Below are 998,853 nucleotides of genomic sequence, written 5' to 3'. Positions count from 1 at the left end.
TGCTTCTCAGCATTGATACTATCTGCGTCATCAGAGCCACTAAGAGTCTCATCTGCAGCAGGAGTGGCATAAATTTGGCCCATTTCCTCTTCTTCCTTGTTTGTTACCTCTTCTGTGTTGACATGGACCAGACTAGCTGCTCTGTTTTTCCCCTCTCAGTTCATGGGGGTGTGTCTCTGGGCTACTGCAGTGGTGACCAACTGGCTGAGTCCTCCTCCCTCCACTGCTTCCGGACATTCCTGGGCCTTACACCCTGCGTAGCCATTTACCACCACATCAACAACATGTTAATGACTACAGAAGGAGTAAGTCAACAGAGAATCAGGACTGCAATCTGCAAGACTGATGTACTTTGGCATCACTCCACTAATGTAAATGGAGTTATGTTGATTTTCATTCCCGACAAACTGGCGAGTGGTCTGTAGCAGTCCAGGTTTATAGCAGATTTATAGCACTACTGCAATAGGGGTTCAACTGCAAAGTGTTTGAGCAGTGCCAGCCGGAGCAGGAATAGCATTGTTTTCACCAAAAATTACAGTACACAACCAATGGCATCTTATTTCCACAAGTAGGTGAATAATGGGTAGATTTAGTTGGGCCATAAGCCTCTTTCTGTGTCAGAGTTGTTAAATAATGAATCAGTAGTTGGAGAAGGCCAGTTTCTTACAGTTGGAGCCTAGAGGGGCTACAGCTCCTTGGATCTAATAATTTCTTCTCTATAGCTTTTTTCTAATAGTATATTTATTTTGGGTAGTACTACCTCTAATTGCTGCCAGGGCTTACCAGACCTCCAGTCCTGCTTGATCTACAATAGGACTATCAATGCTCTTCAAAGAATGGTTTGCTTACTTATTTGCCAAAACTGCTTCATCAGAGAGTTGCTGTAGAACCCTCTGTCCTAGAGCTGGTTGAAGGAACTTTGTGGAGGGAAATGGGTAGGGTGAGGAAGCTTGGACTCTCTATGCTTATATCTCTTCTATGGACACATTTGGCCAGATTCTCCACTGTCTTGCACTTTGTGTCATTATTTACACCTCTGCAAAACAGATGTAAAGACTGCCAAATGAGAATGGTAACATTTTATACTTAACTGCACAAGTGAAAATAATGACAGCAAAAGCAGCAGAGAATCATCCTAGAGAGGTCTTCAGTTTGCTAAATTGACACATTAGCATTATTAAATTCAATGTAGTGGCCCTCTTTAATTGCTTTTTCCTTTGCATTTGAATAATCAAAAGTAAAATGAGATTCTTCTTATACTATAGACCTGTGGTGGGGAGCATTTAAATTTGTTTGGCCACAAAAGTACCTGGGTACTCACTTCTCTTTCACTTGTCTGTTGAAGGCTTGAAAGGAAAAAAAAAATCAGTTACAGGGAGAAAATCTTCACTGAGTACCAATATTTGCTGGAATAAACAGGAGAATGTATTAAGACTTCAGCAGTTTTTGTGATGCACTCTGGCTTTCAACATCATCTTCTGTCCGAGTGAGCTATTTTCCCCCTCACATCCTCCATAAGCGCCACCAGTGGAAGTGACATGTCAGTGATAATATTTATTTTAAAACTCTTATCAACTTGATGCTTTCTTTTCAGGTTTATTAAAGCAATGAAACATACCTTTCTGAAATACAGACTGTAAGATGGTCAGTAGAAAATTGCTTTTATATATATATATATATATATATATATATATATATACACACACATACACACACACACACAGTGGAAAATGAGGATTTATAGCACAGTTTGTCCATAATAAAAAATACAAAAATTGTTTTATTAATTTTGTATGATTATAGTACTACACAAATTACAGTTTTCTCATATGTTCCAGCTGAAATTTTGTGGTTACATAACTCAAAATGACTGAAGTTAGAAACTCTAGCCTTGACTTAATTTATAGTTCTGACAGAGGAAGCAAAATCAATCCACATATTTGTTTTAAAAATGTTCATTGAAATATTTTCTATTGGGTTTCTTGCAATACTCACTGTGATTTAGATCTCAGTCCTAGAAAGATTTATGTATCTGCTTAAATTCTTGTAGCATCAGGGCCTTAGGCCAGGTCTACACCTAAGAATTAGATCTACCTAGCTACATGGCTCAGGGCTATGAAAAATGTTGTGTCCACCATGATGTAATTATGTTAACTTGACCCTCACTGTAGGTGCAGCTAGGTTGATGGAAGAACTCTTCTGTCGACATACCCACCTCTCGAAGAGGTGGTAGCTAACTTACCTCAATGGAAAAACCTCTTCCCTCTCTAGGAACTGTCTATGCTATAGTGGCACACTTGCAGCATTGTAGCTGTCTGCTGTAGCCACTGTAGTGTAGATATAGCCTTAGAATGTTAGGTTGACACAAATAGAAATTGCACAAATAACACCTCAGTAAAGGACATCCAGATGAAGGCCTTATTTAAGGGTCCTGAGTTAAAAGAATGCCTTGGCTGAGGTAAATCTTCCAAATTAAGCTTTGCTTGGCTAAGGCCTCCAGATTTAAAAAGGCATTAATTAAGACTTCCTGGTTTAAGTATATCTTATTTAACAGTTTCTGCCTTACCACCACTTAAGCAGTTCAGGATCTGTCACTTATGTGTATGTTACTAATATAAAGTAATTTAGAAGCATTAAAACAGTCCTAAAGAGATTTAGCAGCCCTGAGATGCTCCTGAAGAGTTTTATCAGCAGTGAGGCACCTTAAAGTGCGTTAGCAGCTAATCATCTGATTTCTTTCTTTCTCTGTCACGCACACACGTCATTATTTTAAGGGTGAGATAAATGCACACAAAAAATCAATAAACTGATATGTTAGGATTTCTAAAAGAACAATGAGTCATGTTGCTCTTACATTTTATTCTTGTTTTCTTTCTTAATGTACACCTTAATAATGAATAGTTTGTTAAAATCATTTTGTAAGAGACATAGACTGTGCAATAGAACTTTAAAAACTCTAACTTTTCAATTTGCTAAATTTAATATGCTTGAGTTCTCAGTGCTGCACTGTTAGTTGTTAAAGTATACCATGCATTTAAAAAAAAAAAAATCAAAGCTACTGTTACTTGTACTTCACTCTATAGTGAAAGAGACACTATAGTCAGGACTTGTTTACAGTACAAAATTGGTCAACTTAATTTAGGTTGACCTACAGCCACTGCAGTAATTCAATCAGTTGTTGGTGTCCCCACAACCCTGATGTCGGTGGTGTGTCTTCACCAGGAACACTTGTACCAACTTAAATGGGGCATTGTGGGGAACTGACAGACACATAAGGCTAACAGCGGGAGCCCTCACCCATCCTGGGTGATAGCCCAAGCTGAGTCCAGGGCAGGCTCAATTTCACAGCATCTAACCTACCAGCCATGAAATTGACTTTCTTGTCAGTGTCATGGCTCTAGCTGTGAGCCCCCTGCTGCTCTGAGACAGAGGCAGCCCTGAAACTGATAAGAATGACAGCCAACAGCCAATGTAAGTAATGCAGTATCTACATGAACACTGCATCACTTTAATGTAGGGTGACCAGATATCCTGATTTTATAGGGACAGTCTTATTCTTATATAGGCTCCTATTACACCCCACCCTGTGTCCCGATTTTTCACACCTGCTGTCTGGTCACCCTCCTTTAATTACACCAACATAAGCGCTACACTTCTTGTAGAGGTGGAGTTATGTCAGTGTAACAGGCCACTTAGGTGGAAGCAGCATTGTAGTGTGGGTACGTCTTCACTACCCGCCGTATTGGTGGGTAGCAATTGATTTATCCGGGATCGATATATCGCATCTCGTTAAGACACGATATATCGATCCCCGAACGCACTCACCGTCGACTCCGGAACTCCACCAGAGCAAGTGGCGGTAGCGCAGTCGACATGGGAGCCGCGGCCATCGATCCTGCGCCGTGTGGACCCCAGGTAATTCGATCCAAGATACTTCGACTAAGTTGCATATCTTGGATCGATCCCCCCCCCCCCCCCAGTGTAGACCAGCCCTGATATAATTAGTGTAGACCAAGCCTCTGTGTGGGCTGCAGAATTCAAATAAAGGATGTTTTGAACAGTTTGTCTGTCTCAGAGTCTCAAATGTATTTCTTCCTTTGATGACTTTAAACAACCTGAAAAATCTCATTGTTTGTTACACAAATATCAACAGGTTAGTAAGCTCATAGCAGGGTGTGTGCTACAGAGCATGGAGACACTGGTACTGTTGGAACTCCCCCTGTCATCTTTTGTTCCCTCCAAGATGAAATTTTGGCCAAACTCAAGGGCGTTTGCAAAGCATTTGGATTTCAGCATAACTGCATTTTGAAAAACTTGGAAAATGCAGTATCCCCACCGGTTTTCTGTCCAGCTCTAGTGCTCTAACACCCCCATCTAACATATCCAAGCATAGGTGCAAACTTTCCCCGGCGCCAGTGCGTGCTGGCACCTCCCCGCCCCCGCCCCTGCCCCGACTCCATCCTTTCCCTGCCCCCCATTTCAACCCTTTCCCCAAAGTCTCCAATCCAACTCCGCCCCTCCCTGCCTCTATCGGACCCCTTTCCCAAATCCCCGCCCCAGCCCCGCCTCTTCCCTGAGTGCGCTGCTTTCTCTCTCCTCCCCCATCCCTCCCAGCCCGCGTGAAACAGCTGTTTCGCGGCGCAAGCACTAGGAGCTAGGGGGGAAAAGCGGGCACGTGGCGCACTCAGGGAGGAGGCGGAGGTGGAAGGCGGAGGCGGAGTGGAGGTGAGCTGGGCGGGGTCGGGGAGCTGCCGGTGGGTGCTGAGCACCCACCAATTTTTCCCCATGGGTGCTCCAGCCCCAGAGCACCCACGGAGTTGGCACCTATGTATCCAAGCATTTATATCAGGGGATGGCAAACTACGGCCCATGGGCCGGATCCAACCTGTCAGGGCTTTCAATGCAGCCTGCAGGATTGCCCGCCCCATGGTGCAGCGGGTCTAAGGCCGGCTTCCTGCCTACTCTGGCCCTGCAACGCACCTGGAAGTGGCCAACACCACGTCCCTGCAGCTCCTGGGGCGGGTGGGGGGGCAGAGAGCTCTGTGCGCTGCCCTCGTCTGCTTCATCTGCAGGTACCACTGCACCCGCAGCTCCCATTGGCTGGGAACAGGAAACAGCGGCCAATGAGAGCTTCGGGGGTGGTACCCGCAGGTAAGGGCAGCATGTGGCAGAGCTGCCTGCCCCCCACCCGCAGGAGCCACTGCCAGATGTAGTAGCCTCTTCTGGGAGTGGCGCGCGGCGAGCCCCACTGTGCACCGCTGCCACCCCAGAGCCACTCGAGGTAAGCGGTGCCGTGCCAGAGCTTGCACCCTGAACACCTCCTGCATCCCAACCCCCTGCCCTGAGCCCCCTAACCCTCTGCCTTGAGTTCCCTGCCGCACTCCTCCTGCATCCCAACCCCCTGCCTTGAGCCCCCTCCTGCACCCCAACCCCCTGCCCTGAGCCCCCTCCTGCACCCCAAACCTCTACCACACTCCACACACCCCAATCCCCTGCCCTGAGCCCCCTCCTGCACCCCAACCCCTGAGCCCCCTGCTGCACCCCAACCCCTAACACACTCCACACACCCCTCCTGCACCCCAATCCCCTGCCCTGAGCCCCCAACCTCCTGCCTTGAGCCTCCTGCCACACCTTGCACCCCTCCTGCACCCCAACCCCCTGCCCGAGCCCTACATTCATGGCCCTGCATGCAATTTCCCCACCCAGATGTGGCCCTCGGCCTCGGGCTAAAAAGTTTGCCCACACCTGATTTAGATCCATGGTCATCAAGGTAGCCAAGTGCACCTGGCTTGATGGTACCCTTCCTCTCCATCTGGGACATATTTCAGCTTCCTTCGTCTACTTAATTTTAATATTTGTAAACCCCTTAATTCAGGGCAGGAGGCGGGTGGAGGAGTTGGGGCAGTGCTAACATCTGAGTAACGATCCGCCACTTATCTGTTGATACAAAATCCTATTCAGCTACGGGAAAGGGTTTTAAATGAAAAGAAAATTTTGATCCTTTTAGTTTCGCAGCGAGCAGGGTTCGAACCTGCGCGGGGAGACCCCATTGGATTTCAAGTCCAACGCCTTAACCACTCGGCCATCGCTGCTACTGAAAGCACAATGCGCCGGTACGATACTTTACCAACAACAGCTTTGCCTGCGGTTTCCTCCTTCCGTTTGTCGTGTGGCCACAGACGAATGAGAAACGCGCCACGCCGCCTTCCCATAGCCAGAGAGAGACGGGCGGGCCCCGTAGCCGGTCCCGCCCAGAGTTGGAGACAGAGCGGCCTAGGACTTTTTCTTCTTCTCGTGCTCTGCTGTTGGCCTGGTCCGAGTAGAGAGCTGGGTGCAGCTGCTCCGCGGCAGGCTGTGGGAGCAGGGGCCAGGGCTAAACGGGGGGACGCTGCCGAGGAAGAGCCGAGCACAGAAGACCCGCAAAGACGAAAGCCGCCGCGCGCCTCGTGCTGCAGCAGAGGCAGCGGGACAGGTGCGGGGGGGCCCGGAGCTGTTACCAGAGAGTCTGACACAGACACAAACACCTGCCCGGCTGCCCCCAACAGCCGCCCAACGCACCACTATCCCAGAAGAACCCCCCACCTCCACAACAACTACATGCACAGCCACGAGCACTACTACACAGCTCACCGCCCTCAATGCAATTACAGCCCCCCACCACAGCCCCTTTCCCCTCAGCACAGCTACACCCCACCACCCTCTCCCCAGCAGTTACAGTACAGCCCCACCACTACACCTATCACAGCCCCTTTCCCTCAACACTAACCCCACACACTGCTACACCCTTATAGCCCCTTTATCTCAGCACAGCTACACCCCACAGCACTACACCTATCACAGCCTCTGTCCCCCAACATAACTACACCCCCACAGCATAGCTACACCCCCACAGCTTCTAGCACAGCAACACCCTATCATAGCTCCCTCTCCCACCAACACAACTACACCCATCATAGCCTCCTGTCCCCTAGGAACACTTAACCTTCATACAACTACATCCCCACACTGTCTTGACACCCTCCCCAATCAGCTCCCTCACACTACTCCTGTTCAACTAAAAAATCGCTGCTCCTCAGAGCCACCATTCCCACAACTCCCCTTCCCCCCTCCATTCAGTCACAACAGCCTCCACAACTATAGGCCCCCACACAAGACCAGGGCAGCACACCTTCCTCACAGATACATTTGCTCCCTAAACAGAACCACAACAGTTCCCTACCCAGACCTTTGTCCTTCCCTGACACCTTTCTTGCACCACAGCAATATACTGCTGCACTTGTCTACCATACACATCCCCATCTTTACCAGGTACATCCCCTTACTACTACACTTCCCTGGTGTCATGACAACTACAACACTCACAGCACCCCCTACCCTTTCCTCACCACCCCCGCTCCCCAACCTAAAGATAGTGACCTTCTTTGGAAATTGCTTTGAGTTGTACAGATGAAAGACCCTATATAAGAAGTAGCTAGGTATTATTATTATTTTATTTTATTTTAATTGCAGCATTCCTATGACTACATCACAGTTACAAAACTGCACTCCTTGCTGCAACTAACATTGTGCGTCACAAAACCCCTGCCATAACTATAGTACACCATCACAAATAACAATTTGCACCCATCCACCACAATTGTTGCTTACCTACCCACACACAATCACACAATATCTTACATAGGTGACAGCCAAAATGAAGTTTATTTCTCATTTTCTTTTTGACCAAGTAGTAATTGTAAACCAGGATGTGTCTAATGGGTTTTGTGAAAATAATTTTTTTGTTTTGTTTTTATTTTCATTAAAATGTTCAGTTGGCACAAGAGTCATTCCCAGTACTGTCTGTCAATAGCCATCCAGGCAACAAAGTAAGGACTCTTGTGATTTAAATACTGTACTTATTTCACTACATGTAAAACAGGATTTGCATTTTATGCTATGGTATTCTGTGTTTATAGGTCTACATGTTTTAACCGTTGAAAATATAAATGGCACAGATAACTCTGTTTCCTTGCAGAGTAACCCAAGTTAATGGTGTTTGAATATTAGAGTTTTAGCCAATTTAAGACTAATAAGCACTTAGAACTAAGTGTCTAGATTATCGAGGTTAAGACATGGCAAGAAATAGATCCAAATATATAAGCTATATGTCTGTTTGGAGATGTACTCATTTTTTGCAATGGCTCTGCCTTAATTATTTTCTGATTCTTAATTTTTTTTGGCAATAAAATAATCTCAGCTATTACATGACTGCTAAATGTGAATTAACACATTTTTGACATTTTTAGATCCATGTATGTTGATTTAATCCCTTTTATAATACAGTTGATATGATAAATTTACTTGGCCTTGTATACACCTTGCAATGGGTAATACATTCTTTTTTGCTTTCACCTTGTCTGGCATGTTTATATATACTATGAGATATATACTATGAGATGGTGGAATTTAATCTTATCTTCCTTCCCAGTTGTTCCTATATTTTTTCCTGCTTCTTCCACTCCAGCTAAAGTAGTGCTGATTAATTAGTTATCTTTTTTTCCTCATTCCTAAGAACTATCTGTCAAGAAAAAAGAACAGGAGTACTTGTGGCACCTTAGAGACTAACAAATTTATTAGAGCATAAGCTTTCGTGGACTACAGCCCACTTCTTCGGATGCATCTAATAAATTTGTTAGTCTCTAAGGTGCCACAAGTACTCCTGTTCTTTTTGCGGATACAGACTAACACGGCTGCTACTCTGAAATCTGTCAAGAAGTCTATTGAATGATCTCACACTCTCCTCAGCAACAAAAATATTAGTGGATTAATAAAGCTGGTAAAGTAGCCTAATAAACATAGTCTTTAAGAAGTTCTTTGGGAATCTTGAACGGAGGGAAAAAATGAACTAAAAAGGAAGAGAGACATTAAAATGCACATATCCTTTTAATATAATTTAAACTATTAAAATTAAAATTCATTTTAGTGTATTTCATTTCTGAAATATTGGAGTTATTATTCTGATGTCCCTCAGTCATTAGTGTGAGTAAGTTGGAGTATGTTTTTGAATCTTTGCTATGCTCTTGGAGTCCAATCCTGCATTATTGAAGTAAATGTGAGTTTTGTCACTGATGTAAGTGGGAGCAGGATTGGGACCTAAATGGTTTACTAAGGGCTTGTCTACACTTACTGCAGGATCAAGGTGCGGCAATTGATACATCGGCAATCGATTTAGTGAGTCTAGTAAAGATCCGCTAAATCGACCGCAGATCTCTCTCCCATCGACTCCTGTACTCCACCTGAACGAGAAGTGCAAGGGGAGTCGACGGGAGAGCGTCTCCAGTCAACATACCGTAGTGTGGACCCCGTGGTAAGTAGATCTAAGTATGTCGACTTCAGCTACGTTATTCACGTAGCTGAAGTTGCATAACTTAGATCGATCTCCCCCTTAGTGTAGACAAGGCCTTACTATTTGAAAAACAGCTATGGACTCTTAATTGCATGGGGCATCACATGGTAGATAAAACTTCAGTTATCTCCTTAGAGCAGTGGTATGAGGGATTGGGAATTATGTGGAGATTTAGCTGAATGTGTCGGGTTATTCCCCCCCAGATGTATTAGCATTTTATGGGGTTGGATCTCATTTTTCCTTCTGCCCATGTTTCTTCTCTCTCTACAGTATGTCCCTTTGACTTATTTTTTTGTCTTCATTGGTATTCACAACTCCTCCCAATTTAGTATTTTTTGAAGAATTCATTACTGTGCTGTTTACTCTCAGTTGTGGATAATTAGTGAAGATATTTCGTGAGAATGGACCTAATACAGGTCTTTGGAATTTCACCCAGCTTAATACTTTATCATAGTCTTTGTTTAGTTCTTCAGCCAGTTTTTCCTTCCACATGCACATTCTCATATCTAAGGTGCTTTAGATTACTTTTACTAAAATCCATATATATTATAGTTTCTGCTTTCTGGGTATCTTTGTAAGTCTGTCATAATAATGTGTCTGTCAGGATTCTTTATAAATCCACATTGTTCATTGCTCAATGTTTTACATATATTATTATATCAAATTCTTACGTGAGGGTTTGTATCTACTACATGCTCGACCTGGCAAAGAAGGAGCAGAAAGCCTGCATGAGGAACAAGTAAGAGAACCAGCCCCATTCTGAAAAAAACTGTCTGGAGTTACCAAGGCCATCCAGATGGAGCTTGTTAAGGAAGAGGGATACACACAGTTAGACCACATCAGCTAATGAGGAAATAAATAACTTCTCAGCTATGAACAGGAAAAGGACTTGGTTTCTACAGCTAGGATCCAAGAAGAACTGTTTACTCTTTGAAGTAAGGAACCAACTTTGTTTAATTTCTCCAAGAACATGGAGCTAAGCTGTTTGCTTCCTCGTGTAAGGGATCTGCTTTTAAGTTTATTTTCTCTGAAGAGAAGAAACTATTGTTTAAAACTCATAGGCATAAAAGACTTTCTATTAGATACTTTAAAACAAAGGGCTGATTTTATTATTCAAACTAGAAGAACCTGTGTTGTGTGGCTAGAAATTAAAGCTCTGGCCCATGTAATAATATCCTAAAACCAGAAGGCAATGGAGGGTCTGCTCATGAAACAAAGTCTCTTGACACTTGAGATTACTTAATGACTTCTAGGTTTGTGCAACAAAGAGTTAGCCAAATTATGTGGCCATCTGATGAGTCTTGAATGTTATTTGTAAGAATTCATTTCAGCTGAAAAACATAATTGATAAGATTAAAAAAACTTTGTGTTTTGCCAATTATAGAAGATTATGTGTGAAGAAAACTTCTTTCTCATCCACATGAAGTATCTAAAGTTTGCTTTCCCTTTCATCAATATGGACTATACTGTTCTCTTGATGCCTGCTCTTGTTCCCATTGAACAAAAAGTCGGAACTCCCATTTACTTCACTGGGATTCAGACTGTGTCTTCAGAGTAATTAAATGTTTAATGTATCCATACCTTTTAAAAACCTACTAAATTATTTCATTTAATAGTTTAAATCAAATGGTCCTATTTTTTGGATGTGAAAACAAATATTTTTGTGCATTTTTACTATGATTAAAGAAGCACTCAAATACTACGAAGCTGGACATGGTGGAGAAATCTAGAGAGAATTTTCTTACAATATTTTATGACAGGAAATATCATATTTTAATATAGGTTTGCCTTGGTGTACACAGTGCTTTTTAGAATGCTTGTCTAAGACATGGTCATTTCCCTAGTAATGAGATGTACAGTAGATTACCCCAAGTTTAATATCTAAGTTGTCTAAAGATATTAAAAGTGATTAACCATTCTGTAGATTGCTAAATTTTATTTTTCTAATGCTAGAGCTTTTTAAAAAAAAAGCTGTATAAGGTACAAATGCAAGAAATTATCAGAAACCACTACATTTTTTACTATTTTTACCTGGCTTTCATTACAAGTGAAAATTATTCTGATTGTATAATTCTACAGTAGAACCTCAGAGTTACGAACACCAGCATTATGAACTGACTAGTCAACCACACATCTCAATTGGAACTGGAAGTATGCAATCAGGCAGCAGCAGAGACCAAAAAATAATAATAATAAAAAAAGCATGTACAGTACTGTGTTAAACGTAAACTACTAAAAAAATAAAGGGAAAGTTTAAAAAACAAGATTTGACAAGGTAAGGAAACTGTTTCTGTGCTTGTTTCATTTAAATTAAGATGGTTAAAAGCAGCATTTTTCTTCTGCGTAGTAAAGTTTCAAAGCTGTATTAAGTCAATGTTCAGTTGTCAACTTTTGAAAGAACCACCATAACATCTTGTTCAGAGTTATGAACATTTTAGAGTTATGAACAGCCTCCATTCCCAAGGTGTTCGTAACTCTGAGGTTCTGCTGTAGTTCCTAATAGACAAATACCCAGATCACCAAAGCACTGCACGCTATTTGGTCTCTGCTCTAGGGAGAGCCCACATTAGCACGTACAGTACTGTGTTAAAGCCCACATTAGACTAGCAGGGTTCGTGCAATTCAAGAATGAAGTTAATTGCCATCATTACTACATTATAAAACCATGTTTTGGGTCTTATATTTTATATTTGATTGCTGTGCCAAGACACATGTTTCAAATCTTTTGAAAATTTATATTACAAAAAAGTCACATTCAGGAACCATTGGAAGTGTAGACAACCTCAAACAACATCCAGAACAAGATAGTTACAATATGGTCTCAATCAGAAATTATTTTCATTTACGTGGAAGGAAGGGGAGGATTGAGAGGAGATGTCACAGACCTGGCTGAGCCCCATGGTGGATAGTCACCAGCTTGTGTTAATCAGGCTCAACTTTTTGATCCCATGTGGTTCGAGCCAGCTGGGTCTGGGCAGAATTCAGACATTGTCTAGCTCTGGGCCCCTAAGGCACATTCCTGTGGTGTAGACTCGCAGTCTGAAACATGTCCTTGGAACATAGGACCCTGCAGTCCAACTTTCCTAGACCTCAAGAAAAGTGCAGAAACTTACCAATACTCTCCAGTTATTTTGCACATTTCCTTGCAGTTTAACCCCTCAGGAACCATGTGATAGTTAAAACAAGGAACATAGGCTTTTCAAACAAACTTATTATGCACACACATGTTACAGATCTATGCAAAACAATAAATGCATGAATGATCCCCACCTCAGAATCCTCTCCTCTGCTGGGTTTTGGTCAGTATCCTTGGGGGGAAGACAAAGCCCCATTTGCCCTCACTCCTCCAGCAGTATCTTCTATTTCTGGTGATGGCTGGCACACTTGCTGAGCATATCACTTTTAAAAGCAGGTTCTAACACCTTTTTTGTTTCTCTTCTTCTGGTAGGGATTTTCCATGCTCCAATCTCCCTGCTGGTTGCTGGGCAGAGAGTCATTACAAATCAATGGTTCTTGCAAGAGCAACTCCATTGTCTCACCAGTGTTGATGTCCCCATGATGGCCGTGTTTTAGCTTCCCAGAGATAGGCTGTTTCTGCTACAAAAGGGAAGTTCTAATCTTCATTGAAGGTTACAATCATAAATGCTGGTCATAAAACAAAAAGAAATTCATAGGTTGACACAAACGTTCCCCAAACTGTCACAAAAGCCAACTTGATTGAGGGGAAAAATAAATTAAGCAGTGGGGGCTGCCTGTTCCTTCTACCTCTTCTGGCATTACCTGCCTGCAAAAACTCTGCCTGAAGTGGTTACTGCGGCCTACTACTTCTATTTGTATTCAACAAAACTAGTTTATTTTCAACCAGAACAGGGCTGCACATACACACTTATTACCATAAACGTTTGGAACAGGGAGACAAGTAACATGCGGTATTGTGATAGGATGTTTCCAGGTAAATCAATTGACTAGACTACAAAAATGAAGCAAACCCCCAGGAACAACATGTAGTATATGCACTAATCATGATTGGTCATTCTTTCCTCTTTTGTGGTAGTACTAAAACCCAAGGAGTGCAAAAGTATTATATTTCATTCTGCATATCAGATAAATTAATATCCAAGAACCTAAACTTGAATCTAGAACTGTGAATGGTAATTCAGGACGCAGCAGACATGATAGTAGGGCTGCCCAAGAATATCTAAATTATATGGTTTAAATATTAAATAAATAATATTGAATATATTTTTGAGATTAAATATTTAAGTTGGTGCTGGTCTTGCCCACGAGTAGCTGGAAACTAGAAGAGACTCAGTGTTACATACTTTTGACAATGTATAAAGATTCACCTTTAGATTTGAATCTAGGGAACTTTCATTCTTTAGCAGGATTCCTTACAAACTATAGCAGAGAAAAGTAACATCCAGATTAACATTTTATACTCTGGTATGCTTTTAAATGTGCTGAAACAGATGTTTCAGAAGAAGAAACAAAACTTTATAAAAAACAAACAAACCCTATTTTCCAGTTAACAAATAAGTTGCTTTTATGTCAATAGCATTTTTATACCACATCATGTTCCAGTTTGCAGTATTGGATGACGGTAACCCCAATGCATGACATCAAATCCCACATGTAATGAGAAATTGCCATCTGGCCTAAGATATGTGAGAAACTCAGTCAAATTACAAAGGATGAATATAAACAAATAACACAAGTATGTAGGGACAAAATTAGAAAAGCCAAGGCACAAAACGAGATCAAACTAGCTAGGGACATAAAAAGAAACGAGAAAACATTCTACAAATACATTAGAAGCAAGAGGAAGACCAAGGACCGAGTAGGCTTGTTACTCAATGAGTAGGGAAAGACAATAACAGAAAATGTGGAAATAGCGGAGGTACTTAATGATTTCTTTGTTTCGGATTTCACCAAGAGGGTTGTGGCGATTGGACGTCTAACAAGTGAATGCCAGTGAAAATGAGCTAGGATCAGAGTTTAAAATAGAGAAAGAACAAGTCAAGAATTACTTAGTCACCAGGGACTGATGAAATGCATCCTACAATACTCAAGGAGCTGACTGAGGAGATATCTGAGCTGTTAGCAATTATTTTTGAAAAATCATGGAAGACGGGAGAAATTCCAGAAGACTGGAAAAGGGCAAATATTGTGGCCATCTATAAAAAGGGAAATAAGGACAACCCGGGGAATTACAGACCAGTCAACTTAACTTCTGTACCCTGAAAGATAATGGAGCAAATAATTAAGCAATCAATTGGCAAACACCTAGAAGATAATAAGGTGATAAAGAACAGTCAGCATGGATTTATCAAGAACAAATCATGTCAAACCAACCTGATAGCTTTCTTTGATGGGGTAACAAGCCTTGTGGATGGGGGGAAACGGTAGATGTGGTATATCTTGACTTTAGTAAGGCTTTTGATACTTTTTGCATGACTTTCTCATAAATAAACTAGGGAAATACAACCTAGATGGAGCTGCTATAAGGTGGGTGCATAACTGGTTGGAAAATCGTTCCCAGAGAGTAGTGGTTCACAGTCATGCTGGAAGGGCATAACGAGTGGGATCCCGCAGGGACTGGTTCTGAGTCCGGTTCTGTTCAATATCTTCATCAGTGATTTAGATAATGGCATAGAGAGTACAATTATAAAGTTTGCAGACGATAACAAGTTGGGAGGGGTTGCAAGCGCTTTGGAGGATAGGATTAAAATTCAAAATGATCTGGACAAACTGGAGAAATGGTCTGAAATAAATAGGATGAAATTCAATAAGGACAAATGCAAAGTACTCCACTTAGGAAGGAACAATCAGTTGCACACATACAAAATGGGAAATGACTGCCTAGGAAAGGAGTCCTGCGGAAAGGGATCTGAGGGTCATAGTGGATCACAAGCTAAATGAGAGTCAACAGTGTAACACTGTTGCAAAAAAAAAAAAGCAAACCTCATTCTGTAATGTATTAGCAGGAGTATTGTAAGCAAGACATGAGAAGTAATTCTTCCACTCTACTCCGCGCTGATTAGGCCTCAACTGGAGTATTGTGTCCAGTTCTGGGCGCCACATTTTCAGGAAAGATGTGGACAAATTGGAGAACGTCCGGAGAAGAACAACAAAAATGATTAAAGGTCTAGAAAACATGACCTATCAGGGAAGATTGAAAAAATTGGGTTTGTTTTGTCTGGAGAAGAGAAGACTGAGAAGGGACATGATAACAGTTTTCAAGTACATAAAAGGTTGTTACAAGGAGGAGGGAGAAAAATTGTTCTTCTTAACCTCTGGGGATAGGACAAGAAGCAATGGGTTTAAATTGCAGCAAGGGCGGTTTAGGTTGGACATTAGGAAAAACTTCCTAATTGTCAGAGTGGTTAAGCACTGGAATAAATTGCCTAGGATGATTATGGAATCTCCATCATCAGGGCTTTTTAAGAGCAGGTTGGACAAACAGCTGTCAGAGATAGTGCTAGATAATACTTAGTCCTGCCTTGAGTGCAGGGGACTTGAGTAGATGACCTCTCGAGGTCCCATCAAGTTCCATGATTCTAAAACAGAAACACCAACCAACCTTTTGAATCTTTTTTGGAAATGGGACCCAGGGAGTTCATAACACAGATTCCAAAGAAGTACATTACTATTTTTTTGTAAAAACAAACAAACATTTACAAAATGTAAAATCAATACAATAGAAAGATTTCTGTAACAGTATTTTTAATTACAATGGAACCCATGCCTTTAAAACAAAACTTTCCATCCAGTGTTTGCAGCCCAAATATTGCTACCCAACTATTGTTCCACTGGAAACATGGAAGTGAAATGGATTATAAACAAAGGTGAAACTGATTTAACTGACTGGTCAAGCTGTGAGAAATGCAACAAATAAACATTACATAATGAAGAGCATATTGGAGTTTTAAAACTTGCTCAGGTTTATTAAGCCAAACTGGCATTATTAGCAAAAGTAATAAAACTTGTTTATAATATGCAGTTCTAATCGGTGGCAGTGTTCCTCTATATTTTACCCCCTTGTCTACAAAAGCCATTGTTGGAAAGAGCAAAGAGCAGAGTAAGCAGCATTAACAACCCCAAGCATTCAAAAATCATGAGTCAGACATACACAAATTGTTTTAAAAATGAGATCAAACCCCCAACCCCAACATTTTGGGTTCCTTTTAATTCTATTCTGGTTTTTGAACCTTTATGGAGCACTTGGTTTATGTTTTCAAGATTATTCACACAACACAGAGAGCTAGAAATTTTCTGTTTTTTTTTTTAAATGAAAGCTGAGATTATCATGAATTCACATGAATCCAGGAGCTGGGGCTTCAAGACACACACAAAATATTGTTAAGTCTTATGACAAAAATCATGGGAATTGGCGACACTGTCACAAACTGTCTCATTTCACCAGTAATAAACAAGTTGTAGTATGTGTAGTAGGGTTGCCTGCATTGCCAGGGAGCAGAAAGCCCTGGCCTAAAGAGAGGTCAGGCAGGCACATGGTGGGAGCCAGCTGATCTAGCTAAGCAGCAGCTAATGATTGGCTCTGATTCCCTGCTGGAAGATGCAAATGAACACCCAGGCATATAAGGGGGAAAGGAGGAACTCACTCACTCACTCATATATATATCAGAGCAGGTAGGTCTTGTGATCCTACTGAGGCAGTGGGAGGGCTGTGACCCTTGAACTTAGCTACTGGGGGATAGAGGACCCTATAGTATCAGTCCAATTTAGGACTATAACTTTTTTGATACTTTTCCATTCCCCCCCTCCCCCCCATTTGTGTGGGAGAGCAATAAAAGAACCAGTGTAGAAAGGTAAATCAGAGTTGGGCATGGCTGACTGTTTTTTCCCCAAGCTGGTAAACAGGCCTACCAGACCACATTATGTTTTTAAAATCAGCCTAGGATATGTAGCTCTAACAAATTCAATTATCTGTACAATAATTTGTACAATGCTTGAGTGCCCTCTAGTGTGTCTTCATAAAATTGTAGATAAAACATGGCATGGAAGGAAGTATTACATTGCAAAAAGTACAGTACTAAGCCCTTATTTCACATACTGATCTTTGTAGATACGGAGCCAGCATTCTGGGATAGTAAGAGGAGTAGGAAGGAGTAATATTATCTACAGAATACTATTGAATTCTAGTATGTAGCTGTGCTGCTACTACATTGCTAAAAAAAATACCTGCTACCTAACTGTGACATAAAATTCAATTAAAATCTTCTAATAAAAGTCTCAGCTAAAAACTGTGCAGTAATGTCAAATTCTGCAGTTGAGTAGTTGCCTTGCTAGCAGCTAAGGAACTCTTCAGTGACCTCTAAAATCATTTAAAGCCTCTAATACTAGCCTTAATTAAAACTCTGCTGGCGCACACACAGTTTAAAACCTATCCGAGTGTATTTCTGATGACTATCAGAGAGTGAGTTTTACAGATGAGGGCCCTTGAATGAATATATCTTCCATCTGCCCTAGAATTTAACTTTAAGATTTTACAGCACAAGTAATCTATCTGATCTTTGGTGTCGAGATGATGCATGGGGAAGGGAGGTTGCAAAAAATCTGGTCCAAGGCAGTTTGGGAATTTTAGAGGCTAACTAGCTGTTTGAATTTCACCAGTGTTATATATTCACTTCAGTATGACTACAGTATTTGTTGTTCAGTTTATTAACAGCACTTAATGCACTTAACACAGCACCATGAAAATAGTCAGTCTGTAATTTTAACATCCTTTATCCTGTTTTTACATTACAACGGCTGGGTTTTGGTTGTCTCTTTAACTGGGAATAAAGATGACAGCTGGCAGCCTTCAGGCAGGATCATGAGAAGCTTCAAAAGTTTCAGTAGCTGAAGGCAAGAGCTGCAAATGCTTTTTTAATATACTTGTTTTAGAAATGTAACTAAAACTATCTGCTGCACAGAACTTTTCTTCAGGGTAGTACAAACGAGGAAGAGAAGTTTGGGGTAGTTCAATGGATTATAACTAGAATCAACAGGATGAAAATGAGCAAAGGACAGTTTAGGCTGAATATGGGGAATAATTTTCCAATGGGTAGGTCTACCTGAATTTGGAATAGTCTCCCAAGGAAAATGCTAAAGTTCTATTCCTTGATTTATTTATAACCAGACAGAACTGGGCACTGGAATAAATATTGGAGAGAGAAATCCTGCATTAGCAGGAGAGTTGAATAAAATAATGGCTAGCTAATAGATTTTTTTTCCCATTTCCATTTATTATTTCATAACTTATGCAAGTAAGGAGAAAATGTAATTTCCATGTCCTTGCTCTAATGCCTCTGTGAGATGATTAATTATAGCCAACTATTATGAAAGATACACAAACATAATAATTAGAATGAAAATGTATGCTCCAGCACTGATGATACAATTCTCAGGGCCTAAGATTGTGCAGGCAATATTTCCTTAGACTTCAGTAAGAATTTTGCCTGATTGAGAAACACAGAATTGGGCCCTAATGTGATAACACTTTCAATTGTCTTGTATCTCTTCTTTGGATTTGAAGCTAAAGATTAATTTGCTATGCCTATCCCACCCAACTCACAGGTACACACCATGCCCTTTATTGCAGTTCAGAGGTCGCTAACAGTTTTAATAATGAAATAGTTGCAGCCTTATTCCTCCCTGAATGCTTGATTTTCATAAAGACACCATTATTAACAGCAGCTATCAATACATCGAACCTTTATAATATTTGCAATACACAATTTAATTTAGATTTTGTCTGCTAAGTTAACAAGCATTTACAGTGATGCTGGCAGAACAAATAATGCTGCACTGATATGGAACTTAGAGTATTCAGTACTAAATTCCACATCTCCCTTGAAGAGTGTAAGGGCTGAATGAGGAATTAATGAACCTCACACACATTGCAATGGACTACTCCTGTATCATGCTAGGCCTTGATTTACAGTTTATTGGTGGAAAGATAATGTATAAAATCATTGAATGCTTTAAATGTTTCTGTAAAAACATTCCACCTGCCATTTCTGTGGATCATGTAGTGTTTTTTTTTTTTTTTTGCTTTGGCCAACACTTTTAAATGGGAGTGCTTAAAATAGGGCACCTAAATTCAGACTTTAGGGACTGAAATAAAAGTGGCTTGATTTCAGCAGTGCTGTACAATTACTGAGTAACTTGCCCATAGGGTAAGCTTCTTCATAATCTCCATCTGTTAGTTCGTGCCTTGCTGAGTAAGCCTGAAAATTAGGCCATGCTTATTGAAGTGTGTAAAAATGGAGTTAGTTGTCAGCAATATGCATCCATATTTGAAAACGTTGGCTTCAATGTATTCTAAGTACAGTATAGGGAGTTACCACATAGAGATATCTGAGATACCACAAATAACTATTGGCAAATGCTGACTTTACCTAACAGACCTTTCATCAATCATGGCACTTGAGATTTGAGGAGGTGTAACTATTCCCTGACCCTTCTAACCTTGATAGGATGGCAGGCAGATCGCTATTGAAGGCCTGAAAATTTGCCTCCTTCTCAATAGAAAAGAGTTTTCATCTGTCACATTCTGGGGAAGACTAAAAATATGTTTTATTTTGTCTAGGGGTGATGGGGATTATTTATGGCTAAGGGTGGTGGGTTAGAAGTGCCTTGCTTTGGGGTGCAATGTTTTTGTTTGCTACATTGTATACTTTTTTTTCCCTTTCAAGGGTTTATCTTTCAATAATCTTTATTTTTAGGTGTTTTTTTATTAAGGCATTTAGGGGCCACGAGTTATGATTGCCTAATTAAATGAAAGCCTATTATTCTTCCTTTATAATCTTCTTGGCATATGTGTAATGTGCCTCAGGTGGCACATGACCAGGATTCATCACTGAACTTGGTCCGCTGGTTGGATCGTTAGCTTCCCTGGCTTGGGCAAGTACTGAGGGGGAGTGCGATGTGAACGCTTGTCAACTGTGAAAGTTACTAATTTAGCATGAAAAACTCCATTAGAATACTGCATGATTAAGTGGTCAACAGAGTGGTTAACAATTTTACACCGTTTCTACTGGGGAATGATTTCTTTAGTGTGGCAGAATCTGTCCCAGGGTTGGTTAGCAGTGAGAAGGAATCTTGTGCTAAAAGCCCCAGAGGGGGAGGCGAAGTCACACGGACTGCTGGGGGAATAGGAGAGTGTCTCTTAGATTCCTCTGCAGCAGTAAAGGATGCAGCTTCGGGGGCAGGGCTGGTTGTAGACAGTTCCTGTAGCCCCGGGGCTCAAGGGAAGTTCCAGAGGGAGGAGTTGGAGGAAGCCAGCTCCTGTCCCCTAATCATCTCCCCGGGGGAGGGGGATGTACCACCTTGTAGCAAGAGGCCACCACAGCTGCTGACTGCCAGGAAGTTGCAGGTCAGCAGGGGGCCGGGCCTGCCCTGGGGTGCACAGAGGCGTGTGTCCCAAAGGTGAAACTTGGGGTCCTGGGGACCGCTGTGGTAAAAACAGGCCCCAAGGACTCTATAGCTGAGTGCCAGCCCAACCCGAGTGGAAGGGGAGGGATTTTGCTGGCCAGTGAGAGGTCTGTGGTAGCTGGTAGCTGTGAGACCACAGCTGGGGCAAGATCACCTTCCCTTTCAGGGGACACAAGAGTGTCGGACCCAGAGGGGAGCCCAAAGAGGGGAGCCCAAATGGAAGGTCAGGGGGGGCCAGAGAGTCCACCCACCTTTTGTGGGGAGGGGCTTTCCCAGGAGGAGGGTGAAAAGTCTGCATTCGAAATGCCAGCCCCCTCTCCTGTGGATCAGGTTTTAAGAGAAACCTGGGGGTCAGGTCTCCAGGATGAGGGGGTCTATCCAGCTGACCCATTGGAAACAGAAAGTGGGGTGCCCAAAGGGGTCCAGAGCACCCCAGGGAAAGCTGCTGTTCGTGCTACACTTGCAAGAGAGAAAACTCTCTCTCCAAGACGGGGGGGGGGGGGGGGGGAAATCTCTTCATGGGAGGAACTTCACAAGGGAGGGGGGCCCAGCCCAGAGAAACTCTCTAAATATTTTGTATTTCATCATACTGTACTTTGGAATGGTCCAAAATTTCTTTTTTAAAAAAACGCTCTTTTTATTCTTAAAAAAAGTCAGATACATTTCCCCACTCCCCCTCAATGTTCACCAGTAGGCATGTTCACCAGTAGGCATGTTCTGGCACTTCCCGTAATTTAACTTTTTGTGTTACTCTCTGTTTTGTGGCTCTTATATAGTCCTTTGCTAAACAGGATACCATGCTGCCCTAATTTCCTTTGCCCTTGCTAAAAAGCACTCATACTAAAATTCCAGATCAAGGGTTTCCAAAGGTGAGGAATGTTTTTATTTGTTCAGCTTTATTTACTGGACTCTGCATTTAGAACACCAAATCCTGTTACTAAAAATGTGCCTGTCATGGTATTTGTACTGGATAAAACCCCAGAGAATGTTTTTGGATCAATTTAATCAACCAAAGCACTTAAAACATGACATGAATTGATCTAATTGTGCAGTGGTACTAGAAATGTTAAAGTGGAATCCCAATATATTAGACCAAAAAGCCATTTAATGGATTTTTATAGATGTTTTATAGGGGCAAAGGAAGAGAGATAAAAAGTTCACTTATAGATATTTAGATTGATTTTGGGGAGGGGGTTGGGGGGGATAACACTTCTAAATATTTGAGTGTCTTTATTACTCAGTCTCATGTCTCTGCTCTGGCATCTTCCTCCCTCTGCCTCTCTCTCTCTTCCCCCCCCGGCCCAGTTCAGAAAAGAAGAGAGAATACCAATAGGTTCTCAAAGCTACATATCTAATTAAACCTGTTCATCCTTGACATAGTATATCATGGAATGTAAGCTTTTTGTGATGTTCTTTCTTTAAGGTGGATAGCTGCAATTTTTGTGAATATTTTATGTTTATCCTGGGCATCGACCAAAACCATACAATGCCAAGAAGTGTAGAATAAGGTGACTCAGGGATTTCAGTGACATATGGAGCCTTTCACCAGTTTAAATTATTGCATTCGGATGGTTGCTGGGCAGCTTCTGTGAAATGAGTTGGTGCCTCAGTTCAGTTTCTAGTAAACAGGGGTTCACCATTTAAAAAGGAAGACCTCTTCATCATGAATGCCAACTGAACTTTTGCAAGAAGTCTCTAGAAAAGACAAAAACTGAAAGAGCATATAGTCTAAACTATTCTTTACCTCGAGAGCTGGTCCCTGGTGTTCAAAGATTTGGTTTCTTGGTAGGGTAGTGTGTATAAAGCTTCTGATGCTTCTGACTGACTGCCATATGTATTCTTCGACTGCACTGGAGGCTGACGCCATCTGTGCATGCAATCTGGCACTGTTCACAAACACTAAATTAACATAGTTAAGTCTTATGGCAAAATTTTAAAACAAGGAGGCCTGATTTCTGTGGACAAAAATGTATGTGCAGCTGGGTACCAGTTGTTTGTGCTGCTAAATTACCATTTAGGTGCTGAAATATCCATTTGTGCATGCAGTCATGGGACCTGCATACACAAACAGAGGGATGCATTGTATATTGTATTGTGCTTTGCTATTTGAAAATATGACCCATAAATTAAAAAAAAATTCAGAAACAAGATGTTTCTCCCTGTGTTCCACCACATGTAGTTAGTAAAGGGCCTTTCTTTAAAACTTGTATGTATTTCTATTTGGCAAACTTAATTTCAAAGAGCACATTCTTTGAGGGGGAAAAAAACAGACTTTAGTTCTATCAGTTTCTTGGAACCAACGAATTAAAGGGTATCACTGAATTAATATAGGCACCAATCCAGCAAAACACTTAACACATGCTTAATTTTAAGCAAGTGAATAGACCCACTAAATTTTAGTTATGTTTAAGTGCTTTGCTGGATTAAGGCCTTACCTCCTAAATAGTGGGTATTTATTCAATTTTACCAGTTTGTTCCAACTTCTCAAAAAGTGGCCTCTAAATTTCCACTTGTAAACACACTTACTGAATTTTTATGTCTACATGGGAATTTAAAAGCACAAACTAGGGAACTGATTATGCAAATACCTGTGGTATATGCTAGTAGATGGGCATGCAAAATCTAAAACTTGAGTGTGTGAATTAGAGGCCAAATGAAAATGCATCTGTAAGTGCCAGAGAACTAGCTCATGCTAGGGACATCAATTAGGCCTAGGTTCCACTGTATATCTGCTGCATTGGAAATATAGATTAAGGCATAATACTTATCATATAGAAGAAAATAAAATATATGCCCAAGAGGCATATACCTTCAATTTCTGATTTTGTTATTGTCCCCATCCTGTAAAAGGATCTTTGTGGGCCAACTCTTCTATGTACGTGGAGTCCCTTTGGTTTTCTTTGTTTGGGGTGGGGTGGGGTGTAAGAGCCTTTTGTGTCCTTAAAATTTCATCCATAAAATTGCATTGATCATGTTCTTTTTTTCTTAGAAAAAGACACAGAAAACCAGAATTTTCAGAAAATCTGGCAGCCACACATAATACAATATTGCAAACATTTGCATTTGAGATTTCTTCAGCATCACACTTCTCCATTCTGATAGAATTTTGCTAGAGTTTGTGGAATAATGCAGAACCTATTAATTACTTAACAGTTTAATAACTTGCATTTCACCAAATGGATGCTTTTATTGGCTATTTTCCCAACTACTATCAATACAGGAACATAGGAATTGTTACACTGGATCAGACCAGTGGTCCATCTAGTCCCATATCCTGTCTCTGCCAGTAGCACCAGGTGCTTCAGAGGAAGGTATAAGAGACCTTGTAATGGACAATCATAGAATAACTTCTCTTACAGAGAAGTTTTCTTCCTAACCCCTGTAAATTAGTGGTTGGCTTGTACCTGAAACATGAGTCTATATCCCTTTTAAAAAGTCTGACTATTGTAATGGTGTATATTCTAATTGTTCCTGATAAATGTATTACCTTGTTTTGACCCCTGTTAATCCTCAGACAACAGCAGCCATGAGCCAAGCAGCAGGGGACACAATGCAGATGATTGCATGCAGCAGTTGCGGTATGTACATGGTCCTAGCGGCGCTGCTTGAACAGAGGTATGTGTGCATGAAGTGCCGCCTAATAGAGCTGCTGGAAGAAAAGATCCGAGGGTTGGAGATGGAGGTAGATACCCTGGTAGAGTTTAGAAGGGAGTTTGAGCAGCTGATGGAGCAAAGGCAAGGAGTGGCTGAAGGGGAATGCTCAGGGGTACAGGTGGAAGCAGGAGCAAGACCTGTGAGGGGGGAATGTCAGGGGGAAAACAAGGGCAGTGGAAGCATGTGACCGTGAGAAGCAGGCCAAGGAAAAGGAGGGCCAGTGAAGGAGAAATAGAGCTCAGGAACAGGTTTGGGTGTTGGATAACGAGGAAGGGGTGCAGCAGGTGGTAACTGAAGGGGGGGGGGGAGGAAAAAGAGAAGAGCGGCTAGTCCCATAGAAAGAGGGGAGGAGTTGATGGAGACAGCACCAAATCTGGGCTCCGGGAGGATACAGGATGGCATAAGGGGGATTATAAGGGAAAATAGGAATGGACAGGGGTTGCAACTAGAGGGAACAGGGGATAGATTAGTAGATCGCACTGTCACCAGGCAAAGGCAGGTTTTCGTGATTGGGGACTCCTTACTGAGGAGGTTAGACAGGCCTGTGACCAGGGCAGACCCAGAGAACAGAAGGGTGTGCTGTCTACCGGGCGCTAAGATACGGGATGTGGACCTGCGGCTGAAAAGGATCCTCAAAGGAGCAGGTAAGAACCCCTTGATCATCCTTCACGTAGGAACGAATGACACAGCTAGGTTCTCGCTGGAGAGAATCAAGGGAGATTATGCCAGGCTGGGGAAGACGCTTAAGGAAATCGAGGCTCAGATCATCTTCAGTGGGATTCTGCCTGTTCCTAGAGAAGGGCAGCAAAGGGGTGACAGGATTGTGATGATAAATAGTTGGCTAAGGGAGTGGTGCTATAAAGAAGGCTTTGGGATGTATGGCCACTGGGAGGCTTTCGGGGACAGAAAACTGTTCTCACGGGACGGGCTTCACCTAAGTAGTGAAGGAAATAGACTTCTGGGAGGGAGGCTGGCTCATCTCATCAAAAGAGCTTTAAACTAGGAATTTGGGGGAGACGGTTGGGCGATGTCCAGTTAATCTCCACACCAGATTATAACATTGAGAGGGAGGACGATGAGATAAGAACAGATATAGCCGGGGGGAAGCGATTGGACATAAGGAGGAGGGGGGGGATGGATACTAGACTAATAGGTCATACTAGCAGTACGGTGTCCATACTAAATGGGATAACGAATGTGAGAGAGGCCAAACGGCATAAATTAAGATGTTTATACACCAATGCAAGAAGCCTAGGTAACAAAATGGAGGAATTGGAGCTCCTGGTCCGAGAAATGAAACCGGATAGCGTAGAAATAACTGAAACGTGGTGGAACGGTAGTCATGACTGGAATACAGGTATGGAAGGGTATGTGCTGTTTAGGAAAGACCAGATCAAAGGTAAAGGTGGGGGAGTAGCATTGTATGTCAATAATGAGGTAAACTGTAAAGAAATAATAAGTGATGGAATGGATAAGACGGAGTCTGTCTGGGCAATACTCACATTGGGTAAAAGAACTACTAGAGCCTCCCCTGGGATAGTGCTTGGGGTGTACTATAGACCGCCGGGATCTAGCCTGGATATGGACAGAGAACTCTTTAATGTTTTTAGGGAAGTAAATACTAATAGGAACGGTGTAATCATGGGAGACTTTAACTTCCCGGATATAGATTGGGGAACAAATGCTAGTAACAATAATAGGGCTCAGATTTTCCTAGACGTGATAGCTGATGAATTCCTTCATCAAGTAGTTGCTGAACCGACGAGGGGGGATGCCATTTTAGATTTGGTTTGGTGAGTAGTGAGGACCTCGTTGAGGAAATGGTTGTAGGGGACAACCTTGGCTCGAGTGATCATGAGCTAATTCGATTTAAACTAAATGGAAAGATTAACAGAATTAAATCGGAGACTAAGGTTTACGATTTCAAAAGGGCTAACTTTAATAAATTAAGGGGACTAGTTAGGGAAGTGGATCGGACTAACATATTTAGGGATCTAAAGGCGGAAGGCGCCTGGGATTATTTCAAGTTGAAGTTGCAGGAGCTGTCGGAGGCCTGTATCCCGAGAAAGGGAAAACGGTTCGTAGGCAGGAGATTTAGACCGAGCTGGATGAGCAAGCATCTCAGAGGGGTCATTAAGAAAAAACAGAAAGCGTACAGGGAATGGAAGGTGGGAGGGATCAGCAAAGAAACCTACCTTATTGAGGTCAGAGCATGTAGAGATGGAGTGAGAAAAGCCAAAAGCCGTGTAGAGTTGGACCTTGCAAGGGGAATTAAAACCAATAGTAAGAGCTTTTATAGCCATATAAATAGGAAGAAAACAAAGAAAGAAGAAGTGGGACCGCTTAAGACTGTAGATGGAGTGGAGATTAAGGATAATCTAGGCATGGCACAATATCTAAATGAATATTTTGCATCGGTATTTAATGAGGCTGAGGAATAGTGGAAGCGAGACGGATGGGAATAAAGGAGTGGGGGCTGACATTACCGTATCCGAGGTAGAAACCAAACTCGAACAGCTTAAAGGGACTAAATCGGGCAGACCGGACGATCTTCATCCAAGAATATTAAAGGAACTGGCGCGAGAAATTGCAAGCCCGTTAGCGATAATTTTTAATGACTCTGTAAACTCAGGGGTGGTACCGTTTGGCTGGAGAATAGCTAATGTGGTTCCTATTTTCAAGAAGGGGAAAAAAAGTGACCCGGGTAACTACAGGCCTGTTAGTTTAACATCTGTAATAGGCAAGGTCTTGGAAAAATTTTTGAAGGAGAAAGTAGTTAAGGACCTTGAGATCAATGCCATTTGGGACAAATTACAACACGGTTTTACGAAAGGTAGATCATGCCAAACCAACCTGATCTCCTTCTTTGAGAAAGTAACAGATTTTTTAGATAAAGGAAATGTGGTGGATCTAATATACCTTGATTTCAGTAAAGCATTTGATACGGTACCGCATGAGGAATTATTGGTTAAATTGGAAAAGATGGGGATCGATATGAAAATCCAGAGGTGTATAAACAACTGGCTAAAGGGGAGACTGCAGCGGGTCGTACTGAAAGGTGAACTGTCAGGTTGGAGGGAGGTTACCAGTGGAGTTCCTCGAGGTTCGGTTTTGGGTCCAATTTTATTTAATCTATTCATTACTGACCTCGGAACCAAATGTAGGAGTGGGCTGATAAAGTTTGTGGATGACACAAAGTTGGGAGGTATTGCCAATTCGGAGAAGGATCGGGATATCCTGCAGAGAGATTTGGATGACCTTGTAAACTGGAGTAATAGTAATAGGATTAAATTTAATAGTGAGAAGTGTAAGGTTATGCATTTAGAGATGACTAACAAGAATTTTAGTTATAAGCTGGGGACGCATCAGTTGGAAGTAACGGAAGAGGAGAAGGACCTCGGAGTCCTGGTTGATCGCAGGATGACTATGAGTCGGCAATGTGACGTGGCTGTGAAAAAAGCTAATGCGGTCTTGGGATGCATTAGGCGAGGTATTTCTATTAGGGATAAGGAGGCGCTGGTTCGTTATACAAGGCACTGGTGAGATCTCATTTGGAGTACTGTGTGCAGTTCTGGTCTCCAATGTTTAAAAAGGATGAAATCAAACTGGAACGGGTACAAAGAGGGGCCACTAGGATGATCCGAGAAATGGAAAATCTGTTGTATGAAAGGAGACTCGAGGAGCTCGGTTTGTTTACCTTAACCAAAAGAAGGCTGAGGGAGGGATACGATTGCTCTCTTTAAATATATCAGAGGGATAAATACCAGGGAAGGAGAGGAATTATTTCAGCTCAGTACTAATGTGGACACGAGAACAAATGGATATAAACTGGCCGTCGAGAAGTTTAGGCTTGAAATTAGACGAAGGTTTCTAACCATCAGAGGGGTGAAGTTTTGGAACAGCCTTCCGAGGGAAACAGTGGGGGCGAAAGACCTCTCTGGCTTTAAGATTAAGCTTGATAGGTTTATGGAGGGGATGGTTTGATGGGATAAAGTGATTTTAGTCAATAGGTCAATAACGTGCCATCACTGGTAATTAGTAACAATGGTCAATGATGGGATATTAAAAGTTACTACAGAGAACTTTTTCCAGAGGGTCTGGCTAGAGAATCTTGCCCGCATGCTCGGGGTTCAGCTGATCGCCATATTTGGGGTCGGGAAGGAATTTTCCTCCAGGGTAGATTGGCCCTGGAGGTTTTTCGCCTTCCTCCGCAGCATGGAGCAGGGGTCTCTTGCTGGAGGATTCTCAGCGATTTGAAGTCCTTAAATCATGATTTGGGGACTTCAACAGCTGAGTCAAGGGAGAGAATTATTCCAGAAGTGGGTGGGTCAGCTTTTGTGGCCCGCATCATGCGGGAAGTCAGACTAGATGATCATAATGGTCCCTTCTGACCTTTGAGTCTATGAGTTCCACAAGTAGATTATGCATTGTATAAAATGTTTCATTTGATAAGCTTTAAATTTGTTAACCTTCAGTAAAAATAAAACTCAGTGAATACGGGGAAAGAAAATAAATCAAATAACATAAAATATGCTGTGGCTCAGGCAAACGTATATAAATTTCCATTCTTATAATTATTCTTTCCCCATCCATCTTCACTGTAAAGTGCATATTTCCCCCAACTTCTTTACTGCAGAAGACCCCAGAAAAGAAGAAAGTCATTTTAAAAAAGTCTCTTTTTAAAAACAAACAAACAACCCCCCCCAACAACATTCCAGTAATAACTTGCTCCCATTGGAGTGGATCTTTTTGGGTGGACATACAATTCCCCGGTGTGCAGGATGCGCTGGGAGGGAGAGGGAGGGGTGGGGACGGGGCGTGGTCAGGGGAGGGGGCAGAATCATGTCCAGGACTGCTGACCTCGCTGATCAACTCCTCACCCTCCCTCCCAGTGCCTCCTGCACACCAGGGATCAGCTGTTCTGTGGCGTGCAGGAGGTTCTGGAAGGGAGGGGGAGGAGTGGGAATGGGGCACACTGATGGGAGGGTGTGTAAAGAGGTGGGGAAGAGGAGGGGCAGGGGCGGAGTGGGGGTGGGAAGAGGTGGAGTGGGGTCTTGGGGAAGGTGTGGAGTGGGGGCAGGGCCTGGGGCTGAGCGGGGAGCTTGGGGGCCCATGAAACATTTTAAATAAAAATGGAGGTCTTTGGGTTGCTAAAGTTTGAGAAGTGCTGCACTAGAGTATGTCAAATAAGATTTGTTAGAATTTTGGGGTCAATACCACATTTCTGAGTAAGGTAAATCTTACCTCATAAAACAGTAGCATGGAAAAATGGAGACAAGTTATTACAATCACAGTAGTTTGGGTTTGTGAGAATAGTTAATACTGGGAGCGGGGAGTTCTTCAAAATGCCTAAAATTGTGTTGCCTGATCAATAGAGCTGGTTGGGAATTCTTGCTTGAAATGATTTTATGGTGAAAAATGCAGTTTCAGCAAAATTGAAATTCCCACTGGGGGAAAATTTCAGTTCTGCTGAGATAATTCAATATTCAGTCAAGAAAATCAAAACAAGATATTGTGTTTGGAGTTGATTCAGCCCAATTAGAAACACTTTTTTTCGTTTGTTGAACTAAGTGAAAATGTTTTTGTTTTGAGTTAGATTAACACTAAACTGTATGCTCTCGTGAACATGGTACTGGATTGGGACTCAGGAGACCTGAATTTTATTTCCAGCTCCACCAGTGTCTCCCTATGTGACATTGAGTAAGTCATTCTCTGTGCCTCCATTTCCCCACCTATAAAATGGGGATAAGGCTACTGGCATCCTTTATAAAGTACTTAGTGCTTTTCATCAGTAGATCTCAATGTAGGAGCTAGGTGGCATTATTTATTATTATTAATAGAACCCTAAGTAGTTATAAAAGCCAATAAGTGGCATGATTGAGGGCGGGAGGCGGGGAACTGCCTGGAGAAGCTGTAGGAAGGGATAGTTTTCTGGAATAGTCTCTAAGACATCCTCTATCCCTGCATGTAGGAAGACCTGAAAAGTAGTGGCTGGGTAGAAAACCCCATCTGGAAGTTTTGGTTTGTTTTTGCGAATGTGTGGTCATTTGGACAGTAAATGGAGACCCGAACCAAGGGCTAACGACTAATTTGGTGTGGCTGATAATTCCTCAGGCTGCTGAGGAACCCAGCATCCTGTGTATGGAGGAGAGGAGAATGCAGGCTCCAGTATAACGGGAGAGTTTGGTCAGTTTTTGTCTTAAAAGGGGAAATTGAGACATGATGCAGCACCACCTTCCTAGGCCATGAAGGGGCAATGGACAGCTATGCCTGTGCTATGAGCTAGGGGTGTGATTCTTAGTTTGCGTACACATACTTGCACTAGCTCGATGAGTACAAATAGTATAATTGTGATAGTTTGGGCAGCAGCAGCATGGCTTAGCCATTTGAGTACAAACATGCCTGAATCCCATGGATATGCTGCCTGTGTTGTTATGGCTACACTATTATTTATACTTGTGCTAGCTTTCAAAAGCTGGCATAAGCATACGTACGTAAGCTGGGAATCGCACCCATAGCTCATAATCTAGGCCTAGCATCAGTTATGCTAAATGTTTGCATTTACAAGGCTACATTGCTGATGTTTGACTTCTCCCTTTGGGTTATATATATCAGATTTGGAGGAATATGGTAGTGCAGGAATGGATCTTTCTTTGAATACTTTGTTCCTCTTGGAGGCAGGGAAATCTCCATGAATTTTTACATTTCTGCTCTGACAGATCATGGGTCATTTCCATCTATAGATTCCACTTCCTATTAAAGGAAAATGTTCTAGATGAAAATTCTAAAGGGTGCAATGTCTTGGACCTGAAGAATCCAGCCTCAATTCCAAAGAGGGAAAGACGTCCACTCTTGAAGTTTGTGTCTTCTCTTTTCTTGGAGCCATGTGTAGTTGACTTTCTATAAGACAAGCTCATTTTTTGGGAAAAAAGCGGCTGAGAAATTGCAACTCTTGCTGTTATGTTTATAAGCGTAACCCTTCTGCCCATCTAAGTTGGCAGCAACAAGGGCCGGGTTCTGTATCTAGGGGTTCCGTTTCAATAACGCAATGCAAAACCGGCTCGAGCCCCCACCCAGTGACCTGGGACAATTACATACCACCCCCCTGGGCGCCTCTAAGAGGCAATACTTCCCCTCTCGCAAGCACGGAGTCTGAGTGTAGCAGAAAATGTTTAATAACATGAGGTAAACGACATCAGCATTAAATTGGAAAAACACCACAAACAGGATTCATAACACAAACCATGAGCAAAAGACCCACCCCAGCAAATTGGGCTGTGTCCTTTCCCTTTGGTTCTTGAATCCAGCAACCCAAAAATCACCCAGAGTCCCCAAAGTCCAACACCCCCAAAGTCTCTTGGGTCCAGCAACCAGCCAAAGTCCCAAAAGTCCAACAACCCCCAAAGTCTCTGCCCTGGTCAGTGCAGCCCCAGAGTAAAAGGGGGGCACGCAGGATGTTAAGGGGCACCTTACGTGATCTGAGGCCGTCCGGCCGTCTCTCTGGGGTTCCGCCGCAGCCTTCACCACGAGCCAGACCACTTCCTGCCGTCCCACGAATTGCTCTGCTCTACGAGCTGCTCCGCTCACCAACCTGTGAGCCGCTCCAGCTGTCTCCGCAAATGACTCTGCTCACCAACCTGTGAGCCGCTCCAGCCATCCCCGCAAACAGCTCTGCTCACTGTTCCTTGGGCTGCTCCAACCGTCCCCGCAAGGCTCCGCGCTGCTCGCTGCTCCTCCAGCCATCCCTGCAAACTGCTCCGCCAGCCGCTTAGCAATATAGCTTCAGGCTCCCCCACTAGTTAACACAGCACTCAGTGATCACAGCTCTTAATAACTTTAGCTCTTTTGTGATTTCAGCTCATAGTAGGGGAGCCCCAGTGCCGGTGCACCATTGGCCCAAAGTGAATTCAGCTCAGCAGCCTGTAATTAGACTCCTAATGGAATCAAAACTAGCTCTGACATTCAACAGTGGAGAAAGGAGGTGGTGCAATTGGTGTTTCAAGCCCTCAAAGAGGACCCATAGCATCAGGTACAAATACCTATCCCCATCCTCTTTCAATTCACTAGGTTGTGGAACCCATGTCCCTTGTCTAGCGAGTGCTACTTAGGTGATGGTCATAAAACAGTTTCATTGTCCTTGATTCACATAATCAGGGTAACAACACTTTATTCCTCCTGCCCCAATAACAGAGAAACTGGGGATCCCACCCCATCCAAAGTAACCACTATCAGTTGTTGTTGTCTCATGCCAGGCGGGTGGGTGTGCCTATGCAAACAAGATCAGCCCCTGGAGTTCTTTTCCACACTCGCCATAATTCATCACCAGGTGTCAGGGTACAGCTCATCCTGACTCTGCTTACATAAGATTAGACAATTCCTTTTAGAGTTCAAAGCTTCTGTGCTTCTGCTTTGTTATTAGTGTTGTTAGATGTTCGGCTGCATGTGTGTGTGCACTCCCTGTGCTGTCCCAGCCCTGTGCAGACAGCTGGCACAGCAGACCTCGAGCAAACCACCCAATGACCTCAAAATCTATCAAGGTATGAAGGCACCCAGACAGGTTTATTGTCAATGAAGCACAGTAATAGCACCTGGCTGACTCTACAAGGATACTAAGACAAGTATGCCCATGACAATGGACGCAACTCAGTCAGTGACGGGACTTTCCACTGCCCTCTAGGCTGGCCAAAGACCCTCCGTCTGAGACTCCATTTTCAACATCAACATAAACAAGTTATATATTGCCTCTCTGACATGGTTAGTTGATACCCTCTGACGTAGCTGGTTACCACCCATCACCTTATATATTTCTATTCATCATACTGTCATTCTGACCTTATCTTTAGGAGGGGTCAGTGTGTTCCTGTTATCTTTGAGGAATGTTTTTGTACCATCCTTGATATCAGGATTTTCTAGCACCATTCTTCTGGAATGTTTTTGTGTGAGTACTCTGTGAACTCTTAGTAATGTGTGTTTTTTGCAATATCAGCCCTGTTCCTGCCAGATTCTGTGAATTTGCAAGCAGGCAGAGCCTGATGTTTGCTCACAGCCTGACTCTTGCTAACTTTGCTTTATATCAGCAAAGCCTGCCCACTACTTTAGCTCAGGCCTCATACTAGGCCTCTGATACAAGGGCTTATATTTTAGAATCGCTTTCTACTACATTCCCCCACTGTTTGTCTTTTTATGGCAAGGATGTTTACCATCGTCCTGGAAAAGCATAATGCATGGACTGAAGATGACCCAGTGGCCTAAACACTGTTATTTGGCCACCTCTCTTTTCCATCCATACATTCATGCCCCATCTGCCTGCTTGCACATTCCTTCATACGACTGATGGACAGATTTTATTTTCCAATTGTTGTTGTTGTTCCCTTATGATGGGCCTGGGAATGTTAGGCCTGGGACTTTGAGGAATGTAGTTTTATGATTGAGCCTTGGGGGCATTCCCAGATAATCCATACATATGAATAATATGGATATGATGTATATATTCTTAGTGTATATGGGTATATGTGTGTGTGTATATATGACACCACCTTATGTTCAAGTGTAATAATCCTTTTCCAATTTGGTGTTATAGTTTGGCCCTTTTATTTTAGTGTTGCAGATAGCAACTCATTCCTATTAGGACAATTACAGTTGCCACCTGTATTATTATTTGTAGAAGTCTGAGTGTTTTGAAATACTGGGATAGGCATTATTATAGTGTGTCTCACAGTGCTAGGTATATGAGAAGTAAAACAGAAATGTGGAGTATTGACATTACAAATGAGGCCTTTATATATAAATATTTTGTAATTAGTTATTACGCAATACTATCCATCCATATGGATGGTTACCTTTACTGCTGGTTGTCACCCTCTGGTAAGCTTTGCTGGGTAGGAATCAGGAACGGCTAGCGTCTCTCTTCCATTGGTTGCATTGCTCTGTAATACAACAGTAGTTGACATAGATTCAGTTGTTTCTTATGGATGCTGTCTTCCAGATAACCTACTGAATGGACAGTAACCAATTTATTAAATATTACTGTTAGGATTTAGTGTTGGTACTTAGACATTGGACAAGATTGTTTTAAATAACACGTGCCTCACTTAGGATACAGTGTCACTGACTCAAATTATGACTGGTGCTAACAGGGAATTTGTTTACCCAATCTGTAGTTACTGTGTAACAATTTTTTTCCCTACTTCTTTTTTTCCTTGCCTTCATGTTGTTTGCTACCATTTGTTTGCTTTTTTTAAACTGTTTTTGGTTAAACCGTTTAGCAATATTATGCCCGTTATAAATGATGTACAGCAATAATACAACAGTACAGCAATAATACAGTTGCTTTTACATAGTAAATAAGTTTAAATTAACTGACAGTGGTTTTTAGCTGATTGCCAGCTTAATTGTCCATATATGGTAGATTGAGATGTATTTGACCAGTCTCTTATTAATAAAGCAGTTCATTTTTGTTTGTTTTTTGTTGTTGCTTGGGGGTTCCTTCACTGTATACTGATATTTTCTTGTGTTTTTGTGGTGTGATATTTTCTGGTTTATTTGGTCCATAGGATGCAGCCTTAAACAGCTAGTTAGTTAACATAAAGTTTTTTTTTTTTTACATTTCTTTTTGCTTTCAGTAACCCAGATTTAATACATACATTGTAAACACATTAAGTTAATCTAATAGGGACCAAGTCTCTTATAACACAAGCTATACTTTTGCAATTGTTGTATAGACATTTATTTTTATTTGAGGTACATTACTAATATTTTATACTAAACATAATGTTTAACTGCTAAAATAAATGCTCACAATCTTCTATGAGAAGGTGTATTGCTTGCCCTTGCTGAACACTGTTTTTAGCAAAAAAAGTAACATAATTGTTACCAAGATTTTTAGAGTTAATTTGCTTGTGATACCAATTCCACTTAACTGTTTAGAAGCCCAAACGTTAACAACTACTGTGTCCCTTTAACTTAACATAACATAAAAGAAAAATGTATAAAATGAAACCAAAATAAATTTTAAATGCAAGTCTATGCAAACGCTTTGAGTGTATTAAATTTTTATGACACTTTGTGTTTAGGAGCCAAAGGTGGAAACCTGTTGAAATTGTTTGGTCAGCTTTATGCATATATTATTGTTTTAAAATATTTTTCTATGAGAAATAAGAAAAATCCTGCGACTAGGAAGATGTTTGCAGTGTGGCTTTTTAATTTTTTTTGAAGGACACCGGTGCACAGCCTTTCTGTTAAGTTCAGCTTGACTTACAGAATCATTGGGACCAAATGAAACATTGGTCATAAACTCTTTGTACTTTAAAAGCTACCAAAAAAAACCCAACCAAAAACAAAAACAAAAAAAACCTGCACAATAACCGTCTTCATTACTAAATGGGGGGTGGGGGAATAACCCAAAATGAATGGCCAGAGAACTGATAAGCTAACTAAAAATATTCTGCGACAGTTACAGACAAGGAGTATCATAGAGTATCAGGGTTGGAAGGGACCTCAGGAGGTCATCTAGTCCAACCCCTGCTCAAAGCAGGACCAATCCCCAACTAAATCATCCCAGCCAGGGCTTTGTCAAGCCTGACCTTAAAAACCTCTAAGGAAGGAGATTCCACCACCTCCCTAGGTAACCCATTCCAGTGCTTCACCACCCTCCTAGTGAAAAAGTTTTTCCTAATATTCAATCTAAATCTTCCCCACTGCAACCTGAGACCATTACTCCATGTTCTGTCATCTGCTAACACTGAGAACAGCCTAGATCCATCCTCTTTGGAACCTTTCAGGTCGTTGAAAGCAGCTATCAAATCCCCCCTCATTCTTCTCTTCTGCAAGCTAAATAATCCCAGTTCCCTCAGCCTCTCCTCATAACTCATGTGCCCCAGCCCCCTAATCAATTTTGTTGTCCTCTGCTGGACTCTTTCCAATTTTTCCACATCCAAAATTGGACACAGTACTCCAGATGAGGCCTCACCAATGCCAAATAGAGGGGAATGATCATGTCCCTCGATCTGCTGGCAATGCTCCTACTTATACTGCCCAAAATGCTGTTAGCCTTCTTGGCAACAAGGGCATACTGTTGACTCATATACAGCTTCTCGTAGTGCTTGGGATTCTGCCGTCCTAAGTGCAGGACTCTGCACTTGTCCTTGTTGAACCTCATCAGATTTCTTTTGGCCCAATCCTCTAATTTGTCTAGGTCCCTCTGTATCCTATCGCTAACCTCCAGCGTATCTACCATTCCTCTCAGTTTAGTGTCATCTGCAAACTTGCTGAGGGTGCAATCCACGCCATCCTCCAGATCATTAATGAAGCTATTGAACAAAACCAGGACTGACCCTTGGGGCACTCCGCTTAATACTGGCTGCCAACTAGACCTGGAGCCATTGATCACTACCCATTGAGCCTGATGATCTAGCCAGCTTTCTATCCACCTTATAGTCCATTAATCCAGTCCATACTTCGTTAACTTGCTGGCAAGAATACTGTGGGAGACCATATCAAAAACTTTGCTAAAGTCAAGGAATAACACGTCCACTGCTTTCCTCTCATCCACAGAGCCAGTTATCTCATCATTGAAGGCAATTAGATTAGTCTAATTGTTAGGCTAGCATGACTTGCCCTTGGTGAATCCATGCTGACTGTTCCTGATCACTTTCCTCTCCTCGAAGTGCTTCAAAATTGATTCCTTGAGGACCTGCTCCATGATTTTTTCCAGGGATTGAGGTGAGGCTGATTGGCCTGTAGTTCCCTGGATCCTTCTCCTTCCCTTTTTTAAAGATGGACACTACATTAGCCTTTTTTCTAGTCATCCGGGACCTCCCCCGATCGAGTTTTCAAAGATAATGGCCAATGGTTTTGCAATCACATTTGCCAACTCCTTTAGCACCCTTGGATGCAGCGCATCCGGCCCCATGGACTTGTGCTCATCCAGCTTTTCTAAATAGTCCTGAACCACCACTTTTTCCACGGAGGACTGGTCACTGCCTCCCTATACTGTGCTGCCCAGTGCAGTAGACTGGGAGCTGACCTTGTTTGTGAAAACAGAGGCAAAAGAAGCATTGGGTACATCAGCTTTTTCCACATCCTCTGTGACTAGTTTGCCTCCCCCATTCAGTAAGAGGCCCACACTTTCCCTGACCACCTTCTTGTTGCTAACATACCTGTAGAAACCTTCTTGTTACTCTTAACATCCCTTGCTAGCTGCAACTCCAAGTGTGATTTGGCCTTCCTGATTTCACTCCTGCATGCCTGAGCAATATTTTTATACTCCTCCCTGGTCATTTGTCCAATCTTCCACTTCTTGTAAGCTTCTTTTGTGTTTAAGATCAGCAAGGATTTCACTGTTAAGCCAAGCTGGTCGCCTGCCATATTTACTATTCTTTCTACACATAGGGATGGTTTGTTCCTGCAACCTCAATAAGGATTCTTTAAAATACAGCCAGCTCTCCTGGACTCCTTTCCCCCTCATGTTATTCTTCCAGAGGACTCTGCCCATCAGTTCCCTGAGGGAGTCAATTTGCTTTTCTGAAGTCCAGGGTCTGTATTCTGCTGCTCTCCTTTCTTCCTTGTATCAGGATCCTGAACTTGACCAGGTCACTGCCTCCCAGGTTCCCATCCACTTTTGCTTCCCCTACTGCTGCTCACAAACAGGGAAGAATTAGGTCAAGAAGAGCTCTTCCCCTAGTTGGTTCCTCCAGCCCTTGCACCAGGAAATTGTCCCCTACACTTTCCAAAAACTTCCTGGATTGTCTGTGCACCGCTGTATTGCTCTCCCAGCAGATATCAGGGTGATTGAAGTCCCCCATGAGAACCAGGGCCCGTGATCTAGTAACTTCTGTTAGTAGCCTGAAGAAAGCCTCATCCTGGTCTGGTGATATATAGCAGACTCCCACCATGACATCACCCTTGTTGCTCACACTTCTAAACTTAATCCAGAGACTATCAGTTTTTTCTGCAGTTTCATACCGGAGCTCTGAGCAGTCATACTGCTCTCTTACATACAATGCAACTCCCCAACCTTTTCTGCCCTGCCTGTCCTTCCTGAACAGTTTATATCCATCCATGACAGTACTCCAGTCATGTGAGTTATACCACCACATCTCTATTATTCCAATCACATCATAATTCCTTGACTGTGACAGGACATCCTGTTCTCCCTGCTTGTTTCCCAGGCTTCTTGCATTTGTGTATAGGCACTTAAGATAACTCGCTGATCGTCCTGCTTTCTCAGTATGAGGCAGGAGTCCTCCCCTCTTGCGCTCTCTTGCTCATGCTTCCTCCTGGTATCCCACTTCCATACTTACCTCAGGGCTTTGGTCTCCTTCTCCCCGTGAACCTAGTTTAAAGCCCTCCTCATTAGGTTAGCCAGCCTCTTTAGGAAGATGCTCTTCCCTCTCTTCATTAGGTGGAGCCTGTGTCTGTCTAGCAATCCTTCTTCTTGGAACACCATCCTTGGAACACTTGTAGAGTATACAAGAATCAGTTTTGGAACCAGTATGTGTTACACTGCACATAGAGACTTTAAAAGAGTCTGAAGATAGTGGTACTTCTGCATGCAACTCTTTGGCAGGACAGTATCCATGGTTTCTAAGGGTCCTATCTTGCTAGTAGCTTGTGTGCAGAACTGTCTCTAAAGTCAATGAGAGTTTATCCCAAAAGCTGATGGAAGGAAATGCCAGTATGGCCAGCCCCAAGTTTTCAAAAATTATGAGTTAAGCCCCATCTCCCCATATCATGCTACTGGGTTGAAACTCATGAGATTGAGTACACACACACATGTACACACACACACACACACACACATATGTACACACACATTTAGTTCTTTCTGTCTTCTCGTTTGAGTTTTTTGGTCTTATATTTTCAAGCTTTTCTTCACAACTGTGAGCGCTGGAAGAAACTTACAATTTTTAAATTGCAAGTTGAGATTCTCACATAATTCCAGGAGCAAGGGCTATCAGAAAAATACCAACTATTGCAAGTCACAATAAATTTTCAAGGATTGGAAATGCTGAAATGGCCTTTCTTTTGGATAGCACCGAATTGGATTGACCAGTAAATGTAGCGAAAACACTCAAATCCATCCAGAGATATGTACAAGAGAGGTTTGGAGCATGAGTCATGAGTTTAAATTTAGAGAAGTCTAAAGTCATGAGATAGGGGGTTAAAAATAGTGAAGGATTGGCCCAGGTGACAGGAAGGCTGTCATGAAAATTTGGAAGGTTGTCATGGTGAAAAAGTACAATAGTTCACATTAGTCCATAGAGTTTTTAAAAGGTTTTAGGACACTGATTGTACAGCATGTTTTAGTGGTAACTTAGAGAACTGACAAATTTCTGATTTTGTGTTGCTATCTTGTAATTACCTGTGAAACTTTGGATGTTCATATCATCTGTCAACCAGACACTTTAGGGGAAGATCTTCTTATTAAATACTCCATGGTTTGAATTACTAAGAATTTTTTTTTCACTCTCTGGATTAGACAATTCAGACAACAGGAAAAAAAAGCATACAAAAAGGCTGGAGTTCTCCCTCCTGTGGCCTCTTTCCCCCCTCCCCCCAAATGCTGTGTACACATTACATTTGCGGGGTCATCTTGTAAGCTGTAATAATTTTTTCCAAAAATAGCTTTGAAACAACTTTAAAGAGTTGTAGTTTTTATTTCTTTAGTTTTATAGAAAGGAGTACTTAGGCAGGGGCTGCAGAGCAGTATTTCAAGTGTGTGGGGGCATACATTTGCCATACATCCCTGCCTAACATTCCTCTTCTCCTCTCGGGCACTCTTCCCTTCCTCAGCAGCATGACCACCCCCTCTCCCCGCTTGTAAATTCCTACACCAGCCACCCCCTCCAATTTTGAATGAGTAATGTTGCAGCTTGGTATGCAGGGTCATAGTGCCACTTAGGTTTGGCCCTGCCATAAAGAAATCAGGCCATGGCTCCCCTGGCTCAGTGGCCTGTCAGTTCGGGGATGTTGCACGTGCCAACCTTTAAGATTTAATGTGCAGTAAAACAGACTGCATTTTCTTTGCTTCTTTCTTCAAAGACAGTTTATAAAGTCATTAGTAAAACCGAGCATCAAAAATAAGACACTTAAACAATTAACAAATTAACAGAATCTAGTATGAAATTACAGAGCAAGGAACTAATATAGTACTATGCTAACAAAATGTTTCAAGGCCCAGACATTTTCTGCATGGAGAAGTGTCATTTGTGCCATTTCCTCTAAGTTCAAGAGCTAGAAGAGAGGAAAAAACAAACATTTATCTCTCAGCCCTGAGCCTCACCAATTCTAAGAGGAATGACTTATGAATAAAATCATAATCTAATGAATCATCAGCTTTGCTTTCTCTCAGTAAATTAGTTCATCCACAACAATATGTTTAGTTCCTATAAATACTACTTGAAGTTTTTTTGGGAGAAATTACTGCAGATGTTCCTTCAATATGCAAAGTCATTTTTTGACTGCTCAAATCTTTTCCTCATGAGGTGCATCAAAAAAACTAAGGCCCTGATCCTGCGATGAATTCTGGGAAGATAGATCCCTGGTGGTCACATAGGTCCACCCTTGTTGAGTTCATTGCAGAACCAGTACCTAAGATTACATATGTAGATGGTTCAATTTCTGATCACAAAAAATCCCCAACTCCTTCAAACTCTCCATCATGGAGATCACGAGAACAAATTCACGTGTTATATCACGAGAACAAATTCCCATTGGTTGATTGTCTCCCGAGGGAATGAGGGAATAACTCTAGCCTTATATCACTAAGAGTTGATTTGTGTATGTAAGACTCATTAAGGGATAAATGTTGAGCATATTAGCATATGTAGGTATTATTGGAGTTGTCTGGCATGTGGACAATATATGTTACAGGGCCTGATTTGGATGAAATTTTAGTCTGTACATTGCTGCAATATCTAACATGATTTCAATTACAATATCTGGCATGGGTCTCCTATCTGTCACTTTTGCTCTTTTTCTTTGATCTCTCATGCTATGTAGTTCCTGCAGCTATAATTTGTGTATTTATATGCAGATCAGCAGTTTGAAAATAGAAGAGGGAAAACTGATTCTAAGGATCTTCCTTAAAGTCGCAATCCAAAACCCACTAACATCAATGGGAGTCTTTTCATTGACTTCAGTGGGCTTTGAATGAGACTCTGAAAGCTTAGTGACTGTGTTTTCAGGTCTTACAGGAACTAGTCTGGGCTTTTTCAAAGAGGTATTTTCAGTAACAAGTTGTCAGTGAAGTCAGTAACTCTCAGTTCAGAAGGTGGTACCAGATGGATACCACCCTCCCCTTTCCTATATTTTTCCATTGTTCTCCCCTCCTATTTCCTTTTCTAATCTTTGTGATTGACAGCAACCAAAGAAGCTAGTCCTTGTCAGTGGATCTGGAGTCAGAACTCTGCAAGAAGACTTCTATAGAGAGCAGTTTCCTGGAACCCTTAGTCGTCGTCTTAGAGTTGGCTTCTTGATTTGAAAGGTAAGACTGAAGTAGAGTGAAGGGAATTTTGTTTATATTGAAAGTACATTGAATTGTGAATTGAATTACAGGTACTTAATTGAATAGTCTCCCCTCAAATGTCAGCGGAAAAATAAGGTGCATTTTTTTCAAGCTTCCTAAAAAGTATGTTTCTTACCTGTAAACCTGCATTTTCATGCTCGTTCCATAGATATAAGAAATCACATGATCTTGTCACTGGAAGCCACTAGCCAAGGTTGTGCAGTGCAATCACATATTTTCCAGCTATAAAAAGCATATCACAATATTGTACAAGGAAGATAAGATAGTGCATGAATGCTGTTCCCTTTAGTAAGACTGCACTTATCTCCTGACACTTCGCTGGAAGTTGCTTCCTGTGCAGGGGAGGCTTATGTAAATGTAAATTTGTGAGTTTAGGATTTAAAACATTGAATCATTGCACAAAGTAGCTTTTATAAGATAATTTATACATTAGATATTTAAATATAGAAGGCACTGTTTCCAAAATAGTAATAAGAGCAGACAAGCAGATCTATATACTTCAGAAAACACCCTTATTTGTACACATTAAGAAAGTTCTCCAGAATGGATTCTAGTTCAAGTGTGAGTGTGTGCACTGGAATATTCTTCTTATTCTATTTTCGGTACTTTTAAAAAGACGGAGCGCCAAATTCGCCCTTGATGTAAGCCACAAACTCTTACAACAACAAAGAATTGTGCCTGTAGACTCCTATTTAGGGAAGGAAAAATCTCTGAAGGGATTAGATTTGGGCACTTTGGATATTCTTAATTTATTTAGATTTTTAGAGGAAGAAGTGTGAAATAGCAGATTGAATGCTCCTTTTGTCACCCAATTAATTAGTGAGGGCCCAATCCAACTCCTATGGAAAGCAACAATGATCAGCAGTCATTTATTTAAATGTGTGTGGCAGGATTTGGAAATAAAGATTTATGTTCACTGCAAACAGGAGCTAGATAAAAACATAAAATACTCTTTCTGTAAGGTAATACTCCTTTATTTCTTAGACTCCAGGACACGACACCCCCCCCCCAAAAAAAAAAAAAACCAAAGACACAAAGCAGGGAGTTCCCTAAGACAGTTAGGCACAACTCAACCCACCCTTGCTTTAGGCTGGGTCTTTGCAGACTGACTGCTGAAGACCCAGATCACATACTTCCCTGCAGAACCCACTAGCCTGCAGGCAGGACCAGAAAACCACTTACAATATAAAGTGATAGCTTGTTGTTGTGATACCATTTTGAATATATATCAGTGATCATGTTAATTCAAAAAAGAGAAGAAACAAGAAGTGCTACTGTATCTAAAGAAAACACGTGGCTCAAAACAGGGAGGCTTTTTGAAGCCATTGCCTGGGTTGAAAGAGGAGCTGAACGGCCATGCTGTACTAGGAGCCCCTAGGAAAAATTCTGCCTGACCCAGCCAGAACTTGTCTTGGAGGATCCTGAAATCACATGCTGTACTAAGAGCTATGCCACCCTTTCCAGGGTTGAGCATGCACCCTCCCCACTTCACCCAATTAGTTGTGCTGATTAGTTATTGTGGATTATGGCTTTGCTTTTACCCTGCCCCTCCCCTTCTCATTTTAGGTAGCTATCACCCCTGGGGGCACTTGCCAGGGGAAGTGCCCGTGTCTTTTGAGAACCGTGCCCAATTTCTGTGAAGGGTGCAAATGGGTGAGGTGTACTGAAACACTTTCTCTTCTTCCTTCTGTACAGCTCAGTCAAAAATTTTAAATTAACAAGTGATCATCTAGAACTCTTCTTTGGTTTTGGTTTAGTGTGTGTGCAGTAGGAATGTTGAATAGTTAAATTACTTGGAACTCTGGTAAATATAGTGGTCAGAGTGTAAACCTTTAAAGATTAGATCAGGAGTAGGCAACCTATGGCACACATGCCAAAAGCGGCACGTGAGCGGATTCTCAGTGGCACTCATACTGCCCGGGTCCTGGCCACCGGTCCGGGGGGGGGGGGGGGGGGGGGGGGGGGGGGGGCTCTGCATTTTAATTTAATTTTAAATGAAGCTTCTTAAACATTTTAAAAACCTTATTTACTTTACATACAACAATAGTTTAGTTATATATTATAGACTTAGAGAAAGAGACCTTCTAAAAATGTTAAAATGTATTAGTGGCACGCAAAACCTTAAATTAGAGTGAATAAATGAAGACTCGGTACACCATGTCTGAAAGGTTGCCGATCCCTGGATTAGATCAATCTGAAGCTAGATCATTCAAAACTGGTACTTGACAAAGAAGTAGCCTACTGTAGCCCATGAATGTGAAACACAAGGAAATCTATTGTGAAGAGTAGCAGCTGTACAAGGAGAATGAAAAACATGATTTTTAATTCTTTACAATGGACTAAGATGAAGATATGTTTACTAAACTGGGAATAACATCACAGTGTGAAAACTAGCAACCATAATATAAAGATATATGGTGATAATTTCATAAAAAGAATGTTTAAAGACTCCTTCCTCTGAGTTTCAAGTTAATGTTACATCATATGATACTATAGCAAACACATGTGACTTTTGTTGAGGTGAAGAATAAGCTATGTTTAGTATAAGATCAACTTGAACTTCCTTTAAACATTCTCTCTGGTCCTTGTTAAAGATAGGAACACTTAAAAAAAAAAAGTGGGGTGTGGGGGGGGGCATGGTGGATGTAAACAGGGCCGGCTCCAGGCACCAGCCCACCAAGCTTGGGCTTGGGGTGGCACCTGGAGGGGGGCGGCGCGGTGCGGCGCTCCGGCTCTGGCCGCCGGGGAGAGCGGAGCCCCGGCCGGGGCTTGCCGCCCTCCCCCCGGCGCTCTGGCCGCCCTCTCCCCCCCCCCCCCCGTGCCCTCCCCTGCTGCGCTGGGGGGAGGGGGGAGAGACACACGGCCGGAGGTTTTTTTGCCTGGGGCGGCAAAAAAGCCAGAGCCGGCCCTGGATGCAAACATCCTCTGCCTATTGTTATCAGCACAGTACAACCAGCCATCCAAAAACCACCTAGCACCCACGATAGTGTGAAGCATTTGATCAGTACCCAAACCTAATACATGTAGTGAAAAATAACAGTCCAGTTCATTTCAGTGGGAGTCTTCGAAAGTGAAAGACTTCATGAGTACCAAAGGGGCCAATGCATACTGCTTCTTGAATGTGTATCATCGCCATGTCACCCCATACTTCTTTCTTCGAGGCAAATCTTACTTACATAGCTCAAATATTGCTACTGAAAAGTAGAGCTGGGTGAACTTTTTTTTAGACAAATAGCTTATTTGCCAAAAAATACAGTTTTGGACTGACAAACAATTTGCAAAAGGTTTTGGCTTAAAAAAAGAAAAAACAGTGTTAAAATTGAACCATTTTGTTTTGATGTTTAATTTCAAAATGTTCAAAGTTTAGCTAGACTTATTTAAAAAAAAAAAAACCAAAGGATTTGAAAAAAATCCAGGAATAAAACCATCAACTTTTTTTGTTTTAGATTAAGCAATTTTTTGTTTGACTCAAAATAATTGTTTTGTTTGAGAGGAAAAACTGAAATTTTGGTTTTGGATTGACACAAAATAAATTTGGGGGGATTTTTTTTTTGGCTTGGCCACTGAATTGAAAAAATAGTTATTTGCTCAGCTCTGGTTAAAAAGTTCCTAGACCATAATTTGTGTGCCTGGGGAAAACATTATGAACACAACTATTAAAGCATCTCTTAGATACATGGTTTGATGCTGTTCTCATTTACATTGGTATACATCCAGCATAACTATTGACTTCAATGCAGTTATACTTGTGTAATATTGGTGTAACTGTGGCAGAACCAAGACCATAGATTCTTATGGTTATACTTCAATGGAAGGCTTGCATGACTAAGGATTCCAGCATCAGGATCATGATGTGCTCTTTGGGCTCATTGGGAATGCTCTGGGTTGCTGCTCAGAAACTGATTGACAAGCTCAAAGCCAAAAACTCTGTAACTGGGCAGATTGTAGGATTATCATCATGTAGGAATAAATACAACACAGACTGGATTTCACAACTCACTGTTAACTCCTGTATCTAGACTTGCAATGTATTGACACAAAGTGTACTGAGGGAGAAGTGACATTAGCTTACTTTATTAGAAATGATGTAATAGAGTAACTTTGAAAAAGGTATAGGAGTATGCAAAAGTTAAACCCGAAGTTGAATATATTACTTGGATGCATGCAGAAGAATGTATATTGAAATGAAAGGTGGGGCTTCATTCTCCTTGAACTGCTTATTACTGTCAGAAGTCAGCAATACTTGGCTAAAGGTCAGAAACGAGAATACATTAATGCCTACAACATGAAAACTTAAAAATAGGTAATATATTTTTGTGGCTTGCAGACTCACCCTTCACCATAATTCCCAACTGAGGGAGCTGCTACTAGGCTACAAGACTGTAACTCAATGACATTTGATAGCTCAATAAACCAAGGAATAGGATGATTTAAAATTGAGTTCTTGTGAACATTTCTCTTTGATCAACTCAATTAAATTTGGGACATTGGAGGCAGAGTAAGGATGGTCCCATAGAAATATATAGCAAATAGAAGAAAGGGGAAGCTGATAGTTATTAATATTAAATCAGAAATTAGGAATTATAGAAAATTGATAAGGGAAGCAAATGGACACAAGGAGAAATCTATGGCCGACAGTGGTAAGGACAATAAGGAGTTTTTAAATATATTAGGAACAAGAAGAATCCTGACAATGATATTGATCCACTACTAGATGGAAATGATAGAATTATCAATAATGCAGAAAAGGCAGAAGTGTTCAATAAATATTTGTTTTCTATTTGGGGGAAAAATAATTATATAGTCTCATCACGTGGTGGTAGTAACACTCTTTCCATTCTGTTAGTGTCTCTGAAGGCTGTTAAACATCAGCTACTAAAGTTAAAAAATTTTAAATTAGCAGGTTCAGGCAACTTACATCCAAGAGTTCTAAAAGAGCTGGCTGAGGAACTTGCTGGACTATTAATGTTGTTCCCCCCCAGTAAGTTTTTGGAGTAGTGGGGAAGTTCCAGAAGACTGGAAGAAAACTAATATGCCAATTTTTAAAAATGGTAAACAGGATGACCCAGGTAATGATAGGCTTGGTATCTATCCTGGGCAAGATAATGGAGAGGCTGATATGGGACTCAATTTAATGAAGAATTAGAAGATAATATAATTAATGCAAATCAATGTGGGGTTATGGAAAACTGATCCTGTCTAACTTATAATTTTTTGAGTTCATAAGTTTGGTTGATGAATGTAATAGTACTGACATAGTAAATTTAGACTCTTTTTTCTATGGTGTTGGACTTAGTACCATACAACATATTCATTAAATACTAGAATGACATAAAATTAACATGGCACACATTAAATGGATTAAAAATATGCTTACTGATAGGTCTAAAATATAATTGTAAACAGGGAATTTTTACTGAGTAGATGTGTTTCCAGTAGAGTCCTTCAGGGATTAGTTTTGTGCCCTAGACTATTTAACATTTTTATCAGTGACTTGGAAGAAAACATAACATCATCACTGATAAAGTTTGTAGATAACCCCAAAATTGAGGGAGTGGTAAATAATGAAGAGGACAGGTCACTGATACAGAGTGAGCTGAATAGCTTGGTAAATTGGGTGCAAGGAATGAATATGACTTTCAATATGGGTAAATGTCCACCTCTAGGAACAAAGAATGTAGGCCATATTTGCAGAGTGGGGGACCCTATCCTGGGAAGTGGGCAGTCTGAAAAAGATTTGGGGATCGTGGCAAATAATCAGATGAAAATAAGCTCCCAAATTTATGCTGTGGCCAAAAGAGCTAATCTATTCCTGCATACATAAATAGGAAAATTTTGAGTAGGAATAGAGAGGTTATTTTACTTCTGAATTTTGCACTGGTGCAACCACTGCTGGAATACTGTCTGGTTCTGGTGCCAATAATTCCAGAAGGATGTTGATAAATTGGAGTTTTCAGAGAAGAGTCACAAGAATGATTAAAGGATTAGAAAACATACCTTATAGTGATTAAGCCAAATAGTCTCAAGGAGCTCAACAAGGAGAAAGCTAAGTGCGTATTTGGGGAACAAATATTTAATAATGGGCTTTTCAGTGTATCAGAGAAAGGTCTAACACCATCCAATGGCTGGAGAAGATAGAGAAATGCAGACTGGAAATAAGGCATACTTTTTTGACAGTGAGGGCAATTTACTAAGATGGATTCTTCATCACTGACCATTTTAAAATCATGATTGGATGTTTTTTTCTAAAAGATATGCTTGAAGAATTATTTTGGGGGGAAGATCTATAGCATGTGTTATACAGGAAGAAAGCCTAGACTATCAAAATTGTCTCTTCAGGACTTGGAATCTACGAATAGTTAAGGCAGTTGAATCCAATTCTCCGGGGCAGCATTCTATTCCTGTCTCTGTCCCAGAGTTCCTGTATGATGCATCTAAACCCCATTTTTCATAGCTGGCCACTAATTATGTAATCCTCATTTTCTGGGAACCCACATAAGACACCTAGGACTACATTTGCTGAGGTGCTCAGTACTCACAACTGCAACTGAAGTCAACTGGAGCTGTTCTTTGAACATGTAAAATGCTAGTAAGCAAAAATGTCATTAACGAACTTCAATGGAGCCAGGATTTCACCCTTTATGTAGATACCTTATTTTCCCCCTACCCCTTAGTTTTGTTAGTTTTTTGGTATTTGATTTGTATCTTGTTATGGTGCAATGTACATTAACTGTGGGTGCATCACTACAAGCTTGTTGTTAAGGTTGGTGGAACCTATAAAATATGATCATTCCATTAACAGTGTGATTATACACTATTAGATTTTGGCATAAGACAATATATTTTTTATTAACTGGTATCTGCATTGAGACCTTCCTCAAGCCTCTAACATACATTTTGTTGTGCTCTCTTTGAGATAGCCCATCTGACTAGCAAGTGTTGCCTTCTAATGACAAGGAGTAACCAAATGTAATGGTTTTAGGATGTAATACTTTTTATGTACATAACTGAATAATTGGCTAGATGGAATATGGAGTTTTTCACCTTCCCCTGAAATATCTAATATTGGCCATTGGTTTAGGCAAGATAGCAGATTGAACGGACAATGTTAAATGGACCAGATCCTTATGTGGTGTAAACAGGTATAGCTCCACTGAAGTTATTTTTATGGCTTCTCTAAAATATGACTTGTTTGCTGTGCTGATTGTGTAGCAGAAGGACTAACAAATATTGTTCCCAGAGCTGTGCTGACATCAGTTGATGCTATGTATAAAAATCTTAAAATTAATAAGATGTTTTATTTTACTAATTAGCCCTTAAATATGCCTCTGCCAGGCTTCATCTTTTTGAGGGATCAGATGTTTCATGTGCTTTTTCCCAGTCTCTTGTTTCTCTTTCTTTAGAGGAAATCTCCTATATTTACAGGAATGAAATGTAGCAAGTATAATGCTTTTAGCAAGCAACCTCTGGTGTCTGATTGATGGAACTGTGATGTCTGCTACTAAATCTCATTCATTTTCTGAGCGGAGAATGGCTAGCCAGGTGTTAGAAGATGAACATCAGTTCAGGGTACAAATTCTAGGAAATAAAGATCCTTTCAGGAGAAAAAGCTTCAGGTTTAAAAAGGAAAGCACATGATAGTCATTAAGAATGCATCCCGGCCAGATTACTTTGCTGTTGGTGAAACTGGTATAAGGTTTCAGAGTAGCAGCCGTGTTAGTCTGTATCCGCAAAAAGAACAGGAGTACTTGTGGCACCTTAGAGACTAACAGATTTATTAGAGCATAAGCTTTCGTGGACTACAGCATCCGAAGAAGTGGGCTGTAGTCCACGAAAGCTTATGCTCTAATAACTTTGTTAGTCTCTAAGGTGCCACAAGTACTCCTGTTCTTTTTGTGGTATAAGGTTGAAGCTCAGTAGTGTTTCCTTGGAGCATCTTTTCCTTTATAGAAGTAGGCATAAGGCATATATTTTATGAACGAATACATCCCATGCCATATGACTGAGAAAGGGAAAAATAATTGAGCCTACAAATGTGTTAATATCTTTACGAATTCCTTTGCTGTCCAGTTTGAAAATCTGAGTCATGGCATTGAGACAGAGGTTGTCATATAACCAGACTGTATGGAAAAAGAAAGAATAGTGATTCAGGAAATTAAGAGACTATACACCAGAAGTCATGGCAAAAATATATTCCATAACCTCTAGTTGTTCAAAATAAATTACAAGGGCACTGTTCTGTTTTTAATTATATCTGACATATTTCTACATTAGTATATAGCTTTAAGGATGCCCAACCCCCACCAGCAGCCACTGTGCCCTGTCAGTCATCCTGAAATACACTAGAGCGCTTGTCAGGCCATCAGCTTGCAGATGCACCATGAGCCATAATAGTTGTACTGAAGTTCTAAGCAATTTTTCTGGTGTTTAGACAGTTGCTTTAGTGCCTGACTGTGGACTGTTTGTTTTGAGATAGGTGAGTTATGTTGTTATCTTGTAAGTACAATTAGTGATTTTAGCAGTAAACAAAATTCTAATGATTATATATTAGAAAGGTTAGCTGTATTTTTGGAGCCACTTTCTGTCATTACATTATTTTATTTAAATTATAGAGTACCGATTGTACATAGAGCTTGTCTAACAATTATAATTTTTATAGTTGAATTTTACTTCAGGCTGCAGAAAACTTTCTTGCTTTTATTTATTTCCAATCCCACGCCCCATTCTTTTATTCACTGAAACGCAGAACGTTGTCAATTTAGACATAGTTCCTAATAAGAACACATAACAAAAATTAGCACTTAGCTTAAAGTATACCGTTGTGTATGAGTGCAGGTTATTGGTTTTTGTTCCATTGAGACTGAAATACTCTATCTCCATGACACCTGAAAGTCATGTCTAATGTTCTAAGATGTTGTAATACACTAGTGAAATTGACTTCTGTATAGATTAATATATCTACGTAGTTTTGCATCAAAGTATCTTATAACCAAGAGCCCTACTGTATCCAAAGGGCATACTATACTAGAGTAGATATTTTGTTTTTATTAAACAATGGGCTGTGATCTCAGTGTTCTCAAGAAATGCACACCTGGGAAAGTTGTTTGCTTAGCAAAGAGGCAATATAGTTCCAGTTACAAGCACAGGCGGTTCTCCTGAAATTACAAATATCAGAAAGTGCCTTAAGTATTTTCCCTGATTGCCTCTATACTTTCCTCTTTATTGCCCTGATATGTTTCTAATCCACAAGAATACTAATAATTAACAACATAAAAATGATAGTGAAAACATAGAATGTTATGAATACTTCTGCAGGGCACAGCTGAGGATTCAAAATAGCTTGTAAGCAATACTGTGAAAACTGTACTAACTAGGGTTGCCAACCATCCAGGATTGCCCTGGATTCTCCAGGAATTAAAAATTAATCTTTTATTAAAGATTGTCATGTGATGAAACCTCCAGGAATACCATTGTCCAACCTAAACTGGCAACCCTAGTGCTAACTTGTTAAGATTTTGCACTTATCGAAGCCACTTTTAGAGGAATTCCTTTTTGTAAGAAAGAGGCATGCTACAAAAGACTACTTTCCAGAAACCTCTAAGTGTTCAGTTGTTTTACTGTAGCTTAAAATATATGATTGAGATTTTCAGAGCAGTGCTGGGGATTTTGCCACACATTTTCCACTAATTTTAACAATATAAAGTCCAGACCTAGAGCTTGCTGAAGTCAGTGGGAGGACTACCATTGCCTTAATAGGGATTTGATCTGGCTCTAAGCAGTCAGTAAGTATGTCTGTTTATTAGACAAACTGGTAGTAGCAAGGGGTTGCAACAACAAATAGAAATGGTTCTCAGCTTCAAAACTTGAGGCTGGTTTATAACATGCCCTAAGAAGACTGTTCAGAACCAAGGTTTTGGATCAAGCTAATCTTCAAGAAGATGAGAACAAGTGGTGGCATAATAAAATTAAGATGTTTACAACAGTCTCCAACCTGTCAAGGAATATGCAAAATATGAAGACGAGTCATCTTTCACTTTGAGTATTTGTTATAGGAGGGTAAATGCGATGGTGGCTGCAGCATGCTGTCAAACAGGCAAGGAGTGAATGCTTTTTGTTTCTGTATTTTTTAAGTTAAGCAGTGTTGCCACATTTTGACTGAGTTAAGGTGACTCCACTAGGAACAACTTAAATCGTGAGTATGTCTAAAGAGAAAATAAACCAAAAAAATCTTCCAGTGATTTCTTCAAACTGACAATAGAAGCATGAGGTGCTTCCCCTTGCAACTGATGTGCAGACTTGCCAAGAATGAATTCAGAACAAAATTAACACTGTCCATTTGCAACAGCTCTGGTGGTCTTCAATTTGGACTTGCAATTTTGGGAACCAAACCTTGGAAATAAATTCAAAGCTGCAAAGCAAAAACCAAGAGCATTGTGCATAATAAAAAGTGGACTGGGTCGTTAATTTAAAATGAAAATGCAGTTTGAAATTTTGGCTAGACACTTCAGAAAGCCAGGTCACTGATGTTCCCCCACCTCCCCAAAAGGTGAATTTCAGTAGGTTGAAGAAAACAGGCCTTTCAAGGGTGTGAAATTGTTATTATTCTCTGATGCTAAAACAGCAGAAGAATCTGGTTCTCAGACAGTGGAAAGAACCCATTGACTTCAATGGTCAGGCTGAACCCAAAACTTCACTTCTATACAAAGCCAGTCTTGTTGATTTATCATGGAGTGGCAGCTTAAGAAGCATTAAATAGGAGTCAAATGTAGGTTCAGATGTGGAATCTAATTCAGAAGTGGACATGCATGGCTGGCTAGCTGATAATAGGTTTCTAGAAGCCATAAACTCATCGATATTAGAATTAGCTTTCATACCAATATGTCAAAAAGAACCTTGCATTAATATTTACAACTTGTCTGAGATGTCCTAATGCAAAATGGATGTGTGACTGTCTGAATGGAAATCTATTTTCCAGGTTACTGTTAGATTTCTTGCAAATATTGACAGAAATAACCCTAATTTAGCACTAGTGTGTAACTTACCTGCACGCTAGGCAAGTTTTGAAGTTTTGTATTTCTTATTTATATTGTGATGGGGGAACCTTTTCTGAGCTTTAGTGCCCAAAAATAAAGTGACAGGTTGACAGCCAGCATCTTTGTGGATGCCTGTTGTATCTGTACTTCCTTCCACCTTGGCTTGCGATAGCCCCATCTTTAACATTGGACAACCACTCTGGGGTCAGAGCATTATGCACTTGGATATATATATATATTTTAATACATGAAGAGCAAACAGATATTTGCAGTCAGTGGGACCTCTTATTATAGATTTAACAGCAGCAGAACAAGAAAGAACAAAAGTGAAGTTGGTGAGAGTGTACATATAGTAGCAAGTACATATGTATTGCTTCTCAGCTCTACATATAGTAGGTGTCTCCTCTGAAAGTCTAAACTGAACTCTGAAAACAAGATGGTTTCTGATGGCTGTACAGAGAGAGTGCTTTGAAATATAAAGGTTCACTACCAAATCAAAAGGCATCTTGATTTCATAGCTACATAACCTCAGGTATATCAGTTCCTCCCAGACTATGGAAGTCTATTTGGGGACATGCCACCAGAACAGGAATCGTGCTATTTCAAGCATTCATGACTTAAGTTCAGCACCATTGTACTAAACCATCTTGTTCCCTTGCTACCTCCACTGGACAGCAGATGGAGAGAGTCTACTTTGTCACAGTGAAGACTAGAAAATGCCTAGAATATGAGAATAGGGAAAAAGTTTAGAGATAACTTCTCTCCTGCTGAATTGTTCTTGGTTTAAAAGAAGAAAAAAGTTTTTTTTAAATATATTCTAAAAGTTAAATTCACTGACAGTAAATAACTATGCAAAAAAAAATGAGGATCATCTAAATGACCTTGTTTTTCAGCATATACAGTATAGCCAATTTCAAGTTTATGGAGATGGAAAAAACAGATGAAAAGAGGATAAGAACTTTACAGAAAGTAGGAAGATGGATGAAACAAATTGTTTGTTCTTTGTGCAGCTTTTGTAGTCTTTGATAGTTGTCATTCATTCTCAAATTTTCAAATAGCAGATATGAACTGTAATCAGGTGCAGACTCACTCCTGCGGCACCTCCTGCTGGTCGTCTTGGGAATTAGCTCATCCAGAGTGCCCTCTGCAGGCCAGGTGTCCCGCCTGTCGTTGGCCCCCCCGTGTCCCTCCTGGACCCCGGTGCCTTTGGCTTGAGTGCTGCCCCCCTGGCAGTACTCCACTCTCTCTCTGGGTCTCCCACCTAGGGGAACCCCCACCCCCTATCCCAATGTCACCTCAGTTGTGGCTACTGCCCATCATCAGCTAGCCCCTGCAGCCCGGGCATACTGCAGTCTATCAGCCAATCATCACCCCCAATACCTATATGGGCCTAGGACCAGGCCCTGCAGCCTGGGGAGTTGCTGGCCTAGGGCTTCCCAGCCCGCAAGGCCTTTCCCCAGCCCTGCCTCACTCTAGGTCCCCAGGTGAGCTCCCTGCAGCCAGGCCTGTCTCTCTCTCTCCTGTCAGAGGGAGACTCCTCAGCTTCTGGCTGCCCTGGCCTTCTTATAAGGCTGAGTTCCTCAGTTTGGGGCGTGGCCCCATCTGCCGCCACTTCCCCAATCAGCCGGGGTTTTGCTCCTTTCAGGGCCGGCTCTGGCTTTTTGGTCGCCCCAAGCAAAAAAACAACAACACACACACGGGGCGGCAAGAACGGGAAAGCAAAAAACAAACAAACAAACAAAAAAACCTGATCTGTGCGCTGGAGTGTGGGTGCAGGGGGACCGGCTAGCGGGGGGGGGGGGAGGGGAGAGGGAGCGGGCGGGATAGAGAGAGAAGGGGGGCGGCCAGGGCTACAGCCGGGCGCTGCCACGTGGTCCCTCCTGCTGCACCGCCTGCCGGGAGGGCTCCGCTCCGGTCGGCGGGGAGGGAAGGATGAGGACTGCCCTGCCGGGCTTGCTGCAGGGCACTCCCGTCCTCCGCACCGCCGCCCCCTACAGGGCCGCCGGAGTGGAACACACACACAAAAAAGTGGCCGTGCCGCCCTAGGATTGGGCGGAATGCTGCCTCGTTCAATCTGCTGCCCCAAGCACCAGCTTGCTCGGCTGGTGCCTGGAGCTGGCCCTGGCTCCTTTACACAGCCCCAGCCCTCTGCAGGGCTTTTCCAACCCCTTCCAGGCTGGAGCGGGTGTTCACCCCGCTACAGAACCAGAAATGTGGGGCACCAATGTAACTTTAATGGAACAACAAGAGTTCCACCAGAACAGAAGAATTTCCTGATTCTACTACCAATTATTTTAACGAAGGGCCTCCAGCAATGGTTGTTGCCTATTGTTCTGTACTGAACTAATCCATCTTTTCAATGGCGTAAATTTTGACAGCGATAAGGATGCAAATAAAGAAATAGATTTAATAGTTTTTAACACAGCCACTAGGTAAAGTGGTGTCCTCAGGACAATGTTAATGTGAAATCCTGGCCTTTGCCATTCTTATGGCTGTCATGCCAAAGCCAGTTTTGTTTCTAAATTAAAGTCCAGGGCTGAAATCCTGGCCCCATTTGACTCAATGGCAAAACTTTCATTGACATTAAAGTCAATCTAGATATAGATTCACATGAGCTTTTGCTGAATTAATAAAGATTAAAGATGAGTGTTTTATTCTGTCCTACTGGAGAGCAATACCTCTCTCTGCATGTGTCTGGTTTTGATTTTTTCCCTATAAGATTGCCAGAAGATTTTAGGTAGCACAATCTTTTATGCTTCGATTGTATGCTGTATGGGGCAGGGACACATTTTTTTTGTTCCGTGTTTGTACAGCGCCTAGCACTCTGGGGTCATGGTCCGGGACTACTAGTCCCAATTGCTATGTGAATATAAATAATATGGGAGGGGGGGAGGGAGACAGCTGATGTTTTGATGCTCATGATCATGTCAACAGATGTCTTGACGGGCATTAACTCCCACAAGAAGTAGCCTTCTGCATTTTATAGTGAGGACTAATGTCCTCCCCAATTTTTCTTAGAGGCAACTTTAACCTATATAACATGGGCTTTGGCACAGTTGTGACCTCCTGTTTTAGGCTACTCAGGGAGGGCACTTAAACATGTATTTGGTTTTAAGCATGTGCTTAAGTCACACTAAAATCAATGGGATTTAAACATGTGCTTAAAATTAAGCATGTGCTCAAATGCTTTCCTGAACTGGGGCCTGACAGCAGACCCTAAGTGTGGTAGTAATCCTATACGTTGCATACTGTGTTGTATCTTTACTTATACTGGTGTTACAGCATTCAAATCAAATAACCTAATTTTCTTGTTTAAAAGCTTCCTCAGGATTTTTTTGGCAATACCAGAATACTTAAATTTATGTAAAAATCTAAAATTCTTGCTATAAGTGCTAGACAAAAAGGTAGGAAGTTTTCTTTAGTCAGGAATAGTATTGTAAAGACTTCTACTCCTCATGGTTGTCATCTACTCCTATACAATTGAATATACTAGAACCCATGATGAGCTGCAAATGTGATAGACTAGTAATTAAGCAGTAAACTTGCTCCTTATGTAATCTTTACTGAGAATGGTGCAAGCATAAATTGCCTCTAACCTTAACTCTTCAATCATCATCATCATCATCAACATGACTTAAGCTAATATTTTCTTCATTACACAGAGAGGGAAATATGAGCAACATGTTATTCAAGTTGCCTATAATAAATTTTTTCACTAGAAACCCTGAGCCTACTGTCTCACATTAAATCAGTGCTAGGTTCACCACAAGGAGATGCATTGTCACCCTAGACTGCATAATCACAGTATTTTACTATTGTAATATACAGCAGTTGTAATAAGTCCTGTTTATAAAAGACAGTCATCTGTTATTTCTGTATTAGAAGCCTTTATTGGTTAAATATACTTTGCAGAGGTGTGTTTAATGTGTCTTCTAGGTCAGTGGTTCCCAAACTTTAACAACCCGCGAACCCCTTTCATTAAATTGTGAAATCTCGTGAACCCCCACCTAAAAATGAATATTTCCAGCGATTTGTTTAAATTTCCTCAGTGTGGTAGATGTGCTTACTTTTCTCTGCATAGCTCTTGGAAATCCGGAACCACTGGAGAAAGATAAAGTCTCAGGTCTGGTTCGGCATCAAGTCTATTTCTGTATTTAGTTTTCAGATGTGCATACAAGGAAAACGCTTTCTCGCATAATATGTTGTTGAAAATAGTAACAAAACTGTAGTAGCTTTTTCTGCCCGAAGGGGGTATTGGTTTCTTAAACTCAGCCAAAAGTTGATCGACAGATTTCTAAAACTCCTTTTCAGTTTGTTATCACAGGAGATCTCAATCAATTTCCTCTTTTTCAATATCTGTGTTGAGAAAGTGGTATCATCAAAAGGGTTGCGAATCCAGTCATCATCGCCTGACATAGCTGGAAAGTATTCCCTAAAAGTTGTGCGAAGTCCTTTTAGGTGTGCAATTACAGTATATTAGTTTTAGTGCACTGATCCAACTGAAGCTTATGTTCTTCATGACTTCCTGGAAGATTACTGAAACATCCAGTTTGATTATTTTCCAAACAACTTTCCCAGAACTGCAACTTCTTTATCATGGATTCAACTCGCTCTTGCACATTGAAAACTGTTATATTGAGACTTTGAAGAGATAAATGTAGGTCATTAATTCTTGAGAAAATATCTGCTAAATAAGCTAGGCTCTGGAGCCATACATTATTTTCCATACAGCTGGCAAGCTGGAAAGGGTGGCTGTTGGAAAAAAAACAAACAAACAAACTAGGATTTCTGTTCTAAGCTCAAACAAGCGCACAAGGATTTTGCCCCATGAGAGCCATCTAACTTTGGTATGGGTCAACAGACAGTTGTGTATACTACCCATTTCTTCACAAAGTATGTGAAATATTCTGGAATTTGGTGGCCCCTGCTCAATCTGCCCTTCATGCCGCCCAACTTCCCTGTCTGCCAAGGACAGGGGTCTGAGCTGCCACCTGCGTGCCTGGGGTCCCAGCTGCAGCCCTGCCAACCATGGGGCTCATGCTGCTGGCCCCGTGCCGGGGTCTGGGCCGCTGGCTCTGCACTCCACTGAGCTCAGGCTGCTGGTCCCCACTGACCGCCGGGGCTTGAGCTGCCGGCCCCAACTGCCCAGCCCCGCGCTTCATGGGGCTTGGCGTGCCGACCCTATGCTGACCACTGGGGCTCAGGCTGCCAGCCCCCCCCCCCCCACTGACGGGGGCAGGGCTCAGGCTGCTAGCCCCAACTGCCCGACCCCATTCTCCATGGGGCTTGGGCTACCAGCCCTGCGCTGATGGGGGGGCAGGGCTCGGGCTGCCGGCCCCGACTGCCCAGCCCCATTCGCCATGGGGCTCGGGCTACCAGCCGCGCGCTGACTACTAGGGCTTGGGCTGCGGGCCCCAAGTGGCGCGGGCTCTGTCTGCCCTGCAACCGCATCCCACCTGCTGCTTCCCATGTCTGGGGTCCTCTGGACACCATTAGGGAAATTTTGCTGGCAAACCCCCTGTAATGTTGTGCAAACCCCAGTTTGGGAACCACTGTTCTACGTGCTAAATAGTTAACATTCTATCTACAATGTTAGGAATATTATGTTGACACAATACCATAGTAGCCTAGGCCCTGATCCTCATTCCACTTATCCAAGTACCTCGGTCCATACCAGTCTGAGTCTTGCTGTCCCAATTATTGTTATTTACTGTTGTATCTTTGTTTTGTTTACAGGTGACATGTCAGCAGCAGTGCCAAATGTTACATTGAAAATTGATCCTCAGGATCTTCAGATCCAGACATTTACAGTGGAGAAGCTGTTGGAACCATTGATAATTCAGGTATTTTTAGCACTGCAATAATATTATGGACATTCATTAGAGGAGAGAAACGAGGGAAGAATTTACTTTACTCCTACTTAATGATGGGAAAACTGTATCTGAGTCTTCTGTACCTATGTATACGCAATACTGGCTCAGGAATAGTCCACTTCACTTAGCTTCCTCTATTCTCACAAATGCAGCACATTTTATTGTACCTAATATAATCTGTTCCACTGAAACCCTTATTCAGTGTTATCCAATGAATATGTAAATATAGAAGGGAGAGAGAGATTACAAGTGGAGCTCCAGTATATAAAATGTCACATGGAAGGAAGGAATTGAGTCTGTTGCAGTTGATAGACAGAGGGGAAAGGAAGATCTTGAGATCTGTAGATAAGTCTAGTTATCTGAACCTAAAAGACTTCACATTCTGTGCCATGTTCTGTTTTAGATGAACCTGTTTGACAGTCCCTAATATCCCTGCCATTTAATTATTGTATATTGTACAATCATTTTAAATTGACAGGATTTTTTGTCGACAGAAACCTAGACCCAATGGTTTAACAAAACTCCAGCAACTCTATAAATTGAGCCTGTTAAGTGTAAGCAGAGTCACACTATAAAATCTAGGGTTATTCCAAAAGTGTTCACCACTTAAAGAGAAAATCTTGATCACACACAGCTGAGTTTACACGTAAACAAGAAACTTCTTTTTCTATTTTACATCTATGCAATGGAAAATGCCTTGTTGAAAAAAACCTAGACAGAATTGCAATAGAATGATTATGCATGTGACTGTTTTTTTTTTAAAAAAGGCACTTGTACTATACCACCCTTTTAAACAGTACTATACTACCCTTTCTTTATTAGGCTAGGAATAGGAAATACGTCCTCTTCTCTGAATCCTAACCTATTCTTGGAATTTTTTTTTTTTGATGCACAGATGTAGCAGCATTTGCTTTTTGTAACAGGGTTGCTTGCCCCTTTGAGGGCTAGGGCCAGCCAACCCTAGTTATTAAGGGGACACACCTGAGCGGGGGATCAGCTGATTACCTTATGAAGAGCAGCTGTAAGCTGCAGAGAGAGGGGGGATTCCTAGGGAGACTAGAATGGAGTACAGAGGTTGCTGGGAGTGAGTAGGCTCTGGAAGAGGAAACTTGGGACTTGAGGAATGAGACTACAGACAGGAAAGGCCTCAGAGTGACCTGATAATGAAGTAAATGGATGGATTTGACATTTTAAATGTTTGTTAATTTAATAAACCAGAACCTGAGAAGGGGTGTGAAAGAACAACAGGGTTGAGAGTTATTGAAGAAAGGCCTGGAAGGGGAAAACTGAGGCGAGGTCTGCTTGCAGGGCTGTCCTTAGGCCATGAGGGTGTGTGCGAGAGGCGGCCACCTAATGACACTTCTAGTCAGTTACATGTAGCACAGCCATGTCAGCACATCACTTTCTTTCAAAAAGTGTCACCATTGCAGAGCAAACTTCTTGTCACAGTGCTATACTGTTCATTTGTTGTTCTGCTCCTGCTGACTGTTAGAACATAATCCTTCCTTAGGGTCTGATCTGTAGCCTGTTGAATTCAATGAAAGACCCTCCCCTCCCCCATTGATTTCAACAGGCAGAGACAACCCGTGCCTGCCAATAGTGAGGGCAGCAGCTTCAGAAGATGTTACTGACCATGCTCAGTACAAGCCAAGCAGCGAATCAGTGTGTGTGTGTGTGTGTGTGTGTGTGTGTGTGTGTGTGTGTGAGAGAGAGAGAGAGAGAGAGAGACACGTGACCCGGTGTGCCCCTCCATGTGTGGCCTCTGTCAACAGGCTTTGGATCAGGCCCTCGTACTCTAGTCAAATAGATTATTTTCAGGGATTGGCACTACCATGTTGCATGACGGACACTTGACAAAGTTACCTTACTTAGTGATGGACATGGAGGGGAGGAGGGGGAAGGGGGTTATGTCATTCAACGTTTCTTGAAAAATTACCACGGACCTCAAAATTTTTACCATGGACACATTGGTGACCCCTGATTATTTTACATCGGTACTTAATGTTTGTATTACAGCCCTTTGAGGTGTCACTTGTCTTAAAAGGCAGTTGAGGTTGCTCATCCCTTTGGAGGATCCAAATCTTTGTCCCTGGAAGTAAAAATGCCCCAATGTTGATTGAAATAGAAACAACCTGTTGAATTTATTGGTGCAGATCCTATGTTGTGACTCCAGTTGTGGTGGAAGTGTGTCTGAATAAAGCTAAAGGTTCGGAGGGAGGTAGAAGGTGGATCCAGATTAGAACAGAAACATTTTTTTTTTCTAGATGACTCTACAATAGTTTCCTTTGGCAGCTCCCCTAAAAGTAGTAACTCTGGTCAATGCAGAGTATGACCACAAGGTGACAAGGCTAATTCAAAATAAACTAAGTTATTCTTGGTCACCAATAATGAATAAATAAAATAAACATTCTAAGGCTTTGATTCTGTCTGAAGTTAGTATCTTCCATTACAGATTCCAGATCTACATTAATCTTAAAAGAAAGTTATGAAAAATCATCATTATTTCTCTATAGCTAATAGTCGTCAATCTCTTTGCATTTATTCCTTAGTATAGCTTCCATTGTTTTGTTATATTCCTTAAAGTGTTGAGTGCAGAATGTTCCAGGTTACTTATTGCCTTTACATCTAATCTGTGCACTAATTGATAGTGACTTACGTCACTGTCTGACTTCCAGATTCATTTGTTCATAAATCTTTAGCCTGTTCTTTTAATAGTTTCCTTATTCTTCACTTTAAGCTGTGACTTCTCTTTAATCTAAAACTTTTCCCCAGTACATAGGTAAATCAGGAGGTAATTGTGCATGGATGCCAAGCCTGATACATTTTAGTCATCCAATTCCATTTACTCTGTGTGATAACTTTCACAGTTGTATCTATCTGCAATAAATTCCTCCAAAGGATTAGACAATCGTTTCCCCAGCAATTACATTTTTTTATTGTAACTATATGCATATGCATTTAATCGCTTTAAAAAGTCCTCACTGGGCAAAAGAGGTGATACATGGCGGGGGGGAGGGCATGCAGGGTCATGCTCCCCCCCAGATTTGCTGGTTGGCTTGTACTGAGCATGTTCAGTAATATTGATGAAGCTGGCTGTCCTCACTTTGCCCCCCCCCCCCCCATCTCTGCTTGGCAATGTAAGGGGGGGAGAAACTTGGTTTTATGCAGAGTTGCATTTTTTTTTACTTCTATTTATTGTATAATCTGTAAAAGGTGGGCCACACTGCTAGATGCAGTCTGTGAAAGTGGTCCAATCTAGATCATATCTGCACCTTTGTGTCTTTATAGGTAAAAGCTCAGTTGATGAGTGTTGCATTTTTTGCCTACTTCACAAGCACTATAAAGTTTGACTGTACTGTCAGATTGAATAGGCTGATAGCCTACAAAAATATTTTGTATAGGCTTTTTAGGTTCTAAAGGTTGCTGAATCATAAAGCTGGGATGCACTCTCAGTGACATGCTATTTGTGAACTCCCCAAGTAGGCTTCATAATAAATAACTTTGTTGAATAATATATGTAGCACAAAGGCAACACTGATTTCAGGTAGTTTCTGACATTATTTTGCTTATAGGCATGTGAGTGTACTGTGGGTGTACAATCCACTTAAAAACCCTGAACTCTGGGGTTTGGAGAAGAGGTTTGCCAAATTCTTCTGTTCCTCCCCCCCCCCACACCTTTTTTTCCGGCAGCTTTCCTTTAAAGAGATCCCATCAACGTGTAAACTGTCTTCATCTGAAAGTGTTGTACCTATTATTGTTTCAAGATTTGTTGTATTTAAGATTACTGTGACTGCAGGAGTTTAATGGAAAATTCTCCTTTCAGTTTGTTCATTGTGTTCATTTGACAACTGTGACAAAGTTCCTCCTCTATCTTGGTGGGTCCTGCGCTTATTGGCAGATTTTCTTGCCTCAGAGATTCACCATACAGGTTGGGGAACAGCCCAGAGACCTTCCCCTCTGGGAGAAGTCACAGTCCAGGTCAATTGGGAGGTTTGGGGGGAACCCGGGCCCGCACTCTACTCCGGGTTCCAGCCCAGGGCCCTGTGGACTGCAGCTGTCTATAGTGCCTCCTGTAACAGCTGCATGACAGCTACAACTCCCTGGGCTACTTCCCCATGGCCTCCTCCAAACACCTTCCTTATTCTCACCACAGGACCTTCCTCCTGGTGTCTGATAACGCTTGTGCTCCTCAGTCCTCCAGCAGCACACCCTCTCACTCTCAGCTCCTTGCACCTCTTGCTTCCAGCTCCTCACACTCACACCACAAACTGAAGTGAGCTCCTTTTTAAAACCCAGGTGCCCTGATTAGCCTGCCTTAATTGATTCTAGAAGCTTCTTCTTAATTGGCTCCAAGTGTCCTAATTAGCCTGCCTTAACTGGTTCTAGCAGCTTCCTGATTACTCTAGTACAGCCCCTGCTCTGGTCACTCAGGGAACAGAAAACTACTCATCCAGTGACCAGTATGTTTGCCCTCTACCAGACTCTTGTACCCCACTGGTCTGGGTCTGTCACACAACATTAGGTGTATAGCCAGTTTCATTGTTTTGTTGAAGCTCAGTTGAGTTTTCTCTCTTGTGCATTTATGTGAAGGCATCTCTCCTGCTGGACCTGAGAAAGAGCATGCCCATGGCATCCCCCAGGAGAGTGCTCACCAGACAGAGAACAGCAGTCTCACTACAACTAAAGAGGCAGCAGATTGGGGATATGCATGGAGGGAAAAAGAATAGGTGGGTAGGGGACAGGGAAGGGTCAAGTATATTTGGTGTTGTGGTTCTCAGGCCTGCTTATTCTTTTACTGAAAAGACACTTGGACCATTCTCCTCTGGTATATCAACTCTGAAGTGTAGTAGGTTTGGGCCGAGGTTCGGCCCTCAGCGGGGCTGTGGGGTGTCCCACCGCCTCGCTCTGGTCTGGCGGTAGTCCGGGGCAACAGGCACACAGTTAGGGGCTCAGGCCCATAAGCAGGGGCTGAGTCCAGAGGTCCGAAACCCAGGCCCTTAAGCAAGGGCTGAGGCAAAGTCTATAGTAGCCCAGGCCCTAAGTCAGGGCGGGTAGCAAGCAAACAGTTAGTCAGGTACCCAGGGTACCCAGGCCTTTAAACAGGGTCTGGGTCAATTTGTGGCCGCCCAGGCCCTAGGTCAGGGAAAAAGGGGGGAGTCTGCCACCCAAGGAGTGGGTGGCAGGGGGGGGGACGCAGGCCCTCCCACTCCACTGTGTCCCAGCCCGGGGCCCTAGCAGCGACGGAAACTCGCTGCTGTCAGTGGGGATCCTGGCCGCAACACACTGACATCGGCTCTGGCAGTGCAGCAGCCAAACTGGGGTCGGCTGCCCCAGGCTACTTCCACACTCCCCCTTGTATGGTACCTGGGCCGTCTTGCTATCGTCGGTGCTCTCCGCCAGCATTGGCTCCTCTGGGTAGGTGGCGAAGGGCAGGCTTGGCCAGTCCTCCTCGGGGTAGCTGGCACGGGGCAGGCTTGGCCAGTCCTCCTCAGGGTAGCTGGCACGGGGCAGGCTTGGCCAGTCCTCCTCAGGGTAGCTGGCACGGGGCAGGCTTGGCCAGTCCTCCTCAGGGTAGCTGGCACGGGGCAGGCTTGGCCAGTCCTCCTCAGGGTAGCTGGCACGGGGCAGGCTTGGCCAGTCCTCCTCAGGGTAGCTGGCACGGGGCAGGCTTGGCCAGTCCTCCTCAGGGTAGCTGGCACGGGGCAGGCTTGGCCAGTCCTCCTCAGGGTAGCTGGCACGGGGCAGGCTTGGCCAGTCCTCCTCAGGGTAGCTGGCACGGGGCAGGCTTGGCCAGTCCTCCTCAGGGTAGCTGGCACGGGGCAGGCTTGGCCAGTCCTCCTCAGGGTAGCTGGCACGGGGCAGGCTTGGCCAGTCCTCCTCAGGGTAGCTGGCACGGGGCAGGCTTGGCCAGTCCTCCTCAGGGTAGCTGGCACGGGGCAGGCTTGGCCAGTCCTCCTCAGGGTAGCTGGCACGGGGCAGGCTTGGCCAGTCCTCCTCAGGGTAGCTGGCACGGGGCAGGCTTGGCCAGTCCTCCTCAGGGTAGCTGGCACGGGGCAGGCTTGGCCAGTCCTCCTCAGGGTAGCTGGCACGGGGCAGGCTTGGCCAGTCCTCCTCAGGGTAGCTGGCACGGGGCAGGCTTGGCCAGTCCTCCTCGGGATAGCTGGCACGGGGCAGGCTTGGCCAGTCCTCCTCGGGATAGCTGGCACGGGGCAGGCTTGGCCAGTCCTCCTCGGGGTACCTGGCACGGGGCAGGCTTGGCCAGTCCTCCTCGGGGTACCTGGCGAGAGGTAGGCTCGACCGGCCCGGTGACTCAGCAGGCCGGTCACAGCCTGCGGCTGTTTCCCAAGCAGGAGCTCGGCCATGGACGTCTGCTCTCTCCACCGGCCTGGGCTCCACTGAGCTCTGCAGGCGAGCTTTTATACTTCCGGGTCAGGGCCGTGACCTCGGAGGGGTGAGCGCCAGACTTGGTGGCTCCGCCCACTTTGGGATTAGGGGAGGTTTGGCCCTCAGTGGAGCTTTGGGGCGTCCCACCGCCTTGCTATACAAAGACATGAAACCAGCACCACAGTTATCAGCTCCCTTTGGCACACGTGCTCCGCGCAGTTTGCACACCAGACACCTGCTTGGGATAAAAATAAAGCGTACTTACTATTTCATCTTTGATATTTTTATTAAAGGGAAACACGAGTTACACAGAAAATAAACACAAAGATGCAACATCAGGCTTTACGTTTTCATATTTCTAGTAAGAGTCATTTATTGTCTTTCCCAGCATACCCCCTACCTATAGGAGGCATTCAGCATTCACAGACAGCCTGCCACTTTGAGACTGTCCTCCAAGTTCTGGATAAAAATCTTCAGTTCCAACCCTGCTTTTAAAAGACTTATTTTTTTCTCTTTGTCCATGGTGACTCGTGGTTAGTCAAAGAGGAAAATTTCCCCCAATTTGGAAGCTGGGATCTTCTTTTCAATTTCAAATTATCTCGGTGTCTTTCCATTAATGTTTCTTCCCTGGGTTGGACAATGGGGATAGTTACTTGAAGCCAGTTTGATGTGAACAACTGGCTTGGTAGGTGCCCCTTCCTGCTTGACTGCTCACCACCTTGTTGTGAGGTGTAGCTGAAGTTGCAGCACAGATTGAGCACAGTTTTCTAAATACACAAATTGTAAAATGACAATCTGTATACATATGTCATAATGGCCAAGTTCAGAGCATTACAAGCTTTCACAAAAGACCTCACTTGATATATTTTATAGTACAATAACATTGTATGCAGTCAGTCGGTTTAACTGCTTTTTTGGGGGGGTTAAACCTTCTTTTATCCCCTTGGGGTGTCTGGCCTCTGATTGTCACAACAAATTTGTAGCTTAGGGTTCCTCCTTTTGGATAGAAGGGCCAATGGAAGTCTATTAGTAATAGGGGAGTTGTCTTTAGTTCTGTGTAGAATAAGTGCACTCTAAGGGCAGGTCTACACTTAAAACACTGCGTTGGCACTGATGCCGTTATAGTGCTTTAATGGAGACACTCTATGCTGACAGGAGAGCTCTCCACGAGAAGCAGTAGATATTTCAGTGAGAGAAGCTCTCCTGCTGACATAATGCTGTCTAGACCAGTGCTTAGGTCAGTATAACTACATCGCTCGGGGTGTGGATTTTTCATACCCCTGAACGACGTGGTTATACTGAAGTAATTCTGTAGTGCAGACCTGTCCTAAGAGTGGCAAAAAACTATTAACCACAATTTATATGGGCAGTACTTCTTTTTCTCCAGACATCTGAATTACAGAAAGGACTGTTAGTGTTTGAAAGTATAGGCAAGCTGTATGGCCCTTGCAGCTAGGCAGCTCAAAACAAATGCTTTCTTCTTTCGAACAGTGAGAGGCTTCCCAGTTCCAACTGGCCCACTCGGCAGGTGCAGTTTGATATGTTGATTTGGCTTCTGAGGCCCATATTAACCTGTTCAGAGCCTGTGTTGGGTACACACAGACCCTTAAATCAAGAAAGCCCAGCCTCTGGCCTAACTCAAAATCTTTTAGATGAAATCTGGAAATGAAAAGCAAAGACAATTTGCTTGACATTTGCAGCTTGGAGGTATCTCAGGAATGAAGCTTGAATTCGTAGTATAATTCTTTTTCTCCCGATATACTAAATACCTTTTGAAAATCAAGGTTTCACTGAGTGTTGGAAAACATGCTTGGTGTGCATTGCCACTGGGGTGCAGGAGGATGTGACAGTGTTTAATTAACTGGGAGTTGTGATTGAGTATGGACTGGATAAATGGGATCATACTTTATCTGATAGCATGTGCTATTATGCTAGAATTTTGTCTGGGTACTGTACCCTTCCACTGGTAGCTGTATTAATGATGTAGCAAAAGGAACAAACCTAGTATGATGCCACTGCACAGTTCAGTTATCCCTATGCAAATTGCATCCCTCATTCACATCTTTCAAGATTATTTTTATATTTCTTAAGTGAGCCAAGAACTTTTTATCAAATTGTGATGGGTATTTTAAATCAGAGTCTGCCTCAATGAAATAATATTGAGCCCATTTCTATGGAAATGAATGCATTATGTTTTAGCTTCTGATGTTCCTGGCAGAGATCCTGAAGATGCAGGGTCCTGCAGGTATAAGCTTTCATCTACTGGAATGAGTATCGTATTTTTATTGTTTGTTTTTTATTTCTGTTTGACAGACATAGGAATGAATTTATGTGGAAGGCTGGAATTTTGTTAGCTTAACTCTGGGGAGGAGGTGCCTCTGCCCTACCTCCCACAATTCTCTCATGCTAGGCATTTAAGTGGGTCAGTAAAGTGGGTTATAGGACTCCTATCATATAACCCATAACTGTGAGTAGACCCTCCCTGGCCTACCTCTAGGATTCAGTTTGTTCATCTGAATAGTTTCATTCTCCTCCCTGAATGGGGAACAAAGCATACCACAGGTCTGCAAAGATGTCAGGACTCCCTTTCTCCCATAGGCATAAGGGCCACTAGTGAAATACCAGGTGTCTCTTTACCTCTGGGCATGGCCTTTATCCACACTGAACACTGACCTCAAGCTATGACAAGCTAAACAATACCACCGGTTACTAATGGTATTTTAAAGTCTTATTCCTCATAACGGAGCTGTGCCTCATAGATGCTGCCAGGAAGATGACAAAACACAGTAGATCTCTGGATGGGTGGTGTTATCTTTATTACGCACCCTTTGACATCCTGTCTCATATCAAACAACAAGCACTATAGCTGTCTGAATTAGCTGAACTTGAATTTTAAACTATACTAAAGATCTGCTGGCACAGCATAACGAACTAGAAGAATAATAAAGAATTCAAAACATCATTAGTGAAAATATCTTTTGATGTTTGTTAAATCGACAATACTTCCCTTTTAAAAAAAAATCTCTTTTGAATGCACTATTAGCGTGACAGCCATTGCAATGCATCAGAAAATACTTTATTAGAAAAATTTATGATGGAGTGTGGAGGTTGTGTTCAATAAATGTGGAATGTAGAGTGGGAAGCTACATAAAAATAGCTTGCTTATGCTCGTTAAAATGCATGATTTAAAAACAGTTTAGATGATTATGCTCTAACTTAGATTCCAAACAAACATTATGCACATCTTAAATGATTTGCAAAATCATTGAATTCTTTTGGGCTAAATCCTGTCCCCTGTGATTCTGCCCTACATTAGGGGAAGAATTTGGAGAGATGGGTCTGCACCCGTTGCACACTGTGGATGCTCTTTCTGTCCCTGCTTGAGAGATGGTAGGGGGAGTAGCCAAAAGCGATTGTGGGAGCAATGGAAGTGAAACTGAGAGTTATGCTTCCTGCTGTTACTGAGGATTTTGTAACTACACTTTTAATTTTTATGTCATGATGATATTTTATAAGAAATAACATAATAATTTTAGACCAATGGTAATAAGATGGGTCAGAGGGGCAACAATGATATTCTACCAGCTTTGTTTTGAACCCTATGAAATGAAGGTAATATATGTGGGAGAATTTCAAAAGTCAGACACTGAGATTAAAAAAAAATTGTCCAGTCTGACAATATCTTGTTGGGTGTGGCTCTTTGTTTTTGAAGTATCTGCTCACTCCTAGGGTGTGGCTCTTTGTTTTTGAAGTATCTGCTCACTCCTAGTGGTTTCCATCATATACAAACAAAACATTATTTTGTTGTTAATTTTAAATAACTAAAAGCAATATTAGTCTATTGGCTGCAGAATTTAAGACACTCATTTTTTTTTTTTTTAATTTTAGGTTACCACATTAGTGAATTGTCCACAAACCCCTTCTAATAAGAAAAAAGGATGTTCCAAAAGAGCCCGTGTCCTCTTAGCTTCTGTGGAAAAAGCCACTTGGAATCTATTGGACAAAGGGGAGAAAATTGCAAAGGAAGCCATTGTATTTAAGGAGGAACTTAATGCAGCACTTAATGATGTTCGTAAAGAAAGTAAGTACAGTACCTACTGTGAATAAACCAGGTGCTTTAAGGAATTCAGTTATACATATAATTTTTGTTAGTGTGTCTATCTCTAAAATGCAAATTGCCTTTCCCATTTACTGAGGTTTGTTCTTTAAAATACAAAGTATATCATTGTGGTGAAATAATGTCCTTGGTTCTTTGGTTTTGTCTCTCTGAGATTAGTTTAGCACTCACCAGGCTGAAGATTATCCAGTAGATGTTATTTGTAGATACTGCACAATTGAAGATGTCAGTTTAAAAAAAAAAGGGGGGAAGAGTTTTACAAATTCTGTACTTAAAAACATGTTATACAGTTTAATAGCGATTCTGTAGTCTTAATGTGATGACATTAGTCTTTAATACACTTAGGCATGGGCTAACTAGCGGGATGTTGGAGGGGGGTGGGTTTCGAACTAAGATACACAACTTCAGCTACGCTATTCGCGTAGCTGAAGTCGAAGTATTTTAGTATGACTTACCTGGCCGTCCTCACGGCGGCGCGTCGACTGCCACGCCTCCCCCGTCGATGCCGCTTACTCCTCCTGCCGAGGTGGAGTACAGGCGTTGATTAGCGGATCGATTTATCTCGGCCAGACGAGACGCGATAAATCGATCCCCGATACATCGAACACTACCGGCGGGTAGTATAGACGTACCCTTAGACTCATAGAATTTAAAATCAGAAGGGACCATTGTGATCCTCTAGTTTGACCTCCTGCACGTTGCAGGCCTCAGCCACTCCTGAAATAGACTCCTAACTTCTGGCTGAGTTACTGAAGTCCTCAAATAATGATTTAAAGTTACAGAGAATTCACCATTTACACTAATTTAAACCTGCAAGTGACCTGTGCCCCATGCTGCAGAGGAAGGCAAAACTACCCCAGGGTCTCTGCCATATTTGGGGTTGGCAATCAGTTAGACCCTGAGCATGTGGGAAAGACCTACCAGGCAGATACCACAGAAAATTCTTTTCCAGGTAACTTGGAGCCCTCCCTGTCTAGTGTCCCGTCTCTGGCCACTGGGGATTTTTGCTACTGGCAGTCGCCGATGGGCCACATGCCATTGTAGGCAATCTCATCCATAATTTAGCAAGCTGAGTCTTTAAGCCAGTTAGACTCTTTTTTCCCCCTCCCCCTACCCCTGCCACTGCTCCGCTTAGAAAGCTGTTCCAGAATTTCACTTCTCTGATGGTTAGAAACCTTCACCTAGTTTCAAGCCTAAATTACATTTTATTTTCTCAAATACAGTAATGTTGTCCTTTTTTTCCCTTTTTCTTTTTGACCTCAGTCAATTTGGGACCCTTGGGGGTATTCCAGATGTGAGCAGAAATTGGTGATAGCCAGGTATTTCTTTGATGCAGTTTTGTTTATTTACAAAGAATGTACAAAGTCCTGTGTGTCTGAATGAAAAGGAATCAAATAGCAGGAAACAGATTCTTTTGCTTGCAGTATCAAGGGCATATTTTTCAGCCTACACCGCTGACTCAAAAACCTCTCCACAGGTTTCTTCCAGGGTTAACACCACGGTTCAGCTGTCTGTCTGTTTCTGGCCTATTCTACACCTAGAATATTAGGTCGGTATTCACGCCCCTGAGCAATGTTAAATCAACATAACCTGGATGTAGACAGTGCTAGGTTGATGGGAGAATTCTCTGTTGGTGTAAATAGTGTCTTCATTGAAGGGCTACAGAGGCACAGTTGCGCTGCGGTAGTGGTTTTATGTGTAGACATACCCTCAGGCCTGGTCTATACTACAGGGTTAGGTCAAATTTAGCCATGTTAGGTCGATTTAAAAATGACTGTGTCCACACAACCAATCCTGTTCCGTCGACCTAATGGACTCTTAAAATCAACTTCTGTACTCCTCCCCGGTGAGGGGAGTAGCGCTAAAATCAACCTTGCTGGGTCGAATTTTGGGTAGTGAGGACACAAATTGACAGTATTGGCCTCCGGGAGCTATCCCAGAGTGCTCCATTGTGACCGCTCTGGACAGCACTTTGAACTCCGATGCATTAGCCAGGTACATAGGAAAAGCCCTGGGAACTTTTGAATTTCATTTCCTGCTTGGTCAGCATGGCGGCAGCACTGGTGACCATGCAGTCCCCCCAGAATCACAAACGAACTCCAGCATGGACCAAAAGGGAGACACTGGATCTGATTACTGTATGGGGAGAAGCATATGTGCAGGCCAAACTCCGATCAAAAAGAAGAAATGCAAATATATTTGCCAAAATCTCACAGGGCATGTTGGACAGAGGCTACACCAGGGACACACAGCAGTGCTGTGTGACAGTTAAGGAGCTCAGGCAAGCCTACCAAAAGACAAAGGAGGCAAAAGGTCACTCCGGTTCAGAGACCTATACATGCCGCTTCTATGACCAGCTGCATGGCATTCTAGGTGGGGACCCTACCACTATACCACCACTGTCTGTGGACACCTGCAAGGGGGGAGTCTCATGCAACAGGGAGGAGGATTTTGCGGATGAGGAAGAGGAGGAGAAGGAGAATGCGCAGCAAGCAAGTGGTGAATCCGTTCTCCCCGGCAGCCAGGAAATTTTCTTCACCGTGGAGCCAATACCCTTCCAAGGCGGGATCCTCAATCCTGAAGCCAGAGAAGGCACCTCTGGTGAGTGCACATTTGTAACTACAGTACAGGGTTTAAAAGCAATAGTGTTTAATATTTGATTTGCCCTGAAGAACTGGGATGCATTCGCAGCCAGTACAGCTACTGGAAAGGTCTGTTCACATGTCTGGGGATGGAGTGGGAATCCTCCAGGGACATCTCCATGAAGCTCTCCTGGAGGTACTCTGAAAGCCTTTGCAGAAGGTTTCTGGGGAGGGCTGCCTTATTTCGTCCTCAACGGTAGGACACTTTATCACGCCAAGCCAGTAGCAAGTATTCTGGAATCATTGCAGCACAAAGCATGGCAGCAAATGGTCCTGGGTTTTGGTCGCATTCAAGCAACATTCGGTCTATATCTTTCTGTGTTAGTCTCAGTAGAGTGATATCGTTCATGATCACCTGGTTGAAATAAGGGAAGTTTTGTAAAAGGACCCTGTTCATGCTGGGCTGTTTGTGCTTGGCTAAAAGGGATCATCCCAGAGGATAGCCACGTGGCGGGCGGCGGGGTGAAGGGATTATCCCAGAGAATAACCACGGGGTGGGGGTAGGTGTGTGCTGCACATCCACCCGAAAACTGCAGCCCCTCCTTTTAAATGTGAAACCCAACCCATTGCTTGCTCTGGGAAAGGAGGGCACTCCTCATTCTCACATGTTATGAAGGCGTTGGAAGCCAAACCCTTGTACCCTTTGGCTTACCATGGCTGCCTGGAAACCAAATTCTGTTGCCCAGCCATGTGTCATATATCACCATACCAGCAGGGACTCAATATAAAAGGCAAAATGTGATCTTCTACCTAAAGCACATGTGCTGTCTGCTGTGAATTGCTTGATTCACTGTGAAAGAGTCTCCCTTTTGTTCTCAGAAATGTATCATCTTAAATTTTACTCTCCCTTTTTATCTCCCCCCAGGTGCAAATGTTTCCCCATACATTCCCCATATCATCTCCATCCCTGAGGTTATCGCAGATTAGAAGGCGAAAAAAACGCACCCGCGATGACATGTTTTCCGAACTCATGCATTCACACACCCCCCGCACTGATAGGGCACAGCTTAATGCATGGAGGCATTCAGTGGCAGAGGCCAGGAAAGAATTAAGTGAGTGCGAAGAGCGGAAGCAGGACACGATGCTGAGGCTAATCGGGGAGCAAATGGACATGATGAACCATCTGTTGGAGCTGCAGGAAAGCCAACAAGAGCACAGACCCCCGCTGAATCCACTGTATAACTGCATGCCCTCCTCCCCAAGTTCCATATCCGCTTCACCCAGATGCCGAAGAACGCGAGTGGGGAGGCTCTGGGCACCCAGCCACTCCACTCCGAGGATGGCCCAAGTAACAGAAGGCTGTCATTCAAACAGTTTGATTTTTAGTGTGGCTACATAAAAAATGTGGCCTTGTCCTTCCCTTCTCCCCCGCCCCACCCGGGCTACCTTGTCCATTATCTCATTTTTTTTAATTAATAAAGAAAGAATGCATGGTTTCAAAACAATAGTTACTTTATTTTGAAGGGGGAGGGTGGTTGGCTTACAGGGAATTAAAATCAACAAAGGGGGCGGGTTTGCATCAAGGAGAAACACACACAACAGTCACACCGAAGCCTGGCCAATCATGAAACTAGCTTTCAAAGCCTCTCTGATGCGCAGCCCGCCTTGCTGTGCTCTTCTAATTGCCCTGGTGTCTGGCTGTTCAAAATCGGACGCCAGGCGATTTTCCTCAACCTCCCACCCCGCCATAAACGTCTCCCCCTTACTCTCACAAATATTATGGAGCACATAGCAAGCAGCAATAACAATGGAAATATTGGTTTCGCTAGGTCTAACCGAGTCAGTAAACTGTGCCAGCGAGCATTTAAACATCCAAAGGCACATTCTACCACCATTCTGCACTTGCTCAGCCTATAGTTGAACTGCTCCTTACTACTGTCCAGGCTGCCTGTGTAAGGATTCATGAGCCATGGGAGCAAGGGGTAGGCGGGTCCCCAAGGATAACTATAGGCATTTCAACATCCCCAACAGTAATTTTCTGGTCTGGGAAGTAAGTCCATTCTTGCAGCTGCTTGAACAGTCCGGAGTTCCTAAATATGTGAGCGTCATGCACCTTTCCTGGCCATCCCACGTTGATGTCGGTGAAACGTCCCTTGTAATCCACCAGTTCTTTTAGCACCATTGAGAAGAACCCATTGCAGTTTATGTACTGGTTGGCAAGGTGGTCCAGTGCCAAGATGGGGATATGCGTTCCGTCTATTGCCCCACCACATTTAGGGACCCTCATTGCTGCAAAGCCATCCACTATGACCTGCACATTTCCCAGAGTCACTACCCTTGATAACAGAATGTCAATGATTGCATTGGCTACTTGGATCACAGCAACCCCCACAGTAGACTTGCCCACTCCAAATTGATTCCCGACTGACCGGTAGCAGTCAGGCGTTGCAAGCTTCCACAGGACTATCACTACTTGCTACTCAACAGTCAGGGCAGCTTTCATCTTGGTATTCCTGCACTTCAGGGTGGGGGAAAGCAACTCACAGAGTTCCAGGAAAGAGGACTTATGCATGCGAAAGTTTCACAGCCACTGTAAATCATCCCATACCTGCAACACTACGCGGTCACACCAGTCTGTGCTTGTTTGCCTGGCCCAGAATCGGCGTTCCACTGTATCAACCAGCCCCAGTGCTGCCATGATGTCCCAATTGCCACAGCCGTGCTTTCAGGAACGTCTGTGTCCATGTCCTCATCAAAATCCAATTCATGCTGGCGTCTCTAAACCCGGTTCTGCATATACTCCAGAATAATGCGCAAGGTGTTTACAATGCTCATAACAGCAGCAGTGATTGTGAGCTAAGTGGGCTCCATTCTTGCAGTGATATGGCGTCTGCACGGGTAACTCAGGAAAAAAGGTGCGAAAGGATTGTCTGCCATTGCTTTCATGGAGGGAGGGGTGACTGACAACATGTACCCAAAACCACCTGCAACAATGTTTTTGCCTCATCAGGCAATGGGAGCTTATCCCAGAATTCCAATGGGCGGTGGAGACTGCGGGAACTGTGGGATAGCTACCCATAGTGCACTGCTCCATAAGTCGATGCCATGGTAGTGAGGACGCACTCTGCTGACTTAATGCGCTTATTGTGGACATACGCAATCGACTGTATAAAATCGATTTCTACACCCACTCACAACAATACTCAGCAAAAGCTTCTGGGCAGATTCTCATACTCCTTTTTGTTTTATGTAGGGGCTTATCAGTTACATTAACTGAAGAGTGAGTTCGCACCTATCAGTAAAGTTTTAACTCAACCCATAACAAGGTTTTACCCAACTGACACCATTCATTCATTAATTTTGTTGGTAGGATTTTCAAAGGCATAGAGGGAATTGTGTGCCTAACAGCCATTTGTGCCTTGGAAAATCGCCTCTGTTATTTTTGTCATGAACTGTTATACAACAAAACAATACTTGTTTAACCAATGTCGCCTCTGTGAAAGTCATGTATATTTCACCTGTGTAGAATCCATCTATATAAACCTCTCAGGAAGCAGTTGCATCTTTTTGTTTTGATGGATCTGGTTCCTGTATTTTCTGTGATGTCAGTCTCATCTCCCCTCATTACCTTTCTTGGTTATGTAATTAATTGAAATGAATATGTGATCTTACATCTTGCTTAAGATAATGTAAAAGATGGTCATGCTTTGCTCAGACTGAATCTGGTTAAATTAACAGAGATGAGTATGAGGAACCAATTTCTCATTATCTTATTTGGAAGAAGATAATTATATAGCTCACTCTGATGTGTGTGTACTCTTTCCTCTTGCTGCTAAAGAATGAGGATGTTTGCTTGGTGGGTTTGGGGTGGAAGGACTTCCCAGTCCCTTTCATGAACCAGTACAGAAATGCCTGGCCAGTCAAACATTCCCTGAAAAGTTCAGGACTGGGAAGGGGGCTCTCACTGCAGTCTTCTTCCCATTGGCTCTTCTGAGGTTTAGGATTCTGGGTTTTTTTTTCTCCCTACCTGCTGAGGCTAGGGGAAGAGGTGTTAGGGGGAAATTATGGATTTAAGTGGATCCCATACAAAAATTGTCAGGTTTGCATAGTTTCTGACATAAAACCAAGTAAACCTTGACTGTTTCCGCTGAGGTGTTTTTTAGGTTTTGCATTCACGCGCACTGAATCTCATGTCAATGCACTGAGTTTAGCATCTCTCTAGTCACGTACATCTGATTTTGTGTAATATTTAGGGTTGCTCACATTTAATTGAAGAATGGGTTATTTTTATGGTAAATAGATGAACAGAGTTCACTGAGGTCTGTGTACTCAGACATTAGTTTTAGGTTACATCATGGAGTGAGACCAAGGAGAGTGATGCCGGGGACTCATAGCAATCAGGAGCTCAACCATAATACTGAACATATACATAAGACCAGACCAATAGACTCTCAGTGCAGTAGAGTTTTAACTCCCTAAAGAGTCATGTAGGTTCCACTAATGTGAAAAAAAGATGGGCCAAATTCTATTCACTTGCAGAGGGGCAACCTAGTGATGTTATAGTGGAAATAAAAGTAGTATTTGGCACATTTTTAAAAAGTAATTTGGAAGTCAGACAGTAACTTAGCATTGACCTCTTTAGAGAAAAATAAAAAGTTGTCATACAAGCTAATATTCTGTCCTTTGCTACATACTGAATAAAATTCTTCTGTGGGTTATATCCCAGATAACACCCACTAAATTCTGTAAGGTTGCACAGAGTATAAGTCATGGCAGAATTTGGTCCATTATGTATTGCAGCAATTCTCTAGCTCTACGGCATGTTTTTTGTTTTTGTTTTTAGTGTGCATCAATTTCTTAAAAGTCACTATGATACCAACATCTCTCATTTTCAGTTAGCTCTTCTGCTAATTTGCACATTTAATTTTTAGAGAACACTTCATAAGCTATTGTATTCCACTTTACATATTTTTCAAATATATGTTAAAGGTAATTTATGTAGCTATTGAACTTATGATCTAAACAGTCCTGTAGACTGACATAATTACCAAACATCTCAGTGGCACACTGTGCTTTTTGCGATAGCCATACAGTTTGCAATTTACAAACAAACTTTATAAAAGCAGAAAGAAATAGGTCTAGTTAAAACAGTCTTAACATACCCTAAGACATTCCCCTCCAGGATATGTCTACACTGCAGTTCAATGTGTGACTGTAGCATCAGTAGACATACCTATGTTAGCTTCACCCAATGCTATCATGGCTAAAAATAGCAGTGTAGAAGTGGTGGCATGAGCTTCAGAACAGGCTGTACAGCTATTCTGAGAATGCTAAGTACATATGCACCTTGTCAGTCCATGCCAAAACCTGGGCTGCTGCATCTACACTGCTATTTGTAGTCATGCTAGCATGGGTGAAGCTAGAGTAGGTATGTCTACTTGTGCTGCAATCACACCTCAGACTGCAGTGTGGACATACCCTGAGTGTGCTAAGCTTCAAGCTTTGGGATACTTTACCCTCTGGAATAACAGACTTCTATCCCCAAAATTGACCTTTTCTGAGGAGCCATTGATAAACTGAATAGCATGCAGTTACAGCAAACTGGGCTCCAATTCAGAGAAGCTCGTACACACCCTAGTGAAATCCTGACTTGTTGAAATTAAGGTGAGTTTTGCCATTGATTTCAACAAAGCCAGAGTTTCATCCAATGAGTTCAGTGGGACTTAAGCACATGCGTATAGTTCAGCATACACTTAAGTGTTTTGTCTTTGAATAGGGATGCTTTCCTGAATCAGGGCCTAAGTCTTTTAGATGAAAACTTAAAAATCATTCTTATCTGCTCTTTGTGGACATGAAAGATTAGGAATAGGGGTTTTGCCTTGTTTTACTTGGCCAATACTTTCCAAGCCTCCACTGCTATACAGAGTAGGAGTCACTGGTTACTTGCCTCCTTCTACTCAAGGAATGGCTGCATTTCAGAACTTGTGCGGAATGTTTATGGTTTCTGAACTTTTGGCATGAAAAGATGAATGTCAGATATTATTAACTGTCACACATACTCAGCTGCGGCCTTTTAAAAAAATCACTCATTATGGAGCACTCTTAAAATTTTAGCCCATCAATTCCAGTCATGTAACACAAGATAAGAAAACATAGTTTTATTGACTTTTATACATAGATAATATAGAAATAGTCAGACTTTGAAATTATTTATTGACTCTGAGCCAAGACCAGAGATGACTACAAAAATAAATACATAAAGTAGATTACCTACAGCTCATATATTTTAAAAGAAAGTTAATTCAGTGTTATCTCCTATTATTATACAACGACAAATTAAGTGTTCACAAGCAATTTTCCTCCAAGGATTTGTTGAACTGTTCAAGTTAATATTAAGGAGCTGAACTACAGTACAATACATGCTAGTTTGTTAACACTGCAAACATTTTTAGTTCTTTGCAGCTGTATATTGGGTTTAACTTGTGGTATGCCACCTAGATCATAACTTCATTGCCTATTACTCATGTCACATTCTGCTGCTGTTAGAGGTCTTATGTTATTTACTTTAGTGTCTTTGGAAGATGTACATCATAAATCCTGATAAGCTATGTATGTAGGTGGGCACACATCATGTATGTCACAGCATACAGTTTTTAATTTTCTCTGGGCATCATTTTTTATGGTGACAGCCAAGTAATTTATTTGTACGCCTTTTCATAAATTATAACGTGTCTGCAACTAGCTTCAGTTTTTATGGGGTGATCATACTGGAATTTTAAAATTATCTGGATAACTTGGATTTGGGCTGAGCTAAGTTATCTGTCCCTTAGTTGCAGACCAACAGCAAGAAGGTACAAATGCAGTCTCTCATCTGCTTGCATTTCAGCTGATGTCACTCAATAAGGTTCTTCAAGTGCTGAGGAATTTGTGAATTGTGACACATGAGTCTGATCCTGGTTTCTTTTGACTGGTGAAGACCAGCATAGAGGTGCTGGACTCACTTTTGGAGTTCACTTTTGGAATCCTATATATTATTACTCAAGAAAAAAACTTGTATACATTGAACTACTCTTCTTTTTTCTTTAACAAACATTTTAGATTGTAAGTATCAAACTACAGTTTGCATTTAAACTTGGTTTGAGCTGATATTTAACTATTTTTAAAATAGAACAACAATGTAGTTTATCACGAGGATAATGACTCTTGTGGATATGTGATAATTTTTTTCCAAACAGAGCTGTTCAGGCTTAGCTAAAATGTTTGGTATTTCTTGCTATTACTTACAGGCTATATATGGTCTCAAAGACAACAGCTGTTGCCTACATTATTTCCATCTATTGCCGTGTTGATAGCGCATGCGTTTAGCTGCTATCATGTCACAAGTGGGTTCTTAGATAAGCTTTGTCATAAATAACATAATCGCTTAGAAATAACTATTGCATAGTTCTGTTACTGTTTGAAAATAAATGAGAAAATCTGGATCTGACATTTTGAATTTTCCTATGCAGTGTGTTCTTATCAAAGAAAATTCCTGAGGAAACAATTTCACTGTACTCAAAAAAGGTATTTCAAAGAAATTACTCATTGCTGTAGGAAAAACTGGAGATGGTATCATAAAGAAATTTGCTCAAAGGAATGGGACAGTGGCTTATGATTTATACTATACTCTTATTCCCCCGTGAATCCCCCAAAATAAGACAGAGCTCAGGCCCCCTGCTCCTGCAATGAGATCTGCACTAGTGGACCCTGAACTCATATGGAGCCCCACTCAGGTCAGAATTCACAGGGCACAATTGTAGCTTGAAGTCACCTCTGTTCTTACCTCCTTTCCTACAGCCAAGGCCTGTTCCAAAGTCGACAGGAGTCAATGGAAAAAAAGATGCCAATGATTCTAGTGGACATTGGATCAGGCACCCCCATGCAGGTAAGGTAAGTAATGAAGAACTTGGCCCAGGAAGTGTCAATGGGGTGTAAGTGACAGTTCTGATTACACATTAGGCAACCAGCAGTTTGCAGAGTGGAGGTGGAGATTCCTAGTGTGAAGGATTTAAATAATTGCCATGCAACAGAACAAACAGGTGTCTGAACAGGGCTGGAAAGCCTTGAGTGGCAGCAGACATCTGGTGTATACATCCTTTAACCTCTACATGTAGCTGCTGTGGGAAACTCCATGGTATCAAATGCCAGTATTATGCAGAGGAGCCCCATCTTTTTCCCTTTGCACCATTTTCTAACTGGCTGAAACTGAAACGTGGGCAAGTTGAACATATTTGTGGGAAGCAAAAACACTTTGAAGATCTAGCAACTAGTATCTCATCCTCCATTAAAGGCCTCAGATTGTCACACTGGAGTGCAGCATAGGTGTATTGCTAGTCACCTTGCTGCTACTGGACACAAAGAATGAGAAAAGCGAACATGCTTTCCTCCATCCATAATTAGCCAGAAGATTGTATCAGATATGGAACTGCCCACAGTGATACCTTTGTGACTTCCAGGTTGGACTACCACGCTATGCCTATATATGTAAAAATATAAAATAAAATAGCTTCAGTTAGTACAGATTGCACCAATCCACCTACCTGAAAGACCAGCTGTAAAGAGCCCATCAACCTGGTGCTTTGCTCATTACACTGGGAATACCAGGACAAATTCAAGGCCTTGGTGCTAATCTTCAAAGCCTTCCATGTAACTGGTCCCACATACCTCAGCGGGCAACTCTCTCATTGAGACGATGAGGTCCTTTGACAACTATGTTCCTCAGGAACGATAAAGTTGTCAGCATCAAGTATGAAATTCATGAGTGGGTGACAAGACTTCCTTCCAAATGTTTGGAACTCCTTGTGGGTGGAGAGATGCATAACTACAAATTCACTGCCTTCAACTTCACTTCCCCACAGCTGCACCTAAAAATAGGATGTGACCAAAAAAAAAAAAAAAAGAGAGAGAAAGCAAAAAGGGTGTGTTATGGGGCAACTGGCCCTTAAGTGAGAGTTTATGCCATTACACCTGAACTTACTTACCTGGTTGATTAAAAGGAGGGCACCAGAGCTTCATCAGGGACAGAAGGCCTTCTAGAAAGCTGGGGAGCTCCTAAAAGAAGCAGTCTAGTAAACCTTCAAGGAGCCAGCCTGAAAGTTAGGGAGACTGCAATCCAGGAAAAGGGTCCTGAGTATCCTTATGGCTCTAATGGAAAGATGGATGAGGCTTACGTTTTGGTTCTGGTCAGTTGAAGATATCAGAGGGAAGAGGGACTGTGTTTGCCTGAAGAGAGACTGTGTCTGTCCCAGTGAGAGGATGGGAAAAGACAGTTTTATAATTACAATGTGCTAATAAACTAGTCCTGAGAAGGGGTTTATTATGTGACTCTAGCCCTGCTTGTATGTTAAAATGCCTGGGGAGAAAGGAAACAGAGGACAGGTGCTGCTGAGCTAACAAGGACCAGTAGGGGATGCTGCAGAGCAGACCTATACATCTACAGGAAGAGAGAGGAGAGAAGTAGTAGGAACAGATGGAGGAGATAGAGAAGGAAGTAGGTTAAAACAACTAAGAAAACCCCCTCTAGTCTTGACTGCCTTGTCTGAAGCAGGAAGGAGTATTAGATCACTACCCTAATGTGATTTTTGGTTATCTCTTGGGAAGCACTCAGACATTGTTGTGCACTGTATAGGAACCCAGACAGACAGAGTGCTGCTTGCCATTGGCTAACAGCCAGCAAGCAGATCTGTCAGTTATCTGTGAATTGCAAAATGTGGTAGACTCATGGTTTCTTTGTTTCCTGGGGTCTTTCCATGTTGCTTTTTTGACATCCTTACTCTAGGGTAGGGATTAGTAAGGGTGCTACTACTGCCTGTGGCTGGACTGTATTTTTACCACTAGTTGTTCTGTTACTGACCCACCTACTGTAAGTTCACACATACATTTACACACAGCTTGGTATTGTCATCCTTGTCTCTGTGCTGGCAATCATTCTCATTGTTGGTGACAATTGGAAGCAGTGAGAAATAACAGCTGCTCCATCTTTATGGCATATTATAGTGAAGCAGGAGGGAGGTGATATTGTGTGGTGCTGTTGGCTGCTTGTTGCATTTTAGGACAGTTTTTAACACCCTGTATGTGGGATAGCTTGTGTGTGTGTGGTGTTCTTCCTACTACTTGTAATACTTGCTCATATCTCCTTTTCTTGCCTCACATACCTTCTTTTTCTGGTTCCTCTTCCATTCTATACCCATTCCTCTTGGCCCTCTCAATCTAGGTCCAGTAACTCTCCCTTTGAACTATTCCTGAAAGCCTCTAGCATGCTGGTTACACCACTTAAGCTATTGTAACCTATTTTAGGTGCTTTTGAACCTGCCTGCACTCATGCATTCACTGTCATGTCAGTGGTTTGATTCAATATGAATAAAAGTCCATGTGGCTTGTGATGCTGGCAGACCAGGTGCCAGTTCTTGCCCAGGCTGTAAGCATCAGGTAAGCACTGACAAATTCATAGCTGGAAACCAAACCAGCTCACTTGTATGTTAGTATTGTTCATGATAGGTATTAAACTTGCAGGGATGTGTTAAAATGTTTAGTCTCTATAAAATGCTTGTCAGTTGCTACATGCATTAATCTTATTTGTAACATCTGTAACCCATGCTATAAGGTAATATGTAAGGTTTACTTTATAACTGTAAAAATGCCTGTTCTGAACCTGTCAGCCCAGGTCAAAAGAGTGCTTCCCTCATCCATCAAGAAAGGCTATCAAAATTAAGTGGGCCATCATGAAACAATATGATACAAAGATTGGGTTGATTGTCCTCTTACACCCATAAAGGTGCTACAGCGCATCCCATCAGCTTGAATTCTGGAAGAAGGAAATAAAGATAGCTGACATGAAAATAAATCTCTTTGCTGTTTGGACACTCACAGGGAGGGAGCTAGGAAACAAAAGCTTAGATCACCAGGGTCAACCTGGGTTAGCCCTAAAAGTTCTTCAGTACTGACAGATTACTACAACTCTGTCACCTTTTTGGAATCATACACTGTAACTCATTTGTGTGTATATGTTGCCAGCTTTAACCAGTAAATAACTCTCATTTCTGCCCCCCTCCTCAGTTAATAAATCCTTAGTTAGTTTTACCATAGGATTGGCTTATAAGTGTTGTCTTTGGTGTGAGATCTAAAGTACAAATTGACCTTGGGTAAATGACTGGTCTCTTGAGACTGGGAGCAATCTGAATATTTTGTGATCTTTTTAAGTGACTGTTTATCACTTAGTTCAGCTTGCCTGGGTTACTAGGTAGACTGGAGATCCCAAGGCAACTGACTCCATAGTAAGACTGTTGTTGTGATCCAGGAGTTCATATTTGTTACTGGTGTGGTGAAATCTAATTATGGAACATACAGCTGGTTTGGGATGTCAGCCTTGCTTTTCGACAGTCTGCTTTGAGGTTGGCACTCAGTCGTGAACCATTACAGACATTGTGACATGGTGGTATTGTCAGGGTCACAGTATAGCTTCACCACAAGTTGGATTCCTGTTGAGAAAATACTAGCATCATTCACTTTTCCAAGCTTGGCTAGAATCACTGCAATCATATTCTGTGTATTATAAGGGGTTGTCTAGCTCTGACTCACATCTGAGTAGAGATTAAGAAACCAAAACTCCTGGACATGAATAAGGAATGAATTACAAACCTGGTTTTATACCATATTTCATCAAAGCACGGTGGTTGCTAAAATTCTGTGCAGTGATTAACTATTACATTTAAACTGGAAGCAGAGGTATTTAACTAAATTCATGTAATTTGGCAAATTTTACAAACAGCATTAAGTTAAAAAGACAAAAGACATTTCAAATCATTGGTCTTCCAGTTTCAATTCTGTTACTCATAGGAAAATCTCTTGAATTTTCCAACAAAATAATGGTTTAGGTTCCTATTCAGCCCACAGAGTACCTGGTCTTATGTGCATAACCTCAAGACTGGACAAGTCGTTTGCATGTCAGGCTGAGCTATTCTGAGTGAGGGGGGAAACAAACCCACCCTTTGTGAGAGAGGGATTTGGGGAGCTGTTTGTGGCTGTCAAGCCTAGGAAATTTTAGCAAAATATTGCAAGGATTTCCCTTCTCCCTACGTCAGCTCATTCAAACACTCTGACACCTCCCTAACTCATTCCCTGACCCACTCACCACTTACCCCCACTCAGTCATTAATCCACTGACTCACCATTTATCCTTGACTAATTATACATCCTCTTCCACCAAACACAATTATTTCCCCCTTTCCAACCAATTATTTTTTCTCTCTCTCCCACTTGCCTCCCTACATTAATTTTTCTCTCTCCCCCTTATCTTTTCCCTAAATTCTCTGTTGTGCTCCACTAAACCTATTAGCTCTCAATAACAGCTCTTCAAAGCTGCAGCAGTTGCTTGGTGTGGGAAGTGCGAGTCACTAGAAAACCAGACCCAATGTAGTGACTTGCCTCTCCTTTATATCAGTGTAATATTTAACAGAACATTTATACATTACTTAAATATAATGGGCTAGATTCACAGCTACTCTTTGGCTGCTTTGATAATATAAAGCAGCTGTAAACCTAGTTTAACCCGCCAGTTAAGCTGAGTTTATGGCTGCTTTGCTTTGCTGGAATGGCACAAAGCATATCGGTGAATCTGGTCCAGTGCCATCCTCACAAGTAAATGTATAACAAGTCATTATACTGCATACTATTCCCGCCCCCCCTCGACATAAACACTGAAAACATTTTTTTAAAAAGCCCCTAAATGTATGTTCATTTCTATTAGTAGTTTGCACCCTCACTTGGGGATGAATCCTTGAAGACCCAGGTGGGGAGCTGTTTAAAATTCAAGCCTTATATTTTAATTGGACCATAAATCTATATTGTTAAACTTTACTGTTGTATTAAAATGCTGCATGTACCAGTTTCCTGTATTTGTGCAAATGTGTAAAACTATGACTGTTGTAATGGCATGAATTAACATAGTGTATACATTGTGAATACATAAAGATGTAATGTTAACTTGTATTTTTATCTCCTGAAAGAGAGAATGTCAAACTTAATATATTCAACATCAGTAATTGGCAAGGTGAATGGGCAGCAGTTAAGTAGAATGAAAATAAAATGGAGACAGTATGTCAGTTTATTGATTTAAACTACTCATTCTCAGAATTTCAAAAGGTGTTTTTCTATCTGAAGTCACAAGACAAATGAAATGAGAAGGGTTTAGTTTACAGTGCACTGGGATTTTAATGCATAGTATTTCCTTATGAATTCATCTTCAGTTTCTAGAGTTATTGTACTAAAACATCATAAAAAACTAATTAGGATTTAACTATTATCATCCACATTTTGCAGCAATCAATGTATCTATAAATGTGTATGTGAACAGGTTTTCTACCTCTTCCTTTTTTCTGATCATTGGTCTAGATCTGATGCTTGGAAACAATTATCAGTCCAGAAAGCATTATTACTGGTCTGGAGAAGTGTTTCTTACAGATTATGAGAAGCACTAATTTTCTGACTTGATCTGAACAGCTGGGATACAGTATTTCACCAACTGGTAGAAGTACAGATTTACAGTAGAACCTCAAAAACAACAAGGAGTCTGGTGGCACCTTAAAGACTAACAGATTTATTTGGGCATAAGCTTTCGTGAGTTAAAACCTCACTTCTTCGGATGCATAGAGTGAAAGTTACAGATGCAGGCATTATATACTGACACATGGAGAGCAGGGAGTTACTTCACAAGTGGAGAACCAGTGTTGACAGGGCCAATTCAATCAGGGTGGATGTAGTCCACTCCCAATAATAGATGAGGAGGTGTCAATTCCAGGAGAGGAAAAGCTGCTTCTGTAGTGAGCCAGCCACTCCCAGTCCCTATTCAAGCCCAGATTAATGGTGTTGAATTTGCAAATGAATTTTAGTTCTGCTGTTTCTCTTTGAAGTCTGTTTCTGAAGTTTTTTTGTTCAATGATAGTGACTTTTAAATCTGTAATAGAATGACCAGGGAGATTGAAGTGTTCACTTACTGGCTTGTGTATGTTACCATTCCTGATGTCTGATTTGTGTCCATTTATTCTTTTGCGGAGGGACTGTCCGGTTTGCATCAGCAGCCCAGCCCCATTCGTTCCCCTGCGGGACCTGAGCGGGACGGGGGGGCTGGGGCCTGCTGCCCCCACTCCAGGGCTGCCGCGGGATAGCACCAGCTGGGCAGCCAGCCCAGACGCGACTGGCCACAGCAGGCCCAGGCTCAGGGGGTTCGGGCCCGGGCGCCAGAGCCACAGCCGCAGCCGCTGAGTTTGGCCATTGGCCGCTTCCTCCCCCCGCGGCAGTGGGAGCTGCAGCAGTGGCTGCTCCCGAGTCCCGCTGCCCGGGGGGGAGAACAGCCGCCCCCCTACTCTCCCTACCGCCCGACTGAATCCTGCCTGCTCGGGGCCAGGCTGGACTCTCACTCATGGCACCCTGCTCCCCCTGCGTCTCCGGGGCCTCCCTCCAGCGCTTGTGGAGGAGGGTTTTTTTTTTCTCTGCCACCTTTTTTTTCCCCCGCATTCCCCCCCCTGCGTCCCGATATTTGACCTGGGTGATCTGGTCACCTTATTCTCTACAGAATTGGTCCCTAAGTGAAGAATTTTTTTGCCTATTTTTAAATGATAAAGGGTTTCATTTTAATGATAGTAGCTAAAGAAGAGATGGCAAATTCTGTGTAATGTCAAATGTATTATCTTCAAGGTATTTCTAATTGGAAAAGATATTTTGAAGCTAAGATAAATATTGAATAATATATTGAAATATGAATTATCTTAAGATATCAGCTTATAAAGTACAGAAATAAAGGGAGAGAAATGATTCCTACTGACTTTTTTCTCTTTACATATACTCCAAGGATTCTTGTATGCTTATGGTTAAATTAATATTATTAGCACTCTTGGCATATTATAGATCAAGATCATAGATATTGAAAGTAACAGCTTGTTTACACTTAAGACTAGCCAGTATTTCTAAAGGCATCTTTAAAATAAACAGTCATTTGACACATCAAGAATTTCCTTCAAGTATTTGTAGTCTCTTAATAGGCTACACTTACCTTTAATGGTATCATTTGATTTTTAGCTAGCAAAACGATTCATTTTAGGATTTCAGATCTGGCTTTAGCTTCTGCTGATGTAGAGCATTTTAGTGGGCAGAACGTTATAACCCTTTGACCTGGTACAGCAAGGATTTTCCAGTTCAGCTACAGAGTGTGAGATTAGATGTTTCTATGTTGGCATTTTTCTTAAATTCTCCCAGAGCTGCACCACTACTAAAATCTTGTGATAGCAAAGGTGGACACACTAGTGTAAACTGATTGCTGGCATTTTTGCCACTATTCCATCAAATCTGCTCAGAATGGGTAAGGATGACAGTGAGGGACTTATTTTTTAGTGCTTTTATTGTTGCTCCCACTCGTGGAGCTACACTAATGGCAGTGCAAATTGGGAGAAATTTAAGAAAAATGCCATTGTAGATGAAATCATTGTGTCTGACTGAGTCTGAAAGGCTGGAGAGCACAGGAACTATGCTTTCCTATGTTCTTGCAGTGCTAGCCTTCCTCAAGGGAACAGGGTGTGAGGGCAAGGCCATGGATCCATCCAGTAGATATAGTTAGAAATGGAGGGAGACATATGCTTTACCCTGAAAAAAGGTGGCAAACTCTCTCTGTAATAGGCAATTTCCCTTGAGGAAATTCGTGCTGAGACTCCCATAGCAACCTGGCTACTGCCTCATCATCCTATCACAGGATTGTGTATTAAATGCACAAGGTAGCTCATAATGACATAATACTGAGCAGAGGAAGCACTAAACTTCCATTGATTGATGCAATAACACACACCAGTCCAATATTTTCCTGTATCCTGGGATTTTATTCCTTGCACCTGCACTGCTCAGTTTGTGTGCATAGTAGTTCACAAGTGTGTTGTCTTAGTAGTATAATAAAACCCCAATACTTTTTCTTGAAAGGTTTCAGATACATCCAAAAGCTTCAGCAAAACAAGGTTTTACATGAGCAGGGTGTCCTAGGATCCTGCCCCAGAATAAGCCCCATGTGCACAGAAGCAACTCAAAGGACAGTGTTCCCTTGTGACTGGATGTGGACCTGCTGGATCTTTCCCTTGGTCATTTCCTTCTGTTGGTCACCGCCATCTAGGTCTTCGCCAGGCCACATAAAAGTTCAGTCCCCTTCCAGGGTACACAACCTCTCAAAATAAACACCACCTTCAGCAGTAGTTCCAAGTTAGCATAAAAAAAAATCCCCTCCTGGGCTCAACTCACAGTTCTTATAGAATCACCAGAAGGACCTTGAGAGGTCATTTGGTCCAGCCCCCTGCACTGATGCAGGACTATGTATATCTAGACCATCCCTAACAGGTGCCTGTCCAACCTATTCTTAAAAAGCTCCACTGAGGGGGATTCCACAACCTTACTTGGAAGAGTATTCCAGAGCCTTATTATCTTTATAGGTAGATATTAGGAAAAACTCTAACCTAAATCTCTCTTGCTATATATTAAGCCCATTACTTCTCATCCTATCTTCACTGGACATGGAGAACTATTGATCACATCCTCTTTATAACAGCCCTTAACATTTTTGAAGACTGTTATTAGGTCCTTCCTCAGTCTTCTTTTCTCAATACTAAACATGCCCAGGTTTTTAACCTTTTTTCATAGGTCAGGTTTTCTAAACCTTTTATCACTTTTGTTGCTCTTCTTTGGACTCTGTCTCCAATTTGTTCATGTCTTTCCTAAATCATGATGCCAAAAACTGGACTCAATAACCCAGGTGAGGTCTCACTAGTGTTGAGTAGAGTGGAAAAATTACTTCTCGTGTCTTACTTACAACACTCCAGTTAATACATCCCATAATAATGTTTGGGTTTTTTTTTTTTGCAACAGTATTATATTGCTGACCCTCATTTAGTTTGGAGCAGTTTTGGGAGCAGGGATTGAGTGGTGTCTGCTACCAGAAGTAACCACAGCCAGCCTCCTCGCTGCGAAGGAGCCATTTCCTCCTCCCATGGTGGCACTACTGAAGTCCTCTCCAGATGGATTTCTTCCTCAACCTTGGAGAACTCCATATGCATATTTTCAGTTAATTTCTCATGTGCATGGATGCTCCTCACCCTAGCCACCACTTCCTGTAGCTCTCACCTGCTTCCTGAGAGATTCTACCAGAAGGCACCTTTCTCACTGGATGTAACAGGGAAATGAAGGCCACAGTCTCTGCAAATCCACAGCAGGGCCTGGGTAAAGGCATCCATGGTTGGGTTCCCTCTCTGGATGTAGGCCCAGGAGGAGGAGCAAAGAGCAGTGTTGTCACTGGCTATGTGGGCTTTTCAAACCATGCTGATTTTTATACTTTCTTCCTCCTAAAGCCTCCCTCTCAAACTCTCCTGTTTGCTAGCTCCCCTTGGTTGCTTAGTGCCTGTCTATTAAGCCCTTCTCTCTTGGGTCAGCCCTACCGCTTTGTTAACACACAGGGGAAGGGTGATGAAAAGGGCAGGAGGCTAGAGCCTTGCTAGTGTCCATTCAGCTGCCAGCTAGGAGGCCTCTGGCCCCCATTTCCACACAGTCCCCAAACACACAATCCCCAACAAACCACACTGTAAATTTTAAGTAAGCTAAAAGAAAACCCACACAGAAACAAGCTTGCCCGCTCATCCCAGGAATTAATGCTCGCTCCTTCTTCCCTCTGACTTTCCTGTGTACTATCCTCCTGTTCATCCTCCACCTCCTCCTGATTTGGTGGTCTATAACCTACTATATCATCTTTGTCCCCCCCCCCTACTTTCACCCAAAGGCTGTCATCTGGTTTGCCTTTTTTTTTTCTGGACCTCAGAACAAGTGTATATATTCTTGATGTACAATGCAACATCAACTCCCTTTCCCCCCTTCCTGTTCTTCCTGAACTAAAATAAGCTATCCCTTCTATACCAGTATTCCAGCCAGGAGACTTATCTCACCAAGTCTCAGTGATGCCATTAAGTAATAATTTAGGTTATGTACTAATACTTCCAATTCCTGCTTTTATACCTCATGCTCCTTGGATTTGGGTATAGACATCTAAAATGTTGAGCAGATTCTCCTCACTCTTAATATGTCATTGATTCTCCTGGCTTTTCCCTCCTGGAAGTCCAGGTTCCACTAAAACACAATAGTTTTCCACCCCTCCTTGGCTTTTCTTCAGTTCCCTGTTCTCTTTGTGGAACACCAGCCCCAGGTCTGCCTCCCTTGACGTTGGCTCCTTGTTCCAGGGACCTGCCATGGGAACTAGCTCTTCTCTTCAGTTTAACTGCTCTTCTCCACCACCAGCCCCAAATTGCTGGGCTTCCTCCCTTTTTAAGCACTGGTGTGGTAGGGCAGGGCTAATTAAACCAGGAACAGGCTGACCTATTACACCAGGATTGGTACACAGTGGATGCTGCTGTTATGGAGGGGGTTATGACTGGCATTAGGTTAGAGATGATAGTTTTGGTGGTCTAGATGATGCATGATAGAGTTTGTAGTTTGCACACATTTGATTTGATTGATGCACTTGTCAATTTAAAATAACAGTTGTTTAAGAAGAAAACTAAAAAAACAAAAATTCCATCATTTGCAAACATAAAAGATATTTCCTGCATGTGTTCGATAGTGGGATTTTAAGTCAGGATCTTCAAATTCTCTGCACAGATCTTTCCCACTTAAACTAAAGGTGTCTCATCTTCTGTGGACTAGCTCCTAGAGGAGAATGTGACCCACACTTTACCCATGGATTATGCAATAACTTTCTATAGAGCAGAAAATTTTTGGCCTTCCATATTCCTGGGTTCTGTTCCTGCTGTTGGAGGGGCGTGTGGTCTAATAGCAAAAGCAGTGATTACGATACATAGATCTGGCACATTCTGTCTGAGAGGCCGTGTGACCTGAGTGTATGAAAATTCAGCCTGTAATAATTAAAACATGGGTTCTATTTCTAGACCTGTTAGAATCTTTCCATTAATTTATAGGCAATATGATACTTTTCTCCCCCCCCATGATCAGGGTATGAGCCATTGATCAGCAGTAAGGATTTCAAAGTGCATAAATATGGACAGCAGTGAGTAGAAGAGAGAAACTTAGAACTCATGGCCTTCTGGCTTCCAGTGCTCTTTCCCTTAGATTACAATGGTGTTCTGTGAGGGAGCCCTTTCTCTCATATGTATATAAAATATCTCCATGGAACATCTCTTCCACAGCACTGCGAAGCCAGGTAAGTGTCAATGATCTGGGTTAGCTGAGAAAACTGTTTATGATCCTCTTTGTAAGATATTAATAACATGCCAGTTCAACTGACAACATTTTCAATATGCCAAATAATTGATGCAGTTAAATTATGTTGCCTAACATTTGTAGCTTTGGAATGTACCCTAAGAGAATTTGTGGATTTATTTTGCAGGTGAAGCTTTAAGTGCATCAGCAAGGGAATTTACCAATGATCCCTGTTATCTGCCTAAAAGGAAAGCTGTTGTTCAAGCAGCACGCTTCCTTCTGGCTGCTGTCACTAGACTTCTGATTCTGGCAGACATGATTGATGTGGTATACCTATTGCAACATTTAACAGTGGTAAGTAGAATCTGCACTAATTCAGTATGACTGGTCAGAGAAGTAACTGCAAATGGCACCTTCTGATGCAACATACTTTTTTCATATGTATGTATCAGGTCACATATGTTTAATTTCTTCACAAAAAAGTTTGTAATCACTTTTTACTCCTCCTACTGTGCAGAGCTAATACAATCACTGGTGTGGGAGAGTGAGCTGCTTCTCCTCTTAATCATACATCACCAACAGAATTTGCAACCCAGTTACAATGGAAAAGTCTCCTATTGGTGAAAGTACATGAGACCAAACGCAATGCAGATACTAGGTGAAGTTGGCAGTTAGAAAAAAAAATCCTGTAAACTGAACAAATTTGATATGGAGCCACTGAGAGGAAATAAATATAGGCCCCCTACAGTGACATTTTAAGTTGCATTATTTTATATTCCCTAGTTGATTATGTGAAACGTTATAAGTTACTATAAAACTGCCATTGTTTCCAGTTTATTGGTGACTGCTAAATTTGAGAAAATTCTTCTTCCAGAATATCTTGAGATTATTTCCCTGAATTTATTTGTTGAAATGTATTCAATTAATACATTTCTGGTGTTCTTTTTGAACTACAGGTTGGTGGCATACATTTGAAATCAGAGCTGTGTTGATAATTATGATGGTCAGATAAGTTACATGTTTTTGTTTCCTATCTGGATGAGTCCAGGTGCAATTTCAACATGCATTTTTCAGGTAGCAAGGAATGAGGTTGGGCAAAGGTGCCCACTTATACACACACATGCCCTATCCTGGGGTTGTTTGGCTGTGTCACAAGTTAGAGATGCCTCAGGGCTGCTCCAATGATCACCCAGCTTCAGCAGCTCCCAAGGGACCATTCCAGCAGCCAGATATTACCAGAGTGCACTTGTGCTCTGGCCATACCTCTTCTACTGCAGCCGTGCACTTTGCCAAGGCCAGAAGGGATTGGTAGTACAGAGCTGGCTTTATAGCATTCATGCTTCCTCTACAGTGGAGAATCCCCAGCTGGCTGGATAAGCCACCTTTTCCCTTTCCTTTCACTGTTGGTACCAGGCCTTGCTCTCAGTTCTTGTGACTAGTCACGCATGTGACTTTGAAATTCCTTGATATTTGTGGCAGTAAAACTGAGCATCTTGTTTGCTGAGTTAGCATGTGCCACTCAAGTTCACTGGCAATCAATTAACTCGGGTTTTTAAAAAAACCCTCCAATTTAGACCACCCTTCAAGGCTGAACAGTGGAAAAAGTGCTTAATAACTTTCCTTTTTAAACAAGTGAATAAGGTACTTCAGTTATACTCATCATAGCATCAGATGATGAGTTTTGGAGGGGGGCCTCTTGTATCATCATTTTTTGCCCCCTCCATCAAGGACAGAGAGCCTTATTCTATTTTCTTACGTTTAGCATCTGCTTAAAGATGCTTAGTAATGTGCTATTATTGCCTCATTAGGCAAATTGTTCCACACTTTTGTTGATCTTAATGTCAAGATGCTGTGCTATTAGTTAAGCTAGATTCATTTTTTCAATTAATTCCATTACTACCTGTTTTAATACTGGTATCCTGTGTAAAGAGCTTTTCTCTCATTTTTTGTTTGTGACTTCCAATACTTAAACAGTTACCAGTAACAAGTTGCTTAAATATATTTTGTAGGCTAATTACATATAGCTCTTTTCCTGGAGCTTCTTCCCTCCCCCCCTCCCCCCCCCGGCTCAGTGCGTGTTTTTGGTAGCTCATGTTTAGGGCTCTGTGTCTGTCACAGAGATTGCGGAAGTCATGGATTCAATGACTTTCCATGACCTCTGTGACTTCTGCAGTGGGGTGTGTGACTGACCTCCAGGCTGCCCATACAGCATCACACCTTACTCCACAGGTAGACCCATTGACTTCAGTGGGACTACATGTGGAGTAAGGTACTAATCAGTGGGAGCAAGAGAATCCGAATCTGGCCTCAAATGAGACCAGGAAGGAATGTCTCCAGGGTATAGTATTTCACTGTGAAAGGCATCATGGAGATTTTAATGTTTCCTTTGAAGCATCCAGCATTGGCAGTTGTTGGAGATATGCTAGCTGGACCATTGGCTTGATCTGGTATAGAAATGTCTATAGAATATCAGGGTTGGAAGGGAGGTCATCTAGTCCAACCCCCTGCTCAAAGCAGGAGCAATCCCTAGACAGATTTTTGCTCCAGATCCCTAAATGGCTCCCTCAAGGATTGAACTCACAACCCTGGGTTTAGCAAGCCAATGCTCAAACCACTGAGTTATCCCTCCCCCAAAAATTATACAACAAGGCACTGCTGGGAAATGAACTCAAGATCTCCTGTTTACTAGACAGGTGCTTTAGCCAGCTAAGCCATGGTGCCTGCCATGAGCCTACAGTATATACTATATGTGTGTGAATTTTGCCAGTTTAGAGTGTTGAAAGTGGTCTTAATAATACTATTTATTAATTTTTTTCTTGTCTTGACACTTTTCATCAATAGTCTTTGTACCCAGGTGCCATCCCAGGTGCACCCTTGTAGCCTAAGGTGGCACTGTTTCAGTTTCCCTTTGAGGTTCCAAAAATAACTTATACACACCCATTTCCATTACTTGCACCCGAAGAAGTGAGGTTCTTACCCACGAAAGCTTATGCTCCCAATACTTCTGTTAGTCTTAAAGGTGCCACAGGACCCTCTGTTGCTTTATACACAACCTGAGTCTTTACTTGGGGTCTTATGTATTTAATACCATCTGGCTCCCCAAAGATCCCCTTTTGGCCTCCCCCCACAAATATTAGGGTTTCTCAGCACTTCTTCTAGGACCTGTGCTTCAAATCCTTGTTTCCTTGGCCTGTAAAGTCTCCTCTCAGGTTTAAGGGTTTCAAAGCCCTCTTGCTGATTTCTTCCTCCTACACAGCTCCTCCTTGACTGGGCTTGGAGTCTCATTTTGAGTCACCTACCCAGTCCTTAATCAGTCTCTTGATCTTCCCCAGGTGGATCTAATAATCCCAAGCACCTGTCTGCACTATCTTGGGGAGAGGGGAGCCTTACCTCACCCACTCAGCAAAGCTCCTGGGGCCTTTAAAGAATATAGTACGGGATGGCCCTGTACATTCCCTCTCCCACACACCGATTGCTCCCTGGGACCATCTTCCTCTCTTCCAATTATTGCCTTTGTCTGCCTCCCTGGACATGTGGAATGGGATAAATGGCCTCTCTCATGAACCCCGAAGGTCTTAAAGGGACAGTACCCTGTTGGTCCCCTACACTTTTATATAAGCACCGTTCCTAAACATTTTTAGTGCTCTTAAGACAAGTAATAACTAAAATCTGGTGGTACTCTTGGGTATAGATTTTTTTTTAACAACTCTGAGTCACTATATGATTTTCACTGGGGAGAAAGAACTAGCAATTATTGAAAAATCATAAAATGACAAAGAATTGTTTGGAAAAACTGAATCTGTACAAAAAAGTAAATTGTCTTCTTTCCCCCTTATTTAAATGTAGTTTTCATATAAGCTGCCAAATTGATAGAGGAATTCAGTTTTCAACATTATTAACACAGAGAACAAATTAAATTGCAGTACAAATTCCCCACAATGCCTAACTAATATTCCTTGGCTTTGTCCTGGAGGGAGATAGTATATTCTCTGGCTGCTGAGTCAGCCAACAAGGGTACCAGTTATAATGGCATCTTTTTATGTTGACACTTATTCCTTAGGAAATGGGCGGAGACTACCAAGTAGTTTTAACACATGCCACTGATTAGCCATCAAGTGACAACAGCTTTTGGTCATCACCAAGTATTTAATTATTATATGTTAGAAAATTCAAATTTTATTCAATGTGGACCTGGTCCAGCAAAACACATTTAGTTTCCACAAGGTTTCTGCAGCATGGAAAGCGAACTTTGTCTTTGCTGTATCATCTTAAATATTCCAAGTGCATATTCTTAGAAATACAATACTTTTTAAATGTGCCTTGAGAAGTATTTCTTTGAACCTGTTCTAAAACAGATAGCTCTAACACACTGTCCTATTTCTTCATGAGGATCTGAGCTGTATAACTGTCATTAATCATTTGAGAGGAGATGAAAAAGTTCTTCGCCTTTCATTTCCATGGCTCTGAGCTTTTTAATTTTTGTAGAATAAAATCAAGGAGTTTGATCGTTGAACCAAAATTGATTTTAAAGGTTGTATCATTCAGTACAGAATGAACAAAATGAAAATGCTGACCAAGGAAAAGATTTGTTGTATGTATAAAAATGAAAGAAAATAGGCCAGCACCATGAAAGGATCAGTTCCCAGTTACATATTTATTGTATTGTCTGAATTATGTTGCATGGAATCCATATATTTTTATGGATTATTTATAAAATGCATACATTGAAGAAATGTTGAAAGTTAATAGTATTGCTCACTCAGTAGAACTTAGGTTTGTTACCGCACTGTTTGATGGAACATTTCAAAGCCAGTTTCTCTCTGGTAAAATGGGATGCTGCAAGCAGTGTTTCTCCACTCATCGTACTACAGAAAAGGAATATGGATTGTTAAACGTCAATTTTATTAGAAAATTATGGCACACAAAAGAGAAAAGAAACAATAGCAATATGATTAGTTGCCAGAGAAATCCTCTCAGAATCTCACGTGTCATTCTGAGCTTATCTGAAATAAGCAATACATATGTACTGCATAACAAATTATTGTGTTTTCAGTATAGTATTATGAGTAAGTAGGTGACAGAAGACTAACCGATTTTAGTAAGATCAGTGTAATTGGTACTGCATATGTAACATGAAAAGGAAGAATTTCATTTCTTTTCTCTGGTTACATAGAAACTCCATCCAAGAAAGCTGTAGAGACTACAACATCAGCACAAACTCTGTGACTGATTGTACTCTGATGGCATGATACTACTTTCAGCTGATTGTGGGGGCAGCAGCCTTATGACAGCATGGAGCAATGTAAACAATATGGATACACATGCAAAAGAAATGGAGCATTCTCTAAGCTGGAGGGATTGTTTATATTGGTTTCACAGAAACTCCATCCATTAAAGTTACTCGGTATGATATTGAATGACTATAAAATTGGATATTGAAACACAAGAAAGATTACCTCATTGGCTGATGAGGGCAGGACTGTATTATTTACTAACTTTAGAGAACCGCTTTTCTAAAGTAAACCTTTTATGGGTGTCTCACACAGAACAAATGAAGCATGAATAAAGCTTTACCAGTGAAGCAATTGGTGATACTTTTTCACTTTGGTTTCTTCATTTATTTCATTGATCAACAATAGTAAGGGAATCCATGTTTACCAAAATGTCTCCTTTCTGACCTACCACCTAAACATTATTTCCCTTATTTCAGCATTCAAAGTCTCCTACCCTTCTATATAACTTCATCATTGTTGTGAATGATATGGTCAGACTAAAGTCTGTCCCATGCATCTAGTCCTTTGACTCAACAGTCCATTTTCAGCCTCATTCACTTTAGAAGTGATGCTCAATATTGTTTAATTAAGTGAATTAATAGACTGGTGGAATTACTTTGAATTTATTGATCAGAGGAGAAAAGCAAGAAGATAAGAAAATGTTTATTCAAAGAGCCCACCAGCATGTCTTTCCTCTAATATATTTCAGATCCTGCTGATCCAGCATACTTTCTTTCTTCTCCTTGTCCTGTTTGTTTGTAGATTTACTGTTTAAATTTACATATTTTTCACACACTTCTCAGTAGACTCAGTAATATCTATAAAGCACTGACTTAGATTTATTTAAAACTATCCGGGAAAGAGGAAGAAAAGTGGTAGGAAATGTGAAGCCAGGCTTCTTTAGGAAGATCATTATCTGCTCCTCTTCCTCCCTGCCTCCTTAAGTGTTAAAAGTGTTCTGAGCAGTGTAAAAATGATTTGAGTAACCTCAGTTGACTTGTGCTTCATTCTTTTTGGTATTATTATTTTTTATTTGTGCCACTGCTGGTCGGAGTAGAATGTGATAGTATGCTGCAATAGGCACCTCGTCATCCCATTCTATTCTGGTGTATTGTCCGAGTGATGTGTGCTTATAGTTTTGATGCCCTGATATGATGCAATGTAACATCAAAAATTAAATGTGAATGTAGGTAAGCATAATCTTGATCCAAATGACATTACATACTATTGTAGACTTTCCACTGAGTTCCACAAGTTTTGGGTCAAGCCCATAATGAGGGATGGTTCTCAAAAAATTGTGGGTCATTTTAGAGAGATGCACAGGCGTATCTGAGAGAGGCTTTAGTCCCTTGGTTGTCTTACTGTAGTTGATCTGGACTTACAGATCTTTATGTACAGATAAGGCAACAGAAGAAATTCTTCCTACTACTTCTGAAGTTTGTGCATGCCACTGAGGGGACAAATATGGGTTATTTGTATTTCTAGCATAAATATTTATAGGTCTATGTATTTTTCCACTTTACAATTTGTGGTAGAATTATTGCAACATAAATGACACAGGTAATGCACGTCCTAAACAACTACTTAGGAATAGGGCTTTGTGAAATGACCACCTTTTATTCCAGCAGAAGAATGGATACAGTACTATTCCTTCAGTGTCACCTAGAGACTATGAGAGATGCCCCAAGTCCCTAGCAAGGTAACTTTATAAACCATGGGGATTCCCTAGGAAGTGTGAAATGATTTAATGATTATTTTATTCTAATAAACTGTTGCTAGGGAACAGGTTTCCCTTAGTTCCACATTAGGAATTATGAAGTATCTCTGTCCCACCCCATAGAAGTCACTAAAGAAGGAGCATCTCACTACTTCTGTTATGGCACGGGGGTATATAACAATGTGATAGGTCCCTTTTAAGGACTAAGGGACATGGAGCTAGACAACCCTGTTCAATTATCAGACCCAGCTGGGAAGGGCTCAGTTGGAGGGGGCTGGCCCTGGAGGAGAGAAAGGGCTGCAGAGTGAAAGACCTCTGGGCCCCTGTAGCCTGTGTTGTTCAGAGGAATAGCTTTCTTTTGAGTTACTTTGCTACTTTTCTTGTTTGACTTAATAAATGTGTCCTGAGGGAAGGGACTGAAAGAGACTTGGGTGTGGTGTTAGTCCTTTCTGAACTGCAAGAGATAGACCCATGACCCTGTACATGGTGAAGAATGTGGATGTAGAACTGAGGGAAAAATGAGGCAGCAGAAGAGAAAACAGAGCTATTCCCCAACAAACATAGGTGCAGGGGTGCAGAGACCTCTCAGTGTGCACCAGCATGAGTCACATCAGCCAGCGTCTCCAACTGAGCTCTGTTGGGTCTTTATAGGGATTACTGACCCCCTTCTACCTGTATGAGATAACAGAACAGAGCCAGTTGGCCCTATCCCTCTAGTCCTTAAAGGGGCAGTCCACTTTGTTATAGGGTGGACAGGAGAATGGTACCCATTTAGAAGACTGTTTGAGAGCTTTGCCTTCACCTTCTCCCCTGGTTCTTGTCACGCAGACAGAAAGCAGAAGACCAGCAGTCCGAAGTGCAGGCAATTCAATGTTTATTGGGGTTAGTTCTAAGCAAACATATCCATAGCTCTACATGCTCACAGAGTCTATTTCCCAGTGTTCCAGTCCCAGCTCTGACATACAGAGCCTTTACCCCATTCCCCCTCCTTAGCAGGCCCAAATATACCTTTAGTACACGCCCCTAGTTGCACTCCTTACAACTTATGGTCATGTTCTGTTTCGGGTCTTCGTCCCACCTTTTTTGTATCCCATGGGAGAGGCGAGGAGTGAGGTTGTACTCCGGTCAGGGGCAGGCATTTCTCTGGTTTTTTAGTGTTTTACCTTCTCTCCCCGCCCCAATCCTCTCTTGCCACTCCCAACTGGTTGCTTGACCTTGTCTTGAGATAAGGAGTTGAGGCAGTCTTCAAATCTGTGCTTATATATCACATTCCCACCATGCCCAGTAACACTTTTGCTGTATCCCTTATTTTTTCCCATTGTACTAAAAGCCCCCTCTGGTTGTGGGAAATGCAACACACAGTCTCTTTGTTCATTGTTTTTTACATATATTAGTATAAGGTGTGAGTATTAAAACGTCAAATCCCAAATTCAATCTCAGGCTGGCAAACAAGCCTATATACTAACAAAGACCTTTATGAGAAGTGGAGGAGGCAGCATAATAGGCTGCACTCAAGAAGACCCTGCTCAGAGGGTGCACCCCATTCACTCCTTATGGGGAAGGAGAAGGGGAGGCCTGTGCCAAGGAGCCCAGTGGAAGGGAGGGCACCAGTTTCGTGAGTGTGTGTGTGTATGACAGAGAGAGAAAATGAACCACATCCATCTCAGGTTCACAAGCATGTGTGAAGTTCTATGCAAGCTGTTTACACAGCCCAGATATGAAAAAAGGGGTGAAGGAACTGGTCTTATTCTAAATAGGAAAGAAGAGATTTTAGAAGTGACTTAACAGAACTTTAAATTAAAGATTTATAAAACTGATGGAAGTATATTTGTCATAATAGTAAAGGATTCAAAAATGAGAATTTCTGAACTAAAAAAGATAATGGGGAGCTTAGGCAGAACTATTTGATGCAAAGGGTAATAGGTATATGGAATAATATCTATTATAATAATTCTAATATATTAGAAGTGAAGAGTATAATTGAGTTGGAGAAACTAGTGTTATTTCTAAAGATGGAGGGGATAGACAGGTACCTGAGAAACCTGAAGATGGGATTAAGGTAAATAAAAATGGGCAGGTATTTTCATCAAATTATTATTTATTTTTATTGTTGAAGTGCCTACCAGCCCCAGTCAGGTATTGGGACTCCATTGTGTCAGACTGCACGAACACATCACAAAATCTGTTCCTAAATGCCTTGTTGTGAAATGGTCATTACTGTGTTTCTACAACCTTTTAATTCACCACTACAGCAACACTCAAATTGAAGTAAATCTAAAGCATCATATTCAAGGGGTAAATGACAATAATGTGAAAGTCATTCTCTGTGGAATATCTTCTGAATTCTAATCTTAGGTGGCAAATTTTAGTTTGGTAAAATGGCCTTGGAAATTCATTTTGTTCTAGTAGATTATTAGTTGCTAGTATAACAATAAAGTCAGTATTATTTCATCTGCTCAACAGTTATTTGCAACTCAGGCATGCACAGATCATTCTGATCCAGACAAATTTCATTTAATAACTCACCTTTGCTTTGGGAAGCAGAAATGAATAAATGCTCGCAAAACATATTGCATACACTTTATCATAGAAATGCATGTCTTCAGTCCATTGAGAACAAGATCATCTGATGTTTCCTGGATTGAGGGTACTGTGTGATCTATTCTCCATAAAATTCTATAGAGGCAGGCCCAAGCCCATTCCATTACAGCAAAATATCATGAGAGCAACAGTTTTTTCATAAGTGTGTATTCAGTAATTGGAATTTGAGAGTGCTTTTTAATGGTTCTCCCAAACCTGTCCCATAGTGATTTAAAATAGTACATTTAGTATAACTTAGTCTTTTAAAGCAGCAGTGCATATTAAAACATTAAGGCACTTTTTAATGAACTGCCTTCTTTTTTCAAAGTGGAGATTAAATTTGCTTCTCATCCTCAATTCAACTCATATTCAGCCATATATTTTAAAAAAGTATTTAACAAGCACATAAAATAGATCAGTGCTGAATTTTCTGCCTTGCACAATGAAGGGTGATAATATTGATATTCGGAACAGCAACGGCTCTCAGGCTTTTTCCTTCCTTAGACAAACTGGGAAAGAACCATTATTCCATATTCTGCAGTGGCAGACTCTTTGTTCTACTTCTGTTGTAGAGTTGGCCCTGAAGCTGAATGAGGAATGTAAAATTACAACAGATTAAGGGCCTCTTATAGCCCAATTGAATGTGTCACTGTTATGACTCAGCTTGATTTTCAGACATATGCCAGAAAAACTCTGTGACTAGTCAAATATCATTCACAAATTGAAATAGAAATGCTTGCTGTCATCTGGGGAAGTCTGCACTTCCACTTCTGCCTGTATGGACATCAGCATACTATTACCAATTATAAGACATTGCAATACATGTTTAATGATGCCTTCTATCTACGCAGTCCAATTTGTGTTGAAGATGTTGAAACTATGAATTTGACACTGCATTGATATATAGTCCTGGCAAACTTAATGCTGCAGATTACTTTTCCAGGCATCTTCCTTTTAATAGGCAACAGGTTTAAAACAAACAAAAGGAAGTATTTCTTCACACAACGCGCAGTCAGCCTGTGGAACTCTTTGCCAGAGGATGTTGTGAAGACCAAGACTATAACAAGGTTCAAAAAAGAGCTAGATAAATTCATGGATGATAGGTCCATCAATGACTATTAGTCAGGATGGGCAGGGATGGTGTCCCTAGCCAGGGGTGGCAGATTTGTAGAAATTTTGGTGGTGCCCAGAACCCGCCCCCCCAAACTCCGGCCCCCACCTGCCTAAGGCTCTGGGAGAGAGTTTGGGTTGGGGGAGGAAGTCTGGGGTGCAGGTATTGGGCTGGGGCAGAGGATTGAGGTGCAGGAGGGGTGCAGGCACTGGGAAGGGAGTTTGGGTGCAGAAGGGGTGAGAGGTTGGGCTCTGGGAGGGAGTTTGGATGGGGGAGAGGGTCTGGGGTGCAGGCTCTGGGATGGAGTTTGGGTGCTGGGTGCAGGCTCTGGGCTGGGGCAGGGGGTGGGAGTGCAGGAGGGGGTGAGGGGTGCAGGCTCCGGGAGGGAGTTTGGATGCAGGCTCTGGGAGGGAGTGCAGAGGGCTGGGGTGCAGGCTCTGGGAGGGAGTTTGGGGACAGGAGAGGATGTGTGGGAAGGGAGTGGGGGTGCAGGCTCTGGGATGGAGTTTGGGTGCAGGCTCTGGGAGGGAGTTTGGGGGTGGCAGGGGTGTGGAGGGAGGGGGTGCAGGGGTGAGGGCTGTGGGGTGGGGCTGGGGATGGGTTTGGGGTGTGGCTGGGGATGAGGGGTTGGGGTGTGGGAGGGGGCTCAGGGCTAGGGCAGAGGGTTGGGCTGTGGGGTGAGGGCTGTGTGGTGGGGCTGGGGATGAGGGGTTCATGATGCAGGAGGGGGCTCAGGGCTAGGACAGAGGGTTAGGGTGCGGGGGGGGGGTGAGGGCTGGGGCTGGGGGTGAGGGGTTTGAGGTGTGGGAGAGGCTCAGGGCTAGGGCAGAGGGTTGGGTTGCAGGGGGGTGAGCGATCTGGCTGGGGGTGTGGGCTCTGGGGTGGGGCAGGGCTGGGGATGAGTTTGTGGTGCAGGCAGGCTGCCCCAGGGCTGGGGCCAGAAAGGAGGACTCCCCCCAGCCCTCTCCCCGCTGGTAGCAGTGAGCTCTGGGGGAGGGGCCCCCTTCTCCCTCCCAGCCGTACACTCACCCCGCACCACTGTCACTGCAAGTGCTCCGAGGGCTCCTCTCAGGTCCAGGAAGCCCCCTCGTCTCCCCTGTGGTGGGTGCTGGGGGAGGGAGTTGCCATCAAATGTGCGCCTCCTCCCCTGCTGCTGCCCCTCACTGTAGCCTTAGTGGGGGTGAGGGATGGGGCAGGAGCGGTGACTGCAGGCAGCGGGGGCCCCTGTGCTGGTGGAGAGTCCCGCTGGAAAAGGGAAGGGTCCGAGGCGGAAGGGCAGGGTAATGGCAGCCTGCCCTGCCACTAGTAGTTGGGGGGCACTAGGACCCTGTGGCAACAGTTGATGACCGGAGCCAGCAGAGTGGAGTCAGCATGGAGCTGCAGGGGAGAGGCAGAGATGGTCTGGGGAGGTGCACGGGAGCAGCAAATGGGGACCGGGGGACACTTGGGGGAGGTGTGTGGGGGTGGCAGGCAGAGGCGGGGAAGAGACCCAGCCCCAAATATTGGTGGAGCTGGGCCCCCAGGCCCTGAATATTGCTGGAGCCCAGGCACCACGGGCCCATACAACTCACCGCCCCTGTCCCTAGCCTCTGTTTGCCAGAAGCTGGGAATGGGCAACAGGGGATGGATCACTTGATGATTACCTCTTCTGTTCATTCCCTCTGGAGCCCCTGGCATAAGCCACTGTCGGAAGACATGACACTGGGCTAGATGAACCTTTGGTCTGACCCAGTATGACCGTTCTAATGTTCATACAGTCTGCATGTGCTACCTGTACAACAACTGAAGGTGCTGAAGCAAATGTGCATTTCATTCTCTCCTGGGACACTAGGATTTGTAAAGACAAATCAGCTGCTTCAGTAAAAATTGTGATTCCCAGCCAAAGCTATCATAATAGTCTGGAATACTGCATCAAATCATGTCTGTTCTAGCTGCAGCTTTGGAAAACACTGTGCCCCCTTTGTTTAAACTATCTGATCTATCTTTGTTAGCAGTTGTCTTGGATTTTGGTGACTTCCTCTGTGGTTGTCAGCTGGTGATTTGCTGCTGATTATTCTGATTTATCATACTGTGATTGCCATCTTTGCCAAAGGAGTCCTGCTAAATCTGGACAAAGAATTGTGTATGATATTCCTAAAACTCCATTCTTCAAAAATATGGACTGAACCAGAATACCTCAAGTTCACATTAGAGATGGGCATTAACCAAAACCTGAGATTTGAACAACCTTGAACTTCACCAGACTGTTTTATGAGGATTCTGGAAAAGTTGCTATTGATGGTAGCTGGAACACAGCATTACATAAAAGAATTAAACTGTTTCTTAAGAAACTACAGGGAAACTCCCCATTGTATGACTGATATTCTGCTAATGCCAATATTATGAATTAATTTTCTTGCAACAGCCAAACCAAGCTCCCATGACAATCAACGAAACAAAGACTTTAACAGAAAATGCAGAGGCAAGCTGAAATGTATAGAGATTTTTGACCATCATTATTAAAGGCTGGGGGTAAAGAATTTGAACACAGAATAAACTCTCCATGCCCTAACTTTAAGTCAAGTTTTCAGATAAATGGAACCATAATCACAGTCCAAGGGGTGACCATAAGATCACTAAGAATATCTTCCATTTTCAGTTAATCCCCACACTATGCTAGATCTCCACCATCCTGCATATGAAGAGACAATATTGACAACACTGTCCTAATTAGCTTACCACCTAGACCATCATCTGTTCCAGAATCACATTTGATGTTCCAAGTGCTTAATGTTACCCAAAATGGGATTGTGAAAATTGTTCCATTTATTTTAAGGCCCTTGTTACAAGTTCATCTTGTTTCCTACTTGGGAGATATTCAGTGATCATTTGTCATTATCTTGACAATGGGTGCGTGGTTCCTAGACGACGTGATATCCACTTTTTGTGTGTTATTACCAAAACAGCTGTTTCCTCTTACTCTGGCTTTTATGATTGTTGATTTTGTTTTTTATTACACAAGGAGTGTAGTACTGTTCATGGACCCAATCAAAAGGGAAGCCTGTGTATTTTGAAAAGTGCTATAAAGTTATTTATGGTAACCTGATAGGCAGTAAAACCTGATAGGCAGTAAGGCCCTCATTGTCATGATACCCTCCCAATCCAGCTTGCTTCATAAGAAGTGTCATCAAACCAGACAATGGTTCAGGAGTGTTACAGGTGCCACATGAACCCAGGGAAGTTTCTTCGGCTGCTCAGGGAAAAATAGAGAATGCTCAGCTGGATCCTATCAAACCTAACTCCTTTAAGACAGCTGCACCTTGTATGTAATCAAGAGGCTTAAAAAGAAATAGCAAGTTTCCTTTCAAAGAAAAAAGAGACAGGGAAGTCGTTAGGTAAAGGAAACTATGAAGGTACTTCTCCTGGACTTCTAGGGACTGGGTTGTGTCTATCTTGGTGAAGTAATGAGGAAAATCTAAAAACCGTTTTATTTCTGCTTACCGCTGATGATTTAAATAATTAACAGAAAGTTGGGAGAGAGGGGGCTGGACTCTTCTCCCCTCCCCCATCTCAGAACAATACATGTGAAAGTTTCTTGGAGGAAGAAAGACTTGAACCGGACTATGGTAGCTTGAGAGATGTAGGTAGATTGTATGTGTCTTGTAGATTTAAAAATGGTTATAACCTTTGTCACAGTCACATCACTGAATCCTTCTGAGAACAGGACAAACTTGTATTCATTTGCTTATAGTTAGCTTATTTGTATATTTTTATTTTAAGGGAAAACACTGTTTTTTCTTCCACTCTCTTCTTGAGAAAGATGTCGCTTCCACTTTCGTGGAATATTGCTGCCAACGTTATAGCCTCTTGGGGCTATTTCTTGGATATTTAGCCTCCTGAGGAGAGCTAGCCTTACAGTTTTATACGCATGTTTTTTCCCACTAGAAGTGAGTCACTGATCCCTGCAGTCTCATTACCAGACACAGGAGGCTCCTAATATTATGATCTGGAGTGAGAGGTTTTTGGCTTGATGCATTATTAATCTGTGGGGCCCCTGCAGGGTGTAAGATATAGTGCATGGGCTTGCAGAGATAGTGATATGATAGGAGACCTCCTCAGTTAGGGTGGCTAGATGTCCTGGTTTTATAGGGACAGTCCCGATATTCAGGGTTTTGTATTATATAGGCACCTATTGTCCCACCTTCCCTGTGCAAGAAACAGTTGTTGCATGAAATGATCTGTTGCTTTGCTTGTATTTTTGTGGTCTAGTGCCTTGACACCATTTTAGATAACTGTTTCTTTGCTCCATGCAAAGACTACACTTTATGATCATTTCATTAGTGTATTCTAGACTCTTGAAAGACCCCTTCCCATACTATTCAGCTTTGTGACTGTCAATGGAAGCTTTCGGGTAACATCCACATGTGGACCACTATGTTGTGGTTTGGTGTTCAGGTACCTTTTGAACTGGTGCAGCTGCAATACTCATGGCTTCTTACCTGCACATAGGAAAAGTCATTGTAGATCAGTGGTGGGCAAACTATGGCCCGTGGGCTGGATCTGGCCCCTCAGGGCTTTGGATCCGGCCCGCGGGATTGCCCCCTGTGGCGCTGCGGGCCCCGCACCGCTCTCAGCAGCGGCCGGCCCAACGTCCCTGTGGCCCCCAGGCCCTTGCCTCCAGGCACCGCACCCTGCAGCTCCCAGTGGCCAGGAACGGGGAACCACGGCCAATGGGAGGTACCTGGAGGCGCGGCAAGGGCAGCGCACGCGGAGCCCTCTGCCCCCTCTCCCCCAGGGGCCTCAGCACTTCCTGGAGCGGTGCGGGGCCGGGGACAGGGCAGGCATGCAGGGAGCCTGCCCTGGCCCCAGTGCGTGCAGCTGCCACCGCGGAGCCCGAACCCCTCCTGCCCCCTGCCCCCCCAATTCCCTGCCCTAAGCCCCCTGCCTGCACTACGCACCCCTCCTGCACCCCAACTCCCTGCCCTGAGCCCCCTGCTGCACCCTGCACCCCTGTGTACCCCAACCCCCTAGCCCCCTCCCGCAGTCTGCACTCCTCCTGCACCCCTGCCCTGATCCCCCTCCTGCACTCCACACCCCTTCTGCACCTCAACCCCCTGCCCTCAGCCCCCTCGTACACTCCACACCCCTCCTCTGCCCCAATTGCTTGCCCTGAGCCCCTTCCTGCACCCCGCACCCCCTCCCACATCCCACACTCCCTCCTGCACCCCAACCCCCTGCCCCGGCCCTGCATACAATTTCTCCACCCAGATGTGGCCCTCAGCCCAAAAAGTTTACCCACCCTGTTGTAGATGGTCTCGTTCGGTCTGACCTGAACTAAAGTTCTGCTCTAATGCTTATAGTGTGAATTAATGAATGCAAAGTGTTGCAAGTTCGAGGAATTCTAGGCCAGAGGTGAGGCACCAAATTGCAGTTTTTACAATGGATGTGAGATAGAAAAATGTCAAGGGAACAGGGTATGTCTCACTCCCTGTCTTCTCTCAATCATATACAGATACCCTGAGGTACCTGTCATGAGTGTTGCCACAGGGATCATCCAGTAGAGGGAACTTCTTCTTAAACACTATTTAACAAAACAAAACAAAAACAAAAAACAACAACCTACAGGTGGCAATTTCTTACTTTGAGCTATTTAAATGCAGTGCTTCATTCTCCAGTGCTGCAGATTGTGTAGATATTACAAGCACTGTATTCACTTACATACAAGAAATGGAACAAATAAAACTTGTAGCATGCAATGAATCTGTAAGGCTGGTTGCTGCAGAATACTGAGCCACTTTGGGTTTATTAAAGGGGTGTACATTTGATCACTGATACTGCTACTCCTTTGATGCAAACTAGTAACTATTTTAGGCTCTCCTATCGTGTTCATCACCATAATAACAGAATGTTTCAGTATATTTACAGATGGTGAACTGCAGAAGAAAGAGGTGAAGTGACTTGCAGAAGATTACAAGAAGGTTGTGGCAGAGCCAGGAATCTAACACGCATCTTGTGGTCTATAGTCCACTGCCTTAATGGCAAGACTGCCTCAAATCTTGTGTAATCCTAGAGCATATCTCAGCTCCAGGATTGTGAGGGGAATATTTTCCCCTATGTACAACATTAAACAACTAGTGCAGTGGGCTATGAAAGGTTTTCACTTTCCTCTGAGGTATCAGCCATTGTTGGGACAGGATATGGGTCTTGATAGGCCACTTATCTACAATGTATGATCCTAGATGGACCAATGAGCTTCCCTGATCTTGTAGGCTATGTAATCATTTGCTCCTCAGAACCCACTCCTACTGTGATACAAAACATCTAAATACTTCCTGTGTAGGCTTGGTCAAGTCATTTCACCTCTCTGTCCCTCAGTTCTCCCACCTGAAGAAATGGGAATGACACTTTGTGCTTAACATTTTTCATTTATTGATTTATTTGTGTAATTTCAGAATTTTAAATAATGAATAAAAGAAAATATATACTAGAACGTGTCCCCTCCCTCTTCTACACCCTTAGCCTAATGTTTGTCTAAAACTGTAAGCTGTTCATACACAGACCATGTCTTCCTTTGTTTGTACAGCGGCTAGCACACAGGGTTCTGCTCCTAATTAGGGTCTGTGGCTGCTGCTTTACTATACATATTAATAAATTGTACAGTAAAATTATTTTAAAGTTGGAAGTAATATAGTGTACACCAAATTGAGCAAGGAGTCTCATTGTTTGTGTAAAGTCCTATCTCCCCTCCCCCCCATGTTCTTTTCTTAGTCATGCCAGATATGTCTCGCTAGTATTTTGTAAGCTCTGGAGTCACAGTCTGTGTCTTTAGTCTCTATGTGACATGTCATACACATCTACTGTGATATACAACTGTTAATCATCTGCATAGGAAAGAAGTGGTTAATATACTTACACAGTAAATCAAGAACTAGGTTCAATCCCCAGCTCCTACAGTTTTCCTATAGTAAGTTGTTTAGACTTCAGTCCTGCAAACTGCTCCATGTGAGTGGACTCAATCAGCACCATCTTACAAGATAATAAGAGGTGTTTTTTCATCCTTACCACACCGCTACATGTTAGAGATGAGTATTCTCCAAGAGTCTTCTGGGAGAGTGTTGAGGAAGAAACTGCTTATATTTGGTAGGTTGGGGGTATTCATGATCTATGAGGAAACATGTATGTGCTCTTTTTATTTAAAAAGGAGAAAAAAAATTACAACCCTGGATCTGAACAACATCCAGATTTTGGGGTAGTTTAGGTGAGGATCAGGACTTCAGGGCTAGGGACAATCTCTAATTGTGTCTTCAGAAATTCCAAACTATAAACTTAAAATCCAGGACTCTACATATTTCCCTATATCCAAGTACTCAAATCATAGACTTTTCAAGAGTTGTGGCAATGTATTCTTGCATATCTGAGAATATAACAGAGCCTGTAATGTTAGTATGTTTTTTAAAAAAACACACTAACTAATGGAGCTATATAGACAATATTTATGTGAATGATGACATTGTTTCTTGTACCATCACAGTTTCAAAGAACATATGAGTCTCTACGAAACGTGTCTAGTAAATCTGAACTACAGAAAACCTACCAGAAGCTTGGGAAAGATCTGGAAAATCTAGATTATTTGGCCTACAGACGTCAACAGGTAAGAATATGGAAACTTAGTGGTAGGGCACAGAATCTCTGGGTAGAGAAAGATGCTTTTATCTATGGGTAACAGATCATGTGTGCCATCATTCAGGGAGACAAATTGATATGTTCTCTGTTTTATATTAAATATGAGTAACCTTGTATTAGGTGGCTTTGGGTTTCAGCATAAGTCTGTTCCACTTCCAGAATTGACACAGAGAAGGGGGTAGGATTTAGCAGGGACATCAAGCATCCAAAGGGTGTAAGGTGCAACTATAACACAATAAGTAGTGCATATAGATTAATGTAGTTTGGCAAAGTCACTGTGACTACTCATGAAAATAAGGTTCTGACAGGGAAGCTACAGAAAACTCCAGGAACACCTCAGAGCCTTCTGCAGTTATTACAGCACAAAATCTTCTTATATACCACCTGACATGAAAAAGAAACAAAATAGTTTGCTAAGACAGAACAGTAATTTGGTATCATGTGGAAAACATGAGTGCTGTATACTGGATAATAAAGTTTATGTTTGATAATAAAGTGATTTAAGTTCTGACCTGCACCCCTAGAAGTTAATGGTATCAAATCTTCATGTACATGACTGCTCCACATAAACAGTTAATGTATTTTAAATTCAAAATCTCAAATTAATAAAAAAAAATAATTTTCAAGATTAGATCCCATATGACTTAAATTGGACTACTCACATGCTTTATATCAATCATGTGCAAGTGATTGCAGGATCAAGGTCAAAGTCAATTGTTAAACTGTATATAGAGCTATTTTCTATAACCTTTCCATGACTGATTTAGAAACTTTAGTTTTCGTAATAGCTTCTGTAGTTTTGTTATATTTTTGCAACCTTTTAAAATCGTTCTGAGCTTTTTATATTTGCTAATATATTGAAGGAGTGGGATAATGGTTTTATTTTAGTTCTGATCTTTTAATGTTACCACTAGGTGTCAGCGTTGTCAAATTTACTTCCTGACTTGTTTCAGGGAAAATCAGTTACAGTATGCGTTTAAATAAGAAAATTGATTAGATTGTTTAAAATTTAGGAAAAGGTTCAGAGGCTGATTGTATCTGAAAACATGAATAACTTGTTCTTGTGTTGGGCAAGGCAAGGAGCAAGTTGCCCGGGTGTGTTTCACTATGATAATAGATGGTGTTTCCTGGTTTGACAAAACAGAACTGTTCACAAAATTGTATTGATTTTGACAATTTTCCATGAAAGAGATTTCAAAACAAACTGTGTGTGTTGGGAAAAATTTGACTTTGGAATTTTGAAATTTTGTTTCAAATTTAAGTTTTTTTCATGTTTATATTTTTGACATTTTATGACATGGTAGTAGTAGTACTGTCAAACTGTTCCATTTCAAAACAAACAGAACACACTTGATCTAGAAAAGATGTTCATTCAGTACCTGCCGCCTTTAATGACTTTAAAAATAAAAATAAATAGAAATATTTCAACTACTACTGACATGTCATAATGACATAAAATAGTAGTAGTGCATAAAATGCACAACTGACATGTCATGAAATAATGTAAAAATATAAAAACTGAGAACACACAATCCACAACACATTTTTCCCAAAACAAAATTTTGATATTTTTTCTAATTGAGAATGAAAAATTTTAAAATGTCAGAATCTCACATGAGATGGAAATCCTGAGTTTTGACCAGCTGTAGTGAGATGGTATACAGATTTTGTGCCCCTTTGATATAAGGCCACTCAATAGCTAGAAGGTGCGGTTTCTAGTAATGAATAGCATCTGTTTCCACTTCTAATGGGTTTGCTATCTGATCTCATAATTTATGTTGAGCATAATAAAGGTCTCATCTGTAAGGGCTCAGGGAGCATATCTGAGTGAGATGAGTGTCTATAGAATTGGCACCTTCAGAGTAGAACTGCACTTTAATTGCAATTATCTCTTTACTCTGAATTCTCACTCTTTGCCTTGCAAAGTTCCATTTAATGTCACATAATAAATCCCTCATTCCCTAGCAGACTCTTTAGTTACACACTTCATTTCTCCTTGGGTTGGCATTTGGTTTCTCTGCTTCTCTTCTATTCACAGACCCTGGTTTACTCTTGCATTTCCTGGAATCTCGCCACAATCTCTGGTCTCATTAGTGTGTATTTCCAAAACATTTTGAGACTGTCTTGCCACCCTTGCCCATCAGTCTGGGCCACAAGCATCTCCTCAATATCCTTTCCTGCTATCTTTCATCTCTACATTTAATTTCCTTCTCCAAAACTACGTCTCTTATTAAAGATATTAGTCATAAAATGTGTTCCTCATTTCAATCGGAGAAGACCATTGCATAAAGGGTGAGGGTGTACATTGCACCCCTTTACCGAGCACGTCAAAGATTTTGTCCATATTTGTACATTTGAGTTCTGTTTTTTGCTTATGCTACTGCTGAACCAGTTTCCATCAGCCAATATAACATAATTCTTGGTAGGATTTACAGGAGAACCTGCAGAGTGAGAGCTGTCTAATCTCCTACCCACAGAATACACTTTGATTGCTTTTTGCCTGGAAAATAGAATAGTCTATTTGGGAAGAGGCTGCCATTAGAAATCAGACCAAACCCCACAAGTTCAGACCTGATCAGAATCTGAACTTCTTCACATTTAAGTGATATTTGAATCTAGTTTTCCAGTTCAGGCCCACTTCTAATAGCTAACAGTTTATATATCACTCTTAGTGCTGTAAAACAACACCCAGTCCTGTTGGTAAGATACTGATTCACTGATTCTATTGCGGGAATGAACCAGAAGTTCTCTACAATATGGAAATTAATCCTCATGAGGTACAATAACACAGAAGTACTTTCACAGTGAGAGTGATGAATCTTTCTTTTAAATTTGCTTTTTTTTGGTCTGCTTCTGTCCTTATTTCTTAGGAGTGAGAAAACCAGAGAAGACCTGTAATTGCAATATAGAAATGGAAACAATGATTTTGAAGTTTTTAGGAGAGATACTAAAAAACAGCTTGTTTTAAGAGGACATTTTAATGTCATTTTTTTTTAAACTGCCATTGACCAAACTACTTATGGTGCGATCACAAGGGTAGATAAAGATCAGGGTGCTAAGGTCTCTTAAGTGACATTTTCTTCAGAATCAATCAGAATGTCTTCCACTTCAGGGTAGCTCTCTCTAAAGAGTTGATTACCTCTGTCAGCAGTGGATCTGGGAATTCCTCTTTGGCTTACAATAACTAAGACAGACAAAACTTTTGGCATGTGCCAGCTCAGCCTTTCCTCAGTGCTTTCAGAATCTCCAATTTTGCAAACAGGGCTGAGCTTTGTCAAAGGAGCTGGTATGTGTGTCACTTTCTTCTCTGACACAATACTGGCCAGACAATCTAACTTCTTTGATCATTTCAGGGAGGGAGGTTGCTTTCTGCAGCAGGAGGCATTTGGGTTTGAGACTGCGGGAAGGCAGTTCAGGTTCATTAGCTGCCTTCCTACAGTGTAGCCTGAAGAGAAGGAAGGGTCTCCCAAATGCTGTGTTAAGTGTGGAATAAGTGTGAATGTCTCAGGAAATTTTGTAAGCATTCACCCTCTCTTTTATCGGACCCTGTTCCTACCAATGGTTCACTGGCCAATAATAGTGCAAGATCATTTTGTCACATGCAAATACAAATGGATATTATGTATTAAATTCAGTGGTACCTAGTATTTGTCAGATTGAAATATTATTGCAGCAGTTGATGTTCTTAATGTTAGTAATGCCTTTAGCATGCCTGTAGCACTGTTGGCTCAAATTTAAAGGAAGTTCTGTTTCTGCTCTTACGTCTCCGGTAATAGTGTAACATAACAGCTGACAACAGAACTTTAAAACGTAAAAAAAAAAAAAAAAAAAAAAAAAATCACACCATTCCGATATAGCTGTTAAGTTACTTGTTTGATTTTTCATTGTATGCCCTCAGGCTAATATGCCAGGAAAGAGCTTTTAAGATATATATAGAAAGAGAGTTAATTTATGATGAATTATTTAAATATGCAATTTTTATTCTTCATATCATGCACTGTCCATTCATATATAAAGAAAGGTTTAAAAAAGGTTTCAGATAAAACTTGAAGCATTAATTATTACAGGAGATAATTTATAGCACACAGTAAATTACTTTGTGGGAAATAATACTTCCAGAAGATGGAGCAACACTGTCAAATTGTTCTTCATTTTTGTCTTGGTTCCAGAGAAGTGCATGATGTGCAGCACTATATATGTTTTTATGTGCAAACAGGCCAATTTACTTCTTAAAATGCTTAATTTTAGACTGAAGGTACGCTGTAAAACTCAAACAATAGGAACAGTTTACCTTAGTCTTGAGATCCAGTATTTCTATTTGTTTAAAGAGAATAAACATACATTTTTCACTCTGCTTTTTCAGATGCATTCAGGTGAGGGGCAGACATCAAAAGATTCTGCACCTAGAACTGGGGCCAAATTTTCAAAAGAACTCAGCCCCCAATTGCTTTATATATGGCTTTGGTGATAGTATTATTGTGATATGCCCATTTCTGGGGTCAACACTCTAAAGAGGATATTGAAAAATTGGAGCGGATTCAAAGCAGAAGTACAAAAATAATTTGCCACCAGGAAAACAGGCATTACGATAAGACTTAAGGAGCTCAATCTCTTCAGCTTCTTGATAGAAGGTTAAGACTTAAAAATATCTACAAGGGAAAGGGGAACCTGATACTAGGGGACTCTTTAATCTAGCAGACAAAGGCATAACAAGATCAAATGGCTAGGAGTTGGAAGTTAAAAAAGTTCAAACTGGAAATCAAGACCGTTTTAACAGTGGGGGTAACTAACCATTGGAACATCTTAGTAAGGGACTTTAAATCAAGACTGGATGTCTTTCTAAAAGTTATGTACAAACACAAGTTAATTGGCTAGATGCTGGAGTCACTGGGTGAAATTCTGTGGCCTGTGCTATCCAAGAGCCTGAAATGGAGTCCAGCCACTGCATAATTGTGGGGACCCTAAACACACTCTTGGGGAGCAGACCTTTCTGGAACCTGCTAACCAGCTGTCTAGTTCCTGGGTGCAATATCAAATCTTCAGACACCCCTGTATTTAAACATACCCTCTCCCTGATCTCTACTGACAGGTGTGAAGCTTCTGGTTTACAGTTCAACTCTCTCCGGGGGCATGCAGTAGTTGTAAAGTATATAACATGCCCTCAGACACTTTGCGCAAATCTAACACACTACTGCTCTTTTACTTAATCATAGAAAATATAAAACAGCAAACCCTATATGTGTTCACCCTCCCTTGTGGGGGGGAGGGGGCATCTGAGTTTAGGCAGACAGGCAGGGTGTCCCTTATCTCACACAGGCAGTTACATGCAGGATGGCTTCTGTCATTGAGTCTCCCAGCTTCTGTGACCTTTCTCTCTCCAGTCTAATGCTTTGTGTTCCTGTCTGATCCCCCTGTTCCTGTGTGTTTCTTTATTAAAAAACCTTCTGATCACCTGGCTGTTTTTGTTCTGTCCCTGGGCAATTTACACTGCTCTTACCTTCTCCCCTCCTTCCAGAAGGCTAAGATGAAACTGTGTTTCCAAAGATGTAGCTGCTTTTTAGCATACTATTGTGATCAAAGGACCATCATTAATCTGAGGTACCTTCTCTTTGTCCTGTTCCAGGACATGACACCAACCTGCTGATCCATGATGGATACACAGACAAGCATTGCTGATACAGTAACTCCATTATATCAACCAATATTCATAAATTGTACAGATTCCCAGATTCCCAGATTGTCACACCTGGTACCTGACTCCCTTTTACTCCTTTGAAATCCCCAGTCTTTGTTTGTCTAATATTTCCGGCATAAAGAACCTAGCTCATGTAAAGAAAACAGCCTGAGTTGTAAACATTTTTGTATTTCCATGGATCTGGTTTCTCATGATCCCTTCTTGGCATAGTATCCGCTCTCCACAGTTCATATATAATGTTCCATGTGCAGTAAGTATTTAAAAAAAATCCAAGTTTGAAAGTCAATGGCAGTCAGGCACTTTACTGCCCTTTATGCCTTTGTAAAATCTCCTCCTCTAAGAAAGTGATCATTTTGTACCTGAGAAATTAGGCAAAATTCTGCCCTCCCTTTGAGCCCCCAGCATGACTAAAAAAGGAGGTATAAGGAATGAAGACCACTTTTGTACCTAAGGAACGAGTGGTTAGTACAAGCTTTCAAGAAAGGATAGGAGTGAGTCATTGTTAGAAGAAATCATGGCAAAAAAATATGATTTTTTGTCCTCAGTTTTTGGGAAAAAAACAACAACAGAGAAGAAATGTGAAACGGGCTTATTTTCTGGGGTTGGGGGAGAAGCTGTAGTACTGAAATTGGGGTTGAGAGAGGCACACACGGTTACACACACAGCTGCTATTTGATAAAAGGAAAAGGACCTGAGGCGGAGAGGCGGGATACGGCAATGAGCTGAGAGAAAGGATTTTGGTGTAGTTTTGCAAAAGCTCAGTTGGGATTTGTTTCTGAACCAGTGACTTACAGGGGTTTTAATAAATGGTTCCAGTTTAGGCCCATTTCTAAACAGCTACATTTAAAATCTCTGGAAGATAGAGATGGATAATACATTTAAATAAAGTATCTAGGAAAGTTAAATGAAACTAACCTTGATTAAAACAGTAGAAAGGAAATGAGATCCTCAGTTAAGCATTAAATTACAACAACTGATGAACAAGTAATATTAAAATGGCATGATTTACAAAAGTGGAAAACCTCTTCGAGTATCATAGACAGACTGATGAATGCTACTTTTTCTGATATTGTACTGTGTATATATCTTATTTCAATTTTTAAAACATAATGTTTACCTGTATTGCAATAATGCCTAAAAAGGCCAGAAAAAAATTTGTTTTGTGAAATTTTGAGGTTTCAAAATTTGAGATGTTTTGAGATATATTTAAAAAAAAGCCAATAGCTTGGTGTTTAGGCGCTCACCTGCGATGTGAGAGACAAGTTTAATTCCCTACTCTGATTTGAAGTAGACACTTGATGCTGGTTCTCCCAGATTCCAAGTGAGCTACTCTTGGGTGAGCGTCTCACCCTCAAAATTCCATGCTGAACCTGAGGAGAAGACTTCCTAACTCAAGTTTGTGAAAACCAATATGTTTCTGTGAAATGTTCCAGTTTTGACAAAATAGCATTTTTTAATAGGAAAAAAGCATAAAGTCATTTTTTTCCAACTAGTGCTACACACTATGCCTGGGACTGTACAAATGTGTAGTAAAACAGTCATCCTTGCACAGAGAATTTATAATCTTGGTTAATGACAAAGCACAGCAAATGGGTGAAACAAATAGGTGAGGAGAAGGGATGAGCATGTTTTTGCATAGACAAGCAGTGTATACCGTATAGTTCATTTTCTGCCTAGATGTTATCAAAAGGCAGCGTTTCTTAGGCAGAGGTGATTTTTAAGGAAAGATTTGAAAGAGGATAAATAATATTGATTTATGGATTTTTTTTGGGGTGGGGGGGAGGAGGGAGTTTGTTCCACACACAAGTGGCAGAAAGCACACCAGTGTTTTAATGCTCAGTAAGAGCTGGCATCATAGGAGAACTGAGGTTGATAACAGGATAACATGAAATAGAGATAGTAGCTATGTTCTGGTCTTTCCTTCCAATATCTAAAACACAATCGGCAATTACACTGAACTACTAAAATCCAATATGCCACCCACACCATCATAACTAATTCCCATCCCATATCTCCATTATATTGCAGTTAACAAATCCCCCTCATCCTGTCTCCTTTCCCTGTGCTTGCAAATAAAGACTAGTGGGGATGTATGTTGCAGTGTTGAGGCCTCATGGAGAATGCTGTCATGAGGGAGCTCCAGTTCAGTTGCTTTCACTGATTGCAACTGTGGCAGCATGGAACAAGGAAAGAGGCAGTCTCTCGCTGCCCAAACCAGTCTAGGCTTTTAAGTTTATAGGTAAAAACCTACACCTTGAATTCCAGTGTGAATCCCAGAGGCCTCAGGGCATCTTGTGCCCAATGCAAAAAAGTGCAGCTTCACGGATGGGCTGCCACATTTTGGACATTCAGCTTTTGAATGACGCCCAAGATGTAACCCCAGGTAGAGGGCATCACAGTTTCTAATTCTATGCCTTTGTCTGCACAGAAGAGCATAGAAAGAACCCCCAAAAGTTGCAATTTCAGTACCTGGTGCAGATGGAAAATACCCTCTTCACCACATTTGCTGTCCTTGCCTCCAACAGCAGCCCATGATATGGAAAATCGATGAAGTCAGTGAGTAATCTGTGGGGTTGAGTTCCACATTGGATAAAGAGATATCTTAGTAACTGGAATCAGAGAGCAGTTGCAGCAGTGAAAGATGGACAGATGTGACTAGAAGAGAGCCAGTTCCACAATGATCAGTATTAGAACTAATTTGTTTTCTTGACATGAAACAAAGGGAGACGCGGTAGAATTTTTTTGGATGATACGAACATTGAAAGAAGAAAATATTCAGTACAAAGAGGGAGGCAATAGAATTTAGAATGCCTTTGGTAAAGCAGGACTTCCATGCCCATTCCTGCAGCTGTGCTAAGGAAAATTATTGTTGACTTCAAAAGGCTATTGAATTTTCCAGAGTAGGGACTATGAGATCAGGCTCTCTGTCAGAGGGATTAGAGGACCTAAAGAAAAAGTATTCTGTGATTTGTGAGCTTCAGGAGACATTGTAATGAGGCCAGCTAGCCTTAATCATAAGTAACAAGACCCTATGCTTACATTGGTTTGGCAAAGTGACTACTTGATCTTCTTAATATTTTAATTCTCCAGCCATAACTTTCTGCAAAAGCATGGAACCAAGTGCACAGTAAATCTTAAGTGGACTTAGTATATAGGAATAATAGGGTGGTGGTGGGGAGACACGTACATGCTTAGAAGTGGATTATGTGATTTAACTTACAGAAAGGGGAAATAATGAGTCTTGAGTGGAGAAAAATGCACAAGAAACTGGTCCTTCCCTACAATGCTCAGCGTGTCTAAAACAGTGGTCATTAAAAGATTTGCTGCTGATACAGCTACAGAAGGAAAAGTCAAGCTGAGATGCCAGACTAGTGGTATTGCATTATGACTAATCCCCAAATACAGTGCTTATTCTATTTCGTGAAAACTTTTATTTATTTGAAAAATAATTAAAAAGATGCAGAGGTCACTCAATCTGCCACTCTAGGCAAAACTTCAGTGTATCGCCCCCCCCCCCTTCCTGGAACAGAGGTTCTTAACTGGGAGGGGAGGGTGGGACGGGATATGGCGAGCCTTCATATATTTTGGTCATTATAGTAGAAGTAGGGGGGGCCCCCCAAGCGTGAGGTGGCAGCATCACTCACTCAGGTTTGGCCCAGCCACCCCTCCATCATTCCAGGACAAGCAGGGGGTGGGTTGGAATAGGGTGGCTGGGCCAAATGTGCATCTGCCTAGTTTGCTTATAGCTACAACAGCCCCTGAAGATGTCTATCCAAAGCCTTAGGCACTCTATCCCATTAGGAGTAATGTAAAGTAAAAAAATGTTTAATGTTCTTAACTTCTAAGCATATGAGGTATTGCACTGAAGTGCTTAATCATGTTTGTAAGTGTTCACAGGAACAGGATGTAGCAGAATTGACTCACCACTCGCTGCTCCTTTGTGGCCAGCTATGGCATCACAGATCTCTTGCTGGTCTAGTGGACCCTGCCAACAGTTGCTCTAGTGCTGTGGTGGTTTCTCTGCCTGGTAATTCAGCCCTTCAGCTGGGTCTCCATCTTTAGTTCACCCCCAAACTAAAAGTCCAAAAATGTCTAATAGAAACAAAAATTCTTCCACCTTCTTGAGGGCTCTTTCTAAGCCAGTCTTTATCTCAGCCTGCTGCCCCCATGCTGGGCTTGACAACCTTTACAGTGGGCTTGTATGCCCTCTTCCTTGGGGCTGGTATGGCAACCCACTCCTACCCTTGATTCTGAGTTCCAGCTCAGAGACCTGTATTGAACAGCTAGGGTCTGCTCTTTTACCTTCCCTGGGTCACTTCCTACCTTCTTCTTTTCAAGTTCCCCTCTGGGTCTCCCAGTCACTTCCCTGGTTAGTCAGGGTCTCTCCTAGGCCATCCTGTCTGGAGCACTTTTTGCTCTTCCCCTGTTTTAGTCAGGGTCCCTATGGGTATGTCTACATTACATTGTAAACCTGGATCTGTGGGACACGGGCTTGTGGACTCGGTCTCTCCAAGCCCCAGCTTGAGCATTCACATTGAATTGTGAAGCTGGGCTTACAGTTGCTGGACCCCGGTTTCACAGCCATGCTAACAGTCCATACTTCACTATGCAGACCTTCTGACTCTGGTCTGTGGCTTGAGCTGCAGCCATGCTGCAAAATGCTAGGGCTTAGATCAGAGTCTCTGATCCAGCTCCCTAGTGGGGTCCTCTGGCCAGGGTCATGAGTGCTTGCTGACCCAAGTCAGACTGATTTGTGTGTGGACAGACGTGGGGCTTGGGCTCAAATCTGAGTCGGAACTCAGGCTTAATGTGCAGTGTATGCCATCCTAAACCTCCCTGCCTGGAGAACTTTCTTTGTTCTCTTGTGCATGGCGCTCTCACTACAACTTCTCTGAGCATCCTGCCTAACTCTCCCCTTTACTGTTCTTTCTGAGACAATTCACCATATGTGTAGCCCATAGGGCTAGCTTGCCTTTATTGTGTTCAGCGGTAATGCAAGGAACCTACAGGTCAGTATCCTGTAAGACATTAGCTTAAGTAAAGCATAAGTATAGTTAAGTATCGTAGGCCTGTGGCCTTTGGCACATGGAAGTGATAAGCGTAAACTGGCTTAAGCAAGAAGTGATGGGTGTGATAGTGAGTTAAAATAGCACCAATATGTTAACCTATAGAATAAGTACACCTCAATATTATGTGGGTGAGGAAGTTAGAGTTGGGCATAGAAGGCTGAGCATTAGCATGAATATTCATAATTGTGCTCAGGTCCTATAATAAGGCAAACCACTGTGAAGAGGGAGCGTTTGGCTTTTCTGTTATTAGTTTTCCACCATTTTGACCCTTCAGCTCTATTGTTGGGCAGTGAGAAACCTGGACCATCAGACTCATTTGGCATGCTAGAGACAGAGCTGGTCCTTTGTCTCTTACCACCAGGTCCTCAGGGAGGCATGTGAGTATGCAAATCTAAGAGATTTTGCAAAGAATACCACAGATATCACCAAGACTGTACTATTCCTATCTCTTTATGTGGCCTGGAGCATTTCTGGCTTTATTCCTTATTTTAATAAAGATCTTTAAGGCTTTATTTTGCCCTCACTGAGAGTGTCCTTGCCATAGGTCCCGAGGGTCCCTGTAAGATATTGACCTTATTGGGTTTAATTCTGTGCAGTTTGATTCTGGGACATGAACCTTCTGATCAATTGGCAATTAATACAAATACTATTAACCTTGAAAAGGGCTCAGGCGAGAGATAGGGCTCGTTCTGGAATCGGGCTGGCTTAGCCCCAGGCTCTCCAGCTCCTGGGGCAAACCACCCTGTTATGCCTGGCTTTAGACCGAAAGCTCTCTAAAGTAGGAACTGCATCTTTCTAGGACTTCTGTGAAATGCCCAGCCCTCTTCCGGGTTCTATTAATTATATAAAAGTTTAACAAGACACTCTGGAGACAAAACAGTACATTCAAAACCGACATATATGGCTTACTTCTAATAATACAAAAATGTTATAAAAATGAGAGATTTAAATATATTACCCAAATTGAATGAAATTGAAAAATAAACTAGACTGGTTGGTTTCACTTTTATTAACAGCCACATTTGCTTTTTTTGGTTTGGGCTCACGGCATCGCATATGGCTGTTTAAATTCATCCTATTTCCATTGAATTTATTGTAAAAATTTCCATTTATATTGGCTTTTTAACCCATTGCCACTTTTGTTTTTAAACCTAAATTTTGGTCTTAAATGGAGTTGACAGTAGTTGTTTAAAGAAAGAAGCATTAAAAAGAAAAGAAGTTTCATTCAAGCAGGCAAAATGTCAATTGGAATCTAAAAGATAGCCTTGCAGTTACTTGCTTTCTTCATTAGAAGAGGGAACACTCTGAGCTAAGAAAGAGCCAGGTGCTAAAGGCATTATACTCAGAAAAAGAGTAGCTAATGCAGAGAATATGTTACCAAGGAGAACAGCTGGTATAACTATCTTAAAAAAAAAAGAGGAGTTGGATGTTGTACTCTGTATTATTTCTATCTATTGTGTAGGTCTATACAGGAGTGGACTGAGATGCTCTTCTTGGCTTCTTTTCCCATCTCTATCAAACGGGTACACAGGCACTGTTGCAAAATGATGGATGCTCAGCTGTTTGTAGCCAGAGGTAGAAGCTGCTCTTCTGACTTGAAACAACTCCTTTGGCTTCAGCTTCTTATCTCTCTCACTTTGATTGAAAACAATTAAGTGAAGCTGAAAATGTCTGTTTCCAAGCAGAGATTAACACCTGCCCATGGTAGGGAACAAAATTTAAAAACAAATAAGAAACCAACTTTATAATAAAAGCTGACAGCAATCACTCCATTCATTTCTGCCCCTCACACCCACAAAAGTATAATATCTTTATAGTAAGAGATTCATAGGCACGGCCGGCGCAACCCATTAGGCGACCTAGGCGGTCGCCTAGGGTGCTAACATTTGGGGGGCGGTGACCGTGGCGGCCGGATCTTCTGCCGCCTCTGTCGGGGGCGGCATTTCGGGGGCGGGATCTTCCGCCGCCTCTGTCGGGAACGGCATTTCGGGGATGGGACCTTCTGCCGCCTCTGTCGGGGACGGCATTTCGGGGGCGGGACCTTCTGCCCTCTGCCTAGGGCAGCAAAAAAGCTGGCGGTGCTCCTGTTCATAGGTCAGTGGCAATTTGTGTGCACTTACCCCACTACTCTTGAAGAAGCAGCTCCTCTATTCCTTCATCTATGGAAGAAGTGTAGTTCAAGGTGATATAACATCTGGCCTGCAATTGCCCTGCTTGATGGCAGTGGAAAGTGGCCACTTGTAGTAAAACAAACATACAGAGAATGGAGGTTGTTCGTAACTCTGGAATGTTCATCACTGTGAACAAAATGTTATGGTTTTTCTTTCAAAAATTTACAATTTAACATGGACTTAATACAGTTTTGGAACTTTACTATGCAGAAGAAAAATGCGGCTTTTCCCCATCTTAATTTAAATGAAACAAACACATAGATGGTGTCCTTACCTTGTGAAATCTTTTTTTTAAACTTTCCCTTTATATTTTTAGTAGTTTGTTTAACACAGTACTGTATTTGCACTTTTTTCGTCTCTGCCGCTGCCTGATTGCGTACTTGCAGTTCCAAATGAGATATGTGGTTGGTCAGTTTGTAACTCTGGTGTTTATAACTCAGATTCTACAGTACATATTTTTGTTTGGCAGCCTTTCCACCAAAGAAACCCATGTTCCTGAAGGGAAAAATGTACTATAATAGCTACTTCTTGCAAGGCCATCTAAATGCACTATAATAGCTATAAAAAGCAACAGAGGGTCCTGTGGCACCTTTAAGACTATCAGAAATATTGGAGCATAAGCTTTCGTGGGTGAATGCCCACTTCATCAGACGTCTGAGGAAGTGGGCATTCACCCACGAAAGCTTATGCTCCAATATTTCTGTTAGTCTTAAAGGTGCCACAGGACCCTCTGTTGCTTTTTATAGATTCAGACTAACATGGCTACCCCTCTGATACTATAATAGCTATTTCTCCCAAGGCCACCTAGACCCTTAACTTTAAGTTCTTTGCCTCTTGCAGTTGAGAAACAAATACTGGGAAAAATTGCTGAGCAAACAAATTAAAAATGAACAAGAAATTAGTAAGTGTAGTTCAGTTACGAATACGTTTTTCTAGTTACCTTCAGTGCTATCTTCTTGACCCCCTAGTATTTGCTGATATAGAAACTGGACTTTGGCCACCTCATTCTCAAATGACCCATCAGCTCCCCACCTAGGGTACCTTGCACTGTTCCATAAATTTTGGTGGGGGCCGTGTTGCATAGGACTTATTCCAGTAGGGTGCACAACTTTTTCTCCTGTTAACTGTGCTGCACCATTTGTGATGGGTCTTGTGTCCCTCAGGTCTGATCAATTTCCTGATTAAAGCTGAAGGATGCCTGGAACTATACTATGGGTGCAGTTGTCCAAAGGCATTATCACTACATTTTGATGCCTGGCTATTTTTATAGTATTTAGCAAAAATAGTCTTGGGTTTAACATCCCTACCCTCCCCCCCCCAACCCTAAACAATAAAAAGATGCAAATAGGCAAAGATTTTTAAGAAAACAAAATGCTTAGACCAGAATTTTCAAACTTGAGTATCTAAAAGCTCCTAAATCCATATGATGATATAACAGGGTACACTCACCTCTCATGAATGCCCCCTTGGCAAAATGTGTGTGCCTGCACACACACACACAAACTCTCTCTCTGATTGTCCTTGCTCAGCAAAAGAGCAGGGCCCCCTCCCCAGAGACAAGGTCTTCACCCTCTTGGGCTTCTCAGCTACAGCTCTCCATCTGGGCCACTATAGTTCAATTCTCCCTCTGGGGTGCCTCAGTGTCCAGGCCACTTCCCCTAATGGTTGATGGGGAGTGAGAGGGACCCGGGCCCACCCTCTACTCCAGGTCCCAGCCCAGTGACCCTGTAGGTAGCAGCCATCTGCTGTGTCCCCTTAACTATGTTTCACAGTTTCTCTAACTCCCTGGGCCCTTTCCCCACAGCCCTGCACCATCTTCACCCTTACCTCAGGGCCTTGTCCTAATGGAGTCACAGCAACCAGGTCAGGACTCCTTCTCACTCTCCCCAGCCTCTTGCAGCGCTGCTCTGTCCGGGTTCTGTGGCTCTGTCAGCCAGCCACACACCATCCACGCTCATACAGCTCCAGCACAGAACTGAACTGCAGCTCTTCTTATACTAGGCTGCTGGGCCCTGATTGGCTATATCCTACAGAGCCACTCTAGGTAGATTGGTGGACCCTCTCCACTGCCTTTTTTGGGGTGGGGTGTGGCAAGGCCATGAAGCCTCCAACAGGGGGCCTCAGAGGGTTTGATATACCCCATCACAGATGGATTTAGACAGAAAAATGTCATGATTTTCAAAGGTGCTGAGCATCTGTAGCTCGCAGCCTATAGTTGGAATTCTAAATAGAAATAACCTTGTAGAATAACAGGTGCTCTTGCTCTCACTTCTGCTGACTGGATTAGAGTGAGGTGAAGGAATTTCTGTGGCTGGGAGAAAGGACTATATTCAAGGAGACTTCAAACTCTGACTGCTGTTGTATTTTTATGTGAGGACCTCCATTCCTGTTCATTTTTCTTATGCACATGGCTCCATGCCTCTGCTCCTCAACTGACCTCTGAGTGGAGCTGTCAGGTAGAGAGAATGCAGTAAGACTGTGCCGCAGCTTGGGGACTTTTACTTTGCTTATGAAATCACATGAATCCTATCTAGTGGGAATTAATACACTTTTTTTTAAACCACCCTGTACAGAATCCAGATGATCGGTCAGACATGGTATTTTAATCGTTAAACTATGTATTTATTCTATGGATTAGAATTATTTTGAACAGCCTGTAGTTTTCTGAGTAAATATATATTTATTAGAGAGGGGTCAGTCTGATCTTCAGGGTATGTGATACATTCTTTAAGGGTATTTAAGTATGCTTCAGGAAAAGGTGAAGAATAAGAGGATTGAAAATTGGGAAGGTAAACCTAAAATGTAAGTATCTTTGATCAGATGATCCTTTCAGATTTGAAAAATATCATCTGTTCTTACAGCCTTCTGTAAAAGATGTTTTTAATTTTGAATTTTTATTGATTTTGCAAAAGCAAAACACATTCTACTAAAAGTAATGATACACAAGGGTACATACAAATAAAATAAGAAACACAAAACACTAAAATTAGGAATAAAACATAATTATAATAAACAGTTCTAGACAGTATGAAAATAAGTGTCCTGTAAGTTGAGGGTAATGAACCAATGCATGGGTCTAAATCACGAACAATTAAAGTAAGAGTTACCATAGAATTTGGTGTGCTGAATATATTTGAGATTCCTGAGATGTAGAATTGGGTACAAATCCCCTTTTTTCTTCAATATGAATAAATAAGGAGAATAGAAACATTTCCTGATATACCTCTAAGGTAGTAACATAGGCATCAACTTCCTGAGTTCCTCCCTGAGTTGCTTGACCCCCGCTCCACTTCAGGCCCTTCCCCAACTCCACCCCACACCCCCAGCCCTGGAGCACCCATGGAGTCGGCACCCTCTGGGCAATAACTCTGTTGCTTCCAACTTGATTAAGTTATCATCTGCTGACACATGGCACACTCATGAGAACGTTCCCCAAAGAAGAAGTGGAAAGAGGGGATGGGTGGGAAGTTAGGGATTGAAATCGAATGGCATAACTGTCCCTGATGACCTGAGAGACCCATCGTTTTGTATAGATTGCCACCCAAACCTCCTGGAAATAAGGTAAGGATCTATACCTATTTACTCTACCTTGTAGACTAGTCCAAGATCCTCAACTATCACACCAAATCTGATGTCTCTATGTCAGACCCGACTATGTAGTTACAGAAAAGGGCAGGGAACTGACTTGTTTTTCTTATATCTAGATTTCTGAATTGCTCAGAAGGTCTCTGGTGATGAGGATGAAGAAGAGGAATATTGATTGATCTATATCTAGAGAATGAAGATTGAGGACAAAATTTGTTGTCTCCCTGATTGTAGGAGTACATAAACCCAATGATCTGACCATGGATCCCTAACCTTTCGGTGAATGTAGAGACTCATAAGTCTTAGTACTAAAAAGATTTTGATTGTCAAAGAATCATAGAATATCACGGTTGGAAGGGACCTCAGGAGGTCATCTAGTCCAGCCCCTGCTCAAAGCAGGACCAATCCCCAACTAAATCATCCCAGCCAGGGCTTTGTCAAGCCTGACCTTAGAAACCTCTAAGGAAGGACATTTCACCACCTCCCTAGGTAACCCATTCCAGTTCTTCAGCACCCTCCTAGTGAACAAGTTTTTCCTAATATCTAACCTAAACCTCCCACACTGCAACTTGAGACCATTACCTCTTGTTCTGTCATCTGGTACCACTGAGAACAGTCTAGATCCATCCTCTTTGGAACCCCCTTTTAGGTAGTTGAAAGCAGCTATCAAATCCCCCTTCATTCTTCTCTTCTGCAGACTAAACAATCCCTGTTCCCTCAGCTTCTCCTCATAAGTCATGTTCTCCAGCCCCCTAATCATTTTTGTTGCCCTCCGCTGGACTCTTTCCAATTTTTCCACATCCTTCTTGTAGTGTGGGGCCCAAAACTGGACACAATACTCCAGATGAGGCCTCACCGATGTTGAACAGAGGGGAATGATCATGTCCCTCGATCTGCTGGCAATGCCCCTACTTATACAGCCCAAAATGCCGTTAGCCTTCTTGGCAACAAGGGCACACTGTCAACTCATATCCAGCTTCTTGTCCACTGTAACCCCTAGGTCCTTTTCTGCAGAACTGCTGCTTAGCCATTCGGTCCCTAGTCTGTAGCAGTGCTTGGGATTCTTCCGTCCTAAGTGCAGGACTCTGCACTTATCCTTGTTGAAGCTCATCAGATTTCTTTTGGCCCAATCCTCTAATTTGTCTAGTCCCTCTGTATCCTATCCCTACTCTCCAGCGTATCCACCATTCCTCCCAGTTTAGTGTCAAATAAGCCTTCAGTGGTTGTCCACATTTCTCTCTCTAAATCTGATGCTGATAGCAATGATGAGTTCATACCTGTAGCCATTGAATGAAAATCTGAATCAGCAGCATCTATTGCAGTTTGAAGTGAGGTTTTAGCAGTTGGTTGGCCTTGATGCCTTCTTCACAGATTTATTTAGACTTATCTCTAAACTCTGAGGGTAACTTGTTCTTAAAAATTGGATGGTCTAGCCCATTGCCGGTAATTATATGTCGATAGCATGGCCTGATAATTCACTATCCTGACCTGTAAAGGGACTGATGAATAGATATGCTTCTCAAAAAGATAAAGTAATTTGGGTTCTTCCTCTTTGGGAGTTGATTTCCCTGAGTGTTTATATATATTTTTATATACACCTCTACCTCGATATAACGCGACCCAATATAACATGAATTCGGATATGACGTGGTAAAGCAGCGCTCCGGGGGGGGGGGGGGGGGGGAGGGGGCGAGGGGCTGCGCACTCCGGCGGATCAAAGCAAGTTCGATATAACGTGGTTTCACCTATAACGCAGTAAGATTTTTTGGCTCCTGAGGACAGCATTATATCGGGGTAGAGGCGTATTATATTATTAAAGCGCTGCAGCGGCGCAGCTGCACCGATGCAACATTTTAAGTGTAGACCTGCCTTCTGAGTTAGATTCCCAGACTTGAAGCTTGTCTCTTTCAACAACAGAAGTTGGTCCAATAAAAGATATTACTTCACCCACCTTCTCTCTCTAGATTTCGCACTGGCAGCAGTAAGAACCAACAAAGGTGGAGCTGGATAAATATAAAAATACTCAAAACCTTTGGAGCGTACTTGATATTTATGATCAGCACATTTTGAAGTAGGTAAAATGGAGGCAAGAGTAGTCCTTTTTAGTTGGATTCCATATCCCTTCATTAATAGGAAGTGCAACTCTGCTTTAGGATGTTGGTTGCAGAATATCAAACAGCTTATATGCTTTTTTTCCTGGCCTATCTCCAATTGATTTTTTCAGTGTTTTTTTTTTTTTGCCATGTGCTTCAATAATTCTGAAAGGTTTTTGAATCATAAGCTGATGTCACTGTAACATGTGAACTGGTTTTGTCAGGCAAGGAAGAACAAAGTGGAGGATCAGAAGGATTCTCCTGATGAACAGGTATTACTCGATCACTTGAGATTTATTTTTCCTCTCACTCTTGAACTTGATGAGGAGAGTGATAAGATTGAGAATTTGTAACAGGTGATTTGCAAATAGATGCTCTATGTTGTGGGAGAACTTGTCCTTGATTTCGTGGGTATTGTGACCATGAGGAACAATGTGACCATGGTTGCAGACTATATGGGAAGGGGACATTTGAGGTACTTTCCCATATCCCTCTCTAGTCATGTTTTCTTTCAAAGATATGATTTCCTTTCTGGTAAAGGACTTGTCAGATTCTGAAGAAGAATCTGAGTCTTTGGATGAGAAAACCTCCCATACAGGAGCCATAATAGCAGATTGAAGGATTTGAGTGGGACTTGCATCCTTAATTTTCTGACATGCTGATTCAGAGAAATGTTCATCTCAGGAATCCTTCCTTCTTTCTGTGGAGGAGATCTAGATGTCACCAAAATTGGAGAAACTTGCTGAATTGGTGAGTCTGACTCTGGAGTGACCCTGAGGACTGGTGAGGATGCAAAAAAATCTCTTGGTACTGAAAAATTATTATGAAGAGAGATCTGTGCTGAGAATGATGCAGGTGTCTCCTTGTGCATTTGAAGATTCCTCAGAGGCTGAGAATGCCAGGGCAGAGCATGGTTTATTAATGCTGACTGTGCCTAAAAAGAGGTGCTGGGGTAGACAATCCTGAGTGCTCTGTTGCTGAAGTGAGAGAGATGCCCCTTTGAGCTCTTAGGTCCTTGAGCTCTTCTTGGTGAAGAAAATGATCTCTATACCCTCTTCTTGCTGTGGTGTTGCACTGAGAATTACAGTACCATTTTTTCCTCCATTGGCAGCAGTGGCTCCTTTGAAGCACTCCCCCTCATGCCCAGCACTGGAGACAGGGCTCAGTGCCATGGAACTGCATTGGAGTCAGGGTCTCTGTCCTCAGACAGCAGGGGGCCCTGACTGCTCTGATATATATATATATATATAGTATATCTTGGCTTAATTGCACTTGATCTTGGTGTCCTGTCTCTGGTGACAGGAGTGCTTGAAGGATGAATCAGGAATGAAGAAGTCTCTGTCCCAGGTCTGTAGTTAAGAGGCCAACATATCCCTCCTGGATTTATTTTCCCCTGAGTAAAAGCTTCAGTCTGGTCTCTCATCTTTTTGTATGCACTTCTTCAAAGACTTGCAAATAGGACTTAGATGATTATGCTCTTCAGTCCAACAGTAAAGACATCTGTTGTGGATGTCAATGAGAGGAATACCTCCCACCCCCAAATAGGAGGGGCATGACTTGAAACTAGGTAGGAGATCTAGGCAGGTCTACACTTAAAACACTGCATTGGCACAGCTGCACCAGTGCAGCTGCGCCACTGTAGCACTTAAGTGAAGATGCTCCTACACTGACAGGAGAGCTTCTCCTGTCGGCGTAGTTAATCCACCTCCCCAAGAGGCAGTAGCTGTGTTTGGTGAGAGAAGCTCTCCCATCAACATATCGCTGTCTACACAGGGGGTTAGGTCAGTATAACTACGTCGCACAGGGATGTGGATTTTTCACACCCCTGAGTGACATAGTTAAACCAATATAGGTCTTTAGTGTAGACTAAGGCTCTGCCATAAGCCCTGCTCTGTGCATTCACGTGATATCTCTCTTAAACCTGTCCTACTGCTAATGGGCTAAATGAAACAGTAACAGCTACACTAATGACTAACTATAAACAAATTGATTGCTATGCTAATTACAAAGTAACAAATTACAGATGGGCACTGCGTTGTTCTGACTTGCTGCTTAAGGCAGCTCTAAGGAACTGAGTGGCGGTTGGGGTCACCAGGCCCTTTATACCTAATGGGATGTGGATGGGGATGGGAGTGGAGAAGGGCATGCAAGATGCATGTGCTACTCCCTACTGTACACTACTAGTAATAATGTTTTGAATTCCTGTGCTGGGGCACATGGATGCCATAAGTGGGATCCACATGTGCAGAAATGCAAAATTAAAATACTGAACATAGTGATGAACCCTTGAGAGGATACATACAACTGCATCCTAGATATACGTCAAGCAATAAGTTCTAAAGTACTCTGTTTCCCTCTAGGACATCATCATCATCCATAAGTCCCAGCTGAACATATGAAGCTTTTGGTGGTGGGGTTTGGAAATTTATACTAAGCCTGAGTTTGTTGTGCTAAGGCCCTTTCATGCCAGTCTGGACTGTTGATACCGCTTTGCACTTCCATAGGGGATACCCCCTGTGTAAAGGGGTTCCACAGTCAGCACAGAATGGCTAGAATGGCTCTGTGCTGGCGTTCTTTATCACTCTCATATAGTGAGTGTGGAGGAGGGAGGAAGAGGGCATGGCTGGATTGTGCTGTGCTGAGTATGTCCATGACCTCTGGGGACCATAGGTAACCTAGGCATAAATCAGAGCAATGATGGGGCTGCTCAAATATGCCAGGGACCAGATAGGCTCCCTAGCTACTCCAGGGTTACAGGGAGAGTGTAGGTGCTTAGTCACCTTTGTCCCCTTCTCCCACTTCTGTACCAAGTTTGTCTAGTATTGCTGGTAATACTGTGATTTCTACACCCCCATACCTTTTTGCTTGAGAAACTCAAGAACTAGGATTCTGGCTGCCTTCTCTGCATGTGCAAGAGCAGCCAAAACATGCCCTAAACCTTTAATCCTCGTGGCTGTGAGTATAACTTTCCTAAAGGGACCTGATGTGGTATTGTCTGTCCTTGTGTGTACAAAAGCAGCCTGAAACAATAGCTCTGAAAAGGGAAAACAGCCATATTTGTCTCTATAAAGCGCTTATTTTGAAGCTTAACAGCGATACTATAAATGACAACATTGTTATTTATTTCACTGCCCATCATTTTGGTAGAAACATTTGATTGTTCTGGGATTGTGGGTGGAGTATGGGGTTGTGAATGGTGCCTGAGTATCACTTATTCTGTGCTCACGCTATTGTATAAGAGAAAAATGAACAAATAAAACTGCCTTTTGTTTCTTCAAGCTTTTAATTGGAATTATTAAAATAGATGCCTCTAAATGTCATGGATTCTTTAAAATAGGAGGCTGAGAAAGGAGACTCTTCCCCCTCTGTTGGCCATAGAATGAATCGTCTGCTGCCCTCTACTCAAGGGTAAAATCTAACTTCAAATAGTCAGGATCTTGAGAATTGCTTTGCAGAGCTGTACTCACCATCACCAGTACGGATAGAGGATCATGTTCTCACCAATGTAGAAACATTCACATACTTGGGCAGCACCATCAGCCAGGACGGTGGAACAAGCTAGGATATCCGGAACAGAATCAGTAAAGCCAGGAACACCTTCAGGAGCTTAAATATAGTCTGGAAATTGTCAAAATACAGCACCAAAACCAAACTCAAGATTTATCAGAGCTGTGTACTTTCAACACTATTTTATAGTGCAAAATGCTGGGGAATAAGAAAGTATGACATGCCCAAACTATCTTCATTCCATATAAGCTGCCTCAGAAAAACCATTGAAAGACTTGCCAGAAACATACAGGAGTGGAGGAGGCATAATGGGAACATGATGATGATGATGGTGATGACTGACTAGAACAAGTCCCTTGAGATTGTAATGTTGATGAGGGCAGTTATTTCCTAGCTGCTAAATTGGTATTCAGGTAGAAGAGAAATAAAATAAAATGAAAAAAATGGCTGCAGCCCAAATGTAATATTTTTCCTAGCAGTGAGCTCCATTCTGGACGTTGGCCATGGAGAGCAATGGAAGAAGGGATCCAGTACAATATAACCAATTTACTCTATTTCAGTTGCTTTACCACCTGTCTATTGTTCTGTTTGCCATTTTATAATATCATTTGGCCAACAGTTACTTGAAGAAGATAACGTTTCTCCAAGTTTAGAGTTAATGGCTGCAATTTAGCTTTGAATGTTGACTTCATAATGCTAAGTGATTTTAAAAAATATATAATATACTTTTTAGTTTCTTTAAAAGCATGGTTTTATCTTTTTCTTACTTTAGTTGCCATAGAACATAGTTGCATCTACACTCAGGAAATAAGCAAACTGTTTTTAAAAGGAAACTAGATACTACTTTCCCCTCTGTGGTATAATTGGAAGAAAATGGCACCGTGTACATGAGCAGAGTAAATGCATGTTGGCAAAAACAAATGACAGTGCATTTTTTGTATGTTTTTAATTGTGAAGATGAGTGTAATTAAGTCAATTCTCTTTTAAATGCAGTTTTAAAATACTGTACACAAGCCCACAGATTAGGAGGTACAAAGGAACATGATGAGTGGATAACTAGGCTATGAAATTCAAGACAGATCAAGAGTCCAGAAGTGAAAATAACAAATTGGACACAATCTGTTTAGGGGTAGATGAAATGTTGTCTGACAGCTTTTTTTTTATGCAATAGAAATAAAATGTAGCTACACAGATGATTATTTTAGAATTTGAGATGGATTTTTAAAGTAGCAAGACTATCTAGATGAATGCACGGGTGCAGAAATCTGTGGCGGTAAATTCCAATGCAGGATTGGAGATGTAGTTTTATCTTTAAGCAATAGCCCCCATTTTTGGGTACCTACCTGTAAGATACTTCAGATTGCAATTAGGTATATTGCAATGTCATAAACTGTAGGCAACATCACATAATGGCTTCAAGACTAATTATTCCATGATCAATTCATGCAGTGAAAGTCATTTGCTCCAGAATATGCTGTTTTCCTTTGGTTTCAGCATTTTAACAATGTGCTATTCAGATATCAGAAGTAGATGACTCCAAATCTAGCTTCTTCTCCTGTCTGCTTGCTTTCTGAGGAAAGGGCTCTGGAGCATTTGCTCCCATTTGTTTGGGAGAATTTTCTGGGACTGTGTTACTGCAGGTTTAAGGCAGTCAGTGTTGCACTGACTCATCCATCATCTAGGCTAAGAAGCAGCAAGATTGTTAAGACCATTTTTTTTGACAATATGACCCATGTAGAGCGTTTGTAAACAAAAGAAAACTTGGCCAGCTGTAGAGCAAGGGGCTGGTCTATTTCTGATGCCTCCACTGATGGCTGTCTGGAGGGAAGGGTCTTTCCTGTCTCTGTGCTGAGTTGGATTTGCAGTTTGGGTTGGATTTGATGAACTCTAATGTGATTGGGAAAGGTGGATTTGGATTTCTACTTGAACCATTTGTCCAGCCCTATTTAATAGCAATTAATTAATGAGCTGTAATATTGGAAATGATTTTTAAAAAAAAAACAACCCACCCCCACTCTGCTGAATTTGTTGGACGCTCCATCATGCTCCTAACTTTTCTTAGAGGGCACTGACTAGTTTAAATTTAAAATGTAAATCTGTCCTCTGCTCTAAATACATAGGATAAGAAGGGTTTGTTTTTTAAAAGTTGTTTTCTTTTTCTGCCACAGAGCCAGATCAATTTTAAAGATGTCTATGCTCAGATTGGTAGCAGCAGATTTACTTGAAGATTTAAATTCAGACGGCAGGATTTCAGGAAACACTGTTTCAAGGGGCTGCGGCAGCAAGAGAAAGTGGGACTGGGTGGGGATGAACACACTCAGACACCATAACGGTGGGGATGGTCTAAGAACCTAAATAGAATAGACAACAGAAATTGTCTGGACGACTAGCTGAGAGCAGCTTCTTAACTTTAAAAGGACCTGGTGAGCCAAATAGCTTTTTGTCATGAAGTAGTAGCCACAGAGTAAACAAATCTGCCAAGAGTAAACAAATCTGCCATCTCAAATTGGTTTTTATATTCAAATAAAAAAAATTAACCTGTTAAAAAAGTCTAATAAAATAGGGTAAGTTTCAGGGCTAATGTTTTTATATACTAGCTGAAGGTCCATGAAATACCTTGTTTAGTTAGAGCTAAATCCATCAATGAAACAATATTTTCTGTCATTAAAGGTTAGTCTCCTTCCCCCTCCCCCATCAATAGGGATTACTGCATTTTTGTGGCTTCTGGCATGCATATCTGTGAAGTGAAAAGTATAGTGCATATTTACTTTTTCACTTGTGTCAGCCTACTCTAGGCTGGGCCTTGTTACCATGGCTGGTTTATAGTATGACATGGCCCAGGTGACATGTCAAACCTACAAAGCAAGTTTGATGTTCTCTTCACTTCACTGGCATGCAAGCCACAAAATGTTGCAACGTTTTTCAAATTTTGGACAAATCATTCAGATGAATACTGTGAACAAATAATTAAAGGAAAACTGTACCCATTTTTTTCAGCCCCAAAATACAAAACATGACACCAAAGGGATATAAATATTATGTAGAAAAACCATGTTGAGAGCATTAAGACTGATGGTTAAGAACTCAGGCAAAGAAATGCCAGAATTGAGATTATCTATATTGCGGGTATGTCTTCTAATCCATTTGGCTCATCAGAATTTATCTGTGTGTTTTCTGTCTTAAATAGTAAGCTCCTCGGGGCACAAACTGTTTGTACAGAATCTAACGCACTGTACTTCAGTAATTTTTGTATATAATTTACTACAATAAAAGAAAATTACTTAGGCTGCAAGTCAGGCACTCAAATACTGAGGAATCTAGATCTATGGCTGTCAGTGTTCACTTAATTCTGCTCTTTTGTGAATCTAGTGTATTCACTGAATGAGGCAGAGGTTCTGTGTTTTGTGTGTTGGGTTTTTTTCTTGTTTATCTTAGGGTCTGTTCCTACACCACTGAGATTAATGGGAGTTTGTTAATTACTTCAGTGGGGGCAGAATCAGGTCCTTAGGTCATAAGCCCTTCAGCACAGGGAACAGGTCTTACACTTTCTTGTAAAGTGCTGTGTGACTTTATTGTACTACATGTGGATGAAACCCCCATTACCTAAATGGCTTAGTGGAAAGTTATAACATTTTGAAAACTGATTGGAATTGTGATTTTAGTGAGACACTTCTTAATTCAAGTAATCTGTATTCTGGATAAGCAAGACTTGCCTGTATGTGACTCTTAGTAACAGAGTGCTGCAGGTGGAGAACACAAAAGTTTAAGAAAACAATCAAGGATAATAGATGTGACACTGATTCTCCAGCTGTTCACTTTTGGGCCAGTTTGTAAGAGACTGTCTTGTGTACCATTTTCCCTGCACCATTTTCTTTTTCATTGGATGTTCCTGTAAATCCACCTCAAGAGATCTGTAGCCCGCTGGTGGTCCATGGGAATATAGTTATGAGAATTGCTATGATAAGGAGAACTCATTTCACCTTCTTTTTGATTTTGCTGACTGAATAGCTGGATGCTCTGTGCCAGATGCTGATCTTATTTATGCTGGTGTAAATCTGGAATAGTTTCAGTTTCAGTGTTATGATTTTACACCAGTGTAAGTAAAGGGATACCTTCTGGCCATCTATTGAATCATAAAGGAGCTGTTTCAGTGAATGAAGTGTTTAAAAACTAAATTGCTTACATCTTACTTTTAGTGCAGGTTTTGTTCACCACCAGCACACAATTATATGAAGTGTTATTAAGATGGCAGGATTATTACTGTTGAATAATTTACAGTGGGGCTATAGGAAACTTTTGAATTGTCTTCTCTTGGTTGTATTAGTAGACTTCCAGCACAGTTATCTTCTGTTGTAAGAACAGTCAGGTTTCCTTTGGTTTGCTTTAATATCTTTAGTTGTAACTGCACTTTACCTCCTGAACAGTATTCTGCTCTGGAGAAATAGAAAACAGTCTATCTTTAAGGAAAGTCTAAAAGAATAACTCAGCCAAGAAGGTTCCAAAACAATTCCTCCTCCCTCAGCGTTCCCAGTAACAATAAAAATTCTTTAAAACTCTCAACCACCCTGGAAAGAAAAACAATAAAAATGAAATATCAAGCCATCTTTTTTTATTTATGCTGTTTTCTCTTTGCAGAAATAATCTATATCTCCTGAATCCCTCAGTAGTAATTTTCATTAATTGCAGTTAGTCCTATTGCTGAGGAATAATTTATTAGCTACAGGCTTCTTTTGGTCTATATTTAACCAATAGACTGCTATGGGCACCTGGCATCTTCTGACTTTGCAGATCAGTGGGAACTTATGGAGCGTGCTCTTGTCTTTTGATGTAAATGACAATGTTTTTGAATCCAGACTAAAATGATTATTCTCTATGTTCAGGAGTGCTTGAGAATGATCTTGGCTCTCACAAATAAATCAGCTGAAGGACATGAGTCTAAGGCATTGTATCTGTGCTGTTTGCCATTTTTTCCCCGTTGACAAAGGCTCAGAACAAAAGAATATATTGAACTACATATTTATAAATGTCTTTCCATTCTAAATTAGAACAAATTCTTGTAGTGTATGGGGATGGGGAAAAATAAAAGTACATCTGTTGAACTAGCATGGACTGTTGGGGGAAAGCAGGGTATTGAAGAAGAGATTCAGTGAGTGAGGAGAGGGTTGAGAGTCATGAAGAAAATAGTAAACAAAGAGCAAGAAACACCACAGAGAAGACAGAAGAAGCAGGATTGGATTATCTCCTACAGAGCCTGGATTAGGCATTTCATTCACACTCACTCCTTTCTCATAATACAGGAATGGCTGAGCCATTACAAACATTGAATCTATCTCCCCTTGTAAGTATTCTCACACTTCTTATCAAACTGTCTGTACTGGGCTATCTTGATTATCACTTCAAAAGTTTTTTTTTTCTCTCTTACTTAATTGGCCTCTCAGAGTTGGTAAGACAACTCCCACCTGTTTATGCTCTCTGTATGTGTGTATATATATCTCCTCAATATTTATTCCACTCTATATGCATCCGAAGAAGTGGGCTGTAGTCCACGAAAGCTTATGCTCTAATAAATTTGTTAGTCTCTAAGGTGCCACAAGTACTCCTGTTCTTTCTCATAATACTGCTCCTTCTGCCCCTGCCAAAAAGGGATGGTTAGAATGCATCCCATCCACATTATGGTGCTTCAGTCTTATAGGAGTAGGTGGCCCTGATCATTAGGGCTCAGGCTGGAGTCTGGGCTCCGGGACCTTGCAAGGTGGGAGGGTCTCAGGATTTTTCAGTTCTCTGGCAATTCTAAAAAAATTGGAAAAAAAATCATTTTGGGTTGAACCAAAACCAGAAGTTTTCTGATGAATTGAAAAAAAAAATTAGAGTTGGGTTGAAACAAAAAATGCTTTGTTTCAACCTGATCCCAGTTTTTCCATTTTGATTTTGGGCATTTTTGACAAAAGTGAAGGTGGACTAGATTCACAAAATGCTAGGGGTGGAGAGGAAGATAGCAAGGATGATGGCTTCCCTTATAATCTTTAGTCCAATGGTTAAGGTCCTCTCCTGGGATGTGGAAGACCCAGATTAGACTTGAAATTCCTGAAACCCCATAATCGGAGAGAGATGACTGAAGTTGGGAGGGTAGACAATCTCTTTTTTCCTTCCCTTTCTGTTTCTTTTTATAATGATGTACATATTTTGCAAATGCCATTTCCCATTTTTATTACAACAATGAAAGCTTACACTAATATTCACTGTATCTTTGAGTATTTTCTCTTCCTTGCTAAACTGTAGCATTCCATGATAGCATAATATATTTCTGAGTTTTCTTTTTATATATACAGCTTCTAGTTGTGAATTGAGTACTGTCTGACTGTCTTCTGGAACTAGCGGAGCAAGGTCAAAACCCTTTGTGTTTTGTAGCCATCAATAAGGTTAATCATAAACAAGAGTTTTTGCAGGTCCAACTAAGTCTTGGGAAGCTGTTGATGTCTCTTACAAGGAAAGGAGAGGTCACTGGGGAGCATTTAAAAGAGCATAGTGTGGGGAGTCGGTTCATCTTTTATGACACTGATTCCACCTGATAAAAAAACCAAGTATTCCAGCAATGGAAATTTTATATGATATATTTAACAACCAAAGGGCATTATGTTTTAAATAGTCAGCATGTGTTGGAGAAAATGTTTATTGACCATGTTAAGATATATCTAACCTATCCCAGGGCAATCTTAAAAATTCAATGAAATTGAAAATAATAGGGTGTACTACTTGATAAAGGAAGTCCCTCTGATTGTAGCAATCTATTCTGTGTCCAGAAACAGAATCTGTTCATTCCAGTTCAGATAAGTATTATTTTTGTTAAAGAAGGAAAGGTACATAAATTAAAGCAACAAAGTATGTTGAAGTACTGTGATTTAAATTAACAGAAACACTACTTTGTGTTACAAGTAAGATAAGTTTGTTTTGACAAGTATGAAGTGTTTATCACAACACTGTTTCAATATCTTTCAGATTTCTCTCTTTAGTTTGCCTTGTCTATCATATATGAGATTTCAGCTTTCAGAGACAAACCAGTTGCAATCGTTAATGGGATTCTGCTCTAACTGACTTCCTCTCTGGGCTTTTCTCCCCCTCCAGAATAGATATAGTTCAGGATTTGTCAAATTCTGAATGTTGGGAATAGATAATAAATTAATCAGGAGCTATTGCCAACAAATAATAGTGCAAAGCTCATCTCCATAGACTTAGGCCTACTGAATTTGTGCCAGACATCTTTGGATATGTCTACACAGCATTTTGGAGTGACCTTTCCAACCTGGGGTTGACAGACTTGGTCTAGCAGGACTCAGACTAGTGTTCTCAAATAGACAGTGTTTTGAAGTTGAAGCTCAGGCTGGACCTTGGGCTCTGAAGCCTGCCCTGCTCCATAAACTTCAGATCCCGAGCTCCAGCCCAAGCCACAAATTCAAAGTGCTGTCTATACAGCTATTGGAGAGTGCTAGTGTGAGCCCTGCTATCCTGAGTCTATTGACCTGGGTGGGAAGCTTGCTTCAGAAATCTGTGTAGACATATCATTTGATGCTGGATTCCTGCCAGCCAACAGGGTCCCTGTAGTCAGTGGCTTTCTGTCTTCCTTTTAGAACTAATACATCTCTACCTCAATATAACGCTGTCCTCGGGAGCCAAAAAATCTTACTGCATTATAGGTGAAACCGCGTTATATCGAACTTGGTTTGATCCTCCGGAGTGCGCAGCCCCGCCCCCACGGAGCACTGCTTTACCGCATTATATCCGAATTTGTGTTATATCGGGTCGCATTATATCGGGGTAGAGGTGTAATTTGTTTAGATAAGATCCTCTGGGCAGGCACCATGACTGATTTTGTGCCTTACACAATGCCAAAAGCACCTAAAATAATCTATTTTTTCTACTTCTGTAACGCTTAGCACACTGGTCTGAGTCACCTTCTGCAGGACCTATGAGTTTGAGTGTTGCCAGGCTTCAAACCTGTCAGTTGTTTGGGCTATCCAAAATCCACCTTGACTTCAGTTAGTTTTTTCACAGCACCTTTGAGGGATGGGACTTGCAGCTCCCTTGTCTTTGATTGTCCTAGCTGAGATATTCCATCACACTTGTTTCTGCCTCCCTTAAAATCAGCAATCTGCTTCCTTCAGGCACCCAGTAGTGATTGTGCCCTTACTGATAATCTATACCACCATCCCAGATACCTTCAGTATAAATTTTGTTATAAGGTAGAAAATAAAATCCCAAACAAAACAAATCTTAAATTAGAATGTAAATGTAGCTAGACTTGAAACTTAGTAGCAGAATTCACTGATTAAGCAAGAGGAAGAGCTGAAGAATGGGTTGTCTTGGTCAGCTGCTGCCAACTTGTCTTATGGTGTAACCCCTTGCCAAGCTGTGTCTCTTGGCTCTTATGTCTTGAGGGTCAGAGTTACAAAAAGTGTCTATTTTTTCTATGTTAGTTTGTGTGAGGGTTGGGTCACCCAGCAGTCCACCAGAATGCTGGCATTCACTAACCCAGTCCAAACCCTTGGTATCCTAAACTCATTTGAATCCAGCTGGTGTGGTTTTCTCCCTAAGACATTCAGAGGAATAGTACAGTGTACTAAGTCAGTGGTTCTCAACCAGGGATACATGTACCCCTTAGGGTACACAGAGGTCTTCCAGGGGTACATCAACTCATCTAGATATTTGCCTAGTTTTATGACAGGCTACTTAAAAAGCTCTAGCGAAGTCAGTACAAACTAAAATTTCATACGGACAATAACTTGTTTATACTGCTCTATATACTATACACTGAAATGTAAGTATGATATTTTTATTCCAATTGATTTATTTTATAACTATATGGTAAAATGAGAAAGTAAGCAATTTTTCAGTAATAGCATGCTGAGACACTTTTGTATTTTTGTGTCTGATTGTGTAAGCAAGTAGTTTTTAAGTGAGGTGAAACTTGGGGTACACAAGACAAATCAGTCTTCTGAAAGGGGTACAGTAGTCCAGAAAGGTTGGGAGCCACTGTACTAAGTGATATTCCCTTAAGTTTTCACTTGCAGTCCTGCATATCTTACTATGATCCTCATTTGAGATGGGCCTTTATTTCCTGTAGCTATTCCAAATTTCTACTGGTAGAGGTACATATTTAGGCATGTTCACTAGATCATTGTTAGGTACTGTTGGCCCAAGTACAGAAATACAATTGACACATAAAAATAACTGTAGCCTCAGGAGTTAATACACAACTATAAATCAGATATTTGGCAATAACTACCCATCACAATAAGAACAGCTGGAGTACCTGTAAGTGTGTGTTTTTAAGTATTTTTCCATCCTTCTCTGATAAATTCAGGTGGCAGTAGAGGAGCTTAAATACAAAATACTCATGAGTTGTGGAATCTTGGTTGTGAACAGTTAGTTAGGCAGAGGTACTGGTAAACAGATGAGCAAAGTTAATTGAGACCTATAACATTAAACAATGGGCTACAAGAGAAGTTGAGAGGGAGCAGGGTATCAGTACTGAGACAAAGGACTCCATCACTTATAAAAGACAATTTTAAAAAATCCTTTGGTGAGCTTGGCAGGGTTTATAAAGATCAACTCTGGCAGGTCAACTGATAGGTTCAAAATGATTCACTATTACTAGAATGCACGTACTGTCACCATCTGTGATGAAAATGGAAAACGAAAGGTGACGTTACACACAGAACACTGCCTGTTACTTCTGATTTTTATTTTCTATTTTATCATGACTTTTGCCCTTATCACTCACCTTAAAAATATTGCAGCAAAATCAGATCTATTCATGAGCACCGTTTCCCAGCTTTTAGAGACCAAACACAGAAAAACTGTTGCCTGTGACAGAATTTCACTTGTCAGTCTGTGGTTGCTAAAGTTTCAGGGCCACAACAGTAATGTGTCAAAGCAAATATGTCTTTTGTCTTTGAAGTGTGGAGAGTATCCAGGAATTGCATATTATGCAGGAAAATTGCAAAAACAAAAGAAGTCACTAAGCTGCAAGTCTTTCTACCCTTATCCTGGCTCCCAGCTATTACATATTGCTTTTTCATGTCTCCTACCACAATGTGTCCTCCTCCAAAAAATGCTGTAGAATCTAAATTGCATAATTAATAGTTTCAAAGTGTTGTATTCAAATTCGGATTAGAATTTCTCCAAATCTGAGTATTCAGACATTCAAGATAGGAGGAAGCTGAATTATGACAAAGCACTAATGGAGTATTGGGGGATGGGTGGAAGGGTCAGCAACTGTAGTACTCATCATGTGGTAGAGGAAGCCATAGGGCCAAATTCTGTCTCTATCTTTGGCCACTTCGTGATGCTCTAGTGGTGTAAAAGGGCCATAAATGGAGTGGAAACAGCCACCAGAAATTATCCCCAGCACAAGAGGCTCTGTGATGCCCCCTTGCACAAACCCTGGTATAGGACTATAAGGGATATGGTGGAGGTATAAAGGGAATGGCCAGAGTGCTCCTGCTATGAGTTGTGGGAGTAGACTATTAGAGGATATGGGTGAGCTGCTGTAACTTTCATTGGAGGACTATACTGGCTTTTGGAGTGTAAGAGAATCTGGGATGCACATGTGCTTTAAATAGGGTTACCATTCGTCCGGATTTACCCGGACATGTCCTCCTTTTTGTGCTAAAAATAGCGTCCGGGGGGAATTTGTAAATCACTCAAAATGTCCGGGATTTCCCCCCTCCCCGGCAGAGCAGAGCAAGCGACTGGGAAGGCTGCAGGAAAGTCACGGGCTGGACTCCGGAGCAGCTGTAGAGGAGCTCCTCCTCCCTCCCTGCATTCTGAGCCGGCAGCTCCTCCTCCCTTGCAGCCCAGTGTCCCGGTCCGGCAGCATTGTGCAGGGCCAGGGACCGGGTTTTGTGTTGCGCTGGGGAGCTCAGCCATGTGTCTGGCTCGCACAGAGCCCAACACCCTGTTCTGAGCAGCAGGGTAAGGGGGCCAGGGGGCAGGAGAAGGGGCAGGGAGGTTCTGGAGGGGGCAGTCAAGAAACGGGGGGGGGGTCGGGAGTTCGGGGGGGGCTTTTTGGGGGGAGTGGAGAAAGTTTTGGGCAGTCAGGGTACAGGTAGGGGGTAGGGTCCTGGGGGGCAGTTGGGGGGGGTCTTAGGAGGGGGCAGTTAGGGGACAAGGAACAGGGAGTCTTAGGTAGGGGGTGGGGTTCTGGAGGGCAGTTAGGAGCAGGGGTCCCAGGAGGGGGCAGTCAGGGGACAAGGAGCGGGGGGGTGGGGGGCTGGGAGTTCTGGGGGGGAGCTGTCAGGGGGCAGGAGTGGGGAGAGGGATCGGAGCAGTCAGGGGACAGGGAGCAGAGGGGTTTAGATGGGTTGGGAGTTCTGGGGGGGGGCTGTCAGGGGGTGGGGAGTGGTTGGATGGGGCGTGGGAGTCCCAGGGGTCTGTCTGGGGGTGGGGGTGTGGATAAGGGTTGGGGCAGTCAGGGGACAAGAGGCAGGGAGGCTTAGATAGGGGGTGGAGTCCTGGGGGGCAGTTAGGGGCAGGGGTCCCAGGAGGGGGCAGTCAGGGGACAAGGAACGGGGGGAGGGTTGGGGGTTCTGGGGGGGCGGGAAGTGGGAGGGGCAGGGGCGGAGCTAGGGCGGGGCTCCTCCCGTCCTCTTTTTTGCTTGCTGAAATATGGTAACCCTACTTTAAAACTACCTTTGCACCCTTCTCTTCTGCACTACCCACTCTGTGCTGTGCTTCCTGTGCACTCAGCAGTGATAATAGCTATCGTTGAAGAGAATGTTTAATGAATTTCCCCCAGTACCATGCACCATACTAGCTGTTGGGCAACAGAGCATGGTAGGCCCCTGCACATGCCCTTTATTCAACCAGGTGTGCCCTTTCGGGGGTTTGCAGTGTTATTGGGAACCCTAGCAGACCCTGAATGTTTGCCCTATGGAGTGAAAACTGGTGTATTAAGGCTGCCTGCTGCATGGATGTGCTTGTGGGGAGAAGGAATTCTCTGTGTGCTCACTTCCTCTTTTGCCTCATGCAAAAAGGTGAGCACCATAGTGGAATGGAGCATACAAGTTGTTCTTTCAAACTAGAAAACTAATACAAACTTTCATGAAGTCAAAACAAACAAATACTTAACAGATTGGAAATCAAGGGATTTAAGTTTTCCCATCGGCAATGTTCTGAGCTACCAGCCTTCCAGTGGGAAAGCTCATCACACTGAGATTAAATTAAAAATATCAATTCATGGAGATTTCATATTTTAGTCTCTTGTTTTCAGCTGAATTTAACAGAGGGATGTAATGTGAAAAAAATTACTGAAGTATTTGCAATGCTGATTTTTCATTCAAAATAAATAAGCTTAAAGGGCAGAATGGGGGAAAAATGAACATTTATTTCAAAATGTAAACTATCTAAATTGAATTACTAATAAACTCATTAGTGTGTGCCTGTTAGAAGAGAATTGATAACTTAGTTCTTTAGCCATACCTGTTTGTTTAGTCTCACTGGATCATTTTATAAGAACTTTGCAAAGGAAAACTGTTCCTATTTTCAATAATACTCTTGAAAAGATATTCATGAGATAAAAAGAACAGGAGTACTTGTGGCACCTTAGAGACTACCAAATTTATTAGAGATAGATAATCTATCTCCCCTTGTAAGTATTCTCACACTTCTTATCAAACTGTCTGTACTGGGCTATCTTGATTATCACTTCAAAAGTTTTTTTTCTCTTACTTAATTGGCCTCTCAGAGTTGGTAAGACAACTCCGACCTGTTCATGCTCTCTGTATGTGTGTGTGTATATATATCTCCTCAATATTTATTCCACTCTATATGCATCCGAAGAAGTGGGCTGTAGTCCACGAAAGCTTATGCTCTAATAAATTTGGTAGTCTCTAAGGTGCCACAAGTACTCCTGTTCTTTTTGCAGATACAGACTAACACGGCTTCTACTCTGAAACCATTCATGAGATACACACTCTTCCCTGACCATGCAGTGAGCTCAAATAAATTTCATTCCTAAAGAGGCAAAGGACCCTAGCAATTGGAATTCCCATAGATAAATCTTCTTACTCAATGTAGATTAGGTGCCTCAAAATGAGTTTTGCACCAGTCTGTTGCAATGAATACAGCTAAGTTTATCTATTGTTAATTACTGTTTTGCCTGAGGACAGATACCATGTCTCTATTTTCTCTCTAAAGTACCATACATTCCTATGGTGATATACACAGATTTGACAGTAAAAATGATTTGTTTTGATTCCGATTAAGTACATATATCTTACATGTATGTAGTCCCTTTATCCTGAAGTGCCTGAACATGTTTTATATATGTGGTCTTGCACAAAGATTATAGGTACCACATAATACATGTAGCTGAGAGTTCTGTACACTACCGAGCAAGGAGGACCAAAATGCATATTACTGGCAGATGATGGTAAAACAGGGAGTGGAATGCAGTGTGTAGGAATGAGGTTGTAGGAATAGGTTAGTACAGAATGCAGACAGGTTGTTTTTGTTTTTTCCACACTGTTTAGCCTACGAGAGAGACAGTAACAGGCAATAAAGCAGTATTAGCACCTCCTGCAGGACGATTCATTTTGAGAAGGTATTGTGAGATAACACATGGTGGAAAACAGCTGCTATGTTGGAAGCTTAGAGGACTGCAGACTAGCCAAAGGTAGTAATAATAAGAATGAATAAAAGAGCAGCATTGCCAGGTTCTTGAAGAGAGTTACTGTACACACTTGTCCAGTGTATCTTCTCTCTACTGGAGCACTGAACCCTTACCTCCTAAACTATTTATTTCATTTAGATTTATGACACATCTCTGTATGTTCCCATCCTGTGCTCTAGGCTCCCTCCAATAATTACACAAAAGGAAAAGCATGGCACATGTATAAAAATATCCACCAAACCCCTTTAATCCTCATCCCATTCCCTCCCCGAAAGGCTGGAAAAGAGCATGGGCTTGCAGTGTGCTCTCATTGCTAGCAAATCTGAGCTCTGGCAGAACATCGGGGAGTGAGTCCCAACATCAAACATCGCTCATGGAAAAAGCCCTGCCTGCAGCACACTCTAATATAAATGGGGGCTCCAGCTTGAACACCCCTACTGCTCTTGACTGTGTCAGAAGAATATAGGAAGAGGTGACCTGTCAGGTAGTCAGGTCCCAAACCATTTAGCGCTCCTGAATTCTACCTGTAGATGCCCTGGTAGCGGAATCCTTATAGTTCTACTGGGTGATAGCAGAGGAGCCCACTTGTATGTGGAGCTTCTCCCTTAACTTTATTCTCTGCTCTTCGTCAGTTGCTGTTGGCTTAGCTTCTCAGGTAGCTCTTCTTTCCCAACACCAGCTCTGCTAATCACAGCAACTGCTTCTAACTCTCCCCTTTGTCTTCTTCCAAGCTAGCCATCTTGGCATGACTGTCTTCTCATTTGGCTTCAGCCTTTCTCTGTTGGGCCAGCTCATGTCCACTCCTCTAACCCCTCCTTCCCAGACTCTTACAGACACACATGGTGCCATTTTGCCCATCATGCCCTGCATATAGCTTCTGTCTGATCACACATGGTCCTGGTTCTGACAAGCCTTGTGATTCCCAGTGTTCTCTGGTTGTGTCACTTCCTTCCCATTATCAGTAGAGGTTATCACATTGAGTCCTTCACTGGCTAGGTGCTGCTCTTCATAAGAAGACCCATAGCCCAGTCCTTTCCCTTCAGGTCATGCTGGAGAGGGCAACCCAATAATTGGATAGCGAGTTCACTACAGCATCACTGTCCTGCATATTTAGCAAGCACCAGCAGATTCACTGAGTGATCCAATGAGTGTCCTTGTGCTGACCATCTTTATGGGTTTTGGCTCATGTGTGCATGTGTGTAACCTTTCCCAAGAACTGCTGTTCAAGGTTTTGGTGCGTGGCGAATGTAAGGAGAGCAATATCTAAATATGGCCAAGGTAATTTGCCTTCTATACCATTTGTGCTACTGATGAGAGTTTTGGCTGAAGGCTTAAGCAATAAGGTTTATAATGGTACTGATGCATGGAATCAAAGTCATCCCTGATTTACACCATCATTCAGTATGACCCACGATCTACAGCTCACCGCTTGTATGAATAACTGAAACAGCTCCTTGAGGTAAGAACTGTAATGGTATAGCAAAACCACATTGCTTCATAACACTTAGCATGCAGCATTTGATATACACCAGTGACAGGCCTGGGCATTTGCAAATGCTGGTATTTAACAACATTGCACTTGCTCTTCTCAGCTTCCGCTACACTAAGATGGGTTTCAGAGTTGTAGCCGTGTTAGTCTGTATCAGCAAAAACAACGAGGAGTCCTTGTGGCACCTTAGAGACTAACAAATCTATTTGGGCATACCTTTCATGGGCTAGAACCCACTTCATCCAATGCATGGAGTGGAAAATACAGGAGCAGGTATAAATACATGAAAAGATGTGAATTGCCTTACCAATTGTGAGGTCAGTCTAACGAGACAAATCAATTAACAGCCGGATAACAAGGGAGGAAAAATAACTTTTGAAGTGGTAATGAGAGTGGCCCATTTCAGACAGTTGACAAGGTGTGAGTAACAGTAGGGGGAAATTAGTATTGGGGAAATTAGGTTTAGGTTTTGTAATGACCCAACCACTCCCAGTCTTTATTCAGGCCTAATCTGATGGTGCAAACTGGACCATTTATTTATGGCCAAATAAATTTGTTAGCCTCTAAGGTGCCACAAGGACTTCTCGTTGTTTTTACACTAAGATGTTGGTTTATAACCAAGTAATTATCTGGGTAAAGCTACGTCTCTGACAGCATAACAATTTTCTGAATTCAGTACTTGACAATCTTTTAAACATCTTTTCACTAACTGGGGCAATTTGTTTCAGCAACTTATAGTTTATTACATTAGCAAATGAACGGATCTTTTTCTTGGAGTTCTGACAACACCTCCAACTCCTCTTGTCCAACAGAAGTGAATACAGAACCTGTGGGATTTGCCTTCTTCAACTCTACCTCAACCAACATCATTTTAATCATAGTCCATCCTATTTCATGTGCACCATTCATTACTTTCTATTTGTTCTTTGTTGGTGTTTGGATTCATTCAGCCACAATTGCAGTAGCAGTGGCAGCATATTCCTTTCCTAATGCCTCATTTTCAGGGTCATGGCATTTTTCTTCTTCACTGGGTGGCACAGAACTGTTACTTCTGTTTGGAGCAGAAGTACTGTCTTTTCCAGAATATGAATGCTGCACATCATGATAAAGATTGGAGTATGATACACTTAAAATTATCCTGGTCTTTTCTAAATGGCGGACATGGTGTAGAGAATGTGAGCTTTCCTTGCCCATACATTCTGGCTGACTTCACAACTTATTTCATTCTGTTTTTGTTCATGTGGAATGTGAATGTTTAGTAGCACATGTGTGTTTAAAAAAAAAACACAAATTGCTCTGTGTACTGCACCAGGGCATGCTTAGTGGACCTGATATACATACAACCCTGAAATATAGACACCTTCTGTGTTGGAGAAAGGCAGACAACCGGAACATTACACCCTGCCCAAAAGTGTGGGAGGGAAATTTGCCTCTATTGTTGCCAAAGTCAAGCCTTAATTTGAAATATGGTGGGGGATCTCTATTGTCCATGCAGAACAAGACCAGATTTTCAGGTCTTAGCTGAAAGATTCCCATGCAATAAACTACATTGAATGATTTCAGATTTGTTGAAAGGATTTTGTGTGAAATTGCAAAAGCCACTAGGGACCACATGAGATCACCTCATGTCTTTGGACCTGGCCAGGGGATGGCAAAGTTTCCGGATCTCCTGCACTGCTCCAAAAAGCACCTTATCACTGACCCAACAAGCTGCTCTCCTGGTTTCGACTTGCCATGCAGACTTTGGACCCGCTGAACCCCATCTGAAAAAGCCATGGACGATGCGGCTACTTGCTGCACAAGTAGAAAATCAAAGATTTCTCTTTGTGTGACTGTGGTGGGAACATCTGAACTTTATAATACAGTGCCCCACATATGAATTCAAAGGTGAAATGTACGATAGCCACAACATCACAGAGGAGGCCTTGAAATGGCTTATGGACCTACAATTACATCTAAAGAATATTGCTCTGCAAGAGAAAGAGAGACAGAGGTTGAAAAATTGTCAGCATTGCAGGGATTTACACTTGTGGTTCTAGGAAGGACAGGTATTTCAAAGTTGCTGCTCTAAACCATTCTCTCCATTCAGATTTTATGTAAAACTGACTACTTATAATTATTAAAGAACCCATGGCCCTCTTTGCACTTAATGAGTTGTTAATGAGTTTGATATCCTTGCCAGAATCAAATTTGGGTTCTGCCTTAAACTGTCACATAGAACTGTATCCTGTTACCAAGTGCTGCATTCCAATGAAATGTTCTTGTGTGCATTGTTATTTATAAAGTACTCTTCAATTCTTCTGAATGAATGTTACTATTTAAATTTGAATCATTTCATGATGACTGAATGGGCACGTTCCTTTTGATCTGTATGGGTGAATTAATTGGTAAGGAAGGACGCTCGTGCTTGTGTGTTTTTAGACTATGCTAACTACCAAAGGAAGAAGGTAGCAAAACAGGATTAATTTTTTTTTCACAAATCCAGTTAAGTATCAAAACATTAACATAAAACTTTTACTGCAGCCATCCACTTAAAGGATAAGTTCTACAACAAATGTATGTTTTTTCAGTTTTACAAGAATTTGGAGAACTCCACTGATTTTTTTTTTCTTGATGAAACTAACTTTACTAGTATCTTCAGATGTTAATCTACTTGTAACAAATAGCTTAATCTTCATATTTACTTTACCAGCTATTAAAATGGCAATATGCCTTGGCCTGGGAATAGATGACTGAAAAGTTTGAGTAGTAGTATGAATGTTCATATATGGAATCCTGAAATCTATTAACTTGATGTTTTGCTTATATGCATTTTCTGTATTTGTTAATTATGTATTGTGACAGAACTACTGAGGGGGGAAACAATAACAGAAAATGTGGAAATGGCAGAGTTGCTTAATGACTTATTTGTTTCGGTTTTCACCAAGAGGTTGGTGGTGATTAGATATCTAACATAGTGAATGCCAGTGAAAATGAGGTAGGATCAGAGGCTAAAATAGGGAAACAACCTGTTAAAATAACTTGGACAAATTAGATGTTTTCAAGTTACCAGGGCCTGATGAAATGCATCCTAGAATATCCAAGGAGCTGATTGATGAGATATCTGAGCCATTAGCGATTATCTTTGAAAAGCCATGGAAAATGGCACTCTATTTGCCCATCTATAAAAAGGGACATAAGGGCAATCTAGGGAATTACAGACCAGTCAGCTTAACTTCTGTACCCAGAAATATAATGAAGCAAATAATTAAGAAGTCAATAATTGATAAGAAGAAGATAATAAGGTGATAAGTAACAGTCAGCATGGATTTGTCAAGAACAAATCATGTCAAATCAACCCGATAGCTTTCCTTGAATGGGCAACAAGCCTTGTGGATAGGGAGGAACTGGTAGACAGGGCATATCTTGACTTTTCTAAAGCTTTTGATACTGTCTCGCATGACCTTCTCATAAACAAACTAGGGAAATGCAACCTAGATGGAGTTACTATAAGGTGGGTGCAAAACTGGTTGGAAAACCATTCCCAGAGAGTAGTTATCAGTGGGCCACAGTCATGCTGGAAGGGCATAACGAATGGGGTCCTGCAAAGACTAGGTTTGGTCCAGTTCAGATCAATATCTTCATTGATGATTTAGATAATGGCATAGAGAGTACACTGATAAAGTTTGCGGACAATATCGAGCTGGGAGGGTTGCAACTGCATAGGATAGGATTAAAATTCAAAATGATCTGGACAAACTGGAGAAATGGTCTGAAGTAAGCAGGAGGAAATTCAATAAGCATAAATGCAGAATACTCCATTTAGGAAGGAACAATCAGTTGCACACAAAATGGGAAATGACTGCCTAGGAAGGAATACTGTGGAAAGAGATCTGGGGGTCATAGTGGACCACAAGTTAAATATGAGTCAACAGTATAACAATGTTGCAAAAAAAGTGAACGTCATTCTGGGATGTATTAGAAGGAGTGTTGTAAGCAAGACATGAGAAGTAATTCTTCCGCTCTACTCCACTCTGATTAGGCCTCAACTGAAGTATTGTGTCCAGTTCTGGGTACCACATTTTCAGGAAAGATGTGGACAAATTGGAGAACATCCAGAGAAGAGCAACAAAAATGATTAAAGGTCTAGAAAACATGACCTAGGAGGGAAGATTGAAAAAAATTGGGTTTGTTTAGTCTGAGAGGGGACATAACAGAAAAGAGAAGACTGAGAGGGGACATAACAGTTTTCAAGTACATAAAAGGTTGATACAAGGAGGAGAGAGAAGAATTGTTCTTAACCTCTGAGGATAGGACAAGAAGCAATGGGCTTAAATTGCAGCAAGGGAGGTTTAGGTTGGACTTTAGGAAAAACTTCCTAACTGTCAGGGTGGTTAAGCACTGGAATAAATTGCCTAGGGAGGTTGAGGAATCTCCAACATTGGAGATTTTTAAGAGCAGTGTAGTTGGGTGGTCACCCCGCCCCTGCCCGGAGGGGTTAAAAGCAGTCCTGGGGAGGGCAGTGGCTGGGGAAAGGCTGATTGGGGAAGCAGCCTCAGCTGTAGCCATGCCCTAATCAGGACCCAGCTGGCCCTTATAAAGGCCAGGGAAGCCAGGAGCAAAGTGAGTCTCTCTCTAGCTTGCTAAGGGAGAAGGGCCTGGCTGCTGGGGAGCTGAACAGAGTACCTAAAGTGGAGCAGGGCTGGGGCAAGGCTAGAGGAGCTGGGGCAGCTCCATCCTGGAAACCCCCCAGGCTGCAGGCCTCGTTAAAGGCCGGAAAGGGTACTGGGGTTGCAGAGGGGCAGCCCAAGGGTAGGGAGAGGCAGCAGGTTCAAACACCCCTTGCTGGTGATGAGTGGCATTTACACTGCAGTCTGCCCCAGTGAATGGGGGCTAGATTGAGACTGGCAGTGGCCATAGTCTGAGGCGAGGTGGGGTTAGAGGGTGGGGGTTCCCTGGGGAGGGGAGACCCAGATCTGTGGGGGTACTGCCAGTGGGCAGCACCCTGGCCTGAAAGGAACACCAGGGTCCAGGAGGGACTCGGGCCCAGCAGGACAGTGGGACAGTGGCCTGCAGATGGCGCTCCGGAGGCTGGAAATGCTAATTCCTTAGATGACCAGCAGGAGGCGCTGCAGTGGTGAGCCCTGCCCCGTGACAAGCAGGTTAGACAAACACCTGTCAGGAATGGTCTAGATAATCTTAGTCCTGTAATGAGCGCAGGGGACTGGACTAGATGATCTCTTGAGGTCCCTTCCAGTCCTATGATTCTATGATTTATAGATTCTAAGGCCATAAGGGACCATTGTGATAATCTACTCCGACCTTCTTTAGCACAGGCTATAGGACTTACCTGAACTATTTCCTGTTAGAACTAGAGCATATCTCTTATAAAATATACCATATTGGTTTAAAAATTGCCAGTGTTGGAGAGTCCACCACAACCCTTTGTAAATTGTACCAGTGGTTAATTACCCTCACAGTTAAAATTCTGCACCTTATTTCTAGTCTGAATTTGTCTAGCTTTCAGCCAGTGGATCTTGTTATACCTTTGTTCACTAGACTGAAGAGCCCATTATCAAAGTTTTGTTCTTCATGTAGATTGTCTTTTTTTCAAGCTAGATAGATTGAGCTCCTGGCTCCTTTCACTCATGGAGGCATGTTTTCCTATTCTTTATTCATTCTCATGGCTCTTCTCTGAACCCTCTCCAATTTATCAACATCCTTTTTAATTGTGGACACCTGCAATGAACACCGTATTCCAGTGTCTGGGAAGGTGGGGGCTTGAGCTCCATTGCTTTGTTGAAAGTGGGGTGAGAAGATGAGATGTTTGAGAATCACTAGCTTATTGAAAAACTCATCAACTTCTGTTCTGTAGCAAAATGACCGAAGCATTGAAATGTCACATATATTTCTTTCTTAATAAACATGTCAGTCTCTCCTGTCATGTGTTATGGATACTCATGGAATAATGCACGGATGAATCTCTCTTGTTCTGTAACCAATGAAGGAATCATTTAATAAACAATTAAGAAAAATGGTAAACTAAATTTTGCTCAAGTCATTTTAATCAGAAAGTCTAGTGGTGTCTTGACAGGACAGTACAGACTAGATGAAATAAGATCATTTAATCTTGCATTTAGAAATATCAGGCATACAAATCAACATATGTTAACTTCCAAAAATAGAAATGCAGGATATATTTTTGGATGTGCATTTGTTGGGGGTGAAAGTTGGGAAACTGAGTCACAAGTCCACCCAATTTAGGCTTAATCGATATTTGCCTGTATAATAAGATTTCAGACAGAATTATTGTCACTTACTGTGTCCAGACATATGTTTATAGCAGACAGATAATTACAGACAGGAAATTGGCAAATGGGTCCAAGTTATCAACTTCTATGATAGTTGTGGCCATCTCTGATCCCTTGGTGTGGTCCTGCAGTCCTGTCCTTCAGCTTCTGGTCCAGTGTTTCTCCAGTTCACTTATGTCTTTTATACATTTCTACATTATAGATTACTTAACCTTTATCCACTTGGCTTGTAACACATCAGTTTTTTGGGTTTTAGGTAACCCAAACATTATGCATACGCAAGCTTCACTTACCCAATTTATGTATTTTTTTCCTGTTGATTTTGCAGTTTCAGTGTCTTGTTTTTGTGTCAGTTTGCCCTAAGTTTTCCCAGCAAAAGGGGGTTTGTTGTTAGAGGTTTGTGTGTGTTCTACCTCAAAACTTCCAGCATGATGTAACTTTTGTTCTGTCAGTAATAACATAATTTTAAGCAGATCAGCAACTCTGTATAGAAGAAGAATTGGCAAAACCACACTTATTGCATCAAGGCTTTGGCCTAAGTGTTACCGCTTTTGTACTCATTCATTATACATAATTACAAATTACACATTATTAAAATATAACAAAGCTTTTAATTTTACCATTTCACTGTCCTTCATTTTATATTTCAATGTTAAGTCATTATATGTGTGTTATCCTATGCCTCATGATGATTCTTTAATGTCAGTATTTCTTTAAACATGGGTTTTTCATTCACAGTCTAGCTTTGTCTGTAAATAATTACAAAGAAATTTCATTAGAAGTTTTCCTGCAAATACATTTTGAAGAAGTGTCTCAATTTTAGGGTCTTCATATTTAGTTGCTTTTTCTGGTATCCCAACACATTAAAGTAGACTTTGGTTTTATTTCTGCAGCAGGAATGTTTGCGTTTCTGAAACAAAATATTCCATATTTCACTTCCACAATTTTTTTGAGATTTTGGCTTTTCGTCCTGATTTGGGATGATTTTTCCCCCTAAACAGCAAAACTTTTGCAGAAGTGAAATTCACTTTTCTGGCCAGCTCCAATCCCATGCCACTTTTTTGCAGGGGAAAAAGAGGGGATAATGCTGGTCTCCCTGGTAATATACAATCTATTATTATGAGAGAATGAAACATCCAGGGCTATAAGACAGCTATTGAAAATGCGTGCTATTTAATTTCCTTTGCAAAGTGCTTTGCTGTCTGTGGATGAAAAACAGTATATAAGAGGTAAGCGTTATAGGAGTTGCATTTGCCTGCAGATTCACTGCAGTACTAGTAGACAGAAAAGTGCTATGAGAGATACCTTAAGTATGAAAAATACTATATAAAACCAAAATGGATTGTCTTCTTAATAGGTCTAAATAATAAGATGGGTGAACTAGAGTGACTTGTATTAAATGAGGATATTGATATAATAGGCATCACAGAGACTTGGTGGAATGAGGATAATCAATGGGACACAGTAATATCAGGGTACAAAATATATTGGAAGGACAGAACAGGTCGTGCTGGTGGGGTTCAAAAAAGCAAACAATGTTGGGAATCATTAAGAAAAGGGTAGATAAGACAGAAAATATCATATTGCCTCTATATCAATCAATGGTACTCCCACATGTTGAATGTCTTAACTATCTTGAGCAGTTCAGTATCGTCTGCAAATTTTGCCTCCTCACTGTTTACCCCTTTCTCCAGATCATTTATGAATAAGTTGAATCAGATTGGTCCTAGGACTGACCGTTGGGGAACACCACTAGTTACCCCTCTCCATTCTGAAAATTTACCATTTATTCCTACCCTTTGTTCCCTGTCTTTTAACCAGTTCTTAATCCATGAAAGGATCTTCCCTCTTATCCCATGACAACTTAATTAACGTAAGAGCCTTTGGTGAGCGACCTTATCAAAGGCTTTCTGGAAATCTAAGTACACTATGTCCACTGGATCCCCCTTGTCCACCTGTTTGTTGACCCCTTCAAAGAACTCTATTAGATTAGTAAGACACGATTTCCATTTACAGAAACGATGTTGACTTTTGCCCAACAATTTATGTTCTTCTATGTGTCTGACTATTTTATTCTTTATTATAAATTTGTTAGTCTCTAAGGTGCCACAAGTACTCCTGTTCTTTTTGCGGATACAGACTAACACGGCTGCTACTCTGAAACCATTCTTTACTATTGTTTCAACTAATTTGCCAGGTACTGATGTTAGACTTACCGGTCTGTAATTGCCGGGATCACCTCTAGAGCCCCTTTTAAATTTTGGCGTTACATTAGCTATCTTCCAGTCATTGGGTACAGAAGCTGATTTAAAGGACAGGTTACAAACCATAGTTAATAGTTCCACAATTTCACATTTGAGTTCTTTCAGAACTCTTGGGTGAATGCCTTCTGGTCCCAGTGACTTGTTACTGTTAAGTTTATCAATTAATTCCAAAACCTCCTCTAATGACACTTCAGTCTGTGACAATTCCTCAGATTTGTCACCTACAAAGGATGGCTCAGGTTTGGGAATCTCCCTAACATCCTCAGCCGTGAAGACTGAAGCAAAGAATTCATTTAGTTTCTCTGCAATGATTTTATCATCTTTAAGTGCTCCTTTTTTATCTCAAACACCCTGGGGCCCCACTGGTTGTTTAGCAGGCTTCCTGCTTCTGATGTACTTAAAAAACATTTTGTTATTATCTTTTGAATTTTTGGCTAGCTGTTCTTCACAACAAGAGAAACTTCCCTGGGATTCTGGGTCCCACTGGGTTAACTCCCCAGGGAGATGTGATCTGGACCAGCCTGAGCTAGTTGTTATCTGCCTGCCTGCCAGCGCCCTGGCCCTTAACCCCCACTATCACACCCTGTGCTAGACAGTGCTAGCCTGAGCCCTAGGCAGCCCCAATGCTTTACTCTCTACTCTCCCCATTTCCCCTCTACCCCCCTGGCCTCATCCCTCGCCTTCTGCCCCCTTTAGTCAGTGGCATTCTGGCACCTTCAGATTTAGGATTACATCACTGGTCTACCTCAGTGTTTGGTTTGTGATTAAAGCCCTGTAATCTTGAATAGAACCAATTAATGCCCAGTATGTGAGAGCAGAGGGTATTGCCCCTTCCTGAGGTGTAATTAATAAAGTTGTGGTCTCCTGTTTAAACCCATCCCATCTGTCTGCCATTCACTTGCTTTCCCTGGCCAATAGGACTTACTTAATGCCAGTTTAGATCAGTCATTATCAGAGGGGTAGCCGTGTTAGTCTGAATCTGTAAAAAGCAACAGAGGGTCCTGTGGCACCTTTAAGACTAACAGAAGTATTGGGAGCATAAGCTTTCGTGGGTAAGAACGAAAGAAGTGAGGTTCTTACCCATGAAAGCTTATGCTCCCAATACTTAAATTGGCATTGTTATCAGAATGATAGACCATAGGTAGCTGGGAAAGTCTGCAGTCGGTCTCTGGGAGGCGTGCTTGGAGGTGACAGTTACTCTCTGGGAGGGGAGTAGTTAGGAGGGTAGCAAGCCCCAGAGGTGGGCATGCCAGAGGGTAGGAGAAGGCTCAGGAAAAGGCAGTAAGGTCTAAAAGGGGACTGACTTTGACTGCTGCCTAGAAGGTTCCTGAGCCAAAATCCAAAGTAGAAGGTGGGCCTGGGTTTCCCTGCTAGCCACTGAGGGAGAATGGCACTATGAGGCAGTGAATGGGAAGACTGCCAGGATTGTTGAAGGAGATTTTGGTATCCTGGAAGGTGAAAACATGTACAGTGAACTGGCTGGAGGGCTGAGTCATGAAGAGGTGGCAGCAGCAGCAGCTTGTGGAGTGAGAGAGGGGCCGCAGACAGAGACAGAGAGAGAGAGGCAGAGGACAGCATGCAACTGTGGGAAGGGAGGGATGTTGACATTGTGAGTTATTCCCCAGAACGACCAGGAGGAGGTGATATTCTAGCAGTGAGTGGAACACCCTGTAGCATAGGGTTATAATCAGAGAATGCTGGGAATGACTGGGTGTTAGACAGGGACTACCTGTGATTGAATGATTTATCAGAGGGACAGAGATGCTATGAGCTGCTGTGTGCTGAATGAGTATTTTATGCAGTTGTGCTTGGTTTAGTTAAAAACCATGAGAGCTCCAAAAAAAATGTAAAATTATAAATTGAAATGTTTCTAAGGTTAAAGCATCCACACATAAGAAATTCAGAAAGAGATGGACTTGAGTATAGAAAGTGGAGCCGCAGAACCACAAGATCACAATATATGAGTGGGTAACTGTTAAGGAAAGGAAACTATTCCACTGAAAGCACCTTTAAGTGTAGCCTCCTTGTCATTTTGGAGGCTTGAGATACACAGCTCCCAGTAATTCAGGCCTGCCTGCCTACCTTGCACTTGAGATGCAGCCCAGCACTGACAAGTGGGACAGAAAATTGTTATGGGGCCAAAAGGCATGATTGACATGCCAGAGCAACCAACTGCAGGCAAGAGTGCTGGAACAATTTGTATAGTGGGGGTGCTAGGAGCCATTGAATCAAACTGTAAACCCTGTAGATGATGGAAACCACTTCAAGCAGACCAACTGCAGACTTTCCCAGCTATCCCCTTCTGCTTCCAATTTCCTGACAGCATTCCTGTCCTTCCTCCTCAGCTGGGCTTTCTCACTCAGTCAGGAATTACCTGGCCACCTGATTCCCTTCAGCTGTGCCTTGTTGGGTTAATTAGCCCCCCTCAGTCTGCATTAACTCTTTCCAGGCAAGCATGAGGTGAACACCTCATCACACCCTACAGAGTTAAACATGAGTTAAAAAGTCCTAGTTCCAGCACCTGTGACTGCAGGTCCTGATAGCCTGGTTGAGACTACCCAGACATATGCCCTGAACATGGACAGATGGTATCCAGGAGAAGAGAGTTAGCTGCCAGATGTAGGCTTCTAAAAGCAGAAGGAGATACAGCTTCTACGTTGCTCCCTTCTGAGTAGAAGAGAAGACTCCTGTTTTCCCCTCTTACTCCAAGGAGCCCAGCTGACCAGAAGCGCCGAACTCCACAGAGGGTGTTCCCATTAGCCAGCTTTCCCTGAAACAATTTGCTAGTGAAAGCATCAGCCAAGGCAGTCCCTCCTCTTAAGCAATCTCTTGTCACGGGCTAGATCCAAAGGATGAGGTGGAGCTCCCGGTTTCCATATCCAGAGGGATAGGGCCATGTGCTGCTATGCCTATTGTGTTCTTTGCTCTGGAAGCTAAGGGAAGTCAGGGGTGGGTGGGGGTTAACCCATAGAAGAGTGGACTCTCCAATTGGACTCTCCAGCAATGAGTGTTCTGGAAGAAGTAAGCAAAAGAAACCACTTTGAGGTTAGCAGTAAGGAGAATAGATGTTCTGGACTGCTAGTAATCACTGGCCACTTGTAATCTTAGGAGTCCAGTTTGATCAAAGCAGGCAGTGAATAAACCCAGAGTTTCAGAAGCCCAGGTCTTTGCATTTTAAAAATAATCCTGATGGGGATCATTTCAGAAGAATTAGGTTGCTTATTTGGCTGTGAATTACCATGATAGAAAATGGAGGCATTTAAGTGACAGTAAGGATTGCTGCATCTTTAAATATCTCTGTTTTCCCTTGTTTTAGTCATCTCTTTAATCCTGATGTGTATATGTGCCATAAATAATGTCAAGTAGCGGCTCAAAGCCAGAGGCAGATCATTTTTCTTATGCTGCATGATCCAAATGTTATTGCTGTCTTTCAGGGTCAGATAAATTTTGTACACTGGTATGTTTCAGAGTCATCTATTCCCGAGTGATGGTGATTATGTAGGTTGTGTGGATTTAATGCTTTAGCTGTTTACCTTTGATTTGCTGTAATATTTATTTACACTGTGGTTAGAAATACGTATGCAGCTGGGAGGGTATACTACTGGTATAAAGGCAAAGGAAGAGAATGCAATAATTACTGTAGTCTCAGATTGTAAGTATACAAATGGGTTCTGTATTTTACATATTGGTGTCACCTGATGTACAATATATGCTTTACTGGCTATCGGGAATTTAGAAACAAAGTACGAATGCTATAAACCATTATTGAACATTATACAATCCACCTTTTATCCCTTTACTTTCAATGTTCTGTGGGTCACATTTTTCTCATTATTGATTGATTTTGTTTCCTCTATGTAAAGAGATGAAGAGGGTGCACAGTTGATGTACAGTAATCATGGTGTTACTGCTTGTTATTTCTTGCCTGACACATTACAGGAAAGCACTGTAGTTTGCTATATATCCCTGCTGCAGCTATACTAGCAAAATCTGCAAAATTCCTGTTTCAATATGTAAATAGAACAGTCTACATGTAACATCTCTAACTTTCTAAGTGATCATCTGTTTATAGACAGAAATAACATGTGCCAGCAGTGAACTACTTGCCATCTGTCTCTAGCCAAGGGTACTGGCAAAAAATGTATTTTCCCCAGTTTGATTGACCAGAACATTTTATAGCAGCGTTTTTTGCAAGACAAGGGCCTGAACCAAAATTCTTAATTCAAAATCCCTGGAACTTCACAAATATATCTGACTCCAGATCAAAAATTTGGGGCCGAGACCCATATCACCATTTTAAATTATGTACATGAAGTATATTAGGTGACAGTATTTTCACTTTGCATTCCTCAATCGCTTTTTTGTTTCACTTTTTACAGTAATGAATATTTCATTGAACTATCACTTTACTTATGCTTACAATTTATTCTGAATTCCCTGCTACTTATATTAATAATAGAAAGCTAGGCACAGTCTGAGGGCCTGATGCAACTGCCATTGAAGTCCGTGGAAAGACTGTTTAGAACAGAAGTGGACTACACTTCATCTTATGAGAGACTGAGAAACTGAACTATCCTGTCGTGGTATTTATAGGATTGAAGTTGAGGAGCTGGTGGTGGGGCAGGGAGGAGAATCATGGAGTTGAGAGGAGAATGGGTAGTGAAGAATACTGGTTTCTCCAGATTCTGGCATGTCTGGTCCCTTTCCTAGACTTTCTATGGAACTGAAATGTGCAGCTTTTGCAAGATGTCCTGCAAAGAAAATCAGGAATATAAAAAGCTAGTTGAGAAGCAGTTAATGTATTCTTGAAAAGGTTAGAGTGAATAAATATCAATTTCAAGAACTGTCTCCTGTACAGTCACCATTGTTGTCAGCAGCAGATTTCAAAAGTTTTAAAGTAATAATGTCCAGAAAGGTAGTGAACTCCAGTTCCAATCAATTTGAATAATTTAAGAGAGAAATGACAGATGGTATTGACATAGTCACAAAACTTAAACCATAGGAAATGAAAGCATTGAGGGTGGGTTTAGGAAAATAAAATGAGTATGAAGAGCACCAACAAAAACAGTCTTCGGTTGTGGTGCATTACTAGAGTGATTGGAAGAAGCTATGTATGAAGAATCTTTAAGAAATTGCAAAATAGAATTTTTTTAACCATTAATTTGACTTCCACATCTCTGTGCGATCACTCACAATTGGTGGTTTGCTCTGCTTTCTTAGAATGGACAGGCCCACAAGGCCATTCAAGACTAGATCATTTGTAGCCTCTCTCTAGCTCTGCCTGTCCTCTGTTATATCGTCATTCTTATTCTTGTCTGACTCTGACAAAACTAGAATGTCAGTGACTTTCTTCTTATCCTAAATTTGCCACACAAAAAATCTGTGAAAGCATGCTGGATATAAAGGGTAGGAAATGTAGGGTATGCAAAAGCCCTCTATTGCTTGGTCACTAAAGAGGAAGGAGAGAACTTCTAGGTTTAGTGGATCTACCTGGACAAGTGATGAAACTTCCTTTAGAAGGCAAGGGGCTATTGGTTAGAACAAGTGAAAGAACAAGGCTGGGATTGGGAGCTGATAGAGTAAGAGTGAACACCACTAAACAGAAGTGTGTTTGTTGAAAAGCTTAGAGCAGGGGTCGGCAACCTTTCAGAAGTGGTGTGCCGAGTCTTCATTTATTCACTCTAATTTAAGGTTTCGCATGCCAGTAATACATTTTAAAGTTTTTAGAAGGTCTCTTTCTATAAGTCTATAATATATAACTAAACTATTGTTGTATGTAAAGTAAATAAGGTTTCTAAAATGTTTAAGAACCTTCATTTAAAATTAACTTAAAATGCAGAGACCGGTGGCCAGGACCCGGGCAGTGTGAGTGCCATTGAAAATCAGCTCGCGTGCCGCCTTCGGCACCCATGCCGTAGGTTGCCTACCCCTGGCTTAGAGTATGTGAAACTTACTGTAGCTATACTGACAGCAAGAACCAAATTTCCTTCAGAGCAAGTGCCTTGTTAGTAGTTATAGTTCTCTCACCCACAAAGCTGGAAAATGAGGGATTTGTTTTCTCTGTTTTGCTGCTCCAGTTCCAGTTAACAAAATGCATGTTGGACTAGTTTGGCTGCAAAGAAGAATTCTATGTTTAATTACAATGGGGACAACACCTGCCAGGCTGCAGAACTGGGCTGACATCAGAATCCAAACATCCTCTGGTCAGTGCAAGCAGAGGCATTCCTCTAATGATTTGGACTTGATGTGATGCAGTATGAATGCCATGGATAATTCAGACCAATGGAGAGAAACAGTATAAAAAACAGTTTAAACACCTTCCGTCCCTTCCACCCCTCACCTCTTGAGGACTCCTGACCAACTTAACAGCACAATACATATGCTAACAAACTTAAACAGAGCCTTTGTTTAAGTTTGTTAGCATATGTATTGTTCTGTTAAAGCCATATAAAGAATGAATGCCCTCGCTAGGCTGGTTCTGCTCCTTTAAGGAGCAGAGCGCAGCCCCAAGTCTTTCTGGTACCCCATACCCCCTAAAAATCTCTTGCCGATACTGTGTACTGGAGGGTACCGCCCTACTTGCACTCCTGCCTTCTTCCCCCAAACAGGAAACAGTAGTTGTGAGGAGGGATTTCATATAATGACCAAAGGTCCCTTCATTCCTAAATTAAATGTGAGGGTTGTGGGGTAGGATTATTTATTTATTTTAACTTCAGGGAATTGGATTTGCCAAGCAGTCCTGATTTCTGGAAAATCCAGCCACCCATTACCGGGGCCGTACTGTTCATGCAACAATTGAAAAGTGAAAAGAAAGCTTGTTTGAGCCCCAGAGACAAATAAAATAAAGGATACTCCAGTAAATAAAAATGGGGTTGAATTGTCTGCACAAATAACAAAACATTTTGGTTAATAAAACACAAAGTCCCTGTTCACACAGCAACTTCTAATCATATTAGGAACCAATTTTTACTGGCATGTTTGGCTCTAAACATAGTTTGTGTCTATAAGGCACGTGGCAGCTGGAAATATTTTGCCCCTGCCGGAGGGCCTAGGCTGGCACAGTTATCTTGTAATCAATGCTCTACAACTTTTGCAGTGTAGACAGGCTCCTCCAGTGAGGGTTGGGTAAGTTGTTCTCTTTTCAAGGTCTCTGTGCAGTTCAGTGTCTCAGGAGGGATAGCTCAGTGATTTGAGCATTGGCCTGCTAAACCCAGGGTTGTGAGTTTGGTCCTTGAGGGCGCCACTTAGGGATCTAGGGCAAAATCAGTACTTGGTCTTGCTAGTGAAGGCTGGGGGCTGGACTCGATGACCTTTGGTCCCTTCCAGTTCTAGGAGATGGATATCTCCATTATAAAATAAAATATGCTGCTGCTGATATAGCTTTGTGTGCATGTCCTCTGGGCACCTTATCTTTTGCTGAGGCACCATGGGAGAAAGGTCCAGATTTTTCCAAACTGCACTGATACAAAGAGTGGATTGTACTAGCAGAAAAGCTGCTTTTGTGGACATACCTGAACCATCAGTGCTGTACGTCTTTTGCAGACAGGCTCTTCCAGTGAGGAGGTAAGGTACTTTTAAGGCCCCTTTGGTACTAGAGAATTTTACAAAAATTATATGCTAGTGCTAACTGCTGATGTTCACCCTAGGGTAGATGAAAGGCTCCAGAAGCTTACATTCCTTTTGCTACACTGTTAGTTAAATCTGCTGAAAGGTGCTTAAATGACATAGTGGGGAAAAATGGACCTGGCCACAGAAATCTTGTATGTGCTAGATGTTGTGTCCTAACTGATTAGGAGCTTCTGGAATGAATCATGTAGATGCTATATAGAGCTTTAAAGTCAGATTCCACAGTCCACTTGTTTAACCCTGCAACTCACAGGACACAGCACCCTGCTTTTCTGTAGCTAAACAGTACTCTCTCTAGTCAAAACCCAAACCTGGAATGGATTAATGTGACCTGGCTGCTGTACTTGTACTCTAAAAGACCAGCATGGATCACAGAATGGATTCTCCCCAAACACTACACTAGGGCTTCCACTGTTGCTGCCAATATGGGTTCAGTTGAGCCAGTGGTAGCATTAATGGGAAGGATTTTTTGTAAAGTTTCCTAGTATAGACTAGCTTATATTTTATAGCACTCTAACTTGCTTGTAAGCTTGTCTATGCTAGGAAACGTGTAAAGCTTGTCTACACGTACATTTTATAGCACTCTAACTTGTTGGCTCAGGGGTGTGAAAAATCACCCCCTGAGCGCACCAAATCTGAGCGCTTTAAAGTGCTAGTGTAGACAGGCTCTGAGTGCTGGAAGCCGCGCTCCCAGAGCTCGGAGCTAATCCCCTCGTGGAGGCGGATAACCAGGAGTGCTGGGGGAGCGTTCCCACAGCAGCGCTTTGAAGTTTCCAGTGTAGACATACCCAAGGCAGGCTTACCCTTCAATGTGAGATGTGCTTAATTATGATCCCTAGTCCTACCTAAATTCTTTTTTAAAAAAGTAACATATGCCATAAGCTAGGAATAAAATAAACCCAGTTAAAGTTTAAAAAAAACAACAGATGCTCTAAATTATAAACTTTTTACCAAGTTTATAAACTTATAATTTGTATACATTCTAAAGCTATAAAGTCTGAACTATAGTTTTGTGGTGTGAATTTCCAAACCTTAAAACACAACACAACTTTGTTTAACTACATGGCAACTATTTTGCTGGAAAATGCTTTTAAATGTCATAACAAAAATAAAACTTTTTCAGCTTTCAAAATCTCCATTTTCTACAAGTGCTCTTAAATTCCTTTTTCAAAAATCACCTTGTCTCTGGTCCTGCAAACACTAACTTCAATGTGACAACTCACATGGGTGAAGTTAAGCATGTATGTTTTTGCAGATTTGGATCTTTTACTTCTTTCACATAAATTGTACAGAGACTATCATTTTCCCCCTCAAAAGTTAAAGACATTAAAGGAGAATATAAAACTATTGCATAACTACTTTACTGGCAAAGGGAGCCAAATACTTGGATAGAATATGTATTGTTTCAAGTGAACTGGAGAGGGGAATGAAAAATATAGAAAGATCTTTCTTACATATAGAAAAACTTCCCCTTTGGCCTTGTACATTCATTCTTTTTATACTTTGCAAAACCAGCAGATCAAATGCTTTAAAATTCAATAGCTTGGTAGAATCAGTGATCAGTTAGACATATTGTTATCTCATGTGGAAGCAGCTTTAATCTTATTTAACAGTTGTTTTGCAGTTGTCCAAGAAGATGAATACTTTTCCAATATGTCTAACACACAGTTTTGCTGAGTATGGGAGAGTTGTTTCCATACCAAAGTCTGCAAAAACTTGTTTGATTGGAAAGAAATCTCTTCTCCTGGCCTGAGTTTTGGGCCTTCTGAAAGGAAGGAAAAACTATGAAGCTTACCCTTCATTGGGGAATGCTTTGAGATGATGCATGAAAACTGTTATATAAGAGCTTATTATATTATATAATAAGCATTTGTTTTCTATTTATTTCTCATAGAAGGCACTCTGATACCATGGTGAATGGCAATCTTATGAAAACTTAGATTTTTGGCTACTACTAAAATTCTGTGTCTGCCCCTCAATTCAGAGGTGAAGAGTTAGTTCTTGCATTTCCATAAGTAAAATTCTTTCTAGACTTTGTAGTAGGAATTCTGTAATCTCTTTCAATGTAAATCTGATCCTCCTAGTTGTTCAGCTGGAAGAACTTGTGAATCTACACCTGTGCGCTGCAATGGGCTGGGGGGAGGGGCAGACTCTGTTCCCTCCAGAAACCCAGTGAGCCATATAGTAGCAATATGTTGCTAGTTTTCTACCATTGCCAAGCAGAATAGCATTGTTTATTTTTACTACTGGCAGTTTTAAACTTAAAATCTATCTGACACTCTGCATCTCTACCTTACTCTCTGTGATGCTCATCATTTTTCTCAATCTGACCTGAGCAGTTAGTATAACCTGGCATTCATTGTTGTCAATGAAATATTTATGCTAATTTTTTCAAAAATTGTTCTGAATGAGTAGGATGGTATCTGGACAGCAAGCCCAATGGCCTGCATTTGGAGACCTAGAAAATATGGTCCTACATTGAGTTTTGCCAGTTGGGATCTAACCATGAAAAGTCTAGCTGATTGCTTATTTGTTTGCTGCTGTTGTATCCATCTAAGTGACTAGATACCTACTTAACATCAACTTTACTTTGAAATGTCATATTTACATTGTCTTATTCAAGTCCTGCAACTGATGGAAAACTGTGACCTGATTTATGCATTCATGACCATGATTATTGCAACTCATCATGGAAAAAGTTCCTACTGGTACAATACAGATTATATCACCCCTGTGGCTGTGTAGTTGCACTGTTTCCTTTGTTCAGTTAGACATATTGTTATCTTGTGTGGAAACAGCTTTAATCTTATTTTAACAGTTGTTTTTGCTGTTGTCCAAGAAGATGAATACTTTTCCAATATGTCTAACCCACAGTTTTGCTGAGTATGGGAGAGTTGTTTCCATACCAAAGTTGGCAAAAGCTTGTCATCTTTGTTGAATTCAGAGTATAATCCAAGATCCCTGTCCTGACAGCAGGGCTGGCTCCAGGCACCAGCGCAGGAAGCAGGTGCTTGGGTCGGCCAATGGAAAGGGGCAGCACGTCCGGGTCTTTGGCGGCGGGTCCCTCAGTCCCTCTCAGAGGGAAGGACCGGCTGCCGAAGAATGAAGCGGTGGTAGAGCAGCCGCCGATCGTGGATCTCTCCCCCCGCCCCCCCTTCACTGCTTGGGGCTGCAAAAAAGCTGGAGCCGGCCCTGCCTGATAGTCAAAGCCCTACATGCGATTGGCCATAACTACCTGGGAGATCACTTTTCCATGTGACCATGAACTCCACTGACAGCTGTTGCATTTTCCATGGGAACAGTGAAACTGTTGATCAGTGTAGTAAAGCTTGTGAGTGTAAGACTCGGAACATTCACAGGAGTTGGACCTAGACTATGTAACTTCCACAATGGATAAAAATGACCAGAGAACTAGCAACTTTCAGAACTAAATGTAGAACTAATTTCTTTGACTTAACATTTGCCTAATAATTACTACACACATGACAAGCTCATTCACACAAGTCAAGAAATATATACCAATCAAGGTATTTCTCCTATTGGCTAGAAAGGAAAAGAAATAGACTCTTGTATATTTACTTGAAAGCTATTTAGATAGTTATTAAATTATAGTACATTTAATAGATATTATCTTACAAAAGTCATGGAGTTTTCATGATTCATCAGAGAGACTTTGTATTTACTATTAAATCTTCTCTAAGAGGGGAGAGACTTTGCAATGTTTGTGAATTAACAGGGTTCTATGCTATGGAGGAATTGATTATGACATAGCTGACAGTTTTTCCATGGTGTGGAGAAAAGTTTAATTTTCTAATTTAAAACATAAGATAATATTTTCATAGCATGCTCATTCTGCGTAATCCTGTTATAAGGTGAGGAAATGAGTGCTGCTACCGCATTAGTAACAGAAAAATGAATCATGTAGGCATCCCATCATCTGCTATGGAGAATCATTTACAGTAAGGGTTTTATATAGTTTCCACAAGCAAGGAGATGAAATCAGGAATCTTGGGCTAAACAGGTTTTTCAGCAAAATTTAAATCTAGCAAATTATGGAAATGATGTTACAGATTATTTTAAGGCCTGGTCTATGCTTAAATTTTGCTGGCATAGTTATGTTGGTTATGTCACAGTTACAGGGCGAGCTGCATTTTAGGCCACTTTTAGTCTTCCTTGTGTGCACCCCTAAGATGACAAGCCTGGCTTCCTGCACCTCTCTGTGGGTGGAACCCTGCCGTCCAGCCACTCTAAGATGGGATCTCTAGGTTGCAGCCCCCCCACCCCCTTGCCAACTGTGTTACCCTGACAGGCCCAACTGAGATTGGCATCTGTAAGCTTCTTCTTCCAGTAGCCTGTGACAGCAATGGATTAAAGTGACTCAAAAACAGCTTTTTCAAAACAAAGTGTCACAGTTCTGGGGTTAGCTGCACCTCTGACCTCTTCTTGGCCTCTATAAAGGCACCCCTTCTTAGGCCTGTACTCATTGTCTCTCCCCAGGTAGGAATCTGTAGTCCTTTCCCTCTGGACTGGGGATTTAGGCTGCGATTCTTTTTTTAATTCACTGTGCCTATCCCAGCAGGTCTGACATTAGTTCAGCACTTGCAGTTGTGCTATCTCTCAGGGGCTATGACCATTTTTACCAGTGACCAGCCAGCTTTCACAAAGCACAGTACATTTATTTAGAATAAAACATTACAGAGAAAGCATATAGTAAACAATAAATAGGCTACACATATGCTAAGCTTTAGAGGTCTCTTATCTTCCATGTGGCGACCCTGGTAAGTTTCCAAGTCCCTCAGACTCTGCTAGCAGAGTTCTGCCCTCTTGATTAAAGTCTTATGTCAGTTCAAGGACTGAGTGAGGGTCCCTCTGAGTCAGTTAAGGCTGATTCTTTATACTATTGTTGCTAAATTGTTTGCTGAGCCTCTTGAACCCAGTCAGAACTAGGATATGTAACTTCCCAGAGGGCGTGATACTTACCCAGAGCTGTTTAGCTGCCCAGGGATTTGCAGTAATTTCCTCCCCAAGGATTTTAGTTCTGTCGGGAAGCTTTGTAACTCTTTCCCATGGAGCCAGAATACAATCCCTAGCTCACAGATCCATTTAACATTTTTACAGTTGATACAATAATCACAAAGATATTGCACGTGTCTGTAATGTGGCACATCTCAATATAGTAGTTTTGTTTGAACTATTCATGGTTCAAAGGTTTCACATCTGTTGCACAAAGCATTATTTATTCCTTCACCTAAAGATATATATAGTGTGTGGAGCAAACAGTAAAGATAATAAAAGCTTATACACATTTCCCCTTACATAAACTTTAATTTTTCCTTGCCAGCTTTAGGATGTTCCATTCAGCCTAATTACCTCCATCTCTGAGTTGAGAGAAGCAGACTGCAATGCTGCAGCATGCAGTGTGTGCACATCTCTGTTAGAGATTCATTTCCAGCCACTTCTGACAGCTGGCCCAACCCCCCCCCCCTCCATTTCCAATCCTGCAGAGGCTAGATTCTTTTGATTCTAGGTTCAGCCTGGGAACAATAAACTCTGCCAGCCTAATGAATGCCAGCCAAGCCATGGGTATTTCCCACTTAATACCTCCCCACTTGACTCCCCAAGGACCCTTGGCTTTCTCTTCCATTGTTTTGCTTCTGTTCAATTCCCCTTTACAGCCTCCTTTGATTTAACTCTATATATCAGGCAGGATAATATCACACAGGTAAACTGAGTTGCATGTCATATTTATTGAACTAATATAAATATTTATCTCATTCTCCACAGGATAGGAGTGTGAAGAAAATCACTACCTTAACTGACATAGCTATGCCAGCAAAAGCCATGCTGTAGATGCAGTTATCCTGGCAAAAAAAGTCCTTTTGCCAGTATAGCTTATTTTGTTTGGGGAACTAATATAAACTATATTGGCAAAAGAACTCCTTTGCCGATATAAGGCTTGGTCTACAATTAAATGTTTTACCAGCAATAGCTATGTAGCTTAGGTGTGTGATTAAAAACAAAAACAAAAAAACAATATAGTTATGCCCTGTAAAAGCCCTAGTGTAGATATACCATTATAAGTGTGCTTATTCTGGTGTAGCTTCTTCCAGTTGGAGGGAACCTTCACAAGCTGTACTGGGACAAGCATGTTTATATTGATGGCCAGGAGCTGAAAGTCCATGCTGTTACACAGGTGCAATTTGTAAACTCACGGAAAAGCCAAAAATGGCTGAGAACTTAAAAATTGGATGGTAACACACTGTGATTTAACCTGGTGATATTCTAAACAAAAAATGCTCTCAACCATGCTTGTAGATGTTTCTATTGCTTCACATGGACTTAACAAGACATTTTAGGCTTCAGAGTGATATTTGGGGATATATTATGATCTTTCTGTGTGTGCGGTCATGATGATTTGTGAATGGGTTGTGTTGTGCTGTGCTGGGAGAGTTGTATGGATTTGTGTGGGTGGCAAATGAGAGGTATGCAGTGAGGAGCTATGTATATTTTGGGTTATTGTGTATGCTGATCGCATTGATTTGTGTCTGGGAGGGGATTGTACTGGGAGATTTGTGTTGATTTGTGCAGGTAGAAGTTGGGTACATGGGTGTGGCAGTTTAGTCCAAGTAATCCACCATCTGAGCCGTCTTCCATGTACAGCCAATGAAATTGCATGCAAACTAGCTGTAGGGAAAGGGCCTGATCCTGTTCTATCTTGACCTTACATTGTCATTTACTCTAGTGTAGAATGAATATAAAACACTACCATGATTTAATGGCATGTTATACCCACTCTACACAGGTATAAACTATGTAAGGTCAAGGTAGTGGAGAATCAAACACTTCCTTAATGACTCGACTTTGAATGTCCAGTTAAGCTAATTTAAGGAATGACTTTTTAGGTGATAAGATCAGCATGAAGATGTAATTCCTTCTTTGCCATTCAGTGTACTGGCATCAAGGAAGAGTCATATTTGAACATATTTTGATGCTACCATAATATAAACATTTATTATTACTAATTTAATATTCTCCATTATCTGTAGATTTACTTATTTAATTATGGATCAGTTTTACTCTCAGTTATGAAAGTTATTAGTTGTGAATTATGCAATTCATATTGAAATATTTACTAATGCAAGATTACTATAGCTTTTATTATTGCCTCTTTCCCCTATGAAATGCTTTATATACATAATATATGCACTCTTAGTTCTCAGATTTAAACCTTGGGGGAACAGGAAGATGCCTATAAATATGTCATCCTCTGTTGCATACCCGATGCTCACTACTTCATGCAATGCCTATTAGATTTGATTCTTGTACAATTCTTTGATTTACTGCATCTAATCAAACTTTCTTGTTTCTTCCCTAATTCTTTTCAGTTTCTCCTTGGTGTAATCTTGAAAGACCTGCTATTTCAAATGATTTACTTTGAAAGACTTTAACTTCATCCTATGAATCATAGGCTGTGATTATAGGCTTAGACCTTTATTCCCCTCCGAAGACCTATTTTCTTATAGTGGATAACCCTTATCTAACGAAACCTGTCTTTCAGGGTTATCTGGCTTTTTCCAAGACTGTCTGTCTTCTCTTCCTGATTAGAGTCCATACCGTCTTGATTCACAAGAAAAAGCCACCAATTAAAGCATAATTTCCCCAAACTTCAATGCCAATTCACTGCCATGCCTAAAATCCAGTTTATATATTAAAAAGTTGTAGCTTCTCTTTTCAGAAACCGTGAATAAGGAAGGATGTACATTAAATCATGGAACTTTATATGCTTGGGCATCTAGATCAAAATATTACAGAATGATTTGATTTATATTATGATAGTTTTTCAGTTGATTGGTTCTTTTCTGCCTATTATATTCCTTTTAAAGAATGAAAGAGCCTTCCAGATATGCAATAATAATAAAAGCCACTCACAACAAACTTTTATCAGGTACACTGTCATTCTTTTTGTGGGAATAAAACTCTACTAACAGTACAGCACATACACTTATTTTCTGGTATGAGCTCGTATATGTAGATTTAGTAGTACATTGTAGGATCTTTTAAGAAAAATAATGATCCTATAAAAATAACAAGATAGTAGAAACAAGTGTTTTCTTAGCACAAAAGTAATATCACTTAAAAAAATAAAAGTACTCTTTTTATAAAAGGAAAATACCTCTCCATTCTTCCTATGCCCACTCAACCTTAATTTCTAAATCAGGACTCAAGCAAGTATGGGTCAGACTGGCAAAAAGTTCTAAGGGTAACAGGCTGACATAGGTTCATTTCTCCTGTGCAACAGGTAAATGCACAGGACACACAGATCAGACAATTGATAGGGGGCCGCCAACTGGCACTATTTTGACATTCCCTGTTTTTAAACCACCACCATCATTCTCATATGTGCTTCTTGGGTGTCCAACCCTGCTACAACTATTCATGTTAGTTAGTCCCATTGATTTAATTAGGGCTATCATGTTAGTAAGGATTTTTGGGATGGGGAATGTTGTTTGTGCAATGTCAGCTGCTTCTAATTAAAACAGGGTAAAGTGTACCCAGATACCATGGTGATCAGCATTCAATAATAAACTATAATAATTAAAAGTCAGGCTTGCAAATGCTTACTCAGGTAAGTAGTTTCACTGACTTTAGTGGTACTACTTACAAGGGTTTGCAGATCAGGCCCTAAGGCACTGTCTATCAATGGACTGTCTTTTCAGGGTAGCATAGTGGACCTTACAAGTCTAAGCTAATGACACTATTTCCATGTTCTTGTTACATATGTTGCTGTGGGGAACACCCCTTTTTCTTACTTTGCATTCAGCCAGGCCCACCACAGCATCCTCAATGTACTGAGCAAGAATTGCATGCAAGATAGGAATGGTGAAAAGTTTTACATTTTCTGGAGAGCCTAGGCCACATTTGATTTTTCCAGACGTGCTTGAGAGTGGGTAGATATGCTTGCATTTGGCTAATATTTATGTTGGGATCTAAGAATTAGTCCGAGCATCTGACTACATTATGTATTCTTAGGTACGTAGTCCCTTTGTTATTTTGATCTTGCCTACTATAGCTGTGGGACACTTGTGGAAATTACAATGTCTCTGCTGTTGCAGGAGAGAGTATCCATTGTGCTGCATTTTCTCTCTCTAAAGATATGACCGCAATAATATTTGTAAAAGTGTTGTATTTAGTTCACTTATTGCCACATACTGTATGTGTTGGCTATTGGATTTAATGTAATGTATATCACTATGCTGCAAAAATGTTTGAAATAAATACATTCGGTTCCTTGAGTTTCTCATACAAACCTTTGATTTGTTAAATTAGATGTTTTAGCTTTTTGGTTCTATTGCTCTTTCTTAAGTTCATCTTCTTCTTTTTTTCCATGATGAATTCTGGAAAAACGTTTTCTCTTAACAGCTACCCACTGAAAAAGACTTCAGCTTTAACCTGTGTTTTAAGGCAGCTTGCAATTACTGAAGCTTTTCCATATGGGACACTCATGGTTTTTATCTGGAATGGCATGAACAAGGGAGTCTCTGGTCAAGTGGCTTTGTGTCTAGGGTTGCCAACTTTCTAATTTCACAAAACTGAACACCCTTGCTCTGCCCCCTTCCCTGCCCCTTCTCTGAGGCTCCACCACTGCTCACTCCATCCCCACTTCCTCTGTCGCTTGCTTTTCCCCACACTCACTCAATTGCTCATTTTCATGGGGCTAGGGCACGGGGTTGGGGTGCGGGTGTGTGTGAGGGTGTTGGCTGGGGGTGCGGGCTCTGGGGATGGGGCCAGGGATGAGGAGTTTGGGGAGCAGGAGGGGGCTTCAGGCTGGGAGGTGGGGCTGAGGGGTTCAGAGTGTGGCAAGGGGCTCTAGGCTGAGGCAGGGGGCTGGGGTGTGGGAGGAGTTTTGGGTTGCAGGCTCTGGCTGGCGCTCACCTTGGTAAGCTCCCCACAAGTGGTGACATGTCCCTCGGCTCCTAGGTGGAGGCGCGGCCAGGCGGCTCTGTGCACTGCCTCCACCTGCAGGTGCCGACCAGGAGGGAGTTTGGGTGCAGGAGGGGGCTCAGGGCTGGGGGTTGGAGTGCAGGAGGGGATTTCAGGTGTGGGCTCTGGGAGGGAGTTTGAGTGTGGGAGGGGGGTTGGGGTTGGGATTCAGGAGGGGGTGCAGGCTACAGGAGGGAGTTTGGGTGTGGGAGGGGGCTCAGGGCTGGGGCAGGGGGTTGGGGTGTGGGAGGAATTTTGAGGTGCAGGCTCTGGGTGGCGCTCACCTCGGGTAGCTCCCCACCAGTGGTGACATGTCCTTCGGCTCCTAGGTGGAGGCGTGGCCGGGCGGCTCTGCGCGCTGCCTCCACGTGCAGGTGCCGTGCCTGCAGCTCCCATTGGCTGCAGTTCCTGGCCAATGGGAGCTGCAGAGCCAGCACTTGGGGTGGGGCCAGGACAGTAGACAGAGCTCCCTGCAAGCTGAGGAGCATGTTGCCACTTGCGGGGAGCCGCCTGGAGCCAGGTAGGGAGCCTGCCAGCCCCACGCCAACCGGACTTTTAACAGCCCAGTCAGCAGCGCTGACGGGAGCCACCAAGGGTCCCTGTTTGAGTAGGCATTCCGGTCAAAACTGGACACCCGGTAAACCTATCTGCGTCCCATTTTATTTATTATAATTCTGGTAATGTCCAGCAGAGTCTGGTATGAATATTAAGCAGGTAATAAACATCCTATAAGCAAAATTTTTTTAAACTGTGAGGATATTTTTCAAGTTTCAGAGGATATAATACTGTGAATTGGCATCACAATTGTTATTTCAGGAAACCTCCATGGAAGGGGACACAAAACTCCATAGCATGGAAAGCATTAATTCTTTTCACTTGTGCAGTACGTTTTTTTCAATGAAACCCTAATTCCCCAAAGTCCTGTGCTGATCACTGAAAAGAGCAGGTAGTCTTGGGGACAAATTAAGAACACTTTTGAGTCACCATAAACCTTGAAATAAATGGGAAATGTACAATTACTTTTCTAAGCCCACTACTTTTTCATTAGCTGGCATTGTAAAGATTTTTAAAGGAATCATGGGGGAAATCAAAATGTGAAGAAATGTTGCATTTTGAAGGCAAATTATAAGCAGGTGCGCTGGGCAGCAGGAGTTGGGCATAAGGTACTCAGCAGGTGTACAGAGCAGCAGGAAGGTTGTGCAAGTCAATATTTGTCTTCATTCTGCAAAATTCAGTAGTAAAACTGAAGGAAATTTATTATCCTTTTATAATAGGGATCTAGTTAATACTGAATTACAATGCATCAGGGGAGATGTGTATAAGAGTAAATCAGATTTGTCAAGTTGAACGTTTACAGAAATTTAAATGATATACATTCATATATATTAGAAATCACAGAATAATTTAGCAAAATAGGTGGGAATTTTTTTTCTCCTAAATTTGTAGAATTCTACAGGTTGTTACTGGTCTGTTCATGCAGCCATTACTCACATAAGTAATCAACTGGGACCCTGTTTTAGCAGCCTTAGTATTACAAAAAGGCCCACTTCATCCTAGTTTTCCTTCAGTTGTAAAGTTACTTTAGCATTCTCTGAAATGCTTCCATGTGCAGGGCCAATTAGGCAGGACTGCAGGGTCTCCATGTGTGGATGAGACAATGGTGCTTGGAGGAGGGATTTAGGTTTATTAGGAACTGAGGAATCTTGAGGAAAGGCAGCACCTATACAGGAAGGGTGGGCTCCACCTAAACCAAAATGGAACCAGATTGCTGGCATGTAAAATTGAAAACATCATAGAGGAGTTTTTTAGATAAGGGCTGGGGGAAAGCCAATAGGTGTGGAGGAGCACAGGGTTCAGACAGAGATGTCCTTTAAGGAAGGATTTATTAAAGGGATACTCCATATCCTAGTAAAGAGGAGAGGATAAGTTGATAAAGTACAGGTGGGAACTGAAGAACAACAGTCCAAACAAAAAAGAGTCCTATACAATTTACATCACTTTATAAGTGTTTGTATACAAATGCTAGAAGTCTAAATATAAATGTTAAGATGGGGAACTTGAGTGAGTGGAATTAAATGAGGAGATTGATATAACAGGAAGATCACAGGAACTTGGTGGAATCATGATAATCCAGTGGACCATTGTCATTCCTATATATTTTGTACTCTGGTATCACCGAGTTGGTTGTGCTGGTGGGGGAGTGGCACTATATGTGAAAGAAAGCAAATATAGTAAAAATCTTGAATCAAACTATACCATAGAATCTCTTGAATAACAAAAGTATAGCAGTAGGAATATACTACTGACCAGGATGATGATGGTGATTATGAAATGCTCAAGGAGATAGGAGAGGCTACAAAAACAGAAAATCAAAAAATGGATATTTCAACTCTCCCCATATTGACTGGGTTTGTGTCACCTCAGGATGGGATGCAGAGAAAATATCTAGACACCATTAATGACTGCTTTGTGTAGTAGCTAGTCCTGGAATCCACCAGTGGAGAGGCAATTCTTGGTTTAGTCCTAAGTGGCGCACAGGATCTTGTCCAAGAGATAAATATAGCTGAACTGCTCAGTAATTTAAACCATAATGTAATTAAATATAACATCCTCGTAAGGGGCAACATGCCAAAGAAACCCACCACAGTAGCTTTAAACTTCAGAAAGGGGAACTATATAAAAATGCTAGTTAAATGAAGATTAAAAAGAACAGTCTCAAGAGTGAAATGCCTGCAAGCTGCATGGGAACTTTTTTAAAAACACCATAGTAGAGGCTCAAGCTAAATATATACCCCAAATAAATAATAAAAAAAAGCCAGAGGACCAAAAAATGCCACCATGACTGAACAACAGAGTAAAAGAGGTGATTAGAGACAAAAAGGCATCCTTCAAAAATAGAAAGAAGTATAACTCTGATGAGCCAAATGTAAAAGTTTAATTAGGCAGGCCAAAAAAGAATTTGAAGGGCAACTAGCAAAAGATACAGAAACTAACATCAGAAAATGTTTTTAAGTACATCAGAAGTAAGACGCCTGCCAAACAATCAGTGGGGACACTGGATGATCCAAATGCTAAAGGAACATTCAAGGAAGAAAAACCATTGGAGAGAAGCAAAGAATTCATTTAGCATTAGTTTTCAATGCAGAGGATATGAGGGAGATTCCCACACCTGAGCCATTCGTTTTAGGTGACAAATCTGAGGAACCGTCCCAGACTGAGAAGTCAATAGAGGAGGTTTTGGAACAAATTGATAAATTAAACAGTAATAAGTGACCAGAACCAGATGATATTCAGCCAAGAGTTCTGAAGGAACTCCAATATCAAATTGGAGAACTGCTACCTGTGGTATGTAATCTATTACTTAAATCGGCTTCTGAATCATACGATTGGAGGATAGCTAATGTAGTGCTGATTTAAAAAAAAAAAAGCTCTAGAGGTTGGTACGCCTGACTTCAGTACCAGGCAAATTGATAGAAATTATAGTAAAGAACAGAATTATTGGAAACACAGATGAGCACAATATGTTGGGGAACAGTCAGACAGAGAGACAGCAATCTATTAGATTTCTTTGAGGATGTCAACAAGGACAAGGGTGACAGTGGATATAGTGTCCTTAGATTTTCAGAAAGCCTTTGACAAGGTCCCTTATCAAAAGCTCTTAAGCAAAGTAAGCAGTCATGGGATAAGAGAGAAGGTTCTCACATGAATCAGTAACTGGTTAAAAGATAGGAAACAGGATAGGAATAAATGGTCAGTTTTCACAATGGAGAGAGGTAAATAGCAGGGTCTCCCAGTGCTTTGTACCAGGACCAGTGCTGTTCAACATATTCATAAATGATCTGGAAAAAAGGGGTAAACAGTGAGATGGCAAAGTTAACATGATACAAAATTACTCATTATAATGAAGTCCAAAGCTGACTGTGAAGATATACAAAGGGATCTCATAAAATTGGGTGACTGGGCAACAAAATCATAGGACTGGAAGGGACCTCAAGAGATCATCTAGTCCAATCTCCTGCGCTCATGGCAGTCTAAGTATTATCTAGACCATTCCTGACAGGTGTTTGTCTAATCTGCTCTTAAAAATCTCTAATGATGGAGATTCTACCACCTCCCTAGGCAATTTATTCCAGTGCTTAACCACCCTGACAGGAAGTATTTCCTAATGTCCAACCTAAACCTCCCTTGATGAAATTTAAGCCCATTGCTTCTTGTCCTATCTTCAGAGGTTAAGAACAATTTTTCTCCCTCCTCCTTGTAACAATCTTTATGTACTTGAAAACTCTATCATGTCTCCTCTCAGTCTTCTCTTTTCCAGACTAAACAAACCCATTTTTTTTCAATCTTCCCTCCTAGGTCATGTTTTCTATTTTAGTTGCTCTTCTCTGGACTTTCTCCAATTTGTCCACATCTTTCCTGAACTGCGGCAGCCAGAACTGGACACAATACTCCAGTTGAGGCCTAATCAGAGTGGAGTAGAGTGGAAGAATTACTTCTCGTGTCTTGCTTACTACATTCCTGCTAATACATCCCAGAATGATGTTGCTTTTTTTTGCAACAGTGTTATACTGTTGACTCATATTTAGCTTGTGGTCCACTGACCCCCAGATCTTTCCTAGGCAGTCATTTCCCATTTTGTATGTGTGCAACTGATTGTTCTTTCCTAAATGGAGTATTTTGCATTTGTCCTTATTGAATTTCATCCCATTTACTTCAGACCATTTCTCCAGTTTGTCCAGATCATTTTGAATTTTAATCCTATCCTAGAAAGCACTTGCAAATGGCAGAGGAAATTCAATGTGGAGAAGTGCAAAGCAGCGCATATTAGAAAACATAATCCCAACTATACATACAAAATGATGGAGTCTAAATTAGCTGTTACCACTTAAGAAAGAGTCGTGGATAATTTTCCAAAAATATCTGCTCGATGTTGTACAGCAGGAGTCAAAAGAGCTAACAATGGTAGGAACCATTAGGAAAGGGATAGGTAATATGACAGAATTTCATAATGCATCTACATAAATCCATAGTACACCCACACCTTGCATACTGTGTACAGTTTTGGTCATGCCATCTCAGAAAAGCTGTATTAGAACTGCAAAAAACACAGAAGAGCACCCAAAATGATGGGGGTATGGAACAGCTTCTGTGTGAGGAAAGATTAAAAAGACTGGGACTGCTGAGCTTAGAAAAAAGATGACTGGGTGGGTGAGTGGGGGGGATATGGTAGAGGTTTTTAAAATCATGAATGGTGTGGAGAAAGTGAACAAAGAAGTGCTATTTCTCCTTCACATGACACAAGAACCAGGGGTCACTACATGAAATTAATGGGCAGCAGGTTTAAAACAAGCATAAGGAATTACTACTGCTGTTGTGAAGGTCAAAAGTATAACTAGGTTAAAAAAAGAATTAGATAATATCACGGAGAATAGATCCATCAATGGCTATTAGCCAAGATGGTTAGAGAGACAACCCCATGTTCTGGGTGTCCCTAAGCCTCTGACTGTCAGAAGCTGAGACTGGACGACAGGAGATGGATCACTCAATAATTCCACCGTTCTTTTAATTTCCTCTGAAGCATCTGGCACCGGCCAATGTCAGAAGACAGGATACTGGGCTAGAAGGACCATTTTTCTGAATCAGTATGTCCGTTCTTATGTTCTTACTTTGGGGTTCTGCAGGTATGTCATCTCAAAGATTTATGTATCAGATGTTCTTTGAGTACAAGTAAAAAAGAGTTTTCCCCATCACCACCAACGTGCCTCCAAACTCCTACTGATCTCAGTGAAACTTGGTTCTTTCATCTTTTATGCATTACCAATGATGAAAAATGATCTGTCACACTGTGGCAGAATTTTTATCTGTGCATGGGATTCATATTTGATACCAAGTAGAATTAATGTAAATGAATGATAAAATCTGTCTTTAAAAACAAACTGGTTTCAATTTAACACCTTCAATTAAAACTATTATCTTGCATAAAGTAGTGGAATTTAGAATGGGACAAAGTGCAGAAAACCTTTGGAAGGGGTGCCAACGTGTAAATAAAATTTGGAATTATGCAGGGAAGTCAACATTTTGTGCATATGCCTCTCAAGTTGTGCAGGGAAACCATTGTTTATGAAAAGCAGTGAATACAACCCTGAAGGGATTTTGGGAGACTCATTTGGCATTTCACAAGAAACTGTCATCTCTTCCTCAGAGGGTACATATAGGTCCAGGGGGAGGTTGGGTCGTGGATCAAAGTAACTCTGGAAGGAGTGAGGGGCAGTGACTCCAGACACTTGACACTAAAGCCGATCTCTGAGAGGATGGCCTATTAGAAGGATAGAGGAGAGAACAAAGATGTCTTCTAGAAATGTAATTTTTTAAAAATTCATTGAGTGTATCCTGACTGCTGACTTCCAAAGGAGATCAACAGTGAATAGCTGGGTGCACACCTTCTTTGTTGGTAATTTCAGGTTTGGGCTGAATATGGAGGTTGTTGTAGACAGGCTGACTGCATATGATGAATGTTCTACAAACTATCCTAAGCTTTTCCCTTTCATCGCTTTACTCTTTGGAACAGATATGAACCCAGAGCACATCGGAGGCATTACTATTTGTATTGTTCATGTGCTGACAGTTAAAAGGCAAATAACTTTTTGTTGGCGGTCTTTGTTTTTGGTATCTTCGGGACTAAAGATCAGAAATTCTAGGCAGTGTTAGGGGAATGTGCCAGGGTAGAAACTGCATTTTTTGGTGCTCAGATGGTAATGAGAGTATTTGTTTTTATCTTAGTGAAAGTTCAGGAATCTTAAATTTACACCACTAATAGTGAGATTCTGTACAGTTCTGAAGAGAATATTGCTTTTGGTGTATTTGCATTAAACCACATTTTTAAAGCTCAACATTCTGTGAATGTCCCTTATCTACCAGGGCAGTAATATTATCAAAGAACTCTGTCAGATTAACCATGACCTCTCCTGCCTGAATCCATGCTAGCTGTACTTAAACACTTTTCCAGGTGTGGCCTCTAGATATCCTATAATAGATTCTTCCCCACAACTGATGTTAAATCAGTGAGTCTTCAGTATCCTTCTTTGTTTCTTGATAATTTCCTAAACATGGCTGTGCTTGCTGCTTTCCAGTCTTCAGCACAGTCTCCTTAATCTTACTGGTGACAAAAGGCTAGTAAGTGAATACGGGTAAATAGTAGTGTGGGTTAAGAAAAAACCCTATTCTAAACTTGTTGTATACAGAAGGGCATGGGGTTCCTCATGAATAATACCAGAGCTGTTTAGTTCTTTTAGAAGCCTGTAGGAGAAAAAGCATAGGTAAGTGCGATAAGTTTATCCAGTAGGAGAAGTGTTATATATTTCCACTAATCTGTTTCTTGCTTTGTTTTAGTTATTTTTTATTGTTGTATCAATGGAGTTTTGTAAATAAACTATCTAGTACATGTGCAGCAATCTCACTGTCAATGGACAGTGCCACAGTGTTCTTGATGCTATTTCATAATTCAAGTTTATGATGCTCCTCTATTACAAATACATTGCCTTTACCTGCTGAGGCATAGACCCAAATTCTGTGTTTCTGATGGTCTGTCGATAATATTATGAGGTCTAATAGCAGGAAGAGTTTATCAAGTACAAGTAAGTGAAGCATTAGTGAAGGAACCCCTTTAACACAACAAAAAACACAGACTACAGTATATTTTAATGGAAATATATTAGGGATAAATATAATAGCTGTGCAAATCTATTTAAAATTAATAATTTTTCTGAACATGTTCTTTGTTCCATAAGATATATTTGGCAGATACATTCTATCCTCCCAATTCTTTCTTTTTACACAGCTTTATTGCAAAGCTGCTCTAGAAATTGTATTTCAGACATACTGATTGCTATTATAAATCAAGACAAACTGATTTTTTTTGGTCTGTGGTCCTATAGTAGGTATCCATGTTAATACCTACCCCCCCAATCAACATTGTAGCTTTCTGCCCTCTCTTCCCCCATTCCCCCAAATCCAGTCTCTTCCTGCTGTGGATTCCTATTAGAGTGCTTACTAGATTATCAGACAGTACAAAGGTCTTATCATATGCAGTCATTACTGCTACTCAAGGATGTCTTAAAGAATAATGCAATAGCACCTTTCAGCATTTATAGTAAGCTAAATAACTGAGGTGAAATCTGGACCCCAATGAAGTCAGTGGGAAAACTCCTGTTGTCTTCAATGGAGGTAGGATTTTACCCCGGTCTCTGACAACTGACAGGTTTCAGAATTGCTCCTAAAGATGGGTTAGTCGTATATTTTGTTTTTTCCTCTCTTGGATGACACTCCTGTTTATTTCAGTGGGATTTGTGCCCAGTAAGGAGTGTTGGATAGTTCAGTACAATGCTCTACACTAAAGGCTCCACTCATCTGCTAGCAAGACATCTGTGTAATATTGAGAGTGTGGTTCTCAAAGTGGATGTGGTAACAGTGGAATCTGTCTGTTTTGGTTGGTCTCTTGATGTAACTATACAAACATGTCCGAATACTTATAACAGCAGGCTTATTTGATGTCATTATCTTACATATGACTAATGCTTGGTGCAATTTTTTTGTGCTGTGTTAGATGCCTTGACTGAAAGGCAACAGAATTAAAGAAAAATTTCCCATATTAGAACTTAATTTGCCTTTTCATTAAAATGTAATTTAATCTAATTCTTGGTTATGTAACATTTTATAAACATCAGAGATTCTTCATAATAATTTGAAAGATTCCTTTTAACAAGATGGAGCTCCATTAATCTGGTCTCTTTATAACTTTATAGTACCTCTTTGAAAGCTTGTATTGGAATGATGGAGAGCTTGTACTTATTTTTAATGTAATTTTGTATGAGTTTCTTCTGATTCCTGTTAATATGCATGCCACTGCTTGTATTCAATTCCATCTTCCAGATGCAATGCTGTAATGCTTCATAAGCAGCACGCACTTGTTGAATTTTAATTAGATTGTAGAGTAAATCCATGAGATATTGCTATAGAGGTTTTTTCTTCATTCCAAAGCTTGTATATTTGCAGCAAATAAGAGTTCTAGTGTCACTTCTACTTTGGCAAAAATAAATAAGTATGCTCTTTCTACTGGTGTTCCATTTTTTATTAAGTTAATTCAGGTTGCAAAATGCACAGCTCAAAAAACAGGCTGGATATTTGCAAAGATATTGGAGATACAATAATACATAAAAATACAAGACAACTTTGGTTTTACAGTCATGTAGAGAAAATGTACTGAACTTGGGCCAAAAATATCAGCAGCTCCCATTGACTTCCAGTGGAGCTGTGCTTACTAAGCACCTCCAATGATCAGTCCACTTTTATTTAGGTATCTAAATAGGTACCTAACATTAGTCACCTAAATACATATGTTTTGAAGCTTTGGGCCTTACTGTGTATGCATCTGGGAAACCTTCGTGTAGCATAAACCTCTATATAACTCAGAATCAATTCTCTTTATTTAAAAGTCACTAGGAACAATTCTATATAGAGCCTGTGTTGAACGTTCATAAATTTCTTTACATTTTTTCTTTGCAAAATACTTCAAATGCCATGGTTAGAACTATTCAGAGGAGGCAAGAAAAAAAATCCAGACTAGTCAGTTGTGCTTCTAATAATCATATTTAAGGGTTACTACACAATCAGTTTAGAGGCTCTGAGTGTTTAATGCTGACTTCAGTGAGATTTATATGCTGGACTTAGAACCAGTTATTAACCCTTGTATCCTATCTGGAGAGCCAGGCGGCAACCTTGCAAAGCCTGGCAGTGCAGCTGCTTCATCACAAACACACTGTATTTCAGAGACGTTAACATTCAGTAACTGGATTTTTTGTGTGTACTGCTGCTGTTAATTATAGCACTTACTGCTCTTGAAGAGCATCTGTTATATAAATCTGTTAAACATCTAGACCTATTAATGTCTTAGGGAATGTCTACACTGCAGCTGGGAGTGAGCCTTCCAGCCCTTGTAGACAGACTCAAGCTTGTGTGCTAAAAATAGCAGCGTGGACATTATGGCTCAAGCTCTTAAGCTCACCCAACCACCTAGGCTTGAGAAAAAGAAACTAAAAAGGAAAAGGAGTGCTCTTTATTTCTATAAATTTGAGTTTCAGCTTCTCTGTCCTATCTAGCCATCTGTCCTATTGCTCTGTGTTCACAGTCACCTAAGGTAGCTTGGCTCTCTGGCATGCTCCTCTCTGGGAGATGAGGATGAGAGGTCTGTCCTCCTCTCCAGGTTGGGGCCTTCTGAACAGTCTCCCCTTTTATTTTATTTTTAGGGCTCCTCCAAGGTTGGCATGCCTTGCAGATGTGGTGGGGCAGGACTTCCAGGGCCCAAAGCTGCTCTTTTTAATCCCTTTTTGGGCTGTGGGGTTTGCAGAGTCTGTCATAGAGATCTTGCAGGAAAACCAGGGTGCTGCAAGAGATGATGATGATTCAGTAGGTAGATTTCTTACCTTTATGAGTAGGAATTGTTCCAGGATGGTGTTGAGCAGCTTAGTGGTCAGAACAGTACTCAATTTAATAATTCTGGGTTATCCTGTTAAACATCATCTTTAGTTCTTCTGCTCTCACTCCCCCAGAAAGGTAACTGAGTTCCAGCCTCCATGGCCACTATGCACATGACTGAGCTTAGGAGTTCTGGCAGGTTGGACGGAGTCTTAGCAGCGCCCCTATATTAAACTGACTAAATTTATATGAAAGGGATGACAATATCTGTGGCAGGCACAATGCCTTCAAGAACGCTGGGGACACATTGCCCTGCACTACCTTATAATTGGATGCAGCATGCACTTCCCTTTCCCTCCATAGTATGGGGCCACAGCTGGTATGCTTCCGTGCCCCTTCTTGCAAAGTTTGGGGAGTGTAAAGTTGCTAGTGGTACCAGGCTTATGCAGTCCTTGTGTCCTATCTCTGCTGAGAAACATAGTTATAAAAATACACATTAGATTTAGCTTTGACCTCATCCATTGAAATCTATACCCTGTATTTGACAGAGAGAGAGAGACATACACCCACACCAGAAAGCATATTTTTGTCAACTGATAACCTTCGGGGAGTAGAAACGGCTCCTCATGAAGTACTGAATTTGTTTACTTAGCGGTATTTCCCCTAAGTACAGCACAGATGTCAGAATTTAGAGTACTCATACAATTATTATGGCTGTATTTGTGAAGTAACCTAAAGCAAGCAATCAAGGTGAATTAATAAACACTTTCTTCCTAATATTAAATATATATTTAAGAATAAAAATGAGACTGAATTCAACAATGAATACATAAATATACTAAACTTCAGATATACCTTTCCCAAGGTGAACAAAGAAAAATAATTTTTTTCTCCATGTCCACACAGGCAGTTATAATCATATTCAGAATGAACTGTTGTTTATTACAATTCTCCTAAGCAATACAGACCTAAAAGAATGCCCAGTATGTTGTCACAGCATGAATCCTGCTCTAGTGAATGCTTGCAAATTGTCATATCTGATGTTCTGTAATGTTTCAGTGATAAATTGTTTTGATTGTTGTTTGAGCTCCTACAAACTGTAGTAACTTCCTCTTCTTAGCTGGAAATCTTTGATAAGTAACTTTAAATTATTGGTAGACAGACTGAGTCTGAGCTCATGGACTAGGAACTCCTGAATTCTAGTCCAGCTCTCATGGCCTTTGGTAAGTCACTTAACATCTCTGTGTCTATTTTTTCCTGTTTGTTAAATGGGAATAAAAATATTACTTGCCTACTTCATGTGGGTATTGTGAAGATGTTGTGAGTTAGTGTAAAGTGCTTCATTGCCTAAAGCAGGCCTGGATTAGGGTATAGGCACTATAGGCCTCTGCCTTGTGTCCCAGCTCTTGGAGTCATGTGACTGTCAGACTAGCTGTTGTTTAAAAAAAAATCTAGCTCTCATGGATGCAATAGAAAAGCTTGAAAATGTAACTCAAGCATTACAGATGTAATGATGTCTTAAAGAATAACTTTGGAGTTGTGAACTGCCTCATGCATCTCAGTGAGGTGCTGCTGACTCGAAGGGTATATCTACACTGCAGAGTGCACATGCATGTGCACACATGCTTGCCAAACGCACCTTTGAGCATCCATGCTGCAGAGCCGCACACACCTCAGACCTGTGTACCTATGGGTGCTGTAGTTACATGTGTTTGGCACTAAGATTTCTGGGGACATATCCCAGAGTTCTTAGCATCTTGCTAACTTGAGCCACACTAGGAATTGGTTAATGATATATTGCAGGAGAACTTGTCTGTTGTTCCTGGGCCCTTGTGCAGAAGTGTCTTAGCCAGACAATACATTTAGTTGAAGCGCATCTCACTCTGCAAGCTGCACATTCCTGTCTGATCCAGCTGCTGCCAGTCTGTAGATTCAGTATGGTTGGATGAGCTGTTCTTGCTTGTGACTGAATTGTTTATTGCAGCAGGATACTGAGAGAAGGTCTGTGAGATGGTGGATGACATTTCAGCAGCAGTTTCTGATCGGAAGGTGGCAATGGGGACTTAGATGGAACTTAATTGATGGCAGCCTGGAGACCACGCTTGCATGCTATGTTCCCTGTGGATTTGCCATATGTAGACTGGTGCTTCTGTTGCAAGACAACTTGGACAGATTGTCATGCAGACTTAGGGTGACCAGTAGTGGCTCCAGAACTTCCGTGTGAGGAAGCAAACCTTTATGGAACTGTGTCAGGAGCTTGCCCTAACCCTTCAGCTCCAGGACACTCAAATGAGGGAGGCCACGCCAGTACAGAAATGGCGTACTGTTGCCGTCTGGAAGTTGTCTATCCCAGGCTGCTATAGGTTGGTGGCTAAATGGTTTATTGTTGGTAAGTCAACTGTCAATGCTGTGGAGGTTGTGAGGCAAATAATACTGTGATTTACTCACGGGGTGGACATAAGAGCTGGCTTTGAGAGAATGGGATTCCCAGAGTGTGCTGGGGCCATTGTGCTCATGTGCATTCTTGTAGTTTTCTGCCTGAAGGAGCACACAAATATGCCAACTGGAATGGATGGATATAAACTGGTCAGGAAGAACAGGCAGGGCAGAAAAGGTGGGGGAGTTGCATTGTATGTAAGAGAGCAATATGGCTGCTCAGAACTCCAGTATGAAACTGCAGAAAAACCTGAGAGTCTCTGGATTAAGTTTAGAAGTGTGAGCAACAAGGGCGATGTGGTGGTAGGAGTTTGCTATAGACCACTAGACCAGGGGGATGAGGTGGACGAGGCTTTCTTCAGGCAACTAACAGAAGTTACTAGATCACAGGCCCTGGTTCTCATGGGGGACTTCAATCACCCTGATATCTGCTGGGAGAGCAATACAGCAGTGCACAGACAATCCAGGAAGTTTTTGGAAAATGCAGGGGACAATTCCTGGTGCAAGTGCTGGAGGAACCAACTAGGGGCAGAGCTCTTCTTGACCTGCTGCTCACAAACAGGGAAGAATTAGTAGGGAAGCAAAAGTGGATGGGAACCTGGGAGGCAGTGACCATGAGATGGTCGAGTTCAGGATCCTGACACAAGGAAGAAAGGAGAGCAGCAGAATACGGACGCTGGGCTTCAGAAAAGCAGACTTTGATTCCCTCAGGGAACTGATGAGCAGGATCCCCTGGGAGAATAATATGAAGGGGAAAGGGGTCCAGGAGAGCTGGCTGTATTTTAAAGAATCCTTATTGAGGTTGCAGGAACAAACCATCCCGATTGTGTAGAAAGAAATATGGCAGGCAACCAGCTTGGCTTAACAGTGAAATCCTTGCTGATCTTAAACACAAAAAAGAAGCTTACAAGAAGTGGAAGATTGGACAAATGACCAGGGAGGAGTATAAAAATATTGCTCAGGCATGCAGGAGTGAAATCAGGAAGGCCAAATAACACTTGGAGTTGCAGCTAGTAAGAGATGTTAAGAGCAACAAGAAAAAGGTCTAAGGAAAGTGTGGGCCCCTTACTGAATGAGGGAGGCAACTATCTGGAAAAAGCTAATGTACTCAATGCTTTTTTGCCTCTGTCTTCATGAACAAGGTCAGCTCCCTGACAACTGCACTGGGCAGCACAGCATGGGGAGGAGGTGACCAACCCTCTCTGGAGAAAGAAGTGTTTCGGAACTATTTAGAAAAGCTGGAGAAGCACAAGTCCATGGGACCGGATGCGCTGCAACCTAGGGTGCTAAAGGAGTTGGCGGATGTGAATGCAGAACCATTGGCCAGTATCTTTGAAAACTCATGGTGATCGGGGGAGGTCCCGGATGACTGGAAAAAGGCTAATGTAGTGCCCATCTTTAAAAAAGGGAAGAAGAAGGATCCGGGGAACTACAGACCAGTCAGCCTCACCTCAGTCCCTGGAAAAATCATGGAGGAGGTCCTCAAGGAATCAATTCTGAAGCACTTCGAGGAGAGGAAAGTGATCAGGAACAGTCAGCATGGATTCACCAAGGCAGGGCCAGCTCTACTGTTTTTGCTGCCCCAAGCAGCACACCGAATTGCCGCCGCGGACAGCGGGGGCAGTCTGTCTGCCGTTAGGCAGCACGCGTGTTTCCGTGGTGGCGGCAATTTGGCGGCAGCGTCTGTCTTCACCCGGAAGACAGAAGCCACCGAATTCCCGCCATGGGTAGCTGAATATAGAAGCTGCCACCGAATTGCCGCTGTCGTGGAAACGCGCATGCCGCCCTAACGGCACACAGACTGCCCCCGCCGTCCGCGGCGGCAATTCGGTGCTCCGCTTGGAGCGGCAAAAGCACACAGACTGCCGCCTCTTGCAGATTGCTGCCCCAAGCACCTGTTGGAATGCTGGTGCCTGGAGCCGGCCTTGCACCAAGGGCAAATCATGCCTGACTAATCTAATTGCCTTCTATGATGAGATAACTGGCTCTGTGGATGAGGGGAAAGCAGTGGACGTGTTATTCCTTGACTTTAGCAAAGCATTTGATACAGTCTCCCACAGTATTCTTGCCGGCAAGTTAAAGAAGTATGGGCTGGATGAATGGACTAGAAGGTGGATAGAAAGCTGGCTATATCGTTGGCTCAACGAGTAGTGATCAATGGCTCCATGTCTAGTTGGCAGCTGGTATCAAGCGCAATGCCCCAAGGGTCAGTCCTGGGGCCAGTTTTGTTCAATATCTTCATTAATGATCTGGAGGATGGCGTGGATTGCACCCTCAGCAAGTTTGCAGATGACTGTGAGGAGTGGTAGATACGCTGGAGGGTAGGGATAGGATACAAAGGGACCTAGACAAATTAGAGGATTGGGCCAAAAAAAACCTGATGAGGTTCAACAAGGACAAGAGCAGAGTCCTGCACTTAGGACGGAAGAATCCCATGCACTGCTACAGACTAGGGACCGAATGGCTATGTGATGGGGTGCTAAGCAGGAAACAGCTTAGCCAACCTCTGTCACTCCAGCTCCAATTAAGGGAGGTGAATTGGAGCTGGGTAGATCACTTGGCCCTGATTGGGGAATCTGGAACAGCTGCTGCCTCATCAGGCTGGGGCTGGATAAAAGCCCCAGGCAAAAGAAGCCAGGGGGAGGAGCTGTGAAGAGGGGAAGCTGCACTAAGGGAAAGCAGAGAGGAGTAGTTTGTCCCCTCTCTCCTGCTGGTAGATAAGCAGAAAGGGATTGTGTGTATTGTGGTGAAAAGGTGGTGGGAACACTACTTGTAAAATAAAGCACCAGGTGAGCACTGTAACAAAGGACTCTGAGTGACTTTCTCAGCCCAGCGGGGGCAGGAACCAGGTGGGCCCAGCAGGGACACCGCTACAGGCTAGGCAGCAGTTCTGCAGAAAAGAACCTAGGGGTTACAGTGGACAAGAAGCTGGATATGAGTCAACAGTGTGCCCTTGTTGCCAAGAAGGCTAACAGCATTTTGGGCTGTATAAGAAGGGGCATTGCCAGCAGATCGAGGGACATGATCATTCCCCTCTAGTCAACATTGGTGAGGCCTCATCTGGAGTACTGTGTCCAGGTTTGGGCCCCGCACTACAAGAAGAATGTGGAAAAATTGGAAAGAGTCCAGTGGAGGGCAACAAAAATGATTAGGGGGCTGGAGCACATGACTTATGAGGAGAGGCTGAGGGAACTGGGATTGTTTAGTCTGCAGAAGAGAAGGATGAGGGGGGATTTGATAGCTGCTTTCAACTACCTGATAGGGGGTTCCAAAGAGGATGGAGCTCAGCAGTTCTCAGTGGTAGCAGATGACAGAACAAGGAGTAATGGTCTCAAGTTGCAGTGGGGGAGGTTTAGGTTGGATATTAGGAAAAACCTTTTCACTAGGAGGGTGGTGAAGCACTGGAATGGGTTACCTAGGGAGGTGGTGGAATCTCCTTCCTTAGAGGTTTTTAAGGTCAGGCTTGACAAAGCCCTGGCTGGGGTGATTTAGTTGGGGATTGGTCCTGCTTTGAGCAGGAGGTTGGACTAGATGACCTCCTGAGGTCCCTTTCAACCCTGATATTCTGTGATTGTCCTGGAGACTCTGGTTGACCACAAAGGCAGATTCATGAACACCAACATAGGATGTATCAACAAGGTGCATAATGACAGGGTGCTGAGGCGATCTGGCCAGTTTGGATGAGCAGGGAACTTATTCCCTCCAAATAACATGGTTATCAGCAGGATATCTCTGCCCACTGTTACTTTAAGGGACCATGATATTCTCTTCTGCAATGGGTCATATTGTACTCTGACCACAGAGCACCTGGCAGAAGGTTTAATTCAACATTTTAGCAGTTGCAGGACGCTGGTGGAGTATGCATTTGACAGGCTGAAGACCTGTAAGGATAAAGTATAGAGTGGGCTGAAGTCAGGGCTGCCAAAAAAAACAACAACCCAAAACCCCCCTAGAAAGTGCACCTGTCATCGCTGGGTCTGGGTCTGAATCCAGGAGAGCAAGGAAAATAAAGAATGCCTTGTGTGGCGGACAAGGAAATGTAAAGCTTTGATGGGGGATTGTATTACTCTGTACTGTTGGCTTTTTGTTGACATTTTGTTTATTTGCTGATGGTTTCATCTGAATATAAAAGTTTGATTCTTTACTGAAAACTCTGGATATAACTTCCTGACTCTTTTTTTCCCCAAGCATTCACATGCCAAAGTATTGTACAATCAAACCAATTTATTAACAAGTATTAAAATAACAAAGTATTTTCCTAGCTGCCTGTCTACAAATAACTGTTTATAAAGGTGAACAGTGAAATATAGTGCAAACTGATAATCAGGTGCCAAGAGGGGTTTTCCAGTCACTGGGTGTTAGATCCATCAAAAAAATTTAGGCCATTGAGGTGTGCACCTACATTTTATGTATTTAATATCTAAACTCACTATTATACCTTTCACAACTTATTAATACATTCACAGTTTTTATATTGTGACTGGATATCTGTCTGTCTTGGTCTTTCAGGTTGAATGCCCTCTAGAATACTCTCTACAGGTGACCAAATGATTCCAGGGCTAGATGCCTCATTAGAAAGGCAGTGTAATTCAGAAGTGTCATCATCTCATAGACTTTAAGGCCACAAGGGACTATTATGATCATCCAGTCTGACCTCTTGCACATTGCAGGCCACAGAACCACTCCTGTAATAGACCCATAACTCTGGCTGAGCTACTGAAGTCCTCAAATCATGATTTAAAGACTTCAAGTTACAGAGAATCCACTATTTACTCTAGTTTAAACCTGCACGTGGCCTATGCCCTATGCTGCAAAGGAAGGTGAAAACCCTCAGGGGTCTCTGCCAGCAGAAAATTCATTCCTGATCCCAAATATGCAGAGCACAGAATCATCACTCTGAGAGCCAGAACCATGCTGGCTAGGACCCTGCCAGTACGTGGAAAACCTGAAACGGAAGCTGGACCAGGGCAAGGTATTCGAGGTGACGTGAAAATGGGATGCCAGCAATCATTTTCTCCCTGGGGGCAGCTTCACCTGATTTGCCGACTGGAGGTTCCTCCACAGGGCCCGGTTCAATTGTGTTCCACTGAACAGAGCTGTCCACCACAGAAATCGGGACAAGTGATGCAGGAAGTGCGGCTATGCCAATGAGACACTACCCCATGTCCTGTGTAGCTGCAAGCCCCATTCCAGAGCCTGGCACCTGCGACACAACACCATCCAAAAGCATTAGCCAGGTCGAGCCGTGCTATGGCACATCGCTTCAATGCCCTGAGCATTTGGCAAGACTCAACAGCCAGACACCGGGAAAGAATTCTCTAGTAACTCAGAACCCTCCCCACCTAGTATCCCATCACCAACTCTTGGGGATATTTGCTACTAAGAGTTGCAGATTGGTTACATGCTGTTGTAGCCAGTCTCACCATACCACCCCTCCATAAACTTATCAAGCGCAGTCTTGAAGCCAGTTAGGTTTTTTGCTCCTGCTACACCCCTTGGAAGGCATTTCCAGAACTTCACTCCTCTGATGCTTAGAAACCTTTGTCTAATTCCAAGCCTAAACTTGTTGATGGCCAGTTTGTATCCATTTGTTCTTGTGTCCACATTGGTGCTTAACTTAAATAACTCCTCCTCCTCTGGTGTTTGTCCCTCTGATATATTTATAGAGAGCAATCATATCTCCCCTTGGCCTTTGTTAGCTTAGGCTAAAAAGCCAAGTTCCTTGAGTCTCCACTTGTGAGGTAGATTTTCCATTTCTTTGATCATTCTGGCAGCCCTTCTCTGCATCTGTTCCAGTTTGAATTAATCTTTCTTTAAACATGAGAGACCAGAATTGCACACAGTATTCCAGATGTGGTCTTACCAGTGCCTTGTATAATGGTACTACCCTATCTCTGCTGGAAATACCTCACCTGATGCATCCTAAGATTGCATTAGCCTTTTTCACAGTCACATTACATTGGTAGCTCATAGTAACTCTGTGACCAATATACCCAGAACTTTCTACTCTGTCACTTTCAACTGATAAGCCCCCAGTTTATAGCAAAAATTCTTGTTGTTTGTCTCTAAGTGCATGACCTTGCAGTTTGCACTATTAAATTTCATTCTATTTTATTACTCCAGTTTTCAAGGTCATCCAGATCTTCTTTTATGATATTCCGGTCTTCCTCCATATTGACAATACCTCCCAACTTTGTGTCATCCACAAATTTTATTAGCGCACACACTCTTTTTGTGGCAAGTTCATTAATAAAAATTTTAAATATGATTGCTCCCAAGACTGATCCCCGAGGAACTCCACTACTAACCTCCATCCAGTGACTGTTCACCTTTCAGTATGACCCTTGTAGTCTCCCCTTTAACCAGTTCCTTATCCTCCTTTTAATTCTCATATTAATCCCCATCTTCTCCAATTTGACTAATAATTTCCCATGTAGAACTGTAGCAAATGCCTTTCTGGAATCCCAGATAGATTAGATCTACTGCATTTCCTTTGTCTAACAAATCCATTATCTTCTCAAAGAAAAGGTCAGGTTGGTCTTCTTTTTGTAAAACAATGTTTTATTTTATCCCAGTTGCTGTTTACCTCTATGTCCTTAACTACTTTCTCTTTCAAAATTTGTTCCAAGACCTTGCATACAATTCAGGACAAACTAACTGTAGTTTCTCCGATCACTTTTTCTCCTTTCTTAAAAATAGATACTATATTAGCAATTCTCCAGTCATAGAGGATGATCCCCTGAGTTTAGAGATTCATTTAAAATCCTTGTATTGGGCTTGCAATTTTAAGTGCCAGTTCCTTTAATATTCTTGGCTGGAGATCATCTGGATACCCTGATTTGATCCCATTAACCCATTTGAGTTTGATTTCCATATTGGATGTGGTAATTTCTGCTTCTGTATCCTCACTTCCACTAGCCACCCTGTCACCCCTAAGCTCCTCATTACCCTTATTTAAAAATGAAACAAAGTATTTGTTTGGTCTTGGGCCATGCCTAGATAATTTTTAATCTCCATGCCAGCCTTAGTGCATAGTGGTCCCACTTCTTCTTTCCTTGTTTTCTTTTTATTTATATGGCCAGAGAACCTTTTTACCTCAGCTTTTAACTTCCTTTGCAAGGTCCAACTCTGCTTGACTTTTGGCAGTTCTCACTTTTCCCGTATACTGTCTGATCTCCAAGGTTCGCTTTCCTTGCTGATCCATCCCATCTTCCATTCCTTGTAGTCTTTCTGCTTTCTCTTAATCACCTGGTTCAGATGCTTATTCATCCAGCTTGGTCTGCAATCCTTCCCTATGAATTTCCTCGCTTGCTTGAGATATTCAGACTGCTTTGACTTAAAGTAATTCCAAGTTTCCTCCGCATTCAGATCCCGGAGTTCTTTAGTCCAGTCCACTTCCCTAATTCCCTTAATTTTTTTAAGTTTTGCCCTTTTGAAATCAGGGACCTAGTTGGTGACCTATTTTTGTTTGTTTTCCCTTCTATTTAATTTAAACTGAATTAGCTCATGATAACTCGAATTAAGGTTGTCCCCTATAACCAGTTTTTCTATAAGGGCCTCACTACTCACCAATACCAAATCTAAAATGGCATCTTACCTTGTTGGTTCAGTGACTATTTGGTGAAGAAATCTGTCAGCTATCACATCCAGGAAAATCTGGGATCTACATTATTAGCACTTGCACTCCAATCTATATCTGTAAAGTTAGTCTCTCATAATCACGCAATTCCCAGTAGTATTTATTTCATTAAAACATTAGAGGTCTCTATGCATATCCAAAGAGGATCACGGGGGTCTGTAGTATATCACAAACACTAACCCAATGCAGCCTCTGGCAGCTCTCTTCCCCAAAGTGATTTAGATCCAGACAGACTGTTTTATCCACTCCATCACTTCTAGTTTCTTTCCTCCTCATTAATGTACAATGCTACTTCATTACCTTTACCTTTATTTCTGTCTTTCCTGAACTGCACATACCCTTCAATTCCTTTTTTTCAGTCATCACTACTAGCCCTTTATGGTAAATCATAATATAAATTTTCAGCACTCCAAGTTCTTAAAGTTCCTGAATATATGTATTGAATATTTTTCCTTTATTCAGTGGAATTTTTATATTATTCTCTTAGCTTATAAAGCTATCTGAATTGATAAATATGTTTGTTGAATAATTTACTCCATGAACTTCATGATTTTTTCCAAATAAAATATTTGAATATTTTTTCCTATTTACTGACTTCTATTTAATATATATTGGGAAGATAACATTATCAAAAAGGAGAAGATATTTTAAGTACACTGCAATAATTCTGAGGTATAATAAACTTTTTCAGCTTTCTTTAGTGAGTCTCTTGGGAGGCCAGACAGTATGATCAAAGTGAGTGTTTCTCTGAGGACTCTACATTCCCAGCACACATTAGGTCAGATACTTGACTATTTGTCATTATTTGTATGTTTCAATTAAGTTACTGACATGCTGGTCAATATATAGGAACAATCCTCTGTATATATTTTAGGGGTTATGTTTTGACAAGAGCCACACAGATGATCATTGTTTCACTCTTCCTAAAAGCTGCAAGAATTACTACCTTCTTTCCTTTCAAGTGGAAGGGTAGCTCATACATGGTAAATTCTTTTTTACAGCCTAACCAGAATAAAAATACCGTAATCTTTGTCTCTCTTTCAAGTGAGAAATCTTGGAGACCACCAGGCATTTTTTCTTTATAATTCTCTTTTGGCAGTTAGACCAGAGGATGAAATCCCGGCTTCATTGAAGTCAATGGCAAAACTCCCATTGGCTTCAATGGGGCCAGATTTTCACCCAGAGTCTCTTAATGTTGTTTCTGCAACACTTTTTGGTCAAATATTTTGGAATTGCATTAATTACAACTTGCCTGACAGATTCTGCTCAGCAGCAGCTAGTGTTTCGGGGCTGTACGGAGATGCAGTCAGGAGCTTTATTCTTTCTAACTGTGTAAATCATGAAAATAGTGTTTCTGGAGTAATACTATCCACCCTTCAGTTTTGCTTGGCTGGTTGTTTTGGTTTCAAGATTTTTTCACTGGTTTTTGATTAGTAAGGATAGTGAATAGAGCAGAATGCAAATATTGGTGAAAGCGTTAAAACACCGCAACCAAAGCCCTTCTCTTCATTTAAAAAAGCAACTGACCGGCTTTGACTTGAACAGATGACAGTGTGATGTTGATCACCTGGATCTGTCTGAGTCCGCATAGCACAGAGTGACTTGCATCAACAATAAATACTGTATGAAAAGGAGGGCTGAAGTACAAAATGGTTGTTTTCATCAAGGCTAGATTTGTTAGTTTCGGTTGCCTCAGAATGTGCTTTCATATATACAAACTTCTTGTCATGTTTTTGCATGTCCTGAAAGTGGAGCAGATAGAGTTGAAAATTTATGATGAAACATGAGCAGTGACTGTCCATGCCTATTAAAAAAAAAATTATGTGCTGGCCCTGCCTTTGACAGACTATGAAGGCAGCCTTCAGACTAATGGATATTGGCTGTGATATGAGACCTTGAGGTTGGAAGATTAGTACAAAGCAACTGAAAAGTACCTGAAGGTGGGAGTTTGTTTTAGCTGTACATTTTCCGTTTGGACACAAGACAAGTTTGATATTTAGCACAGTTTTGATTCATAATACATACAAGAAAAGTAAAGTAAATGAAAAGCATTTAATTCTTAGCTAGGTATTTGTGTAGGGGGGTTTACTTCTTCACTGAGCAGAATTTTGGATAAATCCTCAATTTAAAATATATCCACAGCTTCCAATAAGCAGACACTGTGAAGGATAACACATTAGCTAATAAATATAAAGCTCTGCCCACAAATAAACCAACACAAACACTGTATTACTCCTCTGTACATACCTTCTTTTGGAAAATCAATTACTTTTATATTCTCACTAGTACTTGTTGAAACTTTTAGAAAACAATATATTGGTTGAATGTTTTCACTTCACTACCCTTATTTCTTCCTCATATCACAGCAGTCATGTGAAGTTCTGCGATAGACAGAAGGCTCAAGACAACTCTGTGGTGGATATGAGACTCAGGAAGCATAACATCCTTTCAGGATGATGTACCTTTTAAAGTGTCACGTGCTGTGACTGAAGAATACTCACAACTTTCCTATTGGACTTAAGCTAGATACAGTTAAATTGCTTAAAGTAGAGAGCCTAGTGCTAGAGCATCCCCAAGTGTTAGAATGTGAGTGGGAGGAGCTGACCCAGTGGATTTCTCTTGGGCGGGGGAGGGAAAACAAAAGAGAGAGTTGGGTAGTTAAGCAGAATCTTCCTTCCATTTAGAAACTTCCATGCTGAAGTTCCCTGGTAATCTTCCTTCCACCTGGTCTGGGCACCAGGAAAGGGAGGATCCTGAGACCAGTCTCTCTTCAAGATATTGTTCCTGGTGGACTCTGCTGATATTTGATGTAGTGTTTGAGGGGTCTGCAGTATCAGCATAGAATTTCCTAGTGCATCAACCCTTTAGCCTATGGATTTTTCTGCAAGAGGGGCAATCAAGATTTAGAGTATTTGTACTGACTGACTAAATGTTAAGCCATTTGTCATGAATATGATTTAAATGCCCAGTGCAGAGAGAGATTTCCAAGCAATTATTGGCTCGGCCTATTTAAAAAGAACCAAAGACCTACTAAACCAATAACAGCTGTATGTAAATGGTAATTGTCACGTGCTTGCAAGAAGAGAATAACAAGGCTATGAAAACATAGGACTTAGGACAAATTGAAGTATTCTTTTAATAATTTGCCAGCCTCCCCCGCAAGGAGAATCAAGCAACCAGATAAAGAATTCTTAAATGAGGAAATTAAAGAGGAGGAAGACAAGATGGAGGGAAAGGCAATGTCTCATTTTAATCAGGGAAAGCTACTCTTAGATGGGATTCCTGTTGAGTTCTATAAAACTTTTTTATTAATTAATGTTTATGTTGATGAATAATTTTAAATCCCTGCATATGATTAGTTGTTGCCAGGAAGTGGTTCTCTACCACTTTCACTCAGGGTAGCGTTAATTACAGAGTTCTTGCAATTTATAAGGGTCCTATAGATAGTACAGAGTCTGACAGAATATGGATATGAATTTTCTCTCTAAACTTCTAGTTGAGATGCATAACTATAAAACTAATACTCAACGACCTGTCAGGGTTCATGAGTGACTGTACACTAGTCTAATGGACTAATGTGGAATATTATCAATTTAATTTTCTCATTTTATAGTGTATAGTACAAACCCTCAACAACACTTTCCTCTTATATTTAACCAGGCAAAAGGTATAGCACCTTTTGATTACTTCAGTTCTATGAGCTAAGTGAGATCAGGCTAGGTCTGTATGTAGATAGAACTGGAGACCACCAAGAAAGATGTAGCATTTGACATGCTTCTCTCTGGATCTGTATTGAACGGATGTCCCAGCAACATGTTAGGGGGCACTATGCTGCTAAAAATGCATCTTTGGATGAGATGTAGGACTGAGGTCCCAGCTACTTGTGGTTATGAATGACCCTGTAGGACTTTTTCAGGGTGAGTAACTGTGGTGACCCCATACATTTTAAATTGCCATTATATTGTGACAAAATATCCCCTGTAGTTTTATTTGCATAAGTCAGTTGCCACTTGCTGGCCTAAACTGCTTTATAGTATTAGTATGCTGTGTTAAACAGAAGCTGTATTGGATACATCTCTGTGATGGTTGGAGGGCTTCTTGTGTATAGTTGGTAAAATACTTGAGGTTCTGTCTGGCTGAAAGATGCTTTGCAAATGTAAGATTTTAATATTTTATTGTTTATTGTAACTTGTTTCATACAATTATTAGCTGAGTTGCTTTTAGTACATATCTGCCTTTGAGTTCTTGTGTATTAGAGTCACCATTCACTATGACAACACTCAGTTCATTCAGTATATCATCATAGTCATCCAGAGGGAACTACTTTCATAGTTCCCTGCCATGTATATATATGAAATTATGCTTTATGTTGGTCTAAGCGGGGTGATAAAACTTAAGATTCGGAGTTTTGTGAGTATAGTGGATGAGCATCTCTATGAAGTCAGTTTAAAGATTGTTAACAAGTGAGCTGCAGAGGCCAGTACTGCTGAACTCTACTGGGTTACACAGAAGAAATTCTGAGACCAAAAAAGGTATTAAAACCTACATTAGACTTTCATAGTACTTTAGAAGCCTGCTTACCCCTTGGCAGTGAGAAGTTGAGAATCTGTGTTATGTTATACTGAACGTTTTTCTTTTTAGAGTCCTACATTCAATATGTAACCCACCATCTAGCTGTTAAACAAATTCTGCATTATTATTTTATTTATTTTCTTTCTAACATTTAATTAGTAACTTATGAAAGGTGCTGGCTGGAAATTCCTAGAGCTTAAATCTGTTTAGCTACAGGATAGGAGCAGCATAAAAAGTGGCAGTGTCATTATACCTGTACTTTTATGTAAATCACCATACTGCCATCAGATGGCAACTTTTTTTTTCAGTACCAAACCAGGCCTGTTACAAATGAACGACACAGATGAAAGGTTTTCTACATCATTATTAATCACATTAGCTATCCAGACACTTTGGCCTGGTCCCCACTAAGTCCCCACTAAGTCCCCCCCCTTTGAGTCTATATTTGATATGAAATCTTCATTCATTTAGGTTAATGGAGCCAGAGTGTGGTCCATCCTGCATGCTTACTCGGTGGAATAAGGAATCTATGCTACCTCTCCTGTGCTGGTGGGTGAGGAGTTGGTCAGAGGGTAAAATTTAAAAATTATCTAACTGAGTTACGTTCAATGGGACTTTGGTACTTCTAAGAATTTCACTTGATGCATTGGCTATGCCTCTCCCAGAGCAGTGGGGAAACAAGGAGCCAGATTATGACTTTGAGTCATAATTTGCTTCCCAGCTGCTCCTGGGCCAGCACAACAATGCACTGTCCCATACATAGGCCTTGTGGCAAAGCTATAATTTAGTCTTTTATTAGTATAACTAAAGTGTGGACGTATTCATTTTCAAAGATAACCTATGTTTTGAAAAAAATGTCCCCTGATTCTACTTATGCCTTTAAAATGAGGTGGTCAGGTGAGGGATAATTTATCCCTAGCACCAAAAGTTCAAATTCCACTCCATCCTATAAAGATTCTTTACATTTTAGTCACCAACAATTATTTTTCACGAGGCACCTCATTGCACAGAAACGCTACATAGACGAGGCACTACTCTCCTCAAACATGTCCACCCTGTCTCCGTTTCAGTCCAATTAAAGCTCCAGAGCAAGAGTTTTAGTAGAAACAATTTGGCAAATGTTGATTATTCGGTCTGAATATTGTGATCTGGTCGTACAGCTCATGAATTAAAGAGGCAAAATTTGTTTTTATACATTTTATTCTGAGTTAGTTCTCCAGATCTAGTTTTTAACGTCACCTCCACAGAAGTACCTCTGGATGCTAGATTTCTTTGCTTGAGATTTAAAACTGCTCAGTAGGGCATTATTAATTGATACACTGGAATGACGTGATTTAGTCGCAATAGCATATTTATCTGATCTTTAAAATAATTAGAGCAAATGACGAACAGCAGCAATCTTTAAACCACAGCCACAGTATTTAGAGAACTGCAGATGCTGTACACACAAACAAGCTGCTCTTCATAGTAGGTTCACTAATCAATACCCCCAAAACAAATTCCCAATTTCATCCACTAGTGGGTAAGGTGGGGAAAAGTTTTAAGTAGTTTTATTAGCTTGAAATATTAGAGAGTTAGTTGTAGTTACTAGACTGTGTGATCTATAGAGCCATGCAAATCTGCAGATATCCACTTTATATCCACGGACTATTTTTGTGGATCAGATGCAGATACAAATGTATCTGCGCAGGGCTCTAGCTATATACTGTGTTGTGGGCCTAGGGCTGTTTCTGACATTCTAGCAACTAGTATCCGGTAAGGTGCCGAGCATTTTCTCTAAGATATTGAATAGAGCTGTGTGAATAATGGGATTTTTGCTTTGCTGTCAATTCTGAAAAGTCCAAAAAAATATTTAGTTTTGGATAGAACAAAACGTGTTGGTTTGATTTTACGTTTTTAAACTATTTAAAATTTTTCAAAATAAGGTTAATTTTGAAATGAAAAGTTGTTTTGAACTTGATAATTGGAATGTCTGGTTTCCAAAACATTAAAATGAAACATTTTTAATTTTGGAGGGGATTTTTAAGTGTGCCAAAACAATTTGGCAAAACTGACACACATTCCCAAAACATTTTGATATCACCCAATCTGCATTTTTACCAAAAAAGGTTTTCACTAAAAATTTTCACCCAGCTCTATTGCTGAGTGCCCTCCACTCCCATTGATTTCAGTGAGAATTTAGGATCCTGAGCACCTCGCTAGACTGAGCACTAGAAAGACAAGGCTCACAGGAGATATTGTACTCTGGAGAGTGGTGCTTTGCAGTTTTTGAATCTGAAAGCTCTAGTATCAGATTAAAAGCTAAATTTTAAATAGGTTCTAAAGTAAGTTAAATAAGAATTAACTAGTTTCCCACTAAGGCCTTGTCTACACTACGAGAGTAGTTCGATTTTACTTGCATCGAATTTTTGTAATCGATATTGCAAAGTCGAACGTGTGTGTCCACACTAAGGACAGTAATTCGACTTTGTGCGTCCACACTAACGGTGAAAGCGTCGACATTCGTCGACATTCGAAGCGGTGCACTGTGGTCAGCTATCCCACAGTTCCCGCAGTCCCCTCTGCCCATTGGAATTCTGGGTGTGGCCGGCAATGCCTTCTGGGTAACAAAATGAGTCGAGGGTGCTTTTGGGAAACTGTCGTCATCCGTCCATCACTCCCGCCCTCCCTCCCTGAAAGCGCCGGCGGGAAATCAGTTCGCGCGCTTTTCCAGTCATTGACAGCGCGGACGCCACTGTACTCCGAGCATGGAGCCCGCTGCGACCATCGCTGCAGTTGTGGCCGCTCTCAACGCCTCGCAGCTTATCATAAAGGTTTCCCTGAGGCAGATGCAGAAAAGTCAGGCGAGGAGGCTACGGCACCGCGGTGATGTCCTGAAGTCTGAGAGTAGCACAGACCTGTCAGAAAGCAGGGGACCCAGCGTCGAGGACATCACAGTGGCAATGGGTCATGTTGATGCCGTGGAACGGCGATTCTGGGCACGGGAAACAAGCATTGAGTGGTGGGACCGCATAGTGCTGCAGGTCTGGGATGAAGCCCAGTGGCTGCGAAACTTTCGCATGCGGAAGGGAACTTTCCTGGAACTTTGTGAGTTGCTGTCCCCTGCCCTGAAGCGCAGTGACACCCGGTTGCGAGCTGCACTGAGTGTACAGAAGCGAGTGGCCATAGCCCTCTGGAAGCTTGCAACGCCAGACAGCTACCGGTCAGTCGCGAACCAGTTTGGGGTGGGCAAATCTACCGTGGGGGTTGTTGTGATGCAAGTAGCGAAGGCAATCGTTGATGTACTGCTGCCAAAGGTAGTGACCCTGGGAAACGTGGAGGCGATCATAGATGGCTTCGCAGCGATGGGATTCCCAAACTGCGGTGGGGCCATAGATGGAACTCACATCCCTATCCTGGCACCGGACCACCAGGCCACCCAGTACATTAACCGAAAGGGCTACTTTTCCATGGTGCTGCAAGCACTGGTGGACCACAGGGGACGTTTTACCAACATCTACGTGGGATGGCCGGGCAAGGTTCATGACGCTCGTGTTTTCAGGAACTCTGGTCTGTTTAGACGGCTGCAACAAGGTATTTACTTCCCGGACCACAAAATAACTGTTGGGGATGTGGAGATGCCTATAGTCATCCTCGGGGACCCAGCCTACCCGCTAATGCCCTGGCTCATGAAGCCCTATACTGGCGCCCTGGACACTGAAAAAGAACTCTTCAACTACCGGCTGAGCAAGTGCAGAATGGTGGTGGAGTGTGCTTTTGGCCGTCTCAAAGGGAGATGGAGAAGCTTACTGACTCGCTGTGATCTCAGCGAAACCAATATCCCCATTGTTATAGCAGCTTGCTGTGTGCTCCACAATCTCTGTGAGAGCAAGGGGGAGACCTTTATGGCGGGGTGGGAGGTTGAGGAAAATAGCCTGGCTGGTGATTACTCACAGCCAGACAGCCGGGCGATTAGAAGAGACCAGCGGGAAGCGCTGTGCATCCGGGAGGCTTTGAAAGCAAAGTTCCTGAGTGAGCAGGGTAACCTGTGACTTTAAAGTTTGTGTACTGAGAAGCTAAACCTGCCCCCGTTTCTTTACCCAGTTAATGTTGACTATCCTATCCAGTTACATACCCCCTTCACCCCCCCCTCCAACACACGTGTCGAAATAAAAATAGTTCTACTTTGTTAAAGCACACCGTTTTCTTTAATACTGTTTTCGCGGGAATTTTTTAAAACTGGGACGCAGACTGTGGTGCGGAGCGGGTGTAGTGTTGTGACGCGAATGCAGCTTCTAAACTCAAGGATTGACAGGCTCCGCTGCGGTGGGATGCTTGTTTCAACGGAGCCTGTCACCCCTCCTGATCGGGACTGTGTGTATGGGGGGTCTATGTGACTTTGTGGCAGGGGGAGGACGGTTACAGATCCCATGCTGTGTGGCTCTGTGATCCTGCCTAAGGACCGGCGCTTAAGATCTGTAACTGCCCTCCCCCGCCACAAAGTCACAGAGCAACCCACCCCCCCCCCAACATTACATCAAAACAACCTCCCAGACTAACCGGGGTAACTAGTCACTGCATCACTGCACTGTGTATGTGCCCTGCTGCTGTGCCTGCCCCCGACTATGTACCCTGCCAAAGGAGACTGTCCTGTCCAATTACCAACCTCCTTTCCCCTCCTCCTCCAAAAGAACATGATTGAAACAGTAGTTAACAGAAACGAATTTTTTATTATCAACTACACATGGCATTGGGAGGTGAAACTTGGACGTGGGCTTGTGTCAGGCGGGAAGGAAAGAACTTTTCAAATTTTGGGAAATGAGAGCCTTCTGCTACTAGAGCTCTCTGCAGGGGTGGAGTGAGACTTAGCAGGGACTCTGCTGCCTCTCCTTCTTTGCACTTTGGGTGAGGTGGGTATGGGACTTGGTGGCGGGGGAGGGCGGTTAGAGATGGACTGCAGCGGGGCTCTGTCCTCCTGCCTCCGTTCCTGCAGAACATCCACAAGGCGCCGGAGCGTGTCCGTTTGCTCCCTCAGTAGTCCAAGCAGCGTTTGAGTCGCCTGCTGGTCTTCCTGCCGCCACCTCTCCTCCCGATCCATGTTGGCTTGGTGCATTCGGGTCAAGTTCTCCCACCACTGGGTCTGCTGTGCTGCCTGGGCTTGGGAACAGGCCATAAGCTCAGAGAACATGTCCTCCCGTGTCCTCTTCTTCCTACGCCTAATCCGCGCTAGCCTCTGGGAGTGTGATTCCAGGCTAGGTTGTGAGACAGTCGCAGACGGGGCTGTGGAAATGGGAAAAAGGGAGTGAATTCCTCAGAAAGATAAATGTAGTTGTGAACAAAGAACATAATCTTTCTCTGTGAACAAGACCATGCACAGCACCTTTCACATGCGCACTCAGCACAAGGTCGAATTCTCGGCCTTCGCATTCAGTGCCTGGGGTCTTGAACAGCACATTTGAGAAGCGAGGCAGCACAACGGAATTTCTGTTGCAGGCAGACATGGTAAGCCGTACACTTGTGGCAGTTTAAAACTTTTATATTACCACTGGCCTCATTTCACATTTAAAGCAATGTCAGTCCCTGCTGCCAGCAATCCGGCAAGCGGGAACTCTGCCCCTGTCCCACCCCCTCGCGGCTGTCCCCGGGAACGATCCCTTTCGGCTGCCCCTCTCCCGCCTCCACCGCGTGGCTGCAAACCAGCGGTTACAGTTCTGTAAAGGAACGGGAAAGCAGTCCCAACACTAACATTCCCCTACCTAATTAAAAGCAGGTCACCATGGCCGACATCACCCTGATGAGGATCTCCGAGAGCGACAAAGAGAGAATGCTCCGGGAAAGCCTCCAAAGACCAGGGCCGTATGCCGCCCTGCTGTGCAGAGCAATGATCCCCGAGTACTTGATAATCTCGTGGCGCGGCAACGTGTCGTACTTCGGAGGACCCAATAAGGCCGCTCTCCCCAAGAACCTCATGCAACGGCTTTCAAATTACCTCCAGGAGAGCTTCATCGAGATGTCCCAGGAGGATTACTGCTCTATCCCCGGACACATAGACCGCATTTTACTGTAGCTGCAGTAGCAGGGAATAAACAGTAGAGCGGCTTGTGCAGGACAATCACTGAAAACTGGACATTGCTAGATTTCTTTTCAAAACTTGCACTGCCCATTACTAAACCGTTAAGCGCCTAGGGCACACTAATCATGAACAACCCATTCTTTTAATTGTTAATATTCCTGTTTTGTTAAAAATAAATGTTTAGATGTTTACAACACTTACTGGCTGATCCTTCACCAGATTCTGTGTCCGGGGTAACGGCTGGGGACGCTTCGTAGGGGATCTCTGTAAGGGTGATGAAGAGATCCTGGCTGTCGGGGAAATCAGCGTTGTGAGAGCTGCCGACTGCCTCGCCCTCCTCATCTCCTTCCTCATCTTCCCCGTCCCCTAACATGTCCGAGGAACCGGCCGTGGACAGTATCCCATCCTCAGAGTCCACGGTCACTGGTGGGGTAGTGGTGGCGGCCGCACCGAGGATGGAATGCAGTGCCTCGTAGAAACGGGATGTCTGGGGATGGGATCCGGAGCGTCCATTTGCCTCTTTGGTCTTCTGGTAGCCTTGTCTCAGCTCCTTGATTTTCACGCGGCACTGCGTTGCATCCCGGCTGTATCCTCTCTCTGCCATGTCTTTAGAGATCTTCTCGTAGATCTTTGCATTCCTTCTTTTGGATCGCAGCTCGGAAAGCACGGACTCATCGCCCCACACAGCGATGAGATCCAAGACTTCACGATCAGTCCATGCTGGGGCTCTCTTTCTATTCACAGACTGCACAGCCATCACTGCTGGAGAGCTCTGCATCGTTGCCAGTGCTGCTGTGCTCGCCACGATGTCCAGACAGGAAATGAGATTCAAACTGGCCAGACAGGAAAAGGAATTCAAATTCAAATTTTCCCGGGGCTTTTCCTGTGTGGCTGGTCAGAGCATCCGAGCTCGCACTGCTGTCCAGAGCGTCAACAGAGTGGTGCACTGTGGGATAGCTCCCGGAGCTATTAGCGTCAATTTCCATCCACACCTAGCCTAATTCGACATGGCCATGTCGAATTTAGCGCTACTCCCCTCGTCGGGGAGGAGTACAGAATTCGAATTAAAGAGACCTCTATGTCGAACTAAATAGCATCGCAGTGTGGACGGGTGCAGGGTTAATTCGATGTAACGGCGCTAACTTCGACATAAACGCCTAGTGTAGACCAGGCCTAAGTGAAAGATAAAGCTTACTAAAACTGGAAACAAATGGCATTAGGATTGTATTTAAAGAAATGTTCCTGCGTCTCTTGGTTGATATGTAAATTAGTGTTGCAGTGGAATTTTCAAAAGAGAGAAATATGAAAAAAGGTGGGTAGGTGGTGGTGGGGGGAAACCCTACAGAATGCTATTGTTGGCATTTTCCTTATTCAGTTACTTTTAATCATAATTTAATTACCAAATGCTGTACATCCTTATAGATGCGTCTGATGAAGTGGGCATTCACCCACGAAAGCTTATGCTCCAATACTTCTGTTAGTCTTAAAGGTGCCACAGGACTGTATCAGAGTTGTACATGAAGTTGTAACTAAATATTTTATGGCTGTATATAATGTAAATAAAGGTTGAACAATGTTGTTATCTTTCAAGATACATGGATCTCAACTTTTTTTTTTTTTTTTTACTAATGCTGACTCTCCAGGATTCTGACTCTCCAGGATATGCACTAAAAATGTCAGGAGATATCTTAAATAAAAACAATTTACCATCCTATCATTTCGCTAAAGTGGCTTTCTTTTGCTGTGATTTGTGAGGCTGTAGTTCAATATTTTTTAATTGTGTTATCAAGCAGCCATGTTTGCTTGGTTGTTTATAGAAGCTGTAAAATTAATAATGAGGAAAATGGATTGGATATCTCAGCGAGGCTTTCTGTACTGAGAGCAGGGGAAGGAGCAAATACTCAGGAAAAATCTTTCATCCTAAGAATTCAATTTCTTTAATCCTTGTTAGCTGGATGATGTAGAAATTAATATTTTTATATTATAATCCATGTATGAGAATTTCTACACATTCATACAGAAGAGTGGGCATATTTTAAGTTATACCAATTGGAAAGATTCCATCAGTTCTTTCCTTCATTTAAAATGTGGAATTCTAAAACAGCTGGTTTTATAGAGGACCCTGTGTAAATGGTGGTTTACATCTATTTGTTCATGCAACGGGATTAACCTATAAATAGATTTTGACACGCAGCTATCTGGATACAGTCTGTCATTAGCAGTACTGATTATTAGGCATTTTTAAGACACACATCACCATAGTCCTGGGTGTATACTGCATATGGCACAGGAAATACTTGCTTAAAAATGGAACAAATCCAGGAGGTAGTCATCTGGAATATTGAGAGTCTCTTTGGAGAAGGGCTGCAAAAAAAGAGGATTGTTCAACATGCCCTATAAATGGTAAGATTTGTGTTCAGTTTCTCATATAGATTCCATCTTGCGGACTAAAAGTGGAAGCATCTTCTCCAGTTTCCCTTGGATTGGTTGCCTTTGTGATAGGATCCAACTATCTCGATAAGAACGAATAGTCCAGGACCTTCATTTAGAAGCTGAATTGAACTGGCCGCATATTTAGAGAGCAGAGCGCTGATGTGGGCTGTTCTTGTCTTTCTTGTATAGAAAACAGAACATTGAATTCTGAACTAGTTGTATTTTGCAGGTCAACTCAATTTTTCAATAGTCCTTGCGTTAGTTGGCAATAGTAAGGATCATCACGAATAACTGTGCATCCAGTATGAAAGAAAATAGCCTCCTGCTTAATTGACAATGCAGAATAAAAGCATATCTTGTCACTGTTTTCTGTCTGGGATTTCAGGAGCAGAGAGAGTGTTAAACTCTCTGAGAGTACACCCTCATTATAATCAATGGACAAATGCTTAATTAAGTTTGAGGTTGCAGCTCCTGCTTGTTTCTCAGAATTAGTCCTTCTACCAAACAATATTACACCTTCATTTTACTCAGAATGAGTATAAGGCCAACAACTTCTATTCAAGTCACTACTTTTCATCAGATACTGGAACATCCGGGGATGTACATTATCTGCAATAGATAAGGAGATCTTGAGCTGTGGTTCATTCACACTTACGGCAATGCTGTGCAAATGGTCTCTCTCTATAGGCCTCATTTAAATATTGAACAAGAAAGTTCACAAACCTACTGTAGTAAACGGTCATGATAGGGTTAACTAAATAGCTCAGGGTACTATGGAATGGAGCCAGGCTCCATCCCTCTGTTACTTCCCGTTTAGTAAGTGGAAGTTTCCCCCCTTCCCCACTCTCTTGAGATGCAGTTCAAATAAACAGCAAGTTCCCAGCCTGCAGCCCTGTAGACTTATTTTTGTTGCATGAAAGCTACATGCTGTGAGGTACTCTACTGGTGTGGGCTCTCAAGGAAGAACAACATTGATGGCTTCATTTATTCCTCTCAGAGAGATATCTTGAAGCATCTTTGCCCATTCCACCAGTTTCCACAAGGGGATTTAGCAGTACCTTATGATCCGTGGTATTGAAGGTAACCAATAGTCTAACAGCATTAGTATGACTGATTATTTGTATCACAGTAGTGTCTAGGAGCCCTACTCATGGAGCAGGACCCGATTGTGCTTGGTGTTCTATAGAAACATAAGAAAAAGACGACAGTCCCTGCTGCAAAGAGCTTGCAGTGTAGCCTGACCTCTGTCCATACCAATGAGAAAAACTATCTTTCAATACAACAGACACCATCTCCTTGGTGTATATAAGCCTGAATGTAAGGAATCTTGTGTACTGGAGAAAGTCAGGTTAGTCCATCACTGCTTTCTTGATTCATTCTCTCTCTCTCTCAGGAAGCGATCGTCTGTTTATCAAGATTGTTACTGAATGGCTTTCCTTCAGTAAGGGTTAGACCAGGGGTCGGCAACCTACAGCATGCGTGCCAATTTTTACTGGCACGCCGCTGCCAGCCAGTGTCCTGGCCCCGCTCAGCCCCCTGCCTGCCTGGGTGAACGGAATCCTAGGCCGGCAGCGGGCTGAGCGGGGCCGATGGCCAGGACCCCAGCTGGCAGGAGCCAGTGGCCAGAACTCCAGACCATCAGCTAGCTGAGCCGCTCAGCCCGCTGCCGGTCTGGGGTTCTGTCTGCCGGCCCCGCTCATCCTGCTGTCGGCCTGGATGGACGGAACCCTGGGCTGGCAGCTGGGACCCTCGCTGTGCCAGCAGACAGAACCCCAGACTGGCGGCATGGGTGGCAGATGGAACCCCTGACTGGCAGCACAGTGAGCCACTCAGCCCACTGCCTGTCTGGGGTTCCGTCCCCTGGCCCCTGCCAGCCCGGGTCCCTGCTGCCGGCCCCGTTCAGCCCGCTGCCAGTCTGGGGTTCTGTTGGGGGCCCCTGTAAATGTAAAATTTATTTTGGCACACGAAACCTTAAATTACTGAAGACTTGGCACGCCACTTCTCAAAGATTGCTGACCCCTGGGTTAGACCCTTGTGTCTTTAGAATTTTTGGAAGTTTCTTTTTCTCACTTTTGGCAATAAAAATCTGCGGCAGCAGTGGACTACTTAATGACTTTCACCACTCAGTCTGAATCTTTTGTATGAGTTTAACAAAATTTCAAAACTTTTGCATTTCAGACACTATTCTGTGCTCAGATAATTCATGAGTGACTCTGTTTTAAAACATAGAACTTGGCATCCCATTAATCCTTAGTGAGGACAAATTGCTTTGTCTAGGTTGGACAAAGTTTATAAAGGATAAAGAAGCTGGTGATAGTGATCAACCAGAAGATGCCACATGTCTGTCAGGGGTATGAATAATTGCACAGAATGAGGGATATCTGCATGATATTGAAAATCATTAAAATAAATCTTTTGATGTGCATACCGTGGCTAAATGAGGACAGATACCGATATGGAATTAAGTGGCAGGCCCCAACTTTCATTAAACTTTTAACCCAAGTAAGGAGCACTACCTGCCCATCACGCACTCTCCAATACTAGGCATTTAATTGATTCCAGTGTAAGGGTTACAGGGCTCCTTACCATATAACCCATAACTTAGGGTAGGCTCCCCTCAGCCTGCACACCAGAACTCAGTTATCTCGGAGTCCTATCACCCTTCTAACACAAGGGGGACAGAGGATATAGCAGGATGGGGACCTCAGCCTGCAAGGTCCAGAAGGTCTGACATCGGCCCACAAAGGCCACAAGATCTCACCCTATCATATGAGCCCAAGGCCCATCACCAAAATCCCAAGGCTTTTACCTCTGGGAACAGCTCATTTTATTCTCTTAGCCACACTGGAAACCAACTTCAGGTTGCAACAAGTAAACACTACTCCACTATCTCAGTTAGGTACCATGCACATTCCTACTTAACCCACTGTGGCTTGCAGATGCTGCGAGGAAGGCAAAAAACTCCCTCCAGGGCCCATGGGAGAAAAAATTCCTTCCTGATCCCCTAAACAGGTAGTCACCTAGAACTACTGCATCTGTCAGACCAGGAGAAACTGGGGAATGCTGGCCAATTGGTGCCAGAGACTCGGGGAGGAACTACCTATTGTCCCATGGTGAGTGTCTCCTCCCTTGCCACTGGGACTGTTCCCCTTTCACTGCCAGCCCCATCAGTTTCCCTCACCCACTGAAGGAATGGCTTCACTTCCATTCCATGGCCACCAGTGCAGCAGATGGGCTGAAAAATCCCATGCGACTCCCCCACCCCCTTCTCCAAGGGTAATGATTGGTTGGATCCACTAATGCACCTGCTGCTCTTCTGGCTTAAACCCCCAAAGACGTGTGTGCTGGGGTGTGCCTCTTGGAGCTGTTCTCCCTAGCAAGTAAGTCCAGTCTTCTTCCTCCATCCACTGCCAGTGGCACTACTGCACTTTTTATGAAGGCCTTCTTTTCCTAGGGGAGGAGGAAAAATGTAAGGGGACAGGATTTGCTTTTTAGATTATTTGATGATGAATGTTTCCTGAAATTTACCAGTGGCTAGTATAATTGCCATGTGCTATTCTCCTCACTTACAAATAGCTTTTAAAATGGCTTTTTTATTGTATGACACTAAATTGGTGTCATTAGGTTAATGTCTTACACATCTCAAGATCTCACACAATGTCAAAAGTATTTGCTATTTTATCTTGCAGAAATGAATACCTCCTGCTTCCTTCTGCCCTCTTCTTTTCCTTCTTTTTCTAGCTAGTTAATTCCCTCCACGCATGTCCTTAGTGAAAGGATTTTAAATAACAAAATAAAAGCAAAAAAAGGTTGTGGAACTAACATGATATTTAGGGTCATTGCATTGTTCACTTTGCTGTTATATCACTTTCCCCTACTATTGGTCTCCTTATCTAGATTGTAAACTCTGTGGAGCAGGGACTCTCTCTCTGATGTTTGTACAGCACCTCTCACAATGCAGATCTGTTCTTAGTTGGCCCTTAGGCACAACAGTAATAAATAACAATATTTCAACATCAGGAAAAGAATGAACTACTGTTGTTGCTATTCTTAAGACAAAATTAATATTGCATCCGGATAGTTTACACATGACTATTGAAAGAAAATCAAGTTTTGAACAATTTGAATACTATCCCTTGCAAATTGCAGGCATATCCCATGTTTGTTTGACAAGAAATAGATATTTACATTAGAAATTGCAAGTGTTTTTTTTCTGATCAGGAACATTTTTTTTCACACTGTTTAAAATTCTGCTGGGTCAACAAAATACAAAAGATTTGTTCCTCTTTCAAAAAACCGTTTATGCCTTTTAGCTTTGAAGATGAGGTCTCTGAAGGATTACAATTTTGAAAAATGTGGTTCATTTTGCTAATGTGATGTTCAAATATTAAACTAAGAAGTAAATTGATTAGATAGTCATTCAGTGTGATTTGTCATTTTTAATAGTGAGGTATTATTCCATGACAAAAACTTTTACGTTATATCAGATGTATGACAGGAGCAATCCAGAAGACACGAAAGGTTATTTTCATACCAGATAAATTTTACCAATGCGAAAAATCTTCTCTTCTTCATCTTTTGCAAATGTTATTCAAAAGCCTGCAAATTATAAAGCATGCTGATGGCAGGGCGGCTTAGTCTGAACAAAGAATACAATTTATAGTATTTTTCTGACTTCTACTCTCAGCAAGCAGGCAAACTACATTACTCACTCAGAAGTGTAAATAAAACCCTCATACTTAGATATCTTTGAGTTGGTGAATATGCTTCAGAAGGAAATTGAAGGACTTGCGTAGGTGCTGGAAGTGGTGAAGCTGGGGATGCTGTCGCAACCGCTGTCTTGAAGTGCTTTCCATTATATACAGGGTTTACAGTTTGATACATTTAAATGACTTAGACAATATATAACCCACCAATGAGAGAAATGCCTAAATAGATATATTTGTTTAAAAACAAGGTTAAATCCTGGAATGTAAAAGAAGGCTGTTTTTAATGTTATGCTGATCAAAATATTTGGCATATAGGGCCTGATCCAGAGACCTGCCTCTATGGAAGTCTTTCCCTTAACTTCAGGGGCCTTTGGATCAAGCCCTTATTTAGTATGTTCATGATTACTAACTGAAATTATGACCATGATCTTTCATTGATGTGTTCAAGCCTGCAGGCTTGTGTGGAAAATTGAAGTGAAAAATAAATGGAGAGGAAAGTGGTAATGCTGCACTTTACTGAGCACCTGTAAAGAGAAGCTTCTGCATAATAAGAGTAATTGTGGATTTTTATATACACAGCCACATACATGGAGTTGACATTTATTTGATAAATTGCAGGGTCATGTGATAAACACATCATGCTCCTTTTGACTGATTCATGTGTCCTCTTTTTACTAATCCCTCCCCCTAGGACTAAATCTAAAATACAGCTTGACTCATGGTTACTAATGCATATGGATTTACAGATGGAAGAATATGAAAAAGTCTCATGAACATTTTAAACACTCTAAAACATTCCTAAAATACCTGTCTTGTAATGTGATACACAGGACACAATCCCACAATGTATTGAGCCAAGGAGTTTTAAGTGACTTGTCCAGCGTCTCTTGGGATCTTTGTGTGAGATGCAGAAATAGAATCTAATTATATGAGATGGCATTCAGCTGCCTTAACCATCAAACCTTCCTTTCTCTTCCTGTGATTGACTGCCTCACTTACTGTATACCTTCCAACTTCTGCAACAAAGTACAGACTCATTCACTACAGAACATTAATTCATTCCCTGAGTGCTGTCTATCCTGTGCAGTGAAAAAGGAAAGAGTCCTGTGGAAAAAGTGGCCTGGTCATGGGAGGGAGAGCATGAAAAACACACGAGAGAGATTCCCTGCTCTCCATTCTGGTGCCTGATGTCATAGTTTTCCCTAATACTAGAAAAAGCAGTTGCAGGAAAAGTCCTATTAAGTTCCTGCAACCCTAGAATGGTCAACCTATAGGAGCTATGTGGGTGCAGTGCTGATGGAATTTTCAGAGAATACTACTACTACTACCCTGTTTCCCCGAAAATAAGACATCCTCCGAAAATAAGGCCTACTTACAGTTTTGCCTCTCGTTGTAATATAAGGCATCCCCCCGATAATAAGACCTCCCCGATAATAAGGCATCCACCGATGTGTACCGTATTCTTCTTCATTGAAAAATAAGACATCCCCTGAAAATAAGACCTAGCGCATCTTTGGGAGCAAAAATTAATATAAGACACTGTCTTATTTTCGGGGAAACAGGGTACTAGCCTCTAACAGGTCTTTACTGGGCATATATAAATTGTAGAGGCTTGATAACTTGGGTAAATTAGGGTGAATTTTCACGAGGATGGCAAAAGGCACATTCCTGACACCCTGGGTCCTCTGCTAAATGTTAAGCCTCTGTCAAAAGTGTGGAAGTGCTAAAATTTCACAAAGAAATAGCTGTAAGAAATATGTAACATATTTCTCCCTTGTCTTGTTCTTGGAAATGGCTGAACTATTTTTGCTGAAATTTTAAAAATAAATAAATTAGCCTGAAGCAGATACTTAGGAGGGCAAAATTTCAGCCTGAACAGTTAGGTTGTCTAAGTTTTATAAAAAGCAACAGAGGGTCCTGTGGCACCTTTAAGGCTTGCATCTGAAGAAGTGAGGTTCTTACCCACGAAAGCTTATGCTCCCAATACTTCTGTTAGTCTTAAAGGTGCCACAGGACCCTCTGTTGCTTTTTACAGATTCAGACTAACATGGCTACCCCTCTGATACTTAAGTTTTATAAGCAACTGAAAACAATAATAGTAGAAAATGTTAGGCAACCTAACAACCTGTTAGTATACAATATTATGGTCACACAGTGGCAAGGCTATAGGTAAGGTTGTGTCAGAATTTTCTGTTTTACAGAGAAGGCTTGAGCAAAAAAAGCCACTAAAAATGGCAAGCAACTAGAACTCAGGTAGCATTCTGGATGTTTCCTGAGGCAGTGAGCAAATTGTAGGTACCAAGAAGATAATCCAGAGGTGTTTGATTCTTGCTAAGACTGTGTCTAGCCCAAAGCTAATAATATCTTAATGGACTGAGACTGGGAGGAGTAAGGGTAAAACCTTCATGGATTCAGTTGTGTCCTGGTGGCTTTACAAACTATTAGACTGGCTTCCATGACTGAGTTAATAAAGAATCACATTTGTGTAATGGATAGCATTTTTACTGAGCACAGCTATCCTTGAGAGGTTGCCTGCAGTATCCCCTGGAGTAAGATTTAGGATTATATTAAATCCAATGAATCATAGCAGCTACTGCAATATGAGGCAGTGATTATGACAGTCTCACTTCTTGGTGTTACAGAATGATATGGACAATTCACATAAATGCCATTTGATAATGGAATAAAGTTAAATTCTAGAGGTGGTTGGGAATTTTCCATTGGAATTATTTTCTGACATAATGTGTGGTTTCTGCAAAAATTACATGTTCTGTGGGAAATCTCAATTTCCCCCCAACATTTTTGATTTTCAATCAGAAAAATTTAAATGAAATATTTTGTTTTAAATTCGTTTGACCTGAAGTGGAATTTTTCATTTAATTGAAATGACCTGAAAAGTTGCGTTTCTAATCCGTTAAACCCAAAAACACTAAACGGCTTTCCCCTAGTGCATTGACCTGTGAGAGTAATAATTTGGGCCCCCATTGTCTCTGATGAGCCAGGTTCCCTGGAGGACTACATCTCCCACAATGCAATGTGGACCCAGCTGCAAATGCAGTTTAATGTTTAACAAAACAAAATGAAACATTCTGGTATGTCAAAATGTTTCATTTTGATCAAAAATGTTGAAACTAAAGGTTCTGATTTTTCTGAATAGAAATGGTTTTAGAATGTCAGTTCTGCAACAAAATTGGAAAATTTCAACTTTTTGTCCAATTTCAGGCCAAAAACAAATATTGAAATGTTAGCATTTCCTATGGGATGGAAATTCCAAATTTTGTTCACCTCTGCTAAGTTCCATTGACTGAGGTTCATACAAGAAAGTCATACAGAACAATTGAATGGACATCTAGCTTTAGAACCCTAGCCTTTATTTATTAGAAGCTATCTCACTCATGTAAAATTAATGAAATTCCTTCACTTCTTTTGTGTATTGGTGCACAGATGTAGCCCATTCTTATTTATTGTGCAATATTATAGATTTTTGCAGTCTATTGGCTCAGACTTTTATGCTGCTCATATTACCTATGCATTCTTTAGATCCAGAATCCTGTCAAACTTTAAGCAATATCAGATCTGGGTAAAAAAATGTGTGCCTTTTGCCTATCTCTTGTACTAAGGGGTGGGGAAGAGTTTTGAGAGAAATCCAAAGTTCCAAACCTCTGCCTTCCTGTTGCCTTAAATAGCTGCTTTCTGTATGCATCTCTGTGTTATGCAAGTCATCTCATCAGAGTGCTTTGTTTTTCAGACGTTATTAGAGCATATCCATGGTAATGCATAATAAATCAGAATTAATTAACTTTAAAAAAATTCATTTGTTTATTAAAACAATATTGCTATTTATGCTTTTTGGATTTCACTTAAAATGATAAAAATTAAAGAGGCTGATGCATTTTAAGTGGCAATCTCAAAATGAATAAATGTGCTTATCTAATAGGTTTTTTGCAAGGATAATTTCTAATTTTTGTAGGAATGTGTAGTCTGAAAACCAAGAAATCAAGTCCTTTATTTGCAGTTTTTCTTGACAAATACTAATGCTGTAAATTATACAGCTGTTCTTCCCCTGTATGGATTTTGTAGTACTCAGAGCGATTTATAGGTCCAGAGTGCAGCTGCTGAAAGTCATTTATTCTCAGTTCTGTATTAAATCTATCATATACAAATGCATTAACATTCAGTACAGAGCTCAAGGGCTTAAGACCTTTTTTTCCTCTGAGTTGCTGTCCTGAAAATGTTTGCAAGGTATGCAGAAAACATTTTAAAAAAGATTAATCTGATATATTAAAAAAGGGAGCCATTCTTAGTGTTTCTCCTTGGTGAATATTTGAAATCAGCTCCTTTTGCAATATGGGCTGAACAGCCAAGACAAAAATCTCCTGTCAACATTAACAAATTGGGAATGCTAGTAAGCTTGTTTTGATGAATTACAATTTCAGTTTAGTTTGCTTGTGTGCCACCTTTAATGTATGTCATCTGTGTACATATGTTCACATTTCATAAATTTAATATCTCTGCAATTTTTTTAGGATCATGTGTCTATCCTTGAAAGAGAGTGCAGCTTTGATTCAGTTTATTTAACCATACTGAAGTTTTTTAATATAAAAACGGGACCAATGCTTATATGAAATATTTGGGAAGTATAAAAAAAGTGTATGTCAAGTTACATACATTGTTGTCAAGTCATAATTACTATTATAACAAGAAAACTAGAGACAAGGGGGCACAGCTATTTCTCAAATCAGGGTTGTCCCTCGGGGGGGTGCGGGACCTGGGACAAATCAGCCTTCCTGCTAGTCTCCTTGCCGTCTGCCTGGTGCACCTGCCCACCTGGCCACCACTCACCTCCACCTTCTCCCTCCCCTCCCCCCCCCGCCCGCCTGCCCGCCACTCTCCTCCTTGCCATCCGCCCACCTGCCTGCCTCCACCCACCTCCCGAATGCCCGCCTGCCCCTCTCCTCCCCGTTCGCCTCTTCACCCTGCTCACCCGCCCACCTCCTCACCTGAATATCGGGACAAATGGCGTCCCGATTGTACATCGGTTGGGACACGGGCCAAAGAGCTAAATATTGGGACAGTCCCGATTTTATCAAAGCCCAGGGCCCCCACAAAGCACGGGGCCCAGGGCGGTCACCCCAATTCGCCCTACCCAAGGGACGTCTCTGTCTCAAATGTGTAATTATTAACAGAATAGCTCTTGAAATAGCTGCCTGATAGATACGTATCTGTTTATCCTTGATGATTTTACATTGTTGAGGCCAACCTATTTAGAAAACTTGAATGGATCTGTGTCCAGGACCAGGAGAAACTGATAGCTGGGTGAGTCTGACCTGATTTAGTACAGAAAGAAGGCGCCGAGCTCTTGTGGTAGATGGATTACAACATGAAGTGTATTCAATGGAAAGAAAGATAAGATGCAATTGTGCTAAAACAAAAGGCCTATCAGCGTGACATCTGACAACTTGGAAATTAATGGAAACCATTGAGGATCTCTCATATCACCGTGTACCAGTATTAATAACTATGTATTTCAGATGTTTCTAATGGCCTATAACCAGTAGATCTGGGTATGAAACAGTTTTCCCTTTAAGTGGGAATTTTTGAGCTCTCTAAAAATTTTCCTATCTTAGGGTAGGTCTACACTTACCTCCGGGTCCAGCGGTAAGCAATCGATCTTCTGGGATCGATTTATCGTGTCTTGTCTAGACACGATAAATCTTTCCCGGAAGTGCTCGCCGTCGACGCCGGTACTCCAGCTCGGCGAGAGGAGTACGCAGCATCGACGGGGGAGCCTGCCTGCCACGTCTGGACCTGCGGTAAGTTCGAACTAAGGTACTTCGAATTCAGCTATGTTATTAATGTAGCTGAATTTGCGTACCTTAGTTCGAAGTGGGGGGTTAGTGTGGACCAGGCCTTGAACTTGGGTGTGGACCAGGCCTTGGGACAAAAAGGTGAATATCAAATTTTTGTGAATTGAAAATCTGGGGGGGAAAATATTCAGATGAGGTGAGTTGAAATGTTTTTGTTTTGATGTTGACTTTTTAAAATATTTTTTAGGCTTTTTATTTGTAAATTAATTAAAATTTCTAAACAAGGTCACTTTGACCTGAAAAACGGAATGTTTTTGTTTAGCCAATGTGTAAACTGGACATTTTGACAATTTAAAAACTTTTTTCACTTTTTTCCAAAACAGAAATTTGTTGAAACCAATGCTTTCTCATAAACTATTTTGGTTTTGATGAATCAGCATTTTCTGATAAGTTTTGTTGAAAAATTCCCAAACAGCTATAATCACTGTTATCTAAGTGCCCACTTATGTCATATTTACTGATAGTATTTTATACTTTCCATACCTATGACATACCTAAAAACGAAAGGCACTGTTTAAAATCAAATTCTAAATATTATAGTTTTGTGTTTTTATAAGACTTCGATATACAGAATTTTCCCAATCCTACATTCCTTTCAGACCTCAAATTCCCATTTGAATCAACAGAAGTCGCTTCTCGGCTCTATGAGCTAAGATCAAGCGTAGTATCTGTTCTTATCAGTTTAATATCTTCCTGTCTCCTTTCTTGGCCCTCCACAGAGTTGGAGTATAAACTTAGGTATGCTACTTAAACTATCTGTGCCCCAGTTTCTCCATTTGTATAATCTCAGAAGTTCTATGAAGCTTTGAGATCTTTATCATAGAAATATAGGGCTGGAAGGGACCTCAAAGTCATCAAATCCAAACCTCTGTGCTGTGGCAGGACCAGGTAAACCTAGAGCAGCCCTGACAAGTGTTTGTCCAACCTGTGTTTAAAAACTTCCAGTGATGGGGATTCCACAACCTCCCTTGGAACCCTATTCCAGATCTTAATTACCCTTATAGTTAGAAAGCTTTTCCTAATATCTAACTTTAAAACTCTCCTGCTGCAGATTAAGCCCATTACTACTTGTCTGACCTTCAGTGGACATGAAGAACAATCGATCACAGTCCTGTTTATAATAGCCCTTAATATATGTGAAAGCTATTATCGGGTCCCTCCTCCAGACTAAACATGCCCAGTTTTTGTAACTTTCCTCTTAGGTCGGGTTTTCTAAAGCTTGTATAATTTTTGTTGCTCTCCTCTGGACTCTCTCCAATATGTCCACATCTTTCCTAAAGTGTGGTGCCCAGAAGTGTACACATTACCTCCGATCTCTACATACAACGCTCCTGTTAATACAACCCATAATGATATTGGCCTTTTTCGCAGCTGCATCACTTTGTTGACTCATTCAGTTTGTGATCCGCTATAACCTCAGATCCTTTCCAGCAGTACTACCATCCAGTTATTCCCCATTTTGTAGTTTTGCATTTCATTTGTTTTCCTTCATAAGTGAAGTACTCTTCACTTGCATGCATCCGATGAAGTGGGTATTCACCCACGAAAGCTCATGCTCCAATACGTCTGTTAGTCTATAAGGTGCCACAGGACTCTTTGCAACTTTTACTCTTCACTTGTCTTTATTGAATTTCATCTTGTCGAATTAAGACCAATTCTCTAGTTTGTCAAGGTCATTTGGAATTCTAATGCTGTTATCCAAAGTGGTAGTAATTCCTCCCCTCCTGGTGTCATCTGCAAATTTAGTAAGCATACTCTCCACTCCATTATCCAAGTCATTAATGAAAATATGAATAGTATCAGACCCAGGACTTACCCCAGCAGGACCCCAATAAATAAGCCCTCCCTGTTTGACAGCTATCCATTGAGTATGGTCTTTCAATCAGTTGTGCACCAACCTTATAGTAATTCCATCTGGACCACGTTTCCCTAGTTTGCTCATGAGAATGTCATGTGGGACAGCGTGAAAAGCCTCACTAAACTCAATAGATATCACATCTACTGCTCTCCCCATCCACTAGGCCAGTAACTCTGTCAAGGAAGGAAATTAGGTTGGTTTGCCATGATTTGTTTTTGACAAATCCATGCTGGCTATTCCTTATAACCCTGTTACCCTCCCAGGTGCTTATAAATTGTTTAATAATTTGTTTCAGTATCTTTCCAGTTAGGCTGACTGGTCTATAATTTCCTGGCTCCTCTTTGTTCCCCTTTTTAAAGATAGGTACTCTGTTTGCCCATCTCCAATCATGTGGGACTTCACACAACTTAAATACATCTAGTTTATTTAAATATTCCTTTGCCTGTTCTTTCCCTAATTTGGCTTTCATTCCTTCCCCCTTTTTGTTAATATTAATTGAGTTGAGTATCTGTTCTCCATTAACCTTTTTAGTGAAGACTGAAGCAAAATAGACTTTAAACATGACAGCTTTCTATGATGCTAGGCAAGTATAGAGTGCTATTATTGTTAAATTTGTTCTTAGAGATACTTTGTTGTCCTGCGTGGCCCTTACCTTTCCCTTTTTCCATCCACTCCCCCCCCGCATTCGTTTGTTTTAATGTTTTGCTCAGTTGGCTGATTCTCTTGCATAGGTACCATACCATGCTATACCAGCTGTGCAAATAACTGATTTTTTTGGTTCATTAGAAATTTTGAAAAATATGAAGTGTTTTGGGTTGATTCAAAGAGGAAATTTTTGAAGACTTTTGGTGAATCAAAAAGTCAGAAAAATTAATTTGGGGATGAACAAAATGAGTAAATATTAAAATATTAAATATTAAAAATATAGTGGAAGGAAAAATTGAAACAAAGTTGTTTTGAATTAAGAAAAGTCAAAACAAAATTCATTTTGGAGGGATTTTTTTTAAACCTTTTTTTTTAAACAGAAAAAATTGGTGAAATTGACATAAATTTGCAAAATGTTTTGGTCCATCTGAATGTGCACTTCTTACCAAAATAAGTTTTTGGTTGAAAAATGTCACCGGCTCTAATATACAGTTAATCTCCAGATTTCTTGATATAGAACAGAAAAACTATTTTTTACATGCCTGTATTTGTGTTCTAAACTGTCATTGTTCCTGCTCTAGCCGCATTGTTCTTCTGTTTTATATTTATTTGGAAATAGCAGCAGATTTCAGAAGCCTCAGACTTTGTCTTTGTATTTTTCAAGGTCCAGGGTGTTAGATCACTACTTTGTGAGGCTGCCAGTGGCAACTATTATTTTACCCAATGTAGAAAACTCTCTTCACTCATTACTTTCACCAGTTCTAACTGGACTACGAAAATGCTTTTTAAGAGTTGTGGTAGTGACTCAGTAAAACGTTAGAAAAAATAATATCGGTACAGCTATTTCTACAGGACAGCTGTTGTTGAGGGATATGGGCTATTGCTCTGACAATATCAAGCACTGAAAATAAGGCCCTGTACAGGCAAAGACTTCTATATTAGGAATAGGCCATTGACTACAATGGTACTACTCATAGGGTAGAATCCTGGCCATATTACAGTCAATAGAAGCTTCACCATTGATTTCAATGGGGCAAGATTTCACCCATATTTTCTATGGTGTAAGTTCTATAGGTTTCTATAGGTGTAAGTCTTTATTGGATCCAGGCCCTTATTCATGATAACACTGAATTTGGAAAATCATGATAACTTTAGATATGCAATTTATAGGACATTTGTCATCAAAATGCAACAAAAAGAAACTGACAACAGAAGGCTACCAATAAATCTGATCTTTCTGAAATTGTGCATACACATACATTTTTGTATAAGCTAGCAAACAGGCTGTTTGAATTTTAGAGTTCCAATCACTTTTTAATCATTTTAATTTGTCTTAAATTTATGTTTCTATTATACCGCATTCCTGGAGCAGTATGGGAACTTCACAGGAGCCAAAATAATTGAAAATATTTTGATGATTAAGATAAATCAGTTTTGAAAATGAAGTGATTGCTGGGACTCAGTGAGAAAAGATATGGTGAATCTTTAATAGTAAATTGGAGATAAAATCTTTTGGCTCAGGATCCTGATTTACAACACTTTAAACTTTGGGATTGTTTGGATCCGTGGTCTGGTTTTGGCTCAATATAATTTTGGAGGTCACTTGCAATGTTTGGATCCAAATATAGGTACACAAGCCCAAAGTTCAGAGGAACCTGGATGTTATTTTTATTTTGGTCCATTTCTATCAAAAATAGAATCACAACAGAAGGTTAATGCAATAATTTAGAAATATAAACAAATCTATCCATGAGGTTAAAGTCCACAGGAAATTTATTGATAGTGTTTGGCCACTGAAGAGACTGGGTCCTTGAAGTTGCTGTAGATGCACCAAAAATAGAGCTTCCCCCCCCCTCTGCAAAGTCCACAAGCTCCTGTCCAGTAGAACTGTTGCATGTACTTGACAGTTTGATAAATCCAGCTCAGAAACAAAGGCAGACATTTCTTGTTGTGTTTTTTTTTTTTACTCATTTCATGGATGAAATTAATTGGATTTGAACCAGGTTTCCTGTGTCTGTGGTGCCAGGGTCTGTGCCTAGAGGGGACAAATGTAATGGCTACTGTCTCTGGATTTAGATCAATATAATTTACAGAAGTTCTAGAGGTGTCAGGGGAAGTTTGGCTTCTGATCTGTGGAAAAATACTCTTGATCTCTTTGAGATCCTTCATAGCCAACAAACATCCATTTCTTACAATCTTTCTATATCTTAATCCTTGAGATTTTCCAGTTCCCCCACCTGTTCTTTCTATTCCCCATCTCCTCACAGAGATTATCCACTTTGTCATCCTTTTTCCCCCTCCTTTAAAAAATGAATTATGTGATAGAGTTCTTAAATGTTTGTATCTTAAAATGTGCTGTTGAACATCCATTTAAGTGAATCCATCCATACTGGATTAACACATTAGCTGGTTGCTTCTGCTGAAGTGATACCAGTGAAACAGTTAAAAAAGTTAACATTTAAACTGCCATCATTGGAGTTTCTTCCAAATTCTTCCCTCAGGGGGTGTCGGGGTGAAGTTTTCCCTCCTTCTGCTATGGAGGCCAAACCTCCTACTTCCACCAAAGAGGCTACAAAGTGCTATATTAACAGGCCATCTTCATGGAGTCCTCAGGTCTGATCTGTACTGTCTCATTCTTCTGTGACTGACTCTGCTCTTTAAAGAGGGGCTCTTTTGGCTGAAGTGGGGCTACAGGGAAGTCTCAAGGAGCTAAAAGGGGAGGGAGGGAACAGTGTGCACCAAGACCCTGTACCCGGTAAAGCCCTTCTCAGCCAGCCCCTCCCACTCTCAGATCTCCAGTTCAATAGGGAAGAGAAGTATTTACCGTTGTTGTTTGGTGTGCCTAGGAATACTGTGGGGAAAAAGAACTAGGTAGCACAGACCCCTACTCTTATTTTCGCATAAATGACGTATTATTTGTTGTACTATGCTTGCAGTTTGACGAAATAAAGGCAGCCTGCGCGCTGCTGTTGGTGGTAGCAGTTTTCGAACTGTTGCCCCAATGCTGCTGGTAGTAGCAGTTTTCAGACTGTTGCCCCAGAACCTATTGCAATGAACTGGCCTCAGGCTTGAGTCTGTGAACTAAAATCAATGCGTGGGTGATTTTTTCCACGACAATACCTTCCACAAGATGCTATGTGGGGGGACAGTGCCAAAAAGGCCTGTAAAGGACCTTCTTCATGGATCTCAGAATGATGATTAGATCATAGAGAAATAATAAATTGTTGTAAAAGCATTAAAATAATTATTGGTGTTAAAAGCTTCCTCTTCTGGCACCTATACTGCTGGTGTTTCTGTAAGTGTTGCCATTTCTCATTCATTTTTTCAAGGACCAATCATATACTTCCAAGTTCTACTGTGATTGCTGCAGCTTTGCTTTCCATAACTCTGTGAGGTGTACACACAAGTGTTCCCATTTTTGTCAATCTGTTGCCATGATTGGTTGTTCATATTTAGTCTTACTCTGGATTCTAAACAGTCTTGATCATCACACGATTATGTCAAGTTCAGACCTCTTTACTTTCAATGGTGGACATTAACGTGACAGTTCTGACATATTAATGATTAATATGCCAGTGATTTCTGACAATGAAGACTGGATTCTCTTTTTTTACTGAAACAAATGCTATATTTGGCTTAAAAGATAACGTGGTGTTTAAATTACACAGGTCGACTTGTATGCAGTGTTGTAGCTGTTGGTCGCACGATATTAGAGAGACAAGGTGGGTGAGCAACATCTTTTATTGTCCCAACTTCTGTTGGAGAGAGACACTGGATTTATGGCTTATTACAACAATCTATAACCCACTGTTCCAGCTTTCCCCCCCCTCCTATGAATGGAGAGGCATTCATGGGTCACTTTACCTTGAATGGTCTCTTGAAATATGTGTTAACTACTTTTGCTAAATAATCTGTTCCACCTTGTATTTAGCTGTGAAACTCTGAGTACGTTTCCCAGACCTGAAGAAGAGTTGTGTGTGACCTTGACAGCTTCTCTCTCTCATCAATAGAAGTTGGTGCAATAAAATATATTACCTCCTAGTCTCTCTAGTATGTAAACTTAACACTAAAAGGTCCAAATGCAGAGATGACTGCAGATTCTGAGCAACTGGTTACTACAGCCCGTCAGTGTCCCAGAAATCCAAACCGAGTTAAGAATTAAACACTGAAATGTTGACAAAAGTAGATAGGGTTAACAATATAATGTCATAAAATGCCCTGCCTTTTAGAAAACTTAGAAATGTATTACTGCAACAATGGGGAAATTTGGGCATTAGGTTCAGCATGGAATGTGCCAAGATGTTAAAAAGGAAGCCCTGGGCAGTGCATTAGTTAGGGAAGGGTATAAAAGGATTGGAGGCTCTAGGACCCTGGATAAGGATGTAGATCATCCTGGTATCAGGAGCTGCATGTGGGTGCACATTAATAATGAATTATTGATGAGTCTTAAAAGCAGATAGTCAGTTAGTTGCAATCAGACTATAAAAGGAGTTGGAGCCTTGTTTAATCTATCTTTTTAAGGCTCCTAACACTTGTATCTGAGTATCAGTATTTTTATTATTCCTTCCTCTTGTTCTTGCCATTTTTCTCTCACACCATCTTAAAAGAGAAAATTATATTCTTATGAATATCTAGCTTTTATATAGCATGTTTTATCAGTAGATTTGAAAGCACTTTCATCCACATTTTCCAGATGGGAAAATAAGTTACAGAGAAGTGAAGTGACTTGTCCAAGGTCACCAACAAGTAATAGCAGAACTGAGACTAGAGCCCAAGTCTTTTGAGTCCAAATCCAGTCTCCAGGGCTGCCCGGGGGGGCGGCATGTGGGGCAATTTGCCCCAGGCCCCGGGCCCCACAGGGGCCCCCATGAGAATATAGTATTCTATAGTATTGCAACTTTTTTTTATGGAAGGGGCCCCCAAAATTGCTTTGCCCCAGGCCCCCTGAATCCTCTGGGCAGCCCTGCCAGTCTCTCTCTACTAGATCTCACTGCCTCCCCCTTTATTCTGCTTTTCTTCCTTTTGATGAATTCATCTAGTTTTCCTAGTCGCCCTCCCTCCATCCCATGTTGCTTCAGAGCTCTTTCCTTTGCTCCTGATCTTCAACCAGTGACAATTTCTTCTGCAGCTGCTCAAGGTCACAGTGGGTTTTTGAGTTTAAGGACCTTTTTTCTGCTGGGTGAAGCAGGGGATTTGTAATTCCCTGGGATACACCTGCTCCCTCTCTAACTGTGTTGGTATATGATAGTATGTCTACAGTAGGAAAAAAGATTGTGTTTTTAACAGGGCTGGCTCCAGGCACCAGCTTGCCAAGCAGGTGCTTGGGGCGGCCACTCCAGAGAGGGGCGGCACATCCAGCTATTCGGCGGCAATTCGGCGGACGGTCCCTCAGTCCCGCTCGGAGCAAAGGACCTTCCGCCGAATTGCCGCCGCAGATCACGATCGCGGCTTTTTTTTTTTTTTTTTTTTGCTGCTTGGGGCAGCAAAAACCCTGGAGCCAGCCCTGGTTTTTAACATATGTTAGGTAACATGTTAACTAGTGTGTGTTCAAATTCTAGTGTACAAAATGCAAGTTGTAGTTCTAACACGTATGAGCTGGTTAACATGAACCCTCATTTCACCCTGGCTAATTAGTGTTAAAACTACACTTGCCTTTTAACACATTTTAATTAACATAAATTAGCTGACTAAACACATTTAAAATACTTTCCCCCCTTCCCCTAGTGAAGAGAAGCCTTGAAAGGGTGAGAATTTTGCTGCAAGCTGGCTCTGTTTGAGCACCAGTGATGTTACACTGCTTTGATGCATTTGCTATGGATAAAAATCCAGATGTGGCATCCTAATTTCCTTTTATATCCCAATCTGATAATTGACTTAATTAAACTTCCAGAATATTTAATATTCTGCATTTTTCTATCTTAGTGGGAGATAAATTAAATGAAAAGAAACACTTGGAGGTTTGCCAAAGTAGTCTCTAAGATGCTTGCTTACTAACTTTCAACTATATTTTTAAACTGCTTTAAAATCTGAAAAGATACAGCAAGACTTCTGTGAGCTAACTATTTCACTCCCACTTAGTTAGATGTGGGGAAAGCAGGAGTGCCCTCCTTGTTCTTTTAAATTTTAAAATTCTAGCTTCCTGCCATATGGCACCATTGGAGAAGACAGCTAGTCTCTATGATAAAAGCGTTGGCTTCACGACACAGGAAATGCCCTTCTACTTTCATACAGTGACAACGAAGTCCAGAAGCTCTCTTCTCCTGTCAAGAGAGGAAAATAATGAAGTGAGAAAATCCTGTTTGGTCGCCTAAATATTTTTGCTCTTCATTTTGTAAAGGCTTCAAACAGTATTTTTAAACTGTTTTTAAACCAAGGAATCTCTCTCACTTCCTCTACCCAACCCCCTGTTGCCCTGTCCACACTAGGAGCAGGAATGGTGTTTTGCCAAGCAGGGCTCACCCAAAAACTACTATGTAAAGTTTCCTAATGCAATTCTGCTTAGCACGAGTTTAACACTGTTTCACTGACCATTGTGGATAGGAAGGCTTTTAAAAAAACAGCAACATAGAAACAGTAGTACAGACAGAAACAGTATTCAGAAAATAGGGATAGGGATGGATTTTTTAAAGATGTTTTAGGTACCTAAAGAGACAGATAAGTGCTTATTGGGATTATTAAAAGTGTATCAGCAGGTGAAATCAATGGGATTTAGGTGTCTAACCTGTGTCTGAAAGTCCTACTTAAAATCTGCCTCTTTAGGTGCCTAACTACCTTTGAAGATTTGGTCCTACCTGTAGTGTCTGAATACAGTTGGGTTATTGGTCCTGTTATTGCAAACAGATCTGCTACAATTTTGTTTGACTTCATTGGGATTCTTCATAGGAGTAAGGATTTACTTAAGTGGATTTGTTTTCAGTATCACAGTTAGTGAAAGCAAACAATGTTATAGCCATATCTTTGTTCGAACATTGTTTCTCACACTTTTAAAACTGTGTGGATGTGGCTTCTATATATTGGATGGGTTTAAATGTGTGGTTGGTACTTGTGTATAATATCTGCACCTTATTCTAGAAGTCAATGAAGAGCTTGGGAGAGAGGAGAGATTCTTCATAGTAGGTAGGTTAAGTCTTAAGTATGCAAAATCATTAGGAAAAACATTGTTTTCCAAAAGTAGAGCAGCAAAAATTCCATGAAACCCGAAAAAGTTTAGGAGTGGGATGCTGACAAGGAACAGGCAGGTTTTATAATTTTTTTTTATTTTAATTGAGAGGCTCTGTCTTCCAGACCCTATAGGTCATGTTGTAATCTAGTCTTTCCTAGTTCAGAGAGATGTGAGTATTTGGTAATTCTTTAAAGATAGTTGCAGGTGACTTTGTCAAAATGTTGACTTTTAAAACAGTATCCAAATTAATTTGCAAATATTACTACTTTATTTATATGATGATTTTACAAGTTACACATCTCTTTACATGTCACTAAAATCCAACCCATCAGTTTGGTCCAGTTTCCTAACTTGTTGTTCTGTTCATATTAGTGTTCCATGAAGGTACGTCCCTAGGTTGTACTAAGACGTGAAATGAAAGTATCTTGATTTTGACAAGTTTCCTGTCTGCTTATGCCAAATGTTTACTTCCATAAATGTAAGGTGTCATGGGTTACTTAACATAAGTGAACAGGATTATGGTATAGGCCAGTTTAGGCTATATCATTGTTACCATATTTGTGCTTAATATCGTTGGTGCTTAATGAGTGTTTGTGTGTGTGTGTGTGTGCACGTGTTAGCCAGCATATATTAGTCAACAAGAGAAAACTATTAATATAATTTTAATCTGTGGGTTAAAAAAATACCAGTGTAAAGCAAAATTAATTTTTAAATTGCAAATTCTGGATTTATCTCTCCATTCACTTTTTCCCTCTATAATAATCATGTTGAGAGTTCTACATCTGGAGACTCCCCTCACATTTTAGAGGGTGGGGTCAGCTTGATCAAGTGGATAAAATATTTGACTGGGAGAGACAAGACCTGAGCTCCAATCCCAGTTATGCCTCTGATCTGCTTGGACAAGTCGGTTCTGTCTCCGTGCCCCTGTTTCCCTTCCCACCTATGTCTGTCTTATCTGCTTACACTGTAAGGGCCAGATTTTTAAAGGTATTTTGGCATCTAAGGATGGAGATAGCCACCTAATGGGACTTTCAGAAGAGCCAATCTCCATCTTTAGATGCCTAAATACCTTTAAAAATGTACCTTGGAGTAAGGACTGTCTCTCATTTTGTTTTTGTATAGTGTACTGGTCTCAGTTGGAATACCTAGGTGCTACTGTAACAAAAATAATAATGAAAGGTAAAATATTTAGGCATTAATACTAAAATCTGAGTCCTGTATAACAAGCTATATGGAAGCAAGAGTGAAGAGGATTATATCCAGTGTTACCGAGTGACTAGAGGGAGGTTCTGAGTTGTGTCCTCCAAAACTCATTGCAGAGACTAATTTTATTTAATATTACATAAATGGTCTTAAAGATTATTAAAGTTTTAGAGTGATAAAAATTCATTGATAATATTAAGATAGGAAGCAAGTGAATACTTCCTGAGGAAGCAGCATATTATAATAATTAGGGAAGTGGGCAAGTGACAAAGGGTATTCTATGTCTCAAGCATGCATATAGACTTAATGAAAGAGAATATATATTTAATAGAGTACAACTGCAGGAAAAAAATAAGAAAGGGACATAAAGGAAAAAGTCAGTGATGATGGAGTCACAATGAATGCATTATGTAAAAAAGCAAATGATGTTCTAAGATATATAACTAAGGCAACTGCATTTAACTCGGAGACAATGACTGAATTAGAAAATACTTCATTTGAAATGTTATGGAGACTTTGAATTTGCTTCATAAAGGAAATTAAAATCTTAGACCCTAACTTTGTTTTGGGGGTGACATGTGGAAAAGGCTGAAGAAGCTGTATATAGCTAAGTTCAAAAAGAGGAGAACATTCAGAAGTAACATACAAATATATTTATGTGGCAACCACACAGCAATCTGTGAATGAACTTTGTTTACCTTAGTAAAATTTATGGGCAAGGACTAAACATAAGGAGACTTAGGCTTTGAATCCACAAAAGTACTTGGGTGCCTCTGTCCCATTTTGGGGGCACCTAAGTCCTGTGTTTAGGTATCACCATGATCCATAAAACTCTCGCTCGTCTGCGTCCTAACCTATAGGTGCCTAAACCTCTGGGCATGTGGGTGCCCAGGGACATATCTCTTTCCTGAGCATGCCTCATGATGGGTGTCTGGATGCCTAAGCCTCAGAGAAATTCATGTTTGGCAGCCTAAGTTGTGTGTGTGTATAGGGTTAATTCCAGTAGGTGCCCCTGAGCATGCCTACTGAATTGAATCACTCAGGCAAGTTCACACAAAATCATCAGAGGGAGGAGGACCTCTCTTATAACCTTTATGCTCAATCAGGATGTGGGAGACGCCCATTTCAGGTCCCCCTCTCTTCCAGGGGAGAAGGGATTTGAATGGGGATCTGCCACCTCTCAGGTGAGTGCCGTGGCCACTAGGCTATGGAATAGTCTGACATGGGGCTCCCTCAATCTCTTTTATTGAACTTTTTCCACTTTAATTAAACAATGGGATACTTAAAAATTAATTGGACCAGAGAAAGAGTTAGAATGATTCAATAGTCTAGTGTTTAGGGCACTCACCTGAGAGGTAGCAGATCCCTCTTCAGATCCTTCGGGGGGACATGAATTGGGATCTCCCACATTCTGGGTGAGTACCTTATCCAATAGGCTTAAGGTTTAAGGAAGGTCCCCCAGTTGGTTTGTTTCAGGTCTTGCATGCAACTTAGGCGGCTGCGCACTGATTTCCCCCAGTTTGTGGATCTCTAGCAGAGCAAGGTGCTTTCATGTAGCCCAGACTTAGGTATCTATATCTGAGAGAGGAATAGAGTTTACAACACACCCATTCTGGTCAGCGTCTCCTATTGGCTAGCTTAGGCTTCCAGTCCTAGTGTGCTGGCTTTGTGGACTGCATTCTTATGTACCTGTCTCTCCTCTTTCATTGTATTGGGAGCCTATGCACCTAACTCAGGCTTTGTGGATCAGTGTTAGTCCTGAGATTTCTAGGTGCCACAACACTGAGCATTGCAATGCCCAGGTCCCTGCATGTATCCCAGCTGTGGAGAGTGGATGTTGAGAAGAGATTTTTAGTTCAGAGAATAATTGGGATATGGAATGGGTTGATAGAGGCTAGAACTGACGATCAAGGAATTTAATTGTGGAATGGATGAATATCTAGAAACTTGGAGCATTTCTAAATAAATTTGCATATAGGTGGCTGTGATAACACAGCTCACTATAAAAGCATAAAAATATCTGTGCTATCCCTAGAGCTTCATGTTCTTGGATGTTTAGTTCCAGAAGGTGAAGCTTCCTCAGAGAGCTGATGTACTGCCCCTGAGTCAAATATAAGTTGCCTGCTTACTGGGTTTGACATGAAGAGTAGAGGGGCCATATGTATTTATATAATATGCCAAGTGTAGACAAGTCCTTAGTAACTTTATTGGATACCTACAGAGTCAGAGCCTTTGCTTTCCAATCCTTTTCATAATGCTTGTTTTATTTATTTATATATATAAAAATAAAATAATATTCTTGGCTGCATAGTCACCAGATACCTTGCTAAGACACAACAAGGTGCAGATGAATGCTAGGGTGGGATTATGTTGTATGAAAGAACCCACCTCTGTAATGTGGGATTTAATTTATACAATGGCTTACTGATGATTAAAAAGACATATTACACATTAGTTCAATTTATCCTAAGCAAATGATCAGTGAGGGAAGCAGTGATCTGCTCTGTTTAAGGCTCCCTCTCTGTTGCTTTGCCCCTGAGTCTTCCAAAATATCCTGAGGAAGCAAGATCTGGTTTGGTGATCCCCCAGGCCTCCACAAAAACATAGGCTGGAACAAGGGCCCTGTTTATTCAATACTGAAAGTGCCATTTTCCAGCCATCATCTGATGAGGAATGAAGTGGCTACTGCATTTTTTTTTTTAAGATAATACATTTAGATGCAATGCCAATGGAAGGGCTCTGTCATGAGGCAGGGCTTCTCCTCAGCTTGCCAAGGACTCTCTGCTGCCCCCACAGTCTTTTTTAGGCAGTTTTACTGTCCAAACTTAAACAGTTCCTCAGCTCTCCTTTTACATCTCAGACTTTTGCTGCCTCCCCTCCCAGGGGAGTCTGAGGGTCCTGCTTTTTTGTGTTCTGTAGCTTTGTCTCTCACTCGGTCACTCTTTGACCCCTTATAGCTCCAGGTGCAGCCCCGTCCCCTAAATTAGCCCAACTGGGAGCACTTGTTCTGGCACAGGGACACTGGACCTCCTTCAGTTTATGGGGCCAGCCACCCTGTGACAGGTCCTTATTGACGTCAATTGAATTTCAGGCTGTCAGCAACTTCCTTCTCATTTTCCCACTCATTCTTCTGTCTTTCAGTTCACTCTTCTGCCCACAGTTTGAAGGAACCGAGGCTGGAAGCAGGGGCTTCAACTATTCTAAAAATCCTGTTTTTTTTCCTGTCCCTCTTCCTTTCCCTCAGTTTAATTTCTGCTTTCATCTAAATTTCATCTTATTTTAAAAATAAGTAATAAAGTGCTGCAAAAGAAAGTTATAGTAAATCAATCTTTGTTGAAATTTAATTCACTGTTTCCTTTAGCAAATATAGTAGAGAATGGACTAATTTGGTTTTACATTACTTGTCAATTTTAGTGTGCTTTAAAAACTCTTCTTTTCCTGGCAGGATTTGAAATCTAGCAATCAACGAGATGAAATTGCAGCAGCACGTGCTTCTCTGAAGGAAAATTCGTCTCTTCTACATTCAATTTGTTCAGCTTGTTTGGAACATTCAGATGTTGCATCTCTTATAGCCAGCAAGGACTCAATTTGCAATGAAATACAGAGCGCTCTCAATGTCATTTCTAATGCTTCTCAAGGAATTAGTAATCAAAGGGTTCATCCTACGTCTCATTCAGCTATGCTAGGAAGTGCACTTGATGAGCTTGAGGTAGGTATATATGTAAACATGTACCAACACACCGTACACTGGAGAATGAATTAATTTATTTTAAATGAAGGTAGTGCTTGCTAAAGTGACATTGAAAGCATTAGAAACTGAAGTTCTGTTTATTCAGTGTGGACAATATTAATGCAAGCTTTCCCATAAGGTGCATCAACCCTGACCTTGGTGGGACCACTTCCTGCAGATGAGGTGGTGGTTAGGTCTCCAAGCCTGTTTAGTTTTTGGATTCTCAAACACTGCCAAAAAGGGTGCTAATTAGTTCTTGTTGAGTTGCTGATGGAAGGGGTGAACACACATAGGACAGAAACTGGAATAAGCCCATTTTATAAATGCCACTAACCAGTTATCAGGTGAAAACAATTTTGGTTATCACTGGCCTAAGCTGGATTTTAACCAGTGTATTGGAATAAAAGATTCTGTCCTAATGCCGTCACATATGATTCACATAATTGAAGTTTAGGATTTGAACAGGGCTGGTGCAACTACTAGGTGGCCGCCTACGGCGCCAAGTGGTTGGGGGCACCAAAAAGAGCTCCTCAGGGGAGGCGGTGGAGTGGAGGTGAGCTGGGGCAGGGGGACACAGGGAAGGCTGCCCGCAGCAAGTAACGGGGGTGTGTGTGTGTGTGTGTGCAGGGGAACCGCTCCCCGCCCCAGCTCACCTCCACTCCGCCTTCTCCCCTGAGCACGCCACCCCCGCTCTAATTCTTCTCCCCTCCCAGGCTTGCCTTGTTTGTGCAGGGGGGAGGGGAGGGGAGGCGGCTGGCTATTTCCTGCAGGAAGTGGAGTTACCCAGCCCCAGCCTGCTCCGCTCCCTTGACTCCCAGGCTTTTTTTTGGGGGGGGGGAACTGCCCCCCCCCCCCCGCACTCGCCGGCGGCGTGGCTGGGAGCCAGGGGAGCGGAGCAGGCTGGGTCTGGGTCACTCCACTTCCTGCAGGAAGTGGCCAGCCCCTTCTCCCCCGTCCTCCACGGAAACCTGGGGCCAGCCCCCCCCCCCATAGAGGCCCGCAGGGGGGGCTGCATAAGGCACCAAAATAGCTAGGGATGGTCCTGGCTCCCCAGACCGGAGGGGGGGCGCAAGGTGGAAGTTTCGCCTAGGGCGCAAAATATCCTTGCACCAGCACTGGATTTGAATTATGCTCTTTTTCTGTCAGCGTCATTTAATGAACAGTGACAAAGTAGTTAAATTAATATCTTATTGGACCAACTTCTGTTGGTGAAAGAGACATGCTTTTGAGCCACACAGAGCTCTTCTTCAGATCATCCTGGGACCAACACAGCTACAATGACTCTGCAAACTGTTTAATGAACAGACATAATGTGATTCATATGGTTAGACAAAAATTGTGTTTCTGTTTTCAGCAGTTAAGAATATATTTGAGGAAAGTCCCATCTTTCTCTTCTCCCAAACAAGTCTTAATCATCTGAGTAAGGTTTCCCCTTTGCATGTCTGGCTCTGACCTGATCTATTTGATGTTAGGAGACCAGAGTTCTAGTTCTGGCTCTGCCATTGGTCTGCTGATTGATGTTGGACAAGTCCCTTCTCCTCTTTGTGCCTCAGTATACCTAAATTGGGCATGATGTTACTGACCTCCTTTGTAAAGCACTTTGAGATCTACTGATGAAAATGCTATATAAGAGCAAGGTATAATAGTAATAATGTTGTTAGAATTCCTTCTGGTGCTTGAATTTACCCTCTGCACACACTTTCCCTCTAGTAAAGAGTCACTAGCTCTGCATTATGAGCCTGATCCTGAAAGGTGCCCTCACTTCCCATAATGTTAACAGGGGTGCTCCAACTTGCACAGTTTGGCTCTAATTCTGCAGCCAGAATGACAATGTTCTGTGTTGTTTTGTTATCAGGAGATAGGGATGACTTCTGAATGGGTGACAGACCCTTCCTGTCTAACACTGAAGTATCCCAGCACCACTGTACGTCTGAGTTCAGCTGGTCCGGTGAGCTGCATTTGAGAGATGCTGCATAACATAAGATAATGGCTTTAATTGTAGAGGCAACAGAATGATCTGACTAATAATGTCAGTAGGTGCCATTGAACCATGCAGTATGTCTTGGAAATAATTGCTCCCCCTTTAGCATTTCTGTACTGGGGAAATTTTAAAAAATATTCCCACCATTATTACTAAATCCTTGTGTATCAAGAATTCCACAATAAACTCCATAGAACTCCAATGACATTCATAATTAAACATAGACTAGTAATGTTTAATTCTTAATAATTACTAGGGTTGTCAAGCGATTAAAAAATTGATAAAAGTGATTAAAATATTAATTAATTAATTGTGCTGTTAAACAACAATAGAATACCATTTATTTTAAATATTTTTGGATATTTACTACATTTTCAAGTATATTAATTTCAGTTAAACACAGAATACATAGTGTACAGTGCTCACTTTATATTTATTTTTTTACAAATTTGCAGTGCAGTGTAAAAAAACAAAAACATGTATTTTTCAATTCAACTCATACAAGTACTTTAGTGCAATCTTTTTATCATGAAAATTGATCTTACAAATGTAGAATTATGTACAAAAACCCCTGCATTTAAAAATAAAACAATATAAAACTTTAGTGCTTACAAGTCCACTCAGTCCTACATCTTGATCAGCCAATCACTCAGATAAACAAGGTTGGTTACAATTTGCAGGAGATAATGCTGCCTGCTTCTTGTTTACAGTGTCACCTGAAAATGAGAACAGGCATTTGCATGGCACTGTTGTGGCTGACATTGCAAGATATTTACGTGCCAGATGCGCTAAAGATTCATATGTCCCTTCATGCTTCAACCACCATTCCAGAGGACATGCGTCCATGCTGATGACGGGTTCTGCTCGATAATGATCCAAAGCAGTGTGGACTGATGTTTGTTCATTTTCATTATCTGAGTCAGATGCCACCAGCAGATGGTTGATTTTCTTTTTTGGTGATTCGGGTTCTGTAGTTTCTGCATCAGAGTGTTGCTCTTTTAAGACTTCTGAAAGCATGCACCACACCTCGTCCCTCTCAGATTTTGGATGGCACTTCAGATTCTTAAACCTTGGGTCGAGTGCTGTAGCTATTTTTAGAAATCTCACATTGGTACCTTCTTTGCGTTTTGTTAAATCTGCTGTGAAAGTGTTCTTAAAACGAACATGTGCTGGGTCATCATCCAAGACTGCTATAACATGAAATATATACAGAATGCAGGTAAAACAGAGTAGGAGACATACAATTATCCTTCCAAGGACTTCAGTCACAAATTTAATTGACAAATTATTTTTTTAACGAGGATCAGTATGGAAGCATGTCCTCTGGAATGGTGACCGAAACATGAAGGGGCATACAGATGTTTAGCATATCTGGCATTTAAATACCTTGCAACACCAGCTACAAGAGTGCCATGTAAATGCTTATTCTCACTTTCAGGTGACATTGTAAGTAAGAAGCAGGGAGCAGTATCTCCCATCAATGTAAACAAACATGTTTGTCTTAGCAATTTGCAGAATAAGAAGTAGGACTGAGTGGACTTGTAGGCTCTAAAGTTTTACATTGTTTTGTTTTTGAGTGCAGTTATATAACCAAAAAAAATCTGCATTTGTAAGTTTCACTATAAAGAGATTGCACTTCAGTAATGGTATGAGATGAATTGAAAAATACTTTTTCTTTTGTTTATCATTTTTACATTGCATATATTTGTAATCAAAAATAATATAAAGTGAGCACTGTGAACTTTGTACTCTGTGTTGTAATTGAAATCAATATTGAAAATATAGAAGAACATCCAAAAATATTGAATAAATTTCAATTGGTATTCTATTGTTGTAAATGCGATTAATAGTGATTAATTTTTCTGAGTTAATTGCATGAGATAACTGTGATTAATTGACAGCCCTAATAATTACATGTTGAAAACTGTATTAAAAGAACATGCAGGGCCAGATTCTTCAATGCCTTCTCAGGGCCTTTGCATCACCAGAGTGTAGGGGAGCTCACAGCTGTTGCAGAGCCACTATGTCTGTTTCCTGAGCCAACCTCGTCACCCACCACCTGGTCTCAGCATATAGGGTGTGTCCAGAGTGCAATGCAACTGGGATGGAGTCTCTTAGAAACCACACACAGGTGGCAAAAATTAGAGAAGCCCAAAGGCTGCTTGAATGTACACCAGGGCTCAGGATTGCACAAATTTGCTCAGAACCTCAGGGTGCTGTAGCCAGCTTTCACATTGCTCCAATCTTTCTTTTGCATGGAGCAGAAGCTCAATGAAGCAGAGAATTTGGGCCTAACCATCCAATTTAAATACTCATTTTCTTTTTAAACTTGTTTTGCTCACTGCATTAATTCAGTAGCAGAAAAAGACTTTCAGGCAAGACACATTAGCAAATCTGTACTGTAGCTGCTCAATCTGTCTACTTTTGGAGGTTCTGGTTTGTTTATGTTGACTCTTCTACCTGCCACTACCTCTGAATGGATCAAGGTAAAAACAGTCCATTATGTATCCTTTGTCTTACACCTGCCTGGGAAATATTGCCTGTTCTTTTGAGCTTCTCTACACTGTTGAAGAAAGCATACATATCTGATTAAATTATTGGAAGAATTAAAACCACAACCAGAATCCTTTTGCGTGAGTCACTTCTTTTGTTTAGTATCAGGGGGTACATGTGTTAGTCTGTATCCACAAAAACAACAAGGAGTCCAATGGCACCTTAAAGACTAACCGATTTATTTGGACATAAGCTTTCATGGGTAAAAAACATCACTTCTTCAGATGCATCCCAATATTTAAATTCTTGATTTATAAGTGAATGTTGTAGCCATTCATTCAAGTATGATACGGATCATCAGATCATTTAGATATCATTACATAACCGGAACTTAAGAGGTCTGCTATGAGAAGGAATCCCTTCTGTTTCCCCCATACTTCGAAGTTGCTTCTCTATGAGCATTTGGCTCTATTGGTTTACTCTGAGTATGTTGTCAGGCCATTCTGCAGCTTAGCCTCTGTCAGTGCACTGGAGAAAGTAGCAATGCCAGCAGTAGCAATGTTTTCTCTGTGTCAAGCCATCCCACGTCTGAAGCCCATTTAGGAGTCAGGATGTTGTAGGAGGAGAGATACACCTCTACCCCGATATAACGCTGTCCTCGGAGCCAAAAAATCTTACCACGTTTTAGGGGAAACTGCGTTATATCAAACTTGCTTTGATCCACCGGAGTACGCATCCCCATCCCCCTGGAGCACTGCTTTACCGCGTTATATCTGAATTCGTATTATATCGGGTCATGTTATATTGGGGTAGAGGTGTATTGCAGTTGGCAGGCAAACACCTGGAACCAGTATCTGCAAACCACTCCATGGGGTGGTACCTCTCTGAAACTGTTTAGTTTCAGTGATTGACTTTAATCACCTCCCAGCGTATTTAATTCCTGTGGGAGCTGTGGTAACCCCTCCTGCATGGAGTAGAACACAATCACACACAGCATAATACAATATGGTCCCTAAATACATTGTGTGCGATTGTATTATCTGTCACTGTGGGCACCCAACATTCCCCTAAAGACAGTAGGAAATGTGGGTGTTTATTACTCCTGAAAATCAGGTCATTTTTATTTAAGTGCCTTGGTTTAGGCACTGAAGTTTGAAAAATATTTACAACATTACTTATTATAATTAAGAAAATGATCGAATAGCATAGAAGCAGTATTGTCAGAAGTGCCATGTCATAAACCCTATGTTGCAAAGAATTAACTAGACCTCCCTTGACTATATCACACTACCTTTTTTCATAAATACAAAAATACTTCTCCAGTTTAAACCTTTGCCTTCTTGAGGCCTATGTGGAATTGTATATTTGCATGCACAAACAATATAAGGAAACTGCAGCACTCAACGAGATTAGTTTCTATTTTTGACTTTTTGTCATCTTTTGGCTATGGTGGTGCTCACTGTTATCCATGCTTAGAAGAGCCATAATGCACTTAGCTGAATAAACGCTTTGAATACTTAGGATACTTGACAACTACTTTGTCTTGACCACATTTCTGGATTCTGTATTTAAAGGTTAATTTTATACAATACCTCCTTACAGCTCTTTTGGTAAGCAGTAGTTTTTATCAAAAGTTAGTTTAGACTTATTAACTTTCAGGGAAATATGTTTTTGTAAATTTAGAGATAGATATATTAAGTAGACCAATATGCCATAGTCTCTCTGAACTGTTATTTCAGTGTTACTGGACCCGGCTGTACTGCTTTAAAATTACTATATCAAGTTATAGTGATAATATAGTATTTACCTCTCAACAGCGCAAAAGAGCAAAAGTACAGAAACAAAAGAAGAGGACACAAAAAAAGATTTAGCAGAAATTCCTCATCAGCAAGTGCTTTCTCCTGCGTCCTCCTCCAAATGTATCATAATCTAGTGAACTGGCATATGCTAGTTTTGCAGATAGATCATCATCATCAATTCATTGTGGCTGTATTTATGAGCGAGCACCTATATGTTGGTAGGGATCACAGCAGTTTCATTTCACAGAGAGAAAGTAACAGACTGAAAACTCAGACCAGAACTAGTAAATTATTACTCATTACTCTTATTGACAAGAATAACTCCATCTGACTGGCAAATTTTTAATAGGATTGTGAAGTTTTCTCATCAAAAATAGTACTAGCTAATGTGGCGAAGTCTCCCATGGCTTCTGAAAAGTAATCATCCCCTGTCCCACGTACCCACATATTATATACACTTCTTTACCCATGTACATTAACATGCAGCTTTTGCTAGTTGTAATATTTACTATTTTCCATTTGACGTGTGGCATAATCAAACCCTCAGGTTTGACACAGCTCAAGATGCTTGGCAAGAAGTAGAAAGGTTTGAGTTTCCACTTGCTTAAAGTTCTTTAGTGTTTTCATGGCAAGTAAGGTAGCTATTTGTTCAGAGGGCTTAATGATTTATTACAAAATTTGGAACAGTTCTACTGTTCAACATTTAGTTGGAGAGTTCTTGATTTAGTTCTGTTGAAAAATTTTCTAGACAATATCGGAGGCCGTGACTGAAGTCTCTGGGTGAAATTCTGGCCCAATGAAGTTAATGGGAGTTTTTCCATTGATTTTAGTGGAGTCACAATTTTAGCCCCATGTGCCCATTCTATTGTAAAGGTGTCGTGGGAAAGAGCAGGTGCAGTATTGAGGAGACTGGGGCATCCACTGAGAATAGTCCAGGAGACTTGACACTATTGTGTAAAAGAAAAATAAAGTGCCAGTGAAATTATTCACATTAGAGAAACTCTAAAATATCAAAATGGCAGATTAAGTTCACCCTCCAAAATACAAAATACAGTACATAATACAAACAGAGCTTCTCCCATCAAATAACTAGCTTAATAGTTTGCAGGCCAGACGTCTTCCTATTTGCTTTCTGTATCCATATGGGAAGAGGGGAAAAGCTTTGTTATTTAAAGGCACCCATTGTCCCAGCATGCAGTAAGAAAGACAATACACCAGGGATATGGTTTAATTAGATTTATTAGCTTTATTAACTCACCTGGGTAATATTAGGTAATAAGTTGTACAGTGCAGGTCTAGTCGTTCCTTAATTGTTTCCACCTATTTGGGAAGGCTACCTTCAGCCCTCCCCTTCCAGTTCCAGCCAGTTGTTGGGTTCCTACTGCCCTCCTCTTGTTTGAGGGATAAGGGGAGATGGGGTGGAGGAACTTATCTCCCTGCAATATCAGACATAGGGAGCCACAATCATGCTTCCTTAGGGGATGCCTTCCCCTAAGTCTACTTGCAATTCTGGTTTATCAGGGAACCAAATCCTCTGTGGTTTGAGTACCTGCCCTGGACACCTGCTAAAAGAAGGTCCCAACAATTAGCTTGGCTGACTTGAAGGAGCCACTAAACCTTTTCTTCCCACTGTCCACACAAAGCCCCCTGCATTCAAGGTTTCTTACTCTCCCCCTTAATGTAGATCACTTCACCAATAGTTTGCAGGCCAGAGGTCTTCCTATTTGCTAGCTATACCTCCATGGGAAGGGAGAAAAGCTTTATTTAAAGGCACCAGACCTTTTTCTCACTCTCACAGTAGATCACTGTGTTCCAGGGCTAGTCAGTCTTATCGACTTCTCTAATACTTAGCTCAATTAGAAAACAAGAGAGGAGTGTTGGATTCCACAAATCTACCAATCCCTAGTAGAGGGGAGGTATGGGCTTCTCCTATTCTCACTTCCTAAGGGGGGCTAAAGCAGTGTTTCCCAACCTGGAAGGAAGGCTCCCAGCCTAATGAAGGTAGGGTTCTCTGAATTATTCAAAAGGTAGTGCAAATGTTGCACTAGCAAAATGGCTATTTGTATTTCACAATTGAATGGTTCAGTATATATTAGTTGGAAATCAACAATTTGTTATAGGTGAATTACCTCTATATAATAAATCAGTAAATATTTAAACATTATTTACTAATTGTGTATGCAATTTGCAAAACCCCTATTAGTATGCTAGTTATCAAAGTGTAAGCTTTTTCCTTTCTCTCTCATGCTGTGGTGGGCATTGCCTACATAAGCAATCAGAGTAATTATAACCTAGGTAAGGCAGTGATTAAACATCTGTGATGCAGAAAAACATAGATCTCACTTCTGAAAACTGTCTAGGTGCTGCTTTTTAAATTTTTCATTCACACGGTCTGTAGGGGTAACTGCTGAAAGGTTAGTTTTCCCAGCATTTTAGGGTCCCTCATGACACTTCTTACCATATAAATTCAATTAGTTATAGTACATTTCCTCAATTTCCTCAAAAGTAGAATGATACTTAACTGTTGTCACTGCGTTAAATATAGCTGATTTTTGATGAATCATAGAATCGTAGGACTGGAAGGGGCCTCGAGAGGTCTTCTAGTCCATTTCTCTGCACTCAAAGCAGGACTAAGTATTATCTAGACCATCCCTGACAGGTGTTTGTCTAACCAGCTCTTAAAAATCTCCAATAATGGAGGTTCCACAACCTCCCTAGACAATTTATTCCATTGCTTAACCACCCTGACAGGAAGTTTTTCCTGATGTCCAACCTTAACTGCCCTTGCTCAGTTTAAGCCCTCAGAGATTAAGGATAACAATTGTTCTCCCTTGTCCTTGTAACAACCTTTTATGTACTTGAAAACTGTTATCATGTCCCCCGTCAGTCTTCTCTTCTCCAGACTCGATCTTCCCTCATAGGCCATGTTTTCTAGACCTTGAATAATTTTTGTTGTTCTCCTCTGGACTTTCTCCAATTTGTCCACAACTTTCCTGAAATGTGGCATCCAGAACTGGACATAGTGCTCCAGTTGAGGCCTAATCAGTGTGGAAGAATTACTTCTCATGTCTTGCATACAACACTCCTACTAATACATCCCAGAATGATGTTTGCTTTTTTTTGCCAGTGTTACATTGTTGAGTCATATTTAGCTTGTTTTCATCCACTGTGATCTCCAGATCCCTTTCCACAGTACTCCTTCCTAGGCAGTCATTTTCCATTTTGTATGTGTGCTCTTGTTCATGATATAATTTCTTTCTAAAGCTGCAGGAATTTCCCTTCATAGAATAATGCTGACGACATTAATATTTTATGCATATTCCAAACTGTAAACCCCCACTTCTACATTGGAGTTGGGAGAGCTTGGCACAGGAGCAAACAGCAAATTGTTAAGAGTCGTGGGAGAAAATGCAGAGAGTAGCTCAGAAGTACTGGACATCCCCATGGAGGTCAAGCCCCTACATGTTCCCCAAGATGCATGTTCTTGTGAATTTTTTTTTCTGTAGGGCTCTGTGCTTTTTCATAGTTGAGATGTTTGTGACAAAAGCTGGGATTTAAAGAGGTTATTTTCAAGATCAGAATCTTCATGGGTTTTAGCATTCCACTTAGCTGTCTTGGTCTACTGCCAATGTGGTGTGCTGCGTTCCCACTTTGGATTGCAGCAAAGATGCTGACTGGCAATTCGGATTGTCTGTTAGAGTGGTCTGGGGCGTTTGTGAGGTTAGGGGAGGTTTTTTCCTCTTTAAGAAGTTTCTGTAGTTTATAAAAGTTATAAAACTCTTGTGTTCATGTGGGTATGACTGAGTGAGTAAATGGATACAAATGTAGTATGATTGATTCTCATCTTTGTTCTCCTCCCCCACCTTTGTCTGGTTATGTTTCAGCATTTTGCTGATCTAGTTCCTTTTCACTTTCATTGGGAATTAAATGAGTTCCAGAAGCGTGGAGTGCTGATACCTGGTAATTAGTTGAGATTGCCATGACAATTAGCCTGGATAAGTAGAAACTAATTGTCTTGATTTGACCCTGAAAAACCAGGTGAGGCTTGGTGAGGAAAGCACTGTCTGGTCCAATCAGGACAGGGGAAAGGACATATAAAAACAGCTTTCCTGAGTTTGTTAAATCAGGTGGTTCTGAAAGAGTGGGAGCCTTATGTGCTAGTAAGGCTGAAATCTGTGAATTAGAGCTGTTAACTTATCAACTCAAACCAAGATGGTCAGACTGGGAAGCTGAGAACAGTGTACTAGAATTGCTATGCAATCAATTTAAATGCTGAAAGTTACAGATATACTGGATGTGGATGCTAGATGAATTAAACCTCATGTGCCTAGACTAAACCAGGCAAGATGCTGAAACCCTTCGTGTGAAACCTGATTTTTTTTTTAAAGGCTTTGGGAATATCCTTTCCTAGATCATGGAAGGATGAATACATTTTTTTTTTAAATTTAACCCTCAAGAAATAAAGCACCTGTGACTTTGTTTTAGTAAAGCTAGGCCAACTGCTCAAGAGGTGCCTGTGATAGACTGCTAAGGCAGTAATAACATATGGAAGAGTGTAGGAAGAGAGGTCTAGGAATGAGAGACAAGGGGAAAAATCAAAGATGTATTTTAGTAAGGTATAGTTTTATCAAATTTATCATGACTAATTTTTTCCTAACATTTCATAGCATGTTCATTCTTACTATTGCCTTTTTAAACATGCTTAGAATTTTTACTAAAATGAAAAATGAGATTTTTGTTTTTCTTCCTCTTTCTTAAGTCATTAAAATTTCTGGAGGCATTTAACCTATTCTTTCCAAAGGAATTTCCTTCAGTATAGGACAAACATAGAAGTTTGAAGTCCAAATGGTGGATTTTGACATTTCTGAGATTCTGGAAAGAGTATTTTAAGAAGAAGAGTATGCAACCTTATCTATAGGAGGTGATATCATTTGCCCACTGTAACTACAATCAGCAAATGAGACTCTATCATAACTGTTACAATGTATGTTTGTCTCTTGGCTGTTGCTTACTGAGCTCATGATCTCTTTAAAATCCAGTGTTGTGAGGTACTGATTTTTCATCCTTACAGCACTTTGCAAATGATTGAGTATTGCAGACATATGGAATTAGGATAAGTTTAAGCTGTCTGAGATCAGTTAATATTTTGAAGTTTGTGTGAATTTAACATCTGCAGGATCAACATTTTCAATATGTATCTCTTTAGTTTTGTTTTCTCTTTTAATTAGGAAATAATTAAGGGCTGCAGTAAGGATTATAACTTGAGAAGAAAATTAGCTCGTTAGAAATATTGTTGGCCATTGGATACACAACACTGGTCTTCCCTCATAATTAGAATATTGCGTCTTATGCTTTACCACATATTTGTACAGACATTCCTGTCCATATTATTATGTATATTTAAACAGAAGGACATTGGTTTTAAAAATCAACTAAAGCTACATAGTTCGCACTTTCCAAGTTAACTGATGGTTGCCTCTATTGGATTAATATAAAACCTACTGAAATCATCCCATCCATCATTGTATCCTGTCACCTACTGAAACAAATTGTTAAATCTAGCTTCAGATGTTATAACTTTCTAGGCTCTATTCTCAGAAACTATACAATAGCAGTAACCACTTTTTGACAGTTTTGAATATGTGGTCTTCACTTCAACTGTTGCAAATATTGATAGTCTAATAGTGATAGTCTTTCCAAACATTAAAATCAACGGTCAGAATTTCTGTGTGTGTGTGTGTGTGTTTGGGGGATAATGGTTCTCTGAAATTTTTTGAAGCTTCTGTGATGATATCATGGGAGGGAGAGGTGAGGAAAAGAGCTCCTCTGTTGCTCAAATATACAAGAGTGCAAGTTAGCTTTGATCTGCCTCTGTATACACACCCTACCTCTGGTTCTGATCTGTGCAACCTAGCATCCTTAAAATGAACAGGACACCAATGAAGATGTGAGGACTTGGGGTGATGTGCTCTCATTTCCAGGTGGAGAGCAGAACATAAACTACATACCAAGGCTCTGAAAAGTGCAGCCCGTAGGACTGTTTTAAACAAGTTATTTTATGTATTGAGGTTATGGAGGGGTCATGCTCAGTAAATTTCATATCTGCTAATGAATAATAAGGGATAAAGCTGAATTGACACAAGTCCATGAGCGTTCTCGAGCAACTTGAGAGTACTAGAGCATGATATTTGAGCTTGAGGTTTATTGCTTAAAGCATATTTGGAATATTACACTATTTCTATGCTGTGGGAAATGTGAGTTGAATGCTCACTTTAGTGCAGTGAGAAGAGGAAGACCTAGACTGGTCAGAATTCCAGTGTAGATCAAAAATACATTTGTTTTTAAGGTGATCTGCAAAACAGTTTTTAAAAATATTATACTGGTAGTCTTTTAAAAGTTGCATAAAGAGGGCTTAGTGGTTTTTTTTCTTGCTCTCCCCATCCCTTATAAATATTTGGAAAATTAAGTCTAGCTTTCCCTGGTTTTGCTAGAGGAGCTCCTAGCTTTCTAAAAGTAGCTCAGCATTCCTATGTTTTCAATGAATATGAGAATCGGTAACAGACTTCCTTTCTCTAAATCATTCATTAGTTATTGAAGTTAGGTGTTTTTAATCTTGTGATGCCATCACATCACTATTTCTCCACTCTTAGAATTCTCCAGTCAAGACGACATGAATTTCTAATGTAAAACATAAGCAGAAAAAATGACAATCTTCCATGACTTTGTTAAATATCAAAAAGAAGCCCAATTACACTGCTCTGCAGCCAAAATGACTGGGTTTGGACAGTACTTGCTTTTTAGGCAAAACAATGAATGATGCAATCTGAAGCTGGTATTGTGTCATACATGATATGAATTGCATCATGTTATTCCTAGAAGTCATGGATGATGCAATCATAACGAAGCTTACATCACTCTGCTGAACAAATTGTCCTAGATCATCTCTAGAAATCATACAGTCTCGTGCTCTCTTATTTGTCAGTGTTTGATTTTGCACAGGGACACATTTCTGTTTAGCCAAAGTGAGCAGAGATGCCTCGTACTTGTGTGAACAGTGCAGATAACTTCTGCTATGTTTGTGGTGAAGTGACTTTTGCATCACAAAAGCGCAGTATAACCACTATGGTTAAGAAAGCCTATCACCTTTATTTTGGCTGCAAAATTGGAGATCAGGACAAGAGGTGGGCCCCACACATATGCTGCAACACTTGTGCAACAAATCTTCGCCAGTGGTTGAACAGGTAAAGGAAATCTATGCCTTTTGCAGTGCCAATGATTTGGAGAGAGCCAACAGATCATACCAGCAATTGTTACTTCTTCATGGTGCCTCCAGTTGGGAAAGGTGTGTCAAAGAAGAAAAAGTGGACTGTGCATTATCCAAACCTTCCATGAGCTATACGCCCAGTACCCCACGGAGAAGGAGTGCCGGTTCCTGATGCACCAGAATCATTCTCACTTGAGTCAGACGAGGAAGAGGATGAAACTTCTGGTCCTGAATCATCAATGTCACAGGACCCACATTTTCTCCCATCCCCCTCCTCTAAACCACACCTCATAACACAAGGTGAACTGAATGACCTTGTCAGGGATTTGGAACTACCCAAGAGTAAGGCAGAGCTGTTGGGCTCCAGACTACAGCAGTGGAATCTCCTGGCAGGAGATGTTAGGGTTTCCGTGACCGTCAAAAGGATCTTGTCCCATTCTTCTTCATGGAAAGTGATCTTGTAGCCTGCAACAACATCGATGGTGTGATGGCAGCCCTCAACATCGTTCACGATCCAGATGAGTGGAGACTGTTCATTGATTCATCGAAGACGAGTCTTAAAGCTGTTTTACTGCATAATGGCAATGTTTTGCATCAATTCCAGTTGGTCATGCAGTCCATAGGAAGGAAATCTATGACAAGATGAAACAACTTTTGAGGTGCATAAACTATGACCAACATCAGTGGCTGCTTTGTGGGGATTTGAAGGTTGTTGCTCTCTTGCTTGGTCTGCAGACTGGATACACAAAGTACTGCTGTTTTCTCTGCGAATGGGATAGTCGTGCAAGAGATTCCCACTACATCAAGAAAGATTGGCCACTCCGACAGTCATTGGAGCCTGGGAGGAAAAGTGTTCAGCATCCACCACTTGTTGAATCAAGGAAGATTTTGTTACCATTCTTACACATCAAGCTGGGTCTGATGAAGAACTTTGTCAAGGCCATTGACAAAACACAAGCAGCTTTCAAGTACCTCCGTGGAAAATTTCCAAGGTTAAGTGAAGTTAAGATAAAGGAAGGTGTCTTTGTTGGTCCTAAGATTCGTGAACTTCTTCGAGATGATGCATTTGACCGTGCTCTGCATGGCAAGGAAAAGACGGCATGGAAAGCCTTCCAGTTAGTGGCAATACATTTTCTCAGAAACAACAAGGCAGACAACTACAGGTTGTTGGTGGAAAACCTCCTCAAGGCATACAAAAGCCTTGGTTGCAACATGTCACTAAAGATACACTTTTTGCACACTCATCTAGATTTTTTTTCCCACCGAACTGCGGAGCAGTGAGCGACGAGCACGGCGAGCGATTTCACCAGGACATTGCAACAATGGAGAAACGCTATCAGGGCAAATGGAGCCCATCAATGCTTGCAGACTATTGCTGGACAGTGACAAGAGATGCTCCATTTAATGAATACAGGAGACAAGCCAAGAAGCGCCGAGTAGACACTGAATAGGACTAAACTATGTACAGAATAGTTTTTTGCCTTTTGTGTCATAATTTTTATTTATATAACCCTTTTGCTGATTTTTAAAGTGTTACATAAACAGGACAGGTGAAATATTATCATGTAAAGCAACCATAAACACATGAAAAGACCTAGGTTCACAATTTATGATTAAAACTCTACTATCTACACAATATACATAGACATAAAATGTAAAAACTTAAATATCTTAGAAACAGTAGCCAATCAGTTGTTTTAATTGTCATATTTGAATTCAGCACATCAAAATACATAATAAATAGCATATTTTATCTCTGAAGCAGACGACGTCTCAAAAATTGTAGACCAGTGTTATCTTTCCCTTTTTATAGGTCACCTTTAAAAGTCTGTAAAAAGTGGACTGACTCATGTTGGATAAGTACAGGTAATGACTTCCCCTTTCAAACACCAAATTTGATTAAGAAGCTCAGCCTCTTAGTAGGGGTCTGGACTTAATTTCCTTGATTTGGGCTGGAGACCAATTTTACTTACCTTGGCTTCAGCCTCTACTCTTCTCTAGGTTTTTTTTTTATAGTAGTTCTTTTGTTTTAAACATGTACTCGATTTAGCCTTTGCTGGTAAGAGGCTCCCAGCATCCCCAAAAGACTAATGTTGAACAAAAATTAGGAATAATAATAGAGGCTAATATTTTGCAGTTTGCCCATTCAGCCTCTTGAAGTGGCAATGCTGCATTTTTGCCCCCACAGAATCACAGAAATGTAGGGCTGGAAATGACCTTAAGAGGTCCTCAAGTTGACCCTTAGCACTGAGACAGAACAAGTGTACTAGACTATCCCTGACAGGTATTTGTCTAACCTGTTTTTAAAAATATCAAATGAAGGGGATTCTGCAATCAACCTTGGAAGCCAGTTCCAGTGCTTAACTATCTTTATAGTTAAAAGTTTTTCCTAATATCAAACCTAAATCTACCTTGCTCGTTACTTCTTGTCTTACCTTCATTGGACACGAAGAACAATTGATCACAGTCCTCTTAATAACAGCCCTTGACGTATTTGAAGATTTATCGGGGTTCCCTCCCCAAGTCATCTTTTTTCCTGGCTAAATGTGCATAGGTTTTTTAACCTTTCCTCATAAACCAGGTTTTTCTAAACCTGATAATTTTTGGTGCTCTCCTCTGGACTCTCTCTCCAATTTGTCCACATCTTTCCTAAAGTGTGGTGTCCAGAATTGGACACAATACTCCAGCTGATGCCTCACCAGTGCTGAGTGGAGCAGGAGGACTACCTCCTGTGTCTTGCATTCAGTGTTCCTATTTATATGCCTCAGAGTGATATTAGCCTTTTTTGCAACTGCATCATATTTTTTGACTCATTCAATTTCTGATCCACTAAAACCCCAAGATCCTTTTCAGAAATACTACTGCCTAGCTGTTTATTACCCATTTTGTAGTTGTCCATTTGATTTTTTTTCCTTCCTAAGCATAGTAGTTTGCACTTGTCTTTATTGAATTTCATCTTGGTGATTTCAGATCAAATATCCAATTTGTCAAGGTCATTTTTAATTCTAATGCTGTCTTCCAAAGTGCTAGCAAACCCTCCCTGTTTGTTATTATCTGCACATTTTATAAGCATACTCTCCACTCTATTTTCCAAGTCATAAATGAAAATATTGAATAGCATTGAACCCCAGATTAACCCCTTCACGACCCCCGTAGGCACTCTTCTTCCCTATCCCCCCTTTGATAGCAAACCATTGGTAACTACTCTTTGAATATGGTCTTTCAGCAAGTTGTGCATCCATCTTGTCTAGACCACATTTTCCTAATTTGCTTATGTCAAAAGCATTACTAAAATCCAGATATATTACGTCAGTAGACTAGTAACCTGTGTTCTAAAATCAGCAGAACCCATTCACATAATCCAAGATGGCATCTTTCAACTGTGGGCAAGCGCTGCTGGCTTCTTTTTTGTATTCAGAGGAGACCCAGATCTCTGAGAGTGCAGTCGTGGGAGGTTTTGAACATCCCCAGGCTTTAAAATGAAAAACAATCCACTAATATAAAATCTTGTGTCCAGGAAAAAAAATATTGTAGAAGGATACTAAGTATTAAATAATAGTATTAAAATTACTTATAGTGCCATAAACGTACACAAGCAATTTCTAGCTTTTGAGAGTTTACAATCTAAAGTAGACAAGACAAACATATCATGTGAAGGAACAGTTCAGGAAAAGGGAGGGTAAGGAAATGGAAGACTTATGGCCCTACAAAAAGGAGTTTCAGGGAAGGAATTGAAGGGAAAGAGGAGTTAGGTAGACAAAGGGTGAAATTCTGCTCCATTTAAGTCAATGGCAAAACTTCCAGAGGAAGGATGATCTAGTGGTTAGGGCTTGGCATGAGACTTAGGAGGCTGGATTCAGTACCCTGCCTGGCTACAGACTTCCAATGTGGCCTTGGGCAAGACACTTAGTCTCTCTCTGCCACAGCTTCCCATTTGTAAAATGGGATTTTTAGCACTTCCTTACCTCACAGAGGTTTGTATGAATGCGTTAAGTATTGTGTGTGATGTGCTCAGACATCACAGGGATTGGGGTCATATAAGTACCTAGAATAGGGTGAAATGCTATTTGAGGGGAGGAAACTAGCAGTAACGTAGGAGTGGGGGCGACTTTATGATCCAAAAGGTGAGGATGAAGATCTTGAATTTTGATGTCAGTGAAAATATTGAGGGACAAGGTAGGTATAAAAACAACAAGGAGTCTTGTTTTTGTAGATACAGACTAACACGGCTATTCCCCTGATACTTGACACCATGCAAAGTAGGTATAGTGGATGTGAATGTGGAAAGGGAAGATGCCTTGAGCATCATTATTTTGGATATATTTGAATGGCAAAGTAGTGGTAAGAGGGAAGATTGGAAAATAGAATGTTACAGTTAGCCAGGCAAGAGATGACCAAATTTCTAATTTTTTTCTAGAGTTTAATCATATTGGATCCACTTACAATGAATGAAGAAAAAATAAGGCCATCACTAGAGAAACGTTTGGAAGGGATTATCAGTGGGGCAGCACTGTTAGCTGACTCTTCCTGCACGCGTGACTTTCATCGAGAACAAATAATCGCAGAGTGCAACGCCATCCGCCAAGCTCTCCAAGATCTTCTGTCTGAATACATGAATAATGTAAGTGACCAGTTCTTTCCTGTTGTTTTTGTGTGTGCTTCAAAGCACATTTTCTACATTGCCATGCATTATGTATAATCAGTCTGGTAATCACCGGTGCCTTTTGACCTTTTACTGTAGTTTTAATAATGCAGGCTACTTATGTATTTATTAGAGTGCCAAAAGTAGTAGTTCTCATGCATGTATGTGGTACACAAGGCTGGGTAAAATTTTGTGGATGAATAGTTTATTCACCAAAAAATGCGGTTTCAGGTAGACTGAAACTACTTGCAAAATTGGGTTAATTCAGTGAATAGTTGGCCTGCACTCCCTCCCCCTTCCCAAATTGATGTTTTCTAAACACAATGTTTGATTTTCCATTTTGAAATGACATTTTGTTTAGAATTTTACCCCCCGTACATTTAAAACAAAGGAGAGAGAGAGAGTAAAAAACACCCGACAATGAAACAAAATGAATAAAACAAAACAAAATCCTGTTTCGTGTTGACCTGAAACAATTTTTCTCCCTTGAGATTTCTTGGTTTAGCCACTGAAACGAAAAATCAGTATTGCTCAGCTCCATTGGTACGCTCAGGGAAAGCCAATTATTCATCTTCAAAATGAGCAAGATTTATCCTGTCCCAGGCAAACTGTGAAATATCTTATATCAGAAACTGAGGGATATGTAGATTACTTTATCTGTGATGTATGTGTCACAGAGTACTATGTTTCTTTGAATGCTGGGGATTTTCTTTATAATTTTACTTCCTGGTGGTCTCTTAGAATTTGAGGACTGGGATTCTAGGATTTTCTACTTATTTCTACAATATGCAGCAAATTTTATGAAGTTTTGCTTTGTGTTAAAATCTGAGTAATCCATTTCCATGTATTCTTAACGTAAACATTCAGGCACTCATAACTGATCAGTAGAAGAACAACAAGCTGTACATGTTGAGATCCTCTAAATGCAAAATTTTAGGGCACGGAATGTTGAGTAAATCCAGAAATCTGATTGCCCAGCATGCTTTATAATGTGTCTGTGGCAAATCTTTGAAAAAGTGATAGTTTTTATAACTTTTTTTTAAAAACTGATTTTTAGATCTGAGTATCTAGTTTGATACATAGCTAAGTGCACTGCCAGACACAAAAAATAAAGGTGGTAGGACAGATACCATTAATATGGGGACAGTGCACTAACATCATGGGTTTCTTCTGGAAACATCATAATCATTTTCAGTAGACACACTGATATTATCTAAAGCTACTTTGAGATGATGCATCTGACACAGTCCATTGAGGGGATGATTGTTTCTCCTTATGGGAGCTGAAATTGTTTTCTTTTTTGTAGGTACTGCTAGTCGACATATCTAAGGCCATTCTGGGGTGTGTGTGTGTGTGTGTGTGTGTGTGTGTGTGTGTTAACCTCAGGATAATAAAGTAGAGAACTTTAAGAAAATCTTTGTATTCCCAGGTGTGTATTAGTCTCACAGAGATTATACTTGCTGATCTCTTCCTCTAGTCATTTATTATAATTAGAGAAAATCTACAGCAATATTAAATTAATGTCTGTGAATTCAACTTGATATTTCAGGCTTGAAGTCTATAAAGATACTTTTAGTTCTGATTCTTTTCACCATCAGCATTAATTTGTCTGAATCTACAACGAACTGTTAGCCTCTCTGGCAATACTTTCTGAACGTGAGTAAGAAATACAATATTTCTTACTTCAGCTCAATTTGAACTATAATCATTGTAAAATGCACAAAAGATTTAAAGTAATCTTAAAACATTTGTGACCCCTCTTAAAAATAGCTTAGAGTTAATTTGTGGTTTATTGTAGATAATTCTTCAGTGAGTTGTTTAAATATAAGAAGATAAGAAAAATTCTGTCAGTGTTTTATCTTTTCAACGTTATTGCAGAAATTATGTTGAGGCCTGTTGTTGTTACTGGACGTGATGATAGAAGCAGCCTCTTATTCAAATTATTAAGGTCCCTTTTGTCTGTTCTCACATAGTAAAATGCAAGGAAAGGGACCCAGTGTGGCAAGGAGCTCTGGGAGAATAGACTTGTGTGCCTGTGCAGAGCCCCACTGATTTGATACTTTGATTTCAGTAGGGCTTTATGGCAGAAGGATCTGCCATTGCAGATATCATTGCTGGATAGGGGCTTATTTCTGTAAAGTTTGCTGCAGAATTGTATTATAAAAATGACATCTTGTTTAGCACTGTAAATCCTACAGAAGTAATGCCTATATTTTTCCACAAGAAGGGAAGAATTTTGTACAGTTTAATCTTTAAAAAAACTTAAAAAAAAAGAAAAAAAAAGGGCAGAGGCAATTCTGCTGCAGGTGGGCAAATTAATTAACTGATTAGAATGAAAGACACACATCTTTCAATCTATTGTACTTACCTTTATTTCCTAATATTCAAGTTGAAATCCCTTTACTTTCTTGCAAGATGTCTTTTTATTTTGATTGCAGAATTTGGAAAGCTGCCTTCATTCTTCGTGTTCTGATGCCATTATATTCCATTTCTTAGAACTAATCCATACTCTGCATCTATCTTTAACGCTATTTCACCTTAATGGGTCTATTTCTATAAAATGCCCAATTTTTATATATTGTGTTAAAAGTTTCTATTCTTCTATGAGTGATGTCCCTGTGGGTGCTCCACTTTAGGTATTGAGTGCACCTGCGCTTATAATTGGAGGTTTGTGGTAGCAGTGCCTGGTTGGGTCACACATGCACAGCCCCCATCTTGCACTGCCTCAGGCAGCTAACTGGCGCTGTGTGACCAACCCTCCCTCAGTTCCTTCTCTATCTCCTTTGGCTATGAGTCAGAGCATTCAGCAGCACCTCAGAGCTTAGTTAGCATAGTATACCTTTGTTAATTCTAGTTTTGTTATATAGTTAACTCCTTTCATGTACTTGTCCCTGTTTATTAAAAATACCTAAAACAAACAAAAAAACCCCACCTTGTTTCCTGACTAGAAATAGGTTTTCGTTGAACCGTTACTCCTGGTTTTCCTCTTGGGGTAGGATGAAACTCTGCCCTCAGTGGCATGCCTCATTCTCTGGGCTTTAAACATTGCCTCACCTGTAGGTTATTGATCCCAGTATTGGGTAGGCACGCTCAGTGTGTCTGCTGCTTAGGTGAACCACATGTGCCTCAAAAGTGCCCTCATCGTCACAAACTGACAGCCCAGACCAGGAAAGCCAGAGACTTGCAGCTTAAACTGCTGATCATGGAGAAGTCTCTCTGGCCGGTGGTCTGAACCAGAAGCATGGACATCCCCGCGACACAGTTCACTGACTGCAGCGTCTGTCAGGGGCTCTTCTTTGTCTGTGACTCATGCGACAGACCACCAAGCTAAAAAGATGGCTAAGAAGCATACGCTGCCGGTGTTCCCCAAACCAAGAGACCTTGTTGGTACCGACAGCACTGACAAGCTTCACAGCCAAGATAGCGGGACCTCCCGGTATCATGGGTAGTGTGAAAGCTAAAGACTCCAAGAGAGCTAGCCCCAATGCACGCACCAAGGGGAAACAGAAATCCCATGCCTTGGCACTGGCGGAGCCATCCCAACACTCTGCACCAGGCACATCAAAACAACTGCAGCCTATGTTGCCACCTCCTGTCAGCATAGCACAATTGACAGGTGCACCCATACAGACAACAGCTCCACAGCAGCTGGTACCCACCATTACCACGTCAACGGCACCAAGGCTGTCGATACCACAATTCTTCCTTCCCAGAGACCTCATGATGTCCTCGACACCCGACTCTCCCATTCTCAGCACCGAGATCAGCACAGCACCATCGGTACCGAGCCGCCCCACCACTCCACCACCATCTGCTCCCCCTTTTTCGAGTGAGGATGAGGGAGAGACATACCCTCGCACCACTCTTCCACCACCCATGAAACGATCAAACCGGCCCTGCCACACAAGGGGTACTATACAGGGGCCAAAGAACAGCAGTGGTATGGGCACCCATGGATGGCACTTATGCCCTTCCCTCCACAGTGGCAAGATTGGGCCCATGGGTGGCATATCCTGCACACCATCTCAAACCTCTTAGCCCACTCAGGGAGGGTACACAGCAGTCACCTGTGCCGTTGGTACCGGGACCATGTGAGCCCCCTGAAGAGATGATGGGAGAACAAAGAAATCTCTGACCAGGATGTTGAACCAACAACTCATTTTTTTTCATCGTCCCTGGACAACACCATCATGCACCCTCCTCACAACATGGGGGTGACTTTAGATATTTCCAGGATTTCTATAGGAGTGTTGCAGATTCCCTTGACATCTCACTGGAGGAAGTGTAGGAGACACAATATAAGCTCGTTGACATCCGGCAAACATCAGCATAATCTAAAATCTCTTTACCCATGAATGATGCAATCATGGAACCTGTGAAACACATCTGGCCAGACCCCTGCAACAATTGTTCCAACCTGCAAGAGGTCTGAAATATTATGTCTTTGCAAAGGTAACAGAGTTTCTTTTTTTACATCCCACACCAAACTCCCTGGTAGCGGATGCTGTCAATGAAAAAGGCAGACAATCATATCTTAAAAATACACTGTATGACAAAGACTGGAAGAGGCTCAACCTCTATGGCCGAAAAGCTTATTCCTCAGTGATGCTTCACCTTAGAATTGCTAATTATGAGGCATTATTAGCTAAATACAACCACACAAATTATGGCAAAGTATCAGATTTTATTGAATTTCTCCCTGAGGAGAAAAAAAGAGTAATTCGGTGCACTCATTTCCAAGGGCCAACTGAGCTCCAGGACGGCACTGCAAGCTGCCTTATATTCTACAGATACAGCAGCACAATCTACAGCCACCGTAATGAGAAGGGCATCCTGGCTGCATCTCTTTGACTTCCCCAAAGAAGTGCAAGCAACAGTGGAGGACCTACCATTTGAAGGGCCCAAACTCTTATCAGCCAAAATGGATGAGTCTCTGCACACCCTCAAAAACTCAAGGGTGACTCTGAAGTCCCTAGGTATCTATACTCCTAGGACAAAGAGAAGACAATGAAGGTATTACAACCCACATAGATTCCGGTCCACACCATATTCACAGAGACACAGACAATACGAGCCACAAATTCAGAAACAACAGCCCACAAGGAGACGACAACCTTCAAACCAATCTACCACATCTCATCAACCATCCACAAAGCAGCAAGTTTGAGATGTTGGTCGAGGGCCTGAGACCCCTACATCTCCCAGCACTGAGAACTCCTACTATCTCCCAGCCATTCGGAGGCTGTTTAACCCTCTACTACTCAGTCTGGCAATCGATCACTACAGAGAAGATGGGTGCTGGAGATAATCAAAGTTGGATACTCCATCCCTTTTACTTCCAACTCCCCTACCCATTCTCCCTTCCCGTCCCTCTTCAGGGACCCCTCCCATGAAGATCTACTGCATCAGGAGGTAACCCATCTTATCCATCTAGGAGCAGTAGAACTGGTACCAACAAAATACAGAGGGACAGGTTTCTACTCAAACTACTTCCTCACAGAGAAAAAAACAGGAGGATGGAGGCCCATTCTCGATCTCTGATGTCTCAACAAATTTGTCAAAACCAACACTTCAAGATGGTGACAATGGCCACCATTATCCCAGCATTAGGAAAGGGGAGACTGGCTCTTGGCTCTTGACTTCCAGGATGCAAACTTCAACATAATGATTCACCCATCACATCAGAGGTTTCTCTGATTCGCTCTTGGACCCGATCACTTCCAATACAAGGTCTGGCCCTTTGGTCTCTCTATTGCTCCGCGAGTCTTCTCAAAGGTACTCGCAGTAGTCACTGTGAATCTTCACAAGAGAGGAATCATGATATTTCCATACCTTGGTGACTGCCTACTGAAAGCAGTGAATCGACTAGCGGCACTAGAGGCTACCCAACAAACAATAGATCTCTTTATGCAGTTAGGTCTTCAAATAAACACACAAAAATCGACCCTCACACCAGTACAGGAACTGGAATTCATCGGGGCTTATCTCAATACACCCGAGGCAACAGCACCTTTACCAAGGCAACGCTCTCTAACTCTAACACATCTGATTGCCACATCACTGAACAGTCCCCAGGACTTTCCTACAATTACTGGGCCACATGACAGCATCGACCTTTGTCATCCAATATGCAAGGTTACATATGCAAACCCTACAAGCTTGGCTCCACACTACTTATTCCCCATGAAGGCACAGTATAAACAAATGTCTCACAATGCCAAGCAAAGTAAAAGACTTGTTATCCTGGTGGACGCAACCACACAACGTACGCCTAGGAGTGCCTTTCACCCAAACCCCTCCTATATTGACTATTATAGGTACCTCATAGGTTGGGGAGCACATCTGAACTCACACTCTGCTCAGGGCCGTTGATCCCCAACAAAAGACAGTCTTCGCATAAATCTACTAGAACTAAGAGCTGTTCGCAATGTATGCACCAATTTCCTACCCATGATCAGAAACAAGACCATACAAATTCTCATGGACAATTTAGCATGCATGTTCTACATAAGCAGACTAGAGGGTGCACACTCAAACTCCCTGTGTGCAGAGGCTATGAGACTTTGGCACTGGTGCATCCTGCACAACATCCACATTGTAGCAGCATATCTGCCTGGATGTCAAAACACTACGGCAGATGCACTCAGCATCAGCACTCGGAACTTTTTCTCAGGACCACGAGAAGGAACTCAACGTCAGGGTTCTCCACAACATATTCAGATAATGGGGGATTCCCCACAGTAGACCTCTTTGCAACAGAGCATAACACCAAATGCCCACTGTTTTGCTCTAGGGCTCATTTCCTGAATGGCACAAATGCTTCACAAGATCAAAGAGGACAAGGCCACAGTAATAATGATAGCCGCCACATGGCCTTGTCAAACATGGTTCCCCTAGATTCCCAGAATGTCAGCGTGCAGATCTCTCCTACCTCGTCTCCTGTCCCAGGACTCAGGACAAACCCTGCACCTGAACTTGGAGACACTCTGCCTCAAAGCATAGTTGCTCCATGGCTCCAGGGACCTGAAATTACATGCTCCAAAGAAGTCCAGAGCATTTTATTAAATAGTCGCAGACCAACTACCCACCACACATACTTACACAAATGGAGACATTTTGATTCCTGGTGTCACAGGAAGCAGACCACATCGGTATTTGCACCCTTACCTTTGATTCTGGATTACTTGCTTAAATTTAAGAGATCAGACCTCTCTATTAGCTCAGTCAGGGTACATATCTCAGCCATAGCAGCTTTCCACCATAAGATAGATGGTGCATCAATTTTTGCACACCCTACCATCAGATGTTTTCTGAAAGGCCTGAACAACATTTACCTCAAAATCTGCACTCCCACTCCAACTTGGGACCTCAACTTAGTTCTCCAGGGCATCACCAGATATTTGTTCGAACCATTAGCCACTTGCTCGTTTCTCCAACTGTCAATGAAGGTGGCCTTTCTAGTCTCCATTACATCCACAAGACGAGTGGGGGAACTAGGGGCTCTCATCGCTGATCCACCCTACACAGTATTTTCAAAAGATAAAATCACTTTCTGATCACATTTCAAGTTTTTACCTAAGGTTGCCTCCTCATTCCACCTCAACCAACCTATCTACATACCAGCATTCTATCCTTAGCCACATAAGGATAGAGATGAATTATTCATTTCAATCACGGAACAATCAAAAGGAGACACTATATTCAAACAGAGGCTCTCCAAATGGAATTCAGAATGCATCAAACTGTGTTACCAGCAACAGAACCTGCAACTCCCTATGGGGATTTGTACACATTCCAGCAGAGCAATGTCGACTTTGATAGCTTTTCTGAACAGTATTCCCATTACGGACATATGTAGAACTATCTCTTCCCATATGTTTATGCAGCACTCTGCATTAGAGCAGCATGCAACATCTGATGCATTATTCGGACTTACCATATTATCCTCTGCCATGACTCCGAAGCCCCTCCCTTCCATTGGAGGGCACTGTTCTGAAGTCACCTAAAGTGGAGCACCCACAGGGAGAAGAAGAAGAGAGGGTTACTCACCTTGTGCAGTAACTGAGGTTCTTCGAGAAGTTTGTCCCTGTGGGTGCTCCATTACCCTCCCTCCTCCCCTCTACTTAGGAGTTTCTCACTATGCTCTGCAGTAGAGAAGGAATGGGGGCGGGGGCAATTGGTCGCACAGCGCCCTGGGACTGCGCATATGTACCCAACCAGGCACTGCTACCATAAATCTCCGATTACAAGCACAGGGGCGCTCACCACCTAAAGTGGAGAACCCACAGGGGGATACATCTCGAAGAACCTCAGTTACTGCACAAGGTGAGTAGTAACCCTCTCTTCTTGGCTGTGCACATAATTTCTTTTATTTTGATTTGAACATCAATTTCAGTTGATTTGTGTGTGAGCTTAAAGTGTCACCAGTTTCAGAACTGCTAAAATGAAAGCACATTTTGGTTCTTGTTAACCCTATGTCATGTATCATAGTCGTTGCTATTTGAAAGTCAAAATATGCCAACAGGTACCAAAAGTTACCACAATTATTTCTTCTTGTTAAGTACATGGGAAAACTATACTAATCTAAATTGGGGCAATGGCTGGAATAGGCTGCATTTTTCATGGAGACCATGATATATTAGTTTACTGCACTAACTTTTTCAATGTATAGATGAGACATGAGCTGGAGGAGACTACAGTGAAGCAAATATTTTTATATTTACAATGCTCTATAAAGGATAAATCCGGACTAAATCCGGCAACTGGATAATACCTTGTTATGTTTATGTAGCTCATTTCAGCTGCAAATTGAAACGAGACAAATTGAGGCTAGAAATAAGATGCAGGTTGTTGTTGTTGTTTTAATAGAATGAGGGTAACTAATTATTTGAACAGCTTACTTTGGGATGTGGTGGATCCTTCATCACTTGAAATCTTTAAATTAAGGTTATTCGAATGATACTCTTTAGCTCATCCAGACATTACGAGCCTGCTGCAGTAACCACTTGGTGAAAATCTATGGCCTGTGTTATGCAGGAGGTCAGACTAGATGATCATAATGGTCCCTTCTGGTGCATCTATTAACAAAACTGGGATTATTTTTTCTACCACAGAAATGAAGACAATGAGGTTTTTTTAAGAGTATATGAGTCTAGGTCAGAAAGTGAAGAGTAATTTATCCAATTAAAAGTGCAAAGGGAATTATAGGGGATCAAGAAGTAACTGCTCACATTTGACTGTTGCTAGGATGGCAAGTAACACTTCTGCTCTTCTGAAAAATGACATGGATTCTTTAATTACCATAAGTAGCTATTCCTTGGGTTTTACATCTGATCTGAAAGACAGCACCCCCAGAAAGGAGGTGGGAAATAGGTTTGAAAGACTTAGGTGTTAGTTATCACATTTTTGGTTAATTGAAAGGAGTGAATTTAAAAGGTGTCTTTTTTTTATAGCCTCTTAAAGTGCACTTGCTGTATGTATGGAATTAATATTGATTATATTGAACTTGCAGGGAGCACTGTGCTCTAACTGAGAACAATTTATGGCCCTTTGTGAGTTTTGGATTAAACAAATTTCTCAGAGATCTGATTATCAGTTATCAAGGAGCTCATTTCACAAATCTACCTCAGCAAAGAGTATAAAATTTAGGAGAGAGTGATAATTTTTCACAAGCTTCTGAGCAGCTGTAGAGGAGACATGACACTGAATTGAACTGTAAAAATTCAGTAGACCTTTGTTAACATAGGATAATTTGAGGACTATATTGTGATTGCCCTACTGGATATAGTGGCTGACTGACTCCGTAAGGAGTACCACTGAACAGGTAATGCTTGTTACATATGAAGTCAGTGGAGAAAAATGAATCCCAGTCTAGCCCTAAATATTCTAAGTAACTAAAAGGTGAGAGATGGTGGTTGTGGTGGTGTTCCAATACCAGTATATTCTTATTTCTTCCTATCTCTAAATTTCTGACTTGAGTCCTAAGCGTGAATTCTTGGGTCCATTGAAGTCAGTTGTAAAAATCCCATTGGCTTCAGTGTGGCCAGGTGTTCACCCCAAGCCAGGAGAGATATCTCCTCAACAGCTGCTGGCTTCTATAGGCATGAATCTCTGATTCATTTGACCTTTGTCCTCTTAAACTGTACATTTTATCACATTTAAAGTTGTAATGATTTAAGAGTTCATATTTCTTTGTGAGATGTGCTCCTTGTAATATTTTACTGTAAACAACTAGCAGTGCTGCCCTTCTTCTGTGCTGCTGCTGGTGGTGATTCTGTCCAGCTCTGAAGGCAGTGTCGCCACTAGCAACAGTGTAGAAGTAAGGGTAGCAATAGTGCAGCGCCCCCCGCCCCACAATAACCTTGCAATCCCCCTACAACTCCTTTATGGGTCAGGACCCCTACAATTACAACACCCTGAGATTTCAGATTTAAATAGCTGGAATCATGAAATTTACGATTTTTAAAAGCCTATGACCGTGAAATTGAACAAAATGGACCATGAATTTGGTAGGGCCTACACATATGTGATCCTGGTTTAAACAAACACAAATTAGAGGGGAATCTTCAAGTGTTGCAGAATCAGCATTTCTAAAATTGTATAACTAACAGTGAAATAAGTTTTAGTTAGCCTAAGGGACAGAATTCATGTCAAAAAATCTCATGCTTTATCACTTCCAGTAAATATACAAACATGAATATTACTCCAACGAGAGACTGCTGAGCTAGAATTGATATGCAAACTAGACACAATCAACTCCGGTTTGAATAAGGACTGGGAATGGCTGAGCCATTACAAACATTGAATCTATCTCCCCTTGTAAGTATTCTCACGCTTCTTATCAAACTGTCTGTACTGGGCTAGCTTGATTATCACTTCAAAAGTTTTTTTTCTCTTACTTAATTGGCCTCTCAGAGTTGGTAAGACAACTTCCACCTGTTTATGCTCTCTGTATGTGTGTATATATATCTCCTCAATATATGTTCCATTCTATATGCATCCGAAGAAGTGGGCTGTAGTCCACGAAAGCTTATGCTCTAATAAATTTGTTAGTCTCTAAGGTGCCACAAGTACTCCTGTTCTTCTTTTTGCGGATACAGACTAACACGGCTGCTACTCTGAAACCTATGAATATTACAGACAATCAGAAGAGTTTGTAACACTCAAAACTATTGCTAGACTTTTTTTAAAGAGGAATGTTCAATACAGTGTTTCAAACTGATATTCGAGTGCTGAAAAGGGGTTTTGCCCTATACAAATAATAAAGACACTGTTCCTGCCCTGAGGAGATTATATTCTGCAACAAACAAAATAGCCAGACATATAATAAATTGCAAAGTAGGGCAAAAGGATAAGCTTCAAGTATAGCAATCTTTCAGTAATTGTAGCTGGATTAGTAATGTACAAACATACTTTCTGAATTTAACACTTATGGATATTGTTAAAGTACATATTTACACTGTACAAACCATTAAATAACAAAAAAGTCAATTTTGTGAGTGTGGGAGGGGTAATTAATGGCAGGCTTGTACAATGTCAGCTGTACAAACTTAGAAATAATGAGCAATTTGAAGCTACTAATAGAAAACCTTACAGAATTCCACTGGCTCAGTGATTTAGAAATAAAATCTTGATGAACGAGTATGCTGGGAGCAATGTGGAAGTAAGACATTTGATGATGATGAAGTTAAGGCCCTGACCCTGCAAATACTTACATATGTGTTTAACTTAATTTATGGGGGTAGTCCCATTGACCTCAATGGGAGTGCACACCCAAGTAAAACTTAGCATATGTGTAAATATTTTCAAGATCAAGACCCAAGGTTGTACCAGTGTAAAAAGCATAACAGGATAAGGGATGGCAACCCTGGCACTCTTAATGTTCCAATTCCGTAATACACAGCACTACTCTTCCAAATATAAAGCATTAGAGGACTACATAATTAATGAAATGAAAAAAGGCTTCAGTGTGTTAGAAGACAAGCAGAGGAAGTACTTGTATTCTGCTGAAAAAGTTTGCAGAAAGTTCTTCCGGAGATTGCGGAAAGCCTTCAAAAATATTGATAACATAAAGGACAAGTAAAGAGTATTGACAATGGTGAAAATGTCTGGAGATGATTTAGAAATGGATTCCAAATGAGTATCTTTATATTGTTCTTAGCTCTAGTGCTCAAATGGAAAAGTGAGCAATTAATATATTCATAAAAGGCTTTTCTTGGAGGAAAAGGTTCAGGTCAAGATTTTAAAAAATGGGAGTCTAAAATCTGACTCCTAAATCCACATTTAGGCACCTAAATAATTGCCTAGATTTTCAAAGATGGTCAGTGCCCAATAGCTCCTATTTAAGAGCTTTGGCCCAGATCTGCAAAGGAACTTAGATCCACAAAACCCCTGCTCAACAACTACTGCCTAATTCAATAGGCACCTAAAATCCCTTGGTGCCTAACTTTTTGCTGTAAAATGTTCTTAAGGCATGTCTGTCTCCAGGAATGTGCATTGCTGTTTCAGGCAGGTGTCCAGGCCTCTCAGTGCAGCCACGCCAACTTTCTAATGTGTTGGGGGTGCTTGACCCGTTGGCTCTGCTCCAGGCCTTGGTAGGGTTGCCGGGAGTCCAGTTTTTGACCTGAATCTCCACTTGAAAAGGGACCCTCATGGCTTTGGTCCTGGGCCACCCCACAACATTTTGGCACCTGAGGCGGGGATCTCAAATGACGCCCCCATGCCCCCTCGCTTGGGCCAAAACTTTGAAAGGCCTCAATTCTGCCTTCTTCCTGTTCTACTCCTCTCATGGTACTGCTCTGCTACCTACCCCAATAAATGAGAACTAGCAACTTAAAATGCCTTGTTCAAAAATGTTAAGTAACACTTAACTTTCAAACGCCTGAACAGCAAATGTAACTTTTCTTGTCTGCATAGTAAACACTGGCATTTTTATCTCTTTGAATAATCAAAGTGGTGCTTTCCATGCCTTCTTGGTTGCAAAGATTTGAACTGCTTCCTGCAAGTCCACAGTCTGGGCCAGCTCCTGCTCTATTGAGGTAGTTGCAAGGCCGACCAGTCGCTCCTGTGTCATTGTGGATCATAGATGTGGTTTTTATTAACTTCAGCTTGGAGAAGCTGCATTCTCCACTGGCAACTGTTACAGGAAGTGTTAGAAGTATGCACAGAGCAACAAAAGCATTCGGAAAGAGTGTGGTCATCTTACTCGTGCACATATATTCCAGAACAGCCTTTGGAGTTGATCCTGCTGAAATGTATCTTGAAAGGGCTTTCAGTTCATCACCTAAATCTCTCGCATCAATATCGCGCATGTCATCATGTGTCAACACTGTCTCTAGTGCCCTGCATTGCTGGTGTAGGTCATCTTCAGGTATAGTGAGGAGTTTTGGAATATCATACAACATCCCAAATCTACTGCTGTGTTCCTTGAGCTGCATGAAACGTTCTTCAACTGACTGTATTGCACAATCTAGCACTTTTCAGAACGTTTTGAAATCCCTCATCTGACTGGTAAGACTATAGGTATGACTTTGCTTTGTCCAGTTGTTCCATTGCTCCAGCTATATCAAGGTCAACAGCTTGGAGTCTCTTGCTTACAACATTTATTTCAAACAGGATGTCATGCCACAACACTAAGCCACACAGAAATTTGAAGTTATGTATGTTTCTGGTGATTCCATTTCCCTCTGCCACTGTTCTCCCACGAACAGTTGCTGTCATAGCACTGTCCTCCATAATGGCAACTATGGCATCATCTATCTTCCCAATTTGGTGTTTGATAGGCTTTATCTCTTCCACTCGACTTTCCCATCATGTGGCACTCAGTGGTTTCAGTGTCAGAGAAGATGTTCCCAGATGTTGCTTTAAAATTTGCCATCAATGAGTTGTTGCAGAGAAAAATACATAGATGCTTTGAAAAATTCAGCAGCCTCACTAGAAGATGATACTGCATCACTGACCACCAAGTTCAATGAATGAGAACTGCATGGGACAAAAAAAGCTCGAGGGTTTAACTCTAGGATCCGTGTCTGCACTCCTCTGTTCTTTCCTCTCATGTTAGGACCATTATTGTAGCCCTGACCTCTCATGTCAGTTATTGCAATTCCCATATCTTCCAGCTTTTTAAGAGCACGTTTGTCATACCAGCTCCTGTAGTATCATCGATGTCAATAAATTCTAGAAAATGCTCTCTGACTGTCACCATTGCAGGGACATTTTCACTAGGTTCTGTTGTTGTTAGAAAACGCACCTTAAAGTTGTTTGTTCCTATGGCTGATGTCTGGTGCACAGTCCAGAATAACAGAATAATATCTTGCTGACTTCAGATCTGCCACAATCTTCTGTTTGACTTTTGTTGCCAGTAACTGTATGATCTCATTTTGAATTGTTTTTCCAAGATAGTATTTTGCCAGTAAAGAGACTCTGATGCAATCTTCTCTTGATGCTGATCATCTGTGGTGGCCTTTAACCATAGCCTCATCTCAAGCTCTTTCCACCTATGAATGTTCTCTGGTGATTTGCTGCCTTCTCATGGCATGGCAGATGTCTAGCCAGATTTTTCCAGTCCTTTGTTCCCGTAGAACCCAATGTGGCTGGAACATTAGACTGGAAGAATTTGCAACAAAAACAGTATGCACCATTCTGGGTTTTTGAGTACATAAGCCATGGCCTCTCCACTTTGTTACCATTGGGGATTTCACGCCAGTAATGTGTTGGATGGAAACTTTGGGGAACACGAAGTTTTTCACTTGCTGTGGCCCATGAAGTACAAGGAAGTCCCTCAGGCTACTGCTCAAGTGGGTCCACAGTCCTGGATCATCTAGACTTAAGGAACTAAACTCAGCAGCAGCTGTTTCTTGTGCCTCCACCACACTCTTCTCTGATCTACACTTTTCTTCAGGAAGGTGCCCTGTTACATCCATTTGAGATGGAGATATGGATGCTGCAGTAGCTGCCAGGTCACCTGCACTCCAACTAACTGGAAGATCCCGCATCTCCTCACCACTCACATCCTGAATGGGGCCAGAAGGCTCACCGTGAACATTTGTGTCTATGTATCTCAGGAGAGCTCCTTCCTGCTTAGATAGAAAAGCTTCCTTTGCTTGCTTTCTTTTTCTGAATGCCCCAGAGGGGTGTTTTCTTCTTTCACTCATGACTGCTGTTCTGTGCCAGCTATAGTGGCTCTCAACACTCAGTTGAAGGGGACAAATAAGCAGGCTGGTAGCAGGGCCTGAGTGAGGGAAGATATCAGCCATTAAAAGTCTGGTCAGTGGCGCAGCAGAGTAAGGCAGGCTCCCTGCAACTCCCGGAAGTGCCATTATGTCCCTGCAGCTCCTAGGTGCAGGAGTGGCCAGGGAGGCTCAGCGCACTACTGCGCCTCGAGCACCAGCTCTGCAGCTCCCATTGGCCAGGAACCATAGCCAATGGGAGCTGTGGGGGCGGCATCTGCAGGCAAGGGCAGTGTGTGAAGTGTCCTGATTGTCCTTGTGCCTAGGGGGCCACAGAGACATGCCGGCCACTTCCAGGAGCTGCCTGAGGTAAGCACTGCCTGCACCCCTGCCCCAGTCCTGAGCCCTCTCCTGCAACCAAATTCCCTCCCAGAGCCCACACCCCCTCCCACACTCTGGATCACCTTGGCCCCAGCCTGGTGAAAATGAGCGAGGGTGGGGGAGAGTGAGTGATGGAGGGAGGGGGGATGGAGTGAGCAAGGGCGGGACTTCAGAGAAGGGGAGTGGCAAGAGTGTTTGATTTTCTGCAATCAGAAAATTGGCAATCTTACTCCTTGCCCCCACCCCACCCCTTCTCCCAAACCCCTACCTTTCCCCTCCCCCACTACACTCCTTCCCCCAAGTCCCCACCCTTCCCCACCTCTTCCTGCCCCATTCCACCCCTCCCCTGAGCGCGCTTCACCCTTGCTACTCCCTTCCCCCCAGCACCTCCTGCACACCTATGAACAGCTGATTGCAGTGGGAGGAGCTGGGAGGGAGTGTGGGAGCTGGCTGCCAGTGGGTGCTCAGCACCCACCATATTTCCCCCATGAGTGCTGCAGCCCTACAGTACCCACGGAGTCGGTGCCTATGCCCCAGTCAAGCCAGGTGAAAATAGGTGTTGTCCTGCTTATTTATCTAATCTGTGGGGCCCAGTTGGGTAGGTGTGTTCTGACTATGCCTAACTCCATACAAAACGGCTGGGGATTGGAGCTGGGGACAGAGGAAGACTCCTTTATAACTTATAGCCCAGTGATTAGGGTATTTACCTACGGTCTGGGAGCTCCCAGGTCAATTTTCCCCCTCTGCCTGATGAGAAGGATTTGAATAGGAGTTTTCTACTTCTCAGGTGATTGCCCTAACGATTGGACTAGAGAGTCATTTTCACTCTCTGGTCTAAATAAATATTAATTATTTATAGAAATTGCAACAGCTTCAACATCAGAATGTGCTGTAGTCTCGTGGTTAGGTTACTCACCCTAACCCTGTTCAAATCCCTTCTCCTTATCAGGCAGATGGGGCAATTAAACTGATGTCTCTCATATACCGAGTGAGTTCCCTAACAGCAGACTACAAGGTATGAGAGGAAGTTTCCTCCTCCTCCTCCTTCATTTCAACACCTAAGTCCTTTTCTGGATCCAGGTGTTTATGCCCTGATTTTCAGAAGTTCTGAGTCCTCAGCAACTTCCCTAGGCGTTATTAACAGCTACTTGGTGGTCAGTACTTCTGGAAATTATGCCATAAATCCATTTAAGAGACTAACTTCATGCTCCTGTTTTTGCAAATTGTCGCCTATAGCTTCTGTGCTTAATTACTACCAATTCCTAGTTAGGGAGTTCAGAAAAGACTAATTCTGGTTTGATTGCTTATTAGTTTTTATTGAGAATGTTTTCATTTTATCTAGTTTGCTTTTGAAGGTTGTTTATTTGCCTTGAGGGAATGAAAGAGTTCAAACAGCTTAATTGACTCAGGAATAAAGATGATGCTGTTTAAATTTAGAAATTGAGCCAGCAGCTATCATGGAAATATAGTAAAAAGAAATATTAATTTGTGCCTATGTTCTGCTTGGCTGGTGAAGTCCAGAGAGGAAATATTGGCTCCATTTTTGGAGGACTTTTGGGGTAAAGTAAGGGGCAGGCTTCTCTTAAGGAAATGTAAGTCACTCATTGTGGCACTCTGTCCCCCTCTTGTCATGGCTAGGCCAGAGATAGAGGTTGATAGGTCTTCTGCAGTGGGGTCTGTTAGCCATAGCTGTAGCAGGCTCACCACGAAATGGGGACTGAGGGTATGTCTACACAGCTGTTAAACACCCACCATTGCCCTGTGTCAGCTAACTTGGACTTCTGGGGCTTGGGCTGTGGGTCTGTTAAAATTATGGTGTAGACATTTTGGGTCGGGCTGGAGCCTGGACTTTGGGACCCTGGATTCTTGGACCCTCCCAGCCCCGCAACCTGACCTGGGTTCCGCTGACCCAGGCCAGCTCTGGGTGTTTGATTACTGTGTAGACATATCCTGAGTGCCATATGGCATGAGTGTGGTTACAATTGTTAAGCCTAGTTTAAGACTCAATCACTTGATTTTTGTTAATGTCAAACTATCAACCTGTCTCTAATCTCTTTTTGTAATGGAAAGTTACTGACACCACTGTATCAAGAAGCCTAAGATTTGCTTGATCTCTGTCAGTCTTCTTTTAGCCCCTGTTATGGTACAAAGACAGCACTTGTGCTTTTGGTCAATAGTGATAATCTAGTGGTGAATGAAGATCAAGCATCGGTGTTGGTTTTAGTGGAGCATTGTGCGCTAAACTGTCTTCATTATGAAGGTGACATCCAGGTTCAATCTCTCTCCATTAAACTGGGATGGTGCATTTGAGTAATTCTCCCACAGCCTACCTGAGACAAGTGTTTTGGCTAAGACTTTATCTAGACATGAAGGAAATAATGTTGTGTACAGTAGATTGGAATAAACCACTAGAGGTATAATATTTGATGCCTTATTCAGGGAGTACATCTCCCTTTGTAGCACTGCCAAGTTATGGGTCTTGTTAGCTTCTCAACTCCTTATGCCAGTTGGATTATTGGGCATCTGTTCTTGGTCAGAATATTGTGTGGCTGTCCCTTCATAATTTTTATTGACTTTTGGAGCATCTTGAAAGGCCTCTCTTTCTTCACAGGTTTTTTCTTGATGTTGAATGCCTGGGTAATTTTGATGGGGAGGTGTTGGGTTGCTGGGTAGAGTGATGGGGCCACTGAGCTGATGTGAAATATCTATATATTTAAAATTATTTGAATGTATGCCTTCTAAATTTGGAAAGGATTTTTTCCAAAAGCCTAAATTAATCTGAGGTTTAAGTTGCCAATACCAGGACAACCCTTAGGATCATGGGAACATGCAGCTGACCTAAAGCCACCCCAATGTTGCTAACGTTTGAGGTGGTGATGTATCGCAACGTTGGGGGATGCTGTGAATTTCTCAAACTATAGGCAACACAATAAGTTTTGAGTGAGTTGCCTACAGTTCCCCCTTAGCCATTAGAGGCTGGTGTACTGTTTGTGCCATAGGTCTCAGCAGTAGCAGAGTATTCCTGTGCACTCTGAGCAGGGCCGGCTCCAGCTTTTTTGTTGCCCCAAGCGGCGAAGAAAAAAAAGATAAAGTGCCACGATCGGTGGCACTTCCGCGGTGGCTCTACTATGCCGCTTCATTCTTCGGCAGCAATTCGGTGGCAGGTCCTTCCCTCCGAGAGGGACCGAGGGACCTGCCGCCGAATTGCCGCCGAAGACCCAGAGGTACTGCCCCGAGCACCTGCTTCCTGCGCTGGTGCCTGGAGCCGGCCCTGGCTCTGTGCAGGGCAGAGCCCTGGAGCAGGCAAGAATAGCAGGGCCAGCCCGTCCTGAGCTTGCTGGTAGTAGCCTCATCCCTCCACCACCATCCAGCAAGGGGGAGTGTGTTTAACAGCCCACACAAATGATCTTTCCTGCTTTTGGAAGCTGGACTCCGCTTCAGGATTTTAGAAGAGGAGAGTGTGGCTGTTGGATCTGTCTAAGGGTGGAGTAGGGTGTGGGGAGCAGGGGAAGGGGAGTCAAGGAGCAGGTATGCCGTGGAGGGATCTGCAGTGGTATGGAGGGCCAGGGTATGAGGGAATTAGAGGGCATGTGTGCAGGGAGTTGGGGCCTGCGTATTTGTGTGCAAATCATGTATGTATGTAGGGTTCTGTTTTCAACTTGGGATTGTTGGATACACACTGGGGCTGGGAGGTAGAGTTCAAAAACAAAACAGACACCATTTTTTTAAAAAGAAAAGTCATGATTTTTTAGGCTGATCATGCTTTTGTTGTGTTCTGACTCATGAATTGGAACACTCTCTCCTGACCTGTGCAGAACACTCCTCAGCCTTAGCTCAGGAAGTGGCCCTCTATTTCTGCACAGAGGCTACTTTTCGAATTTATACCCATACTTCCAGTGATTGATAAGATTTTGTGAGGTATTTTATTGCCACTCTTACCATTAGAGCTGAGAAACATATAGACACTTCAGGCTTCATATTATCTGTGCTTTATGATTTCTTACTGAAGGAAGTTTTACCACTTCCCTGGGTAGAGAGGAGAGACTATTTTGGTTTGTAATCATAGTTGTGTAATGAATCTAATATTTGAGCCTATCTACTATATACATTTGCATCTTTTGGTGGAATTATCCTTTATTAATTCATACATTATACTTGCTATAGGAATGGGTTGGCTTTACCTTTAAGGTAGCTTGAATGTGAAAAAGATTGGAACTCTATAAACTCAAAATAAGGAAAACAAATGAATCTCTTATGACACATGCAGTATTGAATGAATCAAATATTAAGCAAACTTAATTAAGAATTGTACTAGATATGAAAGAGATCTGTTGCTTTTTCATATCTAGTACAATTCTTCACAATAATGTTTACATCCTGCATCTCTCTAAAGAGTCCTTTACTCTTCTTCTGTTTTATGGTTTACAGCCATATTCTAGAGCACTTTTCCTAGGAGAAGCAGTAACATTAAAATGTGATCAGACAGATTGGTTGGATTCATTAGAATCAAGACTGGCAAGCTCTGGATATTATAGTTTCACCTCACAACTGTCCATATTCTGATGTCAGGGCTTTCCCCCCCCTATTAATTAAAATAGGAAGCATCTGTTTGTGTTCTCTTTCCCCGCCACCACATTGGGAGGATTTTAAGACTCAGATGTTATGGAGCAATGCAGTCCAGTATATATTGACTTGGACTGACACCTGCTAGAATATATGTTCAGCAATTTTCTGAATCATTTTATTATTCCCCATGTGTACAGCACTAGAAGCAGACAGGTTGCTTTTTCCTGCTGTACTGGCTTAAAAGCACACTGAGCAAACACATCAACCCATTCCTAGGCTCACACAGAATTTGGGCTATTCAGGAGACTGAATGTTCACCATTCCTTATGCTGCATTGGTTTTGTGGGGGAGGGAGGGTGATTGGTGGTGGTAGGGGAAACAAATGTTCTTATGTGTAAACACTGGTCTTTAATCTCTTCAAATCTATTTGGGATTTATTTTTCCTCAGTGGACAAGATTTCCTAGGTATTTAACAAACCCCTCCTTTTTTTTTTTTCACTGCCTGACAGCTAGTGGTAGGCTTTTTTTTTTCTCCTCTAGGCAAAGCTGCACTGGTGACATGCATAAAATGTTACCCTTGCAGGAGCTCACTGTCACCACCAACTGGCATCTGAGATATCGCAGATGCTCCATAGTTCAAGTTTTACTCTTGTCTCAGATACAAGTGTGTTTTATTGCTGGCAGCTGTTGGTAAATGCCACCTACCTGCCTCAACAAGTGGGGAGAACTTGATGGGGCCAGTGGTGAAAGGTGACAGTCCCAGCAGCAAGGGAGGGAGACACTCACTAAGGCAGTGGTTCTCAACGAGGGGTACACGTACCCCTGGGGCTATGCAGAGGTCTTTCAGAAGGTACATCAACTCATCTAGATATTTGACAACAGGCTAGATAAAAAGCACTAGCGAAGTCAGTACTAACTAAAATTTCATACGGACAATGACTTGTTTATAGTGCTCTATATGCTATACACTGAAATGTAAGTACAATATTTATATTCCAGTTGATTTATTTTATAATTATATGGTAAAAATGAGAAAGTAAGCAATTTCTCAGTAATGGTGTGCTGTGACACTTGTATTTTTATGTCTGATTTTGTAAGCAAGTCGTTTTTAAGTGAAGTGAAACTTGGGGATACACAAAACAAATCAGACTCCTGGAAGGGGTACAGTAGTTCGGAAGGGTTGAAAGCCACTGCGCTAAGGGACACCAGAGCTCTTCTTCCTCCCCCCCCCGCCCAGAGTCTCTGGCACCCATTGACCGGCTGGAGAAGAGGGGTACTGATTCCCCAACTCCCAGGATTTAACCCAGTGCAGGGGCCATGTGGAGCCTATTTTGGCTCACTTCGAGCAGCCCCATGCTAACCCTCCAAACTAGGAATAGGAATCTGGCCTGACAGATGCTGTGGATCTAGCCAGTTGCCTATTTGGGGGTTGGGAAGGAATCTTTTCTCCCATGGGCCAATTGGCAGATGACCAGAGAACTTTTCACCTTCCTTGCAGCACCTTCAAGCCACAGTGGGTTAAGTAGGAATATGTTTAGCACTTAACTGAGGTACTTGTTTGAGGAGTTTTTGTCTCAACTTGCAGCCAGTTTCCAGTGGGTTAAGAGAATAAAACTAACTGTTCCCAGAAGTAAAAGGCCTGGGATTTTTGTGATGGGTCTTGGGCTCGTGCGATAGGCTGAGACCCTGTGGCTTTCGCGGGCTGAGGTTCAGACCTAGTGGCATCCCCTACCCTTCTACTATCTCTGAGGAGAGCCTACCCTGAGTTACAGGTTATATGGTAAGGAGCCCTGCAACTTCCCCATTGGAACCAATTAAATGTCTGGTGTAGGAGAGTATGGGTGGTGGGCATGTAGCACACCTCCCTTGAGTTAGAGTTTAATAAAAGTTGCAGCCTGCTATTTAATTCCATACATATGTGTGTCCTCATTTCACTGCTGTCTGCATTAACTGCTGTCTGTAATATGCTGCACCCCATGTATCCCTTGCCCATTTTTTCCTCAATCCTGAAACTATCTACTTAGGAGCCCAGACCTGTTGTTTTTTCTCCAAAATTCTGTTTGATTATGACTTCTTGTGAAATTATCTGTGTAACTGCATGACTTCCAGTCTCTGCATAACTGGTAATTCAGCTGATCAATTAGAGAATCTGAGTGCATTGACAGAGATCTGCACTTTTGTGAATGTCTTTGTGTTGCTGTGTTTAGCATGCTATCAGTGTGCCTTTATTCTAGGGTAAAAAGAAACCTGTTTCAGTCACTTACAGTACAATCAAAGATCACTGCAGCTGTATGAAGTTATATATTATGGTGTCCAACTATTTGACTGCTACATCTAGCTATTATATGGTATGTATCTCATTGTCAAGTGCGAATGCCAGTGATTACTCCAGTATGAAATGGCTAAAAGGTCACAACCTTACCAAATTATAACCAAAGAAAGCCAAGATCCAAAAGTCTCATTAGAGGAGACTCTGCAAACAAAGATTGCAGTTGTGGTTTGTGTTCCCGTGCTCTAGAAACAGACATGTTGTAAGAACAGGAGTACTTGTGGCACATATCTATTTAAGTGACATCATCATAGGACCTAATCACATCAGCCATACCATCAGGGGCTCGTTCACCTGCACATCTACCAATGTGATATATGCCATCATGTGCCAGCAATGCCCCTCTGCCATGTACATTGGCCAAACCGGACAGTCTCTACGCACAAGAATTAATGGACACAAATCTGACATCAGGAATCATAATACTCAAAAACCAATGGGAGAACACTTTAACCTGTCTGGTCATTCAGTGACAGACCTGCGGGTGGCTATATTACAACAGAAAAACTTCAAAAACAGACTCCAACGAGAGACTGCTGAGCTGGAATTGATATGCAAACTAGACACAATCAACAAAGGATTGAATAAGGACTGGGAATGGCTGAGCCATTACAAACATTGAATCTATCTCCCCTTGTAAGTATTCTCACACTTCTTATCAACCTGTCTGTACTGGGCTAGCTTGATTATCACTTCAAAAGTTTTTTTTCTCTTACTTAATTGGCCTCTCAGAGTTGGTAAGACAACTCCCACCTGTTCATGCTCTCTGTATGTGTGTATATATATCTCCTCAATATATGTTCCATTCTGTATGCATCCGAAGAAGTGGGCTGTAGTCCACGAAAGCTTATGCTGTAATAAATTTGTTAGTCTCTAAGGTGCCACAAGTACTCCTGTTCTTTTTGCGGATACAGACTAACACGGCTGCTACTCTGAAACCAGACATGTTATAGTGTAGAAAAGTCAAATTATCTCTTTTGATTTGTGTTCCCTCAACACTCTCTCTCCTCCAAACAGAAGTGGCGTTCCTAGACTCATTCAAGGGTCAGGTAAATGGAGGTGTAAGTTATACGACTGTAAGTGTCTGATGGATGGTGAGAATTAGCTCACATTTTTATTTACTTCTTTTGCTTTGTTGGCATGGTATCCTGGGTAAATGTCTCCCAAAAACTAGCATCACTAGATAGCATTTTGTACTGGCATTTCTACAGAAGTTGTTTGGTTTTACAATGGTGTCAGATATTGGTGCAGCGCTGTTTGGTTTGACTTTAAATAATCTTACAATGTCTTAATTAGTCTTACATTTCGTATACAAAATTAGTGAAACTGAGAATTATTATTGCATTATCATTTTTATCAGACATTTAGCTTTAGTGTGTATTTTTGTTATGAAATGTTCAGGAAAATAATTTATTTAGTATGTTAAGACAGAAATTGAACCCTGAAATTCATTAGTAAATTTAGAGTTGAAAAGTAAGCTGCAGCTAAATTTACTTGGTTTATTTAGCTTTATAGACTTGCAATAAACTGGGAGCTATGCACATGAGCTGGAGAAAGATAATTAAAGATTTTCTCTCCTTAAGCCCCGTTCTTCATTTATTAGGTCTGAGCCAATTCACTTCAGCATTAATCGGATGCTTACTTGAGGATCGCATTGAAATAGTGTAGGGTGATGGGTAGCTCATGGATCTAGAGGAGCTGATTCAGTACAATAGTCAATAATTTGTATTTGGTATACATAAGTGCTTGAAATGTATTAGGCAGCTAAAGACTATTTTTTCCAGTAAACCTTCAGTGCTTCAAGGTAGAATAAATTCTTGATTATGGTAATAACCAAGTGTCACAAAGAAATATTAGAAGTGTTCCTTGACTAAACATCTAGCTTGCTTTTTAATCCGCAAGGATTTTTTTCCACTGTTCATACAAAATTACTGTCAATAAGAGAGATTTTAAAAAATCAGGAATGTAATGTAAATAGTGCATTCATTTTAATTGAATTTTTCTTGTTTCTTTTTTTAAGGACTTCAAAGATTGTAGCCAATTGTCTAATATTCATTTGCCATTTCTAATAAGTGTTTGTAAGCTTAACACTGGAGCTTGTATCCCTTTTGCCCCCCCCCCTGTCTCCATACCATAGTCATACCTTCTACTTGTGGCTGTCCACCTATTGTCTCTCTCTCTCCTCTCTCTCTCTAAATTTCCCCTTCTGTTTCAGGTTAGATAAGGTATTTACAGTTTAATACTTTTTTTCACGTTTATATATAAATGTAAAAATAACACTTATCCCAGACTTCGGGGACTATTGACCGAAAATTATAAATAAAAGCAAACTAAGACCTAAACAACCGTAGAAAATCAACAACTTTTCCCCACACAAAAGAGTGAAATGCACAAAACCAAAATATCCCCACATCTGCTCCTGAAAAACCCTTATCCCCAAATAAATATCCATAGCCTGTCTTCACCCTCCTCTCCCACTGCCACCACCTACTTTCCCCAAATACATGCTCAAATAGGTGAGCATTGTAACATCCCTGAAGGTCAACAAAACTGGATGGTTTTCGATCATGGGTAAGTATGAATTCCACAGCCTAGGGGACCTCATCAAGAATGCCCTACCAGCAGTTGCTCTCTCTTATGTGATGATATACACATCACTTAGCAAACTACTAGAAGCCACTACTCAAAGCCATTTAGGGCACTATTCAGTGTAGCAGGTCAGAAACAATATTTGAAAACTAACAAGTAGCCAATGCAGATTCTGGAGCACTGGTCTCAGACTCGTACAGAATCACCATTTTACAAGTAGATGCTGCCTTCTGTACCATGTTGAGTGTCTGAATTGTCCTTAAGGTAAAACTGTTAGTTTCAGGGGTAACTGCATCTGTGTTCTCCTTCCAGGGTCCTTTGACACTTAAGATTTCAGACTCCCAGCCAAGTTCCCTGTGTGTCTCTCCCTCCTGACCAGGGTTTTTAATGTTAGAGTCCCCTGTTATTAGGGTTGCCACCTTTCTAATAGCACAGAACTGAACATCCTAGCCCCTCCCCTTCCTGAGGCCCTGCCCCCGCTCACTACATCCCACCCTCCCTTGGTGGCTCACTCTCCCCTGCTCTCACTCACTTTCACTGGGCTGGGGCAGGAGGTTGGGGTGCGGGAGGGGGTGCGGGCTCTAACTGGGGGTGCGGGCTCTGGGGTAGGGCCAGAAATGAGGGGCTCAGGGTACAGGAGGGGGCTCTTGGCTCGAGCAGGGAGTTGGGGTGTGGGAAGGGGTGAGGGCTCCGGTTGGGGGTGCAGGCTGGGGGGTGGCGGCAGATCCTCTGAGGTCAGTTTACTATGCCAATTTATACCGGAGGATCTACTCCCTCATCTTTATCAATGGGGTGGGTCTGGGAATGAAGGGTTTGGGGTCTAGGAGGGGGATCCAGGCTGGGGGTTGGGGCTGAGGGATTGGGAATGTGGGAAGGGGCTGCGGGTTGAGGCAGGGGGTTGGGTGTGGGAGGAGTACGGGCTCTGGGTTGGGGGTGAGGGCTCTGGGGTGGGGCCAAGGGATTGAGAATTTGGGAAGAGGCTGCGGGTTGAGGCAGGGGGTTGGGTGTGGGAGGAGTACGGGCTCTGGGTTGGGGGTGAGGGCTCTGGGGTGGGGTCGAGGGATTGGGAATGTGGGAAGGGGCTGCGGGTTGAGGCAGGGGGTTGGGTGTGGGAGGAGTACGGGCTCTGGGTTGGGGGTGAGGGCTCTGGGGTGGGGCCGATGAAGGGTTTGGGGTGCAGGAGGGGGCTCCAGCTGGGGTGTGTGGCCGAGGGATTTGGAGTGTGGGAGGGGGCTGCGGGTTGAGGCAGGGGGTTGGTGTGAAGGCGGAGGTGCGGGCTCTGGGCTGGGGCAGGGGATTGAGATGCAGGGGGGTGAGGGCTCCAGCTTTGGGTGCAGACTCTGGGGTGGGGCCGAGGATGAGGGTTTTGAGGTGCGGGGGGGAGCTCGGGGAAGGGGGTTGGGGCGTGGGCTTACCTTGGGTGGTTCCCAGTCAGCAGCTAGTCCCTACCTGTCCTGACTCTGTACTGCGTCCCGGAAGCGGCCAGCAGGTCTGGCTCCTAGGCGGGCTGTGGTTCCTGGCTAATGGGAGTGAGGAGCCAGTGCTTGGGGCGTGGGCAGCGTGCAGAGCCCCATGGCCCCGCCACCTAGGAGCTGGACCTGCTGGCTGCTTCCGGGGCACAGCGCGGTGCCAGGACAGGTAGGGACTAGCCTCCCTTAGCCCTGCAGCACTGCCAACCTGACTTTTAATGGCCAGGTCAGCAGTGCTGACCGGAGCTAGTCTGCCTAGAGGACAGCCTCTGTGCATTGTTTTTTCTCCCAGGACAATAACAGTGTTTTTACAGTGACTACACAGCTCTTCCAAAGCAAAGTATATTATTCTTAGGAAAAAAACCTTACAGAGAAAACATAAAAACGGGTTTAAATTCACACTAAATGTTCCTCAAGGGTTGGGGGTTCCCCTAGGACCCAAGGTCCTGCTCATTTGTTGAACCAAAAGGAAGATCCTGAATCAGTTCATGTTCTTCTTCTTATACCAAAAGCTTCTTCTCCCCCCCACCCCCGCCCGCCTGGTACTTCACTGGAGCTGTTAGAGTCTCAAGAACTAAATCACCACCCACTGTGTTTAGTTCATAAATGAGCTGAGGTAACCTTTCCACTGGACTGGCATAGATCTTTGGCCTATAATGACACATACGGTATTGTCCCCAGAGATACCGCATGCAGTTGCAATATCTGTCATAATATTCTAATATCTGTCATATTGCAATAGTCTGATCTTGCAGTGATAAAGGTACAGAGAACAGTAGAAAGGTGTGCATCCAAGAAACATGGTTTTAGTCTCCTTACCACACCCAGGTAGAAGAAAACACCGTCGTAGTCCCTGCTGTCTAATAGCAGTTGGGAATTTCTCATGACTGCAGATGGGCAAATAACAGGGTTTTTTTTTGTTTTGCTGACTATTTTGAAAAATGTAAAAAAAAAAAATGTTCTTTGGAATGAACCAAAAACAGAATTTTTCAAAATTCTGGTGAATTGTGAAGTGTCTTTTTTAAAACAAAAATTTTGGGTCAAATAAGAGTCTTGTTTTTATTTTGATAATTTTTAAATGTTTTGTTTTCAATACAATTAAAGACAATGTTGAAAGTCATTTTTGAACCAAAAATTGAACTTTTTTCTTTCAAATATATTGAAACAAAGCATTTTGATTTTTTTTCAGATTTTTTTTAGGTTTTATTTTTCAACTAAATCAATTTTAAATTCAATACAGCTCAATAAATGTTTTGGTGTGCTAAATCTGCATTTTTCACTGAAAAAAGTTTTGGGTGAAATTTTTTTGCCCTGCTCGAATTATGACAGAAAAATACCTTTTGGGGGGTAGAAATAATCTGTAGCCTCTGGCTATATCTCCCAACTTCCCAACTATTTAGTCTTCTCTGAATTGATCCTCAGGCAGCTCACTTATATCCATTCCCCAATCATTGCCATACACTTAAAAATACGCAGCTGCCTCCTCTGGAGATGAAGAAAACTGAATGCAGTCACTATATTGAAAACTCTTCAATATAGATCTCACCATGCAACCCCTACCCACATTACAACGAAGAGGATGATGGGGTCGAAATATTAAGGAACCCTCATGAATGAGCCATTGAAACAGAAAAGCTGTTGCCCAAAACTGCCCTCTGGATTTCTCTGAGAGAAGTTTGAAACCACTGCAAGGCCATACTATTAATGTTTGTGTTGCAGGTGAGTGAACAGCCCTTTGTGGCAGATGGTATGTGAGGCAGCTAATAGGTCTAGTAACATTAGCATGGAAACTTGGAGGCAGATCCTCTGAAGTCAATGTACTATGCCAGTTTACACCATCGGAGGATTTACCCCCTCATCTTTATCAATGGTCAAGAAGAGATCTACAACCATGCTGCTCTTTGCTACCCTGAAGCTTTTGCATTGCAAGCTGATAGACCAATGGTTGGAAGTGATGTGGTGGAACTCCTACATTTTTCGGTACCATCTTCAAGGAGAAGAACAGTTAGCTTATTTAAAAAGAAAAGCAGATACACGAAAGTTGATCTTTGAGTACTAATTTGATCTCAACAGCTTTACAATAATACTTAACAGCCACCAAAACAGTTTCAGCAACCCATTCAAATACATTGAAGCTGTACTAACTTGTATTTGAAGTCTGTATTAATAGTTATTATAAATGGCCTCTCATAATGTCATTTTCTGACTATACCAGTTAATGCTGTAAGATGATGTCTTATGCTAACAATTATTTGTTCCATTTTACAAATGGTTGGTAAGGTGATCTCTGTGGATTCTGTCAGTCTGTATGTATGTCTAGATTTAACAAACCAGTGTCATGGAGCTAATTCTTTATCTTGCAAGTATTTACGTTTGGTTACCCATCAGGAATCCTTTTTATTTCAAACAGATTTGCTGTCATAAGTTGAGAAGACTGAATATGATTGTTCTTGACATATGCTGTCCAATAATTTTAGCTGATAAAGGCCAGTTGGAAACTCTGCTAATATCTCCCACATTCAACAATAAACAAACATCAGAATTCTATGTGAAATAGATTTTGTGGTCATATCTGATGAATTTTCCACTATCAAATAGCTATAAGTCATTGTGTGTGTGTTTATACATACTATAGTTTCAGGCTGGATAGTTTTGATGCTTGTGAAATTTTTTTTTTTAAATGATGAATTTGCTAGCTACTTGTCTGAGCTGTTTTTTAAGGCTGTGAGGTTGACTCTGAATGCTTTTTATTGGCAGCTTCTCTTTTAAAATGTAACTTCATATGGTTCATTAAAATATTTCTATTAACTTACAGAAATAACTTACAAATGAAACATGTGATTAAATTAGTTGTGTATTTTAAATATGTTCTGATTAGTGAAACGTGGATAGTAAATTTTCTATTCATTTAGCTAATGAATAATACACATTCCCAAGAATATGCCCTATGCCAAATTATATTATTACAAATAAATAGGTAAAATCTTCTGTTTTTAGAATCTTTTGTTTGATATTCATTTTGTGGTTACTTGGGATTTTCTTTGGAAGCTTCCCCTCACTCAAGCATATAACTATATATTTTCTCCAGTCCACAAAATTCTAAAGTTGGGCCTGAACTAAAAACTTGGAGTTCCTATGCCCCAGCTGCTGGGGAAACCGTTCCTGATGTGAATTTCAAAGCTCATGGTCACTTCTAAGAGCCTTGAAGGACGGAGTGTCTGGATCCATTTCTGGATCATATGCATTGCTGTCATATGTCTCTTTAAAAGAAAACAAACAAAAAAATAGCTTAATGAACAAAAACAGAGGAATGTCTGTAGCTGTAAACAACATTTGCTGGTATTTCTCTTTTCTTTCAGCCCTTGCTCCTGTGGTATAATTTCATGTAGTTGTTCTCTGCCTGAAGTGTCAGTCTTCTTCTTTTTAACTGCTGTTGACCATTTAGTTCAATCGTATAAAATATTATTTTAATGATGTAGAATTACCAGAGGCAGAAACTATTTTTATAGCTGATACTGATTTAACAAAACACATATCAAGAAGATGAGGCTATTCATTCTCAACAATTACTTCCTGTGGTTGTTTCTAAGCCTGTGGTGCCAACTGGCACATTTTCTTGCTATGTGTGTGTGAAACAGGGAGTGGGAGAAAACAATGTTTTAACTAAGACAGCTGGAGAGCTTAATGGACTACATTAATTTAAGTAAATCTTTCTAACTATGGATTTCCTGAAACAATCCTTGATATTGTAGATTATTCTAATCCTTTTAGCATTATTGTTTCATTACCAGTAATAAAAAATTAATGCAAATTTATACAAAGATGGAATGAAAGGAGAACCCAACTACCTAACTAGAGGCTGTACCCACTAATACATAATTATCTTTTCTGTTAATTAGCAACTATCTAATTTTTAAAACATGGATATTCTGTAGGAATAATTAGCAATTGAATAATGAGGGATATCTGGAAAGGAACATTTTTTCCATTTTTAGTTCAAAGAAAAGATAAAATTGTGGATTTATAGTACTCAGAGACTTGCATTTTTAACACTGCTGAATAGGAAATCTTCAGGTTAACATCCTATTATAGTAAACAAGAGATCTTATATACCTAACAGAACATAGTTAGTTTTCACTGACATACTTTATTTCTATAAATGTAATTGTTAATGTTAAGACTTACATGTTTTATGTATGATTAATTAATATATTTAATCATAAGTGGAGTGTAGAGTTACATCTAAAGTTAAGGTTGCCTCGCACTTTCCATTATAATTCCCTGTTTCCAGTTTCTTAGAACTTTGTTAAACTGTAAACATGTGAGATGAAACTTCCCTGACTCAGTCTTTGCTTCAGAAAGAGGTGTGTGTGTGTGTGGGGGGGGGAAGGGTGTGCATGCATGCATGTGTATACACATGATTGCACCATTTTTGCCCTTTTAAAATATATATAAGCCAACTTTTTAAAAAGTGCAAAAATGGTGCAGTCATTTCCAAGAATGAGGTTAATGAAAAAATAGATGTTTTTGCCAGCATTAAAACATTTTGATAACCTTTCATTTTAATAGCTTTATCATAGAATCAATCATAGGAGTTGAAGGGAGCTCAAGAGGTCATCTAGTCCAGTCTCCTGCACTCATGGCAGGACTAAATATTATCTAGACCATTCCTGACAGGTGTTTGTGTAACCTGCTCTTAAAAATCTCCAATGATGGAGATTCCACATCCTCCCTAGGCAATTTATTCCAGTGGTTAACCATCCTGACAGGAAGTTTTTCCTAATGTCCAACCTAAACCTCCCTTCCTGCAATTTCAGCTCATTGTTTCCCGTCCTATCCTCAGAGGCTAAGAAGAACAATTTTTCTCCCTCCTCCTTGTAACAACCTTTTATGTACTTGAAAACTCTTATCATGTCCCCTTTCAGTCTTCTCTTTTCCAGACTCAAACCCATTTTTTTCAATCTTCCCTGATAGGTCATGTTTTCTAGACCTTTAACCATTTTTGTTGCTCTTCTCTAGACTTTTTCCAGTTTGTCCTCATCTTTCCTGAAATGTGGCACCCAGAACTGGACAGAATACTCCAGTTGAGGCCAGTTGAGGAGCAGAGCGGAAGAATTACTTCTCGTGTGTTGCTTACAACACTCCTTCTAATACATCCCAGAATGACATTCACTTTTTTTGCAACATTGTTATACTGTTGACTCATATTTAGCTTGTGGTCCACTGTGACCCCCAGATCTCTTTCCACGGTACTCCTTCCTAGGCTGTCATTTCCCATTTTGTATGTGTGCAACTGATTGTTCTTTCCTAAATGGAGTATTATGCATTTATGCTTATTGAATTTCCTCCTATTTACTTCAGACCATTTCTCCAGTTTGTCCAGATCATTTTGAATTTTAATCCTATCCTATGCAGATGCAATCCTCCCAGCTCGATATTGTCTGCAACCTTTATCAGTGTACTCTCTATGCCGTTATCTAAATCATTGATGAAGATATTGATCTGAACTGGACCAAACCTAATCACTTTAGAAAATTGTCAAGTGCACATGCTTTTGTAGAACTTCCTGTGTGCTTGCTGAGTCTGGACCTGACCCAAAGTCCATTGACATTCTCATTGGCTTCAATGGACTTTGGATCAGGTCCAATTTTTTAAGGATTCCAGCTGCACTGCATGTGCTTCCAGGAGTTACTGAGCCTCCTGCATTGTATCATATGTCTATGATATGCACAGAGTTACTGAATGGTTTCTTTGATCCTAACTATCGGGATAAATGTAAAGCTTCAAGTGCCAGCCTTTTATACTACTTTATATAGTATACTACTATATAGTAGTATAAAAGTTTTGTGATTTTCTCTTTTTTTTTATTCTTGTGCTTTGTACCTAGTACACTTTTAGAGATTTGGGAGCATCACTGGGGTGTATGTATGTTTTTGAGGGGGGAGATTTGGGACCCTCTAAAGGCAGGGATACTCTTAGTACTTGTATAGGTCATTGCAAACGTTTATAAACCAGCCTCACTACCCATTCACTGCACTGAAACATCTCTCATTTCTAGATGTATTATTTTTTGCTAAATGACTTTCAGTTCTAGAAATGATATTTTAATGTGGTCTTTGTTACCCAGACAATACAGGAGGTACTCTTGGGTATTGCATCACCTGTACATCTCAGCATGAGAACATAAAAAAAAGAAAAGCAGAAGGCTGCTAAAAGGATTCTTGTGTTTAACACAAGAAGTATACTTGACTGAAAGTCCTTATCAAAGAAATATTCTTGCAGGATAAGTCTCATATTTTTGGAAAACCATATTTCCTATCTTTCGGTTGCCCTTCCTTTACTCTTTTGTGTTAAAATGTATGGTGCCTCATACATTAAATCTAGCTAGCACAAATAGGTTTTTATCTTGAAGAATAAAATGTATTGTGCTCTGGTCAACTATTTATTTTCTGGTGGACATTCTGGAATAAACATTACATAGCTAATATTGATTTTCACCTGATTTAATACCACCTCTTTGGCACAGTAATAGTAAAGCCGAAATTGGAACAGTAAACCTTTTATTATTTTTAAAAGTTGTTATGGGGCAAGGTTGGTGTGGAGAAAGGAAAGCACGAGTATTTGCCTGAATGCTTCAGGAAACTCTTGATAAATGTTTGAATTCGCATAAGAACAGTCTGACTCGGAATGGCCAATGGTTCATCTAGCCCAGTATTCTGTCTTCCGACAGTGGCCGGTGCCAGATGCTTCAGAGGGAATAAACAGAATAGAATTATCAAGTGATCCATCCTTAGTTGTCCAGTCCCAGCATCTGGCAGTCAGAGGTGTACGGATGCACAGAGCATGGCATTGTGTCCCTGACCATCTTGGCTAATCGCCAATGATGGACCTATCATCCACAAACTTATCTAATTCTTTTTAAAATTTAGTTATACTTTTTTCACAAACAGACAAAGAGTGTTGCATATGTTTGACTTTTTTAAATCCTGTGGGGAAATTAGAACCAGGATAGAAACTATGGCCAAAATCCTTGTCTGTGGAGCATACGGTACCTCTCAGGGATGGAGTGGTACCAAAAGTGGCTTATATCCTGTCTTGTACTCTTCTGACTCTGAGTCTCTTGGTCTAAATTAGATTATGCTGAACTTAAACTAACTCCCAATGGCCACAAAAGACTGTTATGGTGGTTATGGATCATCTGGTTTGAGAGAGTCCTCCTGCTGCCGCAGAGAAAGTGGTGGTGTAGGAAAGCAACATAGAAAACAACTTGAATGAAGGAGAGGAACTGGGCCTATATAAATATGTACGTCTTTTTCTTAAAAAAAAAAAAATCCAGCAACTCATTTAATTCTATTTAATATTAATTAACTCAATTAATAGAACAAATCCTCCCAGAAAATGCAAAAAAGTGTGCAGTACATTTCTTAATTTTGCACTGTATGAACTGTGAGGCATAAACTAATAGTGAGAGAATTCAAAGAAACACCACCTTCTAAATAATTTAAGAGTTAAAACCATTACAGTGAAGATGAGTGGAGATGTTGGCAAGTATACCCTTTGCATAAGGAATCCTGTTATGACATAGTACAATGCATTGTGTGACACCATCTCAGGGTGGCTGGCTGGTGAGATGAATAGAAGAGATGTACTCCTACAGGTTCCAGAGGGGGATGTGAACTAGTCAAGTACTAAAAGTTAAGAGTATGTGGTGGATTCTAGACCCCCCTGTCTCCCTCCTCCAGCACAAGATAATGACAATAAGTAGGGAGATTTCTTTTGGCATCCTCTTGCAATATTGAAAGTGGTATTTTGTCTATTCCTATCTATAATTTTATTTTACTATTGTGTTCTCAGCCTGCTGCTAACATTAGATGTTCACACAATAGATCTGAATCAAATTTACCCCCTTCTTGAGTGTTGCCTTTATGGTTATTTTAAATAATCACAGTTCCAAGTGAGTGGGAAAAACTTGGAAAGTGTAAGATACTCTGTACTTCTGGAGGCAATTAATTAAAAAACAAAACCCAGAATAGATTAAGTCTTTGCCTCAAAACATGATTACTAAGATTTTCCCAAACCACTAGCTACATGCCCTATCACAATTCTGTCTGTGTGCTGGAAGCATTTTGAGTTTGGTAATTATGTATATTTAAACTTCTTGTATTTCTGTTCTACCTTTTTAATGTAAAAACTATAAATTGGAGTATTGAAGAGAAAAGGAGAATGAAAACCTAGCAAAGTTCCATTACAAAATTTGAAATCTTAACCAGGCAATGACTAGATAACCTAATTAAACTTAAGAAATATGTGGTGAGTAGTTTGCAGCCATTGTTTGTAGAGGTACATTTATATTTTTGATTTAGTTGAATAAATTGTAGTATTCCTGACCTGTGATGTCATGCTCAAATATTGCCATGTCTGTAGGTCAAATAAAATGTAGGATTGTCAAATGCCATGTAATGATTGCTTACTACAGCATTAAATGTATGAATCAGTTCGCTGGTTAGTCCAATCTGTTATCTGTAGCCTGCATCAATATTACCTTGGTCTTTGAACTTGTTAGTAGTCAGAAGGGATGGTATGTATTTGTCCTATGTATATATAAATAAACAGAGGGCCAAATTCTGCACTAATTTACATCCCTTACACTCCCATTGACCAGAATGGAATTTATGTGGTATAGCTCAGCATAGATTTCAACCCTTTGCTAGTAGGTAATGCATCACTTGAAAAGCATGTATAAATGTAAGGTATTTTGCAGCAGTATGCAGATTGTCACTTGGTTCTTATAACAGCTGTTGAAACCATTGTTCTCTATTCTGAAAAAAACAAATCTTGGGGCTTTATTAAAAATAGCACAGTTAGAATATCTAATCCATATTTTTGGCCTCTAGAGTATTGATACAATAGACTGTATTGAACTGTTTGTTGAAAATTCTTATGAATTTTTCATTGAACAAAATTATAGTGCAAATTTAGAAAGCCACTTTCCTAAACAACATAGCTTGATGATTTTAAATGTATTTTTCAAAGTATATGGGTAGTTAACATTGTACAATAATAGCATACAAAACTGCAAAATTACGTTTTATAAGAGCCACCTGTAAGTAACTAAAAAACACCTAGCACCAGAATCTTTTTTTTTTCTCCATCTGAGATCTTGCATGCCATTTTGCAGCCAAAGTGAAGTTTTGTGGCAAAGTCATGAACTATTTCATAGTTTGTTTTTAGTGGAAAAAATGCAAATATCCTAACTACTAACTTTCTTGGGCTGTGCAGTGAGTGGCCCAATTTGTGTATTGGGCGACACTAAGGCAGCTGCCACAGAAAAGTAATCATTTACCAATTTACCATGTAGTGGTATGTGATTCTGGAGGATTTAGACTTTAAGGTCAGAAGGGACCAATATGGTCATCTAGTCTGACCTCCTGCACAACGCAGGCCGCAGAATCTCACCCACCCAATCCCGCAACAAACCCCTAATCTATGTCTGAGCCATTGAAGTCCTCAAATAATAGTTTAAAGACTTCAAGGGGCAGAGAATCCTCCAGCAAGTGACCCGTGCCCCACGCTGCAGAAGAAGGCGAAAAAACCCCAGGGCCTCTGCCAATCTGCCCTGGAGGAAAATTCCTTCCTGACCCCAAATATGGCAATCAGTTAAACCCTGAGCATGTGGCAAGACTCACCAGTCAGACACTCAGGAAAGAATTCTTTGTAGTAACTCAGATCCCACCCCACCTAACATCCCATCACAGGCCATTGGGCATATTTACCACTAATAGTCAAAGATCAATTCATTGACAAAATTAGGCTATCCCATCACCTCCATAAACTTATCAAGCTTAGTCTAGAAGCCAGACATGTCTTTTGCCTCCACTGCTCCCCTTGGAAGGCTGCTCCAGAACTTCACTCCTCTGATGGTTAGAAACCTTCATCTAATTTCAAGTCTAAACTTCCTGATGGCCAGTTTATATCCATTTGTTCTTGTGTCCACATTGGTACCGAGCTTAAATAATTCCTTTCCCTCCCTGGTATTTATCCCTCTGATATATTTATAGAGTGCAGTCATATCTTCCCTCAGCCTTCTTTTGGTTAGGCTAAACAAGCCAAGCTCTTTGAGTCTCCTTTCATAAGACAGGTTTTCCATTCCTCGGATCATCCTAGTATCCCTTCTCTGTACCTGTTCCAGTTTCAATTCATCCTTCTTAAACATGGGATACCAGAACTGCACACAGTATTCCAGATGAGGTCTCACCAGTATCTTGTATAATGGTACTAACCCCTCCTTATCCCTACTGGAAATACCTCACCTAATGCATCCCAAGATTGCATTAGTTTTTTTCACAGCCATATCACATTGGCAGCTCATAGTCAACCAATACTCCAAGGTCCTTCTCCTCCTCTGTTACTTCTAACTCATGAGTCCCCAGTTCATAACAAAAAATCTTGTTATTAATCCCTAAATGCATGACCTTGCACTTTTCACTATTAAATTTCATCCTATTACTATTACTCCAATTTACAAGGTCATCCAGATCTTCCTGTATTATATCCCGGTCCTTGTCTGTATTGGCAATACCTCCCAGCTTTGTGTCATCGGCAAACTTTATTAGCACACTCCCACTTTTTGTGCCAAGGTCAGTAATAAAAATATTAAATAAGATTGGTCCCAAAACCGATCCCTGAAGAACTCCACTAGTAACCTCCCTCCAGCCTGACAGTTCACCTTTCAATATGACCCATTGTAGTCTCCCCTTTAATCAGTTCCTTATCCACCTTTCAATTTTTATATTGATCTCCATCTTTTCCAATTTAATTAATAATTCCCCATGTGGAACTGTATCAAATGCCTTACTGAAATCATGGTAAACTAGATCCACTGCGTTTCCTTTATCTAACAAATCTGTTACCTTCTCAAGGAAGGCGATCAGGTTGGTTTGGCACGATCTACCTTTTGTAGAACCATGTTGCATTTTGTCCCAATTTCCATTGACCTCAATGTCCTTAACTACTTTCTCCTTCATATTTTTTTCCAAGACCTTGAATATTACAGATATCAAACTAACAGGGCTGTAGTTACCTGGATCACATTTTTTTCCTTTCTTAAAAATAGGAACTATGTTAACAATTCTCCAGTCATATGGTACAACCCCTGAGTTTACAGATTCATTAAAAATTCTTGCTATTGGGCTTGCAATTTCATGTGCCAGTTCCTTTAATATTCTTGGATGAAGATTATCTGGGCCCCCTGATTTAGCCCTGTCAAGGCTGTATCCCCACTTTGAACTTTAGGGTACAAATGTAGGGGCCTGCATGAAAACTTCTAAGCTTAACTACCAGCTTAGCTCTGGTCCGCTGCCACCATCCCAAGGCTAATTCCCTTCCCTGGGTAGCCTTGAGAGACCCTTCACCAATTCCCTGGTGAATACAGATCCAAACCCCTTTGGATCTTAAAACAAGGAGAAATTAACCATTCCCCCTCCTTCCTTTCACCAACTCCTGGTGAATACAGATCCAACCCCCTTGGATCTAAAACAAGGAGAAATTAACCATTCCCCCTCCTTCCTTTCACCAACTCCTGGTGAATACAGATCCAACCCCCTTGGATCTTAAAACAAGGAAAAAATCAATCAGGTTCTTAAAAAGAAGGCTTTTAATTAAAGAAAAAGGTAAAAATCATGTCTGTAAAATCAGTATGGAAAATAACTTTACAGGGTAATCAAACTTAAAGAGCTCAGAGGACTCCCCTCTAGTCTTAGATTCAAAGTATAGCAAACAAAGATAAACACTCTAGTAAAAGGTACATTTACAAGTTGAGAAAACAAAGGCAAACTAACACGCCTTGCCTGGCTATTTACTTACAAGTTTGAAATAGGAGAGACTTGTTTAGAAAGATGTGGAGAACCTGGATTGATGTCTGGTCCCTCTCAGTCCCAAGAGCGAACGCACTCCCAAACAAAGAGCACAAACAAAAGCCTCCCCCCCCACCCCAGATTTGAAAGTATCTTGTCCCCTTATTGGTCCTTTAGGTCAGATGCCAGCCAGGTTACCTGAGCTTCTTAACCCTTTACAGGGGAAAAGGATTTTTGGCGTCTCTGGCCAGGAGGGATTTTATAGTACTGTACACAGGACAGCTGTTACACCCTTGCCTTTATAGTTACGACAAGCCCCATTAAGCTGTTCAAGTTTGGCTTTTACCTCGGATGTGGTAATATCTACCTCCATATTCTCATTCCCATTTGTCATCCTGCCATTATCCCTAAGCTCCTCATTAGCCTCATTAAAGACTGAGGCAAAGTATTTGTTTAGATATTGAACCATGCCTATATTATCCTTAACCTCCAATCTATCCTCAGTGTTTAGCGGTCCCACTTCTTCTTTCTTTGTAGCATCTCAGACCCTATTGCACAATAACTGTTAAATGCTGGTTGTCTCACTATAATAACCCATTGTTTACAGTGGAAATAGACGTGACTGGAGGAGAACTAAATTGCTAGAAGAGAACATGATACATGATCTAAATCACTGCTTAAGGCTAATTACACATATATATGTAACCTGTTCCTGGTGCCATCACCCAGAATCTCCCAAAAATAATCTTCTGTGGTCTAGATTCCAAACCTATTTTGTTCCAAATTAGAACCTGTATTGTGATTCCAGTGGGAATAATTATTTCCAATCCCCGTCCCATGAAATACAGTATGTAAAAACAAAAACAAAAAACAGAATTGTGACCAAGAATCATCATTATGTTTAAATTTATATATTGTATAGTACACTGTAAACCAAAACATTAAAGATTTATGGAATAAAATAAAATTAGTAGTACTCTGTCATTGCTTAACTCTGTGAAACAAATAGGCAGAGAGAGCAATCTATGTCTGGCTCTTTAGCTCATAATTCACTGTTTGTATTTGCCTCCTATAAGGCAGTCTGACTCCCACAGAGCTTCAGTCGTTGATCACAAAATCAGCTGGCATAGTGTGATAAATGATTCTTGATAACCCATCTGTCTAAAATCGAGTCATGTTACTTATACAGACTATTACAGATATAATACTCACTGCCCCTTATCGTTAACTGCACATTTTACATCATTTGCAACAGATAATATCTTTTGTCTGTGCATTAGTTAAATTGGAGGAAACATTTGTAGTTCTCCAACAGCATATCATCAGATTATTGGCAAGCTAATCCACTCTGAATAAGTAATCATGTGAGTAAAGCAATATTTAATATTCAAGTTTACCCTTGGTTTTATTCCTTTGGATTAGAAAGGGATAGCTTTGAATTTGTGTGACGGTTTTATAGTTTTCTTATTCATGTATGCAAAAGGAAATATGTTAGAAAGATCTATAGTTTTTGTTTGTATACTGTGAAATCTTTAACTTAATAAATTTGCAACATTGTTAGTTCATTGCTGCCTCCTTGTTCCAGGTTCATAGGCATCTGCTGCTGGCCCTTTCGATTAGCAGATTACTTCCCCTCTATGCTGGACTAGTGCATTGTTGGGGTGGAGCCAAGAGCACTATCTTCACAGCCAACTTCCCACCCACACACCACCACTGGGATCTTTCTTCCTTGTATGACCACTGGCCAGAGTACCTAGGCCACAAACTAACCCTATGGCTGAGGCTACGTCTACACTACCTGCCTGAATCAGCGGGTAGAAATCGATCTCTCGGGGATCGAATTATCGTGTCTCGTTGGGACGCGACATTCTATCCCCGAATCGACCCTTGTACTCCACCAGGGGAGGTAGGAGTAAGCGCCGTCGACGGGGGAGCCGCGGAGGTCGATTTGCCGTTGTCCTCAAAGCGGGGTAAGTCTGCTCCGATATGTCGAATTTGCGTATCTTAAATCGACCCCCCCCCCCCGTAGTGAGGACATAGCCTTATTTTCCTACTTTAGAATGTTTAATTTTCAATGTGTATGAACACTTGAAATAGGACACCGACATTCTTTACTTGATGATGGTTTTATAAATGCTTGATTCTGAAAGGAGCGGAGTGCACCTGTGGTATGCTGAATGCCCTCTGTTCCCTTTGAGGTCCGTGAGAATTGAAGGTGCTTAGCATCTCACAGAACTGGGTAGAAATTGTGCAGTTCTTTAGATAGTATCTAATAGAAATGTAACATCACTTCATCCTGAGTAAAATCTCATACCCTAGGCTGTGTGTGCTTTGTTAGCCATTTGAATTTGGCTTAACATTTGCAACACAAAAGGTCAGTTTTTAAAACTATCATTATTTGGCTGTTACCAAGCTATGGACTTGGAGATGGGTTTTTAAAATTTTGGAACCATGGATTCCCTCCTATAGCAAAAATGCTGCCATCAGGTCAGACTTCTTTATTGTGAGAAATTTTTCACAAAAGATCATGGAGTGTCACTTTAACTTGGTTCATTGGGATGCAGAGTGATCATACATAGACCTACAAAATTACATCTTTATTAACGATAGTCTGCATTTTGTGACACTCAAACTGTGTCTCTCCAAATTTATACATTTTCGTCTGGATTGGGGGCTAGAATACACGTGCTCACAATACTTTGGCTGCCTTTTCTGTCTCTGAAAAAAAATCTATTGATGTCAAAAGTGTACACTTATATGGCATTAATTTTAGATCAATACAATTTCAATGCATGAAGTTGGGATATTATACATACAACACATTGCAGATACCTTCATTAGGCCAGTGTTCCAATTATATTGTTCATGTCCTTATCACCACAATTATTTTTATAACAATGCAGAATTAAAAGATTTCAGGGTTTCATTTGGCAATCACAATGCCCATCACTTGGATTATGGTGTTACATAATAGTGTAGACCCATGTATTTTGTTGAAATAAGTTACCTACAGATAACATTCTGCACTTTATAAAATGTTGCATATCTCAATGATTTTGTCAAATATCTGTGGAAGGCCCCATTCAGGAAAAAAGGCAGAGATTCACACAACCTGCTATTGGAATTTAATGCAGCAATGTGAGCAAATATAAAAACATAATCTTCTAGTTTTGTAGCAATCCAGAAGTCTATATTCCTTCTGTGCATACCTGCCCACGTGAAACAGTTATCCTTAACAATGATCCAACTATTATATCAGTAGAACATTTTTGGCCTACGGAATGTATAACTTGGTTAGAAAGGTTTATCTGAATGTGTCATTCTTTTAAAATCTAAGTAGGAATATTACATTTTATAATCTCAGGTTCTTAAATTTGAGAAATATGACAATTTTGCTTGTACAAAGCTATAACTATACTATAATGGCCAATAATTGAATTTGTATAGTACTATAAGTATATCTGCTACTATTAGGAGATGCCTTTCCCAACCTGCTCTGAAACCAAGTTCACACAATGTGAAGAAATGAACAATATCATAAAGTTCAGTATGACCTGACTGCTACTAGGATTTCTTCATGAGGCATGCTCAGCTTCCCCCCCCCCCAGTTCTTTTTTCTCTAGAGAGAACGCAACTTCAACTTACTTTATATTTGATTGGAGTAACTAGGGACCTCACCCTTTTTAAGCAGGACGAAACATCTACTAAAAGAGTAGGGTGTTTGAGGCAAACTCTGCCAGCCTGTTCCACCATGCCATTTTAAAAACGTGTTATACAAAATAAGCAGATACATATGTATGAATGATCACTTAAGGCAGTTTGTGTAACTACTTAGAATTATGTCTTCTCCATGCACTAAATAAATATATCATTCAACAATCTTGTTTGTAATCGTTTATGAAAGCATACATACCAAAACAGCATCAAGTAGGCAGTGTATTTTGGCTGTTGGCTGGGATTGCTAGTGATTGGGGATAATACGTTATGGACTTGGGTGCTGCTGCTTTAGGAGTGTCACATCAACAGTGTGGTGTGACTGAGCTGCAACCGCTTCACAAGCTACTAGATAAGAAGTCCTGCCCTAGACCACATTTGTAATGTATTAGCACAATGAAACTTCCAGAAGGTTGTATACGATACTGCTCTTTAGATGTCAAAAGGGCAGAATATCAGGCAGATGACACATACTTCAAGCTTTTACAGCACAAGTATGGCCAAGTTAGAGACATGTATAAAGCCAGAAGGTCGAAGTATGTTCCTGCACAGCTTATATCAATAGAAGATGGTCATAGGTGAGTTTTGATGACTTCCCATACCATTGATCGGATCATCCCATATTGTTCTGTTCTCTGGTTTATAAATGCTGTACATAATAGTTCATGTAAGCAGAAAAATCTCTTTATATTGGTTGGTTGACATTTGAGATAATGTTTGTAAGAAAACCCATGATGTGTATATTCATTATGGGACTGATTTCCAGCAAAAAGTAAACCATTACAAATCTGTGGCAGCCCCCTCAAAAATATTTTCTGCAGCCTTATTCAAGCATCAGATATTTTTCTCCTGAATCAGGTTGCAGTTTCTTTTCCTCTATTCTGGTTAAGTAAGTTTAGTAAAGTTATAATGTTTATATAATTAGTTACAGTTAAAGAGAAATTGCATTATACATCACTGATATTTTTGATAAACTAGTGAAGCTAAAAAAATACTATTAATCAGAATTTTATTTTTGGAGACTACAATAAAATATTCTATGGAATAAAGATGATGTATTTCACAGCTTTAAACATGATTTTTTTTCAGAGATAAAATTAAAATTGCTTATGCTGCTAAGGAAATAAAAGTGATTGATGGACTGTTTACACTTGACCAGCTGCTAATGGATTCTCATTCAATACATGTTTGCTTTTGCTAAAACGACAGATAAGGCAAGCTAGAAAATAACCTGAAGCTGGTAAAAGTACTGGAAGGAAAAATTTAACTTACTGTGACATGTCTGATTTATCAACCATTCTGTAAACTGTGAATTTTGTTTTTCTGGGAAAGATTCAAAATAATCTTCTCAGAATGAATCGTCAAAAAACAAGTTCTGAGACCACTATCAGAACATAAAAATGTACCAGTCTGTCTCTTGACATTGGTCAATTGGTTCCTTCTGCATCAGATGAATACTTCATTATTTAATTAGTTCAGGTATTTGGAAGTTAAGGTAGTGGCCATTGTACTGTCTCTTTCATATTACTGCATAGAATACACTCCCCCCGTCCCCTCCAGTGTTGCTGCCTGATCCTGTCGTCTTTACTAGGGTCAAATTCCCATTGACTTGAACACTAAAGGTGAAATCCTGGCTCCATTGAAGTCAGTGACAAAACTCCCATTGACTTCAGTGTGGTCAGGTTTTCACTTTAAGTTTATTTAAGAAAATGCAGGCTCTGATCCTTAGATACAGTACACGTATAGCATCTTGTAAACTTTTGTCATTCTTGTATTATTAATTTCATTGTCATAATGGACAACTATATATTTATTGATTTAGACATTTGTATGGTAAGATCTGTCCTAAGGTATTGTGTTGGGATTATTTTGTCAGCACCCTTGTAATTTACATTGAACAGGATTTTGTTCCCCTCTTGCACACTGATGACACTGAAGAGTAATATATTATTGTAGTATCTCATAAGCTGTTTCTCTGACAGATACACTTCAAGATTTGTATAATGTGTAAAATATAATTTTGATTCTTGTTTCACTGCTTCTCCTATATAGAAAGTGTAGCAAAGTTGTATTCTTGATATTACCCATCTTCAAACTAGCTTCATATAGCTCAGCTATTACTTTCTCCCTGTATTGGAACTCACCATGCAGGACAGAAAATTCTCCCACAAGACAAAAGCAACTTAAACCCATGTTCCAGCACCATGTAGAAGGAGAAACAGGAATTCTGGTCTGGTCTTTCCTGTTAAAGCCAGTTGGAAAATAGGAAAAAATGATTCACGAAAACTTTCACAAAGCCATCCCAATTCTCTCCCCAATTTTTTCATCAGATGTTTGTTCTAACAAAAATTTTGTGAACAGGTCTATTCTCTGTTTTATCACTATCAAATCTCCTCTTATTCTTCTTACTTCAAACTCTATGTAACTATTAATAGTGTATGTAATCTCTCCTTGCATGGAAATCTTACTACCGAGAGGCAACATAATCTATCATCCTCCTCCTCAACAATTCTCCCTTGACTCCCACCCCAAAAGAAGTGAACAAAGATTTGTAGGATTCTCCAATCCACAAATCTACTTCATCATCCTTAAATCAGGCATATTATACACCAAAGCTATTGTTTTTATAAGAACTTCGGGAGGAAACTAGTGCATGTTTCTTTTTGGTGCTTTTAGGTGAAGAATGTACCTTTTGGCTCATTCAGGTTTAAGAGTATTGCCATGAAGTTAAAGACTTTTTTGTCACATTGACAGCATTGTGCCAGTTTTGAGATGACCAAAACTCAATGCAAGATGAGGAGGTACCATTAATTCAGATAGCGGCACTATAATATATTTTGTATTATTACACTAGCTATCTGATGTAGTGGAACATCTTATTCACCTCTGTTCAACACTGCAGACGAGCCAGACATCTCATTAAGCTGTCCGCAATGACATCTAGAGCTTTTTCCTGAAGATTACAACTAATTTGGAACCCATCAGCATGTACGAGTAGCTTAAATTGTTCCTTCCAGTTTTCATTACTTTCCACTTGTCTGTGTTCAGTTTAATCTGCCATCATAGTGCCCAATTATCTAGTTGTGTTAGGTACTTTGGAGTTCTTCACAATCCTTCCTCATCTTGGCAAATTTAAATATTTCTGTGATCTGCAAATTTTGCTACCCTCCTATTCATCGCCCTCTGCCCAGTTGTTACTTTGAATAACGCAGGTAGTACTGATCCCTAGGGCATTCCACTATTAACCTATTTCCACAGCTTCAGAATATTTCTGTTAACTTTATTTTAGTCCTGTTCTTTGTTTCCTAGCTGTTAACAAGTTTTTAATCCATGATAAAATAGAAAATTCTGCCTCTTAGTTAACAAGTTTCCTTAATAGCCTCATGTGAGGTACTTTATCAAAAAAAATTTGAAAGGTGAAATTATGTTAACTGGTTTACCATTATCCACTGTCTTGTCATTAACTTTTCAAAATAACTGGTAGGAGAAATAGGCTAAATTTTATCAGAAGTGTACACACATTCTCTGTTAACAAAAAGAAAATGTCCACAAGAATTCCTGCAACTTAAACTTGAACTTCAATGATTGAAAAAGAGTTGAAAATAAAAATATTAGTTACAGATCAAGTGATTTTATGTTAGAATGTGCCAGGACTTGATCCTTTAGCTGACACACCTACATTGCCAACACTTCTATTAGCAGGCTCAGAAAAGGATCAACCTTTAATTCGTTCAGACTAAAGAGGGACATAATTCAGCCTATACTGGGCCAATACCTGTCATGTTCCTGTACCAGATATGGATTGGTAGCAGAGCTTGCTTATACACACCAGATGTGGTCATTATAAGATTCTTTAATGCTCTGCCAGGTGTGGCTGAGGTTATATTGAGGCTGTGGCTATTCAAAATGGAAGACAGGTGACTGGGCATTCTGCATCTCCTTCCCACTTTCTCTGTGTCTCCTCCTGACTGCATTAGTTCCTATCCTGCTAGGAGAATTGTAACAGGAGTAAGGGGCTCAGAAAGAGGAGAAAGATAATATTTACAACAGAGAGTTCCAAGAACTGCCCTTAGCAACCAGGATAATTATTGGAGGCTAATAACATCTGAAAACAATTAGGCAAAATTGACTCATAGAAGTATGGATACTTGTATTCTTAGTTAGAACGTAGGATTGAGAGAAGAACAATATTGTATCAGAATCAAAACAGCACAGGCAAAAGGCTATTGCTGTGCTAACTTGAAGAAGTACCACTGGAATGAATGTTCTCTCCCTGAAGCCTTGCTGATTTTTTTAGTATAGCTGAGTGACACAAGGGAAAATGTATTTTATGCCAAAAGAGTGACACTTGGCAAGAGGTGTGCACACACAAAATATAATCTGGTTTTTCTGACTGGCTGCTGAATAGTCCTTTTACGAGTTCTCTTTCCCAGTTCTTCCAGTGTTTGTCTCCTCCAGATGGCACAGAAATGCTGTTTTATTCAGTAATGTTTCAGTAATTTCAATTAAACTTTTAGACAGAGGGGAAAAAAACTAAACCTCAAGCCAATTTAAAATAGCATAAATCTATAAGGATTCTATTGAAAATATAATCCTCAAATCTAAACCTAGTTAAGAACACTGAGGAACAAAACATTTCTCAGCTCTTCCACTCCCTCATGGGCTTCACTCTATAAATCAACATCAGCTTTATAAAGTACTTATTATTAATACTGGACCAGAGAGAGCGAAGCTCCTGTCCAATGATTAGGGTACTCATCTGGGAAGTGGGGGGCGGGGTCCTGGGTTCAAATTCCTGCTCCACATCAGAGTGGGGGTTTAAACCAGGGTCTCCCACATCGTGGGTGAGTGCTCTACCTACTGGCTTATAGGATAGAAGAGACTATCACCGCTACCTCTTCCTTGAATCCCTTGTGGATGTAGCCCAAAAATCAGTGTTTTTGATGTTGTTGAAATGGTTCACCTAAACATTTCCAAATCTTATTTTCTTTTTTTTTGTTTTGCTTCAGCTGAAACATTTCATTGAAGTCAACACAAATTAGCAAAATATTTTGATGGAGCTGAATCTGCATTTTTAGTGGAAAAAAGCATCTGAAAATTTTTACCAGCTCTAGTCCTGACCTAGTTGCCCTCTAGGTACTCCCACAATATGCATGTTAAAAACACTGCATTGGTTATACTCGTTTTCTGTTTCCAAGGTTACCTTCAAAACCAGGAGATAGAGAAACTTTATTTTTAATGCAAGCTTAGATTCTATAAAATCTGAATGTGCCACATGGGCCACAGAAATGCAGGAGAGCTGGGTATTTGACAGCTCATGGTTAGTGGCATTATGTTCCCTCACTACCTGCAGGGGTGCTGGACCAATTTTTATAGTGTGATGCTGAGAGCCATTGAACCAAATTATAAACCCTGTATATAATGAAAACCACTTCATGCCAGGGACTGCGGCTAGTTGCAGCATCTATGACTGCCTGGTATATTTATTTTTACAATAGCCATGCTATATTCTTATTTATATTACAAAAATCTAGATGCTTTATAGTTCTATAGTGAATGACTTTTCACTTGTGTTTGTCCTGGAGTCTTCGGTCATTCACCTATAATTCCCAGAACCATTCTTAGCATCTTGGATAGGTATAATATCAGTCACCTTTCAGTCATCAGTAATAACAGCTGTTTTTAATGGTAAGTTACATTATTTGGTTAGTAGCTCAGCTACTTTGGCCTTTCAGAAATCTCTGCAGTCAATTATTAGGACTGTTTAATTCCTGCATGTAGTGTCAGTTGTTCTATCACTTTTTAAAAAACCTTTATCTCTGACAGTGTGTCATCTTCATTACTAAAATATGCATAAGACTATCTAGACTAGGCAGTACTAGAGACAATGGAATAAACATGTTTTAAAATCTGAAATAAAATACAGTTATACTCAAAAGAAATGTATATAAAATTTCTATATTTAAATACCAGGAGAAGCCTTTTCTTATGCTTAGATGTTGTTTGCTATTAAGTCTTTTCCCACCCTAGACTTAAAGATCTTTAATCCTTCCTGTGCCCTATTTCAATTGGTCTCTTTCCTTACAGGTCTTCCTGATATATAACCTTAAATGTCTTCTCTTTTAGCTTCAAACCATGACTTAGAATATAACTTGTCCTTGCAGTTTGAACTGCTTCCATACTGGATGCTAATATGTCCCTCAGGTAGTTGTATACTATGATTAAATTACTTCTGTCATCTTTTCTTATTCATCAGAGCATTTAAGCCCATGAAGCTTTTGCTTGGAAGATGAATACTGTATTCACATAATAATGCTCATTGCACTTCTCTGGACTCTTTCCAATACTTGGATATTATTTAACAGCTAGGCTACCAGTACTAGTAGTATAGTACTGAAATATATATTTATAAATGATCCATAATTCTTGGTTATTTTTATATTCAATTAATGCACATTGAAAGCCATTGCATATATTGCACCCTATAATATTCTGCACAGTTTTCTATAATCTTTTAGGCTTTAATGAGCACACATTAATGCAACAAGAATTGGATATTAATTCGGGATGGGTTTACTATGAATTTGGTGTACATAGTTAGACAAATTGTTAACAACATCCTTTCCATTTCTCACTTGTAGTCAGCAAGGAATTGAAAGCTCATTTATTTAATTTCTTCAGGTATGTTTTCCACATCCCTTCCTGTCTCTCCAAGGGGCATTAGGAGTCTTTTACTAAAGTTTGAATTTGCATACTAAGAGAGAATTCCGATTGTAAATCTGTCGGCACTGTAAGGCTCATAAATTTGACAATTGTTTATATTCTAACACAGAGAAACTGTACATGAATATTGACTTTATAGTTTTATGAATAAAACAGATTTGTATTAACATGAGAACGGCCATACTGGGTCAGACCAAAGGTCCATCAAGCCCAGTATCCTGTCTTCTGACAGTGGCTAATGCCAGGTGCTCCAGAGGGAATGAACAGGTAATCATCAAGTGATCCATCCCCTGTCACCCATTTTCAGCTTCTGGCAAACAGAGGCTAGGGACACCATCCCTACTCATTCTGGCTAATAGCCATTGATGAACCTATCCTTATCTAGTTCTTATTCTGTTTCAATACAGTTTTTTATGATCCCTGGCTAATCTCTCTAAAAGTTACTTACACCTAAATTTGTAAAACTATCTTTGGAAAAATAATCCAGATACTAACGAATATGGAAACCATTTCAGAATTTTTCTATTAACCTTGTATTAAAATAAGTCTTCAGTAAGTGCTGAGGAAAATTATGAAGGAGACTGGGAAGAAAAGAGTGAACACTAATACCAGTGGCCAATGTTTGAGGATATTTTTGGGGAATGGATATCACATTTGACAGTCTGCGGGATGTGAAATGTTTTATGTCTAGGTTGCCAGTTTGAATCCAATCCATGGCATGATCTTGGAGTGGGATGCACAGTTAGACCCTTATGCTTGTATAGCAGCCCACTGACTTTAACAGGACTCCGCATGAATGTAAGCATTCAGACATAAATATCTCGTTGCACAATTAGTGCCCAAATTGGTAGTGACTTGAAGTCATGACCACTGGTTTGCATTTTAATGACCCATGTATAATATGCCGATAGATTAAGTTCAGCTTCTAAAAGGAGAACTGTCCACACCACCAAAACACCAGGATATTTGACATTAGTTCAGTTAGTATTTTTACTAGCAGTTTCAGCAGGGCCTCCAAAGAAATAATGTGCTAAGTGTCAGAACTGCTTTCCCTCTTACATGTGACCCTTCTAGGCCAAGGTTAAGGCACATCCTTAGACAAATATGGAGAAACTTGTATCGTCACTGCCCATGTTTTTCCCTGCTCTTTGGATAAACAGAGGAACTCAGTCTCCAGGGCTGTCAATCTGGCACCCTATCACAAATACTAATTCTGGTATTTGCCAAAGTTCAGGTGGGCACAGGGGTCCTGTTGCACACCCTAACTGGGCCTCAGCTCAGATTTACAGTTCAGCTTGTTAGTCCTCTGAGTCACTTTGGGGCACAGCTAAAACAGCTGGTGAAGCCACTCAGGCACCATTCACTCATTCTTCTGCCCACTACACGCGCACACGCATGCACATATGTACATGGAGGGACAGAGCAAGTGAAAGCTGTTCTGAGATACAGAGCGCCCAAGCAATTGTTTATGGCTAGAGGAGGGGCAGATGACTTGCTGGGAACATGATGGAAGGGAGTGAATCTTGAGTTTTGCATTTCTAAGTATGTGCCCGTGGGGAGAGGCTGCACCAGTCACCGCAGCCCACCATGAAATGTGTTAGGACAGTACATCTCGACTTTGCAGAGTGCAGCAGTCTAGTAATAGAAGCCAACCCCATAAGCCATCATACTTTTCTGTGATGAGCAGAGGGTTGACATGGAGAGAGTGACACACAGGCACTCTCACAGCCTAAGTCAGGGTCACTGCCTAGGCTTACTTCCCACGGGACCCCTCTAGAGGACTATAGAGACCCCCCCGGCATAAGACGGTTTACAGCCTCCAACTTCTTGGAAGACTTTCTAAATGCCACAGTGAAGAGGGCAACTGATTACATAACCTTCCTCATGGGCAGAAGTACAACTGTGGAGAACTGGGACATATTTGTATTTTTAGAACTACCCTATGCCCTGAGTGTATCTGGTGATATTATCCTACCTGACTGCATAGTTAGTTCAAAACAAGTTGTTAAAGAAACTAGGTAGTACAGGTAAAACAATTGGACTACGTAAGGTAGGTCCCCTCAAATGTAATAGCAAGGTTTATAGCTGCGAAGAGGCACTCCTCAGCTGTCACCTTGGTGACAGGGTTGTTCTCCAAGGCAGAGAATCTGGAGATAAAAGAGCCCTGGTCTATTAAAGGATCTGCTCTACAGGGAGGATGGGGGAAAGTGGTCAGTGTACTGGGAGGCTGACTGAGAACTGAGGGTCTGCAGCAAGCAAACTGTAACTTGGTGCCAGGGAGAATGGTGAGGCACCAGGGCTATGTCAGGTCTACCATGAGGCTTGAGGTGAATGCTCTGTCTGTGTAAGACAATATGTGTGTAGGTTACTTTAAATGTACTTCTCTAAGTACTGTATGTCTTTTGGCAAAATAAATCCAACTTTATTTTGGAGAAGCTACTTCTGTGTCACTGCTCATTATTATGGTTCATGCACTCCCAGAGGAAAACTCTTGCAGGTGCCAAGCCTGTTGGGATCCCACCCTAAAGAAAAATGGAGGCACAGGCCTGCCACTTGAAAAAGGGTGCACTAAGGGGACTGGAGAAGGGTTTCAGGAGGGGCAGCCTACTCAGAGCTGAGATACACACAACTGGAGATAATGCAGGAATTCTGAAATTGCCACTTTCCATCAGTGCTAGGCATACTAGAAGGTGCACACATACTCCTACAAACTTCTAGTGCTGCCTGCAGAAACAGGAAGTGCCCACACTCCGTGAGCATGATGAATATGTGTGACCATCTATTGACATATTTCTGGATTTTTCTACAGCTGCAGTGTGTTGCATCTTTGTTTGTGCTGTCTAAAAGGGGAGTCAAAGTCCAGTTTTAGCTTTGTGGGGTAGGGAAATCCACTTAATATGCATGCCACACTGAGTCAGCCAGGAATATTCACATTCATTCCTTTCGCTGGGTCTACTCATATCCATCCAAGCAATACTGGCACTTCTTCTGTCTTGTGCATTCTTTAGGTCTGAAAGGATGCTTTCTATTGCCCATTGGTAACCAGATGCACCATGTCTGGCTTCCTGATCAGAGCTTGGGGCCCAGAGCAGTTGAGGAACAGTTTGGCGCAAGTGTGCACAGCAGAAGCTGGATGAAATGTCTGACTATAATAGATGCATTTTTGAAACTCCCAGAGATTGAGCACTCAGCTAAAGTTAGTGTGTGAAACCTGGTTGGAGTTTTCAGAACTTCTGCAGAGCCCTCTTCACCTTTGAAAAAATTCTCTGATTTCCAAAGTCAGAACTGAGCAACTGCATTGCCTGCTACATATCCTTCTGCTGTCCTTTCTTTGATATTTCCCCAGCACATTCATGAAAAGCAACACCACAAATAAAAACACCTTCCATGATTAGATATATACTAGGGCTGTCAATTAATCGCAGTTAACTCACGTAATAAACTCAAAAAAATTAATCGTGATAAAAAAAATTAAACGCTATTAATCGCAGTTTTAATCACACTATTAAAGAATAGACTACCAATTGAAATGTATTAAATATTTTGGATGTTTTTCTGCAATTTCATGTAGAATATTTTCAGTATATTGTATTTTGTGTTGTAACTCAAATCAAAAAGTGTACAAAAACAAAACAATGTAAAACTTCAGAGCCTACAAGTCCATTTTTCAGCCAATCGCTAAGACAAATAAGTTTGTTTACATTTACAGGAGATAATGCTGCCCTCTTCTTGGAATCATAGAAGATTAGGGTTGGAAGAGACCTCAGGAGGTCATCTAGTCCAATGCCCTGCTCAAAGCAGGATCAACCCCAACTAAATCATCCCAGCCAGGGCTTTGTCAAGCTGGGCCTTAAAAACCTCTAAGGATGGAGATTCCACTACCTCTCTAGGTAACCTATTCCAGTGTGTCACCACCCTCCTAATGAAATAGTTTTTCCTAATATCCAACCTGGACCTCCCCCTCTGCAACTTGAGACCATTGCTCCTTGTTCTGTCATCTGCCACCACTGAGAACAGCCTAGTTCCATCCTCTTTGGAACCCCCCTTCAGGTAGTTGAAGGCTGCTATCAAATCCCCCCTCACTCTTCTCTTCTGCAGATTAAATAAGCCCAGTTCCTCAGTCTCTCCTCATAAGTAATGTGCCCAGCCCCCTAATCATTTTCATTGCTCTCCGCTGGACTCTCTCCAATTTGTCCATATGCTTTCTGTAGTGTGGGGCCCAAAACTGGACGCAAATCTCCAGATGTGGCCTCACCAGTGCCGAATAGAGGGGAATAATCACTTCTCTTGATCTGCTGGCAATGCTTCTATTTTTGTAGCTGGCGTTTCAAGGTATTTACATGCCAGATATGCTAAACATTTGTTTGTCCCTTTGTGCTTCGGTCACCATTCCAGAGGACATGCTTCCATGCGGATGACGCGTTAATTAAATTTGTGACTGAACTCCTTGGGGGAGAATTGTATGTCCCCTTCTCTGTTTAACCTGCATTCTGCATATATTTCACATTATAGCAGTCTCAGATGATGACCCAGCACATGTGGTTCCTTTTAAGAATACTTTCACAGCAGATTTGACGAAATGCAAAGAAGGTACCAATATGAGATTTCTAGAGATAGCTACAGCACTCAACCCAAGATTAAATCTCAAGTGCCTTCCAAAATCTGATCAGGACGGGGTGTAGAGCATGCTTTCAGAAGTCTTAAACGAGCAAAACTGCGATGCAAAACTACAGAACCCGAACCACTAAAAAAGAAAATCAGCTGCCTGCTGGTGGCATCTGACTCAGATAATGAAAATGAACATGCGTCGGTCCACACTGCTTTGGATTGTTATCGAGTAGAACCCGTCATCAGCATGGACACATGTGCCCTGGAATGGTGGTTGAAGCATGAAGGGACATATGAAACTTTAGCACATCTGTCACATAAATATCTTGCAACGCCGGCTATGACAGAGGCATGAGAACACCTGTTCTCACTTTCAGGTGACACTGTAAACAAGAAGCAGGCAACATTATCTCCTGCAAATGTAAACAAACTTGTTCGTCTGAGTGACTGGCTAAATAAGAAGTAGGACTGAGGGGACTGGCAGGCTCTAAAACTTTACATTGTTTTATTTTTGAATGCAGTTTATTTTGTACATATTTCTACATTTGTGAGATCAACTTTCATGATAAAGAGATTGCACTACAGTACTTGCATTAGGTGAATTGCAAAATACTATTTCTTTTGTTTTTTTTACAGTGAAAATGCTTGTAATCAAAACTAAATATAAAGTGAGCACTGTACACTTTGTATTCTGTGTTGTAATTGAAATCAATATATTTGAAAATGTAGAAAACACCCCAAATATTTAAATAAATGGTATTCTATTATTGTTTAATCGCACGCTGAATCGTAATTCATTTTTTTAATCGCTTGACAGCCCTAATATATACACACAGGGCAGTGTCAGAAAAATTGATGTGCAAGTTGCTCCCATTCCAGTTATTCTTAGCAGACAGAACTTTTAGAAGCTTCTTTTGAATAAAAAGTACTATTAGAACCTGAATTAAACACTGTTAAATCAAAAATGTAAAGCCTCATTAGGTTTCACTCACTATATGCTCCATTACTTTTTAAACATACATGTTTTCAAGGATTTAAAGGACGTGCAAAGTATTGAACTCAACATCTACCCCAACATATGAAGACACCTATCCCACACCTTGCAAAATATCAAACTTTCTTGCCTTTCACTCCAAACATCATAAAAGGTTTCCAGTCAATAATGATCTATAACACCTTTATTAAACTAGATGTTGCATATTGATAAATGTATTGGACCAGATCCTCGGCTGATGTAAATTGTCCTAGCACTATTTGCTGCAAAGGGGGCCAAGACAATTAGCACCAGCTGAGAATCACCCCGTAGTATTAAAGGCTTTGTGAATAGAAGGTGTGTGTTACTGTTCGTAGTAGCAGAAAACCAGAAAACTTTGCTTTTTGGTGGTTTTAAAATAATAGAAATGTAAGGCTGGAAGGGACCTTGACTAGTCATCTAGTCCATTCTTTCATTCTGAGGCAGGATTAAGTATATCTAGACTATCCCTGACAGGTGTTTGTCTCACCTGTTCTTAAAAACCTCCAGTGACAGGGATTCCACAACCTCCCTACGTAGCCTCTTCTAGTGCTTAGCTATCCTTTATAGTTAGAAAGTTTATACTAATAGCTAATCTAAATATCCCTGGCTGCAAACAAACCCAATCACTTCTTGTCCTCTTCTCGGTGGACATGGAGAACAATCAATCACCAATCTCTTTATAACAGCCTTTCACAGATTTGCAGACTTCATCATGTGCCCCTCTCAGCCTTCTCTTCTCTGGACTAAATGAGCACAGTTCTTTCAACCTTTTCTCATACATCATGTTTTCTAAACCTCTTATCATTTGTGGTGCTCTTCTCTGGACTTTCTCCAATTTGTTCACTTCCTGAAAGTGGGGTGCCCCAAAACTGGACCCCTATAAATCAGCTGAGGATGCCCCAGTGCTAAGTAGAGCAGGACAATTATCTCCTTGGTCTTATCTATTATACGCCCTTTAATACATCCCAGAATTAATTTGCCTTTTTTACAACAGCATCATCTTGTTGACTCACATTCAATTTGTGATCCACTATCACCCCCCACATACTTTTCTGCAGTACTGCCTGCATCCTTGCTTGCAAAAAAAAATGCACAAAAATTAATAATTTTACTGTGGTGTTGTGGTTTTATTTTTTATTTTTTTTAGATATTGCAAAGAAATTGTCATCTGAGTCAGACAAACTATAGTGTGCTCACTTGGGAACAAAACTTTTCTGCTTTGGAAATGGACAGTTGACAATCAATTTATATATTTTTCTGGCTGTGTTAACTCAGTATGAATGTCTCCTCTCCAACATTCTTAGTTGACAGTGAGACCTGGGAGAAGGAGGTAAGTTTTGAAAGTAAAACGAGGAGAACTAGAAGCCATCTTGAAAAAACTAAAGTGATAGACCAGAAAAAAATCCCTGCATCTTATTTGCACATTTTAAAATGTTTTTTGTTGTGTCTGAAAATAACAGCTGTATTTTTGCTTTTCCTGGAAAGAGGAACAGTTTTTAGGGACGCTGTGAGTAAAGTTTGTTCTAACTGTGGGAGTTTAAAGATGGGGGGCTTAAATATTTAAAGGTATCAATGTGTTGTTGCACTAACTGTTGCAATGCCTAACTCAGGAGCAGAAGTCTCCTTTTCAAAAAAGATTTAGGCACTCAGGGACTTAGGGTCCTAAGTGACTAAATTCCTTTTGAAAATGAGACATCTGTTCCAAAAGGCACTTAAAACGCTGCATTGGTGCAGCTGCGCTGCGGTACCGCTTTCATTAAGATGCTTTAAGATGACAGGAGAGAGCTTCTCCCATCGGCTTAGTTAATCCACCTCTGCAAGACCGACATAGCACTGTCTACACCGGCGCATAGGACAGAATAACTATGTTGCTCAGGGCAGTGGATTATTCACACCCGTGAGCGACGTTGTTATACTAAAGTAATTCTGTAGTGTAAATCAGGGATAAGTCAGTTAAGCATTGCAACGGTGAGTGCAGCAATGCATAAATACCTTTAAAAATCTGAGCCTGGTGCTATAAAAATAAAACTATCAATAACAAAATGCAAAAGGGCAAAAAGGGAGTTATATTATCATAATTACTAAGGAAATAACTCAGTTCATTATCTTTATTGAAAGGACAAGATGGCAACAAAATCTATTCATTGTGAAAGATTCAGTTAATAGCTTTTCATGCCTCATTTATGACATACTTTGGTATAAAACTACTGAAATGATTGAAGTATACAGTGCTGGAGTGATACTTAATTTGTTATAAATGAATATTCTTTCTAATTGAAGAGTTTTTCCTTCTCAAAGGAGCACAGTATTAGTATATCCAAAGTCTTAAACTATTTGACTTTGAAATATATTTCCTTGGTGCAATCATTTTGTGATTAGACTGTAGATTGAGTAGTTGTTGAATATTATAAACCATAAAGATTTTATTTCTTATGGAATAAAAAGTCTCAAACTCGTTTTAGGTTGATACTGTAGAGCTGAAGCTTGGAAAAATCACTTGCATAGGATAACTAAACATCCTGAATTCCTTTGCTGTTTATTGCTGTAATGTAAGTCATACTGAGGTTATTTGACGTTAATAAGGATGTAATGTGTATCCACAGAAATTCCATGGTAATTTAACATTAATTTTCACTTGTAAATTATTACCCTTACATATGTAATATCTAAATTGGTGACACTTGAAAGTGTCCATTATTATGAATGTATTAGGTCTTCAATGTAATAGGACTAGTTATAATTAATTCACTGTTGCAGGCTCATTTACTGGCACACAGCCTGTGCTCCATTGTAGCTAACCATCTAAAGAGACAGATTTTAGAAGTGACTTATTTATCTACAAAATTGATGTTGATAAAGTAGAATATAAGCCCCATTGCATATGGGATCTTAACAGTTGTACTCACTGCATTTCAACTTATATAAAAATTCTCAGTAACATTCTAGTAGCAAAACATTAAAATACAGTAATTCCTTTGGCATTCATTAAAATAACATTAATCATGAACTCTGCTGGTGTTAATGTTGATTTATTCTAAAACTTTAAAATCAATAAGCGTCCATAATTAACCAGAGCAGGAAAAAAGACTTTGACCTAGTTACTTTATCTTAACACTGTCAGTTCAGTTGTTAAAATGTCTCAAAATGTTTCTAAGAATCTTCCTTAAATATGGATCAAACAGTCAAGCCTGGGAGAGAGAGAGAGAGGAGGTTCTTGCATGTACTGGCATTGACTAGTATTAAAAATTCCTTTAAAAATGTATGTTACAAATGTATGGCAGCACTTGATGACAAATGGGATTATTTTCATGTTAATTGGTGCAGTGGGATTGACAAAACTGATAAGTAAGTGCTTTGGTTTTGTGTAGCACTCAAATTTATAAACATTTCAGAAGGGAATTCTAATAGTGAGTGGTAAATCTGTAGCAGTTCAGAGTTTGGATTCAGTTTGGATAAAATCTAAAATTTTGGACTGTAATCCGAACCTTATTCAAATTTTCTGAATTTATCAGTCTACCATCCCCCCAAATGTGGTCGCTAGATGTCAAATATAACAAGTAAAAGTACCTTAAATATTGTTCTGCTATAAAATCTGTTCATTTATTTTAAATAAAACACTTTTTCTGAACTAGAATTAGGGACGGAGCCAGCACTACTTAACAAACAAATGTATAGTAAGTGCACTTGCTGGAGATGTACTTTGTTCCTGAAAAATACACAGAGTTTATTGAAAATATATTTGAAAGGTTCAGCTTGTGTTGGGATAAGCATGCATGTGTTTCGAAAGAGAGAAGTCCTTGTAGAGGGGTTCAGGAATATCCTAACCTAGGTACACTTAAAAAATACTTTGCACTTGGGCAATTTGCTGTATGCCAAAGAGAGAACATTTACAAGTCTTTTCAAGACTCCAGAGGCCATTCATATCTGACAAAGATGATTTAGCAAGGAAGTGAACTATATCAATGGCAGAGAAATCCTTCATACCAAAATAATAACAAGGAGCTCCAGAGAACCCCTGAGAGCCACTTTAGTACATCACTACCTCTAGATCCTTCTGCATATTTATTATCAGTGGCAGAGAAACCTAGAGTCTGGATAGTAGTGTTCTTAGCTGCTAACTCCTTTGGACTGTTTTTTACATTGATAAGATGTGTACAGTTAGTATGCTGGAATAAATCACATATATATTGTTCTGTTTATTTAAATATGGTGTATTAAATTAATTTAATTAACACAAATGAACAGCTGAATGGGTAGTAGTTATTTTGGGGTCAGCCACAGCAAGTTGTAGGATGACTGCAATTGTAATGAACATTCAACTCACTAAAACTTCAGAAATCCAGGACCCCACTCCAGTATTTAAAGGGGCACTAAATTCTACAGTGCTATGGCTTGAGCTGAAGAGCTGTTAATCTATAAAATCTATTTTCTCTCTTTGTCATTCATTATCAACACAGTCATGAGCCTGTGCAACAAGTGCCAATGCATGAGAGATGCCTCCCTCAAATTTTTAATTCTTGAGATAACTAAATTTGCTTAGGTTACTTTGCCAATGAACTGGCATTCCCTGGGTATTTCTTATGTGCCTTGGAAAAGTTGTAAAAGTGGTTCTGATTATTGACATGTCCAGAGGCAGCATTTCCTCTCTCTGGTGAACAGAAGACCTAGTGGGAATTATTGCAATGAGACCAGGCACAGAACTGCAAAACATGCCAAATAACGCTTTCCTCCCTCCCAACCTACTATACCAGGAAATATGGGGAGACTGTTGGTAAGTACGTAATAATACATTTAGGCATCTAAGGTGCTGTACAGTCCATTTTATATGAAGTGTTACATTTGTTGTACACTGCTGAAACGTGTGGTTAAATGTTCTGGAATACATATTGTACACATACATAAAGTAGGAAGTTTTAAGAACTGGGAAAGCTGTCCAGTCTCACACTTGTGTCTTCAAAGTGTATCATAATGTGACCATCCTGTTTTTTTATTAGACTTACTAGTCCCCTTCTCAAACAGCCTAGATATTTTTTGGACTCCTTTACACTGAGCCAGTCGCTTTCCTTGTTAATGTATTCAATGTATTTATCACCCTTTGAATGCAGTAGTAGTTCCTGAATTCCTACTGCTTCCTGGATTACTATACTGTGGCCCCTAGGCTTTGAATGTCTTACTGGTTTTAGAAAATGTACATTGACTTTTGTAACAAGGTAGCAGGTTTTAGGAATACTGGGGCTGCTCTTCTGAGTTACATAATACCAGATGCTAGAACCCTGCACAGAGGTGCAAAATTATTTTTGTTGATTTACTTTGTCAGATCACCTGAGAGTCCAGTTAGCTTTTACCCAGGAAGAATAAAGGGTTTCAGCCTCTCTCAGGCAGACAGGACCAGGGGTCAAGACGAGAGGTCCTGCAGGAAACAAATGTCAGAACAGTTAAGCTCAACAGAATTCTTAGGGCTGGTCCACACTAACCCCACACTTCGAACTAAGATACGCAACTTCAGCTACATTATTCACATAGCTGAAGTCGAACTATCTTAGTTTGAACTTACCGCGGGTCCACACGTGGCAGGCAGGCTCCCCCGTCAACTCCGCATACTCCTCTCGCTGAGCAGGAGTACTGGCGTTGACGGCGAGCACTTCCAGGATCGATCCGGGATAGATTTATCACGTCTAGACAAGACGCGATAAATCGATCCCAGAAGATTGATTGCTTACCGCCAGACCCGGAGGTAAGTATAGACGTACCCTTAGGCTGAGGTTTGTTTTGTTGTTGGTGTACCTAACAATTAAAGTAAATACCAAGAAGAGAGTAAGGTTGTATGAGATTGCATGTGTATTAGGAAAAGGGTAGAAACGTCACCATTTTCCAATGTTATAAATCCCTTTCAGTAGGGATTTTCAGGTTCCTTCAGTTTTTTTTTTCTTAAAGTTTAAATCTTTTAGCAGGTTTTTGTGTCTTTTCCCCTCATACTTGGGTTTACTTTAATAATTTTATCTTGTTACTTGCGTTTTTAAGAACTGGCATAATCTTTTTTTGCCCTCACGTGACACATATTTCAAATGACCAATATCTTCTTTCACGTATGATGAATACAGTTGTTTCTGCTTCTCTAGAAGGGAACTAAACATGATAACGGTATAATTCCTTTTAATTGGTATGTGGCAGAGTTATATAAATATAAATTATATTCAGCATAATTATTGATATAATTACACCTATATAAAGGCCTGACACAAAGCATATTGAAGTGAAGGGAAAGACGCCCATTGTCTCCAGTGGGCTTTGGATCAGGTCTAAGTATTTTGGTTTTGTTGAATTTTTACCATCATGTTGTTTTTAGCAGAGCTTCTCAGGCCATTGAAGAGTTGTTGATACCTTCTGGAAGGTTACCAGGAATCTCTTGATCATCTAGCACCAGCATGCTCAGCGAGAAGTTATAGGGCACACTGACCTCGGGATTGCTAGCTGGGTCAACAATGGTAACATCCATTGTTGTCGCTCCTGGTGCTGAAACACCAGCTGTTAGGCTACTAGCCTTGTACTGTTGGGGTGGGTTTCCAAGTGTTGTAGAAATTACTGCTGCTATTGGATCTGGTTTTGCACCAGCCCTTTAAATAATTTATTTACTTATATCCCTGTCCTAACATCACATTCAAATTAGGACGATTATCTGTAGAACTGCAGAAATAGTGGATCACGATTCCATTCCTGATGGCAGAAGATAAAAGGGCCCAAAATATTTTCTGATCTTAGCTTGTTCCATTCATATGGAAGGGGGAGGGATAGCTCAGTTGTTTGAGCATTGGCCTGCTAAACCCAGGGTTGTGAGTTCAATCCTTGAGGGGGCCACTTGGGGATCTGGGGCAAAATCAGTACTTGGTCGTGCTAGTGAAGGCAGGGGGCTGGACTCGATGACCTTTCAAGGTCCCATCCAGTTCTAGGAGATGGGATAGCTCCATTTATTTCTAAATATGATTTCCCCATTCTTGGCATAGGAAAATCAGCTGTCCCATTCCTTATTGCTAAGAGATCATCTGGTCTAAAAGCTTATCAAAGTGCATTAACTAACTGTTAATATGCATCAACAAGGTCCACACAGACAATTAGAGTTCAGTAGACTAGTTCTGGGTAGATTCACACCCCAATTTGCTATGAACTAAATTTTCACATATACAGACCCTACGTGTGTGATAGGTTCTTCCATGTTTTCTTTTCATATTGTCTCGTACTCTGAGAGTCAGAAGCACATCACATCTCTGAACATACAGCAATTTCAAAAGAGTGTCAGCAAGTCTGAGCCCCACATTTGTTCCATAAAAGTTCAAGGGGAAATGGGCCAAGGGTGGTCACAATGGTCATGGAAGGTAGCAGTAAGAGTAAGAGGGATTTAGTAACTGAACATCCATTCCCCCCAAAAGATCAGTTCTTATTTTACCCCAACCAGTTAAACCATCCATATTCATCAGAACAAAGCTGGATGTGAAACCTAAAGTCACAACACTGAAGTAATGGGAAGTAATTTGTTCCCACACAAATATAATTTTAATATTTCAGGCCTGCAGCTAAGTGTTTTGTGCCCTTTTATAATTAGTTGAATATATATTTTCAAACTCTGCATAGTAAAATTCCAAAATAGAGACTGATGATCAGAAATCCAGGAACTCACCAGGTCAATGCTGTAAAGAAATTAGAAACTGAAAAAATATGAAGGTTAAGATGAGTCTTAAACATGACAAATAAAATGTTTTGAATACCAAATAATTTATGCAAAATGTTACAAAATCTGAGGTGCTAAATAAATTACTGATACAATGTACTCTATTTTGACATTTTGTTTCCACTTAAAAGATAGTGAATGTAGAGTCCGTTGTATACAATATTCTAAAGGTATTTTTCCTATAATAGTTGCTTTATACTTTTGTACAAACAATTGAACTGCATTAAATTTAAATCTTATTTTGTGATGCCACACTAAAATATGTTGGGAGAAACATCCAAAAATAGATTTGTGGTTATATAATTTCTCTTTATTTCTTAAAAAGTTGCTACTACTGTACGAAACTCTTTTTTGTTTTAACCCTTGGAAGGCTCTTGTGTTCCTTTTCTATTTTTCACCAAATCAGCATGGCATATGATTTTTCTAATCTATGTAATCTTTCATGATTACCACATGAGTGTATTGTAAGAAATGCTGTCTCAGGACAGTGATTATAGAAGCCTTGAAACTTTAAACCAGAAGAATGAGATATAAGAATTTTTCAATCCATAGATTAAATGGTAGACATATTATGGGCTCATAGAATTATTGTAGATTTGATATTTTTTTGTATTTCAAGTTTTTTTTCTTAACTTGATCTATGAGAACATTGAAGAGCTATTTATCTTTACCTTTTGTTCCAAATTATTTTATCTTTTTAACAAAGTGGATGTTTTCTGCTTTTGAGTTTTTTGTAACTGTAACCATTAGAACATGCTAAGAGTAGTATAGCTCTGCACAGAAAGGACAAATAATGGAGGGCCTGCTCCCACTGAGGTCAATGGTAATTGACTTCAATGGCAGTAGGTTTTGGCCCTAATAAACTGCTTGTCAACTTCTGACAGTTTTTTCAAAAACTTATGTGGGAGGCAAGAGGAAAAGTTCTGATTTGTGTGTGTGTGTGTGTGTGTGTGTGTGTGTGTGTGTGTGTGTGTGTGTGTCATCCTCAAGACAGTTTTGAAAATGAATCCTAATATGTAGAATGAAATCTTAAAATAAAAATCAGATGCATCTGAGGCGGTGGATGGTTACTTTCAGTGCAAATCTTGTAAAGAGACAGCTGACTGTTATGGCTACCCACCCATTTTATCCTGCAGTATAATGAAACTTAACAAAACTGTATCCTTGTCAGTTAACCGCTGCATCTTGTAAGTGTATGAAACCTCGTTGCTGTGGTTACTGCCTTTGTCTCCAGTGTTGATTTATCCATGGTTCATTTTTTCTTTAATACAGTACTATACAAAGGAATAAAATAATGAGTCATTCAGAAATGTGTTGTTAAAATATCCCTCTTTATCGTTACATTTCGCTGCTTTAGAATTAACTTTCACAGGCTGTTAATTCAAGGCAACAGTTAAATCTGAGAAGAACTGTTAAAAATTCTGTGATTTTTTTTTTCATTTATAAGAAAAACTTGTCTATGTAATTGAAGAACTTCTTACAAGTTTGAACAATTAAACCCTTCTTTTAGTTAATGTATTATTTCTGGTACAAGTAGATAAAATTCTACATGGTAAGCATGGTAAAAATTGTGCATGTTCTGCACAGCACAGAATTTTAGAGTAAAGTTTTCTGGGCACAAAAGCAGTAACAAAACTGTCCCTACAAAACTGAGTAACTGAATAACACAAGAAATAATTTTTGTTAATTTAAAACTTTAGAAACTGAAATTTGTAAAGTGAGATGTAATTCAGTTCTGGTACTGTACATAACAGCTGTTCTCAGTAATTGAAACTTTACAATATGAAAAATACATTAGATCTGTACAGTTTTTACAGGTAGGTAGGATGAGTTTTGAAAAAAGATTTGCTTCAAGGGTCATTCTCTGCTTTATGTCAAAAATACTGCACAACTTAGCTAATTACAAATTGTAGACTTGAAACAATTCATGTCTTCAGTGTAACTCTTAGTTCTATTTTAATTGAACAGGGGTTTCAGAAACCATTTCAGAATATCTTCCTCTTTTGTCCTTCAAGTTACATAGGTTTGTTGCAGTCCTCTGTTACAAATGAAATCAGTTAAGCTAGCTGCTGACTGTGTTCACTGATTCTTGCGGCTTTTGTTATTGTGCTGAGATCCAGATCAGTCTCTAGGTGTGTTTCCATTGTTTCTTCCTGTGCATTAGATTCATAGGGCTTATGAGCAAGGAGTTCATGATGTACACCACAGTAACTTATTGTGGGTTGGTCATAGGCGAGAAATGTTGACACATTCATAGATAAAGGTATCTGGGGAAAAATGGATATGAAAAATAGCCAGTTAGCAAAAGACATAATTAACTTTTATGATGTGAATTTGATGGTGCTAAAAGTGAATATCTAAAAACATTGGCTAGAGCGAAGAATAGTGCTTCCTGTGAGAACTTCCCCTCACACCTTTGCCAATGTTCTTCAAACTTTGCTGGCATCATCTTTGATGCCTAATGCTGGGCCTCAGGATTTCTTTGTAAAAGTTTGTGTATGGCAGAGGAGCCACAGAAATGTCTTAAAAATGCAAACAAAAGCAAATAACCTTTCATAATATATTTAGCAAATGCAAAATGTAAACCACAAAAATATATAGGGGACGGGGAAGATACATTACTGAATTGGTAAGACATGGAATAGTTTAAGTGGGATTTACCTAGCTGTCCAACTGCAAATAAGTGACTAGTGGACATTTCCAGACTTGTATCAGATTTTGTGTCAACTTTACAATGTGGATAAATATCTATTACAGGTTACCACTTTATTACTATTTATGACTTAAGGATAGATTTGAATCCAGCAGGTTTCCATAGGTGAAAGGCCTATTTGAAGAAATAGATATATTTCCTTATTTGGAGCCTCCCCCCCCCCCCCCCTCACTTCTTTTCATATAAATTAGGATGTCATTTAAATTTTTCTTTTTGATTATTTTCATGAGGATTTCAAAGAATGTCATATATAGTTATCACAAATATATTTCAGAACCAGAGATGAAGAGAAGAGAAGAATATAGACCTTAACTATAAACATTTCTACTAGCAATTCTCTCTCTCTAATAATATAAATCTGAAGGATGAAAAATACAAAAAATAGTTATAGAAAAATGGTTCATCTGAGTAATGCCTGTATAGTATTTTTTAAAAAGATTTAGTCAGCTATCAACTTGCATTTTATGTACGCCACAGAGAACAGCTTGTAGATTTGTCACTTTTATTGTTCTGTTTCTGCTCTAAAATAAACCTGTTTTGAAGCTTGACTGGAACTTTATAGAACTAAGTATAAAGACAATTCCAACACAGAGACTTTTATTTAATGATGGTTGCTATTGACTGAGTATGATATTTTTAATTTTTTTAATTCTAAAAGCATTCCAAATATTAAATGGTTGAAATAATAAAAAGCATGAATATTTCCCCCTTGCAGTAGCAACTTGATGTACTGGGGATGCTGTATTTTAGCATAATTTCAACAAGAGAACAGGGTTCAGAACACAATGTGTCAGAGCAGTAAAATTTACCACTTAAAAATGATTTTTTTACCAAATTCAAAGAATCAAAATAAAAAAGTCTCTTTTTCAGCATAGTTTTAAATTGTATGCAACTCATCTATTATGGCCTGTGGTACATGCTTTTTGTCTATCACTCAAAAGTTTTGGTTGATCCCATGTTTTTTTTTTTAAAAGTAGGGCTAAAATAAAATCCTGCTGGCATTAAACTTTTTGTAAGTGGGACCATGAGTAAAAACTTGGTGCTGACTGCAGAATGCAAGCCCCAGTTCAGTAAAGTATTTAAGAACATACTTACATCTCGTTGATTTTAGGGCTTAATTCAGCTCCTAGTCTTTTTATTAAATTCCACTTTGGGAATAGTGAATTGGGATTGGTCCTTAAATGATTCCTCAACATTTATATGACATTAGGAAAACATGTAAAATTAGACTAATTTATCAATTTACAATATTTATTCTCCAGTCAGATGTAATTCTTAATATTGAAGAGAGTGATTTCCCCCCCTTTTTATACTCTGTCACTATCCTGTGCTTGTACTCCTTATGTAGTCAAAACTTAATTAATTCAAGCAATTCTGCATATGCTCTGTTCCCTAAAGGACAGGTAACAAAGTACAAAACATAAATATGGAATTGAATCCTAATAGAAATGTCTTCATGGTCTCTTAGATTTTAATGAAAAACATATCCTTCCTGTGTCACTCTTTTTGGTTTTCATTACTAGTGCATTGCTGTGATGCTAATTATCCTATATACCTGTGGATGCTTTCACTATCATATATATTTCTAATCTTTTTTTTTAACATTGTTAAACTCTTGGCTTAATTGATCCCCTTCCCATGCTTTAAGGAATGATCAGACTTCTCTGGTTCAGTTAGGTGGAACCCAGCTAAGGGAATTACCTCTATTGCATCTTTGCTTCCTCTTATCATAAGACTAGCTCCCTTAACTGGAGGTTCAGAACCACCAATTCTGAGGTGGGCCTTCTCTATAGTATCCCTATATCTGCCACAGTAAATAATCTCATCTCTCTCTCTGCTACACTATTTCAGCAACTCTGGCTTTAAGCATCTGTGCTTGGACCCTGGGAGCCACAAACTGCTTCTATTACGTGTGTACATGTACCATTTAGCCATAAGGCAAATAGCAGTACTTTTTTGCATTGTGCAGGGGCTAGCCCTCCCTACCTGATTAATTTGCTATTGGTGTTCTAGTCTAGGTCCAAACTTAATATGGGCTTTGTACTCTGTGGTTATGTGCTAAGTTTTAGCTTTTAGTTCTTTGAACGATGGTCCCTATGTGTATATCACTGTGGGGGTGCACATGCACCTAAGACCAGAAAAATTGTATTTGCAGTTTTTGTGCTGCCTCATGCTCTGAACTGAGGGCATAAGGGAAGGCACAGACCACCTCTCTAAGTTCTTTCTACCACACGCGGTCTGAGACAGAGCCCCTTAGTGTCCACAGCTTCACTAGGATTCCTTAGTGGCCTTCCTGAGTACTATCATCTCTGCTGGAAGAGTGGGTGAGCCAAGTGCCCTTATGGTGGACCCTCCCTTCCCGGCCTTTCATAAGGATAAGGTTTCTTTGATGTTATACCCAAAGTTCATTCAGAAGGTTCCCTTCCAATTCCACATAGCTCATGTCAAGCACCTGCCTGTTTTCTAGCCTAACCTCACACTACCATTCTCTGCATGTCTGTCGAATCTTAGCTTTCTACCTGCAAAGGACATGACCCTTCAGTCTCCAAGACTTTGTTTCCATCTCTGAATGGATGAAGAGGAAGCAATCTCCTCACAAAGACTTTCTAAATGAATTTCAGATTGTGAACTCCTTTGCTGTAAACTCATGCAGGCTCTTCACCTCAAAGTGTGAGGGTCCACTCGGCCAGACTTCTCTTCAGGGTGTTCCCCTCCTGGAGATCTATGGAGCAGCACTGTGTGCTCTGTGCATACCTTTACTAGACTTTACACTGGGATACAGGCCTCTTCTGTGGACATGGACTTCTACAGCAGTCCTGCAGTCTGTGGTGTAGCATTGTTCCTCGCACACTCCACCTGGATGAATACTGTTTGGGAGTCACCTGCAGTGGACCATTACTCAAAGAAAAATGAAAGGTTACTTCCCTTCAGTAAATGGAATTCTTTGAGATGTGTGGTTCCATAACCCACCTCCTTTTGCTTTGCTTCAGATCTTTTCTTAAGGTGATTTGTGCAAGAGAAGGAACTAGAGAGGCAGTTGGTCTGTGCCTCTCCTTATGCTCTCAATTTGGTGCCAAGGAGGCACAGGACACCAGCACGGGTCAACAGGTGCTGCTAGTAAAAAAATATCCAGTCTTAGGTGCATGGAGTGCATGTGCACCCCCGCAGTGGAATGCAAGTAGGGAATCACACATCTTGAAGAACTCCAGTTACTGTAAGATAAGTAACCTTTCTTCTTTTGTTTATTAAATTTAATCCGATGGACTTTTTCTACTCCACTAACAATTTATTAAGCTGTCTACCTGAACTGCTGAATTGCAACTCAGTCCAAACTCCCCTGTCTTTTTTCTGTGTCTTGCAGTTTCAAGGGTGCCTCAGCTAAAGAATAGGTGCTCACTAATTAAATTTATGTCTATGTCTAACCAGTTCAAAGAATGGGGACTTTACACCCACATGAAAAGAAATCTTTAAAAAAAATTGTATGTGTATAAGCTTTACAATGACAACATTCCTTTTAAGGTTCATTTTATTTGTGAAGCTTGGGGCACCCAAAGGACAACCAAGTGAAGTTACCATGTGAGAACTAGAATAAATCTGTAATGAATCCACAATGTCAGCTCCCACATATTGTAATCTTGACAGTCAAGTAATCCTTGATGTGGAGAGATCACCCTTTTGGAAAAGTGAGATGTAATTCAATCAAACACTAAATCTGTCAGGAGAGGGTCAACATTTTGTTGAATTATGTTGCATTGTAGGAAATTACATTGTCCTGGACCCATTTAATTAGGCTACATTTTAAGTAACTTAATTCATCTGGGAATCATCCAGCAATAACTTGTATAGTGCAAGTCATGATTCCTTCCTCCATCATTTCCACCAAGTAGAGGATTGTTGTTGCTCCACTCCCCCAACAGCTGGTCTCCAGCCCGTTGTTGAGATCCCACTGCCCTCCCTCATATAAAGGCTGGGGAAAGGGAGTTGTATCTTTGTGACTCCTAATGACTGGAACAGCAATCCCATCCCCAGCTTCTCTAGGGGATACGTTCCCTTATACTAAAAGTGGAAATAAACTTATCAGGGAACTGAATGCTCTATGGAATGAATACCTGCATTGGATACCAGTCATAAGGAGGCACCACCAAATACCTTGGCTGCCTCCTCCCAGCCTAGTTCCCAGATAATTAACAATTCCCTCAACGTCAGCCAAAAATATATCTGCTTCCTTGTCAAAGAGGTGTACCCCAACATCCCTCAATAACTCAGGTACTAAATATAGTTTTCGTGGGGTAATTACTGATCCTCCCATTCCCAATGATTTCACTCATCTGGCCTTATCAACCTGTGGTGGCCTGCTGGCTCCCACCATTCCCTTTGAAGCAGCATTTCAGCCTAGTTTACAGCCATATCTGGGAAAAGATCCTGGATCTACCTTAAATCTTTTAGTTCCCTAATGATTAAGTCATCCCCCTTACAGAATTCACCTTGTCATCAAGGCTCAGCTGTGAACATCCAGGGAAACTGACTGCCCGTCTCTAGGCTCAATATTCACAAATCCAAACATCAGCTCTCATTTTCTGTTCCCTGTAGTATTCCCTTCCATTCATGTCAGTACAGAGCTATCTCATCACTGATGCCCAGCAGTGAGTTTCCAAGAGGAATTGACCACCTGCTTGTGGGCCAAATGCACAATATTATGCCTGCACATCCAGTCACCATATCTTTTGTACCTGTTTGCTTGATCCCAAAGAAAGAGATAAACAGGAAGAGTTTAACACATAACCCACTGAATTATCCTCCCCAACAGGGGTCGCCATACCCTTCTATTTGGATGCTATCACTGATAGACAAAATCTGTTGGGCTCCTATTTCAGACAAAGTTGTGGATGTAACCAATCCAGTTCTGAATAAACGGCATTCTATTTCACCAGAGGAACCTCAACAATACATGATCTTTGACAGTGCCATGAACTGAAATATCCTTTTCTGAGGTAACTCCCTTCCTCATGAAGAAAGAGTGGCCTGGCACCAGTAGCCTTGACACTAGCCCAGTCTGTACTGCTTGACTGGGTATCTCAGACTTCCCACATTTGCTTCCCTTCACTTTTTTTTTTTTTTTTTTTTTTGACAGTCTGAGAGTCAGGAGGTCAAATCTCTGCCCCACATAGCAGATCCCTAAATTTCAACACCCTATCTGAATCCTTCCTTCCTTAAACTCCATATTAGCCCCTCCAATAGCCATGACATCACAGATTATAGTGTCAGATTCTGAAAGGGTTTATCCTCAACTGGAGTTCAGTAAATTCTTCCACACCCCAAATATATACCTGAATGACCAAGGTGTCTAGTTGCTTTGCACTAAGACAAAATTGGTCAAGAACCAAGGTTCTATAGCTCTAGAGGTACCTGAATGGGCTCCTCTCTGGAGAAATTCATGTTTTATCCACTAGAAATGGAAAATATCACAGCAGATTTGTTTACTGCTACATTATTTAATACATTTATTTTGCATATTTTAAACAATAGATTGTTGATTTACCTCACAGTTTGTGAAGGTTCATCTAGAATAATTTGGTCAATAAGTACATATTAACTAAAATATTCTCTAAGGCCCTGATCCTGCTCCATGTGGATGGAGCCCCTCTGTATCAGCAGAGATGCACCCCTCCACCCCACAGATCCAGTTGCAGGATTAGGGTCTAGAATTTAGCACAAGGACTTTTTTGTTTTGATTTATTATTCTACAGTTCTTTTTATAACTATAAATGTGATTAATATATCCCACTCTGAAGGAAGAAATTTACTGAAATTCAGATTGTCCCAATATCTATCATAATCCTGCAGAATATTTAATTACTGTGTTTGACCTTTTAAATTAATTGCATTTTATCTTAGAAAAATCTTATTTTTTCTCTTGATGACACATTAAGATTAGAAAACATTTTCATTTTATAAATTCTCAAGCACGTGTTTAAACTTAATCAAAAATTTAATTATTTCCATGTGTTATATGACAGCAGTGAGTTATTCCTTCTGTCATGTAAAATATCAGGTAGGCACTAAGTGAATGATCTTAGAAGTGGACCATAATTGTTCAACCATTCCTAATAATACTTTTCAGTATTAAGTGGCATAATGATTAGATTTAGAAAAAAAGTTGTAACTATTTAATGGTTAATAGGAAGCTGAACATCCCGCATACTGATTTTTTGGAACAAACATATTGAGATTAGCTAACATATTGGGATAGGGATTAGCAATCAACATTAACAGAAAACCAAGAATGTAAATCATATATGCCTTGTTTGTTTTGTATTTATGAAAGATTAATCAATTAAAAAGATGGTGTTCTTTGATTTATGGTTTAAGATCAGGCATACACACGGGGAAAGTTACAGAAAGCAGTTGATATTGATAGCGATATTGAATGGTAAAGTTGGTTGTATATTATAGTCCATCACCGAAAAATGTTGTATATGCTATCAATGAGGAAGTGTAGGTGAAAGGTGTCTAACACCTTGATCGTCATATATGGTGTTCAAGCAGGTGTTTTAAGATTTTCCTGCGGTACCACATGACACTTTAGTGCAATGTTCATATATGTTGGAAATACATCCATAAGGCTGTTTGCTTCTTTTCTGCATGTGTATGAAATGTGTATAGCATAAACACACCCAAATATTAGGATACTGTTCCTTCTAGAAGATGAATATATTCAGGAGAAAATGTGATCACACTCTACCAGCTTGAAGGCTAACAGTAAAGCCCATTACAAAGTTATATTTTTGTAGGTGTATCTTTTTATTTTCTCAATGATTAATTTGAAATACTTAAGGATGAAGACACCATAGTATATAGTATGTGGTTGGTTATTCATATCTGTTTGCTCATAAAAATGCATGAATCACCTCTACTTTCAAACAGCCATCTCCACCTTTTTATTTTTGGTGGCTCATTGTATAAAGCTTTTTGTGTTTTTCTTAAAATAATAGAACTGAATTTACCTTGAGAGGCACTGGGAAATTTTGAAGCAAATGCGATGAGCAAAGAAGAGACCCTTGAGTAGCATTTCATAGCCTCTCCATCAAAATTTAGTGTTTGCTCTCAAATTAAAATATTGAGCATTCTCTTTCACAATTCAAAATCGATTTCCTACAATAAATTCATAGCATCTGGTTTGCAATATCTAAAGGCAACTCCCAACTTTTCATGTGCTGTGTATTTATACCTGCCTACTGTATTTTCCACTCCATGCATCTGATGAAGTGGGTTTTAGCCCACGAAAGCTTATGCCCAAATAAATTTGTTAATCTCTAAGGTGCCACAAGGACTCCTCATTGTTTTTGCTGATACAGACTAACACGGCTACCACTCTGAAACCTGAAATTTTCAAGTGTCAGTTTCACTTGAACAGTAAACCACCTATTTCTTCTTTTAATCATAAATACTCTAAGGATGGATTATGCCCCATTTTATGTGCCACTGCAGGGCAAAGGAGGGACAAATGACTCCCCAACACCTCCTTATGTAGCTTGGTTAAGGACAGCTACAATCACATTCCTCAGAGCAATGCAATAGGGAGTAGGCAAAGTAATGGTTCCTGCCACAGTCTGCTGACCAGCTGTGTGTTCATGGGAGAAGTATGTTACACCTCTTTAATAAGTGTAATTTCTCTCCCATCTCAAACAGAGAGCCTCAGAGGTACTGTGCTTACTTTTAAAATACTGTGACCAAAATGCTAATGCCCATCAACATTCATCGTCTTCCTCACCAAGTGCTTCACTTGGCAAATTGCAGCACTTAGGTCAAGATGACTAGAGCTGTTAATGGGTCCTAGAAGTGGTGAAAATAGCATGGAATTATCAGGCTGTTTACAATCCTTAACCAAAGCTCTAAATATCAAATCCTGACCACATCCTCCAGAGGTTGGGGACAGTCCCTCAGCACAGCAGAAGAGCTGTAGTTCTGCTGCAAACAGGTAAGGTGCTAGGGGCCTCTTCAGGTTGCGAGGAATATCCATGTGCCATGGATTATAGCTCCACAGGGGCTTCAGGTGCAGCATTAAGTAGGGTCAGGGCTGGAGGATCTGCTACTTTGTGAAGGGCAGCAGGGGCATAAGGGCTGAGGAAGCCAAATCTCTTTGGTGAAGCTGTGGATTGGCTTACTGACAGTCCATGGTTTAAGGGAGAGGATCCCACCTCACTGTCTGCCCCTACAGAATCTCTGATTGACTTACTCAGGGCTTGTCTACACAAACAAATAGCCACCAAGAATAATTATTCCACACTAGCTCGTGATGTGGACACTCTTATTCTGCACTAAGGATATGTCTACAGCAAAAGCTGTACATGGGCTCGAGCTTGAATCCAGCTAGCACAGGTAATAATAGCAGTGAAAACAACATAGTACAGGCTTCAGAGCGGGCTAGCAAGCTGAGTAGGTACCCAGGGTCCATGCTGGGCTTGTATTATCTGCGCTGAAGCCACGGCCGGCTCTGGCTTTTTTGCCAGAAAAAAGCCTCCCCCCGCCCCCTGGCGGGGAGCGCAGCAGGGGAGGGAGCTGAGCCCGGCCGCGGCCCCACTCTCCCTGGCTGGCTGGAGTGCCGCGGGGAGGGCGGCGAGCCCGGCCGGGGCCCCGCTCTCCCCGACTGGCCGGAGCACCGGGAGGAGGGTGGAGAGCCCGGCCGGGGCCCCGCTCTCTCCGACCGGCCAGAGCACCGGGAGGAGGAGACCCAACGGAGCTAATCAATTTATACCATCTGACCCAGAATCTCCCATGGTTTCAGGTAAATGTCAGGGTACTGAATGGAGAAGACAAGTTGAAAAATAAGCGCTAGGGGACCACCTATCTTAACATTAACAGGGCCTGCAGGAATTTGTTGAAAATCCCTGTAAAGTTAAACAGGGATGATGCAGAAAAAAGCAGACATCTCAGCCCCACAGCCTCCAGCTGCGGCATGTTCCCTCCTAACATGCACAGCCCACTCAACAAGGAACATTCATGGAAAGGCTTCTTTGGGGCCAGGAGGAGGGAGAACCATGTGGCTGTGCTGACACTCCCTTGTTCTCTGCCCTTTGGGCCTATTTAGTCAGATTTCTGTTGCCTTTTTCTCACAGAAGCAGAAGGCAGCATATGGCCCTCAATCCTTTATGCCTAGCCACACTCCTACCTCCATTTGGAACCCAGACAAAATATTATACAATCTGGCTTCCAATGCAAGATGCACTATTACCCATATTTCAGTTGGAATTGTTAATGCAGAGAAATTTAACACCACATCTGTCAAGACAGATGAGAACTGTGCAGGATAATGCAGTTTATGTAATTAAAATCTGTGCCTATATGTTGGAAATAATACTTGAGGCTTGGTGTACATTTTTGAACAGTTTTGTTGCAGTTTGGCAAGTGGTACCCTAAACCTGAATAAAGCTGTCTTTCTCACCCACAGCTGTGAATCTGAATATCTGGCCTGGTGCATATTCTGTACTGTTGTTTTATGAATTTGTCTGATGTATTTAATCAGTTTTTATTCAATTTTATTTTATTGGTACTAGCAACATTAGAATGAAAGTGAATATAAAAGGGGGAGAAGAAACATTTTAATTTTCTTTGCCATGTAATAAGAGGGCATGCTGTTTACAATAATGGTCTCACCATCCTTTTCTTATTTATGTCTTCTGAGTGGGGCCCTGGTGGCTTTTATCCCCCTCTTGGAGGTCTTTGTGGGTGGATAGCTGGTCTGATAGTACTGCTCCCCCCTTCCCTGTCTAATGAAAATCTCAGGGTAAGGAGATTTCCAGATCTTTCCATCTCACACAACAACTCATTTGTACCAGGTCAGGAGAGAGCTAACTTTGCTTCATTTGGTAACCTTGGGCTTTTGCAGTTTGCAGTCCTGGCGCACAGATGTCAGCTCACATTGCATGGTAATTAGACACAAGAAATATCTGTCATGCTAGCTTTACATATTTTCTTTCCTATTATTGTTGCTTGTTCTGATTCTGATAGGTCTCTAAATGTTCTGTTCTCTAAACAACCGGTTCCTTCTACATTATTCATTCAAATAATAAGAAATACTGCAGCCTTTGTGATGATATATTTCATCCCTTGACAGCAATTCTGGAGTAAAATCCACTGGATTGTTTCATTATTAGTGAAGTGTGAACTTCAAACTCTTTGGCGTTTAGATTCAGATCAAGTAAGCATCCAAAAGGTAGAGGCTTATCTTAAATTTACAGTTCTGAAGCCTTAACATTGCAATTACAATTCAGGGGAGCTCCTGTCCTGCAGGCTGCATTTCATTGAATAACACTGAGTTCCTGTAAAACAGAACAAAAATGCTCTGTTTTCCTGTGAGGAATTTTAAGACTCAGCACTGATTTGAGCTAGAGAATCAGTACGTTTTGTATTTCTGAGATTAAGATGCAAAACAGACATTCTTTTGAAAATTCAAAACTACTTTGTTCAGTCCTGATCAGAAATATTGTCCAAAGAGGTGTCATTGCAATATTTCTGCACTCAGAGTTTCGATTTCAATAGAGCCTGAAAATACAAAGTTGCCTAAAAATTAAACAAAATTACTCATCTGTTCCCTTAATACACCTTAGACCACTCATGAGGAATTATGACCAGAAATCTTTTCTGCTGCTCCTAGCCTAGTCCAGACTATGGGAGCCCATATGCATCTGCAACATGACTAGTTTTCACTGCTATTCACATGGCTTCACAGCTGTTCACCTCACTATATATTTGCTTAGTTAGTGCTAAAACATAAATTACTCTGTTCTTTCAGCCTACCTACAGAGGAGAGGGAAAAGTATGAGTGACTTAAAGGAGGGCAGAAGAGGAACAGAAGTCTCTTCAAAGAAGAGAGGGAAAGAACATACAAGTGACACACACAGGCCTCATAAAGGGCATGGGACAGAACTATGTTGGTGTCTCTCTCTTGTGAGTGAATATATATTGTTGAGCTGGCTGAATACAAAGTGTATGAGAATAGACTAGGGTGAGTGAGTGTGTGTATGCGTGCATATGTGTACATGTATTCGGGGAATGAGTATGTTGAAGAAATTATGGGAGGAGTGGAAAGTAAGAATATGGGCTTTGGGAGAAAATGTAATATGCGGAAACAAAGATGACAGGGAAAAAGGTGGAGAGAAGACATTGGAAGTCATAGAGGAAAAGGTATGTCAAGATATACAATGAAAAAAGAGAGGAAGCGGAGTGAAGGATGGAAAAGGGAAAGAGAAGAGATCAAAAGCAACAGAACCACAACAGTAAAATGATGAAAATGCAACTAAAATGCTGAATGAAGGTTTCAAACCATCAGAAGAGTGATGTTCTGGAACTGCCTTCCAAAGGAGCAGTGGGGGCAAAAATCCCAAATGGCTTCAAGACTGAGCTTGATAAGTTTATGGGAGGGGGTGGTATGATAAGATTGCCTACAATGGCATGTAACTGATCTGTGACTGCTAGTAGCAGCAGATATTGGCAGTAGCAAATATCTCCAATGGCCAGTGATGGGACACTAGATAGGAAGAGCTTTGGATTACTACAGAGAATTTTTTCCATTGTCTGGATGGTGGGTCTTGCCCACGTGCTCAGGGTCTAACTGATAGCCATATTTGTGGTCGGGAAGGAATTTTCCCCTTGGTCAGGTTGGCAGTGACCCTGGTTTTTTTTCACTTTCCTATGCAGTGTGGGGCACGGGTCACTTGCAGGTTTAAACTGATTTGAGGACTTCAGTATCTCAGCCAGAGGTTATGGCTCTACCTCATGGATGGGTGGGTGGATGAGGTTCTGTGGCCCGCAATGTGCAGGAGGTCAGACTAGTTTATAATGATGGTCTCTTCTGGCCTTAAAGACTACGAGTCTATGTGACTATTATATGCCCAATCTTCCTTGCATTGAAATCAATAGGAGTTTTGCTATTGACTTCAGTAGGAGAAGGATCAATCCATGAATTGAAATTAAGTACATTTTTCATGACACTTGTGAAGAATGCTGATTGTCCCAAATGAACACCATTGAAGTCTTTATGCTATGCCACCAGTTATTTAGTTTATGCCATATATTTAACATATTTTAAAAAGGTGCTAGAGAGTTTTTTTTTTTTTTATAATTTTATTTTTTCATCTCCTGTCTGTAAAACCAGTCTGCTTTGGTTATCATGACTAAATTGGAACAGGCTTTGGAGAAATAAATACCTACATACCAAACTGATGGGTGTATTAAACAGGTAAAGATTAGATCAGAAAAGAACTATAATGGATCCATTTTATAAACCTCTACAAATTATCTACATTAATTTTTTTCCATAACATCCTGATTTCAGTCTGTGACCTACCATGTGAAAGACAAATTTTGACTTGCAATAGGAAACCTCTCAAATCCTATCGTTCATCGCTCATTTTTTATCTCCAAGAAACTTCTCGCCTTTCTCCCTTTCACCCTTCACCACCAAAAGCCTTGCCCCTCACAGCAAAGCAACGATCTCGCCAACTACAGTCACCCTCATGTGGTTTCTGAATTCTTTGCTTCCTCCCCAATCCCCCTGCTCAATCCCATGTTTCCCACCACCTCTCACATTCCCAGATCTTTAGAGCACTGCAAATCCACAAATATCCATTTTATACCCACAGATATCTGCATCTGCAGATCGTGGATGGATGCAGATCCAAATTTTATATCTAAAGCCCTGAAAATCCACGAATATCACTAGATAGCCACATCTGCGGATGCAGATATCCGTGGACCATTTGTGTGGATCATGGGTGGATACAGATCCAAATTGTATATCTAAAGCTCTGCATTATATCCACAGATATCTGCATCTGTGGATATAGATATTGGCGAATCATTTCTGCAGGTCTTTCTTATTCTTACCACAGACTGACCACTCTTACCTATTTCTGTCACTTGTTACCTGCTTTCTCAGCCCTCCCATTCCCCACTCACCTCTCTGTCTGACTCACTCATTCACTCAGCACCTCATATGCCCCGGTCTCCACTCACATGGACTGTGGTTTTACACCTCTATCTACCCACGTCATGATCTTTGTCTCCCCCTCTCACTGTCATCGTCCCCCCCACACTCTCTCCATCTGCCTCTTAGGGGCCTGCTGGAAACTGTCTGCCTGCTCACATCTTGCCACACATTGACCTCTCTCTCTACTCTTTTCCTCCCCGCGATCCACTATCACTGGGTCATAAACTCCTGCCCTGTCCTCTCTATACTGTAGTTACTTCTCACCCCTAATTGTGAACCGTCTTTCCCCAGTCCCTTCTGTGACAGTGTACCTCATAAGGCTTTATGGGGGGGGTGCTTATAAATGTATGTATGACATAACTGGAATATGTTTTGTGCTGCCTGTGCCATGTAATACATCGCTGTAAAGGTTATGGTCTACTATATCTGTTCATCCTATCTGTACACATATATCATTTTCTACTTGAGGTTAAGAATATGGGCTGTATACTTGCTTGGTTTCTAAGTAAGCTTTGTGAAGCATTTGATCAGTTTCTTTAGGAAGGAATTTGCAAGGTTAAGTACCTGATCAGGAAGAACTTGGGGAACAATGAATCTTGGAATGCTCCAATCCACATAAGAAGTCTTCCTGGAGGCATACAAGATACCATGTGGACAATGGCTTCGGCCTGTAAAGACTGAGTCATGCAGGGACATGTGACTTGCCCAGGTGACTCCAGAACTCCATCTTGGAGCTGGACTTTGCATAGGATGGGGGTCTCTACCCACAAGAGAGAGTCTATTTAAACCTGTGGGAGACCCCTCCATTTTGTCTTCAGCTGGCTAAAGAAGGAGCCTCTCCACCCCCCCCCCAGGATACTTGAAGGAAACTGGAACAAAGGACAGTAACTACAGGGGGTGTGAGTGATTGCTGGACCCAGGCTAAAAGGAGATTAGCCTGTGAAAGGGAGCATTCTGGAAATGGTGAGGATTTTATCTGTATTTAGTTTGATTAGACATAGATTTGTGCATTTTATTTTATTTTGCTTGGTGACTTACTTTGTTCTTTCTGTTACTACTTGGAACCACTTCAATCCTACTTTCTGTATTTAATAAAATCACTTTTTACTTAGTAACTTACTCAGAGTGTGTATTAATACCTGGGGGAGCAAACAACTGTGCATATCTCTCTATCAGTGTTATAGAGGGCGAACAATTTATGAGTTTGCCCTGCATAAGCTTTATACAGGGTAAAACGGATTTATTTGGGTTTAGACCCCATTGGGAGTTGGGCATCTCAGTGCTAAAGACAAGCACCACTTCTGTGAGCTGTTTTCAGGTAAACTTGCAGCTTTGGGGCAAATTATTCAGACCCTGGGTCTGTGTTGAAGCAGACGGGAGTGTCTGGCTCAGCAAGACAGGGTGCTGGAGTCCTGAGCTGGCAGGGAAAACAGAAGCCGGGGTAGTCTTGGTGCATCGGGTGGCAGCTCCCAAGGGGGTTTCTGTGATCCAACCCGTCACACCTTTCCACTGCACTCTGCCATTCTGGCCAGGCCTTCTTGCTTACAACTGTCCCCCAGACTGCCCTCTGCTCCCCTAAATCCACCTTGCTGTGAAGTACCTCCTCAAACTGCTCCAGTGCTCAGTCCCCCCACTTCACATCTGTAAACAATTGTCCCATCAGCCCCCCCCACCCACTTACATCTATCACCCATCATTGCCGCTTGCTGTGAACTGGCCTCTTCAGATGCCCCGCATGCTCTTTCACCCACCCCATTACTGGCATCTGTCACCCCCAGCTTCCACCTTTACTGCCCTCTGTCAAGACTAGACCCCACCCTACCCTCACTGGGATTTGTGCCACTCTGCTATTCCCTCTTCACTGTCCTCCATAGGTCCATTCTGAGGGGGAATTAGTGTGTGTGTACACACAATGCCGCAGGCGGTAGTTTCAGCAGGAAAGGAAGTAGATGATGTTGGTGAGATGGTCAGTGTGAGAAGGCTTTGTGAGGGATGGTTTTTAAGGAAGGATTTAGAGGAAGAAAATAGCACATGAGGAGGAGGCTGTTCTAAGTGTCAGAGAAGAGGACACAAAGCCAAATGACAAGGATATTAATGGACAAGGTAGGAGTGGGATTAGGCAGGAGCGCAACCAGTATAAGAGCTCATGTGTTTTGAGTGTATGTGATATATACCAGCTTCTTGGCCTTCCTGCTATTGACTGCTGTTCAAGTATTTGCATATACTATGTTAAATTATATACAAAAAAAGCCGTAAGATTCAGCACCTTTCTCTAGTCCAACTACAGTAAAAAGGGCAGGTTTTTTTGAACTACAGACTCTTGGACCTGTCATGAGGCATACAATATTGGGACTGATTTTCAGTTTTCTAAAGTACTTATCTTAATGAATAAAATGTGTAATAAAACTTGACTCTAGTTCTGACATTCTACAATACAATATTTTAAATTGAAATGATATATTTCTATAATCTGTTTATTAAAATTATCTTCAATGAACATTCTCTCTGCCTTCCACAGTTTTCCTTGCCATACCTCAATGAGCTTGTTTCAAATTCAAACAGTATAATTCTAATGAAAGGGAGAAACTAACCAGCTGATATTTTTTTCATCGCTATAAGATAAAAAGAAAACATGTAATAAGAGCCTAGTCCAGCAGAAAATGAGACTCCCATGCTGCTGGGCTATAAATATTTACTGAATTCCTGGATTCACCAGCTAGTGGCTACTTTTGTATCTTGAGGGAGAGAGTTCCTTTTAACAAATACTCCAATAAAGATCCAAAAGCATTACCTCTTCTTTTTTTATTGCAGTTAATTTGGCCACTGTAGTATGCTGCTTGGTATGAATATGAAATAACCCTTCTTTTGCAGAACTTTGGATCCAGAATAGATGAACCTATTGGGGGACTTGATCCTGCATCTGTGTGGGTGCTGGACTTTGCACATGTGGAACTCTCTATAGGATTAGGGCCTTAATTACAGTTGTAAAGTTCTGCATACAGGTCTGTCGCATCTTACGCGCATTTAACATACGCGATTTCAGGTTTACGCGGTCGGCAAAAATTAAAAAATAAAATAAGAGAAAAATAACAATTTTAATACTGTATCTGTAGTGCGGGTGATTCCGCCCGCCATTGAACTCAATGTAATTTTGACTATACGCGGTTTTTCGCTTTACGCGCTAACCGCAGAACGGAACCCCCATGTAAGATGAAACTCGCCTGTACGTGTAATATTAAGACCAGCCAGTGACAGAAGTGAAAATAAAACTCAGACCCTCCTAGCTCCTATACCTGTGTTGAACCAAAGTTACTTTTGAACATCTCAATTTGTGGCTGTGCAGTTTTATACACTGTAAAGGGGTCAAACTTTCAGAGGATAGGTGGCTTAGCATAAAATCAGGTCCTTGTAATGTGTTAATAATTGAGGTACCCCAAAATCACTGGTCAACTTTGAAAATCTTGGCCTGTGGCTTTTGGAGATCGACCACTCTCTCCTGTTATTTTTTAACTATATCTCTGTATTTACCACTTTTTAAAGTCAAAATTCCAAAAGGTGAAAAAAGTCAAATTACACTAAATCAATTGGAGAACAATTTTGCATGATTGCCAGAAAACATTTTCACAAATTTCACCCAGCTTTAGTTGTACTTTTAAAAAGAAAAGAAAGGCTGTTGTTTATTTTCTGTTTTACAGTGAAATATTTCCAACCGGTTCAAGCAGTAACTAATACCTTTTCAAGAAATGACAAGGTAGGTGTGGTAATATATTTTATTGGGCCAACTTCTTTTGGTGATAGAGACAAGCTTTCGAGCTGTACAGAGATCTTCCTGAGCTTGGGGTAGCTGGAAAGCTTGTCTCTCTTGCCAACAAAAGTTGGTCCAATAAAAGATATTACTTTGCCCATCTTATCTCTTTCATATCCTGCAGCTGATATGGCTACAACACTGAATTTTTAAGGCTTATAAGTAGCTTCTATCCAATAACAATAATGATCCTTTAATATATTTTAATTATAGTGCTTGCTGTGAAGAAGAATTTGTATTGTTTTCCATGCAGAGGGCAACCTTTTCCAATTTGGTCTATGGGATTTTGTGTGCGCGAACTAAATTTCCACACAGCTTGGCTTGATTACAGGGTAATAAATTCCATAGGAGTAAAGAGTTTTGAACAGTCTTTTGCGAACGTGAGCCTGTATGCTATTTGTTCCCATCATTTTTCTCTTTTATTGGATATACCTATTTATTGCATCCAATACCAAAGTCTCTCTCTCCCACTGCTCCAAAGACTTTAACCTTGCTCTATTTTTTCTCCCATGCAGTAAACTAGGGTTTTAAAATAGTGTCACTGGGTTGCACATCCTCTGCTAGGTTTCAGTAATTTTTCAACTCCAGCATATTAGTCTTTGGTTACTGTGCTCTTCCTTCTTAGAATAGGAACAGCATTTGCAGGTACAGTAGCAGATAAGGAAGTGGAAATCACGCACTTATTCATACTGAGTATATCTGGCCCAACTCTCTACAGTCATGTAAGGCCCACGGGCACTGTAACTGGGGTGGTCCCACTGCACAAGGGAAAGAGAGAGGGCAAATATAGCAGAGGAGAGGTCCTTGTGCTAAAGCGTGTTCCAGCGGCCTCCATTTGTGTCCGTGCAAAATGAGAATTTTGGGGATAATGACCAGTGACTTTGCAATCACAGTGCAAATCTTCAGGCTGCAGGAGAATTCTTGTATCCCCACCGAATTCCCCTATGCAGAGCTGGTTTGTTTGGGATATGTGTAGGGACAAGAATTTGTCCCTACGGCAACAAAAATGGCAATATGAGAAGCAGATGAATTTTAAGCTCATACTGAGGGAGCTTAATTTTCTATGTCATGCTTTGCGTGCTCTTTCAGTGCCTGATTCTATCTTCGTGCTTCTAGTGATTCTGTATAAATTCAGCTTTAGGTCTTGCTTGATTAGTTTATACAGTAGTAACACACAGTATTTTCTCTGCCAGGTCACTGCTTAACATATTTTTTTTGTCTCTTTGTTATGCAGAGAATGTAGTCACCACTGTGTAAGCCTGAAATATAGCTTTTGTATCAACACATGTGGCAGTGTACTCTGATTCTGAGCAATGTATGGTGGGAGATGTTTTCTTTAGAAAGAAGTGTATGCAATTATGTTCAAAATTAAAGGTCAACATTTTTGAAATTGTGTCCAAAGTAAGGCATCTAAATCTGTATTCAGCCTCCTACATAAGTGCCCTGAATTTTCATGGGTGCTGGGTACCTGCAACCACCTTTGACTTCAATGAGACTTGTGGGTGAATACCTAGTACTTTGGAAAATGAGGCCATTTTTCATTGAGGAACCTAAATATAGGTTTATTTCCCTAATTTTAGGACAATAGGAATTGCCATACTGGTTGAAACCAATAGTCTAGTATTCTCAGTCTTTCACAGTGGTCAGTACCAAATGAAAGAAACCCTGAAGTGGGCAATTATGAAATATACAGTCCATAGGGGAAGCTTCTTCTGAACCCCCTCAGCTAGAGATTGGCTTATGCTTTTCAAACATTTAGGTTTATTTTTAGGCATCCAAGACTGAAAATATTGGTTAATGACAGTTTATCCCAGTATTCATTAGAGAGAATTTTTTAAAAAGATAGCTTATTTCCCACATTGTGAAAACGAAGTGTAAACATTTTAATTACATCATTTTCAGTATAATGGAGCCTTAATTTGACAGTCTGTCTATGGTGAATGTGACTTTCCGTTTTCTTTTTTTAAAAAGGAAAATTAGTTTTCTTTGTGATTCAGTTCAGTGAGAAGTTTATTTTCATAATCACTAAGAAATTATGTTAGCTCTACATTATAGTTCAGGAAATTAAGAATAGCTATCTGCACTAAAACACACCCCAAATTTGAGTCCAGTTACGATTTTTTTAGAGTCCATATTCAGTCTTTTTATATCTGAAAAGGTAGCTAATCTGTATGCTGATGACCTTGAATTATGCTTTCAACTATGTAAATTTTTTGCTATCTCAGTGACTCCCTAACATACCTCAGAGAGTTCTACAGGTGCAGCTGGATGTATTGTGTTAAAGTCTGAGAAGTGCTGAGCACCTGAAATTTGAATTTAAGAGAAGAGGAGTTGCAGATTCTTGTTACTGCTCAGGATTTGGTGCATGGCTGCCAGACTTTCAGTCTTGCATGTTTTCTCCTTTCTTAAAATATGGAGAGAGGTGGGATTTCCCTAAGATCTTCTATTCCTCCCATACAGAATGTGGCATTCTTGGGACAGGAACATATTTTCTCTTTATTTGCCTTGATTAGATGCTTGCCTTTAATTGCTGTCCAGTTTGAAAATGAGTTAATTTTTGTTTTATTTACTATTAATTTCAACCAATGTATAGACTACTAATCATTTCTAAAAATATGAGTCAGCCCTGGTGAACTGAGTATTTTCTATGCCTTTTTGAGAAGAAGGAGAACCTAAGTTTAAGCTCTTCTATAGATTTTATAAGAATTGTTGTGACCATCCTTTCAAAATTGCGATGTTTCAGAACAATGCAAAATGTCTAAGATATTGTCATGTCAAACACACAGTTATACACTAAATAAAGCAATAGTGCTTGCAGCATGCATGTCTAGACACTGAGCTTCTCTTTATTTTTCACTTTGTCAAAGTTCAACTTTGAATTTTTAAGATGCCAGCAGCTTTGCTGCATTTTTAACATTAAAACTGCTAACTAATCACATGAAGTACCAAAACCCCAAAAGAAATAAGATCAGTTATATGTCTGCTTATTTACTATATGTACCTAAAAGGAAAAAGTCAGGCACGAATAGAATAAAATCATTTAAAAAGAGTATTCATGAGCTGACAGCACTTTCTCAAACAGGTTATCAGCCTTGGGGTGGCAATCCAAAGGCAAATTACAGTTGTTTTTGGGAAGTGTGAAACTTTTATTAAAAAAGACCCCAACCCTCTAAGCTCACACTAAAAAAAAAAAAGTTCCTAACCCTTCTGGTTGTGAAGATAACCGTCTGAATGCAAATAGCCCCAATCATTAGGTTTACTAAATATATGCTATAGCACTAGGGAATTTATAAGTCATTAAGGGTGAGATTGACTCTTAATGTCACAACTTAAACTCTATTTTGAGGGCTTAATAGGGACTTAAGTGGTGTATAGGCCTTGGGCTGTCTCTGCATAATCAATCCAAGTGTGTAAATTATACTTTAGTATAGTCTTAAAATGTAAAATTGTCAAATGTATATGTATTGGGCCAAATTCTGATATCATTTACTATTTCTGGGGGCATTCTGCCCCACTGCGCAATGCAGAATTTTGCAGAAATTAACGTTGTGCCTGCAGAATTTCCTTTCCCCCGCCCCATGAAGTGGGCTGCAGTGCTTCTGGCCACCACTAGGGGCTGTTGGACCCAGCAGAAACCAGCTCGCACATAGAAGACACTGATGAGGGAGGGGGAGGGAGCTAGAGGGTTCCTGACAGCTGCCGTTCCCAGCCCACCCTGGGGGGAGGAGAAGGCGTGTGCAGGAAACTCTGTACAAGCCTGGGACCAAGCATCCAGGGGCGGCTCCAGGCACCAGCACATCAAGCGCATGCCTGGGGCGGCAAGCTGGGGGGGTGGCCCTGCCGGTCGCCGTGAGGGCGGCAGTCAGGCTGCCTTCGGCGGCATGCCTGCGGGAGGTCCGCCGGTCCTGCGGCTTCAGCGGCAATTCGGCGATGGGTATGCTGAAGGCGTGGGACCAGCGGACCTCCTGCAGGTGTGCTGCTGAATCCGCATTACCAGTGGACTTCCCACAGGTGTGCCGCCGAAGGCTGCCTGACTGCTGTGCTTGGGGCAGCAAAATACATAGAGCTGCCCATGCAAGCGTCAGGTTGTTTCTCCCTCTGGATCCCAGGATTCTCGGGGTGGGAGGGTGTCGGGGCTGAAGGGGGCCACGGCTGGGCTCTGGGGAGGAGGGGGCATGGATATCTGGGTAAGGGGGCCCCACAGCTGTGCTTTGGAGGGTGGGGGTGCGGTATCTGGGTAGGGGGGCTGTGGCTGGGCTCTGAGGGGGTGTGGCTGTATTGGCTCGAGGGGGCTTATGGCTGGGCCCTGGGGGAGGGGCTGTTGGTGTCTGGCCCCTGGCTGGGCTGGTGCGGGGGGGCAGAGAAACAGGAACTGGTTTGTCATAGGAGTTTCTTAAAACTTTACTCCTGGGGGAATTTTTGTGCCTGTATTGTTACAGACATACTTGTTGACAGGTATTTTGAAATAAATTACCACAGTAATTGAAATTGGTGTGATTATGTAGTTTTATTTTGACAAATACAATTTGCAGAACTTTAAAATACTGTGTGCAGAATTTTTAATTTTTTTGGCGCAGAATGCCCACAGGAGTAATTTACGTTGGAATAACTCAACTGGCTCAATTACGCTAGTGCAGGGATCGGCAACCTTTGGCATGCGGCTCGCCATGGTAAGCCCCCTGGTGGGCCGGGCCGGTTTGTTTACCTGCCACGTCTGCAGCCCCTATTGGCCTGTAGCGGTTTGTTTACCTGCTCGCGTCTGCCAGCACATCCCTCGTCCTGCTCCACTTCCTGCAGCTCCCATTGGCCTGGAGAGGCGAACCGCGGCCAGTGGGAGCTGCGATTGGCCGGACCTGCGGATGCGGCAAGTAAACAAACCGGCCCGGCCCGCCATGGGGCTTACTCTGGTGAGCCGCACGCCAAACGTTGCCGATCTCTGCGCTAGTGTAACTGTGTGGAGGCCTCTGCCCTTGAATTTATATATCTTTATTTTGGCACAATAGACTTAGGCTCCACACTTGCACAACTTGCACACACACAGCTTTACTCATGTAAGAGATTCCTTTGAAGCCAGTGGGTTTAGCCATGCGAGTAAAGTTATGCACATGTATAAGTATTTGCAGTATTCGAATATTGAGCATTTTACAAATGATTGTTTTACAGATAGAATTTTTGTTCTTTTTTAGCTGAAATGGCAGGATTCTTAGAAACAGGGTGATAAGAGGAAATAGTGAAGGTTTGGAGATCATGGCTGAATAAAGAGGGTGTTTCAGGGCCAAGAGGTGAGAAAAAGTTAAAAACTCCTTGTGGCAGAATATTGATTTTAAAATATTTCTGTACAAGGAACTATTCTGGTGAGTGGCTGAATATAGTATATTTTCTCTCCCTATCAACTGTTTTTCTCTGAAAACATTAAATAATGGATTCACATACACAGCTTATTGTATCTGTTGTCATCCTCTTCATAAGTACAGGTTGTGGCTAGACCGGCACAGACGTGCCAAGAAAAGGAGAATGCCTTTCTTCTTGGAGCATAAAGACTGGGAGAGTCTAGTGGTGATCTGATGTGGAGAATGAGGGTGGTGGTGGTGATCTGTATTATTTTTTATGCACTTCAGTTTATATGCTTGATATTATCCTGCCTGAGTGCAAGGAGTTAAAGGAGGCTATTAGTGGGAAACAAATAGGAAATGAAACAGTGGCAGAGATAAGGTACCATCAGAGAAAGTATCAAGGGTACTTGAGGGAACAATGGGGAAGCTATTAATTGGGGAATTCTCACCTGCCTGACAACAAGACTAGCAAGGTTTATTTTTCCCAGGCCTGAATCTTGGATCAAAGGGCATACTAAACCATTGAAGTCTCTGGTCTTGGGGGAATGGGGTGAGAGACATCTCCAGTTGCTGCTCAGAGACAGAATGCTGCAGGGACTTTGTCACCCAGGGCAGGAGAGAGGATGTCTGGGCTCAGTGTAACTTACCCAACGCTTCCTAGGAAAGAATAAAGTATACATAAGAATCAGACCAATAGGCCTTTTATGGGTTTATCCCTTTTCCCTGCTTGCATCTTTGGGTGAATAAACAATATGTTTGTTTTAATAGAACTGTTTTCCATCTCTTCAATGAGGTGCTAGTCACACACTCCCAAATAAAAGTTTTCTTGCAGGTGCCATGTACAGTTGGGGTGTTGTGGTTGGGAAACGGAGTCCTACAACCCAGCGATCCAGGCCATAAATAGTTGGATCGTGGTGTTCCATTGCTGAGAGAGGATAAGGAAGCCATGTCTGTCACCTGAAAGGTGCACTCAAGAGAGAGAAAAAGGGATCTAAGTGCAGCTTGCTTTCTGTGACTGTGACGCTTGCCTTCCCAAAGAGAGGGGGAAGGGGTGAAAGTGAAGCCATGGCCCAGTGGACCGGACCTTTTGAGGAAGAAAAGACAGTTTGAACCCCGTCAATATATGCGATACCCATTGTCTCTAGAGGTTTCAAAGTAGCAGATGTGTTAGTCTGTATCCGCAAAAAGAACAGGAGTACTTGTGGCACCTTAGAGACTAACAAATTTATTTCAGCATAAGCTTTCATGGGCTACAGCCCACTTCTTCAGATGCATAGAGTGGAACACACAGACAGAAGATATTTATACATACAGAGAACATGAAAAGGTGGAAGTACGCATACCAATTGTAAGAGGCCAATCAATTGTGGCTGAATCTTCCTGAATATCTCAAGACTCTTGCTGCTATGCAGACTCTCTATCTGCTCTGGCAGATCTGATGTTAATAAATTTCAATCACCATGATGAAGGGCAGTGTGTTATCTCTGTAGCATGGAGGAAATAGGAATCTAGATTAAATTTGGGAGTACTTTGATTAGTATAGGGTATGGTTTTGGCTAACAAATTACTCTTAAATTTGTTCTATTGCTTGAATATGTTGTTGAAAATGTAGTAACCAATTAAACAGTTTTCCTAAATTTTCAAAATTACATACGTATATCGCAGGAAATAACTTTTTTAGTCTTTTCATTTTTTAGTCATTTGTATACCAGACTCTGACATCTGTTGAAAGCAAATTATGGAAATATGGCTTTAACAAGATAATCATGATCTTTATAGGATTAGAAAAGAAATAATCAACCAGAACTAAAACTTTTATGTGCTGAATAAATATTAGATTCAGATCAAAGTAACTACTAGAAAACATTTGTTGCAAATTAAGAGATCTTAATATTTTTTTTCCTTAGTGGTAATGCATGAAACAGCTTGGTTAACATCACTGTCATGCTTTTGTCTTGTTTTAGTTGTTATTGGTGAAAACAAAAGGATTTATCCAGAGAACAGTCAATCTGCAGACACAGGTTTTGCAAATTTAAAATAGAAGTGGAGTAAATTGATCCACCTGAAAAATAATGGTTGTTTAAAAAAACAAACAAACTATAAATTTAAAACCCTGGGTACCTATACATAGATCAAGGCCCACAGGAGTACTTTAGCCATCTGTAGGGTTGCCTCAGGAGCTGCTCCTGGGAAAGCCCTAGATGATGAGAATTTCAGGCCTATAGTCCTACTCGCCTGTTGAGGCGGAATAGAGAAATGTCATGTAAGGAGTTGGACCTCTTTCTTCAAATACTGTGTTTGTGGGGGCCTAATAACCATGTAGTTTATATCTGTCTGATAGAGCTGGTTGGGAATTTTATGTTAAGAGTTCTTGTTTTTTTATATATAAAAAAATGTGGTTTCTACAAAACTGAAATTTTCAGTGGGGAAATTTTAGATTTTGCTTTTCTGTTAGGAAATCTGAAACAAAATATTTCATGTTAGGTCATCCCAATGGTTTGTGTCTATCTAAGTTGCTGCGGTGCTTCTGGGAGTTGTACTTCAGCAGACTCCTTTCCATTCTCCTCTAAGGGCTGCGCTCCCTGACTGGACTACTTCTCCCATGATAGGCTGCACTCTCCCTCTGGTTGAGCTGAACATAAAAATGGTGCATCAAAGAGGAGAATGAGCATGCAAACAATTCCCATGAGGCACCTGGCAGTTGAAGTGGATGCAGTTCCACTTCAAAATGAGCCAAAACAAGAAGTTTCAACATTTCCCAATAGAATTTTTTCAGAACTTTCTGTTCCATGAAATATTTTGATACTTTGATTTTTTGTTTCAATTTAGGATGAAAACAAATGTAGAAATATTGCAATTTCCTGTGGATAGAATTCTGATTTTTGTAAGTCATCTTTACTGTGTGGGAGGCATTGTTGCAGGGTGTTTTTGAGTGGTTTGGTGGTGGGAGAAGGCATTTATGTAGCATGGTGATGAGCATAGTGTAAATACCTAGATCGAGAAATGAAGGAAATAAACTGGTATGTTTATTTTTATTAAATGAAGATGGAAGTTGCTGGCTAGAGCAGAGTATCCAGGCCTAATACATATGCTCACATTCATCTTTTGAAGACTGGAATATTTGGTCTCTTTACATCTAGTTAATGTAGACTGAATGGAGGAGAATGCACAGGGCTTCTGAGCAGCGCATACATACAGTGGTGTAGTTATGCTATCACATGTCACAAGTCTGCTCAATCTACACCGGAATTTCCACATGTTGTAAAACTGAAGAATGATAAATCTGGTTTGGAAATAAACATTGTGGGTTTTAAGGCGTTTTTCATACCATCACATAAGTAAAGATATTTTTTTTAAAAAATATGACAGATTTAAATTGTAAGCTGTTTGGGGTCAGGACCATCTTTTTGTTCTGTGTTTGTTCAGTGCCTAGCACAATAGGCCCCTGTTCATGATCGGGGCTCCTAAGTGCTGCTGCAATACAAATAATAACGGTGGTAATAGCAATATTTACAGTAGTTTTAGTTTGGCCCAATGAGATCTTTTTTTGGCATAGCTCTTCCTCCACCACTGCAATTTTGGGACTCTTGAAACTAAGGCTCATTTTAAATTAAAAATAAAAGGGCCACCAACCACCTCTAGCATCCTTTGTTCAGTTGTAGATTGTGCTGGGGTCTGAATATAATTACTGTTACTTATCATTTTTGCAAGGGACAATTCTTCAAATGCAAGTCCCTATCCGCTGGGAGGTCTTGTGCACATTCTGATTAATTTCAGGTTATTGTCTATCTTTTTCTTCAATTATTTTAATGTAAAAAACAAAATAGTCAGCAATGTTAATATCACAAGTGCTATAAAGAGCCATCTCATAGCTTTCCCTTGGACATAGATAGATATGAGATGTCATCTGAGAAATAAAATAGGAGCATAAAAATTCAATAACATTAACTCAACTAAAAGCTTCAGAACTGCCAACCCTAAGCATTCAGAAATCATGAATCAGGCCCTTGAAAATCAGGAGACTGGCTTAAAAATAGGAGACTTTTAAAATATCACAATTGGGTTGTTTTTTTCCCCCTTCACTTTCTGGTTTCTGAGCTTTTAGGTTACACTCATCAGATTTTCAAGCTTTTCTTTGCAACTGTGAGGGCTAGAAACTTACTCTTTTTAAAATGAAAGCTGAGATTCTTATGGTTCCAAGAGCTGGAGTTTTAAGGAAAAACACCAAATATCATGAGACCCGTGATTAAAATCATGAGAGTTGGCAACACAGATATAAGTATCTCCTCTTGCTTCCCCCCCTCTTCAGTTTATCCCTTTTTCTTTCTGTCTCCCAACTATTCTCTTTTTTATTTTATTTTGTTGTCTTTCCTCTTCCTTTCTTTAAGAAGTCTCTCTCATTCTTATTATTTGTCTTATTTTTCCCTGTTTTCTGGTCAGTCGGACTTTTTCCTCTCCCATAGTTGTCTGTTGTCGTTATTTTAGTCTCTCTGTCCCTTTAGCTCTCCCTTATATTCCATTATCTCTATTCTGCCCGCTTCTCTGCAAGTGACCGCCTGAGGTGCCCCCATGGGCCTATCACTGAAGTTTAACTCTCCCCTTCTTCTTGGGATGCTTCTTGTTGTTGAGCTGGTGGAATAAGCTGTGTTTTCCCTTCTTTTATTCCCCATGTTCCCTCCTTTCACCTTTCCTCTGTGTAGTCAGTGTTCAATGGTTAGAGGCATCTGGATCCTCCCATTGGTTCATCCCCCAACCCCCTTTCTGTCCATGAACTGTGCTGGTGTTTAGGGTAAGTAAGGTGTGGCCCCTCTTCCTTTACCATCTTTATGCTGGCTGCCTGTAGCTGACTCATCTTCTCCACTGTCTTTTCTCTTTGTGGCTATACTAAATGATTTGCAAAGAAACCATATAAAAATCCAGCTCCCCAGTCCTAAATTGGTCTGTATTCATCTCCCTGTAGATACCAAAACAAAAGGGATTGACCAAAGTTTGTTTTCTAGGTCCCAAAGATTAGCTTCAGGCATCAATATCTGAGACCATGGGAAAGTCCCACCCGCCCTTTTTCTTTCTTTCTTTCTTTCTTTCTTTCTTTCTTTCTTTCTTTCTTTCTTTCTTTCTTTCTTTCTTTCTTTCTTTCTTTCTTGTTTGTGGTGGTGGTGAGGTGGGAATTCCTGAAAACTTCAGCCACAGCAACCTGTTTTATATTTTGAGAATTAACTTTTAGCATTGATATTTTAAAATGCCAACAGTTGGGTAGATTGTGGCTGTTGGCTTCATATGTCCCAAAGACGGCTCTGTTAACTGTTTGACACAACCTTGATTATATTGATGGAATGGGGGTGGGAGGAGGGGACCATAACATTCATTTAATTAATATAGATTTTGTATAAATGGGAGTTTTTTGGGAGTCTGGGGCCTTCGGATTTTTAGCTCTGGAGGAGAATGGCTGTGCATGTGTGAGAAAATGTATTACACAGTGCTTTCTTAACTCCTGCAAGTTTAAGGATTTCAGTATATAAAGTAGTCAGTATAGCAAACTATGAGATGAAGTCAAGCCTTAAAGATCTTATTTGATCTTCCTATAACTAAGAGTTTGAATTAAATGTGAGCTCAGAAAAATTGAGGCTACACTGTAGTTGTCTCCCTTATTTTTTAACTATGTGCTGCTTCCTAGGTGTCCAATCAAGAACAGGCTTCTCAGCCATATCTTAGCTGACATAACAGAACTGAATGGTGACCGAGTAGTAGTATAACATCAGGAAAAAGTAATATTTTACTGAAATTTCAGATACCAGATGCTTATAATGTGTATAATAAACCAGCCACTAGGGGGAGTGGGCAGACAGTTAAATAAGGAAATGTGTAGCTGTCTTGTTTTGATTGGTTCCTTATTGGCAACTTCAGGAAGTGGGGGGCCTGTAGAACCGTTGCAGACATACATGTATGTTACCTGAATAAAGACTGTTAATACTGAAAGAAGCTGCTGCTTGTGTGGTTTTACGATACAACATAGGGTCACGAGGCAGAGTTTGAACATACAAGAATGAAAATGAGGGGAAAAATAGGTCTGGGAAGTCCTCTGTAAGTAAGACCTAGAAATGCCAGGAAAATGGCTGCAACCTCTGGGACTAGTGCACTGTTTAATCTGTAACACCAAACTTGGGAAGAATACTCAAAATATTATCTTATTTTTTCATTGTGAATGATACTACTGATGAATGTAAGAAGAAAGCTATCACAGTCAGCAGAGTGGAGGCCAACACTTAGTTTAATGAGAAACCTGTTAATCCATAAAAAGCTTGAATATAAAACTTTTGATGAGCTAGTAAATCTGTTTAAAATAAACACTTCAGCTCAACACCCGGTGAAATAGTAGAAATAATTTAAGTTTAACTCTTGGTTGAGGAAAGCAGGGGAGACAGTAGAGGAATTTGTGGCAGAACTGAGGATGCTCTCTCAAGACTGTAATTATGGTGTGGCCCCGACACAAATGCTAAGAAACAGATTAGTTTGTGACATTAATGATGACAAAATGCAAAGGAGATTACTATCTGAACCACAGCTAACATTTGAAGCAGATCTGAAATTGGCCCAGGCTATGTAATCTGCAGATATATATGTACAGGATTTATTAATACAAGCCACAGGAGGCTAGGGAGATGGAAACAGCAAACAGGAAACACAAGGTACAGTGCACAAAATTGCAAGGCGATCTGGGAAACTGATCCAATCAGCTAGCAGAGTGTGTTGTTATTGGGAAGACAAACATCCCCTGGTGGGCTGCAGATTTAAAAATGAGAACTGTCACATTTGCAGGTTGACAAGGCGTATTCAAAGAGTGTGTTGAAACAAAACCAGGAAAGCAGACACACAAAACCATGATGAAAAGTAGCTTCATAGCCATGGTACTTTTCATAAACTGGAAGAGAGAATTAGTGAAAAGGAAAATGAGGAAGTAGCTTATATTATCTATGTATAACTGAAACAAATGTTCTTAAAGTAGATCCCGTTCATATTGGGCTGTCTGTAACTGAAAAAAGTATGATTTTAGCTTGACACTGAGTGTAACTATTATGAGCCAAGAAGTGAATGAGAGTTAGTAGAAAGAGAGTGAACCACCTCTATTGCAGAAGTGTAATTATAAACATTATAAACATATACTGGAGAAGCAGTAAAGATACTGGGCGCAACCAATATGAAGGTTTGCTCCCATAGACAAGTAAGACATCTAGCATTCCTAGTGGTCTCAGGCACTGACTCTAACTTGCTCAGTAGAGGGTGATTGGCTGATCTTTCACTGGACTGGAAAGGAAAGGTGCCTCACTTGAAATCACAAGATCTAGTTCTGGAAACTGTTCTAAATGCACATAAGGAAGAATTTGAAGGTGAACCAGGCACTTTAAAAAGCACTAAAATCTGTGTAAACCCAAATCTCACACCTTGTTATTTCAAACCCAGATCTGTACCCTTTGCCCTAAAACAAAAAGTTGAAATTGAGTTAAAAAGACAACAGGTAACTGATATTGTTGAAATTCTAAAGTGTTCTGAATGAACTGCACCAATGTTGAAGCCGGATGGCTCCGTATGCATATGTGGTGACTATAAGTTGACTGTGAATAAGGTCTCATAATTAAAGCAGTACCCAATTCCAAAAATTGAGATCTGTTTGAAGTTGTATCAGGTGGTCCATTGTTCACAAAGTTAGACATGAGCTATGCCTTCCAATAGATTGTCCTGGAAGAAGATTCCAAGCAGTAAACACTCGCAAAGGACTGCTTTGATATAATAGGTTACTTTCTGTTATGTCCTCAGCTCCTGCTATTTTCCAAAGAACCATCAAGGGATTGATTCAAGGAATTCCCCATGTGGCAGTATATCTGGGTGATATACTAATCACAGGTAGCACAGACACAGAACATTTACAGAATTTAGCAGAAGTGTTAAACAGGCTAAGGGAATCAATTCTGTGCCTAAAAAGGGATAAGTGTTCCTTCCTGGCACATGAAGTGATAGACTTGGGATATAAAGTGGATGCCTAGGGACTACAACCCGTGAGAAATAAAGTAAAGCAATTAGGGATGCCCTGGCACCTAGGCTTGCTGAGTTATTACAGTACGTTTTTGCCAAACTTATCAACACTTCTAATGTCTGTGAGCATGTTATTTAAAAGGGGGTTAAATGGAATTGGAAATCAGCTCGGGAACAAGTGTTCCACACTTCTAAACTATTGCTGCATTCCTCAGAAGGCCTAGTCCATTATCAAGCTCATAAAGAACTGATGTTGACTTATGATGCATCTCCTTATGGAATTGGAGTTGTTTTGGCTCGCCAGATGGAAGATGGTCAGAGGAACCAATTGATTTGAATCCCTGACTCAACTTTGATGAACATAATTATTCACGGCTAGATCAAGAAAGATTAGCTGTTATGTTTGGGTACAGAAGTTTCACAAATATATAGGTTTATAATTTGCACTAATCAGTAACCTCTGATTGCATTGTTTAAAGAGATGAAAGCTGTGCCACAGATAGCATCACCCAAGATCCAGAAATGGGCAGTGACATTGAATATAGAATTGTATATGAATATACCGTTGTATACAAAGCTGATAAGAAGCTGGGAAATGCAGATGCTTTAAGTTGGTTGCCTTTACCAGAGACACATGAGAGAGTCCATTAATAACCAGGGCCGGCTCTAACTTTTTTGTTGCCCCAAGCAACAAAAAAAAGCGCCGCCCCCCCAACAAGCGCCGCGCTGCCGGAGCCTGATCCCCCCCGCCCCCGCCGAGCGCCGCCGGACCCCCCCCCGAGCGCCGAGCCCCGCGCCGCCCCCCCGCCGAGCACTGTGCCGCCGGAGCATCCCCCCTCCCCGCGGAATGCCGCGCCGCGCTCCCCCCGCCGCCCCTTACCAGGTGCCGCCCCAAGCATGTGCTTGGTTGCCTGGTGCCTGGAGCCGGCCCTGTTAATAACAATATCTCAATACATTTCCAGTGACAGCGATACAGGTAAAATCATGGACTGGTAATGATCCAATATTCTCAAAAGGTAGAGAACTTGTGCTAAGGATATAGCCCTAGACCAAAGTGCATCAGAAGCTCACACATTATTATAAGTGACACAGTGAAGTTAGTGTGCATGGCGGGGGTGTATCATGGGGAGTATGGGTCATCATTCCAAAGCAGGGATGTGAAGTAATAATGGATGAACTACAATCAGACACACTCAGGTACTACTAAAATGAAAGGGTTAGCCTGGAATTACGTGTAGTGGCCAAAGATGGATACTGATATCAAGAGGAAGGTACAATCCTGTTCTGTTTGTCAAGAGAGTCAACAAGTGCCCTCTGTGGCTCCACTCTATGCTTGGGAGTGGCCAAATAAGCCTCGGAAGACGGTACATCTTGATTATGCTGGAACATTTCTGGAAAATATGTTCTTAATAGTAGTGGATGCACAATCCAAATGGGTAGACATCTAGCCCATGAATACATCCATTAGTGAGGCTAACATTGAAAAACTAAGGACCAGTTTTTGTAGCTGTTGTTTACCTGAAATGCTTGTATCAGATAATGGAAGGTGTTTTGCTAGGGTGGAATTCCAAAGATTAATGAAGCCAAATGGCATTCAACATATTACATTGGCACCTTGTTATCCACCATAAAATGGGTTACCTGCATGAAAGAGGGTATTAAAGAATACGTGGAGATACTATAGATACAAAAGTGTCTTGGTACCTGTTTAATTGTCAGGTAACACCATGGTCAATCAGAGGCTTGTCCCCAGCAGAGATGTTATTGGGAAAGAAGCGAAAGTTATACTTTATACATCTGTGCTTAAGGGGAAAAATATAGCAAAAACCAATGGAAGCAAAGCAGCAACATGACAAACATGCTAAGAAGCATAATTTTACTGTTGGAGACACTGACTATACTAAAAACATTTGTCCTTGTCCCAACTGGATGCCAGTTATCATTCAAGATATTACAGGACCAGTCGTCAGATGGTAATTCTGTAGGGTGGCAGGTTTGTGCGCTGACATGTGGATTAATGATGAAAAAGAACTGTGGTAAACGCTGGAGATGTTAATACAGCAACAATGGAATTGCTACTGGAGAATACCCAACTAGGTTCAGCACCAGCTTCTGGAAATCTGGAGGGGCAGCAGCCTGACACAAGATCAGCTACTACCGATCGAGTTCATGGACAGACTTTAAAGTTACCATATCACAGAATTACAGGTTTGATGGAGGAATTACTATTTTCAGAGGTTGAATTCTGTATGTGCAAAACATCCACCTTACGTATCTGATAGATTATACAGTGTAATACTGACTAAGTGCCTGTTTATTTTATTATTTACAATTTGAAATGCATTATTGGTTTTGTAAGTTGTGTAATAAATACTTTAAGGAACAGAAATGTTATAATGTATATAATAAACCTGCCACTGAGGGAGTGGGCAGACAATCAAATAAGGAATTCCCCTTTCACATTTTGTATAATCTATGTCCATTGAATGGTATTCTTTGGTACACAGTGTACTCAAAAAAACATGATAATTTTTTTAAGAGTTACAAGTTTGACAGTCACTCGGATCAGTTTATGGTATGAGTAATATTAATTTAATAACTAATCCAGGTATATCTGTCAGATGGAAAACCTACACCAAGATCAGTGTAATCCATTTGCTGGTTTATGGTCCCAAAGTCCCTCAAAATGTTCGTCTCAAATCCAAATGATGTCCCCAAGTCCTGGGCTTTGCATCTGGATCTTTAAATTAGCTGGAAGATGTGTAAAGTCATACGTAGGCAGACAGTTCCTAGGGGTCTGAATATTTGACAAAGCTCAAGTGGATTGTTTATTCCATCAAGAGCTGTACTTATACATACTGCATTGCACACATGTAATATTCTCCTGGTATGCTAGTATGAGATATTAGTATCTGTTGCATAGGATTCCACACACTCAGCCTTGCTTTTAGTCATATTATCACCCCTTTCCAGGCTCTTAGAACAAAGGGAGGTATACACCTATATGTGTCCTAACATGCCCTTTGGAGGACAACAATATTCTAGTGCAGCTTCAGTTTTAAGCAGAGGCTTCTGCTATCCCCTCAGACAAATATTAATGGTGCTTTGTATGTAGAGTGAGCAAATGATTTTTAATTTTGAGGGCTGAACTATAAAAAAAAATGATGGGTTTGAACCAAAACTGAGTTGTTTTATTTTTTTCTTGCTGAAATGAAAAAGACAAACAAAAATCATTTCAGGATCAAACAAAATGTTTTATTCAATCTGAAATGAATCACCCCCCTCCGCCTTTTTTGTTTTTTTGTTTCAGGCTGTTTTGGGGTATCTTTTCTTTTTTTTTGGTTTTAGAAAACCTAGCTAAATTTTGAAACAAAATAAACATCTGAAATGTTGAAAGGATCATTTCTCCTCTCCCTATGTATTTAAATCCCATTGACTTTAATGGGAATTACATATCTGTAGGGAAAGAAGAATCCTAATTGATGTTTTAATTAAAGATCTTAGCAGGAATTGCTGACAGTTTTATAAGGACTGGAGAATGTAAATAAAATAAAATAGCTGGTAATGGCTGATAATTTAAAAACTGTGAAACTTAAACTTTAAGGAGATTCACATAAAATACTAAATATGACAGACTTAGTTCTTGGAATTTACCACATAACAAGCAACATTTTTTATTCATACCTAATGGTATAATTTCATAAAATTCTCCAGAGTTAAGTAATTACAATTACATTAGGACTTGCAGTGAATAAGCTCTACATAATTATTTATAGACTTAAAAGGAAAAGATCACTGCAGAAGAATGGAATGGAACCTTAACAGAATACTAATATCCTATGCAGCTTGGAAAGCAAGACACAGGCATCAGAGTTGCGGTATGTAACAGCTTGTAATCATCATAAAATAGTGTTTACACATTTCAAAACAGAAAGTGATATAGTAGTAAGAGGAGGCACTAATTAAATAGCTTGGTAAGCAGTGCTGTGCAAGCATATCAGTTTTGACATGCAGGGGTTCAAGCAAACTTTTCCCTCCCCTGGTTTATGCAGGTTTGCATCATTTTAGTTTTGCTTTGAATTTGTCGCGGATGAGCCAAAAACTTAAAACAAAATGCATATCCAAATCCACCAAAACTTGCTGTCTTCGTCTTGCTTCCAAACCCAAAACTACAAATCAGCCTACTCAGGTTCACTCAGAACTCAGACCACATCTGTCAAAATGCTTATGAAACTCAACCTAGTAGCATTGGCTGTTAAAAAAAATCTGCTGACCTTTTCTTTAGAAAGCTCTAGTGTCGCTATGCTTTGGAAGAGAGACTTGAAATTTGGCAGGGTGTGGAATTTGTGTCAGATATTAGCATTTCGCCGTCCCTGTGAAAATATGCCCAAATTTGACTACGTTATAACCCACTGAAAATTCACAGTTGGCATGTGCTCACTCAGTAGAGACTTGTTAGTGCTTAACAACTAAAATCTCCAATGAGTCCATTCTCACTGAGCATGCTCGAGCCTCTCACAGCTCATAGTGCTGATTAGACTACCCATGAGCCATTCTCTCAGAGCAAGTGAGCATACTCCCTCCAGCCCAGGGCTAAAGCTGAATTTTCCTGGTAATGGCTGTCCTTGGATGCACCAAGCTAAAGTGGGGCTGGGCACTAGAACTGAGAACAGGGAGCCTGTCTCTCCTGTATTGTCAATGACTTGCATTCAAGCCTGCTGGTAACCAGGCAGCCTGGAGGAGGATGCTGTTTGATTCAAATGCAGGAGGGTGAAGAATTGGGGAAGGGGTGGAGGAATAGATTGGGACAAGGAGCTCAGAACAAGAGCTGCTGAAGGAGATTGGCACTGGCTGGGAAGGACGTGGAAGGGTGGGAGACAGGTCTAACAAGGAGCACAAGGATACAGGGGAAGAACTGGGACTGACTGGGCAAAGAAACTGGGACAAAGAGGCAGTGGAATTGAGGCCACAGAGTGCGTAAGGAACCTGTGGGTGGGGTAGAGACAGCACTGTGACAGGGACAGGTGGGAGGGGACATGGAAGAAGTTTGGAGGGAAAGCACAAAAGAGTACGTGCTTACTACAAGCACGCTCCCTTCCAAAGCCTGTAATGGAACCCAAGATCCCTGAATCTCCCCATTTCTCTGCTTTCAGCAAATATCTGTGAAACCCGCTTGTAAAATGTACCATCCCATTCTTGGTGCTAGTCCACATAGCAGAAGTAGGTTGTTATTCTTAATCCAGTTAGTCAATTAGCTCAAGTGGCAGAGGTCTTTGTGGTAGATTTACAGGTTCCAACTCTGCTGATGAACCATGTGGGTGTCAATATAATGCTACATGATGGAATTTGGTTTTTCAGTTTGCTTTTTTTTTAAATGTAGGAAATTACATTACACTAATCTCTCTCCCTCCTGCGAGGTGTCCTGGGATGTAAGTGTGACACTACTAAGTCAGGTGGTCTAGTCACCTGATAATAAACATTATCTTGGACTTCTTGTAACTTTCCACTAAAAGGGGAGGGGAGGGGGGCAGTCACGTTTGGAAAACAAAGGATTCCCACCTTATGTAAACCTTATTTAAGTATGGGGAGGAAGGCAAATCGGACTCTACTCCATGGCCTGTCTGCCCAAGAAGAAAGACTGTAAAAGACACCTGAAGGGCAGGAAAGAGGGGAGTCTAGGCTGAGACAGGGTCCAGTCTGAGAAGAAATAACTGGAACTCTAAGCTACAGAAACTTTGCAACCTGCCTAAAATAACATTTAGGATAAGAAATTACATTTTGTAACCTGTTTCTTAAGTATATTGAGTTTAGCTTGTGTATTTTGTTTTTTATTTGCTGAGTAATCTGCTTTGTTCTGTCTGTTATCTCTTATATTCACTTAACATTCGCCTTTTGTAATTAATAAACTTATTTCTTGTTTGTAATATAACCCAGTTTGTGCAATTCATAATCGGGGGGCAGAGGGTTAAGAGGCTGCGTATCTTCCTCCACATTGAGGGAGGAGGCGGATTTCATAATATACCTTTGGGTCTGCACTCCGAGGGAGGTGGACACCTGAGTGTTGGGTCAAGTCCCTTAAGCTGAGTCTTCCCAGAGCTGATCTCAGTGTCTCTGTTGTTCTGCAGTTGGATGTGGCCCTGCATGTGTGTGTGCTAGAGGAGGTTTAATAGCCTGGCTCAGCAAGACAGGTAAAAAGGGTGCCCAGGCTGGCAGAACAGGTGGGCTCAGTGGTGTCTCAGCACATCAGGGGGGCAATCTGTCACATATATGGCCTTATATTGCACATTAGATGTTCAAAGCACAGTTTCCATTGACTTCAGTTGCAGTTGTGAGTGCTCAGCACTTCTGAAAATCAGATCCTAGGGTCTCAAGTTGGGCATCCAGAACTAAGGAATGCAAAATTAGTGGCCATCTGTGAAATATTTGGTTTCAGGGACTTGCCTATCATCAGACAATTGCTTCTTTTTCAATTATTTTAAATGAAATTTTGTCAAAATAGACAGATTTCCATGGAAAGTTTTGATGTGTATGAACTGGCATTTTCAGATGGAAGTGTTCTGTTGAAAAGTTGTTGACTAGCTCTAACTGAGTGCCATGAGAACAGTGTTAATGGGCAATGTCCAGGTTAGGGACAGAATCCTGTGATGTTGATGAGGGCTCATAAAAAAAATACTGTCCCACCTTTAAGACTAACAGAAGTATTGGGAGCATAAGCTTTCGTGGGTAAGAACCTCACTTCTTCAGATACATCTTCAGATACATCTGAAGAAGTGAGGTTCTTACCCACGAAAGCTTATGCTTCCAATACTTCTGTTAGTCTTAAAGGTGCCACAGGACCCTCTGTTGCTTTTTACAGATTCAGACTAACACGGCTACCCCTCTGATACTTGGCCCACCTTGTTTGAGCAGACTGAGTTACTAGGAGCAGTAATGCAGTGCTTAGTCACTATGACTAATTAAGGGAATTAAGTAAGTTGTCAGGGAAGAATAAAGATAATCACTTTGTCAGTTCTTCCTTTTTTGTATCTGGCTGCATGACAAACCAGTACTCAATACACATTCCATTCCAGATCATCACACACCTTTTCTACCTACAAATTTTGTAATCATGTCCACTTCCCTTTCTTGGGCAATATGGAATGTAATAATAATGGATTTTGATATTTGCCTTACACAAAGGGTTCAAGTGCCCCTGATTCTTGTGGGAATTTTTTTTTGATGGAGAGTAGGGGTTGACCACCTCACCTTTATTTTATGTTGGTTACTATTATTACAGAGTTATTTCTCATCTAGTTTGAGTGGTTGTTAATGACAAACTTACATAATTCTGGTAAAGTTCCAGTTATAGTATATACCTACCAATTACCCATAAACATAAAAAGCCAGTTAGTAAATGTCATTTATTTATTTGAAATTTAGCTCTTTTTGCATGCAATAATTGAGAGAAGGGTGCTAATCCATTTCTACAAACGCATTATTTTGGGTTCACATTTCTCTTATTTTGCTTCTTGCCAATGGAAAGATAGATTTTTCCTCTACTTGATTAATCACTGTGAATCACTCTTCTGATTACTATAGTACCTACAGTATGATAGACATTGAATGCCCATATTGCTTCCCTTGATACGTGACATCCCCTCTGAAAAGTTGCTTTTGGTTTAAAAAATAGCGTTGTTTGTTCGAACTGTTCCTTGTGAAACTTCCAAATGCTCAAAGTAAGATTGATGGTTGAGGTTTTCAAAGCAGTCTAAAGGATTTAGAGACACTTTTAGTGTTCCTTTGAAAACATCAACCTATATTCCAAACAGGGACATTTTATCCTATACTGACAGAGATATCATTCACTTTTAATATTCATTTTTACAAATAATGCTGCTAAATATTTTTTGAAAAATTTAACAAATGAGCTGAGAACTTGACAAATGCTCACTGGAAATTGTAAGTGTTAATTTTACAAAAGCAAAGTAAATGTGTAGGATGAACTTAAGAAAATGTTGCTAATTTTATTGAAAAATTGGGATCAAAATTAGATGTTTTATATATTACTTTGCTACATGGTAGACTTGTCCTTCCCCTCTTCTTTGAGAACTGTTTATTTTTTATTCTTCTACTCAGTTCAATAGTGTGTTCCATACATTAAAGATAAATGAAGAGAGAACAATCCAGCTGAGCTAACCCGAAACTCAGCTGGCTAATACTGAAATCAGCCAGGCTCTCAAAGCCATTTGACAGAGTTTCTTTTGAATGACTTTTTGCCATGAAACTAGAGAAATTGATTGGATAATAGGTTTCTACTTGGGAACTATACATTTGCTCAGATGTAATTCCTCTAACCTTGTGAATAGTAACAAGACATTTATAAACCACATAAGGGTTTAGATGTAATGTTGTTGAAACAAGATGGCTACCTCCAATGAGACTATTGTCAATGGTATTGAGACGGTTCACCAACTTATGTGGTGAAGCTATGGGGCCTATTCCTAAATCGGATGGATTTCCAGGTGGCCAAAGACATGTGCCAGAAGGCCTGGGTCCTGCAGATCAATATAATCAGGAATTGGCTGTGTCTGAACTCAGGACCTGTCTAAGAAGATGTGCACCAGTATGGAATGGGCTCCCCAGAATTGTTAATACAGCTCCAAACAGAATTACCTTTTCCAGGGAATCTCTCTAGACTCAATGAGGAAATGTGAGTCCTCCCTCAATTTGAACTGGGCCACCCTGTATCTGTTTCCCCATAAGCAGATCCTGTCTCTGCAGAAGGTCTTGGGAAATAGGGGTAGTGCCTCAGAGGTGTCTAACCCCTGACATTGAAGCAGGAGAACCATGCAGAGAGGCTTTCTAATGCATGGAAATTCAGTAGGTATGATCCTCCTCCTGTGCTTAACTTCCATTCATAGTAAAACGATAGCACAAATCATCAGAGAAAAGCTCAATAAACTTCCAGAAGATAACAGAACCCCGAACAGCAAGCAGCATGGACTGATAGGTCCTGTGGGCTTCTTGTAGACTTACAGAATGAGTAGAAGAAGAAAGAGTGGAAAATGCAATATATTTGGATTTTAGTAAATCAGTTGCCAAAATTTCCTATGAAATCTTGCTTTCACAATTGCTCTAAATTGGCTTAGATATGAATGGTGCCTCGCGGATTGAAAATGGGCTGATCATAAAAAAGGCTAATGGTAAAGAAAATTGCATTAAGATGTTACCACTATCTTGAAGTCTTGTCACATACTACAAAGAAGAGTAGGCATGTGGCAGTTCTCCAAAAGGAGACGGCCATATTTTTGGAGTTTAATGTACCCACTCCACACACCCCCACATCATATGTCTTTTGAAAACTTATTTTATATATGTTTAGATGAAGTATGATGTGGAACTGTCAAGTAGTGCAGCAGCAAGCCTCTAGGCAAGGTGAAACAATGGTACCCAAAATGAATGTCATTTTTTGCACAGTCCCCAAAATACTGTAACATGAATATTACTACAGTTTTACTTTTAAATTAATTTCAGTACTTTAATGTGGTATTTATTGGTCAGAGCTACTAAACTACAATGTCTTAAAAGATTTTTATTGGTTTTGTATGAGCAAGTTTTGTTTTTTCCCCAAATTGAAGAAGCTATTTAGCATGTGGCAAAAATGGCAAATCAACATTTTGCAATATACTAACAAAATGTTTTCGCATCACGTATTATTGTCTTAGAATTTCACAAGTGATTATAATGGTTTTCTATGTTTTCATAGAAATTTGCTGACCAGATCAGGGTCTCACGGAAGCTTGTGCACCAGTGGCAGTAAATAGCATGCCCATAGTTTATACTGCATAGTGGGCAGATATAAAAGTATGTGAATTCCTAATGTAATACTTCTCCATTTGTAAGCTTTTGTATATATTGTGTAATATCTAGTCTGCCTGCTAGAACATTTTAATGTGTAATTACCTGTGTATGCAGTACTAGCCTTTGAAATAGTCTAGAAATTAGCTTTTTAAATCAGTGATCCTTATGCATAGGTCAGTGTTAGAGATGACAATACACAGCTTCATATTATGAATATGCAAAAGCTATGAGAAAAGTGGCCTAACAAGAAGTAGTGAAGACAAAGGACACAAACAAGTCCTTACCTCTTTCCTGAAGCGGGATGAAGAGCATGTTACAACTCTTACCAACCATGCCATCATACAACAAGCCCATTTGATACTGAATCACATCCAGAGGTGCTTATCAGCCTGTCTATTGGACTGCATGTCATACGAGATATACAAGAGCCTCTCCTGAAAATAGCAGATGTTGGTGAAGAACAAATGGAGAGATGTATGAGATGTGCACTTGATTCTATTGGCACATGAAGCTTCTTCAGCGCAGTCAAGAAATCTGGTATTGGAATGTTTGCTGACGTGGCCAAGAAGACCACATTTAAATCTGGAAAAGGGAGGGACAATCACAATAGCTATCAGTCCAGAAATTTTCTGTGGGGCCTGTCCTTGGCAAGATGCAGTGATGCTGTTTCAATGGCAGCTGTTCTTTATTACCCATTCGAACCTGTGTCTACACCCTCTTCCATGCTGATAGAACAATGAGAGGAATGGACAAAGCAGAATTAGGGCATCAGAAAGAATCCATGAGCTAAGAGTATGCAACAAAGAAACCACAGGGTATTCAGGGATGTCATGGCTGTGATACAAATGAAAGCTAGAGACAAATTCCACACGTTTGATGAACTGGCAGCTGAGTAATTGAGGAAGGTCCTAACAGGATTTTTCAGAGATAATTTTGTAATCAAAGTTTTTGACAAATATGTCAACAGTAACTATGAAAATTACAGAAATGACAGCACTGGATAGGATCTAAAGTTTGGATGTGTGAAATACCAGGTGGGACACTCAGTTTTTCCCATGAAAAAGTTTCTAAATGTAGCATCCAACAAGCAGTCACTTGTAAAATTCCTTTGTGAATATGTGTCTCAAAATCCACCTGAGGGTGTCGGAGCACTCCCTACACAAACACTTCTTCTTATGGGAGGCTTTTCCAATTGTGAAATAGCAAAGTCCATCACTAGTCGAGATGTTGAAGAAGCCCAAGACTTATACAGTACTCACGCAGTATGTGCCACTATGGTTTTTGGGTCTCTTGGTGTCAAAGGAATCATAGTAATCAGATCACCTGATACAGATGTTTTGGTCCTTGCAGTTAATTTCTTTCCCAAAACGGAACACAGAGATAACATGTGGATTGAAACTGGCATCATTACTAGCACAACTGACAAGCATTGCTTCATACCTGTGCATGCAATCTGTGATGCACTCCTGATTTCTGCAACATATTTCACATTAACAATATGTGAGTCTGTGTCATCCCTGTTGGTATTGGGGGCGGGGGGGGGGGGGGGGAAGGGGGAATCTGTCTTTAATGTCAAAACAAAGGGACCTTATGACTTCGGAGATCTTGCCAATTTGGGAGAGATCGGCGGACAAGCCGCAATTTCTGCAGCAAGGAAGTTAGTGGCAGGGCTGTATGACCATAACAAACAACAACAACAACAAAGGAGCCCCACAGAAACCTGAATTATTTGTGTCTCAATCTAGCTATCAAAAGAACAAGTCACTGGCCAAACTCCCACCATGAAAGTACAATTGTTGAAGAGCATGTCAAAAGAGCATCTTACCAAACAAAGATTTGGATGTCTCCACATATAGGCAAACCAGGTATTGGATCACTATCTGTCCTCTTTATTCCTCCCTGCCCCTGGAACCATGGAGCAATACATGCCACAGCTTTACATCATCTCTTCATTTCCCAGCAGTGAGTATGTAATCTCTGGACTATAATATTTTTAGTGCACATAGGAAAAGACTCTGGATTGCTATTTCTGCTGCATTTACTGTACTTCCTTCACTGATACCTTTCAGCAGCTCCCAAGGTCTGAATGACATTGATCTGTAGCTCACAGCTTAGAAATAAAGTCAAGTTTGACCATGAAGAAACCTCATGACTGCAAAAAGATCATTAACTCTTGCGGCTTGTTAGGAGAAGTAAATGAAAGTGAGGGAACAGCAGCTTAGCTAAGATAAGTGAAGCGTGCAATGCTGCTAGAAGAGGATCACTACGATCGAAACAACACACAAAAGTGAATCAGACAGACCTAGGGAGAAAAAAGCTAAGTTTGTCCTGCCACTGCTCATCTAGCTGTGAAAAACACAAATTGTTGAGAGAGGAATACAAATTGTGAGCCTTAACTTTGGGTTTTCTGACTTTTACAAGTCTTTATCACTACTATAATATGCTAGATTCTAACCTTTGCCTTTTTTGTTAATTTCTTCATTGGAAAATGTCCCATTTAGAGGGTCATATATATATTATCAATCAACAAAATAGTTTTTGATAAGTGCTATGTTTTTGAAAAGCTTACTGCAGTATATTGATACACCAGTCTTTAGTCAAAATGCCCTTCACTTTCCCGCTCATGGTGTGACCATATTATACTGGGTTCTGTGCAGCATCCTTGTAGATTTTCAAATAGATGGCTTTTAATTTGCTTGGTAAGGGATCTCTCAGCTGGCCCAAATTCCTGTGTATACTTGTGACTCAGCTACAGATGCAGTCAGACAAGTGCATCTCTTGCTTAAAAGATCTCCTTTACTTGGATGAAGTTCCATAGAGACTGCCAGAGCTTTGTCTGTCATTATATTTCCTGGGCAGGATTACACCAATTCTGTGTTGACTACTTACAGCAGTTAAAATACATTTAGTAAAAATTTGTTTCCTCTCCCTTCCCCCAAATGCCACCTCCCCATCACTAGTGTATTTGGGGGAAATAAGGTGGAATATTGTCTCCCATTTTATGCACAATTTTATTCTTGGAACATTACTAATTTTCATTTTCTTAAATGTTTTCCCTCAATCAGGGCCAACTAAGCCTGATGGAACAGTTTGTTGCTTAAAGAGCAAATTGTTTAGTATCAAGGCAGCCAGGATATAGCTCCTTATAATTAAAAGGCTTTCTTACTGCTGACAGTCCATCTTTTTCATTGCTCAGCATTGTCCTGCCATTTCAGACAGAATGTGTATTAAGGGGAAAAAAACAACAATCTTCCAGTGTTAACCCTCTCTCATCCAAATCACTGAAGGTTCTTTTTAAGTATGGTGCTAATGTTAGGACTACACTGAACTGAGTAATAAACAACTCTGTGTGTTTCAGGGGAAAGCTGTTTTTATGCCTACTTTCTACCCATACCCAAAGAGAAGAGAACAGAGCATTTCTATTTGAATCTCAGGGTGGGGTGGGGTGGGGAGAAGACACTTAGTGGAGCCTGTTCTCCATTGCAGTGGTAGTGCAACATACTGCTGTAAAGGGAACCAAATTTAGGCCCAGAGGTGGGCCCCTGAATAGCCGGCTAAAAGTGCATCTAAAAAGTAGCCCCTGAAGGCCTTGGGAGGGGAGGCAGTTCCGGGGGCAGGCAAGCAGGGCTGGCTGTGTCGTGTGTGTTTTGTTTTTGGCTGGAGGTGTGGGAGTGAGGGCATCAAAAATGTTTTCCATTTTGGTTGGCAAAATGGCAAAGGCCACTTCTGATGCCATTGCTCTCTAGCGAGTGTCCTGGTGGTCTCAAAGACTTATACTTTGGCCTCTGGCCTCCTTTGTTCTTAGACTGGAGCCTGAGTTGAGAGGAAGAGAAATTAGACTATCAATGGAGCTGAGAGAGAGAGGAAAGCTAATATTACAGAATTTCATTACAATTTGCTAATATTACTTTGTCATCTGTTATTTGAAGATATGTTCAAAACAGCTAGCATACTTACCCTTGACAATTAACTGCCAAAGTGAAACAGTAGCTACTTTTTAGAAGACTTAATATAAACCACTGTTAACTTTCTGAATGTAGAAGTCAGTGTTACAGAAACTTCTGAGGCAAGCAAATGGGCTCCTCTCTCATACAAACAACAACAATAATACCATTATCATAATATCATAGCATTTTGATTTCAACTCACATAAACAAGTAAATGCTGATTTAAGGCTCGCACAGGGTTTTTAACTCTGCTCCTTTGTGCTTAGACATTGCCAAATCTATGCTTATAATTAGTAGTTTAAAAATAATGATTATAAATATAATGTGCAGCCATACTAAGATACATCATGTCCCAAATCAGACAGCAGCCAACTGTGATGCCCAATTTTCAGTATATCACTATCATGTAATATAAGCCTGAGTTTTGACGGTGGTGTGTTCAAGTTAGAAAAGGAGCACTACCACCTCTAACACAGTATCTGTACAGTAATCCCAATATGATGATGGGGGAGAAGGAGGGAGTTTGATGCCTTATCGTAAAACATTAGATCTCCGTTTTCTGGGCTTGGGTGTTTTTGCATTCACCCAGTTATTAACACTGTATACAGAGTCTTTTTAGTAGATGCTTGAGAAGGATCCAATGGTGAGTCTTTGGTAACAACTCTTGTCTTGGTCATCAGCAGGGTTTGAATCAGGGCCCTCCAGAGCTAAAGTTTAAGCCTTCGCAGGTGGAGCTATGGAACTCAGTCTATCTACACACACACACACACACACACACACAATTGCACTGAAATAATTAAATCTGTTTTAATTCACACTTTTTGTTCTTTCAGTGCATGTGTGTGTACATTTTAAAATAAATATTCTGTTTTGATTTTGTTTAAGTCAGTGAAGAATGAACAGGGGTTGCAATTCCTTTCCAGGAAACAGGGAGTTAACACCCTTCTTAGACTTCACTTTGAAAACAAGGATTTAACTATTTTTTTTGTTAAGCGACAAGATGTAATATACACCGTTTAAGCCTAATATTGAATTTGTATTAACAGTTATCTTGTTTGCATTGTGGAATGTAGTTTGTTTGAACTTGATAGTCTTCAGTTAATTTTTACATTTCCTTGTAAATGTCAATGTCTTGTAGTAATTGGAGAAAACTGAGAATACTCTAGCTCAGGGGTCGGCAACCTCTGGCACGCAGCTTACCAGGGTAAGCACCCTGGCAGGCCGGGCCAGTTTGTTTACCTGCCACGTCAGCAGGTTTGGCCGATCGCGGCTCCCACTGGTCGCGGTTTGCCGTCCCAGGCCACTGGGGGCTGCGGGAAGCGGCGCGGGCGAGGGATGTGCTGGCCTCGGCTTCCCACCGCCCCCATTGGCCTGGAATGGCAAACCGCAGCCAGTGGGAGCCGCGATCGGCCAAACCTGCTGACACAGCAGGTAAACAAACTGGACCGGCCCGCCAGGGTGCTTACCCTGGCGAGCTGTGTGCCAGAGGTTGACGACATCTGCTCTAGCTGCTAAAGTAATAGCTCTAAATTCACACAAATGGTTAAGTAGACACTGTAGATCAGTGGTGGGCAACCTGCAGCCCACGGGCCACATGCGGCCCATCACGGTAATGTGCTGGCATGCCGCCAGACAGTTTGTTTACATTTGCACTGCTGTCTGCAGCTCCCAGTGGCTGTGGTTTGCCATTCCTGGCCAATGGGAGCTGCAGGAAGAGGCACGGGCCACAGGGATGTGCTGGCCACCACTGCTTCCTGCAGCTCCCATTGGCCAGGAATGACAAACCACAGCCACAGGGAGCTGCAGGCGGCCATGCAAATGTAAACAAACTGTCTGTCTGGCAGCCCATCAGTGGATTACCCTGATGGGCAGCGTGCAGCTCACAGGCCACAGGTTGCCCACCATTGCTGTAGATTAATACAGTGGTTCTGACACTAGGTATCATATCTCATCCATGGCAGGACGGACCTATTAAATACTTGGATTTCTATAGGTGTAGTGATTTGCGTCAGATAATCCTTTTAAATGATGAGCATTATGAATCAATCTTGAGCACTGGTGTGTAATACGCTTACGCTGAGTAGTGCCTTGCTCCTTGAATAATCCAGTGGATTTCAACTTGGCATCACAAGGTGGCTCTGTGTAAACACAGGCTAAATAAGTCATTTCTTAGAAATCAAAACTTACTCAAGTGTCACAGCATACTGCACTATATCCAAATTGCACATTTGAAAATTGGAATGGCCTTGTTGAAATCATAGAATTATAGAATATCAGGGTTGGAAGGGACCTCAGGAGGTCATCTAGTCCAACCCCCTGCTCAAAGCAGGACAATTCCCAACTAAATCACCCCAGCCAGGGCTTTGTCATGCCTGACCTTAAAAATCTCTAAGGAAGGAGATTCCACCACCTCCCTCGATAACCCATTCCAGTACTTCACCACCCTCCTAGTGAAAAAGTTTTTCCTAATATCCAACCTAAACCTCCCCCCCTGCAACGTGAGACCATTACTCCTTGTTCTGTCATCTGGTACCACTGAGGACAGTCTAGATCCATCATCTTTGGAAACCCCTTTTAGGTAGTTGAAAGCAGCTATCAAATTCCCCCTCATTCTTCTCTTCTGCAGACTAAACAATTCCAGTTCCCTCAGCCTCTCCTCATAAGTCATGTGCTCCAGCCCCCTAATCATTTTTGTTGCCCTCCACTGGACTCTTTCCAATTTTTCCACATCCTTCTTGTAGTGTGGGGCCCCAAACTGGACACACTACTCCAGATGAGGCCTCACCAATGTCAAATAGAGGGGAATGATCACGTCCCTCGATCTGCTGGCAATGCCCCTACTTATACAGCCCAAAATGCCGTTAGCTTTCTTGGCAACAAGGGCACACTGTTGATTCATATCCAGCTTCTCGTCCACTGTAACCCCTAGGTCCTTTTCTGCAGAACTGCTGCCTAGTCTGTAACAGTGAATGGGATTCTTTCATACTAAGTGCAGGACTCTGCACTCGTCCTTGTTGAACCTCATCAGCTTTCTTTTGGCCAAATCCTCTAATTTGCTTAGGTCCCTCTGTATCCTATACCTACCCTCCAGTGTATCTACCACTCCTCCCAGTTTAGTGTCATCTACAAACTTGCTGAGAATGCAGTCCATGCCATCCTCCAGATCATTAATGAAGATATTGAACAAAACCAGCCCCAGGACCGACCCTTGGGACACTCCGCCGGATACCGGCTGTCAACTAGACATAGAGCCATTGATCACTACCCATTGAGCCCGACGATCTAGCTAGTTTTCTATTCACCTTATAATCCATTAATCCAGCCCATACTTCTTTAACTTGCCGGCAAGAATACTGTGGGAGACCGTATCAAAAGCTTTGCTAAAGTCAAGGAATAACACATCCACTGCTTTCCCACAGACCCAGTTATCTCCTTATAGAAGGCAATTAGGTTAGTCAGGTATGACTTGCCCTTGGTGAATCCATGCTGACTGTTCCTGATCACTTTCCTCTCCTCTAAGTGCTTCAGAATTGATTCCTTGAGGACCTGCTCCGTGATTTTTCCAGGGACTGAGATGAGGCTGACTGGCCTGTAGTTCCCCGGATCCTCCTCCTTCTCTTTTTTAAAGATGGGTACTACATTAGCCTTTTTCCAGTCATCCGGGACCTCCCCCGATCGCCATAAGTTTTCAAAAATAATGGCCAATGGCTCTGCAGTCACATCTGCCAACTCCTTTAGCACCCTCAGATCCAGCACATCCGGCCCCATGGACTTGTGCTCATCCAGCTTTTCTAAATAGTCCCGAACCACTTCTTTCTCCACAGAGGGCTGGTCACCTCCTCCCCATACTGTGCTGCCCAGTGCAGCAGTCTGGGAGCTGACCTTTTTTGTGAAGACAGAGGCAATCTGCCACTTCTGTATTGCAGCAGTGCTTAATATACAGAAAAGGGAAATGTTATCATATTAAAACAGTGTATGCATAAGACTGAGCATCTCTTTGCTATAATGGAAAAGTTTTGCATAAGGTACATAATCAGAATTTACACTAACATAATTTCTAACATCTGGTACTCTGCCATACATCTTCTGTCTATGCTTGTAATTTTCAACTGGTTATATTTCACTTGGTTGCAATGCAGATATAATATTAAACCCACTAACCCTACAGTTTAGGGGTTCATAATAATGTGACTATGAAGCATTTGTTAACTAGTTACGGTAATACATTAGAATTGTAGACACCATTTAAAATAATAAAAAGAACATCAGATGTAATGACCGTTGCTACTTTTCAGGAAGATCACTGGGTAAAGGAGAACAGGGCATTACCTCCCTAGCCAGCTGTTAATAACGGTTCTTTATCATTTAGAAATGCTAGTCCTGGACACTAGGAAAGTCTGGTGATAGGATAGTTTGAGTTGTCAACATTTAGGACTTAAGTATGCTGGAAAAGGTGAGAGGTATCTTCAGAAAAGAGAAACTTTTACAAAGACGTATAGGGTTTTTGTAGCTTGTCAGATGTTCATAATTAACTGTGCATTAAGTGCAAGGAAGTACATTAGTGTAACATTATGGCTGATACTTGATCTTTCACTTCAATGTAAAAGAAAACTGTGATTCTGTGACAGCAGCTTACCTGAGCCACCATCAAGAGCAGTCTCAGACTCAATTTTCCCTTCTTCCTGGTATGTTAATTTGTTTTGGCACTTGGGACACCAAATAGATGACCTTTTGTTGATTTGGCCAAATGGAAGCCAAAGGCTTCAAACCACACCTTGTTTCTTTCCTTGGCTTACAGCTCTCCCTGGAAGGCTCTCCAGTCTGCATCCCTCTCCAGCTTAAATGAGAATCCATCTGAACAAAAAGTCCAAAAGCCACTGGGACAGGGCTAATTCCTCCTGGGATTTCTAGGACAGGGGTTCCAAGAAATCTCACCAGGTAAAACTTGTCCTTCTCTAGGGACCTTCTGCTCTCTGCCTCCTGGTCTCCTCCCTGGCTTTTCCCAGGCTTCTTTCCACGAAAACACCTCTGACTCTTTGCCTGGCTAGACCTAACAGACTGCTATTTCTCTCATGTCTCTCCCTGTTCTGGGACAAGGCAGCTGCTTATACCATGGCAACTTGTCCGCACATTCCTTGCTGTCCCAGCAGCCAATTCTCAGGGATCCCTCTTCGGCTGCAAAGAGAAAATCTAGCACTTGGAACAGGAATGTGCTGGACCCGGCCCTTAAATAGCAAGTACAGTCTGTTACAGTTTCCCACATAATTGTAATTCTGCCCCTCTGTACATATTCAGCATTTTGTGCTACTGTGTATGGTGTCATCTTTCAGACCATAATATATATGTGCAATATGATAGATAGTTGCTTTGGGAACCATAATTTCCAGTTTTCTGAGCTATGCATTTAAGAATCTCAACCAGAATGTTGTATTAACGTATACATTTTCTTCATTTAATTTTGAAAAGGATGTATTTCAGGCTGTAACGTACAGCTACAGCTGGGTGAATGTTGCTCTCTCTGGCACTACAGATGTGTACACATTAAATGAATTTTCTTTGACCATACTCACTACCCTTTTTGGTTTGTTTTCCACATACATTTGAATTCTCAAGCTTTACTGGCATGAAAGTTGGTGAAAAGCAATTTCAAAGCTTCATGCACCAATATTCATAGAAACTGAACTTAATATTTGTAGAGATGAGCATTCATGTTTGAAATTTGTTTTATATTCATCCTATCAAGGCTCAGAAACAGCACCACCAATCAAACTAATCAACTTAGCTCAAGTAGAGTGCAATACACATCTCTGGAGGGGGCCTGCACAAGGCATATGCACCACTTAAGTCCTACTTAAGCACTACTTGGAGGGCTAGGAGTTCGGTTTGCATGCCCCCTATGTTCCTCCCTCTCACCGGTCCTTCTCTCTTTCATGCTGTGTGTGTGTGTCTCTCTCTCTCTCACACACACACCAAGGCACATCACATTAGGGTGACCAGATGTCCCGATTTTATAGGGACAGTCCCGATTTTTGGGTCTTTTTCTTATATAGGTTTCTATTACCCCCCCACACACACACACCACCTGTCCCGATTTTTCACACTTGCTGTCTGGTCACCCTACATCACATACTTATGAACTGTTCTAAAGTAATCTCCCTTTGGATAACAGTAGTACTTAGAATCCTGGTGTCACCTTTGCTGTATTTGGTGGGATGGGTTTTAATTTATTATAAAGAGCATAAAGAATCATAATTTGGGATAATATTGCTTTCTGCTTTAGTTTGTTATGTTTATAACACAGTCTTAGTATGTAATTTTATCTTGTATCAGTAAATATTTAGGAACTGAGATTTAAAATTTTGTTCACTAAAAAACATAAAAACTCTGATCCTGAAATTCTTGTTCATTCTGAACTACCATCAATGTGAAAGATTTTCTCATGAATACTATACTTTAGTGTGTTTTCAAAGTAAAATTTCATAGAATTAGTTATGTTGCAAAGTTATTCGACATAAAATTACTGTAAAATAAGTGTGGAAAAAACTGATGAACAAAGGGCGCTCTAAGTAGGTTAAAGAAGCACAAGGAATCAACAGCAGTGGAAATAATTAAAATTCTACAATGTGTAAAAATAAAATAGCAATAGGAAATGTTGTAATCAGCACACAGTGCTTAGTCACTCTGCTACAAGGTTAGAAATCTGAAATGGGTTGCTGAAGGAAAATTTTGTCTGAGTATAGTCTATTAGTATATGCTAACTGGACAAGAAATATATAGGAAAAGATTGAATATGCAATAGAACACGTTAGGAAATATAAAAACAAAGCATTTAACATCTGCTATACTTCAGTTGATGGAATATGATGAACAAACGTTAGCTGAAACCATTTTATATATTTTTAATTAGAAATGGTTTAATATAGTGTGGTGTTTGGTTAGTTCTCACAGAACCTCTTCAAGAATAACCTTTGCCTTTGATGAATCTAAAACGATCCCCTGTTTCCACATTTTGAAAATTCTTCCAATGCCACAGTGCTAGGGTATGTATGTATGTATGCGGAGGGTGCAGGGGGGAAGACCTGTTTCCCTTACAGAACAATCAGGCTGAAACACATTGATTAAAAATGTGTACTGTGTTTCGTTTTTGGGAAACTTTTTTTACACCTGAAAAACTCAGTTTTGGGTTGACTGAATTCATCAAATTCATTTCAATTTCAGTGAATTGTTTCAATTGAAATGGAGAATTATTTTTTTTCCAGAAATGTCAAAACAGAATTGCTTTGACATAATGAAAAGGCTTGTTTCAAGTTTTTGGGCTAGATTCATACTCCAAAACTGGAGGAATAGAGGGCAGTCCACCCCCAAATTACTTTTAGTCCAGTGGTTAGGGCACTCACCTGAGATATAGGAGACCCATGTTTGAATCTCTGCTCTGGAACAGGGACTTGAATTCAGGTTTCCCCCATTCAAGGTCTTTGTCTCTCCTGTTGAACCTGTTCTGCTTTGTTTACATCCAGGAATAGTAATTTGGCCAGCAACAGAGTGTAGAAGAATGACTCTATAGCTCAGTGGTTAGGGCACTTGAGGGCAGGGGTGGCCAACTTGGGTACCAGTCCCTGTTAAATAGGAGAGACTGATACTCACCCCAGAATACGCACTCACCAGAGTGGTGGGGCACTCACCAGAGAGAGAGAGACAAGTGTTCAAGTCCGTACTCTGAAGCAGGGAATTGCTCTTGAATCTCCAATGACAATCACACTCCAATCACAAATGAGTGTCCTATCCATTAGGCTATAGGTCATATGGGGGCTATTGCCACCTCAACCGCCTCCTCTTCTATGAATGTAACCCTTCATTTTCTTTGTTTTTATTAATACCTGAAATAACAAAATGTTTCATTTTATCTATGACAAATTTTTCTGACTATTTCAGTTCTCTAAACATTCTGAAGAGTTTCGGTTTGCTTCAGGTTGAATTGAATTTTTTTTATTTTTATTTTTTGGAACTACCAATGAACTGAAAAATCAGTTATTGGCCCAGCTTTACCTAATCTTTTGTACTGGTTGATCACAGGATGTCTATGAGCCATCAATGTGATGCAGCTGTGAAAAAGGCTGATGCTGTCCTAGGATGACATAGAGACAGGGAAGTGTTAGCATGATTATGCAAGGCACTGGTGAGACCTCATCTGGAATACTCTGTGCAATTCCGAGGAATGGAAAATCTATCTTATTAGAGGAGAGTCAAAGAGCTTGGCTTGTTTAGCCTAACCAAATGAAAGCTGAGAGGAGATGTGATTGCTCTCTATAAATACATCAGAGGGATGAATATCATGGAGGGAGAGGAGTTATTTAAGTTACGCTCCAATGTGGACACAAGAACAAATGGATATAAACTGACCATCAACAAGTTTAGGCTTGGAAGTAGACAAAGGTTCATAACTATCAGGAGGAGAAAAGTTCTGGAATAGCCTTCCAAAGGGAACAGTAGGGGCAAAAAAACCTAACTAGCTTAAAGACTGAGCTTGATAAACTTATTGAGTTTATATGATGAGACTGCATATAATGGCATGTAACTGCTCTGTGACAGCTAGCTGCAAATATCTCCAATGGCCAGTGATGGGATACCAGCTGTCTGGCTGCTAGATCTTGCCCCCCTGCTCAGGGTCTAACACCATATTTGGGGTTGGGAAGGAATTTTCCCCTGGGTCACTTGGCAGAGACCCTGGTTTGTTTGTTTTTTTTGCCTTCCTCTGAAGCATGGGGCCTTGGTCACTTTCAGGTTTAGTGTAAATGGTGGAGTCTCTGTAACTTGAAGTCTTTAAATCATGATTTGAGGACTTCAGTAACTCAGCCAGAGGTCAGGGTTCTATTCCAGGAGTTTGTGGGTGAGGATCTGTGGTCAGCCATGTGCAGGAGGTCAGATTAGATAATAATGGTCCCTTCTGACCTTAAAGTCTGAGTCTGATATATCTCATGGTGCTTCACAAATGCACCATATCAGCCAAAATATTCATATAAGTTGTAGAAATATGCATGTAAATACTGTAATACAGAGGGAGTTTTCCAGTACTTCCAGAGAATTAAGCAGCTAGTTAGTTGGTGCTCCCCTACTGAGAAGTATTGGCTTTGGTTGTGTTCTATGAAGATTGTGGTGCTGGTTGACCTATGGCAATGAGTTACATACGCGTCATAATTCTAAGGAATGGTAAGAGGAAAAACAGCAGAATAAAGAAAATAGATTTCAAGAAGGCAGGCTTCAGTGAACTCAGAATTTGTAGGTAAGATCCAGTGGAAAGCAAGTCTAAGGAGAAAAAAGAGTTATTGAGAGATGGCAGTTTTTAAGAGAGATATTAAGGGCACAAGAGCAAACTATCCCGATACATGGGAAAGATAAAAAGTATGATTAAAAAAAATCACCCTGGATTAACCACAAGATCTTCCACAACATGAAACTTAAAAAAAAAAAAAAAAGTAATATACAAGTTGAAAACCAGGTCAAATAATGACAGATGAACATAAAAACACCATAAGCATGTAGGGACAAAATTAGAAAGGCCAAGACAAGATACAGCTAGCTTGGGACATAAATGGTAATAAGAAAACATTTTATAAAAAAAGTTTACAAGTAAGGTGATGACCCAGGACACAGTAGGCCCATTATTCAATGAGGAGGGAAAAGACAATAACTGAAAATGCAGCAATAGCTTTGGTGTTAAATGCTTTGTTTCAGTTTTCATCAAAAAGATTAGCAGTGATCAGATGACTAACATAATAAACATTAATGTAAATGAGGGTAGGATCTGAGGCTAATATAGAGAAAGAACAAGTTAAGAATTATGGAGACAAGTTAGTTGTCTTTAAGACTGCAGGGCCTGATGAAATACATCCTGGAATACTTAAGGAACTGGGTCAAGAAATCTGAGCTATTAGCAGTTATCTTTGAGAATTGAGGAGGATGGGAGAGATCCCAGAGGACTGGAATAGGGCAAATGTAGTACCTAGCTATAAAAAGGAATAAAGACAACCCAGGGAATTATAGACCTGTCATCTTAAAGGTCAGTACCCGGAGAGATAATGGAGCAAATAATCAAACAATCAAATTGTAACAATTAGCATGTATTTGTGAAGAATCAAATCATGTCAAACCAACCTAATATCCTTTGTTGACAGGGTAACAAGCCTTGTAGATTGGGGGGCGGGGAGGGAGAGGCAGTAGATGTGATATATCTTAACTTTAGTAAGGCTTTTGATACTGTTTCACATAACCTTCCCTAGTTAGTTTATGAGAAATGTAGCCTAGATGAACCTGCAATAAGAGGGTTGGAAAACCATCGTCAGAGAGAAGTTATCAATGGTGATGGTCCAGCTGGAAGGGCATATTGAGTGGATCCTGCAGAGATCTGTCCTGGGACCAGTTTTATTCAATATCTTCATAAATGATTTGGATAATGGCACAGAGTACACTTATGAAGTTTGTGGATAATACCAAGCTGGGAGGGATTGTAAGGATTTTTTAGGACAGGATTAGAATTTGAAATGGTCTGAAATAGATAGGGTGAAATTTGATAAGAACAAATGCAAAGTATTACACTTAGGAAGGAATAATCAATGGCCCAAATACAAAAGGTGAAATGACTGCCTAGGAAGGAGTACTGCAGAAAAGGATCTGGGGGTTATAGTGGATTACAAACTAAATATGAGTCAATAATGTAAAAGTGTTGAGGAAAAAGGGAACATTATTCTGGGATATGTTAGCAGAAGTGTTGTAATCAAGCCATAAAGTAATTCTTCCATTCTACTCAGCACTGATAAGGCCTCAATGTGGAGTATTGTGTCCAGTTCTGGGCACCACACTTCAGGAAAGATCTGGACAACTTGGAGAAAGTCCAGAGGAGAGCATGTTAAATTATTAAAAGTCTAGATAATGTAACTGTTAAAGCAGGATTGAAAAAAAATTGAACTTGTTTAGTCTGGAGAAGCGAACACTGAGGGGTGGACATAAGTACGTAAAAGGTTGTTATAAAGAGGAGGGTGATAAATTGTTCTCCTTATCCACTGAGGACAGGACAACAAATAATGGGCTTAAATTGTAGCAAGGAAGATTAAATTAGACTTTAAAAAGGAAAAACTTCCTAACTGTAAGGGTAGCTAACCCCTGGAACTAATTACCTATGGAGGTTGTGGAATCTCTGTCATTGGCGGTTTTTAAGAACAGGTAGACAAACTCCTGTTAAGAATGGTCTAGATAATACTTAGTCCTGCCTCAGTGATGGGGACTGGATTAGATTTACTTACTGAGGTCTCTTCCAGTCCTACATTTCTGATTCTATGCTTCCAGTACTGGGGCAGAGCTAATATAGGAACATTATAGAACAGATGAGGCAGCTCACATATAGTACAAGAGCTGAATGGTTTGAAGTGATTTTACCCATGGATTTTAGAAGTTAAAAGAAGATTGGACCTCTGCTCAAACCAGTGAGTAGCAAATGCTTTGGCTGTTCTCAGACCCCCACCCACAAGCTACATATGCTGTATGTAAGTGATTTCCTTCCGTCTGATTTTAGTCAAAAGGAGGAATTCCTTTGTAGCTGTTGGTGGGCAGATTTGTTTTCATTTTTCCAAGTCAGTTTGCCCTGTGTTTTGAAAAAGCAAAGTTTGCTAAATCATAAGTAAGAGGAAAGGCTTTTTTTATTTTGGACAGCTGATAATTCAAAAACACTAAATAAAGTAGAGTTACAATTTTAGCATCACCATTATGACTACATAACACACTGGTGGGTGCAGTAGCAAGGCACAGGCAAATAGTGGTTCTGAACTGCCTGTGGACACATGGGTGTGTGCAATTTCCACCCATGTGTCTGCAGTCATCTGCACCTAAATAAGAATTGCCCTCATGAGGACAGGTGATAGTGCTACTGTCACCTTCTGCAGGGAAAAGGCAGCTTTAAACTGCTTCAGACGCTGCCTGAGGGATTTGCTGAATCAGCAAATCCTGTGGCGCCTCACCCACAACTCCTCCCCAGTAGGCTATGTCTAATTTGTGGGCATCACCAGCCAATAACCTTTCCTACGTCAGAGAGGGTATTTTTTGTTTGGTTGGGCCACTGCTTCCACTCACTAGGCATCTCCATACACTAACTTACTTTTATTTTTGACAGTGGTGTTGGGAATGTATCAAAAAAACATATAGCAAAAAGCATTTTTTGCATCATATCACATTTCAGCAACTATTTTCCTCCCTGCTGCAGTTCTGCATGTAATGTTAACTATGCTGCATCAGGATCAATGTAACCTGTTTTATGATTCTATCCTGAGTTTCTACTAGGATATTCAATACCAGTACTGCATCTGCTTTTAGCTGAAACTGAACTGTTAAAGCCTGTCTCTTGTTTCAAACAGTTTGCTCCAAGGATTGATTGGCTACCCACACATCTCTAGCACGTAACACATTCTAATAGGCCAATTTATAGATAAGTAGTGTGATTTTCTCTAAAATACCTCTATAGGGATTGTGCTGACTATAATAGAAAACTTGTGAGATTCATTTCCAGTTTTTCATATAAAATTATCATTACAGTGATGGATTTTTTTTTAACTTGGAAGCAATCTTCATTGGAGAGCAGGCTACAGAAAACTTTGTGATTGGATACATTGTTAACTCCAAACTACTTTAACAGTCTCACAACTTCCCTAAAATAGTTGATCACATTTGACCAGGGGAATAGAAGTTCCATAGGAGGTTATGTGAAGTAATGAAAGGATATTCATATATTAATGGAAATGAATTTTTGGAGGGGTGGGGAGCGGAACTCCACTATTACTGAGTTATAGATAAAATTGAGTTTAAAGGGTCCAATAAGCTAGTTTGAAGTTCAAAGAAACTTGTGCATAAATTTTGCCTGCCTGCAGTCATTGCATGTTAACACCTATAACTGGATCAAAAGAAAAGTAGAAATAGAGTAGTTCCAGAACCCCAGACTAATTAAATCAATCTTTCTTGGTCCATGATGGAATTTAAAAAAACATATGGTCTTCTTTTAAATATTATCCTTATGAATCAAAGAATGTATCCTCTAACGATTCCAAAGTAAGTTTTACACACACACAAAACCCTGCAGTGAAAGAAAGATTGTCTTCCCCGTGACCTAGTGGTTCCAAGAGATGTTGTCTGGAGATGTGTTAGAAATGTTTCTGTTCCCCCCTTGATCTATAATTTCCATTTCTTTATAAGAAAAAGCTTTGAAATAGAAATAAGTATATGTACTGTTTTTATATCTGTGTATTGATTTTCTTTAATTTGATTTAACGTTGTAAAATACAAAATCTCTTATTTGATATATTGCTGAATAGGTTCTGTTACATGTTTTTAAAAGCAAGGTGGGCTAAGAGCAGAACAGAACAACCACAAGGTATGGCCATGAATACTCATAGCTGGCTGATCTACATTTGAATTAATAATTGTGTTTTAATGCTTGTCAACTAACATGATTGAAAAATTGGGTATAGAAAAGTGCAGGTCATGGTTACTCCTAAATGCCATTTTCAAAACTTCTAGCTTCTGAAGGTCTGAATTTGAGGAAACAGTAAATTGTGGCAGATATTTAAAAGTATAACCCAGTGGTAAAGATGGGTAATGGATATATGAAAAAGGAGAAAAGGAAGGTAATGAGAACTGATCTTTTACAATAAAGAGATTATTCACTACAAAAAAAAAATTCTCCAGCAATTTTTAACACTAACAAATACTGTCTGAAAGAAATTATGCAATTCAATGCATGGACGATGTGCAAAACAAAACAAAACAAAAAATCACAGACAACCAGAACCCAGCCTTCTGTATATAGGTCCACATTAAGGCACTGATCATGAAATTAACTTGTCTAGGTAGAACCCTGAGCCTGCAAGGAACTCCATTGACTGAAACAGGGCTCTGCACAAGTCTGGAGCTCATTGCACTATTGTGGGCCTGAAACACTAAATATAGAAATAATTGAAAAAACAATACCTTCTGCTGCAATGATATTCCTTTCAAAACCTCATAAATACTATTTAACAGTAACTAGCAAAATAATAATGATAATACCCCATCGAGTAAACCTATTCCAGGGGTGTAATAAGAATATCCCTTTCCCTCCCATCAAATGTTACTTCAATCCTAGTACTCAATAACAGTTACCAAGGAATTGACTTTTTTATGGATGGAGGGAAAAAAACATTGGAGCTCTTCTTAAGAATGCTTCTAATATTCCTATATGTTCAATAAAATACTAAACTTTCTTAAAAGTTGGCATCTATTTGAGGTGGTACAATTCTTTAATTCCCTTAGACTATACAAAATAAGATAATGTTCTGTCCCCACTTCTGACAGCTTTTTAAAATTGTCTGGTGGTTTGGGTTTAAAAGATTTGTGGGGAAAGGTGACTTTGATGCAGTCTTAAATACAGTACTTCTTGACACAGTGGAGTAGAGCAGCAGTATTAGTATTAACATAATTATGTTGTTAAATGCACCAGAGATGAATTACTTAACACAAATTAAACAAGTTACATTCTTATTTCATAAACTGCATTTAATCTCATGCATGACTGTCTCTATGATAGAGTTACAGCAATACAGGAAATTAAATATGAATGGAAGAGTAGCCAAAACCTTCATTAGCAGATGTTTTGTGTTTGAACTAAAATTGAGAAAGCTATACTTTAAAAGTCATTCAGGGCAAACAGGTGTAAGCAGAGTCAGGATGAGCTCTACCCTGACATCTGGTGGTGAATTATGGCGAGTGTGGAAAAGAACTCCAGGGGCTGATCTTGTTTGCATAGGCACACCCACTCGCCTGGCATGAAACAACAGCAACTCAAAGTGGTTACTTTGGCTGGTGTGGGATCCCCAGTTTCTCTGTTATTGGGGCAGGAAGAATAAAGTTTTGTTACCCTGATTCTGTGAATCAAGGCAGTGGAACTGTTGTATGACAGAAGGACTGAGTGAGTCATTCACCATTACCTAAGTAGCATTTGCTTGTCAAGGGGCATGGGTTACAAAACCCAGTGAATTGAGAGAGGTTGGGGGCAGGTATTGGTACCTGGTGGTGTGGGGCCCTTTTGTGGGCCTGAAACACCCATTGCACCTCCTCCTCTCTCCACTGTTGAATGTCAGAGCTAACTTTGATCCCCTTAGGAGTCTAGTTACAGGCTGCTGAGCTGAGTTCACTTTGGGCCAATAGTGCACCAGCACTGGGGCTCCCCTACTACTTGCTGAAAACACTAAGAGCTGAAATCACAAAAGAGCTAAAGCTATTTAAGAGCTGAGATCACTGAGGCTGTGTTAACTAGTGGGGGAGCCTGAAGCTATTGCTAAGCTAACTTAGCTTAGCGGGGGCGAGCAGAGCGGAGCGGCTCACAGGTCGGTGAGCGGAGCGGCTGGAGGAGCAGCTAGCAGAGCAGAGCAGAGCCTTGTGAGCGGCGCGGCTCACAGGTCGGTGAGCGGAGCGGCTCACAGGTCGGTGAGCGGGGCGGAGCGGAGCAGCTGCCCGAGCAGTTCGTGGGACGGCAGGAGTGGGACTGCGGGTGGAGTGGAGCGGCTCGTGGTGAAGGCTGCGGTGGAACCCCACGGAGAAGCAGCCGGTTGGCCTCGGATCACGTAAGGTGCCCCTTAACACCCTGCTCACCCCCCCCTTGAACTCTGGGGCTGCACTGATCAGGGACAGAGACTTTGGGGGGTTGTGGGACTTTTGTGATTCTTGGGTTGCTGGACCCAAGAGACTTTGGGATTGGTGGACTTTTGGGACTTTGGTGATTCTTGGGTCGCTGGTTTCAAGAACCCACGGGAGAGGACACGGCCCAATTTGCTGGGGTGGGTCTTCGCTCATGGTGTGGTCTATGAACTCTAGTTGTGGTGTTTTCCCAATTTAATGCTATGTCGTTTACCTCATGTTATTAAACATTTTCTGCTACACCGAGGCTCTGTGCTTGCGAGAGGGGAAATATTGCCTCTTCGAGGCGCCTAGGGGTGTGTGTAAGATTTTCCCAGGTCACTGGGTGGGGGCTCGAGCTGGTTCTGTGTCACGCTGTTGGGAAGGGACCCCTATGTACTGAACCCGGCCCTTGCTGCTATCAACTTGGCCTGGCAGAAGGGTTACATAGGTGAGATCCCATATAATTGCTGAGTAAAGTAAATTTATATTTTAATGGTTATTTATTTTGTGGTAGTGCTTCAAAGCCCCAACTGAGATCTAGCCTTCACAGTGCAAGGCACTGTACAGACATAGTAAAAGGCAGTAATTTTCAAAAAGTTCATAGTCTAAATAGGCAAGGTAGACGAAGGATGAGAGAAACTATTATTATCACTGTTTTACAGATGACCAGTTGTGGCATAGAAAGATCAAGTGTCTTGCTCAAGATCACGCAGGAAGTCTGTGTAGAGTTGGGAACTGAGCACAGAACTCCTGTATCCCAGTCCAGTGCCTTAGATCACTGTTCTATTTTTATGTAAAAATGGTGGCCAAAACATTTCCTAAGTATGAAAACTTATGTAAAGGTAAATGTAAACGGGTGTGGCCATCCCTCAATGTCTGCCTCTGAAGGAGGCCACACCTCACAGTCTGGTCTGCTAGAGCACGCTCAAAGCAAAGAAAGGGGGAATTAGCAGTACTCAGTGGGCCCCAGCCTTCAAGCAAGGAGGGGCCACAAACAGTCTGGGCTCTGGCCGGTTGTCAAGACAGGGCGGTACTAAGTTATAAATTCAGCCCTCAAGCAGGGCGGGGCAGTAAACAGTCAGGGCTTTGGCCTGCAGTCAGGCAGAGCTGTAGCCCCAAACACCATATATGGGGCTCTGGCAGGGTAAGCACCACACACAGTCTATGGAACTCTGGCAGGGATGACTGAGGAGCACAGAACTCCTGGCCTAAGGAGGGGGAGTTCCGCTACCCCAGGGGTGGAGTGGCAGGGGTAGTGGGATGCAGGCCCACCAACTCCACCACGTGCCAGCCCAGGGCCCTAACAATGGCAGAGTGGTGTGCCACTGGGTCAGCGTGGAATTCACCCGCAACATGTTGAACATATTTCTGGTGGCACCACACCCAGATGGTAGTTTGGCTCCCCTGTGCTGCTTCCTATTCTCCTCCTCGGGTGTACTTGCATCCAGGGGTCGTCCTCAATCTCCCTGGGATATACCACCAAGGGTAGTGGTAGCAGCTTCTCAGCATCACGAATGGCAGGGCACTTTGGATGCTTGGGTTGGTCCTTCGGGCAGAAGCGGTTCTCCTTGGCATCCTGCTCCAGCAGTGGGGAAGAAGGGTCTGTCTCCCTCAGCAGCTCCCTCCTAACTGAGCTGCTGGGCTGGCCTTTTATACTTCCTTTTCCTGTCTGCCCCCTGCTTCCGGCATGTGGTTCTGTCCCCCAGGCGGCTTGTGGTGTTCCCTCAAGGTCCACCTCTGAGGGAAGCCACGCCTCCTCGCTACACAAAGCACTGATTGACTTCAGGGGACAAAGATATCATCCAAGTTTTCTACAGATCATCCCTTTCAGAGGAGGGGGTAGCCACATTCCTGAGGAGAGCAGGCTCCCTGGGATTTCTCTGAGAGAACAATCTAGCCAAGATTAGCTGATATGAATTGCAGAGAGATTTACTCTGAAACTATTACTAAGATGTCCATGAACATTCAGAAATATTATAAATATATTGATCCTATTTTTAAAATGCTCTTTGCCCTTTTCCATATGTGCTGAAATATGAGGCAACCAGGAACATTCAAAGGAAGGGGTTACCAGTTGTCCGATTACTCCACGTGAAGGAACTTAACAGCAATTCTGTAAATTGTCCAGAGCTGCTGGTAGATAACTCTAACATGTGCCACGTAATAGATAGACCAACATAATTAGCTGAAAATATATTCAGAAGGTGACAGTCTGTGCACATATCCTTCCAGGGCTTGCACGCTTTATTTGAAAACTTACCAGAAAAAAACTTTTAAAATGAAAGCAGTAAGTATATACAGCATTGTAGAGCCTTTATAAGATGCTGCCTTTTATAAAACTGAACCAAAAAAGGTAATGACAGGCCCAATCCAGCTAAGGAAAGTTTTTTTTTATATAATGAAAATAAATGATTAAAAATATATAAATTACTCTTTAATTGTTACGACTGGACATGAGATCTGGTTAATTTAATTGTATAACTATAGAGGTTAGAGGTGGAAAAGAGATCTATCATGTTATCCAGTCCATTGCCCTGCTGTTGCAGGGGTATTCCCTATACATACAGGATTATTTCCCAAAAATATTACTAGATGTTTTATTGTGTATGCATAAATTGCCCTTTTATTTATTTGCCTCTGAATGTTAATATTTCTAGTGATAATTAATTAGTTATGGAGAGCAGGTGCTTACTGTAGATAATAGCACAATGTTATTTATGGAGCACTGGCTTCTTATTAAAATAGAAATTTGACAAATACCAAAGTCATCTTCTAGGAGCCAAATATTAGTACGTTCCCCTCACTATCTCCCCCCCGCTCCCACCTGTGTGTGTATGTGCGCATGCCCTTATAGCTTGACTTGGAAAGGCAAAAAAGGGGTTCTGCAGGCATGGAAAGAAAAAAAACCCTTTCCTTTTAATCTCAAGACTGCAGAGCAGGAGCTTAGTTGCTCTGCAGCCACTGCTATGACCCTACTCATTGCGGGCAATGGTTAATCTAGCCCAGCTTTATCGTACCTTAACTCCCTTGCACAATGGGGCAGAGTAGCTTCTGGGGAATAGATAGCTGTAGCTACACAATCCCCTACAAAGGGTCTCCAAACTCTGCACAGCAAAACCATTGCTGGTTTCATAGCATTTGGGGCCCTCTGATGTCAGGCAGGATTTGGACCTAACATTCTTAAGTAAGTGAATTATATAGTAGAACAAACATTTGATTAAAAATGAAAAAATAAAACAAATACACTGTCCCTTTTGCTTCTAGCCTAGGTCTCTAACTATCTCCTAGTAAACTGGGCACAGGGCATCTTTTCAGATATAATAGGGAATGGGCCTGATCCCAAGAGGTGCTACATGTGCAATTCTCATCTCAGTGAGGACTGGAGTACTTAGGATTTCCTAGGTTCTCTGTTTTAGGGCTATTCTCTGTGTCTGTTAGGGGTGCAATTTTTTCCTGGTATAGTTATATCAGCATAAGCCCTAGTATGGATGGACTTATTATTCAGTTTATTCCACTTCCTGAACTGTGCAAGCATTTTTATACTGGTATAACTGCATCAACGTGGGTCGGGGGGAGTTTGCCCTTTTAACTATTCTGGTATAGTTAAAGTGGCAAAGTTTTCTAGTGTAGACTAGCCCTCCCCCCTTCCAAAATTGTGTTGAAGATTACAATTAATTGTAACTGGATTCCTGAACTTTACAACAGTGGGTGTTAAAGTTCAGTCCAGGGTTAGAAGTATCCCAAAAATTCCAAGGGGTGAAATTTTGGTAAAGGAAATGGTCACCAAAAAGGACAGATATGAGATGGACATGGCTAAGTAACTAATATGACCTTAATTTCACTCAAGTTCAGTTGTAGACACTTCTGATATGTACAGCACTTAAAGCCATCTTGCTCAAAGAACATTTATATCTTCTGTGCAAAATGACAAAGGAGAAATTACTTTTTAGCCTTTTCGTTTTGAAAAAGTAGAAGTCTTAATTTCTGTTGGCCTGGTCTTTCACTCCAATTGTAGCAGTGGAGCAGACCACAAGCAAGTGCACAGGCAACCTTAATTCTGGCATTTCCTAACTTTTGAGAGCTTGACTTTCCAACATTAATAATGTTCTTGTAATGTAGTTCTTTTTGTGGGTAATAATACATAGAAAATACCCTGCTTTTATCCATTAAGACAGATCTAAATCCAACACTAATTTTTCTGCAGCAGATGCAGGGCGTAGGCATGGATGCAAACAGATTTATGGTGTTTTATATATAATTGATTTTCTTCATCTGCTCTGGTTCAGTGTTGCTTGAATTTACTTAATTTAATATGCAGATAGTTCCACTGAAAAGAAAAAGATGTGAAGTGAAAAACTGCTGGAGGCCATAATAATAAACTCTTAAAAGTTTAACTTTATTGCAAATAATTGAAAATGAATTTTTCTCCTAGTAGAAACTGGGGCATTGGGGCCGGGTGTTAAACAAAAGACACAGGCCTGTGCATGGGAGATTTTAGTGGCTGTGTGAATGTCTGGTTGTACTTAGTGGGAAATACACGTTCAAGACAACATAGAATACATCTTTTCAAAAAGACCAACTAATTCAAAATTATTTTTTAAAATTACATTGAGGATTCAGATATAGCTGCAGAATATAGAGATATTATAAACCAAAAAAATCACGTTGAGAAAAATTTTGACTCAATCACAAAAATAATTCCAGCATTCTACACTTCCATTTCAGGTCTTCATTTTGTCAGTAATCACCATAGGCCAGATTGTGCCCCCATTGATCTGTGCTTGGAGGGCTCTTCCATGGACGCATTGCCATTTAGAAAGAGGATTCAGGAACCTCCATGGTACTATCCTGTCCAACCTTCCTGACTGGAATTGGGTTGTGTGTGGAGATGGGGCAGGGCTGGGGTAAAACGTCATTTGGAAAAGTTAACACCACTCTAGTAACTTTTCCACAGATCCCCTGTGCTCTAGGAAAACATGAGGACAGTCGTGGTCAGGAGTGGAATGGTTCTAATGGCTCCATGTGGGATTAGGGCCCAATCAGTGCGTTTTAGTTGATGGTTTAAATCCAGCTAATGGCGGACATATTAGGCAGACTCCACAAATACAAGGAAGCCATGAATGCTGGCTCCTGATAGAATCACAGGACTGGAAGGGACCTGAAGAGGTCATCTAGTCCAGTCCTCTGCACTTATGGCAGGACAAGTATTATCTAGACCATCCCTGACAGCTGTTTGTCTAACCTGATCTTAAAAATCTCCAATGATGGCGATTCCACAATCTCCCTAGGCAATTTTTTCCAGTGCTTAGCCACCCTGATAAGTAGGGTATGTTGGGGAGGTTCAGATATGCATTGCCAAATATAAATTTAAGGTTGGGACTTACAAAGTAGCCTAAGGAAATTAGGTTCTTAACTGCCATTTAGGCGCTCAACTTCCTTAATCTCTCTTAAAAATTCCTGTATACATTTTCAGTCTTTGCTTGTACACTTACAAATTGTGGTCTGTCTATATAATTTTGTGTGTAGAATGGGATGTATTAATTAAAAATCTTGAATAAAACTTAATTAAAAAGTACAGTAAGAGTCTGATTTTATTTTTCAGGCTTCTGCTAGTCCACAGCTGCTAGAATGTGAATTCATTATGACATTAGTAATCCTGTAGTTGAACTGTGCTGGTTTAAATATTGTGAAATCACTGTATGCACATTCACATATGGTATAATTACTAATGCCACAGTACATTGAATGATTGCATTTTATTCAGCAGTGACAGCTCTTGTTAAGGCATTTAAGGCAAAGAAAAGGTATCCTTTTAATATCTAGAAAAACAATAGCCTCAGGTTAGGGAATTAGCCTTTTTTTCATTTTTAAGCTTATTTTGAAAATGCTGTCATTAAGGAGCAAGAAAACCTTTTTCAGAAAAAATTTCACACACCATTGACACTGGGATTTTGCATATTTTACCTAGAAATTATGCAGAAAATGTTTGATTAAAAGACCCTTTGTCTTTCAGATGGTGAGTTAGGGCAGTGTAATGCAATTTGTTGAAAAGAATGAGGCAAAAAAGTAGGCAATATAAGATTAATTGTCAAAACGTTGAGCAAGGATATAGAATTTCACAAAATTCCTGTGAAAGTTAGTGGGAGTCACATAGCTAAAGCACTGCACAATACATTGACAATTGTACCCTGATGTGTTCAAACAAAGTGTGTAAAATGAAGGCTTAAACTAAGGTGCCCTTCATAGTATTAGCTTATACACACAGTCTGGAACACTGTTGTGATCATTAACTTCACTAGTTAGCTTTATTTTTATATAGCACATATGTTTTCAGACTTCCCCCATCAACACAGTGTATACTTAAAAAACACATACTCTTTATACCTATAAATTGTGTAATAGAATTCAATTGGCTAAGAGAACTTCATGTAAATGAAAAGTGGATTAAGTTTGTTGCAATTAGATGAGAGAGATTGCATGATTGCATGAATAAAAACTGAGAGGTCCCAGCAAAGCTTAACTTGGCTTCTGTTGCAGCAAAATGAAGATAATTAAACATTATTTCATACTTAGGAGACAATTCTGTCTCTGCTTCTGGCTGTAGAGGCTCCTTAAGCAGCAGAATCTGAGTGGGTACACCCTCACTGCATGAAACTAGGTTCTGCAGGGTTCCCTGCACTGTACTGAAACTATGGAGATCGCCCTATCTTCCTCTTGAGAGGGAATCCATATACGGTCTCTACAACCTGACGATGGACTGGAGGGATTTCTTCCTCCATCTCCCCTGTGCAGCTGCCCAATGCCCAGATACAAGTTTTGCTCCATAAGGCATTATTTGCTGTATATTGATTTGTTCTTTTGTTCCATTTAAACTCATCAGACCCATTTAAAAAAAAATCCTGTTTTCCCATTTTAGCTTATATTTTGAGTAAAAAATCAGGGAACTTAAACAAAACTCACAAATGTGAGCTGTGGCAGATATTTGCACCTAGAAAACCACTTCCCTCAAGCCCCACCATGATACAGAGCCATAGATGTATTTTTGAGTGTCTCAGATCTAGGTACAAACATAACTATAGCTATGGTGTATTATGTATATTTAAATAATTGCTTTTGAAGCAAGACAATTTTCTTATTGCAGAGGACTTCCTTTTTCTAACGATAAACATCTGTCCCCTGCCATCTAATAAAGCCTTATTTTTTGTTATATATTCCACATGAGAGCATTCAGATCTATCTAGTATTTGGTATTCATTCATGTAATTTGCTGTACATACATACATCATCACATAGCATTACAGTAGTTACATTTCTCTGTTTCTGAAACACACAAAATCAAGTGTCTAAAGTCCAATCCAAAATAAATAAATAACCAATGCTGAAGTCTAAAAAACACTTAAAAATAGGAATTGTCTACAAGTAACCATCAAAGGAGTTTGGGGCTTGTCTCTTGAGGGGGAGGTGCGTGCCAACAGTGTTGTCTATCACATATTTCTGGGTAATGTATCTCTCTGAACTCCCATTTATGCTGTCCATTGCTGTAGGCTATTAATCTGAAATGATGCTGTTAAACATAATGAAAAAGGTGAAATGGCAAAATAGAAAGTTTGTCCATACCCACTACTATGGGATATACACCACAGGCTTGACAGGCTCTGTAGCATCAGCCGAACCTAAGCTATTATCTGTTGTTATGTTGAGTGTAATTGTGGTGCTATTCAACATAACACTTGTGAAAGATCAGTCTGATATCATACTTTTCCAACCTGATTCTCTCATCTTGGCAATGAGCAGAGAGTTTACTTCATTTTTTTACACCACCAAACAGATTTGGCAAATAAGACTTATAACATAAATAAGAATTAAGTAAAACCTGGCTACTGGTGTTTTGTACTAGGCAGTGAGCATTATGGTGGATAACTGTATCAATATCCTGCAGAAATAATCTCCCAGCTGGCTGGAGAAAGGCAGATTGCTAATAGTCCTGCAGAGTAACAGGAGAATAGGACGTCTTCCTCATGTTCAAATTTTGTGAAGAATGATTACAGAAAGCTCTCTCCAAAAAATGTGGTTTTAGTGTACATGACTGTTGATAGATTAGAGATAGGCTTGAACTACAAAATGTAGATCCATATCAGATTTTCGGACCCCTCAAAGTTTCGGATGAGGGGATAGATTTGTTTCAGAACATTTAAAGTCAGTCCTTAAGCTCTGGATGAATTCAGATGAGTTCAGATTTTGAATACCAGCAATATTGATACGGTTTGGTCCAGGCCCATCTCTAATTTTGATGGGTGCAGAGCTAGGGAACTCTTCCATAGCAATAGCATATCAAATAATGAATTAATTTCTTCTTGCTGCTCTTCTTACCTAGTTAGTATTCTTTGAAAGTTATTTTTTAAATGTTAAGGTAGTAGTGAATGATCAATGTATCTGAGTCTATGCTTTAAACCTTTTTGATGGGGAAAATTGCTTAAATAAAATTAGGATTGTAAAAAGCACTTTCTATCCTGGATATATGGAAAAGTTTTCTGTTACTGCAGTGGCAATGTATTGCACAGAAGATTATGGTAGAAAAGTAACTTCTCTCGTGGCAACATGAAAAATGACCTCTACTGTATTTTCTTTGTACCTATGTTATCTAGCAAGTATATGTTAATTTAATTACAAAAGGTCTAGTGTAATTTAATCTATTAGAAAATAGAACAATGTTCCTTCATTCAAATACACCCCATAAGTGAAGATTTGGGGTGTATTTGATAACCTATGATTAGGTTAGTCTTAAAAATCTTTAATGTGATGTAAAGAACAAATATTTTTAAATATTACTGATGTGGTGTCAAATTTTAGTGAAGATACTTATGTAGTCCTGTTTCACAATTTCTCTTATTTTTTGCTCTTTATATTTAAAAGATTATAAAAATTACTGAAATGTTTATACTGCTTAAATACCGTTCACCATAGATGAAATTAATGGCAGCTTAAAAAGGTTAGGTTCCTTACATTTTGTGTGTGTTACCCACACAGCAGTATTTATATCTCTGGTAATATGTCATATTACTAATCTGCTACTGCCTATGTACTATGTATATGAGATGGACCATTGTGCCAAAGGTTCAAATTTCTCTCCAGCATATAATGCCAGATTATTTAGTTTCACTTGAAAACTAAATGAGTGCATCAGTGTGTGGTTGAATGGAAAGTGTGACTTCCTGACTGTTTTCCTAGTGGCTTTACCCAGTTTTCAGAGATTGTGGAAGAGATGGAAGAAATTCTGCCGTAAGGGACTTATTTACATATAACCATGACTTGGTTGCAGAACACTGATCTAACAAATTAGCTATGGAAGACTTTGGGGAGACTATTGAGGGTAGATTTGTGTTCAGATCTCCCCTTCTAGTCAAATGTGGGTGTCCTATGTGCTAAAATTATTTGATTCCAATCAGATGTCAGGAATCCACATTTCACAATTAAATATGGACAGTGATGTATCTTCCTCTTGGTAAGAGTAGGACTGATTATAGTTCCAGATCCATAAGCATTAGAAGTGATACAAAATAGAAACATTCCAGGGTAATGGATAAACCTCCATATTCATAGTCCTCCAGTGTTACTGTTCTATTCCAAATTGTAGTATCCTAAACTTTTAAATGTAGTACTCACCTTTCCCCATGGACTGTCTGAAAGACTTAAAAGGGATTAAAAAAAAACAATTAACCTAAGCAAAGCCTGCCTCCTATTCACATACTTTCAAGCTTCTATAAATTTCTAAGATTCCCCTGGAAAGTGTTGTACCACTGGAGAGTCATGGTATTTAGCATCTGCATTGCCTCAAGAGTATTTTTCATTATTAAGAACTGTCATTCTCTCTTAAGATCCCTGGCAATAACAAAGATTTTCTACTTCGTTTCTGAAACAATGCAGTCTGAAGAACTCCTGGTGCTCCATATTTCACCTGCAGTGCATTTCTTAAGGGCTTTGGGGGTTTGGTAAATGTTTACAATGGATTTTTCTATGCTCTGTCAGTTTAGATTGTCTGGAATTCTCTACAGAAACCAAAACTCTTAAGCATTCCTGCTCCAAGAGGGAATCCATAACAAATATGTATCAAGAGGTAATGTCTGTTCAGCCTGTCATTAGCGGAATATAGTGAGACTGCTGGGCTTTCTAGGAGCTCTGCTTGTTTTATAAGCAAGATACTTATCACAGGGACTTCTAGTAGATGCAAGAAAATGTGTAACTGAGTAGAAAGCAGGTGTTTATCTAGCAGTGGTTATATGACTAGACTTCATGGTGGTGAAGGAACTCTCCCTAGAAATCCTGGGACAGATGCCTTAAAGACAGTATGGGGAGTGTCTTTTGTCAACAAAACTAAATGGGTTATAGCATCTGTCAAAAGCTGGAGATTTCTGATAACAAGGGCACATACATAGAGGTGCTGCCTCATAATGATATAGTGCCTTACCCAACCATACTAGGTCAGTATGAATACCCAATTTGACTATGAAATTCTGGAAGCTGTCCCAGGCATGAAATACTGTCAAACACATTCTGGGGAATGAGGTGCCTTGTCCGGGGCCAAAGGTCTGTGGAATGAGGTCTTGCTGGACCCAGACATTTCCCTCAAATTGTGTCATATAAACAGGGAACCTTGGATCAAGAACTGCTTGCAGCCACTCAGAATCCCCAAACTCTGATGTTCTTGATGGGAGATTCCCTGAAGACTCCTGGCAGTGGTGTTGTGGCTCCATGCCATACAGCGTGGTCTGTTGGGAATTGTGTGTTTAGGGACTGAGTCGGAGCCAGAAGCCTATTAACTGAGTGTGAACGAGCAAGGTTCTAGCCTCCTGTCCTATGATCCTTGATCGTTCTTGTGATCACCCTTCACCTGTGTGTTAACGAGATGGCAGGACTGACCTAGGAGAGAAGGGCTTAATAGCGACCAAGGGGAGCTAGTGAACAGGAGTTTGAGAGGGAGAGTGTAGGATGGAAAGAGAACAAAATCAGCATGGTTCGAAAAGGCCACATAGCCAGTGACAACACTGCTTCTGGCTCCTCCACCTGAATCTGTGTCCAGACAGAGATGCCTCTACCCAGGCCCTGGTGTGGATTCGCAGAGACGGTGGCCTTCATTTCCCCATTACAGCAAGCCAGGTTGGGGAGACCATCCAGTGATGGAGAGACTGCCGAGACTCATCAAGTCCTCGGATCGCTACCCCTTCCTGCTTCTCCACATGGGCACCAATGATACTGCCAAGAATGACTTTGAGCATATCACTGCAGACTATGTGACTCTGGGAAGAAGGATAAAGGAGTTTGAGGCACAAGTGGTGTTCTCGTCCATCCTCCCTGTGGAAGGAAAAGGCCTGGGTAGAGACCTTCGAATTGTGGAAGTCAACGAATGGTTATGCAGGTGGTGTTGGAGAGAAAGCTTTGGATTCTTTAACCATGGAATGGTGTTCCAAGAAGGAGGAGTGCTAGGCAGAGACGGGCTCCACCTAACGAAGAGAGGGAAGAGCATCTTTGAAAGCAGGCTGGCTAACCTAGTGAGGAGGGCTTTAAACTAGGTTCACTGGGAGAAGGTGACCAAAGCCCTGAGGTAAGTGGGGAAGTGGGATAATGGGAGGAAGCATAAGCAGGAGAGCACAAGAAGGGAGGACTCCTGCCTCATACTGAGAAAGCAGGACGATCAGCGAGTTAACTTAAGAGCCAATACACAAATACAAGAAGCCTGGGAAACAAGAAGGGAGAACTAGAAGTCCTGGCACAGTCAAGGAATTATTCATAGATTCATAGATTCTAGGACTGGAAGAGACCTTGAGAGGTCATCGAGTCCAGTCCCCTACCCGCATGGCAGGACCAAATACTGTCTAGACCATCCCGGTTAGACATTTATCTAACCTACTCTTAAATATCTCCAGAGATGGAGATTCCACAACCTCCCTAGGCAATTTATTCCAGTGTTTAACCACCCTGACAGTTAGGAACTTTTTCCTAATGTCCAACCTAGACTTCCCTTGCTGCAGTTTAAGCCCATTGCTTCTTGTTCTATCCTTAGAGGCTAGGGTGAACAAGTTTTCTCCCTCCTTCTTATGACACCCTTTTAGATACCTGAAAACTGCTATCATGTCCCCTCTCAGTCTTCTCTTTTCCAAACTAAACAAACACAGTTCTTTCAGCCTTCCTTCATAGGTCATGTTCTCAAGACCTTTAATCATTCTTGTTGCTCTTCTCTGGACCCTTTCCAATTTCTCCACATCTTTCTTGAAATGCGGTGCCCAGAACTGGACACAATACTCCAGCTGAGGCCTAACCAGAGGAGAATAGAGCGGAAGAATGACTTCTCATGTCTTGCTCACAACACACCTGTTAATACATCCCAGAATCATGTTTGCCTTTTTTTGCAACAGCATCACACTGTTGACTCATATTTAGCTTGTGGTCCACTAACCCCTAGATCCCTTTCTGCCGTACTCCTTCCTAGACAGTCTCTTCCCATTCTGTATGTGTGAAACTGATTTTTTCTTCCTAAGTGGAGCACTTTGCATTTGTCTTTGTTAAACTTCACCCTGTTTAACTCAGACCATTTCTCCAATTTGTCCAGATCATTTTGAATTATGACCCTGTCCTCCAAAGCAGTTGCAATTCCTCCCAGTTTGGTATCATCCGCAAACTTAATAAGCATACTTTCTATGCCAATATTTAAGTCGTTAATGAAGATATTGAACAGAGCCGGTCCCAAAACAGACCCCCTGCGGAACCTCACTCGTTATGCCTTTCCAGCAGGATTGGGAACCATTAATAACAACTCTCTGAGTACGGTTATCCAGCCAGTTATGCACCCACCTTATAGTAGCCCCATCTAAATTGTATTTGCCTAGTTTATCGATAAGAATATCATGCGAGACCGAATCAAATGCCTTACTAAAGTCTAGGTATACCACATCCACAGCTTCTCCCTTATCCACAAGACTCGTTATCCTATCAAAGAAAGCTATCAGATTGGTTTGACACGATTTGTTCTTTACAAATCCTTGCTGGCTGTTCCCTATCACCTTACCACCTTCCAAGTGTTTGCAGATGATTTCCTTAATTACTTGCTCTATTATCTTCCCTGGCACAGAGGTTAAACTAACTGGTCTGTAGTTTCCTGCGTTGTTTTTATTTCCCTTTTTATAGATGGGCACTATATTTGCCCTTTTCCAGTCTTCTGGAATCTCTCCCGTCTCCCATGATTTTTCAAAGATAATAGCTAGAGGCTCAGATACCTCCTCTATTAGCTCCTTGAGTATTCTAGGATGCATTTCATCAGGCCCTGGTGACTTGCAGGATCTAACTTTTCTAAGTGATTTTTAACTTGTTCTTTTTTTATTTTATCTGCTAAACCTACCCCCTTTCCCATTAGCATTCACTATGTTAGGCATTCCTTCAGACTTCTCGGTGAAGACCGAAACAAAGAAGTCATTAAGCATCTCTGCCATTTCCAAGTTTCCTGTTACTGTTTCTCCCTCTTCACTAAGTAGTGGGCCTACCCTGTCTTTGGTCTTCCTCTTGCTTCTAATGTATTGATAAAAAGTCTTCTTGTTTCCCTTTATTCCTGTAGCTAGTTTGAGCTCATTTTGTGCCTTTGCCTTTCTAATCTTTCCCCTGCATTCCTGTGTTGTTTGCCTATATTCATCCTTTGTAATCTGTCCTAGTTTCCATTTTTTATATGACTCCTTTTTATTTTTTAGATCATGCAAGATCTCGTGGTTAAGCCAAGATGCTCTTTTGCCACATTTTCCTAACCAGCGGAATAGCTTGCTTTTGGGCCCTTAATAGTGTCCCTTTGAAAAACTGCCAACTCTCCTCAGTCATTTTTCCCCTCAGTCTTGATTCCCATGGGACCTTACCTATCAGCTCTCTGAGCTTACCAAAATCTGCCTTCCTGAAATCCATTGTCTCTATTTTGTTGTTCTCCCTTCTACCCTTCCTTAGAATTGCAAACTCTATGATTTCATGATCACTTTCACCCAAGCTGCCTTCTACTTTCAAATTCTCAATGAGTTCCTCCCTATTTGTTAAAATCAAGTCTAGAACAGCTCCCCTCCTAGTAGCTTTTTCAACCTTCTGAAATAAAAGTTGTCTGCAATGCAGTCCAAGAATTTGTTGGATAGTCTGTGCCCTGCTGTGTTATTTTCCCAACATATATCCGGATAGCTGAAGTCCCCCATTACCACCAAATCTTGGGCTTTGGATGATTTTGTTAGTTGTTTAAAAAAAGCCTCATCCACCTCTTCCACCTGGTTAGGTGGCCTGTAGTAGACTCCTAGCATGACATCACCCTTGTTTTTTACCCCTTTTAGCCTAACCCAGAGACTCTCCACACTTCCATCTCCTATGTCTATCTCTACCTCAGTCCAAGTGTGTACATTTTTAATATATAAGGCAACACCTCCTCCCTTTTTCCCCTGTCTATCCTTCCTGAGCAAGCTGTACCCATCCACACCAACATTCCAATCATGTGTATTATCCCACCAAGTTTCAGTGATGCCAACAATGTCATAGTTGTATTTATTTATTAGCACTTCCAGTTCTTCCTGCTTATTACCCATACTTCTCACATTTGTATATAGGCATCTAAGATACTGGTTTGATCTTTCCTCCCAGTTTTGCCCTGACCCTCCTTTCTCTCTGCCAATATAGCCCACACTCCCTCTCGTTTCCGACCCATCTCCCAGGTCTCCATGTTCCCCCCCTTACCTCTGAGGTTTGCTCACCTGTCCCCGTCGAACCTAGTTTAAAGCCCTCCTCACTAGGTTAGCCAATCTTGTCCAAATGATGTGATTGGAATAACAGAGACTTGGTGGGATAACTCATATGACTGGAGTACTGTCATGGATGGATATAAACTATTCAGGAAGGACAGGCAGGGCAGAAAAGGTGCGGGAGGTGCATTGTATGCAAGAGAGCAGTATGACTGCTCAGAGCTCTGGTATGAAACTGCAGAAAAAACTGAGAGTCTCTGGATTAAATTTAGAAGTGTGAGCAACAAGGGTGATGTCATGGTGGGAATCTGCTATAGACCATCAGGGGGATGAGGTGGACGAGGCTTTCTTCCAGCAACTAACAGAAGTTTCTAGATCACAGGCCCTGGTTCTCATGGGAGACTTCAATCACCCTGATATCTGCTGGGAGAGCAATACAGCGGTGCACAGACAATCCAGGAAGTTTTTGGAAAGTGTAGGGGACAGTTTCCTGGTGCAAATGCTGGAGGAACCAACTAGGGGCAGAGCTCTTCTTGACCTGTTGCTCACAAACAGGGAAGAATTAGTAGGGGAAGCAAAAGTGGATGGGAATCTGGGAAGCAGTGACCATGAGATGGTCGAGTTCAGGACCCTGACACAAGGAAGAAAGGAGAGCAGCAAAATACAGACCCTGGACTTCAGAAAAGCAGACTTCGACTCCCTCAGGAAATTGATGGGTAGGATCCCCATGGAGAATAACATGAGGGGGAAAGGAGTCCAGGAGAGCTGGCTGTATTTTAAAGAATCCTTATTGAGGTTGCAGGAACAAACCATCCCGATGTGTAGAAAAAATAGTCAATATGACAGGCGACCAGCTTGGCTTAACAGTTAAATCCTTGATGATCTTAAACACAAAAAAGAAGCTTACAAGAAGTGGAAGATTGGACAAATGACCAGGGAGGAGTATAAAAATATTGCTCAGGCATGCAGGAGTGAAATCAGGAAGGCCAAATCACACTTGGAGTTGCAGCTAGCAAGGGATGTTAAGAGTAATGAGAAGGGTTTCTTCAGGCATATTAGCAACAAGAAGGTCAAGGAAAGTGTGGGCCCTTTACTGAATGAGAGAGGCAACCTAGTGACAGAGGAGGTGGAAAAATCTAATATACTCAATGCTTTTTTAGTCCCTGTCTTCAAGAACAAGGTCAGCTCCCAGACTGCTGCACTGGGCAGCACAGTATGGGGAGGAGATGACCAGCCCTCTGTGGAGAAAGAAGTGGTTCAGGACTATTTAGAAAAGCTGGACGAGCACAAGTCCCTGGGGTCAGATGCGTTGCATCCGAGGGTGCTAAAGGAGTTGGCGGATGTGATTGCAGAGCCATTAGCAATTATTTTTGAAAACTCATGGTGACCGTCCAGGAGGTCCAGGGTGACTGGGAAAAGGCTAATGTAGTGCCCATCTTTAAAAAACGGAAGAAGGAGGAACCGGGGAACTACAGGTCAGTCAGCCTCACCTCAGTCCCTGGAAAAATCATGGAGCAGGTCCTCAAGGAATCAATTCTGAAGCACTTAGAGGAGAGGAAAGTGATCAGGAACAGTCAGCATGGATTCACCAAGGGCAAGTCATACCTGACTAACCTAATTGCCTTCTATGAAGAGATAACTGGGTCTGTGGATGAGGGGAAAGCAGTGGATGTGTTATTCCTTGACTTTAGCAAAGCTTTTGATACAGTCTCCTACAGTATTCTTGCCAGCAAGTTAAAGAAGTATGGGCTGGATGAATGGACTATAAGGTGAATAGAAAGCTGGCTAGAGCGTCGGGCTCAACGGGTAGTGATCAATGGCTCCATGTCTAGTTGGCAGCCGGTTTCAAGCGGAGTGCCCCAAGGGTCGGTCCTGGGGCTGGTTTTGTTCAATATCTTCATTAATGATCTGGAGGATGGCGTGGAATGCACCCTCAGCAAGTTTGCAGATGACACTAAACTGGGAGGAGCGGTAGATACGCTGGAGGGTAGGGATAGGATACAGAGGGACCTAGACAAATTAGCAGATTGGGCCAAAAGAAATCTGATGAGGTTCAACAAGGACAAGTGCGCAGTCCTGCACTTAGGACAGAAGAATCCCATGCACCGCTACAGGCTGGGGACCAACTGGCTAAGCAGCAGTTCTGCAGAAAAGGACCTAGGGGTTACAGTGGACGAGAAGCTGGATATGAGTCAACAGTGTGCCCTTGTTGCCAAGAAGGCTAATGGCATTTTGGGCTGTATAAGAAGGGGCATTGCCAGCAGATTGAGGGACGTGATCATTCCCCTCTATTCAACATTGGTGAGGCCTCATCTGGAGTACAGTGTCCAGTTTTGGGTCCCACACTACAAGAAGGATGTGGAAAAATTGGGAAGAGTCCAGTGGAGGGCAACAAAAATGATTAGGGGGCTGGAGCACATGACTTATGCGGCGAGGCTGAGGGAACTGGGATTGTTGAGTATGCAGAAGAGAAGAATGAGGGGGGATTTGATTGCTGCTTTCAACTACCTGAAAGGGGGTCCCAAAGAGGATGGATTTAGACTGTTCTCAGTGGTACCAGATGACAGGACAAGGAGCAATGGTCTCAAGTTGCAGTGGGGGAGGTTTAGGTTGGATATTAGGAAAAACTTTTTCACTAGGAGGGTGGTGAAGCACTGGAATGGGTTACCTAGAGAGGTGGTGGAATCTCCTTTCTTAGAGGTTTTTAAGGTCAGGCTTGACAAAGCCCTGGCTGGGATGATTTAGTTGGGGATTGGTCCTGCTTTGAGCAGGAGGTTGGACTAGATGACCTCCTGAGGTCCCTTCCAACCCTGATATTCTATGATTCTATGATAATAGGTGTCTATTGGTAGAATCTCTCAGGAAGCAAGTGGGAGAGCTACAGGAGGAGGTGGCTAGGGTGAGGAGCATCCATGCACATGAGGAATTCATTGAAAATATGTATATGGAGATCTCCAAGTTTGAGGAAGCACGTCAGCAGTAGCACCACCGGGGAGGAGGAAACCGCTCCTTTACAGGGAGGAAGCTGTTGCTGGTTACTTCTGGCAGCAGGCAGAGCTCAGTCCCTGCTTCCAATCCACTATACAAAAAGATGATAAAACCAGTATGCTACCCTGGCATTGAGGGATTTCCCCCTCAAAGATAGTGAAGGAGAAGCCATGTGTCCCCCGATTGGGAGGATCACGGCCACCACTTCCAAGAGGAAATGAAGGGGGATGATAGGTGGTGACTTCCTTCTAAGGGAGATGAAGGTAGCCATCTGCCATCCTGAGTTGGCATCCTGGGAGGTGTGCGGCCTGCCGGGGCTGTATCCAAGACATTATGGAAGGATTGCTGAGTATTATCCAGCCCTCTACTACCCTATGTTGCTCATCCATGTAGGCACTAGTGATCCTGCAGGGTGTGTCCCTGAGCAGGTCAGAAGTGACTACAGGGCTCTGGGAGTGAAGTAGCTGGGGGTGAAGGTGGTGCTCTCATCAATCCTTCCAGTCAAAGGTAGGGGGCCAGGCAGAGAGACATCCCAGAGATGAATGCACAGTTGTATGGATGAAATCGCCGGGAGGGCCTTGTCTTCCTCAACCATGGGATGCTGTTCCAAGAAGGACTGCTGAGCAGAGATGGGGTTCACCTATGGAAGAAGGGGAAGGAAGTATCTTTGGACACAGACTGGCTAACGTATTGAGGCAGGCTTTAAACTAGGTTTGATAGGGGCAGGAGACAAAAGCCCACAGATAAGTCCAAAACATGGAGACCTGGGTGAAGGGTTGGCATCTGAGAGGCGCTAGTAGCAGTTCTCACCTTACAAAATCCTCTCACTCTAGCAGCACTAAAGCCCCCCACCCAATAAGTGCACACATGTTCACCTTTTCTGATTAACAACCCACAAAATGGATTAAAATAATTCTGTGACTCTCACAGTTCTTTGCTGCTGCGATTTCTTTTGATATTTTGTAGGTTGTGGTCCATAGAAGATTAACACAATTTCTGGCCTATACCTCTCTAATTGATAGTATTCTGGGAAGATCTGTTAGGACTACACCTCTTTCTGCCTGTTCATGGACTCAATATGCCCCTCCCTCCCTTTGCCTTTTTAAGGGAGAGGACAAAAAGCCCACTCCTGATTTTTACTAGCTTGGGGGGCACTTGGTGGGTTTCTTTGTCCTTGAATTCTATATGAGGTTCATGGAAATATTGTAAGAACAGTCATTCTCATGGTGGTTTGTAACATCTGGCTCTGGCCTTGGTCCCGGATGGAAATTAGAAGTGGAAAAAAATTATGAACATTTCAGAATGTCAACAAAGATCCAGCTCTAAAAATGAATGACAATTTTCTTTGTAGGAGGAGATTCTTATTTTATTCAAACTGATATGCATGTCTCTGTTTAGATTGAAAACTGCAAGACTGGATCCTTGCCTTCTCAGTCATCTGTAAAGCCGTACAGTGGAATACTATGATATGAGGGTATTTTGTTAATTTAATCTTAGATGCATAGATCTGCCCATTTTGCATATTCTCAGTCCATTCCTACATGTGTGTAAATGCAGGAGCAGATCTGTTTTAAGGCGTGTGGTCTGGTTGGTGACAAAATGAGCCCTGTAATTAAAATCTAAAATATTTCTAGATATAGTGCTATAAACTTCATTGCTTTTACAGCAGAGAAATAGTACACTTCAGTTGTGACTGGGATAACAGTATTTAAGAATCTGAAAGCAAATTAGAAAAATAACAGCTGCTTTTATTAAGAGCTAATTTAAAATGAGCTTAATGGGAGCTACATGATCAAACTGTGGGAGCTTTTGGCTTATGTAAGAACTCCATATGCCCTGTACTCCTTTAGTAAATTAAAACACTCAACCAATTAAGCACAGGAGAAAAACATTACATTACAAGACCAAACTCTTACTACTTGATCACGTCCTGAGAGTTTGCTTTTATTTAGGAGCTTTGGCGAGGTGATTAAACCTTTCATGGTTCTCTCAATATCCCACATCAGTAAGGGCAACAGAAAGCAAATGGAATATCCTGTGATCTCTGGGGTTTCAGAAAGGAAATGGTGTGGAACAGTTGTTAAGAAAGAGAGCTGGTGCTTATGCTGAGGAACTACAGTAAAGAAAATTAGATCTTAGCAGGAAGGATGTGTTCATGGTGTAATTGCCCCAAAGGTTCTAAACTGAGGGACTAGTGCTGCATAAATAGCTTTGGTCTCTCCTCCACCTTCTTCTGCTCCCTCTTCTAGCAAGATATTTCTAACTTCCTACATCAAGTCTGGTCTGCAGATGATTACTGGAAGATGAGCTTAATATTGGCCTTACCTTAGTTACCTGTTCTGCTTAGTCCATCCTCCCTGCTCAGAAACATTTCCTCCACTGGCATCATGCCATTGTCTCTATGTCTGAGCCCTGCTGCTTTGTGTCTTGGGTGAAATGTGGCAGCAGAGGGAGGATGGAACATGTGGGAGAGCAGGATGGGAAGGAGGGTAGAGTTAGCTTGAAATTATTGCAGTCAGGTATCTTGCCAGGAACCACACAAGTTCCCATTATTATCCCAACAAAAACTCTCTGAAATGGGCCAATCTGCAAGGTATTAATCACCTAGGGCCATGTTCTCTGACCGTATAAATGGGGAAACTCTACTGACATGTGGGGAATGGCATTTCTTTAGAAAATCAGTGAATCTGCCCCCTATGGATTCACCAGTGTCCTAAGGGTAAACAATTTATATCTAGATTAGGTTTATCCAAGAGACAGTGTTGCTCCCAAACTGAAGTGTTTTGATTATGATTTATGATACTATTAAGAGAAAATTCTGTAAAACATAAATTTAAAAAATAATTTTAAAAAATTCTATTGTGAAAAACAATAATTTAATCTGTTAGCATGATAAATGACTATATTGAATTAAAGTAGACAGAGCAGTGATCAGTACAATCCAGTCAGTGATGTAAAGGAGATACTGCTAATCAGGTGACCTTCAATGTCTTTTGATTAACACTGCTATATAGATTTTCATTATCAGGCAGGGAAAGGTGTAGAATAAGCAAGATCAGTGGTAGCATGCAAAGCTGAGGGACTGGTGCTCTGATTAAGGATGCTTATTAGAGATCCCAAAACAGAGCAATGCTAAACATTTAACATTGTTGATAAATTTGGTAAGATTGAAGATGTTGCTAATTTTGCACAAAGGCCAGAAAAAGGATGTGCTTTACCCAGTATTTCCTCCAAGGAACCATAGTTTGTCTTTTTGAATTTACCATCTCTCTGGGCCACATTATGATCTCTGTTAAATGACGTAAATCTGGAGTATCTCCCTTGACTTTAGTTACTGTGGGTTTATTCTAGTGTAAAAAAGACCAGAATATAGCTAATCTGCAGTATCTTTTATGGGTTGGACAGGCTTTTTAGGAGTTGTATTTTACTGGTATGATCATTAGCTATAGAGTGTCATTCCTTGGTCAAAAATCAAGTCTGTGACTGGGAAGTAAGGTTATTGAATTATCTAGGGGATTTAAGAGACTAAGAAGGTCTTACTGTCAGACTCATCTTTCACTTAATTAAAATGTTAAAAAGATTTTTAAACTGAAAACCAGATTATCGGCCATGCTGTGGCTGCATTGTGTTACTCTCCAGTGGTGCAAATTAGCTGTAAAGCCAGAAGATCTTTCCCCCTTAGGTTTCAGCAGCCGTGTTAGTCTGTATCTGCAAAAAGAACAGGAGTACTTGTGGCACGTAGAGACTAACAAATTTATTTGAGCATAAGCTTTCGTGGGCTACATCCCACTTCTTCGGAAGAATGGAATGGAACATATATTGAGGAGATATATATACACACACACATACAGAGAGCATGAACAGGTGGGAGTTGTCTGTACTGGGCTATCTTGATTATCACTTCAAAAGTTTTTTTCTCTCTTACTTAATTGGCCTCTCAGAGTTGGTAAGACAACTCCCACCTGTTCATGCTCTCTGTATGTGTGTGTATATATATCTCCTCAATATATGTTCCATTCCATGCATCCAAAGAAGTGGGCTGTAGCCCACGAAAGCTTATGCTCAAATAAATTTGTTAGTCTCTAAGGTGCCACAAGTACTCCTGTTCTTTTTCCCCCTTAGGACTCTTTCAGCATAGGGGAATCCTCAGCTGATGTAGAGGCATCATGGTGGAAGCTATCCAGTTCAGGGGGTGTTTTCTGGAGAAAAGGGGTGTTGCTAGGATGTCCCTACTCTTCATTGTGGCCAGCCAGATGTAAATCAGAGCAGCATGCTTTAACTTGCACCAGGGACTGGATCATCATCCTGCTACCCCTAAGAGTGGGTGAGTATCATGATGATTTAAAATGCAGTCTGGCATGACTAGAGGATGTGTCCCAAAATTTCCTTTAATTTATTTCTACCTTAATATCTTATTACCCTGAAAAATAAACTGCAGTATACAGAAATCTCATCAGTTCTCATAGTTTTTATTCACAAAGAATGAGATAGTTAAGATTCACTAGTCTCAGGAAACCCACAACAGCAATATTAGAAGTCAGGAGTATTTGCAGAGCTCTGTAGGAAGGTTTATACCTGCTTGGCCTTACTCAGTAATATCAATATTTTAGTTTCATAAAGATTACATTTTACATTCACATTTCCTATGCAGCATATCTGTGCTTCTTGTAGCAAACCATTTTGGTGCTATCTGAAGCTTTCAAATCCGCATTTTAAAGTACAATTACTTTAAATGAGTTTGGTAAATTTTTTGTGTGTTAAATGGTGGACTGTTTGCAATGATGTATTAAGCTAAGCCTATATTATTCTAAAACTTAAGTTATACAATCTTGCTGCAGCTCTTAACAAAACAAAAAATACATTCAGAAGGCCTTTTGCATTCATTTTCCTTAAGTAGGCAACCACCCATTTCTATTGATCAATGTATTACATTTTTTTAACACTTAGGGCCAGATTCACAAAGGTATTTGGGTGTCTAAAGATGCAAATAGATGCCTAGTGCAAGTCAGAAAAGACCCTAAATGAGTTAGGGGAATGGGCAGTTCTGAAAATCCCACTAAAATCCTATCTACATCTTTAGGTGCCTAAATGCCTTTGTAAATCTGGTCCCTATCCCAGTTGAAACTGAAAGTTTTAGGCTGATTTATATTCTTATCCATTGCAGGGGGAAAGAGCACAGTTAATGTAGGGAAATACCTCTCTATAGGTTGTCATGTTCTGTGCTTTAATTACAATCAATTCATGTAGGTCTCTGTCAGAAGAAAAGCCATACAAATCATGAACATGAATATCCAGAGGAACATAGTATATACATGTCAAGATAGCACATGCTGTCAGACAGTATGAAAAAGTTCAGATAGTTCACTGTAGTCCACTCATGATTGGAATCATTAGATTTTAGATGAAAAGGGTCTGTATTGAGACGTTTATGAAAGCAAGGTAGAAATTCTTGTCAAAATACTACTATAAAAATGTGGCACACATACAGTGGCACTTTCCTGCTTCAGCAAAATACAGATGTAGCTGGAAGCAAGACAGCTATGGTTTGTAAAAAAAACAGAATGAGCATGGGAGCAGAAATATGTGTAACAGGGTGTCTTGCCCTGTGGGCTAGAGAGCCTGGGCCTAAGCCTGCCCTGATTACAGGATGGGCTCCACCTAAGGAATCAGGTGATTCCTGTAGGAAGACTCTGCAGCTGTGTCTTCAGAGACTGCAAGGAGCAAGAAGGCTTCTGCAGGACTCTAAGTTCGCAAGGGAAAAAAACCTCAAAGTAGGCAAGAAAGCTGCAGGCAAGAGAGTGAAGAAGAAAACCCATTCAGGCAGGGAGGCACCATTCAGGCACTACCCAAGGAAATGACTGGGAGACCCAGCCAGGAATTTGAGAAGGTAGGTAGGAAGTGGCCCAAGACAAACTGCAGCACAGTAAAGGAGCATATCTAGCTCTTCCGTACAGGGGGTGGGAATGGGTTCCTCTACTGGCCCCTAGGAAGGGTGAGTACAAGCCCCTTGTAAGGGTTGTTGAGCCTAGCAAGGGAGCAGCAGGCTGAGCTGAAGACTGGCTGAGGAAGTGCCACAGAGCGGGCAAAAGGTTTGGAAGACAATGACCCAGTCAGAGAAACTACCAAAAGATTAAGTAGGGGGTGTGTGCCCTGTAAGAGAGCTGTGAGGCCGGCCATGCCTATCCACCAGGGGTTGCCTAGTCATGAGTGAATTTAGTTACAATCTAGGAGAGAGAGACTATTTCTGACTGCCACAATCGGGGCCTAGGTACTGCAGTGGATTATTGAGTTCTGCTGCTGGATTTTGTAACATGGAGGAACATACTGGCATTGAAGTTACTCAGAGCCATAGTCATCACTACTACATTAGGTCTGTCAGAAAGGAGAAACTGGCTCTGTTTGTATAGCAGAATAAGAATCTTCTGAGTGAAAGAAGGTATCAGATAGTAGTTTTAACACTCTTCTCAAAGTAATCTGAGACTATGCCTAGAACAAAAGAGCAGAGAGAAAGTGTGCCCAGGAATTTGAGAGACCTGTGGAGCTCAATAAGGAGTTGTGAAAGATACATTGGTTTCACTTCACAAAAGATTTCCACAAAAGTTTGTCATTACAGTCCAGGCTGAAATGCCTGCATTTTTGTAGCAATAAAATCTGCCCGTCTGATGGTTTGAGAATTAAGTGAGCCTCCTCTGTTTGGAATCCCTTGATGATGTGTGTGTACCTCAATGGTTAGCTCATAGATTTTTGATCTCTCTTTCCCCCAATAAAAAAACTGGCAAAGGTCAAAGAAAATGCTGATAATTTTAGGTTTGCTCATAATTTTAATGTAGAAGCAAGTAACATTAATAAAGTTTTTCTCAACCACAAAGCCTTTCAGTAGCATTCTCAGTCATCTACAGCCATTGGTTTCGTTTAATTTATTTTTCACTTTCATATATTACTTCTCTGATGTCATCTCTAAAAATACTAAGTTAAAATTAATGTAAACTTGAAGAAGTGTATCAAAGACAGAGCTTCCCACTTTAACTCCTACATCCATGTGCGTAACAGAAATGCTTTCAGAAATTATTCTTCCTGATCTTGAGCCTATTGTCATTGTTAGAAATTTGCTTTAGAAGGCTGCTGAAAGAATGAAATCTAAATAAGCCTTTCATCTTTCTTCTGTTTTTATGGTGCATTGTCTCAAGTATGTACCATACTATACAAGGTTAAGAAAATTGAAGTCAAGAATAAAACAGCCTAAAATGTAACAGGATGCTTTTCTCTATGGAAACATGGTGCAGTGGTGTCAACGATCAGGCTGTTCGATTCCAACTGTATGATGAGTTATGCACCATAGTTTCTATCACTCTAGAACTGGCACAATACTAGGGTCAAAATCAGTTAAAAGAGGCCAGTTGTAGGCTGGGAAGGCTTCCATTAGCAAGTTGGTCAGCTTGACACAGCCTTTATATCAGAATGTTTGTCACAAACAACTAGCCAAACGCTAACGTTCTTACTTGTGAAAAATATTTATTTCAATGAGAGTTTGCATAAGTAAGGACTGAGTAGGTACAGGGGAAAGATTTCAAAATTTTGCCCAGCGCCATATTGAATGATCAGCATGATGGCAGTTTGACTTGCTTAGCTTTTGTGCACACACTTGCATTGTACTTTTTTGAAGCAGATTCTCAAGCTCCGATAAAACTATATGCAAAGTTAAACAGAGATCTTGTGGTATTTGCAACTCTTAAGTCATTCTGCAACTTAAAATACTGCAGTCAGAAATTGGTTTGCAATCAGTTTTGTGGTGTTGGGTAATATCCATATTTGGTGGCAGTGGCAATTTTTAATGTCAACTCTAATCATTCAAAAATTATAATTCAGGCCTCCCAAATCACAAACATATTTTAAAAACATATTTTGGGGGCTTTATTTGCCTTTTGGTTTTTGAGCCGTTAGTACGCAGCAAGGCCATGTTTTCAAGCTTTTCTCTGCAACTATGAGGGGTAGGAAGTTTTTCTTTTTTAATTCAGAAAAAGCAAAGAGAGGAAAAAAAAGACTGCTGACTGGCCTGTAACTGACATGACTCTAAACACATATTGTAAAACTCATGATAAAGACATGAGAGCTGACAATAGTGAACTCCAGTTTTAATAAGGTTTCAAGGGACACCTGAAACTTTCATAAAACGGATGTTTTGGATAACTGATATTTGGGTTCTATATGAATTTTGAAAATGTGGGACAGAAATGAATTCCAGATAACTAAGTTCTGGCTAATTAGACTTTGGAACACTAAAGTTTACTGAAATGAACTCTGGTCTTTCTAACCTGACACCTATTTTTCCCACTCTGCTTTACTTGATCATATTGCAGATTTAAAAGTCAATTAATACTTACTGAAGTGAAATGTTGTTAATGTCCTGTATTCAGAAACAGGAACAAGGAGTTCAGAGAGAGATGTATTCTAGTGATGTAGATACAGGCCTAGGCACCAAGAGGTCCAACGTTCTAAACCAACGTATGAATCAATGTGTGATCTTGTGCAATTTTTGGGTACTTAAACCGAGGGACTGATTTTCAGAGGTTCTGAGCACCAGCATCTCCAATCCATGTCTCTGGGATCTAAGGGTGGACAACAATTCTGATATTCAGGACCTACATCTCAAATTGGGTTTCCAAAAATAGTGCCTATTTTTGAGAATGTTGGCCTAACCTCTCTGCTTTAGTTTTTCTATATTATAATATGGGATGTGCCATATACTGTCCTTGCTACAGCAGAACCTCAGAGTTACAAACACCCAAGGAATGGAGGTTGTTTGTAATTCTGAACAAAACGTTATGGTGCTTCTTTCAAAAGTTTACAACTGAACATTAACTTAATACAGCTTTGAAACTTTACTATGCAAAAGAAAGATGCTGCTTTCCCTTTCTTTCTTAGTAGTTTGCATTTAACACAGTATTGTACTGTAATTGCTTTTTTTGGTCTTTGCTGCTGCCTAATTGTGTACTTCCCGTTACAAATGAGGTGTGTGGTTAGTTTGTAACTCTGGTGTTCGTAATGCTGAGGTTCTACTGTAGTCCTTGCAAAACAAGACTAGAGAACATTTGATTTTCACAAAAATTCACATATACTCTTACTAGATGCTATAACTGGGATTCTGGACCAGTAAGTTATAGATTAGCCAGTGGAACTCTACATCCCTCAACTAAGGCTTCTGCTGAAAAAATTCTGGCGGGTTATACTGCAGAGCTAAAGTTGATTCAAAGCAGACTGCTTTTTGACTAAGTAGACTTTCTAAACCAACAGTTTGGCCACCTGACTGCTATTGCTTTATATTGCTTAGGATACCCTCCAGATTTAGCTCAAAGGGAATTTGGAGCATGTCTGATAACAGTCTCATGCCATTGGATAACAGCATACAACTGTTTCCTGCTGAGATCAAGATTTTAGATCTTTTGCAGGTCAGCCTACAATGAGTTAAATTTCAGTTTGGCTCCCACTTAAAAAACATCCAGCAGTGCTTTAGAATTTCAAAGCCTAATCATCAACCATTGTGAAGCATCTCAACTCAACTGAGGTCCATGGAACTATGTTGGTTTACACCAGCTAAGGATCTGACCATGAATCCTTTAAAAGCACTAGGGATAGTGCCACTCCTTTTGTACCTGCTTCTAGTTTGTGTATGTTTGTTGGTGAAATTCCTTGCCCGATGAGTTGGTGAGCAGCAAACACAGGTTGAATTTCTTGGATCATTTTACCCAGTTAGACATAGTGGCAATGGCATGGGACAAAAAGTAACAGACGGATGCATCCAGTTTAGCTGTGTCAAAGACATGGCTGCATCATGTGTCAACTAGAGAAAATTTAATGCTAATGTTCCCATCTCACAAATATTCCTGTAACTCATTTCTGCTAAATATATGCTAGTGTCAATACTAAGCCATTGAGCAAGAACTATAATATCTTTTAGAGTGTCAGTGACTCATGTACAATAGTTGAGAGAGAATCTATCTGCAATTTCCAGTTACTATCAATCTCCTAACTAAGTTAATTTCTTCTCTCCCCGGATTTTCTGATGATGATGATCCTTACCCTTTTATATAGTGCTTCCTGTCTCCAATCCAGTATAAAAATATGAATTAATGTTCGTTACCCTTCAAAGTTAAGTTTTACTATCCCCAATTTACAAATGGGGAAAATGAAGTAAAGAGATTACGTAACTTGCCCAATGCTATAAAAGGAATCAGCGAGAGCTCCCTGTCCTGTATTCAGACAGCACCTCAATTACCCTTTTGGGTGCATCTGTATTTATAACCATTGTCAATGTGGTATTGGGTTCCATGTTGTGTAACTAAAGGTGATATATGGGGGGATTTATGCTCAGGATACAACTCCAACTAACTGTGTTTACCTACTGTCAGGCGCTACTTAGAACTTCACTAGCTAATTCATTTATTTGTGAAAAATGTGCCCAAATGATGGCCCCTCTAAATGTGCTAGATCCAAACCAAACTCTCAAATCAGTCACTTATTTCATTGGTAATTGTCCAAAAAAAAAAAAAAAAGGTCACTCTGCATACACTTATGTTACTATGCCAAAACTGTGTAACCAATAGTTTGCTTTGTAGGAACCTGGCCCAAGTCCCGCTGAATGTAGTGGGGAGTCTCCATTAACGTTAACGAGCTTTGGTTCAGGCCTTAAAAGTGCAACTGCTGTGGGTGCAATTTTATTCCTTGAAGTTTCTCTCTTCCTCTTCCCTTCCTTCCACTTTCTTTTGGCATCTCGCTAATAAGAAACAAACAAAAAAGGCTTTTGCTATATTGATCTAAATCAAGGCCCAAATAATGCAATTACTTCTAGCCATAACTACAGAGTGACTTTTATAAAAGATAAAAGGCAAAAAATAATGTTTGCTATACAAATTTTCCAGTTTTTGCAGCCAGTATGGGCCATCAGTCTGACACACAAGTTACAATGGCCAACAAACAAGAGATCACTTTATTAACTCCTAACATTTCAACAGGGTTCTGGGGTGCTTAAATAGAAGACGCAAACTGAAGTCAAAGGACATCATTCTAACTAATGCAAGGCACTACAGAGGCCACATTTGGAAAAATATATGTAGTGTTCTTGTTACCATATAATATGATATAAAAATGCAGAAAATATTGAAGTGCATATTCAGGATTATTAGGAATTCAAAGATGATAGACAAATTACAGTAGTTAAATGTTCTTTGGAAAAGTGAAGATTTAGAGCCTTATTTTGCCATTGCAGATGAATCACATATGTAAGACACTTGAAATTAGTCCGTATTCTGCACAAAATAAATGCATATACACTTGAAGGATGTGACTTGCTATGCGTCCCATCAAAGTATTAGAGTGTGAGTAAAGTGGTTAACTAGGGAAATGAGCAGGTTGAATTTATTGTAATTGGATGAATTTCACATTTGTGAAAGTGAGAAGCAGTGCATTATCAGCAGGCAGGCATGATACAGAAACACACAGTATAAGCTTGCTGACAGAGTTCTTAATACATCTCAATCCTGAGCTTGAAAACTCTGCTAGACTTTGTTTTCTTCTAAGAGACTTCTGATCATGCTGAATGAATTAAGTAGTAGTTTGTGATGTGAATAACATTTAAAACAAATCTAAATTCTGCAGACTAACACTTCGGTATAATGCCTTTGTCAGGGCATTAACTCTGCTGTTCCAAGTGTTCTGTAGCTGACTGGTGAGATGGAAGGGGGACTGAGAGATTAAAGTTATCTGGGACATATGAGGATACATGGAAAGGGGACCAAAAAAATCAAATATATTAGCCAGTTATGAAAATGGAGAAAAAGGAAAGTGAGATACAATATTAGGGGGAGGGGAATGTCAAATAGATTAGACTTTCTGATTTAGAAGAACTAAAAGAAGGGCAAGTTTAAAATTTCCATAATCCTCTTCTTTTAGTGTAACCTTAGGGCATTGAAAGTGAAGTTAGATAATCAGGGTTTGAGTCTCAGCTTTGGTGCAATCTGTGCTCAAGTCATTGAACCCCTCTATGCCTCAGTTTTCCCATTTGCAGACTGGATATGTGTGATGTTGCACTCCATATGATTTTATGAAAATATGCTAATGAGTGTGAATATAATGTAACTGGAATATGCTTCATGCAAAAGGTCTCTTGTAAGGTATCATTACAAAGCTTATAATCTACTGAGTGTGGTCATCCTATTTGTATAAATGTATCATTCTTGTATCTGAAACTAGAAATATGAAATATAACTCTGAGGTCCTATTGTAATTATGTAAAGTGTGGGCCCTTAATAGTGTTTCGAATCTTGATGGCTCCCATTAACCAGGACAATTGACTGTAGATGGATCTGTTTACTTGCAAGCCTTGCTGTGAGTCAGGCCTGGAAGAATGAAGGCTGGGGTCTCACAGGACATGTGACCATGTCATCTGGTACTGGAATCCATCTTAAACTCTGTGCTTTTCCATTTAGAAGGTGGGGTGGGGACCCAGAGAAACAAAAGATTCCCGTCTTGTGCTAAAGCTATAAAAGGGGGCGGAACAGAACAAAGGGGGCGGCAGTCATGAGTAATCCCCTAGCTACCACCTGAGCTAACAAGAACTGTACCAGGGGAAAGGATTGGGCCCAGACTAGGAAGGTGTCTGGTCTGTGAAAGAAGCTTATTGGAACATCTCTGAGGGTGAGATTTACCTGCATTTAGTTTCCTACTGTATTAGGCTTAGACTTGCGTGTTTTATTTTATTTTGCTTGGTAACTTACTTTGTTCTGTCTGTTATTACTTGGAACCACTTAAATCCTACTTTTTATATTTAATAAAATCACTTTTGCTTATTAATTGACCCAGAGTAAGTAATTAATTCCTGGGGGAGCAAACAGCTGTGCATATCTCTCTATCAGTGTTATAGAGGGCAGACAACTTATGAGTTTACCCTGTATAAGTTTTTTACAGAGTAAAACAGATTTATTTGGGGTTTGGATCCAGTTGGGAACTGGGTATCTGGATGCTAGAGACAGGAGCACTTTTAAAGCCGTTTTCAGTTAAGTCTGCAGTTTTTGGGGGATGGGGTTCAGACCCTGGGTCTGTGTTGTAGAAGACTGGCATATCTGGCTCAACAAGGCAGGGTTCTGAAGTTCCAAGCTGGCAGGGAAAACTGGCTCAGAGAGAGTCTCAGCACATCAGGTGGCAGTCCCAAGGGGGGTCTCTGTGACCAAACCCATCACAATATGATACTTTCATAACTCTCAGGGATGCTGTGAGACTAATACTAATTCATCAATATCTGTAAAGCATTTTATGGAAGACGTTATTGATGTGCAAGATATGATTATGTTGGTTCTCAGTTAAGTGCAGTTGAGGGCAAGTGTATTAAAATTCTGATTCCTGCATCGCTACCCTAGAGTGCTAATCCTTCACCTAATGCCTCCCTCTACCTTTCCACTATAGAAATGACGTGCAACCTGTCTCCTCTTCCCAGTCCCCACTTGCCACTAAGACCAGTTTTCTTCTTCTCTCAATTTTGGCACATCACTGATTCTTTCCCACTTTATGGACATGTACTCCCAGATGAGCCATCTTTCCTCTGCCAGTTCCAAGCCAAAACAAACATCAGTGTGAGTTAAACAAACAAGAAAAGCTGGAACAGTTGGTTTGATCTCTAAAGTAAGAAAAGTAACAAAGTACATTTACTTTTCATTTTACAACCACAAAGCTGAATTCATGGTTTTGCACTTAACTAGATATATTTGTTGATTAAAAACTATGTTACTTCAGCTTCATGAAAATAACTGCCATTTATCATCAACAGCACAGTTCGTAGTCAATGATTTGCAATCCAAATGTATTCATTTTTAGAACCTGTGATTGATAGAGTGCATCAACTGGTTGCATAGTTTGCAAAGAGGGGAAACAAGTACTTCACCATCTTTATCAGACTTAGTGCTCCTTTTTCATTGCCTGTAAACAACTTTTGTACATTTCTTTGGAGCATTAGGCATATTTCCAAGAGTAAACTTTTAATGACAATTAACTACTGTTGCTTTTGGAAGAAGTGGCCAGAAAGTTTTCAGTAAATCACAGTAACATCCGTAAGAGCTCCATAACTATTTGGGGGAATTTTTCTGAATTAATAGATGCTCAGCTATAACACCTAGCAACAGAAATCCTTCTAAAAATGAAGCAACTGAAGTAAAGTAACATTCTTAACATGAACTCCATTTTGTTTCTTAAAGAATACATGCAGCCCAAAACAAACCCCATCCCTCAAAATCACAGCATCCCGAGAGTAGAGATTTCACTGTTAAGAGCATCCTGGGAGAAGCAATAAGTAAAGGCAACTTTCACACAGCTATTTACTGGAGCTCTTGGGAAAAGTTAAACAAAATATGCTTTAATAAATAAAACAGAGTTAATTAAAATCCACTTGAAAAGCTAGCATACGGGAAAAGTCAAAGGAAAATTATTACCTATTACCATGTGGTTAGTGGAAACATAAATGTGGTTAGTGGAAACATAATTCTGTTTGGAATGAGACAGATATCTAATTGAGGGATTGATTCTGCCATCCTTTCTCATGTCAAATAGTATCTTTTTTTAGCAAGTGATCTCGTTAAAATTATTGGAACTATCTGACAGCATGAGTAGGGGGAGCAGAATATTGCCTGCAGTATGCATCTTGAAGCATCAAGCTGGTAAATCCCTTAAAAATTATGGGGGGTGGTATTGTATAATTATAGGTAGAGAACATTTTAATATTTTTGTTCAAGTACGAAGTGTGGTACTATTGAAGAAACATTAATGAAGAGTTGTCTACTATAATTTAAAGTGAAAAATGTATTTTCTAAATCTAGTTTCAACTGGGACAGTCATGCAGAGAACCAAAATAAACCTACTACTGGGGGACTGGATGTCTCAGAGGATAAATAATAGGATATAGAAAAGATCACCTCTTCTTGCCAGTAGAAATCTAGCACAGGTCACTAGTGATTGAAAGTAATTACCATTTGATTGCTGTATGGTGGCCTCTGAGAAATAAGTGTGGTCTGAGTCCGTTTTGTAATAGATAGTTGACAACATCACAAAAATTACCATAGCAACTGACAGTAGTTGGTACTCTTGTGGCCAGTCTGTGGCATATTGGCAAGATGATGTGGGGAAATCACCACCTACCTGATCTCTGGATATATAAAGATCTTTAGATTCCAAGGCTCTGAATCTGGCATCTTTTTCACATCAGAGAAAAAAATCTGACCCCATATTTTGCATTGTAAACAAGTTCTTTCCCATACTGCTTACTACTGTAATGTATATTGCTAAATGGAGAAGAAGGGTTGTAGGTCATGTATCCTCCCCTGCCCTATTGGCTTAATGGTTCTGGTTTTTGAACACTTTGCTCGTGGAAGACATGTGAATAATATTGCCTGAATGCATTTTTACCAGCACTGAAATTTGCAATTTGACATGTAAAATTTGGACTCAACCACCATTTTGAGTTCAGATCTATTCATAACTTGTTTAATATATAATAGAATGTAATATCAAAGTTGTGAAACAGTGTAAAGTTTTAAAATCATACTTGCTGAGCAAGAGAGCAACATGTTCCAAATGAAGTGTGAAGATGCAAATCTCAAATACTTTATGCATCTTTGCCCTGCAGAAATAACTAGGCTTCTTATAATTGGTAAAAAAACTAATGTATAAGTACTGGGTTTCAATCTTCCCCTTTGGTGCATGGGTGTGTGCTTGTGTTGGTAGGGTCAGCTGTGTTCAGGAATGAATGAACCCTCAAAAGAGGATAGGTTGTATTAGGTCAGCTGCCTTCCCCAGGGGTTTCTAAAAAGAAAGGCCATCTTGAATTTGCAGACAGAGCTCTACAGAAGCTCTTCAGTGTATGCACATTTCCAAAGTGCAGGGAGCTGGTCAGATCTAGGGTTTTGGTTCAGGCCTCTGCTATTTAGTTAGGGTTTCTGCCGTTTGTTTTATCTGAAGTGGTTTGCTCATCCCTAGTACCATACACTACTGCAGACAGCTCTAACTGATGCTTAATCAACTTTTGTTCCCAGAGTAGGAGCCAGCACAAACTTTGTACTGTTCTGTAGGAGGTATTCCTTTGATTGATGTTGTTTCCACAAGCATTTGGCAGAGTGGCCTATAGCAGCTGAAGTGGTAGTAGCCTACGCCCTCTACTTCAGGTTTAGCTGATAACTCTGAAAAAAACTGTCCTGCTTTTGTGGCTGAGAACCAAAGGAATGGTCAAGGCCAATTTTTCATTGTGTTACATTCTTTTCCTTATTGTACGACAGCTGAGTTTGGTTGCAGCACAGGCTATGGCAGTTCAAGATCAGACTTGTAGATAGAGAACAAAAAGGAAGTGTGCAAGGAATTGAAAAGACAATATATTACTGTAACAACTTTAGCTCTGATCTAATGTTTAAGGAGGATACAGGGTAGGAATTTGTGATATAGAAAATTAAATTTTCTATTTAAATTTGTTGTTTTAATTTTCTATCTCGGATACTTTGCTGTATCATAACAAACTCCAACCCTGTAGCCTCCATAGACAGTATATCAGCACTAATGCTGTAACAGCAATCTTGTCTTTTCAGTTCCTTGCACACTTCCTCTCTTTGTTCTTTATTTTGAAATTTCATCTCACAGGCCAACTGCCATAGGCTGTGTTGTAACCAGACTCAGCTGTCATAAATGAAATAAATTGTACTTCGCTGTTTAATGGATATGTGTGGCTCATCAAAATTCATATGAAGTAGGGGGTGATCTATAGTTATCTCTTTTACATCGCAAAACAATATAAATAGAGTTTTTAAAATGAAGCTATTTACAGAAAAATAGGTGTCTGTGTGTGTGTGTGTGTGTGTGTGGCGGGGGGGGGGGGGGGCTTGGGAGGGGTGGGTAGCTCAGGGATTTTCTGTGGGAAACCTGTCTTAGTCCTGACCAACCCACCGACTTGCTGTTTGGCCATGAGCCTGCCTGTGCTTTCATTTCTCTATCTGCAAAATTATGCATAATACCCTGTGACGTTGCAGTCTGTATGATTTTATAAAAATATGCTAATGAATGAATATAATGTAACTGGAATATGCTTCATGCAAAAGGTCTCTTGTAAGGTATCATTACAAAGCTTATCATCTACTGAGTGTGATCATCCTATTTGTATAAATGTACCACTCTTGTATCTGAACCTAGAAATATGAAATATAACTCTGAGGGCCTATTGTAATTATGCAAAGTGTGGGCCATTAATAGTGGTTTGGAATCTTGATAACTCCCATTAACCAGGACAATTGACTGCAGATGGCTGTGTTTTAACTGTAAGTCTTCCTGTATACCTGTGTGCTGGCAAGTGGGTAATGAAGTCTTGCGGTGACATGTGATCATATCACCTGAACTGGAATCCATCTTTAACCTGGTGTCTTTCCATTGAGAGGGAGGGGGTGGGAATCCAGAGAGGGACAAAGGATTCCCACCTTATGCAAAAGATATATAAATGGGTGGAACAGAACAAAGAGGAGGAGCCATCATGAAGAGTCCCCTAGCTACCACCTGAGCCGGAACAAGAGCTGTACCAGAGGAAAGAATTGTGTCTAGGCCTGGAAGGTGTCCAGTCTAAGGAAAAAACTTACTGAAGCATCTCTGAGGGTGAAATTATCTGTATTCAGTTTGATTAGATTTGCGCGTTTTATTTTATTTTGCTTGGTAACTTACTTTGTTCTGTCTGTTACTACTTGGAACCACTTAAATCCTACTTTCTGTATTTAATAAAATCACTTTTTACTTATTAATTAACTTATTAATTAAGAGTATGTATTAATACCTGGGGGAGCAAACAACTGTGCATATCTCTCTATCAGTGTTATAGAGGGCGAACAATTTATGAGTTTACCCTGTATATGCTTTATACGGGGTAAAACGGATTTATTTGGGTTTAGACACCATTGGGAGTTGGGCATCTGAGTGATAAAGACAGGAACACTTCTGTTAGCTGCTTTCAGGTAAACCTGCAGCTTTGGGGTAAGTAATTCAGACCCTGGGTCTTTGTTGGAGCAGACGGGCATGTCTGGCTCAGCAAGAAAGGGTGCTGGGGTCCCGAGGTGGCAGGGAAAGCAGGAGCAGAGGTAGTCTTGGCACATCGGGTGGCAGCTCCCAAGGGGGGTTCTGTGATCCAACTCGTCACATACCCCCTCCCTCACGTGGGGTTATAAGAATTAATCAGTTAATAGGCCAGATGTGCCCCATGAGTTTGGCTGGTGGAAACTGGCAGAACCCAGTCTGTGGGCCCCCAGTGATAGTGAGTCTGCCTGGAGGCTGAAAGGCTGCGACAGCATCAATTGTCCAACCCCTACTCAGTTTGGGAGCTTGGAACTAGCCAATGCAGTACCAACAGCAGACAGGGCCAGGCCAGGCATGTGAGATGCGCTGATTCAGTGGATCTCAGGTAGGGCTTGTTTGGTAGGGCTTCTATGGAGGTCTAAGTGGATTTCCCCTTCCCCTTTATCTGGTCAGTGGAGTCTGTACATGAAAGGGTAGTGGTGTGCCGCCTGCCCCACACAGGAGTAAATATTTTCCTCCAATGCAGCTGCCCCTCAAAGATTGAGGGAGCTATTATTTTCAGCTGCATCTGTGCACAGGAGAGTGAAAATGGTCCATCATTTGGAAAATGTTATAATATATAAGCGCTAAACGTTATTGCCTTGACTTTATTTATTCCTTCACTACTTTTCTTTGCAAACACCCAGTTTTTAGGTTTGGGAGATAAAACTCTTCTTCCCAATCAATCCCCACATCTCCTGATCAGTCCAATAATTCAGTAAAAATCCCACATCAACACTTAGCCAGAATTTCTAAAGCCAAATCTGAGATTTTCAGAGCTTTCTATAGGATTTAGACACATCCTCCATCATCATTAATTTTAATGTGTCCAAATCCCCAAGATTATTCTGAAAATTTTTAGAACTATCATATTTTACATCTTGTGTGCTATTTTCCCCCCAGTCCAACACCATGGACTAGATGTCCCAGAGAGAGACTGAAGTGGTTGCATGCACAACTGGTATCCATTAAGAGGTGATGTACAACACAGGGGAGGAGAAGACTTCTGAGACAGATTTCACCGTCTTTGTGTGAGCTATTTGCAAGGGTATTTTAATTGATTTAAATCACTGTTCAGGTTATACAACCAGCATCAATAAGTAGACATAGAGTTGTACAAAATGTTCATTTTGAGGTGATGTGAAACCTGCTTGGCTTCAGGTTTTGTCCCAAATGTAAAATTCAGTCCAGTTTCATAGAATGATTACAAATCATGCATCTGAAGAAGTGGGGTTTTTTTACATACGAAAGCTTATGCCCAAATAAATCTGTTAGTCTTTAAGGTGCCACCGGACTCCTTGTTGTTTTTGTGGATACAGACTAATACGGCTACCCCCGATACAAATCTTTAAAATAACCTTAGCCAATTTCTGTGTTTACATTTGAACCATGCAAAATTCAACAGGAAATCAGGTAACACTCAGCAGTTTTCATTATGTTTTTCCTTGACTTGAGGCTCATTGAAACCCAAAACTCAGAGTGAAATGCAAAGGAGAGAATATCCATGCATTGAAACTGAAGAAAACATATGCATGACTCCCTGTCAGAGGAAACCAGCAAGTTTCTAACAGCTCTAATAGGTTGGTCGCTGCTTTGCAGGTAGTAACATAAATGGCTCATTCACCCGTACCTACAAATTTGGATGCACTCAGTTGGGAAAATACAACATAAAAGCTTTTCATAAACTGTTTCACAAAATGCTCTTCTGAGAATCAATCCCAAGTTACAGAGAGAAGATTACATTGAAATCAAAGAAGTGTCTCACTAGTTTGGGGTAAAATGAGGAGGCTCAATTTCAGGCAGATGACTATAAATATAATATTTGGCTGTCTTAAGTGAATATCTCTCCTATATGGAAACGATAGCCATGGAAGACAATGTGGGAACATGTCCTCTGGCCCCAACAGCTTGGCTTATGGTACGGTGAAAGACAGAAGAAATCATATTTCTGTTTTCTTCAATGTCTGAGGTAGACCTTTGTGTCTCCTATCTGAAACTTTTCTTTTATGAATTTGTAGAGTACCATTATGTGGAATACCAACTGTTAATCTTTTGTCATGTTGAAAATTGACCATTTTTTCCTATTGTTTTCTACCTCATAGCGACTTCTAATCTGTAACAGTACACTAACCTCTCAACTCATAACTATTTAGTTTTCTTAATAGCCTGTTGTTAGGTACTTTATCAAAGGATGTTTGAAAGTTCAAATGAATGATATCTACCTGTTTTCTTTTCTATTCTGAAGGAGATATTTTTGGCTTGGTCATGTTCTCACCTGACCTCCAGGAACCATGCACAGATCTGAGTGGAAATTGTACTAAGCTACTTTAGCAGTAGGATTCTCCTTCAATGATGTGGTCCAGAGAAGGCTTTCCATCCATCCAAGGATGTATATTTTGTGTGTGTGTTTATTATGACTGGAGTGTGGGCAGTCTGACTTAGTGGTTGGAGCAGAGTCGGGATTCAGGAGGCAGGCCGGGTCTGATACCAGGAGGTCAGAGTCCGAGACAGGCCAGGTCAGATTATCAGATTGTCAGCAGGCACTAGGAGCAGGTATCTCAGGGGAAGCAGTCCAAAGCAGGGAGAACCCAGTTTTATGAACAAGTTCCTGTTCCTGTGCTGGTTTTATATAGAAGTTGTGAACCAATCAGGATGCCCAGTATTCTGCCAAACAGAGTCCAGGACTGGGGTCCTCTGGTAGAGTTCAGCTCCTATTCTGATGACAGTTAGCAGTCACTGGGTGGCAGGTTGCAGCTTATTAGCTGTGAAGTGCCCTGGAGACCAGGTTTCAAGACCCACAGTCCCCTGACAGTGAGGGAGGAACATTGGGTGACTCCTACCCCCATGAAAGAATAATGTAAAAGAAACTGCAAATGGAACCTCAAGAGTTTCCTGCCCTGTACATGGATCTTATCACCTAGGGACACAAGCTGGTTTTGTTGCCTATGTTGCAAGCTGAGGTTCAAACAGATAATAGCATATATGCAATCTGGTTGGATGCCCAATTCTTTTTTCAGGTAGCTGCAGAATTTTCAAATACTGTTTTTTGTTTACAATACATATACAGTTTACTTGAGCCCTTCATTCAAGATATCAAATTTGTGGCCCTTTTGGCCTCCAGTTTTCAAAGGTAGCCTTGGAATTTGCCACCCACAAATTTGTACAGACAAACGGCAATGAATGTGCAAAATGGATGGTCTCATTTTTGGAGGGGGCCAAAAACCGTAGGTAAACAATATCCTCCCTTCCTTCCTTTCATGCAGCTGTAGTAGTAACCCTTGAATTGACTTTAGGGGGAGTTGGTTCAGACCCTTAGGGTATATGTACACTGCAATAAAACACCCGCACCTGGCCCCTGTCAGCTGACTTGAGCTCATGGGCTGTGGGGCTATAAAATTGCAATGTAGACATTTGGGCTTGGGCTGGAATCTGGATGCTGGGACCCTCCCCCTCCAGCGCAAGCCCAAATATCTACACTGCAATTTTATAGCCATGCAGTCCAAGCCCTGCAAGCCCGAGTCAGCTGATATGGGCCACCTGTGGATGTTTTATTGCAGTGTAGACATACCTTAGAGACCATCCATGTTACTTAGCCTGAGGTCTTTTGGTAGGTCTTCACCTGTACTTGGGGTTATATTTCTTCTCCATCCAAGATTCCTACTGAAGTCAGTGAAATTTAGTGTTCATTTATTGTGCAGTTGTGGGGTTTCTGTGTGTTAACTAATTACAAATGTAATTGATGTATGATAAGAAAGTAATGTCTTATTAGGATGGTATATTTGTACTATATAAAATTAATACTATTTTAAAATTACACAAGAGAACTATTTTTCTTTATACACAAAAGTCTCACTTGCATTATAAATCCAAAACACATTTAAAGGCTGTACCTGAGGTGCATTTTGCTTGCATTTCTCTTATGGAGATCAAAGAGAGCTATGCATGTGGAAACCCTAAGACTCAGACATTTAATAACTAGTGTCCCTGGATTTAGACACAAATGGATATGACTTAGATTTTTCTCTTTTCAAATGAAAAAGTTACATTTTGAACTCATTTACTTAATAATTGTCAAAATATAGTAACATTCAGTTTTACAGCGTAACAAATGAAACTGTCAATGTCTGCTCCTTTGCATATTCAGCCACTTGCAACAGTATAATCAACTATTGCCTCCTATGGGATGTATTTAGTCAGCAAAGAGCTCAGATACTAAACTGTGGGATATATTGTTCCACATGCAGCATATTGTTTTTCATTCAGTCTTTTTAATACCTGTAGTTTTCTTTGGATATGAAGCATCTTTGTCATAGAAGTTCCTTTTTGATGTGGCTCACCTTTGATTGTGCAGAATCAACTGCTTTGAATTATTTTTGTAAATTATGTCCTGTGCACCTTTTTTACAGTGTTTACTTGCAAGGTGATTTTCATGCAAAGGAATTTCATAGTGGAAGCAGTTGAATATTCACAGCAGGAAAATGTCTATTTCCTTAAGTGGGAGGAAATGAACTGTTCAGTGCACAACTCATTATTATTACCTCTGTTAACTCAATGATATTTAAAAAGTTATATTTTCCATTACTGTGCCAGTAAGATATTCTTAACTACTGTCTGTCACACTTGGGTAACAAAGTGTTGTAGCAGATGTTTAACTGTAGTTGCACTGTACAGTAGGTAAGGAAATGGTCTAGTTACACAACTTAGAGTAAACAAGTGAATATATAGCAAATTCAGGTGCATGTTTCAAAAATCCTTCATTTACGAAGTCATACATAATTAAGTAAAGTGAAGAAAATCTAATTATTTAGTAGCACCTTCATTTCTTAAAACAATCTGAGGAACAGAATTTGTTCAATAATTATAATTTATAAGGTACCGACAGCTTAGAAAGTGCCAAGCACTTGAAGATTTCAAGGAGAACCCATGCAGCTTCAGAAAATTCTGCAGTAGCTGGAAAAAAAAACCTCCCACTGACTTCCACCAACTGCACCATGGGAATACAGAGGCATCATCCATCATTTTAGGCCTAGGGAGGTTAACATTTATAGTACTAATCTTCTGAGGCTCTAATTTATACTTTACTGGGAAACTAAAAAGAAAAAAAGTGATGGTTAGTAAACCTCCTCTGGGGGAGTTTTGTAATTTTCCCTTTTTAGTTCTTTAAATCCATTAATATATTTCTATCAGCCAAGAGGGGATAAATATAGAGAGAGCTATATTTTTGTCTACTCTCACATGCCATTTTATGGAACAAGCTTCCGCACTCAGCTGGTTTTTCCCCAAGAAAACTGAAGAAGTATGTTTTGGCTGATTGTGAGAGGTGTGATAATTAATTACATTAATCTGTATGCTGCACTGAATTCCACTTGATTTTGCAGATTGGAAAATTATCTCACATGAATGTTTTATTGCCAAACATTATTTAAAACATGAATTTTCATTAGTCTTATGTAACATTAATACTGTCCTGTGTGTTCTGTTGTGCTATGTGCTCTACAAACATACAGTAACTGACAGTCATGAATAATATGAATTTTTCATGCTGCCCTAATCCAAAGCGTGCTGATATAATTTTAAGTGTAGACAGTGTTTTTGAAAGGTCCTAGATGGCCAGAAATAGAGTCCAAAGTCCTCCCTTCTTATACATTTGTGGCTTAGGCAGCTAATGTGTCAGCTTTGTCAAATTGCCTGTCACCTAGGAGGAGGTCTTAGAATTCATTCTTGTAAAGAAAGTTTTAAGTGGGAGAAGATGGCTCAGTCTGCATGTCCACTCAAGTTTTGGACCTCGGCTTGGATTGATGATGATGGTGCTGGTTTTCATGATGAGGATCAATCACTGGTAGGTGGACTCCAGAGCTGTGCACAGAGATTGCCAAAAGAGAGTAGTTGAGGACTCTCTGTTTGCAGGTAGTGGGACTTGGTGAGCATTTGGTCGGTCTTTCTGGGTTGTTTGTTTGATTGTTTTGCAACTGGACTGTGGGACCCTGAGTAAGCAGCTGAGACAGGTCTGTTTGTTGGTGCCTTGGTAAGGGCTGTGTGACTCTGACACTTGGAGCTTTGATCAGCTCTGTTGTTTCAAGTGTCTGAGTGGTTAATTGGAGGGAATTTGGAGAAGAAACATGAGAGGCTTTCCTTCTAGGTTCAGCTCTACATGCAATTCCATGATGGCCAGCAATCAAACAGTGGTGGTGACCTGCAACTAATGTGCCAGGTTTTCTTTCCTACCTAAAGCTGGAAGGGGCATCTTGTGCATGGATGCAAATTGGTGGCTGTGCTGGAGGAGTAGATTCTTGCATTGGAGGGGCAAGTAGGGGGGATACTGAGAGTCAGAGAATCTAATTCAATCTGGCCTTGGAATCTACGAAGCTAAGACCATTGTAGCAGGACAGTCTGCCACTTTAAGAGCCAGGAGGCCTGAGGCCAGTCAGCTCTATTCTGTTAGCCTCACCCTGCCCTGGGTATTGGACTGCAGAAGAGAAGAGCCCAGCAGTTAAATCCCGACTGGGGAGGAGAGCAGACGGATGGTTTTTACCTGCAGGCCAAGAAGCCTGGGTAAGGGTCAAGAGTTGTCTGCAGGCTATTGTTTGGTCAGATGCTTTTGTAGGAGGGTAGGTCTGTATCAGATTGTAGGTTTGATCAAAGCCCAGGTACCTGTTGGTGTGTGCTGAGACACTGTTGCAGCTGAGGTCAGGCTGTAAGGAAGGGAGTTGGATGCTGAGTGAGTCTGGGCTGAAACTTCCTTTGTGTTTTTGCTGTTCTTGGACTTTGTCTAAAGGATTCTGTTATGCCAGAATGGGTTGAACTCCCTAAAGCAGCTTGGCTGGAGGGCCAAACCATATGTATGGCTGGAGGAGGCCAAAGTGCATGATGGGGAAGCTGAGGCAGAGATGCTGCAATGCCACATTGCAGATTGGGGCAGTCCAGGATGGTGAGTTGTGTACAACGCTATAAGTAGCCAATATGATAGAGGCATAAGGTGGGTGAGGTAATATCTTTTATTGGATCAACTTCTGTTGGTGAGAGAGACAAGCTTTCAAGCTTACACAGAACTTGTCTCTCTTGTCACTCTAACATCCTGGGACCGACATGGCTACTACAACACTGCATACAGATATACGGTGAAAGGCAGAACAATTTTTAGGGAAATGTCTAGTCCAGATGCTTTCAGCTAGTTTCTGTGAGCACCTTTGGACTTTGCTGTATTGTCTCTTCTAGTATATCTGACCCCTTCTGATGTCATTATTATTGTCTAGGATATTTATTTATTTATTTATTTACTTACTTTACTTTACTTTACTGTGACCCCCATCTACTAAGTGGTGCTTTCCACAAGGAGCATTTTGCACTAGGTTACAATTTGTTTCCAGTGCTGTTCAAGATGGTGTATTTGATTTGTAAAGCCCTTTGTGGTTTGAGTCCTGGTTATCTCTGAGAAAGCATCTATTCTTTCATTCCATCCCAACAGATGAGATTAACTGAGATACACTTGCTGATAGTCCCCAGATCTGAACCGTGTAGGACTGGAGCCAGGGCTTTCTCACTGGGGATCCTCAGTTCTGGAACTCCCTTCCATATTGACCTTCAGGGCATTTGCAAGGTATCCAGTATATTTCTATGCAGGCCTTTGCCTGAGAGCATATTATGAGATGATTGAATTTTTTGTTGCAGCTGAGGAGCTGTGTTTTCTTTAAAATTTCTTTAGCTTGACCCTTTTTGAGTTAATATCTTGATTTTTTCCCCAGAATTGTTGAGCATTAAAACAATGGAACTTGCAGGTGCTCAGAAAGTCTGGAAAATCAGATGTGTTTTAATTTGCATAATTTTTAAATGATGTACATGCACTTGGAGTTTGAAATAGGCACATCTTATAAATTAAAAGGTAAATATTCAGAAAATTTTATAAAGCTGATAAGTGAAAATAAACTGACTTGTTAATGCTATGCTCATGGGATAATTGTGAACAAATACTGAAGTCCCAGGTGGTTAGAAAGTTGTGTGCTATCTGCTCTGTACAGTGTCTGTCTCTGTTATTTGTATGGGCCATTCAGTATGTGGGCCATAATGATTTCTGATAACCACTACTCAGTGGTTTTTTTTACTCCAGTGAGTGTGAGTTGTATGCCCAAAGAAGTAATTTTGGGAAACTGAAATAGTTTTTTGAAGTTTTTTTTTTTTTGAAGGGGGGGGAAGGATTCCCATTGAGTGATGCTTCATGTGAAAATAAAATGCTTAATAAATAATATCTGTTACTGTATAAAAACCATATTCTACCCTCAATCTTTATATAAACCTTCCATTGACATGTGTGGATGTTCTATTATGGATAAAGGAGAGTATGCCATCCTAAATTTATATTGTGGTCTGTCAATAAAGTGGAATTCAACCTTCTCCACCAAATTAGTTTGACAATCCTGTCTTAGATACCAATGACTTCCATTGATTTTAATTAGCTTTGGATCAGGTCCCAGAAGAGTCTTAGATATATAGCCAGATTTTTCAAAGATCATTTTTAAATGCATATGTTTATTGCTGTGTCAAAGACTCTTGTTGTTTTATGAGTCATCCATAAATCCTGCAAAACTTTGATCTTTTCAAAAAAATTTCACCAGTTTAAAAATAGAAAAAATATACGAAAAGTTAGATGTTGGCCTTGTTAAAAAACAAAACAAAAACACAGGAATACAGCAGGAAAGAGTGACTCATAAATGGCTAAATAAATCCTAGAGATTAGAGAATTTGTAACAAGCTGTTCCTTGATCTATACACTCTATTCTGTAACCTTGATAAAAGTCAAAGGTGGTCTCCAAACACTAGTTTTCTGTGCAGGTTGTGAAATGAAGTACATCACCACTTATACAAAAGAATACCAGTGACAAATCTGCTTGTAGGGAGAATTTCACTTTATTTTTCTATGATTACATCTCCATTTCAGAAACTGGGATTGTTGCCATTTGATTTCTTTTTAATTCCCCATACAGATTAACTGTAAAGCCTCCCTCATGGGAATTCCATCCATTTGCATCTGGGCAGGGATGTGGTCTTCCAGCCAGTAGTCATCAGACTTTAAGTTGGAGCTATTGGTTTACTGGAACCTTGTGAAGATGCTCTGAGGATAAGTCCAGTAACAGAATAAACCATGTGTAAGGCTTTAGTCCCACAAGGAAACTTTATAGGGAAACCTGGAGTAACTAATACCATGGGAGCAGTGTTTACAAAATAAAGAGCCAATAAAACACAAGTAAGTGGATATTAAAACAGGGTTGGTAGTCCACTCTGAATTACTTTATTTAAGCTAATGAAATAAGGAAGGGAAAATAGAAGCATTAAAAAAATCAAAAGCCTTAGTTAAACAACTCTTTTTTTTTTTGGCAAATTGACTAATAAAACCGCACAATCCAATTTTTCTCCCAAATTACCCCACTGAATGGTTCCCCCTTGCACCAAGTCTGACTCTTATCACATACTATGCATTAGGTAGGACTCCTGAGTGCTTGTTTGCAGCCTCTTAACTGTACAAAGTTTGGCTGGCTTGTAGATGGTGGTAGGGCCTATTGCTGTGAATAAGCAACGTCAGTAGTAGGAGAAAGAGTGCGCTTTCAAGGCAGAAATAGGTGGAGACTTCTGAGTCTCAGTGTAAGGCTGAGGTTGTGGAGCCTACTCTAAACCACAGCAGGAGGTTACCCAGATTTGCATGCTTATGGTGCTACCTGGAATGCTCTGTCTGAATGAGTGATTTGGGATAAAAATAAAACAAAACCCCTCCTTTTGCTCCCAACCGGGCAGAGCAAGGACTTTAACTCTGGTCTCCCAACACTTCAGGCCAGTGCACTAAAAATCAGGCTGTAGAGCGTGTCCATGGAAAAAATTTGAAAGGTCTCATTTTCATTCCAATGTGGAACAAAAACAAATTTTGAAACATTAAAATGTTTTGCAAAACTGATTTTCTTTTCAGGCCAGCCCTTGTTGCAAGTGGGGATTGTGTTTACATGAACCCAACTAGGTCTGCAGAAAACAATTCTCAATGCTCAGAAACGAGTGATAACCCCATGGGGGTTACATAAAGGGATAATGTTTAAGGGTTTGGAGTTTTGTTCTTTTAGTCAGATGTTGTATAGTCATGACCAGGACAGGCCAAAAAAAGCACTGATTAGAGCTGGGTGAATTTTTTTGTTCAAAAATTATTTAAATGAAAATGGCCTTTTTTCCCCTCTAAAACTACATGTTTGAAGAACATTTTGGGGGCTTTTGGGGGGAAATTTTCCTATTTTTGAGAAGGGGGAACTAAACTCAAAAAACCCTGAAAAACTAATTTTAAAAATCAGCTTTTTCTCCCTTCTCTGCTGTTTGTCTTTCTCTCCTCTTTTTGTCTTTCATCACCTCTTTTTCAGTGACAAAATTAAAAAAGAAAAAGTTTGGGTGGGAAGAGGCGGAAAGAAAAGATAAAAGCAAGAGAGAGGCAAGAAAATGAGACTAAAAACCAAAATATTACTAATTTCAAAACCCTAAATGTTTCCCGAGTTTGGGTTTGTTGGTGAAAGTTTCAAAATGTTTCTCAAAACATTGTTACCATCTTTTAACCAGCTCTAGTACTGACTTCATAAATCTTATCTAACAAATGAAGCTTAATGATAACACTTAAATTATTCTCTTTTAACAAAAATGGTGCAATGTATAAATTTATACTTAATACATTAAAAAACAGGAAGCATTAAAATGTCAGAATATTTTAACAAAAAACAGACTTAATTTACATCTTGTTACTTAGCATGTATAAATGCTTTATGGTAGCTGACTTTATGGCCAATACCAGAAATCTCCAGATCTCAAAGCGTGAGTCTCTCTATCTCGAGCTAAAGAGCCAGGCCTCTTGATTTGAGTGCAGTAACAAGTCAGAGAAAGGGCTTCATAACATAGGCTGACCAGTAGGTTATACTTTTATTTCTCAGGGATAATATACCATAGAGTGAAACAAAGTTACAGTTAGGGCTGGTCAAATATGTTCCATCAAAACTTATTTATTAAACAGAATTTTTCACAGGGAAGTGTCTGCTTTCATTGAAAATTTTCTTTTTTCCTGTTTTTCAGTTGGAAAACTAAAAACTCAACATTTTGTGGGTTTGATTTTTTTGAAGAAAAGCCAATTTTCTACTGAAAAGTTTGAATAAATGAACATTATTTTGTTTGTCTGTTCCTCTTGGTGAGAGAGACGTTTTGTGACTGGCTTTTGTTACTATTACTGTAATCTCTTTAAGGAATAGTAAATATTAATACCAATAAACTGGAAGAGTTCTATAACTCAGGCCCTGATTGTGCAGTTCTTGGGCAGAAGAAATACCCAGTGAGTTTAATGGGAGTTTGGCTTGCCTAAAAACTGCTGGATTATGCAGTGTATTGGTTAAATGTACGAACCCAGATTGGGATGATATCCCTTACACACGTTGGTGAGCAGTGGCTCAGTGGAACTATTCATATGATTAATGCTTACCAATTTGAGTAAGGCGGTCACAGTCTGACCCTTAAATATTTTCGCTTTTTTATTTTTTTTAATAAACAGCTAAAACCTGTTTAAAGAAGGGATACATCTGCCCTGGCTAATTGCATATCTGAGCAAATAGTTTTCAATAAATCATTTATCCCGTTAATCTAGACTGTTTTTTTCTTATCATAGAATATTTACAGGTAGAGCATGATTTTCTCATTTATTGGAGAGTTTTTATTTTTATTTATTTTTTTAAACTTTGCTGATGGATTGGGAGTTCATTCTGACGACTTGATACTTGATATTCAAAATTGGAGCAGGTTTCATTTGGATTAGTCAGATAAGTCATGTGGAAAAAATTGTTTCCAAACTGGATGAGTGTGCATTATTAGTTATATGTATTATATATACTAAAATTATATATATGATTTTGAAGTGCTAGTAAGACCTAATCACGCAAGTTTGTGGGAAGTGAACACAAAAAGAGGTGTGAAAATGGCTATAGTGAATTTATTTAAAAATGTTTTTGGAAAATGTTTTGCAGAATTTGTCCAGCCCTAGTTATTGCTTAAAAATGTGGATGCCAACTGTGTGCAAAGCTTGGTATTTGGCTAGTTTCTTGGAGCATTACTATGAGTGGGTTGAGTACCCGGAGTGTCCAAATTCTGCATTTTCCTAGTGTTTGACATTACTGGTAACTCAAAAACAATACAACATACACCTTCGCCTAAACTTCTTCTCCGAGTTTGATTTTTCCCTAGACTTTCTCTCCACAATCTTAGCACTCTAGTTTCCTCTCCCAGTTGAGCCACTCCCACCTCGCTTATTGGTGGAGTTAATAAGATAGCCACAGAGTCAGTAGAATTGCAGCAACTTTAGGCAGGATACTTGCTAACATGGTGGATCAAGAGAAGAATGCGGCCACCCATGCAGAGAAAAAGGAAAAGATAGTTTTACTTTAAAAAAAGGGAAAAAAAAAGTCCTGCAAATAATTTTTCAAAGCATGGAAGATATACGCATTATCAGCATTCAATCCTGTATCTTGGCTGACTTTGTTTTGCGGTATTGAATACTTAATCATCTTGCCTCTGAGTATTAATGATGTATCAACAAATATTGTATGTTAGTTGAAAGACCACATTACTGATGAACATTAACCAACACCTACTAGAGCCTTCTTCAAGGTTGAACCGACTTCTATTTTATTTTAGGATTCCGAATTAAACTGGTTGGAAAACTAGTCAAACTTAGCTTGTATTCTCCACACAGTAGCTGGTCTGACAGCTGTCTCCATGGTAGAAAGCTTATGAAATGGGAGTAATGCTGGTTTATGGGACGTGCTACTGCAAAAATGTTCAATGCCTTTGGAAGTTATGCTGGCAGATTTTTTGTGTTAATATAATGAAATAAAAAACAGGGTAGAGTTGCTAAACCCTAATATAGTTTCCACATTATGAAGCTTATTCTTTTGTCTCTTTACTGTAGGACAAGCAATATTCACATGGCCTATTATATTAACTTTTTTTTTTTTTTTTTTTTTTTTTGGCTAGATCACAGTGGCAAGGCTTAACTAGAGCTTGTTTTTTTCAAAGTTGGAATAGTTAACAAAGTACTGAAATGCTGTAAGATGTGCAGCTAATATGTGAGCTGCCTTACATGCCTGTGCAAGGGAGAAGGAGGGTAAAAGTGCCCATTTATTTTCTTACTTGGGGTACTCACATGAGTAGTAGACCAAGAGTAGTGGGCAGAAGCAGCTTCAGCGCTGCTGAGCATCTCTGTGGGGAAAGGGTGGGCATGGTTGAGGAGTGGGCAAAACACTGGCTCCATCCCCTCCACCTGTATTTCATTGGCCAGCACTGCTGAGACACCATGCCAGGGAAAATAATCTACACTGGGTATAGGAATGGCACAGACTAGCAGGGGAAACCAAGAACCAGAGGCTATGTGACTATGCATCTCTTCCCTTTCTCTGGGCTGGTGGCAGAGTCCATAGTAGTTGTCATTAAAAAGTCAACATTTAACAACAGATAAACACCAAATTAACCGAGATACATCAGTTATTTTCCATTCTAAATATAGGTGAATAACACTATGCTTTTTGGTAAATGTTTGTAAACATTGACTTTCTAATGGAGACCACCATAGTATCCAAGAGGAATATTACTCACAAATGTAGGCCCAAATTCATCTTTAAAATATTATATACTGAGCAAACCTGTGGTCATGGCCTGCTTGGACTTGGTTGTGGTTTTCTTAGAAGGAGGCCTTGCATGGTACCTGTGGCTCGGTCAAAATCTACTCAAGTGTTAAATACCTTGTTTCACCAAAATGGTTAGTAGTGATCGGATGACTAACATAGTGAACATCATTGTAAATTAAGTAGGATCTGAGACTAAAATAGTGAAAGAAGAAGTAAAAAATTTCTGAGACAAATTAGATGTCTTCAGCTTGATAAGTCCCGGTGAAATGCATGCTAGAATACTTAAGGAACTGGCTGAAGAAACCTCTGAGCCCCTAGCAATTATCTTTGAGAACTAGTGAAGGATAGGAGAAATCCTAGAGGTCTGGAAAAGGGCAAATATATTACCTATAAAAAGGGGAATAAAGATAACCCAGGGAATTATAGACCTGTCATCTTAACTGGAGAGATAATGGAGCCAATAGTCAAATGGTCAAATTGTAAGTGCCTAGAAAATAAGGTGATAAGTAACAGTCAGCATGGATTTGTCAGGAACAAATCATTTTCAAACCAACCTAATATCCTTCTTTCACGGGGTTACAACTTTGTGGATAGGGTAGGAAGCAGTAGATGTGATATATCTCAACTTTAGTAAGGCTTCTGATACTGTCTCGCATGACCCTCTCATAAGGAAACTAGGGAAATATAGTCTAGACAAATCTATTATAAGGTAGGTGCAGGTTGGTAAACCGTACTGAGTAATCATCAATGGTTCACAGTCAAGCTGGAAGGGCATATTGAATGGGGTCCCGCAGGGATCTCTCCTGGGTCCAGTTCTATTCGATACCTTCATAAATGTTTTGGATAAGGGCACAGGGCAATACAAAGTAGGAAGGAGTTACAAGCAGTTTGGAAGACAGGGTTAGAATTCAAAATGATCTTGACAAACTGAAGAAATCATCTGAAATAAATAGGATGAAATTCAATAAGAACAAATGGAAAGTACTACACTTAGGAAGGAATAATCAATGGCTGAATCACAAAAGGGGAATACTGCATAGGATCTGGTGGTTATAGTGGATCACAAACTAAATGAGTCAACAACGTAATACTGTTGCAAAAATAAGTAAACATCATTCTGGGATGTATTAGCAGGAGTGGTGTAAGCAAGATACTTTGCACTGAACAGTACTCCACTGGACTATTGTGTCCAGTTCCGGGCACTACACTTTGAGAAAGATGTGGACAACTTGTAAAAAGTCCAGAGGAGAGCAACTAAAATGATTAAAGGTCTAGAAAATATGACCCAGGGGAAAGACTGAAAAAACTGGGTTACTTTAGTCTGGAAAAGAGAAGACGGGATATAACAGTCTTCAAGTACATAAAAGGTTGGTACAAAGAGGAGAGTGATACACTGTTCTCCTCATACACTGAGGATAGATCAAGAAGCAGTGGGCTTAAATTTCAACAAGGGAGATTTAGATTAGAGACTAGGAAAAACTTCTTAACTGTACTGGTAGTTAAGCACTGAAACAAATTACCTAGGGAGGTTGTGGGATCTCTGTCATTGGAGGTTTTCCAGAACAGGATAGACAAACACCTGTCAGGATGGTCTAGATAATACTTAGTCCTACTCAGTGCAGAGAACAAGATTAGATGACCTATTGAGGTCCCTTCCAGTCCTACAGCTCTATGATTTTACGTAGAAATCAGAATATGTGCTGTCAGAGCAACAAAAGGGGCTTACTGTTAAAATGGGAGAGGGCGTTTTGCAAATAAGCATAGACATGTTTACCCATTTTGGTGTAGCATATTCAGATGCACTCTACTAACCTTAACTTTGCAGATATTCCTGAGAGGTAGAATATAGGAAGAGCTGTTTACATTGTATTTATACATGTATATTTGCTCTTTATGTTTCACACCCAATTATATAAATCATAGGTAACACACTTTTATTTAATTTTTTTTATAAAGTACATTTAGTTATGGGCAGTGTGCATGTTAGCATAGAGATCTTAGAATAGCTAGCACTATGGATAAATAGAATTTCAGCACATCTCCTGACCAAGTAACAGAATAGTTTCTTGCATATACTTAGCCTGTAATTTTAAAACAGACTTAATAATGACCCAGCTTACTTCATTTTCATTTTATATGGTGTCTGCTGTTTGTAATTCGAAGGAACAGCAGTTAAAGGCTAGACAGTGGATGCATGGAGGGTTAAGTGGGGAGCTGCTGGTTGTATCTTATGCAAGCATGAGGACTTCAGGAGCACTGGAGAGAGCACATGCTGAGACCGTTTCTGCTACACACTTTTGTGGTCTGTGCAGAAAGTGGTGCTTTGCTGTGTCCCCTCCTTGCCCCTATAGAATTTATTATCACTGCTCCTGGTTTTTGAGTCACCTGCTACTTGCACATTAGGAGAGCAAGGAGTGAGATTATACTTGTCCCCTGCAAGGGGGTAGGGACAGCGTAGAAGGGGAGAAGCTCCTTATGTTCTCTCCATTCCACCCCTGTATGCCCAGGTGTGGCTAGAAAAATCTTGCCCTAAATTGGGAGGGAAAATGCCAAGCGTGGATCAGCATTGAAATGCACTGCTCTGTCATCCTAGAGTCCAGGGGGATCACCCTAGCACCTCAATGTTATGTTCAGACAAAATAAGGGTTAATATGGTGATAGCTGAATAACTTCTCAGTGTATCCCTGAAGAAATAAAGCTATTGAAATCCCATTGTTCTGGCTACTTCTTAGGTCTGCAATTTTATTTGCAGTTGGTTAACTAAAAAAATATGTTGACCCAATAATAGAAATGAAACCCTCCAAACCTCAAGTTCAACCATTAGGTTTATAATCAGCGTTTAAGTCTGACTAGTAGAGCACAGAGCAAACAAAGGGGAGTGCAGATACCTCTAGGCCACCCATGGCCAGAGCCACTAATGTGGATTTTTTTTGTTTTTGTTTTGTTTTGTTTTTTTTAACTGAAAGTAAGCCACATGCTTGGCTTCGTTGCTGGGCATGCACAGGATTTTCAGTAGTATCAAAAAGGTTTCAGAAAATTGATTTGGCCCCTTGTTTGCATATTGTCTGTCTAGACATTTCCATAGTCCTCATCATTGTAGCATCTAAGCACTCCACAAATATTAAAGAGTGTATCCTCACGACACCATGCTGAGGAAGGGAAATATTATTGTCCCTATTTTACAGATGGGAACCAAGGCGTAGAGAGATTGTGACTTGTCCAAGGTCACACAGTAAGTCTGTGTCTATGCCAGGAATTCAACCCATGTCTCTTAGGTTCTGGACTACTGCCTCGACTACAAAACCTTATTTCCTTTCTATGGTAGGATGCTTTTTCTCTTTTTTCACTCATGCTGGAAGAAATACAGGAGGCCATGGATGTGATTTAACTAGGCTGCAACTTTATCCACTTAAAATATCAGGGAGTACCTAACAACAAGTTGTACAGGACAGGAAGGAGGGGTTTGGCTCCCTGCTGTTCCAGGTGTAGGAGTCCCCCTTCCTCACTGGTACAGAGGGCCTTCCAGGGCTACATGGAATATAAATCTTTCCCCACCCCCAAACACACTTTCTCTCTGTCTCTCTCTTCTGGTCAACAGGCAGGGCAATGTAGTGACCTTCTTATGTCCTGACCAAACTGCTTCCTGTCCATCTCTGTTAACTTCCCTCTTCTCCCTACCTGTTGTAAGGGAGCCCTTACAGGGGGAATGTCCCTTTCCTTCCAGTTAGCTCAATAAGACCATAATTGCATGAAGGTTGCAGTGGGCACATTTTCTTTGAGTTGCTCCTGTTAATTGAAAGCATTAGAATACTGTGTTTGTGAAAAATAAATGGCTTTCAATCTTAGACATTGATAATATAAAAATCACCTTTTGCATTACAGGCTTGCTGTTTTATATAATTAAGCCCTTTAGTTTATAGAGTCTAAATCTGCATTGCTTTAGAAGCTCTCAAAAGCTTTTGAATATGACCCTGAGGAATGCACTGTTTTCCCTAAAAAGGACCAGTTGCAGTATAGTAACAGCATCAGCACCAGCATCAACGGCCATCCTTTTGTTTCACTACAGCCTTACAGCTCTCAGGTATTGAAGATGCGTATAGGAAGGGGCACCACCTCTTCCCCCCAATTCTGTCCCTGAATGCCCTTCGAGCCTTCTCTCCCCCCCTGAAATCCACCCCCTTTTCAGGTTCATTATCCTTTCACATCTGCACCAAAAGCTCCTCAATTTGAACCCCTGCCAGTCCCTGCTGCTCATCCTCTTCCCACCACAGTTGCCAACTTTCACATGGTAAATAAGCACCCTGACTTTCACAATAAGCCAAAAATCAAGCGAATCCCATTTCAAAACAAGCCAATCCCTAAGAACCCCAACACTCTATGTGACTAGATCCCCCCGGCGTGCAGTCTGGGCCTGTGCTGGGCCTGCTGTGCACCCCGACTCTCTTTGCCCCTGCTTGCCCCTGCTTACCTGAAGCCGATCAAAAAAAAGAAGCAACAAGCTACAAGCCAAAAACTAGCCAAACAAGCAACTCACAAGCCAATTAAGCCAAAAACAAGCCCAATTTCTGCGGGTTTTTGCGTGTGTGTGTGTGTGGGGGGGAGTTGGCATGTCTGCTTCCCACTTGCCATTAGCAATAACCGTTGAAGATGTGCACTGAGAGCCAGCCTTCCTTTAAGCCTGAAAAGAGTATCCACCTGGAAACTGGTGTCTTTTCTGTATGTTAAATAAACTTCAAACATAGATTTGCTTTAAGATATTGTCACCATGTCAGCTAGCAGACATCTATTTGACTATGATTAATAATGGCTGAGATAATTTTGAAGGTAGTTGAACAGCTACTGTGAAGGAAAAACAACATATCTATTTTAAACATAGCTAGGAACCTGGGATTTGCGTCACTATGGCGATCAACCAGCAAAATAACAATACATGAGGGAGTTAATTTTAGCTTGAAATGACAGAAATGAGATCAAGGAAGTTGTTAGTGGTTAGGGCTAGAACAGGGGTCGGCAACGTTTGGCACGTGGCTCACCAGGGTAAGGACCCTGGCGGGCCGGGCCAGTTCAGTTTTATTTCCCTGCTGACGCGGCAGGTTTGGCCAATCGCGGCCCCCACTGGCCGCAGTTTGCCATCCTGGGGCAATGGGGGCGGCGAGACGCCGCGGCCAGCACATCGCTCGCCCGCGCCGCTTCCCGTCGCCCCCATTGGCCCGGGACGGCGAACCGCGGCCTGTGGGGGCCGCGATCGGCCGAACCTGCCGCGTCAGCAGGTAAATAAAACTGGCCCGGCCCGCCAGGGTGCTTACCCTGGTGAGCTGCGTGCCAAACGTTGCCGACCCCTGGGCTAGAACTTTCATAGGAATCTAAGGGAGTTAGATACCCAAACTTCAACAGGAGTTGGGGACCTAACTCTGTTCAACTTCTTTGAAAACTTTAGATGACAATACTAGATTGGGACACAGGAGAGAGGGATTCTTTTTTCAGCTCTACCACTGACTCTTCATAAACTCTCCTGGTTTACCATTAGTAAAATGGGTGAAATAGTACTTTGCTTATGAGGTTTGTTTAATGAATAGTTGTAAAGCTCTTTGAGAGCTGCTAATTAAAGTTGTTATATAACTGTAAATTACTGTTATATTCAGTGCATACCTGTTAACAATACCCCCATAATTGGATATATAAGCATTTGTTTTTCTGTTAAGTCTACCGCTACACTTTTTGTCTTTAGGCAGTATGAAAGCTTTGGCATCGTATCTGAAAACTGATACATTACATAATTGAGGCAGCACCTGAAACTCATTTTAGCTTGTGTACCAAGTATTTGAGGCAGTACTTGATTATAAGGTATAAATTATAAGTAGTTTGGAAATGGTTAATCATAGAATATCAGGGTTGGAAGGGACCTCAGGGAGGTCATCTAGTCCAGCCCCCTGCTCAGAGCAGGAGCAATTCCCAACTAAATTATCCCAGCCAGGGCTTTGTCAAGCCTGACCTTAAAAACCTCTAAGGAAGGAGATTCCACCACCTCCCTAGGTAACCCATTCCAGTGCTTCACCACCTTCCTAGTGAAAATATTTCACTAATTTCCTAATATCCAACCTAAACCTCCTTCACTGTAACTTGAGACCATTACTCCTTGTTCTGTCATCTGGTACCACTGAGAACAGTCTAGATCCATCCTCTTTGGAACACCCTCTCAGGTAGTTGAAAGCAGCTATCAAATCCCCCCTCATTCTTCTCTTCTGCAGACTAAACAATCCCAGTTCCCTCAGCCTCTCCTCATAAGTCATGTGCTCCAGCCCCCTAATCATTTTTGTTACTTAGATGATCCATAGATGTTATAAGCATGTTACCAACATGAATACTATGTTTTATAGATGGTTATAAACATATTATAAAATGTTATAGATGGCTATAAGCAATCAATTGCTTGGACACTAACAATTTATTAAAACATCTATTAATCTTTTACAAACTATTTATAAATGCCTCCTTAATAGAAAGTGGGATCAGCTTTGGTGAGTAGAGAGAAGAAAAATTAAGTGTTACCACAAAATAACATGCTTTCACACTGATTCTGCATTTGCTTTAATTAGTGTAGTTCACATTCAGCTTATGGCTTTGTGTTTAATATCAGCTGTTAATGAATAAAGAACAGCAGCTGACTTCCTTTGTGAAAACTACATCTCTTAGAAATCTGACTGCTTATATCTGTTCACTTCTGTTATAAAACAAAAACTAGACTAACACTGTGGTTTAATGGAAACCGGAGTCCTTGCCTTACAATCAGTTTAATTTTTTAAGCCAAGAAAAAATATTGAAAAATGTCATTTTCTGTCCTACATTTGTAGTGAAAAATTTGCTGCTTTCTCTTTATCACATTCTCATATTCCTGCTGTTTAAAAATGTCCCATTTAATTGTATTTTTTTAAACTAGATGGAGAATTTAGAGCTGAATTTATTTAAATTTGTTATATGAAGAAGGCTGTTATTTATACTGCAGTTTGAAATGAGTACAGAGCTAGGAGAAGCCTCTAATTTCATCCATTTTCTTGGATCAGGTAGGGTTTATATGAAGTGGATGCCCATCTTTGACTCAAGGTAAGCAATGGAGCTGCAATGACACAATTCTAAGAAAATACTCAGTACAGTAGGAACTTTCAAAACAGAATAATCATTCTCAGCCTTTTGTTTAGAAGTTTATAAGGGAGCACTCTTCATACATTAGCCCTTACCTCTACAGAGCTTTAAGTTTGGAAGGGTTTTGTAAATGATGTGCTGGCAGGTAACAGTGTTACACACAATGGGCCCAACTGTGCGAGTCCTTATGCGATGGAATCAGCCAGGGCCTGATTCTTATTTACAGCAAGCTCCTCTAGCCTTGTAAGGGAGCCTTAACATGGTTGTAAAGGTGATTTATTCTCACGTTTTGGAGTTTGAGCTTTTGAATCTTACACCATAATGATCTAATCATATTTAATTCTACATCCACTGCTGAATAGCAGTTTTTAACATAATAGGTCTTGATTCTCATACTTATCTAATTGATTTCCAAGGGGAAACTGACTGAGCTATTGAGTGTATTTTCCCTGCAGAATGATAGATTTATAACAAATTTATTCCAGATTTCATTCAGTGCATTTGAATGAAAGTGATGGCTGTATGTTTAATTATGTTATGCCCCAGTGCTTTGTAATATAGTTAGAGTAATACATACTGTTACAAACCAGTAGTAAGCATATCTAAACTAGAAAAAATATAAAGGTAACTTTATGGGTTTGGCTTAAGTTAACAAAGGCAAAGAAATCTGAGCTATTGCTTGAAATACCTCCCCACGTTCTTCCCAGTAGAAGCGATAGATACCTAAAATATACCTTGCTGCTTTGTAGCAACCTCCAAAATACCCAAGTCAGTATCTGAGACATATCAGGGACCCATAGCCTCCATACCTTAAAATATTACAAGTAATGCTATCCTGAAAGTCATATTTTTAGAGTGACTTCACCATTCTGCTTAATCAGTATTGTCTGGATTTTCAAAAAGCCTCTAAAAGTCCCTCACAAGAGGTTATTGAGGAAAGTAGCCATGTGGTGAAAGGTAAAATACTCTCATGGATTAAAAACTGGCTAGGAGACAGAAAATAAAACGGAATAAATGGTCAACTTTTCACATGGCAGAAGTTAAAAGTGAGGAAGCCTAAGGTTCTGTATTAGGACCAGTGTTGCATAATATATTTTAAAGTTATCTGGAAAGGGGGATTGACAATGAAATGGCAAAATGTGAAGGTGATAAATGTTTGTTAGTCAAGATTTGAGAACCTAATAAAGTTAGGTGAATGACTAATACAATGCCAGGTGAAATTCAGTGTTGAGAAATCTACAATAGCGCACATTGGAAGGAATAATTTGAACTACTCATATGCATTGTTGGCTTGTATGTAAGTGTAATCCCTCAGGAAAAATATTATTACATCCTTCTGGACAGCTCAGTGAAAACACTTGCCTAAAGTACAGTGGCAACAAAACAAAAATAAATGTTAGTATGAATAACCGATAGAATAGAAAATATACTGAAAATATTAAATTCCTACTATATAATAAATAGTATACCCTCACCTGGGATATTATGCTGAGTTCTAGTCTAGCCATCTCAAGAAAGATTAGCAGAAATAGAAAGAATTCAGAGATTGGTGAATAAAGTGATTAAACACATGGAAGAAGTTCCATATGATGAAATTTCAAAGATTAGGACTGCTTAATTTAGGGAGGAGATGACTAAGAGGGGAGATGCTATAGAGTATAAAATATAATGCATGTCATAAACAAGGTAAATTGGTCATTTTTATTTACCTTCTGTCATAATAGAAGGACAAGAGGACATTAAATAACGACAATGAATTTTAAAATGACAAATAAATCCTTTTAGACACAATATGTAATTAACCTGTGGAATTTACTGCCACAAGGTATCATTGAGATTAAAATCTCAATAGAGTCCAAAAAAGATTACACATTTAAATGAGAACTGGATGGGTGGGTGTAGCGGGGTAAGATGTAAGTTAAAGCAGCTCTAGCTGATTTTGAGACAGCAGCTGAGGCAGCTTGATCATCAGGGTCTATAACCAGGTACCTGATGCTCCCCTGTTCCTTAGGCTACCTGTCTATATTTTTACAGGAGAGATTTTGGCCCTATATCCTTAATGTATGTTAGTGTAACATAATTTCTGCCTTTTTATAGTAGTAACCTGTTCATTTCATCAGCCTGTTCACTTGTGTGCCTGATTGGTAGGTTGGACAGGATTAGTCAGTCACAGGCACCACAGTTCAGTTTCAATACCACATTGTTGGTGTAGTCATCTAAGTTGGGATCAAAATGGGCTGGTTGTTTTTTTAATTGCAAACCAAGGCTTTTGGGAACAATATCTCTGAAATCAATAATATCCTAGTCAGACAGGACTAATGCTAGAAACCCCAAAGAGGTATTTTTAATGGAGACCAACTGATTTTTTTTAAGTCTAGCATCATAAACATAAAGCTGACATTTTAACCCAGAGTCAAGATTTCCCAAATCTAAACATTGATGTAAAAGGAGAAATCTGGACTAAAGGTGGGTAAGGTAATATCTTTTATTGGACCAACTTCAGTAGTAAAAATAAAAGATATTACCTCAGCCTTCTTGTCTCTCTAATATCCTGGGACTGACACAGCTACAACAATGCTGCATACAAATCTAGACTCAGTCATTTTAGTAGGAAACTATTTAGGATATTTTTCTGAATAAATCTCCAAAACAGAATTTGCAGTTGTAAAAATAATCATCCATGCATCCCCTTCAGGTCTGCAGTCTGCTTTGATATAAGCCTTCAGACTAAAGGTTCATCAGTCACAAAGTTGTATAGGGCTTTTAATACTATAATTAGAAACATAGGTTACTGACATATACTGGTCATAATTGCTGTATTGGATATTGTGAGAATTTTATTCCAGTACTCTAATGAAAAGAATACAGAACACTCCAAGTCGGTGGTGTTCTGCTGACTTGCAGTCAGAACAATATGTTTACCCTGAAACTCTTCAAACCATCTTAATTTGCATCATATTTGAAAAGCTATCAAAAAAGCTTGCCAAACCTTTTTGGCCTTCAAGATTTCTGTGGTGATTAGGAACATTGCTTAAAAGAAAGTATTTTATTTTATGTACTGGTGGACCCCAGATCTTGAAGCAACACCTTAAAAATATAATTCCCATCACAACATAAGCCTAGTGACTACAAAATACAAATAAATAAAAACACATGGAAGTATTTCAGTATGAATAAAAGGTGGCCAGGCATCCTTATTTCTTCCCCTTCCCACGTCTCCTTGTCTTTACCTTCTTTTCTCAGGTAAAATCAGTTTTGTGTATGTTGAGTGTGTGTGTATGTATATTCCCCAGCATAGAAGCAAACAAAACAAAAAATGTTAAGGCTTGAAAGTGTTTCTGTAGGGTTGGGGTCAGATAACACCCCAAAATAATTACAAAATTCTACATCTTTTTAAAAATCCAGATGGAAGATGTTTGCAAATTCATAGGAAAATGATCCATCCAGTTCTCTGCAGCTGTATAATCACTTTTCACTCACTAGCAACCAATCTAATGCATGTTGCCCACCCAACTTGAACTTTGTATGCAAAAGACAAGTGGCATGATTTTTTTTGGTACTTTTCAGTAATGTTCTGAGTTAAGGGTGTGTTAGTGTTTGGGGATGGAGGTTTTAAGGGGGGCAAGTGTTTACTGCATAAGTGGAGACAATAGCCATCTGATAAGATGGAGAAAAACGTGCTTAAGCAGATCTGATGAGGTGGAGAGCCTGAGGCTAAGGTGCTATCTGTAGTATAGTTGAAGGAGCAGGAACCAGTTACTATCTGGGCCTCTTAAGCTTTCACCAGACTGGAGCATGGGTTGGGAACTCAGGTGTGCACCTCCCTGACCTCTTGCAAGTTTGAGCCGTCTCAGCACCTCACACAGTCAGCCCCTAACAGAGCAGCTACTGTATCTTTGCCACTAGAAAATACTTGTACAGATGAGCAGATATTTCACAATCAATTAAAAAAAACATTCATACCCAGTTGGGAGAGCTCATCCTAAAGCTCACTGAAGAATGAAAGTTCTGTTGAAGCTGCTGTTGTAGAAATAGCTTGTGTAGATCACCACTTAATGTGAAAACATTAACCAGGCAGCAGTCATGTGCCCAGGGGAGGCATACTTTGAAATAAAATCATTCTATAACTTGTTTTGAATAAACAAGGCAGCATGTTCTAGTGGTTCGTGTTAGAGACTGGAAGTCAGGAGACTCGGTTTCTGGTCCCCCTCTGCCATTGACTCTCAATGAGCAAGCCAGTTAACCGCATAGTGCCTCTTTTTATTCCTTTATATATAATAATTAATTAATACTTACCCAGCCTTGTGAAGTGCTTTGAAATTCTGTAATGAAAGGTGATACAATGTTTTTGTTGTTGTTAAAATTATTTAGAGGAGTGACATTGATTTCTAATTACAACTAATTTATTTTATTACGTAGCACGAGGGGGGAAGGTTAAATTCTTAATTAAAAAAGTCTAAAGGAATTAATAAATAACTGACTTCATGAGCTATTACTCTGAATTAGAATTTGCTGGAAAATCAAGTAGCTTTTTTCTTTGATATAGAAACTAATTGTATAAGAATAATAATTACTCACTGGAGTGACAACTTTTATTTCTTCTTGTACCAAGCAAAGCAATGGAATATGTAGTTCTTTTTTCACAGTACAATGTAAAGCAAAGCTGTGACTTTATGCCCTTAGCTACTGCTAACATTTTTTCAAAAGAATATAAGGGAGAGCAGGAAAGAAACAAACCTGGTTTTGACTAAGGGCAGGAGTGACTCAATTTTTAAAAAAATGGCTTTCACGGGGTCTATGAAGAATCCAGTAGCCTAAATTCTCCTTATCTTAGCAGTGGCATGGTCACGGGTGCCTCTGATGTCATAATGTTGCATGTGTCCTTTCCTGACACATATCTGGACTTGCTATGGTAAGGACAGCAGTCCAAAGCCTTACAGAAATGGGATTTCATGCTGATAGCCTTGAATAACTTCTGAGAAAAGGTGTAAAAACAGTCACCCTCTCCCCTTATGCTGAACAGTGTTCACACACTTATACTTCTCTGGAGGCTTGGGACGCTATCTCGAGGGCATTATCAGCATTTCTTGACCTATATGTCAACATGGCCTGAGTCCTTAAAGCTGCATCCTGTAAGAGGAAAAATAAAGACTCAATAATCTAGTCATCCTCTTTGCTAAATAGGTTGACCAGCCTTGCATGGTGCAGAAGGCAATGTGTTCTGATCAATTAAGGGATTTTGAGAGTAGAGTATAAAAAGGGCCTCCCTCTGAGAAATCATTTTTTCCTGGAGTGTTCTCTTCCTTTACACATTCTATTTACAATCGTCATGAGTCTTCTAAATGCTGGCTCACAGGTGACCCAACGGAAATTTTAATAGGGACAGTATAGCGAGGTTGCCGGTTCAGTCAGTAGATCTAGTGGTCAGGGCCCGCTGCCCCAGTCTTTCTCGTTGCCCAATGTGTCCAGGACCCCTGGATGGAGTTTAGCTGGGTCAGCTTCCTTATCAGGAAGCCTCTAGGCCTGCCCATCCCAAAGCTCTGCATACGGGAATCTGGGATGGGTAGAGAGACCCAGGCCCTTCCACTCCACCAGGTCCCAGTCCAGTGCCTGGAACATGCAACAGCATAAGCTGGCCTATGCTTGGCCCACACCTTGTTCACTTTTCCCTGGGCCACTTCTTACCCCACATGATGTCTCAGTTTGGGCTCTGGCTGCTGTTTGATTATAGTCCTTTGCTCCAAACCCTCAGAGGTTCAGGGATGATAAAGGCAACCCTCTGATGCCCCCACACGTGGTTCTCCCTACCTCTGGAGTGATGTCACAAAGGTTGGAGGCCAGGGAGGAGAAGACTCGCAGCCATGACCTCCTCAGTTAAGAGCTCCTTCTTTTGTCTCAGAACAGTGCTTCTCCTGGAAATGTCTTCTTTCCTTCCCTCCAACTTGCTTGAGCTGCTGGAGCTTTTTTTTTTTTTTTTAATACTGCTCCTCTCTTCAGGAGCATGCTCAACAGTGCCTAAGGGATGGAACTTTCCTGGCCCAGTACCGCTCCAGCCTTTCCCCTACCTTTGCCTTAGTGAGTGGTTTGTAAACCCCATCACTGAGAGAAATTGCCTAGGTTTTATAATATTATAGTATATCAAAGACCCGGTACCACTTCTGACAGTTACCATCCTCTTTTGAAAATTGCTATGTCCTAAGTTCCACTTTCTGTGTGAAACAAGAGCACAGTTCTGTAAATTTGAGAGTCCTGAGTCTACTGTATTATCTTTGTGGGACTGAAGAAGAGTGTGTGGCCACAGTTTGTCATGTCAATTGGTGATCCAGTGATGCTGCCCGTAAAGGCTGCCCTAAAACTTAAGCCATACACAGAGTCCTCCTCTGATGCTGTGTACTCCCTGGCATATGCGTCTAGAATTGACAGCATTGGCAAAGTTGCCATATTGTCATTTTCTGGCTCCTCCAGCCTCCCAGTCATGCATCCCACCTCCAAAGTGTGTGAAGATCATGGGGGGGAAGAGGGAGTTATTGCTGTTCAGAGCACTCTAACTTATTCTGCAGACTATACTCAGAGGGGAACATTGTGTACTGAGCATCTGTAATATGACCTTTACCACATCCCAGTAGCCATGCCCCTCTTGCTGTACAGATAGGCTTGCTCATTGTGTCTGTGTCTGGAGGTGTTTCTTTTTTGAGGAAATGATACTGCTTAGCCACGTTTCCCCACTGCTTGGCTTCTCTGCCCTGAATTTCTGGAAATTCGAACCCCTCAAACTGCATCATAAGTCAGTTTTATGTAAAATTCATAAGATAGAGCTAGGCTTCCTTTTCTGAGCGTATTAATGCATGAATGTGATGTAGAAGGCTAAACTTTTAGAAACATATCTTAGACTCTGTGGTAAGCATATCTGCAAAAGCACCCATTGTGTGTACAGCATTTGTAAGCTCGAGGCATGTCCACTTTTGGCTTATATGGAACATTTATCCTCTGAAGAACTGATGGTTAATATTTGCTATCTAATTAAATAACCAGATTGAAATGAGTGGTAGAGAGTTTCGATTCATGAGTGAGAGATTTTCTAACCTATAACAAGAGTCCCAAAAAATTTCCACAGCATTCATGTCTTTGGCGTAAAGGTGAAGAGTTGAATATTGCATTCCAAATTCCCGCCCTAAGCCATCCAGTATGCTAACAAGGAGTTGCAAACCTGAGAGTTTATAGATAATTGCCTCCCCATCACTGTTTCTCTGGATCATTTGGAAAATTACTCTAAACTGGGCCATGGGAAAAATGTACAGTATTTTCTTAAGAAGCATCTTGTATAGACAGGTGGCAAATAAAATGATAAACTGCTTCAAAGGTATTAGAAAATATGTCGAATGCCTTAGCATATGTTTTGACTTTGTACTGGGGGTGAGAAGTACAGGTTGAGGAAGGGTGCTGTCTCTAGAGGTGTCAATTAGCTGCCTGGGATTCAAGGATTTCCTTTAATTGCCTCACATGTCAGACTCCACCACTACAATCCTGTCTTTGCAATTTGAAAGCATCACATGTTTGTTTGCTCTATGCTATATCTTACTGCAATTCCAACTCCACAGCCTGTAGGCTACAATATTGGAATTAAACTCCCAGAAGTTAAAAAGGAAGAAAATGAAGGGAAGGTTAATGGTCACTGACGTGGCTATTGGCTCCACTCCCATAGGTTCTGAAAATTTTGATTTCTGGAACATTAATGGAATTAGGAAAGCATAAGGTTGTTTGTTTTTGCCATATTCAATATTACTGCTGTCAAGCAAAACAGCACTTTGTAAAGAACAGCCTGTGTCTGTGCTGGTGGTTAACCTGAGAAAGCTAATGATACTATTGAAAAACTCAAAGGGCACCCGGTCTTCTCCATTAAAGAAAATCAAAATTGTGCTAGAGATAGGGGCAAATGATTCTTCACTGTCTGATTTTTCTCTGCTTTCATAAGGGGGACGTAAAGATAATGGATCTACCCCCAACCCCCACTCCTAGTGGAATACTGTTAGTGCATGGGTTTTCCTGCGTAGCACAAAGCCATTTTACAATCCCCATTATAGGATATGAGCCGAGGGAATCCAGGAAGGAAGAGGAGGGTGTGGCTGGAGCATTGCTGCATTTTAGCTAATCTTAGCAGGTCTTATTGGGCAGCTGAATATAAATTAGGGTAGTTCTGAGGTTTGTCTAACCTACCTAGGAGGCCAGCAGACTCCTTGACAGCCTAAGAATATTGTTAGGTCTGAAACCACAGAAAAGAAAATGTCTTCATAAAAGGAAAAACTTCAACTTTATGGAAGCAGACATACTTCTGAATCCTCAGGAGAGCTCAGTGCAAAAATTAAATAAATAGCTTGATTCCAGGCTCTGATGTCCTTTCCAAAACTACACGGAGATCTAAATATAATATTTTACATACATAGGACTGATCCAAGCCTATTGAAATCAAGATCAGGTCCATGTAGCATCTTTAAAGCATTTTGCCATCTTGGACTAATGCTTTACAAATATTGAATGAATAAGCTCTACAAGTCTTATAAAGATTTTACAGATGACTAACTGAGAAACAGGAAAAGAAAAGGCTAGATTTTCAATTGTCCACCATTTTTGGATGTCAAATTTGAGACCATTTTATTCTAGACTGTTTCACATCCTATTTCATCCCCACAGACCTGCAAAGCAAATTCTCCTTTAAAAATCTCCTCCATACTTCCTCCATCTATGTTGGTACCATACATCACCATGATATATTTGCAAATGCTAAATTAAATGTGAATTTTCACTCCAATTTCAATTCTGCTGCATCTACTGCCTGGAATAGATTTCTATCAGAATTGCAGCTGTCCCCTTTCTCATCTCTCCCTCCCAGACTTGTTTGAATTCATTCAGCAAAAGTGTACTTAATGATTTATTCTAAAAACAATTTGTCAGTCTCCTAATATGATGGTTTTGTTTTGTTTGGGAGGGAGGGTCTCAAGTCACCATTTCCAGTGCTGATACAAAATGGGGTTCAAATTGTATTGAAAAAGGGGCACAGGTAAAAGCACCGGTTACAAATATTCAAGGGATTCTCTACCAAAATGCTTGTTCTCATTTGGAAATCTTACAGGAAAGGAAGGAATCCCTGTCCCAGAATGTAGGTTATAAATCTTTGATTAAACTGTCTTAAAATAGTCCTATTAAATAGACCCAAAGTGCATTATGGCACTGAGGAAAAAGGAGTCACAGATTATTCAGCTGTAACTCTGAGAGAGCCTGTTATAACCATGCATTTTAATTAACCAGATCAGCTGAAGAAATGTTGTCTATACACTGCAGCGTAGCTGTCTGCCTTGTAAAGTACCCTGTCGATAAATAGAGGACTTCTTTTTCCGAGGCTGCCATTCCCCCAAGCCTTTTCAAGTACATAGAAAAAATGGAAGATGTTTTTTAATAATTAAACTACTATGAAATTAGCCTTAGGCAAATCTGCTGCCTTTTTCCACTGTAAAGATGTTCTGGCTGTAATATACATGTAGTACCACAATAAATCATTGACATTAACATTACAAATCAATTTGGTTGAAATGTGAGACTGCTACAAAATCCTGACAGTGACAGTACTATCAAAATACAGAGTGGATTTAGGAAATCAAATGCCTTCTTCTAAACTAATCAGAATGCTGTTACAGTAAGGCCAGTAACTCAGCAATAACCTAGACATTGATTTCTAGTGCAGAACTCTTCTTTGAACATTATTATGATTTTTCATGTAAAACTTGTGTGGCGTGGTGGTACAGGTTTCATAACGAAGGTGTGGATTTTGGAAATATTGCTTGATTTTAGCTTTAAGGAAATGAATTGTTTCACTGTAGCTCACATGTGTCTTATTACAAAGTCAGCGTAGTTCTACTTGAAAACTATAAACGAAGGTTTCAACCTTACAATATCAATTCTCCATTTAAAGAAATTACTAAAAAACAACATAGGACTAAATGGTTTTAATGGATATCAACAGTATTGGCCTAGAAACAAAAGATACTGCCCAAGATAGAAACCAAAAGGTGCATAACATTGACTGTGTTACCAGTATGATAGTTAATATTAGGAAAGGGGTCATGGAGCAGGGCAGAAACCAGTAATGAAGGAAGAGTGTATATAAATTCTGCCATAATGAAGCAACATACTATATAAATCACTTGCGCACAGAGCTGGAAGCAGAAGAACCTTGGATCTTTTACCTTCTAAAGGACAGGCCTCTACCACTTAAGCTAAAGGACAACTCATTTATCTGTGGGAGATGGTTGTAGGTCCCTTTTCGTCTCTGTGGACCAGATGGTCACATTACCCACACAGGCACTCAAAGCCAGGGCTTGTCACTACTAACAGATGGCATCTAGAGCCAGTTAGCACTGTGCTTGTGAAGGTACGTATATGTCCTTTTACAGGGAGGATGGGTGTAATGATTAGTGATCAATAAATGAAATTAAACATTCTGAGTATATTAACTATTCAAGCCATAGTTAACATAAAACAGTTATGCACTTGGGAGTTTGCTTGCTTCTGTGCTTGAATTTGGTTATAGCCAAAGCACCTTTTTCCAACTTGCATTTCTCAATGAAACTCTCAGATACAGTTAAGTAAGAGAAAAAAAAACTTTTGAAGTGATAATCAAGATAGCCCAGTACAGACAGGTTGATAAGAAGTGTCTCTTACTTAATTGGCCTCTCAGAATTGGTAAGACAACTCCCACCTGTTCATGCTCTCTGTTTGTGTGTGTATATAGATATATCTCCTCAATATATGTTCCATTCTATGCATCCGAAGAAGTGGGATGTAGCCCACGAAAGCTTATGCTCAAATAAATTTGTTAGTCTCTAAGGTGCCACAAGTACTCCTGATATCTATGTGTAGCCTTTGGAGTCTCCATCTTTTCTGTTTTAATGTTTTATATCTCAGAAATGAAAATTATGAAGAGGCAGAAAAACCCGACAAAGTAACGAATGGTAACATTTTACCGTATTGCAAAAATATGCCTGACCTGAACAATCTTTGTAGATCCACCTAACCTGGGAGTGTGAATTCATCCACTGTAACACAGCTCTCCCCACAGGCACGACGGCATTCAAAAATTGTTGGGGATGGGGAACTGGGGTGAAAATAAGTCCTGTTGCTGACACATTGAAAGGAAGAAGATAGTAAACTGTTGGTGGGAATATGACATGTTCCCCTAATGGTTGCAATTGTTACTTTTTTCACATCCTTCCATGGATATTATGAATGAACTAACCCAGAGCAGCCTCAAGCATGTTCCACCACCTATCTCTACTGTTACGATGAAGAAGGAAGAAAAAAATTTTTTTTGACCAGACCTGGTGAGCAGAACTTTTCCCAGTTGCCTTAAGGTAAAATTTTGACAACATCATTTGTTCTATTTAAAACCTCGTCCCCTGTACAAGTTCAAAGAATAAACATACATAAAGAACCTCATGTTCTTCTGTGGCAGAGTTTTGCTACCTGTGGGTATCTGCTAGCATGGCTTCCCACTGAAGCCCTTATGTCTTCTGGCTGCCTGAGGAAGGAGCTGGGTGTTTCACAGATTTAGCAGCTGTGACTGACTTCAGCGTCAAACAAATGTTTAAATAATGTTGCTTGATGGCAGGCTGCAGTGAGCTCCATGCAATGGATGTCTGAGTTTTAATCAATGCCACCATTCCAGGCAGCTAGCAGTCAGACAGAATGCCACATTAGATGTTTTGGGAGTCCTGGGGGCTAGAGAAAGGCAGCCTCCCTTGGAAAGTGTTTTGTATACATTTAGGGACGCTTGTCTTTTGGCATCTTCTTCCTTTTTTGATAAACAGGGTATTGCAATGAATATAGGCTAATTTCTTAAGCATATGGACAAAGTGGAAATGATGAATTCTTATAATGATTTCTCAGTAGAGTCTGTATCTAGGAGCATTTTCTTTTACCACCTCATTAATGACTTGGCGCCACTAAGCTTATAGTGCTGAAAAAGGATTTAAATTTAATTGAAGTCCTCTGTTCTTTACTGACAAAAATGTATTTTACACACTAGATTGATGTAATTAGTGTGATGAGGCTTTAAAAGAAATTGGCTTTGTTAAATTTAGTATTTGCCATGTCAGTTTATACATGAAACCAAACCATATAAATCATTAGTTCTGTGGGATTGAGGAAAGAAACCAGAGAATTTTATGTAGAGTTTCTGATATGGAGTGGTTTTATTCAAAATACTATTAAAATCCAAATAAAACATAGTATCAAGTTTGATTATTCAACCTACTATTAAAATTATTTTACACTGCCACAAAAAGATTATTCCTATTGTAAATGGACCATCTGATTTATAGATTGTAGTAGGTGAAGAAAAGACAGCTTCCATTTTACAATAGAGAGATTTCTGTGATTGTGTTCTTATTAAAACATTCATAAACACATCCGCAACAGAATCCTGCTGCTTTATGCTACAGATGATTTAAGGACATGCAGTTCACAGTTACCTTTCTCATTACAAAGTCACCGCCTTCTGGTCAACGAGGCAATAGTTTATTATTTAAAAATAACTTCATGTTCTCCAATAACATCAGTTATAGAAATTCAGAATGTTGAGAGACTGTATTTGTATTTAGATTTCCTTAAGCTATAAAATAAATGTTTGGAAGTAAATTCAGAACCTTCAATCTGAAAAGAGCTTTACTAGAAAATATCAAATGCATACTACTTCAAAGAGCTCACTACTCCCCTTTAGCAGCTCTGTTTTTATTTTTGACATTCTGTTGTTGAGAACATTAAACCAATAATGAAGATTTAGAATTTGTAAAGCCTTAATGTGGGACTCTATTTAAAGGAAAACACATGTGCCTTTATCATATGTTCTTATAGCTATGGGCTATTCATGACAAAACATATTTTTATGTGGTCATTTTGATTTAAACACATAGAAACTTACTATCCAAAATCATACATGTGTGAAGGGGAAGTGTTTTTTAAACAAGGGCAAATAAACTATGCGGCAATAGTAATGTACAGTATTATTAATACTACCAGGTAGATTTTGCTGCTTGCCCATGATAATGTTGACATTGTAGCTTAGAAATAACTGTAAAGTGTGATCTTGCACTTAATATTTAATCTGAATTCAAATAGAAAAATAACAAAAAATAAGAAAAACTAGTTAATCACAGCTGTAGAGACAATTAAGGACTGATTCCACAGTTCCTACTCAGTACTGTATACTGTGAATCTCTGGTATTATAAAATTGAAAGACATTATATTGCAGTGTGAATCACAGCTGCAATATGTGAACCTAACCTGTGAATGGTGAATTGCTAATATATGGTATGTATTTGTATTCAGTAAACAACAGTGTGAATGAGAAGAAGCTGGTTGGTATAAGGCAATGCAGAATAGAACCTGGTGCACTGCTTTGAAGATATGACTCATATATTACTATATTGCTATAATACTGTGACGTGGAAGGATATTATACTGTAAGTAAATTCTGTGATGGCAGTAGAAATCTAATGTGCTGAAATATTAAACTGAACTTGATATGCCTTAGAGAGAGAGAAAAAATCTGTTCTCAAATAATCACTAAATGTTTTGGGTGAATATGATATGATTGCAATTAATAGTGGACTAACTAGCTTGGTTAAAATAAGAACTTCTGAACCTTTGTCCAACACTTAAATCAAGCCCCAATAAATTTTTTTTCTAAGGCTCAAATAAGCTCAGTTACTTTAAATATATATAGAGAATCATCAGTAGCCACTCTTTATAAGGTGGCAACTATCTTCCCATTGTACATCCTATTTTCAACCACTTTCCAAAAAGCAACCAATTTTCCTGAAATGTTGCTGCATCTCATCCCAAACTAGAAGATAGGAACCTGGGATGGATAGCTCATTGGTCTGACCCAGGTTGGCCATTCTTATGTTCTTAGAGTTTCTAGAAAGACTGACAAAAATCAGAAATGCTGGTATAAATAGATGTGAATGGAACTATGACTATTTACCGCAGATGAGGACCTTGCCCATGGTGTCCTGAACATTTACTTGAAATGCATAACTCTTTCTGGCTCAGCCTAGAAATGGTTAGGGGGAAGAATATGGAAGAGTTGGATGCATGGGAAGAGAACACTGGCAGGGCATGGATGGTGGGATGAAGGAAGTACAGGAGCCAGTGGGACAATAATGGAGTGCAAGGGATTGAGTGAGGTTTGGCGGAGTGGACAAAGAAGTAGGTGAAGGGACAGGGAAAAAGCAGAGGCTCTTATCTATGTTAATTTGTTTAGAAATGTAATGTTAAGCACTTATTGAAGCGAAGACTTTCACTCCGCCATCTACTATTCCACTGAGATATAATTGCCGTCCCTCACCTCTGATAGACTTGCCAAAGCCTTCAGCAAGGTAGCCTTGCTTAGATGGGCCTTACATAGACTGTCAGAGAAAAGAATCCCATCTTGTGGAGGAAGCTTAAACACCAACCAAATTCAAACTTTTCTGGTAAGAATTTTAAACACAAAGGGCAGTTAGATGCTTAACTCCAACTGAAAGTCAGTGGGAGATTTACCCAGCATTAATTGGGACATAGGTGGTTAAGGAAGAGACATAGAAGTACTTCAAAAGCTCTTTTCACGGAGTATCCTTGTCATACCCATACGTGGTGGCTGACAGCCTGCCACTTTGACATTAACAGCAGAATTAATACCTCTGAAACTCAGCACAGCGGGGATAATATTATATCCTTATTGATTCATCATAACTAGCAGCATGACATCAATGCTAGAAATACTAAAAAAAGCATTATGCAGGAGGTAACAAAATAGTTCAATGCAAAATGTTTGAATTGTTCACAGATCAGCTCATATCCAGATTTCCATGCAGATATCTGTAACATCTCCAGAAAATAACTCTTATCCACACTTAAGGCAGATGTAAGGTAAAAATGGGTATTGACTATACCACAGTTATAACCTATTACAAATATAGGAAATGCTGCCATATGCCAAGAGGCAATGCACAATAACTGTTAGAAAATGCTGACTTCATGATGGTGACTACTACATGCTCATTGCTTTAACAAGGTTGTGCTAGTTTCTAAGATGTGACGTTTTCTAATTGCACTGTTAGTTAAAATATTGGTCCACAATTGGTCATCTCTCTGTAGAGCTACTGCCATAGTATCCTTAATTCATGTATTTCCTATTTATAAGCCATTCAGAATAGTCATGTGACTTAAACTTTTCTGCACCCTATTGCCCTCATGTCATACCATTATGCCACCAGTTATACTGGCTACCGGTCAGCATGAGGATAAAATTTAAATCTTTACCCATATAATCTTGTTCTGTGATAACATCAGATCTTGCAAGGTGAGATGAGATTAAAATCAAGGCATGAAATCACCAATGTAATGGGACACCTTAAGACAAACACCTGAGTATATACTCGGCATCACAGTTTTCTGTGTTGTTCCTGAGTCAGAGTTAAATGAATATTCAAGTAGATTAAGGGACCCTGTACTCTAAAGTTGCCATCTTTCAGATGAGATGGAAAATCAAAGCCATTGACTCCATCTGGCCATTAAAGAGCTTGTAGTATTTTCCAGTATAGGTAGTGAATCTGGTGTCCTGGCTAACTTCAACCTCAGATAATTCTGTTTACTTAAATTCTTCCTGCAGTTTCAATTGGACACACTGGGTGAAAGATTGGGCCACATTGAAGTCCATGTCAAAGCTTATATTGACTTCAGTAGGCCACTTGTTTCACCCACTTGTTAAAAAACTTCTTCTACTTTTTGGGTAGAGTTGCTATGAGTTTTATTAAACAACTGCTGCTCTCTACTCCAGTGATTGCTGCAGTTCTGTGTTGGCTAGGGTTAGTAAGTGTTTGGTTAGGCTATATAGTCAATGATTGCAAAGCTACTCGATATCCATTGACTAACAAGCAAAGCATTTATGTAGTGAATAAGTCTTACATCCCTTGGTTAATAGTGTTGTTGTAGACATGTTGGCCCCAGGATTTCAGAGACAAGGTGGGTGAGTTATTATTTTATTAGACCAACTTCTCTTGATAGAAGACACAAGCTTTCAAGTGTCTCAGAGCTCTAACAAAAAAAGTATTGCTTCACCCACCTTGGCTCTCTCATACCTTTAAGTTAGTTTTTTTGTTAATTCAATTCAGGTTTATCTTACTGGATGGGCTTTACACTCCTGGTCAGATAATTGGCTTGTTGTGCTTTCTTTAGCATGTGCATTTTCCAAGTACCGTTTTTTTTTTGTTTTGTTTTTTCTAATTTGGCATCAAGCTGGTTGAATGCCCTTCCATTTGATATCTGATCAAGTGTTTCAATATTTAAAAATTGCATTTAAAATATTTCTCTTCTTTCTTGATGTTGAATGTACTGCTCTGTTTTGAGTTTATTTTATATGATATCTTGATGTTAGTTAATGGTGCTTTATAAATATATAATAATTATTTAATTCTTGCCTGCACCTTGCATTTCTTATAGTATATGAACCTTTCATTAGTTGCTAGCAATGCAATAACATGTAATAACAATTACAGCCCCGCACATTTCTTGCCAGCATTTTTATACTGCTGCCACTTTCTTCATTCACTCACTGAATTAATTTAGATTAAGACTCATATGCAGAAATGTGAAATAAATGTGATTACAGTGCAGTTGAATACTTAGCATAATACAGAGTTGGAAGGGAACTATATGCTACTATTATGTATAGCACAAGACAAAGTTAAAGCTAAAACGTGAGTATGAACTGAAATAGACACCTGTCATTAATCTAATCTGCCACTGGATGTCACTATGGTTTCACAGAAATTCAGCTGAAAGAATATTTATCTAGAGTTGCGTGGCTATTATGCAAACCATTAGAATGTAGTAAACTATGTCAAAATATCCAATTGTCTTTTCAGGAAAGTTATACAGTACATTTTTAAAATTACATTTTTATATTGGACTTCACTGTCTCTGCCTCTCCCTTCCTTTATGACCTTTAGCCCAATGTTTAGAGCCCTTGCTTGGGTTGTGGGAGACCAAGGTTTGAATTCTTGCTCTGGAGCAGGCACTTAAACTCAGAGCTCCTCCCTCCTAGGTAGGTGACCTAACCACCAGGTGAAAAGCTGTGCTGGGATGAGTTGCTCTCAGTCTCTATTTTGGAAACTGTCCCACTTCTTAGTATAAATACTTAAATATTCAGTGGAGCTGGGACTTGAACTGAGATCTCCCCTGTACCAGGGTACCAGGCTATAATATAGGCTATTCTGGTCAGTCTCTCCTGTTGAAGCTGTTCCACATTGGAAAAAATACTTAAATGTTCACTGTGCCAGAGAGAGAGAGAGAGAGCGAGAGTGAGTATTATCAGGCTGTAGAATCATTCAGTCACTTATCTAGGAGGTAGGAGATGTGGATTCAGATCACTCCTCTGAATCAGGCAAAGAAAAGATTTGAATCTAAATTCAAGTCTTGCTCTGGACTGGGGATTCAAACCTGGGTGTTCTACATCCCTGGCAAGTGTCTAGCCACTGGGCTAAAGGTTGTAAAAAGAGGAGATGTGTTCCCACTTTCTCTCTGTGACACTTTGCTGGCCTGAAATAGACTTTTCAAATTTGTGAGAAAATTCTAAACATTTTTGGAACTGAACCAAATATTTTCCCCTGATTTTTCAGTTTGCTGGCTGAACTGAAAAATCAGTGATTCACCAGCTCTATTTAGGGTTTCTGGGGTGCTGATTTTGTGCTTGCTTCTGTTCATATCACTTTAAAAAAATATAAAATACAAATACATTGCAAAACAAAAGAGAACAAAAAAAAAACAGTAGACAGGGGCCTGGCCTACACTAGGAAATTAGTTCGTATAGCTACGACTCAGGGGTGTGTGAAAAATCCACACTCCTAGAAACATAGTTATACCGACCTAACTCCTCATGTAGACAGTGCTAGCTCAATGGAAGAATTGGGGAGGTGGGCGTTCCTATGCTGACAGGAGAATCCCTCTTGTTGGCATAAGTATTGTCTATATTGAAGTAGTGCAGCTGTGCCCCCGTAGCGTTTTAAGTGAAGACATACCCAGGGATATAGCACATTATATCTGGAATGAAGGGCCTCAGGTTCTGATCTGTGGCCAAGGAGCACTCTTTGGAGGAGGAATGGGAGAAGGCATCACTGGCTTCAAGCCACCTTGGCGCTCCCCTGTTTCTGGAGTGTCCTGACACTACTCAAGTCCAAGGTGTAAATTAAGGGTACCTGGAGATCACTGGCGCATAAAGGAATCCTATCCATACCCACTTCCTCCTGCCATGCCCATACACTGGCAATCTGGTGGGGTGGCATAAAAGGGACTATGGTTGCTGTACAACACCTGTTGATTCCTCTATATATAAGAGAAATCCTCCAGTGGTGCAGTTTAAGGTAGCTTTATGACAGAGTGGCACAAAGGTGCCCTAAGTAAGGCAAAATCTGGGCCAGGATTAGAGTTATTTGCTCATATTTGAGGAAGAATGAGAAGGGTCATATCATTCTGGAATCTTAAAAAACCTCCACCTGTTTTTCAGGAAAGGAGAGTCTTTTTAACCGGAACTTACTGTAGTTCCGTGGAATTTATCCTGTAGGACTGGAAATCAAAACGGTTAGGATTTGCGACACCAGGATTGTGCTGTATAGACAGCTAAAACAAATGGTTTTAACACAGTTGTTAAATTGTTCAGCTAAATGGTAACATGGTTTGGTCAACCTAGGACTGTACGTAGATTCAAACATGGTATTTTTAATCTGTAGATAACATGGTTTGAGGCTACATTAAACCATTTTCTAACCCATTGTCACCACAACTGGATTTAATAACCATTATTCAACTCAGACCTCTTAGCTGTTCAGTTGGGGATTGTTGGCATAGGCCTTTATGTTCTGCACAGTGAGCCAGCAGTTTTCTTTATCAAATAACTGTAGTGATAATTACCCATCCATCTGTGTTTATCACTGAAAATATGTGAAACTGTAAATATAAACTATTAGGCATCTTTCATATAATAAGTGAATAAATTGCCCTTGTAATCATGTCTATACTTTAATATAAACATGTTGAATTTTCATTATTATCTTAACCATCTACGCTGAAGAATTTAGTAATAATGGTTTAGTAATAATAGTGGCTGGTATTTGAAGAGACACCATAGTTGGTCTCAGTTTTGTGCCTGTATTTCTTTCACACCAACACACACCTAGATTTTAAAAAATGCAGTTTGTTTCTACGTGTATTTTCCTCTGGAAGGGATTGTAGATTGTGTCCTCAGTGAAATATGATGTTGAATGAGTTAAAAATATTTTTTAAGGTTGACTTTAAAATGTGTCAAGCTTTTTTTTAATGCCTCATTCTGACCATACATGAAGAAAATACTAAATAGAAAACAAAGTTCCTTAGATCATGTACTGAATATTTTTATATAGAAATGATCCTGGATTATTTGTATAAAATAGATTTTTCGAAGCATATGAATCACCCCCAAATAGCTTCCTTTACTCTTTCATTTTTTGGTAAATGTAGTTTTTTCTCTTTGGATGCATATAGTGTTAGTCACCATTTCAGGCACTGATGAAGCCCAAAAGTACAGTAATGCATTTTAATCTTCTGGCAAACCCTAATCCTTCAGTTCAGTCATAGGCAAGGTTTGCTGGTAGAGAATGTAGTTCTTTAATGGACTTAGATGTGTTCATTTTACTGACATTTTATATAAATTTCAAAACTACAACTTGGGAAAATTACATTATGTTCAGCAGTACAGTTTAAAGTGCACCAAGCACCTGCATTATTAATCATGTTGGAATGTAAGACTCTTTGCACTCAGTAAATATATGATACCAGAATTACATGGTACATGGTTCAGTATATTATGAATAATCCACTCTCTCTATTATTTTCTGTTTATAGACCTTAAAAAAGAAAATAGTTTTATTACACTAAAATGGGCTTAAGTGCATTAGTGCTGTTTAAATGATGCGTTCTGACCTTGTTTCATGGTATCTAGCATAGTTCAAGGTGATTTGTTTTGATTATTTTTCCCCAGTAAGCAAAGAATCTACAAGAACACCCTGTTAAAAGATTTTGCTTTTTCTAATCTGCTGCAGTGCAACTGCGCTGTAGAAACATTCCCTCCCAAGTGGTCAAAGACGTGCAATTTACTAAGCCAAATCAAGTTACAAAATAGAGATAATGAAATTACTGATTAGCTTCTTTAATGATGCTGTTCTATTTGAAAAATGAGAAAGAAGAGAGTTTAAAAGATCCTTTGTCTAATATGTGAGGGTTATAACTTATTATAATATATGGGTGATGGTATATTTTGTAATCAATAAAATTTTGTCAATGACTTTGAGGGGGAGGGACAGTGATCCAGATTACAAATAGCCGTCTGGGTTTGTCCAGTAACATACTGATGAATGACTTCACATTAAAAATGAATATCTATGAATTCTTGTAATGTCAGCAGGGTTATGATAAAAAATCATTTGTCATTTTTTTAAAGATCATTTGGATGCATTCTTCCTCTAGTTAAAGAATAACCAGTTTTCACTGTAAGCTCTTTCCAGTTGCTGTGGGGTTTCTAAAATGTACCCTGATTGGCTTTCTAAATACTTGAAGCTTCATTTAGCTATAACATGGGTGGTGTGCAAAGCACATCCAGATACTCTAACGAGCACAGACCACAAATAAAAAAATGAAGAAAATGACAGATTTAATGGTTTGATTAACCACATTAATGTCTTTGACAGTCTTGAAAAGAGAATTTCTAATGAGCACCCAAACAAATGTGTGCAGGAAGTGGTCTTGCATTTGCTACTGCACATTTGTGTTCCTCTAATTACATCAATAAGGAATTTCTGCGCCTGGTTTAATGAATGCCTTTTGACTACTTTCTGAAAGGCAACTGGATGTAAGAAGGGATAAACACTGGCACCTTTTGTATGAAGCCACATGAACAGGTTTCAATTAGTAGTTATCAGCTCTAGAAACTCTTTGTATTTTCATACAGTATAGTAAACTGCATTTTACATTTTTTTCTGTTTTCTTTATTAAGCCTGTATTTTTCTCTCCTCTTAGCTTTCTGTGACACACACTGATCTCCTGAAACTTTTACTTAGCACTGGCTTATTTGATCATGCCTTATATTGCACAAAAATCAGGCATTCTTTCAGGGCTGTTCCTGCACCATCTCTAAGCTCAAGCAACTCGTAGAATTTATATGAAGCTATAGTACCTGGCTCATTCAATGCATCTTTGATTCATAAAGTGAACTTCAAAACATTTTTGTTTGCATTGTTGTCATTTTTCTGCCCAAACAGAGGCATACTCACTGCAGATGTGGTGGATTAGTTATGAAAGAAGTTTTCTATTTGAAAACAAGTGAGATTTTAATGAAATCAGTAGATGGTCTGTACAATAGATATTGTATTAAATCAGAGCTGAAGCTTCACATTATTTGTGGTATTTAAATTTCAATGAGTTGATTATGTATGAGAGTAAAATGACCAGTATTATGAATGTACCCAAAAAGTGACATGGAAGTGCTGTGCCAAAAGAGTGAAAAAAACCCATGTTCCCTTTATAGTCACTAGAGTTCAATAAAGCACCACTATTTCCCAGCTTTTAAAAGCTTTTTTATCACAATGGTTCATACCTCACATTCCCTGGAGCCTGATTTGTTATACGTGCAGGGTCCTGTTCCATTCAGCAACATCTCACTGGTTTCAGTGTTGGTAGGTTTATAATCTACATAAAATTCCTGTGTGGTTGGAGTCATTTGCTTCAGTGACTGTCTTTTTTTTTTCCTGTGCCTTCGCATGAGAGAGTGTTGCTGCAGCTGCTTCATACTGGCTGGGTAACGCTTCCATGACACATAGATTACCAGCAGGATCACAAGCACGGACAAAAAAAGGGCCACACTCCCTGCTATGATTTTATGAAAGGAGATGTGTTCTGTGTCGTGCTCGAGTTCTGAGCTGGATTCGGTGGCTCCGATAGTTGGGGGCAGAGGAGGCTTGCTGTCATGTTTAGGCCTGGTGAGTTTTGGTTTAAATGTTGGCTTTGGGGGAGCTCTTGCTAATTCAAACCTCTCTGTAGTACTTTTGCCACAGATGCTGTAGTTTTTCACTGCATCAATAACATTCACCCCTTGCAGCTCTTTGGGGCTGGCACAGATAATTGTATTTTCCCTCAGCCCTTTAAAACTTTTTAGCCAGTTTACCAGAGAGCAAATGTTTCTGCTGCATTCCCATATATTCCCAGCAAGGCTGATATCATTGAGGGATATCCAAGAATCCAAAATTTCTTGACCAATAAATGTGAGCTTGTTTGAATCCAGGTTGAGGCGCTGTAAATTGGGCACACACTGAAAAACACTAGGTCCACTGAAAGCTTCTATTTCATTGCCAGATAAATCAAGCCTTTGTAATGAGCTCCAGGTCCAGGACATAGTTTGTCCTATCACACTGATTTTATTCCACTGTAAATAAAGGTTTTGAAGGCTGACAAGTCTTGGAAAAAGTGCCAGGTTGAGCTTAGAAAACTGATTGTGCTCCAGGTGAAGCTCCTTCAACCTGATCATGCCTGCAAAGACATTCCTTGCTAAACTTCGGATGCGATTGTAACCCAGGTCCAGAAGTTCAAGGTTCCTACAATCTTGGAATATTCGAACAGGGATGGTTCTTAGGGAATTGGATCGCAAATGTAAACTCAGCAGCTTCCTTAAGCCCCTGAACTGTTCAGATCCCAGAGACTGCAGCTGATTGTATGACAGATCCAAGTTACGGAGATTTGTCACAGGTCTGAAGGTATTATTAAGAAAATATGCGATTCTGTTGGAACTCAGGATCAACTCTTTTAGTCTGCGTATTCCATTGAAAGCATTTTCGTCAATATTGCTGATGTGATTATGGTCTAGATACAGCCAGGTGAGCTGATTTAGACCTTTAAATTGATTATGTTTTAGTTTTTGGAGACTGTTATAGCGAAGAGACAAGCCTAAACAACCAGCAGATATAGTCAAGGGTATCTCTTGTAATTTCTGAGATTCACAATATACCATTTTTCCTTCACACCTACAGCTCTTAGGGCATCCTCGTTCAGCAGAAGAAAGCATTGTCAGTAATACAGTAGGGGCTATTACCAGGGCTACAGCTGATCCGCTCAGTAGCCTAATTACATTGAAACCTGGAAATAAAAACAACTTAGAAAAGTTATCCCCCCAAAAGATCAGTCATTTTTAAAATCATGCTTAGAATCTTTCTTTTAAAAATCATTTAAAAATTTTCTAGCTTGACAGCTACTTTGCACATTATTTTCTTTTACTCAGATTTAAAAAAATGCCTTTATAAATATTGTAAAATAGTTTAAATAAATGTAATCAATAGACATTTTAACTATGATCCTAAATCATATCAAGATAAGTCAATAGAACAATTAAAACAGGGTCTATGCAGAAGCTACAAGCTATATATTTAAAAAAAAATGAAAAACATACCCATCCTTTGTGTTGTTCAAAGGTCGTCCTTAGGTCTTTTGTTTTTGCTTAGGGTGCCACAAGCATGACAGTCCCTGTCAGCTGCACTGTTGTGAGTCAGGGCTTGCTGACACCCAGGAAGAAAAATTGGACCCCTTGGGAGATGGACTGATTTTGGAACATTATTCTTTGCCAGCCACGCAGAACACTCCAAGAATAAATAAATCCCAACACACCATTCACAGCAAAATGTCAGATTCTTCCTAGGTAATAGGATCTTCATGGATATTACGGTTTTGCATCTTTACAGTTAGAAACCTGGCTTTTAAAATCTCTCTCTATGTGAAAGCATGATAGATTCCTCCAAGCAACAATTAGCTATCTGAATTCACATATCTGTATTCCATAGTACAGCAGTTATTGTAGTTAGCACCCGATCCAGCTATGAAGCTGCTTTGGAGCACAGAATAACAGAATAACACTGTACAATGAACAAGCTCTGTTCACTTCTGCATACTGTCATTCTGAAAGCTCCTCCGACTGTTGCTTTGGTTTCAGTGAATGCAGTCTTATGTATAGCTGCCCCCAGTGGTGAAGAATATTATGGGCATGTGCAGAAATGTCTTTCTTTTATCTTGCAAATGAGTAAACTCTGCTGGGAAATGTGATTGTTCTGGGTAACTAAATGAGAGTGGAGTGGTCAGCTTCAGTGTGAACTAACGCAAATTTCAGACTATTTCAAATCCTCTGTCTCTTTTGATTCTGTCAAAGATTTTTAAAACACACACACACACACACACACACACACACACACACACACACACACACACACACACACGGTTTTCACAATAACTCACTACTTTTTAATGCAGCATCAACTACTTAGTGTGCCTGTATTCCAGCATTTTAACAAGGATAGACTATATCATGACAAATATTTTTAGGCTATAATTTTGCCTTTTGCCTTTTTTAAAAAAAATCACAGTGGAAAGGAGGTTGGGGATAAAAGTCTCAGGTTCATTTTATTTCATAACTTGTTATCACAATATTAACTATTTTAAACACAAGCTGGATTTAGTTAAAAACATAGTCCTGTGAGCAAACGAACCAAATAGATTTGACATGGAATCTGGCCCCACTGATTTTGTCATATTAAGTAAAGACATGTTTAGGAAGGTTTTTAATGTGCATTTATTGTAATTAAAGAACTTTTAAAGCATATAACTTAATTTAAAAAACCCAGGAATAGATTTTTACTTCTGTACAATCTAAATAACATAAAAATAAAGATATAAATACATTTGTGGCCAACTCTTATGTGTGAGACCAAGAATCCGCCATCCCTCCCCTTCCCCGCTGCATGGGATTAAGGAGCCTCCTCCCCCCGTGTGACCTGTTGGAGTGGAGCCTTCCTCTTTCCCGTTGCATGCTCGGTGCCAGGATATGATGGAATTATAGCACAGGGGTCGCTACTCAGATTCTCCTGCTCAAGGAGGAATGTGTCCGAAAGATGGTAGAGAGTAGGTGGAACAATGCTCAGTCCGCTGCAAGAGTTAGCCAGAGCAAAAGAGTATACACATCCTTTAAAGGGGGTGGTGCTGATTGCATTCTCCCAATGGCAACTGGGGAGCTCTGAGCTCTTTGAGGCAGAATACCTTCAGTGATCCATTGGGGTACTGTGGCTCTGCACTTTGTGCCTTACTACAGGCTGTGGCCCCTTGTGATTTACAATCAGATGAAAGCATACAGCTTCATGTAACAAAATTCCTTCTGAAACGTACCACATTTTGAAATGTGATCCAGTGCACTGGGAACTTTCTAACATTTCACACTGTGGTTCTAAAGAGAACATGAAAACCCTGAGGTAGTTTTCTAACATGCCCCCTTATTAGGCATGGCTTTATCAGTAACTAATAACAAAAACCAATCAGACAGCATAAACCCCAACCAGAGCTTTATCCCCTGAGCTCGCTGTCCCAAGCATTTTCCTCCAGAATCTGCTCTGTCCTCCTGCTTAGGGACCACTCCCATCTCTCTGGTTAAGTTCAGGAGTAGACTCAGCCACCAAAAGTAAGCAGAACTTCAGCAGCTTTTTTCATGATTCTAACGATTGCCAATAGGGTGAGCAAACAAAAGGGCCCTGCCACCCTGATATAGTCTGTTATTTTCACTTTATAAAGTAGAAAATAGTGATGAGGCATTGCTGAACAGAGCAAGTGTGGAACATGATGTTAATTGCTTGTCAAGTTCAATTTTCTTAACTGAATCTTTTTTGAATTATACAAGCAGAAAAAGTGCCAGTATCTGATAACCACTTTTTCTTCACTTGCATTTCTGTGTCTTCAGACAGCTGAACAGATTTTGTTTAAATTGTGCAACAAAAATCACTTCCAGCATAAGACTTTATATTCCAAGTTTCAGCACAGCATAACATTTTTACAGCCAAATTATAAACTTTGAAAATCAGGAGGCTTTAACTGAAGTCCTGAATATATCTTAGCTATGAAAGCACCTGAGAATTTGTACATGATTGTCCTGCTTCACATCTCATTGGCACTTGTTATACAATGGTATATGGTGAAACTGATGTCAATGGAGTTACCTCCCAATTTACAAAACAGTGAGAAAAGAATCGGACGCAAACTTTTGCTCTCGGCGACCCTGTGTGGGATTCCCTGAGGCTGTTGAAACTTCTACAGTTGCCCCTGTGAAAACATGAAGCATAGACATACATTATGTTTCCACATACTTTCCATTTCATCAGTGTTGTGGCTAAGGGATTGGGCCAGAGTGCTTCAGACTGTTACCTATTAGACATTTAATGTGCACTTGCTTCTTGCCTTTCCAGATAACGCTTTCTAGCCATATGATGCAGGCAATGAATCATCATCATCTGTGTGAGGTCAGTTCAGGAACTCCTTTTGGGTGAGGTGAAATCCCCACTATATGGGTGAGACAGTTGGCAAAAAGTGTGGTCTAGTGAATTAGGCATGGGAGTGGGAGCCATAAACACTGCATTAATCTTGCTGCTAGCGCAGACTTGCTTTGTGACCTTGGGCATGTCACTTACCACCGCTGAGTCTCTATTGCTCAATCTGTGAAATGGGGTTAGTGACATTTACCTTTGATATAAGGAAAAAGCAAATAGGAGAACGTTTGGCTTTGCCTGTAACATTCATTATTTTCCATACCTCTATCATGTCCCATCTTATTTGTCTTTTCTCTGAATTGAACAGTCACAGTATTTTGAAAATCTCTATACAGAGGTCCCTTGATGTCCCTAGTCATTTGCATCACCCACCTCTCGGGTTCTTTTATTTCTGTTGAATCTTTTCTGAGATAGAGTGACCCCAAATGAATACAATATCCAAGGTGAGGACATAGTAATAAACAAGTTTTGTTATATATCAGAATCACTAGTTTAAATATAAAGATACAGAATTTTTCTTTTTAATTATATACCATTTCCTTGATTCTTAGGTTATCAAAAGTGACATTTCCCATTCATCTCAGGACTTCTTTCTTTCAGAGGACAGTAGGACAAAGAAATCCAGCCCCCGTTTTGAAAATCCCCCAAAATTCCACAGAAAATTATTTGTTTTTTATTTTGTTTAGAAATTTGTGCAGAAAATATATACCATTTTTCCTCCACCTCTAGTGGAAAGATTGCACAGAATGGCCCATTTCTATCTTCCACCTCAGTTTTCTATGTTTCCCACACTATATATTCCAGATAGTCCTCCCAATTAGTGGGGGACCATAATGAATTCAGGTTCTATGAATAGAAATAGAATGATCGTGGTGATAGAGTTGGTGGGGTCAGTTTGTGAGTTTCATTGATACTACTTGGATGAAGTGTTCTTTATAGTGCTAATATATTTTGTTTTTCCTGTTTGCTTTATTCTCCTCAATGTCACAAGTCCCTGATGTTGGCTCTGTGTATTCTACTGACCATTAATCCCTATTTGAAATTGTATCCAGTTATGTTTAATGTGGCTGCCCATTTAGAACCTGACTCTGCCACCATAATTCAAGCTGAGAAGAATCTGACTCTGCAAGGGGCTGCTTACAGAGTAAAATACTTCTTAGTGTGAACAGTTGAGGCAGAATTCAACAATTATTGAATAGGAATTAATATATATAGAGAGAGCACATTAGTGAGAGCACGTCACACCACTGCTCTGTAGTCAGTAGGGCACTGGCTTCTGTTTTGTATCTGGGTGGGGTTTAAGGTGTTGGTTTTCACATATACAGCCATAAACAATTTGTATGGCATCTCTTGCCTCACTGATGTGATCAGAAGTGGTGCTCTAGCAGCTCCCAGTGTACAAAGAAGGTGGCTAGTGGAAGGATGTTTCTCATAAGGGGTTCCATGCTCTGGACTGCACTCACCACTGCCTTACTAATTGTGTCCTTGATGCCCTTCAGGCCCTGGTGATGATCTTGTTATAAGGGCTTAGATGGAAATCCAAACTGCAAGTGTCCACTTTTTCCTTGGGCTTTTCCTGATAGATCGTTTGATGGATTTGAAATAATTGATGGGGGAGGCCAGTATTTTATGGTAGGTGGATTCCTGGGGTAGTCTGGGAGATGTTGGGGTGCTTTTGGGGTCATGCTATATGATACAATGATTATATTTTAGTGTTGTATGTTATAGTGTATTGTACCAGTACAGAATTTGAGATAGGTGATTTGAAATAAATATTTATATCTATTACCTCCTTCACATAAGGAAAGTGATATCTAATTGTTTGGAACAGAGTGAAAGGTTTCAGGTAAACCAAGGGCTAAATTCTGTGAGCTTTTCTCATTTCTTGACTTCTATAGGTGTTTTGCCTGAGTAAGGACTGATGGACTGGTCCCTAAGTCTATTCCTGGGAGGTGTTCTATATCTGAAACTCCCATTGACTTCAATGGGAGTTGTAGATGCTCAGCACTAATTTGAATCAGCCTCTAAATTAGTAGGTAGAAACAATTATCTTTTCTAGTTCCAAACCACTTGTTAGTTTGATCTACAAGGTCTTTTAGTCATTTAATTGCTCTTCCACATAAACAGACATACAGGTGCAAGCAATTAGAGCGCAGTATATCTCAATTTCATTTAGCCTATCAAAATATTTTAAAATCAGTTTCAATTTCTCTTTGTATCCATTTATTCCTTAAAAACTGTAAAGAGAAAAAATGCTCCAATCTGGCCATATTAAAACCCTTACACATCCTCGAGCTTTGGTACTTTTGAACTGCTAGGTTATGTCATTTACAAAGCCCACAGATTGGCAGAATAATCTGTTACCACACAAAGTATTAGTAACATCTTGAGAACTACACATGACAGTTGAGTAGATTTGCAGTTGAAAGAGAAAAACATGAACACAGAAAAGAGGCATATAATTATGTTCATTCACACTGTGACTAACATTAAAATGATCTATTCAGATGGTTATATTTGCCTTGTTAGTCACCTCCTTCCTTGGCTCCAACCTTATTCTATCTTTTTGGCATTTTCCTGCAGAAAATATTTGTTCTGTCTCATCAAAGTGAATTTTATTGACTTTCTGTAGTCTTTAATAATTCAACCAAGCCTTTTCCAATTATCATAGCTACAGTGGTTGCTAGATATTCTAGTTATAGTAGCTGGTGTTTTTGGAATAGGATCTGAGGATCTTAATTATACCAACAGCCATGGTTAGTTAATTAGCTCATCAACTGTTTTTAACATAGCCTTAAGTGTCACTGTTTTATTAGATGCTTAGGACATACAAGAGCATTTTGGTTAAAAAATAAAGAAACAAGCTGGTGTAGAGCTTTCTTTAGTAGCTATCCAATATTGCCATTCCTTTCTACCCTTTCTCTGTTAACATACAGTATATGGTAAACAAGCTTTGAAGAAACGATGTGTGGTTTAAATGACTTGTAGCTTGTCATCCTTTGAGGTCGTGTCTGTCCAAGAAAATTATCTAGATTGTTTTTCAACTGTTTAATTCCATGCAATTAAACTAAAGTACAATATATAGCTAATTGTCTTATACGAAAACAGACTCCCAGTCTAATTCATTTAAAAATAAAAACTTTAGTCTTTGCAGATTTATTTTGGTTTATTAAAACTGATGTTGTCATTTTATTTATCCAGTATACAGGGAAACAAGTAAAATACAGAACCCAATTAAAGGAAACAAGAAGTAACAAATGATATTGTCTTGCCATATATTACAATCTAAAATAGTCAAATCTCTGATGTACTAGTTTCTAATTGGCCGTTTCTAATAATATCACTTCCATTTATTCCTCTAACACTATTAAGAGGATGGATAGAAATATTTTTTTGCAGTTTTTCATTTTTTCATTTTATTCTCACCTTTAATACTCCCATCTTAACGCCAAGTTTGTCATATCAGTATACAAATTATAACTTGCAACAAAAAACATAGGGAGGCACATTAAACTTTTCAGATAAATGGGCATAATTTAGTTGGCATAATTAGAAAGGATATCAGGGAAGAATGCTGTGTTCATATAAAGATCAATCACATGTTAATACTAGAATTTGTATAACTTTTTTGTTATAGGCACAAAGGGCACGTCTTCACTACCCGCCGGATCTATTGGGGATCGATTTATCGCGTCTAGTGAAGATGTGATAAAATTGATCTCTGATCGCTCTGCTGTCGACTCCGGAAATCCACCGCAGCAAGAGGCGGAAGCGGAGTCGATGGTGGAGCGGCAGTGGTCGACTCGCCGCCGTCCTCACAGCCAGGTAAGTCGACCTAAAATACGCAACTTCAGCTACGTATTCACGTAGCTGAAGTTGCGTATCTTAGGTCGACCCCCCCCATAGTGTAGACCTAGCCAAAAACGTAGCTTCCTTTAAATCCTATAAAAATCGAAGGCAGTTCACACACAAGTGTTTGTACACAATGTGTGGAACTCATTGCCACAAAATATCTTTGAAACCAAAAGCCAAGTTTACAAAGGTATTTAGAAGCTTAAAGATGTAGCTAGGTCTCTAGTGGGATTCACAAAATTATCTTTGTGAGTTAGGTGTCTAACTCCCATCAACTTTCATATAACATATTGTAATGTAATATAATGTCATAGTAATAAATACAGTAGCAATCCTGTGTACTGACAGGAGCACAAAAACTGCTCATTCCTATTCTCTCTGAAGAACAAAGTGCCAAAAAGGGGGTCAAGTTGAGTGGAGAATAAGGCAGGATGACTGTTTCTCCCCCCCGCCACCTTTGCATTGGCCTGAAGATCAGGGCAGGTATGGGAGAACAATTTGCTCCATCCTAATTGATAGAACAGATTGCTCACTCCTCACCACTGAGAGTGAGTATTCCCCTGCTGAGATGATGTGATTAAAAGCCTCAATCTAGCCCTAGATGTATAAGGAGTTATTTAGATAGGGTAACAATAGTTAAAGTATATAACTTGTGCTTCGGAGAATATCTGTTGGGCATTAGAAAAAAAATCCTATGGGTATGTTAGTGCATCGTTTTCCACTACCAGTTGTTGTTGTTGTTTTTTTGTTTTTGTTTTTTTTTGTTTTGTTTTTTTGCGGGGGGAGAGGTGTTTTGTTTTGTTTTTTGCATTTCCCCCGGAAATATCTGAAACTGGCCCATCTGATAGGTAAATGGAAGAGATGGACTGATCTGATCTGGCAATTTCAATGTACGTCTGTTCCTACATGATTTAAAGTCAAGTGAGCATATGTTAACTCAACAGATACATCCATGCATGAAGGAAGACTCTCGGAAGTTATTTTATAGATCATCCTTAAGGGGAAATTATATGGATGTTCTTGAACAAACTTGGATAGCATAAATATTGTGATCTTTGTCATTCAGTATTGGGTGCTCAAAAGTGTTAGTTTCATTAAATTTATTGTAGAAGTGTTTATTTAAAGACCAGATACTTTACACTCCACCCCACTGTGCAGGCAGTAACGTGAGAGAGATGTGGCAGAGACTGATTTAATCTACAGCCATTCTTTATAGTAGAAAGCCTTAATTTCAAAGGACACCATAACATCTTTTGCATATTTGGGGGAAACAAAATGTATCCAGTTTTGGGAAAAGTCACCAGTAAGAGCTGTTGCTCAGGATATTTACTTTTTGTCACAAAATTTGAGTCTGGTTGTGGCCTTCTCAGTCAAGTGTCAATTCCAGAGCTCTGCAAATAACTGATTTTGTTGGTTCACTGGACATATCAAAAACCCGAGGGAGAATATTTTTTCAAGTTAACCTAAAACAAATATTTTTCTAAATTTTTGGTGAGTCAAAAAGTTGAAGAAAAATTTTACCTGTTACAAAACTTTTTATTTCTTTGTTGAGCTTTTAAAGTTCAGTTGAAGTAAGCTTCAAAATGAAAAGTTGTTTTGAATGAAGAATCAAAATGTAAAAAAAAATAAAAATTGTTTTTTTGGCAAAACAATGTGGTGAATTTGACACAAATTTGTAAAATGTTTTTGTTGGACCAAATTTGCATTCTTTGGTGGAAAAAAGTTTCAGCTAAAAAATGTTACCCCACTCTAGTCGTTTCACATGTGATTTTATTTGTAGAAAGCATTTTACTGGCCTGCATGCCTGGTCATCAACTACCGACTCAGTAGGAAGATTTTTAGTGTCTCAGGTGATGCAGTGGTTCCTAGTGGTCCAGCTGGACTCTAAACATATATAGCACCATGTGTTTGTGAAAATGAACTTATTGCTGGTAAACTTCAAACACTGATCTTGTAGCAAAAAAAGCTGCTCTGGGGGCAGGGCCGGCTCTAGGTTTTTTGCCGCTCCAAGCAAAAAAATTTTTGGCTGCCCCTCCCCTGTCCCAGCCCTGGGCTCCTCGCCGCACCCCCCTGACGCCCAAACCCTGGGCTCTCCCCCACCATCCGCACCCCCTTGCTGCCCCAGCCCTGGGCTCTCCCCCCCCGACCCGCACCCCCCTGTCACCCCAGCCCTGGACTCTCACCCCCCCCACTCGCACCCCCCCTGCCGTCTCAGCCCTGGGCTCCCCCTACCCCCCCCACCATTGCCCCACACACACACCTCCTGCTGCCCCAGCCCTGGGCTCTCCCCCCCCCCCCACCTGCACCCTCCTTCCGCCTCAGCCCTGGGTCACTGGTAACTCGCTCCCAGGGCAGGTCATTCAGCAGGAATTTTAGATGTGCACGGAACACAGACAGGATTGGTTCCCATATGGTTACAGAACTGCAGTAAAGTGAAACAATTTTCACCTTGTGTGATTGGAGAATATCTGGATGCATATTATAAGACTGTCCTCCATAAATGAGGAAAAGTTGAGGTGCCTTTATTATTCTTTTGTTCCACTCTTTCTTTCTATGGGGAATTTGCCAATGCGATATCACTGTCTTCCTTTTAAACAAACAAACAAACAAACAAACAAACAAACAAAAAAAGGCAATGGCTGTTGAAAATAGCAATTCCAGTCCTAATAACCACTGGGAAGCATTTCTTGCTCAATTTTATCCTACTTTTTCTACAGCAAGTTACAGTGGATCAGTATATTTGATCTGGGAGAAATGAAGTAACAGCTGCCCAAACTGAGCTTGAGCACTCCTGAATTTTGAGGTGTTCAAATCTGGAAGGCAGGTGCTGGGGGGGAGGGGAGAGGGGGCTGTGGCTCCGCAGGGGACATGGCAGCATGTATGCAGCAGCATGTCTGGCACTGCGCGAAGCCAGACACGCTGGTCTGAGTGGCACGGTAAGGGAGCAGGGCGGTTGGATGGGGTGGAGGTTTGGGGGGGGGGGCAGTCAAGGGGACAGGCAGCAGTTGGATAGGCATGGGAGTCCCAGAGGTTTGTCAGGGGATAGGTAGGGGGTGGGGTCCTGGGGGGAACTTGTGGGGGGGTCTCTGGAGGGGGCAGTTGGGGACAAGGAGAAGGGAGGCTTAGATAGGGGGTGGGGTCCCGGAAGGGGGCAATCAGGGGACAAGGACCAGTGGGGCTTAGATAGGGGGTGGGATCCTGGGGGGCAGTTAGGGGCATGGGTCCCGGGAGGGGGTGATCAGGGGACAGGGAGCAGGGGGGTTGGATGGGTTGGGGTTTCTGTGGGGGGCAGTTGGAGGGAGTGGATGGTGGCAGGGTGGGGCTACCCTCCCTCCCCGTGGAGTGTCCTATTTTTTGAATGTTAAAATATGGTATCCCTACCTTCACAGTGCAGCTCTCCATTCAAAGCAGGCTGTAGCATGAGGTCTCAGCTACCTCACTCCCTCCCCCTCTTTCCTGTTGGTAGTGGCCAAGGGAATGCTGGGAAATGTAGTTCTTTCCCTGCTCCAGGGCTGGCTCTATAGGCAGGGAGCTAACCAAGGAACTACAGCTCCCAGGGCCCCCTGTTGGTTCTCAGCTCTCATGCTGGATTCCTGCCGCCCCTGCAAATGGGCTGCCCCAAGCACATGCTTGCTTTGCTGGTGCCTAGAGCCGCCCCTGTCTGGGGGGTGGGGGGCTGGGAGGGAGACAGAGAGGGGAAAATTCATACCAAACTTTTTTTCATGTATATATTTAGTACAATGTTTTACATTGTAGTCAAAAGATGACTATTTAAGAAAATGCCCCTGTAAATTCTATATACTCTTATTTTGCTTGGCACATATTTCCATTGATGCTGATTAACCTAGTGGGCTGGCACCAGGCAATTCTAATAGATTGCAAGAATTTAGGCAGATGATGGATCTTTTTTAAGTATGATTTCTGATTATTGGTTTTTACTGCAAGGACCTTGAATAACAGTCTCTTTATAGTATAGAACACCTGCATTTAAAGCTAAAGAGTTACACTGTATTACTGTAGCTTCAACTCACATCTTAATTAACTTTGAAATAAAACACAGTTTGACAACATGAGGTGAGCTTTTGTGTCCAATTAATCATGATTAGTGTTCCACAGGGATGGAGAAAGAGATAATGAAATTTTCACCACTTACTGACTCTCCATGAAAGACCTCTCAGTGGTTAAAAATATATTTTTTGAAAGGATGCATTTCTGCTAAATATTTTGAAGTACGCAAGCCCTCATAATTCACCATCCTCAACTTCTTTTTTAGGCCTACAATTTAAGGGCACAATTTTGCCCTCTGATATATCCATGCAAATTGAAGTGAGCAGTGAGAGCAATCCTGTGTATATCAGAGGCAAGAGTAGTCTATAAATATAGAAGTACAGTATCAACACCCTGATTCATCACAGCTTTGTAACTGTTGTGTCCGTCATTATTGGGGAAAGTTTTCTAGTGTGACGTTGTACTCTATCTAATCTATATATTAGAATCATAGGGTTGGAAGGGACCGCAAGGGTCATCTAGTCTAACCCCCTGCCAAGATGCGGAATTTGTTGTGTCTAAAACATCCAAGACAGGTGGCTATCCAGCCTCCTGTTGAAAACCTTCACCAAAGGAGCTTCCACCACCTCCCTAGGCACTCTGTTCCATTAGCCTACTCTTCTTACAGTTAGGAAAGTTTTCTTGAGACTTAGGATGTGGCTACACTAGAGAGTTGACAGCGATGCTAATCTCTAATGTATCCGCTCTAAGCTAACAGGAAAGAGATCTCCCATTAGCCTAACTACTCCAACCCCACACAAGCGGCAGTAGCTATGTTGGTGGGAGAAGCTCTCCCGCCTATATAATGCTTTCCACACAGGCACTTATGTCTGTGTAACTTATGTTGCTCAGGGGTGATTTATTCACACCCCTGAGCAAAATAAATGATGCTGACAAAAGCTGTAGTGTAGATATAACCTTAATCTAAATCTGCTATGCTGTAGTTTGAACCCATTACCTCTTGTCCTGCCCTCTCTGGCAAGAGAGCGCAACTTTTCTTCATCTTTTTTTATGGCAGCCTTTCAAGTATTTTGAAGCTGGCTGTCATGTCTTCCCTCAATCTCCTCTTCGAAATTAAACATACCCAGTTCTTTTAGCCTTTGCTCATACGGCTTGCAGTCCATCCCTTTGATCATCTTTGTCACTCGCCTTTGGATCCTTTCCAGTTTCTCCATATCTTTTCTATACATTGGTGACCAAAATTGGACACAGTGCTCCAGCTGTGTACTTCAGCTAGTCAAATCATTTTAAGGATTTTCTAATGTACCTATGGGTTTAATGTCTGTATCTAGGAGTCTTTGTTGTAGAAAGCAAGAGGTATCTCTTGTGATTTCCTGAATATTATTGTTCAAAAAACAAATGTTGCACTAGAGGATATGGAGGCACTTACAGAAACCATCGGAAACTAGATAATATTCTAATCTTTTTTTGCAGAATACTTGGTCCCACTTAAGCATAAGTGAAACAATAATAAATGCTGCCAAAGAAACTTAATGCTCAGAGCCTTTCATCAGATAGTTCAACCACAATGTACACATCATTAGCTCTTTGTGACTTTTGTTTTGAATGGATTCAATTCCCATTTTAGGTTAAACACTCTTAAAAAGTGCAAACCTTCTATTCACATAGCTGAAAAGGAATTCAGTGTGCTATGAAAACATGCATTGTGTTTGGAAAACTAGCACTTAAAATTTTTCAAGGTGCTTTAAAATGTGTGAAAATTGGATGCACTGTTCAACATAATGTATTTTCTGTGACTCAGACCCTTGTTTCAATAGCCGGGAGTTAAGCATGATCCAGGCGAGGAAGTGAAGCTTCGTATTATGCCTACAAATTGAATGGCTTTCTCTCTCATTTTATTAAAATAAATTTTTTAGAAAAGAAATGAGCGCATGATATAAAATGTTGCCTGCAAGTTTAGTTAGATACGTAATCAGAAATGTGCTATATGAAGCGAGGGGACTCTTTAGGAAACTTCCTTTTTTAATATTTTGTTTTTAACTTGCTGAATTTCCCAAATCAGAAGCCAAAAAAAAAAAAAAAAAAAAAGTGCCATCATGATTTCAGGGAGGCCTAAAAATAAGCTCCTACCAATCTGTTCAGACTATTTTTCAGTCCCAGAAAACATAAATGTAAGTAAGGAACCACGCAGCATCCGACTCCCACATAAGTAACTCTCTGGCAGGATGAATTTGATTAAAACCATTCTAATCAGTGAGGAGCAGCACCAGTCCTGAAGTCTCCCTGGAAAAGATGACTTGAAAAGTTCTGTGAATTTGTAACTGGGCAACTTGCCACCTCTGTTCACTCTCTATGTGGGATCCTTAACAGAATAGTTAGGTGAATTTTTAGTTCTCCCACCAAGATGGCAATGTCCAGTTCCACTTCCAGAATATTTACTCATTGCAAGTTAGCTTACCCTACTGCTATCTCCTTTGAAATCTCCTTTGTATCTCAGCTTGTAACATGGCCGGACTCCTCATAATGAGGAGAGCACTGTGATTTTGTGTCTGGATGAAAAGGATGCTTTCCACTAATTAAAGATCCCACCTTTCCTGTATCTTTTAAGTTCTTATAAAATAACAGGCTTTAAAATTCTTGCCATAAATAAGGGTATCATGTCTGCCAGTCAGGAAAATCTCTAAGGCTTCCAACTCCTTTTATCCTTAAATCTGGCCCAGTAAGCATTTTAATTTTTCTCTTCCTACTACAAGCTTGGCAGGGAATTTTATTCCTTTGACACCAGAGAGAAAAACAGAATCATTCAGTCTCATTCTTTCTGAAAGTGGCTCTCTCAGCTTCCTTTGGGAAGTTCAGGAGAAAGGATGAATCATTTTGCCTTTTGAGACTGAGACACATTTCTTCTGTCTGTTGGCCTCCCCTCCCTTGTGTCTTTCATCGAGTCTCTGGATCTCCCTCCTCTCTCCTGTCTTTGCTGATCTCTCTGGGAGGGGCCAGGCCCTCACTCACCCTGGGGGACTCTTGCACTAGACTCAGGAAGTGCAAGAATAGCAGTTGTGTCCAGGTCCGTAGATACAAGTACAATGAGTGTGTGTACACAAGGAAGAGTGTGGGGACCAGGCTCCTTGCTGTCTCTCACTTATCTTGGGCACCTGAGTAGGTCTTGGCATCATTGAGCTCTAAATTAACAGTAATTATTTTCAAAAAATAAACCAGCAAAAAACATGTGAAAGTCATCAGCTAAGATCACCAACTGCCAGTGGGAAAATCTGTCCTCCCACAAGAGCAGTGAAAATTGTGATTTTATATATATATAATATATATACCCATTATGTAGCAGGATAAAAAGTGAAAATCTTAAACTTTCATGGACAAATAATACAAAAAAAAATGGTTTGGGTTGGTAAAATGTTTCAGAACATTTCATTTCAAATTTGACAATTTTTTTTTTAACAATAATTAGCTTAGTTTAAAATGAGAAGTTATTTGTACTGGAAAATTGGAATTTCTCATTTAGAAAATGTCAATGATCATTTTGAATTTTTTTCCCAAAAAAGTCAAGTAAAAAAATTGTTGGAAGTGACCCTTTCCCACAAAAGTTTTATTGATAAAAAATGGGCATTTTCCAAGGAAAAACCTTAAGTTGAGAATTTCCTAGCCAGCTCTAGTATGACTATATTATCTCACTGAAACTCAGCAAATATATGCCAAGATGGAAGCAATCTTCTAATGATAACTGTTGTGGTTTGTTGCAATTTTGTAGGGTTGGGCTACTCACCTCAGCAGTTTCAGGAGATTATTGCCGTTGGAGATTGGCTTAAGGAAATTGCTTTGTATATGTACTATAATTCAATACTGTAATTTATTTTTGTTTATCTTGCACTTGTGGGAAGCTGAATTCTCTATTTTATTAGAGAACTTGTTTCATATTAGTTACCGAATTTATGCATAATATAAACTGACAAGATTTATTATCAAGAGAATAGAGACTCAGACATAAAGTTAAGGTCTTTTTTCTTCCTAGTAAACTAATAGCTAGTGGCTGATTTTTGGGCATGATGGATTCTTACGTTTGTTGTTTACACTTCAGTTTGGGATTGTGTGTGTGAGATGATTTGCTGTGTCACATCCTACGGACATTAACATGGGTGCCTTAGCCAGGGCTAATAAGGCAATAATGAGAGAAAAAAAATGTGGTATTTAGGTATATATGTGTACTCGTATTTGGGGTTTATCAGAGTTTCATGTATTCTATGTATATACACACAGGTATTTTTAAGGGACGGATGGATGATTTTTGTGGTGAAGGCCCAGAATTAGTCCTCTTTCTCCTCTTCCCTTTCTGCCATTTCAAAACTTTGTCAATTAACTTTCACTGACTTTTCTAGTATTTCAGTCTTGTTATACAATATTTTATTGTTTTCCTGTTGTGATTTCTTGCAATGCAAGAGTTGCTTAACTTTGCCCATGTTATCTTTGTCTTTTGTGCTATGCTGTCCAGCTGGCTAATCCAGTCTGTGAGCTGATCAACTTTTTATTTAGAGTTTTAAGAGAGATTATATTTTGCCTGATTTATAAAGCATACATGATGCAAAATGCTAGCATTCTGGTTGCACAGCAGTTTGTGGCAGGCAGGAGCTTGTATTATCTCTTGCAAATTAGATGCAACATGGGGCATAGGCATACAGTAAAGAAAAAGGCAAAATATATTTAGATTCTTGAGGAGCTCAACTATCATGAACTCAATGGTCTCTGCTGCCAAACTCTGCCTCTCTGTAAGTCTTCTCATAAAGCTTCTGCACAGCTTCACAGCAGGATAAGATTTCACAAAACAGAATATAAAGAATAATACTCTTGTTACTTCGTCCAAGATGTTCATAAAGTAAGGGTATGTCTACACTACGAAATTAGGTCGATTTTATAGAAGTCGACTGCGTATGTCCACACTAAGCGCATTAAGTCGGCAGAGTGCGTCCTCACTACCGTGGCTAGCATTGACTTACGGAGTGGTGCACTGTGGGTAGCTATCCCACAGTTCCTGCAGTCTCCGTCACCCACTGGAATTCTGGGTTAAGCTCCCAGCGCCTGATGGGGCAAAAACATTGTCGCGGGTGGTTTTGGGTACATGTCATCAGTCGCCCCTCCCTCCATGAAAGCAACAGCAGACAATCGTTTCGCGCTTTATTTCTGCGCAGACGCCATACCATGACAAGCATGGAGCCTGTTAAGCTCAGCTCACTGTCACCACTGCTGTTGTGTCCTGGATGCTACAAAGGTACATTCACCAGAGGTGCCTTCTCCAGCTTCATGGTCCGTGCGCCCGGGTTGGGAGGGTATTGGCTCCAGGGTGATAAACAGTTCCTGGCTGTTGGGGAGAATGGTTTCTCCGCTTGCGTGCTGTGCGCTATCCTCCTCCTCCATCTCCTCATCTTCCTCATTCCCAAAATCCTCATCCCTGTTGCATGAGACTCCCCCCTTGCAGGTGTCCATGGACAGGGGAGGGGTAGTGGTAGGGGTCCCCCCTAGAATTGCATACAGCTCACTGTAGAAATGGCATGTCTGGGGCTCTGACCCGGAGCGGCTGTTTGCCTCTTTGGCTTTTTGGTAGGCTTGTAGCCTCTGTCCATCATGCCCTTAGATATTTTTTCAAATATTTTGGCATTTAATCTTTTGGAACGGAGTTCTGATAGCATGGATTCGTCTCCCCATACAGTGATCAGATCCAGTACCTCCCATTTTGTCCATGCTGGAGCTCTTTTGCGATTCTGGGACTGTATGCTCACCCGTGCTGATCAGCTCGCATGCTGGCCAAACAGGAAATGAAATTCAAAAGTTCCCGGGGCTTTTTCCTGTCTACCTGGCCAGTGCATCTGGGTTGAGAGTGCTGTCCAGAACGGTCACAATGGAGCACTCTGTGATAGCTCCCAGAGGCCAATACCGTCAAATTGCGTCCCCACTATTCCAAATTCAACCCGGAGATGTCGATTTCAGCGCTAATCCGCTCATCGGGGAGGAGTACAGAAATAGATTTTAAGAGCCCTTTAAGTCGACAGAAATAGCTCCGTCGTGTGGATAGGTCCAGGGTTAAATCGATCTAATGCTGCTAAATTTGACCTAAACTCATAGTGTAGACCAGGGCTAAGAAGAACTCTGGTGTGCTGTAGTGTGTGAGAGTATATGGGAATATTTGTTTATTTGGTCAATGGTAAAATTGATTTTTAAAAAGTACTCCTTTTGAAAATTCATGATCTCTGTAGATTTGCCAAAAAATGTTTGATGGGTGACCTCATAGGTTCAGAATTTTGGATTGAATAATGACAACAGTTGCAGTACTACTCCAAAATGTATCTGAACATACCTGAGTCTTTTAAAAAGCAACAGAGGGTCCTGTGGCACCTTTGAGACTAACAGAAGTATTGGGAGCATAAGCTTTCGTGGGTAAGAACCTCACTTCTTCAGATGCAAGTAAGATTCTGAAGAAGTGAGGTTCTTACCCACGAAAGCTTATGCTCCCAATACTTCTGTTAGTCTCAAAGGTGCCACAGGACCCTCTGTTGCTTTTTACAGATTCAGACTAACATGGCTACCCCTCTGATACCTGAGTCTTTTAATATTTCATGTTCCTTTATCTTTCCTACACTTGACCTTGAAGACCTCTCCAGCTACTCTGTGGTGTACAACCTTTCCTTCTGGGGTGAAATAGTAGTAACCACCAAGCTTCAACAACATGTGACATCAGACAACATCCTGGATGCTTCACAATCAAAGTTCAGACCAACACAGAGACTGCTCTAGTAGCACTAAAAGATGACCTCCCCAGGGCCGTGGTGACAGAGAAGATCTCCATGCTCACACTGATAGACCTCTCTTCAGCCTTTGACACATTGGGTCACAAGTTACTGTTAACCCATCTTCATGACATTGCAGGAGTAGATTGCCCAGCACTACATTGGCAGTCATCATTCCTCTACAGCAGAACTCCAAGAGTGTATGTGGTAACTGTTCCTCCTCTCCAAAGACTTCATGCATGGGGTTTCATATGGATCCATATTGTCCCCTCTTCTCTTCAACATCTACATCAGACCACTAGGAGAGATAGTGAGATGCCATGGCCTTAGTTGATAAGTGTGGTGATGCCACTCAGCTATGTCTCATTCTCAAATGATGCAACAACCAGTGGTACTAAAATGCCAGAATGCCTACAGGAAATTAGTTCTTTGATGAAGTGCAGATGGCTTATGCTGAACTCAGGCAAGACTGAAGCAATGCTGGTTGAAAAGGGGAAATGTTTTGAAGAACTGGCCAAGACCTGGTCTCCACTAAGTTATACAGTCCCCATTTGTCAAAGTGGTTGGAAGCCTCAAGGTCCCATTTGACTCCTCACCAAGCTCGATGACCAGATAGCCTTGGTTTCCAAAAATGCATTCTTTCACCTCCAGCTTGCTGGGAAACGTCATCCGTTCCTTCTGGACAAGGACCTGCCTACAGTAATCCATGATTTTCTCATGGATTGATTTCGGTATCTCACTGTGTCTGATACTGAATGTGAAGACAATGCACAGGCTCCAGCTGGCACAAAACACAGCTGCCCACCTTCTGCATAGCTCAGGCTTTCGTGAGCACATCAGACCTATGCTCAAGTCCCTCCACTGGCTTCCAGTGAGCTTCCAATGCCAGTTTAAATCCTTTGACCTAACTTTCAAATAAATATTGTACTAGTGAGAGCTGATGTTGAGTTCCAGTATATTCCAAATCCTAACTGCTATGAACTCTGCTTTCAGTCTTAATAGGAATCATTTAAACAAGTCAGAAATTGCTAAGAGATTATTTTATATTTTATGTACTGGGAGCTCTAATAACCACATCTAATCTGTATTACTAGTAGTTACGAGATGGATCTTTTTGATTGATATTCTCAAATACTTACTGACTGCTGCTTGAGGCTTTTTGCATAACTTGAGGACCTTCCTTCACAGTAAAATAGGTTTTGTTGAACTATTCCTCTTTTGACATCACTTATTCCCGTAGTTAAGTAGAACCCTTGGGGTCAGACTTTACAAAAGAAAAGTCCATTACAGAAGTTTGGGTTGGAACAACATCTAAACCTTCTGGTATCATGCTTGAAGTTGAAGTCTCTGGTTTAATCCTGCAACCAGACAGATGTCAAGTGTTAGACCAGTCATCATGATTTAGCATTGTGATGGAAAGTCAAGTGTTCTCATGTCAAATAGCAGCTTGCTCTCTGAGTTGAGGACCATTGATTGGGAAGCATTCAAAGATTAAATGATTCTAGACTGTCAGTCTGCAATGCTTGCTAAGTCTTTTAAAATTAAAATACATATTTTCTGTAACCCATTATTTAATAAGCTATTGGTTAAATTGGCTGCAATATGTGTTATACAATTACATAAGACAATACCATCCCTGCCCGCAAAGAGTGGTTAATCTAGGTTGAGACAAGATGTGGCAAGTGAATGTGACAAACAAAAGGAATAATAGTGATCCACATAGCTGACAACTCTGTGGGTGCTCCGGGGCTGGAGCACTCATGGGGGAAAATGTAGTGGGTGCTCAGCACCCACCAGCAGCCTCGTGGATCAGTTCCTCCCCCTCCCTTCCAGCGCCTCCGACCCACAGTGATCAGCTGTTCAGCAGCGTGCAGGAGGTGCTGGGGGGGATGAGGGGGGTGGGGCGAGCTCAGGGAAGGGGTGGAATGGAGCAGGAAGAAGTGGGGCAGTGGTTGAGTGGGGATGGGAAGAGGCAGGGTGGGGTTGGCGACTTGGGAGAAGGGATTGAGAGGGGGTGTAGTGGGGGCAGGAAGAGGTGGGGTAGGGTGGAGCAGGGGTGAGAAGAGGCAGGGCAGGGGTGGGGCCTTGCGGGATGGGTGGAGCGGGGGTGGCGTCTGAGGCATCGAGCCCCCCGCCCCCCAGCAAATCACAAACTTGGTGCCTATAGTGATACATTCATGTCCTTACATAGACTACATTTACAACTTGATGGTTTAAAAGTACTGAGTCTGGGGTCTTTTTGTTGCGGATGGTTGTCATCATTGGTTAGATGATGTTCTATCAGTATCACAACAGAAAGATTAATCAAATCACAGCAGTTTCACCAACACTGATGATAATGGCTGCATTGATATTAGAGCTTTTGTTTTCAAAGTGATTAACACACTCAGCTGATGATCCAGTATCATTAACCAGCTTTTACAGATGGGGAAACAGAGGCATGAAGAGGAAAAATGATTTGCCAAAGGTCAAAGAGGAAGATGCTAGTAAAGTTCAGAACAGAACACAAGGTGTCCTGGATTTCAGTCATGTGTTCAGTATTGTAGACCAAGCTGCCTCCTTATGAAAATTAAATCTACAGTTGACATTCTTTGACTAGCAATTATCCAAGATTATTGTTCTTATGATCAGTCAAATATTTAGCAGAATGGCTATTGCTAACTCTCTCTTCACAGATCCAACTATCCAGGGAGCATGGAGTTTCCCCTATTATTTACTACTTCCTTATATATGGTTATTTGATGCTGTTGAATAGTTGAGTTAATCTGTTATTGGGATTTGAATATCTAATGTTGCTGGGTGCTCATGATTAAGCTGTATGTTTTTAAGGTATCTAGAGTTTTTGTATAGGTGATTTTATTGTTTAAATCCAAGCAAATGATGAAATATGATAAACTAAATATACTTCATCACCACACTCTTCTCCTCCTGCTCACTCTTCCCTGTGCCTTACGTTCATCCTACCCCTTCTGTCTTAAACTCATATCCCATTCCATCCCCACCATGAGGCTGGTAGACCAGACTCAGCCCTCTTTCTGATTTATTAACTTGAGGATGAAATTGCAATGTTATCTGTGTGTGTGTCATGACAGGAGGAGGAGAGAGAAAATATGGGGGGCACACTGTAGGTACAGGGGATTTTATGTCTGTGTATGGCAGTGTCTAAATGTAAAAGACACATAAGGAAGAGAATAAACACTGAGTTGGGCAGGATATGCTGTAGAGATGAAATTTAACATAATCAAGTAAGAAATAATGGATCTTATGTGGAACAATTTAAACCACAGTCTTGGAGCTTTAAAATTCTACCTGTCCTGCAGAAAGGAAAGGTGTCTCTCTCTCTCTCTTTAAAGGATTTCAATATTGTTTAATGGAATGTTCCAGGGCAAGGACCCCTGTAGGCCAGACAGAATTTTAAGGCTTCAGCGTTGTACCCAAGAGGTAGGTCACAATGGACACGACACCTTGTAAAATAGCATTGTTTTGAAGTGTGTGTTACAATTATTTCTTTCAACACTTGTAGTGGTGCAAATCTCAGACCTCAAGCAAATTTTCTCTCGCAGTAGAGATTTCTTGAAGTGAAAATAATTAGAAAAATTCTTGTAGAAAGCTGCAACTCACAAACCTAGTAAAAAGATTATTCTTTGCTTGGAGCTACAGGAGGCTCCAGTGTTAAAATCAACATGTGATGCTGGGTTTAACTAAAATGTAATTAAAAATCATAAAATATGTTTGTCATATAGCATAATTTATTTGTTATACTTATGGCATGAAAACTGAAATGCCATTGAATTTTAAAGCTCATAATGTATGAATAAATACATCCCCTGAGATTGTAAGAAACCTAACAGTACTACAAAGTATTGTTAACAACCCACAAAAGAAATCAGTCAATAGTTGTCTTGTTTGGATTCTGTAACTCAAAGAGGAGGAATGAGATAGCAATGTTCAGTATCACAATGTATTTTATTAGCAAGTACCCTCATTTTCCTCACATATAACCCAATGTGTGAGAGATTCAAATGGGTTGATGCTGACGCAGGATAAATAAATAAAATAACTAAACTAACTAACTCTTGGACTTCTAGTTAGCCCGTAGGTGTTATTGTGCTACTCCATTGTACCAGTTCTGATAAGGGCACACTGTTAAAAGGTTTATTTCTTGCTTCAGTAAAAAAGAACAGAAAATGCCACCAGTGCCATGAAACCCAAATAACTACTGGTGGCTAAGTGACCTGAAGTTAACTCTCAGTCATCACCCCTAGCATGCTCATGGCTCTTATTTAAGTGCCACATTGCAATCAGTGGAGAAGTATAATTTGTACTCTACCAGGTTTCTGTGTGGCCATGGAAATACTCTTTCCTGAAGGTATGCTGCATTTCCAGGGCATTTAAAGGGCTAATTAAGGAGGTTTAAGTTTCACATTTCCACCATATATTTGGCACAACTTCATATTAATGTTTCAGGATTTCTGTTCTGAAATGTATCTTTCTACACTATACAGAGATCAGTTTGGAAGGAACAATAGAGCTGATGCTGAGCTGCTTTTCCTATTAAGTTAATGTTTTGTTGTGATTATTGCTGTTAAATATAAATTCAAGTGAAAACCTGAATGTTTATAGCTTTTCTGCTCTTGGTAGAGATTCATGTTGAGTTAATGCTTTGTTACTGTAGATCAAATAACTAAATTATTCAATTTCCATTAACTGTTGGAGATATGTAGGCTTGCGTATTATAGACACTACTTCACATAAAGTCAGATTATTGGAACACTCCGTGTGGCTTTGATGAGATGCTTTCCTTAAACCTTGTGGGCCACTGGATGTTAATTGTGGTTGTCTGCTTAGTCATCCCACTTTCAGCTCTCCACTTTAGAACCAATTTCATCCTTAACATAAGTGGGCATAGCTCTGTTGCCTTAAGAGGAATTGCAGTCATTTTCAGGGGGCTGAATTTGAATCTCTTCCTTCATCTGTTTATGTAATATTTAATTGTGTCCTTCCCTTCCTAGCCATAGCACTGACTGGAAACATTATTAGAAAAGTCTTAGATGTGCTAAAGTGATGATAGGAAATGCAATGTTTGCATACTGTCTATATAAATGCAGTTGTTTTACAAAAATTAACTTGTAGTCATGTAATTTATGAAAAAAATGGTCTCATTGTTTAGTAGTATGTTTGAGGGCCAGATTGAGGTCTGTGCCTGCATAAGTGTACGCAAACTGGGAAAGTAAAAAATAAAAATAAAAAACCAAACCATTTTCTCCATTAGCATTAGCTACATCTAATTAGGCATTAGCTACATCTGCAGTCCATGTTTTCTGAGTAGAAGGACTACTTCCTGCTAGCATGCCTTACAGTGCTAGCCTCCCCAAAAATTGGTGGAGGGGAGGTGAAATCATGGCCTGCCATGCAGGGGAGTGTATGATGTCTTTTTCACATCATTCCTGCAGCTCTTCATCATCCATTTTAAAGTGTGAACACCAGAGCTGGACATAGAGATAATATCATTTGCTAAATCCTGATTGATACTCCCCTTTTTATAGAGCTAAGGGACCTAACACTTTTCATATCACTGGGAATCTCATATTCAATTGATTCTTTACTATAACATGTAAATTTTTTTCAGCTCCAGTAGGTTTCAGCTCCAGTAGGTAGTCTCCATAGCAGCAGAATATTTATTTGGGCCTAAGCTATGTTTGATTTCATTACATTGTGCTAAATTACAGGTTTTGTAGTGGTAGTGTAATGAGGGTTTTAGTCCAATATGGAGTTAAGTGAGTTTTGCAAACTCTGCTATGTTCTCTGCTTGCCTTATTCTTGTTGCCGGAGATGCATAGCAAGGGTGAAGGCACCACATCCTTCAATATGAAAAAATATACAGGGATTTTACTAGCAATTGATCTGAGATGCAGATATTTAGAAAGTGTCTGCAGCAAATGTGCAATGTATTCTTGTTAAGAATGCTTACATAATTGCATTTCATAAAATAATTATACCTTGCAATTATTTGATTACATGTATTTACCCTAGCTACATAATAAGGTATACTTATGAAAGTAATTGTGCATGTGACCACTAAAATTAGTTTTAAAGAAAATGATCACAAAACATTTTTTATTAGTGGAGCATCACAGTTGCGAGGTAGAACAATTAAAGCTATTAAATTCATACCTCTGGATGCCTACAGTAGGCAGAAGACAATTCATCCTTAACTCCGAATTTCTATCCCATTGTCAATTTGTTTCAATATCCAAGTATTGTTTCATCCTAGTGTGTTTGGTGGGGCAAATAACATCTTTCTATAAAAAGTGTATTAATACTCTGTGTCTGAAAGAGCCACATTCTTAATATACATTGGTAGCCATGAGGAGTCAACAATTACCAACAGATAACAGTCAGCATACTTATTTCCTTTTCTAAATACAGGAGAAAACTGTGGTAAACAGAGCTACCACTGTGTGATAACCGTTGTAACTTCTGACTTTTACTGGTTACCTGTGTGACATTATTTTAATGCACCTTTATCTTTATCTTAATCTCCGGAAATGAAAGGCATATGAATATTCATGCATCTATGCAAAATTAAGGTCTCTTTCTTTACTAGGCCTCCCAGTAGGCGGGCATGCCAAATTTACATACACATCAATTTACATGTGCAAAAACTGTTTGTGTTTGCAAAATGCATATTTGTATATGTAATTAGGCATTCAGTCAGCCAATTTACACGTGAAAAATACAGATTTTTGATGCACAAAGGTTGCTCTCACGTTTTGCACTGACACGAATTGGAAACCAAATGCAAATTTCAGCTATAGCATGTATGACATAATGTGATTGTTCTCGTGACAAAATGAATCAGGGCTGTGGTGTTTTTGAAGTCAGGACTTCCTTATAGTGTAAGGGACTGCTGACTTTAGATATTTTAAAGAGGATGTATGTCACTAGGTTTACTAGGCATCAAGTTTTCGAAAGGAATGCCTGGTTGAAAAGGGACCCTGGCAGCTCCAGTGAGCACTGCTGACCAGGCCATTAAAAGTCCGGTTGGTGGTACAGTGGGGCTAAGGCGGGCTCCCAGCCTGTTCTGTCTCTGTGCGGCTCCTGGAAGTGGCCAGCATGTCCCTCCATCTCCTAGGGGTAGGGGCAGCCACGGGGGCTCTGCATGCTGCCCCTGCCCCGAGCGCTGGCTCTGCAGCTCCCATTGGCCAGGAACCCTGTGGCTAGGCGCCAGAGGGTAATGCCAGCTGCTTCTGGGAGCCACCTGAGGTAAGCGTCACCCGCACTTCCTCCTGCACCTCAACTCCTTCCCAGAGTCCACACCCCAACCCCCTGCCCCAGCCCAGAGCCCCCTCCCAGAGCCTACACCCCAACACTCTGCGCTAGCCCTGAGCACCCTCCTTCACTCTGAACCCTTCTGCCCCAGCATGGAACCCCCTCCTACACCCAAACTCTTTCCTGGACCCCAACCCCAGCCTGGTGAAAATGAGTGAATGAGTGAGGGTTGGGGAGAGCAAGCAATTGAGGAGGGAATGAGCAGGGGCAGGGCCTCAGAGTAGGGGCAGGGAGGTAGGGCAAGGGTGTTTGGTTTTTTGCAGATTGAAACTTGGCAACTAAGGCTGTCAAACGATTAAAAAAAAAAAATTAATCACGCGATTAATCACGCTGTTAAACAATAATAGAATACCATTTATTTAAATATTTTTAGATGTTCTCTACATTTTCACATATATTGATTTCAATTACAACACAATAGAAAATTACAGTACTCACTTTATTATGTTTTATTCCAAATATTTGCACTAATACAAGTACAGTAGTGCAATCTTTTTATAATGAAAGTTGGATTACAAATGTAGAATTATGTAGAAAAAATAACCGCATTCAAAAATAAAACAATGTAAAACTTTAGAGTCTACTATCCACTCAGTTCTACTTCTTATTCAGCTAATCGCTCAGACAAAACAAGTTTGGTTACAATTTGTAGGAGATAATGCTGCACTCTTCTTGTTTACAGTGTCACCTGAAAGCGATAACAAGCATTCGCATGGCACTTTTGTAGCCAGCGTTGCAATGTATTTATGTGCCAGATATGCTAAACATTCGTATGCCCCATCTGGCATATAAATACCTTGCAATGCTGGCTACAAAAGTGCCACGCGAATGCCTGTTATCACTTTCTGGAGACATTATAAATAAGAAGCAAGCAGCATTATCTCCCGTAAACAACTTGTTTGTCTTAGCGATTGGCTGAACAAGAAGTAGGACCGAGTAGACTTGTAGTCTCAAAGTTTTACATTGTTTTGAGTGCATTTATGTAACAAAAAAATCTACATTTGTAAGTTACACTTTAACGATAGAGATTGCACTACAGTACTTGTATGAAGTGAATTGAAAAATACTATTTTAATCATTTTTACGGTGCAAATATTTGTAATAAAAATAATATAAAGTGAGCACTGTACACTTCGTATTTTGTGTTGTAATAGAAATCAATGTATTTGAAAATGAGAAAAACATCCAAAAGTATTTAATAATTTCAATTGGTATTCTATTGTTTAACAGTGCTATTAATTTTTTTGAGTTAGTTCCGTGAGTTAACTGCAATTAATCGGCAGCCCTACTGGCAAACCTATATGTCGCTGCTGTTAGACGGATGCAGTGTTAAGTGTTATCTGGAAATATTCATGCTTTCTATGGCCCTACAAATATTTTTTATAATCACAGTTGGACAGGATTGAAAATAGTTGTGGTGACTTTATGTACAATAAATACTATTGCGGCATACATATTGTATGGGCTGTGAAACAGAGGACAATTTAATAACTACAGATAGAAGAATAAGATTCAGAAAAATGTGAATGTCTATCAACGTATCTGCTATATCTGCAGTAATTGATTGATCTGCTAGAAACATTCTGTTTCCCTGGCTTAATTTACCGGGGAATTTACCATTTGTTTTCCATATTTTTCCCAATATACAGTGCTGTTACTTAGTCCTTCAGAGTAAAAGATGAGATTTTGCTGGGAACTACAAAATCCAGATCTGTTTTGGATTTTCTACCCTATGAATGAACCTGATAGCTATTTTTAAAGCTAGAAAATCTTTGCTTGAAAAGGAAAATCATATCAAAGTATAAGCACTGATAATGCGTTGCACAGACTTGGCTTTTTGTGACACCAAGAATGTAGGGTCCAAAGGTGTATCTTAACAAGCTATTTACTCTTGCTAGTTGTGGATATAAAAAGCTCTTTGTTAAACCACTTAAGTTCAAGTGTGACTCTTTCAAAGCAGTTTATGGGATTTAGACAGACAACTCCGATTACTTTTAACAGGAATTGTGTGCCTAAATTCCCTAGCCTGCTTTGAAAATTCCAATTTAAAAGTTTGCACTCCAGCTGCCAGAATTACCAAACACATTTGAGCAACTCTACCATAATAATTACTAAATACTAATGGTATCTATCTGAATGTGAGCATTTGACCATGGTAAGCGTGCTCCTGGGGAGAAAAAAAGACAGAATTAATGATTGCAAACTACCATAGTGCAGTTTGCTATATTGACCCTTTCTTGTCAGATAGGTGGAAGTATTATTTGATAATGCTCCAGCAGAAGGCTAGAGGTGGCCCTGGAAGATAACATTTTATACTTAACGATGAGCCATCTGGAAAAATACCAAGGAGAAGCACTGCCACATTAGAACTCTTCTGTAGCCAACAACTGCAAAAAATAAAAAGACATAATATAGTGAAATTGCAGTTAACTTGGGCACAGAATGTAGGAAGGTGTTGAAATAGGTAATAGGGTAGAATATCAATGAGGAATACATGAGATATATTAGCCACCCTGCACATGAGATATATTAGCCACCCTGCACCCTGCATTGATGAAGTTTGGGAATTCTAGAAATGGAGGAGGATTTAAAGTGGGCCCAACATTTAGAAAGGGCATCAAATGCTTGGTGAAATCTCACTTGAGTTAGAGATGTTTTGACCTGAAGGAAGAGGGGAAAAGAGCTTAAATAAGCTGGAGTTTGCATAGGCATCTTAAAAATATCTAAGGGAGGTAGATAGAAAAACATTAGCTGGGATTTCTCCTAGCTGATAGCAGCTTGCCTACTGGTGCACCTACTGCTGTGTCCAGTTATGGTGCCCACAACTGAAGGAGGTTGTTGATATATTGGAGAAGGTTCAGAGACTAGCCAAGAGAATGATTTAAAGCATTAGAAAACATGCCTTGTAGTGATAAAATCAAGGAACTCAATCTATTTAATTTAACAAAGAGAAGGTTAAGGGATAACTTGATTACAGTGTATAAGTATCTAAATGAGGAACAAATATTTCAATAATGTGCTCTTCAACCTAGCAGAGAAAGGTATAACACCATTCAATGGCTGGAAGATGAAACTAGACAAATGCAGACTGCAAATAAGGCATAATTTTTTGACAGTGAGGGTAGTGAACCACTGGAACAATTTGCCAAGGGTCATGGTGGATTCTCCATCACTGAGAATTTTTAAATTAAGGTTGGATGTTTTTCTAAAAGATATGCACAAGGGATTATTTTGCGGAAGTTCTATGGTCTGAGTTATACAGGTCAGTTAGATGATTAAAATGGTCCCTTCTGGCCTTGAAATCTATGATTGGTACAGCATCGGAGTCAGGTTAACAGGAAAGAGCTCAGAGACAACTGGATGCTACCATCCCCTGAATTTATGACATCATCATGTTGTTACCTAAAGTAGAGTGTGGTATAGGAGTGGGGAGGGGGGAGAAATCTACAGGAACTGGGTAATCTTCCGACTTGTCACCACCGATCTATTTGTTGTATGTTGAATGAATTATCCAGCTAATACAACTTTTGTTTCTGTTTTTGTTTATGAACAGGTTTTGATTTTTACATATCTGTGTTGTTCATTATTGTTCAAACATTTTGTGAAAAAACCTTCGCCTTTCTACACAAACTTTTTGCTTCAATTATTTGTAATTTGTTATTCCTGGTGCGTGGTTGGTCATGTAATATTGTTTCTGCTTTTTTGATTCAGTGACTTAAATGATAATGAATGATGAATAGCAAATACCACACATTCTTGTTCAGTGACAGTGCATTTTTATGAAGCTCCAAACATTTATGCACCCTCTTTTATGAGGTTGGGGTGGTGGGGGAGGGAAGCAGCACTTTATTAATTGCGACTGGTTTGGGGGGGCACTTTTTGTAGAAGTTGTGCGCACAAATATGAACAGAATGCAAAAGGGGGTCTTAACAGGTAATTTTTATATTAGACATACTGGGCCAGCTCTACTGACTATAATGAGGTTGCAAAAATATAGTTGAAGGGAAATTTGGACCACACTCTATACAGTACTGTGATTTAAATGTATTGTGTTAGTTGTACTTGGAGTGAATAAAGACAGAATAATGTATACGGGAACTGCGTGAACACTGGATGAATATGAAAGTCCCAGAGAACTGTGAATAATAGAAGTATTTCTTCTTTTGTATTTTTTTTTAAATTTGGTTCTGGGTGACTGGAAGGAGAGGAAGTCAAAACATATGGGCCCTAGCTATAGATTAGCAGCGATCTATTCTTCTAAAACTTAACTTTTCATATTTTTGTAAAACAGTAACATACCGCATCATCTTCGAGTGCTTGCTCATGTCAATTCCATTTTAGGTGAGCTCCCATATCTGGCTCCTACAGAAGGAAGGACAAGGCCAAAGGGCCTAACAAGTGCTACTTGTCTGCCTCCCACTCATCTGCGCAGCCTGACTCTCCCAAGAGTCAGGGAGGCCAGAAACAATTATTTTGAGGGTGCGCTCGAGGATGGCACCTCAGCTAATGCACTGGATCCACCCTTCCTTTTCCTCGACCGCCTCCACCCTTTCCAATTGGCCTGATCCCGGGTCACCTTGGACTGTTGGGTGCTAGACACAGTCTCTTCAGGCTACACTCTACAGTTTGCAGTCGACCGTCCCTCCCACCCCCTTCTCCGTTTCTCTGTCCCTCTTCAGGGACCCCTCTCATGAGTAGCTTCTCATCCAGAAGGTCAAAAACCTCTTACACCTGGGGGCAGTGGAAACTGTCCCACGAAACATGGAAGGCAGAGGATTTTACTCTCGCTACACTAATTCCGAAGGCAAAAGGGGGTGTCAAGGCTCCTTCCCCACTCTGAACTTTAGGGTACATATGTGGGGGCCTGCATGAAAACTTTTAAGCTTAACTACCAGCTTAGATCTGGTCCACTGCCACCACTCCCAATGGGCTAACTTCCTTCCCTGGGTAGCCTTGAGAGACTCTTCCACCAACTCCCTGGTGAACACTGATCCAAAACCCCTTGGATCTTAAAACAAGGAGGAATTAATCATTCCCCACCCCCTTTCCTTTCCCCGCACCAATTCCTGGTGAGTCCAGATCAATCCCCTTGGATTTTAGAACAAGGAAAAATCAATCAAGTTCTTAAAAAGAAGGACTTTAATTAAAGAAAAAGGTAAAAATCATCTCTGTAAAATCAGGATGGAAAATAACTTTACAGGCTAATCAAACTTAAAGAGCCCAGAGGAACCCCCTCTAGCCTTAGGTTCAAAGTTACAGCAAACAGAGGTAAACACCTTAGCAAAACGTACATTTACAAGTTGAGAAAACAAAGATAAAACTAACACGCCTTGCCTGGCTGTACTTATAAGTTTGAAATATGAGAGACTTGTTCAGAAAGATTTGGAGAGCATGGATTGATGTTTGGTCCCTCTTAGTCCCAAGAGCGAACAACCCCCAAAACAAAGAGCATAAACAAAAGCCTTCCCCCGCCCCCCCCACCAAGCTTTGAAAGTATCTTGTCCCCTTATTGGTCCTTTGGGTCAGGTGTCAGCCAGGTTACCTGAGCTTCTTAACCCTTTACAGGTAAAAGGATTTTGGAGTCTCTGGCCAGGAGGGATTTTATAGTATTGTACACAGGAGGGCTGTTACCCTTCCCTTTATAGTTATGACAGGGGGCCTCAGATCTATCCTAGACCTACATTGCTTCAACAAGTCTCTCAAGAAGTTGAAATTCTGCATGGTCTCCCTAGCCTCCCAGGATCCGGGAGACTGGTACACTGCCCTTGATTTGAAGGACGCATACTTCCATATGTCCATCTTCCTGGGGCACCAGCGCTTCCTCCATTTTACATTGGGCGTGTGTGATTTCCAGTTTACAGTTATGCCCTTCAATCTATCATCAGCCCCAAGGATATTTACAAAATGCATAGCATTGGTGGCTGCTTATCTGAGACATCAAGAGGTCCAGATATACCCATACCTCGATGACTGGTTGATAAAGGGACGGTCCCCGGATCAGGTGTGGTGGCATCTCAACCTGGAATGTTCCACTTGTCATGACCTGGGGTTGATTATAAATGAGAAAAAGTCAACCCTAAACATGGTACAATGCATAGAATTCATCAGGGTGGTTGTGGACTCCACTCAGCGCCAGCGCAACCCATTAGGCGACCTAGGTGGTCGCCTAGGGCGCTAACATTTGGGGGACGGCGACTGCGGCGGCCTGATCTTCCGCCGCCTCTGTCGGGGGCAGCATTTTGGGGGTGGGACCTTCCGCCGCCTAGGGCGGCAAAAAAGCTGGCGGCGCTCCTGACTCCACTTAGGCTAGGGCCTTTCTCCCTGAGGCTCTGTTCTGGGCCATGGCTGACCTCATCGCGGGCCTATGGGCCCACCAGCTCACCACTGCTCACACATGCCTGAGAATGCTGGGCCACATGGCGGTGTGTACTGGCACACACGTGTCTGCCTCAGACCCCTTCAAGCGTGGCTAGCATCAGCCTATGTCCCCAACTGCCACAGCATGGACAAGGTGGTCAGGATCCCGGACGAAGGATCCCTGGTGGCAGGGACCTGGATGGGGAACACAGCTGGGTGCTCTCAGCACTCAAGGGCGCTGGTCCAGTCGCGATCACATATCATATCAATGATCTACATATCAATGTCAGAGAACTTATGGCACTTTGAATGGCCTGCCAAACGTTTCTACCTCAGATATAAGACAGGATGGTTCAGGTCCTGACGGACAATATGGGTACGGTCTTCTACATCAACAGGCAGGGCTGAGCCAGGTTGCCTGCCCTCTGCCGGGAAGCCCTCAGGCTTTGGGACTTTTGCCTGCAGCACAATGTCCATCTCATAGCTGCTCACCTTCTAGGGACCAGGAATGCTCTGGCGGATCACTTCAGCAGGATGTTCTTGTCTCACCATGAGTGGTCCCTCCATCCGGAGGTGGTCACCTCTCTCTTCCACAGGTGGGGAACTCCCCAGGTGGACCTGTTTGCATCCTGGCAGAACAGGAAATGCCATGTCTTCTGCTCAGTTGGGGGGTATGGACAGAGAATGCCTGTCGGACGCCTTTATGTTCCCGTGGTCAGGGGCCCTGATGTATGCCTTCCCTCCTCTGCCGTTGAAAGATAAAACAGGACAGGGTGAGGATCAGGACTGGCTTTAGGCCAATTCCCCCGATTCCCCTGAATCGGGCCCCGCGCCTAAGAGGGCTCCGTGCCCAGTGGTGAGCTGGAGCCGGTTCCCAAGCTCCGTCAGTTGTCCGCCCCGCCCCTGGCCCCAGCTCTCCTCCTCCCCTGAACACTCCGCCCCCCATCTCTTCCCCCTCCCCTGCTTCCCATGAATCAGATGTTCATGCGGGAATCCTGGAAACAAGCAGCGGCAGATAAGCTGGGGGGGCACGAGGAGGACTCCAGGGAGGCGCGACGCGGCCCAGTCTGGCTCCGGCTGAGCGGCTCCGGCCCCGACTTTGGCTGGGCGGCCTGGCCCTGGCCCTGACTTTGGCTGGGCGGCGCGGCCCCGGGTCCAGCTCTGGCTCTGGCCCGGGCCCCAGTCCCAGCCCCGGCGCGGCTCCGGCGGGGGTAAGTGGCATGGTAAGAGACCGGGCCGGGGGGGGAGGAGGGGTTGGATAAGGCAGGGGCAGGGAGTCCCAGGGACAGGGAGCGGGTTGGGGGGTTGGATCGGGCAGAGATTCTGGGGGGGCCGTCAGGGGATGGGGAAGAAGGGGGTTGGGTAGGTGTGGGAGTTCCGGGGGCCTGTCGGGGTGGTGGTGAATGCGGTCGGGGCAGTCAGGGGACAGGGAGCAGGGCGAGTTGGGTAGGGGGTGGGGTCCTGGAGGGCAGTTAGGGTGGGGTGTCTTGGGAAGGAGTGGTCAGGGGACAAGGAGCGGTGGGGGTTGATGGGTTGCAGTTTCTGAGGGGGGCAGTCGGGTGCAGGACATGGGTGGAGGTTGGATCGGGGGGGGATGTACTCACTGGACGGTTCCCTACCGGGTCTTCGGCGGCAGGTCCTTCAGTGCCGCGGAAGACCTGGAGCGAAGACCCGGAGTGCCGCCGGCTGAGTCATCCCTGCCGGGGCCCTGCCGAATTGGGCCCCACACTTCCTAAAGCTGGCCCTGGATCATCCTCATAGTGCTGGGATGGCCGCAGCAGCACTGGTTCAGCATTTTGCTGGACCTCTCGGTGGTGACACTGTTCTGGCTACCACTCATATCGGACCTGTTGTCCCAAAACCATGGCAGTCTGCTGCACCCAAACCTAGTGGCACTACATCTGACAGCCTGGCTGCTGCATGGCTGAATGCGCAGGAGCAGCAGTGCTTAGCTGAGGTCCAGCACATCCTGCTGGGAAGTAGGAAGCCCTCCACCAGGGCGACTTACTTGGCATAGTGGAAACAATTCACCTGCTGGATCGCAGACAAGGGTGTACGTCCTGAACGGGCTTCTCTGCAGCTTATTCTCAACTACCTCCTGCACCTAAAACTCCAGGACTTGTCCCTTTCATCAATCAAGGTCCATCTAGCAGTCATCTTTGCCTTCCACCCAGCGTTGGAGGGCAGGTAGGTTTTCGCTCAGGATATCATGGCCAGATTCCTCAAGGGACTTGAGCATCTCTACCCACAGGTCAGGGATCCAGTTCCATTGTGGGACTTGAATCTGGTACTGTCGCAGCTCACGGGACCCCCTTTGGCCTATGGCTTTGTGCTCTCTCCTCCTCCTTTCTTGGAAGGTTGGTTCCTGGTTGCAGTGACATTGGCCCGCCGAGTACCCGAGATTCGGGTGCTCACCTCGGAACCGCTGTACATGGTCTTCTACAAGGAGAAGGTCCAACTCAGACCACACCTGGCGTTTCTTCCCAAGGTCGTGTCTCAGTTTAATTCAAGTCAGGACATTTACCTACTTGTCTTCTTCCCGAAGCCGCATCAATCGGAGGTGGAGCATAGGCTACATGCCTTGGACGTCTGGAGAGCTTTTGCCTTCTATATTGACAGAACTAGGTTGCTCCGTAAGTCAATGCAATTATTCATCACAGTGGCTGACAGGATGAAAAGTTGCCCCATATCCACTCAAAGAATTTCTTCTTGGATCACTACCTCCAGTCACTTCTGCTATGAGCAAGTGAAAGTGGCGCCTCCGGCGATCGTCACCGCCCACTCTACCAGAGCGCAGGCCTCCTCCGCAGCTTTTCTGGCCCATGTGCCTATGCAGAGCAGCCACCTAGTCGTCTGTCTGTGCCTGTACATCCCACTATGCACCGAGCCAGCACGCCTGGGACGATGCTGGCTTTGGCAGGGCAGTACTTGAAGCCGCTAAGCTGTGAACTCCAAGCCCACCTCCGTGGATACTGCTTGTGAGTCACCTAAAATGGAATCGAATGAGCAAGCACTCGAAGATGAAAAAATGGTTACCTACCTTTTGGAACTGTTGTTCTTCGAGATGCGTTGCTCATGTCCATTCCATTTCCCGCCCTCCTGCCCCGCTGTCAGAGTTGCCGATAAGAAGGACTGAGAGAGTGTAGGGCCTGCAGCACCTGATATACCGCCACATGGGCGCGCCACTACAGAGGGCACCACTGCTAAGGCAGAAATCTCCGGCAACTGTGCACGTGGGCATGAACACACCTAAAATGGAATGGACATGAACAACACTTCTCGAAGAACAGCAGATATGAAAGGTAAGTAACCATTTTTTTCTCATTAAAGACCTCCTTTGACATATCTACTCCTAGTACCCATTAAAAGTGCAATAAATGTATTTAACAGACATGATGAACTTGCAAAGCAGTAGAGACTTTGTTCTTTAGCATTATCATTAAAGAAGAAAAAAGGGAAAAATATCAGTAACAGTACAGTATAATTCTGATCTTTTAAAACCATATACATATTTTCTGTATTTTATAATAGTTCTTTATTGCTCATAGTAATTTAAGGATTTCCCTGTACCATGTTTTAGATTTTGAGGTCTATCCTTTTGCATTATATTGTTAACACAAAACATGATACAATTATTGAGCAACGTAAAAACTCATTTTACTTTTCATACAATCAATAGCAAAACCCTTTAAAGAAATTCCTCTTTCCCAACATTAATGTTTTATTCCCTCTAGAAAATAAAAATGTATACATATACTAGTGTAGATACTAAAACGAATACTGTATGTAGATGATTTTGATGAAAAAGAATTCCTATGTGCAAAATTGATATCCTCTTCAAAACAAGAATTTTGTTTGCATCAATAAAGGAAGAACAGGAACAGACGTAGGCTCCAAAGTAGCAAAATATTTGAATACCTACTTAAATTTAAGTACATTGTCTCATTGACTTCAGTGGAACCCCTCCCAGACTTAAAGTTAAATACGTGCTCAAGTGTTTTTATGGATTGGGGTTTTTGCTAACTTCCCTATTTCCTGGATAATTTTTGCTTTTTAATCAATATGGTTATCTACATTTTTGTTGCTTTATCCTATGCATTTTTAATAGGGACAAATGATCCATCCTTCAAAACATTACATGTTTTTCCTTCCATCTGGAGTTTTGAACTCCCCACAATGGTTTATGCCATTTCCCTCAAGCTCTTTCATACCAGACTTTGTATAACGTATTACATATGTGATGCAATAGGTTAAATAACACCAAAAGATAATTCAAATGAATTATATAAGCATCACTGATGTTACATTGTTGTTTGATGTGAGTCTAGGATTAGCGTATAGCATTGATACCTTCCAAGGATATGCAAGAAAAAACAACACTATTTATTGTTCAAGGTCTTAATCATCCCTATTGTTATGATGAATTGGGTTGTCTTTAGTAAATAATAAATCATTGTACATTAATTTTAACAATGTCATCATGTTCTTTGTATTATAGTCAACCTAATTATAATCAATGTACAAATTCAGATTTGAGAGCATACTTCAACTGGAAGAATGTTTTTTTTTCTACTGCTAGGTACAAAAAGTATATTGTAATACTTTAAATAAAAGAGGCAATAGTTAGAGGCAATAGAAAAAGGAGAAATAAAGTAAAAAAATTGTCAGACAAAGGAGTCTAAGATACACTAAGACATTTATCTGCAGGTAGTGCTGGAGTGATAAACACTTTGGAAAAGGGTCATCTTTTCTGTGCGTGTGTGTGTGTGTGTGTGGTTCCTAGCACAGTAGGGTCCCAATCCCTCATTGGGGTTTCTAGGCAGTTACTGTAATACAAATAAATGATGATAAGAGACAGAGGTCTTCTTGGGATGGGTGCAGAGACCATGCTGCAATAGGAGTATCCAGTTATAAGTTCTGTTGTGGGGTCCCTGAAGGAGCACACAGTGGAGCAATAGCTCTGCCTTTTGGGATTTTAGAAGAGAACAAGGGCTTGCTCTTTACAGCACCCATCAAAGGGTGAGAAGGGGTGCAGGGGAATCTACGCAGCCATGCAAGGGTCAATTGGAGAAGCACGAGAGAGGTTACGCTGGATGCAATCAGGCATTGATTCTACTTAAAAAGTGCCACAATTGGCAATATTGTTGGGATTGGGTGCCCAGAACATTTGTAGCCAAAGAAAGAGTACAGCTGTTGTTATGAGAGAGATTTTTCTGGGATGTGCCATTTTGTTTTTACCCTGCAAGTGGTGAAATGATAGGTAGTGTCTTTGAAACCCATCAGTGTAAAATGTATTCAGACTTTCCCCATCTTTACAGCCCTTCTAGATAAATGTGTACCCTCTCCTCTAACATGTTCAAGTGAGGGGTTGTACATGAGTGACTTGTCATACTCAGCTTTTGCTCTGAATTATATTCAAAATTAGCTTAATAGTGCAGAAAAATGTGGTTTTACACTAATTTGGAATGAATTGAGTCAGGTCTTCAGGGAAAATGTACTGAGAGTCTTATTGTTTGATACAAAGAGATGTGCATACCAAGTACTAGATCCTCTCCACTGTTAGGGCAGTTTTCTGCCACTCCACTAGCACAAAGCAACCTAAATCTGCATTAGCCAGCTAGGATAGGCTATTCTCTGAGCAGAAGATTGTCGGGTAACACAGAGCTTCCATAATGGTTCCCCATCCTCCATGCAGCCAATTCAGGGGACATAGTTGGTGGCAAGGGAATGTGGTGGGATCATCATTGAATGACTTGGGATCAGTGGGAAGGGTGACATAAAGGTGGCTTAAAGTTACATTTGCAAAAACCACTCCTGAACTGTATCACTCTATGACTGGAACTGATGATTGAGCTCCAACAGCTGAATTTTCAGGGCAGGCAATGAACTAGTCTACACAAAAGGTTTTACCCTTTGAAACTCAGAGCATGTTTATTGCAGTAGGTGAACTCAATTGGCCTAATTTTGAGCCCACTTGCAAATTATGGGTTAAAAGTGCAATCAAAGTATAACAGTTTTAGTTTATATTCCACTCAGGAAAAACTAACAAAGGAGCAGAGAGATGAAACACAGAACTGTGTGTGTTTGTGTGTACCCCATATACAATTCATTACATGAATTTGTGCTGGTCTAGCCTATAAAACCTAGTTTACACTAGAAAAGGGTTGCCAGTATGCTATACTGGCAAACCTTCCTAGCGTAGACATAGCTTATACCATCAAAAAACTGCTTTTATTGGTAAAGCTTATACCAGTTCTCCAAACTAAATAAGCAATAGCAGCAAAAGATGGGATAAAATGTCATAAAAATCACACCCCTAATCAACATTATTATACTGGCAAAAGTTTCTGGTATAGAGCTGGCCTATTGCATTGAACAGGTTCTCTTTAGCTAGAACTCATGCTTGCCTTTTTTAAATTAATCAAAGGATGTAGGAAGAGGGTTAATAGCATGGATTTAAAGTGTTGACTAAAAGAAGAACAGGAGTACTTGTGGCACCTTAGAGACTAACAAATTTATTAGAGCATAAGCTTTCGTGGACTACAGCCCACTTCTTCGGATGCATAAAACAGGGCAGTTACAGACCAAGGCTGGGGTTTTTCCACCTCTAAGGCAAACCAAACCAGCCAGAATAGGAGGACTTCGGTCTCATCCCATTGGCTAACCGCAAATCTCACAAGCAATCTCCTTAGACACTCCAGGTTCCCAGTATTACCACCAGTGCCACACATTATGGGGACAAATGGTTATGAAAACCAATACCCCAGTAAAAGAAAAAAGTTCTCCTGATCCCAAAGGACCAAGCCCCAGACCCAGGTCAATATACAAGTCAGATCTTACCCACAAATCACGCTGCTGCCAATCCCTTAGAATCTAAAATCTAAAGGTTTATTCATAAAAGGAAAAAGATAGAGATGAGAGTTAGAATTGGTTAAATGGAATCAATTACATACAGTAATGGCAAAGTTCTTGGTTCAGGCTTGCAGCGGCGATGGAATAAACTGCAGGTTCAAATCAAATTTGAAGCTAGTTTTATGAACCCAAAACACAGTTTTGAGAGGTATAAAAAGCATCAACCTGCATACAGTTTGCCCATCCCTGCTCCATATGTGTACACTTGATCATGTGGTGTTCATTACATTCACTGAGTTAACATTTACCTTTAATTACCAAGCTTCTTCATGGCTGCCACTTTACCATATGTATACACACTACCGACTCTAAGTTGACTTTGTCTTAGTTTTTTTCCAGTATGCCATGCCTGGCAAGTAGTGACCGACACTAAAGTGTATTTAATCAGTAGATCTGGTCAAGACTTTTCATGTAGGAAGTTTTCCTGCACACTCCACGCGCCCCGCCAAAAAAAAAAAAAGAGGGAGAGAGGAAAAAAGTTTTACTGAAACCAAAAATTTTCCTGGGAAAACATCAATTCAAAAAAGTGTGTTAATTTATCTCTTGAAAATGCTGAATTGAAAATTTTAGTTTGCAATTGACATTTCTATATGAAATAAGTAGAGCTGAGTGAAATTTGGAATTTACAACGTGTGGGAAATTCTGGCATTTCAACATTTGTTTTTGTCCTGAAATGGGGTGAAGGGGTGAAATTTCTAATCTTTTTTCTTTTGTGAAATGGAAATTCTGAAAATTTTTGATTCAGGAATGTTGAAATGTTTAATTTGGGCATTTTTGATTGAAGCAAAACACTTCAACATTCCTGAATTCAAAATGTTTTGTTGAATTGACCTGAAAGGTAGTTCTGTTGGGATTCTGGCCCGTGGGAGAGAATTGAGGTATCAGGTTCTCCGCTTTCCTATGTCTTCCATGATGCACTCACTGTTGTTAGACTTCACTGATTCACCATGTAGCTTGGTAAGCATTCCATTGTTGGAGATGTAGTTCTCCAGGGGAGCCCAGCCATAAAAGATAACATGGGCCTGAACTATATTTCCAATAAGGTAATGTGCTCCTAAAGGAAATGCAGTTTAATATTTTTTTTAACTGATTTGAAACAAAATTTTTCAGATTATTTAAATAAAACAAAATGTTCCAGGTTGGAATGTTTACACTGACCCAGAAAAAAGAATTTTTAAGTCTAAACAAAATAAAAATTGTTTTGTTTGGAAATATCAATTTGAAACAAATGTTTTCATTTTAAATTGGCTCAAAACTTTCTGTGGGAAAACGGAAAAGTTTCATCTGAAAAATTTCTGTCAAAGGTATCTTAAAGTAAGGGTTTCTGATCATCTCTTTTAATCAGTTGGTTCCTATTTCTGCTACCATTTATGTCAATGGTAATATTGACTTCAGTGAATGAAGGGTTGTGCCCTTACATTGTTTTCCACTCAGTGTTTGGACTCACTTTTAGTATATCCTATTCCTTTCTAAAGTCAAGACTTAACCCAGGTCTACTGATGTCCAAAAGACAACAGCCCTACTAGGCTAGAGGCAAGGGAATCTCTCTCTTACTAAACTTGTAGGAGGTGTGCTAAGCTTGTTTCATCTAGAAGACACATTTTCCATGATTTTACAAAGAGCACATAGGGAAAATATTAAAATTATTTTGTCTATAATTTTAAACAAGATTAAACAGGTAAAACAGTTCCATGTGTATTCTCATAAAAATCCTTTTAAAGATGCTATGCAGCACGTGGCCAGTTGATCACAAACCTGTAAGTGTTCTCAGAAGGGAAAGTGTGCTCAGAAGGTAGACTATATGAAGCTGAAAAAAGATTCTTGATTCTTAGACAAAAATACAACAGGCTAAATTCTGCTGTCAACGATGCTGGCAAAATCTTGACTAACTCTACTAGAGTGAATGGCAGAACTTGACTCATTAATTTGCAAACAAGGCCAAAGAGACTCTAGGGATTTCTTTCAGTTGTGTTAGGCTATGTGTCTTTCTCAGTCATTAAGTTTACACACCTTCACAGATCCATAGATCAATCTGTTATTAAACAAAAGACTGTCTTTAAAAACAACAAGAAAAGGATACTCCACAGTTATTGAGAAAATTTAACTTAATATTGCTAATTAATATTGTTGGAAAACAATACACTTCATCAAAAGTATAAAAGAAGAGATTGGGGTAGAATTTGGCAAGGATGTGTCTAACCTGTAAGTCAGTAACATTAGAAATAGAAAACCATGAATTTCTGCATAGATACTTCCTTTCTTCCATCAATTCTCTAATTACAAATAAAAACAAAAAATAAATCTTGAAATGTCACCAGCTGGCTGGAAACTTGATACAAGTTGTTTGAAAGTATCCAAAAATAAATGTCCCTGGAGAGATGTTTCAGAAGTTCTGAGTGTAATCAGGGCCGGTGCCCCCCACCCCATCCCCGTGGCGGGCCCCCCCCTTTGGCATTCCCCCCCCCCCCCCCCAGGGAGCCATGCAGCAGTTCCCCACCCCAGCTCACCTCTGCTCCGCCTCCTCCCCGAGCACACCGCCCCCGATCTAATTCTCTTTCCCGCCCAGGCTTGTGGCGCCAAACGGCTGATTGCCTTAATGATAGTACCGGCCCTGAGTGTAATGTTATACCCCCAGCTAGAGTGCAATGGTTGGATGTAGAAAGTTTATTCATTCCAGCTTTCTTCTCCATTCTAACTATGGGAAATATCTCTCAAGCCAGTAGAAATTTTTAGAAGGGAATGAACTTTCTAAGTGCTACCACTATACCCAGATAACTAGGTCTACAAGCATAAATCCCAGTGCTGTACAAATTATTTAAGAAAGCAAAAGGAAAACAAATGGATCTGACCTTCTCAATTGTCAGATGTGTAATTGTGGGGTAAAAACTGAAAAGGCTCAGCTCCTTCATCCAAACTGGCATAGTTATATGCCCAAGTCAAAATACTCTGTATATAAAATTAATACCAGAGGCAGAATTGGAACAAATATAATAAATAAATAAATATACATGGAGCACTGTAAGATCTGTGGCCTAGAAGCTGAGAAAATTAAGGGAAAGTTGGCTATAATAAAGACACTCTATCATAGTGAAGTGTAACACACTTGTAATGTTATATCCTTTTTGCTTGAACAATTAAAAAATCTTTAAAAAGGGATTTTAAAAAACCCTTCCAACTGCAAGTAACACACATTAGGCCAAAGTCATTGCTGATATGCCCCCCAGTGCAGTCTCATCAGTTGTAAGTCACTGCTGAATTAGGCCCTGTGCTTTCCAGCAGACACTCTGAACAAGTTGAAGTGCCATATTTATATCTTATCTAGGTATTTCTGGGAATCCATCACCTTTCCCTGGAACCCTGCTCTCCTGCACACACATGCAAGAGCCAGTCACAATCTGGCCCAAAGACTCTTCTTTGTAATCACCAGATATTTGTGTTAATACTTTAAGCAAAATCTGAATTGCATCATGGGTATGCCTTTCATATGATATGAAATGCTATATTATATAATTGTCCTATTTAGGTATTAACAAAGGCTGGGATAGCCATAAACATTTCAGAACTGCAAAGTTTTGCTGTGCAAACTGGATATTAAATCTTTTAGTACATCATGTTTATCAAGTATAAATGCACAAGAGGATGGTCTATTATCTCCATTATTAGTGCACATGGGGGAAAATCTGTACCCCAGAGCTCCATGTGAGTAACTAAATCAGGGAGATTTGCAGGAGAAAATGAATAATTCCTGGTAGGCCACAGAGCAGCGTTGGAGGCTCTCTGTGGCCACCACTGCAGCCCCGATGCAACAGTAGCCTATATAGCATCAACATGAACCCTCTCAGGAGAGAAGGACAGGATCATTTTCTAGCCCCATCCCCACATGCCCTGCCCCCTTTTTCTGGTATGCAGGGAGCCACAATGGACCTGAATTCCAGTCTACATAGGGTATGCATACTCCCTGCTCAGCTTCCAACTCCTGTCTTCCCCATACAGTAAAACTGCACCAGCTTTGCTGTCAGACAACCCATAGTGGGAGAATAGACAACACAGTGCTAAAAGAAAGTTGTTATATCTGCTGGGGTACTGGGTGATATTTAGTAATAGGACTGATAGGACTTTTCATCTATGAGTCACTAGTTCAGATCTTGTTTGGATCATCAAGTTGATAGTGATCAAAAGTTACTAGCCTTTGAAGACTTTATGTTGGCCCATGTGAATTGTTGGCCACAGTTAGGACTATGCAAAAAGGTTAGAAGCGAACCCTGAATATACCATAAATCATAGATGAGTTTGGCGTTTTAGAAGCTCAAGGAACTTCAGCCTAGATCTACACGAGTTCAGTGGACCATCTGTTCACGCCCCCCACCCCAGCTGGACGCTTTCTCCCAGGCCCTAGAGATCCCTTGCATTGCACCATTCTCTTTCAGTTTCCCTATGACCTGACCTTCACTATTTCTTGGCCTGGAATCTCCTCTGTAAGTATTTGAGGTGCCTTTCCATCCCTTGATATTCTCCCCATCTTGTATGTTTGGTGGGGTGTATTTACTCCTACATTTTCCAAGCAGCATGACCCTCAGACTTTGCTAATGATAGTACTATGGAGCAGCAACCCTGAAAAGCTACAAATAAAGACCGATACCTTCGTAAAGACTGTAGGCCAAGCCGGCTCAAAATTAATTATGCCAAAACAAGCACCCTTAAAACCCAGATGCCAAGCAGTAACGTTATATTAGAAGGCAAACACAACAAGAAAGTAGCACAGTTCATTTACCTGGACAGCACCATACTAGCCAAGAAGTGACATTAAGGATAGGAAAGGCATCCACAGCATTCACTAAACTCAGCAGCACATGGAAATCTGTGTTGGTCCCAGGATATTAGAGAGACAAGGTGAGTGAGGTAATATCTTTTATTGGTCCAACTTCTGTTGGTGAGAGAGACAAGCTTTTGAGCTTCCACAGAACTCATCTGAGAGTTTCTAACTGTTCCATGGAAGCTTGAAAGCTTGTTTCTCTCAACAACAGAAGTTGGGCCAACAAAATGTATTACCTCACTCACCTTGTCTCTCATATATATCCAATATGGCAGAATCATTCTTCTATCTTTTGGGGGATTCAGGTTGTCTACCTGAGTCTCCATCCTAGATCTTTCAATTTTTCTGTTTTATTAACTGTCCGTGTATAATCTGTAATTGGTATTTTTAGTTGGTTTTAGGTTTTGTTTGCATTTTTAAAGCACCATGAAACAGTTGTGACTGATATAATTGAATATTGACTCATGATGTATGATGAAGTATTATCCTTTTTGAATACCAACTCATATCATCTGACTACAGGCAGAACACAGTAGAGCTATCTGCAGTAACTTCTCATGTTGCTGAGCAGTTACTGTAGCTACATTCAAGATGTGAGTATTTGCTTTACAGTGTGTAGGAGAAAAAGAAGCAGGATAAATAAATTCTTAATTTTTTTTATTTAAATGTGCAGATGGGCTTTGAATGGAAAGGATTTTAACAGGAGAAACAGCACAGTTCTTGTTAGGATCAGCTAAGGCTTACCTCACTATATCCTGTTAGACAATCATGAGTATGTCTCCTTCCAGCATAGCCTGGATGGTTTTCTGTGTACATTAGCTTATTTTCCTGTTTGTAATGTTCAGCTCACAGCTGAAATATTCTGTCTTTAACTTAGAACCAGACCCCTCACATCTGTTTTATTCTTGCCTGTATACTGTGATGTGGTCTGACAGTTATGTAGCAAGAGACTTCCGCCCTTTTTGTGTCCGATTGTTGCACATCTGAAAAGAGAGAGCTCCTACTTAAGCAATTAGAGGCCACTCTCTTGAACCTAATTCCTGTGTTCAGTTCCATGTGAGTGTTGATCACCAGCTTCAAAATGAGTGTATTTCAGGTAACCATTTTGGTTGATATCTATTGAATATCAAAATGCTCAGGGTTGTTGGGTTTTTTTAGTCACTCTCACCAACAAAAGTTGATCCAATAGAAGATATTACCTCACCCACCTTGTCTCTCTAGTATCCTGGGACAAACATGGCTACAAAAACACTTCATACATTTTTTTTCTTTTTAATATATTGCTCTTTCTTTTATAACAATGACTCAAAATTACAAAAAAATGCTCTTTTGAAAAGTAACACCATTTTCAACATAATGCGGAGGTTGTTTTAGCAATGTATAGGAATCCATGAGAATGCTAGCTGAGTTTTTTCTGAACGTGGGTTTTGGGGGGGGGGTTGTTTTTGCTTTGTTTACACTTAAATTCTGAACTATAATTTAACTTTGAATATTGGCTCTCTCTATATAGTGTTTTACAGTGGCGCTATATATAGCTATATCTATGAGGGAGATATGTTTACCAAAAGTATAAATCTTCATTTTGATGCTGTTTGTGTAATGGACTCTGATTCAGCAAAGTGCTTACACGTGTGCTTAAATTTAAGCCCATGAATAATCCCATCTCTATTCAACAAAGCACATAATCTAAAACCCATGGAAAGGATCTCATTGACTTCAGTGGGGTTTGGTTCAGGACCTTACGCACATAGTTAGCAGATAGTTAATGATTAGCCAATACACTGGATATAGTTGCTTTGTAATTAACTTAACCATAATTTTCTTAGTTTGCTGTTTATCTTAGAGGATATATAAAACAGACTTACTTTAGGGAGTCACCCAAGTAACCACAATATACAGTCTATATATCTTATATAGTCTAAAGAACATCAATGACAGCTGTTAGCTAGAGCATTTTTGTGACTTAATATTTTAAGGTTTCAGAGTAGCAGCCATGTTAGTCTGTATCCGCAAAAAGAACAGGAGTACTTGTGGCACCTTAGAGACTAACAAATTTATTAGAGCATAAGCTTTCGTGGACTACAGCCCACTTCTTCGGATGCATAAAACAGGGCAGTTACAGACCAAGGCTGGGGTTTTTCCACCTCTAAAGCAAACCAAACCAGCCAGAATAGGAGGACTTCGGTCTCATCCCATTGGCTAACCGCAAATCTCACAAGCAATCTCCTTAGACACTCCAGGTTCCCAGTATTACCACCAGTGCCACACGTTATGGGGACAAATGGTTATGAAAACCAATACCCCAGTAAAAGAAAAAAGTTCTCCTGATCCCAAAGGACCAAGCCCCAGACCCAGGTCAATATACAAGTCAGATCTTACCCACAAATCACGCTGCTGCCAATCCCTTAGAATCTAAAATCTAAAGGTTTATTCATAAAAGGAAAAAGATAGAGATGAGAGTTAGAATTGGTTAAATGGAATCAATTACATACAGTAATGGCAAAGTTCTTGGTTCAGGCTTGCAGCAGCGATGGAATAAACTGCAGGTTCAAATCAAATTTGAAGCTAGTTTTATGAACCCAAAACACAGTTTTGAGAGGTATAAAAAGCATCAACCTGCATACAGTTTGCCCATCCCTGCTCCATATGTGTACACTTGATCATGTGGTGTTCATTACATTCACTGAGTTAACATTTACCTTTAATTACCAAGCTTCTTCATGGCTGCCACTTTACCATATGTATACACACTACTGACTCTAAGTTGACTTTGTCTTAGTTTTTTTCCAGTATGCCATGCCTGGCAAGTAGTGACCGACACTAAAGTGTATTTAATCAGTAGATCTGGTCAAGACTTTTCATGTAGGAAGTTTTCCTGCACACTCCACGCGCCCCGCCAAAAAAAAAAAAAGAGGGAGAGAGGAAAAAAGTTTTACTGAAACCAAAAATTTTCCTGGGAAAACATCAATTCAAAAAAGTGTGTTAATTTATCTCTTGAAAATGCTGAATTGAAAATTTTAGTTTGCAATTGACATTTCTATATGAAATAAGTAGAGCTGAGTGAAATTTGGAATTTACAACGTGTGGGAAATTCTGGCATTTCAACATTTGTTTTTGTCCTGAAATGGGGTGAAGGGGTGAAATTTCTAATCTTTTTTCTTTTGTGAAATGGAAATTCTGAAAATTTTTGATTCAGGAATGTTGAAATGTTTAATTTGGGCATTTTTGATTGAAGCAAAACACTTCAACATTCCTGAATTCCTGTGCACCCCTCAAGGTCCCTGTTTGGGCACAAATTCTGTTTCCTGATCTATTGATTCTGTATTAATTCCCAGTTAGCATTCATGACCAGACCCAGAAATATTAAAGTTATTAGGAGGCTCCTGGTGTGCATGAAAGAGACAATTATATTTAAGAACATCATTTGTCCTTGTAATATTTTTATTAGTACAATTAACAAAATCACAAACACTCCAACCCAGCAAAGTAGATATATGAGATGATCAAAATGTCCTGAGTCCTTGTTCTTCCTTTGTTTTTTTCTGATAGTGTTAGTCATCCTCCTCGTCCTCATCCCCACCACCACCATTGATCATCATCTTTGCATCGCCCTGGACATGCAAGCCATGATACAGCTTTTATAATGTGTTACACTGATGCCCACTATACCAAATGTATGTTCAGCAGGGGTTTCATTCCCCTTTCCTTATACATAATTCCTCACTCTATTAATGTTGGAGTGCCCTTCTCCCATAGATTACTAGGCCTTTTACCTCAAACCCATTAGCATATATGTCAATTAGTTACCATGGCATTCTTGTAGTTGGACACCTGTTGATGTTCCTAACTTAAAATATCTAAAGCAGATATCACAAAATGGAATGCTGTAATAAACAGGTATAACTAGACTTCTGACAGGTAAACACAAGATGCTGGTTGATATCTTATGATCAACAGTTACTCCTGTTTAGCTGCTTATGTTAAGGCCCTATCTACACTAGCACTTTTGTTGGGAAAACGTTTGTCGGTCAGGGGTGTGATAGACATAAGTTTCACTGACAAAAGAGCCAGTGTGAACAGCTCTCCCACCGACATAGCTACCACTGCTCTTTGCGGGTGGTTTAATTATGCCAATGGGAAAGCTCTGTCCCACCAGAATAGAGCAGCTACATGGGAGACCTTAAAGCGGTGCAGCTGCAGCGGTACAGCTGCATCGCTATAAGCTACCATAGTGTAGACACAGCCTAAGGCTTTTCGGGCCATTATCCTTTGATTAATTTACTAAGCCCTTGTTTTACAGGCCTTGAAGCTTGTAGGCTTGTTTATACCTGTGCCTTACCTATCTATACCTATGGGCTACACTTTTAAGTTGTGGCTTGAGCTGGAGCTCATGCTCTGAAGCCTAGAGAGTGGGGTGGGCTTTAGAGCCTGAGCTCCTGCCTCAGTCACAACTTCAAAGTGCTAGCTGCAAAGCTATTTTTAGAGCACTAGTGTAAACCCTGCTACCCCAAGCCTGTCACCCTTTGCTCAGAGGCTTGCTTTCATGGTCTGGCTAGACATACCCCTGGAGGCTCAGTCCAGAATTCCAGTAGCTGGCAAACTCCAAAGCAGGGTTACACTAGTAAGAACTATACATAAGAGAGTGCATAAAAAGTTATTCAACTGGGGTGTGGAAGAAATGCATACACATGCCAAGTATGTATGTTCCAGGTCTATTTGCTTTTTTTTTTCTGGGGAGTAGGAGAGGGTGGCTATTTCCATTCATTTTTCATCAGAATTATTTCTATTATAAACTCCAGTCTAGCGGTAAGGGTGGGGTGTCAAAATTCTGAGATCAAAATCTGACTTTTTAAAGGAAATTTTTAGAGCATCACTTAACAAATGACAGAGATTAATCTTGCCCTTCTTGTAGTTGTACTATTTGCTATTGACATGAAATGTCTGTCCTGCAAAGAACTAGACAGCTATTGTTTGAGTTAGCCATACATACTTTTCTATGGGACATTTGGACTCTAGTCTAGATGGAAAGTATAGCTGAAAAGTTGTATTCCTTTGAGGTTATTTGAATTTTTTTTGGTTGGATAGTACATTTACTTCCTTATATTTCACTTGTTTATATGGAGGGAGATTTTGTATTGTTCAGTAGTTGTGTGCACTGAGAATTTCAGAGCATTTGTTTTCCGTTCACTTCTGTTCACCTATTCAGCTCCCATTTGTAGGTTTCTTAACTTTTATACCCCTGTTTCTAATGGTGTACTACTAATGTAGCCTCACTGTCAAACATACTCTGGCTACCTTCCCACAATACTGTACAGAGGCCAACAGCTCCTCAATAGATACTAATAATTAAACAGAAAATATCCAATATGATAAAAATGGATTGGTGACACTCATGTTCTGGAGATTCAGCAAGCATATAAGAGTGATTAGTAATTTTGGTTGTTTCAGTTTTGGGTGCGCAATTTGGGACATAAGAATGGCCATATTTGGTCAGACTAATGGTCCATCTAGCCCGGTGCCCTGTCTTCTGACGGTGTCCAATGCAGATGTTTCAGAGGGAATGAACAGAACACGACAATTATTGAGTGATCCATCACCTGTCAAGACCCTAAAGCGTTTTGATTTTTAGAGGGGGTGCTTAGAGCTTTCTGAAAATCATAATGTTGGGCACTCAAAAATTGAGGCACCTAAAATCCCTAGTCACTTTTGAAAATGCTTATTCAACCCTTGAAGGCTTGAAAGTGAAGGCTTCATTGTGGAGAAATTGTACAGTTGAATATCATCCACATGTTGTATCTATGGCATGAGACTCATGAGTTGTCGTTATTTCTCCAAGCAGTCTCTGTTGAAGTTAAGGAGGAGAGGAGAGAATATATGAGCCTTGTTGAAGACCAGGAATTATGGGATAGGGTGATGAGGAACAATTGTCCACTAGAAGCCTCTGGGCTCTGATAGAAATTATTAGATCCAGTATAGCACTGCCCTATTTATTCCTGCAAGATCTCCTATCCAGGTCACTGGTGCAATAAGATCAACAGCAACAAAAGTGGCAGAGAGGTCTAGAACACTTAGCAAAAATATCCGCAGGGCTGTTTCTGTGCTGTGTCCCAGGCTGAATCTTCTTATTATTAGGTGTTGATGTAAAGAGCTGTATAAAGAAAGTCATTAAACTACAAGAAGTTTTATTCAGCCTACAAAACCCAGCAACAATTCTGCACGTTCTTGAGCATCACCCACTGCCACCTTATCTATTACCTAACAATTTACATATATACGGACACCGGTATTTTATAGAGCATTCTTTTCACATCTCTCTTCCTATAAGGGAAACTGAATAATTTCGATTAGCTGCATAGTCTTTGAAATGCCTAGGCAACTTTACTGCTCTTCCACTTTGTGTAGTTTTATTTTAAGTCTTTTCCTTTTCTTGCTGTTTGCACTCAGGAGGTTTCTGTGCTGCTAAAGCGCTGAGTACAACTGGTAAGAAATTTTTCATCGGAATGGTTTTCCAGTGAGAAATGCCCATATGCAAATTTTGCTAAAAATTTTTGATTTTGAAAATGACAGCTCCCTGACTGCCGACCTAGAAAGCAGAAAGTGAAACTGACAAAACGTTTTTCCAGGAGAGCCGCCAAGGCTGAGCACTCTCTCTCTCTGCTTTCTTGGCTCTCAGCGTTCCAGGGTAGAGTCTCCCCACCTTGTCCCCCACAGCTATGGGCCTATCAAGCTTTCTATCACATAATACAAGTTAAATAACAAGGAAATGTTTTCTCTAAGCAATTGCATAAAGATAACAAAAATTATCCTGTGGTATACTTTTTAAAATAGAATTATGGGGAAATATTATTACTATGATGTTGGTATAAAAACAACAAGTAGGGTGACCAGACAGCAAGTGTGAAAAATCAGGATGGGGCTGGGGGAAGTGTAATAGGCACCTATATAAGACCAAATATTGAGACTGTCCCTATAAAATCAAGACATCTGGTCACCCTATCTCAAAGTAATCCTAGGATTTATAGTGTGGCTTTTGATAACTGAATTGTGAATGTATTTGGTATTTTATGTAAGAAATGCTTTTCAAAAGGTCTTAAAATAGCAAGCTTGTCTGCCAGGTCCCAAGTATCTAGTCTTCATCCTCTCCTGACCAGATTATTGCTGCTCCCATTTTACCCAGTGCTGAAGGGGAACACCATGGGAAAACTAACAACATGGAACAGCTTAACTAAGGAGCAATAAGGGTGGGTGTGAACAGATTGCTCCACTGCTCCATGACCTCCACTCTTGTTGTTATTAAATATTGTCCTTACTACTATTATTTCCAGAGATGCCCACAAAGTGTTGGGTTCTGTTCAGACATATAAGAAGAACCAGTCCTTACCCTCAAAAGTTTATAATTTAAGATTAGCAAACAAAGCATATAGGAACACCATAGTAAAGTGCCGGGATGATGGATGGTCCTATTTTGATAACAGTGCTGTTTTTAATTAGTTATATAAACTATCCTCATTTACCCTTCAACCCTGATAATATTCACTGGTAATTCATATAGGTGTCATGATAGAATTGGATTTTCAGGAGAGATTGGAATACAGAGAAGATAGTGGCCTTGCAAACCAGATCAATAAGATAATTTAACCAGAAATGGTGATTTTACTTACTCCCCAGTGCAAACTTCCTGCTGCATTCCCTACTTGCCTCAACTTCTATTTGCTGACTTCTTGGCTCTAGTCGCAAGTGGCTGCAGTGGGTTGTATACTTTACAGATCCTTGGTTAGGAGTACTTTTATAGTGTTTATAGTATTGGCTGCTATTTTATCATTTCTACTTATAAATTATTTAACAATTCCCTATCAGGTAGAAATAGAAAGAAGTATATTTGCATATATTAACATACACCTATAATGTACAGTTGTCAATACAAACACAATACACGTCCACATAATACATCTGTATAGTCCAGATAAACAACCTCTGAAGCGCTCAAAAAGCTGCTAGCACTGTCTCTTCTGTAAAGGATGAGAAAGAAGATAAAGTAATTTAAAGTATTATTTGTGCTGCTGAATTCATGAGTATGGCTCTCCAAGATGATGTGATACCTTGGTTCTAATTTACAGTTGGGCCTCTACTTCATGAATCGCTCTCACTCCATATATTAGTCAGGAAGAGCCTTCTCTGCAGCTTTACCCACCACAATCTCTTCCTCAAGAGATCGAATTTTGACACCAATCCAGCAAACACTTGTGCAACTGAGTTAAATGGGATTACTTAGAATCCAAGTAACTTTACTTACCTATGTGTTTGTAAAATTAAGGGCCCATCAGTATTTAATGAGGTATCTGAAGTTATTCTTATTTATTATGTGTATTGTGATAGCAGCTAGGAGCCCCAGACATGGACCAAACACACAACCTAGCTCTCTTCTTATCCCAGCAGTCCATGTGTCTGTTTGCAGTAGCTCTCAGTCTCTGGCTTTGTGTCTCTGGGATAACATCTCTTGTCCTTCCTTCTTTATTTTGAAAACAAACGTAAATATTTTACATTTCCACCTACTAATATATGAACTGCCATACCTTTCCATGGTTTTAAAATGCTCCAATCTAACAATAACATAGCAAAATTTAGGAACATTAGCTGTTCTCCCAGTACATATAGCTGAACCATCTATCTTAAGAGGAGAAAGGTATAGTTTAAAAGTAGTCAGTGTATAAAACTAATGGAGTTTCTGAATTTCTCTCAACGATTCAAAACAGGCTACATGCATTTTTGTAATTGGAGCTATAGCAACATTCTTCTGTGTGTGTGTGTGTGTGTGTGTGTGTTTAGACTCTTGCCGAAGCTCGTTGTTTAAGGAGGCTCCTCTTGAAGTGCTAGTAACTTCCAGGTAGATAATTTATCAAAACAGGCAGCAGGTTATAATGTCACAGTCTAATTCCCTTCCCTGCTGTAGTAACAAACAGGGTTACTATATGAGTGTATCTAGCAACCCAGTGGGAAATTCTACTAATTGTTAATTATGTTTATTACATCAGTGCCTAAGGACCAAACAAAAATATGGCCCCATGGTGCTAGGCACTGGCACACAAAAAAGGAAGAGATTGTGGGCAAGTTAGCACATGCATGTCAAGCCCCAGGCAGAGAGGGTTTGGAACATACCCCACACATACCCCAGAAAGATGCCTGCTGAAAACACTGAAGGTTGAAACAGGCATTCTCTCTTTCCCTAAAGACATCTACAGTAGATAGGAAGAACATGTTGAGTGATGGGCATTGTTTGGGGCAGAGGGAAGCAGAGGCTCAAAACTATGGTATGTCTTGAGAATTCTTGATAGTGATCTATTTAGGAATTACAACTAGTATATGAGAAGGACAAAGAAACAGATGAGTGCCACCGTACTGAATAGACATGTTGTGAGATACATGATAGAGATTCTTGGTAACTTTTTGAATGAAGTAGCTTAGCTTTCATAGGCTTTAGACTTTTCATAAATGCACAAAGGAATGAGAGGAATGGACTCCTATAACTTAACTTTTGATCCTGTAGCAGAGTCTAATAAAATTTACAGCATTTTTAATCTGCACGCTGAAAAGTGGCGGATTGGATTTTTGAAAAAGTTTCCAAGCAAGTCTAAATTCTCATGGCATAACATTTTTATAGTCATTAGGCAGAAAGGGAAGTTAACTGCAGGCTGCTGACAGGAAACATATTTTATAAAACTCCCTGATCTTGAATGGCAATTGAATCAACTCATAGTCATTGAGCTTTAGGTGAATGAGTTCTTCTAGTTCACAAAATTGAATAGGAAATGCTTTAATTTTGTTTTGGCATACATCCAAAAACTAAAGAGAATTTTGGAGGGTGGAATTACAGAGCTAGGCTGAATGACTCAAACTGACTGCTATGTAGGTTAAGGTCTTGACGAGGTCACTGATGATTGCTGGCATCCTTTATATTAATGCCTCTCAAGTTTTTAGAGTTTAAGCCTGAGCATTTTATACTTATATGTGATACTTTGCAACACATGTCCTAACAAGAGAATTTATTTTCAAGGATAAATTGTTTTCAATACAATAATTTAATAGATTTCATTTGTTTTAAAATTCCAAGAACTTGGTACAGCTGTTTGTGTGCTTCAGAATCAATGCTTACATAAGCAGAAATTGAATATTCTAAACAGATGGCATTTTCCGTGCTAAGGTAAGAATGTTTCGCATGCTGAAATCTGGCCTTTCCTCCTCCTACGAAAGAATTGGCTCAGTAGACTTCTCTAATTTACAATTTGACCCCAAACACACTTTTTTTTTTACAGTGCAGATCATTGCACATACAAGTGAACAATGAAAAAAGGTCTGATTCAGCACTAGTGAAATCAATGGGAGCAGGGTAAGACCCACAGTCAGTAGAAGATTTGCCCTAGTCTCACAAAGACATAATGGGCTAAATTATTCCATTATGTAACAGCAGAGATAAATCTGGACCAATAGATTTTGTGCCTGTGCCTCAATTTCTCTTCTGATAGTTTGGCAGTATCTGAGCAATAAAGCTCTGCAACATCATCTCCCAGCATGTCAACAGTAAACCTGCTTAAAACTGAAGATTCTCTTTGTTGTTGTTCTGGGCTTCCTAAAAGATTTCTCGACCATCTGTCTTGTTCATTCTCACCTCTGTCTTCCATTTCTACATTCATTCCTTAAGCAGAAAGGTCTTCATTTTCTGTCCGAGTCGCCGGAGAAGGCTGATACCTTCACTTTTTAGCTATATCTGTTCTTGCCATGTTTTATGTGGATGATGTTACTGGTTCCTAAGTAATGAAGTTCTTTAATTCAATATTTTTTAATTTCTGGGACATTATTGGTATTAAGCCAGCCCATGGAAAAGTCTCAGATAAATTTAAAATATTAGCAAGAACTGATAATTGCTGTAGTTTCTGTACTCTGTGTTGAGCATTCTTTACTAAACCACAGACTCCAGTAGCCTAGTTTTTATTTCTTTCCTTGTTCTCATCATATATCATTTATTGCCTCTGAGTATTTTACTCTTCGATGAAAATGAAAGCAAAGTGCTTGCTTTGTGCTACTTAGAAACTTATTCTCATTTACCATTTTAGCTTTATCAACAAAGAGTTTCCTACAATATATTTAACTTTCCTAGCCCATTTTTCAGATGCATTGCAGATGCTGGGAAGTCGTCTTGTTTTTATTTGAACTTGATTTCCAGGTGGAATACACATATAGTTATCTTCAAAAGGAGGTATTTGAATGCCTTTATATAGGATTATTCTTCAGAAGGTAGATTCTGTTAAAAGCTTAATACTTATATGTTGCCCATGCTTGAGAACATCTTGGTTTCTAACAAAATATAATGTAAAACCAATATTAAAAGAGCAATGTTTCCCTGTAAATACCGTAAGGGACATCAAGAGTGGTAAGATACTGTTGTGGCTCTGATCCATGAAGAAACGTTTTGGATTTCAAGAGTGCATACTTTCTGTACTGGAGGAGAAATGAGTACACACTGGTCCAATATATTCCTTTCTACCCTGCTTTGATTTACACTTTGCACATAGTTCCTGTTATTGCTTAATGATGGTTATTAACAGCAAAAAGCAACAAATTGAGCACAGCTGTGGCATCACCTTTTGAATTTCAACAAAACAGGTCTGTGCTTGTGTTCCCAGCCAAACTGCAGTCTGCATCTCTTAACTCTTCCACAAACAAAGCCTTTTTAATAACATGAATCTGAGGTATTGATAAACCCCCTGGACAAGACATCTACCCTTTCCAGGAAGTTCCTTGTAAAGATTCAATTCTGTGCTGCCTACAATGAATCTAGTTGCCTGGTATTTAAAACAAACAAACAAAACCCCACAGTCTGTTTCCTTTTCTCTAATTTCTGTCTACCTGGGATTGGTTTCACCAGTCCTTGTCCAAGGCCAAATTTGACATCACTGAACTCCGGACCTGTGATATTTAGTCCATGTGACCACTGGATCAAAGGAGTCCACTGGTATCTCAAGCCGTAACTGCAAGTTCATGTCATCAGAAGTCTTAGCATATTATTCAGGAGGCAGCACATGGTCTAAATTAGATGTAGTTATATGCAGTCAAATCAAGTTGCTGGGAAGGCCTATGATGGTGAAAGTGTCACTGTCCTTGCACAACAGGTTCAGGACACTAACAGGGCACGGAAGGAGCAGATGCATCCTAGCAGGGACCAGTATTTCCAATTGTAGTACGATCAGCCAATATCTGTGGGAATAGATTGCCCTTCTGCTACAGTTTTAGCTGAGTAACATGATATACCTTATCAGTATTTCGCTTGACCAGAACACAAATCTTATACACAGAGAAGCTAAGCTTTATTAGTAATACAATAGGGTCATAGCCATCGGTGACACAGACTATGCTCTGGGGCTGCACACAGTAGGAGCATAACCAGATCATCAACTTTCCAATTATTCTCCTCCTGTCTCTGATCAAAGTAGGTTTTTAACTTTCTTCTGGCCTTTCCCAGTTTAACCGCCACATACCAATGTAAATCTTGCAAGTGAGCATGGAGAGATTGCATATAGCTGTCCAATTCAATTCCTTCTAACTGAGAATCACTGGTTTGCCAGTTCACATGCTCAGGCAATCTCATTTCTCATGTGATTGATCAGTCAAGGCTGCAGGAAGAGCTCAGAGGGCCATTATCATCATGGGCATCAGGTCATCCTAGTTTTTGCCTTTAGCATCCACCAGTTTCCTTAGCACTAAGGTAATGGTTCGACTGGTTCTTTCCACTATCTCTGATGATTGTGGACGGTAAAGGATATGCAATTTTTGTTGAATCCCTAACAATTTCAAACATTCTTGGAAAACCCAACTGGTAAAATGGGTGCCTCAATCAGATTCTATCTTTCCTGAGAGCCCCATTAGCTGTGGCAGAATCAGTATTTACCTTCAAAGGAAACACCTCCACCCACTTGGAAAAGCCGCAACAACAGAAGTGTGTTCCTTTTCCTAGGAAAGTGGTCCAACAACATCCCTTTGGAGAGCGGACAGTGGTTCTGCATACCATTGTGGCCTGAGGAATGCACTAAGTTTCCTGGTGGGTGGATTGTCCTGGGCACAGACCAAGCAATTTCCACAATACTGTTGAACATCCTCCTTCATAGTTGGCCACCAACTAAAATTAGAAACACTTTGGCAGATTTTCTCTGTTCCCTGATGATCCCCCAGAAGGAACATAACGTACTGAGTAAAAGATTTCCCTCTAAATTTGATGTGGTACCACCCATAAGGGTAAGTCCTGCCCAATATACATGAACATACCTTAATTTTTAAACAGTGAATCAATGGATAACCATTTACTTATATTTTCTTCTGAGCCTTTTTCTGTTTCTCAGGGAATTTCTGATTGCCCAAATTGCTTTGGTATAGGCTAATCTTCTCTTTGCAAGGCCTGAATGTCAAGGGGTGAATTTTCCTGACTTCCTTTAACACAGGACACAGGGGGTGGGGTGATTGGCTGTCCCACAAACATGTGGTGCAGGTCCAAGCCATGCCTCTGTGGGCACCTTTCTTGCTAACAGGTTGGCTGTTTGAGTCTCAGTATGAAAAGCATCTCATTTACAATGAGCTTTCACCTTGCAAATATAGACCTCAGCAAAGTAAGAGGCCAAGATACTGATGTATGACAACAAAGTGGCATGCTTGAGAGGCGACCCTTCCAATTAAGTGAATCCATGCTGCTGCCAAAAGGGCAGAAACTCTAAGGGCATTCCATACCCATGCCAAATCAGAAAAAAATGATGATTGGGATTTTAACTACAGATGCACAACAACTCCAATGCACATGCAACTGCTGCCAATTCAGCATATTATGTGGGGGCGGGGGAGGGTCAGGAAAAGGAAATCTTCCTTATTCACTCTAAGGGGTAATCCAGCAACCCTCGTAAAATGACCTGTTTATAATCCTGTTGGCCTTCATGGCCTTTCATAACCAGAGATGAGGCATAAGCTTGAAATTTATATTCTGATCCAAGTATTTGGCTTGCCTTACTCATAAAAGCTGGACCCATGAATGAAGATATTGAAAGTCTCTTTCAGATTGAATGTGGATTGCAGGAGCTTGAAAAACGTATTTAGTTCACTTCTTGACTGAGACACTGGATGCTCATGGGGTTCTCCTTCCTATAACAATCCAGGTGGTAATGGAGATTGGACCCTTAAGGGATCTACCTTGATATTTTTCCCCTGTAAAAACAGTGACCGGTATTGCAGACAAGCATTTGATATCTGTCCATCCTTGACACACTCTGAAAGCAAAAAATTCAGTGGGGGTGTGAGAAGAATGTAATATAATAGGGGATGAACCAATAAACCTTGTCACATTTTAATAACCCAATCTGTGGCCAGCAGATGTTGCTCACAGGAAGAATACTGAATTTCTACCACCATGTAGCGAGGCGGTGGGCTACCCCACAGCCCTGCTGAGGGCCGAACCTCCCCTAACTCCAACGTGGGCGGAGCCACCGGGTCCGGCGCCTGCCCCTTCGAGGTCACGGCCCCGACTCGGAAGTATAAAAGCCCACCTGCAGAGCTCAGTGGAGCCCAGGCCGGTGGAGAGAGCAGACGTCCGTGGCCGAGCTCCCGCTTGGGAAACAGCCAAAGGTAGGCTCACCGGGCCGGTCGAGCCTATCTCTTGCCAGGTACCCCGAGGAGGACTGGCCAAGCCTGCCCCGTGCCAGCTACCCCAAGGAGGACTGGCCAAGCCTGCCCCGTGCCAGCTACTCCGAGGAGGACTGGCCAAGCCTGCCCTGTGCCAGCTACCCCGAGGACGAGCTGAGCCTGCCCTTTGCCACCTACCCAGAGGAGCCAATGCTGGTGGAGAGCACCGACAACAGCAAGACGGCCCAGGTACCATACGAGGGGGAGTGTGGAAGTAGCCCGTGGGCTGCCGACCCCAGTCTGGCTGCTGCACTGCCAGAGCCGATGTCAGTGTGTTGCGGCCAGGATCCCCACTGACAGCAGCGAGTCTCCGTCGCTGCTAGGGCCCCAGGCTGGGATGCAGTGGAGTGGGAGGGCCTGCGTCCACCCTGCCACCCACTCCTTGGGTGGCAGACTCCCCACTTTTTCCCTGGCCTAGAGAGGCTGGAGGCTGCCACAAATTGACCCAGACCCTGCTTAAAGGCCTCGGTACCTGATTGACTATTTGTTTGCTGCCCCGCCCTGACCTAGGGTCTGGGCTGCCACAAACTGACCCAGCCCCTGCTTAAGGGCCTGGGTATTTGCTTGACTATTGGTTTGCTGCCCCGCCCTGACCTAGGGCCTGGGCTGCCACAAACTGACCCAACCCCTGCTTAAGGGCCTGGGTATTTGCCTGACTGTGTGAGTACTGCCCCACCCTGATTGGGGGCTCGGGGCTCTTTCCTGACTGTAGCAAGGTGGTGGGCTACCCCACAGCCCCGCTGATGGCCGAACCGCGGCCCAAAGCTACTACACACCAACATTCATCTGTACCCATAGGCAATGGGCCGCAACTTCCTATATCGCTCTTGGGACACCACTTGCTGCTAGGGTAAACTCAGTAACCCCCATCTCTAGACGATGGTATGTATTAGTGTGGTCTGCGGTAGCTAACACTGGGGCATTATCTGTCAATTACTTAAGGGTTGCTACTGCCTCAGTGTGTTCTGTCCATTCCCATGGGACCCCTTGCTTTAACAGCTGATACAGGGGGGCAGCTACTGAAGGCATGTTCAGGAATGTGATCTCTATGGTATCAATGAGCCCTAGGAAAGATCTATGGGTGGCAATTCTTGCTGGCAATAGCAATCTCTGTCAGCTCTATCTTTTGTTGTGCTGGTATCCGGCTTTCACTTGACGTAGTGATTCCAAGGAAGGAAACTTTCTAGGTTAATAGCTGTGCCTTGGTTAGGTTGCACTTGAGTCTTGTCCCTGGAACAGCTGTGGAAATCAGCCAATTTCTCAAGATGTTTCTCGAGTGGCAATAGCAAGACTAATATCATCGACATACTGAAACAAAGCAGACAGGTTAGAAAAGATAGACAACTTCTGTTTCATTTGTTTGTGGAATATAAGAGACTATTGTGGAATCCCAGTGGGAACCTGTTTCACATTAATTATTGCCCCTTGAATGTAAATGCAAATTTATATTGGGGTTTCTCCCTTAAGGGCAGGCTCCAAAATCCGTTTGAAATATCAAGTGTAGAGAACAATTTTCAATCTGAGCTAAATGATTTAAGGAAATCTGGCATTCTTGCAGCTGTGGCTGCACATGGTGGGTCTCCTTGGTGAAGTTATTGATAATTAGTAGATAGATGCCACAAACCATCTGGTTTCCTGACTGGCCAGCTTGGGGAATTGTTCACTGAGGTGCATTTCTGAACTACTACTTGTTCTAAAAGGGAGGTAGTGTTAGCTGCAATATAAGGCTTTTCTTCACTGGGGAATGTGTACTGTTTTTGTGCAGGGAGGATCATTGCAGTATCAATTTACTACAGTCACATTTATGTTTGGTACGTGCTGCTACATTTGCTTCCACTAGAGACCTTAGGTCCTCATTAGAAGGGTGGTTCCTATATAAGACAGACATATCATAAATAGCTGGTTTCTTCAGCACTGCAACACCATATGAGTCCAGGATAATCACGGGTCTGGCACCTTAAAGTCTTTGTGGGAGTAACATCCTCGCTTACAGACAACCCCCCAACCTAAAGCAAATACTCACCAGCAACCACACATCACTGAACAAAACCACTAACCCAGGAACCTATCCTTGTAACAAACCCCGATGCCAACTCTGTCCACATATCTATTCAAGTGACATCATCATAGGACCTAATCACATCAGCCATACCATCAGGGGCTCGTTCACCTGCACATCTACCAATGTGATATATGCCATCATGTGCCAGCAATGCCCCTCTGCCATGTACATTGGCCAAACCGGACAGTCTCTACGCAAAAGAATTAATGGACACAAATCTGACATCAGGAATCAAAATACTCAAAAACCAGTGGGAGAACACTTTAACCTGTCTGGTCATTCAGTGACAGACCTGCGGGTGGCTATATTACAACAGAAAAACTTCAAAAACAGACTCCAAAGAGAGACTGCAGAGCTAGAATTGATATGCAAACTAGACACAATCAACTCCGGTTTGAATAAGGACTGGGAATGGCTCAGCCATTACAAACATTGACTATCTCCCCTTGTAAGTACTCTCACACTTCTTATCACACTGTCTGTACTCGGCTAGCTTGATTATCACTTCAAAAGTTTTTTTTTTTTTTTTTCTCTTAATTAATTGGCCTCTCAGAGTTGGTAAGACAACTCCCACCTGTTTATGCTCTCTGTATGTGTGTATATATATCTCCTCATTATATGTTCCATTCTATATGCATCCGAAGAAGTGGGCTGTAGTCCACGAAAGCTTATGCTCTAATAAATTTGTTAGTCTCTAAGGTGCCACAAGTACTCCTGTTCTTCTTTTTGCGGATACAGACTAACACGGCCGTTACTCTGAGAAATGCAACAAGTGGTAAGTTAAATCAAGTATACAGCCACTAGTACCAAGAAGTCTGAGCCCAGTAAATTTTGTTTTCAGGTAAGTTTACCAATTCAAAGCTATGAATCTTATGGATGTCCCCAATTTGTATTGGCACTAGTTGAGATAGGGTAGATGTCACAGGGTGGTCAAATTTGCAAATGAACTGAAGCTCAGCAATTTCTCTTTGGAACCTTTAAGGTAGCCATCTTACAGCAAAAAAACTTCAGGACCAGACTCCAAAGAGAAACTGCTGAGCTTCAGTTCATTTGCAAATTTGACACCATCAGATCAGGATTAAACAAAGACTGTGAATGGCTAGCCAACTACAGAAGCAGTTTCTCCTCCCTTGGTGTTCACACCTCAACTGCTAGCAGAGGACCTCACCCTCCCTGATTGAACTAACCTCGTTATCTCCAGACTGATTCTTGCCTGCATATCTATACCTGCCTCTGGAAATTTCCATTACGTGTGTCTGACGAAGTGGGTATTCACCCACGAACGCTTATGCTCCAATACATCTGTTAGTCTTAAAGGTGCCACAGGACTCTATTGTTTTTTAGCTGTGTTCAGTGAAAACAGTACATGTCATGGGGCTGTAATTGTCATTCCTGATCCTCTCCTTAATCTTCAGGGTATTCATCCTCCTCTTCAACCTTGAAGGCTGAGGCCATATCTTGGTAGTTTAATGTTGCGATATCTTCCTATGAGTAATCTGTAGGAGCTGCAGCTGTTTTGCTGGGAGCATCTAGAATTCACTTCACTGCTTCTGTTTTACTTCTTTTTGAATTCACTTCTTCCTGACGAAAGAGGTTGGAGGTCAAAGCATCTAGCTATTCTCCGATTTGGCACAACTCTTGTTGCAGGGCCAGGAGCTTATTGAAGGAATGACTTTGGTTCTTGAGTTGCTGCTGTTGTCGTTCGCACAGAAGTATGTATTCTCTCCTAGGAGCACCATAGTCTCTGTGAGATGGTTGTTTGGGGTGATTTACTACAACTTCTCCTCTCTAGGCCACGTCCAGAAAACCTCTCCTTAGTTTGGTTTGAATAGATCCTTTCTTGCTGCTATTCCCTCTCTCCTTTTGGGCCTTCTACCATAATCGTGGCTTATGCTGCAGCTGCACTAGGCCTTCACTTACCTCATTTCTGCTGGTTCAGCCCAGCCCTCGTGGCACTGAGGCTTTGGTTAAGCACTGGCCAAAGCCAATACTTTGGAGTTTGGTTTCACAAACATTTCTACACTGTTCCAGATTGCCGGAACAAGAGAGTTGCTGACAAGCAAGCTAACAAACTGATGAAGCTGGCCAGATGGCATACCACTACTATCCCAAACGAATCCTAGTCTTTCATTAAAGGCATGGGGAGATTCCCCCTCCTGCTGTTTTCAGTTTGCAAACAGAGAAATGCAACCTGTCCAGGGTGCATTATTTGTTACACCTGTTTCACTTTGTGCTTAAATTTGTGTGCTCCTACCTTATATTCAGGGAGTAGAGCACCCCACAGTCCTTTGTCCACAGTCATATGCAGTGCCTGCACCCAGTCCTGAGGGGGGATACGCAACATTTGGACCATTTGTGCTACCCAGAGAGTATGTAAGGATATCAGCTCTTCTTTCTGATCATTTTGATCTTGGTGGTGGTCATGACCCTTCTGCAAAGGCTGGGTGTAGTTATGGCATGACACGACTACTCTGAATCTGCCCCATACTGTCTGTATTACCTACTGGTGGAGCCCCATCCTGGCATCCCTCTGTGAAGGGAGTTCCTCTGGTCATTAACAGAGAAGTCCAGAGTGGTTGAGTTAACCTTCTTCCTAGATTTTGTCAGTGACTGTAAGAGGATTTGAGCTTGTTGGACATGTCTCATACCTGTCCTATCCTGTAAAAAGATAGCACACTCCACAGAGTTGTCCAACCATTCCCTATCCTGCATGCCCAAAGTCTTGGAGAGCATACTTTGATAAAGGCTTGTTCTTATAACACATCTCTTAAATTTTCCCAACTTGTTTCTGTGCTTAACTATTTGGTCTTTACTGAGGTTTAGTGTCCTGAGCTCCACCAGCTCTGCTTCCTTCAATCTCTCAGTCAATGCAGGATCTGAATCTGGGCTGCAACTATTATTATCAGTATCCTCATAATCAGTATCTGTGCTTCCAACTGCTCCCTGGGTCTAGTTGGCTCCTTGTGTTGTTTAACCACCTGCAGCCCTGGGTGGTGTCTGCTCACTCCTGATTACAGGACTCTCTTGAGGTGTGAGGTAAGGTGTAGAGCCACCTGGTTCTTTCTGAACCTGAGGATTTATCCTTATCTTGGCTTCTAGCCTACACTATGGCTATTGGGATTTTTCCCTCTTCTGAGGGTACATTCACCGCTTTACCTTGCCCTCCCCCACTGTGAAAGAAGTGACTAGCTTCTCCATGGTCTGATTGGTGCTAGGCTGAGACACCAGCTCAGTCAGTGCTCTAGAAGCCAGAGTGGGAACAACTCTTGTCTCTGGTGTGAATACAGGCATTTCCCTAGGAGAACGTGAACTGTGCCTACTTTCCACAAGCACACAGCCAGTCTGGCGGCATTGAGGAAAAGTTGGAGCACTATCAGAGTACCACTTTGCTTCCCATTCCTCTCTGGTCATGCAATACATTTCCTGTTCCCTTGAGGAATTCCGCTGCACTGATAGCAAGGATCATGTAAAATTAACAATGTTACATTTACAATTAAGGTTTTTTTTGTCTATTTTGTTTCACTATTAAATGATTCAGTTTTAGATTTTGAACTGAGTCCATTTTAGAGCTGAGCAAACAGCAAATTTTTCTCAATGAAATTCTGGTTTGAAACAAATTAAAAAATTTTTTTTTCAATGAATCAAGAGAAATTTTGGTTTTAATTGACCAAAACATTTGATTTGACTTGAAACAAATGTGGTTTGTTTTGTTTTGTTTTTGTTTAAACTCAACTGAAACATTTATGGTTGAGTCTAAACTAATTTTTTTTTAGTTTCATTTTGATTCAGCCTTTTGAATGTCTTTCTCACCCCTCCCCCCTTTAAAAAAAATGGCCAAATTTGAAATAAAAATACTGGTTTGAATTGAAAAATCAAAATGAAGTGTTTCAAAATGAAAAAATGTAAAGAAAAAGTTTTCACTTTTGAATATTCTTCACCTGAAATCAAATTTGACAAGTAATTCTCCAAAGGAGCATTTTTGGATGCAAAAACAATTTCAACCATGTCCATTTTTTTCATTTGGAATCAGCTAGTATGAAAATTTTCTCAATAAACCTTTTTGATGAAAAATGTGAAAAAGTTGGGAAAGAAAACTTACCTAAAATATTTTTGTTTTATTAACCACTTGTAGTGGTAATTCAGTGGTGGGCATTTTCTTTTGTTTTATATATATCTTTAAATTGCTGCAGAAGTAATATGTGCCCATCTGGTAATCATCACCTTGTCGCATATTTCAAAATCCCATTCTCAGTTTTACACTGTGAATTGTACCAACCACTGGATGCTTAGACACACAGCTTTGGATAAGTATTAGCATCTCTGTTCCAAAATAATGAAATGTTTCATATGCTTTTAATTTGCAAAACTTTGGTTCTCAAATATGATATTTTGTCAGAAGGTTAGTCCATCACTTTTATGCGCTTCCTATTTTCAAATTTCCATGTGAAATAGCATTCAGCATTGTTAAAAACAACGAGGAGTCTGGTGGCACCTTAAAGACTAACAGATTTATTTGGGCATAAGCTTTCGTGGGTAAAAACCTCACTTCTTCAGATGCATAGAGTGAACGTTACAGATGCAGGCATTATACCCATGAAAGCTTATGCCCAAATAAATCTGTTAGTCTTTAAGGTGTCACCAGACTCCTTGTTGTTTTTGTAGATACAGACTAACACGGCTACCCCCTGATACTATTCAGCATTGTTGTTTTTTCAGTGTAAGGTATCATATATAGACAGATAATTCAGTATGTGTATTATATAATTTATCTGATGTGTGTTCTAATATATACAAATCCCTACAATAAATTAATGTTAAGGTTGCAAAGTCAAGCATTCAAAATTTAGGCAACAATTAAGGTTGTTGCTGTGGAGTATTAATCCAGCTCCCTTGTGTGTATGCATTATGAGACAGTCTTTAATTACGTGATTTCAATTTTCTTTTTTCCCCCAGGACCCCTGTTTCAGTCAGTGAATAGGGTGGCTGAAGAAGGGGGCTGAATTAAAGTTGCATGGGCAAATGTGTCATGTGGCATTTCCTAAATTTTGAGTGTTTTTGACTTTGTAACCTGAAAACATTCTTTTAATGTTGTGTGTGTGGATAAAATGTGTGTAGGTAAAATATGTGTGTATATGTATAACTTCTACTCTGAAACCTGTATAACTTCTATTCACTTCACTTTTTCCATTAATCTTCTGAAAAAAAGTGTGTTTACATCTTTACATCTTTTAAAAACTTAAAAGAACTATTCAACAATACACATTTACAGAATGAATTGATTTGCAACAGTCTGTGCAAAAATCACTGAATATGAGCAAATGAGTGGCAAACTTCAGAGGGAAACCTTCACCTCCATTGATGTTAATGGCCTTACACCACTGCTGCATATGATGACAAGAAATTTTCTTAGCCATCTGCATTCAGCTGTTTCTTGTCCATCTCACCACTTGAAGCAGTGTACCAACATATATCTGAAAGCATCAAGTGGGCCAAGAATGCAAGAAAGGTTGTGGTGCCCTAACATGACACTGCCTGAGCTATAGTACAGTCCTCTCTTCAAGCCAGCATCTGTTATTCACTGGTTATCTACATTATTCTCAGTCTAATTTCTGGGATGTTACAAAGAAACTTTTAAAATATATTATCCCCCAATAAAACTTAGTCTGAAATTATTTATTTTTTTGTCGTGGAATTGAAATAATCGAATGTCTATGAAGCTAACAGACACACCATTAGGTTTCCCTTTCTTTGTATAGGGACCAAGTCAAGTAGTATCACTACAAAGTCCTTTCAGAAAATTACCATTCAGTTTAACTTGTGTGTTAGTGAGCATTTATGTTAGCTCTTCTTTTACTGGTCATGTCTACCTGGAGATCTTGCCTCTGTGTTCCTTAAATTTGCTAGGTCCAGGACACTTTACAGGCCATCCTCCCCTTTGCTCTCTATAGCCTTCCAGTCAAGCACCCGGTGCAGATCAGACCTGGCCTATATGGCATTGCCTAAATCTACTCCACACTGGAGGTGGTCAGTCTAGAGAAACGATGATCAAATAGGGCTACATTGCTGGCCCCAATGCAAGCTACTTGAGTGCAAATGCTCTTCCAGTGCCCTGGGAGAGGGCAATGATCATGCAATCACATGCACAGATGTGGCAGGAAGCAGTATGTGGACACAACATGAGGAAGACCTTCTTAAGTCCTCAGAAATCTTACCAGGAGAGTAACCACAATCCTTCTATAGGATGCTTTCCTTCTTTCTATATATTGATAGTCTTTCCTGAGCTTTGTACTAATGCCAAGGACTGTTCCTCTATTTATTATCTCTTTATTTGATCCCTTCTGCTGCTTATCTGTTAAAGACTTACTCTTTGCCTACTAATGATGCATTAACATGAGATTTGTACCATGCACATCTTTTCTTTTATGCCACGTGCTGACTACTTGTTTTGTTCCTAGCTTTCTATAGTGCAACTCTTAACTTGCTTTTGTGTTGCTGGACCCATCTTTTTAATTGAACTCCTTCAGTTAGGCTATTCTCTTCTCCTTTTTTATGCCCTCCTCCTAATCAGTTGTTATTCGCTGGCTTAGGTTAATTGATAGCAGGTGAGTCTATTGATTAATTAGGAATGTAAACACCTCAGTAGAAAAGAAACACAAAACTTCTAAATCTGACCTGATAAAATAATCTTTTAAAAGCTATAATTTAAAATTCTACAGAAAGGGAGCTTCCATTGAAATTTGGCCCTTCCACACAAGTCCCCAAGAATGTTGTCTGCTGAGTTACTGATCAGTTTGAATTTTTGTCATAGATATGTATTTTTTTCTCTTGTGAAAACAAATAGATGAAAAATGCAGAGAAATCCTGCAAGGCGCTCCAGATCACAGTGCTCTGAAAAGCAGACTTTTTTGATGCTCTGCAGAATTCTGCAAATCCCTGTCTTGTAGGGGACATTTTAATTTTTGTTGTCTTCACTGCTGGCCATCATAGACAACCTCCCTTGCTCTGTAGGTTAGGATAACTTGTTACATGTAGCAGCTATCTTTTCTTTTTCTTTTTTTTTTTCTTTTTGCAGCAGAGAAGCTCAGGTTCTTCAGACTCATACTGAGAGTGTAAGCCAACATCCAGACTAATGCTAAGGTTTCACCCTGTCCCAATCAATCTGTACAGCCTGTTAAACAAATGGTTATGTGACAGCCTCTTCTCTGGCAATCACTATGTAAGGATCATTCAAGTCTTCTTTTATCAATCTCCTTCTTTCCCACATAAATGCTACTAACAGAAATGAAACAGATTCCTTCTAGTTAACAATCGTTTTTTAATTACATGTGGCTATTGAAAGCAGTTAGCCACTGGTTTCATTAAATAACGCCTTGGACTCCTTCAACAAACTGTACTTGTGGTGTCCAAGAATATCAATATTTTATTCAGGAATGTCTGGAAATGTTACATTCACATGGTAAAGTGTCTTTATTTACTTTGAGAAATTCTGGGGGGAAAAATAGATTACAGTCCCATGCCTTTTAGCCCTCCATATGGACAGTGCTTATAAAGAGGAAATAAAAGAGAACCTGAATTTGGTATGTATACGAGCCTCTGATTGCCCAATTGAAGAGCATGTGGCTTAGACACAGAGGTCTGAATATTTAAAAACCTGTATTTGGATGCCTGAGTGTATTTTAAGTGACTCATGGGCACGTAGATGCACAAATCGTATTCCAATATGGTGTTACTCTGTGTGAACAGCATTGTGTAACCTTTTCAATACCTTATGCAGATAAATATACAGAACTGTGCAAAGATCTTGATTCACTTGAGTTTATGGAAAACATTAGCTGGCCTCAACTGCATCCTGACTTTCCTGTCCATTCCTGTATGTTTCCCCCTTTCTCCCCTTTGTTGCAAGGGAGCCCTTAATGGGGTAGTGTCCCTGTTCTTCTAGCTAGATGGACAAAGATCCACTTGCATAAAGGTTTCAGTGGGTACATTGACTGGTTCTTTTTGCTCTGTTGTCTATACAGACCAAGAATTCACTGTAGATAAGACACAAACCAATTTTTTGATTCTTTTTACAGCCTTTGAAATCTGTGTTAACAAGACACATACAGAAAGTAGAAAAGTTCCCTTTTACATTTTCTTATAACAACATATTCTATCTGCTCTCTAACATTATTTAATATATATTTATCTAACAAATTTTGTTATACTTTTCTTTACCCAAATATGTGGGTCTTAGAGGAAAATGTTTCTTGGAATGAAGATTGAATTAGAAATGTTATATTTGCATATGTGAGCAATATTCCTGTAATCGCACAATATAATTTTAAAAAGATTTTATATTAGTTAGGTGATAATGTTGTATAGATACAGTTTATATTCATAGGACTCTAAATTACATATAAGAATTCATTCATCTGGTGCATATATCCATTATACTACCCATAACTCAGGCTACAATGGGGATTCTTCTGTTTTCTTGAAAAAATACACAAATACGTGCTTGTGTTGCTGCAGAAAATACTTTTGGAAGTTATACCAGGCCATTGTGTCCTTAGCTAGTGGAAGAGTTATGGTAACTTAGCTCTGGACAATCTTGCCTGTTTACAATTCCATTTTGATTTAGCTTATTGATAAAACTTTCAATCAGTCTGTATGGGAAGCAGTTTCTTGGTAAGTCATATTGCAAACTGTAGTTTTTTAATGTTTTGTTTTAATTTTTCCTCACTCTGGTTTACCCTATAAACATATAGTCTTGAAGCAATTTATATGATAGTTCAGGAAAATTTTATGCTGCTGTGTTTTTAGGATGAGCTTTCTTCCAACTAACTGCCTATTTTATTGGTGTGAAAGCGCCAAAACTATTCTGATGAATGGTAGATATTCAATTCAAAACTTTCATATTAGGAAGTTAGAAATTTGCCTCTAAGTAAAAATCAGGTACTATGCTTGCTTTTGACAATTTAATGTTATGGATATTTTTCTATAATATTTCTCATTATGTTTCCCATCATGTCATCAGTGGATAGGACTGTAGCATCTTTCGGCTGGTCCCTCAGATACTTTTAAAGTTGAATTACAAAGCAAATTGAAAATGTTATTGCCCGTTATGGTTCCTCTGTGAGGCATAAAGGCTGTCTCAACTTTTTTCAAAGTTATTATGGCTTCAGTTTTTACATTAGAAATATTAGGCAATCACTTTTCTCTCTTTGCTATAGAACACCACAACATTTTTGGAGGACTTACTTTGTGTGACATCACTATTTAAGTAACCTCAGCTGCATATTTCCCTCCCGCAAACTGAACATGGAAGAGGATGTTGATTTTTAGACTGCTTCAGAATCTGCCTGAAATATTCCAGACAATATAAAAGTGGGGGACAGAATGGGGGAGAGAGGAAAGCAGAAGAAAACATTTTAATGAAAAATACCCCCCTATAATTTGAAGGCATCTTTATATATAGAAATAAGAAATAAAAATGGCATTCTCAAACTGAAGCAATCAGGGAAAATATATAATGAAAAATGTTCTACATGAAAGAGTCCTTATTTGCTCAATTGGGCATGAATTTCCTCTCCCGGGTCTCTGTGTGTGTGAATACACTCACCTGTTCTTCACAGAAATTGCCTTTCAAAGTCTTTCTTGAATCAGGTCTGTTTTTAGAAAAAATGTGTTTGTTAAGCTTTGCTATAGTCAGGTCTGAGTCTGCTTTATAATGGATAAAAATGAAGGAGTTTGGTTTACTTATGATTTATTCCCCTTTTGCTGTAGCTATGTCAACAAAAGTAAATAAGAAAATAATTAAAGGATACTTTTAGGTGAATTTAGTTTTGCAGGCTTTTGGTGTACAAAAACCCGACATTTTTGTGAAGGCATTCTAGAGAAAAAAAAGGATGTACATGTGGAGCTTTCTCAGCCCTTACTTAAAAGCGTTAGGTTGCTGAAAGACCCTAATTCTGGAAAAAAATTACACATGTGAGTAACTTTATGCATCTGAGTAGTCCCACTGAGTTCAATGTGAAGTTACTCAAGTGCATACATGTTTCTCGGATGGGTGCCAGAGACCGCTTTTCTGTCACATGCTTTAGTTAAAAAGGTAAGAAGCAAACAAAAATTAAACAAATTTAAAACAACCAGAGAATTGTAAATAGTCTGAATAAAATTTCTCATTCAATTTGGACCTGATCTGAAGCACATTTAAGTGGTTGGGACCCTGTCCATTTAGTTCAATGGGTTTTGGATCAGGCCCTGTTTCTAATGCCTTATTTTTTCTCATGTCATAAACCTTCTAGTTCTGCAGTTGTCCACAGAGTCTTCCAGAGTAGGCATGACCTGAATTTCTAATGTAAAAAACCAAGAAGATAAAAATGACTTTAAAATAACAATGTTAGGCTTTCATTATAGATCACCAAGAATCAGAAAAGGGGTCAAGTTCAGGTTTACTTGTTTAATTTTGCAGTTCACCTTTAACAAGAGAGACCTGACTTAACTTCATGACTATAGAAGTTAACTATAATGTGAGATATAAGAGGGGCAGTCTGAAAAAGTAAAATGATGTGTTCCTTGTTTCTGCATTCACAGTGAAAAAAATCTCCATCATAGCAGGGAGGGCTTTGCAGCATTACATGGAAGGAAAATGGTGCCTAAAAGGATGTGAATAATGAATGAAAATTACTTCACATTCTTTTACTTTTGCTTGTGTGTCAAGGAAGATGGTTTAGAAAAGACTTTATTCTTCCATTGGGACACTGGGATGAAATTGAGGAATTACTCAGCTGAAAAGCAAGACAAAAACGACAACAAGGAGAAATGGCTACTGAAGGAGACTCTTCCTCCTTTGACTAGAATCAGGTTAGGGAGCCACCTGGATTGGGAGGTGAAGAGGTGGATTATGAACTTTGTAAGTGAAGAGCTGGAGGAGACATGCTTGGGTCTAAAAGTCTCATAAAAATTAAATAAAAATCCTGCAACAGAAATAGGGGTCTCAGAGGGGGAACAGCAGGGGATAATGTAGAGAGTCTCAGCATCTGTGTGCAGTGCCAGTATTGCCACTGGTACTGACATTGCAGAGAACAAGGAGGTGGGAGGATGCTCACATGGAACATGGCAGGCAGTCTGAACAGGGAGCAAGTAACATTAGTTACAGGGATTTTCATTTCCTATATCAAAAAGATATTAACAATGGTTTCAGTTGTTTTTCAAGAAAAGGTATCAGAGGGGAGGAAGGTATCCTCATGGAAAGAGCTGCTCTGAGAACTCATTTGCACAACAACCAGGAAATGGCATGGGAGAAACATTTGCACAGTGGGCAGCAGAACACCATCATTACTAAAGCAGGGAGAAGGGCAGAGATGTTAAAAGTGAAAGCAGCAATATATCATGGATGGTGCACATCAGTAGACATACTGTTGAGTGACATAAACTCTATTATCCTTTGCCAGCTGCACTGGCCAGCCCCTGTTGTGTTGTAAAATTTGTTATAAATGAAGTTACTGTAGCTGATAATGCTATTGACATTTTCATAGAACTCAGCTGTGACGCTGGGAACAACTCTGAGCAAGAGATGGTGTGGGAACTGTACCATTCCAGGAGTAGCCCTGGGAGCAGTGTGACTCACTTCTGAGTCACCATTTTTCCCCTGCTTCTCCCTTGCTGATACAGAGTAGTAATTTGTTCCTGGCTTATTTCAGCAGCCAGCTCTGGGAGACGTGAGGCAGGCATGATAGGAAGTGGCAGTTTAGAAAGGATATTTGATGGTTGGTTTCGGTGGGTGTGTTGATGTGGAGGGAAGCAATATCCTGTCCTCCTAATCCACCATTTACCTTTCCTTGTTCCCCAGTGTGGGTTTCCTCAGGAGCATCCCTCCTGTGCTCTTGGTTTGCCTTGACTGGGGATTCTCACAGGACACCTCCTAACCAGATATGAGAAACCCATGAAAAAAATGCAGAAATTGGGCTTGTTGCTTGTTGTACCTTGTTGCTTCTTTTTTATTATCAGCTCCTGGCAAGCAGGGGCAAGGGGTAAGCAGGGGCAAGGGCGGAGAGAGTCAGGGGTGCACTGTGGGTCCACCACAGTCCCAGACTGCATGCCGGGGGGATCTAGTGTTGGGGTTCTTAGGGATTGGCTTGTTTTGGCCTTGTTTTGAAATGGGAATAGCTTGATTTTTGGCTTAATGTGAAATTCAGGGTGCTTATTTACCCCGTGAAAGTTGGCAACTGTGCTCCTAGCCCTACTTGCTGCTTCATCCTGCTTCTTCCCTCCCAAATGTTGCTAACCATTACTGGGGCCTCTTCTGGGCCCTGAGCTGCTTCCTTCTAACCTCCCATCCTGTATTATACTCTTCCTATCTGAAGGCTTCCTCTAGGGCCCCCTTACCCTCCTGGCTTCTGCTGCTGCCCCAAACTGGGGGCTTCCTCCAGGTGATTTCCACCCAGCCACTTCATGCTGCCCTTTATGTGAGTTTTCTCTGGGGCTCTACTCCTTGTAAGTTTATACTTCCTGGACTATGGGCTTCTCAGGACCTCATTGGCTGCCAGCAGTTCATGCTGCCTACTGCTTCCTTTCCTTGTTCCAGTATCCTCCTCCTCTGCAGGATCCAGACTGACCTGTGTTCAGTATTCCCAAACCCCAGGCAATCCTAATTCATAGAAGCTTTATGTATAGCTATAAAACCACATACATTGTAATTATAAAGATGGGAGGTGCAAAAGTGATTACACAGCAGTGCCCCAGTCAAGTAGGTCTGCAGGGAGCCCTGCCAATGAGCTATGGGGCTATGGATGAGTTTGTCTTCAACAGAGAGATGGCTTGCACTATCCCTCTTGCCACTCAGATGGAACTAGGTACCGTTTAGCCAAAAATGTGCATCTGCTGTGCACATCTTTTTCTTTGTACAAGTATTTTGAAATTACATTTAGATTTTCAGACTATTACGGAGCTGCTTATTATTGTTCTGAGATCAGAAAGATATCACTATTATAAAACATATCATTGTCATAAAATGTCTGCCAACCCATATTTGTATGCAGTGTTGCAGCCGTGTTGGTCCCATTAGAGAGAGAAGGCAGGTGAGATAATATCTTTTGTTGGACCAACTTCTGTTGGTGAGAGAGACAAGCTTTCAAACTACACAACGCTTCTTCAGGTCTGGGAAAGGAGCGTCACAGCTAAATACAAGCTTGATCAGATGGTTTAGCATAAGTAGTTAACACACATTCTAAGGAACCATTCTAAGGTGAAGTGGCCCTTTAACACCCCTGTAGTCATAGGACAAAAAGGGGCATTAGTGGGTTACAGATTGGATGATGGCTTATTACAACAGTGTTTTTATTATGACCATGGTGTTTTATGTCTAGCAAAGTTATGAATTTAAGTCCCTAAGCTCATCTATTGAAAATGTTGTGCAAGTTTTCTTTGAGGATGAGGACTGAGAGGTCAGAATATGGAGTGATTACTTTATGAAAAGTGTTCACCTACAGGTGATACAGTTTTTGTGTCTTTTATCATTTTCATGTGTGAGTTCATTCGAGAGCATAGTGATTGTCTGGTTTCACCCACATGGTGGTGGTTGGGGCATTTAGTGCACTGGATGAGGTACACCCCATGTTGTGATTGGCATGTGTAGGACTCATGGATTTTGAAAGGTGTGTTGTGGGGAGTGTTGATCCTTGTAGCAGTAGAGATAGGCCTGTAGGTTTTGCATCTGTTCTGGCAGAGTCTGGTGCTGCTTTGAGTTGGTGTCTCCTGGTCTATGTGGAGCTTGCTTCTGTTGATGAGGTTGGAGAGGTTGGGGGATTGTTGAAGGCCAGAAGAGGGTGTTCGAAAAGATTTCTTTCAGGATTGGGTCCCATTGAGTATGGGTTGTAGTTGTTTGATGATACCCCATACGGGTTCCAGTGTGGGGTGGAAGGTAACAACTAGGTGTCTGTGGTTGGAGGGGATTTTATTTCTGTATTGAAGCAGGTTCTCTTGGAGTATTTGGGTGGCCTGTTCTATGATGCAATCCATTTCTCTGGAGTGTCCTTATTTGGTAAAGGCAGTTTTGAGTGTGTTAAGGTATATATCCTGGACCTTCTCCTCTGAGGTATCTGAATGTCTGGCTGTAGATAACAGATTTATTGGTGTGTTTGGGGTGGTTACTGGATCTCTGAAGATAGGTGTGCTGATCCATGGCTTTCTTCTATATGGTTGTCTGTGGGGTTCCATTACTGAAGCTGATCATGGTGTCCAGGAAGTTGATGCTAGTGTGGGAGTGTTTCAAACAGAATTTGGTGGAAAGGTGCTGGTTGTTGAAGTTGTGGTGGAAATCTAAGGGAGTTGAATTCATCTGTTCAGAGGATGAAGATATAATTGATGTATCTCAGGTATATCATTAGTTTTGTGTTGCATATGTCCATCAATTCTTCTTTAAGGTGACCATCAAGCGTTTAGCATACTGTGGGCCATTCTAGTACCCAGGGCTGTTCGCATGGTTTAGACAAAGTGTTTGTTGAATGTAAAATTGTTATGGTGAGGATGAAATGGATGTGTTTGGGGTGGATATCTGAGGGTTGTCCATTATCTTGCAAATATTTGAGGCAACCCATAGGACTGCAGTATGGGTGAATATGGACTCTGACCCTGATCCAGCAAAGCATTTCAAGTCCTATCAGATCAGCAGCTTTGACTTGGGCAAACCATAGAATCTGAGTTGATTAATCTGTTGTCCATCTTTATTACACCAAATATTTCATTATATAGGAAGGTTAAAAACTAAACTGTGTGATAGGCAAGCTCCAGCCGTCTTTGTCGAGGCACTGCAGTTTATCATCATCTTAGCTTTTGTGCATTACTTTCAACCAACAGTGCTCCCATAAACCAAATATGAAAGTAAATCCATCTTTTTCTTTTAGTCTTGTACAACAAATGTATGTATGGAATTTTCCCAATTATCTTCATAATTATCAGAACATGGAAAATCTCTTTAAATTTAGTGACCTTGTGTAAAATTTTACACTAGTGGCAGTTGTTTTCACACACTTCTTTTATAATTCAGTATGAAAACTGTAACTTTTTTTTACTAGTTCTGCCTTTGGATAAAGGTTTAGCAAGGAATAAATGATAATAGATCTTTGTTTCAAGCTAAATTGTAAGAAAGGATATAACGTATTTTTTTAGCCATTTTTACAAGGACTGTGATGTCAGTTTTATTGTGTTTCTTGGTTCTTGCTCAGTGAATGAGCTGTATCAGTGGAGGTCCTATGGTTGGTGAAAATAATATTGCCAATTTGATCACTTCCTTGAACTAAGGTCAATCATTTATAGTTTGTACATTTAATAACATATCACAGTTAATATTTTGATTGGTGGTCACATTTTTGCTTGAGATTTTTTAAAGTAGTTTTCTTTCCATAGAGAACTGATCTAATGAAATATAGCTTCTATTTACAGCGGGGTTTGTTTGCTTTAGTTTTGTCTTTTGAAACTATATACAAAGAAAAAGACATTTATCATATAATCATACTGTAGCTGGTAGGGAGGGAAAATTTTCACTCCGGTCGTTTGCTCATAAAGTCTCTCAAAAGCTCTACAATTAACGATCAGTATCAGTACAGTCCCAGAAAAATCAAACTTATGTGCTCAATACTAGCCTCAACCTTTTAAAAAAAATGGAATGTAGGTCTCCATGCAGGGGCGGCTCCAGGCACCAGCGCACCAAGTGTGTGCCTGGAGCAGCAAGCCTCGAGGGTGGCCTGCCAGTCGCCATGAGGGCGGCAGTCAGGCTTCCTTCAGTGGCATGCCTGCAGGAGGTCCGCCGGTCCCACGGTTTCGGTGGCAATTCGGCGGCGGGTACACCGAAGGCGCGGGACTGTCGACCTCCCGCAGCCACGCCGCCGAAAGCCGCCTGACTGCCGTGCTTGGGGCGGCAAAATACATAGAGCCGCCCCTGTCTCCATGCCATGTTCAGAGAAACCTTGGAGTACAACCTGACCCTGATTTAGCAAGGTGTTTAAGCACATTCCTAAACTTAAGCATGTGAATACTCTCATTAAAATTAGGACTGTTTTTAAGTACGTCACTGAATTAAGGTCTGTATGCATTTTGGACGGGTGGCTTCAGGCACCAGCGCAGCAAACGCATGCCTGGGGGGCGGCAAGCCGCGGGGGGTGGCCTGCCGGTCACTGTGAGGGTGGTAATCAGACTGCCTTTGGCAGCATGCCTGCAGGAGGTCCGCTGGTGCCATGGTTTTGGCGGCAGTTCGGCAGCGGGGACGCCGAAGGCGCAGCACTGGCGGACTTCCCACAGGCATGCCGCCGAATCTGCGTGACCAGTGGACCTCCCACAGGCGCGCCGCCGAAAGCTGCCTGACTGCCATGCTTGGGGCGGCTAAAAACATAGAGCTACCCCTGATTTTTGGATGAATTGAAGTCAGGAAAAATAGGGTCTTCTTGCTTTCATGTGGAGTGCCACCACTTGCTCAGGCCACCTATGGAATCTATTCCTGGTTGCTTGTGCATCTGACATGGTACTGACAGTGAGCAGAAGCACAGGACTTGCCTATCCCCTAATGGAGAGAGTCAGAGGAAATGCTCCAAGAAGTTCCTCTGTTTTCCTTTTTCTAGCCCATTTCAAGATTTTTTTGGGGTGGGGTGAGGGAGGAGGAGAAGAGTATTCTGGGCCTACATTAAACTAAGAGATTTATGGGGGTTGAACTTTATAGTGATCTGCCTCTCCCTTAACCAAAGGACATTGCAAGATCAATACACTAAAGCCTTGTCTACTTTGGCAGCAATGCATAGGATATGCATAGCTCCCTACAGTGCAGAAAGGCTCTCTAGTAGCTCCCTGTGGTGTGAAAAGGCTTCAGTAGCGGGGAGCTGCCAGAACCTTTCCCTGCTGCCACCCATCCTTCCCAGCAGTGAGGAAAGGTTCTGGCAACAGAGAGGCAGTGGGACATTGCACTGTTAAAAGTAGCAGTGTAGATGTGGGAAGTATTGCTTGGGTGTGTGGAGAGCCATGCAGGGTATATACCCTAATGTTTTGACATGTCTTTACTCACCTAAGAAGTGCTCACTATCTACACTGCTATTTACACCCGTGCTACAGGGGTGTGCAGTGTGCATACCCTACATGGTACCCTAAGTGTAGACGAAGCTTAGGTTAACAAATGTTAGGCTAACATGGAAACATTGGACTGGGCAAAGATGACCCTGAACCAAAACCCCATTTCTGAACATCCTCAAACTTCAGGATTGTCCTAAATATGAACCCAGACCTGAAGTTTGTAAGTGACCATTATATTTACGATGGGTTGAACTAAAATCCAATTCTGAACACCTCTGGTATTTGAAATCTGGATCCTAATTCAAATATCGTAGCTTGAGGCCATGTCAGAAGGAGAGGGTGGAATTTCACAGACAGGTTATTGCTATACTAATGTATTGGATACATTTGTTGTAGGAATCAATTGGGCAAAATCCAAAATATTTTCGTCTTATATTTAAAGTGCATAGCCTCCAGTTCTACCAATCAGAACATACTGGGTTTCAACTCCCATGTTATGAACGAAATTGAGTTTGCTCCCTTGTCCTCTGCAGGCTATTAACCAAATCATTTCTGATAATGTCTTATCTAACTTGTTCTTGAATATGTGAGGTTAATTGTGAAAAAGAATGGTTGTATATTTGTGAACATATATATTTCTCAGTGAAGATGAACCATTTTCAGTTCTATTTGAAATAGACAATGTATTCTGTATCAGTATGCTGGAAAATTGAACATCACTGCACATCTAATCCCTCTCATTCCATATGATTTGGCCAGTAGAGCTATTTCATTTATTATAGGTCCATTAGAGAGAGCACTTCTCAACTCTGTGCTGCAACTGAATTCCTGATCATGGCTTAAAGGGGCATTGTTCATTGATTAGCATTGTGAATATTAATTACAGCCATGTGCACTGTTATGATATCTGTTGATAATTGTATCCTTATTATAGAGTTATCAGACTCAACACTTGAAAAGGCTATATCATTGCTTTTCTAAAGCAACTCTAGCTAAATCTTCTTTTTAATCTCCTAAATTGCAAAACACATCGGTGCTCAGACGAAAGGCAGAAGGCAGAGTAGTGTGACTGTTGTGTAAGCAGTGGTAGAAATATCAGCAAACTAAATTAAAAGCCTCATCTCAATAAATAGTTTGCTTAGTTTAAATTCTCTTTAACTTAATGCAGTATTAATCTTGTAGAATTGCTGCTATCACTAACACTGTTTATAATACAGTAATATTAATTTAGAAAAACAACATAGAAATACCTTAATAATTACCCTCCACTCATGGTACCTTCTTGGCATTTAGCCACTGAAGAATCCAGGGGAGTTCTGTGCTTTGGTCTTTCCAGATTTTATATCAAATATATATTTTACCACATTTGAGTACAGAAGGAACTTTTATGCTTATTCAAGGCTAAATCCTCAGCAGGTATAAACTGTCATAACTCCACTGAAATCATTGAGGTTATGCCAGTTTACATCAGCTGAGAATCTGGCCTTTATTGTGAATTATAATATTATAGGTGGGGCTGGTAGCATCACCTATTATTAAGGTTGACCTACACTTCCCATTAGAAGCCCCATTTTCTGATGCCACAAATGTTGCCAACCTAACCATTTAGGCAGATTTTTTTTAATGTTCGGTATCTGCTTCAACCTGAATTTTTGTGGAAAATTTCAGCCAAAATGTTTCAGCCATTTCTGAAAATGAGGCTAGGGGTAAATATGTTGTTTTGCCCATGTTAAAAAAAATCTGGTGATCTTCTCTTTGATAAGCTCAAATGCTCCATGCCTTGGTGCCAACCTACTATTGCTATCGGTTGCTCCATTAGGAGAGAATATTAATTCTATGCAACCTTAATTCAGCCTCCTTGTTGTTATACATTATGACACAGCCTTTAATTGCATGCTTACATATTATGTTTTCCACAGAAACCCTTTTTCATTCAGTGCACTGGATGAACCTACCCTTGGGATGAATCAGGATTGGGTAGAAAAATTGTTTCTAAGACTGCTGCCTCATTTGTTGCAGAAGTTGGAAGGTGTTCACGGAATGAGCCAGGGGATTGCAGGGAGAGAAAAGATGCTACTCTAAAGAATTGGACCCCATCCCTGCTTCTGCCACATAGTTCATATATGGATATAACTTTTTTGGATGGGGAAAACTGGTAAAACCTATTTTTTGCCATGGAATGTCCATTTTCTGTCCCCGGCTTTTGCATGAGCAGTAACATTGTGATGACAGATATAACCACTCATCACTCCTTCCCCTCCAGTTCCTTTGTATACTTAGGGGGAGTAACTTGCCCTGGTTGTCATGACAACAGCTGCCTTTGATAACTGATTTACCTCAGGCGTCCTGGTACATTATTACAAAGAAGGGTCTCTGGGGAGACTGTAGGGAAAGCAGCCTGACTTTGGCTGGGTGCCTGCTGTGCTCCTCTGACTTTGTACTGTGGTAACTTACACGGTTTCTTTTCTAAGGGTAATTGTTACTTTTCTTTTTTTTAAAAAGGGTTACATGAAAAGTCCAGCTCATTTTCAATTATATTTGTTTATTTGCTTCTTACAAAGTTGGGGCTGTGGCTTTTGTGAATATTTACCTTTTCAAAAAAGCAAGAAATTATAGCTGAGTCGCTACTCAATTTTCTGTTTCACAGTTTCAAAAAAGTAGTTTCCAGTTTGCAGTAAAACTGAAGTTTCATTAAACATGTTTTGTTCTACTACAGTATAATTTAAATATTTTCAATACGTTGGTCAACATGACATTGAGTGGTGAAATATGGAGCTTCATAAAGATAACAATGGCAATAAAATATACTTTGAAGACAACGTTGGTCCGTAAACAACACTATGACAGGGTCTACCAGGCATTTGCTACCCCCATCAGAGACCACACTGCCTTGTTGCACCTTCCCTCCAGGAAGGTATCCTGCTAGAAGGAAAGAACAACAAGTTCAGACTTTAAGTATTGCCTAGTGAGGCCTCCCATGATCAGCTGCAGGCAGAACCAGCAAGAACTGTCCCTCCATCATCTAGAAAGGCCGGAAGCAGACAGAGACCAATCCAGACAAAGACCAGCAGGCCAGATAAAAATGGCTAGCTGCTTCTATTGGGGCCAATTTTGAGTGAAGCCAGGATAGGGAATGAAGACTTTCATTGAACTAATCAAGTTATCCGGCCTGGTCAGGGGCCTAACCTTGAAAATATTTGCTTTCAGTCTCTGTAAAGAACTATTGCTTATATTAAGGACTTTAATGCCCAGTGGCTACTTTGAGTTCAGTGTTAATTTGTTATTTTGTAAACCTCTGGTGAACCAGCTCCATGTAGCACCAGGCTCTGGTGAGCTCTTGCCAAGCACTTAAGGGGAAAACATTCTGCCTATTAAAACAAACAAACAAAAAACAACAAGGAAATTCACCAGCAAAAACTTCATTTAATGTTAGTTAAGGCTGTTTTCATCAATAAACTAAGACATACAAAATTAGGAAATACAAAGTTAAGTATTAAATAGGACTTCAGTAATGGAGTGGAGAGTATGCTTATAAAATTTGTTGCTGACAGCAAGCTGGGAGGGATTGCAAGCACTTTAGAGGAAAGGATTAGAATTCAAAAGGAAGAATTGTTCTGAAATCAATAAAATGAAATCAAGAAAGACATATACTTAGGAATGAAAAATCAAATGCACAAATGCATAATGGGGAATAACTGGCTAGGCAGCAGTACTGCAGAAAAGGAACTGGGAGATATAGTGGGTCACAGATTTAATATAAGTCAATAACATGAGTCAGTTGCAGAAAAGGCTAGTCTTTTGGAGTTTATTAACAGGAGTGTCATAGCTAAGACACGAGATAATTGTCCCATTCTACTTGGCACTGGTGATATCTCAACTAGAGTATTGTCCAGTTTTAGGTAACAAATTTTAAGAAATATGTTGACAAATGGGGGAAAGTTCAGAGGAGAGCAAAAAAAAAAAAAAAAGAGTTAGAAAACATGATTTCTGAAGAAAGGTTAAAAAAATTGGGTATGTTTAGGTTTGAGAAAAGAAGACTGAGGGGGGTACCTGATAAGTGTTCCCTGACTTCTTTATAACAGCTCTTAATATTTTTGATCAGTTGTTCTTCATGTCCACTGAAGGTAGGACAAGAAGTACTCAGGTCAATCTTTAGTAAGAGTCATTTAGGTTCAATATTAGAAAGTTTTTCCTAACTGTAAGGATAGTTATGTACTTGAACAAGTTACCAAGGGAGATTGTGGAATTCCTGTCACTGGAGGGTTTTAACAACAGTTTAGACAAACACCTGTCAGGGATGGTCTAGGTATACTTGGTATTGCATAGGTGTGAGGGAATGGACTAGATCACATGTGTCAAACTCAAGGCCCGCGGGCCACATCCGGCCCGCCATACAATTATATCCGGCCCGCGAAATCGTTTTATATATCTGTTTTTAATGGCCCTGTGATATGACGCCCCAATAACACACACTACAAATCCCATGATGCAGTGCAATTGCCGCCAACGGCAAGCCGCGGTTCAAGTTCGCGGTCTGTTGATGTATACAACGCTAATATCAAATCAAAGCTAGACCCCAACAATGGCCAAGAGAAAAATTGATTCTGAAAACCGAGGCTTTCAAAGCCGGTGGGAGAATGAGTATATGTTTACTGAAATTGCAGGTAAACCAGTGTGTCTCCTTTGCGGGAGTAATATCGCTGTAATGAAGGAGTATAACCTAAGACGGCACTACGAGACGAAACATGAGAACAAATTCAAAAACCTGAGCGCAGGACAGAAGCTACAAAAGGTAGAGGAGTTGAAGAAGAATTTGATATCCCAGCAGACGTTTTTCACCAAAGCAAAATCACAAAGTGAAGCTGCTGTGAAAGCAAGTTTCATTGTGGCCGAAGAGATCGCCAAATCAGGACGGCCGTTTACCGAGGGGGAATTCGTAAAGAATTGTATGATGAAAGTGTGCGACGTCCTTTGTCCAGATAAAACGCGAGCGTTTGCAAATGTAAGCCTCAGCAGAAACACTGTTGCTAATCGGGTTTGTGAGATGGCGACTGATTTGAAAACACAGTTGATTGAAAGAGCAAAAGATTTTGTTGCATACTCCCTTGCCGTGGATGAAAGTACTGACGCGACTGACACTGCACAGCTGGCGATATTTATCCGTGGTGTGGATTCCAATTTGTGCGTAACAGAGGAAATACTGGACATTAAATCGATGCACGGGACAACGAAAGGAGAAGACATCTTTGGAAATGTATTTCAAAGTGTAACCGACATGAAACTGCCGTGGGAAAAACTCGTTGGACTTACAACAGATGGCGCACCTGCTATGTGTGGTGAAAAAAATGGACTGGTGGGAAGGATGCGCTCAAAGATGCGGGAGGAGAACTGTGCCGGTGAGTTGACAGTGTATCACTGCATCATACACCAGGAATCGCTGAGTGCTAAAGTCCTAAAAATGGATCATGTGATGAACACTGTAACACAAACCGTCAACTTTATCAGAGCCCACGGTTTAAATCACCGCCAATTCCAGTCTTTTCTGCGGGAAATAGATAGCGAGTTTGGCGATATGCCATATCATACGGAGGTCCGGTGGCTAAGTCGGGGAAAAGTTCTCAAAAGACACTTTGAGCTGCGAGAGGAAATCTGCCAGTTCATGGACAGTAAGGGGAAAGACTGCACAGTTCTGCGGGATGAAAAGTGGAAATGTGAGTTGGCGTTCCTGGCTGACATAACGTCGCATCTTAGCGCTTTAAACCTTCAACTCCAGGGACGGGAGCACATAATAACCGATATGCATGATGCAGTGAAGGCATTTCAAGTGAAGCTGCACTTATGGGAGACACAAATGCACCAATGCAACTTGTCTCACTTTCCCTGTTGCCAAGTAATACGGAACCAAGAAAGTGCCACAGTTTTCCCAAATGCCACCTTTGCTGAAAAACTCAGCGCGCTGCGCACTGAGTTCGCACGGCGCTTCAGTGACTTTGAGGCACAGAAAAGTAACTTCGAGCTGCTTCGCAACCCATTTGCAGTCGATGTGGAAACCGCACCTGTAGAAATGCAGATGGAGCTGATAGAACTGCAATGTAACGGGACACTGAAGGCAAAGTACGACACTGCGGGGCCAGCACAGTTCACTCGCTTCATTCCTGAAGCGATGCCGCAGCTCCGCCAACATGCGGCTCGAATCCTGTCCATGTTTGGCAGCACATATCTGTGCGAGCAGCTGTTCTCTGTGATGAAAATTAACAAAACGTCACACAGGAGTCGCCTCACTGATGAACACCTGCAATCGATCCTGAGAATCTTCACAACACAGAACCTAACCCCAAACATAAACGAACTTGTTGCAAAGAAAAGACTCCAAGTATCAGGCTCTGACTAAATAGGACAAGAAAATGGAATGTTATGATTTGTTATGATTATACTTTTGCTTTAAATTCAATTTTTTATTTATATTTTCAGATTTGTTAATATTCCAGCATGTACAGATTTTGAATGTATTGTATTGACAGGATATTTTTTTATGAAGAGCAAAATATTTTAAGTTGAAATGTATTTATTTTGGAATGATATCCTGTATTTTGGTTCATATTAATGGTTAAAAAACATAAATATTTAGTCTGTTAAATAAATGGTTATACTGTTCGGCCCGCGAGTTTTGAGTTTTGGCCCCCTGTGCAATTGAGTTTGACACCCCTGGACTAGATGATCTCTTGAGGTCTCTTCCTGCACTACATTTTCATGATTCTTTGAAAAGTCTGTGAAGTCAAGTACTTTCAACTAAGAAAATGTCAGAATGAACATTGCCCATACAATGATTGTTTGGAGCTCTTGTACACATGCATTATGATACAGCCTTTAATTACATGAGCTCTTTTTTTTTTTTCATAAGACCTCTGGTTCATTTAGTGCCTAGGAAGCGCCTACTCTGGGGATGAATTGGGGTTGCTAAAGGGAAGTTATCATTGTACAAGGGCCCTTATGTTTAAGGCTTTTCCTACACTCACCTTTATGTCTTCCACATACTGTAATAGTATTAGCACCCAGTTTTGAAATACGGTGTAACGTGAGAAGCCACACTTTTAAATAAAGGATTTATCCTAGCAGTAATAGAATTTTCTTCTACTGCAGAAAGATGATCTATTAGTCTAAACATATCCATGCATATTACGTAAATAAAGTTAATCAGAAGCTGCATTTTATAATTTGTTTAGCCTTGCAATAAGCAAGGTGAAGAGTAATTTATGTAGAGTTATCTGTGCTTAACAGACATTGACCATTGACAGTAAATTCACAAATAAAGGACTTTCTTTAGATTTAATATTTTTTATGCCATCTCTTCAATGGAGGAGGAGATTTAGCTGTAGCTGCCTCAGAGAACTAAGTGGTTGTAGGGGCCAGTTTACATCATTACCACCTCTGACATTACATCCTACCGGAAAAGTTCAGAAATCCCAATACTTGACATTGATTGTGTCTCCTTAGAAAAATCACCTCTCTATATAAATCTTTAAAGGATCTGTTGAGGTGCTATTTCACCCTTTAGTTGGCAAATGCATAGATATATGCTGAGCTAAATACCATCCAAAATGCTTTTATTGGTTCTTTTAAACTAGAAGTTAGGAAAGGATTAACTTTGCTGCCAGGACTAATTGTGGCATTGCTAAATGCAGTACAGGAATCATTATTTTCTTTGGTACCTACACAGGTATTGATATTAGCATCTAGTTACATTACTTTTATGGCATTGTAGCTACCTTTGATCATTCACTCTTTATGGAGATTATAGACTCCGATTGTGAGGCTGTCGCAATAGCTGGAAATAATGAAAAATGTCCAAGACAGCCCTAATATAGATTATTTATACTGGAAGAAGAAAATAATTGTTCCTTTCAATCAGTGGAGAATATGACAGTTATTTCAACGCATTTGTAACATCCAGTGACAACATTTAAAGTAGTAGGACTTGATCCTAATAGGCTTCCCTAAACTTTCTTCCTCTTGTTTCCGTTCTTTTGTACCAAACTGATTCAGCATTGTGCTTTTTTTCTATTGGCAGATTTTCTTTTGTAATAGAAAATGTATCTATTTGTATGTATATACACTGTTGGACTATCATATATATACACAGAGGTATATGTACATTTATAATCAGGTTATATAAATATAGAGAAACAAATTTCTTTTTAAGAAAGTTTAATGAAAATGCTTCATACCATTTTTCAGAGTGAGATAGAGTTTCAACTAGGTCCACATAAAATGGAGTTGCTAATGTGCTAACGGTATATTTCAAATACTATGGTTCAGAGTCTCAGCTGGTGTACATTGGTGTAGCTCCACTGACATCAATCAGAGTCTGTCTCTGTATCTTGAAATATTACAGATTGTAGGAAGTCTGTATTCATGATGTTTTAAGTAATTGAGTAGGGAAAATACATGCGTGTCTTTCTTTTGGACTAGAGCAATACAATTTTGATTGGTAAACTGTGTTAAATTGCTTTAGAGAAATAAATTTCATAAGACTACTTGCACCCTTACATACTGTATGTGTTGTCTTAAATATATAATATGACATAATTGTTAGACAAAATAAACTAGGAGTAAAATTATATACAGTAAGTGTTGGCCAATAACGTAAAAATATCAACTACTAATTTCAAATGTTAATAATAATCCAACCACTTTGCACTAGCAGAAATAGTTTGAAGGGAAAGAAATGAGAATACTGCTATATTAAAAGTGTGAAGCTGACACACACAGTACCCTCTAAAGTATCTCAAGGCTTTTTTCTATGTCTTCTATGCTCCGATGATTTTTTCATTATGTGCTGTCAGATGAAAGGCGTTTCTAATTTTCACAGATTACATTAATTGAATTTGCAGTGCACATCTTTTACATTTAGCAACTCACCAGTGTAGTGCTATAGAATTATTAAAATACTGTAGATTATAGCAATTTAAAAGCTATCAAACTGTATTGTGTCTGGCCCTTTTAAACCACTTGCAAAGATAGTTCAAAATGTTTACATAGGTGTGGTGATAATGAAGTGAACATTCGTTGTGGTGCTTCTAATATCATGTGGAATGTATCCCAACATTGAAAAAGCAATAGTACAACAATTCAAAGTATATAATATATGATATCTATGTAATCGTTTTTCCACTTAATATAAGCAAAGTGTGTATTCATCATATTGAATGCACTATGACACTTTAGCAGTTGATGCTTGAAAATGTAAGCTGGTGGTTTGCACACATGCAAACCCACCTCTATTCAGCAAAACACTTAAGCACATGTTTAAGTCCCATTGACCTTAATTGGACTTAAGCACATATTTAGTTATCCATGTGCGTAAGTGCATTGCTGGATTGGGGACACACAGAGAGAAATTGTTAAAAGATGTTAAATAGTAATTGTATATGTAACAGTTTTGTTTTCTATAATGTTTGTTTCAGGCTGACAAGAAAGAAAAGAGTAATGCCCTGAATATTGCAATAGATAATATGTGCAAGACGACAAGAAACCTTCGCAGACAGGTAAAGAGCTTGGGGACAAAAAGATGGGAAAGCAGATTTATCTAAATATTATTTTTCCTGCTTTTGATATCATTATAATTTTTAAAAAAGAGAGGACTTCTCATTCAGAGTATTTATAATGTTGTCATCACCCTGCAAAGATCTAAGATTATGAATAAGGCCCCAGAAGTGGATCTGGGTGCATATATACTGTGACAAAGTTCTGTCCTTGACTCCGTGGGTTCTGCATTTCCTGACAGATTTTTGCTAGCCTCAGAGGCTCACTGTGACCCTCCACATAGCCCTTCTCTCTCTAGAGGCAAGGGTCACAGTCTACTGAGCCATTTTCATCATAAGCCAGCAAGGGAGGTGAGGAGAAACAACCCTCCCTCACACAGTCTCTGTTGTCTCCCAGTATCAGTGATTAATCAGGGAGGGGAGGGGGAGCCCGGGCCCGCCCTCTACTCCGGGCTCCAGCCCAGGGACCCTAAACTTAGCAGCTATGAAAGCTGACTTTTTGAAAATAGGGCATGTACAATTCCCTGGGCTACTTCCCCACAGCAGCCCCCCCTCAATATCTTCTTCACAATTACCTCAAGGCCTCCTTCCTTGCACCTGATATGGATTCATACTACTTCATTCCTCCAACAGCACAGCTCCCTCCTATAGCTCCTGACACCCACACCTCACTGACTAACTGGGAGGCTTTTAACTAGTTCCAGCCAGTCCTTGATTGGCTTCAGGTGTCCCAATCAATCTAGCTGTCTCTCCTGCCTTCTAGAAGGATCTTAATTGGTCCCAGGTGTCTTGATTAACCTGGAGCAACTGCCATTTGGTTACTATGGTACCAGGGATTTGTTTAGTCTGGGGCTAACATACCTGTTCCTCACTACTTTACTGTAGCCATCTGGCTTGTCTCATTACATATCCCCCCCCCCCTCTGCTCAACACCATAGAGTTGGGCAACTTGGGATGCCAGGCAATGTGCTTGTGACAGACAATCAGCATTGCCATGGTGGCATCCAGCCCTGTGCCGTATGCAGAACTGGAACGGTTGGAGGGATAAGAACCACCTGGTGACCCTTGCGTTCTTTTCCTTATTCCGCTGTATCCACTGGAGGGGTGCATGGTCCATCGCAAGAGTAAATTGCCGGCCTAAGAGGTAATAGTGCAGTGTCTCCATGGCCCATTTGATAGCAAGGCATTCTCTCTCAACTACGCGTATTTCTGTTCTCTTGGGAGAAGCTTTCTGCTTAGGTAGAGGATTGGATTCCTCTTCTCCCACCATTTGCGACAGAACTGCTCCCAACCCCACCTCGGAAGCATCTGTTTGTAAGATAAATCCCTTGTTAAAATCCAGGGTCATTACAGAGTGCCGTCCGAAGGTCTATGAATGTCCACTCTGCTGCATCGGTCCACTTCACCATGTCTGGACCTCGGGCCTTCACCAGGTCTGTTAGGGGACTTGCCCTAGTGGCGAAATGGGGAATAAAACGTCGGTAGTAGCCTACCATGCCTAGGAACGCACGTACCTGCTTCTTTCGTGTCAGCTGGGGCCAGTTTTCAATCGCCTCTAGCTTATTCATTCGGGGCTTCACTATGCCCCTCCCTACAATATATCCCAGGTAGCTAGCCTCTGCTACCCTATGGCGCATTTAGCGGGATTAGCAGTGAGGCCAGCCCACCTTATGGTGCGCAGTACTGCCTCAACTTTCTCCAAGTGGGTTCCCCAGTCTGGCATATGGATGATGACATCATCTAAGTATGCGGCTGCATAACTAGTATGGGGGCACAGCAGCTTATCCATGAGGCACTGGAATGTGGCCAGGGCCCCATGTAGCCCAAAAGGGAGGATGGTGTACTGGAATAGCCCGTCCGGGGTGGAGAACGCTGTCTTTTCTTTAGCTTCTTTGGTCAGGGGAATCTGCCAATACCCTTTTGTCAGATCCAGTGTAGTCAAAAATCGAGCACCACCCAGTCGGTCAACCAGTTCGTCGATGCGTGGTATGGGATATGCATCGAATTGGGATACTTCATTCAGTCGGCGAAAGTCATTACAGAATCTCATGGTACCGTCAGCTTTAGGCACTAGAACAATTGGACTGCACCACTGACTGTAAGATTCTTCAATAACACCTAATTCTAACATTTTCTTTACTCCAGCCTTGATTTCTTCTCTTTTAGCTGCTGGGATTCAGTAGGGTCTCAATGTTACCTTGGCTCCAGGGATCGTGCAGATATGGTGATAGGTCTCAGACGTCCGCCCTGGTTTTGTAGAGAACACATCTTGGTTGCGATTAATCATGTCGGCTGCCTCGATCTTTTGGATCGGCGTCAAGTCGGGTGATATCCTCACTTGCTCATGTAAGTTATCCTCCTGGGGAAGGGTCTCCTGGGTGACTAAGCATGCCTCTCGATCATGCCAAGGTTTTAGAAGATTGATGTGGTAAATTTGCTCCGGTTTCCTGCGGCATGGCTGCCGCACCTTATAGTTTATCTCTCCCATGGCTTCGATCACTTTGTAGGGTCCCTGCCACTGGGCCAACAGCTTACTTTCTGCTGTGGGCACCAGGACCATCACTCGATCCCCTGGTTGGAACCGTCGAAGCTTTGCTTGGCGGTTATAATGGGTTCGTTGGGTTTCCTGTGCTTTCTCCAAGTGTTCCCGTACAATGGGTGTAACTTGGGCTATCCGACCCCTCATCTGTAGTACATGCTTGACTATGTTCCTTCCGAGATTTGGCTCCTCTTCCCAGGCTTCTCTGGCTATATCCAATATGTCCCGGGGGTGGCGCCCGTATAGTAGTTCGAACAGAGAGAAACCTGTGGAGGCTTGTGGGTCTTCCCGTAAGGCAATAGAGTATCCCAATCTTTCCGATTCCAGCTCACCACTTTCCTGATCATGGCCTTGATGGTCCTATTGAACCTTTCCACAAGGCCGTCTGTTTGTGGGTGGTATACAGAGGTCCGTAGGGCTTGTACATGGAGCAATGAACAGAGATCTTTTATCAACTTGGATACGAAAAGTGTCCCTTGATCAGTCAGTATCTCCTTGGGTAGCCCAACTGGGAAAAGATCTGTACTAGCTCCTTAGCTATTGTCTTGGAAGCCGTGTTGCGTAGCGGGACGGTTTGCAGGTGTCGGGTTGCATAGTCTAGTACAACAAGCACATGTTGGTGGCCCCTAGATGTTTTCTCTAGGAGCCCAATCAGATCCATGGCTATGCGTTCAAATGGTACCTCTATTATTGGAAGAGGTATCAAAGGGGCCCTCAAGTGCGGGCGAGGACTATGTAGCTGACACTCTGGACAAGAGGTGCAGTAACGCCAAACATCTTCATGTACTCCTGGCCAGAAGAACCTCCGCAGGATCCATGCCTGGGTTTTCTCTACCCCTAGGTGTCCTCCAAACAGGTGACTGTGGGCGAGGCTCAGTATGGCTTTTTGATGTTTTCGTGGCACCAGAAGTTGATGCATCTCCTGCTCCTGCATTTGCACCATGTGATACAGGAGATCTTTCTTCACATAAAGTAAGGTCCTGGACCCCGGACCTTCCCCTCCACTGGTATCCCATCTATCTCAGCCACCTCTTTCCTGACGTTATCATATCTAGGGTCCTCTGCCTGGTATCGCCCGAAAGTCTCTCTCCCGGGACTAACCTGTCTGAGCTCCCAGGGACCAGCTTCTGCTTTTTCCAGCGGCTCACTGCTGTCATGGCAGGGGCCAGCCTCTGGCTCATCTTCCATGGTGGTAGTTTCTCTGATGGCTGCTCGTGTCCCTCTGCCTGCTAGGGCGGTCTTCTGGCCCTGGGTGAGGATCCGGGTTCCCAAGGCCTTCACAGCCTTCCTCTCTTTTTTTGTCTTCCGGGCCTTTTGGGGGGCTGGGAATAGATCCTGAGAAATCTCAGTGAACGTTGGGGGTTGACATTCCCCCAATGATGAGTTGCTGCCATCAGGGTCCCCACTTCCCTCCAATCTCTCCGCGGGGAGTAAATTATCAAACCCTGGATAGTCCCTCCCAATGACTACAGGATATGGAAGTTTAGGAACCACGCCCACTGTCACCTCAATGGGGTTCCCCTGAACCTCTGTCTCCACTGGGATGGTGGGGTAATGGCTCACGGCCCCATGCACACACGTCACTGCTACATGTTTGGCTTGTAGCAGCTGGCTACTTTTTACCTGCTTACCCAATATAAGGGTGATAGCACTCCCCGAGTCCACAAGCGCTGTAGTCTCTGCTCCATTTATCTTCACCGGCCTGGTGTAGTTATGTGGGGCTAATGCGACAGTGCAAGGTGGATAAGGGAGCACAGGATCTCCCAATCCCCCAAGTTGCATTGCATAGACTCCTCAGTGCTGGGACACTGTGCTGCTATGTGTCCCCACTCCCCACATGCATAACATCTATAATTGTTTCTAATCACTCCCCTATCACTGAGGTTAGGGGGTTTAGTCCCAGGGTTCCCCCCACTCAGGCCAATCCCTTCCTTCTGAGGTCCCCGCTTTTTTTCAGCCCCTGCCTTCCTCCACCTAGGACTCCCCAGGGGTTTGGCTGTCCCACCTTCCAGGGTTGGGGTCGGGTGCTTGCTTCGAAAGGGGCCTTCCTTGGGTAGTCGGGTCAGTTCCCTGGCTGTCATGTGTCTTTCTACCAGCATGATCATCTCATCATAGGTGGATGGATCGTTCTGGCCTACCCATTTGCAGAGATCTGGTGGCAGTCCTCGCATGTAATGGTCCATGACCAGGGTTTCCAAAATCTCCTCCGGGCTGTAACCACTTCCACGCGAGGTGTATGAGGTTGAATAGCGGGGACCTCAGGGGTTTGTTCTCCTGGTACTTCCACTCCATGAACCTCTGGGACCTTACCGCTGCTGTCACCCCTGATCGTGCTAGGATCTCTGCCTTCAGTTGGGTGTAGTCAGTGGCATCTGTGGCAGACAAGTCAAAGTAGGCCTTTTGGGCCTCTCCGCACAAAAAAGGGGCGAGAATGCTGGCCCACTGCTCCTGGGGCCACGTCTCACGCTGAGCAGTCCTTTCGAATGAGAGGAGATATGCCTCTACATCATCTTCTGACGTCATCTTTGGCAGACAACCAGTGGCCCTCAGGGTTCGCGTCCCATCTACTCCCCGGGCCTGGGTGGTGAGGATCTTTAGCTGGTCCACTACCTCTCGCAAGAGGACACGATCTTGGGTTGCCTGGACCATTAATAATTGATTGGTTTCTTGCTCTAGCTGCATAGACTCCTGTTGCGCCTTTGCCTGAACCCGGGTGGCCTCCTGCTGGGCTGCAGTGGCTTGTACCAGAGCTCTTACCACCTCCTCCATTGTGATACAAAGCAAACCAAAAAAACAAACAAACCCAAAAACAAATCCAAAACCCCAGTGCAATTTTTTTTTCTTTTCTTTTTTTTAAAACCTGTTTCTTCCGCCATGCTGTGAATGATGATCCCACTTTGACTCCAGTTGTGACAAAGTTCTGTCCTTGACTCCATGGGTCCTGCATTTCCTGACAGATTTTTGCTAGCCTCAGAGGCTCACTGTGACCCTCCACATAGCCCTTCTCTCTCTAGAGGCAAGGGTCACAGTCTACTGAGCCATTTTCATCATAAGCCAGCAAGGGAGGTGAGGAGAAACAACCCTCCTTCACACAGTCTCTGTTGTCTCCCAGTATCAGTGATTAATCAGGGAGGGGCAGGGGGAGCCCGGGCCTGCCCTCTACTCCGGGCTCCAGCCCAGGGACCCTAAACTTAGCAGCTATGAAAGCTGACTTTTTGAAAATAGGGCGTGTACAATTCCCTGGGCTACTTCCCCACAGCAGCCCCCACTCAATATCTTCTTCACAATTACCTCAGGGCCTCCTTCCTTGCACCTGATATGGATTCATACTACTTCATTCCTCCAACAGCACAGCTTCCTCCTATAGCTCCTGACCCCCACACCTCACTGACTAATTGGGAGGCTTTTAACTAGTTCCAGCCAGTCCTTAATTGGCTTCAGGTATCCCAATCAATCTAGCTGTCTCTCCTGCCTTCTAGAAGGGACTTAATTGGCCACAGGTGTCTTGATTAACCTGGAGCAACTGCCATTTGGTTACCATGGTGCCAGGGATTTGTTTAGTCTGGGACTAACATACCTGTTCCTCACTACTTTACTGTAGCCATCTGGCCTTGCCCCATCACAATACATATAAAGTATATGCATATAAATGTATCATTTTTTTCAGAAATTTGCTTATTATGGCATTTGGAAATTTGCAGTAATTTTATGAAATTTTGTACAGGATTGATGAAATTTCACATATATTATTCTTGTCTATCTGAATTTTGCCCAAAAAACAAATCCTGAAAAGCCATTTTTGCTTGAAAATTAATACTTACGAGCTGTGTAAGAACTGCTTGACGAGAAGGTTAATGGTGCTGTCTACTTCGTGACCACATTGGGTGGAGGAATAAGGCTTGAGCTGAAAGGCATGAAATCTTGAGTTTTATTCCTACCTGTGCCAATATGTGGCTTTAATAATTCTTTTCAATTATAGCACATGACAAACATAAATTATGCCTCACAATGCTTCTGTGAAGTGGATAAAAATAATTACTCTCTGGTTTGTTTCTGCAGTTTTCATAAGGTGTTTCAGGCTCTACAGGAGCAAATGAAATATGGAATTAGGACTTCTCCAGTAGCTGGTTTTTGGTCCATATGGCTCAACTGGCAAGATCAGGGCCATAGTGTGCTCTGTCCCACGAGTAATGAAATATTCTAGTGTTCTACAGATTCCATCACTTTGGTGCTTCAACTTCACACAAAATTTAATGGCGGTGACACAGTAAAGTTATGTTTGAAACTAGCTTTAATAAGTGATAGGTGATGTAGAACAGTGGTTCTCAAACTTGGGCCGCCGCTTGTTCAGGAAAAGCCCCTGGTGTGCCAGGCAGATTTGTTTACCTGCCGAGTCCGCAGATTCGGCCGATCGCAGCTCCCACTGGCCACGGTTCACCACTCCAGGCCACTGGGAGCTGCAGGAAGGGTGGCCAGCACGTCCCTCGGCCCGCACCGCTTCCTGCGGCCCCCATTGGCCTGGAGCGGCGAACCGCGGCCACTGGGAGCCGCGATCGGCCGAACCTGAGGAAACAGCAGGTAAACAAACCGGCCTGGCCCGCCATGGGCTTTCCCTGAACAAGCAGCGGCCTTAGTTTGAGAACCACTGATGTAGAACACAGCGCATGTGTCCTTCATAGACACATTGGTCCAGTCACCAGCTAGCTGGTAGGACATCATGAGCCATCCCACAAACCCAACTTCAGTGAAAAACAAGATAGGGAAGGCCAGATTCAAAAGTGGGTGTATCTCATTTTGGAATTGTATATTCTAAGAATTTCTAAACATGTCAAAATATTTTAAAATATTTCCTGTGGCTTTTATTTATTATGTGTATATGTGTACAGTGCCATAGATATTCATGGCACTTTTATCATTTAGTTACTTGTGTGCAGTGTATCCTAGATGAATGCTTCCCTCACTAGCAGAGCTGTATAGGCTTTAAGTAAGCAATTGATGGCACACTGATTCCAATGTCTCCTGCTATGTATCTTGAAATATTGCCAGTGTTAATACTCCCATCCCAGCTCTTTCCCATTGTACTTGTGGATGATCTGTTGTGCTTTGCACAGATGTTTTGCCTATGGTTATTTTTTTAGTTATTTTCTGGAAGGGATCTTAGGGCAGATGTTCCCATGTGTGTCCCCTTCTCCTATCTACTGATAGGTTTTCTGCACACACTGCAGATTTCATTGCCAATGTCCTTTTGAAACAGGGAAAAGAGATTCCCTCACTAATAATTACTCTGTTTATTTCAGTCTTTTGCCAATGTTGCAAGTGAAAAAGCAGTTTTCCACACTCATCACAACATTGGTTCTAATAGCATCACACACACACATGCTGAGATTCCTTCTTTACCTTCTGAGGACAGTATAAACTATACTTTTCCATATGTTCATTTTTGCCTCCTCTGATGCTTCAGTAACCAAATCCAAATCCTTCATAAGGGGAAAACCTTACACCTTAAACAACATCAACAAAAAAGTTTGCCAAAAGTCACCCTTTCTCTGCTTCCTGCTTATGGTGTCTGCAACATCTTTCCTTTTCGTTGTGTAATATGATACGTTTACTGTCCCAGTAACAATCACTACCATGATTGTGCCTGCTCTTCTTTGTCTGCTTGCCTTTCTGCCAATATTATAATGTAGTTCATGGGGTTCTGCCTCATAGACGGTAAGAGTTAGAAACAGATCCCTTAAGTATAGAAAAAATTGTTTGCTATGATCATATTGAAGAGAAATTGATATTGCTTTAGACACCACAAAATAATTTTTCTGGACTTTGCCTTTCAGTCTTTTTCCCTTCCTTTCTCTTCACCTTTTTATCCCTTTCCTTGTTTTTGCATGATTTTGTTTCCTTTCTTTGTGTGGTGCTATAAGAATTATGTTTCTAAAACCCAAGCGCCATATATAACTCAGCAAAAGTAAAACACAGCAACAATATTTCATAGTTTTTATACACCACAACAAAAGGCATGGCTGTGGCTCTGTTCTCTTAAAGTAATTGTTTCATTTTGCTGAATTTCAGGACAGAGAGTTCCTCAGAACCACAGTATAGCAAGAACTAAAAACTCCATATATGAAAGATTAATTAAGCCAATCAATCAATAAACAGCTAAAGAGAAGAGTTATGCAACGAGATAAAATAAAGTATTGATTAGAAAGCTGGCTTTAACTTTCTGGATGCTGTAGATATGTTATGCATCAACGGGATTATTACAGTACCTATTCCTAAAATGGAACTTTGATGAAACTCTGTATGGATGCAGAGATCTGTGTTATGTGGGACTGGATCTTAGTATGCAATGTGGCATTTGTGGTGTTCTTGTACAGCATCACATGATAGCATGAACTGTGCACGTATTAAAATATTGTCTGACAAGCTCTAAAGGGCTTGCTCCTGCAATGCTGAAGTCAGTGGGAGATTTGCCTGTGAATTGAATAGGTGCAGAATCAGGCTCTCCTGTGAATGCATTAGTTCAATGCAAGTGAAATGCAGTAAAATGAGTGAAATTTAAGAAATACACACATTTTTAGATGGCATGCTTGATTTGGCCGTTACCTGATCCAAAACAAATCTGTCAGAGAAAATGAAACAGCATTCATGGATACAGAGCTGCCGTGGCTTTTTTATGTTAGTATTGTAATGAAATTTGGCAAGTTCAGGACCTCTCCCTTCATAAAGAAAATAATAAAGTAGATTGGCATGTATTTAATTGGAATAGCAATGTCTTAGACCCTAATCCTACAAAGGCATACAGACATGCTTAATTTTAAAGAGATGAGTAGATCCACTGACTTCAATTGCACTACCCACATGAATGAAGTCAAGCATGTGCTTTTGCAGGATAGGGGTCTATATGTATTTTGTTCTTGTTGTTGAAACTCTTACTCTCCCTTTCTGAGTTGTTGAATTGGAGAATAAACAAATGTAGGTAGGTGTTGGATGTGCAAATGGATACTCTAATACCTCATTGGGATCTGATAAGCTGGGCCCCTATGGGCATGTTGACACTGCACATCAAGGCTACCTCTACACTATGCACTGATTGTGGCGGCGTGTAGTGTATGTGTAGCTACACATTAAAATGAAAAGCAGGCTGCATCCACGCTGTGGTATGTAGTTATATGTGTCAGTGAAAGGCTTTGATGGGGGGAAGCAATAGGGAAAGTTTTCAGAAGCTCCCTGCTACCAGATTCTTTCTGGGGAAAGCCACCAGAAGCCTTTCCTGTTTCCAGACTCTTTTTAAGTAGCGGAAGAAGGCTCTGGCAATGGGGAGACAGTGTTGGGTGACCAGATGTCCTGATTTTATAGGGACAGTCCTGATATTCGGGACTTTGTCTTATATAGGGGCTTATTACCTCCCACCCCCACCCCGATTTTTCACACTTGCTATCTGGTCATCCTAAGGCAGTGGGACACTGCATGGCTAAAAAGAGCAGTGGAGATGGGGAGACACAGCTTAGGCAAGAAGAGAGTCATGTAGGTGAGTACTTAGGTACATACCCACATCCTTCAGGCATGTTTTTACTTGCCTAAGCTGTGTCTTGCCAGCTACACTGCTGTTTATAGGTGTGCTGGGGTCAACCCGAGTATGTACACTACATGCCGCCAAAATAAGTATGCAATGTAGACGTATTCTACACCAGGGGACTGTGGAACTTGGGCTTGTGGACTCAGTGTTTCCAAGCACAAGCTTGAGCAGTCCCACTGCATTGTAAACCTGTGTGTACAATTCCTGGACCCATGATTCACAGCCATGATAATGGGTCCATGCTGCACTAGGCAGACCTTCTGACTGGGGTCTGTGGCTTGATCTGCATCCATGCTGCAGAATGACAGGGCTTAGACCCAAGTCACAGCAGGACTTGAGTTCTGATCCTCCCCCCGTAGCAGGGTCCTAGGACCTGAGTCATGAGTGCTTCCTGAACCGGATCAGACTGATTTGTGTGTGGAAGGAAGAGGGGCTTGGGCTAAAACCTGAATCAGAGCCAGGGTTTAGTGTGCAGTGTAGACATTATGTCTGTGCAGCATCCCATTGATTTGGGATTGTATAATGTATATTATGTGATAAGCTAGTTTCAAATAGATTGCAAAAAGTTCTAAAAATGGCTTGAACAACATTTTTCAGGAATGTCACACTCTGACTCAATGCCTATTGAAGTCAATGGGATGCTTTTCTTTGACGTTAGATATCTGATCAGGACTTTAGATAGACAAGTATTTTCCAAAGTAGTGGAATCTATATCCAAATCTTGCCTTGCAAGCACAAATTTCCTCTGTTACTAGCTCTGTGGGTATGCTACCCCGTATAAAGGGAAATTAACGTCAGAAAGGCTTTGTTTTTTCATATCTGCCTAACCATAGGAGTGCTTACCCACTCTGAGCTTTTTCTTAGAGGGACATTGGAACTAAAATGCTATATTAAAATATTTTCCTTTGAGAGCAAACCAATTAGTGCCTTTTCACTTCAATATTAGTTTTAAGATGCTTTTTCTTTTCTGTTGCAATCAATGTCTTCTGTATTACCATCAACATTTTTTATATGTATTGATAAACGGGCTAGAACAAATAAGTACATATTTGCACTGGGGAACTTAATACAATTGATAAGGTTAATTATATTCCATGTAATGCTTTGATTTGTGTACTTCCTAGAGTGTATTATATGATTACAATGAACTCATTTAGATTTAGAACATAGAAAATATCCTCTGAGTAATTTCCCAAACATCAGTTATAAGATTATATGAAATCTAATTTAAGAGAACTAATTTGTACTGGAATGCTACACTTGTTTAATAATTTAAGATGGAAGTTCAAGAACAATTAATGCAAATGGAGAAAATTGGACATCAGACTTGTTTATTATTCTCCTTGCTGTATTAATCTATTATCAGATGTTCTTATCGATGATCTCATTGGTATAATTAACATGCCATATACAATTTAGCTAATCAAAATATATTGTTGGGCCTGCAACAAGGTAGAAAACATTTGGGTAATTTTACAGTTATGACAATACATGATGTAGAAGCTATTGGGTATAAATGAGAATAAACATCATTATACTTGTATGCTCTTCCAGAAATAAAATATCCTCCTTTCATAGAGCCTGATCTTTAAGAGGAAATGCAAAGGAGACAAGGATAGATTTATTGTAGTGATAAATTATTTATTTTATTGAACCCAATTTAACAGTCCATCCCTATTCAGCAAAACATTTTAGTACATGTTTAGCTTCCATTGACTTCAATGGGACTCATGCACCTGCGTTAATGCTTGCTGAAGTAGGAGCATAATTGTGTGTGTTTAAAATAATATATTTTATAATAAAATTATCCCTAAAAATTAAATACAGATATATTTGAAGTGGATAAATTGTAGCTTCAGTAATTTCCATTTATATATTGCCCTTTTTATAGGATACAAAGAAATTCATAGAAGTACTGTAAAAAGCAACAGAGGGTCCTGTGGCACCTTTAAGACTAACAGAAGTATTGGGAGCATAAGCTTTCGTGGGTAAGAACCTCACTTCTTCAGATGCAAGTAATGGAAATTTCCATCTGAAGAAGTGAGGTTCTTACCCACGAAAGCTTATGCTCCCAATACTTCTGTTAGTCTTAAAGGTGCCACAGGACCCTCTGTTGCTTTTTACAGATTCAGACTAACACGGCTACCCCTCTGATAATTTATAGTTCAGATTGCCATTACTATATATTGATCTTATTCAATTATGATATAGTAGTTTTTATATTTACTGTAGTAGTCTGTAATACAGAATATAATGCAATTTGCTGATAGGAAGATGATGCTTTATTTTTCAGCTTCGGAAAGCTATTATAGATCATGTCTCAGATTCCTTCTTGGATACCACTATTCCACTTCTAGTTCTCATTGAGGCTGCTAAAAATGGAAGAGAAAAGGAAATAAAGGAATATGCTGCTATATTTCGAGAACACACCAGCAGGCTTGTGGAGGTAGGTTTCATGGATCTGCAGCTGGATTGAATATATGTGATAAGTGACTTCGTACTGCACTACATTTTTCTACCTGATTTGATAACATAGTTACGCACAGTAACTCAGCAAAATGCATCAGCAGCTAAATTCAGTAACAACATATGCTTTCTTTGTTTACTTCCTGCATAGCTCTAAGATCTGGATTTATGTCATCTTGGTCTCATACGAGATTTCATGACAATGGAAACTAGCGGGTTATTTTCTTCCCTCTTTAAATCAATGGGAGGTTTCCCAAAGAGGAGTTCAGTAGGAGTAGGATCAGATGCTAATAAGATAAGAAACAATAACTTGAAATATTTTGGAACTCTACTACCTGGACTGTTGGAAGCCACAAGTCAGTGTTAATTATTTGTGAACTGTTTCATCCTTAATGTCTCTAACATGCAGCATAATGTGAAATGTATAATCAAGCTTCCTGATCAAGGACTTGTTACTTCACCTGCAGTTTAAAGTCATGTTCCTGGAAAACTGATCCATGGTGGGTAGATGCCTGTGATTGTGTGGACCCTGGAACAAATATAAGAATCTGTCTGTGTGTACCAGTTTGCAGGATTTGGTCCTAAAAATATACTCAACTATATGCAAAAATAAGTTGAATTTTATTCAGAGTGGAATAATTTCAAATATAAAAGATAAGAACATTATTTTCTATTACTTGGTAAATGTGCTGAATAGAATTGATTTGGACTTTGAGACCCAATCCTGTAAACACTATGAACATGAGTAACTATACTCAAAGGGCCTATTTACATAGATAAAGTTACTTGTGCTTGTGCAGCACTGGGGCTTTAAACACTAAAACACTGGAAATGCCCAAAATAGGGTTCTCAAAGCAATGTAATCTCAGATACATGCAACAGGTGAGCTGCTGCTTTTTCCTTTTGTATCCAATGTCAATGATGTAAAACTTGGTTAAAAATCAATGATTTTTCTGTGTGGCTAAAAATTATTCAGTAAAACTATTTGTCTCAGAACCAAATCATTAGTCGTGGCTGATCTGCAGATGATTAAAGAGATGGCTAAGTGGAATTGGGATATTTTATTTGTATCTCTCTTCATGTACTCCTGTAATTAGGAAGTAAAGCTAGATGTGTCATTCTCTAGTTCACTAGAATGTCTTATTTACAGATATTACAAAATAAAATTAAAAGCTAGAGATTGTGCCAAGAGAGGGCGCTCTCCAGTGCAGAAGAGGGACAAGTGGGGAGTGGCTGATGCAGTGAGACCCACACTGGGCCACTCATCCTCCTCAGAGCCACTGTTGGCTCCAGAAACTCCACCTAGAGCACTGAATGTGGTTTAGGACCCACCTCCAATTTCTAGGAGTGGGCTCCTTCAACTCTGGAGGCTTCCTAGGGCATGATGTCCTGGCAAAGGACATGATATCCCTCCTGATCCTCCCACCCCCAGGACCCTCTTCTTGCCAAGGCTACCGGGGATAGAAGGGATCAAGGGGCGGTGAATTCCATCATGGCACCATCCAAAGGAAAACGCTCCATGGTCCCATTGCAGCAGTCTCTGACACATCGTCAGTCACCAGTTCCCCGGCATTTCCTAGAGGCGGAAGGGGGTACTGCATCGCCATGGTCTCTGAGGCTTCCTTCTCAGAGTCCGAGCCGGAATCCTTTGCCCTGCCAAAGACGTACTGATACCTGACCTATGCATTGGACTTTGGTACTAGCTCCTCAGCCGGTGCTTGGCCACTGGGCCACAGGTCAATAGAGTGGCAATATTGGAACCTGTGGGGATTTCCCCTGGTACCAGCACCCCCATTCCACCGCTCAGACTTGGTGGTGTCTGAGAGGCAAGCCCCTGTTTTGCCCCACCTAACACCAGACCCGGTACTGACCTCATTACTGAGGTCCCAGAAGTGGTCCCAGTGGAAGTGGTGGAGGAAGAGGAGGCAGTCCCTCCTCCGGTACAGTCCACTTCCTCATTATCCCCAGATGAGGTGGTCACAGGCCCCATTAACCCATTGGACGACTTCAGGGCCCATCAAGAGCTCCTGAAATGGGTCAACGCAAACTTGGGCTGGAAGCTGGAGAGCTGAAGGAGTCTGTGCACAGCCTAATTGACATCCTGGCTGCAGCAGCTCTCTCCAGATTGGCCCTGCCAGTTAATGAGGCAGTATTGGGACCTATCAGGGCACTGGTTTGAGTACCTGTACTCACATTCCCCCTCCCTCATGCCCCCTCCCCCGGTCCCTGGTGATGTTGGCGGCAAATGAGTGGGACAGATGGGACAGTCAAATGCTACCCACAAAAATAAAGAGACTAAGAGACTGGACCTGTTTGGATGAAAGGTTTATTTGATGGGCAGCCTCCAGTTACATATCTCTAACCAGCAGGCTCTGCTGAGGAGATATGATTTTAACTTGTGGGACTCAATGGCCAAATTTAAGGACTCGCTGCCACAGGAGTCAAGGCAGGAGTTAGGGTGGCCAGAATCTCCCTCCAGGCAGCTCTGGATGCGGCCGGCTCGGCAGCCAGAATGATGGCGTCAGTGGTCACCATGAGGCGCTGTTCATGACTTTAGTCATTGGGCCTCTTTCACAAAGTGAAGCAGTCTGTCCAGGACCTACCCTTTGAGAGTACCTTCCTGTTCACCAAACAAATGGACTCCAAGCTGCATGGGCACATGTTGCACCCTGGGCGTTAACATACCCCCAGCCTCCAAGAAGCATTTTAGGCCACAACAGTCTCCCAGATTCCCAGCGCCTCCCAAGCAGGAGCCCTACAAAAGAAAGGGAAAGGGCTATAAACATTGTCAGACTCTAGTTTCTGCCTCGGCTTCCCGGTTGGGCTCATGTATATACCCTGCTGGGGCCAGGCAGGCCTTTTGAAGGTATGCCCAAAGACAGCATACCAATCTCGACTCTGGATCCATCCCACTTTGGATTTTGGACTGCCTGTCACCCTTCCACCCAGTGTGGTCTTACATCGGAAGGTTGGGTACTCAGCACTGTAATAGTCAGCCCCACCCTCCAATTTTTGTGAACCCCTCCCTCTGATCCCCCTTTCCCATCCCTCTTCAGGGACCCTTCTCAAGAGCAGCTTCTCATCCAGGAAGTGCAAGCCCTCCTATGTATGGGGGCTATAGAGGAGGTTATTCGAGGCTTGAGTGGGAAGAGGTTTTACTCCAAATATTTCCTAATCCTGAAGACCAAGGAGGGGATCTATGGCCTATCATGGACCTGTGTAACCACAACAAATATCTAAAAAAACTAAGAATCCACATGGTCTCCCTGGCCTCCATCAGGAGACTGGTATGCCACACTAGATTTGAAAGATGCTTATTTCCGCATCTCCATCTCCCATGGACACAGGAGATTCCTCAGGTTTGTGGTGGGCCAGTGCCACTACCATTTCACCGTGCTTACCTTTGGCCTATCAGCAGCCCCATGGGTTTTCATGAAGTATATGGCAGTGGTTGCAGCCTTCCTCAGATGTCGAGGCATACAAGTTTTCCCATACCTTGACAACTGGCTGATGAAAGAACACTCGCAGGCTCAAGTCCAGCACAGGTATAGTATGGGCCACCTTATTAACAGGCACTGGGCCTGTTAATAAACAAGAAAATGTCAACTTTTGTCCCAGTTCAGAGAATAGGGTTCATCGGGGAGGTGCTTAACCCCACTCAGGATAAGGCTTATTTACTGGAGACCAGATTCCGAACTATGTTGGACCTGATCTCCCAGGTCACAACCCACCCTCTTACAACCACCCATGGCAGCATGTACCTATGTGATGCAGTATGCATGGCTACAACTCAGACCCCTACAGATGTGACTGTTGTCAGTTTACGGCCTGGGTAGATGCCACTTGGACTCAGGATTCTTCTGCTCATCCTAGTTTTGCTGATTTAGTGGAGAGATCCGGGCTCCGTAAGGAAAGGGGTACTCTTTGTTGTCCTGTATCCATCGGTAACCTTGGTTTCAGATGCATGAGACCTGGGGTGGGGAGCCCATCTTGACAGTCTCAGGGCCACTGGTCCCAGGAAGAACTCTCCCTGCATATAAATGTCAGGGAGCTTAGCGCAGTATGCTTGGCTTGCCAGGTGTTCCTTCCCCAAAGTGGTACAAGTGATGGACAATACGGCCTCGATGTTTTATATCAACAATGAAGGAGGAGCTCCATCTTCAGCCTTGTGCCAAGAGGCCTCGGCTGTGGGGCTCCTGCGTGAAACATTCCATTCAACTTGGGGCAACACATCTCCTGGGAGCCCAGACCACACTGTTGGGTCACCTCAGCAGGTCCTTATCCTCTCACCACGAGTGGTCTCTTCACCCGGAGGTCACAAATGTCATCTTCCAGAAGTGGGGGGCCTCTCTTCGCCACCAGACAGAACAGGAAATGCCATCAGTTCTGTTCACTGCGCAGGGTCAGCAGAGGCTACATCACTAATGCCTTCCTGCTGTCATGGGCAGACCACCTACTGTACACCTTCCCATCACTCCCTTTGGTTCACAAGGTCCTCCTAAAGATCAAGTGGGACAAGGCAAGGGTTATCCTGATAGCTCTGGCTTGGCCACGGCAGCATTCATTCGACATGTTTCTGGACCTCTCAGTGCATCTCCACTCATACTCCCACATCAGGTTGCTTCACCCAAACCTCACCTCCCTGCACTTGACAGCATAGTTTCTGCATGACTGAACCCTGAAGAGCAGGCCTGCTTGGAACAGGTTTGACAAGTCTTGCTAGGTAGCAGAAAGCCTTCCACTCGGGCCACCTACTTGGCTAAGTGGAAAAATTTCACTTATTGGGCCTCTGAACAGAATATTTCTCCATCCCGGTCTTCTCTGCAGTCTATATTGGACTATCTGCTCCACCTAAAACATTAAGGTCTGGCTCTCTCATCTACTAAGGTTCACTTGGCAGTCATCTTGGCCTCCCACCCTCCAGTGTAGGGCAGATCATGTTCTCCATCGAGATGACAGTCAGGTTTCTTAAGGGCCTGGAAAGACTCTACTCTCAGGTTTGTGACCCAGTTCCCCTGTGGGACTTAAACCTGGGCCCGTTGAAGCCCGTGGGGCCCTCCTTTAAGCTGTTAGTATCTTATGCTGTTTCTCTCTTGGAACGTCTCCTTCCTGGTGGCAATCACCTCAGCTAGAAGGGTCTCTGAGATCAAAGCCCTGATGTCAAAACCCCCTTATACAGTGTTCTTCAAGGACAAGGTCCAGTTGTGTCCCCATCCAGCCTTCCTATCAAAGATAGTGTCGCAGTTTCACAACAACCAGGATACAGCAACATCACAAGACCACTGAGGAGCCTCTGCTCCATACAGTAAATGTTAGGTGGGCCCTAGCCTTCTATATTGAGAGGACTAAGCCTTTCCACAAGTCTACACAACTATTTGTAGCAGTAGCAGAAAGGATGAGAGGGCTGCCAGTGTCATCCCAAAGAATCTCATCCTGGATAACCGCCTGTATCCAGGCTTGCTACGAGTTCCACTTCCACTTCCAAAGTTCCACCACCAACCATCGTGACCAGGGCTGGCTCCAGGCACCAGCGAAGGAAGCAGGTGCTTGGGGTGGCCAATGGAAAGGGGTGGCACGTCCGGGTCTTCGGCAGCAATTCAGTGGTGGGTCCCTCAGTCCCTCTCGGAGGGAAGGACCCGCCGCCGAAGAGTGAAGCAGTGCGGTAGAGCTGCCGCTGATCGCAGCTTGATCTTTTTTTTTTTTTCCCGCTTCACCGCTTGGGGCAGCAAAAAAGCTGGAGCCGGCCCTGATCGTGACCTCTATTTCCATGAGAGCTCAAGCTTCGTCAGCAGTGTTCCTCGCAAAAGTACCAGTCTAGGACATCTGCAGAGCCACAACATGGTCATTGGTCCATACCTTCGCATCCCTCTATGCCATCACTCAGCAGGCCCGTGATGATGCCAGTTTTGGAAGAGCAGTGTCGCAGTCACCGTGTCCATAAACTCTAAGCCCGACTCTGAGGGTACTGCTTGAGAGTCACCTAGCATGGCAGCATGAGCAAACACTCAAAGATGAAAAAATGGTTACTAAACTTTCATAACTATTGTTCTTAGAGTAACTATTGTTGCTCATGTCCACATCATGACCCACCTTCCTACTCCACTGTCGAGGAGGAACTGAGAGGGTGCAGAGAGCGGTGCCCCTTATATTGGTGAATACACATACAAATCCAGGAGGTGCTAGAGCTGGTCCTACAGATATTACTAAGGGAAAAATCTCTGGCAACTGTGCATGTGGTGTGTACGCACCTACCATGGAATGGACATGAGCAACACATATCTCAAAGAACAACAGTTATGGAAGGTTAGTATCCGTTTTGCCCCCCCCCCTTTTCCAGGGCATATAGTACTAGTTCTTTATAGTGAGCCATTCACAAAGACATCCAGACTTGAAAACAATAGTAGAAAATTTTACAAAGATAACTCATTGCAATGAATGAGGCTAACTTGAAAATCTAGTGTATCCTTTTTAAATTTACCACTTTAAGACTACTAAAGCAAGGCAATATAAGAAATATAATATTCATATTAAATTCATGTACTGTATATGCAATACAGCTCCATTTATTCAAACTGTTTTGGGAACTTCAAAGGTATTCAGATAATGAGTGAATTACTTGGTAAATAGCAAATAATTCATGCGCAGGAATATCAGATTCTTATTTAAAAGTTTTGGCTTAAAAAGGGTTTCAATATAGGATAAACTTGATTTTACTGTGTGTAGGTGTAAATGAACAGTGTGTATGTGTATATGTGTGTGTGTTTATAATAGATATTGTATACTGTCTCCAAGGGATTAATTTCTAAATTGTTTCAGCTTTTCAGATAATTCTATGTTCAGAGAAATTGTTATGCTTATTTGAACATGCACAAATAGTGCCATTTCCTATTGTAGGAATTAATAGTTCCAAATTAGCACCCTACTGGAGTTTAAATTATTATTTCCTTGTATTGAAAAATAAACATCATAGTAAGTCATCGAATAAAATTGAAATAATCTATTGTAGATCTAATAGAAGTAGACTATTTTATTTAAAAGGTTTTTTTATTGGTTTAAAGTTCTCATGTATCTCTGAACAACACCTTGATTAATGATATACAGAGGTATTTTGATAAACAATACTGTTGGACTCTCCAGGAAATTAATCAGATAGTAGCTATGTTGCATCTGTCAACTAGTAGCATATTAGATGTAAAATACACCTAAGCAAACCACCACAAGGGGACTTTTTTCATACAAATTAACAGATTTGTTTGATTAAAAATGCAGTGATTTTCAGCAGCATTGGCAAAGAACAAAGAAGAAAAATGAAGGCAGTAGTATCATGTAAAGAAGGATAACCTTTCAATCAGCCTAAAATCTCTCTGGAGTAGTTCTGAATACCCAAAGTGATATACACGGACACAGTGTTCTGCTTTTGAGTAGCTTAAGTGCTTTTAATCTAAAAATGAATATATTTTGTTTTGTAATTCAGCTCCTGAATAATATATAAGATACTATTGCTGGAGTTTGGCAGAAGATACAGCTGATGTGGTAGATTCAGCCCTTGGAAACCCTATCTTCTACCAGTGTAATTCCAGTGGCAGGGACCTGTAGCAGAGTGCTGGTGCAAAAGCATCTAATTACCCCTGCTCAGCCAGCTCCAATCAAGAGAAATAGATTGGGGCTAGTGAAAGAGACCTGATGCCTGGCCTGGGGATTGGCTCTACCTGTGGCTCTACAAGCCAGCAGTTATAAGGGCTGGGAGCCAGAAGAAAAGCCAGCCAGGGAAAGGTCAGTCTCCTAGCTGTGTGGTGACTGCAGGAAAAGAGGGAACTAACCCTGTAAGTCTTGTATATCACTCAACACTGGTGGTGGGAGAACTGTGTGTGTGTAAATAAAGCCATGGGCACCGCATAAATGGAAACCTCTCTGCACTTTATTGGGACAGCGAGCAAGCTCTAGAAGAGGGGCGTGACAGCGAACCTGTCACAGACCTTATTGGTGAAAAGTCTGTCTGGGGAGGGGTTGTAGAGGAACAAGGTGCCCACAATCCCTGCTCAGTCATAGGGCCTGCAGACAGCCAACAAGAACCAAAACTGGGCAGCAATGTCCAACTAAGAGGAGATGAGCTGCATGGGTACATTGCTAAAGCAACCTCCACTGGCTGAGATCCTATGTCCCAACCACAGATTGTTTGTTTGTTTGTTTGTTTATTTACCTTGAAGTTTAACTTCCCTAATGAAATCCCGGAGGGAAGGTAGCTGTCCAGACATCACTTACACGCTCTTGGGGGTGAATCTCCACTTGGACACAGACACCTATAATTTACACCTTGGTGTAGTAAAGGATTTGGTCAAAGCCAGTATGTCTAAATCTCTGAAGTGGCTAGCTGAGCTGGTACAAGATATTGATGGCATGCAGTTTATCCAGAATCCTTTTGAATATAATAACCTGTTTCTAACTGGGTAACTAGCATCATTCTGTTACCAGCAGGAGAACCATCATTTTCTTCTTTGTCTTTCTTTACTTTGTTCTTCTTCTTTACTGAATTATTGTTTACAAAAGCAAGCAAACAAATACCTCTTAGAGATTAAAAGTCATCTTTGCAGGATCAGTCCCTTACAGTGCCCTCTCACTGGAGAAAATAGTATATCCTGATTTGTTTTCTTGAATCTGCATATGAAGAAATACAAATAAGATTTGTTGTATTTTACTATGTGATCATATGGAATAGAGCAAAAAAAGGGGAACAGTGAACAATTATTTTATGACTGGTGGATGATTGGGCTATGAAATCCTAACTAAAGTAATAGTTCCATATAAATAATATATTGTTTAGAAGATGAGCAGTTAAAAAGAACATTTTATATTTAAAACAGTAGCCATATTACGGAAAGATTGTATGATACTCTGGACAACATTCCAATAACTGAGTATAGGTTTATTGTCATATTGCTATTACATAATTATCACACAAATATGAATCTAACACTAAAAGAAATATTTTACTGTAGCTTTATATCAGAGGTTCCTTAAACTGACCACTGATTTTTATGGAGAAAATTTTAAGTGATAAACTAAAAATTAGATATGATGGTTACACTTCAAACATCAGATAGGCCAAATACGTGGAACATACTTAGCATAAAAGTATACCTATGAAGTGTCTAGTGCTTGAAATCTGACTGCATATACCCTATGAAATGGCTGGCAATTTTAAAGCATTCATGGAAGTGAAATTCAGCTGTCAAAACTGCATTGAATCAACCTGGGGATTTGGATATCTTTTTGGAGTAAAAAAAATGATTTTTTGTTAAACTTTTGCTGAGTGAAATGTTTTCATTTTAATGTGGTTGCACTCTTGACTATCTCCACCAAACCAAAACCTGTGTTGTGGCGCTAGGCATGGTGCAACACAACCAAAAACCTATTCCACGCTGAAGAATAAACTCCACTTTCCATTTTCTGTGGGACGTTGTTCCACCCTCATTGGTCCCAGCATAGTAGTCTCTGAATCACTGAGGGTAAGTCTATACTGCAATAAAACCCCCACAGCACCGAATCTCTGAGACGAAGTCAATTGACTCAGCCTCACAGGGCTTTGTCTGTGGGGCTAAAAATTGTAATGTAGATGTTTGGGCGTGGGCTGGAGCCCAGGTTCGGAGACCCTCCCCCTTTGTAGACTCTCATAGCCCAGGCTCCAGTCCAAGCCTGATCGTTTACACTGCAATTTTTAGCCCTGCAGCCCAAGCCCTGCAAGCCAGAGTTAGCTGAACTGGGCCTGCCACACATCTTTTATTGCTGTGTAGATGTACCCTGAGGGACTAAATGATTGTGGTTTGCTTAGGATAGGATTTGCGTATAGACTGTGTGGTGAGGGAATGAGGGAGTTATGTGTATTGTTTGTTATAATTATCAGGTGCACCTCAGTTTACCTGTGTGATCTTATTTTGCCTGACCGCAAGAAGTTAAATCCAGGGACACAGTTACAGATGAAGTAAACTGGAAGTGAAAGAAGGAGTGCACTTGAGAGGGCCAAAAAGAGATGTAAGGGGTGGCTCACTCAATAACTGTGAGAGATGGATCTGAACCAAACTCATGTCTATAATAATGGGCAAAAACAAAACTGCAGATCTGAACTGTTCCTAATTTGAGGTTTGAAATCCAGATACTAATTTAAACTTTGCCCAAACTTGGGGTGTTCAAATCAGCCCATTCTATAAGTAGCTTTTAGCTGCCAACTTGAATCTTGGGTTTGGTTTGTGGCTAGAGCTGGATGGGAAAGAGTTTCCTTATCCTGCAGAAATGCTTGCAATTTAAAAAAACTCTTCCCATTGTGTGTAGTGATGAAACCAAGACCTTTTGAAGTTTTTCATTAAAACCAGATGAGGGACCCCATGTATAGCCAATGGCCCGGAGTATAGAGCACTATAGGGGGGACCCAGATTCAAGTCTTTACTCTGAGTCAGGCAGAACAGAAACCTGAACATGAGTCTCCCCACTCCCACGAGTCCCCTGACTACCTGGCTATAATGGGACAGGTCTCTTTCACTCTCGTGTTAGAGCTATTCCATTTTATATAAACAATTTAATATCCATACAGAGAGCGAGCAAGAGAGAGACTGACTGACTCTAGCCCAGTGGTTAGGCCAGTCATCTGGGCTGTGAAAGATGAAATTATTTATACTAAGTGGAACAGCTCCAATAGGAGAGATTGGGAGATGCCCTGCCAAAAATAGGTGGATGGTTAGGGCACTCACCTAGGAGTGGGGAGACCAACATTCAAGTTCCTGCTCTGCCTAATTTAGGTTTCCCATGTCTCAGGCAAATGCCCCAACCACCAGGCTATTGACTATTCTGGGATGGGGTTCTCTCTCTTCCTCTGCCCAGAAATTTGCTTATGGACCTGAGATCCCTTCCTGATGAAAGTTTTGTCAAAAATGATAGTGTTTTTTGGAAGTTTGAGGTTGTAGGAGGCACTAGCAGCATCTGGAAGATGTAGTAAATTGGAAAACATTAGGGAAACTAATGTTTTACTGATGTTTCAATCAGTGTAGAAAATGTTGAGAGAATGTTCAGCCCAGAGGAAGAGGAACCCTATGCTACACCCCTTCCATCCCGGATTTGCTCCCTCCTAGTCTTCTCTTATGTCAGGCTTCTGACAACGGGCAGAGCATGGCTGCTTAGGCATAGGCATTATGCTGTTCCTGTAACAGGGAATTTCCTTTCCTCTGGCTAGATGTGGCACCTGTATGGCCCCTCTATGCAGTCACAGCAGTGTGCAGTATCCAGAACCATGGGGAGTATCTTTCCTGTGGTCTCTGAGGCTCAGATAGCGGAAAACTTAAGCAACAGAAACCATAATATTATGTAGTTTTGGGTTAATAAAGGGGAAGAATGCTTAAAAATTGCAACATATATTCACTAAAGTTTAATGGGGAAAATGTTGAGTAAAAGAAGGTATCGAGATGAGCAGGAGACATAGTCCAAGCTAAGGAAATGAGATGACAGGGAAATAAGATAGAAAGGGAGAAAAGACCCACCGGATTGCATGAATAATAAAATAAAATATATCATGGGGGAGGAAGTACATAGAGGGAAAGAGACTGATCTGCTAAGGATCAGTGAGAGAAATGTAATAACACAAGAAGAGTTTATAGCTGGAAAAAGTAAGTCCTTTCAGTGCTCAGAAAGAGCATGTAAAATGCCAGAAATGGAAATCCAGGGCAAAATTTTAAAAACGTCAGTGGGATGTCCTGTGTGCTCAGCACTTTTGAAAATAGGCCATTTATTTAGATGCATAAATATGAAGTTGGAAGCATGGCATAAGAAGCTTGACTTTAAACCACAACTATTAGAATCAGGTCATTATTAATTACATCAAAACAAGTTTGGTTTAAATTGAAATAACTGAAGTTGACAAAATTCCAGAGCTATACTGGCCTTAGATCCAGTGAAAAGTGGCAGAAAATTTCATTAGTTCAAAAAGGAGTTTTTTTTCCTTATGTCAGTCCCCCCACTTTAGCGCACACCTATTTGTATATCTCCAACAAGTTGGTGACTGTGTAATGAAATCCCGAGAGCTACGTGCTTCTCAATCACTCTCCCGCTGCCTCGTGGATACATTATTCCTACCTTTGCCAAATTTCAATTATTTTCTGCCAGAAAGAGTAAGCTAGAGCAATGACTTCCACATTTGGGTACTGATCAAAATTTACCCTTCAAATATGTGTTAGTTGCCAGTGTGTCAATTTGACCCCCCCCCCCTTCCCCCCATGTACAGGACTGGGTGTCCTCAGTTGGCTGTCCGCATCTGAAACTGGGATGAAATTCTGAGTAACTGTCATCATTGTAATGCTTATTTCTTCCTTACTCCTTAAAAATACAAGACACAGGAGGCAAAAAGAATCTGTTGTATTGCTTTTTAAAAATAATTTGTATGGTCTTTTCACTAACAAACTGGCAAAGTTCAAAATATGCTGCTATTTTAACAACACACATTTTGACTGCCAAAGTTCTGGGCTAGATTCTCCCTCCCTACCCATCTGCTGTGGGGAGAGGGTAAGCAGATGAGTAGCCCCACTTACACCTGCATGCCTGGATCCAAGATAGGCTGTAAGGAGGAGAGCTTTTATTTGATCCTACTACTTTGCACATAGTCCAAATACAGTCTAGCCCTTGCTTTGCAACCTCAGAAAAATCATCCTTCAATTGTTTTCATTTAGGGAACCAGGAGAGCCAACTGTGATTGATTTTTGACAGATTTATCACACCGCCTCATTCTACATGCACAGAGATTGTTTTGGGAATTTCAAAAGTTAGCGATTTTTTTTTAAAAACCTAGAGACATACTGTATAAAGTGAAAGCAACTGAAAAGTGTAGTATTCTCTGCTAGAGCCTAACTAGAGCCCATGAAACTTTTTGGATAAATAGCTTATCAATGAGCAATGCAGTTTCTGTAGACCTGAAATTATTTCTGAATTTAACGTGAGTAGTTTTGGCTATTCACAAAATGGCCAGAAGAAGAGGAGATGGTTGTGGAACTGCTGCTGCCCCTCCAACCCCAAGTTCAAATCTCCACTCTGGAACAGATCCAAAATGGACTTTTTCAGTTCACTGAAAACTTTCAGATTTGATTCAGCCCAAACCATTTTTCTGTTTATGGTTTGGAATGGCCCCCAAACTAAAAAATCAGTTATTGGCCCTGTCCTATTCCTAATAGTCTCCAAGTATGGGAAATGATGCATTCTGAGCATGCAGACTCTGCAAATCCCTTCTGCAAGCCACGTGCTGAGGCTGACCATGTGCCATTTTTCTGTCTGGCTTCAGAATGGTACTGCTGAGCTAGTGTATAGTGAGGACTGCAAGTCCCTTGATGAGATATAATAATGATTTGTACATTATATGACTATGACATGACTCCATTGTGAGTACAATAGACCACTTATATTTGCAGGGTCTCCAATTTAGAGCTTAGTGATACAAGTTAAAAAAAAATCCCCCAGCCATGATCCATATGGAGAGCTGCTGTGGTTTTTTTTTTTTTTTTTTCTGAGCAGGAGAAACTGTGGCCTGCTAGTCTCCCTCTTGGGGATGTTCAGGCTGTTGCCTAGCTAAGTATTTGATTCAATAAGTAGACTTCCTACTACAGCTATTTGAGGCACTAGCAATTTGACTTGGTCCTTCACTCAGCTGAAATTTGGAGACTTGGGGCCTCTTTTCCCCCTTGTATGAAACAACAAGACAGAAACATGATACTGGATTCCACTGCTGCTGGTGCTTTAACAATTATACCACTGTGAGGGACAAAGATATTAATGTAGAGACAAGTGGTTCTCAGGTACCTTGCTTAAATTCTTTTGCTCTTGGAGTTATTGGTCCATGTGGCAATGTGAATGAATAAACCAGTTCTGTGGGGTATTTTTTTTATTAAAAAGAATAAGCAAACAAGTATAAAAATTAAACAAATATATACTGAAGCTAACCTTCCATAATTTTATTAAATTAATTAAGAATGAACAATGCAGTAATGAAATCAAGCTCACAAGTGAGATTGAATCAATAGAGCAATGGGTTAACAATGTTGTTGTTTTTGATCATTAAATTAATACAGCGGGTAATCAAATCAAATCCATGAGGTTGAACTGGATTTCTTTTTGTTAATCCTGATTTATGAGATTAGAGGAGGAACTTTTTTCAAAAATCCCAAATAATGTTCCAGCCACAACAGTGGCTTCAACTTAGCTGATGAAAGACATGAATATCCATTCTGGTGTTGGACCCTGGACTAAGGGAGACCACCCAGGATAGGTGGTGAAATCAGCTTGGTTAGTCTTAATGAAATACAGGGACTGGAGTGGTTTCTTTATAGATCCACTTTAATACTTCCTGAAATCTCTCTGCTGTTGCCCTAGCTCAGGGATAGGCAACCTTTCAGAAGTGGTGTGCCGAGTCTTCATTTATTCACTTTAATTTAAGGTATCGCATGCCGGTAATACATTTTAATGTTTTTTAGAAGGTCTTTCTCTATACGTCTATATTATATAACTAAACTATTGTATGTAAAGTAAACAGGTTTTCAAAATGTTTAAGAAGCTTCATTTAAAATTACATTAAAATGCTGATCTTACGCTGCCAGCCTGCTCAGCCCGCTTCCAGCCTCGGGTTCTGTTCACCTAGGCCGGCAGCGGGCTGACCGGGGCCTGCGGCCAAGATGCCGTCTGGCAAGGGGCCAGCAGCCGGGACCCCAAACCTGGGAGGGGGGTTCAGGGCAGAGGGCTGGGGTGTGTGGGGGTGCAGGGCAGAAGGCTGGGTGTGGGGGGGTTCAGGGGTCAGGGCAGAGGGCAGTAGGATGTGGGGGGGTTCAGGGCAGAAGGCTGGGTGTGTGTGAGGGTTCAGGGGTCAGGGCAGTGGGGATGTGGGAGGGTTCAGGGCAGAAGGCTGGGAGTGTGTGGGGGGGTTCAGGAGTCAGGGCAGCGGGCTGGGGGGTGTGGGGGGTGTAGGGCAGAAGGTTGGGTGTGTGAGGGAGCTCAGGGGTCAGGGCAGAGGGCTGGGGTGTGTGGGGGTGCAGGGCAGAAGGCTGGGTGTGGGGGGGAGTTCAGGGGTCAGGGCAGAGGGCTGGGGTGTGTGTGGAGGTGCAGGGCAGAAGGCTGGGTGTGGACTCGGGTGCTCGGCTCATGAGGGTGCTCCCAGCCCCCTGCCCTGAGCCGCTCATGGCTGGTGGCTGGAAGAGATATGCCCTGTTCCACCCCCTTCCCCAAGGCCCCATCTCTATCTCTTCTCTGCCTCCTCTACGGAACAGGGAGCACGCTGCCTTATTCCCCCCCACACCGCAAGGGCCATCAGCTGATCGGCACAGGCCAGGAGAGGAGGAGGGGCAGGAAAGCACCATGCTGGGGGAAGAAGTGGGGGAGGGGAGAAGCTTGGCTGCCGCAGGACCAAGCTTCTGCCTCCGCAGGGGAGGGTGGTGGGTGGGGGGGCTGAGTGGGTAGGGTTACCATATTTCCACAAACAAAAAAGAGGACACTGGGCGGGGGGGGAAGCCCCGCCCTAGCCCCGCCCCGCCCCATCCACTCCCTCCCACTTCCCACCCCCTGACTGCTCCCCTCAGAACCCCAACCCCCCCTGCTTCTTGTCCCCTGACTGTCCCCTGCTGAGAACCCCTACCCTAACTGCCCCCCCCCCCCGGACCCTACCTGTCCCCTGACTGCCCTGACCCTTATCCACTCGCATGGGTGGCAGGGTTGTAGAAATTTTGGTGGTGCCCAGAACCCCCCACCCCACCTGCCTAAGGCTCTGGGAGGGGGGTTGGGTGGGGGGAGGAGGTCTGGGGTGCAGGTCCTGGGCTGGGGATTAGGGTGCAGGAGGGGTGCAGGTTCTGGGATAGAGTTTGGGTGCTGGGTGCAGGCTCCGGGCTGGGGCAGGGGGTGGGTGTGCAGGAGGGGGTGAGGGGTGCAGGCTCTGGGATGGAGTTTGGGGGTGAGAGGCGGTGCAAAGGGAGGGGGTGCAGGCTTTGGGAGGAAGTTTGAGGGCAGGAGGGGGTGTGTGGGAAGAGGGAGGGGGATTGGGAGGGAGTTTGGGGATAGGAGGGGATGCAGGGGTGAGGGCTGTGGGTCTGGGGATGAGGGGTTCATGATGCAGGAGGGGGCTCAGGGATGGAGCAGAGGATTAGGGTGTGTGGGGATGAAGGCTTGGGGGTTTGGGGTGTTGGAGAGGCTCAGGGCTAGGGTGGAAGGGCAGGGTAAGGGCAGCCTGTCTTCCCATTAGTGGATGGGGGCACTAGGACCCGGGGGCAGCAGACAGCAGTTGTCTGCGTGTACTGCCAGAGCCAGCACAGCAGACAAGCGAGAGGCAGACAGGGACGGGGGGACCCACCGAGGGGGGGATGCACGGAGGGGGGGTGGCAGGTGGAGGCTGGGGACCCATCCAACACTCCCCCACTCCCTGACTGCCCCCCCTCACTCCTCTTACCATTCTGGCTCCACGTGGGTCGGTTTGTGTGTTACAGAGGACTACAGAGAGAGGGAGGGGGGAGCAGGGTAGGGCTCTGGCTGCTGGAGGCCAATGGGAGTGGGTCAATCGGCCTAGCCGCCCAATCAGCAGCCACACTCTGCATGGAAGGGAGGGAGGGAGGCGAGGGAGAAAAAAACCCCGGACATTTTAACCTTGTTACCAATTCCTCCCGGACGGCTATTTAGAGACGCAAAAGCCGGACATGTCTGGGGAAATACGGACGGATGGTAACCCTATGAGTGGGGCTCGGGGCCGGGACCCCCCCCACCGCTTTCCCCTGCAGGGCCAGGAGGCAGAAGTTTGGTCCTGCGGCAGCCAAGCTTCTCCCCTCCCCCGCTTCTTCCCCCCAGCGTGGTGCTTTCCTGCCCCTCCTCCCCCCTCCTCCTCCTCTCACCGGGCAGGCAGCAGCGTGCCACTCAAAATCGGCTTGCGTGCCGTGTTTGGCACGCATGCCATAGGTTGCCAACCCTTGCCATAGCTATTTGTTTAATTCTTCTTACTCTTCCCCTCCCTGCCCCCACAACACACAATAGCACAGAATTTACAAAGACTTAAAAACAGAGATGATTACTGGACAAAGCACAACAACAGTTTTTGATTAACACCATTTTAACCTCAATAGAATTTACTTGGATGACAGACTTGGGGCTTGCTGATTTATTTTTAGGGAAGTATTAATGGTGCTGTTTCCCCACAAACATACATGCACATAACACACCCTCCATATATTCACAAACTGCGTAAAGTGGTGTCCCTCCCATGAGACAAAACTAGAAGAAAGCATTTACACTTCTGCTTTGTTTCCTTGGGATCCATGGAGCTGCATGAGGTTTGCATTAATAAATAAAGAAAATACTGAGTTTGCAATAGAAGCTTGTTAAACTCACTTTATTAAAAGAGGACAAATATTGTCATGGTACAAAATTACTCATTAAAATGATATTCAACGGCTATGTTGTTTTTTAAACTGTAGTCCCTCCCAAATAAAAAAAAAAAAAAGTCGATGCCCCTGGCCTTTCATCTCTTTTTCCCCCCCCCTAGATGGCCTGTCCAGGAAAGAGAGGCCCTTGCTTCAGATCTTGATGAACTGAGCGAGCACACACATAGTCTTGACCTTTAAAGGGGAGAACTCCCACTTTCTTTGCCTCAGGCACCATCTTTGGACCAATTAGATGATCCATAGGTCTGGACAAATTTAATGTAGTCCAAACTTCTTGCACTGGGCAGACTTTTAGGCCTTCTGTCACTATGTAAAGTCACACCATTGTCTTGCAAAATCTGCTGTTGGAAGTAAAAGCCATGCATGTTCTAAAAATATAAAAAGCATGGGATAAACAGGAGATGACTTCATGGAAGGTGTCTTAGGTGTCCCCTCATTTGGGGTAGTGGTTGAGTTTTCAGATGGCTCCAAGTTTGCTGGCCTTGACATGTTCATGGATGTGTTAAACGGCCCAAAAAATTGTAATTGACCCTTGCTCACATATACTTCTCCCACATTCTCTCAGCATTTCTTAAAGTAAGTTTAGGGGCCTCCTTGCAACCATCATGTCATGTTGCCCCTTAACTATTTAGTAATTTGGGGAACTAACTGTTATGGGTTAACTGGGTGAAGTTGCTCTGAGCCACTTTAACCCAGAGATAGAACTGCCTTAGCTCCTGTTAATATAAATCCCACTTAAGAAAAAGAAAATTAAAACGTATAAACACCAAACTGCACTTCTTATTTCCCTCACAACACCCATGAATACATGAGGTATTCAGAAAAGTGCTGATTTTCTGTCGGCTCAAGATTTTCCTGATACAGTACCCAGTTCATCTAGTTCATCCCAGAATGGCTCTTCAAGACTTTTTCCAACAAGGAAAGCAAAAACGAAGGGTCCCCCCATCCAATTCCCTTGAGACTAGGCTATAACACCACACTTCAGTCTCAAGGGGAAAAGGAAGTCAAGCACTCCATACCTTGGATATCCAGTTGTTGGGTAATCAGTCTAAGTATGTCACTTCAGGAATTCTCAGTTAAATCTTAACATTCTTTATTATGATAGTTCAACATTCTTTTCCATTTCAGACGGGCATAAAATTTGTCGGGGTCCATCTAGTCTAATACCTTGTCTCTGAACAACGGAAGATACTTCATAGAAAGTGCAGAGATCTGCCTCTGCCCATAAGGAAGGCTTCTTCATGACTCCTATCAGATAGGGTATGTCTACGCTATGCAATTAGGTTGATTTTATAGAAGTCGATTTTTAGGAATCTATTTTATACAGTCGACTGCGTACGTCCCAACTAAGCACATTAAGTTTGCGGAGTGCATCCTCGCTACCATGGCTAGCATCAGAGTGGTGCACTGTGGGAAGCTATCCCACAGTTCCCGCAGTCTCTGCTGCCCATTGGAATTATGGATTAAGCTCCCAATGCCTGATGGGGCAAACACATTGTCGTGGGTGGTTTTGGGTACATATCTTCACTCTCCTTCCCTCCAACCCTCCCTCCATGAAAGCAACTGCAGACAATTATTTCACGCCTTTTTGCCTGGGTTACCTGTACAGACACGACAGCATGGCAATCATGGAGGCCACTCAGCTCACCGCTGCTGTTGCGAGCATTGTAAACACTTTGCGCATTATACTGCAGTATGTGCAGAACCTGGCTAAGAAACGGCAGCACGAGGACGATTGTGATGAGGACATGGACAGAGACGTTCCTGAAAACACGGGCTGTGGCAATTGGGACATCATGGCAGCAGTGGGGCTGGTTGATACAGTGGAATGCTGATTCTGGGCCCAGCAAACAAGCACAGACTAGTGGGACCGCACAGTGTTGCAGGTATGGGATGATTCCCAGTGGCTGCAAAACTTTCACATGCATAAGGCCACTTTCCTGGAACTCTGTGAGTTGCTTTCCCCCCCCCCCACCCCACCCTGAAGCACAGGAATACCAAGATGAGAGCTGCCCTGACTGTTGAGAAGCGAGTGGCGATAGCCCTGTGGAAGCTTGCAACACTTGACTGCTACCTGACAGTTGAGAATAAATTTGGAGTGGGAAAATCTACCATGGGGACTGCTGTGATTCAAGTAGCCAATGCAATCACTGAGCTGCTGCTATCATGGGTAGTGACTCTGGGAAATGTGCAGGTCATAGTGGATGGCTTTGCTGCAATGGGGTTCCCTTTCTGTGGTGGGGAGATAGGGATATGTGTTCTGTCTATCTTGGCACCAGACCACCTTGCCAACCAGTACATAAACTGGAAGGAGTTCTTCTCAGTGGTGCTGCAAGCACTTGTGGATCACAAGGGACGTTTCACCGACATCAATGTGGGATGGCCGGAAAAGGTGCATGACGCTCGCATCTTTAGAAACTCTGGTCTGTTTGAACAGCTGCAAGAAGGGACTTACTTCCCAGACCAGAAAATTACTGTTGGGGATGTTGAAATGCCAATAGTTATTCTTGGAGACCCAGCCTACCCCTTGCTCCCATGGCTCATGAAGTCATACACAGGCAGCCTGGACAGTAGTAAGGAGCAGTTCAACTATAGGCTGAGCAAGTGCAGAATGGTGGTAGAATGTGCCTTTGGACATTTAAAAGCTCACTGGCTCTGTTTGCTGACTAGGTTAGACCTCGCGCAACCAATATTCCCATTGTTATTACTGCTTGCTGTGTGCTCCATAATATCTGTGAGAGTAAGGGGGAGACATTTATGGCAGGGTGGGAGGTTGAGGCAAATTATTTGGCTGCCAATTTTGAACAGACACCAGGGCAATTAGAAGAGCACAGGGTGCTGCACTACGCATCAGAGAGGCTTTGAAAATCAGTTTCATGACTGGCCAGGCTACAGTGTGACGGTTGTGTTTCTCCTTGATGCAAACCCGCCCCCTTTGTTGATTTTAACTCCCTGTAAGCCAATCACCCTCCCCCCTTCAATCACAGCTGGCAAAGGAAATAAAGTCACTATTGTTTTGAAACCATGCATTCTTTCTTTATTAATTTAAAAAAAGAGAGAGAACTGATAAGGTATCCCGGGTGGGGTGGGGGAGGAGGGAAGGACAAGGCCACATTGCTTATTGTAGCCACACTACAAATCAAAACTGTTTGAATGACAGCCCTCTGTTGCTTGGGCCATCCTCTGGAGTGCAGCGGTTGGGTGCCCGGAGCCTCCCCCGCACTCCCTGCCCTGTTCTTGGGCGTTTGGGTGAGGAGGATATGGAACTTGGGGAGGAGGGCAGGCGGTTGTACAATGGATGCAGCGGCGGTCTGTGCTCTTGTTGGCTTTCCTGCAGCTCCACCAGACGTCTGAGCATGTCCGTTTGCTCCCCCATTAGCCTCAGCATTGCATCCTGCCTCTGCTCATCGCGCTCACTTAATGCTTTCCTGGACTCTGCCACTGAATGCCTCCATGCATTCAGCTGTGCCCAATCAGTGTGGGAGGACTGCATGAGCTTGGAAAACATGTCACCGCAAGTGTGGATTTTTTCACCTTCTAATCTGCGATAAGTTCAGGGACAGAGATGATAGGGGGAGCACAGAAACATTTGCACAGAAACATTTGCAGGGGGATAAAAAGGGAGAGTAAAATTTTAAGGTGATACATTTCTGAGAACAAAAGGGAGACCCTTTCATGGTGAATCATGCAATTCACAGCAGACAGCACATGTGCCTTAGGTACAAGGTCGCATTTTGCCTTTTATATTGAGTGCCTGCTGGTATGGTGATATATCACACGCGGCTGGGCAACAGAATTCGGTTTCCAGGCAGCCATGGTAAGCCAAAGGGTACGTGGGTTTGGCTTCTAATGCCTTCATAACATGTGGGAATATTTTCAAACTGCAGCACCCTCCTTTCCCATAGCAAGCAATGCTGGTTGGGTTTGCCATTTAAAAGGAGGGGCTGCGGTTTTCGGGTGGATGTGCAGCACACACTTCCCTCCACCCCTTCGTGTGGCTATTTGGGATGATCCCTTCACCCCTCCCCCCGCCATGTGGCTATTCTCAGGGATGATCCCTTTTAGCCAAGTGCAAACAGCCCAGCATGAACAGGGTCCTTTTACTGTTCCCTTACAAAAATTCCACTATTTTAATCAGGTGACCCTGAATGATATCATTCTCCTGAGGCTCACAGAGAAAGATATAGACCGAATGTTGCTTGAATGTGACCAAAATCCAGGACCATTCGCTGCCATGCTTTGTGCTGCAATGATTCCAGACTACTTGCGACTGGCTTGGCGTGGCAAAGTGTCCTACCATGGAGAACGCAATAAGGCAGCCCTCCCCAGAAACTTTCCGGAAAGGCTTTCAGAGTACCTCCAGGAGAGCTTCATGGAGATGTTCCTGGAGGATTCCCGCTCCATCCCCAGACACGTTAACAGACTTTTCCAGTAGCTGTACTGGCCGCGAGTGCATCCCAAGTCTTCAGGGCAAATCAGACATTAAACACTATTGCTTTTAAACCCTGTACTGTAGTTACAAATGTGCACTCACCGGCGGTGCCTTCTCCGCCTTCAGGGTCAGGGATCCCGCCTTGGGAGAATATTGGCTCCAGGGTGAAGAAAAGGTCCTGGCTGACGGGGAAAATGGATTCACTGCTTGCCTGCTGCGCATTCTCCTCCTCCTCTTCCTCATCCACAAAATCCTCCTCCGTGTTGCGTGAGACTCCCCCCTTCCAGGTGTCCACAGACAGTGGTGGGGTAGTGGTAGGGTCCCCCCCTAGAATGCCATGCAACTGATCATAAAAGCAGCATGTATGGGGCTCTGACCCAGAGTGACTGTTTGCCTCCTTTATCTTTTGGTAGGCTTGCCTGAGCTCCTTGACTTTCATCCAGCACTGCTGTGTGTCCCTGTTGTAGCCTCTGTCCCCCATGCCTTGTGCGATTTTAGCATCTATATTAGCATTTCTTCTTTTTGATCGGAGTTCTGCCTGCACAGATTCTTCTCCCCATACAGCAATCAGATCCAGTGTCTCCCCTTCGCTCTATGCTGGAGCTCGTTTGCGATTCTGGGGGGACTGCAGGGTCACCTGTGCTGCTGAGCTTCCCATACTCACCAAACAGAAAATGAAATTCAAAAGTTCCTGGGGCTTTTCCTGTGTACCTGGCTAGTGCATCAGAGTTCAAAGTGCTGTCCAGAACAGTCACCTTGGAGCACTCTGGGATAGCTCCTGGAGACCAATAATGTCGATTTGCATCTGCAGTACCCCAAATTCAATCTAGCAAGGTCGATTTTAGCGCTACTCCCTTTGCTGGGGAGGAGTACAGAAGTCGATTTTAAGAGCCCTTTAGGTCAACGGAACGGGGTTGCATGTATAGACGCATTCATAATAAAATCGACCTAACGTGGCTAAATTCGACCTAACCTTGTAGTGTAGACCAGGGCTACTTAAACTGTGAAGAACGAGGGCTTACATCCCTTCTAACAAGTCATTTGAGTTGTAAAAATTGTTTTGTCCTGCCTAATGGAACTGTAGATATTCCCATTATCCCTAAAAATGTTTAATCATATTCTGAGTCCTATTCAGTCATAGTGGTCTCAATTATATCTTGTGGCAATGGTTGACTTTTTTCCTCATTCAATGTCCCTTTGTTCTTATATGATGAGATTGTAAATAGGAGCTCCCACTTTACTTTCTCTGTTCCATTCATTATTTTGTATGCGTCTATCTTTTGTCTCTTATTCTCTAAACTAAACAGTCCAAGTTTTTTTCAGTCTCACCTCAAATGGAAGTTTCTTCATTCCTGTAATTATTTTCATCACTCATCTCTGAACCTCTTCTTTGTTTGCTATTTCTTTTTCTGGAGAGGCAGAACTTGAATATAGTATCTTTGGTGGGGAGTACCTTCTGTTTAGTAGAATTATAATATTTTCAGTAATATTTTGAATCCCATTCTTTATATATAGCCTAACATTTTGTTTCATTATTTGACCACTGCTGCACACTGAGCAGATGTTTTCATTGAGATTTTCACAAAGATTTCCACTTTGCAAAGGGCGCAAGAACATTTTTATGGGCTCTATAAGTTTTCAGTTACATGGAATGTACTCCATCTGAAGCACACAATGTACAGATTCTCATGTAAATGGACTGGAATGATCTGCATAAATTACTTCTGCTGGTGCAACAGTGAGACACAGCAGCAACTATGTTTATATCCCCTTTAGTTTCAATGAAACTATATTAGGGGAGGGGGTCTTCTTTTATTATTACTATTAGCGCCAATGCCTAAATTTCACAGAAATCAATTTTCTTTTCCTTTCTCATTGTTAATTGAAAGAAAATGCACACTTTACCAATCATGTGCCCAGCCCTACAAACCTTTGCTCACATGAGTAGTCCTTACTTATGTGAGTACTTCTATTAAAGTCAAGTGAAAGGCTACTTATATGAACAAGGGTGTGCAAGACTGGGCTTATTTGTAAGAAAGTTTCCAAGATAAAGATTATGAAAAACATTTGGCCAGATTCTGCCATATTGACCTTATGCTATGGACCCCTATACCCTCCTCTGGTGGTTTAAAGGAGCCACAGAGGTGATAGAACTGGCTCCTGCAGAACCTGAGGTGCCATTTGCGGTGTCGGTTCCCCATCTGGCTTAGATCAAATGTAATGGCCATACACTCACTCCAGTCACAATAAAGGAGCACAGAAAGATTTGGTCGCAATCTTTAGTCATTTATACAGCTGCTATTATTCAATCACTGAGTGATGAGTGTTTTGTTTTTTGCAGAACATCTGATATCTTATAATTTTTTCTCTTCCATATCTGTAATTTAAATAAAGCATCTCCTACTCTTCACTGCATCTTAGTGCTTCTCTTGTCAAGAGACTGAAGAGTTCTGAATAGTAGATATAATTGCATGTATAAATACAATAGACAGAGATTTGGACTTGTGAAGGTGAAGGTTCCTGCTGTGTACACAGTTACCCAGCAGCAAATCTGAGATGGAAATTAGAAGAGATAATTAAAATATCAATGGATGTTTTCACATGGTTTCCATTTTAGTCTGAGCATGGACGTTCCTCTTAAATATGAACAATAGGATTTTAGAACGAGTGTGTTCAGTTCAGTTTTCTTTGAATATAGAATGTTAATTGAGCTAAGTCAAATTGTCTGCTATATTGACTCGTTATTGATATTGTAAATTAAGGAACGCATTAACTTCTTATAGGCCAATGACCTTTTTAATTCAACTTGGGGATTCAATCTTTGATGAACAAAGGCATACCTAGATTCAGCATTAAGAAGCTCTTTCTTTCTTATAAAAATAGATCTAGGAAATGTAAATTATAATTGAACGATTTCAGGGAACATATCAGTTTGTGGTGTCATTTTCCTTTCGCAGGAAATTTCAAAAGTCTTTGTTCTGTTTTGGAACAAATAGAAACACATTTTGAAATAGGGACATATCCCCCCCTAAATGGTACTGGATCCTGCACAACTCCACGCTAAAAACACATGGGGATTAATCCTGCTTCCAGGGAAGTCAATGGCAGAACTTAAATTCACTTCAGTGGAAGCACTTACTCTTTTCTCTCAGTGGACTAAAATATAATGGGCCAGATCCTCAGCTGGTATTGTAAAATGTCATCGTTCCAGTGACTTCAGGTGAGCGACTCCAACTTACATAATTTGAGTATCTGGTCAATGTTCTGCCTCTTGGATTCCTGCCCTTACTGTTCGAGTCCTGACTGTGTTTCAGGATTTTTATCCCATCAGAAAACCTTGATGATAGGAATTGGGATTTCCTATAGCAAAACCTATCACGGGCAACACACTCAGTTATGTTTGTTGGGGATTTTCCATAGCAGCTGCATATGCTGCATGCATATTTTTATTGAAAATAAGGCTCATCTATTGATTCATTGTTGTCAAAGCCAAGACAGCTCTCAATTCTTTCTTGTGAAGTGAATTTTCCTTCAAAAATTAGTCCTTTTCTTAACCAATTTGGAAGACATAAAGAAAAATATTCTCTAAGTTATAAAAATGCACACAGAAATAGTTATATTTTGTCACTTCCTAGAACAAGAAGAAACAGGATACACAAAAGAAACTCTGACAGAATCTGAAAGTAGGTTTATTTCATGAAAATGTATAAAGATCTTGTGGCTGATCCCTTAATTTTTAAAGTGGGAGTGAATTTCTAGCTATTAGCGAAATAATTCATGCAACAGAATTATGTACTAGAGGTGTTTGAACTTCATACCACAACCTGTGCTTTGGATCCATGGCCAGTGGAGAAGTATTGGATCCCTTACTTGTGGAGATTGTCAGTGCCTCTCCTAGAGAGGGCTGGCTATCTATTGCTTTGAAGGACGCAATCGTGTGGTCTTTTTACAAGAAATCATCACTGGATGCTCACAGTTTTGCTAATTATCCACCAGTATCCCATCTTCCCTTTTTGGGTAAGATTGTGGAGGAGGTTGTGGTGAGATTATTCTCTCAGTATCTAGATACTTCTGATTCTCCTGACAATTGTCAGTCTGAGTTATAGACCTGGTTATAGCACAGAGTCTGCGTTAGTCAATGATCTCTGTCTGGGAATGGATGAAGATTAGTTGTCCCTGCTGGTTGATTTATCGGCCACCTTTGAGAGATCTATCAGTTGCCTTGAAGACTGATGATCATGAGATGTTGCTGACTCGCCTGCAGACTCTGGCTGGAGTGGATGAGGCTGTTCTTCAGTGGCTTAATTCTTTTCTCTCAGAGATCTCAGTGTGCAATTGATGTTCTTCCCAAACAGTTCTCAAGTGCGGGATGCTACAGGATGCCATTCTGTCACCTCTCTGGTTCAACGTTTATACAGGGCCCTTAAGAGGCTTAGTAATGAGACAAAGGATTTAGTGTTGTCAATATGTTGATGACACCCAACTGTGTGTGTGTCTGTCCTCTGATTCAGATGATACAGTTGTTCAGCTGGTGTCTGAGATTGGGGCCTGGAAGAAAGCAAGCTGGCTAAGGCTCAATCCAGGTAAGTGTGAGGTGACAGTGGGTTGAGGGAAACAGCTGGAGGACGTAATCCCTTTGAGAGGGTTTGTCTCCATTAACCGCCATTGGTTAATAGTGTTTGTAATTTATTAAGGGGCATTTTTAGAGCCCCAGCTATTGTTGGATAATCATATTGCAGCAATGACCCAGTGAGCTTTTGATCCGCTGTCTGGATAGGACGTTGTGACTTTGTCTTTCAGGTCCTTTCAGGACCTTGCCACTGTTATCCATGTTTTTATCACATCAAGATTAGATTATTGCAATGCACTCTATGTGGGGCTACACTTTAAACCATTCAGAGGTTGAATCCGGTGCAGAATGCAACAGTTCACTTACTAAACATGGCCTCTCCCGGGGCACACATGACACTGATGCCTTGGGATCTACACTGGCTGCCCATTGGTCTCTGGGTGGAGTTTAAACTTGGTTCAGCCCTAGATGACTGGGAGCAGGCAGCCTGAGGGATTGCCTCTCTCCTTGTGCCATACTGCCACAGCCGTTGTCAGCAGGGGTGCTCGAGCTGGCTTCCCTCATTATAAAAGAGATGAATGTTCTCTGTGAGGACTCTGAGACCCTGGAGCTTGCTCTTTCCCTTTGTCTGAAACAACCTGACATTGGTGAATTTTCAGGCAAAACACATCTGCTAGGTAGGTTTCTGAAGAGGGCTGAGAGTATGCTTTCTACATGATAAAGGAGGTAGGTGTCTGGCTGGCCAACCAGACAAGTTGAAGCTGCTGAAGTTTAATTTAATTGTATTTTTTGCATGATTAATTCTGTTCGGCCACTTAGAATCTTGCATGGGCATCTTTATTATTTTAAATCTAAGGAAATGAATATACACTATGAAAAACTGCTACCCTGGTATGTTCCTACGCAGTACTAACAGCCACTGCCAGGGATTATGGATAACTAACGTGGGCCAAATGCTAAAGAGTGCTGAGCATTCATGAATCACAATGAATTGAAAGAGAGTTGTTGTCTGTTTGTATTATGGTAGCATTTATAGGCTCCAGCTGAGGGCAGGGCCCCCTTGTGCTATCTAAAGAGGCAAGACAGATAAATGATGGGAGGTTAAAACAGGCACAGAGAAGTGAAGTGACTTTTCCAAAGTTACATAGCAGATCAAGGGCAGGATTAAAACACAGGTAACTGAATTAAGCCAAATCAAAATTAGCCACTTTTAAACTGATTTAAGTGTGTTCATATAAGGAGTTGCACTGTTTTAACTACACTGATTTAGAAACCAGTTTCATTAAATCACTGCAATGTCTGTAGCTAGACTGGTCCTTACTATAGTGTTGCTTTAAGAGCCATAGGAATATCTGTTATGCTTCAGTGAGGATTAATGCTAATGCAGTTAAAAACTCCATAATACATTTTTGGCAAAGAATACAGAAGCTACAAACAAAAGTTTTTCTAGCTTAATGTATTTATCAAAATGTTTGGAAATCCCAAGGAAGGTGAAATAATAATACGAGCAAAGAAATTGAATCTGTGTTCAGTACATTTTAATAAATAATATTGAAAAATGAACAAATACAACAGACACATTAGCTTGTTTTTCAGAACCTTTCTAGGCCTGGCTCCGGTGGAAGGCTGTTCAGCTGGAAGCCAGTTTCAGACCTGAATGTGAGACTTGATGTTAATGGGAGCTACTCATAAGCAATAAAAAGTATATGTACCTGGGGTTATGTATTCACTCAGGTTTGGGTCATGCGTATTGGGGTAGGCAGTAGCACAGGGCCAGGGATGGCATCTCAGTCCTCCAACCAAGTTCCTCTGGAGTTTCTCTCTTCCAGCATTCCAGGGAACAAAACAAAACAAAAAAGCCCAGGAAAACAAAAATAAACAGAAAAAGGAAATAAATAACCTGTCCCAGATGAGCTACACCCTGCAGAGGGGTGTTGGTTGAGCCACAGTCTGGCCCAGTGTCCACAGGTTAGCCATCAGAAAGTGTATAATCCAGCTGATATTCACTTCGGGGAACATGGATCATCTATAAGGCAAGGGAGCAGGCTGTGCCTTTCAACAGGCCTATCGCTTGGAGCTGGGGAGATTAGCAATCTGTCCTCTCACACTTGCATGCCATTGAAGTGAGCTTTTCCCCTTTTGAAATTTTCCTCCACTCTTTATAGTTATATATATAATTAATTTAAATGGGTGTTGAAGATACTGAATACCTCCCAGTAGACACAGCACTTTGTAAATAGATTGCTTAAAATGCAGTTTCAGACTGAGCTGCTACTGTCAGTAAACTGTAACAGCCTTGCTCTGGACCATCAGCCTGTTTTTTTCAGAATTCAAGATTTTATTTATTTTAAAAAGTATGCTTCATGCCCTCACAGTTGTGAATACGGTGGGGTCGCATCATAGGCGCATTTAACTTACGCGCTTTTAACTATATGCGCTCGGCAAAACAAAACAAAAAGAGAAAAATAACAATTTAAATACTGTACCTGTAGTGCGAGCGATTCCACCCGCCATTCCACTCAATGAGCATTTGACCATACGCGATTTTCGCCTTACGCGCTGACTTCAGAACCTAACCCCTGCGTAAGATGCGACTCCCCTGTACATCTTTTTAATGTGAAGCAATGTAGTCTACAGCAATGTAGTCTCTGTCTTACTGAGTCTACAGACAGGCTGAACCAATAGTAAACCATGGAGTTCGCTAAATTGTGTTTTTGGAACTAGATTGGTGTAGACTCTAAGAGCACAAAGGTGCCTTCAGTTCTTTTTTTGCTTGACCCCTCCTGAGCTACACTTCTCAAGATCTGGCCCAATCTATATAACCTTTTGAAATACAAAGATGATGTTAAAAAAAGAAAAGAAAAGAAAAGAAAAGAAAAGAAAGAAACGACTATTAGTGTCATTCCACTTAGGGCTAGATGCATATAAAGCAAGCTTTTAAATACAAGAGGTACAAGACAGACTATTTTTTCTCCTGCACTTCATGGGGTACTGTGACAGGGTGTACAAATCCCGCACCAAATCGGAAGGAGTAAAGGGGTTATTTTGGATTCACGTGCTTCCCTCCCCCAGCACGCTGACCCTGCAAGTTATATATATATATTATTTAAATTAATAGGATTGAGGATGCTCAGCACCTTGCAGGATTGTGGCTTTGTATGGAATATCAGCCCATACAGGTAAACAGTAAATTTAAACTGCTTTGACACAGTAAATTATTCCCAAAAGTTGCATTTGTTGATTTATAAAACAAAACAAACTCACCCGCCCACACATGTGCGGACATGCACGCTCTCTCTCTCTCTCTCTCTCTCTCTCTCACACACACACACACACACACACACACACACACACACACACACACGCCACCACCACCCCTACCTACCTGTGCAGCAAAAAGTCAGATAGATTATTGTATCTACTGAGATAAGTTTATGGACCTCAGAAAAGGGGTTTAGTAAAATCTTTTACTGTCCTCCCTGAGGATACGATAAAAAGACAAAAGAATGCTAATCCTGTCAAGCACAAGTTCTTAGTTCCTAACTGCTCAGTGGTTGTGAAAAACTTCCTCCTTAGGCATGAGATGTAAGACTGGGCTTTTTGAGTCTTTGTTTGTACTTTCATTGTTGCTATTCTTCTGTTTTAAATGTGATATATTTCCAGTCAGATAGACAAGGTAATATCTTTTATTAGACTAACTTCTGTTGGTGAGAGAGACAAGCTTTTGAGCCACAAAAAATTCTTCAGTTGTCATCCTTACAAAATGACCTCTGTAGGTATGCAGTAAATACTGTTTGTGGTTTCTTGGTTTAATATTACCTGGTTTGTCCTATTTTTGCATCATAGTTTTGCTTTAATTATTGTATTTATTTATTTGTATTATCATAGTTCCTAGGACTTGGAACCCTAGTAATGGAGCAGGACCTCACTGTCCTAGGTGCTGTACAAACACAGAACAAAAAGATGGTGCCTGCCCCAGAGACCTTAGAATCCTACATACAAAACAAGAAACAGGTGGATGCAGACTGATGGGGGGCGGTTTACAAAAAACAATGAGACAATATCAGACAGCATGATAGGCAGTGGTCTCAGCCAGTGCTTAATTTGTGCCAGGACTTGCCAGGGCAGAGCCATGGCACCTCTAGGTTTGACAGTTCATAACCCCGGCACCTCTGGGCTTACTGCATCAGTTATGAATTTTAAAAAATTGCCTGAACCCTGCCACTTAATCACTTGAGCCCCAGCATCTCTTTCATTACAAATTAATCAGTGGTCTCGGCCCACCAGCAGCCTTCCCTTTGTCAAGATTTTCTAGGCATCACAAGAAAGGAGAGTTCTAAGGAAGGTTTTAAAGAGGATAATGAGGTAGCTTTGCAGATGTTTAAAAGCATGAGGAATAGCATGGGAGAAAGCATAAAAGTGCTTGTTTGAAAATTTAATAAGTGGGTGATGAAGGCTGACATCATGGGCTGATCGGCTGTGGGAGTCGAAAACTTGATAATGAATGAGAGATGATAGGTTGTCAAGTGCCATGAAAATGAAGATCAGTATCTTATTTTTGATGTGATAGAGAAGGGGGAGCCAGTCCAAGGGTACAAAGAGAAGGGTCACATAATCAAAGCAACAGGCTAGGAAAAATAAATCTTTGCAGCAGCATTCTGAAGGGGCAAGACTGCATTTGTCTAAGAGAAAATTATGTTGCGGTAATCAAGAAATGATGGGTGAAACCATAATTTTCTTGTGTTGCTTCCAAGAAGATTATGCATCTGGATCAGGATTATTAGCAGGAAAATGGTGCTAAAGATTAAAAGGCAAAATAGTTCCTATGAGTTAAAAAATATGTCTTGATTTTATAGAATATTTATGGACATGAATGACTTGATGCATACTTTCATTGGAAAAAATTAGATTATTTTTGTAATTGCAGAGTACGAAGATGACAATGCTGTTATGAAACAGTGAGATATTAGTGAACAATAAAAACATTTCTGGGTTCTTCCCTCACACTGAGTCTATTAGTATGTCCATATAAATTTGATATACAGCATATGGATGCTTATTTCTTATATGTGAGCGTTATTTTAAGTATTCTACTTTAGAACTCATGAACAGCCTTGAAAGGTATTTGTCCATCCATATATGTGACTCTGAAACATGCCTGCATGTTTTATATATATCCTGCCAACATGCTACTTAGAAAAGGCTCAATCCTGCAAGGATGCTTATCAGTCTGGTCTCAGGCCAGCAAAACACTTAAGCATGTGCATAATTTTGAGCACATGAGAAATCCCACTGAACTCAAAGGGACTACAAAGGTGCTTAAAATTAAGTACAGGATTTGCTGCATTAGGACTCAAGTGCAGAGTATTTTGCAGGATTGAGCCCCGAATGCATAAAATGCAAATTTTGGCCCCTTGATGTCATTCATCAAACAAAATCTAATTCTCCTATTACTGAATTGAACTTTAAGCTACAAATGGTGATATTTTCATTAATCTCCTTAATCACAGTCTTTATTGCATAAGTGCATTGCAAAGGAACAAAAGATAAACAACTAAAAGATTTGCCGACTCAATGTGTCTGAGGGAGATGTTTCAACATCTAGAAATGTCAGTCACCAGATAGGACATATTCTATGTTATGTAAACTCAGAAAGGCAAACTGTCCTGGTTGAATATTGACTCTTCACCTTTATACAATTTGTTAATATTGTCATATGATGATAAGATAAGGGTGTTTGACATATAAATATAAGTGAACATATAGCATGTTTCCTGTGATACTGGAGAAATCAAGTATCAGGACAAGACCAATTGTCACGATGAACAGGCTTTACTGTATTTTAGAGGGTGAGTTTCTTCTTTCTCATTTTCTGAATTGCCATGCTTTATTAGAGAAGTGTGATGATAAGGGTGACTCTAAAGATCATGGGTCAGATGGTTGGATCTATCCATTTATGCACCTGGCATGGTTCGGAAGTGATTTATGCTGGCACTGACCTCCGGACCAATATATGTCAGAACAACCTTGAAGACGCAAGAAAACCAAAACTCATCAGAGCATCAAAGCAAATGTATTAAGGCTTCTGCCTCTCAGATATATCTATTTATAAAATATCATATGTATATATAATATAGATAAAACAGCGTATTCATTTGCCTGATTTTTTCCCCCTAAAGGATATTTTTAAGAGAGAGTCTTTTTAAAATAATGCAGAATATTGGGCTTTCACAGCTTCACTTAGGAGACTATTCCGCAGTCTAACAGAATTTACAATTAGGATCTTTTTCTGTTATTCAGCCAATGCTTTTGTTTGCATAATGAAATTCTATTATTACTAGTAATCCTCCTTTGAGGATGACGACCTGAGGTCTCTTCCAAACCTAAGCTTCTATGATTCTATGATTTTCTAATTGCTAAGCAGTTCTTGTTCTAAGGTTTTTCCCATTGTTAAGTTTGGTGCTCTTTTAAAGGCATACATTTAATGGTATGAATTCTCTGAATACATTGAAATTGCTGAGACATGTTCATGCTGCTGAAGTTAGTCTATGCACAAATATTCACAGAAGGATATCTCTTACTGTCTGTTTGTACAGAGCTAGCAAAATGGGCCCTCAATAGTGATTTGGGATCTGTGGATATTACTGTAATACAAAGCATAAATAAAATAATAATAAAGTGGAAGGTGAAGTGTCCTGAAAAACACATCATGGGGAATAGTGTCCTAGAATTTCTCATCGTGAGGAAGTGCCAAATCATCTGCAAACACTTGGAAGGTGGTAAGGTGATAGGGAATAGCCAGCATGGATTTGTAAAGAACAAATCATGTCAAACCAATCTGATAGCTTTCTTTGATAGGATAACGAGTCTTGTGGATAAGGGAGAAGCGGTGGATGTGATATACCTAGACTTTAGTAAGGCATTTGATACGGTCTCGCATGATATTCTTATCAATAAACTAGGCAAATACAACTGCTATGGGTACTTGCATGGCCCCACAGTATGCCAACATTTTTATGGCTGACTTAGAACAACCCTTCCTCAGTTCTCGTCCCCTAACACCACTACTCTACTTGCGCTACATTGATGACATCTTCATCATCTGGACCCATGGAAAAGAAGCCCTTGAGGAATTCCATCATGATTTCAACAATTTCCACCCCACCATCAACCTCAGCCTGGACCAGTCAACACAAGAGATCCACTTCCTGGACACTACAGTACTAATAAACGATGGCCACATAAACACCACCCTATACCGGAAACCTACTGACCGCTATACTTACCTACATGCCTCCAGCTTTCATCCAGACCACACCACTCGATCCACTGTCTACAGCCAAGCTCTACGATACCATCACATTTGCTCCAACTTCTCAGACAGAGACAAACACCTACAAGATCTCTATCAAGTGTTCTTACAACTACAGTACCCACCTGCTGAAGTGAAAAAACAGATTGACAGAGCCAGAAGAGTACCCAGAAATCACCTACTACAGGACAGGCCCAACAAAGAAAGTAACAGAACGCCACTAGCCATCACCTTCAGCCCCCAAATAAAACCTCTCCAGCGCATCATCAAGGATCTACAACCTGTCCTGAAGGATGATCCATCACTGTCACAGATCTTGGGAGACAGGCCAGTTCTTGCTTACAGACAGCCCCCAAACCTGAAGCAAATACTCACCAGCAACCTCACAACAAAAACACTAACCCAGGAAACTTATCCTTGCAACAAAGCCCATTGCCAACTCTGTCCACATATCTATTCAGGGGATACCATCATAGGACCTAATCACATCAGCCACACTATCAGAGGCTCGTTCACCTGCATATCTACCAATGTGATATATGCCATCATGTGCCAGCAATGCCTCTCTGCCATGTACATTGGCCAAACCAGACAGTCTCTATGTAAAAGAATAAATGGACACAAATCAGACGTCAAGAACTATAACATTCAAAAACCAATTGGAGAAAACTTAATCTCCTTGGCCACTCGATTACAGACCTAAAAGTCGCAATATTATAACAAAAAAAACTTCAAAAACAGACTCCAACGAGAGATTGCTGAATTGGAATTAATTTGCAAATTGGACACCATTAAATTAGGTTTGAATAAAGACTGGGAGTGGATGTGCCATTACACAAAGTAAAACTATTTCTCCATGCTTATTTCCCCCCCCCACACACACACACACAGTTCCTCATATCTCCTTGTAAATTGCCGGATATGGGCCATTTTCATTACCACTACAAACAGTTCTTTTTCTCTCCTGCTGATAAAAGCTCACCTTAACTGATCACTCTCCTTATAGTGTGTATGGTAACACCCATTGTTTCATGTTCTCTCTCTGTGTGTGTGTGAAACTGATTGTTCCTTATATATATATATATATACACACACACACACACACACACACACACACACATATATATAATCTTCCTACTGTATTTTCCACTACATGCATCCGATGAAGTGGGCTGTAGCCCATGAAAGCTTATGCTCAAATAAATTTCTTAGTCTCTAAGGTGCCACTCCTTAGAGATTAACAAATGTAGTCTCTAACAACTCCTGTTCTTTTTACAATTTAGATGGAGCTACTATAAGGTGGGTGCATAACTGGCTAGATAACCATACTCAGAGAGTAGTTATTAATGGTTCCCAATCCTGCTGGAAAGGTATAACAAGTGGGGTTCCACAGGGATCCGTTTTGGGACTGGCTCTGTTCAATATCTTCATCAACGACTTAGGTTTTGGCATAGAAAGTATGCTTAGTAAGTTTGCAGATGATACCAAACTGGGAGGGATTGCAACTGCATTGGAGGATAGGGTCATAATTCAAAATGATCTGGACAAATTGGAGAAATGGTCTGAGGTAAACAGGATGAAGTTTAATAAAGACAAATGCAAAGTGCTCCACTTAGGAAGGAACAATCAGTTTCACACATACAGAATGGGAAGAGACTGTCTAGAAAGAAGTACGGCAGAAAGGGATCTAGGGGTTATAGTGGACCCCAAGCTAAATATGAGTCTACAGTGTGATGCTGTTGCAAAAAAAGCAAACATGATTTTGGGATGCATTAACAGGTGTGTTGTGAGCAAGACACGAGAAGTCATTCTTCCACTCTACTCTGCACTGGTTAGGCCTCAGCTGGAGTATTGTGTCCAGTTCTGGGCACTGCATTTCAAGAAAGATGTGGAAAAATTGGAGAGGGTCCAGAGAAGAGCAACAAGAATGATTAAAGGTCTAGAGAACATGACCTATGAAGGAAAGCTGAAAGAATTGGGTTTGTTTAGTTTAGAAAAGAGAATACTGAGAGGGGACATGATAGCAATTTTCAGGTATCTAAAAGGGTGTCATAAGGAGGAGGGAGAAAACTTGTTCATCTTAGCCTCTAAGGATAGAACAAGAAGCAATGGGCTGGTTTAAGTTGGACATTAGGAAAAAGTTCCTAACTGTCAGGATGGTAAAACACTGGAATAAATTGTCTACGGAGGTTGTGGAATCTCCAACTCTGGAGATATTTAAGAGTAGGTTAGATAAATGTCTATCAGGGATGATCTAGACAGTATTTGGTCCTGCCATGAGGGCAGGGGACTGGACTCGATGACCTCTTGAGGTCCCTTCCAGTCCTAGAATCTATGAATTTATGAATAATTACTGAATAATGGGAGATGTCTGAAGTTTTTCTCCTGGGGAACTGTTGGTGGCTGAGAGGGAAGGAATATACAGTTAGGTGAGATTAATGTTTGCAATGTAACTGCTCTGTTTAACAGAATTCAAAATGAGAAGATTGGGTTGAATTACAATATCTAACCATATAAATGTATATCCAAAAAATGGTTGCTTTTTGTAAGCTAACCTTAGTTATGAAAAAATCAACTCTCCTTTACTCACCCAGCTCTGACAACGGTATATTCATTGCAAAGTCTCATTTCCAAAGCAATGGCTGAGGATAATACACCACCAAGCAAGAGTTTCGATTAATCATTTAGAGCTGCTACTATCCTCACATACAAATCCTCTCATTTTGTTATTAGCAACCATTTATGAACTGTCAATCAACTACTATGAGGCCAGACTTAAATTCCATTTAAAATGAATTAACAATCCATGCAGCTCATAGCCAGTTGTTAATGATTACATACATAGAATGGATTAAACTTCTCTACTCATAGGCTGAAAGCATCCCTTCTGCTATATAAACTGTTCTAGTTTACAAGTAGATACACGTATAGTGCTACTTTCCATGCCACTTGATGGACCGCCAACATTTCAGTATTTAATCTTGCAAGGAGCACTTGGGGCCCGATCCAGCATATCACTTAAACAATTGCCTTAACTTTAAGGATATGAGTAGCCCTACTGAGTCACATCCTTAAAGTTAAGCACATGCTTAAGTGTTTTTCTAGGTTGGGGCCAGGAGTCAATGGATGAAATTCTGGCTCCTCTTATGTCAGTGGGGCTAGAATTTCACCCTTTGGTGATTTACATGCTTAAATTAAGCACCTGCTTAATTGCTTTGCTGGATTAGTGTCAGAGTGCTCAACATCTTGCATGTTGGAGCCCTGAATGAATTTTATATGTCAATTTTGTTTGCAGTGGTTATAATGGTTTTAGTGTATTCCTTTATGGCCATTTTAACCCTTCCTAGTGCAGTGATTACATTATACATAATGAGTGAGTGGAAGAGCCCTTATCAAAATGTTTTATGAACCTTTAAACTAAATTAAGATTAAATATTGCCTTCCTGAGATAGTTACATATTTTATATTTTATTTCACATAATTTATGCTCACTTTGAAAAAAATTTTTGCAATGGCTACTCACTCTCTCTTGGTGTCTTTTCTGCAGTATCTGTGGGAAGTAGATAACCCTTATCTTTCATGTCTTCAACCAAAAAACAGCAGGAAAAATTAATAAAGTTCAAAGCGAAACTGCTAACACTTTGTTAAAGGATGCAGTGCTACATTTTCAAGGGTAGCTTAGAAATAATAATAATAATACCTAGCTCTTATATAGAGCTCGTCATCAGCAGAGTTCAAGGTGCTTTACAAGTGAGAATCAGTATCATTATCCCCATTTTACAAATGGGGAAACTGAAGCACAGGGAGATGAAGTGATTGTTCAAGGTCACCCACCTGGTTAGTGGCAGAGCTGGGAATAGAACTCAGGTCTCCTGAATCCCAGCCCAATGCTCTATACACTGAGAATATTAATTAGATATTTACAAAATATTCTACAGCTAGGATACAGTAAATGTATGAATAAATACTGTCATTTGCAATGTGTCAGCAGAACAGAACAATTAAACATTTTACCATTATGCATTATAAATAGTTTAAATAGTCTTACATTCATATCTGCATATAATTCATTATCATGAATTATGGATCAGTTACAAATGCATTTATTTTAAGGGTTGAACATGTTATAAATGGCTTACTGAACACGTCTACAGCTTTTAAAAAAAGATGCTAGTAAGAAACCACTTATTTTAAAAAAACAAATATATAAATGGACCTTTTGGATCTACTGATCTCTTAAGCCTTTTCTATGCGAATGCTTTTCACCCGGTGTTTACATTGGTAGCACAGTTTGAAAACAAAGCATAATGCAGAATAATGTTTCAAGTGAAGGAGGGGGAGCACATGTTCAACTAACATGGCTTAGCACATCTGACTAATTCATGGAGAAACAGTGTGGATGCTCTAAATCAATCATAAACTTGCTTGATCATTTACAGTACTGCTGTAGTATTTTTTTCCCTAGAGAATAAAGTATTGATTCCTCTTATTACACTAGCTCAAAAGCACCATCTTTCTGAGTTTCTGTTATAAGCTCTTCTCTCCTCTGACCAGCAAGTGCTTTTCTGGGGGTCTAATTGACTTAGAAAGACTATGTCGCAACATGTGGCATGGAGGGCCAAATCCTAGACATAGAAAAAAAGCACTGATTTGTGGTAACTCTTTTTTGTAGTTTTTTGTAGTTTTCTTTGGTAAGAGATATTGTTTTCCTTTTCCAGGCAGTAGGTTTGGTGTTTCAAGACAGAATTTGTTCAGAGTACCAGCTAGAAAACCAATCTAATAGCAAAGAAACTGTGTGAGATAAGACAATGTAATAAATATTCTCTTGGTTCCTTTTTTCAGAAACTTTTTTTTCAACTCGTCTCCCTTGTAACCTTTTGTTCCCTTCATGTTAAAATGTTTCCAATTAATATTAAGTTGCTAAAGATAAGGGTGCAATCAAACACAACTTAGTTTTCAAGTTTGAGCCTCTAGGTTGATTACAAAAAAAATATTTAGCAGAGGACTGCTACATGACACTTTGAATGATAAAACCAAACTTTATTTAAAAGGGAAAGCAAACAGGCATGCAATTACCATTTACACACAAAGATGAAATAGGGTATCAGTGGGTGACAAATCCACTGACAACTGAATGAAGTACAGTTTTATAGTCCTGGAACCTAACAGTACCTTTTTGATATTATACCTCTACCCCGATATAACCCTGTCCTCGGGAGCCAAAAAAATCTTACCGCGTTATAGGTGAAACCGCATTATATCGAACTTGCTTTGATCCACCGGAGTGCGCAGCCCCGCCCCCCTGGATCACTGCTTTACCGCGTTATATTCAAATTCGTGTTATATCGGGTCACGTTTTATCGGGGTAGAGGTGTAATTGGAGCTCTCCCGCTATTTGGCAAGATTACTCATTTTACAATCAGTTACAATACTAATTAACATTAAGCTGCCATTTACCATAATTATATTTCTGCCACCTCCATATTGGCTCTTTATGTTACACGTTATTTAAATTCACATCTGCACCAAAGCCCATGCTATCAATATAGATATCTTTTAAACAAAACATTCACAATACTTAAAAACACTCATTACAAATCTTGTTCAAACCAGTTATAACCAAAACGTAATGGTAACACAACCCTGGGTCATATCCTTGCTAACTCTTACTTTCCCAAAACAGTCAGTCTCCAACTTATCTCTAACTTTCTCACACTAGTAACTTAAATGTCCCTCTACAGTTAATAAACCCAGTTTCTGTTTATTTCTTAACCTAAGCCACCCTATAGCTTATATCCTGCTCCAACTGTTACCATCTTAGATTTATTTTCCTAAAATCAGATTGTGAATCACATTGGTGAATCATTTAGGCGGGGCAAGGTGTGTGTGTGTGTGTGGGGGGGGCCTGAGAGCAGCAAGTGGGGGTAGGGCAGGGGGCTAGCCTCCCCAAAGGGGAAGCTTCACCCGCCACCCATGACAAACCAGTTACCAGTCAGAGGATTTCCTCCTGGATTTCCTCTTGCATCTGTTTGTGCTACTAGTTAGCTAATGTCACACTGCCCCCAAGAGAATTGGCTCATTTGACTAGAGCACAAGCAGTTTCAGCAGATTTCCTAGCTCAAGTACCTATTTGAGACATTTGCAAAGCAGCAACATGGTCATCAGTGCACTCTTTCACTGCTAATTTTGCCATTTCCCATTAGCCCAGGAATGAAGCCAGTTTCAGAAGGGTTGTTTTACAGTCCCTGTTCAGGTAGGCTCCCTGTCTGCCTCCATGTTAATCTGCTTGTGAGTCACCTACAGCGGAATGGACATGTGCAATCACTCAAAGAAGAAAAAATGGCTACCTACCTTTCTGTAACTCTTGTCTTACGAACTGTGTCGCATATGTCCATTTCACAGCTTACCTTCCTTCCCCTCTCTGTCAAAGTCTATCTAATAAGAAGGAATTGAGGAGAGTCAGAGAGCAGCTCTGTCCTTTTATCCTGGCACTCAGTGGCATATGGCAGTAGAGAGTGCTCGAGCTGCCCCAACAGGTACCACTGACAGAAAAAGTTCTCTGACAACTGTGCGCAAGGCATTTACTCCTCCACAGTGGAATGGATATGTGCAACACATCTCGAAAAACAACAGTTACAGAAAGGTAGATAACTGTTTTGTCTCCCAAAGTCTCTTTCTTCAAGGACCCACAAAAAGAATGGTGTTTCAAATAGCCCACCCCCTCATTATTTTGGCCACCAATTAGACCTAGTTTCTGACACACCAATTTTGGTTCACTGATTTCTGGTTCCACACTTTTCTTGTTTACCAGACGTGATCTTAAGGTAGTCCTTGAGTTATATCAGTAGGCTTTTTGTTTGGACTAATTCAGTTTTTGTTTCCCTCTCATAAATTTCCCTATCAGTGCTTTGTTGCTAATGGTTATTGTGACATCTTATGACTCTTATGTAGTTCTTACAGTGAAGCTCTCTTAGAGTGAAGCTCACCATTAGGTAAATTTGTAGTCTCAATTATCACGACAGAATTCCTCAGAGCAATTTCTGAAAAAAGGTCACACTGTGAGACCCAAGAAAGGTTCAGCAGCTTTGGTGTTGTCTTTTGTCCTCAGAGACATCTCCTTCTGTGTCCAATATCAATGTCCTATCATTTTTTTTAAATTTTCACTTTAACCAGTTAATGCTGATGAACACAGTATAAAAACCTAGAGACACAAATTTCACCATATAGACATATAGGTAGAACATCTATATTCTCTGCAGGTCTGGAGTTGCTGTTGTAAGTTTTGGTCCTTCCAGTTGCAAAAACCTTCAGATGCCCTGCAGCTAAAATTGCTGGATGTTTGACTTGTCAGAGAACAAAGCAAGAACAGTTTAAAGGTCTTTACAATAGAACTGAAAACTCTAAGACACATTTCACCTGTTGTGAATCTATAATAATGAATGTATGTTCTACTGATTTTTTGCAAAAAAAATATTGAGTGTAGTATGAAAAGAGTATGCATATATGTTGTAATGATCATCTCTCTGCCTATAAAAAGGGCTTAATTTAGCTAAAGCCTGTTGGCACTTCCAATAATTGTATATGAAAGGTAATATCAAACCTCATAGTAATGATCAATATACTGTTCCCCATGGAGTTGTTCTGAATAAGTTTCCTTTTTTTTTAATTTCCAGAATAGCACTCATAGAGTTTGAGAACTGTTGAAATAGTGAAATAAAGAATTTACTTTTGGCAAATAACCTTGATTGTTATGATTTGCAATTATTTTAAAAAGAAAAATAAATTGCCATGTCATGATCCTTGCACTGCAAGGAATCTACAAGGTTAGCACTTATATTAGCACAACTGTGTGCAAAGAGATGGCTGAAAGTCAGGGTGAGGCCTTAGTGTTGGTGCATCCTGTACTCTACTTAATGGTGCTGTGCAGTTTCTCAGTGGTTGTGCTCTACAGGACCTCTGAGGAGAACAATGCCACCAAGAGCTGCTCCCTCCAGAATGGTACAGCTCCTCACTATTTTTGGTGCAGGGCTGTGGCTAAATGCAGCGATGTAACAGGCTGTTCACAATGCTTCATATTAAAGGTGATCTGCTAAGAAGTACCAAATTCCAGAAACTTTACTGAGATGGGCTGAGTGCCCCCCCAAAACAGGTTGAAATGACATAAAATATTGATGACATTTTTAATACAAATGAAGTGTTGGGGGGAAAATTCCATTGTTAAAAAAGTGACTTAATCCACAATAACTGATGTGCTGCATGCTCCCAGGCCTCGTTATTGAGGGCATTCAGTATACATTATTAAAGCTTTGGGTACTTTGTATGTCACCTTTAATGGAAATACTAAACTCTTTTTTTCATCCTAAATAGCCTTTAATACATTTAAACTAATTTAAATTTACCTCTTGGAATTTTAACTTTATTAGATGCATACTCCCCCCCCCCCTTTTTGGCTTCTCCCTTTGTTTAGAGAGAAATTAAAAGTGCTACTGTAATGCAAGGCACAGCACTTGTTCTCTGGTTTAATCTCATCAAATATTTTTAAATGTTTCTTTTTACCTCCTTCCCTCACGTAACTGTCATCTCCTTTCCCCCCATTGTCCTGCTTCCTCTCTTTTACCCCCCATTGTCTCTTACTTTTTCCTCCCCAGTTTTCCTCCCTATTTATAGATTTGTCGAGATTAGGGCAGAAGCTGCTAGATATCACCAGTCAGTTGTCATCTCTTTACTGGGCAGATATCAGAGCTGACTCATACAGTTTGTCACATTTATAGAATAATTGACAATCACAGAACAGCTACATCTTATACTGTAGTATCTGAGCAACTCGCGGCAGATTTTGATAAAAACTGAAACCTCCAATTTTATCTGAAGTCACAGCACTAATTAGTGAGTGCAGATGTTGATCGGGATTCCAGTTGCTGTAGCATCCATTCTGGAACACCTCATGATGTTATGGATATTCAGTTTAATACGTAGACTCACATATACCTTGCTCTCATTTCCTGATGATGTGGATGGGTGTATCTAAAATCAAGATTGTATGCTAAGTTTTTTGAAAAGGGAATACAATTTCCTTCCTTCAAATGAAACTTAGATCCAACAATCTTTGAGCCTCAGTCTTAAACCACCCTGTTTATTACTTGAACAGGATATATGCTGAGTAAAGATATAACAATCTACAGGCTGATTTGGTAATTCAAATGTTTCTCTTAAAATCCAGTTTGTTACGTATTTTCCTTCCCATTTCAACTTCAAACTTGAAAACAGTTGAGAATATTAGAGCAGTTGCCTGTGCCCTGGACCTCTCCCAATTTGTCTTCATTGCTTTATTTGACTTCAGTGACCTTTTATATGTGACATGATTAATTTACACTATCTGTGTGCCAGCTGCTCCCTTCTCCTGCCTAGTGCTGAAGGCAGGAAATAAATGGGAGTTTGGGCACAAAAGGCTAGAAACACATGAAGGAGGGGAGCAGGAATTATATACAACATGCTCCTGAGAAGCATCTAGTAAGAATGAATAGTGTGAGAATGAGGCTCCATAGGTTTTAGGTTGGAGGCATATTGCCGAGGAGAAGCAGAGCATAACCACTCTACAGGTTATGTTCCCCTGGAATTCAGCAGACAGGCAGCAGAAATCAGTGTGGCAGGTTAAAGCTGCTTATTTAGTATTTACTCTCCCTCCAAGACTACTAATCCTAGCGCTCCATTCACTATTGTCTGGCAACTTGTCTGGTCATTTACACCAGTGCAAAGTGGGTGTAAAAAAACCCTACCATTCTGATCTGGCAGCATTTAATGCCCGCTTTGCACTGATAGGATTGGCCACACAAGTTGCAAGGCAGCAGTGAATCAGTCCATCATGTGTAGCTGCAGAAGAAGCAGCAAATTGCAACACAGCTCCTGAGTGAGTCATATGCAGGAGCGGCGCCAGGGTTTTTGCCACCCTAGGCAGCAGCGCTCCTCCTTTGAGCATTCGGTGGCAGGGGTCCTTCCGCTCCGCGTCTTTGGGGCACTTCAGCAGCGGGTCCCGGAGCGAGTGAAGGACCCGCCGCTGAATTTCCACTGAAGACCCGGAGCGGAAGGACCCCCTGCCATCTAATTTCTGCCGAGGGCGGCAAAATGCCGCCCCCCAAATCCTGCCGCCCTAGGTGACCGCCTAGGGTCGCCTAGCGGAAGCGCTAGCCCTGGTCATATGTACTTGTAGGAAGAGGTCAGATTTGGATGGCTGTCCTCTTCCTACATATGGTAAAAGTCCCTCTCTCTTGAGGGGCAAAGTGAACCTTGCAAAGGTGGTGGTGCGAGAGTTGAGCACTTTTCTCCTCCCCTGGGTTTTTCTGAGTAAGGGGAACATTTAACTGTGCTGCAGCTATATCTCAGAGAAGTGCCTTCTACTTTCAAGTGTGTCTCTGCTCTATATCTAGAGAACCTTTCTCAGGATCAATAACATTAACAACTACAGACATGTCTAATCCTTCCTGTCTGTTAGAAAAACAAGTAGCTGTTCAACTGCTACACCCACTCACATGTACCCACACTTTTCTCCTGCCCATTCATTTATTTTGTATTTGACTTTAAATTTTCACAATAATACTGATCAGATTGAACCATTTTGAAATATCTGTTAGCAAATATTGCCTTTGTTAGCATTATATTGTCTTTGTATCATTAGACATTAGTTGGAGCCTGGATCCCTACATACAATCTTGAATGCATTTTCAGTATCTGTTTTACAATATTGATTTGGTTCGATGTGATCTTAGTGGCATTATGACTGACAGTGGACCAGAATCTGACCTCAGTTATACCTGTAGTCATAAACCCTAATTGACGTCAGTGACATTACTTTGGATTTACATTGGTGCACTTGAAATCAGAATCTGATCCCATAGCCGGACATGTCCAGCCCCTTCCTTATCTCAGGTGTCTGCTTTTATCATTCAGTTTTTGTTAGACAGTACATGTCTCTCATTTTCTTACATTTTGCAGTGAGTTACAGGGTTGCAGTAAGTACGGATGTAAGATAGTTTTCCATCCTAAGCCTGATTTTAACAACACCAACCAAACAAATGATTTTGCACATTTTTCCCATTGAGTGTTTGTGTATAGACACACTCATCAGTTTAGAGTCTATAAGAGGGGAGAATTTCAAACAAGAATAAATAGCCATGTGGTGCCCAATTTCCATTCACTTTCAATAGGGTCTGAGTGCTTACCTGCTCTTTGTGCTTTTGTAAAATCTCTCAATAAATCTTTAGGGCCAAACTGTGCCCTTATGGCCCAGGCTTGTTTTGAGGCCAGAGCAGTGCTGCACCAGTTCGCCATGGCGAGGAGGGATTGTGCCCTATGAAAGTTGGGGTTCTGTGACAAGTAAGGGCAGCGCAATTACCATCCCTTAGGAAGGCATGGTATGTTCTTCTCTCCCTGGGATGGGCTACAAATTGTGAATAACTGCTGCATGAGGAAAGCAAGTTTCCTGGTGTCCTCCCTCCATTTGACCCTTAATGATTAGGTTGTTGTGTTATAAGAAATTTTAATAACTCTGCATAGAGTCTGAAGACCTCAGTGAACTCTGAGGCAGGTATTGTGATCTATAGGAGCTCTGAGGTGAGTGTTGGAGACTTGCAGACAGTATAATCTGTAAGATTCTCTCATGTTGGAACTAACCCATGGGAGAGGTATCAGTGAGTTTCAGTGCATTTACCACAGGTGGTCATGCTGCAGACTTTTAAAGTCCTGCATGAGTCAGAGGGCCAGATTAATCTTTTCCCTGCATCAGTGTACATCAGGTGCACCTCTGAACTCAGTGGAGCTGCACTGGTGTAAACCCCATAAAGCCAAATCCTGAGGAGGGTGTAACCACTTTGTGCTGCACCAGAAGCAGATTCCAGCTATCAGTGATTCTAGTGTCGCTGTTCAGGGGAGGATGGCCCCAGTGCAAAGATACTATTTTGGCGGCACAGAGCCAACATATAAGTTCCTACATATACCTCTACTAGTGGAATTTGAGGAATAGTTAGAGAAAAGGGAGTATGTCTGTGCTGTTCCCTAGCTGCTGTTGTGACAAGAAAATCAGATATTTAAAGATTAAAATCTATCAAATTCCGTACAGTATGTTCTAGGGCATCTTGTCCTGTTGAGTTTTCAGTGTCCCAAACAATGTTACTTCCATCATTTTCCTGATACTGATTCTATAGTACATCAATAGACAACTCTCCTTCAACATGATACATTATCTTTTATTATCCATCTTTCTGTCTCTTTACCTTATAGCTTATCTCATTTTATACTGTCAGCATCACTGCAGAATCAGAGCATCTTCCATGAAAAATAAATAGCAACTTGTACATGATCCATCAGCCACTTTTCAATACAATGATGCTGTCCCTGTTAAAGCCAAAAATGGGTTTAGGATTGGAATGCAACCTTAACTAAAGAAGGGAGTTATTGGGTGTAGTGCAGAAATTACTATTCAGATACCCAGGTGTTTGAAAAATGTTTAGAGCCGAACACTACAAGCACACATACTAAGAAAAAAATGGTATATAAGACTGACAAAAAATATATATGATTGAGAACAGTTTACTCATATTTTAAAGAGAAAACAACCTTCATTTTCACTGGACTCCTTTATTAAGTGTTAAAAAAGTTCAGTGCAATAGAAACCCTGCGCCAAATTCTGGTCTTACTTTCAGAGATGGTTTTGGCTGAGTTGTGAGAGTGACATCAATTGTAGCAGTTGAATAACTGTGAGCAATAATTAGCTTTATCCATTTATCTTCTCCTCTGCTCTTTTCTCCAGGGCAGGCCAGTTCCGGATGAAAAAGGTCACCTTTAAAACAGTTTTTTTACATTCATTTTCCAGAAATCTTTCCAACAATCAAACATTTTAAGATTCCGTTTTCAATGTTAGTTAATTTCTAACTACTTTTATTGAGTAAGAATGAAATTTACCACTGTGTAGAAGGTCTGCACAAAGTGTATGCTGCACTGAATTCTGTCAGGACTGAAGTGGGACATGAATGGTGCCGTAGCCCTTATGCTGACCTGCTACACAGGAGTGAATTTCACTTTGTGTGAAATAATTTTTAACAACCTTACTTTGCATTTTATTTTTAAAAATTGCATTATAGTGATATCAGATAATTTGAACAATATCTCAAATTGTTATTGATTTTTTTGTTAGGTGAATTTCCTAACAGGAAATGTCTCTGGCCTGGGTGAGCCATTGGCGAGCAGACACTGTTATCTTGAATTAATGGTGAATCTGATTTAAAAAAAAAAAAACTTGGTTATGAAAGTTAACAAATCATTGGGTTCATTAAGTACACTAAGTACTACGCACTAAGTACATTTAATAACTATTCAGGTGAATAACCTGTGAGGATTTTATAAACCATAAAAGAGAATCTCAATCAGTGGAAGGAAATAGGACACTGGAAAAATCTTTTTAGATTTTACATGGCCATTAGGTTTTGATGTAATGTTTGTGCATGTTCAGTATAACTCAAAAGTTGCAAACTCTGAAGTTATAGTGGGAAATTAAAGATTAAAATACTCTCCTTGTTAACAATAACGATGGTATTTTAGGTTATTCATCTTGCCTACTTTGTTAAACTTTTCTAACAAGATTTTTCATCAAGCAAAGTACTTTCCCCAAAAGTCCATCTTAATCTTATGTGAGAAGTTATAACATTAACAGAGCTGTGCATGTACTGAAAACGTTTTATGAATGTGTTTCACTTAATTTAACAGTGAATTCACTTCAGCCATGGCCTTGCCCCTTTTGTATTTACCTTCCACAATTATTTGAGCAATCAAATTTTACTCTCATGAATGTTGTTGTTTATTATTTCTATTATGGTAGCGTCTAGAGGAGCTGATTGGGGATCAGGACCCATTGTGATAAGCATTGTAAATGCATCAAAAGACAGTCTCAGCCACAGAGAGCTTACACTCTATGCAGGTAACGAGGAAGCAACAGGTGGAGAAAACAAACAGAGAGAGGACAGGAGGGACAATGACAAAGGTAGGCAGTGGAACAATTCGGATTAGCTTAATACAGGGGTTCTCAACTTGGGGGTCAGAAGCGATGGAAGCCCTTTCTATGGAAAAGGATTGAACTATTGATTCAATAAGTAGAATTGTCAAAAGTTAATTTTCAGCCCTAACAGTCAAGTATTTGCATCAGAAGCGTTATATTTTATATTGGATGGACCACTGTTTGGCACAGCAGGATTCCCCAAACGCTTAAAAATAGCAGTGAGACACAGGCAATTAAATCATCCAGATGAGGATCAGAGTGTACACTTTGCAGTTGAGGACCAAATATCCAGCCATAAATCTTAGTTGTTTGATTTTCTTTTAGGAATTATACCTCATACAGTGCCTTTGTAGCCTAGAAAGGGAAAAGGTTTAAAATTTTCTACATCTGTTTATCAGGCTCTAGGACCCTGTGTGGATGTCCAGAGCTATTCTGCTTGCTGAACTTGTCAGCCCAAACCATATGGGTCTTATGAGAAGCATAAAAAGTATGATATACTTCTGGACTTATCACTAGTCCTAGACACACACAATGCAGCAGTGATGAAAATTGCTTTCTTCCATGTTTGTCTAGAAAGGAAAATAAAATCTTTCTCCTTGTGAGGGCCTAACCACCATGATTCACCTCTAATAGATTTTTGCAGTGCACTTTCCCTGAATATGAAATTACAGGTCATAGAAGAGCTCCAGCTGGTGCGGTATGCAACAATCAGATTCTTTATAGGTACTGTAGTAAAGACAGAAGAGAGCATAAAAACTGAAGAAAGTGCTCCATTGGCTTCTCATTTAATTCCAGATGCAATTCATAGGCTCATAGAAGTGTAGGACTGGAAGGGACCTCAGTAGGTCATCTAGTTCAGTCCCCTGCACTCAAGATAGGGCTACATAATAACTAGACTATCCCAGACAGATCTAACCTGTTCTTAAAAACTCCCAATGATGGAGATTCCACAATCTACCTACACAATTTGTTCCAGTACTTAACTACCTGAACAGGACGTGTTTCCTAATGTCTAACCTAAACTTCCCTTCCTGCAATTTAAGCCCATTGCTTCTTGTCCGAGCCTCAGAGGGTAAGAAAAACAATTTTCACCCTCTTCCTTGTAACAACCTTTTATGCACTTGAAAACTGTTATCGTGTCTCTCCTCCCCCACACCCCAAGTCTTCTCTTCTCCAGACTAAACAAATCCATTGTTTTCCTCATAGGTCACGTTTTCTAGACCTTTAATCATTTATGATATTCTCCTCTGGATTTTCTCCAACTTGTCCACATCTTTCCTGAATTGTGGTGCCCAGAACTGGACGAAGTACTCCAGTTGAGGTCTAATCAGTGTGGAGTAGAAAGGAAGAATTACCGTATATACTCGATCATAAGCCGGTTTGTTTATAAGCCGACCCCCCCAAGATGGATAAGTAAAAATGGAAAATTTTTGTAACCTTTTCATAAGCCGACCCTATAATTCAGGGGTCAGCAAACTTTGGCTCCCGGGCCATCAGGATAAGCCGCTGGTGAGCCGAGATGGTTTGTTTACCTCAAGCGTCCGCAGGCATGGAGGTAAACCTAAGTAAATAAAGTGTCCCGGCGCACCAGCTGCTTACCCTGATGGGCCAGGACAGCAACTGGTGGGGAAATGTTTTGGGGGAGGAGAAGCTGGGAATCAGGGGAATAACCCCTGTGACCACTTCCCACATGACCCCACCCCTAGCCCGGGACCCCCATACTCTCCCCATCCCATCCCTTCCCACCTTATCTGGGGAGGGCCAGGGGAGGATGACTCTGGCCTTGCTGGAGCTGCTCCGACAGGCTGGGCAGCGTGGCCACAGCCTGCTCCGGCAGGCCAGACCGGGCAGCGCGGCCGCAGCCAGCTCTGGGGGGCGGGTCTGAGTGGCACGGCTGCAGCCTGCCACCCCAGATCTGCAGCTGCTTCGGAGGCTGGGGGGAGAGCAGTGTGGCCAGAAGTGGAGAGACTCTGGAGAGACTCTTCCCTTCTGGCTCTGCTGGCTGTGCTGCCTCTCCTTGCTTCCTCTGCTGGGCTGTGTCCCACTTCTCCCTCTCTATGCCCGTTCATGAGCCAATCCCCTTCTCTGGTGCTTCCCTTTTTTACTAAAAAAATGTGGCTTATGAACAAGTATATATGGTACTTCTCATGTCTTGCTTACAACACTCTTGCTAATACATCCCAGAATAATGGGTTGTTTTTTTTTGGAACAGTGTTACACTATTGACTCATATTTAGCTTGTGATCCACTATGACCTCCAGATCCCTTTCTTCAGTACTCATTTCTAAGCAGTCATTTCCCATTTTGTATGCATACAACTGATTGTTCCTTCCTAAGTGGAGTACTTTGCATTTGTCTTCGTTGAATTTCATCCTACCTACTTCAGACCATTTCTCCGGTTTATCCAGATCATTTTGCATTTTAATCTTATCTTTCAAAGCACTTGCAACCTCTCCCAGCTTGGTATCATCCACAGACTTCATAAGTGTACTGTCTATGGCATTATCTAAATCACTGATGAAAATATTAAACAGAACCAGACCCAGGATTGATGCCTGCAGGACCCTACTCGATATGCCCTTCCAGATTGACTGTGAATCACTGATAACTATTCCCTGGGAATGGTTTTCCAAGCAGTTATGCACCCATCTTATAATAACACCATCTAGGCTGTATTTCCCTAATTTGTGTATGAGAAGGTAATGCAAGACCGTATCAAAAGTCTTACTAAAGTCAAGATATACCATATCTACCACTTCCCTCTTATCCACAAGGCTTATTATCCTGTCCAGAAAGCTATTAGTTTGATTTGACATGATTTGTTCTTGACAAATCCATTCTGACTGTTACTTATCTTAGCTTCTAGGTGTTTTCAGATTGAGTGCTTGATTAATTGAAGCTCTTTTTTTTTCATTTTAAAAATCCTTAGTACACTGGGACCTGCATATCTTAGGAAACAGCTCTTCTTCCAAGGCTGTTCTTGTCAGCTAATCAGAAGGTCATAGAAGATGAGGATAAGCCCAAACCTGACTGCCTCTTGGACATGAGGCAAGAGCTACCTTTGAGTGAAAACCGTCTTTTAGTGATGTAGCAGAGACAGTCCCAGCATATTTCCCACAGACACAATAATCTAAAAAATATTTGCAAAAATAACAACTACTGAACTGTGAAACATGGAGCAGTGTCTCCATTATGGATAATTTTGCCCTTATGTAACTTTGCACCTTGACTAGAATTGGTCAGAAAAATTCTGATGGAAACTTACTTGTTGGAATTTGCTGATTTGTTAAATGGAACTGTTTCACAGAAATGGTTCCATTTCTATGAACTTCTTGTAGAATTTGCCCAACAGGCTGTTAACTTGACAACAAGAGTCTGCTTAGTTTCATGGCTGCTATTCAGTGGTGGGCAGCCATGAAAATGATAAGACTCATGTTATTTTCATTCAGCAGCTATATCAGGTTTTCCAAAGTCATGGGCTCTGCTGGGACACACCAGATGGGCAGCTGGGGACATCAAAGACCATATTTTATTTTGGAAAAAACACCTTTTGATATTTCCAAAAAAAACTTGAGGGATTTCAGTGCTATGAAACTTTCAATGTTTTTGTCTTTTCAACCTGATATGGGACATTTCCTCCCCCCCAAAAAAATTTCAGAATTTTCACAAAACTAAAATTGTATCCCCATGAGCTCTAAGTTGGAGTCTAGACATCGACAAAATAAATTATTTGCTGAGTAAGTGGGCGAGTAGAACTTTTCAAGGTTGATGTAGGTAGGTAGATAGAAAGATACTATTAAGGCTGTTTGATCCCAATTTTGTCTTTCTCATTCCCAAAGCCATAGATTATTATTCAAAGTTTATTTGTATATTTAAAGAATCAGTGCCAACAATCTAAATTCTTGAGCAATTCTACAAATGAATATATTTGGATGGGTGATGGAGACAAAAACTGTCAGTATGGAAACAGATACAGTTTCAGTTTTAAGCTTCCAGGAATTTGTTATACCTAGCCAAAAGAAGCGGGGCAGAGAGAACATGGAACTTGTAGTCTGCAGGAGATGGCAGGGGGCCTGGCTTACATTTTACCTTACTTCTGCTGCCCTCAAAGGTGAAAATAAACTTAAGTGCTAAGGGAGTTCCACCAGTCTCATGCTCGGGAAACCAATTCTGTAAGATGAAAATTATAATATGTTTAGAGAAGCAGAATCCCAAGGTAAGTAATTGTTCCTTTATTGTTGCTAGTACTATAAATACATTCCTTTTGGCAGAGTCATACACATATAGTAAATTTAAATCAAAACCTGGCTTAGCATATTTTAAAGAAAAGTGAAAATGCTGCTTAGCTACCCTAGAGAACAAAAAGCATCTTACAATATTTTTTTCCCCTTTCTTTTTCCAATCTCCTCCCGCACCCACAAAACAAAAAACAAAAACCCCAAACCAGGACTCAAGTTTTAGGAAGTCCTTGAGCCTTTCTGGTCTTGTTGGAAAACATTGCATCCTATTTAGGATACTGGGTTAACAAACTTAATTAAATGTACTATGCATTTCCCCTGTAATGAATCTTTTAGACGCTAAAGTGTGGTGCTAGTGTAAAAGTAATGGTGACATAAAAACTCTAGATAACTGATATGGATCAAAATGATGAGTTGTTTTATTTGTGCTGGAACTTTAATGATGAATTTAATATGTATCTCTGAATACATTTATGCTTTTATCTCCCCCTTTTTTTTTCACCTGTAGAAAACAAAACAAGATTTTTCAAATGAATTTTACTTTTGTTTGATAAATGAGAATTGATTTACACATCTAGATGTGTACATTAACATTCCACATAGCCCTCTGCTCCTTGTACCCTGACCGCCCCCTCCTGGGACCCCTGCCCTCATTCAGCCCCCCTGCTCCTTGTCCCCTGACTGCCCCGCCCCCTGACAGGCCCCGCGGGACTCCCACTCCCAACTCTCCCTGTTCCCCATCCCCTGACCGCCCCATCCAACCGCCCCCTCCTCCCTGGCTGCCCCCCAGGACCCTCTCTCGCTTACCCAACCTCCCCGCTCACCGCCCCCTTACCAGCAGCAGGAGCAGCAGCCGTGACACCCGGCCAGAGCCAGCTGCGCTCCCCATGCTGCCCAGCAGGAGTGGCGGGCCAGAGCGTGGCAGCGGGGGAGGGGCCGGAGACTAGGCTCCCCGGCCGGGAGCTCAGGGGACGGGCAGGACAGTCCTGCGGGCCAGATGTTGCCTGCGGGCCATAGTTTGCCCACGTCTGACTTAGATTGTAAACTCTTCTAGAGTACCATGCACATCTGTGGTTCTGTATGAGTAATACATAGTAATGATGATTTGTGATGGACTAGATTTCAAATATCTGGTCCCCATCAGACAGCCCATGAATTCGAGCCAGCCAAGTTGTGACATAATTCCTGACAAACCAGAAGCAGTTGGTCAGCATTTTAGGCAGTGTTACAGTGGTAGTTATGAAAAGGTAGACTTTTATGAAGATCACCCAATAGTCATGGCTGAAGATATCATTGTGTAGTGAACATGTTGATTTTTTTTCATGGGAACCACTGTACATCATTCATTTAAGTTCTGAATTTGAGAGCAAGACTTCTGGAAGGGTTGAACCTGAGATGCATCCACTTCTAATTACTTTAATGAGAGATGAGGGAATTTGGTACATTGCACTTAAGGCAAGTTTTAACAAGTACCCAAGTAGATAAACTTTATACAGAACAAACATAAGTAACATGTTTTTCACTGATCTGTATGATGACTGCTTTCTAACTCTTTCCTTGGTTTTTCTGTAGGTTTTTTTGTTTTTCTTGGCATCACAGTCACAATAAATATTTGCAATACAATATGTACTGAAACCCCAAGTATTTATTTTCAATTAATATTCAGATATGGATAGTTTGTGTATGACTCAGTTTTTTTGTATTAGATAAGTTATTTCCTGTTGTTGAGTTTTTGGTTTGAAAATATGTAGTAGTAACCTTTAAATAGATAAAGTTGTTACATCAAAATTGTGTTCTTTGTTAAGATGAATGGATATATTTCCCTAGGTTATATATATTTTACTGCTATTTTTAGGTAATATGTGTGGGTTTGGCACTCAAATAGCAGTTTCATTTGATAGATCTACTCTTATCTTGTCAGTATTCCATTTAGAACTGGTTGGAAAATAGTCATAGAAATAGTTCATGGAACCACGTTGACTTCAATGACATTTTTGTGGGAGTGAGTATATGAGCTAGACAGAGACTCTGTGGCTTTGTAATTAGGGCACTGGCTGAGAACATGGGAAATCCAGGTTCAAGTCCCTGATGTGAATTAGGCAGAGCAATGAAAATAACTTTTGAAACCTCAACATTTGTTGTGAAATAGGATTGTCATTTCCCAGCCAGCCCTAGTTCTTTTGAATTTCACATTTGGCTGAAACTAGAAGTTTATTCTTCCCTGGTAAAATTCATCTCTCCCTATAAAAAGCCTGAGTATTTGGATGCAATGCAGGCAATAATGCGGGGATAGGAATGGGAATAAATATCGTCCTCAATATGAAGTGTTTCAATATCGTCGGGCTCAACGAGTAGTGTCTAGTTGGCAGCCGGTATCAAATGGAGTGCCCCAAGGGTCGGTCCTGGTGCCGGTTTTGTTCAATATCTTCATTAATGATCTGGAGGATGGCGTGGACTGCACCGTCAACAAGTTTGTAGATGACACTAAATTGGGAGGAGTCGTAGATACGCTGGAGGGTAGGGTTAGGATACAGAGGGACCTAGACAAATTAGAGGATTGGGCCAAAAGAAATCTGATGAGGTTCAACAAGGACAAGTGCAGAGTCCTGCACTTAGGATGGAAGAATCCCATGCACTGCTACAGACTAAGGACCGAATGGCTAGGCAGCAGTTCTGCAGAAAAGGACCTAGGGGTTACAGTTGTCGAGAAGCTGGATATGAGTCGACAGTGTGCCCTTGTTGCCAAGAAGGCTAACAGCATTTTGGGCTGTATAAGTAGGAGCATTGCCAGCAGATCGAGGGACGTGATCATTCCCCTTTATTCGACATTGGTGAGGCCTCATCTGGAGTACTGTGTCCAGTTTTGGGCCCCACACTACAAGAAGGATGTGGAAAAATTGGAAAGAGTCCAGCGGAGGGCAACAAAAATGATTAGGGGTCTGGAGCACATGACTTATGAGGAGAGGCTGAGGGAACTGGGATTCTTTAGTCTGCAGAAGAGAAGAGTGAGGGGGATTTGATAGCTGCTTTCAACTACCTGAAAGGGGATTTCAAAGAGGATGGATCTAGACTATTCTCAGTGGTAGCAGATGACAGAATAAGGAGTAATAGTCTCAAGTTGCAGTGGGGGAGGTTTAGGTTGGATATTTGGAAACACTATTTCACTAGGAGGGTGGTGAAGCACTGGAATGGGTTACCTAGGGAGGTGGTGGAATCTCCTTCCTTAGAGGTTTTTAAGGTCAGGCTTGACAAAGCCCTGGCTGGGATGATTCAGTTGGGAATTGGTCCTGCTTTGAGCAGGAGGTTGAACGAGATGACCTCCTGAGGTCCCTTCCAACCCTGATATTCTAGGATTCTATGATCTAACCTGCAGCCTGTGTGGCGCTGCAGTATAACTCTTTTATAGTTGCCTTTACAGCCTGTGGTTTGCAACTGTGACTGCCGTTGCTCCACACCATCCATGACAGTAGATGAGGTTTTGGGAGGTCACAGGTTGTAATTTCAGATCCAGTAGTCCCTCTCCATGCTAACCCCAATTGTCCCCTTTGTGCCATCCTATCTAGAGCTGGCACGTTTGCTGGTAGTTAGAGAGAGAGTTAGCATGGGAGGTTTCATGACATGCAGAAGTAGTGCTGTGTCTGCAGTGCGGTGTCATTTCCAAACCATCATTAATAAAACACTTACCTCGGTTGTAACCACATAGGCTTCTCTGTGCTTCTTGTCCCTGCTTGCACAACAGTGCAAAGCACCCGCCTGCAGCATGTGGTCTGTGGAGAACTACCTTTGTGAAGATGCCCCATCTTATGCAGGTCTACAATGGAGTAGAGTGTCGTGTGTTGACCCTCCATGCTTGTGCAAATTTGCTGCTCAAGAGACTCATTCCAACATCTGGCTAATGGGGCATTCTTGCATTTGGGACTGAACCTGCTGAGTGCATTGTGAGGTACTTAGCATTCTCTGCTCCGATTGTCTGTAAAGGCAGTTGAGGGTACTCAACACTTAGCAATACATACTTAATTTTATACTGTAACATCAGGGGTGTCTGAAGGAACAAAGTGAAACCATATTGTCTAAAAATCCCACCAACTTTAATGCAGGCAGAACACAGCACTGCTGGAGCTGATGACAGACAGCACCACCCACCACAAGAACACTTGGCTTCAATTCCCATTCCCCCAGTCTCTCTCTCTCAAACTTCACTGACCTGCAAACCCAGCGAGTGTGTGTGACTGGGAGAACCATTACAATATGTTTGGACACTACTTAGGACATATAGGGATTACTGTAATATCAATAACTATTTAGTAACAAATAGGGTCTTAATGAATATGATTTTGGGACTAATCCAACAAGCATTACTGAGAGTAGTGCTTACCACCATGAGTAGCATGTAATCAGTGAGTCTGCTCACAGTAGTAAGCTGTACAGTCAGTACCCAGTGCTTGCGGGATCAGTTCCTTGGAATGGTGAATGGAGAGTATTTTTCATATGTTTAAAATGGCATGCATATAATCATTTATAAGTTGCTGGTTAGAAATGTTCTGACAAAAACCAAGTTTCATTGGAAAATGTTGCGTCATTGAACCCCAAATGTTTTGCAAAAACACTTCAGGTTTGATGAAATTTTAACTGAATCACAGGCAGGTTCTGACTGAACCTCGTCTGCCATGCAGGCTTCCACTGGAAACCAGGAGCTTGCCTGGTTCTCTGCCAGCTTGTCTAGCAGGTTGCTGGAGAGCCAGGACTTCTGGAGATCCAACTGCAGAACCAAGCGCCCCACCATTCAGTCTGTCCCAGGGCTCCCAATTCTTCCAGGCCTCTTGCTGCTGGAACCGGAAGCATGGCAGCCCAGGAAGCCTTGGCCTCAACCCATGTGTGACGGGTTCAATCATAGAGACCCCCTTGGGACTGTCACCTGATGTGCTGAAACTATCTCTGAGCCTGTTTACTCTGATGGCTTCGGACTCCAGACCCCTGTCTTGCCAGATAACGCTAGTTATCCAGGGTCTGAACCACTCCCCCAAAGCTGCAGACTTAACTGAAAATAGCTCAGCAAGTACTCCTGTCTCCAGCACCCAGACACCCAGCTCCCAATGGGATCCAAACCCCAAATAAATCCGTTTTACTCTGTATAAAGCTTATACAGGGTAAACGCATAAATTTTCTGCCGTCTAAAACACTTATAGAGAGATATGCACAGCTGTTTGCTCCCCCAGGTATTAATCACTTACTCTGGGTTAATTAATAAACAAAAGTGATTTTATTAAGTATAACAAGTAGGATTTAAGCGGTTTCAAGTAATAACAGACAGAACAAAGTAAGTTACCAAACAAAATAAAACAAAACATGCAAGTCTAAGCCTAATACATTTAAGAAATTGAATACAGGTAATATCTCACCCTTAGAGATGTTCCAATAAACTTCTTTCACAGGCTAGACTCCTTATTAGTTTGGGCCCAATCCTTTCCCCTGGTAAAGTCCTTGTCAGTTCCAGCTTAGGTGGTAACTAGGGGATTTCTCATGACTGGCAACCCCCTTTGTTCTGTTCCACCCACTTTTATAGCTTTGGCACAAGATGGGAATCTTTTGTCTCTCTGGATCCCCCTCCCCCTTAATGGAAAAGCACCAGGTTTAAGATGTATTCCAGTTCAGGTGACATGATCACATGTCATTGTAAGACCTTATTCTTCATTACCTAGTAGCTGGTAGACAAGTACATAGGAAGGCTTGCAGGTAAACAAACCCATTCACAGTTCATTGATTCTGAAGCACTCTTAATGGCTTCCACTTAACATGTTTACATCAGTAACACAAGTTTATATCGTATTCTCCTAACTCCAGACATAGAAACAATACATGCAAACAAATAGGATGAACACACTCGGTAGATCATAAGCTTTGTAATATGCCTTACAAGAGACCTTTTGCATGAAGCATATTCCAGTTACATCTTATTTACACTTATAAACATATTTCCATAAAACATATGGAGTGCAATGTCACACCATGGCTCTCCGATTCTAGGCTTCCAGCACTGCAGCAGGAAGCCTAGAAGCCCTGAGAGCCCCAACATGAGCTGAAGCTCTCTGGGCTTTCAGACTCCTTGCCACTGAGCCAGACATCCTGGCCATCTGGCTCGCTGGGCTGCCCTGTTCCTGAGGTAGTTGGTTTCCCAGGCCACAGGAGTGATGCTGATATGAATTATGTCAATTTCACTGAGCAGCTGCCAGGGATCTTGGGATATTTATTCTGGAAATCCTGTGAATTTTTTTAGAATCCCCAGTTTGTGGGAAATTTCAAAATGCTGACATTTCACATGAACCAGAAATTCCAAATTTCATCCATATCTAGTTTTTAGTAATGCCACAATGTGCAATATTCAGTACATACATACAGGAAGGCACAGTCCCTCCCTTAGAGAACTTCTGAGATAAGTAAACTCATGTATCTAGTGGTTGTGAATGTTAGTATTTATAGCTGATGTTCTTTGCAAAAGGCTGACAAACCAAATGGGATTTTTGTTTACTTTAACCATAGTGTATTTATCTGATGCTGTTAAGATCTCATTACCGTTCCTTTTCCTGAACAATTCTCATGGGTCAGTTGAAATGAAAAGGTGGTGTCAAGCACTTTATAAATCCATTTCAACTGAAAGGTCTTACACTTTGCAACATTATAAATTTCAGTCTTTGCCTTTTTTAGCACTGCCTATATTAATTACCAGTTTCCCCAATGTCAAAATGATACAACTATACTTTTTCCAATTATATTAAACTTACCAGGAGATTATTGAGAGAGTATTATTTTAGCATAGATACAAACATTTATTTTAAAGTTTCTTACTTTTAAAATGCAAAAACACATTGAAGCAAACTAACAATGTTATTCTTTTTTCCAAATGATAGATTTAGTATTGTGATGTTGTTCATGATAAATGTAAACTTACTAAAATGTTTTGATTATTATTTGTTTGTATGATGATAGCACTTAGAAGTCCTAACTGAGATCAGGGCCCTACTGTATTTAGGCACTGTATAAACACATAGTAAGAGACAGTCCTTGCCCTGACCAGGTTTCAATATAAATAGACAAGACAGAGAAAGAATGAGAGTAGAGGAGAAACAGAATTCTAAAAATTAATACTGGCCTCTTCAGGCTTGTATTAAACTCCCAAGGTTACAGCTTTTCTCTGACCTTGGATTGGTAGATGCTGCCACCACCCAAGTGCAAAAAACCCCTTTGTGAACTCAGGAAAGTGCACTTGGGAATTACTTCCTGTGGAGTACCCTCAAGCCCTTTCACCCCCCCCCCCCCGAAGAGCTGAGAAAGAAAAAGGAAATCAGCTGTTGCCACCAGCTAATTAAATAACATGTGCACAAACCTCTTAAGACACAAAAATCCAATTCTGTTATTGAAAAAGGTAAATTTTATTTTAAAAAAGAAGAAAATACATCTGAGAACTTAAGCTATTGCTGATTTTTAAAAAGTGCAACTACAAGGATTAAGCACCAAGAATAACTTTCTTGAGGTCCAGCTTAAAGGTTACCAGCAAAGCAAAAGCACCTGGGGTTAGCACAGAGGAATCCACAAGCCATAAAGCAACAAAAGGAGTAAACCTAATCGCGTCTTCCTAGATATTTCCTGACCTACTTACATATCTGGGGTTTTTAAAGGGGAGGGTTTTTTAATTTTAAAACGTTCTAGCCTTCCCATTGGCTTTTTTTGGCCAGGTGCCCACTCGCTTCCTTTTACCTATGCATAGCAGTGAGACTTTTAGAGATTAGAGAACAGCTACTAAAAGGGATTTTATAGCTACTGGGTGTCCATAAAAGGGAGCTGTCCCCCCCCCTTCATTTATCACATTGTGAATAAACAGAATTGACCATAGCTGACAATCTGGCCCCAAATGCTTAAAATGGTCTCTTTCAGAATATCCATACTCCTGTCATACTCATTTACATTAAAATTGGCATAATTTGAGGGTAAATATTCGTAATACCCTAATATTTCTTCTGGAAAAATATCAGCCATTATCCTGCCAAGAGTAACAATAAACTATTTGCCTCCATTTTTATAACAAAAAGCAGAGAGCTGCTCTAAAGGAAGCTGTTGTGGTGGTGTTGGTGGTTGCGATGATGATGATGATTGGTGTTTTGAAAATTTTCTGGCAGAACAGTTTCCTATTGGAAAATGTTCATTTGATGAATTTCACAGGAATGTATTGGTGTTGTCAAAATTTCTGTGAATAATTACTGTAATGAGTCATTTCAACTTTATAATTTTGACTTTTTTATATATGATAAGATATAAATGTTGAAATGATAAAGTGGACATCAAAATTTTCAACCTCCTCAATATGAAGTGTTTCAATACAGCCATTTAGCTGTTTCTGAAATAAAATATTCCCAAAATTTCATTTTTTGGTAAATTTTGAAATTTCAACTCTTTGTTCTGATTTGAGTTGAAAGGAAATTTTGAAATGTTGGCATTTCCCACACAATGGAAATTCCATTTCCCAACCTACTCCTACCCAATAATTACTAACTGCTGACCTGGGTGCCTTCCACCTTGCATCTTAGAGGAAATATTCAGTACCTTGCAAGATCAAGCCCTAAATCAAGGAGGCTGGGTTACAGACAAAAGAAATAAGGAAGATTGTCCATGATTCTTAAAACAACTGGTGTCCAATACTTTATGGTTTGGCAAAAAAGCCCACTCCTAATACATATAGTAAATTATGTATTGCAGTCATGCTGTGTTTGCTTTAATAGAAATGCAGAAAAATTTGTAAAACAGAGATCTATGGTGTGTCATAATGTACTGCAAAATATACAAATAATAAATTATAAGTAGATATAAATGAAGATTTATTGATACATGTATAGCGTTTCCTGGCTTTGCTTTTTGTATAGAGGTTAGGCTGTTAAAAAAAGGAAGGTTGTCAAAAATAATCAAACTATTGTTAGATTTTTAAACAGGACTTGAATGCTTGATTATTTTAATAGTTATTTGTTATGTGTGTAGGATTTGTTTCTTTATTGTTAGAAGCAAGATGATAAAATAGCAATTAAATAACAGTGAGAAAATGAATTTGCCAACAAGACAAGATAAATATTTACAGAGATGGATATTTGGAGGATTTCTATTGCAACATCTAAGGAGATATTAGAAACACTGTATAGTGAAAAATTTCAAACATATTGATTAATATGAGATGACAATACCTTTTAATTATATCTGGAAGATGCTTGAGCACAAATTTGGTCCTGGAATAAATTAGCATAGTTCTCACCGAAGTGAATAAGAGTTTTGTCTGCTTAACCAGAGCTCAATTTGACCCATTTGTTCCATTTTGAGCACAGAGTGATCTAATCTATTTATTTCCCAATACATTTCATAAGTGACAAATGTTTATTAAATTGTACTAATGATAGATATATAAAGTGTTTCCTCTGCTCACTGGTTCAGTTGAAACCATGAACTACATTTCTAATGCGTAGCTTCTTTATTTTGTTGTAAATCCTGGCTATGAGTTTATCACTTTTCTTTCTCTTGCAGGTATTTTAATTAATGATCTTTTCTAAACATAAAATGAAGTCTCTGTTGTGGTCATAGATTATTGCTATCCTATTTATTGTGTTTAAACTTAAACTCTGAGATAAAGAATCAAGCAACCAGTTGTTTATTTTATATTGATGGAATTGGATGTTCCCTCTTTCATTTTGAAAGCCATGTTTCTTCTTTGAGTGCTTGCAAATGTCCATTCCACTGTAGGTGTCTGCTTGCCAGTGCACCAGAGCTGGAGAACTTTTTCCATAGCAGTACTTGTCGGGGCATCAGATGCGCCCTCCACACACTCATGCTGCTTGCAGAGAGTATAAAGGGGTGGAGCCACCTGACCCCTTCCTCAGTGGTCTGTAGTTTGAGCATATGTGAGATTATCACTTTTTCATATTTCTCTTTATAAATCTTCTCTAGAGATCTTTATTGTGAGTAGCTAGTTTAAAATAGTTATAGCTATGGTATCGATAGTGGTATTTGTTTTTAGATTGATTTTCTTTTTGCTTTGCTTTTTTTCAAGATGTTGGCTCAGTAGCGGGCCATGCCTAAGTCCCAGGATTTAAGCACTGTTCTTGGTGTAACAAATCAGTGCAGTCATTGATCCTCACTGTGGTTTAAAAGGTTTGGGAGAAGGACATGTCAAGCATAAGTGCCCCATTTGTAGGGAGGAGGGTTAAAACCAGAAGTAAAAAGCTGAGGGAAGTTCAACTTAGAGACATTCTGGAGGAAGCAGCTTTGTGCCCCCATTTGGTACCCAGCCACCCAGCACAAGGAGATTCAGACTCCATTCCTTCCCTGAGTGCACTGCCATACTCGGCAGATTCCGTTTCCTTAAGGAAGCTGTAGAGACGACACCATTCTCCTTTGAGTGTCTTTTGCATTCCTCCTCATGGGACACTCCAGCTGGTGCAGACTGAATGGTAGAATTCTAGCTAGTGGTAGCTGCTGGAGCACTCATGCTCCTTCCCCACTCCTCTCTTGAATAAATGTCAGGCATTGCAAGAATATAGAAGGGATATAGTGCTTCAGCTGCAACCAGTTGAATCATTTAGAAGGTTGCTACAGGTTTCTTTCAGATCCATGTTAAGAAGTTAGTTATAGCATTTGTTAGCAGTGTGTGTCAGTGTTATCCAAGTTAGTTACAGTAATTACTTAAGATGTTAGAATGAAAAGCTAAAAAGCATGGATTTAAGAGTTGCATCTCATATCACGTGTCAGAGGCATGTGTCAGATGCTTGACGTGTTTAAAACAGGGACAGTCTTCCTCAAAATGCTCTAGTTGCTCAACTTTTACAACATGAGGAAAGAAGAAAAGATAAAACAGACTTCAGGCAATTGTACTGCAGAAAGCGCTGACAATGAAACTACCTGGAAAGGAAAGTCCTGTTTTGGCACCAAACAATTCAGCCAGGAAGGATAAATCCTCCTTGGTGCCCTGTAACACAGGATCTGAAAAAAGTAAGGATTAAAAGAAGATCACAGTGGTGGCGGCCTGTTTCCACAGCCAACTTGATTAAAAGGATTCAGCTATGGTGCTAAGCAGTTCTGGTCTGTGTCATCCTCTTTGAAAAGAGCCAATCTGTAAGATGAAGTCTCATCTAGACAGATGCTCTTTAAGGAACCTAGTTTGGATACAGGTCCTCGAGGTAAGAGCAGGGGACATACCTCTTTGGATCCTGTTGTGTTGGATCCAGATGATTCACTTTCAACCAATCAATTAAGAGCTAAGGAACTGACGAAGGGAACTGATTAAGATTCAGTAACTGGCACCAGCACAGTAGTGCAACATATAGCAGTTAAGGGAATGGTTCATTGATCGTATTCATCTGTTTCCATCAGTAAGTGAGACAGGTATTTCTTCTGAGTGGATACAAGATGTTTTGGTACGGCTAATCCAGCTAACTGCTTCCCCAAGAGTCAGCGGATGGCTGGAAGAAGTCTGGATTTTTGCTCTATTTCCACCACCCAAGATCTCTTCTGGATCAAAAAAGTGGGCAAATTATACCAATTGCCTCAGGAAGCGCTCGCTATGTTTCATACCCATCCATCTTCTAATTGGCTGGTTGCTGAGGCATCACTTCAAAGACTGAAAAATACCCAAATCCATTCTATTGCATCTGATAAAGAGAGGAAGAGATTAGATGTATTTGGAAGAAAAATATTTTCTTCAGCTATATTAGTCATGCACATATCTAATTATAAAGTTGTCGTAGTTAGATACCAGTGTCATCTATGGGGAAAAATGTCTTTGTTTCTTAATGACCTACCAGATGAACATAAAAGACTAGTGAATGCTATTTTGACAGAGGGACAGAATGTTGCTAAGCAGCAGTTGAGAGCGTCATTTGACTCTTCAGATGCTTCATTTAGGGCACTAGCTTCAGTTCTCACGCTAATATGTGTGGTTCAGTTCAGTAGGACTTCTCACAAGATACAGATGAGGACTGAATATCTTCCTTTTAAAGGAGAGGGTCTGCTTAATGTACAGACTAATGAGGTGTAGAGAAAATGAAAAAAATGTAAGATCTACAGCTAGATCTTTAGGTTTCTTTAATATAGCAAAGAAGACATATTCAGCTCTTCTGTTTAGATACCAAAGGCAATACCCACCTTTTTCATTGATTTGTTATAATTATCACAGAAGGACTTATTATTACTATTCTCAACATCATACCCCCCAACTTCAACAACAACAACAGAAGAAAAGGTCATTTAAACCTCATAATAATAAAGGGAAAGCTTCCACTTCTTTGTCTTCTGTGATTCCTGCAAGATTTGACCTGAGGACATGGAGCTACAAACCAGTCCAGTTGGACATTGTTTAGCCACACATGGGGACCATTTCTCCTGTGTTTTTATCAGCAATTGGAGCTAATAACATCAAATAGGTGGATCTTGGAAGTTATGGCATGCATTAAACAATTCAGTTCAGGACCCTTCCTCACTATCAATCTACCTCTTTCAACTCTGGTCACAGGTGGTCAGGGATCCAGTTGACTTTGAATTGTTAAGGAAAGAGGTTCAATTTCTGGTGCAGTCAGGAGCAACAGATAGTACTGAGAAATCAAAGAGGGAGGAGTTTTTACGTCATTTTCTAATTTCAAAAAATGATGATAACCTTTGCCATGTTTTGGATTTAAGGAAATTAAATAAGTATATAAAGGAATTCCATTTCTGCATGTTATTTCTAACTTCTATAATCCCTTCAGGATTGGTTTGCAGCTCTTGGTTTAAAAGGCACATATTTCCATATTTCAATAAGACCATGTCATCTGAAATATTTAAATTTCATGGTAGGAGAGGACCATTTTTAGTAGCAGGTTGTGAAGGAAAAATAGTCTAAGGCCTAAACTTTGGTCAAGTGAACTGTATGTAGGGTTAGGTGAACTGTATGTGTGGCCTGGAGGAAGGAGAAAAGGGGGGGGGGGAAGAGTAAAAGGAGAAGGGTAGACAAAAATCATAAGAGCAGAACTAACTGTAGACATTATGAAAAGTAAAATTAACCTTTGTAACAGATTATAATTAATAGATGTCAGGTGACAGAGCAAGAAACCGCAAAGGGGCAGACTGTGAAAAACAGGAAAGCTTGAGAACCGCAAAGGGGCAGACTGTGAAAAACAGAAAAGCTTGTTAAGCTATATTCCCTTTTTTGGGGAATGTATTCCAAATATGGCAATAATGTTATTAAAAAAGTATGCATTACTTAATTGTGGTTTTATGCTATATAAGCTATTTGAAAATCTGTAGTCGAGGGGATTGCTAGTTCACTGGTACCCCCCGTGCATGCATAAAAATAAAAAGGCCTCAGGCAATTCTGATCCAAACACAACGCGTGGTCGTTTTTCCACAACAAGGTTCTCCCTTTTGGATTGTCCACAGCACACAGGGTGTTTACAAAATGGTAGTTCAGGTGGTAACAGACAATACGACAGTGCTAAATTATCTGAATAAGCAAGGGTGACTTATTTCCTTCAATTATATATGGAGGCAAAGAGCCTTTGGAATGGTGCATGGCACATGATGTTCACCCAATAGCAATCCATGTAATTGATGAACAAAACACTTGCAGATCATCTGAGCAGGTCGAAATGTCAGATGCATGAGTGGTCTTTGAAGGACGAAGTAGTAATATCTCTTCAGTTTATGGGGGAATCCGATAATACATTTTTTTGCATCCAGCAGCAACAAGAAGTGTCCAGAAATTTTGATTGAGACCAGGCAGAGATGGGCAGGCAGTATTGGATGTCTTTCTAATACAGTGCGGTCAGGGCTTAACATATGCATCTCTCTTATTCAGAGAGTGGTAAACAAAGTAAGACAGGACAAGGCCAGGGTAATTTTAATAGTGCCAGCATGGACCTGAAAACAATGGTATCTGGACTTAATTCACCTGTCAAGGACTAATGGAGCTTCTGCCACTTGGACCAGACTTGTTGCAACAACATGGGATGGTTTATCATCCACACCTTTAGCCTCTTCATTTAACAGCAAGGGAATAGGACTCTAGGAAGGTTAGAAAAAATGTTGTTTGTTAGAGGTACAGAAAGTACTGTTACATTTGAGGAAAGAATCCACATGAAAGTGTTATAGTCATAAATGGAAAATAGTTTTAGTATAGATTTCTATGTATGATATAGATCTATATACAGCACCAATTAACTATATATTAGAATATTTGTTATATCTTAAGAAAGCAGCTCTTTTACTTCTTTTTTCACTATATTCGGTGAAGAGTCATCTCCCAACCATATCAGCATACCATGTACCTGTGAAGGGCAAACCTAGTTTTTGCTAATGATATAGTTAAGAGGTTCTTAAAAGGCCTTAATAACATATACCCTCCAATGAGATGCCCTATGCTGTCTTGTGATCAGAATTTAGTGTTATCACAATTGATGAAACCGCCTTTTGAACCTTTGGGGAGTTGTTCTTTATTTCATCTGTCTATATAGACAGCATGTTTAATAGCACTCACTTCTGAAAGGCATATAAGTGAATTACATGCATTTATGGCCTGCTCACTAGTCACTGTTTTTCATAAAGGCAAAGGAATTCGTCATACACATCTTAGGTTTTTCCAAAATTGGTCTCTGATTGTTGTACAAACCAATCTATAATTTTACTGATATTCTTTCCCAAATATCATCCTCAGGATGACGAAGCTAAATTACATATGTTGGATGTTAGAAGAACCTTAGCTTAATATTTAGACAGGATTAAACAATTTAGACAGTCCCCAAAATTGTTTGTTGCTTATGAAAGCAAGAAGAAGGGAAAAGCTTTTTCTGTGCAAATGCTTTCAAGATGGGTTCTATCATGTATTAATGAAGCTTAATAATTGAAAGGGTTGTCCCTTCCTCGAGGAATTATAACACGTTCTACTAGATTGAAGGCAGCCTCTATGGCTTTTTCTAGACATATTTCTCTAACACAGATATGTAGAGCAGCAACATGAAGTTCTGTTCATACCTTTAATAAACACTGTTCCTTAGATTTAGAATTTAGATCTGTTTTAAGATTTGGCAAAGCAGTCCTGTAAGGGAGTGCGGACTCACCCCTGTGGTGCCTCCTGCTGGTCGTTCATGGGAATTAGCTCTGTCAGCCTTGGAGTGCCCTCTGCAGGCCGGTGATCCGCCTCGCCACTTGGCCCCTGTGTCCCTCCCGGCTCCGGTGCCCCTTTATCTGGGGGATGCCCCCTGGAAGTAACCCCTTTCTCTTTGGGTCTCCCCTTCCCCAGGGAACCCCCACTCAGAAACCCCACCTCGCCTCAGTTTAAGGCTACTGCCAGTCACCATCTAGCCCCACTCCCTGGGACAGACTGCAGTATAAGCCACTCATCATAGGCAAGGTTGGGTCTGGACCTGCTGCCCCTCTCTGGAACCCAGTGCCTCTCACTCTAGGCCCTGCCTCACTCTAGGCACCCTGAGTTTCCCAGCAGCCAGGCCCTTCTCTCTCTGAAGACAGAGAGAGACTGCTTGGGCTTCTGGCTTGCAGCCTCTTACAGGGACCAGCTGGACCTGATTGGGGCTTGGCCCCAGCTGTTACTGCCTTCCCCAATCAGCCCAGGCTTTCCTTCCAGCCTCAGCCCAGGGATGGCTTTAACCCTTTCTGGGCCGGAGCAGGTGACCACCCCGCTACAAGTCCTTATTTAATTAAGACTCTATGGTTCCATCATCCTGGGTCAGAGTACAGTTTATTAATCTATATCAAGTATGAGAATATGCAGAGGACACTCAGGAAAAATGAAGGTTACTTACCCTGTAACTGAGGTTCTTCAAAATGGACTGTGCATATTCATACTCCCGACCCGCCTTTTCCTCACTATCTTGGAGTCTTACTTACCAATGGGCTCACAGTTGCAGGAGGAGAAACTGAGGTGGCTGGAATGCCATGTCCCTTTTATAGCCTCTCCCTGGAATGCTCAACGTTCACCGAGGGGAGTTGTGGTGAAGGTGTGCGAGCACTCCAAAGGCTGCTACTAGCTAGAATTCTACAATTCAGGCTGCACCAGTCAGAGCATCCCATGAGTGGGAATATAAAGAGTCTACCTTGAAGAAGTTCAGGTACAGGTAAGTAACCTTCTCTGTCTCTGGTAGTGTGCAAGCACCAGAAGACCAGCAACTCAACTTTTTCTGGCTAGAAGAAGTCCTCTTCTTCAAGGTCTAGGTGTCCATTAGATTCTCACCAGATGAAGACAGTACTGAGATTAGAGCCACACCTGTGAGGCGCTTCCCGGTACTGCATTCTAGCAATGTAGCATGGTCAAATCTGGTGCCTCATGTGGTACTGTCAAGACTGAACTCCGTTGCCTGGACCTTTAATGACATTAACTTTTTCTGCATCACATGCTACATTATCGGCACCAAGGATGCCTGAGGTGTATGCAGCCATCAGAGATCTTTTGTACCTGTTGGTACTGGACTCACCACTGATGCAAGATGAGGCCCCATCCAGGATTTGTCTTAGGACCTGTGCATGTGGTGACATCGGGGACTGACTGTTCGTACCGTCTGAGTCTGGTACTACTTCCGTACAGGCTTATTATCCCTTTAGCAAGAAAGCCTTGGATGCTTCCTCCTGTACCATCTACCTCTTGCCAGTCCAGGTTCTGGTGTGTGACTTCTCCACTCAGTACTGGACCACCTTGACAGTCAAATGTTGAGTCATCTTCTAAGATGGGATCCTACTGGTAGGAATCCTATTATAGGCAGTCCTGAGCATCTCCTTATTACTTGTCATGCAAATTGAGAAACCGCTTCCACTACTTCTTTAGGAGCAGATCTAGAGAGAGATTGCTGTGGGGCTTGGTTCTGGTACTGCACTAAGTTCAGCAGTGGCCTTTTTGGAACCCATGGTGGGTTCCTCTATAGCCGGGGCTTCTGTCCCTGGGCACTGCACTATTATATCTCTGCCAATGTGCTATTTTCTGTCCAGTACTGTTCTCAGTACTGACACCGGGACCCAGCAACCAATAGAGGTTGTGGATCCTGGTTCTGGTCCTCCTGCTATGGAGGTTCAACAGGAACTAAAGCAGATAGCACTCTACTGCCTCTGCTCAACACTTCCTCATCATCGCTAAATGAAGCTACTGTGTTGGAATTGTCTTTCCCACATTTGGGTGACTACAAAAAGTACCAGGATCCAGTGAAAAGGGTTGCAACCTCCCTGAGTCTCCAAATTGAATTTGTCCAGGATAATTCACACAGATTGGTGAATATTGTTCATTCTACTGGACCTGCTAGGGTGGCTCTGTTCATTAATGAGGCTATCTAAGAGCCCACCATAATTCTTTGGCAGACTTTTTCTCCTATCTATTGTGTAAAGTACAGAGAAGAGGTAATAGGTACCTTCTCAGGGACATGAATATTTTTATTCACCTCCACCCTTGGATTCTTTGGTGGTGACCGTTGTGAATGAGAAGGCGGGGCAAGGGTGCTTTAAATCTACTCCCAAAGACAAAGTCACAAAAATCTGGATTTATTTAGGAGAGAGGTTTATTCATCCTCAGGTTTATGGTTTAGGATTGCAAACCATCAGGCTCTGTTAGCTCACTGTGATTATTCCAACAGGGACTCAAATGTCTAAATTTGCAGTCAAGAAGAATTCAGGGCCCTTATAAATGAAGGCTATCTAGTTGCATGTTCATCTTTACAGGCTACACTGGATGAGGCAGATTCAACTGCTCAAATAATGATGATAGCAGTCACACTTAGTTGTGGTTCTTGACTGCGTTATTAGGAGTGCCTTTCAAATTGAGGACTTGGTCTTTGGGGGCCCAAATTTGTTTTCAGGAAAGAAAAGAAAAGCTCTGCACTCTCTTAAAAATTCTAGAGAATCCCTGAAATCATTGGACATTTATACCCCAGGTCCTAAGAGAGCAGTTTTACCCTCAGGTTCAGCTGAGGTATCCTTTTATCTAATAACAGCAGGACCAGTCCAGGAGACACCATAGGTCTCAGAAGAAGAGATCTCCTCCTCCACCTTCTGCCATCTCCAAGCATTCTTCAACGTCAAAACAGTTTATTTGACTCCTTGGTGAGAGCTGCACTGCTGGCCTTGGCATACAGTTGTTTAATGGTAAGAATAAGCTTATGACCAACATTGTACTTCTTCATGGTTGCCCAGAGAACTAGGAGCCATACTCTGTCAAACACCTTCTTGAAGTCAACAAAGACATGGTAGATGTCCTGCTGGTGTTGTAAGTACTTCTCACATAGAACATGAAAGCTGAAAATCTGTTCTGTGGTACTTCTTCCAGCACAAAAGCCAGCCTGTTCTTCAGCGATGATAGTCTCTGCTTATGACTTCAATCTGTTAGAATCATAGGATCAATATGACTTTCAGTATCACTTTGCTAGGATGGCTAATTAAGCTTATGGTCTGGTAATTTTGACACAATTGCATGTTGCCTTTCTTGGGCAGAGTGATGATTAGTGACTGTGTCCACGTGGAGTGCCACTCACCAGTCTGCCAGATCTTGTTGGAGATCTTGGTGAGTACATCTATTACTATTTCTCCTCCAAATTTCATCAGTTCGGCTGGGATGTTGTCAATACCTGTAGCCTTTCCATTCTTGAGTGATTTCACAGCTGTGTCCACTTCTTCACGCAGTATTGGAAAGTCATCCTTCTTTGTTGAATCTGGGCTGTCTAATACACTAGGATCTCCATTTATCTGGTGGTTGTATAGATCAGAGTAGTAGTTTGTCCACTTATTGATGATGTCCCTTTCTTCTGTAAGACTGTTCCCTTCTTTGTCTTTAATTGCCTTAGCTTTGGTCCATCTTTCCTTCATCAGATCTTTTACAACCTGGAAGGCTCGTTTGCTATTTTTATTATTGATACACTCTTCAATTTTAGAGCATTTTTTTTCCAATCCATAACTCCTTGGCCACCTTCATTCCTTTCTTGATTTTTCTGCCAGTCACTCTGTATTTATCAGCTCCCTCAGTGCTGTTCTTGTCTCTCTTAAGTTCTCTTCTAATATCGCACATTTGTAGTATTTTATTTGTGACCCATGATTTTGTCGTCTTACAATTTTTCCTGAGGATGTCCATTGCTGCCTCATTCATTACAGCGTTGAAATGGCTGATCATTGTTTCTATGTCTTCCTCTATAGCAAGCAGCAGGGCAAATTTTCCGCCAATCATTGCTTGGAATGACTCTGCAATGTTTCAGTCTCTGAGTCTTTCTAAGTCAAACTTGGTTCTGGTGAATTTTGGCCTGACAATTTGCCTTAGTCACAGTCAAAAATTTAGCATCACAAGGTTGTGATCACTTCCAATATCAGCACCGGGGAAGTGCCTTGTTTTAGTTCTGTTAATCCCAGAACGAAATCAGTTTTGCACCATTATGTAGTCAATCTGGCTGTGATGTAGACCATTAGGTGCGTGCCATGTTGATCGTCTGGATGCTTTATGTGCTCCTAATGTGTTTGCAAGAACCAGATTGTTATAGCTGGCAAACTCCAAAAGTCTCAATCCTCTCTCAATGGTTACCGCATTACAGAACGGGCCACAATAATCTCGCCAATCTGCCTGTGCATCAGTACCCACTTTAGCATTCCAATCTCCTTGTATAATCAGGATATCTTTCTTGTGTACCTTATCAATGATGTCTTGGAGCTGATTGTAAATATCTTCAATTTCCTCATTTTCATAGTCTGTTGTAGGAGCGTAGACTTGTACCACTGTGATATTAAACGGTACTGCCTTTAGATGGATGGAAATAATCCCGCTGGACATTGGGCAGCATCCTAATACTGAATTATTGATATCTTTATGCACAAGAAATCCTACGCTGTTGACATTTTTGTCCTCTCCACTGTAATAGAATACATGGTCTTCTTCCGTTAGTCTCCAAAGTTCTTCCATCTGACCTCAGAGATTCCTAGGAGGTGCCAGGTGTATTGTTCCATTTCGTACATGAGTTCTTTCAACCTCCCTGTTTGTCTCAATGTCCTTACATTCCGTGTGACTATGGTGATGTTATCTCTTCCATGGATCCTCTTTGTTGGGGGTGCGCCAGTAGTATACTTGTCATGTCTGCCCTGGTTTGAGACGGATGGAGCGGTCATTATTAACCCGGGCTGTAATCAATCTGGTATGGACATTGTTGACTTGCTTATCATATGGTATGTCTTGGGCAAATTTCTAACCTGACTGAACCCATCCCTCTCCAGGCAGCTGTTTTTTAGTCGACTCTTACAACATGCAGGAGGAGCAGTGGACCCAGAGGGGAAGAAACATCAATACAGGCATAAAAAAGATAGATGTGAGAGTAACCATATAAAACTATTATTCCTTCCCTAAATTCCAATGATTGGTTGGATGCCCTCATCTTAAAGGATGCCTGTTTCCATGTGGCCATTCACCAGAGTCATAGGAGGTTCTTAAGGTTTGTCACAGCAGATATCCATTCTCAGTTGATGGTCCTACCTTTTGGATGATTGGTTAGCTCAACATCAATCCAGACAGCAAACCATTGAGAAGATGCAGACCCTTTTTTCATTCAATGGGCCTCTTGATCAACAAGGACAAGTCAATTCTTCTCATGTACAGAAGATCGAATTTATAGGAGCAGTTCTTGACTCAACTTTGGTGAGGGCATATTTATCTCAGGTCAGCTTTCAGGTGGTATTTGACCTGTGCAAAGATTTCAATACGTATCCTCTTTCAACAGTGAGGAATTGACTGAAACTTCTAGGTCACATGGCAGCTTATACGTATGTGACTCAGTATGCCAGACTTCACCTCAGAGTCATGCAGAGGTGGTTGAACTCTGGCTATCAACCCTGTTGTCATGCTGACTCATCTACTTGCAAGTATTTTGTTTTCCTTGGACTGGCGGACGGATCCTACCAACTTATGCAATGTAGTTCCATTTCCTCCTACTCTTCCCTCTGTGACCCTAGTCAGATATGCTTCATGTCTTAGGTGGAGAGCTCATTTAAGGGATTTTCAGAGTCTCTGGTCAGATCAGGAGCCCTCCCTCCCATCAGTGTCAGAGAGCTCCAAGCTAGCCACGTGTGCTGTCATGTGTTTCTTCCCGAGACTCCAGGTTGTTCTGTGCAACTGATGAGAAAACTGCTGCAATGTTCTGTCTAAACAAGCAAGGAAATGCCTGGTTGACCTTTTTTTGCCAAGAAGAAACAAATGTCTGGTCTGTTTGCATGAGGAACATGATTATGCTTATAGGATCTCACATTCTGGGGTCTCAGAAATGTGTAGCAGGCCATCTCAGCAGATCATTCAGCAGAGATTGTGATGGTCATTCAGAAGCATAGAAACTTCTATTTTTCAGATCTGGGGAATGCCAGAAGTGAACCTGTTCATCACCTGACAGAACAGAAAGTGTCACCATTTCTGTTCAAGGGGTCCAGGGTCTCTATGAGACACCTTTCTACTATCCTGTAAGGAGAAACTTCTTTATGCTCTTCCCCTCCCCCCACCACCCTGCAATTGCTTTGGTGCCAACAGTGTTGAGCAAGCTTAAACAAGATCAAGCTGTTCTAATTGTGATAGCACCATACTGGTCTCATCAGTATTGGTTCTCAGACATGTTGAATCTTTCCATTCAAGATCCCATAACTCTTCCTCAGGTCCTGTACATAATTTCACAGAACCATGGCCAGACTCTGCATCCCAATACTTTCAGCCCATCCTAACAGCTTGGATTCTCTGTGGTTAATGCCTCAGTAGTCTAGTTGTTCTAGTGGAGTGCAAAACATTCTTTTGAAATAGCAGCAAGCCCTTTGCCAGGTATACTTGCCCAATGAAATGGAAGAAGTTCTCTATGTGGTCACACCAAACAAATACATCCCCTTCACAGTCTCCCATTCAGTTTATTCTGGAATACCTGCTTCACCTAAAGAAGAAAGGTCTTTCTGGCTTTTCCCTGAGGACTTACCTGGCAATTATCTCTGCATTCTACTATCCTATAGATGGAAGGTCTGTTTTCTCCAACCCTGTGACTATTAGGTTTTTGAAGGTGTCAACGTTCTTATGGTGTATTTTGCATTCTGATTTTGTTTTTATTCAAGCCCAAGTTTTTGATCGTATCCACCAGGTTTGGTTGCCCAATTTGAGACAACTTTGGTCTCATTTTCGGAGGTGCTGAGCATCCACAGCTCAAAATAAAGTCAAAAGAAGCTGCAGAAGCTGTCCTAAGTGGAGTCAGTCTAGATTTACACTGGTGTAGCAAAGATCAGAATTTGGCCACTGGTGTTCAGGTAATCTTTATTAAGTAAGTGCCTGATTCAACTCTTTAGCATCCTTGACAAATAAAATTACAGTTAACATTTCAAAGTTACATAACACCCTCAGGAGTTTACCCATGTTAACAAGATGGATACAGCTGAACAGGGACAAAGGTAAACCTCCATTGGGTAAGGCAGCATTAATCATATCAATAAGGAACATGACGTTAATAGTATACTGAATAAATAATATCATCCTACAAAAAGAGAGCGAGCTAGATCTTTTCCTTCAGAAAAATATAAAGGGGACCCAAAGGACAGGGTGAGGATCTTGCAAGGGTGGGGAGATATTCAGTATTTCTCAAGACTTACAATAATTTTTCAGGCATAAATACACCCTGGAAGAGTCAACTGCAGAAATGATGGTGTTGGCCTATGCTGAGCAAGGACATGAAACAAAGAATGAATTTACAGTAGTCTTGTCACCTTGTAAATATGTAAAAAAATGTAATTAGTAGAAACGAGCTGGTGGGTTAGTAAGCAATGTGTGATAGTTTTCAGCTGTGGCCTAGCATGTTTTGGAGTCCTTGAACAGCTCATGATCTAGATGGGGATTGGTTACAAAAATCAGTAGACCAGTCATAAAGTGTGTGATACGACATATTAACCAATAATATAAAGTTTAAAAATGTGTGTAAGCTGAATGATTATTATGTAGGTTGGATGTGTGATATGTTCTATGTCCACGCCCTATGCTTGAGCCTGATCAGCTCAAGTGTAGTTTGACTGTATGCCAATAAAGAAACCTCAGAGTCTGGAGTTGAATTGATTTCTTGGATTCCAGAGAACTGGATAAAGTGTTCCCCCAGAACTGGATGAGGTGCACTCGATAAGCCAACTGGAAAAGGTCTCAGAGGGAATACCAACAGATGGCAGAAACCAAAGTTTTAGAGAGAGAGAGAGAGAGAGAGAGAGAGAGAGAGAGAGGGTAAATACCATCTGTATTCAATATGTTTTGAATAAATTTTTTCTAACCTCAGGCCTATGAAAATAACAAATTATAATGCAAATTGCAAGGATATAACTTTCAGGCTTACGGATCCTAAAGTATTTTACCAGCTATATACAGAAATAACCATGTGAGCTTCGGCAATGGCTTAAAAATGGCTCAGTACTTCATATATATAAAATCTTGGATGAAGTTGAGTTTTACTGTAGAAAATGAGTTGAAAAACAAGCAACATTGTGATATTACTTTATTGCCCACTGGAGGTCAGTTTTTTCAATCCAAAGGAATAAAGTTTTCCACTATAAACCAAATATTCTTGTCTACATATGTTTTATTAAGCCCTGTAAAAATGCACATAGTATTCATAAATACACCTAATGCATTGATGAATAGAAGTTTTGTGTATATCAATGCAGCCTTTTCCTTAAAAAATGGAGAATTATTATTTATTAGTAACTTTTCTGGTTCCCCTGACCTTTTAATATATGAATAAAATGTATCACCACATACTGTCTTAACAAAAATCCATATGTGTATAAAAGTTGTTTAAGAATAGAAGCAAAAAGAACATGATGAACATATTGTAGAAGATATCAAAGGGGTAGCCGTGTTAGTCTGGATCTGTAAAAAGCAACAGAGAGTCCTGTGGCACCTTTAAGACTAACAGATGTATTGGAGCATAAGCTTTCATGGGTGAATGCCCACTTCGTCGGATGCAATGTAGAAGACACATGCATCAGCGATAAACTGTAACAAAAAAGCAGAAGCAAAGACTATGCAGGGACTAACTCTGTTGTTTTTCAAATCACTGCATATAGTGTACCAATTTGGAGCCCAGGGAATGCAAACCCACATTTACAATAGACAAAACCATATACTCTACACAGCATGGTTTGTGCATTATGATTTATAGCCAAAGCGGTGGCGATCACTGTAGTTAAGATTGAAAAGCAAATTATAAGCCCCTTTTGTCCCTTTTTCAGTTGTTCATAACTCTTTTGGACAAAATTGCTTTTGGACTACAGCTTCTCATGATTAATCTTTTCCCTCATGATTTGTTTTGACTTGTTTGTGTAGAATATATTCAGACTTTTTTGAGTTCTGTATTTGTTTTTGGGTGCAGAGTATGGCTGAAAATCAGGTCACATATGTTGGTGCCTAACTTTAGACAATCAAGTCTGAAAATCTTGGCCCAAGTTATCTAATAGGCCAATGCCTAATTCACAGTACCCCTCAGTCAACTTGCTTCACCTCTCTCTGTTTGCCCGTCAATAACACAAGGATAATATTGACTAACCTCATAGGGATACCCAGCACATAGCCCACTGCCTTTACTTATACAGATTTGAAAAATGTGCCTATCTTCCAGGGGTATGCAAAATACAGTAATTGCAAATATTAAAAAAATAAATTAGTCTCTTAATTCTTCCATCAAAACTGTCCAGGCCATTCATGAGAATCTTTCAGTTTATTGTCACTTTAATTTGTTGACTTGGGAAGATGTGTAATACATATAGTTCAATTCACAACCAACAAACATACAAATCAGATGTCAGACCATTAATTCTACATGAGTGTGAGCATCAGCTGTGTCAGCTTTGTGCAAATAAATTTTGACAGGCAGCAGGAAGAATAGTAAGGCAGATGCATCCATCTGGATGCCACACTGTGTAGGCTCCACAGATTCCATATCGCATGTAATCTGTTGCACAAGCTTTGGGAGGCGATAAGCTTGTTACCTCTTATCTATCACTCACTATTAGGTTTGTGCTGTTTGTAGTCTAGCGTTGTCATGAGAGAACTGAATGCAGAAATCCAGTTACTAGGTTTGGGAGCATTGTCGTCTTGATCAGGTGTAGACCCAAATGTGGTGCTGCAGTGCCAGTCATATTAAACAAAGGTATTTCACTGTACAGACGTATTTGGGCTTTGAAGTCAGTCTCTGTTGGCCATCAGAGAAAACGGAGCCTGATGAATTGTAAGCTCTTCAAGTCAGGGACCATCTTTTACTATTTGTACAGCACATAGAACAGCAGTGCCCTGACCCTGAGAGGAGCTGTCCTCCTCCCTCCCAAGCCATAGTCATCAAGTTAGTGGGTTGTTAAATTAACAAAATATGATTTTAGTGACAGTATATCCAGCATATTGTGTTTTCAGGATGTGTATACAGGACAAACTTCATGATGTTAGGTTTTTAAAATTTTGGTAGGTTTGTTTATCATACACATTTTAAGAAATGACTGACAGGAAGTCAAAATAATATAATTTGAGAATATTTCTTGTCAAAACCATGCTTAAATGTCTGTGGTACACACTAGTAAATAGCTTGTACTGAAGTTATAGTACACTGAGCAACAGTGATAGGTTAAGTGCATTGTAACAAATTGAAAAGAGGGAGGTGTGCCAAATACCAAACATTTTGGCAGGGTTTCAAATACAGCTGCAGATGATGACACAACTGGTTTCTGTCTATCGATGTGCAGTGTAATTTTTTGATTGATTTTCTTGTGAAAAAAATCCAGTGAAGTTTCTGAAAGGTGGGAGCCTAATATCTGTGTGCAGGAAAATGCTACTTTCCTATAGCAATCATACTGGGTTATAGTAGGAGTTTATGCCAACAATATCTAACAAATAGAATGTGAGTTGATGTGAGTGTTGGTCTCAAAGTAAAATTTAAAATACATGTTTTTTTTAACTTTTATCAGATATGTTTATCTACTTATTACCAAAACGTACATGCTTTGTAAATTCACTTTATAGCCTCAAATGGCTTCTGCCTCTGAGTAGGGAAACATAATCTTACTAATATTAAACTTATTCTTTGAGACCAGCATTGTTGATTTTTGTGGCTCTGGTCAAAATTAATATATCATCTGGTCTGCTGTAGGTATTCTCTGTTTATTGCATAACTGCAAGGAGTGAAAAACTTGCTACTTAGAAGTAATAATATCCCTAGCACATATATTTTAAAACATTTTCATCTCTGGAGCAATAATGCAGAATATTGCTATTTTGCCAGACACCTTTACATCTGGTAGAGCACATCACATTTTCTTACCTCCCTCCTCCCACCTAGAAATACAGTTTCTTGTTTTTGTTTTCATTACAAGGGTAAAAATATTATTGAATCTACTTCAGGCAAATGTTAATAAATTTGATAAGTTGTCTAGAGCTTTTATTATAAAAAAGTTATGATGATCTCTGTTCTAGTTAGTCAGCATAGTTATTCTGTGTGGTTTTGGCACAGAATAAATAGTTCACCTTAATAATCTTATCTTGGAAATTATGTTATGGCAGTTCGATCTTAAATCATTCTGTTTTTGAAGAAAACAACACAGTAAATAATTTTGCTGCTGACTGATGTGATCTTTTATTTGAGAGGATATTTAAATTCCAAACTTGACATTCTCTGCAAGCCAGGCACTCCTCTTTTCTGCATAGTTCAGAGATGGACAAAACGTAGCAAAAATGGTATAGAGGGCTCAACATTAGCAGAAAATGGGAAATGACACCTTTCCATCTCATTGAAGTCACACAAGCCCTTCCATATGAAGGCTGTGCTTTTGGGTTTCCAAGGGTTTAGTGCAAGTGTTTGGTGAAGTGGGGACAGAAATGGCAAACACATACCAGATGTTGACATGGTTCACTGCAGTTTTAGGCACATGGTAAATAGGCACACCATAAGAAGATGAATCAAATAGAATATTGTCTCTCTCTCTAGCTTCCCTGCCCTGTGGAGAGAGGTCTTGTATATCCACAATACAGAGAAAATGGCAGCACGAATTTTAAGCAATTATGTGTAGTCAGAGGAGAGGTAGAGACCAGAACATGTTAACAATATGAGAGCTCACTGCAATTTTCTGAAATTAAGGGCCAGATTACCATCTGGTGTATACACCAATGGTACACACTAGTAGCATAGCGCCATTGATGTCAATGGAGCTATGCTGATTTACATCAGCTGAAGACCCTGGCCCTTGATCTTTGCTGAGGAGAGATGAACTTCTTTTGTGTATGAAGTATGGGTATGAGGAATAGTGAAGTGTGGATTAGCGTTGTTCTACTGTAAAATGGCACAGACCAAAAGCAGATTCATTTCAAACTATAATAATTTTCAAAGTTTTCCGTGAGGTTTCAACTTCTCTTTGATGATAGTGGGCATGTGGAATATTTGGAACATGTGAACACATTCAGATCTGCTTATTTGGATGGCATAAAGCATAGGGCATGAAAAGAATTAATTAGTTATCTGATTTGTGGTACCACTGATAGTTGTATTTGAAAAATCATGGAGAATTGGTAAGTACAGGAATGATAGAAAAAAGCAAGCAGTAGTGCTTTGGGGGTGGGGGGAGAAGGAAATAAAAGTAACTGTGACAATCAGTACCTCTAAACAAATGGAAGAAATATTTACAGAAAAAATAACTAAATATCTAGAGGATAATGGAACCATGAGATATAAACAGAATGGATTTATTAGCAATAAATCTTGCCAGACAAACCTGATTGCTTTTTAGATAGAATTACAAAATTAATGGATGAAGGGAATGCAGTAGATGCATTATATATGGATTTTAGTAAAGCACTTGATGCTATCTCATCAAATCATACTTGGAAACTTAATTAAAATGTCCTTGAATAGGAATAATGTAATGTGGACTGAAAATTGGCCAAAGGACTATAAACAAAGGATTATGATAAGCAACAATGATATCAAGTTGGAAGGTAAGTGTATTTGGGGTTAAAGCTGGTTGAAAATGTTTTAACAACAGTTTTCTGCTGGAAAATACCATTTTGTCAAAATTAAAATGCTTCACAGGAACTTGTCAATTTCAATGAATCAAAGTCAAAAAAGTCAAAATGACTTCTTGTTTCATTTCAATTGTTCGGACAACACTTGATCCCTTGAATGTTTGTGGAAAGCAAACACAAAAGTATCAAAGCAAATTCATTAAACATTCAGTTAATTTTTATGGAAAATACTTTGCTTCTTTTGCCTTGTCCTTGGTTTTAAAGAAATCAACAAAAATTATCAGAAACCTGAAAGGATTGTCTTACTGTATGTGAAATGTTTAAAAGTGGCAAATGTAGTTTGTCTGAGAGACAACTGAGGATTTGAAAAGAGTCTGCAGATAATTGAAGGATGTTAACTTTAAGGAGGGAAAGGAATTATGTGGGGCTAAATCCTGGTCCTATTGCAGTAATTTGCAAAACTCCCTTTTAATATAATAATAGCTCAGATGAGAGCTAGTGTGAGAATGTCTACTTGAGCTAGGAATCACATCCCTAGCTCATAGTGTAGAAGACATACACAAAGAGGGTTACTGAGTCATAAGGATTGTCATAATTCATGCTCCCAGCACAGGTGTTGTGGCAGAGAGCAAAAAAACAACCACCAAAAAACTTACTATGAGGGCTCCTTAAGGGACTTGGAGCATATTTACATAAACTGCCCATTGTTCCAAGCAGTACTGTTTCCTCCCACTATGCAATGACTAAGTTAGATTTTCCCTACCCTTGAGCATGAGGTGGACTTTCTCATCATATGCTAGGCCAGTGTGAAGCCAATATAAGCAGCCTTCTGGAGCTTCTGTACCTGATAAGGTAAAAGCCTGACTCTCCATTGAAGTCAATGGCAAAACTCTCATTGACTTCACTGGAGCCAGAATTTTATCCAGAGTCTTATATGGGCTGGATAGGGCCAATCATTTATTTATTTATTTATTTTAATGGAGATATCCTATCTCCTAGAACTGGAAGGGACCTTGGGTCATCAAGTCTAGCCCTCTGCCTTCACTAGCAGGACCAAGTAGTGGTTTTTGCCCCAGATCTCTAAGTGGCCCTCTCAAGGATTAAACTCACAACTGTGTTTAGCAGGCCAATGCTCAAACCACTGAGCTGTCCTTCCCCCACTCTGTATAGAGGGTCTGAATGACTTTGGGGTGAATAATAAGTATAAAGCGTTAAATCAGAAGACAAGGGCAAACACTCTTCCCTCTTTTTTCATGCTATAGTTAATGAATCTGTAGTCACAGATATTAGGATTATGATGTATTTATTATTTTGATTGTGTGATTTTTCCGTCTTTCAGTCAGTCATAATATAATATGTAGTGATTTTTGTTCTTAAGCGCAATCCATTTTGTACAAAACAATACAAAAATTGTATTAGTGCCTATTGTTTATTCAGTGCACATTTCATTGTTCTGCTTAAACTATTGATTTCTTTATTACATTTTATATAGCTGATGGCCCATAAAACAGCAAGAACAGCATTATTCTGATTAAAATCATATCCAACATGTCCACTCTGTTTTTGTTTTATTTTGTTTTTTATAGATTAGCTATTGCAAAGAGAACAACTTTAAAATATGTGTTTTACACTTACATATTAGTTAGAGAGCGAGTCAAGAGGGGGTAATGGGATTGCAGCCTCAGAGCTTGGTGCTTAAAAACGCTAAATTGGGAACAGTTCAAGTGCTCTCAAATCAGCAATTTAAGTGAAAGTAAAACTTGAAAACAGCCAGCTACCCACCAAGCCTTGCTGAGCTTGGTGACCACACTGGTGAAGGAAGTAGCATTGCCTTTGAAAGTCAGTCATCTACAAACTGAATATGGCAGATGAACATCACAGAAGCTCAGTGGTTTGAGTATTGGCCTGCTAAACCCAGGGTTGTGAGTTCAATCCTTGAGGGGGCCATTTAGGGAGCTGGGGCAAAAATCTGTCTGGGGATTTGTCCTGCCCTGAGCTGGGGGTTGGACTAGATAACCTTCTGAGGTCCCTTCCAACCCTGATATTCTATGTTTCTCATCCATTCTAGACATGCATGCTCAGTCACAGGCTCATTTTGTTGTTCCCTGTGTGTGTGTGTGTGTGTGTGTCACTCTTTCTCACACGCACACTGTAAGATTGCTTCACCTTAACTGGTATATATTTTCAGGGCCGCCCAGAGGGGAGGGCAAGTGGGGCAATTTGCCCCGGGGCCCGCAGGGGCCCCCACGAGAGTTTTTCGGGACCCCTGGAGCGGGGTCCTTCACTCGCTCCGGGGGCCCCGGAAAACTCTTGTGGGGCCCGGGCCCCCTGGAGCTTCTTCCGCTCCATGTCTTCTGCGGCAGTTTGGCGGCGGGGGCCCCCCCAATCCTCTGGGTGGCTCTGTATATTTTAAACAGATAGTTCTTTCTGCTCCTTTTAGAACCATTTCTAGCCTGGAGAAATTGGAGGCTCATTGAATTATAAAGTGATAAAAAATCAGGAAATATAGAAGTCTGGTTTTAAATCAGTGGTGTGTATGAAACAGCAGATTCAAGTGCACATAAGGAGCTTTATTTCAGGTAACAAATATAAAACAAATATGTATTAATGCATCTTTTTGCACAGAGACTGAACATTGAAGAATATTATTTATTAGTTCCTTTGTATTCTAAAAAGCAGTCAGATTTAAGCAGCAGGTTATACCTATGGGTAATATTGCACTATTCTATTCTATTCTATTCTATTCTATTCTATTCTATTCTATGTGCTTATACTGCCCTCATCACCTTAGTATCTGAATGCCTCCAGCAGAGCATGAAGTGATGTGACTAATATCTGTAACATATGATTAATTCTCTCTCTTCTTCTGCTGAAGAATGTACCGAACTCAGGGAAAGCAGGCATTTATTGGCGAGTATAGTAGGAGTGGATCCATGCTGTCTGAGAAACTTTCATGCATGTGTGTGGGAAGGAAGATGATAGTTCTTCATAATCCTTGGTGCTTAGTTCTTCTATGAGCTATAGGCACTCAGGACAGTTGAAGTATTTTACCCCTTGGTTAACTTCTTGGAGCAAAATTTACAGTATCAGCACAGGCTGATTGGAAGGTTTTCCTGACCTGTATTACAGCCTCACCATAGGCTTGGATAAATTCTTGATACTTCCATCTGCCTGTTTCAGCCTTTGTTTTCTACCATTGGCTCACGAGTCTCACTCTTCATGTGGCATGGGGTGTCAAAAAAAACCCAAGGAGATCTCTGTGGGCAAAGGGGAGAGAGGGATGGAGACTCTGGGGGCTAGTGTGTTGATGGTTGAGGCTAGTATCCAATGATAAAGATTCACCAGAGCCTTGACTCCTTGTCTTGTAGGGTGGAGTGCTGCTGTTAATCTAGTCACATTCAATAGAAACTGGCAAGCTGCAATTTGATAATTTTACTTGTTTCTTACACACTGACGTTGTGCTACCTGAGTATGAGTCATAGACATTTCTACCCATTTTGCTAAAAAGAAATGTAATAGATTTCCTAGTGTTAGTCAAAATGAATGATGAAGTGCCAAATTCACCTTTGGTATAGCTCCATTGGCAGGAATCACAATTATCTAGCAGAAAAGTTGTAAGGGAATAAAATAGTTGATCTCTGAAGGAATACAACTATTTTTTCTAGTACTTGATTGTTTTTAAATACCTCTTAGACTCTTACAAAATATGTTTTTGTCCTGTGAATTTTATCCTTTTCCACATGCAAAACAGCCATATTTTTCTGTTCCTAGTGGAACACAAGCCTATATAGTTCCTTGCTGTTTATTTCCTTATTCCTTATTTGTGCTTTACCATCATTATGGATGCTGTTATGAATTTGCTCAACTCAAGGGAAATGCTTGTTGTGACTGAAGAGCCAACAGAGGAAGCACATGACCATAAAATATTCTATATCAAATATGATGTTAAAATGTGTTGGTACCTGAATTCCAGATAAAATAGAATCTTTCTGGCTCTAGAGGTCATTCTCATACCAAATTATAAGAATGTTTATCAGCATCCTTGGACCCAGAGGAAGCACAGTGACTTCTACAGGAAGGCCAGACATTCCTTTCTGGCCTTTTGCATAGCAAGATGAGTATGGCCATGGTAACATATGCTTGACAAATTCTTAGCTGCTGTTATGGTCTATAGTGGCTGCTGTCCACTGGCACAGATCGAGTCAGCTTTCAGGCTGATCAAATTTATGCCTGGACAGCACTGACGCCCCCAAAATGGGGAAGGGGGAAAAAACTTACTTGAAGATACTTTTGCACTTCCCATCCAGACTCACGTTGTGCAGTCCTTGGCTGTACCAGGGAATGGGGGTTTGGGGCTTGAGGCTTGCAGCTTTAAAAGCTGTGAGGATTTCCCCACCATACATGTGTTGAAGATGGATCCTATATTAAACATAGTTTTCTTAACTTTCCTGTAGACTATGAAATGAAACTGGAAACACGTGGGACCATGTAGCAGAAAGGAAATGATGCTAAGAGGATTTATTTTAATTTGAAGGAAAATTTCATTGGTTTTTTTATTGTATTTTTGTTTTACTGCTTTAGGAAAAGATCTATAATTTTTGCACTTAACCTTTTGGAATGTTTCTTTATATGCAATGGTATATTAATGCAGTGCCAGTGAATGTAATATACTAGAAAAGTGGTTACATTAGCCCACATAGGCAGTTCAATGTGTGTGGCAAACAAAAAGTCAATTATTTTAAAAAATAGTATATAATTACACGTATTGGTTGTCAAACATGACTGCAAAGGAATCCTGACTTCAAACCAACAAGGGAAAACAACTTTTTAAAGTGAGCCCTTTTTTAGAATTAATAAAGTGTCTATACATTTTTATGATGCTACCTATAGCTAAGAACATAAGAATGGTGATACTGAGTCAGACCAATGGTTCATCAGGCCCAGTATCCTGTCTTCTGGCAGGGGCTGCTGCCAAATGCTTCAGATGGAATGAACAAAAAGGGTAATCCATCCCCCGCTGTCTAGTCCCAGCATCTGGCAGTCAGAGGTTTAGGGACACCCAGAGTATAATGTCCCTGACCAGCTTGGCTAATAGCCATTGATAGATCTATTCTCCATGAACTTATCTAACTCTTTTTTTAACCCACTTATACTTTTGGCCTTTACAATTTCCACTGGCAACAAGTTCCACAGGTTATGCAATGTGTGAAGAAGTACTTCCTTTTGTTTGTTTTAAATCTGCTGCCTATTAATTTAATTGGGTGACCCCTGGCTCTTGTGTTATGTGAAGGGGTAAATAACACTTCCTTATTCACTGTCTTCACATGATTCATTATTTTGTAGACCGCTATCATATCCCCCATTAGTCATCTCTTTTCTGAGATGAACAGTTCGTTTTTTATTCTCTCCTCATATGGAAGCTATTCCATACGCTAAACATTTTTGTTGCCCTTCTCTATACTTTTTCCAGAAATATAACTTTTTTGAGATGGGACAACCATAACTGCTTGCAGTATTCAAGGTATGGGCATACTGTGGATTTATATAGTGGCATTATGATATTTTCTGTCTTATTATCCATCTCTTTCGTAATGGTTCCTAACATTCTTTTAGCTTTTTTGACTCCAGCTGCAAGTTGAGCAGATGTTTTCAAAAAATTATCCATGAAGTTTTCATAGAACCTTTTTAGCGATTGTGCATTCTGTACAGTATATCTTATCTAAATGGCAGCCCTGTATTAGTACACTGAGGATGAGACTGGAATGCAGGAATTACAACTCCAGTTATTACACTAACTCTTAGCATTGTCGCCAAGTCTTGTGATTTGCAAGTCTTGTGATTTTGGGTGTTTTTCTTAATGTCTCAGCTTAATTTTTTTTTTAATATTAAGTTTCTAGATCTCATTGTGGAAGGAAGCTTGAAAATGTGGTCCTTAAAAACTCAGAAACCCAAAGGCAAATGAAAAGAACCCAGCAATTATTATTTTAAAAAAATCATGATTTTTAAACCAATCTCATTATTTTGGGAGCCTTACTCATGATTTTTGAATGCATAGACTGGCAAGACTGTTTATGTGACCTTGGACAAATTAATTAACTTTTGTTTAATTTTTTTAAACTGTAAAATTAGGATAATAATAGCCACTGGTAATAGAACATGATTAATTTACTCATCTTCTATAGAAATAACATCCCAGGAAGTTGGTAAATGAGGATGAAATTGTTCATATTTTTACATCATGTGCGATATGTAAAGCACTAAGTAACTGTAAAATATTACTATATATTAAAGGGTTATGTTTATTATGGCTATGTAAAGCGTTGCATAGGCTGCATTTCATAGGCCAGCCCCTGGCCCAAGTAGCCAGGGTGGACGTTGGACAGATGCATATGAAACCAAACCATTTTGTGGCAGCCTAATGGGTGAAATAGCCGATGTGGGATTTTTGTGACCTCTAGAGGCTGGGAATGGGAGGATCCATGCAGATGCAGATCCCACAGCTCCATCTGTCCCCGTGCCTAGCCTCCACTTATGTGTGCTGCCATGCACAGCAGGGACAGGTGTGCCCCTTGTTCTCTCACATCCAGCCACACCTCTTGGGCAGTGGAACCACCCATGGAAGAGGGGGCTGCATTTGCCCTATGACAAATAGTAAAATAAATAAACTATACTGCCATAAGGCACCTTTATACTGATATCACCATGTCTGCACTAGGAGTTACTGGTGTAACTATTCTGGTAAAATCAGCCTTCCCCCACACTGAAGTAGTTATAGTAATACAAAAACTGTGTGTAGACAGAACTTAGTCCACTGTGTCTGTCAAACAGGCCACTCCACCTATTCATACTGTGCCAGATCAAGAGTAATGTTTTTTAATGTTTAGGAATCTGAAAGCAGGGGAAAATGGGACGGCAACATAAACAGAAGCCTCTGAGAAATAATAAAACCAGCCACAAGCTAGCTAACTAAAACCTCATGCAATTTCAAGCTTCCTAATGCCATTGGGGACAAATGTTATCCCCAGCACTAATTCTGGAGAAAAATCTAGTATTCAGTTGCCATTGTGCATTAGACCCTAATCAGGAAAATTTCATAAGATTTCTTATGTCTACCTTTTTTCCCCACCTCCTTTCTCTCATAGTCACAGTGTCCTTGTTCCAACATGTTCTTTGCCAAATTAACTTATCAAAATGCTTCTTGCATAGATTTCTTTCAGTTTAGCAAGGCAATATTTATTTTTATGCAATTTATTTTTATGAAAGTGAATGCATACTTAAAATACTTTTTTTCTTTAAGGTGGCTAATCTTGCTTGTTCACTATCAACTAATGAAGATGGAATTAAAATTGTCCAAATGGCAGCTAATCACATAGAGACTTTGTGCCCACAGGTATGACTTTTTCAATTAATTCCCATCACAAGGCACTGTGTGTAACCGATATAGAGTATAAACCAATGTATACGTTCATTCACTCCTAAATATTCAGGCTAAAACAGTAATTAGAAAGCAAAGGGTAATTCAAATGGAAACTGTTCAATTATTCTCTTTTTACTATTTGTAAAAGATTGAAACAAAAGAGTAGCTAATAATCTGTATAGACTGACAGCAATAAATAATTTGGAAAAGCATACTTTGTTAGAGATATTGCTAGAAATTAACCAGGTTGGATAAACTATGCCAATCCAAGATCCTAATTGGGGATTCTCTTTGCCCACTATATCAAATATATATTTTTATTTTTAACTTTTATATACTTTGATTTTTTTTATTCTTAATGGGTTTGGGATCTACTGATTGTCTCCACCCAAAAAATTTTGGGCTTTTCTTTTGGGAGGATAAATGACAAGCAGCAGAACAAGAAGTACATTTTCACCAAGAATATTAATGGAAAGGACCAAACATGCATTTAGTATATTTAGTATATTTGAAGGATTCAGGGTAAGTACATTATCCTGTTGAAGTAAACTGAAAGTAAAATTGAGAAATTATATTTCCTCTATTAAAAGAACTATACAGGTTTCTGTGAGTAGGAGTGCATCAGCCTTGAGGCTGTGTTAAGTCAAGAAGATTAGATCTTTAAAGAATAGTGCAGCTGATGCAACACCTTTAAGGTTCTTCTCTTTTAACAAGTTTGAAAGATTACTGTAGTTGAAATAGGACACTAAAGACCAAAGATTAACGGTATTTCCTGTTACAAGATCAAGGGATCTGTTCTTCTCTCAGTGCACATTTAACATACATTAGAAGCTTGGAATGCACATAAGGCTAGAAAAGAGATACAGATGTCAATAATGCCATGCATGCTACAAACACAGCACTTTCAATTCAATCACAGTAATGGACTGTGAATATTTTTGTAATTATTTACAATTGAGTGTTGTTCAGCCCATTGTTTTTGCTTTCATTGATTATTATCACTAAATTTGTATGTACAATTTGTGACCAAGTAGCTTTTTTCAGGTTGTGTTTGTATTCAGAGTAAAAATGCATGTTTTTAATCCTTTATTCTGTTTCGAGATTTATGTTCCTTTTCTAAACAGAGGGGCATGGTCTGAGTATAGCATCTGGAGCTAGGAACACCTGAGTTCTAATTCTGTCTCAATACGAGTTGGCAAGCCATTTAACCTGCCTATATTTCAATTTCCTAGCAGTAAAATGGCAATAACATTTATTTCTCAGGGATGTTTTGAGTTTGAATTATTAACGATTGTGGAGCACTTTCAATTAAAACAACAACATAAAATAAAATAAAACTGATGCACATATGCCAAATATTAAGTATTAATAATTTATTAATACTGCAGAATTTATTATTTTCTTACTAAAGCAACATTCCTAGTGAAAGCAATGGATATTTTACCCAAGTAAGGACTAAGAGCAGCACAATTAGGTCCATGGGTTTTAATAACACCCCAGATCGTTTATTATCGGGAAAAAAAACGCTCCAAAGGGGGAAAGAATGCTCTGAGAATCCATGCAGGGGGCCTCCATGGGACCTGGAAGGAGGAGATCTGCATGCAGCGTGTCCCCTATATGCTTGAATCCCTGTGGGGGACAAAATTAGCTGTTGGATTGTTTTTACCATTATGCTGTGTAGGCATTTCTTTGTGTAAGCTACATTGTTTGATGGGAACCATGGTAATTGAATTGAAATCTGAAAAGGTTGAATTAAAAAAATCCTTGGGGCCCCAGAATGCAGCAGGTTTGAACAGTAGCATTTTCTGTATTATACTGTGAAAAAATAGATATAGAATTTACAACCCTCAGAGGAAAAATCTTTATATTATTAGAATTCATAGATATAGACTCATATTACATAGGCTGTCCTGCACTGCAGCTACAATAAGTAGGAGTGATTCTGAACTATGGTGGTAATGCAGTTACTTAAACGGAGACTATAAGCATATGTCTTGATATTGCTCAAATATAAAAAATAAATTGTGGATCTACACCAGAACAGATAGATATCATTGCTGTTTACATAAGTACAGTAGTTCCTGAATTATGTGCCTTCCATACACTTTATATGGGGGATCTCTTTGAAGAATGTTTAATGTAGATAAATGTCATCATTAAGATAGCAATTAATGAAATAGTAGCTGCAAATAAAAAGGAGCTACTTTTCTTGTTACTAGTGGTTTTGTTTTTGTACTAAATAATTATTTTACAGACACTTTGCAGGCTCAGTAAAAATCCAATATTGATGAAGTGTCTACATAGCAATCACATGTAACTTTTCTTGTATATAGTGAAAAACATGACATTGCAACATGTGGGAAATATTCCCCTTTTATGTTGCAGAGAGAGAAATTTGGCAGAAAATTTCCTAATGCCTCCATATTTTACACTGTGTGTCCAGCGATTCTCACTGCAAAGGTTCTTAGGTTTCTCTACAGGTGTTCCTCTAGGACAGACAGGAACCCTCTTACAGATGGAGACTAAACTATTCAGGAATGGGGGAAATGCAGAAAACTGAAGAAGTTAAAAGATTTGGATTCCCAGAGAAAACAGTACTATATGCAACAGTACTATAAGCTGTTGGAGTGGGAAAAAGTTGGGTTCCCTTCCTCCTCGATTCTTGAGGTTTCTTATCGCTCTCCCCTTCTCTTCCCCCACTTTGCAGGTAAATGAAAGAAAGGATCTGTCCTGCATAATTGGCCATTAAGAGGAGTAGGACAGGAAAAATCACGAGAATTTAGGAGAACGAAGACCCAGCCTGTCTCCTATGGGAGAGTCAGATCCTCTTCTCTAAGGCCTTTGTAGTTCCTCCGCATTTTCTTCTTGTTGCTCTGAGGGTTTGTCTACACTGCAATTAAAAACCCATGGCTGGCCCATGCCAGCTGACTCAGGCTAAAGGGCTGTTCACTTGTGGTGTAGATGTTCAGGCTTGGACTCTAGGATCCTGCAAGGTGAAAGGGTACAAAACTTGGGCTGCAGCCAGACTCAGAATGTCTACGCCACAATTAAACAGCCCCTTAGCCCAAGCTCTGTGATCCCAAGTCAGCAGGCATGGGTCAGCCATGGGTGTCTAATTGTAATGTAGACATACCCTCAGAAGCCTGATCTACTGATAGAGCCCAAGAGCTGGCTCAATTAAATCCCCATTCTTTCCCTTCTGTCTTCTGCTTCCTCATTCATATTCTCAGTCTCTGCCCATGTGCAAAAAGTGAAAAACTGGAAGAAAGTTTAAATTCATATTTTTTCCAAACATTTTATGTTTTTCATGGCAATATGGTTAATATAGTTATGACTTTTACCATGGTTGATGCTCTGTTAAACATCCCCATCAGAGCACAGCTTCTTAATTCCAATGCCCCAAGCTGGAGTAGAGAGAGAGAGACTTGACATTTTGTTCACATGCTTGTAAATATAGCTTCTGTAAGTCTGTTCTTTTAGTCAGCTTATCCTTTCTCTGGATATGAGGTGATAAATTGAGAAAAGCTGTATGAGGAGGCTATATAAGGAGTTCACCTCTTTTGAGTGTGAAGTTTTCTTTAGTAGTTTAAATAATAATAATAATTAAATAATAATAATGGAACACCTTCCTGGTAAAACAAAAACAAGTTTATATCCCTTGACTGGCCAAAAATGTACATAAGCTATTACTACCAGTCCATTCTTTCTTTGACCTGAACCTGGTGAAAGGATATTTCTAGAACAGGTTTCTGAACTAATGCAGAAAGTTTGCAGAAAACAGATTTACAGCAAAACAAAATTTCCTTTTCCAGAGATTGGTCTTATCTGTGTAATATAGATAACATGGAAAGAAGAAAGATTATCTTAGAAAAAGTGAAAAACAATATTAAGTAGGGCAGGACACAGAAACTGCTATTTGTATTCATGCCTGATTTTGGGTCAGAGCCAGTGTTCACATTCAAATATGAATATTGGCTCTAAAGGCTGAGCATATTGAGAACAGTTTATCATTCCAAGAGAAATATCTTTTGTTTGTATTGGGCTGCACTGGGCAATTTTGTGCATGCAAAAATTAGAGCCAGGGACAATTATATAAAAGATAAATGGTGAAATCCTAGTTTTCTATGAAGGACCTATGCAAGGGTGAATGTGTGGAGCAGGATTATACATAGTATTTGTTACAAGAGCCTCCTTGCCCAAAGAGGCCTAAATGGATTGGGGGAAGAGAGACTTGGGGGGCAGGGTATGCTGCAGGCGATACCTTACTGCTCACTTTTGAAAAAGAACAAATACACACCCGAGTACACACATGCACACACACAACCAGCAAACATGCTACAGATTCCAGTGTACGTGATAGCTGGCTGAGGACCAAGTTGTGTGCCCTAGCTGCCACTGATGCTATGTTATATTGACATGGAAGCTGGCTTCCTGACAGTCCTCTGATCCCTAGCTAGGGATTCTACTGCTTGTGAGGAGTGAGAAGCATTCAGACCTCCAATTTCCTTCCCAACACACAGCCACATATCACAGGCTGGGCTTTGCCTCTAGGTATTTACAAAGCAAAGGGTAAACGGGGATTTTCAAATGCACAAATGACGGTTAGGCACTTAGTTCCCATTGACTTTCAATTACTCCTATTACTGTCAATGGTAGTTACACAGGTAACTGACTTTTGTGCCTTTGAAAATCACCCCTGAGGTCTATGGATTTATTAATTTGTTTTGTAGGGTGTAGTTGGAGTGGTCAGCAGGCTTATGATGAGCTAAGGAAAGAGAATGATTTATTCCCTTTGCCTCAGAAGCTGTTGTGGCCAAATGTGATACTGTTCTTGAAAGTACAGACGGCATAGAGCACTTGATACAGACGCAGCGGCAAAATGAGGACAGATACATGGATGGATTTAAGCAGCAGACCACAATTTTATTAAACTTTAACACAGGGCAGGGGCTGCTCCCAACCCATTGTTCATACTCTGCTATACCAGGTTCCAATGTGGGTGTAAGAGGGCTCCTTCCCTATAACCTGTAATTCTGAGTAGACTCTTCTCAGCCTACTCCCCAGAACTGAGCTAACTGTAATTCCTAGCATCCTCCTCCCCACAAGAGGGACAAAGGGTGCAGAAGGGTAGAGACCTTGGCCTGCAAAGGCCACAAAGTCTGACCTCAGGCTACTCAGGGTATGTCTACACTGCAATGCAAACCTGGGCTATGACTCAGGCTCAAGCCTAAACCCACTTCTGTCCACATACAAATCACACTAACCCAGAGTCCCAGGACCATGTGGAGTTGCAGAGTCTGAGTTCAGGTCAAGCATTAACCTGAGGTTCAAGCCCCATTGCTTTGCAATATAGGTGCAATCCACTTGATTCAGGTCCTGCAAATCCTCCAAAAAGTATCCCCAAATCTCATCGGTCAACTTCCTTTGTCCTCTTTATCCCAAGAATCTTGAACCTACTCTATTGAAAATGAAAGCAACCACCCTTGGTAAGTCAACATTAACTTGTCTGTTGTCTTCTGACCACTGAGCTGCAAATACACTATCAGAGAGCCTGCTGTGTTTGCAATGGAAACCGAACAGAAGAAGACTTTTGAACAATGCGCTGCTTCATGATCATGGGAGCACAGCCTGATTTTGGAAAAGGTCTAGTGCAAGGCCAGAAAAACCATGGACTTTTGTAAGTGTACCAGGAATGATCATGCATACTAGCAAATAGTGAAGAAGCTGGCAGCTTTGCAAATTTACTGAGCCAGTGACCAGTGCAGGCAGCAGATTAAGCGACTCAAGAATGAGTACCGGAGAACCAGGAACCAGAACTGCACCACTGGCAACTTGCAAAAAATCATGCCTGTTTTATAAGGAGTTTGACCAGATGCTGGGCACTGCACCCAGCATGGAGCCAAGGATGACCTGGTCAGTTGGGATGGTGCCCTGCTGGCCCAAGAATCTAGCATGGGGGCTTATGACAGCCAGCAGCAGGCACTGAGTGGGGACAATGAAGTTATTCTGTTGCTGAAACTGGTTCCAGAGCAGGTTTTGTGGCAGGAGCAGCACATTCTGGGTCCATACTCAGAGGAGCTGATGCACCCTCCAAGGAAGAGCCCAGAGTGGAGTCTGCAGCAGACAAACACCAGACTGAGGCTGCCCCTAAGCCTGGTAGGTTTCTGGATCTGTATTAATGTTCATTAATACAGTAAAGGGAGGGATTTCAGCAATATGAACCAATGCAGAAGTTATGAGAAGCCCCAGCTAGCAGTGTGTATCTGCTATTGGCAGATTGTATGCTAGTGGCGTGGCTCACCTCCAACTCTTTCCCCCCCGTCCCCCCGACGTGGAGTTCAAAATGGGGACTGGGACATGCAAACAGTAAATAACACCTTTAATGTGTATTTTTACTGGAAAGGCAAAGATTTTTGCTAGGGCCGTTCCTGTTTCTTAAAAATAACAACCTTACATTGCCATGCCTCAGATAGATACTAAGCACATTCCGTCTTAAACCACTGTGGCTTGAAGGCACTCCTAGGAAGGCAAAATACTCCCTGGTCCTTGACCTATGGGAGGAAAAAATTCCTTCCTGCCCCCCCACTCCCCAATGAGCGATTGCTTAGACATGCAGAATCTGTCAGGCCAGATTCCCGTTCCTAGTTCCAATTCAGTAGGGTGGTGCTGCCAGAACAGAGCTGAGAGGCTCCACATGGCCCCCATTCCAGATTAAATCCCAAGATCTGGGGAATAAAACCTAGCACTCCTCTTGGGGAGCCAGTTTTGAATAGAGCTGCGGAAATCTGACAAATCAGCACCCCTCCCTCTGAAGCTGGCCAAGAATCTATTGGGTATCCCTCTCAAGAAATGTCTCCTAATTAGTTCCTCACTGTCTGCTGGGACTATCCCCCTTCACAACCAGTCCCATCGAGTTTCCCCACCTATTGAGGCAGGAGGGTGGCATTTCTATGACTATAAACTTAATGGCTTATTTCAGATGGAACCAACAAAGTGAAGGTCTGAGGTGTGTAGAACAGGTTTAGTAGAAATCATAATGACTCCCAGCTGAAGTATAATGCTACATGAAGCACTGAGATCACATTTTGGCTTCAAGTTTATGGGGGGGAAGTGTGTTGGGGTTGATTGTCTAATGTGCTGTCAGTGTTTGTAATGTCTCTTTGTGTCTAGTCTTGCAAGTACTCGATGCTAGAATGTCCATTGAGTTCAATGGGAATTTTGTACCTGGACTACTCACTTTTGATTGCATGTTAGGAGGAGTTAAATATTGGCAGTATATTTCTATTTGCACTAAGCTTCAAACTATTTTTATTGATACAGTAAAATTGAACAATGTCTGTAAGTGCACCCTTTTTCTCCACAGTCTTCACACTAACCTGCCCCATCTATTGATTTTATTAATATTCAATATGTGGATAACTCAGTATATTGAATATAATTTGTGTCTTACTTCTCCCTCAGCAGCTCCCTCTACTAGATAGACTTTTATAATACATTTCAAGTATGTCCAAGCAGAATTAGATATGGGCAAAGAGAATCTTATTTAATAAGAGCCATCATAAGCCTTCAGTAAGCCCATTTTTTCAGGTTCAGAACTGGGTTAACTATTTTTTCCCCATTTTTTGTGGGCCTCTGCATTTCTTGATTCCAATTCCAGTCCTGGCCAGAAGCCTTGAAATCCTGTGAGATAAGCTATTCTGTCTTAATTGGAAATGGGAGATACACGAAATCTCTTTGTTAATCCTGTTCCTGTGACATTTCCAACCAAGGCTCAGAAAAAGGTTTGGATAAACATCCAAAGTTTTCAAGGATTATCTGAATTGACTCAGAAACCTGCATATCCATCAGGAGACGTAAGAAAGGCAGATGGGAGGTGTTTGGATCATGGCAGCTTGATCAATAGAGGGGAAAGATGGCTCCTGGTTAGAGCTGGACAAATTTTTTTGACAGAGTTTTTGTGTGTGTGAAAAATGCAGATTTAACAACATTGAAACATTTCAGAAAGTGTGTGAACAAGTGCAAACAGTGAAACATGTGTACATGACAGAAACCCCCTATTGTGGCACGTCACCTTTCCATCCATTCTCCTTTTGCTTCTCTCCCCATTTACCAGGCTCTTGGCACTTTGGAAGGAGGGTGGAGGCATCCACAGAGGAGAGGGGTCAATATGGAGGGCTGCAGGGGTGAGGTTGCCCTGCCCACTCCTGGGGCACAATTGTATTTGCCACCCATCCATGGAGTCTTCCGAGCTGCTTCTGGACTGCAGCGCAGGGTAGTGTGCAGAGGAGTCAGGCCATGGTGTGAGTGATGCAGCAGGAGCTGCTATCTTGTGGTCATTAGTGATATGAGATGCTCAAACAGCTGTTTCTGCTGAGCTCAGTCCTCCTCCCTTAACTGCCATTCCTGTTCCAGGAACTGCAAAGCAAGTGCCTACTCCTGTGCTGAAACCCTGTCCTCAAGCTGTTCAGCCAGCTTGATACTTTCCTCTTACTTCAGCATACCTTTCCTCTAGCCACAAGTCCTTCTGTCTTTGTTACTGGAATCGGCTTGTTGACCCTCTCCAGAAACTGAACTATAAGTTAATCAGAGATATGTTCCTCTTGGAATGGTCCATGGAGGTATTTTGACCTAAGCTCCTGCAGCAGTGTGAGCAAGTCGAGGAGGTCCTGCAGCCAGTAGAGGTTGAGGGGCCTGGAACAGAACAAGACACAGAGGGTTGTTTCAAATAGGCAGAGCACAGAAAAAATCCTTGTGGAATTCTGAGGACATAAAATGACACTTTTACAAACTGGACTTCAATATATGGTAGAGGGTTGCTTCAGACCACAGACAATTCTTGGATACAGCCTCGTTAATCACAGCTAAAGAAGTGCGGGCACAATGATAAGTTAAAAATGAAAAGCTGCTTTTTGAATTAGAAAAATGCAAAACTACTTGGGTTTGGCAGTGGAGTGGGGCCAGGGTGTTAATGTCATCAGTGGCTGTGCTACAAAAGCTTTTTCTATGATTTCAGGCCTTCCACTTTTTGGATGACATAACAATTCTTGTGGTGCCTGACTGGGAAAGGAAGATGATATTGAATACTGTCTCTGAATTTAAGGCCATGACTCTTCTAAAACCAGTCTCATTCTATAATAGTTAATATTAAAATGCATTCAGTAGTGAGAGCCTTAGTATTTGGCTCCAGGTTGTGTAAACAATGTTGTTGATAGGCACATTGGCACTGCTGTCTGTGTCTATATTCATATACGCCATTTCTTTTTTCACTTTTTGCTATTAATGAAAATAACAGAATAAGTGGCGTATTCCTGCACAATATAATTATCATTCCTTAATGTCATTCTCTTTTCATGTTTGAGAATCTCGTATGTTTTAACTATTGTTGACATTAGTTCCTCACTTTAGATGACTATTAAAACCAAGGCACATACTTTCTATAAGTTGAATCTTCTGACTGTGCAGTTTGTGAATCCTTTTAGTTGCCAGAGTGGCATAAAGGAGGAGCCTTAGGGCATGCCTATACTTGCAAATGTAGAGCGCTTTGAGTTAAACCAGCTTTCATAGAGTGCAGTAGGGAAAGCGCTGCAGTCTGTCCACACTGACAGCTGCAAGTGCACTGGCGGGGCCACATTTGTGGCACTTGCAGCGGCCACAGAGAGCAGTGCATTGTGGTAGCTATCCCAGCATGCAAGTGACTGCAATGTGCTTTTCAAATGAGGGGGGTGGGATGGAGTGTGACAGGGAGTGTGTTGTGTGTATGTGGGGGGAGAGAGAGTAGGTTTTTGGGGGGCTGAGAGCATGTCAGCACGCTGTCTTGTAAGTTCAGACAGCAGCAGATTTCCCACTTCCCCCCTCACCTCTCTCTCTCACACACAGCATTCCACAGTAATGGTTTGCTTTGATATCTGCATTCCTGCAGTGATTCCAAAACAATGACGAGAGTGGCCACTTGACTTAAGGGGATTATGGGACGTTTCCGGAGGCCGATCAGAGTGCAGTAATGCAACACCTCATTCACACTGATGCCCGGGCATTTCACCCAAGGCGCACCAAGCATTATGCTTCTCACCAAGGTGGATTACCAGAAGCGCTCTAGCCATGCAGTCAGAGCGCTCTAAGTGCCTTGCCAGTGTTGACGGGTCATGAGTTAGGACTCCCGGGGCTGCTTTAATGTGTTCTAATTTGCAAGTGTAGCCAAGCCTTCAGTGTAACCAAGAATCAGGACATAGTAGCTAAGGCTTTACAGGCAGCGAAGGTATATATCTATGTATATGTCACATAACCTTTTTAAACAATCACATTAAACTATTTATCTGTAATGTATGTCATATGGGACTGTATCATGGTGTTGTATGATATAAACATTTTATGGTGATATATCTTGATTTTAACAAGGTTTTGGATGCAATCCCATATGACATTCTCATAAGAAAACTAGGGAAATGTGGCCTAGATTAAATGAATATAAGATGGGTGCACGGCTGGTTGAAAGATGGTATGCAGTATAGTTATCAATGGTTCACTGTCAAACTGGTGGGGCATTTATAGTGGAGTCCTGCAGGGTTCTGTTCTGCATCCAGTGCTAGACAAATATTTTCATTAATGACTTGGATAATGGAGAAGAGATTATGCTCATAAAATTTGCAGATGACACCAACCTGGAATGGGGGGGTCGGGTGGGCTGCAAGCACTTTGGAGGGCAGAATTAGAATTCAAAATGACCTTGAGAAATTGGAGACTTGGACTGAAATCAGTAAGATGAAATTCAATAAAGACAAGTGCAAAGTACTGCTGTTGAAAGGAAAAATCAAATGCACAAATACAAAATTGGGAATAACTGGCTAGGCAGTATTACTGATGAAAAGGAACTGAGAGTTATAATGGATCACAAATTGAAATGAACCAACAACGTGATACAGTTGTGAAAAAGACAACTATCTCTCTAGGCTATATTAACCGGAGTGTAGTATGTAAGACAGGAGGTAATTGTCCTGTTCTAGTCAGCACTGGCAAAGCATCAGCTGGAGCATTGTATTCAGTTTTGGGCCCCTCACTTTAGGAAAGATATAGGTGAATTGGAGAGAGTCCAAAGGAGAACAACTAAAATTATCAAAGGTTTAGAAAATATAACATATGAGGAAAGATTTTAAAAAACTGTGTGTTTAGTCTTGAGAAAATAAGACCGAGGGGGGAAATCTGATAGGTCTTCAAATACTTTAAGGGCTATTATAAAGTGGACAGTAATCAGTTGTTCTCCTGTCCTCTGAAGATAGGACAAGAAGTGATCGGCTTAAGCTTCAGCAAGGGAGATTAAGGTTAGGTATAATTTCTAATTTTAAAAATAGTTAAGCTTTGGAATAGTCTTCCAAGGAAGTTTGTGGAATCCTCGCCATTGGAGGTTTTAAGAACAGGGATGGTTTAGGTATTCTTTGTCTTGCTTCAGTGGAGAATGCTGGACTAGATAACCTTTTGAGGTCCCTCCAGCCCTACATTTCTAAGATTCTGTGATTCTGTTGCACTCATTTGGGATGACCAGCATCTCTCAGTTGTGGCTTTGTCACTAAAATGATCATCCAAAATGCATGCTGATAATATCTTTATACCAAGGCACCCCCTTTCTCTATAACATATGTGTGTCTCCACAGTGAGGGAGAATGGCAGGGACAGCCAGTGATTCTGGGGCAGGTTTTATATCATGAGGGTTCTGCCTCCCCTGCAGCCCTCCCTTTCTTTGAACACTAAGACCTTGTCTACGCTACCGGTGGCGTGTAGGGTATGTGTAGCTACAAGTGAAAGTGAAAGGCTCTTGTGGGGGGAGGCAGCAGAAAAGGGTCTGGCAGCTCCCTATTGCCTGAGTCTTTCAGAGCAGCAAAGAAAGATTTTGTCAGGGGAGTGCTGCCAGAGTCTTTCCCCTCTGCCTCTCCCCCCTTCCAGAGTCTTTCCTCATTGCTGGAGCCTTTCGTTGCAGTGGGAAAGGCTCTGCCAGCAGGACAGTACAATGCTGGAAATAGCAATGTAGACATGGGAGGTACTGCTTGGGTATGTAGAGAGCCTTCTAGGATATATACCCTAGGTTTCAAGTGGGTAGGGCACTCTACTGTAATCTACTTGGCTCACCGTTTACACTGCTATTTATACACGCGTTAGTTGGGTGTACAGGTGTAAATCCATGCTAGTAACATGGGCACCATTTCAATTGCTTTTTTGTTATCTTTCTCACATTCATCCCTAAATCTGTGATGTGGGTTTGGCAGGGACAGGTGGAAGGACACAATAGGTAGCCATGGAGTGAGCTGGGAACCTGTGGCAACAAGACAGTTGAGATTTGGTTGGGAAAGGGGGTATTAAAAAAGAATCCAAAACAAACATTCTGAACCTAGTAAGATGGCTGCTGAACTCCATCCCAGGCATTTATTGATGTATTTTATTCCATCCCACATCCTTTGTCTGTTTGGATTGTAAGCTCTGAAGACAGGGATCATGTATTCTCTATAGCAGTGATGGGCAACCTGCGGCCTGCAGGGTAATCCACTGGCAGGCCACGAGACAGTTTGTTTACATTGACCATCCACAGGCACAGCTGCCCACAGCTCCCAGTGGCCATAGTTCCCTGTTCCCGGCCAATGGGAGCTGCGGGAAGCAGCGGCCAGCATGTCCCTATGGCCCGCACCTCTTCCTGCAGCTCCCACTGGCCAGGAGTGGTGAACCACGGCCGCTGGGAACTCTGGGTGGCTGTGACTGCGGACGGTCAATGTAAACAAACTGGCTTGCAGGCCACCAGCAGATTACCCTGACGGGCCGCAGATTGCCCACTACTGCTCTGTAGTCTTATAAATAGCATAGCCATCCCAAACTAAAATCATTATACTATTGCACTCTAGCAGATGTTCTCTATATACCTCACTCAAGCTTTACAAGTAAATACTGTACAAATATTCCTTTTCAAAGATTGTTGATTTAAAATGTTCTTTTTTTCCCTATTAACTTCCTGTTCTTGATTTTTATCTTTCCTTTATTCCTTGTCCTGATTTTACTTTGAATTGTTTTTCCTTCTTTGGTTTTATATATATTAGTTTCATGTGTATTTTCTTTATAAAAGCATGTTGTATATCTAAAGAAATTGCATAATACTCCTTTCAAAAAAATGAATACTCGAGAGTCAGCTAATAAGTTTATAAAATCATTCCCTTAATATATTTCATTTTTCAGATAACAGAGAATTTAAACATCTTTTATGCTGCTATGGATTTTTGCAGAATCTCAATTTTCTGTGTGTTATATTTACTTCCATATAACAGAAAGTCAATCACCCATTTTGTTCTCTTCCCTGGTACATAAAATGGGTGGGGGATGGAGGGAGTATTTTAGTAGAGAATCATAAAAATTGTTCACCAATGTCATCTTAATAAGCACAATTGTTTCATCCTCTTGGCTGAAGTGTCTGGTATCACGCCTTTTTTTTTTTTTTTTTTTTGCCTAATACAATTTTCTCCACATAGCACAGTCTTGTACAAGGGCAGAAGTAATAGAGGGGAAAATGGGGAATAAGTGATTTCCCAACCATCTGCTTTAAAAGAGATAAAACAGATGTTAGTATCTCTAACAATATCAACATTCTTATTTAGTATTGTCTCCAGTCTTTCAATAGACAGATTAATTAAAAGTACATACCATGACCTTAATACTACTACTACTTCTATAATGAAAGGATGACATTTTGGTATAACAAAAACAAATATGTTTTTGTACAGTTTTTTAGCATGTTATCAAGACGCGCTCATACTGCTGATGAAGTCAATGAGAATTTTGCCATTAACTTCACTAGGTGCGGTGGCCTGCTGGAATTTTACAGCTCTTGGATACTTCTGTTAGCCTTGGTTTTACAAATGTTAAAATAAATATAGTTGACAGTGCAATGATGGCTGTGCCAATGAGTTGTGTTCTGGGCGGTTACCAGCAGAGTCATTCATGAGGTGATATCCTGTACTAGCACAGTAGCAATCTGCAGACTGCTAGTTCTCCTATTATATTTCCAGAAGGGCTGCAATGTAAAAACATGCAACTCCAGAGTGATGGTTTGTCTCTGCTTTCCATTTCCTGCCTTTGGGCTCCCAGACTGATTTTTGTGACTGCTCTCTCCAGGCCTGCTGGGCTATTCAGCCAGTGAGCCAATATAAAGGCACAAGGGGTATTTCCCCAGGAGGCAACTCTTTAATACCAATTTTGACATTCTACGTCTGCCTGAACCTACCCCACTACCTCAGATCTAATCACAACATATAACTATTGAGCTCATGAGAATAACTATTTAGGGATGGTCCACATCCATAATCTTGCTTATAAATGATGGCAAATAACTTAGGTCTAAATTGTGGTTGGTTCCTGTGATGGTGACCCAGGGAATCTTCCTCATCTCTTGTAGCCCATCCTTTATGTGGGAGACAACCACCCTATGTAGTGTCTGTGGTCTTGTGAGCTGAGCAGGGAGGATCTGGAGTGAAGCACTGCTACCTCTGTGCACTAAACCAGCAGAACTGGCCAGTTGTGTCAGAGGAATGTATGCTGCACACCCTTTCAGAGTCTCCTGATGGACATTCTCTCTGCTCCCTGTGGCACAATGATGCCTGCTGTTCCCACTGGGATGGCGTGGCTCTGAATAGCCCATCCCCACACAGGACTGTAGCAAAAAAGTTACACTAGAACTTAAAACATCTATGCTAAAACATCCTGTTGTTATTGGTTTCAAACCCTAACCCTAATCCTAACCCATGAAAGCTTATGCCCAAATAAATTTGTTAGTCTCTAAGGTGCCACAAGGACTCCTCATTGTTTTTTCCTATTGTTACTGTCGTTGTTAGCTCTTCTGTCCTCCTCCCTGTGTCCCGAGCAGAACTTGGTTTTTTTTAGCTCCCCATTGCATCTTGTCTTTTAGATCTGAAGCTCTTTGGGGCAGTTCTTTATTATATGTTTGTACATTGCCTAGCACAATAGTGGCTTGACTTATCTGAGAACTCTAGGCACTAGTGCAGGGGTGGGCAAACTTTTTGGCCTGAGAGCCACATCGGGGTTGCACAACTGTATGGAGGGCCGGGTAGGGAAGGCTGTGCCCCCCAAACAGCATGGCCCCTGCCCCCTATGTGCCCCCTCCCACTTCCCGCCCCCTGACTGCCCCCCTCAGAACTCCCAACCCATCCAACCCCCCTGCTCCTCGTCCCCTGACTGCCCCCTCCCAGGACCCCCGTCCCATATCCAACCCCCCTGCTCCCTGTCCCCTGACTGCCCCAACTCCTATCCACACCCCCGCCCCCTGACAGCCCCCTCGGGACTCCCACCCCCTATCCAACTGCCCTCTGCTCCTCGTCCCCTGATCACCATCCCCTCCTGGAACCCCCCATCCCTAACTGCTCCCCGGGATCCCACCCCCTTATCCAACACCCTCTGCTCCCTGTCCCCTGACTGCCCTCCTGACCCCTATTCACATCCCCGGCCCCTGACAGGGCCCCTGGGACTCCCACCCCCAACCCTCCCTGTTCCCGATCCCCTGACTTCCCCCCTCAGAATCTCTGCCCCATGCAACCGCCCCCTCCTCCCTGATGCCCCCCAGGACCTCCCACTCCCTTACCCAACCCCCCTGCTCCCCGCCCCCTTACAAGCAGCAGGAGCCTGCAGCCGCAACACCCGGCCAGAGCCAGCTGCACTCCGCACGCTGCCCAGTGGGAGCGGCGGGCCATAGTTTTCCCACGTCTGCACTAATGCAATAAAGATAATTACAAGACTAATTTAATATAATTTTGTGTGATAACTTAAATGTAATTTATAATTAATATAATGAATGTCATATAATTTATCATTTAATATATTATAGGTACATAGTGATGCAAGGAATAGATCCAGGGGTGAAAGGAACTCCGGTCACTTACCGGTATGGGGCTGGGGCCGGCTCCACCCCGGAAGAGGTGGGGCCTCGGGCAGAAGGGGCAGGGCTGGGGGGTCAGCATCCTCCAGCCAGCCCTTCCATGCTGCCTGGCCTTTGCCAGCTGGGGCTCCAGTGGCGATTTAAAGGGCCCATCAGCGGCCGAGGGGGGGGAAAAGGGGCAGAGACGTTAAAGTGCTGCCGGGTCCTTTGCCACAGCAGCGCTTTAACGTTGCTGCTTCTCCCCCCACCCCTGTTGGAGGCCTGCGGCAGGGCCACCGATGAGGGGGCGCAGCAACGTTAAAGCGTTGCTGTGACAAAGGACCCGGCAGCGCTTTAACGTCCCTGCCCCTTTTGCCCCACCTGTCGGCAGCCCTGTTGGTACGGACCCTACCAGCAGGGCTACCGATGGGGGAGGGAAAAGGGGCAGGGATATCAAAGCGCTGCCATGGCAGCGCTTTAATGTGGGCTGAGTACGGGCCGGCACTGGCTTCTTACCGGTACGCCATACCGGCCCGTACCAGCTCACTTTCCTGAATAGATCCTACACAAGAAGAGAGAACATCAGCAGTAGATGCAACATCCAAATCACATGCTCTTAAGAGAATGATCAGTAGTGCCAGATAGGGAGTTTAAGGTTAAGATAACTCATCCTTTGAATTTGGCACACAACATGACTAAGTATAAAATGGAAACAGGTCTATGTACTTTTGTTTGTTTTATTAGTTTTTATTGTGTTTATTATCATAGTATTTACCTGGCTTAAATTAAAAAAGAAGATTTCTAACTCACAACTGGTCCCATTGTGATAGGCACTGAACAGAGAAGTAGCACAAAAGACTGTCCCTGCCCCAGAGAGTTTACAGTCTAGGCATCTGACAGGACAAGAAAATAAGATGAAATAGACAAATGGTGGTGTTGTGGGATGGGAGGATGAGGAAACAATTAAATGAAAGTTTAGCAGAAAAACAGAAGACACAGCTCGGATCTTTATTCTAAAATCTGGTAGCAAAAATATGCCAGTTAATCCCACCTGTCGAGAGTTTTACAGGGGGTGAAAAGTGGTCTCTCGGGTAATTGGGTCCTGTGATATTCACTGTTTGAACTGCACGTGGAAGTACAAAGGAACCGAATGTTGAGATTGAAGCATTCAGGTTACCGGCTCATAGCAGCCTACCCTGTTCAGGAGGCATGCAGCTTCCTTTTGTGCCAGCTGTAATTTCTGAGTGCTCTTCAGGTGTATTCTTAATAAAGACATATTTTAGTACTCTAACCTGGTGATGACAAAAGTGTGGCTGGCATTGTAAGGTCCATATAAGAGTGGAGTGGTTGAGCCCATCTGATCAGTTACAGATAAGAAACTAAATATCCATCACTGCTTCCACATCTAGCATTCCAAGAACAGTAATAAATCCAATGCAATTATCCAATGGGGACACTCTGAGACCATATATAGGATTGCAAGATCCTTCTATTGAATCATCCTTGGCTCAGGTGCTAAAACTAAGATTGATGGGAAATGATTAGGACCCTACCAAATTCATGGCCCATTTTAGTCAAATTCGCAGTCATGGGATTTTCTAAATAGTCAATTTCACTCTTTCAGATGTTTACATCTGAAATTTCACAGTGTTCTAACCAGGGGGGTCCCAACTCAAAAGGGAGTCGTGGAGGATCACAAAGCTCTTGTAGATGGGTTTTGAGATTGCCACACTCGCTTCTGCGTTGCTTTCAGGGCTGGGCTGTTTCTGTGGGCTAGAGAGAGCAATGTCAGAGGAGATATTGGAGGTAAACCCTAGAAACAGCCAAGTTTAGAGGAGAAGCTTGGGTTGAGGTTTATATTGTATTACTCTTTCTGAATTACCAGTAAAGCCAAACCCCAGAAAGAGAATGATATTGAACACTCCAAGGATGTGGTGGGGGCTCAACTCACTCACAGACCCCAAGAGAAGCATTTTGGCACAAGGCAGCACGACTCCTAACTGGTGCAGAAATTGCCGTTCTTCTCTAGAATCATTCACTATACCAAAAAGCATCATTCCCATCTTGTCAGGGTTGAGGTGTCAGCTAGCTCACCTTGATCCCTAGCACATCAGTCATTGCTAAAGAAGAGACATTCTTGAATCTGGGTTCAAGAAAAAGGCAACAGAACTGAGCATTTTGTCTGTCTTATCTGCCCTGCACATACATCTGTAGTATCTGAGTCTCAGATCTTCAAAGGCATTTAGGTGCCTAACTTCCGTGGAAATTATTTGGAGTTAGGCAGCTAAATATCTTTGAGGATACAGGCTCCTTATAAGTCACATAAAGTCAGCAAAATGTATTTTAAAAAATGTTGGTTTTGTTCTCTCCTTCCCATCCATGAGCATGCATGGAAACAATCTTCTTTAACATCCTTTTCATCTAGCATAATCTGTTGATTTAGTATAGTAGGCTTTTGTTTGGCCCCCTGGAAGAAGAGAAGAATTTTACATTTTGTTTTAAAGGTGATAAGATTGCAGCAATTATGATCTGTTGTGGCAGAGTGTTCTATCCCCCTGGGCCATTGAAACATATCCTGAGGCCTATGACCTTATGAATTTATGGCTCTGATACACTTGATAACTCAAAAGTATTTTCTTATTTGTTTGACTGCTTACGTTTGCCTTAGATTTTCAGTAATGAAAAGGTATGAAGTAGAATTCTTACCTAAAACTACTTACCCTTGGAATCCCCAAAAAACCTCTTGAGAACTGTTTGGCTTTTTCATGACAGTTTTAGAAGACAGAGAATAATTAACAACAAAAATGCCTTGAGGATTTCTTTCTTAACTTTCATCTTTCAGGGTCTGTCATGTTAGAAAAGAATCCTCAATAAATTTTAAATTTAGAATATTAAGTTAAAAAAAACCCTGAATAATATATATGCGGGTGCATTTGTTTTCTGCAACACAGCCATGGCTGCTTCACTTTAGCTTCTCTTTTGCTTACCCCACCTGCAATTAGTGCAGGTCTTGACAAGATATACTATAAGAAATGACTGACCACCTTAAAAGAGATAATAGCCACTTAAGTTTTGAGTGCATACACTGCAGTTGTATATTGCACAGAGATGTTACTGTTACATGCCCAGACTAGGGACAGTTTAAAACTTAAATTTTATTAAACTTGATATTAAAAAAAATCCACTGCTTGAACAAGCCCTGTTGCTGCTCAGTACTTTCAAAGCACACACCCCTCTGCTGCTGCAACCAGAATTATCCTTTTTGCGCCCATCAGCAAACGTTCAATCCTTAAAGGGAGATGGTACAGGTAAATCTAACCCTGACATTCTCTTGTCAGTGCTACACTTCCAGCTCGTAAAAGTAATGTCATCTCAGCATTTCTATTAACAATATACAGCATACAGTCCATTCATTTTATTTATTAAGAGTAGTCTACAAATTCTGCAAGCTTATAACAGTCCTTCTCAATTGAATCTCCACTTTCACAAGTTCTGGTACTGATAGTGAAAACTGAATCTCTTCCGTTTATTTCACATTAAGCAGAATGTTTCTGCAGCAAGTGTGGTTCTACTATCCAACAGAATAGCCATCTTAAATTCCCAAAGATATTCCTATATTATGAAATTACAGTTACCATATAATAAAGGGTATAACTAGGTAACTCCAAGTCACTGGCATATGTAAGCTATTTAGAAAAGACTCCTCTAAATTAACATAATAAGAAAGTATCAAGAACTAGAAAACACTTTATTTAGAACCATATCCATATCATAAGTCAATATAACATCATTTACAAATATTACATCAGTCTTTGATACAATGCAGGGTAAGGTACAGGAATAGGTACATGGTGTATGACATGTGCAAACATGAGCACAGGCCATGGTGCATTCACCAACCCAACAGTTAGATGTAGAAACTGATAAATAGGTGTCCTTAACTGTTCATATGTGAGTATCTGTGGGGATGTTCTCTCTCTAGCAGGATGACCTCTCATGTCAGTAGATTGTTCTGTCATCTTATACACTACTGATTTTAGGTTCTATATTCCTATTTTGGCATTTGTGTCTTTCAACAGCTGGTGTGAATGTCACATCAGTGTGATGATCAGTTTTGAAGTTTACAGGATTAACAATATCCTCATTTCCCAGATGTGGATAAAATGTTTCTGCCTCTGGATTCAGCTTCTGTGCTACGGACAGTAACTGGTTTCATCACATAATATAGTTCATCTTCGCTCTGACTATGAGAATTACTGGAGTCCAAATTCCTGTTTTCATTGTGAGCTCTCATTGTGCTAGTTTGCCTTGTTCTCTATGTCTTCTGCTGTGATGGTTAAGAGGGTTATATCAAGGATAAGATGTCACAGGGAAGTAAAAGATTGCGGTGAAGAACACATCCTTTTTTATCTTCTGCTTTTATTTCATGGTCTGTATTACCCCCGTTCCTTTGAAGTACTGCATGAATTTTATCTTCCCAATAGGATTTGAATGTGCCTGGCCCCCTCTCTTTAAAAGTGTCTGAAAAAGTAGTCTGCCATCTGGTATGAGGGCAGCACTATCCACTTTCTGATCTTAGTGATTCTTTCCATGAGCAGTATGTGTTTTTAAGAACATTTTGATTCCAGTTCATAAGCTTCTTTCATCTGCTGTTTCTCTTTCTCAACATAATCATTATGGCCCCCACATGCAGGGTAGACCAAATGCAATGCCAATGGGAAAATGTTGGGTTTGACCAGTGACCCTGACCTGATCTTTGACCGCCTCAGCAGACCTTCAATCCATAAAGAGAGTACACAGGTAAACCTAATCCTGACATTCCCTTATGAGTGCTACAATATTACATTTAAGCTTCTTCCTTCTCTTCTTCTTTTGTGACAGAAACTTCGAAAGCTTTCCTGCTGGAAGGGTAAATCTTTATCTTTTCTTCTCCCTTTTCAAGCTATTAATTATCAGCCCTTTTCTAAATTTACCACTTTCACCTTATATGGAAAAAAAAATATTTATTTATTTATTTGTGGATAGTTCTGGAGCAGAATGCTAGAAAGGGAAAATAACACAGCATAACATAATTATTAAGAGACTTGTAATAAGAAAACTGCTGAGTTGACAGTGGAAGATGGCCATACAATAGGAAAGTTTGGAACAGGGCATGACAACAAAATAATACAAATACTCCTGTGAGATTTCTTTTTGTATGGCTTTCAAAAGAGGAAAGAAGGGCAGGAGTAAAAAGCAGAGAATGCGTGTAGCAGGCAATTACACTGAAAGGAATTTAAATAGCATATATTGACGGGGAGAGTGTTCTACTAGATAAAGCAAGAGACTGGAACGCCTGCACTACTAAAATATGATCGCATCTTTGGTGCCTGGTCTTGGGCAGGTCACTCATGCTAACATTTTCAAAAGTGGTCTCTTAATTTGAGATCCTCAATTTTGGGGTTCCCTTTGACTTCAGCTGGAGTTGTGGGTGTTCATCACTTCTGAAAATTAAGCATAGCGGGTAAAATTCTGACCCCACTAAAGCTGATGGCAAAACTCCCATTAACTTCAATGGGGTCAGGATTTCACTCTGTATATCTTAACTTTGGACACACAAAGACAGAGGCATCCAAAATCAGAGGCTGCTTTTGATAATGTTGACCTTAACTTTTATGTTTTAGTTTCCTTATCTGTAACACTAATAATTTACCTACCTCATGTGGATTTGTGAGATTAGTTAGTTGGGGCAAAATGTAGCTGACTCTTGTGTGGATATGCAAAGCAGGAAAGGTGCAAGAAGCCTTTCTCTCCTCCTGCACTCCTCTGGCACAAGGACCAACCACAGTGGGTCTATCTACACTGTGTCTGGAAATGAGCCTCCCAGCACGGTTAGACAGATTTATGTTACTGGGGCTTTTAACATGCTCAAAGTAGCCGTGTACATGTTGCTTTGATGCTGAGGCTCTCAAGTTCCACCCTACCCCAAGGTTTGAAAGCCCAAGTTCCAGCCTGACCCACAGCATCTACATAGCTACTTTTAGAGCACTAATGCGAGCTCTGGTTACACGAGTTTGACTGCCCAGGCTGAGAGGCTCACTCCCAGATGCAGTGTAGATCTACTGAGTGAGTATGGGGGCATAGAATGTACTGCCTCAAGGTGCATGGGTGAGCTAGCTGATCTGCCCAGGTGCAGAGGAGGGATCTTGCTACACATAGTGTAGTGCAGTGATTCTCAAACTTTTGTACTGGTGACCTCTTTCACATAGCAAGCCTCTGAGTGCAACCCCCCCATTATAAATTAAAAACATTTTTTAATATATTTAATACCATTATAAATGCAGGGGTTTGGGGTGGAGGTTGACAACTCGCAACCCCCCATGTAATAACCTCGTGACCCCCTGAGGGGTCCAAACCACCAACTTGAGAACCCCTTGTGCAGTGGCTGTGTCAGTGCTTGCTACCCAGGTACCTCTAAAATGAATTCTATCGGATTCACCCAGATTTGTTACTGAGGGCTCGGGTTGCAGTGCAGCCCTTCCCATGCTATCTAGAATAGTAGATAGTAGGCACCTTGGGCACTGTCTAAATTTAATACATTGTTTTTAAAATATAAAGGATAGCTGTAAACTAAATGTATAACTGTAAACTATATAGCAATGCGTGTTATATTACTAAAAGCAGGAACTGAACCAAAACCCTGGATCTAGGGTAAGACAAGTTTGCTGCTTGGATCTGCCTCTGTATTAGGCTTTATACAAACATTGTATCCATTAAAAACATCCCTCTAAAATTAAAATGTCTATTTACTGTAGTTGACTTGGCATGTGGGTCCTCACCCTACATGTGCAGTTTATATGCTCAATAGCATGTCTGGAAGTGAAAGAGGTGTGAAATGAAAGAGAAGAATGCCAGAGTTTTCTGCAGCAGATGTGAAATGAAATTTGAAAGTATGCAGGAAATCATCCCTAGTTAAAGCTCATAATTAGAATATTTCAGAGTTTCTGTTGGACTGACTTAATCATTTAGTAACAAATTTGTAAAAAAAAAAAAAAAGAGTCTGACTTGTGCCCACAAAAAATGAACATACATGGATGAATACACATTTATATGCGCGATACCCACATTTACACACATACAATTCAGGTGATTAGGCATACAAGTAGCAAAGAGTCCTGTGGCACCTTATAGACTAACAGACGTATTGGAGCATGAGCTTTCATGGGTGAATACCCACTTCATCGGATGCAAGTGGGTATTCATCCACGAAAGCTCATGCTCCAATACGTCTGTTAGTCTATAAGGTGCCACAGGACTCTTTGCTGCTTTTACAGATCCAGACTAACACGGCTACCCCTCTGATACTAGGCATACAAGTGTATATGATATTTACATATACATATGTGCATACAAAAATATGTGCATGTGTTTTGTTTTGCAGGCATGTCCACTTCCAGTTTTCAAAACTGGGCCTAAAGATGATTTCCATAAAAATGTATCTCATTCATGGCTGCAAATGATTACCCTTGCTGTGTTTTCATGCTTTCTTATTGGAAATGTTACTCTAAAACTTCATAAGAGACATAGAAGGAATAATGACATCTGAAAGCAGCTTCCATAACATTACATTATAATATTCGTACAGTGATTAAACATATTACATGGCTCACACAGTGTAGTGGGCAATCTTCCAGTCTTGTCCATTCTGCCATACTAAGTTCCAAACCAAATGTTGTCAAGAACAATGTAGCATTGTGTACAAAAGATCTTGAAAATGACAATGTTGCTATCAAACAGAAGGTGCAATTGCAACACCAGTTTGGAGTGTGCCCTATCCCTGCATCTGTTAGACAATTGGGCATTAATATTGATCAGTAGGATCTTGGAACACTGTACACCTGTATCCCGATATAACACGACCCGATATAACATGAATTCAGAGATAACGCGGTAAAGCAGCACTCTGGGGTGGGTGGGGCTGCACACTCTGGCAGATCAAAGCAAGTTCGATATAACGCGATTTCACCTATAACGCGGTAAGATTTTTTGACTCCCGAGGACAGCGTTATATCGGGAGAGGTGTACTTATTCTGTACAGACGAAAAAAGCTTGATCCAACTTCTAAACATTATTTAAGCAAAGCATTATTTCAAGCAGACTCTTTCATTTCCTTGGAATTTGATGTGCAATGCTATATTCTTGAGAAGTGTTCTGAATCTGATAAAAATGCCTATTTACAGTATATTGATGCTCAAAAATAATATGGCAGAATGAGTTATCACTTCCAGCCATTACCTTATTGGCAATTTAGCTAGCTAATCTTTTTATTTGCCATGCTCCAGCCATTTATAATTTGAAAATCACTGCTGATAATTCAGGTACATTTCTGATGATGCCGCTTATCTTAGACCTCTTACCACTTTGGCTGGGAAAATGCAAAGTGAATTTTAAACTAAAGTGTGACATTACTCTAGTCACACTAAGTTGGCATTAGCCCTCTGTAACCAGTGAGATGTTTTAAAAAGGAAGAATATATGTACTGCCAGCAAGGCTTGATCCATGTCTCAAGGGCAGAATTATCACCCAGGCAGACACAGATTACTGGGAGGGATGTTCTCATAAAGAATTAGGTTCTCGATAGTGTTATGCATACATCTGACATTCAGATTCATGTTCAGGGGTCTGGTATTCAGATTTATTCCGTATAAATCGTAAGGTATATAAATAATTAGCACCATTTCAAAAATCATTCTCTCTTTCATATTCATCATTTTATGACATTGTTCTGAATATTCCGCTAGTGATACACAACCCTTGTACTGGAGGCCATGTCATCTTTGTCTCTGTATCCTATATGTAATTCTATATTTATAAATATATAAAACATGGAACAGAATGCTCTGCTGGGACATCAGTGAGTCCAAAAAATACTAATGAAATAAAAACAATTGTACCAGCAATAACATACTATGCTAATGTGCCTATATCAGTTTGACTGCAGATAAATATAATGTATGGATTGAGTTGGCCTTTGCTTTTTAATTCAGAATGTGAATTATGTGTGTACATGATCTATATATGCATCAGTGGACAAGTCTGTACAGTGGGTTTCAGGGAAGATCCTTCAATATATGAGTAACAGATTCTTTTTGCAAACTCTGGCAAACAATGTATTTTCCCTTATTTTAACACTATCCCAGTGGACTCCATTCATATTTTTAGTGCTATTTATAGAAGGAAGTGCAGTTTCTTCTGTTGAAAGTGTTTGACTTTGTATAAAATACTTGAATAGTCATTGGAACTGGAGGAATAGAACTCAGGCTTATTTTTTTCCCTTTTTCTTGTACGGAATGAGAGCGTAAATAGGAGCACCCACCTGGACTTCTCTGTATCACTCATTATTGTATATAACACATATATTTTCTCCTCCTCTCTAAACTATATAGTCCTACTTTTTATTAATCTCTCTTCAATGGCGTTCTTTCCAGGTCCCTGACCATTTTCATTGCTCTTCATCTGACCTTTTTAAATTTCGCCATATCCTTTTATGAGATGTGTTGACCAGAACTAGAACATAGTATTCCAGGTGACGGAATACCAATGGTTTATATAATGGTGGTATAATACTTTGTGTTATTCTTAATCTCTTTCTTAAACCACCTATGTGCATTCAGAGGATGTTTCCATTGAGCTTGTCCAACCTGATGCCTAAATCTTTTTCCAGAGACATGACCATTGATATTGAAAGCAAGAGTAATTCTCCAACCTCTGTCTCACATATTTGTATATATTTCCCCCACCCCTTCATTCTGTGACATTAAAACTGAATCTGGTCCACAGCACATTACTTAGTCCAAACCTCAGCTGCTGTTCTTAAGTTATTTCCTCATATTTTAAACATTCAATCCAGCTTCTTTCTGATGCTAAGTAATTGGAGTTGCCTCTCGGTAATGTGTTGGTACAGTCACCAAATATCTGTGCTGATCAGGTATTTTAGCCCTGATTCCCGTGTCTCACCCTCAAAGGATGTGCTATAGAGTATATTATGCCTACTCGAGTAAATTGTTCATCGGTGTTTTATGAAACCATGTTGTTGCATGAACTTATGAAAACAAATATAATTATAGCATTAGTGATAAAACGGCGTACCAATTATTAAACTATTAGATCTTATAGTCTGCCAATAAGTGTTGTTATTCTTACTTATTAGTTACAAGCAAAACCCTCTCCATCTCCTTTCCTGTTAATAGTTAGAGGCAGATGCTTTACCTGAAGCTATGTTCTGTAGTCAGCCCTGGTAGTCAATCATCATTTATATTATGGTCAAATTATGCCCTTGACATTTGCTTATTCAGGAATAATGCATATAATTAGGGGATTTTACTGTGATTGCATTTTTATTTCATGTGCTTCTATTTGCCTGAAATAAAACAAACATAACAACAGTTGTTTCTCAGAGATGTGAAAATATTCCAAACAAATGGAAAGAATTACACTATTTATGCCATTTAGAGGAACTGCTTTTGCATATACAGTTAAAACAGACACTGGTTCACCTGTGGACATAATTGATGTGTTGTTTTTGAATGGGGTTTGTGTCAAGCAGGCTTTTCATATTGTATACAAGAAGCAATGAGCCACTCATTCATTTAGTGTCCTCGTACAGAAGTTATATGTTTCTGAGTAGTGGACTTGTGATTATGGTGTATGTACCCTGCCATCAGCCAGGAGAGGAAAGAGTTAATAAGATTCCTTGGAAAGGAGGGAAAGTACCTGCCAAACCCAAGTTGTTAGTCCCGTGGAAGGGGCTGACAGATGGCCTTTGTTAAGGAAATAGTCCCTTAAAAGGAAGGGTTTGGGCAATGGGAGAAGTCTTTGCACCCAGGGAGGAACGTACTCTGGCTGGTCTGAGACAATTCTACTTACAAAGCTCAGGAATTTACTTGCATTTTACCATTTGTTAGTGAGCCCAACTCGTCCCCTGCAGAGCCAAAGGGGCGTGTAAATACAATACCTCTTGTGATCATGCATCCAAGTACAAAAATGTCCCACAAAATGGCAGCACTGTGTTTGACTCTAAACTGCTCTAGTGTAGATTAATGAGAGCTCTTTAGAATATAGCTAATGGAGGTGAGAAAAGGTCACTAAGAGACCTTTTTCAACCAATCCAAAGCCAATGACTTTTTCCAAAGGGGAGGGGGAGAAAAGGGATGTTGAGAGGCAACACTGAAGTTTGGGAAAGAGACAGGGAGGAGAACAAAGGACACAAACAGAGCTCTTGGCTCATCTTGAAGCCCCATTTCCTGCTGCTGACCCAAGGTACTGAAGGCCTTTTAGGACTTCAGGGAAAGTGACAGGCCAAGAAAAGGGACTCATATCAGGGAAGGAGGACTGCCGGTTTCTGCCCACCGCCAAGTCCTAGCCCCAGCCAGAAGCATAGAATCTATGAGTGGATTTGGGTACCCACTAGAAACACTTTAGAATAGAATTGACAGCTTCCTTCTTCTGCAGAGAGTCAATAGGTCCTTAGAGACCTCTGCTCCATTGTTGCTTTGTGCATCCTCCTACATTATTTTTTGAAGCCCCTCTTTTGAGGTAATGAGACCCACTGTCTATAAGCCAGCATGTATTTGTGCCCATTAGACTGAGGGTCTTGGTAAATGAGCACTAGATGACACTAATGTCTGATGGAAGTTAGTTCTTGAGTAAGGGAAATTAATTCATTATGATATTGGGGAAGGCAGGATTGTAAGGGCAAGTCTACACTAGAGTGCTACATCAATGTAGCTGCACTGATCCAGTTGTGCCACTGTAGCACATCAGGTTTAGACGTGCTATGCTGATAGGGGAGCGCTCTCCCCTCGTCATAATTACTCCACCTCTCTGGGTAGAAGCTATGTCAGTGGGAGATCGTCTCCTGCCGACATAGCGCTGGTGTGGACAGCGCTTAGATCGCTGTAACTTACATTGCTCAGGGAGATGTCTTTTCCACACTCCTGAGTGATGTAAGTTACAGTGACTTAAGCAGTAGTGTAGACCAGCCCTAAGAAGCATGGTGCATTTTTTAATCTGTTAAAATATTCTGGTCAGCGTGAAGACTGCTGCCCAGAAATTGATACCTTTGTCTAGAGGCAAATAGGTAGCATCTCTCTGACAAAGATGTTCCATTGAATTTGGCCCATAATTCCTAGATTCCTATGAATTTCTAGATTCCATCATAATCCTTTATACTTAGAATCACAGCCCTTTAATCCTCAATCACCCTAGACTTTTACTTCTCATATGGAAAATGAAGTGATCCTGATGTTGACTATCTTCCCAACTGACTATCTTCACCTCCAGGTCAAAGGTTTAGACTGGGCATTGAAATCCTTCATAACTGCCTCAGCACTCATTAATTTAGAACAAATTTGAGAGTACCCATCAATCTCATGTGCTCACCAGATTGTTCAGTGAAGGGCAGGTTTTCTTCCTCTAGCGCTTCTTATGCCGCTTTCGAATCCTTAGAAGTCAGAAGGCAGGCAGACGGCGGGAAGAAATAGTGGGAATAAAGCTCCACCCACAATACCATAATACTTGGATGTTTCTAATAAACAACATGAACTATTCCACTGCTGTTCAATCAACAGAGGGTCCTGAGGCACCTTTAAGATTAACAAAAGTATTGGAGCATAAGCTTTCGTGGGTGAATGCCCACTTCATCAGACGCAAGTAATGGAAATTTCCAGAGGCAGGTATAAATCAGTATGGAGATAACGAGGTTAGTTCAATCAGGGAGGTGCTCTGCCAGCAGTTGAGGTGTGAACACCAAGGGAGGAGAAACTGTTTCTGTAGTTGGATAGCCATTCACAGTCTTTGTTTAATCCTGATCTGATGGTGTCAAATTTGCAAATGAACTGGAGCTCAGCAGTTTCTCTTTGGAGTCTGGTCCTGAAGTTTTTTTTTGCTGTAAGATGGCTACCTTTACATCTGCTATTGTGTGGCCAGGGAGGTTGAAGTGTTCTCCTACAGGTTTTTGTATATTGCCATTCCTGATATCTGACTTGTGTCCATTTATCCTCTTGCGTAGTGACTGTCCAGTTTGACCAATGTACATAGCAGAGGGGCATTGCTGGCACATGATGGCATATATAACATTGGTGGACGTGCAGGTGAATGAGCTGATGATGTTGTAGCTGATCTGGGTAGGTCCTGTGATGGTGTTGCTGGTGGAGATGTGTGGGCGGAGTTGGCATCGAGGTTTGTTGCATGGGTTGGTTCCTGAGTTAGAGTTGTTATGATGCGGTGCGTGGTTGCTGGTGAGAATATGCTTAAGGTTGGCGGGTTGTCTGTGGGCGAGGACTGGCCTGCCTCCCAAGGTCTGTGAAAATGAGGGATCATTGTCAAGGATGGGTTGTGGATCACTGATGATGCGTTGGAGAGGTTTAAGCTGAGGACTGTAGGTGATGGCCAGTGGAGTTCTGTTGGTTTCTTTTTTGGGCCTGTCTTGTAGCAGGAGGTTTCTGGGTACAAGTCTGGCTCTGTTGATTTGTTTCTTTATTTCCTTGTGTGGGTATTGTAGTTTTGAGAATGCTTGGTGAAGATCTTGTAGGTGTTGGTCTCTGTCTGAGGGTTTGGAGCAGATGCGGTTGTACCTCAGCGCTTGGCTGTAGAGGATGGATCGTGTGGTGTGTCCGGGGTAGAAGCTGGAGGCATGAAGGAGGCATAGCGGTTGGTGGGTTTTCGGTATAGGGTGGTGTTAATGTGGCCATCGCTTATTTGTACTGTGGTGTCTGGGAAGTGTAGATTGGTCCAGGCTGAGGTTGATGGTGGGGTGGAAGCTGTTGAAATCATGGTGGAATTCTTCCAGGGTCTCCTTCCCATGGGTCCAGATGATGAAGATGTCATCAATGTAGCGTAGGTAGGGAAGGGGCGTGAGTGGACGAGAGCTGAGGAAGCGTTGTTCCAGTTCAGCCATAAAAATGTTGGCATATTGTGGGGCCATGCGGGTGCCCATGGCGGTGCCACTGGTCTGGAGGTATATATTGTCACCAAATTTGAAATAATTGTGCATGAGGATAAAGTCACAGAGCTCAGCAACAAGTTGAGCTGTGTCGTCATCAGGGATACTGTTCCTGACAGCTTGTATTCCATCTGTGTGTGGGATGCCTGTGTAGAGAGCCTCTACATCCATGGTGGCTAAGATGGTGTTTTCTGGGAGATCACCAATGCATCCTAGCCACCATGGATGTAGAATTCCACCATGATTTCAACAGCTTCCACCCCACCATCAACCTCAGCCTGGACCAATCTACACAGGAGGTCCACAACTCTAACTCAGGAACCAACCCATGCAACAAACCTCGATGCCAACTCCGCCCACATATCTCCACCAGCAACACCATCACAGGACCTACCCAGATCAGCTACAACATCGTCAGCTCATTCACCTGCACGTCCACCAATGTTATATATGCCATCATGTGCCAGCAATGCCCCTCTGCTATGTACATTGGCCAAAGTGGACAGTCACTACGCAAGAGGATAAATGGACACAAGTCAGATATCAGGAATGGCAATATACAAAAACCTGTCGGAGAACACTTCAACCTCCCTGGCCACACAATAGCAGATGTAAAGGTAGCCATCTTACAGCAAAAAAACTTCAGGACCAGACTCCAAAGAGAAACTGCTGAGCTCCAGTTCATTTGCAAATTTGACACCATCAGATCAGGATTAAACAAAGACTGTGAATGGCTATCCAACTACAGAAGCAGTTTCTCCTCCCTTGGTGTTCACACTTCAACTGCTAGCAGAGCACCTCCCTGATTGAACTAACCTCGTTATCTCCATGCTGATTTATACCTGCCTCTGGAAATTTCCGTTACTTGCGTCTGATGAAGTGGGCATTCACCCACAAAAGCTTATGCTCCAATACTTCTGTTAGTCTTAAAGGTGCCACAGGACCCTCTGTTGCTTTTTACAGTTTCAGACTAACACGGCTACCCCTCTGATACTTGACAATTTAATAATGTACCTCTCATCATTAGGGTTCAGAATCACATTGATAAAAATGGGACTTAGTACATCTTAACACCAAATTCGTGCCTCTTAATACCAAATTCCGAACTCTCTGTGCAAAGCTGGGTAAATAGGACTTTGAATGGAATATCTAAGAAGAATGGAGAGAGAAGGGACGCAGGGAATTTTCCTCTCCCCACTGCCAGCCCAGTATCTGGGCATGGAACAGCTATGTAGCCACTCCTGCTAACCCCACCAAATTGTTACATGTGGAAAGTGTGGCTGGTTTGTCTGCTTTGCAGAGTGGGAAATATTGGGGGTGCCAGCACTTGCCTTTAGTGCTGTTGTTTCATTCTCCCTATCTGAGGACTCAGCGCTGCATCAGTTCTCATTTGGAACAGTATGTTTGTCATGTTCTGGGGTGATCCAGACCAGAGTTACTACCTGCCTGTAACCCTGGATGCCTTAAATGCTCTGCTGCTGTGGCTCACAGCCTGGACACTAACAGCCAGCAGACAAACATGCAGTCCCTTGAGCGTCTGAATGCTCTATAGCTGTGGTTCAGCACTCAGACAATAGCAACCTGCCTACAGCACATCATCCTCATTCTAGTCTCTGTCACCTAGTTACCTTATGCAGGAGTGATCCCAAGACTGTTCCTAGTCCTGAATTTCCCTAAACCCACCTACCCTGACATGTCTAGCCCTATCCTGGTACACTTGGAAAAGATATTAGATTCACTAGTCCCTTTAAAGCAATAGTACATCAATAGCTTACCACTTTTCTGGAGCTAACAAACCCTATTTTAATCAAGGACTGGATTATAGTAAAAAGTAAAATAATTTTATTAAATAAAAGTAATAGGTTAACTGATACTAAGCAGAAGGAATAAAGGATAGAAACTGTTATGGTTTCTGACCTATAATCAATTTCCAGAGACTTGAGTCCGATTGGCAGAAGGGCCCATCTTTCTGCAATCTCAAGAGCTGTGGCCTCTTTAGTCCTTCAAGTGATGGATGCCAGAAAAAGCTGCTTATCTCTCCTTATATATTCCCCAAAATACTGTTTTTGTTCTCAGGCTGACCTCATCCTGTTCTTCTCTTCCTGTGGACTTCCCATCCCTTTGCTGATTCATATGTAAATTGGACTTTCATTGTTTTTTGTACAGCTTGCTTAATTTCATTGGAGACAGGTAAATAGATGCCTTCCCTCCTGTCTGGGAGAAATCCTGTTTCTCCCTGTGTTTGGTCACAGCATAATATCATTAAGTAAATATATTTCCTCATATAGTATTAACACATACATTTCACAATTATATTCATCACTTTGTCATTAGCTTTCAGAGAAGACCTTATTTGATAGACTTTTATAATAGAGTAATATTGTCCTACAACCAGTTGATTCAATTAATTAGCCTCTTGTGGGGGTCTGTACCTCAAATGGTATCTCCCTCGCTCTCTAGATTGATGGGTTTGTTTAGCTTGTATAAATGTACCTTCATTGTCTCTGCCTGATGACAAGCAAACACACATTCCTTTGCAGACTGGGTTTATGCATTGCTTTCCAAACACATTTTAAGAAGATAATTTTAGCACATATTCAGAACTCTCTGTGCACACTCTGTCCATACACTTCCAAGAATATTAATGAGCAATAAGTTATTAGTTTTCCAATTATACCCTATGAGATATATTTTAGGTACGGATTATGACAACAGTGTGTCAGGCCTGACAAGAGCTGCTGATGCAGAGTATTGACCCACAAATGGGCCTCTGTGTCACAATCTTCATAACTATAAGGACTAGCAACATTTAAAAAAACGTTAAATTCTGCTGGAACCAATGTGGGTATCCAGGAAGTACTAATATGGCTGTGACCCAAGCCAAACTCTGTATGCACATGTTACCCACTGCTTCAGTATTTGTACACAAATGCCTTGTGAGGTATCACATGAAAGCTAATAACTCATGGGTTATTAATATAGTTGTAAAATTCATATGTTAATTTTATAGGTGAAGTTATTAATTCCCTTTGTATGTTGTTGCTAGAATATGTTTAAGACCAGAAAGCCTAGCCTAGGTAAAGGTGATAAACAGGTCTGTCCTAGAAAAAGGAATGTGGATTTACCTCAATGTACATATTAACAGTAAACAAAGCTATCAAGCTAAATGAGTGGAAGTTATCTTGTTCCTGAACTTGAGAGAGAGAAATAATTAAAGGTTCTCATGCACCCCAGAGAAACACTAGAGACTGAATTCCCAGGAGACTTTCCTGACTTGCAAGACAAAGCAATCCCATTGGGGACATATGGAACAGAGAAAGAAACTCCATTTTATCCTTCACCTTAGGAGACAAAGGAACCAAGTGATTTGATCTCTGTGATAGGTCCTGGCCAGGCTGACTAATAAAAAGCTGGAAAAGGAGATTGTGGGTAAAAGAAATAATCTTGAACAAGACTGTATCTTGCTAGATTTAAGTTTTACAGTTTTAGATGTTTTCACTTTTATTTTCTTGTAATCCTTTCAACCTTTATCTCTTTTTCTTGTTATCACTTAATCCATGGTCTTTCGTTAGTAAACTTGTTTTATTTTTACTATAATCAACTCAATGCTGTATTTGAAGTGAAGGGTGTATTTACCTCTGTTAAATTAACAAACTGTGAGGAGCTGATTATATAAAAGAGCAATAAAGTTAATATTTTCTGTGAATGCACAGTGGTAGAGGCTGTGCATTGTAGAGAAACATCTCTGGGGAACCCAGGGACTGGAGTTCACTGATTGTGACATGCCAGGTGAGGTCTGTGCCAGGAGAGCCTTGAGAAGTTTGCTGGTGAGAAAGAATGACTGGTCTGGCAGTAAGCTGACACACCATCTAATTGCCAGCAACTTTCACTTTTACTGAGGCAGAGAGGTAACATGGTGGTTCACAGCTCTGGGTACCCCAACAGCATGTTGCAATTACAAGCTTGACAAACTGCCTTGGTTTGAACTCTGGGCACTGTTGTATTAATTTAGATGGACTTTAGGGGCCCAAAGATATCAACGTAACCCATTTACTTTCCAAGAAGGTTCCGGCATACAGAGATCTCAGATTGCTTAGTATTATGGCAAGCATACCATTAAAATCTTTTACATCTTTTTAATAAAGATACAGAAAAACTGTAAACCATTTGAAATGTAAAGTATTAAATAAGGTTTTCATTTTAACAACATCCTTTGTTCCCCTTCTCTTTAGCTGGAGAAAGTTTTGAGAAGGAATACCCCCTTGTCTGATGGTCTTGTAGATGTTATAAAAGATGGTAACACAGTCTTTGTGTGTGTGTGGCCGGGGGGGAAAGAAGTTAGTTGAAATGGGCTGGAGATATTGTTGCTATTGTTAATGGTAAAGTCCAATCCCATTGCCTACAAAGACTCAACAAGACAGACACACACAAGGGGAGAGAAAAGAACAGAAAGATAGAAAATGCAACTTCTGTCTCTGGCATTGACTCTCACTTGCAACCTCACTGCTAGAAAAACACAGCACTTTGTCATATCAGCCACTCTGAGTCCTGACAAACTTGTACCAGCACCGGGCTGTTCAGGGCATTGCTTTTAGCTGCCTCTTATATTTGGTCCCAGCAGAGAACGAGATGGACACAGAGAGAACTGACTTAAGCACAGCTCTCTGCTGTGGAGACTTTATTGTTCTGGCAGCAAAACTGAAACAAAACCAAAGTGAGGATTTTCACTGGGAGAGGGCAGTACAGAGCAACCAAACATTTAAAGTGACAGGACAACACATTCCTCCATCCTCCTTTTAAATACTTTCCAAACATATATACATTATAATTTACATGGCTAACATAAAAAACTATATAACCTAACTAAATGTTGTAGGTGGACTACAGCAGACTCATTCATTGCAAGGGATTATGCTGCCCTGGAATAGCAACTCACTAAACAATTTACCAGTTCATGCAAACCACTGTTTTTTGACCTCTGCTGGAATAATGTGGTGATGATGGTGTGGCAATGTCCTGAACAACAGGAAAAAACGGAGATAAGGAATCAACAGGATCTGGTACCCAAGTTTCTACCACCAAGTCATCAAAATTAGGAGTTGTAAAAGAATGAGGTTCGATTGGAGGAACAGAAAATCCTACTGGAACTTCTCTGGACTCTAGTACTTGTCCAGGCTGCAATCGATACATATGCCATTTTCATAAAGTACCATTGAATAGTTTCACCATGAACGAAACAGCTGCCATGCATTTTACAAGTTCTCCCGGTACCAGTTTTACTCCACAACTGTAGTTACAAGTCCACACGAAGTCTTCTACTTGAAAAGAATAATGACAGGTTTCATGTCAATCAATGTGCATAGTTTGGGATTTGGCTACATCTGACGCAACATCAGAATGTAACAGGCCCAGCAGGTATACAAAGATTGCTTCAAGAAAAAAGGTGCAGCTGAAAGTAGCATGTGGTGTATTCCTGTAGACCAAAAAGACATTTTCCAATTTCTACTGATGACTCAAAATAGACTTGTTAGCTCTTAAGGCTGCTTAAGTGTTTGTACAAAGCCTGTTTGTAGCAGGATGATACAGAGTAGAGAATATGAGCTGAATTCCATTTGGAGCTAGGAACATCTGAAATCCTACTGAATAGAACTGAGATCCGTTGACACTCATCAACTGTAATGGTAAACCACATTGGCTAAACAAGGTTCAAAGATGTCCAATAGTCTTGGTAGCTGTAGTAAAAGTCATTCTAAAAGCTTCTGGACATTTTGAATGGGCATTGCCTATGACCAAAATATACACCTTCTAATGGTATGGCAAATATATGACTTGAATATATGTCCAAGGAGTCGGAGGCCATAATCAAACATGTAGATGAGCTGGGCCAGGATCATGCTGAATTTGCTGACACATAGAACACCACTTTGCCTTCCTCTCAATGTCTTTTTTGAACCCCAGCTACCAGACATGACTTGCGGTGATGGCCTTCATCTGGACAGTGCCAAAAATACCTTCATGCAGAGCATCCAAAACCAGAGATTGAAGTGATTTGGAATGATGACTTGCATTCCCCATAAAATGCAACCTTGAGCCACAGATAATTCACATTAATGTGACATGAACTATATGAACTGGGGATTCTTATGATCTGACATTGTACCATGTAGTACTTGTCCCAACACAAGAGAGAGCACATTATCCTTAGCAGTTTCTTCATTGATATCTGTGCTTGTGATGGGTAACTTATCCATCAAATTGAGATAACTCTTTGAAGTTTCTTTGGGTTGATGGGAGCTTGGGCATGGCAGGAATGACAGTCCATCAGCATTGCTGTGCTGAGTCCCTTTATGGAATTGAATAGTATAGTCAATGCCTCAATGTTCACCTATGTTTCAGTCCAAAACCTAAAATTAATGGGTGGTGATCCACCAACAAGATAAGATGTCTACCATACATACAGATAGGTTCGGAACTTCCAAATTCTGAATATAATGCTGAGAGCTTCTTGCTCTATTTATATATAGTTCTACTCAGAGGTGATGAGTGTTTTTAAAATGAAGGCAATTGGTATCTCTTTGCCATCAAGAAAAATGTCAGAAAGAACTGCATCCACTTCCTATAGTGAAACATCACAAGTCAAAAAAGTTGCAATTGTAGTGAGGCATCAAATTGTTGGCTGAGGTCAACAGGGTTTTTTTGCTTCCCCAAGTGCACACACACACACGGTTTAGTCCATTTCCATTTTTACTTTGCTTGTAACAGTTCATGTAAAGGTGCCAATACTGTTGCCATATTAGTTTGAAATTTACCATAGTGATAAAGTAGCGCTAAGAATGAATGTAGCTGTGAAATGTTCTTTGATGGAGATGCTTGACGAACTGCCTTCTGTTTCCCTGGCAATTTCCTTAAGCCTGTGGCATTAATTACTTGTCCAAGGTAGTCAATTGAAGGCATGAAAAACCTATATTTGTTGTAATGTACTCTGTTCAGCGACTTCCAAACATTGCAAGACAGTGTATAAATTTCAAAGATCATTCTCTTGATCCTTTTTCATGTACACCACGAAGATTTATTGTTTTCATCAAATTCACCAATGTTGCCCACAAAAGTTGCCATTTAACTTTTCTCCTGTTAACTTTTTTGTCCTCCTGAACATTTTCTTTTCCACAAAGAAACTTTATTTTTTAACTGTGCAATATCTGTGCTTGATCTCCCTCTGATAGCTCTGTGTTTACACTACAGACTACAGAATCTCCTTGTCTATATGTGGGCTCCCTCTGCTGTTGGTAGACACTGAGTGCAGGCTAAAGGCTGTCTGCCTACCTTGCTTGAGAACAAAAATAGCTGCTCTCCCCTCACTGCTCTGTTTGCAGTAGCTCTAGGCAGCAGCCTCTTTCTTCATTACATTTTTAGTTGACTGCTTCCCCTCTTTTGCTGGCTGGCTCTTACTATCCTTTGCAGCAAAAACAGCAATCTGCCATCTTGTGCCGCTAGGTGAACTTTTTTTTTTTTTTTTTAAGTAAGCAAATAATATTTCTTCTTTGTTCAAGCAGTGGAAGCACTGGATACATGTGGGATATAAATTCCTCATAACCAATATGTTATGTTTGGACACAGAAGAGAAGGATACAGACACAGCGGGAAGTGATTTAAGCACAACATCTCTGCTGTGGAGACTTTATTGTTCTGGTGGCAAAACTGAAACCAAAACTAAACAGAGTCTTTTCACGGGCGAAGGGGTAGTACAGAATGACCAAACATTTGAAGGGACAGGACATCATACTTCCTCTTCTTAGTCACAGGCTCACAGCAATGTTGCAGAATATGCAGTCTTGCTCAGACTCTTATTAAACAGAAGGAAAAATCATGCAGAGGGAGGATAGAGAAGAAATAAGTTAGGAAAGAAAAAGGGTACATTTGGGTGGGGGAAAGAGACAAAGTTGCACATCCTTGGTAGTATGCAGGATTTAGCTGGAGCTGGTTGAGGTGGCAGTGTCATCAGGTCAGAACATCTCTCAGGATTCAGACAAAGAAAGTCTGGGGTCAAAGGAAATGGTGGGCGTGGCAGCCATGATGGTGAGGCTCATTACAGTCAATATTTCCTCCTTCCCCCCCAAAGTCTCTCTTTCAGGAGGACTGATGGGTGAAATAGACTTTCCCCTCAATATTTGGTCAACAATTAGGCCTAATTTCCAACACACCAGTTTTGGTTAATTAATTTCCAGTTCTGCACTGGTCTTGTTTACCAGGTATGATCTCAACGTAGTCCTGGAATTATATCAATAGGCCATTTTGTTTGTACTAATGCAGTTTTTCTGTCTCACTTTTGCGCTGTTTCCCATCAACATTTGTTGCTATAGGTTGTTGTGACATCTCATGAATTTACATTCACTTTTTACAGTTGAACTCACAATTAGGGTAAATTTGTAGGCCTAATTCTCACAACAGTGCCTCTACTGGAAAACACACTGCACAGTCTGGTGCACTGGAACAATTGACTCCTCAGGCATATTTATTTTAGAAGATCAAAATGCAATGTTGTAATCTGCTGCAAGTGCTGCACAGAATTGGAATAAAGATGAATTTATTTCAGTTGGATATTATATACTAATTTTTCTGACAAGTGACCTAAATGGCAGATTTACCACTGGCAGCTGGCTCCTTCCTACCCTGTGGGATTATATTCCATAAAATGAGTACTCCTGGCCCCATTCTGTTTTCCAGATGCTTTTTACTAATGATGATCTTGCAGCTCCACTCCCTCACCCCTCCTAAATCTCCTTAATCTTCCTGGGTGTCCATTTAGTGACTAGTCCTTTTGTCAGCAGTCTGACAACTCATTGTTATCTTCACTTCTTGATATTTTTCTCACAGAATACTCCATAAGTGCACATGAAGGACTAGGAACTATGTAATGATGATATTCAAATCAGCAATGAGCACACTCTAAGGCCTTGGCTACACTTGCAGCTGTAAAGCGTTGTGAGGTAAACCTGTCTTCGTACAGCTGAGTAGGGAAAAGTGCTGCAGTCTGTCCACACTGACAGCTGACAGCACAGTGGTGTGGCCACACTTGCCACATTTGCAGCTGTGTTGGGAGCGGTGCATTATGGGCAGCTATCCCAGCATTCATGTGGCTGCAACGTGCTTTTCAAAATGTGGGGGTGGGGTGGATTGTGACAGGGAGTGTGGGGGGGGAGAGAGTGCTTTTTGGAGCATGTCAGCTCTCTATTTTGCAAGTTCCGAACTCCCGGTCCCCTGCTCATTCATTTACTCACTCAAAGCAAGCTGCAAACTGTTTGCTTTTCTCTATGGTACGAGCTTTGAAACCGGCACTTCCGCATTCCTGCAGCCGGTCACAACAATGGAAAGGACTGGCCACTTGACAAGGTGATTAGTACAGCTCAGCAAGTGTTTACACTCAAACCCGTGAGTCGTAGCCACTCCGCTGCAGCTGTTATTCCTCTCGGAGATGTGGAGTACCTGCAGCGGTGTACCCAGGGAGATACAGCACTGTAAGTGCCCTGCCAGTGTGGACGGGGAGCGAGTTACAGTGCTGGGGGAGGCTTTACAGTGCTGTAACTTGCAAGTGTAGCCAAAGCCTTAAGGGATATGGCATCACTAGGGAAGGGTCAAAAGGTGAAGACAGTCTGGAGTGGTGCCAATTTTATAGCTGTAAACCCCACTGACAAACATATGAGGAAACTGCTAGATTGAATATATCTTTACTGGAAAAACTAATCTTGCATAATGGTACTACATTACACATACAGTATTCTAGCCCCACAGGGTATACTGTATTTGTTTCTAGCACATTTGCCTGAATTTTATTTGAGCATTTTGTTGCTGGTCTACTTTAAGATCTAAATTAAACTAGATCTCTCTTTGCTTTTAGGTTATACCTTATTCAGGGATTGTAATTGCATTATAATTATACAATTACAACATAGCTATACTGTGGTTTGTTTTTGATATCTGTAATTGTCACTACTTAGGATGGATTAATTTAAATCAAGGTGATTTTAAATAACCAATTTTAATCATGATTTAATCCAGCAAGCAGGAAACCTGGATTTAAATAATACATTTGTGGTTTGAGCATTGGCCTGCTAAACCCAGGGTTGTGAGTTCAATCCTTGAGGGGGCCACTTGGGGATCTGGGGCAAAATCAGTACTTGGTCCTGCTAGTGAAGGCAGGGGCCTGGACTCGATGACCTTTCAAGGTCCCTTCCAGTTCTAGGAGATGGGATATCTCCATTTGAATCTTATTTTGCACTTGTAATTTTTAGTTATTTTCTTAAAGAAAAGTTGATTCTCATTGGTAAGTAACCATTGAAACATATTGATTTGCAGCTATATATAGCTTTTATACTGAATTTGGTACTTACTTTTGCTAACCAGGACGGTACACTGTATATGAATCTATTTAAGCAATTATGTAGCTAAATATGCATTTATTCATATTTTAATAGAAAGTGGTGAATGATGCATTATTTACTAAGAGATTAATTTTTTATTTGTGATTTATCTAGCTCTATTGGGATAGAAATTGGAATTCAATTAAAATATGCAAAAACATTTTTATTAGTTAAATGAAACTATCTTAAATGTGAAGAAAGTATAAGGGGGAAAGTATTAAAACACGTTTTGCATTTATTTATTAAACAAAGGAAGTATTATCTGTAGGTAGTAAATTGAACTGATTGTTTTTGGTAACCCTGTTCAAGTTTTTAGAACTAGTAGATCTCATCATTTCACACTTAGTTTTTATTTATAAATTGGAGGAGTAAAACAAGCATTCCTACTTTTTAAACTCCAAATTCATTTCTTAACTTTGAATGAACTAATGATTGACTAAAGTATCTGAATAAATGGAAATGAAGAAAATATTTTCTCTGCACCTGCAGAAGAATCTACTTCTGTCGAAAGCTGGTTTAGCACTTAACAAACTGGTTCCAGGTATATAGCCAGTGACTTCCACCAGCTTAGTGGTTTGACACTTTTTAAAACTTCAGCAATAAACATGTACTGCTTAATATTAATATTATTTAATATATGTGAATGATTGTAATAGATTACACTAAGTTTAGGCCTTATATATTGTCAGCATTTTGAATTTAATTTTAAATACATTTATTTAAAAAAAAGTATTTAATTTAGATTAAAAAAAATAAATTAAAAAAAAACTGATTTTTTAAAAAAAGTATCCACATTCCTACTATTCATATGACTGGATGGTTAACTGCACGAATGAATGGTTTTAGTATTAGCATCATTAGTACCAGTACCTCAGTTTTATACATTATATACATAATACACTTTAATTAGACTGAAGTTATACTTGGATACAAGTAACTAGAACAAAATCTTGTCCACAGACGGTTAAGTACATGCATTTGATAATCACACTGTAATTTCAGTGTACTAATAATTGACATGAGGAGGGCTCCATGAAGGCAATGGGGAGTTCCTATATTGAACTTTCAAGATCAGGACCTGAGATTGTAAATTCCTTCAGACAGGAATTGTCTTTTAGGCTTACTCTAAGCCTAGAAGTTTTGCCAGTATAACAATACTGGCAAAACACACCTAATATTATACACAGTTTATACCAGCAAAAAATGCCTTTGCTGGTATAGTTTTTACCAGTTTGACACGCAAAATCAGCTGAAACACTTTATGCCAGTATAATTTTTTCTATACTAGGGTTTTTGTTGATATAGAAATGTCACAAAAAACACGCCCCCAACTGACATTGTTATGCTGGAAAAAGTTTCTAGTATACACCTGACCTAATTAATATGTGTTTGTGTATTGCCTGTAACTGTGGGGCTCCAGTTCTGATTGGAGCATTTGGGTGCCTGCAGCACTACAAATAATAAATATCAGTTTAGCTGTATTTTTAGTTTAATCAAAACCAAGTGTTGTTAAAAACAAAAGGTAATTTTTCTCTATTTTGAATCATTTATCGTTTCTGCTTAGTATTTTGTTATTTTTAGCAAGCTGGTTAGACTTCTTTTTTAATAGTTTACATATGTTGAAATTAAAATGTGTTCACAGATGTATTGCTCAAGGCATTATGCTCTTTCATCAAGTGGACTGCTCTTCTTCCTTCACTAGTTTACGAAGTACAGAAACATAGCATTTTGTATAGATGGGTCTATAAAGCATAGCTAAAATTGTTTTTAAAAATGACCGATGCCATGCCATGCCCTTTTTCCTTATTTGATTTGAGCAAAAAACATTTGTGTGTGTGTGTATAAATATATAAAAGCCAGGACTTCAATTTGATGGAATTTGCAGCCCTTTGTCAAGAATCTGTGGAATTATAGTACTTAATGCTAACAAAAGTTTGGGTAGCAATATTAAACCTCAAACTTTGGGGGTTAAGCTGGTCCCTAACTACTATGGAGAAGGAGGCTTCCTGCACATTCATTGTTGGAAACAAGATACTGGGCTAGTTAGATATGGGTCTGATCCAGTATGGCAATTCCTAGTTTTCTATTTGTTTTTCCACAAACAAACTTCTTTTTGACAATGATCAGGTGCAGCAGAGAGAAGAGGTTCCTGTAGCAGAGTGGTTTGATCAGTCAGTACGCTTAGTGGTCTGGGCCTCTGACTCCAGTCTTTCTATCAGTTCAGGGTGTCCTGGCCCTCTGAATGAGGTCCCAGCTGGACTGGCTTCTTTGCTGGTAACCCTCAGGTCTGCCTTCCTTGGGGCCAGGAGTCATAGTTCCAGGGTGGACAGGGGGACCTGGGTCCTCCTTCTCCACTGGGTCCTGACCCAAGGCCCTGTAAGTGCAGCAGCATGAGGTGGCATAGGTTCTGTCTGCCCCTTGCTCATCTTCCCCAGCGCCACTTCTTACCACATCTTGTGTGTCAGTTTGGGGTGTGGTCATAGTTGTCTTTATTTCATCCCCCCACAGTCTAGAACTGATGCTTGCAGTCTTCCTGTGCTCCTTGTCTATGATTCTCCCTCTTTGGGGAGTGTCAGGGGATGGAGGAGGAAGCCTCACAGTTGGATCCCCTCAATAAAAGCAGCAACTGCTCCTCGAAATGCACTGGAGAGGTTTCATCCAGACCATATCACACGATCCATTGTCTACAGCCAAGCTCTAAGATACAACTGCATTTGTTCCGATCCCTCAGAAAGAGACAAACACCTACAGAATCTCTATCAAGCATTCTTAAAACCGCAATATCCACCTGGTGAAGTGAAGAAACAGACTGACAGAGCCAGAAGGGTACTGAGAAGTCACCTACTACAAGACAGGCCCAACAAAGAAAGTAACAGAACACCACTAGCCGTCACCTACAGCCCCCAACTAAAACCTCTCCAGCACATCATCAAGGATCTACAATCTATCCTGAAGGATGATCCCTCACTCTCACAGTCCTCGCCTACAGACAGCCCCTCAACCTGAAACAAATACTCACCAGCAACTACACACCACATAACAAAAACACCAACCCAGGAACCAAACCCTGCTACAAACCCCGATGCTAACTCTGTCCACATATCTATTCAAGGGACATCATCATAGGACCTAAACACATCAGCCACACCATCCGGGGCTCGTTCACCTGCACATCTACCAATGTGATATATGCCATCATGTGCCAGCAATGCCCCTCTGCCACGTACATTGGCCAAACCGGACAGTCTCTATGCAAAAGAATAAATGGACACAAATCTGACATCAGGAATCATAACATTCAAAAACCAGTAGGAGAACACTTCAAGCTCTCTGGTCTCTCAATAACAGACCTAAAAATGGCAATTCTTCAACAAAAAAACCCCTTCAAAAACAGACTCTAAGGTGAAACTGCAGAACTGGAATTAATTTGCAAACTGGATACCATTAGATTAGGCCTGAATAAAGACTGGGAGTGGTTGGGTCATTACAAAACCTAAACTTAATTTCCCCATTACTGATTTCTCCCTACTGTTACTCACACCTTCTTGTCAACTGTCTGTAATGGGCCACTCTCTTACCACTTCAAAAGTTATTTTTCCATCCTTGGTATCCTGCTGTTAATTGATTTATCTTGTTATACTGACTTCACACTTGGTAAAGCAACCCCCATTCTTTTATGTATTTATACCTGCTCCTGTATTTTTCACTTCATGCATCAGATGAAGTGGGCTCTAGCCCATGAAAGCTTATGCCCAAATAAATTTGTTAGTCTCTAAGGTGCCACAAGGACTCCTTGTTGTTTTTTCTTTGAATATGGTTTTTCAACCAGTTGAACGCCCACTTTATAGTAATTTTATATAGGCCACATTTTCCCAGTTTACTTTTGAGAATGTCATGTGGGACTGTGTCAAAATCCTTACTAAAATCAAGATATATCATGTCTTCTGCTTTCCCACTAGGCCAGTCACCCTATCAAAGAAGAAAATTAGGTTGGTCTGGCATGATTTGTTCTTGAGAAATCTATGTTGGCTCTTACTTTTCACCCTATTAGCCTTTAGGTGTTTGCAATTGAATTTTTTAGTATTTTTTTTCCAATATCTTTCCAGGTATTAAAGTTAGGCTTACTGGTCTATAATTCCCCAGGTCTGTTTTGTTTCCCTTTTTAAAGATAGGTACTATGTTTGCCCTTCTTCTATCATGTGGGACCTCGCCCATTCTCCATGAATTATCAAAGATAATTGGCAATGTTGCCAAGATTGCTAATGGTTCAGAGATTAATATATAGGAATTGCTTCATTTGGTTTTGAAATGCAGTGGAATTTAGCTGCTGTTTAGCAGTACGTAAGAGTTTAGGGCAAAAAATGAAGAATATTGCATGAAAATAAAAAGACATGAATAAAATTAAAGGGACACTGTCAATGTGATAGTTTAAAAAAATTGATTAATTACAAAAATAGATTTTTGGTTAGCGCCCCCTTTAAATAGAATGTCCTGATTTTTTTTAAAGGTTCCTTTAAAAATCATAAGGATTTTTCTGCACTTCTGCTGTTGCTTAGAAGGTTTGCTAGATCAGAGGGCAGAGCAACAGCCAAACATTCCCACTTATCCTCCCACTTATCCATCTCCTGTTACCTTTCCCATTTCAGTTCCACCTTTGTTGCTGCTTTTACTGGTAAATATTTTCTTGTAGATCGTAGGGAAGAACATACATGTGAGCTTCCCAGTGTAGTAGCATAAACAAAATTCTGCACAAAGTGCTGGCAAAACTAACACTGAAAAAATGCTTCATCTTTCAGTGGTATTCTTCAGTAGTGACTTATAACACCATTAGGTACCCAATCTTCAGATAAAAATATGATTTCAAGTTGATGGTGTCCCTTTATCAAGACTTAGTATTTATATAATACTTTTCTTTTTCAAAGCACTTTACAAACATTATCTAGTTAATCTTCACAACAGTACTGGGGAGTAGATAAGTGAGAGATCAGATACGATTTTACAAATGCAGAAATTGAGGTAGAGAGAGGAAGTGACTTGCCCAAGGTCACAGAAGGGGTCTGTGTTGGAGTTAATATTTAAGTAGGTGAAATGTAATTCGTTATAGTGAGATGTGGCCAGAAGAATTTGGTTAATGCCCCTATTATTAAGAAATAGACCACAAGTGGTTTGGACCTTGATTTTATATCTCGTTGAGAAAGTATTGTCCTAAGCAGTACAGTTCCTTTTCTTAAACCATACTGTTTTATTAGTTTAATACTGATTTTATGGCTTGTCTACACATGAAAGGTAATCTAGAGTAAAATAGGGTGTGACTTGAAAGCAGAATAAGAGTAACCACAAATGGAGTTAATCAGGAATAGCTACCCCAGAATAATTTCCCATGTACACATGTGAAGAAAGCCATCTTCTGAATGGTCAGCATCACTTCCTGTAGCATTTAGGTTTCCCCTGTAAGGATTGACCTCGACAAACCCTGTTTCTAGTGAGATCCAACAAAAAATAAAACGCAGAATGGGCTTTAGTCACATTATGTGAATAAACTGGGGCTAATATAATATCAACAAATTTATTTTGACTTTAAGAAAAGATTTGCACTATGGACTCTAGAGGTAAAAGGATCATATACTAAACATGCATGCATCATGCATGTTAATTTTTAAGGAATGGCAGATACAACTTTCTAATGAAATGTCTTATCTATATATACAAGTTAAGTATACAACTCTAATCATAATTTAATAAGGGGAAAAATAGTTGGTAGAATTGTTGAGGTCTGTATTTTCCTATTAAGTACTAAAGATTTTAGATGTGCTAGCTCAGCAGAGAAATTAGACTGCCAGATTTGCTGGCATTTACACACTTAAAGAACTCAAGCAGTCTTTTTAAATTGCTACAACTCAGGCTATTGTGTCTGCCAACTGCTGATGTGCAGAGTCCCCATTCGGTAACTGAACTTGCTGTGCGTGCATCCCACACAGTGCTGCAACAGAAACTTGAACTGGGATCATTGTATCTGTAGAAAGCAGTCGCAGCAGCAGTTCTGCCAGGTGAGCCAAAAAGGAGAGCCTCTTGGCTGAGCTGTTGCTAAGCTTGGTTCAAATGTAAGTTACTGCTATCTATCTGTCTGTCTGTCTGTCTAGTATTAGATAGGTAGGTCTTTTTGTATGATTATTTAAGCTTCCTTTAAAAGACACCCCAGCTCTGCACACATGATGGCAATAACTGAATTGCATATCTTTTTCTAAGGAGTTGTCTACATAGTGTCAAGTATCAGAAGGGTAGCTGTGTTAGTCTGTATCACTACTATCCACAACGAGGAGTCTGGTGGCACTTAAAGACTAACAGATTTATTTGGGTATAAGCTTTCGTGGGTAAAAACCACTTCTTCAGATGCATGGAGTGAAAATTACAGATACAGGCATAAATATACTGTCACATGAAGAGGAAGGAGTTACCTTACAAGTGGGGAATCAGTGATAAGGCCAATTCAGTCAGAGTGGAAGTGGTCTACTCCCGATAATTGATGAGGAGGTGTCAATACCAAGAGAGAGAAAATTGCTTTTGTAGTGAGCCAGCCACTCCCAGTTCCTGTTCAAGCCCAAATTAATAGTGTTAAGTTTGCAAATGAATTGCAGCCCTTCAGTTTCTCTTTGAAGTCTGTTTCTGAAGTTTTTTTTGTTGAAGGATGGCTACTTTTAAATCTGTTATTGAATGTCCAGGGAAATTGAAGTGTTCTCCTACTGGCTTTTGTATGTTACCCTTCCTGATATCTGATTTGTGTCCATTTATTCTTTTATGTAGAGACTGTCCAGTTTGGCCAATGTAAATGGCAGAGGGGCATTGCTGGCACACGATGGCATACATCACATTAGTAGATGTGCAGGTGAATGAGCCCTTGATGGTGTGGCTGATGTGGTTGGGTTCTCTGATGGTGTCGCTGGAGTAGATATGAGAACAGAGTAGACAATGGGTTTTATTACAGGGGTTGGTTCCTGGGTTAGTGTTTCTGTGGTGTGTTGTGTAGTTGCTGGTGAGTATTTGCTTCAGGTCGGGGGGTTGTCTGTAAGCGAGGACTGGCCTGCCTCCCAAGGTTTGTGAGAGCGAGGGATTGTTTTCCAGGATAGGTTGTAGATCGTTGATGATATGCCGGAGAGGTTTTAGCAGGGGGCTGTACGTGATAGCCAGTGGTGTTCTGTTATTTTCCTTGTTGGGCCTGTCCTGTAGTAGGTGATTTCTGGGGACCCGTCTCACTCTGTCAGTCTGTTTGCTCACTTCCCCAGGTGGGTATTGTAGTTTTAAAAATGCTTGATAAAGATCTTGTAGGTGTTTGTCTCTGTCTGAGGGATTGGAGCAAATGTGGTTGCATCTTAGGTCTTGGCTGTAGACAATGGATCATGTGATGTGTCCTGGATGGAAGCTGGAGGCATACAGGTAAGAATAGCCGTATGTAGGTTTCCGGTATAGGGTGGTGTTTATGTGACCATCACTTATTTGCACTGTAGTGTCCAGGAAGTGGATCTCTTGTGTGGACTGGTCCAGGCTGAGGTTGATGGCTGGGTGGAAATTGTTGAAATTCAGGTGGAATTCTTCAAGGACCTCCTTCCCATGGGTCCATATGATGAAGATGTCATCAATGTGCAAGTAGAGGAGGGGTGCTAGGGGACAAGAGCTGAGGAAGAGTTGTTCTAAGTCTGCCATAAAAATGTTGGCATACTGTAGGGCCATGCAGGTATCCATAGCAGTGCCACTGACTTGAAGGTATAAGTTATTCCCAAATCTGAAATGGTTTTGGGTGAGAACAAAGTTACAAAGCTCAGCCACCAAGTGTGCCATGGCCTCATCAAGAATACTGTTCCTGACAGCTTGTAGTCCATCCTCGTGTGGAATATTGTTGTAAAGAGCTTCTACATCCATGGTGGCCAGGATGGTGTTTTCAGAAAGATCACCAATGCATTGTAGTTTCCTCAGAATGTCAGTGGTGTCTCAAAGATAGCTAGGAGTGCTGGTAGCGTAGGGTCTGAGGAGAGAGTCCAAATAGGCAGATAATCCTGCTGTGAGAGTGTCAATGCCTAAGATGATGGGGCGTCCAGGTTTATGGATCTTGGGTAGCAGATAGAATACCCTTGGTCGGGGCTCTAGGGGTGTGTCTATGTAGGTTTGTTCCCATGTTGTAGCAGGGAGTTTGTTGAGTAGATGGTGTAGTTTCTTTAGGTACTCCTCAGTGGGACTGGAGGATAGTGGCCTGTAGAATGTGGTGTTGGAGAGTTGCCTGGCAGCCTCCTGTTCATAATTCGACCTGTTCATGATGACTACAGCACCTCCTTTGTCAGCTCCTTTAATTATAATGTGAGAGTTGTTTCTGAGTCATGGAAGGCATTGTGTTCTGTACAGCTGAGGTTATGGGGCAAGTGATGCTGTTTGTTCACAATTTCAGCCTGTGCACAATTTCAGTCTGTGGAAGCACTCTATGTAGAAGTCCGGTCCGTCATTTTGACTGTTGGGAGGAGTCCACGCAGAATTCTTCTTTTTGTAGTGTTAGTAGGAGGGTTCCTGTGGGTCAGTGCGTTGTTGAGTGGTGTGTTGAAAATATTCCTTGAGTTGGAGACAGCGAAAGTAGGCTTCCAGATCACCGCAGAACTGTATGATGTGCGTGGGGGTGGTGGGGCAGAAAGAGAGTCCCCGAGATAGGACAGACTCTTCTGCAAGGCTAAGTGAGTGGTTGGATAGATTAACAATATTGGTGGGTGAGTTTAAGGGTACCACTTTTGTAGCCCCTTGTGGCATGTAGGAGTTTTTCCTCTGTACTGTTCTTTTTCCACTTGTAAGGTAACTCCCTCCTCTTAAAGTGACAGTATATCTATGCCTGTATCTGTAATTTTCACTCAACGCATCTGAAGAAGTGTTTTTTTTTACCCACGAAAACTTATGCCCAAATATATCTCTTAGTCTTTAAGGTGCCATTGGACTCCTCATTGTTTTTGTCTACATAGTTACTCCTGGGGGAATTATGTGCCAAAAAATTAAAAATTTTGCACACATATTTTAAAATTCTGCAAAATTCTGCATATTTTATTTGTCAAAATAACACAATATAATCACACCAGTTTCAGTTTTTGTCATTTATTTCAAAATACCTGTTAGCAAGTATGTCTGTAACAATATAGACAAGAAAAAAAGATTCAGGAAATGTTTTTTGACAAATAGATTCCTTACTAGTCATATTAATGCAGAATTCTGAGTAATAATTCATTTAAACTACAATACAGAACAGAACTGTATTTCCCGCACCCCTCAGAATCAGTACAAAGGTTTGGGGGAGTCAGAGATAGCAGAGGAGCTGAGGGAGGGGAAATTAAATTGCTGGGAAGGAGCCTGGATGTGAACTTGGAGGGTTGTTGGGTATGGGTGGGAAAAGTATGGAATAGGTTTGTTGGGGGCTGGGAAGGGGTTGTTAGGGAGCTTACCCCATGCAGACCCTGGCTGACCCCTAGCCTCTCCTGTTCAGTCAGGCACATCTGTCCCTGTCCACGTGTCCCTCCACCCCCAATCAGATACCCAATCCCCGTGTGGCTGTGCACCCCTCCCGCTGTCCCCATGTGGCTCTGTACCTCCTCACCTTCCCCATGTGTCTCTATGCCCCTACCCAGCCACTCCCCATCCCTATGTGTCCTTGTACCCTCTCCCCTATCCCCATGTGTCTCTGTGCCCCCACTCAGACACTCCCCTGTCCCTATGTAGCTCTGCACCCACTCCCCCATCACCATGTGGCCCTGCACCTCCCTCCCCCCTGTGGTCCTATGCCCCCACTCCCATTCAGCCCCTGCCCCAGTCTGTCCTCTCCCCCTAGCCCTTATGAGCCCCTGTCTAACACCCCTCCCAGTACCCCATGCTGTCTGTCTCCCCGTAGCCCCTGTCTCCTGACCTGGCCTGATCAGGGCTGTCTGGGGGGGGGCAAGTGGGGCAATTTGCCCCAGGCCCTGGGCCCCGCAGGGGCCCCACAAGACCTGGCCCGGCAGTGGTCCGGGTCTTCAGCGACATTTCGGTGGTGGGTCCATTAGTGCTGCCGAAGACGTGGAGCGACTGAAGGTCCCCCCCCCAGGCGAAGACCCAGGCTGCCACCGGGTGAGTACAAGCGCCGCAGCTCCCCCGCTTTGCCCCAGGCTTCCTGAATCCTCTGGGCAGCCCTGGGCCTGACAGGCACTGCGAAGAAGGCAGGCTCTTTCTCTTCCCTTGCTTACCGGGAGCTGCTGCTGTGTTATATTGCCACAGTGCCCTCTGGTGGGCAAAAGGCAGAACTTCAGCAACATTTCGGCAGAAGCTTTTTTCTGCGAAAAAAAATATGCACAGGTCATTAATTATGCATACACACAATAGCGCAGAATTCCCCCAGGAGTACATAGTGCATTAGTTCACATGAGGGGAGATGCAAATTCTAGTGTGTCACACACTAACTGTCCCATATAGACCCCTCGGGTGTGCACTAAATGTTCCCTCGTGCATGTGAATATAGTACTTTTTAAAATGGGACTACAAAGAATTGTAATTGTTTGATATCCCATATCGGTTCCAGTGTGGGATGGTAAGTGACAACTAGAAGGGTGAGGCCTTTTTTTTCTTTATTGAAGCAGGTTCTCCTGCGGGTTTGAGTGGCCGTTTCCATGATGCAATCTACTTCTTCGGTGGAGTATCCTTGTTTAATAAAGGCAGTTTTAAGTGTGTTTAATTGTGTATCCTGGACTTTCTTTTCAGAGCAAATTCTGTGGTTTCTGAGTGCCTGGCTGTAGATAATAGATTTATTTTGTTGTGTGGTGATCCATGGGTTTCTTGTATATAGTCATTTGTAGGGTACCATTGCTGAAGCTAATCATGCTATCCAGGAAGTTGATGCTGGTATGGGAGTGTTCTAGAGAGAGTTTGATGGATGGGTAGTAATTGTTGATACGGTAGTTGAAATCTGTGAGGGAGTTTAGGTCTTCTGTCCAGAAGATGAAAATATCATTGATGTGTATCAGAGATTGTCATAACTAAAAGGGAAGAGTAACAGCCCTCCTATGTACAATACCTGGCCAGAGACACCAAAATCCTTTTACCTGCAGAGGGTTAAGAAGCTCAGGTAACCTGGCTGACATCTGACCAAAAGGACCAATAAGGGGACAAAATACTTTCAAATCTTGGTGGGGGGAAGGCTTTTGTTTGTGCTCTTTGTTTTGGGGGTTGTTCGCTCTTGGGACTAAGAGGGATTAGACATCAATCCATGCTCTCCAAATCTTTCTGAACAAGTCTCTCATATTTCAAACTTGTAAGTAACAGCCAGGCAAGGCATGTTAGTTTTATCTTTGTTTTCTCAACTTGTAAATGTTCCTTTTGCTAGAGTGTTTATCTCTGTTTGCTGTAACTTTGAACCTAAGGCTAGAGGGGGTTCCTCTGGGCTCTTTAAGTTAAATTACCCTGTAAAGTTATTTTCCATCCTGATTTTACAGAGATGATTTTTACCTTTCTTTCTTTAATTAAAAGCCTTCTTTTTAAGATCCTGATTAATTCCTCCTTGTTTTAAAATCCAAGGGGTTTTAAATCAGTGTTCACCTGGGAATTGGTGGAGGAGTCTCTCAAGGCTACCTAGGGAAGGGAGTTAGCACATTGGGAGTGGTAGCAGCAAAAGCAGATCTAAGCTGGTAGAGAAGCTTAGAGGTTTTCATGGAGATCCCTACATCTGTACCCTAAAGTTCAGAGTGGGAAAGGAACCTTGACAGATATATTATTGGCTTCGTGGTGCATTTTTCCAAAAAATTCTTCCTTGAGGTGGCCCATTAAGAGGCTGGCATGTTGGGGGCTGGGCATTCTAGTATCCATGGCTGTTTCCATGGTTTGGACAAAGTGTTGTTGAAATGGATCAGTTTGTCAGTGTGTTTTAGGTGGATTTCCAAGTGTTGTACATTATCTTTTTGGTATTTGAGGCAAGTAGCAATGCCATCTGGGTGAGGGATATTGGTGTATAAGGAGGTGACATCCCTGGTGGCAAGGATGGTTTTATTGGGAAGGCCATTAACATTGTGGAGTTTCTGGAGGATGTTTGTAGTGTCTTGGAGGAAATTTGCCCTTTGTGTGGTGGTTGGGATGAGGATAGTTTCTAAGAGTCCTGATATTCATTTAGTAAGAGTGTCATGGACAGATATTATGGGTCTACCAGGGTTCCTTTGTTTGTGTATCTTGGAGAGCATGTAGACTGTTCTTGTGGTGTGTTTATTTGGGAGGGGGTGAGGTTGTAGAGTTTTTCTTGGAGTTACTTGCGGAAGGATTTGATACTATTTTAAAATTCTGTGGGAACTGTGGTGTAGGGGGTCTTCTTTTAGTTCTTCATAGTATATGATGTCAGAGTGGTCTGTTGGCTTCGTTAACATAGTCATCGCAGTGAAGAACTATGACAGCACCCCCTTCAGGAGGTCCAAGTTGATTTCCAGAATAGCTCTGCAAGCTGGTTTGGATGCAATAGAATGCAGCTCACTGCATGGTCACCGCCATCACTATTAGATGGTCTTCATGGTTGCAATTCTCAATCTCCCTCTAGACATGCAGCAAACAGTTCAAAACCTTCCCATCTGAAAGGCCATTGCTCTTTTTAAAGAAAGACTGATGAGACTCTGCATAGTTTGTAGGACTAGACTAGAGTAACCCTAAAGTCCTTGGGCATTTATACTCTGGAAGTAAAGAGGAAGGCCTTCCATCATCACCAGACCCAGAGATTTTAGGGGTTTGCACCTCAAGCCCAGGATCCATGAGGAGGAAGAACAGATGTTACAAGAAGTGTCCACCACCAGCCTCTTCCCCAGCTGCTGTTGCTTTATCGAGGCAGGCTGCATCCTCCAAAAACTCATTTTGATGGGCTGGTCGAGAGCAGACTACCATTTCCAAGAGTGCCATCTTTCCCTTTCCCAATTTTTGCAAACCACCTACCCAACTTCTGTCATGGTTGGGCCCACATCACAACAGATTGATTGGTTCTAAGCATGATGGAAGTGGGATACACATTTCAATCTCTCTCTATCCCCCCTCTTCCCTGTCCCTCATCAGGGAGCTCTTTTTATGAAACCATATTGTTGGAAGAAATACAATCCCTTCTTCTTGTAGGAGCTGTAGTAGAAATCCCTCCTTTGCTCAGGGGAAAGGGGTTTTACTCTCAATACTTCCTGATCCCAAAAGCAAAAGGGGATACCAGGCCTATTTTAGATCTAAGAGGGTTAAACAAGTTCCTAAAGAGATCAAAATTCCAGATGGTCACTCTAGCTTCCATTATTCTTTCCCTGGAGAGAGGGGACTGGTATGCTGCTCTCAACTTGACACTTACTTTCATGTGGCAATTAATCAGAGCCACAGAAAATTTCTAAGATACATCATTACCAGTTCCCACTGTCAGTTCACAGTGCTGCCATTTGGTTTGTAGGCTGCCCCTCGTGCATTTACAAAGTATATGGTGGTGGTAGCAATGTTCCTTCAGAGGTCAGGAGTTCGTCTTCCCTTACCTGGATGACTGGCTAATAAGAGTTTGATCCAGGTCACAGGTTTTTTCCAGCGTAAACATAACCCGGTCCATGTTCGATGCATTCAGCCTGCTGATCAACACAGAGAAGTCAGTCCTGTCTCCAATATAGAAAATAGAATTTATGGGAATGGTTCTGGATTTGACAATGGCCAGAGCGTTACTATCTCAGGTGAGGTTTCAGGCAATGCAAAGCATTATTCTACACTTAAGTTTATCCCCTCATCATGGTAAGAGACTGTTTAAGTCTGCTGGTGCACATGGCAGTGTGCACCTATGTAGTCCAATATGTCAGCCTGCTATGGGCCGACTGGCCGAGGTGTATTCACCAAGGAAGTACTATATAGAGATGTTAATTCACATTCCAAATTGAATCATATTCTCCCTAGATTGGTGAATGGATCTGACCAATGTTTGCAAGGGAGTTCCTTTTGCCTCACCTCAATAATCTCTTACCTTACTCATGGATGCCTTAGTCCTGGGTTGGGGGAGAGGGGGCTTATTTGGGCCTCCTCCAGATGAAAGGTCTCAAGTCTCCCCTAAATCTTTGTCTGCACTTAAATGTCAGGGAGTTACAAGCTAACTGATTAACTTGCATGGTGTCCCTTCCCCACATTAAGGGAAGGAGCTTGTTGGTGCTGACCGACAATACTACGGCTGAGATTTACGTAAACAAACAAGGTGGATCCAATCTTTGCTGCTCTGTCAGGAAGTGATTCTACTTTTGGACTGCTGCATTGCCAACTCTAAACTTTTCAAAATGGCTTATCTTCCAGGGATCCAGTGTATATTGGTAGATCACCTGAGTAGTTGTTAATCCATCACTGTGATTGGTCCCCTTGCCCAGACATAGAAAGGTCCATTTTCCAGCTCTGGGGAACTACCCAAGTGGATCTGTTTGCATCAGAAGACAACAGAAAATGTCATGTGTTTTGCTTCCAAGTAGGCTACAGCCTGGATTCATTGATGGATGCTTTTCTACTACCATCATTAGCATACATCGTCCTGTATGCTTTTCCCCACACCCCTCTTCTACCCAGCCTTCTGTGCAAAGTCAAGCAGGACAAGGCTCATCTTATACTGATCTCCCCAGCTTAGCCCTGTCAACACAAGTTTTCAGAGCTCTTAGACCTATCAATCAGTCTCCCACTGTCACTCTCACTTCACACTGACGCGATTTCACAGAACTGCAGCCTCCTTCTCCATCCCAGTTTTCAGACCCTTTCCCTGATTGCCTGGAGGTTTTGTGGTTAACGTCAGTGGAGGAGTCTTGCTCTAGGGACATTCAGGAGGTGCTGCTAAATAGTAGAATATCATCAACTAAGAGTACTTTCCTGGCTATATGGAAGAGTTTCTCCATCTGGTCAAGACCGAAAGTGATTTCCCTGGGCCTCGCTTCTATTCAGCATGTGCTGGACTATCTTCTGTCCCTAAAAATCAAGGATTGGTAGCTAGCTCAATCAGAGTACACCTAGTGGCTATCTCGGCCTTCCACCCACCTACTAATAACTACTCTCTTTTTTCCAACCCAATCTCAGTAAGATATTTAAAAGGCCTGGGTAGACTATTTTCATAGGTGCAGAACCTATTCCCCGATGGAGCTTGAATCTAGTCCTAGCAAAGCTGACGAGTCCCCCTACTCTTTGATCCTCTAGTGACTTGCTCCCTGTTGCAACTTTCGATGAAAGTAGCATTTTTGGTGGCCATAACATTGGCCAGGAGAATGGGGGAGTTTAGGGCACCACATCCTGAAAGAAATCTTTCCCAACCCCCCTCTTCTGGCCATCAAACAATCCCCCAACCTTGCCAAACTCATCATCAGAAGCAAGCTTCCCACAGACCAGGACACACCAACTCAAAGTGGCACCAAATCCTGCCAGAACATCAGATGCAAAACTTGTATTTAACTCAGATACTCAGATTTCTTTCCCCAGATCTGAAGAACAATGTAGTTTGAAAGCTTGTACTTTCCACCAACAGAAGTTGGTCCAATAAACTATATTACCTTGCCCACTTTGTCGCTCTCATATTTTAGGACCAACATGCCTACAACAACATTGCAAATAAAAATGTTTGGTGTATAGCAATTATAGCTAATTGAATTCCTAGGTTGCTTATATATATATCTTTTTCTTGGTTCAGTTACAGGAACTTTGTCAGGTAAATATTTTTCAATTGTCCACAACCTCCTAATTGCCTTGTACCCGTAAGAATTTCCTAGTTCACAGCAGTGAAGCTTTCTCCTTTCTATGTCAACCTCCACATTTCTGGCCATGAAAAATGTGTAGGTCAGCAGCAAATTACAATCCCCAAGCAGCGAGGAGGAGGATTCAGAGATGGGTCTGCGATTCATGATTCCTTCTGTTGCTACTCCTAGGAAGGTTCAACTTATGCCATGTATGGCAGTTGGAGTGAGATGGAGGGGACAAAGGCCGGTAGTCTCAGCTCAGCCAGGCCTTAAGATTTGGGCCTGTGGCTCTAAGAGTCTGATATCTGGCCATGTAGTTTTCAGTTTAATGCAAACGTGCAAAGTCACTAAGTAATAATTTTTGCACTGATTTTTTTTTTTAGGGGAATTTTTTTTAAAAAAGTTACCTCCATTTATTTGCATGATCATATATTTATTTACTTCTCTGGTTGCACATTTAAATATGCCAGTGTTCCATGATGATCAGAATTTTTAAAAAATACATGCAGGTATATCTAATTAAATATGTGATTTTTTACGTCCTTCAGTATATGTGCTCACTTGTGTATATGTGGATATCCTACCCATTTATGAGTTGTGTTAAAACTTCAGAATATTAATGTACCATGCATGTGTCTCATCGTATTTTCAAAATCCTTTAACTGTATTATTTCTTAATCTACAATCTTCAAATTAGTCATAGACAATAGTTCCCCCCAAGGACTCCATGCCAGCCAAGTTTGAAATTTAAACAAACCAACCCATTTTTGAGTTATCTAATACAAAATAAGTGCATGAAAAAAATCTCACTAGAAAATGTACTTTTGTCCTCTCATTTGGAAAAGGAAAAATGGCCATCACCATTAGCCTAATGTTTTCTTGCCTATCAAAAAGAATGATGGGATATCAGTACAGTTCCTGGTGGCCAGATGTGCACAACACAGCAACTGTCATTGTGAATGACACTCCTTTTGTTGACAATCTTACTGGAGATGCCATGACTTGGATGACCATGGAATTAAAACTACTCACAAATCCATGCACAGGACCTCGCTGGATCTCTGCTGTTAATTTATCTTGGATAGTGAGAAAGTTTGAGGGCTAATGTCTAGTCAACATTTTAAAAGTGTAAACAGGATGATCTGTGTAATTTATGGGCCTGTTAGCTTGACATAGTTCCCAGGGAAAATAATGTAATAGCTGATACTAGACTCAACCAATCAACAGCTAAAGGGTGGAAATTTCATTAATGGCAATCAACATTATTGTATGGAAAATAGGTCTTGTCAAACAAACTTGTTGAAACTAGACAAATTCAAACTGGAAGTAAGGCTCATATTTTTAATGGCAAGTGTAACTAACCATCTGAACAATTTACCCTGAGGGATGTACTAATTTCTCCATCACTTGGAAACTTTAAATCAAGATTGTATGTCTCTTCGAAAGATGTGATCTAGTGCAACCTCAAGTAATTACGCTTCATAAAAGAATTACTGGATGAAATTCTATGGCTTGTGTTATTCAGGAACTCAGACTATGTGATCATAATGGTCCCATTTGGCCTAAAAATCTAAGTGTCTTTGCATCTATAATAGTGGTCCCTGAAGGGAGTTGAGACAAAAATGTGGGGCAACGATGGGAAAGCCTGTGCTGTACCTTTTCTTCAGTGAAGATTTGAGGACTTCATCCTTTAGGGATGTGAACTTGGGCCTGGTCTACACTATGAGTTTAGTTTGAATTTAGCAGCGTTAAATCGAATTAACCCTGCACCCGTCCACACAACAAAGCCATTTACTTCAACATAAAAGGCTCTTAAAATTGATTTCTGTACTCCTTCCCGACGAGGGGAGTAGCGCCAAAATTGACATTGCCATTTCAAATTAGGGTTAGTGTGGCTGCAATTCAACGGTATTGGCCTCCGGGAGCTATCCCACAGTGCACCATTGTGACCGCTCTGGACAGCAATCTGAACTCGGATGCACTGGCCAGGTAGACAGGAAAAGCCCCACGAACTTTTGAATTTCATTTCCTGTTTGCCCAGCATGGAGCGCTGATCAGCACAGGTGACCATGCAGAGCTCATCAGCACAGCCAGAATAAAAAAGGAGCTCCAGCATGGACCGTACGGGAGATACTGAATCTGATCTCTGTATGGGGAGATGAATCTGTTCTATCAGAACTCTGTTCCAAAAGACGAAATGCCAAAACATTTGAAAAAAATCTCCAAGGGCATGATGGACAGAGGCCACAACAGGGACTCAACACAGTGCTGCATGAAACTTAAGGAACTGAGACAAGCGTACCAGAAAGCCAAAGAATCAAATGGACTCTCACGGAGGGAGAGGCGACTGACGACTATAGCTATCCCACAGTTCCCGCACTCTCCGAAAACCATTTGAATTCTGTGTTGAGCTCCCAGTGCCTGAAGGGTCAAAAACATTGTCATGGGTGGTTCAGGGTACATGTCATCAGGCCCTCGCCCTCCCTCCCTCTGTGAAAGCAAAGGGGAAAAAATCGTTTCTTGCCTTTTTTCACTGTCACCGTATGTCTACTGGATGCTGCTGGATCCTCTTGCCTTGCGGATGGCAGACGGTGCAGTATGACTGGTAACCATCATCGTCGTCCTGTGGGTGCTCCTAGCTGCCTTGGTGAGGTCGGTCGGGGGTGCCTGGGCAGACATGGGTGCTCCTGGCTGGGCTTGGTGTGGTTGGTCGGGGGCGCCTGGACAAAAAAGGGAATGACTCCAGGTCATACTCTTCTTTAAGTTTTGTGTAATGGAGATTCAGTCCTGCCTGGAATATCATGCCAGCTGGAGGCTTCTGCCTCAGGCTGCTCTCCCAGTCGGCAGCACCACGCGGTTGCACCTACCCCAGCCTACCCCTTGCTCCCAGGGCTCACAATCAGATACTTAGACCTCTGCATTTTGCTGCAAATAAAAAAATTAAGCTGCCGTTTAGAACTGTCCCCCAACATACATATCCTGGGACATTTTGTATTTTACCAGTGTCAACCAAAGGCCCACACACAAATGGAGATTCAGTCCTGCCTGTGCTTCTATCCTAGTGCTTATCACAGATTCTCATTTTCAGCTATAGGCTGAGCAAGTGCAGAATGGTGGTTCACTCGACTTCGCTGTAAGCCAACCGCCCTTCCCTCCCCCCTTTGATCTCTGCTTGCAGAGGCAATAAAGTCAGTGTTGTTTCAAATTCATGCATTCTTTATTACTTCATCACACAATTGGGGGGATAGCTGCCAAGGTAGCCCGGGAGGGGTGTGGGAGGAGGGAAGCAACGGGTGGGGTTGTTGTAGGAGCACCCCCTAGAATGGCATGCAGCTCATCATTTCTCCGGGATGTCTGGGGCTCTGACCCGGAGCGGCCATTTGCCTCTCTGGTTCTTTAGTAGGCTTGCCTGATATTCTAGGCAGGACTGACTCTCCATTAAACAAAACTTAAAGAAGAGAATGACCTGGTGAGTCATTCCCATTTTTGTCCAGGTGCCCCGACCGACCTCACCGCGGCCGGCCAGGAGCACCCATGACAGCAGCAGACAGTACGGTATGACTGGTAACCATCTTTGCCAACTTGCAAAGCAGCAGACGGTACAGTATGGCTGGTAACCGTCTTTGCTAACTTTCAAAGGCAAGGGGATGCTGCTGTGTAGCGCTGCAGTACCGCGTCTGTCAGCAGCATCCAGTAGACATACGGTGACAGTAAAAAAAAGGCTGAAGGGGCTCCATGGTTGCCAAACTATGGCGTCTGCCCGGGCAATCCAGGGAAAAGGGCGCGAAATGATTGTCTGCCGTTGTTTTCATGGAGGGAGGATTGATTGACAACATTTACCCATAACCACCCATGACAAATTTTTGGCCCCATCAGGCATTGGGATCTCAACCCAGAATTCCAATGGGCGGGGGAGACTGTGGGAACTATGGGATAGCTATGGGATAGCTACCCACAGAGCAACACTCCGGAAGTCAATGCTAGCCTCGGTACATGGACACACACTGCCAAATTAATGTGCTTAGTGTGGCTGCATGCACTCGACTTTATACAATCGGTTGCCAAAAATCGAATTCTGTAAATTCGGAGTAATCTCGTAGTGTAGACATACCCTGGTGTCTGTCTTGAGTCCTAAATTCCCTTGTTAATTAAAATTATAACAACATAGCTTAACAAATTTTGATCAAACTTTCCAAACCAATTCACCTTTTTATTATATTTGATTTGCTAGAAATTTCACTTTATCACTATATATTGAGACATGTTGTGGTAGGTCCAGTCATTATTTCTGACAGAGCCTGTCAGACACTGGTGAAGAAATCTACCAAACAAGGAAGGCACAATGGGGGGAAAAATGACAGTAAAAGGAAAAGGCCCTCCTGGATTCAAATGGAAATAGAATTTGACTCTCAGAATAATAATTTATTGGAGGCTTGGACAGAAGTGTTTGCACTCAAGTGACATTTACAGTGTTTCCCTGACAGACACATTTTATAACTAAAGTGTTTGGTCAGCACGGTGAATGAAAACTGTATCAATGTAACCTAAGAATTATTGAGATGGAGCACTGAGTTCCTGGCTTGGAAAATTGATCACATGATATTGGCTTAAACTTGACAAATGATGAGTGCTGCTAAATCTTAAATTGTGGAGGCTCAGTGACTTGGAAAAGGGAGTTGGGGAGAGAAAAAGCTACTGTATAATTAGTGTATGAAAGGAAATGGAGCAATAATATTTCCATTCTCCTGAAGATGTTGACATCTTGTGTCCTTGGTATTTATTAACAAAACAGGGAGTAACTGGAAACTAGTGAGTACCTCTGGTATATACAGTGCAGAATGCCAGCGTGAGATCTGACCATTGTAGACATTATTTGGTCCTATAGAAATTACAATACACACTGTAAGTAAGAAGATATAAAATTGCTTAGGCCTGGCCTACACTAGTCGGTTATTTCGGAATTAGTTGAGTTAATTTGAAAAAAAAAATTCCGTCCACACGACCAAACCGTTTTTTTTGATTTAAAGGGTTCTTTAATCCGATTTCTGTATTCCACCTCGGCAAGTGGAGTAGCGCTTAAATCAAGATCACAATCCTGGGTTAAAGGTATTGTCGATGCAATTCGACGTTATTGGCCTCCGGGAGCTATCCCAGAATGCTTCCTTGTGACCGTTCTGGACAACACTCTCAACTCTGATGCACTAGCCAGGAGGGCAGGAAAAGCCCCGGGAACTTTTGAATTTCATTTCCTGTTTGGTCACCTTCAGCATAGGTGACCACCATCACAGGCGTCCATGCAGAGTCCACCATCACAAGAGATCATGCAGTCCCGGATTCGCAGACAAGCTCCAGCGTGGTCCAAATGGAAGGTACTGGATCTCATCGCATGTTGGGGAGACGAATCTGTTACGTTCCAAAAAAAGGAACGCAAATCCATACGGTAAAGTCTCCAGGGCCATGAGGGAAAGAGGCTATTCCAGGGACACAGAGCAACGTTGTACAAAAATCAAGGAGCTCAGGCAAGCATATCAAAAAGCCAGGGAGGTGAACGGGAGCCCTGGGTCACTACCCCATACATTCCGCTTCTACTGTGAGCTGCATGCAATTATGGGGGGTGACGCCACCACTACCCCACCACTGTCCATGGACACCTGCAAGGTGGGAGTTGCACGGAGCGAGGAGGATGAGTTATTGGAGGATGAAGAGGAGGAGGAGAAGGACAGTGCATAGGCGGCAAGTGGGGAATCCATTTTCCCCCTAGCCAAGAACTATTCTTAACCCTGGAGCCAATAGCCTCCCTCCACTCCCAAGGCAGGCTCCTGGACCACGACCCTGGAGAAGGTACTTCTGGTGAGTGAGAGCCTGATTGGAGCCACATGGAGGGGGAGAAACCCAGCCGTGCTGGGCTGTTCGCGTTTAGTTTAAAGGGCTCATCCCTGCTCAGAGCCTCATCGGAGCCATGCGGAGGGGGGTAGGGTGACCAGACAGCAAATGTGAAAAATCAGGATGGGGGTGGGGGGGTAATAGGAGCCTATATAAGAAAAAGACCCCAAAATCGGGACTGTCCCTATAAATCGGGACATCTGGTCACCCTAGGAGGGGGGAGGAGTGTTGTGTGAAGCGATCATCCCAGAGAGCCCTCAGGCCCTCCTTTTATATAGCAAACCCACCAGGCATTGCTTGCTATGGGAAAGGGGGCCTGGCAGTTTGAAAGCATTGAAATAAATGCGGAAGAAGCAGAACTCCATATGGCTGCCTGCAAGCTGAATTCTGTTGCCCAGCCGTGTGTGATGGCTTACTCACACCAAAATGGCAGGCACTTCAGTATAAGGGGCAAAATGCTAACTTGTACAGAAAGAACATGTGCTGTGTACTATGAATTGCCTGTTTCACTGAGAAAGTGTGTCCCCTTTCTTCTCTGAAATGTATCCTTTAAAATACTACCCTCCCTTTTTCTCCTTCCGCAGGTGCAAATGTTTCAATGTGGCCCCTAACTACTCCATCCCAGAGGCTGGTCCAGATTAGAAGGCGGAAAAAATGAACTCGGACAACATGTTCGCCGAGCTCATGCAGTCCTCCCACACTGATAGGACCCAGCTGAATGCGTGGAGGCAAACAATTGCGGAGTCCCGTAAAGCATTACAGGAATATGAAGAGAGGAGGGACGCGCACAATGAGATCAGGCAGGATGCTATGGTCAAGCTCATGGGGGAGCAAACTGACATGCTCTGCTGTATGGTGGATTTAATGCGGGAAAGGCAGCAAGACCACAGACTGCCACTGCAGCCCCTGTATAACCGCCCTCTTTCTTCCCCAAGGTCCATAGCCTCCTCACCCAGACGCCCAAGAACACAAGAGGGGAGGCTATGGGGGCCCACACACTCAACCACAGAGGATCGCCCAAGCAGCAGAAAGCTGGCATATGCAAACTTTTGATTTGGTTTCTGGACTTGTCCTTCCCTCCTCCTCCACCTCCCTAACCCAATACCCCCCCATCCCCTGGTCTACCTTCTGATTTCTCTCAATGTGTTGTGCAACAAATAATAAAGAATGTTTTTTAAACAACTGTGACTTTATTTCCTTTCATATATATATGGGGGTGGGTAACTTCAAGAGAAACGAACACAACTGTCACACCGTATCCTGGCCAGTCATGAAACTGGCATTCAAAGCTTCTCTGATGCGCAACGTGCCCTGCTGTGCTTTTCTAATCGCCCTGTTGTCTGGCTGTGCGAAATTGGCTGCCAGACGAGTTGCCTCAACCTCCCACCCCGCCATAAACGTCTTCCCCTTACTTTCACAGATATTGTGGAGCACACAACAAGCAGCAATAACAATGGGAATATTGGTTGTGCTGAGATCTAACCGTGACAGTAAACTGCGCTAGCACGCTTTCAAACATCCAAAAGCACACTCCAACGCCATTCTGCACTTGCTCAGCCTATAGTTGAACTGCTCCTTACTACTATCCAGGGTGCCTGTGTACAGCTTCATGAGCTATGGCATTAAGGGGTAGGCTGGGTCCCCAAGAATAACTATAGGCATTTCAACATCCTCAACAGTAATTTTCTGGTCTGGGAAGTAAGTCCCTTCCTGCAGCTGTTCAAACAGCACCTTTCCTGGCCATCCCACGTTGATGTCGGTGAAACATCCCTTGTGATCCACCAGTGCTTGCAGCACCATGGAAAAGTACCCCTTGCGGTTTACGTACTGGCCGCCCCGGTGTGCAGGGGCCAAGATAGGGATATGTGTTCCGTCTATCGCCCCGCCGCAGTTAGGGAACCCCTGCTCATTAAAGCCATCCACAATGGTCTGCACATTTCCCAAAGTCACTACCCTTGATAGCAGCTGATCAATGATTGCGTTGGCTACTTGCAGCACAGCAGCCCCCACAGTAGATTTGCCCACTGCAAACTGATTCCTGACTGACTGGTCGCTTTCGGGCGTTGCAAGCTTCCACAGTGCTATGGCCACTCGCTTCTCAACTGTGAGGGCTGCTCTCATTTTGGTGTCTTTGCGCTTCAGGGCAGGGGTCAGCAGGTCACAAAGTTCCATAAAAGTGGCCCTATGCATACGAAAGTTTTGCAGCCACTGGGAATCATCCCAGACCTGCAACACTATGCGGTCCCACCAGTCTGTGCTTGTTTCCCGGGGCCAGAATCAGCGTTCCATGGCATGAACCTGGCCGAACGCCACCATGATCTCCCAGTCGCCACATGCCTTGCTTCTGTGTCCATGTCCTCATCAGTATAGTAATCATGGTGTCATCGCTTCCTCGCCCGGTTTAGCAGGTACTGCACATACTGCTGGATAATGTGCATGGTATTTACAATGGTCAAAACAGCAGCAGAGATCTGAGCAGGCTCCATGCTTGCTGCGCTATTGTTCCTGCACGGGTAATCCTGAAAAAAGGACGTAAAACGTAGGAAAGCTGTTCGGTTCAAGATGGCCGATAAAAGGCGGGAAATGGTTGTCTTCTGTAGCTTTCACGGAGGAGGGAAGCTTGTTAGAGCTGCAAGAGCGGGAGAGCAGAGTTTGCGGTGGAAGCTGTGCGGCTCAGTTCACGGTGGCCAAAAAAAGGCATGAAATGGTTAGATAAGAGTAGATAAAAAGACAAGAGGACATGCGAGGTGGATTCATAGTATCAGGAGACAGGCAGTGCACCGTACTGCACCATCTGTCTGCTGGCAGTATGTCATCTGCCGTAGCCTTCACAGAGGGAGGAGCGAGTGACGACGACACATCCAGAAACACCCACGAGAATGTTTTTGCCTCATCATGCACTGGGAGCTTAACCCAGAATTCCAATGGGTGGTGGGAACTGCGGGAACTGTGGGATAGCTACCCACAGTGCACCGCTCTGACATTCGATGCTAGCCTCGGTACTGTGGATGCACTCCGCCGAATTCATGCACTTTAGTGGGGACACACAACACCAAATGTATAAAATCGCTTCCAAAAATTCAAATAGAATAATTTCAGATTAATTTCATAGACATACCCTTAGTAAACAGACTTGTTTGTCCATATCTGTGTTACTTTCCTAAGCATTCTTTGCTCTTAGGAATACGTCTTCCCCCTCCTGGTCCAAGGTTCACCCATTGTAGGACTAATGCATTACTGCCCTGATGGTGGGGAGCAGGATTTGCAGACCTTGCACAAAAGTGCACTCCGCAGCGCTCAGCCTCATGGGGACTTTCTGTGCACCCTTGCACAGTAGGAATTTGTAGACAGAGCACCCCAATGTCAGGATTTTTGGATATGTTACTATACAGACCAAACATGCTTATCCCCCTTCAGTGCCAGGGAAGCTATTCTAGCCCTGAAGCTAGAGTAGCAACAGCAGAATAGATTTGCTGCATCTGTGGCCTGGTCTACACTACGGGTTTAGGTCGACTTTAGCAGCGTTAAATCGAATTAAGCCTGGACACGTCCACACGACGAAGCCCTTTCTTTCGACTTAAAGGGTCCTTTAAACCGGTTTCTTTACACCACCTTCGACGAGGGGATTAGCGATAAAATCGGCCTTTGCGGGTCGGAATTGGGGTAGTGTGGACGGAATTCGACGTTATTGGCCTCCGGGAGCTATCCCACAGTGCTTCATTGTGACCGCTCTGGACAGCACTCTCAACTCAGATGCACTGACCAGGTAGACAGGAAAAGACCCGCGAATGTTTGAATTTCATTTCCTGTTTGCTCAGCCTGGAGAGCACAGGTGACCACGCAGAGCTCATCAGCACAGGTAACTGTGATGGAGTCCCAGGATCGCAAAAGAGCTCCAGCATGGACCGAACGGGAGGTACGGGATCTGCTCGCCATATGGGGAGATGAATCAGTGCTAGCTGAACTCCGTAGCAGTAAAAGAAATGGCAAAGTATTAGAAAAGGTCTCCAAGGCCATGAAGGACCGAGGCCATAACAGGGACACACAGCAGTGCCGCGTGAAAATTAAGGAGCTACGGCAAGCTTACCACAAAGCCAGAGAAGCAAACGGAAGGTCCGGGGCAGAGCCTGAGGATTATTCCTTCATTTTAACTGCCAAAGATCTCCCGATCACACATTCTGGCAGCAAAATTTGGACTTAATTTCAACAGTGGCAGGAAGTACAAATCTCTCATGGGATGTGTGGGGTGGGGGAGGGAGATCTTCCAGCATGTACAGAGATTGCCTGGGAATTTTCTTCAGTTTCTTGGTTAAGTTTTTAAGACTCAGACTGTAACTTTATATCCATTCATGCTAATTTCTGGGTTCCATCTTCCTAAAAAAACCCTAGATTTTCAGACTTATCTGCTAGTATCACTAATTATTTTTCTTTCAAAACAATTTGACTGATGTGATTTTTGAAATTCATGGGTGCCCATTGCCAGTGATCTGAAATTCAGTTAGAAAATAACCATAAGAGGAAATTCACATGTGATCGATGAGTGAATGCTTAAGATTTTTAGAAAATAACTCTTCCAAATGCACGAAATCAGCACTTAAAAAGCAGAAACTATTGCCCAGAATTTAGTAATTAAATGGAGAAGACACAATAGAATGTTTTCCCTACTTGACACCATAGATTGGCAAATTCTTTTTGTTTAATGACAAGCTAACTTGAAAATTGTGCATTGATTTAAATATTTTAAATACTATTAGGAGAGACTGTGGGGTAGGAGAATGAAGGATAGAGAAAGAAAAACAAGGGAAAATAAATAGAAAAATGGGTTGGAGGCTGGGCAGCGTCGGGAAAAGATATAGAGAACCAGTACAAAGAAAGCAGAAAGAGGAGAGAGAAAACTCAAATGAAAAAATAAATGCAATGGGCAAAATTCTATGGTGGAGATATGGAAAAGTAAGAATTGTGCTCAGGCAGAATTCCATCTGGTGCTTCCCCAGGTGTGGAGCATTTCAGCCCTGCTCTCAGTTGAAGGACTGTCCATTAAAAGAAATATTGAGCCCTCTACGTTTGTCAATTTACACTCACTTTGCACCTCACACATTGCCTTTATTGGCACAAATTAGATACTGTATATAATCGTTCATAAGCCGATAAGGGAAGCACCAGAGAAGGGGGTTGGCTTATGAACGGGTATAGAGCGGGAGAAGTGGGACACAGCCCCTCCCCCCAACAGAGGGAGCAAGGAGAGACAGCACAGCCAGCAGAGCTAGAAGGGAAGAGGCGTCTGTCCGCTTCTGGCCACGCTGCTCTCTCCCCAGCTCCGGGGCTGGCAGGCTGCAGCTGTGCTGCTCGGTCCCGTCCCCCAGAGCAGGCTGTGGCCGCGCTGCCCAGCCCACCGGAGCATGCTGTGACTGTGCCGCCCAGCCCAGCCCGCTGGAACATGCTGCGGCCGCACCGCCCGGTCTGGCCCGTCGGAGCAGGCTGCGGCCGCGCTGCCCAGCCTGTCGGAGCAGCTCCAGCCAGGCTAGAGACATCCTCCCCAGATAAGGTGGGAAGGGATGGGATAGGGAGAGTGTGGGGGTCCCGGGCTAGGGGTGGGGTCATGTGGGGCGTGGTCACAGGGGTTACTCCCCTGACTCCCAGCTTCTCCCCCCAAAACATTTCCCCAACAGTTGCTGTCCCGGCCTGTCAGGGTAAGCAGCTGGTGCCCCGGGACACTTTGTTTACTTAGGTTTACCTCCGTGCCTGTGGATGATCGAGGTAAACAAACCATCTTGGCCCACTAGCGGCTTATCCTGATGGCCTGGGAGCCAAAGTTTTCCGACCCCTGAATTATAGGGTCGGCTTATGAATGAGTTATAAAAATTTTCCATTTTTACTTATCCATCTTGGAGGGGTCGGCTTATAAATGAACCGGCTTATGATTGAGTATATACGGTAACTTTCATGACTTACAGCTCTTTTCTTATCATGTTGTACTTGACAAGTGACTTTTACAGCCCATGTAAGTCATTGCAGAATTTTGCCAAGTGTGTATAGGGAAGCCATTTGTATCAGTCTTGTTTTATGTGGTGTTTTTTTTCTCGCTAAAACTCTACTTAGAAATTGTTTGTTTGCTTGGTTTTTAAAGGGAATCATCCTTTGGGGGAAAAGATTTACTTAAACTGAAAAGGAAAAAATTTGTTTGAAAACTCCAACTAGTTTGTGAACTTCTCTAAAAAATAGTTTGAAAGCTTTGCACAAGGATCATCCATCTCTACTGGCGTCTAAACCTAATTTAAGAGCTGTACATCTCTAGACTGTGCAAGGACTTCTGCTGTGACTAAGCCCCCGATGAGCCATAGCAGGTCCTTCTGGAGAACAAGAAGGCAGGGAAGCATTGCTTTTCCCTCTTTTAATCCTATTTTAACTGCAGATCTCAACACGGCTTTAACTATTGTATGGAACTTAGCAATGGCTCCATAATTATTTCAAGAATTCTTTCTAAGTTTCTGAAAGTGGAAGTGGGCAAAACTACAAACCAAAGCACTCTAAAATGGTCTCTCTCTCATGCTAGTTGTTGTAATATTTAAAACCAATGGAGCCAAAAATTAGCAACTCTTCCTCACTAACTTACACATTTTCCATTTTTTGGACTGATCGTCCCTCTGATCTGCATCCCTCTGCACATAGCTTTGGCATGGCTTCTCCTCTGTCTGGGAGAACCCTATAGTTGCAGGATCCAAATGTGAGGAAGGAGCAGGTCTAGGGCAAGATAGGAATGACTGGGCAGACCTGTATCATTCCCTTCCAAGCCAAGTGTGGATCTGTGTATATAAGGTAATATAGCCCAGTGCTCCCTACATGCTTGCAAATTACAATTTGCTGCAGGTTCTGGTAAATGACACTGGGTCATGAGATCCTGGCAGTTGCCTACAAGCAAGCACGTACCAGAGTTGCTGCCGAGACACAAGGGGTACTGTTGATCTCTAGTATCCATAGGAATTGAAGGTAGAACCCCTATGCATTCTGCAGGGGCCAAACCACGCAGAATGATTTTATGGAAACACTACCGGGGGATCATGGAGAAATTTCCTTTCCAAGCTGATTTCTGTGGGGGGCAGAAATCCAGGCCATTGTTTTGGTGAGGCGGAAAAGGGCGAAGTTTGCTGTAACAACTCTGTCAAGCACAGAGTGGCAATGGTAGTGTGAATTGTATTCATATAACTGATGGTTGCATTTCATGTGTCCCATATTCTATAACTTGATCATTGTACAAGTCTGTGGATATCCTGGGTAGCAGTGTGTTTGGATGTGCTAAAGTTGTTGTATGTGCACACAATATTAAAGCTATATAAGATGGTCTGTACATCCTGTGCAGACTTGTTTCCGTTATTGCATCACTTTCGATGAGTCATTTAGAAAAACATTCCCTTTTGTTTGTCAAAAGGAGAAACAAAGAATCTACAACTGGAGAATTGAAAAAGACAAAATGAAAGAATGTATTCAAGGTTAGGTATTATATTTAAAATATTTGTGTCATAAAAGTAAGAAGCAGAACTAACTCAGTTTGTAGATTAGATTTGAGCTTCAACTGCTGCCAAAAGCAAAGGAAAGACAGCTACAAATTGGAAGAGTAAAGACAGTATTATTATTATAAAAGCTGAAGATGCATAGTTTTGGTCATAGACAAAAATAAAATATACTGACAATGACAGTAGAGGTTGGTCCAGATGCCAAAATGACAGCAGCCATGTCCTCTCCTCACTGTGCATCTAAGGCCAAAATACCCGTTAAGGTACTGGACATGCCTCCAGGGACACAGCAGTGGGATTCCTTTTCCAAGAGCATAATCAGACAACCTTAGAGTCAACTCCTAGGCTAAGCAGTTGTGCCACTGTCCAAATTGCATACGTATTTTCTGAACAGGATTTTCAGTGGAATGAAGCAGGATTGCTCTAGGCAGATTATATGACAGATATTAGGTGAATAATATAGCCTGTTCTTTCACTTTGTTTTCTTATGGGTCACTGAATTGTTTGCTAAAGGAAAATCAAATGTTAAAAAAGTCTTATTGTGTGAGCTGCTTCTAGTTCTTGGCAGTCTGGCACTTCAAAAGCTGTTTCATGGCTCAAGAGAGGAAATTGTTTAGAAAGAAACGAAATCTATTAAGGAAAGAGTCCAGTATTTTTGCTCCAGATATTTTGTATACTTTTACTTCTGTGTCAAACTCTCTGGGTCAATGTACAGTATGATTTATTTGTAGGCACAGCACAACTAGAGTCTAGTCACTCATCCAATATACCATACAGGGATTGTGCTTTCCTATACAGCGCCTATCACAATGGAGCCGTAGTCCTGATTGGGGGGTCTTTGAATGCTACCATGTTTAATATAAATATTAAATATATGCAAAAACAAAACAAACATGACCTATGTTAAAAGAACATTATTCGTGTTATAAAGTCAAGCACTCAAAAGTTACGAAATGCCAGAATTAAGATTGACCATATAATCTTTATTGAAACCCTTGTGCGTTTGCAGTATGATGCAATCTTTATTACATGCTCACATACTGTTTTTCCCACAGGATCATTCAGTGTCTAGGATGATGGATGGTTCCCACTTAATGAGAAGCTATTCAATATTTTGTTTTTGCCTCATTGTTCAATGTGTGGCCCTAGGCCATGCAGGCTACTCAAACCCTGCTCTGAAGGCAGGCATATTAATTTCCTCATGGGCTTTTGAATGATGCTCATCACTGTATCTGAGAGTTCACAAACATTAATGAATTAATCTTCACAACACCCCAGTAAGATGTGGGGTGGTATTATCCTCATTTCACAGATGGGGAACAAAGGCACAAATAGATTAAGATCAACGTTATCCACTAATTTTGGATGCTTAATTTGAAATGCTTAGGAAATGGATTTTCAAAGAACTTGGCAACATATAGCACCCTGGTCGGCGCTTCCACTAGGCGACCCTAAGCGGTCGCCTAGGGCGGCAGGATTTGGGGGGTGGCATTTTGCCATCCTCGGCGGAAATTGGGGGTTAGGGGTCCTTCCGCTCCGCGTCTTCGGGGCACTTTGGCGGTGGGTCCCGGAGTGAGTGAAGGACCCGCCGCCAAATTTCTGCCGAAGACCCGGAGCGGAAGGACCCCCACCCCCGAATACTCAGAGGAGGCGTGCTGCCTGCACCCAGAAAATGAGGAACACACCATTAGTGAGCCCTATGAAATGTTTGGTTTAAGTGACTTGCTCAATATCACATAGGAACTCTGTGGCACAGATAGGGAAAGAATCCAGTTGTGCAGGGCAGCATTCAACTGCTTTAACCAAAAGACCATCCTTTCTCTTTCTGCAATCCCCTGCCCGATTCAATACACAGCTTCCAAATGAGGTAGCGGTCCTACAGACAACAGCCTTTTGAAATCCACCACCCTGATTCATCCCCAGAGTAGGTTCATCCTGTGTTCTAAATGAAAACATAATGGCTTACCTGTGTTTAAAGGGGAAAATAATGATCTGGGCAATTACAGACCTGTTAGTCCGACCTGAGTAGTATGCGAGGCTTTAGAATAAATTGTAAAATAAATAAATAAATAAATAAATTCATAGAGGTAAATGCTAAGGAGAATGTTATACATCACGGGTTTACCAAAGTTAAAATCAACCTGATTTCCTTATCTGAAAAAAAGAACGAATTTTTTAGATCAGGGAAATGCAGGAGATATAATAAATTTGGACTTCAGTAAAGCATTTGACACGCTACCACATGGGAAATTAATAGTTAAATTAGGGAAGATGGGATCAGTACAAGAATTGCAAGGTGGATAAGGAACTGGCTAATGGGGGGGAAGGCAATGGGTTGTGCTGAAAGGTGACTGGAGGGAGGTTACCAGTGGAGTTCCTCAAGGATTGGTTTTGGGACTAATCTTATTCAATATTTTTATTAATGATTTTGGCACAAAAAGTAGGAGTAGGCTGATGAAATTTGGCGATGATACAAAGTTGGGAAGTGTCATCAATACAGAGGAGAGTTGGAATATTATAAAAAAGGATCTGGATGACCTTCAAGACTGGAGTGACGAAATGGGATGAAATTCAATTGTACATAGTGCAATGTCTAATAAGAATTTCTGCTGCAAGCTGGGCACTCATCAGTTGGAAGCAGAGGAGAAGAGACTAGGGTGTATGGATTGATTCCAGGATGACTATGAACCATAATGTGATGAAAAAAGCAAATGTTGTCCTAGGATGTGTCAGGCGAGGCATTTCCAGTAGAGATAGAGAAGTATTAATATCTCAGTGTGAGGCACTGGTACATCATCATTTGGAATACTATGTACAATTCTTGTCATCCATGTTCAAGAAAGATTAATTAAAACTGGAACTGGTGCAGAGAACAGCATCTAGGATGATCAGGGGAATGGAGGGCATATGAGTGGAGACTGGAAGAGCTTGGCTTGTTTAGTCTAGCAAAAAGAAGGCTGAGAGTGGGAGGGGTAAACACCAGGAAAGGTGATAGTGGACAATGTTGGTACAAGAACAAATGGATATAAACTGGCCATGAACAAATTCATGCTGGAAATTAGGAGATGATTTCTAACCATCAGAAGAGTGAGGTTCCGGAACAACCTCCGAGTAGAAGTTGTGGGAGCAACAATTTAATTAATTTTAAGAGAGCTGCACAAATTTATTAATGCAATTGTATGACGGGGTTGCTTATGATGGGAATGGATGGGACTCAGCAGCTCTAGAGCTCACTTCTGGTTTATGTCTTATGTTCTTAAAAGCTCATGCTTCAGGATTTCAGGAATCACCACCAGGAATCAGGAAAGGATCTTCCTCCTTCCAATGAAATCTGGGTTTTTTTTTATCTCCTTCCCATGAAGCATCAGGAAAGGCCATGTCTGGAGATGGGACTTTAGGTGGGGTTGGGCCAGGGCTCTGATGTGGCACTAAGCATTCTCTCTCTCTCTCTCTCTCTCTCTCTCTCTCTCTCTCAGGTGCCTGGCTGGCTGGTTCTTGCTCACATGCTCAGGGTCTTATTGATTACCATTGTGTGGTCGGGAGGGCAGTGACCTTGCAGATTATCTGGATATATTTTATTTAATTATTTTCCTAACATTGTGGGGGGCTGTGGGCATTGGTGTGTGTCAGTCCCTACTATTCTCTCCATGTGGCACATGATAGTCAATTCTCCTGTGAGGTGTAATACTTTGGTCTAATTTCAGTTGTTGGGTTAGTGTAGAGATGCTGGGGGCATGTGATGTGCAGGAGGTCAGACTAGCTTATCTGGTAGTCCCTTGCAGCCTTAAACTCTATGACTCTATAGTATGTAATTAAACAACTGTATCATAATACAAAGACACCAGGGGGCTGAATTAAGTTTACACAGGCAACCTTAATTTCGGCACTGCCTGACTTTTGAGCACTTGGCTTTGCAACCTTAATAATAATTTTTATGTCGTTTTATACATGTAATTTCATAGATTATTTAAAAGAATAATCTGAAAAAAACCCTGAGAAATTGCATCTTGTGGCATCATAACACTCACATTGGTTAGCAGCAAGAATGGTGCCTTTTATGCCACTACACTGACCCCTGCCACTTGAGCTAATGGAATAATTGATAGCAATAGCAGTGGTCATCGTCTGTATGGACCAGCACAAGAGGACACTTTGACAGTGGATTTCACAAATATTTGGTAACAGCAGAGGGATGGAGAGACTCAGAAATCTTGGGTTCCATCGGAGAGGAGTGTGCACTAGCATAAACAGACTCTGTTGCTCATTCCCCACAAGCATAGCCACTACTGCCCTGTCTGCTCCACCCTGTCCCTGTCCCAGTCCTGTCTGTTCCCCACTCCTGGCTCTTTGTTCCAGTCCCATTCTCTTCACCTAGCTAGTGCCAATCTCCACTCCTCAGGCTATTCATCTCAGCCCCAGTCTCCTATCTCCTCATCCCAGTCTGTCACTCACTGGTGCCACTTTGTCATCTTCCCCAGCCATTTTCAGTTCCCTCCAACTGCCCAGCTCCTTGGCCTGTTGTTCCCAGTTCCCTCCCAGCTTCTCATACAACTATCCATCCCCCACCCTGGCCTCCAATCACCCCCTTGTTCACATTCCTATCCCCACTGGCTCCAGGTCTCCTTCCCTTGGCTCATTGTCTAATTTCAGTATGTCCTCCACAGCTCCTTCTCCCAGTCTATTTTCCCAACTAGTCCCAGTTCTCCTACACCACAGCTACTCACCAGTTCTGCCTCCCCTTCTCTCCACCCTACTCATTCTTCTTCTCACTCCTCTTTCAGTCTCAGGCTTCCCCAACCTACTAGCCCCTTCCTTCCATTTCCCTCCCTGGCTCCCTGTCTGAGTCTCCTAGCTTAATCTCCCCCGCCCAACTATGAGTCTGTTCCCCCCCGCCCCGACTCCTTGTTCTAATTGTCCCCCAGGCTCATCCTAATTGATTTTTCCTGCTTCTCTTAGGTCTGACTCTTGTCCCCTGTGCATTTGAATCATGCAGCTTTCTGCACCGCACTCCCTGAGGCCAGGTCATTGACAGTGCCGGAGAGAAAATTTCCCTGCTCTCAGTTCAGATACTCAGACCTAGACCAGCCCACAGCAGCACAGAAATCCAGTTGCAGGGAAAATCATGCATAGTCCCTAAACATATAGTCTTTAGGGGGAATTTAGCTGCTAAAATCTGAAGTCTCTATGTGCAAGTACAAACTCTGATTTGTCAGAGACTTAGAACTTTTGGGTAGATTTCCACAGGGTGGCAAAAGGCATATCTCTGTCCGAAGGCCCATCCTACTACTAAATTTCAAGTCCCTGCTCAAAAGCATGGAGTACTAAATAAAAGGTCACAATTTTTTAATGTGGCCAAAATGTATTTCCCCTAGCCTTGCTCTCAAAAACAACTGAATGTTTTTTGGTTGAAATTTCCACCCCGCCTCCCCAAATCGACCTGAGACAGACCTCTGGCATGGAAAATTGCAGCCCAAAAAATTAAAGTTTGTCAACATTAATAGCAACTGAAAACAGGGTCTTATTATGGAAGTGTTGGGCAACATTAATAATAGCTAAGGCTACATTTTAGTCACGGGTATTATTAGTAAAAGTCATGGACAGGTCACGGGCCGTAAATAAAAATTCACAGGCTTGTGACCTGTCCATGACTTTTACTAAAAATACCCACCCTGACTAAAACTTGGGTGGGGGGCAATCCAGGGGTGCTGTGGGTGCTGGGGGAGGTGGCCCGGGACCCCCGCTGGTACTGGGGGTGAGAGGGTTGGCAGGGCTGGTAGGGGCTTCCTACCTGGCTCCATGTCCCTACACCTCCTAGGCGGTGGAGGCAAAGGCCAGGGAAGGGGCTCCATTGCTCCTGTCACAAGCGCCAGCTGCCTCAGAAAATGGGAGCTGTGGGGGTGGGGCCTGCGGGCGCGGGCAGCATGCACTATGGAGACTCCTGCCCCTCCGCTGCCTAGGAGCTGCAGGGGAGCCATGCCAGTGGGAGCTGGGGAGCCCCCCCCACCCCAAGGTAAGTGACCCCAGACTCTCCAACCCCCTCTCCCTAGCCCTGAGCCTCCTCCCACACACCCAAACTGCTGCTGCTGGCCCAGGGGCTGCCTGGCCCGTGACCTCTGTGACAGACTCGCAGCCTTAATAATAGCATGTGCTACTAGCCTTGCCTATAATAAGTGTGACATAAACAAGTGCTAGTAAGGGGCTGATATTTATTTCCAAATGCCAAAGTTAACATTCCCACTGTACACAGGAACATTTATTGGTGTATTATGTTACTTTATTCTCTTGTGGTTTTCTTTAGTACCCGTACAGTATTACTGTGCTTCCCAAATAAATTAGGTCAGTATGATGAGCTCCCTCACAGACTTTGTCTGTCTTCTGCTCTTCTCCCTTCTCAGGTGGAAGAGGCTCTGCTTGTGATATATATTTGTCTCTGGGGTTGATTGGGCACTTTTCTTCATTTGCTACTCCCCTCCATGCTTTTTCAATTTCTCTTCCAGTCCCCCATTGTTTTGGCTATACTGATATTATCCTTTTGTTGTCCAAATTGTACAGTTTCTTGATATAATCTTGGCAATGTTATAGGGATTTTATATAAAATGGCGCATAATATGTACTATTCCTTGTTTTTATTTTCTTGCTTGGGATTTTTACTGAATGTCTTTGATCCTTATCATAATGCATTATGTACTAATGAAATGTTTGCTTAGGGTTCAGCAGGATGAATCATATAAGCAATGATACCCATCATTATGGACTGCACAAATGAAATAATAGACTGTGACATTAATCTTGTTCCAACCCCATAATGAGGGTACATAACAGAAAACAATGTTCAATTGTTTATAAGATTTTAAAATACATTTTAATAAACCAGGTTTTCCCTTGGTACATGCGGGGTTTCATAGAGAGAGAGAGAGATGGGCAAGATCATATGTACAGTCTCTGCAGCCAGATGGGCTAAGTCAGAGGCTGAATAACCTTAGATATACAAGTTTAGTGTGTGGAAATCCTTTCCAATTTCATTGCAGGGAAAGAGGGGGGATGGGGGCAAATTTGGGCATTTCCCTGTCCCTGTTAGGAAATAACCTACCTAAAAGAACTGTCTGCCTCCAAGTCACATGCCATAGTCATAGGCTATGGATTATAAGCCATAACTTTAAAATAAGGTGGGTTTTTTTAAATAACTGTGCTTTATTCTGACTGCTGAAGTAACTCCAAATATATATACTTAGTAAACAAGTCTTTTGACACAGATGCTGAGAGATGTTCTAATAAAATAATTGAAAATGTCATATGGGCCAGAGTACCAATGCTACATCTAAGAGACTTTATTCTCCAAGAGCACTTTTAGTAGGTCTTAAGCCTTAGAAAATACATAACATTAGATATCAAGAGGAATCAGTCTGCTTCTCCTAAGGAAGATTAATCTTTTAATCATAATAAAGATTTAAACTAGGAATTTGGGGGAGATGGCTGGGAGATGTCCAGGTAATCTTCACTCCGGATTTTAACATTGAGAGGGAAGAAAATGAAGAAATGATACAGCCATTGGTAGGAGAATGGACATAAGGAGGAAAGGTTTTTGATAGTGCTTGGGGTGTGCTATAGACCACCAAGATCTGATTTGGATATAGATAGAGACCTCTTTAATGTTTTTAATGAAGTAAATTCTAATGGGAATTGTGTGATCATGGGAGACTTTAACTTCCCAGATATAGAGTGGAGGACAAGTGCTAGTAATAATAAAAGGGCTCAGATTTTCCTGGATGTGAAAGCTGATGGATTCCTTCACCAAGTAGTTGCTGAACCAACAAGAGGGGATGCCATTTAAAATTTGGTTTTGGTGAGTAGTGAGGACCTCATAGAAGAAATGGTTGTAGGGGACAACCTTGGTTTGAGCAATCATGAGCTAATTCAGTTTAAATCAAATGGAGGGATAAACAAATATAGATCCATGACTAGAGTTTTTGATTTCAAAAGGGCTAACTTTAAAATATTAAGGAAATTAGTTAGGGAAGTGGATTGGACTGAAGAATTTGTGGATCTAAAGGCAGAGGAGGCCTGGAATTACTTCAAGTCAAAGTTGCAGAAACTATCAGAAGCCTGCATCCCAAGAAAGAGGAAAAAAATAATAGGCAGGAGCTGTAGACCAAGCTGGATGAGCAAGCATCTCAGAGAGGTGATTAAGAAAAAGCAGAAAGCCTACAAGGAGTGGAAGATGGGAAGGATCAGCAAGGAAAGTTACCTTATTGAGGTCAGAACATGTAGGAATAAAGTGAGAAAGGCTAAAAGCCATGTAGAGTTGGACCTTGCATAGGGAATTAAAACCAATAGTAAAATGTTCTATAGCCATATAAATAAGAAGAAAACGAAGAAAGAAGAAGTGGGACCGCTAAACACTGAGGATGGAGTGGAGGATAAGGATAATCTAGGCATGGCTCAATATCTAAACAAATACTTTGCCTCGGTCTTTAATGAGGCTAATGAGGAGCTTAGGGATAATGGCAGGATGACAGATAATCTTCATCCAAGAATATTAAAGGAACTGGCACATGAAATTGCAAGCCCATTAGCAAGAATTTTTAATGAATCTGTAAACTCAGGGGTCGTACTGTATCACTGGAGAATTGCTAACATAGTCCCTATTTTTAAGAAAGGGAAAAACATGATCCTGGTAACTACAGGCCTGTTAGTTTGATATCTGTAATATGCAAGGTCTTGGAAAAAGAATTGAAGGAGAAAGTAGTTAAGGACATTGAGATCAATGGTAATTGGAACAAAATACAACATGGTTTTACAAAAGGGAAATCATGCCAAACCAACCTGATCTCCGTCTTTGAGAAGGTAAAAGATTTTTTTAGACAAAGGAAACGTAGTGGATCTAATTTACCTCGATTTCAGTAAGGCATTTGATATGGTTCCACATGGGGAATTATTAGTTAAATTGGAAAAGATGGGGATCAATATGAAAATTGAAAGGTGGATATGGAACTGGTTAAAGGGGAGACTACAACGGGTCATACTGAAAGATGAACTTTCTGTTCATTTCCCTCAGGCAGGAGGGAGATTACTAGCGGAGTTCCTCAGGGATCGGTTTTGGGACCAATCTTACTTAATCTTCTTATTATTTACCTTGGCACAAAAAGTGGGAGTGTGCTAATAAAGTTTGCTGATGACACAAAGCTGGGAAGTATTGCCAATACAGAGAACTGGGATATCATACAGGAAGATCTCGATGACCTTGTAAACAGGAGTAATAGTAATATGATGAAATTTAATAGTGAAAAGTGCAAGGTCATGCATTTAGGGATTAATAACAAGAATTTTTGTTATAAGCTAGGGACGCGTCAATTGGAAGTAATAGATGAGGAGAAGGACCTCAAAGTATTGGTTGATCACAGGATGACTATGAGCCGCCAATGTGATATGGCCGTGAAAAAAGCTAATGCGGTCTTGGGATTCATTAGGCGAGGTATTTCCAGTAGAGATAAGGAGGTGTTAGTACCATTATACAAGGCACTGGTGAGACCTCATCTGGAATACTGTGTGCAGTTCTGGTCTCCCACGTTTAAGAAGGATGAATTCAAATTGGAACAGGTACAGTGAAGGGCTACTAGGATGATCCGAGGAATGGAAAACCTGTCTTATGAAAGGAGACTCAAAGAGCTTGGCTTGTTTAGCCTAACCAAAAGAAGGCTGAGGGGATATATGATTGCTCTCTATAAATATATCAGAGGGATAAATACCAGGGAGGGAGAGGAATTATTTAAGTTCAGTACCAATGTGGACACAAGAACAAATGGATATAAACTGGCCATCAGAAAGTTTAGACTTGAAATTAGACTAACCATCAGAGGAGTGAAGTTCTGGAACAGCCTTCCAAGGGGAGCAGTGGGGGCAAAAGACATATCTGGCTTAAAGACTGAGCTTAATAAGTTTATGGAGGGGATGGGATGATAGAATAACCTAATTTTGGCAATTAATTGATCTTTTATTATTAGCGGTAAATATGCTCAGTGGTCTGTGATGGGATGTTAGATGGGGTGGGATCTGAATTACTATAGAGAATTCTTTCCTGGGTGTCTGGCTGGTGAGTCTTGCCCACATGCTCAGGGTTTAGCTGATCGCCCTATTTGGGGTCGGGAAGGAATTTTCCTCCAGGGCAGATTGGCAGAGGCCCTGGGGGGGTTTCGCCTTCCTCTGCAGCTGGAGGATTCTCTGTACCTTGAAGACTTTAAACCATGATTTGAGCATTCAGTAGGTCAGACATAGGTTACGTTTTTTTTACAGGAGTGGGTGGGTGAGATTCTGTGGCCTGTGTTGTGTAGGAGGTCAGACTAGACGATCATAATGGTCCCTTCTGACCTTAAAATCTATGATTCTATGAAAGTTACAAGCAAGGGAACATATTTAATTTCCTGCGGAAAGAGAAGGTGGTTAAGGCTGGTGTTATGATAATGTGCTATTCTTTGTATGTCATACCTACCATGAAGTATTTACTTAAAGAGCATGTTTAGTGCCAAAGGTAATACTATAACTGATGGAAATGCTGAGCACTTATCTTTATAAAAATGAATCCTAATAACCATAAATGTTCCACCTTAACTATTCGGGAAAAAAATGCCTGTGCTGCAGTGCCTTCACTAGAGCCAGTGCATCATAATGGAGAGTTAAATGTTTTGTGGCCTGAGCACCCCTGGACTCATTTAAGAAGACTTAGTAGCAATGGAATATCAAAATAATAATAAAGAATGAGACCCTACATTAACTAAAATCTGATGTTGCAAATTAAAACTGTATGCAGGGATGACAATATGTGCTTGAGTGTTGTGACAGTGTGGGGCTTATGGAATCATAGAAATGTTGGGTTGTAAGGGATCTTGAGAAGTGTTATAGTCCATCGTTCCCATGCTGAGGCAGGGCCAAGTACAAGACCATCCTTGACAAGTGTTTGTTCCTAAAAACCTCCAATGATGGGGCTTCCATAACCTCCCTTGGAAGCCTATTTGAGTACTTCATTTTCCTTATAGTTAAACAAACAAACAAACAAACCCTAATATTTAACCTAAATCTCTCTTGCTGCTGATTAAGCTGATTACTTCTTGTCCTGCCTTTAGTGGACATGGAGAACAATTGATCAAAGTCCTCTTTATAGCAGCCCTTAACATATTTAAAGATGTTACCAGATCCCCCCTCAGCATTTTTTTCTCATGACTAATCATGCCCAGTTTTTTAACCTTTCATCATAGGTCAGGTTTTTTAAACCTTTTATCATTTTTTTGCTCTCTTCCAGACTCTTTCCAATTTGTCCATATCTTTCTTAAAATGTGTTGGCCAAAACTGGACACGCTACTTCAGCTGAGACCTTCTCAGTGCCGAATAGAACAGGACAAGTTCCTGTCGGGTCTGACATACAATACACCTGTTAATACACTCCAGAATTATATTCCCTTTTTTTTTTTTTTTTTGGCAACTGCATCACATTGTTGACACATATTCGGTTTGTGATCCACTATAGCCCCCGGATCATTTTCAGCAATACTACTGCATATCCAATTATTTCCCATTTTTTTATTTGTGCATTTGATTTTTTGTTCCTAAATATATTTTGCATTTCTCTTTATTGAATTTCATTTTGTTGATTTCATTCAGACCAGTTCTCCAATTTGTCAAGATTGTTTTGAATTGTAATCTTGTTCTCCAAAGTGCTAGCAAGCTCATCTTGGTGTCATCTGCAGTTTGGTGTAATCTGCAGATTTTATAAGCATACTTTCCACTCCATAATGCAGGCCATTAATCAAAATATTTTGAATAGTACTGAACACAGGACAGACCCCTATGGGACCTTTCTAGACATGTCCTAGTTTGACAGCGAACCATTGGTTACTACTCCTTGAGTACGGTCTTTCAACCAGTTTTGTGTCCACATTATAGTAATTTAAATTAGACCACATTTCCCTAGTTTTCTTATGAGAATGGCATGTGGGACTGTATCAAAAGACTTATTAAGAGCAAGATATATCATGTCTATTGCTTCCCCCATCCAGTTCAGTAAACCTGTCAAAGAAGAAAATTAGGTTGGTTTGGCATGATTTTTCTTGAAAAATCTATGGTGGCTACTGTGTATCACCCTGTTATATTTTAGGTGCTTACAAATTGATTAATAATTTGCTCCAGTATTTTTCCAGGTATCAGAGTGAGGCTGACTGGTCTGTAATTCCCCCGGTCCTCTTTGTTCCTCTTTTTAAAGACAGGTACTATGTTTGTCCTTCCTCAGTCTTCTTGGACATTCCCTGACCACCACGATTTCTTGAAGATAATCACTAATGATTCTGAGATATCTTCAACTAATTCTTTTAAGTACTCTGGGTTGAATTTTATCAGGCTCTTGCTCCTTGAATACATGTAAATTATCTAAATATTCTTTAACCTGTTCTTTCCCTATTATGTCTTATATTCCTTCCACCTTGTTAATATAAATTTTGTGAGCATCTAATCACAACTGACTTTTTAAATGAAGACTGAGGCAAAGTAAGCATTAAACACTTTAGCCTTGGTGTTGGTCCATAATTAGCTCTCCTTCCCCACTAAGTAGTGAACCTTTCTCTTGTTCTGAATGTATGTACAGAACCTCTTCTTTATTGCTTTTTACATCTCTAATTAGATGCAACTCACTTTGTGCCTTAGCCCTTCTGATTTTGTCCCTAACTGCTTGTGCTATTATTTTGTACTTATCCTTAATAATTTGTCTGTTTCCACTTTTTGTAGGATTCCTTTTGTATTTTTGTCATTATGCGTGGCGATTGGCATTATGTTGGCTGTGAATGTGACTGGTGATTTACTTCTTTTTTAGTGTTTGCAATCACGTGAAAAGGTACATTAAAGCAACCTTTAATCTAAGTTACCAATGTTATTTCTGTGACATTATTATATTCTAAATATTAAATGTGGATAATTTTATAGCTAGCTTACTCACTTTCCCCTCTAGCACTGTCTAGGAGTTAGCTAGTGCTAAAAAAGTGGTACTTCGCATTTTCAATACTGAGAAGCCCTCCCTCCTAAATGTGCTGAGATCTTGCAAGATGTACCCCCTCCCATTTAGGCATATGAGAAGGGCAAGGTGGTCATGAACCCAGATTTTGAGAATGCCTGCTCTGAAGTGACCCACATCTAATATTTAGAACAGGGGTAGGAACCCTATGGCATGTGTGCCGAAGGCGGCACGCGAGCTGATTTTCAGTGGCACTCACACTGCCCGAGACTGGCCACCAGTCCGGGGGGCTCTACATTTTAATTTAATTTTAAATGAAGCTTCTTAAACATTTTAAAAACTGTATTTACTTCACATACAACAATAGTTTAGTTATATATTATAGACTTGTAGAAAGAGACCTTCTAAAAACATTAAAATGTATTACTGGCACACGAAACCTTAAATTAGAATGAATAAATGAAGACTCAGCACACCACTTCTGAAAGGTTGCTGATCCCTGATTTAGAATATAATAAATATGGCTTGGGCAGTCCTTGTTTGGCATCAGAGAAGGCTGTGACAACAACCTATAATTTCTAAAGTCAATGTTTTTGCTTAAAGGAAGTTGCATGAAATCAAGAGTTTTCTTTACACTCTGAATGACAAATCTGTACAGCACTACATGCAAGCAAACTACATTTTTTGTAATTATTTCAAGGGCTGCTTAATAATAAAATCACCAGCTTTAGCTTCAGTAAAGTATATTTTTCAGTGAAGAGTCCATGTCATCTTAATTGTTAATCAAGCAATTAATTATTGGCAGATATTTTTTGTTGAAAACACAGCACATCATAATTTTAAACAAAAACATTCAGATCTGAAGACTTTTGTACTGTAACTGCTCAGGTTTTTGGCATTATTTCCCTTCGTGCATTGTTCTTACATTTTATCAGAGTTAAATCAGTTGCCCTTTTTAAAATTGTATAACTATGTTTTTCTAAATTTGAAAAGTTTAATAAACACTTATTTCTTGTTAACTGTTGATGGTGCTACACTGGTATATAGAAAGGCAAAAATCCCTGTGTCAATGAGCTTGAAATATAATATAAACAGATAATATAATTGTGGAATTAGTAAGCCAAAAATCAAGGGGAGAGGGTGAATTCGCATTAATAACAGTCCCTTTTTTATATTCAGCAATTTTGGGTAGAATTTGATTTACACTAGTGAAAAGTCAAGGTAGGGAGATTTTTATTGGAAATCTACAGAATGGTTCAGTAGTAATTTGAATAGCGTGGAGACCTCTTGATTGCTTTTCCTTCATGTACAATGAAACAGGTCTTTTAACATATTTATTCATTTATTGGGTATTATTTAAGATTGCCTCCCTAATGTACAATGTAGCACTGCCATATTGTAGGTTAGTACAGTAGGTCATATATATTAGTAATAAACTTGTTCATAGTTCATCTATTATAGTATATTTTGCTATTTTATTCCTTAACCAATGTACTCCTTGTCATATGCTGGCTGGCCCGCCAAGGGAAGTCAGGCTCAGCTTTGCCTGTGATGAAGCAGCTATCTTCCAGCTGGTCCTGATTGAGTAGCTTAATTGAAGTTATTGGATACAGCTGTGAATGGATCAGGGTACTGTATAAAAGAGAGAAAGCTCATCTGGGAGGGGGAGACCTAGGAATGAAGAGGCTGGGAGTTTGTGATCTCATGGAAGGGCCTGATAGGAGTCAATTGGAAGGAGAACTGAGGAGAGCCATGGAGGAGGGAGACCAGTGGTGAGAATGCTGGTGGGGAGGGGACAGTGGGGAGCCCTGTGGGGGATGTTGTGCTTTAGCCATTTGACATGTTGGGAGGCATGGCTAGCGTGCTAAAAACAGTAGTGCAGCTGTGGTAGCACAGGCAATGGTGAGTGGGGGCACAGGCTAGCTGCCGTGAATACAAACATGCCTGGACCCCATAGGTATGTATTTGGGGAAGCTAGCCCCCGCTGCCTGTGCAACCATGGCTACATTACGATTTTTAGATCAGATGAAAGCTAACACAAGTGTTTCTGTGCAAGCTAGGAACCACATGCCTAGCTCACAACAGACATAGCCTTTAATTGACATGGTTGGAGGGCTGAGAGACAACAAGAAGCAAACCATTGCAGGACTGCTAGATGAGGAAAGTTTACTATGCCTCACCCAGCCATGTCAGGACATGCTGGCCGGTGGGACACTCTTCTACACTCCTTCATCTGAAATTCATGTACATGTGAAATGAGAAACTTTTTGTCTGCCAGGAACTAAGTTCAGGATTCTGTTTTTTCCCTCCTCCTGCAAAAGTTGATGATATTATACATTTAGTATGTATTTTTTTACTTTAAATTTTATATGCTCTTTGTGTCTAGGGAAGAAATATTTTAAAACACTTAAAACAGGGAAGGAGTCTATCAGCTTTAGTGCAAGTTTTTTTTATTACTCTCCTGGGTACACTCCAGCATAAGGTCAAGAGACTTTCTTAAGATCATGCAATGAGAAGGCATTTCAGCTGAATTTAGAACCAGGAACTGCTCGGCTATAACCACTTGATCACAATGGAGCAGAGTTGCGAATTCTTTCCAATTTGTATGTTTTTCTCATAATCTACTTTGCCAGCATATTACACTGAGATGTAGAATATGATCCTTTATTTTGTTGTTTAATTCTTCAAGTGTCTTTTGTTTGGTGCTCTTTTTTTTTTCTTCATTTGATGAATACATAGCAGGGATAATATGATATCTTGTGCTGGTATACACCTCCCTATACCATGTCTAAGCCTTGAAAACTTCAGTGAAGGTAATTTACAGTGTCATAGATGCTACTCTTAAGGGTTTATAAACCCCAAACTGTAGTGACGTTATACATCTTTCTGATTCTCTATTATGTAGTAAAAGCTTATTTGTACCTAATAAAGTGGGATTGTACATCAAAATATTTTGAAACTATCTTATACTGACAAAAATAGATTGCATGTTACTAAACAGAATTGCTTATGTTACGAATTCTCCAATTAAAGAATATTTTGTAGTCCTATTCAATTAAAATTACAGCTGAACTCTAATTTAGTTAACAGGAAGGTTAACATGTACAATATTTGACAAGTATTCCTCCTTTGAATATAAGGAAAGGATGAATATCTTTAATGCTCAGAAATCAGAAATACTGCTTTATTATCTGTTATGCATTTTAGTTATTAGTTCAGATGAAATCAAGAATATAATTTTATTTTCTGCAGGTTATTAATGCAGCTTTAGCTCTTGCTGCCAGACCAAAAAGCCAGGTGGTGAAAAACAGCATGGAAATATATAAGAGCACATGGGAGAATCGCATACATGTTCTTACTGAAGCTGTGGATGACATTACAAGCATTGACGATTTTCTTGCTGTATCAGGTATGTTAATTTTCAGAATCAGATTTTTTTATTTTAACTTCTCTGTTCTTCATTTTTTAAAAAGGGAATTAAGTATATTCTCACTTCCCTAGAATCCAACAGGAAACCAGTGGGAGATTAGTCTGAGTAAGGATTATAATTAACATTCTTAATAGACTTCGTATATTATATCTCAACACAGCACCCTTCTTCTCATTCCATGCTTGGGCAAGGTGCAATATGGCATTTGAAGTGTAATCTTCGAGGTTTTGTGACTATAAAGAAATGTTCTTATTGGGATTCAGAAACATTTTCAGATAGGCTCTGGATGTCTTACACATTTTTAAAAACAAATTGCTGATTAGTGCACAGTCTATTCTTAAATAAAATTGTTTTTGTGGGTGTTTAAAAAGCCAACTGAAAGTGGATGTCCAAATACTTTACTCAGCTAACAAGCCCAATCCTGCCCCTCACTAAAAAAAAAAAAAAAAAAAAAAAATGATGTAGTGTACCTCAGAAGGGTCTAAATGTAGTACTCGCACAAAGCCAAAGCCACAGCAAGGTATAAAGAATTTATATCGTAATCCCAGTGTACTCATGACTGCTACTAGAGCCAAATCCTTGTTTTGGCAACCAGTTTCTCGGTGAAGTGTTTTTAAGGAATTTGCCAGTCTCTTGGGGCATGTGCTTAGTTACTTGTAGGATTTTTATATAAAACAAGTAGCCACAGGTTTCCAGCTGGTGATAAATTCTTTTAATTACAGCTGGGTAAACTTGAGAACTACCATCCTGATGTTGGATTTACAAAATACTATTAGGAAGATTTGATATACTCTGTTCATGAAAGTTAACTGGTTGTTCTCATTACTTACTGGTAAATAAAAATGACCAGGCCTAAGTGTTTCCTTAGTAGAGAACTGTTTATTGGGTTCATGTGATCAATTTGATTTCAGTATAGATCAATGTTTGGGTTACTTTATCTTTCATGGGCTGCCAAAAGCCCAAATATGTTGTTCTAGCAGCCAGGCACAGGGATTCTAGCACCCAGACAGTTTAGCCTATACTAGGGGAGAAGGAAGTGTAAGAACAGCTATTCCATCTCTGTGTCACTGGAAAATTCCCTTTGCAAAGAGAATTCTCCCACAGGTGTTTAGCCAGGTTTGATTTTTGCCTTGTGATGCCTGAGCACTGCTGGGTCTGATTCACCATTGCCGTGCACCTTGTGTAATCATGCAGTCCAGAACAAGGTCAGTGCAAAGATGCCTGATGGGAGTGGAATTGTTTTGACTTTATTTGCACTGATGTAAATGACTACACAAGGTGTAGCAAGGTATAACAATGAATTGGGCCAGCAAATTTGAGTTCCCTTATCAAAATGTATAAATTAGGCTGCAGACCTGTTTGGTCAAAGAAACAAATACAAAGAAAACAGTTAATAAAATATGCTTCCCCAGAGTTTTTCCTGTTCGTATAGCTTTTTCACTCTTTTAAAGCTTCACATTCATGCTAAGATACTTTTCAAATGCATCCTAAATGACCAGAGGTACTGTACTAGATCCATTTTGTATCGCCAGGATATATAAATATCTGGTCATGAAAAATGTACTTTAAAATAGTATTCACTAAAGATATATTCAATATTAAACTGGATTTATTGCACTAATAAGAGTATTCAGCATCTAAACAGAGGATACAAACTAGTTATCTCATTTCTGACATATTATGGGCCATATTCTTCCATCTCTGACACCTATGCAGCTCCATTTAAGTCAACAGAGTTGCTAGGGCATAAAGGCATAATTTGACCCAGTATGTCTGAGTAAAATTTAACTATTTTCTTACTGTTGGTGTACATTGTGCCAAGCCTAAAACTATCTTGGTGAGTACAGCCAGTGTGCCCCATGCCATTCATTGAGACCGATTTGGATTGTGCAGCAGTGTAAAGCAGGAGGAGTTTCGCTGATGTCACTGGAATTACAGTAATTTGAAACCATTGTAAGTGGTTATTTATTGAATAGGTCGATCAACTCTGTTATAAAGGGAGTTAGCTTGGATAATCAGTGCCTTACAAAGGTTCCTAATCCCTTTGGGGACAACACATTCACTATGGAAATTGGAACCTGCTGTAAGTAGAACCCTCTTGAGTAAACAGCACTCTACTTGGGACTAGGACACTAATGGAGCCGACTTAATTTTGTGCTTGGAGGCAGAAAATTCCCCACTCTCCTGGCAAAATAATTTTATTGAGGGATTTTTTTACTTGTGTTGCTTCTCTTCAGGGATAGGGTATTTTTGAAGGACGTCACCAGGGGCATTTCCCCACCAAGCAATAGTAAATTTGTACTAGGGAAGTTCAGGAATGGTGCTCTATCTCCAGCTTTTGTAATCTTTACCATGAAACCACCACCAGCAGCAGTATCTGTTCACATTATATTTATATTGTGCCATGGAAGAGAATCATGGATATAGCCCTGTTTCAAAAATCATATGACACGTCTACTTTATAAATACATTATTTTAATTATTAACTATTTTTTTTAATCAACATAGTGCTCTATTGGCACATAGTGGCTCATCAAGTGGCATTACGGAGTTTAATTTAGAAAAGGGATAAAATATTAATTGTCTTAAAGTTGTTGTCTGTAACATGAAGTTTCACATGCCTTGACAGTATTCTGTTTGAATAATGTATTTATTAAAAATTATGTTGTATCTATCCTATCAGAAAAGATATTGAACTAGAGTTCAGAGGTTTTTTTTAAATTTGGGATGCATTAGTTGATCTTGCACAATATATTTCATGCAGTAAAAATAACATTATCTAACATTTCACCTTTTTTAAAACTACATTTGTGTGTATTATTCTATACAAAATGAAAGTTATGGACTGGCCCCAAGGTATGAAAAATGACATACTGGTAAATCCACAGCAGCTAGGGAAAAATTGATATATTGGGTTCCTACAACATCTGTACTTGAGACTACCTAGAAGATTAACTCTCACGTATGCCTAGAATCAACAACCCATCACCATTCATGATAGTATTTAAACCATCCCTAAATTTAAGAAGATGTTTAAGTTCCATTGAATGTAATGGAATTTCAGCACAGGCTTAACTTTAAGCATGTGCTTAAGTGTTCCCTGGAATAGGGATGGATTTAAGCATATGCTTAAATGCCCTGCTGAATTAGGGCTGTTGAGCTTAATTCCTTCCCTGAGCTCTGATTCTTTCTGCTGCTGTTTTTTCACTGTTTCCTTAAATGGGATATTTAATCCCAGTGTTGCTTTTCCTGGGTGATGTGATCACTTTCTGCACATATAATGTGTGTACAGTTACTGTATTTTACATAGTATAAAGTCCATTCTGCAGCTGATTATTCCAAGTTGGTTGTTCCACAAAGAAACAGCTAGTTAGTTAATCCTTATCTGTTCATGAAACCATTTTATTAAGTGTGTATGTATTTATATGTTATATAATCCCTCATCATATAGCACATATGACATACCTAGCTGATAATGAAAGCTTTCAGATACATCGATCTAAGGGAAACCCAAGCCCAGCACAGCCAGGTGTGACTGTACTGTACAGCATATTCACTTTCAAGCTTCATACATAGCAAATGCATTTACTTCACTGAAAAGGCTGGATCCTTCTGTAGTAGTAATGCCTGTTATCTTATGTCCTATCTATATGCAATGTGAAATATAAATTCCCCAGGATACAGTATATCAGCATTTATGCGATCTAAGAAAAAAACAGTTTAGTGAAACTGTATTTTCAGAGTTCCCACAAGTTCTTGGAAAATGAAATGAAAACCCCTGACACTTTAAATATTTCTAAATAATTGAATATGTTCTGCAGCAAAAAATGAAATACATTCTAGACTTTGATATCTGCAAGCAAATCTTCATGCTGATATGTGCATTTTATGTTTCTGTAATAAAGTGCATATAAATTCTGCTCACTGACTTAAATGGAAAATGTAATGGAAGCAAAGCACCTAACCTCCTAAATCTTTCTTTGTGAACTGGGGCCTAAAAATACAGTATCCTAAATTGTGTAAGATGCTTAATGACCATTGCAATTTACTGTCATGATATATTAGGAATGTAAAAAGGTGCTGAGGAATAGCTACAGTTTCCAGCTTTTAGGATCAGATCATTAGTCCAACACAGAGCCCAAATAGCTGGGGACCTGCAAAGACAAGCTCCTTCTCCCCGAACCCTCAACCCTGTGATGCAGCTGCCAAGGTTCTTCATAGAGGTTATTGTAACTCAAAGGCTGAATACCCTGTAATGTGTCCCTGAAAAAGGGTAGAGATGGAGAGACCAGAGGATCCATTTAGCAGTGGTTTAACTTGCTCTGTTCTCACGTTTCCTTTCCCACCAGTACCCTGCCTTCACCCACCACTTGTGTGCTCCTACACAGGCTCCTGGAGAGCTGAGCTCCATTCTATACTCCTGAACAGCTCACACACACTTATGCAGCAGAACTATAACAGCCTCAGTACTAGGAAGTTGTGCGAGCTGGATTTGCCCCTTACAGAAGAATATTATTTACAGTTAGTTCATTTAAAACCATTTCAGACCACAAAACTAGACTATGAACCTCTTCATTCCTGGGGCTACTTGTCCTCCAGTAGAAATGAACAGACACCACAGGAAAAAGAAAATGGGGTCTGCTAGAATTTCCACTGGTGCTGGATCTAAGTAAGTGTGGTTCCTGAGTTAAGGAAGAGTCATTTAAATGGCTCATCACCTCGTGCAGTAGCTAGAGCTAGCCAATGGTAAGCAGTCCCAAGTTTGTGCAGGAGCATGGAGCCAGATCCCTGGCCACATTCTGGCTCCATTGTGCCCCTTCATCAACACAAAGGGGTTGGAAAACTAGCATACTTGGTCAGCTGGTGATTCTCTCTGTAGAAAAATCTTTGCATTGTGTAGAACCAGCTACATGGGGGTCCACAACTAGCCTCTTGTTGCCATGGGGATCAGGGAAGTCAGACCTGAGGTTGAAGGCCTGGGATTCCAGTGCATGTATTCTTTCTTTCTCTTTTTCTTTTTTCTTTCTTTCTTTCAAAACTATGTCTAAATCCTGCCCAAGAATGCATCACCCATTAAAGTAGCTCACTACACTTACCCTGGCCCTCTAGGGCTTTATCTACACAAATTGATACATAGCATTCCAGAATGTGCATGCACCACATTGGTGCATGAAATTAAGTTGAAACCTAAATTGAGATGCAGGTAGTTTATAAATATCTGCAATAGTGTTCCTCAATCTACAGGTATATAAACTCCTATGTGGTTTCATCAAAGGTGAAAGGATAGCAGAAATTACTGAGCTTGTTGTTTGTTTGTTTTAAAAAAACAGCAACTTTGTGTTGGGTGAAGGGATGTCTCCCACTGATCACTATAGCTGTAGGATGGCCGTAAGAGGTGTATGGCATCTCCTGTACAAAACTGCTGAGACTTTCGTGCCCCCACCTCCCTCCTGTTTTGCAGTAAGAGGGGAAATATTTAACCCAATGTTCCTCCCCACTTCTTGGCTTAAATTCACTCAGAATTTAACTAGGGAGATGTTTTCAGGGCATGTGATCTTTTAAAATTTGTTACCACTTCCTGTCTGACAGGGGAAGAACTTGTTTCCCCATAGCACCTGTGTCAAGAGGTCATAGCATGTGCTAGCATGCTATGACTTTGCTGCAAGGAAGGAGGACTTTCCTTGTGGAATAGCCTGTATGGCTTTGCATTGCAGCAGGCTTCCTAGGCTAACAGGTGCAGAGGGGATTTAGAGCAGGATAGAGCTTATGAAACAATAATATTGCTTTACTAATGCAAGAAAGCTTATATACCAAAACCCACAATAAATGGACTTAGAAATATATGAGAGGACAATGCAGTTTTAAGCTGTGAGGGTCACATACTCTTCTGTGCTCTTGCTGCAGTGTTTATACTCCTTTACAGACATGGAGCAAAAAAATTATAATCTGCATTTGACCACTGAATTATTAATAACCTATTATCATCAAATCAAAACTGGGTAAAATTTGTGGGATTTGTTGATTGAATTTGTGAAATGTTACACATTTTGCAAAATTGTAGTGTGAAATTTTGTTTGACTTTACAAAATCACCATAATTTGCAAAAGTTTCATTAAATTACATTTTGTTCTGACTTTTGTAAAAGCTTCACAAAGGTGTTTCTTATTTTTGTAATTAATAAACCTGGTGAAAAAACAAAAATTATCAGTTTCACTGTATGTGAAAAATGATTTGTACAGCTCCTTTTGCAGGGGGTGGGTTTTTCAATGGGAGTCAGGAATCTAACTTAAACACTTTTTAAAATCCCACTAAGCACCTGTCTGTAATTGTTAGGCACCTAAATACCTTTGTAAGTCAGACTCTCAGGCTTTTGGAACATGAGGAAATGTGCTTCAATGTAAATACCTAATTATACTTGGTCAAAGTAGGGTACTGAACAAAGAAGGATAGCCCTGCTTAACAGCATGCCAGCAGTACTCGTCTTGCTCAGACAGGTGGCACAACCCCCGCAATTGTTTTAGGACTGGGTCTAGCATAAATAATTGTAGAATAGAGTGTAACTTATTTTATGAACGATTCTCCTCCAAGTAACTTCACATCTCCCTGGCACAGATGTGTACAGCCTGGTATTATTTTGCCATTCTATAGAATTGCCTGGATTGATCAACCTGTTCTGGAACCAGCATCTGAGCCTTTCCATGGCTTACAGAGCTCAGGAATAAGTAAGGATTTTCTGCTGAAGTGGTCCCAAAAACTTTATATCTAGTACTATACATGTTTCTAATTTGTTAAAGTGTTCAGCTCTTTATCTCCTGGTGTGAAATCTGCTGGGTTTTAAAATTTGCCTTTTGAATTCGTTGAACATTTTTTTGGCCTAATTAGATACTTATATCTGATTTAAATTGCATGCTTCAAATAGCTTTCAAAAAAAATTGACAAGAAGAACATAAGTTAAAGATTGCTATATTAATAGGGAAAAAATGTTCATAAATCTTTGGGAAACTAACCTGGAAAGAATAGAAACCCTATTCTTTTAATGTGTATTATGCCATCTGGCTGAGCACAGTTGCATTGTTCATAATTCTTCACACTAAGTAAAAGCAGATACTGTAGCTTAACTACCAATGATACGTAGGCATGGGCTCGTAAGTAAACAGTGACTAAGTAATTTCTCCAGTGACTTAGCAAAAATTCATATAGTTATGGTAAACAATGTTTAGAGCAGCTTCTTTAGGTACTACTTTCAGCTAAGCACTTTCAGCAAAGCACTTAGACCCAGATTTGTAAAGGTATTTAGGTACCTAACTCCCAGGGGAGTTTATAATCAGGCCCAGAAGCACATGTTTAGTTTGACTTCAATGGGACTTAAGTGAATGGTTAAAATTAAGCATGTACTTAAGTTCTCTGTCTGACCACATCAGCTGTTTATTTGGGAATATTCCTATTGTCTTATATATTATTATAAAACTCCATCTTAAATATGTAGGGCAAAATATTATGTCATGTGTTTTGTTTTTCTGTGCAAACCAGTTCAAGTGTATCCCTGAAGTACGTAAGAGCAAATACCATATTGTTTTCAAGAAGGATGAAAAACTGTAGTTCAAATCAGTGTGTAAGAAAACTTTAGAACATAGAGCATGGGTGTAATCTTGAATTCTAATGCTCAAATATCATTAGATCATGCAGAGGGAATTGGGTGGAGTTGCTGTAGTGGGTTGAGGGGACCAGGAAAGCTTGGAACAAAAGTGGCATAGGCGAGCTAAAATAAAGATCATCAGTATCACATTTTAACCTATATCCCTACATATCTTCATTAACATTAGATAATTGACTTTGTGTCTTGTCCTTTAATAAGAATCTTAATAATCCAGATTCCTCATCCAATCTTGCAATGCTATTCTTCAGTTTCATGGCTAACTCGACTTTTGATCTCTCCCCCTACCTGCTTTTCCTCAAGGACACCCTCTTAAGGTTTCCAGCTCCCAGCTGTCACCTCTTGCGGGCAGAAACTCATGTCTCTCCCACTTCATACTGGCAGTTTATACTTGCAGTCCAACTGCACCTCACTGTGATTTCCTTAGAGGGTCTGACTGGGATCCAGCACCAGTGGTTAACCTCTCTCCCAGGGCTATAACCGTGTACAGCAGTTACCAGCCAGCAAAGCAAACTGCATTTATTGTTAAGAATTACAGGGAAAGCCATATAAAAACAATGAAAGAACCTGCATACATACTAAAAGCTTACCAGAGTTCACCCCACATCCAACCTAGGGCTCTGGTGGGTGTTAGTCTTTCCTAACGCACAACAGGGGTAGTTGAAATAAAACATGACACAGAGAACAAAATTAATGACTTGCTCTCATTCTGAATGTAATCCTTTATTTAAAAAAAAATACGTTGGTGTCCGCTGAATAAAGAAGGTATCTGGACCTTGTGACAGAGTGAGAAAGGAAACTAGGAAAAGAGAATCAATGTTTTTTACCTACAGGAAATAAAAAAAATTAATTTGGTACTGATTATTAAAAATAATTATAAATATTAGTAAAAACTAAAGAAGAATAGGATTACTGAATGAGCCATATTTTTCTAAATCCACTAAATATTAGCATTTTTTTTCTATGACTTTTTTGAACTTCTTCCATTTCCTGGTGTTCAGAAACTTGGAGAATTTTGCTACTTTTGTCTTGTTTTATTTTTATTCCTAAAGTGAATTTACTACTCCCCAGTGTTAATTCATCTCTAACCCCATCCCCCAGCAGAAATAGAAGCTCTTAAAAAAAATTAGGAGTTTAATGAACAAGCCAAGAGGACATCCAAATCCAAGTAAATTCAAACAGATACATGCTATTTGCAAAGTAAAGAATGCAATTAATGAATTATATTTTTAAAAAGTCACTGTGATTATCATATATTCTAAATGATGATGACATTGTTTATAGCCCTGGTACAGCTGTAGTTCTCAAATAACAGAGAATCCATTGCAGACTATTGGTTTTGGTTAGCTAATTTACACAAGGAAAAATGTGGGTATTAATCTTTATAACTCAATGACATTAATGTAAAAGAGAGATGCATCTACTTATCATGTGTGACAGACCCAGACCAGTGGGGTACAGGAGTCTGGTAGAGGGCAAATATACTGGTCACTGATGAGTAGTTTTCTGTTCCCTGAGTGACCAGAGAAGGAGCTGCACTAGAGTAATCAGGAACCTGCTAGAACCAGTTAAGGCAGGCAGGCTAATTAGGACACCTGGAGCCAATTAAGAAGAAGCTGCTAGAATCAATTAAGGAAGGCTAATCAAGGCACCTGGGTTTTAAAAGGAGCTCACTTCAGTTTGTGGTGTGAGTGTGAGGAGCAAGAGGTGCAAGGAGCTGAGTGGGTGGGTGTACTGCTGGAGGACTGAGGAGTACAAGTGTTATCAGACACCAGGAGGAAGGTCCTGTGGTGAGAATAAGGAAGGTGTTTGGAGGAGGCCATGGGGAAGTAGCTGTCATGCAGCTGTTACAGGAGGCCCTATAGACAGCTGCAGTCCACAGGGCCCTGGGCTGGAACCCGGAGTAGAGGGTGGGCCTGGGTTCCCCCCAAACCTCCCAATTGACCTGGACTGTGAGCTCTTCCAGAGGGGAAGGTCTCTGGGCTGTTCCCCAACCCACATGGTGAATCTCTGCGGCAAGAAAATCTGCCAATAAGCGCAGGACCCACCAAGATAGAGGAGGAACTTTGTCACACATGATAATGTGAAATTTTTTAGAATGAAATCAGTAAATTGAATATACTAATGCAATTGATGCATATATTCCCAGGAAACTCTAGTTTTGATTGTAATTTTGTAATTTTTTTGGGGGGGGGGTAAAGTAAACTGTCTTTTTCCTTCTTATTTTACTATTGCTTTCTCTTTTTATGAGCTATATATATTCAAAACTGGGGAAGGTATGGCAGAAACACAGCTGGGGGTATTCATTTTCTATTGTTTTTTTTTTTTTAGTTATTTTACATCCTTTAATCAAAATATTTGGTATTAACATTTGAATGTGAGAGAGGGAAAATAATTGTCAAAACTTTCTTACTTTAATAGTTATATATTCACCTCTCCTGACTTTAAACTGTTATAAATATAGAAAATTCAAATTAGAATTCCAGTCATGTAAACAATAGTCTACCCTGGCTGCTATCTTTTAAATACAAGCAGACAAAAACCACATTTTTTTTTAATGATCTAGTCTATAGCTTAACATAACTTATACCAGTATTTTAAGTAACACAAGCATTAGCAATGCTGAATGTGTCTAGGATTGGCAGGACCTGTGATTGTTTTTTGTTGTTGTCTCATTCAGATTCAGACTTCTAGAATGCACACTTCTTGCCTGATATATCTAAACTTGCAGAGGAGATAAGCTGCTTTAAACATTTCTCAAAACCTGTTATTGTCTTTTGGTTTCTGTTGCAGGAACAGAAACGAGTGTTTTGTTTTTCGAGAGTACTGTTTTCACTTCTGAGCAGGAGCCTGTCTCTTAACATCTGTCTCCTTGAAAATGAAGTTTCTTTTATAGGTTGTTCTGTGACATGCCATTTGTGTTGAGGGATGCCTCTCCAAAATCTATCCATTATCCATTCCACTGTAAATATCCTTGCCCAAATCTTCATTAATTTAACTATTGCAGCCTTCTCCTTTCTGATCTCCCACACATCATGTCCCTGGGCTTGTCTGTCAAAAATCTACCTTACCCTCCACTCTAGCCCCATCCAGACCCTTTCTAATCCTTTTACTGGCTTCCCCTTGCCATCAGCATCACATTCAATTTCTTTATTCTCCACTTCAGGGTTATACGCACCGTGGCTCCTCTTTATATTTTGGTCCTTGGGGTAGATTGCTACAGGTGGGGATGGAAGGCTAACATCCTAAAGGGGCAAAGTTAACATTGCAGTGAGTGGTCTGTAGAGTAGTGGTTCTCAAACGTATTTGATCATGCCTCCCTTCTTTGTGTGCATAGTAGTTTATGTCCCCGCCACACACATACAAATATTGATTAAAAAAATCTACATGCAACTCTCTCTAAATACTAAAAATAATCATTCAAACATTCAGATGGAGCCATTTTTTCTGTTGCATGAATGAGCCAACAATCCATTGTTATAAGAGCGAAACTGCAATTGCGGTCAATGCTTACAATCAAATGTGCACATTGCGTCATAGCAAATGGATTAACGTACACACGGCAATGACTTTGTATAATTCTGCGCAAGCTTAACAGAAATCAGTCAAAATGCACAGTGCCATCTAGAGTCAATGCACAGCGCCATCAGAGGATCTGATGTGTCTGGAGGAATCAGCTTTGCTAGTTATTCATATGTGGGAGTAAAATGTGCTCAGTATGTTTTTTCCGCTCCTAAAGCTTCTCACGTCCCCTGTCCCCAGAATACATTCTGTGCCCCCACCCAGGTTGAAAACCTCTGCTGTAGAGTATGGTAGATTTGGAGAGGGTCAAGTGTGGGCTTTTAGTTGTAGAAGTGGAGGGTGTGTATTGTAAATGACTTAAATTTTCATTTCTGTGCTTTTGGAGATTTGTCAGAAATGTTATGCATAACTCTGCTCCTTTAGGGATGTTAGCCTTCCATCATCACCTGCAGCAAACTACCACCTTGCAAAGAACACATTGCTTTAGCTACCATCCACAACTATTATTATTATTATTATTTATTATTAGCTTGGTAGAGGGGTTTGTGGAGAAGGCTGGATTGAGGGGGCAGAGTTAAGGGTGCACTCTGTGATGTATGATAAATGTATGTGTAATATGAATGTCTAACTCTAAAATTTTTAATTTGTTAAAAAGCAATATCTGTTAAATCTACCACAAAATGTGTATGTATCATTATTGCATAGGTAGTCCTTCAGTATATGTAGAAGTTGTCTGAGATCCATTGTTCTGATTATCCTGTTAGCACATGGCTCAGTAATATGTTCCCTGCCACCCTTGCTAGTGGGTGAAATTGTAGATAGTTATTTTTGCACACATCCGCTAAGGTGCAAGTTTATATAAAAGAAGAAAAGGAAAAAAAAATCCCATATGAGTTTCCCTCAGCAAGACACATTTGCTTTTCTCCTGGGAACTTATTATTTATGCTTTATTCCTTTTCTTTTAATTTTTCTTTTCTTTGTTAATTAAAACTCCTACAGCCCAAACCCTCTTCACTGCTAAATATAGAGTAACAAGCCTGAAGATGTGGAAGCTTGTAGACTGATTAACAATATGCTGCTTTCAATATAGTGTGAAAAATAAAGTTTACTTTAACACAACATTTTTTAATAGTGCCACTGCAAAAGTCGACTCTTCATAGAAATTAGACTGGGAAACGGTTGAGACTATTCAGAATAGATAAATGTATTCAGCCTGGACTGTTGAGGAAATTCTGTGGTAGGGCTAACGGACATGCAGACTGTCTCAGGTGTAGGCGGATGGGAATAAATTTTTAACTGAAGAGTTGCCATGAATCAGATAGCACTGCCAAGGGGGAGAATGGATGACTCAGCATTGACCTTGCTATAACTGCCGAGTGCTGTATGACTGACTGACTAACAATTGACAAATGAGAATTAGGAAAATGTTGGGTTTCTTTCTCCTTGAATGTAGTTGAGAAGATGCTGAAATGGAAGCAAAGTAAAAGGCTGAAATGCAGACAAAGTGCTAATAGTTTTCTAAAATTCTCCTTTGGAACAGGTTTGAAATTCGTCTCTAGAGCCTACTAATCCTCCATATGGGCACTTGGCAATATATCCCTTATAATAAAGGTATATGGTTACAGGGTTTTTTGAATCATAATGGAAGTCAGTAGACACAGGAACTGAGACACAGCAGTCTTAGATCAGAAATAGTCTTGTATTAGAAACTCATACCATAAAAACTACTTTTTAATACATGGAAAGTATTAAGAAAATGGAGAGCGGTGGAAAACAGGATAGCATGAGAGAGCAGCTGGAGGTAACTCAGAAGGCATTTGCTATGTATGCAAAAGGATACAGTGCCCCCCTGGAAAGTAGGGGCTAATGGACCAAATTCTCAGCTGGTGTAAATTCGCAGTGCTCCACTGAACTCAGTGGGATTGCCCCAAATAACACCAGCAATGAGTTTGGCTCTGCATCTTTTCAAAAGTAGTGCCGGAGATGTAATAATAATCGAGGATTACAAGCCTATAGTCAGAGCAAAGAGGGGTTCTTTAGTAGTCCACTGTGGTGTAGGAAGTCTGATAAATATGATTAACATACAAAATACTACATTTAAAACTGCAAATACTTAGAGGATACACCTGATGATCCTAACGAAGAGAGGTTTGCTACAGCAATGTGAACATGTGGCACATAAGTTGCTCTCTTTAGAACTAGCTTCTGTTCTGCCTTTCAATATGTGTTCCCTTCCTACCACACATCAAAATTGCATCCACTTCCTCTCCCACCTTACAGAAATTGTAGAGCTCACTTGTATCTGTTAGGCACAACCCTTCTTTGCAAGCAGCCCCATTCTGCCTCAGCTTCCTGGCATAGGGCAGGATGGGGATCTAACATGCTTACTGCGTCACCCCTTAGGATGGGTAGTGTGGTCTCCCTTGCACATCCAGAAAGATCTGCTTTGTACCTCCAAAGGGGGTGTTGGAAGGGAGCTATAATTATGGCTGACCCTTGCATGGAGGGTGGGGTAGGTGGGGGTAGGATCAGTTTTCTCTTCATTCCCGGTCAGATTCTGGCCTTTAATGGGAAGGAAGGAAGAGAGCAACTGGTGAATTCTGCAGTATGTTCGTTAGTTAATTAAATGGACAAATTTTCACAGAATCCTAGAAATCGGAGATGAAAACACCTATTAATACATATAGCTCAACTCCTTGCCAATATGGATTTGTCCTTCCTAATGTATCAATATTAGGGCTCTTCATTAATTCCAGTTAATTCACACAATTAACTCAAAAAAATTAAGCATGATTAATTGCAGTTTTAATCTCACTGTTGAACAATAGAATACCAATTGAAATTTATTAAATATTTTTTGGATATTTTTCTACATTTTAAAATATATTGATAGAATACAACGTGTACAGTGCTCATTTTATATTATTTTATTACAAATATTTGCACTCTAAAAATGATAAGCAAAAGAAATAGTATTTTTCAATTCACCTCATACAAGTATTGTAGTGCAAACTCTTTATTATGAAAGTGCAACTTACAAATGTAGATATTATTTTTGTTACATAACTGCACTCAAAAACAAAACAATGTAAAACTTTAGAGCCTACAAGTCCACTCAGTTCTACTTCTTGTTCAGCCAATCGCTAAGACAAACAAGTTTGTTTACAGTTACGGGAGATAATGCTGCCCGCTTCTTATTTACAATGTCACCAGAAAGTGAGAACAGGAGTTTGCATGGCACATTTTTAGATAATGTTGCAAGGTATTTACGTGCCAGATATGCTAAACATTTGTATGCCCCTTCATGCTTCGGCCACCATGCCAGAGGACATGCTTCCATGCTGATGATGGTCCTTAAAAATAATACATTAATTAACATTTGTGACTGAACTTCTGGGGAGAAAATTGTATATCTCCTGCTCTATGAATCTTTAGTGCATCTGGCACCTAAATATCTTGTGACGCCAGCTACAACAATATCATGCGAACCCCTGTTCTCACTTTCAGGTGACATTGTAAACAAAAAGTGGGTAGCATTATCTCCTGCAAAGGTAAACAAGATTGGCTGAACAAGAAGTAGGACTGAGTGAACTTGTAGGCGCTAAAGTTTTACATTTTTATTTTTCAATGCTTTTTTTTGTACATAATTTTGTACAATTTTGCTTGTTGAATTTTGCAAGTTCAACTTTCATATCAAGATTATACTATAGTACTTAGGTGAATTGAAAAGTACTATTTTGTTTTTTACAGTGCAAATATTTGTAATAAAAATAAATATAAAGTAAGCACTACACACTTTGTATTCTGTGTCGTAATTGAAATCAATATATTTGAAAATGTAGAAAACATCCGAAAATATTTAAATAAATTGTATTCTGTAATTGGTTAACAGCATGATTAAGTGGAATTATTTTTTTTAATTGCTTGACAGCCCTAATCAATATATATTTTGCTTTGACTAGGCTAGGTCCAAATGTCCCATGTGACAGGGCCTCCACAACTGCTCCTAGGAGACAATTCCACAGTCTAATAAATCTAAATGTTTGGAAGGCTTGAAGAGATTATTGGTTGAGCAAAATCAGGATTCATGCTCAACTCAATGGCATTTCTCTGTCTGTAATGCAATAATTTTTGAAGACTGTGTCCAATCAATTCCAAAGGTTCACAGACTAATTAGGACATGAATGGAAAGTATCCCATTGATTTTTGGTGATGATCAGGAAACCACAATGCTGGAAAAGTCACATTTCCACACAGTGCCCATTTCGTGCTGCAGGCAGCAGAGGTAATTCTGCCTGTAATCACTCACTCTCCCCAGTTAATTTGCATACTTCAGCAAATGAAACTGCAGACCAGGACTGCAGTGATTTGACAGAGTTGGTGGATTCAGGGGTGCAGGAATGAAATACCGGGGGCTCCCTCAGATCAGATGCCATATTGGCAGTGTAGGATTTAGGATCCTTAAGGTCCTCTACTATTAGGAGTAAAAAGTCTCAATGTTTCTGTCACTAACATAAGTGGCTATGACTCAGTACACCCAGGGATCCGATCTCTTAAGTGAGAAACTGCCATTTCTTTTCAGATCCTTGTCTCTCCATCACCCTGTTCTTATTTTCAAAAAGGTACTTTGAAACATTTCGTTCTAGGTTACTCCCTGTATCTGAGCTTCTTAAACAATAGCAATAGATAGTGTTACCCTCAAACATGGACTGAGTCCCTAATCCTCCCCCATACATCTCCCTCTATCACTTTACCCTCCTTTATCATCAGTGCATCCATTCCCTTCCTCCAAAGGGAAGTGCCTTAGCCTTTCTAATCCTTGGTTCATCCTGCTCTTTTTCTTTTTTTTTTTTTTATAATGCTATTGCTGTTTTCTCTAGCTCCCTGGTACATGCATTGCCTGCAGCATATATGATTTCTCCTCCTATAGCTCTGATCCATACATGCTGGTAACAGTGGTTTAACCAGTTAACTGATCCCCTATTGTTCAATATATCAATATTCTGATCAAGAGAGGTAGTCAGCTACACACAAAATGAATACTTCATTTCTTGAAACTGTCAACCTGTATCTATGCACTGTCCATCAGACATATTCTACCCTATCACATATTTTAAAATGAGCTTCTTATAATGTATCATCTAGGATATTCACTGTGACATTTAATTTTTCACTTAGCTATGCTATATTGTCCAACTCCAATACACTCAAGGCAATTTCTAAATTTAGCTGAGTTTTTTTTGGGGACACACACTTCAAATGCTGTCCCTTCTCTCTTTATATCCCAGATCCTGGAACTCCACCCTTACAGAATCACAATAACCTTGCTGCTGTGCTGACCCGTAGTATAACAGTCACAGGTAGAAAACCATAAATATCCATACCAGCAGTACTTCAAATCTCTGCCAACTAGTGGTAGTTTGACATATGGAATGCCAATGCGGGGGTTGGACTGAATGGGAGATTTGGAAGTGCTTTAGATTTGAGAATGATCATTCCCTAAGTTAGAAGGTTTTAGACAGTATTTTCTTCATACAACATGAAGGTAGATGTGGTGATAAAGTATGTTTTTCTTACACATTTTGTTGCATTAAAGTATTTTTAGAAGTTCTACCTGCTCGTGATTCTGCTAGAACTAGATTGTGACCCAAAAATGAATCCTGACCCACTGGTTGGGAGCCACTGACTAAAAGAATGAAAGTGATCCAGAGCATCATTCACAATTAGACAGCACGCACAGGACATAGATCAGTTCGTTAGATTAGATTGGCTATAAGCCACAAATTTTTCATTTCAGCTCAACACATATTTGAACTTCAAAAGAATTCTATTTAACATTTGAAAAATCACCAAAATCACAGGTATGTTTAAAAGCGACAAAAAAACAAGAAACATCAGGAAAATAAGTACAGAGCAAGAGAGACTTTCCTGAAGAGATTTGTTTTAAATTATTTGGTTTATGCATGATACATAGCCACATACAGTTTTTCTAAATATTTTTCTTCATGTCCTTATTTCTTTAATATAAAATAAGACTTAAATGTTGTTTTGGATTATATCATGAATATTTTTTCTGCTACAATAATTATTTTTAAAAAATATTGGGCCAAATCCTGTTTAATTATAACAGTGCAAGTAACTCCATGGGACTTACTCCGAAATGACACTGGAGCAATTCAGAACCAACTTGGTTATGTGCGTTCATTACCATAGATCAAAAACAGTATAGAAAATGATTGAGTTCAAGATTAGACTAATATGTAGTTTACATTATTTGCAAACAAGGTAATTTTGTTTAGTTTCTAAGCAGTCTGTTAGTATAAATCAATATTATTGCTCATAAGAAATAAGACCAATTATTAAATTATATGTTTAGGTTTGGAATTTTTCATTTCTGCTGTGTCCAGTTTCTTATATACAAACTACAAAGGGGATTTTATGTAACTACTCCCACGTCTAAAACAGCAAATTAATATTATTAAAGAAGCATATTAAAAGAGAGAGAGAGAGAGATTGCTGGGCTCTGAGCCACTGAATGATTTTGCTAAGATGATGTGTTAGCTGGAATCGGGATTTGCTGGATGGATGCCCTTTGGTAATGTAGTAGTTGCTGCATTATACTGAAGGTTATAATTTATGTGAGCCAAAATGTGTAGCCTTTCCTGTAATTGAAAAGGTTTTCCAAAGGCATTGCATTTGTAATCTTTTACTTAACATTATTTATTAAACTAAAGCAACAAGTGAAAAAAAATAATTTTCAATTTGTATTTCATTTGTTAGGCTCTGGTAGCACATAGTGATATGGTACAAAATAGCAATACAATTAATATTCTTTCATAGCCTTTTAAACATTAAAGATTTCAGTTTGCCTCGAGAGGCATGAGTGTGGAAGGCTGAAGATTTCTTGATTACAAGTTGGTATTATGTATATACAACCGCAGGCAGGTTTGCAGAGCTGCAGCCAGGCAAGGCATGTCCGAGCGCTTCCTTTCCTAGTTGCTGCCTTGCAAATCTGCCTTCCATTTATCAGTAACTGCTGGATAACAATAACTTTTTTCTGGCAACTGAGGGTTGCTAATAAGCATCATCTTCAAAGTACTTCTTTGAAATACATTGATATATTGTAGTTTTGTACTAGAGCTTGGCAAACTGGTTTTGGGGGGGGGGGGAAGTCCCCTCTAGCCTCGGAAACTGCCTTTAATTTTTAGACCAAACTCAAATCAAATGTTTTTTCTAAGGTTCTGAAATGTTCATAGAATTGTTTGGTTTGCCGCCCCCCCCCCCCCACTCCCCCGTGCATCTTTCCAGAAGGGTCTGGAACTGGAAATACCAATGTACAACAAGAAAATCAGTTCCTTGTTATTTCTTGCTAGTACCAAAAGCAGAAATGCTAGAAACCTCATAAGAAGTTCCAGACTACGCAGTTTTGTGAACTTATATAAGCTTTGGATATTCATGAATTGGATGAACAAGAATTGCAAACCCTGTTTATAAAAAAAAAAAAAAAAAAAAAGTATAAGGTTTGCAAAAAATTGGGAACATTGAAATTTGGATGACTATGGATTGCAAACATTTGAGTTTTACCCTAAATGACACTAACCTACCATTCCCACCAAAGTTAGATGGACATTACTCCCTCTGGGATCCATCAGGGCCCCTCTGTTGGTTAAAATGGGGTTATGCTGGAGGAAATTGAGGTGAAGTTTTTCTCTCAGGGTCTGTGTGCTGACTCATTTGCATGCCTAAATCTCATCTCAAGAAGCTCAGGAATGATTTCAGGATCAAACTGAGCTCCTAATCATAAATGTATTGTTACTAGATCTTCAGGCAGGTCTTGTGGATAGATTTTAATAGAAAACATCCAGCCCCCAGAATTACCTCTGTGTCAGGGCCACTTTGTGTCATGCTGATGCTGATTCATTCATTTTCAGTTGTATGGTAAGAGTTTAAAGATTCCATGATATCAAAACGACAGGATTTCAGGAATAAGTTAGTCATGCACCAAGAACACAATACATGGTCAAACAAGTTGATTAACCAAAGCTAAAGCTAATATGACAATTTACAATATTTTTCTGGCACTTAATAAGGAATAAGTTGCTAAATAACCAACTGCCTATTTTTACCCGGTGTGACTTATATGTTTTGATTACTTCTGGGTAATTGTTGCCCCACTAATTAGTTGCCAGAAGCTGTAGGCAGCAGGAAGAATTGTTTGTTACCCTGTTCACTTGAACCGTCTGACAGGTTCTGGATAGCAGTCAAATGGGATGTGAATAAGGACTAGGTAACATGACTTATGCAGCTCTTTCCATGCCACTTGTTCCTGCCAAAAGAAGGATTCTAATTCACTAGGTATCATCTGTCCCTCACCACACTAAATCAGTATCTGGAAACAGACTGTATTGCTCTACTGTGTACCATTAATACTAAGTGCATCACTCATTTTAGACCTAAATTTACCTCTATCCCACATAAAGCTTCTGTTTATTGCTGTAAACTATTGACATCCACAATGTTGAATTGTCAACTGAGGTTATTGAAAACTTTTTGTATATTTTGAGTAAATGGATCTTCCATCATTTCCAGTTTCATTCTCTGGTGTTTGCTGATTTGACCTTTGTTCTAGGTTTTTGATCATCACATAGTCTAAAGACTGATCATCACATATTTTGTCCAAGGCATAGTAAGAACTATACCTGGAAGGTACCATTTTTTGGGGGTGAGCTAAAGTTAAGATCACTGGAATTCTGCGGGGGCAGAGGCAAACAGTAAATTTTTCAAAAGTGCTTAAGTTCTACTGAAAGTCAATGAGACTTTGTTTCCCAAGTCATTTAGATGCTTTTGAAAGTTTTAGCACAATTCTATAGAATCTGTTTAATCCTCCTTTTCCTTGGATTCTACAGAGTTTTAGGGCTTGTCAACACAGTAGAAGGGTATGATTTCTAAAGTACGTTGACATATTGCTCAGGCAGACCCTGCTGGTGCAAGCTGAAAGTTTCCTTGTCTGTGTGTTAATGTAGTGCTATTTCAAAACAGCAGTTTGAAACAGCATTATATTATTGTGCACTAGGGAACTTCTAGTGCATGCAAGCAGGATCTACGTGGACAAGTTACTACACAACCTGCTGGTGCACTTTAGAAATCACATTCCTTTAGCATACATTGCTGTGGCAGCTAGACAAGCTCTTAGATACTCTGGAAAATGTCTTTAAGACTAATTAAGTGAACACACAAACAAATTCACGAATAGGTTCTATAATAAATTGTTTCTATCTCATGTGTAGTTTAAAATAAAAGTTATATTTGTCATTAGAAAAAAATCTTCCCCCAATTCTCTGAGAACTTGCATTTCCCAATCAAGATTTTTCACGTTCACCTAGATTTTCCCATATCTCTCCTTCAAACATTTCTTTTCTAAAGCCACGAGATCTCCCCTTCCCTTCCATCACTGCTATTCTGTATGTAATGGTATGTAATATGGCTTTCAAAGTTTTATAGCCTTGTCTGATTTCTAGTCACAACATATTGAGTGAAACTCGCAACCAAAAACAATAGAGATCATTTCTTTTTTTCAGTAAGCACTTAGTAGTTCCTGTTTTATTAATTATTGTTGTTATTATTAACATAGGACTTAGGAGCTCTGGTTGTAGAACCAGGAACCCACTGTGGTAGGCACTGTACAAAGACAGAACAAAAAAATGGTGTCTACCCCAATGGGCCTTACAATTCAATTATATGACAAGACACATGTGATGGTTACAGATAGATGGGAAATTACAAGTGAACAATGAGAAAGTACTGGTCAGCATGATAGGCATCAGTCTCTGCACACTAGCAGCCTAACCGTTGTCAAGTTTTATGTAGTCATCAAGGCAAAGGTGAGTTTTGCAGAGGGATTTGAAGGTTAATAACAAGGTAGCTTTGTGGATATTTACAGGGAGAACACCCTGAGCATGTGGGGTAGTATAGGAAAAAGCACAAAGGTGGTTGTCTCTTTGAAGGTGTTTTCCAGAGGAAGCTGCTTATGTAGGAGTCCCAGGCAGTGTGGCGCCCATTAAATATGTTTCCATGAAAAGAGAATCAGTTAGGTGATCCCATGTGGTCTGAGAACCAAAGGATGCAAGAGGCTCTGGAGCCCGTTTAGAGACATAGATGAACTGGGCGCATCAGCATCTTCACAGATTGGGGGTTGAACCCCCTGGTTCTTGGATGAGCAGCAAACCTTATCAGCATATTCTATTCCTCCAGTGGAAGAAACTCATGGGTTTTCCCTTTCTTTAGAGAGCCTTCTGTGTGTTTTTTCTGCAGAAGTGAATGACCTTCTCTAATTCCCATAGTTTAGGGTGTGTTTTTGTCACTGAATTTCACAAACTTCAACCAGTTGTCATATTTTTTTCTGAAATCAAAGGCTCATGTGTTGGGTTTTTTTGGTGCATGATCTTTGAGTTCAAGACTCTAGGTGGGAAGATGTCCCCTATTAATATTTACAAAACACTATGTATTTTAAATACAATTCATTTATTAATATAATCCATTGTTTATTTTCAGATATAGAAAAATTCACATTCAGTCAGGGGTTTAAAGGGTCTGAGCTGCCTTGTTTGGAAAGCTCAGATCGCCCTTCTTTCTTTAATCTTGTTATGTCATTGTAACTTATACTGTATTAAATAACACTTGATTAATAATGTCCATATGCAATAAATCTTAAGGTCAAGTCTCAATGCCACACATACTTAAAGACTAAGTTCTAGTGCATGGTTGGGCTCGTGTTTCCAATTAGTTCGGACAGTCACAAGCATTAAGATAGCAATCAGAACATTTCAAGTCACTTAAAACAAATTGCACAACATATTGTAAGTACTCAGATGATGCCTAACAAGATGAATCAGATTTCTGGCTTGCTTATCTATATCTATATAATCAGTTTTCCCTCCATCTTCAAAGGTCTGGTTGACATTATTACATTTCCCCCCCCCCCCCCCCCCCAGTCTGTATGACAAGTTTTCAAATGATTACGCCACAAAGAGTGCTGATTATAGGCTCACTCATAGCATAGCTATAGGTGAGGGGGAAATCATGTCACTTCTCAAAAAAAAAATTTTTGGGTTGATAACTACATTGGAAATATACCACGACATACTTTCTGACTATATATATAATCTAAATAGAATCATATTGAAATAATTGTTTAATTATTTCTGAAGGAACAGTGTTAGCGTGGGATGATAAAAAAAAAGGGGGGGGGGCTTTACTCTATTTTGCTATGAGGCCATCTTAGGACCGCTGTGGCATTTTAAAGATGCCTTTCCAGAAGTGAGAATCAACCTCACTAGGTTAAATGTACAGAGGGTTTAAATTGTGTGATGCCATTTTGAATTGTAACAGAGTTGACCCAAAGTGAAAAGTCTGCTGAGGAGCTGGAGGAGTTTTCACTGGCAACTTTCCTTGTGCTGGTGAGCGGTGGAAGGCAAGACAAATCAGAAAGGGGGGACAGTGCTAACTGGGAAAGAGGTTGTAGCTAAAGACAGGCTGAGTTAGCCCATCCCCTCAAAACCCTCTATCTTTTGGACTCTTAAGGAGCCCTGCCCATAAACTAAGTCTACGTCTGTACTTGGAGCTAGCAAAGTTATTCCCAACTCACGTAGACATACTCGCGCTAGCTCTCCTCTGCACAGCTTTCTTATTTGAGGGCCACAGCATTTGGAATTCAGTTCCTCATCAGTCTGACAGAGCCCAGTTTTGGCAGCCTTTGGAGCATGATGCAAGAGATATTTATTTGATTTAGCTTTGTGTTATTTTTTTAATCTCCTAAAAGCTTGGTTGCTGATGTATTTCTAGATGCAGCCATAGCAGTAGTTTTTAATGGTACTGTGTAGCATCATATAATTTGTTTGATTAGCTTTTGTAATAAGGCCTGCTTACATATATAGGTGCTTTAAAAATTGGTATTTGAATAAATACAGTTAATGGTAACAGAAACCTCTTGGTTATTGGTGCAAATAATTTAAAAATAAGGTGGTCTTTTGGTGCAGAGTGCCAGATTTTCAGGCTCCTCTATGCTTTGCCATGGAGCCTGAATTCTAAGTGGCAGCTGCTTTCGGTGTATTTGCTGTAGTTCTCAATTTTCTAGCTTACATTTATATAAATGAAACCTAACCAACAAGGTGCCAGTATTCAGGTATGTTTAACTCTTCCTCCTTCCCAACTTGAGCAGACAGCAGATATACAGTATGTGCTAAAGCACATCACTGAATGTAACACTCTGTATTAAGCTCCCCGCTGGTGAACTTAATAACAAGCCATGGGACATTAATGAGGTTTTTGTAATTATTATTAAACAGTATACTCTTCAGTATCTTCAGCAGCTGAATGGGACATACAATTGTTCTTGACCAAGTTGAGGATCCTTAGTATATTGGAAGAAAACATCGAGGGCAAAATTCATGAACTCAGTGTCCAACCTGAGTTGCAGGCTGTGTGCTGGAAATCTATATGGGAGGTAGAGAAGGTAAAGAATAATTGAAAGGTACTTCAGTCCAACAACTGCAATATACCTCTGTGATCCCAGTGTGCCCCTACTGCAAGAGGAAGTAAGAACTAGAGGAATATCTTGCATAGGTAATCTGTACATAAACTATAATGGGCCAGATCTTCAGCTGCTGTCAATCTGAGGATCTCCATTTATTTCATTGGAGCTACACCAATTTACATCAACTGAGGATCAGGCTCCCTGTCTTGATCGGTTTCAGAAGGCATACAACATGCTCATACATGATAACTTTAAATATCTCAAAGTCTGCCATCTCAGGTGACAAATACCACCTCTTTCCTAAATTGTCACCTCTTTTACAACATTCATACAAGTCATAGGGCTTATTTACATATGCAAATTGCACCAGTGGAAAGTGCTCCCAGGGTACCACTCTGTTTGCTTGGAACACCATTCTGAGCAGGATCCTCCATCATGGGAATTCCTGTGTGCTATTTTGTAGTTCCCATGATACGGGCTGATGCGTGAACTACAAGCCTACCAAACATCTAAGTAGTATTGTGTCATTATTGGAAACATTTATCTAAACTGCCAGTCTACTCTCTGTGAACTATTGGTGGGGGGAAGAGGGTAGTTCTGATAAATGGGAACCGGATCTGCATCACCCTTGTTGATTTTGCTATATTATCGTTTTCCATGGTTTTCATTTAAAAAAAACAAATAGAAAAGACTGGCTAAGGCTGGCAAACCAAAATCACCTTCTGTTTTGCCATCTGTATAAAAATATGCCGGGACGGTTTGTGAATGTCCCTATTTTATCAATCATATTTTAATAACAGCTGGAGTTTGAAATACTTTGTTTGCAGATTCCTTCAAAATAATGGAAAGCGAATTAACAGTCCCCATGAAAATTAACATTTACACAGTATTTTGATAGTCGTGAGAGTAGCAGCCTACTTTTGTTTGCCTACCAGCACTTTTGCAGTTAGACTTGTTCGTAGAAAACATCATTATGATCAGCCAGTGTGACTTTGATATACCATACGAAGCTCAGATAATGTTTTATTAGAATCTTAATAGTCCATAATGGCAAGAGAAACAGAGCTTTGTTTGCCTGCAAGCACTTTTTCAGTCTGACTTGTTTGCCCAAATGTTTATTATCAATAAGCTTGGCAAATCTTCTGAATTTAGCTTCATAAAAGTGTTGTTTTGTAAAGTCAAAAAATGAATTTTGTCCCTGTATGGTACTTTCTACTGGGTGAAATAGTGATTGGGTTTGTGGGTCATTTGGAAATTAAAATGTAGCAGAGGAGAAACAAGCACAGAGGTGCCCCCAGCATTGATTCAAAGAAGTTCTAATAGAATCCAAGCACATGTAGGGACAGATGCATTGAATTTACCATACTCTTGATTAAAATATAAAAGTGGGATGGAAGATGCAGACTTAATGAAAACCTTAATTCCAGGTCAACTACATTTTTTGCCCAACAGTAAGTTTAGTTTATTTTTATATAGATATATACATACAGAAGTAATTGCATGCAAGTGAGCCCTAATCTTCAATTTCCTTACCTTTATGCATGTAAAATCACAACAATCACTCTATGATGTTTTCCATATACAGGTACTTACAAGTTATGGTAAGTGTACTTCACAACCTATCATCTATATAAATATGTAATATATGATTGCACAGGGGAGAATCAGTGTCTCAATGAAATATATACAAAGCAACTAAGAAGGGGGATGACAAAGTCAGGACTAGTAGCATGGGCACTTTTAAAAGTAAACCTTCACTCACTGTCAGACAGTATAAATACTTTGCTGGAGTATGCATTCCTAATATAGGAAGTAATACATTAAAGTCAATTCTGCAGTTCAGGATTTGCTTTCTCCTTTTGTAAATGGAGGCCTAACACAGCAGATATATCAATCAGAGAGGAGCAAGCAGGAAACAAAATGAAAGGGAAAAGAAAGGAAGCAGATAGAATCTTTTCATTATAGATTGAAACTTATGTATGTGATTGGTATAACTTTATACAAGTACCAATTTGTGAACATATACTTTGTTTTTGTTGAATGATAAGCAGTCTGTCCACTCATTCAATCTCTAGGATATGTTGTTAAAATTAAATAAAAGCGAAATATTGACGAGAGAGATAAAAATGTTGCTCTTTAAGTGATTGCCATACACACCACTGATTCATGTGAAGTATCGTGGAACACATACATAATTTATTGTGTTGACTCTTAATATTAATCAACTAATAGATGCTCTCCATCTACAGTCTGCCTGGTTCTTGTGCTATATTGACTTCTGATCTAAAAAATAGACAGTGAAATAAGGATCATTGAAATTACTATGTTCAGACTAATAAAGATGATTAGAAAAAGCAACAAAACAAAAATTAAAGTAAGACAATATCAGAACAGATGTTGTGAATCTGTTTTTCATGCAGAGATGCTTAAATGCGAGGAATGGCCTTCCAGGCAAGATTGCTGAGATGATAACACTGAATTTGTTCAAGATAGTTTGATTAGATGGCATGACAGGGGAGGTATAGTACTAAAAGGAGAATAAGCTGATGAGCCAGCTGGTCTTTTCTCATTGCTTCAAGATTTCTCTTGGCTTTCTTTAGGAGCTCAAACCAAGTATTAAACAGCCTCTGCTGTGTATGAACATCTGAACTGTTTCTCTGTCTTAGCAATTGCCAACTCTTTGCAGACACTTAAAGCCTTTTCTGCTTCATTGTCCTAATTTCAAATATTATTCTCTTTTAGCTCATTATCTCTTTTGTTCCACAACAGGTGTTTGTTGTTGCTTTATTTTGTTGCTGAATTTTCTGCTACTTTTGGCATTATGATAACATCTTTCTCGTTTATGTATTCATTGCTTTCTGTACAACATAGCCTTATACTCAGTGAATTTCATATCTATACTATACAGAGGTATTAATTCCTTGCCACCCTATTGTATTTAACCTTCTTATCTTTTATTATCAACCAACCAGTTAGATCCCTGGACAGCTGCTCCTGAGAATGAGCAATGTACAGGTTTTCACTTTGAATGAAAATATTCATTTGTGAAACTTTGACTTCATATGTAAATTTTATGCAAGGTGCATGTGTATCAATTCTACCACTAGGAAAAATCATGCGTTCATCACAGGTAAGAGTTTATCATATTTGTGTGGAGGTTCCATGAGGTTTCTATCCCAAACCAGCTTTTGTTGATCAAATGACAGTTTTTTACCTGCTGTTCAACAAAGGCATAGAGGACAAATTTTACTGCATCAGACACTTATCACATTTACGTCAGTTGTTTGGTATAGAAGACATAAAGCTGTTATAGTAGAATGTTACCATGGGATGAGCGTCTTCACCTGAGCAATTATCTAAGAGCGGCAGATGGCCATTATCCTCTGACAATATTTTATTGACATCTCTAAAATAGCTGGCATTTAACATAATAGGGTATGCTCCGTTATTAACGTTGTAAAAGAGATTTAAAAAATTATATAAAAAAGTCTGCAGTCACATACTGCTAATGTAGCAGAAGGAAATAGACTTTCAGTTTACAAAGTGAATTTAGTATCCCTGGAAGTGCTGAACAGACTGAAGGCCTCTATTTACTCACAGAAAGTATAGCACAAGCAGAAGTGATGCAAGCTTCCTAAATACTCTTCAGCCCTGACCTGAAGGGTCTAGCAAGGATAGTTTGGTCTTCATTCATTGCCTGGCCTCACCCCTGAGATTATTAACAAGGGTGCCTGCAGTGTATTATTTTTAAAATATGGACTAGGAACTGCAGTGAATCCTGTTTCCCATAGACAACTGGAAAGCTTGTCAGATTGTAACAGCTTTTTCCTCACTACAGACTTGGACTAGATTTGAACTGAATAAGAAACTAAAAGTTCTATACCTCATTATATATCCCTTGCTCCATATCTCATTAATATCCATTGTCCCACCGATAACTCAGATAAACTATTTTGTAAGAAAAATGATTTTGCATTTTAGACTAAAGAATTAATAAATCCTAAAAATCTCCCAGTTTTTTACAAATATTTTTGTGAACCCAGACAATTTCTTAGCTAGATCTTGTTTTTAGAATACAAGTACATCAACTATAAGCTTTCCATTTCCTAGCTATGGGGGGCAGAAAACAGATTTATTTTGCCCTGATCAATGCTAAGTCATTTCTCACCAAAAGCAATAAAATTGCAATCTTCAGACCTTCTTTTATGCAGATCAAGTAGAAAGGAAAATGGAATCCTTACTTTTCTGTCAGTGGGAATGTAACTTGTTAGTTTGTAGACCCTACCTACCTAATTTTTTTTATTTACCAGCTCTCTAAGCAACTCTGCTCCTCAAAATGGCAAACATGCTGAAAAAGACCAAGCAATCAACTTGGTTGTTTGATATATTTAATGTGTGGCACAAGCCTCTCTCCATGCACTGAAGGACAGATATTTCTTTTGTACTGTAGAATCCCCCTCCAAACAGCTTTCCAAATAGATTCCTTGTCACAATGCTGGTAAAGTTCACCCACAGGACATTTACCTGGCTGTTGTGTTTGGATTCTACCATGCTGCACCCATGTGCACTTAATCTTCCTTTGGTCTGGGTTGGCTCCAGGACTGTCTCTTTCTTTGGCCTCTCTGGCACACTTCCTGGGCACACACTCTGCTACCCTTTCATGGAAATGGGACCTCAGGCCCAGCTGCCCCAAATTGTCACATAAGCAAATCAAAGAAACAGAAAAAGCAGAATTCTCCTTCTCCATTTATGAGCTAAGGAAGGAAAATTCCCTATATTTTAGCCAGAGGATTGTGGAGAGAAGAATCAAGAAAGTACTTTCCCTCCCAAATTCTGTGAGACCATGATGGATATTCTGGCCCAGGAAAAATGAAGAAAAAGACAAGGTCAAAGCACATAAAAGAGCATTTTATCCAGCTAGCTCCCTATATTTTCCCAGTTATATACCAGATGAGATGTCAAACCTATATGAATACACCATGGGTTTCAGAAGATCAATAATTCTGCATCATCCAGTAGTCAAAGAAAAGTGTCAAAAACTCATATTACCAGATGACTTATAACATGTATATCAGAGCCAAAGGTTTATGACCTCCAGAGAAAATCGAAGCACAATTTACTAAACTAAGTTTGACATCTTCTGCCAAACAACCCAATGCATTTTATGAGGAAATCTGCAAAGCAACTCCCTGTCCAGGGTACAAAGACTTCAGTAGGAACTGGAGATTAGATATACTGACCTCAGCAGATATCTCTTGTAGCGAGGGGGTAAAATGCAGTTTATTCCCCATCCTCTGCCCTCCTATTAATACCCTTACTTCTGTTGTATATAGTGCCAGGAGTGTATCTTTTTTTCCTTTTTTCTAGCTCCCTTGTCAAGATACCTCTTAAGTGCTGGTACACTCCTATTTGTGAGGATTAGCGGACATTAACTATGTTTGAGAATAGGAAACTGGCAATTTCCTTTGTCTGAATGGCCACCTGGCTTTTGCACTAGTCAGTCACTGCCCCCAAAGAAAGCAATATTCCTTTCTCTCATGGTCAGGGCCGGTTCCAGGGTTTTTGCCACCCCAAGCGGCAAAAAAAAAAAAAGCCGTGATCCCGATCTGCGGCGGCAATTCAGCGGAAGGTCCTTCGCTCCAAGCGGGAGTGAGGGACCGTCCGCCGAATTGCCGCCGAATAGCTGGACGTGCCGCCCCTCTCCGGAGTGGCCGCCCCAAGTACCTGCTTGGCAAGCTGGTGCCTGGAGCCGGCCCTGCTCATGGTGCTGCTCTTTTGTTCCTTCTTTGGGGGGTGGGGAAATTCTTTAGGGTCGAACCCTCATAGGATTATGTTTTAACTAGCCTGTTAAAGAATAGTGAGTTTGCTGTTCAGTGTTACTTTATGCTCAATATGTTTTTGCAGCTTTGGAAGAGTTCTTGTGGCAAGCCTTTTCCAAGTTTAGTTCTGAGCAGGGGATAAAATTTGGTTTCTACCATCAGTTGGCTAGGAGATGGAACATCTCTTCCAGGGACTGCACTGCGTACAGCCATGAAGAGAGGGGATTATCATGTAGACACCAATTTCCCATTATGGATTAGCGGTGTCTTACTAAACCAAACAAGGAGAATGATCTCATTAGATTTGATCTATGTATGAATGCTTTTTCTTTAGCAGCATTTAAAATTGTGGGTCACCTGTTGAAATTGAAGTAATGTCGGAAAATTTACTCAAAAAAGGCTCAGATAAATGTCCATTTAAAAAATAAAATAAGGAGCAAAGCAGATCAAATAATGTGATATTAAGGATGGGAGCAAGCTACAGGGCCGTGCTATAGAGCTTGGTTAATAGGAAGAAAAGATAACAGGTTGGTGCAATGCAGGCTGCTGAGAGTTTTAAATAACTCATGAATGGACATGTGATTGTTGTGAGGTACTGTCTGCCTAAATTGGGTAGATGATGAACTGTGAAGCTGAGATCTGAAGCACCTATCTCCCCTTGTTCCGCAATTGTGTCTGTACGGGTCTGATCCAAAGCCCATTGAAATAATTGGGAATCTTCCCAATGACTTCAGTAGACTTTGGCTTAGGTTCTAACACGATGGGCCAGATCTTCAGCCGGTGTATACTGGCATAGCTTCAATGGAGCTAAACCAGTTTATACCTGCTGAAGTTCTGGGCCTGAAGGTCTTGGACTGAAGTCAATTATTTTAACCAGGACACACAAGATCAAATATTGCTCTCAGTTACATCCATGCAATTACTTTAAATTCATTGGGAATCCACAGGTGTAACTGAGGGCAAAAAGTTGATGATCAAGCTGCTAACATTCCAGCTCCTCCAACATTTATTTTAAGTGGTTTAAAATAGGGTTGTCAAGCGATTATTTTTTTAATCCTGATTAATCGTGTGATTAAACAATAATAGAATACCATTTATTTAAATATTTTTGGATGTTTTCTACATTTTCAAATATATTTATTTCAATTACAGCACAGAATACAAAGTGTATAGTGCTCACTTTATATTTATTTTAATTTTTTATTACAAATATTTGCAGTGTAAAAAAACAAAAGAAATAGTATTTTGCAATTCACCTAATACAAGTACTGTAGTGCAATCTCTTTATCATTAAAGTTGAACTTACTAATATAGAATTATGTACAAAAAAGTTTGTTTACATTTGCAAAAGATAATGCTGCCTGCTTTTGTTTACAGTGTCACCTAAAAGTGAGAACAGGCGTTTGCATGGCACTGTCGTAGCTGGCGTCAGAAGATATTTACATGCCAGATGCGCTAAAGATTCATATGTCCCTTGATCCTTCAACCACCATGCCAGAGGACATGCGTCCATGCTGATGACGGGTTCTGCTCGATAACGATCCAAAGCAGTATGGACCGACACATGTTCATTTTCATCATCTGAGTCAGATGCCACTAGCAGAAGGCTGATTTTCTTTTTTGGTGGTTTGGGTTCTGTAGTTTCTGGATCAGACTGTTGCTCTTATAAGACTTCTAAAAGCATGTCCATACCTCATAATTTTCAGATTTTGGAAGGCACTTCAGATTCTTAGACCTTGGGTCGAGTTCTGTAGCTATCTTTAGAAATCTCACATTGGTATCTTCTTTGCATTTTGTCAAATTTGTAGTGAAAGTATTCTTAAAATGAATAACGTGCTGGGTCATCATCTGAGACAAGTATAACATGAAATATATGGCAGAATGCAGGTAAAACAGAGCAGGAGACATACAATTCTCCCCCAAGGAGTTCAGTCACAAATTTAATTACTGTATTATTTTTTTAACAAGCGTCATCAGCATGGAAGCATGTCCTCTGGAAAGATGGAAGAAGCCTTAAGAGGCATATGAATCTTTAGTGCATCTGGCACATAAATATCTTGCGAAGCCAGCTACAACAGTGCCATATAAATGCCTGTTCTCACTTTCAGGTGACATTGTAATTAAGAAGTGGGCAGCATTATCTCCCATAAATGTAAACAAATTTGTTTCTCTTAGTGATTGGCTGAACAAGAAGTAGGACTGCGTGGACTTGTAGGCTCTAAAGTTTTACATTGTTTTGTTTTTGAGTGCAGTTATGGAACCAACAAATACATTTGTAAGTTGCATTTTCATGATAGAGATTGCACTACAGTACTTGTATGTGGTGAATTGAAAAATACTATTTCTTATCATTTTTACAGTGCAAATATTTATAATAAAAATATAAAGTGAGCACTGTACACTTTGTACTCTGTGTTATAATTGAAATAGATATATTTGAAAATGTAGAAAAACATAAAAATATTTAATTTCAATTTGTATTCTATTTAACAGTGCGATTAATCACAATTTTTAATTGTGATTAATTTTTTGAGTTAATCACCTGAGTTAACTGCGATTAATCAATAGCCCTAGTTTAAAATGAATGGGAGAAAATTCCTTAAATTTTCCTCCAGGAGTTATAAATACCTTAGAAGGCTTCATATTGCTATAAAGCTCTTACCCAGACAGTTGACGATCCATTCTCATGTAAGCTAAAACCTTCATTAGCCAATTATACTGATCCCTTTCATCTGCCAATTTTCTAATTAATAGACATTCACTTTCAGAAACATTTTTTTTTTCATTTTTTAGCTTTTGTGTGTGTGTTTTTAAAATGCTGATCCCTTGAAACCATCTGCGTGAGAGAGAGAAAATTAATCTCAAATAGAATCTGCCAGCCCAATCAATTATTTGTACATCCTAAGGTAAAACCCAAACAAAATATAAACTTAAATTAATGTTTTCTATGTGCAATGCTGAAATTAATGTCTCAGGCAACAGAATGAACCTTCTGAAAATGCACATCCAAGAACATGTTTGTCCTGCTTATATCGTTAATGCTTTTTTCTTCAGAAATTATTGTGTTGTAAAATGCAATTGACATTAGTGATCCTGAAGGACAGTTTTTCTAATAGTACTTTTTGTCCTCTATATTTAAATTTGCTTTCTTTTTCTAATTGCCATCCTTTCCCATCCCCTGGTCCTCTTAGTGTTTCTATTCTATATAAGCACTTATACCTCTGTCAACATACTGCACTAAGTGACATGACTGACATCTGTCACGTGTGTGTTCTGTTATCCTTTCCCCAGGAGAAGTGTGTGAAGTGGAGTGTCTTCTTTTGGTAGGATGTTTATTATATAGATGTTGCTCTGTGTTTATATCAGAGAAGGCAAGGTCAAAGAAATGTGGCTTGCACTTGGAGTGGAATGTGGTGAGGTTTGTGATGGTTGTTAATGTTTGAGGAGTTTCTGCATTGTATTCAATTAAATACTTTGTGATTTATACACTGGTGGATTTTGTCTGGTGTGTTATTTTGGGTTTCTAAATCACTATAAACATGATTCCCTTTTTATAACCATGTAATAGTACAAGGTTTAAGTTAATACTGACATATTCTTTATGCAGTGTTCAACAAGATACATCCTGTATTAACATGCGGGGTGTAGGAACTGGATGGCTTTATTGTGTAGTGTAGGAGTCTATCTGTTCTTGATGACACTCTTAATGTTGCTACCAAAATCTGTTTTCTTCACATCCTCTCTTACTGATGTTATTTTACAATACATCTGAGCAGAGAAAAAGGGCTCATTTTAGGTCTGTGTATGAAATGAAGTAATTCAATAACAAGATGTATATGAAAGAAACACCTAGGGTAGAAGGTCAATTAACATTATCTGTGACTTTTAAGAACCGTTTATTTTATTTGAAGAAAATAGTAGACATTTTTTCCCATCATGAGTAATCACTTATTTCTTTAATGCCCCAATTAATTACATTAGTTAAGCACATACTTAACGTTATGCACGTGAGTATTTCAACATGCTTAACGTTAGCCATATGCTTAAGCACCTTGCTGAATCAGTGTCTTATTCGGCAGGTGAGAGCTCTGAGGCCCTTGAATTAAAAAAGAAAAATCTGACTCTTCTGTATGAAGAGCTTTGCAAGTCCCTCTCCTCTCTAATTGTATCATTATTTTTAGATCAGAATCAAAAGTTGTCCATAAATATACCTTACTGTTGCCAGCAGGAGGAAAATGGTATTAAAAGCCATGGTACAAAAAATCATAAACATAATTAATGATATTATAAATCGAAACTGTCAAGGAGGGTAGCTGTTTTCCCATACTGCAATCAGGTATTAGATTACACATCTGTATAGATAATAATATAGCCCTCTATATAATATATACATTTCCGAGAAGCTTGGAATCTATGGCACAAAGAATTAAACACTTAGGGACAGGTTTCTAAAGGTAGAGGATACAGTGCAGAAATTAACACAGCCCCTTTGAAAGTCAAAAGAATTCCTTTGGCATTAAGATTTGAACCAAAAAATGGCTTGGGGGTGAAGATGACCATCCCAGTAAAAGGATCAAACAAAATAAAAACATACAAAATCAGCATATAACAAAAAGGGTAAGTAGACACAGTAAAATAGGATAATCACTCAATAGCACTACAAAAATAAGTATACAGCACAGTAATTGCTACCTTTCACATATAGTTGATATTTAACATTCATGAGGACCCATCAACATTTTGTAAAGTGAGTTAAGGAAACATCTGGTAGTTAAAGAAGCATCTGCTAAGTGTCTAACCAAATAAGCATTTCACAGTCTCATCACAGAAGATATGATTATAAGCAAGGTGACTCATTATCTTGCTTGAAGACCAAACATACTTAACCTAGCAGGAAATGGAGATGATCAATTGAGATGAGATCTCAGGGACAAACTCATGGAAATGCAAAAGTGGTTTTGTTTTTTTTTCTTGATAGATTGGATATTTTGTGGAGAATGAAATAGCAAGATTTGGTAATAGCATGCATGTGCAAGGAGAAGCAGAGGAAGGAATCAAAAATGGATACCTAGGCAATAAGTGGAAGTAGGAAGGGGGAAAAGGTTTGGAATGCAAAATAGGAAGCTCAGTTTTATTGATGATTTATTTCAGCTACCAGCAAGCCATATAGGAAAATATGGAGAAATAGCCAGATATGCTTAGCCTGCAGAGAATTTTGTAAGTCATCAGCATAGATATTGTTTAAACAATGATGGTTCTATTTCCATGAACACAGAAAAGATTAATTCAGTTATGGCAATTCTTAGATACTCAATTCATATCTTTATAAAGCACTTTGCCATAGACATTTACACAGGACATCTTCAGTTATAGTAATAAATCTTCCCCTGGTTCCATCCTTCAACTATCCAGAATGTATGAAAACTTTCCTAGAACTTTAATTTACATATATGTTTTTAGACATTTAGGTCCAGATCCTCAATGGTATTTAGATGCCTAACGTCCATTTATTCTGATGGGAGTTAGACTCCTAAATACTTTTGAAGATTTGGGCCTTTGTAACCATTCCTGACTCCTTACTACATTACTATCACAGCAAATGGAACAGTATTGCACATACAGCTGAAATGGGGAATACTATTGGAATGTCAATTAACAGTTTTAATCATATCAAATGAAAAGTACCAGGTGTCACAAGAGAAGGCAAAGCTGGAGTCTTATGCCCAAATAAGTGTTGTGCACTATATCCAAATTGGCAAGAAAGCATGAACTCATTGTTTGACTTTGTCTGAGTGGAATCACAGCTAAAGGAATCCAATCTAAAAGGTAGCTGTTGTTTTGTTCACAGAAGGCCACATTCTGGAGGATGTAAACAAGTGCATCCTTGCACTGAGAGAACAGGATGCTGATGATTTAGATCGTGCAGCCGGTGCCATCCGAGGGCGTGCGGCAAGGGTGGCTCATATTGTCTCTGGTGAAATGGATAGTTATGAGCCTGGGGTTTACACTGGAGGAGTGATGAAAAAAGTTCAGTATTTGACAAATACTGGTAAGTCTGGATTTTAAACCAATCTAATTCCTTTTCTGTTATACGCTGTTTGTGCTACTGATTTTAAAATAGAATAACTCCATGATCTAGTGAGTTAACACCAACTTTGCCTTGAGTTCTGTTATCTCCTCTCAACAAACACAGTATCTTTTTGTGATTACAGCATACAACTTTAAAAATTGAATCCTTGTAAAAATATTGTTAGCCTACCAGAAATCCTTTTCAGCATTTATATAAATTCAAGTGACCCCATCTAGCCGTCTTGTGACTAGTGAAGCAACAATTTTTAGCAGTATTCTGCCAGCCTCATCATATTCCTTAAACATATTCATGGCAAAGTCATTGATATCCCAGGTTTGCTTTTATAATGTGTGTACAGTATAAATGAAGCCCTTTGTGTTAGCAACAAGTATATTTTTTGCTCTTAGCAATATGAGCTCCAAGTGTATCAGGAGCACCTTTTAGGTATAGGAAAGTTGAAAGCTTTTTAAAAAGAGAAGACCAATCCCTTTTGTGATCACATGTTGTATCTATGGTTATGTGAAATGAAAAGAGACTATTAACTGTGGTTAAATATCCACCCCTCCTTTGCTATGCAAAGTCTGATCCCTGTGCAGCCAGTGGAGAGAATATATTATTAATTCCTTTATAGATGGTCCTCAGCTGGGCCTGTCAAAGAATAGAAGATGAAGCCACCATATTGATAAAAGGATTTAAATTGCTTTGTTGTACAACGCTTTCTACAGTATCTACTTTAAAGGCTGATTTAAGATTCATGAAAAACAAATGTACAAAGTATTTTACTATACATGGTACCTTTTGAGGCTTACAAAATTCTGTAATTTGTCCAGCTATGCTGGAAGAAAGGCAGGGGGCAATAGATGTGGTTTAATTAGGCTGCAGCTTTATTCACCCACAATATCTGGGTGTACCTGGCAACATAAAGTGTACAGTGCAGGTCATCGTTATTTCCTTAACCAGTCCCACCTGTTTGGGGAGCTGCTGCCAGCCCTCTCCCTTTCCAACCTGGGTCTATTGCTGGGACTCTGCTGCCCAACACCTCGTATAAAGGGACTGAAAAGGAAGGGGGTGGGGGTTGGCTCCACACTGTCCCAGATATTAGAAACCCTGAACCCCCTTCCCCAGCTTCCTTAATAGATGCTTTCCTCTAAATTCTCTTCTCCTCCATTTTAGCTGATCAGCATATCCCTTCTGTAATGAGTACCTGCACTGAACGTCTGCTACGTGTTTTTTGTATTACTGGGTCATTACATTTTAACTTAACCTCTCTGCCCACCCAACCAGGTCCCTGACCCACTGTGGGGAGGGTGAAATAACCTACACTGTTTCAGTCAATCTGGCGGCAAGGGAAAAAAATCCTTACCAGTCTCCAGGGAAAAAGGTCAACTAGCTTAATGCCAACAGCAGATCATAAAGAAGCCCAGTTCTACTCTGATTCCATGGATGGGATGAGTAGTATTGACAGCCTGATCCCAGTGAGATAGGGCTTCTCCGGAACTGCCTAGCTTATAAATACCCTACCAAAGTCACCAGGAAGGGCAGTGCCCCCCACAACCTGGTCCAGCAACTTCCTGTTCCTCCTTGCCCCGCCCAGGTAAATCTTGCCCCTCTGCCATCAATTGCAGAGAGAGCCCTTACAGAGTAACAGCATTTTTTCTCCCAATCAGCCAAATAAAGGGTCCATCACATGCAGTTGTGGTGAACAAAGTTTCATAAGTCTGGAGAGGAAAGTAAATTGAATGTTCAGCATTTCTTCCTTCCCCTTATTTCTACCATCACTTCATTGGGACACTGTAAGTCTGTTGGATATAAACTGGATCCTTAATATCTAACTTTTAAACTGAAAAGCTTTTGTCTTCTATAAAAGACACCAAATCAAAAGGAACTCCCAAGACTTGTGTGTTCGTTGACTAGTTTTGATTTCAAGAGCCGACCTCTTACCAAATTGCTCTTATCCAGTTTTCTGGTGAGTGCAGACTGCTTTAGAATATAGTCTTTAATTATATAAATGTTGATGTCTAAAGCCTACATCCATCAGCAGAATTTCCTATACAAGTCTTCAATGTGTCAAGCTTGACTGACATTCACTTAGTGTACATTCAAGAAAAGAGGGGCATTTTGTATGAGCTCATTCTTAGTCAATCAGCTCAAATTAGGTACAAGCTGGAGCTGCATACATTGGGAACAAGAGCAGACTGAGGTCCCAAGAAGTTGCAAAAAGTGGGCATGATGATGTATAGAGTTTGAAAGAAATGTAGTCTTTGTTTTCCTTTTGACATTTTGATGAGGAGAGAGCCTGAAAAATTGTAGAACAACATACTTTTCTCATTACCTGTTAAATGAAACAACAAAGACAAATAACCAAAGAAGAGGTATAGAGAAGCACAGCCATCTGTTCTGTGGTACAATCTCAGTCCTTCGTCCTTGCGGATGGGTAGTGTTTAAACTCTGTGGGAACTGACACTGATTTCTGTTCTGTTGCACTTCAGTGACAGTGTATATCCCTAAATTGGTGTAGCTAAGACAGACAGGAAGAAATACAGCCTTTTTTGTTGGAAAATGTGGTTTGTGTCAAGGCACATTGGTCACAGTGTCATGAGTTTGAATTTCTTTGTAATATATTGAACATCAGAATCCAATATCCTTAAATTATTCAGTAAGAGTGAAAAGAAGGAACATACATTTTTCATCGTTATCATTATTTGTACATTCTTCAGTGAATAAATATGAAATCCTGAGAGGTTATTTTCCCACTTTGACTTCAGTGGAAATTGCAGGTGCTCAAATCACTCAGAATTTGCCCCAATAAGCACTGTCATTGTGGGGGTCCTTAAAGCAAAAACCAGCCAATAACCAGGTGGGTTTTTACTTAGTTATTTGTATGTATGCTGCCATAGGCAACTAATTTAGTTTCTATAAATTACTCAGGGCAATGTAGTGATCTCTCTGCTTCCTCTATATCTAGTGCAAATGAAGCATGTTTCCAATGGCATATCACTGTTAGGCCAATCTTTCCCCTGTTATTAATACTGTCTGAATAACTGTGAATAATCAGACATAAGGGTAAGGTGAACAGAAATATTTATTACTTTATGCTAACATACCAGGTGTACAAAAAATAAGCAGGAACACTATCTACAGTGTTAGCCAAGGAAACACATTTGTATGTAGGACAATATACAAATTATTGTTACGAGAGTAAATATGCTATTTCACAGTAAAATCAATGGGCTCATTTGAATTCACAGAACTCATTTAAAACCTCTTTGAGTAGCTCTACAGGAAGCCTTATAAAATACTAGCAATACTCTTTTACTCTTTCAATTTTGTTCTACGGGCTGGAAATCTAGGAGAACATTTCCCCCTCTGTAGTCCTTGGAAAAATTTAGCAACCAGGGAGTCCAATATCCTTCTGTTAGAGGCTGTCCAGGATTCTATCACCTTTCTGAGTTGGTGGCAGCACATCTTATCAGAGCAATGTCCAAAACTCAACCAATGGCCCCTGTAAGTTGCAAAGAATTCAAAAGATGCTGAGGTGCTCAAATGATGCCCCCATGCCCCGTCGCTTGGGCCAAAACTTTGAAAGGTCTCAATTCTGCCTTCTTCCTATTCTACTCCTCTCATGGTAATGCTCTGCTACTTACCCCAATAAAGGAGAACTAACAACTTAAAATGCCTTGTTCAAAAATTTTAAGTAACACTTAACTTTCAAATGCCTGAACAGCAAATGTAACTTTTCTTGTCTGCATAGTAAACACAGGCATTTTTATCTGTTTGAATAATCAAAGTGGTGCTTTTCGTGCCTTCTTGGTTGCAAAGATTTGAACTGCTTCCTGAAGGTCCACAGTCTGGGCCAGCTCATGCTCTATTGAGATGGTCGCAAGGCCAACCAGCCTCTCCTGTGTCATTATGGAGCATAGATGTGTTTTTTATTAACTTCAACTTGGAGAAGCTGTGTTCTTCACTGGCAGCTGTTACAGGAAGTGTTAGAAGTATGCGTAGAGCAACAAAAGCATTTGGAAAGAGGGTGATCATCTTATTTGTGCACATATATTCCAGAAAAGCCTTTGGAGTTGATCCTGCTGAAATGTATCTTGAAAGGGCTTTCAGTTCATCACCTAAATCACTCACATCACTATCGCACATGTCATCATGTGTCAACACTGTCTCTAGTGCCCTGCATTGCTGGTGTAGGTTGTCTTCAGGTATAGTGAGGAGTTTTGGAATATCATACAACATCCCAAATCTACTGCTGTGTTCCTTGAGCTGCATGAAACATTCTTCAACTGACTGTATTGCACAATCTAGCACCTGGTTAAAGAATTCAACTTTGAATTGTTGTTTGGGGTTTCTTATGGGATTATCCAGGGCCAGCTCCAGGCCCTCCAGTGCTTGGGGCAGCCACTCCAGAGAGGGGCGGCACATCCAGCTATTCAACAGACAGACAGTCCCTCACTCTGGCTCGGAGCGAGGGACCTCCCGCCGAATTGCCACCGCAGATTGCGGCTCATTTTTTTTTTTTTTTTTTTTTTTTGGGCTGGTTGGGGCAGCCAAAACCCTGGAGCTGGCCCTGGGATTATCCCATGCCTCATAATCATGTCGTCTTCTTCAGTGACTCTTGTATTCTTGAATGGGTGGGAAAATAGCTTCAGTGTGAAGTTCCTCTGCCAACTTCTATGCACTCTTCAGAATGTTTTGAAATCTCTCATCTGACCGGTAAGACTGTAGGTATGACTTTGCTTTGTTCAGTTGTTCCATTGCTCCAGATATATCAAGATCAACACTTTGGAGTCTCTTGCTTACAACATTTATTTCAAAGTGTATGTCATGCCACAACACTAAGCCACACAGAAATTTGAAGTCATGTATGTTTCTGGTGATTCCATTTCCCTCTGCCACTGTTCTCCCATGAACAGTTCCTGTCATAGCATTATCCTCCATAATGGCAACTGTGGCATCATCTATCTTCCCAATTTGGTGTTTGATAGCTTTATGGCCTCCACTCGACTTTCCCATCGTGTGGCACTCAGTGGTTTCAGTGTCAGAGAGGATGTTCCCTGACGTTGCTTCAAAATTTGCCATTGATGAGTTGATGCAGAGAAAAATACATAGATGCTTTGAATTACATTAAAAAATTCAGCAGCCTCACTAGAAGCTGATGCTACATCACTGACTACCAAGTTCAATGAATGAGAACTGCACGGGACAAAAGCTTGAGGGTTTAACTCTCAGATCCGTGTCTGCTCTCCTCTGTTCTTTCCTCTCATGTTGGCACCATTATCGTAGCCCTGACCTCTCAGGTCAGCTATTGCAATTCCCGTATCTTCCAGTTTTTTAAGAAGCACATTTGTCATACCAGCTTCTGTAGTATCATCGATGTCAATAAATTCTAGAAAATGCTCTCTGACGGTCAGCATTGCAGGGACATTTTCACTAGGTTCTGTTACAAAATGCATCATTAAAGTCATTTGTTCCCTATGGCTGATGTCAGGTGTGCAGTCCAGAATAACAGAGTAATGGGGGAGGGATAGCTCAGTGGTTTGAGCATTGGCCTGCTAAACCCAGCGTTGTGAGTTCAATCCTTGAGGGGGCCACTTAGGGATCTGGGGCAAAATCAGTACTTGGTCCTGCTAGTGAAGGCAGGCTGCTGGACTCGATGACCTTTCAAGGTCCCTTCCAGCTCTAGGAGATAGGATATCTCCAATAATTTAATTTAATATCTTGCTGACTCCAGATCTTCCACAATCTTCTGTTTGACTTTTGTTGCCAGTAACTGTATGATCTCACTTTGAATTGTTTTTCCAAGGTGGTGGTGGTGTGTACATTTCCTGGGTGTTGATTCTTAGATGCTCCTGGAGTACAGCATCAAACTCAGCCATCAGCTCCACAATTTTAAGGAAGTTTCCATTGTTTGGCACATATAGCTGATCTGAAGTGCCATGCAGTGCTAGATTTTGGGTAGCAGGCATTCTCACAATGGCAACAAGCCTTTTCAAAACATTTTGCCAGTAAAGAGATTCTGAGGCAATCTTCTCTTGATGCTGATCATAGTCTCATCTCAAACTCTTTCCACCTATAGAATCTTCTGTGATAATTTGCTGCCTTCTCATGGCATGGCAGATTTCTAGCCAGATTTTTCCAGTCCTTTGTTCCTGTAGAACTCAATGTGGCTGGAACATTAGACTGGAAGAGTTTGCAACAAAAACAGTATGCAGCATTCTGGGTTTTTGAGTACATAAGCCATGGCCTCTCCACTTTGTCACCATTGGATTTCATGCCAGTAATGTGTTGGATGGAAACTTCTATTTTCATTGTCTTTGGGGAACATGAAGTTTTTCACTTGCTGTGGCCCATGCAGTACAAGGAAGTCCCTCAGGCTACTGCTCAAGTGGGTCTACAGTCCTGGATCATCTAGACCAGTGGTTCCCAAACTTGTTCCGCCGCTTGTGCAGGGAAAGCCCCCGGCGGGCCGGGCCGGTTTGTGTACCTGCCGTGTCCGCAGGTTCGGTCGATTGCGGCTCCCAGTAGCCAAGGTTCCCTGTCCCAGGCCAATGGGAGTTGCTGGAAGTGGGGCTTTCCCTGCACAAGCGGCGGAACAAGTTTGGGAACCACTGATCTAGACTCAAGGAACTAAACTCATCAGCAGCTGTTTTTTGTGCCTCCACCACACTCTTCTCTGATCTACTCTTTTTTTGAGGAATGTGCATGGTTACATCCATTTGAGATAGAGATATGGATGCTGCAGTAGCTGCCAGGTCACCTGCACTCTGACTAACTGGAAGATCAGGCATCTCCTCACCACACTCAGGAGAGCTCTTTCCTGCTTAGATAGAAAAGCTTCCTCTGCTTTCTTTTTCTGAATGCTGCCCCAGAAGGGCGTTTTATTCTTTCACTCATGACTGCTGTTCTGTGCCAGCTATAGTGGCCCTCAACACTCAATTGAAGGGGACAAATAAGCAGGCTGGTAGTAGGGCCTGAGTGAGGGAAGATATCAGTGTCTTAAGGGCCTAACTGGCTCCTACTATTTCAGTTGACTGTCTGATCTCCTCAAATGGGTTCAGGGAAGCAGCAGGAAACAGGAAGCTCCCTGAGAAGCTGGTGTGAATCAGTCCAGGCTCCTGGGGGTGCTGGAGAGGTACATAAGAGGCTCCTCCTCCTCTCTCTCTCTCTCTCTCTCTCTCTCTCCCTACAGTTCCTGCTGCTTTCTGTTATTCCCTCTCACCTTTTTCGCCTGCCTGCCTGTTATGTCTCTTGTGCCCTCCTTCCTCCAGCACAGCACTCCACCATCTCTGTGTATCTAGAGCAGGGAGAATACAGATGCACCACCAGCAGACCCAATTTTCTACACTCTGGATCCTAGTGGCGCCCTCCTCTCCCCCCCAGTCTGGCCCCTGAGGTGGCCTCATGGTAAGGCCAGCCCTGAATACAGTGAAAGGAAAAAAGCCTACATTTATTATAAACATTACCTATAGTAAACCTTTAGGGTGGAATGGCCCTTTAAGGACCAGAGGCCTGGGATCAGCCAGCTCTGTTTATAAAACACTTACAACTGAGAAGGGGGCAGCGTTCCTCATAAAGAGCTGCAGGAGGGGAGCTTAAGGAAGGGATAGTCTCCTGCAGTACTCTCTGGGGCAGGGGAAATGCTCCAGGAAGAAAGGCCCTCAAGGGAGCAGTTCTGTGTAGGGTTACCATACGTCCGGATTTTCCCGGACATGTCCGGCTTTGGGGGGCTCAAATCCCTGTCCGGGGGGAAATCCCCAAAAGCCGGGCATGTCCGGGAAAATCGGGAGGGCTCGGCCGGGGCCTCTTTGGCCGGGGCCGGGGGGTCCGCGGGGCCGGGGAGTCCGCTGGGCCGCGGGGTCCGCTGGGCCGGGAGCCAGTCCGGGAGCCGGGCCGGGCCCGCTGGGCCGGGGGGTCCGCGGGGCCGGGAGCCGGTCCGGAGCCGGGGGGTGCGCCGGGGGCCGGCAGTGCTGGGCAGGCCGGGGGTGGTCGGCCGGGGGCCGGGGCCGGCACCCCAGGGCCCGAGCCGACCCAGGCTGGAGCCGCCGGGGGCCAGCCTGGGCCGCGCCTCCTCCCCCCCACACTCCCCCTTACCTGCTACAGGCTTCCCGCGAATTAAATATTCGCGGGAAGCAGGGGAGGGGGCGGAGACTTTGGGGAAGGGGCGGAGTTGGGGCATGGGCGGGGCTGGGGGGGCGGGGGCGGGGCCCGTGGAGTGTCCTCCATTTGGAGGCACAAAATATGGTAACCCTAGTTCTGTGGCCATTGCTCTGTATGAGGGGCAAGGAACTGGGAGAGAACTCAGGTTGAAGAAAGCCAAGAGCCTGCAGTGTGGCAAAGGGAGATGTTTTCTGAGAGTGCTGGGGTAAAGGAAGGCCCTGGGGAGAACCCGGTGGCCAGGGAACTGAGAGAACCAAAGAGGCATGCAAGACATTTATTAAGCCCAAGTGGGTAGTTATTCTTATGATGGAGAGTAAGTAATCTCTCCACAGATAGAGTTGCAGCTAGCTTGCTTTGTACATATCTATTTTAACCCTCCCCCCAAAAAACACTTCGGCTTTAAAAATATTTTTGTCTGAAAGGTGGTAACTTTGCCCCAGATGCAAAGAAGAATGTTTCTTCAATGTGTGATTTAAAATTGACTTTTGTCTATTTGTTTAGCTTCCTGTAAACCAACCTATCAAATTCTATACAAGGAATATCATTCTCTTTTAGAATGAGTAGGTTAGCTTTAAAATTATCTCATTCGAATAATTTTATGGAATTACATTTAAATTTTATAGAACTCTACTGGATTAATCCCTATTGATTTATATAGGGTTTTTCCATAAGAGTACACTAATTGTAATAAATAAGATGGCAGACTATTACAAAATGAAATTACACAGTTCCACACCACTGATGTATTGTAATCCTATTGCACAGAGAGTTATGGCTTCACTGAGTATGTCTATACTGCAGCTGAGAGGTGTGATTCCTAGCACGAGTAGACAGATATACCTTGGCTCTGCTCAAAACCGCATGCTAAAAATAGCATTGTGGACATTGTAGCAATGGTGGTAGCTCAGGCAAGCCACCTGAGTCCCAGCCCACCCAACCCCCCTGGGTGGCTAAGACATACCTTTATTCCTACAGTAAACTATTACTTTTAAATGTGACTTGATGTTGAAGATCATTTGCTGATGAAGTGTTTGCTATTGTTAGTGGGGCACTAGCAGTATTTAGACACCATGGTTTTAATTTAAGCAGCTCTGGACTGAAGAAAGGTTGCTGGTCATGTAATCCCTCTTTCTCCTGGATGAGGGAGACAAACAGGATTAGGAATCTCTTCTAGAAGAAGGGCACAAGTGATCCATTATTCATTTGTTTCTGAGTTGTTGTTGTTGTTGTTTTTAATAATGTAATAGTCTTTTTGAGTTGGTAAGGGACTGTGAAGTAGACACCTCTGGGGAACAACCATGCTAACTCCAAAAGGTCTGGGGCAAGGAGAAGTCCTGCTATTCAAAAAAGGACTTCAGAGCAGACTGCTCTGGGAATGGGCTGTGAAATTACAGAATCTGAGGACTTGAATATAGACTCTCAGGACTGGGCCATGCTGACTTCAGAGAGGATGGGAAGGGGAACCCTGGAAAGTGAAGGTTGTTTTTTATTTTTAAGAACTTCATGGGAGGAGCACTTTGGGACAGAGCCAGGGCAAACCTAACAAAGGGCATATTTAATTGGAAAAAGTGCCCATCTCCTCCACTACAGAAACAAGATATGTTTTTATTAGAGGCTCCATATTTTCATTGGATAATTAAAAACTTCTAAAAATTTAGAGTCACACTCCATTTCGTAAGTGATTGTATACAGTTTTACAAAAGTAAAAACACCTATTTTTGTACAATTCTTAAAACAATTCAAAATCCACAGAGCTTCTTGTACCATCTTTAGTATGCTTGTTTATTTTTTAAACAATATTTAGTGCTAATAGTTTTTTGGTATTTTTATAAAGAAGTGCAAATATCTCTCTGGGGCTATGCAAGTGTCCAAAGTGCTGGTGGAGACAGCTTATCTGAAATACAAAAGTACAAAAATATAGCACAAAGGAGCTGGAGCACTCCAATACACCCTCTTCAATCAATCTGTTTTGATTTAATGTGATCCATAAAGGTAGATGCAGGGATAAACACTTTAGGCCTTTAGTACTGTATCCATTTTTCAGCAGAATTGTTTGCTATAAAGTTTGCTCTTAAGGCTATGTTTATTTTTCCAAGAGCCATTTACAGGATTCACAGCAGTGGTCCAAACGACTTCTAAACAGCAACATACCTGTTCTTGTGCTTACTTGTATTCTGCTTTTGTTGTCCTCTCCTATTAATCTTTGCTGGCAGTTATTTCCATGGACGCATTTGTGCCTAGGAAAGCCTACAGAGATTCGGCTCTTGATAGTTTGCGGAGAGAGGCCATTTTTATTCGATATTACAAATCTTCATCCATTGTATGTGAGTTGTTTTCTTTCCTGGCCACCTTTAGCATTCTTGAGACTTCGCTTAGGACTGGTACATCAAGACCTTTGAGAAACACAGCATTCTGTCTGTGCCAGGGTTAGACACCGCTATTTCTGTGACCAGGCTTTGTAAATTCTGACCCACATTAAAAAGACTGTCCTGGAACTTTTTCCAGCCTTCCATTCTGGCTGCAGAAAAGTGGAAGTAACTAAATCTGACTGTTGCTTTCATGTCTATTGGCAGTCAGTAACTATTTGAAGTGGGTTGTGCACCGTGTATACAGCACAATCAGCACCCCTTACTTTTAATTACCCCCACTGTTTCTCCTGCCTCTTGTAGAGATGTTTCCTGCAGTGAAGGAGCTCCTTCCTAGCAGTGCCGGCTCCAGGGTTTTGGCCGCCCCAAGCAGCCAAAAAAAAGCCGCGATTGAGATCTGCGGCAGCAATTCGGCGGAAGGTCCTTCACTCGGAGCGGGAGTGAGGGGACTGTCTGCCGTATTGCCGCCGAATAGCGGGACCTGCCGCCCCTCTCCGGAGTGGCTGCCCCAAGCACCTGCTTGCCAAGCTGGTGCCTGGAGCCGGCCCTGCTTCCTAGCAACAGAGCTGGGCTTAGCATGCCACTAATATAATCACTTCATAGAAGGTTGATGTTTTTTGGGGCAGGATTTGAAGGGTATTCTTTGGATTGTTGTTCACTGGTGGGTGGATGTTTGAGGCAGACAAGGATTTTATTATACAGTATTTTGACTGTAAAAATATACTTACTGTAAATGCACTGGGGCCAATTGGCCGAGTATTTACTGTAAATTAGAATTAAAAAATGTTCACTACTTTTTACTTGAAAATCTATGGAAAGGTGTCTGAGCAGAATAATTACAGGTCTTGGACTATTCACCTACCATTTTGTGGTCCTTCCTGAGAGATGGGGGCCAATAACTGTGTATATGCAAATTACATGTAGACTAAGGGTCCATGGGATTAGCAGGGGCAAATGTCCTCTCTCTCAACCCATGATTTTAAAGGATCCAGAACTGGCCTTTCACTGGCAACTTTTTCAGGGGATGGTGCCAATAGTTTCTTTCCTGTCCAGACACACCCCACTACAAGCACCTGTCAGAATCATATGTGCATTAGTCAGGTTCTAATTTTCAGTTAGTTTTGAAACTCTGCTAGGATGTTAGCAGTCCTAGAGAAAGTTATAGATAGACTGATTTAGATAAAGTAAAAATAAAACCTTTAGTCTTCAGCTGTCATCTGGACCAAATTTGTTTGAAGGTTTTAGCAAATTAGAGAAACCCCCATCTCTGCCAAGAGATGCTTTCCCCACTCCCCTTTCTTTAACCCTGACTGTACCCTGCCTAGATCTGGGAAGTTCTGCACAGCGCTTGGAAACAGAAACAATGATTTCCCACCACCACCACCTATTTCACAAACCTGGTCAAAAAAATCAATATTCACTTCATGTGTATCAGTGTTCCTTGTGCTGAAGTTAACAACTGCAAGTCTGGACATAGCAGCATCCTCTTTGTGGCATCAGTGTTAGTACTGATTTTTGTTCACTTTACACTTGACTCACCTGAATATTTTGAGTGATGACAAAATATTTTGGTTTTGCAAAACTGGGATGGAGAAGCACTGCAAATAGAAAGTATGATACAGTTGAGAATAACTTGGATAAAGTAGGAATAAGAGAAAATAAATGCCCTACAGTGTGTAACAGAATATAAACACATGTACAGCCACTAGAATAAATAGTAAATAAAAGTGAGAATAAGAGCTGTGGTTCAGAATACTAGCAAGGAAGGGATCTGGACATAGTAAAACTCTCAAATCTTTGGCACAGACCTGAATAGCAGTAATAAAATTAAAAAAAAAAAACCACTGATCTATTCAACCTGAGGTATAAAATAGAGGAAATTATTTTTGTTCTGTATACAGGATGAGTGAAAACACATTTGGAAATCTGTACACTCTCCTGCTCATCTCATTTTGGGAAGGATATTATAGAAATAGTATGTGTCAAAAGGCAGCTGACATCACACATCCACTAAAGGATCTTTAAGCATTCAAAACGCTTAGAGACACTAATCTTTGGAAGAAGTAGATTAGAAGAGACCTCACCCCTGAATATAAAATTCTGAAGGGAGTTAAAAAGATGCAGATGATGGCAAACCTTCTGCAGAAAGGCTATTTAAACTAGTGCCAAACACAAGAACACGGGAGCCCAAGTATGAGGGTAAGAGTTTATTCATTCAAAGTTTTAACAGTTTTCAACACAATAGGTTAGAAAGTGTTAATGTCCTAACCTCTTATATGGCAGAGCTGGAGAAAATGAACAATTGCTTCATTCATTCCTCTCAAACAGGACATAGGGAATGATAATGAGAAATTGATCCTCAATCCTGTCTCCCCTTCTCTTCTGTAATCTATGAGAGTACTTAGTGTGGTTGAGATACCACAATACACTGATGACATCCAGCTTTATATCTACTTTCAAAGTGATGCAACAAGCACCCTCACTAAGATTTCACAAAAGACAGACCACAAAGATGCTGGTGAGGAGTGGGAAATGTTTCAAGGTGGTCTGCCCCTCATTTGTCACAGTGGTTTGAAGTTCTAGGGTTCTGCTTCTATCATAAGTAACCCTGGATGACCATGTAGTGACAGTGGCAAGAAATGCCTTCCATCTTCAGCTTGCTAGGAGTCATCTCCCCTCTCAGTTGAGGATAATCTCAGTAATCCATAGTTCTTTCACATCCCCAGCAGCAACAACACAGGGACTCCAGATTGTGCAGGACATGGCAGCCTGGCTCTTCAGCAAGATGATTCACTCAGAATGAAGTTCAGAAAGAAAAGGGTAGAGTGAAGAACTGTCCCTTCCCTTTAGGATTCCAATGCTTTCTGCCTTCCGTTAGCTCCAAATAACATCCAGTGCCAATTCAAGGCTTTGGTCTCAGTGTTAGGGATATCTAAGAGTTTGTTTCCCCATCTATGACCCACGAAGACATTTGTGCTTCTCTGGGGCAATGCAGTTAACAGGATGAAGCCTTTAAAAATTGGCAGTAAGGTTGCTGGGGGAGTTTGACAGTGAAAAATGCTGACAGGTGATTAGAATGAGACAAAGTATGACCTTCATTAAGATCCACCTATCTGCTAAAACTTGCCCACCATAACTTTAGGCAAGATGACAAATAAACTAACCAAATAAAACTGAAGCAGAGCTTCTAAGAATCGTGGAAGAGCATAATCCACTATACAGTCTTCTTTGGACTATCAACTTGCAGATATAATTTTTCTTTTTTCTACACTTGGATACTTCAGCAATGGATGTTACAGAAATTCTGAAGATACGTTGATTATGGCTGAACCCAAAGAGAATAAAAATTTTACTAAAAGTCCTACTGAAATTATAACTTGACAATTGGGGACAACTGATTTTCTGGGTCTCCTCCACTGTAAAATGTCTGATTTACAGAAGGTCCTTGTATCATTGTGATTCTACTTTGTAATATTAATTAACCAAGAGGACAATGGGTAGCTCATTTTATTTTCCTTGATAAGTTGAACTGTGATGGGCACTCTGCTCCCACTGTCAGAATCTCCGAAGTCAACAGGGAGCCACTTCCATCCCTGCCCTACTTTTAAGCAGGGCAGATCAGCGTCAACCCTAAAGGGAAGGGACAGTTCTTCACAAACCTTACAACTCCTTGATTACTGACATCACTCTACCCTTTTCTTTCTGAACTTCATCTGGTAACTTTTCAAAAAGGTCTTTCTCTGCTACTTATGCCTGCTTAGCATTACTTAACTGATCTAATGGGAGCCCTCTCATTGTAAACATTTAGTACTTGCTCACTGACTTTGGTCTCTAAAAGTGGAAAGTATTTGTTTTATCTTGTGAGCTAATGAGTTCTAACAACTATACAGAAATAAAAAACCAAACAAAAACCCATCAACAAATATTGTAAAGCCCATACTCAGTGATAAACTTGACCTACATTCTATAGAAGCATAGTATCATAGACATATAGGTCTGAAAGGGATGGTCATTTAGTCCAGCCCCTTGCACCAAGGCAGGATCAAGTAAACTTAGACCATCCCTGACTGATGTTTTGTCCAACCTATTCTTGTCTACACTATGAAATTAAGTCAATTTTATAGAAGTCAATTTTTACAAATCAATTTTATACAGTCGATTGCGTATGTCCCCACTAAGCACATTAAGTCGGCGGAGTGTGTCCTCACTACCGTGGCTAGCGTCGACTTACGGAGTGGTGCACTGTGGAATTCTGGGTTAAGCTCCCAATGCCTAATGGGGCAAAAACATTGTCGCAGGTGGTTTGGGGTACATGTCGTCAGTCGCCCCTCCCTCTGTGAAAGCAACGGCAGACCATCATTTCGCGCCTTTTTTCCATGCAGATGCCATACCACGGCAAGCATAGAGCCCACTCAGCTCAGCTCACTGTCACCGCTGCTGTTGTGTCCTGGATGCTGCTGTCAGCAGACGGTGCAGTAGGACTGCTAACCATCGTCATCCACTGCTCTCCTGATGCCATGAATCCACCTCACAGGTCCTATCGTCGTTCTGTATAAATATCTATTCTCGTGGCATCCATCGTCATCCACCGCTTTCACTGCAACTCTGCTCTACTGCAGATGCCATACCATGGCAAGCACAGAATCTGCTCAGCTCACCGCTGCTGCTGTGAGCATTATAAACACCCCGCGCATTATCCTGCAGTATATTCAAGTGTGCAAGAGCAGGCGATGATAGCGTGATAGTGATGAGGACGTGGACATAGACTTCTCTCAAAGCACGGGCCCTGGCAATTTGGACATCATGGTGGTAATGGGGCAGGTTCCTGCTGTGGAACACTGATTCTGGGCCCAGGAAACAAGCACAAACTGGTGGGACTGCATAACGTTGCAGGTCTGGGATGATTCCCAGTGGCTGCGAAACTTTCGCATGAGTAAGGGTACTTTCATGAAACTTTGTGACTTGCTTTCCCCTGCCCTGAAGCGCAAGAATACCAAGATGAGAGCAGCCCTCACAGTTGAGAAGCGAGTGGTGATAGCCTTCTGGAAGCTTGCAATGCCAGACAGCTCCCGGTCAGTCAGGAATCAATTTGGAGTGGGTAAATCTACTGTGGGGGCTGCTGTGATCCAGGTAACCAATGCAATCACTGAGCTGCTGCTATCAAGGGTAGTGACTCTGAGAAATGTGCAGGTCATAGTGGATGGCTTTGCTGCAGTGGGGTTCCCTAACTGTGGTGGAGCAATAGACGGAACGTATATCCCTATCTTGGGACCGGACCACCTTGGCAGCCAGTATGTAAACTGCAAGGGGTACTTTTCAATGGTGCTGCAAGCACTGTTGGATCACAAGGGAAGTTTCACCGACATCAACGTGGGATGGCCGGGAAAGGTGCATGACACTTGGATCTTCAGGAACTCTGGTCTGTTTGAACAGCTGCAGGAAGGAACTTACTTCCCAGACCAGAAAATTGCCATTGGGGATGTTGAACTGCCTATAGTTATCCTTGGGGACCCAACCTATCCCTTAATGCCATGGCTCATGAAGCCATACCCAGACACCCTGGACAGTAAGGAGCAGTTCAACTATAGGCTAGCAAGTGCAGAATGGTGGTAGAATGTGCATTTGGATGTTTAAAAGCTTGCTGGCACAGTTTACTAATTAGGTTAGACCTCAGCGGAACCAATATTCCCATTGTTATTGCTGCTTGCTTTGTGCTCCACAATATCTGTGAGAGTAAAGGGGAGATGTTTATGGCAGGGTGGGAGGTTGAGGCAAATTGCCTGGCAGTCGATTATGCGCAGCCAGACACCAGGGTGATTAGAAGAGCACAGCTGGGCGCCCTGCACATCAGAGAAGCTTTAAAAAATGGTTTCATGACTGGCCAGGCTACGGTGTGACAGTTCTGTTTGTTTCTCCTTGATGAAAACCTGCCCCCTTGGTTGACTCTACTTCCCTGTAAGCCAACCGACCTCCCCCCTTCGATCACCGCTTTCAGAGGCAATAAAGTCATGGTTTCAAAATCATGCATTCTTTATTAATTCAACACACAAATAGGGGGAAAACTCGCAAGGTATCCTGGGAGAGGTGGGTGAGGAAGGAAGTACCGGGTGGGGTGGTGGATAAGAGGAGGAAGGGAGGACAAGGCCACACTGCAGTTTAAAACGTATTGAATGCCAGCTTCTGTTGCTTGGGCAATCCTCTGGGGTGGAGTGGCTGGGTGCCCATAGCATCCCCCCTGTAGTGGGGTGGCTGCCCTGAATTTGGGCTGCAGCAGGCCAGTGGACCTGCGCAGACAGGGAGCCAATCAGGGCCAGGCTCAGCCCTATAAGAAGGCTGCTCAGGACAGGAACAGGCAGTCTGTCCCATGCCTTCAACAGGGGAAGGTCTGTCTCTAGGCTGGGAGATTAGCACCTGGAACAGCACAGTGCTGGGCAGGCCCGGGGGAGCAGAGGGTAACTCCAGCCCGGAGTCTGTCAGGCTGCAGGCCCTGAAGGGAAGGGCCTAGCCAGTGTGAGGGGCCAAAGGGGAAGCGGCCCAGGGACGTGGACAGACGGAGGGAGAGAAGGAGGGCAGGACGGCTGCCCCTAGAGGTTCCCTGGGTTGGGACCCACAGTAGTGGGCAGGTCTGGGTCCCCCCCTTTCCCCCTTGTCTTGCACCCGGCTGATGGAGCGGCCATCTAAAGCTGCACCAACCCCCTTCCAAGAGGGGAGTGACTTTGAGGGTGCAGCTGGCCACATCAGCCAGGACACAGAGAGGCAGCTGATTGATCCCCCCCCAAAGGGGGCGAGGATGGACTAAGGGGCACTGCCAGAGGACAGTGGCTCAAAGAGGACGCCGCGAGCTTGGGAGCAACATGGGTCCGGACACGCCAACCGAGGGCGAGACAACTGACGGGACACCACCAGGAGGGGGGCGCTCCACTGGACAGACCTAATTCCCGAGACAACCAGTAGGAGGTGCCAGGTGGTGAGTCCCAACCCCGTCACACTCCCGCATTCTTGGGCATCTGGGTGAGGAGGATATGGAATTTGGCAAGGAGGGCAGGCGGTTATACAGGGGCTGCAGTGGCGGTATGTGCTCCTGCTGCCTTTCCTGCAGCTCCACCAGATGCCTGAGCATGTCAGTTTTCTCCCCCATTAGCCTCAGAATTGCATTCAGCATCCTCTCATCGTGCTCCTCCCTCCTCTCATCCCATTCATTTAATGCTTTCCTGGACTCTGCCATTGTTTGCCTCCACTCATTCTGCTGAGCTCTTTCAGTGTGGGAGGACTTCATGAGCTCTGAGAACATGTTGTGAGTGTGTTTTTTGCCTTCTAATCTGCGCTAGCCTCTGGGATGGAGATGATGGGGGAGCGTAGAAACATTTGCAGCTGTGGGAGGAAAAAAGGGAGAGTAGTATTTAAAAAAAGATACATTTTAGAGAACAAAGGGAAGACTATTTCACCCTGAATCAAGAGATTCACATTACATAGCACATGTGCTTTTGGTACAAGGTTGCATTTTGCCTCTTATATTGAATGCCTGCTGGTTTGGTGAGAGACATCACACATGCTTGGCTGGGCAACAGAATTTGGCTTGCAGGCAGCCATGGTAAGGCAAAGGGTTTCGGCTTCTTCAACCTTCGTAACATATGGGAATGGTTTCAAACAGCAGCGCCCTCCTTTCCCATACCAAGCAAAGCCTGTTGGGTTGGCCATTTAAGGTGAATGTGCAGCACAACCCACCCCACCCTGCAATTCTCTGGGATGATCACTACACTCCCCCTCCCCCTGCATGGCTACTATCAGGGAAGATCCCTGTCAGCCAAACAGGAACAGCTCAGCATGAACAGGTCTCCCCCCACCATGTGGCTAACAGTGGGGATGATTTATTTTCAGCCAAAGGCAAACAGCCCAGCAGGAATGGGCACCTCTGAATGTCCCCTTAAACAAATTTCCCGTATTTCAACTAGGTAACTGTGGAGGGTTCGTGCCGGGGCTCGACCCTCCTGGGCAGGAGGGGAGCCACATCGACTCACTACCGGTGGGGCAGCGGGATAGTTCGCTGGGTCAGCGCTCCTACCCTTTGGCCTAGGACTGAGTGACACACAGTTTAGGGAGCTCAGGCCCTTTGTTTCAGGGGCTGAGCCACAGTACAACAGTCAGGGAGCTCAGGCCCTTTGGTGCAGGGACTGAGCATTGGGGAGAGGGGAAAGCCTGCCACCCATGAGCGGGGGTGGCAGGGGAGGATGCAGGCCCCCCCATTCCACTGCGTCCCAGCCCGGGGCCCTAGCAGCGGCCACTGCGGGTCAGTGGGGTGTCCTGACCGAAACACACTGACATTGGCTCATACGTTGCTACAGCCTGACTGGGGTCGGCTACCCCCGGGCTACTTCCGGGTTCCCCCTCAGGGCCTACCTCGTCCGTGGCACTGGGCCCAGTCCAGTCCACTAGCATGGGTTCCTCTCGGCCGGGGCTGGGTGGCAAGTCCGGCAGCTCCTCGGGGAAGTCCGGCCAATTGGACTTGGGCGCCTCCACTGGGTAACAACAGGGGCGGAGGGGCGCTGGTGGCGTCTCGCCTTCGGGGTTGGTGTGGGGGAGTTCCAATGGCTCCTCCCAATAACAGGAGTGGGCAGGCTCCGGTGGCTGCTCCTCGTAGTGGGCTCGGGGCAGCTCTGGCCAGTTAGGGCAATGGCCACGGGCCTTGGAGGTCTCCCAGCCACACATCTGCTCCCTGCGGTGGCTGGGGCCTCACTGAGCTATGGCAGCTGGCTTTTATACTTCTTGTCCCGCCCCTTGACTTCCGGGGGGCGGGAACAGGCAGCAGTGGCCCTGCCCACTTGGGTGTCTGTAAGGGGGCTCCCTCTGCTGGGCAGGAGGGGAGCCACACCGACTCACTACAGTAACTGGGTCCAGTGGTCCCTCCTGCTAGGCTGGGGAAGGGGCCTTTCGTAGTAGGCGGGTGAGCCCGCCCACTTCCCGGTTTACCAATATCGACTCACTACAGTAACTGGGTCCAGTGGTCCCTCCCGCTAGGCTGGGAGAGGGGCCTTTAGTAGTAGGCGGGTGAGCCCGCCCACTTCCCGGTTTACCAATATCGACTCACTACAGTAACTGGGTCCAGTGGTCCCTCCCGCTAGGCTGGGGGAGGGGCCTTTAGTAGTAGGCGGGTGAGCCCGCCCACTTCCCGGTTTACCAATATCGACTCACTACAGTAACCATGAATGATTTCACTCTCCTGAGGCTAACACAGAGAGATAAAGAACGGATGTTGCTTGAATGCCACCAAAGCCTGGGCCCATTCACTGCAATGCTTTGTTCTGCAATGATTCCAGACTACTGGCATGTGTCCTACCATGGAGGATGGAATAAGGCTGTCCTCCCCAGAAACCTTCTGCAAAGGCTTTTAGAGTAACTCCAGGAGAGCTAAACACGTTAACAGACTTTTCCAGTAGCTATACTGGCCATGAATGCATCCCAAGTCTTCAGGGCAAATTAATCATTAAACACGCTTGCTTTTAAACCCTGTATTATATTTACAAAGATACACTCACCAGAGGTGCTTTCTCTGGCTTGCCTGCTGTGAGCTATCCTCCACCTCCTCCTCCACCTCCTCATCTTCCTCATCTACAAAATCCTCATCCCTGTTGCATGAGACTCCTCCCTTGCAGGTGTCCTTAGACAGTGGTGGGGTAGTGGTAGCCCCCCCCCCAGAATTACATGCAGCTCATCATAGAAGCAGCATGTATGGGGCTCTGACCCGGAGCGACCGTTTGCCTCCTTTGTTTTTTGATAGGCTTGCCTAAGCTCCTTAATTTTCACACGGCACTTCTGTGTGTCCCTGTTGTAGCCTCTGTCCATCATGCCTTTGGAAATTTTGGCATAGATATTGGCATTTCGTCTTTTGGAAGGGAGTTCTGCCTCAATGGATTCTTTTCCCCATACAGCGATCAGATCCAGTACCTCCCGTTCCGTCCATGCTGGAGCACTTTTGCGATTCTGGGACTGCAGGGTCACCTGTGCTGATCAGCTTGCCATGCTGGCCAAACAGGAAATGAAATTCAAAAGTTCCCGGAGCTTTTCCTGTCTACCTGGCCAGTGCATCTGAGTTGAGAGTGCTGTCCAGAGCGTTCACAATGGAGCACTCTGGAATAGCTCCCGGAGGCCAATACTGTCGAATTGCATCCACACTACCCCAAATTCAACCCAGCGAGGTCGATTTTAGCTCTAAACCCCTCGCTGGGGGCGGAGTACAGAATTCAGTTTTAAGAGCCCTTTAAGTCGACAAAACAGGCGTGGACACATGCAGGGTTAAATCAACCTAACGCTGCTAAATTCGACCTAAACTCGTAGTGTAGACCAGGGCTTAGAAACCTTCAAGGATGGGGATTTCACAACATCCCTTGGAAGCCTATTCCAGAACTAAATTACCTTTCTAGTTAGTACGTTTTCCCTAATATCTCACCTAAATCTCCCCTGCTGCAGAGTAAGCCCATTAGTTCTTGTCCTACCTTCAGCAGACATAGGGAAAAATTGATCACCGTTTTCTTTATAACAGGAAGGTCCCCTGGTTTCTATAGCACTCTGCCCCCAGTCCAGCAAAGCAACCAAGTACATGCTTAATTCTGAGCAAATTAATAGCTCTCCACTTACTTCGTTAGCTTCCTTGCTTCATAAACACCATTAATATATAGTACTGCTCATCCACTTCTTCCTTCTGTTCTCCCTCTTTCCTCTGTACTTTGTCCATCTATATTGACATTTCAGTTACAAGAAGTTTCTGTTATGCCCATTAGCTTTCAATCTTCATAATGTAGGACTTGATTCAAAGCCTGTGGAAGTCAATGGAATGACTTCACCGTGCTGTGCATCAGATCCTTAAGGAGACTTCTAGTTCCCTTTGCTTAATAAATATTACAAGGTACAGCAATGAACTTTTGGAGATAATATAAAGCAGGGGTCAGCAACCTTTCAGAAGTGGTGCGCCAAATCTTCATTTATTCACTCTAATTTAAGGTTTCGCGTGCCAGTAATAGATTTTAATGTTGTCTCTTTCTATAAATCTATAATATATAACTAAACTATTGTTGTATGTAAAGTAAATAAGGTTTTTAAAATGTTTAAGAAGCTTCATTTAAAATTAAATTAAAATGCAGAGCCCCCCAGACCAGTGGCCAGGACCCGGGCAGTGTGAGTGCCACTGAAAATCAGCTCACGTGCTGCCTTTGGCACACGTGACATAGGTTGCGTACCCCTGATATAAAGCAACACAGATGGTGTAGAAAATGTACAGAACTGACAAGCAGATCTTATATTTAGTGTTACTTGAATCATCTTAAGTTTATACTCAATATTTTGCTGGTGCCATTCGGGAGAGATCTGTTTTGCAGCTGACAGTGATGTGTTTTCACTGGTATTTAAGTATAATTAAGAACTTCGGTGTTTTATTTTGTGTATCACATTGTATTTTTTCTCCTGCTTACCTTTAAATGTCAACAGTCTACCATGAAACATACCTTTCCTTGATGAAATTGTTATTTCAGTTATTGCAAGTTATTTACTCTAATGGACATGGCACTAAAAAACTAGAATGACCTTTTTTCCTAATTTAGGTTTTACCAGAGACCATTCTATCTCTTTATGTTTTTGCCTTTTGTAACATATCTCATGAAAACAAAGCATCTACTTTTTTCAAAATTAATGTTTCTGAAGTTTTCAAACCTTGGCTGGGATCTGTCTTCTGTGGCTAAATGTAAGCTGGGAACACTGGGCAAGAGCATCCCTTCCACTATTTCACTTAGTTTCAGATTTTAAAAGAATCCAGCACCTAAAATCAGGACCAGATTTTCAGAATGGCTCAATTTCCATATAGGTACCAAAATAAGTGGACAGATTTTCCAAAAAGCTCAACATATTGGGTGAAAATCTGTCTGTTAGCATCACAATGGGAGCTGCTGGGTACTGAGCACTTTTGAAAATCATGCCCAATTGTAGGGGGCCAACCATTTGGAAATGTGTCTGTAGTGGGGCAGTAACCCTGCTCCTATGAAAGGGTTAAAAGCCAGCCCTTGGAGGGGGCTGGGGCTGAAAGCTGAGAAGAAAGACTGATTGGGAAGGCAGCCACAGGTTTCCACGTCTGGCCCTGTTATAAGGGCTCAGCCAGGAGCTAAGTCAGTCTCTCTCTATCTCCTGAGAGAGAGAAGGACCTGGCTGCCTGGGAGAGAAGGGTACCTGAGGTAGGGCAGGGCTGGGGAAAGGCAAGAGGGTCTGGGGAGCTCTAGCCTGGCAACTAAAGAAGTTACTAGGGTTGCAGAAGTGCAGCCCAGGGTAGGCAAAGGCAGTAGGTCCAAACCCGCTTTGCCGATGATGAGTGGTTTACAGACTGCAGTCTGCCCCAGGGAGTGGGGGCTAGATGATGACTGGCAGTAGCCACTGAGGCAAGATGGGGCTAGCGGGTTGGGGGTTCCCCTGGGAGGGGAGAGCCAGAGACTGTGGGGGTACTGCAGAAGGCAGAACCCTGAGGTAGAGGGGCACCGGGGTCCGGGAGGGACACGTGGGCCAGCAGCAGGTGAGACAGCAGCCGGCAGAGGGCACTCCAGAGCTGGAAAAGAGCTAATTCCCTGGACAACCAATAGGAGGTGCCGCACCAGTAAGTCTTTGCCTCACTACAGTGGCCCTGAGTTCTTTTGAAAATATGGCCCTGTGATGCTAAGAGAGACAGATGCTATGTAGGCACAACTAGCCCTGCCCATCTAGAACAGAGGAATGCCACATCTATGGCACCATCTGTGTCCCTCTTGCTACCTAATAAATGACTTCCTCTGGGGCTTGACATGGAAGTAGCTTTGCTGGGTTTTGGGGGTGAAGATGAAAGAGTACAGTAGCTGCTAGATGACATTACCATTCCCTGTTCATCCAGTGGATTCTAGCAGGCATAAATGCTGCTTTCGGTATTTACCAGATCTGTTCCTCAGGCTCACGGGGAGCTGGTCCCTGGCATTACAGCTCCTGCAGATTCTAAGGGGGTCCCTCATAGTTAGATTTCCAGGCTTCGTAAGAGTTGAGACCTTGCCTTAGTCAGCTCCGAATGAGCAAAAAACGTTTTGGGGGACTATTAGAAGACTGCAAGATAAACTATAGATTCTGCTCTCTGCCCATATGAACATTTCTGTGCAAGCACGTGATGTGCCCTTTATGAGAAGAGGCATATTTATGGAACTGAAAGGGTCATTTAATCTTTGTGCTCACTTATAGCCATCTTCTGTGAGTTTTTCCTATTCCCAACATTTCCTCCAAAGTTTCACTCGGCCTTAACTGTCTGTTTTGGGACTGAAGGCGTATGAAACTGCTGAATCTACTATCAACCCTACTTGAAACAATAAATCCCTTCCTGGCCCTGTGAAGAAGTAGAGCATTAGTCTGAAATTCCTAAAATGATCTAAAACATCTTCACAAACTTGGACATATCCAAGGTTCAGAAGTATGCCTGAGAACAGGTAAATTTCACCTGGGTTCATTGCAACAATGTTCATAGCTATAGCACAAACATATTTGTAACCGGACGTGCAACAAGTGTGCATCCTGGAATATCACTGTTTACACAAAACCATGAATATCTCTAATGACAGCTTCTAACTATAATTGAAATAAAATCAAAGAGTATTTTTGGAAAAGATTTGATTAATTATGAATGCAAATTATAGCTGTCAATTTACCATTAAATCTACCAACCTAATTACCCGAGCATTTATTGCAAAGTATTGCCTTACAATTTTCAGTGATTATATGCATTATTCCAAATATTTTTCTCTTCTATGCCTATTGGACCTTAAAACTAGGCTTATAAATCACAAATCTAGCATATCCAGGGATTCTACTCATTATACACTAGAGGTATTCTATGATGGTGTCTTTAAACTGAAATAGTTTGGCCGTGTCAGATACTTGTCTTACTTTGTTTGCAGTGTCTATTTCTTGCCCTCAATAGCACAATCTCTACTTATTTCTACTGAGTTTTTTTAGGTGACATTCATTTGTAAGTGGTTGAGGTTTAGTACTTCTAGCAGAACTCTAGTAACGATTTTGCTTCTAATGATTATTCTTTTTAATTAAAGGAGTACTATATATATTACACACCACAGACTAACTTAAAAAACATTATTAGGGTTGCAAAGTCAAACAATTAAGTTAGCAAATGACTGCTTCTTGGAGCAGTTAGTCCTGGAACCGACATGGCAATACTTAATATAGTCCTAAGTGGAGCACAGGATTTGGTCCCAGAGGTGAATATAGCTGAATCACTTGGTTAGAGCAACCATCATATAGTGGCATTTAACATCCTTGTTGGGGGGGGGAGGGGGAGGAGAGACACCAAAAAAGCCCACCACAGTAGCATTTAACTTCAGAAAGGGGAACTACACAAAAATGAGGAAGCAAGTTAAATGGAAATTCAAAGGAACAGTTACAAGGGTGAAAAGGCTGCAAGCTGCATGGAAACCTTTTAAAAACACCATAATAGAGGCTCAAATTAAATGTATACCCCAAATTAAAAAGAAAAATAGCGGACCAAAAATGCCACCAGGGCTAAACAACACAGTAAAAGAGGTGGCTAGAGGCAAAATGGCATTCTTTAAAATTTTGGAAGTGAAATCCTACTGAGGAAAATAGAACAGAGCATAAACTCTGTAATATGAAGTGTAAAAATATAATTAGGCAGGCCAAAAAATAATTTGAAAAGCAATTAACAAAAGACTCAAAAAAAACCTACCAGCAGAAAATGTTTTAAGTATATCAGAAGCAGGAAGCCTTCCAAACAAATTCAGTGGGGCCACTGAACAAGGAACAAGCAAGGTGCTAAAAGGGGAGGGAAGATAAGGCCATTGCAGAGAAGCTACATGAATTCTTTGCATTGGTCTTCCCTGCAGAGAATGTGAGGGAGATACCCACACCTGGGCCATTCTTTTTAGGTCAGAGGATCTGTCCCAGATTGAGGTGTCTGTAGAGGTGATTTGGGAACATCTTGATAAATTAAACAATAATAAGTCACCAAGACCCGATGGTATTCACCCCTCCCCAGCTCCCTGACCCAGCCTCCCTCCTAACTTGGCCCTTTTTGTCCCAGTCTCTTTGCCCAGCCAATCCCAATTCTCTCCACAACCCAGCTCCTAGCCAAATCTGTTACCTTCTCACTGCTTCCCATAATATTGAGTTCCTTGTCCCAGTCTCCTTGTTTAGCCAGTGCTGGTGTCCTCACTCCTGCAATTCCTCAGAAGATTTCACTGTTTCCCTGCCAACCTACTGTTTCTCAGCCCCCACTAACTCCCAGTCCCAGTCTCCATTCCCTCCCAGGTCCCAGTTTCCTTGCCCAACCACTCCCATCTTTCACGACCCCAATTCCCAATCCTAGTCTTCCCCCACCTTCCCTTCCAACTCCCAGTCCCAGCCTCCTCTCCCTCCACCCCAGCTCCTAGTCCCAGCCTCCTTGCCCAGCAATTCCCAGTTACATGTTTTTTACTCCCCCCAATCCCATTCTCACCAGACTTCTTGTCTGTCTATTCCTTTCCCTCCCTCCCTCCCTTCCTCCAGTTCAGCTTTTGTCGTCTCTGCATCTGAATTGGATGGCTTCCTCCATCATGCTACCTAGATACCAGCAGGTGGTCTCTGAGAGCATAGGAGAGACCGTCCCTCTGCTTTCAGTTCCAGTGCCTGGCCCCCACCCCAGCCCAGAGCAGCCATCACTGGGAGAGGCTGGCTTGGAGAAGAGAATGCTATTAAAAAACAACAACAGAAAATCACAGAAGTGCTAAATGACTTTTTGTTTTAGTTTTCACCAAAAAGTTTAGTAACAATTGGACATTTAACATAGTGAATGCCAGTGAAAATGAGGTAAGATCAGAGGCTAAAATGGGGAAAGAACAAGTTAAAAATTACTTAGATAAGTTAGATGTCTTCAAGTCACTTTTGTATCTTTAGCAAAAAGAGAATGGAGCAAATAATTAAGCAATCAATTTGCAAAAATCTTGAAGATATAAGGTGACATGTAACAGCATGGATTTGTCAAGAACAAATCATATCAGACCAACCTAATAGCTTTCTTTGACAGGGTAACAAGCCTTGTGGATAGTGGGGAAGCGGGAGATGTGGTTTATCTTGATTTTAGTAAGGCTTTTGATACTGTTTCACATGACCTTCTCATAAACAAATTGGGGCAATTCCACCTAGATAGATTCACTATAAAGGGGGCGCATAACTGGTTGGAAAACCATTTCCAGAGAGTAGTGGTTCACAGTCAAGCTTGAGGGGTCTATCAAGTGGGGGCCTGTAGGGATCAGTTCTGGGTCTGGTTCTGTTCAATATCTTCATCAATGATATAGATAGTGGCATATCTTAAAGTTTGCAGATGATACCAAACTGGGAGGGGTTGCAAGTGCTTTGGAGCATAGGATTAAAATTCAAAAGGATCTGGACAAACTGGAGAAATGGTCTGAAGTAAATAGGATGAAATTCAATAAAGGAAAAAAGCAAAATACTTCACTTAGGAATTAACAATCAGTTCCACACATACAAAATGGGAAATGACTGTTTACAAAGGGTACATCTACACTACAGGGGGGAGTCGATTTAAGATACGCAAATTCAGCTACATGAATAGCGTAGCTGAATTCGACGTATCGCAGCCGACTTACCCCGTTGTGAGGACGGCGGCAAAATCGACTTCTGCGGCTTTTTGTCGGCGGCGCTTACTACCACCTCCGCTGGTGGAGTTAGAGCGCCGATTCGGGGATCGATTGTCGCGTCCCGACGGGACGCGATAAATCGATCCCCGAGAGGTCGATTTCTACCCGCCGATTCAGGCGGGTAGTATAGACCTGGCCAAAGGAGTTCTGTGGAAAGGGATCTGGGGGTCAAAGTGGATCTCAAGCTAAACATGAGTCAACAGTGTAACACTTGCAAAAAAAGGGAACATCATTCTGGGATGTATTAGCAGGAGTGTTGAAAGCAAGACACAACTAATCTTCCACTCTGCTCTGCACTGATTAGGTCTCAGCTGGAGTATTGTGTCCAGTTCTAGATGCCACATTTCAGAAAAGATGTGGACAAATTGGAGGAAGTCCAGAAAAAAGCAACAAAAATGATTCACGGTCTAGAAAACATGACTTATGGGGGAAGATTGAAAAAAAATGGGTTTGTTGAGTCTGGAGAAGAGAAGACTGAGGGGGGACATGGTAACAGTTTTCAAGTACATAAAATGTTGTTACAAGGAGGAGGGAGAAAAATTGTTCTTAACCTTTGAGGATAGGACAAGAAGCAATGGGCTTAAACTGCAGCAAGGGCAGTTTAGGATGGATATTAGAAAAAACTTCCTAACTGTCAGGGTCATTAAGCACTAGAATACATTGCCTAGGGAGGTTGTGGAATCTCCTTCACTGGAGATTTTTAAGAGCAGGTTACACAAACACCTGTCAGGGATGGTCTAGATAATACTTAGTCCTGCCTTGAGTGCAGGGGACTGGACTAGAAGAGCTCTCAAGGTCCCTTCCAGTCCTACGATAATATGGATCTGTGCTTAATTGCTCTGTGGGGGATGATACATTCACAATCTGGGCATATATAGGAGCTTTGAGGGGTTGGAACATGCTCAGCGAGGATGCAATCTTTGAAGAGTTTAGCTGCTAAACTCTAGGAAGTCTCCAATGAGCATGTGCAAACTTCAATTTTTCAAAGGTGTATAACGTGGCCAAATTTGGGCAGACTTTACATGGACAGCAAAAGGAACATTCCTGGCACAAAAAAACACCCCTGTGCCAAATTGCAAGTCCCTGCTCTTGAGTATGGGAACACTAGAGCTGTTCAAAGAAAAGGTCACCAGAAATTTTTGACAGTCAAACTAATGTATTTTCCTAGCCTCATTCTCAGAAATGACTGAGACATTTTTTGGCTGAAAGAGAGAGAGAGTGAGTCTGTGTCAGTGCCAGGTAGACACTTGGCATGAAAAATTTCAGCCCAAACAGTTAAATTTTTGCAGTGTTATAAGCAATTGAAAATAGGGTCTTATAACTGGAAGTGTTGAACAACCTTAATAATAGGCCTGCTTATAATTCACACACCATGCTTTCTACTTTTAGTTTTGGTTTTAATCAGTTGGGCATATAGAGATATATTACATTAGATAAATATTCTTGGTATGTCTTAAAGACATATTTTCCATAATTCTAATCAGGTTACATTTGTATTTTACATGAATCGTGTCTGCTGACTGTACAATTGTTAAATTCCATAAATTGAAGTCAGTTGAATATCATGAACTGTACAAGACACTTTTCTAAATTAAGAGCTGAGTAATTCCTGGATATACCATTGTGTGCACATGCAATAAGAATTGCCCCTAGAAATTCTGTTTTGAAAGTCGAATGCTTTCTGGTTTCTTTTTAGCTATTGCAGTGATATAGTTAGATATTACAACTAGAACTGATCACAAAATCTTTATTCTTTTCCCACAGAAAGTTTTGACAAATTCATTTTAACCTACTAATTTTTGGTAGAAAGTCAAATACTAATTATTTTGTCTGAAGATCAAAGTATTTTGATTCAGAAATGCTGCCACAGTGCCTCATGGGAGTTGTATATCAGGCACTTCATGCTTCCATATCCTGGATGGATCAGACTCCCTGGCTGGACTATATTTTCCATGATGCACAGTGTCTCCCCTATTGGAGAGAAGAGGTGGTGCATCCTGGGAATCCCTGGCCATAGTGCCTTACTGGCGATGTAATCTGGCTGGGGAACCTGGCCCATAGAGGAGAATGGGCACATAAGGCAAACTACCAACAATTCCCATGAGACACTGCAGCAACATTTACTAATCCAAATATTCCAGTTTTGGGCCAAAATATTTTGGTTTTGCAACAATCATTTTTTCAACAGAAAAATTGAAATTTTCCACAAACCGTAGACGCATGTCATGAAAAATTGGTTTAGTTGAAAACCCAATTCTTTGCAAAACAAAGTTTTGGCAGAAAATTTTCATCCAGCCCTAATTATTACATACCACTGATTATATTATTGTCTCTGTTTGTGTGCACAGTACAGCCACTGTACACATACTGTAAGGAGGTGCCACTGAAAATGTAGCATTTATCACACCAATGTTCTGTGACAACCACAGTAGCTTCCTATACTGAGATCTGATATGTGATTGCACATATACTACATAATGGTAAATACTGAGGATTTTAATGACCACTGTGTAAGAAAATAAGGAAAACCAATATAAATAGGTAAATATTCACACTTCTGCCATTTTGCAAATGGAATTCAACTTTCATTATATACTCACACTATACTAAAACTAGGGCTCCGTGTCTGTCACGGAGGTTGTGGAAATCATGGATTCCATGACTTTCCGTGACCTCCATTACTTCTCAAGGGGCCAGTGTGGCTGACCCCAGGGCCACCCAAGCATTGCTGGAGCGGCTGGGGGGGACAACTACACCAGCCGCTGCTCCGGTGGCCCCGGGCAGTGGTCCCTGACCAGCTTTCCGGAGCAGCCACGGTCCGCTGGCCCGAGCAACTGGTGCCGCTGCCCCCGGGCGCACCCCCACATCAGCACACTCCCTCTAGAGGCCCCCCGCAGTGGCCCCAGTGCACCCCACAACCCCAAGAATTAATCACGGGTGTTTTTAATATGAGTCATGTACAGGTCCTGGGCTGTGAATTTTTGTTTATTGCCCATGACCTGTACATGGGTTTTACTAAAAATACCTGTGACTAAATCGTAGCCTTAGCTAAAATCAAGGAAGTAGCTTTCAGTCTTATGACACTAATTAAAAATTCTTACCAGGCTGAATGATGTTCATTTGGCTAGGGAAGTCCCACCTGCATGTTAAAATACTGGTAACCACCAGCTCAGGGAATTCACCAGTGTCATTTCCAAGATTCCACTTATCATTCAGGTCCATCAAACAGGACAGTAATACATTATGACTTTCAGCTGGAAAAACAAAGGTCTATGTCAAATGAGCTAAAGGTGCATCTTTTGTAGCTCAGCAGCTTGAGGGAGTAAATACATGGCAGACACAGTCCATCCAGGAATGTACATCTGACAACTGATCATACAACACTGAAGTTTAGCAAAAGGAAGAGTTTTGTTGATTTGTCTCAACAAAGTTCAAGAAGCTATGGTTTGAAAAGTGTTTCACTAATTTTAGATGATTTTAGTGCATAGCGAGTACAGTGCCAAGAACATATGCTTAGCTCATATAATGTTGTATACTTAATATATGGCTTAAGTATTGTACAGAGACTATGAGCATATTGCAAACAGTACATCTTTTATTGCCACATACTGCCTGTTTGAATGGGTGATAAAATACTGTGTTTGTAATTAACCTAAATAGTGATAAACCCATGGTGTATTGCTGGCCTGTGGAGTAACAATGGTATTTTACCATTTAAGGTATTGTATAAAATGCTCAAGGGAAACGTCTTTTACTATGCGAGATGCATATTTTGCATTGCATTAGGTGAACAAAATTCACATGTTTAGTAAGATACAAAATCTTTTAAAATCCATTAGCTCTGCAAAGTTGATATTTTGTAGTTCTCCGTAGGCAGACATGAGTAATAAATACTTTACTGTTAGCAGATCTACAGGGTGTGCACAAATCCCTTGAGAGATTTGAATAGAACCTTTTCTTAAGATTAATTGAGAATATGTGCCAAATCTGGAAGCTCTAAAGAGACTACTAAAGGATATTACATTTTTTTTTTTTTTGCATATTGTGCTTCATTGTAATTTGGTGCTTTTAATGTGGCCGGAGCTCCCTGAATGTACAAACACACACTATATTCTCTGGTTGATGAGAGTATTGCCATTTCTGGGTTGCTACCTTTAGCAACCTTTAATCTTATACTTATAGCAGAAGAAAAAAAATGCAACAAGGATATCTAGTATCTAGGATATATCCTAGATAGGGTGGTTCTTTCACAGTCTTCAAACTGCTGTAGAAAGTAAAAAACCAAACAAATAAAAAACCCCTCTAAAACAGATTTATATGTTATTTGTATATTTTTAAAGTTACTGTGGATATAAACCAGAGTTGGGTTATACTGTATGTATGTTTTGATCCTTTGAATATCATCACCAGCCAGGGAATCAGTGTTCACCATAACCTGAATAGGAAGCAGTTTAAGTAATTTTTAATGACGTTAATTCTCATTTTTCATACATCAAAGCAACCACCAATCCAGAGAAAACTAATAGCTCTTGCGAATCAACATAGCAGATGGACGGAGACGTCTGAAGAAATTTGGAGTTGAGACTCCCCATGTATGCAGGAAGTGATTCAGTCCCAATCCTGTTTTGTTGCCTTTGTTACAGAGACAGTTGCAGGCTTTCCTGGCTCTCCCCTGTTGGGAGCCTTTCAGGTATCCCCCTCTCAGTACTAAGTGATTGATTCTTTCTGTGTGGGGTCTCCTCTGTCATGGTTGGTTGGGTTAATGTTAGTTTAAACAGCTATGCCTTGAGGCACACTAACAGTGATGACATTTGGAGTCATTTTGATTTCCTGAGGGAGTTTGTTCCATGGTGGTGGAGCTATTTTAGCTGCAGAATCATTTGAAAAACATTCATTCACATGTCAAAGATGTAGTTCCTTTCGCAAGATAATCTTGTTGCTGCTTGGGGCAACAACTAAATTCAACACTTTTGCTCCAGTCACTGGAAGAATCAACCCTGGAGAATTGTAATTTTCTCTTATCATTGGTCTTTGGTTAGACACATGTCCACACACCTTTCAAAACTTCCCCATTCTAGCAAGAGAAGGCTTGAAGAACATAGCCATCCTTTACAAGCTATGGCATCCCAGGTTCTTTCAGTTGTTGAGCACATCAGTCTTTAGTCCATGGTGAATCTTTATTTACGAGGATCTCTTGAAGAAAGGACCTGTCCTTCTGGGGGTTCAACTGAATGATCTGGAGCTTAAAAGGCTAAGGATAACCTTCAAAGCTAGTTGACCTACTTCTACAATTGAGGAAATATTTTACTTCAAGAGCTCAGTTCTCTGGTTTTCCATAACTATAGTCAGGCACCTGAAGGTTGGGGTGCAAAAGTAACTTTATGTTGCCTTCCTTTTCCACATCTTCCCTATTTTGGGGACAGCTAGGAGCCAGTTCAGCTCTGAGGCCAATTTAGAGCAGTCTCAGGTCTGCTGTAAATTGCCCCAACTTGTAACAGTCATCTAAGCCAAGAGGGGTTTTGTAGAGTCAATATCTGGCTCTGTACTAGGCAAGGATTTCTCAATGCCATTAGGTTGGTGCGGATAACTCTCCAGAATAAGCTGGCTCTGCTCCATAGGGCCTCCATCTTTTTCCTGAGCCTTTTGGCACCTTGCTCTGCAAAAGGGAGCAGGATCAAGCAATCTCTGTGCTCCCTCCCTAGAGCTCAGGAAGCACAAGGACTGTTATTTTGTGAGTGGCCTTTGTGCCAACACTCCCTCCCCCAATATGAGCATACAATATGGCCCTCCATCTGCAACATGGATAGAGAAGACCTATGGATTGGTAGATGTCCTCATTGTGAGAAATTATAAGTAAGAATGTTTTTTCTCTTTGTTTTCAAAGCATAATAAATACTATGCCACCTATAGCTTATACAAAGGTATGAATTTGGATATATTTTAATAACAACAACAAAAATCAGTTCAGTTATGAATCAGTCCCAGAAAAGATGAAGCCACCTAAAAAGAATCCAGCCTCTATTTAAGGTATAGTATTGGCTCCAGTGCCCAGTATGTTTGATGCTCAGGAGAGCATATACTCACTGCTTAATGGTGCTGAACAGCAGGCCTCATTTCTTGCCATGTTTTGCAAAGAAGTTCAGCCTCCAATAGGAAACTTTATTTAGGAGAACTTAATGTTTTCCATTTTTGTATTTGCAAAAGATATGCTTCAGGCGGATGTCTCAAAATGAATTTGCTGGGATCCAAATAAAAATGAAAGTCGGGGTTTTTTGTTATTAAATTCTGTTGCCTTTGTCTTTTATGATCATCATAAAGAATGTCCTGGTATGCAAATAGAAATCAAGAACATGTCATTTTCCCCTTTGGAAATAAGCAATAGTATTAGAAACGGCAAGTACAACTGGATGAATAATGAAAACTTTAAAGTAAGACCATTTACATGGGTCTGATGCGCTATGGTAAAGTAAGGCTCTGCATGTTTCGGACCCATTCATGTGCCTTTTGAAATGAATGGGAGTTTTGCCACTGACTTCACTGGGACTGAGGACTGAGGTCTTACTGTAAAGTAAACTATCTAATTAACGTTGTATTGTGGGATTTTCAAAAACATTTAGCATTAGCCTAACTGCTCCGTGACTTCACTGCTTTTGAAAATGCCACTGTAATATTTTGGACTAAGCTGTTTACCTTTCACCTTATAACATTTTTGTTCTCGTGAAATTTGAGGCTACTGGAAGTGGAAAATAAAACTAAAAGCAAACCCTACCCCCAACATCTGATCTGTTATCTTGTACTTTCACTACTGTGATTACACAGAAGAGTTATAGTTAATTTTGAGATAATTAACATTTTTTGCTGGTGATTTGATAGGTTTCATATAGTGGAATATGTGGACTACTTGTATGAGTGTTTGTGTGTTTGGGGGTAGATGAAGGCTGAGGCCCAGCTTGAAGAAAACGTTTAAGCCCATGCCTAAATCCATCCCTATTCAGGAAACCAGTTACATACATGTTTAATCATGTAATTCAAAGCATGTTCTCACAGTTTAGGGATGTTTTCCTGAAATGGGGCCAGTGGGCAGAAAGGTGCAAAGAGTTTTCTCCAACTTTGTAACCCTATGCAGGGTAGCAGCTGCAATTATAATACTTGTACTCCCTGGATGCAACACTCCTTGTCAGTGTGTGTTGGGGTATATAGGCTTCACACTGTGACAGGCATGAAAGAGTTAACAGACCAATTACTCATCCTGCTGCCACAAAAGGTATGTCTACACTGCAATTAGACAATCTGCTCTGGTCTGTGCCAGCTGATTTGGGATCCTGGGGATCATGCTAAGGGGCTGTTTAGTTGCAGTGTAGACATTTGGAATCAAGTTGCAGCCAGAACTCTGGGACCCTCCCACCTTGCAGGATCCTAGAACTCGAGCTCCAGCCCAAACCCAAATGTCTACACTGCAATTAAACTGCCCCTTAGCCCTAGCCCCACAAGGCTGTTAGCTGACACGGGCCAACTGCGGTTTCTAATTATAGGGGAGACCTACCTTAAGGCAGGGCCAGTGCAAGGATATTTTGCACCCTAGGCAAAACTTCCACCTTGTGCCCCCCTTCCTCCTCCCCTCCCCCCCGGAGCATCGCTTATTATAAACTTTCAAAAATGAATACAGCATAATGTGGCATTGTTCATTAGAATTAATACAAGGGGGTCAGAGGAGATGATCACAATGGTCCCTTCTGGCCCGGGGGAACCTATGAGCAAGGAGGAGGCTGATGCCCCCAGCTCGCAGGGTCTCTAAACGTTCCGAGGCTCTGAGTACTTCACCCTCCGGGGGGGGCCCAAGGGCAAGGAGGACAGAACCGGGCTCTCCCAGGGAGCAGGTGAGGATCTCCCTGGGGATCAGGGCCAGCCCCCCGCATTGGCACAGTTCCACAGGAAGGGTTTGGTGTTTGGAAGCAGCACCTGCGCCAGCCCTTTCCCCTCCGTCGCGCTGCGGGGTTTAGTTTCACTTCCCCTCGCCCCAGGAGGCGGCTGTGCCCGGCCCAGGCATGGCGCATTGGAGGGCGAAGCTCACCTGAGCACAGGACTGCATCCTGCCTCCCCCAACGGCTCCGTCCCTTGGTTGCATTGATGGCTGCGCCTGGCTGGCTTGCTCTGCCAGAGGCTTCCATTGACTGTCCTGTGCGGCGTCCCTCGCTGTGGGGGCGGGTTTGTTATGGAGGCCTTGCTCCCTGCCCTGTCAGCTGACTGCTGTGACGCTGGACACTACTTTTTGGTGCCCCCAAATCTTGGTGCCCTAGGCGGCCGCCTAGTTCACCTAATGGTTACACCAGCCCTGCCCTAAGGGTCCAGTTAGCAACAGCTGGCGTAAAAGACTGCAGCTCAGGCAGAGAAGGGCTGCTGGCATGGAGACTGGGAGTGGCCCTGAAGAAGGTCCTCAGTAATGGGCTAGGAAAAAGCCACACAAGGAGACAGATCTCCAGCTCTGTGGGAGATGCTGACAAACTGGGAAATGGTCAGAGAAGCTCAGGGAACCAGTTTGGGAGTATGGGATTGTAAACAACCCCCCTTAGCTGCCAATGGTCTGAGGGCTGAAAGCCAGATGAAAGAGTGGGCCTGTGTCCCCTCCCCTCCCCTCCCCTAGCAAGAGGGGACAGTTCAAGCTTTGGGACCAAAAGAGGGAAACCCTGAATAGTCGGGGGGCGGGGGAGGGGAGGGTGTGGAAGCAAAGGCCTGGCATAAAGGCCATTAGGGTTTTCTTTTTAGACTTTTCTTGATATCCTCGGAAGGAGACTGAACTTGAAAGCTGACCTGGCTGGAGGACCGGGCCATGGAAGCTGCAGGCAAGAGGTCTGCTCAGGTCTATTTTTAAAGCCTGACCCTGACCTGAACAAGGCACAGCCAACCCAAACCTGACCTGAGACTGTTGAGTCCTTTTCAGACCCACTACTTCCCCCGCACTGTTGTGCCACTGCTTGGGGTCTCTTCAAATTTAGGGACAGCCCTTTGAACTTCATGGTGCCACTGCAACCTTTCAGTGCCTAATAGACAATGTCTTGTGACCCTATGCAGAATACATGGCTCCTTAGCTTGACAGTTTTATAATGTTCAGGACTCAATGGCGGAGGTCTGTGATGGGACCCCACAGACCACTAAGACCCTACAGTGTGACAGCCAGGCAAGAGTTAAAAGATCGAGCAATTACTCTTGGAGCTGTGACTAAGCAGTCAGTTAGCAACAGCTAGCATAAAAGGCTGCAGTTCAGGCAGAGGAGGTCTGCTGCTAGAGACTGAGTGTGGCCCGGAGGAAGCGCCTCAGTAGCTGGCTAGAAAGAAGCTGTACAAAGAAACAGAACCCCAGCGTGGGAGTAATGAAGTCCACAGCCCTGTAAGAGATGCTGATGAACAAGGAGAAGGTAGGAGGAACTCAGGGAAACAGCATGGGATTGTTAGAAGCTGCTCTTAGCTGGCTAACACAGGTCCCTGGGCTGGAAGCCAGAGGAGAGGGTGGGCCTGGGTCCCTTCACCAACAAGAGTGGACAGTACAAGCCTCAGCACTGAAAGCGGGAAAGATTGAATAGTCCCAGAGGGGGCCAGAGGCCTGGCATAAAGGCCATTAGACTTTTTTCTGTTTGGCCTTTTCTGTTACCCTAAAAGGGGAATGAACTTGAAAGGTGATCTGGCTGAAGGACTGGGCCATGGAAGGTGCAGATTGCCACAGAACCAGTACAAGCAGTAGGGGTGGTAGAGTAAAAGAACCCATGCAATGCGGTGTCCTGGCATGAGGGGTGCTCTGGTGGTGAGTGCCCCTTGTTAAACAGTCCCAACCCAAGTGCTAGCCATCTTGGGTGGATTGGGTGAGTACAGATCAGACCACAATGCTCAGTTCATCAGGAATAGCTATATAAATAAATTGGTTTGTGTAGCTCTGTAAGCACAGGGTCAGGTGAGTGCACAATGCAGTCTTTAAAGAACGTCAGAACTACTTGCTCATGTTGTGTAAATATCCCCAGAGTCCCAGAAGGAATATCTGGCTGAGTGAGTTTCCAGAAGGTGGGCTGTGGATAAACGCCAGAAGTCTTCACACTACATGTTGTTATACGTAAAACATAACAGGGACTTTAACTCTGCAGAATGAATATTTGCTTTTCAACTAACTATTTTCTTTTAATTTACTTATACTAATATAAAACTACTATGGGTTGGTGTGGACAACTTCAATGGAATCTTATTTGATGATTGAGCAAAGAAAGAGAGATTACAAATACCTTCAGAGTGCTGCAGTTTAGCTTATATTCAAGTTTGTGTTCAGAATGAACAAGAGAACAAAATGTATGGGAGATAGAGTTCTTGCATAACTGATAATGACACAGATTTTTTTTTCTGCTAACAAGAGCTGCCCTCTTTTAAAGCTAAATACTACTATTTTTCAAGCTGCCATCCTGTTCAAGTACGACCATACCTTTAATCTTCATATCCTTTTTCTGGGCCATTTCAATCTGCCCTACTACATCTTTCTTTACATGGCATGACTAAAACTAAATATGAAAGTAGAAAGTACCAGTGATCATTATATCTATGTAACATGCTCCAGTAACATGTGGTATCTGCTCTGTCATGTATGTGCAGCTTTGGCAACATAGTGCTGAGAGCTCTGTGGAGTTTCTGGTCTATTACACAGCCATTTTTAGTTTGTTGTAAGTAGCGGCTCTGATTTGTGCCAGAGTCCAAAAGCGAGAGGACACAAAGGTGACTTAAAGTCACCTAAGGGCCTTCCTCCCCTCCTCCCCCCATCTCCTTTCCACCTGGCATGCTGCTTCTGTGTTACATGTCTCAGGAGACACGGTGGCAAAGAATCTGCCCATATATATTTTGTTTTTATGCTGTTTTCAAATGTGCTCCATCATTCTATTTGCTTTTCATATTGCTACTATATGCTGGCATCACATTACGCTTGAACTATCTATGAAAACTCCTACATCTTTTCCCTCTACATACGGGACTATATTTGTCAGTATACATTACCTTAAACACAGACAAGTTAAATCTTATTTACCTTTGTGCTGCCCAGTTCCCCAAAGTGTCTAAATCTATCTGATGTTTATTACAATCTTACATAGATAGCAATACCGTCACCACCACTACCACCTCTGTATCTTATTTACCTTTTCTAAAAGGTTCTTATGTTAACTACAATATTAATTTAAATCTCCAGGCATTTTGGTGCTTCTCTGAGTAGAAGGATATTTGCACTTAAGGAGCTAGGCTGAGTGGAACAGCTGGGAAGTGGACTTCTTTTCATGCTGAGGTGATTCTCAAATATAAAAGTACCTTTAAATAATACTTTTCACCCTGCCTGATCTCTGGAACTGCACTCCTTTCTGCTCTGTGGAAATGCTTTTCTCTACAAATCTCTTTCCTATCGCATTCTTTTAATCAATGACAAACCTTGGCCCCTAACCCCATATTTTTCTTAATAATCTGTTTTGTTTCCCATTCATCTTCTATTAATATTTTCAGAGAACTGTAAGCAGGTTAGAGAGGCACACTTTTCCTTTCACAAACTTAGATCGTTGACCCTGCAAGGGCATATTTATCCAAACGTCGCAGTATTGTCTGTTTAATTAGACACTCTCATTTTCATCTGAACAATGGTGAGTCATGCTGGGTGTAATTCCTTAGATGGCCCATGGCTTATTTTTTAAAGAAAGGCAACATGTTAGCAATGTTAACAGTAGCTGTTTTTAGAGATCTGTTGCACTGAGTCTCGTGAAAAAGGCATAGACTTATCACAGTGTGACAAATATTACCATAACATGATCCTGTGCAAACGTTAAAAATAAAAGGGAAAAAAAAGTATCCATATCTAAAACAACCATTTACTTACATGCTATAAAATTCAGCATGAAAGAGAATGATCCTTGGCCCCAAATAGCTGCCATTTACTACACTGGCAAAAACTAATCTCTCTCCCCCCTCCAATCAAATATAATGCAAAATGTTTTCCAATTACCCCCATTGTTGAAAGTGTATTTTGTCAAGGCAATTTAATTTAGATCCCCAACTAGCATAAATTGGCATAGATCCATTGATTTCAGTAAAGTGAGGCTGATTTACACCATGTGAGGATCTAGCCCCAAGAATTTTTCTTAAGTACTATGTATTTTTCAAAATTGTCTTTGTAAAACAAACATTATGATTTAGTATAAATCTGATTAAATGTATCAACACTGTTTGACTCATGGGTCCACTCGCAGTGGAAGGTGTTACTTGTTCTGAATAAGAGTATGAGAATCTGGCCTTAAAATTAAAAAAAAAAAAAAAAATTGGAGTGACTTTTCATGAAACAAAATCCAGAGTTTTTGTGTTTGTCCACTGATGGTTTTGTTTCTTTTAGGTGTAGATTTTTGCTATTAGTTTCACATTTACATTTGTAACTAACCAGCTCTGTCATCCTCTTGTTTTAAAACTAAGCAGAAGCTTGCCATATGTTGCCTACTACAAAATTTCTAAAAATCCGAAGAAATTGAAATATCGGGCTTTCATGAGGGGCCAGATGCTGCTCTAACCTACCCTGACAGAAAGCTGGAAAAAGTCAATAGAGCTATTCTGGAGTGCAACTGATGTAGTCTGAGAGCAGAGTCAGGCCCTAAACAGAAGTTAGTTAGATAGGATAATCTGCAAGGATTTTAGGAAGATCCTTTCTTAGATTATTACAACCCAGTAATCCTCTTTCCTGTTATTCAGAAGAGTTTTCATCATTTGAATCCTTATAAATGCAAATAAAGAGCTTGCAGTTTTCAAAAACCATCATATATTATGTGCTGCTTTAAAGGTTAAAAGTGATAGATGGGCTTGATTCAAAGCCTTTCCCTAAGACTCTAAAAACAATCTTTCAAACATAAACTAAAGGAGATAATTGTGCAGGATTATTTGCTTTTGTTTACAAATGTTATTACTTCCACATTTTATACCACTGGTTCAGAGAATCCCCAAAAATATGTTAATGATAGTGTCTGAGTGTGGGTTCAATCATGGGATGATCTGGCATAACTAAACTAACACCATTTATTATGTTACAGTATTCATAATTTTAAAAAATCAATTTTCCCCATAATTACCCAGCCTTTATTTGCTGTGGGATAAACTATTCATGCATTTGGAATAGTCTAGGGTTGTAGGGGTTGGCATTGATCCACTTTTGAGTCTTATTTTTTTAGCTTTTGACCTTTTCTACTTTGATTAAATTGGAAATAGGTGAGGCTAAAACTTCCTGCCACTATTTTCCTGTTACAGGTTGGAAGGGGAAATAAACAGTTATGTGAAATGGCACTATGACTGCATGGATGCACATAATGAAATATATTAGAATTTCAACATCCAATGGTTACAGATTTTATTCAAACCATTTTTCCATTCACAAATGAACCTCCTCCAAACTTCTAGAACTGAGATTATGAGGTCATACTTAATTTGTACACTCCCTAGGACAAGAACTGTATTTTAGTTGCATTTTCCTATAGTGCCTAGCACAATGAGACCCTCATCCCTGACTGCATGCTATAGCCATTGAACCCATTACATAGAATCATAGAACCGGAAGGGACCTCGAGAGGTCATCTAGTCCAGTCCCCTGATGGACTATATATGATTATATGTATAATCATATAAACGTATGTAATGGGTTCAATCTATTTGGAGCAAAAAGATCAAGTCTCTGTGTCCCAAAAGTCCTATCTCAAAAGGTCAGGGTTGGGGCAGTGTAATATCTGACAAATGTCTCTATGGTAGATCAGCCAATCTTCCTGGAGTTACTAAATTGCCGATCTCCACATAGTCCCAGTTCACATGGACATAAGTGATACGAGATCCACGCTTTGGTGATGGCAATGTTCTGTTCTTCCTGTTCTGGTACAAAACCCCTAAACACCAAACAAACCCAGTCTGTACAGTACAGCACAGGGTGGCAGTAAGTATTCAGGATTCCAGTAAATCTATAACAATCTTGTATTTATAGCATTATTATATTCCAGTGAAACTCTTTCCTTTATTATTGGCCTCCAAATCAACTTTCACAGCTAGAATAATGCGTGGCACATAAGTCCTTAACATATTTGTTCAGCTCGATTTCCCTGAATATGACTTCAATTTTGTTGTTGTTGAAAATGGTCAATTCCCATTATATCTGTTTTTAAATAACAAAATGATTCAGCTCTGATCAAATCATCCCTTTATATACTGGCCCTTAAGTCTTCATAGGAATTACCACATTAAACATAAAATTAACAATAAACAACATGTGATAATGTGTATAGGAGTTTGGCTGTTTTAGGGTTTTTTTTCCCCCTCTAGTTAATGCTTAACTTCCTAGCTTAAGCAAGACATAACACAATATTCATTAGAAACAATCCAGTTTCATAGAGTTTCTTTGGCTTCCAAGCTTGTGACTTCCCTTTTCTTTTCTCTCTCTACCCCCCACTCAACATAATGAGAAGCTATTTTCTTTTCTGTTCACAGATCCTTTCTGTGGAAGTGAATCAAATAAAATGGCTGCTACATAGGCTATTCTTGCAGCTCCACAATTTTATAGTTCAGGGACTGTCCATAAAGTTCAAAGATCCCACTAACAATCATCAGAAGAGTGAAGCCCTTTCCTGGGTTACATAACAATGCACAATCAGTTTAAAGTTACAAAAGAAAGGTAATCGATTTTAGTTATAATGATTCATGGTACTTACCTGAACTACATATCACTCATGACAGAATTCTAGGTGTGAGCGTTAAAATACTATGTGCATAGGGTTGTGTATTAGAGATCTGATTCAGCTCCCATTGATGTCAATGGAAAGGCTCCTATTCACTGCAGTGGCGATTAGATCAGTCTTTTGGTGATATAGGTCTGTGCAAATGGCTGTATAATTCTTTCTTTTGTTATCCTCCTGCATAAATCGCTTTTGCTCCTTGTAAGTGGCCAGTTACTTGGCTTGCTTCATAGGAGGCTAGAGTAGTCTAAAGAAAATGCTGGCAGCTACAAGAATAGAATGAAACCTAGAACTCAGGTTTAATCTTAAGAGTTCCCAGTTGCAGCCATCCCTTCTGTGGAGCCTACAGACTCAACTCTCAGGAAAGAGATATTCTCATTTACCCCAACTGGAAAAGATTTCTTTATTTCTGGGGGGCTGGGAGGAGATTAAAAAGGGAAAAATAAAAAGAAATGTCAGGAGGGTTTTATGAACTGAAATGCAAAATGCATACTATGTGATTCACGTCTCAAAATGTGTATGTCACAATCATAATAAGGCAGTCATTGTTTAAAATAGAATACACACAAATCTAAGTAAAACACAAGAATACAATAATCAAATCTTCAGTGCGCTAACTAGTGTGGCCTACCACTGTTTTGCATCAGTCCTTGTATATCAAAACACTGTCACCAATTTACATGCTTTTTTGGAACATTGCCAATTACAACATTTTGACCAAACTGATTTGAATGATGTGGAGAAGTTGGGCAGAAGTGTAAATCTTCTAAAATTTTACATTTTGAATTCATTGTCCTGTCTTCTGTGAATTTGCTTCCAAAACTATGCACGACTTTGATATAACAAATTTGAAAATATAGGTTTGGGATAGAAATCAGTTTTAAATTCCCACTTGGCAGAAGATTCTAGGTTCTAACAAACCAAGTCCTCCTAACAACGCTCAACTTTGTCTACTTCCATCTCTCCAAAAGCCAATGACAGCTGATTCCACCCATCAGCTGTCTCTCTCACCAATCATCATTTCTTCTCATCCCCATCTTCTTTAGGCTTCCTCGTAGTTCTGTAGTTTGCTAATTGCTCCCTAATAGGCATAGCAAGAACCTTGATATTCTCATCACGTCTCGACTTTTTAGAATAAATTATAATTTAAAGTGAAACTAGAGCATAATGTTTTTAGTATGAAGAAAAACTCTCAGAGAGAGGTTATGTTCAGAGTGGGAAAAGTTAAGAATGGGGAAGAGAGGGAAGGTAAACATTAATAAAACCTGGTGGGAGGAACACTGAGTTGTTTTCCCCTAGGGGTGGTGGACCCAAATCAGCCCTTTCACAGCCCTGCTGTCAAGAGACCTACAACTACCACCATCCACCTCCACAAACAATTTCTGCTGCCACAGATACAGTAGGGAATTATGGAATCTTACATCTCATCCAAGCTATAGCAGTCTGGGGAGCAGATGTCTTATAATCTGTGTTGGGCTAGTGTATGTCTGAAAAGGAGAGAGGAGACATTTTTTGGTAGCAAACAATAGGAAGAGGTGGTAAGAAGTGATCTTTTTCTCTGCTGTGTCTTACTGCATAACTATGGGGAACTTGTTGCATAATTTGTCTGCCATGCCAGAAAGTACAAGTGACCTTGATTGTTTGTACACAGTTTAATTGTTTCTGTTAGGTTAAGCTTTCCATACACCGAAACTTTAGCATAAGATGCTAAATTAATCCTACAAAAATCATTTATAGTTCTTGTTCTTCTAAATAATCAAGAATGGGAAAAAAAATAGGATGTTTTGTGATCTTTCATGTCACACTCTGCGCCTTGTTTAAGAATGCAGATGAAGATGAAGCAAGTATTTTATGCCTTCACAGCTTTTATTAAAAAAAAAAAACCATAGTAATCAGCCTTCCTGATGGTAACCATTCCATTGTTATTACAGAATCTGTAATTAAATATGAACAATAATATTTTAAGATGTAGAAGAGATATCAAAGGCACACAATGACAAAACTTCTAGTTCTTACTTATGTAAGTCCTCACAAGCCGTTTGATATAAGGTGATAAAATGTTAAGTGACATTTAATTACATAAATATTAGCAAGCTTGAAATGAAGTGTCTATACCACAGTGTAAGAAAATTTAGGAACTATTTAATCCTTTTTTATTTATTGTATTGCATGGGTTAGTTACCAAAAAAAAAAAGAAAGATGATTAGGGTTTGAAAGGACTGCTTGCACAGGGTTGAACTGAATGGCATAAGATGCCATGATTGTGTTCCTCTGCACTAATTTTATTTTGGTCTATTTTTTAACACATCTAATGAAGGTGTATGAACTATTTGTTGATTCCATTATAAATAGCCTGCCGCTCAAGTCTGTGCCAGAATACCCCCATTGTATTTCAAATCCAATGAGTTGGCCAATGCAGATGTCTTAGTTTGGAAGGCTATTCTTTTAACATACCATAAAATGACATACAGAATACATTCATAAAATTCATTCCCCAAATCATACTGGTAGTGCACAATTACCAGACTTATTTTCTGCCCTGACAAAAGGGAAAACTGTAGCATCTCAGTTATCATTCCATATGTAATGACTAACAAATGCTGGTCTTTCTTTTTTTAAATCACAGCTAGTGTAATTCTCCATGGAAAACTAAAATCAAGATTATAAACCAAGAGTAACTAATATTTTTTGTAATAAAAATGAACATTTTAATATTTTGGTGGAACTGGAAAGCTGCAACAGTTCAGCTAACTTGAAAGGGGGTAATGTAATGGAAAGTGTTATCCAGAATGGAACTACCACATGAATGTAGTGCTAGTGAATCTTACTCATGTGCAGAGTGGAGAAAGACATTAAAAATACTAATTAAAATTCTATCTTAATACATACCAAACAAACCCCAAGTGCTGATATGAACAGAGAAAAGTAAAAGCACAAAGACAAGAATAATAAAAGTTGAGATTCAATAAAGAGTAGATTCCAAGGCCAGAAGAAACCATTGTGATTGTCTAGTCAGACCTCCTGTATAACACAGGCTGTAGAACTGTTCCAAAATAATTCCTAGAGCATCTTTTTGAAAATCTAGTTTTGATTTTAAAAATGTCAGTGATGGAGAATCCACCAGGACCTTTGGTAAAATGTTCCAGTGGTTAATTAGTTGCCATTAAACATTTACACCTTATTTCCAGTCTGAGTTTGTCTAGCTCCAACTTACTTTCAGTCATTGGATCGTGTTATACCTTTCTCTGCCACACTGAAGAGTCCATTATTAAATATTTATTCCTCATGTAGATACTTATAGGCTGTAGTCAAGTCACCCCTTAACCTTTGCTTAGCTAAATAGATTGAACTATTTGAAGACTGAGCTCTTTGAGATACCACAAATTATAACAATTAGTCTGGAAGAACAATGTAGTAAAATCTCATTCTGCAGGCAAGTGAGTGATATAAAACTAAGGGCCATGTCATTTGATTTGTAAAATCTACAAAATCATAATTTCAGTGGTATCACCCTCTGCAGTGTGGTGGGCTGATTTGATTCCCTCCCCAACTCCCAGCTCCAGGACCACCAGCTGGTGGAATGTTTGATAATACAATGTCACCACAAATTAACCAAGTTGGGTATCACACAAAAGCCCTTTCTCCCCAAGCACAATGGTATTAAACACGACAAACCTGGAACAATTATGCAGAAATATTCAAGAAAATGTTTAAAAATAAATACATATATATATATATATATATATACTTTAACACAGAACTGCATTGCTTATATTTAAAAAAAATGACCTTGGTTAATCCCAGAGAAGTTAGCCTTGACGTGTAAGACTGAAAACATTTATTCATCAAAGCCATCTTCAGTGCCATCTCTGTATAGAACTCCACCACTTGACACTTTGTCATGCTGATCCTGTCCACGCCACACTCCTATCTCCATACAATGTAGGTATTTCAGACATAACTGGTGTGAACAGTCCATCCTCCACGACCTACCCTGAAGTTGCTCAGAATGGCTGAAACAAGCAGTTATGAGGTCAGAAATTATTCTCTAGATATTTACCTTGTTGATGATAAATTACAAGGACCTAAGAACCTGGCTTTGTCATTTCCACTCTCTCTCTTTGGTCATCTAGGGCTTAAACTGGTGAGATTGGTGCTGGGCATCCTCACCTTGCACTGAAGTAAGTCCACATATCTGACCAAAATGGTGCTATTTCCTCAACTGTTATATATTTTGTGGATGCTCCCATCACATTATTAGTTAAGGATCTCACAAGGCTCAGATTTATCTGTTATGCTCTAGCGCATAAAGGAATTATTTTGGGGAAGTTTGGTGGCTTGTGTTATAAACAGGAGGTCAGACTAAGTGGTCACAATCTCCCTTTCTGTCCTTGGAAGCTGTAAAACATATGCTTATAAGATTTATTTTGACAGAAAGGGGGTTATAACACTGCATTAGGAGCTGCTGGGTGTTCAATATTTTTGTAAATCAGCCCGCTTGGGGGTGGGTCTAGCTTTTCTCTCTTATTTTTTTAAAACTTGGCTGGATCATAGCTCAATTCCATCGGTTTTCATCCTAGCTGACTTAAGGGAAACCAATATCAATGTTTGTCTAGAGGTTTCAGTCCTCTGGCCCTGTGCTTTCAGTTTGGAATTTTGCAGCTGGCAATTTTTCAGCCTGAAAACTGTTTAAAATGTAGTTTAACTAATGGTGCATTTTGCTACTATTTCTGGGACATTAGTTGTGTCTGATTGGGTTTCAGGTGCCCTAGGTCTAAGGAAGTCAAGTGTGAAATACCCATTGACCCCTTTTTGTTTACTACTGTATTGGCTAAATGGATAAATGAACTTGGCGAATTTTGTCATACACTTCGTTCATATCTTACAATCATAGAATATTAGGGTTGGAAGAGACCTCAGGAGGTCATCTAGTCCAATCCCCTGCTCAAATATAGTATATTTAAAAACTGGAATAGAAAAATCCATCCCAACATTGGATTTTTAGATTTTAACATTATTGCACGTGTAGACGTGCCCTTCGTTGCTCACGGCACAAATTCGCGGGAGACCACTCTTTCAAACACCAGTGCCCTTTTATTTCCTTGTATTTTCCCACCACCACTTACATACAGCTTTATACAGTTCGCTATCAGGCAGGTAGCCCTTTAGGGAACAGCTTACTCTTACAGCTAGCTGGGAGCAACAGGCCCTCACTCCTCACTTTCCTGTTCCTCTCCTCCTGCTTCCTTCCTGCTAGCTTTATAGGCCTTTCCCCATCAAGGTGTTTCTCAGGTGTTTCTCTTTTAAGGTTTTATTCAGCCTCAGCCTGTCAGCTCCAATCACTTCCCCTTACTGGGAGCTGAGCTAGCAGGCTCTGAGCTAACAGGGGCTGAGTCAGTGCCTTTTGGCCAGCACCCTGTTACAGCATGATAAAACTTAGCACTTGTTGTTCTTTGTTAGTTCCAGCCTTACTGAAAATGCAGAATATTGGGGATTCCATTATTTAACTGTGACTATAGGAACTTCAGCAATTTGGCTTGTTTAGACAGGGAAATCTTTTGCATAATCAGTGAATAGCAGCTAAATGACTAATTGGTTTATGAATGGATGTGTTTTGAGACTGCTAAATAAAAAAGGAATGGAGCAGACATTACTTCATGGTCCTCGCTCAAATGTATCTGAGATATAGAAAAACAACGAGGAGGAGTTGTAGAAGACTAACAGATTTATTTGGGCACAAGCTTTCATGGGTAAAAAATACCACTTCTTCAGATGCATGGAGTGAAAATTATAGATACAGGCATAAATATATTGGCACATGAAGAGAAGGGAGTTACCTTACAAGTGCAGAACCAGTTATCATAGGTTTCACCCCCACTCTGAACTTTAGAGTACAGATGTGGGGACCTGCATGAGAACCCCTAAGCTTAATTACCAGTGTAGATTTGTATGCTGCCATCACCAAATCGTTTCAGTCATTTGGAAACTCTGTCTTCTCCCCAAAATATCTCCCTCCCAAGTACTATAACCCTTTCCTGGGTACCCTTGAGAGACTTCTCCACCAATTTCCTGGTGAACACCAATCCAAACCCTTGGATTTTAAAACAAGGAGAAATTAATCATCCCCCTCTTTCCTGGCAGGATTTGAGTTTAAATTCCCTTTCCCCCACCAGTTCCTGGTGAATCCAGATCCAACCCCCTGGGATCTTAAAACAAGGAAAAATCAATCAGGTTCTTAAAAGAAGACTTTTAATTAAAGAAAGAAAGGTGAAAAGAAAACTTCTGGAAGATTAGCATGCAAGCTATTCTCACAGACAACAGATTCAAAACACAGAGAAGTCCCCCCCCGGGCAAAACCTTAAAGTTACACAAAAGAAAAACCCATTTGAAATCTCCCTCTTATGCAAAAAGACAAGTCACAAAAGAAAATAAACATAAGCTAATTTATTCCTTCTCTAATACTCACTACCCTGATAGAAGGCTGATTCCTGGATCTTTTCTCTTAACTTAATGAACTGACTGAACAAAGGACTCTTCCCTCCTTCCTGGTTGAAACATTTGGTCCCCCCATTGGTTCCTCTGGTCAGGTGTCAGCTAGGCTATGTGAACTTCTTAACCCTTTACAGGTAAAAGAGGCATTAACCCTTAACTGTCTGTTTATGACACCAGTGTTGACAAGGCCAATTCAGTCAGAATGGATGTGGTCCACTCCTAATAATTGATGTAATCATCATGAACAGGTTGGATTATGAACAGGACGCTGCCAGGCAACTCCCCAACACCACATTCTATAGGCCACTATCCTCCAGTCCCACCGAGGAGTACCAAAAGAAACTACACCATCTACTCAACAAACTCCCTGCTGCAACATGGGAACAAATCTACATAGGCTGAGCTTTGTGACTTTGTCCTCATCCACAACCGTTTCAGATTTGGGGACAACGTATACTTTCAAGTCAGCAGCACTGCTATGGGTACCTGCATGGCCCCACAGTATGCCAACATTTTTATGGCTGACTTAGAACAACTCTTCCTCAGCTCTTGTCCCCTAGTGCCCCTCCTCTACTTGTGTTACACTGATGACATCTTCATCATATGGACCCACAGGAAGGAGGCCCTTGAAGAATTCTACCTGGATTTCAACAATTTCCACCCACCATCAACCTCAGCCTGGACCAGTCCACACAAGAGATCCACTTCTACAGTGCAAATAAGTGACGGTCACAAACACCACCCTATACTGGAAACCTACTGACCACTATACTTACCTACATGCCTACAGCTTCCATCTGGGATACATCACTCAATCCATTGTCTACAGCAGTGATCAGCAACGTTTGGCACACGGCCCATCAGGGAAATCCACTGGCGGGCCGGGACGGTTTGTTTACCTGCAGTGTCCGCAGGTTCGGACGATTGCAGCTCCCACTGGCCACAGTTCACCATTCCAGGCGAATGGGGGCTGCGGGAAGCGGCAGCCAGCACATTCCTCGGCCGAACCTGCAGACGCTGCAGGTAAACAAACTGTCTCAGCCCATCAGTGGATTTCCCTGATGGGCCGCGTGCCAAAAGGTGCTGATCTCTGGTCTACAGCCAAGCCCTAAGATACAACCGTATTTGCTCCAATCCCTCAGACAGACAAACACCTACAAGATCTTTATCGAGCATTCTTAAATCTACGGTACATACCTGGGGAAGTGAGGAAACAGATTGACAAAGCAAGACGGGTCCCCAGAAGTCACCTACTATAGGACAGGCCCAACAAGGAAAATAACAGAACACCGCTGGCCATCACGTACAGCCCCCTGCTAAAACCTCTCCAGCACATCATCAACGATCTACAACCTATCCTGGAAAACGATCCCTCACTCTCACAGACCTTAGGAGGCAGGCCAGTCCTCGCTTACAAACAGCCCCCCCACCCTGAAGCAAATACTCACCAGCAACTACACACCACACCACAGAAACACTAACCCAGCAACCAATCGCTGTAAAAAATTGATTTGATTTAGTTGGGGATTGGGCCTGCTTTGAGCAGGGGGTTGGATTAGATGATCTCCTGAGATCCCTTCCAACCCTGGTATTCTATGATTCTATGAAACCCTATTGCCTACTCTGTCCCCATATCTACTCTAGCGACACTGTCAGAGGACCCAACAACATCAGCCACACCATCAGGGGCTCATTCACCTGCACATCTACTAATATGATATATGCCATCATGTGGCAGCAATGTCCCTCTGCCATGTACGTTGGCCAAACTGGACAGTAGTGATACCTCCTTATCAATTATTGGGAGTTTACCACATCCACCTTGACTGAATTGGCCTTGTCAGCACTGGTTCTCCACTTGTAAGGTAACTCCCTTCTCTTCATGTGCCAATATATTTATGCCTATATCTGTAATTTTCACTCCATGCAGAAGTGGGTTTTTTTACCCATGAAAGCTTATGCCCAAATAAATCTGTCTTTAAGGTGCCACTGAACTCCTCGTTGTTTTTGTGGATACAGATTAACACAGCTACCCCTCCGATACTTGAGGTATAGAATAATTTTAGGTTATAAAACTTGCTGGAGTGGTTTATATAAAGTGTTTTATTCATCTATTCATGACTGTAAATCTTTACAGAACATGCTAGCTTTTTTTAAAGACATTTAAGTTGGTCAACAGTTGCAGGACCATATCTTCCCCACCCCTTCTGTAGATAGAAAAGATTCTGAGCTAATCTCTGTGTCCTCTGAGTGTGGTGTGGTGAGTGCCAGGTCTGCAGTGTCATCCCTTCTCTTCTGTGGGTATGACTTCACTACAAAAAAGTGTGTTTTTAACTGTGATTAGCTACACCACATTCACTAACTCTGGTAAAAATAGCAGCGGAGACGAGGTAACTCATCTTTTAACTTGGGTTAGCAGTCAGTTTCAACCCCAGGCTCCCCTACGGGCTTTCGATATGCTAACCTGAGTTAAAAGACAAGTTGCCACATCTTCACTGCTATTTTAACCTGAGTAAGCTTACCCAAGTTAAGAAAACACTTTTTTTTCCCAGTGAGGACTCACCCTATATGTGGGAAATTCTGGGATCCAAACTGTCTGCCTTGGGCACAATGAAGGTGGGGTTAGTGCTGGAAGTTGTCCTCCTTGCCAGAGTTTTTCAAAGTTGTGGTTCTGAGGCAAACCCCTTTCTGCAGTTGAATAACCCAACTGGTATGTCAGAGGAAAACAGAAGGTGAGGCTATATGTAGCAATATTAGCTCCCATTGGGTTCCCTCTCTGGCTACTACTGTGCAGACACAAGGGGACTCAGCCATTGGCAGCAGTGGGTGAATGAGCAGCATAGAGGACTCACTTGACTTCATTGCAGGACAGTGTTTTCTTTTCCCTGATGTGGATACTTAAGATCCACCAAGTTAAGAAGTCTCAACCCCTTACTTGTGGGGTTAGTTATTTGGAAACTCATAGGATCAGGCCAAAGTATTCTAATCATTCATCTGAGGGAATGATGCAGTCAGAAGCAGGGCCGGCTCTTGGGTTTTTGCCGCCCCAAGCGACGCAAAAAAAAAAAAAAAAGCCGCGATCGTGATCACAATCTGCGGCGGCAATTCGGCGGGAGGTCCTTTGCTCTGAGCGGGAGTGAGGGACCATCTGCCGAATTGCCGCCGAATAGCTGGACGTGCGCCCCTCTCCTGAGTGGCCGCCCCAAGCACCTGCTTGGCAAGCTGGTGCCTGGAGCCGGCCCTGGTCAGAAGACAGATCTAGATACCGGCACAATATAGTATTATTTGACAGCTTTATGATAACCCACATCAAATACCAGAATACCTTGGTCCCAGTTATTACTGCAGAGATTTACAATTGACCGATCTCACAATAAATGTGTTCCTCTCAGATTTGCCTCTATTATTGTAAGTTTTTGTTTTTCCTTTCTTTCTTTTTTTTTTTGCACAGGAAATCTTACAAGCCTCAAATGACTTAAGTCAGATATAACTAAATTTGAGACTCGTTCATATTATCATTCCATTAGATAACAGTGTTATTAATGTGTGTCACCCCCTGGAGAGCCTAGAAGGAGATGAATGAGTTACTTTAGTAGCTGGCCTTCAGTGATGTTGGAGGGACAGTCAAATCAGGCAAGTTATTACTAAACTGTCTGGGGTACTGGCATGTCCAGTTAAAGCACAACATTCCCTTGTACTCTTGTGGGATAAGGAAGGAAGTGGATAATTCAGTGAAAGGATGGAAGAGGGTTTTTCTGTATTGGTTCCGAGTACAATTTGAGGGAATAGAATGTTAGTCAATTTTTGTCCACTCCACTGTTTATGAGGGAACACAAGCCCTTCTTACGTGAGAAAGGATATGTTCAAAGTTAAACATTGGTTTAAAATCCCCTTCCTGGCTAAGTGATCTCTTTGCTGACAGGAGTGAATCTATCACTATAATGAGCATCATTTACCTTCACCTTCCATAGTTGTGATGAATGCCCTATTCCAGAAGATCAATGTGGCAGTCAGTCAGTCAGGATCATATTCCTTTTCTACTCCCAACAAGTTGGAAAACCGAGCAGGGGATGTTGAGGGAACACAGAGTGTTTAGAAGCTGGACAGAGCAAACAAGCGGGGAGAACAGGAACGGGTACAGTCTGTGAAGGTGGGAGGCAGCATGTAAGCAAGATTGGATAGCCTGTTCTTTCTGAAACTGGGCTGTGAGCAGTAGACCGTTATCAGTCATTGAAAATGCACCAGACAGAGTTAAGGGGAGTTAAATGACTCCATAGTGCTGCAGTAAAGGAGATACACATATAGTAACTAAGGGGAATGCTGCCACAGGCAGGCCCCTGAAAACATCCTAGAAATTCCTACTGTACCAGTAGACGCCTGGAGCTCCCTGAAACCTTTTACATTACCTTTGTACTGCTCTGTTCTGAGTGATGGAGCTGAGTATTGAACTTCACATAATTAATGTATCAGATGACTATTTAGTTCAAAATAACCCTACTTCCCATTATTTTATTTACCAACCCATAAGCAGCTTTCTATAACTTTGGCTAACTGAAACTATCAATTTCTGTTCTTAAATTATGACAAGCCATTTCGATTCCTTTTTTAAAAATACAAGTTTGAGGTTGTGTTAAATTAAAGCTGAGCACTCGATTAGCTATTAAATCTGATCACTGGTGAAAACCACCTTCATATCTTGCTGTCAGTTTCAGGGAAAGGTGAGGAGTGGGAAAGGAAAGTTTTTTATTTATTTGGAGTGACACTCCTCTGTATAGAAGTTTGGTGAAAAGTCAGTTTGATGGGTTTTTTCATGTGTTTGATTAATATTAAGACTGCCTTTTCTATGAATGGCCTAGTTACCACTGTTATCAAGTGGGTTGAACATAATCTTTTCTTACTGTCCTTGACTCTACGGCAAGTACAGCATGAAATAATGTTTTAAAAGCATTCACACAGACTATTATGTGAACCTTGAAAAATTGCATAGAATGCTACACTGATTGACTCATCATTACTATAGCTTGTACAGATTAGAGTTTCTTTAAAAGTTGTATGAGTAACTAACCTGTCTGATCTTTTACTTAAAATGCATTTGAAGAAACTTGTGCTTTACACAAAGTCTTCTGGTAGGTTTAATTCAGGAAGGATCAGATGGGAATAAAAAGTTCTGAACATCCTTGTTTTTGGAAGTCAATGGTATTCCCTTATAAAATGCAGACAAAGGACCTGATTTTAAGGTATGGCTAAGCCCTGCAACTCCCATTGACTTTATGTGGAGCTATAGGTGTTCACTACTTCTGAAAATCAGGCCATAAAGAAACAGCTATCATCTTCACTGGGAGCATGAGTGATCTCTGAAGCAGTAAGGCTGCTATAATTAAAGTGCAGATTTGAAGATCTATTTTCTAGCTATTAACATGTTTTGAAAGCCCCATGAAAAATGAGGGGTTGTGGGGGTTAGATCATGAAGTTGTTACTGAGGCAGAGTAATATACAGTACCAATCAACATGGTATGTAATGACTGATCATATACTTCAGGACTTATTTACCTCAGATTATTTAGCAGTTAAAACCCAGGTAATGTTGCTCTCAAGTGGTTCTTTATACACGCTCATTAAACACAGGTGGAGTTTGGCTTTCCATTGATTTTTTTTTTTTTTCAGAAAAAGAATAAGCAAATCAACCAACACGTGTTTTGCTCACATGCCAGAATGAAGAAGTATCAGAAAGTTGGAAGGTCTCCCATTCCTTAGGTTATATCTAGAGTTGCTCAGGAATTGTCTATCAAAAAATGTGTTTTTGATGGAAAATTGCAGTTTTTGCTAAATTTAAATTTTCTGTAGAGAAAATTCAATTTTGCCAAAATGTTTTGAGTTTTTCACTGGAAAAATTTAAATCTTCTTTCTCCTCTCTGTCCCCACCCAAACACCAAAGCCACAAATGACAAAAATCGTTTCCATTGATAGTCATTTTATTGTTTTTACATTGTAACTATATTTTAAAAGTCTTCATTCCACAAACTGATTCCCTCTTTGTTTTTTTCATTTAATATAACTTTTTAAATTTTACAGTGATTCCAGAGTTTGTTACTCAAGTCAATATTGCACTGGAGAGCTTAAGCAGGAACACAATGCATCAGTTTGATGACAATCAGTTTGTGGACATCTCAAAGAAGGTCTATGATACAATTCATGACATCAGATGTTCAGTAATGGTGATTCGGGTAAGTCTCTTCATTTATACCTTGACTATTCATTAATAACATTATTGAGCAATTGGGACACCGTGGAACATTCACAAGAATTTACAGCTAAACAAGGTACTATTGCCACAAAGTTCAGATCCAGATTTGCACAGTTCCAGTCTATGCTGGTGCTTTGATTCTGGGTTATTTGAATAGACACAAGTATAATTCAAAAAGGTCGGAACCATCCATTGTACACAGAACAAGTATGAAGTCTCTCAAAAAATTAAACATTTTTAAAAAGAAAATCAGCATAGAAAAAATAGTGTTTCTTCTGGGTCAGCCCAAAGTTAAACAAGTTGGGACTATACACTCAGCAATGTCTGAATGAGTGGATTCCAGATAGGAGTTCAGTTGTGCAAACTCCTTAGCCTTGTTCACTAATCTGCTGAAGGGGGGACTGTCGCATCATCCTGGTAATCCCTTTTGAAACTTTGTCACCAACAAATTGAAAGGAATTTTAGATTAACTTCTTTCCATCTGATAGCTTCAGCCCATTTAAGTATAGTGACAAAAGATATACTTACCAAAATAACTTATCGGAGAAGCTCTTAAAAATACTCTAGAAAAGAAAACTTTTGCCTTTGGAATGAACAGGATATGAACCCAAATGAATGAACTCAAACAGCAGGTTTTCCCCAGAATAGGGTTACCAGATAGCAACTGTGAAAAAACGGGGTGGGGAGTAATAGGCACCTATATAAGAAAAAGTCCCCAAAAATGAGACTGTCCCTTTAAAAATGGAACATCTGGTCACCCTACCCCAGAACTACTTCGCTGCACAAATCTCATTGTAAATGGCTCTAGATGTACACTGAGCTATACTATCAATATGCTCAGTCTGTGTTTCAGAAACAAAATATAAACATTCCAAATAAAATCCACTTAATAAGTTTGTTTGCCAAGGAATGATGTCTTTTTTTCCTCCTCTATCAGTTAAGGAGAAACTGGGAAACAAATTCTGAGCCCTCATATAGGGTTTATTAAAGTTTAAAGTAGAAAGTTTTTGTGAGCCCCTTTAAAAATATTGGTAGCATATCACTTACTTGGCATCTGTGGGTGTTGAGGTACTCGGGATCTTGTAGGGTTGTGTCCGTGCTGCTGTAGCTTCAGATATGAAACTGATTATAAACGTAATGAAAGTCCTATCTTACTGTGTGTGGTTCACTGTGCTTTCACTCCACCTATAATGGATTTTGTTGTCAAGTGCAAGCCAATTTTACTGTCCTTAGCAGTACTCGGCACTTACCTGGTCAGTATTAAATGCTGCTGTGCTTTGCCAATGCCATTGGACAACGGGAGTGTAGCGGGGCAGTTACCCTCATCCTGAGAGAAAAGGCTAGGCTGATTGGGGAAGCAACCACAGCTGGGGCCACACCCCAATCAGGCCACAGCTGGCCCTATAAAAGGGCTTTGAGCCAGGGGCTGTCAGTCTCTCTCTAGGTGTGGAGAGAGAAGGAACTGGCTGCCTGGGAAAAAGGGTACCTGAACTGGAGTAGTTCTAGGGAATAGGGCAAGGGATCTGGGGAGCTCCAGCCTGGTAAACCCCCAGGCTGCAGGCTTTATGCAAGGCCTAAAGAAAGGTACTGGGGTTAGGTAGAGGCAGCTGGTCCAAACCCGCCTTGCCAGTGATGAGTGGTTTATAGACTGAAGTCTTCCCCAGTGAGTGGGGGCTAGAGGATGACTGGACGTAGCCACTGAGGCAAGATGGGGATAGAGAGTTGGGGGTTCCCTGGGGAAGGGAGACCCAGAGTGTGGGGTACTACTGGGGCAGAACCCCGAGGTAAAGGGCACTGGGGTCCAGGCAAGACACGAGGCCTGAGATAGGTGAGTCACTGGCCTGCAGAGGGCGCTCCAGGCTGAAGTTGAGCTAATTCATAGGAGCACCAGCAGGAGGTGCTGTGTGGCGAGTCATCGCTTTGCTACAGGGAGGAAAAGAGACATTGCTGTGGAAGTGAAGAGATGGTTGTATTAACGCCACTTGTGGTGATGGGGCCAGAGCAGACATTTTTTAGCTCTGCTGAACTAGTGAAGATGATGTCTGTTGGAATGTAGCTGTTGCATTAACTTAGATGGAATATATGGGCCAAAAGAGCCAAAGGGGTTATCATTACCCTGTAATTGTCCAGCATTAAAGCATTTTAAACGAGGTTTGGGGCTTGGCATACAGAGTCCTCAGTCTGCTTAGTATGATGGCAAACACCATTAAAAATCCTTTTCAACCTTTTTTAGAGAGACAAAAAAAGGAAAAACAGTTAAGTTTGCCAAGTATTAAGTAAAGCTTTCATTTTAACAGCCTTGTTCCCTTTCCCTTTAGTTGGAAAAAGTTTTTAGAAGGGAAAAAGCCCCTTATGTAACGTCTCTTAAATGATAATAACTGTCCTTTTTTTGGAGGTGGGGAGAAGATACAATTGAGATGGGCTGGAGCTGTTGCAGTTGCTCTTAAGTCTGATCTTGTTTCCTAAAAGAGAAAACAAGACAAACACACACAAAAGGGGGAGAAAAGAATAAGGATAGATAGAGCAGTTTTTGTCTCTGACGTTGACTCTCATTGGCAACCTCCCATGCTGGGCCTGTGTTTTTCAGCTGCTCCAAATCCTGGCAAACTTGTATTGGCATTGGGCTATTTAGGGCATTGTTTGTAGTTGCCTCTCCAGTCAGGGCTGCTGGAATGGTTTTTACAATGAAGGTGCTGAGAGCCATTGAACCAAACTGTAAAAGCCTCTTATGATGGGAACCACTTGAAGCCAGGGGCTGTGGCAGCACCCCTAGTTCCAGCACCTATGTCTCCAGTCACAGGCTCACAGCAGTGTGGCAAAATATGCAGTCTGGGCTGACTAACCTGACTCTTATGAAACAGAAGGCAAAAGGAGAGAGCTAGGAAAGAAAATACATGAGGTGGGGGAAGGAAGAAGAGACACTGGGGTGGGAGGGAGATGAAATCTCACATCTCATGTAGTATTTGGGATTTAGCTGGAGCTGCGGGAGGTGGCAGTGGTAGTGTCATTTGTGTTCAGGCCCAGACTGGGTAGGACTACTCTCAAGAGGAGGATGAAGACGATCTGGAGTCCCAAGAGACCAGGGCGGTAGCAGCCCGGATGGTAAAGCTCACTGCAGGCATTGTTAGCAGACAGCTGCTGCTTCTGCTAATTTGTCCCCAAAGTCTTTTCCTATTAAGAACACCCGAAGGGAGTGTTGGACAGAATAGTCCATCCTCTCATTATTTTTGTCTCCTAATCAGCCTAATTTCAAGCACATGAATTCTGATTTCTGGTTCCACACTTTTATTGTTTACCAAGCATGATCTTAAAACAGTCCCTGAATTTATATTAGTGGGCCTTTTTGTTTGGGCTAATTCGACCTGTCTGTCTCTCTCTCTCTCTCTCGCATCTTTTCATATTGATATTTTTTGTTGTTCTGACATCTTATGGATTTACTCCCTTTTTAGAGTTGAGCTCACAATTAGGATAAATTTGTAGGCCCTTTATTACACCATCTGTCACTTATAATGAAATTCCTTTTATAACAAAGAGCATGTGTGTGTGCACGCTTATGAAAAATAGACATCACTAGCAGTAGACTCAACTGCATTTGAATGGTCACCGGTAAGCAGCAACAACAAAGTCCTGACAAAAGCTCAGGAGATCAAGAAAAGATTGTCATGAAATAGGACATCTGGACTTCATGAGCTCCACCATGCAAAGAGTGATGTGAGAAGCTTTTTAAAGGTTCACTGGATTGTCAGCCGACACTTCCCCCTCCCCAAGAGACATTTATTGGTGTATGCTGCCAAACCAAGAGTAAAGCATGACATTTATTTTGAGTAAGGATGCATTTGCATTCCTAATGAGAGAGAGTCCATTCAATGCCAGGCTTATTTCAGTCTACCTATAAGGAGCTTTAGTAAATTTGACTTATTCAAGCATATGCAGTAACCATAGCAGCCAACATGAGGAAATGTAGAGTGTTCTTTAGCAAACTCCAGGAGCTCATTGATATTATGCCAAAGAACAACGTGCTTCTGATTACATGGGATTTCAGTACTAAAATGAGAGAAGGAATTGTTGATCAAAATATAATTGGAAGATGTAAATGAACAAGGACACTAATTCAGAGTTCTTTTCAACATCAAAGCAGAAGCTCTGCAGATCAGCTCCACAGGAACCATTTCAAGCATGTAATTAGAGAGAGAATATTTTAAAAGGTAGTTCTTCTTATCTGCAAAACCCTGCCAGATCCCATTATTAACTCAGTCTTTCAAAGTTAAATCTTCACTTCAGATGTGTAAAAACACTCACTCCAGCCATGCAGGTATAGCCTCAAAAACACTGGAAAGAAGCTTATTGTCAAATAGCTGTTCAGCAATGCACTATACTATGGGAGGGGGGGGAGGCAGGGTTTGAATCTAGGTCTCCTATGTCTGAGCTGAGTGCTCTAATCACTGGGCTGTTAAGCATTGGGGGATAGGGCATGTGCCAGTAGCTCCTCCTCATTTTTATTAATGGGAGCTAAGTCCCCCTGTACATCTAGCCCAAACATTTGAAATGTTTTATTTGGAAAATATCAAAATGAACTATTTTAACACTTTTTTCCACATGCTTTTTCCGACCAAAGCAATTACCCAGAAGTGACACAGATTAATGAAATGTTTCAGCCAACCTGAATCTCTGTTTTTTCAGTCAAAAAAAAAGTTCACCTGACACTCGTGCTATACTTGATCACTCTAGAAAGGGATCCAGTCTAACAGTCAAAACAGATTTTAGTTTGGTGGAGTATGGAATCAGACTTCTAATCAGTTCAGTGCTCTCAGGACACAATGCAAAGCCAGAAAAGTGGCCCCTTTATGGCACATGCTGAAAGTTCTGGCAGTTGATAATAGGTGGCTAGCTATTATTTATCATATTTCTGAAATGTCTATAAACTATAATAACTAATAATGAGTAGTAGTAATTCCAAGAAACAAAATTATGTTAAAATGGAGTTAAGGTTGAGGGCATCAATAGTGTAAGGATAAAAACCAAGTACGTTGTAATTACCTCAAAATCCAGGAAATCCAGAGATGAGGTTCTGGTTAAAAGAAATCCAAACATGTTAAGGTAAAAAAATGCAATTTGATTGATATATTTTAGTGGTGTAGCTTCAGATTAGAATACATGGATGTTTAAAGGTTTAGGGGTCGACATTAAGATTTAGGGTTATTGGTGGTTTTTTTTTTGTTTTGTTTTGTTTTTTCCTTTCATGGTGTCACAAGAGGACAGAGTGAAGGTTGAGTAGGTAGGCAGCAGGAATGTAACCCTACTCTGTATTTCCCGCTGGCCAACAGAGGCAACTTTAGGCAATTAGGAGCGCATGTTGCACCAGTTTTAGGAGTGGGTCACTGGGTAGTGTCCTGTTTCATGTTTGGGAACTTCAGGAACTCCTCTGGGACATTGCAGCTCCACAACATGTCTAATATGGGCCAGTGACTAGAGGCTAAACTCGGAGGAGGAGGAGATGATAATATCTGGAGATAATTGGTCCAAAGGTGCTCAGATGACCCACAAATGGTGGTTGGTGTCTATAAATGAGGCATAGGTGAGAAAGTGGGGTCCATACTAGTCTAGAATGAGCCCTCAGGTGTTATGGTGTCAGGACAAGGTAGCTCATTGTTACATATTCCTTTCATGTGTCATGTGGCCTTTACCACAATTTTTTTGACCTCTTAGTCCCTTCAGTGCCACATGGAATGTAACTAAAAGAATACAATCAGTCAACTGTAAATACATTTTGCTTTTATTTACTACTCACCAGCTTTGGCTCTATTATATAGGTCTGACCATTTAGCTAGTGCATTTGATCAACACTCTCTTAAATCAAAGTATTGACAAGAAAGGAATTCTGAGTAGCAAAATATATCTTAGACTGATCTGGCATCATTAAAGGAGTTTGGTAGGGTTACACAGTTCCTCTGCATCTGTTCAGTTGCTGGAAATAAATACTTGTCCACATTGTTCTTTCTGGGTATAAGAATATTGGTTTTGCTGGTGCAAATGCAGAAATAAATTATTCTAAGGCTATTGGATCGGCGAGTAGCGATCGATCTATCGGGGATCAATATATCGCATCTAGACGAGACGCGATATATCGATCCCCAAACACACTCCCGTCAACTCCAGAACTCCACCAGGGTGAGCGGCGGTAGCGGAGTCGATGGGGGAGCCGCAGCCATCGATACCTCCCGTCCTCACGGTGCGGGAAGTCGAAATAAGATACGTCGACTTCAGCTATGCTATTCCCGTAGCTGAAGTTGCGTATCTTACATCGACCCCCCCTGCAATATAGACCAGCCCCTAGTGTGCCTAAAGCTATTGATTAGACATAATATGGAAGTAAGATTTCACTTGAATGTGAAGTGGGACATTGGCTCTTCAAAAACAGCATATGGGTTCAAAGTGAAAATGGAGAGTGGAATTTTGGTTCATGGAACTGTTTGTGAATAAGGTGAGCAGGTTCTGGCCTGTTATCTGTGCTCCATTTTGTTTGATGTGAAACTCAAAAGCTGTAATATTTTGAACATCTACAAAAGGGACATAGGCACCATCTGGATGAGAGAATGCTGCCAGGGACTGTACTTGAGAATGGAGAGAGGTGATATGAAATACAAAGTCAAAAGTGTGTGGAAAGCACAGAGGAGTTGGTGAACAACATAAATAGCAGGTATTCACCAGTACTTTTAAACCAGGGTGCACGTGGCTCACTAGCCTTAAGTTACTCTTGTCATTAGTTTATAACTCAGTTGACTTAGTGGAGTGACACCCAGGATGCATTTGGCCTGATGCCCATGAATGTTTACCACGTGAAAAAGTAATTCTGTGTCCTGAGATTTTGCAAGGGTATGTGGAAAAAATGACATACATGTTTCAAATGTCAGTATCCACCAAATGTTGTTGCTATCAGAAGTGTTCTCTGTTGCTATAACAGAGTTTGAGATACAGCCTGTTGCATCTTGTTTTTTGTCCTTTCTATTAGCTAAGATCAGGGAAGGACTGGAGAAGGGACCAGAAAGTACTACCCCTTTCCTCACTGCAGATCCAAGAGGTTCTAATTATTTGAAGGTCACCTGCAGTTAGTTGAGCACCTGACACACCAATTTAAGTCAGAGGGGATTGTCTGGCTATGCCAAAAGAATGACAGGAGACATTCAATATGGGTTTAATCAGGCCGCAACTTTATTGTTAGACAGATGTTTGGGACTAACCCGGTGGATAAAATGTGTGCAGTGCAGGTGCAAAATTTATGTCCTTCCAGCAGATTCCCTGCCGGGACCTTACCAATTCCAGCCATTTTTTTGGGTGGGGGAGGGGGGCGGAAGGGCTTCTACAGCTTCCCCCCTATTTATCTAGGTCCCTTCAGCAATTTTCTTGCAGGGATTTTACCGACCACACCCCCTCGTAGGAGGGGTTAAAGTGGACTATAATGATGGGGGTTCAGCAGTTTCTCGTTGGAGTCTGTTTTTGAAGCTTTTCTGTTGCAAAATTGCCACCTTTAAATCTGTTACTGAGTGGCCAGAGAGGTTGAAGTGTTCTCCTACTGGTTTTTGAATGTTATGATTCCTGATGTCAGATTTGTGTCCATTTATTCTTTTGTGTAGAGACTGTCCGGTTTGGCCAATGTACATGGCAGAGGGGCATTGCTGGCACATGATGGCATATATCACATTGGTAGATGTGCAGGTGAATGAGCCCCTGATGGCGTGGCTGATATGATTAGGTCCTATGATGGTCCATCATCCAAGGTGCCACAAGTACTCCTGTTCCTTTTGCGGATACAGACTAACACAGCTGCTGCTCTGAAACCTGTCATTAATTTATGTAGTACCTGTGCTGAACATCTGCTATACACTTAAATAAAGAGTTGTGACATATGGCCTACTTTGCATGAGCAGAGCCTACCTGAACCTGTTGTGAGAAAGGCGAACCCACCCCCCCCACACACACACTGCACCTGGCCAATATGGTGGTAAGGGAAAAATTCCTTCCCAGCCCCCCTTTCTGGGGCGGCTAGTGTAATACCCACAGCAGATATAGCAAACCCGGCATATTTGTGACCGAATTAGGGAGGGAGGGTGGGTGGGTGCTGCCCAGCCTGTTCTGAGTGGAGAGGGGAGAGGCCAGGCTCTGCTGACCTTTTTAAACCCTTCATTCCTAGGTGGTGAGTCATCCACCGCGCTGACTGCTTTTTTATCAGCTTTACGTTTCCCCTCCTCCCCCAAGCCAGAAAGCATTGCTGCCTTCTCCTGGCAGCCAGCCAAACTCCTCCCTGCTTAAGTGCAGGGTGGCAAGTAGCCAGAGCTCACAACTTTGGAATTGGAACCATGATTTAAGGTGTGGATTTTAGTAAGATTCCTATAACAAAATAACTTAACTTTTAGTATGTTTCCCAAATGAAGTGTGCATGTGTGCGTGCAGTTGTGTTGATGGGATATTTTATTACTTGTGTTTAAAAAGGTAGTGTTTACCTGCAATTTTCAGTTTTCTCACAAAATGTAGGCGTTTTATAAAATTCAGACACAGAGGAACTGAATAGTTGTGATCAGCACAAATCCTTCTTTCATTTGCAGGAGTGCAAACATGATAGAAAATTATATTTGCACTAACACAAGCTTTTTCTTCAATCATAATTTACTGTATGGCTACTAGAGCTGAAAAACAGAATTTCTGTCCTGTGGAAAATTCCAAGATTTCAACACTTTGTCATCCTCAAATGGGATGAAAAATTGCAATTTCAGACTTTTTTTGCTAAACAAAATATACTGAAATATGTTTTTACTTATATTATAAAAATCAAAATAATAAGTATAGTAGCAGAAAGTCCATTCTGTCACAGTTGGGCCAAGTAATCCACCATCTGTGCAGTCTCCCTCAGACAACCAATGAAACAGTCTAACTATACAGTAAGGGTGCTGGTTGGTTGGTATCTCTGATATCATACTTGTCTAGGACTTTTGGCAAGGTATAGATACATGCTTTACTGTAGCTGTACACCACATGGGTGTAATTCACAAAGTCAAAATGGCTAACAACTTAAAAACTGGAAGGTTAACAGACCACAGAACGCATTGATGATTCAACCAGGTGATATTCTGAATAAAAAGAGCTCTAAATCCATGTTTCTGGCTGCTTCCATCACTTTGCACTGACTCAACAGTCGATTTAGGTAAATATATTATATTAAAAGTCAAAATAATACAGTTGCAACAAAACATTCCAATTTCCTGTCAAAAATTGTGATGAGATCAGTACATTCCTGTGAAATGTTTGTTTTGTTCATCTAAGCAAGCTCTTTAGAATTGCCCTTAAACTCCTAATTTTTCCATATTGTGAAACTGCCAAGCACCTGTAAGGCATACATTACAAATTAAAGAATACTAGGTGATATATACCAAGGCTGACAATTAATTATTATAACAACATTTTGTTTCACATATGTGCTTCATATAATTGGTTTCTACGCTTTTGTAATGCGCATAAATGGTCACATAAAGGAGCTTGTGATACTCTTTGATATTTATGGTTTGCACCTACGCAATGGGAGAAATGGGTGTGTCTGTCATCTAATTTATCTCCATATGTGTCTTTTGGATGCTAGTCTCAGGCAAATTATTTAACTGTTTTTACATTTGTAAAATGAGAATAACCCTTATTTAGTTCATAGGTGTGAGGATTAATTCAATAATGAACATAATGTAACTTGAGAGTCAAGATATGAGACTGTGTAAATGTAAAGCATTTGATTGTTAATATTGTGATGGGATGCCAGGGTGCAGCCTGGGACCATGGGACCACTATGCCCTCTTAACTCTCCAGGCTGGGTGTCTCTCACAATGCTTTGCTAGTGACAAGCAGCAACCCCCTCCAGGTGTTATCACTCAGCACAACAGCATGTGGAGCCCCACACCCAGCTAAATTGCATGGCCTTATACATGGTGACTGCCCAGCATTCCACCATCAGAGGAGCGCTGTGGTCTTTCTCCCCCCCCCCGTCCCTCCCCCCGCCCCCCCCAGCCAGCCCAAGGCCCCTTTAATCCTTGAGCACTGGACCCGGAGCCAGGGAGGGGCAGCGTTCGGGGCAAGGGCACCAAAACCTTTGTAGAAGGGCAGGGCATTAGTGCCAAAACTGGGTGGGATGGGGGCATGCCCCCCCTTTTTAACATGGGTGTAGTTTGGGTGTTGCCCACCCCCATGCATTCACAAGTCTTAGAAGAGCAACACTCAGATGTGGAAACTATAGAACATGGACCACCAAAAAAGAAAATCAACTTTCTGCTGGTGGCATCTGACTCAGATGATGAAAATGAACATGCGTCAGCCCGCACTGCTTTGGATCATTATCGAGCAGAACCCGTCGTCAGCATGGAACCATGTCCTCTGGAATGGTGGCCGAAGCATGAAGGGGCATACGAATGTTTAGCATATCTGGCATGTAAATATCTTGCAATGCCAGCTACAAAAGTGCCATGTGGCACCTGTTCTCACTTTCAGGTGATGTAAATAAGAAGCAGGCAGCAGCATCTCCTTTATATGTAAACAAACTTGTTTGTCTTAGTGATTGGCTGAACAAGAAGTAGGACTGAGTGGTCTTGTAGGCTCTAAGTTTTACATTGTTTTGTTTTTGAGAGCAGTTATGTAACAAAAAAATCTGCATTTGTAAGTTACACTTTCAGGATAAAAAGATTGCACTACAGTACTTTTAAGAGGTTAATTGAAAAATACTATTTCTTTTGTTTATTATTTTTACAGTGCAAATATTTGTAATCAAAAGCAGTGTACACTTTGTATTCTGTGTTGTAATAGAAATCAATATATTTGAAAATGTAGAAAAAATCCAAAAATATTTAATAAATTTCAATTGGTATTCTATTGTTTAACAGTGCGATTAATTGCGATTAATTTTTTTGAGTTAATCGTGTGAGTTAACTGCGATTAATTGATAGCCCTAGTAAGAATATTGAAGATGTTTACTTCTCTTGTAAAGCTAAGGATTGCTTGTCAGTTTGTCTTCCTGTTATTTACTTCACTTTGGTCCGATCTAGTACATTGCTGTGTGGTGGATTGCTCACTTAAAACCGTTGATGTTTTTGTATGATGGATTGTTCCCAACAAAAAAGCACAATGCTTTCATCTCTAGCTGCCACATTTATTCTAGAAACTTCTTCCTCCTACTGAGCTGAACTGTCCCTTTCCACTTTTCCATTATTTTGAGCCCTTTAAATTTACAGCCAAAGCCTAGAAATAACCTCTTGGAAACTTTTATACTCTGAAAGCTATTAAAGAGAACTTCCATTCTGTAATTATTATTATAGTACTGGGTTAGCAAGGCAGAGAGCTAAGGGTCATTTTTCTGGCCCCCCGTGTAATACTTCCATTTATATGTTTTCCAGCTAGTGATTAGTGTAAGCTTTTGCATTGCTGGTCTCTTTTTTTCTGTTCCCTTGGCTGCTGCTTGGCTTGGCTTTCTCTCTAAGCTTGAATTCTATCCTCTATGAAAAAACTCCTATAGGATTTATTTGAAAATAACCTGTCCATAGATTTATTTTTGAATAATCTTATAGAATGCTACATCAGAAATATAATTATTACATTTTATGGGATGTATAATGTTCTATTTTTCAGTTTTCAATGTGCTATATTAAATTATATGGTGTGTGTGTATATACTCAGCTGGTGTAAATTGTCATATCTCTATTGACTTCAATGGAGCTATGACAATTTACGTCAGCTGACAATCTACCCCATATGTGTTTGAATTATTTGTTTAATCACTGTTTAAATTCTTAGAATGTTCTAAATGGTAGTAGTATTAAGACACAGTGCCTACCAGGAGAGGTGCAGAGTTTCCTTGCCTGAGCATGAGCTTCTGAAGGTATTGTGCCTTCAGTATGCACAACAGTCTAGATTTTGTGTTGCTGTCTTCTCATTTGGTGAGGGAATGAAACAGTCAGAACCAGGGTCGGTGCTTCCACTAGGCGACCCTAGGCGGTTGCCTAGGGTGGCAGGATATGGGGGGGGGCGGCATTTCGCCGCCCTCGGCGGAATTTTGGCAGCGATTCCTCTGGGCGGGAAGAAAAGCGGCTGCGGAAACACCGCCGAGAACCAGGACCACCCAGAGGGGCTTCTTCTGCTCCGGGACTTCGGCGGAAATTGAGCAACGGGTCCTTCACTTGCTCCGAGACCCACTGCCGAAGTGCCCCAAAGACCCGGAGCAGAAGGACCCCCGCCGCCGAAAATGCAGCTTCAGAGGAGAAGCTGCCGCCGATTACTGAGGAGGAGCACTGCCGCCTAGGGCGGCAAAAACCCTGGCGCCGCTCCTGGTCAGAACACTGTCACCCCCTCATGACAGACATATTCTGTCAGGGCCATTTAAGCCCTCTTTGTTGTGCTGGAGAAGTGTCAAGGGGCCTCATTGTGAGAGGGAATTTCGGTAACTGCCTCCAGGGGTCCTGGTGAAGTCCCACCCTTTTGGGAGAGTAACAGCAGTACTAGCACTGCCACACATATGCTCCTTGTGCACTCCTCATCCCTTGTGAACCCATGCAGGGACCAGTCACAGCCCGAGTGACTTTGTTTACTTCTGTCTTCAATACCTTCTCCCCTATACATCACAATGAATTCATTTATAGGTTAATGGCTTCTCCTCTTACTGGTCTTCCTTTATGTCTCATGGCTAGTTGTCTGTGTATGTTCTATTATGATGGTGAGGATGAAGAGAGATTTCATATTCTACTACCTCTTATGCACTGGACTAAGACAGTGAGTACCACTTTTACAACAAATGATTAGTGTGATGGATTGGTATGTGTATATACAAACCTTTATTAAATTGTGTCCTCCACTGGACACTAACTGCCATAGAATCAGAAAAATGTAGGGTTGGAATAGACTTCAAGAAGTAATCCAGTCTATTCCTCTGTGTCAAGGTAGGATTTACTATGCATAGACCAACCCCGACAGGTGTTTGTCTAACCTGTTCTTAAAACTTCTAAGGATGAGAATCCTTAACCTTATCCTCCAGATTTCAAATAATGGATTGTTTAATATTTTTTTCCAGCATCTTTCTGGGTATCAAACTTAAATTTACTGCCCTATAATTCCCTGGGTCCTCCTTTCCCCTTTTTAAAAGATAGGTAGTATGTTTTCCCTTCTCTAGTCCTCTGGAAGCTCATCCATCCTCCATGCTGTCTCCTTCATCCTCTTGTGAATTTGCTATTTTTGTTGGTTTGATTACCTCGTTTACCTTAATATGTGAATGTACTTCCATTGTCTCTGGTTTACAAAGCTTGACCCTAGCAGACTGGTGAATCCACATTCCTTTGTCTAGGACAAACCTGTTTATCTGCTCTACTCAGATTACTTGGTCTGACCATATTTTAGGAACATATTTCCAGCGCACACATGTAACTCTTTTTACTACCTACTTTAAAGAAATGAAACAAAACCAAAACAAAACCCCACAGTTTTTGATATTTGCAAAATACTAAAAGTGAAAAAAATATTTTGTAGTGAGGCATTTTCTCCAGTTTTATATCCAATATTGTATTTATTCTTAAAACACACAATAAAATGGCCCTAAAACCTCTATAAGGAGAATTTCACATGGGGTGGGGGGATGGGAGAGGAACCCCTGTTAAGATGAATGAGAACGGTGTAGGTTGTAGAACAGTGATAGGCCATGATGAAACTGTATATCTGTGGTATTTGACATTTTAAATACCAGTTGAAACAGGAACAGAGCAAATATTGTACAATTGAGAAGAAGAAAAAAATCTAATTCTTTCCTGTGAAAGGACAGTGGGGAGATAGAACACTTTTAAAGAACAGTTTCTAGTCTGCTTGTTAAAAACCAGTAGCACAATTACAGAAAGCCAGAAATATAAATTATTGTTGCTATATATCCTTACCAGCAAGATGTAGGCACCCTTTACTAGAGGGTCCCCTGACCTTTATTGGGAGTGTTTCAGGGGAAAAAACCTTGTGTGCTGCAATCTAGCCTTAGAGACTACAACTCCCATGATGCCTTGGGGAAAGAGGGAGAGACTTCCTCGTGCAAGGAGAGCAGGAGGTGGACTGCATTTCGGGAAAAGGAGTGTGATTGCTGCTTTGGAGCTCTGCCCATGCCAGGAGCTGCTGCTAGGAAGCCAGAAGCAGCTGCTGAGAGCCTGCAGGGGCTTTGATGGAACAGGGAGCCTCAGAGGCTGTTGATGGCTTCACTGGAGTCAGAGCATAGACTATTTGTGTCTAGAACTAGACTGAGGTAGGCCTGCAGTGAAGGAACTGTGAGTAATCCCCACCACTGTTTGGGAAAGTATTTGCAAGGGAAGGGGCACAGCAGAGAGACTGAGTCTGAGGAGAGTTAGTGATCTTCCCATCGAACCAGGACCCAGAGTTGCTGGCATTTGCTGGAGCCAACTCCAGTTTTAGAGGGGTTGTGCAGCTTGTTGCCTTTGCTGGACTGGTGCACAGAGCCAACAGAGTGCTGTCTCCAGCTTCAGATCTTCAAGCGTGCCCACGCAAGCGTCTAGGACTCTGAAATCCAGAGGAGTGTACACTGCAGGGTGGGGTGAATGGTGGCAGTGTAAATGCCAGTAGCATAAGTTTAATTTATTACTGTATATTATATTTGTTAATTGATTTTATTCAACTGCCCCTGTGGATTTAAATTAGTAGTGACATTTAATCTTAGTCTGTTATACCCTGTTTCTTAAATTGTTAAGTAATGAGTGTTAGCTCTAATTTAAGTATATTGGATGTATATTATTTATATACCTCTACCCTGATATAACGCAACCCGATATAATACGAATTTGGATATAACGCGGTAAAGCAGTGCTCCAGGGGGGCGGGACTACGCACTCCAGCGGATCAAAGCAAGTTCGATATAACGTGGTAAGATTTTTTTGGCTCCCAAGGACAGCGTTATATCGGGATAGAGGTGTAATTGGTATTTGAGTTAGACCCATGCCACAGGTTATTATTAGTATTATTACTATTTGAAGGGGTTTATTCCTGGAGGTTCCAAGTCACGCCATTGAGTGTGTACAGGGGCCAGCCAGGTAGAGGCACCACCAATTTTAACTTCATCTAGGAGTAAAGGGACTGCAGCAGAGGGGTGGATAGAGGATTCCCACCTATCCAACATCACCACTGGATACTCAGGATCTCCTTTAATGTCAACAACATCTGGCGCCCAGGCACACAAGTGAATGTTGCCTGTTCCCGAGTAACGCAGGGAAGAAGGGGGGTTACACAGATATATCACAAACATCGACTGAGTCAGATACTGTATGTCTCAAAAGAGAATTTGATCATGAAAGACGATTTGGTCTAGAAGTTTGAACAAATTGTCAAGTGGCACCCAAAGCTGATTTCCAGAAGAAAATACAGTTCTGTTTTAGTAGTTCACAGGTGGTATGAACAGCAGATGAGAATTAAGGAGTGCTATAGGAAATTTCCCTGAGAGCAGCCAATGTTGTTAAGCTTCCTGAAGCATAAAGCATATCCTGATCACTGAGCTGTTTTAGCCATACATCTCCTATTAAATTCAATGAGAGATGTACAGCTAACATCCCTTGTGCTGCTGCACTCTGCCCTACCTAAGAGTCAGTGTGTAACAGTGCCAACAGAGAAGCAGGGAAGGAATCATGCTTTAGCAAGGCACCTTTCCCTACTCCCCCATTTGCTTTAGGGGGTAGTAATCTATAGATTATTATCACTTATATCTTGCAATGTGACAGTAAACTCCCAGGCCTCAACCTCCTCAGTAGCAGCTTAACCATGTGCACCTGGACCCAGTCCTACTCCCCTCTAAGTCTCTGCATGGGTGTGTGTATCTTAAACCATGATATGTCCCATTATTAATGTCAATGTGTTCTCCTCCCCCCATGCTGTAAAATAGATGTCAGATTTTATTTATTTTTAATGAGTACAATAATTTTTCCATGTGAATGTGAACCAATTTTACTTTTAATCTTGAGTATTTTGAAGTATTATCAGTTGTAGGTAACAGCACATGTGAAACTAACCTTTGAGATTAAAAGCTGGGGAAAATAAAACAAAATGTGAGGAAAAAGTTTGGATAAAGAAAACTTAGAAAAATATTCTAGTAAGCCATTGTAGTTTCAGTGATCTGAGGTCTGGCATCCAGGAGAAAAGATGAAGAATCCACATATGCATGTGGGGGGACATATTTTCAAAAGCAGCCTTTCTGTTTGCCTGGTTAAAATGTAATAAGGGTGCTAGCTCACCACAAAGAGGTCTCATTTATTTTGTTTAACTTCTAATTTAATTTAAAAATCAATACATTGTACAAGTCAAAATAATTCAGCAGTTTTCTATTTCTGACTCGCAGCAAAGTACTAGTCATTGATCATAAGACTATAATGTGAGAAGTTGGTTGTTAAAAGGACAAAAAATGGATTATATACAAAAGTTCTTTGTCCTGTAGTATTTTGTTGGGTATAGTTGCAATTAGTCCATTAATGTTATTACTATCAGAATGTATTTTAGTAGTCTAGAAATTATGAATAGAAAAGATTTAAGTAATCTAGTGTCACATTTGAAGTGCGGAATTGTTCCCCACGGTACTTTTTCTAATGTTCTGCTTAGTCTAGCTTTAAAGGTGACCTGTAAAGGAGGAATAAAAAATTGTTTGTGACCTTTTTTGCTTTTTTATGATGTATGAAAAGTTTTTTTTTCCTTCTGCTTCTCTTGTGCATTTGGAATTCCACATTCCTTTTAGACTCTACAGATAGATAACTAGTGGATTAGGACATCGCATGTACCAGGCTAATTAAATTGGATTGAGAGGGGAAGTGATTTTTATTCAGCTGTTTAAAATGGTTTTTGTGGGGGATTTTTGTTTGTATGCTTTTGGTAATGCAGAACAGAAAATCTCTTTATTAAAAAACTATGATCCTTTAAAGGTTGGGAGATCCCATTTCACATTTCTGAAACTCCCAGCTGGTTCTCCAACAAAAGCAGGTGAGACCAGACTTCACATTTCTGGTATTTTTAAAGTTAAAAAAACAAAACAAAACAAAGTTGCCTTTTTAAAATCTGAATCCTCCAGACCTTTATAAGGAAACAAAAAGGCACTAATCTATCTTTCCCCTTTTCCAAGTAACTTTTAAATTAACTAAATTATGGAATTTTCATCAGTCAATATTTTTATCCTGCTTTAATACTGTTAATACATTTATCTCATAATAATGTAGTGATAAAATATCTCATCCAATGATTATTGTCTCTCCACAGAGTTTCACAAAAAATTAATACTTATTTTCACATTTTCCTTGTATGGTAGGAAAGGGCCTAACAAGCTAAACATACATTTGGGTCAATACGTAGTGCTATCCCTATTTTTATTGCTGCATGAAAACAGCAGAAAGCTGTTCAAATATTTCTGTAAATAAACCTTGCTCTTGCTGATATTCACAACCTGTCTTCCTGAACATTTGGATGAGTTATGCTTTCTTGAGATTAACAATATGTGTTTCAAATACCTTGATGAATAAATATTATTATAGTAGCAGATAGGAGCCCCAATCATGGGTCAGGACTGTATTGTGCTAAGTGTATACAACCACAGAACAAAAAGACAGTCCTGGCCCCAAAGAGCTTACAATGTAAGTAGAAGACAAGAAAAAACACATGGGGAAGTACAAGGAAGGAAGTACAGACAGATGGGGAAGTACAAGGAAATAATGAAACAATATTTGTTATCATGACAGCCAGTGATCTCAGCACATCAGCAGCCTGACCATTGTCAAGTTATTTTGTAGATTTCAAAGGAAATGACATCTTCAAGTCCTGGAAGATCAATATTTCCCCCCTATATATTATCTGAAGGTTACCAGGGGAAAAGTGTGTTGACCTGGTCTTTCACAAAGATTTTTAAGAACTCTTTCATACTATTTCTTTGGGCTTGTGTTGCTGAGCTTAGAACTCGGTGGCATGTGGTCACTTTTTTTCCTACAGAAAGTGAATAATCTTCAACATGTAGTCTAAGCAGGTCAGGGAGCACCAGGAGCTGACCGTCCCTTTGGAGTTGGAATCCATGGGACTTCTGCTGGCTTGGGGCACATCTGGTATCTGTCCTCCTCTCAAGAATGGTATCTATCTTTTTCTAAAAGAATGCTTTAGTATATGAGGAAGTGCTTCATACTCACATTGGGCCAGATTGCAAACCCCTTACTCCCAGTGAAGACATATAAGCTACTTATATGTCCAGTCCCATTGACTTCATTGGGCCTACTCACATAAATAACTGCTCACCAGTGGGAATAATTAGTTCACAGTTTGATTTAGAGGTATTTCCAGAATCAGACCCATAGTTTTTGTATGCAGTCTCTATTGTTGTGCTTTCTGTTTATCTCCATTGAATTATTTCCATATTGTTCGGTCTTTCCAACACTGCCTGTGTCAATTTTTGTTCTGGAAATATTACAGCTAACTGAATCTGCTCCAGCATTTCCTGGATCAGTGCTTGCTTTCCACCCTGTGACATGTTCCATTCAGCACAGGCAATTATTTTTATGGAGGCTATATTTCATTTTGAGAAACATTTTTCCTTTGCTTTTTTTGTTTTGTTTTTTAGAATAATTTCAGTCCCCATTAAGAGTTCACAAGAGAAGATCCTTTTTTGAAGTCCTAGTTTTGTAGGTTTTTCCCCCTGAAGTTTTAGGCCCTGATCCTGGAAAAACACATATGCTGAGTTTATATACTTTGAGTAGTCTTACTGAAGAGGACTGTGTACAGAGCATAACATTGAGCACATGGCTAAATCTTTTGCAGAATCAGTACATAACTGAATTAAAATATATGCAGATGTCAAATAAAATCTTTACACATGCATTTGCAAGTACTAAATTTTACTGCATTATTCACAGTATGCACAATCCTACAATGTGCTGAGTATTCAGGCCCCACTGAACTCAATGGGAATATACTTGTGCTTAAGTGCTTTGCTGGATTGGGGCCAGACTACTCAGCATCTTGCAGGATCAATTCACCATGTCCCTTGGTAAATTGGTCTAATGGTTAATTACCCTCATTGTTAAAAATTTATAACTTATTTCCCATCTGAATTTGTCTAGCTCCAATTTCCAGCCATTGGATTGTTATACTTTTTTCGGCTGGATTTGAGAAGCCCATTTCCAAATATTTGTTCCTCATGTAGATATTTACAAACTGTGATCGTAACCCCTTAACCTTCTCTTGATAGATTGAGTTCCTTGAGTCTGTCACTATAAAGCATGCTTTCTAATAATTTAATCATGGCTCTTCTCTGAACCCTGTGCAATTTATCAACATCCTTTTTAAACTGTGAGCACCAGAACTGGACACAGTATTCCAGCAGTGGTCATAGCGGGGCCAAATAGAGGAGAAAATAACCTCTCCACTTCTGCATTAGGCCTTTTGACCATATCATCGCACTGGGAGCTCATGTTCAGCAGATTATCCCCCACAGCACCCAAATCTTTTTCAGAGTCCCTGTTTCCCAAAATAGAGTTCCCCATGCTGTAAGTATGCTCTTAGCGAGTGAGTCACACTCTGGTTCTTGCCCCTTTCCTGGGGTAGTGCAGCTACATGCTACCTCTTATTTGGTCTGGATTGTAATCATACACTCTAGCCAACTTGAGCCTGAGAAGGAACCAGAATTTACCAGTGTACATTGTCAAAGAGCCACAGTAATATGTCAGCAGCCCCCCATCAGTTCCGCCACCCCTGCCTCCAGCGCCTCCCACCCAGCAGCAGCCCTGCTGATCAGCGCCTCCCCGATCAGCTGTTTTGTGGCATGCAGGAGGCTGGTGGGGGGAAGGGGAGAAACATGGGCACAGCAGGCTCAGGGGAGGAGGTGGGAAAGGGTGGAGTGGGGGAAGGGCCTGTGGCAGAGCCAGGGGTTGAGCAGTGAGCACCCCCAGGTACACTGGAAAGTTGGCACCTGTAGCTCCGGCCCCGGAGTCTGTGCCTATACAAGGAGCCACATATTAACTTCTGAAGAGCCGCATGTGGCTCCGGAGCCACAGGTTGGCCACCCCTGCTCTAGCCTATAGTTGTTTATCAATTCTCTATTCAGTTTACCAATAAAGGAAGAGTAAAAACATTTTCCCCCACTTCCAGCCACACTATCAGTCAGCTCACCTGCTGCTTTTACAGCCTTTGGAGGTTCTCAACTCCATGGCCCTACCTTGGTTGTCTCATTGTCTACCATGATTTAGTAATGTCCACTGGTTGAAATAGCTGTGCAAGAGCGTGGAAGGAAGAGGGCTATGGAGCCACCTGGATTGCAGACTTTTTTATGTGGATGTACAGATAAATTATACTTGTGGTCAAAATTTGTTACTTGTCTTCATCCATGGACACTGCATGGAACAGGCTATCTTGAAATCTCTTTAGTAAAATGAAGTCTAATTGCTTCTTACTGTCTCAGCTCATTAGCAGTTTATATTCCTTCAATTAATTACTCAATTCAGTCAATTAATTCACTGCATTTCACTTTTGCCCTTCTCCACCTACATGATGATAGCTACTATCCTCCAACTCCTCCCCATCAAGCTTCCTTTCTGATTTTGATTCCTGGCTCTGTCATCCTCCCCTTTATAATCTCACTCACCCCTTAGCTTCACATTTTCTTGCATTCGTGTCTTCATTTGACATGCAACCCTAGTTCAACTCTCACACTCACCAAAAGGGCTGTTCACATGACTTGGTCTGCGATCATTGCTTTCTGTTGTTGAGTTCTCTCTCTCTCCAACCATCAACTGGTCTCTTTCACCATCTCTCATCCATCCCCTCCCTCATGCTCTGTCTCTCAACCTTTCTCACTCTAGTCCATCAGCACTGAAGATATCTCATCTGCTCTCAGCTCTCTCCTCCCTGTCTTTCTTCCGTTGTTGAATCTCTCCTCCAGCCTCTACTGTTTCCTCCCTCTCCCGCATCACAAGGACAGACTGCAAGCCCCCAGCCATGGCTCACCATCATCCTTTTTTTCGTCTCTGATCCCATGCTGCATAGCAAAAATCCTGTGATCAAACTGACTTCATCTGCTACAAATTCATTCTCTTCTCCTTCACTTCTGCAGTCTTCCCAGATAAAACAACTCTTATTCTCCAATTTAACTGAATCCCATGTCCTCAGTCCAGGCCATCTTTTCACATCTTTGACTCACTCTTCAAACCTTCCTCTCCACTAGCCTCCACTTCTCTTTCTTCACAATAACTCATCTTTTTCTTCAAAAGAAAAATTGGACAAAATACAACATGACCTTCCTCCTCCCCTAGGCTCACGTTCTCTTTCCCATCTACAATTCTAACCTTTTTCCTAGTGATAGAAGAAGTTTATCTTCTTCTCTCTTCCTCTACCCCTTCCACTTGCTTCAGTGACCCTATTCCCATCTCCAGATCTCTTTTTTCCCTTCTCTCATTGCCTATCTTTCTCCTCGTCTTAATCTTACTCTCCTGTAGGTCCTTCTCACAATACAAACATGCTTTAGTGTCTCCAGTCTTAAAACCCACTCTTGCCCCCAGTTGCTTCTCCAACCACTGCCCCGTCTTCCTTCTTACTTTCATCTTTAAACTAATGAATATGCTGTCTACACTTTCTATCTGGAATTCCTCTCCTACAATTCCATCCTAGACTCTCTCCAATCCAGCTTCTGCTCCTAACACTCCACTGAAATGGCTCTCACCAAAGTCGCTAATGATTTCTTCCTAGCCAAAGCTCAAAACCAGTACTATTTTCTAATCCTCCTTGACTTGTCAGATTCCTTTCTTACCATCAGTCATGCTCTTCTGGAAATCTTGTCCTCCCTTGGCTTCCATAACTGTCCTCTTCTGGTTCTCTTCCTACCTCTGATTGCTCCTTCAGCATATCCTTGTAAAGATCCTCCTCATCTTCCCTCCAACTTTTGGGGATTGGGGAGAGGGCATCTGCAGGCCGCTGTCTTTCATCCCCTTGTCTTCTCCCTGTACGTCTTATCTCTGGATAGTCTCATCCACAGACACAAATTTAACTACCATCTCTATGCTGATAATTCATAGATCTGCGTCTCTGCTCCAGACCTGTCTCTGTCCAAACTAAAAACTCAGCTTGTGTTTCTCAATTACCTCATGGACGTCTAACCATCAGACTTCAGAGCTCTGTTTCAGCCATGTTGAGCTTGATTCTCCCTCCCGCTCCCCTCAAACACCCCCAACACTGCCCTGCCTCCTCTTTTCTCAATCACCGTAGACAATACCACCATCCTGCCTGTCACTTGAGTCTGTAACCTGGGCAGCAGCTTAAACTCAGATATCTCTCTAGATCCTCACATCCAGGCTGTATCTCAGTCTTGCTGATCTTTTTTACATAACCTCTCTAAAGATCTGATTTTTCCTATCCATCCACGCAGTTAAAACTCTTGTGCAGTCTGTCATCATTTCCCACCTTGATTTCTGCAACAAATGCAGTCTTGCCCCGCTCATATCCATGCTAAATAGTGCTGCAACAGTTATTCTCCTAGCCTGTCACTTTGATCATATCATCCCTCTCTTTGCATCCCTCTACTGGCTCCCCATTGTTCATCGCATCAAACAAGCTACGTGTCTTCACTTTCAAGGCCCTTCACCCTACCAATCATCTCTGATTCATTATTGAGATCTCATCTCCCACCTCCAATCAGTCCATGATGCCAGCCTCTAATACCCACTTTTTACATTTTCACACAAGCACCTTCATGCTTTCTCTCCTGCTGTCCCTCATGTTTTAGAGGAGCTCCTTGTATACATACACAAAGTTACCTCATTATCCTCCTTCAGATCCCTTCATAAAACTCTCCTTTGCCATGATGCCTACAACAACCTTCATCACAATTAGACAGCTGATGCACTGACATTGCTGTCTATATCATGCTGACCAATATTGTCTCATTGTTTCCTAATACTCCCCCCATCTGTTTATATCTATCCATTGTCTCTTGTTTTATGCTTGGAATGTAAGCACTTTGGAGCAGGGACCATCTATATGTTCTGTGTTTGCACAGTGCCTAGTACAGTGGGGTCCTGGTCCATGACTAGAGTTCCTACGTACTACAGTAATGCAAGTAATATGTGCTCTAAACTGGTCTATCCATCCCATATGACTATGGCAGCTGCATGCTCCCACACACTCATGTCTCTGTGTTGGTTTGTGGGGAGATCATTTTACTCTTTATTGGACTCACAAGGAAGACTGTATTTGTACTGTGCAATGAACAATAATTTAATGTGTCAAGCTGTTTACCAAAAATAATCCCAAAGAATAACACAATCAGATTTAGTTAAAAAAATCAGTGTGCAGATTTATTTTTTATTCAAATTAATAAATATTTATGATTTACATTTGCTGCCTCTGCGTGGTAGGATTGACTACTGCTGAAACCTTCAGAAAAGGTGTCCTCTCATATGAGTAAATTAAACATGGATTAACTAGTTGTCACTACATACACTAGATTTCATGAAGAAAAGGGAAAATATTCTAAGTGTTTTGTATTATTAAGACAGTGAAAATAGAATTGTAAGAAGCAATTTGGGAGAATGTCAAGGATAGAACTATAAAATCTGCTGATTTCTTTATCACATTTATGTAAGAAGACTGTTTCATACAATGCATACAAATAAAAGAGACAATACAATAATACACCCACCTTTGTTTGCTGTTTACTCACAGCTGGTTATAACCAGCACAAACTCTGAAATCCATTTTCATTTTTTTCCTCTGTTCAAAAATGTTATCTTAACTCAGCCTTAGGTTACTAGTTTGGAGAGTCTGTTAATGGGAAACTATTTCTAAATATAGCTATTTGGATTTGTATAGACAAAAACAGGGAATGACCTCAAATGCTGATACATTGACCAATGCTGAAATAGTTGACTATGTACTGTATCCATTACAGTATAAAAGGGCAATTATCCATTCTGGCAACTCTGCATTGTCCCCTGCCCAAGCTATACAGCCTTAGGCATCAGGCACGGCTGTGAATTAAAGGCTTTGCAACAGCAAATTACTATATGGCTTGCCACCAAGTCTCTTAGCTCTGGATACTAGATCAGACAGTGGAACCAACAGAATGTATACAGAAAAAGCTGCTCATCCACTTTACCCTTGTGCACTACTTAAACTTGTACAACTTACTTGGAAATTGGATAATACTGCAAAGATGTTGAATATATTTGTGTGTATTTTAAACAAAGAATCATCCTTCTCTTTAAGGAAAACAGAACTTTCCAAACTATTTAAGTAGTTAATTCGAAACTTAAGTACAAAACAATATATTTTATGCAACAATAACATCTTAGCTGGAAATAATTCAGGTGACAAGTGAAAAAGTGACGCACTATTCCCAGTCCCTTCTATTCCCCACTTCTTGTCTAATATAATTTACATCCTCAGAAGAAAAGGAATGAATACTATTATAGTGAGAGCGAGGCACTGTGTGCCTGAGAATAATACTGAAATACATAGCATAGCTGTCACAGGTCAGTATAGATGTGCTTGTGAAAATATGTACCCTACCCATGAGTCAATGGAGTACAAGTGCAGGTTCCGCAGGCAGGTTAAAAGTCACATATTCATCTTGCCCTTTCATTTTCCCCCCCAGCAACCCCTCCAGTCTCATTTTCTTGTCTTCTGGCTGATGTGAGGCCTGGCTGGCTGTAAAGTGGCCTGTTCCCTGAGGTTTTATATTTGGAAAATATGTGCCTAGAGGGGTTACTAATTAGGCTACTATTTTGGACTTCAACTGCTGTTAAGAAGCTCAGGTCTTCTGTCACTGCACTTTAGGAAACGGGTCTGTTCATGTTTGTGTCTTGTGATGTAGCAATTAAAAAAAGAAAAAAAAGAAAAACCCCTCTTTTCCTTTACCTCACCACTTTTGTGGTAGATGGGGTATCCTGACACCAGGGCCGGCTCCAGGCACCAGCCGAGCAAGCTGGTGCTTGGGGCGGCAGATTGAATGAGGCGGCATTCTACCCAATCCTTTTTTTGTTGTTGTTCTGCTCCAGCTGCCCTGTAGGGGGCAGTGGCGCGGAGGATGGGAACGTCCGGCAGTAAGCCTGGCAGGGCAGTTCTCGTCCTTCCCTCCCCGCCGACCGGAGCAGAGCCCTCCCGGCAGGCGGCGCAGCGGGAAGGACTGCGTGGCAGCGCCACGCTGTAGCTCTGGCCGCCCCCCTTCTCTCTCTCTCCCAGCTGCTCCCTCCCCTTCCCCTCCCCCCCGCTAGCTGGTCCTCCTGCACCCGCGCTCCGGCCGCGCCGCAGGCTTTTTTTTTTTTGCTTGGGGCGGCCAAAAAGCCAGAACCGGCCCTGCCTGGCACCCCCATGTGGACTGCCCCACTCAGCCTCTGCCTATTACAACCCTTTCTCTAGCTTTGGTGGATTCTGAACCTACTGACCGTTCCGGGGTTTAAAAAGATCCATAACACCCCCTGAATTCTAAACTCTGACACTCTCAATACACAGTTCAGATCCTGATGGTTCAGCTAAGATCCCTAGGACTCAAATGAATTTAAATCCTTATTATGCAGGCCTTCTTCTCTGTGGGGCTTGGGGCACCTGAACCTAACTAAGTTGGATGACTTTGGCAAACTGACAGTTAAAAGCTGAGTCACCTTTCCTCTTCATCAAGCTGTTTTGGACATGGTTGATAAGAAATAGGCTCAGGTGGATAACAGGTTCAATATTGACAGGGCCATAGCTGGTAACTATATTTATTCAGATGACGCTGATCAAATATTTTCTGTTCCTAAGTGGACTCTTAGGTTATCACTAGAGTTGCCAACTAGGGTTGGAACACTCTAGTCACTCCCCTTCCCCAAGGCCCTGCCCCCTACTTACTACATTCCCCTTCCTCAGTGGCTCGCTCTCCCCCACCCTCACTCACTTTTACTGGGCTGGGGCAGGGGGTTGGGACGTGGGAGGGGGCTCTAACTGGGGGTGCAGGCTCTGGTGTCGGGCCAGAAATTAGGGGTTCAGAGTATGGGAGGGGGCTCTGGGCTGGGGCAGGGAGTTGAGGTGTGGGAGGGGATGAGGAATCCGGCTGGGGGTGTGGTCTCTGGGGTGGGGCTGGGGATGAGGGATTTGGGATACAGGAAGGGGCTCCAGGGTGGAGGGTGAGGTTGCGGGATTCGGAGTGCAGGAGGGGGCTGCGGGTTGAGGCAGTGTATTGGGGTGTGGGAGGGGGTGAGGGCTCTGGGCTGGGGCTGGCGATGAGGGGTTCAGGGTTTGGGAGGGGACTCTGGGCTGGGACAGGGGGTTGGGATGCAGGGGGGTGAGGGCTCTGGGCTGTGGGTGTGAGCTCTGGGGTGGGGCCGGGGATGAGGGGTTGGGGTGTAGGAGGCTTCTCTGGGTTTGAAGGGGCTCAGGGCTGGGATTTGGGGCGGCTCAGGGCTGAGGTTTGGGCCGTGGGCTTACCTCGGGTGGCTCCTGGTCAGCGGCACAGAGGGGAGGCTAAGGCAGACTGCCTGCCTGTCCTGGCACTGTGTTGTGCATGCCACGGAAGCGGCCAGCAGCTCCGGGTCCTAGGCAGGAAGGCCAGGAGGCTCCAGGCACCACTCTCGCCCACAGGCACTGCCCCCCAGCTCCCATTGGTTAGTCCTGGCCAATGGGAGTGTGAAGCTGGTGTTTGGGGCGGGGGCAGCGCGTGGAGCCCTGTGGCGCCCCTGCATAGGAGCCGAACCTGCTGGCTGCTTCCAGAGCGAAGCACGGTGCCAGCCAGGACTGGTAGGGACTAGCCTGCCTTAGACCCGCAGCACTGCCGACCGGACTTTGAACTCCCGGTCAGTAGTGCTGACCGGAGCCACCAGGGTCCCTTTTCGACTGGATGTTCTAGTTATCATCCTGACACAAAAGTTCACTCTTCTCAAATACAGGATCATCTTCCCTATTGCCCGTGGTAGCTAAAATTAGCTACCAATTCAGTGATCCCTTGATATCTGTCCAAAAGGACCTAGTGAGGATTTTCACTGAAGTGCCATCTGAGCTCCACACTGACCATAACGTGGAGGGCATGTTCTCTGACACAGACACCATCTGTTTCCTTTTAAAAAATGTGACTTTTGACAACACTCATTTAGCTGTATATACTACGGGGCTATCAGAGCTAACACACTGGTATGGATACAGGTCAGTTGTTACTCTTTCTTTAATGTTGATAAATGCAAAGTAATGCACACTGGAAAACATAATCCTAACTATACATATACAGTGATGGGGTCTAAATTAGCTGTTATCACTCAAGAAAGAGATCTTGGAGTCACTATGGATAGTTCTCTGAAATCATCCACTCAATGTGCAGCGGCAATCAAAAAAGTGAACAGAATGTTGGGAATCATCAAGAAAGGGATAGATACTAAGACAGAAAATATCATATTGCCTCTATATAAATCCATGGTACACCCACACCTTGAATACTGCATGCAGATGTGGTCGCCCCGTCTCAAAAAAGATATATCGGAATTGGAAAAGGTTCAGAAAAGGGCAACAAAAATGATTAGGGGTATAGAACAGCTTCCCTATGAGGAGAGATTAACAAGACTGGGACTTTTCAGCTTAGAAAGAAGCAACTAAGGGGGGATATGGTAAAGGTCTATAAAATCATGAGTGGTATACAGAAAGTAAATAAGGAAGTGTTATTTACTCCTCATAATACAAGAACAAGGGGCCACCAAATGAAATTAATAGGTAGCAGATTTAAAACAAACACAAGGAAGTATTTTTTCACGCAACACACTGTCAACCTGTGGAACTCCTTGCCAGAGGGTGTTGTGAAGGCCAATACTATAACAGGGTTCAAAAGGGAGCTAGATAGATTCATGGAAGATAGGTCCGTCAGTGGCTGTTAGCCAGGATGGGCAGGAATGGTGTCCTTAGCCTCTGTTTGCCAGAAGCTGGGATTGGGTGCCAGGGCATGGATCAGTTGATGATGATAACCTGTCTGTTCATTCCCTTTGGGGCACCTGCCATTGGCCACTGTCAGAGGACAGGATACTGGGCTTGATGGACCTTTGGTCTGATCCAGTATGGCTGTTCTTACGTTCTTATGTTTAAAAAGGTCCACACTTTTCAAGAAGAGATCCTTACAAATTTACTAAGTAGTGAAATGAGTTTTAGAAAAATCCATCTCCCCCATTCTCTACACACCTGCATCAAAATTAGTTTATTTATTTTTTATTATTTTAAAATACATCTATAGATGCCCATCCAGAGCTCTGGGCTCCTATCCCATAAATTAAAAAATACAATATAAACATAGACTGCCTCTCCATATATTTGTTGAGGGATAATTACATGGGTTAGAGGCCTCTTTATATTGCTTTTAGCATAACTACATTGTAAGATCACATAACATTAATGACGCCGTGGTTACACAGTATACTACCAAGCTATAATGATATTAAAAAAATAAATTAACTATGTGCTATAACTCTGTGTAGACCTGGAACAACAACATGGTAGTGAGGGGCATTATTTTGATTATACACTGGCATACCTGAGAGCAGAATCTGATCCCAATATTTAAGGGTCTTCTCTGATCCACCAGCAAAACCAGGAGAAAACAAGAAGATTTACATGGATAATTTTTCAATTTCTTTTTATGGAGAGATGCCTTTTAAAAAGTTGTAACGCACTGTTTAAGAGTATTTAATTGTTATTTAGCAATTATTGCCACCTATATACTTTGTTCGTGCACTTTACTGATTTGGAAGCTGTATATTTCTTTTGTAAAGGGATCAGCATGGCTCCATCCCTTAATACCTGGATAACCTTGTTAACCCTAGGATGACCACTTTTTACTACAGTTTCCTTTGAAGCATACTTTTAAGCCACAGAGCAGATGGCAATATAGAGCTATCAAAGTCAGATCTGAGTATCAAGTAAGAAGGTTAGATAATAGCAAGGAAAATGGTTCAAAAGAACAAGAAACCATGGAAACAAGCCCTTTGGACAATACAAATATCATCCACAGGATATGATGAAAGGAAGACTGTAATTTTAAGTGCTGGCTACTTGAAATGATTTCCTCAGTGGTTGACAAACCAGTTGCTACCCTTCTAATTAGTTGAATGCCCCATACCCGAGAACTGTGTTCTTTAAAAGAGATCCATCATTATTCTGTGTTTATGAAGGCACCATATACCAGCAGTAAAATAAGGTGTGTGTATAGCAAGGGAGTACTATACAACATCTGATTACATTGAAAGTACATCTTTAGAGCACCATTGCTTTGATGTAACTAAGCTATTTGTTTTTTGAGGCCCTCTTGTTGCTCAGCATAGCAAATACTGTAACTGTTAGGAAATTACAGCAGTAATATTAACATGATATTGTATATCAGATCTGTCAAGTCCATCTAGTCTGTTATCCTGACTCCAGAAACTAGCCTGTACTTTATGACGTTATAATGTACCCAACCAATTGCACAATACTCTGAATAAAGGGGGAAAGAATCCATCCTTATGCCTGCTGGTGATTACTAAAGCTCTGTAATACCGTGTATTAGATCGAATAACTACAAAGAACATGCATAGTATTATAGGACAAGGTTTACCCACATAGAGAAAAATATGAAATCTACTTTCATGTTACCACCCAGCAAAGCATATCTCTGTGGCAAACTGTAGTTGAGAAACAACAGCCAGCCTTTGTGCTCCAGAATGGGGCTGCAAGCATTAGGATTTTCTGTTAAACCACCTCCACAGTCTTAGCCAGTTGTTGTCCACTGTGATCATGTCACTATGCACAGAACCAGCAGTAAGGTTCTTTGAGGGGCCCCCCAATTTTTACTGATTGATTTTATACAAAAGTGGGGAGAGAGGAACCTTTGGCTGCCAGCCTTCTCCTCTGCTGCAGAAGTGGAGCCAGGTTGCTTCTCCTGGTGAACACACAGTGTTTTCAACATTTTAAAATGTTTCAAAAGACAATCTCTGTCCCTAAGGATAACACTAATACATGTATAGCACATTACAAACATCAACTCATTAGTTACTTCCACAACATGTTTATGAGGTAGATGAGTAACTGTCAACCCATTGACAAAGACAAGGAAACTAAAGCATAAAGTTTACTGAACAGGGTCACAATAATCAGTGTCAGATACAGAGCTTGAGTTCTTTGCTCTCACACTCACGTTTATTCCACTAGGCATACTGCCTCTCTCGCTACTGAGCTGTGCTCATGTTCTTTGGGGCAGGGAAAGTCTTTCTGTTTGTGATGGGGTGGGGAGATCCCGTCCAGTGCAGGGTGAGTTCACCCTGACCTTCGAGCTGCCCTCTGTCTCTAGACAGTGAGACCTAGGGGCTAAAGTCAATAGAGTTGCCCTGATCCGCAGGGCGGTAGGATCTCATGACCCATGTCCGTGTGGTAACCCTTCTCTGCAGGGCAGTGCAGCCTAGCAGCCAGTGTCCATAGTTACCCTGTTACAGGGCAGTGTAGCCTAGCGGTCAGATTCAATAGAAATACCCCAGGTTTGTAGGGTAGGGAGGTCTAGCGGCCCAAGTCAATAGGGTTGACCTCTAGGGCAGGGCTATATGGCCTAGCGACCAGTTGGGGTGTGTGGACTGCCACCGGAGGGGAGGGGGGTGGCAGCCAGGGTAGGGAGACCTGGGCCCTCCATGCTCCACCGGGTCTCAGCCCAGGGCCCTGTCAGTGGCAAGGGGCCTGCCACTGAGTCAGCGTGGATCCATCCACAACACACTGACTATCATCAGGTCAATGGCTAATCCCACCCCCCGGTCTACTCCGTATCATGATACTCGTGGTGGTGGTCTGTGCATCTTTGGGATCTCTGGGTTCCTCAGCCAGTGCAACTCCCTGTAGCTCAGACCTCACTGCGGCATCCACAGGTGGCTGGACATCTGCTTGGGTTTCAGCATCTCTGGCTTCTGCGGTCTGGGGCTCCAACTGCTTCCAGGTCAGAGCCGGCAAGGAGTGTCTTTCCTCTCCAGCAGCCAGCCCAGACTGAGCTGAACTGCTCCCTCTTATGCTGGTGCTACAGCTGGAATATGCCTGGTAGGAACGTGGCTTCCGCCAACAGTGAGGCGTTAACCCTTCCACATCCAGAGGGGCATGAGCTCACCCCGTCACACTGTTCTTTTTGTAAAGTGCCCAGCACAATGTGGTCCTGGTCCATGAAGAGGGCTCCTAAGTATTAAGGTAATACAAATAATTATAATATAGTCAGGGTGTAAGTTGTTTAACAAGAGACAGAAAAACTGAAGACAGATAACCCTGTCCTGGTTGCACATATGGCAGCCTTATCACCAGGTGTGGGTCTTTCCCCTCTGGCAGAGCCTCAAAAACGTCTGAGGGTACCACCAAAAATCTACAACCCTTTGGCCATAGGCTTCACTGGCACCAACGACTTGCTTTGCCTGGTATGAATTAACATCTCTTTATACTAGATTTATGAAAGGAAAGCTGTCAGGTTTAATTAATATTTGTTAAACAAAGAGCAACAATGAAGTCCTGTATGTAATTTAAATCAGGAACAAAACAATGGGATTCTTTTTTCTGGGAGTACAGTAGTTTGTTGTTTAAAATGGTGTCAACTTTTCCCTAAACCCTTGTCTATACTGGGAATAGGCCCCTATCGCCTCAATCACTGGCCATTAAATGCTATAGCTGTGCCAGTGCAAACATCTGTTGTAAACAAGGGAAGCCATCATTTCCATGGGTGGAACAACACTTTTTCCTTTGCCCACTCCACTCCTTTAATAAGGCCATGCTGCACATCTTGTATCCTCCCCATCCACAGGCTTGCCTTGTTGCGGTGTTCTTGTTATTCATAGAAAGCCCCATTGAGTAGAATCAAGGTGACTCACCCTTTGGCCTTCTAACTGCTAACAGAAAACAGCTGAATCAAAGAGCTGGTTTCCCCTAATAAAAAGATCCTCCAATCAGATGCTGTTGCATTTCTTCATTATGTGTGGAGTTGTTCTGGTTCCTCTCTAAAACAAAATATTTCCAATTTGTTATCCTGTTGTCCAAGTAGAAAAACTCACACATGTATCTGCAGTGACGTAATTAAAGCTATGTTACATTTTATACTGTGGTTTGTTTATCAACAACAACAACAAAACTTCTGATATTTTACATTCTAGAAAACAACCAATGAATTGGAAAAATGGGGGAATAGAAAGGTTCATTCAGACAGAGCTGTAGGCTTGCCAGTTAGTTCAGAATTTCTGGCAAGTAGTTACTACCTGACTTAATTGGATTTTAGGCTGTGATATTCCTCATGCTCCTTTTCTGTTTATTCTGGGATATGATGATGAACTACGGGATTTATCTACTGTCCAGAAAAAAAAAATCTTCAGAGCATTAATTGTCAAAAATATCATCCTGCCGAAATGGAAAGGAAAGAGCAAATTGAAGTTGCTATCTAGGACACTGCAACCTGTGTAAATCAAAGTTTAGCTTTCAGTGAATAAATATGGGTAGTGTCCTCAAAAGGATGATTAAAATACTGCATAGGAGCTATAATTGTATTGTCAAAGGTCACACGAGGACTGTACATTTGTATCCTCTTTTCCTTTCCCGCTCTCCTTTTCCCCCCTTTTCTTCTCCCCTCTTTATTTCACTTACCTTCTCTTTTAGATTCACTTTCATATATCTGATGCTTATGTAGCACGAGAATTATTTTCTGTAAAACATAAGGGCTGCGGTTTTCAAAGGAGTTTAAGGTAATGCTCCTTTGAAGATCCTAGCTGATTTTTGTAATACATATGTCTGATTATTATATCCATTTAATTGGATATTTTTAAAAAAAAAGTATATAAAACTATGTAATTAAAGGAAAGAAGGGGAAATTAATTATATAAGGTAGTGACCCTAGCCTAAATTAGTTTTATTTAGGAATTGGGGTTCAATCATGTAAAACAGACATGAGGCCTTTGGTAATAACAATGGCACAACAGAATCCAGAGTCTCTCGAAGCTTTAGTTACCCCTAGGACACAATAATGCAGAACAGTATAATGTGATGAAAAATATAAAAATGTCACATAGAAGAAAATGCAGCAGTTCCCTGGTTATATGGAATTAAACCAGGCAAAATAGCTGTGAGGGGACCAGGTGTCCCTGAGCCTGGGCTGTCTATGCTACTCCTATAAAACTGTAAATAATCTAAATCAAGAGGATTCTTATGGAGTCTCAAACTTAAATTACAAATCAGTTCCTGTTTATACAATATATTCATATATGTATTGGAGTGAAGAGATTGTGGTTTGAATTTTTACAACAGAGCAATGGAGGGTAACTATAATCCTAATTTAAGACAATTTAAAACATCATACAAAGTTCCAAAAATCTATTTGAGAGGAAAATAATTCCCCCCCCCCTTGAAAAGGCTTTACATACCTTGTTTTTATACAGGAAAATAGAACAAATACTTTGCAATTGGGGGAGAAAAATATATCTTCAAGGAAATGCAGGAAAAACATTAAGGTTCACAGGGAATTCTATCAAATGAAATCTTTCTAACCACAGTTTTGGGCAGTAGATCACTGTTAACTGATAAATATAAAAACTATTGGCCACGTCCTCGGCTGCTGCAAATTGGCACTGCTCCATAGAGACAAGCTAGTATACACCAACTGAGGATCTGGCTCTTAAACTTCATATGACATAAGAGGGTCTAAGGTCTGTCAATAATTTATATTTCATAGCAAGGAAAAATTGATAAATTCATGCTACCTCTATGACCACTAGTATAAAAACTGGATAAATCCAGCATAATCGGACTCCTATGGCCTGGAACAATGAACATGGAAATCGAAAAGTCAGTCACAGAACTGGTGAGGAGTGGTCTGGGGATGGGAAATCAAAATGGCCTGTGAAATGCAGGACAGGGAGACAGAAAGATGGGGGAATCTTCCAGAGGCAATGAGAGGATAATAGTCTTTGTGTGTGTGGGGGGGGGGGGGAGAGGGGGGATGTGACATTTATTTCAGATGGTATTCCTAATCAAGACTCCTTTGGAGAATTGTTGATGTAATCTGTAATTTTTGTTATACTTATTGCCACCTGGTGGCCAATATGAGGATAGTTATTTTATTTTAGAAGCTCTAAGGCTATTCTGAGCATGCTTCAGCGGGTTGTCAGGTTAGAGTGAGGAAGTTTTTCCAGTGGAAGCTGAATAGCTGTCTAGGTGAACCTGTACCAGAATAAAAGATCTCCTTTTTCAGTCCAGATGTATTTTAGATTTCCATATATAACATTGGTGATGAGGATAAACTGAAAACAGTAACCAACAAGTTGCATACACTGTGAATAAGTGAAAGCCTTTTATTTAATTGTAACTACATATGGGAAAATAAGAGTATGATGCAGAAGAGGAGGACTAGATTCAGTACTCATGGAGACTCAGTATTTCATTGCAAGCGATGAAGAGAATGACAACAAGAAATGTGCCATTTTATTGACCGCTTGTGCAGCAAAAACATATCCTTTATTAGAAGTTTGGTGGCACTGGAAAAACTCAGTGCCAAATCCTTTGATCTGGTTAAAGTTGTCACACACCCTCATAACATCATGCCATCAGAGATTGCGCTGCCTTTTACATTGAACAATTTCTCTCACCAATGTGGAATGTCCTTGGCAGTTTTTGTAGCAGAAATGTGTCTTTTTGGAGTTACATTAAATGCCATGCTGCGTGATAGACTTGTCTGTGGTATCAATGATGAAAGAATTTAGACACAATTGTTGGTGAGCCCACTTTAGTTTTTTTAAAAAAAACTCTGGAAATTGTACAAGACATGGAAATAGCTGCACATGGAAATGCTTTGTATTTACAGGATAGCACTAAGCAGCATGGTGATAGTCAAAGAGTACGAGGCACCATACAAAAACTGTCCAGCATTCCACCCCAAGCAAATGAATTAAGTAAACAGAGGCACCTCCTTAAGAACACACACAATTGGTTTAAATGGGGGGAGAAACATGTCCGTCTCTCCTGCCCATACAAGGATATGGAGTGCTGGGTTTACTGGAAGTGAGATCATCTTTCAAATGCATGCTGTAAAAAACAGAAACCTGGAAGGGAAAAGGTGAGTCACAAGAAAGAGGCTCACCAGACTTCAGAAGAAGAAAAGGAGCCAGAAGTCGAGGACTCATATACTACATTTAATATTACTAGCAGAAGCCAAAAGGAGAAGTGCCTGCGAGGGAATGTGACAATGGACAAAGGATAATAATGGAGAACCATTCAGGGGCTTCTCTGTCTATAATCAGTGAGGCTACTTATCACCAGTTGTGGCCACAGTTGGCACTGGCAAAGATGGTGTTACATAGAGATGCAGGACAACAAGTTCCAGTGAGAGAGACAGTCAACATGGAGGTGAGATACCAGTACCAGAAGCTTCAGTAGTAGTGAAGGGGAATGGCCCCAGTCTCATGGGGTGAGACTGGTTAAAGCTATTAAAACTTGAGTGGGCAGACATGAACCATGTCTATACACTAAGCGTAGAAGCAATTCTTGAAAAACAGCAGTTCAGGGAAGGTCTTGGTACTCTGAAAGGGGTCACTGGCAGAATTTACATGGATCCAGATTCTAACCCACGTTTCTTTAAACCAAGGCCAGTGCCCTATGCCATGCACCATAAGGAAGACCAAGAACTGGACCAATTACAGGCAGCTGGTATTACTGAGTTTGTCCAATTCTCAGACGAGGCTACTTCTATTGTCCCAGTGTTGAAATCAGATGGTAGAATGAGAATATTCATCGACTACAAGGTTATGGTCAAGCCTGTGGCCAAGTTAGATATGTATCTTCTGCCCAGGACTGAAACTTTCACAAAAATTGATTTAAGTGATGTGCACCTCCAAATCCTTATGGATAATAGATCTAAACCCTATGTGCTGATCAAGACTCCCAATGTGGTGGTGTTGTTTTTTTGTTTTATGTTCAGACACCTCCAATTGGAGTGTCAGCTGTTCCCGATATTTTTTAGAGGGTGATGGACAATTTATTCCAAGGCATCACACTTGTCTGTGTATATCTTGATGATATCCTGATTACAGGAGACTCTGAGTCAAAACACTTTCAAAACTTGGACTGGGTACTGCAAAAATTGGCTGATGCAGATATGTGTCATAAAAGGGAGAAGTGTATTTTTCGGGCAGCTGAAGTCATTTACCTTGGACACAAAATTGATCTGACTGTTTTACATCCAGTAGAGAAGGTACGGACCATTACTGAGACACCACCACCAAAGTCAGTATCCAAAGTCAGCTTTTGCCGAAGCTGGGTATGGGCGACAGGGAATGGATCACTTGATGATTACGTGTTCTATTCATTCCCTCTGGGCACCTGGCACTGGCTGCTGTTGGAAGACAGGATACTGGGCTAGACGGACCTTTGGTCTGACCCAGTATGGCCGTTCTAATGTTCAAATTGAAATCCTTTTTAGGCCTAGTAAATTATTATGGTAAATTTTTATCCAACTTGATATCTGTTTCAGCCCCATTACACAAACTGTTACAGAAAGAGATAACATTCCAGTGAGATCAAAAACAAAAAATAGCATTTCCAGAAGCAAAGAAAGTCATCAAACCTTTTAGTTTATTATGCTGCCAGAAAGAACTAGTACTGACTTGTATCAGAGGGGTAGCCGTGTTAGTCTGGATCTATAAAAAGCGACAAAGAGTCCTGTGGCACCTTATAGACTAACAGAAGTATTGGAGCATACGCTTTTGTGGGTGAATACACACTGCGTCTGACGAAGTGGGTATTCACCCACAAAAGCGTATGCTCCAATACTTCTGTTAGTCTATAAGGTGCCACAGGACTCTTTTTCGCTTAGTACTGACTTGTGATGCCTCACCATATAGGCTGGGAGTGGTAAAAGTCCTCCGAATGTCCAATGATTATGACTTACGCATCAAGGTCCCCAGTTCTACTCTTACTTATGTGGCAGGTATTTGGTTATACATTCAGTCCATAAACCTCTGAAAGGTCTGTTTGTAGAGCCCTGCGCAGATACACAAATGTGTATCCACATCTGATCTGCAATCCGCAAAAATTATCTGTGGATATCCATGGATTTGCAGGGCTCTACACAGGGGGCAGACTGAGGCTCCGAGGCACCCCCCCACCCCCTGGATCTCATTGAGGAGAGACACGCTGGCAGCCATGGGGAGATGCAGCGGACCCTCCACCTCCCCGCCCAGTGTCCCTGACCCCCACAGTACTCCGCCCAGTGTCTCTGCCCTCCTCCAAACCCCCCACGCCCAGTGTATGTGTAGGGACCCAGGCTCCCCACAGCTGCCAGCGCGAGTCTCCCCAGTCCAGCTCCAGCCAGGGAGTGGCTCGGAGCCGCAGCCCGGCCACGGTAAGAGCCGGGGGGGCAGCTGTGGGGAGCCGCAGCGGACCCTCCACCTGCCCTGGGCATGGGACCCAAGCAGCCCCCGGCCTCTGTCCCTGCCCACCAGGTCTCCCAACCAGGACAGGTGACGGATCCACACCGCGGTTCCTCACAGCTGCCCACCTGCTCTTACTGTCAGAGCCCTGCGCAGATCCAAAATTTGTACCCACATCCGACCTGGTATCCGCAGAAATGGCCCATGGATATCCGCACGATAAGTGGTGCTAAAGCTGTTACATGAAGCACATCCTGGCATTGTATATGTGAAGGGGCTCTCACAGTAATGTGTGGTATCTGGGAATGGATTGGGAGAACAAGACTGTTGTGCAAGAGTGTGTTTTTTGCCAATCCAGCCACTGTGCTCCAATTAAAGTCATTTTGCATTTATGAGAGTGGCCTCAGCGACTGTGGTAAGGCTTCATGTAGACTATGCTGGTCCATTTATGGGGAAAATATTTTTAATAATAATTGATGCTCCTTCAAAATGGATTGAGGCACATATGATAATGCTTTCCTCTGCAGCCAAGACTACAATTGATAAACTTCAACTTATATTTTCCATGTATGGATTGCCTGAGACAGGGGGGAGTGACAGGAGTACCCAGTTCACTGGTACTGTGTTTCAGGAAAAAACAGCCTCAAACTCATGAGAACTGTAACATACCACCTTTACCCTTCTTCAAATGGCCTCGCAGAGTGGGCTGTTCAAACCATAAAAGAGGGAATGAAGAAGGTGGCGTATAGTAACATAGAAGCCAAGCTGGCCAGGCTTCTTTTCCAGTATCACATAACACCACAAGCCACAACAGGAAAGTCAACTGCAGAACTCTAATGGGAAAGAAACTAAGAACTCATGTGGACTCTTTACACTCTGATGAAGCTGATAAAGGGAGGGAAAATCAGGCAGCACCAAAGTTATATTATGACGTACAGGCATGACTACGAACTTTAGAAGTAGGTAATGCAGTATAGGATCTTAATTTCCTCCATGGCCCTCACTGGTGATCAAATTGCAATGTAACACTGATGTGACCACTTTCTCGCATTATTGAGTTACCAGATGAGAGGCACATTCATAGACATCACAATCAGGTTCATCAATAGTACCATGAGGAGTTATCTGTAGAGAATTCTCAGTTGGATGTTGATGTAGCAGGTGTTGCAGAATCATTAGTTTACGCAAGTGCTATATCCAGAAATAGTGGAATTGCTGAGGACCCTGTACCAACTGTATAGCAGACTTGGAAGTTAAGCCTACAGAGACGTTTATCAGAAAAGCTCTTCTGCATCTGCTACTGATCAAGGAACACAGGTGTTTCCGCTGAGCTGTTCTAGAAGATTTCCCAAATTAATGAGAGAGGGCAGAATAACTTTCTGTGATGGCCTGAGGATTAGGATAATCTACCCCAACTTCTTAGTTAGGATGTTTTGTTTTGTTGTTATAATCATGTTTTTAAGTTTATTATTACCAATAATTGAAAGGTGGAGGAGTGTAATGTTGTAGATGTTTTTGTTATATTCATTGTCTCTTGGTGGCCAATGTGAGGATAGCTATATACTGTTAGGTTTCAGAGTAGCAGCCATGTTAGTCTGTATCCACAAAAAGAACAGGAGTACTTGTGGCACTTTGGATGATGGACCATCATAGGACCTAATCACATCAGCCACGCCATCAGGGGCTCATTCCCCTGCACATCTACCAATGTGATATATGCCATCATGTGCCAGCAATGCCCCTCTGCCATGTACATTGGCCAAACCGGACAGTCTCTACGCAAAAGAATAAATGGATACAAATCTGACATCAGGAATCATAACATTCAAAAACCAGTAGGAGAACACTTCAACTTCTCTGGCCACTCAGTAACAGATTTAAAGGTGGCAATTTTGCAACAGAAAAGCTTCAAAAACAGACTTCAACGAGAAACTGCTGAACTTGAATTAATATGCAAACTAGATACTATCAACTTAGGCTTAAATAAAGACTGGGAATGGCTGAGCCATTACACACATTGAATCTATATCCCCACGTTAAGTATCCTTACACCTTCTTGTCAAACTGTCTTAAATGGGCTATCTTGATTATCACTACAAAAGTTTTTTTCTCCTGCTGACAACAGCTCATCTTAATTAATTAGCCTCTTAGAGTTGGTAGGGGAACTCCCAGCTTTTCATGTTCTCTGTATGTTCCATTCTATGCATCCGATGAAGTGGGCTGTAGCCCACGAAAGCTTATGCTCAAATAAATGTGTTAGTCTCTAAGGTGCCACAAGTACTCCTGTTCTATTTACTGTTAGAAGCCCTAAGACTGTCTTGAGCATGCTCCACTGGGTTGGGGGCGTGAGAATGAGGAAGTTCATAGACTCATAAACGTTAAGGTCAGAAGGGGCCACCATGATCTTCTAGTCTGACCTCCTGCACATTGCAGGCCACAGAACTTCACTCACCCACTCCTGTATTAGACCCCTAACCTCTGGCTATGTTACTGAGGTCACTAGTTTAAACCTCAAGTGACCCGAGCCGCATGCTACAGAGGAAGGCGAAACCCCCCAGGGTCTTTGCCAATCTGACCCGTGGGGAAATTCCTTCCCGACCCCAATATGGTGATCAGTTAGACTGTGAGCACGCAGGCAAGATACCTGGGAAAGAATTCTCTGTAGTAACTCAGTTTTTACAGATGATGCAGATTATTTGACTAGCTCAGGGGTAGGCAACCTCATACTGCCTGGGTCCTGGCCACCGGTCCGGGGGGCTCTGCATTTTAATTTAATTTTAAATGAAGCTTCTTAAACATTTTAAAAACCTTATTTACTTTACATACAAAATAGTTTAGTTATATATTATAGACCTATAGAAAGAGACCTTCTAAAAACATTAAAATGTATTACTGGCACGTGAAACCTTAAATTAGAGTGAATAAATGTAGATTTGGCACAGCACTTCTGAAAGGTAGCCGTTTTGTGCATATGCATTATTAGAAAGTCTTTAATTAAATGGACATACACTGTTTTTTCCACAGTACCCCTGCCTCATTCAGTGCAGCTTGACCAAGATACCTAGGTTATCCAAGTATCTGTTGTATGTAATTTGCTGTAATATATGTTTATGTATGACATTAAATAAATACAGAATAAGCTATTAATAATGATGCTGAATGAATATGTATTTTGCATACAGGTAATTCTGTAAAAGTAAGAAAAGATGATTTTCAATCAAATCTACGATTACACCTATGTTTTTCTTAAAGTGGTGCATGACTGAATTATTTCATACTTTACTGGGTTTCTGATCTGCATTCAAATCTGACAAAAACATTGCACACTCTTTTGCATTAATGCAAATGCTATTTGCACAATCACTTGTCACCAGTGAGTTTACTATATGGATCAGTAATTTATTACCAGTTATTTTTCTATTCTGTTCCCAGGTATAAGAGAGTGTATTTTTAGTTAACCCAAAGCATGGTAAATTCCATTCTGTAATTTCAAGCAATAATATTTCCTAGAGGAAATTAACAATATGCTACAATAATGAAAAACAAGCATAATGATTATTGTCTGGTTTTGCATCTATTTGACAGGACTTGCATTATCTAATTAGAATTACAGTGTAATTCCTATATAGCTCTAATTTGTATTTAAATTTATGGTCTTTGTAGAAAAAGAACACATGCATACCTCAGAAGGAAAATGCCATTGAAATAGTACTCTCAGGCTAATGGCATGTGTTCTCTAGCAATGTACTATTTGATTTTGTGTAACAATTTATTTTTACTTTTACAAAGTAATGATAGAAAACAATGCTTACAAAGTCGCGTAATGTATATTTGCTTCTATTCCATTTATGTGTAATTGTATTTAAACAACTCAAACAAAATGGTCCATATCAAGTTTTCAGATGTTTTATGTTATATTCTTCCTTTATCTTGCTATTTCATTGGCTTGAATTATCTCATTCTTTCTGATAAATGCCATTGCATTGACCTATGTCATGTATTAAGCTACAAAAATATAGGAGATACAATTTTCTATGGAATCAGTACTAGCACTGACCATTTGATTGACTGAATTACAGATGAGGCTCTCCAGTGTGTCCTTCACAATTCCACATAAATAAAAGCATTGCACGATGTCTCTCAGACTCTACATAGTTTGATTTAAAATGCAGGTTCACCCACTTTGTAGCACAAATCCCTGTTGCTGTCCTGCTGAGTGATATTTTCTTAGTTTCAGATTTTTAAAAAAATCAGTGTTCATGACAGAATTAAAGACTGTGAAGTTCTCTGTTTACACACAGAATAACAATGGCAGTAGGCACAAGCTTCACTCACATTGCCCTATCAATGTTACTTATGGGAATCAGAGGGTAGATCGGGTTTCATGCCTGTTTTACCAGAGAAGCATAAGCTATTCTGCACTCCCACAGGCCCTATTGTAAAGCTGCCTTTGGCAAAAGACTACAGAGGATGTGAGGTCTCAGGGAGGTCCGTGGGACTACTCACCTGCTTAAAATTAGATACATCCTTAAATACCTTGCTGAATGAGGACTTCAGTTGGGTTCAGTAGTATGCTACTGGCTTTCATTAGCTCCTCTACTGAGATATCTTGCCATCATGCTAGAAATTGCATTAGTCAATCTATGAAGCTTGTGTCCAACTTCTGGTGTTATATCAGTCAGAAAATTTCCAACCAGCTCTAATGTTGTGGGCACTCTGGTTTACCACTTCAGGGACACATGATAGTTAAGGCAAATAGATATAGATTTTGCAGAAAGATTTCTAAAATAATCACTGTCTACTTTAGATAGTACAAGAGTTATTATACAGATTCAGGAAAAACAATAAACACCTGTACACCATTCCCTGCCTCAGTTTCCTTACCACTCTTGAGCATTCTTTGGGATTTAGATCAGTGTCCTTTCAGGGTTCCAATCCAGCTCCCGACTCTACCCTGGCTGAATTTTAAAGAATCCTTATTGAAGTTGCAGGAACAAAACATCCTGAGGTGTAGAAAGAATAGTAAATATGGCAGGCGACCAGCTGGGCTTAACAGTGAAATCCTTTCTGACCTTAAACACAAAAAGAAGCTTACAAGAAGTGGAAGATTGGACAAATGACCAGGGAGGAGTATAAAAATATTGCTCAGGCATGCAGGAGTGAACTCAGGAAGGCAAAGCACAACTGGACTTGCAGCTAGCAAGGGATGTTAGGAGTAACAAGAAGGGTTTCTACAGGTATGTTAGCAACAAGAAGAAGGTCAGGGAAAGTGTGGGCCCTTTACTGAATGGGGGAGGCAACATAGTGACAGAGGATGTGGAAAAACCTAATGTACTTAATGCTTTTTTTGCCCCTGTCTTCATGAACAAGGTCAGCTCCCAGACTACTGCACTGGGCAGCACATTATGGGGAGAAGGTGACCAGCCCTCTGTGAAGAAAGAAGCTTATTTAGAAAAGCTGGACAAGCACAAGTCCATGGGTCTGGATGCACTACATCGAGAGTGCTAAAGGAGTTGGCGGATGTGATTGCAGAGCCATTGGCCATTATCTTTGAAAACTCATGGCGATCGGGGGAGGTCCTGGATGACTGGAAAAAGGCTAATGTAGTGCCCATCTTTAAAAAAGGAAGGAGGAGGATCTGGGGAACTACAGGCCAATCAGCCTCACCTCAGCCCTGGAAAAATCATGGAGCAGGTCCTCAAGGAATCAATTCTGAAGCACTTAGAGGAGAGGAAAGTGATCAGGAACAGTCAGCATGGATTCACCAAGAGCAAGTCATGCCTGACTAACCTAACTGCCTTCTATGATGAGATAACTCGCTCTGTGGGTGAGGGGAAAGCAGTGGACATGTTATTCCTTGACTTTAGCAAAGCTTTTGATATGGTCTCCCACAGTATTCTTGCCAGCAAGTTAAAGAAGTATGGGCTGGATGAATGGACTACAAGGTGGATAGAAAGCTGGCTAGATCATTGGGCTCAATGGGTAGTGATCAATGGCTCCGTGTCTAGTTGGCAGCCGGTATCAAGCGGAGTGCCCCAAGGGTCGGTCCTGGGGCCAGTTTTGTTCAATATCTTCATTAATGATCTGGAGGATGGCGTGGATTGCACCCTCAGCAAGTTTGCAGATGAGATTAAACTGGGAGGAGTGGAAGATATGCTGGAGGGTAGGGACAGGATATAGAGAGACCTAGACAAATTAGAGGATTGGGCCAAAAGAAATCTGATGAGGTTCAACAAGGACAAGTGCAGAGTCCTGCACTTAGGACGGCAGAATCCCAAGCACTGCTACAGACTAGGGACCGAGTGGCTAGGCAGCAGTTCTGCAGAAAAGCACCTAGGGGGTTACAGTGGACGAGAAGCTGGATATGAGTCAACAGTGTGCCCTTTTTGCCAAGAAGGCTAACAGCATTTTGGGCTGTATAAGTAGGAGCATTGCCAGCAGATCGAGGGACGTGATCATTCCCCTCTATTCGGCATTGGTGAGGCCTCATCTGGAGTACTGTGTCCAGATTTCGGCCCCACACTACAAGAAGGATGTGGAAAAATTGGAAAGAGTCCAGCAGCGAGCAACAAAAATGATTAGGGGGGCTGAATCACATGATTTACGAGGAGAGGCTGAGGGAACTGGGATTGGCTAGTTGCTTTCAACTACTTAAAAGAGGGTTCCAAATAGGATGGATCTAGACCAGGGGTCGGCAACCTTTCAGAAGTGACGTGCCGAGTCTTCATTTATTCACTCTAATTTAAGGTTTTGCATGCCAGTAATTTTAACATTTTTAGAAGGTCTCTTTCTATAAGTCTATAATATATAACTAAACTATTGTTGTATGTAAAGTAAATAAGATTTTTAAAATGTTTAAGAAGCTTCATTTAAAATTAAATTAAAATGCAGAGCCCCCCAGACTGGTGGCCAGGACCCGGGCAGTGTGAGTGCTGCTGTAGGTTGCCTACCCCTGATCTAGACTGTTCTCAGTGGTACCAGAAGACCGAACAAGGAGTAATGGACTCAAGTTGCAGTGTGGGAGGTTTAGGGTGGATATTAGGAAAAACTTTTTCACTAGGAGGGTGGTGAAGCACTGGAATGGGATACCTAGGGAGGTGGTGGAATCTCCTTCCTTAGAGGTTTTTAAGGTCAGGCTTGACAGAGCCCTGGCTGGGATGATTTAGTCTCCCATACCAGACCCTTAATTGGAGAGGGGCTAACAGGGGACTGGTCCTGCTTTGAGCAGGGGTTGGACTAGATGAACTCCTGAGGTCCCTTCCAACCCTGATATTCTATGATTCTCCAGCACAGGGCCTCTCTCTGACCCCTGCAGTCAGTGTTTGTCATCTCCAATTGGTCCACCAATCAAAAACGTTCCATCTTGCTCAAAAAACCTACCCCCTTTTTTGTCCATTTCTGAGTCCCTCCTCAACTTCTCACTGTGTGGTTTTATTAAACCCATGCTCTTGCATCTCTGTATCTTTGTCCCCTTCTGAGAATTTTCTACTCCTTAAAACCCTATCTCTCTGCAGACTAGCTGATGAAAACTGGTTTATCTTAGGATGCATCCATCCCATTATTCTGTTCAGGCAAGATCTATTCAGTTGATGATGGTCTTTAATGACAGTCCTACTCAGAGACAGACTCAGGCACCTCTCCTTATCTCCCTACCACAATGAGTATGAGGGAAGAATACAGCTAAGGACTTAGACATACAGAGAATTCATAATTCCCAACAGGATTCAAAAATTATATATAGATATATATAGATTCCCCAAATTGTCACAATATCCTAGGGATCATGCTTGTCTGCTTACCACACTGCTATTCATTCTCCTGTCTTTTTGTCTATTTCTGTCTGCGTGCACTCTCTCTCTCTCTCTCTCTCTCTCTCCATATAACACTTTTGTGTTCGGTCTCTCTACTCCTCCTCTCACTCACCATCTCAAACTTCCAAGGATGTCTGGCATGGCACTTAGTGAACAATTTTGCAAAGGAGAAAGTGCACCCCAGAAGTGAATTACCCAAGATGATATGTCAGGGAGATGGAAGAGGAAGGGAAGAAACTTTGACATTTCATGTTTCCTGAAATTTCAGGATTTGAAACCATCCAAAATGGTTGTGAAAAAATTCACAAATAAAATTGAATCAATTTTGCGAATTACAGTAATTATAGTAACTTTGGTACATTCTTTTAAGTATAACTGAATTAATATAATTGTAGTACATTATTCTTTCATTATGAAAAAATGGGAGCTTTATGTGTGCTGGTAAGGCTGAAGTTTATGAACTAGAATTGCTAACTTATGAACTAAAATCAGAATAGTCTGACCAGGAAGTTGAGAACAGTATACAGTCCTGGAGCTGTAATCAGTTAAACCTCATGTGCCTAAACCAGGGAAAAGATGGCATATTGAAACCCCTGCCTGTGCGAGCTGCTTGGGTTTTTTTAAGGCTTTGGTTATATGCTTTCCAGTTTGGGGATGGATGAATAAAACTTTTAATTAACCATCAAGCCTTTGTTTGGTTGACTTTGTTTTATTAAAGCTAGATTCACCACTCAAGAGGTCCCTGTGACATACAGAAATAGCAAAGACTGTAATGGGAAAATTTAAGATTTCATCTGTTTGAAATATTATTTTATGTGGAAAATCTATTCTGATAATAAAAGCTTATCAGCCTCTTGTGTCAGAGCCAAGTTACGGATTTGTGACATGAATGTTGGTTTGCCCAGTGATGTGCTTAATAGAGTGTTTAGTTCCACCTGAACTGGCAGTTGACATGGAGTACTCAGTTAAATAATTATTGGTTACAGAATGACAAAGTGGGAGTGGATTCATGTTGAATGACTTGGACCCTCCTGATCATTAAAAATTAGGAGTGAAATATTTCTATCTATAATTATAAAGTTATAATAAAAGGCTAAATAATACAGGATTAGCAAATGTTTCTTCAGTTAGTTTGCGTGAAGAACATGTGCTAAAACGGAGAGGTCTGTACCTCAACAATAATTAGAAAATGTTGAGGGTAGGATTATGAGGCAAGGATAGCAGTGGGTGTTACCCATGCATGGAAACCTCGCCTTGTTGAGAATTGAACTAGATAGTATATAGATATAACAAAATGTTATAGTTGTGGGGGAGTTTGTGACTGCCAGGCTAATTTTGACCGAAAGTTTGTATATTTCTCAAGGAGATTTTTTTTTTCATGAATTCACATTTTAATGCACAACTGGGGACCTAATCAGTTAGTGCTTGCCTGGTTTCATTTTTTTCAGCAATGATTTGGGAGGAGCAATAGTTAATTCTGTTTTTAATGTTTTTTCACTAACAGCAACAAAGACAGGTTTTTTTTTAGCACAACAGCATTTCTTCAGGGTACCACTGCTGGGTGTGAAGTATCTTTGCTCTATTTAAGGGAAATGTGACTGACCTAGACCATACCTTAGAAGGGAAAATAGTTTGGCTCTAGCCTGCTATGTTGCTCTCTCTAATAATTATTAACATATATGTGGCACAGAGGCCCTTTGTCAAAGGGTCCCCTGTTTTTTGCAAATAGAAGCAGATAAGGAGGTCCAATGAAGAAATGATCAGAGGAGCCACTGCAAACATAGACCCTGAACCTATAATTGGATTCAGCCAGGCAGATTCTGGGAACCCTGTGGAACCCGATTGACTTCCACGGGGCTGCTCATGGATGTAAGGGTCCATTTGCACTGATCTTATTGCAGAGGGGGGCCATATTTTCAGTCCTAATATTGTTTAAGTCTAGAGTTCCGAGGTTTTTATTGTTTACGATTGTGTTTATCTTACTGCAGCAGCAGTGCCTATAAAATGTTGATTATACAAAAGTAATTTGAAAATTCAATAAGAGGAACATAAGGGGAAGTGGGGAGAGGCCTTGTAGAGAACTTGTAGAGTTTGCACTGAAATGGTTTACCTGGAGAATTTTAAATGATGCTCTTTAATTCTTTTTAAAGTCATAAATGACTTTCAACACAATTTCTTTGTGTATAGAAATCTCTAAAAATAGAGGCTGCTGTCATTGCACATTTTGATAATTTCTTTTGCATAAAAGTGTGATTATTCACAAACCTTTCACTTGTAGATTCATGCAGAAGGCGGTTTATTTTCAGCATAGTGCTGAGCATAAAAAGACAAAATCAGCAACATATACCTTTCAGCTGCATTAAACAATAAGGATAGTTTGGATTAAGTTAGTATAGGATTTTTTTAAATGTATGTCATTTACTTTTATGAAGGAGTATTTTTTACATATGACCAGATAAGAAAATTAGCCTAGCCCCAATGGAAAATTCTATGCACAATTTAAAAATATAGGCTTACTTAGGTTGTTCCAAAAGGAGAAAGCAATTATGAGCTTTTGAAAATTCAAAATGGAAATGAGATTTTGTGTTGCTCTGGAGGTAACAACCACCATGACTGTGAAGATGCTATTTTTAATATACATGAGGCTAATGAAGAAAACAAGCTCTTGGTAATTTAATGAGACTGCTGTTTTCAAAATTCTGAATCATATTTAAGAATATAAATTTGTATTCTAAATAGTTCAAGAGCGAGTATAAAAAAGAAAATATACTGTAATTTCTGTAGTATTCTCCATTAATGTAATTGCTGATAAAAATTTAAAAGAAGTCAACTGATTTACTTTGTCACTGTAAGTGTTAAACTTCTAAACAGTATTTTCATTATGAATCATATATCTAGATTAGCTTCCCACTAGATGGAGCAAATGTATGTCAGTCCAGCAATGAAGACATGCAATATAGTGTAGATGACGGAGGTGAAACACTGCAGATCTACATTTACAAAATGACACACTGCCTATTTTTTTTTCATTTAATATAAAAATTGCAGATTAATGCTGTAAAGTTTTTTATCTAATCTGCACCAGATTAGGAGAGATTTTCTACCTGTACCAGAATTAGATTAGGAGAGGGTTCAAGACTTGAACATAAGGCCGTTCTGTGCTCCAACCTGGCTGTTACCCTCCCTCTTGGCCTGTTAACTTTTTCCAGGGAAAAGTGGTTCGCAAAGGCGAATTATTTTGAAAAATGAATGTGAAAAACATGTAATTATTTAATAATGCAAAGTAAGTTGGGATGGGGGAGAAAATACACTTTTCCTGTTTTTTATATACATATACACCTCTACCTCGATATAATGCGACCCGATATAACATGAATTTGGATATAACGCAGTAAAGCAGTGCTCCGGGGGGGCGGGGCTGCACACTCCGGTGGATCAAAGCAAGTTCAATATAACGCGGTTTCACCTATATTTCGGTAAGATTTTTTGGCTCCTGAGGACAGCGTTATATCGAGGTAGAGGTGTATAATATAGTTGGCCTGTTCAAAAGAAGGCCATTGCTGAAGAACTGGGGTTTAAAGGTCAAATTTGTGATGGAAATAGTTGTAAATCAGAAGAAGTGCTATTGCTTGCCCTGGAGGAAACTGATAGGTGACAGTTCTAAAACTCATGTGCTGATCATGTATAGTAGATTTTTTTTCCTCCCAGTAAATTGTGTGTCTAAATTATACACAGTGAATTAGGTATTAGGTCGACCAGACAGCTAATCGGGATGGGGTGGGGGTGGGGGGGTAATAGGAGCCCATATAAGAAAAAGCCCCCAAAATCGGGATTGTCCCTATAAAATAGGGACATCTGGTTACCCTAAGTGGTATTGCTGAAAACCAGTAAAAATAGCTGGTGTAAGAAGGAGGACTCCTACATCCTTTGTAGCCAAGGGCGGCTCTATGTATTTTGCCGCCCCAAGCACAGCAGTGAGGCAGCCTTCGGTGGCACGCCTGCGGGAGGTCTGCCGGTCCCGCCCCTTCAGCATACCTGCCGCCGAATTGCCGCCGAAGCCGCGGGACCTGCGGACCTCACGCAGGCATGCCGCCAAAGGCAGCCTTGGGGCCGCCTTCACGGTGACTAGCAGGTCGCCCCCCGCGGCTTGCCGCCCCCAGGCACTCGCTTGGTGCGTGTGTGCCTGGAGCTGCCCCTGTTTGTAGCACAGGAGGGGGTTCTGGAAGAGTTGCTGGGCACTTCGAATGATGTGTAGGAGAGAGCCACTTCTGATCCAGTTTAGTAGTTCCATAGGAGAATCCTAAGGCTTAGAGATGTGGATAGCAAAGCTCTAGGCAGCTAGATGTAGTCCCATATTTGCCAGGTGTCATTGATACTGACTGACATTCATACATTTGTCCTAATGTCGCTGTTATTCAGGTCAGGAAAGAGGCAGAGTTTCTCCCTCAATTCCTTCTCCTGGGTATTAGAGCTTCTCTGAAGGATAGCTCCAGCTGTCTGCTCAGGGCTCTATCTCTTCTTCTTTCCCTCTCACTTTCTTCTTATAAATTCCCTGGTCCCTGCTGTACCCCTCAGTGCAATATAGCTGGAGAAGAAACAGAGACAGCAGGGAGGAAAAGGAGGCACGCACTGAGGGCCAGAACTTTAAAGATATTGAGGAGCTCTAATTCCCATTGGAATCAATCGGAGTCAGGCTCCTTTGAGGAGCTGAGCATGTTTGTCTCTCAGCTGTAATGGTGTGTTGCTGGTAGAAGCAAAGAGAGGCACAACGGAGGTACATTATTGATCAGCAATAACGAGGGGTACTCAAAAATGTTCTGTCAACATTTGTTTCAATGAAAAATGGGGTTTCAACTAAATAAAAGTTTTCAGAATGTCTGTTTCCTTGAACATTCTTATTTTTTTCCATCAGAAAAACCAGTAACTTGAAATTTGTTTGTTTTTTAGCAATTTTTGGACAAAAAAAATGGGGTTGCAGATTTTTGGTTTTCAGCAAAAGTCAAAATTTTCAGCAGAAAAAAAAAATTCTACTCCACTCTTGCAATAACTGGAAAGTGACATGTAGAATTAGCACTACCTCTGTGTGCAATGGAGGCCCCAGCAAGTCCCAGGGACAGGAGAAAAATGGAGCAGGGAGAAGGCCTGCAACAAAATCCACATAGGTTAGAAGAGAGTGGGTGATAGATTGCCTCCAGGCCTTTCTCTCCAGCTGTCAACTCTTGCTTCATTTTGTCAGCCTTGGGGATGTCACTGCTTGGAGGTGTCATGAAGGGATTTTGCTCAACCTCCCTTCTTTATGGCTAGGAAAATTAACCTTTCCTGTTTATGACTGACTTAAACTTTTAATATTTTGCCACTGTGTATCTGACATTACTTTTATCACAGCCACTTTTAATAAATTACAAGTAGGTCGCCAACATTTTATCACTATGTTTTAAAGTAGTTTTAGACAAATATGGTCTGCATGTTTCCTCCTTCCCCCACATCTATATATATAAACACAGTGCGTGGCAGTAAGTATTTGTATAATTCAAGTTTAAAATATGGTGCTGCAAGTCAAGAATGGCTGGTAAGTAATACGTCAAATATGTGTACCCTACATGATTCTCTAGGGCAGGGATCGGCAACCTTTGGCACGTGGCCAATCAGGGAAATCCGCTGGCGGGCTGGGATGGTTTGTTTACCTGCAGTGTCCGCAGGTTCGGCAGATCGCAGCTCCGACTGCCAAAGGTTGGCGATCCCTGGTCTAGGGCCAGATTCTGACACCATTAACTCACATTGAACAGTAACTTACTCCATGAGTAGTTCCACTGAGGTTAATGGGATCACTTGTGGAGCGAGATGCTGCGTAACATGACTAAATGTGTCAAACTTTGTCACTTAACCAAATATCCAGAATAGAACAAATAAATTAGAATGGTCTCTTTGCATTGGTGTTTTCAAAGTAGAATGTAGTAGACCAGATTCTAATCACACCAGAGTAACTATGGAGTAACCCTATTCATTGCAGTGCAGTTACTCCACATTTGCACTGGTACAATTGGGATCAGAATCTTGCTCGATGATGCCTAATGAGCTGTTACTCCACCATATTTTAACATTTATTTTGAAAAAGAATTACGTGATACAGGAGCATTTGATTAGCAAAGAGAGGCTGAGCAGAGGTTAAGTTGAACAAGTGTAAGGTGGATAGAAAGCTGGCTAGATCGTCGGGCTCAACGGGTAGTGATCAATGGCTCCATGTCTAGTTGGCAGCCGGTTTCAAGCGGAGTGCCCCAAGGGTCAGTTGTGGGGCCGGTTTTGTTTAATATCTTTATTAATGATCTGGAGGATGGTGTGGACTGCACTCTCAGCAAGTTTGCAGATGACACTAAACTAGGAGGCGTGGTAGATACACTAGAGGGTAGGGATTGGATATAGAGGGACCTAGACAAATTGGAGGATTGGGCCAAAAAAAACCTGATGAGGTTCAACAAGGACAAGTGCAGAGTCCTGCACTTAGGACGGAAGAATCTCATGCACTGCTACAGACTAGGGACTGAATGGCTAGGTAGCAGTTCTGCAGAAAAGGACCTAGGGGGTCACAGTGGACGAGAAGCTGGATATGAGTCAACAGTGTGCTCTTGTTGCCAAGAAGGCTAACGGCATTTTGGGCATTGCCAGCAGATCGAGGAACGTGATCGTTCCCCTTTATTCGACATTGGTGAGGCCTCATCTGGAATACTGTGTCCAGTTTTGGGCCCCACACTACAAGAAGGATGTGGAAAAATTGGAAAGAGTCCAGTGGAGGGCAACAAAAATGATTAGGGGTCTGGAGCACATGACTTATGAGGAGAGGCTGAGGGAACTGGGATTGTCTAGTCTCCAGAAGAGAAGACTGAGGGGGGATTTGATAGCAGCCTTCAACTACCTGAAGGGGGGTTCCAAAGAGGATGGAGCTCGGCTGTTCTCAGTGGTGGCAGATGACAGAACAAGGAGCAATGGTCTCAAGTTGCAGTGGGGCAGGTCCAGGTTGGATATTAGGAAACACTATTTCACTAGGAGGGTGGTGAAGCACTGGAATGCGTTACCTAGGGAGGTGGTGGAGTCTCCTTCCTTGGAGGTTTTTAAGGCCCGACTTGACAAAGCCCTGGCTGGGATGATTTAGTTGGGAATTGGTCCTGCTTTGAGCAGGGGGTTGGACTAGATGACCTCTTGAGGCCCCTTCCAACCCTGATATTCTATGATTCTATGATTCTATGATTCTATAAGTGAACTTCATTAAACCTTCTGGACTGTTGTGTCCATGTGACTGTGTTGTTTCCAGCCTAACTCCCTGCATTCCCTGTTTTCCTGGTGTCCCCTCAATAATAGTCCTTCCGGGAAACAGGCATCCTCTGATTCCAGTTGCAGTGATCAATATACAGGCAGCACAGAAACCAAGAAAACATAAAACCACACATACAAAGAAAAAAAAAGCCTTAAAATTGAGAGTCATAGCTAAATTGAAAGCTAGATATTAGGCTGTTATATCCTCCTTCAGTCACACCATTGTGCCTATTTGTTTATACACTATGGCAAATTTAAGACAATGCCTACCTTGAGATTTAGCCTTTGCTCTAAATTTTCTTGGGGGGGGTTGGTCTTTTATTTTTTTTAAATTTTGGTGGTGTTTTTTGGCTGTGGCCCCTTATTACAGTTCTGATGGCTTAATAGATGTGTTTGGAAAAAGCTGAATGGACAATTGTTTGGAAATTTTTTTGTATTAAAATGAATTCCTGGATAACATTGTTAAAAAGCAGCCAAACTCTTTGTTCTATATTCTTGGATTAAAAACCAAATAAAAAAAATAGCACATTTATCAGTTTTTGAAAAGATAATCTGGAAATACTAAAGGTATGCGAATATCTGAATATTAAAGTCGAGCATATTTTTATTCATTATTATACCTAAGATGCTACTAGTAAATCAAATATAGGGGATATGTCATCAGAAGGGGCCTTTTATTTAATAAAATCAAATCCAAAGCTTAGCTCAGGGTTGCAATTCATCTGGATGAGGTATGATTGACTTACTGTTGCACCTTAGAGCGAGCATAATGTCAGCAAGGTGTAAAATGCATCAATCCTGGACTTGGCTATGAATATAAACATAATTTATTGCCTTCAGCATGGGTGAAATGTCTCAAGAGGAAAAACAGTGAGAATGCAATGGTAATCTCATTCTACTCAAGTCTGGAAGGGAAAATGCATTCTTATTACTTGTGCAGCACTTCAGCAGTAATACTGTCATAATACTCCTAAATAGACAGGGACGTATTTTGGATGCATCTTTGATGGAATAGATGGGAAATTTTAACAGATAAACTGTCAAAATTTAGCAGTTTCTCAATTTGATTGCTGAGGGTAAAATATTATAGGAGAGCTGTACAAATATAAATTTTTTTTATAACTTACCTAAACCTTCAATTTCTAAACTCCAAAAAGTTAAAGATGGTATTACAATTGGTTGAAAAATGTATTATTTTCTGAAAAACTGTTTGACTAGCCCAACATAATAGCAATTTATTATTTCTATATTGAAAAATATTGATGTAAACTAAAAAAATACATATCCTATAAACTGTTCCAAGCATTTTGTTCACAGAAAAAAGAAGGAATTCTTAAATTGGAAATAGTCATGTTTATGAATTTCCTTACTCAACGATATCTCATGGGGCACAGGTGACTTGGAGTGCATGTTAATTAAAGCTGCTTTTAAACCCATTACTAAAAATACTTGGGCAGAATAATCTTTGAATGGCACAGAGCTATTATAGTGTGTCCTTTGGCTATGAAAAAGGGAACTTGAACCAGTGAATCTTTACGTCCAGCTGATCCCAGCTGTTGGAATGGTTGCTGAGGTCTGTTGACAGAATAAATTAGATCAGCCTGAAGGCTGATATTTATGTCAGGACAAATATGGGGTGCCTGGACAAAATCCAGTGCTAGTGGGGTCATCCAATGGGGTCATCAGACATACAAGAGAACTTGAGGCTGGATCCAGTTACAAAGCTTCTATCATTCTGCCGGTGACCATTAGAAAGCTAGGAATCTTCCCTTCCTCTTCCAGTGATTACAGTCTTTTAGTCCTCATGTGTCATCCAGTGTGCTGAATGGATCTGACATTATAATGTATAGAAAACCTTTTTCAGAGTATATTTTATTTAGAGATTTCTTAAATAAATGTCATTTCCCTCTCCCCTTCACCCTCCAAGGCCTCTACACTTAGGCTTATGATACTAAGTTAGTTTGCCTTTAGAGAAATAATGAAAAATAGCATCAATAAAATTTTGAAAAACTCTCTCAAATATTTCTGAAATAGTCTTTCTGTAAAATATGTGGCATGTAGAGAATATATAATGGTTTGGTGTGGTTAAAGGCTCTACTGAATGTCACTTGGGATGACCTAAATAGCTCACTTGTGAGTAATGAGACCATTCCAAATTCATGCCAGTAAAACCTTTATACCACACCACCAAGTAGTCTGTATATTCCATATATTTTACAGAAAAACTATTTGGGAAATGTTTGGTTTTCAAACATTTTTATTTCTTTCACTTATTAAGTTATGCTGCCTTTCTACCATGAGTCCAATTCTCAGAGGTGGAGAAAAACAATTAACTAATGTTTAGAAAAATCTAAAAATTATTTACAATAGTTTTCTATACTTAATGTAGTAAATTTAAGGTCCAATATCTTGTGTTTTACTATGAGAAGAAACAAAAGTGTCATAACTTTAGAATGGGAGAATTATTTCTAGCCCTGTTTGGTTGTTATGCACCTTAAAACTAGATCAGGACTGACTTGATCTGGGTAAAATTTTTTGGCCAATTTTTTTTTGGCAGAAAATGCAGATTTGGATTCACAATAACATTTTCTGAATTCATGTCAACTTTTTGTCATTGTTATGGTTGAAAAAAACCATTAAAATAAAAAAAAAACATTGTTTCTACATTTTTGAAATGAAACATTTTCCATTTGAAACTTGTCATTTTGAAATTTCCTTCAGTTTTATTTAAAAAGTTTGTAAAAGCTTGAAATGAAAATGAAACATTTCATTTATCTCAAAACATTATTTTTCTACATTTTGACTCACCAAAGACAAATTAAAAATCTTGTTTCAAATCAACCGAAAATGAACTCTTTTCAATTTTTCAGAAAATCCAAAAAACAAAAAACAAAAAATCAGTTATTGATATAGCTCTAGGACTGCCTATCTTTGCAATCCAGCCAATGTAATTTTGGGGAGCTAAATGGTAGTTCATTTTTTATGCCCTTCAATTCTTGGCCTCCCTACCAAGACTTCCTACTAGGGTCTCGATTAGTTCTGATTCTGGTGGTGGTGGTTTTTCTTGAACGGAGATATGTCCACTAAGAATCTGACTTAGTTCACATTGTGGGCTGTCAAAAAGCGTTTAGATGGTAACAACTTTTAGTTATTATTGACTTACACAGAATTCTAACCAGTGACCTAAAGCTAAAAGACTTCACAACACATTACTAATCCTCTGAGCCTTCAGGCTCACTGTAACCACTCATATTTTATTTATTTATTTTACAAATGAAAAGAGTCTTAAATGCTGTAGGCTTTACAATCATATTTGCCTGAACAGTTGATCATATATAGTAGAGGCTGTGAATGTTGTTTTCTTATTAAATCTGGACACATTTTCCAGAGCTTGCAATTTACTGGTGTCAAACTATACACTGGATTCAGGTAACTTATCTCCTAGAAACATTATTGTGCATAGTGGGTGAAATTTATTCCCCTGGGTAGTTCATTTTGAGCATCCGACAAAGATTAAGTTTTAGGGCAGTGCTCAAATCTTAGGAGCTATACATACATATTTCTTTCTGACTGAAACTATAGAGTTAGTTCAGGCAAGTACTCCTACAGTAGGTTTGATTTCTTCATAATGGATCTGTCAGTAACTGTGCATTGTCCCAGAGACTCTGTTTTTTTTTTCCTTCATGTTAATTGGAGTGCACCAATAGAAATCTCTTTTCTATAATTACAGAGCTCTCCAGCTCATTTTAACTGCCAATGTCTAATCTTGTACACTTCACGATCACAAGAATTTCATGTTTTTATTTGCTTACATGGTTTCTTTGGACTGGTACTGTAAAACAGCAAAATTTGTGGTTTGTTTGGTTTTTTTACAACTTTTCTGCAGCCACATCCATATTGTCTTATTTGCTGGATTATTTGGGGTATAATTCAGGATTTCTGCATGTGGCCTGAGTTACCTGAGACATTCAATAAAACTGAAAGACAGCAAATTCAAAACTGATAACAAGAAATGTTCTTTCTCACAGTGCATAATTAACCCATGGCACTTGGTATCTCTGAGGCTAAAAGTTCAATAGGATTCAAAAAGAGGTTGGACATTTAGTTAGATAATGAGAACATCCAGATTTACATTAGATAGGATAGGTAATAACTTTTTTTAAAGAAAAGTAAATTATACAAACCCTGATGTTTCTGGGCATAAGCCAACCACTAATTGATGGGGGGTTAGGAAGAAATTTCCTCTTTGGGCAAATTATTTCACAATAGTCTATCTTCCTCTTAAATACCTCATCTGGATACTGTTACTGACAGGATGCTGGGCTAGATGGCCACTGGTCTGATCCGGTATGGCAAGTCTTCTCTTCCTTATGTAGCAATGGGTGGATGACATAGATAGATATTTCTTTGAAGTGAAGAGAAATTGAATTTTTTTCTTTTTATTAATGAAAATGCTGGCTAATTCTCATCCATCTCTGATCACATAGGGGTTCCCTGTAATATAAGCTCTAGTAGCAATAATGCCAGACTAGAATACATGTAAGCACAGACAATTTACTAAATGTCTTCTCCAAAATAGAACCTACTACCATGAAATGGCTATTATGATATAATCCAAATTTTTTCAGACTTTTTTTTTAACATTTACTAATAGCACAACTCTGCAAATTGATTTTTGTTGGTCTTTTAAGTGAACACAGGACAGGTTTAATATATTTTTGATGTTATCTAATATTACAGTTGCTAACTATAAAACAGAATAACATCATTTTTGTCATGCTCTCCTCTTAGACGCCAGAGGAATTGGAAGATATATCGGACCTTGAAGAAGACTATGATGCACACAGTCGTACCAGTGTTCAAACTGAAGGGAAAACTGACAGGGTATGTATTAGACAAGTTTAATTAAAAAGCAGTTTGAAGAAGGTAAAAAAAAACCAAACCCTAACCTGTTCCTATTGCTGTTCCTGTGAAGCAATTTTAAGTCAGACAGTGAATCATCAAAATGTTGTTGCCCTCTTAATACATTTCTGAATATATGCATGGGACGTAGAACTGAAATATATATGTATTGAAGTGACAAAGACAGACCTGATTACGTTGTAAATATCCTGTGAAGATTTAAACCAGCCAGGCAACTTCTTACACATAAACACATACCTATGTAGACTTCAACTTGCTAAACTTTAATAATTGTTAAGTTTGCCTAACCAAGGTTAGGTTAACCGTGTATCTTGGCATTCAGGTTTTATTTGTGGTTGAAGTTTGTGATGCACTATATCCAAAAAATGACTTCTGTATAGAACGAAAACAGCCCGGCAGCACAAAAAGGCCTTGGTTAGAAGCTTTGCTGCAGCAATGTGGGTGTAATAGGATTACTTCCCGAGGAAGGAGTAAGTTCTTTGACAACTAATATAATACTGTTATAACAGAAATAACAAATAGATCTAGTAAAAATATTTGTGAAACTTTTCCTTAATTTAAAAATGGATTTTCACAAGAAAATTTAGATTTTACTGCAATGTTTTTATTTTTTGTTTAGATAATCAAAAATATTTAGCCTTTTTATAAACATAACAAATCAGTGAAAATTTTGAATGAAATCAAAAAATATTGTATTTTATTTTCCACATTTTAAATACATTGTTTTTGACCAGCTTTAATTATAAATGAATAATTTATAAAATAAATTAAAAAAAATAAACTTTTGGGGCAGCATGCAGTCAAGTCAAGCTCTTTAACATGATAATTAAGGATTAGATTTACTCTCATATCCACGAGTAGTCCAACTGTAAGTGTATCACAATATAGTCATAAAGAGTTAATCATAGTTGTCAGACAAATTTACTAGGAGTTGTTTGAATTAATCCAAGTATAGTGGATGACTGATTGCAAATCTAACTTTAAAAATTAGAAAACTATTGTTAATCTGGGAAAGTTTTTACTAGGCCTGTGGTGAAGAAAGTTAAACTGACAATTTTTAAAAAATAATTGCAGTGTTATTGGATGTATTTTCTCTGTCTAAGTAGGATACCAGTGCTTAATAAGTGGTACCATTTTGCCTAGATCTCATTGAGAGAACTGGGTAAAGTTAGAGAAAAAGCTTTTCAGGAAAATACACGTGAAATTTTTGGCCAGTTTGTTCAATGTGATTTCACTCCCCTTGAAATATTGATTTTCTTTTTAGTCAAATTTTAGGATATTGAACTTTTCTTTTCTTTTCTTCTCTTTTCTTTTCTTGAGTGAAGCAAGAGAAAACTCATCACATGTGCATAGCACTTGAGTTAGAGTTCCATACAGGCAAACCCCCAAGCCATACTTTCTGTCTAGATCTAAAAGCCTCTTCAGTTTCTGTTTGGTGCCAAGGTGCTAGGGAGTGACTTCAGCTCCTATCACCAGGGTCTTCAACCTCAACAATCTCTGCTTTTTAACTGACCAAGGCTAATATCAGTTTGACCAAATCTTTTATCAGGACAGCAGCATGCAATATTATGTAGCCCTTGGCAAATCATTACATGGTGCCCTCCATCTAAATAGTATGGTTTTGCTTGCTTTTTTGAAAGCAACATTGCAGGACCAAAATGACTTACTTTCCCCAGGTTCAGTTATCTGATAATTAATTATCAATTGATTCTTAAAACAATGTGAGAAATGTAACTACTGTGTGAAAGATTTTCTCTTACAAAGTTATTACTCAGTAAATACGGTTGACAAGTAAGATATAACAGCTGCCCTTTTCAATGTAAATTATGCCTAGAAATTGTTACCACATTTCCTCCCTATTACAAGCTAAAAAAATCCTTTTGGCCCAACTGTATTAATAGGAAGATTTTGGTATCTTCATAAGTAAAAAGTCATTTAAAAAAAAACAACCTGTCATAAGTTTAATTTTTCCAGAAGCAACACAGAGTCTTGAAAGCCTAATGACAAGAATTCAGGGCATATTGCCAATAACTTTCTTCTGTAATTTTAAGTGCTTCTGCTAATAGTGGCTTTAATGTTTAATACAGAGCACAATAATCCCGGTCAAGAACAATGATTCATCAACAGAATCACATTTTCCTGCATAATTCATATGTTCTCATAATTTCAGTAAAGGAAGGGACTGGCGTTATTAGATGGCTCAGGGCATTAGCAATGTGATATGTAGCCTTTCGTCTTCAGGATTAAAATCTAGCCCAGGCTTGGTGTTTTTAAGGGGTGCTATTATGTGGCAGCTGTTCAGTCTCCTGTGCAAAATGAGTTTGGTGACCTCAATCCGATTCTTTGCGGCTGGATACCTGCCTACATCGTAAATAGTACAAAAGTTGTCACTTACTGGAATCCATCTTGGTGAGCTCAGCTGTTGAAAGAATGGGCAATGGTGGCATGGAAGCTGAACTAACATCTCACCCCTGAAGTAAGTTCCCTCCAGGATAGGTTTGAATCACATTGGCAGGGCAGTATAAGGGAGACGTCTAAAATTGGATAAATAGAGTGTGCTTAATTAAAAAGTAATGTGTAAGGTGGTGCAAGAATGGAATCAGTAATTGGGTCTATGTTGGTGTAATGAACACACAGGGACATGAAGGAGGTTCAAGTTAAAATACTGTGATGGTTACTTATTTTAAATTTTCTGCTAATCTCCTCTGAGTTGCTTTTCTTTCCCCTCCCCTCATCATTTAAACCAAATTTCAATGGAATATACTCATTAGGGCTGGTCAATTTTTTTTTTCAATTTAAGTTATTTTATTGAGAAACAGTATTTTGTCAATGATGACATTTTTGGCTTTTTCATTTTCTATTAAATTTCAAATGAAAAAAATTAAATTGTTTTTAAAAAGTGGGGAAACTCCTACTTTCTCTCCATTTGTATTCCTTCTATCCCCACAATGGGAAAAGTGGGGAAAGCTAAAAAGAGAAAGGGAAAAATTACTTTCCCTCCTTTATTTACTTTGTCCAACTGGAAATGTGTGTGTGTGTGTGTGTGTGTGTGTGTGTGTGTGTGTGTGTGTGTGTAAACGGGAAAGAAACCCCAAAATTACTAAACAATTTTATTCAGAGCAAACATGTTTCTCAAAAAAAAAAAAAGGAAAAAATAACAATTCTCAGACTCAGTGAAAGCTGTTCAATTCCACTATTGTTTATTATTTAATTATTATTTTATTATTATTATTTGGTGTGGAATCCTTCCCCCATCAATTTTTTTAATACTGTAATATTCAGATACTTTTTTACGCTCCAGTAATTACCAGCAAAATGAATTCAGAATGTACCAATCTCTGGAGTATCTTCACTCCCATCTTCTGGGATTGTCAAAATATTCAGTTTTGTTCCAACATGCAAAGCACTTTTGACACAGAGTTTTAAAGGAAATTAAATTATTACATGTTGAGAGAGATTCCGTCAATGTAAAAAGACCCCAAAAGAGATATTTAAAATAATATTGCAAGAAGCAAAAAAACTCAATATACTTACAAAGGGAAAAGTCCTTTATTATGATGTGACTAAAAATACACAAGAAATGAATACATCACAGCATAAGTCAGACTGAATCTTTCTGGTAACTTCCTCTACTCTTGTACACCCTGCTAAAATGGTTCAACTTGCCACATTCCTTGTAATGCTGTCCTAGTGTGAGGCACTTCTTCTTTCCCTGCTCTTGCTGGCTCCCACATTAAATGCATCTCACTATGGATATGGAAGCCTGACCACTTGTCTCCTTTGCCGTAGTCTCACTGTATGTAATTCTGGGGGTGTTATGCCTCCTGTAACTTTTATCCTTTCTCTTGAGGCTTCTGCTACATGCCACATGTTTAAGCATCTCTCTAATGCAAGATCACCTTCCTGGAACAGCTGCTCCTGTAGGTGGTGATCCTAACTGCTGCAGACCATTCTGTCCCAAATTAAGGAGTCTGTCAAGTCCCCAAAATTACATGTAGCAGTCAGTATGCCTCAGGGGTCTGCCCCCTCCCCTTTGGATTGGTCTGTATTGAAAAATCTGTTTCGTTCCATAGTTTCATTCCACTTTGGGAGGCAATAAGTCCCCAGGTCTCCTAGGACTGCTATGAGGCTTGAGGCAGTGGTGAGCTACATAGTGGTGCCTTGTTTCGAGTAAAGTAAACTAACAGTTTTACTTTCCAGCTGCTGTTGTTCTCCTGTATGGCCAAGCTGTGTACAGCTCGAACCTCCTTCCACCAGGTCCATTGCTGGGTTAGGATTGTGCCTGCAAAGTCCCCTGGGGAGGCTACAGAACAAGTAGCATTGCTCATGCTGTCAGCTCCTGCACTTAAAAGAACTCAAAGCTCAGATTCTGCCACCATGTTTCATTAGCAAAGAGTGAAGCTAACTGCATGTTACGTTGCACAAGGGGAACTTTATTAAAAGCTGTGTGCTGCTCTGTCCATGTTTCTTCCAGCGTGTGTTCCTCTAGTGCCTAGTCAATAACCGTCCCTCCACTCTGACTCTAGTTACACTGATGGAAATACACTCTGTGCATTTTTATCTATGAATACATGAATCTTCAGATTTCTATGTAGTACCTCTTTGTCAAAAAACCTTATGGCTGTACACATACTAGAAAAAATAAGACTTTTAATTAAGAGATAGTGGACAGAACTTTTGTTATCTGTTATAATAGCAGTCCCTTGCCACACTGTGTACTATGCTCGAAAAAATGTTCACTAGAGTCTTGCATACAAAACACATGTCTGTGTTAGTAACCTTTACCAAACACATACCTGCGTACTTGTTAAACTGTGCACATCTGAAAAATATACATTTGAATGCAGCCAAATTAATGGTCATACATTCAGGAAAAAAAGAATGTAACTTATAGTTAGAGCTGGTTAGAACTTTTTTGCCTAAATATTTGGTTTTACTGAAGTGTTTTGCAGAGATGAATCAGTTTCCACTGAATTTTCATCAGAGAGAGAAAGACTGACTCTACTGATGAGAGACTAAGGTACTGGGCTGGGATGTGGAAGATCCTGCTATGCATGATTTAGAATGACCTGGGATGAAAAACTCTGCTCTGAGTCAGGCAGACCAGGGACTTGAATCTGAGTCTCCCACATCCCAGGGCAGCACCCTAACCATTAGGCTATGGACACACATGTTTTTGAGAAAACATTTGAAAGGTTTGGGTTTTGTCCCACTGAACAAACTTTGAAACTTCAAAAGTTGCCACAAAATGTAATTGCTGTCCTCTGATCTGCTCGAATTAAATTACAGATTACACACTGTATCCTGAAAAGCAGTGGCTTTGGAAAGTAGTCTTACAAAGTGTGAATCTGTGACACCAAACTGATCTGAAACTTAAAGATGGTTAGGGTTCAATGAAAGCCTAGTTTTATTTGGCATAAGCCAGTTTGCCCATTCTTAGTATTATGACTAACAAGGTGGATAACAATGGGGCTAAACCTGTCAGAAGTCAGCAGATAATACCCTCTTTGAAGTTACCCAAATATCACAGATATACAGGCTAACCAATATATTTGACTGAATTCAATTTTTAAAAAAATATTTTCTTTTGTAAAAGAACCAAAATGTGAACAAGATGGTTCCCCATCACCACCCTCAACTTTCTAACACCATTATCTTTCTACTGTAGTGAAGAAGTTTGCAACTATTTGTGCTTGTTATGGAAGTAATAAAAACTTGTTTTCACTTGTTGGACAAAATAAACCTACACTTACATCACAGCAGACTTTCAATTTAAATCTTTATTTCACATTTACCTTTACATTGTCTATCTCGATGCAAAATCATACCACACTTAAAAAGCTGTGGATGTAATTTTGTGTTTTGTTGCTACATATGTTTTCAGTGCAGTATTAGAGAACTTAAAGAAAAATCAAGGTCAGCAGGTCAGCATTTTATGATTTTCCTTGGCCACTTTGTTCCAGTGGATAACTTGTCATATTCCACCTGGAAAATGTTACTATGAATGCACAAGCAAAACATCATACATCACGGTTCTCCTATTAAAATCTCCTCTTTTTTATGGTTGCCAAACATGGCTCTCCGTTCCTAGACTCAAACATTATTAAAACTATGGCTGGGAATGTTAGTTAGACCTCTCCATCAGCTGATAGAAGATAAGAGATATGACAGTTACATATTTGCTATGTCAAATGGACAGTACTCTCCTGCTTTTGAGCCCTTTTCCCTCTTTACCCTTGCTCTCCTTTCTTTCCATTTAATTTCTGGCATTATTTTCAGCTAGAAGAGCTCCCCAGTCACAAGCAAACAGCAAGTTCCTCAGCTAAAAAGAGCCTATCACAAATTGATCTGCTTGTATATTTGGTCAGTTTCATGCTTTTTTACATTTTAAAACAAACCTGGAAAATACTACACAAAATTGTCAGTTACACTTTCTAATTTGGTGCCTTTAATTACGCCATGGTTATGGTTTGTGAAACCTATAATTGCTAGTAATTCATATAACTAGGAAAATTAACTGTGTGACAGAGTAATTGCAGTGTAAATAAAATCTACTTAATGTATGTGGATTCCAAAAATACATGAATTACTTATAAAACCAAAAGGATAATATAAGTAATTCAGTCACCTTCTTAACCTTCCAGTTATATGAATTAGTGGAAATTTGTTATAAACAAGAATAATCACAGTGTAATTATATTGTAATTGCAGTGTAACCACAGTTTTGTAATAACTGTCACTATATTAGAAGATAGATCCATTACTTTACTTTGACTATGCAATAGCTAAGCCACATCATTCACTTTGAGAGAAGGGAAGGTTAGTAGTGGAATGAAAGGGATCCATGAGCTCAGAGCCTTGGAGGCCAAAGTTCTGCAAGGATTCTTGGACCTCAGGGTATCTGTGTAGAGTGCCTGTCCTGCTGCTTGCTTTCCAGTAACACCTCCAGGACAATATTATTTTCTTTTAATTATTTTTTATAATATCAGTCTAAGAACCACTTGTTTTTTCAACCGATAATGATATTGAGCTAGATCCTGGGCTGTAGCTGAAGGAGTGCTCGGTACAGCTTAGGAAGGTGATGCAAAATTGGCTCTAAGCCTGCTTTTTGTATCCATAAGCCTTGGGTCATCCTGGCATTAGTCCAGTCACCTAAAGGCTGCTCCAGTTATGCTGACTTCCAGTGGTTCTGAGAAACCTTTATGGCAGCCAGGGATCAGAACAGGACCAAGCTGGACATGCCCCTCTGCACTAGTCACAGGCATGGGAGGAAGCACTGGAGCATCAATGGTGTGTCGCATCTACCCTTTTAATAGCTAAATTCATGCTTAGAAGTGCTTTGTTCCAGTGGAGCAATGCAAAATGGCCTGCATGCGCCAGAGTATCCAGCTCATTGATTTGAGTTTTTGACTGGCTGTGATAAGAGAATTTCAGGGTAATTTTTTTCAAGAATTCTGTGTCTCTGAGTCCTATGCAAACACCTTACCCAGAAATAATGTAAAAGAAATTATTTTGTAATGGGGTTGGCATGCAGGACTCCAACACACCACATCAAGGCCAGCCAGCCTGCAGAAGTCATATTGTTTTCTTTAAAATTAGTGTCTGAGTTACTTTAATCCTGAAGGGAAGGATAACTCATACAACTGTCTTTCCCTTATCTTGGAATGGTTTTTATACCTGAAAAACATGCATACTGTATCCCATGACTGGAGTATTTTCCTATTGTGGCTGTGATAATGTAGACCTGGCTTATTGGCCTGAGTCCATAAACTTATAAACACATTTAAGAAACCAAAGTGTCATAAGTGAGAGCATGTGAGAGTACCACTTCCCCATCTTTTGGAGATAATCTAATTTCTGATCTGAATATGGTATTTTAAAAATGATTTCCATGACACTTTGAGTCAATTTATCATTTAAAATACTGACTTAACTGACAGTACAGAAATTTTTGTTTTGACTTGTAGTTAAGGAGTTTCCAATTCTATGGAATAGACATCAGGGAGAATCCTGAGAGATGAAGAGCCCCAGTGCCTGGCTACCATATATGATTTATGAGCAGCAAGGCTCTGTGCTAGTGAGAACGACCGATAGTAACTGCCTTCCATATCTATTGCCAGTTAGGGATGTAAGTATCTGAGTCATTGGCTTTAGAACCAAGGAATTCTCTAAATGTCACTATCCATGGAAACTATTTTGTACTGAATTCAATTTATTTGGCTGAAGTTGGATAGAATAACCAGAATTCAAGATCGGAGAAAGCCTGCTTTCTGTTCCAGCTAAACTAATCTGCACAATTTTAAATAATTTACTCAGCATAGCTGTAGATTTCTTTTCAGCTTACTGGTAACTGAACCATGTCTGCATTTGTGTTTCCTTCAATCTGACAGCAGTAGTTAAAATTATTTAGTTGATGTGAGCTGTCCTAAATTTTCTGATGGAAATGAAATGCAGTATTTTCAGATAAGGAAAAAAAATCACTTGGTGATGCAATCCATAGCAGTTTATAGATTTTTCTGGTACTACAGACTTCAAATCTTGCAGCAAATATTCATCATTTATCAGATTAATGACTTTTTAATTAAAATGTATTTTGAATAATGTGAGTGGGGAGCACATTTTCAGTATTTTTGTGAGTCCCCCATAAGTAAGGTAACTTTTCACCTTACATATTTTTTAACAGATTCCATAGATGTTAATTTTCAGGTGACACTGGACACATTTGGAATGTTTCCACTAGCTTGAAACCCAGGGGAAGAGTGGGGGGAATAGCACAGTGCCACTACTTCCCCCTCCTTCTGGAGATGGGAAGTGGGTGAATCCTTGGCTTTACCTCTTCCTAATGCTCCAAGGAGCATAGCTGAGTCAGTAGGGCAGGGGAGGTAATCTACTTCTGATACAGACTCATGGTAGGTTACTTTCCCTGTGAAGCAAGGTGGAACCAGGGGTCACATCTGAGTTACAGTCAGTTCCCTGCTGTGCCCCTGGGCCATTCAATTACATGCTGCATGTTACTTGGGGCAGATTGCTAACTGACAATCATGCTCATAAAGGGGAGTAGCCCTTAAAAGCTTCTAACTGTCAGCACTCTACGTTACCAGGAGATGTTAAAAATACATTCATGCAATCAAATGAAGTTTTATTTTAATGAAACAATTATAGGAGTGGCAGTCTCTCTCACAGGATGTGTCAATAGCAGTTATGTTGGGCAATTCAAGCAATCTAAGAATACATTTTCCAGAGCATTCTCTAAAAGGAGTTTGATATATTTTTGGGTGTGGTGATGGCAGCAGGACATACATTAATATCCCTTTAGGAACGAAGGAAACCTTTAAAGATTTAAGTCACCATTTAAATATATAAAATGCTCAGAATTTTCCATACTGTAAAAGTTAAATACAGGAACATGTGGAATCAACATAGATCCCTTGTGTTCAGACTCAATGGCCCAGATATAAAAACATACCCCAACACCTTCCCCATCCTACAAGAAAAACCCTACTGGACTAAAACTGCTACATGGGTTCCCTCACAACATTTAGCCCCCTTTTCTGTTTGCAAATTGTCAGCACACGGTGATTTATTCTCAATTTGTACCTGCTTAAATGCTTTGTGTGGAACACTTCTAGCCAATGGATTTAGGGTTGCCAGCACTCCAGATTTGTCCAGGAGTCTCCAGGAATTAAAGATTAATCTTTAATTAAAGATTATGTCATGTGATGAAACCTCCAGGAATATGTCCAACAAAAATTGGCAATCCTAAATGGATTGTTTGTGAACTGTTCACTCTGGCCCCTATCCTGCAATCAAGTATATGATGGTTATTCCTGTGCCCAGCCAGAGCCCCAAGATTGTTCATTTGAGTATGCAATATTTGTGATTTGCTGCTCAAGGCATTTGTTTGGTCACCTACGTCACATGCTAGTGTCTGTTTTTTTTTTAAATCCTGATTGGATGACTTAATGTTTCTAAATAGGATAAGGGCCTAAACAAATTATTGGATCTCAGTTCTTAAGATGAAGGTGGGAGAACATTTTAGGGAGAGGGAGAAATGGCAGGTGGCAAGCTAGTGTGGAGAATTTTAGAACATTTAAACCTTTTCTTTTACTCTTTTCAACAAGAAAGAGCATTATGTTTTGCAGTGAATATGTATCCCTTATTTAAAAAGGCTGGACTCCTTCATGAATTTAGAAGAAAGACATATAATCATATTCACTAGTGGCTTTTTATTCAATTTTTCTCTTGTCACATTCACATTCAGTAATTGCATTTGTATGTACTTGCACAATTCTATTTGCAAATAGGTGCAGTCAGCTCTCTTTGTGTATTTTTTTATTTGATTGTCTCAGTGCCTAAGCTCTCTTGCTACAGGGTTAACATGGGTGACCGTGGTATATTTCCAGGGCTGCTGCAAGGATATTTTGCACCCTAGGCGAAGCTTCCACCTTGCGCGCCTCCCCCTCACCACCCCCCTGCACATCGGTTCATTGAGGGGCAAATCCCGACGAGCCTTTATAGACCCCAGGGGCCACCCATGCCCAGGGGCCAGCCATGCCCAGGGGCCAGCCATGCCCAGGGGTTGCTCCCTAGATCAGGTTCCCCCCTCCCTGCCCCCTGAACTCCCCTGGAGGGTGCACAGCCCCCCTGTGAGCCCTCCCCACCCCGGCAGCCCCCGCTCCGAGTCCACTCACTGGCTTTGCCGGGCTTGGGCCGCTGCAGCAGCTCGGCAGGGAGGAGCTGCCTTCTGGGGGTTCCTGGGGGCTCCTGCAGCAGCTGCATGTGGGCAGAAGCCCCCATGCGCCCCCCCCCAGCTCCCCCGTCGCCGCACTCAGGATCTGCGGCTCCCGGGAGTGTGAGCCGCTGCCGCCCCTCCCGGAGCAGGCTCAGGGCCCCGCACCCCAGCGGCGGCTCACGTGCCCGGGAGCTGCAGAGCCCGAGCGTGGCGAGGGGGAGCTGGGGGGGCGCACAGGGGCCTCTGCCCGCATGCATCTGCTGCAGCCGGCAGGAGCCCCTGGGGGGGGGTGCCGGGCCACAGCCTGGGCAGGAGGGGCGGGGGCGTGGCTGCTCCCTGCTAGTGGCACCGCTGCCTTTGCAGGGCTCCTGCCCTCCTGCGCCGCGCCGGCTCCTCCATGGCTGGGTCTCGCCGCCCCCCGCAAGCTGACGCTCTGGCTCTCCGGTGCCTCCGGAAGGCGGCTCCTCCCTGCTGAGCTAGGGCACCGCTTTTTGGTGCCCCCAGGGCCGTCCTTATGATTTATGGGGCCCTATGCAGTATTATTAAACTGGTGCGCCTATGCCCGACGGCAGCCTGAGATTGCAGCCCGGCGGGGGCGGAGGGACAAGGCAGAAAGAATAACAAGACGCTCGGCCCGCCTCACGGTGGTGGAGAGTCACAGTTCCCCGCAGAGACCCCGTACCCTCTCCCTCACGCAGAATGGACATGTAGAAGGTACCTAATTAAAAGCACTAAATTTGGGAATAAAAAATGTCAGTCACAAGTTTTTTGATATGCTCTGAAGTTTGTCAGACATTTATTTGCAAAAACTTTGTAGTAAGGGTGAATCAGCTGTCTTGCTAAATACAACATTAAATATTATGGAATACATGATGCAGCTTTTCTCTGTTTTACATTTTCTTAATCAGTATTTCTAAGAGGATTTTATATTTTAAATGTACTCTTAAGCCTTCATAAAGTAATCATTCCAGATTACTACATATTTAACTCACTGAAACAGACATTATTTTAAATTAATCAGTCACAAAGGTTTAGTGTGTTCATAACAATGCTCATTGCTTTTAGAAAAAGGGAACACTGATTTACTGTGTGTGATCTCCATAACAATACACGTTTCTGAAATTTCACCAACTTTAAAAAATATGTTTCCAAAGATTTTAGGCATAACAAAGGATTTTATATCTTACTAAGGTAGTGATTTTGCTTAAAACTAGTTCATCAGATAGTCAGAAGTAAAGAAAGGGAAACTCTATGTCCAGCTATCTGGAAGCAAAGGGCTGTTGCTTCCTTCAATCGGGGGGCGGGAGGAGGGTGAAGGGAGAAATGGATGGACAGAAAGAACAGGAAGACTTTGGAAGTAAGTTTTTTTACTATAGTAATTAAAATGTGTATTTTAGATAAGGGTGGTGTAGCGAGGCGGTGGGCTACCCCACAGCCCTGCTGAGGGCTGAACCTCCCCTACTACCAATGTGGGCGGAGCCACCGGGTCCGGCGCCCGCCCCTCCGAGGTCACGGCCCCGACCTGGAAGTATAAAAGCCCGCCTGCGGAGCTCAGTGGAGGCCAGGCCACTGGAGAGAGCAGACGTCCATGGCTGAGCTCCCGCTTGGGAAACAGCCGCAGGCCGCGACCGGCCTGCTGACTCACCAGGCTGGTTGAGCCTACCTCTCTCCCAGTACCCCGAGGAGGACTGGCCAAGCCTGCCCCGGGCCCGCTACCCCGAGGAGGACTGGCCAAGCCTGCCCCGGGCCCGCTACCCCGAGGAGGACTGGCCAAGCCTGCCCCGGGCCCACTACCCCGAGGAGGACTGGCCAAGGCTGCCCTGTGCCAGCTACTCCGAGGAGGAGCCGAGCCTGCCCCGTGCCAGCTACCCCGAGGAGGAGCTGAGCCTGCCCTTCGCTACCTACCCAGAGGAGCCAATGCTGGTGGAGAGCACTGACGACACTAAGACGGCCCAGGTACCATACGAAGGGGAGTGTGGAAGTAGCCCGGGGGCAGTCGACCCCAGACTGGCTGCTGCACTGCCAGAGCTGATGTCAGTGTGTTGCGGCCAGGATCCCCACTGACAGCAGCGGTCGCTGCTAGGGCCCCGGGCTGGGACGCAGTGGAGTGGGAGGGCCTGCGTCCACCCTGCCACCCACTCCTTGGGTGGCAGACTCCCCCTTTTTCCCCTGGCCTAGAGAGGCTGGGTATTTGCCTGACTATTTGATTATTGCCCTGCCCTGACCTAGGGCCTGGGCTGCTACAAACTCTGACCCAGCCCCTGCTTAAGGGCCTGGGTATTTGCCTGACTGTGTGATTACTGCCCCACCCTGATTGAGGGCTCGGGGCTCTTTTCTGACTGTTGCGAGGTGGTGGGCTACCCCATAGCCCCGCTGAGGGCCGAACCGCGGCCCAAAACTACTACAGGTGGTCTTTTGAAGAATTTATTTAAAAAAACATATGTCTGAAGATCCAAGTATTTAAGGCTTAAAGATGATTGTTCATCTAAAAATCTATGCAAGGATTTTTTTAGAGATGGGATTTTATAATCTTCACCAACTCACTAATGAAATATTTTTAAAGCAAATTTTAAATTAAGGTCCTGTTCTGAGTAAATATTACAGTCATGCACAACTGTTTTTCTCAGTACATTCAGAAACTGACAGTAGATACCTGGGGGTTGGCAAATGCCTGTTAAATGTCTTCATTACCCCTTGAATGGCTCTTTAACAGTTTCAGTGTTGTGCTAATGGGTCTGGCAGGCTGGAGACTGTTTCTCTTTTAAAAAGAACAGGAGTACTTGTGGCACCTTAGAGACTAACAAGTTTATTAGAGCATAAGCTTTCGTGGACTACAGCCCACTTCTTCGGATGCATACAGAGTGGAACATATATTGAGGAGATATATATATATATATATTCACACATACAGAGAGCATAAACAGGTGGGAGTTGTCTTACCAACTCTGAGAGGCCAATTAAGTAAGAGAAAAAAAAACTTTTGAAGTGATAATTAAGCTAGCCTAGTACAGACAGTTTGATAAGAAGTGTGAGAATACTTACAAGGGGAGATAGATTCAATGTTTGTAATGGCTCAGCCATTTCCCAGTCCTTATTCAGTCCTGAGTTGATTGTGTCTAGTTTGCATATCAATTCCAGCTCAGCAGTCTCTCTTTGGAGTCTGTTTTTGAAGTTTTTCTGTTGTAATATAGCCACCTGCAGGTCTGTCATTGAATGACCAGACAGGTTAAAGTGTTCTCCCACTGGTTTTTGAGTATTATGATTCCTGATGTCAGATTTGTGTCCATTAATTCTTTTGCGTAGAGACTGTCCGGTTTGGCCAATGTACATGGCAGAGGGGCATTACTACTAGATCCCCTTCCCAGGAAGACTCAGAGCCTGCAGGAAGGGTCAGAACAGGGATAGGAAAACCAGTAGGGTGCCTCAAATTTTCAGGTGCTCTACCCAGCTGCCTATGCCTGAGGATGGCCCGGGCACCCCCAACTACTTGCCACCCTAGACCACAGCCTAGTTCGCCTAGTGGTAGCCCCCGCCCTGTATATTCCCCATCTCTCATACAACATTATTACGTATCAGAATTTTGAGACATTCTGAGGGCCTTTGACAGTTGCCCTGAGGTTCATCAGCAGAGATTACTCTAATATTAGCCAGTTCATTCCACTGATCTTTCTATTGGAGAAAAATGTGAACTCTCTGCATGGTATGATCAGGAAAATGATAACAGAGGTCTAGAACTGCCCTCAAAAGAGCTGTGTGTTGCCTCGGATGAATACATACTCAAGGACATTATACTTTTGGCTTTCTCTGGTTTATGGACCCAGGATTTCAAGATGTCGTTGCCTCTTACCTCCTGAGGCAGATAAAGACATTAACAAATGGGAGCACAAGCTTATTGGCTTGGTGGCTGTGTGCATTTGGCAGGGGCCTGATCCAAACCTGCTACTATACTTCTCTTGGAAAAGGATGTGGCAGATCAGATTGTGGAGAGTGTTCCTTTTGGGACAGTCTGGAGGACTTTGGGCTTGTCCTCATTGTCTCTAAGCTCCAAGTGGATTCATCCAGTGTTAGGACCACAAAGAGAATGGATGAGAGAGAGTATGAATATTGGTATCAATAGTCGGCAAATGGGCCAGGCCAGGCAGCATGTCACAATTATTTCTCTTTACCCAATGTTTTTTGTTGTTGTTGGGCTTGATAATGTTACAATTGTTTTCATCTGCATCTTTGTATGCATGTATAATCGACAAAGGGGTGGGTGGGAGAATCTCCATTTTCAGATTCATGTCTTCATCCTTCATTTCTTTTGCTGCACGTGGAAAATTGCTTTGTATTCCCTTGAGCCTCTGTACTTTGCTGTGGAGAAGATCAACATACTTGCCTAAGTTACTAGACCACACTGGGACTGAAGCTAAGCAGAAAAGAGCTCCTGGAGCAACTGGCAACTATGACTTCCACTCTCTGTGATGATGATACTTTTCTGCCGCTGCTCTAAGTTTATGAGGGAATCCTGTAATGTGGCTTCTGATTAGTTTATGTAGCAATGTATGATGAGGATGAATGCTGTGGTTTCTGCTTTTCTTGCTTAGGGTTACCATACGTCCGGATTTTCCCGGACATGTCCGGCTTTTGGGGGCTCAAATCCCCGTCCGGGGGGAAATCCCCAAAAGCCGGGCATGTCCGGGAAAATCGGGAGGTCAGCCGGGCCCGCGGGGAGCCGGGCCCGCGGGGAGCCGGGTCAGCCGGGCCGGCGGGGAGCCGGGCCGGCGGGGAGCCGGGTCAGCTGGGCCGGCGGGGAGCCGGGCCGGCGGGGAGCCGGGTCAGCCGGGCCGGCGGGGAGCCGGGCCGGCGGGGAGCCGGGTCAGCCGGGCCCGCGGGGAGCCGGGCCCGTGGGGAGCCGGGTCAGCCGGGCCCGCGGGGAGCCGGGTCGGCCGGGAGCCGGTCAGCTGGGCCGGCGGGGAGCCGGGCCCGCGGGGCTGGGAGCCGGGGGGTGTGCCGGGCCGCCGGGGGCCGGCAGTGCTGGGCAGGCCGGGGGTGGTCGGCCGGGGCCGGCACCCCAGGGCCCGAGCTGACCCAGGCTGGAAACGCCGGGGGGCCAGCCTGGGCCGCGCCTCCTCCCCCCCCACACCCCCCTTACCTGCTTCAGGCTTCCCGCGAATCAAATATTCGTGGGAAGCAGGGGAGGGGGCGGAGACTTTGGGGAGGGGGCGGGGTTGGGCGGGGGTGTAGGCGGGGCTGGGGCGGGGCTGGGGGCCGTGGAATGTCCTCCATTTGGAGGCACAAAATATGGTAACCCTATTCTTGCTATTTTCAGGGCTCTAGATTTGAGTTGCTGGGCTTTGCTTTGTATAAAAGGATGTCCCCACATCTTTCAAAAACTAATCACTGAAACAAAACCTACAAGAACAAAGATAGTTAATTTGGTCAGATGAGGATTCCTGACCTGTTTTATCATTGCGTGAATTCAGGGCACAGTGCATACATACAGTAGCATGTGCACACATTCTCTCTCAGTGAGGAGAAATTCTGGTGGCAGAACCAGTTAAACAGGAAGAAAAGAAAAAAAAGAAAATTTTGAATAGTAGAGCTTCCTCCTACTCAGTTGGATCATCTGTTTTACAGGGCCCTGTCCGCTTTGAACCACAAATAGCTTTCAAAATAGCTGCACGTGCATTTCTGGTGTGAATACAATCATAGATATATATTAGTAGGGCCCTACCAAATTCAGGGTCCATTTTGGTCAATGTCATGGTCATAGGATTTTAAAAATAGTAAATTTCATGATTTCAGCTATTTAAACCTCAAATTTCAAGGCATTGTAATTGTAGGGCTCCTGACCCAAAAAGAAGTTGGGGAGGGGAGGTCACAAGGTTATTGTAGAGGGCGTTGCGGTACTGGTAGCCTTACTTCTGCGTTTCTGCTGGCGCAGTGCTGCCTTCAGAGCTGGGCAGGTGGAGAGCAGTGGCTCCTGGCTGGGAGCCCAATTCTGAAGGCAGAGCCACTGCCAGCAGCAGCGCAGAAGTAAGGATGGCATGGCATGGTATTGCCACCTTTACTTCTACGTTGCTTCCTGCGGAGCTGGGCTCTCAGTCAGCAGTCACCACTCTCTGGCTGTCCAGCTCTGAAGGCACTACAGAAGTAAGGGCGGCAATACTGTGACCTCCCCTAAAATAACCTTGTGACCCCCCATCAACTCCTTTTTGGATCAGGACCCCCAATATGAGAAATGCTGGTGTCCCCCTCCTTCCCCACCATGAAATCTGTATAGTATAGGGTAAAAGCACAGAAAAGACCAGATTTCACAGCCTGTGTCGCGTTTTTCATGGCTGTGAATTTGGTAGGGCCCTATATATTAGTGTTCAGGATGCTTTTGTGTTTGAACATTCTGGTGAAGAAAAATAATCTGCATAAAAGTTTGCAGAAAAATGAGTAAAAAGGGTCACAGATTATGGCAAAGCAGAATAGTGGGCTTTATTGACAAGAATGATTCGCAATTTGTTTCTGCATTCACCCAGATCACCTTCATAGTCAAGAAGATATCAGCATCTTCAGAGTTCTGCATATGTGGGTTTGATGGTTTTTTTACTATTAGTCTCAGATGGTACAATAATTAATATTTTAATCCTTTTAGATGTAGCTTGCCCACAGAGTCTTATTGTTTGAGCTGATCAGAGATTCTGATATGCCTCTCATCATGACTTTCTTAAGGGAGGTGAGAACTGACCGTAGAATGAAGGTTGACTTTTCCCATTGTTAGAATCCCTGCAGAAAAGTTCCAAAGACAATTGATGAATACCATTAAAAAATAAGAGGGGTCATTTTTGGTTAGAAGGTGAGTATTAGGAGATGGACTTGAACTTCAAAGCATGAATTTGATCTGGGTCTACTCAAAATTCAAGAGTATTACATTTCAGAATTTCATTTCATATTGTTCTAGAGATAAGGCCCAGTTATGAAATTGAAAGGTGCTCCGATTGGAGGTGTTGGTTCAGGCCCATGTATATTTAAAACATATATTTAAAGTCCAGTGATTTTGCCAAAAAGAAATTACTCTTAGACACAGACAGATGTTTTGCAAATCAAATTATCTTATGTTTCAGGCTAAAATGACTCAACTGCCAGAGGCTGAAAAAGAAAAGATAGCTGAGCAAGTGGCTGACTTCAAGAAAGTCAAAAGTAAGCTTGATGCAGAGATTGAAATATGGGATGATACCAGCAATGACATCATTGTTTTGGCTAAGAGGATGTGTGTGATTATGATGGAGATGACAGACTTCACAAGGTAATTATGCAGAAAATGATCTTCAATATTTATAAGTGTTAGAGGCAGTTGTCACATTGGTAAAATGAGAAATACTAAGAGTTTACAATGGCAGGGGACAAAATCTTTGTAAAACTGATTGGCAAAGCTAATATAATTGAGGTTTAAAGAATTAGATGTGAAAAGCTGAAACACCAGAAGGGATGTTCAAAGTTTTGCACTCTGTTTATCCCTGAAAGAAAAAACATGATGCTTATCTCTGTCCTCATTTTGTTTTATTTTTTTCCACAGTTTGCTCAGGGATGTTGATCCAGTTGATCCTCTTAGCATTTTAACTTCTTTTCTGTCTTGCTTTCTTTTAGTGAAAGGAATAAATTGACCTAAACTAATTTAAGTTCTCTAGTTAGGAAATATCTCACTTTAAACTGTGAATATGAGATTTACACATCTATTACTTTTGCAACATGTACCATAGCATGCTGTCAAACATGCAGTACACAGCAGACATGCATACAACATGTACTGTACATTGCAAATGACAAGCAAGTAGAAACTTGGACTGATGCATATCTAACTTCACATTTCTTTTGATTGCTTATATTGAGTTACCTTACCTCTTTGCAGTATATGTTATGCTGTATTATACAGTATAAAAACATTCTGATATATTGCAGACAGTTTTAAAGGTAGGCATTTATCTCTGGTGGTGTTAGTAACTGGTCACACTACTACATGCAACAATCTCAGGTTTAGGAATCTATTCTGTGTTGCATTGAATATATGTATATTAACACTCATTAGGCACAATGATATCAAGGGGAAGTGTTGTTCATTATGTGTGTTTATTGATAAAATACTTGTGGATATGTCAAATGTTCCACAGTCCTCCTGGGAACTTCATGCCCTATATGGGTGAATACCATCAGATACCACTGGGTTCCTTTAGAAAAAGACAATCCTTTCCTGTAAGGCAAGGGGAAAATTAAAGGCACCAGGGGCTAGATCCTTACCTGATGTAACTTGATTTAGTTCCATTGGGGTCAACAAAGCTGAACCAATTTACATCAGCTGAGGATCTGGCCCCAAGCTTGTTCCTGTGGAAAGATGGTTTCTATATTTCCTCATGCCGGCACGTCTCAAATTATTCATAATTTGAAATTCCTGACACCCAATGCTTTTAAACTTTATTTTATGAGCATATCTTGCATAATGATATATTACACCTCTATAAAATAAAAAGATGTACTGTAAAGATGGAGATATGTCATACACTTTCACAATTAAAACCTGTCATTCTGCATCTCTCTCACCAAAATACCTGAATTAATGGATTTAGAAATAGGCTCCATTAATCTTGATTAATCTATTCCCGATTTCTCTATGTAGCTCTCATTGATTTCGATGTGAGCCACACTTGCGTGTTCAACATCAGATTTTGCTCTGTTGATGCTTATTCCCATAAAAACCACTGCCACTTAAAATGGGTTGGAGCATAAAACGCAGAAAGATAACGTTACAATCTGAAAGGATGGCAGTTCAATAACTGGAAACAAATTTTTTAGTGGAAAAAATAATGTTCTTTACTCACAGGCCCTGCAACTACAGCACTGGATCAGAAATCACTTGTATTCCAGAGACTCTGAGAAATACTAACATGCTACACCATATAATGCACCTCATATAGCCAAAAAGATCTGAGCAAAAGCAAACACGTTAACAGCAATTTAGGTATTTGCAGTTACTAAGCCAATCCACTACCATCTGGGTCATTTGCCCTGCTCTGTCAGTGCAAAGCAACTGGAAATCAAGCTTATACAGCTACTTGATTCCCCTTGCATAAGAGGTGCCGTCAGTTAGTTTGTGTGTGTGTTCTTTCAGTGTTCTGTTCAGCACTGCACAGATAGCTGGCTTAGCAGACCTTGATAGTACCACCCAGTGTGGTTAAGTGCTGGAGGCTGGAAGGCCGTTGCCTCGCTAATGCTGTTTAGGCTGCTCAGTGCTTCTGCTCTTGGAGCGCCAATGGTATTAGTAGATAGTGCAGTATGGTAATTCAGCAGGCCTGGATGCTACTCATAAAGAAAGACCACTGGCATGGTTTGGTGACAAAGGCACTTGGCCACGGTTATTGCCCTCGAGGCACAGTCCTAGCACCCTGGCTTCATGGTTACAGGTACACTAACACATGAGTGCCCTGTTCAAGGAGTGGCTCTGTCAGCACTGGTAGTTTTTGCTGTCCCCTAGGCCACACAAAGAGTTCAGGTGGGGTATCCTGACCTCTATAGGCTGAGGCAAACAACTGGAATACACAACTTATACACTACCTTACGTATTTCATGACATCTGTTTGTTACTTCCCTTTGCGCCTGATATCTTGGGGAAAACATTCCTATTCATTATTTTGTCAAATCATCTTATCTTGTACTAGATTGGGATGTATATCTACTTGCTGGAATATATTTACGTAAATATTTAGTGCCTACTACACTAGCAACAACTTTGCCAAGTTCATATACTAGACTGTGAACTTGTAAGCATTTGCTTTAATACACGGCCTGACTTTGGTTTACAACCTTTGGTTCAGGCTTCAAATTTGGCACCAGGCCCAGTGCTCTGGGTGTTCTCTCTCCAGCTCACCTTCTGTCTCCTACAATAGGCATCTTGGGTAACTCAGAGCTGACATACACCTGGCACCCAGTGTGGGACATAGCCAGAGGGAAGGAGCTGTGGCCTTAACACTGCTACACTGCATCTATCCTTTGCTCTCAGAACAGTGCCTTGAGACCATAAATAGTTGGGCACAACTTAGAACAAGAGCTCCAGCATAGCTGAAGATCTGGCCATAGTGTGTAGACAGTGCAGATGTTACTAAACTGCAGTTTTTAGTAGATATATATTTTTCTTTAGTCTTTTACTCTTAGATTATGGTTGAAGAGATGCATGTGGTTATTCAGTTTGATTCCCAGTCTTGTGCAGAATGTTTTCCAGTATTATTTCATTTTTTTCTTATTAACCTGCACTTGAACACTTCCCGTGATCGTGCCCACCTTTTGTAGTCAATACCTTTTGATTTATTCTTGAAAGTTGCCAGATTTACAGTCCCAGAAAGTGAAATCCTATAGGTATGCAAAGAATAAGTGGACTCATTGTTGAAGGAAGTGTGGATCTATCCCTTCATGCTACGACTTGTGATTTCAGAAATGGCAAAGAGCAAATATATAGTGCTGAGGGACACGAGTGGCTTTTCCTCCTACCCGCCACATGAAAATCTGATGGTAGAAACTATAATAGTCAAGTCATGCACTGGCTGGACTCATGGTTTGGTACCCCCATCCTGTGATTTAAAAGTTGGACTTGGAAGGAATAAAAGATTCAGATGTCCTATTTGTTTCATCAAAAATTACCCAGATAAATTGTGAATTTGCTTGTCTGTCCAGTTGGTGTCTAAGCTGGTTTCTTGTTTCGTCCAAATTTGTTACTTGCAGTATCAGTCTGTCCTAGTGTGTATATGTTATCCTTCACATTTTTGTAACAATAATACATTTAACTAAAACTAAGTTATTGTTGGCCTCAAAAAAATTATGACTCAGGGAGAACTCTCATTTAAATCAATGGGAATTATGTCTGCATAAATAGTTGGTATTTATGTCTCAAGGTTTTAATGAAAAGTTTTAGTCCTGATTCTTGTTTCTGCCGAACATAATTTTAAATAATTCCCTACCTAGTGGTAATTTAATTAATGATCATTTCCTGCTCATGGTCTGTAGCTAGGTGTTGGTCCATACTACTGTAATTTTATGTAAGAGATATTTTTCCAATTTTGTTGAAACTTTTTATATGAAACACCATCTATTGACTTATTGAAACCCAATATAACTAATATAAGTGCTACCTATGCTCAGACGTCAACTGGGCAATTCTGTCATAAAAAAACTACTATATATGATTGACATAACAGTAGCTGATCAAGGGTGGGAAGACAGAGCTGGACATTTGAAGCAGCTCGTATTGGTGCTAACAGGTGATTTCTGTACTACATACATGGATATTAAACCCACAGTATTTATTATTTTGATTTTGCATGTTTAAATATGTTTTAAAATACATATTATTTGGGGCCCAACATCAGCCACAGGTGCCCTGAGCTATGAATGTGGATAGTTTGGAAGCGAGGCATATGTTGTTCTGAATCACTGAGCCTCTAGCGGCCTAATTTCAGCAGAGTTGATGCTACTGTACAGATAACATCTGAAGTTAGTCAATGCCGGTTTTTTTTTTCCTCTCTCTCTCTTGTGTTTGCTGAAGGTTACGGCTGCTGGAAAAAATTGTGGTAGAGATTTTTCCGGATTTTCTTTAACAGCATCTCAGGGGTCAATCTCAGTTTCTCTGAGAAGGTTGGAGTAAACAAAGTACAAAGAAGAGAAAAATTGTCACTGTACTGCTCAGGCTTCAAAAACACCAGGTAGAAGTAGAAAAATAAATGAAAATTGCTTTTGGACCTGATGGAGCTTTCCAGCCATGTCAACCTACAACCATAACCTTGCTCCCTCACATCTCTCTTTTGGGTGAAACATTTTTAAATTACATATATTTCTACCACTAATACTCTTTCAACAGATTCCTCTTCCATACTACATCATACATCAAGTTGCACTAAGTTACTGCTTAATGTGTGTTTTGAGACAGAAATGAGAAATCAATCCTTTGTGAATGTTGCATTAGAAAATCACCCTTCATGTCCCCTTCCTTCTCTACAGCCACTGATAGACTGCTTACAACAGTTTACATGCAAAGATATTACCTCTCAGGCAATGCTTCCTAAACTAATGAGTACTAATGTTAATGTTAATCTAGTATTATTTTGGGCAAGTCAGTTCACCTTTATGCATAGGTGCTGGAACTGAGTGTGCTGGAGGTGCTTCTGAATCCCCTGGCTTGAAGTGGTTTCCATTATATATGGGGTTTACAATTTGGTTTAATAGCTTTCAGCACCCCCGGCCCCACTATAAAAATTGTTCCAGCACCCCTGCCTTTCTGGGTCTCGGATTCCCCATCTGTAAAATGGGGATAATGATACTTCCTTTGTAAAGCACTTTGATATTTACTGATGAAAAGTCCTATATCAGTGCTAGTTATTATTGAATTCATTTATTACATATTTTCTGTATCATTGATATAATTTTAAAAATGGTTTCCCATGTTATAACACTAGTTCAAGTTGTTGTTGTTTATTATTCTCTGAATGGCCCAAAGTATGCTAAGTGCCATACAAAAAGATTATAAAATGATGTTCCCTGCCCCCTGTTCCTCACAAAAGAGGTTGGCAAACCAGATCTCAGAATCCATCATTGTGTGCCGAATGTGGTGAATTAATATTATAGACACACACGGAACTCAGCTATATCTGAGATGGAGATGAATTTCCCGAAGTCTGTACTTCAGAAAGCTACCATGTCGTGGGACCCAGCTACAAAAGTTAGCAGCCAATAAAGTTAAAACATTGTTTAGACCTGAATTGTGGACATAATCATGTTTTACTATGTTAATGGGCTCAGTATAAGAATCTGAATAGAATGGAAGAGACTAGAGCAGAACTCTGTGTTGTACACAAGGCTCAGAATTTTTAGGGGGAATTGGCATTGTTGGATGAAGCTGGACACATTTGTTGGGACAAGATCTGTTCTGGAGAGAAAGCATTTCTGCTATGGATTGTTCTTTCAGCACAGAATCTTGGCCTCTGAACTAACCAGCTCACCCCTGAACAAAAGAGAAATTGTAATGGTTTGGCAGTGGAGTAAATACATTTTTATGGAACATGGGATTCTGAAGCAGTTGTAATCAAGTAGACGAGGCTATAGCTGGCTGATATGACAGAGTTGTCCTAAGAAAGAATTGCAACAGCTTTTAAAGTAAATGATTCACAGATGTGCTCGGCTTTTTCAAGTAATATTTTTTCTCAAAGCCATATTCTGAGGGAACTGAATATGTTGCAAATAAATAGGCTTGGATACGTTATTGATTCTATGTCCTGTGTCCATTCATTTTTCTTCCAATAAGGAAATAACTCACTTCTTGAGTCCAGACAATTCTGACCATTCCAAAGTTATGACAATTGGTAAGGAACTTTTCAATGCCTTTTTATAATTGTTTTCTTTCACTCACTTGTCCCCAGATGTAGGGCTGAATTGTACTTTTAAAGCACTTACCTGCATTAGGAGAAGTGTGGAGATGTACTCCAGAAGAAACATTTTGTCTACTGGCAGATCCTGACAATCAGGGGTGATGAGCCTGCTGCTATGCCCCTTTACAAGATGCAGCATATTACTCACTGGATGGCAGTCCCATCGGTGTGATTGATACACACACACACACACACACACACACACACACACACAACCAGACGCATCTGGCTTGGGGAGGACTGGTATAAACATGAGGAATGAAGAAGTGTAGCAGTGTGTACATGTGATGGCTGGCCTCCACAGAACAGGGATTGAATCAGGGTCCTCTTTAACAACTCACATCCTCTGTGGATCGGCATAGAGGGAGACCTGTAACACATTCTCACCAGTGGATTATACATGCTTCTCCTACGGCAGGCAAAATCTTCCCCCTGGGGAGAGAGTGAGTGTACACAAAGGTGTGGTGTGTGGGTATACACACACACACACACACACGCTTCCAGAAGATTTTTTGTTAGTTTCTTTTTTTTGTACTCTCATTTTACATGTGTATTAGAACCACTGTAGAGAACCTAGGAATAATATCGCTTTCATTTTTGAGAGGAACATTATTTCATCATTTGGTCAATCATTATTGTGCTCTCCTCCTACTATTTGTTGTCTTGCCATACATAGTAAGAAATTGGCCTATCTACTGCAACAGTTTAAATAACATTCTGGAAAAAAAATATTCAAATTTCTCTTCTGGTTGGCTAAAAAGGCCACATGAAAAATTACTCTTTTTTGTATTGATCTTTTCAAAGCTTTAGAGTAAATGAGATCCCTTTTTTCCCCCAGCATACTTTCAATCAGGAAGATATTTATCAATGTGTGAAGAGAAGTTTCTTTTTGCTGAAATAAAAGGGTATATGTCTGACTGAGGTATTGCTAATAGGGAACACTACACTGTGACTTTTAATGAATTCAGATTGGGATAATAGTAAAACAGGGCTCACTTTTTAGGTGGAGAGGGCAGCCCTGCAGGATCAAGGTTAAGATTAGTATTGCTAGGGGGACCCCATCCCTTACTGTTTAAATCCAGTTCGCCCCGGGGAAAGATCACCCATGAATGAAGGCAACAAAGGAGGTCTAAATGCAAGGATTCCACTGCATTAAGGGAGGCCAGCATCTGATTGAGTGCTCTGAAGGAATGTTATAAAGTATGCATCAAACATAGCCAAAACACTTTCATAGTCATCTTTGTGACTGTATTCATTAAAGATAAAAGGTTTGCTCTGCCTGCTTCCCCATAGCATAAATTAAAGAGGATACCAGTATATCTTCAGTTTCCTTATAAAGTTTTGCAGCAATTTGAAACCTTGCAAAATACTGCTTCTGGTCTGTCCGTTCTGTAGGTCTATCAAAACTGAAGTTCTCTGGGGGCATTGAAGAGTGGCATGTTGATGAGATCGATTCTGCAACCTTTGTTGCTTTGTTCCATCTGTTTGCAACCTTTGTTACTTCTTTCCTTCTGTTTCTGTTCTTCTCTGGCAATAGTTTACTTCTGACTCAGGAGCAGATGTCACAGTCATCTCCAAAGGGACTTACAATCACCTTCTAACCCTCCCACAACTGAAATAATGTGACACAGCCTGGAGAGATTGTGGAATCTCCATAATTGGAAATTTTAAGGACAGGTTAGACAAACACCTCTCAGGGATGGGCTAGATAATACTTAGTCCTGTCATGAATGCAGGGGAATGGACTAGATGACCTCTTGAGGTCCCTTCCAGTCCTATGATTCTATGCTTATCCCTAGAGGTATTCTGAACTGTATGGGCCAGTTCAATGCAGACACAATTACGAAGACAAAAACTATGCATACAAAGTGTATGTGATCAAAGACCAACACTCTTCTCAGCCTCAGTGTTGCAGTCATGATGAGCCTACTGAGAAAAGTGGAAGAACGCAATGGAATATTTGGTGATATTTAACTTTTGAAAGTAGATCCAGTATAAATAACCTTAAGAGAGACCAGGTTGAACTACATGGTATACATACACCTTGCAGGATTCCTATCCCGTTACTTCATGAAGAGGTACAGAATTAAAGAGAATAGAGAGCATTGGCATAATTGATAAAATATCTGATCTAATAGCATGGTATGCCCCAGTGGGAACAGTTACTAAGAAATATAGAAAAAATACTTATCTGTATGGATCGAAAAGACTTAATGAAACAGTTGTGAGAGAAAAATGTATCCTCCCAACATTGGTTGACTTCATCCTCAAAGTGAAAGGACTTACAGTAATCTCCAAGCTGGATACCTTGAGTGCATTTGGAAAATTCCTTTAGCCAAATATTTATTGCACTATTTGGGAAATTTTGCTTTTGAAGATTACCTTTTGGGACTACCAGTGTACTTGAAATTTTTCAAAGAAAGATGGCAAAGTTGTTAACAAATACAAATGGAGTTGTAGTTTTCATGGACAATATTTTAATATATGGGTCTTCAATGGAAGAACACGACATCTCCCAGTTGTATTAGGGCCAGCTGGCCTATGTATGTAAAGAACATTAAGGTAGTGACAAGAGACTACTGTGTGGTAGATGGACAACCAAGCGAACCGTGATTAAAGGTGACTTTAAAATTCCGAACAAAATGAGAGGAGAAATCCTAAATCGTATCCATGAAGGTCATCAAGGTATAATTAAATGCCCTGAAGAGACCAACCAGTCAGTATGGTGCTAGGATGAGCAAAGACATAAACAATAAAGTATTTGCATGTGAATACTGCAGAGCTAACAGACCAACACAAAGAACCTTAATAACAACACCTCTACCAGACAGACCTCGGAGAAGACCAGCTGCAGAATTATGCCAATTCAGACTTCATTACCTGGTCGTAATGAACTATTTTTTGAGGGTATGTAGAAACAATGTACTTGAAAGACATAACATGTCGCAATTTTAACAAGAAACTAAAGTGCGCTTTTGCTTATTTTGGTATTCCAGAACAACTGGAAAATGGACCACAATTCACTGCAGTAGAATTTGAGTCACTCCGAATGAAATATGATTTTGATCATATTACTAGCAGAACCACATTACCTGCAAGCGAACGGAGAGGTTGAGAAAGCTGTACAGACAGCCAAGAAAATCCTACCAGAGGAAGATCCATTCCGTGCTCTTCTGAGCTACAGATCAACACCGATAGCAGTTATTGGATATAATCCAGTACAACTACTGGTGAGAAGACTATTCAGAGCAACTATTCCAATTATGGAAAAGAACCTATCTCCAAAGTAGCCATACATGAAGAAAAAGTAACCAAATTGGACAAAAAGATAAAAAAAAGCTTATGAACACCTTGCAACAGACATCACTCAGTTAGAGAGCTGCTGGGTCTAGAAACTGATGACTGTGTTTGAGCCAACAAGGATGGAGAAAAAGGATGGACAGCTTCAGCTGTTGTACATAACAAGTATTTATTGTCCAGATCATATATGATCGAGACCAACAGTGGAGAGTTCAGCAGAAACCATCGACATCTACAGTTTGTTCCTCAGAAAGAACAATAAACAGAGCAAACTTCACAGGTGGCAGATGCAGAAGAAGGAGAAAAGTCAAAGGTTTCAAACTGATCAGTCAGTCATTGTAACTAATGGACAGCCAGATGACAAGTTATGATACATTCGGATCATGTAATTAAAAAACCAGTATGATTCAGAGACTGTTAACAGGCTGATCTGTTCTTAACTTCAAAGACAGTGTGATAGTGTACATCTTGTAAATGGTCGGAATGTAGAATGTAAAGGGGGAGATGCAATGGAATGCTAAACTGTATTATAGTATTCAGCCACTAAGTGGCGATGTGTAACATACCTTATTTAAACTAACCTCAGCCTTATCTGGCAATACATTAAAGGATCTTATAGACGACATTTCTGGAGTATCTCTCTGAGAAAGAAGCTCTGTACTCAGTCCATATCTGATACAGAAGCCTGACCTGATAGTAGCAGACCTGCAGCCTGCCATGTGCAAGGTGTATGTGACACTCCCTATGCAGAGCATGTACCCCTAAGAAAGAGGGGTTTGTGGATGTGCCTGAGAAGACCCGATCCAATAACTGTGAACCCCTGTATATGGCCTGCATAGGTGCCATGGCCGTTATTCCCATGCCAGAGTCTGCAATAGTGTCTGTAGATGGGCTGCAGAGCTGCCCACTGCCCTGCCCTGCCTGTGGGTCAGGAGTGGATTCCTCATCGTTCACTGTATGAATCCCATTTATTTTGTATGATGAGTATGGCAGATGAATTTTACCGCATCACAATTTGAAGAGGTAAAAACTGCTTGTATAGGTTTGCTTAAGATATATGTAGGGATTCCTAGTTGAAATAATGTAACAGTTTAAAAGGATATATAAATATCTGCAACCTATCCAAATGACCCATTTCACATTTACTCTTGACAATTGAAATTTGTTAATAAAAAACTGTTAATACTGAGGTTGACCCAGTATAAAAGACTGGAACAAGAGGCAAGGCCTGTTGTTTGTTCAAAAGTAAACCTAGGGAGATTGTCTCTTGAAGAATCCTAGTCTTAGACATTACTGCAACTGTAGTCCTTAGGGTAACGCTAAATCTAATTCTTACCATGACCACAAACTCTAACTCTAGCCCAAACATTGGCTCATATGTAACCTTAATTTTATTCTTAGTCTAATCCAAACCCAAATTTCTAATCCTAGCTCATCTTTATGCCCAATCCTAACCACAGCCCTAACCTTAACCCAGCTGTAACCCCCTATCTCTAGTCTCATTTCTGTTAAAATCGCTTGTGTAAAACCCATCTTATTTGGCAAAAATCTGTAAACAGCTAATGGATAAAAGGACTACTTAATTAAATTAATGGATAAAGGAAAGTGTGCGTGTATGTGTGTGTGTGTGTGTAATGTGCTCTGGAAGAGCATTCAATCCACAATTACAAATTCAAAATATCGTACTTGAAAAATAAATTATAATTTGCTTGGGATGAGAGCTGTGTCATGTGGACTGTTGGACCATTTAAAAATAGAAAAGCAAATAAAAACAAATGTATACAGTTAGGTCAAAGTTATTTGATACGTTCATTAATTATCTGGAAAACAGGGCAAATAGCACATTAATTAAATGTGCAGACAATACTAAATTGGGAAGGATTGTTAACACTAATGAGAACATATAAAGAATAGAAAAGGACTTAACATAATTATAAATATTTGAATAAAATAGCAAAATGTGTTACAGCCTGGAAAATGCAAAGTAATACAGGGGACAATAATCCAAAACACAGACAGTTGTGGTGCTGAGATACTCAGAAATCTGTAAGGCTGTATGGTTATAGCAATGTAGGTGAGTTTGACCTGCACAGTGATAACAAAAAAGCTAGAATGATAGGTTTTATGATAGATCTGCATAGATACCATGTTATGGAGCACAAGTAGCATTCTCTCTCTATAAAGCACTGGCCAGTACCTACCATGAATGCTGTATTATGTTCTGAATGTTTCAGTAATGAAACCCTCATGAGCCAGCACACATTAATAACCAAAGTGACTGCATACTCTTATTGTTGTAACCCGAGTTACATTTTTGTTTCCTTAGCAACATTACTAGAGATAAATATAACTAATCTATGTATAACTACAATCAGCATACGGATTTTAGCCATCAGTTGCAAATCGAGCACAGGTATCAAATTATATATGTTTGTGTAATGACCATAATAAAATTAAGCTGGGAAGAGAGAGAATTATATATGTATGCTTAGAGCATAGAAGAAGTCATAAGAGGACTAGTTTACTATTCAAGGATATAATCTCAGTGGCTGTATTAGCTTGCATAGGTTACCTGTTGGGGCTTATTATCAGTAAGTTCATTTCTAAAGCTGGCTTTGCTTTTTTTTGAATCTGCATTTTACACTCCTCAATCTTTCAATCCCTCACGCTCTTTTGTGTACCTTTCCTATCATCAGTACTGTTTGCTTTAACCAAATTCCATTCATAAACCTTTTTTCTGAAATCTGATAAGTAACCTCTATATTCTGCACATACCATTTTCTCCATTTTTCCCAGCTATCCAGTCCCAATTTGTGTTTCCTTGTAAAATTGGGGGGGGGGGGGGAGGGAATGCATCATATGAAACAAAACACTTTTATGGCTGTGGCAATCTCCTCAGTTTCGCCAATGAATATCAATTAATATTTTCATAATTCAGAATACAACAAGAACTCGCTGATGTTGGACAAATTCCTCTTCTCTCCCTTCCCTCACTCCTGATCCTGTCTCTGGACTGTTCACATCTTTTAGGAAGGAAGATCAAAAATAAATATCTATGGGCTATGTTATGGCATCTTAGCCACATCCCACAGAGGATGCAGCACTGGGTATCCTTAAATGTATTCTGGCTAACTTAGTGTGAGGAGCTCTGGAGACCCTGGGAAGCTCATGCTAAAGCAGAGCTATACCACCACTGAATTGCGCCCTCTCTGCCTTTTTCTCTAGTGTAGAACGAGGGGGCAGCCATGAGCCAGTCCTTTTGAAGAGTGTAATGCTTCTGTTCTGACAGGTCCCAACACTTCTTGCATTCAGGGAGAACAAGCGTTGGGATTGTAGCTGGCCCCTTTGCCAGGAATCAAGTTGGAGAAGGTTAAATTTCCCTCCTTCAACTTTCCCACTGGCCAGCCATAATTTGGATGTGTGTATGTTTGTGTGTGTGTGTACATTTATATAAATAATATGTATTTGTCTGTAAATTTAATATATATGTAATATGCATTCTATTCTTTCTTCTTCCTCTTTGCTCTTGGAAGTGTGGAGAATTCACAGCTAGATTCAGGGCCGGCTCTGGCTTTTTGGTCTCCCCAAGCAAAAAAAACAAAAACGGGGCGGCCAGTAAGGCAAAGTGGGGAAAAAAAAAAAAAAAAAACCTGCGGCGCGGCCAGAGTGCGGCTGGGGGGTGCAGGAGAGGGGGAGGGAGCGGGCAGGAGAGAGAGAGAAGGGGACGGCCAGGACTACAGCAGGGGCGCTGCCATGCGGCCCCTCCCGCTGCACCGCCTCCTGCCGCCTGCTGCGAGGGCTCCGCTCCGGTTGGCGGGGAGGGAAGGAAGAGGACTGCCCTGCAGGGTGCTCTGGTTCTCCGCGCCGCCGCCCCCTACAGGGCGGCCGGAGCGGAACAAGAAGAAAAAAAAAAAAAAAAGCAGCGGCCGTGCCACCCTAGGATTGGGCAGAATGCCACCTCGAACAATCTGCCGCCCCAAGCACCAGCTTACTCAACTGGTGCCTGGAGCCGGCCCTGGCTAGATTATTTATTTCAAAATTGTAAAACTCTTTCTGTGTATTTGTGCACCTTCTATTTCTTTCCAGGTACATAACTGCAAATAAAAATACTACCTTTTTAGTTTAGTTTAATGGATCAGCTTTAGTCCCTTGATAAAATAAAACATAATAATCTATGCTTCTGCCAGGTCTTTTCATCCTTCCCATTTAATATTTCTACTTCAGCCTTTCTTTAAAAAAATCTTGTTCAAACTCTAGTAAACTGTTATACAATATTATTTTATAAAAAAAACCCTTAATATTATTCAGCTTTTCCTTAGTATACTAATAATGATGTTGTTGGGTACCTAGCTCTGTTTTTTACATCCCGCCAGCTTCTTCCCCCTACATGCTTTTCATTTTGCGACGACAAAATATATAAAAGTGATATAAAAGGTCACTACCCTGGGAAACACTGTGATGTCTCTAAATATTCTAATGTGACTAAAGCTAGGTGACATTTTTCAGATGAATAGTTTACTTACCAAAATATACAGTTTTGGTCAACCTGAAACTATTCATGAATTTGACTCCCCTGTATTTTTTAGGGTCAGGTTCAGAAAACCATATGTGCCTCTTTCCCCCTTTATAACCTTTATCTCAGTGGTTCAGGAACTTGCCTGGGACACCGGAGACCCAGGTTTGTGTCTCTATTCTGGATAGGGTATCCAGACAGCAAGTATGAAAAATCAGGGTGGGGGTAATAGGCGCCTGTATAAGAAAAATTGTCAAATATCAGGACTGTCCCCATAAAATAGGGACATCCAGTCACCCTAATTCTGGAGCAGGGACTTAAACTCAAATCTCCTTTATCCAGGTGAGCATCATAACCACCAGGCTATAGGTTATTTTGGGGTGGGTTGCTCTCAATCTCTCCTGTTGAAGCTGTTTCATGTTGTATAAATACATAAATATTCATTGGCCAAAAGAGAGAGAACAAAAATGACTCTATAGCCTGGTGATTAAGGCATTCATCTGGGAGATAGAGGAGATGTGGATTCAAATCCCTCTGCTGAATCAGACAGAGAGAACATATAAATCCACATCTTCTACCACCTAGGTGAGTGCCTTAATCACCAGGCTATAAAGTCTTTTTCTCTCCCTCTCAGAAAGAGTAAACCGTAATAAAGAGACATATGCAAGCTTCACAGGTGGTGCATTCTGGCAGAGATGTTAGCAAACAATGTCTTAAAAGGCGAGTACTTCAGATAGGTATGTTCAGGAGGAGTCATTGGGAGATGGAGTGACAAAGAAAAGGGGCCAAAAAAAATTAAATCTTAAATTTTAGACATGAGACCAGAATTTCAGCGTAGCCTCCTTTAGTAGTTATATTGGCATTGATTTCATTGCCAGGGCAAAAATATGGATGTAATAGTGCTCCCGTGAAAAGAAGGCCATTGCTAAAAAATTGGGCCAGAATGTTTTTTTTTTGTTTTTTTTTACTTTTAAAATTGTGATGCTTAATTATCCTTTGCACAATGTTGTTGTTGCAAATATACTGCTGTACTGTGCAAAGCCACTTGTGAATCATATTTCTTTATGAAACAGAATGCCTCTTAGTTGTATAACTTGTGAAACAAAATGCCTCTCATTATTAGTACAGCTGCATACTCCATTTCTGAAAATGGGTTTATAAATTTAAGGCCAGGAAAATGTATTCCATTTTATGTAATTACCCCCTTGGAGTTTGCTATTTCCATATATTGTAAGTACAATGTTTATAATGACATGTTTGAGTAATACTTCCTATACAGGTGAACAAATAGAATACATAAAAATAAGAGCAATATATTATGTATGGAAGCACTTTTAAAAGATTTTTTTAAAAGCCCTCCATTTCAGTAAAAGAGTAACCAGTACCTGCTTCAGAATATTTCCTATAGTAAATAACAAACATTTCCTATTTCCACCTCTTTCCTTTTCCTACTCACTTATTTGTTGAATGTCTGTGACTAAGGGCTTGTTTATGAGGCAGCAGAGTGCACCAGAGACTGTAATTTGTAAGACTCCCTGACGTGGGGTGCTTTACCTGTCCCATACAGCCCTGTTGGCGTGCTCTATAAACTGCGTGGTAGCCGTGTTAGTCTGTATCAGCAAAAGCAACGAGGAGTCCTTGTGGCACCTTAGAGACTAACAAATTTATTTGGGCATAAGCTTTTGTGGGCTAGAATCCACTTCATCAGATGCATGGAGTGGAAAATATAGGAGCAGATATAAATACATGAAAAGATCGGAGTTGCCTTACCAAGTGTGAGGTCAGTCAATTGATAGCAGGATACCAAGGGAGGAAAAATAAGTTTTGAAGTGGTAATGAGAGTGGCCCATTTCAGATAGTTGACAAGAAGTTGTGAGTAATAGTAGGGGGCAATTAGTACAGGGAGTGGTTGGGTCATTACAAAACCTAAACCTAATTTCCCCAATTGCCTCGTTTTTTCAATAAACCGTGTCTATACTACATACCACTGGTGTACCTGTATGTGTATCTACAAAGCAAGTTGAATCCACACTGAGGTATGTAGCTATATGTGTCAATGAAAGGCTCTGGCAGACGGGAGGCAGCAGGGAAAGGCTCCAGCATCTCCTCCCTGCCAGAGTCTTTCCCTGCTGTGGGGAAAGGCTCCAGCAATGAGGGGCTGGCAGAGCCTTTCCCGACTGCTGGAGTCTCTCTCTGTGGTGGGGGAAGAGCTCCAGCCCTGGGAATGCTAAAAATAGCAGTGTGTAGACAGAGAGCCATGTCTTGGGCGAGAAGAGAAAAGAGCACCTTTCAGGTGGGTCTTTACTTGCCTAAGCCAGGCCTCATCAGCTACAGTGCTATTTATACCCAAGTCAGGGGAGCTATACTCAACACACTGCTGAAAGAAGCATGCAGTGTAGTGGGATCCTATGTATCTAGTTTGCAAGGCAGAACTAAGTTTATGCAAACTAAGTAGCTTTTAGAGCGTGCCAGCAGATTGTATATGGGGAAGTTAGAGCACAGCATGTTAGTGTACTCTAGAAATCACACTAGGGTTGCCAGGCGTCCAGTTTTCTTTAAATATGAATATAACTTTAAGTGCTTATGCTCCAATACATCTGTTAGTCTTAAAGGTGCCACAGGACTCTGTTGCTTTTATCAGAGGCTCGTTCACCTGCACATCTACCAATGCGATATATGCCATCATGTGCCAGCAATGCCCCTCTGCCATGTACATTGGCCAAACCGGACAGTCTCTACGCAAAAGAATAAATGGACACAAATCAGACGTCAAGAATTATAACATTCAAAAAAGAGCCGGAGAACACTTCAACCTCGCTGGTCACTCAATTACAGATCTCAAAGTCTCAATACTCCAACAAAAAAACTTCAAAAACAGACTCCAACTAGAAACTGCAGAATTGGAATTAATTTGCAAACTAGACATCATTAAATCAGGCTTGAATAAAGACTGGGAGTGGATGAGTCATTACACAAAGTGAAACTGTTTTTATGCCAATTTTCCCCCTACTGTTGCTCACACCTTCTTGTCAATGATTGGAAATGGGCCATCCTGATTATCACCACAAAAGTTTTTTTTTCTTCTGCCGATAATAGCTCACCTTCATTAATTACCCTCATTACATTTGGAATGGCAACACCTATTTTTTCATGTTCACTGCGTATATGTATTTTCCTTCTGTATCTTCCACTGCATGCATCCGATGAAGTGGGATTTAGCCCACGAAAGCTTATGCTCAAATAAATTTGTTAGTCTCTAAGATGCCACAAGTACTTCTTGTTCTTTTTGCTGATACAGACTAACACGGCTAGCACTCTGAACAGGGCCAGCTCCAGGCACCAGCTTGTCAACCAGGTGCGTGGGGCAGCCGCTCTGGAGAGAGGCGGCACGTCCAGGTATTCGGCGGCAATTCGGCGGATGGTCCCTCACTCCGCCTGGGAGCAAAGTATCTTCCGCCGAATTGCCGCTGCAGATCGCGATCGTGATCGCGGCTTTTTGTTTTGTTTTGTTTTGGCTGCTTGGGGCGGCTAAAACCCTGGAGCCGGCCCTGCCTCTGAAACAAAAAAGTTTGCAAATATGGTCAAGTAGAAATTGGATTTCCAATGTAATGGCTTTACAATAATTTTGTGCATAGATTGCTCAGCCTTGTGTAGGCACATCAGATTAAAATGGTAGTTTCTTGTGAGAATAATGGCAAAAATATCAAAGTGTTTGTCTCTAGTAACATTCCTTAGTTGTTCTAAATGACCTAATCATATACTCTACAGATTTAAACTTAGTTTCAATTTTCCTGTCATCTTGAATTTCAAAAATCATGTAAGACTCTGGGATGCATGTTCTAAAAAAAATGCCATTTTGATCTGAACACTGAGGAAGAAACAATCATTCTGAGTTAGCAGAAAAGAACAGTCTTATGATCTTTATAACTATACATTTTCAAAGAACAAATATACAGCTGCGATTCTAGAAAATTTAATTATTGTACATTTGTAACTTGTACATTGATAGCTAGGCCTGTGTAACTTATGATATCCTCTTTTATGAACTATTCTAGAAGATTTTTCAGATACAGAGAGGATGATGCCATGTTCTAACAGAATTAATGTTACGGTTTAGCTTTTTATCTGACAGTTTCCCAAGTTTTAGTACTACAATGAGAGACCATTAATTGTTATAAAATTGCCACGATTAGCCCCCCAAAACATCAGGAAGTTCACAGGTGGAATTATCATTTTTTGCTTGTAAGGCCTATTTGCCACTTGAGTTATAAAATCTTACTCTTTATTGTCAAATACACACACACACACACACACAGAGATGTGTTTATTAATGCCTAGATTGTTATTGGTCTTTGCAACTGTCTAGTTTGTGGATATAGTCCCTTGCTTTTTCTAACTACTGTAGATTCGTTCACCAATGAAAAATGGAATCTACAGTTTGACAACTTTATTTTTAATTCATTACACAGGGTTCTGAGTAATTTACATTTGTAACATTCCCAGTGGTCAACATGTTTAAAACAAAGAAAAATAAACCCTGTGTCATAACTGATTCTCATTTGCCTTACCCACAATCTAAAATTCCCCGTTTGCCACATTCGCCTAAGCAGTCCCTTGTATATTCTTAAGTAGGGTGGTTTATCAAATTTAAGTACATTTCGGCATCATTGAAAACATTAATAAATATGGCAGAAGATATCAGTTTGTAGTAGTCTGCATAGAGAGGCAGTGCTGTTTTGCTGACACATCCTAGTGAGTCAGGTGCAGCAATCTATTACTTATCAGCCTGCGTATTATGTAAGATAGAATGTGAAGAATATTTTGCAGCAGTGCTAGACCATGGATCCATTTCAAGTCCTGAACCTAATCTTCAAAGGCCTCAATAAGCCATGACCTCACTATATTAGAGACTGCCTCTTTCTGAACTCCTCCATGACATCTCTGATCAGAGAGGCATCATCGTTAATGGGTCCAAGGGTAAAATAGTCAGGGACAGGGCATTCTTTGTGGAATGCCCTTAACTCTGGAATTCCCTGTCTAAGGAAATCCGAATTGGCCTGAACATTGCCACTTTTAGGGCACAGTGCCAGGCCTAGTTTTCATTTTGCTCAAGCCATGATTCATAAGAATGGCCAATCCATACCTCCCACAGAAACAAACAAAAGAAGAAGTAAAATGCTTTCTCTCGTAATTCTTCCCTCCGAAGTAGGTTAGCAAAGTCGTTGGCCATAGACTTAAGACCATGCCTATTCAGCAAAGCACTTAAGCATACGCTTAGGTTACATTGTCCAGGACATCTCAGGAAGAAAAACAAGACACCAGGAATATGACTTAGCTAACATTACTAAGTAACACATTTGGGTACTATCCAGCAATAACTCTTGCAATGCAGTCATCTTTCCTTTGTAATCTGTATCATCTGTTTGAAGCCTGCCATCAGCCTCTGCCCCCTTGCTCTCTTAACCTGGTCCTAGCACTGTTGGTGGGATCCCTTCACCCTTCCCTCACAAGAGGGTTAAAAGGGTGGGGCAGAGGGGTTATTTCCCCACTGTTCCCGACCTTAAGAGCCCCATCCCCATGAGATCCTCTCTCCTCATCTGCTTCCAGTTTATCAGGGAACTAGACTGCCCACCTCGCCCCCCACCGGGCACCTGAAAGTAGCAACAAAATGAATTTTACAGCCTAACTTATCCATTGAGTCCCTGCACTGCTGAGAGAGAGGCAAAAAAAATGCAGTGCCTGGGCCCAGTGCCTGGCAGCTATGGAAAAACCTCTTCCTAACACCAAGAATTCTGTCCTAGCACCTGACTAGCATGATGCCCACAACAAGGCTGCAATATCCAATGCAACTCTAATCTCAAGGGGAAGGGGGACTTTTCTTCACAACACAGAATGGCACCCAGGCAGGGACTTATAACCCTCTTGGGTGCACAGGGGCCAGTAGGCTTATGTTGCACCCTTCTCTACAACCAATCAGAGGAAACTCCCCCCCCCCCCCCCCGCACACACACACAGCTGATGAGGAGGGAAAGAAGTGCAATCATTAAAGGGGCCAAGGATTTTCTTTACCCTGCTAGGCCAGACAAAGCTTCCCCACCTCTGAGGAGGGGGCATTGAAGTTAATGAGAGTTAAGCATGTGCTTAACTTTAGGTACATGTTTAAATGCTTTCCTATATAAGGATGGACTGGTGTATTGGGGCTAACGTAAAGGATGGTCCCAGAATAATTATAAAGAACTTTTCTTTTAATCTCTAATAAAAACATTTTAGGATTATAAATGAAAATGCACTTTTATCCTATTTCATGTATTATATTTTGCGCAGGATGGATATTATTTTGCTATAATACTGTAGAGTCAGATTGCTTCTGAAGTAATCAGAACAAATTAGAAACTTAAGACCTTGGAACATGTCCAGGAAATAGAGAAGAAACTTTTTACGTTCTGTCATCCCTTCTGTGGAAGCATAGGCATGCTATGAATTCATTAAGACCAGACACTTGACATAAAATATTATCATTAATTTTTTCTGTGAATTTAATGAAGGTGAAATTGAAAGTAATGGCTACTTCTAAAGGCCGATTCAGTTACCTCCAGAGCTTGTATAAGGTACACAGTAATTCTCTTTCCTACTTCCATTATTGCTGATGGGGAAAAAAGCTGATTAATTGTAATTACTGGACTGTTGATTTGGCACATGCTTGCAGAATACAGGCAGAGTTTGTGTCAGTGCAGGGTTTATGTGCACCTTTAGTGCTTGTTAGAGCAGGTGCATGAAAATCCATATTGACTATTCAAACAACATAGAGGCAGAATAGTGGAGTAGTCAAATGGAGAGAACCAGACCAGCAAGGTATTTTGGGGAAGTAATGAAGAGCATTCCTGACAGTCTAATTGGAGCTTGTTATCCAGTATCCCCACACAGGATAGTTTAAGGTCTTAGTCTAGACTTTGCAGTCACTGGAATGTCATACCTGCCAAATTTGCAGGTAGACTTCTGAGTTTTGGTGCCTCGTGGAAATCTACAGCAAAACCCAACACAAAGATGGCTTTTTCCAGGCCGGGGCTCTATGCTCATTAGTAAAGAAGTGAGGACATGGAAAGAGTACCAGGGCGAACTTAGACTTGTGCCTTTCTCACTTTGTAGTGCCCAACTGGGCAGCTTGGTGGAAAGGGAGTGATGGAGGTTCTTGACACAAATTTCTCTTTTCCCTGTGTCAGTGTTACCAGTTTTGAGTTGTCCATGCATCCAATGACAGAATAAAGCCCCATAGTCGTTTTCAAACTGAATTCCATACACATGATGAAAATTGAAGAGTGACTTTATCATCATTAGTAAATGATTCATCTTTAGTCATCATCACTTTGATGTTAGTTTTTCTTGACAGAGCTTCAGATCAATATTTTCAAAAGCAGATAGTGATTTTAGGTTCCCCCAATTTTTGTGTGTCCACCCTGAAACACCTAAAAGGGCCCTGATTTTCAGAGGGCAGGTGTTCAGCACACTCTTAAAAATAAGACCCTTTTAAGGTATCTCTGATTGGGCACCCAAAATTGGGGGAACCAAAATTCCCAGTTGCTTTTGAAAATCCCCCCGTGGTCAGAGAAGGCCCCGAATGCAGCAACCTAGTACAGTTCCACTCCATGGTTGGGAGAGAGAGGACATGGGGAGCCCGTGTGCAGACAGCTTCAGGGAGGTTCCATGTGCCCTAATGTACCTGAATGGGAAGGGTCCAGGCAAAGGAAGAGATTGTAGTTAGTGGGGTCGAGGTTATGCAGATTCACTGACAGAAAGAGTGCCGTATCTGCAGACATGATCAGATCCTTGAGTTTGACTAGAATAGTCCCACACTATCTCCCCTTCCTAATGTAACCAGCTTTCTCTGTGTTTTGTGCAGGCCCAAGTTCATGGGGAAATATATTTAAAACCTTTCCCTGGTAGTCAAAAAATTCCTTATCCTTACAATCAGCTCTACCTAAAAGGGGGGTATGCTCTATCCAAAAACTTGGACAACCCAGAGAGATCACCTCAAACCAAACTAATTTGCTCTATTGTTTATGGGACCACTTAAGTCAAGCAAAATATAACTTTTGAATACACTTTTCTAGCCTCTCCCTTGTTTCTCTAATATAAATGCTTTTCCCCAGCAACTCCCTGTGATTTCCTGGTGATTCTCACACACTTTCCAGTTTCTGTTTCCCCTGAAACTTCCTGACCAGTCCTGGGGATCTTCCCACTACTGCTGCAGCTTCCATCCTTTTTCCAGTGACTCCCAATGTTCTTTCTCTTCATTCCCCGAGCGACTCTCTTCACTATATCTGAGGTCTAACCTAAGAAAATCATTGTCCAGTCACTCTGAATTATGTTTCATCTTCCAAACAGTTTCCCTAACTGAAGTCTCAGTCTGGACTTTTCCTGAGTGAATTGTTATTCTGCATATTGGATGAGTTGTTTCTCTGATGCAGCATGTGGTTCACCATGAAAGAAGCCTTCTTAAGTCAGTGGTTGAGAAGTATTTTATATTTGGTGTGTTGTGCAATAGGTGGTCCTGTGATATCTGTTAAGTATAACATTGCTGCTGTAAAATAAAATCTCTTACCTAACCAGAAAATAGATGACATTTTCATGAGTCATTTTAGTAGTTTGCTTTTTACTCAAACATAAACTGTTTGTTTTCTTGTTTATGCATTTATTAATGCCATATGGACCATCATCAGTATTACTGCTTCGTTAAGCTGGTCATAGATAACTGATTATAAAAACACTAATACAGTAAACATTTTCCACGTGTACCTACAAATAGGAGTGAACAGGAGTCAGTAATTTTTTTCTTCAGTTTTTCCCTAATGCCAAAGATGTATAGTCTCTCACATTCTCGGGATAGTTGCAAATGCTTAGTGTACATCAGAGCTAATGATTGCAGTTCTTGTCTTTATCAGTGCACTCTGTTTACAGGAGATCCTCATTAAATTTTTTGTTTTGAAGGTTAGTGAAGTTCTAAAGACAGCATTAGTCTTCTTGTCAGTCTGTCTGGAGTGGCTCATGGCTGAGAGTGCCTACCTCAGGACAGACTGTCAGAAACAGAGCAGACACCCTAAACTGGTGCTTTGTTCTATAATTAGACTTCACCAAGCCAGAAACAAATGTGAATTCCTGGATCACTATCCCAGCCTTAACACTGAGTCACAGACCAGCCCCTTAGACTCTCCTGTTTATCTTGCCACCCAGGCTAGCTTGACTAAGGGTACGTCTATACTTACTTCCTGGTCCGGATGTAAGCGATCGATCTTCTGGGATCGATCCCGGAAGTGCTTGCCGTCGACGCCGGTACTCCAGCTCAGCGAGAGGAGTATGCGGCATCGACGGGGGAGCCTGCCTGCCGCGTCTGGACCCACGGTAAGTTCAGACTAAGGTACTTCGAATTCAGCTACGTTATTAACGTAGCTGAATTTGCGTACCTTAGTCCGAAGTGGGGGGTTAGTGTGGACCAGGCCTTAGTGATAAATGGTCACTTACTCCAAAAAATATCAAAATATTCAGGTTGCTTCCAGTCCCAAGAGACCAGTCACTTCCCCCAGATCAGTTGGTACCCTAGGTCTTACACCAAAGACAATGCCTGTAGCCAATCCTGTAATAAATTATCTAAAGTTTTATTGATTAGGAAAAAGGAATGGGACCTATTTACAGGTTAAAGCAAGCAAACATATACACACACATGATTTACCATCTATGGTTCTTAAAGATGACAGAGATGTGGTAATCTGTCAATTCAAAATGTCTTTCAGGCAGATTCCAAGGTAACCCCTAGAGCTCTCTGCCTTAGTTTAATTTCTCTGACCCTGTGAGATTTCAAACAGTAAAGAGATGAAACATTTTATTTTCAATTTTTTTCTCCTTTTTCCAGCATTCAAACAGATGGGCGGAGGCCTTTTGCAATTCACAAAGCCTTTCTCTTATGATGGCCCACTTAATTTTTGAGAATCCTCCTGGATGGGCTATGATAGGGGACAATTCCTGTGCCTGGGTTCACAAGTTCAGAAGAACCATTTTCGAAGTTATTAAGCAAAATTTATGTATTTCCTTATAACATGGAAAACAAACATTAGAAGTGAGATTAATGCATGCAGCAATTTACAAGAATTTCATAGAGTCTAGATACTAAATACATTCTTATAAGACTAATACCTATTTTGAACAAAAATAACATACAGGTGAGCTAGTTGGGTTTCTAGCTATGAGTCTGTCAGTTCCTAGCGAACACCTACAGCCTTGGCCAGAGCTGGCACTTGGTTTACCAGCATTACATCTCTGATTATAGTTAAACCTGGGTGAATAATACAGAATAAATAATTTTTTTTATGAATTTCACTACTTTTCTGTTCTCCTGTGTTCTTCAAATAGATTGTGATTTTTTTTTCAAAACACTTGTTCAGAACAATTTATCAAATTATTTCTGAGAGTAATTCTTGGCTGGAAACTGGCTGCTCTATTGCCCACAGCTCTAAAGGGCCAGTGTAGACCTCTAGGGGGATCGATGAACAAAAGTGGCACCCTTGCCCTTCCACACTCTCAGATGAGATCCATCCAAATAAGGTCTCCCACTGGTTATGGTAGGCGGAGGGTCTCATTAGTTCCATATACATACATTATCCTAGAAATCTTTAACCACTAATATTCTGATAGTCAGCATTATTTGAACTAGAGGTCATTAACTTTGTTACACATGACATTTGAGATTACACCTAGCATTTATAGGAATAACCATTGGTCAATGTTTTTTTTCCCCTTGAAAACTGGTGAGTTAGGCAACATAAAATAATAGATGAGGAGGTGTCAATTCCAGGAGAGGCAAAGTTGTTTTTGTAATGAGCCAGCCACTCCCAGTCCCTATTCAAGCCCAAATTAATGGTGTTAAATTTGCAAATGAATTTTATACTTTTAAATCTGTTATAGAATGTCCAGGGAGATTGAAATGTTCACCTTTTGTATGTTACCATTCCTGATGTCTGATTTGTGTCCATTTATTCTTTTACATACGGACTGTCCTGTTTGGCCAATGTACATGGCAGAGGGGCATTGCTGGCACATGATGGCATATATAACATTAGTAGACATGCAGGTGAATGAGCCCTTGATGGTGTGGCTGATGTGGTTGGGTCCCTGATGGTGTTGCTAGAGTAGATATGGGGACAGAGTAGGCAACAAGGTTTGCTACAGGGATTGGTTCCTGGGTTGGTGTTTCTGTGGTGTGGTGTGTAGTTGCTGGTGAGTATTTGCTTCAGGTTGGGGGGTTGTCTGTAAGCGAGGACTGACCTGCCTCCCAAGGTCTGTGAGAATGAGGGATCGTTTTCCAGGATAGGTTGTAGATTGTTGATAATGCACCGGAGATATTTTAGCTGGGGGGCTGTACGTGATGACCAGTGGTTTTCTGTTATTTTCCTTGTTGGGCCTGTCCTGTAGTAGGTGATTTCTGGGTACCCATCTCATTCTGTCAATCTGTTTCCTCACTTTCCCAGGTGTGTATTGTAGTTTTAAGAATGCTTGATAAAGATCTTGTAGGTGTTTGTCTCTGTCTGAGGGATTGGAGCAAATTCGGTTGTATCTTAGGGCGTGGTTGTAGACAATGGATTGTGTGATGTGTCCTGGATGGAAGCTGGAGGCATGTAGGTAAGTATAGTGGTCAGTAGGTTTCCGATATAGGGTGGTGTTTATGTGACCATCACTTATTTGCACTGTAGTGTCCAGGAAGTGGATCTCTTGTGTGGACTGGTCCAGGCTGAGGTTGATGGTGGGTGTTGAAGATGTCATCAATGTAGCACAAGTAGAGGAGGGGCACTAAGGGACGAGAGCTGAGGAAGTGTTGTTCTAAGTCAGCCATAAAAATGTTGGCATACTGTGGGGCCATGTGGGTATCCATAGCAGTGCCACTGACTTGAAGGTATAAGTTGTCCCCAAATCTGAAATGGTTCTGGGTGAGGACAATTCTAGGCACTGTACAAGCACATAGTAAGAGACAGTTCTTGCCCAAAAGAATTTACAATTAAATTAGATAAGACAGAAAAAATGTGGGAAAAAGGAAGTACTATTATGCAAATATTATATATGGGAAGTGGACAAGTCATTTAGTTGTTGCTGTTTTTTTTTTTTGTGCCTGCAAGGTCACATAAGAAATTTGTAGCAGAGACAGGAATTGAACTAGATGACTTGAGTCCCAGGGCAGTGCTTTTACCACAAGGCCAGCCTTCCCCCTTATATGTTTGTTCTAACAGAGTCCATTTCCCCTTTTCCATTTCAGAGTCAGATTGCGCAGTGTTCAGTTGACTAAATCCTTCTGGTGCATTGACACTCCCAGATGCGGAAGAGTTGCCTTTCAAACCAAGCCTACTCCAAAGCAGGGTAAAGGAATGCACAGCCCCTACAAATGCTCAGGTAGTGAAGGCTTCATTATAAAAATATATTTAACCTTCAGGTATTGCTTAACTGGCATAAAAACTGGTTTTTTTCCTCCTCAATAAAGCAGGGTTATAAATTTGGAAAGAGAGAAATTCTCAAGACCTGGAATAGAACATTGGCCTTAGATCTAGAAGCCCTAAGGATTTTATACGACTTAAATGAACAGCAGGTTATCTGTACTGGATGGCCTGACAAAGCAGTAACTTATTTCTGAAAGTTCCCTTCAATTGTAAGTCCAGCCTGCGGGCCAAAGAAACAGACTGCAGCTGTAATTCTAGTGCTGGGAATAATGTGTAGTTTAGTGCTGGTGAAAAATATATAGAAAAATAGCATATTGTAAGCCCAGCACCTTGCATTTTTTGACATCTTGTATTTAACAGGAATATTCCCCAAGGATCGCTCTCTAATTCTCAACTCCTAAAGGATAATTTCAAAGTATCTTCTACACCAGAGAGTCAGTGTCAAGCTTCTTTTCTAATTCTCTCATCTCAATATAGCAAAGAGAAACAAATCCATGTGCCAATAGCAAGTAAGTAACTTTCCCTGTGAAGGAGGGCCTTACATACCAGTTTCTATGGAACCTATCTTTCTGTGGAACCAGCACTTATGGTTGTGAAGAAAACCTTTCAAACATGAAATGAATGTAACTGATTCAGTATTGTCATCCTGAGGCAGCAGGCAGGCAGCCTAAAACAATAGATTGTCCTATAAAAGGCCCACATACTGTACACAGTCTCTGCAGCCAAGCAGTGAGTGGGTGAGCTCCTGCAGAGATGTAGGGGAAGAAATTCTTCCACCTGCTGGGCATTCTGCAGCAGAAGAGCCTTTCTCTGGATCAAGCTCCTGTTTGGAGAAATCTGTTTCTTGACAGTAGTGAATTCAACAGTGTGAAGACTATAAGATGAGCTAACCAGCATCATATAAAACTACGGGGGGAGGGATAGCTCAGTGGTTTGAACATTGGCCTGCTAAACCCAGGGTTGTGAGTTCAATCCTTGAGGGGTCCACTTGGGGATCTGGGACAAAATCAGTACTTGGTCCTGCTAGTGAAGGCAGGGGGCTGGACTCGATGACCTTTCAAGGTCCCTTCTAGTTCTATGAGATGGGATATCTCCATTAATTTCTTTACAGTATGTTGTCAGATGTACATCTCTTCCAGAAGTTTGTAGATTCTACAAACAAACCACTAAGCCTTATACAGTTCCACTCAATACCTTCTTTTCAGCATCCAAAGGCAGTTGATTTCTACTCAGTAGCCATACTCCTCTCAACAAATAACTAATGATGCCACTCAATTCACCTTCTCCACTGGGTTTCAAGATAATTCTATAACTTCATTATCGTTGCCTAATAAGCATAATAAAAAACTTGATGTTTTCATTACTTCCCTTTTAGCTTTTTAGAATATTTAAAGTTTTCATTGCTGCCAGCTCTTGCAATTTTACTCTGAGTCTTAAAATGTTTGTGTTTTACTTAAAGCCTTAGTTCCTGAAATCACATTACTGTGGGAGAATCTTACCTTTGTTTTTAAAAATAAATAAGTTGTTAGTTTTCATGGCTGTGGAGAAAAGCTTGAAAATGTGAACCCTACCGGCTCAAAAACTAGAAGATGAACCCATTTTAAAAAAATCTAATGAATTTAAGGAAATTTCATGATATTTTGGGGCCTGACTCATGCTAGTTGAATGCTTGCAGTCAGCAATACTGAGTTTTCATTCACAGACTGAAATTGGAGCCTAATGTTTTTAGTGTTTTAAATTCCCTTCTCAAATAGATGTTATGTTCATATCAATATTTTATAGTTCAGAGTGACATTGAAGTTCACAAAATGAAAAACCTGGAGGGGCGGGAATGCGGGTGGAGGGATGTTTGCTATCCTGTGGGACTTAGACATTGCAAATGACAATATATTTGACTAGATTATTTTTCAAAGCACTGAAAAGTCAGATGCATGTATACAAAATGAGGCAGAAACATTGAGGTAGATACAATTCAGACCTTGTCTAAAACAGTTTTTTAGATGCAGATATGCTGTATTCTTTTTCCAGTGGTCTGAAGTTAGTTTTCTTCTGTTTCTCTAGCATTTTAAAATATTAAACTGTGTAATTTTAAAAGACAGCCATTTAAGTAATGCTACCACTGAGACTTCCTGTGGTTAAAATTACTTGTCCTTGACATGTTCATAAGTAAATTTCAGCATATATATATGCAAACAACTTCTCACTGATATTACTCAAAAGATTTGCTGAAGGTCACTGAATATGGCAACACCAGTCTCTTGGCTCTGCAATGTTCTTAATTCAAACTAAAGCAGCTGGATGATTTAGATTGTATTTGGTTTTCAAGGCAACACTTTCAGAGAGCCTCAGGTACCTTTAAACTGAGACGCTGGTGATGCCACATGAGATTCTGCAAATTCCATGCTGTCAGTGAACTAGTTCATGTCCCTCAGGCTCAGCCACAGAGTTCAAAAATGGTATAAAGCAGGGGTTCTCAAACTTCATTGCACCGGGACCCCTTTCTGACAATAAAAATTACTACACAACTCCAGGAGAGGGGACTGAAGCCTGAGCATGCACAAGCCCTTCTGCCCCAGGTGGGGGAGCCAAAGCCAAAGCCCAAGCCTCACCGCCTCAGGAGGGGGGATCAAAGCCAAAGCCCAACCTGAGCCTCGCTGCCCAGGGCTGAAATCCTTGGGCTTTGGTTTCGGTCTGGGGCCCCAGCAAGTCTAAGCCAGCCCTGGCAACCACATTAAAACAGGGTCCCGACCCACTTTGGGGTCCTGACCCACAGTTTGAGAACCGCTGGATAAAGCATCACTATCCAATGGGCAATGCCAGGAGGTATTCTGGCCCCCTGAACTACCAGGTGAACTGAGGGAGCACACCTACTATTATGCCTCTTTATGGGATACAGCAAAATCTCCCTGCTCACCACTCCCACTATGTGGAACAGTGCAGGAGCATGGTTCTGCTTCCTCCTTACCTCTTTAAAGCACCAGGTACCCAGGGAATAGGGAATGAGCAGTCCCTGCACTCAAAATCTGTCTGGTTCTTATGTGAGCCAGGACAGGACAGATAAATTCAGAATTTTATTATATGTATATTTTTCAGATTAGTCAGCTCAGCATCTCAGGAGCATGTTTTTAGTAAATCCAGTTTGGTCAATACTTCTTAATAGATGTATTAACAGCTTAGATGCTGAATACGCAAATGAGTTGGTAAAAATGTATCAATATCTAAGGCCAACAGAAGAGTGGTCAACATCATTAGTTAGTACACTGGAGACTTGATTATTGTGTTCTTGTGTTTACTTAGAGAACTGCAAGATTTTCATTCTGGATAACGAGTGTCTTTGTGTTTTTGAATAATAAACGTGCTTATAACATGAATCACGTAGTCATTGACCCTGCAATTGACTCCATGCAGGCACAGAGGTCCACCCGCTAAGAATCAATTGCAAGAGCTGAGTGATGCTGTGCATATTTTATATTTCACTTCATAAAATATTCATGAGTTTTTGGGAGTTATTTACTGGATTTTTTTCAGTGGGTTTTTTCAGAAAAATGATTCCCTCCCCCACTGCCCACCCAGTATGGGAAAATTGTAACATTGAGGTCCATCTGCTAACAAATCTGCCAGTAATTATATTTATTCTACTGGCTGTATATTAACAAAATGAGTGGATGAGTTGGCTTCCTAGGAGAAGGATGGTGGGCATGTAGTAGAATTTCTAGATGCAATGGGCTTGATTCACAAAAGGACTTAAGTGCCTACTGCCACTTTAGGTGCCTAAATCCCAGAATCAGGCCTGACTGGAATTCACAAAACCCAAGTTCAGCTGCCCCAGTACTCTGTAGGACAGATACCTAAACTTGCTCTGTGCCTAAATTTTTGCAATAAATATTCCCTAGCTGTCTATGTTTCTGCCTGTGCACATGTGCACTCCAGCCCCACGCCCGGCATCTGGACACCTAAGCCCCAGAGCAATGCATAAACTGGGAGAATTAGGTGTTCCTTCACCTAACTCGCCTGTGGGCCCATTTGGTAAGCGTGCTCAGATTTTGCCTATCAGATTGGGCCCCGTAGACAAGTTTACACTAAACGTCCGGAGGGAGGAGGAGCACAAGGAGAAACCTCCTTCATAATTTTTAGTCCATTGGTTAGAGTATTCGTTTGAGGTGAGGCAGACCCCTGTTTCTTCAAGTGCTGGTCCCTCTGTATATTCCATTGTGTGTACACATGCACCCCATGTGCCTGCGATGGAGGATTCCTGCAAGCAGTGTCCATGGGTCAGGTCTGCATCTGAACCCCTGCCCTCTTTGTGCTCCATACCAAGGGAATAAGGAGCGGGGCAGACCAACCACCTCTCCAGTTCCTTCTTACTGTGGATGGCCTGAGTCAGAACCTCCATGCTTTTCAGCCTTGTCTTCAACCTGTAAATCTTTCAAAGTTTTATCTATGTAGTATACCTAGCATGAATAGTTTTTAACAATGTATGGTGTCTTTGTCACTTTTAACAGTGTAGTTAGTGTTCTCCACCCCAGGGGACCCTCCCCTGCATACCGATATGGGAATCAAACTATGGCCAGAACACTGAGCTTTAAAAATGGTGGCTCCTGTCCCTGCTCCTTCTCAGTCAGTAACAACCACCTGCCTTTACTACCTCAGGGAAGTGTATATCTCCACCAGGTGAAAAAGGGACTCGGTGCAGGCAACGGGGTTCCAGATCCAGGGTGAGCCCGTCATCCCCCTGGCAGAGGGGCAGGCATACCAGCACCTGGGAACGCCAACAGGTTTCCGTGTCCAGCAGACACAAAAGGACACCATCCAGGAGATCTTGCAGGATGCCGCCAAGAACTTGCAGGACACCTGCTGGCACCGTGCAGAAGATAAACGCCCTGAACGCCTTTCTGATCCCACGCATCTCGTTCACCCTAAGGGGATCTGCTGTGGCGAAGGTGCCCCTCAACAAGGCAGACAAGATCATCCGGAAGCTGGTGAAGAAGTGGCTGTTCCTTCCCCAGAGAGCCAGCAACGAGCTGGTCTACATCGCCCACAGGCACGGCGGCGCCAACGTCCCCTGCATGGGTGACCTGTGCAACGTCGTGGTGATCACCCACGCCTTCCGCCTGCTGACATGTCCCGACGCCACGGTAAGGAACATCGCAGCGAACGCCCTGCGTGACGCGACAGAGAAGTGGATCAGCAGAGCCCCCTCCAACCAAGACATCGCCACCTTCCTGAGCGGCTCCCTGGATGGGGAATTCGGACGGGACGGGGTGCGACATCGCTTCACTGTGGTCCCACACTTGTAATGCCACGCATCGCCTAGGGAAATGCATCAGCTGCCGCTGGGAATGGTGCAAGGAGCACCAGGAGCTGGGAGTCCGGGTGCCGCAGATCAGATCCGATGACAACACCATCGTCACCCTGAGCGCCAGGGGCTTGCTGGAGAGGACTCTGAAGGCCGCCATCCACTCGCTGTACGTGGAAACCCTGAAGCGTAAACTGGACCAGGGTAAAGCCTTTGAGTTGACCAGCAAGTGGGATGCCAGCAATCACTTCCTCGCTGGGGGCAGCTTCACCTGTTTCGCCGACTGGTGGTTCATCCACCGTGCCCAGCTCAACAGAGCCGTCCACCACAGGAACCAAGACAAGCATTGCAGGAAGTGCGGCTATTCCAACGAGACCCTGCCCCATGTCCTGTGCAGCTGCAAACCCCACTCCAGAGCCTGGCAGCTGCGCCACAACACCATCCAGAACCACCTGGTGAAAGCCATCACGCCACGCCTGGGGGAGATCTCCGTGAACTGCACCATCCCTGGTACCGACAGCCAGTACGACCTGATGTGGTTGTCACCAACAAGGCCCAGAAAAAGATCATCCTCGTCAACGTCACGGTCTCCTTTGAGAACAGGACCCCAGCATTTCGCGAAGCCCAAGCTCGTAAGCTCGTACGCCCCCCTGGCTGACACCCTGAGAGCGAAGGGCTACGAGGTGCAAATGGACATCCTGATTGTCGGAGCCCTGGGCGCCTGGGACCCATGCAACGAGTGTGTGATGTGGACCTGCGGGATCGCAGCTCATGTGGCGCCTCATGGTCTCAGACACCATCTGATCGTCCAGGGACATCTACATCGAGCACATCACCGGCCACCAACAGTACCAGGAGGCGTGAGCCAGAGTGACATCGTTCTCCCACTACAAGAAAGGGACCAAGTGACCTTCTTCATTGGATCATATGAACTGGAACCATAAACTCCCTGAACATTAAATCTCACCAAATGAGGGTCAGTCCATCCTCATCATCATATCCACTCATTATACTCCACACCCGAACATAGCCACTCTGTGAACTTCATACCCTCCTATCTCAATGCCTGTACTTTGACCCATCAACCTTTTACCCCCAATCGGGGATATTGCAGATTATGTATTCCTTCTGCCACCTGATCTTAAACCAAACTTTGCACCCTCGATAATCTGTACGTTATTCCCTGATAACCAGAAACTTCTATGCTCAAACTCTGTTCACTTTTTTTTTAACATCATCTTAATAAAATTTTTAAACTTGACATTTATACGGACCACATCACAGGACACTGTCAATACCACGTTGAGTACTTGAGACCATTGAGGAGGGAAACAGCCCGCTTCCTTCCCTGACGAGCCAAGCAACGCACCCCAGCGTCTTGGTGTACCTGAGCCCACTTATCCACTGACACTTTAAAAACTCTCGCACCCCCATCTGGGTCTATGCTGGTTATGTGATATGTATGTATCTCTTCACCCTTGCAACCGATACCTGTAATCCCTCATAAATCAAGCCTGACCCCAGATGCACAGTACCTTCCCTCTTAACTTGTGTATATTTAATTTTAAACATTAACTTTAATAAAATGTCTTGCTCCTTCTATAGCTCGATGTGACAGGTGTGGGAATTGCAACTTAAAAAGCCCCTCTAATCTAACAGTTTAGTATTTGGATGGACATCAAGCCTAGAACCTTCCTGCTCTCAAGTCATGCAAACCATTCTTAATAGCAGAAAGGACTCAACCAGAAAATGTTACCTAGCCAAGTGGAAACATCTCTGTGTCTGGGCCAAACAAAATCATATATCTCCTGAAACAGTGGATATTCCCACTATTTTAGACTACTGTATCTTCTTACTCTCAAGATGACAGGTCTTTCTCTTAGTTCAGTTGGGGTTCACCTGGCTGCAGTTAGCCCGTGTCACCTACCATCAGATGGTTACTCATGGAGGATAGGTCCATCAATGGCTGTTAGCTAAAATGGCCAGTGATGCAACCCCATGGTTTGGGTGTCAATAGTCTTTGACTGTCAGAAGTTGGGAATGGACTACAGGGGAATGATAACTTGACGATTGCCTCTTCTGTTCATTCTGTCTGAAGCAACTGATATTGGGCACTGTTGGAAGACAGGGTACTGGATTAGATGTCCAGAATGGCCATTCTCACGTTCTTTTGTACTCTATCTTTAATTACCCATTAACACCAGGTTTTTTAAAGGTTGGATTAGAAACTGTCCAACAGTAAAGAATCCAACCCTTCCCGGGACCTTAATTCAACACTTTCAGCACTCACTAAGTCACCATTTGAACTGTTAGCTACATGTTCCATGTCTCACCTTTTGATTGTTTGCCTTCCTCATTGCCATCACCTTGTCCAGAAGGATAGGTAAACTTGGGGCCCTAATGACTGATCCACCATACACAGTATTCCATAAGGACAATGTCTTGCAACAACTACATCTAAAATTCACTCCTAAAGTAGTTTCAGAATTCCACATAATCCAGTCAATGAATTCATTTACCTGTGTTTTTTGCGAAGCCTCACACCTCTGGTGAGGAGAAGAGACTCCATTCCCTCAAAGTGTGATGAGCATTGGAATTTTACCTGCAGAGAATGAAACTGATCAGACAGTTTCCTAGACTGTTTGTTGCCATAGCAGAACAAGTCTGAGGTCAAGCTGTATCCTCTCAGAGAATCTCTAGGTGGATCTCTGGCAGTATCCTTTTCTGTTATCAGTTGGCACAACTCCCTCCCCTACATGGGCTAAGGCTCACTCTACAACAACACATGGGGTCTAAGTGGCATCACTTCAATAGGTACCCCTACTTGACATTTGCAGGCCAGCTACGTGTAGTTCTAGCCACACTTTCACGAGACATTATGCATTGGTCCAAGACTCTTCTGCTGACACATCCTTTGGGGCTGCAATTCTACAAGCATCTATACCATCTGAAGCCTTTCACCCTCCTCCTCTCTGAATATTGCTTATCAGTCACCTACAGTGGAATACACATAGGGACTAGCACTGTAAGAATACAGGAAACTTACTTACCTTTTTGGAACTGGAGTTCTTTGAGATGTGCAATCCATATGTGTGTTCCATGACCCATCCTCCTTCCCATCTGCTTTGAATCATGACTGGATTCATGGTAGAGAAGGAACTGGAGAGGCAGTCAGTCTACCCCTCCCATTATAATCTTAGTACAGAGCTCAAAGAGGGCAGGGGCGCAGACATAGACCAACGGGCACTGCTTAAAAGAATCCTCCAGTCTCAGGTGCCTGGAGCACCTGCATGCCCCTAGTGTAATACAGATATAGACTGCACATCTCAAAGAACTCCTGTTACAAAGTCAATCTCCCCTGATGAAGTTGTTTGACTGTGGATACAGAGTTTTTTTTAAAAAGCCACTGGTATTGGGGGGATTGGATCCTGGGTCTCCCACCTCATAGGTGTGTGTTTTAACAACCACACTAGAGAATGCTTGCATTCTCTCTGTGGCCAAATAATTTTATGATACACGTTATATATTAAACCAAGCTTGCTACATTGCAAACATTGAAATGATACATTTCTATATTGGTCTTTGAAACCTAAAATAGTGCAGAGCCAGGGCATTTCCCCATGGGCAATACATCCGCAAATGAATAATGCTTTTGAAATATTTTGATAATTGTTTTAATCAGACTCATACAGTATTTGGAAGATAAATTACTGAGCCATTTGCAACTTAGCAATATGACTAGATATCCATATTAATAAACACCTGTCACAATGGGATAACAGATGTTCTAGGTACATATCTAACACAAAATGTAAATTTTTGTAAGTTCCTATTTTTCTGCTACAAAATGTGTTAATTACATTACATATCCTGCAATTTGTTTGTTTGATTTTGCTACATTACAATTGCTAAATTCATTTTTATCTAGGAGGAAAGTACACTGATAAATTCCCATAGTGACTCCACTGACTGAAATTTAAACTCTTTCTGAAAGGTTAATTTTGTTTACTTCCATTTTCCATCTACAGCCTATCACTTGGTTTTTTGTACAGCAGTGGTTCTCAACATTTTCATAATGTGGGCTGCTTCTTAAGGTGGACAGCCCCTTATGGACCACATACTTTGCAAACCTCCCAATCCCACTATTGCACTCCCTCCCTGAGGCAAACATAGTGCTTCATTACATGGAAAAGTTATATTAGAAGAATAGAGAATGCACAGTGAAAATATAGTAACTTTGATGTAGTAGTTGTAGCTGTTAGGTTACAACCTCCTTCATTTTGTAACTAACTCTGCTGTTTATTTCTTCTTCCCAGATGTTGGATTTTACATTTATTAATAATACATTTTCTTCCCTTGTCTCTTTGGATTTTGATGCTGTCTCTGTGCTGCTTTTCTTACTTCACCGGTTTGGTGTCCCTTTGGTCACAATTGAATTGATGGCAAAGAAACATCCAAGAAATGCACAACATTTTTCTTTTGTGTGTGTGTGTGTGTGTGTGTATGTTCTGTTGTTTATTTTTGTTTTTGTTGTTTTGCTATCAATTAAACTGGTCAGGAAAATAAAACATTGGAAAACGGTTCTGGAATAATCTACAAGTAATACCAGTGAATCCTTCAGTGATGAGGCAGACTCAAATTTAATGTCAAAACGCTCTGAGAACTAATGGTTATTGTTGCTGAATTATTTGCAGAGCACTATAAGGATGCGCTGAGCTGTCATATTTTTGTATTATTTCTATATCCCATCAGCCTACATACATCCTTTCCAGTGCCTAGTTACATAACTATTTTTCAGTAAAATCATTTTTATTTCATAGCATTTTTATTTACAAACATGTTTACATGAATTACTAGAACTGAGCGGGATGGTTTTGACAGAGTGAAATTACCTTCAAACAAAGAGGTATTTATTTAGAGTTAAAAGTACCTATCTAGGGTTCCCAGCATTCACATAAATTATTTTCAATATAAAATTCTGTTATAAAAAGGCTGATGTCCATAGTTGAGGTTCCTTCACAGAAGATACTCTGTGACTGATTTTTTTCCTTTGAATCAAAGGACTTTTAATTCTAGGACACCTCCTCCTTATCTCTCCCCCCACTGGTCACAACTACAGAAATAACATGTGAGGTGAGAGGCAATTTCTCATGTACCCAAGTACTAAACTACGTTTGACTTCATGTGTCAGCTCCTTAGCCTATGATGAGTAAAAACTTGTGTGCTATGACTCATTCTGGAGTGTATGCTTTGGCTGAGGTATAAACACATAAATAAGGAGTATTATAATGGAGGTGGGTGAAATATTTATATTATAACTGTAGTTACAGTTTGAAAAAAGAGGCGAGAGAAGCAAGAAATTCATAGGCCTATAAGATCCCCCATGGTGTAAAAACACAATAGGAAAAAAATAACAGAAAAGCTCCAAGCTCTGTTTCTGGCACAGTCATTACCCTGGCCCATGAGATCAATACATTGCTTTGTCAATTCTCATTATTTTATCATGTGTCTCACTATCTCTTTTTTTACTTCAAGTCCCAGCTTGCGAAGATATGTGATTAGGTAAGTATCTCAGATTTCATTAAAATAAATAAAGAAGTTGTAACCCTTATGGTTGCAGAGAAAAACATAAAAATATGATCCTTAGCGACTCTGAGTCTATTCCCAGGGGAATCACAGTTTATGCCTCTTATATCTGCACTGAGAGCATTAACTAAATCTCTTATTCTATGTGGATTTCAACCTACTGTGCATACAGAACATTCTGCATAGTGCAGCTCCACCCCTTATGAATTAGCCTCACCACTTTTTCTATATCAGATTTTGAATCCAGAAGTGACCATTATGATCTTAGAAATGTGGGGCTGGAAGCGACCTCAAGATATCATCTAGTTCATCCCCGTGTGCTGAGGCAGGACCAAATTTAGCTGGACTCTTCCTGACAGGTTTTTGTCTAACCTGGTCTTACAACCTCCAATAACAGGGATTCCACAACAAACCTTAGAAGTCTATTTCAGAGCTTAACAATCCTTATAGTTAGAAAAATGTTCTCTAATATCTAACCTCAAATCTCTCTCGCTGCAGATTAAGCCAGTTACTTCTTGTCCAACTTTTGGTGCAAATGGAGAACAATTGATCACCATCCTCTGTGCAACAGCCTTTAGCATATTTGAAGACTATCAGGTCTTCCCACACTTCCCCCCACCCCAACTGTTTCCTACATTTTCCTCATAGGTCATATTTTCTAAACTTTTTGTTGCTCTCCTGTCAAGGCTGCTTCCCCACTTTGAACTTTAGGGTACAAATGTGGGGGCCTGCATGAAAACTTCTAATCTTAACTACCAGCTTAGATCTGGTCCGCTGCCACCACTCCCAAAGCTAATTCCCTTCCCTGGGTAGCCTTGAGAGACCTTCACCAATTCTCTGGTGAATACAGATCCAAACCCCTTGGATCTTAAAACAAGGAGAAATTAACCATCCCCCCTCCTTCCTCCCACCAACTCCTGGTGGATCAAGATCCAACCCCCTTGGATCTAAAAACAAGGAAAAATCAATCAGGTTCTTAAAAAGAAGGCCTTTAATTAAAGAAAAAGGTAAAAATCATCTCTGTAAAATCAGGATGGAAAATAACTTTACAGGGTAATCAAACTTAAAGAGCTCAGAGGACCCCCCTCTAGCCTTAGGTTCAAAGTACAGCAAACAGAGATAAACACTCTAGCAAAAGGTACATTTACAAGTTGAGAAAACAAAGATAAACTAACACGCCTTGCCTGGCTGTTTACTTACAAGTTTGAAATATGAGAGACTTGTTCAGAAAGATTTGGAGAGCCTGGATTGATGTCTGGTCCCTCTTAGTCCCAAGAGCGAACAACTTCCCAAAACAAAGAGCACAAACAAAAGCCTTCCCCCCACCAAGATTTGAAAGTATCTTGCCCCCTTATTGGTCCTTTGGGTCAGATGTCAGCCAGGTTACCTGAGCTTCTTAACCCTTTACAGGTAAAAGGATTTTGGTGTCTCTGGCCAGGAGGGATTTTATAGTACTGTACACAGGAGAGCTGTTACCCTTCCCTTTATAGTTATGACATCTCCTCTGGATTCACTCCAATTTGTCCGTGTTTTTCTTAAAGTGTGGCTCCCAAAACTGGATACAATACTCTAGATGAGGCAGGGCAGAGTAAAGTGGGACAGTTACCTCCCGTGTCTTTCATATTGCACTTCTGTTAATACACTCAAGAATGATGTTAACCTTTTTCACAACTGCATCTCATGTTGGCTCATATTCAATTTTTGATCCACTATAACCCCAAATCCTTTTCAGAAGTACTACTGCCTAGCCAGATATCCTCTGTTTTAAATTTGTGCATTTGATTTTTTTCCTGCCTAAGTGCAGTACTTTTCACTTATCTATACTGAATAACATCTTGTTTATTTCAGACAAGTTCTCCAATTTATCAAGGTCCTTTTGAATTCTAATCTTGGCCTACAAAGTGCTTGAAATTCCTCCCAGCTCAGCATCATACACAAATTTTATAAGCGTTCTCTCTACCCCATTATCCAAGTCATTCATGAAAATATTAAATAGTACCAGACCCAAGTCAGACCCCCATGGGACACCATTACATCCTCCTAGTTTGATGGCAAACCTTTGATAACACTCTTAGTTGTGAACCGATCTATAGTAACTTAATCTAGAACACATTTTCCTAGTTTTCTTATGAGACTGTCATATGAGACTGTGTCAGAAGCTTTACTAAAATCAAGATATACCATATCTACAGCTTTCCCCCATCCAGTAGCCAGTAACCCTGCCAAAGGAGGAAGTCAAGTAGTTTGGCATGATTTGTTCTTGATGAATCTATATTGACAGTTGCCTTATTATCCTCTAGGTGCTGACAAATTGATTGTTTAATAATTTGTTCCAATATCTTTCCAGGTATTGAAGTTGGACTTCCTGGTCTATAACTTCCTGGGTCCTCTTCATTTCCCCTTTTAAAGATAGATGGTCTAGTGTGATGATGGTCTAGTCTGATTTCGTGAATAATAAAAACCATGGAATATGACCCATTGGCCTATGGATATTTGCAAAGGTGACAGTGGAGTGGGAAAATTCCACATTGTCACATTTCATATCCATATGGGTTCCCCCATCACACTTTTTCATCAGATTTCACTTCCCTCCACACTGCACAGTCTAAGTTCCCTCTAAGCTGTGCAGCCACACAGCAGGCTATCAAGGGCCGCGCAGGCGCGCAGCGGGGAGAGACACCTCTCCCCTGGCCTTGGAGTTGCTGTGGGGAGAGAGGACTAGGGGGAGTCCTCTCTCCCTTCTGCAGCCCTGGGACAGCCTCAACTGTAAACCCCTCATCCCCGACCCCACCCCAGAGCCTCACCCCCAGCCGGAGCCCTCACTCCCCCCGCCCCGAATCACAACCCTTTGTCTTAACCCTGAGCCCCATCCCACACACCAAACCCCTCATCTCCGGCCCCACCCCAGAGCCCTCACCCCCCCCTGCATCCCAACCTTCTGCCCCAGCCCTGAACACCACCCACCCCCATACACTCTGACCCCCTCGGCCCCACCCCCGCCACACATCATCTCCATATTGGTGCACGTAACAAAATTCATTCCACACATGGATGTAAAAAAATAGAGAGAACATTGTGCACAGTGGTCAGGGCCGGCTCCAGGCACCAGCCCACCAAGCTTGTGCTTGGGGCGGCACCTGGAGGGGGGCGGCGTGATGCGGTGCTCCAGCTCCGGCCACCGGGGAGAGCGGGGCTACGGCCGGGCTTGCCGCCGGGGAGAGCGGAGCCCCGGCTAGGCACTCCGCCCTCCTCCCAGGGCTCTGGCCGCCCTCCCCCCCGGTGCCCTCCCCCCGGCCGCCGGGGAAAGAGGAGCCCCGGCTGGGGCTCGCCGCCCTCCCCCCGGGGCTCCGGCCGCCCTCCCCTGCCGCGCTGGGGGACGGAGGGGGGGCGGCCGGAGGCTTTTTTGCCTGGGGCGGCAAAAAAGCCAGAGCCGGCCCTGTTTCCTCTTACTTATCTCTTAGCCCAGCTATACATATTTAACTCTCAGGCCCTGTTCCCCAAAACACTAATGTATGTGCATAACTTTACACAAATGAGACATCCCATTAAAGCCAATGGGACTACTTGTGTGTGTAAATGTAAACCCATGCATAATCTTTGCATGATGGGTCCCTACATCTTTTCTCAAGTGAAGAATGTAACCATTTTAGTTGTTTTGCTCTTAACTCCCTCCAGTTTGATAGCAACTTTCTAGTAATGAGCAGCCCAGAAATGAAGACAATGTTCCAGATGCAATAGCACCAGAAAGATAGACTGTAATCTTCCTGTGGTGTAACAATGTGAGGCCACTGTACAGTGCAAACAGCCCCAAATGCCACTTCCTTTTTTGTTACTATATCAGATAGACATATATGACCTCAGGCATCCCTGTATTCTCACCTTTCATATTACTGCCATGATATTTGTCCAAAATATGCTTTGTGAAGTACCATTTGAATGCTAATACTATGCTAGTTATTAATACTGTAGAGTCAAGGAGTTAATGTTATATATGAAGTTATGAATTCCCTCTATATGACATTACTGGAACATGTTTAAGACAAGACAGCCTAGGTAAAGGTGATAAACAGGTCTGTCCTACAGAAAATAATATGAATTTACCTCAATATATATATTAGCAGTAAACAAAGCTATGGAGCTGAGCCAGCAGGGGTTATCCTGCACCTGAACTCCATAGACAGAGAATTAACGGCTCCTGCACCACACAAAAGACTGAGTCCTCAGCAGGCCTTCCTGATTTCTAAGATGGGAATATAAGAAACATAGAGAGAGTTCATCTTTATCCTTCACCTTGGGAGATGGGGGGCGGGGGGAACATGCAAACTGAGCTCTGTAATAGGTCCTGGCCAAGCTGGTCAGGAGATTGTGGGTGAGAGAAACCATCTCAAATAAAACCTGTATCTTGCTATATTAAGTTTTAGACTAAGCTTGTAATCATCTCTATTGTTATCTGTTTTCACTTGCTAACACGTAACCCATGCTGTTTTGTTGATAAATTTGTTTCCTTTTGATTATAAATCACCAGCACTGTGCAAATTCAGTAAAGTGTGTGCTTCTAGGGTTGGAGTGTTTCACTGTCTCTGTAAAGGCAGAGAACCTAATACTTTCTCGGGGGGGGGGGGGGGACGGGACTGGTCCCTGCAGTAGGAGGATTTTTGCAGTGAATTCGGGAGTGGAAGGGTCCTAAAGTCAGCCTGTAAGGGGTAACCAGGTTGGGCAAAGCCCTGCTTGTGGGCTGCTGGAAGGCTGTTCAGGTCAAAGCTCTGGACCACAGCTACACAGCCACAAAACACCCAGGGTTACAAGGCAGATGGTGACCAAACCCCTTAGTGGCCTGGGTGAATCCCAAAATGTCACAGTATCCTGTTCACTTTGCTGGCTTCTATCACCTCTAAGTCTCTTCTCACATTAGTGTTTTCCAGGTTTCTCCCTGGGCTTTGGATTAGACTTTCCTCCCCAGGTGTTTTCCACATGAAATCTCATTTTTCTATTTTCTGCCCCTGTTTTTAATCTCTCTAGGTCCTTTTGCATTATTTCTCTATCCTCAATTATCTGCAAAATAAGGCCAAAAATTTCCCCTTACCAACTTTATTATGGCATTAACTGCAATTCGCTCCTAGTGATTTCTGTGTTCACAGCCTTCCAGTTCCACTACACCACTGGGCCACCATGCCCCACAGTGTGGAGGCAGGATTAGAGGGCCAGGATGGTGGGGAGCTGCAGTTTAGGACTAAACCACAATTTCACAGCCAACAATGCACAGTGAATGTCTTATTCTGACTCCTGGCATGGAAGGGCTACCATTTCCTTTTCATTTTAAAAATATGTATAATACTTGTTCACTGTTTGTTGAAAGGAGAACTTACCCTCCCAGGCCTTAATCCTGCAGAGATTTACACATTGATTTCAGTGGGACTACTCAAAGTATGTCCAGTATATGTGGGAAAATGTGGGTGTAGACAAGAATAGAAATGGGTCCCCACCAACATTTCCATGGGAGCTGTAGATTTGGTGAGTCACTGTTGACACAAATACAAGTTTCAAAACTAATATGAAGTTTTCTTTTAAGTAGCATAATTCATTCTGAACACCTTTCTGGGTATAGGATAGATATGGATTTGAGTTTCCTTTGTTGTTTCTTCTTTTGGAATGTCATCTAAAAGTTGGCATATTTGTATCTGCAAATCCAAAACTCAATGAAAACATTATGCATGAAAAGGAGCCATACAAAGTGGCATATAGAAGATCTCTGATCATATTTTTGGTTCTTAAAAAATAAAGTGAATTTCTTTTTTATGGCTATGACTGATATTGACCTAAAACGTACGACAAAACAGATAAAATTAACCCTATAAAATTTACTCAGAGAGGAGCCATGAAAATGTGTTTTGGACAGTTCTGAACAGAAAGCATCCAATGACTTAACACTGCTTTCCAATTTTTTTCTTCTCCATTTTCCTGAGGAAAATAAGAAGTTTTGTTGATAGACAAATGAAATACCATTACTGTCTTCATTACCACCATCCTTATGATAAGAGTGGCTGAATAGATTTTAATGCCTGAGCCGGTACATTTTCATGACAATTATTCAAGGCTTAGCAACAGAGCTGACCAGAAGATGACAATTCCATTTTGGAGCTTCTTTTGAGGTTGCAAAATTTGTTTTCAATCACCCGGAGGAGGTGGCGAAGCGAACCTAATACTCCATAACCCGGTGGTGAGGGCACTGGTCTGGGATGTAGGAGATCCAGTTTTAAGTCTGGTGTCTGCTTGATTCAGAGTCATCTGGGATGAAAAAAACTTGGTTCAAAATCAGACAGAGGAGACCTGAATCTGGTTCACTTACATTGCAGGCCAGCATGCTACTGTTTCAACCAGCTGTAGTTAGCAATTCATTGTCCAGCTATTTTATCTATACCAATTAATATAGCAGCTCATATATGCAGAGAGTCTTTACCCTGACTCACACACTTTGGCTTCTTGACCAGGATTGGCTCCATGATTTTAGCTGCCCCAAGTGGCGGAAACCCCCCCCCAAAAGCCGCGATCGCAATTGTGATCAGCGGCACTCCGGCGGCAGCTCCACCGCGCCACTTTCTTCTTCGGCGGGAATTCGGCAGCAGGTGCTTCCCTCCGAGACGGACCCGCCACTGAATTGCCACCAAACAGCCCGACGTGCCGCCCCTTCCCATTGGCTGCCCCAAGCACCTGCTTGCTGGGCTGGTGCCTGGAGCCGGCCCTGTTCTTGATGCTTTCTTGAAAAAGGCAAAACAAATTACATTTTGTTATAACAGTAAAGCCATCAGGGGATGGGGGTGTTTTTAATCAGGCTCAGTCTCCAATAGGCATTTAGGAGACCTCAACAGAGCTATCTTATAAGATTTGTGGGATTCGTACAGGTAAGAGAGATGTTTTTTGAGGGAAAAAACAACCAAAAACTCCAAGAAGTATGTTTAGCTTAAGGCAAGAAAATGCTAAAAGACAAAAACATTCTGTCACCAGTGGGTAAACACTTTTCACAAAGTGATCACTCTGTATCTGACCTTTCAGTCCTTATCCTCAAAGGAAGCCTGCACAACATTTTCAAAAGACAAGCCTGGGGGCTTATATTCATTACTCTGGTAGACACTAAAATCATGGACTGAACAGAGATACTGGATGTATGCCTTATTACAACAATCTGTAACCCACTAACCTCCTCTTTTTTGTCCTATCAATGGACCACTGTACCTTGGATGGTCCCTTTCAATATATGCATACTACTTTTATGCTAAACAATCTGTTCCACCTTGCATTTAGCTGTTCAGACCTGAAGAAGAGCTCTGTGTGGCTTGAAAGCTCATCTCTCCCACCAACAGAAGGTGGTCCAATAAAAGATATTATTGCACCCACCTAGTCTCTGTAATATCCTGGGAGCAACACAGCTACAGCTACAACTACACAGCATATAAAAACAGCCTAGCAAGAGTCTTGATTTTTCCTTTTAAACTGAATAGGCAAAAAAAAAAAAAAAAAAATGGCCTCTTTATCTCTGTGTGGAGAATTCTTCACACAGCTGTAATGTGACTGTGGGCAAAACAATATTAAAATAAAATCCAATTTAAAATAATCAATAATGATAATTAAATCCTTTAATACAATACTATTTAGTTGATTGTGTATTGACAAGTACTCTTAGTTAAAGCAATTTACCTATCAGTGCTATTCTCTATCAATCAGTATTATAACTACCTCTTAATTTTTTTTGTCTAGGGAAGATTCTACCATCCAGATATTACATTGTTGATTTCATATTCAGATTCTCTTATCTGGGTCAAACCTCTCTGAGTCCATTGTGCTTTTATCATAGGTACAAAATAAATAAAGATATTCTTTAGTTAAACTTGCTCTATGAGGAACTCTGTCATTTAGCTCTTTTCCTTCTCTCCTTCCTCCCCCCCCCCACCCCCCAATCTGAGACCAATAGACATCTGTGGAGAACTTGGACACTTCTGGCTAATTTTTATGACAAAAAAGCCTGTGGTTTGTCTACACTGCAAGTGAAGCCATACCCATGCTACCTTTAATTTAGCTAACAGTGAGAACAATAGTAGTATAGACATGGCAATATGTGCTTCATATTTCCTAATTACAATAGTAGTCTTGGCACAAAGCAAAATTAAACTTGTTAGGGTCATAACATTTTACAAATACATTAGAAGGAAGAGGAAGACCAAGGACAGAATAGGCCCATTACTCAATAAGGAGGGGAAGACAATAACAGAAAATGCAACAATGGCCAAAGTATTAAATGGCTTTTTTATTTCAGTTTTCACCAAAAAGGTTAGCAGTGATCAGATGACTAACATAGTGAACATCAGTGTAAATGGGGTAGGATCTGAGTCTAAAATAGGGAAAGAACAAGTTAAGAATTACTTAGATAAATTAGATTCTTTCAGGTTGCCAGGGTGTAACAAAGTGCATCCTAGAATACTTAAGGAACTGGCTGAAGAGATCTTTGAGCCATTAGCAATTATCTTTGAGAACTTGTGGAAGACAGGAGAGATCCTAGAGGACTGGAAAAGGGCAAATATAGTACCGGTCCATAAAAAAAGTGAATAAGGAAAACCGAGGGAATTATAGACCAGTCAGTTTAACTTCAGTACCCAGAAAGATAACGGAGCAAATTATCAATTTGTAAGCTCCTAGAAGGTAATAAGGTGATGAGTAACCATTAACATGTATTTGTCATGAGCAAATCATTTCAAAGCAACCTAATATCCTTCTTTGACAGAGTAACACACCTTGTGAATGGGCGGAAGCAGTAACTGTGATATATCTCAAATTTAGTAAGGCTTTTGATACTGTCTCGCATGACCTTCTCATAAACAAACTAGGGAAATATAGCCTAGAGTCTAGACAAACCTACTATAAGGTGGGTGCACAACTGGTTAGAAAACTGTACTCAGAGAGTAGTTATCAATGGTTCAGTCAGGCTGGAGGGGCTTATTGAGTGAGGTCTCAACTTATTGAGTGAGGTCTCGCAACTAGGGTGACCAGATGTCCCAATTTTATAGGGACAGTCCCGATATTTGGGGCTTTTTCTTACATGGGCTCCTATTACCCCCCACCCCCATCCCGATTTTTCACACTTGCTATCTGGTCACTCTACCCGCAAGGGTCTGTCCAGGGTCCAGTTCTATTCAGTATCTTCATAAATGACTTGGATAATGACATAGAGAGAACACTTATTAAGTTTGTGATGATACCAAGCTGGACGGGATTGCAAGTGCTTTAGAGGATAGGATTAGAATTCAAAATTATACTAACAAACTGGAGAAATGGTCTGAAATAGGATGAAATTAAATAAGAACTAGAGTTGTCAATTAATCACAGTTAACACCTATAGTTAACTGAAAAGAAAATGATCACGTTAATTGCATACCTCTGGGCAGAGAGGGAGGCATCGGCTGCAGAGGGACCTGATAGTCAGGCACAGTAACCCAATCTGCCTCCCCCAGAGCAGGGAGAGGAGAGGAGAGAAGAGGAAGTGACTCTCATTCCAGCTCTGGTGGAAAAGTAGGGATTCTCACTCTGCCATGCCCATTGGCCACCCCGGCTCCTCACTCTAGTGACTGACCCCCCTGCCGCGCCATGCCCCAGTGCCACTGGCCAGCCCCTGGCTCCGGGGACTGACTCCCCTGCTGTACCCCATTGCCTCCAGCCAGCCGCTTGCTCCAGAGACTGACACTCCTCCTGTGCTGTGCTCCATTACCCCCGGCCGGCTCCTCGCTCCAGGAGGGAACCACATAGAGAACAGGGGCCTGGTAAGCTCAGATTTTTGTTCTAACTTTCACTGGAACATAGGAACCTCCTAGGAGCTATTACACTGGTGAGGATAACCAGTGTGCACTGGCCATGATCATTCTCACCTCTAGACTTCCCCTTCTGCCAGGAAGGGCAAGAGCCAGATGGTATTCCCTTACGCAAGGAAATACATTTTAAAACAGATTTGTGCCCCTTTTGTGCCACAAAGAGAAATTAGCCTGGGGTATGGCCTGGCTCCAAATGTTACAAGATTAAGTAAAGTGAACAACAAACTTTATATACCTAGACCTCTGGTATCAGTCAGGGATGTTTATGTTTCAGTGGTATCTACCCAAATAGTTCTAGAACAGGTAAATAGAACCTGTATTTACAACCGGTCCACAGAACTGAATGTCTGAAGGCTGGAGCTCCTCCTTTCTGTTTTTGTTCCCCTCTTTTTCTGATTTTTAAAAAAATATTCTAGGAAGTTAATTGCAGAAACCTACATTAAGAGAGCCTTACAATTGTACAGGTTAGCACACAAAATTAGTAAATGCCAAAGCGAAGATTGAATGTGCCACTTTACCATAGGCCCTTGTGTTATGAAATAGTCTTTCATCACATTAGTACATACCAGTTTTCATGAAATGCAATAGGTTATATAGTTTTTTTCTACCTAAGATACAAGTGACAATAAAGGCTGTTAACTATAGGGGTTGTAGACATAAAGCATATTTAGACAACACACTATGGCTGAAGTGAAAATGTGTTGACTTAAATAGGGATTTAGAATTAAATTACAACACTGCCCCTTTCAGTGGCTACTGCACTAGCAGTTGTGTCTCATTAATGAATTTTAATGTAAATACACTTGCTATTTAATACTCCAGTTAGAAATACATAAGTAAAATTCAAATCAATGTTATACGTATAAAATCTGTACACAAGTTCTTATTAATTATTGGAAGTTTAACAAGAGTATTTGGAAATGGGGCATTGGCTGGGGATAGCCGGGGTTCTCAGGTGGCACCGAGCATTCTCTCTGATGCTTGGATGGCTGGTTCTTGCTCACATGCTGATTGCCATATGTGGGGTTTAGAAAGAATTCCTCCCCCCCACCTCCCCAGGTCAGGTTGGCAGTGACCTTGGGGGGTTTTCACCTTCCTGCTCAGTGTGCGGGTATGAGTCACTTGCCAGGATTATCTGGGTTTTTCTCACTTAATCATTTCCCTGTTGCTGTGGGAGCCTTAGGCACTAGTGCACCTTCGTACCTCCTATTCTCTGCCTGTGCAGATAGTAGTCTAGTCTCCTGTGGGCTATAATACTTTTGTCTAATTTTGATTGTTGGGCTTATTGTGCAGGTGCTCGGAGGAGGTGGTGGCCTGTGATATACAGGAGGTCAGAATAGATGATCGGGTGGTCCCTTCCAGCCTTAAACTCTGTAACAATATTTTAAATAACAAATATGCTGTACTTGGAGAAAGTAGTGTTCAGCCTTGATTAAGACAGTTTGAAGACAAGGCACTAGAAATAAAAAAATTCAACCCAAAAGAACCACAGCCAAACAAGAAATCAAATTATATTAATTAGATTTACTAATGTGACAAATCCACTTCAAAAGGCGATGGGAACAAGAAAAAGATGTAAATGATTAAGAGGATATCAGACATAAGAAATAGCCTCTAATGGATTTCATATCCTCTCATTCTCAGGCATAAGGGAAACAAAAGAGGTGGCAATTTCATAATCCAAAAGGAAACGCGCACAAATCTGAGTCTGAGATCAGGGGTCTCTATGGATTAATTCTTTTTAGAGAGGAAAATGGCAATCATGAACTAGAGACGTGGCATGAGGCATTTGATTCACTAAGTGGATGAAAATAGTACAGATAAAGTTATATGCCCAAATAACTGTAATTGTACATTTATAAGCCAGACAGCTGACCTAGCATTTCTGAGATAATAACTTTGATTTATTTTTTATCAGACTGACCACAATCTTGCTAATCAGATGATTATAACAATTGCAAGAAGAGTCAGACTAATGATTTCAGTTTGCTTTTAAATGTGGCATAGTTCATATGATAAAATCACAGGTACATTTCAGACAGAGACAATTAGATCCTGTTGCCAGTGATTGATTGTACATAAAGACTGTCATGAAATAATTGGTTGTCTAGATAGAGCAGGGTTAAAATTCATTAGCAGAAAAAAGGGGGAAAGACTGAATCACCCCTGCTAAAATTCACCTGGGCATAAATGAAGACTTTGATTTCGTACTTCAACAAGTAACTACTTTTCATTGGAAAAATAGTCAACTCCTAAATTAAAACAACACAACTGATCTCATTATGTATCTGATCTGTTAATTAGGTGGTCAATCAGTCTTGACCTTTATGCTTCCCTTACCACTGTCAGGGCCGGCTCTAACTTTTTTGCTGCCCCAAGCAGCAAAAAAAAGCGCCGCCCCGCCGAGCCCCCTCAGCTGAGCGCCGCGCCGCCGGAACCCCCCCCGAGCGCCACGCCCCGCGCCACCCCCCTGCCGAGTGCTGCGCCGCCGGATCCCTCCCCCCGAGCGCCACGCCCCGCGCCGCCCCCTGCCGAGCGCCGCGCCGCCGGAACCCTCCTCCCGAGCGCCGCGCCCCGCGCCGCCCGCCCCCCCCGCCAAGCGCCGCCGGAACCCCCACCCCCCGAGCGCCGCGCCGCACCGCCAGAGCATCCCCCCCCGCGGAATGCCACGCCGTGCCACCCCCCGTCGCCCCAAGATTGGCCGCCCCTTACCAGGTGCCGCCCCAAGCTTGTGCTTGGTTGCCTGGTGCCTGGAGCCGGCCCTGGTCAGCGCCTAGGAGAGAACAGGTGAGAGAGAAGGAAATTTCTAGTTCATACATCTATGTCTGCACCTCTCCACACAATCTCCTTTAGGATCAGAGGGGCAGTGGATTTACATCCTCAGCAGTTACCAAAGAAAACTGAAGCTATGTCTACACTAGAGAGCTTACAGCGGCACAGCTCTACCAATGCAGATGCGCCACTGTAAGATCCCTCGTGTAGCCTCTCCATGCTGATGGGAAAGAGCTCTCCTATTGACAAAATTAAACCACCTCCAGTTGGTTTGTCAGCGGGAGAGGCAGGAGAAGCTCTCCCATTGACATAGCGCTGAGCACACTACCACTTATGCCGGCATAACTTGTGTCACTCGGAGCTGGGGGAGGGGTGTTGTTTTTTCACACACCCCTGAGTGACATAAATTTTGCTGACATAAAGTGGTAGCATAGACATGGCCTACGGAACAGTCATGACTACTGTTACCCTCGCTCTCCCTCCTCGCCCACTGTTAGTTACATTCAGTTTTTCTCTTTCACCTTATATTGGACATGTAAGCTCTTCAGGAGAGACACCATGTTTTCCTGTGTTTGTACAGACCCCACTACCTGGCCCTGATTATGGCCTCTGCATGTTTCCCTACTATAACTAAAAATAAAGAAAGAGCCAATTAAACCTTGGGGTGGAAATAGCCTTTAATGACCACTTGTGCAAACATGAAACAAAGGGAAAATTCAGGAAAGGCAAATAAAGGTTAAGATGAAGGTAAAGTGTAAATTATTGGGACTTTTACATGAGGGATCATATTTGCTTGGTTTTCTTCGAATTACAGCATTTTTTCATTTATAACTTAAATCAGTTCACTAAATAGTTTTTCCATAATAATAAAATTGCTTTCTGTACAGCAATACAAATGGAAATAATTCAAAATTTATGTAATTGTAGCTTTCTTCAGATATTGTCTTGATAGTTTGGAATAATAAGGAACTGTAAAATATGATTTCTGTTCAAGGATCAATAAGTAGTTCTTTGCCAAACAATACATTTAATTAAGAACACAAGTAAGAGATTAATCATGATATGTCATAGTGTATTATCATCACTATTTAGGTATTTTTACTGCATATGATTTTTGCATGAATATGTTGGAGGCTAAATGAAAAAAATACTGCAGTGGTTTGGCTCATTTGTACACTAAAAACTGTAAGCCTCTAAGCAAAATGGCATATTATTCCCATTATCTATTCTTTGAAGTACAATTATTAAGGTAACCTTTGTCCAGTGTTGCAAACCTTAAAATTTAATGCACTGCCTTTAAGAAGCCTAGTTAGTTTACGTACATGTTTAAGTTTAGTTAAGTACACGTTTAAGTTCTCTATAAATGCTTGATAACAGTGAAACTAAATGTCTTTCTATGAAACTGGTAGAAAAGCAAAGTCTGTTTCAATAGGGTGCATTTAACTTAGGCACTCTGTATTTTGTGTTTTGATATATTTGTGAAGAATAATAAAATAGTAGATAAGGTTTATTTTAAATTAAAGAAACATCCATATTTCAATATTAAATATGCTGAGGTATAACATAAAGATCAGATATCCTGGTGATGAATGCCAAATAACTGCTTTAAGTACTACTGCTATTACTAATTTGTCTTTTTTGGACAATCTACAATAGGTCACCCAGTTTAAAAAAGCAACTCACACAACCTTTATAATTACACTTCTCTTCACAGAAAAGTAACCCTCAAAATGTTCTGACCAAATGATTTATAAGAATTAATTTTGGGGCAGAGGCTATATTTTGTTCTGTGTTTATTCAGCACATTATATAATGGGGTCCTGGTGCTCATAGGCACTATAATAATAATAACAAAATGCCGTCTCCTTGCAAACTCTTTGCATTTTAGGGGTCTCAAATTTGAAATTGTTCTTCAAATCATCTGTGAGTTTGTCAGTCTAGATTATTTTTGAAATACCAAAAGTATTTGATATCTGAAACTTGAGCTGTATTGGTGAGTTTTGGCTGGAGCATATTTCATATGATATTGGTTCTGTTCCCTTATTGGATAGACAATTCTTAGAATTAAGTTTCCAGAGCAAATATCAAAATTTTCAAAATTCACCTAACATTCAGTGCTTCTGCAACCATTCCACTGAACTCACTCACTAGAGTACTCATGGAAAGTGAATGCAAAAGTGATTTGAACACAGGAAAAGCAAATTCAATTTTTTACTTGAGAAAATTACCACCACATTTTTTCATGTACTTGCTCATCTCTAATTCTGAGGTTTGGATAAATGTACACACCCTTTGTATGCTTATCTGAAAGTAATCCAACCTCTTTGGGTTGGAAATCTCATATACTCAAGGTTTTTAGTTTGGGTGATTTTGTTTGTGAAATGTTCTAATACTTTGTGTTTTGACTGGGCCCAAAGTAATAATATTGTGTGACACTATGGTAATGCTCCCACTTCCAGCTGAAGCCACGAAGTACAGGATTGTGGGGCATAAATTAAATCATGTGATCTAACCTATAATAAGGTTTGATTTTAATTCTGAATTAGTTGTTTTATTAAAAAAAATTTCTATCCCTATTTTTCATGGGTACTCTGTTCCTATATGCTATATGATGTAATTAACTTTGTTTCATTTTAAGGGGTAGAGGCCCACTGAAGAATACATCTGATGTGATTAACGCAGCAAAGATGATTTCAGAGTCTGGATCCAAGATGGATGTGCTGGCACGACAGATTGCCAACCAGGTAAGCCATTTAAGGTTTGGTACAGAGGTGTATTGAGATTAAATCGTCCCCAGATTCAATTCAGCCAACTAAAAGGTCACTTTGCAAAAATACTGATGGCATGTCTAGATCTGCCTTTCCTATTCTTTCTCCCATGGATCTTTGGGTCCCAGATTTTCTAGATCCTGCCTTAATCCACCCTTGAATATGTGTATTGGTTCTCTAAAAGTAAGTGCAACCCCTGTTGCTAAACTAAACAGAATGCAAAGCTTTAGCTGCATGGTAAAGCATATTTATTAAGACACCCCCTCCCCCCCCCTTACTCATGGAAGGTGAGTAAGCAGAGACCTTGCATTACCTGTACTCCACCTCTTCACTGAGGTGATCTTCCCCAGTGAAACAGGCTTTAGGACTACATTGTGCCAGTAAGCAATGCAGTGTAATGCAACTGTACCACACAGGAGGAGCCAGTCCTTAGTCCTTATCTAGCTGAAGCATTCGATTCCCAGTACTGCCCTGTCCTGATCATCAAGCAGCAACTCTGTGGCTGTCTTACATGTCCAGGCAAACGTGCTCCAGAGTCTCTGCTCTTCTACTTTCTAACCGACCACCCATCTTTCCCTCTCTTCATGGTGTAGCACGTGTCTCTTATTTATTTATACAACATATGTAACAACAGCAGATTATTCATCTTTCTTGTCCTCTGCCACATTATTCTCAAGACTCCAGTTAAGTAAACACTTCAAGAGGTATATATTATTAGTTTGTGCACTTGTGTTCAGAGGAACAATTAAGCAGAAAGGTAGAGGAGTTATCCCTCTTTCCGGTCTTGACAGAAATTCTTTCAGCATATACATTCTTTCACCATCTGCACTACACTAGAGCACGGTTCCTTTTTTTGTCAAGATTCTCTTTAGCAACAGTAGATTGAGGTTTAGGAATGACAGTCACAGATCTGAATGGGACATCAAATCCAAAGATAAGGCTTGTAAACTGTTTTTCAGTCAAGATGTTTAATAACAGAAAACTAAGCTTTAGTTAAATATCCTTCTTTTCCACCAGTTTTGTTATAATTTCACTGACAACATTATCGTTTTATATGTAGCTTAAAACTGGGTATTAAATTAGGATGAAATTATGTACAGCAAAAGATGTGTATGGAAGGGATTTTTCCTCTATTGAACCAAAAAATAAGCTTTAAATAACATTAATTTGTTTTCCCTATTTTCTTTACAACAAAAACTCTAAATGCTGTATACTCCTCTGGAACACAATTTTTCAAATAATTGTTCAAAAATATTATTATTAGCATGAATTTATGAACACGTACTTCTCCCAGCTATGCTTCTATTCACCACATCCTATCCAGTTGAGAAAGCTGCAGCCTGAACTGAGAATAACTAAATCATTTTTATTTGTTGTCACATCTAATGTTGTCATTTAGTTGGACCACATCAGTTTGCTATTCACTAGCTTCCCGTAGCCCAAATCTATTAGTCTGACTGCCTTTGCAGTTAAGAGAACAACAGTAGCGTAGGATAGAGTTTTCCGTATACAAACCTCTACTTTATTTCCTTCATCTAGCTTCAAAAGTGAGAGAGAAGCTGAAATAAGCTATTGCTGTGTAATGAGGAATCATTGCTTTGCTCTTTGACCTTTTGCAGTTAATAAAGAACAGTAGTTTCAAATGAATGATTTTGGTTCAGGCTGCACACAGTTTCAGAGAATCAAAATTGAGAATTGTGAAACTGTTTTAGTTCATGTAGTTTTTCAGCTGGAAAAATTTCCCATGAATTACATTAAGTGAATCTTACAGGTTCTCCATTTGACAATACCTTTGGTTCCTCACTTTAAAAAACTACACTTTTTGTTCTTATTCTTTTTAAATAAATGTGACAGTACTGTACAATTAGCATAATTCAGTCACATTGCAACCCATTTTTATTATTAAGATGACTCCGATTTAACTACTCTGAACATATTCAACAGAGCAACAATGTAAACACACATTAGTCACAAAGAAATAATTAGCAAACTTAATTAACATAAGATTATTCTGAACTACTTGTCTAAAATCACTTGTCTAATTTGTGACCTGAAAGTCATATGGCAACATAGTCAGTACATCTCCTTTTTATTGAATGTGCTAGAGATTAAAGTTGTCATTGAAGATGCCACAATATTGTATAAAATTCAAATTTAAATAATTGTTGTGCTCTAGAAATCAAAGAATTAAGGCCAAACATTATATTAATAGTTAGGAAATCTCCTCATCAAGATACAAATGCCACGCATATAAAAAAAACCAGTCCTAAAAGTAAGGTTAACAATAAATTCTTTAAAATGATTATCTGATAAGAGACAATCAGAAATGTTAAATGTTACGTTAAACAACTATTTAAAATTTATGTACATCTACTGAGAACACACTGCAAACTACTATTGTGATACAAGGCATTTATCATCACTAAGCTCAGCTCAAGTGCAAAGGAAGTGACATTTATTTCTTTGGTAAAGTAGTAAAATCAAAACCCAATAAATGTATGGTCAAAGTTTCCTGCAGAATAACTTGTATTGATCTTTTGTGCTACTGTTCTGCCAGCGGCTAATGGAAATACTTTTTCACCTTGATTTTCAATATAGGTTTCACTGTATTCACAACTATTGCATCACTTATCAAACCATTTTGAGGATCTTACACAGATATTATTTCTGTAAAGCTCCTCCACTCCCTGCCAACCTTCTAGTTGAATTTATGATCCCATTGGCTTCAATAGGTACAGAATCAAACCCTTTTGTTTGCAGTGTTGTTGTAGCCATGTTGGTCCCAGGATATTAGAGAGACAAGCGGGGTGAGGTAATATATTTTACTGGACCAACTTCTGTTGGTGAAAGCGACAAGCTTTCAAGCTACACAGAGCTCTTATTCTTGTCTCTCTAATCAAATGGTTTGTAATTTGCCACTGTATCTAACTGAAACTTATTTCTCAGTGTGAGAAATTAAACTGGTAACTATCAGTTGTTTTCTGGGATGATAAATGCTAGAAATATTGTAATTACCATACTAGAACAGACCATTGGTCCATCTGGTCTCGTATTTAATAGTGGCCAGTACTATATGCTTCAGAGGGATGTGTAGGAAACCCCTAATGGAATAACCTGCCCAGAAAGGAATTTTCTTTCTAAAGTGTTAATAATCAGCTACTTAATCCCCGAGCATGAGGGTTTATATCCCTTGTATTATTTTATCATGTTTAATGTAATTCAGATTACCTATATAAATGTCTCTTCATTTTTTGAATGCCATTAAGCTCTTGGCTCAGTCATATCATTTAGTAATGAGTTCCACAGGTTTGAGCTGTGGAAAATATTTGTCACTTTTGGATGTATTGCCTTAGTTTCATTGGCTACTCCCTTTTTAATTCTATTATGAGAAAAGGTTAATGGCCTTCTCCATGACATTCATTATTGTATAGATCTCTATCATACCCCATACCTATTCATCTTCTCACTGAACAGACCTAATGTTTCCAATCTCTCCTTATATGGAAGTTTTCCATGCTTCTCATCATATATGTTGCTTATCTCTGGAATCTTTCTATTTGATATATTGTTTTCAGATGGGATGAGCAAAGCAGAACACTCAAGGTGAAATCTTAACAACAAATAATATAATGGCATTATAATATTCTCAGTAGTATTTTCTAACCTGTTATACGTCATAACATTTTTTTATTTGACCTCCATGGCACACTTAGCAGAGCTTTCCACTGAGTTGTCCACAGTGAGACCCTGGCCTTTTTTCAGAGTGGTTACAGTTACTTTAGAACCCAGTAATATGTATCAGTAATTAAAATTATTCCTTCAGATGTGTATTGGTCAACACTGACATCATTCTATCAATTTTCCTAGCTTCGTTATGTCTCTGGAGTTTATAATACTCTTCTCTAATCTTATCTATCCTAATAATATCGTGCCATCTGCAAATTTTGCCACCTCACTGTTCATCCTATCTAAACATACATTGAATTTTAAATACCATTGCCTCTGCGCTGGAGACTTATATGATCAATTTTACAGCTATTTGAAGTCAATGAGAAATTACACGAAGTCCTATCTGCCCATTTCTGGGATCTGCCCAAGTGGAAATAAATATCACAGGTCATTTTACAAAAAACTGTAGAGGACTGAATAGATGATTCCAGTCAACATATTTCATCTCCATACAGTTAGTCCTGATGCTTACAGCTGTTTATGACTGGAAGGACAGATTTTATGGAACTGCAATTACAGAAATAAACAATGTTTACACAAGCCGCCTACATGTACTGTGATAACGGTGTTAAACTCATTAATTACAAAGTGCATTGAGGCCAAAAAGCAGTACCAAATTTGCTTTTTTTTCAGATCTAGGAGGAAGTACGGAATCTCTCAGGTTTACAAGCCAGTGATTCACTTTTTTAACCTGTGATTGTTCCTGGCTTTCTTTTTCTAAATCTCAAACATGCAGTTTTTTAGTTCATAAATAGAATTTTAAATTATACTCTATAATAATGTGGAGTGAATCCTGGCCTCACTAGGAAAAGTACCAGTGACTTTAAAAGGACCAGGGTTTTCCCCAAGGTATCTCATGAATTAAGCAGTCTGATGCTCCTTCATAGTGTTACCTATTGTGGATTTTATATCAAAGGATCTTTGTGTATAACATGCATCACTGTGCAAGACAACACTGGAGTCATTTCTCTTCAACAGCAGAAACCTGGATGGGCCTTATGCTCTATTGACCCTGACACTATCAGCAAGGAGTCTGGTGGCACCTTAAAAACTAACAGATTTATTTGGGCATAAGCTTTCGTGGGTAAAAACCTCACTTCTTCAGATGCAACCGAAGAAGTGAGGTTTTTACCCATGAAAGCTTATGCCCAAATAAATCTGTTAGTCTTTAAGGTGCCACCAGACTCCTTGTTGTTTTTGTAGATACAGACTAACACAGCTACCCCCTGATACTTGACACTATCAGTATTTTCTAACAGTTAGCATAAAGGTATGATGCACTAGCCATGAACAGCAAAAGATCAGGCCTGCCACAATTGGTTGAAGTGTATCTTTTTTTAAAAAAATATACTAGTATTGACACAATGTTCCATCAAAAGAAACTGACTACATTTTCAAGGTATCTACAGTAAAAAAACCTATAAACAAATCTCTCAAAGACTGTATTGGCCTTTACAGTACCGCTCTGGCAATGTATAGGGATTCAATACCCCTTTAAGACCCCTTTAGACTGCCACAGCAGTGAATAGTAGCCTTAGTGTAAATGAGAATCCGGTACTATGTGAATAGTCTGTTCATCGGAGAGAGATTTCCCTCAAAGCTTTCTTCATCACTCCTCTGAAGTCATGAGAGAGTAAAGAGAAGATTTCATAGAAAGTATGAGCATCACCATAAAAAACAGAGACTTTACCATGAGATATTGTTCACAACTATGACCTACTCCTTCTCCAACCAATGTCAATGGGAATGTTGTCGTTGCCTTGAGAGGCCATAACCTAGAGTCACTTATAGTATAACCATCTATTAATGTGGGTTTCCATTGTTATTAGTCCATGTAGCTTGCAAAGTAAATGGTAAGTAATACTGCAAAAATGAATGCAGAGCCTCTTAGGTGCTGAAGGAAAGTAGTAATTTCATGCACTAGTGAAAGCTACTCAGCTAGAACTATGGCTAAGGCAATTCCAGTAGTCTTGAATTAAGGATGGGTGAATGCAATGAAGTCTGGGATTACTGCGCACATCTTTGTTTGTAGAGTTTAAAAGGTTCACAAAATTAGCAAATAACCAAACTTTAGAGCAGTGGAGAGCAAGACTACATTAGAGAGCAATTACAATGAACATTCCTAAAGGGAACATGAATCTGATAAAAGTCTGGGTCTAAATTTTGAATGCATGTTTGAAATACGTTCACTCATTTGGACATTAACACACTATGTTGGAGAGCTGAGAGTTTAGAAAAGATTAAATCTTAAACTTAATAATTGAAAATTGAAGTGATTAAGAATTTGTAGAAAGTGTTTTATTCATTATTCTTTTTAATATGTAGTGTCCTGACCAATCATGTAAACAGGATGTATTGGCTTACCTGGAACAGATCAAGCTCTATTGTCACCAGCTCAAAATCTGCAGTCAAGTTAAAGCAGAAATCCAGAATCTCAGTGGAGAGCTCATCGTGTCTGCTGTAAGTAAAGAGTCCAGAAGCTACTTTCTGTGCTAGGTACAACTATAGATTTCAATTTTTTGAGCGAATTTGTAGCATTTGTGAAATGTACTCATATCGGCCTCTGGTCCTTATTATATTCCTCACTGTTTTATATCTTGTGTTGTCATTTATACCCGAGCAAAGTGAGTACAAGTCACTATCAAATCAGAAAGAAAACATTTTACACCTCACAGATGATGCAAGGCAGTGGAGAATCAGGCCCGATATCTTTAAAGCTATCAAGTGGTCTGATTCTTCATTCTGTTACACTGAAGTAACTAAGTTAACTCCAACAGAGAGACACGGATCTAAAATTGGTTTAGAAAATCAGACCCATCTTGAGGTAATGTGTGTTTACCCAATGCTGCATCTTTCTCATCCCGTGGATTTCTTTCTATATATTTTCACTTTTTGATTTGAGAGCTGTTGTTCCCAGCTCATAATGAATTAGGGTGACCAGATGTCCCGATTTTATAGGGACAGTCCCGATTTTGGGGTCTTTTTCTTATATAGGCTCCTATTACCCCCCATCCCCTGTCCCGATTTTTCACACTTGCTGTCTGGTCACCCTATAATGAATTGACTGGGGAGGTTCTAGTCAGGCTGTTGCAATGTGAGCGTAAGAGAGCCAAACAAAACAAAACAAATCCCTGAGAACAAGGGAAGTTGGTGCTTAATTAGATTTATGGACCTGCATTAGCCTGGGGACATCAGGTTAGGGTAGATAACTACAATTTAGCCATTGCTATGATTTTGAGCACCAATTAGTAGAATTTCTGTCCTCCTGCAAGAGAGTAACTCATCTAGCAGAATAGTCTGGTCCTGAGTATTCAGATTATTCCATCAGTGAAGAAACAACCTTTTTCATTGTGCTATTATTATTTGTGCTGAGGTAGTGCCTAGGAGCAAGGATCTGTCATGGACCTGTACGCAGTGCTGTACAAACACATAACAAAAATGGTTCCTGCCCCAAAGAACTTACAATCTAAGTAATACTTATTCCTATCTGATATCTCCATGTTCACAAATGCTTGAAGTTATATGAACAAATACATATTAGAATGTAACTACAAAGGTATACAAACAATAATTACTAGAATGCAACAACGATTTTCTCTATGGTCTCCATGCACGCACCAGTTACATTTTCAGGGACTGAAGTATTTTGTTTTTTAAACATGGACCTGTTTTTTTTTTTTTTGGTCTTATAATCTATCTAGATGTTACATGAATCTTCTTCTGCTTAGACAAGACTTAAATTGGATCATTTTTGTAGTTTATCCTGAAGGTCATATTGGATGAGAATTTGATGACTATATTTAAATCTTTGGAGACTGCAGAAATGTAATCCTGCATGCTGTGGTAGTTTTTTCTTTGAAAAAAATGTTGGATTTTAATTAGGTTGTAAATTAATGAAATTGTGTTTTATTTTTCATTTTCTTCTTTCTTTTTAAAAATGGTGCCTTATATCACATCACATTTACTACATAATTTGCATTTCTGAATGCTGTGGCCAGTGATGGATTTGTGACAATTTGCAAAGCAATATTGTCTTTGAAAGGTAGAATTCTGCATTTTTGATTAAATTTTCTGGTCTTGTCTCCTCTACCCATCATTTCATTGGGTGCTCTCATCAGGAAAGTCAATCCCCTCCCCCCCCATCCTTCCAGTTGTAATATAAATATCAAGTGATATTAAATAATACTATATTTATTGGGTTTCCTTCTATTGACACTTGCTGTTCTTCATCAACATTCTAAAATGCAAAATAAACAACAAAAAATTATATTAAAAACAAACCCAACTTAACTCATGAATCCAAGAGAAAAAACAGGTTCAATCCTTTTCCTATTAATTTGAGTGCAGCTTTATTACATCCCAGAAGCCCTGGTTCAGCAAAGCACTTAATTACATGCATTAATCTAGCCCTAGCTGGTAAGGGCATGTGCCTACCTGCTTTGCTGCATCAGGGCCAAGGGCTGTGAAATCCTAGCTGCTATTCTACTAAAGGATTAAATCCCTGCAAATGCTCATGAAGTATTTTGTTAAATGCAGATGTGTTCGTCTCTGTCCAAAAACAAAGAAAGGCAGCCCCTGCCCTGAGAAATTGACAATATAAAGTCCTGATCCAAACCCCACTGAAGTCAATGGAAAGACTTCCATTCTCTTCAAGGGGCTTATGATCTGATCCTAAGGGACTATATACCTATCAGTACTTAATAATGGTTATAGCTCGTCCTTACTGTTGTGAGAGTATAAAAGTACAAAATGTCCTGGCACAGCACAGGTGGCGTGTAAGCTTAAAACTTAATAATTTTTCCCATTGTCATTTCCTCCCCAATTATTATTGTTGGGGTGGAGAGAGCATTTGAAACAGGCTGTGCTCAACTATCATTTTCAAGTAAAAATGGAGCACCAAATCCAATTTGCTGTCTTATATTAGTAGTTCCAATGTATGTGTAACTGAAGACTCTTTGGATCCAGTGTTTAAAAGTGACTGCAGGGACTCATTTCATCTAGAGGGGAATATGAGAACTTGAAATACGTCAGATGGGGAAGGCTCTAAAGCAAGCAGGGCTGTTAATAAATTGAGAGGGAGACAAAATCAATGACTGTTCAAAAATGGCTGAGCTACTGCGCTGGGGTTTTTTTAAACAGTGGTTAAAAAAATTTGAACCAAATCCTGCCTTTTCAAGCAGGCCTCCTTGTATTAGAATTGCTGGGGTTTTACTGTACAAAGATCTGGGTGTGGAAATACCTGAGTACTATCTAATCTGTTTAAGAATGAGAAGTGGAAAAGGAGACATGGTCAGCAACACTCCATATTTTATCTAAGGACACCTCAGTTTACCTACCAGACTAACATAAGGATTATCTTAGTTTATGGCAATACTGTGTCTGAGGAGGTGCTGGTGAGTGTGGTGGAGTTCTGGCATCATTCCCTTCATATGTTAGAGTATCATCAATACTTGATTACTTACTTACTGAGGCATCTGAGAACACAGACAGATATACATTACTCTCACTAGCACATCTTACAGCAAAAGAAAAAAAAAGGCAAGTAAGTATTTTGAGGCGATCTCTCCTATGCCACTGGCTTCCCCTCTGTATGCAACTTTCCTGTGGCCATGACTGCACCATAAACTTTGGTTGATGCACATTACGTCAGCATAAAGCCACCACTAAATAGTGTATCATTTGTGCATGTGTATACTTGGCTCTTTGCATTGGTGCTGTATATGCTCACCAGAAGTGCTTGTGTTGATGCACAGTGTTGTGCACCATGGGTAGGTATCTCAGTGTGCAACCCACCACCGTCCAGTGCACTGATTTTTGGGAAGTTTTTGGCAATGAATGGTGGGGCAGAAATGAGTCACTCATGGGTGACTGGGAGCAAGGGCTCAACTTTCCAGCATGTAACTGTCTCCATCCCATAATGTCATCTATATCCCATAATGTTTGTGCCTTTTTTAGAAATCCCACGAACCCATGTGGCCCTCCTCACTGTTCATCCAGAAGCATGGAGCCTGCACAGCTCTACACTATTGTAATATGCATTGCAATTAGAGGACGGGCAATCCTCTGGTATTTGGAGAGCTGTAAGAAAAACCAAATCAATGTCAACCATGCTGATTTCTTGCAGGACAGATTGCTATGGGACATAGTGAGAACCAATTCAAGGTTGTTGGTGGCATTCACTGAGCAGCTTCAGATGGTGGAGCACCACTTCTGGGCCTGAGAAATGAGCACTGAGTGGTGGGATTGCATCATAATGCTGGTTTGGGATGATGAGCAGTGTCTGCAGAATTTTTGGATGCACAAGGTCACATTTCCGGATCTGTGTGTCAACCTCATCCCAGCCCTCCAGTGTAAATGTAACACCAACAGACCTAGGTCATCAGTGGGCAGGATTGAACCTGGGATCTCTGGAGCTTAGTGCATGAGCCTCTATTGCATGAGCTAAAAGCCAACTGCCTGTTAGCTAAGATTGTAGAGCAGACTCATTTTAGCTCTCTAAGTGGTCTCAGTTCTACTAGATGGGACAGAAACCACACCCAGAAGGTGTGTGTGTTACACAAGGACATCAAAAAGAGAGCAGCACTTGTGATGCCAGATAGCTACCAGTCAGTGGGAAATCATTTTGGCATTGGAAAATCTGTTCTGGGGGCTGTTGTCATGCAAGTGTGAAGGGCCGTTAATCATCTCATGCTGTGCAGGGCTCTGACTCTCAGCAATATGAAGGATATAGTGGATGGATTTGCAGCAGTGGGGTTCCTGAACTGCAGTGGAGTGATAGCTGGCACGTACATCCCTCTTTTGGCACCAGATCACCTTGCCACAGAGTACAGCAACAGAAAGGGCTATTTTCTATGGTTATGCAAGCATTCGTGGATCACTGGGGATGCCTCACCAACATCAGTGTTGGCTGTTCAGGGAAGGTGCACGATGCTCGCATCTCTAAGAACACAGGACTGTCCAGAAAGCTACAAGCAGGCACTTTCTTTCCTGTACCATAGTTTGTCATTGGTGATGTTAAAATGTCAACAGTGGCCCTAGGGGACCCAGCCAACCCCTGGCTCATGAAGTCATACACTGGCTACCTCGACTCAACCAAGGAAAGATTAGCTATCAGATCAGCAGGTGCAAAATGACAGTTGAATGTGCATTTGGCAGATTGAAGGAATGCTGGCATTGTTTACTCACAGGATTCGATCTCTGTGAAAAAATATCCCAATGGTTATGGCTGTCTGCTGTGTCCTGCATAATATCTGAGAACAAAAGGGGAAAAGTTGCTGCTGAGGTGAAGTGGCTGTCTGCTGTATCTGAACAGCCAAACACAAAGGCTATAAGAAGAGCTCCCCTAAAGTTTTAAACAATACATGCTCATTGGCATCTCTGCTTGGGATTGCTCATACACGGTGCCACAGCAGCCATGGTGAATACAGCTCACCAGGGTGAGGGAAATTGCTTGGTTGCATGCAACTATGAATATAGAGCAATGGTACTGAATACTGGCACCATTTTCCACAGGCCGCGGTGATTTTCTGTAATCTCTCACTCCAGAGGGTAACAAATGCAGAGAGAGCAAAGCTGCTTCCAGCTTCCCAAAGGCACTCTGGCCTGTATGCTGTTAGTCTGTGTAGCGGGATGGTCACCTGCTCCTGCCTTGAGGGGCTTAGAACATCCCAGCAGAGGGCTGTGGCTGGGGCAAGCAGCTCCCAGGCTAATTGGGGAAGTAGGCACAGCTGGGAGCCACGCCCCAAACAGACCACAGCCGGCCCCTATAAAAAGGCTTTGAGCCAGACACACAGACAGACTCCCTCTAGCTTCTGAGAGGGAGGGACCTGGCTTCAGGGACCTGAGCAGAGTATCTGAGTAGAGAAGGGCTGGGGAGCTCCAGCCTGGAAAGCTCCAGGCTGCAGCCTAGCAGAAGGCCAACGGGTACTGGGGGTTGCAGAGGGCAGCCCAGGGGTAGGCAAAGGCAGCAGGTCTGAACCCAACCTTGCCTGGGTTAAGTGGCTTATACTGCAGTCTGCCCCAGGGAGCAGGGGCTAGTTGGTGACTGGCAGTAGCCTACGACTGAGGCAAGGTGGGGATAGTGGGTGGGGGTTCCTTGGGGGAGGGGAGACCCTGAGAGAACAGGGTTACTGTCAGGAGGAAGCACCCCAGATAAGGGGGCACTGGGTCCGGGAGGGACACGGGGGCCAAGTGGCAGCAGGACACCAGCCTGCAGAGGGTGCTCCAGAGGCTGGATGAGCTAATTCCCAGAGAAAACCAGCAGGAGGCGCTGCAGGGGTGAGTCCCACATTGCTACAGTCTGCCATGGTGCCTGCCGAAGTTATCGCTGACTGGCATGGGAAAGTGTCCGATGGAAGGCTGCCATTCACAGAAACCCTTGGGAGTGGACTGCAGAGCACCTCCTTGAAAGTTTCATTGAGATCTCTCAGAAGGCTTCAAGGGACAGTCCTGCGTACATAAACAAACTGCTCTGCATTCCCCCACCCCACTTAGTCTAACTCTACAGAGGAATGAAAAGCAGATAAAAATGCTCTTTTAGTTGTATCACTACCTCTTCTAGCAAGGTAATGAGAAATAAATTTACATGCTTACCTGAGCGTCTCCTGCATTGGGTTCACCCGTGCTCAACTGCTGGGACTGACTGGACAGCGATGAACTCTCAAACAGGTCCTGGCATAGCTGATCCCTGGTTGCATGTCCCTCACATCATCCTGATTCTCACTGTTCAGGCCAAGGGCCTGTGGCTTGGGCTTCTCTGAAGTATCTGTTCTGGGGGCGGGGGGGTGGGAGGACTTTTAGTAAAAGCAGCAGGTCTGTGGCTCAGCACCAGGTTAACTGTTGGCCTCCCTGGCCTTCTGAGAAGCCTAACACAGTTCCTTCGCTTTCACATGGCCCTGCTGCTGGTCCCTGTTATGCTCCTGCATCTCCCCTGCAATCTGTTCATAGCTGTCAATGTTTCTATGGCTGGTCCATAGCTGTGCTTGCACAGCCGCTTCTCCCCACAGGCCCAGGAGATCCAATATTTCTGGCCAATCCAGGCTGGAATGCATCTAGCGTGTGTAGCCTGATTGGTCATCTGGGCAGTTGTGCACAACAATGGAGACCTGCCAGATGTGCTCACCAAGCTGGACGATCAGGAAAAGGCATTTCAAAAATTTGCTGGGCTTTAAGAGGCAGGAACTTCCAGAGCAATCAGTGTTGGGCTAGAGGACTGTTAGGGTTGACATAAGTAACATGTCTACATGCATGTTGTGTTGACCTCAGTACATCAACCATGGCTCAACACTGCTTTGGGGAGGTGGTGTTATTGTGCCTCTGTAACAGGGCACTTACATTGGCAGGAGGAAATTTTGAGTGTAGACAGATGCACAACTAGATCAATTCCAGGTGGCTTATGTTGACCTAATTTTGTGTCAGCCTACCTTTAGAGAGACACAGTGGGGCCAACTTCTGTTATCTCTCTAATGTCCTGGGACCAGCACAGCTACAACAACACTGTGTTCAGCATACCTTTGCAAGATTCGTATGTAAAATAAAATGAAAAACCCTGCCATAGTGCCAATGTAGGTTTAATTGATAGGCTTGGCTGAGGGCACTTCTGGAGACTCCAGGTGTCATTCCTTTTTACTGCTGTTCTTGATTTACAGAGTCTTGACGTTAGGCCAATTTTAAACATGTGCAGCTTCTCAGCGGTTTCACTTAGGTGGACAGCTTCTGCTTATTCCTTACTGCCTTTCTCTGCTCTGCAGCACTTTTCATTCTACTGTGCAGCCCGCCATAGATACTTCAGATACCACAGTAATGGCTTTGATAGAAAAACAAATTCTAATGTTCTCTTGTACACTTCGATTCTGATTTCATTTATTTAAAAAAACACTCTGAGTCAACATTTAGTCCTTCATTTACATCCCTGGGAAACAGTAAAACATTTTAAACAAAAGGACTAAAATATTGTCAACATTTTGGCCATCTACAAGTAACGTTTGCAAGGATTTACCAAGCCTTTAGTTGGTATGATGAAAAGTAGGACGGGGGAAATTCTTTGCTTCTGGTTTTATTGCTGCTTTTCAAATTTTGGCATTTTCCAACAGCTGTATGCTAAGCCCTCGTCCCCACCTGGGAATGTCTACAAGATGCACTGACACCGACTGAACAATACCGCTTCAGCTGCAACACAATCTTCATACCACACTGGAAATAACAAAGAGATGTCTGTAGTCCCCAGTAATCAGTAGTTACATTTATTTTAGCATATTATCCATAATACTATTTGTAGGTACTCTACAGGTATTGGATTTCCAGAAATATTGACTGGCTTGCACTACTTGAGATGTCATTTTGCAGTACCGGCTTCAGGAAGAGAGAGTTCTTGGAATTATATCATAATGCAGGAAATTAACATGTGGGTGTTCTAATCTATTTGTGGTACTAAGAAATAGTAAGGGTTTTTTTTGTTCCATCTATATCTACTATCACCACATAATGTAGTAAGGGAGTCCAAACATAGCTCTGTAGCTGGCTTCTTTTTTAACTATTGGAAGTACAGGAAGAGAGGAATAATTGCAGGAGTACTGATTCCTTCTAATATGTTTTTTTTTTAAATGTGTCCCAGTAGTTGCAGTATCACAGCATCAGATAATTGGGGTGGAAAATATTTCTCAGGTCACCTAGTCTGATCCCCTGCATCATGCAGGCTATTTCACAGCATTTTTTTCCATGAATGTCTGGTCTAATTTATTTTTGAATATCCCTGATTGTGCCTCAACTCCTAGACTAACTTAATATTGAAATAAGGGACTCTAGTTTGAACAAAGATCGGCACTTAAATAAGCCATCCAACTTTGCATTTGGACACATATGTCAGCATTTGAGTATTTCAATACCCATTTTATATGCTTAATTAGCACTTTGTCTCAAGTAAAAAGTTCCTTCAGAGAGTAATCCTACAGATTCACTGCTAGCTTTGTGGGCTTTTTAAAAGAGCTAGAAATGTCCTCAGTTTAATGGCAATAAAATAAAAAGCAGAAAGTCTATGGCTGGCACAGTTCCAGGCTGGAGTCTAGCCCATGTCCCAGAACTGTGGCAGCAGGCAGGGTGCTCTGCCCCCTCCCCTCCCCCCCCGAGGCAATCCTAATGCATCACTCACTGCTGAGGAGAAGCCTTGAATCAGAAGCTGGCTTTTCCCCTACCCCTCAACCATTGTTCCTTTGACTGGAGGAGAGGGAAGAGACAGGGAGCAGAATAGTCCAGGTGCCATTAATGTTTTTTCAGAAGGGAAAAGGTAGTGGGGAGGGGGAGAGAAGGGGGCAGAGTGGTTTCTGAGTTGCTGCTCCTTTAAAAATATAGAGTAAGAACCAAAGAGCAGGGGGCCAGATGAAGATAGAGAAATTGGGAGACTCAGCTGAGCTTCCTGTGTAACCTGGAGACTAGTAGGGGACACAAAATCTGAGGAGACCTGCTCAATTACTGATTTCTGGGGAGGCAGAATTGATTGACTTGGGGAAATTATTAGGGGGGGAAAAGCAATCAGTTATTTGGATCTAAAAATTAACTTAAAATGCCTACACACCCTAGGACAAATAAGTTCCAATCCCCATAATCATACTTTTGTCCTTCCAAGGATCATAACTTGCATAATATGCAGTGTTGAATAAGATCTTTAAAATCTAAGTTCTCTTTGCACTGCATAGAAACTATGGCCCAACCTTTTAGAGATACCTATTTATATGTGCAATTATGCACCTATATTTGCAAGTATTATAAGCATACTGCTTTCACAGCTCCCTGTTCTGTGGCTCATTTGGAAAATTGTCCCTGCCAAAATGTGATATGTTGGTTACTATGAGAGTCTTTTTTTTTTTTTTTTTGCAGAAAGGGTTATTATAGCTGAGGTCAGCTGGCATTCTTTTGACTGGCTGCCCATAATGTGCCTTTAAGAAGAAACTATTGAGTTGTGAAATAGTTAACAATACAAGCCCCAGCTACAGTGAAGACTAATATGTAGTTGTAGCAGTGTCGGTCCTAAGCTATTAAAGTGGGTGAGCTAATAGCTTTTGTCCAATAGAAGATATCACCTCACCCACCTTGCCTCTCATCCTGATAGGAACATGTGCTCAGACATCACCTGCAGTTTAGGAATCTCTCTTAAATTAAATCCACCAGTGCTCATATCTTTTTCTGTGGTGGAACCTAAGGTGTGTATCTTGCTCTTCCCTTGACTCTAGTCTCAGTCCATCTTTCCCCAACTGGTTAAAAAATAAAAGTTTGTTTCCCAAAGGTGTTCAGTAGTATACTGATTGTTGGCTCCATATTTATTGCCTTTCCCTTCAACATATTCTCCAGTCATTGGAGCCCCTCAGCTGAGTTTGTTCAAACAAGTAGGGGATTTCTTTTTTGTCATGCTTTTAAAATGGCTTTATCATGTTTCACACAACCCTGGATATCATTAATAATTATGAAAAACTGAGCTTGTCTATTGTTATATATACGTATTTATACCACAACTCACCATTGTAGTATCTGAGTGCCTTCTAGTAGTGCATTATGGGACATGACCACACATCTGTCACATGGTTTTTCCGTCCGAGAGGGAAATTTATGATGGTGTTTAGTTCTTGGGGGTGTTTATTTCACAGTTTCAGAATGCCCCCAGAGAAAGTTCTGTCTCTCACACAGATCAGATTTACTCTTATTATTGAGAGTTCAGAGGAGCATATTTGTTGCTCCCACAGTCTGCATCCTGGAGCTTTAGATATCCTGGGCCTGGCACATGCAGCACTTTGACTGTGAACTCAATTCAAAATTCTATGGGAAACCAATGTACAGAGTGGTGGATGGGTTTTATGTGTAAGCCTGTGTTGCTAAGGAGATGTGCTCCCAGCATTCTGTACTAGTTGGAGTTTCCTAAGTGCTGAAGGTTGCATGGCCAGGTATACATTGCTGTAGTCCAGCCAAGAGGCAATGAATAACTGAGGCCCTGGTCTTCAGCTTCTAGAATGAGATGGAGTCTCCTAACCAGCTAGGTATGGTAGAAAGTATTATCATGAATCTTGCTATGTAAGACCCCCCCCGACTTCAGTGAGGAATCCAAGAATACGCCTAAACTATGGACTGAAGTGACCATTTGTGGATGTTCACCTTCAATCAAAGGAGACCGCACTGTGGTTGCAAATTCTTCCAAATACTTTCCTCTGCCTATCGGAATCTCTTCTGTCTTGCTCAGATTCAGCTTCAGCCCACTGTTTGTCATTCATGAGCTGATCTCCTCCAAGTTCTGGGCCATTGTGGTTGTATGTGGAGAAGGACAGATAGAGCTGCGTACCATTTTCATACTGCAGGCATTTGAGTCCAAGTCATCTGACTGGTTCACCTAGTGGTTGCATATAGATGTTGAACAGAACCAGAGAGAATTGATCCTTGTGGAACTCTGGAGGTAGAGTTTCCATCACTATGCTCTGGGTGAGTCCCTCCTAGGATCTCTGCCACCTCTTTCAGGCAATGCAGTAATATCCTATGATCAACAGCCCACTCCAAGCCTTATCATCTAAGCTGGGTTTTTGTTTATATTTTTATATTTTCCTTTTGCATGTTTTGGTTCAGGACTGAATAAAAGGGCAGTTCTTGCACAGCTCTCCTCTTCCACAGTCCTGCAGGGAAAAATGAGGAAATTATTTTCCATAAAGGAACAGCACCTGATAGGAGGCAAAAAGGGCAAATGTTGCGGATACTTTATCTACTGCTGCAGTTATCAATGCTTTCCAATTTGCTCGTGCTAAACTTTGCATAAGCAAACTGTAATTTAACAGGGAAAAGCAGGGCAGTTTAATTATCGGAGGCTTTGCTGTTAGTGCACGCTGGAAGGCATTAGTACTTCGTCAATGATACTATTGTGCCAATAGCAAAGATCCAGTTGTGAAACTGTAGGATGCTACTTACTTATTTATCCTCCACATACATGAGGCATATGTTTATGTCTTGCTGTTACCCAGAAGATTTGACACTCTCTCTCTCTCCCAAGCTAACATTTTCTGGCAGAAGCAGCAAGGAAGGGGTTTACATCAAATAATGCATTCTGTTGTGCTGTTTTAGTTCTCAAGGGCCTGTTTTTCCAAAAGTGGTTTCCTTTGTTACAATCTACCACCTGCAGATGCAGGTGATAGTTCTTGAGAAGTACACCTACAGGTGTTTGTGAAAGCAAATATATATGTATTTTCAAATAATGGGGCTGTTTGTGCCCCATTGAAAAAACAGGCATCAAGTTTCTGTATAGGACAAGGAGCTCATCTACTACTAATGATAATTTTTTGCTTAATCATTGGACATGGTAATTCTCGAAGTCCCAGAGGAATTTTGCCTCCACGGGACTTCAGGATTTGGCCCATTAATCAACTGCATCAACTCACCGTTTCTTTATAATTATTTTACAAGACACAATCATGTATGAGTCTAATCAAAACTAAAGCTTAGGGAAAGAGACAATCAGACCTTGTAATGAAAGTGACCCTCAGTAGTGAGCAGAATTATGCCTGGTCAAGCTGGTATAGCTGCTTTTTCTATTGACAGAAAAGATAATGATCCTGATTCTAATTCACACTAAAGTCATTTTATACTGCTCTGTATTTGTGTACTTAGCGTAAATGAGAGTCAGCCTCTCCACCCGCCTCCCAAAGGATCTTATTTGAATGAAAAATACCTTGCCTGTAGGCCTGAAGGAATGACAGTCCCCCTTAACAAAATTATTCTCAAATCCCTAAAGATCATTTTAGACAAGGTGGCCAATTTTATTCTGACAAACTAAGGTATCACTAAAACCTCCAATAATATAAGCTATGTTGCCTCCCGCTTTGAATTATCGTTTTTCTACAAATATGTACAGTATTTGTATATGAGTTATTACCTAAATAAGAGATGGGAGCAATTCTGAGTGCTGAAGTTGGAGTCAATATCTCCTGAATTCTAAGCCATAGACTGAAACTGACTGCCTCTATCAGAAGTCACTTAATTTATTATGTTGCTGTAGTCGTGTCAGCCTCCGGATATTAGTGAGACAAGGTGGGCTGAAGTGGTAATCTCTTTTTGTTGGACCAACTTCTGGCCAAAAAAAGATATTACCTCACTTACCTTGTCTATTTAATTTATCACACTCAGTTTCCCTAGTTCTAAAATGGGAAAATAATACTTAGCTTGGAGGGATGCAATGTTGAGATATGTGGTGTTTTTTCTTCAAGCCCTATTTTCCAGTGTCAACTTTCACAAAAAAAGTTTATCCACACCCATGAGGGCTAAAAAAGCAGATCCTAAAGGCTCAAAAACCAGAATTCAAATAACCCCATTTTTTAAATCTCATGATTTTTTAATCCTTAAGGCTGGCAAAATGGTGTTTGTAAAGCCCTTTGCTGACATAAAATACTATGAGCCTGAATTTGTGGGGTATTGAGTACTTTCTGGAAGGCTTCATCTCCTATTGAAGTCTCCCATATATGAGTTGAAGGTACTTTGCACTTTGCAGCTGAAGAACCTATCCAAGTATTATGGGTGAAATTGTGGCCCAATGACAAAACTTTCCTTGACTTCAGTAGGGTGAGGATTTCACCCAAAGTATTTATTTGATGATGATAGTTATATTTAGAGCTGTTTTACTACTGCCTTTAAACGTCAGTATGAAGTGTTGTTGTATCCATGTTGTTCCCAGGATATTAGAGAGACAAGGTGGGTGAGGTAGTATTTTTTATTGGACCAGCTTCTGTTGGTGAGAGAAAGACAAGCTTTTAAGCTACACAGAGCTCTTCTTCAGGTCTTGGAAACATACTGAGAATGTCTTAGCTAAATACATGATTGAACAGATAGTTTAGCATAAGTAGTACTCTAAGGGACAGTTCCAGGTGAAGTGGCCCGTTAACATCCCTGTAGTCATAGGACAAAAAAGGGTGGTTAGTGGGTTACATATTGTGGTAAATATTACCTCACCCACCTTCTCTCTTTAAACATAATCAATCAAGGACAATTCACAACAGCAAACATACATAAACTATTTTTTTTTTAAAAAGCAAAGCCTAAAGTGAAAGCACAACTTAAATAAATACTTCTTTAGCCTAAATTTAAAAATAGCCTGGTGCTCAGTGCTATATATAACAACATAGAATTCATATTACTTCCAAAGTTAGTTATCCAAAAATAATCTCATTAGGATAGTGTGTCATAGCGAAATAGCCTCTGTCAGTGTATTCACTATAACTAAACCAGTGGTTGTATTTTTATACGATATTAATAGCAATTGACCTTTATTCTGAAAGGTTTTAAATAGTAAGTAAAGAGTGTATTTTTTGATTCACTATTCTTAGTTTCTACCTCTATGAACAAATAGGTTCTAGTCAAACCACAAACAGGAATTCAGAAATCTTATACACTTAAGCTTTGCAGAAAAACTGAGACTTTAGCTCTCTGCAAAATTAGAAGCATATTCCCATTCACAAGGCAAATGAAACCCCAAAATGTATTTTATTAAAGTTTAAAATAAATATAGGTTTCCAATTTGAAGAAGAGGAACATAATCTAGCACAGGGGTGGCCAACCTCTGGCTCCAGAGCCACATGCAGCTCTTCAGAAGTTAATATGCAGCTCCTTGTATAGGCACCGACTCTGGCAGGGCCGGCTCCAGTGTTTTTGCCGCCCCAAGCGGCGGAAAAAACCCCAAAACAAAACAAACAAAAAGACCGTGATCACGATCGGCAGCACTTTAGCGGCAGCTCCACCATGCCACTTTCTTTTTCAGCGGCAGTTCGGCGGCAGGTCAATCCCTCCGAGAGGGACTGAGGGACCCGCCGCCAAAGAGCCGGACGGGCTGCCCCCTCCCCTTGGCCGCCCCAAGCCCCTGCTTGCTGAGCTGGTGCCTGGAGCCAGCCCTGGACTCTGGGGCAGGATCTACAGGTGCCAACTTTCCAGTGTGCTGAGGGGTGCTCACTGCTCAACCCCTGGCTCTGCCACAGGCCCTGCCCCCACTCCACCCCTTCCTGCCCCCTCCCATGAGCCTGCCGTGCCCTCAATCCTTCCCCCCCAGAGCCTCCTGCATGCCACAAAACAGCTGATCGGGAGGTGTGGGGAGAGAGGGGGTGGTGCTGATCCGTGGGGTTGCTGGTGGGTGGGAGAAGCTGGGAGTGGGTGTGGGGGGCTGCTGACATATTACTGCAGCTCTTTGACAATGTACATTGGTAAATTCTGGCTCCTCCTCAGGCTCAGGTTGGCCACCCCTGATCTAGTAATATGTGCACATAAGATTTTGAATGTTCTCTACAGGTAGTTCTCTATAGAGAACTATATACAGTATTTCTTAGGGCATGGCTAAAGAGCACGTTACAACATAGCAAGCCAGAGTGTGAATCTACAGCGTACTCAGAATCCTCATGAGGAACTTGGGTATGTCTGTGTTTGGAGAATGAAATTATAGCATGGTGGATAGTTATCAGAACTCTTCAAAATCTTTCCTTACCAAATAAAAATAAATCCCACATGTGTACAAAATAGCACAAACTTGCAAAGGTTTTTGATGTTTATAGTAGATGGCATGTGCTTTTTAGACAAAAGTCCCTGAATTCTTTCCTTGTTGTTAACATAATGTCCATATGGTCATAGATTTAATACAGGTTGATACCTGATTGTTGGATTTTAAGTCTGTGCATGAGGGCGGAGTAGTTTCACTTCACTGAGCTTGAAGTATACTAGTCAGTGTATGCATGTGTCTCTCACCTCTACTGGGTGAATGTTGAACAAATTCAGGGGGTATATATGTGTGTCTGTGTGTTTGAGCTTTTAAAACCTTTTACAAAAATAAAATATAATTGAAGTAAATTTCAAAACAAAGTAATTTCAAATTGAAAAATCAAAACATTTAATTTCAAAATTGTTGAAATGAAACACTGATTTTTTTGTGGGGCGGTGGATGGCTTTGACTGAAAGAATTTGGTAAAATTCATTATATGCATAATGGTTTGGTCAATCTGAATCTGCATTTTTGGGGGTGAACAAAGGTTTCAGCCAAAAATATTTCCCTAGCTCTAATCCTCAATCCTGGCCCTACTTCACCTAAGTGTCGAGTCCATGCAATCAATTAATCATTATCCTATCACTATTCCCAATGTAACCAAAACAAACTACTGATAATTGCTTACCAGCAAAGTAAAGGTTTACATTTTTGAAGTTACTATAAACAATGCTGTTCCTAAATCCCTCCATGATTTTTTGTGTATTCTGATTTATACTTAGAGATGTGAAATGCTGAAACTGGAATATAAAAATGATACGTGGGGTGTGTGTAGTACAGGAATAACAAAAGCAGTATTCAGGTGAAGACTAATTTCAACCTTTATATATATATGTTAGAATCCACTTGCAAAAGACTGAAGAGGGTACAACTGTGTCTCTAAATAAAAAGAACTTGAATGCACTATGAATAAATATTTTATCAATCTTCCATTTATGCCAAGTCTCGTTTCATCAGTTTTCTGTGATATGTAATGAGACCTTGAAGAGTCTGTTGAATATTTGAGAGAGACAAAAGCATCAAAGTGAAAATGGGTCTTGAGTACATTATAGTACATTCATAGTAGAACAATACATTGACACCAAATTGTATCATGTTATGGGCACTAAACAATATTTAAAAAAAACCCAGCTACTGTGTCTATAGACAAACTGCATAAAGTTAAATGTGTGGCCTGACTTTTATTAGATAAAGCCTCCCCTAAAAAAATCTCTCCATGACATTGAAGTTCAATTGATAGAAATGATTAATTTTGTTTTCAGACTCCGTATTTTCCAGATTGGTGTGAGGTGCCTCAGGGAAACTAAGTGAAAGTATTGACACTAGGATGCTGCAAATAACGGTGATATCCTAAAGGGACATATTAGTAAACCTGCTAAAATTAAGTTGCCTGTGCTGAGGTGCCAATGGCACAGTAAATGCAATGGAGATTTCTATCTCCCTAAGCTGTGACAAATACACCAAAGCAACTAATTTAAACAGGCTTAATGGTAGTTTAATATTTAGCTTCTTCACCAGGGAGGTGCACAGGTTCTGGTATTTGTATTTGTGTACAACAGCCTTGAAGCAATGATGCTGTGACAATGTACACCAGGTGAGGAGCTGGCCCTTAACCTGTAATCTTTGAATCTCACAGTTTACAATGCATTGGGATGCATGTCTCTGAGCTGCTGATACAAGCTGTCTGCAGGCTCAGAAAGACACTACTGTATTTTATACTCAGTTTACACTTAAAAGGTTAGCAGGGCTAGAAATCTGTTTTGTTATTTTAAATATGAAAGTTTAGTTTCTTGAACACAATTCTCTAGTGAGGGGAATCAGGGAATACCAAGGTCTCTGTCCATTTTGAGAAGTGATCCATGGAAACAAGAATTAAAATTGTTGCTTTTGGAGTTCGACAGGAGAGAATCTAGCACATTATTCTCAACCAACTCCTAATAGGATGGCACTTCATGAAAGCTATGACAGAAGTTAAGAAACCTTTCTTTGCCTCTCACACAGCAACATAAAAACTCTTGGGTTAAATTTTCTAAAAGTGTCTTAGGAGCCAAAAGGTAGGCCTACGCTGCCCTCAGAGGTATGACCACAGCATGTGTAGACATACAGACCTAGCTTTCATTTAGCTAACTCAAATAATAGCCGTGAAGCTGCAGCAGCATGAGCTAGTTGCTCCAGTACATACCCAGGGTCCCGGACAGGATTGTTCAGCCCTTTGACTGCAGTGTTGACATAACCAATGACTTTCAGCGAAACTTGGGCTCCTAAAGCCCAGATCCTCAAATGTATTTATGTGCCTGGGAGTTAGGCCACTTTTGAAAATGGGACTTAGGTTTTCAAGTCACTTAGTTGCTTTTGAGAATTTTACTTCTTAGGCCAGTGTCTCTGATTATGACTGAGAATTCTGTCACAAGCCCTGTAGCTGTCCTTACTTTTATTTAATTGGTCGCAGCCCCTCTATTTACTGGTGGTACCTGTGAGGACAAAGCCAGAGAAGTGAGTTTTTGGGATTCATGATATCAATTGTTGAAGACTAGATTGTAAAGTCCTAGCAGGCCATTAATAGCATGGATGGTCAGTGTTGTCCCTCAGAGCTGCTTGTAAATGTAATAGAGGGCAGATCATTAAAACAGGTTCTTTCATTAATTAATTCATTCTGTGGCTATCATGAGAGAGGAGAGAGATGTTCAGGTGAAACGGTGAGTAAGGTTCCCTCAGACACTAGTATAGACAGTATGGTATCTGTGAATATTTAACAGTTTGGAAGCTGGAAAGGAAATAAATTAGTGTACTGACAGGATTAGGGCTGTGGCACAAGCAATAGGCTGCAGGCTTCAGATATTCCAGCAGCGTAATGACAAGAAATCTAAGTGTAACCAGTTATTAACTCAAGACTAGAGATGTGTGAAATATATAGCTTAAAATGAGCTTTTGGTTTTGAGTGCAACCTGTGCTCTGGACTCAGTCAGTTTCATGAATTGTGTAAATAATAATAGCCTGGAGAGAAGTATACTGTGCTTAGAAGCCTAGGATAGAGGGCCAAGATAAATGATTCCTTAGAAACAGATTTGATACGTTAAATAATAAGCCTAAAATACTCCAATTTGTCATGCAAAAAGTACATGGGTTTATTATAATCATAACAAGAAATCCTAGGCAACCATCTTTTGTTGAACATTTCATGTGCTGCAGAAAAGAATGATTTTATACATACTATGTTGAGTTATTACACATTTTCTGGAGCATAGACGTGATAAACTGAATTTGCTAATCAATATATTTATACTGAAGCACATTAATTAGAAAAACAATTTAGTATCATATACTGTGGGGAAAAAACAGTTACTCACCTTCTCATAACTATTGTTCTTCAAGATGTGTTGTTCATGTCCATTCCAATCAGGTGTGTGCGCACACACGTGCACAGTAGCTGGAAGATTTTTCCTTAGCAGCAACCGTAGGGTTGGCCTGGGCACCCCCTGGAGTCACAACTTCATGGCGCCCAATATAGAGCCCTGCTGACCCACCATCCCCTCGGTTCCTTCTTGCCAGCTACTCTGACAGAGGGTTAGGAGGGTGGGTATTGGAATGGCCATGAACAACACATCTTGAAGAACAACAGTTACAAGAAGGTGAGTAACCATTTTTCTTCTTCGAGTGCTTGTTCATGTTGATTCCAATCAGGTGACTCACAAGCCCAAGTTCAGGAGGTAGGTTTGGAGTTTGTCCACTGATTGGAGCACTGCTCATCCAAAGGCCTCATCATCTCTGGCCTGCTGAATAATCGCATAGTGAGTGGTGAAAGTGTGGATAAAGGACCATGTTTCTGCTCTGCAGATTTCCTGAGTGGGGACCTGTGCCAGGATCACTGTTGATGAAGCCTGCGCCCTGGTGGAGTGCGCAGTGATCGGGAATTCCCTCCAGCTTGTAGCATTCCCAGATGCAGGATGTAATCCATGATGAAATGCATATTCACGACACAGGCAGACCTTTAATTCTGTCTGCCACTGCCACAAATGACTGGAACGATTTTCTGGATGGCTTCATTCTCTCGATGTAAAAGGCTAGTGCCCTGTGGACATCCAGAGAGTGTAGTCTCTGCTCCCTGCAGCTGGAATGCGGCTTACGGTAGAATACCGGGAGAAAGATGTCCTGGTTGATGTGAAACTGCGACACAACCTTCAGGAGGAAAGCAGGATGAGTCTGAGCTGCACCTTGTCTTATAGAATAAGGGGGCTCTGAGATTAGGGCCCTAGTTCAGACACCCTCCTGGCTGAGATTATCGCCACCAGGAACACCTTTCTCTCTTGTAAGAGAAATAGAGGAGGGAGCACGTTGCCAAGGGCTCAATGGGTGGTCCCATTAGTCTAGAAAGGACCAGGCTGCAGTCCCAGGCTGGGAGAGGCTGTCAGACACGAGGATATAGCCTGTCGAGCCCTTCTAAAAACCGGCTGACCATAGGGCTAGCAAACACAGAGCAGCCCTCTTGGCCTGGGCGAAAGGCTGAGATGGCAGCTAAGTGAACTCTTATAGATGATAACGAAAGCCCCTGCCGCTTCAGATGGAGGTGGTAGTCCAGAATAAGTGGCACTGGGGCCAGCGTCGGGGCCGAATGGTGTTGCACAGACCAGATTGAAAATTTCTTCCACTTGGCAAGGTAGGTGGCTTTCATAGAGGGTTTTCTACTGCCAAGGAGGACTTGTCTAACCTGGTCTGAACAGGAAAGCTCCATCGGGTTCAACCATGGAGCTTCCATGCTGTGAGGTGAAGCGAGTCGAGGCTTGGATGTTGAAGACGACCATGATCTTACGTCAGAAGGTCCAGGAAGAGCAGCAGGGTGACTGGGGCTTCCATGGACATGTCTAGGAGAGATGTATACCAGTGCTGTCGGGGCCATGCTGGAACTATCAATATAACCTGAGCTCATTCCCTCCAGATCTTGAGGAGCACCTTGTGAACAAGTGGTATGGGTGGAAAGCCATATAGGAGACAACCTCCCCAGTGGAGGAGGAATGCGTCCACTCTGGAGCCCGGGCTGTGATTCTGGAAGGAGCAGAACTGCTGGCAATTTCTGTTGTGTTGCATGGCAAATAGATCTATCTGGGGAAAGCCCCACCCCTGGAAGGTTGAAATCGCGACATTCGGGCGAAGGGACCACTCGTGGCCGTGAAAGGACCTGTTGAGGTGGTCCGCAAGCTCATTCTGTACCCCAGGGAGATACGACACTTGCAGATATATTGAACGTTCTACACAGAAGTCCTACAGCATGAAGACTTCCTGGCACAGGGGAGAGGAGCGTGCACCCCCGTTTGTTGATACAGAACATTGCAGTGGTGTTGTCCATCATGACTGATACACATTGCCCCATTGAATATGCCTGGAAGGCCTAGCACACCAGGTGCACCGCTCTCAGTTCTCAGATGTTGATGTGGAGAACCAGATCTGCGTGAGACCAAAGACCTTGAGTCCTGTGGTCTCCTAGATGTGCTCCCCAGCCCACATCTGACGCATCCATCACTGGAGACAGGGATGGCTGCGGACTGGCAAATGGGTCCCCTGAGCATACCTCCTGAGGGTTGAGCCACCACAGGAGGGAGTTGAGGACCAGGCGAGGTAGGGTCACTATCCTGTCCAGGCTGTCTCTGGCCGGGCGGTACACTGATGCCAGCCACAACTGAAGAGATCGAAGCCTGAGTCTGGCATGCTGCACCACATAGGTACAAGCCGCCATGTGACCCAGAAGCTTCAGGCAGTTTCTTGTTGTGGTAGTGAGAAACTGTCTGATGCCTCGAATGATATCGGTGAGGACTTGAAACCTTGCTTGCGGTGGGTATGGGTTGAGTCCAATACTGCCCATATAAACTCTATCCTCTGGATGGGGGACAGAATGGACTTCACATCATTTAAAAGGAGATCCAGGTTGACGAAGGTGGCTCTGATAAACTTGACCTGAGCCTCCACTTGGTCTTGGAGTGGCCCTTGATCAGCCAGTCACTGAGGTAAGGAAACACCTGAACCTGGTGCCTGCACAGAAACGCAGCGACGACTGCCATGCACTTGGTGAAAACCCAAGGTGCTGCTGACACACCGAATGGGAGAACTATGAATTGGTAATGGGCGTTGTTCACCACAAACCTGAGGTACTTTCTATGGGGCTGAGTGATTATAATATGAAAATAGGCATCCTTCAAGTCAAGGGCATCATACCAGTCTTCTGGATCCAATGAGGGAATGACGGAGGCCAGAGAGACCATGTAGAGCTTGAGTTTCTTTATGAACTTGTTGAGTTCCCACAAGTCCAGGATGGGCCTGAGGCTGCCTTTGGCTTTCAGTATTAGGAAATACTGGGAATAAAAGCCCTCGGCCCTATGCTCCTGAGGAACCTCCTCCACTGTCCCTAAAGATAGGAGTGACTGCACCTCCTGGATAAGGAGTTGCTTGTGAGAAGGGTCCCTGAAGAGGGATGGGGAAGGGGGGTGGAAGGGTGAGAGGTCACAGAATTGGATGAGGTATCCCCTCTCTACTGAGCAGAGCACCCATCAGTCCGAGGTAATAAGGGACCAGGCACGATAGAAAGGGGATAGTCGGGACAAGAAGGTAAAGAGGGGTGGATCCATTTCCAGGTGTGGTGCACCGTCCTCGATTGTGCCTTCAAAAGGCAGGTTTAGGTCCCAAAGACGGCTTTGGTTGTCCAGAGCTTTGTCCAGAAGGTTGACGCAGCCTTCTCCTGCCATTTCTGTTCCGCCTTCTGGAGCCATCTTGGTGGTTCTGCTGACCGAACCTCTGAGTGGGCTGCAGCCAGAAGTGTCTCCGCTGAGTGGAAGGCATGTAGAGGCCCAGGGACCTTGAGGGTGGCTCTAGAGTCCTTCAGGCTGTTTAGCCTTTTGTCTGTCTTTTCTGAAAACAGAGTCTCACCCTCAAAAGGCAGGTCCTGTATGGTCTCTTGGACCTCAAAGGGGAGACCTGAGACCTGGAGCCATGAGCCCCTTCTCATGGCTACACCTGTAGCCATGACTCTAGTGGCAGCATCTGCCCCATCAAGTGCTGCTTGCAGAGATGCCCTGGAGATCACTCTCCCCTCCTTGACCAAAGCCGAGAGTTCAGCCCGGGAGTCCAAGGGAAGTAACTCCATAAACTTAGCCATCGCTGAGCAGGTATTGTAGGCATACCTGCTGATGATGGCCTGTTGGTTGGAAATGCAGAGTGCAGTCCTCCCATGGTGTATACCTTCTGCCCAAATAGGTCCCTTTCCTTTGCGTCCCTATTCTTGGGGGAAGGGCCCTGGAAACCCTGCCTTTCTCACTGGTTAGCAGCATCCAACACTAGAGAGTCAGGTTGTGGGTGTGTGTATAGATGTTCGTAGCCCTTGGAGGGCACCGAGTACCACCGAGTACCACCGGGGTCTGCCACAGGGTCTTGGTCATGTCAGTGATACTTTTGATTAGCGGTAATGCGATACTGGAAGGGCCAGGATGTCCACCATAGGATCTGCATCATCTACAACTTCCTCCGCCTTAATGCACCAGACCCTGTGCAACCCGACGCAGCAACTGCTGCCATACGCTGTAGTCTTCCAGAGCTGGGGCAATGGCAGTGCCTGCAAGCACCTCGTCTGGGGAAGATGAGGAGGCCACCTAGGGAGGTGGTTGTCCCTTCCATCCCCACCAGAGGGATCTCTTAAGCTGGTGGGGACAGTGGTGGGATGGTCCGGTCTCGGCACCGTGAAAGACACAGGTACAGACGTCGGCCCCCACACTGGTGCTGGCAGCGCTGTGTGATGGTGTGTCTGCGCCATGGTGGTAATCGACGTCGGCACAGATGGTGTCGGGCATCAGTGCCAGAGCTGTAGTCAGTGCTGAGGGCACAGTTGGCGCCATAACCTGAGCCTCTGACACCTCCGGTGCTGAGGACATTCTCGAAGGTGGTGCCACAGTTGGTGACAATGTCAACAACGGTGCCGCGGTGCCGGCATCGATGTCAGAGGTAACTGCTCAGTCGCTGGACTGGGTGGGACAAAGGTTGCAGACGCGACTGAAGCAGCATCCGAGCGAGATCCATGGCTCCAACCCTGAGCTTGGTGAAAAGCCCATGGAGTCCAGAAGGGCCACTGAGCTGGGTTCTGCCATTGAGGGGCCCACTGCATCAGCTGGGACCTCTTGTGGTGCCTTGAGTTTGATCTTCTGCTCCTGCTATAGTTGAAGTGGTACGAGTCCAACTCAGAGGTCTTGGAATACGAGGACCAGGGCAGCACTGCACCTCTCAACGTGGAGAGGTGGAGACACTGGTGTCTGTGATTACCAAGGCAATGGGGAGAGGCGCGACATCATAGCCGGCTTTCCCTTCGACTGCACAGTACGGGATAGAGTCTGCGGTGCCAATGCCTTCTGTCTCGGGGGCGAGAATGGCGCCATGAGTCTGAGCAGGTCCTGTGCTGCCTCAAACACTTCAGGAGTGGAAGGAAGCGGCAGACTATCCGAGTGGACTGTGGTGCCACTGATGGCTGGTCTCTGGATCTAGGCAAAGGGGATCAGCCCCTTTTGATCCTCTTCTTCTTCTGCACTGCCAATTGGGGACACTCCAGCCTTCGGCACCGGTCCCAAGATGCTCCATGATGGTGCCTAGAGTTCTTGGCCCTGTCTTTCTTTGGCACCTGGTCTCTTGAAGAGGGTGCCGGTGCGCTCCGCGGTGAAGAAGACATGTGGTGGTGGGATCCCCGGCACCAGGGTGTAACTGCGGTCAAAGAGCTACCTCCACGAAGAGGATTTTAAGCCACTGTTCTCCCTCTTTCAGGGTTCTTGGTGGAAATTCCTGACAGATTTTACAGCGGTCTTTGTTGTGACCCTCACCCAGACAGTGTAAACAGGTGTGTGTGTGGGGGTCACTTTTTGGCATGCACTTCACATAGTCTTTGCAGGTCTTGAAGCCCGGGTATTGCAGCATACACCGAAAGCAACAAATAAGGGGGAGAAACGGGGGGGGGCAAACCCCCATAAATGAAACTTATAATTGACTAACTATACTAAACTACAGTATTGGAATAAACAAGGTGAGTACAACAGGAATTGAACTGCTAGATCACTTGCCGGAGCAAGAGCAAAGGAATTTCCAGCTACCATCACTGGAGGTAAGAAGGAACTGAGGGGTTGGCGGGTAGCAGGGCTCTATATTAGGCGCTATGAAGGCACGACTCCAGGGGGTGCCCAGGTCGACCCTACAGTTGCTGCTGGGGAAAAATCTTCCGGTTACTGTGCACATGCACACACCTGATTGGAATCGACATGAACAAGCACATGAAGAAGAACTTTTTTTTTTTTAAACAGAGAAACCATGAACTAGTGATTATCTATAGGGCTTGCTCAACTGATTCAGGTCTTCATTCATTTCCCAAATGAACTCAGCCATTATTCGGGTTTGGTTACGAACCCTATACACACACTCTCCTCACACCAAACTATTCTATAAATGTGGGAGAGTGGGATTAAAGGCTCCTGTTTGCTAAAATCCATTTTGTCAAATCTCCAAATTTCAAAAGTATCAAGGAAAGCCTGGCTGCTGAAGGAATTTTAATAGAGCATCCTGATAGAACTTCAGACCAGAGACCACACTAAAATTGAATGTCCTCTATGGGTGAGATTTTGTTCGGAGAAGGGAGAAAAATTTCTCTGATCAGGAAGAAAGAATGCGCTTCCAAAGTGTGTCTTCCAAAATTGTAATTTTTTAAAATTCTTATATAGACCTTGTTAGGTTTTCTCATCACTAATATACGCACAAGAAAAATCTGAAACAAACCATCCTATCAACCTATATCACAATATGTCATAAGGAAAATTTTCCCTTTGCAGCATGCTATGCATTACCTTAAAACTCAAGCTATTCGCATTTTGGCAATCTGAATAGGACATTGTTAATTCTATTCCTTAAATGTTTCTGCAATAAAGAGTCTGTCATAAAATGCCATGCTGCCTCACTAGCAACCAAACTTCAAAAATAATAAGTACTCAGGTAAATTGGAGGGTAAAAAATGAAAGCAAGGTTTACGTTGGGTTATTCAAAATGGAGATGAGTTCCAAATTGAAACTGTCAGCCTTACAATTAAATATGAACATGGTGGCTCCTTCCTTGAAGATAAAAGTTACTCATTCAGGTCACTGATCTGATTTATACAGTATATGTATCCCTTGCCAATGCACTGTTGCAATATGACAAAGACAGCTTAAGTTGAAGGCAGAAAGAATCTTTAATTCATGGAAATAAATACTAAAGAATTTTAACACCAGCAAGGGGATCACACTCAAAATGAAATATGGTATTGTCCAGCTGTTATCTGGCTCTGTTATAAACTATTTCCCATAGAAAAAGAAATGAAATTGTAAACATATCACCTAACCAGGCGACACTTCTCCTGGTCCAGTATTTTACTCCTCAAGTGCCCTGATTTGCTATGGAAGGCTCAACCATGGTCAATAGGGAATTCTGCACACCCTGTTTTTCACAGACGTCGGGCCTGTGTTGGCTCTGCAGGGGAAAAGGTAGAGAGCAAGAAGCGTGTGTGTCCCCCAGTTTGGCCTGTAACAACTTTCCTGACTTGCAATTGCAATGCAACACAACAGAACCTAGGACTTCTCAGCCACCTACATGTGCTAGTTAGCGCTGACATGGCTTGTCCTAATTAGCAGATTTTTAATTATTATAGTGCCCACAAGTATTCATGAAAGATTCCTTTACTTTAAAATTTGCATGGGGATGGCAAAAGTTCTTTAAATACAGACAGCTGACAACATATGCCAACAAGATAAGGGTTATACTGTACATTCTGCCTATTTACGCTGGGATTTTCAGAAAGTAATACCAGAAGAAGGGACCAGTCTGCTCTTCTAGTCTGACCTCCTGTAGAACAAGGCCATAGAACTTCCCCCAAATAATTCCTGTTTCAACTAGAGCATATCTTTTAGAAAAACATCCAATCTGGCGCAGAGTTAGAAGAGTGAAATGACTTCCCCAAGGACACATTTCACAGCTGGAAATAGAACTTAGGTCTCCTTAGTCCTTTTCTATTTCCTATCCAGACCATGCTGCCTCTCTCTCTTAACTAAACCTAATGGAATTAGGCATGCATTTCCCTTTGCATTTCAATGGGAGTTATGCACCTAACTCCTAGTCTCCTTTGAAAATTCTAAAGAAAATAAAAAAAAATACCATACTCCTGCTGAATACATTTACTTGTCACAATAGTCCTACATTTCTCCGGAGCATGCAAGGGAGACATTGAAATACCGTAGGAACAACTGGAGAATTTTGTCTAGTGCTGGATTGTAAGGAATCAACACGTAGCACTTTCATTGGTCTTCTGTAAGGTAGTCTCTTTACCATCAATATGAAGTGCAATGATACCCTGCAGACAGCCATCATGAATTCACGTTAAAAAAGAAAATTTTTCACAGACATTTATATTCCAGCATACCAAATTACATTATATCTGTTAAATCTGAGCAGAGGAACAACATGAATATAATGATCAAACATTCCTGGCAGAAACAAAGAAATCAGGTTGTACTATGTTAGTCTTATTTTTACAATGTTGTTTATTCCTGTGTATATTGTGATTAAAGCCATACTGATTTCCTAGGCTAACAGCCATGTTTCTCATTACAGTTGGATAGTGTCACTTCACTAATTCAGGCTGCCAAAAACTTAATGAATGCTGTGGTGCAGACAGTGAAGATGTCCTATATTGCCTCCACTAAGATCATCAGAATTCAAAGTCCTACTGGCCCACGACATGCTGTTGTGATGTGGAGGATGAAAGCTCCAGAAAAGAAGCCCCTGATTAAAAGAGAGAAGCCAGAGGAAATCTATGCAGCTGTCAGAAAAGGTTCTGCTAAGAAAAGGATCCATCCTGTTCAAGTTATGAGTGAATTTAGAGGAAGAGAAATAATCTAAAATTACTATCCTGCCACTGTGCACATTTCATACCTTGTAACTGCTCACATGGCATCTTTATTTTTCCACCTGTTTAAGTCTATAAGTATGCTAATGTTTGGAAATTCTCTTCTTTTGTATGTTTAACATTAACTGTAGGGTATTTCATCTTTAAAAAAAGATATTTAAAATGCATATTTGATTAGTTAATGGTACACAATTTAAAATAATATTTTAAAAAATCATCTTATTTTATTGCTCACTCTCTTTACAATGCCTTTTGTTTTTTTGCAGCTGAGCATTTTGAATGATAGGTTAGGATGCTGTGTTATAACAAGAGTTAGCTTTCATATAATTGAAAGGCAAGGAACAAGGAGTCAAATTCATCCCTGGTGTAACTCTCTTGACTTCAGTGGGGTTACACCAGAGATGAATGTGGCCTGACAGTTTTATATTCAGAGCACTTTATGACATACAGGCTTCTATGGGTAGTATATATTGTGCCACCTCCTTAGCTGGCATAAATCAAAAGAAATGTACTAAGTTACACCACATAGGGATCTAGCCCATTCACTTATCTAAATTGAAAGACATTTTAAAAGATTTTTTCATAAACGTTAGATATAAACAAAAATGGAATAAAAGTTTTAAAATATTTGGCAGAACAAAAGGTGGATTGTAACAATGTGGGTTGTAATAATAAAATAGAGCTGGTTGTAATGAAATTATAGCAATAGTAATAACTCAAAATTTCAAAGATCTCTTTAAATTTTAAATATTAATCCACATTCTGCTTCCTGGCTTGCTCTATGATTGTCACTCATCTTCATAAGTCCTAATAAATCAGGTAATAACTAAATTATTTTAGATTATTTTGCTAAAGGAAAGAAAGAAAGAAAAGAAAAAAAAGAAATCATGTTAAAATGATACGAAGAAACATATGACTAGTCCTGACATCAAAGAGAGGTGCAAATGTTCAGGAAGTACCCTATAAATATCAGTCTTTGCAAGATAACTGCAGTGGATTAAACTACTTGACCATGGCACCGCAGTCCCAAACAGCACAGCTGTTCCAGGTGGTAGCCAGCTTGCTAAATTACTATTACAGTATATTTCAAAGTATGTCATGAAGCTAAAAGTGGAGTTAATTGTTAACATTACCACCTTAGTCCTACAAAATATTCAGTGAAAAACTTTTCAAGCAAATGCAAATCTTAGCCTATGTTCACAATGAATTTGTAAGCATGGGCGTAAGCGATTCATACAGTTACATAGCCAGGCGCTTCCCTTCCTGCCCAGTCATCCACACTCCGCACCCTATGTCCTAGGCATCAGTACTTAGCTAAAACACCTTTGGCTGAAAGGATTGGTGGTTCACCTCCTCCCTTCACTGCATGTTAGTGTCTGTCTAGGAACCCCCTCTCATTCCACACCTTCATGTTGAATAAGATGGCTGCTTCTTCCGCAAGCAGATTTTTCAGGAAGTCAAACACTATGGCTGCTGCCTAGCCACACTTTGTTAAAATGTAACAGAGAACAGAATGAGCCAGTTCCTTTCTCCCGTAGGGGAGGATGGTCAGGGAAAATATTTCCCCCACCTTCTGAAACCATCTTGTAACTAAGCTCAGGGTAGTGACACATCATAACCGCAAGGGTGTTTGCTAAGAATCCCCATTAGTACTCTAGCAAACATTTACTAGGGATATTGAGGTTTGTTGTCTCTCAGATTACTTACTTAGGCCCAGATTTTCAAAGGTATTTAGGCGCCTAACTCACATGGATCTAGGGAGGTGGCTAAATATCTTTGAGAATCTGGGGCCGTGTGGCTACAGAGAAGAGATGAAAGAGGTAAGGGGCAGCTGGAACAAGAGCAGCCCATAGAGCTTAGCAGGGTGAATGGGCACCTGCCACTCCTTGTAGTTCTAGTGAGAAGGGGGTCAGCTGTATTGGACATACTTCTTGTAGTTTAGCATTTTGGAACTCAAATCTTCAACTGGTATTTCAGGTTCTCTTCCAGCCCCTGAGAGCAGAACTTACAAGGTTAAGTTTGTGCATCTACCACCAGGGGTCACACAGTCATATGCATTGTCTTTTCAATAAAGTCATGCATTTGTTATGGGTCACTTTGGTATCATATGTTTGTGATTAATGCATTAATCATGACTTCAGGGGTCACATTAATAATAAAAAGCATGTGGCACACCCCTGAGAGGATTACTCAGATTTTGTTTGTCCTGATTAAAGTATCCAGTACTAGTCACATGTGGCATAGATGTTGAGTCACTTTATACACAGCATACTCACAACTACACACCACACTGAAATTAAACATGGCCTGAGACAGTTGCATGAAAGCGAGTTTACAAAAAAAGTTCTAATGGGAAACCTGGCAACTTAACTTCAGATTAAAAATGCTCTTATTGTTAGCGAAAACAGCTGTTGAAACCTTAGAGCCAGATTGTACCTACAATCCCAGCTCATGTTAGAGGCTCTAGCAGAAGCTCTGAAAGGCAGTGTGCCACAAAAGCCTTATGGCAGGACAGCCACACCACCACCCTTTAGGAGAGTGCACCATGCTGTTTCCCACAGAACTATTGCTTCTCCTCCCTCCACCCAGAACCTGCAGAAACACTAACAGGGATCAGCCCTTGTACTTGAAATGTTGGATGATACCTCTAGGGCAGTGGTCCCCAACCTTTTTGTGGCCAATAGCACATTCATGTTTTCAGAAGAGTGTGGCGGGCACCAACAATTTTTCAAGGCTTCTTTTGTATTTGTACATTAAATAATACAAAAAACATCATATTTAATATTACATAATATGTGAATTCAGAGAGAAGAGAGAAGCCGGAGAGAAGGTGCGAGGACAGAGAACACCGGCGCCCATAGCCCCGGAGTTTTCAGTCCCCGACAGGTGTGGGGTCCCGGCTTCTCTCCCCTTCTGGGCACTAGGCGGGCCCCGCGCCTGCTGGGGACAGAGAACACCGGCGCCCGCAGCCTGCAGCCCCGGAGTTCTCTGTCCTCGGCATACGTGGGGGCTGCAGCTTCTCTCCGGCTTAAGCCGTGGCCCCGCACCTGCCAGAGACCGAGAACACCAGCACCCGCAGCCCCGGAGTTCTCTATCCCTGGCAGGTGCGGGGCCCCGGCTTCTCTCCCCTGCTGGGCACTAGGCGGGCCCTGCGCCTGCCAGGAACAGAGAACACCACGTCCGCAGCCTGAGTTCTCTGTCCTCGTCAGGCGTTGGGCTGCGGCTTCTCTCCCCTGCTGGGCACTAGGCGGGCGCACATAAACGTCCCGGCAGGCACCATGGTGCCCGCGGGCACCGCATTGGGGACCACTGCTCTAGGGTGTGGGAAGGGAGACAAAAAACTCCTCATGGCCTCCCAATTTGCATACCTGCATTGTAGCCATTCACCATCTGGCCCTTTCTATGCTCTTGCAACCCTACCAATTCTAGAATATTTAAAGAAAAGGAGTTTTAAGAAAAGAGTTTGTTTTCACTGCTTATTTTCCTCCACCATAGTGTAAGTCCATGTTTGCTGGTATGCTTTACTTTTAAAATAGGCAGTGTGCCCACACATGCTTAATAAGAAGAGCATCATGGATCAGATTGGCAGATGTATTTATAGACTGCAAGTACCAAAAAGAGAGGTTTTTATCGATGTGATTTATCTGATGTAAGTTATAGTTCCACAGAGTGACTATTATTAAACCACCATCTCATTGCTTAACAACTCTGCCTGCATTTGTATTCTCCATTCTTTTATAACATCAGCAAGTGATATTTAGTTATCTGCGTCTGACACCATTATTATAAAATAACACTGATGGCCTCTGAGAGGAGACATACAATGATAAAAGGGACGTTGCTTTAATTACAACTGGATGAACATTTCTGTAAATCATTTGGCACAAGTTCAAACCTGGGTGAAAATATAGCAAATTACAGTTTATCTGGAACCAAACTGCAGCCAAGGGTATTTTGATTCAAATCTTTTGAATCCAAATATCAAAGCTTACTTTTGGGGCATGCTTGCAGAAATTCCAAATGCAAGCTCTGACGCATTTAGCTTGCAGTAAACGTATTATATTTATATTATAGGTGGTACCTAGAAGGCCCAAACAGGACTTGAGGCCCATTGTGCTAAGCACTGTACACAAACACATAGCAAGAGTGACACAGCAAGGAACTGAAACCCGGCCTCTCAAATCTCAGGCTACTACTGCATCTTCTTTTCTGTCTCCCCAGTGTCAGCAAGGTGCAATGGAAATCCTTCAATGAAATAACATATAATACTGACAAGAAGCAACATTAACATATCCCAGCTGTAGTTTACATATTTAAAGATGTACAAATCATCAAAAATTAAATTTATGCTCAGTGAATCCGCCGAGATCAGGGGCATGTCCTTCCTCTGCTTAAAGAATATTAAACAGCCAAAGAAAAGTTTTAAGTAAGACCTGGCCCAATAGATATCAGTTTCTTCCTGTCTGGAAAATGAGAAGTCAGTTGCAACGTTTTTTTTAAAAAGGTGCGAGATGGGGGAACATGGGCAAAGGTTTATCACCTCCAATCACTCTGAAGGACCGTTCCAGTAAGATGCCCTTTTTTTTTTAATGTGACAGAAGCCCCCACTCTTAACCAACCAGCAATCAGAAGAGGTGTTGTTTCTCCACACATACATTTGTAACTAGTATTTGTTAGCTCAGCCAATTGGTTTTGTCACCACTCAGAACACCCAGGCATTGTGTTTGGATGGCTTTGTTTTTTTTTGGTGCCACTAAATAGCAGGTCATCATTTCCTTTGAAAGCTGAACTGTCATAGAGCCAACATCTGCAGCTTTCCAGGGCTTGCACAGCTCAGGGTCTCTTATGCTTTCCATCTGACCTGTGCCTATTGGTGAGTAAGTGAAGCAGTTAACAAACCAGTTCTAGCATTATACAAACAGCTTTGTTTTAAAATTCAATGAAATAATACACCCTATACCACATAGATGGATTTTTTCATTTTTTTAAGCACATGGTACAAAAGGAAGAGAGTGCTTAATCCAGTTCTGTGAATCCAGTGATTATTTTTCTTTAACAAATAATTTGCCTGTTTCAGTCTGCACCAGTTGTTGTCATGGTTTCCTTCAGTGTTTAATATTTCTAATTAGAAAAAGCCACAGTCTGCCTGCTTACGCCGCATAATACTTTACTCTGCAAATTTTCCCAATGATTTCATTCTTCCCTGAACACAGTGAGCCATTTCTAATAAACACAATTCCTCTGTAAAAAGCAACAAAGAGTCCTGTGCCACCTTATAGACTAACAGACGTATTGGGTATTGCGTCTGATGAAGTGGGTATTCACCCACGAAAGCTTATGCTCCAATATGTCTGTTAGTCTATAAAGTACCACAGGACTCTTTGTTGCTTTTTACAGATCCAGACTAACACGGCTATCCATCTGATACAATTCCTCTGGGTTCTTTGTCTCTCAAATCAGTTTTACTTCAACCTCTTTTGCTCTTATTAGGACCTGGTCTACCCTACAAACATACGTTGGTGTAACTACGTTGCTCAGTGGTGTGGAAAAGTCAGCCCCAGAGCGATGTAGTTATACTGCTCTAACTGCCGGTGTAGGCAGGAGGGCTTCTCCTATCAACATAGCTACCGCCTCTCAGGGAGGCCTACATTGCTGGGAGAAGCTCTTCCAACGTAGTGCTGTCCACACCAGGGATTAGCTTGTTATAACTAAGTCGCTCAGGGATGCGCAAAATCCAGACCCCTGAGTGACACAGTTACACTGCCATACGTTTGTAGTATAGTTCAGGGCATAGGAAGAGCGAAAGAGGTAGAAGTGAAACAGTGATTTCAGAGACAAAACAATGTAGTTATACTGACATAAGTTTGTAATATATGCCTCAAGGTATAACTCGGGTGTGCCACTAATCAGACTCCTGTGCACAAACAAAAAATTCAAACTGGAGGAAAGTGGTACTTTAAACCTGAACTAGATAAGTGGGTGAGCTGGAATGTTTCTGAACCACCAGCTACAAATGCAATGGGGATGGGCAGGTGAGTTTCACTACATATCGCTCACGTGTTGGTTCACAGTGGGGGGTCACTCTCATTCAAACCAGGCTAGCTTGAGTGCAGTAACTCTTGCAGTGAAGACTAGCCTGAGTTGGAAAAGGTGCCAATTATCTATCTGTCCCTGTGCTGATATTCTCTGTCAGTTTAAAATTTCTGTAGCTCTTTTAAATGTCTTCTTGGTCTAACTACTTTTTCTGGGCCCACTCTATTGTAGCATTTAAGAAAGATGTGTTTATCCAACAATTTTTTAATGAGCTTTTAGCTTTATATAAGCTTTAGAAACTATTTGAAGTCTTTATCAGCTGTGAACAGTAAAATTCCATGCTGTCACACCTCCTTTTATTGCTGGTGGCTTGTACTTAACCTTGGTGCACTGCCTTATAGTTTAAACTATCGTCTTGGCTGTACATATGGTTGAGGTGGCCAGTAGCTAGATAAATTAAAGTCTAACAGGTTTGTTATCATTTGTTTTGTTTTCTTCATATCCAAAAATCCCCATTACTGCAAAAGGTGAACATTAGTATGACATTAGCGATTCCATTCTAAGACACTGTCTATTGATCAGCCCCTCTCTGCCCCATGAGAATGTGTTCTGGTAGCATAGACTTTATAATTGACTAAGATACCTCATCAAAACTAGTTTCCTTAAAGAAAGAGCAACACAAGTACATAATGTTTAATATAACAAAATCCTCATGTCTAATTTTTAAAAAAGCGCCTCAGTTCAGGAGCCTTACATTACTCAGTGGAGACCCTGAAATGTAATATGACTACCATACCATGGTTGGTTAGTTTCCCAGACCTGAAGAAGAGTTCTGTGTAAGCGAGACACTTGTCTCTCTCACCAACAGAAACTGATCCACTAAACGATATTTCCTCTCCCACCTTGTCTCTAAAATCGTAGGACCCAACATGGCTACAACAACATGGTGTCAGGAGTCTCTTCACATCCAGTTTATAGAAAAGAAAGAAAGAATAGATGGTTCACCAGAGAATCATGGAAGGATACTGTATCATTCATATTCCCTGTCACTTGAGGTAAATGGTTTGGCACTCCTATTAACTATGCAAAGTTACCGACAGCAAACAAACTACCCTCATAACAGTATGATCATTCCTGTCCCCTTTGCAACAGTGACCCCCCAGGTTACAGTGTGAAAGAGAAGAGGGAGCTCCCCTTTACCTTGATCCAACAGCTCTAGTAGTTTTGAACCCGAATAAATATTATGCCTGCCATAGCTGTACATATACTTTAATAAGTTAATACCTAACTGTATCTGTGAGCTACATGTTCGCCTGGTCCTCTACCAGACTGGAAATAAGGCATACATTTTAGACAGTGAGGGTAATTAACCATTGCAACAATTTACTAAGGGTTGTGGTGGAATCTTCATCATGGACAATTTTTTTATCAAGATTAAATGTTTTTTCTAAAAGATCTGCTCTAGGAATTATTTTGGGGAAGTTCTATGGCCTGCGTTACACAGGAGGTCAGATTAGATGTCTTAATGGTCCATGCTTGCCTTGGAATCTATGTATAATTTTGCTAAGTATAATCTTCCTGGGTAAGCAGTATCTATTAATAGCACCAAATCCAGACACGGGGCTGCCAATAAAAAGTTTGCATTTGCCAATAGTGTCCTCACAGTAATATTTGAGATATGGCAATTTCACCTTATATTAAGAAAAGCACATAACTGCTTCAATTATTAGCAAATGTTGATTTTATTTAAAGGTATTCTTGTAAGGTATGAGTAAAACCTTATCTGGGCCCAGATTTTAAAGGTGCTTAGGCGGTGCTGCGTTCACTATTGCAACTCCTGATTTAAGAGCCTAAATCCCATACCTCTTAGCATTCTTCACACATTAACATGGGAAAGTCACTGTGAATAGAACCAAGTATATATTATACCCAAATTATAACAACAACATTAGTTTTATTTATATATCGTCCTTTAGCTCTATAATAGCTATTACCCACTAAAGCAGTCATGGTCCTGCTGCACAATAGAATAAAACAACTATAATAAAATGCAATATTCTTCTGAAATTGTCTAATAAAGTGTGATTCAAGAGGAGACTGATAAAGTAATTACATATAAATTAAAAAAATCAAATAGAAAATGTCCAGATGTCCTACTTCTTTGTTGCTCCCTTATAGGGCATAAAATGGTTCATACTTTGTTTTCATGTCTTAAAGCAACATTTTATTTGTGAAAGTAACAAAATTTCACTGACTTCTTTGGTGATGAAGAGTGTGTGGATTTTGGGAGGGAGGCTGGAAGAACTGAAGTGAACAGATTTTTGAATACATAAACTTTCGTGATGAGTACAATGCTAATCTTAACCCCGAAGAAGTGTTCTCGTCAAAGTGTTAAAAAAAACATAAACTGCCCAAAAATGTATGTTTACCTTTGCTGTTTAAAAAGTCTCTGAATTTCTACAGCAGAGAAATTAACAGAGGAAAGATGGCCTTGAGGATTGGGCCTCTAAAGATCTGAGTTCTATTCCAGACTCCAGCTTGCTAGAAAACGTTCTTTTAAAGGGCCCTCCCACATTTGCAGGAGACGAATTACATGACTTGTGCATTTTTTAATAATCTCTAATTTATAGCCTTGGAAATGTCTATTTTCTATTCTCCACTAGCAAAAATGATTGACTTTAAATAGGTAGGAGATTTCAGAGGTGCCCTGCCATACATAGACCACACCTTTTATGGAGTCGCACGTACCTCTGTCAATTTGGCCTTCATTGTGAGAGGGCATTTGCCTTTTTGGTATCAGTTATGTAACAGAAGGTGAGACATGATTTTACACAGCTGAAAATACCCCTGTGACTCAAGAGTCTGTGGGGGTAGACTGTGCCTCTCCAGCACAGCCCTGCACTGGGGTAGGGTGGGATTGGAAGTGGGTGTGGCATTGCACCACTCTAGTGGCCACACTGAAGGCAGTTTGTCTCAGAGAGGCAAACTGTCACCTGGAAAATCCCTGCTGGGGGTAAAATAAACTGCCTCCCCCCTTTCTGAGGTGCAGCATACTCCCCTTTACATAGCTGGCCTGCTCTGCTTGTTGGTGCACAGATTGGGGGGACAGAGAAATAGCCATAACTTAGCCTATTCTCTATCCCTCCCCAGCCAATTTGTGGCACCACATGTCTTCGAGGAAGAATTTCGCTCTCAGGTTGACACTCCCTGAGGACTGTGGATGGAGTTCTGGGTAGCCCTCACACAACTCAGGGAAGCAATGGAAAGAGGGGTTTTTTACTCCCTTTCTTCCCTCCCCTGGGAACCCACATAAGAGTTAGCCACGGTGTAGCTCTATATTGTCTCTGTCATGAGTTCCTGATTCCAGACGATTCCTCCGAGTGTATAACTTGTCCCTGGAATTTTTACGGCAAGGGTTGAGCCGCACATACTGGAGATTTCCATAGTACCTTGTAGCCATCTCAAATTAATTAATATACAGTAAAAAGAACAGGAGTACTTGTGGCACCTTAGAGACTAACAAATTATGGATCTTGGGTAGCAAATAGAATACCCCTGGTCGGGGTTCTAGGCATGTGTCTGTACAGATTTGTTCCTGTGCTTTGTCAGGGAGTTTTTTTAGCAGATGGTGTAGTTTCTTTAGGTAATCCTCAGTGGGATCAGAGGATAATGGCCTGTAGGATGTGGTGTTAGAGAGCTGTCTAGCAGCCTCTTGGTCATATTCCAATTTATTCATGATGACGACAGTACCTCCTTTGTCAGCCTTTTTGATTATGATGTCAGGGTTGTTTCTGAGGCTGTACAGACACATGCCTAGAACCCCGACCAAGGGTATTCTATTTGCTACCCAAGATCTATAAACCTGGAAATCCTGGACGCCCCATCATCTCAGGCATTGGCACCCTAACATCAGGCTTGTCTGGTTATGTGGACTCTCTCCTCAGACCCTACGCTACCAGCACTCCCAGCTATCTTCGAGACACCACTGACTTCCTGAGGAAACTACAATCCATCGGTGATCTTCCAGAAAACACCATCCTGGCCACTATGGACGTAGAAGCTCTCTACACCAATATTCCACACAAAGATGGACTACAAGCTATCAGGAACAGTATCCCCGATAATGTCACAGTTAACCTGGTGGCTGAACTTTGTGACTTTGTCCTCACCCACAACTATTTCACATTTGGGGACAATATATACCTTCAAGTCAGCGGCACTGCTATGGGTACCCACATGGCCCCACAGTATGCCAACATTTTTATGGCTGACTTAGAACAACGCTTTCTTAGCTCTCGTCCCCTAACACCCCTACTCTACTTGCGCTACACTGATGACATCTTCATCATCTGGACCCATGGAAAAGAAACCCTTGAGGAATTCCACTATGATTTCAATAATTTCCATCCCACCATCAACCTCAGCCTAGATCAATTCACACAAGCGGTCCATTTCCTGGACACTACTGTGCTAATAAGCGATGTTCACATAAATACCACCCTATACCGGAAACCTACTGACCGCTACACTTACCTACATGCCTCCAGCTTCCATCCAGGACACACCACACAATCCATTGTCTACAGCCAAGCTCTAAGATATAACCGCATTTGCTCCAATCCCTCCGATAGAGACAAGCACCTACAAGATCTCTATCAAGCATTCTTAAAACTACAATACCCACCTGCTGAAGTGAAAAAAAACAGATTGACAGAGCCAGATGAGTACCCAGAAGTCACCTCCTACAAGACAGGCCCAACAAAGAAAATAACAGAACACCACTAGCTGTCACCTTCAGCCCCCAACTAAAACCTCTCCAGCGCATCATCAGAGATCTACAACCTATCCTGAAAGATGATCCTTTACTCTCACAGATCTTGGAAGACAGACCTGTCCTCGCTTACAGACAACCCCCCAACCTAAAGCAAATACTCACCAGCAACCACACATCACTGAACAAAACCACTGACCCAGGAACCTATCCTTGTAACAAACCCCGATGCCAACTCTGTCCACATATCTATTCAAGTGACATCATCATAGGACCTAATCACATCAGCCATACCATCAGTTGCTCGTTCACCTGCACATCTACCAATGTGATATATGCCATCATGTGCCAGCAATGCCCCTCTGCCATGTACATTGGCCAAACCGGACAGTCTCTACGCAAAAGAATTAATGGACACAAATCTGACATCAGGAATCATAATACTAAAAAACCAGTGGGAGAACACTTTAACCTGTCTGGCCATTCAATGTCAGACCTGCGGGTGGCTATCTTACAACAGAAAAACTTCAAAAACAGACTCCAACGAGAGACTGCTGAGCTGGAACTGATATGCAAACTAGACACAATCAACTCAGGATTGAATAAGGACTGGGAATGGCTGAGCCATTACAAACATTGAATCTATCTCCCCTTGTAAGTATTCTCACACTTCTTATCAAACTGTCTGTACTGGGCTACCTCGATTATCACTTCAAAAGTTTTTTTTCTCTTACTTAATTGGCCTCTCAGAGTTGGTAAGACAACTCCCACCTGTTCATGCTCTCTGTATGTGTGTATATACATCTCCTCAATATTTATTCCACTCTATATGCATCCGAAGAAGTGGGCTGTAGTCCACGAAAACTTATTCTCTAATAAATTTGTTAGTCTCTAAGGTGCCACAAGTACTCCTCTTCTTTTTGCGGATACAGACTAACACGGCTGCTACTCTGAAACCTGTTAATATACAGTGTTTCCCATTACCTCTATTCATTTCTATTTGAAGCCATAATGACTTGATCCTGCATTCTTTGCAGAACTCTCATGGCCATTATTCAGAATTGCCCAAGCAATGCAGGATCAGGCCCACCTCTGCTGCTGCTAGTCTAATTTGTTGTGCTTTTTATATGCTTTCATATTCAATAACAACCTTCACACAATACAATTACATATTTAAGAGCACTTTAAATTAATGGCATGCTTCTGGGTATAGAGGGGAGAGAATGACCGGGAGTGCAGCAGGGCTTGAATATATGATCCAGGCAGTAAATATTCAAATGTTAAGATTCTAGCTGCCACAGCAGGCTGCCTATTTACACAACAGCCGCTGAGGTCCCATACATTTGGAACTTATTCGCTTTCACAACCTCCTACATTTTTAAATACAACTGAATCCCATCAGTCAGTTTGTCCTTTACTGTCAAGAGAGAGACTGGGATTCTAGCTCCAACACTGCAGGCAAAAAATAGTACAAAGTGTGCTTCCTGGCAATCCTGAAAGGAGTTTACAGACTAGCAAAGTGAGGATGATACTTAGTCCTGCCTCAGGGCAGGAGACTGGACTAGATGACCTATTGAGGTCCCTTCCATCCTACATTTCCATGAGTATAGGGAGTGATTCGAGGATTGAAAATTTGGTTTGACAAGCAATACTAGGCTATTCCTATAGGGCTCATTTAGTCCATTCTTCTCACATAATTGAAACACAGCAACAACATTTGATTTGGGCCCCAGTAAGACCTCCTCTGCTCTTCCCTAATGGGCCCTGAACACTTCCAGGGTGGCCCCCCTATGAGCCTGTGATCCCCTCCCCACACTACTTTCCAGCCTCGTTTGCATGTATTGATCATGAACCTCATCTCGTCCAACTCCTTTCCTCCCACCCACATGGCTTTACTGCATCTCTGCCTCCCTGTCCCTCTCCATTGCCCTTCACTCCATATTTTCCATCCTTTCTCTCCTAATTACCCGTTTCACTTCAGCATGTTCCGCACAAAAAACTATGGGGCCAGGTCATTATTGCTATAAAGCATATACCCCCTCTTTGACTTCAATGGCATACACCCATTTAAACCAGCTGACAGTCTGGCCCTATTATTCTAGCCATTAACGTATGGAACAACGTCTTTGATAGAAAACTTTATGCACTGTGTATAGCCAAAGAGAATTGCCACCTACTGTAATTGTAGCTCTTCTCCCTCGACGTGTTGACTCCCTTAATGTGCTTTGTCTAATTTTAGCTTGCAAGCTGCTCAGGAAAGAGTGCCTTGCTATTTGGTTTGTAAAGTACCTCCTAGCCTGCTTTGGACACTGCATTGTAAAATAATAAATATTGCTGTTAAGTAAAACCTGGCTCCAGTTTGTTGTGGGAGGGGCCCAAATCCAAATTCTGATTTGCAAACATTCCATGAACTTTGAGGAAGTTTAAATTTGAAGGAAATTCTTCCTCTCTTCAATTAGATCCGCTAACAAAGCCTCTGCTGCACAAGGTCTCCTTTCAAGTCCTTGTATATCTGTCTGTTCTATCTTGGTGTTATGACTCTGGTTTTGAGAGGGTGTTGGAGGACCACATTCCTCCTGGACATAATGTGGTAACTACTGTAGTTCTTCACCAGGGAAGACCAAATATAGGTAGGAATTTGTGGTTCAAGGTCCCACACTCTAACTGGCTAATACTGATTGGACTCCTCTCTTCCTGTTTGCAGGAGGATACAAAGAATGTCACTGTAATAGGGATTGCCACCACCAAAGAAAGTTTTCCTCCTTTCCCTTTCTTCCGGCTATACACCTCTACCCCGATATAACGCTGTCCTCGGGAGCCAAAAAAATCTTACCGCGTTATAGGTGAAACCGCATTATATCGAACTTGCTTTGATCCGCCAGAGCACACAGCCCCGCCCCCCCCGGAGCACTGCTTTACCGGGTTATATCCAAATTCGTGTTATATCGGGTCGTGTTATATCGGGGTAGAGGTGTATTTCAAACAGATTGCCTCAGTTTATGAAAGTCAGCTGTATCCCCCTATGCCTTGCCCATCACAAGGCCAACATTAAAATATCAAAATACAAAATATGAAGGTCAATGATGTGGCTATTCAAAGGAGAAAGTACCAATTGATTGTATGGTCTCCTGAGCCAGGTGGAGGATGATGGCACCACCCCAAATCTGCTATTATCATAATGCCTGGGCTGAAAATACTGTTAATTAATTTTCTACATCACCAACAGCTGAGCACCAAAGCTGAGAGCCAACAACAAATGAGACAGATGTAAGCAAAGTACACACAAAAGTAATTCCTCCCAATGTTTCCTGAAATATCATAGAAATGTGCAGCAAAGTGATGCACATGGTGAAATGTGTTCCCAAGTAAAAGAACCCCTGCAACATTCTATCTGGACTATTGAACAGCCCTGAATTTATCTTTACACAAAGAAATGAATTCAAACTGCCCCGGTGTCATGCCGAAATGGCAGCCTGGCAATTTGGGGTGAGGGAGCAGTTCACGACTGTCACTTTTCCCTCTTCAGCCTGTCCTGCACTTGTCTCTCTTCCGTCTCTGCCCCACAGAGCACCTTATTATCTTTGTCCTCCCCTTACCAACATCTCCACTCAGCCTGTTACACATCATGGGCAGGGCTGGATTAACCCATCACTAAGCCGTAGGCCCCTCTTGTGTCCAGCCAAACTAGATGCTCACACAGTATGCATGCATTCATAGTAACCCTGTTATGGCCTGCACAGCTGCACTAATGATCTATTAATCCAAGCAAATCTAGTTCCTGCTACACCAGTGTTGCTTAGTTAACCCTCTCATACCCATGTCAATGACTGGGTCCTTCTGCACAGACTCTGCCCTATTAACCCCTTTGTGTCTAACTGCCCTCCCAGGGCTCCAGAGAGTGACCATTTTCCTACTAAAACTAAAACTAAGATAAATTGAAAGCAAGCTAACCAAGTTTTGCTACAAAGTTCCTATCCATGAGCTTAAAGCTCAGAGGTTATTTTGTCCTGTGTTTAAAGAAAGGAAGAATTTACATCGATAACATAGCGGTGAGCCTGAACTACCAAGATTGGACCCAGTACAATATGGTTTAATTACAGTTTTCTCTTATGAGCAGAAATCATAGTATATTTTTATATTACTTACTTTTAAAAAATATCATCCAAAAATCTTCATTAACAGAGCTAGTAGATATTAGATTATTATATAAACTCACTGAAACAAGAAAACTGTTAGGCAACGTGCAAAACACAGGCACAGTCTTCATGTAAGCCAGTCACTGTGCCTAGTTATTAGATTTTCCACTTGATTTTGCTTCCTATATTTTTGACAGTCTAATGTAGTTTGTCTCTGTAAATACTACAGAGACACACTATCCCAGTCAAATATTGGTTTGTGCTTTGAGGGGAAAATATATTTCTAAATCTTGGCTGAAATAACTAGGATGAGTAAATTTGTTTTTTTCATACAATAAAATAATATTTGGGATAGTGTCTGAGCCAACAATGATTACCAATTGGTCGGACTAGTGATAATATCCATTACCTTCCTGAACAGAATGATATGATGTCCCATGTTGCATTAGCTCTTGATGAGCTGAAACTATGATTTTCATAGATGAGAATTTTCATTGGTCTGCCCGTGCTGTCATTAGTATAATTAAGCACATGCCTAAGTGCTTTGCTGAATAGGGATGGACTTAAGGATGCACTTAAAACTGAGTAAGTGCTTAAACATGTTTCTGAATCAGGGCCAGTGTGCTGGAATATTTATATAACAGCCTGTCTCAAGTAACCACTCCTGAGTCTAGCAAAACATGGTTGCCTTGTAGAGATGACTTTCATCTAAAAGTCAATCCAATCAGCAAACTGCTGGAAGCCTGGAGGGTACATTAAGTGGTAGTTGCTGACTAAGGTTTGACTATTGGGGATGGTTCTTAGGGCAAGTTTTATAGCATATAGGAATTCATTTATTTTACATACTGATTATGCATATACTGCACACCTCATATTGAAACATGTCAGAAAACCTTGAGCTACATTTGAACCTCCTTGCATTAGCTGTCGTTATGTGGTATTAATAGAAAAAAATCAATTCATTATTTTGATTTCTGTAGGATAAATGTAGGGGAAAGCCACTTTAGTACATTTCTAATATTACTGAAATCACAGAATATAAAGAATTAAAATATAGGCCTATCATAGCCCGTGACTGAAGTGTAAAAACTCTGATTTCCACCTAAATTTTCTGCTTTTGACAAAACCTATCAAATTGGCAAAATAAAGTCTCATTTGCAGTCCCTTGCAAAAATGAAAAAAACCCAACACGTTATTTATCAACCTAGTTAGAGACAAACTGTAGTTTAAAAAGCCTGTACTTAAAAAAAAATCATTTGTACACTACAAGATAAATAAATATGCATATCAAAATCTTTAAACCCTGGGAAGAATTTGATTAGGGTATTCATATTTGAAAAGGCCAATGTGAAGTAGTGCACCTTTGTGACTGTCAATCATCAGTGTTTACTAAAAACGTGAGTCAGAAGAAAGCAAAAATTCAACACAGCTTTTCACTGAACAAGCCTCACAACACTTGAAAAAAATCTTCTCATTCAGCCTTGACCATGATGAAGGCCAAACTGATTTCTGGCTGCCCACATCTCACATAATAAAAATTATTACATCCCTTTGATCAGAGTCGTCTCCAGGCACCAGCTGAGCAAGCTGGTGCTTGGGGTGGCAGATTGTTGGAGGCGGCATTCTGCCCAATCCTAGGGCGGCATGGCCGCCTTTTTTTGTTCTTGTTCCGCTCCGGCCGCCCTGTAGGGGGTGGCGGCGCGGAGAACCAGAGTGCCCTGCAGGGCAGTCCTCTTCCTTCCCTCCCTGGCAACTGGAGCGGAGCCCTCACGGCAGGCAGCAGGAGGCGGCGCAGTGGGAGGGGGCCGCGTGGCAGCGCCCCTGCTGTAGCCCAGGCCGCCCCCTTCTCTCTCTCTCCCACCCGCTCCCTCCCCTTCCCTTCCCCCCCCCCAGCCGGTCCCCCTGCACCCGCACTCTGGCCGCGCCGCAGGTTTTTTTTTTTTTTGCTTGGGGCGGCCAAAAAGCCAGAGCCGGCCCTGCCTTTGATTATTCCAATCCTCAGGTTTGGAGCATTTGTTTAAAAACTTTGGTGGAAACTTTGAAGACAACCTTTATTTCTAGATGTTTCTGTTTGAAGAACTACTTCTATTTTCCTCTTAAAGAACAGGAGTACTTGTGGCACCTTAGAGACTAACAAATTTATTAGAGCATAAGCTTTCGTGGACTACAGCCCACTTCTTCGGATGCATACAGAGTGGAATAAATATTGAGGAGATATATACACACACATACAGAGAGCATAAACAGGTGGGAGTTGTCTTACCAACTCTGAGAGGCCAATTAAGTAAGAGAAAAAAAACTTTTGAAGTGATAATCAAGATAGCTCAGTACAGACAGTTTGATAAGTGTGAGAATACTTACAAGGGGAGATAGATTCAATGTTTGTAATGGCTCAGCCATTCCCAGTCCTTATTCAATCCTGAGTTGATTGTGTCTAGTTTGCATATCAATTCCAGCTCAGCAGTCTCTCCTTGGAGTCTGTTTTTGAAGTTTTTCTGTTGTAATATAGCCACCCGCAGGTCTGTCATTGAATGACCAGACAGGTTAAAGTGTTCTCCCACTGGTTTTTGAGTATTATTTTCCTCTTGTTAATCTGTTAATAAATGTTTCATCACCTTTTTAAAGGCTTTTATGGTTATACCCTCCCAAAATGTCTATTGTTTATATAAAACACAAATTAAGTGGAGATATTCTAAAGACTCATGGAAACATTAAATACTCCTGTCTATCAAGTGGTGTTAATTGTGACCAATATGAAATGGTCCAACTTTAGGGTCTAGTCTTGCAAAGGTTTAATACCATGACACGTCTCATGAAAAGTCAATGGGATTATTTACCGCAGTAAGAAGAGCATGTGGTAGTAAGTAAATGACTGCAGGATTGAGACATCCCTGCTGTAGTTCTGTGGATGAGTTTTTAATATTGATGTTCTGAATTTAAACTATAATTCAAAACTGCATTCCCTCAGGACACCAAGACCCTGAGTTAATTCATAGTTAATATACTAAAAACAGATGCTCTAAATAATGGGTGACCTAGGCCTTATGCACCCAAGCGATTTGTATCAGTTTAACCAAATCAGTTTAGAAACTGATTTAGTTAAATCAGAACAACCCCTTGGTCTGGAGCCCCTTATTATGGGCTAAGAATGCCTTATATCAATTTATCTTAAATTGATAACAGCTGAGGATCTGGTTTCCCCTGTTGTATTATTATTAAAGTTACCACCCACATAAACAAGATACTCTGAAAGAAGAGGGAGTGCTACAGCAACACCATGTAATTGATTCAGCCATTCAAACTTAAAGCATTAGGAAGTCCACTGCATACTTTTAAACACACCAATCCCAGAAAAGTTATGGAATAAACTGTAGTAAAGATTACCAGATACTGTATCAAAACACCACCTGCCTGCTTTTAGCATGATTATGCAATACTAGGAAAGGGGTGTGTGTGTCTCTCTCTCTCTCTTCTGTTGCCTTCTCATACCTCTTCAAGTGCCAGGGGCAATCTCAATCAGTCTGAGGGCCCCAGCTTCTGATTTATCTACAACCCTTGAGATGTACTTTTTTGTTTTCTTTTTGTCTTATCTTCATAGATCTTAAGGACAGAACATAGCATTATGATCATCTAGTCTGACCTCCTGTATAACACAAGACATAGAACTTCACCCAATAATGCTTGCATCAAGCCCATAACTTTAGGCTGAGCTAAAGTGTAAGTATCAGTTAGAAAGACAACACGTTTTGATTCAAAGACTCCACAGGATGGAGAATGTACTACATCCCTAGGTAAGTTATTCTAGTGGTTGAGAACCCTCACCATTAAAAATGTGCACCTTATTTTCAGTCTGTTTTTGTCTAGCTTCATCTTCCAGCTATTGAATATTGTAGATCTTGGTTTAGATTAGATTAAAGAGACCCCTATGGTCAGAAATCTTCTCCCTTGTAAGTACTTATAGACTGTGATCAAGTCATCCCCTTAACCTTTTCTTGGATAAACTAAATAGATTGAGCTTCTTTTCTCTCTCACCATAAGGCAGGTTTTCTAGACTTCAAATCTTTCTTAGCATTCAAAATTACAACCTTTTGGTCTACTTTCATATTGCTCACTGTTTTAAGCAATATTTCCATCTCTTATGCTATAAGAAACCTTGTATTAACAATGTGGTTCATCTGCACACTTGTTTGCAAGATGGAGGGCTACGTGTATCCATTGTATCTAAATATATTGTTGCTCCTTGCTGAGCGGTAGCAGATCTCTGGGGCATTACAGGTCAGCTTCCCAGTGGAAGAGAACACAGTGATACACAGTGAGTATAATTCTAAATGTAAATTATTATATTTACACATACACACCAGTCCTGGAACAGAGATAGCCACAAACAGCATGCAGACACCAATGCTCCATTCCCAGGCAATTCTGTCTCAAGAATTGACTCCAATTAGAGACCAAAGTAGAGAGCAAATCCTCCTGCTGCTCACACAGCTCCCTTTTCCCAGAAGCTTCCATAAACAAAACTGGCAATACCACAGAATATCACTCCAAGACTAAATGTTTGCTCACTATGGATAAGAACTCCAAAGACTATGTGTAATACTGCTACCAGGTGACACCTTCCATAACAATACGATTTATTTTGACAGGATGTTACTGATACTCCTCTCTCCCTTCTACCCTTCCCCATGCCCAGCCTGTTAATTAATATGATGTCTGATAAACTCACATTTTCTGATTTGGTTAAAGGGATTTAGTATATATAATGCAGTTTGGGGCAAAGCTGAAACTTGAATAGAGATGAAGAAGCCCAAAGAAGATGCAGATTAAAAACATATTTTCATTTGACCCATGATGGGCTGTTTGTTAAATTTAAAATGGTGTCTTTCATTCCATAGGATCCCAAAAGAACTGACACCAAGTATATCTTAACAAGAATCAAGGTAACTAGATAAATACACTAGGTACAATATCTACATTATTTAAAATAGATATATTTTTAAAGGATGCATAATATGAGCATATGCCTGAGATCAGACCTCCGAGTTCTGTTTTTCAAGCTCTGATATTAGATTACCATGTTGCTTTAGCTAAGTCTCTGAACATTTGTACCATAGTTTCCCCATCTATAAAAAGGGGATAACAATATTTACCTTTCAGATGTGGTAAGGATAAATTGATTAACATTTGAAAAGCACTTTGAGATCCTCAGAGTCATAATGATACAAGTATTTAAAAATTCTTGTGAGCTAGCTAGCACTTAGGTAAGAATATTTTAAAATGTTGAAATACGACT

At 41.2% G+C, this 998,853-nt stretch overlaps 3 protein-coding genes, 1 long non-coding RNA gene, 1 other non-coding gene and 1 pseudogene across 24 annotated transcripts; 4 read left to right on the top strand and 2 right to left on the bottom strand.

The window, feature by feature from the left end:
• Positions 1–6,010: 6,010 nt before the first annotated feature.
• Positions 6,011–6,092, bottom strand: TRNAS-UGA (transfer RNA serine (anticodon UGA)). Its single transcript has one exon. It is a non-coding gene; the product is annotated as a tRNA-Ser (tRNA).
• Positions 6,025–10,763, top strand: LOC135972891 (uncharacterized). Its single transcript, XR_010589483.1, has 2 exons — positions 6,025–6,472; positions 7,812–10,763. It is a non-coding gene; the product is annotated as an uncharacterized LOC135972891 (long non-coding RNA).
• A 30,989-nt stretch (positions 10,764–41,752) lies between these two features.
• On the top strand, positions 41,753–980,794 carry CTNNA3 (catenin alpha 3). 20 transcript variants are annotated; one of them, XM_065553425.1, is made up of 19 exons: positions 41,779–41,963; positions 58,775–58,881; positions 69,184–69,376; positions 91,448–91,614; positions 109,452–109,571; positions 231,534–231,797; positions 249,773–249,976; positions 457,534–457,587; positions 540,952–541,032; positions 553,435–553,587; positions 640,954–641,046; positions 726,727–726,883; positions 762,280–762,480; positions 817,065–817,216; positions 874,550–874,642; positions 892,511–892,692; positions 945,282–945,387; positions 951,466–951,600; positions 978,326–980,794. In XM_065553425.1, the coding sequence occupies exons 2-19, from the start codon at positions 58,780–58,782 to the stop codon at positions 978,611–978,613; spliced, it is 2,745 nt and encodes a 914-aa protein (XP_065409497.1). In that variant the 5' UTR covers positions 41,779–41,963; positions 58,775–58,779; the 3' UTR covers positions 978,614–980,794. The 20 variants fall into 20 exon arrangements, 19 of the variants coding, with proteins under 19 accessions (XP_065409510.1, XP_065409506.1, XP_065409507.1 ...); XM_065553426.1 differs by lacking the exon at positions 41,779–41,963 and adding an exon at positions 50,328–50,481; XM_065553430.1 differs by lacking the exon at positions 951,466–951,600 and having other exon boundaries at positions 41,771–41,963.
• Positions 217,849–217,978, top strand: LOC112058906 (U2 spliceosomal RNA; annotated as a pseudogene).
• Positions 313,444–455,245, bottom strand: LRRTM3 (leucine rich repeat transmembrane neuronal 3). Its single transcript, XM_008163053.3, has 3 exons — positions 454,707–455,245; positions 452,865–454,396; positions 313,444–314,400 (listed from the first exon to the last, which is right to left on the bottom strand). The coding sequence occupies exons 1-3, from the start codon at positions 454,708–454,710 to the stop codon at positions 314,191–314,193; spliced, it is 1,746 nt and encodes a 581-aa protein (XP_008161275.2). The 5' UTR covers positions 454,711–455,245; the 3' UTR covers positions 313,444–314,190.
• LOC135972890 (general transcription factor II-I repeat domain-containing protein 2A-like) lies at positions 535,834–538,200 on the top strand. The gene has a single exon (XM_065553444.1). It carries the CDS (start codon positions 536,070–536,072, stop codon positions 537,876–537,878), a length of 1,809 nt encoding a protein of 602 aa, XP_065409516.1. The 5' UTR covers positions 535,834–536,069; the 3' UTR covers positions 537,879–538,200.
• Positions 980,795–998,853: the final 18,059 nt, after the last annotated feature.

Source organism: Chrysemys picta, chromosome 7 (assembly GCF_011386835.1).
Source record: "Chrysemys picta bellii isolate R12L10 chromosome 7, ASM1138683v2, whole genome shotgun sequence".
Taxonomy (NCBI): Eukaryota; Metazoa; Chordata; order Testudines; family Emydidae; genus Chrysemys; species Chrysemys picta.
This window is presented reverse-complemented; position numbering and strand designations above follow the sequence as displayed.

What these genes read in the sequence shown, in the direction of transcription:
- LOC135972890 (XM_065553444.1), top strand. Translation starts at nt 536,070, where the DNA reads ATGGCCAAGAGAAAAATTGATTCTGAAAACCGAGGCTTTCAAAGCCGG.
- LRRTM3 (XM_008163053.3), bottom strand. An exon ending in CAGGCTCCAGGGAATGTGAG is followed by an intron (nt 314,401 to 452,864) that starts GTATGAACCATT and finishes ATTTTTCCCCAG; the next exon opens with ATACCTTTATCTATGAATGT.
- CTNNA3 (XM_065553425.1), top strand. Translation starts at nt 58,780, where the DNA reads ATGTCAGCAGCAGTGCCAAATGTTACATTGAAAATTGATCCTCAGGAT. An exon ending in GTGCACTTGATGAGCTTGAG is followed by an intron (nt 231,798 to 249,772) that starts GTAGGTATATAT and finishes ATTTTTTTCTAG; the next exon opens with AGTTTAATCATATTGGATCC. An exon ending in TCAGTATTTGACAAATACTG is followed by an intron (nt 762,481 to 817,064) that starts GTAAGTCTGGAT and finishes TAAATTTTACAG; the next exon opens with TGATTCCAGAGTTTGTTACT.